At 35.3% G+C, this 1,153,433-nt stretch overlaps 2 protein-coding genes and 1 long non-coding RNA gene across 7 annotated transcripts; 1 reads left to right on the top strand and 2 right to left on the bottom strand.

Moving 5' to 3' along the window:
- Nucleotides 1-234,539: 234,539 nt before the first annotated feature.
- Nucleotides 234,540-915,849, bottom strand: CCSER1 (coiled-coil serine rich protein 1). 5 transcript variants are annotated; one of them, XM_087434593.1, is made up of 10 exons: nt 915,449-915,846; nt 773,313-774,674; nt 761,683-761,867; nt 666,789-666,882; nt 618,189-618,309; nt 477,706-477,913; nt 400,386-400,463; nt 330,957-331,040; nt 255,069-255,146; nt 234,540-234,679 (listed from the first exon to the last, which is right to left on the bottom strand). In XM_087434593.1, the coding sequence occupies exons 2-10, from the start codon at nt 774,631-774,633 to the stop codon at nt 234,620-234,622; spliced, it is 2,229 nt and encodes a 742-aa protein (XP_087290719.1). In that variant the 5' UTR covers nt 774,634-774,674; nt 915,449-915,846; the 3' UTR covers nt 234,540-234,619. The 5 variants fall into 5 exon arrangements, with proteins under 5 accessions (XP_087290719.1, XP_087290720.1, XP_087290721.1 ...); XM_087434594.1 differs by lacking the exon at nt 915,449-915,846 and adding an exon at nt 778,206-778,364; XM_087434595.1 differs by lacking the exon at nt 234,540-234,679 and adding an exon at nt 239,460-239,627 and having other exon boundaries at nt 915,449-915,847.
- Nucleotides 763,074-776,167, top strand: LOC147916506 (uncharacterized). Its single transcript, XR_015552951.1, has 3 exons — nt 763,074-763,229; nt 775,037-775,177; nt 775,739-776,167. It is a non-coding gene; the product is annotated as an uncharacterized LOC147916506 (long non-coding RNA).
- A 159,722-nt stretch (nt 915,850-1,075,571) lies between the features above and the next one.
- On the bottom strand, nt 1,075,572-1,134,521 carry MMRN1 (multimerin 1). Its single transcript, XM_014787892.2, has 8 exons — nt 1,133,692-1,134,521; nt 1,115,186-1,115,305; nt 1,112,529-1,112,635; nt 1,103,570-1,103,677; nt 1,102,080-1,102,253; nt 1,095,233-1,097,221; nt 1,077,550-1,077,702; nt 1,075,572-1,076,322 (listed from the first exon to the last, which is right to left on the bottom strand). The coding sequence occupies exons 1-8, from the start codon at nt 1,134,279-1,134,281 to the stop codon at nt 1,075,901-1,075,903; spliced, it is 3,663 nt and encodes a 1,220-aa protein (XP_014643378.1). The 5' UTR covers nt 1,134,282-1,134,521; the 3' UTR covers nt 1,075,572-1,075,900.
- Between the last annotated feature and the right edge of the window lie 18,912 nt (nt 1,134,522-1,153,433).

Genomic DNA, 1,153,433 nt, shown 5'->3' with positions numbered 1-1,153,433 from the left:
ATTTTAGTCATCGTGGTGAGCATTTTAAATACTTTTAAGATTTGAATTTAATATAAGCTACATTAAAATAAAAATTTATAATAAAGGCTAATAAGTTTATGTGAGAGAAAGGAATATTTCTCTTTTACTTACCATTAACACTAGTGTTTAGGGAATTGCCTGACATAGTAAATGCACCATTAACATTTGTTGAGTAAAGCAATTATGGAAACATTATCTGAAATGTTTTTTCAAGTCTTTTGTTTGCACTCAATTTTCTGACATAAATTGAGTAATACAGTCTTTTTATTTCTAGCCTCTAAATATTTATCAGATTCAATTTTTTATCACCAAATATCATTACATTAGTTTAAATTCATATCATTCATTTCCCAGAATATTATCAATTTTTGCTTATCAATCTCCCTCCCAGATTTGTCCCCTTCAATCATGCTTGAAACTCTCAATAGCTCTCTCTCCCCTAATTAATAGAATCAATACAGGCTCAACTCCTTCTCCAACTACGTTTCTATTTATATTCCTAATACTCATTATGTCTCCATGCTTTCACACATGTTGTTTCCTTTATGTAACATGTCCTTTCCCTGGTCCATCTTGCGTCTGTCACTCTTAGTATCCATGCACATATCTAATTTTCCTTTCTGGATAGAGAGAGGTGAAGGAAGGAAATATCACACCTGCAAGTCTGGTTGTTTGGAACTTAAAGGTGAGTACCACAATGTCTAAGAGAATGTGCAAACCCCACCCGAATAGAAGATTCCAGAGACTCATGTACAAAAGGCACATCAAATCAAGAATGATTCAACAATCTCCCAAGGTATATGCAGAGTAAAACAGAAGTCCTTCTGACGTCCACTACACACAGGACAGAGTCTAGGTATCTGCTACAGCCATTGCTACCAATGTTTCTTGCCTCATCGGGTGTTGCAGTTGACGGCTGGTCCTCTACCGTCTGACCAGATACACACATCTGAATAGATAGCCTATTTCTTAAACAGGAGCTAAGCTCCTTTAGAGTGCCTCTCACTTAACTTGCCAGTCACCCCTCTTAGTCTCCAGTCCTTCAGGCCTCTAATACTGTTTTTCCATTAGAATTTGAGTTCCAAGGGAGCAAGGCCTTGTCTGTATTGTTGTAGTTGTATTCAAGAAATATTTGTTGAAAATAAACAAATATCCCTATACAGGTTGAGGTCCTAGGACTGAGTTTTGACCTAAAAATGAAGTTTTCTTTTACTCCACAAGAATTCCATTTTTGAAGCACACTTTCTTCTTCTTTTCAGCACCTTTTTGGCACAGGAGTCTAATTGCATCTTTCCAACACAAAGACCAATGTACTCCTTAGAGGTAAGGATGCTTTGTTTTTAATTGAAGTATAATTGACATACAATATCCTATTAGTTTCAGGTGTACAGCATAGTGATTGGATATTTATATACAGTATTAGAATTATTACTGACCCCATTGGGCGGATGTGGTTATAAACTGATGATTCGTTTCTTCTCTTGATAAAGCAAGCACAAAAATATAAAATTGAACCTTCAAGGAACATTCTGTTACAAAGCCACAGCAAAATTCTTCAGTGTTTTCAATGAACAATGCTCTCTCTTTCTTCCATGCATCCATACACATTGTTCCTTTCCCCAGAACATCCTAATTCATCGATCTATTCCTTCACATTTCAGTTGAAACATAACTCCCACAAGGCACTTTATTTGGATGCTTACATTATATTGGGTATCTTTGCTCTATTTTCCCTTAGCTTTTTGTACTTCTCGTATCATAAGATGTTACTTTACTTTTATTCTTTATTTAAAGACTGTCTTGCTTGCTAGGGCTTATGTTGATCTTGTTCTTTGCTCCATTCCCAGTACTTCTCACAGTGCCTACTACAGAGCTGTGCTCAATAAATGTTTGTTGAATGAATGACTGAAACGTCAAATAATCCTTCAAAAAATATTTATTGTTATACTGTTATATCTCCAGAGACTAGCAATGACAAAACAGAGAAATAAAGAGAAATCCAAGAGGAGCTGTGTGAAAGAGAGAGAGAGAGAGGGAAGAAGGGAGGGAGAAAGACAGAGAGAGGAAAGAAAGGAAGAGAAAGAGAAAGAAAGAGAGAGAGAAAGAGAGAAAAAGAGAAAGAAAGAAAAGAAAAAAATCAAGGTATAGATTTTGGTATAAGGAAAGTGTCAGTGAAAATTTAGGAGTAAAAGTAGATTGTCCTCTATTCCCCACCATCAGTTCACACGGAAATGACAAGGATTCTTGCCACTAGTTGTTTTCAACATCACTAATATAAAATGTACTTAATTTTTACTGACCTCAGGTTAAAGAGGCATGGAGTGTCTGTAATTAAAGATAATGTTTTTAAGTGTTCCTAGCGATGCTTGAAATATATCAAATAAAGAAAGTGGTATTAGTAATAATTGAGGTCATGTATTTTCTCCTGAAACAATGTGTGTGTACATTCTATAGACAGTAAGCGGCCTAACTGCTTTTTAATGAGCAAAACTGTCAGCTAAAGATTTCAATTTTAATTTAATATTGAAGGGAAAATTTAATTACCAAATTTTCTCAAGTATATTCATAATATCTCAATAACCCAAGAGTGCCTTCAAATTTCATTATTAATAAATATTTGACTGCACATTCAATTTCAAAATAAACAGTCTTATAAATCACAGGTAATTTTAAATATTTTTATATACAATAATGAGTATTGTTTTTGAATTATCTGTGTGGAAAATTTAATGGATTAAGAATGCTAGATCAAGGGGGCCAGCCCGGTGGCATAGTGGTTAAGTTTGCGTGCTCCACTTCGGCAGCCCGGGGTTTGCGGATTCGGATCCCAGGCACGAACCTAAGCACTGCTTGTCAAGCCATGCTGTGGCAGCCTCCCACATAAGATAGAAGAAGATGGGCACAGATGTTAGCTCAGGGCTAATCTTCCTCAGACACACAAAAAAGAAGAATACTATATTAAGGAATGTAAGGAAATATCATGTCCTTATATAAGAGTTTTTAAGTGCTGCCTTTCCTTTTTACTTAAAGATCATAAAAATGTTTAATTTTATTTGCAAAATAAGTTATTTTCAGAAAAATATTAATAACATTGTGATTTCAATATTTTTCTTTAGTTATGATTTATGTCAAAAATAACACCCCATACTTTTTTTATTAAATAAAATATTTCTGGCAACTAAAAATGATGTACATTTTGGGAGAACACATATTGTTCATGACGTTCATGTGTTGAAAGAAAAGTACATTCTACAGCAAGCAGAATGTCTTAAAGTAAAAGATTCATATCTTGCAAGAAGTTTTAAGGAATTGATTGAGAAGAAATTAGCCAGAGTAGACTCTGTATATACCAACTGAAATTTTTATATTCTGTTTCAAATATGAAGATAGTTAAAAGGATAGTAACAAATATATATATATAATAGTATAAATATAAATACATAATACACATATATATTTATACATATACAATATACAAATTTAAATATGTAAATACGTAATAGCACATCTAAATATGAGAACCTCAGGGCTTTTACAGCAAAGCAGGCTGAAGTGAAGGCTTTATAGTCTTCTATGGCTTAAATCAATCTCATTCACCGCTTACGCAAGCTTGCTGATGAGTTCAGCTGTGAGTTCAAAGGTCTCTGATTGCTTCTCCCACTTAGAACTACATTCACTGTGTCTACACTGTGCCCTGTGCGGGCTTTTACTACTGCTGTGGCAATCTTTTAAGGCACTTTTTTGTAAGTCACCCCCTTGAGGACAGAGACGATTCTTAGGCTTTATATTTACAAAGGACAAAAGGACAAATGACTAAACTGTCTCATATTATAAATTATGGTAACAATAAACTTGCCTTGACAACCACATTACTTCCAGTTCAAATCATTACGTATTTAATCACAGCTATAAAAAATTATATTCCAGTCAATAATTTGACATCTAGAGGTACTAATCATATATTAAATTATTATAAAATGCTTATAAGGCTTTCTACTTAGAGTTACCAAATTCTATTACTCAAGAAAATTATTTTCTACAATTAGACAATAATCTTTTACCACTAATCACTATTAAACTCTGAGATCTAATGCATTTATTCAACAGACAGTAATTACTATGATCATAAAGTTATAGACTTTATAGAAATAATCAAGTACCAATCCTTCAAAATCTGATCAAATCTGCTACTTGATTCAGAGTGTTAATATTTTCATTTGGTCTCTTCTCAGATATCACTTTGTCACAGAGGTCTTTATTCTCCTATGCAAGCACTTGGTTTTCCACTTATCCTATTTTTTTAACATAGCACTGAACATATGCACACATATTTTAACATAGCATACATGTGTGTATATATATATATGCATGCATATACAGATATATTTTTATCGATGTATATGTTTTATATACACATAGATGTGTGTATGTGTATGGGTGTGTGTGGGTGTGTGCTTATTGTCTATCTAACTCCATGAGGACATTTAATTCACTGCTATAGCTCCAACACCTGGAACAGAATTGCACTAGGCAATCAATGTGTATTTGTTGAATGAATAAATATCAGTTATAATAAAATTTTACATTTTTTTCAAATGAGACTTTGTCTCAGAAATACTTATAAAAAACTCTTCCTATTTGATAAAATTATCATCTTATTGGATAAAAGTTGGTAGTCTGTAGTTATAGCAAAGTGTGGTAAATAGAAAGATAAGCATAAACATTTATACCACTTAAGTTATAAGTCTGCTAGTTATTGCCAGAATCAAAAGCTGAAACTAATTTATTTCAAAACTAATCAATGTACTTGGTAGGTATTCACTAGTACTGAAATGGTTAATCCTAAATAACTCTATTTTAAACCTCAACTCTCAGATAATCACAGGCCTTTTTTGACTAACTCATCACATCCAACAGGATACTATTCTTAAAATCTGACTTTCTAACAAATACATATTGAAATCCTTGTATGGACATAATAACCAGACGGATTACAGTTTGGATTACATAGATTGCAGGTTTTTTCATGCTAAGAGCAAGTTCACATTATTGCATGATTTAGACAAGGATTTCACAAAAATGGCACTATTGACATTTTGAAGTGGATAATTCTTTCTTGTTGGGGGCTGTTGTGGGCATTGTAGTGTGTTAAGCATCATCCTTGGGTTCTCTACCCATTAGATCCTGTAGCATCCCTCCCTCAGTTGTGGCAACCAAAAATGTCTCCAGATATTGCCTAAAGTCCATGGGGGAGCAAAATTTCCCAGGTTGAGAATCACTGATTACTGAAAACAATTTCTAATGCAATGTCTGAATCAAGGATCTTTAAGCCTTCACTAATCCAAGATTATACAGAAAAGTCTGTGAATTTATCCCATATTCTTATGTCTTTTATAAAGTTATAATTTAAGATATTGCCTGCTATTACTCTAAGTGTCCCAATACTAGGGATCAAACCATTATTCTTGATCAACATTCTTTCCATGAAAATGCTTATCTTCATAGATAAATGAAAACTATGGAGTACAACATATATATGTATATATATATAAAACTAGTATTATCTCCCAGTTTTCTCTAAATCTCATTTCAGTGTTTATCGTTTATGTCCTGTGGACACCTGATGCTCTTATGTACCTTACAGCTTAAACAGGGGAGAAGGGAGAAATAAGGAAATATATTTTAAACATAGTCTCAATTTCTTTTAATTCCTGGATCCACGGTCAGTGATTATATTTTTTGAAGTTCAACATCAAAGTTGAACATCCATCGCCCTTTGTAGAAATTATGCCTTTGAAAAGTTCTTTAACAAAAAGAAAAAAATAGTCCTTAAATGCTTTCCTGCCTCTGTAAACAACAAAGAAACACCCTTGAAATTGTGGCAAAGGCTACTAGTTGTCTCCCATCGTCCATACTCTCTCTCTTTTTGAGTGATGGAACCTACAATTTTTAGCAGAGGCTCATAACCACACCGAGTAAAGACTACATTTCCTAGCTTCCATTGCAGTCAGGTGTGACCACAATTCCAAGACATGGATAAAAAGAGGCAAGTGGAAGTGATGTGTTCAACTCCCATTTTGTGTGAGTATGATATGGGGTCATCTTGAACCATGCAAAGAAGCGCAATTCCTAAACCTGACAGAGCAACAAGATAAAAGAAACATGGAGCCTGATGACTTCATAGGGTAGACTCTCCCTACCATTTTGGTCTGTGTGTGTGAGTGTGTGTGTGTGTGTGTGTGTGTGTGTGTGAGGAAGATTATCCCTGAGCTAACATCTGTTGCCAATCCTCATCTTTTTGCTGAGGAAGATTGGCCCTGGGCTAACACCTGTGCCCCTCTTCCTCTACTTTATATGGGACAACGCCACAGCGTGGCTTGACAAGCAGTGCATTGGTCTGTGCCAGGATCTGAACCTGTGAACTCCAGGCCGTCAAAGTGGAGCGCATGAACTTAACCGCTACGCCATTGGACCGGCCCCTTTTTTGGTCTTTTTTTTTTTTAATAGTTATTTTGGATCTCTGTCACAGCAGCCAAACTCATATCCTAACTAACACAAGCAGGGGACCAATAGAGATCAATATCTACATTAGGTACATTTCTACTGATTGCATTTATGAGACAAAAAAGTGCCGAAAATAAGATGAGATTAGCACATACTTGGAATTCTGCCCTGATGAACCAAAAGAAGTACAGCGGAAAATTTGAAACCAGCGTTATGAAGAGCAACTTCAGCAACTTTAGCAGGATGTTATGCCTCATTAAGAATTGTGAATTCATTATTTGATAAATTGTAACATCCTGTTGTTAATAATCACATCATACTTGATGTCTTATTTTTATATTTGAGTTGTTACAATATGATAACGATAGAGCAATCTCATTATCCTAAAGAAAGTACTTCATCTACTGAGGTGATTTTGGAAGGAAATATTAAAATCTTTGCATCATAGCACTATGACCATCTTAAAGAATACTCTCCCCCCTACGTACACATGCCTCCAACTAATACTGTAAGTATATCAGAAATTCACAGGTAATCAAATCTATAATCCCATGATATCACCCGCCTGCACTTTATAACAATCGTCCAACTAATAGGAAAAACTGATATATTTTATGCAGTGTAAAAAAAATTCCATGTATGCATGATACTGCAAGATTTGTCTCCTTAGTGCAATCTGAATGGAATTTAAATCTGAGTTTATGACCTGTATAAACCTTCACATTGATAACGACAGCTTGTATTTCCATGTGCAACAGGCATTTCATTTAATTCATCTCTCTCATCTATATCTGAAATAGTTGTAATTTTTGCGACTGAGCCCTTGATCCTATATACTTCAGCATGGTAACAAGAATCATTCATTCATTTATTCACAGAAGCTGAGCTTATTATGGGTTATTTCCACATATAAAGTAGAAGATCCATTCTCAGTCTGCTTTGATCAAGTTGCAGGCTTGAGCCAAACGGCTCCAGTACTATAAAATACTGATTTCGTTAGCTCCCTGGAAATACAGATAAGTGTAATTCTTACAAAGTGTGGCATGTCTATATAAAAATAGTTATTTGGGAAGCACCATTATATATAAGGACTCTGGAAAGTAGCTATATAATTGGGCTGTTACAAACATTTGCTAAGACTGGTACATACAGAGTGTGGAACACAGTGTCAGGCGCATAGTAAACTTTCACTAAATGTTGCTTGTAAAGTGTTCTTGTTAATACTTTTTTTTTTTTTTTGGAGGAAAATTGGCCCCGAGCTAACATCTGTTGCCAATCTTGCTCCTTTTTTTCCCTTTTTCTCCCCAAAGCCCCAGGAGATAGTTGTATGTCATAGTTACACATTCTTCTAGTTGCTCTATGTGGGACGCTGCCTCAGCATGGCTTGATGAGCAGTGTGTAGGTCTGCACCCAGGATCCTAACCGGTGAACCCTGGGCCACCAAAGCGGAGCCCGCGAACTTAACTGCTATGCCACCAGGCCAGTCTCTGTTCTTCTGAGTACTTTTCTGCTCCATTTAGCAGATCGGATACTTTTTAAAAACCTGAGGGCTTTTTTTAAACTAGATTTTACAAAAATCACAATAGAAGTTGGTTAATAACTGACATAACTTCATGAAATATACTATATACTGTTTATTAAACAATTAAACATAATCAAATATACTTCAATATGAGTAAAATTAATGTACATATGTAACTATTATATGCATCTGTTATTAAAGAGGATTTAATATATCCTACATAGACTTTTTCTTTGCCATTTGATTTTATGAAATGCTTATTTCTTACCTATGTCTCAAACTGATATAAATTATCCACTCTACTTGTTTCATATCATGCTGGTAAAATTGCTTATCACGGACTATAAACTGATTGCAAAGTTTTTAAAAAATCTTAACTTTTCTATAACTGGTCACTTTTCAGGCATTAAAGTACAAAGTTTTCAGCAACATTTTTTAAATATAACTGTAGCTTTTAATGTTTTTATCTGTTGAGTTACAAATTCACGCAAATACTGAAGAGTCCTAAAGTATGGTCCTCCTTCAAGTCTGTTCTCATTTATTCCTGCCACCTAGATTTAGGAGAACTTGAAAGATGGACACGACTTTGGATGGAAAGGGAAATGCTTCTGGATTGTGCTCTACTTGAAAACATACCCAAATCACACATTTTTTTTCCTTGTCCCATCCCTGCTACTGCACAGTACATTTACTGAAAAGCATTATGCTATTTGCTTATTTTCTTAATCATTTATAAATGACTCACCCTAAACTGCAATATCTGTGGTTTTGCTGCTTAATTGATCCATTTTTACTCCATACGGACATTTCTGAAGTATGCTTTATTAGCTTCACAAAAATGCATTGTCCAAATGATCTTCCAAAAAAAAATTCTTCTAGAAATACTTACTTAATTTAAAGAGTAATACATAACTATCTTAGTTAAATACAAAATAATTTGAAAATACATTTTCTTTTGCAAATTTAAGATTAACAAAAAATACATGGAATATAAAGAATGACAGTAGAAATGGAATAAAACAGCAAGGAGATTAACCATACATATTGTCAAAACATTCTGAAAACATACCACTGAGGATGAAAAATGTGTATGGACCCAATTAAGTAACTCCGCCTTTAGGAGAATTGATATGCTGTTTACTGAAACATAAAATCCTCATTTACTATTCTTGATTCAATTTAGAATGAAAATGCAAAATAAATTTCATCAATTAATATTAAAAAGTAGAAGACAATTCATTGATTCAGAAATATTTTTTCATTACATCAGCAAATATACACCCTTTGCTTAAACTCCAGTTAGATTTGTTTTAAACTAAAAGTCTTAACTGACACATCATTTTAAGTAGATTCATTTTAAATTTGGTCCTTGTTTCTGATGAGAACTTCCTACACTTATCTTTCTTTTTGCCCCATTTCAAAAAAATTTTCTTTAAAAAATTGATGCTCATCTTAGTACTGTACTTGTCCCATGACTTCTGACACTCCCATCTTCTTGTTCCATCCCTGTGGCTTGTGCATTTTTATGTTTATATATACATGTGATGACATAGATTCCACTCCCTCTATTTCTACTCTCCTAAGGTTCTAAGAAATAGCCTCTTCTCCCATTTTCATTAAAGCATGAGAATTTTGAAATATTATTTTCCAAAGGGCTTCCTCATTAAAAAAAAAGAACATTCCTATTAGAGTTAATCATTTTTCTCTTTATGTTTTGCAACACTAGAAATAATTGTTTTAATCTCTCATTTGTACTAAAATTAACACTATAAATTTCTCTCATATTAAAACAGCAAAATACTATTTTAAACTCCCTGAGACACTCTGTAGGTGGCATTGGGTTATGTCACATTGTTGCATCTATACAGAAATCTATTTTTAAAATTACAATCCTAATGTGGCATCTCCAATGAAAAATCCCAGGAAGGTCTTTTCTTTTCTCTGTTTCTTCTTAAAAAAGGAAACTAATAGAAAATAATATAATGTATAATGGAAAAGTATCTTTAATTATCAGTCATTTAGAATTTAAGCTACTATGAAAATTAATGGTTAATCTCAACTAATTTAAAAGTAATTGCTTGTATTGATTAAAAAATAATAAAACCTTAGCATAACGTTTACTAAGCTTCATAGGTTCCCAGCTCTTTTTCTTCACATCCATTCTTAGAGTTATTCACTCTTTCATGTGGTATAATTTTATTGCCTATTTTTTCTAGGCATTGTGCTAGGGAAAATAATGATGACAAAAAAGATACAGCATTTCCATTCACTAATTTTACAAGCTAGGGGACAGACATATGCAGTAGTTATTATAAAAAACTGAGTGAATGTCAAGACCAGGGAAATATGGGGTACTCTAGGGACACATAGTGAGGCCTATCGCAGTCTAGGGTTTAGAGCAGCACTGTCCAATGGAAATATAGTGCAAGGCACATGTGTAATTTTACATTTTCTAGTGGCCATATTAAAATAACTAAAATGTAGGGGCCGGCCCGGTGGCGCAGCAATTAAGTTCACGTGTTCCACTTCAGTGGCCCAAAGTTCTCCAGTTCAGATCCTGGGCGTGGACCTACTTACTGCTCATTAAGCCACGCTGAGGCTGCGTCCCACGTAGAAGAACTAGAAGGACCAACAACTAGGATACACAACTATGTACTGAGGCTTTGGGGAGAAAAAAGAAAAAACAAAAGAGGAAGATAGGCAACAGATATTAGCTCAGGGCCAATCTTCCTCAAAAAAAAAAAAATAACAATAATAAAGAAATTAAAAAAAAAAAGCAGAATCAGCTCTAAAATGCCTGCCTAAACACTGGAGACTGTGCTTTCCTCTGGGAGAAAATGCCTTCCTGCCATTCTCTCTCCTTCCTGGTTCAAAAAGATTGCCATTTCATTTAGAATTCCTCCCTTAAAAAAAAAAAAAAACTAAAATGTAAATGCACGCTAAGATTAAGCAGCCATATGTTATAAAATGTAACACCTAAAGTAGAACATAGTCTTCCCAAAACAATAAAATCATGTTTAACAAAAAAATATTTTACACTCCTTCAATTGTGAAATTTAAATTTAAGTAAACTAAGATTAAATAAAGTAAGAAATTCAGTTCCTTGGGCACATTAGCCACATTTCAAGTGCTGAACAGCCTCATGTGGCGAGGGGCCACTATAGAGGACAAGTTTAGGGGATTCTTTGAACTGACTCTCTCAACCCCCTTTCAGAATGCCTTCTTATACAGCAGAGGCTGGAAAGCTTAAAATTCGTAATTCCAAGTCTCCCTTGAAGCTGGGATGGATGGGTCCTGCTCATCAAATGTGTTCACATAAAGCTTGGATTCAGAAATGAATCATGTGGGGAGAAAGCAAGGGCAGATGGCAGATGTTTCGCTGACGTGGATCATGGTACGGGTTGTGCGATTCTGGGGCCAGGAGCTCTGGTGGCAGCTTCCTGATAACAAAGCTTCTTGATCCTGGCAGAAGACGCAGCTCCTCCGGCAGTGCAGCTCTCTGGTGTGGTTTCGGGAGGTGTTCTTAAAAGATCGGCCTAGAGTCTGCTACTTTAGCCAATCCCACATTTTCAAGAGTCGTCACTACTCTAATAAATCCATTTATGTGTAAAATCCTTAGAGTAGATCTCTTTCCTGAAATAGGATCCTTGATCGATATAGGGGCTAGAGAAGACTTCCGAGACAACTGACTTTTAAGTCTGTACCTGAAGAGTAACAGAGTTTAATCTGCAGAATAGTGAGAGGAAGTGGATTTTGGACAATAGAAAATATTTAGAATTACTGCTAAATAAGAGGAAATGCTAATACACGAGCCCCAAAGGAGGTTATTACGATTAGAATAATAAGTGGAGGGGTGAGATGGACTTAAAATAGATGGCTGTAGCTCAATACATTGAAAGCCACTTCTCAAAAGTGGCTAATTCACTGAAAGCAACAATTTACCAAATGATTGATTCATCAAATTTATATATTTACCAATATCTTGTTTCTTATAGTAACTTACAAAGCTTACAGCAATACCTAGTAGCTGGATTAGTAGAGTATGGACAGGTGAGTCGTCATAACCTTCAGACTTTTCTCTTTCGCCTCTGTCTTCTCTCTCTGTGTCACCCCAACCTCCCACTTTCAGCCACTCAGTCTCTCTTTACGCTGGCATCAGGAGCCAAGGTTGTGCTGTTTCTTTAAAATGGCAGAAGGTGCCCTGTCTCTTCCTAATTTCCTCTAACTACAACAGCAGAGATCTAAATGATTCTTTAAATGCTAAGATTTGAGATCTATTCATCAGTAAAATATGTTTATGGCTATATTAAGAAGACTTTTAAAACAAAATATATTCATAAAAAGAATATTTTTTTAAGAAATAAATCTAATCTCTCACCCTTAGCTTTTTACAGTTCAACTTTTTTCCATTTTTCTATGTTGAATATATCATTGACTATAATCAAGAAGAATATTCTAAGTTTTGAGTAAATTGGCAAATTTGGTGAATTTAGAAAATTGTTAGATTCATCCTGCAGTCGCCTTGGCCTTGTTGGGCTGGAAACAAGGAAGAAGGGAAATGTCGTCTTTGGAGGTCCATTTAAAGGACGGAGGCTCTGTCTTAAGGGCAAGGAGAAGTCATGGCAGAGTTGTAAGAAGAGGAGCGGTGTGAATCACTGCAGAGTGGAAGACGGCTGCAGTGGGAAGAAAGCAATGGAATCTGAAGACTCTGGGTGGCTGTAGCTCCCAGGAACCCACATAGACAGATCTGAGACACAGATACGAGAGAGAAACCATCTTTGAATATTTTTTCTTATAACAGGTATGAAGATTAAAAGTTTTGTTGTATTTATACTAATGAGAATAACTAAAATTGAAGCTTTACAAAAATCTTGAGTAGCGGAGCACATCGCTAAGTCACAGTAGGTATAAGAATCTTAAGCATCTTCTGATTTCAGAACACAGCTTCTCATGAAATCAATTTCTCCCATCTGTTACTTGTGGGTTATATTACTATTCTCAAGTAGACCATGAGGAAGATTCTGTAATGTCACTTATATTACTGTCCTCAAAAATTTCCCATGAAGTTGGTGAAGGTTGCTTACTTCCCTAATCCTAGTACGTCTCTAAAGTAGCACTGTGCCTTCTAAAATACCAGCACTTTATATATTTGACTTCTGTGTAAGGTAGAATTTGAACTATAAACAAGGGAAGACCTCAAACATTTAAAAAATATTTTAATATTGGGCATATTGGCTTTGACAGAGCACATCCAATGATAGTCACGTCCCCACACACATTAACAAAAAATTTTTTTTATCTCTATTTTCACTAATTGGCATTGCAGTGTTCTGAATTGCTAAAACATTTGCATCATGGTCCAGAATTAATAGCTCTCTTAGCATAGATAACCTATATCTATTAGTGAAAATAATTATATCTACTGACCAGTCAGGCTCAAAAACACTGACTTGAACACCCAACAATTTATTTAAAAATATTTCAATTTTTCCAATTAGGAAAATGAAGAAATAAATATTGAAGTTTTAGTATCACTTTCTTCCTTTATTTAATAATATTCAAGTGTAAGTTCTCAGACAATCCAGTTATTTTTTGTAGACAGGGCATATGAGCTATTTTTTTAAAGCAACAAAAAAACTTAGAGATTTTCCTATGGTAAAAACTCGAATTCCATGAATACGAGTAAGCTATGATCTTTACACAGGGTGTGAATTGCACAGTAGACCTTATTCTGACAAATATGATGAAATCTCATAATAACATGCATCATAAATTACTCCAGTGAAACTCCAGTCCCATTTGCAGACAACAACTATTATCCCTGTGTATGTGTGTGTGAGTGTGAGTGGGTGTGTGTGTGTTTTCCACCACATAGATTTGTTATAATGATACAAAGGAAACTTGGGATGTTGATGAAAATTATTCCTTTTTCACATTTATGTGACATGATTCACTGTGCTAGGAATGCTTATGACAATCAATAAATATTTCTCAATTTTCAAGACTCATCCCAAATGTCACCTCTTTCTTAGAAAGACTTTTATACCTGTTACTATTGCCTGAGATTTTATTTCCTTCTATTCTGAATCCTTATAGCATTTTATTTTTACTTCTTATAGGCATTTACTAAATTCTTTTTTGTTCTGCAATTATATTTTGGCTTGACCTATCCCTCATTCTTATGAGGAGCTGTCATCTACAATACTCTACTAGGACATTTCACATTGTTCATTTTAATATATATTGGCTAAATTGATTTAGAATCAACATCTTTTAAAATCAGAAGAGGAATCTTACAGGTTGGGTTCTTATTGAGTCAGTCAAGAATTGCCTCAAACTAAAACACAATTGTAAAACCCCTATTACCAAAAACATAGCAACTGTAAGGGGCATGAGGCCAGGAGCCTCTGAAAAACATCAATAAAACAAGCAGGAAGATAATTCTAAAGTGGGAGTGAAAATATAAGAGCAGTGGGGCATTGTTTCCTATATAGGGGCCAGGATATCTTAGAAGTGACATTGAGCTCAAAATAGGGACTTAGGAGCACACCAACAAGCTTGGATTGGTGGTAGTGGCAACACTGAAAAATAATAACACAATAAGTACAGTATTTTGTATTAATATAATATTTTATATATTTTAATGGTGTTATTACTTACACTATCTTTTTGGACATTTATGGTAATTCTGACACATTTGCCCCATTATTATCATGAATAAATTTAAGCCTGGGGAGATTAAATGATTTATCTGAGGTTACAACTGAGTGTAAAGCTAGAACTAGTCCAGGGTTCTTTCCACACTGGAGAGAGGAGCTCTTTTTTGATGGTTTTCCTTTATCAGTCTTTATGATATTCAGAACATTAAGAACAGAAACAAAGTTGATTTTAATTTCCTATGAATAAATGATGGGTCCTATTTTCATTACTTTAAGAAAAACTCACTTATCATGGAACTGGATTATTGTAATAGATGTTTGCCACAGATAAAATTTTTTGCAAAGACAGGGCACACGGGAAAAAGAAGTATATGCTTCTCTGGACAGAAATGTACTTAAATTAAAAAAACCAAATGACACTGAGGTAAAAGGCCGTGTCTAGTTATTATAGGAAAGATAAGGATAAGACACAACATAGTTAAGAAAAAGATATAAATATTGATAATAAATTCTATGAGGATATAATGAAATATGAATTCTACATGTAAAATTTGGGGAAGTCTTCTAGAAAAAGTAGTAAGTCAGCTAAGCTTTTAGAGATGTATAAGGCTCTGAAAGGCTGATATGAGGGAAATGACATTTCAGTCAGAAAAAAAACAGTTTGATCAAAAAATGTGGGTAGAAAATCCATTTTTAGCAGTATAAATTTTACCAATATACCAGGGACACTGTCCATAGTAGACACTATTAGAAAGATTAAGGTTAGAAATGTAAGAATAAATAATTTAGATGTTATTTTGTAAAAACTAGATTTTTTGACTAGAAAGGAAACATCATCACGCTGTATTTTAGGAAGATAATGCTGCCAAAAATGTGGGAATGGATTCAATGAAGACAGAATCAAAGAAAACAGAAAGCAACTAAAATATAATGAGAGCCAAACCAAGGTTCTGCCAAGAGATGGGCAAAAAAGAAGAGATATAAGAGATTTCAGGGATAGAAACAAGTTTTGCTGCTAATGAAAAGTAGTGGCAAAAAGGAAAAAGAAAGGGAGCATTTGACAACTCTTATTACCTGAGAACACACCATTAACTAAAATAGAGAATGTCCTAGGTGGAGCAGGCTTGGTGGGAAGCTGAAACTTGGGACATATTGCTCCTGAGGTGCATATAGGGTAGACAGTTATCCAGCAAACATTTTGAAATCTGGGCATGACATTGGGCATGACATCCAATAAAATTTAAAAAACAAAACAAAAGAAAAAAATCATGGCTTGTGATTTGAAGTTGGAAATCTCAAAGAGAAATTGAAGTTGTGGAAGCAGAAAAATTCTCCTAGAGAAATTTGTAGAAATGTGGTGAGAAAACAGCCAAGCCAGGGAACACAACCACAGTTAAAATGCAAGCCCATGGAAAGAAGGCAGGCTATAATACTGGAGGCGGGTGTCAGGGTGGAGTCAGGAGAGGAAGATAATGTTTCAAGGGAAAGCATGATCAGTGTTGTCTTGTGGTGCAGTGAGTCTCCGCAGGATCAGGGGTGAGACTTTTTCTTTGGCAAGAGTTAGGTCACTTCGCCCCAAAAAAGTCCAACTTCAATGCAGATGAAACCTGGCTGGCAGTGAGTTAAAGGCAGAACAGAGCAGAGATGAGGCAGCAAAAATAGGCTACTCTTTTATCTCACTCAGGGTTCTTGGTTGCAAGCAATAGAAACCAACTCTGGCTGAGTGAAGCAGAAAAGGAATTTATTAAAAGGATATGGAGTAGTTATCAGAACTGAAAGAAGGGCTGGGTAATCCAATTCAGGGCCATGCACATCATGGTCAAGATCCAATGAGGCCACACTGCCATCACATCGTAGTACCAGGTAGTCAAGTTTGCACTTTCAAGCCAGCTGGCTCTGGACAAAGGATGGCACCATTAATATCACTGTCTCTACTGCCCTAGGCCCTCAATCTCCCTGAAACTGTGGAAACTGCCTTGAAAGTGATGAGCTATGACTGTGTCTTTGGAATATGAACATCAGATTAATGGAGCCGGGTCATGTGTCCCCCCCAGTAGTGAAGAAAGCTAGGGAAGTGAGTATCTGGCACTTTCAGCTTCTCTAGTGAGAGTAGCTCTCTCTCTCACCAGGATTCATAAAGTAAGGAAATTCTATGAAACTGGTAACTAGGTTCAAAGGCGGGGCAATCACAAGAATACACAAGCCCAATATGTATCCAAGAAGTCTGGCACTAGAAAGAAGAAAGCTTGAAGCAGAAATTAGCAACTTCTTTAGAACAGAGGGGATTTAAATATAAGAAGAAAGAGTCAGTGGAAAGAAACTGAATATACAACAGAAATAGATATTTAACGACAACAAGCCTATTTAGGACACAGGAAATCAAGTCACTCAGAGCAGAGGTAAGGGTGTTGGCTTTGAAAAAAGCAAAGCTGGAGAAAGATAATTAACTTCTGTAGAGAACTTTCTAAAAGCTTAATACGGTGCTTGAGATTTACCTATATTTTCACCGTTAGTCATCAAACAACGATTAAATACTATTCTGATAGTAATGTTAATAGCATATGTTGTAAAGCATCTATTATGTTTCAGACATTATTCTAATTAACTCATTTAATTCTGATAACAACCAGGTATACATCGTTATTGACATTTTACAGATGAGGAAATTGAGGTCTAAGCATCCGTGAAGTTAGGATTCAAACTAAGTTTTATCTTATTCCAAGACTTCTTTTAAGGATAAAATAATAAGTAAAGTAATACACATTGAGAGGGGATAATATTTTGAGACCATGAAACAAATGTGCTTTTTACTCTCTGTAAATCATATTGGCCTACAGCTCCCCAGCCTTTAACTCGATGACATTCATTTCTGTTGGGAGTGTATGTGAATAGTCTCAACAAGAGAGGTCATTGCTTAGCTCTGAGTTACTATTTAGTTTCTTTTTTCAAGTCCTTAAAAGACATAGTCTTGAAAGTCAGGCTTTGTGTGGGAAAAAAAAGAAATTCTTAAGTTCAAAAAGTTTCCTTTACATATTAAGAGAAAGGCTTAGATGTCTGCATTAACAGTTTTGCTGTAAGACAAATATAGAAAGGATAGAGGATATGATGTAAAAGAAGGAAGTTCTTGCTACATGGGAAGAGGAAAACCCACATTGGTGTTCAAAAGAGCTTGCCAAGATTTAGAAGGGATCAAAGGAGGGATAAGATGATGCTAGAGTCGCTGAGGTTACTAAAACTCTCAAAAGAAAGCTGAAAATTGAAGGTAAAACCCAATAATGTATCTAGTACTGTTTACAACTAGAGAAGTTCACTCTAGTGATCTAAGAGATCTTGGTGAAGGAAACAGATGCCCTACGTGAACCAATGGGCATGAAGAGGACTTGGCTTGGGTTAAAGAAACCATGGAGTGCAGGCACCTTAGTAAACAAAGGCCATGGCAGGGCCATAGATTTCAACAGTAGATGCCAAGATGTCCACAAAACTAGACAGGTACTGCAGCTCCCAGTAGATCTCCGCATGGGCCACTCAGTGACCTGCTCACAGGACACAAGAGGACAACACCTACACCAGACTCTTCTGCTGCTGTAAAGAATGCTCCCAGACAATATCCTAGGATAAAGAAAAGGGACTAAAGGAAAGGAGATTCAATGAGTTCAGTGAGTGGGTGAGTAATAATAGAGAGAAAAAGTGAGTTGATAGAAGCAAAAATTGAGATAATTTATGTTGCATACCGTTAATTTTCATTTGGTAAAGTTAATAGTTGACATTAAAGATGACCGTGATTGACATGAGAGGCTCAGGAGAACAGAGATTTAAAGATTTAAATTTAAGATTTAAATTCTACTAGGTGAGTTAGTTGGTCATTTAATCTTGATTGAGGAAAAAGAAATTGCTTCTAAAAGGTACTTGAAGCCTAGAAAAAGGTCCATCACTTAAATTTTAAATAAATTCAATCCCTTTTACTTAATTTGAACACATAACAGATATTAAATAGTTAATATTTCCTAAACGATATCTTACTGTTCTCAGAAAGAAACCATGTGGAACACAAAATTTTTGCATTTATCACTTTAAACTGAATTTTTTATTTTATATCTAGAATATAACTGCATGTAAAGGCTAGATTATTCAGTTATCCCAGATCTGACATTTCTAAATATGTAAAAATACTTTTAATAACTCAAATAATTTAAACAAAAAATAAATAAAACCACTCATTTCAATTCAAAGGTTAATAAATTGTTAATGAAAACTTAAAAATTCAAATAACAAATGCTCAATTTATGTTTTACATCATTTTTTAAAAACTCCATATATCTATAAATCATAAGCTTGTATATATATATATAATCCTTTGGGAAGGAACAAATTAAAAATTAAAATGAAAGAAAAACATAATTAACCAAATTGTATTTCTCTGTGGTCCTCAGCTATTTCATTTGGATTCAGAGAAATATTGGGCCAAGGACAGCAGGATATTCAGGAAATTTCCTGATGAGTTTAAAGAGACTTGCTATACCAATGACTATAATTCAAATGAGGTCATATAGAGCAACTTTCTCAACTGTTCTCAAATTCAGGTTAGACAATGACTCCAGGCCACTTGAGACCAGATGCTACAGGAGGAGAATTATTAACTTTATCACTAAATAAATTTTCAGCATCTCCTGCCCTAATTAAGAATGAATACAGTGGCATCAAAATAAGTACATCTATGTGCTCTAAACCTGATTTTAAATCCAGGGCATGATACCCCTTGGAACACTTGGATTCTTCCTATATCAGATGAAGAATAGAAAACAGTTATAATCATAAATCATTTTTGTTGATAAAGATAAGATTGTAATGACCTGACTATTATTAAGCTAAGGTTATGGCAAGTTTTAGGAGTTCCCTTTTATCTGCTAAATGCTACAATGTCTATTTTTTTTAAATCAATTGATATTTAAGTTATTCTAGAGACCTCACATATAGATTTGAAACCATCATGTACACAATTTGGGGGGTTTGCAGATACCTTCTAGAAAAGTAAAATTCTAACAGATTATATTCCTAGATATTCTATTTATAACTCTTCTACTCTATTACTCTAGTAATTCCTAAAGTTTTTTTTCTCACAGTAAGAGTGACAGATCTCTCTTTCTGGAACACATATAGACAGGCACGCTAGACCTAACTGTCACAATGCTAACAACTACAGGTACATTATGACTGTTCTGGCAGGCACACAACTCACTTAACATTTTTTGGGTCTACATTTTCTCAGTATGAGTATAATGCCTGAATCACAAACACATTAAACATATGAATAGTCAGATCACTCATTCATTCAAGTGATATTTATTGAATATTTACAGAATACCTACTCAATGTCAGGTAACATCCTAGGATACACCAGTAACAAGACTAAGGACCTGCTGCCATTCTCCTCTCAGTCCAGAATACACTAAAAAGCATTTAAAAAGATTTATCAGCAATCATAAAAAGCAGCATAATAGCAATTTTCTAAATATTAGCTATTTCTGTAAATATGTAACACTTGGAACAGGTCAATCCTATATTTTCCCTCAAGACCTCTAAACAAGATCTTCCTTCAGCTTTCAAAATATTTGGCAAAATAAAATAATCAAAGTAGTGGAAGGCTTTGGATAACTTAGTTTAAAATACAATCAGGATACACTGTTCAAGAAAACCAAAGCACCATAACATCAACACTGAGAAATGACTGCTACTAATAAACCTGACAAAGCATTGTTATGGACAACGTTTACTGAAAACTGAGAAGAAAATAAACATTGGTAAGTACCATAATTGTAATATTAAAATAAGAATTTTCTCAAGATTTACAAAGCACTTCTATAGGAGCCAAGTGGTGACATTTTTGTGTTTTGGGGGTTTTTTTCAGTCACACAGGTGTTGAGGGGGATATACTAATATCTTTTCTAAAATGACTGTTTCCATTGACTTTTATGGTGTGGGTTTACATTTTATGGGCTATGTTTTGATCTGAGGTTGATCTGATCCACATAATAAGTAAATATTTTAAAGTGAGACGGTTGTGCTGGATGTCCCCTAAGCCCTTGTGCCGGAGTAGAAAGAGCACTACATTTCCAGCCGGGAAATATGTTTGTTAAGTGAATAACCCGTCCACATGTCCAATTTACATTTTTCTTTCTGCAGTCTAAGCCCATTTCCTCCTGTTTTAATATCAAAAGAGATAAAATAGCTCATTGGTTAACAGTTTTATATTAGTCCTGTGTAATGTTCGTATAGTATTATATTTATTTTTGGTTTTAGTTTTCGACAGTTCTTTTCCTCAAATTTTATAAGTAGGGTATAATCATATGTCCTAACCTTCTACACTGTACTTGTAAATGTTAATGTAAAGAAATGTTAGAACCATAAAATTTTCCAGACTCCCTTCCTCCTTCCAAAAAAGAAAAAAAATTTAGGAAAGAAAAAATAAACCCAGAACACTTTATTTATTCATACCCCTCCTTGTCTAAAACAAAGTTAAGGCAGCTTCCAAAGCAAAATATAGCATGATAGAAATAAATTAAAATTGAAAAAATGAAGCAACATGCAAATAATGATAGGAAAATGAGAGGGGACCAGGAATTAAATTAGCATACAATATGTACCCTTGAAGTTCCTATGCCTGGCTTAGGGTCACAGAGCTTTCTAGAAGAGGAAAAAGGAATCAATTGCAGTGTTCATGAGGTAAAACAAACCAGTTGCCTAAGTCTCACTATTCTTGATGTTGATCCCAGGGCGAAGTTCTTCCTGCGGGTCCTAACAGAAAATTGCTATTTAATGTAATAAACAATCCTTTAAAATCATCCTTACAGTAAACAGTGTGATGGGTTTTATAGGGCTGTTTCTTAATGCACCTCAATAAAAGTTGGTGGCTTCTTACCAGAACATAATGCAATAAAAGGAATTTCACAGAGCACTAGTAAGTCGCAGTCCAGCTCCAGGTGTATGGTGGTCTGCCCTAATCAAAGAGGATCTTAGAGTGTCTAGGGTAGAAGCTTAGGCATCAGAAAAATCTGTGAACCTCCTGACAACTGGTGTGTGTTTGGAGGGGGACTGTGCGCACTGTACGTGTGTTTTTCTCTAGGGAGCCTATAGCACCAATAGCCTTCATTGGATTCTTAGAGGAGGTGAAGAAATGGAAGAACTGAGCGTGTTCCCTCAGGAAAGTGCTGTAAAAGTTTTTGAGCAACAGTGAGTTCAGGGTTATGATTACTGAGAGGAAGAGCTTCTGTTAGCCAATTCACTGCAAAGCAAGCGTAGATGGATTTCCTTTTTCTAAAACTATACTTTATAAGGACTTTCACTAAGAGGTCCATTTGGCAGGGCAAAATCCTCTTCAGAAAGAAATTAGGCGTTCATTCTAATACAGAGACAAAATGGGCAATAATATAAATTACATATAATTTTCCTAAAATCACCTAAAAAGATATCATAAAGAAATGCTACATTTAAAAATGATAGAGCAAAATTTAAAGATATAAACATTTAATAACTTTGTTCCTAATCCTTGTTATTTGCAACTTAAACTAACCTTGATTTTATTTCCAGACCTGTGTAGATGCTTAGTTTTTTTATGTACAATTTTGTTTTTTATTTATTTTTAATTTTTATTCAATTTATTTAAACTAAAATAAAAAAGTTCACACAAGTGATAAGTTTTATGTAGAACCAACACCAGTTGATAGCTACAGATGAAGAATCATGATGGATGTTCTTTATATTTATGCATTTTTTATAAGTATAATTTATAGTTGTTCCTCTCCTAAGCTTGGCTCAAAGTTTTTTGTTTTTTTTTTAATCTTTTACTCTCTGGAACTATTGTAACTATATTAAGATAATTCTATTGGGAAATTATGAGAATAACCATTACAGCAACCTTAAACAAATTAGGGAAAAACCTGTTGTCATGATTAAAAATCATCTCTATTTTGGAAATGCAAATCAAAACAACACTAAGATACCACCTCACGCCCGTTAGAATGGCTATAATCACCAAGACAAAAAACAACAAATGTTGGAGAGGATGTGGAGAAACAGGAACCCTCATACACAGCTGGTGGGAATGCAAATTGGTGCAGCCTCTATGGAAAACGGTATGGAGATTCCTCAAAGAATTAAAAATAGAGATGCCCTATGATCCAACCATCCCACTACTGGGAATCTATCCAACGAACCTGAAATCAACAATCCAAAGAGGCTTATGCACCCCTATGTTCATTGCAGCATTATTCACCATAGCCAAGAAGTGGAAGCAACCTAAGTGTCCCTCGACTGATGATTGGATTAAGAAAATGTGGTATATATATACAATGGAATACTACTCAGCCATAAAAAAGACAAAATCGTCCCATTTGCAACAACATGGATGGGCCTGGAGGGTATTATGTTAAGTGAAATAAGCCAGAAAGAGAAAGACAAACACTGTATTATCTCACTCATATGTGGAAGATAAACCAACACATGGACAGAGAAAACTGGACTGTGGTTACCAGGGGCAGTGGGGGTGGGGGGAGGAGAGTGGGCACAAGGGGTGAAGAGAGTCATATATATGGTGATGGACAAACAAAAATGTACAACCCAAAATTTCACAATGTTAGAAACCATTAAAACATCAATAAAAAAAAAATCATCTCTATTTTGTAAAATTTCCCTTGCCTTGCCTACTCTAGAGAATTTTAGTGTGATTTTATAGAAATCACCAAGTTTCTTAATATGTATGTTCATAATTTATGTTATTTCAGAGAGTTTGTTTATCAACCCTTTGGGGAAACTACTTAAGTTCTCTGGGACTTTGTTGTTATTTTGTTACTTTTTTATATTCAAAATGAGAAATCTGATTTAGACTATAATTTTGAAAATTCCCTCCAGGTTTAAAAGTCTATGATTAATTTACACAAGTGAAAACAATCTGACATACATGTACTAGATGAGGCCTGTCTCAGAGGAGGTGCTCAATATATGTTTGAAATGAATGACTTTTTTTTTGGTAAGCAAGATTGCCCCTGAGTTAACATCTGTGCCAATCTTCCTCTATTTAGTATGTGGGATGCCACCACAGCATGGCTTGATGAACCATGCATAGGTCCCCACCTGGGATCCAAAGCAGTGAACCCGGGCCGCAGAAGCGGAGCACGCGAACTTAACCACTACACCACTGGGCCAGCCCCTGAAATCAGTGAATATTTAAAGAACCATAAATTATTTGGATGCTCTGATTTTATCAATGACATGACAAAATTTAAACATTAGTAGTGAAATAATAATTTTAAAACACTCACATTTAGTAGTTCAAATTATGAAAATAATAAAGTGTAGTAGCTTGGTAAAATTTTTGTTTTATCAAAATCTCTTGTTTCATGAAAATGGGTTATAATCATTTTCTTCCATTAAAAGAAATGTAGATCATAAATCAATAATATCATACTGAGGTATTAAAAATGTATATTAAATGAAGATAATGATGATAACATAAAATAAATGTCCTAAAATATAAAGAGCAAAATTTTTAAACAATGTTTAAAAAACAAAAAGTAGAGGAAAGAGTATCACTCAAATTAGAATATGTTATTTAAGGAGTTAGTTGATTTAACTCTTTAAACAGTTTTTCAAAGTGATGTGACTTCAATGCTCAGAATTCTCATTAGTGTTTACCTCTGTCAAATTCTTAAACATCAAAAGCCTTTCAGTTAATTGAGGACATATTTGGCATTAGAGGTGGTTTCTTCTTAGTTATTCGTACTTTCTAATTTATTTTCAATAAATATGTGTAATTATGAAAATAAATTCTGCTCAAATATATGAATAAAAACTCTTCAGTCTTAAGACTACTGAAAAATTAACAAAATCAGATATACATTTAGCTTTACTTTTTTCTGTAACTTACTCCAATTCATTTAAGGTTTGTTGGAGAAATGGCAATACAACATAAGTTTATTGAGTAGGTATACATTAAATTATTTTCTTCCACTCATCCTTTCTTTCTTACCCTTTTTGAGTGAAGAAGCAAATAGAGAAAGTGAAAGTAGAAGGAATGACCTCCCCTGAACTCAGAAATAGAGCCATAAAGTAGCTCAGTGCCAGGCTTCCTGGAGAGAGCAGTGACATGCACACTGGAGTCTTTCCTGGAGTGTAGCAAGGACTCTGAATGCCTCTGAAAGTCTGTTATCACTTTTATATATTTACTTATGAGATTTTCCTTGACTAATTTCTATTTCCTATGAGACTAGAGAGATCTGAGTAAATATTCACTCAAGTGCTTTAAAGTCACAAAGAATAAATTTATCAAAATCTTCATTTTAGCCTCACATCTACTTGCTTAGCATAGCTCTTTAAATGTCATCACTAGACAATAAAGATATGTTGATTCCATGAACATTTCATTTTGGAGATCAACAAGGCCAAACGGTAAATGAAGATCAGATACCCTTTTTTATTCTATAATTTTTTTTAATAACCCAAATTTATTACCAGAAAAGGCAAAAAAATTGATCTTAATTATAATAGCATCAAAAACAATAAAGTACTTAGGAATAAATTTAACTAAGGAGGTGAAAGGTCTTATGCTGAAATTGTCTACCAGACATTGATGAAAGAAATCAAAGACACAAATAAATGAAAAAGTATCCCACGTTCACAGATTGGAAGAATTAATATTGTTAAAATATCAATACTACCGAAAGCCATCTATAGATTCAATGCAATCCCTAACAAGATTCCAATGGCATTTTTTACACAAGTAGAAAAAACATTCCTAAACTATATGGAATCACAAAAGATCTCAAATAGCCAAAGAATTCCTGAGAATGAAGAACAAAGCAGGAAGTAACACATTTCCTGATTTCAAGCTATACTATAAAGCTATAGTCATCAAAACAGTATGGTACTGGGCCGGCCCCGTGGCTTAGCGGTTAGGTGGGCGTGCTCCGCTACTGGCAGCCCAGGTTCAGATCCCGGGCGTGCACCAATGCACCGCTTCTCCGGCCATGCTGAGGCCGCGTCCCACATACAGCAACTAGCAGGATGTGCAACTATGACGTACAACTATCTACTGGGGCTTTGGGGGAAAAAAAAGGAGAAGGATTGGCAATAGATGTTAGCTCAGAGCCGGTCTTCCTCAGCAAAAAGAGGAGGATTAGCATGGACGTTAGCTCAGGGTTGATCTTCCTCACAAAAAAAAAACAAAACACAGTATGGTACTGGCATAAAAATAGATAAATAGACCAATAGAACAGAATTGAGAGCCTAGAAATAAACCCAAGTATATATGGTCAACTAGTATTTGGCAAGGTAGCCAAGAATACTCAATGGAGAAAAGACAGTCTCTTCAATAAATGGTGCTGGGATAATTGGGTATTCCCATGTAAAATAAGGAAACTGGACCCATATCTTATACCACTCACAAAAATTAATTCAAAATGGATTGAAGACTTAAATGTAAGTCTTAAGATCTGAAATCATGAAACTCCTAGAAAAAAATTGGAACAAAGTTCCTTTACATGAGTCTTGGTAATGATTTTTTACATATGACACCTAAAGCACAAGCAACAAAATCAAAAATAAACAAGTGGGACGACATCAAACTAAAAATCTTCTGCACGGCAAGAGAAACTATAAACAAAGTGAAAAGACAACATATGGAATGGGAAAAAATATTTGCGAACCGTATATCTGATAAGGGGTTAATATCCAAAACATAAAAAGAACTCACACAGCTCAACAGCAAAAAAAGAAATAGTCCAATTAAAAAATGGCCAAATGACCTGAATAGACATTTCTCCAAAGAAGATACACTACACAAAAGGCCAACTGGTACATGAAAAGATGTTCAACATCACTAGTCGTTAGGGGATTGCAAATTAAAACCACAATGAAATATCACCTCATACTTGTTAGAATGGCCATCATCAAAAAGACAAGAGATAAAAAACACTAGCATGGATGTGGGGAAAAACAAACCCTTGGATTGTAAATTGGTGCAGTCCATGGAAAAACAGTATGGAGGATCCTCAAAAAATTAAAAATAGAACTACCATATGATCCAGCAATTCCACTTCTGGGAATATATCCAAAAGTCTCAAAAACACTAACTTGAAAAGATATCTGCAGCCACATGTTCATAGCAGCATTATTTACAATAGCCAAGACATAGAAACAACCTAAGTGTCTATCAATGGATGAATGGATAAAAAAGTTGTATATATATGCAATAAAATGTTATTCAGCCACAAAAAATGAGGAAATCTCACTATTTGCAACAACATGGATGGACCTTGAAGGCACTAAGCTAAGTGAAATAAGTTAGATAGAGAAAGGCAAATACTATATGATCTCACTTATATGTAGAATCCAAAAAAAATACAAACTCATAGAAAAAGAGATCAGACTTGTGGTTGTCAGAGGCGGGGGGCGGGGAGAGGGGCAATTGGAAGAAGGTTGTCAAAGAGTATAAATTTCTAGTTATAAGATAAATAAGTAGTAGGGATGTAAGGTACAACATGATGTCTATAGCCAACACTGCTGTATAACATATATGAAAGTTGAGAGTAAATCCTAAGAGTTCTCATCAAAAGAAAAAATTTTTTTTTCCTTTATTCTTTTCTTCTTCCTTTTCCTTTAATTGTACCTATATCATAAGATGGATGTTAGCTGAACCTATTATGGTGATCATTTCACAACAGATGTAAATCAAACCATCATGCTGCATGCCTTAAACTTATAAATAATGTATGTCAATTATTTCTCAATAGAACTGGAAAAAAAACTGAAGAAAACAGAACAGGCAAAAATATTAAGTAAAATATGCTACTAAAAATATACAAAATGCGTTCTGGAGCCAGAATTAAATAAATATCTTTATTTTTTTTACTTTTGTATTATTGATATCTATTTTTGGATATCAATATGTTTAATATGTTTTTATCCATTTGCATTGATTAGCAAAATTTGATTTTAACAATATATATAGCCCTAATACTCCAGATTATTTTGAGTCTTTAAGTCAATAAACAGCGAAATCAAATAATACAATCTAGAGTTCCTATTTCTAAACTCGAATCTATTAATAATATGTGATATGACATTGTAAGGGTCATGGATTTTCTTATATTGTTACTATGTTTCACATGACATTTAAAAAATATCAATTTATATCATTGGGCCATTATAAAAGGTAAAAAGTGTAAGGTGCTTTGCCTTGTAAAATATATCAGAACCTAGGAATTTGTACTTTATTGAATATAAAGAAGATGAGAATATCTTTAGGGGAAAAAACACGTATCAAATAGCAAAGGTTAACCCTGAATTTTTCAAGAAGGAGAACATCATAAAAACTTAAATGGATTGAAATACTATAAAAATGAATTAAACCTGTGCTACTCAAAATTATTATTTTTCATGGTGACAGCTTTATGATTCATAGGTTAACAAAATAATTATGTATATTAGATTTTTTTATTGCATCCAATTGTCAGGTGAATATCACTTTCAAATTTTGCCTAGATATTCCACTCTTTTATATAAGATGTATAATTTAGATAAAAAATAGTACATAGAACTGTCATATCCCTTGGAATGAAAAATTGAGCTCAGTAGAATCAAATTATTTGAGGCCTGGGGTACTATAATAGTTTAGACAAAACTCTGAAAACAGAAATTCCAGATACTCTGTATGATTGTAAGTTGAGTAGGTTAAGCTGACAATTTGTTAAAAGTCCATTTCAGAAATATTTCTGTGACTTTTAATATTTCTGTGGCTTCTGACTAAAATCAATGTTTATTTTGCTTACCTTGTGACTCAGCCATGTTTCAGCATTAATTCATGAAGCTAGACTACTCAAGAGAAACCTCTCCAAAATTAAGCAAACAGATGTCTGCTGATATCATCTGCTAAGTAATTATTTACATCATACAATTAGTTGAACTTGTGTAAACAATAACTTAGACTTTTAGATCTCTAGGCATAATTTTGTAGCTTAAATATGCAGCTATATTTTCCTATCGGATGAAAGGGCAAATATTTAGGGGTGAAATGTATTTAATACAACATACGTCCATATTCAGAATTTCTTTCTAGCTGTAATTTTCAGAGTCCTGTTTCAGACGTGATAATAAGTTATTTTACTGATTACTTTGCAAAGATGTTTCTATTCTGTCTATTTTGGGAAAAACTTGGTGCTAGATTTAGAGAAACTTGAAACACACTGTTGCAGACTACACAGAACATGTGCATATTTTGTATGGCAGCACTCAAAAATCATTTATGAATCAGGAGGGGCCGTGTTGTCAGCAGCGCTTCATCCCTTGCTCAGGCGCGGCATCCAAGCATGCTGAGGCTGGGTTGCGCCTAGGAAGATGGTTGAAGATCATGTAACTTTATCATGCCTGATAAACTGTATGGCACTGGCAGCTGCCTTAGCAAAAGGTCGCTCATTTCCCTGACCAGACTATGGTGGATTGCTTGCAGGTTGGTAGGTTCCAGGCTTGTGTTGTAAAGCCAAGGACAGGTCAGTGTTATGAATTTCCCCCAACTCACCAATAAAGATCAGTTATGGGAAATAGTGTGGGTGTGTAAACTTGACAGTGATTGTCTACTAAAAATTCATTAAGAAAAAACGGTTTTGATTTTCTTCTATTTGTAAGGAGAAAACATGAATAATAAACTCCAAAATAACAATTTAGATAAACCATTAAAAGTGGTTTAAACCCAGAGCTTCCTTGAATCAGGTTCTATTACACTCAAGAAAATTTCACACCCAAAGTATAAGATATTTGAGTTATCTCCCTCTTTCTACTTGGGGGTTATCCACCATTCTTCTCATTTTAATAACAAGTATCACAGTCATGTGTTTCCAGGCAGAGGTACAAGTTCTTTCACATGTTTTCCTCTGTACCTTTTGATCAATTGGTATATACTTTTCTCACTCCTTTTTATTGGATTTGTATAAAATGCACAATCCACCATGCACCTGTAAATATGCACAATATTTAAGGATTGAGTTTGTCTTGATATAACAAAATATCCAAATAACAGAGTATTACACATAATAGGAGCACGTTTTTCTCTAACATAACCTTGAGTTGGGAAGTAGACATTCATATCTAATGCAATGGCTTCAGATGTCAGGGTGTTACTGGATACATACCCAGGTTCTTTACCTGCCACACAAGAGGGGCCAAATAAAACTGGAACGCCAGGCTTATGGCAAGGAAACAGTTTTTATTTCGGGTGACATCAGCCAGGAGACGGGACAATGTCCAGTAACAAGGATACGGGTTTTTTAGATCCTCTTAGCTTTTCCAAGTTTCAAGATGGGTCCTGCAGCTTCAACCTTTATGTCTACATTTCATGCAGAAAGTAGATGGACATGTGAAAGTCAAAAAGGGCACAGGCCAGTTGAATCTGCCTAATTTTTAAAGAGGTTTCAACTTGTATTTAGCCCACATTGATCATAACAACAGTGAGACATGTTCAACACTCCTTGTAAGAGAGACTGAGATATGACATTTTTAATTGAACATATTGACTTTCTCAATAAAATTGTGAATTTGGGCAAATCATGTGTATTTCCTAAGCCTCAGTTTCCTCAGTTATACCTATAAACATTAAATGAACAATTGAATAATTGAAAATGCAATTAAACTGTCCACAAAATGCACATGTAATCACAATTTAATTTAAATATTTACACAAAGTGAGTTTTATGTTACAGATTGCTTTGGGTATAATAAACACAAATGTAACATGACAATTGCCATATTTTCCAAATCAATTAAAACAAATGGATGAAATACTGCAGTTATCAATTTTAAGCATTCTATTTAATTCCTGTCATATATTTAATTTTTATATTTATTCAAACCTGAGAAATAATAATCAGAGTATCAGTAAATAACATGTAAGGCAAAATACATTCATATATGGAACAATTTATATTTTATAGACATTCATATTTGTACTTTAGGGGGTAAAAATTAGCTTAGCATACATACTAGTATTTTTAACGCTGTTGATTTTATTGTCTGTCATTTTTTATATTATCCACTTAATATATATTATTATTTCCTTTGCTTTAAAATTTTATCTTGTCTTTGTAAATTCTTACAGAAAATTAGTGGAAACTAGTAAGTTGAAAAATCATGTGTATTTGGCATTTGTTATAAAGAAATATTTCTCAAGGCTTTAAAAATTATTTCTTCTTGGGGCCAGCCTGGTGGTGTAGTGGTTAGCTTCAGCGCGCTCTGCTTCAGCAGCCCAGGTTTGCAGGTTTGGGTCCCAGGTGCGGACTTATACCACTCCTCAAGCTATGCTGTGGCAGCAACCCACATACAAAGTAGAGGAAGACTGGCAACAGATGTTAGCTCAGGGCCAATCTTTCTCACCAAAAAAAAAAAGAAAATTATTTCTTCTGGCCCAGTAGAGGGAAAAAGTGAGACCAAAGAAAAGGAAGAATTAGATCAAAGAAATGAAAGCATTAATATTTCCATGTTAAATTTCCAGTAAATCAAAGTTCTCTTTACATGAGGCTGGTTTTGTGTAAAAATTTTTTTTAAATAAACCATATTTTCACTGAAAATATTTTCTTATCCAACTTTAAAATACCACTAGTGACATGCCACAAAATGAAGAGAGAAAAAAATGCTAAAAATAACTTAAGATGTCTCTCTGGTGTATAAAAACGGACATAAATCAGAATAATTATTAAGTATATGTGTTACACTGTTTTATATACTTCATCTTAAAACATCATTTAAAAAAATTAGGCGCTCATGAGATGTCATGATTAATTATTTACTCATGGCCAATTGAAAGCTCATTAGACTTTCTGTCTGGGCAATATGCCTTATTAGAGTAACTAACATCAGTTTGAAATGAACATTTGGGTAGTGTCAAAAAGCGTGTCTATTTTCATCACTTTTTTATCACCAGTATGTAGCACAGTTTGCATCTGGCACATACACAATGCTCAACAAATGTTTGCTGAATTAATGAATTAATTAACAAATGACATAATTTATAGGATAAGATTTGGATTTTTAAATTTTTATCTTAATCTTTATGTAAACCAATATGTCCCTTGTCAAAACCATTTATCACTTAGATGCAACTAAATTTCATTATGATGTTTAATTACCGAAGATTGCCTCACTTCTCGATCTCAGTAATAAAAACGTAGCTGTAAAAAAAAATCTTAAAATTATAAAATTAATGATTGTCTCAAAAGCATGATTATATAGTAAACATTTACAGTATTTAAAATCTTTTAGAATTTGATTAGTCTAAAAAATTAATCTTTTAGAATTAGATCCTCAAAATGTTTCTCAATTGCACTTAAAATTATATTTTTATCTAGACAAAATAGAAAACTTGTACATATATATTGTTTCTAATTTTTTAAAATAATTCTCTGCTGCACAGCCTCTCTGATAAATTACTAAAGAACGGGAGGAATTAGAAAATATTAATGGAGGGAATCTTCCCACTTTGGAGGATAAATAATGCTTCTTGGACGTGATCTAATAATTAGTAACTAACATTTCAAGTTTCCAAATTTATTTTAAAAGAATATGTGTACTACTAATAGGCATAATATCATTTTGCTTTTGACAGTGGCATTTATCTAATTTTGGAAAGTAACTCCTATCACAGTATATAATGACAAGAATACAGGCGAGCAACACAGGTGTCAGAGTGGAATCCAGAATGAGTTAACATGTTTCCCATCTCACTGGGGTCACAAGCTTTCGGCATGGCACTGATTTAATACAGGCATTAAAGAATAGCTGATATTTTGACAGGCAGAGTTATGAGAGGGCACATTCTAATCAGAGGAAATAGTATCACCAAAAGTGGGAAAGTGCACGTTGCTGAAGCCCAGGGAACGTATGAGAGGAGCGTCAAATTTAAAGCCAGTCAGAGGCATACTAGTAACATCCTGAGTACTAAAATTCAGACCAGTCCTTAATTTAACAGGCAGTGGGAAGTCACATCACTGAGAGTCTTAAGAAGGGGAGAAATATGATTCGAGCTGTACTGAGGAAGCTTCAACTGCATGAAGGCGTAGAGGGAGAGAAGGAGGCAATGACAAAAGTTCAAAGCTATAGTCCTGGCAAGAAGTTAAAAGGGAGAGAGATTTTGAGATAGTAAACTGATGTGTTTTTATTCCCAGTAATTCCTAGGTCCTAATTGTCTTGTGACTCTCTCCTTAACTGTTTCCATGGTATTCATTACTTTGTGGGAAATCACAACACGGAGCAAGCAATGAGGGAGTCACTGTTCAACTCTGAGGTGCAAACTGGACTTACTGAGACCCTAGCAAAACTAAAGTCTTGAAAAGCCATGTGTGTGCACGCACGCGTGTGCGCACGTGTGCGACAGAGAGAGATTGATTTTCTAAATTCACAAATTTTCCAATCATATATCACAGGAAAATTTTGGTAAACTGTGCACAAAATTTTACTATGTGTCATACGGTAGAGAGGATGTAGTATATAATATTATGATATCAGAGCAGAATTTCCTCTATGATAAAAGGAGAAGAAAAGTTTATGAAGTAGGGAGAAAGTGAATAATTTAGAAGACAATAGTTCTAAAGCAAAGATGATTGTTGATTTTTCTGAGAGGGGACCCACCAATACCATGCCTCTCCCCTGAGCTGTGAAAGGATCCTGTTCTGTGCCAACGAAGGTAACCCTCATGGAGCAAAAATATGTTTAGGCAAGGGAGGGCATACAACAGTTCTCAGTGTATTTTAACATTCAAATAGCATATTTCATATTAACTGATGGATATTCAAATGATTTGAAAGTACAAAATACTGTTCCTTTGCTGCTTTGAGTAAGGAGCATTCAAAACTGGTGCCCCTGAACCTAACACTGAAATATCATATGATCTAATACAAATCCTTCTTCTTTTATTTCACAAAGACAGTAGGCTCAGTAGATGTAAATGTAAGACTCAACATTACATCTTACCAAATCCAGCTTTTTGAGAAGTGGAATCTATCACTTTCAACCCTGTTCTGCAACTTAGTACAAATTCAAGTAAAGGTGAAGAATAAGATCCTTCTATTGCCTGAAAAAAATACTTCAATCTAATAACTTTGGAGATCTCCTTTGCCTTATTCTCTACTAAATATAAGATTTTGAAAAAGGAACATGGACAATCAAAAAGATGTTTGACTGCTTATTATGTTTCCTGTAAAGAAGACTACGTATATGCCAGGGAGCTAGGGTTCCCAGATTGGGTGCTGTATTTAGGCCATCAGGTTTGACATATCATTTGCAATAAAAGTTACAAATGCGGGAAAGCCAAGATCTAGCCAAGTGGGAGTAGGTTCTCTAAGTGCTGTTCCTCACATTACCATATAGATGGAGATATAAATATAAATGAAGCATGCTAACACCTGTTGAATCAAATTGTATTTGATGTTCAGACAGTTTAAGATTTCTGCATATTGAATATCAAAGTACAAAAAGCAAGTATCTGTTATCATTATAGGCCAGGTAACACATTTAAATCCCAGAGAAAACCAAAGAAAATCACCATGAAAGATGATAACTCTAATAAATACAACACAATAATACATAATTAAACAAAGAGAAATGCATTATAATATAAAGCTGCTGGACTCGTGAAAAAAAGAGAGAAACCAAAAATATTTTATTATTTATTAATTTCAGCTTATAATATTAAGCATTTTCTCTCTGAATATTTTCTTAAAATGACTATTAGTACTTAAGTTCTGGAAAATAAATCTGGTTTTGAACAACAACAATAAAAGTTTGGGCTGCCCAAGGATATTAACAAGGATAGATAAATATGAGACCATTCTGTCTAAGGTAGTTTATTTTTCCATACGGCAGTTATACAAGAATTAGAGTGAGGTTGGAAATGAGCAAGGTCTGAGCTGGTGGTAGTTTAACTGGGTAACGCTCTCAAGCAGAGACTGAACTCTTCATGTAAGGAAGGAGTGAGCACATTAGAAGAGAAAGGTTCTAGGTTGGGGGTTGACAAACTTTATTGGTAAAGAATCAGAAAAGAAATATTTTAGCCTTTGTGGGCCATGGTGCTTGCCACGACTACTCAACTCTGTCATTGTAGTGTGAAAGTAGTCACAGACAATTCTTTTTTTTTTTTTTTTTTGCGAGGAAGATCAGCCCTGAGCTAACACCCATGCCAATCCTCCTCTTTTTGCTGAGGAAGACTGGCCCTGAGCTAACACCCGTGCCAATCTTCCTCCACTTTATGTGGAACGCCGCCACAGCGTGGCCTGACATGTGGTGCGTGGGTGTGTGCCCAGGATCCGAACCCGGGTCACCAGCAGCAGAGCGCGAGCACTTAACTGCTGCACCACGGGGCTGGCCCCGACAATTGTGAAAAATTGGGCTGGTCTGCGTTCCAATAAATTTTATTTACAGATGCTGAAATTTGAATTGTATATAACTGTGTGTGTTATAAAATATTTTTCTTTTATTGTTTTTTTTTTAAACCATTTAAAAATAGAAAAAATATGCTAACTTGCAGACCATACAGAAACAGGCAGCAAGCTGCATTTGGCCCACTGGCTGTAGTTTGCTGACCCCTGTTCCAGGTCAAAGATGATTCCTGATGAAGGACCTACCACTATCATCCTGTATAGAGGCTCTAGGAGGACCAGCATATCCCAATCCAGGGATAGGAATAAAGGAATTTAATAGGAAATTTTTTAGTACATAGGCTCACAGGAGGTAAAAGGAAACAATATGAGAATGAGAAAGCTAAGTATACACCTGAAATTTTTACAATGTTATAAACCAATGTTACTGCAATAAACAAAAAATTAAAAAAAAAAAAAAACAAGAAAAAATGGAAAAAGTCAACAAAAACAAAAACAAAAACAAAAACAAAAACAAAACAAAACAAAAAATTTAGTGGGCCGGCCCCGTGGCTTAGTGGTTAAGTGAGCGCGCTCCACTGCTGGCGACCCGGGTTCGGATCCCGGGCTCGCACCGACACGCTGCTTCTCCAGCCATGCTGAGGCCGCGTCCCACATACAGCAACTAGAAGGATGTGCAACTATGACACACAACTATCTACTGGGGCTTTGGGGGGAAAAATAAATAAATAAAATCTTTAAAAAAAAAAAATAAATAAATAAATAAATAAAAAATAAAATAAAAACAATCTATTTAAAAAAATACTTAGTCAAGAGACAAAGGCTGCTGAGTGAAGATAGACAGTTGCTAATGTATTGTATTAAAATTAGGGGAACAAAGCACTGGAGACCTCAACAAAGTGAATGGAAATATAAAAAAAAGTTAAAGAAATTTAATTACCAGGAGTTATGAAATAATAAAGATGATGAAAATAATAACAGTCATCATCATCATCATCATCCCACTGTGAGAGGCAGTTTATACAGTAGTTAAGAGCAGATTTTAGAGTCAGACTACTGGGTTCACTTTCGTCCTACCACTTTATTTTGGGCAAGTTACTTAAACCACGTCTCAGTTCCCTAATCTATAAAATAGGGATTATACCTACCTCAAAGGATTGTGTGAGGAATAAATGAATTAATATATGTAATGCACATGGAAGAGTACCTAGCAAAGCAAGCACTATATAGGTATTTGTCAGTAGTGACATAATTTTTATCTATATAACTTAGTATCTATGTAATGATGACTTGGAGAAAATTGTATCTATATAATGTTTTTAAGATTAGAAAATTAGACATATGGTGTGTTTTTTATCCTTATATACATCTATAAATCCAGTAAAAGTAATTTAAAATTTTTTAATTGAAATTTGTAAAATTAACCTAAAAATTTAGTGACAAAAACTACACAGATATTATTCTTTTAGGTAAATATATATAGGGGGGCATCATTTTAACACTAACAATTTTAAGATTGGTTCACATTTCTTCTTGAAAACTCAACACTCTCTAGGATAAAGAGATAATAGTTTTAAACTGAAAAGTTCTTTTCAAAGTATGATGTTTTTTAAATTTCTTCTAGGGGGAACTATACAATGCAAATACCGAATAAATGAGAAAAAAACCTACTTTTGATAATTAAAAACTTATTTGGTGGCTGTAAACAGTGAATGGCAATTATATACAAGAATAGGCCCCCTGGGAAGGGAATTAAAGCAAAATTTAAAAAAAGGCTAACGTTACAAATTAACTTGCTGCTAGTTTGAATTTTACTCTAAATAAAACGGGAAGATAGTAAAGCATTTCAAGCAAGTGAGTGAAACATTTAATTTGTGTTTTAAAAGATCTCTGCAGGGGCCATCCCAGTGGCATATTGGTTAAGTTCACGTACTCCGCTTTGCCAGCCCAGGGTTTGCAGGTTCGGATCCGGGGCGCAGACCTAGGCACCGCTTATCAAGCCATGCTGTGGCAGGCATCCCACATATAAAGTAGAGGAAAATGGGCATGGATCTTAGCTCAGGGCCAATATTCCTCAGCAAAAAGAGGCGGATTGGCAACAGATGTTAGCTCAGGGCTAATCCTCCTCACAAAAAACAAACAAAAAAAGCTCTCCGCCTGTTCTTCCAAGCATGGTAGTCAGTAAGAGGCTGTTACAGTAACCAAAGTTAAAGATGATGGTGGTTTGAATTAAGGGAACGGTAGTAAAAATGCTAAGTAGTTGGATATTAGCTACATGTAAGATACATGCTTGTATATAGGACCAGGACTTGGTGATGGAGTGGATATGAAGATGACGATGTGATTTACTGAGTTGGGCAAGACTATAAAAGGACCAGGCTTGAGGGCAAAGGCCAAGATTTCAGTGTCAATCAAGTTAGTTTTGAGATAAACAACAGCAACCAAATAGGTGTTCCAGAAAACAGATTTAGACTGGAGATAAACATTTGTAAGTAGTTGGCATACAGATTTGCCTAGAAGAGACAAGAGGCATACAGGTTGCCTAGAAGACACAAGAGGCATGGCAGGATGAGAAATATAGGTCCTAGCACCCTTCTTTGAAAGAGTCCACTATAATAAAAGATCGAAATCAAAGACAGATCAAAGTGATTAAAGAGTAAATTGAAGATAAATACGTGGAAGAAAATATAGAGATGAGAGAGGACTTTTTTTTTTAAATAATAGTGATACATGTTCTGATGAGAAGAAATCAATAGAAGGAATAAGGTGAAGATGCAGAAGGATGGAGTGATAAACCAAAAGACATCCCAGAGAAGGATGGGCATAAAATTTAAGGGCATAAGTGAAGAAACTGTCTTGGCAAGAGGAGGAATGTGTTTTGCATTTAACAGGAGGGAAGAAAGAAAATGTGTGTAAATGCAGGTAGATTTATGGTTTTGGCTTCAGAAAGAAGAAGAAGTTTCTATTTTATAGCTTTTATTTATGGTTAGTCTTCTCAATTGGACCCTCACCATTGCTCAATATTTCAGAAGATTTTAAAGCTTTTCTTAAATGAAAATGTATTCTTTTGATATCTCTAAAAATATACTGAAAAAAAGGAAATAAATATGTGAAATTATAGGGAGACAGCATGTATAACCAAAAAAGATAAACTTCCAAAAATCAGAACAGTTGTAAGATACAAAAAGTAAGGAATTTTTCATTATTAGATAAAGTAAAGGATAGAGTAAATGATGATGTAACAGAGATTTTGTAGAGCAGAATTAAGCTTCTAAGGGGTGAGACTAGATAACATGTAAGTATGATGTCATTTATTAATTTTTAAATGTTTTATTCGTATTATTATCTGCTTTTAATTCTTATAATGGAAAATTCCAAGTATATGCAATAGTAGAATACTATAATGAACTCCTATTTGGCCATCATCCAGCTTGAACAATTGCCAATTCATAAATAATATTATTTATCTATATCTCCAACTACCTACCCCCTATATTATTTTGAGGTAGTCCCAGATATTATATTCAGTCATCCATAAATATTTCACCATTGTTTCTAAAAGATAAGGATCTTAAAAATAAAGTTTTTTGTGAATACCTTTAAATATTTGTAATTTAATAACATTAAAAATATTAAAATATTCCTTAATATTAGTGTTCAATTTTCAAGGATTCTTTTAAGCACAAGTTTCTGTGATTCAAACGAAATATGGTCTTATTCATGAATTTCCTTTATTGGAAAATTGTCACCATTCCCAACTCTGTACATTGATTTTTTTTTTAATTTTAATAGTTTCTCTTTCCTCTTCAATGTCCTATACCACTTTCTCTCTTACCAATTTTTTTCATTGTTTCAGCAACAGACTAATGGAATAAAGGCAGATATAATTAACTGTTTTCAAATGTATGAATTTAGCAAGTAGAAGAGAGAGAGAATTTGTTCTCTATCAATCCATCAGACAAAACTAGGATGGTTAGATGAAAGTCACGGGAAAGCTGACCTTCTCTCCATGTTCATGACTCCCAAGTTGTATCCTCATCTCTGACATCTCAACAGAACTACAGGCTCATAGTTTCAAAGTTCTTAACATCTTCAAATGGATACCTGGTAGGCCTCTCAAACTTACCATGACCAACTCTCAGAATTACGGGATATTGTTTTAAGCCTCTAGATTTTAGGATTTATTTCCTTTTTTTTTTTTTTTTAATGCTACGAAGGCTAATGGAAGCATACATTGCTTAGATAATAAACATGAGCTCTGGAACAAAACTGCTTGAGATTGCATCTTGGCTTTGCTACTTAATAGCTGTGTGATTTTAGGCAAGTTATATACCTCTCTGTGCCCCAATTTCATCTGTAAATTGGAGATTTTGTTAGCATACTACCCAGCACAGTTAAAAAGATTAAATGAGCACTTAGAATTGTACCTGACATAGAGCAATACTGAGTAAAAATAATGCATCAATATGATTATATCGCCCAATTTCAATTCTCTAAAAAGCCTTTGTCATTATCTGATATTTGTCTTACATATGTACTTGTTTGTTTGTTTGTTTATTTCTATCTTTTAGAAATTTATTTTTGATAATGCCTGACACTTAAGAGGCTTCAGAGAAATACGAGTTAAAAGAAAGTGATTTTTAAAAAATATCTACTCCCAGCAGAGTTAACCTCCTCAAGGGCAGGAGCCCAGTCTGTGGGGCTCACTGATAGAATTCTAGCTCCCAGAACTGTGTCTGGAATATTTCAAAAGCTCGATAAACCTCTGCTCGATGAATAAATGAGTCGCAATTGAAAAGAGGACTTTAGAGCAATTAAAGGTATATAAAAATATAAGATTAGACCAGCTCAAAAGATAGAGTGTCCCACCATTGATGTGAGAATTATCTCTAAGGGTTGCTATGGTAAAGATTTTTGAACTGTGTATAATGTACTATCATAAATTTACTTAAATTATGAAAGACATTATAGGAGCCGTTTCAATTCTATATTCTATGATATTACTTGTGTTACCCTAAGAATAAAGCATGCAATTAAAACAACCCTGAATTATAGGCAGATATACTTTTGTTTATTTCTTCAAATAAACTCTACCTCTACTAAAGAAAATATATGGAGAGTATCAGAAAACTTTATGTTTAAGGAATAAAGTAGTTGTATGTGAAAGTATCCTACCTAGGAATTTACTGTAGCTGTTAAACCTCAAAATATCCCTTCAATTAACATTTTTAGTATTTTACATGTAGCATTTTGTCTCTCTTGGCAGATGTCACATTTTGCCATGAATGTATTTAACTATTTTATGATACATTTTCTGATTTCCATTTGTATTTTTTTGTGAAGGATTAAAATTAGACTTAATTAGATGGCTTCCTCAACAACAGGCTACATTAGAACATCATGTGGGAATGGCGTATAATCATCAACGGCAATCAATGTAAAAACCTGGTCTGCTGTCCCTAACTTTTATTGCTACAAATGGTATCACTCCAATTGAAAAATTAATTTTCACTTGGAGGAAGGTAAAGATTGTACGGAACGTTCAAAATTCTCTCCTTAATCAAATGTGATAGATTAATACTTATTTAAATTCCAAAAGGTAAAGATTTTATTTTTTTAGATTGACTCAGACAAGGGGAATGTAAATATATTCTAACACCAAAAATAAAGGGTAATTGGCAAAGCATAGCTTCTAAAAGTTATCATCTTAAATCTGAAAAACTAAATAAAAGCTTAGAAAATAATTTATTATTAGAGTTTTAAAAGATCATTATTTAATAAATCACTAAGTTAATATTTTAAGTCAAATATATTTGATATTTTGAATATTGTTTATAAAGCTATAACAAACACTCCAAAATGAACTAGTGTTTTCATTTCCTGCATCCCTATTATTTTTCCTTATCTTTATCCTATATTTTCAAATATCAAATGGTGTGGTATAAGGAGTGTGATATTGTGATTTATAAGAAATATATGTATATAGTCATTCAGATGACCAAAATATATTTCTCACATACATTTGGTCTTTGTTCACAGTTATTGGCTCATAGCTCCCAAAACCCTTGGAATTTCCTGAGGATAAGAGCAACGGTAGTATCTTTTGTTATAATATTTGGTCTCTTGTCCTCAGTTCTTGAAAACTCTTCAGAGCCATAAAGGTGAAATGAGTGCCCTGTTATTCATAACAAGCCGTTTCCACCATAGCTGGGTTTATGTGAATGAGGTGACTTGTGTAAAGCACCTAAGGATAGGGACTTGTTGCCAGGGGAACCAACTATGAATAGAAAGTCAGAATTTTCAGTCTCATCCCCTGATTTCTGGGGAGGGGACAGGGGCCAGAATTTGAATCAACCACCAAGGACCAATGAGTTAATCAATCATGTGTACGTAATGAAGCCTCCATAAGAACTCAAAAGGAAGGAGTTCAAGGAGCTTCCATGCTGTGGAACCAGAATGCTTCTACTTGCCACTGTGCTGGATCCCAAGCTCCACGAGGGCAGAAGTTCCTTTGTTTGGAACCTCATCCTATGTGTCTCTTCATCTGGCTGTTGACTCATATCCTTTAATAACCTTTGTAATAAACTGGTAATCTGGAGAGTAAATGGGTTTTCTTGAGTTCTGTGAGCTGTTCTAGCAAATTAATGGAACCCAAGGAGGGGGTCATGGGAACCTCTGATTTATAGGCAGTGGGTCAGAAATACAGTTAACAACCTGGACTTTCAATTGGCATCCTGAGTTGGAGGGGGGTTGTTGGAACCTCCAAATTGTAGCCGGTTGGTCAGAAGCACAGACAACAATTTGGGCTTGCGACTGGCATCTGAAGTGGAGAGCAGTCTTGTGGGACCGAGCACTTTACCTGTGGAGTCTGATTCTATCTTCAGGTAGATAGTATCAGAATTGAGCTGAACTCTCAGACATCTTGCTCGTATCTAAGAATCGCTTGGTGTTGTGCGGGAACCCCTCTCCTCGCATTGAAATTAGTTCTCAGAACACCAAAAGAAAGAGAAAAATAGTTTGTCTAATATGCAAAAAGAGCCTTATGTCTAAATAAAAAATAATTTCACATATACTATCCAAGTAGTTATAAGGAATAAAGCACAATTTTTCATCATTTCCGTGCATCTATGGAGAAACTATTCAATAAGTCATTTCATTTTACAAATTTCAATAAGAAATATTTTACTTATTCTTGGAGCACATGTAATTTATCCTCAGCTATCTTTTCTTGTGAACAAGAACTTTTTCCTTTTTCAAAACAAGAAGCTGTAAAGCAAACTAGTCTCAATGGGCCAGCTGAAAAACAGTAGCTGGCAAATTTATACAAAAGGGTTTCAGGGAATCAATTGTATTGCCCTTAGTTTTAATCACTGCTCTTCCTGCCTACCACAAATCTATATTAGACATTAGGTAAGTGTCTAGTTTAACATGATCTCCTTAATTTAATTTTCTAGATTACTCCTATCAACTCTGCTCTTAAATGTTATCTCAAATATTTGTGATATTTTCTACGTATTTTGCTGGAGGTGTTGAAAGATAGGTTTTATTAATCAGAACACTTCAGGACGCCAACACTGCACCCCTACTAAGACCCCTGTGACAGTGGATACATTTATATCATTCTCTGGGTTCTGCTATCTCTTGTCTTTTTACTCTTTCTATTCAATATGTGCTAAAGAAAAAAAAATGTAAATCTCAGAAAGAGAACTTAGAAACATGACCTAACGTCTCTCATTCTAATTTGCTTCTTCCACAAATTGAGGAGAATAAATCCTTCTCAAATGGCTGTTCTGAGGAAAGTATGTAGCACAATGCTTAGCACAAAATAGACAGTTAATAAATAGTGCTTGGATCATTTTCCCTATGTGCTTGTATTTAATTCCAAAGTCTAGCAATTTTCTCTGCATTTCTGGCCTTTTTCCCTAAGGTCTTCTCCACATAACCAGTAGATTTGCAAGAGGCTCACAAAGACATTTCTTTAATAATATTTTTTACCAATCACTACCTCTCTCAAGCACTTTCTTATCCCAAACTGTTGCTTTACAGAATAGTGCTTTAAAATTTAAAAAAAATGTAAAAAAAAAAAAAAAGAGTAGGATCACTTGGGGTGTAAGATACTGATTTCAGCATAAATAAAATTTTATATTTGTTTCCTAGAAAGTGCTTCAAACAATGTTACAATTAATCAGAATAAATTTATAATAAAATATATTTGAATAGATTCAGAGTACAAGGTAAAAATATCTATCACCACACTATGACAATTTTTATTTGAATTTAACTTATTTAATAAGATAGTGAAACATTTTTTATAACAGATCTTTATAATTGGATAAGAAAAAGGAGAAGATACATAATCAGATATCTGCTACTGAATCTTGGAGGTGGTGAGTTTGCCTATGTATCACCTCTACTAATTGGCAATTTAACATAAAAAAGAACTTAATGAACAGATAGAATTCTAATGAGCTTGCCTCTGAAGTTTTGGAGGCCTCTTTGAAATTTGGCCTCATGACTACTACAGGGATAATCAAATATTTGGGACTTGTGACTTGCAATATTATGCTTTCCCAATCTTATTCATTTATAGTGAACTGATGACTGCTCTGCACAAGCAAATAGACTATATTTTATAATAAGTTTATAGACATCAATATATAAATAAGACCATTTTGTGAAAAGAAGAATCAGATTTTATTAGTTATATTATGAAACTTCAGAAACTGAGATATAGAGAAAATAAATAACTTGTAGGAAATCATTCAGAAGAACTAAAACTCAATCTTATTGTTCTTTTTTGTGTGTGTGTGTGTGTGAGGGAGATCAGCCCTGAGCTAACATCCGTGCTAATTCTCCTCTTTTTGCTGAGGAAGACCAGCTCTGAGCTAACATCCATTGCCAATCCTCCTCGTTTTTTTTTTTTTCTTCCCCAAAGCCCCCCAGTAGATAGTTGCATGTCATAGTTGCACATCCTTCTAGTTGCTGTATGTGGGACGCGGCCTCAGCCTGGGCGGAGAAGCAGTGCCTCAGTGCGCGACTGGGATCCAAACCTGGGCCGCCAGTAGCAGAGTGCATGCACTTAAATGCTAAGCCACCGGGCCGGCCCAATCTCATTATTCTTGAATCCCATAATAGTGATGATATAAGAATACACACAAATATATACACATGTACCCACACATGTTTAAGGAAGGAATTAGAAATTAGCAGTGAAAAAAGTTTTTTATTTTATTTTTTCAAATGTATCTCTATTCTGTTCCTGTCAAAAAGGGTATAACATGGCAAGAAAGAGGTAAAATAGCAATGGTAATATTTTAGGAACAAATAAAAGAACATGAGAGGAAGAATAAAAGGAAGTAAGAAGGAAAGGAAAAGAAAAGGAGAAAAAGAGGAGGAAGGAAGGGAGAAGGGAGAGAGAGAAGTAAAGGGGAAATAAAGCTTAGTTAAATTCCGTTAATAATTTTAAAAAGCAAAGGAATCTCCTTGCCTATAATTAAATATTTGGAACACATTAGAACACCATGAAGGTGGTAAGAAAGGTTTTAAAGGGGATATAGGAAAGCAAACATAGGGGATATTAATCTATATTTGGCTAGTAACAACAGGAAATCAATATATTGGTGGGAGTTATAGAAGAAAATATTATGTTTTTTTTTTTTTCTTTGCTGAGGAAGATTCACCCTGAGCTAACATCTGTTGCCAATCTTCCTATTTTTTGGCTTGAGGAAGATTAGCCCTGAGCTAACATCTGTGCCAATCTTCCTCTATTTTGTATGTGGGTCACCACCACAGCATGGCTGACATGTGGTGTAGGTCCGCACCCGGTATCTGAACCTGTGGACCCAGGCTGCCGAAGTGAAACACACTGGGCCTAACCACCAGGGCATGGGGCCAGCCCCCAAAATATTATGTTTTAATGGACTTTAAACCCAAAGGAGTGTGGGTTGGAGAGTAGAAAAATAATCATCCACAAATCAACAGCAGATTAGATGATAACAGAAGAACGGATCAGGGATCTGGAAAACAAAATAGTGGAAATCACCCCACCAGAACAGTAAAAAGAATTTAAAAAAATGAGGATAGTTTAAGGGACCTCTGGGACAACATCAAGCAAACTAACATTCACAGTATATGGGTCCCAGAAGGAGAAGAGAGAGAGAAAGGGGCAGAAAAGTTATTTGAAGAAATAATGGCTGAAAACTTCCCTAACCTGGTGAAGGAAACAGATATCCAGGTCTAGGAAGCACAGAGTGTCGCAAACAAGATGAACCTAAAGAGATCCACACCACAACATATTATACTTAAAATGGCAAAAGTTAAAGATAAAGAGCGATCTTAAAGGTAGGAAGAGAAAAACAACTGGTCACACACAAGGGAAATCCCATAAGACTATCAGCAGGTTTTTCAACAGAAACTTTGCAGGCTAGAGGGGAGTAGCAGTATATATTTAAAGTGCTGAAAGGAAAAAAATGTACAACCAAGAATACTTTACTTGGCAAGGTTATCATTCATAATTTAAAGAGAGATAAAGAGTTTCCCAGACAAGCAAAAACTAAAGGAGTTCATCACCACTAAACAGGGCTTACAAGAAATGTTAAAAGGTCTTCTTTAAGTGAAACAGAAAAGGCCATAACTAGAAATAAGAAAATATATGAAAGAAAAAGTCTCACTGGTAAAGGTAAATAGGTAGTAAAGGCAGTGGATCAGACATTTAAACAGCAAGTATGAAGGTTAAAAGACGAAAGAAGTAAAATAAACTATAACTACAATAAGTAGTTAAGGGATACACAAAATAAAAAGATGTAAAATATGACATCAAAAACATAAAATATGGGAGGAAGGGTAAAAACATAGTGCTTTTAGAACGCGTTCAGACCAAAGTGACTATCCGCTTAAAATAGACTGCTATGTATACAGGCCAATATATATATGAAACTCATGGTAACCACAACCCAAAAACGTACAATAGATACACAAAAAATAGAGAAAAAGGAACCCAAACATAACACTGAAGAAAAATATTAAACCACAAGGGAAAAGATCAAGAGAAGAAGAAAGAAACAGAGAAGAACTACAAAAACAACTAGAAAACAATTAACAAAACGGCAATATGTACATACCTATCAATAATTACTTTAAATGTAAACAGATTAAATGCTCCAATCAAAAGACATAGGGTGGCTAAATGGATAAAAACAAAAAAACAAGACCCATATATATGCTGCCTACAAGAGACTCACTTCAGACCTAAAGACACTCACAGATTGAAAATGAGGGAATGGAAAAAGATATTCCATGCAAATGAAAGCGAAAGAAAGCTGGGGTAGCAATACTCATATCAGACAAAATAGACTTTAAAACAGACTGTAACAAAAGACAAAGAAAGGCATTACATAATTACAAAGGTGTCAATTCAAGAAGAGGATATAACATTTGTAAATATTTGTGCACCCAACATAGGATCACCTAAATATATAAAGTAAACATTAACAGACATAAAGGGAGAAATTGACAGTAATATAATAATAGTAAGGGACCTTAATACACCACTTACATCAATAGATAAATCATCTAGACAGAAAATCAATAAGGAAACTTTGGGCTTACCTGACACATCAGACCAGATGGACTTAATAGATATATACAGAACATTTAATCCACTAACTGCAGAATACACATTCTTTTCAAGTGTACATGAATCATTCTCCAAGATAGATCACATGTCAGGACACACAACAAGTCTCAGTAAATTCAATAAGATTGAAATCACAGCAAACATTTTTTCTGACCACAACAATATGAAACTAGAAATCAATTACAAGAAGAAATCTGGAAAAAACACAAACATGTAAAGACTAAACAACATGCTACTAAACAACCAATGGGTCATTGAAGAAATCAAAGAGAAAATCAAAAAATACCTTGAGACAAATGAAAATGGAAACTAACTTTCCAAAATCTATGGAATGCAGCAAAAGCAGTTTAAAGAGGGGCATTCATAGTGATAAATGCCTCCCTCAAGAAACAAGAAAAATCTCAAATAAATAATCTAACTTTATACCTAAAGGAACTAGAAAAAAAAGAAGAAACAAAGTTCAAAGTTAGTAGAAGGAAAGAAATAATAAAGATTGGAGAAGAAATAAATGAATTAGAGACTAAAAGAAAAAATAGAAATGATCAATAAAACTAAAACCTGGTTCTTTGGAAAGATAAACAAAATCAATAAACCTTTAGCCAGACTCACCAAGAAAAAAAGAGAGAGGACTCAAATAAATAATATCGGAAATGAAAGAATTACAACTGATACCACAGAAACACAGAGCATCATAAGAGACTACTACAAACAATTATAGGCCAACAAAATGGAAAGCCTAGAAGAAATGAATAAATTCCTAGAAACACAAAATCTTCTAAGACCAAATCATGAAGAAATAAAAAATCTGAATAGACAAATGAGAAGTAATGAAATTGAATCAGTAATTTAAAAACTCTCAAAAAACAAAAGTCCAGGACCAGATGGCTTCACAAGTAAATTCCACCAAACATTTAAACCTATACTTCTCAAACTAGTCCAAAAAACTGAAGAGGAAGGAACGCTTCCAAACTCATTTTACAAAGCCAGTGTTACCCTGATACCAAAACTAGACAAAGATACCACACACACAAAAAAATTACAGGCCAATATCCCTGATGAACATAGATGCAAAAATCCTCAACAAAATATTAGCAAGTCAAATTCAACAACACATTAAATGAATCATACACCATGATTCATTAGATCCATGGAATAAATTTCCCTTGATGTAAGGATGGTTCAAAATCCACAAATCAACTCGATACACCACATTAACAAAATGAAGGAGAAAAATCACATCATCATCTCAATAGATGCAGAAAAAGCATTAGACAAATTCAGTATCCATTTATGACTAAAAAAAAACTCAACAGTGAGTACAGAAGAAACTTACCTCAAAATAATAAAGGCGGGCCGGCCCTGTGGCTTGGTGGTTAAGTGTGCGCGCTGCGATGCTGGCGGCCCGGGTTCGGATCCCGGGTGCGCATCGAGGCACCACTTCTCCGTTCATCCTGAGGCCGAGTCCCACATGCAGCAACTAGAAGGATGTGCAGCTACGACACACAACTACCCACTGGGGCTTTGGGGGGAAAAAATAAAATAAATAAAATCTTTAAAAAAAAAAATAATAAAAAATAATAAAGGCCATATATGATAAACCCACAACTAACATCATACTCAACAGTAAAAAGCTGAAAGCATTTCCTCTAAGATCAGGAATAAGACAAGGATGTCCATTCTCACCACTTCTATTCAATATACTTTTGGAAGTCCTAGCCACAGCAATTAGGCAAGAAATAGTATAACAGGCATCCAATTTGGAAAGGAAGTAAAACTGCCACTATTTGCGGATGACATGATACTATACAGTCATGCATCACCTAATGATGGGGATACGTTCTGAGAAATGTGTCAACAGGTGATTTTCTCATTGTGTGAACATCATAGAGGGTACAAACACAAACCTAGATGGTATAGCTTACTACACATCTAGGCTATGTGGTACTAATCTTATGGGACAACTGTCATATTTGTGGTCCGTTGTTGACTAAAACGTTGTTATGTGGTACATGACTGGATATAGAAAACCCTAAAGACTCCACCAAAAACTATTAGAACTAATAAATGAATTCAGTAAAGTTGCAAGATACAAAATTAATATACAGGAATCTGCTGTGTTTCTATACACTAATAAGCTATTAGAAAGAGAAGTTAAAAAAAGCAATCCCACATGCAACTACATTAAAAGAATAAAATATCTAGAAATAAATTTAACCAAGAAGGTGAAAGACCTATACACTGAAACCTATAAGACACTACTGAAAGAAATCGAAGACATAAAGAAATGGAAAGATATTCTGTTCTTATGGATTGGAAGAATTAACAAAGTTAAAATGTCCATATTACCCTAAGCAATCTACAGATTCAATGCAATCCCAATCAAAACACATTTAGAGCATCTAATGGCATTTTTCACAGAACTAGAAAAAAAAATTCTAAAATTTGTATGGAACCACAAAAGACTCCTAATAGCCAAAGTAATCTTGAGAAAGAAGAACAAAGCTAGAGGTATCATGCTCCCTGATTTCAAACTATACTACAAAATGATAGTAATCAAAATAGTATGGTACTGGCATGAAAACAGACACATAGATCAATGGAATAAAATAGAGCCCAGAAATAAACTCATGTACATATAGTCAATCTATGACAAAGGAGGCAATAATATACAATGGGGAAAAGACAGTCTTTTCAGTAAATAGTGTTAGGAAAATTGGACAGCTACATGCAAAAGAACAAAACTGGACCACTATGTTACACCATATACAAAAATAAATTCAAAATGGATTAAATACTTGAATGTAAGACCTGAAACCATAAAACTCCCAGAAGAAAACATAGGCAGTCAGCTCTTTGACATCAGTCTTAGCAATATCTTTTTAGTCTCCTCAGGCAAGGGCAACAAAAGCAAAAATAAACAAATGAGATTACATCAAACTAAAAAGCTTTTGCACAGTAAAGGAAACCATCAACAAAATGAAAAAATGACCTATTGAATGAGAGAAGATATTTGCAAATCATACAGCTGATAAGGGATTAATATCCAAAATATATAAAGAACATACAGAACTCAATATCAAAAAACAAACAACCCAATTTAAAAATGGGCAGGGCACTTGAATAGGCATTTTTCCAAAGAAGACATACAGATGGCCAACAGGTACATGAAAAGATGTTCAACATCACTAATCATTAGGGAAAAGTAAATCAAAACCACAAAGAGATATCACCTCATACCTGTCAGAATGGCTATTATCAAAAAGACAAGAAGTTTTGGTGAGGATGTGGAGAAAAGGGAACCCTTGTACACTGTTGGTGGGAATGTAAATTGATGCAGCCACTATGGAAAACAGTATGAAGGTTCCTCAAAAAGTTAAAAATGGAATTACCATATGATCCAGCAATTCCACTTCTGGATATTTATCTGAAGAAAATGACTAATTCGAAAAGATATACACATCCCTATGTTCACTGCAGCGTTATTAACAATAGCTAAGATATGGAAGCAACCTAAGTGTCCATCAATAGATGAACGGATAAAGAAGATGTAGTATGAAATCTTGCCATTTGTGACAACGTAGATGAACCTAGAGGGTATTATGCTAAGTGATATTAGTCAGACAAAGACAAATACCGTATGATTTCACTTACAAGTGGAATCTAAAAAACAAAACAAATGAAAAAACAAAATAGAACAGAAACAGACTCATAGATACAAGAAACAAACTGGTGGTTACCAGAGGTGGGAGTGGTCGGGGGATGGGTGAAATAGGTGAAGGACACTAAGAGGTACAAACTTCCAGTTATAAAATTAATAAGTTATGGAGGTGTAATATGCAGCATAGGGAATATAGTCAATAATATTGTAATAACATTGTATAGTGACAGATGGTAACAACTTATCGTGGTGATCATTTCGTAATGTATATAAACATTAAAACACTATGGTGTACACCTGAAACTAATAGGATACTGTATGTCAATTATACGTCAATAAAAAATAATAATCACACATAACACAGAATAAGATAAAATAAAAAACAATTTCCCAAATTGATAATGTTGTGTATAACTGTTACAAATCTCCTGCAGAATGCTCAGCAATCTTGCTTAGCAATGAAACACTCCTAATTCTCTAAGAACACGGGTATAAGTTGAAACTCTTTCTAAATGCATTCCAATAACAATTATGTTACATAAAATATCTAAAACAAAAGTTAATTATCACTTCTTTACAAGAAGGAAAATAAAATGACAAGCACAAACGAAGAATTTTTATCAGCACTTGCATCATCATCATTTAAAGAGAAATCTTGGATGATCTGTAAAGTCCAGGTTTTTAGTTTTTGGGAAAACTACCAAACTCCAATTATTTAATTATAAAATCAAAGTCTTTCAAAAGAATATGGATCATAGCCTGTAAAACTGGAAAAAGGAAACCTCAGTTTTTACCACACTGTAATTTGACATATACAGTGACAAAAAATAAGAACGAAAATTCACAAGTAACTTTGTAAAAACAAAACACAATGCTCAAAGTGAAAAAATAGTTTTTGAATAAATAAGACCTATCTTTATTAACTATCTTTGGTATCTCATATGGGAGCATGTTTGAATAAATACATACTTTTCATTTTTTTCTAGATACAACCTTGTAATACTATCTCATAGTTTAAATATAAAATATTCATTATGTTCAGAAAACACAGAAGAAAATTCTCCTAATGGCAAGGAGCTTACTATTTATATATACTTATAAATCAAGTGTTGTACAAAAAGAAACATTTTTAGAGCATCTATCCTAGGTTAGAGTGGGAGATGGAAGAGATAAAGGTTGAATACAGAAATTGAGATAAAAGACTTGAAAGAAGCTCACAGGCTGGTGACACCACAGCCAAGGAAACTCATTTAAAAAAATAGAGGACAGTAAGTGCTCTGAGAGAGGTAAGCACAGAGTATTAACAGTAAGTGGACCCACAGGGGAAGGAAACAACTCAAACAAGAGGTGGAGTAAAGAAATACCTCCTGGGGGAAGTGATGCTTGAACTAAGCCTTGAAAGCAAAGTAGGAATTAGTCAGGCAAAGAAGGTAGGATGAAGATGAGTGGGGAGAGGACAAGGAAGTTGTAGATAAAAGAAAAAGCATTGACAAGTGTGTGAGGTGTGAGGGGTAATGTCTTACTCAGTGAAATGCAAGATGTTCAGTGTAGTTGCAGCAAGAAGTTTATGTGGGATAGAGGTAGATAATGGGACTGGAAAGTTTAAGAACATCAGGTTTTGAGGAATCTTAGATGGTAAAAGTTTGGATTTTATCTCAAGAAAACAAGGATTGAGGAACTAAAAAATTTCAGTATGATCAATATAACCACATATTTTTGGACACCAATAAATATAGGCAATAAAGATGGAATTTTAATGTCCTGCTACATAATATATGTATATCATTACCTCAGCATTTAAGTTATTTCAATTATTTAGACATTTAATTCAAGTTTACACCAATATACTCATGATGTCCAAGAACCATAAAATATAGATTTAGTTTAGAGTTATTTTTTTTTAAATAAACTTACAGAAAATTTGCAAAAATAATATAAATAACTCCCTTCATCCAGCACCCTTGTGCTGGATGGGCCCAGCAGGGCCCCCACTTGTGAATATCTTACTACTTTTCCTTCCCCCTTTCCTCCCTCCCTCTCTTTCTCCTTCCCTCCTCCTCTTTCTCTTTCTCTCTGTCTCTCTCTCTTTCCTGAGGGTATATGTGTGCGTAATATTTTTTACTGAATCATTTGAACATAAGTTGCAGATAGGATACTCCATTACTGCTAAAAATTTTAGTGTGAATTTCCTAAGTTAAACGGACAATCTTTATATAACCCCAGTTTAACCATCTAAATCAGCAAATTAACATTGAAAACAATACCACTATCTAGACTGTCATTTAATACACAGATCCCATTCAAATTTTGACAACTGTCCCAATAATTCCTTCTTCAGATATTTTTTTCGTCTGGTCTGGAATCCAATCCAAGAACACATGTTGCATTTTTTGGTCATATCTCTTTAATCTCCTTCAATCTGGAACTGTTCCTATATATTACTTTTACTTTTATGGCCTGAACATGTTTTAAGAGTATGGCCAGTCAGTTGATAGAGTGCTCCTCAATTTTAGTTTATTTGACACTGCTTTACGATTAGTTTCAGATTCTATACTTTTATTAGGTATATTACAAAAATGATGTCAATTTGTCCCATTACTAGTGATCATTTGGTTAAGATGATGGCTTCAATCATCACTGCAAAGTTACTATTTTTCCCTTTGTAATTAACAAGTATTTTGTGGAGGTTATTTTGAGACTCTGCAAATATTTTATTGTCAACAAACTTTCACTGTCTTGTTAGCATCCACTGACAATTCTTGTCTAAATCGATTATGATTAAGACAGCTGCCAAATGGTGATTGTCTAATTCACCATTTCTTCCACATTTATTAGTTGGCATTCTACTGTAAGGAAGAACTTTACTTTCTCCTCGCTTGTTTAATTAATATTTATTTCTTGATGTCAGTATGGACTCAAGGGTTTCTATTTTATTCCATAGGTAATAATCTGTTATATTTACTTTGATGCTTAAATTGTCCTAGATTTTCTCTGTGAAGAACCTTAGCAAGCTACTACTTTTTCTTTGACAACAACCCATCATCTTTTGAGCACTTTTATCCCTGTAAAACAGGATACTGCAGGCTCATCTTGGACTTTCACTGCCCCAATCCTGTAACCAGTCATCACTCCAAGAGCTCTGATGTCTTTGAGTAGAGAATGGTATTTAAGATTGTACTTGGTGAAATCATAGCTTTTGCATGTCATTGCTTCTCGGCCCTCTCAAAAGACAAAGCTAGGAAATACATGTGTGCAAAAGTACACACACATATAGATATCTGTCTATATCCATATTTCTTTCTTTCTATCTAATAAAAATCAAGTTCCCACCATTGCCTCCAAGTCCAACCCAACACCACAGATGTCAATCTGCCTTCACTATTTCCATATTTGTAAACCTCTTCTCTAACAGTGAGAAATTGACGCCTATTATCATTAATATATTTACTTGCTTGTTCATTTCCTGTGTAATCAATCTCTGACTCCATTAGCTGCTTCCTCACCCCAATGACTCCTCAGGCCCACTGATGATCATGGCATCTCTTGAACCCTGAATCCTCTTTGTTCCTGGCTCATCAGACCTTACTTCAAAAGAATGGAAAGGAAGGGAAAAGAAGGGAAGGAAAAGGAAAGGAGAGAAGAAAGGGGCCAGAAGGGAAGGGAAGAAGAAAAGAGAAAGGAACAAATTAATATTTTTTAAAGAAAAGAAAAGAGAAGAGAAGAATAGAAGACAAGAAAAAGGAGGAACCAGAACAAAACCTTTTACTTGGATAACAACATTCAGGACTCTTCAATCTTTTAAATAATTGAAAATTTGTAGCTTAGTTTCAATATGCTAGTGAAATTGTTTCAAACATACATAAAGCCCCAACCAAATCAGGCAGTAAGGATTCTATCCCCAAAAAATACAAACCTAAAGTTAATTAGAAAAATTATTTCATTATATGTTTTCTTATTACTTATTGGCCTAGAACTCATAAAAACTAAGAGCAAAAGAGTCTTAAGTCTCTAACAGGTCATATATTTTAAGTTCAAGAATAGATCTATTTTTTTCCCTTTTACATTTTAAATCATCTGTTCTAAACTAAAAGTTGTATCTCAACTTAAATGTTACTAGTTTCACAAAACCGTCCTACTACTCCAAGAAATGTTTAGATGTCGCTTCAAAATGAGCACCCAAATCCAGTAGTTACCTCACGGGAAGATATAATTGTAATTGCCTACATATGTCTGCTCCACTTGACTGTGAACTCCTTGAAGGGAAGGATGTTCATTTCATTTGTTTTCATATTGGAACACTAACAGATGGCTTAGAAGAAGAAGAGGTGCTCAATAAATATATACCCACAGAATGAATGAATCAATTCTTCAGGTCTCATTCCAGTTTCAGGGCAATTATGTATCAATCTGAAGTTAGAGGGAGCTTGCTAGTGCTATAATATTGGCATTTACATATCCTAGCGTCACTTTCCTATTTTAGATTCTGCACTGTATTATTCACATGTTTACATTAAAGCCCTCTATGACCTTCTGTACCCCAAAAGAATCCTTATTCATCTTATATTTGTGTGGGGGTTTTTATTGATTTCCTAAACTAATTAACTCTGTACTAGTCATCTTTGAACTTCATTTTATTTATAGTCATCAAGTCATTTGAACTATGCAAAATTCATTTCTCTAATAGAACAACAAACCAATTTAAACTTCTGCCATTTTCCAAAATGATGAATGTATTCGTTATTCATTTTCCAGGTCTGTCTGTAAGATAGCAGAGTGCACTGAGCTTCCAGTTTGAGAGAATCTGAGGTTGTTTTGGTATTCTCTATCTAGCTATACTGTGTGAAAAGCTCTGGTATCTGTTATCTTTCTAATCTTTAAAACAACATATACACTCAGTATTTTCATCTTTATTTTAAAGTTGAGATACATGAGATCAGATATTTTCAATAATTTATCCAAAATAACACAGCCAGCAAGTGGCTGAATGGCTACTCTACCTCGGCGTGGCAACTCCATACTGTGTGCCTTTCACTATTCCACCCCACTGTTTCCCCCACTTTTTATTTTGAAGTGTTTCAAACCTACTGAACACTTGACAGACTAGGTCAATGATCATTGGTATACTCTTCACCCAGATTTACCAATTGTTACCACGTGCTTTATCTCTTGCTTGTATCTGATTCTTTTTCTCATGCCCTCTCTAGATACGTAGATATAGGTATAGCTATATCTGTAGACATACATAGATACACACATGCATGTAGATGTTTTTTCTTTTCCTGAACCATCTGAAAGTAGTTGCATACACCATGATAATTCATACCTAAAAAAGTCAGCATGTATTCCTAAGAACAAGGACATTATATGCTGCTTGTATACACATCATCTATGTAGTATTCTTGACACAGATATTTAACCTGAATCAAACAATGAGGAAACTATCAGACAAAGCCAGGTTGAGAAGGTTCTATACAATCATAGAGTTGGAATCTTCAAAAATATTAACATCAGAAGATACACAAAGAAAGGAGGGGAGGAATATTCTAGATGAAGGGAGACTAAAAGTACTATGAACACTGAATACAATACATGAGTCTTAATTGGATCCTATATTGAAAAAATGAAATAAAATAAAAATAGCTATGAAGGACATTTTGAAGACAGTCGGGAAAACATGATTATGGGTGGAATATTAGCTAATGTTATTCCATTATTCACATCATTGTTCTCCTGAGCCAAAGTGATAAGTCTCTCTTGAAAACTATTTTCTCTAAAATGTGTGTGTACATATTCAGATTCTCAAGAACTGTATGTTTGTATGTTTTCTCTAATATACATGCATACATATACAGATCCACAAGAATTATATGTTTTTATTCTTTTTTAAAATACAGTATGTGAATGTCTATAGCTCTTTTCATGATATATCAAAGTTCTAGAAAGATCTGTGGAAAGAAAATTAGGTATATAAAGTGTTTTAACCTAAATAATATGCCTAATAAAAAATAACTGAGAGCAATTTAATTTCCCAAACTTTGTCTTATGTTCAGGTCTTTAACTAGTTATTATTAACATTAGCAATATATGTAAGACAATTGGTTATTTCCTTCCCAACAGTGGGACAATAGGTAATTGCTTCTCTTACAACATACAAAGCTTTTTTTGTCAGCTTTTCAGTCGTATACCAAGCAAGCCTTTCTAAGGATCAGAGAGAGGTATGGGTTAACTGAGACTATTAAATACATCAAATCTATTTTGTTGACATCAGTTCAGATACATATATTTCAATTATATAAAATATTTTACAATGTAAAGATGAAAGGCTATATGAGAGAGAAATTACTATGAGGACCAAGAAGGGGAGAAACTACAAAGAACAGGAGTGAGAAAAGCAGACACCATAATAAACATTTAGAATTGACAAGGACCTGTTCAGATATAAAACCATTTCCTATATTATCTGGTCATAGTGGGTAAGATAATTTAATTTATGTATAAGTTGAAGAGTTTATAAATTTAAGTTGTAGGATACTGCGAATGTTGCTTAATTATACTCATAAAGGCTTGATTGAAACAGTGTTTCTTTGTTGCTGAATATTAGTTTATGTATTTAAAATAGTAAATAGAAATAAGCCAAAAAAAAATAAATAAGCCATTTGGAGTTTGTTCTTTATAAAAAAATTTTCTCCAAATATGCTGACATAGGGTCTGATAATTTTTTTAATCAGTTGAAATTGAATTTAAATATCACAGACATGGCTACATTACCTTTTTTGTACTGCTAGCATACTAGCCTGATTTTTCTTAAATAATAAATATTCAAAAGCATATGTTAAAACTATATAACTGAGAAGAGTCAGAGCTCTGTTTATAAGGTCAGTAACCTTTATTAAAATAATTTTTCATAAAATATTTCTTCAACTGAATTTGAAGAGGTATTGAAAAACAAAAACAACATATAAATAAAGAATAAATTCACTTCTATAGAAAAACTTCATGTCCAGAACTTAAAAATTCCTAATCAGTACAGTCTCTGGTTAATTTTCTCCATATAGATCAACTAGAATGGAGTCATTTACCTTTATATTCTCAAAATAAAGACCTGGTAACCATTTATCCTTATTCTACTCTTGTCTTTATCAGCTCAGTGAAAGATATTGATAAATTTCCATTTTCAGCCCTGTGGTTATCTCTGTCTTTTCCCTCACTCTTCATGTCCAAGAGACCACTGGTGATGTCTATACTTCATTTGAAATTCTTATCTAATCCATCTCTCTGCCCACCATGCCTTAGTTTAAATTTCCATTATCTCTTATATCATTGCACTAAACTCTTGGGATTTCTTTGTTTCTTGTCTTTACACCTTTTAACTTATTTCAAACTCTACCTCCACAGTTAGGTGTCTAAAATGCAGATGTCATCATGTTAATTTTTTGTCAGACTTAGTTGGCTCTCTATCCTTTTCCCAATTTCTTCCTTGCTAACACAACCCTGATTTTGTTCAGATAGCAACTGGCCTCATATTTGGGGGAATCTGGCAACTATGCTTCATCTAGGAATTGGAAATTCCATTCCCATATCACTGATCATTTTCTGAATAGGTTTATGGAAGGATTTTGGCCATTGACACAGGAGGAGGGGTCTACAGGGTAAAATTTCTAGGTAAAGTTCTTATATAAAGAACATGAAAAAAAAAATGCTTGGGCCTGACTGAGAATGTGATGCTTGAAACTAATTCAGCCATATAGAACCAATGAGGGGAAAGAATTGCAGAGAAGTGGAGTTGAAGCCATGTTTTCACTGAATGGTTGAATTCACTATATCCCTGGATCCACCTTATTTCTACCCCTTCTTGTTATGTGAGATAATAAATATCCTAATTTTTCTTTCAGTCAGACCTTCCTCTATTACTTGAAGCATAAATACATTATTCTATTTAGAATTCCTGATGATGTCCCTAATTATCCACCTGAAAAAATTTGTGATGTTTGGTATAGAATCCAAAGCATCTTAAATCATCAGTCTAGCTCTAGTCTGTTTTCACACGACCAACTCTTCCTTAGCCTGCCATCCAGAGAACATTTAGAAATTTGGAATTACAAGCCCTTTCACTTCTCTGTGTCTTTTGTACTGTAACCTGAGTGAACAATGCTTGCTACTCCACTTTCCCCACTCCAAATTAACTTGAAATCTGACTCATTCTTCCATCCTCAATATAAATGCTATCTCCAATACCAAGCCTTATTTGACACTTAGGATTAGAACCAAACGTTTCCTGTTTATTTACTTTTTAATCTCCAAAACAAGTTACTTATGTTTTACCTTGGTAATCACATCATGCTTGACTCTAGTAACTGCCCCAGTTAGACCACTAGAGTATAAATTCCTTTTGTGTAGTGGCAGGCTTCAATTGAGCCTGAAGAAAATTCAGGAAGTGACTGATGAAGTATTGAAGTTTACATCTATTTATCTTTGTAAAATGTGCATTTTTAAAAAAATTTTATTTATTTTTTTCCCCCAAAGCCCCAGTAGATAGTTGTATGTCATAGCTGCACATCCTTCTAGTTGCTGTATGTGGGACACCGCCTCAGCATGGCCGGAGAAGTGGTGCGTCGGTGCGCGCCTAGGATCCGAACCCAGGCCACCAGCAGCGGAGCGCACGCACTTAACTGCTAAGCCACAGGGCCGGCCCTAATTTTTTTTAAAATTGAAGGAGATAATAGAATTGAAATGAAGGAACTGATAAGATTATGAAAGGATGTCATGGATTTGGTTGGTTTGTTTTTGTTTTTGTTGACCCTGCAGAAAGAGGAGTTGGAGAGGCAGAAACTGAAGGAAATGATTCAGGCGGCAACCTGTGGGACGAGTCAAAGCAGACTTACGAGGAAGATGACATCGAGTGGCATTCTGGCAGCAGAGCCCAGATGACAGACATCCAGAGGCCCACATGTTTTTTGTGGGAGAGTGGCAACAGGACTAACAGGATTGTACTCACGTTGGAACACTTTAGACTCTCTTGGGAGCTGCCAGAAATATTTTATCGAGGCACTTTTCAAAAGGGCTAAGGGTCTGGGAGTGTTGTAAGTGCAATAGGTATTTGAGCATTTATGTTAATGTGACCTTATATGTGCCCAAAAGCAATATGATTTTTGACATCTGAGGCCCATCTACATTCCATTGCATCCACAACAATACTTTGTACCTAGTAGGCATGCAGTAACCATTTGCTTGATTGAACCAAATAAATTCGTCTAATTCTTTGGTTAACTATGACCAGTCGGTACATCCTTGGTCATCATCCAGGAAGCGAACTATCCTGCGTTGGGAAATATTTTATTAACTTCAAAATAATTTTACAAAATAAATACAACTGTATAATGCTTAATAAAATAACAGATGAGAGTTTTCTTTTTTTTTCAGGAGCAAAAAGCATAAAAGCTAGTAAAAGAAACAGCAGGGGCATTCAAAATCTGCAATTTGTAGACAAAAAATTACCACACTGCAAATGCAAATTTGGGCCTGCAACATTTTGCTGTCAAAAGAAATTGATCTCTGTGTGAATGATAATACTTATGCTCGTGGCCTTTCTGGGGAAATGCACCTGTAGCAGAATGACAAACGAGGGGAGGTCAATTCTTGGGCACATGGTCAGTACGGTGACAGGAACCTGTTTTGAAATAGAAGGAGCACAGGCTCCTGAATAGTAAGCTGATTAAATTCATATTCTCCAGGATCTCCCAATTCTGTCTCACTCATTGCCTGGACTTATTTTATCCACATGATGCCCTTGATAATTCCAGAGGAATCACGGGGATTTGTAGATTATTTGCAGATTGGAATTTGAAAGCATTGTAGCTCTTTGGCCCACCATATTCCTCTGATTGTACCTCATATGAGGTGACACATGGTTCGGCTTGTTGCTCTCCAGGGGATGATGGCAGAAGCAGGACTGAGTCAATTACAAAGAGCTCTTTCCAAACTGAGGATAAATGGTCTCTGCTGTAAGGCATCCTTCTAGTCATTCGTGTTTTTGTGATCCTATTTTCCTCCCGAGTGACAACAAAAATATATCCTGAAAAATCTATCTTGTTCACTTCAAGTTTTTGCATACAGGCACTATATCCTCAATCTCAGATTTATTTTTTGCTTTATTACCATTCACATTTGTGTTGAGTACTTTGCTGTGAGGCACGTAGTGCTACATAGTAAAGGGTGGCATATCTGCTAATCCCAAACTTGTGACAGAATAGTTGGTCTTATCTCAATGGTTTCAGCCATTATTCAATAAAATTCATATGAGAATATCCATTCTCATCTAGTCTATTCTATAACTGAATACGTGAAACAACTTTAAAAGTACTGTATCATTCTAAATTATGCCTCTCCTAATAAATAAAATGGCATATATTTCATTTTATTTTAGGGCCACATAATTTCATGCTTACAACCTTCCCCTGTTTTTCTTTTATGATTATTTACTTTACTGTAATAAGGTACTAAAATATTTCTGCTAATTTAATGTGGGAACTGACAAATGTTTGGAAATTCTTGTCCTTGTAAAGTACAAAAATACAAATATTATGAACCTATACTATATACACACATAGGCAAACAGAGAAGTAGAAAAATATGTAGAAGGAAAACATGTAAGATGGACAAGGGTTAAATCAGCCTTTTGTGTTGGGGTAATTCTTCTAAATATTTTTGATTAAGGAAAATAGAAAGTAGCCTCCTACTTGTTGGAGGGTTAACAGATATATCTTTGGATGCTGAATTTTACAGATATATTTATTTTATTCATTTTGTTTATACATATTTTCTAAACTTATGACAATGAACTTGCATTACCTTTATTATTAGAAAAAAGTTTTAAAACATTATATATGGAAAATTTATTTTTAGATAGAAAAATATGCATAGATCTTACTCTAATTTATATATAGCTTTTTTCTCCTATGTATATTGGAATATACTTTCAGTCTATTCATTTTCTAAAATTTCCATGAAAGCAAATTTTTTTAAAAAGGAGAAGATATATTTAATATATTCTAGGCTTAAACTCAGACTTTTATTAGTCCTCTTGTGATTTATTGGAGTTCTGAAATTGAAATAAGTTTTAAAAAGAGCTAATTCTCATGCCTGGATTAAGTAGACTTTTTTTTCATGTATGTAGCTAGTTTTTTTCAATTTTACAATTATATACAGAAGTTCTCATTTCTCTAGGCTAAAATTGAAAACATATACCCTTTTTTAAATTCATATTTATTGATAAACTATAAAATATATTTATTCTGCATGAATCCTCTAGCGTATGTTTAACCATATATCTGTGTGATATAACAGATGAATTTCTGAAATTTTTGTGTAAGGCATTTTTCTTAATGTAAGTGTTTTGTAAGGGCACTATGGAAGCTAGATGGGTAAGAAATCGATTCTAAAGCAAAAATCTTCTTGCAAAGAAAATATTTCTTAATTAATCTGCTTTACAAACATAAATGTTCCTACACAACGTATTTTCAACACAAGGTGTGTATGGATCTCTAATGCTGCATAAATTATACTATTTACTAAAGGAATTCTTGGTATGTAAAGTTTATAAAGCTAATATCAACAAAATTGCTGTGATATGTTTTTTAGTAGGAATAATGTTAGATTTTACTACAAAACAAGCTTCTATGTATAAAATTAGTTTTAATGAGAATTTATTCCCTAGATATACATTATTACACATGATGTTTCATGCAAATAATATACAAATTAAAATACGGTACATAAGTATATAGTAAGTATACAATATTACTATAAGTAGTAATTATTTCATAATTCCTGATGCAATGTATTTTTAAAGAATTATACTAATTTAAATAATTTAAATGTGTAATAAAAACTATACATTAAAGGGATATGTAGCAATCCGATACATTGATTGAAACAGAAACAAGGTTTAATCACATGTAATAGTTTTAAAGTACAGAAGAAATAAAATCATAAGTTTATTTTAGAGAGTATTTAGCTCAAATTCAATATTTCTATTTGCACTTGCAATCCACAGAGGACCTACTTTCCATGAAGTTTTAAAAATATATTAACCTTGCTTTCCCTTAAAAACTAGTAGCATGTAGAGAAAGAAAGCTAGTTCAAAGGAGGATAAGAGAATTAGGTTAAAGCACAAAAGAAGGCTGTTCTCTTGTTCAGAATAAGTCAGTGAGAAAGTTTAAAGGGGATTAAGCTTTGATATCATAAAATTTAAATCCATTTAGGAAAAAGACTGACTCTCAGCCCATGATGTTTAACTTCATGCAACACTTTTCAACTCTGGTTACTGAGACTTAGTAAACCAACCATGAAAATCTGTTGATTCATTTGTTCACCCTTTCACACACATTAAATAAGAGTCTACTTCTATGGTAGAGATTGTTCTAGGTGCTGGGATATAAAAATGAGTAAGACAGAGTTCCTGTATTCAAAGAGTTTATCAAATTGTGAAAAGATAATGAACTAAATCAGGTATTTGTATACATTGTGGTATGTCCCATAACTGAGACAAGAATATATTAGAGTGGGAGCACCGAGTAGCAGCTAAGTCAATCTGGTGATGGTTGAGTCCAGTCCTAAAGTATTCCTCAGAGTTAGCCAGACAGAAAATGTCGATGGGGTGAAGAGGATAAATGAACTGCATTCGGGGCAGAGATAATAGCTGCATGTGTAAAGGCATGCAGGTATGAGAAATTATGTATTTCAGTCAGTAGCATGAGTCGCATAGAAAAAATATGCATCATTAATTTTTTAAGTCAGACATAGTTTTTAAAATTAACAATGCAGGATTTCCTATGCTGTTATATTTACATTGTATTTTCAGTTGCGTAATTATATCTCCCTTCTGAAGAGGATTAATGACAATATCTGAAATTTTTTATAATTTTTTTTTTGTTGTTTTTTTTTTTTGTTTTTTTCCCCCAAAGCCCCAGTAGATAGTTGTATGTCATAGCTGCACATCCTTCTAGTTGCTGCATGTGGGACGCGGCCTCAGCATGGCCGGAGAAGCGGTGTGTCAGTGCACGCCCCGGATCCGAACCCGGGCCGCCAGCAGCGGAGCGCACGCACTTAACCGCTAAGCCACGGGGCCGGCCCTGAAATTTTTTAAAGACTGCGATATTCTACTACAGTTAAATAACATTTAGAAAGGAAAAATGCACTAACAATTAGTATACAATGTGGACATCAGGAAAAGATGTGTTAATTTTACTTTAGAGTAATACAAATATTATATTTTAGTAAAATAGTCCAGCAATGAAATCCATAGTAGTCATAGAAAAGACAGATTTCATCATACAAGGCAATTCTATCATTCCAGTTAATCTCGGTCAGTGTGTTCTGCTCCCAGTAAATATGAACTCTTTATAATGGCATACAATTAGATAAACAAAAAAATGGACAGCAGAAAATATTGAGGCAATGCCAGCACACTAGTTCTAGGTTTAATTAAATTAGGTTGACACTATATCAATGTTAGCTCCAAAACACTGATTTTAATTTCATAAATACATAAATCTGTCTCAGTTACATACAGCAAATCCTAAGGTATTCTCCTCTTGTAAATTGTTATAGTGATGAAATTAAACATCTGAATTTTAACTTCCTTCAACTGATAGCAAAGCAACTGCAAAGGAATATAATAAGGGATATTATACAGTTATTCTGAAAGAAAGAGTCTCTATCACACAAATGCATTTGGTGATAAGAAAACTGAGTCACTGAGAGATTAAGCAACTTGCCCAGAGTCAAAGTCAGAATCTACAAAAATAAGAAATATTTACAGGGTGCCTAGTTTGTGCCAGACTTCATGGCAGATTCCAGCCTTCCTGACTCCTTGCTAAAACCAGGGGCATTTAATTAAATATCTTAATCATTTAATTAAATACAAAGGTGACTATATCATTTTACATTAAATAACTTCCTATATTTATTAGTAAAACGACTACACTCATGTCAAAGTTCTGATTCCTACAAAAGCATTTAGATTACAACGAAGTATTAAAGTATTCTGGTAAATATTTTACTGATTCTTTTGTATTTTTTATCATGAGCAATTCCTTGAATGAAAAATGTCTTTAAGTTGCAGTGCTATAATGAATCTAACTAATCAAACGGCAATGTGCGTAATGAGACAAAATGTGAAATATTTAATGAAAACTGTGCTATTTGAAAGAAAATCAATTTGTTCATAAAATTCATGGGTATGTTCATTGGCATAGATATAGTAATATAGTTGAAATGAAATATACTTTCTTTTAATAAAATAATACCATTGAATAAGCATGATTGTAGCATAATAAAGGCCCAACTATAATTTTATCCCACTGTTCCTCTAATATTTATTCAACAGAGTGGAAGCCTTTCTGCTCTATATGAGAATTTGGCCAGGTCTCATGAATTTTCTGCTCACATTTAGATAAAATCATTTAAAGTAATAATATAGCCTTGATTTAGAAATCAAAATTGTCCATTCTAAGATGTTAATCACCACCACAGTCTTCCTTCGAGGTAAGATTTGTTTTTTCACATATCCAGATCAGGCCGGCATTTGACGGCTGTTGCCTTCAGGAGAGGAGGATATTGTGGTAAGATCCTCATCTTTTTATATATGTTCTCTTTCCTAACATACTATGTCAGGGGCAGGCACACAGGAAAATATCATTTGTCTTTGTCCTTCTTGGTAATGAGTTAAATGTACTGTTATATCTTTGAAATAAGAAAGCAAAGAACTTTCCCAAAGGAATATGATCCATATTTACAGTGATGGGTTGTGGTTATCACTTGCCTTAGATTATATTCGGTAGGTTTTCTCCTCCTTCTAGTTTTGGTTGTTTGTGTCATTTTAAAAATAGGAATCTTTTGAGAATCATGGTTAGCTAAGAGAAACACATTTGATACTTGCACATTGTTTTTCAAGTTTACATTACTGAGGCACTAAAATGTGTAGAAGAGTCGGAAAAAAATTGTCAAGTTGTTGAAATATATTACACATTAGTAATGAATTACATACTTTCAAAGAAATGTTGACCATTAAGCTCAAGAAATGAGTATCAGTAGTAAATTATCTTAAGTTTGGTCAATAATTACTTCTGTATCTACAAGTCTACAAAGTTAATAGAGATCAAGTTAAGCCTTAGTGATAGTATCAAGGGACCCATTAATATTTACTATTGACTTTTTTATCCAATTCTTAACCAATCAGGGCTCATTTGTTATAATAAATTTTAAAGACATGCTTATATTCCTGAATCAGGATTAGTCTCTCAGAATACAAATTCCATTCCAAGTACCAAAGTGGGTTATGTTTTTATTTTTTATTTTATTTATTTTTTTGGTGAGGAAGATTAGCCCTGAGCTAACATCTGCTGTTAATCCTTCTCTTTTTGCTGAGGAAGACTGGCCCTGAACTAACATCCGTGCCCATATTCCTCTACTTTATATATGGGACGCCTGCCACAGCATGGCTTAATGTGTGTGTGTAGGTCAGTGCCTGGGATCGGAACCTGCGAGCCCCGGGCCGCCGAAGCAGAGTGTGTGAACTTAACCACTACGCCACTGGGCAGGCCCCAGGGTTATGTTTTTGAAATGCTACAAAATAACTCCAAACTTTTAAGTAATTTTAGGGCAGAAAAAACCACACAAGTGATTTTTTTCTCCATTCTCTCTGAAATAAGTGAGAATCTTCTGCCCCAAATCTTCTTTCAAGTGTAAAATGGACTGGAGTGATAAGTAGTATGTAAAGCGAATCATGATGGAATTACAAATTATTTGTGGACATCAAAATAAATCAAATAGAAATTATTTTATGTGGAGTAGTCTTAATTATTTTCCAAATAAGGCTCTCCAATAGTTTTGAGTAGAAAGAATAATCCATATTTAAATGAGTGACCAAAAAGGAAAATAAGAATACATCAGATTATAAAAAGGTAGGAATAAACAGTATTTTCTTTTTATTATAGCTTTAAATAAATATTAAGCAGAAATAGTTATACATATTTTTAGTTTTAACTAAAAGTAAGTTTGGGAACAATTCAAATATACCTGCTTCTAGCAGGTAAACTATAAGTACAAGGTATGTAATAAGTCTACCTTCTATCCTAAAAGAGTCTAAGGAAAAATAAAACACTTGTGGGTTGTATTACCCTCTAAAATGCAAAATGGAAAAAAAAATAGTTCGGCTATTCATTCAGTAACTTTTTAAACTCCTCTAGATGCTAGGTTTGTGATCTAGAAATGAACTGCACAGAGTTTCTTTTTCGAAAGAACTTACTTGTGCCCAGAAAGTTGAAATAAATTTTTTAAAATGTTTAACTCGATTGTTTTGGAAAGAAGGTAGTCAATCTATTTGTGAAAAAGTAAATAGATATTACAATCAAAATTTTATCAATAATTGAAAGTAATTTTATTGCTAGCATAAATTAACTACTTTTTTAAAAAAGTACTTTCCAGGGCCGACCCCGTGGGCTAGTGGTTGGGTTCGCGCACTCCACTTCGGTGGCCTGGGTTTGTGGGTTTGGATTCTGGGCATAGACCTACACTACTTGTCGACCACGCTGTGGTGGTGACCCACAAACAAAATGGAGGAAGACTGGCACAGTTGTTAACTCAGGGTGAATCTTCCTCAAGCAAAAAGAGGAGGATTGGCAACAGATGTTAGCTCAGGGCAAATCTTCCTCAGCAAAAAAAAAAAAAAAAAAAAAAAAGAACTTTCCTTTTTAAAGTAAAGGATTGTACTTTCTAAAAATATTTTTTGGTGTAAATTCATCTAAAAGTAAAAAAAAATAAGTATATTTTTGCTCAAAATTCATATTTATGATTAGATACTAAAGTTAACAATGCATTTTCTGAAAACCTGGGAAAGAGATTTTCATTCAATTAAGGGAGACATAGCACATAATCCAAGCGAAACACTTTCATTTTACATAATGTTGTGTCATCTGTCTTTAAAATGATAAAACCAATTAATAGCCATACTCTCCTACTATACAAGGGAGAAAATATGAAACACTTTCCTCTTGGCTGACAACTTCTTCAGCTGACACAGCAGATAGATTCTTAATGGTGGACTCTGTTGGAAGTGTCAGAACTTTGACAAATCTTTTGATCTATATTGGTAGTATTATTAATATTCAGGAATGGGGACTAGGAATAAAAACAAGTCATTTTTCATTATTATTTTGCCATCATGAAACCAGGCATCAGATTGATAAGAGTAGGAAAAAAGTTACAAGAAATAATGTGCATCACTGAGCTTGATGACAATATAAATCTCTAACGGGGAGTGGGAGTGGGGACGGATATTTCAAGTCTCCACAGGAAGATAAACAATGTTGGCAAACACTTTATATCATATAAATATAGAATTTAGTTCAGAAAGCTCAAATATTCAAATTAAAACATCAAAATGTTTTTGTTAAACACCCATTTCTGTATGGCCCTTTTCCAAGTCAGAATAGGAAGGGGAGAGGTTTATCTATTTAGAATACAAAAAAGAGAACGCATGTTTTTGAGGTACTCATTCTTTACTCTTGAAACCCTTCCCATGATTGCTACACTATCCTGGTTTTATTTTGTCTGTTTCTGGTTGTTATTATTCTATCTTCATCTTGGGTTCCTCTTCCTGATTGTCTTTGATGTGTAAATACAGTCAAGGCTCCATCCATAGTGATCTGGGTTTTTTTCTCTGCACCTTAAAGATTTCAATTTCCCTCCTGGATTCAACTATCCCCTGTCTGAAGATGACTTCCCAGGATTGTCCCTAAAACTATTCTGTCTCCTGGCAGATTTCTCTCATGAACTAAGCAGTGAGAATTTTCACAAGTATTCACTTTATCTTAAAAAAAAAAAAAAAAAAAGTTTAAAACTAAACCATCATCCCACATTTTGGCTTTCCTCTGAGCCTCCTTACATTTGTCACATAGTTAGCTCTATCAAACTTAAAACCTTGCAATTGTCTTTGTTTCTTCCTTTCAAGTAACATTGAATTAATCTCTAAAATAAGTCAAATCATCCTTCATATTAACTCCACCCTGGCTGACTTTCAGTTTTCATCATCATCATGTTGATATAAGAATAAGTAGACAATTACATAGTGAAATTCCCTGTCTCTCTCTGAAGTCTATGTCTCATGCAATTACCTCCACAAACCACAGCCAAATTTTGCTCCAACTATACTTTGTTGTGGTCAAGTATCATGTTGAAAAATTTACTTAACTCTAATAGAGTTCTTTGATCATAGCAAGAATTTAATAAATATTGAATTAATGAATGAAAACTGGTATAGCTATTGATCCTTGAATGTTAAATGAAAATTATTATGCAAATTGTTATTAAATAATAAAAATACCTTCCCTTCTATTTTGATATATCTTATAATTAATATCCCTTATATTAAAACCAAGCTTAAACTACTTTAGTCATCATGTAAATTCAGTTGTACAAGTCAGTTTTTTATTATCTTTGAAATTAATCTATAAAACATCACAAAGTTTGGAAAGTCTCCACTTTTCTAAACTTTCCCAATCCTTATTATATCCTCCTAACTAATTTTTTTCATCATATACTAATTAGGAATTCTTTTTTAAAAACATGCTATGCATGGGGGCTTGCCCGGTGGCGTAGTGGTTAAGCTCGCACACTTCACTTCGGCAACCTGGGGTTCACGGGTTCGGATCCCTGGTGTGGACCTATGCACTGCTTATCAAGCCATGCTGTGGCAGGCGTTCCCCATATAAAGGTAGAGGAACATGGGCAAGGATGTTAGCCCAGGGCCAATCTTCCTCAGCAAAAAAGAGGAGGATTGGCTACAGATGTTAGCTCAGAGCTAATCTTCCTCACAAAAAAACAAAACAAGATATACACACATATGTATACATCTAAATTACACAATATACCCTGTGTATAGATACATCTATTCATCTATCTATCTACTATATACCAATTAACTATTAATCTATATATTTCTATAAACTTTGAAGGCAGTCCCATTAATCTACTGTGTAATAGTAAATATTCATAAATTTATTGATTTTTTATTTATACATAGATAATTAGTATAAATGATTTATTAGCTAGCATCTACAGTTACCTCCAGTTTGAAAAACTGACTTAACCAACCATTTATTTTGATTATAGAAAGTGTATTTTGAATCTGTTAATTAACTATTATTTTATCCTCTTTTTAGTATCTCAGAAAATATATTTAAAGGCTATGCAAATTCTATAAATATGAGTGAAGATGAATATTAAAAAGGTGGTCTAGGAATATTTTCAGGGATTTGATGCTGGCCATATATATTATATATATATATATATAATTTTCATTGTCTGAAAATACATTAAAAACAATAGTTCTTTTTAGGCTTAATACTATGAATCAAAGAAAGTTTGTAAGAGGCGAGAGGCTAAGAAAAGGTTGAAAGAACAACACTACATTCTAGATGCCTAATCTTCTCTCCTTTGTTTACCAATGGAGTTTAATCAATGTTTTCCTGAAACCTTCTGCCAAGGCTTGGCAGTAAGCATATTCATCTCTGAATACAGGGCAAATGTCTTATGGGAATGATTTAGCAGAAAAGAACATCTGCCCTCTTTTATATGTGAATATCAAAACAGAAGATTGCAACTTCAATAACTCACTTCTTCCCATCTCTTTTAAAGAAGGAAATTTAAGTTATCTTTTAAACACTGACTGGCACATTCACTGAGAATCCCAAAGCACATTTTCCTTACCTAGACTGCCTGTGGAAGAAATGAGGCTATATTATCAAGGTTTCTAAATTTGAACAATTTACCTAAATTTCACTACAGAAAACATTTTCTACAAAAAAACTACTGGAAAGAGTTGATCATAATACTCATCTTCAAAATGACATAGTCTTAACACTTATATCAATGAGAAAGCTGCAAGTTAGATATTATGCAAAACAGACAGAAAGAGCACTGGAGTATAATTATGAAGGAAGCCTTTGTTCATATAAACAGAAGGCATTCTTTGGGTAAGTATAAAAAGGTGTTTACCCATAAAAGTTTATTTTCCATTCAGTGCTTTAGTTTCCTACGAAGTATCCAGTCTGAAAGAAACTTTAAGATGAGGCTCTCTAACTACAATTGTTACTTCTTCCATAAAAATTACTACAAAGGAGAGGAAAAACAGATATATTGTTAATTAGCATTTTCTAAAATTTGTACTTTTATGTTTAGAGTACCCATGCATACAATGACATGCATCTTTCCTTAGCATAGCATCAATGATTAGGAGAAAATATTGAATCTTGGGTATAGCAAAAAAAAAAAAAATCAAATACATATTGGACATACATAATGCTATCTAATATGTAATAAAATTTAGAACTCTATAAATATAAAATGATTTAAAATACATTTGGGGCCTGTATTTTGAAATATCAAAGATGGCGAGGCTTAGTCACATAGGTAAAAGAGAAGGAGCCATTGAATTTTGCTAGAAAGTAAATAAGGATGATATAAATTACAAACAATTTTTTTTTGTTCTTACTATTGGACTAAAATTAGAAAACAGGTTTTAAGGAAAATAAGTAACTTTCGGCCATATAAGTGATGAGGAGCAAAGCCAGGACTTTTTAAAGTGTTGCTAACATCACAGAACTGCTGTTCTTAATCATTTTTCTTTTCTGTTTTATAGTGTTGGTTGGTTGGGACTACATAAAATTCCTCCTTACAATACAAGGTTACATAGGGCAGGTACCTTTCAGAACTTTGACTTTGTAACCCTCTATGAAACACCTGCTGAACCATTAATGTATCTTTAAAAAAGGTTTTGGTCTCATCTTATGAATTCCACTGAAATGAATATGCAATAAAGTACTTCCATCTTTTTACTTAATAAGCCCTTATACACTCATTCTGCATCAGGTACTGTTCTAAAACTCTTATAAATATAAGCTACTTAATCCACAATAACCCTGAGGTAGGTTCTAGACAAGAATTCTGAGCCATGAAGAAGTTAACTATCTTGCTTAAGGTCAATTCAACAGCTAATAAGAGGTGAAGCCAGGATTTGAACCCAGGCTGACTGGTTTCAGGCATAACACTGTGATGCCTCTGGGAGCTCTCACATTCAGTGATCATATTCACAGTCTCCAACTAGTTTCTAGTCCTGCTAAGCCTCAAGGCTCATTTGTATGGAACCAAAATTTATATAAATAAATGGATATTGCAGTAATGAATGCTACCTTATTGTTTCAGTTTGCTGGCTTAGCACTAAAAGCTGATTGTTTCTGTTTAGCTTTTTACCTGCAATTAGAACATTCTGCCATCAGGTGGTGCCTTTTTATGGCTCATGACCTGAATGCAGATGGTTTCTTGAGGTCCGATTCATTGACAGACTCACAGACAGATTTTGTACTCATCTTTTCTTTAAAAGCAAACAAATATAAAAACTTGATTATATTAAAATAGCTAAATAAGTATAATTTACAATTAAAATCACTAATCTCTCATTTATGTTTAAGTAAAATCATTTTTAAATCATTTTTTCCTCCTAGAATTATTAAAAAAAAAAACTCCCAAAACTTCCCACAAGTGAATCTAATTCTTCATGCAGATTGAAATAAAAAAGGATTCCTGTATTTTGCTTAACACTTGAGGAGAAAACCAGGAAATCTATTGGGCAGTTCGTTTGTAACCTCTCTGAGCTGCAGTTTTAACATCAACAACAGCAGCAATAAATAGCAACAACAAACACCTTACAGCATTTATGGTATATAGTGTTCTAATGGTTTTGCATATTCAAGCTCACTTAACCTTCACAATAACCCTATGAAGTAGATATTGTTATTATCCCCAATTTTAAGGATGAGAAAACTGAGGCACAGTTTCTAATGCTTTGCCATTGTTAATTACTAGTAATACCATTACTGGAAGGTAATTACTAGTAAGTGACCTAGCTGGGATTTGCTCCTGGCCATTCTGGCTCCATTTTCTCATCACTAAGCTGTCCTCTCTCTCTTAAACTAAATCAGAGTGTACAACCTATGCATTATGGATTCCTGGAGCTTCCATGGTGTTTTCTCAGTGCAAAATGGCAGAGATGGGTAGGGGAACAGGAGAAGGAAGCCACTGAGTAATCACCAAATCTCTCCCTAACTTTCTTGATTTATCCAACTATTCATTTATTTATGCATTCATCATCCCAATAAATAATTTTTTTGAGTATGTACCCTGTGCCAGGCAGAAGTAGAAAGTAAAAGATGGAAGGCATATATACACAGAGCATTTCTCTAGACATTATCAGTTTCAAAAAACATAAATTGATGCTGTTTTCTGATAAGAAAGGAGAACAAACTGGGCACATTTTATTTGAGAAACGTGTTGCTAATGACCTCACATAATTTAAAACTCTCTTAATTCAATGCAAATATTGACAAAGATTGATGAGTATTCTTGCTTATTTTCTAGAGAGATATCCCTTTGTAGAAATAGCATCAACACCATTTATTATTCATTCGGCCCTTCAACTTTGACATGCCATTCTTCATGCATTTTTAATATAGAGGGTTAATATTATTTCTAATTTTTGGAATACATTGAAAATGTATTATCCTTCTATATTGCTAACTTTCAAATCACATAATTTGATTTCACATAAAATTCAAACTCACCACATATAAAATATTAAAAGGTTCTGATGGCAGACACTTGTAGATTTTAGTCCCACCTCTACATCATACTGGCTCTATGACCTATTAATCATTCTAAGCATCTGTTTCCAAGGTAGATTTGTGGTAATAATACCTACTTCGCAGAATTATTAAAAAGGGCCTGGCACATAGAAGGTGCTCAGTAAAGGTTAGTTCTTGCCTCAGAAATTGCTATTGGAAATGTGCTAGTGACATCTGGTGGTAATTCCTGCAAACCTCAGGAAGGCCACCTTGGAAACACAGAGTCTCCCAACACGTCATGCATTCATTCCATCAGCAAATATTCATTAAGTATCTCCTATGTTCTAGGCTCCTAAATCAAGTTCTGAGGATTGCAAAGATGTAAAAGACACAATACCTGCCCTAGGGAAGCTCTGGCTTTAGCAGACCAGACACTTTAGCCAATTACTGTAAAAAATGTAATTACCTCTATAACAGCAGTAAGAAAAAGTGCAGATATGCTACAAAACGGGTAACTCACTCTGCCAAAGGAGATGGCATTTGTACTGGTCTTAAGGAATACATAAAATTCCCTCATTATAGTTTAACTAAAGAAGAAATGGGGAAATCTGGAGATTTATAAAATGGTAAGTTAAGGCCTATTTGCTGAATTCTTGGTTGTTATGCTAAAGAGTTTAACACTTTGTGTGACAAGAAGATAGTAACATTCTTTAGTGAGGAAGTCTCCTAGATTGGAGATGGGAGAGAACAGAAGCTGGAGAACCAGTCAAAAGATTATTATATTTCCCTTGAGAGGTGATGAAGATCCAAATTTACTCAGCAGAAATGGGATAGACAGGAGGAAATATAACTGAGAGATATATCTGAAGTAAGTAGAGTGGAGACTGCATAATGACCTTGAGGATGTGAAACACACAGGAGGAAGAAGAAATGAGGCTGATTCCATGTTTTCTGGAATGAGTAACTGTTAAGAAGTAATGTCAGTAAATAAAATAGAAAACAGAGCCGAAGGAACTGGTTTATGGAGGAGGGAAGAACAAAGATAACAAAGATTATGAATTCATTGTCTTTGTACACATCTTTAAAATTTAAAGAATATTTAAGTAGAAATGTCTAATAAGTGACTAGACACATAAGTCTGGAGAGAGACCTGGACTGGAGGTAGAGACTTCAGAACCATCAGCGTACAGTCAACGTTACAGCCACCAGAGAGGATACCACTACCTAGAGAAAAATGTTTCAGAGGAAGGGCTAAGAGACAGGTCAGGATCTTAGGAAACACCATAATTTAATAAGTAGGCCCCAAATAAGCAGTGGACTCACCCTTGATTTGCTCAGAACAATCCCTTAGTCAGTTATAACACATGCTTAAAAAACAAAATGGCTTTGGAAATAGGTGGTGATAGGAATATCTCGCTACACCAGAACATAGCTTTTGAAAATATGTTTAAGCTGATCTTTAGGTTTAAAAGCAAAGCTATAAAGTTCTTTCCCCACAGTTTTAGGAAATAAGTTGTATTTGAATTTTCCTCTCATAACAAAAATTCTGGTTTATGCTTTGTGTGTAGTCTTTCTAGGTCAGATGGGAAATTTTATTTGATCGCATATAAAATGCACAGCTTTTCTACTTATCCCCTAAATTTGGTCATCTAGTTTTCTTTCCATTTTTTTGTTTTATTGTCTTCTTTTTTCTCTCTCCTCTCTCCTGATACATGTATTTCTTGCTTCAGTGGTTTTCTGGGAAAAGAGCCCAGTTGGTTTAATGTTTTTTATTACAGACTACCTCACGAATTTAGGATATTAATTCTATACTTGCAGCGCTGTTAGGTTGAAAGAGAAGAGTTACTCAAGCTATTTTGTCAGTTAAGTACCTACAAATTTATGGCTCCCTAAAAAATATAACTCTTTTATTTTTAAAACTCAAATTCTGCCCTTATTTTTTCATCTTTTATCATGTTAGTAGAAATTATAAAAAATACCTGTTCTGTCAATTAATTTTGTCACCCCATGACTAATATTTTCTATATGCTAATGCTCAGTCTCTTGGTCCTCGTATTCATGTGTCACTTCACGTTTCATTTTAAAGAGTGTCCTTCCTTAATTATCACAAATTAGTTTAACTATCATTTAACTATGTCATTTCAAAACCTAAGTACTGAATTTACATGCAATCAGTTTGGGCAATCAGTTAATCTTCTCTGCACGTGAATCAATCTTATTTGTTCAAAAGGGAATCACAGTTCAGAGTGGTCATATTAGACGAACATGACGAATGCCTGAAGACGTTGCATAATTTAATCCTGACAAAGGATAACGGGTAATTTAACCAGCCAAATTAGCCCCATCGTACAAGAGTAAAAACACACTTTAAAATTCACTTGGATCACCAGCTTTGAAATTATAAAACTTGACAAAGTAAAAAAAAAAAAAAATTCAACTATATTAAATTTTTTCCCCACAATTGGGGCTTTATAAATATTTATTTTTCTCACTATTTCAAATTTTTATACCTCAAATTCACCTAAAATGTGATAAACCATTATCCGCATCTATCTCTTTAATTAGGATATAATGGGAATAAATGAAATTAATTGGATGCTTACTATATATCAGGAACTATATAAGGTTTTATGGGTGTAAGCTGAATAAGACTCTGTTCTCTAGGAACTCAGCCTACATGACAAACTGGTGAAGAGACAAACAAAAAGAGCCACAATACAATATAATAAACATAATGATATAACAGAACTCTGCATCCAGTACTATTTTTGCAAGTAGAAATCCTGGGAAATTTTTCTTTGAATAGGCAACATTCAATCTGAGATGTGGTGCTGAGAAAGTGGCTTTATACTCAAGGAATATCTACTGTCTTTTAGTAATTCAAGGTAACAGTAACAATAACAGCACTAAAAACTTTCTTATTGGGTATTTTTATTGGCATTGAGATCATTATTTTTCATATGCAATCTCATCTTCTCTATTCATAACAATTCTATGAGATAAGGTACAACACAAATTTTAATTTTAAAACGAAGAAACTGAGGTACAGATAGGTTATGCAACTTGCTCAACATCACATTGCTGAGCAAAGGGTAGAACTAGGATTGAAAGCTCCAAAATACGTGCTCTCTAAAAAGCCTACTATCTTACACTGCCTCTAATTTATAGTCATTTCTCCTTTGGGAAAAATTTAATGAATTTTTGTGCCACAGATGTCTTTGTCCGTGAAACATATGTAAAATTCTTACAAATTATTTTATGATCCTATTGAAGCCATTGGTTCCATTAATGCCTAAATCATTTGCAGCTTTCTTTGACCTCAAATTGTCTGAATTTTACTTAAAAACATCTATGAATTACTCCATTCTTAAAAATGAATACTGAAGTTACTATGTTCTCCAGGCAGCACTTCATTGTTCTTTTAAATTCCTTTCACTTGGTGGGTTCTTAAATATGCTTTTTACATTCATTTTTTTGTTGCCAACTCTTGAACTATTTTCAACATGACTATCACCTCTTTTATTCCATCAAAAGTCATTTACTAAGATTAGTAATATTTGTGTGTGTGTGTGTGTGAGAGAAAGACTAGCCCTGAGCTAACATCCGATGCCAATCCTCCTCTTTTTGCTTAGGCAGACTGGCCCTGGGCTAACATGCATGCCCATCTTCCTCCACTTTATATGGGACGCCGCCACAGCATGGCTTGACAAGCGGTGCGTCGGTACGCGGCTGGGATCTGAACCTGCAAACCTCGGGCCGCCGAAGCAGAGAGTGTACACTTCACCACTGCGCTGGCCCCAGTAATATTTTTTTCAAGGCAAAATTGTTAGATCATTTGCTTTTCCTGATGCTTTTGATCTCTTGTCAAAAAATGTCATACACTTACAACATTTTTTTACTAGGTACTACTTATTCTCAATATTCTTTGTGACCTTTACTTCCAGAAAGTAAGCTCGAGTTAATGTGTTATTAAATGTAACTTGTCAGAGGAGAAAGCAACAACATCTTCGATAGGCTACAACTGGAAGCAAGAAAGGGACCAAGAACTATTTCTCCATTTTTGGTAAAAGGTGGCCAACAGGTTATCAACAGTATGCACAGAATGTTAAAATTGATTCCATGTGTTTCAACAAATAAATTTAATTTCTAAAATTTAGACTTCTAGAACATTAAATAGATCTATATTTCAATTAATTTTTACATAACCAAGCATAGGACAACACTCATGATTTGGTTTGGCATGGCATCACTTGTAAATGGGCAGATGAGTTAAAATTGCTAAATATTATTAATTTACTCATTTTTAATGTAACATTTTTGAGTACTTACAAATTCAAATAAGCCTTATATTTTCTCTCAACTATTTTAGAGAATATTCCTCTAGGTCCTATTTGTGACTGTCTACCCCCAATGCCACGCAGAAATGGACAAGCAAGTGTATTGTGAATTTTCCCAGGCAGAATATTGTCTGATCTCCTTCCCTTTAGCGAACAAAAGAGAGGTACAGGTCATGATAATGGTCAGAATTCACATAACAGCAATGCTTTGATTTAAGAAATACAGTGGCTCAGATATACATTGGATCAGTAATATCTGGATAGAGAATTGTTTTAATTTACTATATTGCCAACATTTGCCTCCCTTCATAGGGTATGCTATTTTTAATCAGTAAAACATAAGACACCCCCACCCCACTCCAGATATAACAGACTTAGAGGAGAGGGACAATTGAGAAGCTAACTTTGCAATGACCGTCAGGATCTGATTAAGAGGACTAAGTCTCAATGAAGAGGAAAATCGCACAAACTGCTTGTTTCAGATAAATTTTTTATCTTCCTAACTCAACCTCTATTGATTTAAAACTAACAAAAGAAAGTGAAAAAGGTGGCCCAACCTTCTTTCTGGAAGAGTCACTAACAGTATATCTTCCCTAACCACAACTGTCTTAAGGAGAGCATCCAGATCATGAGAATCTTCTACCACAGTACCAGTAGTAAACTAAAAAGATGAATTAAATGGTGCTTTTATCATGTGAACATCATAAAGAGAAAAAAAAGAAAGAGGAAAAAAACGGAAAGAGAAAAAAAATGGAAAGAGACAGAGAAAAAATCCTTTTCCTTATCCTAGTTCCTGTTGCTAAAGTATATTTATTTGATTGAACCACGTGGATGAGCTAGGGAAAGTTATAATACCACACCATCTATAATTAAAAATGATTGTCCAACTGTGGAGTAGATAACTGAGACCATCATTTAGAGGTAGTCATGGGGGACAAAGTATAAGTAAAATAAAGTAAAGAAGCTACCTAGTTTATACAGAAAGAAGAATGACATAGAATTAGAGAACAGAGAAATAGAAAAAAAGAACTAATTATTGTCCATTTTCCAAAAGATCCAGAAATATTCCCTGCAAATGGATGGGCTTGACACTATGTGGTTTAACATAAGTTTTAAGTAGGTTTCTATTCTTTGTAATCAAATGATCCCTAACCAAAACAAAATTGTAGCTGTGGTCATGGTCCTGGATGAGAAAATGCCTATATGCAACAAATAGGTAGGCAAGAAGATGGATGGGGAGAGGGGAAGAGAGAGAGATAATATGAATGTTTAGCAAGTGAAAAGTAGATAATTCTCCTGAGGAACACCAGGAGTCAAAACATCCAGTAGCAGTAAATCTATTCATTTTTCTCCTTATAAGTCATAGTGTCATGTTGAAGTTTTACTCTGGAGTCAAATTTCCTAGCTTTGAATCTTGGCATCACCACTTACTAATTATAAGACTTAGGGCTAGTTATTTAAACTTTTTTGTGATTTTGCTTCTTCTTCTTTGAAATGAGAATGATAGTAGCAGCTATTTCAAAAGTTTGCTGGCAGGATTAAATGAGTAAATATGTGTAAAATGATTACAACAATGATAAGCACTTACCAAGTGTTAATTTAAAACTTTTTATGGTGAAGAAATGAGACCCTATTTTTCTAGTGGTTAAGAGTGCAATGTATCCCATAACAGATCTACAATTGCTTATCCACAATTCTTAAGAACAAATGTATCTGGTAATTCAGAATTACCCTGATTTTATAATGGTATTACAGAGCATATACCATATCATTTGAATACCCCCAGTAGGGTTTGGAGCAGCAGCCTACATAAACTCACTGATACTTCTGTAGCAAAACATATAAATGTTCATGCTAAGTGGGAAAAAGAAAGACTATAAATAGGTTCATATTAGTTCAGGTCAGGTTTGGGCCACCAAATGAGCTTGAGCCTCTCTTTGGGGAGAAAAAAAATCAGTTTTCAAAGCATCTGGAATATTAGAATTGTAGATAAGGAATTGTTTACATGTGTTAGTTTATTCTTTTATTTACCATTGATGGTTGGAAGTTGAATGTAACCAAATTTCAAGGTTATTGAAGAGGATAGAGGCTCCTGAGTAAATAGGTGAAGGGCGAAGAGGAAGCTTCTCTTTTGAGGAAAACGGATGGAGCAACTGTATTACTTTTAGAGTATATTATGGGCTACATTGTGTTCCCCCTTCCCCAAATTCATATGTTGAAGTCCTAACCCCCAGTACCTCAGAATGTGACTGCATTTGAAGATGGGGCCTTTAAACAGGCAATTAAGGTAAAATGAGGCCATTAGAGTGGACCCAAACCAATCTGACTTGCCCTTATAAGAGGAAATTTGTACACACAAAGAAACACTGGGGATATGAGCACCCATAGGAGAGACCACGTGAGACACAGCAAAAAGGCAGACATCTACAAGCCAAGGAGAGAAGCCTCAGAAGAAACCAAACCTGCCAACACCTTGATCTTGGGCTTCTAGCTCCAGAACTGTGAGAAAATAAATTTTTATTGTTAAAGGGACCCAGTCTATGGGACTTTGTTATGGCAGCCTTAGCAAACTAATATAGTGTGTAACAGCAATTGTACTTAAAGCTATTATTTTGAACATAACTGTTATGTGTAAGTCTGAAATGCTCTAATCTTTACATTTTTAATCTAATTAAAACAATTGTTTATGACATATTTGACAGTATAATGTTTCTTAGGAGCTGAAGAATCATAAATACACTATTTTTACTGCTATTAGATAATCTTATTTAAAGATTTTCAGTTACATACTAAAGATTTTCAGTTACATACTAACAATGTAGAGTGGCAATGTGGTGATCACTGTTAAGGGACTGATGGGTTCTGTGAGATAACTAAAGGAAAGCAATGGAACCAATCAGGAGTGCTCCTATTCCCTTGGGCTGACTGAGCATTGATTTCCAGAGAACTGTCTCAAAGTGAGTTTGAGGACAGGATATGAACAGAGAGTAGACGTAATGTCAAATAATTGTCCTCAACTGGAGGGATGACAGAAGGATGGAAAGACATTTGGTGTTCCATTTCCAAGCAGAGAAAAGGAAGGCAGTGAAGTTCTGCAGAGAAGAGAAGCAATGTGTTTCCATTGTAGGTTTGCAGGATTTTAATACATTAGTCAGCAAAGCCAATAATTGATCACGTACATGGGGATTATTTGTTCTACATGAAAATATAAATCCAAACAGAAAATAAAGTCTTTTACTAAGTTATGGATAAGTATAAAAATAATAAAAATGTTTATTTTCCTCTGTATATTTTTAAGGTGGCAATTGGCTTCTACTTGTGATTAAGAAAGGAATCATAAGAGATCTCCTCATTTATATATGAATAATTCTCGGATGAAAGCAGCCTAAATCAGTTCAACCATCTGGAGTAGTATTTTCCTTTTATATTAATTGACATAGGTAAAGGGCAAGAAATAAATGCATATTCAGTTACATACACAAATTAAAAGGACAATGCAAAAAAAATTCCTATGAGTTTAAGACTATGCATTCAAATAAAAATATAAGGCAGTGAAATAAAAATCATGATTTGTTCTTGTCTTTTCAGCTGAAAACATCTCCAGGGTTTAACTGATTCTAAAAATAATATATGTTCCTTATAAAAACAGATATCTAAATTTATATTGATTGGAAAATCAAAATCCTTCTACCATAATCCTTCTTAAACCTCATCTCTTTGTAAAATCCACTTTAAAATTACAAACTCTTAATTATATCCAAATATTTTTGAAAACAAAAGACTCATAAATGAGGAAAATATGTTGCATTTCAAAACCCTAAAGTCAGAATCTCAATTCATTTTATCTGTTGTGCACATCAATGCATAGCTATATTATCATAAACTCGGCCTAATCTCTACCTATTACCTACCTTACAAGACTTGCTTTCAAATCATCCTGCCTGGACCTTAACACCCTCTAAATATCCTCCCCTATTTTCCCCATTTAGAGACCTTTGTGAGTGTAGTGTTCTTTTTTATTGCAGTAAGTCTAACAAACTTAGTCTTGTTTGATCAAAAGGTTTTTTGTTTGTAAGGCCAATAGTCAAAAAATTGTAGAGTACAATAGAGGTTCCATTGAGCCCTGTGCAACCTGACTTAAACTTCTCTACCTAAAACATGTTCCTCTGAGGCCATTTAAGTCTCTCATTCAGGGGTCTCTTTAACAGCAATAGTGAGGTAAGCTCTGCATTGGGCCTAAACTGGAGCCTCTTTTTGTCAACCTCCCAAATGCAGAGTTTCTGCCTCCTAGGAATAAGAATGCTTTTTAGTAATCCTTTGATTATCTCATCAAATTTGAAAACTTATCCTAGATGAAAACACCTGCTCTTTTCCTTACAACACTGGTCTATTGGTCTGTTTTCGTGACTCTCCATTGTGAGTCAGTAACGAGAGGTCTTAACTCCAAGCACTCATGAGTTCAGAAGGTTTTGTCAGACTGATTTCCTTTCGACAAATTTTATCTTGAGTATCCTTTCAAAACATTACAAGGACTTTCTTCAATCTTGTCTTTGTTGGTTTCTCTTAGTTTCATTTTGCTTGGAGTTAGAGGGTTGGTCAGGAACCCCACCTGGTCTTAGCCCAGGTTCTTACGACAGAAGGCTGCCCAAGCAAAACTTTCATGTGGTCTTCTCAACCTATTTGGCCTTCTGGGTCAAATTCCTGCTTACTTTACATTTTAATTCATGTGTATATGTCTCTAACTGGCATAATTCTACCCAATACAATCTGAAATTGCAGAGTCTATTCTGGAGAACTTTATCATGAAAATGATTGCTGGAGTTTTGCTTGATGGAATTCACTAGGGTTCAAGTTATTGTTTAAATCTGTTGTAAATATTCTTCTGTGTGGCTCTGTGCATGTGTGTAATGGTTTCCTATATTTGAGGCTTCTTTTATCCTTCCATTGTGATGATTTCATGTCTCTCTGAAGCTGGCTCCCTCCCACTTCTCTCCTTTCCTCTCTTTTTTTCTGCTTCTCTTGGGAAATATTGTTCTGTCACTATGTACATACTCCAGGAATATCTAACCTAGATAGTTAGTCAAACATTTCCGAAGGAAAGAGAAAAAATTAAATGGTATGCTCTTCTTTTGGATTTTTTTCCTCATTTGAGATACTGCTAAGAATGTGTTCTTTCTTACTGAAGTAAATCTGAGAAGCTTAGTTTTGCTCTGTTAGCAGGTTTCTTTTGGATAGTCTCTTGGAATGTCAGTGGTCTACAAGTGTAGAAGAGATCTTCAAAATCCAATTTGAAGATCCCCCAGAAAGTATGGAGGATGTAAAAAATAGATTATAAAACCTATAGGCCTTAGGCACTGGTCTTGGTAAACAATACTATAAGTGGAAAAGGTAAATAAATTTTTCTCTCATTTGTAATATGAAATATGGAATTAAGAATTTTTGAGATTCAATGACGGATTCCAAATATATTTTGTTGTCCTATTTTGGAATGTGTTATCTCAAAACCAATTTAGAATGTAAAATCCTTTAAAAGTCAGACTAGGACTTGGATATCATTGACTCCCATGGTGTAGGCTAGTCTATGCAGATAGTAAAATCTTCCAACAATATGACACTCAAACTGTTTCTGACAGAAGAAAAGATGAAGGGAAGAGCAGATGATATGAAAAATAATAATAATAACTGTTGCCATTTATGGGGCGCTTCCTACGTGGCAGGCACTGCTCAAAGAGCTTCACACATATTAACTCATTCTATCCTCTCAATAACCTTTTGAAACAGGAATAATTATTATGGTCTTATAAAGAGTTACTCTTTCAATTAAGTATTGATTTAGAAGCACAAAGATGTTTTTCTTCCTTTATTGCCTGTGAATTCCAAGAAGGGGGAAAAAATAGAGATATTTTATTTTTTACTGAGTCCTTAAAAGGTCTCTTGATCTCAAAATCAAACTGTAAATCAAATACATCCTAGTTGCAAACTATAGGCACTGAACCGTTGAATAATTCTAGTCATGAAAAGAAGAGTTATCTTTGTCTCGGCCTTTATGTCTTCTTTGTCTCAAAGAAGAATATATATTAGCCAGTATATATTTCCCCCAAAATTGTGTCATCACTGAGGTTATAAAATAATCTCTTATTCTACAAAACTCTACAGCAACCAAGAATGAGATAGCTAAATTTGAACAAAAGTAGAAACATTCAATCTATTCTGAATATTGAATAAAGAAAACATGTAAATGGAAGTAAGTTTTGTAGAAAAATTATTAAAGATAACTGGCAATTCTGATTTGTTTCCTGAAGATTTTTTATTTGATGCACAAAGCTATAAAAGAAGTATAGTTATCTTCCATAATTTCAAAATTACATAAAATATTAGATTTTAAGAGAACAATGGCACTTCAACACTTTTTGTTAACTCATTTCCAAGAAAAATATACTTTCTTCAATTTTAGTTTTATTCTTAGAACTCACATATTTTCTTCTTTTATTCATTTAAAAAACAGTTCTCTCCAGTGGTCTGTTGGACCTGAGAGAATTAATAGTGAGTTTTCTTAAGCAATAACCTAGACCTAAAATAATGTGCTTAATAATTCTATTTAAATTATAAATGGAAAGAGAAATCAATGGCGATTTTTATTTTGTTCCACTTGAAATAATGTTTGTGTTAATACTCCAGCTAGACAAATTATTTTGAAATATAGAATATCACTTAACTCATTCTTTGAATTTTCTCCCTTTGGGGGCTAACATTTAAAAATGACTTTCAAGTTCAAGTAGAAATAGGTAATTCATCAATGGATAAACAACTCTATCCAACTATATTAGCAAAGGCATAAAATCCACTATTTATAAGAATAAAATAATTACTTTCTTTAGGAATATTATATGCTCCAGTGATACTTTACATACATAGAAAATCTTGAATTATTATTTTAAATGATTAATGCATTTAAGCATAAAATAGGGTTGGAAAAATAGCATTTAACCAAACATTTGATTTTCAATCTACCTTTTTCAAATGTCTCTGAATAATTATGTTTCTTTAAGTATTAGAAGTTTATATCATCTATAATTTCCTATTATGGTTTTTGGCAAAGAAAACAGAGGATTGGGAACACTGTAGTCGAACAGAGGAAGTTAGTGACACATTCTAGACTACAAAACAGATAGGTTGCAAAACATGCTCATGATTTTCTTAAGAATGACACAGTCATAAATCAGCTATGTTAATAATATGAAACGTCCACTTTTTCCTAACTATGTGTCTATCAGAATCTATCTGTTTATACTTGCAATCTCCCAAGTAAAAGTAGAATTTTTTATATCATTGGCATGGCCAAATATAATCAACTGAAAAATATCCAAACCACAACAGGGAATTTTTCTAGTAAAGTGATGAATATGTCTATAATGATTTTTGTTTATATTTCTGAGGACTGCCTCTAGAAATTATCCTGTGTTAGTTTTCTTTCAGATGTTTAAGAAGCGTATTCACAATTTGTCTTATAAGAGTATGAAACTATTTATTTGAAATGTTTAATTGTACCAATATGAAACTTATCTTCAGAATTCCAGGTGAAGAATGTCAACATTATCTCTACTTATTTCATCATCACTTTGAGAGATCTGAACTCTGCAAGTTATATAAAAGTAATTCTTGATCATTACACACTGGCACTTTATTTCCATTGCCTCTATGGTTCTGGAATCTCCATAACTTCCAACAACACAGCCACAATCCAAAGGCTCCATTAAACACCGTCTGCCACAATAGCTTACCACATTGAGTAGAATTTCTGAAATTAAATGTTTAACACTGATTTAGATATCCAACCATAATAATTAGTTTTCTTCATCCATGATACAAAGTCTCTTACCATGTGTATTTAGACTTGTGACATAAGATATCCAGAATATGGATGATTGAGTATTTTTGCAGTAGGGTGAAAGTAGAGATTAATTTGACATTCAAAATTAGTGTGTACACACACATACAGATGAATCTTTAATGAATCTTTAACTAAGTTAGTTAACAAAAAATGTACTTTGGAAAATAGAATACCATTTAAAATAACAAAGGCATATAGTCTTTTAAGAAAACTGACAATACCTTGGTTTTATTCACATTTAACAATAAAAGCACTGTATGGGAGAACAGAAATTCCTTGAGAAAAGAAATGTAACGATTTCTCTATGCATCATACCCAGTTAATTTTCACTGAGGTTTTTCTATGAGTCACAAGAACCCAATGGAGGCAGGAAGTTGACTTACAATCAGATAGAAATATTGGTTAAATAATCACATTTTGTACAGCATTCCACTAACTCCCTTTTTAAACAACCTTGTTATTTTCTATTATGATTAGCCCCCTAAATTTATACACAGTATGGATGTATAAATAGGCAAAAATATTAATGTAACTTTTTTTATACAACTAATATCTATTTTCAAATATTTCACAATAATACAAGTGACTCAGATGCTACCCATTTCTATTTCCTTCAAAAAGTAATTTATATTTTAATCATTTCTTAATTTATATTTTTATACAGCATGTAGTGTTCAAATCTGGCCTTCTTGTCTAGCAATTAGCCTTTTAATAGTATTTACCACTTAGCTAAATAGCATATTACTGCCGGCTTCAATTTTCTATGCATACTCTAACTGTTGTCATTACCTCCAGTAAGTAAATAGAACATTTTAAATGACACTTCTTAAAACTTCTTATAAATATTTGGTAATAGGCCAAATAGGTATTATATCCATCAACACCTATTGGGAATATCTGTCATTTGAACTAAGACAAATTAATTCATCTTAAGAAGTAATCATTGTCATTAAATCTTCATCAATCACAACAACATTAGGATGATAAATTCGAAGAGAATGTTTTGAGTAAGAGTTTTCTAAATCCACACATTTCAGTTTAACAAATCAAAAGTATGTTATACATCTCTGTAACACACACATACAATAGAACAAACAGCAAATAGGAATCAGAATGGTACATGTCACACTTCAGACGCAAGAGAGATCAGGAGGCTCTCAACAGTAATTTCTCTCTCTATTTACAGATCACCTACTACTGAGACTTGACAGAAGAATTTTCACAACATATTTCATCTGATTGTCTGATACTTCTCAGACTTTTCTGACCACAGAATGAATATATTAGGCTTTACAATCATGGGGAAAGCTAAGGCAAGTGTTAGAGTGAATAGAAGTATGCCCAAGTAATCCAGTGTTGTCCAGAGAGGAAGGGAAGTGGTTGCTTTGAATTTTAATAGTTGACATTTATTTTTATTCCCTGAGTAGGGGTGTCAAATGGAGAAGATGTTACTGGGCTATCATTCATGTGATGATCTTACCTTCTTCAGAATCATTCCACTAACATCATGGAGAACGCCCAAATCAAGATTGTCTCCTCTATGCAGATATAAATATTAAATTGTAGGCCATTAAAAATTTGACCTTCACACAAACCATAAAATAGTTTCAAGAAAAAATATTTTTTTAATTTAAAACACATTATTGACATGTTCTTTACCTGTAAGTGCATTTCTAATAAAAATAAAATCAGAGGAAATTAAATAAAAAATAAGCAATAAAATTTAACAGCAACTCTTTTCAATAAAAACCAGTCATTAGGGTTTTAAAAATAACATGAAAAACTGTAAAATCTTAATAAAACAAATGAAGAATTTTGCTACCATTTAGCAATGCCATTACATGGGTATATGGATTTAAGTTTTCCTTCTTTGGACACATAGTTGCTATTGGACTAGGATACAGCAGAGAGAAGCTGGCTAACTCCAAATTTTATGTCCTTAAAGGCACTGAATCAGCAGAGATAAACTGGCAATACTGCTTGGATGTGAATTTTCATTTAGAAGATGATGAGTTAAGTTCTTTCTCTAAGTAGATCCATTTTGGTCACGTCTGAGTGAAAGTAGTTACCCTTAGAAAACTGTAAATGGCCCTGAGGTCTTCCTTACGCAGTACACATCATTTTTTCCCCACTCTGTCTTTACTGATGTCTATGTCCTTATTACCCTGCTCTCCTACAACATGAAAAATGTCTAAAGATTTATCTATATCTCATCTTCTCCAGCTCTTCTGCCAACGTGAGCCAACTATTATGTGTCCCTCAAAAGGAACAGATTCTTCTGGATGGAAAATAGCAAATAAACGGGAAAGAGGCCCTAAATGACAAGTTTACTAGGAACTAAAATGTCAAATACTGAAACACACAACTGGAAATTAAAACAGCAAGGAAAGAAGGGGCAAACACCACATATTTAATACAGAAGAAATCTGTTTTTACAGAAAGAGAAGCCACAGATGGAGAGGGGAGTAAGATTTATTTTCTCATTTTGTAAGACAAAATATCTTCCCTTTTGCCCAAAAAGTATCATATAAACATCACCAAAAAATAAAATTATCTTTTGAGGAAGAAGAAAATATTGATTTACTGAAATAAACATTCCACCCTCTCCCCACCCCCAACAACCTAAATCACAGAGCAAAGTACAGCATTTACACATTTTGCATGGAAAGAATTTTAATCAAGGTTAAGTCTGCACGTTCAGGTAGAATTAGAAAATAATGATATACATGATATGGTTTTATGTTTGGTACCATTAAGTTTCCCCTCTTTATAAAGCATCTGGAATAAGTTTTAAAATTGTTTTTCTTACCAGAGCAACTTCACACTATCTAATAACGCATACCAGCCTAGGAGCGTACGCCGACGGCCTTGGATAGGAGAGTGAAGAATTCCAGATGTCAGAAAATGTTTGCTTTGTTAGAATTTTGCTAATTTTTCAGTAAATCATTTTAAATATTGCATTGTAATGTTTGTTTAAAAAGACTTTTCTGCCCTGTCTAGAGGGCCCTGCTGCTATAAAAATCCATGTTAACAGAAACACTGCTTGCCTGGCCAGAGAAATAGTATTTTCTTCAGCTTCAGAGGAATAAGCGCAAATAATAAATTTACATAAACATGTATAAAATGTACTTTGGCCAGAGTGAATGGGACATATAGACACAAAATTCCTCTCAACACATCCCCATCGCCATTACCATCATCGTCCTCGTCAGTCCCCATCACTAATCACATCACTGCAACATGGTCACCATTTTCTCTTTCACCCTATCCCTCTCCCTTTCTTACCTCTCTCCCTCCTTGTACTGCCTCCAGTCTTTTCAAGTTCAAACCCTGAAAGAAAAAAACAAAATATATTATTGTTGGCAAAGAAGAAGTAACTAACAATCAGTACTAGTGCAAGAATTTTGAAGTAAAAGAAAAGAATTCACTTAACAAAGATCTGAATATAGATAAATATCTCACACATATGCCCATATCTATATGTGAGTAAGTCTTCAAAGGTGATATCAATGTATTTGTTGCTAAGTCCTAGGACCACAAGTAAAAATAAAATGTAAAGTATTTGTTTTAGCAATGATTGCCTGTCCCTTGGTGAAACCACAATCTGAAATGTGCTGTTTAAAACTGCAATAGTACATACAGGATATGCTGTGATAAGAGGCTCCTACCCTTCTGCATTGCACCTGGCACATCTCAGGACCCAAACATAAGTAAGGTTGATAAAAGCAGCAGCATCCTTTGCAGCACTGGTGATCATCTAGGAAATAGTCAGGATTTGATCTTCTGACAAAGGACTTTCTCCATCTTCTACTATCATAACTGCTTTCAACACTAAAACAGGAAGGGATCAACTTAAAGTCTCCAACCAACACTATGCTTAATGGAAGAAGAGTTCATCTTTTTCTTAGCAAGCCTATTACAAAATGTGCCTGTGACATAGAAAGGGAACCAAAGAGTCTATCTGTCTACCCATCTATCGATCTACCTTCACTGGAAATGTTGCTATTAGAATGCAAAATAATGGAAGAGTTTTTTCCCCTCTAAACACAATGAAAGCCTCAATTTCTGTTATTTTCCTACAGGAGTAACTTTGCATGTTGAGGGGCAGTATGAAAATTGCAGTAAAACATGATCTCACAGTACCTAATTCTTCCTTTTTACATTCCTTCCTTTTTCTTACCTTCTATTCTCTTTCTCTCCCTCTCTTGATCACTTCCTTTAATTATTTTACAATACATATTTATTATATACTTACTATGGGCCAGGCATCATGCTAGATATTGAGGATATCAAAATAAATAATAAATAGTCCTCAACGTTTAGGAGATCATTGACTAGACACACAAAACTGAAAATAAACTTTGGGAGAATGATGTCAGGTATATAAAATTTTCTCTGAGCATAAGATGAGAGAGCTTCAGACAGCCGGGGAATGGGCATTCACACAGAAGACCACAGAGGAGGACTGCATCAAACAGTCTTAGAGGCTGAGGAGGGAATGCAGAAAGAACAGAATGCAGGACTCTAAAAACCTGGCTACTCTAAGTGTGGTGCCTGATATATCTTATCATATCATATCACCTGAACTCATTAGAAATGCAGTCTCCATGGGGATGCAACGTACAGCATGGTAACTATATTTAATGATACTGTATTGAACATTTGAAAGTTGCCAAGAGAGTAAATCTTAAAAGGAAAAAAATATTTTTTGTAACTATGTATGGTGTTGAATGTTAACCAGACTTATTGTGGTGATAATTTCACAATACATATAAATACCAAATCATTATGTTGTACACCTAAAACTAATATAATAAGTCAACTACACCTCAATAAAAAAAAATTGTTATTATTATTAAAAAAAAAATTCAGACTCTCAGACTCCACCCAGGACCTGCTGAGGAAGAATATACATTTGAACACAACTTCTAGGTGACTCAGATGCATGCTACAGTTTGAGAAGCACTGCTCTGAGAGGTCTAGAAAAGGTGGGTGGTTTAGCTGGCGTATATATTGTGTGTTGGACAAGAAGGAGTGGTGGGAAAATAAGGCGAAAAAACTGACCAAATTGTGAAGTCTTTCAAAAGGACTTCAGACTTGTTCTTTAAGCAAATGCTTACTTTGATAGCGGTTTCTGAAAACTGGCAGTAAAATTTAAAATACCAAAGACAGACACAAATGAGGACTCACATATTATCATAATTTAGTCTATATCTACATTTCATTTTTTCCTTTTTTTTTTTAGAAACGCTAGCAGGGGAAAATTGGAAAAAAATGCAAACAAATACTGGGATTTATCTTTATCATAAACATTTTTTCACATGCCTCTAAATTATGAGACACAGCTTTAGAAAACAAACTTAATTTCTCACATTCTCATTAAGAATTTTGATTTAAGTCAAAGTATTTCTCTATTTCTGATAAAAATCTGAATAGCCCATAACCTCAACTATATATTCTGCAGTATCACCAATACATCTGGTAAGAAAATTGACCTGTGAGAAAGATATCCTAGATTTAAATATCGTATTTCTAGCTTTATATTTTCGAATTTAAGAAAGATTGTTACTGTTTTGTTGCTGTGTTAAGCAGAACATTGGAAGTGCAATAACTTATATATTAAGTATTCACAGTTATAAGAAAAATAACTTATAGGATCAGATTTTTCCATTTGGTGACAGCATTTATGTTTAAAAGGTTTCCAAGGGGTTTTTAAAATTTTATCTCTTCCTATATAAAACTCATTTCTTGAATTGTTTAGACAAACACACATGAACAAATCTTAACTAAGTCCATTTCATTTTAAAAAATAGACTATTACTCTGTTGACTCTAGAAACTAAGGCTGTAGAATCAACCTGGCAAACCAGTTATTCTTGTAAATAAATGGTAGCCTGATTTCTAAGTGTAGAAAATTATCTACATTTACAGAATACATTTTGAAGAGCCTAAATTTCATTTAAAAAAGAGATATAAAACAAAATATTTCTTAAACCTGGCAGTGTAGGCTAAAAATAAACTCTAGAGAGGTATTCACGCTCATAACTTTAGAATATGGGAAAGAGTATAACGACGTGCTTTTGAATTTAGACTGATAGGAATTTAAATTTCTGGTTGGCCAGCTTCCTCTGTGTGCTCTCTACCAAATCACACAATATCTCTCAACCTCATTTTTTGTACTTGAAAAATAATAATAAATACAGTAACTATCTCATATGGTTGCTATAAAGAATCAATAATATGTGTACAGCACTTAGCAAAGGGCCAGGTACAGCATATCCCAAAATAGTAATTATTATCTTCTTTTTCTTCTCTTTCTTCTTCCTCCTCTTCTTATTCTAATTTTTATCATCATTATTACACATATATAATATGTGTAAATATAAGATCAATTTGAACAAAATATCCTTATTTTGTGCTTTTTATTTGAAGAATGCAAAATATCTAGAAAATATTTATAAACAATAAACAGTGAGAATATTCATATGAACTAAGCACAAGAAAAAAGGTTTTTTACACACATTTTCTCACTTTGTACTCAAGACAACCTTTTGAGGTAGCTATTACTTTCCTAAAATTTGGAGGGGAAATTGGCCATTATTTCTTCAAACAATTTTTCTGTTTTCTGCTTCTCCTGCCATCTAATTCTGGGACTCAAATTAAATGTTAAATGGCTTGTTATTGTCCCATATGCCACTGACACGGTATTTACTTTTTTAAAGTCTTTCTCTTCTCTTAGTGCCTCATTTTGTATATTTTCTATTGCTACATATTCAAATTCATTGATTTTTTTCTTCTGCAGTGTCTAATCTGCTAATGATTCCATTCAATGAATTTTTTATTTCAGACATCTTAGTTTTCATCTCTAGAATTTCAATTTGAATTTTTTTTCTCTCACTATATTCATACTATTCTTTAAGTCCTTGACATATTTACAATAGTGTTTTGAACTTCTTGTCTGTTAATTCTATCATCTGTCATTTTCAGTTCTGTCTCTATTGACTGAATTTTCTCCTGGTTATGAGGTACATTTTCCTATTTCTTCTCATGTCCAGTAATTTTTTTTATTAGTTGCCAGATACGGTGGTTTTTATTTTGTTTAATGCTAGATTTTGTTTATTCTTAGGAGTTATTCTCCTAAGAATAGGAGAATGTTTGTTTATTCTTAGGAGAATTCTTATATTAGGAGTTAGCACTGGTTCTGGCAGAGGGCTAATGGGTCAGACTGATCCTTCTGAAGCCTGTTTTTAAAACATTTTTAAGATGGGTCTCAAGTAGTCTTTAGAGTTATTTATCCCTATTACTAAAGCTTTACCCTTTTGTGCTCTCTCCTGAATACCTCGTGTATTAAATGAGGCTCACCTGAATGATGGGAATTTAAAAAGTACCCAGACCTGTGAGAGCTCTGAGAATTCTTCTACTTAAAGTTCTCTGGTAATTATTATTTTTTTTCCAGTAGTTGTTCTTTGCCTGGCCTTGTGCAATTTCACTCTACAAATGTAAAGACTGCTATTCAACCAAAATTCTCAAGGGAACACCTATGCAGATTTCTAGAGCTCATTCTCTGTGTAGTTCCCTCCTTTATGGTAATCTGACCCACAAATTCTAGCTGCCTTTTTCTCTCCAAACTCAAATCTTTGTCTCCTCAACTACAAAATTTAAAGAACTTAAAGTTCTGTTTGGGCTGTTCCTCCATGCACCATGGTCCAAAAATCGCCTCCAGGCAGAAATCCAGGTGTTGTAAGCCTCTCTTTATTTGTTTCCCTTCACTCAGGCATTTAGGTGCTTCCCTGTTTTTTAATGTTTGAGAATTACTTTACAGTCATGTGTAGCTTAACAGCGGGATACCTTCTGAGAAATGCATCGTTAGGTGATTCTGTCATTTTGCAATCATCACAGAGTGTACTTACACAAACCTAGATGGTATAGCCATTGCTCCTAGGCTACATACCTGTACAGCATGTTACTGTAATGAATACTGTCAGCAATCGTAACACAACAGTAGGTATTTGTGTATCTAAACATATGTAAACATAGAAAAGGTACAGTCAAAATATAGTATAAAAGATAGAAAATGGTACACCTGTAGAGGGCAGTTACCATGAATGGAGCTTACAGGACTGGTAGTTGCTCTGAGTGAGTCAGTGAGTGAATGTGAAGGCCTATGACATTACTGGACACTACTATAGAGTTTTTAAACACTGTATAATTAGACTACACTAAATTTATAAAAAAAAAAAATTTTTCTTTCTTCAATAATAAATTAATCTTAGCTTACTGTAACGTTTTTACTTCATAAGATTTTAATTTTTTTAACTTTTGACCTTTTTGTAACAACATTTAGCTTAAAACACAAATACATTGTACTGCCGTACAAAAGTATTTTCTTTATATCCCTATTCTATAAGCTTTTTTTTTTCACTTTTTAAACTTTTTTGTTAAAAACTAAGACACAAACACACTCATTAGCTTAGGCCTACACAGGGTGAGGATCATCAATACCAATGTCTTCCATTTCCACATCTTGTCCCACTGGAAGGTCTTCAGGGGTAATAACACAAATGGAGCAGTCATCTCCTAAGAAAATAATGCCTTTTTCTGGAATACATCCTGAAGGACCCACCTAAGGCTCTTATTGAGGAGGTGCCACTCAGAAATTTGTCCACGGTTGTTTGCTTGGGTTTTTTTTTGTTGTTGTTGTTCATCATACATTTGTTTGTATGTAGATAATGCACCACGAACATTCCCCTTTGTTAACGAAGACCTTTAGGTGTTGGGGTCCATGTTTTCAAACTTTTTAAGGAGCTTGTTGAGTTCTGCAAAAGCTTCTGCTAAAACACTTCATGTGAATTTTCTTGGGAGTTCTACGTTTTTTTCTTCTCCTGCAGTTTCCTTTTCTCTTGCCTCTCCTTCAGCTATGCCTTCCTCTTCCAGATCCAACAACTCCTCATTAGTCAATTCCTCAGGAACCACCGCTAAGAGCTCCTCAATGTTATTGTCATCCACACCCAGGTGAAAGTTGTCTATCATCTCAACCACAGCCTTATTGATTTTTGCAACCTCTTCATCCTCGGCAAATCCTTTGAAGTCATGGGTGAACCTCTTGAGTGTCTTCTTCCAGATGCCCTCATATACTCCTTAATGACATCACCCCAAGCCCGAGTAAGGTTCTTGATGTAGTCATAGATGTTGTAATCCTCCCAGAACTGCATCAGTGTCTTCCTCAGTTGCAGCAATAGCCTGGGCAAATTTCCTCCTCAGGTTGTAGACCTTAAAAGCTGCTCTAACTCCTTGACCCATCAGTTGGATCAAAGAGGTAGTGTTTGGAGGGAGAAACATTGTTTTGATATTGAGATGAAGATCACCAATAAAAGGAGGATATCTGGGGTATTATCAATAATAAGCAAAATCTTGAAAGGTATGTTATTTTCCAAACAGTATTCCTCCATTTAGCTGGCAGAGCAATTCAGGAGGGCGTCTTGGAAGAGGAGCTGGGTCATCCATGACTTCTTATTGCTCCTGTAGTTCACTGGCAGTGCATTCTTACTGACATACTTGAAGGTCCTGGGGTGCTCACTGTGCCAGATCACAAAGGGTTTCAATTTGTAGCCTGCAATATTGCCCCCAAGCAAGATTGTCAGCCTGTCCTTAAAAGCCTTGAAACCTGGCATTGACTTGGCCTCATTTTGGATGAAAGTCCTTTCAGGCATCTGTTTCCAGAGTAGGGAAGTGTCATCTACATTGAATATTTGGTCTGGAAGTAATTTTCCTCCACAATCAGCTTATCTAGAGTTTCCAAAATTCTTCAGCTGCCTTCACATCAGCACTCATAGACTCACCAGTCACTCCCACATTATGTAATGAATAACAATTCTTGAGTTGTTTAGACCACCCAGAGCTAACAGAAAATTCAACATCGTAGTTGAGCCCAACCTTTCTTCCAACATCACAAAGTTTTTGCTTTCGCCATGATCACCATGGTGCTGAGAGGGATATGCATCTGTGTCTGGTCTTCAATCCAGGTCATTAGAAGTTTCTGCACGTCTGATAGAGGCCCTTCTCAACTTTTTGCTAGTCTTATTTCCTTCAGTGAAGCAGATCCTTTAACAGCTTCTGTCACTTTGTTCTTCTTCTTCAAGATCGTGGCTGTGGTGGAATGGGACATGCCTGACTGGTGAGCAATAACCATCACTGATTTTCCACCTGTATAGCCCTTAATCACTTTTAATTTTGTTTCTGGGTCAATCGCTCAACATGGCCTTTTACTGGCAACATTAGCAGTGGATTTTGTGCACTTAGGGGCCATGATGAACAAAACAACACAAGATTAAATCAAGCACAAGAGAAAATGATGCAATCAAGAGATACTGTAAACACAAGATGTATGAGGCTGCTGCTGGCATAATATGGTATACTGTTTCACAGTAAACTTTCTTTTGTAACTAGGAAGAGTACACTCTAAAATAATGATAAAATGCATAGTACAATAAATACATAAACTAGTAACATGGTGTTTATTATCATTACCAAGTATTATGTATGGCACATAAGTGTATGTGCTATATTTTTATATGACTGGCAGTGCAGTAGTTTTGTTTATACCAGCATCACTACAAACACATGGGTAATACATCGTCTTATGACATTACAACGGTTATGACATCACTAGGTGGTAGGGTTTTTCAGCTCTATTATAATCTTATGGGACCACTGTTGTATATGTGGTCCATTGTTGATCGAAATGTCCTTATGGACATTTCACAATGTCTGCTTTCATAAGCAGTGCATGACTGTATATGTTTTGTCCATGTTTTATTGCAGGAGGAGCACAAGTTTTATAGCTATTACTCCTTCATGAATGGAAGCAAAAGTCAAGGTAAGTATTTTATTTTTTCAAAGGAGCAAATTGAAGCTTACAAAATTTAAATTATCTGATGTGAGTACCAGAGCTAGTAAGTACAAAAGCAAAACTTAAACCAATATTTTAAGAGCCTACATACCAAGTTCATCTATTCATCCTTAGTCAAGTTCGTTTAAATTCATGCTAGTCAAAATGTTTAATGTGTTATATACTTATAAACACAAATTTATTATAACATGGAACATATATATGATTCATGATGATTTTTCAAGGCAACACAGTGATTAAGAGGAGCTGGGTGTTAGGACTTAAAGCACACCTGCTCTGCTGGAATAGGGGCTAGAGAGTAAGCTTGCCAGGGTAGATATAATATACTGTGTCAACTTGTAAAAAGCTTGGTCATAATTTAGGCACTAAATTATTAAAAGACCAATCTCGAGGTTGAAGAACTGAGTCAGAAAATCTGATGGCAAGAATTTGGGAGCCATATAGTAAGAATAATGATCTAAGAAGATTCTCCATACACTAACAGGGCCTTAGGCAAGAATGTGTCTCAATGGAGAAGTCAAATGACCTAGAGTATAGTAAGATTCACTAGAACTCTTGAGGTATTACCTGGGAGATGCGAAGCCCTAACTGAGGGCAGAAATTAGTCTGAGTACTAGAGCAAGACTGAGCCTTCAAGTTGGAAGGTCAAGTGGTTTGAGTGGGGAAAGCTGCTAGGAGAAGTACCAACTGTGACTTCCAGTTTCTACTAGGAAAACTACAGCAGTCTTGATTTTTGCTGACTTATACTGACAGTAACTTGGTCAATTTGCTTTGAAAGATTAGACCATAACATCACTCAAATTAACCAAGCAATAACTTTTAAGAAAAGGAATATTTCCAAAAGAAGTATTAATCTCAAGGAACCCAAACCCCTTCTTTGTTTTCACTTAACATATATACCACACAATTTTTACATTTTTAAATTAAAAAATACTTGACACTTTTATATTTTGTGTAATTATTCTATTCTATTTTTATTCTATTCTATTTTTATATTTTGTGTATTCTATTAATTCTACTGAAACAATCTGACTCTCAGAAAAACTTGAAGTTCACAAGTACAGTAAAAGTTCTGTATATAAATATATATGCATACTGATTGACTCAAAATTAATGCAAGATTGACAAAATTTTAAGTGACATAAAAATTCACTTCATTATTCTCAAACACTACAGATATAATATTTATCCAGTATGTCTTGAGAAAATCATATTTAAAAATACCCTGGGAGATATGGTTGAGGAAAATGTATTTTGCTCACTATATGTATTTTCTCACAAGAGAGTATAAACTCTTTGTGTTGATCAAAATTAAACACATGAGACCAAACCAAAATGTTATAAGTTGTAGGTAGAAGAAAATTACCCCAAAGCAAATGTTCTGCAATGTGCCAAATTAAGATAGTTTAGTAAGGCATTAAGGGGAAAAAGCCATTAAGTGAAAAAGATAAAATTTTCTACCAAAATTTCTCTTGCAGAACAGCATTCAGACATCTGCGTGAACACCTCCAGTAACTATTCTAGGGTGTGAGGTTATCTAAAGTTTACATGGAGGTAGACCTTCTTCATAATGATTACAAACCTTTACAAAATGGCTGTCATATCGTAAAGATTTCCCGTTTCCCTATAAACAAGTCAGAAACCTAGTACCCAATATCCTTAGATTTGGATGATTTATTGTCCCAATATGGAAAACTATAGAATGAACACACAGAATAAATATTTTGTTTCCATCACTGTGGAGATTTCATTGTCATAATTTTTCTTAAGTGTAGAAAGTAGTTATGATTTAACTGGATAAAACAAAAATTAATTTTTAAAAGACCTTCAATAACTGTGTCACTTTTTACATTTAGCTTTGGCTATGGAGGCGGAAAAAAGAGCTAGAAGGAAATGTATTTGTAGTTCAATCTCTTCATTTGACAAATATGGGGGCTTGCAGCAGGAGACTTTTAAGTGGCAAATTTGGGGCTCAAACTCTAGCCAGTTGCTCCCAAATCTAGAACTATCTTTCTTTTACCAAATTGCTCAAGTAGTTCTGTTACAAATCATTGTCTTAAAAGCTGTACAACTTCTGGTGCATTCCTTAACTACTTTATGTCCAAGGTCCCACAGCTGTAAAATTGAGGTAATTCATAGGAATAAGGGAGAAAATCCACATAAAACACAGCTCAGTGCCAGTACATAATTAACCCCAATATGTACTGATTTTTATTAAGATGTTAATGCTCTTGTCGGCGTTATCCAAATGAAAGACTACTTATTATTACAGTTATAAAAATGACTGATATTTTCAGGTGTTGTTTAAGTGTCAAGCACTGCTGCAAGTATTTTACCTGGATTAATTCAATTCTTAGAATAATCTTATTACATATTACAACCAAATAGTTCTTCCCACATTGAGCTGAAATGAAAATGATCTTTTAGTTATTGTGTTCTGTCTGTCTTCAAACTGCTTTCTTTAGGCAAAATAAGATGTGCCACCTTAGTTCTTGCTATTGTTAGTTCCATTTTACAGCTATGGTATACGGCCCAAAAGAACCACAAGAGTGTTTGGAAAATACTTTTGGTCTCCCCGCTTCTTACCACTGCATTTCTTCTTCTTAAACTGGGGCCTTTTGGGGAGAAAAGCACACTCTTGGAGGATAAGGACAATGATCAACTCTGGGTTTTGTTTCACCTATCAAGAAAATGATGCGGAGGTGGGAGGATATCGAGAGTTGTACTGGATGACCTCTGTAAAGCTTTAAAATCTAATATCTGTGCTATGTTGCAATTTTAAGAAAGGCAGATTGGTTCTCTTACAGGTTCTTGTTATGCATCTTTCTATCTTACATGGCTTCTCAGTGAAACTGATGAAACTACTCAAGAAGTTAAGAAATCCTAACAAGTTTGAACATAGCTTGACAAACCTATTATCCATTTGATTTGGTTCCTAAATTCTGGTTATCTTAATTTGGATATCTACTTTTTCATCTACCAGATTGCTGTGCAGACTGGAAATTCAGCATCAAGTTTCAATTACATTGTTGATAAAACATCTTTAGTTGTATATTTGGATTTCTAACCTTAGACTTATTTAGGATTCATTTTGTAAGTGACAGTATTGAGATGTGTGACCAGTCATAGGTTTACAGAGTAGACTTAGAAATTCAGAAACTTTTCCAAGTCTGCTAAGTCTACTTAAAAACTGTAAGAATTCACTCTTACATATAATTTCTAGTCTTCCTTTAAAGTTAATGAACATAGTTTAAATATTCTTTGTGATTCTCTTTTCTCTCTTTTAGCCGTAATATTAGAAAAACGTTTTTTTCTTTCACTATGTTGAAATTATGTCACAAAGAGATTTGTAGTGTACCTGCTTGAAAATTTTACAGAGTTCATCAGGATTTGGGCTAAAATCCATCCCAAGACAAAAAACAGCCAAATGTAAAAATTTATCAAACTCACCTTTCCTTTTTTTTTCAAAGTTAGTCATTCTAGTCATCTTTGAAACTCTATACCATGATATCTGTAATGCATTCACTGGAAGTTTTGAATTACTCATTTGCCTTTTCAAAAACCAAGATAAGTCATTATTTTTAGGGACTTTGCCATTCTTCATTGCTAAACCTCTGACACTTTAGAAATGGAAAATCATCCCATATTTCCTAAGTAATATTGCAACTACACCACAGGATATTTTTAAATGTACACATATGCATATAACAAAAATAGTACACATTTGTTGAATTCTTACTAGATGACAGGCACTATGCTAAGCACTTTACATGGCTTATTTTTTATTCCTTACAATTACACTATGTTGCAGGTGCCTTTATTAATTTCCATTTTTGTCATAAGGTAATTGAGGCAAAGAGAGGTTAATTAACCCGCCTAAGGGGAGACAGCTGGAAGGAGGAAGAGTTGAGTACTGGACCCAGAGTAACTGATTACAGAGCTTCTTTTGCAACCACTATGCATACTACCTCCAAAGGCAACTAGCACTTGATGTTTCATGTGTATTGAGACAAATATCTAACATGAATTAGATAAATATGTGTTTAATAAATGAATAATTGAGTGACCCATTAGATGAGTAAGCCTAATTCCAGAATCATATTAAAGTTCACCTAAGCCACGTCATATTTACATATTGAAGAAGTAAATGCAAGATAATAAATTCTTGGTTTTGAATTCATTTAAGATTTGAAAATAACTGTGAAAAAAAAAGTTAAAGTAAATGAGATTGGATTCCAGAGCTCCTTGATTTCTTGGAAAGAAATGTGAAATTCAATTGAAATATTTCCTGGGGCAGACAAAGATTAAAAGAAAATTAATGTAACTGTGGGCACAAATAACATTTCATAAAGTTTGTCTGTGATTATCATTGCTCTAGGCTAACTAAAATATTCAACAAGTATAGCACTTTCATGCCTCCAGTTTTCTAGCCGTTCTCATCTTGGTACACTGCATAAGTTAAATTCCTTCTGCTCCGGGGACTCGGGTCCTCATATTTTTATGAGCTTAGATACAATGAAGTTCACACTAAAACTGGAGTATTTCCAGTGTTTCTGATGTTCATAGCTGGATGGTCATTTGTGATGAAGGTGTCTTTCCATTTCAGATATGAAGCTAATCAACAACATGGAACTTCTACTATGACTTTAAGTAATATTGTTTCTGACAACCTCTATTCATTAATCTAAAACTTACACAGGAGGTTAAGTATACAGTTTCAGAAACGAGTAACCTTAAATATTGTCAGTGAAAGGTGTATTGCTTTAGAGTTCTCTCATGCTGGTAAACATCTGTCCAACTGTGAATTTAAACAGATATAGATAGAGTTAGCATCTAATGTGTGGAATGTGGCATCATGAAATATTTGAAAAATTACTCCTTTGTTATGCTAAGATAATTGAATTATTAATCTGTCTAGTAAGCTGTCTTTTAAATTCCTACCATGGAAGATTAAAAAAGAGAATCTACTTAAGTAGTTCAAGAGAGAAGATTAATAGCTAGAATATGGTTATCTATTAGTCTATACGTCTATCTATAACTTTTGACCCCATCTCTTTCTAAACTCCATTCCCATCATTCCATGACAGAATCTGGCTCTCTCAAGTCCTTGGACACATCAGGCATTCTTCTACCACAGGCTTTTGGACTAGGAGCTCATCCCATGGGCTGGAACTTTCTTCACCTAGATATCTGCGTGAGCAACTCCCCCAGCTTCTCAAATCTTTGCTTATACCTTACCTTCTCAGTGAGGTCTACTTTTATCACCCTATTTGATATTATAATCTACTGCTTCCCTCACCTCCAGGGGCACTTAAAATCTTTAAACATACCTTATAAATTTATTATTATTGTGTATTATCTATCTTTCCATATTAGTATTTAAGTGCCACAAAGACAGAGATCTTTGTTGTAATGTTTTCTAAATTATCCCAATTGTCCAAACAGTGCCTGGAATATGGTAAGTGCTAAATAAGTATTTAAATGTTTATTGACTAAATGGAATAATTACTTTTCTATTCATCCATGTATCTAAAGAGTTCTACCCAATCTGTACTATCTCAATTTATATTTCTAAATTGTACAAGTGGTGCTGGTTTTAGTCATCTATCAGATAAAATAAATTCATTTATTCCTATCAATGTTAAATCAACAAAAATCTAAAATTTCATTTATAATTTTAGGAGTGTCAGCATTTTCTTATCACACTATATCTTTTGACAACACCAAAGAAAGTGTGCCATCATGTTTTTCTCTTAAATGCCTAAGCAACAACCAGTGACAAAGACCTTATGAGAAAAAATTGTTGATTTCAGAATATCCCTTAGAGCACCATTCTCAACTGGACAAGGTCCCCTTTCTACCAAGATGACAACAATTATTTCAGGATGAAAATTAAATCAATATATGCAAGTTTAGAAATACAAACTGAATTCAATTAAATAGCATGGATTACAGAAATCTACCAAAATACCTAGAGTAAATATTTAGTTTTATCATAATTTAAAAATTTAAAAAGGTTTAGTTCAGAATGAATCTATATTATGAATTTATAACAGCTGTTTGTAAAATGATAAAGTTATATATGATATACACAATGAATTCTAAATGACATTCATTGAGTTTCTGATACTGAACTGACACTGCCAATTCCTTCTTGTTAAGTAGGATCTCTTAATGAAAATCCAAGAGATACTAGAAAATGCTTATATTTAACTTTTTCTTCTATCTGGCTGACTGGTCCATGTTCTGTTCATCCTCTTTCCTGTGTTGCAAACACATCTCTTCTCGTGGTAGTCTGTGTTAAGATATATTCTCATTTATCAAGGTCACTATTATTTGTAGAAATCTCAACATCTACAATTCCTTGCTAAAGGGAAAATTCCTACTGCTATTTACTTATTGCCCAGAATGGGTGTCTCACTCTACTTTGTTGGGGCCCAGGGCAGGCCACCCCAAAATATCCCACAATCGCTTATTAGTTATTGAGAATTAAAGTTACTTAAGAAAAAAGGGCATTCTGACCCTCCTGTCTCTGTTCCCTTGAAAGCAGGAAATTAATCTCCCATGTGAAAGGTGCTCTCCCTGCATCCTTATCACCAGAGCTAGGAGATTCAAGGCTGACAAATCTGAATAAACAAACCTTGCTAATTTATTACCTCAAGCCCAAACTCTGCTTAAATTCCTCACTAATTATGTACCCCAACCTAAGTTTCTTTGTCCTGTCAATTCTTCAGAAATTTGTTTCTTTGTGTAAAAGATATATATACTGCCTGTTTTGTTCACTCAATGAGCATCCTTTCTTTATGGCCTCCAACACGTACGTATTAAATCAGGTTTTTCTTCTGTTAATCTGGTCTTATGTCAATTTTACTATTAGTTCAGCCACAAGAAGACAAGAAGGGAAGAAAAGGGATTTTTCCCCGCCCTGACAACTTGTTAAGGGCACGTCTCCATGATGCCCTCTTTTTGCCGTATCTGCGGGTTCTCTGGCCAAGTCTCTGTATACAACCCTGTGTTCCCAGCTTCATTGAAGTGGTAGGAGGAATTTATATGCTCCTCGCTTCTGGAAAAAGAAGTTTACTCTTTGGAAAGAGAAAAAAGTCAAAAAGAAAGCATCATTGTACATAAACACAGATTCTATTATATTTGATGCTTACTACTATTAGACACTGAGGATTGCAACAGTTTAAGGGCTTTAACTATTTATGCATTTCACAACGACCACGTGGGTTACATGTGCAGGGGCATCAACCATATGCCAGACTCTCTTCCAGGCTCTGGGGAAACAGCCATGAATAAAACAGACAATAATTCTTATCCTCCTGGAGCTTATAATCTAGTGATTATGACTTTATTATTTTGTGTTAATATATCTATATGTGAGTGTGTGCCCATATAATCTGACTTTCCATTATTGCACTAAAAAATAGTGCATTGGATTCTCGCTTCCATTTATATGACCAGATAATGTATTTAAAGATTTTTTTCCTCTCATATCAGATTTTGAGTGCAGGGAGCAATGACAGGTGCAACTGATTTCTACCAGAGCAAGATCTGTGTGGAGATATTTTTAACTGCTTCCTTTGATCTTTGTGTTACCGGAATTTTTACATGGGCATACTTTTAGGTACTTAAAAAACAAGTCAAGCAAGCAATTAGGAGTTAATTAGTAATAGGATATCTACATGCATTTTATATTCGGCTTTCAAAAGCAACAAAATGTGTCGAGTGTTTCTCTTGTTGATTACTTGCCTTTCAAATTTTTGTATTAATTTGAGTACTGTGGTTTGCATACATTTTGTGAAATAGGTTGTGTTTCTAGTTATTTGTTTTTTCAGCTAAGCAAAAAAATGCTCTAGAAAGCACACTCTAAGACTCCTAATTCCCGAGGTTTATAGGTACACGAACATTTGTGTGCATGTTTTGATCATATGGGGAAAACAATTATTTTAGCTATTAAAATAATTTCAAGCTGAAAAATCCATCATCCTTCTATTCTCCAGTAGTCATATAAGGCTATTTCTTCACCACTGATATAAGTCATAAAAAGCAGCTTTCTCCAACTCAGTCTTTTAGAAGAGCTTGAGATTTGGGGGACAATGATGTCTATATGCTATATATTCTGAAGTTGCCATCTTTTTAATGAATGTTTTTTCTCATCCTTCTCTGCCTTTCACTCTCTTTAGCTATGTCATTTCCTGTAAGCTTGTCATTTCTTGTAAGGAACCTTCTAGAAGAACTAGCACATCTCCCCTCCCCCTAAATCTGGTAAATACTAACACAGTTGTTCACCTATATTTGTGTACAAAGTGATTTGGGTAACTTCAGGCATTTAAACTGGTGAAGTTCAAGAGACTCTTGAATATACTGGATCTGGGGGATTGAAAAGACCATCATTCTTATGATGAGAACCATTAGTTCATATAATTAAAAGAATCTGTCCAAAGATACGTAATTAAATAGTTTGAATACAAGTTTTCCATTTTAAGTACCACTTTTCCACAAGAAGTGCCTCAAGCACGTAACTGATACATTTTCAAAGACATCTCATTACCTTTCCCAAAGCTTCCTTTGAATCTATATTGCTAATAATGCCTTTCAGATGACGTTTAGAGTTGCCATTTATAACAACTAACAAAAATACTCAAATGCTTTCGGGAGCTTCTCACTATTAATCTAAACTTTTCATCCAAAAATTCTTCAAACTCATGGAGACCTTCAGTCACTGCAGCCTATTGCTTTCTCCCTCAGTTTCCCTCTCCGTTCCCTCTCTTTCAGCTGAGTCCAAGGCCCATGATTATCATTAGGCTGATGTAAAATCCTTTCAACCTTTTGGATCCTTCTTCCTCTGTTGTTCTTCCCTAGCAAAGCCTAAGCTTTGGATATCGCTGACATAAGGTATAACTGCACCTAATAACTATGTGTGAAAACAGAAAAACAGAGTCTTGCGTTTAAATTTCTGGTCATAAATTTGAAATTTGCACTCAACATTTTCTCGAAATCTGAATCTTTCCTACTTTAGAGATTTTGTACCGGCTGCTGCCTTCTTGTAATGATCTCCCTCCATAATCTTCTTAGGGTTATAGGGTGACCTTCTTGCCATTCGAATCCTAGTTTAAATTTACTGTGTCAGAGGCTGTCCATGAACACTGAATCTAAAATAGATATCACATTATTTACTGTAACATCATCCAACTTTAATTTCGTGCTTGAGACTTACCACTAAAAAATATTTTTCTTTCTTATTCATTCATCTATTTATTATTTTGTGTATCAGCTATTTCCTCTCACCAGAATGTAAAGTCCATGACAGCAAGCAACATGTCTATAAAACTTTATATCCCCAGTGCTTAGAACAGAGCCTGGCACTTAGTAGGTGGTAAACAAATATTTATTGAGTAAACTGAATGAATAAGCCTGTACAATTCTTATAAAACAGATATTTATTTCCTCTTTTGTATAAACATAGTATTAACATAACGACTCTAATATTTGCAATTCAATTTCATTCAGAAGAAAAATGAACTGAATAAGATGGTTCCTTTCTCTCACTGACCCTTGGCAAATCATCCAAACCTCTGAGATCACATTTCTTTTTCAGGACAATTAGAAAATTGGACTAGATAGTCTTGAATGTCTCTTTTAGCTCTAAAATACTGAGATTTTCTTTTATTTTAGAAAATTAATTTTTTAAACCTCTCAATTTTAATATTTGAGCTTTGCTATCTAATCAATTTCAACTCAAGAACTGAATATATGAATAGTAGTGGCCTTTGCCTACATTAATCTAACGGCTCAGTGCTTTTCTTTAAAAATCTCCCTCAACTATTTTAACACCTTTCCAAAATATTAAACAAGTAACCAGTGCCAGTATGAGTGCATTATTTAAACTTTGCTGTAGATACTTTATATTTTTAATAATTATTACCTTGTAAATTGGCATGGCTTTCAGCATATCCATTTAAAGTTTCCACTTTTAAACATAGTATTCATAATGTACAATTCTATATTGCCTGAGTAACTCTATTGAAGGCTCAATATTAAACAAATAAATCAGTTGTGTCAAAATCCACTGCTGCAGATCTTACTTTATTAAAATATGTTTATTTCTGTCATTATTAATTTCTAGGAACAACAAAATGGAACAGAAAAAAAAATGTGTAGCCTCAGACTGCAAGTCAGAAAATGCACCATGGCTTAAATTTTCATCTGACAGATCAGTGTTCCATAACGTAATTTAATGTCCTCTCAAACCCAAAGACCTACCTGAAAATAAAATGACAATTTCCATTTCCCTATAGTTTCTACTCTAATACAACCGCATTTGAATTATGAATTTCTGGAAATTGGATCCCTCCTGAAAATCTATGAACATTAAGAAGCAAATGTTGCAACTATTTGGGGTATATTTTTATCCTCCCAATCTGGTAATGACATATCTTTCAAAAGTCAGGTAATGCTTTAAATACATGATTTGCAATCATCAGATTTTGATTCAAATTAGTAGTGATTTGTAATAGTAAGGAGGAGCTAATTAAGTAAATTCTATGGCTAAATTTGGCAAGGGTTAGCCATGATGTACCAGTTGAGAAGATATATTTTGAAATTAAATACTGTGTTAACTCCAACGATATTGTTCTCTGATTCATTCAACTTGAAAGTGTAGCCATGGAAACATTAGGCACTGCTCCTCATGAAATAGCAATCTGACCGCAGCTTGAGGGTCTAGGGTTACTTGTATGGCAGAGAACTGGTCAGAAATAGTATTCTTTAATCTTAAGGACTTCAACCACTTTGCAGATTTTCCAACCAAGGGCCTGCAAACCTGTGAGAAACTGAAAATTCCCTAGGGACTCCCTTCTTACCCACCATCACCAAGGGTGAAATTTACCTTAAAGAAGAAGGGAGGGACAGAGTCTTAATGCAGTGATGTTTATGTTAGTATATGCCATCTTTCCACTGATAGTCATGTAACCGACACACCAACCCCTCACTTTTATTTTCCGGCTTATTCTTTCAATCAACAAATATTATTTTGAGTGCCTACCATGTGCTAGGCCATATTCTATGGACTGGGCCAAGACAGACAAGGTATGTTTCTTATGGTGCTTTCATTAAAATATTTTACTAATATGTAATTTTCCATAAAGATTTATAGAATGGTAGCATTAAAAAACAGCTTAAGAAATCCTTTAGCACATCTTTCTTATTTTATTTGTGAGGAAACTGAGGCCTACAGGCAAGGAATATGACTTCTCAAGATTACACAGGTAGTTAGTGAGGGTCCACAGTATACATGATGCCAGTATTTGTTCTACTTCTCCACACATCCATAAGGCTAATTACCTACTCATCTCTGCTTTTCAAAGTGCTCCTTTCCTCTTTTTGTTCTTTCACTATGTTCTGGTTATTCTTTTACTGTGATGTGAATGACCTGGTTGAGAGAGTTACACTTTTCAGTTGGCCCTTTTCTGAGTCACCTTCAATTTGAGGTTCTTTAATTGTTGTCTGACACCATAGGAAAAATCTTGGCTGCAAAGGAGGCCAGGTGAATCCCCAAGGTTTACCGCTCTGTGCTTCATTTCTCTTCTGTCGCTAACTGTGAGGCCATTTGGCAACAGTTGACTGAGAGCCTTAAGATAATTAGTTCTTCCTCAGAATGGCATGGTTTTTAAGGAGGAAAGTATGCAACATTTGTTTCAAGACCCAAATCTATCACTTATAGAACGTGACCCATTTTGGTGGCTCTTTGATATTTTTGAAAATAGTTTACATGAATAATGTCCTCAATAAAGTGGTCTCCTTACATCTTACTTCTGAATTATTTCTATCTTTCCAAGCACATCTTGTCCCAATCGAAGAGAAACAAAAAAAACTTGATGGAAAAACATAAAATACTACAAATTAGTTATAAAATGAAAAGATAATTTTATTTAAAGTGTATGAATAATGTTTAATACAGTAATTACACACTTTATATAATTTCATTTTTATAGATATAAGTACACTTAGCATCTAGCATTTAGAGTAAATTACTACATATTGAATCTTAGTATTTTCCTAACACTTTTAACTCAGTATTAATATAGACATATTCAATTATGAGATTCACAAAAGTGAATATAAAATTTTCGGTATGATTGGGTAAAAAATCATTTATAATTTCTAGACATATATGTGTATCAGATAATAATCTAAGTCCAATGAAGTTGAAATCTTCAATAAATGTAATAAAATTCCTCAAGGAATTTGTTTAAATATACCAGTACAATTAGATCAGGTCTTGCTAAATTGTCTTTATTGTTCTTTATTGTATAGGTAATGAGACAAAAATCAAATCCATATGAAACATTAAAAAATAAGTTGTGACAATGTGATTTATAATAAGAAATAGATTTTGGTCTCCATCCACAGTTCCTGGCACACAGTTTCTAAAATCGTTATAATTTCCTAAGTGATATACATGACCACAGGTGCGATCACATTATTTTCCAATATTACGAGAAATAATTTGCGGCATAATAGCCAATGGGATGGTTCTTTATTTTTGGCTGAGGAAGCTTAGCCCTGAGCTAACATCTGTGCCAATCTTCCTCTACTTTATATGTGGGTCACCACTACAGCGTGGCTGACAAGTGGTGTAGGTCTGCGCCTAAGATCCAAACTCGCAAACCCAGGCCACCAAAGCGGAACGCACCAAACTTAACCACTACACCATGGGGCCAGCCCCTGGTTCTCCTTTTTTGATAGGAAATGAATAAACCAATCCCTTTGGTATGGAATTTAAAACCCTTGCAACCCTGGCTCAATTCACACTTCCAACCTCATGTTTAATTAATATTATAATTAATATTAACAGTGTAATATGAATATAATTATCACTATTATATCAATTATTTAATAATGTATATTATTGTGTAACATTGTATTAAATCAAAGTACTCAATGTTTCCCAATATCTTGTATATTCACAGCTCTTTGTGTTTGTGCCCTATAACAAGAATGTCACTATATTATCTTTGCCATAGAAATCTTTAAGGATGATAAAGCTCAAGTGTTACTACCTCCTAGAGCTTTTTTAAATCTTCTTAAAGGATGTTCCTATTCCCTTTCCTTACACTTCCTTAATCCTTTGAACACTTATTAAAGCATTTACCATGGTCTACTCTGTATGTTAAATATCCATGTGCATCTTGGCCTTAGCTTTACCAAAAGCACTACACTTTTTTTTTTTGAGTGTTCTCTATAGAACAGGGAAACAGATCTTAATAAATGTATGACACTGAGTTATATTTAACCATTGTACTGTCTCTACAATGAAGGTCAAATTCTGAAGAAAACTTTGAAAACTCAGGCTTACACTAATAAGATTCTTCTACCGATAACAGAAGAATACTGCCATTATTCTGATTCAAAATACTGCTGTGTTCCACTGTCCCTGACATATTGGCACTGGAAAGTGTAGAAGAGAGAGTTAACATAGCAGGTCTCATACTGCTCTTTAGAAAAACCTACTCGCAGGGCTGGCCCTTGGTTGGTGCCTGGGAACCTGGCCTGTGAAGTTCTCTACACTGAGAAGGCTCTTTTGTTTGCCTGGGGTGCTGAATTCACTGTATCAGCCTGATTTATGGTGAACATCTGCTTTCCTTCCGGGAATCTGGAATTTCTATGACTGTTGCTGATCACACAGGCAGAGAGTGCCTGTATGACCAGTTCCCAACAAAGACTGTGTACTGAGTCTATAGCAGGCTTTCCTGAGCAGAAACACAGCATATGTGTTCCTGTATTTAGCAGCTGGAGGAAGGAGCACGTTCTGTGTGGCACTCCCCTGAGAGGCAAGACTTTCCAAATCCTGTGCATGGATTCCTCCAGACTCTGCCCAATGTGTCTTTTCCCTTGCTGATCCTGTTGTGTACCCTTTCACCATAATAAACCATAGCCATGAGTACAACTGCCTCTGAGTTCTATGAGTCATTTCCAGAAAATTACCCAACATTCTTGAGACTCTGGAAACAAGAAGCAATTACTTAGATATTGTCTTGTTACTTCTCTTGACAAACATCTTTCACTCATTGGGAGATTCTCATTACGAAAGTGATGTTACACTTTCTGAGTGTTACACAGAAAAATTAATTGTGCCCTATATCTCCTAACACTTTATTCCTCTATTAGCAATTCCTTTTGCTCACAACAGCATAGTTTAAGCATGCCTAGCTAAAAGACGCGAGAGTGAAAGACAAGATAAGTAAAATGTATTTTTTAAAAGATTAAGCTGTGTTTTGAAAGATAATAGGGAGATAATGCAGTAGAAAGAAAACATCACTGGGTTTTATGATCAAGTTACTATCCTGCCATTTCCCAGACATGAGACCTTAGGGAAATTATTTAATCTCATTGGGAACCAATTCTGAATATGTAAAATGGGATAATAACACTTCCTTGCCACTGTCGTGGAGATGCTGAGATGAAAGTTAAGTTGTGTGAAATACCGCTAAACTTTGTTATATGTAATTAGGATTTCTTTCCCTTCTAATTCTAGGTTTTAGGCTTAAACTTGGAAAAAGAATCAGGAAGATGTAGTTCCATTCAATTCTGATCTCTACATACAAGGTTAGAAATATAAAGGCCTGTACCTTCACTATGAGAGAAACAAGAAAGAATCAGAAATATGAAAAGTAGAAAAGATAAATAGCTACTCAAGAATAAAAAATAAGTTCCAAATAAGTTTTTTTTAATGCACCAGCAAGACTCCAGAAAGCATCTAATTCAAGTAAAAAAAATTTGATAATTACTATGCAAGCACCTCTTTATTTTCATCTCCAAGTGTGAAAGTTAATTAGAGAAGAATAATTATAATAGTAATAACCCTTATTAAGTATTTATTGTGAGCTAGGCACTAAGCTGCTAAGTACATGGTATGCCTTATCTCATTTAATCCTAAGTGTCACCTTAAGGATTAGGACTTATTATTATACCAAATTTGCAGATGAAGCAATTGAGACTTTGAGATGTTGCGATGCGTCCACATGACTAGTGAGAACCCAGCAGAGTATGTATAGAGGTGTGTTGTAACATGATTCCTCTTGAATAACACTATAGCATTTTCCTATTCCTTTGTTTTAGTTTGGAACACAAAACTTCACGACTTTCTATTTGATTTGAATGTAACTACTCATGCCATAGCTAGACACCAGTTTTTCATTTCAAAAATAACATATTTTTTAATAATATAAATGTGAATGTTATCTGATATCTTAGTATAGTCTAATAGAGTACTAAAGTAGGCCTAATGAAATCATTGGTTATTCCTGGGATTTTGATTTCAGGATTCCCTTGCCATGTTTACATAAATCAGTGTGTATACAAAACAAAAACAAGTTCCAACCTAAGAGGTACTTAATACTGGGGAAATCCTACTAGAGATTATACTTGTGGATTTTCTTTTTCTCTTCTTTAGTGAAAGAGATGACAAGAGAATTATCTTAAAGTTATTGAAGTTAGAATGTCTCTAAACGATGATCCAGTTTGCTCTTGTATGAACAAACTTGGGAGAAAACAGATATTCATGGATTCTTTATGTTTTTAGGAATAAAATGATAACACTATTCTGCTTGACTTTTAGATACGGGTCAGCTCAAGAGAAGGAGCAAAGTGCTTTGATGTAATAGACCTATGAGCCAGTCCAAATCAGAACTCCAGGAACCACCTGGTGCCAGAGAGATGGCTATGTAGGCATTGAAGTAGGTTAGCACCAAGAGTTGCAATATTAGAAGATAAACTCCAAGAAATCTTTGTCCTAGATGAGCCCAGAAGTTGGGTATCATTATCCTGGAGGGACAGAGTGAGCCTGTACAATGAGCATCAACAAGGTAACATCACAGATCTGTTGTACTGTACATACCTGGGCATCAACAATTGACACTGCATGACAGCAGGAATCAATGGCAGGGATTCAAGGAGGAATTCTAGTGTTCCCTCCACCTGGGTGAGAAAATCAAATGTGATCCCTTTTTGGGGTATAAACTCTGGAGTAGTCTGAATAATTAATGGGAAAGCAAAGTTTAACCCACAGTTAATGAACTTCTGCTAATTGCAGTTGATTTGAGAAAGAGATGAGACCATTTTTGCACCTCGTCTTGTTAATGAGTAAATATGGTGTCTTTATATCTGTCATATTGACAGTAAAAGACTAGAGAGAGAAAGTATAGAAATGTACTAAGATCCTGCATGACAAGGATAAAAGCTTAAATATTTCCTGTAGTAAATTCTGCCCCCAGGAAGAGTTGATGGCCTCCAGTCCCTATTCTACCTAAATAAAATACAGTCATACACCGCACAATGATATTTTAGTCAATGATGAACCACATATATGATGATGGCCCCATAGGATTATAATGGGGCTGAAAAATTCTATCATCTAGTGACATTGCAGCTGTCATAACATCATTTTGTAATGCATTACTCACATATTTGTGGTGATGCTGGTGTAAACAAACCTTGAGGTCTTTTAGGAGGTATTCTGGAAGCAGGCATTGTTATCGCAGGAGATGACAGCTCCATGTGTGTTATTGCCCCTGAAGACCTTCCAGTGGGATAAGATGTGGAGGTGGAAGACAGTGATATTCATGGTCTTGACCCCTTTGTAGGCCTAGGCTAATGTGTGTGTTTCTGTCTTAGTTTTTAACAAAAAAGTTTAAAAAGTAAAAAAAAAAAAAAAAATTAAATTTAAAAACAGAAAAAAGCTTATAGAATAAGGATACAAAAAAAGAAGATATTTTTGTTCAGCTGTAGAGTGTGTTTGTGTTTTAAGCTGTTATTACAAGAGTCAAAAAGTTTTTTAAAATTAAAGTTTATAAAGTAAAAAAATTACAGTGAGCTATGGTTAATTTATTATTGCAGAAAGAAAAATACTTTTCTATAAATTTAGTGTACCCTGAGTGTCTAGTGTTGATAAAGTCTACCGTAACGTACAATAATGTGCTAGGCCTTCACGTTCACTCACCACTCACTCACTGACTCACCCAGAGCAACTTCCAGTCTTGAAGCTCCATTCATGGTAAGTGCCCTCTACATGTGTACAATTTTTTACCTTTAAACCATATTTTTACTATACCTTTCCTATGTTTAGATATGTTTAGATACACAAATACTTGCCATTGTGTTACAGGTGCCTACAGTATTCAGTACAGTAACATGCTGTACAGGTTTGTGGCCCAGGAGCAATACGCTATACCATATAGCCTAGGTGTGTAGTAGTTATACCATCTAGGTTTGTGTAAGTATACTCTATGATATTCGTACAACGACCAAATCACCTAATGATGCATTTCTCAGAACATACCCCCATCGTTAAGTGTTGCATAACTGTACCAACTACCATAAAAAGTAACTACAAGAAATTCCTTTAATTAACTTAACAACCAAATATTTATTAAATATCTACTGTGTTCAAGGGACTTAGCTATGCTGTGCTACAGTGAGAAACAAAAGACACAAATCCTACCCTGAGGAGTTTACGTTCTACCACAGGTGAGAGAAATTAAACTGTTAATTGCACACACAAATACAGATCTTCCTTGACTTACGATGGAGTTATGTCCCAGTAAACCGATCGTACGGTGAAAATAAGTCAAAAATGCATTTCATACACCTAACCTACTGAACATCATAGCTTAGCCTAGCTCAGAACACTTAGCCTACAGCGGGGCAAAATCTTCTAACACAAAGCCTATTGTATAATAAAGTGTTGAATAGCTCATGTAGTTTATTGAATACTGTACTGCAAGTGAAAACCAGCATGGTTGTACAGGTACAGAAGGGTTGTAAGTGTACTGGTCATTCACCCTCATGATCACATGGCTGACTAGGAGCAGTGACTCATCACTACTGCCCAACGTGACAAGAGAGTATCATACTGCATATCACTAGCCTGAGATTAGATCAAAATTCAAAAATTTGAAGTACGGTTTCTACTAAATGTGTATTACTTTCACACCATTGTAAAGTTGAAAAATTGTTAAGTTGGACCATGGTTAAGTCGGAGACCATCTATATTTGTTTATTTACTGTTCTAATCATAATCATTGTTATCAAGGAGAAATAATAGAAGAAATTATCAATGAATGACACACTTCTGTCAACATAAATTAGCTCAGAAATGAGCATAAGATCAAATTTGGGCAATAGGATGAAATGAAGCTTATTATAGCTTCTGGGAAACTTGAATTTAATCTTAGGTTAGCCACAGAAATGTCTCTCTCCTTGCTGGACATCTCCTCAGAGAAATTTGAGACAGGTATCTCCTCTAGCTATTTCATTCCCAGCATAATGATGACAAAACAAACCTGGTGGACAGGGCAAAAATAAATCCCAGGGAAATGGATACAGAGCTGGAGCCACTGGATTAAGTAGGACTTGAAACTTGTCTTTTCTCTTACGTGAATAATAAATTTATTATTTGAGCTTGAGTCGCGTTTTTGTTATTTGCGGTTGAAAGTATCTGTACTGAAACAGCCTTGCACAAGTCATTTAACCTCATAATATTTTTTTCATTTACAATATGAACCCTAAGGATATTAGAGGCTTATTATGAATATCTAATAAGATGATATTTGTCATTGTGTGCTGCGATCTGGAAACCAAAGTACGTTTTGAAGTCATTACTTAGGAGTGTGAGCAAAAAAAAAACCAGTAATCAGATTTCAGTTCATTCTCACTAAGAATCACGCCAATGCAAACTGAAATGGTAAAAATATGCCTAAGTATTGTTTTTCACATAGAAGAATTCAGCAAAGAACCATTTTTTATGGCAACTACCAACAATATAACAGGACATTTTATGAGTATTTAGTATTTCAAAACATTTTGACATTTACTTCACATGGGGAAGACAAAGTCCCTGAGGAAGAATATGTGAAAAAATTATTATGAAAAATTATGGTCTGCAAATAAAGGTGAATATTTTCCTGTTAAATGTACCAGCTGTTAGCATATGTAATATTTACACCATCGCCAACCCCATTTAAATTGTTGAACGAGGAAACACGTTACATATTTGGATGAGGACACAGGGTCTAGCACTGAGGTTGGGTACAGAAAACCAGACTTCAGAGAAGGGAGCAACTAAGCAGCCTGAAGAACTGCAAGCTTGGATGTGATATGAGAGCCAAGAGTAAATGAAGTAGAACCACTCAGCAGTGGGAACAGCTGGAGAGGTTAAGAACTGGTTCAATGACATTTTAAAAGAACTTGCTTCGGAGAATTTCCCAGTGGATACATAAATTCTAATGTCAAGTTGTCATTTTACCTTCATAGCTTTGAAAATGCATTCTTCTACTTTTAAGGAGCATTCTTATTTATATTTCTCATTAAATTATCCCAATTTGGCCAGAGGTAAAGAATAGAATTATGTTTTTTGTGTGTGTGTTTGGAGATTAGCCCTGTGCTAACATGTGCCAATCCTCCTCTTTTTTTTTTTTTTTTTTTTTGCTGAGGAAGACTGGCCCTGGGCTAACATCCGTGCCCATCTTCCTCCACTTTATATGGGACACCGCCACACCATGGCTTGCCAAGCAGTGCGTTGGTGCGTGCCCAGGATCCAAACCGGCGAACCCCAGGCCGCCACAGTGGAACGCGTGCACTTAACCACTTGCGCCACCAGGTTGGCCCCTAGAATTATGTTTTGTAAAAGGACTAGCCAATTTTTTTTATTTATTAAGGTTAAAACTTTGCAATATTTCCTAATAAATATTTATGATTTATCTTTCACTTATCTACACTTGATAATGCCCAATGCTCCTCAACTAAATTGCAGGAAAGAATATTGGTTTTAACAGCAAATTAATAGATGGCTGAATATTTTCTGTTACTATTACAACAGTTCATGAGGAATTTTAAAGATATTGGATAAAAGGAGAAAAGATTCAGAGCTCCCAAAATATTAGTAAATCCTCCTGAATTGAATAGTGACCCCAGTCAGGGAAAAAAGGAGTTCCTTAAAGGACCACAACTAAAAGATTGACTGAATGATTGTTCAGTAGCCTGAACTATGGCAAGAAAATTGATCCCAGAGAAGCAAGTAATTACTATTTTGTTGGCATTTCAGCAGCGATAGAGAGGTCTGTGTGAACCCATCACTACTCAGACTAATGAGGAGGTTTTTCGAGATCTGTAATACAGGCTTTTTTGAAAATCATGATTGTCCTAAAGCACACAGACGTGTTTTAATGTACTACTGGTCCTATCTTCTATAAATGTCTCAAAGAAAAACTTACCACATATAAACTCATGCTAGGTGGAATTAGTTTTTCTAAAAACTGAAAAGTAGTCACATAAAATGAAACGATGACTGATGGACCTGTAATGAAATTATGAATTCTTATTTGGTTGGCTTTTTTTTTTTAGTTATTTATTTCTGAGTTTATTCTTCTATCTGGCTAATAGAATTTCTGTTATGCTGCTTTCATTTTAAAAAGAAAGAACATACTTCTTATCAATATTTTGCACTCAAACCTTTTTATTCAAACTACTCAGAGTTATTATTAAATCATTAACATAACAGAAAGAGATTTAGTATTCAAATTTAGGGTTGGTACTTTGGAGATATATACATATTTCCTTAATAAATGAACACAAATCAAATCTTTTATTAAACACACATACACATTCCACCTTAAGTGACTTGGTTCCAAAAACAATCTTTTTTCATTATGTACAAACAAATTCAAGAACTAGTGAGGTTTACGGGATTGCTATGAGTAATATAAGCAGAATATAAACCATATTAGGATGTGGCACAAAATGAAAGCATTCCCAAGGGTGGTTTTTTGGCAATCATAAAATACTACCAAAGTAATATAATATTCTTTCAAATTCCATGACATTTTTCTTTTAAAAACCACATACTGCTTTCTACCACTAGTAAACATTTTTTAGTTTTGCATGGGGAATAGATTTGGTATCCTGCATTTGGAGGGAAAATGACCGAAGGAACTATTATAGAGCAAGATACAGATTATGATAAATCAACCTTCTAAATTCCTCATTGTGGAGAAGGCAATATAGCATACTGGTTACATACAGAACTAGCTCAATTCCCAGATCCTCCACTTAAGCGCTATGTATCCCTGAGCAAGTTACTTAAACTTCATAAGCCTCAATTTTCTCATCTACGAGATGGGAAAAATCATACTTACTTAATAGTGTTCCATAAACTACTATGTTAAGCTTAGGGCTTCTAAGGCCTAGAGCAAAGGAGACTTTCTAAAAGGAAGAAAATGTGCTTTCTACAGCTAGCAGGCCAGAAAAGAAAATAATACTAAGAGGATAAGACTTCTGGGAAAAACAGTGATGAAGTAATATTTGAGCAAATAAGAATGAGAATACAAGATTGGAAGGCTGGCCTAAAACAAGTATGATTATGATTAAAAAAATTTAAAACTCATCTAGAAATGAGAGATACCTGTCTGAACAGCAGACCATGATAACCGTACAGCAGAAAATAGTACAAGATGACATAGCCCAGGTTTGTGAGGAAAGAGAATTTTAAGAATCTGGCATTTGATCTGAAGCAGAAAGGGGATGGAGATGTTACAATCGGACAGACCTGGCAGGAATGCGAACTTGGCCGTTTATTTAATGGGTAAAGATGCTGAACTTACATAGGCTGTATGACACTCAGTTTACCTGCTAAATTATCCACATGGGGCTGTTTTGAAAAACTGAACAAAAAGTGAAAATATATAAATTCACACACAAAAGTGGTGATGATGTTGGAAAAAGATTTTCCAAAAGATTATGGTTTCCTCAAGGGCATTTTTTTTCTAAGTTTATTATCAAACTACTTTTAAAACTATTTTGTTAAATAGTCATTTCTATTCCACTTGAGCTTGGGTTATTTTCCATTATTTTAATGATTTATACATGCTAAATCAACCTTGCCAGAGGAGAACACCTACAGAGTTCAACCACCAATTTAATATACTTTAAATGTTTTAAGCTTTAGATGTAAACAAGCTATTCCCATCTTATTAAGTTTCATAGATTTTAAAAATTGTGGCCTATTATAGTAAAGATGTAATCTCAGGCATTTAAAGGAGCTTTGAAGGCTTGACAATCAAAATTATATTTTATAATACTGTCTTGAATAAAGTAAATACAGTAAATCAAGATTTTTTTAATCATTATTTATATGGACAGGAGAAAATATTAATAGCTGTTCTTGCAATATCATATTAGTTATCACTCTACCTCTATATCTAGACCGATAGATGAAGAGATAGATAGATATATATAGATCTACATTTATGTGAAATAAACACAAAATTTCCTTTCCTTTAAACGTTATCCCTAGAAGTCTTCTGCATCCTTTGCTACCCAAGTATCTAGGAAAAGGATTTGAGGTCCTCAAGTGTTCAATAGCAGGAAACAATGCATGCAGTGGAAGTTATCTTGTTTCAACTTCTAGGCCATACATAGAGGATGAAATAAAGCTTTACAGAAGTTACCATTAAAGAGTAAGTACAGATTACCTAGTACTGATCATGAGCCTAAGAAGTTTTCCAAGTTTATCCAGTGAAAAAACGACGTCTGTACCTAAAATGTTTTCTTTCTTTTTTTTTTTAGAAATAGCTAAATAATTTACATATGTTAGCTATGTAGATGATGGCATTTAAAAATTTTAGATTTTAAATTAAAAATTAAATTAAATCTAAAGATTTTTTTAAAGATGGCATCTTATTATTCAGAGCGGACGGAGCCTTGAATTACTCTGGCAGAGAAATGGGTTGTGTGACCCCCCCACCGTGGTTAGAATACATATCTCCCTTCCTAACACCTGCTGTGTGGTACCATAAAATACATAAAATACAAGTGCGCAAGGCTGTAACTAGAGATCTTAACTTTGATTCTATTGCTTTCCAGCTCATTTTAAAAGTCTGGCTGAGAGAAACTATATAAATGAAAATAACCCAAAGAACATGCTTTCCTTCTACTCCTTTAGCTATTATAATTTCTCTACTTGAACTGAGACCATTTAAGTATTATATATCTAGACATCAGTAGCTCATATCCTTGTAGAAATGTTTTTTATCAAGTTTAAATTTAGTGTAGACCTTTTTTTTAAATTGAGGGTTGATATAAGTAATTCCTACGAAAAATAAAGTTCTGAAAGTTCTATTAGCAGTGTGGGAAGATTGTTAACTATTTTCAGAAACTGGCGCGTTGTCAGGGGCATAATGAACGTGTGACTGCATTTATTCATTGCTTTCATCCTTATCACCCATATAATCAGATGATTTAGAATTAAATCACTTGAAAACCTTTCTTTCTTTTGAATAACTAGTAAGTTTATTCTGGACACTGAGGGCTAGTGTGTTTATTGCACTTGCTACTCTTTCTAGATTTCTATCTTACAAGCTTTGACATACAGATCTTTCTCAACTTACGATGGGGTTACGTTCCAATAAACCCATTGTTAGGTTGAAAATATCCTAAATTGAATGTGCATTTAATCCACCTAACCTACTGAACATCATAGCTTAGCTTAGCCTACCTTAAACATGCTTAGAACACTTACATTAGCCTACAGTGGGGCAAAATCATCTAACACAAAGCCTATTTTATAATACAGTGTTGAATATCTCATGTAATTTTTTGAATACTGTACTGAAAGTGAAAAACAGCATGCTTGTCTGGGTAGAGAATGGTTGTAAGTGTATCCGTTGTTTACCCCGATGATCATGGCTGACTGGGAGCTGCGGCTCACTGTCGCTGCCCAGCATCACAAGAGAGGATTTTATTGTATATCGCCAGCCCAGGAAAAGATCAAAATTCAAAATTCGTAGTACAGTTTCTACCGAACGCCTATCACCTTCACACCACCGTAAAGTCGAAAAATCATAAGCCAAAACATTATAAGTAGGGGACCATCTGTATATGATTACAAAATATATTATTGTAAGGTATTTTAAATGCTTTTTGGAAGTAGAAAAGCACATATTATAAATAAAATTCTAATATTTAATTCAATGAGAATGCTTAATCAAAATTTTCAAGTACATATACATAGCATTTTAAAATTGGCTTTGGGAGCATGAAAAAGCATGCTCCATAATAACTCCAAACAAGTTTATAATTATATGAGGGTCAGAATTGTATGTGAAATCTTAACAACAGCATTAAATATATATGGTAGCTTTGAGTATAAAAATAAATTTTTAAAACATTTTCTTTTTGGATTTTAGTTTATACCTCCTTTGTTTTAGCATTCTTTAAGTATTTTTACATTGTACAACATACCTCTATATCGCCAGAATGAAGGTTTTCACTGGCAAATATGAGTAACTTAAGCTCTCCTTTTATCATATAGTAATTTCCCTTCAGTATACAATTTCTCTCTTGGATCCCTGTACTCAGCATTTAAAGATAATCCAATAACTTGCGTGGCAAATGGAAAAAATATATTTATTATTTTAATCAATTCTGTCATGTTAATCTTTCTAGATATTTATTTCATAACGATAGCATATAAATTGTTAATATTAAGGATGATATTCCTGTTCTATTCAACACATGTATCTCAGAATCGCAATCATATAAAGAGCATCTTATTTTTTCACAAAACCCTCCAAAACTAGTCTTCTATAACAATTACATCAAAAAGTTATTTCAAGTAATTATCTTGTATTTTCTCATAGAAAATAGCTTTTTAAAATTGGTTTTAAAGTTTCAGATGAAGCATGAAGAAAATAGAATTTCTTTTCCTATGAACTGATGTCCTTACTGAGGTAGATTTTTAAATGTGATTATCCAACTGTAATATTAATTTAGAAGATAGCATCTCTAGTAAAATACTACTGCCATGAACAACTGTTTTACTGCATCTTAAATTTGTAAAAATGGATATTTTAATATTTGTACAGAACGAAGCAACATGTATGACATAATGCACAAATAAAAATATTCACTCAAAAGTCATGGCATGGAATAAATCAGGCAATATTACCTTGGAAAGGTACACAAATCTTTTATTGAAAAATATCCATTCTTCAAAAAACTAACTGCCTGTCTGCCTTCCTTCCTTCCCAGGATGCATTATATCCCATGGTATAAATGCATGACAATTTACCTAGCTCTTCTAATATTGATGGACCATCAATTCATTTTTAGTATTTTACTACTATCAACAATGCTTCAAATAAATAATTGTACATATATCTTTAAGCACTAGTGATTTTATGTCTGTGTGATGAATTTCGAGGAGCAGGTTGCTGGGTCAAAGAATACATGTATTTTAATTTCAACAGATGTTGCCAGAATGTTTTTAAAATGATTGTTCTCACTAAAATGTTAAATGTTCTCACACACACACAAAAGGATAAATATGTGAGGTGATGGATATGTTAAATAGGTGGGGGGAATCCTTTTACAACCTATATGTTTATCGAATCACCACAATGCACACTTTAAATATCTTAACGATTTTATGTCAATTATACCTCAATAAAGCTGAAAAAAGTGCCTGTGAAAATTCACATTTCCACCAGCAATATAGGCATTTTCCCAGCCAGCAACTGCTGTTACAGGTTTTTAAAATTGTTTTGCAAGTTTACGGGATATAAAGTGATAACTCATTGTAAATGTAAGTTGCATTTTGACAACTAGTAATTTTGAATCTTTTCATATTTATTTTCCATTTGAATGTATTTCCTTTTACTTGTTTTTTGATACAATTTGCACTGGTTGCTTTGTCTCCTTCTTGGCATTTGTTAAGATCTCTTTGCATGTTATGGATATTAACCTACTGTCTGTCTTCTGTGTTTCACATATTTTTTTCCAAGTACTTCTATCCTCAAAACAGATAGAAATGTGTAAAATAACACCTCTAAATCTTGATGTTATTTTGTTTATTTATAAATCTAGCATTCAACATGTACCCTAAAAAGAAATTCCCCTATCTGGTGTAAAATTTCAAAAAGAGGAAAGCTAGAATATCATCAATCAAGACAAAGCTTATACTTTTTCCTCCTGTTGGAAATATTATTATAATAAAAGAATAAAACGGTAACAGTGCAGGGGGTATATCAAATTTCTTGTTTGTTTTCAAGGAGATAGCTGCTCCAAAAAGGAGATACAGAACCTTGAAAAAAGAGGCGAACAGTAAACTGTGCTATGAAACCAAGTGGAATTCAGAGACACACACAGAGACTCAGAAGATAAATTATTAAGCTACGTGGATATCTGGTCCAGCCTCTGCTTCTCTATCTTTCATTCTAACTTTCCACAGTAGTTCTTCAGGCCTCTTTCCAAAGAATGTACTACTCTACCAGCCTAAACAAAGCAAGCTAAATAGATTTGCAAAGAGACTTTGTTAAGCATGTCTTTGACTTTTGTCATCTTAATTTGCATAAATACAATATTTATACTACTAGTCAGTGGGTTGTGGCAGTGCAAGACATTACACTTCAGTGCAAGAACTGTTTTAAATGGGGTTAATTTACACAAAGAAACAGTAGCAGGTTATTAAATAGTTTAGGATACGTATTTTTTAAATTTTATATATATATATATACCTATTATGTATATGTATACGTATATGTATACACATTACGCATACATGTGTGTGTATAAAATTTCCCACTTGATTGTGAAAACACGTCCATGAGGTAGGTAAGGCAGAAATTAAAAGCCAAATTTTACCATGGAGGACAGATATTTAAGTTCAGAGAGGCGACTATTATGAATAGTCAAACAGTGGATGAGTAGCTGTCTAGGCCAACACCTCAGACTTCTGATAACTGATTCTGTGTTCTATCCATTAAAGATCATCAGATTACAGTATAAATATGGAATCTGAAAATATTTCTTAAATTACAAATGAAGTAGTGCTTCTTTCCCTGTAGCTTTAAAATAAACATTTCATAAAACTTCATTAAATTAATACTTATTATTCATCTACCCAGAATAGACATTTTTCATAGCAATGATTCAGGGCTGGTACTTTAGTTCTACAGGTCGTTAGTGTAGCGATTTGGTTAAATTTGCTTTGCCCACAAAGAATAACAATTTGGTTACTTTTCTTGCACCAATTTATACTTCTGCCTCAATCCTGAGATTACCTTTATTTATTTTGTTTAATCTGGCCCTTTTCTCATTAAAAAATAACATAGATAAGAAAGAAGAAATATCACAAAGAAAGTTATCATAATGTCTTTAAAAATGGAAAAATCTTTTTCTTTTTGTGTTTGTTATCCTCTTTCTTCACCAGCTTCAATTAAGTTCAGGCTCTAGAATCGATAGCCAGGACTAAATTCCGATATGATCCTTTGTCTGTTATTTGACATTGGGTAAATTATTTAACTCTTCTAATTTTTATTTCATCATTGGTAAAAATTCACCATATGCCATATACAGAAATCAAATCTGTGCAATGAATGTACCCAATTAATTGTATTATTTATTTATTTTTTTTACAACAAGGTTTTTTTTTTGTGAGGAAGATCAGCCCTGAGCTAACATCAGTGCTAATCCTCCTCTTTTTGCTGAGGAAGACTGGCTCTGAGCTAACATCCATTGCCTAATCCTCCTCCTTTTTTTCCCCCAAAGGCCCCCAGTAGATAGTTGTACCTCATAGTTGCACATCCTTCTAGTTGCTGTATGTGGGACAGGGCCTCAGCACGGCCAGAGAAGTGGTGTGTCAGTGCGCACCAGGGATCTGAACCCGGGCCGCCAGTAGCAGAGCGCGCGCACTTAACCGCCAAGCCAAGGGGCCGGCCCCAGTTGTATTATTCTCAGATCCACTTATTATGACTTCCTCTAAATATCATTATCCTTGGTAGAATTCACAGTGCCTTCTTCTTGGTTAAACTCTGGAAACTGGTTAATGTCTTACGATGAACAAATATATCTTCGTTCCTTATTGTGTTGACCTTCTCTCTCATTTAAAGTATGTTTATTAAATAGATCCACATTAATGACAGTCATTCCTAGTTAATATTAAGAAAAACTATTAAGATGTCCATGTCTTTCCTCTTGTGTGCCTCTAAGGTCAACTGCTGGTCTTTAAAAATTATCCTTTAAGTATGCTAAAAGCCTTAAATATCCCAGACTTTAGCTCATTATTATTAGAGTTTTATCATTAATAGTTTATATTTAAGCCCTTATTATGCCAGTAATGGATCATTAAGAATGGGATGAACTCACAGAGAGATATAGGGAATCCCATTATTTGATCCTCCTATGACCATAATGCAGTGTGTACTTGAAACTCATTTTAGTGATTTTTGGAATGCATAATTACTATGAAGAATCACTGCTCCACCAACATAAGCTCATTTCACAAATGATTCTATTTTGGACTGCCAATAAATTTTAGAAATGCAGAAGGATTTCATCATGAGTAGGAATTCTGGAAGTCCTATGTCCATCACAAAAGTGAAGGATAGTATATAATCATGCTTTTCAGAGGGGTATTAGATTATTAAGTAATTATGTACAATTGTACACATGAAATTCATTATAATCCCTCTCCTATAACCAATCCATGAGAAAAGAGAAGTTATCATCAAGTAATAGAAATTATATTTTAATTATAATTATTATATTTGTCTCCTTTTTTGAAACATCTTTATAAACAAAAATACATTATTTGATAGTTGAATACTACATATTTTCCCTAAATTAGAAGTTGATTTTTTTTTAAAGTTATAGCAAATTGAGGAAAAAAAAGGAAAGAATATAAATATATTTTTAAATGTCTGAGGAAAACAAATGGAGGAGAAGAAATTAGTTGTTGAGGTTATATATTTAAAAATCTTATATGATGCTTATTTGATATGTATAATATGATTTAATCACTGCCATCTACCTTTCTAAGTCATTCTGGCAGTTACTTCAATTAATTAAAAGGAAATTAATATTCACAGAAATATAATAAAACCTCTTTAATAGCTACACAGTAAATATTTGTCATTATACCATTAGTAAAGTCTCATATGAGTGGTTTTTCCGTCAGGGGTCAATGAAAAATAAAATTTCTTTATAACGAGTTTTTTGAGATAGGAGCTTGTAAAATAATAAATTTACCCCCAAAGAGCAAAAATGAGGGCTTACTGTTTATTTATTAGAGGAAATTAATATATACATGTTGCTGGCTAAAAGTTTGATTTAGATAAATAGAACATTTGATATGTATTACCATAATATACTTTAAGATTCTAAGGATTTGAGATTATTTTCTGAACAATATTCATGTATGACTTAAATAAACTTTGGCTACCTACGCCATAGATGCCTCAACACTTTGTTCATTGTAGCAGTTCACCAGCATACATTTAAAAACGGCCTCCGAGTGACTAGAATTAGACAGCAATTTTCCCTCCAAAGCTGAATTCTCCCCCATAACCCCAATAGTGAACTAAATTCAAGTTCACAGGAGGAATCTGAAGTCTAAATGTCAATACTAATTATGGAGGAGCAGAACTGTAGTCATATATGGAAAATGGAGCCAAAATTAGGAGCAATCAGAGATGGGCTCCAATTGGTAGGAAGTCAGAAATGAGTGGGAGAGGGAAAAGGCCATGTGACACAAATTGTGCTTGTAACTGGTTTTTGTGGGCAAGCTGAGTCAAGAAATACGTCTTGCTTATTCTGGTTTAGAGAGCTAGAACATTATTTTTCAGGGTATCACATTTAAATTCTTTTTTATTTTTACATACATATTAAAATAAACAGGTACAGAAAAGGGGCACGAAATCTAGGTAGAAATAATTTTGAAGTTGCATAATTTTTGTTTAACATCAAACTGGGACTTAAAAATAGAACTAAAAGCTAAAAATCAGCTCATTGCAACTCTCATTGTACTGCTCAATGGCTTCTGCTTTGCCACACTTCCCAGCATCCTTTGCAGTTTGTTGAGGCCACGTGACTGAGTTCTAGCCAATAGGATTAGGATGGAAGTGATACGAACAATTTTACTCATAAAAACATAACATCTCTCCCTCTTTTGGTGCTTCCCAACTTTCAAAGCTATATGTCCCAGTTTCATAGGTATAAAATGGAAGAGATCTGGCTTAAACATAATGGACATAGTGTGAATGAGAAATAAGCTTTTCATGTATGAGCTCAGGAACATGATTTTTAGATTTGAATCTTACTATCTGAGTAAAGAAACAATGAAAAAGACAGAAAATAAATAGTGCTGCAAAAAATATCCAAGAAAAGCAGTTCTGATTAAATGATTAAAGCTTAACATTTTTTTTTGGTGAGGAAGATTAGCCCTGAACTAACATCTGTTGCCAACCCTCCTCTTTTTGCTGAGGAAGACTGGCCCTGAGCTAACATCTGTGCCCATCTTCCTCTATTTCATGTGGGATGCCTACCACAGCATGGCTTGGTAAGCGGTGCATAGCTCCATGCCTGGGATCAAAACCTGCGAACCCCAGACCACCAAAGCAAGAGTGCGCAAACTTAGCCACTATGCCACCTTAAAGCTTAACATTTTTAAGTTTAATTTCTAATAATTACTAAAAATAAAAGTTGTTAGTATCATTAAGTAGTAGAATGTGCAAGAATTCTGTAAAAATAGAAAAACATACATAGGCAGAACATTTAATTTGTTATATTTAAGAGACTTTAAGTTATAGCCTATACACTGCAATAAAAAAATTAATTTTAAAAAATTTAAAAAATTAAAAAAAAAATTATAGCCTATAATATTTGAATACCCAAGAGTGACAAAATTAACTTTGGACTGTAATTGAAAATAATCAAAAGAGTAGTTAAAAAAACCAAAAAATATATGTAGATAGACTAGTCATCTGTCCACAGGTGTCTGTTTTTATTATACCCTAAAGTTTCACATTATTCTCATCTAACTGTATAATGGAAATGAATTTTTTAAAGGAAAGATATCAAAGAATCCCAGTATCATTTTGGATACTATATAGGATTCTAGAATAGAGATGCAACAAATACTGCCATTGTAATGGAGTTTTGATTTGGCCCTCTGTACGAATAAAAATGAAACAGATACAATGCTTTCAAGGGATTTTGAAAACTTTTGTAAGGAATATCTCTTTTTTAAAAGGAGGAACCCAATCGTTAAAATGTATGAATGCTATAAAAGGGTATCAAATCTTTTCTAAACACTTGAGATAATATCAAACACAAAGTAATTTTTATTTATTTTATAAATTATGTAACATTTAATTAAGAGCATAATTTCACATATTAATAAGCACTCTTTTTGCAATTAAATTTTATTTAAAAAATTTTTTAATTCAGGGATTTTACTGGACTGATTTAGATATTCAAAAAGGTTGGCTCAGTGACTTTGCAGAATTTATAAGTGGTAGAATAATTCCAAGATGAGCGTCAGTGCCCCTCCTTGTAGGAATATTATCAATGATAGTGGGTTATCTTCTAACTATATGGCACAATTCTAGGTTTATATATATGAGAGACAGCCCTCTGTCTCCCCTGCTCACAATCTAGGTAAGCCCAACAAAGAATAAAATAAGGTAGCACACACTACAAATCAAAAGGAGAGAGAATAAGTTCTTTTCTGAGCAAGAGACTGAAGATTGCAAAACAGGTATGTCACCTAAGCAAGTATATAAATGATAGCTTTTTTAACGAAGAAACAGAAAACAGCATTCCAGCAGGGAGAATTTTTTTGCAAGAAAAAAAGCACTTATTCATATGATGAACAAAGACTTTCTAATCTCTTATTATATGTCAGGTGCTTTGAAGGAGAGGAGCAGGTGGACACAAGCTGGTGAAGGGAGTTAGGGCAGGTTTATCTGAGAAATCAGAAAGAGATTAGGAGTTGGCTGAGAGAGCAGGAACGGTAATCCCAGGCAGATGGGAAAGCTTGTGTAAAGGCCCTGAGGTGGAAGAGACCTTAGTGCGTATGAGAAATTGATAGATCAACTTCAGTTGAAGTGTATTGGGATTATGGAGAGGGTTGTATAAAATAAGGCTGGGATGAAGGGACAGATAGAGACTACAGGATCATCTAGGCCAAGATAAATCATAGTTAAACCATTATTGATTTGTCTATAAATTAATTATAAAAGTTGGAAAAAATATGATTGTGAAAATTTTGTTCACTGTAAAGCCAAAAATCTACTAGGATTATATTTACTGCTCTATACTCTGTCTTGACTATGATGCCAATCGAAGAATAGTGTTCCTAAAGTAGAGTTCAAATGATTTCTCCTCTTTTCTTTATATATTTTCAACTTTTAACCATTCTGTCTGTTCTTTTTATTTCCTGGAGCCCTCCTTTCCAGAGGACTCTGTTTGGCTCCGTTATGGATTAGATGTTCTCTAGGCCAACCGTTGAAATTTCACTTGGGAGAGAATTCCACCACCAAACACTTGGTTTCACTATTTTCTAGACCACATAGCCTCCTATTTCTTGGTTCTATCCTTCCTTTTACTAGTGATGTCCTTAGTAAAGGTACATTGGAGGTAAATGCCCTGGGCCATTGCATGTGTAAAAAGATCTTTATTTTACTCTCATGTTGATAGTTTACCTGGGTATAGAATTCTAGGTTAATTATAATATTCCCTCAGAGTTTTAAATAACTTGTCCATTGTCTTCTAGAATCTAGCTTTCTGATGAGAAGTCAGATGTTAGAATTTTCCATGTTTGTTTTCAGGTGATTAAGTTTTCCTCTTATGGAAGCTCTTTATGTTTTGTTTCTTGCAATTTTACAATCATAGATTTATAGGTGGACTGTGTACTTGGTTCTATCTATCAATCTGAACATTGTATCCTATGCATAAGATATTGAACCTGCTTGATTACGCTATTTATCTTGTATTCTCTCTCATTAATTCTTCCCCTTTCTAGGAAGGACAAGTTTTCTACTTTTGAGTCTCTAAAGAATAATTTGGGGCATTTTATTTTTGGTCTTTCAGATATTTTCCTTTTTTTATGATTGTTTCATTTTCATAACAACATGTTTCTTTTTTTAATGAATGTCTTATCTTCTAGGGTTGTCGCTGGAAACTAAATAAAAGTTGTTTTTAAGTTATCGCTTTTTTTTTTTTTTTTTTTTTAGTTATTTCTTTCAGGCCTTTTTTTTCATGTTGCTTTCTGACTGCACATGTTGTATGATACTTGGTTGTCTATACACATTTAATGATGAGACAACAAAAGCTGCTTGGGAGCTCTGTGTAAGATGGTGGGAATAGTTGACTAGAAGGGAGAAGGTTTTGCTTTTTGGTGATTGGGCAAGAAACCAGATGTTTTTGTTTTTGTTTTTTTGCTTTGTGTTTGAGGAACCCACAAATGTCAGAATATAGAGATCTTTGTTTTTAAAACACTTTCCCAGCTGCCCTAGATCTTCTCAGATCATGTTTATTTTCCTTAGAAAAGTAACCCCTCCCCCCTCATCTTTGACACACACACCCCCCCCCCTTTTTTTTCCTCTAGTGTGTTATATTCCTGGCTGCTGGAAATTTAGCCCTCATAGTCGGGGATCAACTATTCCAAGAATAGCCTTTCAAATTAACATCCTTGTTTCTAGTCTTATATCTTACCACTGATCTTCAAATCCAGACTTTCTAAGTCACAAGTTTCTCTGAGGTCTACAGGACAGGTTCTTTCTTTCTCAAGCTGCATGCACCTCTGCCCATATAACAAGCTGCCAATGTCCCTCACTTATTCAACAGCTACCAGTCTTCCATCTCCTTTCCATCTTCTAGAAACATATTAAAATCTCACATCTGCAGAGGACACTCAATCACATTACTGTGGTCTTGGGATTACATCCTTTAAAATATCCTTTCATTGCCATTTCAATGGGGCCTTATGAGGGTGAGCAAATTTTAAAAACTTGTATGATCAACTGAAAGTTTCCAGAATTCCAAGTTTCTTGCAGGAACAATTGATTGAATAATGGTAACATTTACTAATGTGGGAAAAGAGGAAGAGGAGCAGATTTTAGATGGAAGATTATGTACTGAATATTGGGGAAAGACCGAAGTTATCTTTCTATCCTCATTAATGCATGCATGAGACATGCTTTGATAAAACAAACAAGGAGACATCTAATTAATTTTATTTTTACAAATAAACACTTTTGCAAAAGCAAACAAAAAATACCATGAAAATTAAGGCAATGTCTTTTTCTTTCTTCCTATTTAGATTTTACAACTGAATGAAAAAGGTCAATTAACACATGAAAAGGAAGATCACTGATAGAGTCAGAATCATATTTTCTAATAAACAAAGAACTAAGAAGTGGACCTTAGATGTGACCATTTCAATCAGTCAAACAATGTCTGTTCATCCTCAGGAGCTTGGCAAGTATCGAACTCCCTCTCAAGTACCTGAGGCATATCTGAGTGATTTTTGAGAACGAAAGGTTTAGGAACATTATAATTCATGTGTACTGAAACAGGTTGTTTGGTTCTTAAAACAGCTGGAATTTACTTTGTTGAAATGTATCCCAGGCATTTTATGTTGGCAGAATCTGTTCTGCTTCATTTGTGAAGGTGCTTACATATTTTTTTCTCTTACTTTAAAAACAAGGAAGCCTGTAACACCTGGTAGCTGTCATATCCAACTCAAGTGCTGCCAGTGATGGCACTGTCCATATCTGGGGATCTGTTCACAAAGTCATGGGGATTCTTTGCTTCTAACTATCTCCAAGTGATGCATGTCTGTTCCAGAGTTAGCACTAAATATCAGAAATGAAGAAAATTTTTTTCAGACTTTCTTTCTCCAATGTAACCCACAAGCAATGCTAGTCAAAAAAAAAAAAAAAAGTAATAGAGAGGAATATAGAACAAGAATTTCTCACATAAATTTACCATTTATAAGGCTGCTAAGTTGTTACTGACCAAAATGAATAATGTGTGAGAGAACAATATACACAAAGGATCAAGCAACCCTTTAAATGAAATTCAAATGATAAGCATGAAAACCTTCTAAGGTAGAGATGAGAGCCTCAGACTTATAGCATGGATTAATTATACGATGGAAAAATAAAATTCCACAGCAAATTCCATTGCTTTTCTGATTCCTCTCCCTCAATCCATTTGACACTCTGATACCAGAAGAAATTGCTCCAAATAATTTTTTTTTAATGTCTCTTACCTGTAGGAGCTCCCCACTAGAAAGCACAAAAGTAGCAATGAAAGCTCTTGGGAATACGGCTCCATCCTAGATTGCTATGAATTCTCTGTTTCTCCTGAAATGGCAGATCAATTTGTCCTGAATATATATTTTGTCTCTTGTTCAAAACACTGTTTTTTTTTCATTCTACTTGATTAGCCTATCAGTTCTCTGCCTTTAAACATCCTACCAACCCAGCCTGTATCATACTTCTTTTGTTCCTAACACTATTTATTACCCTCCCTGTCCCTTAGGATGTCTTTTTCTTCTTTGGATCCTAGACTCTGCTAGTATTTTGGATATGATTTAGGATTATATCCTTCCCCACAATACACACTCAATATAGAATGTGTGGTGCATGACTTTAATTCTTTCTGGTGAGTTAAATCATCAGTTCTATTTGACTCTTTATTGAACATTATTTTTTGACAGTGTATCATAAGACAAAGTTTTTTTGATTAAAGGATTAAAATAAATGAACAACCAAAATATCTAGAACATGGGAAGTATTAATGCTCATTTTTTATTATGTTTTTGTGCTCAAGATATTCTCACACACAGCCTTCATGTTTGCCATTGTCTTAGATATCTGCAGACCTGAGACCGTGAACAAGTAGTAGTCAACTATTTAAGTGATTTTCTCACTATAATTTTGTATTCCTCTCTCATTCCTTTCTCCACAATAAATTCAACCTGCATCAAAGAATCAAACATGAGTTGAAGCCATAAAATATTAGAACAAAACAGAAGTTTTTTGTTTTGTTATGTTTCATGTAATCTCAGACTGAAGCAGGCCTTTCTATGCATGACAACAGACCCAGAAGACAAGTACGTTGACTATGCAAATAGTTTCCAAAATTTAAAGTGTGCATACCCCTCAGCACAGTAATTCCACTTTTAACAATTGTCCTGATAGATGCGCTTGCTCAAATGTATGTGTGTGTATGTGGACATACATTATATATATATATACACATATATATGCATATTACATATATACACACATATACACATTTATAATTCTACATTTAAGAATTTTCTTTGCAGATATAATCACTTAAGTGTATATATACATATTACAAATATATATGCATTTATATATACACAGTATGTATATATGTGTGTGTTTGTGCATATGTATGCGTACACAAACACACATTTTTGTGTGTGTCTTTGCACCATCTAAAAAAATAGTAACCAAATGGAAACAGCTTAAATTCCCCAAAATAAAAGAACAGCGAAATATAATTTTCCCATTTCCACACAATAGGGTATTATACAGCAATTAGAAAGAATGAGGTAGACTTAATATGCTGATATTGGAGAGATGTCCAGAACACACAACAAGTAAAAATAAATGTCATATACTAGTATAACTTTTGCATAGACCAAGATCCCATTTTGTGCTTAAAGGATATGGAAAGGATTCTGAGATGGAACTAAGAAATTATAATTTTTAAAGCTACAAGTATTCCTAAAATTAGCCTATTTAGGGTTCACTGGTCAACCTACCATTTTAAGTTGCCTTTTGGCTATCGCTGGTTTTGGTCTCACTATGTCCTCTTCTTGAGCATAGAAAGATATATAAACCTCATCTTTCCCTTCATCCCTTAATGAAACATTACTCCTACATCATCTACCTTTTCATTTCATACTATTATTTTAACAAAGAGATGTAAGATAGAATCTATGCAATAAACGGAAAAAGTGGGAAAATATGCAAGGATGAATTTGTCTTATTTAATGTTTGCTAATTCAACAGTGTTTTAACCAAATCAAATGCTAATCCACAATTAAAAGAAATAGGTTGGAAAATCAAGTCAAGGATACATTATCATCTTTATTCCATTATAATTAATTGTTGTTTATAATATTTTGTTCTTTAATCATCCCATTTCATGAGGCTAATAAATTATTTCAACTATATTTGTAATCAAAGTATAGTTTTAAGAATTTTACTCTATTCACATTAATTTTTTTTTTCTTTTGCCTTTTACTTTTTTTAACCTTATGTTAATTGCATATTTGTAGTCTTGGCTAAGGAACATTAGCTACTGTTCTGAACCTCTCACTTAAAACATAGTCTCCTTTTATTATATATTCTTTACAAGTACCTTAGGAAACAGTATGTCATCTTTCATTTACAGAAGATTCAAATGAGCAATGTTTCATTTCTTCGCTATATATTTCTTTACTGTAAATGAAATGTAATGAAAATGTATTACACCAGCAATAAACTTCAGATATTTAACAAGGACAATCTGTACTGCTCGTGCGCAGAGAGGCAATGAATTCTCCTTGTGTCAATACTTGCAACTGGCCCTCTTGGTCTGGCTGGAGAACTTTGTGGACAGAGTACCCTTCAATTGACATTATCTCTATGATATAGTTGTCAGGTTCCCAAATAAAGAACTGAAGCATTGAAATATATTTCTTTTCCTCATCACAAAAATAACATATGTTCATTGTTCAAGTATAATATATGTACAGATACTTTAAGAAAAAAATAAAATTTTTTCATATTTTAACTCTCCAGAGATATGGTTGTGGTATATGTGTACATATTTTACAAAACTGGATTCATTGTAAAATAACATTCTAGCCTTGGGTTCAAGATGGCAATGTAGGAAAATCCTGAACTCACCCTCTTCCCCCTCACACACCCAGTGTACAGCTACGTATGGAATTATTTTCTCTGAAAAAAACCTAAAGGCTGGCTGAGCAACAACTACACATCAGGCAAATGAGAAGAAAACCACACGGAAGTGGGTAGGAGAGGCTGGGACACAGTCTTCCCATACAGCCCACCCCTGCCCAGCGACCCACAGTCAGGAGAGAACTTAAAACTGGGAGCTTCTCCCTCAGGAGCAAAGAGTTTGAACCCCACATTGGCCACCCCAACTTTTTAAGACCTGTACCTGAGAGACAAGCCTCCAAAACATCTAGCTTTGAAAACCAATGGGCTCACATCCACGAGACCCACTGGACTGTAGCAATCTGAGAAACGGCTCATAAAGGGCTTTCACACTCGCACTCACTGGCCCCAGGGCGCAGCTCAGAGGCAGTGATGCTCAGACTAAGTGAAAAAGGCTCATTTGTGTATATAGTAAACATTGGCCTGAGAAGCAAGCACCTAATTTAACACACACATCTCAGAGCTGCTGGGACACTGTCTGGAACAAGGACTGGTGGGCACCATCTTTGCACTCTCCCTCTGCCTTGCTCTAACCACTGGGTGCTGTCTTTTTCTTTTTCCTGCTGGCACCATCTTGACACTTCCCCTCCGCCTTGCTATAGCCAACAGGCATCATCTTTGTGCTCTCCCTCTGCTGCACTCCAGAACACCAGTATCTCCCAGAGGGGAGTCTTTACACTTGTCTGGTGTGCTGATTTTTGCAGCGACTGCCCAGGGGATGCCCCTGATCGCCTGGCTCTGGAGGCCAGAGGAGCTTGCATTCCTGGGTCCTGAGAAACTCTAACAATCAAAGAGACAGTTCTTGACAAGCTAGCATTCCCCAGGGATTGCACAGACAACAGACTGAAACACCCCCAGTCTTACTGTGAAAGAGGCCTATTTGCTGGTCCAGGAGCTTTGGCCTGAGGGGCAGGCTTCTGGTTTGACACGCATCTAGTGGCCTCAGGAAGTGCTTGGCAGGAAACAGAGGCCAGTGGATGCCATCTTTGCACTCTCCCTCTGCCTTGCTCCGGCATGCTGATATCTCCCAGAAAAGAGCTTACACCCTTGCCTGGCACCCTGACTTTTGCAGCTGCCTCCAGTGGACACCTCTACATGGCCAGACTCTGGTGGCCAGCAGGGCTTACACTGATGGGTCTCAGAGGACTGTAACCAATGGAAAAAGAGTTCTTAATCAGCTAGCATCCCCAGGGCACAGCAAGAGGCAATGGACTTGGGAGCTCAGTCTCTCTGTGAAAGAGGCCTATCAGCTAATCATTATAGATGCAGCCTAAGGGGCAAGATTCTAATTAAACACACATCTAAGGGCTGACTGTAATCCTTTCCACAGATCTCAGGGGGTGGGCACTATCTTCACAGTCTCCTTCTGCTGTGCTCCAGAGTGCCAGTATCTCCCGGTAGGGAGCCCTTACACATGTCTTGTGTCCTGATTTTTATGTCTAGGGCTCAGGATGCCCAGAGGATGCCCCTTGACCACCTTGCTCTAGAGGCCAGGGGGGCTTGCATTCCTGGGTCCCATGAGACTGTAACAATTGGAGAGACAGTTCTTGGCAGGCTACCACCCCCAGAGCACTGCACAGACAACAGACAAACACACTCCCAGTCTTTCTGCGAAAGAGGCCTTTTTCCTTGTCCTATAATTTCGGCCTGAGTAGTAGGCTTTAGGTTTGGCACACATCTAGGGGCCTATGGAGCTACTCTCAGGAAACATAGGCCTGTGGACACCATCTTTGCACTCTCCCTCTGCCTTACTACAGCTTGCTGGCATCTCCCAGAAAGAAGCTTATACACTTATCAGGAGCCCCAATTTTTGTAATTGGGAAAGCAGACCACAGGAAGAGAGGGACAAGTGGAAATATAAAACAAGGTTATTGATTAAGAAAAGACTGGTGTTAAAACAGTGGTGAAATTGGAACACAGTTGTAAATAAATAAAATAAAAACTATCAGCAGACAGATAGCTTTTCCTTCTAGTCCCAAAAGTTTAGTTTGCTCCAGCTACATCTGAAGTTTCTTAGAAGGGCAGGGAGAGGAAAGGCTTCTCTGAAGACTCCTGCTCACCTGAGACAACCCTAAATCCGTAGATCATGGTCAGTAGCCTGCCTCTGAGCAAAGGAGTGTGTGTGTGTGTGTGTGTGTGTGTGAGTGTGTGTGTGTGTAAGAGTGTGTGTGTAGGAGGAGAGGAGGGGAACAGGTTGCAAGGAGAATGCAGAGACACCACCACTTGGGTGGCTATTCTAGTAGTTCAGCCAACTATTTATATTCCAACTTTAGTTCACTCTGTCTTTAAATTTGGGGTTCCATTTTTCTGACACATTATTCTTCACTTCTATTCTAAGTTTTTTCTTCTCCTCTAAAGGAAAAAAATCTCTATTTTAATATTTCTAGTCTTATATTTTATATTATACCCTCACTTAAGGTTTTTGACCTTTCATGATTATAGAAATAAAGAATCAAAATATATTTTGCAGGTGGAATGGGCTAAAGAGGATATGGGATGTAACCAAAAATTAGGCTAATAGTTTCTGTCTTGAACAAATAAATGGCTGACAGTTCTATTTATGAAAATGAAAAATATTCTGATTTGGGAAAGTAGAAATTTTGGTGGAGAATGAAAATCAGTAGTTCTATGTCAGACACATTAACTTTGAGACATTTTTAAGACAACCAAGTGGAATATCAAGAAAGGAAGTGTACATTGGAATCTATCGCTTTAGACTAAAATATAAATTTCAGAATAATCACCATTCTACAGTATGTCATAAGAATGCTACAAAAATATTGTTTGATGTCAAATAAGTTTGTTAAAAACAGTATTTCTCAATGAGGAAACTTTTGATATTTTAAGCACTTGGATATCTTTATTTTGTGAAAGTGTCTGATATATTGTAGCATTTTTAGTATCCCTGGTCCCAGCTCACTAAATATCAACCATCTCCATCCAATCTTGTGACAACCAAACATCCTCTTCATACATATTTTCAGGTGCCCTGCCAACTTCCAACTCTTGTGGGTTAAACAAAGTCCAAAATTATTCTTTAATACAAGACTTCAAAGGTTTAATATAGTCATGTATATTATGAATTACCAAGAGGATGATATATAGATTGCATTTCCAAAATGTATTTATCATTGAATACAGTAGCCCCCCTTCTCCACAGTTTTACTTGCTGAGGTTTCAGTTACCCGTGGTCAACCACAGTTTGAAAACTTCCTAGGTCATTCACTTCACTTCATCTCAACACACAGGCATTGTATCATCTCACATCACCACAAGAAGGGTGAGTACAGTACAATAAGATTTTGAGAGAGACCACATTCATATAACTTTTATTATAGTATATTGTTATAATTCTATTTTATTATTAGTTATTGTTAATCTCTTACTGTGCCTAATTTATGAATTAAACTTTATCATAGGTATGTATATATAGGAAAAAACATAGTATATATAGGGTTTGGTACTATCCACGGTTTCAGGCATCCACTGGGGGTCTTGGAACATATCTCCCGTGGATAAGGGGGGACTACTGTGCCTATTTTGTGGCATTCTACTAGTGAGTTGTAATCAACAGTTTGGGAACCACTATTTCTGGCTGAGAACATGAAACCCTTAATCAGACATTCAATTGGTTGTGCAGACAACCCAGAATTACTTACTAGTTTATTTTTAGTTTTGATTTGTTGTGGGGTTCCCGAATCTTCTTATTTAATATTAAAGCAATGTATTATACTGTAAAAAAACTTAAAAAGTATGAAATATGTAATAAAAAAGAAAATACATTACAGCTCCCTCCATCCGAATAATCTCACACCATAGAGATGATACTGTTAACAGTTTGAAGTTAGTTTTTCCAGATATTTACATAATTCCTTCTTTACCAGTATTGAGATCAGCCTTCCCACTTGAATTTAAGAGATATAATGATCTTTAATCCAGGCATCTGTCAGAACCTATCAATTATAGTCCCTGCTTGACTGACTGTTAAGTCAAATGGTCTTAGATCAGAAAAAGGTACTTGCCATCACCTTAACCATTTGACGGTAGTAATCAAAAGCTCAATTTAGAGCAACAAAATTTATGGTAGATTATCTGAAAAATATACAGTCCCTTTTTCTTGGGCATATTAAAGTGTCTCTGTTGAGTGTCACCTGAGAAAATCACAGACCTCAATGATAATGACCCCCGTGGGGTAGGCTTACAGAGCTCTACTTTGGCATGGTGTCCTCCACTTGTGCGAAGGGAAATATCCAAATGCAATACACATTTACTCTAAGAATGTCACTGTTCACCACATTAGGACACACCATCTTCTTAAAGAGGCTAAAGGATGAATTTTTTCTTTGGACTCAGTTGCGGAAATAGTTGTCTTTCTCTTAATTAATTCATCTTTATATTTTTCCTTATGTTTGACTCTCATAATATTTTGGGGGATCTACACCTAAAATAAAACTTTGTTTCAGGTTCTAGAACATTTAGAACTAATCTCTTGGCCTAATTCCAGCAAGTGATGAGGCTCTTAGGGCATATTTGCAGTATACTAATCGGAATCCTGATTTTATCTCACTTTCCATCCCTGATTTTACTTTTGACCTCAGTGTCTCATCTCCTTTGTTTTATGATTCTGTTGGTACACCTTGACATTTCTTATACATCTTTACAAAACATTCTAAAATCTTTTTAAAACAAGCCTCACATACATATGTACCTGCACATACATGCATATGTGTTTTGCCTTGGCTTTGAAATTAAAAAGAAAATGTGGAGATATTTTTCCCTTCTCTCTTCCTCTTTATGCACTCAGGATAATTAAGGATTTTTAATTCCAGTATATTTCTCTATGAACTTCCAATTTAATTCAATTTAATACAAACTTTCTGGTTTCCTACCATGTAAAAGACACAAAAAATAATAAAGTAATTGAACTAATATTTATAGTCTTCTCTTCCATTTACTAATTTTCATCACCATTTATTCATTTGAACTTCATCTTAATACATTGAGGTAAATTAGACAGTCATCATTTTGCAAATGAGACTGGACACTAAATTAAGTAGCTTATAGAGACTCATACAGCTATTCAGATATTCCATTTTCAAGGCCCATACAAATATTTCTCTATAAATCACTGCAGTAGATGGTAAAACACGCTTCAAATTGAAGGTATAAAACGTTTAGCCTTTTTTTTTTTCTTTTGTGAGGAAGATTAGCCCTGAGCTAACATCCATTGCCAATCCTCCTCTTTTTGCTGAAGAAGATTAGCCCTGGGCTAACATCCATGCCCATCTTCCTCTACTTTATATGGGACGCTGCCACAGCATGGCTTGACGAGCGGTGCACAGGTCCACACCTGGAATCCGAAGCTGCCACCCCCAGACCGCGAAAGCAGAGCACGAGAACTTAACTGCTACGCCACCGGCCCATCCCCAAAATGTTTAGTCATTTTTAACTATAATATAAGGTAGGATAAAAGTGGCTTAAAAGTAACACATTGTGCTTTGGGTATTCAAGCTCTGTGTTGGAAGAATCAAGGAAGGATTCATGGGAAGACAAGTATTTGAGACGAAACTTTATGTATTTTAACAAGCAGACACAAAAACGAAAAAGTGGTTCCAGCAAAATAAATTGCATAAGCAAAAATGCGGAGTGAGTTAAACAAGTGGCATTTTGGGTGAAAAACTTTGTGTTATACTAAGATACGTAAAGAAAAGTGATTGGACTTACGGCTAAGAAGACAATTGGGATCCTTCTATCATCTTGAATGTCGAGACTTGTCTTATTGCTATTATCGAGCAATGAATTCTGCCTCTGCTCTGGCTTCAGAAATTCTGGAGAGACTACAAGAAAGGATCCTAAAATACTTGAGACAATAAAAGCAATCTCTTGTTTGTGACTGAGAATTAGAAAATAGTGCTGGTATTTAACATATTGAACTACTTTCCGGTATTTAAACCAATTCTAAAAGGTGCTTCCTCTTTGATGATGGGACAACTATGCTCTTACTGCCTTCTTGGTATTTATACAACAGCCTCAGGGCCTTAGAAGTCAACTCAAAAAAGAGCAATTGTCCCTGCATGGCTTGAATTGGACAATCATTTATCTCCTTATATTCAGAGCAAACAGCAGGCTTTTAACAGCATTTTTGAGTTATGAGTGCTTATGCTTCAGGTTCTGCTGCAGTAGGTGTATTTGAACTTTTGCCCAATTGATAAAGAGTCTCCAAAAACACTTCTGAGTCCCTAGTAAGTAAGCAATTACACTGCTCATCTCATCTCCATGCTGCTCGACGCTCAGCCTGTTGCTCCCCAAATACAAAGGCATAAAATAGAACCGGGACCAGGGCTTAAAATTAACACGAGGGAAGGTAGAACCAGGTCCCTCACTTGTAATCTTCAGCCTTCTGGGAACATATCTGTGCCTTGGACATAGATCACACTGGCTGCTGCCCCCACATGTACCCTCACACACTGGCTTCAGTTTGGTTTTAGCCAAAAGGAGGCTTCAACGGGAGACTGGAGTACGAAGAGAGAGAGATGCTGGGGTATTTCTTTCTACCTCCTCTGCTTCAATACTTCGCTGGCAAAAGCTGCATCCCGCTAGGAAAACTCCAACTCCTTTCCTGGAGCTGGCCTCTGCTTCACGGCACCAGCTCTCCAGGGACTCTGGTAACACTATTCCCACTTTCTCCTCGGCACCTAGGAGTGGCATCGCTTCCAGCTGCCTCAACTATGTCCATATTTCTATATCTCTTCATTAAACACTTTATTTAAACCTTCTGTGTGAATTCTGTTTCCTACCAGGACTCTAACTGACACAGGTAAAATAGTGTTATAGTTTCCAGCATTTCTTACTCTAGTTACTATCATTTACTTTTACAGGTTGCATTTTGTGTATTTTTACGTATTTTCTTCTAGGGTTTGTCTCTCCTAGTGTTTCACAATACATTACAAGTTAGCAGCTAATAAAATAAAAGTTCAACATTATTTGACTCCTTTACTGGGAGGCAGGAGGGAACTACTAAGGGGAAAGTTTTACTCTAGATCAATGGTTCACTGAGAGTGGTCCCAAGCCACCTGCATCAGCATCATCTGGGAACTAGTTAGAAAAGCAAATTCCTGGGCCCATTCATGACTTACTGAATCAGAACCACTGGCTCGAGGCCAAGTTAATCTGTGTTTTGAATGCCTTCAGGTAATCCTGCTGTATGCTAATGTCTGAGAACTAGGCTCTGAATAACAATTAAGAAACATGATCCTTGTTCCTGTAAATTAAAAATCTTCACTATCTCCCTATTTCCTGCAATAAAATCCAGTCATTATTTCAAACATCTAGAAGTTAACTCTAACCTACCCTCTTAATCTATGTCCATTTCCCATCTATGGAAATCCTATTTGTTACTCCAAGTCTGACATGAATGGCACTTTCCCTCAAAACCCTTCCTGCTTTTCAAAAGCAAGATGAATCTCTGCTTTTTTCTGGTATTTTTGTGTGTTGCTTGTGCTGCCTTATAACACTGCGATGTGTTGACTTTTCTTTTTCTCCTTTTTTAGTCTTCACTTGGTTTTCTTAGTCTCTCCTACACTGTTGAGAGTAGAAATGATGCCTCAATTTTCTTTGAACTCTTTATTCTAGATTTATGGAATACAGATGAGTCACACATTATTCCAGCTTTGTCTGACCTATCAAAAATATCAATAGTTGAAGATGTGCATTAAAATATTCACTCCCAAGGCAAAGTTCGTTGAAGAAATTTGTAACATGTAAACAATATAAATATAGGCTAGAGAATTAATGGAACTATAGTATCAAAACAAGATAAGGAGTTATGCAAAGGTAGCACACATTTTCTTTTTTTTCCATTGTTAGACAATTACTTTATAACAAGTACTGTTCCAAAATATAATGTATAAATGTAGGAGTATGAAGCCAGAACTGATTGAGGTGACAAAATAACTTAGCATCTAAAATATTTATGGTTCAGAAATAATCACTGTTACTTAAGATACAACATTTATCAAGGTTAAATAATATTAGGAAAAAAAGAGCTATGTGACACAAGAATGAATTTGTGGTAAGAGATAAATTTTTACAGAATAGATTTTTATGTTTTAATGATTCATTTCATTTACTTGATGCCATACATAACCAAAATGTATCTATGTTGTAATCATTTAAAAATAATGTCATTTTTAAGTATTAAAAACAAGAGCAAAAATAAACAAGTGAGACTACATCAAAATAAAAAGCTTCTGCAGAGCAAAGGAAACCATCAACAAAATGAAAAGGCAGCCTACTGAATGTGAGAAAATATTTGCAAATCATGTATCTGATAAGGGGTTAATATCCAAAATATGTAAAGAACTCATACAACTCAATAGCAAAAAGAAAATCCAATTAAAAAATGGGCAGAAGATCTGAATAGACATTTTTCCAAAAAAGACATACAGATGGACCACAGATACATGAAAAGATGCTCTACATCACTAACCATCAGGGAAATGCAAATCAACACCACAACGAGATATCATCTCATACCTGTTAGAATAGCTATCATCAAAAAGAAAAGAAATAACAAACATTGGCGAGAATGTGGAGAAAAGACAACCCTTTTGCACTGTTGGTAGGAACGTAAATTGGTGCAGCCTTTTATGGAAAACAGTATGCAGGTTCCTCAAAAAATTAAAAATAGAACCATATGATCCAGCAATTCTATTTCTTGGTATTTATCCAAAGAAAACACTAATTTGAAAAGATATATGCACTCTCATGTTCATTGTAGCATTATTTTCAATAGCCAAGATATGGAAACAAACTAAGTCTCCATCGATGGATAAATGGATAAGGAAATTGTGGTGTGTGTGTATATATATATAATAGAATATTATCCAGCCATAAAAAAGAATGAAATCTTGCTATTTGTGACAACATGGATGGACCTTGAAGGCATTGTGCTAAGTGAAATAAGTCAGACAGAGAAAGATAAATACCATATGATCTCTCTTATATGTGGAATATATATATTATATATAATAAATATTTAATTTTTTTTTTTTTTTAAGAAACAAGCTCATGGATACAGAGAATAGATTGGTGGTTGCCAGAGGCAGAGAGTGGAGGAGGGGAGAAATAGGTGAACTGTTTATGGTTTTTTAGTTTAAACAAATTGAAAAAAAATTTTTTTAAATATTATTATAAATAATCTGTGGTATTTTAAATCCTTACAGAATTTATGTAACTCCAAAGGAAGATTTAATTCTCAGAAAACCAAGTAATCCTAAAGAAAAAAAATAGGGCTGAAATTATACAAAACAGAGAAGTGGTCAAAAAGACTTTGACAGCTTTAGATTTTTAAAAGCCTCACAGAAAAATATAGTCAAACCAAACAACATGCAACTTAGAAATTTTTATCTGGGAGGCTTGACATTTATCATGCATTTTGCAGGTATTATTTCTAAATTCCAGGGAGCTCTTATTGAATAAGTATTTGTAAATCTTTGTTATAAATCAGTAACCAGAAGGAATAAACACCTTGAAAATAAAATCCATTTATTAACTAAATATTTGCTGTCAAACATATGTCTTCCAGTACACCCAGTACATAAACTACTGTTTAGGGGTAAAGTTCTCATCCATGTAGGACAAATAGAGTATTGTAGGGCACTGTGTCAGAGGAAGAATTTATTCCAAGATAACCTAATACACCTGTACAACGTAGGGCATATAATAAACAGTTATTTGAAAAATTAATTACACATTTTATGACCAAGTCAAGCTCATCCAGGCAGTGACATCTGTAATGGTCCAACTTATTTTGTATACTGTCTATATGTGAAGATTACAAAAATGAACCACTGTGAAAGAGATCTGCTCCTTTACTTTACTCAGCAGAAACACATACTTACACTTCTGATTTTCCCCATAAGCAAAGACAAATATTTATGAGATGGCTGCCTAGTCAACAGTCTGAAACTAACTGAACTTTCTGAGGACAGAAGGTATGACCTTGGACATATTAGACAATTGCTATAAACAACTGTGCTCAACAGATACAATAAAAACAGAAATATGTCTAACAGAATAGTGTGGAATGGTGTCTCTTCATGCAGTTTTTGCATTTTACAAATGAAGAAAATATGCCTCAGCGAGCCTAGTTAATTTGCTTCATATATTCCTATTTTTTTTTCAGAGAAGCTGGAAGTTGAGGTTTTTACGTAAGTTTTCTACTTTTTAACACATTCAATATGGACCAGGGACCATTAGTTTGAGACCTCTGTAAATTCTTTCTACTCTGGTTTTCATTTACCCCATCTGCTAACCCCTTTTCCTTCTTACGTTGAGAAGGCCACTTCCTTCCCACAGAAATGAACAACCAAGGACTCTCTCACGAGTCCTGCGTCCACAGCTCCCTCAGCCTCCAGGGTGGTATCGGCTCTCCCTTGTGGCCTGTCTAGAGCTGTGCTGCCCAACAGCCACATGTAGTTATTTAAATTTAAATTAGTTAAAACGTAGTAAGATACAAAATGCAGTCCCTCAGCCACAATATCCACATTTCAAGTGCTCAATAGCTATATATGGCTTGTGACTCCTGTATTGGATAGAGTAGGTACAGAACATTCCCATTATCACCAAATGTTCACTTGGACAGTGTTGGTGTCTCAACTCTTCAACGAATTTTCAGACATTTCTTTGGATTCTCTTAATATATTAATAATGTGGCTTTCTGGCTTTTTTTAAATTCATAGACTTCAATTACCCATTCTATCATTTTCTGTGTGTTCTCCAACACATTGCTTAGCACACTTACTGGCTTATCTTTAGTGCTCAAAAAAACAGGTAGCAATAATAATAATTATACCACTTATGACTTGAATATTATTTTCTAATTGATGAAGTTAATAGCCAAGAAATACTAATGAATTTTGCAGCAGGCAATGAATAAATCTATATAAAACAATAACATTTTAGTGGTACAAATGTTTGCACATTGTCAGCAGGGTGAATTCAGCGTCTAGTTTTTCTATAGTGCAGTGAAATAAACACGGAGGTAGAGACTTATCCATTTACATAGATTTTACTATGGGCTATGACTGTTCTCAGTGCAGATCCCACTCCCCTTGCTTCTCAAGGGTTCTAGGTGGCTTATCTCTAATATCTGGTATTTACTTATTTTAAAATAATTTTTATGAGTCTCTTGGAGCACAGTTTTGCCTTTGGCATATGATTTCCTTAAGAACTATCTTCAGCACTTCTATATACTTTTATGTAAAAAAAACCTATACGAAAAAATATTCTACTAAAATTAGTAAGAAGGATCTAATAAAATTCTAAGCTAATAATTACTTTTTGAGATCACAAATATGAATCTATTTAATAAGAAGAAATAGGAAAACTATGACTAGTGGATTCATGGTTATTTCATTTGCTTTACACTGTGAAGAGTATCACTCTGTATTCCTTTTCCTGACCTTGTTTTTAATGTATTTCTAGTGCATTTAAGTAAGATTTTATTCTAGTTTGTATACTAAAATTAATTCTAGAGTTACCAATGACTGTCACTGTTGTTAGTGGAGCGTCAAGTACTGAGTAACTCCATTCTTCTCTTGGATCTTTATTTTTTGTTTGCTGGAGCTTATAATTGTGTTGAACATAGTATTAATATGTATTAAAGTTTCTAAATGATGTTTCTGCTATACTGTGATGCGAATGCAAAAGCATTCCCTCTGGTTGTAGCTGCATCTGTCTCAAACCAACAATCTAATTTTTTTCAGATCCACGGGGAGCCAAGCTCATTATATTCACCAGGTTTAGGGCTTCAAGAATTCATTTTTTTCTGGACACATGAATAACCAGGAAACTCTTAACAAGCACCAAAGAAACAAGCAGATTACTTTTGTGTATTAGTGGAGGATTATGTGTTTTTCTAATCTTCATGCTCTCTTTTGTTTAGATGTTATTTACTGACATGCTTGGTAAGTATTACATATAATTGTGTGCAAATAATAAAACTATTCTATTTTTTGTTAGCAAATAATGCCTGGTGTGACGGCATTAGGAGGTATCCTTTGAGTTATTTTTGCACCAGTAGTAAGTGTGCCACCCTAGCAAAATTTTCCCCCTTAAACTCAATCATTTCAAAGGCAACACTTATGTATATTCTTATAGTTCCACCTTGTCCACTCATACTGTAACCAACTTAGGACTCCTAATATTTTATTTCTGATTAACGGAGAAGAAAAGCACCCCATGCTGATAAACATATCAAATATTTCTTTAATTTCAAAAATATAAGATTATTATTAAATTGTAGATATACAAATATAAAAATTGAATGTTTTTAGTTATTACAAGTATGCTCAATTACAATTATCGAATTTACTCTAATAAATCAATAGCGTTCCTCATCTGAATTTTTACACATAATGATTTCCTTTACTCACCCATTTTTCCTTCTTTATGTTCTAACTAAAATGAGTAGAATTACAATGATCAGAATATATTCAGCAGAATTAGGTAGAGGATATTCAAGCTATACCTGACAAGGCATTTGTTCCTGCTCTCCACAATTTTGGCTTATATGTGGTTTTGACATATATGTTAACTCCTCCTGCCAGAACTCAACATAATCTAAGCTCTGCTCCCCCTCAAAAATTTGCTCTGGCTCACATTAACACAATCTGAAATTCATAGGGCAATATGCCCCCACTGAAATTAGATGTGGACTCTGATCCACCAGCAGTGGCTAAAAGACTGGTGTGTTTCAGGGGAGAAGAGGAAGAGTTATAAATGCTATAACATTACCACATAAGCTTATCCCACCTTCAAGGTAAAGAAGGGGGCTGTGAGCAGGACAGGCACCTCAAACTATATATATTACATCCATAAAAGACATTTCATTTCATCAGGTTGGCTACAAATAAATCTTTCAAATAGATACACTGTTTTCACCGATCTAGTAATAACTAGAGCAAGAAGACATTAAACGTGCATTTTTTTCTGCATATGCACCTATTATGCTATCTTGGAGATAATTTCTATTTTCTTATTGAAGAAAGTTAAGAATTAACTAAGCTAGCTAACTATGTTCATTAGTCATCACTTTCATGATTGTTTTCCTTGGTTCCTGGTTTAGGGCTATAGATTTAGCAATTAAAAATAGAGGAAACCCAGCTAAATTTGAATTTCAGATAAATAGTGAATTTCTGAGTATAAATGTGTCTCATCCATATTTGGGACATACGTATTCTAAACAGTTATTTGTTATTTATCTGAAATTCAAATTTAACATGGGCATCCTCTACTTTATCTGGCAGTCCCCCACAATCTTAGCACAGTTTTATATGGGTGATTACTACTAGCATTTATTTAAACAGGACTCATCTAGAAATAACACTAAGAGAAAATAATATTCTGTCAATCATAGTTTTGCTTTAGAAATTAACAGAGTGAGGTCGGCAGCAAGGAAGCCCCACCTCTTGTGCCCCGTCGGGGAGTCGGGACCCCGGACTCCAGCAAGGGAAATTAAAACGTTTTTGTGGACCCTGGGCATTGTACCTAATGGATTAGTCGGCCCTACACGCTGTCTGGCCTACCTGGCTGCTCCATAAATGTCCGAGAAGGAAGGACATACAAGAGCCCTGGTGGGAAGGCCCTCTGGGCAGAACTGTCCTCTGGCTCTCTCTTCAAAACTCCCCGGGCTGATATAAGGAACTCATATAACTCATAACAAAAAACCAAATAACCCAGCTGAAAAATGGGCAAAGAAATAGAATAGACATTTCTCCAAAGAAGACATACAAATGGCCAACAGATATTTGAAAAGCTGCTCAACATCACTTATCATCAGGGAAATGCAAATCTAAACCACAATAAGATGTCACCTCACAAATGTTAGAATGGTTATTATGAAAAGACAGAAGATAAGTGTTGGTGAGGATGTGGAGAAAAGGGAAACTTTGTGCACTGTTGGTGGGAATGTAAATTGATTCAGCCACTATGGAAAACAGTATGGAGGTTCCTCAAGAAATTAAAAACAGAACTACCATATGATCCAGCAATCCCATTTCTGTGTATCTATCTGAAGGAACTGAAATCAGGATCTCAAAGGGATATCTGCCGTCCCATGTTCAGTGCAGCACTATTCACAATGGCCAAGACATGAAAGCAACCTAAACGTCCATGAATGGATGAATGGAAAAAGAAAATGCAGTACGTATATACATACAATAGAATACTATTCAGCCTTAAAAAAGAAGGAAACTGCCATTTGCAACAACATGGATGAAGCTGGAAGTGAAAGAAGCCAGATACAGAAAGACGAATATGGCATGATCTCATTTACAGGAGGAAGCAAACTCATAGAAGCAGAGAGTAGAATGGTTTAAAAAACAAACTCCCAAGGCTGGTCACAGCCACATGGCTGGCATGCCCCTCTCCTCCTTCCCCTTTCTGTGTCATCTCCCCCTCAATTGGCTCCAAATCTTCACTGCCTTATATGGCAGCCACTAGCCACATGTGGCTATTTAAATTTTAATTAATTAAACCTAAATAAAATTTAAAATTCAAAAAAAAAAATAAATTAACAGAGTGATACATAATTTTAAATTTAATTTAAAACTATAATTTTCCCACGGGCTTCATGCCAACCTTGGACTTTTCTTGGTAAAGTGAATACCCCTAGTTTTCATTCTTATTGTGTAATAAGCCAAAACTTTTATTAATACCTTTCAGCTAATGGTGTGCAGAAACATGGTTTCTTCCATTAAACAAGACTGTTTAAATCTGTTTAATAACTTTTGTGAAATTGAATAAAATAACTTTCATTTAAAACGGAGTCAGGAGACTAAAAGGGGGAGCTCTCACATCCTACCACTCATCTCAATTGCATTTTCCAACAGGAAAAAACCTACTTTACTACTCCAGCAGGAGGAAGGAAGATTTCTCCTTACCCAGCAACAACTCAGCCAATGAAAGACTGTCACAACTCAGTCAATGAGAAGCCACTACACTTTGAACTCCCACTTTCCTCCAATGGATTCTGTTTATAGCTCCTACCAACTCACCCTTTTCCTCTGTTAAAGCAAGCCCCTCTCCTTTGTTCTCTGGACTTGCCTGTATTTCACCATAGCTTGCTTATCCTGAATTGCAATTCTCTGTCATTCCCAAATAAACTCATTTTGCTGGTAAAGCAACTGGCTATTTCATTTTTAAGGATGACGCTTTTTAAACTTTACACTAAGCTATTAACTCAGAAAATACTTACAGAATAGGTGCTACAATGGTACATAGTGAACTTTAATTGAAGAATAATCAAATCAGTCCAATCTACTATTCTCTGTATGTACAACCAAAGATTTTATTTTCTTATCACAAAGAAAAAAAGTCCTCATGGATCTGGAACATCTGATGGTTTAAAATGCATTTCTAATCACATATTTCAAAGTTAGTTTAGTACAATAATGGACCACAAGACTATGAATATTATCAGGACCATAAGAACATAGTTTCATGAAATGTTGAAATTTAACTGGCACTTAGAAAAACAGTTAAGGTAATTTGAAAAATGACTCAAAACGGGGCCGGCCCTGTGGTGTAGAGGTTAAGTACCTGTGCTCCGCTTCGGCAGCCCGGGGTTCACGGGTTCAGATCCCAGGTGTGGACCTATGCACCGCTTGTCAAGCCATGCTGTGGAGGCGTCCCATATAAAGTAGAGGAAGATGGGCACAGATGTTAGCCCAGGGCCAGTCTTCCTCAGCAAAAAGAGGAGGATTGGCATGGGATGCTAGCTCAGGGCTAATCTTCCTCAAACACACACACAAAAAATGACTTAAAAGATGATTTTCAGTTTCATTTCCTTTAAAGCTTTAATTCATTAAGGCCAAATACTTCGGCTTACTTTTTCATTCTTCAGTAAGGAGAAACCATAGAAGGAGACCTGAACAATAGACATGGGTTGAGGGGGATAAAGAAGACTACAAGGAAATAGAAGAAAAAAGGAGCAATGGCAAAATGTACGATGATCTATAATTTTATGTCTGTATGTATTGTGAAGTATAAGGCAAGTTTAAGGTGTTGTGTACATCTCCTTTAGCAAATGATGCTCTAAGAAATGCTTGCTTATGTGACAATTCTACCTTCTGTCTAATCTGTAAGCACCCTAAGATGCAGAATGCATTTGGTCTTCCAGGGCCAGTTTACATGACGGTAACAAGTAGACCATCGGAAGTCAAAGCACGAGCTCTCGGTGCATTGAAACTGCCCCAGCAAAGGATCCCGTCATGTCTGTTACTCAGCTTGCTCACCTCTCTCCCCCTAGCCCTATCCTCAATGAGTGCATGCTGTGTTCCCAGAAAGACAAAAGCTGTTAATTAAAAATAAACAGGCAAACAATCAAAATGAAAACCAAACATACATACACATATAGAGTAAACTTAAAAACGGAAGGAGCTGATTTAAACAAACAATAAGCTATCAAAAGCAGAAAGTCTAGAGTTTGGGGTCCATTGCAGCAACAGTGTGACAGGAATGTCAGCGAAAAGAATTTGCCCTTTTTAGCTCAGAGTCCTGGGTGTTTCTGGGACTAGGTGTAATCATGACCGCAAAACACCCTGCTGTCTTTGGCACCGCATGCTAGCTCCTGCAGACGACAGAAGTTTCAGAGAGGCTCAGCTCTTCCACAGAATGACTTCAGCCAGTACTGTCGGGACATCCTACTGGTGTCAGTCACAGTGGAACAGGTATGCTCCTTCACAGGAATTCCTGACTTTCCAGGCTTTCCGAAGCCTCAGTATCTAACAACATCTCAAAGTGCCAGAGCAGAAATCAGAGAATGAATGAATGAAGTGAAAATGGAAGATGCTACATACACTTCTAAGCATATGTGAGATTCTCCCCGAAGACTCTCAGAAATAAGAAAGTGACTTTAAAGAGCTGAAGGTTCCATAGAGTTGTTGGAGAATACTGTTTCTTCAACTATTATTCTTTCTATTTTTTAAAGTCCCAGGACACCACAGAAAATACAAATTATACAAGATAAACATGTTCTAAAAAATATGTGTGTTTATTAGATCAGGGCTATAAGATCTTCAGAATGTTATTTGTTCCTGTAAAGACATCTTATAAAGCTGTAATAGTTAGCAACATTTCATCTTAAAAATTTTTGTTCACCCTTAAATATATGTTAAATGTGACAAATTCCTTAGTAAAATATTACACTGACAAAAATATAATTGTGCTCATTTAACATGGGTTGGTTTTTTTTTTTTTTTTTTTGTGAGATCAGCCCTGTGCTAACATCTGCCAATCCTCCACTTTTTGTTGCTGAGGAAGACTGGCCCTGGGCTAATATCCGTGCCCATCTTCCTCCACTTTATATGGGACACAGCCACAGCATGGCTTGCCAAGCCGTGCTTTGGTGTGCACCCAGGATCCAAACTGGTAAACCCCCGGCCACTGCAGCAGAGCACGCACACTTAACTGCCTGCGCCACCGGGCTGGCCCAATATGAGCTTTCTTATATGATTGTATGGTAATTCACATGAAAGAGAATTACTAATAAATACTATTTTAAAGTGTCTACAAGTTTGCATTATATCTATAAATAGAAATAGAAATGAGAGGTGCAACTCACATAATTTGGATATATTAGCCTTATTTTGGATAACAGAATTGAAATAAATCAGGTACCCCATTTATTCTCTTTCTATGGTTGATTAAAGTTGATTATCTCAATCCACTGAACAATATTTAAGAATAAAGAAAACCTCTTTGTGCAAATTTTGACGGGGATTAACAAAGGATTTTAGTATTCACAGATTTTATAAAGTTCGATTTATAAAAGGCAAAACTTCCTTTAATTTCTCATTAGCATTCTTATTTACAACTTAAATTAAGTGCTTCTCAAATAATCTATGGTGAAGAATATTTTTAAAAAACTTTTCAATCTGTCACAGACCAATGTTTTAGAAAACACAATACAAATCAATTCCAGAAATAAAAGTAAAAACAAAAATATGTAAAACGGAAGCATCTCTTCTTTTACTATTAGATTCAACAGATATAAAATTACTCTATCAAATTTCTAGAGAAGTTTGTAAACACCTTACTTTCAATCTCCACACTTATTTTGTACCAGCAATAAACATTTTGCAAATCACATTTCGAGAAGCATTGGATTAAATGGCCCAAAATATATTGATTTTGAAGGTACTCACAATTACAAGATACAGAAAATTTTAACCATTGGAAATATACCTTCCCCCTATTATGTTGTATTTCTGTCCGTATCTATGCGTATGTTCACACATATTAACTGAAACCAAATGAATCATTCACATTAGATCTTTAAAAACCCCGTCAACTTGGAAGTTTTCCCTACAGAATATTGTCCTTGCTCCCACCACTTGGGGTGTCTCATGATGCTGACTTTGTGGGCACTGGTTCAGGGGAGACATTGTACATCATTTGTTCCATGTCTTTTACAGTTTCTGGGACATAGGAGATGGTAAAACACATATGTGTTGAGTAACTGAATCACTCAGCCTAAACTTCATTAAGCTAAGAGGAAATGATAAAATATTTCTACTGAAAAATAAAACACAAAAATGCATTTCTGAACAAAAAGGGAAGAATAATAATGCTTTGACTCATCCTGTTTTTCACAAAAATATGTGCACTGACTGAGCAATTAGATTGCAAATGTACACTTTGTCATTGCAAATTAGTAATTATTTTTTATTAGAGTTATTGTCTAAAGATCCATTTGAAATGTTTATGATTTATATAATCAGCCTAAGACTTTTCTCAAAGTCTATCATTTCTAATATTGTCTGTATAAAAATAACCTGTAGGAATAGTTTTTTCTTCTCATCAAATGTACTATCTCCTGGAGAAGAGCTTTTCAGGCTCTTGGCACAGTGTGTGCTATAATTTCTCTTTTCTTCTAACAGTGACTTAGAAGTCATTGAGGAAGGAAGGAAAAGAGAAAAAGAAGAGGCAAAGCTAGAGATCTGTGTAAAAATGTGATGAGAAATTTAAAAATTGCCCTATAAGTTTAAAAGCAAATCTTGCCAATTCTTCCTGTTGGTCATATAGGGATTTAATTTCAAAAATCAGTTGCTTCCTATTGGCATAATCTCTTAATGGAAAGCTGTTCCCTAGAAGAATATTTCTTTAAGACATTAACTTCAAAGTATCTCATTTTTTTCAAAGATCTAAAGGAACATAGCAAGAACTTTAGGTTACTTATAATCAGAAGTGGTTTAAGTTTTCCATATGGTACAGTATATAAAAGAGCACATTTATATAAGGCTCAAGGTCCTTGAGTCTTAGTCTCCAAGTAGAAAATAAATGTAAAACAGAAACAAAGAAAACATAAGCACCTTAGATACTTTTTGTCTAATGACAAATTGGGAAATAGACAGGATCTAAAACCAAATATATTTGTATATATATACAAACTCCAGATTTTCTAGTACAGTTGTCCCCCCTTCTCATGGGAGACATGTTCCAAGACCCCTAGTGGATGCCTAAAACTGCAGAGAGTACTGAACCCTATACATACTATGTTTTTTCCTACACATACATATCTATGATAAAGTTTAATCTGTAAATTAGGCACAGTAAGAGATTAACATTAACTAATAATAAAATAGAATTATAACAATATACTGTAATAGAAGTTACAGGAATGTGGTCTTTCTCTGTCTAAGTATCTTAGTTTACTGTACGCATCCTCCTTCTTGTGATGATGTGAGATGATAAAATACACATGTGATGAGATGAGGGGGGTGAATGACCTAGGCATTGTGATATAGTGTTAGGCTATTGTTGACCTTCTGATGATATGTTAGGAGGATCATCTGCCTCCAGGCCATGGTTGACTGCGGATAACTGAAACTGCAGATAAGGGGGACACTACCGTATTTTCTTGCTCTTGTAAAGTTGTCAAGGTGTATACTTTTAAAGAATGACACAATGTTTATTAAGTTACTTATCAATAATTAAAGAACAGTTATCAAAAGGCTACATATTATTCAAGAAATAAGTACATACAACTTTGCAAGGGATGTGGGTCTATAGCAGCATCCATGACATGACGTTATATTACTTCTGGTTATATACGAAAATTTAAATTTGAACTCCAAATACAGATAAAACTATTTCTTAAGTAAGCATGTATTTTCAAAGTGAATTTTTTCTAAGTTTTAACCCTTTCTTATTCCTTTTTTTTTTTTACCCCCAAAGAGATTGTAGGTACATTATATTTTTCACTCAATAAATAATAGCTCTGATGAAGTTTTCTTCAATTAAAATTGGTGGTAATTTCTCTTTTTGAAAGCTAGCATCAGTTTGAAATTATATATAATCTTTCTCCTTTAATGGCTATTAGGTGAATATATCATATTTGTTCATAGTTGCCTGTAACTGGAGAGTAAGCTTAAAGATAGCAGTGTGTGATGACAAAGATTTACTTATTTACTTATGGGCAAAATCATTATGCTGTCTAAAGCTAGTCTGGCATGTACTATGCTCTAAGGATCCCATTCATCAATGACTCCTGTGGCATTTCAGGGGGGACTTTCATGTAATTCGCTTCTAAAGTCCATGTAATACGCCTCTTCTGAGTGAGTTACATAACATTATTATTCATCATTATTGATTATCTCTCTGGTGGTAAGCAACAGATGCAAAACTGCTTATGAAAGAGAAGAAAGGCTGGTTGTGTGCATGAATAAACATAACTGGAGACACAGGTTTGCCTTATTTGTCCTTTAAATCATCACATGGACCTTCAAAAACCAACACAACGCTAAGAGTATTGCCTTTCTATGCTCTTGATATTAATCAAATTTTACAGTTACCAAGGCAAACCCTAATGAGGAACTCTTTCATAAAGTAAGCTAAAATCATTTGTGTTGTTAGACTCAATAAGGCATGACTATGTCTTTTGAATGTAAAACTAAACAGTAACAAGAATAAATTCTAAATAGTTTTACACAAAACTCATATATACTAAGATTGAAATTTGGAAGTAGCCAATGTGGAGCATTTTGAGTGAGACTCAGTTCAAAATACATATTCCATAAATCAATCTATAAATAAATTTATTTATAGAAACATAAGCAAAGACTTTGTCCTAAACATGGGAATAAATATTGAAAGGAAGTATCTTAAAATAGCACATCGAGAGATAAACTGAAATTTTGAATAGTGAAAATAAAAACATCCATTATCATATCATATTTGAATTCACAGCATTCTAGTCACTCATTTAACAACCATTTATTGAGAGCCTATGTCGGACATTGCACTAACCGATGGTGATGAAGGAAGTAGACTTGATCTGTGCTGTCACACAGAGCAGTGGAGGGAAAAGTCAATTAAAGAGCCAAATAATAAGTGATTATCACAATAATATGGGATGAGCATAATCATAGGGGAAGTATAGGATGCTATAAGAACACAGAGTGTGGCATCCAACAATGTCTGAAGGAAATATTTAAATTTACAACTGTAGGGCAAGTAAGGATTGGCCCAGGCAAAGATAGGGATTAGGAAGTAATGTACCAGGCAGAGGTGGAGGCAGCATGAGAAAAGATTCAGAGGCCTAAGACACTGTGCTATTGAATTTAAAAGAAACAAAAAAACAGTAGAGCAAGAGTTTAGCATACTATAGAGGTGTGAAAAGAAATGAAGCCAAAGAGGTGGGCAGATGCCAGATTATGGAATACTTGATAACCATGTTAAAGCAAAAGATTCTTATCCTAAGGGTAATAGAAAATCATTCAAGATTTTAAATTAAGGAATAATCTGACCAAATATATGTTTTAATAAGATGACTATCTGTCGAAGAAGCTGGAGAAAGACACCAAGATTGAAGATAAGGAGATAATTTAGGAGACCAGTAGTCCAAATGAGACACAAAAATGACCTGCGTATTTGGAGATAACTTCAACAGGACTTGATAATTGAATTGAAGCAGGTAGTGAAGGAGGAGGACAATGGCTTCCTGGCTTCACTGGTACCATTTATTAAAAGGAAATACTACAGAAAGTACAGTTTTGTTTTGGAGAAGATGAGTGTGGCTTGCGATATGCTGAACATAAGAAATGCAATTCTGAAGCAAATGATGGAGGGCTGAGCTGAAGAAATAGATGCAAGAATAGTGAGAACTGCTCATTTTAACTAGAACCATGGTTGTCAATGAAATTGCCCGGGGAAAAAACACAGAGGTATTTGATAGCTCTACGTGTTTTATGCACTGGGGACTTTCTAAATGACGTTAGTTCTTTCATCTCCTTCCCATCTAAATCTAGAATAAAATCAACATAATAATTGTTCTTTCAAATGTTCCTATAAAATTCCTCAATTCCTAGTGACCTAGAATTTTAAGAAATCATAGAACAAAACTTCGTCTTCATGGCTACATGGCCATACCTATGATCAGAATATATTTTTAAAAAAATAAAGAAATAAGGTTAATAAGTTGGGGCTGGTGTTGGGACACAGCAAATGTCAGATTCTAGAATATGTGGCAGACTTCACTTACATAAATCCCTGGTTGATGTATAGTCATGCATCGCTTAACGATGGGAATATGTACTGAGAAATGCATTGTTAGGTGATTTCATCCTTTGTGAACATCATACAGCGTACTTACGCAAACCCAGATGGTATGGCCCACTACACATGTAGGGTATATGCTACTAATCTTATGGGACCACCATCATATATGCGGTCCATCACTGATGGAAATGTTATCTGGCTCATGACTGTAGCTTCATTGAAGCTCCCAGAATATACTTCACTGACTTTCCTGGGCCTCCCTTATTTAATATCTTTTCCTCTTCTTATACAACTTGTTAATAAGAAACATCACGAAGCCCCTGTAGGTGCAATCTGAACTCTAGAACTCTGACATGTGCAAATGGCAGGTAAAGATACTCTTCCTGCTTAAATTCAATCTACCATTAAAAGCACCTGAAAGCAATACTAGTGTAAGATTGAGGTCTAATGTAAAACGTCTTGAGCAATGTTTACCAATCCTTCCATATCTCCCCATTTTATTCTCTTTCCCATCATTCTCCATTGCTGTTGTTACAAAACTTGTTTATTTTCCTTAGGCCTCTACTTCTCCCTCATTAGGAGATGGAGGGAACGAGTTCAGAAGTCTCGAAAGCTGACATTAGCTGTGCTTTCACTAAGAAAACCAAGGCCGTTAGGTGTAATCTCCCTCAATTTTCGGCCCTCCCTCCTGCTGAACAAGCTCTGCCCCAACAATCTCGTTGGTTTTTCATTTATTCTTATTACCCCCACCTGAAGCCTCTTCTGGAGGCAGGCACTTCCAGACTTAGACCAGTTCCTCTGCTTTGAGCTGTATTCCTTCCTATCTCCTACAGCCTCTTTCCTTACCACTTATTCCTCTCCTGTATGCAATCTCCCCCTCCTTACGCCCACTCTCTCCTATATACAAAAATGCTTGAACCACTCGTACTTTAAAACAAACAAACTGACATAAAACAAACAGCAACAAAAACACATCTTTCTAAAACCATATCCTCCCACTATATACTAGGCAGGGAGTTACTTAAGTTAGAGACACAACATTTCAATCTGCATGTACAGCATCTAGCACACTACATTTTAGGTACCAACCAAAAATTTACTTTTTATTTTAAATAGCATATATAGCATATACTATATATTATTTATATACAGTGTATATATATATATATAATTTCTTTTTTCAGAATATCAATATAAGAGCTATTATCAATAATAGGTAATTGGAATAGGAAGAGATTAATTTTACTTGTTACATGGCTTAGAATGTGCAATAACTATCATGGTCATAATCGTGATGGAGATGATAGTAAAATGATAATGATGATGCTGGTATTGATGATGATAATGTTGATGATTATTTTAACTGTATGTCTAAAGTTTGCCGTATATTTAAAATATGCAAGGAATAATTTTTCTGTTGCTTATTCAAGTCAGAAGAAATAATCATATATAATTGCATTTTTTCTGCTGATATATTAAGGATGAATTTCAGAAGCCTTTAAAGACATAAAACAGTACAAAACTATTTACAAATCATTTCACTGAGATCAAGCTTATTTTGTTAGACTTCTACAGAAAAATTAAAAGTACAAGTTTAAAAGTAAGATATACTCAACATCATCCAGTCAACTTCTAATGAAAATGGAGAGACATTAAAACTATACTTATTGTTGTTATTTTTTTATAAACATTTCCTACCACTTAAAGTCAATAACTTGTGTAAATTGCATGAATGTAGACAGAGTACTCTTGATCCAAATGAGAAATTTGTTCAGTAATAAGTATTCTTAGAGAAATAAACATAAGCTGTTTTAAATTAAATCTTAATAAATCAAGCACCAAGTGTACGTATATATTTTTTCATGTTTACAAAAATGCTATTAAATTTAATCCTTAACATTTTATATTTGAATAGCTCTAAGGTCTCTATAAATGTGGAATTCAAAACATTTTAACAGTATAAAAGCCAACAAATATATGAACTCAATAAGGACCTTTTCAGACAGTGAAATTAAAGTTTATTCTCTAGTTATTATTGAATGGCCTTTAATACATTTGGTCTAAAATGAAAAGATTATTATATTTTTGCATGTGCAAAAGCAATCTTTTACATAGCAAAGTAACTACTAATATCTGTATAGACTTTATAATAGGCACATGTAAATAGAGATTTAAATATTGTATTCTCTCAAACATAAAAATTGATTATGGTAATAATAAATCAACTATGCTAAAACAACACCAGAGAAAAATTAACCCCTACAACTTAAAAGCATCATTTATATTAAAGATTGATAAAACTTTTAAAATTTATGCCCCAAAGCATCTGGTTTATGGATTATTCAGGCCCTTTGTTAAAATTAATTATTTTCCTCCCTCCCTCCCTTCTTTCCTTCCTTCCATTTAAATAATTAGGATTCTTACATTAATTCCATGTGATGAAGAGAGATAGCAGCTAATCACAGTATCAGATTAGTTAAAACAAGTTGTTGAAAATAAATATTTGAAAAGTAGTAGATCCAATTAAAAATTTGAATATGCATAATTTTTCTGATATAACCTACTTTTATTAATCTAACAGCACAGACAGTTTTGCTGGTATATAGTTCAATTCATTTGAAGGTAACAATATACGTTTTTTGAAAATTATAAACTTATGAGATAAACATAAAATAAGTTTAATAAAAATATAACTTTCCTGTAATATTATTATATTCAAATTATGTAATGGTAAGATGAGTTATTAGATAATAAAATAGATGTATATATTAGCATCATTATTTATTTAAAATATAGGATGGAGACAAGTACAGATAAAGTATTTTCCTCAGAAAATGCTTTATTTTGGGTCAGTGAGCTATTCAATATGTTTGCATTTATATTGTACTTTTTCCTTAAAAACAATACAAAGCTTCAAAAAGAAATTTATCCTCACAATTTCCACTGAGATAAGCTGTGGGTTTAATTCTTTCCGAACTTGAACTTTTCTGTCAAATATTGTCTTCCAGTCCCACATAGACTGACTTTAATTATCTTTGGTATGGCAATCCAAATTTTGCAGTACAGGAAAAAAAATAACCCACCATATATCTTTATAGTATTTATTATTTTTAGCATAAATCAAGTTAAATAGTTGATTTTTAACCTCTCATTTAGGATTATGTATGGAGTAGATACCTATTAATATTTTTAAATCTATGTTTACATTTGTTTTGAATTTGTCAATAAATAAGAATTTGGCTTTGTTAAACAAACAGCAAGAATTCTGTATTACACAGCGAGTGTAACTGCTTCAGAGAAGGGTATTATAAGAAGCTTAGTTGCTTAGTACTCAGAAGAATTCATTAGGTAATAAAGTGCTTAAGGTTTAGAGAATATAACTTTTATAGAATATAACATTTAAAGAATATAGCAGCTTTTATAGCACAAGTGGTGGTAGTGAGAGAGCTGGTATGAAGAAGTAGAAGCAGTGAAAGTGACCAGAGGTAGTCTTAGGGTAGAAGAAACAGCAAGTCAGTTAAAGAGAAAAAGCTGATATCACTTATGCTTTTATCAAATGTATCAGATTTGATCCTATAAGTTTTTTTTTTTATTATTTTTATGTAGCAATATTTGGAAGCTTTAATCTACATTATACATAGCTATAGATTTCTGAGGGTTCAAATAGATGAGCAATACTAAATAATGGGTAGCAAAATCTATCCCCATGTCCAGCAGGTATAAGAGGTGAAGAAAAGTCCACAGAAAATTAAAAGTCTGCCAAAGAATTTGTCTTAAAATTCATTCTCCTAAGTAATAAGTGACATCCTGGTTTATACATTCATGAAAGCTATAACATTTGGACTGTTATGTGCTTGGTTTTTTAAACTGGCAGCATAGATTTCAGCTTGGGGTCATAACCTGTCTTACTCACAGAACTATCATAAGGGAGCTGGAAAAAAAAAGAAGGAAAATAAGGAATGCCACAGGATGGATAAGAAGACTTGGTGAAAGAAAAGACTTGGAAATAACAAAGATCACAGCAGAAATAAATGAAATAGAGACTAAAAAGCAATATAAAAGATCAATGAAGCTAAGCGCTGGTTCTTTGAAAAGATGAACAAAACTGAAAAACTTTTAGCTAGGCTTACCAAGAAAAAGAGAAAGGACTCAAATAAATAAAATCAGAAAGAAAAGATGAGATGTTACAATTGATATCACAGAAATACAAAGGATCATAAGAGACTACTATGAATAATTATTTATCAACAAATGTGACAACCTACAAGAAATGGATCAATTCCTAGAAACATAACACCTACTAAGACTGAATCATGAAGAAATAGAAAATCTGAACAGACTGATTATTACTAAGGAGATTGATTCAGTAATCAAAAATCTCCCAACAAACAGAAGTCCAGGACCAAATGGCTTCACTGGTGAATTCCACCAAACATTCAAAGAAGAATGAATACCAATCCTTCTCCAACTCTTCCAAAAAAATAGAAGAAGAGGGAATGCTTCCACATGCACTTTATGAAACCAGCATTACCTTGATACGAAACCAGACAAAAACACTGCAAGAAAAGAAAATTACAGGCCAATATCCCTGACGAACATAGATGCAAAAATCCTCAACAAAACATTAGCAAACCAAATTCAACAATACATTAAAAGGATCATACATCACAATCAAGTGGGATTTATTCCAGGGCTGCAAGAATGGTTCCATTGCAAATCAATGTGATACACCACATTAACAAAATGAAGGGTAAAAATCATATGATCATCTCAATAGATGCAGAAAAAGCATTTGACGAAATTCAACATCCATTTATGATAAAAATTCTCAACAAAGTGGGTATAGAGAGAATGCATCTCAACATAATAAAAGGCATATATGACAAACCCACAGGTAACATCACACTTAACAGCGAAAAGCTGAAAGCTTTTCCTCTAAGATAAGGAGCAAGACAAGGATGTCCACTCTCACCACTTTATTCAACATTGTATTGGAAGTCCTAGCCAGAGCAATTAGGCAAGAAAAAGAAATTAAAGGCATTCAAATCAGAAACGAAGAAGTAAAACTGTCACTATTTGCAGATGACATGATATATATATAAAACCCTAAAGACTCCACCCAAAAACTGTTAGAACTAATAACGAATTCAGTCAAGTTGCAGGATACAAAACCAATATACAAAAATCTGTTAAGTTTCTTTTTTTTTTTTTAATTTTTTGTTTATTGCAGTAACATTGGTTTCTTTTTTTTTTATTTTTTATTTTTTTATTTTTTTAATTTTTTGTTTATTGCAGTAACATTGGTTTCTAACATTGCAAAAATTTCAGGTGTACATCATTGTACTTCTATTTCTGCATGGACTACATCATGTTCACCACCAAAATACTAATTACAACCCATCACCACACACATGTACCAAATTATCCCTTTCACCCTCCTCCCTCCCCCCTTCCCCTCTGGTAACCACCAATCCAATCTCTGTCCCTATGTGTTTGTTTATTGTTGTTATTATCTACTACTTAATGAAGGAAATCATACGGTATTTGGCCTTCTCCCTCTGACTTATTTCGCTTTGCATTATACCCTCAATGTCCATCCATGTTGTCACAAATGGCTGGATTTCGTCGTTTCTTATGGCTGAGTAGTATTCCATTGTGTATATATACCACAGCTTCTTTATCCATTCGTCCCTTGATGGGCACTTAGGTTGCTTCCAAGTCTTGGCTATCGTGAATAAGGCTGCAATGAACACAGGGGTGCATGTACCTTTGCAAATTGGTGTTTTCAAGTTCTTTGGATAAATACCCAACAGTGGAATAGCTGGATCATATGGTAGTTCTATCGTTGATTTTTTGAGGAATCTCCATACTGTTTTCCATAGTGGCTGCACCAGTTTGCACTCCCGCCAGCAGTGTATGAGAGTTCCCTTCTCTCCACATCCTCTCCAACACATGTTGTTTCCTGTCTTGTTAATTATAGCCATTCTGACGGGCGTGAGGTGATATCTCATTGTAGTTTTGATTTGCATTTCCCTGATAGTTAGTGATTTTGAACATCTTTTCATGTGTCTGTTGGCCATCTGTATATCTTCTTTGGAGAAATGTCTGTTCATGTCTTTTGCCCATTTTTTAATTGGGTTGGTAGTTTTTTTGTTGTTGAGATGCATGAGTTCTTTATATATTTTGGAGATTAAGCCCTTATCAGATGTATGGTTTGCAAATATCTTCTCCCAATTGTTAGGTTGTCTTTTCATTTTGTTGATGGTTTCCTTTGCTGTGCAGAAGCTTTTTAGTTTGATGTAGTCCCATTTGTTTATTTTTTCTATTGTTTCTCTTGCCCGGTCAGATGTGGTGTTTGAAAAGATGTTGCTAAGACCGATGTCGAAGAGCATACTGCCTATGTTTTCTTCTAGAACTTTCACAGTTTCAGGTCTTACATTCAAGTCTTTAATCCATTTGGAGTTAATTTTTGTGTATGGTGTAAGGTAAGGATCTACTTTCATTTTTTTGCATATGGCTATCCAGTTTTCCCAACACCATTTGTTGAAGAGACTTTCTTTTCTCCATTGTATGTTCTTGGCTCCTTTGTCAAAGATTAGCTGTCCATAGATGTGTGGGTTTATTTCTGGGCTTTTGATTCTATTCCATTGATCTGTGTGTCTGTTTTTGTGCCAGTACCATGCTGTTTTGGTTACTATAGCTTTGTAGTATATTTTGAAATCAGGGAGTGTGATACCGCCAGCTTTGTTCTTTTTTCTCAGGATTCCTTTAGCTATTCGGGGTCTTTTGTTGTTCCATATGAATTTTAGGATTCTTTGTTCTATTTCTGTGAAAAATGTTGTTGGAACTTTGATAGGGATTGCATTGAATCTATAGATGGCTTTAGGAAGTATGGACATCTTAACTATGTTAATTCTTCCAATCCAAGAGCACGGAATATCTTTCCATTTCTTTGTGTCTTCTTCAATTTCTTTCAGAAATGTTTTATAGTTTTCGGTGTACAGATCTTTCACCTCTTTGGTTAAGTTTATTCCTAGGTATTTAATTCTTTTTGTTGCAATTGTAAATGGGATGGTATTCTTAATTTCTCTTTCTGCTACTTCGTTGTTAGTGTACAGAAATGCAACTGATTTTTGTATGTTGATTTTGTATCCTGCAACTTTACCATATTCGTTTATTACTTCTAAAAGTTTTCTGGTGGATTCTTTAGGGTTTTCTATATATAAAATCATGTCATCTGCAAATAGTGACAGTTTCACTTCTTCCTTTCCAATTTGGATCCATAGTAGTCACTATGGAAAACAGTATGGAGGCTCTCCCCAAAATTAAAAATAGAACTACCATATGATCTAGCAATTCCACTTCTGGGTATTTATCCAAAGAAAATGAAAACATAACTTGAAAAGATATATGCACCCCCATGTTCATTTAAGTATTATTTACAATGGCCAGGATATGGAAACAACGTTAAGTGTCCACAGAGAATGGATAAAGAAGATGCGCGATGTAATATATACCAATAATATTCCATTGTGTATATATATATAGTATACATATATATGTATATATAAATAGTATATATAGTGTATACACAATATATGCATACATACACACAATATATATATCGTGTATATGGAATGAATGAATATTATGGGATGAATATTTATTCAGCCATAAAAAAGAAGGAAGTGCTGCCATTTGCAACAACATGGATGGACCTTGAGGGCATTATGCTAAGTGAAATAAGTCACATTGAGCAAGACAAATAACATATGATCTCACTTAGATGCGGAATCTAAGAAAAACAAAAACAAAACAAAATAACTAAGCTCACATATACAGAGAACAGATTGGTGGTTGACAGTGGCAGGAGGTAGGGGGTGGGAGAAATGGGTAAAGGGGGTCAAAAGGTACAAACTTCCAGGTATAAAATAATAAGTCATGGGGATGTGCTGTACAGCATGGTGACTATAGTTAATAATACTGTATTGCATATATGAAAATTGCTAAGAGAGTAAATCTTAAAAGTTCCCATCATGAGAAAAAAAAATTTTATAAATATGTGAGGTGACAAATGTTAACTAGACTTACCATGGTGATCATTTCACAATGTATACAAATATTGAATCATTATGTTGCATAACTGAAACTAATATAATGTTGTATGTCAATTACACCTCAATTAAAAAAAAGAAAAGAAAAAAAAACTTGATCTAGAAAATCCTGTTGGAGACTTTAAGTGGTTCTGGATTGGGGTGAAAGTTTGTAAATGTCAGACAAATGTTTTATATCTCTTGTTTTAAATTCTATTAATACGACTCCATTTTCTCCCCAGGTTGACGTGGCTTGTATGACCTTGCACAATTTAAACTCTTCGAGACAGACTCCACTCACCTCTCTATAAGGAGGCATTCAGTAACTATAATCACTTTTCTTTTTTTGAGGAAGATTGGCCCTGAGGTAGCATCTGTTGCCAATCTTCCTCTTTTTCTTTTTTCTCCCCAAAGCCCCAGTGCATAGTTGTATATCCTAGTTGTAGGTCCTTCTAGTTCTTCTATGTAGGACGCTGCCTCAGCATGGCTTGATGAGCGGTGAGTAGGTCCACGCCCAGGATCCAAACCAGCAACCCTAGGCCACCGAAGCAGAATGCGGGTACTTAACTGCTATGCCACTGGGCCGGCTCCCTATAATCAGTTCTTTATCTTGCAGTATTATCTTCCTTTAAAAAGACTCTGGGCTGCAGGCAGTTCTGAGGAGTGCCTTGGGTGTTTAACAATCTGAAGGTTCATTCCCATCTCATAGAATTATAAAAATCAATTTTGATAATATGTATGTGTGTGTGTGTGTGTGTGTGTGTGTATAAATGCTTTGTAATATGTAAAACACAATAAAATGGGAAGTGGTCTTAATGTGCTAAGTGGTAGAACCATAGTTTTCACTGAAGACTAAATAGCCACAATAACTTCACACTGTAACACTATCGACATTTTATTCTTTTGTCTAACAAAGGACCTGTCCTTAGCAGTGTCAGGGCAATCACTAGGTGGAAGGAAATCTTGTGTTAACTCTATTGCCACAGGTCAAGGCAGAGTGACTTTCAGACTTATTTCAGGCTTATTTGAAAGGTGGATAAAGGCAGACAAGAAAATTATCCCCTAGGGCCATTCCAGAGTATAAACGTACCAAAACGTCAGATGTACAACACTCAGAGGGGATATAGAAAGAGGAGTACAGATGGGCCGGCCTCGTGGCTTAGCGGTTAAGTGCGCACACTCGCTACTGGCGGCCCGGGTTTGGATCCTGGGTGTGCACCGATGCACCGCTTGTCCGGCCATGCTGAGGCCGCGTCGTACATACAGCAACTAGAAGGATGTGCAACTATGACATACAACTATCTACTGGGGCTTTGGGGGAACAAAAAGGAGGAGGATTGGCAATAGATGTTAGCTCAGAGCCGGTCTTCCTCAGCAAAAAGAGGAGGATTAGCATGGATGTTAGCTCAGGGCTGATCTTCCTCACAAAAAATAAATAAATAAATAAATAATAAAAAAACAAAACAAAAAAAAAAAAAAGAAAGAGGAGTACAGGACAACGCTCTCCCTATTCAATAACTGCTTCTCTCTCCAAGTCCCTCTCCTACATGGAGGACAGGATAAATGTGCTCCCTCTCATTCCCACCTGTGTTAACAGAACAAGAGGCGGAGGTCTTAGAGGCCAAGATGTGAAAGAGTGTCTCTCTGACCTTGCTTCATCAACCAGAATACAGCTGTGAAGAAGTTAGAAATAACACCTACTACTGGATAAATAAATTGCTCAGAAACACATGAAATGTTTATGCCAAAGACAAAACCTTTTCATTCACGAGCAAATCAGGCATTAATCATTAAATATGGGAATATTAGAGAAGCTTTCATAAGTAGAGGTTTTGAGTGTTTGAAGCTCCTATTGAGATTCTTTTCATTGACATTATATTTACCTAACATCTGTAAGCCTGTCAGCTCAATGTTAAACAGGAAATAACATACTCAGATGCTCTTTCTGGAAGATTCCTAAGTGTAATACAACATTATTTCTAACTTACCAGGCACATAGAACTCAAGAAAGCAATTATACTGATCAAAAGAATTTTGTGCATACACACTTGATTTCATTATGGAAAAGTTGAAATGATTTCATTACTATTTATTAATTTTTACCTTTTTACTAAAAAGACTGTTTTTACACAGTAGTTTAAAGTCAGAGCTGCAACGTTATCATGTTAAAGCTGCAAAATGACAGAACTGTGTCCATTAAAATATTATGTAAGCTTCATAACAACTATAGATCAATGAACATAAGTATTTCAGTAAGCATTAACTTACATAATTAGATTGATTTTTTAAAATATCATATTCAAAAATTAGTATTTCTCATACTACCAGAAAAGATTCCCGGTATTTATGATTAACTTGAGAATCACATGTGCAAATACTCTCCAAACATGTTGGCCTTCTATCTTCATGGAAAGAAAGGGGAAAGGACTGTTAAATAGATAGAGTTCATCATTATTTTCACTGAGAAGTTTAGGAAACTGAAAAGATGTAACTGTCATTATGTTGAGATGTAAATTAAATAGACCCCCCCAAAAAAAGAAGGATAACAGCTATATATTAGATGTTTGCATCTTTATTGCTACAGGAAGGAAATAATCAATTATTATACCCCTGAATTTGTAGTAATAAAATATTACCACTATATATTTTAAATGGGCTTTCAAAATGCACCATCATCTACGTGCTTCTGATCTATTATTCTAAGACAAAGGGCTCTAAAAATGTTTCACCTAATAGCGACAACAGATCTATTCTACGCTAAATCCCTTCTATACAAAACCATTGTCATTATCATAACATGCTAGTTTTGAGATAATTTTATGGGGTTCAGAGTACTGTCCTATAAAAATTATAACTAACTGATCAAAAAATTATTGAACTCAGGATCTTGATCTTAGTACCACCAGTTTTCAGAAATTTGCAATGATTCAAGCTACATTTATTACTCAATGCAATTTTCAGCAAGGCCCATGATCTGTTTCCTATATCATCATGGCAATAACTAGCACTGGTTATCAGCCAATTCAGTAATGTCAAATGCAAACATTCCACAAGAATAATTTGTTTTAAATAAAATGAATAGGAAAGGAAAAAGAAGGTAGATTAAGAATTTTGATTACTGAGGCTAATTTTAGGCCAAAAGCAAAAGGGCCAGTGCTTACTATTCTGGTTACATTATTTTTTAGGATTGTTCCATCATGCCAGGAACCACTGGCTATCATTAAGCTGATTGCACACTGCACGTCTCTGAGGCAAATCCCCCTGGAGCTGTGCAGTACACCAACACCACCAGACGCAATGACTGCTGGTAACTCTAAAGATATTATAACAAATTTCTCTACTTTGTGAGTGCTTTCATAATTGTATCTGGAGTAGTGTGGATGGTATTTGATTTGGAAAGGCATAAGTAGCTGAAGTCCATGGAAAGAGATTAAAAGTTGACAAAACAGTATTGCAGGAAAACATTATTCACTTACCCTTCTTTAGTCATGGCTTGTATTGCCATAAGAAAACCAGAAAGAACAGTAACTGTTGCTGTATAAACATCTTCAAAATCAATAATGATAATGAAAGCGCTCCTCAAAGAATTGAAAAAATCTGCCCCACATTGCTACATGGCAACAATGAACCACTGAATATTTAGCTCTCTATTTATTTATATTTAGACTGGAAAAAAAATAAAGGAAGTCAAATATTTCAGGTGGTTGTTCAATTCCACATCACCTCCTCTGTGAGGTCTTGCTTCCTTAACAAGCTTATGTGTCTGTTATGGATTTATGACTCTGTATTACAGTTATTTGGACAGGTGTCTGTCTCCATGAATAGAATGCAAATTAAGTCACAGACTGGTTTTTATTCATCTTGATAGGCCCACTAGCTACCAAGATGTTTTAAGAAAATCTAGGAATAAAATAAATACCTGGAGAATGAATAAGAAAAGGAATGAATTATAGATGTGCTTTTGAAGGACTCTTCTTAAAAAGTTTCTTTTATTTTTCTATTATTTATCAATGATATTAGTTATAATCATTCTTACCAGTGATAATTTTATTCATGTATGTATTCAACAAATATTTATTGTGTATACATTATGAGCCAGTCTCTGGGTCCAAGCCCTGAGATAGAGAGTAGAAGAAGATATATTGGAAGTCTGCCACCACAGGGCTTAAATCATAAATGCAAAAAAGATATTAAACATCTAAGCAAAATAAAATATTTTAAGTTCTATGATATTGGTAGTACAGGGTGCTATCATTAGAGCATATAGCAGGAAAAACTATTCTACAGTGGGAAGGTCTCCCTGAAGAATTTATTTTAAGGCTGAGATGCAAAAAAAAAAACAGTAAGAATTTGTTTAAAAGAAAAAAAAAAGGGGAGATGAGAAGGGAAAGAATATATTATGCAATACTAAATTATACCTGCGGATGCAAATTTATGACAAGCTGACTTAAGCTTTCAAAATATAATGTTCATATAATAACATTGTTTATAAAAACTGTGTTTATTTTCAGAGCACTTAGCAATAGACTTTTATGGATTATATACTAATTACTTGTATCTTTGTAGATTATATTAACTGGTATAAAATAAAGCATGAATTCATTTAGAAAGGTATATAACATAAAAAAGTAAATATAATTTCATTTTTTTGCAACGATTTAAAGTAAATATGGGAAATAATTTGGTATAAAATGTTTTGTTGAGAAAACTCCATGGAAAATACAATAACTGTTCATTTAAAAATTACCTTATGTTCTCGTCATTCAATGTGCAAGATTATTGTTCTGAAACAGATGAGTAATTTGGGTAAACAAAATTCTTGGCATCAAAAGAATATATTTCTTTTTAGTGCATCAGAAATGGTAAAAGTTAATGTGGGATCCAAATGCACAAATCTGGATTAAATTGAATTTGTCCTCTATCATCAAAAATAACAAAAAATATACTAGATTTCTCTTGTAATGAAACTTGAGTTTTTCTTAGATTTGATCCTTTTAACAACTAACCACTCATAAGATTTATATTTGTAGAATTTTTTAGAGTGATAATAGAGATCATATTCATACTTCAAGAAGACTTTTAGATTTCACAGGATTGACAGAGTTAGAACAGAGTCGATTTGGTTAAACTGCAAACTAAATTATCAGAATTTCCCTTATAGAACTGCAAGAATTGGACAGGAACCTACTAAACTTCCGATCTGCATCAAAGAAAACATTCTAAAACACAAATTTTTAGTGTCAGGCTTCAATACGTAACTTCAAGACAAGAATGAACTCATCTAAATTACAATCTACCATATAAACTCTTTACTTCAGTAGAATTATTAAAAATTACAACTAGTTTATCTCATCCTTGATGTCATTCTTTTTAAGGGATGTGATTTATTTTAAATATTACTTCTAGAAGTAGTTTTATGAAATAATTTGGACCTTCAAAAAACACTTAAAAGTAATTAGGTATGTGTAGTCCAATACAACTTATCAAGAAAAAGAGCAATTCCAAAAAAAGAAAAAAAGAAAAGTGAGTGTTTAAATAGATGATTAAAGCAAGTTTTTATTCTTAATAAAAAAATATTTAATAGGGGAAATTATAGCAAGCATATTCTATTCTTTTCAGCTGAATACTAAGATCATATTAGTAGAAATACCTTTTCAGAGCTGTACTTTAATAATATGCCCTCAGCTTTCATCAGGCATCATTGTAAGAAATAGCCAAGTGAAAAATCATTTGTGTTCATTATAAAATTATAGCTTATTTTCTTTCAGTGTATCCTTCATAAAATTTCCAAGGGAGAAATTTCCTCAGCAGTTTAGCAAGAGGGAAATCTTTGCTTCTCTTCAGGAACAGGAATACTTCCCTCATTTGGATAAGAATTATGCACCTTATATATACATTCCCACATACTTTTGTTGGTGTGTGAGTGTGCACATGTATGTGAGAGATGAATTCTAGGAAGCTAAAAGTCACAAAAGATACATAATCATATTAACTAACCTCACAGTCCTTCCAAAGTCTTTTTCTTTTTCTGTTTTATTCACTTTATTGCATATGTTCTTCTTTATCGAAAACCATTGGGATGTACTTAAGAAGTGAATACACAGGTATATCATTACAAAAAAAGAAATAAAAGTCCTATGATGTTTTAACACATGCTGGTATTTTTTAGAGGCTCTCACAACACAATTCATTTTCTAAAACTAGCTATAACTAATTATTTGACAAAGAAAATAAAGAAAAACATACACATAGCCCCTAATTTTCCATAAACGGATCGATTTTAGCAACCAATTAGTAAAATTCCCTCATATATCATAAAGAAATTTACCAAAGTGTCATGTTTTTGGTTTAATAAAGAGAAATTATATGTTTAATATATGTGGCAAAAGAGTTACAGAAAAATCTAGCAGTCATAGTGCACGTAACAAAGCCCAAGAGTAAACTGGCTAATATGTGGGATCCTATTTACTTGAATGCAGCAATTTATGAATATGATTTGTCAATTATCCTGTAATTCCCTTACTAGTTTTCCTGAAAAATTCAATAGCTCTAAAAGTTAGCAAGAATAATTTACTAAATCAGAAGACTTTTGGCTCATCCAAATAACTTTTGGTCTGTGAGAGACCACGTGAAGAGGTAAAAAGACAGGCTGCAGACAGGAAGAAAAGATTTGCAAACCACATAGCTGATTAAGGACTACGATATACAATATATAAAGAATATTCAAAACTCAACAGTAAAAAACCCAAATAATCCATTTAGACATGGGCAAAAGAAACAAACACATTTCACTAAAGAAGATATGCCAATGGCAAACAAACACATAATAAGATGTTCAACATTAGCCATCAGGGAACTGTAAATTAAAACCACAAGGAGACAGTCACTGCATATAGGCATACCTCGGAGATATTGTGGGTTAGGTTCCAGACCACTGCAATAAAGCAAATATCACAATAAAGTGACTTAACGCAAATTTTTTGGTTTCCCAGTGCACATAAAAGTTTTGTTACACCATACTGCACTCTATTAAATGTGCAATAGCATTGTGTCTGAAAAAGTAATATACGTACTTTAATTAAAAAATACTTTAGGGGCCGGCCCCGTGGCGTAGCAGTTAAGTGTGCGCACTCCGCTGCTGGTGGCCCAGGTTCGGATCCCGGGTGCGCACTGATGCACCGCTTGTCAGGCCATGCTGTGGCGGTGTCCCATATAAAGTGGAGGAAGATGGGCACAGATGTTAGCCCAGGGCGGGTCTTCCCGAGCAAAAGGAGGAAGATTGGCATGGATGTTAGCTCAGGGCTGATCTTCCTCGCAAAAAAATAAATAAATAAAAATCATAAAAAATAGTTTATTGCTAAAAGATGTTAACCATCAGCATTCTTTCAGCATTTTTTTAGCTGAATGCCAGCCTTTAGTGAGTCATAATCTCTTTGCTGGTGGAGGGTCTTGCCTTGATGTTGATGGCTGCTGACTGATCAGGGTGGTGGTTGCTGAAGATAGGGTGCCTGTGGCAATTGCTTAAAATTAAACAACAGTGAAGTTTGCTGCATCGATTGACTCTTCCCTTCAGTTTCTATGTAGCATGCAATGTGGCTGAAGGCATTTTACCCACAGTAGAACTTCTTTCAAAATTGGAGTGAATCCTCTCAAACTCTGCTGCTGCTTTATTAACGTTTGTACATAATATTCCAAATCCTTTGTTGTTATTTCAATAACCTTCACAGCATTTTTACCAGGAGTAGATTCCATCTCAAAAAACCACTTTCTTTGCTCATCCACCAGAAGCAACTCCTCATCTGTTAAAGTCTTACCATGAGATTGCAGCAGTTCAGTCACGTCTTCAGGCTTCACTTCTAATTCTTGTTCTCTTGCTATTTCCCCCCACACCTGCAGTTACTTCCTCCACTAAAGTCTTAAACCCTCAAAGTCATCCATGTGGGTTGGAATCCACTTCTTCCAAACTTGTGTTAATGTTGATATTTTTACCTCTTCCTATGAATCACGAATGTTCTTAATGATGTCTAGAATGGTGAATCCTTTCCAGAAGGTTTTCAATTTACTTTGCCCAGATCCATTAAAGGAATCACTATCTATGGCAGCTATAGCCTTAGGAAATGTATTTCTTAAATAATAAGACTTGAAAGTCAAAATTACTCCTTGATCCATGGACTGCAGAATGGATGTTGTATTACCAGGTATGAAAACAACATTCATCTTGTTGTACAACTCCATCAGAGCTCTTGGGTGAGGGGCATTGTCAATGAGCAGTCATATTTTGAAAGGAATCTCTTTTTCTGAGCAGTAGGTCTCAACAGCAGGCTTAAAATATTCAGTAAACCATGTTGTAAACAGATGTGTTGTCATCCAGGCTTTGTTCTTCCATTATAGAGTACAGTCAGAGCAGCTTAGCATGATTCTTAATGGCCCTAGGATTTCTGGAATGATAAATGAGCATTGGCTTCAACTTAAAGTCACTAGCTGCATTAGGCCCTAACAAGAGAGTCAGCCTACACTTTGAAGCTTTGAAGCCAGGCACTGACTTCTCCTCTCTAGCTATGAAAGTCCTAGATGACATCTTCTTCCAATTTAAGGCTATTTTATCAACATTGAAAATCTGTTGTTTAGTGTAGCTACCTTCATTAATTATCTTAGCTAGATCTTCTGAATAATTTGCTGCAGCTTCTACATCAGCACTTGCTGCTTCACCTTGCACTTTTATGTTATGGAAAAGGCTTCTTTTCTTAAATCTCATGAACCAACATCTGTTAGCCTCAAACTCTTCTGCTGCAGTTTCCTCACCTCTCTCAGCTTCACAGAACTGAAGAGAGTTAGGGCCTTGCTCTGCATTAGGCTTTGGCTTAAAGGAATATTGTGGCTGATTTGATCTTCTATCCAGACCACTAAAACTTTCTCTGTGTCAGCAATAAGGCTGTTTCACTTTCTGATCATTCGTGTGTTCACTGGAGTAGCACTTTTAATTTCCTTCAAGAACTTTTCCTTTATATTCACAACTTGGCTAACTGTTTGGTGCAAGAGGCCTGGCTTTTGGCCTATCTCAGCTTTCAATATGCCTTCCTCACTAAGCTTAATCATTACTAGCTTTTGATTTAAAGTGAGACGTGCGACTCTTCCTTTCACTTGAACACTTAGAGGCCATTGTAGGGTTATTAACTGGCCTAATTTCAATATTGTTGTGTCTCAGGGAATAGGGAGGCCTGAGAAGAGGGAGAGAGACAGGGGAATGGCCGGACAGTGCAGCAGTCAGAACACATGCAACATTTATTAAGTCTGCCATGTTACATGGGTGCGGTTCATGAGGCCCTAAAACAATTACACTAGTAACAAAGATCACTGATCACAGACCACCATAACAAATATAATAATGAAAAAGTTTGAAATATTGTGAGAATCACCAAAATGTGACATAGACACATGAAGTGAGCAAATGCTGTTGGAAAAAAATGGCACCCATAGACTTACTCGATGCAAGACTGCCACAAACCTTCAATTTGTAAAAAATATAATATCTGCAAAGTGCAATAAAGCAAAGCACAATAAAATTGGGTATGCCTGTACATATCAAAATGGATAAAATAAAAAAAGCGGCAACACCCAACGCTGGTGAAGATGAACAGAAACTGGATCATTCATATATATTGGACACAGTAAGGTAAAATGATAATGTCACTCTGCAAAAGTTTGGCAGTTACTCATAAAACCCAATATGCACTTATTCTGCCATATATTATAGGCAGAATGATGCCAACCTGCCCTCCTTCCCATCAAAATAAATCTACATCCTAATCTCCAGAACCTGAGAATGTTACTTTATGTAACTTTACTTGGCAAAAGCGACATTGCAGAAGTGATTAAAGATCTTGAGATGGAAAGATTAGCTAGATTATCCATGTGGGCCCAGTGTGTTCACAAAGGTTCTTAAAAGGAAAAGAGGAAAGCAGGACAGTCAGAATCAGAGAAGAAGATGTAACAACAGAAGCAGAGGTGGGTGGTGAAGGAGAGAAAGAGAGAGATTTGAAGATGCTATGCTGCTGGTCTTTGAAGATAGAGTAAGGGTCTATGATCAAGGGAAGTGGACAGCCTCTAGAATTTGGAAAAGCTGGGAAGTAGATTCTTTCCTAGATCCTCCAAAAGGAACATAGCCCTGCAGTCACCTTGATGTTAGGCCTGTGAGATTTATAACCTCCACAACTATAAGATAACAAGTCTCATATTGTTTAAGCCACCAAGGCTATGTAATTTGTTATAGGAGTAAAAGGAAACTTACACTCAGTAAAGTCCAGCTATTGTACTCTTGGGTTGGGCACTTATTCCAGAGAAATGAAACCAGTTCAAACAAAAACTTGTACATGAATTTCACAGCAGCTTTATTCATAATATTTAAAAACTAGAGACAGCCCAAATGTCTTTCAGTTGGTCAATAGGTAAACAAACTGTGGTACATAACTATCATAGAATACTACTCCAGAATAAAAAGGAACAAACTATTGATACATACAGTTTGGATTATTCTTTGTGACATTACACTAAGTAAAATGAAGCCAATTTCAAAAGATTATATAATGTATGATTTCATTTATATAACATTTTTGAAATGACAAAATTTTAGAAAGGAGAACATATTAGCATTTGCCAATGGTGTGGAATGGTAGGGGAGGAGCAGAAGGTTGATGTGAAATTTGGTGGTGAGAACACTGGCAAATCAGTAAGATGATTTCTACTAGTAGAATGATTGAAATTGTAGACTAACAAATGAAAGTCATCCAATTCTCCCTTAGCTATTCAATTAGAATCTAAAAAAGTCACACCGCCAGGTGTACTGATTCAATCTGTTTTTATTTTCTTCTTCAAGACAAGGTCCTCTGGTACATGCAAATAAGTGGAAAGCCATCAGAAACAAATAAATTGAAGTATCATCTAGTCATCTAACTATTACTGGAGCAGCTGTCTCAGGAAGTTAACATTTAAATTGCATAACCTAGCAAATTTGTTAAGATATCCTGAAATGGCTGCAACTAATTCTTCATAGGAGTTCGTGGAATAGAAAGCTCAGGAGTCCCTGACTAAAAATATTATTCAGGAGTGATGTCAGCATCTTGGCAGAGTGAGCTTTTCCCATAAACTCTTCCCCTGATAAGATACAACAAAAGAAACAGTCACAGACCAACAACAGACTCCTAGACAGCGGAAAGCAAGATCGGAGAGATCCACACTGCTGAACATGTGAGAGTGGAACATGCTGGGCCCCCAAGGGAAGTGAGGAGAGGTAAGGAGAACTCCTCTCCCTCCTCATCACATCAGCGATCCCAGTCTGCGTGGCTCCCAGAGAGGGGGGAAGGGCGGCCCTCTGCGGGGAAACCACAACTCTTTGGGCTCTCTCAGCCAGTGGGAAACTCCCACACAGAGGACTCAGAACTGCGGGCTACCGTCAACATCTGAGCACCCCAGGAGAGTGGATAACGAGGGGTGAGCGTGAAGCCCCCCACACCAGGGACCAGTGGGCAAAAGAGAGAGCCCTCCCCCTCCCCACAAGCCAGACACTGCAGCTCAGCCAACCAGACCAGACCAAGCAGCCAGCCGATCACAGCCAGCAGCCGGGACAGAGTGCAGGGGGCTCAGATTACACAGCCCTTAACCCCCACACAGTGGCGGTGGGTGGAAATTGCAACCAGAGATTTCCAGGATGAGGAAAAACAAAGCCAATACAGGAACCCCAATGCAAAGGTACATGAAATCACCAGACCAAAAGGAAAATGACAAGCACCCAGAAACCAACCCTGAAGACACAGGAATCCATAACCTAAACGACAGAGATTTCAAAGTAGCTATCATAAAATAACTCAACGAAATATAAGACAACACAGACAAACAATTCAATGAGATTAGGAGTTTCTTCACAAAACGGATTGAAATCATAAAGAAAAACCAATCAGTACTGATGGAGATGAAGAACACAATGGAGGAGATAAGGGAGAATCTGAAACCTTTAAAGAACAGAGCTGACAATATGGAGGAAAGAATTAGCATTATAGAGGATAGGAATACAGATATGCTCCAGACAGAAGAGGAGAGAGAACTAAGACTAAAAATAAATGAAGAAAGTCTCTGAGAAATATCTGACTCTATTAGGAAATGTAACATAAGAATTATAGGTATTCCTCAGGAACAAGAGAGGGAAAGAGGAACAGAGACCCTATTCAAGGAAATAATAGCTGAGAACTTCCCAAATCTGGGGAAGGAGCAGGAAATACCAGTAAGTGAAGCCAATAGGTCACCTAAATATGTCAACAGAAAAAGGCCCACTTCACGACATGCAGTGGTAAGGCTGGCCGAAGTCAATGACAAAGAAACAATATTAAGGGCAGCTAGACAAAAACAAAAAATAACGTACAAAGGAACTCCCATCAGGCTCTCAGCGGATTTCTCAACAGAAACTTTGCAGGCTAGGAGAGACTGGAATGATATATTCAAAATACTGAAAGACAAAAACTTTCAGCCAGATTATTCTATCCAGCAAAAATATCCTTCAAATATGATGGAGAAATAGTAACTTTCCCAGATAAACAAAAGCTCAGGGAGTTCATGGCCACGAGACCCCCACTACAAGAAATACCCAAGAAGGCCCTCAGACCTGAAAAAAAGAAAAGAAAGGGAATACAAAGATCGGAGCAAGGAGAAAAATAGGTAGACAAAATCAGAAAAATAGTAGATCTTCACCAGAATAGGTTAGCAACCATTTAAATACCAAAATCAAAGATCAAAGGAAGGAATTCACCAAAAATAAATACAACTTCATCACTGTAAACACACTCCCACAACACAAGATAGAATAAGGTATAATAAGAGTGACTTAGAAGGGGAAGAGGAAAGTGATTGAATTGACTTAGTATAAGGAAATAAGAGGCCATCAGATAATGGACTGTATCATACACAAGATTTTTTATACAAACCTCAAGGTAACCACTAAACAAATAATAAAAACAAAATCACATATGATAAACAAAGAGAAAACTAGAAGAGTCGTAAGACAGAACAACCAAACTGAATTGGCAGTCAGAAACAAATGGGACAAGAAACAAAGGAAATGCAAAGGAACAGGAAAATAAGTGACAAAACAGCAACATTAAGCCCTCATATATCAATAATAACCCTAAATGTAAATGGATTGAGGGCCGGCCCGGTGGCTTAGCGGTTGGGTGCACGCGCTCCGCTGCTGGCGGCCCGGGTTCGGATCCTGGGCACGCACCAACGTGCCACTTCTCCGGCCATGCTGAGGCCGAGTCCCACATGCAGCAACTAGAAGGATGTGCAACTATGACATACAACTATCTACTGGGGCTTTGGGGGAAAAAATAAATAAATAAATAAAATTATTAGTAAATGGATTGAACTCTCCAGTCAAAAGATACAGAGTGGCAGGATGGATTAAAAAGCAAGACCCAACAATGTGCTGCTTCCAGGAAACACATCTCAGCTCTAAAGACAAGCATAGCCTCAGAGTGAAAGGATGGAAGACAATATTCCAAGCTAATGGCAAACAAAAGAAAGCAGGTGTTGCCATACTCATATCAGACAAAGTAGACTTCAAGATAAAACAGGTTAAGAGAGACAAAGAAGGGAAATATATAATGATAAAAGGGACACTCCACCAAGAAGACATATCACTTATAAATATATATGCACCCAACATAGGAGAACCAATGTACATAAAGCAACCATTAACAAACCTAAAAGGAGATATTAACAACAACACAATAATAGTAGGGGATCTTACTACCCCACTTACACCAATGGCTAGATAAAGAAATAGTGGACTTAAATGAAAATCCGGACGAGATGGACCTAGTAGACATATACAGAGCACTCCATCCAAAAACAGCTGACTACACATTCTTCTCAAGCACACATGGAACATTCTCAAGGATAGAAAATATGTTGGGAAACAAAGCAAGCCTCAATAAATTTAAGAAGATTGAAATCATAACAAGCATCTTTTCAGACCACAATGCTATGAAACTGGAAATCAACCACGAAAAAAAACTGGGAAAGTGACAAAAATGTGGAGATTAAACAACATGCTACTGAACAACCAATGGATCATTGATGAAACTAAAGGAGAAATCAAAAACTATCTGGAAACAAACGAAAATGAAAATATGCCATACCAAACCATATGGGATGCAGCAAAAGTGGTCCTGAGAGGGAAACTCATAGCAATACAAGCCCACCTTAACAAACAAGAAAAAGCCCAAATAAGCAACCTTAAATTACACCTAACAGAACTAGAAAAACAAGAACAAACAAAGCCCAAAGTCAGCAGAAGGAGAGAAATAATAAAAATTAGAGCAGAAATAAATGGAGACCAAAAACACAGTAGAAAGGATTAATGAAACAAACAGTTGGTTCTTTGAGAAGATAAACAAAATTGACAAACCCTTAGCCAGACTTACTAAGAAAAAAAGAGAAAAGCCTCAAGTAGAAAAAATTAGAAATGAAAGAGGAGAAATTACAATGGATATCACAGAAATACAAAGGATTATAAGAGAATACTATGAGAAATTATATGCCAACAAATTGGACAATCTAGAAGAAATGGATAAATTCTTAGACTCATACAACCTCTCAAAACTGAACCAAGAAGAAATGGAGAATCTGAATAGACCAATCACAAGTAAAGAGATTGAAATAGTAATCAAAAACCTCCCAAAAAATAAAAGTCCAGGACCAGATGGCTTCTCCGGTGAATTTTACCAAACATTTAAAGAAGATTTAATACCCATCCTTCTCAAGCTATTCCAAAAAATAGAGGAAGATGGAACACTTCCTAACTTATTCTACGAGGCCAACATCACCCTGATACCAAAGCCAGACAAAGACAATACAAAGAAGGAAAATTACAGGCCAATATTGCTGATAAACGTAGTTGCAAAAATTCTCAACAAAATATTGGCAAACCGAATACAGCAATACATTAAAAAGATCATACACCATGCTCAAGTGGGATTTATACTAGGGATGCAGGGATGGTTCAACATCCACAAATCAATCAACGTGATACACCACATCAACAAAACAAAGAATAAAAACCACATGGTCATCTCAATAGATGCAGAGAAGGTATTTGACAAGATACAACATCCATTTATGATAAAAACTCTTAACGAAATGAGTATAGAAGGAAAGTACCTGAACATAATTAAGGTTATTTATGACAAACCCACAGCCAACATCATACTCAACGGGGAAAGACTGAAAGCCATTCCTCTGAGAACAGGAATGAGGCAGGGCTGCCCACTCTCACCACTCCTATTCAACATAGTACTGGAGGTTTTGGCCAGAGCAATTAGACAGGAAAAAGGAATAAAAGGAATCCAAATAGGCAACAAAGAAGTGAAACTCTCACTATTTGCAGACGACATGATTTTATATATAGAAAACCCTAATGAATCCGTTGGAAAACTATTAGAAACAATCAACAACTACAGCAAAGTCACAGGGTACAAAATCAATCTAGAAAAATCAGGTGCATTTCTGTATGCTAATAATGAACTAACAGAAAGAGAGCTCAAAAAGATAATACCATTTACAATTGCATCAAAAAGAATAAAATATCTAGGGATAAATCTTACCAAGGAGGTGAAAGACCTATACAATGAAAACTACAAGACATTATTGAAAGAAATCGATGATGACATAAAGAATGGAAAGACATCCCATGCACATGGATTGGAAGAATAAACATAGTTAAAATGTCTATATTACCTAAAGCAATCTACAGATTCAATGCAATCCCAATCAGAATCCCAATGACATTATTCATGGAAATAGAAAAAAGAATACTAAAATTCATATGGGGCAACAAAAGACCCCGAATAGCTAAAGCAATCCTAAGAAAAAAGAACAAAGCTGGAGGCATTACAATCCCTGACTTCAAAACATACTACAAAGCAATAGTAATCAAAACAGCATGGTACTGGTACAAAAACAGACACACAGATTAATGGACCAGAATTTAAAGCCCAGAAATAAAACCACACATATATGGACAGCTAATTTTCGACAAAGGAGCTAAGAATATATAATGGAGAAAGGAAAGTCTCTTCAATAAATGGTGTTGGGAAAACTGGACAGCCACATGCAAAATAATGAAAGTGGACCATCTGCTATCGCCATTCACAAAAATTAACTCAAAATGGATCAAAGACCTGAAGGTGAGACTTGAAACTATAAAACTCATAGAAGAAAATATAGGCAACACACTATTTGACATTGGTCACAAAGGAATCTTTTCGGATAACATGCCTACCCAGACTAGGGAAACTAAAGAAAAAATAAGCAAGTGGGACTTTATCAGATTAAAGAGCTTCTACAAGACAAACGAAACCAGAATCAAGATGAACAGACAACCCACCAGCTAGGAGAAAATATATGCAAAACATATATCTGACAAGTGGTTAATCTCCATAATATATAAAAAACTCACACAACTGAACAACAAAAAAACAAACAACCCGGTCACAAAAATGGGCAGAGGAAATGAACAGACACTTCTCCAAAGAAGATATACAGATGGTCAATAGGCACATGAAAAGATGTTCAACATCACTAATCAACAGAGAAATGCAAATCAAAACAACACTAAAATATCACCTCACGCCTGTTAGAATGGCTATATCACCAAGATAAAAAACAACAAATGCAGGAGAGGATGTGGAGAAACAGGAACCCTCATACACAGCTGGTGGGAATGCAAACTGCTGCAGCCTCTATGGAAAACGGTATGGAGATTCCTCAAAGAATTAATAATGGAAATACCCTATGATCCAGCTATCCCACTACTGGGAATCTATCAACGAACCTGAAATCAACAATCCAAAGAGGCTCATGCACCCCTATGTTCATTGCAGCATTATTCACTATAGCCAAGAAGTGGAAGCAACCTAAGTGTCCCTCTACTGATGATTGGATCAAGAAGATGTGGTATATATATACAATGGAATACTACTCAGACATAAAAAAAGACAAAATTGTCCCATTTGCAACAACATGGATGGGCCTGGAGGGTATTATGTTAAGTGAAATAAGCCAGAAAGAGAAAGACAAACACTGTAGATCTCACTCATATGTGGAATATAAACCAACACATGGACAGAGAAAACTGTATTGTGGTTACCAGGGGCAATGGGGGTAGGGGGTGGGCACAAGGGGTGAAGGGAGACATACATATGGTGATGGACAAACAAAAATGTACAACCCAAAATTTCACAATGTTATAAACTATTAAAACATCAATAAAAAAATATTATTCATTACAACGATTTATATCTAATGCCTATCTTTCTAAGACACACATCTGCAAAACAGATTTGTCATATTGCTAGGAAATTTTACGTTAGTGCATATGCCCATCAATGATTTAAGCGATGTGTGCAGATGAAAGTAAAATCCTATTTAACATTAAAGAAATTTCCTTTTGTACATTAATTTCTTTTTCTTATTTATAGCATTGTTGTGCCTTTCAATCACAATGATTTTGACCACGCATCTAAATTTAAATGTAGATTCAACAAAATCTCAAAATCTGAACAATTTAAAAATTATATGTAGAGGTGATACATTATATATGTATGTTGTTGTTAAATCAGTTTTACATTTAAAAAAAATTTAAGAATAAGAAATGAATCAGAAAAATGCATCATCTTACTTAAGAGCCAGATATGAGGTTACAAATCAACTAAGAATCTTTTATGAGTCTAAAAATCTGCCACTTGTGAAATAGAGGACATATAGTTTTAATTTGTTATTTAAATAGCAACACGCTGAAATAATATAGTCTTTCTTAATTATGTTATTATGTTATGCATTTTGGTTTGGGTTCATATTCATAAATAGTAATACAACGTTAAACAATTTTGTAATAATAACTCTGATTATGTTCTAAATGTTGGCTGTGAGTAGAAAGTAATCTCAGCGTAATTAGCTGCTTACTTCTATATGCTAAATTAGAGCTACATTACAGAATAAAAACCTTTAAATTATATAGTGAAAAAAATCTTCAAACATAATTACCAGAATCTCTACTGGAAGATATAATTACTATGGGCTAAATTCTTTCTTCAGCTTCATTTTTGCATCTCCCACAGAAGCCAACAGATGCAAAGTGCATCCATATCTAAGGGCTGAATATCAATTTATTGTGAATTCTTCTGGGCAATGTCCAAAAACCAATGGAGGATATATCGTGAAAGCTTGAAATAAGTATTTTAAGCTATGTATAATGAAACCAACTTAAGACATTACCCTTTCCTTTTAGAAGCAGGAATCTGGAATATTCAATGCTAACCTTGAATTTTCAAATCAACTTACTATCTGCCCTTGAAGAACTTATTTAATTAGTCTATGTATAACTTTACGCATCTGTAAAGTGGAAATAATAAATATTCATTTACCTCATGGGATATTTGGGGAATTCATGATTGTAAAATATAAAGGGATTGGTGGATGAAAGTTATGGATCAAAGTGTAGAACGGGAAGCATGTCAGTACGATTCTGCTCTGTGTCTGGAATATTGTTTGTAAACAGTATACATTGCTTGATAATAACTGCATTTAGAATAACCATTAGAGTCAAAAAGCAGAATATGTAAGGTTGTTGAGCAAAAGGAAGAGACAACCATATTCTGGTGGACAGAGGATGTGACTTCTAATCCTATTACAGTGGATTAATGAATCACCAAAGAAGGAGGCTATTCCAAAAAGAAGCAACATAGTCAAAGGCATAACAATTTGAGCAACAAATGCATATAGCTGGACAGCATACATATAGCACATTGGTCAAAGCTATGAGCTTTAGAGTTATGGAGACCTGGTCTCAATTTCAGCTCTACTTTACATGTGACCTTGCGTAAATTACTTTGCCACACTTACCTAATAGATAAAAGAAGAATAGTATTGAAAATAGACTCCTAAGGTTTTTGTGAGGATTCATGAAATAATGTCTGTAAAGCACTTATCATAATGCTCACCCATAATTAGTGGTATTTATAATTTAATCATTCAATAAGTAAGTTATTGACTACCTACAATATGCCAAACATTGTTATATATATTGGTAATATACCAATGAATAAGCTTTTAAGCAGCTTACATTCTAAGGGAGAGACAGAAAAAGAATAAGGCAATAAAGGAGCTTAGTAATTTCAGATGGTAATACATGTTATGAAGCAGACAAAGCAGAGTAATGCTATAGATCATCGGTTATCAATTAGAGCTGCCAATTAGAATCACTTGGAGAGCTTCTTTAAAATATTGATGTTTGGGTTCCACTCCAGGATAATTAAATCACAGTCTCAGGTTTGTGATCCACATGCACTCCATGTAGTGTGTGTCATCATCTAAGATGGCAAAAAGAGGGAGGAGCCATTTAGAGAGAAAGGAATAGTGTTGATATTGGGTTTCTACATAGAAATGTCTACATTCACATAAAAATATCTAAAGGGAATAGACTATATGGACTGAGATCTTAGGAGAGATATTTAGACTGGGGTATAGATTTTGAAACCAACAGTATATAGCTAGCAGTTGAAGTGGTATATGAAGGTGAGATTACCTAAGCAGAATATTCAGAGTTGGAAAACCGAATGTGGGGGTACAGAAGACATACAAGATGGCTCCCAAGATGCTCACCTCCTGGTATTCATGCCTGTGTATGAGCCCCACTCCTTGAGTATGAGAAAGATCTGTGACTTGCTTCTAAACAATAGATGGAATGGACGCGATTATCTATACATGATTATGTGATTACATAAGATTGTAGCACTCATCTTGCTGGAGTCTCTCTTACCGCCTTTGAGGAAGCAAGTGTCATATTGGGGAACCTCATGTAGCGAGGAATTACAAGTGACCTCTAATTGCTGAGGGTGGCCTCCAGCTAACAGCCAGCAAGGAACTGAGGACCTCAGCCATAAAACTGCAAGGAATTCTACCAACAATCTTACTGAGTTTGTAAGTAGATCATTCCCTAGTTGAGCCTCAGATGAGACCACAGTTTTGATGATCACTTTGATCACAGCCTTGTGAGTCTCTAAGCAGAAGACACAGCTAAGCCATACCGGGACTCCTGATCCACAAAAACTGTGGGATAATAAATGTATATTGTTTTATGCCACTAAGATAGTTGTAATATCATTACTCAGCAATAGATATTTAATTGAGTAATTATCATCAGTTAATTTACAATAGAGTAAAAGGATTACTGAAGAAAAAGGAACAGTATTCCTAGATATGGAAAGAAAATAAGGTGCGAGTTACACTATAATGGTATTTAAATACTATTGCATAGGCAGTGTGAAATGATGCATGAGCTTATGCAAAGTAATAGAATTCTGCCTTTTGTTGTATCTACTTTGTGTAAACATTACATGCAAAGTGATGGTTGGAGCACTGAAAGGACAAAGAACACTAAGTTCCCCCAATTAATGGCATAGTTTTTAGGAACTGATTTTGTGCCAGTGTTTCTAAAGTTCAATTAAAATTATCTGCATGTGCATAATTTTATCTAAGATTTGCTTTCATTATAACTTCTTTCATGGCTATATTGATCTACCAAAGTGAAACTAAAGGTTGTATGTAACCAGGTTGATTTAGGTTCATTCAAATAGGAGCTTCAAGAAGAGAATGCTCATTATCCTGGAGTGCAGTAAAGATACCAAGTAAGACAAGAACTAACAAGTGCTCTTTAGACTAATCAATTAAGAGTTCAATAATTTCTCTAGAAAGCACAGTTTCAGTGGGCTAGTGGGGTCCAAAGCCAGTTTGCAGTAGTTGACAAAGAACTGATAAGAATGAGTGTAGACTATTTGTTTCAGAATCTTAGCTGAGGAAGAAAGGAGAGAGATGGGAAAGTAGCTAGACTGTAACATACAGCTTTGTTATGGGTTGAAGTGTGCCCCCCAAAAGATATGTTGAAGTCCTAACCCCTGGTAGCTGTGAAAGTGACTTTATTTGGCAATAGGATCTCTGCAGATGCAATCAGGTTAGGATGAAATCCTAATCTGGGCCCTAGTTCAAACTGACTCGTGTCCTTAGAAGAAAATGGAAACACAGAGAGGAGAACACCATGTGAAGACACGGAGCCATACACACAGAAGGAGGATGGCCATGCGAAGACTGAGGCAGAGATTAGAATTACGCTGCTGCAAACCAAGGGATGCCTGGGCGACCAGAAGCTGCAGGAGGCAAGGAAGGATCCTTCTCTAGAGGGCTTCAGAAGGAGCACAGTCTGCTGATGCCTGGATTTCAGACTTCTACGCTACGGAACTGAGAGACAAATTGCTGTTGTTTTAAGCCATCCAATTTGTGGGTAATTTGTTAAGGCAGCTCTAGAAAACTAATACAGGTTTAAAAGGAAATAAACTTATGATGCAAGTGTCTTAAATTTGCTCATACTGAGGAGAAGAATCCAAGGCAACAGAGAAGTTGAAGATTCAATGAGAAAGGGAAAACTTGAAAGGAGTTTATCCTGGAAGAGACAAGAGGACAAGATCAAGAGGAATGTTCAAAATATAGATCACTTCCTCACGAAACCACTTGAGTGAGTGCTTGTTAAAAAGGTAGATTCCCGAGCCCCCCAAACAATGTTTACTAATTTAGTCCCTGAGTATGGAGCCTGGGATTCCTCAATTATTGTGATCTGATCTACTCACCTACATGTGGAATCTAAAAAAACCAAAACACCAAGCTCACAGATACAGAGGACAGATTGGTGGTTGCCAGAAGTGGAGAGTGGGGAGTGGGCAAAATGGGTGAAGGAGGTCAAACGGTACAAACTTAAGTTATAAAATAAGTAAGTCATGGGGATGTAATGTACCACATGGTGACTATAGTTATTAAAACTATATTACATAATTGAAAGTTGCTAAGAGAGTAGATCTTAAAAGTTCTCATCATAAGGAAAAAAAATCTGCAACTATGTATGGTGATAGATGTTAACTAGACTGATTTTACTGATCATTTCACAACATATATAAATATTGAATCACGATATTATACCCCTGAAACTAATATGATGTTGTATGTCAATTATACCTCAATAAAAAATTAAATTTAATTAAAAAAAAAAGAAACATTGATCTAGAGTGTAGGTAAAGCATGAAAATTTAGAATTTAAAATTTTAAAATAACAGCTCTGGCATATGGGAATGGGGACGAATCCTAAATTTACATTAGCATTGCAAAGCGTTAGGAACTAGATGAGATCATGTTCCATGAATTATTGGAAATAATTATGTCTTTGATTGTGTCTTTTTCTATAGCAACACAAAACAGTTACAGTGCAGTAACTATCTTGAAATATTTCCCTGCTCTGAAATGTGGCTTTCTGACTATCACTTCTTATTTTCTTTTCTATATGGCATGACACCTGCTTTATATTTGTTTTCCAAAGTGGATTATTCTTCTGGCTCCAAGTAAAGCTTCTCAATTTATTTATTTTGTTTTTTCCTGCCCCAAACCTTCTACTACCTAGTCTCAGACTCAACTATAAGTCTGTCTTTGATTAATCTTCTTGTTGTTTCCATTAATGCCAAATTCACCTCAAATCGCTGTATTTATAAGTGGTAATAGCCCCTTCAACTCTCCCAGTGGAATGTAAGACCTATTCTCAAACAGAGTGTTTTAGAAAGACCTAGAGAGTAGATTGTACTTGTATATTCTTGGGCCTTACTCGCAGAGATTCTGATTTGGCATATCTGGGGCCAAGAATCTGGATCTACAGATTCACTTCATCTGACTCTGAAGTAGGGAAGACATGCTTTCCAGAAACACTCCCCAAGGAGTGAGGAGTAGTCACTGCAAGCTCAGAATGATTGCCAAGTCTGAGAAAGCAGCCAGAAATGCTAATGAAATCTTTGGCGCATTAAAAGCTATATAATATCCAAATCAAGAAAGGTAAGTTTATATTCCCTGCAATGGCCAAACCGAGCTTGAAATACTGTCTTCGGTTATGCACATCATACTTTAAGAAGAACATGTGTTACTCCGTGGTACATTTTGACCCAGTGAATGCTATTCACATCACTGATGCCAATGGGGTACACAGTTCAGGTCCTTGTCAGGTGGTCTTCCTATTTCTTGTAGTTGCAGCTGTTTCCAGAAACTTGCGAAATACCGCACTCTACTCTCCACCTGCAAGCACTCTTTGAACTACATTGTAGAGAATTAATTTTTAAAAAGGGATAATTAATGCATTCAATCTACAATAGGGCTAATATGATATCTAAGGATCCATCTCATAATGTCTCACAATTGTTTTTGTCAGCTTTTTGAGGTATAATTGACAAACAAAATTGTAAGATATTTAAAGTGTACACGTGATGATTTGATATACATATACATTGTGAAAGGATTCCCCCCATTGAGTTAATTAACATATCCATCACCTCACATATTTACCTTTTTTTTTTTTTTTTTGGTGAGAACATTTAAGTTCTATTCTCTTTGCAAATTTCAATTATACAATACAGTGTGATCAACTATAGTCACCATGTTATACATTAGATCCTCAAACATTATTCACCTTATAACTGAAAGTTTATACTCTTTTACCAACTTCTCCCTATTTTCCCTCACCCTCAGCCCCTGGCAACCATTTTTCTACCTTCTGTTTCTATGAGTTGTTTTTTTTTTTGACTCCACATGCAAGTGATCCCATGCAGTATTTGGCTTTCTGTCTGGCCTATTTCACTTAGCATAATGCCCTCCAGGTTTATCCATGTTGTCACAAATGTCAGGATTTCCTTGTTTTTAATGCTGAATAATATTCTATTGAATACCACATTTTCTTGATCCATTCATCCATTGATGGACACTTAGATCGTTTCTATACCTTGAGTATTGTGAATAATGCTGCCATGAGGATAGGTGCACAGATATTTCTTTGAGATAATGGTTTCATATATCCCGTAATCTCTTAAAGCCCATTTATGTTTCAAGATCTCATCTTGAGATAGGCAGGAAGCTAGATATGAGCTGGGAGCAAGGTCATTCCGCCAGCTGCAGCGTCCTCATTACTGGGCAGCAGCTCTTCGGACCTGCAGCACTCCCCCTGACACTGATCCAGAGTAGCCCCAAGCCTCATTGTACCCTCATTTGCATTGCGGTTTAGACCTCCTTGTGGGGGATCACTGCCATGACAGTTCCGGAGATGCCTATGTAAGGAAAAGATCTCCCCCTCCCGACGCAGGGGTGGAGACAATGCCCCGGCTGGCCCACTTTCCCAGACCCTCACCCACCCCCTGGACAGACATTCCAAAGCCACCGACCACCACAACTTTGTGGCAGTTGCTCACCTCAAGCTTGCCCACCCCTCCCCTTGGGTGTACTTTCACTTTACTAATAAATCCTCCTCTGTTAGAACCTCTGCTGTGTGTCTGCTCTCAAATTCTTTTGTGTCTGTGGACCAAGAACCTGGGACCTCACCACACCGATCTGACTGGAGCTGGTGACAATCTGAGTCTAAAAATCTCAGGGACAAGACATCTTCTGAGTACCCTAGGCTACTAAAGTCCTGAAGAATCAATAACCAAGTGCTAGAACCATAAGATTTCTAATATTAATGCTTTATATATTTCCAGATCATCACCCTCCCACCAATCTTTCTCTCTCCTTTTCTTTTCTTTCTGTATCTCCTATCTCATCTCTATCACTCTCTCCTGGCAAATCTAAGACCTATTTTTCCAGTTTAGTGGTTTTCAACATAGCTAGAGATTAGAATCTCTTGAGAAGCTTTTAACACTTGAAACATCTGAGGCTCCAACCCAGACACTGAAAACAATTGTCATAGATTTAAGATAGGGTAACATCTCCATTTTTAGTCTTAGGCATCTGAAATTCCTACTCATTCTTCCTGCTTCACCTCAAAAGGAACCTCACTCATCTTACTCTGAGACATTATTTCTCCATTCAAGTCAGTCTTTCTTTTACCTTTAGATTAGAAATACCCTCAATAATTTACCCATTCAAAATGAAACTACAATTCTCACAAACTTTTCCAGATGTCCTAGTTTCCTCATCTTTTCAGATGCTCTGGCAGAGATAGATGGAGTGTATTTTGAGTGGCGTAAACAGATCTTTTTTATTCTCCTTCAAAACATTATACCCCAGATATGTTTCATCATTTAGATGAAGGACACATAAATGATAAAGATTCACAAATATCCATATTGATTATATTTCCAAGCAATTTAAGTTGTTCCATAATGAGAAGATTTAGGTTTACTTTTGTTGGAACATTCAAGAGGAGACTGGAAGACAATTGTTAAGAGAGAGTGTATGTGTGTGCATGTGCACATACACACATATAAACAGATTCCATGATTCTTCCGTTTTGAGGTATAAAAATCTTTCTGAAAGCAACAGGAAAATGTCTTTGGTTATACAGACGGTTTCATATCCTCAGAATTTCAGGATGTGCCTCAAAACGGTCAACCTAAAGTTTTTAAAAACCTTAGCAAATTGTATGGAACTTCTGAGTTCTGGCATCATGGACTGCTAAATGGAAGCCTAGGTAAATTTATAAAACATATATTGCATAGCTTATCACAGTGTTCAATATATCATTTTCTAACTTAGAGATGCTGTGTCTGGCCACAGCTGGTGATTAGTTTGCTTTCAAAAACAAAACAAAACAAAACAAAAAAACAGGCCATTGACTTCTGCCAAATCTAGCAGGATAATCTCATTAAGTTATTTACTTATTGTAATGGCTTCTAATTTCCCATGTTTTGTCAGAGCTTAAAATTTGTAAAGTACCAGCATCAAATAGAAATATGTGAGAGTTGCAACAATGGAAATGAAACAAATTAGCCAACAAATTTATCATATGATATTATAAATATTTATAGTTTACTTTTCTTAAAAACAAATATTAAGTATAAATGTCACTGGTACCTCTCCTATAACACAGTAACATAATTTTAGAAATATCATTTTGTCATTTTCTTTTATCAGATAAAAATATGGTGAGTAACACCAGTAACAGTTGGTTTATTTTAACATAATCAAAATTTCCTGCTGGCATTGCAGAAAGATATGACTCCTGAGCAAGTTAAACTGGCAGGATAAGGAAAAAAATGTCAATGTCATGTCATATTAACTAATGAAAATGTCAAGACATGAACTTTTAAATTTGTTTTCTTTATTCCAACCTACTAAAATGTGGATTTTAGTTTATGCCAGATACCCTCTTTATAATAATTTCTATTAAAATATTGGCTAGACCTGTTATAAACTATCACTATTTCACACAATGGAAGATATTAAACCTTATAAAATTTATATAAGTAAATTAGACTCTATTTAATAATGATTTTGCTATGGCAGTACTTATCAAACTTTTCTTCTGGAGTACAATTAACAGCAAAAGCAAATGAATTTGCACCCTCAGATATCTATGGGGCAAAACATGCTACTGTGATCTAAGCAAAGATATTTTTAAGTCTAGTGCTAAAGATGAAAAAAATCATGATAATTTTATACAATAAATACATGTTAAATGAAAACATGATAAAATTAAATACTTTTTCTCCCAAATTATCTAGCAACTTTAATAGTCTTTAAGACTAGCACCTTGGTATAAGAATCATATATTTAAGAAATTGACCAATATTTGAAAATCTCAAAGCATTGAGGGAAGTTACATTCCAGAAGGATTTACCCAGAAATTATACTATTGTATATTTTTAACCAGATAAAAAGAGTGCTTAGAGTTAAGACCCACAGGAGAAGGCAAGTCCAGAACAAGACAAAATAGTCACTAGGAAAATGTGATAAAGAATATAATGGTTTATAAACATTTTTCCAAAAACAACATACAAATAGCCAACAGGCACATGAAAAGGAGTTCAACATCACCAGTTATCAGGGAAATGCAAATCAAAACCACAATGAGATATCGCCTCATACCTGTTAGAATGGCTATTATCAAAATGACAAGAGATAACAAGTGCTGGTGAGGATGTGGAGAAAAGGGAACCTTTTTGCACTGTGGGTGGGGATGTAAAATGGTATAGCCACTATGAAAATCAATATGGAGATTCTTCAAAAAATTAAAAATAGAACTACCTTATGATGTAGCAATCCCACTTCTGGGTATATATCCAAAGGAAATGAAAATAGGATCTTGAAGAGATACCGGTACTCCCACATTCATTGCAGCATTATTCAAAATAGCCAAGATATGGAAACAATCTAAGTGTCAGTTGATGGATGAATGGATAAAGCAGCTGTGGTATATATATATATACAATGGAATATTTTTCAGTCATGAGAAAGAAGAAAATCCTGCCATTTGCAACAATATGAATGGACTTTAAGGGCATCTTGCTAAGTGAAACAAGTCAGACAGAGAAAGAAATACTGTACGATATCATTTATATGTGGAATCTAAAAGAGCCAAACTCATAGAAACAGAGTAGAATAGTGGTTACCAGGGGCTGGGGTGTGGGGAAAATGGGGAGATGTTGGTCAAAGGGTACAAACTTCCAGTTATAAGAGAATAAGTTCTGAGGATCTAATGTACAGCATGGTGACTATAGTTAATAACACAGTATTATTAACTTGAAAGATGCTAAGAGACTAGATCTTATATGTTCCCACCACAAAAAAGAAATGGTAATTATGTGACATGATGGAGGTGTTAGCTAATGCTATGGTGGTAATCATTTTGCAATACATTGGTGTATCAAATCAACACATTGTATACCTTAAACTTACACAATGCTATATGTCAGTTATATCTCAATAAAACTAGGAAAAAAAAAGAATATAATGGTTTGGCTTGACTTTTAGATAAACTGTAAAATATTTAAAGCAAGAAAATGAAAGATCTAGTCTAAATGCTATGAAAGGGCTGTGGGTGAAGAATAAATTGAGACGGGAAGGCACTATTCTGAGTATTAGATAAGAAATGAAAGACAAACCACAAAATTCGACTACGATTTGCAACATAGATAAACTGTACAAACCATGTCTTGCCAGACCAACTACCTAAGTTTAAATTGTTTTAGCACCAGCTGCTTCACATATATATTTTCCTGATACAACCACAAATTGATTTAACAATTAACTCCGTAGACAGCATGGGTTCATGTCTTCCAAATAGAAGACTATGGACAGTTTCACCAAGTCACGCAGTTTATAAATTCTGACCAATCCTTGCCCAGACCTCATTTGCTAGCATCTGTCCTGAAACCCCCTAGCCCCACAAATTCTATACGACTCTTCCTTAACTCTTCCTCTGTAAAGATGGGTGCTATCCCTTACTTTGGAAGTTTAATCAATCCAGCCTTATATGATCGACAGATTTCCCTGGTGGTCTTGGTCTGAGGGCTTTGACAGATATTACGTTTGTAATGATAGCAAAATTGTAAATAAAATTATACCAATGACTTCTGATTTTTCCCTTGCAATTTAAATTTAGCCACCCTTCCTGTATTAATTGGCTCAGGCTTCTATAAAAAAATACCACAGATTGAGTGGCTTAAATAGCAGAAATTTATTTTCCCACAGATCTGGAGGCTGCAAGTCCAAGATCAGGGCACCAGCATGGTGGGGTTCTGGTGAGAGCTCTCTTCCTGGCTTGCAGTGTTCTGGTGTTCGGGATGGAGGGTTGTCGGGGGAGGGCAAGCGAGCAAGTTCTCTGGTATCTCTTCCTATAAGGACGCTAATTTGATGGAATCAGGACCCCACCTTTATGACTTCATTTAACCTTAATTACTTTTTTACTCCAAATACAGCCATTCTCAGGGTTAGGGCTTTAATATATGAATTTGGGTGACACATAATCAGTCCATGATGTTCTACCCCTGGCCTCCCAAAATCCATGTCCTTCTCATATGTGAAATGCATTTATTCCATCTCAATGGCCCCAAAAGTCAACTCATTCCAGCAACAAGTCTAAAGTCCAAAGTCTCATCTAAATCACGTATGGGTGAGACATGATATATAGTTCATCCTGAGGCAAAATTCCTCTCAGCTGTGAACCTGTGAGACCAGACAGGTTAAGTGCTTCCAAAATACACTGGTAGGACAGGCATAGGATAGACATTCCGATTCCAAAGTTTAAACTTAACAGGGTACACTGCATTAAATCTTAGAGTTTGAGAATACTCATCTTTGCTCTGCTCTCCAGGCCCCCTGGGATGGCAGCATCACCCCTACTGTTCTGTGGGGAGGCCCTATCCCTTCAGCTCAGTGGGGCAGCCATGCACTGGGCTTTGGCCTTGCCTCTGAGGCACTGCATGGTGGACTACTGGCACCCCAAAAGGGAAGAATCCCCACTCTTTGAAACCAGTAGGAATCAGCCCTGCCCCTTGGGCCTGCAGTGAGAGTGGCAGCTCTGTATATCTCTGAATTGCCTTGGCGTCATTCTTCCTTTCTTCTTGAAGGATGAGGCACATTCACAGCCAAATAGTTCTATTTTCTGGTCCTGTAGAATCTAAGAAGTCTGACAGCCTTCTTTGATTTTGTCCACGTTTTACTCCTTCAATTCACACTAGTAGTGTTTCTGCTTATATAATCCCATAATCTCTTTATCAAGCTATAGTCCAGCCACATCTTTTGTCACTGACTAAGTGCCTGCAGTAACTCAAAGAAGGTTTTGGAAGTACTTAACTGATTTTCCAAATTGTTTTCTTAGTTATGTTAAGAGATGCAATCACCAACCGCCCTGAACCAGTCCAAATCCCACTGCAAGGGCAACACCTGCACAGATGGGCTGACAAGTGCCCAAGGATTACCTTTGCTTCATTTTAATGTTAGGATCTCTGCCCCAGGAGGACCTTAGGCCTTATCATTATAACCTGTGATGTATGTGGAAGCATATTTTCCAACCACCCTGGCGTGAGCTTATACCAACCTCTACATGTGATGATGAAACTTTCTTTTTGAATATTCATTCCCCATCAGAAATAAAAGGCCCCTGCTTTCCTTGCTCTGGGAGACACGGCTTTGGAAATAATTCGCCATGGGCTTCTGCTTGCTGCAAATAAATCTTACTTTGTGTGACAACTACTTCTGGTGAAGGCTTTGACTTCAACTTACCAAGAAGAGGACCTGCTTTGGTTTGGTAACACTTCAGTGTTCTGAAAACATGCTTTCTCACTTTTGCAATATGGAGAAGCTGAGAATTTTCCAAATCTTTAAGTTCTAGTTCCTTTTTTATTTAACAATTCCTTCTTTAATGCATCTCTCTCCTCTCACATTTTACTATAAGCAGTCAAGAGAACCCAGGCAACAACTTCAACATTTTGCTTAGAAATCTTTTCAGCTAAATATCCAATTTTATCATTTTATCTTCCACAAAACACAAGAACACAATTCAGTCAAGTTCTTTGACACTTTATGACATGGATCACCTTTTCTCCATTTTCTAACAGTATGTTCCTCATTTCTGAGGCCTCACCGGAATGCCCTTTAAAATCCATATTTCTACCAACATTTTGTTCATGATTATTTATGTATTCTCTAAGAAGACAAAGGCTTTCTCTCCAGCTCTCCTATTCACTTTCTGAGCCTTCACCAGAATCACATTTAACATCCATATTTCTACCAACAGTCCCTCCATGACAATCTAGGCTTTTTCTAGCATGCACCTGAAAACTCCTCCAGCCTCTCTACTCATTACCCAGTTCCTAAGCTCCTTCCACAATTTTAGGTATTTGTTAACAGCAGCCTGTTGGAGCTAATATAACAGTCATTCCATAACACTTCCCATGTCAAAGACTGCCAGGCCCTCTATGGCCAGGTTTTTACCCAAGACCGGCCCAAACCTGAGGGTTGACTCAGTTCCTCAGATTTTAGGATGTGTGTTAGTCCCTGTGGTCTGGTGACTCATTGGGCTCCACTCTTGGTCTGATGACCCCTGCCTCCTCCTCTATGCTTTCCTTGGGTCTGCAAGCTCTTTGATTTAGCGTTCTCCCTCCAACTGATCCAGGCACATGAAATGTTTAAATACAAGTTCATATATACACTCTATTTTTTCTTTAACATTTTTGTTTTAGAAACAATCAATGTTTTAAATTCTATTACAAAATTGATGACATTCACATTTTTAGACTAACTTGTTTGAACTTTCTCTTCTTCTGAAATAGAAATATTCATAAATATTAGCTAAAAACATATTCAAAACATCAAGGTTAAAACTAGTTAGACTAATTTTGGATATGAAAATCAGTGAAGCAATCTTCCTCCAGTAAAAAGTGAGAGAAAAAGAGAAAATAGGACTCTAAAAAGTTACCAAAACTTGATTCAAAAGTTTTCTTTGGAATTAGTGGAAAGTACTGGGCAAAGGAAACACTTTCAGATTTAATAAATCTAATTCACGTTAGGGAAAATGGCCCAAATACACACTCTTCAAATTACAAATATTAAGATATATTAAATATGTATGAAATTAAACTGATAAAGTTTTATGAGATTTTTTTATATGAGTAATCAATTCATTTCATGTACTCTAAACTCTAGTGAATAGTTTTTCAGTTGTGGAATATCAGAATGCAAAAATAATATTTACCAGAACAAGCTGACTAATTTCCTTAATCGTAAACTACTACTGGACTCATTGCAAAAATTATTGAATAAAAAGTAAATCCTACACTGAATGCATTGGTTAATGCTCTAATATTTTTGCTGTCATAAATATGGCTCCTACTAATTTTCTGTCACTGTTGATTGGACAAGTACTTCTTTTTTTCTTTTCTCTTTTTTCTTCAACTGGCACATTTCTAAAATATAAATGAGTGGGCATTAGCTTCTGGAAGAGAAAGTAGGTAGTGAATGAAAATTTTACCAGTTAAATAGAAATGAATAGCAGGATAGAGACACATCATTCAAATAAAGTTGTGTTATAAAAAGAAAATATATTTATGGCTAGTACTGATAGTCCACAGGATACGCGTTCATTGGCAGGAGACTTTACAAGCACTTTTGAGATGGCAGATTGCCGAGCTAAGGACAGTGAATAAACATTTAAGGGAGGTCATGTAACATATTGGTGTTGGAGACAGACTATTTTGAATTGCAGTTCTGCCAGTATTAGCTGTGTAATTTTGGGAAAGTGACATAACCCTTTGCATCTTTGTTTCCTTACCTTTAAAAGAGAGGTAATGGATGTCGCAGTTTTCTTTTATCAGTTTTGCATTCCTGTGACCATCTCTACATTCTTAAATAAACATACCTTGATATTCCTGTCAATTTATTTCCCCCTCTGAGTCTATATGATTCCAAGTGATTTGACATCACTCATTCCAGGAGATCCTGATTAGGTTAAATCAGCAGCATACTCCACCCTAGTGGTTACAGTGATTGGTTCAGGATGGGTACATAGCTTATCTGGAGAGACATTTGCTGACACTTAGAATGACTCCTTCCTGCATTTCCAATATTTAGACAGTATGAGCTTGTTTTCTCTATAACTTCAACCAAAAGGGAGAGAATCTAAAGCTACTGACAGCCACTACCAGGAGCCTACCTAGATGATGTAGAGCCAGGAGACATATCCTTGCCCATGTGGGCCCAGAATGAAGTTACACCTTAACCCCCTTGTTGTTTAAGTCAACTTCAGTTGAATTTTCTATCAGTTGCAAATAAAGGATTTATGACTAATTGTTTCTTTGGGGTTCTTGTGAGGATTAAGTGAGATGATGTAAGTAAAGCATTTAAAAGTACTTGGCACCTAGCACTTCCTCAATAATATACATCTAAGGATGAATGGCATGTGAATAGCTTAGATAATAAAAATACTTTCGGTGCTTCCTACAAACAGTACTTCTCCTCCAGCGTACATTTAATTTTAATTCAGCTCAGCAAGTCCTCACTCATTTATTCATTAACTCAACCAATATTAGGGAATTTATTATTAACAAGGCATTGTGCCCAGGACTATTGGTTACAGAGAAGTATAATAATGGTTACTTCAGTACTGTAGCTGATAAAAAAGAGAGAAACCAGTACTTTAGTGAACTGAATTACTCATAATCTCCCAAGGAGACAAGAATTTAGAGAACTGAATAAACAGTGTGTGATTACACACCAAACTGTGGGATACCTAGGCAAATGAGTACCGTAGATGATCCACTAAAGAAAAAGAATAGTATATAATAAGATGAAGTATGCTCTAGAGAAAAATGTTTGGGTGTTAAATTTTATTAGCTAACATATTAAAGACTAAGTATGTGAGAAAAGAATGTCTAATAGCCCAAATACATAATTTCTATTCCTTTCCCTTTAGGGCATTTTTTGTTTTGTTTTGTGGTATTTGTAAATTATTTCCTTCCTTAAATTCTTTGGGGTTGTTAGTCTTGCTTGAATACACCAAAGCCTTGCTATACTAGGGTCCTCCGGGCCCTGTATTATCGGTAAACAGTATTAAGACAGGAGTCTTCAGGTATTTCTTTTTCTGGGAAAGATTTGCCCTGAGCTAACATCTGTTGCCAATCTTCCTCTCTCTTTTCTCTTTCCTCCCCAAAGCCCCAGTACATAGCTGTAAGTCCTTCTAGTTCTTCTATGTGAGCTGCCACCACAGCATGGCTACTGACAGACAAGTAGTGTGGTTCCCTGCCTGGGAACTGAACTTGGGCCGCAGAAACAGAAAGCGCTGAACTTTAACCACTAGGCCATCAGGGCTGGCTCTCTTCAGGTATTTCTAATAATGAACACTTCTGGAGGGAGTTAAAGGAAGATATAAGCAGAGGATCAGAGAATTTCAGTGACAGAAGAGACTTTGGAGGCCATATACCCAGTTCTCTACTCAAATAATTTACAGTGAATTTCACAAAATAACAGGTAGAGTTATTGATAACAACTTCTTTAGTATGTGAAGGGGGAATAAGGTTAGACTTTGGGAATTAGAGTTAGAGAAACACATTTTTTAGACAAAGAGAATGATGTGTAAATAATCTTTAAAAAAAATGACATGAGATATCCTCTGTAAAAATCTGATACCTTAATAACTGATTATTTTTATCCAAGGGCAAAAATGGAATTCAAAAAATCTCAACTTCTTTGCTTTTATTTTAAAATACTCCCCACTGTTAAAAGGTTATGATAGTGATTCATGAAAGAAAGTGCTTGGGTTCCTGTGCTGGAGGCGGGGGTAGGATGAATAGGCATAACCTAAATCATGCTGATGACTGGCAAAGGAGAGGGACTGAGGAGAGGGCCATCGACTGGGGTCACGGAAAACCTGAGGAGATGCACTTAGATACACTTCCACGAGTGTGAATTGTGTTCTCAGCCTGAGGGTGCGAGTGACTGTGGATCCAGCAGCCTGCTTCTAAGGACTCTGCCCATTGTTTGTTTTTTGTTTTGCTTTGTTTTGGCTCTAGGGTCTCTAGCCTCAGGAATCTATTATAGAAGTCTTATTAGAGAAGATCTTTTCTTGCTCTTTTTAGCCTCTTAGGTTCAAAGGAGTAACCCTCTTTTCTCCTTTGTGGGAATACCTGTTAGTTGAATTTTACCTTCTTTCCTGATAGCAGTTTGTTTATTTCAGGTACTTTCATTTAAATAGTTGTAATTTTTCACACTTTGCAGAACTTTTTTTTATGTTACCATTTACTTGTTAAAATATGAAGGAGGACGTGTCAGGCTTCCCCCTCCCAGCAGCCCATTGGATCTAGTACAGCATTCTATAACATATTTCCCATTCTGGTCCCAGATTAAGCCTTGCTTAAACCCCCAATTACACTTAAGAGGTAATATTGAAACTGTCCTGTAAATTTATGTTAATTGCTATAGACTGGAATGTGTCCTCCCACAAATTCATATGTGGAAATCCTAATCTCTACTGTAATGGTATTTGGAGGTGGGGCCTTTGGGAGGTAATTATGCTTAGATAAGGTCTTGACAGTGGAGTCCCCATGGTGGAATTAGTGCCCTATCTTATAAGAGGAGAAAGAGACTAGGGATCTTTCTCTCTCCATCATGTGACAATACAGTAAGAAGGCCGCTGCCTGCAAACCAGGAAAAGGGCTCTTCTCAGCTTCCAAAACTGAGAAATTAACGTTTCTTGTTTAAGCCATCCAGTTTATGATATTTTATTATAGCAGCCCAAGCTAAGGCAGTTGTTAAAAAAAAAAAAAAAAAAGTCTCTGTTTTAAAGAATATGGACTTATATCCAGTCTCTCTAAAGCATAACTGCCTAACCTTGGCCAGTTCTCAAGATTATGCTAAGGTGAATGGAGACAGACAAGTGCGAGCTCAAATCTAGTCTCTTTTATTTATCAGTTTGGGGACTGTGAATAAATTGTTTTACTCTCTGAACCTTAGTTAATGCTTCTCTAAAACATGTTTATAACATCCACAAAGTTGAGGGGACCTTATACATGTTGTCCCACTGATTGCTGTGATTCCTCAGTTGATCTCTCTGGCTTGCTTGAAAGCTCCTTTCTCCTTCATAGCTCAGATAGATACCCCCTTGAGTCTGGGTTCCCCATCAAAAACAACACCCTGCCCAGACGGAGGTGAATTATTTTTAGTTTAAGTGTTCTTTACAACATCAGTGAGTGCCTGTATGTGACAAGGATTCTTCTAGGTCTTTGGGATTCATCAGTAAATAAAACAGAAAAAAAAAGAACCCTTGCCCTTGTCATGTTTCAATGTTACATTTAAAGTTACTTCCTCTTCTAGCAGCTCCCAACTACAAACCTTATATGGTTGCTTTGAGGATTAAATATAATCTTTGCAATATTGTACCTATGAACCATCAGTAAATGTTGACTCACTCTCACTATGTAAAAATCATAAGTTTTATTTTAGAAAATATTCAACTTAAATAAATTTTTATCTATGTATGAGCTATCTTTATTTGGGTTTCCCTGGAAGCAGATCCTGAGAACAAGATTTGAGTACAATATTTTATCTGGGGAGCTGGTACCAGGAAATATCATCAGGGAGTAGAGAGGTGAGACAGAGAGGGAAAAAAAGAGACATTTACACTGTGCATTATCAAACATTTTACCAATCTGGACACTTGGAGCTTAATCCCAGCAGGAAACTCTAGGTGCCAGTGTAGAACAAACCTCCGAGTTATTCTGTCCAAGGGTTAGGGAGCTGGTTATTTACCCCCAATCTCTGTAAGTAATTATTTGAGGGCTTCCTCTAGAAGGAATAAATTCCCTGGCACTTTGCATCCACCGATAGAGCCTCCAGGCAAAGTTGCTCAACTGGACTGGGAGTTGGACCTACAAGCACAGAAATGGTAACTTGTCAAGGGCATACGGGCAGGGTACCAACAGTGTGCACTCCGTGAATCTCAGATAATGTTCCTGGTAAGGAAAGAACAACTGTGATAGAGTATTAGCCCCTCAATATAGATCAAGGTCAACTCTGCTCCAGAGTTCAGAATGAGATCTGATTTCTCATTCTCTTTATTGCAGGCATTCATCCTGACATTCTTTCCTGCTGGTATATGTTTCTAGGCCTTCTCTCTTATCTATCCTTCCATCCCTTGCTCTATCCTTCTTTCCTGCTATCCCTGCCACATTCCCTTCATCTCATAACAACAACGTCAGAGCAAACCCTGTTGGTTTGATCTCCAAATCTTATTTTGACACTTTGCATTGCCTCTGTCACAACTACCCAGTACTGCAAAAGTGTCCTAAGTAGTCAGTACTGCAAGAGAGTCTTAACTAGTCTTTCTGCTTCCACTTATGCCCCTCTAGTTTATTCTTCGCCAAGAAGTCAAAGTGATCTTTTAAAATCATGAGTCAAATCATATCATTCCTGTGTTCAAAACTTTCTTCTCTCACTTATTATCAACACCTATGATGTCTTACTTGATCTGTGAACTCGCACAACCTTTAAATGCATACCTCCTGCAAGTCTCCCCTTTGCACAGTCCACTGCAGGCACATTGGGCTCGAAGCTGACCACATGGAGCACTCTCTTGCATCAGAGCCTCCACATTTCCTCACTGTTTCTCCAGATATTTGCAAAAGCCAATGACTGCTGGGTTCAGCCCCACATCCACACAGTTTGATCTTAGAACCTGCGTGCTAGGCCTTTTGCAACACGGTCGCTGGTGCATTCCCTGAGACCTCTTGTCCTCTTTTAAGTCAGCTCTCTGGTCAAGTATCATCTCTGCAGAAATGACTTTCCTGGCCATTCCATCTAAAATAGCATCCACTGCCATTCTTTATCTCCTCACTAAACTTTATTTTTATAGCACTTTTCACTATCTGTCTTCATATTATATATCTACCATTATTATTTTTAATTTTTAGTTTGATTGCTTGAACATCAGCTCCATAGACACAGGTATTTTATCTGCTTTGCTCACTATTCCATCCTCAGCACCTAGAATGGTGCTATATCAGTCAGCATATGTTAAGTTATGCCTCCCTAACAAAAACCACTCCAACATTTCATGGCTTACCCCAATGAAAGTACCTTTCACCTCAATCTACAGGACAATGTGCATCTGCAGGGTAGCTCTATTCATCATTGTCACTCAATCACACAGCCCCCATTTGCCACATCTTTCAGGATCACTTCGACTTTTAAATCTGCTCGGAAGTAACAGAAGTCACAAGTCCCACTCACATTTTACTGGCCAACGCAAGTCATATGGCAGAGGGCAGAAAAAGGTAATCTCAAGTGTCCTTGGGGATAGCCTCAATAACTACCACAAGTACTAGCTCATATTAGATAATCAATAAGTATTTGCATAATGAACAAATAAATAAGCAAGTTGAATAAGCCACACACCATGTGAACAAATCTGGAGATATTTTTCTTAACATCTGTCTAGGAATATAGATAAATACATTACATTTAAAATATAAAATATTTTAGTAGATAGATAAGCTCCATGAGAATAGGACCTTATCTGTTCTACTCATCCATAGCACCTAGAATGCTCAATTCATGAGAAGCCCTCAATAAATTGTTGATAATTAAATAAATTAATAAATTAAAAATAGGGTAATTTGGTGAATGTACAGGTATCCAATTGGCCATGCTTTCAAAGATACAAATTTAAAATATTTAAGTATACACACACATATATAAACACAAATTGTTTAAATACACACACATATATGAATAAGAAAGCAATTTATAACTAGTAATTTCATATTGCAAAGTATAACTTAGGAATACGGAAAGAATGCTGTTTATTTTAGGATGCTTAAAAGTAGTTGGTTGGTTGTTGTTTCTCTTCCAGAATACACTTATGATTCTTTTTACATTTAATGTAATTATGGAGACAATTAACCTTGTTTTGTTTTTTTTTTTTTTTTTTTTAATTTATTTTATTTTTTCCCCCCAAAGCCCCAGTAGATAGTTGTATGTCATAGCTGCACATCCTTCTAGTTGCTGTATGTGGGACTCGGCCTCAGGATGGACGGAGAAGTGGTGCCTCGATGCGCACCCGGGATCCGAACCCGGGCCACCAGCATTGCAGCGCGCGCACTTAACCACCAAGCCACAGGGCCAGCCCTTAACCTTGTTTTTGATAGTCATAATGTTTAAATACATATTTTGTGACAGTAAAAGATTCCTTACAAAATTACTGGATTCAGAGCACTGTTTTTGAAGTGAAATCTCTTAAGAGCTGAAATTTATCACACAAGCTTTCTAAAGATGATCACATAAACAACTCCTATCAATGGCTTCTTTACAAATCATGCATACAAAATATGTAATCTTCACATTTCCCCAGGGAACATCTTCTAACCTAACAGAGACAAAGAGAAAGATTGAATTACAGTCTATAGATCCTTACCACGAAATTAATTTGGAGATCACAGTTTCAATCTTACTCTGACTCATTTTTGTTCAGTCTAAAGAATTATTTATTATTTTCATATTGAGAACCTATGTTAGGCAATTCAGCATCATACCCTGAATCTAAATTAGATTTTTGTAACATAAATATATTAATTAACTGAAAATTTAATGAAGCAATGAAAAAGAAAAGAAAATAATAGACATTCTGGAAAGACAACCTCCTGAGAGGTATTTTTAAAGTGGCAGATTAGGATCTCATTACGTACATAATGCCGCAAACCATTATTTATAGATACTATTTATTGAGAATTTCCTAAATGCCCAACGTTGCTCTAAGTGCTTAAATTCTCACCAAAAAAATATAAGGAAAATGATGTTATTATCCCCTTATTACCAAAGAGGAATCAAAGATATAAATGATTAAGTGACTTCCTTGAACTCACAGAGCTAGTAACTGGTGGGGCTCAGGCTCATACCCACACAGTTCGGTTTCATAATGTGTGGGCCAGGGCATTTGCAACACTGTTGCTGATGCGTACCCTGAAAAGACATCCTGCGGAAATATTTTAAAATAGCCTCTCACACTTTGAATCTAGATTCTAGAACACTGAACATCAGGTCTAATGCATCAGATTGTAGAGGCAAATTGCAGATATCAGAAACCCTACTATACATGTGTTACATATGTTATCAGTTAATCAATGACATCACAGAAGGCCTGTTTTGTACATAATAGCACATGGGGCACCGGAAAGGAACTGAGAATGCTAATTAAAGAGAATAATCAAAATGAAATGATATCTAAGTAAATAATTAGAATTTTTACCTATCTACTTATCTATTGTCTAATATTAAAATGTGCATCAATGATGAGTGATAAAATATCTCTGCCCATCAACTGATAATTAAAGGGAGTGGGAAGGCACATGTAATAAACAAATTATTAAAATATAAGCCCATACACGTTATAATAGAGGCACAATTCAAGTTATAAGAAGGCAGAATGAGGATGCTTCCCAGAGGAAGTACCTTTGAGCTAAATCTTGAACAAGTAAGAGTACACTAGCCAGAGATAGAATTAAACACACACACATACACATATGCATTCATATGTGTATACATACATATAAGTGAATGTATGCTGGACAGAGAAAGAACTACATACATATATATACACATATGTATACACATGCAAAGTCACGTGTTGCTTAACAACAGGGATACGTTCTGAGAAATGCGTTTGTTAGGTGATTTCGTTGTGTGAACATCATAGAGTGTACTTACACAAACCTAGATGGTATAGCCTACTACACACCTAGGCTATATGGTATAGCCATTGCTCCTAGGCTACAAACCTGTACAGCATGTTACTGTACTGAATACTGTCAGCAAATGTAATACAATGGCAAGTATTTGTGTATCTAAACATATCTAAACACAGAAAAGTTACAGTAAAAATATGATATAAAAGATAAAAAATGGTACACCCATATAGAGCAGTTACTATGTACGGAGCTTGCAGAACCGGAGGGTGCTCTGGGTCAGTGAAGGCCTAGGACATACTGTACACTCCTGTAGACTTTACGAACACTGTACACTTAAGCTACACTAAATTTATAAAAAAATTTTTTCTTTCTTCAATAATAAATTAACCTTAGCTTATGGTAACTTTTTTACTTTATATACCTTTCAATTTTTTTAACTTACTCTTTTGTAATAACACTTAGCTTAAAACACAAACATATTGAATAGAAGTGCAAAAATATTTTCTTTCATTATCCTTATTCTATAAGCTTTTTTCTATTTAAAAAATTATTCACTTGTTTTTACTTTTTAAACTTTTTTGTTAAAAACTAAGACACAAACACACTCATCAGCCTAGGCCTACACAGGGTCAGGATCATCAATATTGCTGTCCTCCACCGCCACATCTTGTCCCACTCGAAGGTCTTCAGGGGCAGTAACATGCATGGAGCTGTCATCTCCTATGATAACAATGTCTTCTTCTGGAATACCCCCTGCAGGACCTGCCTGAGGCTCTTCTTGAGGAGGAGTCACCCTTTTCAAAAATATATTCATGGTGGTTTGCTTCATTTGTTTCTTTTTTCATCATAGATTTGCTTGCAAGCAGATAACGTACCATGAACATTTCTGTCTGTTAATGAAAACCTTTCGGTGTTGGGGTCCGTGTTTTCAAAATTTTTAAGAAACTTTTTGAGGTCTGCAGAAGATTCTGATAAACTCTTCTCTGTGAATTTTCATGGAGGTTCTTCTTTTTCTTCTCCTGTAGTTTTCTTTTCTCTTGCCTCTTCTTCAATTATGCACTCCTGTTCCAGTTCTAACAACTCTTCATTAATCAATTCCTTAGGAATCATCTCTAGGAGCTCCTCAATGTCATCCTCATCCACATCCAGGTGTAAGGTTATGACATCACTAGGCAATAGGAATTTTTCAGCCCCATTATAATCTTAATGGGACCACTGTTGTTCATGCGGTCTGTCACTGACAGAAACGTTGTTATGCGGTGCATGACTGTACATATGTACATGTACATATTTCTCTGTCAAGCATACATTCATTCATATATATATCTATCTATATATACAGTTCTTTCTCTGTCCAGTGTACTCCTATTCATTCATATATATGTATATAAATACATATATAATTGCAAATATATATATATGTTCAATTTATACAGATAATTTGCAATTAATTAGAAACTTACAATCCCAATCAGTTTAAAAATATACAATTAATACATGCATTTACATACGTAATACATATATAAATGTGTGAGGGATTGCTTTTAGCTGCAAGTATCAGAAAATGTAATTAAGCAACAGCTTAAACAAATTAGGGATTTAATTTTTGTCCCTTAAGAAGTCTGGAGGTAGGTAGCTCACAGCTGGAACAGTCTCCAAAATGATATCAGAAATCCAGATGCTTTCTGTTTTTCTGCTAACCCTTCCTTCCGATGGGTTTTTAGCTTCACATTTGTGGTCTTGGGGTTGCAAGTTGTTTGTTTCACCTCCAGCATTGTATTTTTATTCCAGGCATGAAAAGGGGAAAGACAGAGAACAAAAGGTGACTGCCATAAAAGACTAACCCATTTTAGAGAAATTTCTTGGAAGCCTCACTCAATCCCTTCTGTGTATATTCCATTAAGCACAACTATCTCATGGCACCATTATCTTCAAGGGATGCTAAATTAATATTTTTAGCTGGGCATAATGCCTGTTTAAAAAACTCAGAGTTTTGTTAGTAAGGAAGAAATAGAAAAAAGCTTTGGGCAGAAAATTAATTGTGTATGTCACAATAAGGAATAGTCATAGAAAACCCTGAAAATGTTCAAAAGCTTCTGGAGAAAATAATCACTCACATTTTTATCACCTACAACTGATTACATAATACTATGGATTCTCCAGCAATATTTTACTTGGTGCATTGCTTTATTTTTATTTATTTACAAAATGACCATAACATACTTTACTTAAATATTCACTTGCATTATTGTATTATTTCTAATTTTTTACTATGATAAATAATGCTACAATCATTATTTTAACCTTAAACTGTTTATACTATTTTGATTTATATTTTAAGACAGATTTCCAGAAATAGAATTATGGTGTTGAAGGCTGTGAATATTTTTTTAATCCAGATTCTTACTGCCCAATTACTTGACAACAAATTATTGCTAATTAATCTTACAACAGCAGTAAACATGTCATACGATCTACAACTAAATTAGTATAATGTTAAATCCTTTAGAGTTTTGAGTATGAAAAATGAAACCTTGCTTTATTTGTATTTTGGTGACAGAACATTTTTTCATTTTTTCTATATCTTCGTCAGTTGTATTTAAATTTTTCTTAAATTATGCATTCCCTTTCCAATTTATTAATTTGAATCTCAATGCCTTTCTTAATACGTATGTTCCTTTTGAATATAAACTAAGATATTAACTCTACTTGCCAAAATTGATGGCAAATATTTTCTGCAGATTAATTGCCTTTTATGTACTTATCACATTTGCAATGTTAAAAATAGAAAATTTTAGGGCAAACTGAACCAATTCCAGAAATAAACCTCAGACTTTATAAAATGAAGGTACCAAAACAGAGGAGTTAAATGAGAGGTTTAAGGTCACACAGTTAATAAATGGCAGAATTAAATCTTTATCAAAATAGCAGGAGACAGAGAAAAATAAAATATTTGACAGTAACTCCTAACTTTTTGAAGCCCTATTGCATAGATATTTTTATTTGAATCTTTCAATAGATGGTAATACACTGTATTAGTTTGCTAGGCATATCACAACTAAATACCACAGATGGGGTGGCTGAAATGACACAAATTTATTTTCTCACTGTTTTGGAGGCTAGAAGTCCGAAATCAAGGTGTCAGCTGTTTTGGTTTCCCCAGGGCCTCTTTCCTTGGCTTGCAGATGGCCGTCTTCTTGCTGTGTCCTCACATGGCCTTTTTTCTGTGCATGCGCATCCCCGGTGTCTCTCCCTCTTCCTATAAGGACACTAGTCATATTGAATTAGGGCTCACCCTCTTTCAAATGATTTCATCTAGCCTTAATTACCTCTTTAAAGGCCCAAGCTCCAGATACTGCCACATTCTAGGGAACTGGGAGTTAGGACTCTAACATATGAGTTTGGAGGGGACACAATTCAGTCCATAACAGATACTAAAAAAAAAAAAATCTATGTCTAGGTCTATCTATCATCTATGTATCAATTTCCATAATTCACAGACTGAAAATCTTGGTACATAGGGAACCTAGTTCCAGAGTTCTGTTAGATCACATCCTCAGAGATACAGGATGCTATTCAACAGATCTTCAGGTCAAATTTGTTTTATAATTTTAAAGTCAAGGTTAGTTTCCACAAATACCTTCAAAGATTATATGTAAATATATTGGTAAGAGCTTTTCAGTGCAACAATAATTATACAATAACAATTACTTATTAAGAATATTTTAAATTAAAAATATCTGAACAATTAGCAATATATTTAAAATCCAATATGATTTATCATCTTACTAAAAAATAATAGCATTCAGATTTAAAAGACGACTTTTCTTTCTCTAAAATAGAGTAATATATAATTACCTAAATTCATGTTTTAATTTGTTCCTTCCCTGCTACTCTGGCTATATTATCATTAATGCTAATAAACTGCCTTCAGTGACTAGTGGAATTTTTCACTATCCAAAAGTGAACAAATGAATTTTAAAATAGCCCTATATTAAAAACATGGCTACAGTGAGTGTAGAAAAATAATCCTGTTACATCTGTAATACCACCTAGAAATTGAAAGGTAAGACCCCAAGATATCTTGTCTTTTGCCATTACTTAATATTCTGTCATCTGTCATGTACATTACTCTACTACACATTGCTTGCTTAAACATATTACATATTTCAAATGCCTATTACCAAGCCCTACATTTATCCCAGATGTAATGTGGTTATATTTAGTTAAAAATATTAGCTTTGTGGCCCACTGAGATACATTCTGAGTAGCAAGCTTAAGGGCATATAAATATTCAGAATTTCAACTACTCCTTTATTTTACTGTCAAATTGAATTTAGATTAAATATATTCCTATTTAAAAATTAAGCCAATGCAGTCAAAATAATGTTCTGTCATTCCTTTGTTTAAGCAGTACATTAAATACAGAAATAATAATAAGTTCTTATTCATGGCCTTGCCTATGATATGGCAAAAGCCATCATTTCAGCTTTATAACAAAAGAGAAATCAATAATTTTGCCCTCTTCCATTTTTCATGCTCACTTATGTCTCACTATTTTTATCTTTTATCATGAGAAACAGTTTTTTTACATTGGGATCATAATTGGGAGGTTGAGGGAATATAAATGGTACAGAATTCTCAGTGATTTAGCAAAACTTGGGGCTAATTCCTGGCTCCACTAATTACTACTAGCTGTGTTACCATGGACAGATTACTGAACCACTCTAAATCCCAGCTTCTTCTCAGATGGGGACTAAACCTTTCTCATAGGGTTGTGAGAACTGAATGAGAATTCTCATTAGCATAAGAAAAAGTGCTCAATGAACAAGGACTTTAACAATGGTTTTTCCTGAAATGAGATTGTCTAATCACTGTGAGTGTTGAAACTTTTCTGTTCTTATTTATTTATTTTTCCTGTTAGTGCCATCAGGCTTACAGAGAAAAGGATCAATCCAAATCAATTAATTTCAGGAATCAATTGTCAACATTCAGACCAGTCAAATGAAATAAGATAATTCTATATTATATAGATACTAAAGCCTATTACGCATATTCTAGTCTTTTGTAATTACAATATTTTTCCACTATGCTGAGCAGTAGTTCAACGAATATAACTTACAATTTAAATGGGCAATTTAATAAATGCCATTTTGAAGTCAAATTTGTATAATCTGTCAATGATCTCTAATCCATTCTTAAGTTGTCAGTACCTAAGATATAAAACCTTACATTAATATTCAAATATTCATTTGAAACAGATTTTTTTTGCTTTGGACACATTGTTCCACTTTCCATAAGTTTCACACATACACACTTACTAACACATCTAATACAGGTATAGACGTGTACCTATATTCCCCATTCATAAGGTAAAAAGCTGAAAGATGGATCAGATGACATAGTGGTTCATCTTTTTTGGTCACTGAATTGGGCCAGAGTTGTTACCTCATGATATGCATATTTAAGGATGTATATATGAGAATGAGAAAGGGGCAAGCTAGAAGGTCTATACTGGAATTAGGCAGAATCATTTGACAGGTACTGGATAGGCAGAAGAGGATCAGGATGTGGCTATTGGAAAAGTGAACTCCAAATAGGGAGAAAATCTTGGTGGGTAAGCAATTTGAACCTGGGAGGCCCAGGAATATAACAAAAAGAATGCAATAAAGTAGAATGTAGAGGCAGGTACTACTGGGAAATCTCAGAGTTTGTTGATGCACCATGACCAATAGAGCTGATGGCATGGAGGGCCGAAAGTCAACACTGGCTCCATTTCCTACAAGGGCACAGGTGCTAGGGACAATGTTAAAGCTATAGGGGCTGACAATGAAGGCACAGCTGTAAGAGGATGATATAATTTGAGAAGCAGATTGCATGGAGGTTAAGTACATGGACTCTGAGCCAGACTGCCTGGGTTACCTCATCTCTCTATCACTTAGTTACTTCACCTATAAAATGGGGACAACAATGCTACCTCCCTTACAATATTTATAAAGCACTTATTGCAGTGCATAATTATATTAAGTTGCTAAATAAGTATTTCACAACCTCATAGACACCTCTTGACCCAGTCTAGTCTAATAGCTAAGAACAGGAACACAGCTCTGGCTGCTGTAGCAAGAAGTCACGAGTTGGGACTCCAAGTACAGTAGTTCCATTACCCGAAGAAGAGCTCTGGGATGAAGGCGAGTGGAGCCTAGACACTGGATCAAAATGAAAGCCTGCTGGTTAGCAGTGAGGCATTAGTTCACAGAAAGAGGGCAAATGAGGATGACAATACCAAATTCATCTAGACTGAGGGTAGGCTGAGTGGGGCACAGGTCAGATAAATCTGCTTCCCACTTCAGTTCAAATTGTCTTAGGAATTGACATGCAACTGAGGTTTCAGGTAGGGGTATCACTGAGCCTAATGATGTAGACTGGGTACAAGAGAAAGAGGGGCAACAAACAAAGACTGAAAAGATACCAGAATGTAGGTGAGGGACATTTCTATCTCTACCATGGGGAAAGAGAGATGCAAAGGTTAGAAACAAGGTATTTTATTTTACTACGTAGTGTCTCTAGTGAGTATAATTTTCTTAATGGGTGAATCCATTTCAGAGTAATGTCTAATCTTCATCTCCGTATTCTTGAACTGTGCTTCTCAGTGTCTTGCATATAAAAGCATTAAATGAAATCTTTTTTAAAAAGAATGAATAATGAAAACGATGTGAACAGACATGCTCTGTAAAATATAATTTCAGGTATCTTTCCATTCTAACTCATAGCATTAAATGTCCAATTATGACAAAAGAAAGCTATTTCCTTATCTTCAAGGGATGGATTTAGGTCATTTTTGCTGAGCTGTCATGCTGGAGCACAATTCAGAGACAAGCATAGGCAAACTTAATGCAGAAGCAAAAAGTATGATCAACAGTCTGAACTGGGTTATAAGTCTGAAGCAGTTACAGTAAAGTAGAAGCGAGGTCCAGAATACAAAAGCTCTCTATCGAATGGCAAAGTTAGGGTGAAGAGCTCAGAGGTCACAGGCAAGAATAAGAGACTTGCTGTGATTCAAGATCAAAGTATGGACTTATTGAGGTAGGCAAACAAGATAGATTGCTACCAAAGAAAAAAAAACCCCCAGAAGCAGAACTTAATCAAGAATTTGAGGTCTGTTCCTTCACCTGATCGTGGACTATATATTGAAGTCCCAGGTAATGGTGTCTAATTTATCCTTAGCACATTATTTAATCCTATGAAGCCTAGTTTTCTCATAAAAAAGTGGGGGTACTTACTATTGTTATTTTTAGAATTAAATGGTGTAAAATTTATGAATCATTTAGTACAGTGCCTGGCATGAGTAAGTTATAAACAAAAGAAAAAGAAAAGTCAGGCCTGCCACTTACTAATGGTATGAACTTTTGACAACTTACTTTCCCTGAGTTTCAGTTTGTTTATCTATAAGAATTTACTTGGTGGTGCCAGCCCGGTGGCATAGCGGTTAAGTGCAGGTGCTCCGCTCTGGCGGCCTGGTGTTCGGATCCCCGGCGCGCACTGCTCGTCAAGCCACGCTGTGGCAGCATCCCATATAAAGTGGAGGAAGATGGGCACCGATGTTAGCTCAGGGCCAGTCTTCCTCAGCAAAAAGAGGAGGATGGGTGACAGATGTTAGCTCAGGGCTAATCTTCCTCACCAAAAAAAAAAAAAAAAGAAGAAGAAGAATTGACTTGTTGAGTTATTTTTAGCATCAGAGAAAATGGATCCTAACATCTGACCAAGTGCCTGGCATGGAGTAAATGCTCAAGAACTAGAACAATCATTACTATGAACCTCTGTATGTCCATCTAGAATCTTAAAACATTCCTTTTGTGCAATGTTCACCCCAGGGGGTGCTTATCTTAGCTAAGATACACTACCTAGGAATCGGTGTTTTAGGAATATGTCTCATAAAATACATGTCTGTGATAGTTTAGATTTTTGTTAATCAAATACTCAATTTCCTCCTCCCACTGTGAGTGGAGTATACTTCCTGCTCCACAGATACTGGAGTTTGCTCTGCAACTTGCTTTGGTTAAGGGGATACTATCAAATGTCATGCAATAATTATGCAGTTTGCCATAGTTCTGCCCTTTGGGGATCTAGTACAAAAAGAATACGGGGAAAATGAGGAAGCATGTGGAGCCTCAGCCTGGAAGTAAACCTGGTAAATTCCAACAGAATCCAGCACAGCCATAGCCAAACCACAGTCCCATGAGCAAAGAAATGAATGCTTGTTGCCAGTGGGTTTGGGGGAATTTTTTTATGCAACATTATTATGGCAAAATGATGAATAAAATGCCTAATAAGAAGACTAATAAAGTGTTCAAGAAAGGGCAGATGTGGCATAGTGTATTTCTCAGAATCTGAGAGCCCACTGTGTATCTGGTTGAGGCCATCAACCATTTGTGTCTGAGGTATGTATTTGTTATTGTCAGGATTAGCACCCAGGATAGTTAGGAGTAAAGAAGAACTGAGGGAATACTATCAGGAAATAAGCACTCATAACAATAAGAGACAAAGAGGTTTTCAAACATTAAAGCTTAACTCGAAACCGGTGACTAAATATCTAATAGGTCATATTCTTCAAAAACAATTTTAGGGAGCTGTTTGAGGACATGGCTGTGTAAATACAATATAGATATTGGAAACAGGTAAAGAGATTACTGTATTCTTTCAGTGTCATGCTGTGCTACAGCATGATGCACTGACCTCCTATTGATGGGGCTATTTTATAATTCTGTAGGAACAGATGTTACCATACAGAATTCACAATAGAGATGCAAATAATTTCTATCTGATGAACAGACAAGTCCAATCTTATTCTAACATTCTTCATTGCCCATAAATATCTTCATTGCATTACTCAAACGCAATTTGAAACAATTTTAACATCTCACTGATAACCCAATTAATTACTGTGTTGAATAAAATCTTTGATAAACATTCACTTTATATTTGTGTGAGTCATGCTTTTAACTTTTTGAAAATTATATTTCAATAATTTAAACATAAATTGGGACAGAAGAGGATGGAGGTTTGCCTCTAAGGTTGGCAAGTAGGCCACAACACCTGGTTGAACCGCAGTGTAGCATCCCTCCCCCACAACACACAGCCTGCCCCAGAGCACCAGTGCAGAAAAACAGGTTTACCACAAACTCAAGCAGAGACATACCAGCTAACGTTCCCGGACAGGAGACTTTTCTCAAGGGGTAGGTAGGGAGACTACATGGGATACAGCCAACAGCCACAGCATTTAGAAGGATGAGAGCTGAGACCTAGAACCCTGCTGTTTTTTTAGCCCCTTGCAGAATTGAGAAAGGAGACAAGGAAACCAGCAGAGCACTGATTACTTATAAATCTTATCACAACAAGCTGGTCTGGCAGAGATTGACAGCTACTTTAATGCGTAGTTACTTTGCCCATGACCACTTGGATTGTAAGTGATCATAGCTTTCTGAAAAAAGGATTATTTATAATTCAGAGAAAATTCAGGGGCCTTAAACATTAAATAAAACTTGATGCATACCATAAACACATTTTCAAAATATCCCTGAGAGGATGCCACAAAAACATCCAACAGGTGCTCTTAATTAAGGTGTTTGTTGGTCCCTTAGCTAATTTGAAGCTCTCTCAAGGAACCCCAAGTGCCTCTTCAAACTCTAAGACATTCTTCTCTATTTTTCCCAATTGAGTGAATATGGCTTTTCAAGCTCCCTGCAGGTGCAAGTTTAAATTACTATTTTCAGGAACCAAGCCAGAGGGCCCACACCTTGACCACTTTGTATGTCAACATGCAATGACCTGTTAGGCTGGGTGTTATCTAAATATCTGAAGTGAGACAAACAAGGGTTCTCCACCAGGGGACTCGGCCAGTCTAAAATCTACACCTTACCTTTTTGGCCATATTTACCAGTAATTCCTCTACTTGTTGCAAATATTTTTGTCATTCTCCCTGTTCTCTCCTCTCTGTGTCTTTGCTATTTCATGTGCCTGAAATCACTTCCCCACTTTCATCCATCAGGCAAACGGCTATTCTCTTTTCAGATTCATCCTCAGTTAGAAACATCAGATGGAGTTTTGTCTGAATCCATGCTTCCCAGGAAATGCTTGCAGAAACCAATAGCACAGCACTTCTTAAAGTGCATGTTAATTGCTTATTTACAGGCTTCTCTCCATAAGAAATGTAATCAAGATTGGTACAAATGAGTTTCTCGATGGCTCACATGCAGCATATTCACAGGAAACATAGAAGCTTCTCAACGTTTTATTGAATGAATCAATGAATGGATAAATGAATAAAGAAAAGAATGAATTATTTTAGACACTTGGTCTGAAAATTCTCTCTCCATCACTGGGGACTTGGTTCAAGAGGTTTCCTTACCTACTCATGCCACTCATATACTATTTCATACACAGTATCTAATTTTACCCTTAGAAAAAGCCTACGAATTTAATATTATCCTCCTTTTTTTACATGAGGGCATGGAGGCTCTGGCAAATTAAGTAAGTTATCCCAGATCATAGCTACTGGGTCTTTCTTAAGCCAAAATCTGGGCTCAAACCACTTACATAATAATGCTTCTGTGGGTTTTTATTTCATTGGAATTATATAAGGAAATCATTTTTTAGCTGTAGACTAACTTCTAAAATACTTGGCAATATCATTAAACACTCTTTGTTTATTAGAAATTAATTGTATGTATAAATTTTATGAATTTTTAAAATTAATTTTAATTTTATTTATAAATTTTAAACAAATATTTACTGAACACCCGTGATGGTCCAGGCCCTGTTCCAGGTGCTACACATCTTGCAGTGAACAAGAGAGAGGTTTCCTGCTCAGGCCCGCAGAGTCAGAGATTAAACAAATGCAGAGATATATACACAAGAAAAATACTAGATGTCAATGAATCTTATTCAGAACACTGAATGTGGTGATGTGAGAGAGATTAACTATTTGGCTTCTTTAGATTGGATGATACAAAATGGTCTTTCTGAGCAGGTTATATTCAAGCTGTGATCTGAATTACAAGACTCAGAATGGCAACAAGGAGGAGCCTTTCAGAGGAAGAAAACATCTAGTACAGACGCCCTAAGATGGGACTTAATTTATTCCAGTAATAGAAGTGAAGCCATTGCATGAGGGCGAGAAGAATAAGGTCTTCTTTTGAAGTTGGAAAAGCAATCAGGAGGCAGATCACACAAGGCTGAAAACCAGATTAAAGATTTTAGACTTTATTACAAGTGTGATGAGATACCTGTTAGAGTGGAATGTCTTGGGGCAGTATCTTCTGGCCACTAACAGCTTTGTCTATTTGCTCCAATATCCTATTCAAATATTATCATTTTCTATGGGTGCCACACTATGAAAAGGTTGGGAAGCGCTGTGAGGGAGTGTTGACTGTTGGGACTTTGATTCAATGTGACTTGGAGTTGCAGGATGTCTATCCTTGTTGGTTTAACTTCCTTCAGTCAATTTGCCTTATTCTGTCAGCTAATGCTTGCCTGCTGCAATCTCACAGGAGTGATTTGCCAGATCTTGTACCAGGAATTAAAACCAACACAAGTGTGGCACTCCTGAAAAGTGACATCAGCCTTGTGCTTTGCAAGCCCCTGGTGTTCCTCATTCATAGGACACTTACTGAGGGTCTGCTTGTGACCAGCTACTCTTCTAAGTGCAGGAGTATAGCAATGAAAAAAAAGGATTAAAATCCCTGCCTGGCGTGGGCCCCGTGGCTTAGCGGTTAAGTGCGCGCGCTCTGCTGCTGGCGGCCTGGGTTCGGATCCCGGTGCGCACCGATGCACCACTTCTCCAGCCGTGCTGAGGCCGCGTCCCATGTACAGCAACTAGAAGGATGTGCATCTGTGACATACAACTATCTACTGGGGCTTTGGGGGAAAAATATAAATAAATAAAATTATTAAAAAAAAAAATCCCTGCCTTCCTTGAGTTTACATTCAAATGGGGAGAGGGAATAAATACATAAAATACTAACATGTTAGATGGTGACAAGTGCTAAGGAGAAAAATTAAGCAAGAAAAGGAAATAGGAAATGTGAGCTGGATATTAACAATATTATTTAGCCCAGGAAAGACTCTAAGAGGTGAGGCACTGAGCATGAAGGCATCTGGCAGAAGATAATTCCAGGCACAAGGATCAGAGGAGCAAATCCCTGAGGCTGGAGATACACGCACAAAGGAGAAACAAAGCCAGTGTGGTAATGGCAAAGCAGGTGTGCAGGGAGAATAGAGCCCAAGAGGTTAGAGACGCGAAGGGGTGGGGTGTTGGTGGGTCAAACTGTGTAAGGACTTCAAATTTCACCCATCGTGAAACTGGAAGTCATGGGACGGTCCTGAGGGACAGCCCTCCAGCTGACGTGTGGAGAATAGATCACAGGTGAGTTAGAGGTCGGCAGGAAGGAGCACCAGCTACATCACGATGTCCAGGACACAACATATTTCACTTTGTATGTTATCAAACTTGTTCTCCTTCACATATTATTTAAAAAATAAATTTCAGTCCATTATCATAAAACATGTGTGTTCATTATGGAAAAAATTTAGTAGCCATAAATAAAAAGGACAGAGAAATCACATAGTCCCAATGCAAAAAGATAAACACAGTAAAATATTGGTGTATATCTTTCCAGCCTTTTCTGTGTGTGTGTGCGTGTGTGTGTGTGTTTTGATTTCTTACTTTAGGTGCTCATACTAAATATGCCTTCAGAGAAGTGTTTATTCTGCACGACATTGCTATTTCAGTCACTGGTCACCTCTGCAAAACAGTTTTGACGAAAATCAACCATTTTATTACTTAGTAATCGTTCTTTATTTTTAAATAAATGGACTGCTTGCTATCCATACACAAGAACTAATTTCAAAACTATCGTAATAGATTAAAAATGTTTTCACGTTTCACTAGGTAAAACTCATTTCACGAGGATTTATAAAGAAATATTCACATAAAGACTGAGACTACCTATGTATTTTTGGTTTTTCATTCAGTACATGTTTTCATTTGGTCTCACACTAACTGGAAATTGAAAGCACTATTTGTTTGAACTAACTTGGAATAATATTAAACTAACATTACCAATTTTTTGAGATACTGGGGATGAGAACTGTCTTAAGAATTCCTTCAACTTCTTGTGATATACTAAGACAATCATCTTTCATAAGATAAACACCCAGTTAAATATTGAGTAAAGTATAAATTAAAAATTGAATAAATTAAAAGATTGGCTAATTTATTGTTGAAATTCAATAAAAATAAAAGTGTTTACTAAAATGTCCTTATTATAATAAAACATTGTTCTGAGAGAAAGAACAAATACAGAAGTAATATCAGTTCCATAGAATCCTTTCATTTTGAAGCACACAAAATATATTTTATGCTGCAAATACAGGATAAAAATTTGTCTCATGTAGTCACATATTTAATACATAAATAATAAGTAAAATATTATAGAAAGTATATGCTTTCCAATGGTCTATAAAAATGTGTCTCAAAAGAGAAATGTTACAAAAATCATGACTTAGTGGAAGTATTTATGGATAAAAATCAACAAACTTTTACCAAATTGGCTAACATTATAGAGGGTATACATTAATTTTCTGAGAAGCAACATGGAATGCAATTGAATAAAAATTTAAGAACCTCTTCTGTTATGACAGTTCTACAGAGCTTTATCATTTTCTCGTACTGCTAAAGAGATTACTAGAAAGGTGATATGGACTTACAAGATGATAAGAGATTTTGTTTTTAAGTCTGTTGCTTTTTATTTGAAGGTTTACAGGCACAAATAACTCGCTGAACTTACACTATGGATTCTATTATTCAGTGAAGGACCAAAAAAAGTGAGTCAACATAAGATTATCTACATAATATGTGCATTTACCAATAAAAATAGACATACTTAAGGACAAATATACACATATCCATAAAAGAATATTTATTTGAAACAGTATTAAACATATATATGTATGAATGTTTGTATATGCATATAAAAAGGCAGGCTGGTGAAATAAAATCTATTCCTCTCCTTACTTTCATATTTATTTAACTTTCAATTATTATTTAAATACTAGTATATTCTGAAATATTTCTAGGTGGAGAACTTATGCAATGCCACGTCAATAGTAAATGATCAATGAATATTTATTGAATGATTACTGCTAGTAAAAAAAATTTCATTGTATAATAGAATTTTTTTTTCTTTGTGAGGAAGATTCGCCCTGAGCTAACATCTGTGCCAATCTTCCCCTATTTTGTATGTGGGATGCCTCCACAGCATGGCTGACGAGCGGAGTAGGGCCGTGCCCGGGATCTGAACCTGCGAACCCAGGCCACCAAAGTGGAGCACCTGCAACTTTAACCACTCAGCCACGGGGCCGGCCCGAATAGAATACTTTTATTTCTACAAATCTCTATTTTTTTTTAAATAAAAAATCAATAAAAACAGTATTTTAAGTGAGAATTGTTTTCCTAAAATTAAATTGGAAAAAATATTTTCCTTGATTTTCTAAGATGATCAACTTGATTTCCAGTCTTTAATTTTCTAGTTTATATCAAAAGTTTATCACTAATATACTAGAGTCATTTTTTTTTGTTTTGTAACTGTAACAACAAAACTTAACTAGATGATAAAAATAATATATGAACACAACACATGTGGATGTCAATATGCAATTTCACTGAAGTTACATATGAAAATCTTTTGTATAGAAAAATAATATACAAAAGAATCTATTAGGAGATATATATAAGAAGGTAAATATTAAATCAGAAATGATTTAAATAATTGCTTCCTATGGTCCCTAGAGTTTTGAAAAAATATTTAAAACTCAGGATCATTACTAGATTTCTGTGTGTATGGGTCTCAAGGGTGTTTCTAGGATATAAAGTGTATATGATCTTCTGGAGTTTAATGGGTGTAGTAAAGGCACATGTAAAAATAGTCTATAATTAAAATTTATTTCCCTGGATACCTTGACTCAAACATTGTCATGGGAAAGCCATGGGCTGAAAATAGAACTGTTCAGAGGTAACCTTGGAGAATATGCTAGGCTACCTTGAGGTAAAAGAGACTCAGTTCTGAGTCAGTTGTAAGAAGGGGACTAGAGAAATGAAGTGTCTAGGAATATGACATTACGGTGCTTCCCCAGGCGGAAAATAATGACATGAGTTAGTAAACAAGTCTTTTTGTTATTTTCCTGAAAAGCGCTATAAAACATCTTAGTTACCAATAAAGATTTCAGCATTAACAACCACGATCTAGACTAAGGTTTCTCAGACTTGGCTCTATTGACATGTTGGGCTGGACTTTTCTTTGCTGTTGGGAGCTGTCACGTGCATTGTGGGATATTAATAAGCAGCATCCCTGGACTCTACCCACTAGATGCTAGTAGCATCCCCCAATTGTGACAACCAGAAATGTCTCCAGACATTGCACAGTGTTCCTTGGTGGTGGAGGTGGGGGGGAAATTGCTTCTGATTGAGTACATCACTGCTCTAAAGACGGTAATAAAAAAGACTTAACATGGGTTACCCAGAGATTTTTTTTTCTGGCTCTCCTCTCTTATAGTTTGACTCAATATTTTCTTTTCATACATTTGCTTTGCTACCTTTTAATAAATACTTTCATACTGAATCAACAAAAAGGAAATGCCTTTAATCATCTCTGATTGATCTATGCTTCCTGAAAGGGTCCTTTATCAGTGAATTTTCCTGCAATGTGGTTTAAGTTTTACTTTTTTTAAATATTCCATGAAAAATGGACAATTAGTGTTTTATCCCTATTCATGACAAAGTGAGAAAAGAAAAGAAAGGTGTATGTGTAAAATTAACATTCAGAGAATCCCTAGATAGTTATCGTACTACGACTGGAAAAGTTAGCCTAAACATTAGAGGTCATGTGTAATAAATACCTCACTATCTCCTCCCTAAAAAATCTACCTTCTACTTGCAGTAATAAAAAACCAGAGTAAAGAATTTAGAAGCAGTCAGAATAAAAATGACAATTACTCTTGCTTACTGAAAGTCTTCAAATCTGTCTATAGGAAGCCAGACATCAAATTCTATTTCTCTCTGCAGGATATGCCAAGAGTTATTAAAATGTAGCTTTTTATGACATCTCTTCATTAATATTTACAAAATGTATTTCTTACTTTTTTTTTATCTTATTGGACTTCTTACAAACCTTGTGAATCTTCTACAAAATATGTTGCCAGTAGATTTTATGAAAACTTTCATAGAACTTACACAGAAAATTTACCCACACTTTCAGCACTCTTCTTTCTCTAGAGACATTTTATAAAAGGAAAAAAGATAACTGAAAAAAATATCCCAGACTTTTAAAAAAATTCTCTGTTAAAAAAGGAGGTGTGCCCTTCACAGCATTTTCTTCCCTTTTGGCCCAAAGATTTCTTTTCTCAATGGAATTCCATGACAAACTATTCAGTCACTGAGTACTTTTTGTCAAAACTAAGTTTTTGTCAAAACTAAGATGTCACTGTTCCTGAGAAATCAGTCAGGGACTTACTAGTAAGACGAAATTTATAATTTATCCTGTTAATCTCAACCAATCCTGAGTGAAATTTCTAGTCTTATACTCCTTCTAACTCTGCTTACAAAAGTACCTATCCCGGGTGCATAGGAGATACCCAATAAACGATTATTGAATGAAAGTCAATGACAATGAGAGATCTCACACTTGTTTGTGATTAACAATGCTAAACATATTTGTGAAACTTGGAAACGTAACATATGGTTCCCTAAGCATATAGGACAGAAGAGAGCACCAGAGTAGCATGTCAGCTTTGTTTCAATTACATGTAGGATAAACAAATAGAGACTCCACAGTGCAATCTTACTGCTCTCAAGAGTACCCTGGAGTCAGCTAAAAGTGGTTATCTCCATCCCCAAGATAATCAGGCTATGCAGGCGGAAACTTTGCTGTTTTTAATTACCATGCATGCTTGTTAAAGGGCTATAAATATGCCTCCTGGCTCTACAGTTCTACAAAAGCCTATACAGAAAACAGAGATGACTTCCACCCTACCTTTCTGAATCAGATGGCTAGATCTATGCTAATTCAACATTTTTTTCTTTTCTTAAGAGTTTCTATATTTGATTAGGAGGTGACGATATTAGAATGCGGCACCATAATTCAGTTTTGCTCTTTCTTTATTTGGGTCTTCACCTGCAGATGTAGTTGGTAATAAAAAATACATTTCAGTTTCCATCAAGTTTAGTTAGTCTCAGAGAAAAAAAAAATTAAATTTATAAGACCTCAATGTGATAGCTCAGAAATGTAGAGGCAGTGTGATAAAATGAAATTCAAACTCATTCATTCTCTAAGGCATTACTCCACCATATAATACAACAATCAAAATGTTTTCAAGATTGTCTATTGCCTTTTGTCTTTTTCATTTACTTTCTCTTTTTATTAAAATATAGTTTTAATTGGGATCCTAGCAGGTAGTCTAGGTCATAGAGTTGTTAACTCACTGTGGTTCTTTCAGCCCATTTCCATCCCCATCTGCCTCACAATGAAACAAAAGCATCCCTGCCTTTTTGCACCTTTCAGAGAGATGACCACTCCTCTTCCAACACTATACCTGGTAGAGAGGTGTGTGTGATGATAACGGGCTGGGTCTCTGTTGTCAGACTAACACATGAGACAGTACTTATTGTGACATCAGGCCAGTTATTTATCCTCTCTAAACCTCCATGCTTTCACCTGCAGAGAAGGGATAATGACAGGTCCTGCTACTCTCAGTTGTTATGGGTACTGAAAATGCCATGGAGGGGAAGTGTAGTTGTTTTGTTTACTGTGTACACCCAGCACCTACACAAGTGCCTCATATAACAGATAGTCAATACATATTCTGTCATATGGATGATATAGTATTTACTTTACTGTATTGTAATGAATTGTTTTCCTGAATATATCCCATGAGAACAAAACATTTAACTGCAGATGGTCATTTAACTATCAATTGGGTACTTATAGTGCTGCTCCTGACCCGCTGTAGTGACAATAATTGTGACCACACCTACCTTTGACTACTTACTACATTGTGCTCTGAGTCTTTAGTAGTTACTATATTTTACCAATCTGAGAATATGATATTCTTTCAAGTTAAATATTCACTTATTTATGCATTTTTGTGTCATCCAGTCATATTTTATGATTGCTTTATTCTTATTAAAATTGAAGTCATTCTTAAATATTTGATGGAACTGAAAAGATTAAACTGGGTTCCTATGCAGCATAGTGTTCATATAAACAGACATCAAACGTACCCTTTTCATACAGAAATTAATAAAAGAAATAGAAAAGTAGATAGAACATATTGAAAAGCACTAACTGTGCCTAGTCTGATATTCAGAGTATTTAATACGTTAGCATCTCTTCTCTTCCTCTATAAAAATCCATAAGATAATCCTAAAAATCAATAAGCTGATAGGAGATCTCAAATTATACTAAAATACATTATGTTTCTGAAATTATCACACTTCATATCAGACATTTTTGTTATGGTAATTATAATAACATTAAAAGGCATTGTGATTATACCAATATATTCTGGTAGTCTCTACTCATCTGTGGTTGGTTGGTGTTACATGGTTTTATGCCCCAGGGCCCAACACATTCTATTTAGTAAACATTTCCCAAATAAATACACAAAAATAATGTGAATCAATGCAAACAATGATTTCCTAAAAAAAGTTTGGTTGACAAATCAAACTTATACTCAACCTAATATTCTGAATATTTCACCTACTTCTATTTTTTCTGTTAAAATTAAATACAAAATGGAGACTGGTCTTGAGAATTCCCTGAGCAGACAAAACCATCTAAGCCACATAAGCAAATCTAAATCTATCTTATTTCATGAACATAAGCAAAACTACCTCAGGTTATTTCTTGTAAATGCCTCTGACAATCATAAAAAAACAAGTCATCTTCTTAAAAATGGTATGAGATAATCACTTTCAACCAATCCTCGGCCATCTGGAAACCCCCATTGTAATAATAAATTGTCATAAAGGGTAGACAACTTCCTCATTTTCACATTTAAGCCATCCTGTAACATCAGCCCCTGAGCTTCACCAATCTTTGAATTTGAAGGCTCCCAGTTTGCAAACTGTTCTTACATGCACAATTAATTCTTACTAAATAGTACTGATTGATTGATTCAGCCACTTTAATTTTGCCATTTCCAGTTTTTTTGACATTTCTAATGCATAAAAATTGCTTACAAATGTCAGAATCTATATTTTAAAACTTAGAAATTAATTCTGACAAACAGAGGGAATTAATATCTTTTTTATGTTTTGTGTTTTTAAAAATTGTATTGATAAGATTTGAAATTGTGACAGTAAAACATAGCTGATAATATAGTATTCACAAATTTTCTTTTCATCCTATATGATATAAATACAGAAAAGTATAAATGTGAATAAAATATTGAGAACACAAAATATGTATTTCTAACATTATGATTAATGCTCTCTTCCAACTTACATAATTATTTTCTATATTCTGAAAATGAATTTAGAAAAGATCAGTCTAAAAAATGAGAATATATATTATATATATTTATATTTAGACTAAAGTTAAAGATAGCTTTGGTAATGTTAACTACCATACTGACCTAATGAATGTTGACCTATTTATTTTACTTACAATGAAAATAGTTTGGGCCGGCCCCGTGGCTTAGCGGTTAGGTGTGTGCGCTCCGCTGCTGGCGGCCCGGGTTCGGATCCCGGGTGCGCACCGACGCACCGCTTCTCCGGCCATGCTGAGGCCGCGTCCCACATACAGCAACTAGAAGGATGTGTAGCTATGACATACAACTATCTACTGGGGCTTTGGGGGAAAAAATAAATAAATAAAATTATAAAAAAAAAAAAAAAAGAAAATAGTTTGAATCAATTAGTATAGTAGGAATCAGCAAATTAAGAACAGATTGGAAGTAAATAATACTAAGGATTTCACTTTACATTCAACAGAGAAAAAAAGGCATGCAGAAAGATGTAGCTTGATTTGCTTACAAATTAAAATCTCAATAGACAATTTTCTCATTAAATAAAAACGTAAACTGTGTATTGTAGGAATTGAAGGTGATCATATTTTTATATCAGAAAGGTTGAAAATACAACACACAATTTAGAAGATAATATGAGAAGGCTTTAACAATAAATTAGAGGGGAGAAAAACTTACATGAAACCTCTTTGCTTCAGTTGATGCAAATTATCTATTTCTGGATCAAGCATAGCATATTGTTTGAGAACAAGAAAGTCATTTTTGTTCACACATTTAAAATATTATACTTGTCACTTAAAATCTCTAGTGATACAGAGGAAAAATGTAATTAATGATAAGGTTGTAAGGAGGTAAATGACTAAAAAATGTTGTCGGAATAACATTGTCATCATGAATTATTCTGACAAGTACAATAATGATACTTAGACAATTTACTGTCAAGTACCCCTGAAAAAAACTCTATTATAGGTATGGGTATGATCATTTATTTCAAAATAGTTAAAACAAGCTGGAATAGGACTGTGGTAACATCAACAAATTCTAGGCAACTCAGTAGATAGTCCGTTGATTATAAGCAGAAATATTTTTATAAAAACAGTAATATTTGAAAATCTAGCGTAGTGATGGAAACATATCCAGAGAATAGGGGTAAGTAATATGTTTATGTCATATATTAAAAATTGAGATGTACACATGGCATTTTAAGGAGGGGGTACTCACTTACAGGTTTAAAAAATTTGGAACTAGGTTTTCCTGAAAAACTGTGATAGCATGAAAGGATTTTTACGTCAGCATTTTTACCAAATGATAATTTTCACGTTTTAATTAAAACCAGATTAATTCAGAGGAAAAAAAAAAGATACAACAGTAGGCTTGGTGCTGTTTGCCAGTTTTCCTTGGTTTTCCCCCTTCTGGGCATGTGGTTGGTTGGGTCCTCCCTGCCCCCTTGGAGTTTGTTGGATGTGATTGTAAGACTTACTTTGTTTTGACCAACGAAATGTGAGCAGAAGTGTTATTTGCCACTTCTGAGTGGAAATTTAAGACCCACTGTGCAATTTGTGACTCTCTTTCCTTCAAAGGCTGCAACATAACAGATGAAGATTGTTCCATCAACCTGAATCTTCCAGTGCGTGTGGAGAGTTGCCTGATGGCAGCAATAGATGTATAGCATAATCAACAAATAAATAATAGATGTTAAAGTCACTAAAATTTGGAAATTGTTGTTTCTGCAGCATAACCATGGATTCAGTTTATTCTGTTCTATTTGGGAGACCACACGGTGTAGTGATTAAGGGTGTGAATTCTGGAATCAAGGCTGTTTGGATTCATATTCCAGCTCTGTCACCACTCACTTGATATTACCTTGGGAATTTTATGTTACCTTGCTATGCCTTGATTTCCCCCTCTGTAAAATGAGAAAATTTGTCTTGTTCTTGTTTAAGATTGTGTGAGTCAACACACATACAGCATTGAGAATGCTGCTTGGCACATAGTAGCACCTAATAAATATGAGCCGTTATTCTCTCCACCTAGAAGAACTGCTACAGAACCTTGCATTTGCTCATGTTTGTAATACTAGGATGACTACTCATAATTATAATTGTAAAAATCAAAAGCAAAAAGTTACCTTGCTAGAATTTATTTTTTTTGAAAATCAGCATACCCCTGAATGATCTATATGTGATATCTATTAAGCAGAATAGATTTATAATAATACTATATATTTAAATGATGATAAATAAGAGTAAGTGCAATGTGAGAGTAGTGACACCAATACTATTAACTATCATCATTTGGAAAGTATTTCTTTTACCCTGTTATTAGTGTACCCACATTTTCCCAGTAGGAGAAGCACAAAGATGAGTAGACTCAGATAAGTAATGGAAAGTACAATGGACTGCGATTCCAAGACCAGTGCTCCTGAGTTGGAGAAGACAGCTTTTTCCCAGTCAGCTTTTCAATCCTTGAGACGGTCTTCCACCACTTTTGCTCCACTGAGAATCACTATGTTAAAGCCTGCTGACATACAGCTTTCGGGATCTAGACACTTGTTCAACCTTAGAGAACATGAGTCAGGATTCTCTCTAGTACCCTCTCTTAGGCCCACAAGGGTTTACATTTAAATTCTGAATGTAGGCTGGCCTGTCTTTGCTCCATAAATCAGAAACAAAGACCGGTATTCTAGTCTAAGCTCTGATGAACTTTCTGTTGTGAGTTTGGACAAATAAGTAAACTTCTTTGAATCCTTTTACAGACAAATCACTTAACTAAAACTGTAAAGTAAGCAGGTTGAATTAAATTACCTCTAGGAAACCCCCTCCCGAATCTTTAAAGATGATTGACCAATCCTATACAATATGTTCCTCACTTTAAAGAGCTCATACCTTGGTTGGGATGATAAGAGTAGCACATACGAAATAACACAGATAAATTCACGTATTCTGTGATTCACCTGAGAGGTCATAGCGAGCTGTGTTTGAAGTCCAGCTCTGGATCCAGAAGGCCCTGCTTAAACACTGCCCAGTAACTTTCTAAAAGTGTAATTTGGGGCAAGTTACTTAACTTCTCTATACTTCAGCTTTCTTGCTTGCAAAAAATATAACAGTAGCTACCTCATAGGCTTTTGTGAGGATTAAAATAGTTAAAACATGTAAAGCCTTTAGAACAGAACTTGACCCATAGTAAGAGTCAAAAATGTTAGCCATCACTGAACTGCAGAATGATTTAGAGAAGATGGAGTTCAATTATGCCTGGAGAAGCCAGGGAATATGTTAGAGGTGGCGTGGGGAATCCAGAACCTGGTTTCCTCTTCATGTGAACAATCTAAGAGAGAAGAAATACCTCTATAGCTTAGGGGACTGATGTGAGTAAAGGCACTGAGACTTGAGGGTAGAAGTAACACAGTCTGTTTCAGGAACAGCAGGAGAACAGATAAATCAGGCTGCAAATATTGGATTCAGTTTTTCTTATATGTCTTTTCTCTTATGGGAATTTTTCTATTGTACTTTTGATACATACCAAGTGGAAGAAAATGAAATGTAAAAGAATAGAGATTTTACCTAAGCCTACATCTGAAATATCTTAAAACCAGGCATTTTATATTCAAGAAAATATATAATGAGGTATATAGTACAACTGAAAGAAGAAAATATAAAAAATATACTCTACTCCAATTAGCCAAATAGATTATTGCTCCAGTAGTAGTTTTGTATACATAGCAAATGGAAACAAAGAATAAAACAAATATTTATAATTTTAAATGATATATAAATTTAAATAACTAGCTCTTCTCTTACACAGTATATTATAGCACACTTTATTTTCAGAAATTTTACTTTTTTCCCCCAACTGAATCACAAAATTCTTGACTTTCAAAAATTGCGATTCCTGGGGCCAGCCCGGTGGCATAGCAGTTCAGTTCACGTGCTCTGCTTTGGCACCCCAGGGTTTGCAGGTTTGGATCCTGGGTGTGGACCTACACCCCATTTATCAAGCCATGCTGTGGTGGCATCCCATATAAAGTAGAGGAAGAAGGGCATAGATGTTAGCCCAGGGCCAGTCTTCCTCAGCAAAAAAGAGGAAGATTGGTAACAGATGTTAGCTCAGGGCTAATCTTCCTCAAAAAAAAAAAAAAATTGCAATTCCCGAAAGCTTGCCTTAAGCGAAAAATAAAAACAAACAGAAAGATAATCTCCAAGAAAACCAGTATCCTATCTCTTGCCTCAAACTGCGCTTTGAAACATTGAAAACACAGAAGAGAAACCAAAGATAACTGCAATCTTGGTCAGATAAACTTTTTCTTACAAAGAATTTTCTCTACAATTAAAGAGAAATGAAAAATCCAGAACACTGGGTTTACCATCCATTCCAATAGAGTATCATTCTCAGAGTGAACGGTGGAAATGGAGCGGCTGGGGAGGAGGCCTTAAGGTAAATGACTTTTCTCCAAGGGAAAGAAAAGAAGGGAGGTAACCTCCTCTAATCTCCTTGTCAACATGAAAACTAGATCTCCAGGAAAATAAACTATTAGTGTTTGCTAGAAGGAGGTTTCTTATCTTCGGAAATTTTAATAGTATGTCCCTGGTTAGGGACTGAGTTGAGTAAATAAACTTAGAATCTATTGATTTCTGAGCATGGCTCCCTGGAACATGTCACTGGGATATGAAATGGATATGTTTCATGGATGAAATATTCCTCCTGCTGTGTGAGGTAGCCCAACACAAGTGAGAACTCCAACTCACTTGGAGATCTGATGTATTACTCTGGATCAGAGAGTGGATGGACGTTCAGTGCGGGATGAAAGAGCTTGGAGATGTTGCCCTCAGCATCCCAGACCTATTCCTCCTTCCTCTGAGCTTGGTTGCCAGAACCTTTGAAATGATTAAAAAAGCTTGATATTGGGTAAGACCTACAATTTGTGTGAGTCTGATTTAACAACCTGATCCTTTGTATTAGCTCACCAGATACTATTTTTTTTCTCATTAAAAACTAACAATAAATTTCCAATGTATACATGACATTCTACTACAAGATACTTTTTACTTTTAAATCAAATTAATAAAAAACCAAGAGTTTTGTCTTCTAAAGTTTACATTCTGATAACAAAGCATTATAAAAAATATACTATAGTATGTATTTACGCATATATAAATTTTTACTCATGTTGTATTTGCAATACTGAAATGGAAAAGGTAATTTTCAAAAGACTAGTCCTTAATTTTCAGGATCCTATTCTTAAAATTCACGTGGCTACAACCAAATGGCAGTCAGATGATAGAGATCGCCAAAAACAAAGTTAATACAACGTTTGTAAAGTTTATACAACAAAGTAAATCATAAAGTAAAATTGTATAAAAATTGTGCTAGTAAAACAAATTAAACTCCAAATCTACATTAACATGGTAGCTTCTTAAAACATATACAAACCATGATGTAAAGAAAATTAAAATCTGTGTAGCATCATTATTGCCTAGTGAAGTTACTTTGTCTTTCAAGTATACTCTGCTATTCTTAGTGAAAAAAGGTACACATAAATCTCTTTCCAGGTGAGAAATCTTGCCAGCTTTATGAAGAAGAGAATTCTATGAAGAGGCTGAGTAGGAAGGCATGATATTTACTCACTCTTCTGGATCATTATATTCAAAATTTATTAGTACCTAAGCCTTCCAGATTGTTCATCAAAGTTTAAGCTGCTGTCTATTCTTCCTTACCAGGCAAGGGAACACTTTCTTCATCTCTTGAGTCTTACATTAAAAAAAAAAAATGAAAATTAAAAAAAAAAACTAAACTAAATCTTTGAGGAAAGTATGGCAACAATCATTTTACCCTTGCTGCAATAAGTGTCTTTCTCCCTCAGAATCCACTTAGCACTCATTTGTCATTGCCCTTCCGAGGAGTCAGGAAGCTCGTCCCCTTTCTTCCCTAGGAATGCTCATGCTACCTACAAATTTCCTCCACCCGATCAAGTTCCTTTTTTAAAAAGATGACTTTAAAATGAGGCTTTCCTCATTTCATACACGTGTGTGTGTGTATAATCTGACCATGATGTTTATAAATTAAGGATGCAATGAATAGCTTTCAGATATTAGTAACAGTCACCAGAAAATATTTTATTATCATTTGAGCCTCCTGTTTATCAACCTCCTATGTGTACATCAATATACAGCATTCAAAGAGGAAAATAGAAAAGTGGAGAAAACCTTTTACAAAATAGAGGCAAGAGAATATCCAATAGATATACTCAGGATGTTTGGTTTGGGGTAAAACATAAGAAAAATGCTTACATCTCTTTCTTTTCTCCCCGTTTTATAGCCTAGCCTACTCTTCTTCATTATAATTAATGGTATAAACATATTATGCAAATTCAGATATCTAACAGACATTACTTGGAAGGCATAGGACATTCTAACAGTTCTTAATGATTATTAATATCCAGAATAACAGTTCTTTTCAACGGAGAATATATACATCAATCTATCATTGACATGTGGACTTGTTTCAACCACATATATCAAATGAAGCTGACATATGTTGGAAAATATATGAGTTAGTATTACAATTTTGTTCAAGGTGCCAGCGCATATCATAATAGTGATTAATGTCACCAAAAAAAGCACCAAGACAGAGATTTTTCTTAGAAAGAGTGATTATACATAAAAAGTTAAGATAGGATAGAACTACAGGTAGAGAATCTTGTAAGGACAAATAGACACCAAATACAACAACATGAAAAGCATCCCTTTGTTAAATTTGGACATTCCTGCCTCTAGCAGCAAGTTAAATATAGAAGTACATTTTTTTTTTCAAAATAAACAAATATTTAAAATATAAAATTTAGATAATTACGAAAAATGACACAATTTTTAAAAATTTAGCAAGGAAGTTTTTATGCGTTATAACAAAATTATATGTGTATAACAACACATACTTACTTTAGAATCTTCATTTAAAAAATCATTTAAAATACAGCTATATAGGGGAAGGGGGGAGGGAGGAGGGTGAAAGGGATAATTCGGTACATGTGTGTGGTGATGGGTTGTAATTAGTATTTTGGTGGTGAACATGATGTAGTCCATGCAGAAATAGAAGTACAATGATGTACACCTGAAATTTTTGCAATGTTATAAACCAATGTTACTGCAATAAACAAAAAATTAAAAAAAAAAAATACAGCTATATGTCATAAATCTGAGAATGATAAGTTGCCTATATTTAAAAATATGCTAAATAAGAACATTTAACATGCATATATCTTGGGGCACAACAAATTAAATTTTCAGAATGATTTAAAATATAGATAAAATATGTGTTAATAATTGTTGAAATATCTAGCACAAGTTTCCACGGTTTTCCTTCCTAGTACTTCTCTATATATGGATAAATAATTCTCAGTATTATAAAATTATTTCCTTAGCTCATATATTATACATCTTAGAAAGGTGGGCATTCACATAGCAATCTTTTTTTTTTCTGAGGAAGATTGGCCCTGTGCTAACATCTGTTGCCAATCTTCCTTTTCCTTTTTTCTCCCCAAAGCCCCAGTACATAGTTGTATATCATAGTTGTAGAGTTGTAGCTCTTCTATGTGGGACACCGCCTCAGCATAGCTCGATGAGTGGTGAGTAGGTCCGCGTCCAGGATCCAAACCAGCAAGCCCCGGGCCGCCGAAGCAGAATGTGTAAACATAACTGCTACGCCACCGGGCCAACCCCCACATAGTAATCTTTATTATCACAATTATCCCTAGTCCATGAAGCAGATTTCAGAGAAATTCAATCTTTAATTATATATATATATAATATACAATTATCTATATATTTGCATATGTAATCCACATATAATTTTTATTGACTTTTACAATCATGCAATGCATCAGCATTCTGAAATCAGAAAAACAAAACAAAATCCCAATCTGGAACACTTGAGCACAATCTATGGCTTTGACACTTAGAAGTTACATAAACTTGAGAAAGTCACTCAACCTCTTCAAATTCCACTTTCCTTATTAGCAAAATGAATATAATTAAGTTTGTCCCTCTCTTATTTTGAGTTAGTGACTGTCAGAGTATTTTGGATAAACATGCAGGCATAATAGTAAAGCATAATGCTTCCTGTCATCAACAAACACTGATGTTGCACTATTTGCAACTGTCGGATATACTGTGATGTCTCCTGTCTCTCCTTTAGGAACAATTATCAACCTTAGTTTTGTTACATCTCAAATATGGTACAGTAATTACAAGGGTTCTTACACATTTTTCTAAACAATAACAACACCGCCTTTAATCCCCCCCCCCTTTATTTTTTGTGAGGAAGATTAGCCTTGAGCTAACATCCGTTGCCAATCCTCCTCTTTTTGCTGAGGAAGATTGGCCTTGAGCTAACATGTGTGCCCATCTTCCTCTACTTTATATGGGACGCCAGCACAGCATGGCTTGACAAGTGGTGCGTTGGTCTGCGCCTGGGATCCGAACCTGCAAACCCCGGGCCGCCGAAGCAGAGCACACGAACTTAACTGCTACCCCACTGGGCCAGCCCCTAATCCCTATTTTTAATTCACTTTAATGTAATCAAATAAATACAAAATATATCAATAGTTAAATGTCAAATAATAAACGTTGTGAGAAAGTCTTAAAATATATCCCCCTGAAAGTAAAATTAACTTATAAACATGTTCACTGATATCTATTCAGTCCAAGGTTCTCAATCAAATAAATAAATAAAATTTTCGAGGAAGCAGCACTAAAAGGTCTTACTGGTGTTAAAAAAAAAATCAAGAAATTATAACTTTTGAGGTAGGTGGATTTTCTTGTCTATATTGACAGTTTCTGCTACATTGCTTTTGATGAAAAAAGTACCTTTCTTCATTGACTTAATCTAGTTGCTAGTACAAGTTTTCGTGTGTGTTTTTTTCCTTTGTATCCTAGTCAAATATCTTTAATTGAATTCTTTCCTTTTCTTTAAAATGATATCAACCATTCAAGTTGATAAAAATCTTTACCAGGGGAGTGCTTTATTGTAGGTGTTGGGGTTTCTTACATTATCTACATTTAAAGGTTTTAAATATAAAATAAAACAATAAAAAGATAGATATAGAAGAGGATAAAAGAATAAACTCTATAAAACTGTTAGAGAAACAAAAGTTTTTGTATCTTGGATCATAAAAGAGTGTTTTAACTGGAAATGTCAACAAGGACACATACAATGTTTTCATGTAAATAAATATATTTATAGTTTTATTTTAACACTATGGTTTAAAGTCAGCATTTGATCATTGACATGATATGTTACATAGTGATTCAAATAATTTAAGAAATTTTACAACATACTTCTGAATGTTACCACGGTTAACCATGATTGTTTCATTGCCTATCTGCAAACTACAGAGAACTCAGTAAAATCTGCTTTCTTCTCCTTAGCTCTATGTCTCTTCTAGTGCCCTGCACCCTTCGCCACAACACTGAGCCACTCTCTGAGCTCTGTCACTTTTCCTTTCAGTAAACTACAACATTCAAGAGTGTCTTCTTGCTCCCTGGACATTTGATAATTAAAGTGAGCTATTACAGACGGGCAATAAACAGGGACACACAGACATCAGTGATGCCAAGTCCAGGAGACAGGCTTTCTTTTATGACACATTCAAGAAACTTCCCTCAATATGAGGTCAATATCCAATAAACTTTCTTCACTTGTTTAGAGATATAAATAGGTTTTTGCTTCTCTGTAGTTAGAATAAGACTCTTCATTATTTATTTCATTTGAACACATACTGCTTTTATCTTTTGATCTCAATTCAACGGAAAAATAGTTCAAGATAATTTAGTTCTTCAGTAGGAACTAAATAGAATCCCACTAGAATAGGAGAAACTAGACTTAACTAACATGCATAGAATATGTGGTTAAATTAAATGAAGACTATAGCCAGACAGACAAATGATATGGATGAGAAGGTTGAACAAAAAATATGCACTGCCAAGTGGAATATTACATTTTAGAATAGCTGCATATAGAGATCATTTTTAAATAAAAGTCTACTGTTGTTTTAAAACTATAATAGGAATAAGGTAGGAATATGTTAGCTGAATCTTCATCTATCAATATTCTATGCAACTGTGTACAAATTCAAAAACTATAAAATATTTGGAGTGGAAACATTTCTGTATTACATATTCAGAAACAGCTAAAATATGGAATGATGGAAAATTCATTTTATTCAATATTTAACATTTCACAGATTCGTGATACATATCTTATGGTCAAATAATGATCTAACCTAGGTTGAAATATGTACTGGTTTAAATAAACCTTCAGTGCATGTAGGATTCCACAGGGCCTTGAAAAGAAGAAAACAAAAAATAAATAAATGAATGACATCAAATTAATAAAATGAAATGAAATTTTATTTAATACGAAGATTAAAACGTTAAACAATAAAAAAACACAGACCAACACAGAACTGTTCTATTTATGATTTTCTAAGTCAAAATTGCTATTAAAACTTATTAAAAACATTTATATTAGTAACACAGGCTCCCAGCTTCTAATTAAATACATTTTACAACCAAACACAAGATGAAAGAAGGAATATCAATTGGCAAAATTTTATTATTTTCTTCATTTTATAAGTAAAGTAAAAAGTAAGTTTTACTCAACTCTTTCCTTTATGTATTCCTCAAGCAAAATATCTCAAGAAAATTAAACAAGTAACACATAAGTCTCACATGGCCTTCCTGATATTTTTGTAGAACATAGTCATCATCCAAGGGCCTATACACGAAGCTCCAACAGAATTTTGTTAATCTGCAACAATTATTATTATTTGTAAAACTTTATTGCAGTTTTAAGTGATAGGAAATTAAAACATTTCAAAATCTTTCACCTGTTAAAAAAAAAAGGAACTCCATTGTGCAGATAATACGTATAAAAAGAAATACAGGATTCAAGAAGTATAGAATATGGCACCTGCCCCCAACGAATGTAGAATTCAGTTGGAAAGATATAAACGAATATAGAAAAGATGAGCCATACTACGAGACAATAGGTTATAGGTCAATATATAGGAGATCAATATAGAGAACTGATAACAATGTATAGTACTGACAACTACAAGATAGTAGGTTATACAGAACTGATAACTGCTGAAGTAGTTCTATGGAAAGAGAGATCACTCCTAGTTTGGGTGGTCAAATCAAGGATATGAGACTGGAAAGAGATATAGGGGAGGGGTATTCCAGATAAAAGGGTTAATTTAAAAGAAAACAAAACTAACTAACTAAAACACTAAAAACTCGAGACAAGAAACAGCAATTTATTTTGGAGCAGGTAAGTGGAATAAAAGGTTTATGTTTGGGAACAGTAGTAACTAAAATGGCATAAATAGGGAAGGGTAAAATGTTTTTTTTTTTTTCTTGGTGTCATAATAGTTTATAATATTGTGAAATTTCAGTTGTACATTACTATTTGCCAGTGACCATAGTGCCCCTTTACCCCTTATGCCCACTCCCCAACCCCCTTCCCCTCTGGCAACCACTAATCTGTTCTCTTTTTGTCCATGTATTTGTTTATGGAAAGGGTAAAATTTTAGCAGTTATAAATGCTGATTTGAGAAAAGTGGATTTTATCCTTTAAGGGTTAGTGAGCCATTAAGAGAGAGAGAGAGTTTTAATGTAGAAATACAATGTAAGCTGTGTGTTTGTGTTTATTTTTTTTTTCCAGATTTATCTGGGGTGCTATATAGATTGGAATGTGTAGAGTCTGTAAGTAGGAAGACAAGACCAAAACCAACGCCAGGAGGTCCTGAAGCAGCAGTACTGGAAGGTGACTGTTCTTTGTAGTATGATTTCCCATCAAGATGCTGAGTTCTGTGAACAGCTGACCCATCACTCAGGTTATAGGTCAAAGGTAACATCCTCAGAAAGGTCTTCCCTGACAAGTCTTTTCTAGCACAAGCCCTCCTCTTCACCTGATTCATCTCTTAATCTCATCTCTGCTTATTTATATAATGGCCCTTATCACTGTGAACTTCTCCTGTTTATTTCTACCATTTCTAATTGATTGTCTCTCTTCATCCACTAGAATATGAGGATTATGAAGAAAGGAAACTTATCTGTCTCTTGTTCACTGCTCCAATCTCAGTGCCCGGAACACCTCTCTTTATTTTTATTTTTTAAATGACTACATAAATAAAAAAGGGTGAAATATATTGTGATGAAAATAACCACAGGGCCATAACTGTATGTTGTACACAGAGGCAGATAAGAATTTGCCAAACAAACATGTTCTCCAAAAAAAAAAAGTCTGCAGAATCATTAACACTAGCAAACATTTAACAGATGCCTAGCGTCCAGTACCTGCTCTCCAAATGCTAGTTAGACGAATGTGAAAAGACAGAGGGAATATATTATTACATTTTATTTTATGTAATTTAGAAATCTGGAATTCCGTTTTACAGTGTGATAAAGGAAACTCACATATCAAGATCCACAAAACAAAGGCTGCCTCAGTGGCCGGGCCCACGTCACAAAACCAAACCCAAGTCAGCCCGCACTTAACGGGAAATGCCTCACTGTCTAGGAAACCTAACATAAACCACTCACAATCCTCCAATTCAGCTTTACTAGCTCACTTTACCCTGGAAAACAGACTTCTCAGGAAATCCCCAACCTCCTAGCCAATCACGCCCTATTTTGAGTTGCTGCTTCTAATGTTCTATAAAACTCACTCTTGCCCAAAAGCCCTCAGGAAGAGCACTCCACTGCTTGTGAGGCACTGCACTCCCCCAATCCATGGATTGTTTTCCCCTGAATGAAGGACATCAAACTTGTTACTAAATTGTATTATTTTTGTCATCTGATGGCAATGAGGATGGGATCTGAAGACAGCTGCTGAAGATTGCAGGGACGGCTCCTAGATGCAGGTGAAGGGACCCACAGCCCTTTTGGTTTGCTGCCTCTTCAGCCACTCTCTGGGATCTGCAGTAAGCTTTTCTTGGATTGAGCTCCGCTTATTTTGTTTCTGAGCTCTTCGAGTTTGTTTGTCCTAATCCCTTTGGGTGGAAAATTGGGGTGTAAAAGATTCCAGATTTTTCATACAGTACAAATTGGGGTGTGAAAGACTCCAGATTTTCAGTGAGACTCACAGGTCTCAGGAGCTGTGCACAGGCATTCAGAAACAGTAAGCCTGGTTGAGTTAGGAAAGATTATTTCAACAAGGGAAATTAATGGGTACCTCTCAATCCAAAGAAAGCAGGGACCCACCTCCTGGGACTCCTGCCTTTTTTATGATAAATAAATAGCGTGCAAACAGCTGTTAATTCCTAAAACACTGGCAAGAAATAACCAAAGATAATTTAGAATTATAGGGGCCATTTTGGGGCTGTTATAACCTAGACAAGATTATATATTTATGAAAAACCCCTGAGCATAGAGGCTCAAAAACTAAACAAAAAGAATGGGATACTTTCTTTAATTATACCACAAAAATCATGTCTCTTCAAGATTCATTACAAAAACAACAGAAATCTAAGGAATCAGAAAAGATGCTCTAACCCTGATTTCACCCCCCCCCCCTTTTCTATCCCACTCTTCCTAACTACCTTGAGACTCTCAACTCACTGCTGGAGCTCCCTTTCCATTCTGAGGATCTTATCATTCAATTCCCTTTTAAAACTAGGCCAGTAGAAAATCCTAATAAAGATAAGGATGCTCCTAAATTTATTCCCCGAACCACTTTTAAACCATGGTCCAAGGCTGACCTATGAGCCATAGTAAGACTTCCCTAAATCAAAAGAGGATCCTCAAAAATTTACCGAGGAATTTAGAATCCTGATTAATGCTTATGACCCGGGACTCTCTGACCTATACCAATTAATACACATGCTGATGGGTCCAGGAGAAGCCCGAAAATGGTTTAGAGAGGCAGACTGGATGAAACCTGAGAAGGAACTTAGATCAGAAGCCCAAGCTACTGCCAGAGATGCTAGATGAGCTTGTAAAACAGCTCAAGATTTCTTAAGATTTCTCCAAGTATTTTCACCAAAAACGAGTGGACTATTGTTCATTCAGTCTTGTAAACAAACAAAAAAAAGGATGAATCTGCAGCAGGTTTTAGACCTAGATTAGAAGCTTTATTTCTGAGACACTCAGGTTTTACCAAAATAACTCCCTCAAATCAACCTGCTCTCATGGCCCTCTATATGAGCAGCCTCTTCCCTGATCTTCCCAGTATGATCCAGAATAATAGATGGGAATGGGAAGTCATGCATATTGAAGAAGTTCGTATTCTGGCTGAACATTTTGACCGTACTTTAGAACTAGGAAAGAAAAGCAAAGCCACCAAACCATGACCCTCCAGCCCCAACAATTACAAGGGCCTCAGCCAACAAACAAGCCATCTTATCATTTTAAACCTCAAGGGGCCCGACCTAAACAATCCTGGCACCCAGGCCCACATAATATCTGTAAACAGATGGGACACTGGAAAAGAAATTGTCCCCAAAGAAAACAAACAAATGCTGAAACTCATCCTCCATATTTCTAAAAACTCCTCAGTGACAGGGCTTTGAGAGAAATATACAAAAGCTACTTCCTGAATCCCTCTAAATGAACGTGGTGAAATTCATCAAATCAAAATAAATGGAGAAACATGTACAGCTTTAGTAGACACAGGAACAACCTTATCTATGTTAAATCCCACCTTTTAAAGCAACCTATCCCTTGGGGCAAAAAACAATATAAAACAGTGGGGGTTTCAAATAAGACACAACAAGAATATCTATCAAAACTGGTTCAGATGACCCTAGGACCAATCTCTGACAATCATACCTTTCTACTTTGTGATTCAACCCCTGCGAATTTAATCAGCTGAGATCTTTTATCTAAATTACATGGGTACATAAAGATGGAGAAATTGCCCTTGAATTTTCTGACCAACCTGAATTGGAATTCTTACGTGCCCTACAATTTGCTACAGATAATACTGAAGATTAGTCACCCTATGAGACTCCAAAGTTATCTGAAGTTCTCCAGACTCTCTGGGCAACTTCATCAACAGACACTGGAAAAATCAAGAGTGCTGAACCCATAAAAATCGAGATAGGTTTTACCAAACCTTTGCCTAAATTGCCTCAATAACCGTTAAAACTAGAGGCCATACAAAGACTCACCTCCATTGTTGAATCTTTAATTTCACGAGGGTTATTTTTCCCTTGCATCAGCCCTTGTAACACTCCCATCCTCCTAACTAAAAAGCCAAATGGATGTGGATGACAACTTGTCGAAGATCTAAGGGTGATAAATAAAATTGTGACTTGTTTTCCAGTGGTATCCAATCCAAACACCTTATTATCACAGGTCCCATCAACTGCTAAATGGTTCACAGTGGTAGACTTACATTTAGCCTTCTTTAGCATCCTTGTGGATCCAAATAGCCAATATTTATTTGCCTTTACATGAAACAATTGGCAATATACTTGGACTGTAATGCCTCAGGGATTTACTGAAGCTTTCACCTTTTTCGCAAGCCCTTCATCATGATCTAAGCACCCTACAGTTCCCTCAGGGGTCTTCAATTTGACAATATGTGGACAATCCGTTTCTATGTTCTTCCATGCAGGAAGCCTCTGAATTAGACTCAATATGTTTACTCTAACAGTTGGCAAACAAAGATCACAAAGCCTCAAAGGAAAAACTTCAATTTTGCAAACAGGTTGTTCACTATTTAGAACATGACTTAAGCACTCAGAGGATTTTCCTTTCTCCAAAGCATACACAATTAACACAAAACTTTCCAAAGCCTACCACACACACACACACACACACACACACACACAAACAACTTCGAGGGTTATTAGGCCCTGGCAGGACATTGCCAGCTTAGGGTTCCTAGTTTTTGTTTGGCAGCTTGCCCTCTCTATGAACTCACCAAAAGCTCTACACTGGAAATCCAGCTGTGGAAAGACTAATATGAACAAGCATTTATTGACCCTGAGACAGCGCTCTAAAATCCCCCAGCATTGGGCCTACCCAACTATGACAGGGCTTTTACCTTATTCATCCATGAAAGGAATAATCAGGATTTAGAAGTTTTAACTCAAGACCACGGTAGAGGACGAGACCTATCGCGTAACTGTAGCATGCAGTTGGACTCAGTAGCTAGAGCTTATCCAAATTGTCTTAAGGTGGTCACAGCTGCAGCTAAATTAGTAGAAGCCTCAGCAGATCTGACCTTAGGACATGATGTTTATCTCCAAATACCTCATGCTGTTCAGCTCTAACTCAGCATCTTTCCTCAATAGACTCACTACTTATGAACTCCTACTTTTACCTCCACCTAACATACATCTTAAATGCTGCAACATTCTTAATCCTGCTCCCTTACTTCCTTTATCGAGTGATGGAGAAGAAAGTGACTGTGAGACAGTCACTTTTCAATTAGTTACTCCATGTCTAGATTTAAAGGCTATACTCCTACATAAACCAGATTTAATTCTGTATGTGGATGGGTCCTATACCAAAAGTAAACAGGGAAAATATCAAGCTGGTTATGCAGTCACTACTCAATATGAGTTAATTGAACACAGACTTCTCCCCAAATGTAATTCAGCATAACAGACAGAATTATTTGCCTTGATCAGAGCATGCATAATCACTCAAGAAAAACCAGTTAACACTTACACTGACAGTCGCTATGCCTTTGTTGTGGGACATGATTTTGGAATATTATGGAAGCAAAGAGGTTTTCTAACTTCAAGCAGCACTCCTATTAAAAATGGAGTACAAGTAGAAGAACTCTCTGCCTTTCTACTCTCCTCTAAATCACTATAATTAAGATCGAGGCTCACCCTAAAAGAATTGAGCCCGAATACCAGAGAAATGCATAGGCAGATTTTCATGCCAAAGCTGCTGCATCCACAGAGACTAATGACACCCACTGCATGGGTCAGAGGTCCATTAATTTTCTAACTCAACCTCTAACATCACAGGTCATGATTTCACAACAAACTACTTCCTCTCCTGGGAACAGCAATACTGGAAATCAAAGGATTGTAAATTCAATAAGACCTCAAGCTCTGGGAGAGTCAGGATGGCCACCTGGTTCTTCCAGAGTCCCTCAAGGTGCCCCCTACTCTGTACCTTACATTCCATGACACCCCATGGAACTGGTAAAAGATCCAAATTATGGGACAGTATTGGTGGGGAAATTGCCATAAGGCTTCAACTACAGTTTCTAATTGGTGCATGACCTGTCACAACTCATAATCCTGGTAAAAGCATCCAAGTTTCAGGAGGAATAATTGCCCCTGATGAGATCATTTGAACATTTGCAACTGGGTTTCACTCAACTTCCCCGGGAGCAAGGTTATCAATATGTACTAGTTTTTATTTGCTTATTTTCTGGATGGGTTGAGGCTTTCTCTTGTAGAAAGACTGATGCCCTTACTGTTGCAAAAAAAACCCTTTAGAACATGTTATCCCAATTTGGGGCATACCTAGAGAAATTTCCAGTGACCATGGGACCCATTTCACTGGACAAATTGTACAGGCCCTCAATAAGATTCTCCATACCACATAGCATTACCATTGTCCCTACCATCCTTTATCATCAGGAAAATTTGAAAGAACCAAAGATAATCCTCAAGCTTGAACTATCCAAGTTTTTGGAATCCACAGGACTCCCATGGCCCAAAGTTCTACCTTTAGCCCGACTTGCTATACAAAGCACACCATGTGGAACTCACAAATTGACTCGTTATGAAATTATCACAGGGAGACCCATGTCCTTTACGTCACACCTCATGTTGACACTTCTCTCATTTATCCTGAAATAGTACAATATTACAAATCTCTTAAGCATTATGCCAAGGCATATTTCCAACAGGCTAAAGAAGCCTTTCCTGATACAGATTCCATAAACTTTCCTCCCCACAACCTGGAACCTGGAATTTGGGTCTTCTGGAAGAGACATCAGAAAATATCCACCCTCAAGCCTCAGTGCAAGGGACCCTATCAAGTGCTCCTCACCACCAACACAGCAGTCAAGCTTCAGGACATCGGACCCTGGATCCACTTCTCTCAACTGAAGAGGGTGCCAACGATTCCTGGACTGGCACTCCCACCACTGGCCTGTGTCTCAAGCTTACTAGAATGAGAAATCATTGACATCACAAAGTAGACTGCTTCCGCCCAAGACACCAGATCAAGACCCCATACTTTAACCTCAAACGTGATACCCTTCGTTTTCTCTTTCCTTCCTTTACTCTGGTGTTGGCCTGAAAAGATAAAGCTATCATCCGTATCTCCCAGGCCATTGCTAAGGGGGGTAACTTTTCAGACTGCTGGATTTGTCATTAAAAACTCTGATCTGTCCATGATGTTAAAGACATCCTGATCTTCCCTGTGACCAATTTTTCTTCCATTCCCAATGTCACTATAAACTACAATCAACCCCCCTTATAAGTCACTTACAGAGTCCAAATTTTACTGCCAGAGCATCTAACGCCTTGCTTTAACCTTTGCCCTGTCATAACTGTACAAGCTCAGACAGAGAGGAATTCCTTTAAAACATAAGTACATTCTCACCACCATGTTCTTATGATTATCTAAATACACACTGCCCCTGGGCTGGAACTGCAGATTTTTCCACAAGCACCCACCTCCACAAAGAGTTTAGAACCTCCTTTTATTTTAGAATAGAAATTACCTTCCCACATGCAATGAAAACCTAACTGATCCATGGTTTAATTGGTCAAATGAAAAAATCCCAGCAAATGAATCCATTAATACTACTACTTTAATGGGAGTAGTGTGTGCCCAAGCAGGGTTTATTTTTGTCTGGGCAGTTTTAAGGGAAAACATCCTTCTTGTGCCTATGAATGCCTAGATGGCTGGTGCTTAACCAGATAGTGCTTTTGGGTTATCTAACTGTACCCCTAACTGTCCACAGCCAAACAGACTTCTCTCTGGTCAACCTTCCTCAATTTGCATTATTGAACCAAACAGGAATTACCAGGAGGCATTCATAATACAAAATTTGCTTCCTTTGGCAGATCCCTACTCTCCTGGGTAAATAAGGCTACGATCCGGAACCTCTCCTTGACTCTTGAAGATACCACAGAATTTGCTGCTAGAGTAATAGTTGCCCACCAAAAATCCCTAGACTCTCTGGTCAAAGTTGTTCTTCATGATAGGACAGCCCTTGATTATCTTTTAGCTGAGCAAGAAGGTGTCTGTGCTGTGGCCAACACCACTTGCCACAATTGGATTAACACTTCTAGGGAAGTTGAGACTCAGCTACATAAGATCACTGAACAAGGCACTTGGCTTTAGAAAGTAACTTCTTCAACAGGGTCTTTATTTGATCTCTTTGATCTGAGGTAGTTTGGATGATGGGGACTGTGGTTTCAGAGTGCCCTCTAAATGTTAGGTGTTATCCTGTGTGGAGTCATTCTAATAGCCTCCCTGGTGCACTGTGTCCTCTCAAAGACTTTAAATGCAGGCATGCAGCCACTGGTGACGCGACAAATGATCTCCCTTTGTCTAGAATATCAAAAACAGGATGAAGAAAATGGCCAACTGAGGGACTGAGACCTCAATATTCTAACCTATGAATTCCAGTCAGAGACCCAACCTGACTCCACATCAACAAAAAGCAGTAGCTGAGTGGCGCTAATAACTTAAATTTTGATCAATACTCTCAGTACAACTGTACAACTCAGTACAACTGAGAGTACTCATAAAAGGGGGGAATTGATAAAGGACATTTGTATATAAGGACCCACAAAATGAAGGCTGCCCCAGTGGCCCAACCACATCACAAATCTAAATCTGTCAGCCTGCACTTACGGGAAATGCCTCACTGTCTAGGAAACCTAACATAAACCAATCACAATCCTCCAACTCAGCTTTACTAGCTCATTTTACCCTGGAAAATGACCTTACCAGGAAATCCCCAACCTCCTAGCCAATCATGTTCTGTTTCGCATTGCTGCTTCTAATGTTCTATAAAACTTGCTCTTGCCTAAAATCCCTTAGGAAGAGCGCTCCAACTGCTTATGAGGCACTGCACTCCCCAATCCATGGATTGTTTCCCCGTGAATAAAGGACATCAAACTTGTTACTAAATTGTATTATTTTTGTCATTTGACAAGTGTATTTCAAGCCTCCTAACATTCATATATTTAATAAAACTCTAACCCAGTTCTACCTTTTAACATTCTAACGTTAGTAAAATGAAGGGAAAAAGATCATAATAGGTTGAATACATTCAGAGACACAAATGTCACTAAAATATATGACACTAACATTTCTCCTACCACAAAAGTTTATAATATTTTAGTACTTTTCATGTAGTGAGGACAAAAAGCTCCAATACTTCTCTGTCATTTTTAGCTAGTAGCACAGAGAGCACCGCAAAGAATATAAAGCTCAACTAATGAGAACGAATGGTTCCCCATGACTACGCTGTAGGGACAACAATAATTTGAAAGATACGATTCTTTCTTACCATTAAGCACTCTGGGGATATTGTAAATTAAGAAAATTGGTTACAAAATAGATTAATCATCTTGGGCTTTAAAATATAATGCATTCAATATAATGTCAAATTAGAAAAAAAATCCTCCAATACTTAATATTTATTTTTAATTATATTTTAGAAGAAAAGTGTCTTAAATGTTTCATTTCCTCAAAAATTTCCAGGTTATTTTATTTTGTAGGGAAGTAGTACTTGAAATTAAATACATTGTACAAACATAATTTTATATTCATTACAGCAGTGCTGGAGAGTTTGCCTTCTTAAATAATATACTTCTAGGGCCGGCTCCGTGGCTTAGCAGTTGGGTGCGCGCGCTCTGATGCTGGCGGCCCGGGTTCGGATCCGGATCCCGGGAGCGCCCCGAGGCACCGCTTCTCCGTGCAACGCGGGGCCGAGTCCCACGTACAGCAACTAGAAGGATGTGAACCTATGACATGCAACTATCTACTGGGGCTTTGGGGGGAAAAAACTGAATAAATAAAATCTTTAAAAAAAAAAAAATAGTAGATTAAACTTTATAAAAAAAAAAAAAAAAAAAATAATATACTTCTACACTGAAATTACAAATTTATTATTATAAAGGCACACATGTTCATTGCAAAACGTGAGAAAAAGAGATAAGCAGAAATAAGGAAATTAAGTGCCATATTCCTACCAAACCAGAGATGATCACATCAACTTTATGTATTCATTTTCACATATTTTTTTTTTTTTACCAAAATGAGACCATGGAGTACATTCTGTTTCTTAAGTTACTGTACTTGCTGCCTTATTTTTTCCCTAGTAAATGACTTCCAACTTTCCGAATCAATAAGTTTGCATCTTATCCAATAGGTATCCTTATTCAAATTTCTTCAAATGTCTTTCAAATACATGTTACCGCTGGACTGCCCAACCCAAGATTTAGTCCTGGACCATGCATCACGTCTGAATGTAATGGCATTTAAATCCTCTTGCTAATTTTTTTTTAATTAGATAGCCTTTCCCTTTACTGGGAAAACTTCTAAGCCTACAGAAAAATAGAAAAACTGATACCATTAGCACCTGCATAACTATCCCTTAGATTCAGTAATTAAGAGTAGCCATAGCTGCTTGTGTTTCTCCTCTCCCTCCCCCTCTCTTTAGACACACACACACACACACACACGTATTTCTGTATGTATAATATACACATACATATATTATACATACACATTAGAATTGTCATTGTTTCTCTTTAGTCTCTTTAATCATGATAATCCCCTAATTTTTAATGGCACTTTCTTTTTTACGAGTACCATGTCAGTTGTCTCAGAACACTGCACATCTGGAATTTGATTGTTGACTTGTGGTATTGTTTTACATGTCCATCTGCCTCCTGTATTTCCTGTATACTGAAAGTTAGGCCTATAAGCTTGAATTGTTTCAGGTTAGAAGTTCTCTAACTATTGCTTTAGACTCTTTCAGTGGGCAGACCTAGGAAATAGTCTTTAACTAGTAAATTGTGAGATCATGTTGATAGTTTCTATTTGAATATTACATTACAGAATTTTTCCCTTCAACTTCTTAAATATCTTTCCTTCTTTTTTTTTTTTTGCAGGAGAAGTTTCGCCCTATGCTAACATCTGTTGCCAATCTTCTTCCTTCTTTCTTCTTTTTCCCTCCCAAAGGGAGGGAAACAGTACACAGTTGTGTATACTTGTAAGTTCTTCTGGTTCTTCTGTGTGAGCCATCTCCACAGCATGGCTACTGACAGATGAGTGGTGTAGTTCCACGCCCAGAACCAAACCAGGGCTGCCCAACTGAAGCATGCCAAACTTTAACCACTAGGCCATCTGGGCTAGCTCAACCTTTTTATTTTCATAGTTATATTTCTTTTCTCTCATCCTGAAATACCTGGGTACTAGTAATGTTTGATTTAATTATTAGTTGAATCTTACACTGTATATAAATAACTTCAAAATTATTACACTAGTAGTAATATAATTTTACTACTGAGTCAAGTTTTAGACTTTTTGCAGTATTTTTTGTCCTTAGACTATAGTCAACTAAAAAAGTACAACCAGAGAAATGGGTTCCAAAACACTTTTAAAAAATATTTTTTTCTCTGTAGTTATGATACCAATTTGACGTACTGATAAGTTTATCTATTTTGTGCATTTTAATCTTGTATTTTTCTTTTTTCCCAAGAAAACTATATTAAAATATATACTTAAAACAATTCTCACCTTATTGTCATCTCTTCCACACTATTCTACACTTCTCTCTTGCATTTCTTTATAGGTAAACATTTTTACTATTCTGTTTTTTTCTGTTATCTATACATACACAAAATATTACAAAAATGAAATACTACATAACTGCTTCATGTCTTGATTGTTTCACTTACTAACAGAGTCTAGAGATTACTCCATATCAGAACACTGATGTTTTCTCTTTTTTTTGGCTTTCCAATCCTCTCTTTCGAGAATTAGCCATTATCAAATAGCCCCCTATTGAGGGACATTGGTGGTGTTTTTCATCTTTAGCTATTACAAATAATGCCCACAAAGAAAACCTCATGGACATGATATTTGGTATATATGAATGTGTATGTTCAGGGTAGACTTCTAGAGCTAGTACTGCTGGATGGATGATAAAACCATATACAGTTTTGTTAGAGTTTTCAAAATTCCCCTCTATAGGGGATTGTGCCATATGACAATGCTGTTCTTTAAAAGGAAAACATTTTAAAAAGAAATGTAAAAAATGTTTAAGCTCTTCACATGATTGAATATTTATTCATTTAAATTATGAAGTAAAAACATTTATTAATTTACAGTAAAATAATATCCATTATGTTTGAAATGCCGAAAATATATGTAAATACATATGTTTCTGTACATGTATTATATTTACAGATAATTATTCAGTGTTTACATGCTTTAACATACTAAAAAAATCAAGATGGAGGAAAAAACTTTTAAAAGAGTAGAAAATACACTCACTAAGTAATTTTGATATATTTTTATGATTTACATTCAGTTCCTTTTAGTTTCATATTTCTTAAGGCCCAATAGTGAGTCACTACTCATGCTCTCTCAAAGAAGAAAAGTTAATCCTTTCAGACTCAATTAGGGTTTGCAGCAACTTTACCATAAGTTAAAAAAGACTTCTAAAGTAGCATTTTTGGAACAATATTAGTTATTTTGTACAATCTGAAAAGTTGAAAAACACTATATTTCCAATTCTACATTAGTCTTTTCTTAGGCTTACAAAATAAACAATTCACCAATTTTTAGGTTATACTATTCCAATGTAAGAATGCTGAACCTGTTTAGAGTATCTTTCTTCCTGAAAATTACTCTGTATTAGACTATACTTTAAACAAATTCTCCTTTAATTTGATGGATTAAATCCAAATCTATAAATCCATTTACTAGCAGAAAACTCATAAAATAATGAAAAATCTGAAGTAATTCTGACATGTAAAGAACTTTGACTCTTTCAGTACTCTGAACTGCAAATAACACTCTTTTTGGTATAACCTTTCTCTATAGTAATTCAGCTTTATAAATTTAAATTCTAATTGCCATCTTAACAATGTGCCGTCACATAAGAGTATAATTTCCTGGTATTCTTTCTTTACAAAGCACAAGGTTAACACTACACGTAGCTCTCTTTTAGGAAACTGTCTGTAATGTAATATTCTGAACATTCCTATTCCTTTGCTTGTTTGGTATGAAGCCCAACATTTATGTAACTCTTTGTGTCTTTAGTTCTCTACAGTTATTTATAAGTTATAAAAACACTTTACATCTTCATTTTGAAACACTAATAATTAATAATCTAATACTTTAATGTCTTTTTCTCCCTAGAATTATTACCAGTTCTTTATTAGAAGATATAAGCTAGTGAAGGGGAGCAGAATTTGACACCTCAAAATATGCCTCTCTGGCATGATTGTCTTGTGCTAGTTTTTTTTTCTTCCTTTTTTTTTTTAAATTTTCTTTTTGAGGAAGATTAGCCCTGAGCTAACATCTGTTGCCAATCTTCTTCCTTTTCTCCTTTTTTCTCCCCAAAGCTCCAGTAGATCGTTGCATTTCATAGTTGTACATTCTTCTAGTTGCTTGAGCTAGTTATTTTTAAGAAACTGCAGACACGGGAGAACCTTTGAAAACCGAACAAAAGTTACCCTTTTGTAAGAGACATTTACATTTATAACAGAAATCTCCATTTGTAAGGATGTCTCCCTTTCTGTACCAGGAAGAGGAGGATGACTCTAAATCTCTGGAAACTCTTACCAATGGAGAAGGCATCAATTTAAACCTGGATAAAAACTTTACTCTTGCTTACTGTGCTTTTCCTGGTAACCTCCGCTATCTGGCCTCTCCCTGCCCCCACCGTCATCTTTTGTCTTTAGCAGGAGATGGTATTTAAGGTGGTAGCTTGGGCCACTTTGGGGAGTTAACTCAGTTTTCCTGGGTATGTCCCAGGTATACAGAAAGTGTACATGTTACTAAATTTCCGTTTGCTTTTCTCTTGTTAATCTGTCTCTTATTTTAGGGAAGTCTCAACCAAGAACCCAGAAGGATAGAGAGAATGTTATTTTTCCTCCCCCACATAATTTAAGCTATATAAAATATTTGTGTGTGGGAGAGCTCTTTTATTGTTTTATTTTAATGAATATTTTTGCAATTACAAGAGCTTTCATAGTTAACACCCAGCCTTGCTATTGTCCCCATAAGGATTTCAACCACAAATTCTCTTAACAAAAGGATTATCAGTTAACTAGTGCTAATCCTATGTAGTCAGAGCTCAATTAAAGACCTGGAGGCATTCCAGGAATGATTTGGCTCCTAGATAAAGATTCAGGATTTTAGAAAGTAGCATTCAATGCAATACTGTAAAGGCAACTGCATGGTGGACTTATGTTTAAAAATCATTGGTTGTCTATGTCGATTTGCATTTAATGCTTAGTTCTAAAAGGCACAAAGTAGTCACTTCAAAACATTTGTTAGATATAACAAAGTAATACCACATAATAATGTAGGATAGCAATATGTATTTCTGTATGATTTTTGTAAATAAAGTAAAACAATGCATACTGATTTGTTAAAGATTTTTAGGACTATAAAAACATTAGAGTCTTTCAATTAATCTGTTCATTTATTTTTTCACCAAGTAATTATTGAGTGTTTTCTACATTTGTTTACTTTTACTGTCACACCTCTGATAAATGGGATGCACTGACATACAATGAAGTCTAATTATACATTAAAAGTATATAAATTCAACACTGCCTGAACTGGAAGAAGAGTGGTACACAGAGAGAGAAGTGAGTGGAGAGAGTACATGCCAAAAAAGAAAGATGAGGGGGCCGGCCCGGTGGCGCAAGCGGTTAAGTGCGTGTGCTCCACTGTGGCGGCCCGGGGTTCGCCGGTTCAGATCTTGGGCGTGCACCAACACACTGCTTGGCAAGCCATGCTGTGGTGGCACCCCATATAAAGTAGAGGAAGATGGGCATGGATGTCAGCCCAGGGCCAGTCTTCCTCAGCAAAAAGAGGAGGATTGGCAGATGTTAGCTCAGGGCCGATCTTCCTCACAAAAAAACAAACAAAAACTGGGAATATATCATCCAGTTTTTAAACCTGATTTTTTTTTAATTTGTAAAAATAAACAGAAATAACCTAGATAAGGAAATATAAATAAGTGAAGCATGTGGGGAGAGGCTCTCATCTACTAAATGCTGGGGCACATTGATGCATGATCAGAAGTACTGAATTTAAGAAAGATGATAGCAATGAAGGGATCCAAAATAGAAAGCTCTAACAAACTACAGTTTATTAGCTGCTGGATAAGAATGCCTAATTGATAGTTACTCAATTCTTAGAATTGGGCTTAATCCATAGGATGATTTAATATTAATATCTAATATTAGCATAACACAAAATACTCTCCTGCTCTAATAGCTAATAAAGCAATTACAGTAAAAACTGATCATTCTTATTCCTTACATGATAAACTGCTTTCATATTTGTCAGACCTCCCTGCACACTACTTACTGTATCAGGAGGACCTCCAAAAATTAAATCTAAGAAAAGTAGCACAGATTGAGAATATACAGATAATTGCATTAAGATTTTCAAAATGTGTATTCATAATGCAACTAGTATTATTATTTCCCTAGCATATAAGTAGAAAACTGCATTTATAAGGTAAATCTCACCATTTGAAAAATGTGTTAAAATATCTGAAAAACACACTGTGGTATGAGTGTACATTTCCAAACTGATTTATGCTTCACTCACATGACTGAGACAAAATATATGTGATGCTACAATTCAGTCAATTTTAAATCGTCTAAATATCATTAGTGGTTTTCATTTGGCTAACGATGATGAATAATAACTCAATATTTGATGAAATACTTGATAAATTCAAAACTCTTAAAGAAAATATGACCAAAGCAAGTTCAAGACTAATAGATATTTCTTATTAAATATAAGTATAAAACATACACTAATGGAAGTAAGAAACCTCTTAAAATTTTAGTGCTTTTGCTTCTAAGAACAACTTAGAGACCCTGTGACTGTTTTGAGTCAAGTTCAGGCACTAACTGAAAGGAAAATTTATACTTAAAGTCAATCACATTTAAAAAGACAATCTTCCATAGAACACCAAAAGGAAGTTAAGAACAAAAAAAGCTATCCATGATGATGTCAAATTAATAAGGGTGCCTGAATTTTCTCAGTGTCAGAATATAATATCTTCACTATAGCATTTGGCTATTCATTCTCAATTATTTTAACCAAAATGTTATTTGCAGTAGTTCAAACTATAAAATATTTACAGACAGCATATGTGCTATGTTGAAGCATCTATTTATATAGTTCACGTCATCAGAAGAATTTTCCCTACTTCTAAATGTAATCTTGTAATGGGCAACATTGCTACTTGACTACATCTATTCATCTTCTATCCTGTTTTAATAACACAAGTGACACCTAAGAAATTATTCTTTGATCTTTCAATAAACTAAGCCTGTGCAGACAAAGGAAGGTGAAACAGGTTAAATTGGCATTGATTATGTAAGACACATTCATCATTTATTTAACAATCTCCCTCATCACAAGAACTATTGTGTTTATAGGCTCTTGCTGAGGTACTGAATTTATTTTTTAAATAATCCTTGCCATGTGCATTAGAAATCAGAGCACATTGTAAACTAACATAGTTTCAAGTCTCCTGATAAATCTGTTGTAGGATAGAAGTAGTTTATTGTGCAAACCTTTGAACTTAATCACTGCAGGGGATTTTTGGACATTTCTTTTAATAATTTTCATTATAATTAATGTCTTCTGGGGATTCTATTTCTTATCTTAAGCAAAATGTGTAGCAACAGCTATCTTCCCAAGGAAATTATATTAATGGATACTTGTAGTCTCTCATATTCTGACACTCATATCATTGATACATGATCGTAATGATCCATAAATAACAATTTGTGGCTAATATTGACAGCTTTAGGAAGAAAGCAAAAGAGTATAAGAATCATCCATAAGGTAGAAGATTTCTACAAGATTTTTCATTATTTTTTCCTGACAAATACTATTGCAAATTATAAATAGATATAGTGTATATATGTGGGTATATATATCATATTTGTGACCAATTAAAATAATGTCAGACTATATTTCCTGAGAAAAATGTGAGCAAAATATTATAAATCAAAGGATAAGTTATTCTCATTACATATGAAAATGTGGAAAATTATTTATAAATAGATATTGAAAAGTATAGAAAATGTATCCCAGTCATAGAAAAAATTACACTGTTGATGGAATCATATATTCCAAATAGTCACACAATTCATCATATTTAAAATGTTTTACTTATCTCTAATTTGTTTATTTAAAATATTTCCCTCCTTAGTTTTTTTCCATACAAAATGCCCTAAAATTTATTACTACAATTACATCTAATTACTGGCATAAGGTTCTATATGCATATTTTTGTAATTAGTTTGCTGATTCTGATGATTATGGCCTAGAATATATCACTAGTGTGAAACAAGAAATTTTCAGAGCAGATTATTATTGTATGTTAACGACCACCCAAATCATAACAGACACTTGTACAAGGGTATCCTTTAAGGACTCACTACCAAGAAATTATTATTCTTTAACCTTTATTCAATCCAGTAAAATATGTTAGGCTCTTACTGTCAGATATGAAAAGAAGCTAGGAACAAAGAAGACTTAATAAGGATTAACTATGTGCATGGCTTTATTTTTAATTTTTATTTACATATTTAGAGAACTAAATAACTTTGATATAAGAAATTTTGTAGAAACAAGAAAATTACAGGGCATAGAGACCCCATACATAGAGGCTGCTCGTAGCTACAGCTTCATTGTCTCCCCACAGGCACCATTCATTTCTTAGCAACCATTTCTCACAAGCAGTCACTAATAGTGTTATAGATTTCTTACATTCTATATTTATAGTCAGTCATTTAGAAACTTAGAATTCAGTCTCCCGACCATCATTTTCTTAAATTGGGTAAAATGGAATATTTGAATCCAAATGCATAAGTGTTTTCCCTTTTCCTTGTTTTAAGAATACATTACATTTAATAAAAGACTAGACTTCCACACAGATCACATGGTAGTGAACAAGTGACTTCACTCCTCTGGAACTCAATTTATTTGAAAAGTGAGGGCTGTGAAGTAGGTGGACTCTAAGCTAAGTTATAGCTCCTGTGTTATATGATTTTGTTGTGTTTGAATAAGATTTAACAGAAACTATAAATTTATTACTTATTGGACAGCTCTCTGGCTTGCCGATTTAAAAATACATAGGTTATTATTTGTAAAATACAAACTGGGTTTATACCCTAGGGACTGATATACAAATAATATGTACTGTAAAATTTTTAAACAGAAAAAAGGATTCCTACAAAAGAGATAAATATTGAAATACTTGTGGTAAATCCTCTTTGAACTTAGTAAAAATCATTTCTTTTTCAAAATATGAAGTATTAATATCATTTAAATAATATATAACACTGGTATTCAACAAGTATTATATTATAGTCACAATATTGATATTAGAATATTTAGGTATCTAGAATAAACATTATTCATCATTATTCATTATTCATTATTAAAATAAATGTAACAGAAAAATTCAAAAGAAAAGCATAGCTTTTAATGCTTTTTAAATTAAAAAAATAATGTATATAAACATCTGAAAACAATTAGTGATGGAATTCAAAACTTTAGTTTATTTCCTAATAGAGACAAGTAGCTTTATATTAAATATATTAATACACTTTGCAAGGTAACACAAAAGTAACATACATTTTTACATAACGAGAACCTGCAGATAAACACACATTTTATCATTATACACCTTCATAAAACAACTTAAAATTATCTCTATTCTATTCATACTTGTCAATAAAGTGATAAAATATTAATAAATGTTTTTATATATATAAGAGGGAGTTCTCACAAATGTTAGATACAAGATAAAGAAGCTAATTCCTTTATTTTTTCATCAAAAGAAAATTTAAAGTCATGAACTTAGGCAAAATGAAAATTTCATAGCTGCATTTAAGATAGGTATTTGAATCAAAGTTATCCAAAATCATCCAGTGTTACTAGAAGCATTCTTGTATTAAAACATGTTTTACAGTCCTATATGGACAATTCAACAAGTATTTCACACTCAGAAAAAATGATAACTTCCAATTAAATTACTTTCTGCAGCCTGCACCGAAGCCCAGAGTTAAAATATTATTGTAAATTTCTCTACAAAGTTGTATTTTCTTTTATGTGCAACAGTGTAAAAATGATGCACTTGGCTGGTGATTGCAAGCTTAATAACTTTATTAAACTGTTAATAAATAAATTAGTACTTTCTTAAAAATAAATTGTCCTACATATGTATCTTCCACATGTCTGCAAATTTACTAATTCAAAAGATTGTATTAGAGATGTTGGTTTAAAAAAAAATTAATAAGACATCGGTATGCTAGTCGGTACCTGTAATTATCTTTTTCAGTTCCAGATGGTATTTGGGGATTATTTAAGAGCAAAAGATGAATGGCGCACCACTAAATCCTATTAAATCAATGCATGGACACAGCAGCAGCAGAGGTAAATAAGCTGTGGAGGTCTGAATACCAATAAAGAAGATAAAAATGGTTTTATATAGCTACTTACATCATAGCCTAGAAGTTCCGTCTGTGTGGATTTATCTACTCTTGAAGCAAAAGCCTTCTGTAAATGCTGGACTTTCTCCTGTAGGAAAAAAAAACACAACACTGTTGGTGACTCATGTGCTTCTATGCTAATAGTCCCCATTTATAAAGATTTGATTAGTGTACAATTCATGATTCTCTGTGTGTATGCTTTGCTCTTTTACTGTTTTGCATATCAGCTTAAGTATTCAGAGCTTTAATCTTCAGGTCATAACTACTCTACCTTTGGCATCTGTTCTTTTAGTACAGGAACTGCTGAGTCAGAACCACAGTTGAATGCTAGAGAGACATGATTTGCTTGAATCCAAGACCAAATGCTTATGCTGTTTCTTGGTAACTATTTTTTGTAAATTAAATTGACAGGATTTTATTTATCTAGTTTCAGAGCATTTACATTTAAAATCCAAAACATTTTCAATAAATAATACCATCTAGTGGATTCTATTTAGGTTTTTTTTTTTTTTTGGCTTCTTAATCCTCTGCTCCTGGAATCTACACATTTAGGAATCTCTACTTTAAGGGATTTGACACCAGCTTAATGCTGTTATAACTAGGTAAGGGAAGCAATGCATGAGGGAAGTTTGGGATTTCATATCTCCAATGCAAATGTACTAATTCTGGTCTACTAATTTGACTGGGTTTCTGGCTGAGGCTTTCTTTTCTCATTCCTAAATATGTCACTTAAAATAAAAGGGGATCTTGAGCTCAATTATTCTGTAATGTGTCTACTGTGTGCCTGGAACAGCTGGGGGTGCTATACTCACAGGATCACATTTCATCTTGGGATTTTTACTACTATTGTCACCCATTTTCAATGAGAATAATACAGTTTAGAAATTTTAAATACCTTGAGAAACTTTCCAAAGAAGTTCATGTGATTCCACTAGACTGTTTTTGCCTTAACTTGCTTTAAAGGAGAATTTCTTTTGAATGCTTAATTAAATAGTTGTATAATATCTTAATGATAAAAACTGTGATTTAATTCACCTTTTTCCAGGAAGGAATAGTGGTCATCATGAACCTTACTACCAAGAACTCCAATTACACAAAACTTTCCCTTCCTCTTTCCCCTCTGCATTCCTCCTCCTTCCCCTTCCTGCTACTTTCCTCCACTCTCCATGCCCTCTTCTCTTTCCCTCAGTTCTGCATGAGATTTGCAATTTAGCTGAGTTGTTTCACAAACAGCATACATAGTTTAGGAAAACAATTTATCTGACTTACTGAAATAGAGAAAAGTAATACTTTATTGACTATTAACGTGTCATAGGTTCTAACTTCCCTATTACAAAACTTCTAGTGCTGCTATTCAGACAAAAATGAAATGCAGATTAGATAATTCAGGAAGATGTAATGCAAGTGAGGTAAGATTTCAATTGTTTGAAAAAGATAAGTGAAACGTGGCCGCATTTTTCAAACTAAATTTAAAATGAGAAGTAACAAGTTGTGTTTAAGCTGAAAAGAAAATATTCAATAATCTCAAGATACAACTCTATTTTATCTTGAATTATTATTTTAATTATCTACAGAGAAGTTGGTGAAATTCATCTACAAGATGAAAAGGAGATAAACATAAAAAATAGAACATGAGGGCCTACTTGTAGTAGTTAGCTTTAGAAACTATAATAAAAGGAAATGTACTCATTAATAAAATTAACAAAGACCGATATAGGAAATATATGTAATAGTGCCTACAGCATTACTATATGATTACGTTCCTTCAGGCTGAAGGTGAAGAGAAAAAAAAACAAAAGCATCTGTATTGTTAAAAAATAAAGTTTTGGAGGCTGGCCCCATGGCACAGTGGTTGAGTTTGGCATGCTCCGCTTCGGCGGCCCGGGTTTGCAGGTTCGGATTTTCCTCAAGCTAAAAAAGAGGAAGACTGGCAACAGATGTTAGGTCTGGTCTGGGCCAACTTCTTCACAAAAAAAAAAAAAAAAAAAAAAAAGTTTTGTAAAGAGTAGCTTTGAATTGGGAAAAGGAATATCTTAAAAATGTAAAAGAATACAAAGTCTGCTTAAAATAGTATAATCCTAACTTTAGATCCTAAGTCATGGGTCTAAAGGTTAAAGTTTATGGAAAGAGAAATAGTATTGAAAGATTCATGCTCTAAAAGAGGAGAAAAGCTAACTTTTAAAATTGAAAAGTAATGTAATTCAACCAAGAAAATTCACAAAGTGTTCGGAGTCAAGTTGAAACTAGAAATTCGGTGGGTCAAAAAGAATTTGAACATAGGCTTGTAATGGACTTCAATGTCAATAATAAAAGATATTTAAACAAAACAAAAGCAAAAAACTAAAGGGAAAATCATTGGGAGTGCTTAATGATACCAAGCCCACGGACAAGCTCAGGCATGAAAAGACAATACTATAGAGCTCACATGGATTATTTCCCCCCACCTTTAATGAGGGCTTATCACTGAAGACATCAGTAGAATTATAAACAAGCATCAACAGTGACCAAGAAAATCAAACTTCCTCACAGAGAACATAAAATTTCTTGGAACTATGAAGAAAACATTAAAATCTAAATATTATTTTCTTCTTCTTATGAAAAATTGCTAACATAAAACAAAAAGTAGGGAGAAGAACACAAAGAATCCCTACGCACTCATCACTCAATTTCAGCAAGAGAGTTTGGAATGTGAGTACTAGTATCAGCTACATACTTAAACAGCTCCACTGGTCAGTACTGCCCTTCAACTTAGCTAAGAGCTGTCTGTATTAGAGGACCCTGACCGGGAGGAAATGTCTGTAAATCAACACAACAAACATCTGGATAACATATTTATTTTCATCTGAACTTATGACACCTGAACTAGGAAACTGCCTGATATCCTCCACCATCCACCGCTTTGAGACTGCACTGGAGGTGATTTTTTCTGCAATTAAGAGGACATATCATTACACAGCATATTTTAAATTTATGGAATTCATTACCCATAAGAGATGGTACAAACTGAAAATATACCTAAATGTAAGAAAAGTTTATATCACTTCATTTAAGAGATAGATGTACCAAAAATGTAAATTATGAATTTTTATATCTTTGGAGACTGAAATCATTAGAGATACTGGTACCCAGAGAACTGCATGCAAAATTCGAGATGTAAAGTATGCCAACTATTTTTCCCCCCAAAAGAACTGAATGATATTTTCTACTTCAATTCTAACATTAGTGTTCTAGTTCCTGACTTTTTTTTCAAAGAGCATGTTGTACCATATATTAACACCACTAAACAAATATATATTTGATTTCTTTAGTGATTATGACAGGCTAATCAATTTCTTCTAGCTGAATACTCTTCTCAGTAAGATGGAGCTAATTAAGAAAGGTCTCATAAAGAGGGACATGAAGGAGATGTCTTTAAGTTAGATCATTTAGAAGCCAGAGACATGAATTTCCTGGGTTAAAAACAGTAGGCATTTAGTGACTGATCAGGAAAGGCATGGGAGAAGCTGTGATTGAGAAATATTACCCACATTGTTTGGGCCTGGCCCCTCCATGATTCAAGACATCTCTTAATTGCATCTCTAAAATTTATTTCACAATCACTTGTTCCTTTTATGTCTACAGTCACTACCCTGATCTACTACCTAGGGGCGAGCAGGGGAATGCAGCATAGATGTATGCCAGGTGTGCACAAGCCATCACCATCTTTTACTCCAATAGCCTCTGAACTGGGTTGAATAGCATCCGCCAAAATTCATGTCTATTCATGTCATGGAACTCGTGAATGTGACCTTATTAGGAAATAGGATCTTTGCAGATGTAATCAAGTTAAGATGAGGTTATACTGGATTAGGATGAATCATAAATCCAATATAATTGGTGCTCTTATAAGAAGAGGGACATTTGGACACAGCAACACAGATATACAGAAGAGAAGGTCCTATGAAGACAGAGGCAGAGATTAGAGTGAGGCATCTATAAGCCAAGCAATGACAAGGACTGCCAGCAACTACCAGAAGCCAGAAGAGGCAGTAAAGGACCCTTCCCTAAAGCCTTCAGAGAGAATATGGTTTTGTGGACACCTTGATTTCAGACTTCTAGTCTCCAGAACCGTGAGAGAATAAATTTCTATTGTTTTAAGTCAGCCAATTTGTGGTACTTGGTTACAGCAGCCAAAGGAAACTAATACAGCCTCCTAACTGGTATCCCTGTCTTCACCCATACTTTCTATACTAAAACTTATCTGTAAATAACAGCAAAGTAACCTGAAAATGTGACTTGGATCACATTATTCTCTTGCTTAAAACCTGTTAATATCCATCCCAATAGGGTAGCCACTAGCCACATGTGTCAAATGAGCACCTGAAATGTGGCTAGTCCAAATTGAGATGTGTGCTAAGTGTAAAATACACACTGGATTTTGAAGACTTAGGTACAAAAAAACTTCATTAATAAAATCTTATGACTAATTTTATATTTATTACATCTGAAATGATACTATTTTGGATATATTAAGTTAAATAAAATGTATTTGAAATATTAAAGTACACGACTATCATTTGTTGCTCGTTTTATATTTCTATCAAACAGTTCTGGTCTATATAATAAAAAGTAAACCTTTACCATGATGTACAGTCCCTGCCTTTCCTGGCCCTTATTTATTATGCTAATGTCATCTCAAACCAATCTTCCCCTTGCAAAAGTGACTCATACTTATTTTCTTTCAGTTGCTTGAGTGGATCGAGATTTTTTGCACATGGACTTTTAACATGCTATTTCCTCCATTTGGAATGTTCTTCATATTAAGTGTTACTGCCTTAGAGATAGCCTCTTGAAAGTAGATTCCCATCTCCAGGTGATTCTCTCTTTTAACCTTCTTTTTACTAAATGTCTCTCATTTCAACTGACAATTATTTCTTTTATTTGGCTGTTTGCCTAAATTTGGTCTGTCTTCTGCACTAGCACATAAGCTCCTTACAGCAAGGATCATGGGTATTTAGAGCCATACTGACTCCACATTGCCTAACATAGATTTTGGCACATTCCAGGTGCTCGATACTTTTTTGAATAAATGAAGTAGTGAATGAGAGATGATGCATGAGGTTTGAGAGTATTCATCAGAGACCAGCTGGTGAACTTGGCATAATGCAGAAGCATTTGCTATAGGGAATTTAATATTGGTGACACGACAAATCCAGTAAAATTTCTGACATTTGTATGGTATATAAATTTAAGTAGGGACAGATTGGAAAAGATATATGAACTAGAGGTTTTTCTAGTAATCCTAAGCTGTACAAATGCTTTGAGAGAAAACAAAAGAAAGGGAGAAGAAAGAAAGTAGAGACACAAAAGTGAGGACATTAATGAATAGGTACAAATCAAATATATGTCTGGATTTGATACTGTAACATCAAGTGAGAGACATTTTCATGAATAGATTAGGATTTTTTTTTTCAAGAAAAGTTTATGTACTCCATCCTCACTCTTGCCTGAATTTTACATTGTGAGAAATTAATGAGGTGATTCATCTAATGAAGGTAATTAGAGAAAAAGAAATAATGAATGTAGAAGTGTCTTCTATAGAAAATAGGACCCAGGAGAATTTTTTGAAACATCAAGTTCCAAACATTCCCTCATTAACAGTATCCTGGTCTATAACACATGCTTTCTATTTGTCAGGGGACATTCCATTCCCCTGGCCCATATTTGCATGACGGGCCTTCTGCTGGAAGTATACTTCTAGTTTCTTTCCCTACCTCTCACTTACTCCTCTTCGTCTATAAACTGGTAGGTGACCTTGGGATAAATAAGCATGCTCTGCTTCTTACTGGCATGGCCTGTCCACAGGATGAAATCTCAGCTTGTCCAGACATAAGCTTACAGACTCTTGCCCTGTGGGAGAGGTCTGCAATTTTCCCTTTGTGTCAGCAACTCCAGTGGGTCACTTCAGTTCAGATAAGAATGTATTGGAAGCTTATATGGCTGCATTCCAATCCAGGTTTGGATTGTATTATATTATAATTCAATCTCTCTGAATCTTCTATTTTGCAATTAGTTTTAAATTTAGGAGGGCAAAGAAGGATGTTGCTTATTGCACCTTTTAAACCTCAAACACACACACTGAATCAACTTGGAAAAATGGAGTTTTAATATAGTTATTGGGAAGTTCCCGGAGATTTATAATAGTGTTGACCAATACAACAACCATAAGACCTTAATTCAACCTTGAAAATTGTTCCCATATATATAAAAAATCTGTATCATTAAAAACGGAAACCTGCCTGCAATATTGAGATTGACATCTTGAAAGTATGACAAGGATTCCTCTAGCTTTTCTTTGCCTGATATTTTTATTCAGGGAGGTCAGGATATATAGCACTCTGCTCACTTTATCATTATGGTTTAAAAATGAGATTCCCATTTTGAAGAAAAGATTCACTTTAGAGGATTGTGAGAATTTTATTTTCTGGTATTGATTTAATTTTAATATATACAAAAATTCTTATAATAAACTGTGAAGTGACACAAAAGTCTTCAAGGTAGTCATTCATTAATAGCAATATGCTGATGACAGCATTTGGAAACACAAGCATAAGGGAGACAAGAATAAGATGACTGAAGACTTGCAGAGTCAGCACAGCATTACAGGTTGACAATCAGCTGGGAAACAACGGATGTCATGCATCAAACTTCACCAAATTGAACACACAGATCAAACTTTGCTGGCAAACTCAAGAAATTCTGAATGCCATCAAATGCATTATCCTTCAAATTTCCTTCAGCATACTCATAAGCAAAAGTAAAAAATAAAATAAAATATAGCCCCACATATGTATATCTGAAGAGCAAAATCTAATAAGACAGAGACTCTGAAGGGATTATATGTGGCTAGAAGAATTACTTAGTTGCTTTGGACATCTGCTTACTCATCTTTTAAACAGAAATGGTAGGCAAAGAGATTTAAAGCTGGACTTAACTGACTCCAACAAATATTTAATGAGTATCTATAATTTATTAATTTATCCATCAGGAATTATAGTACATTTAAGTATGCAAATTAAACTATGAGTTCACTCTTTCTGTGTAAATAGAAATATTTTATTCTATTTAATATATGTTGCATTATTTTATATATTTTATATTTACAAATAAAACTATTTCTATAAGATTTTTGGCTAATTGTTCACTGTGAGCCATTTTAGAGCACAACTCTGCTGGCTGTGCAGCTGGCAGAAGAGACGCAGGCTCCCTCAGGAGAGTGGTATGTATACAGTGCTAAACACAATGCTCTCGTTACATAGAGACTGGTAAATAAAACATTATTATCTTTGCTGTTTCACTGCTTGCAGTTCACAGGGGAGTAGGTTTCCCACAAGGAAACATACCAATAGGTATAAAATCACAAATTTTGGTAAGTGATATAAAGGCAAGCAATGAGTTGCTAGGAGAGAGACTAACATAAGGGATCTCCATTATTTATACGTGATGATAGAATGGGCCTTACCTATAGAAGGACATAGACAGGCAGTAAGAAGGGGACTGTTTAAGAAAGAGATACTGGAAAAAGCTCAGGGAAAAAGCTCATTTGAGAAACTGAAAAAAGTACAGTGTGTCTAGAACTCAGTGAGCAAGAGGCATACCAGCATAGGATGATTGTAGGCTCTGCTAAACATTGGCTTTTATGTTAAGTTCAATGGGAAACACAGAAATGTTGTAAGGATGATTCAATTGTGTTTAGCCAACATCATTCTGGTGGCTATATGGAGAAAATAGAAGCAGGGAAGATATGGGAAGAAGGGAATTTGGGAGATAGTGCAGTAGTCTAGAAGAAATTCTTTGGGCAAGAGAGATAGAATCCTATACATTTTCCAGACTCAAAATAAGAGCTAGATTTAAAAGCTAGTAATTTATTACATAGGTGGTTTAAGGAAAAGGGAAAAGTCAAGAATGACTCCCAAGTTTCTGTTCTGAGCAAACTGGGAGGCTGGATGAGGGTGGCATTTCTGATATGGAGAACACTGCAGGAGAAGAAGGCTGAATTGGAAACAGGAGTGAATAGGGGATCAAGAAGCAGCATGAATTGAGAACGAGGGTGGAAAGGGACATATTGAGCAAATTAGAAATGAGATAACTGTGAGATATCCAAGCATGAACCTGGTGACATGAGTCGTAAGAGAGGGTTAGGTTGCTGAAAGCTATAAATAGTGCTAGTAACCGGGCTACAATCACATAGAATCTTTACCTTAATGCATTCATCTTTCATGTGGTAGCAGATGCTCATCTTTTCTAACCAGCACTCCCCATGGCTCCCCTCACACATACACACTTTCCTGGGAACTTCACCTTCCTCCCCTTTAGCACATGGCGACTGCCAGAGCTGCCAGATAGTGCAATATGATCACTCTGTCACAGTTCATTGATTTGCAGGGAGCGGACGTTTTTCCCAAGCTGGGCTAGAGAACTTTTCTGGCGATTTTGGTACAAGAAGTAAGAAAAATAAGTTAAACTTTCTTGTGATGCTTAGATCAAAAGTAGTAAAGTTTGAGAGCTAGCAGTGGTCACGTTTATGGCGGTACAGACAAAAGAAACAGCAGAAGTTGGTCTCTAAAAAAAAAGGAGAAAACAAAAGAAAAAAAGGAGCAGCAGAGATGAGTGTAGAGCATGCAAGTCACTATCATCTGAATTGTTAATTACAGTTGCTCCTGGGGCCCAGCCTCAGCCTTGTCTTTGGTTTCATGAGTCAGTCACCTCAGTCTTTTAATAAATTCCCATTTTAGTTTAAAGAAGACCAAATCGTCTCCCTGACATTTATAATCAAAAGAGACCTAGTCAAGGAAAAGAGAAAGCCAAAATCAAAAGTCAAGGAAAGAGAAACTAATCCCCAAGAAATTAAATATTTCCAAAAACTCAATAAATAGTGGTAGGATGGTAAGTCACAGTGTTCAAGTCCAGTTTTATTTACCTTTTTTAAAAAAAAAAGTTTACTTAAAATTTGTATTTAAATTATTACAAATTAAGAAATGAAAAATGAAATTTTAATAAAATCATTATATGTGTATATAATCACATTCTGTGTATATCTGTATGTATTACTTGCATGTTGGCTACTATGCATACCTATTTTATCTATTTTCAATCATAGTGCCTACATATTATTTTGTACTCAGCTCTTTGTCCTATTATATAATGGACATTTCAGTATCAAATAATATTAATAGCGACTATTTTTAAAGCTAGAAAATATTATAGATGTAATGTTTTTAAATGTCCCCACACAAAGCATATAAAAGTACGTAAAAATAAAAGCGAAAATATTCTCCTCTCACCTGGGTCCCACCTACAGATTTAAACACACTTAACTATTTCTGTTTTTATTTATTCTTGAGGTTACAACAATAATTTAAAATATAATTTCCTCTATTTCTTGATTAATCACATTTAGACACCATTATTATCTCAATAAAAATTGAAGCAATAAACATACTTTCTTTATCCTCCACTTTCTCTTTAACCCTCCAAGTTTCATTGGCTATATAATTATTAATGGCATTGTTTTTAATTCTTCTAATAATCACTGATATTTTAAGTGATATGTTTAAACCTCTATCTCTCGACATGTCCGATTCAGATAGCATCTGGCAGTACTCTGTCATGGAAGGCTGTGGCATTAGCACGCTTCTCCTTCCTTTGCCTCTCCTCATTTTGTTTTCAATTTTTATTATTAATATATACGTTGTTAGGTACAAGTACATTGTTCCACAATTATAATAAGTCTTCTTTTCTACAAGTTTGTTATAATACTAGAAAAAATAAATGTTTATGATTTTGATACGTAAATATTATTTAGAGTTTAAAACAAGTACTGTAATTAGTCCCACGAAAAAGGAAATGAAATCCACTTAATTAATAATTTTATGAGTAAAAAAAAATTTAAAATTCAATGTCTAATGAAACTTCTTTTAATTTCATCCTCCATTCCCTACACTGAGAATTTGTAATGGGCATATACTATTGCATTTTGCTGATATTACATTATTTGTCAAATCTTAGAATATTTCGACTAATTTTAGAACCATATTGAACATTTTTTGTACATATCACTTTTTTTATTTTAAATTATTCCCAAAGATAACCTGTGGGAATAGAATTAACCAAATAGTATGGATATCTTTAGGGATCATGTTAGATATTGCTAAATTGTGTTCCCAAAGACTGTAACAAGTAAAAATGACATTAAAAATGAATATGTGGTACCAGTTTTTCAGCAATGCTCCCAGTATTGAATTTATATTTAAAAAAATATTGGCTAGATTAGTGAACATAATCTTATTTCAAGTTCATATTTGCTTATTAACAAGGGAGAATGAATAATACTAGATGTATGTACACTAACTTTCCTTTTTATGCTTTGTCTGTTATATTTATTTCCCTTCATACTTGTTAATAAAAAGATATTCAATTTTGAGAATATCAAATAAATCCCAGTGACGCCAGAGGCTTAAGAACTGAAGTTGACTTGAATTAAAACTATTAATAATAAAAGCCACAACAAAGCAAATCAAGACTATGAAAGATAATATCACATCTACCCTTTTCATTCATTTTATTAGTAAAATCAATGCAACTTCTTTGAACAATGTCTATCTCACATGTCAAACTGCCTACTAGGCATGCCCACTTGGATAGCCCTCATGCATCACAATCTCAGCATATTCTAAACAAAACTTGTCATCTAACATTTTCCTTTCTTTTTGGATTCCTCGTTCCAGTAAAAGGTATCATTACCAAAGAATCTCCCAATAAAGACCCTAGGGGTCATCCTGGATGCTTAGCTTCTCATGTTTATTCATCACAAGACCAAGAAATTCTCTTCCTAAATAGCCTTCAAATGTGTCCCTTCCTCTCTATTTTAACCAACAGTGTTTACTCCAGGCCCTCATAATTTTTCTCCAGAGTCACAGTAATAAGCTTTTAACAGTACTCTCTTCTCCAGTTTTGTTTCACTTAATATATGCTCGATATTGCAGCCAAACTGATCTTTCTAAAATAAAATCAGATCATGCTTTGTTTGTTTCTTACAAATTTCTTACAAAAACTCTAGCATTGTTCATCTGGCTCTTCATGATCTGGTCTCTGGCTATTTGTCTGGTCTACCATTCCCCAGGACACTATTTACTTCAGAAAAAAAATATATTACCTTTTGTTCAAGAAATCTGATAAGCTCTCTAAGGTGCCTTTGTTTTTTATTATACTTCACCCAAAGCCTCAAGTATGTTTAACTTCACCTTCTTCTTGGCTTGGCTCAGGATTCTTGTGATTTAAAATATAAATGATTTTACACATTTCACTTCTTTTTGGATAAAGTGAAACTATTTGATTCCTGCAATTACAATGCAAATAGTTTTACATAGTTTTATTCTTTCTGAAAGAGCTAAGCAAAGAAAACCTTGCAACTACTATTTATTCTTAGAGAGCCCAAACTAGTTTGAGTTCAACCTAATGTTACCAATCTCTTGTAAAACAATTTAACACAGAATTTAGTAATCCAAAAGGATAATTTTCAGGCACCCGTAAATGTCATTGTTGTATATGATAACATCTACTGAGTTTATTACAAGGTACCATATATTTTTTGGTTAGTGTTCTAATGCAAAGAAAAGAATACAGGCAGAGTATTTAAAAGTAACAATTCATTAAAAAAAATTTATGGGCAATTTAATTGTAGTGTTATTTCATTTTCAACTCTCATAAACACTTATACCTGCAGTATTATGTATTTGCTCCCTTTTTAGTAAAACATCTAAATCAACAGGAACAAAGTACACAGAGAGACTATATACTTTATTCAAAGTGTATACAAACAACTCCAGAGTTTTTAAATCTACCTTTATTAATCTAAATTCATTAGTCTATTAATTTTAATCTAATTTCAAAGTTGTCAGAGCATAATTTTAATGGAATCACATACCAATTTCTATTGAATCTGTCTTAGTCTGTTTGGGCTGCTGTAGCTAAATACTATAGACTGAGTGGCTTATAAACAACAGAAATTTATTTCTCACAGTTCTGGAGGCTGGAAGTCTAAGATCAAGGCACCAGCAGATTTGGTGTCTGATGAGGGCCTGCTTCCTCATAGATGGTGCCTTCTCACTGTGTCCTCACAGGGTGGAAGGGGTTAGAGATATCTCTCTGGGGTCTTTTTATAAAGGCATTAATCCCATTCATGAGGGCTCTGCCCTCTACTTAATTACTTCCCAAAGGCCCCATCTCCTAATACTATCACCTTGGGGTTTAGGATTCAATACAGGAATTTTGGGAGGACAAAAACATTCAGACCATAGCAGAAACTCAGGCACTACAAACTCTAATTATTCATATGGTAAAAAGCTGAGCACACTGTCCGGCACATGGAAAGCATTTAACGAATAACAGACATAACCATCATAGGTACTGGCAAGTATGAGAAATGGTACCACTACTACTTGATAATGAAGGAAGAAGAGAAAGGAAAAAAGGGGAAAATGTGAGGAAGGGAGAGTAAATAAATGGTGAAGAAATGGCAAAGGAAGAGAAGAACACTGAGAAAGACAAAGAGGACAAAGGGGAGGTGGGGTGGAGAAGGGGGAGAGGGAGAGATGGAGTTGATGACAGTACAGCTAGCGTTGCTTGGAACAAAGCCAGTTACTTTCTTGGAGGGAGGTGGTGCGGTGAATCAATAAAATGAACTAGAATTTAAAGAGGTAGTAGTTGTCTGATAGTATTTGCTGCCTTAGCGCTTCCAGTGTAAGGCCATGTACTCATAATGACGCTTTCAGGTAAGCAAGAATGTGCAAAGAAACAAATACATATCAATTTTTTCCTTTGATTGGTGTACTGCTTTCATTTGCAAATGATGATAAGGTGGTTTAATCCATTAAAATAATGTACAGAGATTAAGTTATAAAAGAGGTAATATTTAGTTCAATTGTATTCACAAAAGAACAAAATTTTGGATGAGATTTCAGAAGTCTCTTCACACGTTATCTATTCTGTTTTTATATTTGTGAATTATCAATGCATTTAAAAATTGCATATAAACAAATTTTCACAAAAACATATAGTTGCTTCTTGGCATTTTCACACTTCATTTATTTGTCCTTTCAAAGGAATATCTATACGGTCAGATTTCAGAATATCTATTTTCTTTGTAAATGGAGAATTTCCCATTGTGAAATAAACATTGATTTTCAACTCTACAACTACGTTGTCTAGCTATGAAATCTATACATGTAAAATTATAAAATAACAGAAAATAAATATGTGAACAATTTAAAAGAGGAAAGTGAGTTACAGGAAAAATTATAAACCACTGAATAGAAAGTCTTTCCATAAATAATGCATATTGAATACGGATACAAATTCTCCACCCCCACACAAATTCATGTGTTCAACAAGATGTCCAACCTGTATGGGTTGCTGGTTACCTCTTCTAAAAATGATGCTGAGGACACAACAGGGAAAGACAGAATCCAAGACCTAACAACAACCACAGTAGCAGTATTTTAAACTGTCCTGTGTGAGGAGTGGGTGGCCACAGCTCAGGGCAGAGAGAAGCTAGAGGCAGCAATGGAAGGATAATTTAAATTCTGTCTCTCCTCACCCCACCCTCCCATTTCCTTCCCTTTGGACAATCATTGCCCATCCCCCTTCCTCAAACCACTGCTGTAAGTATCTACGTGGGCAAGAATCTCACTGGATGAGGTAAAAGTAGGTGGAGGCTGACATGATTTGGGCATTTAGTCGTTTACTTCTCCCAATCCAACCCCCAGGGTTTGTGGACTATAACTTTGTAAAACTGCCTTCTCCCTATATTATACTCCCTAAGGATTTAGGGTGAAATCCTGACAGGGTTGTTTCTTGCTGGGTTGTTGCAAAACAAAGTGATGACTCTGGTTGGTGGTGCCTAACCGCCCTATGCCCTGCTCCCGACGTACACACATCCTGAACTAGCCTAGACTGACCAAGACTATGGTCTGGCCTGTGCTCCTTCTCCAAGACCAAAGAGTCAATATTCCAAAGGTAATATGAGCTCACAGGCCAAATGAACAAGACTCCTGAGGAGTGCCTGCACCCCAAAGATAAGTAATCAACTGGACAAAATAAATGCTTTCTGGAGCACAGTATTAATAAAGATAACTGAATAATTTTAATGAAATATACTATAATACATGAATGAAGAAAGGAAGGAAGAGGGGGAGGGGAGGGAGACAGAGAGGGGGAGAGGGAAGATGGGAAGGGAGGAAGGGAGGGAGGAAGGAAGGGGGGAAGGAAGGAAGGGAGGAAGGGAGGAAGGAAAGAAGGGAGGAAGAAAAAGAGAGGGAGAGAAGATAAGAGAAAGAGAAAGTTTATCTATGTTACCAGAAATAATATTCCAGGCATTAGTAATATAATGGGAGGTGGACAGAACAAAAGACATGAGGTGTACAAATGTGTTTCGCTTGTAAGATGAAAGATACAGTCATTGATACAGACATTGATTAAGAAATAGAAGTTATCCCATGTGTTTCTTAAGAAAAATAATAATAAAATTAATGTATATAACTTTTAAACACCACAAGAAAATTTTATAAAATTGCATTAAAAGAGTACATTAAGTACAGGATATGAAAGACATTAAACAACATGGCAGAATCAAATCCTAGTTAGAAACTAAAACAAATGAAGATGAATTGAACTAACAAAAAAAAGAACAAAGGCCCACGAATTGAAGAAACGAAAATAAGATCCAACAATATATTGTATGTAAAAACAAAAAAAGACACAGAAAGATTGAAATAAAAGGATTGAAAATATACAGCTGAAAAATGTAAATTAAGAGAAAACTGGAGTAGCAATCTTAATTGCTGATGAACAAGCAAACAAAAAAAATGAATCCTCCTTTGGATGGTTTCCAGCTTTATGTGACTTTACAGTTGCCTAGTACACATGGTCCTGTTCCAGTCAAAGTAAAAAATAAATAAATAAAATAATAATAATAATAATACAAGGAGATGGCTAGTAAATTAATAAATAAGTACAATAAGATGAGAAATTTATAACTAAAATTCCACTGCCAGTGAAAATATAATAGTAGGACAATTGTGTTTTCTTAGCCTAATTCCAAAGGAAAGTATACCCTGTGCATCAATTCTCATCTTCAGATTATATAAGGTCAATAATAAAATATCTTTTTAGATAATTTTATTTAAAATCTAAGACAATAAGATAAAAAAAACAAGTAAACGTTTCATCTCAGTTTGCTAGGTGATGTGCATTAATAAAATAGGTTACATGGAATCAATTGAAGAAGGTAGAGAAGACAGCTGCCATTACCACAAGAATGAAGTCTGTGTGGCAGTGCAGTACAGATCTTAGTGATATTACATCTCTAGGTAGCATTTAAGTTCTTCAAGGATCTGTCAAAATGATATACGCCAAACTGTGAAACTTTAGAGCAATAGTTGAAATTATGGATCAGCAAAATAAGAGTGAACATGCTGTTAACGTTAAACTATTTTTTTTTTCAGACAAATACAAGCCTCACTCTCAGGTTGAATTCAAGGGAAATGATTGTGAAATAGAGAAAATAAATGTCAAGTTTAGCCATTGTGCTTATTTTTCTTATTTCACTTGCCAGTTGGGAGGAAAAAAAATGTATTCTGATATATTGGCACATATCAAAGAGGTCTTTCCCTCAGAAATATTTTAGTCTTCAAAAGAATTTACATCATTCAACTTAGCTGATTAAAACCACAATTAGTCTTTATCAAAAGTAATTTCTTTTGTCGGTAAATAACTCATGTACTTCCACATGCCAGTATTTTCAAAGCTTTGTGAATAACTGGCAAAGATTATATATTACGTATTACCAGTACTATCAAACAGTATTTTTTAATGTATTATTTTGATTTTTAAAGTAAACGACAACACAAAATAGAATCAATCTGAGTTTACTTGATATTGAAATCATATACATATGTTTTATTAGTCCTTTATTAATATCTTTTTATCTAAAATAAGCCTTAATATGCTATGCTAATTCTGTATTTTTAAATGCATGTCTAATTCACTTGCCCAATTCACTTGGTTTTTACTTATTTTAGTTTGATCCTTTATTTATATTGTTTTCTTTTTGCTTTTTCCTTCTCACCCTCAAAATAGATTACATTTTTCAGTAAGCTTTTAAATTTACTTGGGAAATGTCTGATTTATATGAATCTATGTTAGTGGTTCACAGATAGCAAGGATACCTCCAAATATCCATAATATCATTGATAATATAAATAGTATTATCATGAGTTTATTACATAAAGTAACTATATTATCTTAGAGATCTTATTTATAATAACATTTATAATGACTTTTTTAGGCACAGATTGTGGTACAGCAGTTCTTGCAATACTTTTCTGAGATGATGTGCATTATCTAATGCCAGACATTAGATAGAGTTCACATAAACCAATGTCAAACCAAAAGAAAAAGAATCAGAATATTATTGCTTATAATGTTTATATGTCAGTTATATCTCAGTTTAAAAAATTATTATTGCTTGGGATATGTAGAAATGGACTCCAAGATGAGAATTCCTGTGAAACTGATTTATTAGGAAATGCTTCCAGGAAAAATAATGGTAAGAGAGTGAGGAAGTTGGAAAGGCAAGGGAAGAAGTGCATCCAACAGTGATTTAGGATCTCAGAGGGTGGCTTTGGCTCCATTCCTCAGGAAAAGCTCTGGAAAGAGGGGAAGTCTCATCTAAAAATTGTCTCTGTCTAAACGTAAGGGAGTGAGTGATATGGTGCCCGGGTATGGATCCCTCCACGCAGGTGGGTCACTGGTTAAGGGAGGCTGGCTCTGCAAGCGAACTGGGCCTTAGGTTCCCATAGCTAAGGACAGCTCTCTGACAGAAATAGTCAGCTGCTAGCTGCTGAGACTGAACGTGTGCACACACGCGCACACACACACAAATGGTGAAGGACTCTAAGGGGAAATGGGCAGCACACTGGCAGCACTTAACAGTTTATCTGGAAATGACTTTCGAGTCTACTTCCTGAAGTAAGACGTGAGGCATCTGAAGCTCAGAGAGGTAAAATACATTTCCCAGAGTCACAAGCCTAGTAAGCAGCAAATCAAAGAGCAGATGCCAGGTCTGCACTCCCTCATGTCAGGCCACTTTCAATGACACTGCTACGTTAATAACCTAACTTTATTTTTTTTATAAGCACTGTTTTTGTGGATTTATTATTTAACAGCATTTCTCCATAGAATACATGGGGGCAGTCCTGACTTTAATTCTAAAAAGATTAGAAGTTTGCCATTGAGCAAAAAAGAAAATATTATAATGGGTTTCTTCATATTGCTATATTTACTCTCTTGAGCATCATTAGTAAATTTAATTTGTTTACATGTTCTTTTTTTGAGCTAATGTACTTTCATATTTATGCTATCTACACTCTGAGTTACTCATTTCAAAATAAAAAAAGCTAATTTTGAGGGACTGGGTTTTCAAAGAAAATTTTTAAAAATTATACTTGCACAAACATATACTTGCATATCTTATTAACATGTATGACATTGCTATGTAATAATCATAATTTGATTTTTAGAAATATTTCTAATATTTCATGTATTAAAAAAATCAAGTGAAATATTTATAAATTTAGATAACTATTTGCTGACCCCGAAAAGGAAGAATAAAGAATTGCTCAATATGAAGTTATAAATATTTACCAACGCTCTAGTAATATCAAGAGAGACTGTATTGGATAGAAAATTGAGAACATCTGTCTGTCTCTCTCTTTAAGAGACCACATTTTTTTCACTTGAGATTCTCAAGCTTATTTTTGAAGAACTTAACTAGACTTTGAATGAAAACATATGCAGAAACGTTAAAGCATCCTTCCAAGTTACAAGCGATTTTTTTCCAATTTAGTTAAAAGATAAACATTAAAAGTTTTATTTTACTCATTTTAAAATAGTACCACATGCTGATTCTTGTAGTAAACAACAGAGAGCAAATGGTAAAATACAAAACAAAACTCTAAGCCAAGGCTAAGTCTCCATTATATTTTCAGAAAATAGAAAAATAGGATCATTGCTCTGATCTTCTTTTTATTGCCGTCTTATTCATTACTCTTTCTCCTCTTGCCCTTTCAAAGTATATCTAAATCAAGAAAGGGCACTTCTTGGGGCCAGCCTGGTGGCGCAGGCGGTTGGGTGCGCACGTTCCGCTGCGGCGGCCCGGGGTTCGCCGGTTTGGATCCCGGGTGCGCACCGACGCACCGCTTGTTAAGCCATGCTGTGGCGGCGTCCCATATAAAATAGAGGAAGATGGGCATGGATGTTAGCCCAGGGCCAATCTTCCTCAGCAAAAAAGAGGAGGATTGGCATTGGATGTTAGCTCAGGGCTGGTCCTCCTCACAAAAAAAAAAAAAAAAAAGGGCACTTCTTGATTATAAAAGTATATATACTTTTAATATATTTTATATTTTTAATATACAATATAAAAGTATAAATGGTAGAATAAATCAGTAATAAAATAATGTGGTGAATTAGGATGTAAAATTGTTTTCCTCTTTAATCTAATTTTTTAATATTCCACGTGTAAAGAATTCATAGTTGTTTTTCATTGCCATTACAACTGAACTTCTTGAATTCAGTTGTAATACAAGTATTACTTATTACGCAGTTGGATTAAATTCTTTTCAAGACATAAATAAAGAAAATTTTAAATAAAGTTGGTTGTGTATTTACTATCACCAATATAATTATGTATTCTCCAGGGCCTGTAATTATATGACCTCAATTTACTCTTAACTTAATTTGCCTTCTCATTTGGTTTTTACATTGGTTCTTTCCAATTTGCTCTCCATTGTCCACACTGTATTTCTGTTTTCTTCATCACTATAAAATCCAAATGTCCCTTTAAGGGCTGTGTTAGTCTCTGTCATTGTTGATTCCTAATTGGTATGTCTTATTTATTTATTTTTTCAAATTAGACTTGATACCTCTTCTGGATAGTCTGAGAATCTGGAATGTTCTTAGAGGTTCCTCAATGTGTGAATTTATAATTTCTTTCAGAAGAGAGAGAAATGGTGCAAGAATGGACTTTAGGATGGCCTGATCTCGGCAACAAAATGCTCAAGAAGTTAACCTTCAATTTACCCAATTACAAGAATGCACTGGAGTCATTTTGCACAACTTCTTGCACATGGGCAAGGAACCAGGGTCTCCAGCACAGTCAGGCAGGGGTGATTCAGAAGAATATAACCCCTCTCAATCCCCACTCCCCCTCCCTGCTCCCCTTCCTCCTTTCCAAGACCAAGGTAAGTTTCTGTTCCTTGTAGAATCATTATTCCCTGCTGGCAGTATTCTCAACCCCTATAATTGGTGGCCTGGCTCTGGGAAGCCCTAAGTCTATCGGGTAGCATCTTCATTGTATCCTGCACTGTGTAACCATTTCTGTAAGTTTTACATCCTTCATCATTAAGGGATATTTATACCTGTGTTTTTTTTTAATCACCTTATTTAAATGTTTTGATTTGGTAAGTCTATAGGTCTCATTTCTTCTAAGTAGTTTCAATCCGGGTGATACTTGTTGGATATCGAAAAGCAGAAACAACAATTCAGCTGGAGAATGCTCAGAAGTTTCTGAGCATTGAGAATGCAATGAGTTCAGTATCGCCCTAATTTTCCCTTTTCCACTCAGCAGACAGGGTAGTTTTAAGGACTTGGTTAATAATATCAGCATCATTATAAGAGCAAGAGCTCTGCAGCACTAACTCTTCTTTGTCAGCTGACTTGGGGCAAGTTTATAAACCTGCTTCTGCATCTCAACTTTTTGATCATTAAAATGAGGATAATCATATATTGCATCACAGAGTTGTTCTGAGGATTAAATGAGAAGAAAATCTGGTAAATGATACATTTTCAGTGTTATTATTACCATTCTTACCAATAATTAGCAATTATTACCAGTTTTGAAGATTATAACGTAGAGATAAAAATCTTCTTACAAATTAACATAAATAGGCAACTATCTATATCATTTCAGAGATATCTAAACGTTTGCCAAACAAGAATTTCTCCCCCACCGATGTTTAAAATTCTTCATTGAAACTGACAGGCATTTCTGGGGGGAGGTAGCTCACTTAGACTGGTCATTATTGTGTTTGAAAATATGAGATGAATTCCTTCCATGACACGTTAGACTGAGGCTGAAGCAGAAAACTGATGCCTGAAAGATGAAATTAAAGGAGAATGAAGGCAAGATGAGATAAGAAGATTAAAAGGAGCCCACATCTGCAAGTTGGGAGGTACCATGAGTTGTTTTTGCCTATGTGATAATTATCCCAAGAATTAGATTTAGATTTAGATTTAGAATTTGAGCTTTAAATTCTCAAAAGCTGAAGGGAACATCTACTCCTCGAATTTGAATTCCAGTGCTGTTGTAACAGCAGCCAACACTTTGAAGACTGATCATCTGACTAGGAAGACTGTCCAGCTCATATATGACACCTTGGTTAATGTGGAGGGGCAGAGGTCACTGGAGAACAGCAATGGAGAGCAGCTGCTGGGGGTCAGGAGGTGAGAGGGATTTCAAGGTAGCTTGCCCAAGATGGTGAACTGACACCAAGATGCAGAGGCATCAGTGACTGGATTGAGAGGAAAAAAAATTGGGAAAAGGATCAGAGAGAGAACCATATCAAATGAAATGAATAAGGAACAAAGGATTTGTGGTAATAGGATTAGCAGTAACAGCAGCTGAAGTCTCACTCATTTGGCACATTTGCCCTAACATTTGATGTGATTTAGGAATTCAATAAATTTGGCATTTCATTAAGAGAATTTCTGTCACTCAGGAGATGGCTGTAATGCCATCTTTTACCATTGATAATAATTTCTCTCAAATATTATCTCCTATCATTGTCATCATTTCCCTAACTCCATTATTGTTTTAACACACTAAACAGTGCCCTTGTAGCTGAAAATGCTTCTCAGGAAAACATTCTGTATTCTTTAAGGGCCAAATGGAAAAACATCGCCAAAAGCAGGATGAATTCAGCAAAAATAAAAGGTACTTCCAACTAAATTGCCCAAGATCCTAAAAGAATTTCTGACGCACAGAATCACAACAGGTGTTGTTACACAGGACAGGTCAGAGGCCTGCATATTTTACCTGGAACAGTAATTCTTGATGTCTTTAAGAAATTCTATATTATAAATAATAGAGTCTCCATTACCATCCTGTGACATTTCCATAACTTCAATTATATTTAATCTTTACAACGCCCCTCAATATTCAGAAATATAAAATTATATGTTGGCTAACACATTTTCCTTCTCTTTTCTTTTAGCAGGTGCTCTCTTTCCAGTTTGTTTTGGTGTATTAGTGAGAATACTGTAACCACATGATGATGCTTTAAAATATAAATGCACTGCAATTTGTGAAAGAGTCTCATGGTCACTAATTTCCTCTGAGGAAAAAAGATTATGCAATTGCCTTACTATAATGTCTTGAATGATGTCATATAAGAAGTATAACATTATCCCCTTAGTTCTTTATTATAATGCAGAACTAGATAAAATGAGTTTATGCTTTTAGTATGCTAAGGCATATATTAAAAATATAGAAGTTCCAGCTCCATTGTAATGGAATTTGAAAGACAAACATCATACAGGATGATATGAGTTTTCTCATTTTTGATTTCACACCATATTGTTGAGACATCCTCTATATTTCAAAAACTATATTTCAAAAAACTGTCCTTCTCTATGTGCTCTTTCCTTCAATCTATAAAATGCTGAAATCTCTATCTTAAAAAAAAAATCTCTCCTTGTCTTGAGTCTACTCTAACTCCCTCTCATCCTTGAACCTTCAAGTTCAGGTTTTACAAAGTATAGTTCACACTTAACTGATTCTGTTCCACATTTTCCAGTTACTCTTTAATAAAAGTTATCAGGAAATATTTCAAGCATACATAAATGTATTAAAAATAGCGTATACATATGGACTAAGCGTTTGTCAAATTTTAGCATGTTTTCCTGTTTCTTTAGTTTTTTTTTTAATAGAAATAGAGATACTGAAGTCCTCTGTATAGCTGTCCAATTTACCTCCCTCTCTACCTAGAGTTATCACTAATGTAATTTGATGCTTACTTTCCCTGGATTCCTTTACAATTTTAGTACATACATATATGACCACAGACAAGATTGATATAAATTATATCATATTATATGTATCTCCCCCACCCTGTGGGTGCTTCCTCTTGCCCCTAAATGGTGCTATTCTTCTAAATTCTTCTCTTGACTCAGTGTACCTTGCTTTAATTAATTTTTCAATAAATAACTTTGGAGAAGTCCTAAATGCCAAACACTATGCCGTGTAAAACCCTCCTTAATGCTCTTTGCATGGTTTCAGGACCACCTGTGGGTCTACAAGGCCCACGTCCATTGTACCGAGCTCCAGTCACCTGAGTCTATCTGGATCTGATATTGCTACCTGAGGTCTCTTAGACACTTAAAAATGAACATGATGAACACATCAGCCTCCTCCACTCCCTTACTGGCTCTGCCTCCTCACTTCTGAATATCAGAAATGGCTTCACATGTCACCCAGTCCTATATAGAGGTCACCTTACATTCTTCTCTAATTGGTCACCCATCTCTGATGATTTTAACTCCTAACAGTTCCTAAATGCATCTCTTTCTCTTCAATTGTCCTTTTAAGGCCCGTGTCAACTTTCTGTATTATTTCAATCTCTTTGTTTAATTTCACTCTATAGCCCTCAGATATAACCCGCCTGAAAGAGGAAATGGCTTCCAATAGTTTCCACAGCATGAAGCCAAAGCACTTCACCACGACAGGACGACAGAAGGCTCTCTGCTAACTGGGGCCCGCCCCTTTCCCAGCTTCATCTCTGTCCCTCTCCACCTCACACTTCTCTCGATGAACACTCAATTATCTTTAGTTCCCCATGTATATCCGGCAGTTTTAGAATGACATACATTTGCTGTTCATTCTGCCCGAAAAACTCCTCAGACTTTCTTCACTTGTCTATCTTTACTCATCCTTCAGGGATCCTTTGTTCTTAGAGTAGGCCGAATTCCCTGTTTCCCTCATCTTATCACTCTTTATGCATCCTGAGTACACTATTCCTGGTATATTGTAGGTGCCCTGATCAATATTAGTGGGACCTGAACTGAATTTAAATGTACAACATCTTTAGTGAACATGCGTATTTTGAAAATAAAGTTTTGTGGGGTTTTTATACAAAGTCTATTGTTTGTCATTGATGATAAGATAATCTCTATTCACATATGGAAACAATTTACAGTTGTTTCCACTGTTGTCATGAATTATATTGATAGATTTACTGAAGATTTAACCATTCTTGAATTTTACATGGTCAGAAAAAGAGGATAGGATGTTGCTAAGACCATAAGCTCAGGACTCAGAGTACAGGGTTTCAAATTCTACCTGCACTACTTACTACATTTGTGTGACGGGACAGGTACTTTACCTCCCAGGGCCTCAATTTTCTCATCAGTCAAATTGGGATAATAATAGAAACTATGTCATAGAGTTGTTATTAACAAGAAGTAAGATCATGTAAGCACTCGATAAACGTTGCCTACTGTTTGTATAATTCTTTTCAATTCATGGCTAGACTTCATTTGCAAATACTTCACTAAGAAATTATGTATCCTATTCCTAAGTGAAATTGTTTTATACATTCTGGGTGCAGCTGACTGTTATTTTCAGTATCAAAGTTAGACTAGAATTTTAGAATGAACTAGAAAAAGCCATTCAGTGCTTTCTATGGTGTAGAATAAATGAGTAAAATAAGAATCATTTATTCCTTAATGATTAGATGGAGCTCAGTTATAAAAGCATTGGCTCTTTTAACTGTAATTCTTTAAAAACTCTTTCCCATTTCTTCTCAATTCCTAATTTTTAAAGGATTTTCACGTATGTTAGCTCATTTGATTCTCACAGCAGCCTTGTGACATAGGAATTTCACGTATTACATCACCATTATAAATGAAATTTTTTTAAGTTCAGAAAAAATGTCCAATATAAAATATTTAGTAAACAGTTTAAATGTATCTAGAATCTTCACGTTTTGCTAAATATCAGTCTTTATATTCAAAATTTTATGCTTTGTCCACGGTTTCTGAATGGCTCTGTGTATGTGTTCATATGTGAGCAGGTTTACACAGGCAGATCTATCTGTCCACATCCTTCTGAAAACTTGTGTCAGTGACTTGAGCTCTTTATCATGACTACGGCTTACACATGACATACTGTCACTCACATTTTGCTTGGTGGTTACAGAAAAAATAAAGGACTGTGAAAGACATGATATATAATGATAGACGATCATTATATTATGTTGTCTAATCAACATGAGTTGCATTTTGAGGGTGGTGTAGATAGGAGAAGGGTAGGGAGACAGAGTGGGCTTCACCTATAAGTGTTTTTTTTTTTCCTCTTTAAATTGAGGATAATGAAATGGACAAAAGGTTTTGGTGTCATCTCAAAGTACACTGTTTGGGAGTTTCTTTCTTTTTTTCTCCAAATGAAAAATGAGTTATTTTTTTTTAGTCCTTTCTTTTTAGTCCAGTTTTAATTTCGTTCTCATTCGTTCTTTTTCTCTCTCTCTCCAAGCCCCCTCCTCTACTGTATATATGTGTGTGTGTGTGTTTATACTTTGAAAGTACTTTAAGATGATAAACACTGCATTAGAGAAATAAGATTGAGGCTGATATTTAAATGAGTAAAATTTTATATTAAAACTATAAATCTTGGGGCCGGCCCGGTGGCGCAAGCGGTTAAGTGCGCGCGCTCCACTGCGGCAGCCCGGGGTTCGCTGGTTCGGATCCCGGGCGCGCACCGACGAACTGCTTGGCAAGCCATGCTGTGGCGGCGTCCCATATAAAGTGGAGGAAGATGGGCACAGATGTTAGCCCAGGGCCGCCTTCCTCAGCAAAAAAAGAGGAGGATTGGCGGATGTTAGCACAGGGCTGATCTCCTCACAAAAAAAAAAAAAAAACAAAACTATAAATCTTAAGTTTTTAAATTTAAATTGTAACATACACAATGTTTTATAATTGCCAAGAACTTTAAAGGGCTTTTCCTATGTAAGAAAATAAGAGATTAAGAAATCATACTTAAGCATACTACAATTACACTTCAATTGCATGTATACTTCATACTAATTTCAAACTAGATACGTGGTGAAACAATAAATCTTAGAAGTAATGGAAGTAAAGAATCTAGCTACTTGAGGAAATAAAAAGACCATTAAAAAGGGCTTCTAGAGAAAAAATTTTAGAGAAAACACTGATAAAAATCATATATGTAATAGGAAGTATAATTAGGTAAATTCACAGTTTCTCAATATTTTGTAATTAATGATTTAACTGTGTGAATTTCTCACAGAAGTTTTGCTTTTTCAATTGCAAAAATAATGTTAAAACCATTTATTCATTCTTGGAAGTAGAAATTGCTACTAAATGATAAAGATCATCAGCTTAGTTTGAGCCAACAGTTTTAATTTAAAAGTGAAATGGTGAAATTTAGTAAATTAAACAGTAGCTCCCTCACATTTATAGCATTGCAGAAACAACATACAAAAGAGTCATAATAAAGTATAAAATTATAAAATGTCTAATTTTAGAAGAAAACCATTAAAATATCTTCTGCGTCCTGTGGAAATATGCCAATGCTCCTTTTAAAATATGTTTATACTATTTATTCCCCAAGTCCCTTTTGAATCCACACAAAATGGAATAAACTTGTTACCATCTTGCTGTGAGGAGTTCTGAGAAGCATATCATGGCTGTTAATATCAAAGTCCTTAAAGGAGTCCCCTTGGCTAGTAGTTCACAGAGGCTTCAGCCTGTGTTATCAGTGTCTTTTGCTGTATATTTAAAACCAGATCTGACCTCAACGATGGGCAATATATTGTGATACGAAAGTCCCCAGCCTACTGCTAAATCTCCCTCAACCATAACCTTTCCCAGACCTGAAGTTTCCACACTAGTCATTTAGATAATGAAGAGTCCATTAAAATGAAAATATGAGAGAATATTTTAAATCTTTCAAACTGGGATGCTCACGCACCTAGGAATTTGCAATGCTATGCCAGTGAAGGATTTTAGGCAGTGAAGTTATCTGATGGAAAACATGCTCAAACACACTGAGTGCTCAGGAAAAAAGTGTTAGAGAGAAACTAAAAACTCTGGAGGTAATGCCATTGAGGATATTTGGAAGAAGAATACTTTTTTGAAGGCATCATTTTTGTTATGTCTGGAAGGAAATGAAATGGCCGTTTCAGTTCTAAGAAAATGTCGATACTAGCGGAAACCTATATGGTATACTAAATGCTTCACAATTACTAATTCACTTAATTCTTACAACAACTATTATGTATTATTCTAATTCCCACATTAGAAATCTGAGGTACAGATGAGTTTACTATCTTATTTAAGGTCACAGAACTGGTAAGTGGCATGGGTGAGATTCAAACCCAGAACATCCATCTCCAGAGCAGATATGCCTCTCCACTGAGGATAGACTAGTAGCTTGAGAGAGCCCTTAAGTTGTGCAAGGACATGGGGCTAAGAGTGACCTCAAAATAACAATAATGCAAATGCAAAGTTAGGAAACACAACCACACTGGAGTTCCTCTACTATAAATGCCATATTCTTTGCAATTGATTACACTTTCCTCCAGGTAGCAGGCAAGGCGAGGTGAAGCAGATTACTACTGCCGCTGAAATCAACTCCAGAAATACTGGTTCACAGGCGAGGTGGGAACAAGAGATAAGGAGCTCAGGGCATGTTTCCTGCTCCTAAAGACAATGAAGGCTGCATGGAGCAACTTGAAACTTGTAGTTCCAAACTCTGATTATATCAGTAACTTTGAGCAGAGCAAGCTTTTCACCTTTGTCATGAGGCAGCTCTGTATGATGAGCCAGAAATGGGTTTTTGATTCTGGAAACAATACTAATTTATTTGTTTAGAAAACACAATCTCTCTGAAACTCAGCTTTCTCCATTTAAAAAAGTGTTGGATTAGATTGATGATGCAATTCACCTCAGTGTACATTAATTAGGTACATAGAGGAATGGAGAGCTGAAGAAGAAATTAATGATACACGAAGCAAAGGAGTTTATACTCTGGCTGGTAAAATAACTCTAATACGAAGGAGTTTATACTCTGGATGGTAAAATAACTCTAATATGAAGGAGTTTATACTCTGGATGGTAAAATAACTCTAATATGAAACAAAGGAATTCCATAACTGAAATTCCATAATAATCAAGTTTTGTGGCTACACCAATAAGGAATTCATTTTGATTGAAAAAATTCAGGATAATTCTAGGAGGAGACAGTAATTGAACTATGTCGAGAGGAAGAAGAGATTTAAAATACCGGCTAAGGAAAAAAAAAAACACACACACAACGGCTGGATCAGAGTATGTAATTGAGTACAATTTAGGGATACATGGATGGGATTGGATTGGGCTCCAAATGGCACACTAAGGGAGTTACACAGTAGGGACAACTCATGATTCTGAACTGAGAGATGATGATTAGACAGATGTTGTTGAGAACAAATTCTCTTAGAGATCTTTTAGCTCTCATTCAGCTTTAAAATTCTACAGTGTTATGACTAATAAGGAAGTAACTCAGTTACAATTTTTTTTATATCTTGAAATATCATAGCATTAACCTATTGCACTAATTTCTTGCATGTCTGTTGTGTTGCTGACACATAATTTAGGAGACTTTCTTTCTGATGGTAAGTGATGGATTTTAACTTATGAAGTGCTTTAACAATAATATTTAGGGCTAATTGCTATGGGCTAGAAGAACACCCTTGGAGTTACAATAGTTTTAAAATTGGGTTTATGTTGTAATGAATGATAATCAATGGTATTATTATCAATCCTCTTAGCTAAAGACTTTTGGAGTGGAAATAGAATGAGTGAAAAGACAGCTTTTCTGGTCTTTTAATTGAGGGGGAAAATAAAGCTTCCTGGGTAAAGGGTGAGCAGGAGGGCAATTATTTTGGTCTTTCTTTTCTGCTAACTGCCTTCCTTTGCGGATTTAATGATGTTTAAAGCTGGAAAGAGGCAGGCAGGGTTATCACAATGGAAGAAGTAAACAACACTCTCAAAAGCACTGTATTCATGATTTTTTAAAAGTGCTATTATAAACACTGTCATGAGATTAAGAATTTATAGTATTGCTTTCCATAAGTGAAACACAATTGCAATAGTCTACTCTGTTTTTCTTTTATTTTGTTTGGTTACATTCCATTATTCTGCAGAATGCTTTTTAATATGCCCAAAGTAAATTTGCAAATGACTAGGCTTCATGTGCATTGACCTTCGCTCTTCTTTTGAATCTGCAGTATGGCTCATTTTAGTCAAGCTGTTGAAACATTTGTGGTATAATGTATCAAATTAAAGCAACCAGCTGTGATGTTTAATTTAAGCAAAAAGTTTATGATCTACAACTACATAATACCTTAGGGAATAATTGATATCGTATGTAACTGCATTATAGTGACATGCAAGACGTGTTACAAAATGCCTACAAAATGTCACATTTCATTGTATTAAGCCATTTGGACTTCAGATTTAAACAAAAAGAGCACCATCATTTATCCAAAAACGTATATCAGAGGATAAATATATAGACTTCAACATCATTCTCTAAATATAGATGAGATGCGAAGTAATTTATTCTCATGTATCAGAGAAGAGGTTCTTTGTTTTATCCTCCATTGTTTATAATGAAGTTCCTCCATTATTTACAGACATTCCAGAATCTAGATATGTCATTAACCATGAGGCTCAACTCTGTTTATCAAATTTCTCATTGTATGAAAGTGAAGGCATTTAATAACCATCCAAACAAAAGGATATTCATTTACCATGTCCCTTTTTCTTTGTTCGACATGACGCACAACACAATTGTTCAAGTGGCCCAGCTGATACAGGCTCCTCCATGCCATAGATCATTAGAGAATTCAAGATCTTGAAAAAAAACACAATATATATACATACATACACCCATACATATAAGTTGGGCCTTGGGTTTTCTAAGTGCCTAAACAAGATGAGCAAAGAAAACAAAGAGATGATAAGGTATTTCCTTTAAAGAATATCAACTTATGAATATTAAAGTCAGCTATAAGCATTTGTTGAATTTATTTTTATGGCATTTTTAGATAAAGATAGAAACAGGTACCTAAGAAAGTTAAGTGACTTTCTCAAGGTCGGGGGTGGGCAGGGGGAAACAGTAGCAGCTGGTGAGATCTAGATCATTTGATGACCTGGCCAAATGCCCCATCCACAAGACTAGTATTAAAATAGAAACCCCATGGCGAGATTTCTTTATAGAAAGAAAAACTTCTTCTAGAGTTGAAAGACAAAATATTTTTACAAGAATAAGGCAAAAAAGGAACAGTTTAAATAAGTTTAGAGGTTTACTACATAGCCACTAGCTTTATATGCTTATTTTAAAAACTTCAAATACAAACCCTTGAATGATTTGTGCTTGTAGATAAAGGATTTATGTAATCATATCATAAGAAAATATTTTTGTAACTTTTAAAATATTACCTAAAGCTGTGCCTAGAGATAACTGGAAGTGTAAGAGGGAAAAAAAAAAATGCTTCAACAGCAATTTTAGGTAGAAGGAAACATTATTCAATACCTCTGACTGGGAACATAGTTAACTTTTAAGTAGAAGATAGAAGAAAAGCCAAATGTGAAGGAATCATTCACTTTTCACTACACCAGCATTCTTTCACCTTGAAAACACATTAAAGAAGGAAAGGTTGAAAACTAAATTATTAACACATACTTAGTAGCATAGTGCTATATGTAATTATTTGCTTACATTTTTGAAAACAGAATTTATATCAAGTCAATTATTAATAATGCATCTTGGTAAATCTGAAATATGGGAACAGCCCATCGAGACTCTGAATGCCATCCGTCACTATTAGGGGCAGAGAGAATAACAGGACCAGTAATAAGAAGGTCAAGGAACTCCAATTTTTAGCTTAATATTTGCTGTCCCCATATATTTGCTATAACAATTCCATTGCCATTTTTCTCTTCTGAGAAAAATGTATTTGTACATATACATTTCGGCATGTATGTATACCATTTCACTTAGATATTCCTAGCACTTAACATTATTTGTGCATATTCAATACGATCACTGGTCAAAAGGCATAATAAATCATGCAGGGTCTCATAATTTTTAAAAATAATGATCTGAGCATCAGAATATTAATTGTTTACAATTAGAGATCTGCATGGCATATTAAAGGTAAACATCATTTTAAACGTTTTGGTTTGATATTGACAAGAACTGAACACCAAAAGTGAAAATCAGAGACATAAATTGGACAAAAGTTTTTAAGGAAATTTGAGTCTCGGAGAATTCGGAAATCACAGCAAGTATTTAACAATGGATACCTTATTTTAATATTTGTCAAAATTTTAGACATTACTAATTATATTGCATTGAAGAGCTACAGCAGGGTCTATAAGAGAAGTTTATAGTCAAAAGCTATTGTTTACAGTTTGAATTAATTAAGAAGAAATTATTAAACACCTATTATGTGCAGAGGATTTATATAAGCCCATGGGAAAGACAAAAGCATAAATATATAGTCTCTGTACTTCAGACGTGCACAATCTAAAGAGTTAAAAATAACAGGTGAAACCATAATTAGGGTAACTATACAACCATAAGATTAGTGGCTAAATTACAGGAGAAAAAGATCAATGAAGGCTGCAATAATCACTTAAGGTTTTATAAAGATAGGACCATACTGATCAAACTTTTCATCCATTAATACAATATAAAACCAAAGAAACTGATATCTAAAATAGTCATTTGATTCTTAATAAAAATAATTCTCAGTATTCCATCTGAAAGTATACATATACACTACACACATTGTTAATAAAGATTTCAGCCATCTCTAAATGAAGTGACATGCTCAGTTAAGCATCTTCACCCACCATCTCTCTAATATTGACATGCAAATCTAAATGTAAAAAGTTGCTAAGTCTAACTTTCTATTCTTTGCTATTAATTCATCATATGAAGTTTCATGTTTTTATTTGCTCATTAAAATTCAAAATGCACATTTTACTTTTCAATAGAGACAAACAATTATTTTATTGCTATTAGGTAGGCTGGTGTTAATCCAGCAAAATGCCTCTTTGAGTTTAGGAAAGGCTGTAGAATACAATAACTTAAGATGTGCCTCACAGCCTTTCATCGAGAAGACATTAAGAACCTATTTGTAGATAAATCGAGATCAATGAATATTTTTATAAATTTAAGGCTGTTTTTAAGGAAAATTATAGGGTTACTGTGTTTAAATCACTTCTAAAGCAGATTAGTCTTAGTTTCCTCCTCTATAAAATGGTGACAGTGATAGTTTAAACTTTATAGGAAGGTTATAAGAATTACATTTTTACATAAATCAGAGAATTTTAGAATTATGGTTGGTACATGATACGAGCTCAATAAATATTAGCTACTATAAATGTTATTACTATGATTGCCATTGTCCAAAGTGACTGTTGGTGTCCTTAACAGGAAATAACAAAGTAAATAGGGATATTCTTCTTCTTGTGAAGGAGATTGTAAAATGCAGGATATTATTTTACTCAGGCACCCGGGAAAGCTTTTTTTAAATATACCTGCAAAATAATTCACAAGATGTATATATGCACATATACATATATATGCATATGTGTATTTCACACGTACACACACACACACAAAACTTGTCCATATATAAATAGCCTCATTATAATCTATATTCTAAAAGTAAGACCAACTATAATTGTGTTATTATAAACTTTATATTTTAACATTACAGACCTCAGTTCACATTATACTTTCCACCTACTTCCCTTTTTTAACCACACATGCATCAAAGGTACATATCAATTTTTTCAAAATATCTACCTAAATTACTGATGACAAAATTTTTAATTCTATTTTGAAGCGTCATATATGTTCATAAAAAACAGAAAACAAGTTCAGTTAGTTTTGATTTTTTCAATATTATTTCAATAGTATTGTATTGACTTTGGTATTGCTACATCGACTATTTCTAATTTTGATGTTCCTTCCCAGCCTAGGCAAATAAAATATTTATATATATATATACATATATTTTATAAACTTACACAATAATAACCATCATTGATAATAACTGACATACACTGAGGATTAACTACATGCATCAACTCAACCTTTGCGACACATTATGTGGTAGATATTATTACCACCATTTTTCACATGTGATTCAGGGAATTTAAGTAATTTGCCAGAGTCACCCTGCTAGTAATGCCAAAGCCATTCTTCAAACTCAGATGTATCTGGACAGATCTATTTGGAAGAAGTGCTCCTCACCACTCTGATAATCTCTGTTTTGCATCCCACCCAAAGTTTCCTAGAAAAGAGCAACTGAAAAATAGCATCTTTCTAAATAAGTTGAATCTTAACAGACTTAAGAAAAATATCCAAAAAATAGGTATATTTAAAATTAAATATAAAAATAAAAATTGGGGGAAATTTAAGGAATTATGATATATGAATAAAATATGAAATAGAATAAAAACCTAGAAATCTCTTCAGTTTTCAAAAATTAAGAAAATTTTGATTGGTCATTTGGAATACAAATTTTTTGCATTCCTATGGGTTGTAGTAAGACAATCCATAGTTAGTAAGTTTCTTTATTAATTTAAAAGTTAAATATTTATAAGTGTTTCAAAGATGATCAGCTGTACACTCAATTCAGCTTCTTTGTTCCCTACTATGGAGTTGTTCTAAGGGTACAGTGTGCATGGGGTGTGTGGCAGGAGATAACACTAGTAAGGTATTGTGAGGTTTGGTTATGAATTGTCTGTTAAGTCTCACCCAATAGTAAGCCATGAAAAGTCTTCTGGTTGGGGCATAGCACCCTGAATAGGATAGAGTGGGAGGGGAATGGTGTGTGGATGGAAGGAAACCAGCTAATTAAATGGTCTAGGTGAAAAGAAATGGGGAAGTGAGGGTAGTGTTTAACCTATGTAAACTCTGGTTAGATACGCGGCATCTTAAGAAATTGAGCGTCCATAGCTGTTCTACCCTTTGGTAAATTTCTTATGCTGTAGATTCAACTTGTACCCGAAAATTTAGGTCTAAATTTGATGGGTTATCTTAAACAAGAAAAATAAAAAAGATTTGAAAAGGTGGGAGTGTATCAATAATTAGACACCAAATTGTGGGTGAATATTTTGGGTAATGCCTATACAAACAATCTCACTGCTCTTCTACGTTAATTTTCTCTCATATGCAGACATCCTGTTCTGGGAAGGGACTATAAAGACCCTTTGCAAAAGAAGATTAATGCTTCTTTGCCTTTGTAACTTGCTTCATTACTTCAACTACTAACTCATTTATAACATGCTCAAATATTTTCTCAAAGCAAATTAGTCACATCAGTAAATGACTTTTAATTATCTGTAGTTTTATAAGGTAGCAGCACTAGCCATTGGAAAGGAGAAAAGGGAACGAAGGGCTAAGAGAGAAGAATGGGAAAGTAGAACAGAAGTGTGCATATGGAGGGGAGATAAGGAAATAAAGGAAAACAAGACAATAAAGTTGTGGTGTTGTTTTTTAATTGTCCCCTAGAAGTTTAATTAAATATATGACTTACAGTATCTTTCATACTGAAATGATTATGAGAGCTGTGTAGAGAGGCAAAAAAAGAGGTGGGTATGACGCTAGAGAGAGAGAAAATATGAATCACTCTATTATTGATGGACCATATGTCCACTAGCTGCCTAGATTACTGTATGAGACACTAAATCTTAACAACAGTGTGTTCATAACCAACAGCAAATGGTTGGCAAAGGTATCAGACATATCAGAGTCTGAAGGTACACTTTTTAAAATCCCCTCAGTTATGCCAAGCTTGCTCAGCTCTTGCAGTCACATGACTTCCTAACTTCTAATTAGTATGAATTAATGTTCAATTGAAGGTGAAATTGTCTTTTCATTGTTCAAAAGGTCAGCTCTGACTAAATAAAACTATGTCGAATTGAAATGAAATAACCTTAAGGAAAATTCTAAAGAGACTTTTTGAATTATCTTCCTTATTCTCTATCCTTAATCATAACTATAATGAGGGCTTTGGTTTGTGAGTGAGAATCAGAAGTCAAATTCTAGCTTGTTCCTGTCAGTATATAGTTCTATGTCCTTGAGAACCGACTTGTCTGTATTACAATTACTATGTTTATAAAATAACATCTATTTTCCATGATTTCACAAAGAAAAGAACATATTGGATTCATCAAAATAAGAAATTGTTGCTTAGATTAAAACAAAAAAGTAACAGAAACCTAAGAGTCTTATAACTTCAAAATGTTTTGAGGCATATGGAAAAATGTATCTCTTAATATTTAATATTAATAGCCAAAATCTATTGAGAATACCCAGCCTAGGTCATAGAAATGTCATTAATTACAAGTCTCTTGTAACATAGTCTATGTGAAGATATAAATGATATTTGCAGCCTTCAAGAATGTTGGACATGGCATAAACAGGCATCTCATCTGACCTGCTCTAGACCAGGCCCAAACATTTATTGGGCCAGATATTGTGCCTTGGTTCTGGAAACAGCAATAATTAGGAAAGAAATACCACAGCTCTTACAGATTTCAGGGAATGTTACTGCATCTGTAGATCTGCTCTTCACTTGGAACACAAATCAAACTTTTTCTTTTTCTGACAAAAGTTGCAGAACAGAAGAATCTGTTTATCACAGAGGCATACAGAAAGCAAGTACAGAGCACTCAGGTTAGGAAGCAGAAGGGCAGCATTAAGCCAGCACACTGAAATCAAGGCTAAGGAGTAAATATGGCAAGCAAACAATAGTTTATGGAAATATGGGAGGAAACAAGCCTGTGAAAACATTAGTGCGGTGAACTAGAAGCAAGTTCACAAGGAGAAAATGGAGACGAAGACCCCTGCTACAAGAAAGTAATATCCCAGCACAGATCATCGTGGTGGAGAAAATTCAATAAAAGGTGGTAAGCAGAGGTGGACAAAGCCGGAAGAAGTCTGGTCCAGAAGAGACTCTCTTGGTCACCTAAGTGCTAAAGGGTGTCCATTGGTACTTTAATGACAAAGTATTGCTACACGGAACTACAATTCCGCTCCTCAGAGTATGCGGGTATCAACTGTTAGCAACTGAGGATTTAACAAAGCGTTTTTCCTCCCCTTCCTCCCTTTCTTCCTTTCTTCTTTTTCATTCATTCCTTTTTTTCTAATTGAGTATGTTACAATCTTCAAATGTATAGCATTATTTGGGCTAGTCACAAAATGAGGGATAAGAAAAATGAGAGATAAGGGAAGGAAAAAGGGCATATAATGTATGATCACATTTATTCTTACATTAGCAGTTAATGAGATATGATGTGTAAAAGTATCTATAATCTGATTGAAAAAGAATATAGTTATTGAACTGGTGAGGCAGAAGAAAATAATGATTCCTGTGAATAATATATTCACTATTTGTACCTCATAAGAATAAAATGTTAATAAGATACTTTCTAAGGAAAATAAAATAAGGCAAAGTGTTATATCTAGGAATTCCCTAAAAGGCAAAAATATTGCACTCCAATAATAACAAAGGTTGGGAAGTACTATGTCAAGTGCTATCTTCTAAATCTACAGTTTAATAATACAAGGGAGAGAAGACATATCGATGTGGCAAATAGTGGTCTCAATTCCAAATCAGGCCAGTCTGTTGAGAACATTAATATGTTGAAAAGTAATTGTTTTTTCTTGGAGCCCAGCTACAGAATGAAGGCCCATCTCTATCCTGCAACTTTTGTCCTGAAACAATAGCTTTTGTGTCCTCATGTTACATTATCTGATTTCCATCCTGAAGGTAGGATGAGATCAGGGAAAGCCTCTACAGTTGGAGTAAAGTAAAAGTGCCATCATATCATCTTGAGATGGTAAGGGATGTCTCATGGTTGGTAAAACTAGCAAAGAGCATTGTATTGTGACATTCTACTGTCTTAAAAGGTAGAAGTAGATTTATAGTCACATAAGGCATGAGAGGAGAAACAAAACCCGGGGCCACCATTAGATCAATTGTCATTCCTAAAAAGCAACAGCCAAAATGCTTTACTGAAACATTTTATTAGAGAGTAATTGACTTTCATTTGGGAAGAGGGACCATTTGGTATGTTGTTTCTAACTTACACAATTATTTACTAGTCTTGGGGACATAACAGCAGCCCAGACACTTTTTAAGTACATGTGGTAAACATGATCTAATTGATAACATATATTTTTATGCTGAGAAGCTCTTGAGTCTCTTTTAATAAATAGCTAAATCCTACTTCACAAAAATCTTATAAGGTAATGTGCTCAGAAATGTGTCTAATAATTGTCCAATAAATTATATTTTTAATTTTTTACTTAGATTCTGAACTACCTGCTCCTAGTATATTCTTTATCAAATTATTATTCTGGACTATTAGTCTCCCATCATCCCATCCTTCTCTCACCCCACCAACACCAGTGCTCCATTAACAGTAGTCTAACAGAAAAAGACAATAGATGGAGCGCCATATTAGGAGATCTGTGGGTTCCATTCTGGCTTTATAATAAATCATCAAACTATGCAATATTACATTTAATCTCACTTTCCCTGTTTCCTCATTGGTAAAAATTGAGGAACGATAGCTCTACGCCCTATCTCACAGATTTTCTGAGGGTCAAATGAGACATGGTATTTACAAGGTATACTAGAAAGTTCAAAAAAAAACTATTCAAATTTAAAATTATTATTAGAAATTCCAAGTAAATCAAATTATGATACCTCTAAAAGGTTTTTTTAAATGTCTTCTCACTGATACTTGCTTAAACTTTAAAAGGTTAATTTTTTTGTACCTTCTCTGACTTTAAACAAAACCTATTAATTCATTAAAAGTTAAAGTACTAAACAGCCTATTCTACTACAATGGTGTGTTATTAAAATATGAAAACTCCAAAGCTTCTTAAATGTTTACTTATAAGATTATTTTTTATCCTAAAATGTAACCTCTCAGGTACTTAAATGAGTGATTATAATTCTATAGCTGCATGTGTATAACACTGCAACTTTAATCATTATACATGATAATATTCTGTTATTGCTTTTGAAATCTATTCATTAGAATCATAAGCTACAAACCCTTCAGGTACTAATTTATACACACATTACATTCCTCAGTGCTTAGCATTTGGATTTATGATTTAGTTCAAATTTTAACTTCTTATATCTTTAGTAGACAACTCTGCATTCAATAATAAATCTGAAAGCTTTTTCTGCTTCTGATAAAATCTAACCTAATTTCTTTTTAAATTTTATCCCCCTGAATTATTTTCTTTCTTTGTATCCTATTTGTTTCCTGAAAGGCACATATTCCAATTCAAAAATACTTATTTATTATTATTATTTTATAAATTTTTATTAAGTTATAATTAATATACCATAAAATTCACCTTTTCAAAGTGTACATTTCAGTAGTTTTTAGTATAATCACAGAGTTGTACAACCATCACCACTATGTAATTCCAGAAGATTCTCTTCACTCTGAAGAAATACTCTACATCCATTAGCTGTCATTCTCCATTCCCTACTCCTGCATCCTCTGGCAACCACTAACCTACTTTCTGTCTGTATAGATTTGCCTATTATGGATATTTCATATAAGTGGAATAAGATAGTGTATGGCTTTTTGTGTCTGCCTTCTTTCACTTGGCTGTTTTCAAGTTTCACCCATGTTGTAGCATGTATCAATACTTCATTACTTTTTATGGCTAACATTCCACTACATGGATATACAACATTTGTTTATCCACTCATCAGTTGATGGACACTTGGGTTTTTTCCACCTTTGGCTATTATTAATAATGTTTCTATGAATATCACGTACAGGTTTTTAGTGGACATATGTTTTCAACTCTCTTGAGTGTATACCTGGGAATAGATTACTGGCTCACATGTTAACTCTATACTTAGCTTTTTGAGGAACTGTCCAACTGTTTCCAAACCGTTGCACCCTCTTATTTCCCTACCAGGAATGTATGAGGATTCTAATTTCTCCACATCTTCCTCAATATTTCTTATTGTCTGTCTTCCTTATTACAGCTGTTCTAGTGGGTGTCGAGTGTTATCTCTTGTATTTTTGGTTTGCATTTCCCTAATGACTAATGATGTTAAGCATTGTTTTCATGTGCTTATTGGCTGCTTGTATATCTTCTATTGAGAAATGTGTATTCAACTCCTTTGCCCCTTTTAAAAGTGGGTTATTTGTCCTTTATTATTGAATTGTAAGAGTTCTTTATATATTCTGGATACAAGTCCCTTATTAGATGTATAATTTGCAAATATTTTCTCCCATTCTGTAGGTTGTCTTTTCACTTTCTTGATAGTACTCTTTGAAGTACCAGACTTTTAAACTTTGATGCAAAGTTGCACATTTTCTTGCCTCAAATCTACTGAAGCATTTATTATTCAAACTAAATCCTGTTTGATTACAAAGATATCACATTTTTAAATACAACTACCTTAGTGAAGTCTTATTTATTTGAGAACTAAACTATATATATGAAATAAAATCTATGTTAAAAATAAATACACATTCACTGATTTCAATAAGGACAAAGATCCAAAGTTACTTTAGTTTACTTTCGAATCTGATGATAAATCTTAAGTCTGCACAGATTCTAAAAGGCAACATATTAAACTAGAAGTTTAGGATTTGTACCCTAACTCAATCTATTGCAGCATTTTAGATTAAATAATATTTATACCACATAATATGGTAAAGGACAACAATGATTTGAGAATTGCTACAAAGACTAAATAGTTATATGAACCATAATATAAAATTGGAGAAATATAAATGGAGAAATATAAAATTGAAGTGCCAATTTTATGAAAAATAATTTTTAATAGCATAAAAACAATCATATAAACAAGTGTCTCAAGGAAAACAATTAAATACAAATTCTGATTATCTACATTATCAGGAGTCAGAGTTGGCCACTTCAAAATATGTTTCTTTACCTTGATTATTTCCAAGAACAAAAGACCCGGAAAGAAACTTTGACTTCCCCCTCACTAACTGCCTAAAAGAATTTAAGATAGAAGGCCTGTCCCCAGGACAGGCCAGCACCATAGATAACTCTGGGTATGGATAGACTGGGAGGGTCCTTGCTAAGCCCATTCTTATCAAAGCTCTGAAAACCAAGTAAAAGTAGAAGTTACCCTTTGTAAGAAACATTTACATTCACAAGGGAAATCTCCATTTGTAAAGGTATCTCTCTCTCTGTACTGGGAAGAAAGGGGGATGACCTAATCTCTAGAAACTCTTATCAGTGCAGAAGGCGAGGACTTAAACCTACATACTCTTGTTTACTGTGCTTTTCTGGTAATCTCCCATAGCTGATTCCCTCCATCCCCAACATCCTCCTTTGTCTTTACCTGAATATGCTATTTAAAGATGAGAACCTCCGCCATTTTGTTGAGTTACCCAGTTTTTCTGGGTCTCTCCTATGTATACGTGGTATAAAGCTTTGTTTGATTTTCTCCTGATATTCGGTCTCATGTCAATTTAATTTGTAGCCCACCAAGAAAGGACCCAGAGTGGGTAGAGAATAGTCTTCTGCCCCTTCAACATGAATCAGAAGTCCATGAAGCTTTGTGAATGATGAAGGTTCATTAGAGGAAAGAGCCTTTCCTCTCAGAAAGAAAGGGATAAAGAAATGCAGTCAACATACTTTTCAAAATTTGCACTTATATTAAGTGTGCTATAACATTTTCTTCAAAAACAATGTGAAATGTATAAAATTAGTTTAAAAATGACTAAAATTATGTTTTCATACATTTTTCCAAGAAACTGAAATTACACATGAGAAGATTAAGGAAAAGAGAAATTAAGTGAATTCTGTAGATTTACAAAAATAGTTTGTCAGGTATGGGACTAGATCTGGTCCAATATTCTTTGTGCAATGTTACATGAAATTTTTCTGGTTATTGCTCACTTCTGCCACTTCAAACATTAGACCTGTGAAATTAGACATTCACTTTTCATTCTTACCTTTCTCTTTTAATTTAAACCATAAATGTCAAGTGGGTGCCACAACTTTGTGAAAACCATGAACACATTGAAATTTCTTTGGATCTTTCAGTTATTTCTCAAAAGCTGTATGTAGTCACCTTATAAGCACAATCTGATAAAGCCACTATTTCTCTTAGCTCTTCCTACTTCCCTCCTTCCTTCCCTTACCCCTTTCTCCCTTCCTTTCTTCCACAACAGGAAGACGATAAGCAAATGTGTAGGGCAAAATCATTTCTTAAGAAAAATGTATCAGTTATATCAATTCTGTAGAGTACCTGCATAGATTAAATGCCACAAGAAAATATTTCTAAATTATATAGTGATATCAGATCACGCTTTCTTACTACTATGACTATAGATGCACTCAAAGTAAGAAATGCAATTTTTTATGCATTGTTTTCCTTTAAAGATAACACTTTGAAGTGGAAAAGTCACTTCAACGTATGAATAACAATATTTATCCCATGTATTAACAACTGAAATGCTACAGACAATAATTTTCAAATATGAAGTATTTAGCTTCCTTAAAATAAATAATTTCACTTTGTGGAAAACAGAAATTGAAAATGCTTAACTTTACATATTACTACACAAACTGAAGGGTCTCTACATAAAGATTGTCTTATTTGATCTAAATAGCCATTAGACTCTGTGTATCCAGGAAATTGAGAAAGCCTAGTACGCTCTGCCATTGGAGGCATCGTTTTTACTTCAGCCATTTGTGAAGGCACTTTACTGAGGTGAATATTTCTTTCCCCTTTGCTCAAATCATAATGTGGACAGCTACATTCAAGTGGACAACAACACTATGAAGCATGCAGAGATACCATTATTTGCATTTTACAGATGGAAATTGAGGAAAAAGAGATAAAGTGAATTACCTCAAGTCACAGCTAATAAACTAATATGAGTTAAAAATATGGTTAGAATTTAACACTGGATTCCTAGTCCAGAATTCTATACCACATTGCATTTAGATCTGGGAAAATGGTTATTTCTATAATTATACTATGTTATAAAACATGGCATGCTGCTCCAGAGGAATAAACTTATCAAACACACATTATTCCCCACAAATCTCATCCTAATTGCTACACTCATTTCTGAAATTTCAAAATCATTTTATACGTTGTTTAAGTGAACCTATCAACAGATATAAGCTAAAGATTTTTAAATTTAAACATAATTTTAAAATGAATATTTATTTATTTTCCAGATATTAAATTATCTTGTAAAATAATCTTGCAAACTAGTAACTGCAGCAATAACATTTCTAAGTAAACCAAATGCATTAGAAATTAGAAATTAGAATTAGAAATTAGAAATGAGCATTAGCTCATCCAAACAAAACATAACGAGGAAGATAACAAATGCGTTGAGGCCAATCAACAAGGAGCTGAATTTTAGAAGTGGCACTGCAGAGAGATAAGGGAGAGAGAGGAAATAACCAAATTTAGTTGAATGTGTACTGAATTAATATTTTTGTATCAGTTATGTAATTTAATCTGAGAAGTAGCAATGAGTGTCTTAAATGCAGTGACCACGTTTTACCTTTACTCTGCATTGGCTGTTGCTTAACACAGTTCCTACATAAATCAGGTGCTAAAAAGTACTGAATGAATGCATGAATGAACATGTCATTATTCATGTGTCATAGATGAAGACATTGAGGCAGAAAGTAAGTACTTAAAATACAACTAATAAATGTAGAAGTTTGCCTGACTCCAAAAACAATGCCTTTCTTTATATGAAATGCTCCCAAACAACTGTTTCTTATCATTTCAAGTCCAGAGTTAGCAAATGGATATCTAACTGATAGTGAAGCCACAACGTAAAGTCACCAGTTAATAAATACCACATATCTCCAACAACAAAAAAAATTCTATCATATTTTAGGGATAGAAAGCTGGCAGAAAAATAATTTTAAGTAAAAATGATTGAAGAACTCTATGAATAATAATTGCACTACATAGAAGTGCAAAAAAATGTTGATAGTGGAAACCAGTTATAAGATTTAATATCCAAACGTGTTTTTCAGACTTTCCTTTCGCCTCAACTGTTGCAGGAGTAAATGATACAGGGAGCAAAATATTTATGTGTAGTGGCTTTACCTTCACCCCAGAAGCTCGACTTATTCCAAAAAATAAAAATAAAAACATAAATTGATTGAACAAATAGGAGTGGGATTCCCAAACTACGCTTTGTCTTTTGTCTTCACCAAGCATAGAGGGAGCAGTGGTGGTAAAAGGCAAAGTGGTGCTGCCAGATCTGGAGAGAACGAAAACAAAAGGAGCAATCCTAAAGACAGTAAGAAAGACAGCATCAAGAATGCCGATAATTTTTAAATTAAAAAAAGGTTCCGAATGCTCCTTTTTGGCCATCAAGAAAAGGGGGAGAGAGGCTGCATTCACCTGCACAACTGAGTGTGGGAGCGGAAGCGGCCTGAGGATTTAGAGGACAGGAGAGCAAGCGGAGGCCATGGGCCGTATGTCAGCCGAGAGACCTCGGGGAAGTGTCCTCGACTGGAGCACTGTGTAACGGACTTCCAAAATATTACTGTAGCTCCCTGGCAGTAGTCAGCACACGCTTTCCTAAAGTGAAATAGCAATGTAAACAATGACCTTATACAGAGAGCGGATAATTGCTTATAAGACATGATCTGAGTGATAACAAAGTGTGGGAGATCAAGATTTGGCCACCCTGAAATATATCTCTTTACCTTGATTGTTTTCTCTGAGGGACATTTGACCTCCCCCACTAACTGCCTAAGAAATTTGACATGGTGGCTCCTTCCTGGAACAGATCTTCTATCATGATGGCTGTAATGATAATGTAAAATAGGTGTTACAATGGGAGGGGCACCAAGCCCCTTTTATCAAAAAACTCTCTCTCTCCCTGACCACATTATCTATAGATGACCCTAAAAAGAATTGTCTTCCTGGCCTCTGAAGCCCCAGACCACTACCCACCCCCAACACCTTCCTCACCTTTAGCTACAATACTTAAGCAAGCAGCTTAGACAGAGAGAAGAGTTGCTCATTTCTGAGTTTCTCCCATGTATACATGTTATTAAACTTGGTATTATTTTCTCCTGCTAACCTGTCTTGTTGATTATTTGGCCAGCCGTAAGAACCTTAAGGGAAAGGGCAGAGGCGGATTCTCCCTCTCTCCCCACAAAAGCAACAAACACTTGAAATATTCCCTTTTAGAATTTGAGTGAAGCAACTACTTTGAATAAATCCAGTCTCCTAACTCCAGTGCGGAAGATGCTCCTTTCTAGCGTACTACCTTTATCCAGGCTTTGCATTCCAGCCAAACTCATTTACTTCAGATTCCCTAAACATGCCTTTTGAACTTTTATGCCAGTTTGCACTATTAACCCAATATGAATCTTCTTCTAATCATGTAACTAAAGACTATCCTTTCCTCAGGATCCAAATTATTTCCCAATATATCCATTGTGAAGGATTTCACAACCATCACGTCTGGAAATCAACTACTATTTCTCAGGAAATGTGGATCATATCTTATTCATTGTTGTATCTCCAGCTCCTTGAAGAGCGATTGGAACATATCAGCAGCTCACTATGCCTTTGCTAAACTGAAGTAAACAGTATTTCATATTCAGTGAGGCCAGGAGCCACACTCTGTGCATTTCTGGGCTCTCCTTTTGACATGCAGATAGTAAGTGCTAACAAACACCTCAGGGATAAATGAGGTGACTGATTTGTATCAGTGGAAAAAGTGGGCTGCATTCCTTCTTTCCTGTGGTTTATTGTTATACCTTCCCCTGGGTTTCATGAGTGAATGCAGTTTCCTCAAGCCAATGTGAATTAGTTTTATCTCCTCAGCAACCATAAAAGTCTTACTAATGTCGAGGTTGCCATTTGTGAAATGAGAAGTAAAATACAAGAAATTAGAAACACTGTATTATTCCTCAAACTATCCAAAGTATATATAGGCTTGCTCTTTCAAAGTCAGTTTAAACCAATATGCTCATTTCCTAGTTGTTTTCATTATAACACATAAAATCTTTAATGAAATATGATCTTTATAGGTATTGGCTTATATAGCTAAAATGTGTTTTTCAGATGTAAAGGTAAAAACAAAGGCATAGAGAAAACTCAAGGTGGCCCCACGAAATGGATCAATAACTTATTGATCAGAACTAATAATTCATTCTTAGCTTAAATGTTAAATTGGATTTTTAATTATAATTTTGTTTACACTTACGTCTTGTCTGATTTTCTTGGACTTATTAATTAGTAAAACAAATTATAGCAGCACTGCTTTGGTTCACTGAGTTCCTTTTTTCCCTAAGATTTTTGTTATTTTTAAATTCTTGAAAACGAAGGCTATATTAGAAAAAAGTAACAATCTCTGAAAGGTACTGTGTGATAGAAATATGTCCCATTCTATGCATAAACTTTCATTCTTTCCTCCATCCATCAAAAAAAGTCAACCTTACAAAGAAGAAGGCAGTAAAGTGGTAGGATATGAACAGAGGCAGGAGAGGGATCTCAGGTTCTTGTCTTTTTCTGTTGTTGTTGCTATTGTTTTGATTCTGTACATGATGAAACCTTGGACTTTTTTAATTTCATACTTTCTATTTGCATTATCTTGTGCTCCTGCCCAAAGCCATCCTGAATCACTGTACAAATGCAGGTGTTTGATCTTGAAAGCAGCTTAAGGTCTCTCTCAAATCACTAGCCTTGGGGCAAATAACTACATTTGCCAGAACCTAGAGAGAGCTTTAAACTATCAGATCTATGAATTGCTCTACAATAAGATTATTAGTTTCTTTTTTGTACATAAAGTCTTGTAGATTATTCTGCAAATCACATACAGTCAAATTAAAGCAAAGACACAGCTAATTATTTGTTCATGACAAAGATTTTGTGCCAGTTGTCAACTGTCTTTCAGCTCCAAATTTACCCTTTATTGCCTGTTGTGCAAAAATGGAGTTGGGGTGTTAAAGAGTCTTCCTTTGCCAGCAAGTAAGAAGTTAAGCTTTATCAGTAGAATGTGCTAGAGAGACATTGCAGGAGAAAGGTGTTTTCCTTCCTGGTTCCAATGTGCTCTTTCAAAAGGCTTCTGTAATGTGAGCAGCTTCTCCAGAGCCAGGCTCCTAGAGTTTAGGCAGCTTCTGAAGCATCTGGCTACTGCAGTACCTGGGCTTCCCCACTGCCCAGTTCCTGCAGTGCATGACAGCCAGGAGCACTCAATGGCCAGAAGCTTCCCCCAGCAACCTTCTTAGGTAATCTTGTAGAAGCGTGCTTCCACCAACATACTCCCCATCAACAGCATTCCCCAGCACTCTAAAGGGTCCATGCAGCAAGTAACAGAGAGCAGACTCACAGTAAATTCTGCCAGTGCAGCACCATAATGACTTCTCTGCCATTTGGTGAGCCATAGGTTTGCTCTCTCCAACAAGGTCTAGATCTCAGCCTGGGGTGGGTGGACGCTTCTGTGGTTGCTTTATCTCAGTCTTAGGAATAGTGGCTGCTCTTTATATCTGCTATTTCTATATCCTTTAGAGTTCTCTACTATATAGTAGCTAATGCTGCATTACCTGAATCTACTAATATAGTTAGTAATTCTTTATATTAACTTCTGTCCAAATTACTGTGTAGTTTCTATCTCTTGACAGGACCATAACTGATACAGTCTTCCACAAAGGGTTTGAGAAAGTTTATATGTATGTTAAGGGATAAAAGAAATTTCTGAATGTCTTAGAGAAAGGAAGTGACAGGCAAATCAAAAGGGGAAGAGTAATATTAGCACACAGAAAGGTATGCCACATACTTACGTACAATTACCAGATGAGCTGCACACTGACGCTACTGATCATAATTTAAAAAGAAACATGTTCAACATTAATAGTCACAGTGCCCTAAAGTTAAAGAGCAATCTAGCTCAGTGGGTAAATGGCAGGATGGTAAATGTCAAATGAGAAGAAAAAAGTTCCATAAGTAGCCAAAATAATGTAGTAGAAGTGCATAGACTTTATGTTCTGAATCGGATCAAGGGTGAAATTCTGACCATTTAGAGGATTGGACAGACTTCCATGTACTTCAGGCAAGGCTCCACAAGTATAACTAATAGCGACTAGCAAAAAAAGGTCAAGATGTCCATCCATGGTAAGAACCTAGAACTCTGATTCTGTGTTTCCATTTAGGGATAAATCTTGAGGGTTAAAGTACGTGCCTATAGAGTTCCTTTGCGTTCACCTCTGCTACTTACTCCAGAGTCTGCTCCTCTGAGACATTTTCCAAAAGTGTTTACCATATTGAGGAAAGGCCATGCATATGACCATAAAATAAAATGATCTATTAATTGACCATTATTAGGTCTTCTGGAGGGTATTAATTCTGAGTAGCAAGAATGAGTTGTAAGTAAATCAAAATCACTTTAAGCTTGTGCATTTAAATGATGATGACTAGAAAAGGAGACTAGATTATTTTAGAAAATTTGAGACATTGTCAAGCTTGGAGAAAAGGGCTCTCATTCACTGTGTCTTTATCCTGGGGGAAGAAGGAAATTTACTTACATTTATACTACCCTTTTATACGTTTTTTTAATATTTCCCCTCCTGCTATCTATATCTTAGGTCCATTTTCTGCCCTTAGCTTTCAGCTATAATTTCTGTAAAACTGACTTAATATTTGAGTGCCATTTTTACATGGAATTGATGTATATTTGCCCCATTGCTGCTATGCACTCACCTTTTGAACCATCAGTTTCTACCACCTCACATAGTATTTACACTTACAAACATACAGTTATGAGTTATTAATTCCTGTGACTGCATAAGACAAATTACAAATGCAGCAAGCATAAAGAACAAGCCATGACAATGTGCCTTAAAAACAAATCTCGTATAATCAGAATGGCAAATATTTGTCTTATCTAATTATGATATGCCTACTATATACTAAGTTTGAAAAACAAATATACTGTTGGGATATGTATACTTACATATATTATATATCAATGGAGATCTTTGAATAATAAAGAAAGAGAAAAGAAAAAAATCATCAGAATAAAAACTGCATATCTATGGCAGAAACTAAAAGCACCAAACAAATCAAAACATAAAATCTGAAAAAAAATTTATGAAAAGACTCATGAAAACACTGCATACCCACAGTGTCTATTTGATTTGAATTATAATGTTATTTTTATATTATTTTGTGGAAGTCTTGCTACTTTTCCCCTTTTTTCTTTGTTTTTTAAAGTATACATACATAAGTTTACATTTAAAATATGTCAAACTGAGAAAGCTAAAGGAAATACTGATAAAGATTGAGTCTAGTGAAGCAAATGTTCATTACTTGATCAACAATGCGGCTATAGAAAATTTCTAATATAAAAGAGAGGAAACAATAAGAAAAAATTGAGAAATAAGAAATGGAAATAATAAAATTATAAAAATTTTGGATTTAATATAGGAAATCTCACTAGAATGAAAAAGCAATACAAGAAAATATTTTGAGATGATGAAGGAAAGAACCTATAATGAGGAGCAAGGGCAAGATCCAGAGGGAGACTTGTGAGCTGCTAAGTGACAAAGGTCAAGGTCTCCCTATCAGAACCAAGGGGACACTGTCCCAGGCCATATTAGGGGCTCCCCTGATGACATGCCCATACAGCCTGTGCATACATCTGCCACAGCATTTCTCACACTGAATTGAAATAATTTATTTACTAATATATATTTATATTTCCCATAAGACTATAATGGTTTAAGTATAAGAATAATATTTTGGGGCCGGCCCAGTGGTGTAGCGGTTAAGTGCGCATGCTCCGCTTCGGCAGCCTGGTGTTCTCAGGTTTGGATCCCGGGCGCGAACCCGACACACCTCTTGACAAGCCATGCTGTGGCGGAGTCCCATATAAAGTAGAGGAAGATCGGCACAGATGTTAGCCCAGGGCCAGTCTTCCTCAGCAAAAAAGAGGAGGATTGGCATTGGATGTTAGCTCAGGGCTGATCTTCCTCACAAAAAAAAAAAAAAAAGAATCACATTTTACCCTTCTTTTGATTCCCAGGTCCTGACATAAAGTAAACATTCAATGTGTTGGTGAATGATTTAACGAATAAATACAACCTCTGATATAGCAGTTAAGAAAATATGGGTAACCAATTAAGCTGTGTGTTATAAACGTGGGAATAAGTTTCAAAAGGAATAACGACTAGTATAGAAAATTAAACCAAAATAAAATTAATAATCATATTATGTCAGAATATCTGTTTATTGTTTAAATGTAAAATATGATACAAAATTGTACCAAAAGAATCTTTGTCAAAACAACAAATTATCTAATTTAATACAATATTATTCATGGATAAAGGACTCCCCTTCCACATCTGCCTGAGAACACAGAGTTAATAAAATCTCTTTTGCTGATGTAATAGAAAATAATTAATTCCTTCATCTTAAGTTTGATTAAAATAAATTATTTCTGAAAATTTTACTCTGTATTTTATACATTATTGTTTCTTTTTTTTTTAATTGTTTGTTTATTGCAGTAACATTGGTTTATAACATTGTAAAAATTTCAGGTGTACATCATTGTACTTCTATTTCTGCATAGATTACATCATGTTCACCACCAAAATACTAATTACAACCCATCACCACACACATGTACCGAATTATCCCTTTCACCCTCCTCCCTCCCCCCTTCCCCTCTGGTAACCACCAATCCAATCTCTGTCCCTATGTGTTTGTTTATTGTTGTTATTATCTACTACTTAATGAAGGAAATCATGCGGTATTTGACCTTCTCCCTCTGACTTATTTTACTTTGCATTATACCCTCAATGTCCATCCATGATGTCACAAATGGCTGGATTTCATCGTTTCTTATGGCTGAGTAGTATTCCATTGTGTATATATACCACAGCTTCTTTATCCATTCGTCCCTTGATGGGCACTTAGGTTGCTTCCAAGTCTTGGCTATTGTGAATAACGCTGCAATGAACACAGGGGTACATGTACCTTTGCAAATTGGTGTTTTCAAGTTCTTTGGATAAATACCCAACAGTGGAATAGCTGGATCATATGGTAGTTCTATCCTTGATTTTTTGAGAAATCTCCATATTATTTCTTAAACTTAAAACCTAATAGCTTTTAGCAGTTCTAAAATGTATACACTTGGGTCAATTATTCTGGATGTTTTCATGAAGGTAACCAATGGACCATGTGTCAGTCTGCATCTTGATATAACCTAAATGCCAAAATTAATATCTCTATTAGGCAAGTCCAAATAACAATGTTAAAACAAATTTCCATACAGAAAATAATTCTATTCCAAAGACAGCAAACAGGTTTTCTGAGGATGCATACTATACCTAAACTTTCCACACCTCCCATGGCTATACACGGATACATTTCTTTAAGACAGAAAAATTTCACTTCCATTCTGAAAGGTTTCTACACACAAGCACACATACCCCTATTTAGAATGAGCACACGATCACTTTAAAGTTCTTGGGCAAGACAGTCTTCTGAAGATTATCGGAAACAAAATGATTCAATGAATTTCAAAAGACATTTATATATGAGATGATGAACTAATTCTCCATTTTTGAGTGGCTGAGTCACCTTTCAGTGTGTTGTCGAATAAACTCATAGTGTTCTACTGTGATTAGACAAAGCTCCTTTCCTTCATTTTCTTACTCTGAGCACTTACGATCAATAACACTCATAAATCACACCTTTAAAAAGATTTATAGCACTACGACACTAACTAGTCTGCATCTGTGTTGCTGCTTAGAAATGTGCTCCAGACCGAGGAAGTAACAGTGGCAAGTCTGCTGCCACCATCTGAGGTTTATCTCTAACTCCAGAAATAGGAAAATCTCCTATTCTCACAGTTGAAATAAGAAAGAACAATACACACTATAGAAATCATGACCTCTTAAAATGTTGAAGAAATGCTTTTGTTGTTGGGGAATTAAATTAAAAAAAAATAAAAACTAACCAATATGCTTAATCCTATTCTCAAACTCAGGGATTTGCTGGCCCTCCAGCCCAGGACAGTCTTTTACTGCTTGTTATGATTCTAATAACTCTCTTGTACTCCAGTCAAGTCTGCCATATATAAGAATACATGTTAGTTTTGATGGAATGAGGAACTCCTTTGTTTAAGATGAGCAGTAAGGCCAGAGTAAACATTTTAAATGAGAAGAAATGACTATCAATTTTAGGGTGAAAGAAGAGGTAAACGTGTTAGGTAATTTATGCTCACTTTTTAGCGACGTTTAGTTTCAATACACTTGTGTCATTCATTCAATAAATATTTATGAAGAGCTGACTATGTGCCAGACATTATCAGCAATCTATAACCAAATCCAGCGTACAGTCTGTTTCGGTAAATAGCATTTCATTGGGACACAGCCACATCCCTCATTTACATACTGTCTATAGCTGCTTTCAGGCCACGATGGCACAGTTTATCTGAGACAGACCACTCTATGGCCCACAAAGTCTACAACATTTGTCATCTGGCCCTTTACAGAAAAAGTCTGCTGACCCTTTGCCTAGAAACTAAGGACACATGGGTGAAATGAAACAAATCTCTCTGCTTCCTGGCACTTACATTTGGGCTGGGGTGGGTAGATATTAACTACAAGCATATAAATAAGTAAATAATATTGTGTATTAGAAGGTAACAAATACTGTGGGAGAAAGAAAACAGTAATGGGAATAGAGCATATAATGTAGGGGCATATAATGCAATTTTAAACAGGGTAGAGTAGGGGAATTTGAGAAAGCAACATTTGAGCAAATTTTTGAAGGACAAGAGGTAGTGACCACCTGAATTGGGGGAAGAATGTTCTTGTCTGAGAAGCAGCTAAGGGAAATAATCCGAAGGGAGGAGCATGCTTTGTGTGTTCATGGAAGAATAAGGAGGCTGACGTGGAGGAATAAGTGAGGGGAAAGTAGTTCTAGTAATGAGGCTCATCTTCAATGATACCAACATTTGTTACTGCCAATAATTACTGTGAAATATGAGTCAATGCCCTGGGCTTAGAAACTGTATTTTTATCATGTATGCTTAAGCAAATATAATTTAAGAACTCTGAAGTATAGTGTTAGTTTAGTAATATCTAGTTGTAATATATATCTCAATTTATATACATATATATATAAATATATATATTACTGGAAAGGAGGTTGGAATGGTGACATGATTTATAACAATGTCTTGGAGAACATCTAACATGTAATAATATATGATGTCATAGAGTGCTTGAAAAATTCACAAAATCTTGAAAGGTTTGGCTAGGGCTCAAGAGTACTGAATACATAAAAGAATACATTTTATATTATTACCGTTAAGCTTCAAGAGACTAAGCAATGTTATTAGACTCATCAGGTAGTTAAGTTTTCCTGATGGATTGCAGTAATAATCATAGAATGAAAAAAATTGGTAAAACAGATTCTATGCCTAGAGAGAGGAATATAATGTGCATTCTTCTTTAAATAGACTCACACTGTCAAGAAAATTTAAAAGATTTGTTTTAAAAAAGATTTTGTATCAAGTGGCTTGGCTAGATACACAACAAGGGGCATATGGAAAAACCAGCAAAAGATGAAGGGAAGGATAAATAAGTATCAAAAAAAGTGATTTTATGTTGGGTGTAACAAAATATGAGAAAAGTTTGACATTACATCATTAAAGATATAATCCTCCAGCAAATATTTTGATGTTGAGACAGAAAAAGGATTATTCTTAAGAATGGATCAAATGAAAAGAATTTTAAATCATATTCTAAAGTATTAAAAGCAAAATGATATCAAAAACTCAAAATATGAATGCAGGTTAATAATACTTCACATTTGCAGAGTGCTTTAGACAGTCTTAGGCAACATTGGTAAAATACCTGACTTTTAGTTTATTACCAATTTCTCCTGTGAATAAACTTTAATCCAGCAGATCAAACAACATCTGGAAATCTGTAGGTAGCAGATTTCCACTTTGGGGACCACTTTGGCAGCAAATAGCCATAGTATTAAAAGCACACTGTTTTTCATTGACTCATTTAATCCATACCACAGAAGTATGAAGTAGATACTATTATTACCTCTATGCCACAGATGAGAAAACTGAGGAAATGAGATGTTAAGTGATTTGCCCAAGGTCATAACAAATAATAAATGGTGGAAAATTGGGCCTTAAACTGTTCAGTGCAGCTCCCAAGGACCCACGCTTATTAACCCACATTGACTTGTTAAGAGATGCCAGTCCCTTGAACTTATAAAGTCTAGAAATAATCTTCAGATGTTCACTCAACCTAAAATCTTACTTTTATTTCAGGATATCATAATTTTTTGGCGGGAAGACACAAGCAATTTCATAGCCTATTAGGCAGAAGTCTCCTCATACACATCTCTTGGGTATTATACAAAGTGAGCATATAATTTATTATGAAAACTGTTACATTTTTGAGCATGGGAAAGAGGACTATTACTAAAGATGGAATAATGACTTGGTGATCAGGCATTGTCTTTGGTAAACCAGAATGCAGTCACACTAGACATGAGTGTCTTGGAATGACCCATTCCCTTCTGGAACTAATTCTGTAAGAACCCCCACCCTTACCCTACAGTGGGCAGTGTCCTTCATGTCTCTCTCTTTCCTGTAGGGACTATTTTCCCTCAGGTTGAGCCCATTTCTTGCTATTTCCTACTTCATTTTCTGATGGTTCTCTTTGATGATCAGGCATCTCAGCCCAGTTCCCACAGTGTCTTCTCTGTACGTCCAAAGCCATGTAAGTGAGCATAAGTGATGCCATCTTGTTACACCAGATGGCCCCACCCCTCCTCCCTGTGACTGTTCGCTGCTCTGCACGTACTCCAAAAAATTCACATGCTCTCCTGACTTATGGCCTCCGCTCATGTTTGTACTCCCCTTGATAAATCAAAAACTTTGTTCTAGGAGTTTTTCTCCAGAAACAGGCTGACCAAAGGTGGGAAACACACCTACAAGGTATCCATCACAGCTGACAGAAGAATAGAATAATATCATGCCTGGAGCTCATCATGCCTGGAGACCAACATCCCTGGATCCCCACCTTACTGCCCATTTTCCCTATATAACTGCCTCAAGATTCTGTAATCTTTGAAGATGCATTTTTGAGACATTAGACATCTGTCTTCCGATTTGCTGGCTAATCTAATTAAACTTTGTTTCTTGATCTCTAACTTGTTGTGATTAATTGGCTCAGATCTCAGTGAGCAGAGGGAGCCCATTGCTTGGTATCAGCCACACCCCATTTGGCACCCCAAAATTCCTCCTCCTCTTTCAGACTCTAATGCTTATCTAAAATAGACTGGTTTCCTGTACAACCCAGATGTTGGTTTCATCCCTGGGGTCATCATTTCTGTACCTACGTTGCCTCCATGTTCCTGCTAGTTTCCTATTTATTCCTCCTCTCCCTGAGAAGAACAACTGAATCCCAACAAGCAAAGAGATGACTCCATTCAGCCATAGAGCTAACCCAATCAAGGATTTAGAGTTTAAGCATACAAAAAAACCAAAACCCAGAAACCTCACATTTCCTGTCTAACTTGCTCCTTGGAGAAAAAATACCAAGAGTGTTAACAACATAATTAATTTTTTTTTTTTTTGTGAGGAAGATCAGCCCTGAGCTAACATCCGTGCTAATCCTCCTCTTTTTACTGAGGAAGACCGGCCCTGAGCTAACATCTATTGCCAATCCTCCTCTTTTTTTTCCCTTCTTCTCCCCAAAGCCCCAGTAGATAGTTGTATGTCATAGCTGCACATCCTTCTAGTTGCTGTACGTGGGATGCGGCCTCAGCCTGGCCGGACAAGTGATGTGTCGGTTTGCGCCAGGGATCCGAAGCTGGGCCGCCAGCAGCGGAGTGTGAGCACCAAACCGCTAAGCCACGGGGCGGGCCCAACATTATTAATTTAATTACTAATAATTTTTTTTAAAGACAGGAGAAAAATGCTTGCAAAATACAGCTTTTTAAAAGATGTTTTAAATAAGAAACTGGTGATGTTATATTGACTAACAAACTAGTATGATGAAGACTAGTGGGGTGGAGTAATTAATGTTTACTGAGCACTCACTAATGCCAAACATCATTTTTTAATGGGAAAAAAAGAGAAACCATTAAATAGGCTAACATTCAGGAGAAAGGAAATGCAAAAAGGACAGAAGTTATGTAGATTAAATACAAGAAGTTCCTATTTGTGACACCTGCCCAAATTCTCATTCACTGGGCAAGTCACAGGAACTGGCAAGAGCAACCACATTCTTTCTACTTAAGAGTTTTCTTGCGTTATCTTGAGGATGAACAGAGTACCTGGACAACCCTCAAATAGAGATAATACAGTTTCTACTTGATTTATAATGTAATAAAATTCAATGTAGCTTTTAAAATTCTCCAGAGTAGCCAGACACCTGGGCAAAGGAAAAAACTGACACCATAAGTAGTTCTAATACAAAACGCATCCTGACCCAGACTACGTCAGGGAATACACGCAGGGATATTTTATTTTTCATTAAGCATTGATTTTTATGTTTGTTCCTGCCCTCGCCCCCAAATATTCCTGATTTCTTGTCTTAGGAATGAGTTATCTAAGTCACAAACTAAAATTTTGATAATAAATGTTATTCTTGAGAAGGCATGCATCATTCTTGTTTCTATACTAGCTACAGAGGTTTTTAGACACTAACCGTATCTTCCAAGGGGGAAGAAAAGCATCATTTAGTGATAACTGACTCTAACTGCTGACTCAGCATCTCTAGGATACAGGTGAAACTCTCAATCCGGAAGTGCCAGAGGCATTTTAGAGCTGTGAGTAATCGGGTAGTCTGCCTAATTTATGTAACGATTACACAGTAGCATGGTACCCATTGTCATTTTTAAAAGTTTAAGAGGTTGAAAACAAAAAATTCTGCTTTCCCATTAACCCAGATGCCACTTCACCAACTGAAAAATGAATTTACTCTCTCATGAGAAATGCCACAACTGCCATGGAAATTCACGGTGACTTGCAGACAGGGTTATAACTATTAAAAAAAGAAATGTAAGAGGCTTTACAGCTTTCACCGATGAGGATGTTTCTTTCTGCAACATAATGTCCCTTTGTTGATCAGCTTTAAGTCTCACACATGGGCACTTTAGCCAATGAAGACATAAAATATAGGAACTATAAAACATTTTGAACATTGACATTTTAAATTATTTTTTTTTAGTACTCATAAAAACTTACTCCTGGGGCCGGCCCTGTGGCGTAGAGGTTAAGTGTGTGAGCTCCACTGCCAGCAGCCCAGGTTTGGATCCTGGGCACACACTTATGCACCGCTTGTCAGGCCATGCTGTGGCGGCGTCCCATATAAAGTGGAGGAAGATGGGCACAGATGTTAGCCCAGGGCCAGTCTTCCTCAGCAAAAAGAGGAAGATTGGCATGGATGTTAGTTTAGGGCTGATCTTCCTTACAAAAAAAAAAAAAAAAACACTTACCCCTGAGTTGGCTGAAATTCAGAGCTGTCTTCTTCAGTTCATCAGATACTTAGTGGGAGGATGTAATCACAAAGCTAGAAAAATGTGAAACACTCCACGCTACACATCTTAGGCTAATCATAATGTAGAAAAGTTCTTCAAGGATTTGAGCACACAGCACTTCATAAATAGTACCGCTACCAATTAATTTCTCTAAAATGAAGATTACAGATTTCCCATGGAGAAACTAATGTCATAGAGTCAACCTCTTTTGTAATAGAAAATGGTTATTTTGTCTCCTTTCTAATTCTGAATTAAGATACAACCTTTCTTCTCATTCTTCTCCACCCACACACATTTAATATTCGATGTTGGTAGAACTGATTTAAATTTTTTCTCTCTAGTAAAATGAAGGATTCTCTCCTCTACTAAATTAAATAAATGATGCTCATTTTAACAGCAGATTTAATAAAATAATAAACCTCAAGTTACCAAAGCAGCAGAGATCAAAAGGATGCTTTATAGAACATATGTCACATTATATATTTTTATATGTATTGTATAATATATATTGTATCATTATACTATTATATTTTTATAACTTATTATATTGTGTTATATCACTATATTATTATAATTCCAGTCATGTGTCACTTAAGGATGCGGATACATTCTGAGAAATGTGTCATTAGGCAATTTTGTTGTTGTGTGAACATCACAGAGTATACTTACATAAACCTAGATGGTATAGCCTACTAAATACCTAGGGTATATGGTACTAATCTTATGGGACCACCATCATATATGCAGTCCATCATCGACCAGAACATCATTATGCAACGCATGACTGTAATTTCAATCCAAGTTCCTAACTCAAAACCAGAGTATTGGCTAGTGACTATAAGATAGAATAAAGAGACAGTTATGTATCAGTCTTATATACACTTCCCTTTGGGGAAACCATTTTCTTTCTCTTATAGTGTTCCTATTAAGCTTAGTTTTTAAAGTATGAACTTCTACTCTTTTGGAAGAATGGGAGAAGGATTTCCAGTCTTTATTCTATCCTCCTAACCTACGCTTCAACAACAGAAAAGAAATGTCTTATCTAGTTGGTGAGATTGGGCAAAAGCATGAAATATGGGAAGCTCAGCCTTTCCAACAGTCTCTCTTTCGAGATAATCTGATCTATTGATGTGGGCTTTCTCCTCCTTCCACGTAAACATCCTTGGACCAGGGCTTAGGGCCTGCCTCTAGAAGCAAGTCTTCCTTCTTTGTGGTGCCACTCTTGGGCCTTGGGTGTGATGCAGCAATGAGTTTGCAGCAAGTTTAGTCAGCATATGTTCTACAGATCTGTTATAGACTAAATGCTTGTGTCTCCCCATAATTCATATACTGAAATCTAATCCCCAAAGTGATGCTTTACGGAGGTGGGGCCTTTGGGAGGTAATTAAATCATGAGAGCAGAACTCTCAGGAATGGGATTAAAGTCATTAATCCCACCTAGGCCAGAGAGCTAGCTTCCTCTCTTTCTGCCATGTAAAAATACAACTAGAAGTCATCAGTCTACAACCTGGAAGACAGCCCTTACTAGAACCCAACCATCCTGGAGCCCTGATCTCCAGAACTGTGAGAGATAAATGCTTGTTGTTTATAAGCCACCCAGTCTGTGGTATTTTGTTATAAGATCTAAGGCATATGGAGGGCACAGGTCCACGCCCTATCCCATGTTTAGATTTCAATTTTTTCAGACCTTGTAGTCGGAGCTGTATGAAAAGTTTACTCACATTTATTTAAACATGTTCTACTTACTTAAATCTATGCTCATACACATGTTTGATGAACAGATATTTTTAGGTGTGTTATAAGCTTAACCAAGAAATTTATTATGTGATATTAGCTGCTTATATGTGTTATTTTAGATTCCTCATCTAGATTATAGACTCCTTCTTGAACAAAGATGATAATATTTCTCAAAGCACTTAGCAATATGGAAGACACACAAAATGCTTGGCAGTTCACAGGCTGAAAGCCATTGAGCAGTTCATACAAATTAAACTCAAATATGTATTTAACGTACAAAATAGTTAATTTAATTTAAAATATTCCAATAATTTAATTATTGGACAACTGAATTAAATTGCACAACTAAAATATTTTTATATAATTACATAAGTTTATAGTGTCAGTTCTATCCTAATGATGAAAATATTCCATGAGAACTCATTTACCAGAAAAATTATTCATTTTCTTGAAGTTCAAAAATATACTAACTGATATGATTTATTTTCCTATATAGATATGTATACCCTATACAACATTACCATGTTAGTATTTAGAAATCTTTATTTAAATTTTGATAGACTAAAAGGATTAGATCGTCTGCCAGTATCTCCAGGAGTATGTCAGAGAGGGCCGAGAAGGAAAGAGGAGCTACACGGCAGGGCTTGTGAGCCAAGGAAGCTCAGTAGAATGTGTGTCTGCTCATTCATTTTAAGTTATAAACAAAAACTTTTCTCTAGTTTCTGACATTTGACTACTAATCCTTCATCAGGATGACAGACTCGAAGGTTAGCTTGATTTAAATTTCTGTTCTGTGTGCTTACTGATTACGTTCCTATTCATCAATATCAGAAAGGTAACAGAATGAGGGGCATGGATGAAAATGGATGAAATTCTGTCAATTTTATATTTACCTAAAAATGTTCTACCCAATAGTACCATACAATTTACACATATAGAATATCAAAAATTTCATGCCAGGTCAGAACAGAAGTCTACTATCTCAGAATGTTGGGAAGGTGACCAAAATGGGACTGTTTCCCCTGAATTCCTGAAATACCCTTAAGTCATATATGAGAGCACTAATTTTAAAAGGCAGAGTCCCTTTCACTGCATTCTAGGCTTAATTCCGTAAAGTGGAGTCGTTAGAAAATTAGGAAACACGCACTGTTATGTCCCAGACCTTGTGGTGCCTGTAATAAGGCAAACATTTCACAATGGCATATGATTCTCTAGACTGCAGCAAAATTCTCCCAGATGTCTTGCAGACAATTAAAACAATCTGGCATAATCTATTTCAACTTGGCAAAATTAAAACTATATTCTAGTTGGATATGTCTCTCTGGGAAAATTCGGTTTTCCTAAGCTGTCATCTTTGATGAGAGTTCCAGGCGCTGCTGACAAAGCATTAGATGTTATCAATGATGTACGGAGAAAGAAAAGAAAATGTCTTGCAACCAGATTTAAATAAAATACGCTCAGGGGGCAAATCCCATGTATCAACACACAGTGATTCTACGCATATCACTGAACTGGGATTACAGTCTTGCAGGGTGGTCTCATGGCTCCATGGTAATAAATACTTCACACCATAAAAGAGGCCTTAAATGTTAGGCAGCCAACATGTCTAATATCATTGTATTTTAGAAGTTCAAATATAAAGATGTAATCAGTTGCATTAGTTTGGAAAAAGGTAAAATTAAAATCCTAAGAAAAAATGTTGATAGATGCCAAATGGAAAAGGTACTTTAAAATATCAGAAGCAGTTGAAAAAATGACATATCATGTTTAATACAGAAACAATTCTTGATTTGCACTAGTGATAAACACTTGAAAATTATCCACTAATACTCCTAGAATGGAATTAACTTTTTTCCCTGCACTGTAATTAGCCAAGGAATCTTAACAGGAAAAGGAAGAGTGAACTGAAACTATTAATTCAAGTAGCATCTAACATCAATGTGGTGTTTAGTATCAATAATTCTTTCAGCGTACTGAGGTACTAATATTCAACTTACCCTTTGAGAATCATGCATGAAATCCTAGTGACTTAAAAAAGTTGACCCTTAGCAAGAAATAAATTATTCACTTTAGAGTTCACCCTGATCATTAATAATCACCTTGTGAACACTGGGAAGGGAATTAGGCATGTGACTTCCATAAGGGCAAACTGACAGTGATCTTACAGAGAACTTCCTTTAAACTGTGGAAACACACAAAAATTCATTGAGAGCTGCAAATATAACGCATTGAAGGGTTTACTTGTTTATTTCAATTGAGAAATTAGGAATTTATTTTGCCTACTTTGAATAACATATTCATTTATTCATTAAATACACATTTGAGTGCTTATGGGTCACGCACTGTTTCATGGACTGGTTCTTAATACTGAGAACTGAGTGGCAATGAACAAATGAAATGTCTTTATAGGGATACACTTAGTCATTTCTTATTGCCAAGAAAAAAAGTCCCAAGGAATAATGAGGGTTATTAGTAGTCTCCATAACTTCAGAGACCACTTTACACTGTCCTTGTGTTAAAGAGAGGAGAACTAGCTCCTTAGTTATTGGAAAAGCACTGAATAATGAAAGATATGTTGTCTTGAAAGCTACAATAAGTGCACAACATCTTCCCGTTTCCCCAAAGATGGAGTATGAATAGGAGAAAATGTACTTAGTTTATCAGTAGGTTTGGATCTTCCCATTTATACACAGAAAGTGTATTCTTTACAAAAAGATTAATATTTTACCTGTGGAAGAACACTATAAATAAGTTGCAATTTCATTGTTCCATAATATTTTGTTCGAGTACATACCATTTAGTTCTGGAAGGACAGATCTGTAAAGTGTTGGGGAAATCTGGCCTTGTCAGTGCCCTTTGGTGTGAATTTTTAGTAGTTAAATGCTTCTGAGTAAAATAAGAATATGAAAATTTTTTGCAGATTTTGGAACTGACGAAAGGAATAATGTTCCCTTGCCTAATGACAGGTATGATATGTTTCCAGAAAGCAGTACTTCTTTTCTTTATGGATCTCTAAGCTAGGGCACTTTGGTAACCATACGTCAGGATACATAATGAGAGAAAAATCATTGGACAAGGAAAAAAGTCTACTCAAAGCAATTAACATGCTTGTTTAAGCTCTGTAGTTTTAAAGAACCAGAAAACTTTTTACACATAGTAAACACTGAAGCTTCATTCGTTTATATAGTTTGCCCATTTGCTATGACTCAGAAAAATATTGCCCTAGTTTTGGTTATATTATAAAATGTATATCTACATCTATAGCTTTAGCTGAATATATGCAACTAAAATCAAGAATTTTCTATTTATTTGCAGATATTTCCAGTAGGGAGAGAAAACTTAGAGTCACTAAAATTTCATTTTGTTTCAAGAAAAGCATCCATTTACTATATGCTTATTTTAATATACAATTGACAAAAAAAAAATTACTAGTAACCATGTACTTATACCACTGAATTAGAAAAAAGTTAAGTAGTTAAATGGTAACAACTAATGCTTGTAAAAAAGGATGTCTTACCCTTTACTCCAGTAATGTTGCTTTTGAGAATTTATTTTAAGAAAAATAATTAGACATATAAAATATATTTAATATATAATTACGAAAAAATCAGAGTACAAAATATGTAGTTATTATCATTTCAACTATATAAAAAAGGGGGAAAACTCCTGATTTTTTCCCAAAAGAATTATGTTGGGGTAGTGGAATAATGGGTAACATATGTTTTTTTCTCTTCTGCCATGAGATAACTTTCATTAAAAACAGACTTCAAAAATATAGTCTAAAATAAATTTTACCTAAAATTTAGTCAAGGTTATCATTTTATGTAAAAAAAAATACCCTCCATTACAATACACAAATAGTGAGACTTCAAGAAGCAGCATTGTTGTTGATATAATATTAGACAGCTGTGTTCATAAAGTTTCAAGGATGAAATGAAGCGTTATTCACCCAACCTTAAGTTCAATTACATCGATGGATGACACTAAACTTGCCAAGTGTCTGCCTCTTGCAACATATTGGAGATAAACAAATCATATAGCCAATCTTGAGCAGTGTAACAGGCATGGCATCATCTTTCTAGTAGCCTATTTTTGCTAAAACAAATATGCCTATTGTGACAAAGTTCAGAGGAGGAAAAAAAATGTATAGACTTTCATCCATGGAAAATTATATAATGATATAGTTTTCTTAAATGACGGATTATAACAAGACAGGCTATACACTCCAAAATCTCAGTGTAAAAAATGATAGAGAACTATGAATAGTGCCTATTATTTTTAATTGAAAAGGTCAGATTAGCTAGGAAGTGAAAATCAATAAGTAAATACCTTTTCAATTGATTCTATCCTACCTCCCCTCCTCCAAAATTTGGCATCTCTTTGCACATCCAGCGTGAAGGAGTCAGTCTTAAGCAAAGGCAGGGCAGCACCACCTCAAGCATCCTTCAGTCTCACATCTGCTGCTCAGTAGCCGATGGAAAAGTTCATTAATTGTGTGAACCTTAGTTTCTCTGTTTGCAATGCAGTGAGAATGACAACAAAACCGACATAATTCACAGAGTAGTTGGGAACAGTAAATGGAATACAGGATGAGTAAGAATAAAAACTAAAATAAACAAAGAACAAGGGAGGAGGAGCTTACATGGACTGGACATCTATTATGTTGACATTACATGTTTTACTTCTCCACGTTTCTTATTAGAATTCACATCACTTTTTTTAATAGTAATTTATTTAGTATTGCTACCAAACTAGTTTGCTCACAGGTGTAGGACAACTGACAAAAGTCATGCATTTGAAGGGAAAGAAAGGGTGGGTACAGCAGCCTCAAACCCTGGAAGCCTTTAAATACTGAATCAAATTAATCTTGGGTGGCTGGCAAATAAACCAAGAGCTGTGAAATGTACTAGGAATTGAGAATTTAATATAAGGAATATTGGCCATTGTGTCTGGGAAATTATATAAGAATTTTAAGGAGCTCTCATTCCAAAGCAACCAAGTTCCACAAACTTCAATAGCTCTGACATCCCTATAACCACTGACTTGCTATGGGCTCTGTTTTCTTTGTTCCTCTCAGCCTGGCACTCCACCAGTCTGTGCACGGGACAAATAGTGAGAAATATTTGATTTAAGGACCATTGCAGTGAAGCACTTTTTGCCTCTCCATAACAAACATAGTCAAATTTAATTTATACATGCATCGATTCTTTAAATGACATCCTGTAGTTCTGTAACTCTGAGCCATTTAACATCTTTAAGCCTTAACTTGCTCGATTATTAAGAAAAAAATATGACTAAGGGTCATGTGAGATACATAAGCAAATTGCCTAGCGTTGTATTGACACACGGTATAGGCACATATTTGCCTCATGTACGTCTCAGTCTTTCGTACTTTCACAAACATAGGTTACAAATATGTTTGTCATTTTAAGTTAATTTTTACTCTTCCATTTACACTTAGGTTTTACAGCAGCCATTCTTTCTCTGGTAGCATTAACTTCCTAGCCATAGCTACTTTCTATTACTAATTGTTCACATAATAGACCATTACTTCTAAAAAATTAGCTTAAGAGAGCCATCTAATTGTTTTATTGCATCAAATGCTTTTTCTTGTAAAAACGAGGAGAAGCAGACTACATTAGCACTACCTAAATTTCTGCAAAAATTTTTCATTGTTCTGTTGAATGCTGTTTCCTTGGTTTTTCTTTGAGTGTGACAGAGGAGCACACAGGAGGGCACTTATGCCCAAGCTTCCTGGTGGGAAAGACGCCTGGTTAAATTTTGAATCCTCTTTTTTATTCCTTATAGAAGGAATCCTCGTTTTTATTCCTTATAGAACTTAAAATAATCCTAGAAACAGCTCAAATAGTTGGGAAGTGAGATGGTACTACATTATGAAAAACCATCTCCAGCTCATTCATTCATGTGTTGTTCATCAACTGAATGAAATAATTCTGTCAGCAGATGACATCAGATACTCACTGATGTTTGTTTGGATTAGTGGGTTTGCTCACTTTCGGCAATCCCTTCAGTCGGTGGTGTTTGACTGACTATGGTAGATTCATTGATACGAACTACATATGTGTGAGTATATAGATATTGTATTGACACACATATATAGACATAGAGATACACTGAAGATCATGAAAAAACATTTGTTTTCTTAGCTTTTAGATAAGATAGATTTTTCTCTCTTCCTGTCTTCATCACTCATGACGACACCAAGCCATGATTTTACAAGAACTTTTTAAAAATGGGCTTCATTTAGTGTCCTTACTCAGATGCAGGGAATGTCCATGAAAAAGGACATGGAAACAGAAATGCCTTTAAATGTGTCTGTGACGCCCCACGCCCTTTCTGAGGGAAGCCGCCATGCTCTCCACCAGGCAGTGAGAAGTTGCTGTAGGTGATTGCTCTGATATCAGTCTTCCTGTTTTGTATCACACAACTCGGTACCCCAACCACCCAAGTCTGACTGCTACTACCAGGCTAAGCAATCAATAAACAGGAGCTGTTGTTTTTGTTATGGTATCGATACGAAGCCAAGGAGAATTGTGGTGTCCTATTGTACAGCACTAACCTCATCACTTTGTAATTTATGATGTAGTAGGGGGAAAAACATGTTCATGGAGTCAGACAGACTTTGCTTCAAATCCTAATTCTATCACTTATTATGCAGACCTGAACGGATCACTTAATCCCTCTGAATATCAGTTTTATTATAGATAAACTGGAAGCAATAGTGTGCACTTCTAAATTTTATTATAAAAATTAAAGGCAATAATAAACCTAAAGCATTCATACACACACATCTACACACATATAACAAATACATGCGTGTGTGCACACACACAACATGTATATATTATCCTTTTGCATATTATTTACTACCCCAGTAATTCAGAACATGATTTGTATATATATATTTTTTTCCTAATTCTAAGCCTGTGGCTATCTTTATGTCCAGTTGACTTCTTAAATAGTTTTATTTGGTAAATTACTCTAAGCACTGGAATCTTGATTGGTATAATAAAACAAATAATAAAAGAATGAAGGGAAAACTACTAAATTATATGACATACCTTATAGACTAAATGAAAAATATCTCACAACTTTACGTATAATTCCAGCTATATATTATATATATTTGGCCATCACATGGCTACATGTTCCTTTTAAAACCTATGTATGTCTTAAAGGTGAACATCTTCGTACCGGCATTTAAATCACCACAATTATTTCCCTATATCCATGCCATAGTGTGACAACACTTCGTGATAAAGACTTAAACAAATATGTAGGATTGCCAAGGCAAGTGAGGTAGAATATTAAAGATTATATCTTTTTGGCAGCTCTTCATCAGGGTACTGGAGTGTGTAAGGAACTGGAGGCTAATCCCCATTATGTATCATAGGATATTGTCACATCTACACTGTACATCTGTCCCACGGACCTCACAGGGAGAGTAATTACTGCTGAGATAAGCCTTTTCTGGAATTCATGCAATTAATTTGCCTGAACAAAGGAAAGTAGCCTGACACTTGAATAATGTTTAAGTATACCTAATCTATTTCTTTTCTGTTCTTAATGTTACCTAATATGAGAAAGAAAGAGGATTTGAAAGTACTTACAGCTGTCTGTTCTTGGGTAAATCATCCATGGGCCTGTAATATTCCATCTTAAAATGACTGGCATGAAATACTACCATAAATTATAATGGAATGTAGAGCAAGCGGGGAATTACTTTTAAGATGAATTCAGGATACAATTTTCATGCAAAAAGAATGTTTCTCTTGTCAAGTGAGAATTATTCTGTTATTAAAGCTTCAAGGGCATACAATTTTATTCAATTTGAATCCTGAATATATTTTTAAACCACATCAAAATTACTCTTCTCTCCAGATTCTTGATAAAGTGCTATTTAGCCATATGTATTTCCTAGTCAGAGTCTTTTATTTTTAGCTCCCCCTTTTTTATTATTCATAGTAACCTGATTACACATAATGCTACACTTTCAGTTCTTCAATTGCCTTCAATTTTTCAAAATTCATCAATTCTACACATGCCTTTACGCAGCCCCATGCTTTGCTATTCAAATACTAAAAGATGAGCTGAGAGCTTAGCTTACATTTAAATAAAGTAAATGGCATTTTAAAAGGCTGGGCAAAAATGATTGTTTACATGTTTACTTACACTCAAGCAAGAATATAATTTTCAATATTTGCTTTGAATGAGAACAAAGAAGGTTGAACAACACTAAAAGGGATATATATTTTTTTAAACTTCTTTTTGTGATCTGGCTTTCTCGAGTTAGTTTGTACATTGCAGGAGGAAGAGGTGTTCAACGCAGTGATGTACCTATCAATTGGATACCTGGCGTGGATCATTTTTAAAACTTTCCTCTTCTATAAGAAAAACTTACTTTAAATAATAATCATGACATAAGATGAATATTAGTAATGGCCAGAGAAGAAATGCAGCTAGTAAAACTTTGTTGTATTGAATTTTGTAATATGATTATGTAAAAAAATAATGTTTTAATAAACACAATATTCGTTTAATAACAGTTTGCAAAAGATACAAATTTAGGCAACTACGCAATTGTGCCCTGATGTAACGTTCTTTATTAATGCATTAGTTTTAAAACATATAATTAAAATGAAACATAAATTTAAAATGAAAAATAAAGTTTAGAATTGAAGACATTAAAATTCAGTAAAATATTCAATACACGAACTAAAATTTGCAAGTATTTCCCCCAAAAATATATACCTCACAGTTCTCCCTCTATTTGTTTAAATCTTAAATAAATACTCCAAATGGTCACATCAAATGACAGAATTAAGTCACTCTTTCTTTCATCTTTACAATAACTATGCTCTCATTGCTTATTTTGAATTTTTGTTGAATATATTAATAGGTAGCACAGGAGTTAGAAACAGACACCGAGCTTAAAGCTCGCTGGAGGATTCTGAACTGCTAAGTCTCTGTGTATGTTTCAACTCTATAAGTGGAAGTTCTCCCAATTAACTTTCATTTAAAAATACAATGTTTATTAGGAGATGAGTAACAAAAATGTGATAATTGAAATTTTTAAAAGTGCATTTGTGTAAAATGTAACACCCAATCATAACTGGAGTTACTGAATAAGAATTCAGACCCACAAAAAAATCTTTTCAGAAAGGAGTCTTATCACTGACATTTTTTGAAATGGTGGCTTATGGTAATAGTAGATACGGTAACTCTTAGTCAGTTTTATTATTGTTTTAAATGCTCCACAGTCAATGCACTCCGTTACTGATTAAACTAGAATCATATGGTGGTTAAGGTAACTGACAGCTTCCACGACCTTCTGATTAGTGTAAATGTTATGCTGGTAAACAGAGGAAGATTAAGAAGGGAACACGGTAACTATTTTTATTTTGCCTTGTTTTATTTTTCTTTATTGTTTTAATGAGAGCTGTATTAAAGTGTATATTTATTCCTAGACAGGGCTAATGAACTTTTCTGCCCAGAAAACTTACTTTGTTTTTGGGTGATCCATTTAAACTAGTCTTTTAAATAGAAATATATGTGTTTTTAAAGAAATATACTGTAAAAAGCTGCATCTGATGCTTTTTACTCAGATCTGCTAAAAAACGAATAAAAGTATCCAAATGGAAGAGTGTGAAATGGTAAAAATCATAAAAGTTTATAATCATAAATTACTGACAATTCACTTTTCTAATGTGGTTACCCATACAAATTCATTTAATATTTTTCACAGAGTATAAGTAACAGGCATCCAAATTACTGGTAAAACAAAACAGTCAATTCACAGTATGGTAGACTGATCCTAACTAGGGCCATTTCATTCTTCACAGTCATAGGTCCAACTAAAGTTATTCTTCTTTTCATTTGTAAGTTACTTTCACTTATTTAGAAATGTTTTCAATCCATCTATAAATAAATACCAAATACACTTTCTTCAATTTCTGATATCACAAGGGGCACACTTTTTACCCATAGTGTGAAACCATTTATAAGATTCCTGAAACCATTTACAAGATTAATAATCATTTACAAGAAAATATCTGTCCCCCCAAAACACAAGGTTACACTTCACCATCAATGTTTATGATAAATCTCTCAGATTTATTTTAGGCACAAGAAGGTAATATTTACAATGTTCCTCAGTTTCATACTAGCAATAAAACTACACTGCATTCTTCAACTCGACCTTCGCTAAATAGCTGAGAAAAGATCTAAAGCTTTCTCGTAAGTGAGAAAAATATTTCTCTGCTTTATATCATTAAATTTAATAAAGTTAAACCTAAGGTTAAAAATAATATGCAATTATTTTAAATACCTTTTATCATTATAATTTTTTTGATAAAGTATTCTTACTTTAGCTGTTATGTTTAGACTTCTGGTCTAAATCTACACCTATGCACTAAATATCTTGTAAAGTATGTTCATGAAATCCCTAAATCTCTCTGCTGGGTGGGAGAGTTAGATTTTTAATATTCACAGAATTCAATATAGTCTACAAAATAAAAAAAGATATTTTAGAATATATATCCAAATATTATTTATCAAAAACTTATCATTCCTGACTTGAATGTGAGTTCTTTTCTCATACCTTCAATTAATTAACATCTTGCTCAATCAACATGATGTTGAATAATCCTCAGCAAAGTATATGTCACAGCTTTTCATCTCATTTTCTACTGTGATCTAATAATTCACAGTAGTCCTTAGCAATCATCTTGTCCAGGTTTTTGTTTGTTTGTGTGTTTGATTTTATTCTCAGATGTGACTTTTTGTCAACTAGAATCCTGCAGAGAATTGTGATATGCAAAAACAGTAAAATCATAATTGCTATCATTAAGGGGTTATAGTGAGGGGGTAGAATTTCCCAAGACCTCTCTGATACTCTTTTTTTTTTCTGTTATGAACTAAATGTTTACGTCCCCCAAAATTCATATGTTGAAGTCCTAACCCCCAATGTGATGGTATTTGGAGGAAGGCCCTTTGGGAGGTAATTAGGGTTAGATTAGGTCATGAAGGTAGGGCCCTCATGATGACATTCATGATTTATAAGAAGGGTCACAAGAGCTCTCTCTCTCCTCCTCCCTGGGTCCATGCACCAAAGAAAGGCCATGTGAGGACATAAGGAGATAAGAGCCATCTACAAGCCAGAAAGAAGGCTCTCACCAGACAGGGAACCTGCCGGCACCTTGATCTTGGACTTCTAGCCTCCAGATATGTAATAAATGTCTGTTGTTTAAGCCACCCCGTTTACGGTATTTTGTTACAGAAGCCCGAGCAGACTAAGATGCCTCCAACACACGAACACAGGATGAAAACCAGTAATTGCATCTAAATTCTTCATTTATTTTCCAAAGAGATATGTCTGATTTTTTTTCTGATTGTAAAAGAAATATATACTTGTTACTAAAAGTGAAACACTACCAAATTATATAATAGCAATTAAACACTCATGTTACCTAAAGATAAATATTGTTAATTATACAAGACTTTCTATGTACACATGTTGTTTATATCATGTTATCATATTATATGCAGTTCTAAAATCTACTTCTCCCTACTTAATAATTTTATAAATATACAGCTCTGCAAACATATATTATATGTAATATAATATATACTATACCTATATAAATATATTGTAATTTATTTATCAAATTCACTATTGATATTTAATATTTTTCTATATTTCTAATGTTATGGTAATATTTGAAAATTGAAGAAACTGAGCCCCCCAAAAAAGAAAAATACCTAAATCTAGTCACACAGGCAATTAGGCTAGCCACTCATATTCTGATTTTTTATATCACTATATTGACTCACTCTCCTCTTTAAATAAAGAAGGTCAGTCCATAGGAAGATGAAGGGAAGAAATGCCTCCTTTGTTCTATTTCTCATTTAATCTTCCAACCCAATGTAAAGTTAACCAAACCTGGTGTACGCCTTGGAGTTCATGTAATGTGGTTGCCAGTGAATTCTTGCCAAGATGTAGATTGTGGAGGGGGAGATTGCACAATGCAATTACCATTTTGGGTTTGCTCAACAGAGGGAACATGAAGAAAGAGTCTCAAAAGAAGATAGTATCCTGAATACAAAACCCTGACACCATCCTCTCCCAAGTTAACACTAACTTCTAAGCTGAAGCAGAGGCTGGGGCAGGAAGGCAAGGCTCAGAGGCATACGTGGGAGAGTTCAGGTTCTGATGGGAGTTGGGAGAAGAGAGCAGGCTCAAGACTTTGTTTTCCTCTGGGCTTAACTGAAACTATTGGACTAGCAGCCAAAATGTCTGGGTTAAGGATGAGAAATCAAAGCTTCTGGAGACAGCAGTGCTGATGGAATATATCCACCCTTGCAAGGAAGGGCGGTACTTTCCCAATTTCTTATCCCAGGAGGATCAGCAGAGTATTCCTGGCTGGGTAAACTGCAGTGCAGCCACCCAGATTGGCCAGCAGTGTTCTAACATCTGTAACTGAGGAGAACTCAGAGTGTAACAAAAGAAAAATGAAGACAAGCTTTAAATTTGTTCGTTGTCATCAGCCAACAAAAGCAGATTTTATTGGGCCTTTGACCATTTGTGAGTTAAATTTTCCAAGTTTTTTACCTGAGTACTGAGGATAAGTAGAGTAATGAACAAGCAAAAGAAAGTAATAGTGTATCTTAGGAGGACCCAAGACCTAGGAAGAGAGGACAAGAGAAATATCAAGGACAGGCCACTTCAAGTGCAAGAGGAATGCTGTAGGGCACAAATGACAAATTAAGAAAACAGTACTAGGAATATTTACTGGTATATAATTAAAGCATCAACATTATTTTCTAGATTTAAAAAATAATTTCTGAATTTGAATATTTACTAGACTATAAAAGTGTAGTCATCATTGAGATCAAATTAGTGGCTTAGAATATTAGTGGAAGAAATATTAGCTAAAGACAAAACAGTTTAATAGTAATAGAAAAATATAAGGGACTTGAAGGATCGATCTATGAGATCAAATATGAAAATATGGGTTTCAGGAGGAAAAAAATTCTCTAATTTAAAGGAAGACTTGAATCAATTGAATAGGATTACTGAATACCAGTCAGAATTAAGGAAGAAAAATAATGTCACACACCTATGTAAACCATGAAAAAATGTCATGTGCAGCACCTGAATCTAAAAAACCATGGAGTATTATGTACTAAGGAAAAAAAGACCAAGACTTAAAAATATTATGCTTAGACATGGCATCTGTCTCAGCTCAGGCTGCCGTTACACAAAATACCATAGACTGAGTGGCTTATAAAGCAGAAATTAATTTTTTCACAGTTCTGGAGACTGGAAGTTCAAGATCAGGGTGCCCACAAGGTTGGGTTCTAGTGAGGGCTCTGTTCCTGGCTTCAGAAAGCTGCCTTCTTACTGTGCATTCATACGGCCTTTCCTTGGTGCCTGTGCACAGAGAAAGAGAGATTTCTCTTTTTCTCTTCTTACAAGGCTATGCATGAATTCTATCAAATTAGGACTCCACCTTTATGACTTCATTTAACCCAGTTACCTCCTAAAAGCCCTATCTCCAAATACAGTCACATTGGGGGCTAAGACTTCAACATACAAATTTTGGGGGGACACAATTCAACACATAGCAGTATCCTTCATCTTTCAAGGTAAAGAGATATTCAAAGATTTAGAGACTACATCATCAATATCCCATCTGAAGGAAACACTAAGTGAATCAGAAGAGAACATAGAACATAAAATGAAGAAAGATGAAGAGGAGGAGAAACAGTGATGTGTAAGAAATCTTATACTACACACAGTTTAAATCTAAATAGATAATAATACTGTGACTAGCGATTTGCAAATATTTAAGTCACAAATAAGTATTCTTGAGAGAGAAGAAATATGTTTCAAAGGAAAACCAACTAAAAGAACTGAAATCACTAAAAGTCCTCAACAAGCTCAGCAAAATTGAAATAAGTTTCTAGGGGAGGGAAGAGAGAGGAAAGTAAAAACATTTCAAAAATTCTCATTTGATGGGAGAGTGGTCTTAAACTTGAGAATTTCAAATTTTGTTTGGCTTCTTCCAACTTTTTGTGAACACACTTTACAAGACCAATACAAGCTATAATTTACTGTCAACATAAAAAATGTTATTTACATAGCCCACGTCACATAGGGATGGCTAGCCAGTGCCCTTCATGTTACCTCACAGCAATGCAGAGGAGATTTGTTCTACTATAAAGCAGTTGGGAGCAGATGTCCCATGTGGGACCAGTTTCTTTCTGTTTACCATACCCAAAACTCCTATCTGAAGAGTCTATTTCTTGTTGTCTCCAGTTAGCTGCCCTACCACATATACAATCCTAGGACACTCTGATATTGTAATATTTAATATCCCCTTGGACATCATAAAATATGTGCTAATGATTATTTTTATCTATTAACAAAATCAGTAAATCTCACCAATGTAAGTAATGCACACAAATTACAGGGATAATAATTTCAGACATCTTGAAATTGTTCCCAAGAGTACAAAACACTTGTTTTCTTCTTTTTAAAGAGAACAGGAAGGGATAAATTGAGAGTTGACTACAGAATACAGCCGTATTAGAGATGCAGTTAATAATGTGGATAATTTGCCCAAACAATATCAATACATAATCTAAAACCAAATTATTTTGAGTTTCTTAGTATATTTATGCTTTGTAAAATCTACCAATCTAGCAAGAAAGAAAAGGTGAACCAAGGTAATAATTCTGAAATCACACAGTACAGAAGAACGATAATGTTTGAAAAGTGCATTTGGTGCTTGAAAAAGAAATATAATAGAACTCTTTGTCCACAATTTTACTTGCTAATATTAAGTAGGCATGAGTATAAACAGTATGTGCTATGGACTGAACTTGGTCTTTCCCAAATTCAAATGTTGAAGCCCTAACCCGCAGTGTGATGGTATTTGGAGATGGGGTCTTTGGGAGATGCTTGCATTTAGATGAGGTCAGGAGGGAAGGGCCCTCCTGATGGATTAGTGCCTTTATGAGAAGCGACATCAAAGAATTTACACCCTCTTTCTCCCTCTCCCCCTTTCCATGCACATGCACTGAGCAAAGGCCATGTGAGCACATAGCTAGAAGCAGCCATCTATGTTCAAGCCAGGAGGAGAGCTCTCACCAGAACCCAACCATGCTGGCACCCTGATCTTGGACTGCCAGCCTTCAGGACCGTAAAAAAAAAAAAATTTCTGTTGTTTAAGCCACCCAGTCTATAGTATTTTGTTATAGCAGCCCTAGCAGCCTAAAACAGCATAAAAATGGCTATTTATGTAAATAGTCAAAAGAGGGGTCCATCCCTTCTGCAGAACTTTTGTTTTTTACTGGGTATCAACAAGTAAATGTTTATCTTATAACATACACTTTCATTGGGGACTAGAATTTAATCTACTATCCCTAAAGTAGTGGTTCTCAATTGGGGGCAGTTTGCCCCCAAGGACATTCGGCAATGCCTGGAGGGTGCTATTGGCATCTAGAGGGGAGAGGCCAGGGATGCTGCTAAACATCCTACAATGCACAGGACAGCCACTTAAAACAAAGAATAATCTGGCCCAAAATGGCAATAGTGCTGTTGTTGAGAAACTACGATCTAAGATAAAGAAATAACCAAAAACTTGCATTTAAAAACATCTATTTTGCCCCAAACCCACAGTGCCCTTGACTAACTTTTTTAAAACTCATAAAACTATCAAAATAAGGCTAAATAAGTAAACAAATAATTGTAAAAAATAAAGCTTTCCTAATTATTGAGTATAAATCTTTTCTTGGTATAATTACATCTAAATTTGTTTTATAATACATGCATGTAGGTAAATTTGCTTATGATAATAGCAGTGGTCAAGAAATGAGAAACCTATGATAAACAATAAAAACTAAACTAGTTCTGGAGTTGGCCCGGTGGCACAATGGTTAAGTTCGTACATTCTGCTTCAGTGGCCTGGGGTTCACAGGTTCAGATCCTGGGTGTGAACTGGTACCCCACTCATCAAGCCATGCTGTGGCAGCATCCCACATACAAAATAGAGAAGGACTGGCATGGATGTTAGCTCAGGGACAATATTCCTCAAGCAAAAAGTTCTAAATTATTACTGATTATGAATCTGTATTATAATAGGGTTCAGCTAAACTGGTTTCTAAAATATTGTGAAATTTTCAAATTTAGGTAGGTAAAGTATAATGTTTAACCTCCACCTTGTCAAAATGTCATCATGATCAGGATCAGAAGTACTAGTACTTAATTTTCAATGGATTCAAGTGGTTTGTATCACTTTTATGTGGTTCCCACCCTTCCTCCATGTTCCAAATCCAGTTTTAATAATGCCTTTTTCTTTTTAACAATATTTCTTCTTCCTTAAATTCTTAAATCATCACTTACACACTTTCCTCTTTAACTACAGTCCTCTTTAATAAAACAGACTATATTTTCAAATGTTAACATTTTCCTTTGTTGAAATATTCAAGATGATTATGCAAACTACATAGCACAAAAATTAAAATAGTACTTCGATTGTTACCTGGGAAATTTTAGAGGCTAAGTAGTCAATTTGGGTAATTCAAGTTTAAAAGAAAAAAAAAACTCGTGCTTCATTTTACTGAATCAGCCAACAGAGGACTTTTTCTTGGAGGGAGACATGCTAAATTACTTTAATTATAGCTATGTAATATTGGCTCTGAAAGTAATCATTTTCCTTCTCATTTCATTCAACAAATGAAGGTCTGATTTCTTGTATATGCTATGTTTTACATCTGATCACAACCAATGTTGAGGGGAAAAAAATGAATACTCTGAGTTAATTATCCAAAATAAGCATTCTCTGACAAAATGAATGATAGAGTCTCTGCTATGTTAAAACCGATGAATCTATGCAGCCATTATGTAGCCATTATGCAGCCATATATGTAGATAAGAAATATCTACATATGATTTGTATTGAACTCAAAGATATTTTTGTATGCTAAACAAAGCTTGATTACACTATATACAGGGTTACATTAAATATACAAATGTTTTCCTTATGTAATATGTAAAATTTATATTGTAAATCACTTATATTTACAAAAGGTTACTCCCAGTTATGTAAGACATGTTCTTTTTGTCTAATACTATTACTATTTTAAGTACAGGTTTATGGGTTTTCTCTTTTTTTTTTTTTGTAGACTACATTGTGTTCACCACCCAAAGTGTAACTGCCATCCATTTGATGGGTTTTCTAAAGCCACAATAACATGCTTATGGGACCAACAATCATCAACAACCCAACAGTCTAAATAGAAGTCAAATTTCATTAAAAACACTATCAGCTGTCACGAATCAAAATATGCTCCAAATTTGTCTGCTGTCTCACTAACATGTTAAGAGTTCTCAGAAGCTTGATGGTCTATAAAATCTGTTTTATCCATATAATTGTATTTAATAATTACTTAATATATCATTTGTTAATGTAGGATTTATTTTTTGATCTTGATAGTGAGTCAGGGCCTCTTGTATAGTATTTCTTCATTTTACGGGTATTGTTAAGAACACTTGATGAATTAAAATTCCTTTCTCTTTCTTTTCTTTTTCATTCTTGTTTTAGAAAACTATCATTTTTTTATTTATATCCAGAGCGAATGTGTTTTATTGCAAAGTACTGCTCATATACATACATAAATTGAAAACACATACTTAGAAAAAGTAGGGCCCACTGCTATTCCTGTTAACTGCCAAACATGTTTGTTATGAAAGTAGGATTTATTACATTTTTAATGTCACATTAAAAAACACCCCAGAAACATGAACTATACCCATTTCACATTTTTGGGTTTTTTTTTTTTTTTTTAACATATTTGGGATTTATATAATATTTCTACATTAACAAAAAATCTCATTAGGTTAACACATTTTCTGTAACTTGATGAAAATAAAAAGTAAAATCTGTTTTTGTTTGTAAGATTATTCACTACTTTGCTTCATATGACATGATTTAACTCCATACTGCTACAGAGATACAATCATGCACTTTACAAAATAAAATGTGGCCTTAGCCTTCATGATTTTTGATAGATACAACTAAAATGTGTAACCCTGTTTCAGAGATCTGTTTCTGGAATTATATAAAGTTCAATATAAATTATAAAACATTCTCTATTTTTCAGCTTGTCAAAGATCTACAGTTCATTATCATAGGATTATAAAATTGATAATTAATCAGATTGAATCACCAACAATTTATAGATAATTAATAATATTAGTGTTAATAAATAAGCTGTTGTAGGGTTTATAGCAAATAACCTTGCAAGGAAAGTACACTTGTGGGCCAAATATTGCCATCACTTACCAGCTCTTCCTGAAGTTGGGAAATGAGTTCATCCCTCTCTTTCAGTTGCAGCTTCAGCATTGAGCATTCGTCTTTCATTATATCCTATAAAAACATCAAAGAGACGGAATAAGCTCAGCCCTTTCACTTTGCTCTTGATAAGGAAAGTCAGCTTCACACAGTGGGAGATAATTGCATCTGACTAATGAAACTGAAATTTCTTCCAGTGTGTGATATTTTAAATTAAAATAAATTTCCTCTAGTATGATATTTTTCATAATATATTCTAAGTTGAAAAACAAACAAGCTAATGTAGCCAAAGATGTTATTGTGCTATAAATGATGAGATAGATATATACATATAGATAGATAGATATACACGCAGGTTTTTCCCTTGTGTGAGTCTTTTTTTCTTTTGATATGCATTTGTCCATTTTGTTGCCTAAAATAGAAACCCGGGAGTCCTCCTAAATTCTTTCCTTCCATTCCTATGCATACATAATCAGTGGAATAAAAATAACTGTTCTCTAAAAGAGATACTTTACCTACCATTTGTTCCCCTAGTATAATTAAATATTCATTCTGAAACCAACGGCTGTGGTACAGTCTTTACCTTTAATGGCGTCCCTATAACATTTGTTCCTTTCACTAAAGCTATCTTTGGACAGTGAATCTTCTCTCTCTACACATACACTCAGCTACAGCCTCTATGTACAAAAACATCCAATCTATGCTCTCTATTACTCTGTGCTGGTAACTCTCAGATACAACTGCTTAATCTAGACCTATCTATTTTCCAAGCTTCAACCCATAACTGAAACTACTTTCTGAACATATACTCAGCCTTGTTCCATAGACATTCCAACTAAACCTTCATCTCAACGTCCTTTACCCCCACCCCCAAACTTCACTTCTACTATTTCTCCCATTATCTTCCTATTTCCTAAAATAATAACCAGGAAGCCATCCCATATTCTCAGCTCTTACTCTGAACCAAATCTTGTACTAAATTCTTTAATCTCTATTTCCTTGATATTTCTTGGATTCTCTATTCCTCATTGACTTAGTCTAGGAACTCACTGCTTCTTACCTGACTTGACTGCAATAGTCTCTAAACTGGTTTTCTCTATCACTTTCCCTGCCAGATATTTTCCTAAATGGGAATTAATATCATCACTTTTTAATTTAACAGCTAATCACACCTTCTTTTAGGAAAAAAAATAAAGTCAAAACTCTTTAGCATAGCATATAGTGCCTTTCGTTGTCTGCTACTTGCGTATTTCCAGAGCTTCAAAGTTTTTCATTTCCAACTTTCTTACAGCCTTTGCTCACTCCTACAGATCCTACATAACTGAAATGCAAAATGTTGTTTCACGTCTCCTTGCTTTATACATGCACATCTCTGGATTATATTGCATTCTACCCACTGCATCCCTCTATCCCCTACCATTTCTCATGCTCTAAGATGCATTTCAAGCATTACTCATTCCACTAGGGAGCTTTCCCTTGTTGGCTAAGTTAAGACATATTCCTTGAGGGTGAGGGCATGCTCCATAGCATCTAAATCATGCATTGTTTCATACAGTCCTAATACTCAAAGTGTTGTTTGTTTATTCTCCAGCCTCACTGGACTAGTGCCCTCCCCCCACCTGCCCCCTCCTCCCCCCCCCGACTTGAGTGGATAGACTACTTCATTAGCATATTATTAGAACTAAACATTGTAATTGACACATAAAATGCTCAAATCCATGTTTCCTTCCCATAAAATGACCAAACAGTAGAAATATTAGAATTTCCACTTTTTCTGAATCTGTTACCGTTATCTGAGCTGACAAGGAAGAAAATAGCTAATGGATTAGAGAAAACAGAATACTTGTTTATTCTGGTTCTCATGGTGTTAATAATTTCTAATTCCTCTATACTAAGCAATACAGAACACACAGTTTAATTTACTAATATCTCCTTTCATTTGCTGGCGACCAGCTTGACTGGGAGATACTAATTATCTCTGTCTATTCTCTTTTGTAGTCGTCTTATTTATTTCCTAAATCACGGGTTTACATGGATAGAGTTTATATGCATCGTTTTTAATATCAATGCAAAAGAAAAATTAGCAGACTTAAGAGGTAGGTAAGAGAGTAAAGATGTTTCTTAGAATCAGAGAGATCTAGGATCAAATCCTTGGTACTTCAGTTAACTAGCCCTGTGGTTCTGTGCTAGTTACTTAACTTCTTTGAGCCCCATGGACATTTCTGTGTAGGTTGATAACACCAGACTATAAACTACCTGATAACAAAAACTCTATTGTATTAGTACTTATATTCCCAAAGTCTTGCATAATATTTCACTTAAGAAAAAACATAATATTTATTATATTAATATTATTAATAACATAATATTTCCCTTCATTAAAAAAATGCTGACACAGGTTGGAGTCTCCAGGAAACAAATAATGAGGTGGAGTTAAGGGTGCCAAAGACTTATTGGAGAATAAATCCATGCGAAAAGAAAAGGGGAAGAATTAGAGTTGGGCAGTGGGACAGCTGGACCAAGAGTCATACCTGACAAATCCTCTGCCAGCCAAATGAGGAGCTCCAAAGCCAAGATCGCCTGTTAGAGGAATCCCTTGTTGCCGGAAGTGGGTAGGCTCTTATACCACTCCCTTTTCAGTCATTGGTTGGGGGCTGCCGCAAGAACTAGATCTCAGCTGCGGTTACTTTACTCATTGTCTCAGACCACCTAGAGATGAGACTGACTTCAGCTGGAGGCAGTGAGCTAACCACAGGACTTGCAGCTGGGCAGTCCTCTATTGAAAGGGGATCTGAGCCTCAGCCTGAATCTACTACAATTGTTTGTTGATTAATTATAAACGATACTGTAACCATGGGCCCATTTAGAGCCAGTTTGAACAGACCCCATCTCTTAACAACAAAGTGATTAAGGATTGTGTTTCAGAAAAACTGCAAAGTCACGTAGCCAGGGCATACACAAAAGAAGAAATCGTGACCTGAAATGATCTCAGAACCAAAGATCCTCCTTCTACAGAACCCAAGGATCAGGATGCGACCCGAACTTGAAAGCCAGACTCTTATCAGAAGTGAGGGGTCCCTCTTTCAGGAAGCTCCGGTGTTAAAATTTCTTCCGCACCTCATGCAAAACATTTAGAACCTCATCAAAAATGTTTAAAACCTTATCGTAAATACCTGAAGCCCACCAATCAAAACCTGTCCCACCAGTGTTTCCACGTGCCAGCCTGATCTCCCTAACCTCTTAAATTTTGTCCCAAATCCTGAATCAGGGAGACAGATCTGAGGGCACACGCCCCATCTCCCTGGAGATCGATCTTGCAGAATAAAAGCTGATTTCTCCCCTCAAAGGCTGGTGCCATAATTAATTGGCTTGTTTATGCGAATCAGGCAAAGAACCCCAGTTTTGTGCGGTAACAATACTTTTCTATATTAGCTAATTAATATTTTGTTGATTAGTTTAAAATGGAAGATTTGCCTATATTGTGGCTAATAGCAATTGTAAAGAAACTTGGTTTTCCAAAACCATGCTCACTTTACACAATTCTCTGATTTTACTCCTGGGGAACTTGTCCAAGAAGTACATAATCTCACAGCTTAAAATCAGGTAGGTGCTAATGTATCATTTACTTTTATTTATGGAATAACACATATTAAATATTTATCGTACGTCATCAGAAGCCAACTTATAAAAGCTTTCTCTATGAATGACTTTGAAATGAATCCTAGAGTTTTGTTTTTAGTTGTTATTTGTTCATGTGGTATTCACAGAAGTATCTGTCTAATACACAAAATGAAAGCCCTTGAACAATGCTTACTCTCAGATGAAGGCTGAGAGCAATATTCTCTCAACATTCTCATTATATTTGCAAAATTCTAGGATGTATTTGGAGGAATAATCTATTGAATTAGAAATCATATTGATGTGTAGAATTAACTGGATTTTAATATTCTTGGCTTTCAAAATAAGATTATTCCATTAACTTGTAGCCTAATGTAACCAATTTAACCTTATGCTTATTTAAATGCATTTTATTCATAGAAAGGAAAATATATAATTAATAATTATGACATCCTCTGTTTCTTATTCAAGTATAATTAATTTTTAGGACTAAAATTCAATTCTATTATTTCCTAATTCAATAATTATTCATAAATATGGAACTCATAGTATGGTAGATTAAAGATGGCTACAAATCCTTTGCTACTATTCCTATTGAAAGATGGAGTCTAAAGCTCTCTCCTTGGATCTGAGTTGGTCTTATAGACTTGCTTGACCAACAGAATACAATGGAAGCAACTCTGCATGACTTTCAGGGCTAGATCAGAAAAGGCCTCTCAGCTTCAGCAATTGACCTCTTAGAATGCTCCCTCTCAGGATACTTCCTTGCAGAAAGAACCCAGCAGCCACGCGGAGAAGAACAAGCCACACTGAGCTTCTTTTGACAGCCCCATATGAGCTGCCAGAGGGCACCCAGTATCAATTGCCAGCCACGAGAGTGAGGCCTCTTGCACATCTAGCCCAATGGAGCCTTCAGGTGACCAAAGCCCCAGCCAATATCTCACTATAACTGCCTGAGTTGAATTATTCCCAAATTCCTGACTTACAAAATTGTAAACAAAATAAAGTATAGTTTTAAGCCACTAGATTTTGGGATGATTTGTTATAGAGATCACCAGAACATATGGACAAACTCCAAATTATTATAATTCTATAATAATTATATAGTGTAAATTGTGTGATTTATGTAGTGTAATTTATGTAAATTAATGTAAATTACGTAAATTAGTGTAAATTATGATTCATTGTAGTTGTATAAAATTATATACAGCTAACTTCTAAAATAAAATATTTTGTGATTTAATTTATGATTTTTGTGATTTAAATTATATTATATTTACATAACTTCCAAATAACTCATTTCATGCATAAAAGGAATATTTACATTCTCATTGTATAACCTACTAGAGAATCAGAAATACAGATATAAAAATTCCTTACAAATTATCTTATTCTTGTACTTTTACTTTATAAATTTGAAAAGTTAGAGCCAGACACCCAGATTTGGTTAATTTGTCTCAAATTCAGTTAGCTGACTCCAAACACACATATTCTACAATTTATTTTTTCCTGGAATTAGAATCACCTCATTGTTTAAGACTATTGTATAAACAGAAATCAAGGGCCAAAATATTAAACGCAAATAGAACCTGTAAATCGCCTTGAAAATGATCTTATGCTGAAATTAGAAATGCAGATTAAAAAATCAAATAATATTTTCTAATTCACAAACCTCCACATAATTCCTCAGGTAATATTATGAACATAATTCTTGGCTACTAGTTACAAAAACACGTCAAAATTGGTATTGAGTCATCATGACTCTCTTTCTATTTATAGACTTCTGGTCTTCTCTCTAGAGGGCTTTTCTTTATGACTTACAAGCTGATTCCTCATTCTTGTAAATGAAAAGGTCAAAAGATTAAAACATAAAGGAAACAGACAACTCCATCAGAGTAAATAAGGACAGAATGTTATGAACAAGAGAAGAAAGAAATAGGAATATGTAGGAGAGGACAGCAGGGCAGAGATTAGAAAACACAAAAATGTATAACAATTGACAGTGCATTTTGTAGCTCTACCTAAATAACCAACCTCATATAACTCTTCTGCAACACCTGGGTAGCTAGTGAAATAAAGCAGTGCAGGCATATATCGTCTAAACACGACTGTAAGAGGAAGTGCTTTTCGAATATTGAAAATAAGGTCAATAAAAGCTCTAGTCTAATTCTTTATTATTTAATTTAAAATAATTGAAAAAAAGTATAAATCATTTCAGTATCAATAATTGCTATATGATGCTATAAAAATAATTTTCTTTTTACAAACATTCAATGAAAAAAGATTCCAGATTTGACTTTATACACTCACTTGAGATGAACTAACATTCGATTGACTTACAATAACAGTGTGCTTTTTCCTAAACATTTTTTCATAAAAATACAAAAATAAAAAAGGCATTCAAAAGGTGTTCAAAGTGAGTATCTTAGAAATGTATTTTTTAGCATATAAATCAAATCAGGAAACAGCATTATGCCTTGACATAGTGACACATTGACGATGATTTTCAAGCAATTAAAGAAGAGACTGTTTGGATATCAGCATAATCTTTTCATTTGCAGGTGTTACTCTTAGGAAATCTTAAGACTTCTTACTGATCTCCATCACTCAAAAGATAATGAAAACAATATCTTATTATTTGTCTAGGGCCTTTATAAGTTATAAAATACTTTTATGTACTGAATTTCTTTTTACTATCAGAATCTTTCTTGATCAGTTATTGAACAAAATGGTACACTTCCAGGATAAGTAGGGCTTTAGGCATAAAAATGATGCAAAGACAATTGTGGCAAAGATCAAATAAAAGGAAACCATTAATAATAATACCCTTAAGTCGTGTTCATTAACCTCTCAACAAAGTTCATTGTATTCCTACGTTTTTTGGAGTAATTAAAAAACATTAGCCTATACTGAGAAATTTGCTAACACGTTAAAACAGTTCCTTGAGACTATGGGCTTGTCATTTCCAAGTTGTTAAAGTTGTCTTACATTCACTTTCTTGCATTAAGAAAAGATTGGGTTGTGCAATTCTTTTGATACAATGTAGTCCATCTTAATTTTTTTCTATCCAGTAAGTGAACAGAATATTTTAACTTAAGTCATAATGCTTATAAAAATATTTACTCGAAGTTTTCACTATTCTGTTCTTTGATTCATCCAGTTTTTTGTGAAAACTAAAATTTTAGAAAGCAAACATTGGTATTTCATTTTCTAAAGCCTTAAAAGGATAGTATTTTCCAGGTAAAGGATAAAAAACAAATTTCTCAGTGTCATAGAATGAGATAGTAGGCATGACAAATTAGTTTCCTGATCTCCTACACCCATGGGTTTCATCAAAATCAATTATGAACACTATACTTAAGACATAAATATCTTTATAAACTCATCAACAATGGGCTTCTCAACAGAGAAAGTCAGCAAGTGATAAAGTAACATTAATTTATATTGTTCCATTGGACTGCTTGATACGAAATTCTCGGGGAAAGAAATGTCCTTAAGAGGTCTGGAGATTCTCCAATACCAGCATTTTTTTCCTTCACAAAAGACAGGCACAATTGTCATTACCCCTCTATTTCTTAAACAAGGTGAGCAATTGCTTAAATGACCCTTCCCACAATGTAGACTATACCAAAAAATAAAAAAAAAATTAAATGGTTAAAAACATCCTGTTAAAAGTTCCTTTCTGGGGGCCAGCCCCATGGTATAGTGGTTAACTCCACTTTGGTGGCCTGGGTTTGAGGGTTCAGATCCCAGGCGCAGACCTACACCACTCATCAGCCACACTGTGGTGGCAACGCACATATAACGTAGAGGAAGGCTGGCACAGATGGTAGCTCAGGGCTAATCTTCCTCAAGTAAAAAAAGAGGAAGATTGGCAGCAGATGTTAGCTCAGGGAGAATCTTCCTCAGCAAAAAAAAAAAAAAAAGTTCGTTTCTGTTATGAAAGCATGCTTACTTGCTTCTCATGTTTTAGTAAGGAATAAAGGACATCTTATCCCGCAACATCCTGAATGAAGTAAGAGAATTATGTTTGAACATAACTACAAACTCAGTTTCTGGGAAGGAAAAGTAATCAAAGACATCAAACACAGCCCATTCCCTACCTAGAAGTGTGTCATACAGCTGTTTTGTTCTGTCTAAAATGCTATCTTGACCCAGTTTTGAGGCCCTGCCTAGGGGCCCTTCTTGAATAGCTGATTAAGTCCACACTCCCAAGACTTCTGTTATTGGGCCCTCGAACTCCAGGGCCGTTACTACCAGCCTCAAGGTATCAGACATCTAGGGACGGCCTCTCTACCCCAGAGCTCCTGAAATGATTCCAATTAGCCAATCCTCAGGGAGCCCTGGAAACCTAGCTAATTCCATCCTGCTTGCCATACATAAACTGTCCCCTACAGCTCCAGTTTGCTATTACTCTGTCCCCAGGGGCAACCTCAGCACGGCCTTGCCTGGCAGCCGTCTCTCCTTTGGAGGTGTAAGTAACAAAGAGTTCTGCCTTTCATCTGAGCGTCAGTGTGTTATGTCCCGCCACCAAGTGAATCTTTAAATCTCAAGAAACATAGTGCTGGCAGGGGCTGGCTGCAGGTAGTGGGTGCCGTTCTGCCATCCTCCTGGGACAAGGCAGCTGAACCAGCTCTTAGGCCCTGGACATCTATGCCACCTTCAGACAGAGGGGAAGAACAGTGTGAATAACGATGGGCACTGCTTGGCAATACTTAACACATTGTTTTTGCATAATAAAGGGAAACTAAAGCCCTTTTAGTTTTATATGTTAATAAAGAAGAGTAAAAATCAAAGAGGAGAGACATTCCTAATACCAGCAGATCCTAAAAAATACATAGTATCCTATTTTAAGGGGTGCTGAATTGCGACAATGATGAAAAATACAGACACGAGTAATGCTTTATGGATGTTTTTCAAAGATTCTGGCATAATTGCACAACTCTGGGGAGGAGAAAAAGCAGAGAGCTCAACATTGTGCTGTACAGGAATCACAGATAATGTGACTCAATTTAAGCAGTGGTTTCAGGCAGTCTGGGAGGTCAGAAAACTAAGCTGTGAAAAAAGCAATGAACATTAGCTGAGGCTACACATCACAGCTAGAAAACATAAACCAGTATTAGATAGTAAGGAAAGGAGTAAAGGTCATGCTCTGTTCTTTCTTAAAGCACTAATGGATAGCAACAGCATACACAGTAGTATCTTCAAATACTCATTATATGTACATTGTAAAGCATGAGTATTTTAAGATGGCATATACATGAATTTGGGGAAAGTTGATTTTTCAACTTATGAAGTAGATACACTTTTGAATGGTTGATTATGTAGGGGAGAAAGAATATTCCTTCACCCTCTAGGTCCTTCTGGCTGGTCTAAGAATTAAATTGACATGAGACAGAATAACAGGAGAAAATCAAACAAATTTAATAACATGTATACATGGGAGAAACCCAGGAAAACTGAGTAAGTCACCAAAATGGTTAAAGCCACCACCTTAAATAGCATCTTCAGCTAAAGACAAAGGAGGATGTTGGGGGTAGTGGTTTGAGACTTCAAAAGGGAGGAAGGCAATTCACATGGAGAGGGAAAAGCAAATGTTTAGTAAACAAATGTTTGCCATGCCTTGCATAAACAATGGTACAAGGGGAGGACTTTGATTAAATGGGCCTTGCTAGGTTCCTCCCTGTCTACCACACCTAGTTTATATTATACTATAGTTATCTTATGGTGTTAGCTCCTTCCTGGAACAGGCCTTCTATCTTAAATTCTTTTAGGCAGTTAAGGAGAAGATCAAAGTTTCTTTCTGAGTCTTTTGTTCTTAAAAATAATCAAACCAAAGAGACACATTTTGGGGTGGCAAATTCTGATCCTCCACACTTATGCAGTGAATGCCTGCATACTGTGCCCAACAGTATAATTAACTTCATTACGAAACAAAATTTTTGGCTTAAAGATCCTATAAATTAAATTTAAGAGTTTTGAGAAGTTTTAGATTATTATTAAACAACATTAAATTATCGTAAAAACTATCATCTACTATAGAAGAAAATCTACAAATCTAGCAACGTTTTTCATGTTACCTCATGCTGTCTCTCAATCCAGACAGAGCAGACTTGCATTTCAGTCTTTGTTGTGTTACAATTTAGCTGTGTGACCTTGAATAAATCAATTACTGATAACAAAACTACTGTATATTGAAAGTCTAAAATAATTCCAAATGCGCTGCATATATCATCAATGGATACTCACATCATTTTTACCAGGGAAGTGTTATTAACCACATTTTTGTGTTTTAACAACTTTCCTATACTATAAAACTAAAAAACAATTATTACTAAAGTAAACTCAAGTCTGCATTATCACAAAACTAGCATACCTCAGTAGTGGTCTGTACTACTTCTCAGAGCTCAGTTTTCCTCATAAAAGAAGATCATGGTATATTATTTTTCCACAGTGAGAATCATTCAAGCACATATAAGGGAAACAACCACAATTAGGCTGTGGTAGGTAGAATGTCTAAAACAGCACCCCAAAGTTGTCCTGCCCTTACCTCCAAAATCAGTGAATATCAGCACCTTCAAGGGGAGCACAGTTCTGCTCCTCCTTGATCTCAGAATTCTAGCCTCCAGAACAGTGAGACAATAAATTTCTGTTGCTTAAGCTACTCAGTCTGTAGTACTTTGTTACAGCAGCCCTAGGAAACTAACACATAGATATAACCATAATTTTCAACTGCTATACATTCTTATAAATTATACAGTTGTCCCTCTGTACGGGGGGGTGGGGATTGGTGCCAGGACCCTCTCAGATACCAAAATCCCCAGATGCTCAAATCCCTTAGTCAGTCCTCGGCATTCACGGGTTTGGAATCTGGGGATTCAACCAACCTCGGATCCCCAGATGTGGAACTCGAGGATGCGGAGGGCCAACTGTATATGTATAAGTAATTAAATTGATATATGATTTTTCAATAATTAATAAATGAGCAAATAGAAAGAAGAAAGGATGGAAAAAAGAGTACATAAACCATGACCTTCTTCTATGTCTCTAACCTCCAAAGCTCTCCAAGTATTTCTTATGATAATCCGTATTAGAAACGAATGGGCTTATTAGTATAACTAATATAACAGTAGTTCTTTATTCCTTTAAGTTATAAACATAATACACCCTTATCTTTGCATATTTAGTCACTGCTTAATTCTGGAGCAAGTGACAGCCCTTGCTTAGGAGTCATGTCTCTCTACCCGCCCAGCTTCCCTTCTGATTCTGCATCATAAAACTCATGATAACGTATCTGATAAAGAACTCCCCCATCAGAGGGTAGGGAGGACTAGAACTTAAGTAGTCAAGACCAGAATTTTTTATTTTAGTAAATAGGGAAAAGGAAATGTTAGGAAACAATTTTACATAAATACTCCCCAGCCCCACAAAATTGAAACTGCGTGATTTACTAGACACCAAATACTCGGAGTGGAAAGGCTAAATTACAAGCACCTGCAGGGAAAGAATGGCGTCTTTGAGTCCTTTTGATACTAAGTACTCTTTACACACGGGAAAGCAATAAGCATTTTGTTAATTCAGTTTAAGAAAGCATACAACTGTTAGTTCAAAAAGACGTTATTGTAAATCTACTAAAATGTTAAGATTGTAGAGAAAACAAATGGCAACTTATGAAAGTGTACAACTTTAACATACAGTTTTAAATGACATTAGACTGAGATTTATTTAGAAAGTAATATATTGTAAAAATGAATGGTACCTTATTTCTGTCAATAATTGTCAAGTTATTTTGCTCGAACACAGAAATTGTAATTGTAATGTATGAGGTCTTTATTATAAACTTGTCACATTGAGAGATTTGCACTTTAATGGTATACTATCTTGAGAGTAATAGACCTTTCTGTTCACTTTGACTATGAATTTAAATATAATTTCTATTCTTCTGTTGCTACTGTAATTTTGTCCAGCTGTGCAAGGTCTAACATCATAAGAAGAGAGCCAGTCAAGTCACAGGATTATAACATCATAAAAAAAAAAGAGAGAAGAAAACTATATATTGAAGGAAGCCAGTACATTGGTAGCAAATCGGATAGGTAGGTTTCAACAGGGAGTGAATGCAGACTTTAAATCACCTGGAAAGCATTTCAAAGATTTATAGTCTCCTCCTCTCCATGTCACCCCTCCAGGTTTATGAGATCCAATTGGAAGTGTGAGTTGGAACCCGTCTTTTTTAATCTTTTTAACCTCACTCTTTGGAACACACCATTATTGAAAATCAGTTGAATAAAGGAACAGTTACTAGAATATATAAAATGAGCATATGCATTTATGATAACTGGTATAACGTTGCTATTGTAATCACAACATGCCATAAATTGTCCTCATATGGCAAACTCTTTGCATTATCCAGGATGATGGGGGAAAAGACAGGTTTTCCATGAACTATTCAAAGAGTTAGTTGTATACAAAATCATGAACAGTATGGGAAAGATTAAGCACTTGTTCACTATTTTCAAAATACTGGTGTAAGAGGAGAGCCCTCTAAATTGTAGTGACTTTTAGCTCAGTTCTTCTCTTCTAGTTCTCTCAGGCTTTAAACTGGATAAAGTTTCTACCTTTCCTAAAACAAACATTTTGTGTTTTCTGACTTCTACTCCTGACTCTCCCCCACTTTTATTAATGAAATTCATCAAAGAGAAACTACTTATAGAATCCACACCCTCATTTAGCCACGATGAATAAATAACTAATAATTGTTCAACCTTCCTGCCTTTGAAATCTGATTTCCACTCTAGTCATTTAATTAAAACTGCTCTCATCAGTGCTAAGTAGAAACAATTTTCAGTCCTCAGCTTGATCTATGCTTTAAACTTGTCAATACAAAATCCCTTCTTTAAAATATTCCTTCCTCCTGGACTTGCACTAGAATTTTCTCCTGTGATACAGTTTGGATACTTTTCAAACTCTTTAACTACTATTTTTTTCCTTTTACTTTGTTCTTTAAAAGTTAATATTTCCCAGGTTTCTGTCTGAAGCTCTCTCCCATCTCCCCTTAAATGCTTCACCTTAACAACTTATTGTATTAGCAACTACCTATAAACTAATACTTCAATACTATTTATCAATCCCCCCTACCAGCTACTGAAACTTTGTGCCCAATTTCTAACTGCCTCCTGGAGACTTGCACTTGTTATATTCCAAGTGTGCCAGACTCAAATTTTCAAATCTAAAGTCGTCACCCCAGCAGGCAACCCATTATTTCTCCTATACTTCTGGTCTCAGTTAATTGCATTATCTCCCCTATAACTTTATCAGGAAACCTGATTCATCCTTGACTTATTTTAGTACTGTATTTCACTTCATTATCTTGCTGGCATAGTTTATGACAAGAAGTATGTTGTAATTCTTACTCTTTTTCATCTATAGGTAAGTTATTTTCTTTCTCTGGATTTTTTCAAGATTTTCTCTTTCTTTTAGGTTTTCTGCAATTTCAATATGACATGCATAGGTGTAGATTTTTTTGTTATATCTTGCTTGGAATTCTCTGAGTTTCTTGGCACTGTGGTTTGGTGTCTGTCAATTTTGAAAAAGTCTTGGCCATTATTACTTTAAATATTTCTTCTGCTCCACTCTCTCTTCCTCTGGTATTCCAATTATGCACAAGTTATATTCTCTAAAATTATCCCAGAGTTCTTGGATATTCTGGTGTTTTATTGATTTTTTCATTCTGTTTTCTCTTTCTGTTTCAGTTGACATATCTTCAAGCTCACTGATTCTTTCCTCACCAGTGTCTAACCTGCTAATGGGGCCATCAAAGGCATTCTTCATTTACGTTGCAGGGCTTTTGGTTCTTAGCATTTCCTTTTGATTTTTTTCTTAGAGGTTCCAACTCTCTGCTTACAGTCCCCATTTGTTCTTGCATGTTGTTTATTTTTTCCATTAGAAGGCTTAATGTATTAATTATAATTATTTTAAATTCCCTGTCTGATAATTCCAAAATCTGTCTCATATATAAGTCTGGTTTTGCTGCTTGCTTTGTTTCTTCAGACTGTGTTTTTTCTTGTCTGTTAGCATGCCTTGTAATTTTTTTTGAAAGCTGGAGGTGATATAGGGTAATAATAACTGAGGTAAATAGAGTGAGTTTTTATGTTAATATTGGTAGAAGTTGGGCTGTGTTTAGTATTTGCTGTAGGTATAGGTGCAAAAGCCTTCAAATTCCTCTATTGTCGCCTCTGCTGTCTCTGGGTTACTCTAAGAACACCTTCTAAATAGAGTCTGTGCCCTGCAGCTCTTTCAGCTGTAATCCACTGTTATTATACTGGAACCCTGTTGATGTCATGGTAAGGAGTTGGGGAGGGAAGTATTCTATAATCTTATAATTAAATATCAGTCTTTTAGTGGGCCTGTGTCTCTGAGTTGGTTGTTACCTTCATATGTCTTTCTTAGCTTTATTTCCACCCCACCTCAAGTCAGACAGGAAAGGTAAAGAGGGCTGGAATTGGTTAAGTGCCCCTCCTCCTGGAGGAAAGAAGGCTCTGTACGGTAAAGTCTTTTCTCCAAGAGAGTAAGCCTTTGTAATGAAGAATGCTCTGGGCTTTATTTTAAATGATTACTTTTCCATCTCTCTCCCAAGGACACAGGATATTTTTTTTCTAGTGCTACACCATGAGAACTGGTTGGATTCCTAGAGGTAAGACTCATGAAAGGGTGGGTCCTCCCCAAGAATATGGTTTCCAGGAGTTTCCTACTGTCAAGCTAGTCCATACATAGCTTCCAGCAATTCATCAAAATTACCATTTAAGTGTTCCTACCATTTTATGGCTTCTGTGACTTCTGCTCCAGGTAAATGGATTTCAGCTGTGATTCCCCATATTTACCTGGGGTGGTGGTTGTTTCCATGGCCTTATTTCTCTGATAGGCCCAAGAAAAGTTACTGATTTTCAGTTTGTTCAGATTTTTTCCTGTTGTAAAAACAGAGGTGATGACTTCCAAGCTCTTTACCTGTTGGAATGGAAACCAGAAGTCCTCATCCTTGACTTCTCATCTTCTCCCACATTCCATAACCAACCAACAAACAAACAACTTTCTGACTCCAAAATTCTTTTAATTCATTCTCTTTCTTCAATTCCCATTGCCACTGCCTTAATTCAGGCCTTTACATCCAGTTAGAATTCTTCATTTGTCTCAGAATTGCTCTTCTTGCCTTTGTTTGAATAGCGAAAAAAGAGAACTTTAATAGAGTTATTTATGTATATTTCTTAATTTCTCTATTAAATGTAAGCTCTTTGAGGATAGGAACCATATTTTATCTTTATACATCACAAATCATCTAGTCCAGTAACTGTCACAGAGGAGCAGTTCAGTAAATATCAATTGAATGAATGAATGGGTGAGTCATCTACTATCCTATGTGCCCTTAAAGCTTTAGTAGAAAAATTAGGCCACAATTTGAAGTTAAAGTTAATTTTGATTTCCTTAGATTAGTCCAGAAATTCCTTAAGGGAAGATATTTTGCCCACAAATATATATTCCATTAATGATGCCAGTAGCTGCTTCCTGGTGGCATTCTAATTAACAATTCAATGAGGGCAGGCCAGGGAATGTGCTGTATAATGAAGACTCTGGAGATATATATTTTATATATATACATATCTTTTAATCCTGGACAATTCATCCCTGAATACTCAAGAAAGCATTTATCAGGAAATAATTTTACTGCCTTTCACAGTAACAAAAATCATTTAGAAGAATACTTTATAATAGAAATGTTCTTTGTTTTATTTTTGTTGACATATCTGGCATTAAACACTGCTTTGGTTTTCACCATTCTTTTCAAGATGACTTTATCTTTTTGTAAAGTATATCACAATCATTATTCCTGTCTTTCGTAAGTAAATTGAAATAGAAAAGATAAATAGAAAAGATAAGTGACTTGCTCAAGGCAAACACAAAAGTTATCAAAAGAGCTAAAATAAAAGACTGTCAATATTTCAATAACAAAAACCATGATTTCATACTTATAGACAATAGCTATAGAAAATTGAGAAAAAAATGCACAAATTTTTATTTTCTCTAATATCTAAAGCCAAGATTGCACATTACATATAAAGATATTTCTAAAAGAACACAGAAAAAAAAGTGTATAAAATACTATTTTTTTGCCTCACAAAGAAAGAAAACAGTTTAACTAATTTTTCTATTCTATATTTTATCAGAAAAAAATCTTCCAAATTTAACTTCTAGAGAAATAAGGGACGATTACTCACCCAGTTCAATGGGCTTTAAATCCATCATTTCATTAGGTTTGATTTTATAGAAAAGCTTTGAGTTAGGTGGTATTACTGAAATTTTACTGGAAAGCAGTTGCTCAGGGAAGCCCCACTAGCTAAGATTCCATAATTATACTTACGTTACAAAGGAAGTTTACATATTGCATGTTTGATGAGTGACTAATTTCTGAGTTGAGCTCAGTGTCTGGTTCTATAGGGAAAAGTGTTATCAGAAATACTCTTTCTATTCTAGATTCCAAGAGTTCATGGTCTCTTGAAGATCACACATATACAGAAATGTTGATACTTCAGTGAATTTAGGTTACCTTTACGAAGTATGTTAATAAAGTAAAAAGACAGTATTCCTAGGCAAGGAGCCTTCCTGACCACCCGTCTTGCTTACAGGGCCTCCATAGTTCATCATTATTTCAAGAGAATCATTTGAATGAATGTCAGTGAGATGTGAAAGCCTACTGTCCTTTGCCTGCCCCTTTTCCTTTCAGCTATAGTTAACTGGATGGAAGAAGGCCTTCCTCCATTGCCTCCCATCTTCAACTTTTGAATACATAAAGTCATGGTGGATAACCAGGCCTCCTTAACCCCTGGTGTTCATTTGACATTAGTCAGGGAAAATTTTCAGACTTCCCTAGGGCATGCAGCCTGCAAGTACAATAAAAATAAATGACTGTATTTGTACTTCTTCTACTATCTCAGAATTTTGCTTGAATTATTTTGAGGATCATTAACGAACCTGAAATATTCTTAGAGATCAATTAGAAGTAAGCATAAAAAGACACCGATGTTTGGGCTTACTTTTTTGGGATTCCAGCCCATCTCCCATTTGGAAAAGGAGAACACAGAGATTAGAGAATAAAGTCACCCTCACTGAGAAGCAGACAACCTAGCCTTCCTTACTCCAACTACAAAACACAGACTCAGGGAAGATCAAGTCCTGAGCGCCTCTGTATCAATTAGAGTGCTTCTGACAATAAGTAAAAAGACACCCATCTGAAGTGGCTTAAACAGAAAAGATATTTGTTATCTCATATAACAAGATGACCAGAAGTAGGTGGTTCCAGACTCAATTAATTCAGCAGCATAACATCCTCAAAGACCCAGATACTTTCTATTTCATTCTCACTCATCCTCAAAGGCTTAGCATTAGTTCTCAGGTGTGATCCTTCAAAGTTGTAGGAAAGCAAACACAGATCCAAAAAGCATGTTTTCAATCAACTGGATTTAACAGTGGGAAGGACAGTGTCTCCTCACAAATATTTTTCATCCAATGCAGATTTTTTCCTCTGACCCAGTAGCCAGGATTGTGTCACACAACCAAGCTCTAGCTTCAAGGGAGTATCAGGCCTTTTTCAGCTGGCAGGCTCTATATCAAGGAAGAATGTCTGCGTGGGGAGGGGATCAGTGAGATGGAATCTGACATCGTAAGGATGTATGCATAAGCTTTAGGGAAAGTCTCATATGAGCTTGCATCTCATAACTCTTATTACTTTAAACATCTTTCATTCAGTAGAGTATTTAGAAATAAGTGAATGTTAAATGCTTAGCCATTGGAAAAGGGTCTGAGAATACAACAGCAAATAAGACAGAACAAGGATGCTTATACTTTCCAGCACAAGGGATGGATTTTTAAAGTATGATGTTGTTACGGAAGAGATTTACTAGGTCTAGAGAAACCCCGTCTAGTCTTTTTTGATGAAGTAATGTTCAAGCCAAAATGTGAAAGATGAGTATGATTTTGCTATGGGAAAAGAAAAACAAAACACACTTGAACTAAGGTAAAAGGGAATACAGCAAGTTCAAGGAAATAAAAGATATCTAATATACATGAAGTATAAAACAAAGGGACAGAATGACACAAAATAACACTTGACAACGCTGTAAAATAAGCCATTTCATTTGTGCCTGTTAGATTTTATCTTAAGGATAACAGTTTTTAGTATGGATATGATATATTTGCATAAAGCTGGAAGAATGATTGGGAAATATGGAGAGGGGGTAAAGTTTAAGCAGCATAGTGTTCAAGATAATAATATTATCAAGATAATTAGGAGGCTATTACTATATTAGAGAAAGGAAATAATAGTATTTTTAACTAAGGTGATAGTAGTGGCCCTGAATTACTGATTTTGTCCCAAGTCCTCTAACAAAATGCTCAATTACTGTCTAAAATAATTTTTACCAAGGTATTAATGCACCTGATTTTAAAATACATAATTGCAAATTAATTCAATGTAGTTTAGTACAGAATTTTCAAAAGTCAACCAAGAACCTCTAACCCTATCTCTAAGGGATGAAGAATCTTGAGGAATGCAGGGTTCCCTCTAGCGTAAATGTGGTATCCCACAAGAAGTTCATTAGCTTCATTGCAGAAGACTGTTCCCTCTCCAAACATGAAACAAAATATAGGAAAAATACATAATCTCTGGGATGTTGGTTTGGGGAATGATAGATTTGGTTTTTCATTTTGTTTGTGTGTTGGCTTGGTTTAGTTTTCTACACGAATGCATTTCCACTAACACAATGGCATTTAATACAGAACTCAATTACAATAACTTTTGCTTCTTAGATACTTTACAGCAAGGCTTACTTGCAATCACTCAACATGAGATACATCTATCCAAGTACTCATGCACATCCTACTTTCAAATTAATCTTCTTCAATGTATTTTTCAAACGCTTGAATTGTGTTTCGTTCTATTCAGGGACTTATGAATACAGAGACACAGTATAAATCGTCTCCCTATCATAGTCTTCCAATTGCCAGAGGTCTGTAAAATACAGACTCAACAAATTAACTTTTGTTAGACCTGAATTTTCTACTTCCGACAGTAGTAACTTTAAGCAGCATAGTGTTCAAGATAATATAATTTGAGTTATACTGTTATCAGGCAAAAATAGTGTTTATATTTTAAAGAGAAAATAGTCTAATAAATGTATTCAGTCATGAGTTAGTGAACTGTATTCTTTTTCCTCCCAAGATATTAAACCAAAAGAAGAGAAAATTTAAAGGACAGGAGAACTATTACTGAAAGAAGCATCTAACTTTTTTTTGTTTTAATTGTATATCAGGCATTCTGGATAAATTATCTTATTTAACCCTTACAATAACCTTGTGTTAGGAACTTGTGTTTTGTGATTAAGTGTTGAGAAACTAATGCTTGTGTAAATAATATACTCTATCTCCCAGACTAACTATAGGTCTGTTTGGCTCCAATGTCTAGATATTTCAATATGATGCTATAGTGCCTCTTTCATAAAACCTCTACAATATGCCAAACATTCTTAGGTGTTTTAAACACATTTAATTTAGTTAGTAAAATAATCCTGCTGGGTAGATATGGTAGATTTGTATATTTATATAGTATAGATAAGAAAACCGAAACTCAGAGAGCTTTAAATACATCTTCTAACGTCACACAGTTAAGTAGTGGAAGGAGATAAGTAATGGAGTTTTCATTTGAAGCTATTATACATGCTGACATCAAAGCACACTGTTCTGGTTCCAAATTATCCAAGATTAATAACAGAACTGGTGACAAATTATCAGGAGAAAACTAAATGAGGGCTGGGGAACAGGAAGTGCTGGGTGTGGGGTCTTAGAGCCTAACAGGTTATGTGTAGAGGCATTTTTTTAAGTTGTCTTTTATGGCATTTATTGATTAATCTATTCATACATTTACTCAACAAATACTTTTCGAGTGCCTACCATGTGCCAGATACTGGGAATATAATGTTGAAAGAAACAAGCTTCCAGTTGAGAACCGAGAGGACTAAGTTAACTAAGGCTTACTGGGGGTGGTGGGATGGAGAACAGTAAGAAACAGAAATGTATGGGGTATCTGGATACTCACACAATTAAAAAATCTTTATATTTTACTAGCTGTCTGACTTTTCTCAAATTCCTTAACATCCTAGTACTTCATTTTCCTCATATGAAAAATAAAGAAATAAACACCAGGAAAATATTAGTGTTTAATTTATATGGTTGTTGTAAACATTAAAATGAGTGATGAAGACTAATACATGTTAATACATGTAAATCATTTAGAAGGAGTGCCAGACTTCCAAGCTCTCAGTAAATACTAGTTATTAAGCACTACATAAATGTTGGATGTTATGATGACGAGTCATGTTTGCTATTAACATTAAAGTACATTACCAAAGTTTATTCGATGTATAGCTAGCTCTTAATAGGTACCATTAATTAGATCTACTAATTAGAGTAAGTCTTTGTCAAAGATTTCTGTTCAAAACAAGATCAATTGGAGCTCTGAAAATCTTCCTAAAGCTCTTTTTCAATTTTCTGTTATCTTTGAGGTAGCTTCCAAGAAATTTACTTCTCTTAATAAGACTTAGACGCAACATTTTTCTGTTCAGTAGCATGTTTTTCTTGTCTCTTAGAAACTACAAAAAGATTCACCAGCTTTGTCAAAAAAATGAGTGTTAGAGAAATATTAAGGACTTGTAGCACAAAACATATCTTCTTGATTTCACAAAAATTGAACTGGAATTTTGAAAGGAAATTGTTTAACTTCATACAATACATTATTTTTTTATTGTTGTTTTAAAAAATTACTTAAAACACCAAATTTACTCTCAGTGGCACTGTCAACACTTTGGGATGCACTGCTCTGGCCTCAACCCCACATTTTACACATTTAGATACTGAAATAGATGCTGAGCAAATTACTTTCTCAAACCATACAGCTAGATAATGGAGGAACCTGTACCAAAAGCCCTTTCCCTAATTGTTGTTCACAGCATGGAACCAACTCATCGTCACATACAACAGCAACCGGCCACCACAGTTACCGCTGATCCCAGACTCAGAGACACTTTGCTCAGTGACAGGTTTACCAAGACTCTACCTACTGAAGCTGTCAGACTTTTAAACATCTGTTTTACAAAAGGAAATACTCCACACAGAATATCCAACCTATTCGCCTTTAAAGAACTATGAAATATTAGCTAAAAATTCATGAAGGTAAATAAAAATTTTGAATGTTAATTCCATAAGTTAAAATGTGCCTGTCTATTTTCAGTTAACCCATTATAATCATTTTGTATTAGTTTTGAAATCTATATATTTATAATCAACTTCTTCAGGGAGAAATCTATATGTGTATCATATTAGTAATGAGCTTCAGAATGGAAACTGCTATATTTTTAAAACATCAAATTATAATGAAGCCAGAATAAACACCCATTTTCCCCCAAAATATATTTTCTTACTAATAACATGTGTAGTTCAGAAATTGTCTCTCCATGTGCTACATTTAGCAACCTTATCTCTTTCACTATAAAATTATCTCCAGAACAATAGGTCTACATTGCCAGACTATTTGTAACTGAATGGAATAATAATTCTTACTTTGTTTCATCAGGCACTAGACAAATTTAGAGAAGAGTTAACAAAAAATAATTATTATTATGTTTTGACATTTTGAGCAGATATTCTAGCTCTCTCTGGAGAGGAAGCAGGCTATGTTTTTATCACTTGATCTCAAGTACTCAATTCATCATTCTCATATGATCTCCAGGAGGAAATGTGGAGCGGGTTCATTCAATTTTAGCCTTCAAGGTGCTGAAGAGTTATTATTATACAATGAATCATTTTTCCTTTGTTAAATCAATTATAAGAGAACTCGAAGAGAAAAGGATCTTGTCAATATGCAATCTGGGCAGAGTTTAGAAGCCACACATTTCATTTAAAGCATTGATCAGCAATCTATGATTTTTTAACTTAAATCCACAAAATATTCTTTGATTCTGTAATAGTTGTCCATTTTTAAGGCTGAGAATTTTACTCTTAAATACAGGCCCTATGGATGGACTTTTTTGGAAAAAGAGTAAGTGAGATTAATGAGCTTATTATAATTCATTAGAAAGTGGTATGTGGATGACTGCCTACTTTAATTAGTTTTATTACTGTAGGAAATTGTTTCATATGCCAGACTCATCACCAAGCACGCCTGGAAAACATTAGAGCAGTAATCAGACTTGATATGAGGTACCTTTCATTAGGCAGTATGGCTAATGGCACTTACAATGAACAAAGAGGGCATTAAAAAGATGGACATGACAGCATCTAGCAAAAAGGAATTTATCAGATCAACTATTTTTGTGAAGCAGAGTGCAAAGTATAGTACTTCAAAATACTGTTGTGGCATACAGGGTGCTAGACTCATAATTATGGCAAAAGGTTTAAGTATCTTGGATTTATCCATTAAATCTCAATGCAAATTTTCTATGACTTACATATTATCATGAAAATGTTAGTAACCAGATTTTCTAACAAAGTAATCCTTCAAATAGTATTTCTTAACCATCACCACCCCCAAGGAACAACACATCCATAACCTTGATCAAATAGAAAAATCAAGTCACAATCCAAATATACAACATATTTCAGATCAGAAGTAAATGAAAAATTATAAACCTATTCCACAGGAATTGACTCAGCTCTTTTAATAAGTTCTGACTAACACAAAATATTCTTTTTTAAATGTTCTTAATGCCTTTTTTTTTTCACCGAGGTCAACATTAACCTTACAATCATTTCACGATTAAGATTTTGGCCTCATATAAATATCAGAAGTTAAACCTCATAGACTAACTAGAAAATAAAGGAAAACCTATGTACTCCTATACCACCTCACTCCCAAGGCACTCATACCATTCATAACTTACCAAATTTTATTTTACCATATCGTATTAAGTAGTGTTTAGGAAGCACAATCCTCATTTCACTTCTCAAGAAATGAATATTACATTTTTACATATATTGACAGCATGTTGAAGTTTCTGACTCCTCAATCTAGCCTTTACTTTTATGAATACATTCTTTCAGAATTTCGAATTTTAGAATTGTTTATTTATTTAGAATTTAGAAATTTAGAATTATTCCTCCAAATTTGTGAGCTATGCACCTAAGACATTCTAACTTTCCTCTGCTATTATAGAAATAATGCGATTGTAATTTCAGGTGGAGAACTGGAATTTCTGGCCTCTCATCTAATGTGTTTTGTTTTTACTGGAAATATTCTAATTATAAAGCATTACAGTTCAATAAGGTACCATTAAGCAACAAATGCGTAAAATACCAGCAAATGTTCTTCCATTCAATATAGATGCCACCTAGGTTGGACACAGTCTAACTTTAAAAATATTGAGAATAAGTGGAAAGGCATTTAACTATGTCCTTCTATTTCTGAGTAGTCTTATTAAAACAACAACAACAACAAACAAACCTAACCATCATCATTAACAGTAACAGCCACAACAAAGCACCCCAGGTCCAAACCCCAACAAGCATTTTTTTTTTTTTTTTTTTTGTGAGGAGGACTAGCCCTGAGCTAACATCCGATGCCAATCCTCCCCCTTTTCTTGAGGAAGACTTGCCCTGGGCTAACATCCGTGCCCATCTTCCTCTACTTTATATCGGACGCTGCCACAGCATGGCTTAACAAGCGGTGCGTTGGTGTGCGCCCGGGATTCGAACCTGAGAACCCCGGGCCACCGAAGCAGAGCATGCGCACTTAACCGCTGCACCACCGGGTGGCCCCCCTCCAACAAGCATTTTTAATGTTCTAAAGAAAGTTGCTTGCCTACGGTTTACCAGTAGCTTTTAAAATTACATTGTAAACATTCTGATTTCCTGTCCTATGACATAGTGATTCAGCATTCAAGTCTGCCATCAATTGCTTTTATTAAAGGCAGAAAGCACCACAAAATTAAACAATGCATATGCTGCAAATTAAGATAAGAGCAATCAGTAGTATTAGAAATGTTCGCCCGTTTTGTATTCATTTAAAAAAATTACTCTTTTTGGATTACACTTTGTTTTGTTTGCAATACAGATTATTGATTAGTGGGTATAAGAGGATATAAAAACTTGGGAGGAAGAAAATATTTTTCCTTTGAGGTCATAAAAGGAAAGGATCATCACAAGAAAAGACACTTAATAGATAAAATCATTTTTTAACACAATAAAAAAGCCTACTTTTCTTTAAGAGGAAATCCATTTTAACGGACAAGTCACAGTAATTCTGCCAGGATGTTCTTGAGATTACAGAATGATTTGAGGCTTCGTTTTATCTACTACACCACAACTCAAGTGTTTGAAAACTACAATAACTTAAGCCTAAGCATGGAAACATTTTCAAGTATGAAAGTAGTCTGGTGATTGATTGATTTATCTGCCATAAACAAGTTCTAATTCCTTGACACTTTTTCGAATGACACTGAAATATTTGCATTTTGTTCCAGCAGTGAATCTGATACACCTGACATTTTCTGTGAGAAATGTTGCCTATTGCCATAGATGAAACGGTTATCAAAAAATAATAAGCATATATTTGGTAAGTGTTACCGCCTGTCAAAAACTAGTCTTAATTTTGATAGTGAATAGTAATTGATATGAAGTTTGCTATATGTTTTCTGTCACATTTTTATTTAACCACTGGAAATGTTATTAAATAATACATTGATTCAAAAACAAAACTCTAATGATAATCCTCACTGTCCCTCTAAAACATATCTTTGAACGACAACGGTAGGAAAATTTCTAAAAAATAATGGAATGTGTTTATAATTTGATATTTTATGTTTTATATTTTCTGAAGAATCATTTCCTTTTCTTTTTTATTACAAAAGCGTTACTAGCTTTTTTGCTTTGAGACCAAATGTCCTCAGAGTGAAAAGTCACCGTAGAACTAAAGCTTATGAGTAGGATTGTATGATTTCTTGTCTCAGTCTGACAGCACCTGGGATTTAGATAAAGACCAAAACTTGGGGGTCCATATATGCAAAATTTATACTGATTATATGTTTTACTTTCTGCCAACTGCCAGTGGTAATAACACCTAAGAATCACTCCACGACACCAATTTAAGTCACCACAATGTAGAAATAGTAATAGGAAACCAGAGGATACATCAAGAAAAGCTGTGTGTAAAAAGAAAAACAAGTATTATTTGCTGGGGTTCCAAGTGAAATCCAACTTCCCATGCCAATATCAGGATCAACGAAATCAGCAGAAAATTGAAAACCTCCAAATTAACTAAACCATCTCATGCATTATGGCCCAAAACAACATATTTGGACGTTGTTTACATTCAAAATAGTACTTCTGTTTTTATGGAAATGTCAATTTTGTTCCACTTCTTTGTTTCTTAGTGCCTGACGTTTTCTAAATACAATCACTTTATTTGGTAAAAGAGTTTTAGCGCTATATCTTTCTAGTTGGAAGGAAAGAAAAAGCAGGATGTACAAATAATAGACTTTGATTTCTACCAATTCAAGTATAAAATTTTAAGATGGTATAAATAGGTCAATGAAAATATAATTTTATTAAGAACATCCATTTCTGCATAAAAAATGTGGTCACAATAATATTTAAAGAAAGATGATTATCAAATCACTAGTATGAAAAATAACATTTATATATAACAAATAATGAACAATATATTTTACTTAAACATTTGGGTGATAAATTTAATAAATCAAATAGGCTTAGAATAACATATTTTATAATTAAACAAAAATATCATTAGAAATGAAAAATATTTCATATTTTATTTCTAATGAAGAGATTTTATCTTAAATATAAAAATGTTATGTAATGAATGGTTGTGTTCTCCTCAAATCCATATGTGGAAGCCCTAACGACCAATGTGAAGGTATTTGGAGGTGGGTCTTTGGGAGGTAATTAAGAGTTAGATGAGGTCACCAGAATAGGGCCCTCATAAAGGGATTAGTGTGCTTCTAAGAAGAGGCAGAGAGACCAGAACATTCTCTTTCCCTCTCTGCCATGTGAGGACACAAGAAAGTGGCTGTCTGCAAGCCAGGAAGGGGCCTTCACAAGGAATCAAATTTGACACCTTGATCTTGGACTTCCCAGCCTCCAGAACTATGAGAATCTGTTGCTTAAGCCATCCACTCTATGGTATTTAGTTACAGCGGCCTGAGCTAAGACAAAAACCAACAGGGGTGGATTAGGATAACTTATGTAAATATTAGGAGCATGTAAGCACCTTAAAATTATAGTTACGTAAAAGGTTGAATAACCAATAATGCATTAAAAATTCCATAGCTACATTTATGATAGCAAAAGCAGTCCCAGAAAAAACGATATTCCATACTTGCAGGATAATCATAAGGTTCTAAATGGATTTTAAAACAAACAAACAACAAACTCTTGCCTCTAGTATTTTTTTTTTCTTTTGAAACAAATTAAAAACATCAAAACTGCTATTTCTCTAATTTAAGTGATAAATTTTATTTGCATTGTTGCTCAAATGACTTGTTCAATTCAGATTTTTGGTAAACTATTGAGCAACAAATTTTATTTGATTCCTAGAGTTTTGACTATGTCAACAGCTCAATTTGTCATTTGCACGTGGTTGTGCTTTTGTGAGTGTGTATATGTCTGAAAGAGAAAAAGACAGCTTGTGAGAGAGAAAGAAAGAGTGAAGCAATTGAGTGAGAGAGAGAGAGTGCCAGTGAAAGAGATTTGGAGGAGAGGGGCAGTAGAGGAGGACAGAATGAGAGAGAGAAAAAGGAAGAACAGTGGTGGGTATAGTGCATGGTAACCACTGAATACACTGAAGGATAACAAATAAACAATAGTTAATATAAGGAAAGTAACTTGCTTTGGGCTTCTTCCCTAACATTTGAAGATAATATTAAAATACTGAAAATATTATTTAATAACTCATTCTTTGATATATATATATATATGTTACTGTTGACATATTGATCTAAATGACCCATGACCCAGTCTATAAATGGTAATCCTTATATGCTTTAATTTTTCTTTTTTTAATTTCAGGTTTTTAACCTTTCACTCACAAATTTAGTAGTAAACACTTAGTGAGTGTTGTTATAATTATCTGTAGCTGAGTAATGAATTAAATGGAACAAATATTCATCATCTCAGACAGTTTCTGAGAGTCAGGAATCTGGGTGTGGCTTAGTTGAGTGTTGGCTTAAGATCTCTTGAGGTTGTCCTCCAGATGCCAGCCAGGGCTGTAGTCTTCTCAACTGTAGTTCCACTGGAGTTGACGGATCCCTTCCCAAGCGCACTCATTAGGTGTCTTCATAAGGCTGCCTCGCGACACGGAAGGCTTCCCCAAGGCAAGTGATGCAAGGGAGAGTGAAAGAGAGAGTCCAAGAAAGGTAGCCTACATATGAATGATCTAATACATCATATAACTTTGTAAGAATTATATTTTTCTCAGTAATCTAGCTAATGACAGCCACAAAGACATACACAAGAAGTAGCCTTTTGAGTTCACGAAGTTAGGACAATCAGTTGGTTTAGTTTAGCATCAGCAAACTGGAATTCAACTGATCTCTAGGAAGGAAAGGGTCACAGATAATTTTCAAAGCAGAAGAACTAACTGTTTAAACCTACAACACTACTTAGATCATCAAAAAAATGGCAAATCCAAAGTTCAAATACAATCATGTTATGATTCTTTCCACTAAAAAAAAAATTTTGTTCTACATTTGCATTTTGTCTCCTGTAGAATTATGAATAGTTGTACTACTGCTAAATTCATTTCAGATTAGTTTCTTATACTTTAAAAAAAACACCTGTAGGAATACAGAAAAGCAGAACAATGAATCTTTTGCATCATGCATTTCTTTAAATGTCCTCCTATGGACTCAGTCCAGAAGGCTATGCTGGGCAAATTTCGTAACATTAAGATAATGACTATCATACGTATTTTTCCAAATTTGAATGATGCACAGAGCATCTGTGAGGTAGCTGGGCACCATTCTCTAGTCAGATAAACAGTATTCAACTTGCTCAGTAGAACAATCACATTCGACAGGTAATTAATCTTAAGTTGAACCGACTGCTAAGGTAGTGATAAATTGCTTTGGCTCTCTAAACTACAAAGAATAGATCACATCTCATATGAGTTCTAGTGCACGAAACTTAAGCTTTCTTAGATCTCATAAATGTTTTATATCTTCACACTGTCCCTACTTCTGTATCAATGGAGAGGAAATAAATATGAGTTACTGTCAGAATTTGTGAACACAGAGAAGGAATTCAGAAAAAATTTTTAAAACTCCATATACATGTGTATGTATGTTTATAAAATTAAATTTTAATACTAGGTGGCATTTATTACATAATGACAAGGTCATTTTGATTATGGTTCCATTCATATTCTTCATATACAATTTATTACATATAGATAATATATTCAAATAAAATAGATTAATTTATATTTGAGCAGTCAGATATTTTACTTCTCTCTACTTAGCTGTACCTGGTGTTACTTAACACACATGATCCTGAAAATCTGAGTTGTAAATAAAAATTTTGCATAAATAGCATTTTATGTGAACTGGGAAAATTATGTGAACAAAACTTTCAGCAAGTTATTTTCATAAATAGAGTATCTATCTGCATTAGAAGCTCTCATCTGCTAAGTTCAAATATGGATAGGCTGTTTAATTGAGATTGATGGGTTTCTTGTTTAGACTTTTGGAATACTACAAGTCCCCAAATTTCTAACACTTTATGTTGTAAAGTTTTCCGTCAAAGTTAATTAAAATTTAATATATGTATTCCCTTTTCTTCCTCCAATGCTTTCAATGATCCTTTGGCTTCAACCACACCCCTACCCCCCACCCCCATAAGAACCCACACAGCTAACAATCATGAACTACTTATATGGCCTCAGACAAGCCACACTCACCTCCATATTTCCAGCGTCTTTCTTTCTGCTCAGAATGGCCTTTCCCTAATCTAGCACAATCTGACTCATTCTTAAAAATTCAGCTCAAATATTGCCCTCTCTGGGAAATCTGGAATCTCTTGATCTAAATTAGATGCCCCATTTTTGTATTTACTTAAAAATTTATTTTAACCCTTCACAGTCTTGCCTATAATTGTAGTTTGTTTTCCTACCCCATTCCTCATTAGACTGCAATTTCCTGGGGAAAGAAACCATGGCTTAACTGACTCTGCAACCCTGGCTATAGTGGAGTGACTAGCAAAGAGTAAATATTTTTAAAAAAGAAGAAAAAAGGTTGTATTAGTGGTAAAAATGGGAAGAGGGAGTGACTCTGCTTCAAATCTCTGCATCTCAGATCCTAATAAAGAGAACAGAGCAATACTAAACAGGTGTTCAGGTGTATTTCTTAATTGCCAAAGTTCGGGAGTGGTCCTTGAGTAAAATATCTGTATATCAGGTGTTCATAGGTCAAGAAATGTTTAAAGAAAAGCAATATTAAGATGCCCCTCAGGGAGGCAGAAAGAAATTTCTCTCTCATTGTTTAAAATCTGCATATGTATGCATTGCTAATAAGTGTATTAGGATTTTATGCAGGGATTCTGAATCCTTTAAGGAGACCAAAGGCTATTTAATAAACCATTTTTGTTAAAAACAGGCTTCCCAAAGGCCTTGCACAGGTTGTTAAATACTAAGTCAATTCAGGTTTGATACAGAGCCGCCTCTAAGAACACAAGAGAGAGTTAATTAAGTGCGTTAGTGACCTGTTTGCTAAGAATTATGTTCCTGATTGGGAGGAAACTTGGACAGAGGCACTTTAGAGAGACTGTTGCAGACACACCGGGTTGCCATGCTTTTTTTCTCCACTTTTCCTTTGGGAAAAGAAAGGCACATAGACCACCAAAAAAGAATGAGGACAGTGAGATACTTCATAGAGTAAAGAAAAATTATTTTGTATTTACAAAACGATTGGTCTGTTTATTAGGTAGTGAGGAATATATATTGGTTAACAGTATAATTCATTAAAGTATTTGGAAGTCACACAGGACAGCAGAAAAAGAGAGCATGGATTGCTACTAATATCCAAGTTATAACTGACTTTTCAGGAAATCACAGGTTAGGGATTTTCAACTAATTCTCTAGGTGAGAGAAATAACTTGGCATAAATTAAATGAGATATTCTTCACCATTCTTTTAAATGGTTTAATAACAGGTTAAGTTGTGAAAGTTAATATTAGAATTAATATTTTTTAAATTTCACAATTTTAATAAATACTTCAATTCTTACAGAGAAAATATTATGGCCTTGATACTCTGCTTTGCGTTCTGTTTAAATAAGGCTTGCCATCATGCTCCATGCTGCCCACACCTCAGGGACCACCATCACTAACTAGGTTACAACTGATGTTTCTGTAAGCATGAGACACCTAAGAAAAATTAATCAGTATTTTCAGCGTGTTCCATAAATGCAGCTTTATTAGTAACGATGATGTTTATACTTAAAGACCAAGTACTGGTTCTTCTCCATAGCAGATGAACTTCCTGGATTACAGTTCTACTTATATTCCATTGGTCAAAGTTAATCCTGTTAAAAACAAATAAAAAAAGACATACACCTTGTTTGGAGACATTATCTCCTGAAATGCTTTTCATTTGTCTATTAAATAAATATATATTAAATGCAAGCCTGTCCTCGTTGATTATTACAATCTACCTGGAAGGTCAGATTTCATAGAAGTCCTAGAAGTATGGTGAGTGCTCTGAAAAAGAAGAATCAGGTGGAAGTCCCCTTGTCCTGTAGAGTTTGGTCAAAATAAAACTGCCGGAGGAGCAGGTGACCACTTGAACAAGAACGGAAACAAAATTTAAGGAAGCTGAAGCTCAACTACAGTCTTTCTAGAACTAAATAAACATATTGTAACCAAAAAACTTATGTAAGGCAATGGAAAAAGAAGACATTCCCTTCTGAGACCTCATTTAGTGACTGAAATATCAAGTAAAGGAAATAAATTAAAGCACAGAGAGAAAAAAACAAAAAATAAAGAGATAAAAATTACCAGAAAACAAGATAGATTTGGAAAATGAATCCAGGAGACATAATTTGCAAATAATGGAATTTCCAGACTGACGAAAAGGAAGAGATGGAATAGAGACAGTAACTATGCAATAACTTTAAAAAACAAAAATAAAAAACCCCTAAACTGAAGAATGACTCATTTCTGCAGATTGAAACAGCTTGCTGAGCTCTAAGCAAGGCTGATACAAGGGGATGCATATCTAAGGATTCACACATCTAAGGGATTTATGCATAAAGAGATGCTTAAAACATTAATCACTAAATTGGTCAATAAATATGGTTAGCTTAGAATGGAAATATTTTAAACTATTTGAATACTTATACTATTCATTATTCTTTTGTTTTTATTTGTTTTACAAAAAAATATATATTTATTTCCTATGGCTACTGTAACAAATTATCACAAACTTGAAGAATTAAAACAGAAATTTATTCTTTCCCAGTTCTGGAGGCCAGAAGCCCAAAATCAGCATCACTGGCCTGAAATCAAGGTGATGGCAGAACTACATTTTCTCTGGAGGCCTCTTTCCGGTTCTGGTGGTGGCTGACACTCCTTTGCTTATAGCTGCGTCACTCCAATCCCTTCCTCTGTTGTCACATTGCCTCCTCTTCTTTTTGTGTCAAATCTCTCTGCCTCTCTCATAATGACACCTGTGATTGCATTTAGGATCCACCCAGATAAACTGGCATAATCTCCTCATCTCAAGATCATTAATTTAATCACATTTGCAAAGAATCCTTTTTTCCAGCAAGGTAATATTTACAGGTTGGAATTAGGACATGATAACTTTGGGGAGCCATCTTTCAGCCTACTACAACATGCATTTCTTTATCTTTATTTCATAAAAAATGAGAAGATTATTTTCAGTATGAAATAAGAAAAAGGATTTGGGGCTTTTACATAAGCACTATTATTAGAAGCCATTAAAATTTTTACAGAAGTAAGAGACATGATCAAATTTTTATTTTGAAATAACTATGGCTACATTGTAGAGAATGGCTTTGGTTGGGAATAGGCATACAAGAGACGATACTGGGCGGTCAGGTCAGAGGCTGCTGCAGTCCTGGATGAGCAAAGAGAGTGGTTCAGACTGTCACTGACTAGGTGCCTGGAGAAACTCAAAGGTGGGTTTGGAAGCAATTAACTGTTTTTCCAGGTTGTTTCTCTTCCTTTTGTGTGTTAAGGAGATGTAACCACCAGCCATCCTGAAACTGAGCAAGCCTCACCACAAGAGCTATGCCCATGACCTTTGCCTTATCTTTAATGCAAAGATCTCTCCAGGAGGAGCTTAGGCCTCATAATGCGGGCACATGTTCTCCAACTGAGCCTGTGCAAGTGAATGCCCACCTCTCCCTTTTGAATATTCATTCCCCAACCAAATAAAAGTTCCTGCTTTCCTTTGTTCAGGGACACCATGACTTTGGAAATGATTCCTCATGGCCTCCTATTTGTTGCAGATACACTTTACTTTGTGAGACAACTTCCACTGGTGTAGAGTCCTTATTTAACTCACCAGGAGGCGAGCCCACTTGGTTCAGTATCAAGACTAGGGAGAAGTCACGAGTGAACTTTTCATGTAACTAAAGTTTACCCCTTAAAATGTTAAACATATGTAGGTCGTTTTTGAAATTACACTCTTTCTATGTTTTTATATTCCCTAGCCTTCTAGAACAATTATTTTACTATTACTTGACCATTCCTCAATTATTCTTAGTCATGTCGGCCAGCCTCCTGATGAAATGACTGACACTTTGGTGTCTTCTCTTGATGTGCACCATTTCTTCTCACTTTGGCCAATTACAACAGTTTAGAAATTCACTTCATCTCTAATCTGCTATTCTTACAAAGAAGTGGAAGGAAAAATCAGTGAATCAGTGAGCCTACGTTTTTAATTCAGTTATTTAATGATGCCCAAAGGCAAGGCACTGCTTTTTTTTTTTTTTTTTTTGCCAGGAAGATCAGCCCTGAGCTAACATCCATGCCAATCCTCCTCTTTTTGCTGAAGAAGACGGGCCCTGAGCTAACATCTATTGCCAAGTCTCCTCCTTTTTTTCCCCTTTTTCTCCCCAAAGCCCCAGTAGATAGTTGTATGTGATAGCTGCACATCCTTCTAGTTGCTGTATGTGGGATGCGGCCTCAGCATGGCTGGAGAAGGGGTGTGTCAGTACGCGCTGGATCCGAACCCGGGCCGCCAGTAGCGGAGTGCACGAACTTAACAGCTAAGCCACGGGGCCAGCCCCAAGGCACTGCTTTTAAGGAAGCTCTGCATCAGATTCTTTTCCAGTTCCATCTCAATTTGGGATAATGTTTATAGATACTGAGTTGTAAAATACCCTTCTTCGGATCCAACAGACTAAATCAACACGTTGTTGTTATTGTTTTTAATTATCTTTTTTGAAGACATTGGCTCCTGGATAGTTGAATAATTAGTTGGAAATTATACATATTTATCTGATAACTAAGAGGCCAGAGGACTGGAAGTAGTGGGTCATAAATGCATCTATTCACTGAATGATACTGTATCTAGTCATAGAACTTGACTTCCCCATTGATGGCGAAAAGCTGTCTTTTCCCCACTGATTTATGTACTTAAAGAGTTAAAACACAATTGGATAATTGTGATCACAGGTGAAACCATAAGGTATGATACAAGCGTGTTGGTCGAGTCAGGACAACAGCAGCACCCGGCACTTATTTAGCACCTACCACGTGACAGGGAACTGTGTTAGGGGCTGTACAGGCGTCATTTTAACTTAATTTACAGAGACTTATAAATTATGTGTTGTTATTTGCCATTTCATATATTCGGATTCATCCAGCTAATTTTAATTTTCCTTCAAATGTCAGCTTAAACGCCACTTTTTTCAGGCCTTTCTGATTCTGAAAACAGATTAATCACCCCCGCTCTTTACTCCTGAAGTTCTCAGTACTTCTCTGCTATCACCCCGTAAGTATTTGCTTACTGCCTGTATTCACCAAAAAAACAGAAAGTTTCATGACAACAGAGATCCTGTCTGTCTTATTTTTATAACCGCAGACACAGAACTCATTCATAAGGTAGTGAGTACATAAACTTATCTACAGGCCCATAAGGAGAAACAGAGCAAGGATTCAACTTAGATCTATTTCTAAAACTTGTATTTTTAATCACTAGAATATTCCATTCCTTAATGGGATAGAACATTACTATTTGTTTAAACTAAATATTTTTCATAAATTGAAAGTCTGCTAGTTTTTTACTAGATGGCTATTATCAATAACTTGTTAACAACAAATCAGACAAAATACTTCAGTCTTAAATGAGTTAGAAATAGTACTATGAAATTTACTTTTTATCATTTTTCAAGTATTAATAGACAACAATATTTTAATTTTATAACTATGATAGTAAATGCCATAAAAGAGCTAAAATGACAAGATAAAAATTCAAATTACTGAAGACTGCACATTTTATATGATAGGAAAATAGAAATGAGCTCATATCTGCCCCTACTAGATGTTAATGGTAAGATCTTATTAATAGTAGCATTAACTCAAACATTAAAAAAGAATAAAATTATGTCCAGTTGGTATTCACATTGTAAGTGAACATAATATCTTAAGTTGAGTGTATTCTAAAAATAATTTACTGGTTGAAATTACAGTTACTTTTTAACCCAAAATTACATTTATTATTTCATTTACTCATTTACTTATTATACATCCTGCATGTCTTATTCTAAACAGCCAATAATTATTGCTTAAAAGACTATTTTAATTTGGTACATTTTCCTCATAGTAAAACTAAAGAAATCTATATTTATAAAGTTTGTTAGTGGAATATTTATACCTATCTATAATCTTTTACAATATTAAAACATAATTTTAAAGAAAATTCATATAATGATATTTAAGTAATTTTATATAACTATTTTAACCATATGAATGTGCCTTTCTTTAAGTCAAACTTCTTATATTTTGTAAATTTTGTGAAATTAATAAATGTGCTCTTGATTTATTCATCATTGCTTTTTTATTAATACACACTTGTGTATGTGTGGTGGTGCTGGGGAGATTGTTGAAAATATTTAAATCTGTCTTGTATATACAGACATAGACTTTCTATTTCTGAATAGATATATACATACATATACACACATTTAATTCGTTTATATGTATATATATACATTTAATACATTTATGTATACACATTTATATAAGATATATACACATTTAAAAATGCTTAGTATTTAATAGGTTTAAAAATACTTATGTATATCTCATAGTGGCACTTTTCCAAGACGTTTCAGACACCTATGAATTCAGGTTTTCTACCTGAGTTAAATTTAAAGGTAGTAGCTGGACATTTTATGTTAAAGCAATCGCAACTTATGATCAAGAGATCAAGTTTACAGAAAAATTCTAATTATTCTGTGCAATCAGATTATATCAACAGTATTTTGTGCATATGAAAACACTAGCATCATAGAGAGTTATAAATTGTGGCATATGCTCTTCTCTGTCCTTGAGAAATATACAGTGTATTCATAGCTCTCTCTCACAGAAAGGCTGTATGTACAAAGTAAAACATCAGAGAACTTCCATTCCTACAGCTGTTTCTGAGAAGTTTCTTACTTATAGGTCTTGTTTTATCATATGAGGTGATTCTGTGATGCCAGCCACAGCTGAGCGATGGGTAAGTGGGAGCAGCTTCGCCCCAAAGCTGACCTTGGCAGAAGCAGAAGGAGAGACCATTAGTGAGGGCACTAACTTTGGCATTTTATACTAGATAGTAACTTGCCAAATCAATAAAAATTTCCCTCAACAAGTCTAAATATCAACTGTCCCAAATATATGTGAACGAGTTTACAGTAGCTATTAGATACTGCATACAAACATTGGTGAACAGAGGACTTGACGTGATAGGAACAATGTGACAACAGAAGCCAATCCTAAGCAGAGGTTACCAGCTAGAAAAAGGAAATTGAGGGAAGTTAGGCAATAGCAGAGGAAAAAAGGCAGATAAAGAAAAGCAGCTCAGAAGAGGAGTCAGGAGCGTGGCAGGCTAATGTTGTGGCTGCTGAGTGTTAGACCATGGGAGCCGCGGTGATAGACTAAAGAGAAGGAAGAGTTGTCCAGTTCACCACGAGTTCTCTCCTGGAGTTGCCTTGCACCAGCTTGCAAGAGCTGACTGTGCTCGTCTTTTCCTAACTCCAAGTTCAGTGACTTGGCTTGCTAGCTTGAAACTGGCCACGGCGGAGCAAGAACACCACAGAAATTGGCAAATGCTATACATCAGTTTTTTTTCCTTTTAAAGAGCTGATTATTAAACATTTAACCAGCACACCACTGCTTCCAGCTATTTTGCTTCTGAGACTACTTCTTTTCCTCCTTAATTCCCTGTTTTATTTATAAAATAAATTCACTTTTACTGAGGTAGCTTGAGTTTTTTCCTATTCCCAACATCCTGAAAAAACTGGATGCAATTTTCTAGGTACTCTTCCCATTCAGTGAGATTCATTGCAAGTCGATTATTGATCAGGTACTTTAGACAATGCATTATGCACAACTGATTCTGAGATAAATAATATATCATGCTTACTTTCACATCAATTACAGTCTAATGGAGAGGCAGACAGAAATGATTCCAATGCACTGTCATGGGTACTATAATTGAGCTTGTTTTGAGGTGTAGAGAGGATAAAAACAAAAGCAAGATATCATTCACTACTTAAGAGGAGGTGTTGGTGTCTGGAAATATTGCTTAGAGAATATGATAATGGATCTTTGACTTTAAGGATGACTAAGTTTTGATCACACAGATGACTTAAGAGGAGGCACAAGTTCTTCCAATAAAGACAAAAAAGGATTTAAGAGAAAAGGGATTAGAGGGAGGATGTGGAATACTAAAAGGTCATGACAAAACGGAGAAAAGTCAGAAACAATAGTCTGAAATATCATTAAGTTTTCTCTCCCTCCAAACAGTTTATCCTCCTTAATCATCACCATGAGACATGTGAACTTCTCTCAATTTACCATCTTAGTCATGCTATTGTAGTATTTTTGTTAGTTTCTTATTCAACACAGTGTTTTTAATCTCTTGGAGAACAAGATCTACATCTTCCTCATTTTAGCATCCTTGACAGGATCGGGCACAACAACCTATAGTTAGAAGGGCCAAGTGTATAGCTGTTGACTTGAACATAATGATGTGAAATCATTGAGCACATGATGGAAAACAATTACAAATCACATTTAGTTTGGCATTGATAGGGTTCAGGACACGTTACCACAAAATACGGCACCTTGGCAATATCTCAAGTTGAAGGAAGTTGAGAAATGGCAGGTGCAGAAAGGACTCATAATCTTCTCCTGAAGCAGGTCATAAAACCCTCAGGTGAAAGGTGCTCTCCCCATACCCAGAGTAAAGGAGCATCCTTATCTCCGAAGATGAAGGGACACAGAGAGGATTCTGAAGGAAGAGTTTCTACCAAGTTTCCCTCAGGTTTACCACACTTAGTTCATACTCTTTGTCCTATCATATCTTTCCATGACTTTCCACTCTTCATCAAACCTAGCATAAAAACACTCAGGTTTAACCATTTCTTTGGGTCTTCATTTCCTTATGAAGGCTCCTGTGTCACGTAAAATTTATGTTAGATAAATCTGTATGCTTTTCTCTCATTGATCTGTGACAGGGATTCCAGTAGAAAACTCAGAAGGGTAGAGGAAAACGTTATTTGCCGCCCTCTATAGCATCATAATAAAGCTAAAATTGTTTATTTTAGAAATAGTAAAATTAAGGATGAGGTGCATAGACTTCATAGCTGCTATCTAAATTGTATTTAAGGAATTCAATCTATTTGAATTTTTTTAGAAATTATCACTTATCACTTATAAATGTCTTTGACTATTTGTTCTTTGGATGGTAAACATTTTATTTCCCCTAACATAAAAGTCTTATTTTTTATTCTGTAATTAGAATGTTTTAAATTACTAAACAATTTCTCCATTAGCACACCAAAGATAAAAACCACTAATTTTTTTCACCTCACATCTTTATTATTTTGACTACAAAAATATAAATTTTGACTACAAAAATATAATTCAGTTCTTTTTCTCTTGATGGGAGCAAAAGAAACAGGGGCTATCATCCATGTCAATAATCCTCTTTCCCATTTTGAGCTTTGCCTACTATATGTTTTAAACCACATTTAAATGTAGAGAGAAGTATCAAGCTGTCGAAGGAATAACTCCGCAGCCCCTGTAATGCTCTCCCTGGCTCAGCTCACCGCTGTTAAAACTGAATGAGGAGTGCAGCAGCTCGTCTCTGCCTCTGTACCTGGAGTCCCCTGAGACTAGCTCCCTAATTAGCAACTTGATGTGGATTCTTTGCTCACTTGCAATCTGGCATTTTTCTGCCTCCTTGGTTCTATGGATCTGTGACCAAGATTCTGGCACGCTACCTAGAACCAGAGCTTTATTACCTCTTACCCAATCCCACTTTAAAAGTAGGACAAAGTAATAACAACTCACGATAAATCTTTTTATAAAAGGAAATGATTTTTTTATGATAAGAGAGGAAAAAAGGTTACCCTCAAATTACTTAAAGTTTTAACCTGGGTTAAAATCTGAGTTTTCATAAATTTATTTTTGGTTTAAACAGTATATTCATATCAGTGGAAAAAACACATATAAGCATCCTCTGTGTTCCTTGTTTCATCATTTTAACATTATGTTCTCCTATACTTTCAAGAAGTACTTAATGAAATTTAAGTACTTTTATTCAATAAGTACTTAATGAAAATGTAAAATATTCCAGGCACTTTGCTAGGTAGGTATTTCAGAGTATACAAAAAAAATGTATGTATGTGGTTCTTGTCCTCTCAGTTCAAAATTTGACTTGAGAACTCAGAATATAATTTTCACATCTTTCAATTATTTTAAGAAAATTGTAAGAAAATTAATGTGTGCGCATATCATAAGTACTTCAAAATTTAAAGTAGACGCTATTTGGCACATGACATAAAACTGTCAGTAATAATTGGACACAATGTCATCAAACAAGTCTACAGATTGCTCAGAAACTTAGACACTGAAAACAGACCATACTAGCTAAATTTCATTTAAAAACTTAAATTGATTATTTTGATGCATGTTACTCTTCAAGAAGTATCCTGAAAAATGTTGAAAAGTTGCTTGTATTTCTATGTATAGGAATTAAATATAGACACAAATGTTATGTTAATGAAATCATTACAAAGTTATTCAAACCATAGAGATGGTATTTGGCATTTGGAACGTAACAATTTGATATTAAATATTTTCTTCTGTATTTTAAAAGCTCGGTTTTTAGGTAAAATGAAAATATATTCTGAGTATAATGGGAAATATATTTTAGAAATGTAAGTTCTATGCTGTATACAATTTAGCCAAAGGAGCAAGTATTGTTGGATTTTTTTCCCCTGCGTTTAACTTCATTAAGGTAACTGATAGCTCTTTTATTCACAAATTACTTTAGGAGGTTCAAGTTTTTGTTTATTTTGTTTAGTACATATCACAGTTAACAGTGTTTGCATTGCAAATAGTTGTCTTTCCAAGTCTGTTGATACCTCAGTTGGGTTTTCTTTCAAATTTAAGTAGGCAATTTGGCCATTTATGTGAGAATACAGTACTAAACAGAACATGTTCATTTTTCTTGTTTTTAAAATATGTGTAGAAGCACTGACAACACAAGAGACAAGCCTTCTCCAGCTTTTTAGCATCTGCCAGAATAGGTTGCTAATGAAATCAAGCTAATAGGTTTGAGTCATTTGAATCCAAATTTAACAAGTATTTACTAACTATTGTGTAAAATACACTGCTAGATGAGACGGCAAATATAGAGAGAGCACAATAATGCCATATAGGAGGGTGGAGTGTATAAGGAAGATATGGAAGATAAACAGGCCAATAATTATAATAACAGAGAAAACGTTCTATAAGAAGCTAAGAGATGTATTTGAAATAGACCATTATTTGTCCACCAATATCTACTCCCTTTTTTTCCTAGTAACACAAATCTGATGTTATTTGGAGTCGCAATGTATCTAATTACCAGATTACATTTTTCCAGCCTTCTTTGCAGTGAGGTTTGGCCAATGACACCCAGCAGAAGTGTTCTGTGGGGTTTCCAGAGCGGCTCCTAATATGAAGCTGACTCAGCTGGCAAGTATGTCTCTTTCCTCCTTCCCCATTTCCTCCCTATTACTACCTGGAACACTGCTGTGAAGACAAGAACTTCACTAGACTATGATAAGGTGACCTTTAATACAGAAGCTGGAGATGAGGAAAGCAGAATAGAATGATAATAGGAGTCAGGGTCCCAGAAATTTGCAGGAACAGCCCTACTTACCTACTATGGGCTGCTACCTCCAGACCAATTTTATGTGTAAAAATAAGTACAATCGTGATGAATAAATAAAAAGCAATAGGATATATTGTAGTATATGAGGAAGCCATTTGGTTTAAAACTAATTCGGCCTGACCTTGTTTTTCCAGAAAGGCTGGATGTGGCCCGTCGAGCATGCATTGTACATCTGCTTTAAACATTTACAATGTCCCAAAGCCAAGAATGATGCTCTTAAAGATAGGGATGTTGCCTCCCCCATATTAGCATTTCTTTAAGGATAAGCATTTCTTCCCAGAAACTAAGGATTACTGACTTGCTATGCTCACCTTGTGACCACTGATCTGCTGTGCTAGCAAAGCATCTTGTGGCAGTAGTAAAAGAGATAGTCCTGTCATATGTGATGGCTGCTTTTTTGTTCCAAGATGGTATATAACGACTCTGTATACTCCACTTCTCTGGAGAGCTTCCTTCCTTGGTGGAAAAGTTCTCCTGGCTATAGTCCTCAAAATGGCTCATAATAAATTCACCCCACTTTTGATTTATGGGTTGATTATGCATTACTTGCATTGACATTTCTTGGTGTAGTCATGGCAGGATTTCAGAGAAACCCACTGGAGACCACCTGGAATCTACACTGAACCAGCATTTGGTACCAACAGGGACCCATTGAGTGCCCCCGGATCACTGCATTTCTTCAGGTGACCCTGGTGAGTTCTTCTGAAATCCAGACCTCCTTATTTTAAGTCGATGATCCAGAGTTTATCTGAGCTGTTTCAAGCCGTAAGACTAGGTGTCTTAAGGGGGTACCAATACATAACCCAGGTAAGAGGAACCTAGGAGGAATATTCTAGGCCAGGGGAGCATAGGGGGAGCTTTGGAGTGAATGGGACAGGCTGACCTTTTAATTTAGGTTTAAATTGGAAAGAATTGTGCCTATAAAATCTGAACAAATCATTAGACAGAGAAATGAGAGTCTGAACTTGTTCAGCTCCAAAGAGAAGGGATACCAGCTCCGTCCAGTGGAAAGGCCTTCTTAGGTGACTGAGAACCTTGTGGAAGTGTCGGAGGATCAATCCTCAATCCTCGTGATGTGTAGTGGTCCCACAGGGAACTCCATTGTTATTCATGATAATTAATTAAAGGCTCCTCCAGGGACATGCATATGAGGAGTGGTCTTCCTGCACTCCAAGCCCCCACAGCAGAATTAGACTGCCGGCAGGAGAAACCAAGGCACATAAGAGAGTGTTTACAAGCTTTCTTTAGGGCTTAACACTCACAAGCAGCATATTTTTGATCCACTACACTGTCCCTAGAAATTGTTCAGGCTTTATAGTAAAACGAATCTAAAAGAAAAACAGGAAATTGCACTTCTAAAAGCCGACCAGTTCCCAAATGAGTAGCACCCCCCTGACCCCGCCTCCAGCCCCCTTGGAACTCCAGCTGGCTTCCTGCTGAGACTTGCAAGTGCTTAACAAAATGGGGATAACTGTAAAGGCTGGCAAGATAACCTGGGATAGTTTAAAATAACAGAGAAAACTTTCAAGAGTCAAGTGCGCCACCTTCCAGCATAACTGCTCAAAAACTAAAGGATCCGGAAGCTGTAAAAATTTACAAAGAATAGCAAAATCTTACTAAGCTTGTTTCAAATCCTGAGAGCTTGGCTTGATAATCCTCAGATTGGAGACCCCAAAATACGGTTCAGACAAAAATGCAGTTGCACCTGATTCTGTGGTCAGAGATGGTCGGACAGAAATGCAGGTCACACTCCATTCGTGGCTAAGGGTCCTACCAAACTGCCGTCAGCCTCAGGGGAATCACATTGGTCATTAGAAGGAAAGTTCTGATTAGATAAGATCATTTAAGTACACTTAAAAGCAAAAACTTTAAAATTCCAAAATAACCTTATTGAAAGCTTTGTTGCAAAAAAGTAATAAAAAATTAAGTTATAAAAGGTACCTAAAAGAAAAATACATTAGGTCATAGCTTTACAGGCACCCCCGTAATCTACCTTCAAAGGAGGGCCCAATATGAGCCCCTCTCAGAGTTAATGAGACTGAGAAATTTTCTGGGAAACTGCTATGATAAAGATTAATGAAGTTGTTCACTTCTGCCAGCTGAAACCTGACAAGATTATTTGAAAGGATTCAGCAACTTATAACCAGAAATTCAGCCAAACTGGAAGCTGATATTCAGAGCCTGGTAAGAATTTTTTTCCCTGGCCTTTTTCTCTATGTCAAAATAAAACTAAGCATCCAGAGGGAAACAAACAAATTATGGATGATGTAGTTGGACAGGTAGATCAGCCTATAATGTTGTTTAAGTTACAACCCAAATTTCTGAGGAATTAAGAACTGTCCCCAACTTACAAATTTTTGCAAAAGCTCTAGAGCTAGTTCAGATTCCACTTATTTCCTTTATCTCAAAAGGCTTATAGCCTCTCTGGGAACTGTTATCTAGCCCATCACCAATTCCTAAGACTGAAGGGGAAAAAAAGGAAAAAGGAAAAAGGAAAGAAAAATGGCCTTAAGTACACCCTTGCCCAAAATCTAGCATCTTGAGTGTCTTCTCCACAAAAATTAGTAGAAAAAGCTTAAAAAAAAATTTGGATTCATAACTAGTGAGCTTTGTGTTACAATACTTGGTTCACGGCAGTAATTTTAAAGCAATAGCTGTGGAGTTTCTGTGTATGTGTGTCTATATATATGTTATATACGTGTGTGATTTTTTTTTAATCTCTGGATGGTATAATTTCCAAAAGAGCTCTATTCAATTGGCTTAAAGTAAGCACTTATATAAATGTAATGGAAACTAACCCAAATGTCTTTCAAGTTAACATGATATAAAATAATCTTTGGTAAGTAACAGCTTATTTAAGTTTGTTGGTTTGATTGAAATAGGAATGTGAGTTGTCAACATTGGATAAGATGCAAACGTGCAGCCTTTATTCTACCCAGGTTTATGGTCAAATAAGCTCATACTATCTCTGTTACAAAACTTGTTAGCAAAATAATAACTTGGAATGATAGCTAATTTTGCCTAATATCTCATGAAATCTTGGAGGCAATCTAAATAATTATTGGGAACAAGTAAACTAAATAAATGTGAAAAAGATAAAGTTTTGTGAACTTTTAAACAATAATTAAGTGTTATGGTACATGTATTTAAAATAACTTCAGGGGGCTGGCCTAAAGTATGACCTAAAATAACTTCAAGGTGGCTGAGTGGTTAAAGTTCTGTGTGCTCCACTTTGGCGGCCCAGGTTCACAGGTTCAGATCCCGGGCATGGACCTACTCCACTCATCTGCCATGTTGTGGAGGCATCCCTCATACAAAATAGAGGAAGACTGGCACAGATGCTAGCTCAGGGCTAATCTTCCTCAAGCAAAAAAAAGAGGAAGATTGCCAATGGATGTTAGCCCAGTGTGAATCTTCCTCACCAAAAAAAATAAAAATAAAAAAGCAACTTCAAAACCTTTTGGTAACAACAAATTATTGCATTATTTAAACATTAGATTTTATTGGCATTCCATCATAACAACTGACATCTAGTAAAAATGAAGTTCCAGAAAAAAAAAAAAAAACCTTTTGGTAACTTGAAACCTTAGAGTTTTGCTAAATTAGGTTAAATGATAAATTTTATTGAGTATCTAGGTCATTTCCACATAAGATAAAATATTAGAACTTAATTACTAAACATACACTTATCTACCTTTAGTTTCTTATTAAAGAGAAATTAGAAAAATACTTCAGTTTATTGATAAACATATTTTGCGCCATGCTGAGAAAATTTTCTATGAGAAAGCACATGTTTCTAGACAGTATTTGTGGCTATGTCAGTCCACAGGATACCAATATAAAAAATTGAAGAAAGTAAGATGTATGTTTTTAGTAAAGAAGATTTAAGGAATAGAGATATTTTTGTTCGTTTTGTTAAGAAAGACAAATTTGTCCTAAAGTATTAGCAGGGAAGAAAGAAGGCAAATTCTGAATGTAAAAAGAAAGTTATAAAGGGTTTGTGGAAGATGAACCCTGAAGAAAGAATTTTGTGCACGGTCAAGTTGGCTAAAATTAAAATGAATTTAATTAAGTGAATAAGTTTTAATATTAAAAGTAAGCTGGTTCAAACATTAGAATTTTTTTTGTCTTAAAAGGATAATTTTCCTGAACTTTTAGTTTGCTCTTGATAAAAACATTATGAAAGGTTATTTTTTTTACTTTTGAGTAGTCTACCAGAAGGGTAGAGATTTTACGTTTTATCAAAGCAAATGTCTTGTATTGTTTTATCAGCTCTTTAATCACAGGAGCTGGGGTTTTTTCTTATAGCTATTTTAATTTTCTGTATTTGCCTGAAAATCTTTAATTGTCAACCATGATTGAATGGATAACTAAGCATTGTTTCACAGTCACCACTGTTTCACAGGGACGCAAGATTAGCAAACACTTGATCTTGTTTGACCAAGTGCTTTAAAACCTTTCAATATTTTTGACAAGCTGCCCCCAAATTCAAATCTTCTCTCTTTCTATAAAGAGGAGGATACTAAACTAATTACACTTGTTTGGTGTAAGGAAACCATTTCATGGGTCACAAGGCCCCTTTCCCCTTCATAAGGGACCTTTTGAGGTATGGCAATTAGACTTTGTTCAAATGCCACCATCTAAAGGATAAATATATCTTGGTAATGATCTGTATGCTCTCACATTGGGTTGAGGCCTTTCCTTGCAGAAGAGCAATGGATTCTTTAGCAGCAGATAAATTATTATTGGAAAAGATAATTCCTGTTTGAGGAATTCCTACCTAGTTACACAGTGAGTGGGGAACTCATTTCACCAGGCAAATAATTAAATCTATTTGTGACATTTGGCCAATAATGCAACATTTTAACTAACGGCACCATCAAAACTCAACTGGCAAAGCTATAAGAAGCATTTAATCACTCAAGGCCAAAAACTCTTCCTGTAGTGCTCCTCAATCTTAGATCTACACCCTTTGGTAAACATCAGCTGTCTCCTTTTGGAATAATCACTGGACGGCCTATGCAATTAGACAAAGGAATGTATGAACCAACTATGCTTAAAGGAGATATCCTACATTGTTGTCAAAATCTCATTAAGATACTTAAAAAAAATGAGAAGTTGGTAGCTGACTCTTTTCACAGTGAGCTCTCAGAAGATGAAGACCTTAAGGGTCATGGACTACAACCTGAAGATTTTGTTTACTAGAAAAGACATCAGATAAAAGACTATTTGCAGCCCCACTGGAAAGGACCATACCATGTACGCTTAACCAATTCATGTGTTGCAGAATCAGGTGTGCCAGAAGGTGGTTTCAGTTCCTATTTCTGATACCCAACACTAACTAACTAAGACAAATAACACCAAACCAGGATGAGAAGAAGAGGGCATCTGTTGTAGACAGCTGTCCCAAGATTCCAGACCAGGCCTGTATTCCCAGCCTTTTATCTCCTCATTTAAACCCTTGTAATGCTTAAACCATATACCCATATACAATTTTATAATTATTCCACTTGAGGTTTTCAGAATACTATCATACTTAAAAAATAATAATAATAATTAGTTTGGAACAGACTTGTCTTGAAGGCCAGGAACTTATTGGGTAGCTCCTAATGGAACTCAATGGCTGTGTGGAATAAACCTCTGGCTTTGGCTACCACCCAGATGGCTAGGATGCTGCACTCTGGGCTTCCCTTGGATGCAGAGATGGAGTCTCCCTGAGCTAACATCAGTTGCCCATCTTTATCTCCTTAAGGCCAGATGGACTTGTTCATTGTCCCACTGGTATGACCACGTAGTGGCTATGTTTGCTCCTTCTTTGGGGCTAGAAGATGTCATATCACATACAGAAGCTCTGACTAAATTTGCTTAACACACTCTTAAAATTTTTTTTTTTTTTTTTTTTTTTTTTTAATAATTTTATTTATTTATTTATTTTCCCCCAAAGCCCCAGTAGATAGTTGTATGTCATAGTTGCACATTTTCTAGTTGCTGTATGTGGGACGCGGCCTCAGCATGGCCGGAGAAGCAGCGTGTCTGTGCGCGCCCGGGATCCGAACCCGGGCCGCCCGCACCGGAGCGCACGCACTTAACCGCTAAGCCACGGGGCCGCCCCTTAACACACTCTTAATGATAAACAAGAACAGCCCTATTAAATACTGAAATGTCTTTAATGAGAAAGGCTGTCCTTCAAAATAGAATGGCCTTAGATATTCTAACTGCATCTCAAGGTGGTATATGTGCAACCACTCAAACTTAATGCTGTGTTTTTACACCTGATGAATCTTCCAATGTGTCATCTCTGCTAAAGCACATGAAAAAGTAGGTGAACACTTTAAGTGATCCTACACCCAGTCTTGATTTGTTTGGTTGGCTCCCTTCAGGTACTGGCTCCCTTTTGCAATCTGGATTGCAATTCCTATTTATCTTACTCCTTGGAATTCTTGTATTAGTCATAATATTCAAACTAATTACTACTCTCTTTACTCAGTGTTGTAAGACTGGGATGCAGGCTGGAGTAATGATTGCTCAGTGGCTTGAGATGGCCGATTAATCTTACAACCCCGGATGAATTTCTTTTTCTGATAAAGACTATGCCTAAGAACTTATTTTAAAACTAATCTTTCCAAATATTGAATTATCATCATTGTTACCATACCTGTTCTATAATTGTAAACAATGTAAGCATAAGGATTCACGCAAAAGCACATGTACAATGTTTGTGTGACAATCTAAAATTAACTGAAAAATGATATAACCTATGAAACTCTTCCCCTGTTAATATATTCCTCTATGCTTGTCCACTATATCTGACCATTTTCCCCCAATATGAATAACTGGGCAAATAAATGAGAAAAAAGCCTAGCACTCAGGGACATGATGGACCCAGGGCAGGCAGCAACCACCCTGGCACCAAGGGACAATACTTTGATCATCAATGCTTTCTATTGAAAGATTACTGATCAAAAAGGGAAAAGTGATGAATAAATGAAAAGCAATAGGATATACTGGAGTATATGAGGAAGCCATTTGGTTTAAAACTAATTCGGCCTGAACTTGTTTTTCCACAAAGGCCTGATGTGGCCTGTTGAGCATGCATTGTACATCTGCTTTAAACATTTACAATGTCCCCAAAACATGAATGATGCCCTTAAAGACAATGTTGCCTCCTCCACATCAGCATTTCTTTAAGGATAAGCATTTCTTCCCGGAAACTAAGGATTAATTACTGACTTACTGTGCTCACCTTGTGACCACTGATCTGCTGTGCTAGCAAAGTATCTTGTGACAGTAGTAAAAGAGATCGTCCTGTCATATGTGATGGCTGCTCTTTGTTCCAAGATGGTATATCACCACTCTGTACACTCCACTTCTTTGGAGAGCTTCTTTCCTTGGTGGAAAAGTTCTCCTGGGTTATAGTCCTCAAAATGGCTCATAATAAACTCACCCCACTTTTGATTTATAGATTGATTATGGATTATTTCCATCAACAATAGGGTTTAAGTCACTGTTACTTTGTTTTCTGTTTTTTTTTTTTTCCTTTTGTTTTTGTAGCTAAACACAATTTCTAACTAAAACAAGGTACCAAAAATGTTATCCAGGTGTTCAAGTCAGAAAAAGATTAGATGCTGTTAAAGGAAAGAAAGGGTATACAAGGGAGAGTGATAAACAACCTCACCATAACAGGTTACATCAAATTAAAACCCTCACTTCTTTATTCTGGACTACAGGTTGTACCGTGAATTGTACATATAAAATTATCTGGCTAATTCTATGTCACCTGTATTAATTAGATGACGACAAGGACTAGATTAGATTTATGACCACTCAAAAAATATTTTGACTAGATAATTCAGTATCATAGAAGAACATATTATCATGATTTCTATTAACATAAACAATGATAATAAATCCCTGCCCCTCTGCATATCATAATATACACGTATATAAACTTAGGTATATAAGTGTGTTAAATATACATAAACATATGTGTTAAAATAAAACACAACATGAAATAACAATATATTTTTCATTTAACTAATATTTATTAAATAGGTATTCTGTGCTAGTCATTGTTGTATGAGATGGGGAAACAATGAAAATGGCTGAATAAGTTCCTGCCTGTGCTGAGCTTCTATTTTACTGTGCAATACTGATTTTAAATACACATCTACAGTATCATGTCAGGTGACAAGGGTTTTGTGCTATGAAAAATAATAAATGCATGAAGAAAAATAAACTAGGAAAAGGAGCTGGAATATGACAGCCATTTTAGGCAGGGTAGTTGGGGAAGGCTCTTCTGATGAGCTAACATAGATACAGATTGTTAAATGCAGCGAGAAAATGAGCCATATGGGAATTTGGAGAATGAAAGACGGGAACAAAAGAAAAAGTCAGTACAACTGTCCCAAGGAAGAAGAAAACTTGGTGTGTTTGAGGAACAACATGAAGGTCAGCATGGCTAGGGCTAGAAAAGACATGCAAGAGAAATCAGAGATGAGGTTGGAAGAGCTACCATGGGCTACAAGAAACAAGGCGTGCAGCTCGTGGCAAGTAGTTTCACTTGAACCTTGCATTTGATAGGAAGACACTGGAGTGTTTCAGGCAGGGGAACAACACAATCCAACTTACCTTTTATAAAGAAAACACGGGCTCCTTTGTGGAAAATGGATTGTAAGGGAGACAAGAATAGAAACAGGGAGATGAGCAAGAAACCAATGCAATATTCTAGGTGACAGATGATGATGATGGTAGTGTTAAGTGGAAGAAATGGACGGATTTGGAATATACTTATATATTTTTAAGGCAAAGTTGACTTGTTTATGGATGGAATGTGTGTAGGAAGGAATGAGAAGAATCAAGGATAAAATTCTATTCTTTTTTTGTTCTTTCCTTTTTTTTTGGCCTGAGCAATGAAGAAGTCAATGAAACTAGTTATTGAAATTGTGAAGGAGATGTGGAGACTCAGAGATGGGTAGATTTAGGAAAGTGAGGTGGGTATAATGGGATCAAAATCAAAAGTTTGGAATGGTTTTGTCAATTTGGGGATTCCTGGTAGATATCCAAGTGGAAACACTGAGTAAGCATTTGTGTATATGAGACTGAAACTCAGAGAAGTCTGGGATGGAGACAAAATAACGGGGAGCCATCACATCATAGATGGTATGAAATCAACGAGGGAGTGAGTGTATCTAGAGAGGAGAAAAGACTGCAGGGAGGCAGACTGAGACCAAGGACAATGCACTATTGACATATTTACATATTGCTTAATATCAATATCACTTGAGATCAACCTCCAGAACTTTAACCTCCCAGAATGAAAACTGCCCCTAATATTTGAAAAATGACTCATGAGAAACTAGAGTACACCTGAAATTTAAAAAAAAGAAAGAAATTAGAGTACCATACTTTTAAAAAAATTGTATATCTTACCTATGCTGATCCAAATGTAGATTAACACATTACTTTAGGCCCACATTTTATCTAACCCCTAGAAGCAGTCTAGATAAGGTTAGAGAGGAGAGTATTCTCTCCTGTGCATTCAGAAGGCAATATGTTTCTTAAATCGCAAAGAAAAATGTGTGATGAATTATTCCACAGAAACAGAGGACTTACCTGCAATTGAAAAAGAACTATATGCTATTAGATTTATTTAAAAGTATTTATCATTGTTTATGTTAATAGGAATCAAGATAATATACTCTTCTATGATACTGAATAATCTAGTGAAAACATCCTTCCAATGGTCATAAAAGATACTCTGATCTAGTCCTTGTCTTCATTCAATCAATACAGGTGACATAGAATTAGCCAGACAATTGTGGATAGTTCAAGGCACAACCTGTAGTAGAGCATAGTAGTCTAAAGCATGGGTTTTGAAATCATTCTGGCTCTGCCATTTATTAGAGATATACTGGAAATATTAAAGACTCTGGTCTCAGTTTCTTCTTATGGAAAATGGGGTTCAAAATGCCTAGCCTAACTTACAGAGTTTTTCCTGAGAAAAATATATGTAAAACACCTTAAAATCTGTCTAGCCCATTGGAAGTGCTCAAGATATCAAAGCTTGTACTATAGCTACCTTTTAGTTAAACTGGGTTTAAAAAGGTTTTGTGGTTTAGCAGGAGAAACATTCTAAACAGATAACTTCTGAGCAAACATTTGGTACAAAGCCCATTTTAAAATCACAATTAAGTATCCTAGAATTTTGAATAAGTTTATAACTTTTAACGTTGTCTTAAAACAAATTTTGTCTTATACTTCTTAATTAAAAAAATATTGGATTATCTGCCTCTTGTATGTTGAAGTCTAAAATATAAAAATAGACGTAAAATAATGCTTTGTTATTCAGAAAGAGTAACACGTAGCTTAAAATGAATTCTATGAAATACTAAAAATCTATAAACTTCAATTTAGAAAATAGATTACTCAAAATGAATATATTACATAAAGATGCCAAGACCCAGCAAACAATTGAAAACACAATCTCATAACTCAATAATACAATAAATCCAACACATTCAAATACTTTAACAACTATTTAATATCCTATTAACTACTACTAATCTTTGCACATATTTTTCATTGGTTCCTTAAATTACTATTTATATTGATATTTCTGTATATTTTTTTTCCCTCAAGGAGCTCTTGAGAAGAATGTAAACACCATATGTTACATAATGTTAGGACAAAATTATAATGACTTACTCAAGTCAACAGGTAATTTAAATCTGAAAAAATGTAAAGCTATTTTAGAGGCAGCTGCTGACAGTTAAACTGTTTTTACCACATAAAAATGTATTAAATTATGTATCTAATAACCTAATTATACAATATGAATACATGAAAAACAGAATTTTGTGTACATTAATAAATCTCATTCTGTATTTTTAACTAAAGCTTTAAAACTAACTTATAATATTGTAAAGTAATGATATTAAACCATGTGGCTTACGGAAACTTGTCTCACTTTTTTATATGTGTGCTTTATACTCATCTCTTAGAGACAATTTTGAACATGTGAATCTTTCTATAAACATATCTGAGTTTATGCACCAATTTTTGCAGAACTTTACTGAAGCTTTCACCAAATCTTTGCATGCACTAAATTAAGTAGAATTAAAACAAGTTAGTTCCAGCATATTTACCATAATATAGAAATGATTATTCATGAAGTCCTGATGCTTTCCTAATAGATAATGCTTTATTAAGACATATTTCAGAGAAGAGTCAATTCCAAGTTCCTTAACCAGCTCTCTTCTTAAACACTTAATGCATATAGTCTGTGTGACAAGGAAAGAGAAAAGTTAAAACAAAATTCGTAATGCTAACTGCCATTTAGTCCTGTCAAACTGTCACCAGACATGGACCCTAACCCATTTCTCTTGCCCTGCTTAAAAAAATCTAACTTTTATGTTAGACCTAATTCTCTTGTCTTCTTGCAAGGTGCAGGGGTTCCTTTACCTAACACGTTGGGGACTTGAGCATATGCGGTTTTCAGCTGTGTTCCAGGAAGAGGCTCTAAGTGACAACTGCTATGGACCCAGCTGCACTGAACTGGACCAGATCGTCCCAGACCACAACCACAAGACAGGCACCTGCACAGACAGGCTGAAAATTGTACTAAAGTAACCTGCCCTCATTTACATCATAAATTCCCCTCTTCTGGGAGAGGCAAAACACCCATTTTTAGGTCATGCGATGTACATAGAAGCATGATTTTAAACCACTCATGTGCAAGCTTATGACCACCTCTACATGCGATGATGAAACTTTCCCTTTGAATATTCACCCCCTACCCCAAATAATATTACCCACCTCCCCATGCTCTAGGGGCCATAACTTTGTGAAATTATTCCCCATGGTCTCCACCTTTTTCTTTGCTGCATGCTGCAAATAAAAATTAGATTTCTGAAACAACTACTTCTGCTGCAGTTTGATTGAACACCTAAGAAGGGACCCACATTTGGTCTGGTAATAAAACTAAGTAGACATCAGCTCTTATCCTTTACCAATATTCATATAAAGCCGAATGTTTACTGTTTGTTACATTTTATAACCATGTATAGAGTATTTAGCTTGGTTTTGACATAGAATTATTCTTCAAAGTTCTTTAAAACATGAATGTAAAAACTCTCTCTATACATTATATAAGTACATATGTAAATATATATATTTATATAACTATATAAATAAGTATATTTATTTTTTTAAACAGAATGTAGAAAAAAGGTACATTTTAAAATAAGAAGTCCATTGTAAAATCTAAGCACTTTGAGAGTAGACAGCAGTTGGAAAAGGAAATTGGAAAGCAGACAGACACAAGAAATCTGAAACCCGAACCAGTAGTGCACTTCCTCATCCCCAAATAACTTTTACTGTGGGACCACAGAAAAGCTGTGTACTTACAAAAGTGGGAATAAAGACAGAGCTGACAACCAAAGGATTGGTTGAAAGTATGCCATGCAGCCAGGCAACTTCATTCCTAGCAGAAGCTAGAAGTTTATTCTCTCCAGAAAGAAAATTAGATGAATTAAAGAAATATCAGGCAAAAGTGGGGGAGCATCTTATTGAAAATAGGTAGATTAAATTAAAATGAATACATATTTTTCCAAATAAGACACATAGATGGCCAACAGATACACGAAAAGATGCTCAATATCATTAAACATCAGGGAAATGCAAACCAAAACCACAATGAGATATCACCTCACGCCTGTTAGAATGGCTATTATCAACAGGAGAAGAAATAACAAGTGATGGTGAGGACGTGGAGAAAAGGGAACCCTTGTGTACTGTTGGTGGGAATGTAAATTCATGCAGCCACTATGGGAAACATGGAGGTTCCTCAAAAAATTAAAAATAGAACTACCATATGATCCGGCTATTCTACTTCTGGCTATGTATTCAAAGAAAAGGAAAATACTAACTCGAAAAGATATATGCACCTCCATGTTCACTGCAGCATTATTTACAATAGCAAGCTATGGAAACAACCTAAGTGTCCACTGGTGAACAAATGGATGAAGAAATTGTGGTACATATGTATACAATGGAATATTATTAAGCCATAAAAAAGAATGAAATTCTGCCATTTGTGACAACAAGGATGGACCTTGAGGGCATTATGCTAAGTGAAGTAAGTCAGACAGAGAAAGACACATACTGTATGATCTATCTTATATGTGGAATCTAAAAAAAAACAACAAAACAACAACTTCATAGATACAGAAAACAGATTGGTGGTTTCCATAGGCAGAGTGAGGGGTGAGAGAAATGGGTGAAGGGAGTCAAAAGGTAAAAAAATTAAACTAAAAAAATGTACTCATGTCAGAATTTGAAAAATAAAGAAAAAAGTTTGAGATGACTAGATAACTGTCTTCATCATCTTGTCTCACCCTTCTTGGACAATCTTATTCTTCCTAACCATTAATACCCCCAAACCAACCACCCATCACCAATTCTCAAATTCTCATTCTCTCCCTCTCGCCCCCCAAAACTATATATTAAATCCTGAAAACCCCATATCTCCATCTCTTTTCCCTCTCTTGCTGTCAATCTGGCAGCATAGCCTATCCCTTCCAAGCAGAAATCTCTCTTGGCATTTTGTCCATATATATCAAAGCATGGTTTACTGACTTTCCAAGAAATTCCATAAATTATCAAATACTCTATAACAAAATCCCTTCTGTGTAAATGAGCTAAAGCAAATTATATTCTCTGCACCTATAAAAACACCAATATTCTAGGTGGCTCTCATTCCAGGATTGCAAAGAGGGCTCAAAATTATTAGGTCTGTTAATAAAAGAAAAACATAACCTTAGTAGGATTATGATCTCAACAGAAGCCAAAGCTAAAGAATAGAGGCATGCTTTCTTATATCTTTCCTCTGTCTTTACTCCTCTTTTCTTCTCTTTTTTTCCTCTCCTTTTCTATCTCTACCTTTATTTCTATTTTTATCCCCCTTCAGTTATATAAAACCAATGAACAGTCAGAATTATGCTTAAAATAAAAACACTGTAGACTTTCTGTAGTACAGCAGTTAAAGCTGCAGTCTTTAGAATTTGAAAAACCTGCGTTAGAATTCCTGCTGAGCCATTTACCAGCACTGTGACCTCTAGTCAGGTTCTAAACTGCTCTAAGCTTCAATTTCCTTATCTGTACAATGAGACAATAATCGTGTGCATTGAGGATTAATACTCTAAAGAAGTAGACAGCTTTCAGTATTTCCAATCTGGAGAAATGAGTCTGTATCTAAAACTTCTAGCATTTGGCTATGAAAAATCTCAGGAAAGGTACTATTTATAAGTCCAAATCGGTAGTTGGCAGGAATGCAGCTGTCTCTTAGACACTGGTTATCAGATAAATACCAGTTAAAGCAGAAGCCAACTTTTTAGAACACAAGATGAGATCCTGACAAACAACAAGGGCAACTGAATACTGAATTCCTGAGTACTGAGTTAGTCTCATAATGGATAATTTACACTTAGGAGTGGTCCAGCTTTGCTTAGAATTGTAGGGAAAAACGAGAATAAGCTACAGAAAATGTGGTAGGCTGATACTATTTGTATAACTTGATAGGCTTTGTTATATTATTTCAAGATCAATGGCTAATTTAATAAAATGACTATTTTGATTTTAATAGGATAAAACACTTGAGAAGAAGTTAGGTCTTAAGTGAAAGTTTTTTCCACCATTCATTCATTCAATAATTCACTCAATCATTTATTATTAGCGTTATATACTAGTTCTATACTAGGCACTGAAATAGGGAATATAAAGAATATAAAATGTGATATCTGCATTTATGAACAACTACATCTAATGGAAAGATTGTAAATAAACATACTTATAATTTTATAGCTCTATATTAGAAGTTGGATTAAAGTATTGCAGGGAGGAATTGTAGGGAAAATTGGAAGGACTCTTCACAGAAGGAGTGGCATTTAATTGGGCATTAAGCAGGGATTAGAAGTTTGCCAAACAGGGAAGATGGGGCAGTGTAGTAATGGTAAAGGAAATAGCTTTCGTAATTCAGCACAATGGAAATTCTTTTCTCTGTGTTAATATAATAACCAATTAACAATTAAGGAAAGGAAAGAGTAATGTACATACTAATTACTTAAAGTATCAGCTCAACATTATGAACAGAAAGATTTCTCTGCCAGGAATAAGACTCAGATCTTATATATGTGATGTCACTAACTGTGACAGGGAGGAGAGTGCCCTCCCTCCTCCGATGATGTCTGTGGCAAAGGGGAATGAAGGCTGCAGATGAAATTAAGGTAACAAATCACTTGACTTTAAAATAGAAAGATTTTCCTGGATTGTCTGGTGGACCCAGTGAAATCTTAAGGATCCTTAAATGTCAAAGAGGGAGGCAGAAGAGTCAGAATCAGAGCCATGTAGCATAAGAAAGACTTGACAGCCATTGCTAGTGCTGAAGATGGAAGGAAACAATGAGCCAAGGAATGCAGGCAACCTTTAGAAGCTCAAAAAAGCAAGTAAATGGATTATTCCCTAGAGCCTCCAGAAAGAACTCAGCTCTGCCAAACACTTTGATTTCAGTCTAGGGGACCCAATTCTGACTTCTGACTTCCAGAACTATAAGATGCTAAATGTGAACTGTTTTAAGCCATCAAGTTTGTGGTAATTTGTTATAGCAGCAATATGAGACTAATACACAAAGTACAACTTCTTAAGATAGAACAATTAGATAAATATAGATGTGTGGATCTTTTAGTATATGTTTATGATAGCCTAGATTACCTGTACACTCTATTATTCTAATATGAATATATGCAATTTTCATCCTATGTGGGGCATGTATAGATGCAGGCAATCAATAATAGTGGATAACATGAAAATTCTTCATATTTCTTATAATTTGTATTTGGTTAGTACCATTTGATATTCTAGGAATTGACAAATTTCAAATAAAGTTCAGAACCCTTTCTGTGGAAATCAAGCTCAAAAAGAATTATAAAATTTTCTTCATTGTACATCTTACTATTTGCTCCACTTGTTATGGTCTGAATATTTGTGTCCCCCCACATTTCATATGTTGAAATCCTAACATGCCAAGGTGATAGTATTAGGAGGTACGGCCTTTGGGAGGTGATTATGTCGTGAGACCAGAGCCCTCATGAATGGGATTAGTGCTCTTAAAAAAGAGGTCCCAGAAATAGATGTTAGCTCAGGGTTAATCTTCCTCAAAAAAAAAAAAAAAAAGAGGCCCCAGAGAGCTCCTCTGCCCCTTCTACCAAGTGAGGTTACAGAGAAAAGACAAAAAGACAGCTGTCTGGGAGGTGAGCCCTCAGAAGACACTGAATCTGCTGGTGCTTTGATCTTGGACTTCCCAGCCTCCAGAACTGTGAAAAATAAATTTCCATTGTTTATAAGCTTCCTAGTTTGTGGTATTTTGTTTTAGCCTGAACAGACTAAGACACAAGTCTTGCTTGCTTCCTGTACCTCACTGCCTGTAGAAGGTAGCATAAGTTCTTTATAAAGCGTATAATGTCCTTTCACACCAAACAACTTCTTCCTTACCACATGGGCAACACATGACTGAATATTTACAACTTCTAGACCCTCATGGCCTAAAGCTTGAGACCTTGGATCTTACTTCTCCCTTGGCTCAGATCTCACAACTCTTCTCTTTCCTCAACCCCCTCTTTGCACTTTTGAAATACTTTGAATTACTTTGCACTTTCCCCGGCCATGTTCAAATACAACCAGCACTATAATTTTCTGTAGCTTTCTACAGTCAGAATAAAATATTTCTGCCCCAGTACCTTTATATAAGGTCTGACACATGGTAGGACCACAATAACTGCTTGTTAATTGTTCTGAACGTCTTACCACATTCAAAAAAGCAAAAGAAATAGTGAGAAATGACAATAGTAGAACTAATATCATGAAATGACTAAGGCCCATAGGAAAGAGGAAGAAAAGGAGAGAAACAGCTAATGCTAACGAGAGGATAGACCACTGTCGGCTTTATTCCTGTGGGTATTATTACCAGAAATTCTGACTAATCTCTCTTTAACATGGTGTAGCAACTGGCATGGCTCCACCTTTCTACTTGGCTCTGTTGCCAAAGGTTCTATTGCTTGGCAAAGACACTTGAGGGAGAAAAGTGAGCTTAATTCCTCTACCCTTAATTATGTTTTGACAATTCTTTTCAGCTTTTTAAAAACTTCCAGGCTTAAATACTGCTGCCAAAGCCTTTCTTGTTAAGCAAGGCCTAACTACTATAAATGAACCTTTGTTCTTAATACGAAATATATGCAACAAAATTCTAATATAACAGGTTTAGCCAGCATCATCAGCATTTGTCACATCTCCTGACATCAGATTTACTAGAGTAAAAGAGACTAACTGAGAAAAAAGACATGTCCAGGTATAGACACAAGCTGACTGCTGATAATATAATGCAAGAACTTAAAAGAAAACAGAATTTCCTTAGCTAAGAATCCGACATCAACAGTTACTGAGAACATTCAAATTATATCTATCTTCACAATTATTGCTATTAGGCTGTTAATTACAGTCTAATACATCCATCTGGCAATTGTTTACCTTCTAATGTTCTGTGCTATGGATCAGCCACTATCCAAGGGGATAAAAGTTAGTTTCTGCGAAAGCACATTGTATCTTTCCTTATCTCTTTTGGAATGCATTTTAAAGAGATGTTCATAAATTTCCCTATGCTATTAATAATATCTTTACTATGGGCAAGAGTAAATAGAATTTTCTGATTTTTCATAATTATTAGCCAACTTTTAATTTGTGTCATCAATATGCCAATTTTGCCAAGCAGAATTACTATAAATAGTAGAATCTCTGCCAAATTATTTGTGTGGCATGAAAATGCAAGTGAAGAAATGTTAAATTTATGATGCAAAAACTTCAGAACAGAATATTTGCTTATTTTACTCATTTTATTGCATCTGACAGCATGGCCATTTAAAACCTCCATATAGTACAATTAAAACAATGGACGTTCAATGTCTTAATAAGACACTTCAGGTCTAATATTCTTTAACCTTATGTAGTTACCAAGGAAAATACAACCATTTCTAAATTATTTGATGTATGGTAGAATTAACTGTACTTAATTCCACATACATTTTTTTTTATAGTTGCAAGTGCATATTGATATGACTCAACTTCTAAAATTAATTTGTTATTTAAGTAGACAATTTTAAGATAGAACAGATAGAATTCATTGCAAGATAAACTAAATTCATGCTGAGTCCACTTTTGATAGTTTCTCATATTCATGGTCCATCCAAACGAGTATGTTAATAATAAATCATAGTCTTTGAATTTTACTTTGTTAATTTCTTAAAGAAAAATATGTTACTGTATACTTTACAATTTATAGGTAAACTCGGAAGTAATGCCAGAGATTATATTAAACAACAACAAAGAATGAGTGTATATGATGCAGAGTATGTATGAAATGGTGATACTGAGATAAGAAGTAAACACTAGACATGCTATACACGAAATTAGTTGCTTAAATTATCATTGATAATAATGTTATCATCTCAAATACACTGTTAATCCCAAGCCAATTCCAATATCTGATGTCTGCATTAGATGTTAAAAAAGAGATCTTATTAATATTGGTGTGTACAGCAATGAATGCCACTTCTGCTATTATCTCACATGAAGATTTTCTAGACACTTGAGACTAACAGATGTTGAGGAACAGAGCACCAGCCAACTGTACACATGTTGACTTCAACTGTTTCCAAACAAAATTGTCCTGGCATCTTGCTGGCAGACAGAAAAAATGTTTCAGTGATGCCAATTCACTCTGAAGGGGGGTCCCCAAACCAAGGCTGAGGTCATAATGACTCAGCTTTTTAAAATTCATTTTCTTTCAAGGAACACACAAAGTTGTTTTTATTTCACACATTTTCAAGGCTTTTATGGGCTTTAGGATTTTGCTAGCAGTAGTTCAAAATCCTGTCTATGTGCAAATGAATCCAGAAATATCTTCCTATGTTCCGTACCTGAATTCTATCCACCCATGTTCTGTACCTGTATTCTTTTTTTTTTTTTTTTTTAGAGCAGACATATATTTAATAACTATGGCAAATACTCTTAATATTTGTATCAAATACATTGCCTTTGAAAACACCAATTTGCAAAGGTACATGCACCCCTGTGTTCATTGCAGCCTTATTCACGATAGCCAAGACTTGGAAGCAACCTAAGTGCCCATCAAGGGACGAATGGATAAAGAAGCTGTGGTATATATACACAATGGAATACTACTCAGCCATAAGAAACGATGTACCTGTATTCTAAATTCAAGCTCTTCCTACAAAATCCTTACTTTTGCCAACTATGAAATACAATCCAAATCCACGTTATCACGTAGTTTTCTGGTGCTCTGTTTAACTCAGTGATATAAAAAAATGGATCCTTGAACTCAATTTTCCAAGATTATCTTTAACAGATGCTCAGTAAATCTTATCTACTACATAGGTCAAAGGAGCTCTTTGCTTAGAGTAAGCAGAGTATGGCCTGATGCTCTGAAAGCACGCTAAAATAAGTCTTTTTACACAGAAAGTTTTATATCAATAACATTTAGAGAATTCAAAAAATTTAGGAGAAATATAAGGCACCAACATATGCAAAGATGAAGAAACTCATTGAGATTTAAATTTAAGGAAGAAAATGAATGTGCAGGCTGGGGATGGGGAAGGAGGGGGTACACCATAATTTTTAGCATGTATTAATGTTGACAAGTTCTATATCTTGTACATGCCTTCCTGAAATCATTTGGACAGTGCATTAGAAGGATTTGGACAGCAATATGAAGCTAGTAGGCAACATTAAAGTATTTGCTTATTTTTTCCATTAAAATCTTTTTCCCTGAGGTCCACTATGTCTGAGAGATATTGCATATCTTTTAACACAAATTAAACAAAATCAGTTTTGGCTTTAATTTATGTAAAAATAGCTTTGTTTTATCAGGATATAAAATTATCATTTTTCTTACTATATGAGCATTCATCATACATCAGTAATGCTGTCTGTAAAAGTCAAATAATAGGTATTATGTTCATTCAATACTTATCTTGACAGATCCAGAAGGAAAAAAGTTAACATAAAATAATACTACACAAATACAATATAGAAATATTGTTTGGTAGTTGTTATTTTAATTTAAATTTTATTCTCAGTGTTTATAATGAAGAATTTAGTAGAATATTTTTTAAAGCCATAATTCTTTGATACTTTCAACCATAAGGTTTTAAGGACTGCAAATTAATTCAAATATGGTGACATTTAAGGGAAGCTTCCAAATTTAATGGAAATTAAAATAGCATAGGAAAATATCATCAGATGAGTACACTGATGCATATACAGAAACATTTAAGGAAATTTCATGTTTTCCTCTACCCTCCCTCAAACCCAAACTCCTCACACTTGACTGAGAATTTAATAGCACTGAAAACTGGATTAATAAAAGAATATCACCTATCAATATGGTAGATTAAAGACTGCTGGGGGCTGGCCTGGTGACACAGTGGTTAAGTTCACGTGTTCCACTTCGGTGGCCTGGGCACGGACCTACTCACCGATCATTAAGCCATGCTAAGGCGGCATCCTACAAAGAAAAACTAGAAGGACCTACAACTAGGATATACAACTATGTACTGTGGGCTTTGGGAAGAAAAAAGAAAAAAGGAGGAAGATTGGCAACAGATGTTAGCTCAGGGCCAATTTTTCTCAAAAAAACAAAAAAAAAGATTGCCGCGAATCTTTGTCATTCCCCATCAAGAGATGAAGTTTATTTTCCTTTCCCTTGAGTCATGGTTGGCCCTGTGTCCAGAAAAGAGGTAACATAGCAATCTTGTGTCTATCTATCTGTTGTGGGCTGAATTGTATCCCCCAAAATTCATATGTTGAAGTTTCAATTCCCAGTACCTCAGAATGTAACTATATTTGGAGATAAGGTCTTTAAAGAGGTGATTAAGTTAAGATGAGGCCATTTGGGTGGGCCCTAATAAAATATAACTGGTGTCCTTACAAAAAGAGGAAGAGATACCACGGATGTGCATGAACAGTATTTTGTCATGGCAGCCCTAGCAAACTAATACGCTATCCTTAGAAAGGTCTGCTTGCAAGGTTGGCCATTGGCTGGCTTCTGAGAACTTGACTGGTAAACAGTATCCTACACTATATCAAACTTTCCATAAATGATAAGAGTGGTTCACTGTTCCTAAACCATTTGTACAAACAATATTGTTTATGCTGAACACCTGATTTCTTTCTAGAAGTTTGGAATTTCTGTATGCGCTAGGCACAGGGTTCCTATGAGACCAGCCCCCAATAAAATCTTTGGGTGCTAAATTCTTAATGGGCTTCACTGGGTAGAACACCACATACATTGCTGGGAGAAGAGAGTATGTATGTTCTGTATGACTACATGCTGAGTTCTGTAAGTCCTTCTAACAAATATCTGAATGTAGCTGTCGTCTCAGGGACCGTCGAACCACCTTGTAACTGCTTAACCAACAGAAGGAGGTGGAGGTGAAGCTGTATATTTTTGTGTCTAGTTAGTAATTGGCCTGGCAGCTTCTACTTCCTCTTCTCTTGGAACATTCACTCTGGGAGAAGCCAGCTGCCAGGCAACAAGTTTAAGTACTCTAAAACCACCCTGCTGTGAGAAAACTCGAGCTAGTCTGTAAGGAGTCACCCTGGACATCTATCCCACTTGAGTCTTCAGATAACTCCATTCTCAGCCTACATCTTACCGCACCTACTTGTAAAACCTCAAATAAGAACTGTCCAGATAAGCTCAGTCAATCTACAGAATCACAAAAAACAATATGAAATTATTGTTTCATGCTGTCAAGTTTTGAAATGGTTTATTACACAGAGATAACTAAAACAATCATTTTATTTTTGTCATCAAAAATAATTGCTTAAAATATGCATATTATAGATAATAGATCCCTCTTAAAATTTATTCCCATTAGGGAAACACATTGATGCCATTTTGTATTTAAAATTATTATCATATCATAAATTGATTCCTTAAATATATAATTATAGTGTGATTTTATATTCAAAATTCATCAGCTAACCCCTTGAGAATTTTTTTTCCTGCTTATTTCTTCCTCTAAGCACTAATGAGACATGTTTCCATTCCATAATTATTGATCTATAAGAATCCACATCAAATTGTAAGTTAAACTTAGCTTTATCTGTGTGGTTTCAGTTATCTGAGAGAGAAAATAGATTGCCAGAAACTACTATTCCTTGTAGAATTGAATATTAGCCCTAGTAAAACTGACATTATCTGCTATCTCACGTTTAGTCCCTCTGCCTCACTACTACTGACAAAATTAAACCAAATCAACAAACAAATAAGACTTCATTAATCTCTACCTCATGATATCTACTTATTTGCAACATCAGAAAGATAGCAAAAGAGGTAAAAACAGGAAAATATAGAGAATGTTAGAATCAGGAATAATCTTGGACATTGCTCTGTTTTGATATCCCACACACAATCCATTAACAAATCCTGCTGACTCACATTTAAAGTGTGTCCAAAATCCCACCAATGCTTACACTCTCAACTTTGACCACCCCAGTTAAGCTACCACTATCTCTCACCTGCAGGAGCTTGACTTCCTTCTCCTATCAAGCCCACTTGCTGCCTACATCTACACTGAAGTCAGAGTAATAGTTTCAGAATAAAGTCTAATCATGCCTTTCTTTTTCCCAAAACACTCCAGTGGTTTCCCATCTCATGGAAAGTAAGATCCCAAGTCTTTACTATGGCTACAAGGCTCTTCCTGGTCTGGTTTCTCTCTGACCTCATCTCTTATTTCTTGCCCCCTCATTCACTCAGCTCCAGCCACAATGGCTCTCTAGCAGATCCTAACAAGGCCATGGTGTTCTGCCTCATAGCTTTTGCATTTGTTGTTCTCAAGCTTCTTCCCACAGATAGATGAGTGGCTTCTTCTCTTTCTTCATTGTGTTCTCCACCAAAATGTCCCCTAATCAGAATGACCTTCCTTGACCATCCTTTTTGAAACAATAACACACTACAGAGTCACTTTCTGTTCTCCAAATCCTGCTTTATTTTTCATCATAACATTTATCATCCCTACCTGACATGTTATATATTTATTTTATTGTCTATTTCTCTTCATTAGAACCCGAATACCATGAAAGCAGGAATTTAGTCTGCGTTGTTTACACTGAAGCACCAGTGCCTAGAATATTATCAAGGACATGGTAGGTACTCAATAAACTGATTCATCAACAAATGAATGAATGAATGAATAGATGGCCTAGTCAAAAAATGACCAGAAATGCAAAATATACCATTTGGGGCTCTTTCTGGGACATTGAAAAAGTGATTTCCAGTACTAAGAGAGATCATTAAATTCACTGAATGAAAAACAACAACAAAAACACTCACACACAAAAATTCTAAATTTATGCAGGACATACAACAGACGATGCTGTGGAGGTCATGCCACTGTCTCACTCCTCTCTCCTGGAGTCTGCAAATGTGCTCTTTTCCATTATGTTGTTGTCAGACAAAATAAATAGACACTACTTAGCGTACTGATGCTATAACATATAAAGAGTAAAACATTAACAATGCTTTGTTCACAATGCGGTTTTTCCCACGATCTAATGTGATTGAACAATGTTCCTTAATGTAGCTTGCATTTAGGAGGTTACCTGGGAAATTAAAGAAAAATATACTATGGTGCATTCCTGATAAAAAGATACCATACATCCTTATGGTTACAGAAACTATTGTGTATTTCTTTTTTTCAAGTAATGTTTTATTTAAAAAATGTACCAGTTTTCCCTTAAGACAAATTCATTACATTTACTCCTTCTCCCTCACAATTAATGAACATTTCCATTATTTTTCATAAGAGGAATCTGATGTATGAGCTCATCTGAATACTCAAGGGTATAAAACAAATACGATGGCTCCTAGGAATAAATATTAAACACTATACTTAAAGTAAATCAGAATAAAGGATTTATGTTTAAAATATATCTCTACTCCCACATTTGGAAATAAAGTACAAGGCACTGAGTGGAAATAACTCTGCTTCATGTTATTTATAACATATAGGACTGTCTTGCCTTAAACTTAGAGATATCTCTTCTATAAAAAATAAGAGTTAACACTTACATACTGTTTACTATGTGCTATTCTAAGCACTTTCTATTTATTAACTTGTTAATAAACCTTATAAGAACCCAGTGAAGGAGGGGTTGCTGTTGTTTTCACTTTATAGATGGAGAAATTGGGACACCAAGTAACTGGCTCCAGGTCACACAAACAGAAAGTGGTGAAACTGCGATTTGATCCCAGCCAGTCTCCTCACTAGGCTACACCGCCTCTAATGTTCCCAACTCTATTTTTCGCTTTCTTAAAAATGAATATTGTTCTTAAAATAGAAATAAGTGGTCATTATATGAACTATAGAAAAAAACTTGTAAAAAGTATGATCCAGCCAAATAGTTGATGGTTGATAGTTGCATATTTTCTGGAATCTTTTTTCTACACACTATATATTTTATATCACTGAGAGCAAACCACATGTGTTACTACATGTTACTAAGTCCTGACTGTAGGCTCTATGGTCAAGTGGAGTTAAGCATCATTTCTCTCCCTAACATCCCAGCGTTGCATGGCAGGATAATTTGTTTCTCTATTTCCTTCTCTCCGGCCCTTGCTTAAACAAGGTGGCTCTTTGCTTCTTAAAGTGAGGTTTGTGTCAGAGCAGAAGAATCTTCAGACACTTCAGACAATTCCTTTCCTCAATTCTGTTTCTAAAATGTACACTGAGGAGATTTTTCCAGTGGCCTGGCTGGTTAAAGCAGAAAAGGATAATCTCTGAGAAAAACCTGAAGAGATAGAGCTTCTCTAGTCTAGACCAAACCATGATTTCTGAGGTTGAGGAAAAGGAGTCAGAGAACCAGGGATTTCACCAGAAGAGGAGACCCAGGAAAAAGCCCAGCACCACCCAGTGTCGGCTCCTGGGGAAGGTGGCTGGACCTCAGAGAGGGTGGCTCCATCGCGTATTCTAGGCACTGGAACTCAAACTCAGACACTCCAGGAGCCCAAATACCACAGAGAAGGAGCAGTCAATGAGCCAAGAAAGGCAATGAGTTATTTTTGTTCATTGTTAGACTTTAAAGATTGCTGAATGCAGGGTGTTCTTCAGTGTTTGTCTACTTTTGCAGCAAAGTCTAAATTAAAATAGAATTGAATTTGTTTCTTTCTTGTTGACTTTATCACAAGGTAAGAATAAAAGGGTAAGTAGGATAATACCTTTTTATAATACATCTAATCAAAGAAAAGATGCTTTTTGGAGGAAAAGGGACTAAAATCAAGCCATCATGGTTCATTTAGGCACAAATAAGTTAAAAAATATGTGATAAATCTGGTTGGAAAAAAGCACATGGCCCAAGATCAAGTGTACTACTATGGAGGAGTCAGGAACAATCAGCCAGCTTTAGCTTCAGGAGTGTTAGTTCAGTAACGGATTGAGGCTGTTAATAACTACGCATAAACAAATATATTAAAAGGGTCATCCTACTAAAGAATAGTAATATTTGGTGGCCCAAGGCATCTTTAGTGTGGAACATCTGACTGAACCTAACAAAGGGAGAGAGGAATCAGGTTAGATTGGAAGTGATTATATGGTTGAGAGAGAGGGAGAATGGGAGAATAGGGTAGAAAGGGTACATCAAAATTAATAAGGTCAACTTGGTTCAGTGTTATTCTACAGAAAAACATGAAAATTTTAATCAACTTTTAAGCAGTTTACTCCCTTTTTTTCTCAGACCAAAGTCTCACTTAGATGAATGATCTTGAATGATTTTTTATGATTCTATTACAGTTAGTTGATAAAATACTGTTCCCCCCCACATGAAATTAGTTATCCATTTGTGCTTCCACAATGAGGTAAAGGCATGTGTCAGACCACATGTGTATATACTTTATGTAATGTGGAATATTATTTAAAAAATAGAGGTTATATATTTACCTTTTTTCCCCCCCAAATATATGTCCATAACAATGGTCTGCACAATTATAAGAACCTGGAATCCTAGAAACTTCTCAGCACTGAGTCTGACCAGGAAATCTGTGGGTTTATTACTTGCAGTATATGTGGAAGGTTGTGAATTACACATCTTTTTCTACAAAGGGATACACTCAAATGCTTTCATGGCCAGGCATGAACACAATAGGGAATGGTGACGACTGTGGTGAAGTGGCGCTCATGTGCCCTGTCCAGATAACTCTACTTATCTCTAGTCAATCAGTTCTATCTGAAAGAAAGGTATAGAGTTCCCAGATCTTGCAATTGTTTAAGGGAAGACTGGATGGATTTTTGCGGGAAATGTCTTCATTTTTGAAAGACTAGCTAAGCGAAACAAAACACTACAGCAGTGGGTTTTAACTGCCAAGGGCAAGAAGTTTAGCAGGAGGTGAGCTGTTCTGTGGGGGGGAATAGAGAAGTGAGTAATATATGGGGCTTGGACTATATTTCAATGCAGATCTGTTTTTGTTTAAAAATTAAATTGAAGAATGGGGTCCAAGGCTAATAGTATTGAAAAACACTGCCTTACTGTGGAGAAGAAGCATCTGGTCCCAAACAAGATTTTATTGACATCTTTAATTCACATATCTCTAAAGTTTAACCTACTACTCTTGACTCTGGGAAGTTCTCCAGGAGGCTACCCAGTTTTCTTCCACATTTAATTTAATAGATCCTACTGTGGCACATTCCTATTGATGCCAATTTCTCATCTAACATTCAAGTCAAGAATTAAGGTAGATGTATTAGTGGGAAAGTAATTATTAGCGTTTTTAGAAAATACATAACATACCTTTTGTCATTATTTGAAATAGTATGGTTAAAATCCATTTAATCTGAATGTCATTCTAAAGATAATTTTTAAAGGAAAGCATTTATCTTGACAAACACTTGAGCCAAACAGGATATCTTCCTCCAGCTGCTGTATGAGTGCTTCCAAAACAGACCAAGAAAAAGGATGAAATACTTTTCTTTTAGTAACCTAATTAATTCCCAGGAGAAACAGTAAAGTCAAGTCCTTCAATCAGCCACCAAAGCTTATCTTTCAGAGGCCTTGCTCTTCTAAGATTAAGGCAAATGGTTATGGAGTTGGGTGCTGTAATCAGCGTCTTAGAAAAGAAAGCTAGGAGGTTAAAGAGAATTAATCTTATTTTAAGATGAAAGACCATGCCCCATTCATGGGGAATGAGAAAAAAAAGATAATCATTTTTTTTCTAGTTACCATGTTGGTCAAATATCATAATTTTAAACAAAATTTTAGATACAAATGAATTACAATATCAGGATTTTTCAGGATATAGTTATCAGAAAACTTAAATGTCTTCTTTGTGTTAAACACGTTTTTGCAATTATAATGTACTATACTGCTAACATGTATCTCAAAATAGTTTCTATATATTTGATGTTTATATAAGGATAAATAAGTATTATATTACTCATGTACATGATAAAAATTTATAAACTGAAAATAAAAGAAGCAAATGCAGGAGTTTTATTTCAAACATTAATTTTATATACTTTTAAATACTAGTGGGATATTTTCATATCTGATAAAAATTTTTTGAAAAAATATAAATAATATTTCTTTCACAAAAGAAGTAAACTAAGAGGTGCTATAACTATATTGGCTACCAAAAGTCAATATTATATATTATAAGCACTTGGAAGTTTTAATTGCCTATAAAACCACTTACACACACTAACACAGAAACAATATTGATCTCTTAGAACCAGTCAGAGAAACTAACTAAAATAATTATATTTATATTGGCTTTATGTCAGCAGATTTGGAATCTCTCTGACCTTTTCTTTTATCTCTGTTAAAAAATACATTAATTTTTAAGGACTGTAGTCATTATCAATATATTAAAAAGAGAAAATAGTTTCTAGTGACTCTGATAATTCAACTAAAATCTTGCTAAAGATATGATTCTTCTGTAAATTTTGTCCCATACACCGTAAGAAGGAAATATCAAGTAATTATAAACTTTTAAATATCGGTATTATTTTCTCCTTTTATTGTAGAATAATAACGAAATATTTCTCAGTAAATAATGTAATCAGAATACTATTCAGTATTTAACAATTCTCTGAAATAAAATGAGTTTTTAACAATTATTACTGTCTATCATTAAGCAACAAAGCATCCATAATTAGAAAACTAAAGACTGACAATGGAATTCATAGCCTTCTATTCTTTTCATTTTAACAATACAGCAAATATGGAGTATATGGAAATCCACGCCAGCCACTGTACCAAGTGTAAGCAATATGAAACTGAATAAGATATAGTCTTCATATGAAAAAGAAAAAAACCCACAACAATAACCATTTTATGATAAAATACAAAAATCATGACAGTCATAACGAACCCCAAAATGTGCAATTACATGTCTTCACACCAAACTAAACTGAAACCATTGCACACAAGTAAGTGCATCATCTCGACTTTCCAACTTTTTCCCCATGATCTTAAGGATTGCTATTCTTTATGATAATCTTAATGTAATCCACACATCCCCAGTACAGATATAAAATAGCTGATCTACAAACTTTCACTTAAGGAGAAACATCTAATCTTAAATAGCAAAACAAGAAAACAACTTCATATTTGTAATGTATATAGCCTCCCAAACTGAAGAATTCTACAAATCATACTTCTTAAATACCTATTTGCATATTTACTTAAATATTTTTAAAATATAATGTGTTTTGAGGCATGATTCCCTATTTCAATTCTTGATTTTGACTATTATTTTGTAAAGATTACATAATTAACTAATTATGACCTAGAGTCATCAATGAAAATTTAACCACTTGATAAGGGCTGAACATTTCATTCTAAACTTATTGCTAAATTAACATAGACAAAAGATGTTAAACCTCTAATTCATGTGACATCAAACTACTAACAATGAAATCACTGTCTCTTACGTGCAAGGCAAACAATGTATGCCGTAAAGTATTAATTTCTATTCCAAACATCTACCTTTATTTACCAACTGGAATGACAACAGAACAACAACAACAACAAAAAAGATTTGGCATCTGAAATAAGATCCTTACAGATTAAAGCAGATTACCTCATCATCTATGCATGAACCATCTATCTTACTATAGTAAAATAAATATTTATTAACTATCCTAAAAATAAACAATTATTTTTTGTTTATTTTTTACCTTGAAAGGCAATGGCTCTTCAGTAAGAGGACTAACAGGAAGAGAGGTGGTGCTACTTGCTGGGCTCATATCTGCACTCTGCAAGGAAAACAAAATGGAATTAAAGAGATACTGTTTTGTAGTCATTTTTATTACTCCTAATTTAGACTCTAATCCTTCATGTTAAAATAAAAAAATAAATAAGTGAAATATAGGTGTAGAAAAGTTCAAATTATTATTATACAATGAATGAATCATTTCTTATTTATAAATAGTTATTTTGGAAATTAGTCAAATTATTTCTCAACGTACTTTCCAAGTGCATTTTATTAAATATAATAATCATCTTTTGGGTTAAGATGGTATTTAGTATTATATTTGTTTAATTTCTATTTTTATCTTTTCTTTGAAAATTAAACTATATCTGTAATAATTCACTATGTCGTTAATTTTATGTCTTTCAGATTGATTTTCAAACACATATTATTCATTTTTTTATTTTATAGAGATTTAAATAATGATACCCAGTTTTTATTCATGATGAAAAGCATATCTGCAATTAATACACAATTGCAAAATGAAGAAATATTAAATTTTTAAAATTTCCATATTCGTAGCCCCTAACATTTTACAACCTTTCTTATTATATTATGCTAAACAAAAATTTTAAGGACAAAAGATTTACACAAATATAAGAAAATTATTGGAATGTTGCTAATGCTGTTCTTCTAGTCTTTTAAAAACATAATCAACTAGAATTTCTTAAAGAAGAGATTAGCCTACATAAAGAGATATGAGTTAGATGCTTGTCATTTTTTCTAAAAGCAAGAAAAAGACATTGATAATAGGGAGCAACAGAAGTTATTTTACTACATTCTTAACTCATTGTCTCAGAGGAATTCTTCCAGTTGAGTAGATAAACAAATAAAACATTGAAAAGAATGCACACTATTTTTCAGTCTAAGCTCCAAGTGTACATGCACACAAATACAGAAAATTTTGCAGTAAAGATTAAAGCAAAAGCATGAATCAACCTTGATTGAGTTAAGGGAACAAGTGGACAAGTTTGGCTGACTTAAGTTTCAACAAAAGAACACATTCGAAGAATAGATGTTGCAACTGCTACAAATTCTTAGATTCTCTTTCTATTTAAAGGTTATTTTCAGTTCATTTGATTCAATAAACCAGACACATTTTAAATACTCACTAAAGTGCAATTACTTCTGACTGTCTAGTCCAGAAACAATGGATAAAAACTATAAACACAGGAACCAAGATACTCAATATAATTTTTATATAACATGCACCTACTTTAGAAATTGATGTAAGACTGCACATTGAGTTAAAATGTCTAAAGGAGGAAATTAGGTAAAAATTGAACAATAATTTACTAAAGGAAGCAGGGAAATACATGCAGATAATTGAGGTGAGTTAGTTACTGACTAATTTCTAAATTTACGCAGAGCTTCTTAGCCATTTATTTGATAAAAATCAGGAAATATTCTGAAATGCTGACTTTTGCTATCTGATTATATGATGTAATGGAGAAACAGAAGTTTTCTTAGGAATGATTTACCGCAGGTTTCTAACATAAGAAACAAGTGAAACTTTTTTGTAGAAATAGAAAAACAAGACTCTTGACCTATTTCTCTCATCATTAGATTTCTCATGACAAATGAAGCAAATGATAGAACACAGTTCATATGTAGTTGAATTATCTGATATTTTCCTGAAGTATTGATATTCTGCATAGCATATAAAAGTATCCAGCCCTTAAAAATCATATATTCACGAACATTGATGACATTCACTCATAAAAATTTAAAAGCCTGGATCATATTCTTGCAGATGAAGGTTTTTGAACTTCCATAAGAAGATGAGCTCAAAATCAAGCTTCATGGTAAACTTCTTTTAGGGTTGAGGTCTCCTACAACTTCCCAGAAATAAAGGTATCATTCCAAGCACTTTAGAAAGCAGGCTCTAAAATTTGCATCATGTTTATCTTCCACATATGAGTGAAGTCATGTGGTGCTTCTCTTTCTGTCTGGCTTATTTCGCTTAACATAATACTCTCAAGATCCATCCACGTTGTTGCAAATGGGACGATCTGAACAGATTAGTGGTTACCAGAGGGGAAGGGGGTTAGGGAGTGGGCAACAGGGGTAAGAGGGCACATATGTATGGAGAAGGATAAAAATTAGATTATTGGTGTTGAGCATGATGCAGTCTATACAGAAACTGATATTTATTTATTCATTTTTTTTCTGTGAGGAAGAACGGCCCTGAGCTAACATCTGCCAATCCTCCTCTTTTAGCTGAGGTAGACTGGCCCTGGGCTAACATCCATGCCCATCTTCCTCCACTTTATATGGGATGCCTGCCACAGCATGGCCTGAGAAGTGGTGCATCGGTGTGCGCCAGGGATCCGAACCAGTGAACCCCAGGCCGCCGAAGTGGAGCTCGCGCACTTAACCGCTTGCGCCACCCGGCCGGCCCCCAGAAACTGATATTTAATAATGTACTCCTGAAATTACACAGTTATAAACCATCATTATGATCTCAATAAAATAATTTAAAAAAATAAAATAAAAATTTGCATCATGTAACCTTGATTCACTGAATATCATTCTTGGAGAAAACTTTGTTCTAGCTTTCACTTTCAAATCCATCTTATAGTGTGACACTTTAATTCTATTGCTGTTAGGGAATCTTGAGAAAAATGTTTTTAAAAAAACAAATCAATCTTAGATGACAACATCTGATAAAGTGCACTTTATCAAGTTGAGAAATACATACCAAAAAAATAGAATAAAAATATCTTAATTTTTAGCTTATTATTTTTCCATTTGTGTTTCAGTGATCTGTAATTTGGGTGTCATTCCAATTTGTCTACGCTTTTAGATAAAATACTACAGTAAACCTTTCAGATATAAGTCTTATCAATACTTCCTATTTTAATTCATTTACCCTTTCATTCAGTGATAGCAATACCAACTCAATTGTACATCTAAATACAAATTAATGAAGTACTTCATAAGTTACATTTGACGTTTTTAAAAGATAACAGTATGTGTCTTCCAAATTTTCTTCATAAAATATTTTGTTAGAATTATGGCTTCATCTGCTTTTAATATATTTCAGCGACTTTGAAAATGGTTGGTTCACATAATGTGAAAGTCAATCCCGTGGGAATATAGAAGAGTTATTCTGTACAAGAAGCAAATCATCCCAACAGAAGGAATCTCCTTAATTCTGATGTAACTCACTTGGGTTTTTGACCATTGGAGACTATACTAGATGTTCTTGACAGGTTATAAGGAGCCTATCCTAATTCTAACAGGTGTCCTAAAACTTGGTTTTCTGGTTCTAAGTCCGATAGACACCTGCTTCTTTCCAACATTAGAGTGATTAAATGATACGAACCTAACATTTTTCCTACACTTAAAATGTTACTTTCTCCCTTTCTATTTCTATCTCATGTATGTTCTCTTTTATTTTTCTCCAAATTGAGCAAAACATTAAGTATTATCTTTAAGTTTAATAATAAAATCTAGACAAGTATTTGCCTTTGAGAAAATCAGAGATATTCTAGGGAATATCACCCTCTTCTCATGCATATTGTTCCTCAGAACTCTCTCTACTCATCTAGTTTTGAAGAAATTACTCACTTTGTTGTTGCTGATTTTAGGACATAAGTTCTCTAAATTTGCACACTATCTCATCCCTCAGCTCCAACCCATCTTCTTTTTAAAATCAACTCTATTGAACTATAACATACCTATACTAAAATGCAACTTTTTAAAGTGTATAGTTAGATGAGTTTTGACAAATGTACCCACATGTGTAACCACCACCAAAATCAAGACACAGAACATTTCCATCACCTCAAAATGTTCCCTCATGTTCCTTTGCATTCAAGCACCTCCCATCCCTGGTCACAGGCAACACAATATCCTATATCACTATAGGTTAATTTTGCCTTCCCTGGAGTTTAGTATACATGGAAATGTACAATATGAATTATTTTCGGTCCAGCTTGTTCACTCAGAAAAATTATTTTGAAATTTATCATATCATGTCATTGCATGTTTCAGTAGTCTATCCTTTTAAATGTGGACTACCAAGTAGATGGGACATCACTAGGAACAAATCCAACACAGAGCCAATCCAAGAAATGGAGAGAAAGAAACTGAGTCCTAAGGACATATATGACATTCTGATAATCTCTATGATAATCTGATAATCTCTGATAAAGCTCTATGTAAGTAATAATGTTCATAAGGCACTGTACCTAAGATTTAAGCATCCTTTTTAATACAGGAATAATCACTATGGTTGGAAAGCTACAAGTTATAGAACTTAAAATTTGGAATTGGCTGACACAAGTAGAGCAGAGATCCCAGATGCTATTCTGTTTCAGGCTGAGAAGTTACGACTATTTATGTGACAGCAAAATAATTTATTAAATTATTTTCTAAATTTTGGGGGACACAGATTATATATTTTTGAATCTGGAGTTTCATGAGATTTGGTCAAAAAACGCCTGTTAACAACAACACAATAATAGTAGGGGAACTTAATACCCCACTAACATCAATGGATAGATCATCCAGACCAAAAACCAATAAACAAACAGTGGACTTAAATGAAAATCTGGACGAGATGGACCTAGTAGACAGATACAGAGCACTTCATCCAAAAACAGCTGACTACACATTCTTCTCAAGCACACATGGAACATTCTCAAGGATAGACCATATGTTGGGAAACAAGGCAAGCCTCAATAAATTCAAGAAGATTGAAATCATAACAAGCATTTTTTCAGACCATAATGCTATGAAACTGGAAATCAACCATAAGAAAAAAACTGGGAAAGTGACAAAGATGTGGAGGTTGAATAACATGCTACTGAACAACCAATGGATCACTGACAAAATTAAAGGAGAAATCAAAAAATATCTGGAAACAAACGAAAATGAAAATATGCCATACCAACTCACATGGGATGCAGCAAAAGCAGTCCTGAGAGGGAATTTCATAGCAATACAGGCCCACCTCAACAAACAAGAAAAAGCCCAGATAAGCAATCTTAAATTACACCTAACAGAACTAGAAAAACAAGAACAAACAAAGCCCAAAGTCAGCAGAAGGAGAGAAATAATAAAAATCAGAGCAGAAATAAATGAAATTGAGACCAAAAAAAAAACAGTAGAAAGGATTAATGAAACAAAGAGTTGATTCTTTGAAAAAATAAAGAAAATTGAGAAACACTTAGCCAGACTTACTAAGAAAAAAAGAGAAAAGGCTCAAATAAATAAAATTAGAAATGAAAGAGGAGAAATTACAACAGATACCACGGAAATACAAAGGATTATAAGAGAATACTATGAGAAACTATATGCCAACAAATTGGACAATCTAGAAGAAATGGATAAATTCTTAGACTAATACAACCTCCCAAAACTGAACCAAGAAGAAATAGAGAATCTGAATAGACCAATCACAAGTAAAGAGATTGAAATAGTAATCAAACACCTCTCAAAAAACAAAAGTCCAGGACCAGACAGCTTCTCCGGTGAATTTTACCAAACATTCAAAGAAGATCTAACACCCATCCTTCTCAAACTATTCCAAAAAATAGAGGAAGATGGAACACTTCCTAAATCATTCTATGAGGCCAACATCACCCTGATACCAAAGTCAGACAAAGACAATACAAAAAAGGAAAATTACAGGCCCATATCGCTGATGAACATAGATGCAAAAATCCTCAACAAAATACTGGCAAACCGGGGGCCAGCCCGGTGGCGCAAGCGGTTAAGTGCGCGTGCTCTGCTGCAGTGGCCCGGGGTTCGCCGGTTCGGATCCCGGGCGTGCACCATTGCACTGCTTGGCAAGCCATGCTGTGGTGGCGTCCCATATAAAGTGGAGAAAGATGGGCACGGATGTTAGCCCAGGGCCAGTCTTCCTCAGCAAAAAAAGAGGAGGATTGGCAGATGTTAGCAGAGGGCTGATCTCCTCACAAAAAAAAAAAAAAAAGAATACTGGCAAACCGAATACAGCAATACATTAAAAAGATCATACACCATGATCAAGTGGGATCTATACCAGTGACACAGGGATGGTTCAACATCCGCAAATCAATCAACGTGATACACCACATCAACAAAACGAGGAATAAAAACCACATGGTCATCTCAATAGATGCAGCGAAGGCATTTGACAAGATCCAACATCCATTTATGATAAAAACTCTCATCAAAAAATGCCTGGATATAAGAATGCATTTACTTATCTTTTTCTATTTAGTAATTATATTTTTATTTACTTTTGACTAGATAACACATTCAAATAGTCCAAAATTCAAAGGCACACATCTTTTACCAGGAAATAGTTTCTCTTCTACTCCTATGCCCCAGCCATCCTTTATACATATAGGATAACATGTTATACATACTGTTCTTCCCCTTGCCTTTTTCAAATTACCATGTATTTGTATATAATAAGGCCCCTCATTCTTTCATATGGCTATATAGTATTTCATTTTATGGCTATATCATAATATAATTAACCAGAGCTACATTCCCACCCTTTAGCTATTACAAACAGAGCTGAAATGAATAATCTTATATTACATGCATATTTATCTATAAGATAAATTTTTGGATTTAGAATTACTCAGCTAAAAGATATATTCAATTTGTAATTCTGAATGACGTTGCCAAATTGTCCTGCATGGAGAGTCTATCAGTGTACACACTCATATGAGGCTTAAGAGTGACTATTTTCCCAATGTCTCACCATGTATTCTCTACTTCAAAGGGCCTTTAGTACAGATCCACAAAGTAAACAAAAGCTCTGGGTGAAGTTCTTCTTCTTAAAATCACAGAGATTTATTTTTTTAGGTAACACTGGTTTAGAACATTATATAAATACATCAAGTGTACATCATTATACTTGGATTTCTGTGTAGACTATATAATGTTCACCATCCAAAGTCTAACGGCCATCCATCACCATACACACATGCCCTTTTACCCCTTTTGCCCTCCTCCTTCCCTCCTTCCCTTCTGGTAACCACCAATCTATTCTCTATGTGTTTGTTTGTTCTTGTTGTTGTTTTTATCTTCCACGTACGGGTGAAATCATATGGTATTTGGCTTTATCCCTCTGACTTATTTCACTTAGCATAATGCCCTGAAGATCCATCCATGTATAACTTTATTCATCTACCCAAGCTTCTAATTTTAGGCATTTTTGTATTGCCATTTTTTCTTTATAATTAATGCTGTGATGACATTCTTAAAACAGATCTGTGATTAATTCTTTTTTTGTGTGTGAGGAAGATCAGCCCTAAGCTAACATCCATGCCAATCCTCCTCTTTGCTGAGGAAGACTGGCCCTGGGCTAACATCTGTTCCTGTCTTCCTCCACTTCATATGGGACGCCACCACAGCATGGCTTGACAAGTGGTGCCTCGGTGCGTGCCCGGGATCCGAAGCGCGGGGCCGCCAGCAGCGCAGCGTGCGCACCTAACCACTCGGCCACGGGGCCGGCCCCTGTGATTAATTCTTTTAATACATTTATGGAATTATAAAGTTTCAGTTAAAGAATATGCATAGAATTGGCTAATTTCACATATAGTCTCAAATTTTCCTCCAAGGCTAATGTACTGATTTTTACTCCTACTTGAGAAGTTTCAGAGTTCTAAATTTATTGTACCTTCAATAGGTAAAGAGAAACATATCAGGCTATTTAACAGGCTGTGATTTACCAATTGGTTAATTATTAGGGGAAAAATATATTCTTAAATTTCATTAAAATAAACTCTAAATTGATGAAACTGCTAAATATAAAAACCCAAAATAAGCACTTGAAGAAAATATAGGTAAACATTATTTATCAATTATCATAGAATGGGGACGGCTTTTCTAACCATAAATAAATCATAAAGTCAAAGATTGATATATATATGACTATGTTGAATTTTCTGCATATTAAAGAAAACATAAAATTATAATACAAATAAAATATTCAGAAAATTTTGAAGTTTGATGGGAACACATTCCTTATTCCTGGTGTTTCCTTTCACATAGAAGGAGCTCTACTAGAGTTACACTCTCAGCTTCTCTGCCAAGCAAAGAAAGCATCACTTTTCTTGCTGATACAGTAGGGATGGATGAACTCGGTGTGCTTGGTGCAGCTCATTCCTCTTTCTTTCGCTAGCAGGATCACACTCAGAGAACATGTGTTCTGTTGAACAGCGATGCAGCAGGCTTTTTACTGCTAAGGTCTAAGTAAGAGTTTTAAGCTTCAGATCATGAGTTTAGCCTAGAGGGTTGTCTGCAGCTTATGGAGACTTTTCTGACAGCACGCAGCTATTTTTACATCCTTGTGAGTCTTAAGTGATGGTTTGTGAGGTGAATGGGCCTCAGCAAAGCATCTGGGACCCAACAACCTCAGAAAGACAAAGGCCATGTGTAGTTTCAGCCAAAACACAGACGCCAGGGCCTCAGGAGTTGCAAGCTGCTGCAGGCTGACCTTGAACTATACAGAACAGCTTTTTATTAGCAGATTTGGCTGGTGTAGTAATGAGCTCGAAGGAAAGTGTCTTTCCATTCCTGGACTTTTTAAGTGCTGGTAGATAGGATAATGTTGCAGCTTTTAAACTGGAAGACAGTTGAATTCTGTGTCGGTTACAGAGGGCTGGTAAGCTTCTAGCTTTAAATTCTGAGTGCCAGGCCTAGTACTTAGAATTGGATATGCTACCTGAGGTAGGCAGCTTCTAGAATGGCCTCCAATGACCCCTGCCTTCTTGTATTTGCCCTCTTGTGTAATCCCCTCCCCCTTGAGTGTGGGGTGGATTTGATAACTTATTTATAATGAAAAAAATGTGGCAAGTGCTAGGTTAAAAAAAGACTGCAGAAGGGCAAGTTGTGGAAGCTGAAAGACCAATTAGAAGGTGATTATAATACATTGAGAGGTGGTTTGGACAAGGTTTTTATCCCTTCAGGCGGTGAAATATATTTTGAAGGTAGACATAACAGAATTTCTTGATGGTTTGGGTATGGGCTATGAGAGAAATACAGAAGTCAGGGGTGATTTCCAAGGTTTTGCCTGAGTAAACAGAAGGATTAAGTAGGAATTTACCGAGATAGGAAAGACTGCAGAAGGAACATATCTGAAGTGATAAAAAAAAATCTGTAATTCAGTTTGTTAAAGTTAAGTTTGAAATTCTATTTGGATATCACAGTAGAGATGTCAGGTAAGTACTTGCATACATTGGCTGAGATAGGATAGAAGACAAGATCATGGAAAACACAGGAGTTCAAGGACCTGAGATGCCAAGGTGAGGCAATGATTTTTAAAATTATAACTATTTCAGGAGCAATATTGGAAATAATGAAAATGAGTAAGGATCTATAATCTTCAAAGAACAGCGAGAGAAGTGTGATAGGGATCTAATAAAGACTGCACTAAAGAGAGGTAACAAGTCGTACAGTCTAATGGCATGAGCTTCAGGCCAAGAGTTATTAGGGGACAGAAGGGACAGAGGTCAGGAAATTGCGAGGAGGAGCAAGAAGGACACTGGCTTCTTCTCTAGGCCCCGCAACATGAGGGATGTGGTCGTGAAAATAGCCACCACCTGGCTTATGCTACCTGGAAACTAAGGTGACTTCGCCTAAATTATTCTTTCACAAACCCTCTCAAAGAGGACAAGAACTTTAGCATCTTCCTGTAGCAAATATACCAATGACCAACTTAACCAATTTACAACAAATGAAAACCAAACAAGGAAATGAGTAGAATAAATAGGAAGCATGCACTTCAACTTTACACCCATTGTCTAAATTTTGTTTTGCTGTATTATATACTCTAATCTTTATGAGGGTAACATACAGTTTACTTTCCACACTCCATCCTTGTCCAAACTCCCTAAAGTTATAAAGAAACCATGTAGTCCACCAAAATCTGTCCAGTCCCAATAGCTAAGTCCTGATTACCAAAGATATCTCCTCTACTATGCACAAATCGCAGCTGTTAACGGCAACTTCAGGTTTTGATTTTTTTGTTTGTTTCTTTGTTTGTTTTTAAAGGATTTAATTCACCACAAGAAAAAGGCAATTTTGAGGTGGGGTACATACAATGATGTGTAGGAGCCACCTGGCCAGGGCTCCCTACAGTTGATTGTGTTCATCTCTTCCAGAAGGAATTAACAGCGCACCAAAGCGTTGTAAAAATTATTTTAAACTGAAAACTTCTGAATAATCGGTAGCCAAAGGAAGAAAAATTATCTAAAGTTAAGCAGATCCTTCCAAAAATACAGCCGCCACTGATCTCTTAGTACCAGAAGTGCAAATCCAGCTGTCCGTTAGCATCAAAACGCCCAATAGAACCTTCCATACTTTCCCACTTAAGCCTTAAACTGGGCCCCACCTTTTGATTTAGAAACCTTTACCCCTGTCTATTCAGTGAGTTACTCACCACTGAGTAGCTCCACATGCATAATAAACTTTTCTCCTGTTAATGTCTATTGTCAGTTAATTTGAGGGGCCCAGGACAATCAGTCCTAAGTTGGTAGAGAAGTTTTCCTCCCCAAACTACCCAAATTCACGTTCAGTTATATCACATTAGTAGTTGGAAATTAGTCATGGAAGAATAATTTACACCACAGAAACTGGCAAATGCTACAAATCGGGGCTTTTTTATTTGGAGAGCTGATTGTTAATGATTTATCTGCAAACCACTGGACACATTCAAGAGACAGACATAAACTACATACAATTAATTATACAAGACCTTGAAAGGGAGCAGATGAAGCTTTAATTGTATTTATTTGTTTATTTTTTTATTTCTTCACTTTCTATAAAGAAATAATCACAAAATACATGGGGAAGGTCAATTCCTAAATAGGATTTGTTTTGTGAACTCTTATCATTTTCTCAGTTTCCATCTCTTTCTCTCTCTCTCTCTTTTTTTTTTTTGGTGAGGAAGACTGGCCCAGAGCTAACATCTGTTGCCAATCCTCCTCTTTTTGCTGAGGAAGATTGGCCCTGGGCTAACATCCATGCCCATTTTCCTCTACTCTACATGCGGGATGCCTGCCACAGCATGGCTTGATAAGCGGTGCATAGATCTGTGCCCAGGATCCAAACCTGTGAACCCTGGGATGCCGAAGCGGAGTGAGTGAACTTAACCACTACGCCACTTGGCTGGCCCCTCAGTTTCCATCTCTTTATTGGACTAAAGACCTGATTCAAAATATCATAATCCTTGTCTGTACTATTGTATCTTAAGACATCCCCCTAACTCAGTCTCTCCCGTCTCTAATTCTTCCCACACCCTACGAGCAGACTGATCTTTCTGAAACATGGCTCTTCATGCCTCCCCTTTGTTGAAAGATTTCAATATTTCTCTTAGGGCCATAAATGAATTCCACACTCTTTAGGCTGGCATTCAGGCCCCTCCAACTTAAACCAACCTTCTCTCTTAATTCTATCATCTTTGCTTACCTAAGTGAGGACAACTATCAAGATAGATTATCAGCTGGTTTCCAACAATCCTTTTAATGATAATTCCCTTCACCCAACTTAACTTGCTTTCAGTCACTTCTCCACTGGAACATCTGGAAATGCTCTTCCTCAGTAACTGTAATATCAAAATCTCATCCATCATCCACAACCAAACTCAAACGCCCACTCCTCTAGGAAAACTTCCCCAACGCCTTCAACAGCAGGCAAGATTGCAATTCTCTGAACTCCTGCAGCACATTATCTGTACCTTTTTGGGGCTCTTACAATGATTTAACTTATTACGTTGTTTTGTACATATCTTATTTCCTCTCTAGATTTCAAGCTCTCTGTGGGTAGTGTACTTATCTTACACATGTATTCCTCAGAGTATAGGGTAAAAAGGCTTTCACACTGCACACACTAGAAAAAAATGCCCGTAAATCAATTGCTCTCCTTTTATACTCCTTTATAAAAAGTTCCCCAGATCATCCTTATGTGCCACCAGGACTGAGAATCATTAGGTTAAATAAATGAATGAATTTGGTCATATGTTTTGTAATTTTTTTATTTATTTATTTTTTTCCCCCAAAGCCCCAGTAGATAGTTGTATGTCATAGTTGCACATCCCTCCAGTTCCTGTATGTGGAACACAGCCCCAGCATGGCCGGAGACACGGCACGTCGGTGCACGCCCGGGGATCCAAACCCCGGGCCGCCAGTAGCAGAGCGCGCGGACCCAACCGCCAAGCCACGGGGCCGGCCCATGGTCATGTGTTTTGAAAGATTTCTTGAAGAAGTAAAGATTTGTGCAAGTAAGAAATAAATGGACTAGAATGATTTAGGGGGCCGGGGCAGAAGTGTAATATCTCGATAAAATAATAGGTAAGAATTCGTACTTTCTTATGGATTGCTTTAGAGGATAAATGAAGTAAGAATATGAAACAAAGAATTTTGCTTCACTTTTGTCTGTTGAACTTCTTATTTTACTCCTGTGTTTTTAATCTATGTTAATATTTAGTATGTGTTTTGAAATACTGTTTATTATTTAGTAAAATAATTTAATCAGGAAGAGGACAATTTAAAAGGCCTCTTATGATTGGGTCCTTATCTACCTTGCTGGCCTTCTCACCTGACACTTCTCATCTTGAACTGTATAGTCTTGTACAGGATCCTGAAAATTATGATGCAGGGCAGTTAATCACCTGACATGCTCTACTAAAATGCTCCTTTGGTCCCACTGCGGAGATTCTGACTCAGTAGGTCTATGACACGATTTAGGAATCTGTATATTGAACATGTATCCAAGGGCTTGTTGCTTCAGATGGTCTGCAGAAACATAGTCTTGAGAAACATGGCTGTGGTAATAAGAAACTGCTACAGTTCCTGCCTACATCCACTGGTCTCATAGTTCGTTGCCCTCACCAAATATCTTCTCTTAGCCCAGAAAACTCTAACTGTTCCCTTCCTCCCCCCAACAATTTTCTTTTCCATCACTGTGCAGCCCTTAATTAGCACATTTTTATACTCATTTCTCAAGCTGTAATTCTGCTACAACTGTATCCCATGTATACCTCTTTTCTTTGAGTGAGATTCAGGCTGCTTGGTTCCAATCTCAGCTTAGCAAATTACTAATTATATGACCATAGGTAAGTTACATATACTCTCTGGGTAGTGTTTGCTCCTCTGTAAAATGGAGATGGTAATAGAACCCACTCTTAAGGGCTGGTGGGAGGAGTAAATGAGGTAAAACTAATAAAAATAGAGCAGGCACTCATACAGTGATTAAGTGCTAGGTTTTAGCTATTATCATGATACACTGAAATTATTTGTTTATGTGTCTGTCTGATAAAAATGTGAGCCACTTTCAGGACAGGTTCATGTGTTTTTCATCTTTATATCACAGAAACTACCATCACTATTCAATTAGGGTTTATTACATAGTTTGTTACACAGTTTATCATTATGAATTTAGATAATTGGTTAAAAACAAAACCAAGCATTTAAAACACTTTGGAAAGCTCTTGTTTTGGTAAGTTCTGCTTAATAGGACTTAAGTAGCTTTCTGTTCATAGCTTTCAAAAAATTAGCAGTTTCTCCATTAATTTAAACTATAGTAAAATACCCAGCATGTTAGAATATCTATTGTGTCATCCAAACTGATAAATATATAACAAATACAATGAGGCATTTTTATGAATAATTGTTGAATGTGGAACTACTTGCCAGGAGCTAATCAGTTAATGGGAATGTAAATAAATTCAGCCACAAAACACAGGTGCACAAATCTCTGAACATCATTCACCCCGACTGGTAGCACACTTCATTATCAATTAAAATGAAATAAAAAAAATAAAATCAGCTTATAGTTAATCCAACTCTTTAATGTTCACTGCCTATAAATTAAAATTGATAGTTGGATAATAAGCTTTATATTTGGGGAAAGTACCCAATGAGTTTTTAATAAGAATAATTATTTTAAGAAAGTGCAGCATTTAAATTATTAATTTAAAAATTCATAGTTGAATAAATTTAAGTGGTATTGAGGAATTCATTTACTGTCTTAGATTACCTACATCTTTTGTCCAATAACTATTTCTAAATAATCAATCTTAACATGACTACACTCATATAATACCAACAGCACATGCACTCAATAAAGTATCATGAAAATTTTATACAATAATGTAAAGAAAGTTTCTTGAAAAAATAGAAATACCACTACCAGGGTATCAAAATATAAGTATTTGGTATAATAATATCAGTAAATGAAGTGAAAGAAAATTCACTAAAGTAAAGAGAACATTTGTTTTTCCTTCTCAAATTCATAAGTTGTTGAGACTCATTTAAATGAGCTATTGAGTGTCACGTGACCCCGGACAAACCTCACATGAACCTGGACAATCTCCACTGCTTTGTCTTTACACTTTCCTCTGATGTAAATAAGAGGTTTAGTTCATTCTTTACTCCTTTCTAGATCCAAGATTCTATGATACTTCAAGTATCTACCCAAGAATAAACAAATAAAGAGAATTTTTAAGATCCATTTTAGCTTCAAGTTCTAGGACTCTCATATAGCATCCTATAAATTGAAAATGTGCAATAAAAGTGAGATGTTATTATCTAGTTTCTATAGATCAATGTTTTGGTTTATAAATTAATTCCCCTATAATATTTCATTGTATTAGATGCATTTTAAAACTTCTTCACTCTCACAAGTCACAAAATTCCTCATTTATGCTGGATCTTTTATTTATAACTGATGAACTTATCAAGTCCTCATTATCTGAGGTTTTTATTCAAAGCACTGTCCTTGAATTTAACATTTTAATTTCTTTTTCAATTATAAAATCTTTTAGTTTCCTAATGGTTGCCAAAGCGTATACAGATCAGAAATTCAAGATTATAGAGCAAAAAACCATTTTTTCCAATTCTGGCCTTCTCCCTACATGCTTTCTGAAAGCAAGAGAAGGCAACATTAATAAAGAATGTGTGTGATTGGTAAATTGCAGCTCATTGGCATTCAGATTTGGTAATATAGTAAATGATTTCCAAGCATCTTTCTTCTCTATAAAATTCTCTATTAAAGCCAGCTTTTTAAGAATGCAGTGTTTAAACTGGTTTCATAAATTAAAACACACAAACACGCACACACACACACGTATTATGCAGGGAGAAAATGCCCAATACACTGGCTTAATGGAGCTTTTTATACTAAAGGGAGCATTTGGCAGAGGCTGCCACATTTAATAAGCACTCTGACTCTTTGTAAGATTGAAAAAAGATTTTGTGAGTTACTCACAGCTCTGGAAATTTTTTTGAGGAAACAAAAACCAAACAAAGCTGCAGCCATTTTCCATGTCCCCAAAGAATAGAACATCTTGAACCATTACGTTTGTCTATGGCACAGAACATTCCACTGGCACTGAAAGCTGGTAGGATGAACACAAAAGAACTCTACTGAAACTTTCTTTCCTACTTTCTATTGACCTTTTCTCTCAATTAAGCAGGGAAAGTTACCATCATACTTCAGATCGAGTAAATTAGCTGCCTAGCCAACATTAAATGACTACTCACTCAACTTCTATAGCTTCCTGAACACAAGGATTCAGGAAAAAGCCCATAACATAAATAGAATTTTTCTACTGGGAAAAGAAATAAGTTGTGGTTTTAATCACTAAAATTTGAAGGCTCCATTTTGATACATGAGAATTGAGGATTATTAACATACGTAAAGTAGTTAGCAAAGTACCTAATTCATGATAGATGCTCATAATTATTGCTATTTTCACTCAACAAGGACGACATTGCAAAATCGGGATTTGTTTGAGATTTTCTGACTCCTAGTCCAGTGTTCTTTATGTACCACAATAGCCATTACTCTCCTTCAGTTTATTTGTCGTGGTTAAGACTATTAGAGCAAATATAAATTGCCATGGAACTTTCGTTGTCACAAAAGAATTTTTCAGAGTTTTTAACTTGTATGTGCCTTTGTTCTCACAACTAAATTACAAACTGAAGGACAGAAATTTTTCCCTCCTCCACCCTCCCTCCTTCTCCTTCCTTCCTTCCTTCCTACTGAAGAAAGTACTAACTCCCCATAGTAGCTAGTATTGTGCAAGATATACCTTAGACACTTAGGGAATTGACTGGCTTTGGTGTAGCTTTGGTAGCATAACTTCAGAGTATCACAAAAATTACAAAATTTAGAAATAATTTAGACCCAAATCTTATTTTATAAGAAACTGAAGCCTGGAGAATTTCCAGAGGTTACACAATAATTAGTTGCAAAATTGGCGAGAACAGTGAACTATCAATAGGGCACCTTTCCAAAGTCATCAAACATATCCCACTTTTTATCATTTGTTCACAATATTCTCCTGCTTATCACCTCAATGCAATTTTCTCTTGACTGATCCCATCAGGATAACAAATTTCCTTTCCTGAATGATATAAAAATTGAGTTTTATAATTACTTCCCTTTCTTCATAACCTAGGAAATCCAACTCAACTTGTAGCTGGGAAAGAATAAATGGGAACATATGAATATGGGGTAAGAATTATTTTAAACCATTTCCATAAACCATTTTCACCTCTCTAAAATGGAAATAATAATTTTAACATTTGTTCTTACAGTTTTTATCTCATGAGATTTTTGTAAATATTAAATATGTTTATACATATAAAGCTCTTGTCTTCGATCAGTAACTCCACTTAGTAAGCACTCATTAAATGTTAGTTGTTTTTCAAGAGAGAATTTGAAGACTCTGGCCACTGTGAAGTAGAATAATATTTAACGAGCTCAACCTCATCCCTAGAAGTTCCACTCTCCTGAGCTTTAACCCTGACTCTGACATTATGAAACTGTGCCCATCTTTCCGGGATAGTATTAATTTCTTTCCAGAAATAAAGAGACAAACATCTTTAGAAAGAATAAAGAACATGCATATAATCAAGAAAGAAGTAGGAATAATTTTGAGAGTCAACAAGTCATCTATTACATTTGAATGAGAAATGAGCAAAATAAAATACATCTTTTAATGTTAAGCTTTATTTGATACAGTTGTATTTGATACTATTGTACGTTGTTTAGTGCTGAAGGACTAAAATAAAATAAAATAATATGGTAATTTATGATTGACAGTGTTACATTCTGTTGAAGAACCTATTTTAGCTAATTTAATGTGTTCAAGGCATTGTACTATTCTAATTATGTTAGGTAATTGAAATGGTTAATAAATAATGGTCATTCATATAGTAGAATTCATACTTCAAAATTAACAAGTTATTTAACCAACATGATTATGGAATGAGGCATTTTACATTTTTCAAGATAACTAAAGTTCCCATTTCAATGTCAAAATTTCTTTTAAAAATTCTATGTTAGATAGACATTATTATAAAATCCATTACATATACCCCTGCCTTATTAATTTGAGTATACTGAACCATAGTTCATTCTAATTTATGATTTAGGAATATCATTATAAACATCAATTACTGTCCTGTTCTTTGTTATACTGGGACTGCAGCCTGAATTACTGCCACTCTGTCAAGTGTTCCTTCATGTCACTGCCATCATTATGTCTCTAGCAAAACCCTTTCCTAATTTATTCCTTCTAATCCAGGGTTTTCCAAACTTATTTGACTATGTAGTATTTTTTGTATTATAACACATTAATGGAACACAATCAGGCAGTCATGAAATAAAATGTGCTCTAGGATTAAAGTAGATGACAAACATTTATTTGAAGTTAGAAATGATCAGCATTTGATTATCATACTTAATAAAGCATTTAGTAACATAACAAAGACATATAAAATTATAAGCTAAGCTGCATAATATAGACCAGTTATTGGACAGGTAGTTAGCAAAACTGTCTATGAATCAAAGAAAAAGTTAAACATAATTGCTTAATGTTTCATGTAATTTAGCTTTCAACTTGAATGGGATTTGCAAATGAAAAATATCTTCTTAAATCAGATTTATCGTGATCACAAGAGCTCCATAAATATGTATTTTTCATATACATCTTGAAAGTAAATTGTAAAAGGATAATTAATTGCTAAATTAAAAAAAACTTTTATTCAGTTATTTTGTGGTGTATTCTCCCAGAACACCAATTAACGTCTTACTTAATATAAAAGATCTTTGGAATGTGGCTTGAGAAATACTAGTTTAATCTGCAATGGACTTAAGAATAAGACAACCAAGGCTATTTAAATTGTAGGAGACAGATATATCTATAACAGACTGAGAGGCATATCTTTTAGTAAAACTTAGGAGTTTTATGTATGTTTATATAAACCATAGGATAAAGATTTAATAGTAAATTTATTAAGAGAAGTGTTTCTACTTCACTAATTGCCCTGAAGCAAGGCTTCTATATTATTGTTTGTATGGTTATTACTAATAGTTGCTATCATCTACTAAGGCTCTACCAGGAACTGCACTGAGCATATATTTAGTAATCACAGCAACCTATGAGATATGGATGACTATTATCTCTATTTTCTAGATGGGGAAATTGAGACTTAGAGAGGTTAAGTATATTGATAAAAGTTACACACCAAGTAAGTGGCAGAACTGGGATTATATGTCTGACTTCCGAGTTTGAGTCAGACTCCTTGGAACAGAAAACAGAAAGCTCCAGATGAAAGTACATAACTTTGTATTCTAGGATCACAGTCTACATGGTATCATCTTATCAGGAAATTGGAATCTCAATCCTAAATGATGATTCCAGAGAATTAAACTGCCTATTTTAGCCTAAAGACCGTCAGAAAAAACTAAGGAGGCAATAAGGTATTTTCTGGCTGAGGGAGGAGGATAGACTGGTGAAGGGAGTACAGCTCATGCACAGGGAAAGAATACGGTCTCAGGGACAGGGTGGCAAAAATACAATTCAGAAAAAAGAAGAGGAAATAAGGCAAGGAGAAGCAGAAGACCAAACTGAACTTAAACAACTCTAGGAACATCCGACACACAGGACAACGGGTTTCTCCAAGAGGAAATTTTTAATAGGTTTTAAAGGACAATAATTATTTCATTCAGTGGGACAATTTGGGATTTGAGAAGAAAACACAAGAAACTGACTAAAAGAAACTTTCCTCTAAGGGGTAGGTGAAATATTAATTTTCCAATAAATAAGCATTGATCATCAAACCAGACCCACACTTGTTTATAGTGGCAAACAGATTAGCATTTAGTTTTCTCTTCATCTTTCTACTCAAGCATCCCTTGATCCCCATCCCTACCACCTAGAGAGTTATCCAGCTCCATTCCTGAGTTATTACTGTGCTTCGAACACCAATATATTATTGCATTTATCACACTCATATTTTTAAAGCTTAGCACCTTTTCCAGAACATGAACGTCTGATAGTAATCACTGCTGGTGCCCCGCACATATTGCTTCCCATCCCTTTGGCCAGCTCTGTGCACGCCTGCCAAGTTCATGTGTGCCTTGCTTCTAAAGGCTGACTTCTACATCCTTCAGAGAACTGCCCTGGGCCCTGGAGTCTCCTTACTTACTGCAGTTACTGGATGTACCTGAGAGTTTTCAGCATCACCACACTTCCACACCCCCACTGCCTCCTGTCCTGGCCTCTGGAGTATAAAAGCCCTACTCCTTTGCCCAAAAGCAGGGCAAACTCTGAGGTCTAATTTAACCTCCCGAGCTTCCCATAGGATCAGGGTGCATCTGGAACTTCAACTGAAATTTCTCCATTGCCTGGCTTCTTTGTCTTCCAGTTCCTGTTTTCTCCCCTCCCTAACTGCTTTCTCCTGGGAGCACTTTCTTTTTCTTTCTTTTTTTTTGGTGAGGAAGATCAGCCCTGAGCTAACATCTATTGCCAATCCTCCTCCTTTTGCTGGGGAAGACTGGCCCTGAGCTAACATCTATTGCCAATCCTCCTCCTTTTAGTTTTTTTTTCCCCCCAAAGCCCCAGTAGATAGTTGTATGTCATAGTTGCACATCCTTCTAGTTGCTGTATGTGGGACACAGCCTCAGCATGGCTGGACAAGCGGTGCATTGGTGCGCGCCCAGGATCCGAACCTGGGCCGCCAGTAGCGGAGTGCGTGCACCTAACTGCTAAGCCACAGGGCCGGCCGCTGGGAGCACTTTCTTAATATTAATCACTTATACCTAAACCTTAAGCTCAGGATGTACTTATCGGAGCATCCAATCTATGGCAGTCCTTGAATCTGGGTAGCTTGGGATTATTTCTGAAGTCCCAGCACCAAAGCCTGTCCCAGGCATAGAGCCAAGTATGAATAAGTGATAAGTGGATAGTATTTAAATTAAATGTTAAAAATCTTAATTCAATTTTACCTATATTAAAGAATTATTTAAAACTACATCTTCTCCTTTTAACCACCAAATAATGCAGCATAACCAGACATGCTGGATAGTATAAAAGATTGCTTTTTACTCATAGAGAGCTTTCAGGCGTTTGATCTATCATTGTTTACTTTGAAGACTTAAACTTTGACCTACTGAACACTCATGAGCATCCAGAATTCCGAGTAATTTGCTCAGTCATTTTCACTGGGCCTGGATCTTGCTTTCCCTTCTCCAGATCTAATTCAGTGTTTCCTACACTAATTTGGATGCTAAAAGACTGAGAGAGAAAATGTCTTCAAGTTTGAACTCATATATCTTCAGCATTTCCAAAAATTAAAATACCACAAGACCTTGAAAATGGAATTAAGTACACATCGAGAAGAGTTGCCATGTGTAAATGGTTAGGTAAATGCGTGGTCTTACCAGAGTACATGTGGCATGCGTACGACTGTTTTACCTCAAACATTACTACTCAGGTTGTCTTTATCCATCTTAGACCAGATACATGTACACTAGCTATCTTCTAAAGCAATTTTAGTAGCTCTCTAGTATGACAATATGAAAATATTTTCAGATAACTATTTGAATAAAAAAATAATATCATATATTTATACTGAGTGTTGAGGTGCCTCAGAATCTGAAAGCACAAGTGATTTATCAAATGGTAATTTTATAAATACTTGCCTGCTCAAAGTAGATATTTCATTTAAAGTGTTTAAAAGTTCCATAGATGCATCAGTTAAATGGGTTTTTCATACATTTTCTTTGTCTCAGTATATGAGTACAACATTTGAATGTTGTAAGAACAGTCTCACAGGAGACATACACATGCCACTATCAAACATTATCATGCATGGAGATTAACAAGGTTATTTACCTGAAAATTTTAGTAGGTCTTATTTACCCTTTGGAGAGGCTAAAATTTATTTCAATTTTTAAAATTCAGTATATGTTTATTAGGGTACTCATTTTTTTCGGGGGGTGAGGAAGATTGGCCATGAGCTAACATCTGTTGCCAATCCTCCTCTTTTTGCTTGAGGTAGATTGGCCCTGAGCTAACAACTGTACCAATCTTCCTCTACTTTGTATGTGGGTCACTGCCACAGCATGGCTTGATGAGTGGTGTAGGTCCGTGCCCAGGATCTGAACCCATGAACCCCGGGCTGCTGAAGGTAAGTGTGCTGAACTTAACCACTATGCCACTGGGCAGGCCCAGGGTACTCATTTTTGATGGGATGGCAAGTGTATAATACTGCAACCATCATCTAAGGAGTAGCCTAGGTAGAAAACCTTTTAAAAGGATACTTGTAACGTTAGATGGTGTATTTTATTAAATTATTTCACAGAAGTTTTGTGTACAGTTTTTTTTGTGGTTTGTGGATTTGCAGAAAGAGACAATACACACACACATGTGCACACACACACATACACACACTTTAAGAATGAGAAATTATTTAGCAAAGGATATAGAACAATAGAGGGCTATGAAAAGGCTATTGGGAATGGGAGCAGCATGTCTTGGGTGATTGTCTCTGGCCCCTGGTTCCCTAATGAGGTGCACAAATGTCCTTAACACATGGCCTGTAGGTAACCTCCAGACAGAGTTGAGAGCATAGACTAATGTTTGCTATACCTTTGCCCTTTTATATTTGGGTTTCTATTAACATCTCAGAAAAACATACACGAACAACCTATACTCTTCCACAAAGAAATGTTTATGACTATCAAGCTTTCTGAACAAAACTCAGCATCCACAAGGCCACCTTAACAAAGGTGAGTGAGCTTGGGGATGGTCTCGGGGGTTGGATCAGAGTCAGAACTCAGGTGTCCCTGAAAAATATTTCTGTCTTCTGCTTTCCAGAATCCCAGAAAGGTATTTCCTTGCAGTATGAAGCAATCTCTTCTCGCTGATGGTGACCTGTTGATAATGAACTATATGTTCTAAAAAACTTTACATTAGACATTAAGAGAAGAATTTTGAAGTATTTCTATGAAAAATTTACTCACATCTAAGAGACCTGAGAAGAAATTATTCCTTTCTCTTCTAGTCATTGTCACTATCTTGTCTGAAAGAGCTGAAGCTCTTTGGCTGTCAGTCCCGGAGAAAGGCATTGGCCAAGAAAATTACAGAAGAGCCAAACCCTGATATATGGCACACAGGGACCTCATTATATCCAGTTGTGTGGCATAATTTCCTTTATCTAATTGATGTTTTCAGTTGCTTGCTGACAGAAGCATCCAGATACCAATTATATCACCACAAATGAGTTGTCACAAGTAACAGACTAAAATGTTGCATTGGTGAAAAAAAGGAGATAAAGCAAGGGAAAGGATGATCCACTGCACTCTTCAAAGTTTCGTGGTCAATGACCCTTGTGTGGTGTTGAAGCATTTGGCTAAATGTTTGCTCATTTGGAGAACTGACAGGAAATTTTCAGAATGCTCGTATTTTGGCTACTTGCAACTCTCAGTTAGTCCTTCAAGAAAGAGTTATGCTTGGGCTAAAGTTGATGTATTGAAAAGCAGAGAAGGAATAAAATACAATTCTGCTTAAAGAGGTTCTTCATGTCTGTAGGCTATAATGTAAATTGATTTATAGTCCAATAATGTGGAACTTTTTGGGGTTTAAAAAGCCAAACTTTCTACTCAAAGCTATAGGTAATGCAAACAGAGAGAGTGAGAACGGAGACTGAGCAGAATATTTGATCAGAGCAAAAGGAAATCCTATAACCCCAGACTTCTAGCAAACACCTCTGGTTAAACATTATTCACCTAGTAAAGGGGACAATCTTATCTTTAAAATGTAAATGAAAAGGACTAATTATATATGTGCCTTCCACACCAGGCTATTCATTTGATTTTCCTCATGGCAGAAGTCATTAAATGATGATTATTGGGGAGTTGAGGGAGGGGATGGATGAGATTCTGAGGCCTGTGGCTAGGATTGGACTTCCCAGGAAAAATGACTTGCTGAGCCAGCTCTCTGGCGAGGTTATAGAAGTGAATGCAAAAGAGTTAGAAGCCAACTAAATTTTTAAGGTAACTGCATTACCAAAGTGACTCTAAGCCTCACGAGGAGGGTATTCCCGTAATTAGACCAATCTTCAGCTCACCAAACCCACTCAACAGGAAGGGAACCGCTGAAGTTCTCTAGTCCCAAGGTAAGGCATTCCTCTGCATGCCCACCCCCAAAATGCCCACAGTGGATATAGACAAGGAGGTTGCCACCCCACTCCCCACGCCCGAACATGAAGCTGTCAGATTTGCAGAAAAAGGAGTTTAGTCAACTACCAGAGCTGGGAGTATTCACTATTATTTTCCTTCAGAACATGACATGCTATGAATCAGTACCACTGTGTTTTGTTTTCCCCTTTTTTGGAAGGAGAATGTTTATGGTAGTAGTCTCTCCTATTCTTCACTATCAGAATTATCTACCTTGGACAGAGTCAAAAATTTCTGTTTCACTGGACTATAAACAGTTACATTCTAATCGATGGAAAAGACTACAGTTAACATGATCTTGAACTTGAGCTTGCTTTAGTAACCGTATGAGTCTTTGTGTTGTCTCATTTTGGGGGAGGTACAAATATATTTCATACAGGCATGGCCATAATTGGGGATGCCTATGAATGAGAAGAACGTGTGTTTGTATGCTGGGTAGCTAAAACTGTGGCCTGTAGTGGTGTCATTGATTGACATCCTAATATCCATTAAATTCCTAAATGAGTGATGATATTATTCTGCTTTCCAGTATTTTTTGTAGGAATAAGATAATTATGATAAATCTACTGGGATCTCTGGGGGAAAGTTTCCTTGATCTCAAGAATGAAACACAAAAAATGATTGATTCTCTTCTTTGGATGTGGCTGTGTCTGGAGGTATAGCCTGGAAATGCCCCTGCCACCTCGTTACTAGCCTGAGGATGCTATCACCAGTGACAACAAGGTAAAATGTTGCAAAGCGCCTGGGCACTGAGTAAGATGACCAACCACTGATTGTTCTATGCCTGGAACTCATCCTGCCTCAGGACCCACCAGTTGTGGATGTGGTCTAAGCAGGTTCGAGCTGAAGTTTTCTGTGACTTGCAGATCAAAACATTCTACACTATATGGTAGATTATCAGTGGGTGGAACTGTGTCCAAATTTCAAATACAACCACAACTACTACTTATTACTTTCTATAAAAGGAATAATATTAATTAATAACTCTAGCCTAGCCCATGTTATTGTTTTCTCTATTTCCTTGACTCTAAAATTCTAAACCAGGAAACACACTTACCAAAAATAATAGATAAAGAAAGATAATTTAAAATATAACATGTAAAGAAACCACAGGACTTCAAAGATTCCTTCTAGCTCTAAGAATTTATAAACTTGAACAAACACAAGGCTTAAACAGTAAGGACAAAAATAACAGATAGGATGTTAGTGGGTATAGCATGGCAGGCACTATGCTAGTTATACCATTTGATCCTCAAAAGAGAGAGAAATTTATAATCTCATTTTGGAAACAAGGAAATTCAAGCTCAGTGCAGTTAAAGGAAACATATTTCAACCCTTCTTTCCCAGATACAACACATTTTCTTGAAGAAAATGATTACATTCCAAAATAAAGAAAAGTGAAGCAACCTAGATATAGTCCTTTGTTCAACAAACTGTAACTCTGATCACCACTTTTCTAATTTTGACAATGTTATAAGACTTTATTTTATATTTTAGATGATGTGAAGCTGTTAATTCAAAACATAATCACTACATCCGTCAAACTCAGAGCATTCTCTAGAGTACAAACAAAACAAAATATGACAGGTTGGAGGCTTTGGGAAAGCATCTTTTGCATAATTGCTATTAACTGCTGAAGGCTCAGAAATACGTTAGAGGAAAAGACTGAAAGAAGACAGCAATTATTTTGTTACATTTGCTCTTTCAGTCAAAGAAACATGCTGTATAAGACAGTGTCAGACTACTATCAAACAAAGAATCCCTCACTAATTTTTTTTTTTTTTAAAGATTTTATTTATTCATTTTTTTCCCCCCAAAGCCGCAGTAGATAGTTGTACGTCATAGGTTCACATCCTTCTAGTTGCTGTACGTGGGACTCGGCCTCGCGTTGTACGGAGAAGTGGTGCCTCGGGGCACGCCCGGGATCCGAACCCGGGCCGCCAGCATCAGAGCGCGCGCACTTAACCGCTAAGCCACAGAGCCGGCCCAATCCCTCACTAATTTATTACTTGAGACATTATATTTTTTATTAATTTTAGCAAACCCCCAAATTCTCCATTTTAGGGATAGGCTTATTTTCTCTTAATTCAAATGGGTCTATTTTTTTCTTTTTACTAGTTTAAAAGTAAAATCATAATTAATCATTACAGCAGAAAATATTTTTAAATACATATACTTGGTGAATAAAGAAATGTTGGTTCCAAAACAATTTTATTAAAACTTGTCTATTTTGAAACCATTTCCATTGCACAAATTGTTACTTTCCCCTGCAAGTTTTTTCATAGTGAGATTATTTAGCAACTGGTCAGGTTTTTTAAATTACAACTTAAAATGACTCAGAGATTAGTGAAAGCCAATCCACGTTTTTGCTATGTATTAACTAAACTGTGATACATAAAGAAGTGTGGAAAATATGGATTAAGTAAGAGTAATATGATTGCCATTAGGCAACATAGTCATTTACTGTAATTGGATGTTCAAGAACAACCTGAGGAAGATTATAATTTACTTATAAATTATATAAATATAAATTTTTAAATTTATAAACTTATAAATATATATTTATAAATTTATGTGTTATATAAATATAAATTTAATTTATAAACTTATAAATATAAATTTTTTATGTCAAAGCATAAAAAAAACTTCCAAAATTTAATAATTAAAATTGATTCCAGATTTAGAGCTATTTAGCAATTAATAAAACAGGATGTGTACAGTAACACCTACGTATTCATCAAGTTCTTAGAATTTACATAAACTGTTACATACATTCAAGGCAAAATGAGCTCCTGGATATCAGTAGACATTACTAGCGTTCACCAACAATCACTTCTGTTTCCGCCCATTCCTCTTGGTTAGGTGGGGCTTGGAGACTAGTTCACGCTAGAGGGCTATGAACTGAAATAAAGTTGGACTCTTCTGGGATAAAGCCCAGAATAACAGGCATGAGCCCACCATGTGTTCCCTTTTGCTACGGTGGTGACCAAAAAGGTGCAGCTACAGGATATATGGTGCCTTCAACAGTCTGGGACCCTAAATGACTTTATGGAAAAGAGCCCCAGCTGCATAACTGACATGTAGCAAAAGCAAGGAGTAAACTTATGTTAAACCACTGAGATTTTGTAATAATTTGTTATTAACATATAACCTAGCCTATCCTGACTAATACAGACCTCTTGGAGAAACAATTCTCTATAACGTTAAGATACAGGAAAAGAAGAAGGCATCACCAGTCCATGATGTACTGTATCTGGTGAAAAGCACCTGTTGTCATTCTACAGACAAAAACATATTTTTTTTAAGACCTGAAAGGATCTAATTAAGCTGATGATAAATTCTAAGTCTTATGACTGTTTTTTTTAGCATAGGCACAATTTATGATGAAATCAATATAAATAGAATTATTAGAACTTAAAGTAGATTTGTTTCTAAATCTATTCTGAGAAGGATTACAAATTATAATATATATAATAATAATTATACATACGCACATACACACACATATATGTAATTTTCTGCAGGCTTCTTACACCCGTGTTGGGACATGAAAGAAGCAGGGAAAAGCTTGCTTCACACTTCTCAGCAGCTTTTAGCACCAGCAGTTCAGTAAAATATAAAAATGTAAGAAATAAATCATTTATTTTTATTCAGTCTAGTGCCAGCAGTAGTGGTCAAGTAGAGGATTACCTTTGCTTTCTTAAGGCAATACTTGAAAATTGTAAACATTTTGACATTTCTTCCCTTTCCCTTACAACCCCATACTGCGACACCAAAAGAAAATTTTTTAATATTTACTATTTTCTTGAGTTCTGTGAGGTTTGTACAATTCTCACTTCTTAATTCAATCCACAAATAAACACATGCTACCATGTGGGACAGAATATAAACATACATATAATGAATCAGATTACGTGTATTAACACAAAAGTCTTTAAATATATCATTAATATCAAAATATATGTCAGTAAAGGCAAAAAAAAAATGGCCTAACTATAAGATTACACTAATATACAAAACCATAAAATTGAGTTCAACATAAGTAAACTAAAAAAAATATACTAGGGGCCAGCCCGGTGGCGTAGCAGTTAAGTTTGCGAGTTCCACTTCGGCGGGCCCAGGGTTTGCCGGTTCAGATCCTGGGTGTGGACCTACTCACCACTCATCAAGCCATGCTGAGGCAGTGTCCCACACAGAAGAGCTACAACTCTACAATTATGATATACAACTCTGTACTGGGACTTTGGGGAGAAAAAACAAAAAAGGGGAAGGTTGGCAACAGATGTTAGCGCAGGGTCAACCATCCTCAAAAAACAAAATATACCAATATGATTTCAAACTAATATTTTGTGAATCTACAAAATAAACTCTGCTATAATTAGCTATACAATAAACATTTACTGAATATATGATAATATGCAACATATTTTTTCTTGAATCCTTAGAGAGTACACTCTCAACATGTGATAAAAAGCATGCATTTTGGTTAGAAATTCTCCTAAAAAATATTACCCGTCTCTTTTTTCCTTCCTTAAATAAAGCATAAATTGTCTCCAGGTTGAAGTAAGACTTGTTACTACTACAGTCCTGTGTTGCTTAACGGGGAGTCATTCTGAGAAATGTGTCTTTAGGAGATTTTGTCATTGTGTGAACAACGTAGAGTGCACTTACACAAACCTTGAGGGTATAGCCTACTACACACCTAGGCTGTATGGTACTCATCTTATAGGACCACTGTCATATATGTGGTCTGTCACTGGCCAAAACAATATTCTGTGGTGCATGATTGTATAAGTAATAGTTTATAAATAATAGTTTATATTTGTTGATTTGTTTTGACAACTTCTCTCTCTGTCTCTCTCTTTCTGAAAACTCATTTAATTCTCATCACAATCCTATGAGGTAAACACTATTAATAATCACCATTTTAAAATAAGGAAAGTGTGATATGAGAGGTTGAAATAACTTACTCAAGGTCGCATAGACAATACATGGCCCAGTTGGGATCTGAACCCAGGGAGTCTGGTTTCAGAGACTGTGCGTCTGTATTTGCTGAGCATATGCTACACTTACTAAACCATCCACTGAAAAACAGCCATAACAATGTAGGACAAAAACAGTTTGTTTACAACTGCAATAAAGCAATTGCTCTTTGACTGCATCCTGGGTCAGGGTCCCCTGATGTTTCCTGGGGGTGACTTATCCACATACAAAATAATTTGTACCAACCCCTAATAAAACCAACAACCACTGGCTTACAGAACATGTGCACATTTTCTTACAGGCTGTGAGGAAAGGAGAGAAACCTGAAGGAGACATGATAAAGGGCATCATTTAAGATATTGGGAATGTGACCTCAAAGCAACCTTGAGACTGTGGATTTAAAGTATTAAACTATTTAGTGATCATAAAGTTATACTCTTACAGGTCAATTATAATTTTTGTGTGGTAGTAAAACGATGCCCTCAGGGGTTCCCAAGGTGGCAGGACTGTTTCTCCCCACTAGAGAAGGCTCCTGACTGCTTCCCTCTTCCTACTCTGTCCTCTCCTCCCTTCTTCCTGCTCATACTTCTCCAGCTGCTTTTTACAGGTATCTCTCTTTCCTCACTGTCAGACTTGACAGTCGTCCCTCATCACGCTGCAGTCAGCATGTCTGCCTCTAACAAGAAGCCTGCATCCCAGAAAATGTACAATCTGCTGTGGGATTTGAAACTACGTAACCACATCAGGAGTGAGAGTAAATGATTCCCCTGGGGCCTAAGGAGCTCCAACATGAGTAGTGTAAGGAAAAATAAAAATTAAAAATAAGAGGCTTAATTCTCACTCTTGAAAACAATAGCAGAGCTTTTCCTCCTCTCCATTTTCTTAGAGCATTTACTTTAGAAAACTTGTAAGTAGTTTTTCTTCTCTTTGAAATGTATACACATCCTTTTGAAAGCTAGATAGGCCTTTTGTCAGCTTTTAGACCCAGGACTTCCTTCTCAAGGACCTGGGAGCATCTCTTTGAAATGCAAACACTAAGAGAGATCGAGAGTGCCCCCATCTCCCAGTTTCTGTGGGAGAGTAGTTGCCCAACTTTCTGGGCACCTTGCTCCAAGCTGCAAAACCACTTCCTGTCATAAAGATAGAAGTTTGTTTCTCCCCTGGATAAAGCCAATTAGTTAACACAGATGGTCACCCCAATTACCAGGTAAATTTAGGATGAACTATGTGTGACAAAAGGTGCTATCTAGTTCTCCTTACTTGAGGACTAGTTATTGTTTATTTTGAAAACATATATGTAATGGGTTGTATCTGCTTGGCTATATAAAAGGGTGAGATTTCTGTCTTTACAGTCTCTTAGTGGATTGCCTGTGCTGCGCATCATATTCTGGTTTAATGCTTATTCAATAATAAAAGTGTTTTCTTTCTCTTCTACCTTTGTGGAGAGGATTTCTGGATTGGGAAAAATTTTGTTTTTTAATTATACTTTCCCAACAGTAGGATGCATGTGCCTCAGCCAGCACAACATTTTGTCCCCTTTATTGTGACTGTCAGGAGTTCGTTTATTGTTTCCAAATAGTAATGATCACACATCACGTTTTAATTATTTTACGTTTGGAGATAAGTGGCAAGTGGATAAATGAGATGTTACTACACATGTCATGTCACAGGCACAGGTATGTCAGTGGACACACATAGTTCATACAGCATTGCATAGAAGTAAGACACTCCATGGGCTGGGCTGGTAGTGTAGCGGTTAAGTTCACGCACTCCAATTCAGTGGCCTGGGGTTCACAGGTTCAGATTCCGGCCACGGACATATGCACCACTCATGAAGCTATGCTGTGGCGGCGTCCCATATGAAAAATAGAGGAATATTGGCATAGATGTTAGCTCAGGGACAATCTTCCTCACCAAAAGAAAAAAAAAGACACTCCATACGGTTGAACTTTTCAGAGAAGTGAAGCTTAAAATTTTAAGTTTAAAAAATCATATACTTTTTTTGTTTGCTGAGTGCACTTAAAAATATATATAAATAGCAGGTAGTGTGGGGGATCAGAATTTGCCACTTCAAGATGTGTCTCTTTGGCATGAGGATTATTTTTGGCTGGTTATTTTTTAAAAAACTGCACACTTCTGGTAATCTCCCATAACTGACTCCCCCGACCCCCAACATCCTTCTTTGTCTTTAGCTGAAGATAATATTTAAAGTGGCAGCTTCAGCCATTTTGGCTGAGTTGCTCAGTTTTCCTGGGTGTCTCCCATATATACATGTTATAAAGCTTTGTCTGATTTCCTCCTGTTATTCTGTCTCATGTCAGTTTAATTCACAGCCCAGCCAGAAGGACCTAGAGGGTAGAGGAATGTTCTTCATCCCCTACAGTAGCAAAAGTTGAGCTCTTCTCTGCCTTTCTATAATAGTTGTATATGGAATATTACTTTAGCACATAACTCATTATACATAAATATAATATACTTGACTGTTGCTCCCATCTTACTGGATAAAGAAGGAGGTTATGTATTTTTTTTTAACCTATAATAGTTCACTGTTCATTTTCAGTAGTTAATAGGTACTCGATGATTCTGTGTGTGTGTGTGTGTGTGTGTGTGTGTGTAATTAAATGTGGCTATGGTCTTGACTGCTCAACAATTTATACTGAACACTTCTGATGCCCTGTCCATACCCACTTTATTAGGACCAGCTGCTATGAATGTTGGCTGCTAAAGGTCCATAGTTAAAGGACCATAGTTGCTTCCTTCCTTGGAGAATCTCCCTTTGCCCACAGGAAGCTGCCTCACCTAGGAGACTCCCAGCCCCCTTCCGCAAAGTCAGTAACTGATACGTGCAGGTACAACAGGCCAGCCCCTCTGCCTCAAGGTGGGACCAACGGTCTGGTAAAAGTCCTGCAACAGAGCCTCCTCCTGTCCCCATGGGATCAGGCTGAATCTAGACTCCAACAGACATCACATTCTGGCTTAGTGACTTCCCCTGCCCTCTCTCACTTCCTTCACGTCCTTATCTTGTGAATACACCATCTAACAAAATAGTAGAGGGAAATGTCTAAAAGTATAATGGGCATACTTCATATTTTCTATTCGTATATGTGTATTTATAAAAATATGCTTTATTAGAGGTTACTATATTGTGATTATATTACACGTTCTGTACCCTATTTTTACACTTAATATTTCCATTGTCTAACTGAAATTTAAAAAGAGAATTTGATTGTCAAATTTCTGGTAATCTCTCCCTGCTTACCCTCTATTCTGTTTTGCATTACCCTATGGTCCTTATTATACTGTACCTTGCACAATAGTTACGTGTGTACATGATCATCCTTTAGTTGTATTAGTACCCTGAGGCAGGAACTAAATTGAATAATTTTTATATCCCATAAAATGATTAACAAAGTACCTTGTACATATCAATTTTTTAAAAAAATAACCAGCAACCAATCAAAATATGCTGAACCGATAGTATTCATTTTATAGTTAAGAATAGAAAAAGTTAATCTAAAAAAACAATTACCAAAATCACAATTACCAATTACTTAATATTTGAACTCAATATACTTTGAAAACTTTTAATCCATTGAAATAAACTATTTTAATCAAGATCTATTTGAAAACACATTTCATCTCACATCCCCTGTAAATGATTTTTTTACAGCCTTGTAAAATCATTCTTTTTTAAATCAGATGCAGCATCAAACACTCTGATGCATTTAGAATATTTTCTTTGTAAAATAAATCAGAATGAATTCTACGACATATTCAACTCACATAGCATAAAAATGAGCATTTAAGAGGTTTCAAATTGTCAACTGTATAGTTTGAACTATAGGCAATAGGCTAGCATTTTAGGAAATGACTCCTTATCTTAAAAATTTTTCACTCTGCTGCAAATTGAGTTGTACAAGGGCAATTCCCCATGGAAGGGTGCCTGGAGGAGAGAGCTAGAAAACAGATGGGCAGTTTTCCAATAAGAGAAGTCAAGTATATTTTTTTTTGCCTGTCTATAGGTGACAGTAGATATTTATTGTGACTACTATACCTAGACAATCATTGGATCCCTTTGTCTTCAGTGACAAATACATTTCTCAAGAGTTTTATTTCTAGAAGATCATGGCTCTTTTTATTAAAGAAAAAACAATCCATCAGGCAAGTTTACTTTACTCAGATTAGCATCTTTAGACCTGCTAAAATCACTTAAACTGTAACCTATTTTCCCAACAACTATGGTGAAACAGCTCCACCAGAACACACAAGCAACAATACGTACCTTCCTGAGGTTAATATTGTGTTTGTTAGGCAGCACAATTGAACCAAAATGACATACACAAAATTATTAAGCTTAGCATTGATCTCCAGTCTGAAAAACTGTTTGTCTTGCAGGTTCTGTAATATTTAAATCTTATATGAGTAGGTAAAAAATTGCAGAAGTGACTATTAAATAATATCAGCTAACAGTTATGAAGGCTTATAATGGGCCATGTACTCATTTAATCTTCACAACTACCCAATGAGACCATCACCACTGTCATCATTTCCACTTGGCAGCTGAAGAATCAGAGGCATAAGAGGTTAAGTAACTTGTTCACGGTTACAAGGCCAAGACTGGAACTCATGCACCCGGTGCCACAGTTTGTGTTCCTAGCCATTATGGGGTACTCACTCTCCTAAGACATACCAAATAAGGAAGGGCAACAAATGGTTGAGTTGGGTCATGCATCCTCTAGACCTCATAGTCCCTCAAGTGAGCTCAGTATCAATTCTACCACCCACCATTGAAGACCATGCAGTTCTCAGCTACTAGACTTCCTCTGCAGATCACTTGATAACTACTGAAAGAAATGTATCCACTTCCAAGGGACTGTTAGATTTCTTATTTTCTTGGCAAATCTGTAGCCAACTCAGTTCACTTTGCCTTTACCCCAACTTTCTGTCCTATCTCTCTGATGCTCCCAGCCCCATGATGCAATTTGTGTTCTCTCTCTTGATCCATTCCCCTGATTGCTCTTCTCTCTCCCAAATTTTCTATTTTATCCATAGAAAGCCTGTTCCACTTTAAATAAACTCCTCAACATCATGAACTGTTTGTGAGACCATTCAGTCCAACATCTGACCTATCCGAAACCGGGGCCTCTTCCAAGCACTTGGATTCCCCTGAGTTCTCTCAGTCGGAGGCACCTCTTTCTTCCGCACTTGATAGAGCACTCCCGTGCAGCTTCCCAATCATCATCCTTTCACAGGCTGCAATGTTCCTCTAATCTGTGAGGCTCAGGCCACACTCTACCCATCCTGGTGTCTAGTACCTGCCAACATCCAGGTCACTGTCCTTCACTTACTGGAGACTTTGCATTTGACTTTAGTTTTCCTCTCTCCCACAACCATGTCATCATTCGGCTGACTCCAATGTCCAAACACATGATCCAAACAACTTGGCCACTAAGTTCCTTGACCTTAGGCGGAATTTTGGCCCCATGATCTATGCCCATGGTGTAAGCCTGTGAATATGTTACAGCACATAGCAAAAGGGACTGTGCCAATGTAATCAAAATTACTAATCAGTTGACTTTAAGACAGATAGATTATCCTGAATTACCTGGGTAGGCCCAATATAGTCACATGGGCTCTAAAGAGCAGAACTTTTTCCCAGATGAAGGCAGAAAAAGATTCAGAGGGGATGTGGCAGAAGGAGAAGTCAGAGAGGTACAATGGATGAGAAATACTCCATGCACTGTTGGAGGGAGCAAGGTGACAATTATGCAGGGGGCCCTAAGTTGCTCAGAGGGGCTCCTGGCTGACAGCCAGCAAGGAAATGGGAACCTCAGCCCCTACAACCACAGGAAATGAATTCTGCCACCAACCTGAATTAGCTTGGAAAAGGATTCCCTCCTCCCATCCTTCTCACCCTCAGAATCTCCAGATAAGAGCCCAGCCTGCTGACACCTTGATTTTTGCCTTGTGAGACTCGGATCAGAGAAACCAGATGAACTACCATCTCAAACTTCTGACCTACAAAACTAATGAGATAATAAATTTGTGTTATTTTAAGCTGCTGAGTTTGTGGCAATTTGTTACAGCCGCAATAGAAAACTAATACACCACTGCTTTCTACACACCTTGCCTCAATGCCTTCAGAATGGTATTTCCCTCAGCCAGAAACACTCTTCTCATTCCTCAAGTCTCAGCATGTTTCAGTCCTCAGAACCCCTCCCTTTGCCTGGATTATTTCTATATGTCCCAAAGCCCCGAAAATACACGGGATACCTGACACTTATAAGTATTTGTTTAATGTTTTTCTTCTCTGCTATACTGTTAGAGCAGGGACCTTGATTATAGCCATACTATATCCCACCACCTACCAGGGTGCTAGAACTTAATAGGCACTCAATAAAATTGTATTGGATAATAATTTAATAAAAAGACAAAAGAAATGGAAAAATAAGTTTGCTGAATATAGACATAAATTTAAGATTCATTTTTAATGTAATAATCTTCACAAAGACCTACTTTGCTACAAGATATATAATAATCTTGACAAAACACTAAAATTCAGTAAAACCATACTACTTTATGCCAAAAAAATGTAATAAATGTTTTAGTTTCTTAAGAAATTTTATAAATAGACACACATCAATCACCCAAGTGTATAAATTCATGGAATTATTTTACTGTTATTATAATTATTAATGTAAACCACATAGTAGTACATATAGGTACTAAAAATATGGTGCTAATAAATTCTATTGACTTAACAAAATTGCTTTAATGCTTTGGTAAAAAAAAACCTTTTCCATTTGTATATAGTATGAATTTATGCTGCGTTTATGCTGTGTGAACACATTCCCAAATTAAAATATAATTTACAATTGAAAGTTTCAAGGAGACACATTAATCACAAAATTATACCATTATATTAAGTCCCATTTTGAATTGCTTGCCATCTAGCTGGAAACTTGCAATGAAATGAGAAATCATGTTATTTCACTAGTAAATAATGAAGTACATAGACAACATTGTATGTATTTCACAGTATTTCTACTATATTTACAACGTCTCTATTTTTAAGTTAATCTTTTGACTCTTAAATGTTCATCTCAGAAATGAATGTCCCAAAGTAGTTATGTGCATAGAATCCCTTGTAAACTAAGCAGAGTTTTTTGTGTTTTTTTTTTTAAAGATTTTATTTATTTATTTATTTTTCCCCCAAAGCCTCAGTAGATAGTTGTATGTCATAGTTGCACATCCTTCTAGTTGCTGTATGTGGGACGCGGCCTCAGCACGGCCGGAGAAGCGGTGCGTCGGTGCACGCCCGGGATCCCAACCCAGGCCGCCAGCAGCGGAGCGCGCGCACTTAACCGCTAAGCCACGGGGCCCGCCCAGCAGAGTTTTTTTTTTAAGTTTTCCCTGAACTGAAAACCAATTCCTATCTTTAAACCAGTAGTAGTACACAGGCAACTTACATTCTTAGGCATTAATTTTGCTTTCAAAACAATTAGAAAATAACATTAAAAATTTTATGTATGGAATTAGGAATACTCATGCTTGACACTTAGACATATAAGTAATAATAATAATACATTATTATTTTGTCTTGGTAATACAGATATAACTAATAGCTACATATCTGTCCATTAACAATATATTGCTATGGGGAACAACATAACTGGCAACCTTAGGTTTTAGATTTGGTTAACATATTTTAAAAATATTTTTAAATGAATATTTCAAAAAATTTTGAAGAATAGTATAATTTAATAGAATCACTGTTTCAGAACATTAAAATCATTATTTTAAAGGTTCCTCAAATGACTCATGTGTGTATAGCAGAAGAATGTGTATGATAAGGTACTGCCAATTAGGGATCTAAATTTCTGAAATAAATATTCTACCCTTTAAGGTTATAGAATATAACTTTGGTGATTGAGTATTTCTAAGCAATAATTATAATAATAATAATAATAAAACTGCCAAAGAAAGAAAATATGATTTAAGAGGCATCCTTATATCCTGAGATAGTAGATCCTGAGTCCTGAGTCAGATACAGTGATATCACTTTAATGCATGACTTGCAGCTTCGAGAGTTTCCATGGCAGCAAACAAAAGAGAGTAATAGATTTAGTAAGACCACTGGCTTTCATTAAAACTCTCTTTCCTAAAAATAGGTTTTATTTTTTATAATTTATTTTCTTTCCTAAATTACATATGCTAGCTACGTGGAAATGCAAATCAAATTTAGTTCAAATATTGTGCACTTTGCAAGATTTTTCCAACGGAATAAATGACCTCATTAGAATGCATGTTAAACACCGCGAGAGGTGCATTTAATGTGCCTTGATAAAGTAGACTAAAATATGCATTTTTCTTTTTTTTCATTTAATAGAATGTTGCAATTAGAAAATCTTAGAGATCAACTAGTATAATGAGTAAAAGGAGATGCAGAAAATAAAAATGACTTATCCCAGATAACACAGTCAGTCAGTAAGTAGCAGAGCCCATATTGGAACACTAATGCCCTGACACCCAGTGGAGCTACTCTTCCCCATAAAAGGGTAATTTAGGAGAAACAAGGGAGTTATTATAGCTTATCAACTGTCACTTAAAAAGAACCTAAAAGAAATCTTTTTTGTTTTTAAAGTGGGATTGAAGCAGTTTACTCAACAAGGCAATACATTTTCTGATACTTCCCACATTATGTTCAGTTTACATTTTTTAAATTCCATATTACTAAACTCTGATTTTAAAAAGAAAAAAACCATGAGCCTAAAATCTTTGCATTTTCATGATTTTCAGTAATACCAAGCACAGACAATCCCTGTGCTTGCCCAAGTAGGACATTTTAGGAAATTTTGGAGTTACCCCACAACCTCTCTCTAACCTGTGCCACAGTCCAGTAACCATCAATCAGCACTAGGAGGTTCCCCTTTATAGCTAACATACATCATCTCAGGCTGTAGTTAAATCCATTTCATTGCATATTGTGCATCAACCTTGTGTTCTTCAGGCTGAATAATCTCTATTAGGTTAATGCTTCCTCACAGGAAGCATTTCCATTGTGTCTTCTATTCTTTCCTTCTACTGCTTTTCTAGTAACATACAAATACATTTGCCAGCTCTCCCCTGGGAATTGCAGAAAAGCTTGAGATTCTTGTGATTAAGAGAATAAAGGTATAACTGACTACCTTAATGATTGCCAGCTATTCTAAAGCAGCTTTAAAAATTACACAATAATTTAAAGGAACAAAGATGAATAAACAAAACTCATTATAAGAAATTCTGTAGGTAAGTTATAATTTGTTTGGAGCTGGGGGAAGGCAGTAATACAGGAATGAAAAATGTAAAAACATAAGTAAAAGTTGAAAGAATTATATGGTGAAAACATATATTCACCTCTAATTCTAAAATTAAAATTCTGATAAATTTGCTGCATCATATATAAATATGTATGTATATCTATATACCTATATATACATCTATATATAAATATATATCTATTTATCTACCTCTATATCCGTACATCAATTCATCTATTTTTCCTGATGCATTTCAAAGTAAATTCCAGATATCAGTATATGCTATTCTTAAACACTTTAGAATGCATATCATTAACTAGAGTTTAATATTTGTTCACAGGATTTTTTAAGGTAAAATTTACATACAGTGAAAAGTGTGTATCATAAGTGTACCATCCAAATACTTTTTAACTTTTCATTAAAAATCAGAACAGCTAGAGTAAACATTTAAACTTCTACCTTCAGCTTATAAATACATTTATTAAGGCAATTTTTTAAAAGTTCAAATATTATGTAAAGTGACTATGGAAATATAATTACCACAGAAAGATTAGTGGAGTAATAAAATTCATTATACAATATTGGTTTAAAAATCTAGCTAGTTCTATGAATCATACTCATAGTTAAAATTAAAAAGTTATAATAATAATAATAACTTTTTGAACCCACAATAAAAAGTTTGGAAGTACTATGGTGCTGCTGTTGTTGGTGGTGATGGTGATGGTGATGGAAAAAAACACTGTTAACTTATTTTGAGTAACTAATATGTTCTTTACACGAGATAAACCCCCTAGTACTTCTAGTGGGTTTATCTCATTTAATCCTCTTAATTTTATGAAGTAGGTAACAATTCTTATCCCCAAAGAGAAAGAAAAGTTACTTGCTTTGGGTACCCCCTTTTTAAGTGGTAGAACTGAGATTCATATTTAGAAAGGGACATCCAGAATTGGGAACTCTTAACTCAGCACTGGGGTGTATAAAATTACCTTTGTTTTTTGTCTATTTATTTGCTGGATCCTTCAGTGGGTTGTGCCTACAAGGTAGCAGCATCAAGAGAATGATCTTCCAGAAATTCTTTATATTGAGATCAATTTAGAGAACTACTGTGACAACAAGTCCCATAGTCATTAATTCAGGAGTAGGTCTTCATTGTCACCTGCAGTTTTGAAAAAAGCCTATCATGTTTGATTATTTTGAGAGTCAAATTCACAATAGAAGGATTGTAAGTATCACCTTTTGCTTCGTTCCTGAAACCACATACAAAGGCAAGAACATAAGACAGCAAATATCATACATGTGTGTATATAACACATACATAGAAAACTCAATATGGTTATTTGGTCTCAAATTACTTAAGACTGTGTAACTACAGATGGAACCACATATTCTAAGATTTCTAATTTGTGAAGTGCTGTGAAGGATCAAACTCAGTGGTCCCATACTAAATTATATGGCTCATAAAGAAAATATCCACTCTCAGTATATTTAAACGTTTACTAACTCTTTAAATGCACAGCTTTAATCTGACAATCATATCTTTTTTCAGTTATTCCTAGAGACGAGCTACTAAGAATTATTTGCATAAATATGGTTGACATAGGAATAACCTACTGTTAATTCAACAATATTACTCTGAATTTCACAAAGAGAAACTCTAATGGCTTGACAGTAATCTATGCACCAGGTAACTGAGGGTTCATCCAAATTCAGGTAATGGCAAACTAGCTACATAAATGTTTACACTCTAGTGACTTAAATAGTTGAAAGTTCAGTAAATAAATTTTTTGTTTTGTTCAGATTATATAAATAAGTAGTATAATTACAAGACAAATTTGTCTCTTGGCATTTTTTTCATTGCTGCAGAATTTTTCCTAGAGTCTTCTAGTTTAAAATAATTTGCCCAAATAATGCAAAAATAAGTTTTGGTTGCAATAAACAACAATATAGTGAAATTCAGACAGTGAAAACAGAAACTACCTCTAAACTTTTTGTTACAGATGAAAAATAGTTATGTTTTAAATGTATTTTTTAAAAATTTTAATCCAAGACAAGGCTATTCTCCCAAAAGGGTCAAAAGAAATGGATAGATTATAAATAATTTTAGTTCTTTTTTGTCTGGTTGTAGTGGATTAGAGCAAAAGTTGGCAAATTTTTCTCTGGAAAGGGCCAGATAGTAAACATGTTAGGCTTTGCGGGCCATACAGTCTCTGTCACAACTATCTAACTTTGATCCAAGTCTGCCTTTGTAGCCAGAAAGCAGCTATAGACAATATCTAACCAAAAAGTTATGGCTATGTTTCAATAAAACTTTATTTATAAAAGCAGGTAGCAAGATATATTTGATACACAAGCCACAGTTCTCTAACTCCTGGGTTAGACCAATGCTTCTACCAAGAAAAACTGGAAAAGTGTAACCAAAAACAACATCTATTTGGAGAACTCACAAGACCACCAATGTAGCCTTGAAAAGTCAAAGACCTGAAACCTCAAGATTCCAGAAAAAAACAGAAGCCCAAATAGGTAAATGTGACATTTGGTGCTACTTTTATCCTTGGAGTCTGTGACATAATTTAATATATATTTGGTCTCTGCCCCGGTTTCCTAAAACCCTTGGAATCTCCCAAGTGATAAATGTCTTTTTGTAAGCTAATGAGATGACTGGTGGCTGGGGGCTCCTGAGGATGGGGACTAGTTGCCAGGGGAACTAACCATGTGATTACAGCATTGAAACTTTCAGCCCTATCACCCAACCTCCAGGGAGGGGAGAGGGGCTGGAGATGGACTTAATCACCAATGGCCAATGACTTAATCAATCATTCCTATGTAATGAAGCCTCTATAAAAATCCTAGCCACAGGGATTCAGAGAGTTTCTGGGTTGGTGAAAACACGGAGGTGCCGGGAGGGTGGCATGCCTGGAGAGGACATGGAAGTTCCACACCCCTTCCCATACCTTGCCCTATGCCTCTTTTGTCTGGCTGTTCCTGATCTGTATCCTCTTATAATAAACCAGTAATATAGTAAGTAAACTGTTTTCCTGAATTCTGTGAGCTGTTCTAGAAAATTATCAAACCCAAAGAGGAGGTATAGAGACCTCCAATTTATAGCCAGTCGGTCAGAAGCACAGGTAACAACCTGGATTTGAGATTGGAGTCTGAAATGGGAGTAGTCTTATGGGAATGAGCCCTTAATTTGTGAGATATGATGCTAACTCCAGGTAGATTGCGTCAGAATGAATTCAATTGTAAGACATCCAGTTGGTATCTGCAGAGAACCGGAGAAGCGGTTGGTCTGGGGAAAATCCACACACATCTGGTGTCAGAAGTGTTGAGTGTAGTGGTAATAGAGAAGAGAGAAAGAAATAGTGTTTGTCCTTCCAGAGTCATTTGCCAATTTGAAAGCAAAACCTGAGAAACTGAGCAGAAAGCAGTGGCTGAAAAGGAGAGATCTTAAGCAGAGTTATCAACAGTGAGACTGAATTAAGAGGACAACACTGGGATCCACATCTCCCGGGAGAAGAGGTCCTGGGGAAACTTCTGGCTTTCCTTCCTTTGCTAACCCAACCAGGTTACCAATGACTGACATTCATCTTGGAATCACTCCAATCCCTGATTGACTTGAGATGAAATGCCTAGATCTTAACTACTTGCAAAAACAAATCCTTTCTGCAGGAAGTTAATAAAATCTAGAGCCTCAAATTACCTGTCATTTAATTAAACGTTAACAGGTCTACCAGGAGAGAGAAACAAATAAATAAATAACAAGGAAAAAGCCAGATACTATAAACAGGCCCAAAGAGATCCAGATATAGGATTGTAACACACGGATTTTTAACATAATTATAACTAATGTGATCAAGAAATTACAGGGCAAAATGGAAAATATCAGCAGAGAATTAAAAATTATGATATAAAATCAAATGGAGCGGAAGATACAGTAATTGAAATTTAATATTACATGGGGTTAACAGTGGACTCAACACAGCTGAAGAGTGGATTAGTGAAGTGAAATGTAGGTCACATGAAAATATTCAGAATGAAACATGGAGAGGATAAACAATTGAAATACAGATAAAAAAGATGAGATATATAGTATATGGTGAAACATCAACATATATGAATTGGAATCCTAGAAGTAAAAAAGAGAGGAGACAGGCAGAAGCAATATTTAAAGATATCCTGGATCAGATCGTTTCAAATCTAGCCACAGATTTGAACCACAAGAAGAAGAAATAGAAAAAAAAAATTCACAGAACGTACATCAGACTACTAAAAGCCAAAGGCAAAAAAAGGTTAAAAGTAGCCAGAGGAAAGACATATTAGCTTCTAAAAAGCAATAATAAAAATCTCATCAGAATGGAAGCCAGAAAATAAAAGTGCTAAAAATAAAAATAACTGTAAGCACAGAATTCTATATCTACTAAAAATATGCTTAAATATAAAATTGAAATAGGTATTTGAGAGGAAAAAAGAATGAAGGAGAGACAGAGACAGAAGGAGTTCATCACCAGCATACCCATACTAAAACAAATATTAAGAAAGTTTTTCAAGCATTAGGACAATGATCTCAGATAGAAACACAGAAATGTAGGAATGTATAAGGTTCAAAGAAAATAGTAAATATTTGAGTAAATCTTAATGAATATTGAAGGTGTGATAATGTATTTTGGGTATATATCTGAAGAATTAAAATACGTGACTAAAGACATGACTGAGAGACAAATGGAATTAAAGTATAAGTGTTTTAAGATCCTAATATTACACAGAATATCATATAAGTATTCATTTAAATTAGGTTTTCGAGGTCAAAGTTATATGTTGTAATCTCTAGCATAACTACTAAAAGAATAGTTTTAAAATATCATATAACTAACAAACTAATAAAAGAGGAAATGGAACAATTTAAAAATAATTAATCCAAAGAGATACAAAAGAAAGCACAGAACAAGTGGGACAAATAGAAAACAAATATTAAGATCATACATTTCAATTCAAATATTTCAGTAGTTACGTTAAAGGCAAACAGGCTTCAATTAAAAGATAAGAATTTTTAAATTTGGAGTTTGGGGGAAAAAAGCGAACTGTGTTCTGTTTACTACAGACACATGTAAAATATAAATATACAGAAATATTAAACATAAAGGAATGGAAAATACATACCAGGCAAATGGTAACCAATAGAAACTATTAAAGCAATATTAATAATAGACTAAATCTACTTAACACAAAAAGGTTTAATAGAGATGAAAATAAACATATCATAATTACAAAAGGGTCAATCTATTCAATAATATGGTTTCAAAACACATAAAACAAAATTGACAGAACAAAAAGAAGAAATAGAAAAATTCATAATCATAGTTGAAGGTTTTAACACACCTCCCTCAGAAACTTACAGAATATATAGAGAAAAATAAATTGTCGGGGGCATAGATAATTTTTATCGGGCACATTTAGACATTTCAAGGAGTTTTTAAAAATCCATTTTGTTAAACAAGAACAGTTTAAAAAAAAAAACCTTAAAGATTTTGAATGTCAAACTACTGAATATCTTTTTATCTCTCTAGGGAGATAGATGAAATAAAGAGGTGGCCAAAGCAATTTGAAGGTGATGGAGAATAAAAGAAATTAAAGTAAGTTATTCCAGACTTGGAGAGGCAGGATGTTAGTAAAAGGAAAAGGCTAAGAACATTATAACTACATTATACTATAATCTCTTAGAATATCTTGTCACTTGTATTCTGAGGATATTTACTCTTCTATTTCTTTGATTATCAGACTTAAGGTATATTATTTAAAAAATGTTTATGGTTGTAAGGCAGTATAAAATTAATAATGCTTCTATTTGGACTCAAGTGTTTAATCCTATCTTTTTACTTGTTATTTAAATTCTGAATAAATGCTCACATACATGTTTATTCAAGCTATATTTTGGCAGCTCTCACAGTTTTAAAGATATTCTTAATATTGCCCAAACCAGGACTCAGGAAAATTCTAAATTGAAAACTACAGAGAAACACATTATATCAACTGGACTAATCTGAGAACACAGTGGATTTTGCCAGAATGATCTAGGTCAGACCAGATCAGATCTGAATTTTCTAGATCTGATCATACTCATCTTCAGAGTTTCACAAATGTACTCCAAATATTAGAGAAGAAAAATGTTTTCTCTTTATGGGATGGACAAGGAAAGCAAAGGTTAAAAATAGAATGTTTCTGTTTTAATGTGAAAGAAAAGACAATAAAAACTTTCTAAAGTTCTCTTTACCATCCAACAAGTAGCTATCAAAAACCATGAAAACACTAGACTGTTATTATCATGCCATAAAGCACATCACAAAATGTGCTACAGAAATTTGTTCATAAAATGCATCTTTCACTTCATCAAACCAGGACTCTTTAAAGAGCAGCAGATATGAGGATCCTATTATAAGACTTTATTATGATTATCCATAACTCAGATAAACAGAGAATCATTGTATTCCTTATTGAACCTGCTAGATCTGATATGAGAAACACAAAACTAAAATTCATGTAACTACTCTATCAAAAATCACCAGGCAAGAGATCCAACACACTTTCTTCCATAGTGATATTAATGCGATCTATAGGCACAGAACAGAATGTAAGAAATCTCTTCTTCTAAAATATAAAGAATTGTGAGAATAATCCAAATCTAACTATCCAAAATTATCTCTCAATAGTATTTCATTATAAATGACTGCACTTCTTCATCTACTGAAATTAATTGAAATTTCGGAAGACAAGAATCAAGCTCAATTTTATTTACCTTCTTCCTCTCCACGCCACCCATCCAGTGAAAATCTATGATCTGGCCAGCTCAGCAACCCTTCTAAATCTCTTTTCTGGCAAGAGCACCATACTCACTCTTATACTTACTAGTTTTGTGTGGCAATAGATTCCCAAAGAAGTTTAAGTTGGATGTGACTCCTTCACTCACAACAGAGATGTGACTTATATATCTCAAAGAACTGAGACAGGGTCAGGCATGTAACAAGGGCTAAAGAAATGCCTTTTGAATGAATGAATAAACAAAGGGGAAAATTTGCCTAGGAAGCTAGGCTATTATTAAGCTATTAAAGAAAAGATACGTAATTAGATTTTTAAAAACTCACAATGCTATGTAAATACATAGTAACGCATTTTTAAAATTGGAGCAATGCATACTTAGAAACAAACAATGCATATTTAGAAAGGAAAATACAAGTACGTTAAGTAAAATATGTCTAATATGTAAATATTCAAGCTATGTTTAATATATAAAAACCTAAAATAACCACAGCTATAAGAATTAGAATATAGCATATAAAATGAGACATAAAATATAAAAATAAACATATAAGAATTCAAAAATTTCAAGTAAATTCAAGTAATAAGGATTCCTTTTTTATAGCATAGCTTATGGAAAATTATAAAACCTATGTTATTCCATTACATAAACTATTCTGAATATTAGCCCTTGAAAACTAATTAAATATTGTTAAATAAAGCATCCCAATGAATTAACATAATCTGATTTCAATTTTATACCATAACACAAACAGAATCTAAGAGATGCCACATTTTCCATGATTCAAATTGATGAATGCCTTTTTGAAGAAATACATATTTTCAAACAAATATAAAACTATACCACTATATACATTTTAAAGTAAGAAAAAAATTATTTGTGGAAAGTAGAGCATCAAGATGCCTCAGATTATATAAAATACAAAATAGGTACTGTGGTGGCTGAATTTACTGGGAATTCATAAAAACTATGTAAAAATATAAGGTATTTCAAAATTTTATTCAGGCTTGTGAATTGATATACGTTGTGCTGAAATATTAATGTAAATAATTGACTGACATGGGTGTCTATCATAATTTTAATTTAATTTAATTCATTTTTTTATTTCTTCAATATGTACGTTTGTTTCATTAAAAATACTTTATTGCTTTGCCTTTCTAGGTTAAAAACAATAAATTCACATTGCCAGAGAAAAATAACATAAGCATAGAGTTGTGCAAGGAGGGAGATGTGATCATCTCCCTCCACTCTCCTATTCCTTCTTAGGCAACATATAATACCAGTTTGATGTGCAGCCTTCCTCACATGCCGATGCTTTTACAAACATACAAAATATATAAAAATATATACAAACATATAAAGATATACAAACATATAAAGATACACTTTTTATTAAAAAATTTATTCTATATTCATCACCACGCAACTTGCTTTTAAGAGTAAATAATGTATTATCATTAAAAATAAAAACAAGTACACAAAAAACCCGCACGGTTCTGATAACTGCAAATTCAACGTAAGATTAATTTTTTTAGAAATGTGAACTTGTATACCCAAAGAAATCTATTTTATGAAGGCAAGTAGGTTGTCTGGTAAGAATATACGGCAGTTGAAAGACTTGTAATACAGGTAAACAGATCACTATCTATCTACATCAAAAGTAAGAGCCCATGTTTTCAGCAGAAAAGTATTGATGAACTGCGAGATGTACTCTTTCAATACTACTTCTATAATCATATGAAAACATTCTTATAAAGGATACCACAAAACTAGGGAGTCTTGATTCTAGTGTTAACATGGGGCTGCATTATTTTACTGCATGCTTAGTCATCCTGAAATATGAAAACCATATTTTTAAATATTTTGAATTTAATTTATTCATTTTATTTATTTAAGAAGTAAATTTACTTACAAATTTATATATTCATAAATTTATAACTATTTCTAAATTTATAAATTATTTCTAAAGAAAATTTTGCACATGAACCTTGAAAAGAACTGTGAAAGATTTGAGATTTTACTCAATAAATACAAATAAATTAGCACACCACAATTTCACTGATACTAGTAGAAGACTTGAGACTCCTGGGTCAGAGACACAGAGACTTATTACTCAGGATACAGCAGGCAGCATGAGCTTAATGTTTTCATCACTTCTCCTTGTCCATCTTGCCCCCAAGTCCCACTGGGGGCTATACGGAGCAACCCAGGTGGATGTGGCATACACACTGTGTCACAACTTAAGAACCCCAAACATAGGAAACTACCATCTTTTAAAGGTGCTGCTAGCAAACTGCCCAAACTTTGTCCTAGAAGGAAATATTGTCTCTAGTACTCTGGTCAAAAAGTGAATTTGCCCTCTGCCCTAGTGGGGAACACTATCTCTATCTTCCAAGTTGAATCAATGTGGATTTGTCACTGAGTAGAACACATTTAGGTCAACTAGCATAATGGTTTCTATGAGTGTTGGTTTTGCTGCTGGTTTAATGATGTTTAAAATAATTATACAGGGGCCGGCCGGTGGCGTAGCGGTTAAGTGCGCGTGCTCCGTTGCTGGCAGCGCGGGTTCGGATCCTGGGCACGCACCGACACACCGCTTGTCAGGCCATGCTGTGGCGGCATCCCATATAAGGTGGAGGAAGATGGGCACGGATGTTAGCTCAGGGCCAGCCCTCCTCAGCAAAAAGAGGAGGATTGGCATGGATGTTAGCTCAGGGCTGATCTTCCTCACACACACACACACACACACACACACACACACACACACACTAAATAAATGAATAAAATAAATACTTAAAATAATTATACAAAATTAAATACTATAATATTAGTCTCTGTACACTTATGTGCCAATTTACTTTTTTCATTATGCCTATTAAGGTTTTAGGCTTTCATTTTTCTTTCTTTTTTTATTAAGAGACTGCTAAAACAAATCTTAAAGAAATACAATTCAGGGGCCGGCCCTGTGGCTTAGTGGTTAAGTGCGCACACTCCACTACTGGTGGCCCGGGTTCGGATCCAGGCACTCACCGACTCACTGCTTGTCCAGCCATGCTGAGGTGGTGTCCCACATACAGCAACTAGCAGGATGTGCAACTACAACATACAACTATCTACTGGGGCTTTGGGGAGAAAAAGGGAAAAAAAAAGGAGGAGGACTGGCAATAGATGTTAGCTCAGGGCCAGTCTTCCCCAGCAAAAGGAGGAAGATTGGCATGGATGTTAGCTCAGGGCTGATCTTCCTCAAAAAAAAAAAAAAGAAACAAAATTCAGAAATGAATGAATCTGGTGTCCTACATCTTGTAAAATCCAGAAATCAGGAATCAATTTTATAAGAATCAACAAGTATTCAATAACCACCTGTGCCATCACCTCAGTTCAAATTTAAAAAATAAATTTAAAACATTTATTTAGACAATAAAATTGTCTTCCTTCTCTCTGCAATATCCATATACTCTCTTCATACATTGAAGAATATTTAGTGCCCCCCTCTACCCATGGTTGTGCTAGGTGCTCTAGGAAATACAAAGGAAACAAAGATGTGGCCTCTAGCTGGGAACACCTTCACTGATCTTAATAACAGCTAAATTATAGAGCCGGGATGTGAATGATTAAATGCAGGTAAGAGGCACTAAGAACATCAAGGAAGGCTTATTAAAGAGGTGAAATCTAAAGTTAAGAATTTGCACAGGCAAAGTAGGGGGAGAAGGGCATGCCAAGCCTCAGGGAATAAAATGTGCGAGAGTTTGCAGAAAGAAACCAGCAAGGCACGTCAGAGGATAATGAAAAGGCCAAATCGACCAGAGTACAGCAGAGACGTTAACTGAGAGATAAGGCTGGATAACCAGATTAGAAGAGCTCTGAATAAAGGATGAGAAGTTACCCTTTATCTTCTATGAAATAGGGAGTTGTTCGAATTTTTCGAAAAAAATAACATGATAAAACAGATAAGACTGGATTAGAGAAGAGAAAGGAGAAAAATAATAGCTATCCTCTCTTTCTCTCTCTCTTGTTTTTACTACGCAGTAATTATTACCCTTATGACATATTATTATTTAATTCTTCATTCTACAGATGAGGAAACAAATTTGGAGACATTAAATAACTTCTCTTAAGGCAACTAGTATGCAAATGTCAGACATGGGATTCTATCCAAAGTCTGTGACTTAATAGCTTCTGCTCTTAAACACTGCAATACTACCTCTTGGTTATGAGACTACTGTAATATTTCATATACTCAAGGCAATGAAAATTTGGACTAAAGCATTGATTACAGAAATGGACAGTAAATGATGAGGTAAAAAAAGGATTTTAGAGAAAGAATAGGATTTACTGATACATTGGCTAAGAGGAAAGCTGTGTCAAAGTGGGGACCCAGTTTTAAGTCTTGGTGTTTAGGAAAATGGTGGTGGAAATAACATGTAGATATTTCGGGAAAGGGAATATTAACACGAAGAAGCACCATTCATGACCATGCTGAGTGTGAAGGGGGTGACATATTTAAGAAGAGATACCAGCAGGTGAAGAGACTGGACCAGAGATATGGTGCTTTCTTCCGCTCACTAAGTACCTCCCTTCTTTCATTTCAAAATCAGGTTTGAAGTTTGTTTCTTTTTGGTGTTTTTAAGAATGACTTGTCTCTATTCATAACCTTCCTTTTCCCATCATAATTTTCATCCAAAATCTAGAATCCAAAATCTAGAATCCAGCCTATCCTGTTATTATCTTAACCCGTCCTTTTTTTAAATCAAGGACTTCATTGTTAATCTAATCCAATAAACTCTTTCTTTATTCTCCTTACTTCTGCAGAAAATTTAAATATGACAACGCTTTCCATTTTTGTTTAAGAATATTCTCCCCTTTTCTCCACTCTTTTGGCCCTTTATTTTCACCAAATCTATACGTTTTTTAAAGGGGCAGCATAACATAGGGGTTGGGGTGTGAGCTCCGAGTGCCCTGGCTATTTAAAATCCTTGCTTCAGAATCCCCAACCACTCTGCATCCCAACTTCTCTACCTATGAAACAGGTCTGATGATAAGAACACTATTATCAGAGGGCTGTGAGGAAGATTAAGTGGGATAATATTTGTAAACGACTTACAACAATGCCTTGCACACTGTCAGCACTATATAAATGCTAGTTAATTGTTTTATAACTCTGCTTCTTTGTACACTTTACCTTTGTTTTCTTCAGACCCATTTGTTTCTACTCTTCTCTTTTAACTTTCCCTAAGCTTGTCCACTTCACAAATCACAGATTGATAACGAATCACATCAACACTTAAGCATACCTAAGCAAATAAATTCACAAATGTGTAACTTTAGACAAGCCTTTTATACTAGCCTCTTCTGTCTTGATGACTTATTCCTAAGTCATATGAATGAGCTATTTGGATAAGCCACCACTATCTCAAATCTACCATAAATCAAATCAAGCTCATGATTTGCCTCCAGAACTAGAATTTTGAACTTCCTCTTTAATGTTGGGCAGTGTCATTCTTTTCACATCCCAGGTTTATAATATGAGAACAATCTTTGATGTGTTTTCTTCTCAATCCCTATAAAAAATGAATCATTAATCTCTTCATTTCAATTTTGATTTAACTTTCAGTTCCCTCTCTTTTCCTAGATACCTATTGACACTGCTCCATTCTCTTATTACCTCAAACTTGAATCAGTCTAAGCTGATCTTCGTTCCCCCCAACAATTTTTACTCCAGTAAACCCTGCATATTGACACCAGATTAATTTCTGGACAGGCAGGACTGCTATTTTCACAGCATGCTTCTGTACAAAAAATTAGCATAAAATTAACTTAATCTCTTGGCCATTTTAACAACGAAACCCTTCAGGTAACACTGCCTCATTCTTGCTACCAGTACAAAGCTGCCAAGCTTCCTTGTCATATGCACAGATGAATGTGTAAGAAGCAGCAGCTAGCTTGTGCTTTTTTATAAATATCATAAGACAATGTCACTCTCTTGGTGGTCCTCTATATAATAACAGACAAAGCCCTCAGGTTCCCTGTATAAAATCTGCTTTTGGTTTGGTTCCTTCTATTTGGGATGTTGGCTGGTATATTAGTTTTCTAGAGCTGCTGTAACAAAATACCATAGGCTGGGTGATTTAAATAACAGAAATTTATTTTCTCACAATTCTGGAGGCAAGAAGTTCAAAACAAAGGTGTGGGGAAGTTTGGTTTCTCCTGAAGCCTCTCTCCTTGGCTTGCATGTGACCATCTTCTCTCTTTGTCTTTATATGGGTCTTCTCTCCATGCCTGTTAGTGTCCAAATTTCCTCTGTACAGGTGCATCCCTGGTGTCTCTCTCTCTTAGTATAAAACATCAGTCATATTGGATTTGGGCCCCATCCTTATGACCTCATTTAACCTTAATTACTCCTTTAAAGACCCTCTTTCCAAATACAGCCACATTAGAGGTTAGGGTTTCAATATATAAATTTTTGGGGACCTATCTCTTATACTATGCCCTACACCCACAGAAACTTCAGGATTTAAGCTTGACTTTATTTTCTGAATACAAGAAACTTAAGACTTTAGGCCCCATAAGAATAACAGCAGATTTTTCAGAACAAACTTTGCAAACCAGAGGGAGTGGCACAATATATTCAAAGTGCTGAAAGAAAAAAAATTTCCAACCAAGAATACTCTATCCAGCAAAGTTATCATTCAGAATTGAAGGACAGATAAAGAGTTTTCCAGATAAGCAAAAGCTAAAGAAGGTCATCAACACTAAACTGACCTTATAAGAAATGTTAAAAGGACCTCTTTAAGTGGAAAAGAAAGAGTGCTAATTAGTAACAAGAACACATATGAAAGAATAACCGTCACTGGAAAAGTAAATATATAGTAAACATAGAGGATTAATTACTTATAAAGCTAGTATAAAGGCTAAAAGACAAAAGTAGTAAAAATAACTATGACTACAATAATTAGTTAAGAGATACACAAGATAAAAAGATGCAAAATGTGACATCAAAAACATAAAACATAGCGGGAGAGTAAAAATGTTAAGCTTCAGAATAGGATTAAACTTAAGTTGTTATCAATTTAAAATAGACTATTATAGATATAAGTTATATATAAGCTTCATGGTAACCACAAAGCAATAATCTATAGTAAATAGACAAAATATAAAAAGAAAGGAATATAAGCATACCACTAAAAAAAGTCACCCCATCACAACATAAGAGAGCAAGAGAAGAAGAAAGGAACAGAGAGGAACTACAAAAACAGCTAAAAACAACTAACGAAACAGCAATAAGCACATACCTATCAATAATTGCTTTAAATATAAATGGATTAAATTTTCCAAACAAAAGACAAACAGTGGCTGAATGCATAAAAAAGACAAGATCCATTTATAAGCTGTCTACAGGAGATATACTTCAGATGTAGGGACACACAAAGACTGAGAGTGATGGGATGGAAAAAGATATTCCACGCAAGTGGAAACCAAAAGAAAGCTGGAGTAGCTATACTTATATCACACAAAATAGACTTTAAAAGAAATTCTGTAATAAGAAACAAAGAAGAGTGTTACATAATGATAAAGGGGTTATCCAATCTTGTTGGGTTATATCCAACAAGAGGATATAACATTGTAAATATTTATGCACCCAACATAGGAGCACCTAAATATATAAAGCAAATATTAACAGACCTAAAGGGAGAAATAGACAGGAATACAATAATACTAGGGGACTTTAATATCCCATTTACATCAATGGATAGATCATTCAGACAGCAAATCAATAAGGAAACATTGGCTTTAAATGACATGTTAGACCAGATGGACTTGACAGATGTTTACAGCACATTCCATCCAAATGCAACAGGATATACATTCTTCTCAAGTGCACATGGAACAGTTTCTAAGATAAATCATATGTTAGACCACAAACCAAGTCTTAATATATTTAAGAGGACTGAAATCATATGAAGCATCTTTTCTGGCCATAACTACATGAAATTAGAAATTAATTACATGAAGAAAACTAGAAAATTCACAAATATGTGTAGATTAAACAACATGCTACTGAATAACCAATGGGTTAAAGAGGAAATCAAAAACTACCTTGAGACAAAGAAAAATAGAAATGTAACATACCAAAATTTATGGGATGCAGCAAAAGCAGTTCTAAAAGAGAAGTCCATAGTGATAAATGCCTAACTCAAGAAACAACAAAAGTCTCAAATAAACAAAATTTATACTGCAAGGCACTACAAAAAGAAGAACAAATGAAGCCCAAAGTTAGTAGAAGGAAGAAAATAATAAACATTAGAGCATATACAAATGAAATAGAGACTAATAACACAGTAGAAAAGATCAGTGAAACTCAGAGCTGGTTTTGTGAAAAGATAAACAGAATTGACACACTTTTAGCTAGACTCATCATGAAAAACAGGGAGAGGACCAAAATAAATAAAATCAGAAATGAGAAGAGAAATTACAATGGACACCACAGGGCACCACAGGATACAAAGGATAAGAGACTACTATGAACAATTATACATCAACAAATTGGACAACCTAGAAGAAATGAATAAATTTCTAGAAACAGACAACCTACAAAGAATGAATCATGATAAAATAGAAAATCCGAATAGATTAATTACTAGCATGGAGATTGAATCAGTAATCAAAAACCTCCCACCAAACAAAAGTCCAGGACCATTCAGCTTCCCTGGTGAATTCTACTAAACGTTGAAAGAAAAATTAACACCAATTCTTTTCAAACCCTTCCAAAAAATAGAAGAGAGGGGAACTCCTCCAAACACATTTTATAAGGCCAGCATTACTCTGATATACTTACTCAAAACCAGACAAGAATGCCGTAAAAAAAGAAAATTATAGGCCAATATGCCAGGTGAACATATACGCAAAATTCCTCCCAAAATATTAGCAAACCAAATTCAACAATACATTAGAAGGATCATACAGCATGGTCAAGTGGGATTTATTCCAGGGATGCAAAGACAGTCAACACCTGTAAATCAGTCAACATGATACATCATATTAAAAAAATAAGGGTTAAAAATTATATGATCATCTCAATAGATGCAGAAAAAGCATTTGACAAAATTCAACATCCATTCATAATAAAAACTCTCAACAAAGTGGGTATAGAGAGAATGTACCTCAACATAATAAAAGCCACATATGACAAATCCACAGCTAACATCATGCTCAACTGTAAAAAGCTGAAAGTTTTTTCTCTAAGATCAAGAACAAGAGAAGGATGCCCATTCTCACCACTTTTTCAACATAGTATTGGAAGTCCTAGCCAGAGTAATTAGGCAAGAAAAACAAATAAAAGGCATCTAAATTGGAAAGGAAGAAGTAAAGCTGTCACTATTTGCAGATGACATGATATTATATATAGAAAATCCTAAAGACTCCATCAAAAAAATGTTAGAACTAATAAACAAATTCAGTAAAGTTGCAGGATACAAAATCAATACACAAAAATTTGTTGTACTTCTTTACACTAATAATAAACTATCAAAAAGAGAAATTAACAGAACAATCTCATTTACAATTGCATCAAAAAGAATAAAATACCTAGAAATAAACTTAACCAAGAAGGTGAAAGTCCTGTATTTTGAAAACTATAAGACATTAGTGAAAGAAATTGAAGAAGACACAAATAAATGAAAAGATATACCATGCTTATGGATTGGAAGAATTAATATTGTCAAAATGTCCATATTACCCAAAGCAATCTTCAGATTCAATGCAATCCCTACAAAAATTCCAATGATATTTTTCACATAAATAGAACAAACACTCCCAAAATTTGGAGGAAATCACAAAAGACCCGAAATAGACAAAGCCATCTTGAGAAAGAAGAACAAAACTAGAGGCATCACACTCCCTAATTTCAAACTATATTACAAAGATATAGTAATTAAAACAGTATAGTATTGGCATAAAAACAGACACATAGGTCAATGGAAAGAACAGAGAGCCCAGAAATAAAACCACACATATATGGTCAATTAATTTACAACAAAGGAGCCAAGAATATACAATGGGGAAAGGACAGTCTTCTCAACAAACAGTGCTGGGAAAATTGGACAGCTACATTCAAAAGAATGAAAGTGGACTACTATCATATACCACACACAAAAATGAACTCAAAATGGATTAATTAAAGACTTGAATATACAAGACCTGAAAACCATAAAACGCCTAGAAGAAAATATAGGCGGTATGCTCTTTGTCATTGGTCTTGACGATGATTTTTTGAATCTGACAGCAAAGCAAAAGCAACAAAATTAAAAATAAACAAGTGGAACTACATCAAACTAAAAAGTTTCTTCACAGCAAAGGAAACCATCAACAAAATGAAAAGGCAACCTACTGAATGGGAGAATATAATTGCAAATCATATATCTCATAAGGGGCTAATATCCAAAATATAAAAAGAACTCAATAGCAAAAAAACAAACAATCCAATTAAAAAATGGGCAGAAGATCTGCATAGACATTTTTCCAAAGAAGACATATACCTGGCCAACACGTACACAAAAAGATACTCAACATCATTAATAATCAGGGAAATGCAAATCAAAACCACAATGAGATATCACCTCACACCTATTATCAAAAAGACAAGAATTAAGTATTGGCAAGGATGTGGAGGAAAGGGAACCCTTGTGCACTGTTGATGGGAATGTAAATTGGTGGAACCACTATGGAAAACAGTATGGAGGTTCCTCAAAAAAATTAAAATTAGAACTACCATACGATTCAGCAATTCCACTTCTAGGTAGGTATCTGAAGAAAATGAAAACACTAACTTGAAAAGACACATACACCCCATGATCATCGCAGCATTATTTATAATAGCCAAGATATGGAAACAATCCATTGATGGATAAATGGATAAAAAACTTGTGAATGGAATATTATTCAATCATAAAAAGAATGAAATCCTACCATTTGCAAAAACCTGGATGGACCTTGAGGACATTATGCTAAGTGAAATAAGTCAGACAGAGAAAGACAAATACCATATGATCTCTGTTATACGTGGAATCTAAAAAAAGAAACCAAGCTCATAGATACAGAGAACGAATTGGTAATTGCAAGAGGCGGGGGTAGGGGGTGGGTGAAATTAGTGAGCTTTTTTTTTTAAAGTTTAAATAAATTGAATAAAAATTAAAAAAAAAAAAAAAAAAAGAAACTTGTCTACCTTTCTTGAGGGCAAGATCCAAACCCACAATATCTTTGAGGTATGCCTGTACACTCAACAACCCCCAACACACATAGGCGTTTGTCCACATACACACACATGCACAGACACACACATAAATATACATCTGGCATCGTGGTATCTCTTCTGTTCTCAAACATTACAATATTCTCAAATCCACACTTGAATTACTACACTGTGTGACAATTTTTCAACAAGAAATTCCTACATTTGCTGTATGCACAGAGATGTACATATTATCTGCAGGATTTTTGCTCCCCAAATCAATGCCAGCAGTTTCTTGGTCTGTGGTCCACACAGTTATATGCATCCATAGCAACGTTAAGTGCTTTTTGCTCACTGTTCTTTACCAAAAAAATTGTTCCCTTTTCTGAGGGAAAAAATATAGTTTTGATAGGTACTAAACAATTTGCCAGTAAGATGGATAGTCTTGGATGTCAACTAACTAAAGAGAAATGTTCAGAAGAAAAAATTCAAGAATATTTACAGGTTGCAATTATCTCTCCAGTGGCAGTTAAATTTGACATAGCCCCAGCCAAGGAAATTTCTGAAGTCCTTAAATAAAAACATTTTTTCCAAGAATATGTAGTAAAGGAGGAAGCCTTATAATATTAGAAAATTGGCCTTAAGTTTCAAAACAGCCTTAGGTTTCAAAAGCAATAGAGGCACTCTGGGGCACAGAACTTTCAGTAAATACTGAATTAGACCACATCTTATCAATAACCATGTGTCCAAACCATGGTAGATATTCCAAAAGTTAAATGGAACAAAGCAACAAGCTGACTGCGAGCTTTTCACAAAGCCCCAAATAAGAACTAAATACCATAATATAATTAAGATAACAGTGAATTATAATTAAATTTAATCTTGGATTACATTCTTAAAATAATGTTTTAAATCATGGTAAATCCAGACTAAGTGCCACCTTGATGGAAAGGAGAACTGTTTGAGACAAGATGGAGATGAATTAAAATTGTTTGTATGTTGCCTGAAAATGGAAATCTGCTATGGAAATGGCTGCTAAGAAAATCGTTTCTATAACATAGAATTCCTTGCAAGAAAATCATTTTAAAACAGGCTATTATTTTAGAAAACATTTATGAATATTTCTTAACAAAATTTTGGAAAGACTTTAAAATCTACAGAAGGGTACTATTTTTGGACATACTATTTATTCACTGATACCTACCCAAAATTTACTACAAAACCATGCAATTTGATCAGAGATTTAGAAAGGTCGACATGCAGAATTTAGGAATTCTGTGAACCAGCAAAACAATCTTTGCACCAGCCTGGGGCTCAAGAGTTGGACTTGAGCTCTGGAGAATACAAGACATAGGAATACTAAATCAAGGGCCAGCTCTAGAGGAAATAAGAATCACAGATGTGCTATCAAGCTGGGAATCAAATCTCAATCTGGGTAGTAAATTTAGAATTAGTGTTAGAATAAGTTTTTTAAAAGGGAGGAGGAGAAGAGAGAGAAGGGAACTAACATTTATTTCGACCTGTCCATTGCCAGACACAATTTTTTTTTATATTTTTTTTATTTATTTATTTAATTATTTTTTTTTAAATTTTTTGTTTATTGCAGTAACATTGGTTTATAACATTGTAAAAATTTCAGGTTTACATCATTGTACTTCTATTTCTGCATGGACTACATCATGTTCACCACCAAAATACTAATTACAACCCATCACCACACACATGTACCGAATTATCCCTTTCACCCTCCTCCCTCCCCGCTTCCCCTCTGGTAACCACCAATCCAATCTCTGTCCCTATGTGTTTGTTTATTGTTGTTATTATCTACTACTTAATGAAGGAAATCATATGGTATTTGACCTTCTCCCTCTGACTTATTTCACTTTGCATTATACCCTCAATGTGCCAGACACAATTTAAATCTAATCTTCACAATAAAATTTATAAGAATTTTTATCCTCTTGTTGTATGTGAGGAAACCTAATGCACATCAAGGAACTGAATTAAATAATATTGCTAAATTGTTGTACATCTAAGATTTGAATTCAGGTTTACCTAATGGTGAATCTATGATCTTTATTTCATTAGTGGTCCTCAGACTTTGGTGATAATAATAAAATAATGACTAATACACACTGAGCATTTGCTATGAGTCCAACACTGCTCCATGCATTTTAAACAGATTAACACATTTAACGTTCTCAACAAAACTAAGTGATATGTTCATATTATTATCTACAGAGTTTGACTTACCTAGCGTCATTAAGCTAGTGAAGTAAAAAGATGGGATTTAGACAGTATATTCTGGCCCCTAAAACTAATGCTCTTAACTACACAATGCCTCCTCATGATACTCTAATCACCTCTTTCTGAAGCAGGAGGGGATGACAGGCCCAGGACATAACCAAACCTGGACTGCTGCCTGTTTTTGTAAACAAAGTTTTATGGGACTCAGCTATGCTCATTCGTTCATCTTGTATAGCTGCTTCCTTAATACAACTCAGTTCAGTTGTTACAATATAGACTATCTGGCCAGGACTTTACAGAAAAAGTTTGCTGACCTCTAATGAAGACCACGGACAATAAAACAATATTTGTATATTTTTGAGATAAGTGATTCAAATCTTTTATGATAATTCATTACTCTTTTGTAAACTCTTCTCCCCTTACTCTGCCCAGAAGCCTATCTAATCAAAGAGAACAAGAGAAATCTATTTGTTCTCACACGTATTTGTTGTAAATATAATTTTTTTTTCAATTTATTTATTTTTCCCCCAAAGCCCCAGTAGAGAGTTGTATGTCATAGTTGCACATCCTTCTAGTTGCTGTATATGGGACGCGGCCTCAGCATGGCCAGAGAAGCGGTGCGTCGGTGCGCACCCAGGATCCGAACCTGGGACGCCAGCAGCGGAGCGCGCACTTAACTGCTAAGCCATGGGACTGGCCCTGTAAATATAATTTGAGTCATTTTGATTTTAATAGCTAGTCCTCATATAAAAAGCACTAACAGGAAATAATCTATTTAAAATTATATTTGAAGTAGTAAACATCTATATTTCTATTAGGAAATTACACTAAAGTCAATAGCTAATTTTCTCAAGTTTTCATTTTCATTAAGGTTAAAATGACATAGTTAAGGAATAACCACCCACCATCAAAATTAGTCACTAGATGCTAGAACAGTTTTGCTCATTTGTAAACATGTGAATACTTTAAGGTATATATTACTCCTGGGCACTTGCATTATGTTATATACATTTTTAACACCATCTTTTACATAGCCAGTGATTAAAAATAGGCATTTTCACTGTTAAATATGCCTTTGATTCTGATTTTCAAACAAAAACAAAACACAATTCCAGTAAAAATGTGTCTCAAAGGAACACAATTGCAGGCTTTCCACAGTACCATTTGCTTAAGTCGCTCCCTGCCCTCCCCCTCCCTCCCCCACCAGCAGTGCTGACTGCTCTGAGTATGCCCGGGAGATCCTGGAGGATATATCTGCTGTATATCCGCTGCTGCATCCTGAAATTCTGATGTCAGATTTAGCCGATTGAATTACACAATAATATGTGAGTTGTATTACAGTAGAGACATGAACACCAGATTCATGAAGAAAACTGAAAGTTACACGTGCATAGCAAAAACATATTAGTGGTTATTTGATTAATTATTGAATATGATTATAACACAAATAACCAACAGCATTCAGGTACAGTGAGGGTGGCATTTATCATTAATACTGTGGCTTGCAGGTTTTTTTTAAGCAATAAAATAACATACACGACTAGCTCATAATATAAGTACACATACAAGGAAAGAAGTCTCTGGCTGATAGGCATACACTTTCTCACTGTGATCCCACTCCATTTTTATTTCAATATCAACTAAACATCAGAAAATACATTGATGGCAAAGAAGTAGCCAAAATATTTCTGCAACTTTCACAGGCAGAGAGACACAGAGGAAAACAGGGCTGAGGGGGACGGAGTTAGTGGACAGGGACCCACTCCAAGTATGAACAATTTGGAAAGACGGAATTTTCTAATGCATTTCACACATATAAGAAAATATTATGTAAACATAAAGATTTTGAAAGAAACATATAAGAAAATATACTGCGAATATAAAATAAATAATACCTGCAAAGTCCTCTGTTGGACCCTCCTTAATCGCACATGTACACACCCTCTTTGCCCACTAATTCTACACAGGTAATCTTATTCCAAATATTATGTTTAACATCCTTTTACTTTTTTCCATGGCTTTACTATATATATAGTAAATTACATATATACTTATAAATATAAATACATATTAAATTATACAATATATATTATATAGACACATATATAAACATGTATATATAGTAAATATAAAGTATATATACAGTAAATATATAGTCTTTAATAATATATTATTAAGCTTTGCATAAGTATATTAAATAAACTTATATTCTATATATAGTAAATATATACTAAAAATATATATTCTTTAATATTATATTACATAGCTTTGCATATTTTTTGTTTTTTGTTTATTGCAGCAACATTGGTTTATAACATTGTATAAATTTCAGGTGTACCTCATTATACTTCTATTTCTGCATGGATTACATTATGTTCTCATGTTCACCACCTAAATACGAATTACAATCCATCACTGCACACATGTGCCTAATTATCCCTTTAACCCTCCTCCCTCCCCGCTTCCCCTCTGGTAACCACCAATCCAATCCTGTCTCTAACTGTTTGTTTGTTGTTGTTTTTATCTTCTACTTATGAGTGAGATAATACAATATTTGACCTTCTCACTCTGACTTATTTAACTTTGCGTAATACCCTCAATGTCCATCCATGTGGTCACAAATGGCTGGACTTCATCGTTTCTTATGGCTGAGTAGTATTCCATTGTGTATAAATACCACATCTTTATACATTCTTCCCTTGATGGGCACTTAGATTTCTTCCAAAACTTGGCTATTGTGAATAATGCTGCAATGAACAGAGGGATGCACGTATCTTTATGCATTTGTGAGGAAGATCAGCCCTGAACTAACATCCATGCTAATCCTCCTCTTTTTGCTGAGGAAGACCGGCCCAGAGCTAACATCTATTGCCAATCCTCCTCCTTTTTTTTTTTTCCCCAAAGCCCCAGTAGAGAGTTGTATGTCACAGCTGCACACCCTTCTAGTTGCTGTATGTGGGACGCGGCCTCAGCATGGCTGGAGAAGCAGTGCATCGGTGCGCGCCTGGGATCTGAACCTGGGCCGCCAATAGTGGAGCGTGTGCGCTTAACCGCTAAGCCACGGGGCCGGCCCAAGACCGATGTTGAAGAGCATACTGCCTATGCTTTCTTCTAGAAGTTTCATGGTTTCAGGTCTTACATTCAAGTCTTTAATCCATTTGGAGTTAATTTTTGTGTATGGTGTAAGGTAAGGGTCTATTTTCATTTTTTTGCATGTGGCTGTCCAGTTTTCCCAACACCATTTGTTGAAGAGACTTTCCTTTCTCCATTGTATGTTCTTGGCTCCTTTATCGAAGATTAGCTATCCATAGATGTGTGGGTTTATTTCTGAGCTTTCGATTCTATTTCATTGATCTGTGTGTCTGTTTTTGTGCCAGTACCATGCTGTTTTGGTTACTATAACTTTGTAGTATATTTTGAAAGCAGGGAGTGTGATACCTCCAGCTTTGTTCTTTTTTCTCAGGATTCCTTTAGCTATTCGGGGTCTTTTGTTGTTCCATATAAATTTTAGGATTCTTTGTTCCATTTCTGTGAAAAATGTTGTTGGAACTTTGATAGGGATTGCACTGAATCTATAGATTGCTTTAGGAAGTATGGACATTTTATTTATGTTAATTCTTCCAATCCAAGAGCATGGAATATCTTTCCATTTCTTTGTGTCTTCTTCAGTTTCTTTCAGCAATGTTTTATAGTTTTCAGTGTACAGATCTTTCACCTCTTTGGTTAAGTTTATTCCTAGGTATTTTATTCTTTTGGTTGCCATTGTAAATGGGATTGTATTCTTAATTTCTCTTTCTGCTACTTTGTTGTTAGTGTATAGAAATGCAATGTATAGAAATGCAACTGATTTTTGTATGTTGATCTTTTTTTTTTAATTTTATTTATTTATTTATTTTTCCCCGAAAGCCCCAGTAGATAGTTGTATGTCATAGCTGCACGTCCTTCTAGTTGCTGTATGTAGGATGCGGCCTCAGCGTGGCCGGAGAAGCAGTGCATCAGTGCGTGCCCAGGATCTGAACCCGGGCCACCAGCAGCGGAGTGCGCGCACTTAACCGCTAAGCCACGGGGCCGGCCCCGTATGTTCATTTTGTATCCTGCAACTTTACTGTATTTGTTTATGACTTCTAAAAGTCTTTCAGTGGATTCTTTAGGGTTTTCCATATATAAAATCATGTCATCTGCAAATAGTGACAGTTTCACTTCTTCCTTTCCAATTTGGATCCCTTTTATTTCTTTTTCTTGTTGATTGCTCTGGCTAGGACTTCCAGTACTATGTTAAATAGGAGTGGTGAGAGTGGGCATCCGTGTCTGCTTCCTGTTCTTAGAGGGATAGCTTTTAGTTTTTCACCATTGAGGATGATATTAGCTGTGGGTTTCTCATATATGGCCTTTATTACATTGAGGTACTTTCCTTCTATACCCATTTCATTTAGAGGTTTTATCATAAATGGATGCTGTATCTTGTCAAATGCTTTCTCTGCACCTATTGAGATGATCATGTGATTTTTATTCTTCATTTTATTAATGTGGTGTATCATGTCGATTGATTTGTGAATGTTGAACCATTGCTGCATCCCTGGAATAAATCCCACCTGATGTATAATCTTTTTAAAACATCGTTGCATGCGATTTGCTAGTATTTTGTTGAGGATTTTTGCATCGATGTTCATCAGTGATATTGGCTTACAATTTTATTTTTTTGTGTTGTCCTTGTCTGGTTTTGGTATCAGGGTAACGTCAGCTTCGTAGAATGAGTTAGGAGGTTCCCCCCCCGTCAATTTTTTGGAAGAGTTTGAGAAGGATAGGTATTAAGTCTTCTTTGAAAGTTTGGTAGAATTGTCCAGGGAAGCCATCGGGTCCTGGACTTTTATTTTTGGAGAGGTTTTTTATTACTGTTTCGATCTCCTTACTCGTGATTGGTCTATTCAAATTCTCTATTTCTTCTTGATCCAGTTTTGGAAGGTTGTATGATTCTAAGAATTTATCCATTTCTTCCAGATTGTCGAATTGGTTGGCATATAGCTTTTCATAGTATTCTCTTACAATCTTTTGTATTTCTGAGGTGTCCATTGTAATTTCTCCTCTTTCATATCTGATTTTACTTATTTGAGCCTCCTCTCTTTTTTTCTTGGTGAGTCTAGCTAAAGGTTTGTCAATTTTATTTATCTTTTCAAAGAAGCAGTTCTTGGTTTTATTAATTTTTTCTATTATTTTTTTGTCTCTATTTCATTTATTTCTGCTCTGATTTTTACTATTTCCCTTCTTCTACTGATTTTGGGCTTTGTTTGTTCTTCTTTTTTTCATCTGTTATTTCTTCAAATAGATTCTCTGCCCCTTCGTCTCCCTCTTCTCCTTCTGGGACACCTATAACACGGATGTTAGTGTGCTTGATGTTGTCCCAGAGGTCCCTTAGACTGTCCTCACTCTTTTTAATTCTTTTTTCTTTTATCTGTTCAGCTTGGGTTATTTCTTCTAGTCTTTCGTCCAGCTCACAGATCTGTTCTTCTGTATCTTCTACTCTGCTTTTCAGTCCCTCTAGTGAATTTTTCATTTCCGGTATTGTATTCTTCATTTCTGATTGGTTCTTTTTTATATCTTCCATTTTTTTGTTGACATTCTCACTGAGTTCATCCCTTCTTCTCCCAAGATCAGTGAGCATCCTTAACACTCTTTGTTTGAACTCTCTGTCGGGTAGGTTGCTCATTTGTGTTTCACTTAGTTCCTTTTCTGGGGTTTTGTCCTGTTCCCTCCCTTGGAACGTATTCCTTTGCCTCCTCATTTTGCCTCTTTCCCTGTGCTTGTGTCTGTGTATTAGGTAGGTCAGCTACGTCTCCTGCTCTCGGAGAGGTGACCTTATATAAGTGATGCCTTAGGAGGCCTGGCAGTGTGCTTTCCTTTCCTCTCCAGCTGCAAATGTTCCAGGAGTGACCTCTGTGTGGGCTACGTGTGTCTTCTGTTGTGGTGGGGTTGTTCTTCCCGTAGGTGCCCAGGGAGGCTGAGCTACGCTCCTGGCCAGCTGTTGTAATGCTCTGCTGCTTGTAGTTGTTGTGGGTCCTTCAGTCTCTTTATCGGGTGTGGGGAGCCCCAGCACAGTTGGCTGCAAGGTCTAATAGCACATTCCTGTTGCCGTATTTCCATTGAGTGAGTAGGCAGGTTGTTAGGCTCAGGGGCTTACAATTACTATAAGCCTCTAGCCTTTAGGTCCCTTGTCAACTCTCTGAGGATTGCAGCCGGATGGGGCTGGCCTCAGGCCTGGGAGCACCCAATTGTTTCAGGCTTTGGAAGGTGGGGCAAACCCCCTATGTGGGTCTTTGAGAAGCACACGTCTTCGTCTTCTGCAGCTGACAAGCCCCACCGCCCACAGATCCACACACGCAGTCAACACAGTCCAGCCCCATGCACACGCCTCGACCTCCTGAAGTGGACCCAGTCTCTCCACGGTGGGAGCCCCACACACTCCACCAACGCCCCACGCTCTCCACCCGCTCCTTGCACACACCCGCCCTACAGAGGTGGAGGAAGTCGCCAGGCTGTGGAGAATCCAGGCAGCTCCCTTAGCAGGCCCACAAGTTGCCCAAGGGTTGTTGTTGGGTGGGGCCAGTCTCTAGGGTGGGCTGTGTGCCCTCGCTGAGCTGGATTAAATTGGTGTTCTAGTGGGTGGGGCAGACCCTGGGCTAGCAGGCCCCAGGGAGAACTCCAATGATGTCTGCCAGCGTCTGTGTCAGCATGCCCACACCAGGCCACTACAATGGCTGCCACTAATGTCTCAGTCCCTGGAGAGGTCTTACCTCTCACCGAGATGCACTCAGAGCCTATCAGGTGTGTCTCTTTTCCCCAAAGAGCTGTGCACCTTTCTTTCTGGTGATTTTAGGTTGCTTTCTGAAACAGGCGAGTTTGTGCATAGGCCCTTTAAGAGCCGGTTTTAATTTCTTTCTGAACCAGCTTTTCTTGGGGTGCTCCCCAATGTTTTAGTAGCAGGCGAAGTCAGATATTATGCCACTCGCCTCAATTGTGCTGGGTCCAAAAAATGCCCAAAGCGGGGGCGCTCCCCGGCTCAGGGCCCCGCTCCTCCAGTGAGGGCTGTGCACCTTTGGGCTGCTCCTGGGCGGCCGTGAAGCTGGCGGCTTGTGAAGGTGGCATTTTTCCTCTCTAGAAGGGAGTTTCTGCCTCTTCCACCTCAATTAGGATTGTCCTTTGTTGCAGGAGTTGTTCTTATCCAGTTTTCAATTCTGTCTCAGGGGTAATTTTTCCAAGAATAGTTGTAAATAGGCTGTGTCCGAGGGAGGAGGTGAGTTCAGAGTCTGCCTATGCCACCATCTTGACGTCTCTCCTCAGCTTTGCATATTTTTGAATTCTATATTCTGTATGAATTTATCTGTGACTTAATTTTTGTGCTCAAAATATTCTTCATGGGACATGATACATGAACATAAAGTATTCTATTCCATGAATATGCTATACCCTGCTGGGAGAGTAATTTGGTAAAAGTACTTTAGAAAAACCTTGATATCATCTAGTAGTTTTGAACATGCACTTACCCAGTAATTCCATTCTGGAAGAGACCAGATTTTTATGGAGAGATTAAGCACCTTGCCCAAAGTCACATGTGCCTAGTAAGAACTGAAATTTAAATCTGAGCAGCCTGTTAGTACAATAATAACGACTGAGAACCAGCTGGAAATGGTTACTATTTCTATTCTAGGCTTTGGCTTTATAAATTAACTCTTTGACTAGGTTGTTTTACATATTGAAATTCCTAAAGCCTAGGTAATACGATTTTGGAATTAATCAATGGGTTGCCAAATTCATTGATTGCTTATCTTTTCTTTTCATACCATACTTACTTCTCACCACCATTCCTCAAGTTGGCCTTCTTGAAGCAATGTTTTCTCTTGGCTTCTCTTTTTTTTTTTTTTTTAATTTTTTGTTTATTGCAGTAACATTGGTTTATAACATTGTAAAAATTTCAGGTGTACATCATTGTACTTCTATTTCTGCATAGATTACATCATGTTCACCACCAAAATACTAATTACAACCCATCACCACACACATGTACCGAATTATCCCTTTCACCCTCCTCCCTCCCCCCTTCCCCTCTGGTAACCACCAATCCAATCTCTGTCCCTATGTGTTTGTTTATTGTTGTTATTATCTACTACTTAATGAAGGAAATCATATGGTATTTGACCTTCTCCCTCTGACTTATATCACTCTGCATTATACCCTCAATGTCCATCCATGTTGTCACAAATGGCTGGATTTCATCGTTTCTTATGGCTGAGTAGTATTCCATTGTGTATATATACCACAGCTTCTTTATCCATTCGTCCCTTGATGGGCACTTAGGTTGCTTCCAAGTCTTGGCTATTGTGAATAACGCTGCAATGAACACATGGGTGCATGTACCTGTACAAATTGGTGTTTTCAAGTTCTTTGGATAAATACACAGCAGTGGGATGGCTGGATCATATGGTAGTTCTATCCTTGATTTTTTGAGGAATCTCCATACTGTTTTCCATAGTGGCTGCACCAGTTTGCACTCCCACCAGCAGTGTATGAGAGTTCCCTTCTCTCCACATCCTCTCCAACACATGTTGTTTCCTGTCTTGTTAATTATAGCCATTCTGACGGGCATCAGGTGATATCTCATTGTAGTTTTGATTTGCATTTCCCTGATAGTTAATGATTTTGAACATCTTTTCATGTGTCTGTTGGCCATCTGTATATCTTCTTTGGAGAAATGTCTGTTCAGGTCCTTTGCCCATTTTTTAATTGGGTTGGTAGTTTTTTTGTTGGTAAGATGCATGAGTGCTTTATATATTTTGGAGATTAAGCCCTTATCAGAAGTATGGTTTGCAAATATCTTCTCCCAATTGTTAGGTTGTCTTTTCGTTTTGTTGATGGTTTCCTTTGCTGTGCAGAAGCTTTTTAGTTTGATGTAGTCCCGTTTGTTTATTTTTTCTATTGTTTCTCTTGCCCGGTCAGACGTGGTGTTTGAGAAGATGTTGCTAAGACTGATGTTGAAGAGCGTACTGCCTATGTTTTCTTCTAGAACTTTCACAGTTTCAGGTCTTACATTCAAGTCTTTAATCCATTTGGAGTTAATTTTTGTGTATGGTGTAAGGTAAGGGTCTACTTTCATTTTTTTGCATATGGCTATCCAGTTTTCCCAACACCATTTGTTGAAGAGACTTTCTTTTCCCCATTGTATGTTCTTGGCTCCTTTGTCAAAGATTAGCTGTCCATAGATGTGTGGGTTTATTTCTGGGCTTTCGATTCTATTCCATTGATCTGTGTGTCTGTTTTTGTGCCAGTACCATGCTGTTTTGGTTACCACAGCTTTGTAGTATATTTTGAAATCAGGGAGTGTGATACCTCCAGCTTTGTTCTTTTTTCTCAGGATTCCTTTAGCTATTCGGGGTCTTTTGTTGTTCCATATAAATTTTAGCATTCTTTGTTCTATTTCTGTGAAAAATGTTGTTGGAACTTTGATGGGGATTGCATTGAATCTATAGATGGCTTTAGGAAGTATGGACATCTTAACTATGTTAATTCTTCCAATCCAAGAGCACGGAATATCTTTCCATTTCTTTGTGTCTTCTTCAATTTCTTTCAGAAATGTTTTATAGTTTTCGGTGTACAGATCTTTCACCTCTTTGGTTAAGTTTATTCCTAGGTATTTTATTCTTTTTGTTGCAATTGTAAATGGGATGGTATTCTTAATTTCTCTTTCTGCTACATCGTTGTTAGTGTACAGAAATGCAACTGATTTTTGTATGTTGATTTTATATCCTGCAACTTTACCATATTCGTTTATTACTTCTAAAAGTTTTCTGGTGGATTCTTTGGGGTTTTCTATATATAAAATCATGTCATCTGCAAATAGTGAGAGTTTCACTTCTTCCTTTCCAATTTGGATCCCTTTTATTTCTTTCTCTTGCCTGATTGCTCTGGCTAGGACTTCCAGTACTATGTTAAATAGGAGTGGTGACAGTGGGCATCCTTGTCTGGTTCCTGTTCTTAGAGGGATGGCTTTCAGTTTTTCACCATTGAGGATGATGTTAGCTGTGGGTTTCTCATATATGGTCTTTATTATGTTGAGGTACTTTCCTTCTATACCCATTTTATTCAGAGTTTTTATCATAAATGGATGCTGTATCTTGTCAAATGCTTTCTCTGCATCTATTGAGATGATCATGTGATTTTTATTCTTCATTTTATTAATGTGGTGTATTACGTTGATTGATTTGCGAATGTTAAACCATCCCTGCATCCCTGGAATAAATCCCACTTGATCATGGTGTATAATCTTTTTAACGTATTGTTGTACGCTATTTGCTAGTATTTTATTGAGGATTTTCGCATCGATGTTCATCAGTGATATTGGCCTGTAATTTTCTTTTTTTGTGTTGTCCTTGTCTGGTTTTGGTATCAGGGTAATGTCAGCTTCGTAGAATGAGTTAGGGAGCTTCCCCCCCTCCTCAATTTTTTGGAAGACTTTGAGAAGGATAGGTATTAAGTATTCTTTGAATGTTTGGTAGAATTCACCAGGGAAGCCGTCTGGTCCTGGACTTTTATTTTTGGGGAGGTTTGTGATTACTGTTTCGATCTCCTTACTCGTGATTGGTCTATTCAAATTCTCTACTTCTTCTTGATCCAGTTTTGGAAGGTTGTATGATTCTAAGAATTTATCCATTTCTTCCAGATTGTCGAATTGGTTGGCATATAGCTTTTCATAGTATTCTCTCATAATCTTTTGTGTTTCTGAGGTGTCTGTTGTAACCTCTCCTCTTTCATTTCTGATTTTACTTATTTGTGCCTTCTCTCTTTTTTTCTTGGTGAGTCTAGCTAAAGGTTTGCCAATTTTGTTCATCTTTTCAAAGAACCAGCTCTTGGTTTATTAATTTTTTCTATTGTTTTTTTGGTCTCTATTTCATTTATTTCTGCTCTGATTTTTATTATTTCCCTTCTTCTACTGATTTTGGCCTTTGTTTGTTCTTCTTTTTCCAGTTCCTTTAGGTGCATTGTTAGATTGTTTATTTGAGATTTTTCTTGTTTGTTGAGATAGGCCTGTATCGCTATAAACTTCCCTCTTAGAACTGCTTTTGCTGTATCCCATAAATTCTGGCATGTCGTATTTTCATTTTCATTTGTCTCCTGGCATTTTTTGATTTCTTCTTTGATTTCTTCGTTAACCCAGTCGTTGTTCAGTAGCATTTTGTTTAATCTCCATGTATTTGTGGCTTTTCTGATTTTCTTCCTATAGTTGATTTCTAGTTTCATACCGTTGTGGTCAGAAAAGATGCTTGGTATTATTTCAATCTTCTTAAATTTATGGAGACTTGTTTTGTGGCCTAATATGTGATCAATCCTGGAGAATGTTCCATGTGCCTTTGAAAAGAACATGTATTCTTTGGTTTTTGGATGGAATGCTCTGTATATATCTACTAGGTCCATCTGTTCTAGTGTGTCGTTTAAGGCCAATGTATCCTTATTGATCTTCTGTTTGGATGATCTATCCGTTGGTGTAAATGGAGTGTTAAAGTCCCCTACGATTATTGTGTTACTGTCTATTTCTGTTTTTATGTCTGTTGATAATTGCTTTATATATTTAGGTGCACGTACATTGGGTGCGTAGATATTTACAAGTGTTATATCCTCTTGTTGGATTGTTCCCTTGATCATTATGTAATGCCCTTCTTTGTCTCTTTTTACAGTTTTTGTTTTAAAGTCTATTTTGTCTGATATGAGTACTGCTACCCCAGCTTTCTTTTCATTGCCATTTGCGTGGAGTATCTTTTTCCATCCCTTCACTTTCAGTTTGTGAGTGTCTTTAGGTCTGAAGTGTGTCTCTTGTATGCAGCATATATATGGGTCTTGTTTTTTTATGCAGTCAGCCACCTTATGCCTTTTAATTGGAGCATTTAGTCCATTGACGTTTAAAGTAGCTATTGATAAGTATGTACTTACTGCCACTTTTAAAATTTTTTTTTTTTCTCAGTGTTTTAGTAGTCCTTCTCTGTTCCTTTCTTCTTCTATACAGAATTGATGGTCACTTTAGTTTGACCTCTGTCTGAAAGCTGTACTCTTTAATTCCCCTCCTCCCTCATGTTTTTGATATCATATCTAACCTCTTTGTTGTGCATTTGTATCCATTACGTTCTAATCATGGAAATAGATAATTTTTCCTATTTGTGGTCTTTTCTTTTCCCCTTAAATCAGTCCCTTTAACATTTCTTGTAGCACTGGTTTCTTGTTGACAAACTCCTTTAATTTTTGCTTATCTGGGAAAATTTTGATCTCTCCTTCCATTTTGAATGATAACCTTGCTGGGTAGAGTATTCTTGGCTGTAAGTTTTTTCCTTTTAGCACTTTAAATATATCGTGTTCTCTTGGCTTCTTGACACTACACTCTTAGTCTTCTTCCCATCTTATTGGATACTCTTTTTCTTGATCATCTGGAAGCTCATCACTGGAGCTTCCCACCCTGGTTTTAAATGCAAGTTCTCTCTTTTATAGCTTTAAACAGAATCTGTATAATCATGAATACTCAGTCAATATTTCTAGGCCTGATCTTTCTGGGCTTGCAGACACATTAATGCAAATTTCTACTTGATACATACACTTACATGTCTAAATAAGCATCTCAACTTTAACCTGGCCAAAACAGAATACTGGTTTCCTTTCTGCCTCACATGGGTTACTCCTCTCCTAGTCTTCCCGGTCTCAGAAAATGGCAGTAATAGCCAACTGTTATTCAAACTACAATTCTCAGTTACCCTTGCTTTTTTGTCTTTCTGTCACCAACCAATTCCAATTCACCAGCAAGTACTGTTCACATTACTTCTAAAACACATCACACATCTTTTTCTCTTTTCTCTCTCTCAACTGCTACCACCATGGTCTGTCACTATGATTTCTCACTTGGAAAAATCTTTCTTATATATTGACTGTAAACAGAAAATTCAGTTGACATGTAGTAGCTCTTTTGCCAAGAAATGTCAGGTCAAATGTGCTACCACAATTGAAAGCCCAGAAAAGCATAAATGGCAACAAGACCTCTACTTTTAGTTTCAGCTAGTAGGGCCTTTATTAACAATTATTATTTTTGAATTATTATTCAATAAATACAATACTTTGTTCTATTAAACAACATTTAGTGGTATATTTCCAAGTGTTTAAGAAACCTCAAATATTTTCCACCTGGCTTAATACAGTCAGTAATAATCACACAAACAAGATCATTACAGTAGCTCATGTCCATGGGTGCTTATGCCACACTCCCACTGTGATTACCTGTTATATACATTTTACTGTTTAATTGTCTAAATAACTCTATAAGATAGCTAGTAATATTGCATGTGATGAAACAGAGACTTAAATACCTTAAAAAACTTGTGGCAGCTATGAAGTGGCGGAAGTGAGATTGACACCTAGCTCTCCATGATTCCAAACACCTGTGATTTTTACCCCTCTAATATATTTCCTCCAGTGGGACTCTGTGAGTGTAATGGGGCTGGGGTTTAGGGAAGAATTTTTCTCTAATTTTTCTAATCTCTCCCAGAGGATTACTGAAAGTTAAGGTTGCTTACATAACAAAAGAGTTATGGAATTACACTTCCCTCCTCTTCTTATCTAATTTCCAGATCAAGTTTTATAGCTTCATGAAGAGCCAGGCCTTATGTAGGCAGAATATTCTTATCCAGCAACTGATCCATTCTCAGTGAATCTAAAATATGCCATTATTTAAACCATAGGTTTCTTCAGGGAGTATACAATGTGATCCACTGCTGGGTATGAAGACAGTGTTACACTGTTGATTTCTTTTTTTTTACTTATGTTATTTTAAAAATGAGAAGAAAATTAAGCTGCAATAACAATTTGTAAGAACTAACAATAGTACCCTTAGTCTGTACAACAAATAGTCATAGCTCTTCTACAGGTCTTCCAAGGGGAGAACAGCAATCCCACAAAATGGAAGGACTGATATTATCAGTTAAATAAGTTATGTGATGACAGTCCATGTATTGTCTAATTAAATGTATAATTTGATGAGCTTTGATAAAATGTAAATCTATGCAACAACTACACCAATCCAGATATAAACATTTTTTGTGACCTTAGGAATTTATTTAGTATATGTAGAGCTATTCTGCAAGGTGAAAAGTAGAGCAGCAGAGTATCTAGTTCAGTCAGATAAAAGGTGCCGTTAGTTGCAGGTTTTAGGGTATGTCCCACAAATCCTCTCAACCAGAAGCTTAAAGGGGTTGTCTGTTAGCTATTTCAAGCTAAAGAATGGCTTATCTTGAAGACATTTGTGGGTGTGGCTTTTGTCTAATGGAATAAAGCCCTAAGGAGTGAGGTTCACGAGAGATTCAAGAAGAATTTAAGAGAGTTATACTCACAAAAACACTTTGTAGTTTAGACTTAAAGGAACAGAGACAGTACAGAAGAAAAAAAAGGCCTTTGGATACCAATGTCTACAAGCACATTAAGAATGAGAAAACTATTAAGCTGCAAACATGTGCTAATTTTATAAGAAAAGAAAGGATGACTCGGAGAACAGAACTAAGAGTTCAGGGGAAGGAACTAAAAGTCATGGAGAATTATTTCCAGGCTTTAACTCCTAATCAAGAAACTGCTAACCTATGCATTAGTTCACAGGTCTTCAAATGGAGAACTATACCTGAGTTGCTATACTTAAGCGTCATCTTTACACACATGCTTTACATGAGGAGATTCTGTACTCTGAGCTGATGCTGTAATGGAATGATCCTTTGGGTGGCCTTGGGAGGGATAAGTGTACTTTGCATTGGGAGGGATGTATCACTAGGGGCCAGAGGGTGGAATGTGGTAGCCAGCCTCCAAGAAGGGTCACAATCTTCCCCATCTCCTGGTATCCAGGACTTTGTGTAGTGCCCTCCTGTGCTGAATCAAGGTTGTTCTTTGTGACCAATAAATTTACAAAAGTGATGGCATGTTACTTCTGAGACTAAGTTATAAAAGACATCTGCATTTTGTCTTGTTCTCTCTCTCGGATTGCACAATCTGGGGGAAGCCAGAGAAGCATATTCTGTTCCTCTGTTTCCCAATTTTTTTAAAAGTAATATTGGTTTCAAGTTTTTCTTAAATATTTGATAGAATTCACCAGTGAAACCTCCTGGGCTTTTAGATTTTTCTTTAAGGAAAGCTTTTTCTTTTTTTAATAATAAAATCTATTCCTTTAATAGCAATTGGACTACTCATATGATTAATTTCATCTTGTGTCACTTTGGAAAGTTGTATTTGTCAAGGAATTTGTGCTTTTCATCTATACTGTTATATTTATTGCCATACTGTTGTTCATAATATTTCCTTATTATCCTTTTACTATCTTTAGGATTTGTAGTAATTATTCCCCTCTTGATTCATTGCTGATATTAGTAATTCATGTTTCTTATTTTTTCTTTAATTTTTTTCTTCAACAGCCATTTTTTAAAAAATTTCCCAAGAAACCAATTTGGGCTTTGTAATTTTTCTATTATTGGTCTGTTTTCAATTTCATTAATTTTGTTCTTTATATTTCTTTCTATTACCTCCTTGAGGTCCATTTGCCCTTCTTTTTCTAGCTTCTTAAGGAAGAAACTTAGATAATCAATTATAATACTTTCTTCCTTTAAATATAAACTTTTCTTCTTTTTTATAATTTTATTTTATTTTTTTTCCCCAAAGCCCCAGTAAATAGTCGTACGTCATAGCTGCACATCCTTCCAATCGCTATATGTGGGACGTGGCCTCAGCATGACTGGAGAAGCGGCGCATCGGTGCGTGCCCGGGATCCGAACCCAGGCCGCCAGCAGCGAGCGCGCGCACTTAACCGCTAAGCCACGGGGCCGGCCCAAATATAAACTTTTAAAGCTATAAATTTTCCTCCAAACATGGTTTCAACTCTATCCCACAAATTTTGATTTATTGTATTATATAAATTAAAAAGGCTGGGGCTTTGGGGGAGGGGGATTACAAACAACCTTGAACAAACATTCTTATTACCTGTTATCTTACTAGAAACTACACTATTCGTCATACCTGAAATGTCTTCCCAGTAGTTTTCTTGGTCAGTTACCATACGGTACAAACAAATTTTATCATAAGAGAGTGACAAAAAGAGAACAGAACAAAGTGAAAGGAAACATTAGAACAGAAACTATCTCTGTAGATATTAAGCATTCTCTCTTTTACAGATAACAGAATTATATGAAAAAAATTAACAAAAGATGAAGAAAAAAATTTACATAGCTCTCTTCCCTTGCTACAGTCACTTCTTTTATTACTAGTACTAAAGAATAAAGTTGTAATAGAATTTCTAAGGGCCCAAAGTCAGTTTTTTTTTTTTTAATAAAGGAGTTGATGTTTGGGGTTGCTGGGAATATGCACATGTATTTTAATAATAGCAACTGATCTTCAAAGAAGGCAAACAAAATTAGGAGCGCACGACTCCATTCAGATTATTCACACTCGACCCACTTCAAAATTAATATCTAAGATGTACCATTAGGAAAAATCTCAATTAAGAACATTTTCTAGTGTGATATATTAAACTCATTAGTTACTTTTTATCTTAAAAATCAAATAATTGGGATCTTCTGCAGTTAAAAAATAATCTATGTACAAAAGTTGGACTACTATGCACCATAAAAGATAAGTTCATAAAATAGGAATAAACACTATTTTTCTATATTAAAACGATGTTGTTAATCTAAGATGAATGGTTGGTATTAAACTCAAATTTAGTAATGAAATGTGAATTGCTATTTGAATATTCCTTGCTTAGAGAAGATTTCAAATAAACCATTTTCTTTAAAGGCATCTATTATAAATATCTTATTACTTGAACAGCTGTCTATGATAATCATATAATAATATTTCTTTTCTTATTGACTATAAAGAATAAGACCCCCTGCTCTCTCAGGCCAACCCCGGTGGCCTAGTGGTTAAGTTCAGTGCACTCTGTTTTGGCGGCCTGGGTTCAGTTCCTGGGCACGGACCTACACCACTCTGTTACTGGCCTGGGCCCACATACTAAAAAAGTAGAAGAAGATTGGCATGGATGTTAGCTCAGGGCAAATCTTCCTCAGTGGGGGAAAAAAAAAAAAAAAAAAAGACCCCCTGCTCTCTGAATGGGCTTAATAAACATGTAATTATTGCTCATTGCACATCAGCTTTAATAATCAATTCTCTTCAGTTTCTTCAAATACTCTTTAATGAAGAAAAATAGATGAAAGCATAAAAACAATCTCAATATATTCTGAACATTGATTCTATAGTGAATATCACTATTTTTTATTATATATTTTTATTATTTTATTTATTTATATTATTTTTATTTTATTATTTATTTTTTATTATATATATTTTTTTAAATTATAAAATTAAATACCCTAAGAAAGCCTCTTGACACTTCCTGTCAGTTCTTCTACTTCCCTTTACTTACATTAATTTTTTATTAAAATCCAGATCAAAGAGAAAAGTAGAAAGCTGAACAGTTGAGTGTTATAGACTTTGAGATTAATATCTTTTAATATAACAGCTGTTATTAAGTTTGCCTTGTTCAAAGAGGTTCATACTGCATGTTAAGCCAAAGGTCAGGGAGATTCCACAAGTGCAGGAGAACGCTTCTATCAGTATAGACACCATACAGTCATACAGACAGTGGTGTGCTGGTAAATATTTGACAACAAGCTCACCAAAGATTAAAAGCCCTAATTTATAATGTTTGACAATTTCTGTGGCATAATACTCCCACCTGGCTGATTTCAAGCTACCAAAATGACATACAAGAATCTAAAATTGGGAAATATGCACAGTAGCTATTATATAGTATTTCCACGTATAGATCCAATAGATGTAAATAAGCTCAAGAGTGCAGTTAATAGTAAAATGTAGTAAAGTAAATAGGAAATGATGAGTTTTGAGTACTGATTATGCTTTAAAAAATATAATTTGTTTCATTACAAGCATATACAGTTTACTTTTTTATGCCTGTGCTTAACTGCAAGCTCGTAAAATTCCTGAAATTCTAATGGTCATCAAGCATAAGCACACCACTCCTGCACACCACTGCACAGATTCTAGACGCAAAGACCATACCAGTGATATAAACTGGTATGGGATACAGAGATCTCTTCCAGTTTTTACTTTAACAGTTGATAAGAACACGTGACTGGATGCCCCCCAAGAGTCTATGCCAATCGTTTCTTTCAAGTTCCCTTCTCTCTTCCTGATTCCATTCTGGCCTCTAGTGGTAGCTGCCAGCACTGTTATTATCATCAAAGTGTTAGAAAAGCAAATATCAGTGATCATCATTGTAAGGGAGCCATAATACTATTCCTTCTAAATAGTTACACCTTTTTGTTCTCACACTATTTATTCATATGTCCCATCAACTGAATGATAATGGGATACAATAAAAAGTCACAGAATTTAGAGTCAGAAATCTCAGGCTGTTGTCTTGAATTCACACCTACTAGAGGAAAGTCATTTAAAATTTCTGACCCCTCCTCACTTTACACTTTGAAATAATATTAATGTGTACCTTTTTCACAAAAATCCCCCAAAGAACATAACTTATAATTATAACAATAAAGCCATAAACACCCTTGAATCCTAACGAATGGCTGATTCCTGGACATAAAGGGGAGAGACTCCATCATGCAGTTTCCCTACTAGCTCATCCTTTAACTGAGCATAAGTTGTAGGAGGGCAGCTGTGTTCAATGGGCAAAATCAGTCAAAGTTTCAGATTAAATTTTACTACACTGATTTTTACTGGGACAAAAATGACTAAATAAACTACTTTTATGGTATCATATAAACTAAGCCTCACGTATCATCAAAGTAAAGTCCATTTAATAGATCTCCCAATAGCTTTATAATGACATATAAACATAACTTAATAGCTGATGTCCATTTCTCTTTACCTGACTTTCCCCAGGCTTGTTGTCAATTTATTCTTTTTCAATTCCTTCACAAATCTTAGACTTAACACTGAAGAATGCCTTATAAACCAGAACTCTAAATCCTTTATTTGACATACGTGAAAAGCTGAGCTCCTAGAGGATAGCCCACCCCTGCCCAGGGTCATGCAGTTAATTATCGATAGAGGCAGGGACTAGCCAGGTCTACCAGCACTGAAAGACATTAATCTTAGAGTAAACCATTACCTCTTGAAGAACTCTCTTCATCTTTAATAACAACGTCTTGACGGCTGTGCAATCCTGTAACATCAGTCTGAATGGCAGAGAATCTATGCCTCCATTTTCTTCCACACCTTGCAGGGGCCAATCAGCAGATGGACTGCTGGGCATTCGGCTGATGTGGGAACACCTGGCTTCCTGATCAACGTCTTTTGTTAACTTCAGGGAAAGGTTCCTAAGAAGAAAAAAAGTGAACAAAAATTACAATGTAGCATATTCAGAGCAGCATTTTCCAAGTTGTTGATCAATGTCAGTAGTGAGCTAGAAAAAATTTCCTTGTCACCCTGGTCATTTCCTCATATTAATCTTTGAAAATTCCTAAATCTTTTGTCAAAACTATGAAATGGGTCAATTGTATATTTAGTAGTAAGATTCAATGACAACCAAATTTCATTTATATATGATAACTGTGTTTACACTTATTTAACTCTTTTAAAAATGTTGAAAGTCAACAGAAATCACTGAAAGAGAAATTTCATATAAAGATTTTCTGAAAATATGCTTAAAAATTAACTGGAAAGGAAAGATTAAGAAATCAAAATTAGGATAACATAATTTTGGCAATTATTATATTAAATTACTAAAGTAACCAATGACCATTTTAGGAATTAAGGAAGACTAGTATGCACAGAATTTTATGTGAAATTAGTGAAATAAACGGAAAATGCACAACTCGATATGTAATTAGCATGCTTATCAAAATAGTCATTAAATTTTTAGCATAGTTATGTGTGGGGGAAAAAACACATATTTATTTTGTTCTACTTGACAATCAACTTGACAATCTACTTGACAATCAATTACTTGAAAATAATGCATTTTGAAAATCATTTAACATGGCTAGCACTGGAAGTATAGGTAAAAGAAAAGATACTAAGATTGACAATTTTCCAAAGGTGCAGATCAGGCAGATCTAAAAATAGTACGAAAAGAGGAGCCTATGAAATAGTCTTTTTTAATGAGTTTGTCTAAGTTTGTTTCCATTCATTAAAACCAAGGGGCCTATACAATAATGACAATTAATATTATAACATAGCTCACGATATTTATGAAAAAATACTTTAGGACTTGTGCTCAACTTCAATAGCTTTTATGAATATTATTTCCCAAATTATATGACAAGGTCACTCAGCAACCTAAACTGAGAAAAAATAGAGCTGCCTTGGAACTTGCCACCAAGGTTAGGCAAAGATGCAAATAAGAAAATATATCCTCAGTTAATTTTATTCAAATCTGATTATTCACAAATAGTATAATTTAATTTATAAAGTATTGGAAAATTAGCAAAGAAAACACATTTTTGGATCACATCAATTGTTTATTTGTCTTCACAGGTATACACAGGTATATTCATTGATCACAAATGTCTGTTCAATGATAAAATAGTAATTACTATATCTATAATGAAATACTAAATAAATAGTCATGGCTAACATTCTTTGAGGGCTGACTATGGGCCAAGTACTGCTAACCATTTCACGTGTGTTAATTCATTCAAATCTTGAACAAATCCAAGAGGTAGATATAATGAGCATTTCCATTTTACATATGAGGAAACTGAGGCCCAGATAAGTAACTTTTCTCAGAGTTAAACAGCTAGTAAGAAGTAGACCTGCGATGAACCAATCTAAGCACTCTTACAAGATAAGATTTTTTTTCCTACTAACTACATAACGTGCACATATTGTAATACTTAATGTATATCAGGTAGTCTTGTAAGGACTTTACATATGTTAAACCACTTACTACTCACAACACCTCTTTGAGGTAGGTACTGTTATAATACCCATTTCACAGTTGAGAGATATGAGTCTCAGAGAGTTTAAGTAACATGCTGATGGTCACACAGCAAACGAGAGACAGCTGAGATTATTGCACTTGAGCTCTAAATCACTACACAATTCTACATCTCACCTTGTGTGAAAAACAAGCAAGCAAATGAACAAAAACAAAAATATACCTATAATTATACCAAGACTCATTTATATTTTCATTTTTAAAATATATTTTACCTGGGGGCCAGCCCCCTGGCTTAGTGGTTAAGTTCAGCGTATTCTGCTTCGGCAGCCCGGGTTCACAGGTTTGGATCCCAGGCATGGACATATACCATTTGTCAGCCGTGCTGTGGCGGTAACCCACATACAAAATATAGGAAGACTGGCACAGATGTTAGCTCAGGGCTAATCTTCCCCAAGCAAAAAAAAAAAAAAAAGAGGAAGACTGGCACATATGTTAGCTCAGGGCTACTCTTCCTCAGCAAAAAAAAATAAAAGAAAAAAAGTATATTTTATCTGATATGACATTCATTTTAATTATAAACAACTTATAGTGAACTATACAATCATTCATATACAATGAATACAATAAAATATTTTTAGAAATAAAAATCTTCTTCTAGGTATTCTAGGCTATTTTCTCTAAGACCAAGAAGAATAAAATGGAATATAAAAACTAGAAATCACATTATATATAACAGTATTTTAGTTATAATAGAATTTTCAAAGATTTATCAAGTTTAAGTTGTGAGCTTGCCTGGTGTCTGGAACATATTAGGCAACTCAGTAAATAATTATACAATTGAAGTTGAATAAAAGACTACAATAATGAGAGAATGAATAAAACATAATTCTGTGTAATAATCTATGCATACACTCTCATTGGTACACAGACATTTTTCTAGAAGTGAATCATTAGGTATTGCAGGGCTGCCACCCACGGTTTGAAAGTTCCTAGCACTCTCCTAATAAAATAATTAAACTAACGTTTTTATAATTTCTTTGGCTAGATTGCTGTTTCTTTGAACCTATTTGTTCAATCGTGAATCTAAACATCAGTGAAGATTGACAAAGCTTTCAGAAACCATACTAGTGTGAAGCTCTACAACCAATTTCAGGAATTTACTGAGATTCTGTGGATTATAGTTTAACATCTACAAATCTCAGGATCTCTGCCTTTTCCAGATAGTTAAAAAGGGCTATATACAGAAATGCATTTAGAAGACAAAAATAGCCATTTGTTTTATACTTCAAACTTTGGATCTATTCTTAATTCCCAAAAGAGAGAATGATGGAATTTCTTCACAATTATGGAAAACACCCATGTTGTATCCAGCAGAATAACAGTGGCTGAAGTTGCAGAGATTAATAGGACTCAGTCACTGACCTCAAGAGGCTCACTACGATTATTAACTTTTTAGCAGCTGATACCAAAAAACAACAGCTAATATCTCACATATGAAAAACAAATCTTTTTATCTTGAAACATTTTACTTGTACATGAAAAATAGTCACCTACAAGACCACAGTAATCAAAACCATTCTTAATTAGGTTGAGGCAGTTAATGAAATGGGCTGAAATAGGCCTGCTACTCAGCTGCTAGGCCAGCACAGGCATCCTGTTCTATGTTTACGGCCATTGTATTTCTGATTCATTGGTGCCTGGGGTTTATAACTGTTTAATATTTTAAATATCAATGTTTTTACCAATAGACTTTTATCGGGCCAAAAATACCCAAGTGTCTCTGGGTAAATTCACCTAAAAAAAAAAATGTATCCCAGGGCCGGCCCAGTGGTACAAGCGGTTAAGTGCACGCGCTCCGCTGCGGTGGCCTGGGGTTCGCTTGTTCCGATCCTGGGCGCACACCGACACACCGCTTGTCAAGCCATGCTGTGGTGGCGTCCCATATAAAGTAGAGGAAGATGGGCACGGATGTTAGCCCAAGGCCAGTATTCCTCAGCCAAAAAGGGGAGGATTGGCATCAGATGTTAGCTAAGGGCTGGTCTTCCTCGCAAAAAAAAAAAAAAAAAAAAAAATCTATCCCTGTAGTTGACAAGAAAAGAAAAATCTCTAATACGGAGCCAGAATTTCCACTAGCACAGACAACCCATAATAAGGCCAGTGGGGTAGAGCCAGGTTCAGATGCTCTCCTGTCCCTGCATTAGCAGGGCCCACCAGAGAATACAATCCATGCACTTTGGAATATACAGCTCTCTGTCTGCCAACTCTGAAGTATTACAGTTTTGAGAAACTGAACAAACACGGTTTATATCAAAAAAAGATAGTTCCTTAACTTGGCCAAAAAAAAAAAGAGTAAGATACTGAGGGCTGATACAGTGGTTCATTAATCACCATAAATACTGCGAACAAAAAACAGAGACAATGTAATCTCCACTAAGCACATTTATATACAATCACCCTCTCTGTGTCAACTCCATGAATCTTGGGTAGAATTGCTCAGTAATATTTACACTTGCCTTGTTAGTTATGAATACTAACCAAGTCTGTATAATTTAGAATTTACTAGCATTTAGATAAAGTTGAATGGAGATTAACAGGCCTTTCTCAGTCCATAAGTACCAAAATAACTAAGGTTTTAAGTAGGATCAACAGCAAAACTCATAAATGTTACATTAACCGAATTCTTGAAAGTTTCAATTTGAGAAACTTAAGAGTTTCAACCCGTACTTAAAACAATTAACGTGAACTACCATGGTGAATCGGCTCTGTACTTTGTCACTGGGATACTTTGTGTGAAAGGAATTTTCTACCAAGCTAGTTCAAAAGTTCTCCTGCAATTCTATTTTAAGTATGACAGACAAGTTTAATAGAAAAAATATACATCTTGACATAAAATAGAGTGATTAAAGGATTTCTCCTTAACAGGGGGAGAAAATAAGAGTATTTTCAAGACTTTTTCTCATTTAGTTATAACCAGCACTATCATTTTGATAGTGAGAAATTTTCTTTCCACCTACATGCACTCTTCAAATGATTTGAAAACTTCCCAATATAATGGTCAAAATGACTAACAAAATACAAGACCACATCAGTTTCAAAGGATTGATGCTCTCACCCATCATAGGAGCCGGTCCTTATTTATTCAGTGCACTAACACTTTTCATTATAGTGAATGTCTATGGTCATAAGGGATCTCAGTGATTTACTCATTATAATGTGACTATGATTTCTGAACCAGATTTCCACAGAATGGAAAAGTAAATATGTCTTGACATGAGTACAGCCATGTTTGGCTGCTCCATTGACCTACAGCCACCAGCACAAAAAGAAATATATAAGCTGCTTTCTGCATGGTGGGAACTGGCCCTTCTCCCACGGAGAGAGTTGCAAGTTGTAACACTTCAAGGCTCTTGGAGCGTCGTAGCACGGGACGGACTGGCCATCTGTGCCGGGCTAAGACGATAACCAAAGAAAACAATGTACGTACACAACTGCTGGAGACTGAGACCCGGTGAGAGTTCCACCTGTGGAAGGGACACCTTGCCCAGGACGTGCGATTCTTGCCCAGCCGCGTCGATTGACAGGGCTCTCCTGGCAGTGGGGCGTGGATGTTGTGAGTAATTGATTTGATGTTAAGTAATTGATTTGATGTGTTCTCTTTTCGGTCAACCTTGTGTTTCTCTTTCCGGTTGATTTGTGTCATTTCTCTTCAGCCGATGTGGATGTTTTCCCTTTCCAGTCGGGCTGATGTTTTTTCCCTCTTAATATTTGACCTATTCGGATCTGTTTGCGGACTATCGCCTTTACTATTCTCTATATAATAAAATATACCTTCAGTCCATTTGTTTGGAGTGGAAAGTGTCTTTTACATCTCCGATCGAATCCCCGAACCTCTCATAACAAAATACAATCTCTATTTGCCCAGCATAATAAATAAGCATACATATACAACTGGCTTCCAAAGCTTCATTAAGTAGATTTGCAGAATATAATAGTTTTTAAAAACCCTACTTTGGGAAACTCATTGTTATCTAAACCTCATTTTAAAAAGATCCAGGTTATTCATGGTAAATGAAATCCTAGCTTGAATAACTCAAAGATAGGCACAGGGTATAAATTTGTATTAATGAACTGGCATCCCAGAACCTAACAAAAACTGTCTAAGGAACTAACTACAAAAAGAACTAGAACTAGAACTAACTACTATTGTTGATAAACAAACTATCTATTTTTCTCATATTTTCTTTCAAAATATATTGTTTCTCTGAAAGTGTCATTTTAGGAAAGAATTTCTTCTCAAATTGTTTTATAATTGGTTATTATCCGTATTTCTGGAAGAGATGGAACCAGCATCCTTCCCTCCACAGTAGTACAGTGGTTATAAGAACTTGTTAACACTTCACAGTTAGATATGAATTTACATATGAGAAGGAGTTCACTACTACCTGTGATATGTGGAAAGGCAAGATAAAATCCAAATATCTTAACATAGTCATAAAGGTCCTCCATAATCTAGCAACTGTCTGCCTCACCAAACCTCGTCTTATAACAGCTGCTTCCTTGATTTTTGAATTCCAGTCACACCAGCCTTCATTCAGGCCCTGAAATGTGCCGAGCTCCATCCTGCCTGAAGCCCTTTGCATATGTTGTTCTATCTGCATGAAAAGTATTGCTTACTCACCTTCAGATCTCTCCTTAAAATACATCACTTCCTCAGGGAAACCTCCTTTACATCTGGTACCCCACCCTTCAAACACACATAGGTTCCTATTTTCTATGCTAAGCCCTCCTTTGTAGCACCTATCAGAGACGTGGTTAAAAAATTAATTTGAGGAGATTCTGGGAACACACTGGACTCCACTTCACCTCCTGTTCCAAATACACAGAAATACTAGATAAATTATAACCACATTTATTTTTAAACATATTACAGTGCAGGAGGCAAAGACAGGAAAATTTCCAGGTGCGAAAAGAGCAAAAATAAAACTGCAATAATTACATGAGTTGCCACTGTAGTGGTTTCAGGGTACTGAACTTGGATGCGGTCTGCAGTTTTTGTGCCTATGTAGATATAGGAGAGTATCTGCCAGTGACAAAGTCTCACAGTGCTAGGAGACACGAGAGTTCCGAACTTTACAAAACCCTCAAAAAATCAATCTGATCTCCTTGTAAATTAATTGCCTGCTAGAACAACATTCTTTTTTTCTCTAAAGAAAGACAATCCAATACAGACTCTCAAAAATATGTCATCCACAATGTCTGGCAAATGCTCAAATGAACAGACATGGAAAGAAGCAGAAAAACAACTCATAGCCACGAGATGACACATATATTGGAATTAGCAAACAAGGATTTTAAGCAGCTATTATAAATATATTCAAAGTTTTATAAGAAAAAATGGACATAATGAATATATATGGTCAGTCTCATCAGAGAAACAAAAACTATATATGTTAAAAAAAGGAAACTCCAGAACCAATTGATAGAATTTCTGAAAGGAAAACATTACTATGGCAAACATTGTTGGCTGCCTGCCCATTATTCTTTCACACCTTCCTCCTGCCTCTTTAAAACGAAAACAAAAGCAAAAAACTCCCTAATTGGTTCAAATGCTGGCTCTCCTATGGCTCTAAGAAATGACAGGAAGTCTGGTGCGGGTCTTCAAGGAAATGTTTCCTCTCTGGTAAGAAGAGACTCAGGAAAGAGACAGCCGTCTTTGGATATTGTTTCGACTTGATGTACTGCTTGGAAGGGTTGGTGTACTCAGCAAATAGGAAGAGACACAGGGAAAACTGAGGAGCAACAAAATTGAGTAGACCTACCTTCTTGATGATGTCATAGTTTCTCTGAATTAACCAACACTGGAGACTTGCAACCTCCAGATTTCTTGTTAGACAAGATAACATATTTTTTGACTGTTCAATGAACTATAGTTAGGTTCTTCTCTTACTTGGAGCTGAAAGCATTCTAACTAGTATAACTACTAAAGAATATATTCCAGTAAGGACACTAAACCTAGAATAACAGTGAGACCATAATAAATCATGTATTCCTTTAATGGTTATGTTTGAGGCTGGCATGTTCCAAGGAATTAAGGACAGTACTTGCCTTTCTTGTTGATTAATGTAAACCACCAAACCTTACAGCACAATTGTATGCAATACTCATATTAATAGAACAATCAAATTTAGTGCTAGAAAAAGCATTATAGTCCATCTAGTTTAACATTCCCATTTAATAGATAAAGAAGCTCAAGCCTAAACTAATTTTCTAAGTGTCCACAACGAAGACGGTGCAGAATTCTGGTCTCCTGACTTCTAGTCCAGTGCTCGTTTGTCCATACTGCATCATCTTTTAATAGGGTTAAAATTTAAAATATACTTGTATTTATCTATTTTATTTCCACTGAAGCTAGAAAACAGTAAAATATTAAGGTACAGTCTTAGGAAGGACTCTTACTCCCTACAAAAGTTATAATTTCATTCTCTGAAATTTTAGAGAAAGTAGATATTCTATGAACACAAACCTGCTCATACAAACCTTAAAAGTACTTATTTAGCCTTAAAAAAAAAAAAAAAAAAAGGCTGACTTTATTGTCTGTGTTCAGTAGCTTTTCTCCACGCTATTAACGTCAGGCACATTTCTCCCTCCCATTCTCTCCTTTTGTTTTCATGTGTGATTTAAAATCAGTTTAAAGATCATTTCACTAAGAAAAAGAATTAGAATTAATGAATGTAGAGATGAAAGTATATTAAAGTTCAGCAAAGAATGACTCAAATTACTGTTTAAAAAATCCCATGTGCATGCATACATACAACGCTATACACCAAATCTGTTTTTGCACATGTATGTATTTTTCACTTTGCAATTACTCATTTAATTGTACGTAGTATATGTTTTAATTATGCTATGACTGAATTAATAGTATGATTGGTTTTCTTTCCCAGAGCACTAAAACTGACAGAAAGCCAGGGGCACAAAATCATCAAAAACATTTTATACAGATGGAAATCAATCAAATTCTTATTTATTGCCCCCTGATATTATAGAAGTGATTCTTAATTTAGAAAATCTCACAGACTGGCTGGTCTTCCATTGTCTAATAGATATCAATCAAATGTTTTTAAAAAAGCTAAAATTCTTTCTCTCTAGTCTTCCAGGCAATTCATCATATAAACGACATCAATTCTCTGATGTGTTTGCAGACTTTTACATTCAACATTTTCCTTATTTCACATCTCTCTTTTGTGCGAATCTGGAAAATTTTCCCACCCTCTCATCCATCACCCTATGGAAGTGATTTTATGTGGGAAATTTTAAACTATACAAGAAAAGCAAATTAAAGTTGAACAAAATCTAATCTCTGAGGAACGATACTGAAGAGCTTTTTAAAATTGCTAAAAGTTCAATTCCACTGCAGCAAATTGTTGGTAAATTTACTTTCAAATGCATTTATAAAGATGAAAACTCTCTAAAAATGGGAAGGAGTTTTACTATATTACTTTTTTCTAGTTAATGTCTTTGTTGGTGACAGTATTCTATAAATCTATTTTAGACACTGGGCACTTTTTATAGTTACCTAGGATGCACATTTTATAGTTACCTAATAGATATATTTGTTATTTTAATTTTATATATTATAATTAATGTGAAGTATTTTTAGTGAAAGAAATACATAGAATTTGTTATTTATTTTTGCTTTTTAAAAACAATATATTTTTTAAAAAGTCTCAAGCTCCAACATGACTTGCCTATTATAAATTTTTTCTTTTTCTTTTTCTTAAAATGAATTTCTTTTCAACAATGAGTTTTGTATTTGTAGTGTAATAGAATCAATAAGATAGTCATCCTTTTTTTTTTGGTGAGGAAGATCAGCCCTGAGCTAACATCCGTTGCCAATCCTCCTCTTTTTGCTGAGGAAGATCGGCCCTGGGCTAACATCCGTGCCCATCTTCCACTACTTTATACGGGATGCCGCTACAGCATGGCCTGACAAGCGGTGCGTCATCCATGCCCGGGATCCGAACTTGCAAGCCCTGGGCCGCAGAAGCAGAGCACGTGCACTTAACCGCTGCACCACCCAGCTGGCCCCAATAATCATCATTTTCAAAGATGAAAATTATATTTTTGAAAATGATTTTATTTCCAATGCTACTTGTTGCCTGCCCTCTTCCCTCCAATATCAAGATCATGAGTCACAAAAACACCACTGTCTTGCTTCAGATCTACATCATGCAGGGAATTCGATTAATCTTTCAGAACCAAATTACCACCACAAAACCCATCTTATTTCATTATCACATAAAATATTTAGAACTTAATGTGATTATTTTAAGAACTTGTATGTAAAATTCTTCTTTTATGACCATTTAAGGAGAGCACACAATGGTTTTTAGATATAATTTACAAGGAAGTTTATAAAAAATATGTTACTTGTATATTTGCTTCTGATAATTTGTGTTATTACCAGAACTTCTTAAAAAACAAAACGGAACTACAGAATCTCTTCAATTTGCCTCTAGGTATCTAAGTAACTTTTATAAAATGCAATATTTTACAAATATAAGCAGCTAGGGTCAATTATAATAAAAATTCTGAAATAATATATACCACTGATGATATGCTAAAAGTTATACAACCTACAAGCAACTAGGTAGTTTTAAAAAATTATTCTATCCCCTTCACCTTTTAAAAATATTCAGGATCTGGCAATCTAAGTGTGATAAATGTTAGCCATGAAAGTATAATATAGGAAGTACTGTTTCCAAATAGAAAATCAATTCTTGCTCTGTAACTTGGCACAAAGGCAATACCTAAAATTATTGGCATAATACACAGTGGCAAGCAAACTGTAAAACTTACAATACTTTTCAAAGCTATAAGAGTTGGAGACTATGACTTTGAGTAAATCTTTAGAGCCACAGAACGTTATCAATTTGAGAAAGAAAAATTAATAAAACCTACATCAATCTTATCAATCAAATTTTCCAGATTCCATTCCTGCGGTGAGTAACAAAAGGCATTGTGATGGTCTACATTCAATTTCAACTAGAAAACTAAGATTTTCCACGTTACATAAAATGAAGGATTTACAAATATCTTGACAGACTCACTCATACATACACAAAATCATCTGGGTTACTTTTAAATGCGTGAATCCCAGGGCTCTATTTCCAGCCCACTGTGTCATAGTCTCCTCTTGCTGGTTCAATGCATTTAGCCTTAACGAGACAAACAAAACATGTTGTATAGTAGCAGAATAGGTTAGACATATCTTCTCATGCTCACTGGACATAATTTTTCCCAGGATATATGTGAGTTCTGATATAATGTGGCTAATTTATATTTATCCTTTTAATCTGGATTAATACACTCCCTCTCCCAGGAAGTCCTCTCCAATCCTTCCTTCTACCTCAGGTTGTACTAGTTGCCTCTTCTTTTTGGTCCAGTAATGCCAAAGAAGGTAGAGGCTCTCTTTTGGTAATCTTTGTGTTTCCCAATGCCTAGCACCCAGCAGTCTCTCAATAAGTATTTGTTGAATTTATAAGTATTTGTTGAATGAATTAATTAATATATGGCAATTTCACATACACTAAACACATGTACTAAGAAGTCTATCTTATTAATCTTAAGTAATGGGTTTACATATTACAGTTTCCCATGGAGCACTCTTGATTTATCTTGGGAGCCTTACCAAGGACAAAACTATTCAAGGTAGTAAAAATCTCCTGGGTCAACACATTAGGGGTAGATAGAGAAAGAAGAGATTAACATCAAGTAGAATGAAAACAATAACAATAACAGAAATAATAATGATAATGAAAACTAGGATGGAGTATGAGTATGCATATGAAGTAGCTGCACAAAAAGAAATTGCAGGTGGGAATTTTCATAGTAACTGGGTTTAAATCCAGCTCATCCTGAGCTCTTCTCAGGAAGAACTATTTTACGTAAAATAAAGTTGTAGTGGAGGCACAATTGTTTGTGTGAGGATAATCTCATTTTTAATAATATAGAAAACAATGTGTAGTTTCCCACTTATTTTGAAGATCTTTCCTACTAAATGAAAAGTACATCATTAGGCTCTAGCCAATAAGCTGTCCCAGAGCCTTAATTCTAGAAATTAAGTGGCTTTTGGAATGAGTACTGAATGAGTTACTAAAGTAATGAGCACTGAACTTTGTGCTTAAAGTAAGATTAAGAAAAATTAGAAACCACCTGAAAATAAATGAACTTGTCATCAATAAATATTGTTTTCTTTAATTACCAGTCCTAACTATATCGTAAATTGTATCACCTTTTAAGATATTTTAATAGTCAATTATGATATTAGCAATATACTGTGAACTATAATTCAGTCCCTTAAACCTAAAGATATCTTTCAGTTTGGGTTACAAGGCCACAGTCCAGGCGTTGACGGCTGTTTCGAATTGCAGCTGCCATGCATAGTAAATAGAACATAGCTCCCTCCAACCCTGTAACAGACTGCTCTCGTGTGATATAAAAAACAGATGTGGATTCGGGGCTAAAAAATATAATTCCTTTTTATTTTTAAATAAAATATCGATGATCAAATATGTTTAAAATATGTTTAAATCTTTAGGAGCGCATGGTGTAGTATTAGCATAATAATAATTGAAAAGTTTTGGTAAAGAACTCTTCTAACTATGTTTAACCCTGTATTTCCTAAACTCATTTGAACTTTCATTCATTCTTTCAATAAATATTTATAATATTTAATACCTATTATATATATAATATATAATACCTATTAATGTCCTAAGAAACTACATTTTTGAAATATTATAGGAAATAATTTCCTAGGGAGATGTTCAGATGCCTGACTACAAAACTGCCTCAAAAAACGTGTTAAATTTATTTCAAATCTCAATGCTAAATATTATAATAAACATCAAGATAGTGAAAGCACACTGTCGACATGTAGAACCATCAAATGGTGTTGATTCTAAAAATGAAGTTGTTTTGTAAACAATAATAAACTTAACCATAAATGGACAAGAAAGACAGAGACTGCCTATCTTTTTTCTCTCTGAAATAGAATGTTTACCCTCTCTTTGAAACAGAGAAACCACTGGGCTTTGTATAAGTAACAGGCCAGACTATTTGTGTAAATGAAAAGCATATAACTTGGTTTATACATAATTATACATCAAAGAACTGTCAACGTATAAATATCTGCTGCAAGGAACAAACAAAAAATCCTTGAGGCTAGTAAGAGAATCTGAGGCTAGACCTTGAAAGGAGTGACATAAAGACAGAGTGTCATAGATGAACTGATTTAAATGATTCAATATAAAGTAGCTGAACTACCTTTCCATTATTCATCAGCATAGCACCAACATAGACAAATACTACAATCATGCACATAAACATGATATGTGGCTATAAATCACAAGGTTAGATAAGTCAGAAACTGCAAAACGTTTTAGGTTTCTGTTGACAAATCTTTTCCTAACCCCTGTCTTGAAGACACGGACACTTAGATTGTTGGACTCTATCTTTGGCTCCAATATATTCCTCCCTGAATGTTATCTCAGTTTCTTTCTTTCTATGCTGAAGTGCACTTGACATTTAAAACCAGATAGCAGTGGTTGTTGGTGGAGCTGGATGGTTTCTCTTTTACACAAGCAGCAGAAACACAGATTGGCATCAATGTTCAATTGTCTTTGAAACAGAGATGAGGATGAGAAAGAAAATACCCAGCCCCTTTCTTTACACCAAAGAAGAACTGATAAAAGAAAACCTCTGTTTTGCTCTTTCCTCTCCAGAGACAACTACCCATTTAGGAAGGGTAACAGGAAAAAAAAAAAAAAAAAATTCCTCAGAAACAAATCAAGATCCATTCCTAAAACATGTCTTCCCCAAAATGATACTATTAGATTGTTTACATCTACTTTTTAATGCCTGAAAAGAAAAAAAATTGTTTTCTTTAATTATACGTCTTAATTACATTTTACATTATCTCACCTTTTAATATAGTTAGTAGTCAATTATGATACTAATAATTGACAGAGGAGGACTCTAAGGCACAGAGACTGAACAGGATGCAAACAGCAAAACTGGCCTTTAAATTCAAAGATTCTGGCTCCAGCGTCCTTGTCCTAACCTCTCTGCTCCCCCTAGAGACAGCTGCTTGGCAAAAATTCAAGGTGCTCACTAAGCCAGACTCTAAATGTCATAATACGTACTGATTGAAAAATCTAAGCTAATCTTACTTACCTCAGTAATTTCTATGATCTTTTTATTTCTTTTTCCATCTAAAATATTTTTATATCTTATTCTTCAATAGTTTTATAGAAGAGTAGGAAATTATAATAATTTATATTGGGAAATTTAACTGAAAACAATTTTGTTAAAAAAAAAGTCTCCTAGTATCATTGAAGTTAACCATTTGGGGATATTTAAAACTGAGTGTCTATGACCCACAGGAGGTGTTACTAGGAGCACTGTTATAAATAAACTATTCATGTTCTCAGAGGCAACTTCTTAGAAGCTGGTCATAGTAGTGTTAGAATAGATTCATATTTTTTCTTCTTATGTGACCATCTGTTGTTTTTTTCCTGCACATGAAGAAATTCTCTCCCTTTCTTTGCTAATAATGCCTTTATTTTCCTTTGAGAAAGTCCCTCCTCTCCTCCATGATTACATGCAGTCTTGATGGGACTGCTAAATAAGGCTCCCCCATCTCTTGCTCCTGGTGGTCACATGACTTGGGCTTGTCCTACAAACTCTGGTTCCCAGAAATGTGAATCTTGACCAACACAGCCCATGGACAGAAAACCATAGCAGCTGACTTATTCTAATGGTGGAGACTTGAAGAATTTATCCATTCATTCCTGCAACCTGGGGCCAAATTTCATGGGCTTGCATCCTGTGCAGTCACACAGGCCTGGCTCTTAGAAGGGCCCTACATTTGGTTTAATGTTCTGCTATCACCATCTTGAAATTCTCAATAATTCTTGAACAAGGAGCCTTGCATTTTTATCTTTCACTGGGCCCACAAATTATGTGGCTGGCCCTGCTATCTCAGGTCCCTGAGATTACCATGTTTCTGTTCTTCTTGAGGTCTGTTTGGCTTTTTCTTTATCTCTGTGAGCTACTGTACATCCTTACAAAAATTATCTTTCTTCTTTTTTTTTTAATGAAGTGAGGTTTCTGGGGCTTGCAGCAAAGAACCCTATGTTTTACATTTGGCAGACCCAAGATTCAAGTGTAAAATGTAACACAGTTTTTTCCAATGCCCTCATACCCTTTGGTGTATTCCTGTCATGTCCTTCTCTGTGATCTTCTCCAGGTTTGCTTTAGAGAATTACTGCTCTCTGGATATTCAGAATTCATTATTGGGAGGCTGTATTTCATTTTGCACTTTCTAAGTCAGAGGCCATTCACTTTTTGTAACTACTCTGTCAAGTAGTACAGAGATGCTGTGCCCTGGCCCTCACCACCCTGACCCCTCTTAGGTAATTAATCCAGCTAATGTGCTGGTAGCTGATAAGAGAGTGGTACAACATTTTATTTTAACAGATTACTTCTTATCCAGAAGGAATGACTTCATACACAAAAATTTAGGGCATGTTGTCTGCTCAAAACAGACATTTTGTGGCTTTAGGTTTCTCAAATCATACTACACAGGTAGCCATATATTCTGTCAATCAATTTCTCCTCCATTTAGAAGGAAAAATACATAAGTGGTTCTAAACTAGTGTTCTCTGACCTCTTTTCACCAGGGAAAATAAAGTGGCTGAAGGTCAGCATTAGAAAATTATATGAGCTTTGTTTTAATGTGGAAATATCCTGCTTTAAAATGGAGTTGCATGCATTATAAATCTTATAAGTTTTTTGTTATACCGCCTAAGTTTCTTTTCATTGGTAACTCCAAAAAATTGACTTTAACCACTCTTCTCTTTTTGTTCATTAGAAAGGTAAAAATTGATAGTTGCTTTCTGTGATTACCTTGTCTTTTAAATGATAGACTATCTCCTATTCTCCAAGTATATTGCCTACTAGATTATCAACAGGAACCTTAGGATATGCTTTCCACCATTTTTTAAAATGATCTAATTGGTATTCCACTTTTTTTTTTCCTATATTTTCTCTAAGAAATTCTCTATAAACTCAAATTTTATCTTGAGATAAAAATTTCATGTAGGTCAAAATATTTTATTTTCTGCTTTAATGTTGTTTTAAGATTTAAAGCACTTTATTTGTAAATGATCTTAGTAACTTTAAATTGTACTTTTATTGAGCTATCAATAGAAATATTTGCTACTGGCTTATCCGTAAGTGTCATTTAAAACAAAAGAAAAGAAGAAAAGAAAGTAAAGGAATATATACATACATACATGTACATATATATAAAGAAATAACAGTTTTCTTCACATGAAATGGTATTATAAAAATATCCCTCTGAGGCTTCCTTTAGTAATGAACACACACACAAATGAAATATGCCAATCACATAAGAACTGAACTTACATTTTAGAAAAGGCCTCTTTTGGGTTTTTGAACACCAGGCAGACTAAGCATGGGTGAATGAATATCTTCTACTCCTGAGACCATTTTGTTCTCTCTCTGCAACCAACTGAGATTTGAATAAATTCTACTGATCTTATATGGATGTTAAGGCATCAAAGGGATAAAGCACTCTGCCTTTGACCTCTCATTCATGTACTAAAACAAAATCTCCTGAATTTACATCTTAGCTCTCTCATATACAAAGAAAGAGACCAGGAAATGATAGTCACCAAAACAGTCCAATCATTAAAGAAAGGTAACATATCTTCATTCTTTTCTATAATTTTGTCATTATTGACTGCCTTTTCTTTGTTTATTAAAAATATTTACCGATGACACTGTTTTGAGATTTGATTTTTCCTTATTTTATAATTGCACTGTAGCATGATTCAGTCTGCCATCTGTACTATACATCGCAGGTTTATTTGTTCAATTCATATTAATAAATTTGATATTATTTGTCTGTATATTATAAATGGGCACCTTTTTTTATTGACAACTATCGTGTTCACAATAAAACTGACAGATGAAGTTTACTGTTGTATTGTTTAGAGTAATTATTGGTTTGAATTCCAGGTATTTTCACATTTTTAGAAGCAAATTATTCAAGTGGTACAATAAGTAGCATAAAACTTCTCTGTTCTTGCAACCGAAGTAGTTCAATAACCTCACTGTCAACATGTCACTCCAAAAAAAACCATTTAAAATATTTATATGATATTAAATTTAATAATTTATCTACACATGTATGATATGTGTAAGTAATGGCTATAAGTAGTTCTTTATAATTGTTCACAACTGTTTTTCTCAAATGTTTAAGGTGAGAGGAGTGGGCATGACATCAGAAGGGCAGCAGAATTTTTACTTAGACAGAAGGGCAGGTTCCTTGGGATCTTTTGTGATTACTGTTTCTTGAAATCACATATTTAAATTGATATTCCATATGAGTAAATATAACTTTTTCTTCCGTAAATTATACATCTTCCAACCGAAATCACACTAATCAATATGAACCTTAAATGAGTCAAGTAAGGAATAAAATAATTTAAAACATGAGTTGAATATTTTAAGACCAATGACTCTAATATGCCAGTGATTACCAAAGCACACATCCTATTGGGTTGCATTTATCTAGTCTCATATACTTTTATTTATAAATGTTTTCTGAGTGTTCACCTATACAAAGTATCTCTAAGATAGCTAGCTAACTAGCTAGTTAGGTAAATACAGATGGAGATATCTGATACCTAATAAGTATCCTATTTGGACAATATATGAATGTTGTAAGGCATCAGATATCACATATTGATATAATGGTCTGTAGTTTTCCTTGCAAAATAGTTGTGCCAAGTGTTCCCATTGTAACTTGAAGTTTGGAATAATGTCTTTAAATAGAATATTTTATTTCTTCTTCCAGAACTTGTTCTCTTCTTTCTATCATTAAGGAAAACTATTTAGACTGCTTTTTTTTTTCTTTTCTTTTTCGTTGTTTTTTTACATAGCAGTGCTGGTATGGACATCATTTGACAGACTAGAAAATTTCACATTAGTATTTAAATATAATTGGCATTGATTCTTTTTAACAACATGTCTTAATCATCTTAATTCCCTTATAAAACAAATATATAAACCATTCAATATCAACTATAGTAAAGAGAAAAGTAAAACAATTTAACCCTTACTAACGCCTAGAGAAAGATACATGATCCCATTATGGCCTGATTTCTATTCTTAACGTTCTCATTATCTAGCAAGGGATGCAGTCAGAACACATATCTATGCATGACTACATGGCAGAATAAAGAAAACTGATCACACCTCTACTACGGCCAAACGCAGTGCACATCCAAGATGGAGTTATTACAGACAACCACAGGAATCCAGGGTTCCATCTTGGAGGCAGCACCATTTGAGGCAGGTATTGGATGTTAACAGAATGCTATCAGAACAAATGTGGTGAGGTGGGGAAAGAATCCCATACAGAGAGAACAAAGTGATTAAAACCACTGGGTAGGGGTATATGCATAGAGAGATAAGGCTACAAAGTTAAGATTGGAGGGAAATCATGGCAGGCCATATATGCCTAGACAAAACTTGTTTGGTTTTAGAGCTAACGACACACTTTTGAAGTTTTTGAAGAGAAGACTCAGATGGATTCATCTTCCTTTTAGGAAGATAACTCTGGAGGTAATACGAAGGAAGGCCTAGAGTGATGATGATTATTTGTGAAAGATACTTTTTCAAACATAACTGATACAAAAGCACTTTGAAATATATGAAGTGCTTTCCAAATGTAAAGTATTAAGAATCAATAGGGAAATACATAACCTGATTTATGTCGAGGATAGCACCATTTCAAATATTAAGGACATTCCCATTATTGCAGCCACCCCTGATAAACCTATACATGAGTGCTTCTAAACCTACTTAATGTCAAGAATCACCTGAAGCATTAGTTAAAAATACGAGAATCAAAACTCACTGAACCAGAATCTACTGAGTAGAGGCCTGGTAAACCGAATTCTTAACAATCTCTTCTAATGATTTTTAACCGAGGGGAATAAGAGAAACACTGCTGTCTAGATCGTGCTTCTCAACCTTGTTTAATGGAGATTCCGATGCATTAGGTTGTGTAGTGGACATTCTGGATTTCCAACAAACTCTCAGGTGATGTCAATGCTGCTGATCCACAGACCACACTCTGGGTAGCAAGGGACTAAACTGTTATTTCTTTCTGAAAGAGGAGCTTAAATGGATAAGTATCACACATATATTTTCTAGGTCTGTCCAATGACAGAACCTAGAAGCAATGACAAACAAAAAGCATAACACATCTAGCACCCAGCTCTTGGTTTCTAAAACCATTTTTATATTAAAGGAATTGGCTCCTTGGAGAAGTGATTGATTCCAGACTGGAGCAGGAAAAATACAAGATGAGCCTGCGGCACCTTGTGATGCCAAAAACTAAAGAAATGCTCACAAAAGGATGGTGGTATGTCAAAAGGGCACAGAAGCCAACCTAAAAGAACTCCCAATGGCCAAAGCTGAAACAATTTGAGAAATAAAATAAATAACAACAGTATTCTATTATACCTATAAAATAAAATAAACATCTATGAGGCCATACTAATATAAATAATTGAGTAAACATATTTCTAAAAGAGGGGAAAGGAACAGGGCTCCCTTAAAAAATGATTCCAATTTCTCCAATTCTCAATGAGAGAAATAGAAAATTACCAACAGAACACCACAATAATAATTGTTGGAGGCAAGATCCACCCACGGATGCTAAAATTACTGGGTGAAAGTTTGAGGAAAAATAGGATATTTGCATGGTCTTAAAAATATCTCCCCTTGGACATATAATATTTAAAAGAGAAAAACAGCAACTTTATAGTGGAGAAACCTGATAGGCAACATCTTAGCCAGGTGATCAAGGTTAACATCCCAGTAACAGACAGATCAATATCATGGTTGATATTAGACTATTTTCCTTTTGTGGTATTCTTGCCAAAAATTAGCCTCAATCTAATGAGGAAAAACATATCAGACAACTCCCAATTAAGGGCTGATCTACAAAATACCTGTCTAGTCCTCCTCAAAAGCATGAAGACAAGGAAAGACTAAGGAGTTGGCACAGGATGGAGAAGACTAAGGAGAATAGCACAGCTACATGTGATGTGGGATCCTGGCTTGGATCCTATAACAGAAAAAGGAAATTAGTGAAAAAGCAGAGGAAATCCAAATAAAGGAGTCTACAGTATAATTAATATATCATATCAATATTGTATTGATTTTGGTCATTTTACTATGGTATAAAAGATGTTAACGTTAAGGGAATCTTGGTGAAGGGTATGTGGGAACACAAGTACCCTTTATGAAATTTTTCCGTAAGTCTAAATTTTTTCAAAATAAAAGTTATAAAAAAAGTTAAAATAATCATTCATGTTATTAAAAAGTATTCCTCGAATGTCTTAACTTTTATAAAATTCCTAAGAAATTGACTGGCAAACAGTATGCTCAGTTTCTTTTACTCCCTCCACCCTTACAAGTGGTTGTTATCAAAACTGTAAAAGTCTAAAATGCTTAGACATACTGTCTCTGAGTAACTGAACCTCATACTGTTGAAATTTCTCTGTTAAATTCTGTCTTTAATTAATTAATAAAGTAGTAGATTATTAGTGACAGAAAAATAATAGATTTTCTTATTTGCTTGATAGGCATTGAGAATTATTTTATAGGCTATAATTACTTTTCTTTTTGGGGGAAATTTGTAATGTAAACATGACTTTTAAACGTCATGAAAAAGTAAGCTACTTTATTATAAAATAGATTGAAGTTTCTAAACAATAGACTGTATAGAAGGTCCATGTTAAAAACCCTTCTGTAGAAGCAGAAAAATCAGGGATCAAGTGAAACAAAATGAAGAGAAAAGGAAATTAGAAAGGCTATATGGTGAAAACATATTATTTTCTAGACCATAATAGAAAGTTTAATGGAAATACAACATTTGTGTAGTTTAAAATTATATATGTATCTCATTTTTGTTGATATTGTCTATTAATGATGTATATTTTATTGATAATGCATTTATTTGTCATCATAGTAGGTAGAACTCTAAGATGGCAGCTAAGATTCCAGCCCCTGGTGTTCATGCTCTGTATATTCTCCTCCCTTTCTGTAGGTGGAACCCGTGAATATCATGGGACATCACGTGATTAGTTTGATAATCAGGTGTCTTTCAGTTAATAATAAAAAAGCTTATCCTTATGGGCCTGACTCAATCAGAGGAGCCTTTAAAAGAAGATAAAGCATCAGAAGTGTGTTCCGCTGGGCTTGAAGTCAAAGCCACCATGAATTCTACAGACCCAAGGAAATCAATTCTGCCAACGAACACCTGAGCTTGGGAGAGGAGCCTCAGATGAGACTCGAGCTAGCCAACATCATGATTGTAGCCCCACGAGTCCCTGAACAGAGGGACTAATCCCTGTGCAAACTCCTTACCCACAGAAACTGAGATCTGTGATCTAAATACCATGGATAAAAAAATACTATATTTTAAACATATTTACGTTATTGCCATTCTAGTGATTTGAATTTTCTTGATAGTACCTTCTGTTTTAGAAATGATTCTTCTTTTCAAAATTATTAATGGGCCTATTCTAATTATTTAATCTCTATTACAGTATTTTGTTTCCTCATTTGCATACATCTATAGCAAAAATAAAATGTTAAATTGATATTTATGTGAGGGAATACATCTAGAGTTATAAAACAACAAATTATAAATGTACATATTTTTGTAGATAGAAGAGTTTTTTGTAGACAATTATAAATCTTACTATTTTCATAGACAGATACTTTCTATACACAGATACTTGACAGCCAGTTATATCTGTGTATATTTATACATTCTGGCTTAATCCATACAAACAGACTATATTTTAAAAACATAATTTTAAATGATTAAATAAGATTTCCATAATTTTTGAGATGCCAAGAAACTTTTAAGAATGATGAAGCTATGTAAAGAACTGTGAAGGGTCTGAGATTTTACTCTACTTGTATGTAACAGGTGAACCAGTCGTTTTCAGGAATGCTGGCAGAAGACACAAGATTTCTGGGTCAGACATAAAGGACTTCATTACTCACAGGGATAGCAGTAGCTAGAGAATCAGTATTTTCTTGAGGCAGTTCCCTAAGCCCCAATTCCCACAGGGTGATTCAAAGACGTGTTTGACATCTGCAAACACAGTAGATCATGTTGCAGGAGAGGCTTGATCTTAGGGAAACTGAGTCTTGTATAAGAAGCAGTAGGCATGCCTGTCCTTTGTTGCAGAGAAAGGAACTATCTCAAATTTTCAAGGCTGTAAGTCACACACACACAAAAAAAACACTGCATCTTCCAAGACTGACTGCTATAAAAACAAGCATCCTTGAAAAGATATTTAAAAAGAAAGGCAGTCAGTATGTCTGCTTGCAAAACCTGCAGAAATGTGTTAGGGAAATTGTCTTGCATCAAACTTGTAGGAGATGCAGTACTTGTCACATCATCAGATATTCAATGTGTAAGGAAAGAAAAGAGGATGAATCCATTTTTCCATTGTTTATGAAATTGGCATTCCCAGTGTTAAGTTGTTAGTCTTATAAACTTGTTTCTGATATTGATTGTATCCTCTAAGTTTTGTGTGTTATTTTTTAAACACACTGGCCAGGGCTTCATTACAGCTTCGCTGCTCCAGTTCATTTTGTGATGTCTCTTTCAACACTTGTTGGCCAGAGCTTTATAGCAATTAATCCCAGCAAAGAAAGCTGTGGACACTCTGCAGTGGCTCAGGAGCTTTGCAGTTGGTAGATTTTTCAAATTCTAAAAAATTGCAGGGCTCTCTTGTGTCATGTTTGGAAATGAAATTTATGCCATACAAATATGATTCTTCAGATTAGTAATAGTAAATAATGAAGTTTTTGTATTGTCCATATAAAATGAAAGGAAAATTTTTTTCCAGAGTATTAAATATGTGTCTTTTGGCCAATAAATTCAAAAAGCCATCTCACACCTGTGAGAAAAGGGCCATAATGAGTTTAATGAGAGGTTATCAGTATTTGTGTAACATGCCATAATGCTATAATAGCACCTGTCTGGATTGAAAATTGAGGTTTCATTACATGTTCTCTATTGTCTTAGGAAAAAACGTTAACACTGCCAACAAAACATTTTCGATGTTTTCTCTACCTATGTCTATTCATTCATTTACCAATTACTGTATTTCCTGAGTGCCTGTGTCTGGTGTGTAGTAAATGTCCCAGACCTTATTCTTAAATGTGTGAAAATCATCACACCAAATATGGCTCTCAGAATAAATATCCAGTCTATACAGTGAGAAAATTATATATTAAAAATACATTATTTTGTTTCATGAAAATTGACATATAATATAAAAAATTACAATTTGGCTCTAGTTATGGCCATTATAATGTTTTGGGATATACCTGATTCCAAATTCACTTCAACAATCATGATATGACTATTGCTTTTTTTTCTAGTACTGTAAACATTCTTAAAAATGAGTTTTTGTAAATAACTACATGACATAGATAATACAGTGACAGTGCATATTAATCCAATGATTACAACACTGGTGGGAGTATATAGAAAAAAAGATACTTAGATCTTTGCTGTCCAATAACATAGCCTCTAAGCGCACGTAGCTAAATTTAAATTCATGAAAAGTAAATAAAATTAAAAATTTAGTTCCTCAGCCACACTTGCCATATTTCAATTGTTCAATAACCACATGTGGCTATTTGGACATCACAGAGAACATTTCCAATAGAACAGAAAGTTCTATTAAACAGCACTACTCCAGATACTAAATGTAAACTGTTCTCCAAGAGTTTCTAAAACGGTATTACATCAGGATGCAAGTTAAGTGAATACCTGATTATTCTGAGAATACATTTTCCAGTGTATTCATGTATTTAATTTCATAAATTACATTGAGGTCATTACTGCAGTTTAATTGCATATGAGGGAGCTACAAACACATTTCATTTCTAATGTTTTAACTTTTTCAGGCTATGGCTCATTTGGTAGACTACTGAAAGGAGCCCAAAGGACATATTGACTCCTTTCCCAACAAAATCTTTGGTCTATAACAAACTATATTGTCTTTAGATGAATTTCATGTTTTTCTCTAAATTTTCTAATTGAAAATGATCTAAGTGAAATAGAAAACTACCAATAGACAGCTGAAGTTAAAGAATGAATGAGAAAATAAAAGGTCTGAAATCAGGAGTAGTGTCCATTTATAAGAAAAATGTTCTAAAAACCTTTTAAAATCAATTCCAATTACATATATATAATCTATATGTACATGTATATATTTGTATATAAATTACATATGCAAATATATAATCTATTTTTGAGGTATCATATACTTTTAGAAAATAACTTATGTTGATATTACCTATTAAAATGTCAAAAACTTTCCTAAGGTAAAAAAAAAAAAAATCAAACTTTCAATGTCTGCAAAACATTTTATAAATAAAATAATATAGGAACAACTAACAGTTCTTTAATTCCTACTGTGTGCCAGACCCTGTACTATGTGCTTTGTAATAAATATCTCATTTAATGATCTATTTGTACTTCTACATACCTATGGAAGATCTTAACACCCCTGGAAACCTTATATTTACAAAAAATAGCTATTTTGCAGAAAAAAATGAGTAATAAAAACTAAAAGCTTTTACCTGGAACAGTTCACTAAGTAATAACGTCCTCAATATTCAAAATACATAAGACCCAGGAGAGCAATTTAGAGCATAACTACATACACAAATCTCAGTTTTGTTTGACTAAATTATGTCTTACTCAGATTTATTTGCTCTTTTAAAATGAAGAAAAGTAAAACTGTAAGATACTTTTTACAAAATATTTTACCCATTTCCTTAATGGCACAATTACAGAATCTACAGTAAAAGCATAATTTCAACCTCCATATTTCTAGTTTATGAAATGAATACAAAACACCGAAACACTTGCTTTTTCTTTGACAAGAAATGTATCTGAGACTTCAAAAGTACAAAAGAGAAAAAGAGAGGCAGACTAGACTGTCTTCTCTCTCTTTTTTTTTTTTTGCTGAGGAAGATTCCCCCTGAGCTAACATCCATGCCAATCTTCCTCTATTTTTCAGTAGGTGTGCCACCAGCACAGCATGGCCACTAACTGAGTGGTGTAGATCTGCACGTGGGAACCGAACCTGGGCCGCCAAAGCAGAACATGCTGAACTTAACCACTAGGCCACCAGGGCCAGCCCCCTGTTTTCTCTTCCTGAAGGGGAATACCAGGAGAAACTCTTTGTATTTTTTCATGTCATATGTATTAGTTAATCAGATTATGTATCAAAAGGAAAAGTCATGACAAGCAAAGCAACATTTTAAGTTTCAGTTGTAAGCAATATGATGCTATTACAAATGATTAAAAATAGAAGAAATAGGTAATGAAAAATTATGGAGTTATGCTGAAAAATTCAAAATTAGAGTGCTTTAACGACAAAAAAAAGCAAATCTTTAGATTTGGTCAAGAGTTTTATGACTAAATTTAGGGACCAAGTGAATAATATATTTACAATTAAAAGATAGATATGTATGTGGTATCTTAATAATTCTATGTTTGGATATGCAATCAAGTTGAATCCAATCATATTCATCATTCTGAACTTGAATATCAATAAAGAAAAGGAGAATTTAGAACACGTTCCACTTCATACTTGAGCCCTTTGAAGGGAAAGGAGAAAAGAAAAAGTAGCATTTACTAAGCAATTAAAAATAAAATATTTCAGGCTTATTTCATTCACATTGATGACCTTCAAATTTGTAGGGGGGATATATGGGTCATTAAAAAGAGTCAGGAGAAAGTGTCATTGACAATTTTGTCAGAGAATGTCATAGAATGAGATTAAACACAAATATCAGAAGATTATCATAGCTTTTCAATGAACTTATCAATTAAGTTTTCAAATCTAGATTAAATATTAAATAAATGGCTACTCAGACTGGCAAGAAATTCTACTGGTTATTAAGGATGTGTTTTATTTATAACAAACATTTTTGTATCAGACAAAAATATTTGGTCTGGTTGGTATGTGTGTACATGTGTGCACATGTATATATGTGTGTGAAAGTCATGTATTGTTTGAATGTCCATCACATCATGTTTTTAACTCTGAATTTAGTACTTGTCACAGTTGATGTCTAGGGGTGGTGCTCATGCTATGCCAGTGGGGTCCCTCACATTATTCCTCAACCAGAGAAGTGGTAGAAGTGGTAAGGCATAAGCAGGGTTATGTCTAGCAATTGTCATCATTATCACCATTGTCATCTTTATCATTTCTAACACTAATGAAGTGCTTTCTATGTGATAGGCACTTTGCTAGGAGTTTTACATATATCATCGTATTTAATCCTTACAACAAACCTATGAGCTAGCTTCAATTATTACTTCCATTTTATACAAGGTAAAATGGAGATCACTTATTTATTATGTTCAGCGTTTATGGCCTTTCTACTTCCCCTAAATGTAAGCTCCAAGATGGGAGGGTCATTTGTCTGTTCTATTCATTGACCTACCACAACTGCCTAGAACAATACCTGCCATAGAGTACGCATTTTAAAAAAGTCAACAAATGAAGAACGTCCATTTGTTTATGCCCTATCATGTTCAATGAAGCAAACCAAACAACCCAACTGTGGTTAATTTTCTGTTTATTTCTCAAATAGTTATCATTGATTGGTGCACATGAACCTCTCCTGCCCCTACTTGGGCCTTTCTTTGCATTTATCTAATCTTGTCCTTATTTCTTTTTTTTCCCAAAATCTGTGAATAACATGTCAATTTTCAGACAGCAACGTTGAAAATAAACATCTTTAACAGCTTTAAAAGTGCTTAAGAAAAGTGGAGAGTCAATTTTATTAAAAACAGCTTTGAGATGAGCACTGTATACTGACTCCACCTTGACTTCAGCGTGCTTAAGTGTTATTTTCTGCCTTGAAATTTGCAGGCCCTAAGTGCAGTCTTTCCTTCAAATTCTATCATGTTTTGAACTGAAATTTAGTTGAGAGGGAGGGAAAGGGAAAGTTGAATTTCGAGATCCATGTTTAAGAAGGGAATTACATGTATTTAATACTCTCTGTTATGAGTTGAATTATGTCTCCCCAAAATTTATATGTTGAAATACGAATCTCCAGTACCTCAGAAAGTGATCATATTTGGGAATTGGGCTCTTGCAGATGTTAAGATGAAGTCATCATGGAGTAGGCGGGCCCTACTCCAATATAATTAGTGTTATAAAAATGAGAAATACGGGCACAAACAGCACACAGAGAGAATGCCACGTGAAGAGGAAAGCAGAGATCACAGTGATGCTTCTACAAACCAAGGAAGGCCTAAGATTGCCAGCAAATCACCAGAAGCTGGAGAGAGGCATGAAACAGAATCTTCCTCACAGCCCCCAGAAGGAACCAGCCCTGTTAACACCCGGAGCTCAGACTTCTAGCCTCAAGAACTCGGAGAGAAAAAATTTCTGTTATTTAAGCCACCTACTTTGCTTTGAACTTTGTTCCAGCAGCCCTAACAAACTAATATCCCCCCCCCCCCCTTAGAATTTGTTCTATTTGTCAGGTTTAAGAGCAACCACATCTTATCACTCAGATAAGATTTATTCTCTTAAATATTGAGGTACACATCAAAATATACATGAATGTCTAAAACAGCCAACTGTTTTCATTGCTTTTTAGATAGAGTCAATAAGTAATGTTAGATACTCTAACCTTTTGGTTAAAATGTAGTACATTCCAGAACATCAGAGGCACCCATAACTAAATGCATAACTAAAACCATCTGTAAAATCTTTCCTCCCTACAAGATGGGAATTAATCTTACCCCGTTCCCCTCCATTAGCAACGATTATTGTGATTCACTGGAATCCTTCTTTTTACTAACAACATATAAACAGGAAAGTCATGAAAACATCTTCAGGCCTACATTTATCTACAACAGTATTTTTTTGAAAGATAACTATTCGGTGTGTAAATGCAAAAGCTCAGCGTGAGTCTGAATGCCAGCTCTAATATTTATACATTATGATCAGGTTTACCTGTCTGAGTGGCACATTAACCCTCAGAGCTTGAGACGCCCCGGTGTTATTTCAGAACAGAACAGTACATACACCAGTGAACATTATTGCCTCCGAGAGACACAATAATTTCAGGAAATGAACCATTAAATTAGGATTTTTTTATCCACTTTTTGCTGCATATCCATGCCAGTGATTTTCTATGAAATGATGCATAGAACTTTAAGAATAAAAGTAATAAAAAATTATCTATGGACAAATTAGAAAAATAGTTTGTTCATAATCACACAATGAAAAAGTGAGATACAAACTCTATTCAATGCAATGATAATAACAACTGGTTGAACATTACCTCTGGCAAAGAAGAGATAAAGGCATAACATTGATAGTAGATTCCAAGTGTATACATTTTTCTCTTTTACATTTAAAATTTTAAAAAAGCATTCTTTATTCACCCCAAAATTATACTTACTTTCTTTCAAAGACAAATTTCTGAGCAAAAGGAAATCACCAACAAATAGGTGTCTATATAAGACAAAAAATATAGTACCCCTTTATAAGACTCCTCAGAATCAAGAAAACTATCAAAAGAAAAAGGTATCAATTTTAATTTAACCATTAAATTTAGCATAATATGTTAATTATAGTTGCATTCAAATGAGTTTGTGCCATGAAACTAGAAATATATATTTCTAAGATATACTGTGGTAACCAAACTAAATATTTTTACTGTCTCAGTATTTTGAAAAAAATACACAAAACTTACACGAAAATTTTTGGCCAGTTTAAACACACTGGCACTAGTAAGTCTAGAAAATTTTAAAAGTGCATTTACATTTTTAGCAAGCAGTCGAAGGATGTACATTTTATTCTAATATGAATACCACTAGCACATCACCAAGATTTTCAAGCTGTTCCTGATTTCCTAGCTCACCTGCATTAGGGCAAGACAGAAAAACACACAGTGAGGGAGTACTACCAGCCACTTTTCCTTATGAAGAAAAAATGAAAGTAAATTAATTATATTTTAGACTGGACTTGTAGTCTTGTAGGCACATTACATTATAGTCTATATTTTTGATTTTCAAATATGTTTCCCTTTTTCTCTCAGCTTGCTTTGATTTGTGAAGAGATAGACATGTCAGACAATGCATGATTTTGAAGAGTTAGAAATATCAACTTTAGTAGTCCATATTTATACAGTCATACACATGATTTACAGCAGCTGCACACTTTTGAATCCAGTTTCACTGTCTTCATGATGTGCTGGTCCTGAGTTCTATATTCTTAACCTTCTTGCCCCATGGTCACAGGTGCACACACTAATGCTGTAACAATGTAGCACAGTGTATATATTATCTCTAATTCTCACAACAACCTTGCCAGGTGTGTATTATTATATCTGTTTTATAAATGTTGAAACTAAAGTTCAGGGAGCTTAACTGAACTGCTCAAAAATCATAAGGATAGTAAATGGTGGAGATGGGACTCAAATTTCAATTTAAATTAAAATATTTGCACCTCCAAAGTCTGACTTCTTTCTAATATACATGGGCAGCCTTGAAGAGAGTAAGACAGTCGTAAAAGAATAATAGGAGGCTCAAGGATGTTTATCAGGAAGGAAGATGTCTGTGGCAAACAGAAAAGGAAGACAGGTTTTGTAATCTTCCACAGCCGTTTTGAATCTTATCCCTACCATTTATTAAATGCATGATCTTCAACAAGGTACCTCACAGCCACGCCTCAAGAGCTCATCAGGGAGCATGGTGAGAATAATATACCTGTTCATAGAATTATAATGACAATTAGATTGTTAAATTCATGTGAAAGCTGTTGGCATAGCACCTATCAGACAAGACTTCAATCCTTTACTTCTTTCCTTCTCAGTAGTTAAGGGAGTGATGTTAGATATTAGGTCTTATAATAAAGGATGAAAGGGCCACCACTCTTTCTTCTTCCCTCTCATTGCCTCACAGAGTCACCACCCAAAGGCACTGAGTCAGTGTCCAGGAAGGAGAGACCTGGGTACTAAGCTCTGCTCCTAAATTATCTGCAAACAGGCTTTTCCTTCCTCCAGTCTCCTGTGGTTACTCCTTGGAAAGCAACTGCTTTTGGAGAGTGATTTGGTACCATCTATCAAAATGTGAGCTAGGCACACACTGTGAGCCATTCCATTTCTAGGAATCAATCCAACAGAAATCCTTTCATATGTACCGAAAGGGAGATGTACGAAGTTATTTACTAAAGTATTGCGCGTAAGAGAAAAACTATTAGAATTTACATTAATAAAGACTTTGATGGATTGTTTACTGTCAACTCAGCATCACTCGCCTTCATCTACACTCTCTTCTATAATACAGAGGAAGAGTCTGGAGCTATCCTTCCCAAATTCCCAGAGTGCCAGCAGATTGTGCCAATGAAAATCACCTGAATGAGATTTGGAATGTGAAAGAGTAAGATAAGCCATTATTGTCTGGCGCCGCTGAGGACAGGCACAAGGGCATTGGCGTGCTAAAGCAGGCTGAAGACTTGGAGTTTTGCCAATAGCTTTCAGGCATCCTCCTGAGAATTAAACACTTTTATAGCACAGGCAGCAGAGATCTGCAGCATCAGGTCACCTGCCCTTCCTGCACTTCCAGATACCCTGATAGCAAGCACAGGGCCTCCCCAACAGGGCTGCCCTGTCCTTCCAACCACTGCTTAAGCCTCTAATTCCCTGTATTAAATCCTTTCGTACTCAAAATAGTTAGAGTGGCTTCTATTTTTCTGACAGAACTGTGACTGGTACCTACATATATTGGGAGGTAATTCCCCATGAGTCTGTCATTGCTGCACACCCTCTGAACAAAGGGCATTGACAGCTTCCTGTAAGAATGTTTGCGAGGCTGCTCCAGGGCAGGGAACAGACTTGCTAACACCCCAGGGTAATAAAGCTAGAGTCTCTTCTCCTCCCCAGAGGCATTCCAGAATGACAAACAGAGTGTCTCCCTCCAGGAGAAAGGGCAGATTTGATTCCTGATCAGGATAATAAAGACAATATTTCCCTGAGTGGCAAAGGTTGGGCAGATTTGTTAGCAGTTCCCTTGTAAGATTAGAAGTGTTCCTCCTCTGTCACAAGAGCCCTACATGCACAGTATTCACCTGGACTCTTTCTACATTGCCTCCATGGGACTTGGGGCATCCAGAGGAAGTGGTGTGGACAAGAACATCATGCTGTTTGCTGGGCTATGAGTAATAAACTGTCTAAATCCACTGGGGCTCATTGTTTTCTTATCAACCAAATCCATAATATACAGCAAGCTGGCCTACCAGTTGCTTGCTGCTTTGAAAGTGCTTGGCCACTGGGCAATAAAATGGAATACCGTGCATGCATTAAAATGAATAAGATTGATAAGCTACGATGGAAACTGGGAGGCTGAGATAGCCTAATTAAAAGGCAGATATTTCAACTAGATCAAGCTGAAGATCTAACTATATAGTGCCTATAAAAAACCAACTTCAAATATAAAGGTATAAATCGATTAAAAGAAAATGATGGAAGAATATATACCATGTAAACAGTAATCAAAAGAAAGCAGGAGAGGCTATATTAACACTAGCCAAAGCAGATTTCAGGGCAAAATTATTTCCGTGTATAAGAAGGTCACTTCATATTGATTAAGGGGTCTTAGTTCAAGAGGAAATATTTTTGTACCTAATAGAAATATTTTTGTACCTAATCACAGAACTTCAAAATACATGAAGCAAAAACTGACAGAATGAAAATCCATAATTATAGTCAGAGATTTCAATACCCTTCTCTTAATACTGATAGAAAGAATAGACATAAATTCAATAAGAATGTAGAAGACCAGAATAACACAATCAACCAACCTGATCCACGTGAAATTTATAGACCACTGCATCCATTAACAGCACAACACACATTCTTCTCAAGTTCACATGGAACATTTACCATGAGGACTATAATATAAATCTTAAAAATTTAAAGGAATTCAAGTCATACAAAGCATGTTCTCTGTCCAAAATGGAAACCATATACCAAAAAACAAAGAATTAATACTATACCTCACACTCTATACAAAAATTAGTCTAAAAAAGAATCAGAGATATAACTGTAAAGGCTTTAACTATAAAACCTCAAAAAGAAAACAGGATAAAACTTCTGTGGCATTGGGCTACAGAAATATTTCTTAGATACTGCAACAAACTCTCAATGAATCTCAATCCACAGAAAAAAACTGATTAATGACTTTATAATAATTATAAACTTTATAAAAATTATAAATTATAAAAAACTGACTTTTCAAAATACATTGTTCGGAGAATGGAAAAATAAGCCACAATCTGGAAGGAAATTTTTGCAAAGCATATATCTGATAAATGACATGTATCCAGAATACATAAAGAACTCTAACAATCTCAATAAAAATATACTTTAAAAACAGGCAACATCTTGGGGCCAGCCTGGTGGCATAGTGGTTAAGCTCACACGCTCTGCTTCGGTGGCCTGGGGTTCGTGAGTTCAGATCTTAGGCATGGACCTAGGCACCACTAATCAAGCCATGTTGTTGCAGCGTCCCACATACAAAATAGAGGAAGATTAGCACAGATGTTAGCTCAGCAACAATCTTCCTCAAGCAAAAAGAGGAAGATTGGCAACCGATGTTAGCTCAGGGCCAATCTTCCTCACCAAAAAAAAAACAAGCAAAATAGTTAAACAGATACTCCACCACAGAAGATATACAGGTGGCAAATAAGCTCAGAAAAAGATGTTCAATAGCAGGAAAATGCAGTTTATTGTATGCCAGTTACAGCTTAAGAAATTTGCATAAATAAAAAGTAACATGTAGCCTCCAGTAAGACAAAATACATGGTAAATGTAATTGCAGAACAACCCAAGTTCAGTTAGGGAGTCATAATACCATATACTTAAGTTTAGAACGATCAAAGAGGCATGAATCAAGCAGAACAGATAAACATTTGATTCTTTCAGTTCATCTTTGATTTTCCTATTGCAGGTGACATTATATTTACAGCTTATTCAGAGTGCTATGAATCTTGATTTCAACTTTATAAAGTCCATGGGTTTATTTGTTAAGCAAACCAATTGGAATACAGAATTTACATTTCTATAGAAATAGACATTACATTTTATAGAACTCCTGTGTTTGAAATTGCTAACTTAAGAGATTGAACTTTTAGGTCAATACTAACCAGTCATGTGAATGAGAATGATTGAAAATAAGTCATAAAAACACTGAAAACATTTTAATCTGTTAGTTTTTAAATGCCTTATAAATTATTTATTCTTTCCATTATCTTTCTTTGACAATATCTAAGGTCCATTATTCAATCTATCAGCCTGTCATTTACCATAAATTCTCTCACCTCAATATCCTTGATATTTCTTAAAATCGTGGTCTTTTCTAAAATCTTTATCTTTTTTGCAACAATCTTATGACATTTTAATCATTTAATATGGCATGTAAATTATTATTTATGCTTCAAGTCTGTCTTTTTTCTGTAAGGAAAAATATCTGGTTTAGCAACTATTTTTATGGGGATATGTTCTTGTACTTATCCGTAACAGGAGCATTGAATCCGTTCTCTTATTTCTTCATATTGATTGTACCTGATTGTCACTAGGAGCTTGTAAAGCAGTAAACTCTGTACCTAAGCTAAGTTTATTGGCCTAACACTTTAAATTGTCCTAGGAAAAAATCAAGTAGACTCATGATCAGAATGTGTTGTATAGCTATATATCATCAATATAGAAATAAGCTTAAACACTAAATTTTTAAAAATTATATCACTGTTGGTGCATGTCCTATACTTTAAATCATTATATATAATATCTATATCCTTTATATTTAGTTCACCATCATAAAATCAGATATGAATAAACTTTTCAAAAACATTTAATAACTTTCTCAATTGAATAAAGAAAAATATTCCTTATTATACCTAATTAATATAAATAATTATACATATATTTTTATTTGCTTTTAATTTTTAACTTTTAATTTCTAAATTTGCTTTTATTTTTAATGTGTATATTTTAATTTTCTTTCTTTTAATTTTTGTAATTTGATTTTGAAAATGGGAAATAGTTTTTGTTTTCCAATTGGAGTCTACATCCACGCTATTTAAAGGGTGCTCCACAAACCATTAGCATCAGCATCACCTGAGAGTATATCAGAAATGCAAACGCTCAAACCTCACATACTCAATCAGAACCCCTGGTAGTGGGGTCCAAGAATCAGTTAGTGCTTCACCAAACCCTCCAAGCGATTTGCATGGACACAAAAGTTTGTGAAGCACTGGCCTATATATATGACTGCTTAGAAGGTTTTCCTCTTTCCATATAAAGTCTGCAACATAGCCCCCATGGAAAATATGCTCTGCTGAATATAGTCTAATTAATAATATTCGATTCCTTATTACTCCTTAATTTTTGTGAAAAAAATGTTTAAATTCAAACAGAAAGCACCTAGGTCTGGTAAGGGAGCACAAAGAAAATGTACGATATTAATACTGAAAACTGAAGTATAGGGGGCCTGCCTGGTGGCCTAGCAGTTAAGTTCACGTGCTCCGCTTTGGTGGCCTGGGATTCACAGGTTCGAATCCCGGGCACGGACTGATGCACCGCTCATCAAGCCATGTGTGGCAGCGTCCCATATACAAACTAGAGGAAGATGGACACAGATGTTAGCTCAAAGCCAATCTTTTTCAGCAAAAAGAAGAGGATTGGCAACAGATGTTAGCTCAGAGCCAATCTTTCTCAAAAAATAAACAAATAAATAAAAACTGAAGTATGTTGGTCTCTCACTTTACAATATTTTAAACTACTAATTAAGATCAGAATCAAGAAAGGACTTGGGGCCGGCCCGGTGGCGCAAGCGGTTAAGTGCGCGCGCTCCACTGTGGCGGCCCGGGGTTCGCTGGTTCGGATCCCGGGCGCACACCGACGCACTGCTTGGCAAGCCATGCTGTGGCGGCGTCCCATATAAAGTGGAGGAAGATGGGCACAGATGTTAGCCCAGGGCCGTCTTCCTCAGCAAAAAAAAAAGAGGAGGATTGGCGGATGTTAGCACAGGGCTGATCTCCTCACCAAAAAAAAAAAAAAAAAAAGAAAGGACTTGATTTCACAATTATGTGCACATTCTTAAAGCCATCATATGCTTATATTTATTTTATTCCTTGGTAAAATTAATTATTTCAATTATGTCTGAGAAGCTCAAACTAGGAATACAAACTTTCTAAGATCAATTAATTTCAAAGATTTAAAATATATCATAAAGTTAATCTAGAATTCCTTCCAGTATTTAGAATAAGAATTTTATAAATATATTCAATCTTACCTTAGTTGATTTAACTATTAATGTATAAATATTTCAAGTTTCTACCACCATTTTCAAATACAAAGTGTTCCTTACTTCTAGTTTACGTTCAACATAAAAAACTCAGCTGTTAAAATAACTGCTTGAAGCGACAATATTTTCTCTGCCTCTCTTTAAAAATCACTATAGGTTTTAATTTCACCAGACACCTGATAAATTCCAACCAAGATATTATATATTCCTGAACCTTCATTATGAACTAAATTCTCTCTATCATAATAAAAATTACATGATCAGAAGTAGTGGATGGGGTCAGATTTATTTCAAGAATTTACAACAGTAGAATAACATTATGGATAACATGTTTAATACATGTATCTTGTGATGAATGCTCTGATAAATAACTAAAAATATTTGGGCACAGACAGATGAAATTAAATAATTAATCATCATAATTTGGGTGCATCACTTAAGGTATAAAAATACATTACTTATGATATTAAATATAAACAACATATAATAGGCACATTACCAATAGAATTGAGGTCATCTAAATTCTAAATGCTGCCCTAAGAAAAGAATTTCTCTTGTTTTCAAGGCAGCTAACAACAGAGCTGTTGTGGCTGATATCTAGTACATACCTAAAACAAAGTTTTGACTCTGGGATGGTCATTTGTCTCCTATATTTTCAACCTTTGGGACAAAAAAGGCACCTGATCCTGTGGAACATCACATTTTAGTTATTAAGCATCATTATTTCAACTCAACTTATTATATGTTTCTACCAAATATTGTAACAAACAAAACCAGACTACTATTTGTTAGAATTTTTACTTGTATAATCAAAACAAGATTTCAAAAGAGAGATAAAATGTAAAATGGCAATGCTGAGCTTTTTCCAGAGTCTCTTAACATTTTCCTTGATATTTTCATTATTTTTAGGCAGATTTCTGAAATGAAAAAGTTCATAATTCCATGTTCTGCTGGTAAAACCCTACATATCGTTTGACAAGGTAGGATAGTTTAGAAGAAAACTTCAGTGGAAGCATTTCTATTTCTTTGCTATGTAAAGGCAAAGCTAAAGAAACACAATATAGTGAGGAAGTGCTTTTTACCTGTCTTGCATGCCTTCCTCTTGAAAATAACTCCTTCCCCAATCTATTCAGTCCTGTGAGACTGTCTACTGTAGAGGTGGAAGGTGATCAGGGTGTCTCATAACATGACCTTATCCATCCCTTCGGTGCAGTGATTGATTAGTCACAGGACAGGCACTAGACTCAAACAGCTAGTTAAATCCTTCCCTAAGTATTTATACATGTAACACCAAACTTCTACGCGGACTAAGAGGGGCAAGAAGCAAAGTTTAGCCCCAAGAAAAGCCACAGTTTTCTCTAAGTGGAAAGAGCCCAGCCAAGAGCCCGAGACCACACAGGGAGCAGAAGCAGCCAGAGCCATGATCGCACCACTCAAGCCATGTCATACCCTTTCCTTGTCAGTTAAAAGAGGCAAGAAAACACCTTTTTTCTTAAGCTAGTTTGATGTGTGTTTTTTCCTTTTCTTAAAAAAAAGGGAGGGAATCGTAGCAAATTTGCCTACTGAATGTCAATAGACATATCCCCAAAGGAAAGGTTCAAAAGATTTTATTTAAATTTGGATTGTAAAGATTTTTCTTTCTCTAAAATAAAGCCATTTAAAAACAAGCCCACATTTATATTTAATTAGGCTATAAATCTGCATTTATATATTTGATAAATATTTACTGAGTCCTTATTATGTGTTAAACATAATAACCTATAATCTTGTATAGGAACTATGTCAAGTACAGAATAACATGAATAAACTATAATATACAATATAATAGGAAATACCTATGTTGTTATGGGACCACAGAAGAGAAGCATCTAAGCAGAGTTTAGGAGTAAAGAAAGCTAATGTGAATATTACACACAGGGAGAAAATACAATAATATACAAAATACAAAAGAGTTAGTGATTTTGGTGGAATCAAAAGAGCCTCTATGATTTAACTGATAGCATTAGAATCACAGGATTTTGTTTGTTTTTATATTTGTTTTTTAAGTTAAGTTGGAACAACTAAATGAGTTGGAACCTATTTCGTTTTCCAGTGGTCTGATATAATACAATAAATCCAGAATAAGTTTCATTGAGATAGCAACATTTTGTAAGTATTAATAATCTCTCTATATATATTTTAAGTTATTATACTCTTCATCTAATATTAAAATTTATCTAATAATGAATTCTACAATATACATTAAAGCTGCCTGGAACTTATGTTGTACAAATATCCTCATTTGATCTTGAAAGACTACTACTGACCTGAACCCCTGAGCCTAAAATTTTAGAAGAAGTGACTGGAGCTCAATGAGACTGAGATTTTTCCCAAAAGCAACAAGTTAACACATAGAACCAGAATTTGAATCCAAACCCTCTGAACTTCAAACCACATGCTTTGCCGGCTGTATTATACAGCCTAGTGTGTGCAGAGAGTTGTATTAGGAGCTTCAGAGGATACAAAGCACTATAAGACATTGTCTGCAAGCTTTAAGTTTTCACACTCTAATTCAATGGATGAAAAAAAAGCGGAACATTAAATAAAAATACAAAGTAATAGGAGCCTATGGAAGAAAGCACTAGATGATTAATCGTCATCAGGTATCAGTTACAGAGAAGGAAGTGCTATGTGTACAAGAGCTGAACAGCTAATTATTGCCAGAGCTCTAAATATCAAGGTTAAAGTAGCAAATAAGTTTATATATCCTCAGGATACACACTTCATTCATAACAAAGGAGGTAAGGTCACAAAATTAAACATAATTGCTGTGGGGTATTTCATATAGTCACTACTACCACACACATGCACCTGTAACTGTTTCTCTGTGTATCCCTATAAACATTTTTAATCTGTTAAATGAACACAGAAACACACAAAAATTAATAAATAAATACTAATGACCCAAAGTCTAACACTCCCTTTAAGGTCTATAATATAGTCAAACTTGCAAGCCTGCAAATAAAGAGGGACAATGTGTGAGTTCAAATTCAATGTTTTCCTTCTAGAGTAAGGGATTACACTTATTATAAGAAGTTTCAATAGGTAACACAACACAATATGGCTAATTCATAATGGAGCCATCCTAGTAATCTGAGATATTTCAAAATAAGGAAAACATAAACAAATCTAAAACACAGCAAGAAATCTTCTCTGTCAACCATACTTCACATATTTTGATAGGAATTTTCTAGTTTAAATAGCATGTGATAGAATTTTTTAGAATGTGCTGAAATAGGCTACACAACATTTTGTAAAAATAAAGAACTTTGAGTAATTATACTTCCTAACAGCTTGTCATTATTGATATTTGATGAAAAATGGGAGGAACATGCCAGGGCTTTATATGATGAACTCATGGAACAGCAACATTTTAATTAATGTTAGAATAAATCAATATTTTAATCATCATAATGTGATATGTTTGAACATTTTTGGAATTTAAAAAATATGTCCAATTTCTGCTATATTGGTTTTGCTTTTTTCTTTAGATTTTTGTAAACTATTAAAATCCAAACCTTCAAATAAAATATCTGTCATAGTTTAAATAACGCCTCACTATGACTACCATGTCCTTAGTATATGAAACTCTTTTTCAATCTAACAACTTTATAGATTCAAAAAAGAAAAAAAATACAAAAACACATACAACTTTTGATGACAGCAATGCATACATTGTCTTTATATTTTCAACATGTAATGGCAAACAAGCTCTTACTCAAATGCAGGAATCCTAAAGACACGTAAAGTTAGGACTTTAAATCCTTGAATTAATGCCTACTCAGTACCTATAATATGTAAGGTGCTATTTTAGTAATGTGAATATACACAAATATTGTAATCTTTGTCCTTATATATTACAACAAAAGGAGATAAGCTAAAAATGCTGGCGGCAGTTTGGGCTAAGTAATTACATTGATTCAAAGCAATTACTTGAAGGAGTTTAGAAGAAGGCAGTCATATTTGTTTTTGTCTTTGGCTAGCAAAGGAGAATTAAATAAGAACATTGCACTTTATTCTAACCTTTGAGACTGATTTTTGACACCCGGAGAAAAATAGATTACAAAAAATTTCTGGCAAAATTAAATATTAATACTCCATTCATTAGGAAGCTACTGGAATCTTGTGCTTAAGGAAGCAATACGCATGAAGATGTGTTCTAAGATGAGTAATTTGGATGCATAAAAGGGAAAAGATATTTAAGGCAAGGATACCAATTAGGAAGCCACTGCACTGGTCCAGATATGAGCCAAAGAGGGCCTGACATTAGGCAGTGGTACTATGAATGGATGTGAACGGATGAATGTGAGAGCCCCTGTCAGAGCTGAATCAAAATCACTTGGATTGGAAAAATTCAGTCATTAGACAAAAACTGGTAAAATGATTCCAAGGTGTTGAGTCTGGATCAAAGATAAAAGAAGCTAGTAAAACCTAAAAAGAAAAAGGTAGAGAAGGTAATTGGGAAGGAATTTAACGGAGAAGGTAGAAATAGACAGGCCGGGAATAGGACAGGTTATTCACAAGAAGAGACAAAGTTGATCTCAGGCCTGGAAGCCAAAAAAAAAAAAAAAAAAAAGTGAAAAAGAAGCATGCAGAGAAGCTGATTTGAAGTGGTGAGGAGAAAAATTTGACCTAATTTCTGTTGAGCGGCCTTCAAATTTGCATTAAAGCAGAAAATTACGTCACTTTCCGGCAGTGTAGTACTATACTAGGATTATTCTCCCTAACCCCATCATCCATTCATCCTTACTCAACAAATCTTTCAGACTTAACTCCCACTTTGACGCCCATTCTAATTTTAATAAATGCTTTCCTGGTATACCCAACTGAATAATTTCTCCCTTTGACTCTCATATTTCCATACATTCATTATCCTTCAGCACACTTTCCTTGTATTTCAGTTGTTAGTATATTTGCCTTATTGCAGCAACCCGTACTAGATTATAATCCACTTCCTGGGTAGGGACTGTGATCTGGTCCAGCTGTACTAGAATACCATGATACAGATGCTGCTTCTTGGCAGACCAGTCCTTTCTTACTCACTGAGAGTCAGACAGTATGTCCAGTTGACTGCAGCATCTCATTCTCAGTCTGACTACCAGTACAACTCAGAAAAGCACCATCACATTTCTTTATGAATATTTATATGGAAAAATTAGGAATACATTTTGTGTTATTACACATGTTTATCCTTTGTTGATCTTTATTTATTATAACAAGTAGACTATATGCAAAAATGAAAGTCTAAATATCCAGTTGATTTAGTCTATTCAAAACTATCACTAAAAATGTACTCTATTATAAACAGCAGAATTAGAGTTCCATTTTAATGTACTATATTATTCATCCATTTTGCAAACATTTATTTAATATCTCCTATGTATCAGCCAGTGAACTAGGAATAAAGGATGCATCTTACTTTAAAAGAATTTTCTTTTAAAGAACTTCCCATAGATTCTGTGGGAAGAAAAAGAAAAAATCAATGTAATTTGGTGGTACAAATCAGCTCTTAACAATTAATCCAGCTCAATCTGGCAAAGTCATGACTTTAAATTAAGCTTCATGAATTTTTTGCCTTCAGTTTTCCGCAATTTGTTCACAAGTCTTAAGTAGTAATGAATTTTAAAATCCCAATATTTGTAATTTCTCTTTTTTATAAAAATGTCTAATGATGTTCTGCCAATCATATTATTTTATCACTATTTAGATAATTATTATTGCAAATATACTCTAAAACAATTTAAATCTTAAAGTCTCATACAGTGAAAAGAAGGGACAGGTTATTATTTTTTTAACTACTCACTAGTTTAAAAATCTGATATTTTAGAATATCTACTACATTTGCGTATAAAATTCTACAGCACAGTTTTATTGTAAGGCGACAATGAAAACACGTATAACTTTTTCATTTTTCCTTAAAATCTTTGCCATGTTGTCCTACATTGAATGGTATCAAGTTGAAAATCAAAAATTCTTTTCAAAGTAGAAAATTATTGAGAGACTATGTCTTTAGCACCTAAGGCACTTAAGTTCTCAGCTTTGGAATTCTATTTCAAAGTCTGAAAAAAAATAAAAATAGAGTTTTCTGCTGGAATAATTAAAATATGTTTTTGGAAATATAGAAAATAGATGCATCATGGGATACTAATGTTGTCAATCTTAGCATCATTAGGTTTTTCTTTGCAGTACTAAAAAGAAAATGTATAATTACAAGAGCTTCCAAATATTAATCAATTTTTTCATTTTACAAAAAATAAACAATTAACAATAATACTGACTACAAACCATTTGCTTATTAAAATGAATGCTTGAGGGGCCAGCCCGGTGGCGAAGTGGTTAAATATGTTCATGCGCTCTGCTTTGGCGGCTCAGGGTTCACAGGTTCGGATCCCAGGAGCAGACCTATGCACCACTTATCGAGCCATGCTGTGGCAGGTGTCCCACATATAAAGTAGAGGAAGATGGGCATGGACATTAGCCCAGGGCCAATCTTCCTCAGCAAAAAGAGGAGGATTGGCAACAGATGTTAGCTCAGGACTAATCTTTCTCACCAGAAAAAAAAAAAAAAAGAATGCTTGAGAATCTATGTTTCCTACATATTTTTACATGTTATTGTTTTGGGCATAATTCCAATTAACTGGATCATTTTAAATTTTTATTTTAAAAGTCTGTTATTAAATACTGTTACATGGCGTATTTCTTTGGATAAATTTACAGTAACCGCATTAGCTTTCTATTGCTGCAAAACAAGTCACCATAAATTTAGCACCTTAAAACAACACGCATTTTCTTTAGCTAACAATTCCATTGGTCAGAAATCTGTCATATAGTGGGTGGGTTCTGTTCAAAGCTGAAATCAAAGTGTCAGCTGCCTGGGTTCTTTTCTGGAGTTTCTGGGGAAAAAGTTCACTCCCAAGCATTGACAAGCTCATTCTGCTGGGAGAGTTAAGTTCCTTATGGTTGAAATAACTGAAGTCCTCACTTCCTCCCTGGCTCTCAACTAGAAATAGGCAACTAGATGTTACCCTCATTCTCTGCCATGAGTAGCCTCTTCTTTAAGCCAACCAAGGCAAATCCCTCTCATGCTTGGAATCTCTGAGTTCATCCTTGTCTAACCTCCAGACCCAAACTCACAAGTCTTCCATGATTAGATCAAGCAAACCTGGATAACTGCCATATTTAATGGTCAATGATTTGGAATATTAATTACATATGCAGAATCCCTTTTGCTTTATGACTTAACCTAGTCACAGGAGTGAAAGCCATCACACTGATAGTCCTAGGTGAGTATAGGGTATATACACAAGGAGGTGGGAATCCTGGAGACGATCTTAGAATTCCTCATACCACAGTGATATCTGGCTGAGTTGGCATAATTATAATCTTGATAAAAAATTTTTCTCTTAAATTATGTTTTATATTATCGGCACTAACGATGAAAAAATATATTCCAATTAAAAGTAAATTGCTACATATTCCAAAGAGAACATAAATTACATGTCATTCCTAAAATATTTTATTTAACATTTACAGTACTCTCCTTTGATATCTGGAAAGAGAAATCTGATTCTTTCCTTGAATCTTTTCATCCATGGTTAATTTTTAACCTCTTGTATTTAGCTGAAACTAAAAACAGATGTGCTAGAAAACCATAAAAAAAGGTGTTCTCATTAGAGAATTGTGACCTTTGAGATAAGACATGCTTGACTGAAAATCAATACTCAGGATATTTCTCCGCAAAAAAATTATTTAAAGGCTCAGTCATCAATAAAATATGGGTTAACATTTTAGCATATTTGACAGAAAATATATTTTTCCTTTTCTTAATATCTATAAAAAAGAATTTTTGAGCATATACAAAATTCACAGAAGCACACATCAGTCCAAAAAACATCTGCAAATCTAAAAAATGTGAAAAAATGTAATATAATGAACCGAGGTACAATAAAGAAAAATAAGATCTACTACCTACTCCTACTAACTACTAAGATTTATCTGAAAAATAAATTCAGTACAGATAAAACAAACAATGTATTTGAGAACTGAAAAATGCTATTAATCCTGATTCTTCGGAAGATTACTGATTAGTATATCAATCTAAAAAATGTCTCTTAGAGAAATAGAGTTAAAAGTAGGTGAGTTTGTAATATTAGTCAATTTTTCATAGGCTATGCAAAAAGTTATAATTTTTCTCAAGCATAAATTAACCAGATAATTGGATCAATTTTCCACTTCACCCTTGATGTCTTACAGTGTGAACATTATCATCAACATAATAATACCTGAAAGAGCTTCTTTAAATATGCATGTCCCCTACAGACTATTACCAAATTTGAATTACAGTTATTTTATCAGGTGGTGCCTAGCTAAGAGGACAAAAAAATGAGAGAAAAGTCTGTCACTGAATGAGTTCACCTGACACATCTATAGAAAGGTTCTTCTTTAGAACCTGTGTTCAGTTGTACATTGGTGTTAACCAATTGATAAATAATGGTTATTTTAACATTCCCTAGCATTCGATGGTTTATAAAGTGTTTTTACAGTCATTATCTAATTTGATTTTTATACTAATCATGTGGAGTAGTAGTTTTATTCCTATGTAACATATTTTACCAATTCTTGTGCCACCAACTAATACAGAAATCCAGCAAATTCCTCCTCCTCCAAATTTTTAAGAGACTCTCTGGGATTCCCATATATGAAAAAACAAAACAAACCTACTCAGCTCACGAAATCATCAAGCATTCCCCATATGACAGTGCATACCCTGTCAGATACTGCCCAATACCACCGTGCAAATGAAGAGTTGCTGCCACCACCACTAAAACTTTACAAAGATTCACTAATTTTCCCCCAAACACTAAGGCTTTGCAGTAATGTAAAGCAGTGAGTCCCCATGCAAATGTACTTTCCACAGGCCTGCTCTGCCCATTTGTCAGGCAAGGCAAACGTGCCCTAGGCATTTCTAAATTCCAGGATTGAACACAGTTTAGATCCAAGCCAGGGCATGCCTTCCTCTGCTTAAACTAAACTTCCTTACCTAAACTCAACCCAAATTACAGATGAGGAAACTGAGGTGTAAAATACTTTGGTCAAAAAGGAGGTAAATACTTTGATCAAGGTCACACAGAGAGCAGGAGGCAGAAATGGGACTCCTATTTTCTGTTATCAAAACCTAAGTTATTTCCACTAAAGGAACTTCCCCCAAAACAATTCTTGACAATTCTTTAGGTGCTAATTACATACAACCACACAAAATATGTATTTCACGCACACACACACACACATTACATATCTTTTACCTTCTTAACAATATCTTTCCTTGATGACACTAGCATCAAGCAGAACCTAACCAAACAGTTCTGAACAAGGTCTCCTTCTCTTTCCGTCTCACAGTGATTCCCTCATCATTCCATTTTCCTACTGAATGTCCCTAACAAAAATGAATTGTTGAATTGGCGTTCTAAATGTCTTTTTTTCCTCAAATCAAAGATTACAACGTATCTTTTACATGTATTCATAACTAAATTGTTTCAAGAGTTTTCTTTAACCACTCTTTGTGTAGATTAGCACTGATTCATCCATATATTCTAACGATAATTAATGGGAGTAATTTTGAGGTACTACAAATCTGTAATATAGTACCACAGATTAAATTATTTATGCTACTATATATTTATTAACCATTTTTGTTTCATATTTTGCAGCTGTTTCAATTAATGTCTTTGGATGGAAAATATGCAATTTATTGGATAAAATGTTAAAGCAGATTTTTGTAGATTAGAAAACAATTTTAAAACATTTCAGAATTATTTTCAGTTAAAAAGTTTAACCTTTCAGTTAAAAAGGTTTTTCTAGTTAACCCTGTGTAAATAAAGTACATAATTAATCAGAACTCACTTTTCCCCAAGGATTCTGTTAAGCAAGGTATCTTGTTTTAAATCTTAGTTTCCTTTTTAAAATCAAATGTATTTTCCAGTGAAAGAAGTACACTTGGATGGTTTCCACCAATAAAGGCTAAAATGTGTTATATGTAGTAACAGGAATTTAAATAGTTTTTAGCAAATATCTATGCCTTTGCTCTTGAGTATTTTTGATATAATTTATAACATAAAGAATTGAGAAGTGTTTATTCAGGAGCCTTGTAAAGGAAAGTATTAACTCAGCAGGTCTGTGTTGTTCAAACCCGGCACATTCCCAAAGAAGGCATGTTTTCAGGACCGCCCCAGGCCAGGGCCTGGGAGATGAGTTCTGAGCCCTTAGAATATTCTGCCTAATAAGAGTGGTTTTGTATGCCTGAGGCCTTGGGCTGCATAGTATCAGTCTGATCAGATATTTAAGCTAGTGGTGTGATTCACAGTGAATGCTTGTTTTTTGCTTTTGGGCATTGGAGTCCAAGTAGCTGAGGTCAGTCACACAGGAGTTGCATACCTAAGTATCCGACCTGCAATAAAAACTCTGGACACCAAGGCTTAGGTGAGTTTCTCTGGTTGACAACGCTTCACATTTGACACATGAGGAAACTAAGGAACAGAAAGGTTAAATAATTTCCCTGAGGTCACATAGCAAGCAGGAGAACCTGGAACTGACATGCGGTAGTTCAGCTTCAGAAATAATCCATTAACTACACAGGTGATATCATTTACAATATTCAGTGGCACAATTATTTGTGTGTATGTATATTTATATATATTTATATATTTTGAAAAATAGTATAACTCAGCCTCCCCTGCATTTCAATAAACAAGAAATCTAAATGAGGCACAAACAAACCTGATTTTATATGCTAACATAAAACGATTATTTTTTAAAAACTGCTGTGACCTTTTTCTTCACTTTTATTATTTCTTGATGGTAAGTATGCATTTTTGCTATAGACTGACAAAAGGGAAGAAGAGAAATGTGTAATAATTCAATTTACAGAACTATATAAGACTATACTCATCTTTTTTTGAAAATCCTCCTTCCCTATGAATGAAATTATCCCCCAGTCCCCACAAAAAGACTTGATTTGCCAGACTGCACAAAAAGTCCAAGTACGGGAGGAAATGAATCGGAAAACGAATTACCCTAATACTGTCCCTCAATATCTGAGTTTTAGAGATTTACAAAAATATTTGTCTGTAATTTTTCATTCCCAAAAGTCAATAATTTCCCCCCGGTGCTGTATATTAGTATTTTATACCATCTAGTAATTACATATTGCTTTTGAAAATAGCCATGGGACATCAGTGTAAGCGGTATGGATAGTCTTTCTGAAAAATTATATATGAACAGATGGATACCACATGAAGTAGATTAATATGTTAATTGTCTAAATGGAAAAGCTTGTCATGCAATTTCAGGCTATTAATGAGATCAAGAATCCCAACTCTGAAATAAAGAAGTGATTTTATGTGATTGGTAACTAGATTTTTGCCCTTACCACTTTGTCACTTTGTACAATAATTGCTCCCATAGGAAAAAAAAATTGTTAGATCAGAAAACACTTAGTAGAGTTGTTACCTCTGCATTGCTCAAAATGACTCTGTTCATTGCAAGAATATCAGCAGACCTGCTAGGCCTACATTAAACACAAGCAAACAAAGCCCTTGAAAATATTATTTCAGCATCTCAGTTTCATTATTAAAATGAGATAATTCGAACAATGGTAAACTTGTAATTCTGCATGTATAAAATTTAATCTTCTCTGTGACCAAACATTGAAAATAAGCATTACCATTTTTTCTTTAGCTTTATATTTTAAAAATATAAATCATTTTAAATAGTGAAGATGTTATTTTCTTGATTAAAAAAAAACTTCAATCAGCTTTCCATTTATTAAATGAACAGTCATAGACAACATCATATTTATAACTTTTATAAGCACTCAAAGTATACAGAGAAGATTATGATTTGCATTCCTATGTCACAAGTACCAATGTTTTAAACAAGATGAAATATCTGTAAAGCTAGAGTAAATACCTGCCTTCCCTACCTCCAGGGTTCCTGTGAATTAAACAATTAATGGAAATCTAGATAATATATGTGAAATTAAAATTTAAGGAATAATAATAAATTCCATTTATTGATAGTCTATGTCAGAAATTTTCCTAGACACTTGTGGCAGGCAGAACAATGGCTCCCCAAAGATGTTCATATCCTAATACATACATACCTGGAACTTGCAAATATATTATGTTACATGGCAAAAGGGTATTAAGGTTGCAGATGCAATTAAAGTTGGTAATCAACTGACCTTGGGATAGGAGATTATCCAGGATTATCCAGGTGGATTCAATATAATCACACGGGTTCTTAAATATGGAAGAGGCAAAAGATAGGGCCAGAGTGATGTAACATGACAAGGACTCAACCTGCCTTTGCAGCTTTGAAGAAGGAGGAAGCGGACCAGGAGTGAAAGAATGTAGGGGGCCTCTAGAAGCTAGAAAAGGCAAGGAATGGATTCTTCCCTAGAGCCCCCAGGAAAGAAAGCAGTCCTGCTGACAGCCTGATTTAGCCAAGTGAGACCCACGCTGGAATTCTGACCTATAATAAATTTAGATTATTTTAAACCACTAAGTTTGTGTTAATTTATTATATGGAAGCAATAGCAAACAAAACACAATAATCTATATATATTAACTGTTAATTCTTACAAGTCTTCAAAGTTATTTTTTTCTTTTACTCACAAGTTGTAAGAGAGGGTATTTAGTCTCAGATATTACGTTATTCGTAAAAAGTAACATGTCTAACCCATGTTGGAAAAACTCTAAGTCAGTTCTCTTTCTACTGTATCACAGTACTTCCTAGTTGGGTAAATATTTTAAAAAATGTGTTTTGAGGGGCCAGCTCCCTGGCCTAGTGGTTAAGTTTGGTGTGCTCTGCTTCAATGGCCCAGGTTTGGTTCTCAGGCACGAACCTACACCACTCATTGGGGGCCACGCTGTGGCGGCAACCCACGTACAAAATAGAGGAAGATTGGCACGGATGTTAGCTCAGGGACAATCTGCCTCAGGAAAAAAAAAAAAGTGTTTTGAAAATATACAGCTTTACCCAAAGGTGATGAATATTAACACTGTTATTGTTATTGAGTAGGAACATTATTAAATCTCCATAATGATAGCTTATTATATACCATGAAAGTGTAAGTCATGAAATCTCAGATGTACATCATGAAATGAAAAATTATTTGTTTAAATAGTCATATTTCTTATAGTAATATCAAAAAAATCTCCATCTAATTGTCTTCAAATAGGATATTTTTGCAAAGACACTCTTGAATTTTTGAATCAAGTAGTCCTGGCAGATAAGACATTTCTCTTTATTCATTTTGTGAGAATGGATAAGTAACAACCTCTCAGAGTTTCAGTTTTGTTATCTTCTAAATGAAAATAGTGTTACCTCAAGTTACATTGGAAGAATTAAATGAAATAAGGTATAAAGAATTCTATCAAAGTAAAAGGTTTAGATTAGGATTCAATAAATATAGGATATTATCATTGTCTCAACAATTTACTCAAATTCATCCTATTTTGGGTAGCATAAAAAGGAATTATTATAAAAAAGTATAATTTTTAAAAACTAGACTCAAGCACAAAAATAATAAAAAATAAACAAGTAGGACTACGTCAAACTACAAAGCTTCTGCACAGCAAAGGAAACCATCAACAAAATGAAAAGGCAACCTACAGAATGGGAGAAAATATTTGCAAATCATATATCTGATAAGGGGCTAATATCTAAAATATATAAAGAACTCATACAAATCAATAGCAAAAAACCAAGCAATCTGATTAAAAAATGGGCAGAAAATCTGCATAGATATTTTTTCAAAGAAGACATACAGATGGCCAATAGGTACATGAAAAAAGGCTCAATATCACTAATCATCAAAGAAATGCAAATCAAAACCACAATGAGATACCAGCTCACATCTGTTAGAATGACTATTACCAAAAAGGCTAGAAATAAGTGTTGGCAAGGATATAGAGAAAAGGGAACCCTTGTGAACTGTTGGCGGGGATGTAAATTAGTGTAGTCTCTATAGAAAACAGTATGGAGGTTCCTCAAAAAAGCAAAAATAGAACTACCATATGATCCAGCAATTCCACTTCTGGGTATTTATCCAAAGAACATGAAAACTCTAAGATATATACACCTTCATGGTCACTGCAGCATTATTTACAACAGCCAATTTATGGAAAGAACCTAAGTATCCATTGATGGATGAATGGATAAAGAAATTGTGCTATATATACAAAATGAAATATTATTCAGCGATAAAAAAGAATGAAATCTTGCCATTTGCGACAACATGGGTGGACCTTGAGGGCATAAGTCAGACAGAGAAAGACAAATACTGTACAATCTCTTATATGTGGAATCTAAAAAATATATATATTAAAAAAAAAAAATAAGCTCATAGATAACAGAAAACAGATTGGTGGTTGCCAGAGGCAGGGGGTGGGAGGTTGGAGAAATGGGTGAATTGTTTTTGTTTTGTTTAAATAAATTGAATAAAAAGAAAATAAGAACGGAAAAACTGAAGAAAATGGGAAGGTCCAGCTTCGATAGAATCAGTTTGAGCAGAAAGAGAAGGGATGAAAAAAAAAGAAAAGTAGGCTCTTTCTATTAAACATAGTGGATTGACTAAATGCATTTATCTCCTGTCTCTCCCAAAAGGCTACTAGAATGATTGTAAAGAATAATTGAAAAGGTGTTAGCCTACAAAGATAAAAAGAAAGAAGGGAAACTACAAAAGACGAAGAATGGAAAATAAAAACAGATACAGGAGTGGGAACTGACAGCATGGTGAAGGAAGTTATAAACCTAACATCCAGCAGAACAAGGTTACCACCAAGAAGAGAGCCAAGTCATCCTGCCCACTTCCGTGGAGGAGACTGGACTATTCTTCTCTCCAGAAACATAATAATTACATATCCCGCTAAACTGTTCATTAAATAAAGCAGAATGAAAACATTTCTAAACACACAAGGATTAAGAATGAGAAGAGAGAGAGAGCAAAGACTTTGAGGAGAAAGAAGATTTATATTGTTGTCTAAAGTAAAAGAGAGGAAAATCAGATAAAAAAGTCTTGTGTGGCATTGAGGGTACATTTGAAGCTCAGATCAGATATTTATTACAATGATGTAATTCTACATGTTAACAGAATGGCTGGGATATCACTGACAACTCGTGGCTAAATTGAATCACAGATGGAATTTAATAAGGGATCAAGTCATAAATGAAAGGAATAAGCAGAAATTGATGAACCACAGAGCAGTGGTGAGAGAAAAAGTTAAAGGGAGAAGACAACAGTTTGGGAGAAAATGGTGCAATCAAGGTTCTGAAATCCTAGATATAAAAATATCTCAAAATATTATTTTGAATACTTTCAGCTCCTCTCTGTATATTCCTGCATGAGAAGGGAGGAAAACACTCAAACATTACGAGTTTATAATATTAGGAAAGGAAAATCACTATATCATATTTTTATTTATATAGCTGTAGTTTGGGCAAAATAATTTGGTTAACATATTCTTGAAAACACTAAAAATGTTACTATGGTATTCTATTTTATTAAAAGATGCTTTACCATCACATCATTTATTAATTATATTTAAGTGTTTATAATTCAAAGATATTTATTGAGGATCTTCTATGCATCAGGGATTGTGCTGAATTCTAGTGCACAGCAGGAAACAAAACAGATATTATTCCTGTCCTCATAACGCTTATGATCCCTTACAAATTTAGTAAAATAATCAATGTTATTTCTCTGGTTTATGTGGCATTATATTAAACAATATTTATGGTTCACGATTTAAAAGTAGATTCAATCCATTTTCTGGCTATAATTTTCCATATTTATTATAATATTATTTAAATTCATAGAGATACTATTTCATAAATTTTAAGTATCCAACACTAAATGTATAAAGAAGCCATCATAATCAAGCTAAATCACTGCAGTGTTCGTTTTAGACAAATGAGAAATATTAATTTATCAAAATAACCACCCAAGTTGCATTAGAATATATCAGTACTGGTGTAAGGAGAGAAACCATCAGGTTCTATGAAACTTTGCTCAGGTAACATTTCATTTTTGTTTTGCTAAAACAAAAAAAACATTCTTCACTCACTCCATAGTCTTAAATGGTGTCAGCAAAAAGAAGATGCTTTTAAAAATCTTTGTGATGAGGTAATTTCCAAGAGACACATGAAGACAAGCCAAGATGGAACAGAATTTGGTATCTTTATGAACCATGAATTGATAAAGTCTAAAATGTATTTTCGTGCCCAAAGACATAAAAGCAGGTGTTATATTTGTCACTTGTTTATTATGGGTAAATTAACAATTTTTAACCCATATAAGTAATAGCAAAATAAGTGTTAATAGAACAGAATATATCTGTTCTATTCAAAGATAATAGCATATCTTTGAACATTGCAAAACGCCAAAACAGATCAACAATTTTTATAAATGGCAAATTTTCAGGGAAAGTTAAAAGGGTATGAAATTCAACACAATTGTTTTTATAGTGTTAAATCAAATACAATTGTAGTTTAAATATTATAAGAACTTCTCTTAGTCTTGCATTTGGAGTAAATTTATCAATATCCCTTCCAACTTTAAAAATTATCTTTATGTCTTGTTTTATTTAAAAAATAAATATTTGTGTCTTATTTTAACTTTCCTCATTTTCTTTTGCAAGAAGGGGAGGCATATAGTGAATTTTTTTAATGGAACTTACAATATTAAAATATGCTTTACTGTGTGTTTTCCCTTTGATTTTTAATTCTGCTTAATATATAGAATATTCAAAATGACTTTTGGAGGGCGTGGATATTAAACCAATCTGATGAGTGGCAACCAAATACGGAATGTGTCAGAGTCATTAGTAATGCCAAACGGTAGCTTCAACAGAAACCAGTGGAGAGTACACTACATGTGAAACATAGCGTGATTTCAAATTCACCTTCAAAGTCAATTCCCTCTCCACGTATGGTGATTATTATCATTAATATTATTTTCCAATCCTCAAATAATAAAGTAAAAACAAAGTCCTATAACGAGTTGGATAAATAGGAAAAGATTATTTGTAAAGACAGATATGTGCTTACAACTGCCCTCCCTCCTGCTATTTGTGGTCACAGAAGGTTACTTGATGAACTTACTTTAATGGCTACACTGTTGCAAATGGCAGGGTAACGCAGAGGAAGTCTAGATAGATAATGCAATCTTTGTAAGACAGGAAGTGGGACGCAAATAAGCCCTAGGGGAGAAACTTCAATTGCTCTTTCACATTGTATACACCGGAAATATAGATTCAAAAATAAATTACGGGCTATAAATTATGATTGATATCTATTGGAATAACATGCTTTAATCTCAACTTTCTATGTTGAGCCAAGAGGGAGCTATTTGACTCTATGAGATTTTACACATCTTTCAGTTAAATTAAAGATACAAACATTAAAGTTAACACTTGGTATATCATGAAGATTTGTGGTACTCTCTAGGGTGCCATGGATCCATAAACCAATGAAAGGATCCATAAATGAGCTATTTCTTTCTCAGGCTGAGTCTTGGTGAGTATCTTTTAAATTGATAATTTCAGAGAGCCACTAAGAGTTGTGTAGAATAGAAATTACTTGGCAGAGGTGAGGTAGGAGATAGAATGGATCAGAAAATAATGAGAGGTGTCTTCTGTTTCTGGACAGATCTATGAAGGGTGAGTCATAACATATTCATTGTATATTATCTTGGGAAAGTTCACTGACATGGGTTTCTGAAATAGACTTTCTGTTATTTTTATATGAATATGATAAAATTGTAAATGAGAACAAATATCCAGTGAGAATAGATTAACATTAACTTAATTAACATATTATGATTAAATGAGCAACAGACCAATCCCTCGTTACATGTAAGGTCACCTGCCAGATGAATTGAGATAAGCTTCATTTCATTTTTTTAAGGCTTTTTAAACAACAAGAAATAATTTTAAACAGGCAGAGACAAATCAGATTTACAACATATTCAGTCATTAAATAAGTGACAGTAATAAAGAATCACCCTCTAAAAAGAATATCAATATTTTGATAAAGTAGGTAGAAATTTAGAATGGTATTAATATTATTGTTCAAGATAAAGGTGTTAACTTAAAATTACATAAGAAAGGCATTTTGGATACGAAGGGGAATGAATAATAGGTGAATAATTTCCAATAAATCATACATTTAATTAAGAGTTTAAAATCCCTACAAAGTGCCATTCGGGGCCCATGAAGATGACATTGATGCAGATCAAGCACATCATCTTTATAATGAGCACTGTAACGTGGATAGCAATCCCTGTAAAACAAAATAAAAATGTCAATAAATTATGGAGTTCACCCATCAAGTTTCATCCCTGTCTGAACTGGGCAATTTGGAGCCTTTTGGCAAAGTTGTACAGTCCACACTGAGTATTGATAAGGCAAATTCTGCGTCATGTGTCTGGATGGCACTTCCAACACAGTGCCTACAATTCTAGAAATCTCCGATTGTTCATTATCCACTTCCTCAATCTGATCTAGAGAATTCTAGAGAATTCATTTGGAGCTAGGATTCAGGGTCACATCTTTGGTTTCCTGGCTACCTGAGAAAGGGTGGCCTATTCCTTCCCCCTTGGGCTTTCCCTTCCCCTTTCCCACAGAAGATACAAAATATAGCCAGTATGTTTGAGAACGGAGGTTGAGCAAATCATCAATTATATTATATCCAAAATCTTGTTACGCTAGGGTGTGTTATTACAGGCTTTTACTATAACAGTGAAAGAGAGTGCGGTCGGGAGAAAACCTTCAGCTGTCAGCCCTTTTTAGAAGCAGCTCAAGAGAGATCCCCAGGGCAGCCAGATCCAATCACCTGTCAGTGCGAGTTTACAAAGGCCTGAACCCCTCACTCCAGCTTGAGCCACCCTAGCTTCCCACGGGTTGGCTGAGGCCTTTGTTGAAACTGCATTGCAGCTCAATTTCTCTCTCTGCCTAATCCTGGCTTTTCCCTTCCCATTCAGTAGATGGTGATCCTCAAATCACTCCCTAATAAATATCCTATGTGCTATCACTCTCTTGGGTATATAACCTGTGGAAATATTGTTAAGGTAAAGAATGATTAATAAAAGAGAGGCAGCTAACTTCGGACAGCATCCAGTTTAATTTCATAACCTTATCTAGAAATGTTCAGTGGCCTAAAAGTAGGAATATAGAAATTAGACAGTGGTGTTTACACAGGCTTGGAGCTCAGAAGACAGTGTAGATTAGAGGAAAGGAGAGCAGTGGACCCAGGTAGACCTGGGCTGAAATCTTGCTTTGCCATTTAGCAGCAAGTTGGTACCAAGAAGCCTATAAAATCTCTTAGAGCAGACCTTGCAAACTGGCAGCCCTTGGGCTAAATTTGGTTTTGTTTTACCTACAATGCAGTTAAAAAGGTGACTCAACTGCCAACATTAAATCTAGGAATATTTCACATAAAACTCCACATATCTAGATTCTCTTTAAAAACTTAAAACTGGGTAATGCTTAGCTCCCATGACTACACAATAACAACCACTGTAGCTAAGTGGCAGCTGTCCCCTTTTCACTAAAGAAGGGTGTCCTCCCATACTGATGCCATTTCTCGTTGTTTCATAGCTATTTCTTTTTTTTTCTTGTTTTGTGAGGAAGATCAGCCCTGAGTTAACATCCATGCCAATCCTCCTCCTTTTGCTGAAGAAGACCAGCTCTGAGCTAACATCCGTGCCCATCTTCCTCCACTTTATATGGGACGCCGCCTCAGCATGGCCTGACAAGCGGTGCGTCGGTGTGCGCCCGGGATCTGAACCCAGGCCGCCAGCAGTGGAGCGCGCGCACTTACCCACTACGCCACAGGGCCGGCCCCTCATAGCTATTTCTATCATTTATTTTACGTGACCAATTCTTTTGGAAGTTTGAGTTATATGAGGGTAATGTTACTGACCTTTTAGACAAATACTGGAAACAAAGCTCCCAGCACAGTTCTAGGTATGTAGTAGATACTTGCTATGAACTGAATTGAGTGCCCCCAAAATTTGTATGTTGAAGCCCTAACCACCAATGTAATGGTATTTGGAGATGGAGCCTTTGGGAGATAATTAGGTTTAGATGAGGTCATGAGGGTGATACCCTTATAAGAAGAGACACCAGAGAGCTTACGCTTGGTTATATAGGTTACCTAGGTCAGCCAGGAAACAGGTGAGTTTAAAAGTGAGGTGATGTCCTGGAATTTATGAGAAATTAAAGAATGAAGCTCATATTTCAAAAAGGAAACATTTTTTTCAATGATTCCTATAAATTATATGTTAATTTTATTTAATTTATATTAAAGGTGTCCACTACAGATTCAAGCTTAAATAACAATAATTAAGGTTTTTATAGAGAACATTTTAGAATGTCTGATTCTTTTGATTACAAACCAACCATGCTAGAGAAAGGAACACATTGCTTCCATTCGTTAGCAACTACTCTGAATTGCTGGCAAATTTTTTCCTGATCATCATTAGTCTCTAGAAGACATTCTTTGTCAATTCAAGCTTATCTCAGTGGCAGGAAAAAACAAAGGTTACAAACTTCTTAGATGCATCCTTTATTTATTACCTAATAGAAAAAGAATTCTATATACCATTTTTTAAAATAACACAATTGGAATCATGCTTGAAAAGAAACATTTACAAAAATAAAAACATCTCAAAATCAAATTTTTAAAAACTAAGTATTTCTAAATTAACATCCAACTTTTTCACACTTCATAACACAATAATCACATATTAAGAATATGGAATTAAATACTTTTAAAGTGTCCACACTTGAGAATATGAGAAACACTGCCAAGTGTTACCATGTTAACACCTTGCCACCTTTGTGGAAGCCCTTGCTGAGAAACATCTTCAGAGTTTGCTAGATTATCCTTCCAAGACAGGAAATAATGACAAAGCAAAATGCTGATGTCCTACACAACATTAGTTTCCCACTCATTCTGCTCTTCTTTATTGCCATACAATCCCTAATTTTGTCTGAATTTGTACTTAGTGTCCAGAGGCTGCATGATGAAGGATGATCACCCTAATCCAGGTATAACGATCCTGTGCTCCTATTTTCTAGCCTTGGTTATAAGATCCTATTCTTGCCAATAAAACCTAAGTAAACATCTGCTTTTTGCATCTTGACAAAAAGCCATTGCCATCCTGATAAAGAGGAGAAATGCAGCAGGTACAGTCCTTTTGCTTTTCCTCATCTTCTTGCTTTGAGTTTGGACATGATATTTGTTGCCGAGGCAGTCTACTGCCTAATAAAACCAAATTACTCCACTTTTATTTTAAGATAATAGCTAACTGTTATAAACAGCTTAGTGTATGTCAGACAGCATGCTGTATGATTTATTTGCATTTTATCTCATGCAGTCTCAACAGCCCAAACAGTAGATGTAAACACTATCTATGTTTGTATATGCAGACACTGAAACTCAGCAAGGAAAACTGACTTGCCTATGACCACAGAGCTTGTCAGTAGAAAAGCTGGGACTGGAGCCCAAGATTGACACCAAGAACACGATTTTATGTACCATACTGTAACGTTTCACTGTATTTACACAGAAAATGCCCACTGCTCAGGAAGTGGATAAAGTCACCAAACCATCAATAAAGTGGTAGACTGTACTCCTGCTGACACCTTTCTTTTATTGTAATTTTTCATTGACTAGCATCTCTCCATTAAGAGTTATGAGTAAATCTGAACAGTTTTATTCTAGTCTGAGAAATCTCTGATGCTCATCATTTGCAGCCAATTCCCAGAATATTTCCCAGAATCCAGGCCTTATAAGCAGCCTTTTCTTGGGTACCAGGATGGACTCTATTTTAGTGTGGTTTTGGAAGAACTGCAAGACTCCACATGACCTTAGATATCCCCCTCCGGGGCTGCCCCATTGAAATGCTTTGGTAATATGACCTGAAATTCCTTCCTCAGTTAAGGCAACAAAAACAGGGAATGGTGAGGCCTGAAAAAACACAGAATGTTGAAGAAGCATAGAAGTGGCCATAGCTACTGTACCAGCTATTTTCCATTTGTCCCTCCAGATTCATCTCCACATTCCACAGCCTATTCTCTGCCCTAGTAGACTCACCTGATAGGCTACACCAGCAAGCTCCTTAGCCCACTAGCTTCCTGTTAGGTTCAGCCAATGGGGATGTCCAATGGAGATCAGAAGGAAGGAGGGCAAGGTTTTTATTCCCCTGGCTCCTTCCCATGTATTGCCTCGACTGGATGCATCTAGCTCACAAAGATCAAAATTTGTCTCAGGTTCACTTTCTGTACAAGACTTCCTTCCTCCTAATGAAAGTAATTTCTTCCTCCACTTGTCTTTTCAGACCTAATTAAGGTAACAGCCTGTTGTATATTGGTTTGATATGACTTCAAATCCACTTGTTTATGACTTAAGCAAAGTTGTTCTGATCTGCGAGTGAAGCTATTTACATTGACAAAGCTGCGTCAGGATGCTGTCATCGACAAGCACGCAGTGGCTTCGCTGATGACAGGCACTGCTGGGAGCTTATGGATAAGAACACGTGGAGAAGCAGCTATGGCTAGGGGACATTTAGCCTTTAAATACCAAGAGTTTGCGAAACTTACCCTCGAGTGTTCGGTCTGGGCAAGACGACTCTTTGCTGACTTAAACAGCTCTCCAAAGAGCTTGGGGCATCAGCTCCTGCCGCGGGAAGGCGACTCTACTGGCAGTGGTGAAAACCATGCAGCGGCCCTATGAAGAAGACCATCTTGTCCACAACACCAGCGCGGTTGTTCCCTAGCAAGGCGCTCTGGCAACTAGGGACTCTCACTTTGCACTGGCAGCTGGACGTCAGCTCCTGGTTGGCTAAGTCATCTCTGCCGAGAACCGACTCGTAGAAAGGTACACCTCAACTAAATTTAGATTTTATTTCTTTCATCTCCTCTTAGCCTGGAACAATAGTGTAATTAATCTATCATTGGTTTGGAGTATTTTTATTTCTTTTTTCTTTTTTTTTTTTTGAGGAAGATCAGCCCTGAGCTAACATCCATGCCAATCCTCCTTTTTTTTTTTTTTTTGTTTTTTGCTGAGGAAGACTGGCCCTGAGCTAACATCCATGCCCATCTTCCTCCACTTTATGTGGGATGCTGCCACAGCACGGCCTGACAAGCAGTGCATTGGTGGGCACCCGGGATCCGAACCCAGGCCGCCAGCAGTGGAGTGTGTGCACTTAACCGCTATGCCACGGGGCTGGCCCCTGGAATATTTTATTTCTTTATAGGCTTATTAAGAGACATTATCCTATAGGCTATTGGCTTGTGATATATTATTATTATAAATTACAATTCTTGCAGCGAACTTGTGTTAAATAAATGGTTGACAGACAATCTCAATCTCTGAGCATAATTTGCCCCCCAAACAAAACATGGCCCTAATATGGCCACAAGCCTTGTGATTTACCTATATTTCACCCACATCTTCGTAAACAGTCTCTATTAAAGCCTTCTTGACTTATCAAATTTGTGTGCCTTTTTTTCCCCCTGCAGAGATTCTGACTGATAAGGCTATGGATACTACATTTATAGTTGAAAAAACAGGAAAAATCATCAAAGGATGTTGAAGAAAAATGAGTAGCAAGAATACACGTCAATGTGTAAATGTGTCACTTGTCTTTTTTTTAATCTAATTCCATCTAGCAGAAAAAGGTTGGACTGGTTTACACATTTTGAATTACCTTGGTATTGGGAAAATATTGGAAGAGAATGTGAATAAAGACACTACAAAGAAATACTGTAGGATTTCTCTCTTGCACTTGATTTTGTATGAATTATTTAAAGACAAATTTCAATATAAATATTTTTTATTAAATGAAATTCTATTGCTGAAATTGAGGTACAATGTCTTGAGAAAATGTCTATAAAATCACTAGTGCTATTTACTACAAAGCAGGTGTCTCTGACCCTACCTTCAACTACAATATTTACTAAAACAGATACTTATTTAAAATAAAATGCTTAAAAACTTTTTTTTTTTTTTTTTTTGGTTAATGAGTACTACTTGAGGACAAAGTGCATTCATTAGGCTAATGTTCCTAAACAACTAATAAAAGTAAAGGTAAACGGGACCCATTGGTTCTACCAGTGATTATGACTGGTAGTAGGACCACAATCATCTGTTAATATGATATATTTAGAATCTCAACATTTCTTAACTCTCTGTTCTCTGACGCCTCCTGATAACTACAAAAATCTTTGTTGTATCTCAATTATTCTGGTTGCAAGAAAATGATTAATAAGCGATTATGGGCAATGAATGACATACCAAATCCAAGATAGGTATTATTCACCGACTACTTTTAGCTTACTTTCAAAAATCATAGACGCTGACTCTAGAATAATCTCATAAGCCTTTTGCTATACCTCTTTGAAATTGTGAATTTGTAAATCTAGATTATTGTGGTGGAGGAGATGTCATAAGCATAGCAGGAGAGGAAAGAAAAATAAAAACAGAGCATATATAGTGCATACTTTTAAATTAGTTGATATGTATCATATGTTTAAAAAATAAGTTATTGAACATTGGTATACATTTTTATTTACATTTGATAACAAATAGGGGGGTGAATGTGATTAGTCATATAATAAAAATTTAAGTAAAAGTATTTAAGCTTGATATTTCTTAAAAAATCTTTCAATCTAAATTTCTTGCTATTATAATTCAAACTCCAGTAATAATATCATAATAAACAATAATTCAGTAAAATGGAATATATTTAATTAGCAGACTGAAAATGTTAAATATAATTGATATTCTAATTGATGCCTCCAGTAGACTCTTCCTAGAGTTCCTAGGTATAAAATAAGAATTTCACAGTTAAGGAGATAAGAAAGTGTATTCATGCATTCCCATGTTTAAAAACATGCAGTTTTGGGGACCTACCCGGTGGCGTAGTGGTTAAGTTCGCGCACTCCGCTGTGGCAGCCCAGGGTTTGCAGGTTCAGATCTCAGGCGTGGACCCATGCACCACGCATCAAGCCACGCTGCAGCAGGCATCCCAATATAAAAAAAGTAGAGGAAGATGGGCATGGATGTTAGCCCAGGGCCAACCTTCCTCAGCAAAAAGAGGAGGATGGGCAACAGATGTTAGCTCAGGGCTAGTCTTCCTCACAAAGAAAAAAAAAATGCAGCATTTACACACTTAATTTTCTAATTAAAATTGTATTCTAGATTCATTCTGGAATAAAACTTGGTTCTAATCATTGCTACACTGTGTGCTATGATAGTTTATTCATATATTTTTCCCTACCACAGTTCCTTATTTTCTATTTATGTTTATACCTCTAGCACATAACCTAATACTTAACACGCAGTAGGTGTTATACAAATCTCTCTCTCTCATGATTACAGGTTTGTTTTCCTCACCCTGAATGCAGTCTTCTGTTTTCTCTTATGACTAGATCATTGAAATTTTTAAATGTATACACATTTATATATGCATATATATATATACATATAGATATATAATTTTTCCACTTGATAAACCTGTTGTTTAACAGATATCTTCTGTGTATAAGATCTGATTTCTACAATGCATATTCACATTGTTCTTGTTCTTCTATGTATGTATTTAGTAAATATTTTACTGTTCATATAAAAGCCAAGAAAGTTGCGTGGAAGTATAAACTCTCGTCTGCTTTCTATTTTTCTTAAAGAGTTAAAGCTCTCTATCACTTAGTTGAGTCAGCTTATTTGTGGAAGTTTTCACAGCATGTGTTTTTGTCTACCTTCATATTGAGTAGCTAAAAATGTAACAAAATAACCTTTTTTTCCCTCCTTAAGTATACTGTAACAACCTGGCGTATTAGATGCTGATTTGTTATATTTCTCCTGTTTATATTTAATTGCAAGGTACTATTAAAAAGAACTGGAGCCCTGGCTACTGTGCACATTATGAATGCCGACTGCTTAAACATTAGGAAATAAATTTGGATGTTTAATTTTTATTATAATATAAAATAATCTGCTGTCTCAAGTAAAATGCTATGTAAGCAATGTTCTCTATTGTGAAATCTAAGATGTGTGATATTCATGACCTTGAAAATAAATCATAAACCTTTTCATTCATCTGTATTATTTGTAAAATAATATCTTGCTTAAGCCAGTGATTGTTATTATCAATTGAAGTGTAAATAGGTCACTAATTAGTGAATTTGATGACTACTAGTTTCTTTAGGCAACAGTTAGTATTTAGTATATAGCAATAACAAAGACATATCATTTACACATATTTTTTCTAAGTATGTCCCTTATTTTTTTCCTTATATTCAAATCATATTGACATTTACAAAGGAGAAATTAAAATCGAAGAGTTATTTGAAATTGGGAAGAGTATAATCTCATATCAATCACATTCTCATGGAAGTTAATCACAAAGAGCAAAAATTGCTGGTGAAAATAATGAGCTTTAAATACTCACTTGCAGACAATGATGAAAGTGGATCCCTGTTTATTATATTTAAATATTCTAGAAATATTAAATACAAATAAAAGTAACTGAATACTTTTACTAGAACATAAACAGAAGTCATTGGCTGCAAAAACATATCTGAATAATTTTATATGAACATATAACACGCCTACATATTTTTGATGCTTCTATTATTGTGTTATCTAAGATGAAAACCGTCAGGATAAGTCTTCTCTTGGCAAGTCTCCGAGTTCTATATCTGTACTATATCAAAAAGCTTTCTTATATAAATGCTACTATGTGAAGTTTTAAAAAACGCTTTATACATTAGTTCACTTTTGTGAAAATGAAGAACTCAAAAGGGAAAAAAGCGGAATTTTTTTTGGTTAGCACATTTTTGAGCAAAAAATACACTTCAGCACACTTCCTCCTGGGAAAACAGTAATTACTTAAGTTGGCAGCACACATCTGGCATAATAAAAAAGGGAATATAAAAGTCCTTGATGTAACCGAAGTGTTTATCAGTTTTTAGAACACTCCTGTTATTGCAGATTCAAGGAAAAATCTAATTAGGAATTGGCTCTCTTCTCCTCTTTACCAACTCGAACATGTCGTCTTCTTTACCCTCCTGGGTGCTAAAGAGATTAGTAGCATCAACAGCATCATATTCTACTTCCCTAATATCTCCATTAGTAACTAGATATGATAAGTCAAATCCTCTAGCTTCGGGCTAAGAAAAGTAAAACCTGCATTCAATTACAGAAATATAAGTTCTCCCTAACACTGGCATTCTTTCAAGAACTTCTGTTTGGAAATTCTCCATTATACTTTGGCTCCTGTCCTTTTGGGAGCACTTTTAGCTGGCTGGTACACGGCAATAGATAGCAATATAATCTCGTATGTGAGCCGTCCCCCATGCTCAATGGAACAATGTAGTTCTCCAGCCATGCCCATATGTAATTGACATTCCCCAAAATATGATACTATTTTTAAATTCATTGGATATTTTTATTATTTAAAGGTGAACTGAATCTTTATGGCAAAGGTAATCCATTTTTATTATTAAAAAAATTCAAATAGTGCATACATGGAAAAAACTGAAACTCCTCCTAGAATACTCCACCCCTACTCTCGAGGAAGGGATAACAGTTAACAGTTTGACATCTACGCTTCCAAGCTTACAAGTTTACTTTTAATTTCACAATATGTCATGGACATCCTTCTATGGTAGTAAATATAAATCCTCCTTATTTGTTTTAATAGAAGCACATTATCACACATTTTGGGTGTATCATAATTTATTTGAACATTTATTGATTATTAATATTTGTTCTCTTCAATTTTCTGCTTTTACCTATAATGCTGTATTGAACATTACGATATGTAGAGGAGAAGAAACACAAAATTTTGTAATAATACGTAGTTCACATACAGCACTTTGGTTTTAAAATGTTTTAAATTACATTATTTTGATGAGTTGGTGTGTGGACATCTCTTTGAGGCAGTAGTTTTCTTATTTTACAGATGAGAAAATGTACGTCAAAGAGTTTAAATGAATTAAGTAGTACTTAAATTTCTGTCTCGGAATCCAACTCTTTGCACTATACAGTAACTTTCTCTTGATCATAGATGTGCAAAGAGTAAAGATAAGCAACAAGTAAAGATATTGAAATAACACAGTGAAAAGGGTTATTTTTTAATCTGTTCAAATAGGTGATTTAACCATTTCCCAAATTTATAATTAACTTGGTCTTCCTTCCTTAATAAATGTGATTGAGCACTTGTGGGCACTGGATGATTGGCAGGACATGGGCTCTGTCACCTCGTGGTACTTTGTTAATAGTTCCAATGCAGTCCAGCCATAATACATATTTACTTATTAAAAATGAGACCCAGAAAACATATATAATTGGAAATGATAATAAGTAATTCAATCAACTTTGCCTGCATGTACCCTTTTCTTCTTAAAGTTAATATTTATTAGTTTCTTTTCATTTTATAAGAATGTTTGAAATTTAAAATTATTTTATGATTAGGAACACAATTCAATTAACATTTTATAAAGAGAACTTCAGCACACAAACAATACAATATTTGAATAAAGCTATATTTGGAAAAAAAATGTTAATTTAAGGACCACTCATGCATCCTTAAGAGTTAACACTCTGGTTCAGAGATTACACTTTAAGTTAAATGTAAAGAGAGCTCAGGTCAATTATTTCAATGTTAAGAATGAAGGAATAATCTCACAGTCTACTTTGATATAATCAATAACTAACAGGTGTTAAATAATTTCTCCATGGCAGGCAAGCAAAGAGCTATAAAAGGCTAATCACATAGCAGAGTATAAAGCACACTCCTTCCTGAAGATTTGTTTAAAAATTGTTACTCAAATTAACATCCTATTTTTACATTTAATATTTCTATATTTTCAATCTTTATGAAATGTTTGTGTTGAAGTACAGGCCTACTATTTGTCATATGAGTTAATTTTAATAAGGTAATAGATCGATTAATTCATTTAACATTCAACAACTAACATGTACTTGCCCTGTGCTTAGAGGCTGAGGCTACAAGAGTGAATAAGATGGACATAGTCTCTATCTTTACAATGCTTAGAGTCCAATGATGACAAGATATAAGGAAATAGGCAATTTATATATTAGAAAGAAAGTGGGCAATGAAAAAGAAGTACAAGATACTTTGAGTATAGAGGCGAAGGGTACCTAATATATTGTGGGGATATTCATAAGGCTCTCCAGAGGAAGTAAAACCTAAAGGACGCATGAGACTTGCTGAAACATAAAACATGCTTGGGTACCAAGTAAAAGGTGGGAAGAGAGAGGCTGGATAGAGAAGAAAGTATTGTGGCTAAAAGAAAAGTGAGTTCTCAGGCCTGGAAGCAAGGGCAAAGTCATTTTCAGGGAACAAACAGAAGTCCAGTAAAGCTGGAGTAGAAGGTGAAAAACGACGCTGGAACGGAAAGTAAGGACCACATTTTCCTGGCTCTTGCAAGACGTGTTAAGTGATTTGGACTTCACAATAAGAGTAATGGGGAGACGCTGATAAATATCATGCATTCTATCATCACACGTCTTTGTCAGAAACTTCATTTCCAGAATTAGAAAAGTATAGCAGGCAGTTAACATTCCAGGCTATTAAATATACATACATATTTATATATTAGATATAGATTATATTTTAATTATAGTATATAATTTCACTTAATTAGTAATTAAAGCAATGCAAAATATGCTGAAATACCACATACCCTTCCTAGAAGAACAATTTTAGGTAGAATATAGGGAAAAGAGATGGTCTGACTCATGATGATGATCAGGGAAACAATGTGTATTGATAAAATAGACTCAAGAGTCAAAATATCCAGAGTAATGATAACAATAAGAATTTCATATCTAAAGAACCTCACCTAAATATTAGCCAATAATTTGAACAGCATTATTAAAATATCCAAATGTGAAACTAGCAATCCTTCTATCCAAAGAGATTTTTAATTACACATATTCTCTCTTCTAAGTCCAAGCTTTTCATTATCTCATTTTTGCTGAGTGTGATGGTTATTTTATATATCAACTTGGCTTGGCTATGGTGCCCAGTTGTTTGGTCAAACAGTAGTCTAGATGTTACTGTGAAGGTATTTTATAGATGTGATTAATATTTACAATCAGTTGACTTTAAGTAAAGGAGATTACTCTCAATAATGGGATTGGGACTTATCCTTAAGAGCAAAAAAACTGTTTCCTGGGGAAGAAGGAATTCTGCCCCAAGACTGTAACATAGAAATTCTGCTTGAGTTTTTATCCTGCCAACATGCCCTATGGATTTTGGACCTGCCAGCCCCCAATATTGTGTGATCCAAATTCTTAAAATAAATCTTAAAAATATATATATATAATATATTACGTATATAATTATATATATTATATATGTATTTCCTGTTGGTCCTCTTTCTCTGAAGAACCCTGAATGATACAGCTATACTGTTATGAGTTAATTTGTATTCCCCCCCAAAAAGGTATGTTGATGTCCTAACCCCTAGAATCTCAGAATGTGACCTTATTGAGAAATAATGGTTGTTGCTGATGTACGTAGTCAAGATGAGGTCATATTGCAGTAGAATGGGTCCCTAATGCATTATGACTGGTGTCTTTATAAGAAGATGGCCATGTGAAGGCAGAGTCACAAGGAAAATGCCATGTGAAGATACAAGCAGAGACTGGAGTGATGCATCTAGAAGCCAAGAAATGCCAAGGATTGCCAGCCTTCACCAGAAGCTAAGAGACGCATAGAACAGAGTCTCCCTTGGAGCCCTCAGAAGGAGGGCTGACAACTCCGCTGGCACCTTGCTTTTGGACTTCTAGTCTCCAGAACTGTGCAAGAATAAACTTCTGTTGCTTTAAGTCACCCACCTTGTGGTACTTTGGCACAGCAGTGTATGAGGAAACTAACATGCTGAGGAATCATGTCACATACATATTCCCAACTGTCTTTAAAAAAAAAGAAAACCTCTGCAATACTGAAATGTCAGCCTACCCTTGGCTACCTTTTTCTAAATTCTCTTGAGTAAAATGTATTCCAAGGACGCTTATCATAGTACCACAGTCAACTAACCCTTTCCCTAAATTAAAGTTCAGGCACAAAGCATAGTAAAGAATATAAGTTTTAACAAACCAAGTCATCCTATCTGTTTTATATAACAATATTCAAATCATATTTCTAACCGGAAAGATGTTAACGATCACTTATGAAGTGACTTAACTACTACAACAGCCAACACCACCCCCTCCCCCAAACCCTTAATTTGAGATACTAAATGAACCTACTTCTTTTCAAGCGCTTGAATGTTAGTTCTCTCTCTCTCTCCCTTCTTTTTCAACTTTGATGGTTACATTGAAGAACAACTGCTCTTTTATGCCCATTGACATTCTTCATCCTTTTCAATTTCAATTTGTTTCACAAAACTTTTTTTGTCTGAATAACATAGTTTTCTAGATTAATTTGTGGTAGCTTAAAGGAATTGGAAGATGTAATTTTGAAAAAAATAAAAGTAAATGAATGAAAAGTTCATTTACCAAAAAGTTACTTGGTAATATTTGGATAAATGAGACAATATTATAGAACCTCAAATAAAGCAGGAAATAATGGGATTAGTAAATTAATTAGTAAATTAAAAAATTAAATTTTATGAAGGATCAAGCACCTTTCTAAGTTATTATTCCCCTCTTAGGGAATTTCATCTTCAGTAAGTATAAAATATCAGTAAATAACATACCTTAAAGGGTAAAGATTACTTAACTTCGAATATGCCGCATAGTTTTCCCTAAATATACATATATATATTCAGCAAGCGTTACTCTACCAGAAGACAAATCAAGTATCTCTTCCTTATAAATGCCCCTCCCTCTCAACTCTCCACTGGATACTCCTCCCCTGGTATCCAACCTACATTTTCCAAGTTCCCAAATGGGAGGATGATTAAGCACTGAAAAAAAGCTCAATCTAAATACTTACAAAGGAATCTAATAGACGGTTTTGATAATGATGCAGTAACTTTTATTTTTGTTAGTGTCACCACTACTCTTAGTCACCTAGCTTGGAAATTCTGGGAGTGGCTTTTAGTCTTCCTCTCCCCCATGTCCAGTAGGTACCAAGACTTATTGAAGTTACCTTGTAAATCCCCTTAATATTATTTTTCCTTTATTCTTTATTTAAATACAGGTACTTTTTATCTCTCACCTAGTCTCAATCATCTCTTAAACACCAATCTCCTTTTCAATCCATTGCACATTTACCTGGAACATCATCCTGAAATATTGCCCCCACTCTATCCTTATCTATACAATGAGGATTATACTCCTTACTTAGCATTCAAAAGGGTTTTTTAGCTGGAGTCTCTTACCTGGTCTCTTATTTATCTTTTCAATCACATTGCTATTCACTTGTCCTATGCAGCATCCAAAGTTGTTCTTTATATACATCCAATAAAGGGTTCTATGCGCATACCTTACACGTTCCCATCACTTGCCAACGCTTTCTCCCCAGCCCAGGTGTATCAAATTCTAACTGTGTTTCATGGCCTAACTCAAATCTCAACAGTGCTACGAATGCTTGTCTGAAACACCCCATTTTCACATCTAAATTAAGATTAGTGAAAGTATATCTGATAACATTTATCAGACATGTATCTTAGAGAAAGAACTGAGATATTTTTCTTGGAATGTCCTTATTTTCTAAATGTTTTCTCTAATTCAGAATTCCAAGTTCGAAAGTTTTTGAAAGAATAAGACACAAAATATGTTTTCATTTTCTCTGTTTTTCATAAATGATACGTATTTGAGTTTAATTAGTCCATAAGACATTTCAGGTAGAAGAAATTGGACTATGAGAATAAAAATAAAATGTCAATATAAAAATAAAAGTGAAAGGTATGAACATGTTCACACAACATATTTCTCTTTGACGATGGCAAATAACAATGCTGTTTTTCTGGATATAAATTGTGAAGAAATAGGCATTTTATTTTAAAATATATAATTAAACATTCCTAATAGGAGCACTTTCAAAAGAGTACAACAATTATAAACTTTATTAAATACACAATATCCTTCATCTTTTGCTAATAAAATAGTGTCACACTATAGATCTCTATTGGCATTGCTTAACAACAGGCATAGACAAAATGTCTCCCAAACAAGCCATAAATACCATGAAATTAATCTCTCTAAACTTATCTCACATGAATTTATCTGGAAACATGTTTTATCTTTCTGACCTTTCAAGTATGAAATGTAGATCAAATGTTTTAATAATTCTTCCTGCAAATCCATTAAAGCTCATGCTCAATCAAATTTTGACAGCCTTAAGTACGCGATATACATATATGAAGCCCTGGATTTATAAATTAGGCTTTGGAAAGCCTTTTGAAAGTTAAACCCAGTGTGTTCTAGTCGATAAAAAGTAAAGAGCTTCAAAAGTGAATAAAAAACAAAGGAAACCTGAAGAATGACTGTAAGTTGACCAAATGTAGTATATTTATAAATAGGACACTCTCTAAGTCTTCTCAGGAATTTCAAGTTCCTCAAGTAGACGATTTTCATAGTTGAGGGATGCCAGGCTCTCAAAGAAAGGACAAAATATTGTAAAGTATTGTTTCCACTTAAAAAATCTATATCCTTTATAGGAAATACATATATATTTTAAAAGTAATTCCTTTTATAACTAAAAGTATATAACAAATTTTGTAGAAAATAAGGAATTGAAATGATTTTCCAATAAATTCTCTTGCTTCGACATTAGTCATTTTATACATAAAACATTAGTATACTAAGGCAGATCTAAGCACACTAAGGCATAGCTAGAAAAGAAACAATTGATCCAGCCATTATTCAGGGCAGAAAAATTTCCTGATCCCAGAGTTATACAGAATCTATACCTAGGAAATATCAGTGAAATGAGAACACTGATGTCTCCACCACCTCATGCCTGCTCTAATTACTGCATCTTCTGTAAGAATTATGGAGGCAGTGTATTACACTGAATTTGGCATCCTGTTGAGTGAGAGAGCAAAGCCACAGCCGGAAGATGGCCTTACTCTTCCCTAATAGGCCCAGTCATACCAGTATATATCCATAGAGAAGAAAAAGAACTTAGAAGGAAAGTGTTAGGTAAGCAGGAGAGGAAATAACCTCTTTCTGTGAGCTTCACTTTCTTAAGTCTAGATCTTAAGGAGGCAACCTAGTTCAGCCAGTGCTCCTAGGCAATAAGGCTAAGATAGAGCTCTTTCACATGAAAGGCAGCCCTCGACACTCAGATCTGATGCCACAGGGCGCAAACCATATCTTATGAGAAAACATGTTAGTTGCCTGCTGTACTCCGTATTTATTTACCTGTTGTTATTCTCCTGTCTAGATTTTGCTGTAGGATTCTGTTACAGCCTTTTATGCATAATGTGTATTTTGAATTTCCCTAGAGGAAAATACTGTTTACAGCACTTTCCAAATGTGTTTGACAGTGAAATTCTTTTTTTTATGGACGTCATGTTTTAGTGAAAATAGGTAGGAGAAGCTGCCACAGCTTTTAGAAAAATCTTTTTAAAGGTTTCAACTGTTACTATGGGATATCAAGGAAAGGTATTATGCTTGAACCAAATACATAAAAAGGAGCATCAGATGCTTCTCCCTTTTGGATCAGTGGGAACACCTACAGGGAAAATGAATTTGGTGGAGCAAGAGTCACAGCTGAACATACAAGTGTATTAACAGTTACGGGGGGTTAGTGGAGGCAGAGAGGAGCACCCATCCTCTCCTTTCTAACCACTGGGTGGTAGGGGCAGAGCTTCCAACCACTGGGTGATGGGGGCAAAGAGGAGACTGTCACTCTCAAAAGAGGATAGCATTTTAAAGAACACATGAAATTAGCTCTTTAAATTCTAAATCATGGATAGGTTTTTTTAAATTCTATATCTATTGAGGAACCACATTGTTTTTTGGAGAAAAAAATAGAAACAAATTTCAATAATGCCATCTCATGAAGAGACCTACTGCTATCACCTCCAGGTAACCTGTGGTTTCTCTTCCCATTGAAAGTCTCCCCAAGTTTGCTCAAGCTATATATCTACACCTAAGGGATGTAAGAGGCCCTCCCAATGTGGAAAAACTTTCTCTATTACCAACCATAGAGGTTAAAGAAGTAGATTGATCATTTTCTGCAGATCTAATGAATATAACATGGAGAGAAGGGCTCTAGTCCACCTGAAGGGCAAGAAATTGGGGAATGGGGATCTGAAAAGATAAGTTTTATCAAATGCAAAGCACTACCGGGCCGGCCCAGTGGCTTAGCGGTTAAGTGCGTGCGCTCCGCTGCTGGCGGCCCGGTTTCGGATCCCGGGTACGCACCGACGCACCGCATCTCGGGCCATGCTGAGGCCACATCCCACATACAGCAACTAGAAGGATGTGCAGCTATGACATACAACTATCTACTGGGGCTTTGGGGGGGGAAAAATAAATAAATAAAATCTTAAAAAAAAAAAATGCAAAGTACTACCTAGTCATTGGCAGACTATTCTCCATGAATCTACACACCTAGGCATTAATAGACAATTTGCTTCAGGACTAGTTTGTCAGAAATTTGTATAAGCAGAGAGCTCTGAAAAGACAAAGATAAAAATAACTTGCTCCCCTCCTGAGTGAGATTTGCTTACTTTTCACGGTATGTGGTAAGGAATTTAACCTTACCTAAATTTAACTTTCTTCTTGGCTTCTACAAAGTAATCTCTAAACCTTGGAATGTCATTCCTGATAGAAGTGTTTCTGTTTGTCTGGAGGCATCAGGTCACACTGGGTAGTCTAACAATAGGAATTTGGGAGGGAGCTGGCCACAGTAGATTAATTTGGGTCTGGAGGCATTGGGTCACAGAGTATCAGCTTGCCCTCTGGATGGGCTGGAGACAAAGACTGGCCATGTGGGCAGTCAATTATGCTTAAGTAACAGAGCCTCAATAAAAACTCTGGACACCAAGGCTTAGGTGTACCTCCCTGGTTTGGCAATGCTTTGTCCATACCGTCACCCAGTTGTTGGAAAAATAGCGCTGTCCATGACTCCGCTGGGAGACGACAATTGAAAGCTCTGCGCTTGGAAGTTTCCTGGACTCTGCCGCATACATCTTTTCCCTTGGATGATATTAACCTATATTCTTTCCTCATAATACACCATAACCTCAAGTATAACAGCTTTCAGTGAGTTCTGTGAGTCTGTACAGCAAATTATCAAAACTGAAGGTGGTTTTGGTGACGCCAGAACTCGTAATTGATGTCAGAAGTGAGAACGGTCTTGTGGATTATTCCCTAACTTTGCACAGAGTAATAAAGATAATGTTTTCTCCAGAGAGAGAATGGGCAGGTTTGCCAAAAGCTTCTATAAACGACAGAATCTTCTAATCTCAGGCTTCTTCTTCTGAAATATACCCTCATCACATGTACAGGCTTCACTTGGCCCTCATCACGTAACAAGCTTACTCTGGGTGCTGCTTTTGTTGTAAATTATAAATTCTTTTTTCTCTGACCCAGATGCCTCATATCTTTCTGCCAATATCTATGAAATTGTAACTTATTAGCCTGAGTTCAGGGTGAAATCTCCGACTCTTTCACAATTTCTGACTTGAAGGTTTAACACTAGTCCTAACCATGTCTAACCAATTATTCATCACCTACCTTTAGAAAGATTTATTAACTAAAAAACTCATTCTAAGAGTGAGCTAGTGGCCAGTTTGGAAATGGTTTCAGTTACATGCGATATTATCTTAAAATGCAGTGAAGAGTCCTTCAGGTGGAGTTAAAGAAGCGTATACCAGACATTCTTGAGAGACACACAAACATTTCACTCCATGGCTGATAAGCAAACTCATTTTGCGGTGTGAAGGTCTATAGCACCGCTGCCACGCACTCTTGTCATGGGGTGACTGGAAATTTAAGGTGACAGCACCTATGTGTCATCCTGTGCACTCTCTTCAGACTTAATTAAAAAACAATAAACAATCACCCACAAGATTTTGAAATGCTTATTTCCATTGGTGGCTAAATTTTTCAAATCTAATTCCCATCTAGAAACATTTATGACTACAATGTAGCACAATATGACTGCTTACAAATTCAGGCTTTAATGCCTGTCTACATATTCACAATCTCTTCCTTTACAGCAAAGACCCATTGTCAAATTGCACCTAGCAGCAAAGAGTGAAAACTTAAGATACACATGGCTAAGACTTTTACAGTAACTCAGTGTATTTCAGGTTGGTATCTATTCTTTCAGGTCCATGGAAGGCTGCTCTATACATAAGTGTTATAATTTCTATTCAACAATCACTGAGGGAAATGTGAACAAATGACGCAATAATATGAAACATGGGCAACTGCATTTGAACTCCTACTATGAAATCTATTCAGTCTCTAATTCTTTAGGTTGACTGACATGTATTACCAGCAAATGTTAATCAGGTAAACATAAAGGTCCCAAATGCCAATGTTTCCATGAATCAAGTTTTTAAAAATAAGAGTTTTGAAATAAATGTGAATATGTGTAAAGTGTAAGCATAATTTTTTTTTAAATAGCAAACAATTTTAGTAAATTCCTTTTTCTCCTCTTCAGACCAACCCCAATGCCAATACAAAGGAAAAAAAAAAACAGCTATTTTCAGGGATTTGTTTACACATGCTAGAAAAATATATTATCCCAAATATGATAACATAGGCTCACCTGCCTCATAATACTTTTTTAACAAAAACTCTATTAAGACTTCTGTGATATTGAAAACTGACTTTTTAAAAATATTGGTAACAACATTCATATTTTTCTACAGTAAATATTTTAAGTCTTTATAGTTATGCAAATAACTATTAAGCCTACTGAAAGATAAAAGCTTTTCCCCTCTTTTATCTAGCACATACACTTGCAATTCAGTTCTGATTTGATTTATAGAGTTTGTTAGCACAGTTTGTCACAACTGAGAACCCTAAGTGATTGAGACTTATTTGCATCAAAACAACTTCATTATGGTGCATGCAGCTCAGCTTGATGGCTTTCTTATTATCGATGCAATTGTTAGCCGATAGCAACAACAGAAAAAGAATAACATCTCTGAGCCTGACTAGAATAAGTGTATTTCTCACTTTCCTCCCGCTGAGTGAAAACTCAGTTTTCATCTAAACTACGGAATATATCGGTAAACCTAACGGGATCTGACAGTCCATCTTAAATAATGTCATTATGTAACAAAGAGAAATCTGAGGCTATATAACCCTTAGTCATTTTGATGACTATTTCTATTTCTTTCAGTTTGAACAGATAACTGGAACTCCCCAACAAAATGCTTTCTGAAATTTTGTGCTTTTTAATCTGGGTTTCTCTTTGGATAGTTCTTTCAACATAAATCAATGTTTTAAGCAAATGGTTGCAAACTATGGTTAGTGAGATATGGAGTTATAGGAGAATATCACTAATGAAGCACTGTTTCCATATTATCATTTTAAATTTGCAACTTCACAAAATCATACAAAACCAAAAGTAAATTGAGAAACACCTGGTTCCCAAATTTCCTTTGAATAAATGTTATCAGATAAAAAACTTAAATAACAAGTTTCAGAATATGCATATAGATAAACAGCATTGTCATTGACTATTTAACAGACTATTTCCAGGGAAAGGATGTGTGGTACTAGGGTAACAGAAAAACATTTATTTGTACCTAAGAAAGCAAAGGGCAGTGCCAGTTTTGAAAATAATTTATATTTGTATAACATCATAGCATTCATAAACCAAATATATATAATCCCTTTGAGTTAGGTACTACTAACAGTCACCATTTTACAGATTGATAAATTTATGTTTGTAGTTGTCAAGTAATTTGCTCCAGATTAGACAATTTATAGAATTTGAGATAGGATCTCAAACCAGGCAATCTGAATCTTGAGCTCACTCTCTCTCCAGTCTTTCAGTATCCTGTGAGAAAGGCAGAGAAGAGCTGACTTTAAGGACAAGAAAATTAACTTAACCAAAATTATAAATTTAATAAGCAATAGAGAGAGGGCTCTCTTCACTTTTACTCTCACTTTCATTCTCAAACTGTCTTCCCTTGTTTTGTTTTATTCACATTGTTCTCTGGCGTCCCGCTTTGACACTCAACAATTTTAAGGTCCTTTTCTTCAAATTAATTTCTCTTCACCCTCTCCATTTCCCTCTTCACTTCGCTAACCACAGTTTCATCCAGGATGAAAGAATTGAATGGCCAATATCTATAACTCCCATGGTTACAGTGGCAAAGAGATTTTTCTAATCCAATGAATCAAGAAATGGTGGAATTTCAAGTAGAGGGCTTGGTGAAAAGTTGAAGTGCGGGATTTTAGAAAACAGGGGGAAGATTATTTCAAGTTTCAATCTCTATCATGCATGATCATAATACCTTAATCGTGAAACAACAAATGTTTATTGATTGATAACTAAAATGTCAGCCACTGTGTTATGCATTCATTATGTCAAGTAATTCTTACAGCAATCCCATTATTGTTGTTTCTGTTTTATGTTATGGAAACTATAGCTCCTAACAGTTGTGCAACTTATCTGAAGTTCAACGGTTGGGAAGCAGCAGAGTAGGTGTTGGGACCAAGTTCTGTGTGAAAACCCATAAGCTCTAAAAGCTCCTAAACTCTCTGCTATACTGTAGTGTAATCTCATCTACACACAGCTAGATCTAGTAATTCATACAAATACATCAATTAAAAAAAACTTTTTTTTCAGGGGACAAATAAAGAAGATTATAACCAAATAGTAATATTTGGAATGAGAAAATACTGATGCTAATATTGCACTTATTTATTCATCATTTTTCAACAGATTTTAAAGAATATTTGAATGCTCTTGATTTCCTTAGTTTTGAGGATCTGCAACATGGTAAGTGCATTTTAATAAGGAGAGTGAATGAAAAATGATACCATAATTAAAGCCTGTGGAAATGGCTTTCTTTGGTCTTTTCACCATGGGAATCTTCTGCCATGTCATCAGGATTTTAACTACATAAAAATGAAATAATTTCAAGCATGGGCTCTGCTGTTGTGTATTATGGCTTTTGAAATAATGCTATTGAACAGGCATGGTGACCTTTCTTTGGAGACAAGTCAAGCATTAATCTCATTATCTACTTGATATGATAATGCAGATCTTTCCTCTTAGAGGTAAAAAAAAAAAATAAGACATCTGTTTTTCTTATCTATCTTCCCTATATCCTTACAAAATTTATTTAAGGTATTTTTGGTAAATATAAAATACGGTTGTTAAATTTAAGAAATCTTATGAATCTGTAAAACATGTTCTATATTTATCTGGGAAACGCATTTCACAATATTATTTTTCTACGTTAAGTTGCATCTTCCCACTGCTTAGCTTGAATATTTCACTTTTCAAAAATTGTCAATGGAGATGCACTGCCTACCAAATCAACTAAATCCAAGACCTTATCTTAGCATTTAGGTTTATTCTGAACCTAGCCAAAATCTACCTGCAGAGACGAATTCACTCCATCCTTACACAGAGTCTGTGGTCAGTGTCTGAACTTGCCCTCCTCTTCCCATTTGCAAGCTTTTGCTGTTCTTCTTCCCCTTTCTCAGAATACAAGAGTCTTTAACTATAAATGCCTTGGAAATCCTACCTCTTTTTCGAAAAGTCAGGTAAATTACCACTACTTACAAAAACTACATATTGACCTCTATACAACTACCTTCAATTCCCATAACATTGTATTTGTACCTTCTTGTGGGTTTTATTTGTTTATTTGGCTGGTGGGTTGAAGGATTGCTTGTTAGGGTTATTGCCCTGTGCTATAATTATTTTACAGTTCTCATAGTCTCTACAAAACTTTAGGACAGGAAGTAGCTCCTCAACATAATATATAGTTCATTCAACAAACATTTATTTTGCCAGGCTCTGTGCGAGGTGCAGGAAATGCATGTAATGGAGATATGGTGCCTATATACTCAGAGTATGTATTCTAGTGAGGATGACAATTGAATTACAGTAAAAAGAAACGTAAACTAGAAATTGCAACAAGAGCTAAAGATGAGCAGAACTGGTCCTATGAGAGCTTATGACAGGGTATTTTACCACGTCTAGAAGTCAAAGAAGATGAATTATACAGAAGGCTCAGTCGAACGGCCATTCCTTCATTTAGCACATATGCACTGAGAACCCACTACATTCTGGAGAATGTTTTAGGCACTTAGGCTAAATCAGTGAACCTCTGTCTTCCTTAGGGTTATTATTCTAGGGAAGGTGTCCAAAAATATTTTTGTACTCTGTACCCCTTTGTTAGTTTTGCAAAGCACATGGACCCCTTTTTAGAATTACGTTTTTAAATGCATAAAATAAAATACCTAGGATTATAAAGGAAAGCCATTATATTGCAAAACGGCATCTAAAATATTAAAAACAAATTTATGATATAGTAATATATGTTTCTTTATTTACAAACTAAATAACAAGATCTAGTAGCAGAACTAATAGCTACTGTAATTTAATATAATGATGAACTTAAATGACATTTTGAAATCTCTTCCACAAGTCTAACGTGATATAAAAATATATGTTATATGTATTTGTGACAAAGTCAGAGGAACTGCAGATACTGTTATAGCTTGTTGCCTAAATTCATACTTGAAGGAAATGATGAGTTTCAGTTAGGTTAATGAAAATGTGGATGAATTTTTTTCCCCAACAGAGTTCACAGAGTTCACAGAGGGTCTGATTTGATCCATGAGTCCACAAGTACAGAACTCCTGGCATCCTGAGGAGGCAGACAGTAGACAATAAACATGTGAGAGATTTGAGTGAAGAAGAGTTAAGAGCCTCCATTCCCCCACATACAAAGTGGGGGGAATGGGGTGGGCAGGACTTGTAGACAACAAAAACATGGTGTGGAAGGGCCTTGTGGGCAGAAGGAGCATGATATATTTGAGGAAATGAAAGAAAACTGATGTGACTGCTGCACATATTATGAGAGTGAGAATACTACAGAATCTGGCTAGAGTGAAGGTAGAGGGAAGACCACGTGGGGCCTTGTAAGCCAGGTTAAAGGTTTTGATCTCTACACGGTGAGCAATTAGAGGATACTGACATGTCTTAAATGACAGGGGGTGAGCTGGGGATGAGAAAGCAATGGTATGACCACACCGCATACTGCACATTACGATCACTCAGGCTGTAGTGTGGAGAACAGATCGACACTGGCAAGAGTGGATGCTGCTATCCAAGGAGGGAGGCTCTTCAAGAGGAGAGGTGATGGGACTAGGATGGTGAAAGTGAAAATGGGAAGATGTGGATTCTAGGATGGGAGAATGTATTTGACATTTTAAATCAACTGATGTAGTCAACACGTTGTGTGTTTTATTGAGATTGTATATTCCAAGGATGATTCACACTAAACTAAAATTAAATAATGGCGACTGGAAGTAAACCAATTAAAACATCATTCCAGAATCTAAATATAATCTAACATTTCTGAGTCTTTGATTCAAATAAAATCTCAAATGCCAGTGAATAATCGGTATTAATTCTTTTAGCTATTCATCTTTTCATGAAAAAAAAAATCACATTTTTTTCTTCCAATTAGTTAATCTCACATTCTTATGAACATTACGTAAGATCATCCTTTAACTCATTCTTCAACTTTCTCTTTTATAATATTTCACTTGTGTATCCTCAAAGTATTTACAAAATATATGAGAATTCAAATTTCATCTAGTTAAACTGTCCATGCAGTTAGCAATACATGCATTACTTAGCAAGTGTGGCTACTAATTATTTACATTATTTAATTTTAAAGAATTTCTAAAAACTTTCCAAGTATCAATATCCCAATAGAATAACCAAAGTTTATGCTTTCCCAAAATTTTTTAAATATATGAAATTTACTGGAAAAAAGCTATTATAGAAATTATGCTGCATTTTGTGTTAATGGATTTTGTCATTGGTAGAAATATCCACACAAATAAAATATTTAGCAACTTTGTGCAAGGAAAATTTTGTTCTGTTTATTAACATTTACAAAAATATCAGAAGTCAAATAATTGACATAATGCAAAAACGAAAAGTCAAAAAATTAAAAATATTTTATACTTGAATGATTCATTCCACAAGGTCCTCGCCATTATATTTCACATTATAATTATTATATCATTTCATTATTTCTGAAGAGGAATTAACTACTCTACAGAGATACTCTAGAGACTTTGTAAGATAAATATATCAAATATTTCAATTAAAGAACAAGTGAATAATCCATCAATGGATTAATTTTGTTTCATAAGCAGGCTACAACATGATTTAAAATGAGCCATGGTTAGGCTGTTACAAAATACAGTACATCATGCTGCAAAACAATGCACAATGCTCTCAAGCTAGTTTATGAAGGAAAATCTGAGCAAAGGTAAATCAAAGCTGTCAAGGAGTAAAACAATATAACTCTAGTTTTTCAAGTAAAAACTTTTTAAAAGACTTACAGGGTAGCTGAGGATGATCGTGACAATATAGCTACTTATCTCCCACAATATCCCCCCCAAATAAGGAAAACCTTAAATTCTACATAAAAACAAGACAAGGAAAATTAAATTCTACATAAAAACACCCAGTGGGAAAACTAAATTCCATGTAAATTCTTCAAGCATAACTTGAAGATAGAGAAAGGCAAGCTGCAAAATCCTCTCTCATGCTGTAGCCCATCCCTACCCATAAACTTGCACACATAGGCTGAGAAAAACTGAGAGGAAGATAAAAGAAGGAGTAATTTGCAACAATCACTTAGAAGATAAAATCCACCCTATACTTGAAAATAATGGAAAAATGTCTGCAGCTCAGAGTGGGGACTACAGGGAAGGGATATCTAAGGAACCACAATTTAAAAGGTCAGATGCCTTTTAAAGGGACAGGCGTAATGTAAAAGACACATGATTTAAAGAGAGCCGCAATTTAAAGGAGAACTTTTTGAAAAGCATAACTTACGGGAAAGAAAAAAGACAAAACTACCCTTTGGCAATTCGATGATGAAGGAAAAACAAAAGAAAATTTAGGATCCTGCACGACAAAATGTGAACCAAAAAATTGGAGGATTCACAGCCCCTTCCCCATCAGGAAAACAACACAATACAATAAAGTACCTGGATTTGCCACACTGAGAGAAGAGGAAAGTATTAAACTATGAATGTTGTATAAAATCCCTATAACATAAAGGCGAAGAAGAGGAAAGGGAAGTCCTTACAGAGCTACTACAGAAAATTGAGAAACAAAATTCCACACATATCAACTGAAGAAAATTCCCTTACACAAAGCAACTACTGTTTTGTTAAGCTAAGAAACTACTGTTTACACAAAGCAGAAAACTGTTAACACACATGCAGAATTAAATACACAAAGCAGAAAACTGTTACCACACATGCAGAATTAAATACACTCAAACAACAATCTGATAACATTTAAAAACACCTTTAATCAGAAATTCAAAATCTAAAAACGAAGTGGAAAAAAATGGATAAATGGAAAAAAAGTTGACTGATCTCAGGAAAGAAACAGAAGAAAAAGACAAAATTATCTCTGAAACGGAGAATACATTACAAGATGTATTACAAAGCATTACAAAGCAGAAAAAACTCAATATAAATTTACTAAGAATCATTGAAGTAAGGCAAGAAAATAACCAAAAGCATGAAAATGACTTAAAAAAAGTAAAAAGGTAAGAAAAAAGGTAGTGAAAATGAAAGACAGGCAAAACAGTAATTAATATTTGAATTACTATGTATTAATTTGATAGAAGAAAAACAAAACAATAGAGCAGAGCTAATAATTAAAATTTTAAATCAAGAAACTTTCCAGAGAAAGAAAAAGATCTGAATCTACACATTAAAAGGGTCAGTTGGGAAAACTGACCCAGAATAATTTCAAAGATAAAGACAAAATCCTCAAGGTCTCCAAGGCAAAAGTGGCAAATAATTTACAAAGGCAAAATAATTAGATTACTATCAGACATTTTGAAAGTACTATACAAAGCAAGGCCACAAACAAACAAGAAAACTCAATGAATACCAAGGACAGAGAAAAACAGTTTTCAACATACAGGAATTTGGGGAATTCTGCTCTCACCAGTCCTCCTTAAAGGATATACTACACAAATCTGACACAAATTTAAAGATGGTGATAACCATATAAGGTAGCTAGAGTTTTCCTCATTCTATAAAAAGGGCAACAATGGTGAGAGAGATTAAATGAGAAGACTAAATTCAAAGCAACATCAATAATAGAACTGGGAATTAACCCAATTCTTCAATTATCAGGGTAATTAAGCCAGATCTTCAATTATCAGCCAGCGTACTTTCAGTTAAGTCACAGCTTTCTCCTCATTCTAGATTAATCAAGGTCAAGCTAGAGACTCTAGACACACATGGAAGTCAATGACTGCCACAATACCTGGCATTCAAATACCTGGTACCTCCAGAGTATAGTAAGCAGAGGAAAGATAATGATAATGAAGGCCAAGCCATGTAAATAGCATGAAGCATGAGTATGTTTTTCTCGGTGACAAGATACATACTTAATCCTGTCAGCTATGTTGCAAATAAGCACAGATATTCCTAACTATCAAAGCCTCAATACTATAAGGGGGGAAATCTAAAGCATTTCCAAATAATGGAATATTAGTGTCAACATATGGTAGTTCACATGTCATATATTATTATATATTATTATATTATATTATATTATGGCAGATGATAGTCAAGGCATTTAAATGGAGCTTCATCTCCTCATCTGTGAAAATGTGATTAATTCCACTTAATAGGATTCTTATGAAGAATAAATTAAATTCTAATGTGAAAGCAAAGTATCTGAATATTAAATACAAGGTACTCAAAGTATTTTTCCCATTGGTTTATTTCTGAAATGTGTGCTGTCTTCCTGTATCATCCTATAATGTTATCTGTGACACTTCAGCAACATAATTGCTTTCAGCCTTTGATACAGAAAATGGAAATTGGGTTGTTCTGAAGGATAAATGGGATATTCTTTGTTACAGCACCTGACATGATATCTGGAACATTCTATATTTCCTGAATCACAAACATTTAGTCAATGTTTATATAGTAGACACTCAATAAATGAACACCATTTTTTAATCAATAAAAGAACCAATCAATGGATAAAATGATAAACAAAAATACCCTCAAATACTAGAATCTAGAATTCTGGGACATTTACCTTTACCAATTTAAAGAATAAATACATCAAATGACTTCTATGAAAGGATTATCGGAAAACAAAGAAATGGAACAGATCTTGAATCTTCCCCAAACCTCCCATAAAAAGAGTATAGCAAAACTAAAAATCCCTGGCCATGTACTACAAATTCCAGTTATAAACTATACTATGAACTCCAAAATACCAATTAGTAAAATCACCAATAACTACAAAATGCTCACAGTATCAGTACTTGTGCAAGAGGAAGCAGGAGCAAGGCACCCAGTCTTCTGACGGCCCTGAAAGCCCAACTCATTAATGGAGAACTTTGGTAAGCACAGTGAGCCAATCAGAGAACAGAAGCTCAAACAAGGAGGAAACACTGAAGACTCAAAATTTGTGGGTGAATGCAAGGGGACCACGGTAAAGTCAGAAAGGTAGTGGAGTAATCTAGATCATGTGACATCTAAAAACTGAAAAACCTAAGTTCCTTTCCAGGACAAAGTTTCACACCGGAAAGAAACTCCTGGGAGTATAATTTAAATTATAAAGACAAAAAACAGAAACTATAGGGACAAAGATAGGAAAAGGTAAAGATAGACACTTGGGGGGAGTATAGAGGAGGCAGATGATTAAAAGTACAGATCAATCATTTTGATCATTTTGTGAAAATAAAAGAATCGGAAGGTCTACAGTTATGAAGCTAGAAAAGCCACCCCTGACAAATCTACCCTCTATAAAACTAACTCCCTTAGCTCTGAGAAGCAGGAAACAATTTTGCTGGAATCTCATTCAAAATTATTTTAACAAAAAGAAAATAAGCAGAACAACATAAGAGAATAAAACGCAAGAGTGAGGCTCTAGAAACACAGCCTCACTCACGCATGTGTTGTGTTTGGTGGCTTTCATGCTACAGTAGCAAAGCTGAACAGCTGTCACAGAGACCACATGTCCCACAAAGCCTAAGATAATTACTATTTGGCCCTTTACAGAAAAATTTTGCCCCCCCTGGTCTAGAAGACAACCATAAGGAGCTCTAACCTTAAAAGACTGAGTAGAAGAGGCTAGCAGAGTAGAAACTGAGTACAAAAGGACACTGAGAAAAAACGGTCAGAGAGAGCAGAAGAAAGAGGAAAATATGGGATCATGGAAGCCAAAGAAAAGGTGTTTAAAATGGTAGATGTGACTAATTGTTTCAAAATATACCAAGTCTCTGTAAAAGGAAGACTGAAATGTGCCTGCTGGATTTAGAGATATGAAAATCAAATAATTGGAAAATAAATGGTGTGAGAAAATGGAAAGGGTGAACTCTCTCAAGAAGCTTAGTTTTGAAAGATTTGAGAGAGATGGGGCAATAGCTACAAGGGGCTAAACGGTCCCATAAGATAAATAAGCAGACTTTTGATTTATAAAGTTATTACATGTTCTCTCATCTGCACTATTACTTACTCGGAATTGTAAGGTTTGCCAAAAGAGGTCTCATAGGAATATATTTTATTTGTTCTTACGAGAAAAACATATATGTACTCCTTTAAAATCAGATTCTAAGAAGTTACTTTTATATTGCCTTATTGTAAAGACCCTTTCGATCTAATAGTAACTTCAGTGTAATGCTTTCTGATTCATATGATCAAACTGTTGAAAGCATGTATTCATACCTGACATGCTGACAGAGTGCTTTTTGAGTTTTACCTGAGTAAAATTTAATAGAAAACTGGGTAGCTGACTTGTGAAAGACTCAACTGGAAAAACATATTTATGTGTGTGTGTGGCCAGAGTACAGACTGTTTTTTCTCAGAATTTTCAGTGATGGGATATAACAATATTATACATTTAGCTACAAAGTAGCTCTCTATTTTTAAGTAACTTATTCTCAGTTCCAAATCAGCAAGTGTATCCAGACTATTCTGACTCTAATTATGATTCAAACATTTAATTATCCTTTAAATAATTGACATTCCCAGGTGCAATGAAAGCATTTCCCCTCTTCTTAATGATTTAAAAGCTTAATAGTTTGTTGAATGGACTTGTAAAATAAATATTCACGCTCAAAACCACACAAACACTAAAGAAAGACACCTGGTGAGTAACAGCTTGTAACTTCAAAAGCAGAAAATTAAAAAAAAAACAAAAAAAACAAACAGCGGTTAAGTTCGTACATTTCCCTTTAGTGACCCAGGGTTCGCAGGTTCGGATCCAGGGCGCAGACAGATGGACGGCTTGTCAAGCCATGCTGTGGCAGTGTCCCATATAAAATAGAGGAAGATGGGCATGGATGTTAGCCCAGGGCCAATCTGCCTTAGCAAAAAGAGGAGGATTGGCAATAGATGTTAGCTCACGGCTAATCTTCCTCACTAAAAAAAAAAAAAAAAAAGGAAAGAAGGTAAACTGCAGCATATGAAACCCAGTGAGGATTTTATTAAATTCAATGAAGAAATTTCCAGGGAAGTAAATACCTACTTTTGAGATTTTTAAGGTATTTATAAGGCAAAGCAATTTAACAAACTAACAATGAATGTATTTATGCAGGGAGAAAAAAGTATCTAGAAAATGTCATTTCTTTTACAGATCTGTGTTTCATTTTCTACTATAGTTTCTTGAAATAAAGGAAAACAACACAAAACAAACAAACAAAAAGAAAGACTACATTTTTTTCTGAAAAGATTTCAACTCACATAAAACTAATTCACAAATGTTACACGGTTAATAAACAAACATGAACTAAACTGTGACTAATTTTCAGCCAATTACTAACCAAGGTGAATTATACACATCTGCTTTTAAGGAAAATCATTTCTCTGATATAAGTAAAATCTTTGCTTTTGACAGTATTTTAATTTTTCTTCTGAATAGGAACACATGTTTGGGCACAGTTTCATCAACGGTAACAGTCTATGAAAACTAACAAGTTGGCTAATCTTTTTAGTAGAATTACAGAAAAGACTATGATTAGATGACAATTAAATTCTGTTCTGTATTTCCCCACTGTTGTTATATAATTACATATAGGAGATTCTAGCTTTAGAACTGTATAGAACAGTTTTAAACTATATATATGGCTGCTGAGAGCTCCCTGTGAATATAAACTCTTGAATGGCGTGAGGGAAAATACCTTTCCCCTTTTCTTGACAGAGCAATATTCTCTAAAAGAATAGTGATCATCATATGGTAGTTTGTAATATTTTGCCTACATCTAGAGAACTATCTGTTTTATTTATTTCTACTGAGTTTTAGCAAAGTTCGATAAAACAAAGTATACCTAGCATGAATATTATTGGACCAGAACTCTTAATAGAAGAGCTGAAAAGTAATTTAGATTTATGCTATTATTTTCAGAAAATTGGACATATTTTAACAACATCCATATTTTGCTAAATATTGATAACTGGATAATAGCAATAATGAGTAGTGTATTCATTTTCTTGTCTGTAAAAACGGTTTCTGTATAGTGTTCTTATATCATTAAATTGTTAGATAAATAAGAAGGGAGTATTAGTCATTTTTAGAAAACATGAAAAAGGTGTCACTAATACATTAAAACATCGTGATTACAAAGTCAAACTGCCCCAGAAACACAAAGTGTAGATACATGTACTACGACCTAAGATCAGTTATTAGACTGTAAAATATTTAAAAGAAAGAGGATTGTATGTATTGTTTTCTCATCATGCCTGAGTGACTTATACAAGATGCTTACTAAATATTAATTTAATCAAAAAGAATAATTTATCACAAGTTTTAGAATCAAACAGCAGATATCTGTCTACAATGTTTAGCTGTCCAATATACAAATCACTATGTTGAGAACAAAAGAAAAACACAAAAAGATGTCAAAAATCCTTTCTCAACCATCAGCCAATATGAGATTAGGCATGAGACAAATACCAATTTCTATTATTGATTGTAATGTAAGTAAAACCTCACCTAAATATTGAAAAATATAAGCAACGTAAGTCTGACATTTTAAAATATTGCAAAAGTATACAGAAAACGAGAGGTAGTTCTGTTACGGGCCAACGTGGGGCCTTCTGCTCGCCGCAAGACATGCCAATAGTCAAGAGGCAAGGTGGTAGGAGAAAAAGGACTTTTTTATTACAGCTTGCTAGTAAGAGGGAAGATGGCCGACTCATGTCCAAAAGAACCATCTTAAGGAGGCACGAAATCTTACAGCAGTTATGTAGGCCATTGGGTTATTGGGGAGTGGGTTAGGAATGTTGACCTTCTGGTGTTACAGACTGGGGGTGCGACACCAAATCTTTCAGTTTTCACTGAGATGGCTATCAGCATAGATTCTCTGTTCGAGGGTCATCACACTCCTAAGGAACTCAAAAAAGCAGTTATCTTATCGCAGCTGGGAGGTACGTGCACAAGCAGGGGTTGTAAAATCTACAGAGCAGTTAGATCTGGAGGGTGCATATCCAGCTGGGTTAGTTTGTCAGAGGTCGTTCAAAGTTACAATAGAGTTTTTCCTTTCTACAATATGGCTTCCCTTATGTCAACTTGTCTTGAGCCGGTATCAGTTCAACTGCATTCAAAAATTTGGATGCTGGGCAAATGTAAAATGGAAAGTTTATAGGTAGTAAACTCTGAGAATAACTAGATGTAATTGTTTAAATTTCAGAAAAGGGAAATTTAATTAACTCTCAAAAAGAGCTTTAAACTCACTATGTCTCTAATTTCCTGAAGGACTTCCTCAAGGGATATGTGAAAGTCTCATTTCACCAGTCATTTAACAAAGCAATAGAAAATATAACATAAAAAACAATTGCGTATTAGCAAAAACAGATAAGGTGATCTAATATGCCTTTAAAATTTCCCTATACTCCATTTAGAATGAATGAGTTCCATTTCACAACATCTAGATGCATGGATGAAGTTTCAAGCAAATTTACTTGCTCAGATGACTGAAAAAAAAATCACTGAGCAACAGAACACACCTGTGCTTGACAGACAAATTTACTTTTACAGTGACAGCATAGAGTGGAACTAAACAGAATCTCTTCAGGTAAACTTACTGAACATAAATGAAGTGATATTACGAGCTCTTTTAAGTTTGGTCGGAGTAAATTAATTCTAACCCAGAAATATCCACGAGCAACTGGATAAAGTCAAATTTCTAAAACTGCACTACTAAAGACAAAGTTTTAAATCAAACTGACTCCACCAAGGCATGGCAACAAAAAGTTAAGAAGTGTCTTTATTAGTTGGGTATCTGGATCATATTAGTTTGAGTTTTATTTAGATTTTTGGTAGTGTAGACATTTTTTGGGGGGAGGGGGACATAGAGCAGCAAAGAGAAACTGGTCAGTGTTAAAAAAATGATAATTTAATAAGTCAATACCGAAAATCATGGACTACATTTCAAGTAAGTGAGGGCAGAGGGGAAAAAACTGCAAAACATGCCACATAACTATTTCCTCATCTGCATTTCTTTAGTCACTGCACATCCAAAATGTACATTCTCAAAGCCAGCTTAAAAGGGGACCCACCTACTGCCTAGAATAAATATATATAAATGAAATACTGAGCAACTGCCACTTTCAAGTTAAATTTTGTTACAAATAACTGTTTATACGTTACCATTATTTTTCCGTCTCTGTCAAATACTGATAAAAATTCACTCTTTAAATCATGATAATTTCCCCTATGCTGTCAGCAAAAGGATTTAATATGGTGATAAAAATATAAATAGAGAATAGTATGTGTTCCTTCTAAGACCTGTGTATTTTACATAAAGCTTTAAGAACTATTATATATTTTCTTTATCTGTACTTAAACAATATTATCGATTTATTGAACTACCAATAGCCAAACAAAATTTAAAATTCAGTAATTTATGCAAACTATGTAGAATTCAGGATACATCAGATACAAAAAATATATAAATAAGAGCCAATTTTATTAAATGTCTTTTATGTTAGTAATTTAAATTGTATACTTTTTGGAAATTGTTGTTGTATTCATCAGTCTAGCTAAAATTAATTTTAGCTAATGTAAATTCCATTAACAAAGTCTAACGAGTCCTATTTCTGTGGAGGAAAAAACTGCACTGGTAAGAGATTGTTCTAATTTGCGAAAAAATTGGCAAATATTAGTGTAATTAATAACATCATCTAACATTTAATAAGAATTATTATAAACAAGGTGCACTGGTATAATATTTCTGTATTAATTGTCCAATTTAATTCTCACAAAGAGCCTATGATGTTACCTACATGTTACAGTGGAGAAAGCCGAGCCTCACGGCCATTAAAAAATGGCTTTAGGCATTTTTAAGTGAGAGAGCTGTGATTCAAACCCAGGTGACTTCAAAATCTGTCTGGGGTTTTGTTTGTTTTAATAATATACCGGGATGGGTTAAGGTAGCGATTTTGCTTGGCAAACCAAATCCAGTGCAATAGGATCAGAGTGTAGTTAGAAGGAAAGAGAGAATCTGGGAAGAGGTCAAAGCAGCATTCTCCCCTCCTAGTGTAAATGGAAAATTATATTACATATATCTTCTCAATGTGTAAAAGAAGATTATGTTCTATTAAAGGCAGCTATCAGATAACTTTAAAGTGAGAAAACTATAGCCGTCATCTGAAAAACTGTCGAAAGCATGTTTTAAAAAATACTAAGCAGGCATGTTAACTAAAACACTGAAAGATTTTAAACTGCAGCTAATTATATCTTGCTATGTAATAGTACAGGTGCCATGAACATGAAAAGTAAATATTGTTTGATCATGATTTAATCATTAAGAGACAGAGGAAACAGTCTTGAAATGGTAGGCATGTAAAATTTGAAATGAAGATAAAATGTAGGTTATTACAAGAAAAAAGAACAAATACACTCACACTTTAGTTAAGGACAGAAACAGTAAAATTACACTTTGAAAGCATTTTTTTCCTTTTGGTTTAAGTTATGATGAACCTAGGGCAATACTAACGATGGTACATACAATGCCTAAAATCAACTGTCTTCTAAGAGCTTTGGAGCCTTTAAAAAATCTAAATTTACAAAGATTAATTTTTTTTAAAAGACAAGTTTTGTATACGAAAATATTCTCCTAGACATTTAACTATCTTTTGTATTCAATACAAACATTTTCAGAAACTGATCACTATTTCATTAGGAAAGATAATGGGAAATCAATATTTTGAACCATTAGAAAACAGCAAACACCATATAAATCACAGATTTTATATAAATTATGGATTTTAAACACTGTTTTTATTTGACTATGAAACTAGTTTGCAGAGTGTTTTTGCCTGTGATGCAATTTGCTTAATTTTTGATAAAAATGACTTCTTCTTTTCTTGTATGAGCTTTATATAAGAAAAGTTCACATATATTTGTTAAATGAAATTGAATATTTCTTTTACCTTTGGTTTTTGAAGTAAAACAAAACACATATAGAGACACACAATTATTTGGCTTTTCTTCCACTTGAAGAAAATTTAAATTAATAGACCTAGTGAGCTCAAAGGTAAGCTTTATTTCTGGAAGAAGATTAACTTTGATCTTGATAATTTATGTTAATATTTTGATCTTATCTGGGTATGAAATAGCTGAGGATTAAAAAATATATAGTGTCCATGAACCAGAAAGTATCTAAATCTTAAAAACGGTATTTTAATATTAACTGCCTAGCACTTCAAATAGGAAGGTTCTTGTAGAACCTTCAGTATCCGCACGATAGCACATAGTGAGACTAAGTTTCATATGTCACTTCTTGCTTTCAACTCTCCTTTCTGTCACTACAACTAGATATTCTAATATTAGCTGTTACAATTTAGTTGATTGAAAAAAAGAAAAAGGGCAACAAAATTAGAAAATTAAAAGATTTACAGGAACAACAAGAGCATGTGAGGATAAAAAAGAAAGCTGAATTTCATTTGTCTGATTTTTGTAGTAGTGACAAATTTAATCTTCATCCTGAAGAAAGCAAGAATTAGTCACAAGGGGCTTGGGTTTTGGAAGCTACATCTTGCCGGTTTTCCGCTAGCTCTGCTCCGGCTGTATTCCCCTGGGCTAACCACTGGACACAAATGTGGCAGCTTGCTGCGGTGTTACTTAAGCCCTTTCTCCCTGGAAAACAGGCCTCAAGTTTTTTCTTATCAGTATAAAGATATGTTGTTTCCCTCTATGAAGCTTAATTCTAATCAAGCTTCTAAGGTATCTTTACTTTACAAAGAAATAGCCCCATCTTTAAGGAATTCAGGCAAAAGGATAAACGCTGGTTTACTCATTTCTAGAATTCCTTCCTAGTTTGGGCTCAGCCTGAAATGCTCTTCTCTTACTCTCATAATAAATGCTTCTTTTTTCACCTGCTCCTGTTGAGCTCTTATCTCTTAGAACATTAGATATATTTCAAACTGTGAGGTGTATCTTTAAAATTTATCTCTTCTCGCCACCTAGGCTTTCAACTTCATAAACACAGGCCATGCTTTTAGATACTGGCATCTTGAGCTTAATGCTGATACAGCATGAATTTCATGATTATATGCCTATAATGATTACTGCTGGCATTTTATAGCTATTTTTCAGGTATTCCTTTCTTTCTGATTCTTCTACAAACTTGCAGAAGGTCTTCCGACTTTCCAGATCCATTATAATTTAGGATTTGGAGAATCACAAAAATCATCTTTCCAGACGAGGAGACTGACTTGCCTAAGGTTAAACTGCAAGTAGCAATAGAGCCAAACCTGGAACTTAAAGTTCCTGAATCACAGAACTTGGATAGTCTTTCTAGTCTACCTCTAAACACTACCAAGAATGATAAAAGCAATAAATACATTCTCAAATCCTATGCTATTTATATTAAATTAACCTAGTTATGTAATGAATCACTATACATATATGGTTATATTTATTGCATGTAAGAGATGTGGGAATATCACCCTTTATTTGCCAACTAATCAATTCTAAGAAGATGATCAAAAATAGAATAAAAGTTGGTTGCTAGGAAAGAAAGCAAGAGCCCAGTTAAGTCAATCATGTATAGAGTTACAATAGGACCAGAAACAATTTTAAATTGATGCTGCTGTTGGTGGGAATGTAAATTGGTGCAGCCACTAATGAAAATAGTTTGGAGGTTCCTCAAAAAATTAAAAATAGAACTACCATATGATCCAGCAATTCCACTTCTGGGAATATATCCATAGGAAATGGAAACACTAACTTGAAAAGATCATGCAGGGGCCGGCCCCGTGGCGTAGCGGTTAAGTGCACGCACTCCACCGCTGGTAGCCTTGGTTCGGATCCTGGGCGCGTGCCAACACACCGCTTGTCAGGCCATGCTGTGGTGGCATCCCACATAAAGTGGAGGAAGATGGGCATGGATGTTAGCTCACGGCCAGTCTTCCTCAGCAAAAAGAGGAGGATTGGCATGGTTGTTAGCTCAGGGCTGATCTTCCTTAAAAAAAATAAATAAATAAAATGGAAAAAAAAAAGAAAAGATCATGCACCCCCAGGTTTATAGCAGCATTATTTACAATAGCCAAGACATGGAAACAACCTAAGAGTACACTGATAGATGAATGGATAAAGAAGTTGTGGTATATGTAGAGAGAGAATGGAATATTATTCAGCCATAAAAAAAAAAAAACGATAAAATTCTACCATTTGCAATAACATGGACGGACCTTGAAGGCATTATGCTATGTGAAATAAATCAGACAGAGAAAGACAAATACTGTATGTCCTCACTTATATGTGAAATCTAAAAAACAAAACCAAACAAAAAAAATCCCACCAACTCATAGAAAAAGAGATCAGATTTGTGGTTACCAAAGGCAGGGGATTGGGGGAGGGGGAATTAAAGGAAGATGGTCAAAAGGTACAAACTTCCTGTTATAAGATAAATAAGCACCAAAGACATAATGTATAACATGAAGACTATAGTTAACACTGCTGTATGATATATAGGAAAGCTGTTAAGAGACTAGATCTTAAGAGTTGTTATCACAAGAAGAAATTTTTTTCTTTTCTTTTTATTGTATCTATATAACATGATGAATGTAAACTAAATCTATTGTGGTGATCATTTCACAATATATGTAAGTCAAACTATCATGCTGTACACCTTAAACAGTGATGTATGTCAATTATTTCTCAATAAAACTGGAAAAAAAATAAATTGGTGCAAATTGTCTACAATATTGGCACCTTTGTTAAGAAACTGATATGAGTCTGATTCCCAGCTCTGTCAGTTACTAGAATATAAATTTGAACAATTTCTTCAGTTTCTCATTTTCTTAATTAGTAAAATGAGCATATTGGTTATTTCATAGTGCTCCTGTAAGAATTATTTGGGTGTTTAAAATATTTAATGAAGTATGCGGCTTATAATGGCAATACATAATAATTAGATTCAGCCATTCTCAATCCCAAACCAATTTACTGTTGACCTAGAGATTCTTATAATGTTCCTAATCTAATGAAAGGTTGGCTGTAGAGCTTGGAGCAGGAATAAAGCTAAAGGTGAGGGCTAAATAATTATAAGATTTAAAATTAGAATATGTTAAAACAGGCAGCCAATAATATCACAGAGATTGTAAACCACTCCAACTAAGAGACTTAATTTAGGGCAGTAATAGAACATAATCACTCAATTCATATTTAAATGATGCCTACTTTGAAACAGGCATTATACTATGTATAGGAAACATAAAACATAATTCCTATCATCAGAAAAAACTATTTTCTTGTAAGGGAACATTTATAAACACAAATCATGTGTGTTATGTTCTGTAACAGAGCATAAAAGACCAAAGTGGTGTGAGGAAAGTCTTCACAGAAGAGGTGATATTTATGCCAGGTCTTGGAGAATGTGTAGGAGTTCAACAAGTATTTCAGAAGGAAACCCATTTCATACAGATGGGAAATCATGGGCAAAGACTCTGAGAAGGCAGGCCCAGAAGATGGGGATAAATTCCTATACAGGAGCATAGGATATGGCCTCCCTGGTGGGAAATGGTCACCAATGAGGTCAGAGAGAAAGTTCAAGTCTAGACTTAGAAGTGTAATGGGGTTTGGACTCAAGACTATGGTTAGTAGAGGTATGTGGAGATGGTTTAGCAGAAGAATAACAGATCCAAACTGGATTTCAGTAGATAACTCATGTCAGACTCATCATCTGTACTGGTTGAGGAAAGTGGCAGAGAGCTCAGTTAGGAGATGGTTCAATAATATGGGAGGAAAATGATGAATGTATGACCTCAAGCTGCGGCACATAAAAGCTCTGATTAGAAAAGAAATGCTACACTAGAACCTATAGGTGGTGGCTTATAGGCTGAGGTGTGGGAGTAAGAAAGAAACCTGTATTACACTGAGATTGTTTAGCTGGGGGGATTGGTTAGATGATGATATTATTATCCACAACTGGGAATAAAGGAGCAAGAGGAACTGTATGGAACTGAGCAGGTATCAGTTCAGGTTTGCGTATGTAGACAACTGGAAATACAGTTCTGAAGCTCAATGATAGAAAATGGAAACAGATTTTGGAGTTTTCACTAGAGAGTATTTAAACCAAAATCATTGATTAGGTAACCCAAGAGGAGTCTTTAGAGAGCAGACAAAGAAGAGGTTCATTATCGACCATTAACATTTAAGGAATGAAATGGGAAAAGGGGTCAATGAAGACTGAAAAGGAGAGACCAGTCAGCTCGGTCTGACAGTCTGAACAGAAGAAAATTTTGAGAAATGGGAGTGATTTCCATTTCAAATGCTATCTTGGCCAACATTCTCTTAGGCTTAAATTAATGACAGCTATTTCAGAAAGGCTCAAAACTCATATGTGAGAAGAAAAATAATACTTGCAAAACAGAACATAAGAAAATAAGTCAATAGCTTTTTTCACTATATTCAAAGAAAGAAAAGATTGCTTGGTCTAAAAAATGAATCCTGGAGTGCTTCTGTCTTTAACCTGCAGAGAGGAATGAGTTTTCATCCACTTGCTTTTCAGGACTACAATTTAGTTTTATAGTTACCATTTCATTATCCTTGCTGCAATTAGCCATTCACACATTGTGCTCTCCAGTAGACAGTTGTGTTTCGGAGGGCTTACCCTGTTCTTGAGGGTAAAAGCTTTCGGGTGGTGAACCACGGTGAAAATGCAGGCAAATGCATACTCCTCCATCACACGAATTGTGCGAATTCCCCTTTCTCACTATGCTGGTTTTGTAAACTCTTAATGCTCAATCCTTTACCCTGCTCTTACTAGCAAACACAAGCATTGTCATAACCATATTCTTCACAATCGGTCCTTTCATCAGTCTTTCCCTTTTCATTAGTAGTTGCTTAGGTCATGTAATTTTTTTGATTAGGGATGTTTAAGTCTGTTATTTTGTAGGTACAGATTTGATATATGTTAGATATTGAGAGCAATAGATCGGAAACTTTAGGGCAACAGAACAGAAAAGCACAGAGACAGAGAGGAAATTGAACTTTTCTTTTTCACCTGAGTTAAGTCTATTAAATGAAAAGAATCCATTTCTAGAGCACTTTTCAGATTTTTAAAATGATGTCAATGATTATAAGTAATTATGCCCAAACTAGCTTTAATGTTTCATATTCCTCCCCCACCGCAAGGTAAAAACTTAATCATACAGTTCTACTCACTTATCTATTTTAATAAACATTGCCTTTAGATCATTTGTTTCTTCTTTCCTTTGTGCCCAAGCGTTCTTTTACCGTATAGTATACCAATACCTTTCAAAAAGATGACACATTTGATCCACCATTAAAGAGAAAAGCTTTTTTTTGTGCTTTTAAAATAAATTTGATGAATTTTTTATTAATTCATTCATACGTAAGAGGAAATACACTAAACGTTTGGAATTCCACCATAAACAAGACATGGTCCTGAAGGACCTTGGAGTTGGAAGGAAGCCAGCAAGAAGCTAGAATATAATGCTTAATCACAATGTCAGTAAAACCAGCTGAGAACCAACTGACTAACATTCTGATGACATTAATATTCACAAGCCCTTTTAGGTGACAGAAAATTCCATGCTATCTATATAATGTAATCTACAAACTAATTTATTTATGTAAATTCCGTATGAAAACAGATACCTATATTTTTAGCATTTTTCAAATAATAATTATGATTATAATATAACCAGATTATACTATAATCAATGGATTTAATATTATAATTATTATATTATATGTAACATGTAATAATTAAATTTTGGTATATTAGCATTATAATAACTATGATATTAATGATAAATACAAAAAATAACAGTTAGCATTTATTAAAGGCTTATTTTGTGCCCAGCAGTATTATCTCAACTAACATAGGTTATCTCATATAATATTACCTTAACCTATGACATAAGCAGTATTAATATCTCATCTTATGTAAGAGGAAAATGGAGCTTTGAGATACTTAAACCACTAATAAGTGCTGGTATACAAATTCTTATCCAAGGAGGTATGATTTCAAAATTCATGCCATAACCACTGCACCATACATTTTTAAACAAGTCAATGTACAGTTTTCACTTCAAAGAAAATCTAGTTTTTAAATAACATAAGAGTTAAGACGATTTTAATTTTTCCTGGATCCATCTGTCACTGGCAGAACAGAGATGTTCTGAGATAATTAAACATTAATGAAATGTAAATTATCTTTTGGTCCCAAAGCATTAGTCCAAGAATTATAACTCCTCCACATCTGCTATCAGATGTTTTGGTTTGATAACAGTGGTTTGATAACAGTGCTATCAACAGTATCTCAGTATTGAAATCAATATTTTAAGTCTGATTCTGGTAATGCCAAAAACTAGTAACATTAAGCCTCATAATTACCATTTAGTGGAATTAGATTATTTTTCTCAATATTATTTGGTAAAATCAACCTTACATAGAAATAAAGAATTTGTAATAGACTTCATACTATAATGTATTAACATCACTTTGAAAGTAGCTCATTAATTATAATCTTAACAATACTTTGGAAACATCTCATTGTTTTTATCCTTTTTTCTGTAATACTTGTTTTTGGGATTTATACATTATAAACGTCAAGTTTCAAATTGTGACAACACGATCAAATTCTAAGAAGTTGTAAAATTATTAGACTGTTTAACATAACTTATTGTTAATAAACTATACATCTTAGATTTTTTCCTGAATAACAGTTTTACAACAACTGCATTAGAACAATAACAGCAATATTAAAATGTACTTATTTTCCATCCTTAGTTTGCTGTAAGCTTCATGAAAGTGAAGACCTTGTCAGATTTTTTAAAAGCTATATTATCAAGAGCTAGAAGAGTGCTGGCACATAGAAGGTAGAATGAATGAATAGATTGTACAAGTTATCTCCAAACTGTAACTTCAATTCCCCCCCCAAAAAAAATTTACTATAAACTTAAAAATGCTTTCACCACAAATTTAAAGTACAAATTGTATCCACACCTCTAAGCAAATATTTCAAAAAATAATTCTACTGATAATCCTCCCTTAGTACCAAGACGTAGTATTCAATGGAAAAAAATTTCCTCTTTTGTAGCTCAGATATTTTCTGCTATGTAAATATGTTTGATGTAAAGATCATAAAATGTGCAAACAAATAGAAATGCAATCTACTTATATGTCCTAATATAAATTGTTAGCCTTTATAAGTTTACAATGTAAATATGATATAAAAATTGTATAGGGCCGGCCTGGTGGCATAGTGGTTAAGTTCATGCGCTCCACTTCGGTGGCCTGGGGTTCACAGGTTCAGATCCCAAGCACGGACCTATGCACCATTTATCAAGCCATGCTGTGGAGGTGTCCCATATAAAGTAGAGGAAGATGGGCACAGATGTTAGCCCAGGGCCAATCTTCCTCAGTAAAAACAGGAGGATCAGCAATGGATGTTAGCTTAGGGCTAATCTTCCTCACTGAGAAATAAAATGTATAAATGATTTTCACATGGCAAAAATGTAATATCTAGAAATGCTACAAACTAGAAAAGTTTAAGATTAAAAGAAATTTTCTATCTGAACACCTAAAATCATGACAAAGCCACATGTTCCTTAATATTTTCTACTTAGGACTTATTACAGTCACTGTGTTATTACAAATTGAAAGATACTTCCCTCTCTCAAGTATATATGGACGCTTCAGTGGAAGTACTTACTGATCATTATGGACACTTATTTGAGTTCATGACAGTTATCTTGTGGTTAATGGACTGATTATGAAACTTCGATCATTACCAAAGATGTTTAAAGCTCTATTGTCAATATCCTAATAGAAAATAATGGATTTCATATTTTATGTGATGAGGTTTAGATGTAAAGACTTGTTTTCAACTGCACATTTCAAACACCTACTCTGTAGTCTCTACTAATAAATTACATGCTCAGTTATTAGGAATATATTGCTGGAAATAAGTACCAAAATTCTTCATAAATCTACCTTGGGGATTAAATTAATTTTCACCAATTAGGTAGTAAAACCAAATTTTTGGCAACGCTACAGCAAAATCTATTTTTAAATGTTTTAGTTGCATGAGTTAACCCCATTTAAAAAACAGAAAACCATATCACCAGAGAAAACAAGAAGGTTAGTTAATTATAATTTAATTTACATATCGCAGATGTGATATATGAATTAAGAGGTACTTAAAACTACTTCCCTCATTCATATTTTTTCCTTTTTTTTTTGTCTATCACTGTTCTAGGAAGATGTTTACTTCACTTTAACAAGCATTTATCATTTATGATAGACAGCCATGGAAAACGCATTAGTTTTTGAGTGAGGCAAAAATCAAAGCTAACTTATAACCACCTTGATTAATCTGATTCTCAGATCCTCACTCATAATATTATAATACCTACTTCATAAAATTATTATAATCTAAGTGGGATAACTTACATAAAAGTGCTAGCTTTGTGCTGGCATATGGATTCGTTTGCTGGCTCCCTGTCTAACATGCCTCCTCTAAATGTCCCAGGTTTATTGGGCTTAGTTCTGCCTCCCTTCTGGCCCCTCAATACAGTCTTCCTTTAAATGATATCATCATTACATAACATTAAGTCTACTTGCAGAGGACTCTCAAATGTATGCCTCTTGACTAGACTGGTTTAAACTTGTATATTCAACTTGTTGACACTTCTACTTGAACATTTTATGTCTAAAACTCCAATTCTTGGTCAATATCCTTACCCTATTCTCTTGATAAAATAATTTTTCCCATGGCAGTTTGTGGCACCAGCATCCACCCAGTTATGCAAGTCAGATACACGATATACGAGTCACTGTGACACTTTATGTCAACCTATTCATCCAAACTATTATCAAATCCTGTTAATTATACCTTCAAAAAAGATCAACAACCACACTAATTGGAGCCACTTTATGGATTACCAAATAACTTTGTTTCTCCCACCCCCATTTCTGTTCTTGTCCCTTCAAATGCCCCATAAACCCCCTACACATTTTCATCCATAGTTCACCAATAAAGCACTTCAGCAGCCAGAATAATTTGTTTTTTCAAATACAAATCTGATCACAACTGTGATATTGTGATTTACAATAAGAAATATGTATTTGGTCTCCATCCCTATTTCTGGCAAAGAGCTCCTAAAACCCTTGGAATTTCCTAAGTGACAGAGAGACAAAGGTGTCTTTCGTTATGTTAATGAGGCGACTTTTGGATCTCACTTAAGGATGGGGGCTGGTTGCCAGAGGAACCAACTTTGTGATTAGAGGGCTGAAACTTTCAGTCCCATACCTAACCTCCTGGGAGGGGAGAGGGGCTAGAGACTGAGTTCAATCACCGATGACCAATGATTTCATCAAGCATGCCTATGTAATGAAGCCTCCATAAAAACTCAAACGCACTGGGTTTAGAGAGCTTCCGGGATGGTGAACACCGAGATTTGGGGAGAGTGGTGCGTTCAGACAAGGCATGGAAGCTCCAAGCCCTTTCCCCATACCTAGCCCTAAGCATCTCTTCCATCTGGCTGTTGCTGAGCTACATCCTTTTATAATAAACTGGTGATCTAGTAAGTAAAATGTTTCTCTGAGTTCTGTGAGCTGCTCTAGGAATTTAACTGAACCCAAGAAGAGGGTCGTTGGAACGTCCCATGTATAGCTGGTTGGTCAGAAGCACAGGTGACAGCCTGGACTTGCATCTGAAGTGGTGAGGGGGCAGTCTTGCAGGACTGAGCCCTTAACCTGTGGGATCTGCTGTTAGCTCTAGGTAGATAGTGTCAGAATTGAGTTGAACTGCAGGACACCCAGCTGGTGTCAGAGACTTGCTAGTTAGTATGGGGAAATCCCATCCTCTACCCCCCCCCACCCCGTCCTGCATTGGAAATTGGTCTCAGAACCTTTAACAACAATCTGCTCCCCATTTCAAAGGCTCCCCATTTTGCCTGAAATAAAAGACAAATTCTATAACATGACCTAAATACATAGCATGATTGTCTAGCTGCCAAAAAATCTAATTGACATCCAAACTGCCTCTCCACCTTTTCACTATACTCTCTGCCCTGGAAGGCTGAATTGAACGGACTCTTATGCCCTTTCCTTTGATAGTGTGCAGGCAATGAAGAGCCAGTCCCATTAGAATCTTGGAGGGCAGGATGTAAAATGTGATCGCAGATTTATTTATTTATTTTTCTGGCTCTAGCTAGCTATCTCCCTTGACTGAAGGTCACTGCTCTCATAAGGAGGTCGGCCCTAGATGACCCTCTCCTTCTCAGTTCCAGTAACCTCTGTTTCCCTCTTTTGGTCTTGGAGTAGTAATAGTTCCACCACTGTTCACCCCAAGTTCTTGCATCATTCCTTAAATGACACCTATATCCAGCCTACACCTTTGCAATTAGTCTCTTTGTAAATAAACCCCCATTGAAGTATCCTAAGTTTTAGTGTGCCATCTGTTTCCTGTTTAGACCCAAGTGATACACAAAATAAGGGTTCTTACTCTCTTTCTCAGTTCCAGGAATCCTTGCCTTCTCATATACAATTTCCTTTGCCTGAAATTCTTCCGTCACTAAACACCTGGCAGACTCCTCGTCATAATTCAAGTCTTGCCTTAAATATCATTTCTTCAGAAAGGGCCTGTCCACGCAGTCCAAAAGAGGTCCTATATTTCATAGTATCCTATAATACTTGTTTGTTTAGTTCTCAGTACTCACAATTTTGCAAGTGTATATGCAAGCTATGTTTGTATATTTATCACTCAACTCTAGGCTTCATGAAGGGAGGAGCCATTTCAGTTTTATTAACTGGAAAACAATGTTGGCACTGTAGGCACTTGTTAAATAGCTAACTGAGAGAAAAGATCAATTCAGTAAGTGCTCTTTCTGTTACACTGTTGAGTGCAAACTATTTGTCAGCTATGGACCTTACAGAGGTCGGAGTGTAGCGGCTAAAAGCATGGTTTCTGGAGGCTGACCTCTGGGTTTGAATTCTAACCGTGCGATATACTATTTTTTATCTTAACCAAGCTACTCACTCACTCTCTCTCTGCCTCAGTTTTTGCCCCCATTTGTTTGAAGAGGATAATAATAGGAACCTATCACATAGACTTGTGAGATTTGAATAAGTTAACATCTTAGATTTATGGGCCTGGAATTAATAAGTGCTATATAAGTATTACTGTAATTAGCAATATTTTATTGTGTAAACAGTACAGAAAACAAAGGAGACACAGTGAAAACTGTAAAGTCTAGGAAGAGTTGAATGAGATAAGAAAGGAATATATAAAAATAATTTCAACATCACTAGACCACCACTAAACTACTGGTGGTGTGATAATACAGAAAAACAAAGGAATACAGCCCTCAAAAGTGTTCAAATTTAGTAAGAAAATCTTAGTGATTCATTATATGGGGCATGTGAAAATTGTGGGCATCACAAGCCAGGCAAGATAGTCTCTATGTGGTAGAAAAATCTAACTATGGTATCACCAAATACTATAATCGACAAGGACTTTAAATATCATTGCATAAACCTGATTTTTTAAAAAAAATTTATACTTTGTATTTGCTTCTTTTCTTGTATGGATTTATTTATATCTGTAGAAATTAACCATGAATTATATATTCATATAATATAAAGTCATATATTTATACATGCATATAGGATTACAAAGGTTTGAAATGTTTTTTGAACTATATTCCCATATCATTCTACAGCTATAATCCATTAAAAATGTTATCTGAACTATACCTTAATTCATTCTATATCTGTAGTCCATAGTTACTAAAATAAACACACTACTGAAAATAACGTTTGATTAATCACATCTAAAATAAAAAAAGATCATTTGATAAGTGACTTTATCAAATTGATTTTTAATCACTGAAAATAGAATATAAAATTTTGCTAGAAAATTTGTCATCTTAATTCATCATTCATGCAGCAGATTAATCTCATCAAATTCAAGACATCTATTACTAGAAAGAATCCATTATTTAAGAAGCCTCAAGTTGCTACCCAACTCCTAAAACCCTTTCACCCTCTCCTCTGAAATTCGCATCAGTTATCTGCAAATCTCAACTTTTCTTTTGTAAATTTTCTTCTCTATTAGCTCTTACTGAGATCTAGCTCTTGAAGTCACAGCTTCCCCACAGCTTTCTCATATGAGAGCTGCTTCTCTCCCATTCCCCTATTTTCCCTGAGCATGTAGGCAGCATTAGTATCCTTGATACTTTTGGAACATTCTCCCTCCTGCCTCCCTAATCGATTCCCAGCCTTAAATCTCATGTCATCAAATACACCAACAACGGCTCCTCGGCTTTGCAGTCATCTACCACATCTCTCACACCTTCTCATGTTTTGAAGATTTTGTTTCCTGATTTACTCTAATTGTCTCCCATGCCTCTCTAGTTCTTGAACCCAGTCTCCTCCAAGGATCTTTTCATGCACCCAGCCTCAGTCATTCTTTCCTACGGTCATACACTTTTCATTCATCTATTCAACAAGGATTTATTGTTCGGCTTCTCTGAATCCATCAGGTAACGTTTTAGGCACTAGGGATGCAGCAAGTGGGAGAGAGGAAATAAAAATTTTCTGCCCTAATGGATCTTGAGTTTTAGTGGGGAGAAAAAGACAAAATAATATAAAAGCAGTTAAACCTGGACCTTGTCTTTGATAATAATTGCAATTCATTCAATATCGCAATTTCAGACATTCCAACCTTCAAACACTCTTTATCTGCGAGTACCCAGATTGCAACAATTTTTCCACCCTGCAGAGACCATTGATTGACAATTTTATTTTGTTGTTTCAGTGTTCTTCACCCACCTCTTTACCCTGCGTAAATTCCGTGGTTCATCATCATATCACTTTACAGCACATATCCTCAATTCCTTTGGCCAAACAACCCTGGTAAAATACAGCGCTATTTCTACTCCATGTTGGCATCTATGCAACTGAACATGATGGGAGAAAAACACCAAACTATACTGAGTGAGCTTCCTTTACACTCATCCTCTCTAATCTCAGATGAGTTTTTCTGTTTTGCCTGGCAACTTTATTTCTCTAATGCACACATTCCACCACTCTCCACCAGTAATGAACAAGCTGTTTTGCTTGTGAACCTTTTAGGACAGTGTTGAAAAATTCTATACCCCACCATTTTCTAAATAAAATTTAAAATCTTTATCACAAATTAAAACAGTTGAAAATTACATAATTTTTGGTAAACAATAAACGTGTTATTTGTTTGAAAAGAAATATAGTTTATGTATATAAATTATTTTGGGGACTACTAAGCTTTAAGTATTCATTTTTTCTGTTGCATTAACTTATTACAATTATTAGTAGTTTACAATTAATCAAAATATATAAATATATTTGAAATCTTGATTAGTAATTATAAATGTATTATTTTATTGGACTACATCACGGTATAATATATAAAGGCATTTTTATGTTTTGTTTTTTCTGATTTTGTCTTGATTAGCATATGTATCGATGGATTGATATTATTGCTAAAATTAGCCTGAATTTAATATCATTTCTATTCCCCATTATCCTTTTTATAGAATAAATAAGTAAAGGGAATGGAAAGAGATTCATTATAGGAATGTCTGTTAATTTATTGAAGGCCTAAGAATGCCAAAAATCACATAATGATATATCACCAAATGCAATTACTGATTATCTAACAGTTGTTAAATTGATTAGGTCCTTGCTTTTGATAAAAGTAAAGAATTTGGAAACCATTTGATTTGCAAAAAGCCTTGTTACCTAGATGTTGAGTCATTCACTTTCTTAACTCAAATGATAATATTTTAAATTTGTCTTTCTGTTTTGAGTCTGAGGTTTCTTCACCCAGGGGCAATGCACCAGAGGGGATCCAGACTGGTTGGGAGGTATGTGGTAGAGAAAATGAAAGGAGAGGTGAGGAAGAAGAGCCTATATAGCAGCTCCACTCTCAGGCAGATCAATTTCAGGATAGAACACCATAAACAAAGAGGACTTTGAAAATGAATTTTTAAAACTGATCTGTGACCACCACCCATTCCAAAGTTTACATACTCCTCAGTGTTCAGACCCTGTCCTAGATCACTACATTCGTTTCCTCTCAAACCTCCAATACTTCCTTGCTCATCCTCATGCTCAGCTGATTATCTTGCTTCCTATTTCACTGAGAACACAGAATATGCAAATAGCAACAAAAGAACTCCACAAACCCCACAACCACAAACTTACACCTATGAGCACATGTTTCCATGTATTTGCTTTCCTCTTTGTCCCAAAGATAAATTGTTGGCTCTTCCAGGTTAGACTAGCCCTCCAATGGTGAACCAGAGTCCCTCAAGGAATTCTTCTCACAGCAATTATTTTCTTTCTCTCTCCCATATCATCACTTTTTCTCCTTTCATTTTATTACTTGCAGCAGCATCCAAAGATGCTTAAAAAATTCCTTTTACCCCAATTCTCCCTCAAGCTACTGCCTGATTTTTCTATTCTGCTTCATAAAAAACCTGGTTGAAAGAGTTTCCTATACTCACAAACTCCAATTATTCTGTATCCATTCTCTCTGACCTCATTCTAACAGCACTTTGACCTTCACCACATCACTGTTACTGCTGCTGTTAAAGTTACTAATGACTTCCATCTTCATCTTACTCTGCCTCTCAGCAACATTTGACACAGTTGATTTCTGTCTCATGCTAGAAACACTTTCCTGCTTCACTTCCAGGACGTGAAAACCACTTCCAGGATGTCACTCTCCTGGTATTTCTTCTCCCTCATTGGCTACTCCTTCTCAGTCTCTTTGTTGGTTTGTCCTCATCTCTTTGACCTCTTCATACTGGAACAATTTAGGATTTGGTCCTTGGACCTCAATGGTTCCCAGCCTCCTCTCCCTGCATCAAATTTCCCTTGTCCGTCTGGTCACTGCTGCCCTGAGCCAGCACCTTGCTGCTGAGATGGCCATGGCTCATTGTCTACTTTCCCTCAGCACCATCAGGGTCAGTGGCTTTCCTTGCTGACTGCGCCTCAGCTCTGCTCTTGCTGGCTCTGTGAATTCTCCAGAAATATTGCTACAGCTTCCATTATTACCCCAGCTATGGGATATTGTCAGAGAGCAGGTCTTTAAGGCAGCTCATGACAGCAGTACAGCTCAGGATTTTCATCTCCTACACTTCCCCAAATCATCTTTTCCTCATTGTTGGAATAAGAATCTTCCATGAGGTGAAAGAGGGCATAAGAAACACTTGATGACAGCAGGATGAGTAACATGGGAAAGCTGGAAAAGACAACATTGAAGTCTACAACTAGCCTTGTTAATACTTCTCATTATTCTGTCTCATGTGTGATTAAGCCAGTTGAAATGTATGTTCAAAAGGTTAAAAAAAAAGGCAAGATAAATAAAAATTAATAGTTGGTACTCTTATTATCATTAGTTTAAGTGAGGGTAACTTGGAAGAGAGAATTATCAGTTACTAAATATCAAAAAGTTTATTAAAAAAAAAATTTCATCCTAAAATACAAAACTACTTTAATCTATTTTGGCTATTTAGAGACTGTTTAATACTTCTGTTGATTTCAATTTCATTTCAGGGAAGGCTAAATAGCAATAAATACCTAAAAGAATACAGAAAGCATAAAGTTCTAAAATGTATGACATTATTGGTAATGTAATATTTTGCTGCATATCCTAGGATATATTTATTCCATTTCATTTATTTTTGCCTGCATTTGTCCTTTAAGAACTCCTTCAACATCACATATTATATTCCAATGTGAATGAGCACATCTAAAGGAGAAACGTTTAAATTCTAGCATACTGTGAGATTAATAAACCATGAAAATTTGACATTACTACAGATGCAGGGCATTAATTGCCTTTAGATACAAATTTAATCTCTATGTCTCACAAAAATTTAGTTATGATTTTTGAGATACCAAGACAATTGCTAAGACAAAATTGTCTCTATACTCAAGGTACATATTAATAGTCATAACATTAATACTCAGTTCTACAAAGCATATATTTCAAATATTCAAGTATGTTAATCAATGTTAGGCTAGCCCACCCAGCTATCAGTAATGAAGGTATCATAACTACCCCCATTACATCTCCAGGCAGCATCCTGCTGTAATTTAGGATAGAAATGGAACTAATAAGTGAGAAAAACAATCAGGAAATAATCATGGTAATAAAGCTCAAGTACAATCATCAAGAAATCAGTGGCCAGGAAGAAGGTATAATAAAAAGGTTATTCTCTAAAATTGTTCTTAATCAAAGATTCACTATTTCAGGTTAAAGATGGTGGTTGGCTTGAGGCAAATCAAGTTACACAGCATTATGATAATAAAAAAAAGCCTGCAGTTGTAGTTAGGGGAAAAGATAATTCAATCCTCATTTTACTCAGTAGAGCTTTTATGTCTGACTTACAGTTGAAGAATGACTTGGCATATTTCAGACAGGTGTTTTTAAAGGACATATTAATAATGCATTATTCTTGGTATTATTTGGTGTTTATTCTTCCACCTAGGTGCTATAGAGACTTAAATTCTCCTGGAATATTATTAATTAGCAGAAGAATCTCTGGCCCTCATATATCTAAATCTTCCAGAAAGGCCATGTAGAGTAAAGGTTGGCCTTTTGTTTAGATGTCAAAAGAAATAATTAGCGGCTTTATGCTGTGACCAAAGTATATCACCATTACACCTTTTTTCACAGACACATACACACCCATACACTCACGTACATACATATATACAAACGTGAACTGGCAAAAACATAACTCTCAAATGCTTCTACAACTGGGACTCCTAACAGAGGTTTAATTCTTTACATTTATTAAATACATATATACACACATATATAGGTGTATACACATGCATGTATAAACACATATACTTAGCAAAATGTTTTAAAATGCAAACTTTCTTTAAAAAGCAATACATTAAATATACGCTAATATTTTAATAAGATTGTTGAGTAAACATCAAAAAATCGTATACTTCAAAATTAGTTATGGTATTTAACAGAGGACAATCAACTGCTAAGATAAAGTTATTTCTACAGTCAATGAGCGTAAGTGTTTAATTATGTTAAAATAAGCTCTATGTTTTAAAAATATGAGAATATTAATTGTAATTAGGCTAGATCGCCCTGCTACCAGTAATGAAAGTGCAAAATTGTCTCCATTACATCTGATACTGCCGTAGAACTAATTCATGAGGGAAGCAATCAAGAAATAATTGACAACAACGTACAATCACCATCCCCTAGATGTCTCACCAATATACTGAAGCTCAGAAGAGATAATTTTCAATTGAAGATGTAAGGAAACATTTAGCATATGCTTCTTTCTTGAGGGAGGGCAGGCCCAAAGGATATATGGCAAAGAAAGTTTAGAGATCTCCTATGTTGAGAAAAGATCTAAATGATTCCAAATGTAAGAGGAAGGGAGCTACAATGAGCAAGACAGCACAGTGAGTTTCATCTAGAATAAAAATTTGAAAAAAAAAAATGTGTGAGGTCTAACTAAAGAAAAAAAAACAGAAAAAGAACAACTTCAATTTTAACAAACAAGATTGCTGAATAACATTTATAAGGTATAGATGTATAAGTATAGATAAGACAAGATAGAGAGATGATGGGGGGGAGAGAGAGAGAGAGACAGATAGATGGATGGATGGATAGATAGATAGATAGATAGATAGATAGATAGATAGATAGATAGATGGATAGACCAAATCTTGCTCCTTCTTGCTTAGATATTATCAATTAACCACTGGATAACTTTATTCTTCTACTCATGGCGTGTTCCATTTCCCAGTACAACTGCTTCTCTGAGAGGCCATTTCAGTGTTCTCCACAATAACAAATTTTCCTTAAATCCTAAAAGTTCTTTTGCATCCATTCCTTTCTTAGTCACCCAATTCAAAGATAATCAATTAACTATATTAAGCACCAACAATACAAAATGAAATCAAATTCACACATAAGTTAACATATAGGCCCTAATTTGTTTCTATATAGGCATTATATTATCTATACATTTACTCCATTATTTATTTTCAGGGTTCTTTTTATGTTTATGCTTACAAAAGTTACCTTATATCTATGTAAAATAAAGTTGGCTATCTTTTTTTCTCAATGAGTTGTCAATATTTGTTTTAGAAAAGGGAAATCATATTTTAAAAGCCAGTTCTCTGTGGAAGCAAAGCTGGCACAACTAAAGATAATCCTAACTAATCACTGAAAATTACCCTTGACATCAGCTCCTGGCTTTCACAGTCAGAGGCCCTGCAGAGAAGTGGCCAGATGGGGGAACAGTCACACCTTGATTAGAAAAAGTTGGTAATGGATATACACAAAAATATGTCTTATATCTCTTTCTCTTTTCTATTTTTGGGAAAGAGAAATATGAAGCAATTCTCCATGCAAGATAAATAAACTAAAAATCTCAGAGATTGACAATCACAGTTTGAAATTAGATAGAGAAATGTTTTTCTTCAAATAATGTTTGGACAGTATAAAGTCCTCTATCATTGTTGATTATTTGCCCCTTTCTTTCATTTACGTCTTTTATTCTTTCTTTTTTTCCATTTTTAAGCGACAAAGGAAGGAGATAAGGAATAATGGTACAAGTTACAATATGTCTATTTTTTTGCAGCTCTGTTCTGAGCCATTGTGCTTTTATTGCTTTAGGATACAGGGTAGAAATAATCGCTACTATTTTAGCAAACAGAAATCAGTGCAAAGAACAAAACCAGAGTGTTCTGTCATGCTTGGATTTTATTTCTATGTACAAATCCACATTCCTTCATGCTTCATTTAATTCTTCAATTTTCCTTGTTAAATGTCAAAATTGTGCATAAAATATAAGCATTAAAATCATGAAATAACTACTTAAAGATTTTATTTAAGAGACAAGAGAACTGAAAAGAGAGTGTATCAACCAAACCTATCCATCTACCTGTTAATAGCAGAACCAGATTATTGGTATACAAGCTACAAAAGAATATCTAACGTCCAAAACAAGAGGCAAGTTGAGTGAAATATAGAATTCAGAATATAAATGGAATTTAACAATGCTTGTTACTTTCCAAAGTTCAGATTTAAATACTAAGAAATATTTAATTTACATAAAAATAAAAAAAAAGTTGAAATGTAAGCCAAGTACAATGGTGCTTAATAAAGCCCTTAAGACACAAATAAGAAAAATATAAGTAGTTTTCATTTTACTTATGTTCTTTTACTGGAATTTTGTCTATGACATGAAAAAAACATTTTCTAAACTCTCTTTCTTCTAACCATAAAACAACTAACTAGAAGAATACTCTGATAAATGATCAGAGTTTTCTAATGATCACTGGCTTGCTTTAGATTGATGCTATCTTTTTAGGAATAATCACTTACAGATAACTTACAGACTCATAAAGGAGACGAGAAAATTTAGGATTTTGCTTTATGTACTTAAACACTAATTCAACAAAACATTTACTAAGCAACTACATGTGCCAAGGTCTGAGCAAGGCACAGAGAGTAGAAGTTGAATAAAACAGCCCTTTGTTCCCAAAGATATAGGAAAGTGGAATTACAAGACAAAGTTTTAAGTGCTATTATAGAGATAAGATCAAAGTGCTGTGGAAACAGAAAAGGAAAGCAATCCTACCCCAAGGGTTAAGAAAGGCTAAGGAACACTAATTGGAGATTCTCAACAAATAATTTTTGAGGGTCTAGAACTTGCACGAAACTCTTCGTCACGATTTTAGAGAACTGAGGCTCAGAGAAGTTAAATAATTTGTGAGGATTTCAGTTCACCTCATCACGTCATGGTATGAAAACGACATCTACCCTTGCAGTATTACTGTCAAGATTTAAAAACATGCCTATCATTGTGCCTGATGCAAAACAAAAACATTCAGCAAACATTAGTTACCATCATTGTATCTTAATTTATCATTATATTCAATATTGGAAGACTGGTGTATAGTTTAAATTGACCATACCGGACTATAAAAACAATGGACTGCATCTTACATCTGTATCCTTTTTCTACCCCTGTATTTAAGACTTATACATCTATCTCTATCTCTATATCTATCATTTATACGTACACACACACATACATATATACAATCTCTATCCATAAAGATACATACATATAAAATCACCCCAAATCACCACTGGGCTCGTTCATTAACAATTACACTGAGAATTTTCTAAGTAAAGGCTTGAAGCAAGTGAGATAGATCATGATAATAGTGGTCAAGTGACACTTTGATATAAACGACATAATTTTGCAATAGATGAAGAATAGAAATTTTAAGTTACTGAGGGCAAGAAGGGGCAGGGACAAATTAAGCAAGATTTGTTCGAAACTAGAAAGGTCTTTGCTCAATCCTATAATATATAGCAGAATGCCCACAGCTAAGATTGTAAAACTTAATCCACAGAAAATCAGAGACACTAAATTTTGGCATTAGTACCAATTCTGAAACTTTCAAAAAGAATCTTCACATTTTCTCTAGTCACCCACACAGAGGTCCATGGCTATTATAAGAATGTACCAGACTATGTGCAGCTTCCTTCAAAACGAACTGCAATACATTTGTATTAACAGGAACAAATATTATTTGAATACAATTATAAGAGCAAAAAAATCCTTTCATACTAAAATAGAGAAATTATATTATTGTTTAATATATATTGAATTGACGATACAATTTAGAAAACAGATTTGTAGAAATCTTGAAAGACATAAATACAATTTTAAGAACAATAAGAGGATTTTTTTCCCTTATATCTAAAACTCCAGGATAAAGCAGCCAGGAAAAAAAGAAAAAGAACATTGATGCTTTCACAACACTAATCTCATTTTGAATAGGCATTTAAAGACATGCTCTGCAATGTTTGAGCACAAAATAATATTTCATGTGACTAACTCTTCTAAATGCGTTAGGCCTCATACCAAAATTTTAGTGTATTTACACAACAATGGAAGGTAATTGTATAAAGTAATAAAATCTTAAACTTGGAAAACTATGTATAGATTTTATTTCCGATATGCAATTACATTCTAATTTAAAAATTATAATCCAGAAGGAAATTTTGTGGATGAGAGTTGCTTCTATTTTTTTTTTTTAATTCTCTAGATCATACTGTACAGGGTTTAAGTTTAAACTGATGAGAAACATTATTGCATACATCTTCTGAGAACCAAATAATTCAAATAATTTTAGCAGAACATTTATTCGGCTCCTCCTTTGTGCAAAGTGTTGTACTACTTAGAGAACATACTTTTAAAAACTCTAAAATTACTCATCTTTGGCTTTTAAAATATTATATTATGTTTTATAGTTTTACATATTGTGAAATATTCTGCTTAAGATATGGTAGATTCTTGCGCCTGAGATTGTTCAAACTTAAGGAATTTTCTAAGATAAGTATGAAGTTCTTTCATTAGTCACTATTAGTAATTATATTAAACAACTGAAAGAAGATAAATTTGGTAAATTGAAGTTTATTCCTATAAAGCTATTTGAGATTTTCTTCTACAAAAAATTAAGTTTGGGTAAATTAGTGAAGTATTATTTTGTAAAACCATTTAGATAAAAACATAACTGGATTTTTATTATTTCCTTCCTTCTACTAACTTTGGGTGGTTCTTTTAGATGTAAAGTTAGATTGCTTGAGATTTTTCTTGTTTCTTGAGTTAGGCCTGTATTGCTATCAACTTCCCTATTAGAACTGCTTTTGCTGCATACCATAGATTTTGGAAAACTGTGTTTTCATTTTCATTCATCTAATGGTATTTTTTTATTTCTTCCTTGACCCACTGGCTGTTTAGTAGGGTGTTGTTTAGCCTCCACGTGTTTGTGTTTTCCAGTTTTCTTCTCTGTAATTGATTTCTAGTTTCATACCATTGTGGTTGGAAAAGATGCTTGATATTTCAATCTTCTTAAATGTATTAAGGCTTGTTTTGTGGCCTAAGGTGATCTATTCTTGACAATCTTCCATGTGCATTTGAAAAAGAATATGTATTCTGCTGTTTGGGGATGGAATGTTCTATATATATCTATTAAGTCCATCTGGTCTAATGTATTGTTTAAGGCCAATGTTTCTTTATCAATATTCTGTCTGGATGACATATCCATTGATGTAAGTAGGGTGCTGAAGTCTCCTACTATTACTGTGTTACTGTCAATTTCTCCTTTTATGTCTGTTATTATTCGCTTTATGTATTTAGGTTCTATGGTGGGCACACAGATATTTACAAGTGTTACATCTTTTGTTGGATTGTTCCCTTCATCATCCTGTAAGGCCCTTCTTTGTCTCTTGTTATACTTTTTGTTTTAAAGTCTAATTTGTCTAAGTATTGCTACCCCAGCTTTCTTTTCTTAAATTAAGACCTGAAACTATAGAACTTTTAGAAGAAAACATAGGCAGTAAACTCTTTACATCAGTCTTAGCAATATTTTTTTGGATATGTCTCCTCAGGCAAGGGCAACAAAAGTGAAAACAAACGAATGGGCCTACATTAAACTAAAAAACTTTTGAACAACAAAGGAAACCATCAACAAAACAAAAAAGCAACCTACTGAATGGGAGAATATATTTGGAAATGATATATCCGATAACACGTTAATATCCAAAATATATAAAGAACTCATGCAACTCAAGATCAAAGAAAACAAATAATCTAATTAAAAAATGCACAGAGGACTTGAATAGACATTTTTCCAAAAAGACATACAGACGGCCAACAGGTACATGTAAAGGTGCTCAACATCACTAATTATGAGGGAAATACAAATAAAAACCACAATGAGATATCACCTTACATCTGTTAGAATGGCTATTAACAAAAAGACAAGAAATGAGTGTTGGCAAAGATGTGGAGAAAAGGGAACACTTGTGCACAGTTGGTGGGAATGTAAATTGGTGCAACCACTATGGAAAACAGTATAGAGGTTCCTCAAAAAATTAAAAATAGAACTACCATATGGACTCCTTGGTATTTATCTGAGGAAAATAAAAACACTAATTCGAAAAGATATGTGCACCCCTATGTTCACTGCAGCATTATTTACAACAGTGAAGACAGAGAAACAACCTAAGTGTCCATCAGTAGATGAATGGATAAAGAAGATGTTGTGTGTATATATACATATACCATAGTATATACATATATATATACTATGGAATATTACTCAGCCATAAAAAAGAATGAAATCCTCTCATTTGAGACAACATGAATGGATCTGAAGGGTATTATGCTAAGTGACATAAGCCAGACAGAGAAAGAAGAATTCCATATGATTTCACTTATATGAGGAATCTTAAAAAAAAAAATCAAAACAGAAACAGACTCATAAATATAGAGAACAAATTGGTGGTTTCCAGAGGGGAGACGGGTAGAGGAAAGGGTGAAATAGGTACAAACTTTCAAGGGATAAGAGGCACAAACTTCCAGTTATAAAAAAAATAAGTCATGGGGATGTAATGTACAGCATGGGAAATACAGTCAACAATATTATAATAACTTTTATAATGACAGATGGTTATTAGGCTTGTTAAGGTGATCATTTTGTAATGTAAATAAATGTCAAATTACCAGGTTGTACACCTGAAACTAATATAATATTCTGTCAACTTTACTTCAATTAAAAAAAAAACAATAAAAAATATATAACTGGAGACTACCCATATCTCATTGGAAAGGTCCAAAAATACATTTAGAAAAGAGTTTTCTTAATTGTGTTTCTTCCATTTGCTAGGCTATTTTTAAAAACAGATTTGCAATTTTTTTCCCAGACAACACACTACAGCTTAGAAACATATGCCAAGGTACATATCTTATATTTCTGAAATATTTGCATCTTCCAAAGTCACAGAGCAACATTTCCCATTGGCATTTTCCCATTTTGAGCATAGAGAATAGTAGCTCAACTGTCATAGAAAGTCTTAAAGTGGATCAAAAGGGCAACCTGGTTGTCATCAACAGTCCAAAGCAAAAAGAAAAGAGTGGAGGCAAAGGAGAAGCAATTATTCTTAAGTCAAAGGACACAATTTACTTGCTAAAACATAATCCTCTAAAACCGACAGTGTTTATGAGCCCTGGATTAACACAGTCATTTTATATCAACAGATATTAATATCGTTAATTACCAGGATCTAGGACTGTTACGTCATGTTAAAGACCAGAAATTTAAGTATGCAATAACCAGTTACTCAGCCAACATTCTATTATTATGAAATCTTTTATCTTTTCCAAGTGAAATTCCTAGGAATATTAAATGCATTTATCATCATCACTAAGAATAAAATGTTTTAAAAGTGAACTTTTACTGAAGGTCAGGAAAAGTACAAAGGAATAAATTCCTCCTCAATATTTAACCTTTTTTCTTTTTGTATTAGTGTCTATGAAGAAAAAACTATTTTATCTATTGAAACGGAAAAAAAATGAAAACACTTCATAAAGTTACACACAATAATTGCTCCATATATTCTTTTTTTTTGTAAATTGAGATATAATTGACATATAATACTGTATTAGTTCCAGGTGTACAACATAATGATTCAATATTTGTATATATTGTGAAATGATCACCACAGTAAGTCTAGTTAACATCCATCACCACACATAGTTCACATATATTCTTTTATATTTACCATACTCTACTACTGGCATGATTTTATTTTTTGTTTGTTTGCTTTTAGGAAAAATTTGATATCGTTTTCCTTTGTTTCCTAATTATTGTCACTATACATATTTTACCTATAAATTCATAAAATTCTGAAACAATGCAAGGCTACTATTAATTTCCTATGATTAGTCTGATTTTAGAAGTCATACAAGACATTCTCCCCTAAATATGTCTTCACATCTTAGGATAAAAAACATTTATTTGTTGATTTATTTGTTGGCTTGCTTGTTTGTTTTGTTTGTCAGTTGCTTTTACTTCAAATCTACATTTATCTATGTTCTGACACTATTTCTAGGTAAACTGACATCAATATTAACTAAAACAAAAGATGGAGCAAGTACACAGACCTCTTAGTCTGCTTTCTCCTTGTTATACAAATCAGACTTACATGCCCATTTCAGAACATGGTGAGATAACTCAAACTCAGACCAATTATCTGGGGCTTCATAATAATATTAAAGAGCAGCAATTCAGAATTAGTCTACTGTGTGATGTTTTCTAGCATGAAAAAAAGAGAGAGGATTAATGTGGCCTTTAAACACCAGGATGACAAACTCAAAAAGGGCCAAAATGGTTACCAGAACAGAAGAAACCACTTATAGGAAAGAAATGTTATATGCAGTACTTTTAAATTTCTCTTGTTTTTTTTTCTGTACTTCGTGACATCGCAATTTTAAACCAATTTTTTGTACAGATGACTGACTAATTTGGCCCCTCCTCATTTCCGGTTTTCCATGAAATAAACCTGTCCTTGGCTGCTTTCTGAATTAACCCCAAAGGAACACAAGTGAAGGCTTGGTCGTAGCTAAAGAGCCCAAACATGTCCCTTTCAGAGAGTGCCCTAAAACCTCAAGGTGTGATGGAACATGAAAAGTCACAGTTTCATCAATCTTTTTTCTTGCTTATAGCTGTCATTAAGATCTGACAAAAATTCTGCTGCTGCTGCGCTTATGATATCATTTCGATTAGTTTGTTAGAAAAAGGATTGGAACACCCTTAGCATGGTCAGCACTGGTTATCAAGACATACAAGCTCAGGTAAATAAACGGAGTGAAAAAAATAAAGGCAAGACCATTGCATAATTTGCATATATCAACATGAATCCAGAACCATGTTCAAAAACCAAGAGACAAGCCTGCAAAGGGAAATGGAGAGTTTGATTCAAGCACTAACTGGATGTCCCAAATTTCATCACACAGGCACAGTTTTTGCTAAGAATGTAATCAGAGAAATTTAAATAGGCAGTACATAGCATAAGTTTGAGCAGTAGGGAAGGCAACATTTCATGTCTGGAGACATGAAATAAATTTCTTGGCAGTTTTTGAGTAAGAAGCAAGTGCTTTTGCACTAGGGAATTCGGTAGACATACATTTAGTACGTGTACCTTGCACATAGTAGGTACCTTGCACATAGTTGAAGTAAAACACAGTATCAAGTTAACATTGTGGAATCAGGGCATGGATTCAGTCATACGGTAATAAGACCTTAAAATCTGATACTAACATGTATATTTCAAAACTAATTTTATTTTTAGAAACATAGGATTTATGTATTGATAAAGGATTTCCTAATAATTAATTAGGGTTTTAATGTTATATACTTGACTCAGCACTTGCAGACTCTTGGATACTTATCACTAGAGTTAAATAAATGTAAAAATTTAAAATGTAAAAAAAATTGTTTTAATAAAATTTTAGGAGAGAATGATGCCTAATTTTAATCTTTGTCTTGATTTCTGTCTCTATTTAAAGATCTTAAGTGATACTACTATTTGTTATATGTCACCCGTAAAACAAAAAAAGACTTGTAAATATTTAGGACACATAAATAATTTTTATCTATTTGAATTCTTTTTGTGATGTGAATATGAAGACTTTAAGAATATGAGGATGATATCATCTTTTTATGGAAAACATTAATCCTTTGTTACAGAATACACAAGACTTAGAATTTTTATCATCTAAAATTTATTGCACCTGTCTACACTGAAATAATATTAAACCAGACAATTGTTGATGAAATAATCACACCAAGTTATTGATTTGAACTGAAAGCAGTAATGCTTCATAACTTTTACTTCAGATCTGTGTTATATATCAGGTTTTATGAATATGTTCTCAACATAAACCTTATCAAAAATGTTAATATTCTGAATATAATAAGACCTTTGTAAATGATGGTGTTTCAGCTTTTTTTTAACTGTCTATTAATGTAATCAAAATACACATTAATGCTCAGCTAGAGCAAGTATATTAAAACTCATGAATGGTATATGTGCTAGATGGTATCTGTGAACAACTACCCCTTTTCCTTCCCTCCCTTCCCTCGCTATAGCTTCCCTACGAATAGACTCGATTTTCTGACTCCATGGAGTTTGGACTTATCCACGAGACATGCTATAAAAACTGGAATGTGGGCAGAAGTGCCAGAATGCTAGTTTTTAATGCATCCTTTAAAAGACATTTCATGATTCCAACTCACCCTCATCCTCCTGCACTCCACCAGGTGAAGAGCATGCCCCGAGTAGGTGCCGATGCCAGAATGAGGAGACAAGCATACCAGGCCTGAATCCAACACTTAGCCAAAGCCAAGTTAAGCCACTTTAGCCTGATTTCAGAAAGCAAAGCAGAAGCACACTGATCCTAAGACCGATGAGCTCAGAGATGGGCAGCTGTTTGTTCTGAACTGTTAGTGCAGCAAACGTGGCCAATACAATGATTTGTATTTTTCTCTGGCTTTATATCGAGTTTCTCCATTCTATTTCTAACTTATTATAACATTACACATTTTGTGATGTGCTACTTCTAATCTGTTGAGGAATGCAGCAAGGTTAAAAAAAAAAAAACCTACATTTTAAATTAAGCTTTTTTTTGGTGAAGAAGATTGGCCCTGAGCTAACATCTGTTGCCAATCTTCCTCTTTTTGCTGAGGAAGATTGGCTCTGAGCTAACATCTATACCTATCTTTCTCTATTTTGCATGTGGGACGCAACCACAGCATGGCTTGATGAGTGGTGCATCGGTGCGTGCCCGGGATTCAAATCTGTGAACCCCGGGCCGCTGAAGCAGAGCACGTGAACTTAACCACTATGCCACCAGGCCAGCCCCATAAGCATTAAGTATCTTTCCTGATTAAACAATCAATTGCCACAAAAATGGTGGAAAAGTTCCCCCAAATAGTTTGTAAAAGCAAGTTAACATTAGAAAAAACTCTATCTAGAGTAGATGGATAATGTGTTTTCATTCCTAGTTATGAGGAGGATGTAATAAGAAATAATCAACTCTTCATATACCCAACATATATTAATATTAATTGATGGTTCTTGCTTGCTTTGTCATCATAGTATAATATAGGAATTATCTCACAGTTAAATACAAACAGTTCTCTCTTTGCATGGTACCATATTAACTGAAACTGATGCATAGCAAAACCACAGCCTCATTTTTGCAAGGTTCTGTGGTAACTGAAATTTAATCAAAGCAAGGACACGGTTCTAATATGCATGGGTTTCAGTTAACATGGTACCATGCAAAATGAAGACTATTGGTATTGTTAAACATTTTTCAGTTAGTAAAACATAACTTTGCAATATTACTTTTATTTTTATCACTTCAATATTGTTGCCTTAGAAATCACAATAAATAAATAATGATTCATGTTGGTCTTTCTTCCATTTTATGTATTTGATGACTTTTACTTTCTTTGGGGTTTGTGTGGTTAGTTTCCATCTATTTCAAGGAAAATACTGGTTGAATTAATCATGGTTGATTAAACTTAATGATGTTTGACTAAAATGACCAATACATTCACTCAAAGGTTAACCAGAGGACCTCATAAAAATCTGGAAAAATGGAAATGAGTCATACCTCAGTTCAAGAGTACAAATCAATTCTAAGAAATAGAATCTACTCACCTATTATTTTATTTTATTTTTGCCAGGGAAGATTTGCCCTGAGCTAACATCTGTTGCCAATTCTCCTCTTTTTTTTGCTTGAGGAAGATTAGCCCTGAGCTAACAACTGTGCCAATCTTTCCCTTTTGTATGTGGGTCACCGCCACAGCATGGCTGATGAGTGGTGTAGGTCCCCACTCAGGATCCAAACCCGAGATCCCAGGCCACCGAAGTGGAAAGCACCAAACTTAACTACTATGCCACAGGGCCAGCCCCTACTCACCTTTTATAAATAGTAAAACGTATAAAATCTATTGATAAATTTATTGCTTTCAATTCCATTTGAATCTGTGGGTCAACATTCTATACTGAATGCATTTGCCTTAAATTCCAACTCCTCAATACAAATATTATTGAGTAAAATAATTTAAAGTATAAATTTTTCTATTTTCTACTTTTTAATAAATCTATCACAGATCATTTTCTGAAAAGAACACAATGATTCTTTGGTGCCTTTCAAACTGTCCCTCAATAGCTCCGTAACTATCACCATAGGAACTGAGGCCGTTCTATCAAGCTTCTTTAATTGTTATGCCTTCAAGTGGAATCTATTATGCTTTTATTAAGTCACTCTGGACCTATGTTATCTAAATTATGTTCCAGCAGTATTATTAAGGTTACCTCAGGAAACAGGTCCCATTTATTCTTTGAGAGGTTTTTGTTTATTTTTAAACTCTGAGCAGATAACGACACTAAAATGTTTTTGTGAAAGATATTATTTGAATGAATCCCTTTCCTGAGGAAAACAAAAATGTGAATTGATCTTAATTAATTTTAATGTCATACTGTCTTTCAGCAGTAAAAGCAAAAGGGTTTTGAGTCTCCTATTCTATTCCACTGCTGCAGGGGCCTGATAATGATAGAAATATCTGTTTACAATCTAGAACCCCAAAGTGAATAACCGTGGGCCTTTTATTTAATGTCTTGGATCCTCAACCTCCACATTTGTAAACTGATGATCTCTGCCTTATATTTAGAACTGTCATTAAAAATAAATGATAATATGGCATAGGATATAAATCATTGTTCATTTGTTTTGTTATTATGATTACATGTTACTTCTCTTTTTACTTTTTTAAGTACCCATATAAAAATTAGTGGGCATTCTTTAGCTCACATAGAATTAATTCTACAATAGGGTATTATTTATTTGGAGAAATGATTTATATATTTGCTGGCATGAAATACATTGCTTTTCAGGCACTCAGTTGCCCATAAAGATGAAGTAAAGTAGGTATCAACGCAGCTAAGCTGTAACCACCTAGTAGATGGATAAATGTCCATTTCTAAAGTAAGTAGGCACAAGTGGCATGTCTTAACAAGCTAACTAACTGGGGAGATCAGCACCAAGCTGGCCATTAACAGTGGTCATGTTAGTCAAGTCAAATTCATAACAATAGTAAACCTTTAAATTGCTCCTAATAATTTTTAAAGCATCATCATCTAAGTATAACAACCATTCGTTGTTAGGTTATTGGACATTAATCATTTCCACAAGAAGTGACAAGGGCTCAAAAATTTAAGTGACTTTCCCAAGATAAAATCCAACTCCCTAAAATTGGAGGAGGGAGTGGTACACCACATTAGTGTTCAGACAAATAGTTACTTCAGGGAACAACTGGACCAAGATTGTGAGAACATAGAAGAATCAATTTTAATACTTAGTAAATTTGCAGACAGGATTATGTTGAAACCAGATTAAGATTAGGAACTAGAAATTATGAGAGCATCTTAAAAGAATGCCCAATGAGAACGAAGAGAAACTATAGAAATCAGGCACAGGCAAGGAGAACCAGGGTCAGAAATTAAGGCAAGAGCTACAGGCAGCCACAAGCCGTACTAGGAACCGGAAAAGAATATTACTTTGAACGAATGGCTATCTAACCCAGGAGACCCATTTCTTGTCTACGGAAAGAACTGCTCTATTCTTGAAGAAAGTATCCTGGAGTTGGGACCACGAGTTTTAAGGTGTAGGGAGCTGATTAAATGGCAGAATTTTATTTTAATTGTTATTTGAGAAAAGCAGGTAGTCTTCGACAAAAATTCTAGGTACTAGAATTGAGTACCTAGAGTACCTATTTATTGAGTACCAACTATAAACTTGATACTTTGCAGACTTTTTAAAAATCCCTCTAATGAGTCTATAAATTGAGTATAAATTTCCAAATGTGTAAATCCCTAAGATCCAGAGAAATTATGTAACTTGTTCAAGGTCACCAAACTTTCAAGAGACAGAACAAGAATTTAGAAGTCTAAGTTGATAATTCCCCACTTTGCCCAAGATTAGCAAAATCTCAGCTGATATTATGAGAATGTTGACTCTCAAAACTGAGCTCTTTACCACTGCCCTGTGTATTTCCTAAATCTGTCTTAAAAGAGAATACTAGTTATCACTTGCAGCCCAAAATAAGAGGATTTTCACATATAAGATTTAGATATAAGATACTGGAATTCATTTTTAACACTTGAGATCATATTCTATTTCTCTATGTGGAAATATTTTCTCTTCATCTTCCCCTCGTACACTGGTGTTAATGACCCTGTATAATACACTGAAATATGAATCAAGAAAGTATGCTCCTTGAAAGAAATAAACGTTGAAGAATGGCTTTAGTTATCAGAGAAAACTTAATCATGGATTTGGAAAATTATCTACCCACATCATTAATTATTAATTCCAGAACTCAGTAAAGTCCAAGGCATTCTCATTATCTTAGTATTTATTACCCAAGTCCCTATATTTATGATTCTATATAGACACGTAAAATTTACCATACAATGAAATATGTACAAGTGAACTGACTACTTATAAAATTAATCCTCTCTCAAACACTCTCTTCCCATTCCAATCCCCACCCTCAATACAAGAAGCTTGAAAGATGATTTTTACATTAATTGCTGATTTTAAAAGGCTTTTGGAAAAGTCAATGAAATCCTGGTATATTCTTGTGAAAATGATCCTCTTAACATAATTATATACAACTGAAGTGAAGGATGTCATATTTTCAGAGCTATCATTCTATTTTGTTCAAAATATTATACCTTCCCCAAAGTTGTAATTATAACCTAAATGTTGTAAAATATAAGGTAAACAAATTATCTTTGTGATGTGTCAGTTTTCAGCCACTTAAATCTTTTCTCACTATTTCATATAAAATTTTGGAATATTTACTGAATTCACATTTAGAAGCCTTTTTCTTATACATATTATTTTCAGATATATGTGGCTTTCTTTACTTATAAATGTTGGACTACAGAGCACTTAAATGATCATGTCATCTAACCACTCATGATAAATTTCCTCACAAATGGTAGTTCAGGGACAAGGAACATGCTATCTCTGAAGCCCTGACTTTTTCCATTTTTTCTATGTGGTAAACTCTAACAAACATTCCAGTCTGTTAAAATATCATTCCTTATGAGGAGCCTTTCTACTAACCTGTGTTGACATCTCTACTACAACCCATATAACATTAGATTAATATTCATCGTTTCAATCATTTATTCCATACATGCTTATAGCGCCTACTATGAGTTTGGTGCTATGCTAAGACCTTCAAATGTAATGGTGAATAAAAAAAGGTTCCCTGCATTCATCAAATTAAAAAATTATTGTGATAAAAACTTATCAAGCAAATATGTAATGGAAGGGAATATTATTTACAAAAAGAGAAAATGACTGCTGTTCATTGAAATTCTGAGAGAAGGGCATCTATGATCTACTTAAAGTGGCTTTTTTTAAAATGAGAAGTCCTCCTGGGCATGATCTAAGTGGGAAAGTTGAAGACAAAAATGTTAGTTGCTCTGTTTAAGAAAATAGCAGGAGTTCTGGGTGTGTCAAGTAGTATGAAACAGAATTCCCTAGAAAGATGTCTCAAAGGATAAGAACATTTATTATTTATCTAACATAAATTACGGTAGCTAGGGGTTCACTTGGCATTCTTCTCAGCTTATTGGTTTACCGGCTCAAATATTTAAATATAGTCTTACAGTCTCAAGATGGGTGCTGTAGGTCCAAGCATACCGTCTTCATAAACAAAATCCATAGCAAGAAGGGAAACAAGATGACAAAAAAGAGCTTTTTGTCTATGTATCAAGAGGAAAACATTTCTCAGAAGCCTTTAGTTGAATTATGTCTCATTGTCTATACTGACTCACATACCCACCTGAAGACAAAAGCCTAGTAAGTAGGAATGAGAGAGTAAAGAGAGTAAAGCCTCAGACCAGACATGACTCATCATTTGTGGCAGGTATATTGCTGACCTCAAAACAGAAGGGATCTATCGTAAGAAAGAAGATGAAAACTGTTGTTGTAGACAACCAGTATTATTTTCCATAATGTGTTTTCAAGGGGCAACTCTGGAGTGAGTGTGAGGCAGACACAGGATGAGAGTAGAAAGCGGAGAAGGATCTTGATAGAAAGAATACTGAGGGAAAAAACAGCAAGAGAGAAGCAGTCCATGTCAGGACTTAAGGGGAACTTTAGGACACTGATGGCAGGACACTGTACATAGGAGGCTAAAACACAGCTGATATAGGGGCTGCCCAGTGGTATAGCAGTTAAGTGCACCCGCTCCGCTTTGGCGGCCTGGGGTTCACAGGTTCGGATCCCGGGTGTGCACCGATGCACTGCTTGTTAAGCCATGCTGTGGCAGCATCCCATATAAAGTGGAGGAAGATGGGCACGTATGTTAGCCCAGGGCCAATCTTCCTCAGCAAAAAGAGGAGGATTGGCATTGGATGTTAGCTCAGGGTTAATCTTCCTCACATACACACACACAAAATAGCTGATATAGATCAAGGATTTAGGCAAAAGAGAATATTGGAGGAAGATATGACCAGAAGGAAAGGAATTACTGATAATTTTCTGAGATGTGGGGGTGGGGGTGAGGACCATTGTATTTAACACAGTCCTTAGAAGTAAAATCCTTGACGTTTTATTTGGATATGGAGGAAAAGTGTGACTTAAAGTACTGATGATCACAATTATTGATTAGGTTACATTTTTTCACATATTTATTTATTTCCATGGTAAATAAAGTAAAGGAAAACTACAGAATGTAGAGCACATAACAGAGACCCCTTACTTGAAGAGGTGACCTTTAAAACAAGAGATGAATAGAAGCCAGTCAGTATACAAGATAAGAGGAGAATTCCAGGCAAAGCAAACAATATATATTCAAGCCCTGAGTAAAAGGAGAAGGTATGTACTTGAGAACTGAAAGGCCAGTGTGGGGGGAAAGAAAGAGGGAACTGGCTTGAGATAGGTCAAAGGGAGAGGTGGAAGGGAGATAGATAACTCAAGGCCCTGAAGGAAATGTTGAAAAAAAATTTAACTTGACTCGAAGAGCAATGGTTTTGAGATTTCATTTTTGAAAGATCTCTGAGTTGTGAAGACTGGATTGAAGAAGGAACAGGAATAAATGTGGAATTCCACTTTGGAGGCTACTGAGACCAGCTGAGAAGTTTGTAAGGTGACATCTAGACAGAACCTGATGAGAGACTTGGTATCAAGAACCGTCCTTGGCTTCAAGAAGGAACAATCAGTGGATGGTAAAACTGTTTACTGAGATAGCTAACATATGAGGAGAACTAGGTCTTGGAAAAATGCCTTTGTCTGTTTATTTAAGCTGCTAGGATGGTTTTTGGACAGGAAATTCACAATTAGTCATGCTGAGTTTGTGATGCTTATGAGGCATCCAAGGAGAGACGAAGAGTAGAATGTTGAACATACAGGACTGGAAAGGCTGGTTTGGAAATATAAATCTCCTAGGATAGGCTCTTGGAGCTTGGATGTTTAACCATTGCTTTAGTGAACACCATCAGTTTGGCACTAATCTTTGATATAAACTATCTTTCTCAGAGTCCTCCACACTTTTGTGTGTGTGTGTAAAATACGCATAACACAAAATGTACAATTTTAATCATTTCAAAATATGTGGTTGAGTGGCATTATGTATAGTCACATTGTTGTGCCACCATCCATCTCCAGAACATTTTCATCTTACCAAACTGAAATCCATACCCATTAAATAATAATCCCCCATTCCACCCTCTGCCAGCCCCTGAAAACCACCATTCTGTCTCTGTCTCTATGAATTTGACTACTCTAAGTATCTCATATAAGTGGAATCATACAGTATTTGTCCTTTGGTTACCGGCTTATTTCATTTAGCATAATGTCTTCAAAGTCCGTCCATGTTGTAGCATGTGTCAGTATTTCCTTCCTTTTTAAGGCTGAATAATATTCCATTGTATCTATATACCACATTTTGTGTATCTGTTCATCTGTCAGTGGACACTTGGGTTGTTTCCATCTATTGGCTTGCCATTATGAATGATGCTGCTATAAACACGTTGGAGTCCCTTTTTTCAATTCTTTTGGGTGTATACCCAGAAGTGGAATTGCCAGATCATACAAGTAATCTGTTTAATTTTTTGAGGAACTGTCATACTGTTTTCCACAGCACTGCATCATTTTTCCACACTTTTGAAAAGGTTTCGTATATCATTGAACACGGAATAAAAATGTTGACTGATTCTGGCCTGAAGCTGAAGTTTTGCGGCTTACCAAGAAACATCCTTTCAAAGTAAGCACGTAAGCAGTGCAGAAAACAGTACATATGTGGTCTACTTTTACTTATGATTTCCATGAGCTTTTATTTTAAAGGCAGTGAAACCATATTAAACTTATTCCACGAATTGTTGACCTATTAAACATAAACATGGTTATTTAGTTTCACATAATAGTTTACATTTGTTATCATTCTGTCCATTTAATGACTTAGAAGTAATATTTTACACTTGATTAATTCCTGCTTTCAGATTAACTTATATATCTCATTGGGTGATTTTGATATATTTTTGAAAAACTGTGTTAAAAATTGTGTTACCTTGTGTATAAGGTAACAGTGCTGCACATGAGAAGTGGAAATACTAATTTGTAACAATGCACAATAACATTTATAAATTTTTATAAAAATTTATATATTTATATAAATTTATATATATTTATAATTTTTAATAATTTATATATTTATTTTTATCATCATTATTGACATATAATTATAATGTCATTTTAATAGGAAATTTTTATTGAGATTTTCAGTGATATTTTTATTTTGGGACAGGAAGAACAATCAATGCTTAATATCTATAATTTAACAAGCCCAATAATATCTCTGAACCTTGAAATTGAAACAATGAGTTACTTTTGCGTCAAATGAATATTGAATTTACAAAGTACACACAACAGCTATTTTGACAATAGTATTCTTCCCACTGGCACAAAATAATCAGATATATAAAATATCTACAGCAGAAAAATATAAGTTCCTTGAAGAAATTCATATTGTAAATTTCTATGAGTCTGCATTTTTTTGTTTTTGTTCCTAAGATCTTTTTGAGTTGAGTATCTGTCACTTATACTCGAAAACAGTATTGATTAATAGGAAATACACATGAGAGTCTCTGCCTCTCTGCCCGGCAATTTCTTCCGGCATTAGAGATCATCACTGGGTTACCAGTGGAATGGAGGACGAGTAAAACGAGAACCAAACTTTGCCTTTACTGGCACAACACAGACCAACCTCCCTGAATCACAGCCTTAACTCAACCAAATTTCTGAAGACAAGTGGTTAGAGAGCAGTGTCTCCAATACCACCTGGCAATGCATTTAGCTGGCTTTTGAACTTTCATTTTGCTCTCAGTTCACTCCATACGGTGCGCTGAAGTAGTTACAGATTACTCTCTGGGACCTCTGGGTCATCAAAGAACATTTAAAGCTTTGTCAGTTTTGTTAAGAAAACAGAAAGTATAAAGGATGTTGTAATATTCTGTTAGAATATTCCAAATCCTGTCATAGTGATGGGTGAAATAAATCATTTCCAATTTCTTTCAGGGAGCTCTAATAGCTTCTAATAACTTCTTTTCCCCTCCAGGTCAACTACAAGTATGGGAGAAAACATGATCAATAACTGAGATAATAGTACAGTAGATTTAACAAGTCATTCCTGGTAGTTGTTATTTTTTTCTTTCTAATATAAGGAGAAAAATACTTCTTTGTGGCACATTAATCTTATAACCATAAAACTTAATCAAGTATTCACTTCTAAATTTAAATGGTAGCCATTTACCATGCAAAAAATTTTAAATTGCCAGGTAATTAATGATGTGAAATATGTGGAAACTACATTAAATTTAAATCATAAAATTGCTGTCAGCCAGCTGCTTCCTGTTATATTTTTGACATTATCAATTTTCTGAAAGTGAAGTTTCATTCATTTTTAAAATGCTCTCTAATTTGTTTCTTATTCCAATTAAATGATAAAATGTGTGCACAGTTAATATAATACAATGATTTTCAGTTTTTTTTTAACTAAAGAGCATACTTCTCTTGAAAATAGGTGAATTTCAAATGGCAAAATAAAGAAAAGGAGATTTCTTCTCTATTACCCCATTCCAAGTGGATGAACAAGTTTGAAATTATTTTCATAGTGATTTACAGTACAATAGAAATAATACACTTAGGAGAAAAAAGAGAATAAACATATATTTCTGTGAATCTCATTAGTCTGATATTGACTTTTGGCATTTACACACTTAATTTAGTCCTTGACATTATTCAGTCAGCGTATGATGAGGTGGAACAAGAAAATTAGAACATACTGAATGAAATATAATGTGTTAGGCCGGCCCTGTGGCTTGGTGGTTAAGTGCGCGCGCTGCGATGCTGGCGGCCCGGGTTTGGATCCCGGGTGCGCATCGAGGCACCACTTCTCCGTTCATCCTGAGGCCGAGTCCCACATGCAGCAACTAGAAGGATGTGCAGCTACGACACACAACTATCCACTGGGGCTTTGGGGGGAAAAAATAAAATAAATAAAATCTTTAAAAAAAAAAAAAAAAAAAAAAAAAGAAATATAATGTGTTACTAAGAAAGGAAAAATGTTTAAATTTCCATCTGGAATGTGACAGGTTTTAGTTCAGAAGACACTAGAGTCTATAGCTTGATGTAAACGTAACAGAATAGCTTGTAAATGACAAAAATGTTCAAAATAGAAAATTATTATAAATTCACCAATATTTAATTCATATTGCTTATTTTATAAAATTTTTGAAATTACATAGGACAAAGAATGTTAAAATAGCAACTCAGAATGTCAGAGTAAGAGATTATGGGACCTTACAAATATTTACTTTAAATGTTTCATTTTAAAGAGGAGATAACACAGAAATCAAATTATTTACTTAAGGTCAGACATTCAGATTATGAAAGACCTGGGGCCATGGTAACAGTTTGTATATTTCAGTTTACATTCTTTCTACTATGTAGTACGGCTGTTTCTTTATTTAAACAATAAGATGTCAAATGGTTGACATTTTACAACTTTGCTAATTTCTTGACATCCTTCATAAAAAGGGATTACAACTGAATTCAATTTAATAAAGTGTAATGAACTATTACATAAAAAATACCACATAGCATTTTACAGGGCATATAAATAAAAATTTGGCATCATTCTAATATTCCAGAAATCTCAGAAGTGCAACATGAATTTTTTTTACATTCAACCATCTCAATGCAGTTTAAAACCAAAAACAAATGAAAGACAAAAACTCTTTATAGTCAGAGTAAGAAAAAAAAAACCCAATAGCCCTGTGGTGAAATTATAACTGGTATGGAACAACTAAACACATAGAAAATACAAATAAAAATAATTGATATAAAAACACAGCACCCTTTAAAAATCTTTTCTTATACTTTAGTTTTGTTAAAAAAATAAAAATCACTTTGTTGTAATTGACCAAGTTATGCTATATCTTGTCTTAAACTAAATATAACATTTTTAAATCAAAAAAATATACTTTGACTTAATAATAATAATAATAATAATGCAGTTGATCTCTGGAACAGATTCTCTAGATTGGAAGGGATTTTAAGGATCACTGGGTCCTGTTACCCCTATGATGCCTAAATCCACCTGCATCATCTATACAAGACAGTCATATAAAATTTCAGTGACAAGCAGCCTGCTACATCTATTGACTGTTATCAAAATCCATCCTTATACCATAATCCATCTTTGTACATATCTTCCCTGTAGATCTTCATTATGCCTTTTAGATCTACACAGAACCAAAAACATGACATTATTTCCGGTCCCAAACTACAGAGAAAATGCTAAGCTGAATTCTGCAAAAAAGTAAAAGTCATTCAATAACTAAATTCTTAAAAGAGTATCTAAATATCTAAATTCCTTTAACAATACTTTATTTTGATGCACTGTATTATGATATTTCTTGAAGCATGTGACATTTTAAACGGATACATTCATTGGAGAGAACATCTTGGTTTTTTTTCCGTCTTATACCATCTCTCTAAATTCATATGTGCCTCTTTACTCCTTGACAAAATACATAATTTTAACTTTATCTATATGAACTTAATAAAAGTTATTTTCCAAAGAAACATAAAAAAAGAGAAACTTACCAAAAAAGGTGTTAACAAGTAGCTAGTAAAATGAATGACACTATGTAGGACAGAAGCATTAAAAAAACAGTTTTCTTTTCTTTCTGGCTCATTTGAGGAGAAATATATGCATAAATGAAGAGGTACTGATTGATTGTGATAATCAACAGTGAAGAATTTTGTTACTTAAGTTCTTCTATTTATTCTGTTGATTTGCAAATGCTAATCATCTTTCTGCATTATTGGTTTATAATGGCATCCATATTTTTAAGGTTGCAAAAGCCTATAAAAAGAACTGAACATGAAGAAAAAAAAAAGAATGACTGCTTAGTATGTCAGGTTCAACATTTAGTAATTAAAGTAACTGAAAAGAAAGTATAATTTATTCTTCTTTTTTAAAGGGTCAACTTGAACAAGTTACTTAATCTCTGTGTGCCTTGGTTTCCTCAGGGGTAACCTGGGGATACTAATAGCACACAATATTGTCGGGAAAATTAAATGAGTTAATATTTACAAAGCTTAGAGTAGTGCATGACACAATATGAGCTATACAAGTGCTACTGAATAAACAAATACATTATTTTAAACAATATATTTATAAATTCAACAAACAATAATCCAGTGCCTACAGTGTATAAAATTTTGTGCTAAACACAGGAGATTAAAAAACAAAAAACAAAACCAAAAAAGACTGATAGAAAATATCTGTCCTCAGGGCCAGCCAGGTGGCATAGTGGTTAAGTTCACGCGTTCCGCTTTGGCGTCCCAGGGTTCGTGGTTTGGATCCAGGGCATGGACCTACTCACCGCTCATCAAGCCATGCTGAGGCAGTGTCCCATGAAGAAGACCTACACCTCTACAACTATGATACACAACTATGTACTGGGGCTTTGGGGAGAAAAAAGAAAAAGAGGAAGATTGGCCACAGATGTTAGCGCAGGGCCAATCTTCCTCAAAAAAAAAAAAAGGGAAAGAAAGAAAAGATCTATCCTCAAAAAATACCTGTTTTCAACGTCTGGTAAGAGACAGCACAGAATACAGGCAACTATATTTTCTCTAATAGGTACCATAATAAAGGTGTTCAAATATCACAGAGTGCATGGGAGTCAATTAGTCGACAAGCACCTTGATTTTTCTATCAATCATAGGAATGCTTTAATTCAAAGAAATTTGAGAATATTCCTAAATGTTTATTATAGATTCCTCTATAAAGCAAAGAAAAAAATTAGGCCCCTTCACATTTTACAACATGCTTTCCTAGACTTTTACTCCATAGAACTTCTCCCTGAAGTTTGTGTTGCCAATGTTTGTTTTACAGAGAACTATGGTTTGGAAACACAAACAGTCTTGCCCTGTCCCAGACGTCGGAGTCAGGTTTCCAGACTCCTAGTTCAGAGATTTTTCTTTTCAATCTGTATAATAAAATTACTGTTTGAATTCCATGTGACATGTTCAAATATTAATTATTCAAATATTTAGTATGTTAATATTGAAATATTAACAGTGGCTATGCATTAATTAAACCTAACTTTATTTTCAGTTTGATATTGTCAGACAAGTATAACGGTTGGTTCTACTTTCCAAAGACAATGCATTTTACCTCAAAAATAAATAAAAATTAATCAATTCTCCAGTATTTTTTTGAGTATCTACTAGTTATTATCATCCTAAGTATCACAGAAGATAAAAAGGCAATATTTGTTGTAAAAGAGATTCAAATCCAGCAGATAAAAAAAAGATAACACTTCCTTACAAAATAAGGAGATAATCATGTTATGAGTAAGTAAACTTGAGGAAATATCTAAAATCACAAAATCCATAGAACAGCATGTATTTTTATAGCCCTCCTCCTCTATCCTCACCCCCCACTTCCTCATACAAGAGATATTAAATCAGTCACTTTTTATTGTTTTTCTTCTTTGTTCCCAGAATTATTCTACCTGTTTTACATTTAAATTTTGAATACTTAAAATATCTCACAAAGCAGACGCTATTGTCCATATTTTATCAATGAGGATACTTAATTTCAATAAAATGAATAACTTGCTCCATATCATCTGGCTGCTAAGTATAGATATATTAGATTTCAAAGCTTTCGGTTTTTCTACTAGTCTATCCCTTCTAGGGAAAAATAGGAAATTAATATTGGGTAATATGGCGTTTCTTTGTAGTGTTATTAAATCGTTTATGCTATTATCTACATTATATAATAAATTCAAATGAAATGTGTCATTTATCTGAAAACAGAATTTTTCCCTGGGATGATGTTAGCAGGGGCAGTTGAACGCTGGCCCCATGCCTTTCATCTGTGCATAGGAGCTATGTTCACAACAATGGTGGTGCACCTGCAGTCTTTCTCAGCGATCTGATAAATTGTATTTATATTGCACTATAAAGAGAACAATGTTACTGTATTGCACTGGTGAACTGAAACACTCCAGTCATCTTATCAGGCTGTCCCAACTCAGCTGAAAAATAGCATTTGTGTGTTCAATATACAAAGAAGGACTGTCAAACCAGATGCATATGTTACAACAGGATATCTTAACTTGACAGGTTGTCTGCACAGGGGACCAGATATTATGACTCACTATGGAGCAGTAAACGACAGAAAGATAAAAATAACAACACTCAATCAAGGAGAGCGGTTTCTCTGGGGATTTTTATTTATTTATTTGGTACTAAAATCCATTGGTTCTTGAGTAACACATGAAGTCTGAAAACAATCAACTTTCTTGAGTTTTTTTTTTTAATTTAATAAACCAGTGACTTATGAGACCACATCTTCCAATAAGGTGAATAGATACTATGAAATGCAGAAGGATCCTCTCACAAGTGACATCCATTTATATAGCTTAATTGATCGAACACCTAGCCTACTCTTCTTTCCTGCCCACCCTGGGCTTCTTCCTGCACACTCAGGGCCTCAGAGGCCAGAGGGTGAATGTCCCAGCCACCCCTCTAAGCTCTGTCCACAGCCAGTGATCAGCTGTTCTTTGTAGCATCATGGGCCGTGGGTAGCACACCCTAGAGGGGAGGACTCAGGGCCACTGAACAGGAAATTCGTGGCATGGTGGGTGGTGGAGGCATAGGCTCCTGGTGAGTGGGACCCTTGGCTCTTTGGAATTCTTGCCTTGTGGAAAGAGGCACAGCCAGAGAAGGGACATAACTGAGTCCTCTCAAGTGCAGAACTAAGGCAAGAATCCTCACTGCCTGGATCTAAGGGCAGTGGTACTAATGGACAGATCCAGGTTTTTGGAAGCCTGAAGTTTATAAAATCTAGAGGGGTCTTTTTAAAAAGTAACACATAAGTAAGAAGAAGAAAAAAAAAAAAATAGCAGGATCCCTTCTAGGACCTTGTGGAGGACCCCAGTGCCAGTGAGGGCCCTGAAACTTAAACTTCCTCAGCCTCACAGTAAATGTTCTCCTGCCACCAGGGTGAAAGGTGGAGGGGAGGGGTCCTCCGCTGGTCAGAGGAGTTTTAAGGATACTTTACTTGGCTCTAGGGCCTAGCAATGGGCACACAAGTGGTCTCTTCAGAGGTCTCCTTCTGGCCCACTCCCCTGCAGTTCCCTTACTGAGGAGGCTGAGCACCCTTCACCTCTATTTCCCAGGTTTCCTCATCCTCCAGATGGTTCACTAAAAAAATTGTGGCCTCCCTGACCAGCTTTGAGAGTTCAAGATGGTGCTGCTTTCGCAGTTGGCCACCCATCTTCTCTCTCTAGATTTTCTGGACAGGTGTCAGATTCCAGTCCACGGTCTGCTTCAGTTTTCTCAGGTATAAATCAGCATCTGTCTTTTGTGTTTCCCACTGCAGAGAACACACGTGAAACTCTCCAAATGATTCTCTTCAAGACTCTTCGCGAGGCTTAGGATCAGAAAGTGACTCCTCCCAACTCCAACTCCTCTTCCAGCAGCTGCGGAGGAGACTCACATTTAGGCAACAGCCCCCTCCATGGAAATCTCTTCACTTAACTCTCCTGAGAGCTGTTTCTAGCCTTGAATTGGCCAACATCACAAAACAGGTGCTGTTTTCTTTTGAAAACCTGCCTGGGAGGAGGGTGGTCTCATATTCACAGTAGTATCCTGATAGTTATCCTATGCTTGCATCATTTCTTTTTTTTCAAATAAAAATTATGTTTATCAAAAGTCACAACTTATTAAAAGTCATCCCACAAACAGGAAGCAAGATTTGCAAAGCACATAGCAATTCAGGTTTGGATATCAGAATATGCAAAGAACTCGTCCAAATAAATATAAGGGAAAGACATACACACCAATAGAGAAATGGACAAAAGATATAAAGAGGAAATTTATGAAACAGGAAACACAAATGCCCAATAAACACTTGCAAAGATGCTCAACATCACTAGAAATAAGTCAGCGTAAATCAAAACCACAATGAGATGCCAGTTCACACCCAGAAGGCTGGCAAAAGTATAAAAGTTCTACAAGGCTAAGTGTGGGCAAGAGCATGGACACTGAGGACTCCTGGAGAAGGAATTAGCACCATCTGTTGAAGAGAAAGATGTATGTGCCTTACAACTCCGCCCTCCTACTTCCAGAGAAACCTCACACGGGCTCCAGGGGCCCATGAGTGTTCACAGCAGAACTGTTCATAAAGCAAACATCGAAGCTGTGTACATATCCATTAACAGATTTGATAAATACACTTTGATACATTTATATAATGAAATATTATACACCAACAAAAATAAATAAATGAGAGCTTTAGTTAAACATTTACCAGTACCCTACTGGGTGATGGTTGTGCCTCCTGGAGCCCCAAGGCCTCTGGTGTGGAGGAGGGGGCTGACTATCCCTGACCGGCCCCAGGATGAGAACTAGGACCTCTGTGGAGATGATCCGGGGAGGTGGATTTGGGCTGAAAATGAAGAAGGGTTTTCTAACAGGCCGGGCTGGCCAAGGACAGAAGATGCCTCTAAGGGAATGAGTTGTCTGTCATTGGAAGTGTGCAAGCAGGGGTGAGGCACTGTTTCACAGGCAGTGAATCAAGCATTGGATGTCACTAATGCAAGGATGGAGTTGGATAAAGATGGACTTTATGACCCCTTTATGCACACCCAGAGGCCCTGTGGCTCCGTGATTCAGTAAGTTTGCAGTGTGGCCAAAAGAGGATGGGACTGAATGAAAAGCCAAACTGTGACACATCCACGTGATACAACACTGCTCACTAACAGGAGGGCATGGATCAGGGCACACACAATAACATGGACAAATCTCAAAAACATGCTGAGTGAAAGAAGGCTTGCACAAGAGGCCACCACCTGTGTGATTCCATTTGTGTCATGCCTCAGTTTCTGATTTTTTTAAATGGGAGTTTTTTAAGGCACCAAGTAATGGAGGGTAAATTAAGGCTAGAAACCAAATATAGGAAGAAAACTATTAGTAAAGAATCATAAGAATTTACATAAGGACCAAAGTGGAATTTACTTATATTTATGTGCATTTTCAGTGAGAATGAATGACAATGATTTGGAGAGGAATTTTGTGCAAAGTGCACTTTTAAGTTCCCACTTATACAGTTCCATTGACAATACTCAATATTAATTAAAAGAATATGAAAACTCTCCCTTGACTGAACAATTACTAATCCAAAATAACAGGTTAGGATTGTCAGAGTATTACATTTAGTAATACAGGTAATATTTCATCTTCATCTGTATTGCAGGTGCTTGATAATATATTGCAAGTTTTCATTTAATAAGTACATTTAATTTGCCTAGGTTCTAAAATATATATTGATTTAGTTCTCTTTTCACATTTCACCACCTCCAGTGCCAGCACCCTAGTCCAGCTACTGCCAGTAATCACCTAGATGGTCTCACTACAGCCACTCAACTTGTCCTCCATTTAGTGATGTGCTGGTAAGCAGTTAACAACCAGCTCTCTGGGGGAGGGAAAAGCCCTCTTTTGTAGGATTTGCCAATTTCTATGGTATAAATACACTCATCATGGCTGATTTCAAGCTTCCAATGTGAGATGACTGAACCCGGAGTTGAGAAGAAATGGTAACAGATTGGCTCTCCCAAGCTGGCTCCATCACTCCACTGTCCCCACCACACCCAATTTATTCTCTAAGAGAACCAGGTTTCAAAGGGCAAATCTGATCATGACACCTGGGCCCTGCTTAAAAACATGTTTTTGGCTTCCTTTCACTTCCACCAGCCTTCTTTCAATTTCTCCCTGCTCCCAGCCATCACAGAGTATTTGAACTAGATGTTCTCTCTGCTGGTAAGTTCTTCCCTTGCTTTTTCACTTAGGTAATATCCTTCAGATGTTAGCCCATGAGTCACTTCCTCAGAAGTTTTCCCTGACCTCCGTGGCTATCCTAAAGCCCCATACTATAAGCTCTTATAACATGATAAACCTCTACATTATAGCCATTGTCACATCTACAATCTTGGATTTCTTTTTTTTTTTTTTTTAATTTTATTTATTTATTTTTTTCTCCCCCAAAGCCCCAGTAGATAGTTGTATGTCGTAGCTGCACATCCTTCTAGTCACTGTATGTGGGACGCGGCCTCAGCATGGCCAGAGAGGTGGTGCGTTGGTGCACGCCCAGGATCCGAACCCGGGCCACCAACAGTGGAGCGCACGCACTTAACCTCTAAGCCACGGGGCCGGCCCTTGGATTTCTTGATTCACGTAATTAATTAATGTGTGTCTCCCTGATTACACTGTAAATTTCAGGAGTGTCTGCTTTTCATCTGCTTTTCAACTCAAAATCCCCAGCCCTGAGACAGTGCCAAGAACAAAGCAAATACTCAAGAATTACCTATTTTTGATGGATTAAATTAGTGAATAAATGTCTACTTGAAAGCATAAATAAATATGTTCCCCTGAAATTTGTAAAGGAAACTTGGAGATTAGCTGATAATAGGACTCTTTGATGTGTCTCCAGTACAACTACAGAGTTTGTGTAACAACTTTATAGATGACATTAGAGAGTACTTAAACTCTTCCAATTTTAACATATATTATTCATTCAGACAAAACCAAATAAAAAGAGCTGATAGAACTTTAAATGTGTATACTTAAGTATCCTCTAAGAATAAAATAGGTTAGTTTTAGCCATTCTTAAAAAATAAGTCTTGCTGTACTAAATGATAGCATCTATGCCCTTTCAGAAGCAGTTCAATGAACCTTTTTCATGTTAACAAAATGAAGCCCTACAGGAGGCCTTGAAACTTGGAGGGAATGACAGCATGTTAGGTTCATTTCCACAAATAGAAACAATAAATCAAATCTCTTAGGAACTTTAGATCTCTCCATATAAAACAAACAAACAGGGGCCAGCCCCGTGGCTTAGCGGTTAAGTGCGTGTGCTCCGCTACTGGCGGCCCGGGTTCAGATCCCGGGCGCGCACCAACCCACCACTTGTCCGGCCATGCTGAGGCCGCGTCCCACATACAGCAACTAGAAGGATGTGCGACTATGACATACAACTATCTACTGGGGCCTTGAGGAGAAAACGAGAAAAAAAAAAAGGAGGAGAATTGGCAATGGATGTTAGCTCAGGGCTGATCTTCCTCACAAAAACAAACAAACAAACAAAACATGGAAATGGACAAAGAAGGAATAGAATAATTTCTCCCTCTTTCTTTCACCTCTAGAGTTCTAAATCTACAATGGCCATAAAATCCCTTCATTTAAGATACTGAGCCATGGTATGTTCAAACCAAGTATATGTATTTCAACAAACATACTTCTAGTAAAAGCACAAGATAAAATCCATAACCAATCATGGAAGCAGTACTCTTTCACTCTCTTCAGAGTTTGAAATTTATGTACATTTAGGTGCTCATTTCCACATAACTGTGATTTGAGAAATGTATTGGTTTGAGTGACATAGTGAGTGTGGCTGGATATGTGGACATATTTTTAATATTAGGATTTTATAAATTTATAAAGCTTCACACTTAAACCTTTGATCCCAACATTCTACACTTATGATCAAATATTTGAAAATTGTATACTCTTTTGGGATCAAACAGATTTTTAAATTTTTTCTAGCAAATTTATCCTTTTCATGGCATTCTAAGCTACCAATCAGATGAGACTGAAAAGTGAAGTAAGATTCACACCTTTGTTTTCTGAAGGAAGATAAACTTTAGATATATCACCAAGAGAAAGGTCTGACTCTCTCCCACTATAGTGCTCAGGATGTAGCTTTCTTTCCTAAAAGATTTAGCTATTTTCTCTCTATCACTTGCTATGCTGAAAAAGTTATACTTTATTCCCAATACGAATTAATAATTCCTATTTTTTTCTTGTTGAATATGTCTAAAAGCTGAGAAATACATAAGAATATTTAAAAACAAATCATCAAAATCAGAATACTTATCTACCACCAGAAAATGACTAAAAGTTGATAAGATAATACAAATATTTCAGTCATGAAGTGTTTCTTACATTCTAAAATGAAATATCAATACAATGGTATAATTAAAACCAATATTCTGGGTTTATTTTCATAAATTTATACTGATATATCAATAAATCTGACCTAACTTTAAACAATTATATGCCTAACTAAAATCTATACCTTACATTGAATAAACAGCATCTGGTGCCTTTATACCATGATTTATCTTTTTAGGTGCATGCTTTACCTCTTCACTTAGATTATAATATCCTCATATTCTTTCTTATTTGCAATCTGACATATTCCAAAGCCCATACACTAAGAAGATTATTGCAGTTCTTCTGAGCTAGAGATTTGCTGAGTTCTGAATTACATGACTCTATGAGTCCTATGTTTCAAAGACTCAATGGTTTATCATGTGAAGCCTGTAAAATTAGAGGGGAAAATTTACTTAAGGAAATAATTCCATCCTAAATTTAAAGGAAATATTAAGTATCCAAAGACAAGGTCTCAACTTAAAGCATTCTAATATATCAGTATTTTATTGGTGAGTTGTTATTTTTCCTAATGGGAAATCCAAAATACACAAAACTAATACCCCACAGGGTTCTGGTAACTCCATCTATAAAAATGTGATATGGTTATTTACCTAATATATTTATTGTAAGGTAGAGAAAGTAACTTCCACATTAAAAAGAAACATATTATGGTTAAGAAAGTTTCAAAAAACTAGCCCAAGGCCTGAATTCCTAACCACCAAGTTATATCGTCTCTCAATAGCACAGCTAGAGCACTATAGTGGGAGAGAGTCAGACCTTTCTCTTGGTCAAACAATATGAATAAAATTAAATAGGTGAAAAATCATTTAAAACAAGAAATAAAGATATACATAATTGTGTTTTAATGTTAATATTTCAATGTCTATAGTTTAAATATAACAAAGAGTATGACTTTTAAAACTAATGGTGATAATATTACTATCTATATTGAACATCCATTGTTTTGACTTCCTAGCATCCATCCCTGCCTTCTTTTATCACCATCACGCATATTTTAAGTGTGGAATCACCTTTCCCCTCTCATCTTCACTCTTGGCTCCAGAATTTGTTACGTAATCTGGTTCTAGCAAATCATATCATCAAATACTCCTGGACACAGCAATTGCCTCAGCATAGTCATGTCAAACAAGCTAAGCTAGTCAAAGCCAATGACACTCAAATCTGGGGCTTTTATGTTTTGATTAAAGGAAAAGACAAACCATCTCTTTCCACTGGATTTGTTGAAAAGATAAAAATTCGCCCCAATAGCTGCTGAAGGCAGTAATGTCATCATTAGAGGAATCTCCCTGAAAATGGAAACTACAAACAGGAAAGCAGAGTAAAGAGATGCAGATGGAGAGAACAACCCTTTATGACATCATTTGAGTACCAGACTCAACCATACTTGAGGAAATTTCTAACTCTATACTTGTCAATTACATGAGCCAATAACATCCACCATCCTTGATTTTTCTGAAACCAATTTGCATTGGAGCTTCTCTCATTGGCAAATAAGAGTTTTGAATTAATCACTATGCCTTGCATTTATATTGTGTTCTTGCCATATATTCACACCTATCATTTAATTCTCAAAGTAGCAGTGTGAGGCACAGAGGGCATATGTAATCTCCATTTGATAGATGACCACTATTTGAATGGCTTCATTAAGATCACAATTGAATATATATGTTAGAAAAATTTTAAAAATATGAGATGTATATGCCTTCCTGGTCAGCTCAAATGGTAAGAAGACTATAAAAGAGACATTAATCAAGTAATCAATAACTAATTCAATGTGAGATGTGAGGGAGAAAACATATTGAGATTTTAAGAAAAGAAAAATACAGAAATATAGAAATCAGAAAGAATCAAAAGTTTAAGCAGGCTAGAGGAGTCATTAATTTGGTTTTATACATACTTAGTATAAGATGCTGGCAGGACCCCTAGTTAGTCAGGTCAACAACTAAATATTAGATTTGAATAAAGAAGAGGATTTAAGAGAAAAATATGTATCTGTTAATTTATTGGTACTGTCGATAGCTGAAGCTATGGAAGGAGTAATATAACTAATATTTTCATGATTTTTTAGATTTCAGGTCCTTTACCAATATCACTTCACATAATACTCACAACGACCCTGTAAGGATGGTGATATCACCCCAATTAACAGAAGAGGAAATGAAAGCACAAAGAGTTTTAATAAAATCTCCCCAATTTCCATCTAATACGTAGCAGAGTTAAGATTTTAACCAAGGTCCCTCTGGCTCACGAAAACAAAAACAATAACAAAATTCAAATGAATGAATGAATGATATTGTTGAGGGAGAATGTTTAAATAAGAAAGTAGATTCAGAGAATGCAGAGGAGTATCAGAGTGGATGTAGGGTAAAAGGAAGAAAAAGAATAGCCAGTTAACAAACGCTGTCTGCTATAATATATACCTCAGAATAAAGAAGAATGAATATTTATGAAGTAGCTAAAGACGGGAAAAAAGACATTTTATATAAGCAAATAACACTATTCACAAGTTTTGAACAAAGTCATTGAAATATAATGAAAAGAATTTAAGATCTAATTTACAAATATATAGATAACTTATGTAAACTCATATATACATTGCAGGAAATCATGTTTGAGTTTTCTAATATAATTCAATTGGCATATATGAGAGGTAATTTTCCTCCTATTAGACAAAAATGGCTTTTGGAACCTAAAAATTAGACTATATTACGAGTAGTTAAATTGTTTTCACTTCTAGGTTGTATTAAAACTGAATTACAATCATTACTTTCTGAATTGGTATTTCTTTTCTCTATAATGAGAATGTTAATACTGAATATCTTCATGCAATCAAATATATACATTGCTCCATTTGAATTCAACATTATGGAATATAACATTAAGAAATTTTCTAATTGATTTCACAAAGAGTATCAGACATTATCAGTTCCAGGAAACTCTGTCTTCAGGAGCTTATCCAGTAGAAAGACATCAAGAAACAAACAAGTATGATACAGCGTAACCCAATGGGGAAAAATATTAGGTGCTTCAAGGTAACTTGCACCTCATTCATGTGGTGGTCCAGCCATCAATCCACGGCAACACCATACATTGAGTAGTCTCCAACCCAAGACCTTAAAGCAGGCATGGCACTACTTTCACTAGAAAATCATCAGTAGGTTTTCCCTTTTGATTTACTTAATGCATAACTAGAAATAATGCTAGTTTACTCGCTATTTCAAGTCATGTCTCTTACATGTGTTACCGTGAATTTAATTCTCTTTAGAGTCATTATAAGAAAAGAAATCTATCATTTATTCAATATAAGATCAAATTTAAATTTAAATGAAGCTTGATCTGTTTAAATGGCAAAAAATATGGAAGCACTAAATAATGCAAAGTTTTAATTTGGGATAATAAAAAGAGTTAAAAAGAATAGCTTTCATTTCTTATAAAAATGCAAACCAACTTAAAGCAAAAAAGTTTACATTAAAAACTGATCACATTTTAGACCATTAAAACATATAACTATAAAATAAGCAATCCAAGAGCAGTACATCCACAATCTCAGGGCTAAGGAAATGAAGTGTTTCAGTCCACTTACCCATGTCCCTAAGACAAGGTAACAAAATGAAACTTGAATGGCGTATGGTTCAAACACACAAAGTTAGAAGACATGGAAGTTCACTGAGGCAATATAGGATAAATTGATTTTTTTAAATGTTGTACAAAATTTATTTCTATTCTCTCAACATACTAGTATTAACACACTCATTATAAATCACAATTTCTGAGAGATCTAATTCTGATCAGTTATCTAATTAGTTTGACAAAGCTCTGAAAAATCCAATGAACAACTTACTGTTTGGAAGGTTCAGGAAATTTCAGTTCTTCTCTTTTTTTCATTTCTATTGTTGGTTCCACAGGCGTGAGAACTACAGCAGCACATGACACCACAGAGCGGTATGAATCCTCCCGGCAAACTGTATTATTAAAAAAATTAATTGTAAATGTCAAAATTATTTATCGACTATTCTCACTTTTCTTTTTTCTCTTTTATTTTCAGCTGAATGAGAGATAATTCAACTAAAACATTATCATTAAATTATCCTTAATTATCATTTTCCATTCTAAGTCTTTCCACTCACAAGCTGAATGACCTTAGGCAATTTTTCTTTTTTTAAGCCACACAGTGGAAAAGGTGTTGCCAACACTTTATAGTCCTTCATTTAAATAAAGCATCTCATTGAAAAATGAGAAGTGCACAAATCACACACAGTTAAATTAATCTTTGCAACATGAACACACCTGTTTAGTCAGCATCAAGATCATTAAACAGGGCACTACCAGTACCCTAAATCTCCCTGTGGTACCCCTTCCCAATCACTACTGTAGCCTCCCAACTTAGCCATTGTTATCAGTTATATAACCACGGATTAGTTTTGCCTATCGCTGACCTTTACATAAATGAGATCATACTCTTCTGTGTGTGGACTCTTTTATGTGTGGCTTATTTCATTCAACATACATTCGTAGGACTCATTCATGGGTAGCAGTAATTGATTCATTCTTACAGCTTGTCACTCTCCATTGAATGAACACACCACAATACATTTATACATTTTATCGGTGAGGGATGCTTAGATTCTTTCTGGTCTGGGCTATTTCAAAATTTCTATAAAATAAACCTGTTTGTACTTTTTTTTTTTTTTGGTGTACAAATGATTTATATTGTAAAAATATGTAGAAGCTGTAATTGCTCCTAGGGTATGTTCATATGCTTTATGTTCAGCCTTAGTAGATACTGCCTATCAGTTTTCTGAACTGATCGTACTAATTTGCAATCCCCAAAACAGAATAAGTTTCAGTTGTTCCACATTTGTACCAACATTTGGTTTTACCAGTTTTTATTCTTTTTAAAATTTTAATATTGTATTAATTTTCTATGGCTGCATAACAATCTAACACAAATTTAGCAGCTTAAAACAACACATGTTTATTATCCCACAGTTCTGTAGGTTAGAAATCCAGGTGGGTTCAGCTGAGTTCTCCGATTAGGGTCTCACAAGGCCAATGTCAAGTTGTCAGCTAGGCTATGCTCTTATCTAGAGATTCTGGGGGAAGAATCTACTTCCAAACTCATTTAGGTTGTTAGCAGAATTTAGTTCCTTGAGGTAATAGGACTCAGGTCTCCTTTACCTTGCTGCCTGTTGGCTAGTGACCACTCTGACCTCCTAGAAGCAACTCACAGATCAGTGGCCAATGGCCTGTCCATCTCAGAAATGGATAACATCCCTCACATTGAAGTTTCTCATGCTTCAAATCTCTCTGATTTCTTCTGCTGCTAACAGATGGGAAAAAATTCTCTGATTATTTAAAGGGCTCATGTCATTAGGTTAGGCCCATACAAATGATCTCCTTTTTTATTAATTCAAAGTCAACTGATTAGTAACCTAAATTACATCTGCAAATTCCCTTTTGCCATGTAACATAATTACATTAGTGATGTCCTATAATCTTCCGAGTGGAAGGAATTATACAAGGGCTAGAGTCATGGGTCATCTTAGAATTCTGCCTAATACAGCTATTTCTATAAGTGTATAGTGGTATCACATTGTAGCTTTAATTTATATTTTCCTGATAAAAATGGATAATAAATAAATATATATATATATATATTCAGTCCTCATTTTATGTGGTTCTGATATGCACAAATTTCAGTTACATGGTTTAGTTAAATAACACCATTTTACACAAATGGATAATTTCAGGAATGAATTTGCTAATGGAAATGAAAATGCAGCAAAGAAATGAAAACTGATAGTGCTGGAGTGATATTTGAGTTGATTATAAATGAAAGGCCAATAATCCCTGATCTAAGCAATCATTTCAAGGACTAAGAGGGGGACAACAAATTAACCCTCTCTTCAACATAGAAAGAGGCAAATACCAAAGATGACGGCACACATTAATGAAAGAGAAGGAAAAATACAATAGGGGCAGGCAAGTCAGCCCAGAAGTGCGGGGCCATGATCTCAAAGAGAAAGAGGTGTAAAAAATGATCCCAATGTTCTTCAATTTTCCCCTCAAAATATCTGCAGAATTACTAATCTGCTTAGGGACAGAGTCTGAGATATAAAATAGATGACCACTAAAAGCAGAGCTGAATTTAAAACAATCTTATGGTGCTCAAGAGACAAAGATTAGTGTCTCGTATGTGTCAAGGAGGAGAAGCCCTGGTTTCCTCATAATTTCTCCAATACCATCAAACAGACTTTTGTTTCTTGTTTTTTTAATTTAATTTTCTCTACTTGTTCTTGGCATGAGCTTTGAGTCTATGACAAACAATTCTATCATAGTTGGGAGAAGAAAACTCTAGTATATTTTAAATGTCCACTGTTACCTTAAACACTGCTAGTGAAGAAACAGACTAAGAAGAACATTACTGATTCATTCCTCTGGGATAACATTCACTTATTCAATAAATATTTAGTGAACTAACTGGTATGTTCCAAGAAATACGCTTAATAGTAGGATTCTACTGTGGACAAGAAAGAAATGTCCCCGCTCCCCCCAAGTTCTTAATGAAGCTTTGATTTAATCTTCTAGAGACTTTTCTCAAGTATTAGGGCAAGAAGCTTCTGACCAGATTAGGCGAAAGCATCTACCTAGATCTCTATGAGGGAAAATAGAGCTAAGTTATTTTTAAAAAGGAAAAGAGAGAAGGGAGCAGGGAAAATGCTGTAAGTGAACAAGAAACATTTCAGCATTTGTTTACTCAAGGTAAAATGAGTATCAATACTTAATTTTTATGATCTAGAGGATGGAACAACTGACATTGCACTCAAAAGTATTGAAACTAAAACATAATGAATAACTAAGTCAATAAGAAAATAAGCCTCATCAATTGTTCTATGATGAAAGTGACAATTAATGGACCTGTCTGAAGATGGATGATTGGGAGTTCCATGTAAATGATGGAGCTTTTATAGTTGGCTGAAATTAAATTACACTCAAGTTTTAATATCTTTAAATTTCATTTATCGTAAGATACAAGAACTAGTGTAACAAACGGAAGTTAGGCAAATAAGTAACCGAGAAGTTATAACTTTAAAAAAAGTGAATGGAATAATAAAAGAGAAGTACAGATTTTTCAAAACAAAGAATACGCCTAGGCTATCTTTCATTCTGAGGCAGAAAGAAAAAAAGAAATAAATCTTAGCAATATGTCACTGAGAAGACAAAGAATTTCTGAGGGTCAAGAGTAGCAGATATTTACATGATCATTACATTCTGACAAAGCAAAAGATATTCTTCAAAACTATGGTCCACATTTAAAGAGTAAATTAAAATAAAATGAAATCAGAACCTTATCTCACAATGGCTCTGATGTGAACTACGCTGTGTAGTAATTTGGTTAGCATACAAATTGTTGGATATTATTTTCATATTTTACCATGCCACAAAGGCATAAATTACTCTTGAAGCATAATATGAATATTACTAACTAAAGGAGAAAACATTATATTTTCCATTAAAATAAACATTGATGATACAGATTGAAAGGAAATTTCAAGTTTAAAAAAGACCTCTAAAGTTAGTGGGGTTTAAACATTTGCTTTTCAAGGAAAGATCATAGTCATTTTGTTGCCCTAAAGCATTTTACAAAAGAATATGGATGTCAGAGGGAATCAGGGAAATCCATATTTTAAATGATTTTTATTTAATATCCGTGATAAAACACCTTACAAATTTCTATTTAAGATAGAAAAATTCAAATATTTCTGACACAAATGCTGATTTATTGCCAGACTCTGAAAGGAAATTATACTATAAGATCAATGGAAATAAAGTGAGAATCATAACTGTTTGCCAACACAAGTCTCTATCTTACTACTTCATTAATAAGACAATGAGAACATTTTTAAACATGTTAGAGATATAAGAAGAAAACAGTATACAGTTTTTATGGAACAGTGTAGTTCATATTTGTTCACATTTGTAAGATTAAGTAGACAAATTTTTTTAAAAAAGAGAACTGAAGTAACCCAATTTAATATGGTTTGCTAATTATATTGAACTCTGTGAAACAAGAATACAAATTTTTCTGATAATTGAGAAAGATTGCTTATATACTACACCATACTAAAGGTAAATGTATAAAAATTACTACAGAAGTTAAAGTTTGGGTTATCTGATAATGAGTGATTTCATTTTCTTCTTTATTTTTCTGTATTTTCCAAATTTCCTATAGTGATCTTTTCTCACTTTTATAAACGGGAAAAATAAAACATATGTTGAAATATAATCATGAAAACAGAGCAGATGAACAGAGGTGTGGAATACAGATATTGGCTTAAAAACAACGGAACTTCTTGAAATTCCTTCAGGAAAACTATTTTTCTTATTTAATCAGATTAAATTTAATTTCATTTCTGAATGCTTCCCCTTCCCCAAAAAGAGAAACAAAAATCACTTTTTCAGAAGGCACTGTAAATGACTGATCTAGTTCGTTGTTAAAATTATAATCCTCATTTGTGGATTCCCCTCAAATTAATGCATTTTCTTACTACCAGGTCTTTTAATTGTTAATCTAAGTGACTGAATCATAGTGGCATGTCTAACTACTGTCAAAATTGTAGGAACCCTGGTTTGAGGCAGGGATGATTTCTGTACTTTCCAAATCACATCAAAATGCAAATGGTTCACTATTCAGATCAAACTCACATGATGGAAAGAACTGTGGCTTTAGGAGAAAGCAGAGAGTGGAACAAACAGAAACTCCCCCAATTTTTAATTACTCACATTACTTAATTGTATTTATAAAGCTAGCTTTAATAATGTATGGAAAATTATATTCACTTCTAAATTTTAAAAAGGTAAACTTATGGAACAGCAGATAATTATTTCATAAGGCAACTTAAATATGAGACAGTGTCAAGGCATTGCATATTCAAGTAACTTTCCAACATCCATGAGCTGAAAAATCAATACGTTTTTCACTATTACTTCCAACCAAGGTGCAAATAATAATTTGAGGCACCAACCTACAAATTTATATGCTAAATTTGCTCTTTTGTGAAAAGAATATTTGTTTAAATGTATTGCATGAAGTGCAGAAAATTCCATCACAGGCTTCTGTTACTAGAGAATGTCAGAGTAAGGCTGACTGAAAAATTAAAGTCCCCAATTCTGTCTAGACAGACGGAGCCTTTCTGTCAAGATTGGGGTCACTAATCAGGGCATTCTGTGAAGGTCGAATGTAGAAATGCTGGAATTGCATCTAAAGGAAGTCAGTTGTCACAATCATCAGTTAATATGAGAAGAATGATTCAGACATGAGAAACTGACATTTGATTACGAGATTATACACATACGGGTTTAAAAATGAGGAAAAATGTTTGAGAGTCACAAGAATTACTTATCCTAAGATTTTGTTCTAAGCACTACTCTCATTTCTTTCTAGGTAGTTATAAGTATATGAACACCAAGGATGATTAAACCCACTGGGACCCCTAAGTCAGAAATCCGCAAATATTGGGGCACAGTAGAAATCATTTCTAGGTTTAACATTGAGTAGTCTGACTTTGTCATGTAACCTTTTATTACACCACAAACAATACCATTACATGAAATGATTCTCCATTATTGCTGTATTCTACAAAATGTTTCTTTCACACTCATAATAAACAGAGATGTAAAACCTAAACATTGAAATTGTGTTACTCTTTTTCTCCAGTTTGATATATCAAAACTATTTCATTTAATTACTGAACTTCTATCTTTGTTTGGTCTTTTGATTTATAAAATCAATTTTAAAGCACCAAGAAACAATATATTTTAATAAATGTTCACAAAAATGCCAAAGATTTATTAGCAGAGGCATTTTTTTCTTTCATGCAAAATTAAAACATTCAAATTACCGAAGGTGCCTAGAATACAGTTAACTTCTAAGTATCACGTATAACTACATTTGAAGTCACCATCCCAATTCACCAGAATAGTTTACTATCAATGAGCAAACTGTAGGCTTAAAAGAAAAGAATTTGCTTTTGACTTGGAAGAGTGTTCACTTTCCTATTTTCCTCTCCAAATATCCAAGATCCACATATTTACCACGGAACAACCCACTGGTAAAGCTTAACTCAGCAAAAAGGTAACATTTATTTAACAAACGCTCAAATAACATTACGTGGTAGGCATAGTTCTATGTACTAACTATGCATTTATAGTTATAGTATCGTCTTTACCCCTCAGGAAAATTCTATGGGGTAAGTTCTATTATCCCCATTTTACGCGTTCAAGGTCACAGAGCTTGGGACTAGCAAAACCAGAATCCAACCAATTTGCCTCCAGTCCCCACGCTATTGATCTTACTTTGTGTTGATTCTCATTTAAATATAATGTATCAAGGGTTCTGAAGAGCAAATTTAATAGTTGATCTTTTTCAATTACATTTCTATTCAATAATATTCTTACAACTGAATTCTTTACCCTAAGAAAACTGTATAATCATTAAGTACTTTGCCTCAGAACATAGAGTTTTGACTCATACAAATGCTTCAAGTTTCAAGCTCTGTCCTTCAAAATGATTTAGAACAACTCTTTTCCTATTGCTCCACTGGAGAATGAGTGGCAAGTGTCACGATGAAACTCATTATTAGGTAAATTTACCCATGGCAAAGAAAGATATATAATTTAGAAAAATACATATTTTCAAATTTATTTGTAATCAATTGCTGTTGATTTTTATTGTCCAGTATTGTTATAGGTGCTTGAGATATACTTGTAAATATAAATGACAAAAATACATGTTTTTGTGAAATGTATATCTTCTAGAGGAATAAATTCTCAAATCAAATTTACCTGTCTTTGCAGTTTTTTCTCATTAGTAAAATATGAATAATAACAATATCTTCCTCTTGCATTGTGAGGATTAAATGAGTTAATGCATGTGAATTGCTTAAGAAAATGCTGGAGAAAAGGTAAGAAGTTTACCAGGTAAGAATGTTACCAAAAGGTAAGACCAAAAGGTAAGAATGTTACCAAATATTATTATTTATAACTAGTTTTGATTTTTTTTTTTTTTAAAGATTTTATTTATTTTATTTTTCCCCCCAAAGCCCCAGTGGATAGTTGCGTGTCGTAGCTGCACATCCTTCTAGTTGCTGTATGTGGGACTCGGCCTCAGGATGAACGGAGAAGTGGTGCCTCGATGCGCACCCGGGATCCGAACCCGGGCCACCAGCATCGCAGCGCGCGCACTTAACCACCAAGCCACAGGGCCGGCCCTGATTTTTTTTTGATACATCAGATCCCCATTATTCAATCAAACACTAATCTAGATGTGCTGTGAAGATATTTTGTAGATATGATTACAGCCCATTACAGTTAAGGGGGTTTATTGTAGATCATCTGGGTGGGCCTGATCCAATCAGTTGAAAAGACTTAAGAGCAGCTGAGGCTTCTTGATGAAGATACAAATTCTGCCCGTGCAAAAGTTCCAGCCTGCCCTTCCTGATGGTGAGCTCCACAGATCTTGGGCTTGCCTAGCCAGTCCCCACAATTACATAAGCCAAGCAACTGGTTCTGTTTCCCTGGTTGATAAATACACCATCAACAATGACATTTTGCTATTACATACTAGTTTTGGTAAACCTCTAAATATTTGAATTAACATCCTTAATTCAGTGCTTATAAAAGTTTCTTCTGATGAAACAATAAGAGTCCAGAATTGAAAGGGGAATTGAAAAATAAGCAGATAAAATGTCATTACATCATGACTATAAATAAACACACATTGAGCAAAAGCAGGTACATACATTCATTCCATTAGCAGCATTCACTGAGCTATACTACATCCAGGCACTGTAATAGGTACAAGACTGATGGTGACAAAAGACAAAGTATTTGCCATGATGTAACTTAGTGTAGTGGGGAAATCACAACATATAGGAAGTGCTATCATAGAAGCCTGCCAGGTAAAGTAATCAGCAGGATTGGAATAGCAGGAACACTGCTATCTTGTTCACTCCTGTTACTAAGCACAGTGCCAGGCATAAAGCAGGGACTCAATAAATATTTGTCTAATGAATGAGAGGTTGAAGAAAAATGAACTGAGGCATTATGGAAAAGAAAAGATGCTAGCCAAGCATAGAAAAGAGTGTGCTAAAAGGCAATGAGATATGAGAAAATGTCCCATATCTTGAGAAATTCAAATAATTCAATGCAGCTGGGGCCTAGACAAGACACAAGACATTGAAGAATGGAGATAAAAGTTATTGCCAATACCTAAGGATCTTCCAAGCAACTCTAAAACATTAGTATTTGATTCTGAAGTTAATGAGAATCGGCTATCAATTGTTTAACAAAGAAGCAGCATGATCAACTATATATTTTCTACAAAGAGCCTGGACAACATCAAAGTACAGGAACAAGATTAGGCAAGACCACCGACAATACTACTGAAATAAATGACGTGAGACATGGTGAGGGCTTCCTATCATTGGAAGTGGCAGTGTAGTGGAAAGGAGGGGAAAAAATAAGAGTGGGGAGTGTTCAGTCATTTCAACACTTTTATTTCAAACCCATATTACTAGTCTAAATTTACTTGCTCCTTTATTAAAATAAAACACAATTCTCAGTATATTACAAAAACAGAAGATATAGTGAAAGTATAGACAGATGAGAAAGAAGAATTGACAAAAGCAGGAAGCAAAGACCTTCAAATTACTTGAGGTAATTTAAATAACAATTTAAATTTCAAAACTATGTTGTACAACCAAACTGTGTAAGGATAATATCATCTTGGGATTTTTTTTTTTCACAGATGTGAATGAATTGCATAGAAATTGTTAGTATCCTAAAGCAAAAACTGATTAGAGGAAAAACATACAGAAATAGACCTGAAAATTAATATATCCTGAAAACTTTGGACAAAACTATAAAATGTAAAAAGCAACATTAAATTTAGTCAGGTTTATCTCACTTGATCCAAATTTTGGTACTTTTGTTGTTGTGTATCAATAGTAACCTTTCATCTAGTGACACATTTTTGGACAGCTATTAGGTTTATTATAAAATTTTGTTCCTTGAAATTGCATGTTTAATCTCATTTTATTTCTTGTCTCAGCTTTTGAATAGTTCTTTTCACAAATCTTTACGTTGTGCAAATATTTTCTAGCATAAAACTGGAACCTCATCAGTGATAGAGAAATACATAACAATGCAAAAATATGAATTCAGTTTGTAAGGTTACTTATTTTGTTATTCTAACTCAAACACTGCTATGTTTGGGGCAGGCAAAAATGTGCTCTGGGGGCCGGCCCCGTGGCGCAAGCGGTTAAGTGTGCGCACTCTGCTGCAGCAGCCCGGGGTTTGCCAGTTCGGATCCCGGGCGCGCACTGACGCACCGCTTGTCAAGCCATGCTGTGGCGGCCTCCCATATAAAGTGGAGGAAGATGGTCATGGATGTTAGCCCAGGGCCAGTCTTCCTCAGCAAAAAGAGGAGGATTGGCAGATGTTAGCTCAGGGCTGATTTTCCTCACTAAAAAAAAGAAATGTGCTCTGGACACATCAAACGTAAGCTGAAATAGCCAATGGCTTTCCTGAATGTTGAACGTGAAACAAACATTTAGAAATCCCTCCTGACTGCAGAGTAGGAAATTTATGGATAAAGTGTTATTTTATTTTAATAGAGAGATAAATAAATAAAAATTTATTATTTATTTTAATAAATATTATCTGATGGCTGTTTTAGGCTGAAGTTTGTCTCACCACAAAATTCATATGCTGAGAGCCTAACCCCTAGTACCTGAGAATGTGACTGTATGTGGAGAAATGGTCTTTAAAGATGTTCTTAAGTAAAAATGAGGTCATCAGGCTGGGCCCTAATCCAATATGACTGGTGTCCTTATAAGAAGAAAAGATTAAAATACAGACACACATAGAGGGAAGACCATGAGTTGAAACAGAGAGAAGACAGCATCTACAAGCCAAGGAGAGAGGCCTCAGAAGAAATCAAACCTGTGGACACCTTGAACTCAAACTTCTAGCCTCCAGAACGGTGAGAAAATTAATTTCTGTTGTTTAAGCCACCCAGTCTGTGGTACTTTGTTATGGCAGCCCTACCAAAGTAATACAATAGCCATTTTAGGAAACGGACTAAAGAATTACTTTTACTAATATTAATAATTAAGTAAAACATAAATAATTAAAAAGAGTTTCAGTCCAACCTCCCACCTAATGATTAAATCTCTATTGCTCCTACTACTACCCTCTTCCATCTCAAAATCTCTGACAGATGTCCCTTCAGGCTATTCAGCTCATGCTTCACTAATTCTAAAGCTGGAGAGTTTATTACCTTGTCATTCTGGTTGTCTTCTTCCAAATGTGATCTAGAGTGTTAGTGTACTTAAAAATAAATTGTGGGGCCGGCCCTGTGGCTTGGCAGTTGAGTGCGCGTGCTCCGCTACTGGCGGCCGGGGTTCGGATCCCAGGCGCGCACCTACACACTGCTTGTCTGGCCATGCTGAGGCGGCGTCCCACATACAGCAACTAGAACCATGTGCAACTGTGACATACAACTATCTACTGGGGCTTTGGGGAGAAAAAGGGAACAAAAAGGAGGAACATTGGCAATAGATGTTAGCTCGCGGCCAGTGTTCCTCAGCAAAAAGAGGAGGATTGGCACGGATGTTGGCTCAGGGCTGATCTTCCTCACAAAAAAAAATAAATAAATAACAAATAAATAGATAAATAAGTAAATAGTGTAGTTGTATGTGTGTGTATATATGTACATATACATACTACATATATACATATATATAATACTGATAATACATGCATACATACATTTCATACATATACACATATAATATACAGAGAGCATCAGAAAGAGTAGAGTCATATCCACAACTATTATTGCTTTCTGATAACCTGGGTATTAAAAACTTTATCAGCATTTCTTTATCCGCACAGCTACCCTTTAGAGTATAAGACCCTAGGTTAGGTGTTTTCCTGGCTTCCACAGAAGACTATATATGGAAACAATAGTAGCACTAGAGGTTTGTGAGTCCATCAGCATTGGCACAGATTCCACACATAATATTAGAATGACATCATCATCTGTGGTCTACTGCTTCTGAGTAATTCAAGTAGAAGGTACATATTTTGTTCATTAAACTTTCCATGTTAAACTTTGCAGGACTGTTAACACACACTGTGGTAGACTGTACTTTCCAAATTCGCCACATCACTGTATATCCCATCCTGCTTGTTTTTGATGCTCTACTTGAGCGGTAAGATATCAGTTCCCTCCCTCTGAACCTGTATGACCTTTGTGACTGCTCTGACTAAAAGAATGTGATGGAAGTGATGCCATGTGACTTTCGAGGCTAGGTCACAGAAGGCACCGTGTCTTCTTCTGCCTCTGTCTTGGGACACTTGCTACTGGGAACCAGCCACCATGTTGTGAGGAAACCAAGTCCACATGGATGTTCTGGCTGACAGCTGCATCAAGGCCCTCAGTTGACAGCTACCAACAACCACTGAACATGAGTGAAAGGGCTTTATATGCTAGCTGAGGCCTTAAACATCGCAGAGCAGAGGAAAAGTCTCCCTGCTGCACCCTGTCTGAATTCCTGACCCATAAAAATCACAAAAGATGAAAGATGTCTGCTGTTTTAAGCCATTAAGTTTGAGGAAAATTTGTTATGCAGCAACAGATAAACAATACAATCACAAAGAGCACTTATAATTAATGACAAAAATAGATTTTGATGCCCCTGGACAGGTTTTCATTAGAATTGTTATCTAAATGATACGGGAAAAAAATTCTTGACATAAGTGCCACAAAGACTTGCCCACATGTCATGTGTGTGGAATCTATGAATGAAAATTACAAGGGACTGATAGTTAAAATTCTCATTCAGCACTTCTCTACAGCTCAATACTATGGAAATAAAAAATAATAATATAAACAGCAAAATACATATATTCAATTCATCTAGAGAAAAAAAAAACCTGTCTGGTAAATGTGCTGACTTTCCCAGTTATGTTTCTCATTTCAAACATTGGAAGAGCCCTAGAGCTATCCTTGGAGCAATTTTGCAAAAGCAAATATAGACAAATAAGTATCTGCTCCACCACCGAAAACAATACTTTATGAATTTTCCAGGCATAAGATGAAATCATAGCTGTTACCCATTCTGGAACACATGCACGACAAGGGCTAAGTCATTTAAATAATGCTTAACCTAAAATTTCTGCAATCTGATATCCTAGACTTTAGAACACACACACAAATTTAAAAACGTAAGAGAAAGACAGTGTTTGATATAGTAGAATATAAAGAATTTGCAAAGCATTCCACACAGGCAATAGAAAATGTCCTCAGGGGAAGGGGAGTAAAACCAAAACGCTTTTTACTGTCACTCTTTCTAGATAAGTGTGTCAACATTACGCATGTTAAGAAACATACTCTACCTGGATTACATTATAATCTTTTAAAAGAAATCTTTTAAAACTTATGGTAAAGGAAATTCTGTTTCCTAAAATTCTGTTTATTATATGTAAATAAAACTATGTTGAATATATTTTTCCTACAGGTGTTGCCATTTATTAGACAAAAATATATCTAATTTTCACCTGTGTCAGCTTTCATGATCACCTTGCATTTCTTTTCCTACCAGCACAATGGAAGTTGCTTCGCCTTGGGTAATTTGTGAGTTAGATTTTTGCTTGTTTTCAATACTGATGATTATTACACGAAACACAATATGTATTAAGGTATCAACGCAAGTCTTAGTTTTTAGTCTGCATGGAATTTATAATATAATACAAATTAAAATAGTTATTGAATGACTAGTCACTTTACATACATATCCTATGTAATTTAATTGAATACAAAAGACAATTTATTAAAAAAATACTTATTAAGTCCATACTTGGGCCAGCCATATTCTAGGCTCTGAAGATACAATAGTGAACAAAACAGAAAAAAAGTCCCTGCCCATTCAGGGAATTATTACTATTTGATTTCAACACTGTCAGAAGCTAGTGGTTGGACTACACAGGTTCTAGTAAGAGGTATTCTAGATAATTTATTTTTCTTTTCTTTTTTCCCGAAACATCTCAGTAAATTTTCTCTCACATCTTTCGGTCTCTAATTTTTTTAACTAGATTGAATATTATCAACTAATGAGTAGTTACTGAATAAACAAGACTTTTCTAACAGCTAAATCTTTCTATTTTTCCTCATATATCTCCTTTTACTTCTAACATAATATAGTCAATGTTATCATATGACAAATAAATCTCCTCCTCCTCCACCCCCCCTCCCCTCTCCCTCTCCCTTTTCTCTGCTCCTTTTTTGCAATACCTTTTTGGCTGACCAGAATAAAAAAACAAGTATCAAATGAATTATTAATCTTTGTTGAAGAAATTACATTAGGTATATGAAGAATTTCTCCCAGGTTATGAGACATAATTGATTAGTCTTTAGTTCTGCAGTACTGACGGTTATTTAATGGGTTTCACTTTGCAGAAGTATGAGGAGTAATATAACCTACATAATGTTCATCCTCACTTTTAAGAAGTTAAATAAATTATTCAATTATCTCCTAAAAAGAAGACCCACTCTTCAGAATTTTACATATGAATTACAAATCACAAAGAAATGTGTAAGGTGTATTTATGATTTAAATAACACAAAGAACTGAAATATATTGCAGCTAATGGTTTTAGGCTGCTCACTCTTTGCTATCATTAAACAGATTCTGAATTGCCAAAAAAAAAAAGAAAAATCATCTTCCGTTTGCCACCTTCCATTCCACTTCATGTGAAGTAACTGCCTAATATTTAGGAGTCTGTTCTTTCTATATTTAAATTTACACTTAGAAGAGAAAGTGACTATCAACTAATTTGAGTACAATCTGATTAGATGAAAAAGAGGTAGATAGTCAAACGTTAAGTAAAGATATAGAAGCCAGAATAAGGATGGCCTTTGAGGAAATTAGCACAGCTACAATCTATGGCTGAGCTGGTGAAAATCAGGAAGTATAATGGCATAGGTAAAAATTGCATAGGGGACCAAGTTATGCAGAGCCATAAATATCAAGTCAAATTCATTGGTATTTCATCCTGTAGCACCAAAGTTCTCAATTCATAAACAAATGCTAAATTTCCACAAGAGCTAATCTTGAGAAATATACACTGCTAGTCCAATGAGTAAAATAAAAGGCTCTAGGAACACATAATCAAATAAGTCAAAATATATAGCAATGTTCTGTGCATTCAACCAAATATGACAAGTAACTGTAACAGCCCAAGATTTCCATAGGAGTACCATGCAGTTTACTAGGGAGGAAGAAGGAACAACAGCAATATCAAACCTCTCTTAATTTCCTCTAGGTCTCTCCTTAAAGACTTAGTTACCTAAAAGGATCTAACTTTTCATAGTTTACAATAAATCTCTTAATTCTGAAGAATCATTTTCTTTGTTACAACATTCCCTTTCCTCAAGCCCCATTAGCCTTCCTAGACAGATGCAAGTCACATCTACATTTTACAGCACTGCGATATCCAGAAATTATGTACATCTAAATAAGACACCAGCATAATTTAATTCATATTCCAGGGTGAAATGAAGATTCTCAGTCCACAAGGTCTTGAGATAATTACTGCAATCAACAAACTTTCCTTTAGACATTCACTGGAACATCATTTCTGAAAGGCTGCTGATCTCTGCCCAGAGAAAGTATCAGATCACTCTTTGAAAAGCTCTCTAGCATGACTGGCTAATAGTCAAATTTTTTCACATGAGAAATAATTTGTACAGACCCATGAAATTTTTCACCTTTTTGATAAGGGTATTTTTCAAATACTATGTGTATATAAAATAGGAGCTTTTAATATTCAGATTCAAATTCTGATATATAATATTTCTTTCTTAGATTATCAATGTTATATTTGTGACAACATAAAATAAAACATGGATACAGCAGGATGAGAAAATGTCATTAATATTACTGGTCCAATCCGCCATCATAGAATATGACATCACAGTAATGTCAGCTCTGGCGTTTACTATGGGAAATACGAATATAGCAAACAGAAGCCAAGATTAGTGTTCTTATTAAATAATGGATGATAAAGACGTTAAAGGAATTTGAAAGATGTGACTTTTTGATAAGCTGGCAAGAACCTAAACTAGCTATGAGAAAGATGCCAGCTTCGTAAAATCCTTATAGAGGTAGCCCAGGGTCAGTGTTTCAAATGGCTACACTTGCGCTTCACCCTCACTTATCTTCTTTCTTTGTCATGTTGAAAAAGAACAAATGGCAGTTAGATATTAGTAAAGCATGAAGAATGCTCTCTCTGGCTGTAGTACTAAATTGTGTGCGAGATTGATCCTGGCTTTAAGGGATCTTTTGATTATCTGATCAGATTTAAAAATTCATACTTGGTAGCAATATGTCTTGTTACTGAAAATATTGCTGATCTTCTTGACTGTTCTCATCTTTCTCTTTAGTGAGTATATATAGGTTAATACACAAGGCAGAGGACAGACATAAGTTCAACAAGACTGACACCTGGGGCCGGCCCTGTGGTTTGGTGGTTAAGTGCGCGCGCTGCGATGCTGGTGGCCCGGGTTCGGATCCCGGGTGCGCATCGAGGCACCACTTCTCCGTTCATCCTGAGGCCGAGTCCCGCATACAGCAACTAGAAGGATGTGCAGCTACGACATACAACTATCCACTGGGGCTTTGGGGGGAAAATATAAAAAAATAAATAAAATCTTTAAAAAAAAAAAAAAAAAAGACTGACACCTGAGCCAGCCCAGAGAACTAACAAATAAAATATCTTGTTTAATCAACAGCTAAATAGGACAGACTTTGCCTTGTGGCACCTATCAGAAACTTACGATAACTTTCCTCAGCTTGTCCTGTTATGTCCATGACAGTTATTTCCAGATATGTCTCATCTCCAAATATTCAACTATCAGGGAATAAAGATTTCTTGTGTGTGCTCTTAGACACAGCCAACTATTATGTTCCAGTGTATAGACACAAGGTGCAGAAGCACCTGGACCAACTATTGCTAGACTCCCACAGGTTTATCTCTTAAATGCTTTCTTACAATAAGTCTAATTCAAGTGCTATCTTTCTAAATGGAATAATTTCAACACAGACAATGGCTATGGACTGAACTGTGTCCTCCCAAAATTCCTCTGCTGAAGCCCTAACCTCCAATGGGATGGTATTTGGAGACGGAGCCTTTGGGAGATAATTAAGTTTAGATGAGGTCATGAGGGTGGGGCCCTCATGATGGGATTAGTGTCCTTATAAGAAGAGACACCAGAGAGCTTTCACTCTCTCTCTTCACACCATATAAGGACACTGTGAGAAGGCAGTCATCTACAAGCCAGGAAGAGAGCTCTCAACAGAAACTGACCATGCTGGCACCTTGATTTTAGAATTCTTGCCTTGAGAATTATGAGAAAATAAATTTTGGTTATTTAAACCACCCAGTCTGTGGTAGTTTATTATGGCAGCCCAAGCTAAGACAATAATATAGGCAAATTTGGGAAAATTTTAATATGAATAAAATTGTTTATATGAAAAAAGCCTTAAAAAGGGAAAAAAATCCCAAATATTCAATTGTCTGGATTTTCCTTGGTTTGAGGAAGTCTCCAAAAGAAACTCAGATTCCAAAATTATCTTCTTAAGGAATTCTTTGACTAAGCTAAAATCCTTTAAACTATCTCTTTTAGATCCTTCAAACCATAACTTAAACCTAACTAACTGCCTTTATCCTACTATTCTTCCCTCTTCCCACTCTTCCCATGTCCCTTCATTATCTTTTCTGACCTACTACCCTTCTTCTCTAGTCAGAAGAAAACTCTCAAAGCTAAATTGCCTCTTAAAGTTAAAGCTCCCTGAGAAGAGGGCAAGTTCCATATGTAAGGGACTGCAATTTTAAGCCCTGGTCTCAGTATGAGCTAAAAGTAAACGTTTATTTAAGACTTTTCAAAGCCTAGACAGAAGAGAAAGATATTCTCAGAGAAATTTAAAATAGTTCTAAGAACATAATCCAGTACATAGGTCCATATCAATTTGTGCATAGGTTAGTAATTACCTCAGGAAACAAAGAATGAGAATAACAAATAGAAAAGGTTTTAAGGGTGATAGAAAACATCCCAAACTGCACAGAAAAAAAAAAATTTAGAAAATCTATACTGCGGAACAAGATCCTTTGGAGACTGTCCTCAAAATGTTTCCTCTGAACATAGTTTGCACTCTAATCTACCCAGCAAGCAAAGAAAGGAGCCCATTGGAGACTGTAGGGATGGACTCTTTGTCCTTAGACAGTATTCAGAAGTAGATCCCAAAGTTGAAGTTACCCTAGCAATCCCTGCACTTTTTTTCACTGAACGGCCTTAAGCCAGAATTAGGAGCTACAGATGGAAAGTCTCTAAGGGGACATTTTGGAACAGAGCAGAATAAGTCTAAAAATTAACTGATATCTGATTCCACTCCAGTTATAAGTATCAGGGGATGGATATATTAGAAATATAGCCTTTTGCAAATGAATTAAAAGAATATGAAATATTTATCAATTATTAAAAAATAGTCTTTTTAAGTATATTCTTTTTAAAGCTCTGTTAAAATGACAATAACCAAAATGATATAGGAATGAAATTAGAACTGCATAATATTTTACCACTCAGGTCTTTTTTATTTTCTTTAAAGGATAATAGGATGTCACCTAAAAAACCACAAATAATGCAATTTTTTTCATGTTTCAAATATGCTCATTAGATCAATTCACAATTTTATTATCTATATTATGCCAAATAAGAATATTATTTTCATAATGATTTAGGACCAGAGTGCAATAACCTTTTCTTTGACAGTAAGGTAGATAGATAAGTGACAGATAGATAGATAGATAGATAGATAGATAGATAGATAGATAGATAGATAGATAGATGTAGTAGGAATCCATAACTTTCTTCTTTAAGGACAACATCAATCTTGATTAAAGATGTCAAGGATGTTGATCTACTATGAAATATCTTGTTTTCTTTCAATAAATCTTTGTGCAATATTTATTGTTGTCATTTTTTTTTTTAGATTAGACTTTATGACTTCACCAATAAAATAAATTAGTCTTACAAGTATGTTATCCAGGTGCATGAATTAGGTCTTCCTTTTCTTTTCCTACAATTATCTCTTTCATTATTGCTCTATTACAGTACTAATCAGTTTTTTTGGTAAATTACTTTAACAATGCCATTTATAAGTTTGTAGTCTTTAAAGAATTATAGAAATTATCAATGTTTGGCAGTATAAGAACAAAATGAAGCTATAAAATAATGGATGAATTAGACTTTGAAAGGATCCCAACTAATCAAAATGTGATAACCCTTAAAATAAATTATTCCATTTATTGTCTCCCCATGTTAATACCAACGAAATACTGGTTATATATCTTTCTCCAAAAGTATTGCTATCTATCCTGTTACTCATAACTTTTATACTTCTAAAAGTGTGTAAAGATTGTTTGGTTTCTTAAGAGAGATGAAAAGTGCCACAGCTTTAGTAATAACAATGATAATGACTATAATAATAGAGTAGTTAACATTTATTGAGTTTTCTGTATTGAGCACTGTGATAAGCTTTTTAAATGTATTATTTCATTTAATCCTCACAATAACTTTTTCAGGTAAGTATTATTAATATTATTACTATTTTTTTATAGAAATATAGAGTTGCAAGTAAAATGCTCACACAGTTATAAAGTGGCTACTCCAGGGCTTTAAAACAAGTCTCTCTGATTGCAAAGTCCATGTTTTTATCTATTGGTGATAAAAATTCAGATCACAATTAGCCAAGAAGAATAAAGACTTATGGACATTAAATCACAACTAGCTATTCAATTCCCAAGGATCATTTCATGTATACTAACATAATTCCACTTCTGGTAATTACCCAAGTAATCAATAGTATCATATTTTTCAGATTTAAATCATGTTAGTATGTTAGAAATACTATATTGAGACATAAAGAGCCCACTGGCTTCAATGTGCTCACAGTACAAATAGAACAACATGAAATGACTCTGCTGACCACATCAGATGCCTTATCTTTAACCTTCCCTACAACAAGCAAATATGGTTTCATTATTCCCATTTTACAGAAAAGAAAGCAAAATAGTTTCAGGGATATTAACCAGTTTTCCAAAGACAGCCAGCTATTAAGTAAAAGAGGAAATTTAAGTTTAAGTTTTCTGCTTCCAAGCTCTGTCTTCCTATCTCATCCTGCCATTTCTGTCCATAATGATGAATGACGACTCTCACTCAAGAGTGAAAAATATATATATAGTATAAGTATTTATATGATTATATTACTATATATACTTACACATGAATACACATATAAACATACACATCTTCACATATATATGTGTATGTGTTGAATATAAATTACATCTCCAAATCTAACAAAGAATAAAAATGAGAAACTTCTCTCCCTGTTTCTAATTTTGAGGCTTTTCATCCTAAAAGTAACATTTTCCTTGATTATAAAGGCTGATATAATATTATACATGCTAGTATGTACATTGCTAATACACATATGGAATATGTCTACATGCATAATTATATATACTATGTATTTACTATTACAAAATTTTACAGATATGTATGGCATTGTCAGATGAATCGATTTTTTGTGGTATAAACATACTAGACTTAGAGTCAGGATTTGACTCTCATAAATAGATTTTATTTTAACTGTTTGTATGACTTTAGGTCTCAATTTCTTCATCTAATGTACTGAAGCCTAAAAATTAGATGATTTCTAACTCCCTTCTAGCTGTAAGCTCTTACTCAGGCTCAGTTTTTCATTTTGAAATAGATGTGGTATTCAAAAATGTGCCTTGTGTTCACAATACTCACATCATTGCTAAGCTCAGAATATTGTATTTTCTAGCTTGGTTTTCCACTGTAGATTCATACCAATAAATTTATAGGTGTCTGTATTTTATTTGGAATTTTGTCTATTGAATTTTCTTAAAAGGCAACCCAAATTAACTACCAGATAAGGACATTTTCATTTATTCATGATCAATAATTCCATTAATCAAGGCATGGCATCTCCCTTAATATAACTGACTGTGCTAGTATACATAAGTAAAAACACAATCCTTTGTAAGGATCGCTGTATTTTTTGATGTTGTTGTTATGAGCCTTCTCTCAGTCTTGATCTCTGTCAAGTATATGGTATATGTAGGAGAAAACATAACTTCCTACTAATCTATGAGATCACAGATACTGAAATTTTTGTATTTTGATTTAAGTTGCAAATGTTATAATCCACTTAAATTGAACAAAGCACTTAAACAAATTAGCAAAAATAAAACAGCCCTTGTATTTCATTCTAAACAACTTAATATCTAATAAATGTGATTGAAAATAAAAATCCATGCTCTTTTAAAGCAAACATCAACAGGAATATTTTAAATATACAATGAATCTCTATCATTTATTGCCCAGGAGTAAAATTGAATGTTGACTGAACTTTAAAGCATCATTATCTGAGGCAGCCAGATATTATACAGCTTAGGTGAAAACAGTTAACTTAAAATATTGTCATCTTGATGTACATAAATAAATCAGCACAAATAAAACACTATTAATTTGCCATCACTTAATGTTCCTCACCCTCTTACAAAGATTCAGATTTAATTACAAGCCAAAGGAATAATTTTTACTGGTCTAGTGGTAAGTTAGAAGAATACTGAAATCCTATTATTTCATTATGCTTTTATGTGAGAGATAAATATTCCACACAATTGATCAACAGAAGGAGCACTATATTGGTGTTGATTTGTTTAGTTTGTTCCTCAATAAATAACAATCACTGGACCTAAATTCTAAGAGATGAGATCCCTCCAGAAATAAAAGTTTCTTTCAGAGAAACATGACTTCTGGTTCCAATATCTTATATTTACATTTTTCTAAGAAGCAAACTAATTTAGAATTGAATGGCTAAGTATCAACATAAAATATTAAATTAAATGTAATATTAAAATATGAATATTTTAAAAATACTCATTTGTTATTATTAAATGAACAAAAGCTTACAAAAGTCAGCATAAAATTGTCTGAAAAATATTAGTAAATTTGGATTTCTCCCTGTTGCTCACACTTATAAACTTGCTCTTCTTTTTGCCTCTTTACAATAATGAAACCTCAGTTAGTGAAGTTGAGTAAGCTATAGTACTATTTGCTTGTTTAAACATTTTAACACTATTTTCACATTAGATTCAAAGGTGAAAAATAACTTTTGCTTACATTAAAAGAACATAATGAAAATGAGGAAGAGGAAAGAATGAGAAAGCTCATGATCCTGACATGAGACTACTATTTACAATCACACAGAGGCCAATGTTAACCTCACAGATGTCCAAAAACAAAAGAAGAAGAAGAAAGGAGAGAGGCAGGAGTTGGGAGAAGGATTCAGTAAAGAAGATAAGCTAGTGGGCTGCTAACATTATATGAACTCCTTCAAATCACAACTTTGATTTTCCTCTGTGTAGAAAAATCTTTACCAAATCCCCAACTACTCACAAAATAAAGCCTAAACTCCCTAGTCTGGAATACAAGCTTCCTGAAATCAGGTGCCAGCAGCCTCACAGGCTCATCCCCCAGTCTCCTTTCACATCACACCAGACCACTTGCTGCACCCCGAATGCTCTCTGCCCTTCCAGGTTTCTGCTCCTTCACCCAGACTATTCGGCCTTTGAGGCGGTGCTTCCTTTCCTTTTTGGCCTGATAAACTCCTCCTTATTCTTTAAAACTAAAGTCAAATGTTATTTTTTTTTGAACAACTTCTATTCTGTTGGGTTTTAGTAGTTGCTGTAGTTTCTAAAGACTTGGGAATTTTACATCATAGTGAGGTTATGAGCCTGGGAAATATTATGGCCCCATTTCCCAGTGTCTAAGAATACCTAGAGATAGGAAAGGGTTACAAATTCAGTTTGCCAATTAAAAATAGGGAAGGGTAGAATTATTTAGCTACTAGAAGCTAGTAGTAAATTGTTCTTCCATTGTCTTGTTTAAGCATTTGAAATACTGTTTTCATATAAAAATCAAATGTCAAAATTACTTTTACTTAATTTCTAAAGACAAAAGAAAAATGAAGACAAGAAAGGAATGGGAGAGCTCATGCATGGTCTGACATTGCTAGAGATAAACTAAGATTGTGACAACAACAATCTGATGCACCTATAAAAAAATAAACAAAATTCAAAAGAGAAAACAAAAAGACAACTAGAAACTGAAAAATGGATTCAACCACAGTTGTGAATGACATGTTGTAAATTCAAATAATGTAAACCTTTTTAACTATCAAAATATCAAAAACTTGAAAATGGTAACAATCCTAAAGAGGATATGGTAAAATAGTTTCTCATATGCAACTGTTGGCCTATAATTTTATCTAATCCTCTTGATATACCGTTTGCCAGTATATATCTAGAGAATCAAAATTGTAAATACTCTTTCATTCTAAAACTCCATTATCTGCCCTCTCCTATGAAATGAGAGTGCAATTTTTATTCAAAAGAGTACACTAAAGACATTATAAGAAGACAGAAAACCATCAAAAGTCCAACATTAAGCAAATTTTCCAAAAAATCACTGTACTTTATTTTTGAGACTGTAGCATTATGGTAAAGAGCCTGGTTCTGGATATCAGGCCACCTAACTTGCTGTGTAATCCACTAATTTCTTTCAATAGCTTTAACATATTCAATAATATTTTAATAAATTATTCAATAACATTTATTATGTATACTGTGTGTGAGACACTATGCTAAGATTTGGTACTACTGTTCTTATTATCAGTCTATAGATAAGAAAACATTAAAATTTTTAATGTCTTGGTATTATTACAAAAATAGTTTTGACATCATGGGTCCCCAGGAAGGGGCTTGTGGGACTTTCAAGAGTCCACTGACCATACTTGAAGAACTATTGGTCTAAGAAGGTAATAATGGTAATTCCATCTCCTTGGTACATGAGTCAATGATGAGCAATTTCATTCCTATTGCCAGAGCCCACAGAATTTATCAAAGGCTTACAGGTAAGATGTAAAGAATTACACGTAAAAAAAAAGAAAAAGATGAGACAGAGGCACCCCCACGTTATAATCTTTAGCAACTGAAAGAGGGGACTTAGTTGTTGAAATGAGCGAGAAGGAGAAGTGCAAATTTTCGGGGACCAAGGAGTAAAAAGCAGAGTTTGGTTTGGCACATATTTCAGGGGCCTAATAGACATCGAAGTGAAGATCTCAAGTAGATAGTTAATATATGTTTCTGGAGTACAGGAAAGATTTATGGGCTGGAGAGAGAAACTTGAGAGTTGTATGCATTAACCAACACAAAGCCAGGAGATTAGATGAAACAGTCAAAGGTACAGGTATAAGCAGAAGTTTTTAAAAGTCTGCAAATGGAGCCTAAGAACAAGCCAAATATTTAAATAATATGGAGATGAGAAATACCTAGCAAAGGAGACTTTGAGGTAGATAGAAAAACAGATAAAAGTGGTTTCCTGGAAATCAAAAGAAGAATTCAAGGAAGAAGGAATAATAACTCAAATTTACTGAATGCTTAATATTTTAATATCCATATTCTTTGCTTAATATAATCCTTAGATATATCTTATGATTTAGACATGTATTATGTTCACTTTACTGTAAAGAAAAAATTATAATGTGGTTAAGTAACTATTAAGTTTACAGAGTTAGTGTCAGAACTGGGAGTCAAAAAGAAGTATGGCTGATTTCAGAATCTGGGTGATTAACTTAGACAGAAAACCCTATAGGTGATTGTCCAGGACAAAAGCTAAGCCCCTCCCTCATTTTTTACACCCCCAAAATAAATTTTCTTTATAGTTGTCTCTGATTAAGACTTTATTTTATTTAATAAAAAGATTCCTACTGTAAGTATTATGTCATTAATTTTAAAAGTTTAATGCCACAAATCTTAAATAATTACTCTATCAAGTAATAATTCAAATTGTATTCATTCATTTTTTTAAAACACCATTATTAAGGACCTATTATGTGCCAGAACATGTTTATTCTCTAGTAATAACCATGACTGCCAGACCCATGAGGAGATCTGGGGGTTTCAAAATGAGAAAGGTGGGCTGGATACAGAAAGATGCAGAAAGGTACAGAAGGGTGGTCTGGATGAGAAAGGATGCAACAGAATCCTCAGCAACCAGTGACCCAAGGATGCTGGGGGTCCCAGCATTAGCATCCATAGGCATGTCTCTATGCTGAAGAAGGTCAAATGGGATGACACCTATATTCAGCTGTCCGAAGCTAGTGGACTTAGGACAAATTCAGATTTTAGAGGAGAGAGGAAGGGTCATTTGTTAGCCATATACATTTACCACTGATTTATGAACGTTACTCTGAGGTACAAGCAAATGCTCTTTATTCCAATTAGATCACAAGTGCTGAGACGGGGCAACCACTAACCCAACAATATTACAGGAAACTAACTGGGAAGATCAGTGAAGACTGAGGGAACATTAGTGCTACACTAATAAATGGCAACCAAGCACTACCATTTTATTTCTTATACACTCTCCTGAGTACAGAAAGAAGGAAAGATGTAAATTTACATCTCTAAGTACCACTAAATTGATGGGATTTAAAAATCTTAAACATTGTAAGCAACAGTGAGTAGGAAACTGACATAGGATTTCAGGACTTTACTATTTCTGGAGCTACCAGTAATGGCAGACTTTCCCCACATTATCACGCCCCAGTGTACCATTCCTATCAAAGTCAGGCGATTGTGGAGTTTTCCTAGAAATTCATAGAATGCCCTCTAAAGACGAGTCATGTGGCTTTGTTTTATGCATTTTTCTAACCATACTAATTCCTTTACAGAGTTAGTCAGTACAATAACTTTAACCTCACTAACAGCTGAGATTTCAAGTAAAAGCCTACTTGTCTTCCCAAATTGAGCTGCTAGAAGTAGACATCTGTTTCTACGTTGCAGTGACAGTGCTTTTTGTAACTACCCTTAGTTTAAGGTCATCAGATTTGTCTATGTGAATGCACAGCCAAGTTAACTTGAAAGATTCCTAAAAGGAAGGGTTTTGGTTTGTTGTTCTTTATTTGTTTGTTTGTTTTTATAAAGTATATCAAATGACTCACTAAGATCAATTTATGGGACGCTTATTTGAGAGTTGCAGGTTAGAGACCTGGTCTCGTGCTCCTTTTAGGCATAGAAGGCTTTGCTCATGACTCTTATGCTCTCCACCTAGTTACATCTATTCATTTAGATATTTCTCAGATTCTTATGATTGCATTCCATTTCTTCCTCTATTTGTACATTTATTTCACTGAAGAGTAGAGTTAGATATTTGAGTGAATTTAGATAATAAAGCATGTACATTCTAGGGAATCATTCCTTACTGGAGCTAGGTAAAGATCTAAAAGGAAACATATATGATTCATCTCTGTAAACCAAGCCTCCTGTACAATTAAAAGTAAGCCATTAAGTTAAATCTTTTAAAAAACTTGGTGTTTAACCTGAGAAAAATCAGTTCCAAGGGTTCTTCCCCTCAGTTTCACAATTTTTATACCAATTCTCCACCCATCATTCCCTCCTAGGAAATTTAAACTATTAAAATGTGAGCATTTAGGAAATCCTCCTTTCTTTAAGCCAGCATTACAGAGATAAAAAGTCCATAAACATAATTCCTTAAAATTAAAAACAAATTACATGAGTTCTATTTTATTATTTCTACACTCAAATGTTTCTGCTCCCTTTTTTTCTACAAAAGAAATCATCTTCTCCTTAAACAATTTTACATAGCATAAATTTAGATTTATGCGTGTAATACAGCACAAAAAATATTATTTCTATTTCTAACGTTTTATAATGATCACTTGGATTTCTGCTATTGGTGAAATGTTTTCATTATCACAGAAGTATTGAAAATATCTTCAAATCCTTTACTAGCTCAGGCAATACTGCAAATGTTTTCCTAATGAAGTTCTCTAAAACCAATGTGTCAGGTACAAAAAAATCACCTCATTATGCATCAGTCAGTAATTAACACACACACACACACACACACACATACACACACATTTATTATAGGATTAATTAAATCCCCTGAGGGAAAAAGGTAGAGCGTGAATACATAAACATAGGAACCACATACTTGAGCATAAAAAAAAAAATCTTGAAAAAATGTTTGCTGTATGGCTTTCACAGCTGGTGAATTTTGCTATACTTCTGAAGCAGCGATATTCCTGAAACACTAACCAGTGTGGCTGCTAAAATATTTAAACATTCAAATCCCTGAGAGGCGGTAAGAACTGTCAATAAAATTGGAATTAGATATGTGATGTATTTTAATTTACATATGCTTTTAAGAGTACTAAGATAATATGGATTGATTTCCCTTTTGATGAATTTCACTCAGAGTTTGTACTGGAGATTTAAATGCATACAGACTCTGCACTCACAAAGGCAGAAATCTCCTTGAAAATAAATTTTGACATTGTCACAAGTGATTTTTACCTCCTTTTTACATTTTCCATCTTTTTGTATGGTTGGGATCATTTTTTTCCCTAGTTAGAATACATCTGAAATAGAAATTCAAATGTTAGATATACCTTGATATGTAAATACTCATTTTCACAGTTTATCAGATATTCATTTAACGTATAAAATGAGTCCAAATTGTAACTGCAATCTCATTAATTTATACAAAGAAGAAAATGACAATTGAAATCCTCTTTAGAAGTGTACCAGGTAGAAAGTATAACTAAATGATAACTACTACCACTATTTAAATTTTTCCTAAAATTTGTTGAGGACCTAGACTGTTTGGAAGGCATCTGCTGTACCCACTGCACACACCTGCTTTTCTCAAGGATGTCCATTTGGTTTTCAAGACTTGGTCCATAAAGACTGGAGATTTGTCTGATACTTCCCATCCCTGGACATCAGAATTGATTATTCTTTCTTTATGCTTTCACAGAACATTGTTTGGCTTTCATTTAATGATTGATTCATTTGCCTCTTTTACCTATTGGGTCATTTTAAGAATTATACATGAGACAGTATAGATCTTTGCTAAACACATAATGTGTGTTGAAATGATGTGAAACATAAAACGATAATTCTAAAATGCTGAAATTTATTTACTCTGATCCCTACTATCTTCATCCTAACTAAAGAGTCAAAAATTGAAAACTAACAGACACGCCATTCAAATCACACATTTGACAAACATGAGGATCATCTTGTTGCTTAAATTTTGGCAAGCCACATAATCTCTGGCAACATGGTATGTTGTCGTTGGAATAATTTTCACTCTACAGTTTTTTGACCTATAAGTCTTTATCTGCTTATGTCATTTAAAATATAGTCTGAAATAATTCCTTTCTTTAACGTCAAGTCACCAAGAGCAGTTTGACACAATTTACACATAGTTTTCTGACAATATTTTCCAAATCACAGGTGTTATTTCAAAGCTTCTTCACAAATACTGTTTTATAACTCTTGGGAATAAAAGAAATAATCTATAATAGTATCATATTTTCCTGAAATGTAAAGACATGTACCCTTAAATCTCATATTATATATGACTATAAAGATTACATAGAAAAACTTTTCAAATTTTATGCATGCAGATAGTTTACTAATTCAAATGCCTATCTTCTGATGGATTGTCAACAATGGATCGTGCCATCAAAACAGCTCTTCATATAAACCAATGATCCTGTGTTCTTCCAGTATTGTAAGGACTTCCACAATGGTGATGTGGTTATATCTTTTTTCATCAGTATTTCACTTTTGACCCTAATTCTTCTGAAAGCGAACACTAAACAAATAATTTTTTAAAGCAGTATTCTTTTCTTTTTATTAATAGACTTTATTTTTTAAAATAGTTTTAAATTTACAGAAAAATAAGCAAATAGTACAGAGTGCCCATATACCCCCCTAAGCACACAATTTACCCTATTAACATCTTATAATAGCACAGTACATTTGTTACAATTAATGAAACAATATTAATATATTATTATACACTAAAAGATATATTTTATCCAGATTTCCTTAGTTTTTACTTAATGTCTCTTTTTTGTTCCAGGATACTGCATTACATTTAGTTGTCATGTCTCTTGTGATACTGTGATTCATAGAAAGAAATATATGTATTTGGTCTTTGTCTCCATTTCTGGCACAGAACTCCTAAAATTCTTGGAATTTCTTGAGTAATGAGAGTGATAAAGGAATCTTTTACTATGTTAATGAGGCGACTTTTGGACTGCCCCTAGATCACCTAAGGATGGGGGCTGGGCACCAGAGGAAACAGCCATTTGATTAGAGGGCTGGAACTTTCAGTCCCATCCCCCCACCTCCTGAGAGGGGAGAAGGGCTGGAGCGGACAACAGCCAATAGCTGATGATTTAACAATTATGCCCATGTAATGAAGCCTCCATAAAAACCCAATAGTTTTCCAAGAGCTTCCAGGCTAAAGAACCAGAACACTTCCTCCATGCGCCATCAGCCAGATCCCAAGCTCCAAGAGGTCAGAAGCTCCTTTGTTCAGGACCTTACTTTATGTATTTCTTCATCTGGCTATTGATTCGTCTTTTAATATCCTTTGTAATAAATCAATAATCTAGGGAGAAACTGTTTTCTTGAGTTCTGTGAGCTGTTCTAGCAAATTAATCAAACCCGAGGGGGTTGTGGGAACCTCTGATTTATAGCCAGTCAGTGAGAAGTATAGGTAACAACCTGGACTTGTGATTGGCATCTTGAGTTGGAGGGCGTCATTGAAACTTGTGACTTGTAGCTAGTTGGTCAGAAACACAGGTAACCTGGGCTTGCAATTGGCATCCGAAGTGGAGGATGGTCTTGTGGCACTGAGCCCTCTACCTTTGGAATTTGATTCTATCTCTGGGTAGATAGCGTCAGAATTGAGTTGAACTGAGTTGAATTCTCTGACACACTGCTGGTGTCTGAGAATTGCTTGTTGGTATGGGGAAGCCCAGACACACACACACACACACACACACACACATACACACTGGAATTGGGTTCAAGAACCTAATTTATCTCCTTAGCCTTCTCTTGGTTGTGACAGTTTCTCAGACTTTCCTTGTTTTTGATGACCCTACCAATTTTGAGGAGTACCGGTCAGGTATATTGTAGAATGCTCCTCCATTGGAATTTGTCTTATATTTCTCTCATGATTAGACTGGGGTTATGGGCTTTAGGAAGAAGATTATGGAGGTAAAGTACCATTGACATCATATCAACTGTACAGTGTGTGTCAAATTTCTCCACTGTAAGAGTATTGTTTTTTTTTCCCATTTACCACACTGTACTCTTTGGAAGGAAGTCATTATGTGCAGCCCACACTTAAGGAGTGAGAAGTTTTGCTCCCTTTCTTTAGAGTAAAGTATCTATATAATTTATTTGTAGCAAATGGTAATTTTTAATAAAGATATTTACTTCCAATAAAAGAAAATATGCGTTTGCTATCAACTTAGTCCTGCGGGTTGATTTATTCTATACTACTTAACATATTTTCAATGTGACTTTTATTTCTCTAAAGCAATTGAGTAAATGAAAATTAGTGCACTATTTTTCTTCATCCAAAAGCACTTTGACAAAATAGTTAATACTCTAGAAAATCTCTGATAAATGGAATTTGCTTTGTGTCAAACCTGGTATGGTTAAAGAGAAGCATATGTAGTTATAGATAATTTGTTTTCTTCAAAAAATATATCTGAAATGCCTCATGATCTATAACTATTCTCAGGGATTTCCAATCAAACATTCTTATGGATCACTGAATTGTTATCTTAATCTTTTTATAAGGATAAATCTTTTTTATTATTAAATTTTTATAATGAATTTACACATTCATTTATTCATTGCTTAATCCTCCCTAATCTCTCTCTCCTCTTTCCCCTTCCTTACCCACCTTCTCTCTCTCTCACCCCTGCCCCCAAGATACACACACACACACACACACACACACACACGCACTCAATTATTTCTGTTCTAAACAAAAAAAAAAAGCACCGAGCATGTCTATGGGAACAGTGTATATGCCTTTCCTTACTACAGTCTATGAGCATGTCTTAAAAACTATTCATTGAACTCCATAAAGCACAAAATAAAACACTGACTTACAAGCAAAACAGAGTTCAATTTGATTTGTTTTAGTTACACACAAATTCACTTCTGTGTAAATGTTTCTAAAAGTTATTTACCCACAGAGGGTTTTTTTAATTCTTCCATGACCACAGAATTTTAAATGTATAATTTTTGTGATTAATTCTCAAATTTTCACTAGATAGGCAGTTTCCTGACAGCTTTGATATTAGGAGAAAGATTTAAATCATATTTAGCATCCTTCTAATTTTGCAAATAATAATAATAATAGCATCTACCATAGGATGAGCAGAATTCCTATGCAGGCATCCAAGGCTATACTTATTACTAACAAAGGACCAAATGTGTGAGAATAAATTCAAAGGCCTAAGGTAAGACCATTTAAATTTTTACAGATAAACAAGAAGCATCTCCTGTAGTAACTATGTGTGAGACATGTCTCATAAAGTATTTCTCCTGAGAGAATACATTCTTTGGCTACAAGCTTGGTTCACCATTATCAATGAGCTTCATTTAAAATATCATTTTGACGTTCTGATTTTCATATTATTTACTTACTCTTTTACTTTATCAAAAATAAATATATACTTTTCCATATAATTCTGTTACTCACTAAATATACCAAAGCACTTCCTCTTTTGTTATTCTCAGAGAGAGAGAGAGATATAGGTCAGAGAAAGATGGTAATGTAGAAGGAGAAGAATAAAAAGGACAGATTCAGCTGTAAAATTCTGCCTAATAATTTACATTTTGCACAATAGGCTAAAGCTTTTGTATTCTTCGCAAATATATTCATCTCCTGAGGAGTACTGAAAATAAAAAGATAGAAAAGGAAAAATTAAAGTTAGATTAGCAAATCCATCTGTGGCACTTGTTTGATTTAGAACCTATGGGCATTATATCTGCAAACTGTGTCAGGCAGGAACAGCCAGTAGTACTAAAATATCTGCTAATATAACACAACCACAGGTATGCCTCTTACAGAAATGAGATTCTATTCCTGGTGGCTATAATAAAAGCTAGGTTGCAAAATGGGGCTGATTAACATTACATTCTAATCATTAAGAGTACAGTTTGCTTTATTCTAGAATAACAAAAATCTCATCATGCCTCTAAGCGCAAAATTAGCACATATAAATATATATTACTGAATATAATTAAAATTAAATTTAAAATACACTTGGAATTTCAGCTCTACGTTCAATCATGTGTATATACACTCAAGATCATAGAGTTGTTAAAGAAATACCCCTGCTTAAGTTTTTGTTTAAATTGTAGTTTTCTTTCCACTGAGTGTTTGATGTTTCCTAAAAATAATCACTGTAGCTGGACTATAGCTCTTGAATAACGTCAACAACAAATTTTTTAAAGGTGTGATAAAACAGCCTTGTAGTACATTATCTAGACTCAAAGTCACTTAACAGAGCTTTAAATTACATTTTAATTTATAATATTCATTAATTTTATTAAAATATATATACAAAAGATTAATTCAAATCCTTCCATTCTATATTCTATGTTTTTGCAAGTTAGATGATGCTAAGTCATCTTACTCATTGATTTGAATTTCCTCATATATAAAGACTGTCAGATTAGAACATATCTAAGTTCCCTTTCTTTTTCAAAATATGATCTTTTTTAATAACTTTAATAATTTTTGTCCTAATTTTTTAGTGTTAGAGAAAAAATCCTCAAAGAACTAAGGGACCCACTAGGAAAAGTATCTATATTAGTTCCCACTAGGGTAAAAAATATGAATACAGATTTGGCTACCAGACACATAAAAATGGCCCTTAACATTTATAAACTGACTCCTGTTTGGTTAGAAAGAAAGCTGCCTTTGATAATTACTTACTTTTAAAGATTTGCACTTGAAGTTTATTTTTGTTTTCTGCAGATATATTACTTTCGTATCTCATAAAAACCATTTAAAAAATTTTTTAAAGAATTATCTAGAATTTTTTTTAGACATTTTCACTGAGAAGATTGTTTGGAACAACTTGAAAGCAATTCTGCTAGAAACAGAGGTACAGCATTATTTAGAAAAGTCCCAATTTACAGAGCTATCATTGCTGGTTAACACTTTATGATGATTTTTATTGATATATATCTGCAGAGTCACATATTTGAAAAGAACAAGTTTTCCCTTTATTCAAATATTTATACATTTAGTATTTTACTTTATAACAAAAGTCAGAAACAAAGCCCTATTTTGATTTTGACTATTCAAAAACACATGAGAAAAAAGAAAATAACAGGATTAACAATTGTATGTATAGTTCCTAAGGAATCTTTCCTTTTCTGGTCTAACCCTCTATTATTTTTCATATATACTTAAATATTCATCTCTTTAATCTTTTCTTTATATTGATTCCTGCTTGTGGAATGCCTCCCCATACCAACCTTTATTGCACTTTATTTAAATACAGTTCAAGTCTATCCCACCTACTGCAGCCCACAGAAATATCTCTTTCCCCTGAATATAACAGCTGATATTTATTTAGCCCTTATCATCATTGCCTTGCACTACACTTTCTTTCCGTGAGCACATATTGACTCTTGAAATACATCAGTGGTTTTCAGACTTTGTTTTAGCAGTTGAACACTGATAGTTAATACGAAAGAAAGGAACATTACAGGATGAGAAAATAGCACGTGAAACATCACATAGGTGAGAGAGAATGTGGTGCATTCAAGTCATTCATCTGGCGCTATTTATTCCCTACTCTACCAAAGCATGTTGGGCTTCCTTGAAGGTCTCCAATGTGTCACACTTTCCTCTACGAATTCCAATTTGCTAAACAATTTCCCCCACCTCCTCATCCAATGCTCACTTATCCTTCATGGAAAAGCCTAAATGTCACCTCCTCAGGAAATCTTTCCTCGCCACCCAAATTGCTGTATCCTTCCACTGCACACTGCTCTTTTCTTCCTTAACAATTGTTTAAAAATAGAATTTTCCATTAGACCATATGCTACATGGCCCATGTTTGCTACCATATTCCCAGGCCCGATAGTATACCTTCAATAAATAATTTGCTGGAAGTCAATCTTAGTATGTAGAAAAAGTGGTGAGTGTTAAAGCTTGGGAGTTCTGTAAGCCATGCTAATGAAAGTGGAATTTATAATAAAAGCAATGGGGATCACTGAAAGATTTTTAAATATGTCAGTGACCAAGATGAGGTTGGTGTGTTAGCCCATCTTGTGGGCAATATGGAGAATGGATTAGAGGAGGTCAAACTTAGAGATAAAACAAGAGGTAAGCATATGTAAGGAGATAGAGACTAGATTAATCTTCTAGGAACAGTTATGAGAACCCAGCTGGGAGAGCCTTGCTTTTGTTGGAAAAATGCTCTGCTAATCCATTTTTGAGGGTGAAGTTTGTGCCTTCAGGCCCGTGAGCCAGGTGACACCTAGCCCTGAGAGTAGCCTGTAGATCTGCTTTAGGTGAGTTAAAGAAAGAAAGAGGACAAATGGGCCAGAATTTGGAGAAGAATGTGGCTGTAGGAAAGAAACGGAGAAAGTCCAAAAGAGATAGCAAAATGAAACTCCTGAATACTCTACATTCTCTCTCACCTCTGTGCATTTTCAACCACTGTGCTCTCATCTGCACTAGGTGATTACTCCCCATGACTCCCAAAGCGGAAATGAAGTCAACAGTAATCATGAAAGTTTTTATTTGATGGAAAATTTTTGTGGGGTGGGGTAAGAGATGGAAAACTGAAAGAGACCCTGAGTTCCACATCACAGTTGGCACTGGGAGAAAACACAAAAACAAAGATGGCACTAACGGACACTAGGGCCAGAGAAAGGGCCTCAAAAACCACAGAGTCACACAGACTTAGAGGAAAAATGATGCTGGTCTGAACAAAGGCTGAAATAGGAATTGTGGAGAGAAGGGTACAGACACAAGAATAGCTAAAAAGTAGAATCAGTTAAAGCTAGTGACACCTGGTTTCAAATTTTGTAGTCTGCGTGATGGTGTCATTATCAAGACAGGAAATAAATAGGGCAAGAACAAATTAAGAGGCAGGAAGAATAAGGTTAACCTTGAATCTATTAAATCTAAAGCATATAACTGACTGGATGAAATCACTAGCACACTGTTAAATACATACATCTGTACATCATGAGAGAGGGTTGAACTGGAGGTAGAGATTTGGAGTCAATATTTCTAAGTGATGGTTGAAGTTGACCTCTCTTAGTTTCACAGAGTGATAAAAACGTAGACTATGAGATAAAAAATGTACTTCTTAGTAACAGAAATCTCTTCTCTCAAGGGTAGTATATTTTATATGTAAGAATAATAAAGATCATAGTAGGTAGAGCTAGGAAAAAATATAAACATATAAATACATAGATAAGCACAAAACAATAAAATATGCTGTATAATCCATGAACACAAGTAGAGAAACATGAGTACTATAGTATTTCAGTACTATACTGAAGATGATAAATGTTTTACCTTTGAAAATAATAAAACAATGTAAAAGCAAACATGAGTCTAATAAGTGTGTCCAATCAGAATTGGGGGCTATTCTAGATTCTTTGAATGGAGCAGATCTGAAGTCACAGATGCACAGGTTAATATTTCACCCCTACTGGTCTCTCATATTCTTATTTTTCTTATCTAATACATTTTTTTGGATCTAAGACACTATTGATTGTAAGACAGACATTTTATGTCTGTCTTTAAAAGAAAAACAAAATTGCTATCAATCTAGGAGACAATGCTAAAATATCTTCATTATAAACATATATATCAATATCTGAGATATTACAATGTGAAATAACATGAAACTTTAAATCATTGAAATATGTTTTTAAAAAGAACCACTTGGTAAAACTGGTGATAACCTCTATTTCCATTTTCCTTAGAATATTTTTATCACTATTTCTCCCAAATAATATGTATTTTAATAGTTTTCTTATCTGTGAATGCTCTAATTGAGAGAGCAGATCCAAGTTACTATTGGTGCCAAGATATCGAAAAAAGCCCAGATGCTCAGTGCATAGGAGTGATGTATAACTAGCAGACGAAATCTCACAAGGATACAATAAAAGAGACTTTTCAGGTCTCAATCATCTTCAAACATGGGCAGTTTTACAATGACAAGCTGGTTTAACCCATCACTCAGACTATGTTCCCATATATCCTGTCAATTTTAGGATGTTGTGAGCAGGCTTTACTTGAGACAAAGTTCTAAAATATCTTAGTCTGAGAGAGATGTCCGCTTTCTGTCTAGCACTGGTGACTGTTAGCTGAGAATGGACAAAAATCCCGATCAGAATCCTTCTTCTACTGTTCGTTTAGGAGTTCAGATGTGTCATCTACAGAGTCTTAAGTATGTTACACAGCTGCTGCTCCATCAAATGATCCAGCAAAGAAAAGGTCATCCAGCAGAGAGAAGAGGAAAATCTGACTTTTATGGATGGTGAGACGACGACTAGATATGTGATTGTGACACCTCAAACAATAGCGAAAATCTGGTTGATCATGCCTCCAGTTGAAAGCAGCCTATGCTTCTGTCTCCCTCAGTGGGGAGACTGAGACCTAAAACCACCAACCTCCAAAAAGGTGACTGTCTAAACGAACATCATTTTACTATTTCATTGTTTATATTGGAATAACTTAACTATTCCATATAACTTCATTGTTCATTACAAGGATTTCCCAAAAGATCAATTCCATAACACAAAGCATCAACACACAGCTTATGCCCTAAGAATCACTAAACCTTTCACCTTAAAATCCCTCCCTTGCTGTTTCCACCAATCCTACATCCCTAAACTATTATATCATGATCTTTACCCAATCCCAATCAAGCCCCCAAATTGAAAGATCTGCCTTAAATCAAATTCAAAATCTCAATAAATCCTAATTTACCCCTTCAAAATACAACAAGAGTTCAGTAGAGGTGGCGTTTTCCCCTCACCTCAGTAAGCAATCAACTGAACAACTTCTTATCAAAATGTTGGAGAGCCAGCATTTGACACTAATATCATGGTACCACTCAAATCTACTAATTATTCAGATAAATCTTGGTCTTATTTAAGTTATTCTAGCATATTAAGATGTATGGTTATAGAAAACATGGTCCTATAAGAATAAGAGACCCCCAATTCCACTGTAAACTTTTGGAAATTTTGATTAATAAGATGGAGAATCAAAATATAAACAAAAAGGGCAAGATGCTGTAGTAACACCTGACAAAATGATGCTATTAAAATTTTATAATCCAAGGAATAGAAACTCTGTAACTGTTTTTACTGCGTACAATTACAACTTAATTTGTTGTAATAGTGTGAATGTTCATTACCATTTCTCTCTTTTCTGCCTCAGGCAGTGTAGAAAATTATGTTTCATGTCAGTGGTTATTTTTCTTGTTGGTGAACAATTTTAAATACATAAATATTCTACTTCTTCAGAAGAAAGACCAGCATTTGCTTTCTTAATTACTTATTCGTTTTGATAGTGACAGCTGATGTTGCTGCATTATTCAAGCAATTGTATGGAGATGTCACCACATAATTGTAAGAGGCCATGAAATTTTATATTGAGACACATATTTTCTTTCTAATTGCTCCAGAAAAACCATGCCGAACGAAAGAAATCTTTTCCTTTGACTGTATCCTCTAATGAACTTGAGCCATTGACTGCCCTTTTGCACAGCAGAAGACAGTTTATAATGGTAGAAAATGCTACAATAGCAGGTTACAAGTAAATTCTGTGACTTCATTAAAATTGTTGTCATTTAATATTAAATTAGGTCAGAATGTGTCAACATTTTTCAGCTATATTGGATGAGATTTTGAAAACTCTTCCATCTACAAGAGCTCTTTTGTAGCTACAGCAATCCTCTTGAAGTATTACAACACCTGACAGGCAAAATAGCCAGAGGCACTTTTAAATACACAAATTTACGGGGCTGGCCCTGTGGCTTAGCGGTTAAGTGCGAGCGCTCCACAACTGGCAGCCGGGTTCAGATCCCGGGGGTGCGTACCGCTTCTCCACCCATGCTGAGGCAGCGTCCCACATACAGCAACTAGAAGGATGTGCAGCTATGACATACAGCTATCTACTGGGGCTTTGGGGAAAAAAAGGAGGAGGATTGGCAATAGATGTTAGCTCAGAGCCGGTCTTCCTCAGCAAAAAGAGGAGGATTAGCATGGATGTTAGCTCAGGGCTGATCTTCCTCACAAAAAAAAAAAAAAAAAAGAATTTAAATCCACAAATACAAGTGATCACTCTGTTGGCAACTAAAATAAAAAATAAAATAATTAATTGCAATTGTGCTTACTAAATGGTACTAGTCAATTTCTTATTCACAGGGCTGTTTCTACTGTCAACTAACCGTGTGACCTTCAACACGACCTTTAAGGCTCTGAATATTCATGGGGAGCAGAAGCAGGAGAGGCTCTACTTCACAGTACCGGAAATTCTCTTCCAGTTAGGGCCATTCTTCTGTCACTTAAGTACACCATTTAACAGAGTGAACTGAATACTGAAAATAAGGTGCCCAGGTGAACATCATATTGAAAAACAGTAACTTTGAAATTTAAAAGATGGGAATTGAAAATGAATTATTAAATTAATGAATTAATCAATTGGTCAATTAATGAACTGCTCAACCAAAAGCTACAAATAAACAAAAACCATTAAAATTTAGAACTATTGACCCTGAAAATAGGTATTACTGATAATTGCATAGTCTTGCATTTAAGCAATATCATGACCTCTATATCCTATCAATACACCATAAATAAATTATTGTTTTTTCAAGGATGACAATTAGCAAACTTTTTCACACAACTCTCCTTATGTCTAGTCAGTCATTTTTAACAACTTGGGGGAAGGAATATGCAGAAAAATATAAAAATTATATAAAAAGTATTTTTAAATATATTCAAATTTTTACAATATGGAATTCTTATGACATGATACTTTCTGGATAAAGTTTATGAAGAACTAAGGAATTTTTTCCTCTTCACATATTAAAGAGTTAAAAAAAACAGTTCAGATAGATATATTTCCAAAGTTAATTATACAGCGTACCACCTTACCAGAGTATGCAGAATATAACTTGTTTTTCTTGAGGATTCAGGGCTATAATAATTTTTAAAATGCAATGGAGTAATGTATTACAATACAGTAGTGCCTCATGACCTGCTGATATGGATGGAGATGGCTGTTTCTACATTAAATGACCCCACACTGTTCTGCTTTATGATTTTGTGTACTTTTCAAAGCTTTTTGCCTTTTCTCTTGCTTTTTGGCTCACAGACCTTATTTTTCACCACATTCAGCATGCCTGCTTGAAGCAACTCTTTTCGCCTAACATGTTACTATAATTTTCAGTGGCTTTGGAAAATATATAACCAAATATATCTGAATTTTATGTAAAATTAGAAGCAGCAAGGTCTAGAAAGATAGTGAAAAGAACCTGTCATCTAACGGTAAGATCTGGGTTAATATTGGCTGTGTGAACTTAGATAAGTTTTCCAACCATAGAGTATTTGCTTCCTCCACTGTACTTGGGATATATTAACATGTATTTCAGAGTGTTATTGTGATAATTTGATGAGATAACATGTTTGAAATCTCTTGTAAACTATAAAGCTGAATACAAATGTTTGATGGTTACTATCATCATTATCAGAACAAGATTGCCATCTAACGGCAACCAAGCAGAAAACAGGTACTCTAACCTTTTTAAAACAGAAATGAAAAGAGCAATAGCATCAGCTGATGAAACCCATGAAGGGACAACTAACGTGACAACTGCATCCTCACTACAGTGTTACGCAAAATAGCGTATTACAAGAGAGCACTCTGCACCTTCATTATAACTGCTCCTTCTAGTAACTAAACATCATTGACAGCTCTGTATAGTGAAAACAGGAGGTAGCATCAAGTCACAACGGTATAATTTAAATCCTAGTTCTGTCACTTACAAGCTCTGTAATCCTGGACCAATAACAATGCTCTTCTGGGTCTCGATTCCTTCATCTATAAAGCAAGAATAGTAATACTTTCTAGAGAGTTGCTTTTAGGATTAAATGAGATAATCCAAGTTCTTATAAAGTATAGCTCAAAAACAAAAACAACAAAGTGCCTACACCAGTGCTTGGCACCACACAGATGCTTCAGTAAACAAATCTAAGTTAATTTCAGCTTCTTGCATAAAGTCAAAGGCAAACATATACAAGTGATGCCTGTAACTGAAAAGGTAATAGTGAGAAGAGCCAGTTTGAAACAAAAGCTTCAGTGTACTTGTGATTTTAAGATTTTATATGAATTAATTTGGTTAGTCAAAAGAATCATAACAATTAAACACAGAGCCTTCAGAGTTAGAAAAACTTGTTGGCGTCTAGCTGGGACATCTACTGCCTGTAATATTTTATCACTCAAAGCATTAATTTTCTCAAATGTAAAGGGATTATTTACATCATTGAATTGCACATAGACTCAATAAATGTTATATTATTCTTCTATTTTCTTTAATGTTATAATTGTATAACTTTGGAAATACATAATAGTCACAAAATTAATTGCATGTGTTGTGGCATTCTATACCTAAAATTTGAGAAATACTATACTTGAAAATGTGGTGGTGATCTTCCACTAACAGAGACTGGAAAAATCATCAAAATTGGCAAGACTGGATTCTTATTAATCCTCAGGTATATCATATTTTATCATGCACATTGTAAAAAATAGAATTAGCTATAGTTCTTAAAAAACTGTTACATGCCAGACATGAGACAGAGCATTCTACTATGCGTTAACTTATTATTCCTCACGACAAACTTATGAGGTAGATACTTCTATTGCTCCCATTTTCAAATAAGGAAATGGAAGCTGAGAGAGATTAAACAATTTGTTCAAATTTACATAGCCTGGTAGGTGGCTGAGATTTGTCTAACTCCCGAGTTCAGATTTTTAGCCACTATATTATACTCCAAAAATTAAGTGTCATATGTTTTCTTTGCTTTATACTATCAGATTGGAGATATCTTACACACTTTTTCTGACCCAGACATAACAAACCTTGTCAAAACTTATAGTTGATATTTATAATTTTCCCTGTGTGAATGTTGTTGCAATTTATACATTACCGTTCATATTAGCCAAGCCACAAGGGTTTTATCTCAACTCTGCTATGCTATTATCCATTAAAAATTAATAACAAAAGTTACTTCCTTAATTAATAGGCGCAGGAGGAGTTCCTAATTTACTGCAGAATTTTATATTGCTTGCTCCTGAAACTCAAAATAATTTAGCAACTACCTAATTAATTCCTAATTGATATCATTGGGCCATTACTTTCCCACTTGCATCTGGACATATACCAAGAGATATTGCCCTAGGTGTTTTTAGATATAAAGTCCAAAATAAATAACGAAAACAACATAAAATTTCTTCATTCGATCATCCAAATGACCTTTACATTCTTTTTATCAAAGAATGATAAATAAGTAAAATATATTTTCAATTGAGTAACTCATCTGCAAATTGTAAAGATCAAATTTAATACAAAGAAACTTGGCTCTCTCTCTGAACATTCATGATTTGGGTTAAGTTTTAAAGTATTTAACATAGGAATTTATTCTTTCTTTGACAAATTACTATATTAAAAATGTTGTAGAATTTAGGACACATGACAAATATCTGGAAAAAAAGTTTTCATGCATTTAAATGTATCGGTTTTAACACAAAGTACCACCTGTTATAAGCAAAGTGCCTTAATTATTTTTTTAATAATTAATACTAATAAAACATCACTTAAAATGTTACATAGAATTTAGATAAAAATTCAAACCAGAAAGCATATTTTAAAATAATATGTAATAATGATGAAGCATTAAGAAATTATGGACTATGAAAAAGAACCAATGATAGGACAAACTGTTTGACAAGGAATTTAAGATTTCAGGAGAAGTAACCAACTTGCACTGGGCTCCTATTTTATTCTAGGCAACTGTGAAAGACACTTTACATATAAACATGTCACCGATTTAAGTGGGATGATATTTTGAGGTAGATATTTTTATTGTCATTTTACAAATGAGAAAAAGGGACTCAGAAAGATTGGATCACGTGCCCAAGACCCCTGCAGTAGAGCTGGAATTCTAACCTGGATGTGTTTGTCTTCAAAGTGCCTGCTCTCTTTCCATATTAATTTGTAGTTTCTTTAATTTGAATGGGTCTTTAAGATGCAATTTCCTCTCAAAGTGTTACTGTGACAATTAACTTGAGATAGCTTAGGAAAAGAGCATGGTTCATTATAGGCATTCAGTTTTCCTTCCCATCAATTTAGGTCTCCAGCTACTAATTGCTAAAGCTTATACACAACCCACTCCTAGTATTAACACAAGAGCCAAGGAAAGAAGTGGAGCAATAGTATTTTAATACGTATCTTCCCAACAGGTAACACTAAAATGTGTTTTAGCCTTCTTTCCTTTTAACTTTAACTCATTTAATTAATTATGATGCTTCTGTCAAAGTAGCCAGGTGCATGTTTCCCATCAGCTTCTGCCACTATGAAGATGATACTAAGAGCAGCCTCAACAGAAGTGTGACCTTCTTCTAGTTTACTGTGGAAAAGAATAGCTAAAGATTAAGTATTCCAAAACGAAAACTCAAATTTGCATTCTTCTTTCTTTATTGAACAGTGTGCACTCTTCAATATTTAACAGGCATTTTGATAACATCTATTTGTAGTAAGGTTAACTTATTCAGTTACATAAGGGTTACATTTTGCAAACAGTTCATTTTGGAGGACTCATCAAGAAGTAACATTGCTTAACATTTAGATATTCTACTAGACTTTATAATAATTACCTAATGTCTGAGAAACATGCTTGACCACACTTACTTTAACTATTGTCAATATTAAAATTATCCAAGGAATATGAACTATGTGCAAGGAACAGGATTTTATTTTCGGATTATGCAAGACCCTCATAAAGCTCCTAACTTTTGCTACATGATGTGTCAACATTTAGAACTGCTTCTACTGAACTGGTAGCATGATGCCACAGCTTGTACTGAGAGGAGTTGCTGAGGATATTGTTCTTGCTATCAATCGTGTCTACCTTATGAAGACATGCGAGCAAAATACCTTTCAGTTCCTGGTAACAAGAATTCTTTTATTTAAAACAAAATGCTTTGATTGGTTGATTGAATGATTTATAGCATATATTTTTAATTACACAACTGGTTGTGTTTCTTTCCATATGTGCTGGCTGAACACTCCAAGTAACATTTTATTCTGTCATAGTGGTAATACTAGTATACATTTTGTGTGTTAACCTTATGTATGGCTTCATCTTATTTTTCATGTCTTTCTTTTATCATTATCCTATTTTCCTCAAATTACTATTATTTTGCAAGATACTTAAATGAATGGAAAAAAATCCTAAACACAAAAATGTAAAAGTATATAAAAAATTAAGCAAAAATATATTGCTGGTATTTTTTCTTTGACAGATTGTATACTTCATATGATATATTTCACTGTAAAGAAATTTTAAGGTCAGTTATTTGAGTCTTAGAAATATTAAATACTATAAATTTTGTTAGTACTTTTTTTTTCCCCAAACCAATGTTGAGGTATATCTAACCAACATCATTGCTAATATCATGCATGACTCAGTTCATGGCAAAAACAACAGGAAACCAACATGAATAAGAGAGTGAAGAGAGATATAAAAAGTGGGAAGAGTCACTAAAATATTTTTTAATTTATCAAAGTATAAATGATAGCATCTCATGCTTTTAAATTAAAAATAACTGTGTTTGGTCATTATGCATTATAAATAATTTATTAAATAGAGAAACAATGAACATAATATTTTAGTACAGGGGAAATGAAATGTCTGGTATTAAACAAATTGATAATCCTGTATTTGAAACATGATGCTTATTAATTAGTCATAAAAAATATTATCTAAAAAAGTAATTTAAGCATTAATTCGAGAAAACATAATAAAAGACACCTGGAAGGCTTATCTATAGGCTTTTTAATCTAAAAGTTTAGCTTTTATATTAGAATTTTTGAAAATAAAATTAGATAATGCCACACTCAGAATAAATTATTCAGAATAGTGGCTTTTATTTTTTTCCCCTCAAAGCAAGTCTCCTTTTGGGAATCCACTTTGAATTCATATACCTTTCTTTCATTGAAATTGCCCTTTCTTGCTTTCATAAAAAAAAAAAGATAACATCCACTGACTGCACTATAAAACAGATATTTTATTTGCACTATTATTTGTACTACCTCTCCCTTTAGGAAGGAAGTGTGTCAGTTTAGGACTCCATAGATATATTTATATATTCAAATGATTCATGGAACTTTATTCAAATTGTTCACTAGTCAAAACCAAACTTTTAAAAACCTCACCTCAAACTTACAATCCACTTGTAGATGAAAATAGAGATAGCAAAGAATGAAATAAAAAGCATATTAAAAGATGTCCAGAATTATTATGACCACAATAATTAACAGCCATTTTTACCAAGGTAGGTACAGTCATAAGCACAAATTCAACAACATGATGTACTATACAGATACATATTCAAATGTGAAAGTATATGAGCGTTTCTATGACACAGACCTTGAACCACAAAACTCAAATTGGCGTTTTCTCTTTTGTTTGTGCTATTCTGATATTTTACTTGGCTAGTTGATATACTTTAGTTCATATTGCTTATACTGCAGGTACAGTCGGCCCTCCGTATCCGCATCCGCGGATTCAACCAACCGTGGATCAAATCGCCTGCAATGGCTGCATCTGCACTAAACATGTACAGACTTCTTTTCTTATCATTATTCCCTAAACAATACAGTCTAAGAACTATTTAAATAGCATTTACAATGTATTAGGTATTATAAGTAATCTAGAGATGATTTAAAGTACAAGGGATGATAGGTGTAAGTTATATACTACATCATTTCATTATATACAGGACTTGAGCATCCAGTGGTCCTGGAACCAATCACCCCGTGAATACCAAGGGACAACTGTGGTATATCAACCAACAATCATTACTATTATGTGAGTGTTAACATATGTACATTTACCATACATTCTATTGTCCTTTAGAATGTCTCTTTGCATGTTAAATCACTCACTATGAGCAGTGACCAATTACATTTTGAAAAAATGCAAGGAAATTTTTTAAATACAAATTTTCAAACTCTGTCCAATAAAACAGATCACTTAATTAAAGGTGCTTGATTTTCTGCAAAGATTTACTAACTTTTGTTCTTATTTTCTTTTTAAATCCATTTGTATTCACTATATACATGTCCAAAGATGTTTGGCTATGTTTTAAATAAAATCACATTAATAGACACCAATTGAGCATCTACTATGTGCAAATTACTGTAGTAAAAAGGACAACAGAATGTCTACACTTTCTATACATGATGATTTCTCTAGTCTTTGCAAATCTAACCATTATGAATTGTATGTTAAAATGAATAAAATTTATAAATCCCACATATAACACAATTACTACAAATATTTGACTTAATATTTTCTTTTTTTTTTTGAGGAAGGTCAGCCCTGAGCTAACATCCGTGTTAATCCTTCTCTTTTTGCTGAGGAAGACCGGCTCTGAGCTAATATCTATTGCCAATCCTCCTCCTTTTTTTTCCCCAAAGCCCCAGTAGATAGTTGTATGTCATAGCTGCACATCCTTCTAGTTGCTGTATGTGGGATGCCGCCTCAGCGTGGCCGGAGAAGCGGTGCGACAGTGCGCGCCCGGGACCCAAACCCCGGGCCGCCAGCAGCGGAGCACGGGCACTTAACCACTAAGCCACGGGGCCGGCCTGACTTAATATTTTCAAAATAAAAATACTTTTCTGGTCTCTTACAAAATTCATCTTGGCCATTATAATAAGCTTTACTATAAATCCCTATAAATCTTTGCTTTAATAAGACTCTATAGCCAAAAATTAATATGTCTTGTCCTTAAAAAGTTTTTAACTCTTTAATGATTTTCAGTAATGTAGGTAGTAGAATTTATTGATATCATTATTTTAGTTTTCAGACTTTTGAAAATCACTTTTATTTAAACCATCATTTTGGAATCTTTAGCACTAATGAGCTTTTTATCAATACTAATTATCAATAATGAGCTTCTTATATTCTGAGAAGACCTTTATGTTGCTTAATAAAGAAAATAAATTGTGTAAAGCCACTTCAACCAGACATTCTTCTTTCTGAGCTAATGTGCATAAACAGATATTTGTGGCTTTTTTAAAGCCCCACAACATGGCATCCAAAGCAAAATATGTTTTCAAAAGACATTTTATTAAGTAACATTAAATAAACTAGTCACTCTAAGGAATATCTCATTTATCAGAACTTTACTTCAGATATGCAAAGTAACATCATTTATCTTGTGAAAAATTTGGTTAATTCAGTTGATTCTTAAGGTATCCTAGTTTTAGCTTCAACCAAGCTATCCACACCTTGAAGTAGACAGAGGAGATTCATAGAATTTATTACATCATTTTTTCTTTACAATAAACTAATGAAGTACATAGCACTCATTACTTTATACAAGAGAGAATAAAGTTTAAAGATGTTTATTTTGTTCCCAAGCAAATAAATTGAGCTAAGTCTTCATATTTTTAAGTCATTCTTTGCTCTTTATTGTGGTTGCCTACCAAACATAAACTGAGATTGCTACATTACCCATAATTCTTTTTAATTATTACTTGGTTTTATCTTTATTGTGAAAATCTTTAAAAATACATAAAATAGAGAGAATATTATAATTAATGCATGAAGTTTTCACCCCAAAACCTATGGCCCAGCTTTGATAATTTGCAACAATTTGCCGACTTCTTCTACGCCCTCCTCCATACTGGTTGGTAAAGCAAATCTCAGACACCATATTGTTTCAACCACATGCATCTCTATAAAAAGTTTTCCTTAAAAAACAAAACAAAAATATTCAACACCCAACAAAATAAATAATAATTCCGTAATAATTTATTTTTCAGATTTCTCTGATTAACTCGGAAATATCTTTTTACTGTGTTTTTATATTTCAATAAGTATGCCAACAAAGATGTCACATTGCATTTTCTTCTTTTAATCTAATCTTTAAAAAGCTCTCCTCTTTTTATTGTGCTATTTATTTGTTGAAGAAACCAGATCATTTATCCTGTAGAATTCCCCATTTGCTATATTTGGGTGCTGTCAATCTCATCATGCCATTTAACATTCCAACTCCCCTCATCCCAGTATTTCCTATGAAATCACAGCTTAGTCAAGGGACTTAAGTAGATGTAAGTACTTGTGGGCAGGAGTGGTAGAGCTGTGTACTTTTCTAGGCATTGCATTATAGGGACAAAATGTCTAGTTGTTACACTTTTAGTGACATTAAGATTGATCAGTGGGTTTAGGTCTTGCAAGTCTAATCCATCATTGCAAAGTTCTCCACCAATAATATATCCTTACAATCATGCCATAGCACATACAGATCCTTCATTATTCCTTTTAATGGCTGCTTAGTATATCACTGTATAGTCAACAAGTGTCCTGTTGAAGGAAATTTGAGGTGTTCCCAATATTTTATTGCAAATATTGTGCAATCAATAGTTATTTGCATACATTACTTTGTATATTTCGGGCGTCTCAGGATTAAATTTCTAGAAGTTGGATAGTTGGATCTACAGGTAAATGCACATATAGTTTTGCTAGATATTGACAGATTTCCCTCCAAAAGGGTGTACATTCTTCTCACCATGTGTAACTCTTTTTTTCTTTTTTCTTTTTTTTGCTGAGGAAGATTTGCCCTGAGCTAATATGTGTGCCAATCCTCCTCTTTTTTGCTTGAGGAAGATTCACCCTGAGCTAACATCCGTGCCAGTCTTCCTCTATTTTGTATGTGGATCTCCACCACTGCGTGACCGCCAATAAGTGGTGTAGGTCTGTGCCCGGGAACTGAACTCGGGCTGCCAAAGTGGAGCGTGCCGAACTTAACCACTAGGCTACAGGGCCAGCCCCACCATGTGTAACTCTTTTAAGATAAATACACATGAATGACAAAATTGTATAAGGTATCTGTATAAAAGTGAGAAAAATCTACATTTTTAAAAGAATATCTGGCAAATCAAGTGCAGGAAGAATATTTCAAGAAATTGTTATCCTAAATTTATATTCAACTAAAAAAAATTTTTTAAGTAGCTTCTTTTTGATATTAACCTAATATAGAGTGTAATAAAATATAAATATTGTCATTGCCTTCTTTTGACAATTGTTTATATGATATTATCTATAATATAAAAATACTGCACGAACAAAAATCATTCATAAAAATATTACAGTTGGAAATAACCTTAGAGATTATGTCTAATTCCTAAAAGTTAAAAACATGGACACTAAAATCCAAGAGGTTGATTTTCTCAAATGTATGCAGTAGGACCCAAGATTTTTAAGCTCCAGTTTAATGCTATTTCTAACTTAACTTGAAAATAACTATGTTAAAGGTATTATTAACAATAAAAAAACTAAGTAAAAGCTTGCCTTTATAATCAAATATCTAAATCTGAATGAACAATTAATTCCTATAACCTACTTCAAAGGGAGTAATTTTGATATTTGGAGACATGACATTTTATGCTTTAATATAAATTTAAACTATTACAAATACAATGGGCTCCCTTCTTAATTCATTCAACAAGAATTTATTTATCTCATACTATAACTCTATGTGTGTGCATGTGTTAATGAGTATGTGCTTGTGGTTGCTATCGGTAATTATTAATGTTGAGGTCAACCTTACTGCATCAATATTAACCTATGCAGTTATTATTCAAGGGGCTAATATTTGGAAGAGTAAATCGATTTGAGTCCAAAACTTCCATTTCCTTCCAAAGGAAAAATGAGATTGTAATTGTTTTCTTCCAAAAAAAGAGAAAACATTAACTTTTTCATTAAATGTTTAATTAGAATTTCCTTCTTTGAAGTGACTTTTTATAGTTTTTTCTTATTTTATAATTATCTTCCAATCGAATATATATTTCCATAATAGGTTTTAAGATCACCAGAATCATGTGTCCCTGGTACCTAGCATACAGAATACACAAAGTGGGGATTGAAAAGACTGAATGCAGTCTAAATAATACTTAGCTTATCAATGAAAGTTAAATGACTAGGATCAGAGTTGTATGATATTGTGCATTTATTCAAAACTTACCCGAAGGATGAAGATTCTGTTCCTCTAAAAATTCTAGATCAAGCATTAGGTCATCTTCATCTAGTTCACAAGATCCCAAATTATTCAAAACATCCTGAGAAAAAAGTAAAATCAATAGTTAGAGACCAAAACACTGAGAAACTGAGGAAATATTCATATGCAGAGGCCATGAGACAAAAAAGAACTCAAAATTAGAAATGAAAAGTTTTAACTGAATCTCAGAAATTATTTGACTATCTTATAGGCTTTCAAATTATCAGTCCAATAAAAAATTCCAAGAATTATTATAAAAATCTTAACTTTTCCAATTATTTGCACATAAGCTTTTTTAAAGGATGAGTTACTTGTAATTAAACAGAAGTACATATGAGCAGGTATCAAAGATATTAGAAGAATACAGGAAAGTTTATTTTAGTCAAAATTTCTTTAATGAACATGAAAAAAGATAAGCTTTTGTTCATTAAAAATGCACAAAGACATACAAAGGTTTACCTATATATTCGATATATATAAAGAATATATAGGTCTGTGAACTGAAACTTTAGATTCTTTATCTAATATTTATCTTTCAGATCTGTGTAACATTCTTCTGACACATTTAATGAACTGTTGCTCAAACAAATTTTGTATATAGTGCCAACTGTGAGACATTAATTTAGACCATACTTGGAAGTGGGAATCCAGTTACCATTTCCCAATCATTTGCTTTAGATTAGGAGAAATGAACAGAGGCAGTAATATCAAATTAAAAATTAATTATTGACTTCCATAATTCCATAAACATCAGAGCTAGATTATGTTTCTTTTTTTTTTTCAAGAGGGCAAATAGCAAAGTAAACTAGAAGGATATACTGAGAAATTTTGAGGGGAAACACTGATGTGTAGAGGTCAGAATTCTTGAGGGAGGAATAAAGTCTTGATTTGCATATGTGTGTATATAGATAGGTAGTGAATATATTAAGCAAAACAACAACTTACATTTAGAGACTAAGATTGAAATAACAAAAATACAGAAAATAGGACATCAAGAACAACAGCCTAAATACTGAATGATGCCACATCTCAGATCACTTTTTCCATTGATTTGAATGTTAACATAATTTATTTTCAAAGAAGAAAATACTCATAAGGAAAGCCTAATGATATTGTCAAATGGTCACTGAATGCCCCCGGTTCTTGGAATTAAAAGAATGCTGCAACTTTTAAATAAACTACTATCACAGTAAAAAATTGAATTAAACATTATTAAACTTTATAAACATGTATTATCCATAAATAGAGCACGATAGTTTCAGTGATAAATATCCCCAAATCTAAGTGCTTCTTTCTACACATGAAAGTTACAAGCAACTATTACTGTATTGTACTGTATTGCATTGCGTTGTATCTGTATTAGTTACAAGGTAACTAGTAATTTAAACCATAAATAAAATCAACTGTTTATTGTAAGCTCTGTGATGTACTGTGGCAGGGATAGCCCAGTGAGGATAAGCTGCTTATTTATATGGCATCAAAAAGATGTTACAAAGCATAGGCAACAAAAGATAAGCTGCCATCTTCAAAAATGCAAAATAGACACAACAAAAGAAACATAATTGAAGTTAAATGGGAAAAACGAAGAGTTTAGAAAGGGGAGATTTTGTAAAGATACGATTATGAGTGTTTATTAAGCACTCTCCAAATGAGAGAATCTTAATCTGGTAGTCAAGAATACATTGGTATAAAAAAAAATTGTTTTGTAGTGAAAATGTAGTAAATTATCCAGCTTAAAATTATCCTAAATAATTTTATACTTGGATTTTGAATTTCATTGGCCAATATTATGGTCTTGTTTCCATCCAAAATTCATATTTTGAAGTTCAAACCCCCAATACCTTAGAATGTGACTGTGTTTGACGATAGGACTCTTAAAGAAGAAATTACAGTTAAATCAGGTCATATGGGTGGACCCTAATCCAATATGACTGGTGTTCTTATGAGAAGATATTAGGACACAGGTAACACACACAAATGGACGACCATGTGAAGACACAGCCAAAAGGTAGCCATATGCAAGCCAAGGAGAGAGTCTACAGGAGAAACCAAACCTCCCTACACCTTGAACTTGGACTTCCAGCCTACAGAACTATAAAAAAATAAATTTCTGTTGTTTAAGCCACCGAATCTATGACAGTTTGTTAAGGCAGCCCAGGCAAACTAATACAATTAACAACATTTAGAAAGCAATGGAAGTCAGAACAAAGGAAGAAAGGAAATAAATGAGTGCCTGGCATATGATTGTCACCCTTTTGTGTTATGTCAAGTAACGACTTCTTGCTCGTTATAGCTTCTATGACAAGGTTTGCACAGCATTCCTCACTTTTCTTTGGAACCACCTCATTCAATCCATCTAGCTATTAAAAAAACTACCAGGTTCTTACATAAGTCAAACTCCTTGTCCTTGGTGGTTGGTCCAAGATGGGCATCTTAACCAAACTTGCTGATCAGAGCCCTTTCACAGAAATGAGAAAAGTTTCTGTCTGGCGATAGATATTGCAAGATGCAAAATGCTGTCATCACAGTGGCCATGGATTTCATTGTATGGTTAAAACCAGTCTAAGTCTACTTGAAAAATGAAAAGTAGTAGGTCTTCTGTTTCCTGTTAGTAGTAGTAGGTCTTCTGGTTCCTGGTTCTAGAAGTTCCTGAGGTCCAGAGGCATACATGATCTTTTCAAGGTTGGATTGTTCAAACCTTTCGAATTTTACAAAAATTCAAAGTTAACATATCCATCCACAGTTAGAAAAAATAAAATTTTAAAAAAGATTTTATTTTTTAACAGGGAAATACTTAAAAATCCCTACCACTGCTATTCTAACATTTAATTTAAGCAAATAAACCAAGAAAGTGAACAAATGAAATTTGGAAAACTCACTACATTGTTCTGATTTCATTCTCTTTTTGCAGGTGACTCTTGACATTTGGACTAGCAGGTCCATTTACCAACGGGCTGGATGAATTGTTCTTAAATCTACCCATTCTAAATTGCTTTGCTTTGATATCTTGCTTACAAATCAAGTTTCTTGATAATGTAGTGGAGAGTCTTGGAAGCAGGTGAAACTTCACAATAAAAGGAGAGTAGATGCAGCAACATAATATGTTACAGAAAACAGCTATGTGAACTCATAAACCTCAAAGGAATATCTTTTCCAGATCTGTCCTTAAAAAAGACCAATAGTAGCAACAGTACTTTTGCCCTCAGCCAGCACTTATGGGCAATCCAGATACTCATTGCCAAATATCGCCAACAAAAAAGAACCAGGGCTCCTTAGTTACTAGGAAAAGGAAAAGAAAAGAAAGAAAAAAACACAGACTATTTCTGGAACATACCTTTGTTGCCATAAAACAAGGTTCATCTAAAAAAAAAGAGTCAGAGGCAGTTTTGAAAGGCTAAGGAAAGCAATCTAAATGGCTTCTCCCTGGGTAATCTCTAACATTATGAACATCAAAAAAACAATAATCATTATGGCTAAATGAAACAATTTGAGTTGTTGAAGGCTAAGAGTTCATAATACTCAAACAGAAAAGTTAATATGAAGGATATGAAGAGGCAGTAATGATAGACATACAAAAAAGCACAAACAGGGCAGATATCTTTAATTTCTATTGGGGTTTTTTTTTGGTGAGGGAGATTGGCCCTGAGCTAACATCCATTGCCAATCCTCTTCTTTTTTGCTGAGGAAGATTGGCCCTGAGCTAACATCTGTGACCATCTTCCTCTACTTTATATGGGACGCCGCCACAGCGTGGCTTGAGAAGAGGTGCGCAGGTCCACAGCTGGGACTCGAACCTGTGGACCCCAGGCTGCCGAAGTGGAGCATGCGAACTTAACAGCTACACCACCAGGCCGGCCCTCTATTGTTTTAAATAAATAGTTAATATATGGGTATTTTGTTTTTCTAATTATACATACATTTATAATATGAAGACATATTTCTTTCCATCTGTGTAAGGGTAGACTTGTATGCAAAGTAGGAGCATCAAAAGTAGTTCTGCAGCAGGAATAGAAAAGACTGACCAGCACTTATGGTCACACATAACAACCAAGTAGAAGAGGAGTCCAGCCTTTAATAGTACTAATGATCGTACCCAGTATCTAAGAGGACACAGTTAATAAATTACCAGACTATCTAGAAGTGGTAACTAAGCAGAAATAGTCTCTCATCTCCTGGTAGATGAAAACCCAGATAGCTATACATAATAAAGATATAATCATGAAAAGTCCATGAGTTTTTAATAACGCTAATATATCAGCATATATATAACATAATAACAGGGAAACTGTTATGTAACACAAGCAATTGGGACTTAAAAGCAAATCATTTTGGAGGAGACACCAATATTGCAGAAAATTAAAAGTTAGGCTTGAACTTAAAAAAATAAATAAGTAAATAAATAAAGGCATCAGGGCATGTAACAAGTAAAAAGTTTAATTGTAAAAGGAAAGTTCAACCTCAGCCAGTATGTTGAGTTTGAATCATCTCTGAATGTACAGCAAATTCCAATGACTAGATAAGAATTACTAGTCAACAACCCAACATGTGCAAATTTAAGAAACAATCTTCCTTGTCTTTTAAGTCTAGCATGGTAACAAAATCCTAGGAAAGTACAAAAATAGACTCAGATATTTCTGAAATTCCAGGGAAAATATGAAAATTTCTATATCAGCAAATTGTAAGAAGGAAAAAGACAAAAAGAAATGTAAATCTCTAGTCTGAGCACATTTGTGACAAGTTTTAGGATAAATATATTGATTTGCTTTGGAATCATTGTAATATGTATAATTTTCTTCTTTAAAAGTGGCTAAAGCATTTAAGATAAATTGACATGTTAGATTTGGTATTTTAATATAACACTGGGAAGAATTCAATTATATAAAATTTAAACCCATGTTTAAAGTCCATGGAAAATTTAATTTAATACATATTCCAATTTAATGGTATGTAAGACTTATGTAAATATTTTGAGAAGAGTTGATTGTTTAATTGTAAAGAAATACTAATTATTTACTAAATTTGTAAGATTAATAAATTGGATGTTAAATCAAGTACAGTTATTACTAAGTATTCTCTAAGCAGACATTTAAAAGTCTGTCAACAATACTGATTACTCATGTAATCTTCCAAATGACTTCAAGTCATTAAGAGTAAACTAAATAATTATTAATGAAGGAATTCAAAACAGTTTTCTAAATTCTAGGGATATAACAATGAACATAATAGGTATGTTTTCTTTCCACACAGACCTTACAGATAACTATATTCTAGCAAAGGAATACCAATCTCATAAAAAAATGAAATAGGTGTCATCATTTATAAATCAGTCTCTTGTGTTTGGTTGGTGTGAATCAATTCTCCAGAGCCTGGTTGCTATTGGCTGAAACAACAAAATTGAATTTCTAAAGCTACAAAGTTGAAAAACAAGCTCTGATCATTCCATTAATGTGTAACCACTCCATAAGGCCTGTTCTAAAATAACCCTTTAGCCTTATTTGTCTCTTTACTGCAATAAAGATAATAATTATGATCCTGATAAAAATAAAGGAAGCTGAGACATGTCACAACACAAGGAAGTATTGCTCAAAGAAAGAATTTTATAAAAGGAGATTATTAAAATATTCTTTAATTGTGGTATTATAAAGATGTTATTAATTGAATTTTTATATACTGTTATATTTTCATTGACGAACTTTCCAAACAGGCTTAAAATATCTAAAAGGCAAGATCTGGCATCCTGGTCTGGACTTCAATAGTTGTCTACGTAATATTTAATGACATAGTAGAACTGCTCTGATCATTATTTAGTCCAAAAGTGAAGAGAGAATTATTCATATTAATCAGTGATAGTCAACCTAGTCTATATTCTTCTAGTCATTGTACATTATGACCAGGTGATGCTAGGATATATATTTCATCCTCCATTAGTCTAATCATGGGAGTTTCCACAGATGACCAAAAAAAAAAATTATTTTATTATTGAAAATGTATGATATAGAGACTGTAGAGGACCCTCAGTCAAACCTCCCTGTGTGGGTCTAAAAACACATTCTGAGAGTTGCCTTACAATTATACATTTGCTTTTTACTTGGGAAAAAAGATAAAATCAACTAATTTGCTAAGTGTCTTTAAATAATTCATACTACTCCAGAAAGATAAATTACAGGAATTGTAAAAAGTAAGAGATATAAAAGTGACAAGGTACACACACATCATCCAAAACAGGCATCGAAATAAGGCTGGGTACATACAATTTGATAAGAGTTGAGCTGTGCAGACCTATATATGCAGTGGAGAAGAGAAGGTAATACACCAATACATGCATATATTTTTCATGATATGATTACACTGCTATTTTTTTGGAAAGAGCAATTAACATGACAGTATTTTATACTTACTGCTCTGGGGATATTTATTTGGTTTTGATTTCCTGATTGGGTAAAGAAAGCATACTCAATCATGATAGAGTTACCGTCACCCCTCAACACAGCAGCCATAAAGTATTTCCAAACACAGCTTGCTCTTTGCTAGGATTGATTTACCTCATAAATTTGTCAGCTCAAAAAAAAAATATATATATATATAATTTTTGTATATGTAAAATATATATATATAATTTTTGTATATATAAAAATATATACATATAAAATATGTATAAAATAATATATATATAAATATATTTTTTTTTTGCTAAGAAAGATTTGCCCTGAGCTAACATCCGTCGCCATTCTTCCTCCTTTTTGCTTGAGGAAGATTAGCCCTGAGCTAACATCTGTGCCCATCATCCTCTATCCCGTATGTGAGTCTCTGCCACAGCATGGCTGACGAGTGGTGTAGGTCCACACCCAGAATCCAAACCCGCAAACCCAGACACCCAAGCGGAGGAGCGCACCAAACTTAACCACTAGGCCACGGGGCTGGTGCCTCAAAAAATATTCTTAATGAATATTTTCAAAAATTTGTCTTAATTCTATCAGCTTTTACTCATAAGGCTTCCAACTACAAGTCCAAAAATGTACATTTTGCAAATATGAATGGCAATCTTATGTTATTCATTAAAATAATATATTACCATTATAAATATGTGCAAAGGACAATATTTTATTTTGATTATTGTATATTTTTTCATATTTAAATATGAAATATTTAGCAAAATGAGATTTTTAAAGCTATGCCCAGAGTTGCTAATTCTTCCCTTTATACTAATAAAAGGTAAATGATTCTATAAGTTATTCCAAGTAGCATAGTACTAAAATACTAAAACTTAAATATCATGCTATAATATTTCACTTTTTAGGAAAAGTTGACAATTATGTGGATTCATATAACTACAGATTTTATATGGATTTTAAACCAATATCTGAATTCATATAATATTTAAAATTGAACTCTGAAAATTTTCATTTTAATCTATGTAAGGGAATAAATTAAAGTTAATTTTAATAATTAAGTAATAAAAAGAGAAAACTAGAAAATGTAAATATATTACATAATTAGTAAACTTCATAATTTAAAATTAAAATTTAATGACTGCTGTTAATTTAAAAATGCATGTTTTTTCTTGTTATTTAAAATATAGAGACAAAAAAAATGATGTCTTTAGGGCTTCTATATTCATGACAAAGTAGAAACAATATCACAGATGCCATCTCGATTCTAAATCTGACTACATCAGCTTGTGTTATTATCAATAAAACAATACAAATAAATAACCTGTATCAAATAGTCTTAACTCCAATAGAAGCAACATCTGGTCAATAAAATACCACAATTACATCATGTGTAATTGGCTAGAGATGAACATGGTAATGTGGAAAAGAGTACTACAACAATTAAAATATTTAGAATTCTAGTATTAAAAAAAATATATCAGAGAGAGATCATTATTTCTAGCCTTCATTCTTCTTTGTGATCTAGGGGAATTGAACAGTCCACAGTTATGAATAGTACTTCATTATCTCCTAATTGGCATCCCTGTCAACTTTTTGCTAAGAACCATTTCAATTCTTCAACTTTCACTTATAATTCTTTTTCCACACTACTCTGGGATTATTCTCATTAAAGGATTCATTTGTATATATTCTCTCATTGCCTAACACATGAAAAGATGTTAATGGTATGTGTCTACAGAATAAATACTAACTCCCTTGTCATTCAAAACCCCACAATATGATTTCTATCTACCTCTCCAAAATTGCTTCCTGCAAACTTATTATTACAACCAAACATATTTATGGGTTGTTTTATGAAAATATCATTTGCATTTCTTTCATTGCACTGAATCTATGCCCTTGCCCCAAATGCCCAAGGTAACATATTTGTACTTTATTATTTATCACAGGCATTTTTTATAACACTAACAGGTGCTAAAAAACGCTTCTTGATAATGATAGGAAAGTTCAAAAGCCTTTCTCTAAAAAACTCCCTCTTTGTGCAATCAGAGATGGTTCTCCTGGAACATAAGACCACCAACTGTACGCACACTAAGCAGAGTGTATTTGCCTAGGGAATAATATGGACTACTCATTGAACTCCCTACTAGAGAAGTCCAGAAAAACATATATAACTGTCTCACTCTTTGTGCTGCGTCTGAGCAGAGAGTTCTTGTGCCTTCAGAATCTTTAATGTTGTATCATTATGGTGTATGGAAAATAATATCTCATTTACCTAATAATATCTTTTTGGGTAAGACCCAGTTCTTTAACACACATATACTATGCTTCCATAGACAGTGCACAGCTCCTGATCTAATTTAGTCTTAGATTATTTGTCTAAATACAAAAAAAAATATGTCATATGACTTTTTCCCTACTTTGTCAGATTCCAGAGCTATATCTGCAGGTGGGAAGTATCATTGTGAGGTTTTTTAATTTTATTTTTTAAATCAATGTTTACTTTTTAATATTACATAAACAAGTAATTCACTAAAATAATATATACCAAAATTTTGTATATATTGTCTGAATTAAAGACTTACTGATTATTTTCTATGTATTTTCCTCAAATTTTCCATATTTGATTCATAACTTTGGTAACAAAAATTAATTTATTCCCTTATTCAACAATATTTATTGAAAACTTATCAACTTCCAGAAACAGTACTATATTCTGAATAATGAACAAAAAAGTTTCCTAATCTAGACAATAAACATACAAATAAGATAATTTCAGCTACTGATAAATGCTATTTTTTAAAAAAGATTAATATAATATTTACTGGTTACAGGAGGCAGCTACTTTACATGAGGTGTGAGGGAAGGCCTTTCTAAAGGTGTCATTTGGGCTGAGTCATGAAGATAAGGAGGCATACGAAAATCGGAAGGAAAAATATTCCCAACAGAAGAAACAGTATATGCAAATCATCTGGAGTGGGTGTGAGCTTGGGATGTGAGGGCAGAGAGAAAGCTAGAATGGTTGGAGCAGAGAGATGAGGTGAGAGTGGTACAAAAGGAGACTAGAAAGGCACACAGTATCTAGGTCATTTGATAATACCTTTCAGGCAGGTAAGGAATTTAGAAATCACTGGAGAGTGACACGCTGAAATATACATTTTAGGAAAATCATCCCACCTACTCTGCCCAGAATGCACTGTAAGAAAACATTTTCTAATGGATCTTAACAGCCACAAAAGCATGCACTGTTTTACAGATGAAAAACTTGAAGGTTAGAAAAATTAAATAACTAGCCTAAGACCATGACACAAAAAGTGGCAGAACCAAGATTTAAACAAATATTCACCTAAAGAATAAAAGTTTCTCCACTAAGCTTCCCTTCACGTGACGCGTGTGTGTGTGTGTGTGTGTGTGTGTGTGTGTGGTTTCTGGAGATATTGAAGGTAATCGTCTCAAATACTAAGAACTATTTTTTTTTTGAAAAGGCTACTAGCATTTTACTAGATGTTTGGACATAAGTGAGCATGCATAGTGTTGTAAAAAAGATCTTAACTGTTTTCCTTAAAACTTCCCAAATGGGTATGCTCCCATTTGAGATTCTATGGAATTTCAAACAAGTTAACTAACCTCTTTGAGCTGTGATTCCCTTTTCAGCGAAAAGAGGGCAAATGACCCCTGAAAATCTACTTTCCCTATCTGTAATTCCTTTCACATACAAATGATCCTTCACTATGCTTTTTGATAATGTTTAAAAAAAGTCTAACCTTTGATATTTTGCTTGACATTTTCTTTCTTTTTCACAGTTGCAAATTAAACCAAATTTCTATCTTTTATTTACACTTCCATCAAGGTCCAACTAATGTTCCATTCCCTTTGTGAATACTCCCTCATCTTCACGTGGTTAACATTAATTTCCCTTAACTGCATGAATTACTAACATTAATTTCTTCCCATGTGGCTTGTGATATTCTTATTTACATCATTTTGAAAGCAAATGTGGTGTATTAGTCTCCCTTTGCAGCTGCTCCGAGGCTTAGCACAGTCTTGAATATATTAAAAATTTAATTTAATCAATATTATTGAGAACCTTCTATATGTGCAACCTTCAGGTATTGTGCAAGTAACATACTGTCTTGAAGCTTGAACTTGTTAAATAGAACAGCATAATACATAAATTAGAGCATTTTCTGACTTCATGAGAAATTCAGTTATTTAAATAATTTTTATATTTCATTTGTTAAAAGTATCATATTGGAGTTATGCTGGGAAGCATTATAATTCCACTTACCGAATCATTTTCATATTAATGTACTTTGTATTAAGTTATGAAGAAATAAAACCTCACTGGCAGAAGTAGCACACCAGAAGCAATTGCAGAGTATCTCTTTTTTTCCTTACAAAATTAGAACTTTCTATCTATTTGAAAGATTGAATTTACACTCTTTTATGTAGTGGAAAGAATTGTATTTTAATGACTAAAATAAAAACAGGGTTACATGATCCAAGAGAAGGAAGAACAAACATTTCAGCAATATTAATATATGAACATAACTAGTTTAGAAGTGCTTTATTATCAAGAGGAATATCTTTAGTGCTTCAATATCTATAGCAATCTATAAAGGCATATAGTCCTACTTCCTATTCGTTGAAGGATTAGTTTAAAACACACAACATTGACAAATACTCTATAATAAAAACACACATATAGTCACAAAATAAATATAGTCATAAATATCAAATACATATCAATATTAATTTCATCTAAAATGTAGATAACAAGAAAATATTCTTAGGGTACAAATCAGAAAAATAATTGTAGTAGAAGAGAGTCAAGCCAGAATAGAATTGGTTCATTTCTTTAGTTTGACATGTTTGTTAACTTATTTTTTTAATAGCTTTATTAAGATACAACTTACACATTATACGATTTATCCATTTAAATTGTACAGTTCAGTGGCTTTTAGTATATTCAAAAAGTTGTGCATCCATCACCACAATCAATTTTAGAACATTTTGATTACCCAGAAAAGAAATCCTGTACTCCTTAGCCATCCCCACTTCCCCAACCTCCCCCATTACCGCCTCCAAGCTTTAGGCAACCACTAACTGACTTCCTGTCACTATAGAGTTCCCTATTCTGAACATTTCATATAAATGGAATTATACAATATGTAGTCCTTTGTGATTGGTTTCTTTCACTTAGCATATTTTCAAGGTCCATTTATGCTGTGGCCTGTACCAGCACTTCATTCTCTTTTATTGCCAAACAATATACCTTTCTAAAAATATACCACATCTTATATACCCATTAGTCAGCTGATGAACATTTGGGTTGTTTCCACTTTTTGGCTAGTTGTAACCCATCACCACACTCACGTGCCCCTTTAGCTCTTTCACTCTCCCTCCACCCCTCCCCCTCTGGGAAACACCAATCTGCTCTCCATATCTATGTGTTTGTTTGGCTATGTTATTTATTTGATACAAAAATTTTCAAATAAATTTATCCTTCTGGTTAGATCAATATAAAATTTAGACAAATATTTTTCTTTCACCTACATCACTTGCAAAATTAAAGACAAAATTGGAATATTTTATCCTGTCCAACCATTCACACCAGCTTTTACTGCTATAACTGGACTATCAAGATTTCTAAGTAAATGAAGTGCTTTATAATTAACAAAAATCTACTTCAGAGTTCAAAACCCATCAATACAAACCAATCAATTCAATTTCATTAATGTATAAATTAATAGAATTTATAATATAATGATGGAAGGTATATAAATAATGATTAGAATTAAAGAAAAATAATAAGTTAAGAGAAACATCAATAAAATTAAATTTTTAAATGAAATTATAGTTGCTTTACAATGCAATATTACTATAAACTTTTTTTCCTCTGGCAACTCATTTTCTTTTCATTCTTATGATTACAGATTAAGATTTATTTTTATGACCATTACCCTAAAATGCATTCATTATGTGCATTTTCCTTTTCCTTTTATTTTCCTTCATGGCAACAAGATCATTACATATGTGAAATAAAGTGACCGTTATTAATTCCATGTACACCGTGATATTCTTTGAGGTGCAAGTATTAAAAAAAATTCTTAATACAGTTACATGTTCATTTGTTCACATTTTATAAATACACAGACCTATATATAATGCAAAGTATATATGAAATATGCCTTTGCATTTTTATGAAGCTATCATTTTCATCATTTTCCCATAAAATGTACCTTTGTTTCTAAAAAGCTCAGACTTTTCAAATTTGCTTCATAAATTTAAGGAAAGTCTTGGAGAACAATGAAAAAAAAAAGTCTTTTATATCTCAAAATGAATAACATAAAGGAATTCAAGATGTTAAAATGAAGTCCTACCTGGTCATTCCCTTCTGCCGTAATTATGCTGCATATTAACTACCACATGGTGCGTAGTGGTGGCCGGATAAGAATGGTTTCCCAGACTTGCTTTCAAGCCACAACTGCTCTGTCCTCATACAATAATCCTTGCTCATAGCAGGCACAAGTCTTATCATTGTTAGTTCCTCTGCTCCTGTGGCATTCTTTGAAGACTTTGACCCTGGGTTGGCCAACAGTCTGGGATGCCATCAGGGTCCAACTCTCTGGTCTGGTCTGGGTGCCTTCCTGTGTGCTCTCACACCATTTATGCTTACTTCTGTGTTAGCACTTTGCACTGCACTGCAATCAGTTCTTAAACATTGGACTATAAACTCTTTGGGAGCATGCAGGGAGGCACAAAATCTCACACTTCTTAAATGAATTGGCTATTTATTAGATGTCTGGTCCTAAGAGGGTCACTTCATCATAAATGAGACTCTAATTCTTACCTAGAAAATGAAGGAGATTGGGAATGGCTGTCAATTAAAAGTTTTAAAGGCATGAACAATGACAACTTTTCCTCACATGGCTAGATCCAGGTAACGGAAACTTGAAATTAGTTGAAACATTTTCAGAAAACATAAGAAAAGCACATTTCAAAAGAGATTCCAAAATAAAATAGTGAAATAATTAATTTGAATAGTTATGAAAGTCAAAGAATTTAAATGTACACTGGGTGGTAAAAGCAATTTCAATTAAGGTTAAATGTTGTATCTTTCCACATATAATAAATAGGCAAATGTTCAAAAATTAATATAAATCTATATGAAGACACAAATAGTAATAATATATAAAGTGCCTTGAACATAAAGATAATTAATGACTTAATGATTAATTATTACCTTTTAAAATTTATGAAAATTAGTACCTGAGGATTTATTTAATTTATACTTCTTATCAGAGGAGAGGAATTCATTTTTATCATTTTCTCACTTCAACTTCATCACATGTTTGTGCTATGAAACATCACTTCTTTTTTGTTAACTACTTTCTGAGACATCCAGAACACTTATTACAACTACCAGTGCTTTTATTACAATTCTGAGAATAGCTCTCGTTCTTATACCATGCCATATACATCCCAATTTCTGTACAAAGTCAAATTGCCATTTTTTATTTCAAAGTTTTCCATCACACAGTCTTAACTATTATCACCACTATTATAGCTCCTCTGTGATATACCACTTTTTCCCCTTCCTCTGTATTCCAAATGTTGTATCTTCTACATTACCATTAGTCATGTGAGAAAGCATTGCAATCACTGATATCCTAGAGGCTTAAGTTCCTCAGAGTGTGCTTCACCTGGTTATCTGACATGGAGGAAAGATTCTTTTTGTTTCATTACTCCAGATGTTCAGCTTTTTCTTATAAATTGACATTAACGTACATACCACAGACTCCCTTGGAATTAACGTTAGAGCCATGTGACCAGGTTTTGACCTTAAAACATTTCATCCTGTATAAACCTCCAACACTATCTCCCTCCACTCAGATAATCCCATACATTAACATGACAGGAGCACAAAACGCAGAAAGTGTCTGAGTCACAATATGAAGGAGAGCTGCCTGGAGAGCTGCCAGATCCACAGTGAATTTTGTGTGAGCCAGAAATAAACTTGTGCTGTGTTTAAGCCATTAATATTTTTCATGGTTTATTTCTTAGCATCATACAGTCCAGTCTATCCCAACTAATAAATTCTCATTCTGTTTTTACTTTTATTTCATATGCTTCCTATTCTTCTAATTTCATCTTTAAGTTCTGTAATGTCCCAATAATTGTTCCTCTACAATAGACTTTAAATAGTCTTGCGTTCCTGTCCTTTATCAGGTCTCTATTACTTTCTTTTCATCATTGACATTATTGACTGTCATATTGGCAAGATACTTTGTGTACAACTTCCCTAAGGGGATTTTATAATGTGTTTCAAATCTTATGGACTGAGCTTTTTTTTTTTAACTTTAAATGACGTCCATAAACACTGAGACATGTGGCAAGAACTGAGTTGCTATATATTTAAATTACAGGATATATTACTCTTCCTTGCAGAGAGACTTTAAGAATATAAATTCATTTGTACAAGAATTCATGTCTCTATTGCATTACAATCAAATGTGTTCTGCAAATTTATGATGCATTATTTTGGTAATAACAGTAACTTAGACAACTATGTCTGAAAGCAGGTCCAAATTTACCACACTAAAATATCTCTTGATTTACTTTCCAATTCTAAGCTGCAAAATCAAGACACATTATCTTAGGTATATTTGGGACATCACAGAGTTGAGAATTAAATGAGCTTATGTCCTCAGTGCTGTTTCAGTCAGATCCAGTCTTAAATTGTATTTTCAAAAGCCACTAAGGATATAAAGATTAACTCCATACTGCAGTTAGAAATCTTTTAACCCACTCTATCTACAAACATTCCAAATGTTGTATCTTCTACACTACCATTAGTCATGTATGTAGTCAATGTAGTCAATGTATGTAGTCAATGTATGTAGGGTATAGTGAGAGGGCACATAATTTTTTGCAAAAATCTAATATTGACTGTATAACCTAACTTTGGATCACTTCCTCTTAAAGACTTGTGTTCTCTTTCTGTAAAATGGAAATAATCAGTCCTGCTTACCTAGCTCACATTTGTTGTTAGGATAAAATTCTGAAAGAAAATTGTTTTGCAAATATTTCTTATTATTAATTCTAGTTATCAAGTCAGTTAATACATTTTAGTTTTGTCAGAGCTAAAAATAGCTGGCCCATCCACAAGTAGTACTGTTTATTGTAGGTAGAGATCAACTTAGTGCCAGCAGACCTAGGATTTTCTAGAAATCTGAAATTACTAAATTCTAGACAATGCCATAAATACCTGAACAGTGTTGCTCAATGAATAACAGAGTTTAATACATACTTGCCAAATGAATGAATAAATGAATGAATGAATGAGTGCATAATATAATTTATTGATAGGGAAGAAATAAGAGCTAAAAGACAAGGAGAAATTAGAGATGAAACAAAAACTAGTGAGAGGAAAAAAAATACTATTTCTATTATTTACCCTATCTTCATTAAAAAAAAGTTTAGAGCTTTTTTTTTTTTTTTGAGGAAGACTGGCCCTGAGCTAACATCTGTTGCCAATCTTCCTCTTTTTCTTTTTTCTCCCCAAAGCCTCGGTACATACTTGCATATCCTAGTTGTAGGCCCTTCTAGTTCTTCTAGGTGGGACACCGCCTCAGCATGGCTTGATGAGCAGTGAGTAGGTCCGCACCTAGGATCCGAACCAGTGAACCTCGGGCTGCTGAATTGGAATGCGCAAACTTAATCGCTACGTCACCGGGCCAGCCCCCCAAAAAGTTTAGAGCTTTTAAAAACTAAATTACAAATATTTTCTATGGAAATGTTTCATCCACAGTTAATTTCTCTAATGATTGTCTATTTTCAATTATACTTTGTTAATCTCTGTAAAAACACTCATCTTGGTTACCTATTATCAAAATTTTAGCAATATTTACCTCTTATGTGTTTTCTGGTTATTTAATAATTCCACGTCTCAGATGTTATTTTTTCAACAAATTAACAGCTTTTGATGTGCTACTAATATTTTCCTTGGAGACCACGGCTCTTTTGTATTTATACGTTGCTGATGTAATCCACTTTCCATTAGAATGATTTAGGATTCTGCTACCTAGATTACACACAATTTATCTAGCACTTTTACCTAATTATACCAGTGCTGTACAGGGTCGACGGACAGTTTGGCACATGTTCAGATTTTGGATAGCAAAGTATTTTATGGAGCTAAATTTCAGTAAAAATGAGATTTTATTACCTAACAATAAATGTTGGTGGGATATATTCCCCCCCGTGGAAATTAGCTTCAACAACACATTAATGTTATTTTATAACTTCAAACATAATACATCTACGAAGAAGTGTCTGCGAAATGTCTAAGATTTTACCCTATCTACAAGCTAACTTTTACCTACTACAGTTTTATGTTTGCTAGAAGAAAACATAAGACTTTTGGGTCAGACCAAAGAATTTTATTACTCACACCAATAGCAATAGCCAGAGTGTCAGCATTTTTTTGAGATGATTTCCTAAAGGAAGAGATGATTTCCTTTTTCCTAAGGAAAAAGTCAACACTAAGAGCCAGGTGATATGGGTATGTGTACCAGGTTGTATTACAGGAGACGAACCCTGTTTGGAAGGTGCAGGTAGAATGCAAATCTTTGATAGTGGGAGGAAGCATACTTGCCATTTGCTTCTGAATAAGACACTATCTCTATCTTCCAAGTCTTTCTACTACTAAACATCCTTGAAAAAAAATTCTAGCACAAAGGCAGTGAGTGCCTCTGCTTGCAAGAGGTACAGACGTATGAGAGATCCATGGAGAACACCATATCTTAACAATATCCAACTCTTTTCTACATCGTCTTAACTTTGCAGAATTTTTCCATCATACAACACCCTGCTGGCCGCTCTGATTAATTTGACTGACAGAGGCTGGGACCAAATCTATCCAATTTGTCTCATAGAGCATTTAATTAAGGCTACTAGCAACAAGACTCTGAGCAACAATATGAGGCTGACTTGCAGAATTGAACTCATCCATGTCCCCCAGGGTCCCAGACTCAGACATTTGAACAAATATTACAACCGATCAGGGACTGCCTTAAAAGCCATGTGGCTTTCTGATTCACCTTTCCACTTGACCCAAGACATTAACCCAAGTACAGCAGGAAGTATTAAAGATTGCACTGACTCAGCCTTGGCAGGTAAGGAGAAAGCCTAGGGCAAATCTATCATCCATAACTACCCTGGTCAGTGAGTTGAGGCTGACCTGAATGCCTATAACAGCCAAAGTCATGTCATTGATCATTGCAGCTGAAAGCAGGGAGAAATTTTGTACCACTTTTCCAACTGGTGATTCCCATTGTAGGGATAACTGCACATTAATAACAAGTCACTTATCCCCCCTGGAAAACTCCCTAGTAACCATAGGCAACCTAATTTTGGAGAGCTCTCTGTAGTCATCTGAGGGCTACATGATCTACTGGTGGTATTGCCTTAAATACTTGAAGGTCAATATGACCACCCCTATAATACACGTGTTTTCAGAAGGGAGGCAAGTTAATTCCTAGCTTCTACACAAAAAGTACAGTACGAGGGCCACATATGGTCTCCCTGGAACAAAAGTGTTTTTAACAATCATCACTCCTCCCCAAATAGGGGGTACAGATTGACAGTGCCTCCAACATGGCCTCCCAGCTGGCTGGCAAGCCTTGGGTACCCAGCTAAGTTCAAATAATTGAATCTAGCCTCTGCTTTTGATGGGACTGCCTGAAGGAAATCAGTCCAACCTGTATTGACATCCATGGCACCAGTCAGGTGGCATTTGTCTGCCCTACAAAATGACTCAGTGATAACTATGGAAATCAGGGTGTGGAAGACACTGGGATGTTTGGCAGGTGTTTTGCATGGAAGGTGCAAAAATTGGAGGCACCCCTGCTGTAACCAATAGACTTCTCAGTCAAGTTGAGAGCAATGGTAATCAAATGGTGGTTAGAGCCATCAGGTGGGGCACAGTGAACCCAGCACTCAATTAAATTTAAGGAGATTGTAGTAGTTCAAATGAGCCACACCAGGTTGTTTTCCTTCATGAGGAAGGGAACAGGTGTGGTTCTGAAAGAACAGGATTATTAAAATATCCCTCCCTCCCCCACTCACCTCTGAGTCTAAGTTGTTCTCTCTCCAGGTTCTGGAGTTGTTGCTCTCCCTCTACTACCATAAAACTCTCAGGTCCCATTCCAGTAGTTACACTTTACCTTTTCCCAGTCATCCTCAACTCCCACCTAGCCCTCTCATCTGAAAAGAATAGGTAAAAGAGGACGAAGGCATTTCTTAAGTCCTATAGAGACTCACTGTATCATGCAAGTGGTTCCTGTGGACCACTCCAAAGATACTTACCAGTGTACTCAATCCATCTAGGAGCATATAAGTCAAGAAAAGAATCCAGGTGGATAAACTAAAATTAAGTTTGAATCCTCGGGGCCCTATTTTGGCTGGGATGCTACCCAGAGGGCCAAATTGAGGTTGCTACTGGGGGAAAGAAAGATACATCATGCCAAATAATAGGTGAAATCCCAAATCTTCAAAATAGGTCTATATAACCTCCACCCCTTTTATCAGATAGTGGCTGAGAGAATATGATCCCTTCTGGGGACAGCTGCACTCAATGACTACTTTCTTAGTAAGATTTTTTGACCGGGAAGAGATGAGGGGGTAGAGCAAGACCTCTTTTTGAGTTAATTATTGAGCAAACCATTCCAACACTCAACAACAGATAACTGTAGATGATACGGGGTGTGGAAGGTTCATTAAATATCTTAACTATCAGCCCATTATCTAGCGGCTTTTGTAATAAAAGGAGCACTAATGTCATACTACAAAAGTTTGGAAAGCAAAACATATGACAAAGATTAGTTTCAAGGCCTGTAAAGGTGTGGCCAAAGTGGGCTGATTGAACTGGAATAGCACTGTAATCTGAAAAAGTGTAAACAGCAGTGAGGTACCACCGAGAAGGGGTCAAAGGTCCAATACAGTTAATGTGCCAGGCATGGGTGGGGGCAATGCTCTGTGTAACGGGACTAGCCTCATCATGCAAGAAAAGCACATCAACTTTGGCAGGAGTTACAAGTCTTGCATGCAGTGGTAGCCTCTGCATAAGAAACCTAGGGTCCTTTATTTTGTGTCTAGTCTGTGATGGTGGATGTACTGCCACTTCCAGTACAATGATGGATCTAGAAATGGTGCAATCTGGGCAGTGCAGGCTGGATCAGCAGCTTGACTCCAGTTGGTCTTGCCAGAGAAGAGGACATTACTGTGAATACCTACATGAGTGACCCAGATAGTTCAATCAGAAGCTGCAAGTTATTTCCACTCTTCATGGTCCCAAGGAGGGTATTAAAGATACCAGTCTTTAGTTTTCCAAATCACAGATTAAACAGATCACTTGCAACTGCCAAGGGTCGGTAAAATCTAATAATGTTCCTCAAAGGGGTATTGGCCAGAGCTATGACAACAGACTTGAGTTCTGCCGACTGAACAGGACGACCATATGCATTTTGGTTCTGCATAGCTGGTGCAGAGTTTCTACAGCTTCAGCAGCCCAGCAGATATTACTGGGTTTCAATTAAGCCTAATCATCAGTGATTCAGGCCCAGGCATTTATGGGAAACCTTGAATCCAAGTCCCTATTAAGTCAGTAGATTTGCAACAGGCAATAGAGTGGGGCAGAAAATTTTCCCCAAAAGGTTAACTCCTACTTTTTTATTTAAAACTGAGATGCCCCTGGAGCCAGGCCAGTTGCATTTTTGAATATACCATTTCCATCTGACAAGCAAGGCTTGTTGGGCCCTTCCCATTTAACTAGTCATTGAGGTGATCTACCCCAAAATGGGAATATCAGGCCAAAGAAAACCAAGGCATTGGGTTTTGACAAGAGCTCAGTAGCAATCAAATAGCTGCTTTTCAAAAGGAGTGCCTGGTAGTCCTAATAAGCCTAAAACCCCAAGGAGCACCTATCGGGTGGAGGCTGCTTCCCTTTGCCAGATCCTATAACTGGCAAAACCATCAGTAACAGAGATTGTAGCTTAACGGAGTCATTAGGTTGTGGGGCCCCAAGGGGATGAGCACTTCTGTACATGTGCAATTCCTATGAGGAGACTTTTCACTGGCACTTGTGGGACAGGGAAGTACAAGCATATAATAGATCAATTTTCTAATACATATTCAGAAGTGACAGCAATAAAAACAGAACACTGAATTTTCCCAAAGGGCCTCACTCACAAGGTGACTATAGCTCCCTTGCTCCTCTGAGAACCTTGCCCATATCCCATCAGTTGAATTTTGACGCCCCCTCCCCATATGGCCCTGAGGAGGAAAGTGACTTGGATGTCTGTATCCAACAGAACCATAAAAGTTGGAATCCCTTTCCTCCTTGAAGTTCCTCAGCATAGGCAGATGGATCAGTAGGGTCCCTGTTCCCAAGGGAGAACAGGGAAACTTTAGTTTCATCCATAACTATCTTTCTTCTTAAAGCTACTTAGATTGGGTCTAGGCTCCATGTTATTAAACAAGACTTCTCACTTACTTTCAACTTCGAGTGGTGTGGCAGTGGCTTGTAGATCAACTAAATAAACTTCTAAAACCCAATACTGACTGGCAGGATCATCATTAGTGAAACCATCTATTTCAGACTTAATGACCCTTTAACAGTCATAGTCACATCGCTTTCCTGCAAAAGCCATAAGTCTGCTTCTTTTGGCTGACTTAGGCTTGACTTTCACAGCAGTAAATTTCTAAAGGAGTACATATTAATCCATAGTACTTGCTGCCCCACTGGCATAGCATCTCTTAAGTTCTCACCTGTTTTCATCAGAAAGGCTAGGGGAATTATCTTGAGTAGCAAGACTGAGTGCAAGAATTTATCTAGAATTTTTTGGGTCAGCGTCTCATTCTCCAGTGGGTCACCTTCACTAGCATGGTAACTCCAATCCACGGCAGTATCAGCCTGAATACTTTATCTATGGTTTACCATGAGAGTCTACCTTGGAAATTTCTCTGAGGAAGCCAAGGCACCTTTACAGTCTCCAGAACCCACTAAAAAAAATACTCTGAGCGGCCAGCCCAGTGGCGTAGTGGTTAAGTTCGCGCACTCCACTTTGGTAGCCCGGGGTTCACAGGTTCGGATCCCGGGCGCAGACCTACGCATTGCTTATCAAGCCATGCTGTGGTGGCGTCCCATATAAAGTAAAGGAAGATGGGCACGGACGTTAGCCCAGGGCCAATCTTCCTCAGCAAAAAGAGGAGGATTGGCAACAGATGTTAGCTCAGGGCTAATCTTCCTCAGAAAAAAATAATAAAATAAAAAATATATATATACAAATATCCTCAAAAAGTCTGTGACAACAACAGTGACTTTGTTCACAAGACATGGAAAAATGCTAGAGAACAATGGAGAATTCTTTCCCATCAAAGTGCTAAGATGAATGTTCTCAATAAAATATGCATCGTTTGTACTATTATTTAGCACTTTTTAAACTACAAACCTGATTACATTTCTTAAAGCCATTAATCACAAAATAAATGACCTAATTAAAAAGTAAAATAATGGAGTTATATTTCTGATAGAACAGTGTGCAAAGCAATGTATTGGTTAATTATACTTTTAAGGAATACACCTGTTTCCAATATCATGACTTACTGTTTCACTGAATAGGCACTTAATTCCAACCATATTACACCATATTTATTTCTGCAAATGTGCAATACTCTCCAGTACTATATTTTTTACATACTAATCCTGTTGCTTCCAATATTTCTGTCAACCAGGGTGATTTTTTTATCAAGCATAATTTCTACAAAATCCTTCCTAATGACGGTGAGTTATGGGTCTTTATGTCCAAACATAACTCTATCATATCCCTTAGAGCAATATATGATAATCTTCACGTTATATGTCTGTCCTCCCTTCACTACACACCACCCATACACACACACACACACACACACACACACACACACTATACCAGTCAGTCCTGTTTGATCTCACATACCACCTAAAGATCAGTAGATTCTCAACAGATTCTGGATTAAATGGACAGATGGATGGTTGGATGCATGAGTAGTAGCATGGCTTAATAAAGTTTGGGTCCTTATGATCTCATGCCTTGGCTTGGCTAATGTGATAGTTTGCATCTCCTTTATTCTTTCATTTCTTTTTTTGTTTGTTTAAATTTAATTTATTTTTTTAACTTTTTTTTTTTTCCTGAGGAAGATCAGCCCTGAGCTAACATCTGCCAATCCTCCTCTTTTTTTGCTGTGGAAGACTGGCCCTGGGCTAACATCCGTGCCCATCTTCCTCCACTTTATATGGGACGCCACCACAGCATGGCTTGCCAAGCAGTGCGTCGGTGCGCGCCCGGGATCCGAACCGGCGAACCCCAGGCCGCTGCAGTGGAGCATGTGCACCCAACCACTTGCGCCACCGGGCTGGCCCCTTTTTTAACTTTTAATTGTAGTAAAATATACATAAGATAAAAGTTGCCATCTTTTCCACTTTTAAGTGTACAGTTCACTGGTGTTAACTACATCCACATTACTGTGCAGCCATCACCACCATCCATCTCCAGAACTCTTCATCTTGCCAAACTGAAACTCGATACTCATTAAAAAGCAACTCCCCATTTCCCCCTCTCCCAAGCACATGTTCATAGTAGCATTATTTACAACAGCCAAAAGGTGGAAGCAACCCAATGTCCATCGACAGATGAATGGACAAACTAAATGTTGTATATACATACAATGGAACATAATTCAGCCTTAAAAAAGAAGAAAATTCTGACACATGGATGAAACTTGAAGACATGCTTAGTGAAATAAGCCAGTCACAAAAAAACAAATACTATATGATTGCACTCATATGAGGTACTTAAAGTAATCAAATTCATAGAGACAGGAAGTATTCTTTCATTTCTTTAGTGAGCTCCATACATATTACTACCATCAGATTAATGTATTTTAAGCATCAGATTCATCATAACACTTCTCTCCTGAAAAAAAGTTGCAATACCTTTTAATAAAATGAAGAATTGATTCTAAGACTATTGATACAATATTCAGACACCTATACAATATAATCTCAAAATAGCTTCTAAAAATGACCTATTAAACATACCACACCATGTTGCAATATCACTTAGATATTTCTCCTCTGGATGCTCACGCATATCATCCTCCTCACAATACTGCTTTCTTCCCCCATTACCCGCTATTTCATTGCTACTCAAATTTTAAACATTTTCTTATTGTTCCATTCGAAGCAAGTAACACCATTTTCAAACTTTTATTGAACAAATTACCTAGACTAGACCACAGAATTATGTGGTCATATAATCAAGCATTCTTTTTCCCAGGAAGACTTTGAGCTCCCTCATGGCAGAAACCAGGTCCTCTAGTCCTTTGTAGCCCAAGAAAGCACATGGCAATTGAAGAGTACAAGCATATTCAAAGAATTCAAAAATGATTATTGACTAGTAGTTGAATAAGATGTCATCTTTCAGAGACTATAGGTATAGGTTTACGTTCTTTGATTTTTTAATTTATTTTTTTTCTCTGTTAGATATACACTTTAGGGTGAACAGTTTATCCATTAGTATTCTCAATTAATTCCATTCACATTCATTTTTTTCTAGGTCATCCACATTAATTTACAGCAAATTGATACATGCAATCATCTAAGGATGGTTTTTTACATGGTTCTCATCAAATAATTACCAGCAAGGAAATTCTTGGTTTCATTTGACCTGCAATGTGACTCTGACCCTAACACTGGTTTCAGTTTACAGTGCTACTAATTTAACCAGGTCTGTTCATCCATAATAAAAACAGGTTGAACTTGGTGATCCCTAAGACCTCTTGTAACTCCAAATTATTCCCTATCATAATAATGATAATAAAAACAACAGTATTTTTTGTTGCTATGGTGCTTTTACATCAACCTCTTTCATAACTGTTTTCTTCTTGGGCTAATTACTAGTCTTATTATTTGTTTTCAATATGTATAAACTCTCATTCATATTTCGAATAATGAAGTTATCACTTTAAAATGAGTAAAATATGTAAAATATCATATGTTGTGTTAAGGTATAGCAATTATTTATAAACAAATTTTATTTACATATTCAGTTATAGATATTAGTATAATTAAGGAATATAGAACCAAAAGAGTTAATTCCTGAAGGGCATATTATGTCTATACTTCACAATTTCATGATTAAAAAAGACAATACAGAGATTATTTTCTGGAAGGATAATGGATTTCTTGGAGCAGGGATATTTTAAGGAGATTAATTGGATTCATTTGCTTCCACCCATCTCCTCAAAAACGTAGACAAGATGATCACACGTACTATAATACTTCATGAAGCTGTACCTTTCATGATGCTAGAAAATCAGATTAAAATTAGACAGTTATTTATAGGCAAGGTCTGGGTTTATTTCTCATAATAGCTTGTAGCTGCTAATTCATCAAGCTGTGTACCAGCTAAGAAATGGAGCTTTATGAGCTGCATTAGAAAATCCAAGAATCACCAAAGTAAAATGTTAAGCCATTTAAACTAATGTTAATTTTGAGAAACAAAGCTGAATAATTCATGGTCAAAATTAAATATTTCACCTCCTGCAATTTCACATGCTTCAAGAGGAAATATATATATATATAACAAAAATAGCAATAAAAAAAGCAGGAGCTTTAAACCTGCAGAATCCTTTGCAACCACAATTAAAATACTATGCACATAAGGTAAAAGTTTTGAATGTCTTTCATACAAGAAAAAAATCTGAAAAGCTTTTATCCTTTGAAAAAGATCATTTACAATGGGCTTTCTTGGGCCAGCCCTGTGTCTTAGCGGTTAAGTGCACACGCTCTGCTACCGGTGGCCCGGGTTCGGATCCCGGGCACACATTGACGCACTGCTTCTGTGGCCATGCTGAGGCCGTGTCCCACATACAGCAACTAGAAGGATGTGCAACTATGACATACAACTATGGACTGGGGCTTCGGGGGAAAAAAAAAGGAGGAGGATTGGCAATAGATGTTAGCTCAGAGCTGGTCTTCCTCAGCAAAAAGAGGAGGATTAGCATGGATGTTAGCTCAGGGCTGATCTTCCTCACAAAAAAAACAAAAGGGATTTCTTAAAAGAATGTATGTAATAATCTAGGAAAGAAAATGCAAACTCTGTGATTTTTATAAGCAAATTTCCCACAGAAGACATACAAAACATACTAAATTTTGAATAATGTTCAATTTTACTTTTAAAACTGAGAAATGTAGATGAACAAAAGCATATGAAATACGTAAAATCATTTATTTTTAATTCAAGACCACTATACTCTCTTGAGGCTTTAGTTGTGCAATGTGAAAACAACCTACCATCTATAGTTAACATACTTTTTACGGGCTTTGAGCTCTGGTTTTAGAAATTCTATAAAGCCACCCTTCTCTTCCTATAACTTTAATTTAAAAACATTCTCCTCTATATGGGAAGACTGACATCTTCATAGAAACCGCAGATATGGAAAGACCAATTTGGAATTTTAAAGAAAGATGCAGGCACCTGCCAAGCCAGGCAGAGCAGCCAAGATAACCCGGAGGTCAATGTGGTGGCAGATGTCTATGCCAGATATTTTGGGTTTCTTTGATTAAGGTTTTATAAATAATTCTGCTAGGTAAAACTCCTAAGATTATGTTAAAAATATTAATAAAAAAAATTTATGGGGCTGGCCTGGTGGCATAGCGGTTAAGTTTGCGCGCTCTGCGTCAGCGGCCTGGGGTTCCCAGGTTTGGATCCCAGGCACGGACTGACACACTGCTCATCAAGCCATGCTGTGGCGGCGTCCCATATAAAGCAGAGGAAGATGGACATGGATGCTAGCCCAGCGCCAATCTTCCTCAGCAAAAAGAGGAGGATTGGCAAAGGATGTTAGCTCAGGGCTAATCTTCCTCACAAAAGAAAAAGAAAAAAAAAATTTATGCTGTTAAATTTTTTAACTTGGCATCAAATAAACTGGAAAAGTTTTCATTATACTAGATCATCCACAAGTGTTTAAAACTTAAGTAAAGTCATATTAAGTTTAAAAGCGCTGCTAAGAAAACAAACACATATTAACCTCTTCCCAATATCTCAAAGCAACAGCAACCAAATATTTCTTAATAGTAACGAGTTTACACAAACACATACACACATAGAAGTCAGAGAAGAATTCTAAAACATATTATTTGCTATTACTTTTCCGTAACCTTATGTAACATTTTATGGCTCTGCTCTCCCATGTTTCCAACTGAGTACCTTCAAAGACAGTTGTCTAGCCTTCCCTGAAATCCCCATATTCCAAAACAACTCTTTCCCTTAACGCGAATAATAATGACTGCACCAATTATTCAAATTTATCACCGAGGTGTTAGGAGGAATATTTATGGCTATGTAGTAAAATAATTCATCCTAATAAACATTATGGATTAAATTCATCTATCATATATTTATAGTTTGAAAGTGGTGGCTTTGAAATAACATCTGAAGGCAAATTGGGTGATAGGCAATAAGATATATAAGTACATTGCATTGTTCTTTCCCCCAAAAAATAACTCTTCCATAAACACAAAGAGACTGAAATCACAGAATTGGAGACTCAGAGTTTCCTGTTACAGGCAAGGCGAAAGCTAAGACTCTCAATGTTATCAGTTATCAGAAAAGCAAGGCTAAAAGATTGGAGATAGACTTTGCCAACTTTAGAGTTTTGCTTAAAACTGGTACTTTGTTTGCCTACCACTGTAAAAATAGTACTATCCCTTATATGTAGAAAAATACTTCAGTAGCTTCTTGTTTATTGGAATATATCTCAAGTCTTTTAACATTTTATTATTTTCCAGCTTTATTGTGGTATAATTGAAAATAAAAATTGTACATATTTAAGGGGCACAACATGATGTTTTGATATACATCTACATTGTGAAATGATTACCACTATCACACTAATTAACATACCCATCACCTTCTTTAGTTTTTTTGTGTGTGTGTGAGGAAGACCAGCCCTGAGCTAACATCCATTCCAATCTTCCTCTTTAAGCTGAGGAAGACTGGCCCTGAGCTGACATCCGTGCCCATCTTCCTCCACTTTATGTGGGACACCGCCACAGCATGGCCTGACAAGTGATGCATAGGTGCGCGCCCAGGATCCGAACCCGGGCCACCAGAAGTAGAGTGCGAGCACTTAACCGCTACGCCCCGGGGCCAGCCCCCTACAGTTACCTTTTTTGTGTGTGCTGAGAACACTTAAGAGCTATTCCTTTAGCAAATTTCAAGTATAAAATACAGTATTATTAACTATAGTCACCATCAAGTCTTTTAAATCTTTGTGACAGAAGAGAAAATTAAGGAGAGTATTTTTTTAACTGAATACTTCATTTAGGTGAGGGAATTATAGAACACAGTTAAAAGATTCCAAATCAATACTACTCAGCCATAAAGAAAGATAAAATCGTCCCATTTGCAACAACATGGATGGGCCTGGAGGGTATTATGTTAAGTGAAGTAAGCCAGAAAGAGAAAGACAAACACTGTATGATCTCACTCATATGTGGAATATAAATCAACACATGGACAGAGAAAACTATATCTGTATTGTGGTTACCAGGGGCAATGGGGGTGGGGGGTGGGCACAAGGGGTGAAGGGAGACATATATATGGTGATGGACAAACAAAAATGTACAACCCAAAATTTCACAATGTTAAAAACTATTAAAACATCAATTAAAAAAAAAAAAAGGCTCCAAATCAAACAACAATAAAGTTAGCTCACTGGATCCTCAGTCTTCTCCCTTAAAACGTCATGTGTTAAGGAATGTACCTCCACATAATAAAGGCCATATATAATAAGCCTACACCTAACATCACACTCAACCATGAAAAGCTAAAAGCTTTTCCTCAAAGATCAGAAAAAAAACAAGGGCATCCACTCTCACCACTTCCATTCGACATAGTACTGAGAGTCTTAGAGCAATTAGACAAGAAAAAGAAATAAGAGGCATCTAATTTGGAAAAGAAGTAAAATTGTCTGTTTGCAGATGACATGATCTTATATATAGAAAACCCTAAAGACTGTACCAAAAAACTGTTAAAACATACATAAATTCAGTAAAGTTGCAGGATATAAAATCAACATACAAAAATCAGTTCCATTTCTATACACTAACAACAAACTATCTGAAAAAAGAAATAAAGAAGACAATCCCATTTACAATAGCATCAAAAACAATAAAATACTTAGGAATAAATTGAACCAAGGAGGTGAAAATATTAAGGTATTGATGAATGAATGAAGGTATTGATGAATGAAATTAAAGAAGACACAAATAAATGGAAAGATAACCTGTGTTTATGGATTGGAAGAATTAATATTGTTGAAATGTCCATACTACCCAAAGTGATCTACAGACTCAATGCAATCCCTATCAAAATTCCAATGGTATTTTTCACATAAATAGAAAAAACAATCCTAAAATTGGAAAAGTACCACAAAAGACTCTGAATAGCTATAGCAAACTTGAGAAAGAACAACAAAACTGGAAGCATCGCACTTCCTGATTTCAAACTATACTACAAAGCTACAGTAATCAAAACAGTATGGTCCTGGCATAATAAAAGACACATATATCAATTTTTTTTTTTTTTTTTTTTTTTGGTGAGGAAGATCAGCCCTGAGCTAACATCTGCCAATCCTTCCTCTTTTTGCTGAGGAAGACTGGCCCTGGGCTAACATCTGTGCCCGTTTTCCTCCACTTTATATGGGACGCCGCCACAGCATGGCTTGACAAGTGGTGCGTTGGTGTGCACCCGGGATCCAAACTGGCGAACCCCAGGCCACCGCAGCAGAGTGCGCGCACTTACTTAACTGCTTGCGCCACCAGGCCGGCCCCTATATCAAACTTTTATAATGTATAATTTTTTAGTTTTTCTGGCCTTTACTTTAGAAACTTACATAATTCATACTGTTATTTTCGAAATTTTATCAAATTTAAGTAGTATGTAATGACTTCTAACTATGAAAGAAGAAAAAAAGAAATAGTGCATTTATATTCCTTTTGGCTTCTTCCCTCTACCTCATAACTTTGCATTTGTATTTGTGATTATTATTATTGTTGTTGTTATTTTTACATTGTCCAGGCTTCAATATTTATCTTCTGACCGATAAAGTTCTGTCAACCAAGATATGAAGGGATAAACTTTTGCTTAAAAAAAAAAGGAAAGGATTAGCTTTAAACACACACATATGCATGCATGCACACACACACACGTCCACATTTATATTTTTAATCTAATCCAATTCCCTCTTTTTAAAGCAAAATCTTATTCATTTATAATATGGTTGACAGAATTTCATTTGAGTTTTTCTCATAAGTGATCATGGTTGTCATCTTGCCTGAGTTTCTACCTGGACACTTTGCCCTAATTTGAGTGACAACTTAGACATGTATAAACTCTCAGATTATACTTTTTGTTTCTCAGAACTTCATATCTATTAATTCATTATCCTATGGAATTGAATGTTCTTCTGTAAAAGTCTGAGGACCATCAGAAATGTTTCCCCTTTGAAAACGATTTGACCTTAATGCCCGAAAACTTGTAGAATTCTTTCTTTACTCTCAAATTTCAGAAACTTTACAGGCAATTCCTATTAATTACTTTGTATCAAATTTCCTGAAATATTGTATAACCCTTTTAATCCACACCATTATTTTTTCCTTTATTTCAGTAATTTTTTATATTAGTAAATATTTGAGGATTTTTTCTGTTCAAATGTGTTAACTTCTTTACTTCCTGGACCCCATCGTGCTCATTTCAAATGTTTTTCTCCACTGAGTTTGTCCTTTCTAAGTGTTTTAATCACTGATATTTCCCTCTAATATTTAATTAGACTATTTTCTGAAATTGCGTCTCTGTCACCAACTCAGTTTTCAGCCATAACTTCCACATTCATTATGTTTAAAAAATTAATCCTGCAAAGATCTTGCTGTTTTATTTTCTTTTCTCATTTTATAGTCTTAGCTCCAAAAATTCTGCTTTTTTCTGTTGATATATTCTATCTTTGATGCTTTATTTTTAAATTAATTTCTCCTTTGCATTTCTCTTTCAGTTCTCTCTTCCTTAACCTCTTCTAAATACAAAATACGATTAGCTAAAACTTAATAAGTACATGACTATCTGCCAGCCACTATTCTTCAGGTAATAGCATGTTTAATTTTTCTACAAAAATCCTGGAGGAAAATGCTTATTATCCTCATTTAGATATGAGGAAACTAAAAAACAGAAACGTTAAGTTACTTGCCCAAGATCTCACTGAATCCGGCATTCACCCCCATCAGTCTGCCTTATGGAGCCGTTGTGCTTATTCACTACCCTAAAATGCATGTTACTTCTTCTGTGGAATTTTCTTCTGTTTATTGTTTTTGTTTTCCAGAATGAAATGTTTATCATTATTCCAGAATGCATTTTTGGGTGTTTGTTTATTCCATTCTTTGTCCCTTTCCTTCATCTTTTTGCTTTAGATGCTTTTTGTATCTTTTACTTTTTTATCTCACTTTTTTTAATATTGACAATTCTATCAACATTATATAATTGTTCCAATATAGTGTAGTACATAAATTTTTATTGGCTTTCCATAATGATTGCTTGCCCTTCCCTAAGAACATCCTTTTAAAGACATGGTATTGTATTCTCATAGGTTAAGAAAATGTTTTGTTTGTTTTGATTTTGCTGACTTTATATACCTTTTATTAAATTTTGTAGCAAGGGAATTCTGTGATCTCTCTTCATTCAATCATCTTACCACAGAAGACTCCTAGTTGTCTATACACGGTGTAGAGGAGGAAGAACTATTCCTCCACCTGCTAGGTCCTTCTGGCTGGTCTAAGAATTAAAGTGACATGAGACAGAATAACAGGAGAAAATTAAACAAAGTTTAATAACATGTATACACAGGAGAAACCCAGTAAAACTAAGTAACTGGTCCAAATGGTGGAAGCCATTATCTTAAATACCATCTTCAGCTAAGGACAAAGAAGGATGTTGTGGGTAGAGGTTTGGGACTTCAAAGGCAACTGCCTTGCAAAGGTGGAAAGCAATTTACATGGATATGGTACATGGATATGGAAAAGCAAATGTTTGATAAACAAATGTTGACCATGCCTTGCAAAGACAATGAGAGATGGAGAGGAGTTTCATTAAAAGGCCCTTGTTAGGTTCCTCTCTGTCTACCACACCTAGTTTATATTATACCATAGTTGTCTTATGGTATTAGCTCTTTCCTGGAACAGGCCTTCTATCTTAAATTCTTTTAGGCAGTTAGGATGAAGGTCAAAATTTCTTGCAGAGTCTTTTGTTTTTAAAAATAATCAACCCAAGGAGACACATTTTGGGGTGGCAAATTCTGATCCCCCACAGTGATTTCTAAGAATATCTACTTTTTGTTCAGTTAGTTAAACCATTATATATAAAATTTATGAAACAGACCATGTCATTTAAATTTACTTTGCATTGGGTATAATAAAAATCTAAGTAATTAAACCCTTACCTCAAATGTATTATTTAAAATACACAATGATATTGATTACAAAGTGATTAAAATATGGGCATCTTTATGTTCAGTTGTTATAAAGGAACTTGAATAGAAAGTAGTCTTTTTATTTAGAAATAGAATTCTAATTTTATAAAAGAAATGGCTAATGACATATAAAAATAACACTGTGAATATAATGTCATGATAGATATGCTATTGCCATTATTTTAAATCTTAACTGTTACCATGGCTATTGAATACTGAACAGCTTTACTGATAACCAACGTTTAAACCATTCTTTGATTATGTCTTTTATAGAAACATTGAGCTTTATGATTTTCAGCTTTGAAATTTAATTTTCGGCCAAAACTACTGAGAAAAAAATTAGATAAAAATGCTGTAGTATGCAAGAAACTATTATTTTACATACTATTAATTTCATAATATGTTAAAAGGAGAACGAACGTAAAGATAATCTCACTAGTATAATCAACGATACCAAGGCCCCTGCACATTGCAGAAAAATGTTTGCTCACTTATCAATTATGATTATCTAACAGGAACATTTAAATATGTATTTAAACAATTTTAAAAAATCACAAATTCTTTAGACTATGATCTTTGAGGTGTGTACATTTTTTGACTAATTCAAGCAGAAATTAAGAGATAAATGGAAGAAAAATATGAGAAATGTATATATACATACACACACACACACACAGTCCTTTGCTCAGAGCCAGGCTACTGACTATGATCTGCAGATTTAGGGTTGTCTCTGATGAGCAGGAGTCTTCAGAGAAGCCTTTCCTCTGCCCTGCCCTTCTAAGAAACTTCAGATGTAACTAGAGCAAACTAAACATTTGGGAATACAGGGAAAAGCCATCTATCTACTGATAGTTTTTATTCTAATTATTTTTAATTGTGTTCCAATTTCACAGCCATTTTAACATCAATCATTTCTTAATCAATTACCTTGTTTTATGTTCCCAGTTTTCCGTCTTCTTCCTCTAGCCTGCTTTCCAATTCCCCATTTCTTTAACCTGTTTTAACACTGCTGTGATTCTTTGTTGTTATTTCCCATGAAAATGAAAAAAAAGAGAACTCGTGGAGCAAGACTTGTGTGCATATTTTAAAATGCATGTATTTGTAAATACCTTAATCATTTTCCTGTTATTTTTTTTTTAGCTTTTTGTTTGATACTTTCAAAATTTCATTTTGAACTTTAAGATAGATTCTCTTTTATTTTTTCTTCTCAGTGTGAACTCCAAGTTGCAGATCTTCTCATTTTTAGCCATTAACTGTACTATATTTTGTTTAATATTTACATCCTCATATCGACTGTTTTCTATACAGCAACCAATCTGGTAAGCACAAAATATTAATACTTCCCACATCATGAGTTAGGGCTGAGTAGACAGTAATAAAAAATGCAATTTAAAGTAGAATTAGCTAGATATTTTTAAATATAAAGTATTATTTTAAACATAAAACCACTTTAATGCTCTTTACTATATAAGTTCTGTATACTGTTTGAGCTTATTTTTGGTAAGAACTTGGCTTTAAATTTTACTCCATAGCTTATATTTTCACTAACAAATAAGTCAAATATCAAGTTTTTTAAACTGCAATTTTCTTCTAATACCAGAATACCATCTTTTCAGTGGTTCTCAGCCTTTCATTTCATCTGGCAATTCATACAATCTTCAAACTTCTCTCACTAAAGACAGTAAACTTCATCTTTGGCAATAAAGAGGCTTGGAGTTTGTGCGAAAAACGTGAGTAGAGGGAGATACAGGATTACCTGAATTTGGAGGAAAGAGACAGATAATTCAAAAAGGCTCACTTTTTCTGCTCTACGCCCACCATCCCCAGGCATCAATTTCATTGTCTATTAAAAGGTAAAAATATAGGTGTCACACAGAGATTATTTTTAGTTTGGGTATAAAGCTCCTTCCTCCCACCTTGCTACATGAGAAAAAGAAAGACTTTATAATCCAATTTACTATAAAGCAAGATCATTTCCTACTCTTGTTCTTTCACTTGCTTTCCAGCATGGAAACAAAGTTTACAAGGAACAAGCTTTCAAATAACAAATGCTAATTTTGAAAAGGTAACAAACCAAAGTGTATCCCTAAACAGTTTTTCAAGGGATACCACAACAGTATAAATATAATGTGACTATGGAAATTATTTCACATTATAAGATATTATTCCATCTCTTTGCAGAATAAACGTGTTTTTAAAAGAGACTTCTTCCACACTCTAGCTGGCAGCATTAGACCACTACAGAAAACTTCTACTAACAATAGTGGCTGGGAAAACCAACTAGAGACAATTACATAAAACATAAAATTATAAAATATTGTAAGTTTAAAATTGTAGGTTATATACTAATAATAAAATAACTTCACTATTTTTTCTTTGACGATTTTCTTTATTTTCTTTGGAAGGCACATGCCTTTTTAAATAATTTTCCCTTTTTTTCCTTCATTTGAAAGTCTGTGTTGGCCAAATGACAGTAGGCCAGCCAAGTTGCCTTTGGGTAAGCAGTTTCTTTTGGAATAAAATTCTCAAACACATGAGTGCACTCAAAGTCAGGAAATGTAAAACAAAGAGAAATCCACTAAAGATGTGGTATACTTTAGGGACCACACTGATATTCATTCAATAAGCATTTACGGAGCACCTATTATGTGCCAAAAAGTCTCTTAGTGTTCCTTCAGGATTTGGGATACAAAAATGAAAAAGAAAGAATACACAATTTAACACACAAAAGACATTCCTGCTCTTGGAGTGCTTACTGTTTATTTAGAGAGAGAACAAAATCAAATGACTACAAAGTACTATGACAAATGTTTGATTAGAAATTGGCAAGGAGAGAAGTAATCTAAAATTCGTCAGTCTAAACTGGAAAACAAGGTCTGGGGCCATTTCAGCTATCTGTTCCTTCACTCATACTGAGTCCCAGCTTTGCCATATATTAGCTGCGCAACCTGACGCAAGTTACTTAGCCTGTTAGTGCCTCTATTGTCTTATATGTAAAATAGGGATAATAGAATTATTATGTGGATTAATGAATTAATACTTGTAAACTCAGTGCAATATTAAGTGTTTAATAAATAAATAAATATTTGAGATCCACATTCACTTTAAATGATAATGTATATTACTCAATTTGCAATTTTCCTACAAATCCACAAATTGACAAAATTAATCTACTCACACAACTTAGAAGGCATTCCCCATAGGAAACTATTGATATCACATTGTGTTTATTGTGAAGGAAGAAAGCCTGGTTCACTGCAATCAGACTGCAGCCCATAGAATGACGCCTCTCTACTTTATGAAAAGCGCTGGCAAGTCAAAGACAAGCAAACTGATGCCTGTGGCTGTGGTGACCTCCTTACAGAGTCAGGGCAGGAATAGTGGAGAAAACAGTGGGAAAGGAAGGAAATTGTTAGAGAGCATGTAGCTGGGACTCTTTTCTAACTAACTTGGTCCCATTCTAACATTCTGAAGAAGGAGATTTTACTTAAGAACTAGAGAGCAATATGTGATCATTTTCAATAACTCCTAGCCTTTCATCTCTCAAAATCAAGCAATTTATGTACTGATTGAAGCTTCTAAACCATTTTACTAGCATCGTTTTTACATTTTTGGTGATATCTGAAAAACTTTAAATGTTTCCTAAAACTGTGGATATAATTTTAACTGGATGAGTTTAGGTTAAATACTGCTTGTGTACCAATTTGACATTTTGAGTTGTTTTCCACCAAAACTCCCTTCATTTCCCCCCCAAACTCCCTCCATTCCCTTAATCCCTGTCAAAAACTGAGGTCTGAGACTTTATTATATGTGCTGGCATTATCTGGCCATGATTTAGTTTCATGAATGTTGACAAGATCACTGTGTTAGAGACAAATGCCTTTATTACTCATGGCAATAGTTGTAACTAGAGTCAGCATTTGCATGGGTTCTCTGAGCCTTAATTCTCAAGGGGCGACACAAAGAAGGCCAGATGATACCTGCACATGCAGTGGGGTGTACCACAAGAGAGGAACACCGAGCTTAGAGAACCTGAATCTTTTAAAGTGGGAAGTAAGCCTGCCTAAACTTTGCCCCAGAGGGAGACTTATTATAGAAGAGAGTAAACAAACATGCTTTGTGTTCAGGAGACAGACACTAAATATACCTTCCAAGATAGACTATACAAACATTCTTGAAAAGGTAGTCTGAAATCAAAGGCAGTCAGTGCTCACAAGAAGCATGAGAGAACCATGGAGAAGTGTCTCCCAGCATCCTCCGGACCTATCATACTACCGGTTAAGAGTTTATTCTAAATTTATCTTGAGGCATAGGCTGTCTTTACCCATTTGGAAGTAATCCAAAGTTCCCAGAGAAAGAGCCAAAGAGAACAAATAGAAGAGAATGTTGTAAATTTATTTAAGCTAGATATTGTAGAACAGATGGAAAAAGAGAGAGAGATGGAGCGGAAGCAAATAATGGAGAGTAGTAGAACCCATAGCACTCACAATGGTGCTAACAAGTATAGAGTATTACACACACCTACTGTATGCTGAGACCTGAAGTAATATTAAAACTATTAACAATTATCTTATTTAATCCTCACAAGTATACACACACATTTTTCACACACACGTTATTTCTGCTTTGCATATGAATAAACTGAGACTTTATTGTGTGATATGTCATACAATGGCAAAACCAGAATTTAAAACTAAAATTTTAATAATTTACTTTTTAATTACTATTATAAAATATTCCCCTACTACTAAAGAAAGCACTGTATATGAAGAATGCCCGTCTTTGGAAATGAAAAGCATAGATTTTCCTGTTTCAGCAGAACTATATTTGATTCATTTTGAGAAACTTAGATTCTAAGTAGGTTGAGATAAAGGCACCTGTAGGTTCTTTAAAGACTTCCCCTGCACAAAATGAACTATGGATATACCCATGTGTAGAATTATGTGAATTAATTAGTAAAAATCATTCTATTTTGTTTCTCTTGATTATGTCTCAGAGTCAATGAAAATATTATGAAAGTAGAGCACTGTAAACAATCAATAAACTTTTAATGTTGAGTACTGCATTGAAAATGCACATAATTTATATCTACAAGAATATAATCTTTCATATATGGTAGTGTGGGGGATCAGAATTTGCCACCCCAAAATGTGTCTCTTTGGCTTGATTATTTTTAAGAACAAAAGACTCTGAAAGAAACTTTGACCTTCCCCATAACTGCCTAAAAGAATAAGTATATGATTTAAGATAAGAATTTAAGGCGTGATACACAGAGAAGTACCCAACAAAGGCTTTTTAATCAAAGTCCTCTCCATTTCTCATTATCTTTATAAGGCATAGTCAACGTTTGTTTATGAACATTTGCTTATCAAACATTTGCTTTTCCATCTCCATGTGAATTGCCTTCCTCCCCTTTGAAGTCTCAAACCACTACCCCCAACATCCTCCTTTGTCCTTAGCTGAAGATGGTATTTAAGGTGGTGGCTTCCACCATTTGGTGAGTTATTCAGATTTCCTGGGTTTCTCCCATGTATACATGTTATTAAACTTTGTTTGATTTTCTCCTGTTATTCTGTTTCATACCAATTTAATTCTTAGATCAGCCAGAAGGACCTAGAGGGTAGAGTAACAGTTCTTCCTCCTTTACGGTAACTCACATGCATATGTTACCATTATCAGGTAGGGATGGGTGGATACTGAGAGAAACACAGCTATGAAGAGCTCCTTTCCGCCAAATGGACTCCTGGACCTCACCAGACAAAAGATCAAAACAGAGTGATGAACCCTCTACACTTCCAAGATCCCTGCTTTACAGAACAAACATATCCTATAGACGTTTTATGATTATTTATCTAAGTGCAGATTATTGATTGCACAACTTATCTACCACAAACCTATAGTTGGAGGCTGATCTTACCCTAATAAACCAGCATATTCTCAAGCTCTCTAGAGATTATGTGCTCAATAAATATAAACTACTAGTTCCAGCAAAAATAAATAAGATATCTTCTACAGAATTTAATGATACTCTTCGAAAGTAGAGTTATAACTAATTTTTATAGTGTATACAATTTTCAAAGTGTTTTGGCACACTATATTTTTATTCAGAATTGCTTTATTAGCATTACTTCCTCTTTTGAGTAATGTGAAGTAATGATTGCTTACTCCATTTCCTCTCCCCAATAGTCTTTTCTTTCTGTTATTCCTAGTCAAATCTTACTCACTATTCAAAGCTCAATTAAAATATAAGCTCTTCCATCAATCCTATTCTGCAGTGTTCAGGCATATTGTATCTCCTCTCTGACTGATTTCATAATACATCTTGCTTTATGATGCTCATTTGGCAATTGAACACATGATGCCATGTGACACCAAATTACTGTCATCACATTTTATTTAACTCTCCTTTCATGAATTTTAGAGAACATTATCTCCAATTTTTTTGTGAGTATCTTATGGATGATGTGATCATTTATAATTCTTGGCATGCACTACAATGAACTAAGTGCCTTATGAAGTAATCAATAAATATTTGTTGATTATCGTTTCTGATTAAGCACACATAACCTACATCCCAACCAATAGAGTCAAGAATGATAATGCCTTTATCACCTGTTTTCAATTTATTAACTGAAATTATAGACATTTTACTAAAAATTTATTTTTGCTGTTATAAAACCTTCAAATTTGTTTCTCTTCCAAATTAATTTTCTGCATAAAACATCAAATATCCTGCATTTTAATAATATAATTCATATATTGTAAATATGATGAATTAGACAATAAAGATCAACACAGAATATCAATTTAATCTTTTTTTCTACTAAAATTTAAGACATATATTTTTTTAATAATTTTTTTTATTTATTTATTTTTTCCCCCAAAGCCCCAGCAGATAGTTGAATGTCATAGTTGCACATCCTTCTAGTTGCTGCATGTGGGACACGGCCTCAGCATGGCCGGAGAAGCGGTGCGTCGGTGTGCGCCCGGGATCCGAACCCGGGCCGCCAGCAGCGGAGCGTGCGCACTTAACCACTAAGCCACAGGGCCGGCCCTAAGATATATTTTTAAATGCACTAGTTCACGAATAAGTCTCAAGCATTGGATACATTTTGTCCAAATTATTACTAGAAAAGATAAAATAACTAATACTTATTGAAAACGATTTGGTATCACATACTGTTAAGAACTTTCCATGTATTAAATAACATCAATAATTTCAAATTTCAGATGAGGAAAATGTGGTTAAATAATCTGGCCAAAGTTATTCGGCTAGTTAGTGGTGGTGGAGGGTCACCTGATTAGACAGAAGCACTTTGACTACATGGGATACTTATCTTTGCTTTTTTATCTAAAGTATTAAAACCCAAGTTGAGGTAATGTAAAATGCAAACAAAATGTCCAGGAAAACAAAAAAATCACCATATTGACAAGGTGACTATTTGACACACTGTATTATTTACACTTACTTTCAAAATATCTTTTGTCAAAATGTTATAGTTTTACAAGAAGTTCTTTTTTTTTCTTCCTTGCAGTTAAGCTTCAGCTAAGAACTAAGACATCTTACCAGGGTTTTATTGATTAGGTTTTAAAATCAGATGATTCCCAAGGACTCCACATATTTTTTTGAAGTGCTTTATAAAAGTTTGATTTAATTGTTAGAATAATGTTTTCTAATGGTAAGGACAAGGTCATTTTTTCTGTTTCTGATTAAACTATTTTGAGCATCATTATTTGGGACTTACTTTCAAGAAAGCTTTAAAGGTTGAGAAGCAGGAAATGCCCTTTTACTCTTTATTCCTAGTGACGGAGCTGACCTGATAGTTTTGAGTGACCTGCTAAATCATATCAGTGAGACAAAAGCAGAAACATCCTGCTATTAGGGATCAATTCTTTTTGTGACACACACCATGTTTCCTTGAGTTGTAAGCTTGTTACTTGACCTCTTAAACAATGAATGTGCATTCTTTTCTTAATGCAGTCCCTGGTTACCTTTTTCTGTAAGTGAAAATGCTATTAAGAATAATGAAAGCTAAAAATCTTTCAGAACCATTAATTTTAAATCCTGGAAAACCTCTATTTCCTCTTTTCTCAGGAGTACCTCTTCTCTGACATGTAACAATTTTACCATGTTGCCATTTGGTTCCTCCACAAAACATTTCTAAATTATAACCACTTAGGTATTAGCAGAAAATAAGTCCCTCATAATTTATGTTTTAATTGAAGGGCTTACTTTATACTCTTCCACAAGAAACCAAGTATAAAAATCACCCAAGACTATGACTTTACCAAGTACAATACTGCCATCAACTGGACCATAGTAAGATTAACTGTACAGAATACTGAAGCCAAGTTCTTTCAATAGAGGTGGCCTATACCTGATATGGAGAATTATAATAACACATAAAATAAATTTTAAAAACCATCTCAGAGGTGATTTTTAAGTAATCTTGTACAAGTCTGTTTTCAATATAGCACTGAAATTCTGCAATTGAATAAAGTTTGGATGATAAAAAGGCAGAAAAAAATTGAATCCTCCAATCATTCATTATTGATTTAATAGGGTAGACCTCACCGTTTTTACTAGACTCTTAAAAAGTAATTTTATAACCTACTTGAGTCTTTCAAATAAAACTTATTGATCAGAATGTTTTCTGCAGGTCTATTTCTGAATGAACTTTAGATGAGCTCCCTTTAGTTCTGCCTTAAATTCCCTGAATTTTCAAAGCCTTGTAAGATAAAAAATCTCTGCGAGTTATAGTGCAAATAACATAGACTCATTTATCTTGTCTGGCAGATTAGATATTATTTAACTTTACTTCTAAAATATTACCAGAAATTATTAAAGAAATTTTAAAAATACATATTTAATGCATGGGTTATATGGTACCTGTATTATATGGTACCTGTATAGAGGGGTTAATAATATTCAAATCTAACAATAACAAAGATAGTAGATAAAATTTATTGTCTCTCTATGGGTTTTAAATTGATTATCTCATTGTCTTCACTTAAAAATCTATGAGGTCGGTATTATTGTTCTCATTTTGTAGATAAATAAAATGAGGCTTAGATATTATAACTTGATGTTCCAAAGTCACATAGCTAATAAATGTTTAAGGCAAGGAAGTCTGATTCCCAAACACTAGCTGTTAATCACTACACTGTAAACTACGGAGCTTAATTTTTTACATAAAATTCATATAGTTGTCCATTTCAGAAAATTTCATAAATACAATTATTTCAATATTTCTCAATTTAAAATAACTGCAAACATTGCAATTACATTAAGACCACTAGTTCTTAATATTAATAATTAGTGAATGAATAAGTAGTTCTTAAAAGGAAAATTCAACCCTACATATAAGTTGTGGGATGGAAAAAATATTGTAAATCATAAAATACTAGAGGTTATAAAATAATATAGCTACACAAATATTAAAAAGTCTAAATACAGAATGGATGTATATGTTGTCTTCCATATACTTTAAGTTGTGCAAACTGTTCATTTTATTGAGAGAAACAGGGAGATTTCTCAGCATGATTACAGAAGTGTTCTTATGAATTACATACTTTTGATAAAGACATATGATGTCAAATGAATCAAATAACATAGTTGAAATTTCAAAATATAATGATTGGTGGTTGGTCAATTAAAACAATGGACTTGTCACCAATGCCTACCAAATGGGTCCATACACATTTGACTATTTCTAACATGAAAGTAATCTCTAAATCATAGCAAGGAGATAATTTATATTCACAATAATTCACAGTAGCCCTTTGGCAGCCATAAGGTCCTTGGAAAACTTTTCTTTCCAACTGGTTCAGCAAATGAAGAAGTTAGTAAATTCCACTACAAGTGCCATTAAGTCAGCATCTGAACAGATGCCAAGAACCAAGGTGATTTTTCTCTCAATAATGTTGCAAAACATATAGTTATAGGGTAATAAGGATATTATATCTATGCATATTCTTTACTATGCCATGGAGTAGTGGAAAGAAGACAAGCTTTAGAGTCTTAATACACCCCTCCCTATCTCAGCTTCCCCACTCAGTGGAGTGTGTGAGAAATCCAAGTTATTTATCCTCTCTGAAACCTGGCTTTCTTCATCTGAAAATAGGGAAAATAACTCACGTTTCGTTATATATAATGCTTACATGTAGATTTTAATAGCCCTTACTCATAGGATTATGAGGATGAAATAAAATAATTATTACAAATTGCATGTAAAGTGGGAGACGTGACACAAAGAAAGTTAAAAATCCATGCCAGCTATAAAATAACAATACTGATTAAATAAAATCATTTAAATTAGCCCATTACCTGGATGATCTCTTTTTTTCTTTTTCTATAATTTGTTAGCCTCTTCCTTCTGAGAGATGCTTCTATTTAATAAATGGGAATGATGTGTTCCATTGCCCCAAAGAAACGATTTATAGGCATATGCATTTTTTAAAGAGTATTCCTTTTTTATAGACACAGTTTAAGATAGTAGATAGAGAACTGGTTCTTGTCCAGAAGTCTTAAGTCTATATGTTCCTTAACTGGGTGTGTGATCTTGGAAAAATGAACTATTTGAGGCTCAGTATTCGCCTTCTTTTAGCAGAGTTAATGAGATCAACTAGAAAGAATGATATGGTGAAACCGAAGAGAGTAATGTAGACTGCTGGAGGAAAAAAAAAAAAAGAAGCTTTGTATTTAGAGAGAAATCTATTTCTGATTAAGCAACAACAACAACAACAAAATGAGCTGGGAAGAAGAATGCAGAAACTGAGAAAAGCCAATATTTGCAATATGGAAATATTTCTAATAGACATAGAATCTTCCCGCTAGAAAGAAAATCATAAGTTATCTAAATTTTATTTGAAAAATAATGGGGGCAGATACTACTCAGCTGTTATAGTATTTATAAGGATGGGAAATTCTGTGAAAATGCCCAGCATAAGAACTCTCAAATATAAGGCATTAATACTTTGAATTGGATACGAATTTGAAGACACATATAAGTCGACATATCTAACGTCATTCACAAATACCAAGTAGGCAAGAAAATCACTAAAGATGTTGGGCTCCATGAAAATTCATTTAATAAAATTCATTTTTGTAATCATTATAATCAATAAAATGTACCAGGTTATATTTTAAATATTCTCTTTCAGTGAATAATTGAAGAGGAACTCTACCTAACTACACATTTAACTATGTACTAATTTTTAATTTCCTTGATACATCCAAAACATGTACTATATTATTATCTTCTGTTATTAATTTCAACAATGGTATAAAGGTGAAAATTTCTCTAAGTTAACAACTATAATTTGAGACTCACTGGCCTGATTTCCTCACAAAATAATTATTACTGTTAACTTCCTATCCTCATCTATTCTTTTTATCTTAAGTTACATGTGTATAATTTCCACATTTGTTGAATTACATTTTTTATACAATAAAAATAATGTAAAAGCTTCAAATATGCAAATGAATTAAGAGTTGAGACTTCTAACATTAACTCTTTAATAATCTATTGGCATTTTTATTGCCATTGCATTAAAGTTTTTTGGACTATTTGTTAGAGCAGTTTTAGGTTCACAGCTAAATTGAGAGGAAGGTACAGAGATTTCCCATTTACCCCCAACCCCTGCACATGCATAGCCTCTCTAATTATCAACAGCCTCCATGAAAGCAGCACACTTATTCCAACTAATGAACCTACATAAACACATCATTATCACCTGAAGTCCATAGTTTACATTAGGGTTCACTGTTGGTGTTGTACATTCTATAGGTTTGGACAAATGTATAACAACATGTATCCACCATTATATCATACAGAGCAATTTTTCCTCTAAAGATCCTCTGTGACTGTCTGTTCACCCCTCTCTCCCTTCAACCCTTGGCAACCACTGATCCTTTTACTGTCTTCATAGTTTTGCCTTTTCCTGAATGTAATATAGCTGGAATCATATAGTACGTAGCCTTCAGACTGGCTTCTTTCACTTAGTAAGATGCATTTAAGTTCCCTCCATGTCTTTTCATGACTTGATAGCCTACTTCCTTTTAGCACTGAACAATATTCTATTGTCTGGATGCACCACAGTTCATTTCATCTATCCATTCACCTACTGAAGGACATCTTGGTTGCTTCCAAGTTTTGGCAATTACGAATAAAGCATGCTGTGGTGGCAACCCACATACAAAATAGAGGAAGCTTAGCATAGATGTTAGCTCAGGGAGAATTTTCCTCAAGCAAAAAGAGGATGATTGGCAATGGATGTTAGCTCAGGGCGAATCTACCTCAGCAAGCAAACAAACAAAAAAACACTAATCTCATGTACATTAAACAGTTTCCCTCAATGGTAACATTTTTCAAACTCTATTATAATATAACAACCAGAATGTTGATATTGAGATTTGTTCAGGCTTGTTTTATGATCCAGGATTTGGTTATTTGGTGAATGTTCCATGGGCACTTGAGGGAAAAAAAAGCATATTCTGGTGGTGTTGGGTGGATTGTTTTATAAATATTAGATAGAATCTGTTGGTTGACTATTTTTCAGATCTTCTACATCCTTGCTGATTTTCTATGCTGTAGTTCTATCTGTTGCTGATAGACTGGTGTTGAAGTTCCAAAATATAATTATGGATTTACCTATTTCTCCATTCAGCTCTTTCAGTTTTGTTTCATATATATCAAGGTGCTACTATTTAGGATTAGGTCTTCCTGGCAGGTTATTTCTTTTATTAATATGTGAGTTGTTCTTTTTCTCTACTAATTTTATTTGTTCTGGAGTCTAGTTAATGAGATATTAATATAGCCACTCCTGATTTTTTTATATTAATGTTTGCATTGCACATCTTTATGCCTGCTTTTACTTTCAACATACCTACATCATTATGTTTGAAATGAGCTTCTTGTAGACAGCATGTATTTGGGTCATCTTCTGTTATCCACTCTGTCAATTACTGTCATTTAATTGGTGTGTATTCAGATCATTTATATTTACAGTAATCATTGATATGTTGGGATATAAGCCCGCGATTTTATTATTTGTTTTCTGTTTGTTTCCTTTGTTTTTCGTTCCTCTGTTTCTCATTTCTTGTTTCCCTGTGGGTCACTTAAACATTTGTTATGATTACATCTTATATACTTATAGTGTTTTTAAGTGTATCTCTTGGTATAATTCCTGTAGTGGTTGCTCTGGGTATTACAACATACAAATGTGACTTAAGACCATCTATTGTATTAACGTTTTACTGCTTCAAGTGAAATGTGGAAACCTCAATTCTATGTAGGTCCCTTTACCTTGCCCACTTGTTTTTTTTTCTTAGTGAGGAAGATTGGCACTGAGCTAACACTGGTTACCAATCTTCCTCTTTTCGCTTGAGGAAGATTGTCTCTGAGCTAACATCTGTGCCAATCTTCCTCTATTTTGTATGTGGGACGCCGCCACAGCATGGCTTGATGAGCGGTGTGTAGGTCCACGCCCAGGACCCGAACCCGTGAACCCTGGGTTGCTCAAGCAGAGCACATGAACTTGACCATTATGCTACCGGGCCAGCCCCACCTTCCCCACTTTTAAATATAATTGTCTTAAGTATCAGATGGTGTAAAAATTTCTGTTTCAATTATTAAATGTGATTTGTAAAACTCATGAGGAAAAAGATAGTCTATTGTATATACCCATATCTCTGCTCTTTCTGTTGTTTTTTCTTCTTTCCTGATGCTCCAAGATTCTTTCTTTAACCCTTTCCTTTCTATTCAAAGAAGTTCATTTAGCAAATCTTTAAGTGTAGGTCTGTCAGTAACAAATTCCTTTAGTTTTCCTTCATCTGAGAATATTTTTATTTCCCCTTCATTCCTGGAGTTTAGTTTCACCAGATATAGAATTTGCAGCTGATCGTTCTTTTCTATTGGCACTTGAGAAATGCCACGATACTTCCATTTGGCCTCAGTGGTTTCCAATGACAAGTTGCTGTCATTCTAATAGTTGTTCCCCTATAGACAATGCAAATGTTTCTCTGGCTATTTTCAAGAGTTTAATTATGAAGTGTTTTTCCTTGGATGTCTTTCAGTTTATCCCACTTGGGGTTCATTTAGCTTCTTGGATGTGTAGATTTGTGTCTTTCCAAAATTTGAAAAGTTTTTTGCCATTATTTCTTTGAACACTCTTTCAGCTCTACTTTTTCTCCTTTCCTTCTGGAACTCCAGTGATAGGAATGCTGGATCTTCTGTTACTGTCCTATAGGTCTCTATGGCTGTTAATTTTCTTGCTTTTTTTAAAGTCTATTTTTTCTCTGTTTTTCAGATTAAGTAGATTCTATTGGTCTGTTCTCTAGTTGACTAATTCTATCCTCTGCTATCCACTCTACCACTGAACCTATCCAATAAGTTTTTTTTTTTTAATTTCTGGTATTATATTTTCCATTTCTACAATATCCATTTCTTTTTCTTCTTCTTCTTTTTTTTTTTTTGTGAGGAAGATTACCCTTGAGCTAATGTCCAATGCCAATCCTCCTCTTTTTGCTGAGGCAGATTGGCTCTGGGTTAATATCTGTGCCCATCTTCCTCTACTTTACATGGGACACTGCCACAGCCTCACTTGACAAGCAGTGCATCGGTCCGACACCCGGGACCCAAACCTGCGAATCCCCCCAGTGGTGCTGAAGCAGAGCTTGCAAACTTAACCACTATGCCACCAGGCCGGCTCCTCCATTTCTTCTTTTATAACTTCCATTTCTTTACTGAAATTTTCTTTTTCCTTTTATTCAAGAAAATTTGCAATACACTATTCTAGCATTTTTATGATAGCTGTTTCAAAATCATCATCAGATAATTACAACATCTGATTTATGTTGGCATCTGTTGATGGTATTTTGTCCTTTAAGTTGTGATTTTCCTGGTTCTTGATATGATGGATGATTTGTGATTGTTTCCTGAGCATTCTGCTTACTATGCTAACGGACTCTGTGAGCTATATAAATCTTTACTTTAGCAAGAAGTCACCCTCTCTAGGTTTAGTACATAGGTCCTTGCCTATGTTTTTGGGCTGTGGTTCCAAAGGGAGTTTAATTTTCAGAGCACTTGCAGTGTTATTTTGGTCTTCTGGTTTATTTGGTGTCGCTAGTCTTTGCTGGTGGTACTGACAAGGTAAAAGATGTTTCCCAGGCACTGGGTGTCTCCTGGTGGTGGAGGGTCTCAGGCCTGAAGGCATGGAGAAGATTTCTGGGCCAAACACATGTTGTGGCAGAATCTCTCTGCCTGTTTGGGACAGAAATCACTATGTGTGCTGGCTGTGGCAGATCCCTGCTACAGCTTCCTCCAAGCATCCATGATGTGTCTGGGGGGCGCGGCAGGAGGTCTCAGGCTCACAGGAACCATTGTTTGGATGGGCTTTCTCTTGCCAGTGATACCTGCTGCTCTGATATTTCCTCGTGGGGGAAGGGAGTCTCACTTCTGCACAGACAAAGAGGCTTCCAGAGCTGGGCCACTTATTGTGGTGGGATTCCACTGGCAGGTGCTGCTTGGCCACCCTGTATCTGTCCATTGGAGAGGGAAGTCTCAGATGTAGCAGAGAAGGAAAGCGCTTCCCCTGCAGTGGTATACAGCTTGCCATATTGATCCAAAGGAGGCACACATCTACCTGGGTTGCTTTCTGTTGCCAGGCTGAGGTCAAGAAAAATTTGGGTCTGGATCACATCTTTCTATTGGGTAAGAGGATGTAGTATGCCATTCCTCTGTGCTGTTCCTCCAGATCTAGGATCTCAAAGCAATTTTCCTTTTCTTACCACCTTTCAGGATTTCCCTCTGGCTGCTTCTTGCATTATTTCCAGAGTTTACAACTGTACTTAGCAAAGGGGAGCAGAAAGAAATAGGTCCATGCCATCTTGTCCAAACTGATAGTCTCTCTGGGTAACTTTTTAATGTTCAAATCTGACAATGTAGTCATTTTTTAAAAGTCTTTCAGAATTTAAACTCAAGCTCTTTAGCACGAGACACAGTGTTTGTGGTTCCATAATTTTTAATCCTCAATTCTCACCACATTTCTGTGTGCCTGCTTCACTCCCGCTATATGTTGTGCTCTTTGAATCTCAGATTTGCACAAGTCCCTTATTTTCTTTAAGTTATATTCCAGTTTTAAGACACAGCTTCAGTTGTCCACTCCTCAGTGAAGTATCTCCTGACTCCCCACGGCTAAATTAGGAATTCTCCTCTGTGTTCCTCATTTTTACTTTCACAACACCTCCACTCGTATCACTTACCAGGATGTCTGATGACAGTTAATATTTCCTCAGTTCCTAGAATAGGTCTGCATATTGTAGGCTATCAGGAACTGTTAAGCAATCACAGATGGTGTTAGTTAAGTATCCAAAATGGCTCTGCGGGAGTGGTAAGCTACAGAAATTAAATATGATTAAGGAAACACACAGATGTTCAAAATTGTGTACTTTACTAAATGCCTTACCAACACTGTTTCTCTTAATCCTCAAGGTATATAATATTGCCCCATTTTATAGATGAAAAAAGTGATTTAACGTTTCTTTTACTAAATCATGTTCTGTTATGATCTCCATATTTTTTAATGAAAAACTAAATTTAGAATTATGAATCACCGTGCATAAGACAAGGGCATTTGGAAATTATTATTAAAAAATGAAGTAAATAGGGTCTTTCTATTGAAAAAGACAAAAAAGCAGAAAACATAAATGAGAACCAGACGGTTTCATTTTCATCCACAGATCGGTCACAAGACACACACTCACATTTTTATGTACTATAACTAAGTAGTTTGTATGCATCATTTCTTATGCAAAGATAAAATATAGACACAGCACCCAACTCAGAATGTGCAAAGGATATCTATACAGAGAGAAAAGTATACTTCATTCCTACTCTTGCTCTTCAGCAATCCATTTTTCCTCTAGAGTCAACCACTGCGACCTCTTTCTTTTGTCTTCATCAAATATATAGACATTCTTTTCTTTTTTTCCACAAATGGTAGTTGAACATACACAGGGACAAACTTGTTTTCTTTTCTGTTTTTTTAGTATTTTCTGAAAGCTTTTTTTGCTGTTATTACTACAAGTGGAGTTCTGTTCTATTTGTATGTATTCATATTTATTATATTTTATTTCTTCAAGTATGTGATATAATTAGAAAGATCTTTTCCATCTTGAGATTTTTTTTGTAGAAATCAGGTTTTCTTACAAGTCTTTTATGGCTTCATATTTTGCCTTCTCTGTGGAATTCATTTTGGTATAAAACATGATAAAGGAGAGGAGCAATTCTAACTTTTTTTCAGATGACTACCAAGATATCCCAAACTATTTACTAGATAATTTATCTTTGCTCATTGATTACAAATGCCACCTTTATTGTATATTGAATTTCTCTACATATTTGGATCTGTTCCTTGTTGTTTTTTTTTTTTTGTGAAGAAGATCAGCCCTGAGCTAACATCCACGCCAATCCTCCTCTCTTTGCTGAGGAAGACTGGCTCTGAGCTAACATCTATTGCCAATCCTCCGCCTTTTTTTTTCCCCCAAAGCCCCAGTAGATAGTTGTATGTCATAGTTGCACATCCTTCTAGTTGCTGTATGTGGGATGTGGCCTCAGCATGGCTGGAAAAGCAGTGCGTCAGTGGGCACCGGGGATCCGAATGCGGGCCACCAGTAGCCGAGCGGGCGCACTTAACCACTAAGCCATGGGGCCGGCCCTGTTACTTGTTTTTCTTTGTTCCATTCATCTGACTGTACATGCACCAGTACCAAACTTTAATTTCTGTAGCTTTACAATATACTTTATTTATTTATTTATTTACTTATTTTTTTTTTATTGTGGTAACATTGGTTTATAACATTGTATAAATTTCAGGTGTACAAATTTAATTATACAATTTTAAATTTGTAATTTAAATTTGATTTGTAATTTAAATTACAAATTTGTAAAACTTGTAAATTATACAAATTTAAATTTGTATACATTTCAGATGTACATCATTATACTTCTATTTCTGCATAGATTACATCATGTTCACCACCCAAATACTAATTATAATCCATCACCACACACATGTGCCTAATCATCCCTTTCGCCCTCCTCCCTCCCTCCTTCCCCTCTGGTAACCACCAATCCAATCTTTGTCTTTATGTGTTTGTTTGTTGTTGTTTTTATCTTGTACTTATGAGTGAGATCATACAGTATTTGACCTTCTCCCTCTGACTTATTTCGCTCAGCATAATACCCTCAACATCCATCCATGTTGTCAAAAATGGCTGGATTTCATCAAAAATATCTGTTAGAATAGAATCTCTTTTATTTTATTTTTATTTATTTTTTTTAATTTTTGTTTATTGCAGTAACATTGGTTTATAACATTGTATAAATTTCAGGTGTACATCAGTATACTTCTATTTCTGCATAGATTACATCATGTTCACCACTCAAACACCAATTACAACCCATCACCACACATATGAGCCGAATTATCCCTTTCGCCCTCCTCCCTCCCCCTGTCCCCTCTGGTAACCACCAATCCAATCTCTGTCTCTATGTGTTTGTCTATTGTCGTTATTATCTACTACTTAATGAAGGAAATCATACGGTATTTGACCTTCTCCCTCTGACTTATTTCACTTTGCATAATGCCCTCAATGTCCATCCATGTTGACACAAATGGCTGGATTTCATCGTTTCTTATGGCTGAGTAGTATTCCATTGTGTATATATACCACATCTTCTTTATCCATTTGTCCCGTGATGGGCAATTAGGTTGCTTCCAAGTCTTGGCTATTGTGAATAATGCTGCAATGAACACAGGGGTGCATGTATCTTTATGCATTGGTGTTTTCAAGTTCTTTGGATAAATACCCAGCAGTGGAATAGCTGGATCATATGGTAGTTCTATCCTTGATTTTTTGAGGAATCTCCATACTGTTTTCCATAGTGGCTGCACCAGTTTGCACTCCCACCAGCAGTGTATGAGGGTTCCCTTCTCTCCACATCCTCTCCAACACATGCTGTTTCCTGTCTTGTTAATTATAGCCATTCTGAGGGGCGTGAGGTGATATCTCATTGTAGTTTTGATTTGTATTTCCCTGATAGTTAATGATTTTGAACATCTTTTCATGTGTCTGTTGGCCATCTGTATATCTTCTTTGGAGAAACGTCTGTTCAGGTCTTTTGCCCATCTTTTAATTGGGTTGTTAGTTTTTTTGTTGTTGAGAAAATAGCATCTCTTTTAATTCCCGTAGCTTTATATGTTTTAAAATCTGATCTTACTAGTACCTTCTTATTATTCTTCCCTTTCAAAAGTTTCCTGGCTTACCTTATTTGTTCATTTCCTTCTAAGTGTTATAAATCATCTATTATAATCCTTTTAAAAATCTGTTGATATATATTGAAATATAATTAATTTATAGATAAACCTGGGGAAACAACATATTTATGAAACTGATTCTTCTTATCCAAGACTATGGTCTACTATTCCATTTCTTCATAATTTGTCCCGTGTATCACAAAATTTTCTTTGAAATTATCTTGTATTTTTCATGTACAGTTTAAGTATTTTATTATTCTTAGTGCTATTTTAAATTCAGTATTTACTTTCGCTAGATCTTCCAAATAGTTTTTACTGTAACATAAGAAAGCAATTAAATTATCTCTGTATATTAATATTTTATATTGCCATATTAATTGAATTCTCTTCTGTTTTTGTGTTTTTCAAATAACTCTCTTCAGTTTTTTCTATGTAAACAATCATATCATTGGCAAATGATGATAATTTTACCTCTTCCTTTCAAATTCTTATTTCTTCATCTAATTGAATTACATTGGCACATATCTTCAGAACAATGTTAAATAATAGTCATGATCAAAATTATCCTTGCCTGGTTCCTTATTGCAATGGGAAAACTTCTCCATTTTTCCCTGAGCATTGCCAGGTTTCCAAGAATTTGCTCATGATTCTTTTATTACCCTCCCAGATAATCTGCTGCATTTATCTCCCTCTCTTTTTTCATGCACATATTTCAGTGCTCAGTTTACCCTCATCTTCTCTGAGACTTTCTTCAGTCCTCCCACCCTGCAGGTTCATCCTGTAGTGATTCCTCCAGCACGTATTCTTTGATATATTTACTTACTTACTTAGTCATTAATTCAGTATTGATTATCATCTACTATATGGCAGGCCCTGAATGAGGTAATTTTGTTTTAAAACTTGAAATGGCATAGTTCCTGTCTTTGAGGGGCTAAGAGTACAATGGGAGAGCACAACTGTTTGTTTGTTGTTTGTGTATCTTTGGAGACAATATGGAATAGTGTTTGTGATTATGGACTTTGGATTGAGATAGTTTAGAGGTTTTAATCCTTACCATCTATGGGATCTTCAACAAATTACTTAACCTCGCTAAGGCTCATTTACCTCATGTGAATGAAGGATGTGCCTCATAAAGGTTTTTATGGTTAACATGACGATGCTTGAACAGCTCCTAGCACAGGACCAGAACATAGTGAGAGCTCAATGAATATTAGCTATTGTTATAACTATAACTGTTGTTACAATTAATAGAGTTAAATACTATTAGAGGTTCACACAATGTGTCATAGGAGACAAGAAGAAGGAGTCTTTCAGAAAGCATAGAGAAATGATGCTTATCTGACAGATAAGGGTAAAAAATTTTAAAGGAGAAAGTATTATAGAAGAAGAAAAAGAATATACAAGGTGACTGGGGTATATAAATAAGAGGATGGCATGCTGAGAAACAAAAGGTCTTTCAGTAAAATTAGAGACCAGCACCACGAGACAAGCTGGGAAGGTGGACTCTAGAATCATAGGCTACAGTTTCCATTCTATTTCTTAAGCAATTACTCACATATGCTTTTGTATAATTACACAACTATTTCATTATTTCTAACATTTGTTGACTGCTAAGACTATATGACTTGAAATCTAAAAAGATTTTTTATATTTTACATTGACTTTGCCAAATATCTACCTTAGTGCTTTGCATATATTATCTGTTGAATAAATAAATGAAATTACAGTAATGATTTAAAAGAATAATTTTATGCCTACTAGATAATTGATAATCTAAAACTAGAAAGTAAATATACTTGCATAATTTAAATTTCACCTTCTACTGCTCTCCAATTCATGTAGACTGGCTTTCTGGCTCTTAGGCACATAAGAGGGAATTCCTCACAACTTGTTCTCAGTTTATGTTAGAGGGAAGCCATTATGATTTTACGCAAACTGGAACTTATTCTTTAAAAGCCATTTCCTCACATTTACTAAACTTCAGATATAGTATTGTCCATATACTTAAATTATAAATGGTTTCTAATTTCTATAAACTCAGATATTAATAGAAAAAAAGAGAGAGATAAAGAAATATGTATACAGTCATATTCCAGATAGTAAAAATGTAGTTGAGATCTATGATGAGTACAGTGCTTTAGGAAGACTAGTCTGGCAGTCATATGCACAATAGTTTGTGGGGGAAAAAGACTGAACAAAGGGACCAGCTAGGAAACTAATGCAATAATCCTAATGTCTCCATTAGGGACACTAAAAAGCTCACTATATTCTACTCATCAAAATAAAAAGAAAAAAAAGATGTTAAAACTTATCACTGAATATTTTAAAAATTGTATAGTATTCAGTCTCCCAAAATGAAATTAGTTTCTCATAAGTTTGAAGCCTGATAAATAAGAAAAATGTTCGAGACAAATCTGTACTATTGTTAATGCTTTTGCTTATTCCAATCATCCTTTTCAGTGCTTCCATAATGTATTTAATCACGGGTAGGAAAACTCAGCAAACACAAAATTACGTTATAAACATACAAACAAAAATAAATTTTCTTTTACTTTAAAACAGAGATCTTTCAAAAAGATCAGAGCTATAGTATTCTGGGAAGAAAAATACATTCTTTCAAATAACTAGGGATCAAAACAGCTTAATACTCACTTGTGTAAGGCATACAAACATTTCCATAAAATCTGACCTACATTACTTGGCAGAATTTTTACTGTTCCTTCTTTTTAAAGTAATTATATTGTCTACTACAGCCTGAATTAAAGGCTACTGGGGAAGAATTTATGTGATTTTTTTTCAGAGTTGCTGATCATTTACATTGTTACTTTTTATTAATAAGATGCAATGTTATAAAGAGTAAATATGAAAATTGCAACAGTTCTTTGTATTTCCATTACCAGGTCAAACTAGATAGGAGAACAATATGTTTTCTAAATGAAGTCGTACTTATATGCTTGCAAGTATCATAATACATTATTTCTGAGGTATGCCACAAACCTAGACATACACACACACATTTTGAGTACCACTAAATCATGACCACATTGACACTTTCGAATAAAATTTCATCAAGCACTTCAAAGCTCGTCAAATTTAGATAAATTAAAAATGATTTTACTTGATAATGGCAAGCATTCAAAGTTAAAGAGCTTTCAGGCTTAGTATTCAAATTAAATCTTGATCTTAAGTGGAATTATGTTGAGTGTAATCTAAATTCTCACTGACACAATCTATTATTGATATATCACATAATTATAGAAAATGCCTCAAAACAAAATGAATATTAATTTTCCTAACTTTATCATTGTGGATAAAGAGGAGACAGCTACACGGTGATAAGAAGTATATAACTGACTAAACTGTATAAAATACGGATTAAATTTTAGGCATATGTATACAGTTTTAAGTATACTTTATGATCATATTGTGTTTATCTATATTTATGTGTAAAATTCCTTTGTTAAGCCATAGCATTTCTACACCTTTTACAAAGGATTATTTATATAACATTCCATCACCATTGATCTAAGTGACATTTGTTATTTGGATTGTTTTTTAACCTCATTTAAGAGCATTTCATACAGAAAGAGCAGCATGTGCAAAGGTCCTATGGCAGAAGAAAGCAGGATACTCAAAGAACTTAGAAGGAAAGTGTGTGACAATAGAAAGAAAGGGGAAGAGTGGTATGGAATGAGACTGCAGAGACAGGTAGGGCTCAGACCATCACAGCCTACAGAGAAAAAAATAAAATTTTTTTTTGCTCTTTATTCTAAGAACAATGTTTAATTTCTGAAACAGTTTAAACAGAGAGATGATATGATAAGATTTGTATTTCATAATGATTACTCTGTCTGAAATACAGTTTGGAAAATGGTCAGAGAAATACAGAGAGATCCCATGGGAACCTATTTTAAATTAATCCAAGAGAGAAATGATGACACAGTAATGGCCATGTGTCTTGTTCATGGCTGGACTCTCAGTGCCTTTCGCATAAGTTCAGGAAATATTTTTGTTTATTTATTTATTCCTTTGTTTATTACATGATTGAAAGTTACTCTGCCAAACAGAAGAAACTGTATCTTCTGTACCAGAAATTATTTAAGAGTTTCATACTGCATATTTTCAAACAGATAGAAAAAATTCTCATCGCCTCTTCCTAAGAATAACTAAAAGAAAACCTAAAATTTGTGTTATAAAATATTACATTGGGAAAGATAAGCATGCCAGCATCTAAGTTTTCTTAAAAAGATATTCTTTGCTTAGCATTCACCACCACAAATTAATAGATTTTTCTTAAAAGTTTTCAACTCCAAAATATTAAAACTGCAAAAAATACCTATAGCACTCATACAGTTTAGGAGACAGCTTGATCTCTATTTGTTTCTTCCATTCAAATACTTTGTCAGTAACATGGCAATCAATGACTTCAACCTCTGTGGTTCTACCATTACATTCCCACACATATATTTCTGTTAACTGTTCTTCTTATAGGTCAGCTTACATACAAACAATCTTTTAAATGTAACTATCATTGATAAAATCATATTTGGTTCTGACAATAAACCATTTGATAGGGCAAAAGACTTTACCTGGAGAAAACATCATTTTATTCTTTCTTCTTTTTTTTTTCCTCTCTGCATCTTTGGCAGATGAACAGAGCGTTAAAGGCGGGAATCATGGATTATCGGACTGGAGTTTGTCAGATGAATATTATGAGGAAATTGAATTTATAAATATTCAATATTTTATATACACAATGAGAAAGTGATCTCATCAAATATAAATTCTCCAAAAATAAATCAGCATATCTAATAAACTCAAGTTCTCTTTCGAAGTTATCCCATTTTGTTCTTATTTGGTTATATCTCTTAGAATGTTCGTACATACATTCATTCAAATGTTTAGTGAGTATTTATAAAGCACAAGTTACTATATTTGGCATGAGGGCCTATAGACAAATAAAATATTGTGTCTACATGTATGCTGTACTAAGAAGCCAGTAAAAAAAGATGAACATTATACGAATAAATGCAAATAAGCACAAGAACTATAAAAGGAACATACACAGGACACAGTACCTTGGGGGAGGGCCCGTGAGTCAAATCTTGAAATACAATATGAAATGTACAAATTGTTTGTATGTCAAGAATATTTTAAGCAGAAAGATAAACAAATGCAAGGCAAAATGAAGTTAATTTTGTTTCAAATAATTTGGCTAAGTATGATTTTCATACATGTTGCAAACGGGAAAATATTAGAGGTAATGATGGAGATGAAGGCAATCATAAGGCCCTAAAGGGTCTAATAAACTATTTGGATTTATTTTGACTGTTTTAAATCACAGAAAAGTAATATGACACACTTTGTGTTAAAGAAAAATTCTTATTACAACGATGTGAGAATGTGTTAGAGCAGATCAACACTAAAGAATAGAGTCTAGTTTGAAAGCTATTGCAGTTACCTAGGTGGTAAAGAACAAGTAATAATTACTTATTGCACTACCTGAATTCAAGTAATGATAATGAGAATGGAGAGAAGACAGTGTGAGGTGCGAATTAAGAAGCTGTATTAATGGAACTTGATATTTAAGAGGGTATGGAGGTTGACCTGAAGATAGAGATTTTGTCATCAACTAAGAGTTAGGTGGGTTAAATCATTCAGGGGAAAATGCATTGAAAAAGAAGATAAATGCCTGGAACAAATATCTGGGAAACATCCACACTTAAGGAAAAGGCATTAGCAAAAGAAATTAAGAAGACAGGAGCAAGAGAATAAGAAAAGAAGAAAGAATACAATAATCTGGAGGCCAAAAGTGTGTTTTAAGAAGAAGGGAATAATTAACAATACAAATGATCGAGAAGAGAAGGATGATGAAGTCCCCTGATGATAACGAGGAAACTACGGGCATCCTTAGCAAGAGCAGTTTCCACAAAATGCTGGAGTCTGTTGAAAACTTACTAGGTGGTAAGAAAGTGAAAGATTTCACAGTAATTTGCTATGAAGGGAAATGAGAAGTAGGGTGGCAGAGGGATATTCAGTGCTGTGCTTCTTTCAGTTGTAAACAAGGTTCTTGACTAATGAACTTTCCTTCAAGACTGGAATGAAAGAAATGACACTGAATGCAACTAGATATAAACCTATATGTGAGAAGTAGTGTGGGAAACTGAGTGAGTTCAACTCCCATAGTCTCCATTTTCTCTCTGGAAAGAAAGGTAGGCAAGGTTATCTTCTGAAAATGGAGGATGGGTAGGGTGGCAGCATCAGTGTTTGACGGACTTACAGTGAGATACAGAGAGCAAGATGATGAGAGACGTGAAATCACTGGCCAGATGATGATAAGAATAGAACAAGTGTGGAGACCTCATATATGCCATGGTATCAATTCACTCTAGTGCCACAAAAATATTAGATTCGTGGATCAATTAAATTGCTCTCATCCATCCCCTGCTCAAAGTTATCTTTATTGGTGTAAAGAAACTGGAAAAGAAACACATTCTCTTGGTACACCCTCCCCCTTTCAGCTCTTATCTTAAATTCAGATCTTACACAATGCTTGCATTTAAAAGAAAATAATTTGCTGTCTTATTTTGCTAGTAGGTCTCCAACACTTCCTTTTGAAACTAAAGATGAACCAGATTTTTTAGTACTTCAAGGGGAGGTGATCATGAGAAGAGAGCAGTGCCAGCTAATTACTATTCTACTAAATCCTTAGGATTTAAAATTATATCTCTAATTGATATTGAAGTGTTTCATTGCTTTATCTATGGATGTAAGTTAAGCATTCCATAATAAAATATGCTGAAAGATACTCTAAGTTTCTTTCATATCTATTATTTCTCAGTCTCATTTAATCTCCATGATTAAAGCAGATTCAGGTCAAATTCCAAATGAAAGAGTATTTATTAATAATAAATCAAGTTCAGCCTAGGAAAAAAGAAACTGAATTCACTGTCCAAACAGCCTAATAGTCACACCAACAAGTTAAAGCTTCTTTATCCATTGATCATAAAATACAATGCAGTATAAATATAAATGAATTGGTAAATAAATATTACATAAGATTGCTATTTTATTTGACTCATCTGAACTGGTAAAAACAAATATAAGAACAAGTATAATATTTGGAGTCCTTGGGGATGATGTAAAAAATTAATGTTTTCTTCTCAACAATTTTATCCAAAGAATATTATACTAGAAAATGCTCTTTGTTGATTTATAAGACTCCAGAGAGTCAGAAATTCACCTGCTGTGTTACCTATTATGAATCATAATTTAATTTATATATTTCCTAACCTTGTCAAGTTAATGTTAAAGAAACAAGAGATATTTTTCACCCAGGAAGAAGTTAAGGAAACTCTTATAAGATCACAGAGCTAAGTACTTTATCAAATAAACTTTCACTGATTTCACATCAAAATGCAGGGGTAAAGATGCTGTTGTGTAGAAATTTATATGTGAGGAACTAGATATTTCAACTGATCTTTTCAATGTGATGATTTTCAAAAAAAGCATGAAATTATCAATCCTATAATGACAGCAAGAGTTCTCAAAATCATACTCTATTTGGAAATATGTACAATTTCTCCCATATTATGTCATAACTCGCTTTACAATGAAAACTCATTACTAATATGCAAGTCTTGAGCATTTTTCAATTCATATGCTAAAATATGTACTAAACATATATTGAAGGGGAAGAAAAGATGGCAGCATAAGCAGACTCTGAACTCACCTCCTCCCGTCGACACAGCCAATTTACAACTACTCGTGGAAAAATTACCCCTGAGACAGAACTGAAAACTGGATAAGAGGAACTCCTGCAACAACGACAATCCTAACTGAGGTAGAAGAGGCAGAGACTCCCTTCTGGAGAGGAAAAACGCCGCCTTCACAAGCCGCCAGCTTCACGGCCGGCAGGAGCAGCTCACAGGTACGCAGCCTCCCTGGAGGCGCGGGGCCCTGAGTGGGGGAGCGCCCCCGCTGTGGGCATTTTGTGGACCCAGCACAATCGAGACCAGCGGCATAATATCTGACTTTCCTGCTACTAAAGCATGGGGGAGCACCCCCAGAAAACCCGGTTCACAAAGAAACTAAAACTGGCTCTTAAAGGGCCCGCACGCAAACTCACCCGTTTTAGAAAGCATCCTAAAATCACCAGAAAGAAAGGTGCACAGTGCTGTGGTGAAAAGAGACTCACCTAATAGGGCCTGAGTGCATCTCGGTGAGGGGTGAGACCTCTCCAGGGACTGGGACATTGGCGGCGGCCATTGTTGTGGCCTGGTGTGGGCCTGCTGACACAGACGCCATTGGAGTTCTCCTGGAGGCCTGCTAGCCCAGGGTCTGCTCCACTCACTAGAGCACCGATTTAATCCAGCTCAGCCAGGGCGGGCAGCCCACCCTAGAGACTGGCCCCACCCAACAACAAGCCCTCAGGCAACTTGTGGGCCTGCATAGATTGGTGACTGGATTCTCTGCAGCCTGGCAACTGAGCTGACTTGAGCTGGGCAGGGTGTGCACAAGGAGTGGGTGGAGAGTGTGGGGCGGTGTTGGAGAGTGTGGGGCTCCTGCCATGGAGAGACTGGGTCCGCTTGGGGAGGTCAGGGCACGCACACGGGGCAGGACTTTGTTGACTGTGTGTGTGGACCTGCTGGCGGCAGGGCTTGTCAGCTGCAGAAGACTTGTGCTTCTCAAAGACCCACATAGGGGGTTTGCCCCACCTTCCAAAGCCTGAAACAATTGGGTGCTCATGTGCCTGAGGCCAGCCCCACCCAGCTGCAATCCTCAGAGAGCTGACAAGAGACCTAATAGGCCAGAGGCTTACAGCAATAGTAAGGCCCTGAGCCTAACAACCTACCACGCTGGGGGCCTACTCACTTAAAAGAAATGCTGCAACACAAATGTGGTATTAGAACTTGCAGCCAACTGTGCTGGGGCTCCCCACACCTGATAAAGAGACTGAAGGGCCCACAACAACTACAAGCAGCTGAGCATTACGACAGCTGGCCAGGAGCATAACTCAGCCTCCCTGGGTGCCTACAGGGAGAGCAAACAAGCCCCAACAGGAGGACACACGTAGCCCACATAGGGGTCACCCCTGGAACACTGAGAACTGAGGGAAGCACACTGGAAGCCTCCTAAGGCATCACTCACATAAGGTCACCTATCCAAGAGCAGGAGACATAGCTGACCTACCTAATACATAGACACAAGCACAGGGAAAGAGGCAAAATGAGGAGGCAAAGGAATACATTCCAAGTAAGGGAACAGGACAAAACCCCAGAAAAGGAACTGGGTGAAAAAGAAATGAGCAACCTACCCGACAGAGAGTTCAAACTAAGAGTGTTAAGGATGCTCACTGATCTGAGGAGAAGAATAGATGAACTCAGTGAGAAGAGGCAAAATGAGGAGGCAAAGGAATATACTCCAAGTAAGGGAACAGGACAAAACCCCAGAAAAGGAACGGGGTGAAACAGAAATGAGCAACCTACCTGACAGAGAGTTCAAACTAAGAGTGTTAAGGATGCTCACTGATCAGGGGAGAAGAATAGATGAACTCAGTGAGAATGTCAACAAAGAAATGGAAGATATAAAAAAGAACCAATCAGAAATGAAGAATACAATACTGGAAATGAAAAATTCACTAGAGGGACTCAAAAGCAGAGTACAGGATACAGAAGAACGGATCTGTGAGCTGGAAGAAAGACTAGAAGAAATTACCCAAGCTGAACAGGTAAAAGAGAAAAGAATTAAAAAGACTGAGGACAGTCTAAGGGACCTCTGGGACAACATCAAGTACACTAACATCCGTGTTATAGGTGTCCCGGAAGGAGTAAAGCGAGACAAGGGGGCAGAGAATCTTTTTCAAGAAATAATAGATGAAAACTTCCCTAACCTAAGGAAGGAAACAGACATCCAGGTACAGGAAGCACAGAGAGCCCCAAACAAGATAAACCCAAAGAGGCCCACACCAAGACACATCATAATCAAAATGTCCAGAATTAAAGATAAAGAGAGAATCCTAAAAGTCGCAAGAGAATGTCAAGTTACATACAAAGGAAACCCCATAAGGCTATCAGCTGACTTCTCAGCAGAAACCTTACAGGCTAGAAGAGAATGGCATGATATATTTAAAGTGCTAAAAGGAAAAAACTTACAGCCAAGAATACTCTACCCAACAAGGTTATCATTCAAAATGGAAGGAGAGATCAAAAATTGCCCAGACAAGCAAAAATTAAAGGAGTTTGTCACCAAGAAACCAGTGCTACAAGAAATGTTAAAGGGACTGATTTAAGGGGAAAAGAGAAGACCACAAATAGGAAAAATTATCTATTTCCATGATTAGAACATAATGGATACAAATGCACAAAAAAGAGGTTAGATATGATATCAAAAACATAAAAGGAGGGAGGAGGGGAGTTAAAGAGTACAGCTTTCAGACAGAGGTCAAACTAAAGTGACCATCAATTCTGTATAGAAGAAGAAAGGAACAGAGACGGACTACTAAAACAGTGAGAAAAAAAAAAAAAAAGTTAAAAAATGGCAGTAAGTACATACTTATCAATAGCTACTTTAAACATCAATGGACTAAATGCTCCAATTAAAAGGCATAGGGTGGGGGCCGGCCCGGTGGCGCAAGCAGTTAAGTGCGCGTGCTCCGCTGCGGCGGCCCGGGGTTCGCTGGTTCGGATCCCGGGCGCGCACCGACGCACTGCTTGGTAAGCCATGCTGTGGCGGCGTCCCATATAAAGTGGAGGAAGATAGGCACAGATGTTAGCCCAGGGCCGTCTTCCTCAGCAAAAAAAGAAAAAGAGGAGGATTGGCGTATGTTAGCTCAGGGCTGATCTCCTCACAAAAAAAAAAAATAAATTAAAAAAAAAAAGGCATAGGGTGGCTGACTGGATAAAAAAACAAGACCCATATATATGCTGCATACAAGAGACACACTTCAGACCTAAAGACACTCACAAACTGAAAGTGAAGGGATGGAAAAAGATACTCCACGCAAATGGCAATGAAAAGAAAGCTGGGGTAGCAGTACTCATATCAGACAAAATAGACTTTAAAACAAAAACTGTAAAAAGAGACAAAGAAGGGCATTACATAATGATCAAGGGAACAATCCAACAAGAGGATATAACACTTGTAAATATCTACGCACCCAATGTACGTGCACCTAAATATATAAAGCAATTATTAACAGACATAAAAACAGAAATAGACAGTAACACAATAATAGTAGGGGACTTTAACACTCCACTTACACCAACGGATAGATCATCCAAACAGAAGATCAATAAGGAAACTTTGGCCTTAAACGACACACTAGAACAGATGGACCTAGTAAATATATACAGAGCATTCCATCCAAAAACCGAAGAATACACGTTCTTTTCAAATGCACATGGAACATTCTCCAGGATTGATCAAATATTAGGCCAGAAAACAAGACTCCATAAATTTAAGAATATTGAAATAATACCAAGCATCTTTTCTGACCACAACTGTATGAAACTAGAAAGCAACTATAGAAAGAAAATCAGAAAAGCCACAAATACGTGGAGATTAAACAAAATGCTACTGAACAACGACTGGCTCAACGAAGAAATCAAAGAAGAAATCAAAAAATACCTGGAGACAAATGAAAATGAAAATACGACATGCCAGAATTTATGCGATACAGCAAAAGTGGTTCTAAGAGGGAAGTTTATAGCAATACAGGCCTATCTCAACACACAAGAAAAATCTCAAATAAACAATCTAACAATGCACCTAAAGGAACTGGAAAAAGAAGAACAAACAAAGCCCAAAATCAGTAGAAGAAGGGAAATAATAAAAATCAGAGCAGAAATAAATGAAATAGAGACCAAAAAAACAATAGAAAAAATTAATAAAACCAAGAGCTGGTTCTTTGAAAAGATCAACCAAATTGACAAACCTTTAGCTAGACTCACCAAGAAAAAACGAGAGAAGGCACAAATAAGTAAAATCAGAAATGAAACAGGAGAGGTTACAACAGACACCTCAGAAATACAAAAGATTATAAGAGAATGCTATGAAAAGCTATATGCCAACCAATTCAACAATCTGGAAGAAATGGATAAATTCTTAGAATCATACAACCTTCCAAAACTGGATCAAGAAGAAGTAGAGAATTTGAATAGACCAATCACCAGTAAGGAGATCGAAACAGTAATCACAAACCTCCCCAAAAATAAAAGTCCAGGACCAGACGGCTTCCCTGGTGAATTCTACCAAACATTCAAAGAAGACTTAATACCTATCCTTCTCAAACTCTTTCAAAAAATTGAGGAGGCGGGGAAGCTCCCCAACTCATTCTACGAAGCTGACATTACCCTGATACCAAAACCAGACAAGGACAACACAAAAAAAGAAAATTACAGGCCAATATCACTGATGAACCTCGATGCAAAAATCCTCAACAAAATACTAGCAAATCGCATACAACAATACGTTAAAAAGATTATACACCATGATCAAGTGGGATTTATTCCAGGTATGCAGGGATGGTTTAACATTCGCAAATTAATCAACGTAATACACCACATTAATAAAATGAAGAATAAAAATCACATGATCATCTCAATAGACGCAGAGAAAGCATTTGACAAGATACAGCATCCATTTATGATAAAAACTCTGAATAAAATGGGTATAGAAGGAAAGTACCTCAACATAATAAAGACCATATATGACAAACCCACAGCTAATATCCTCAATGGTGAAAAACTGAAAGCTATACCTCTAAGAACAGGAACCAGACAAGGATGCCCACTCTCACCACTCCTATTTAACATAGTACTGGAAGTCCTAGCCAGAGCAATCAGGCAAGAGAAAGAAATAAAAGGGATCCAAATTGGAAAGGAAGAAGTGAAACTGTCACTATTTGCAGACGACATGATTTTATATATAGAAAACCCCAAAGAATCCACCAGAAAACTTTTAGAAGTAATAAACAAATATGGTAAAGTTGCAGGATACAAAATCAGCATACAAAAATCAGTTGCATTTCTGTACACTAACAACGAAGTAGCAGAAAGAGAAATTAAGAATACCATCCCATTTACAATTGCAACAAAAAGAATAAAATACCTAGGAATAAACTAAACCAAAGAGGTGAAAGATCTGTACACCGAAAACTATAAAACATTTCTGAAAGAAATTGAAGAAGACACAAAGAAATGGAAAGATATTCCGTGCTCTTGGATTGGAAGAATTAACATAGTTGAGATGTCCATACTTCCTAAAGCCATCTATAGATTCAATGCAATCCCTATCAAAGTTCCAACAACATTTTTCACAGAAATAGAACAAAGAATGCTAAAATTTATATGGAACAACAAAAGACCCCGAATAGCTAAAGGAATCCTGAGAAAAAAGAACAAAGCTGGAGGTATCACACTCCCTGATTTCAAAATATACTACAAAGCTATAGTAACCAAAACAGCATGGTACTGGCACAAAAACAGACACACAGATTAACGGAATAGAATCGAAAGCCCAGAAATAAACCCACACATCTATGGACAGCTAATCTTTGACAAAGGAGCCAAGAACATACAATGGGGAAAAGAAAGTCTCTTCAACAAATGGTGTTGAGAAAACTGGATAGCCACATGCAAAAAAATGAAAGTAGACCCTTACCTTACACCATACACAAAAATTAACTCCAAATGGATTAAAGACTTGAATGTAAGACCTGAAACTGTGAAACTTCTAGAAGAAAACATAGGCAGTACGCTCTTCAACATTGGTCTTAGCAACATCTTTTCAAACCCCACATCTGACCCGGCAAGAGAAACAATAGAAAAAATAAACAAATGGGACTACATCAAACTAAAAAGCTTCTGCATAGCAAAGGAAACCATCAACAAAACAAAAAGACAACCTAACAACTGGGAGAAGATATTTGCAAACCATACATCTGATAAGGGCTTAATCTCCAAAATATATAAAGAACTCATGCATCTCAATAACAAAAAAACTACTAACCCAATTAAAAAATGGGCAAAAGACCTGAACAGACATTTCTCCAAAGAAGATATACAGATGGCCAACAGACACATGAAAAGATGTTCAACATCATTAACTATCAGGGAAATGCAAATCAAAACTATAATGAGATATCACCTCACGCCCGTCAGAATGGCTATAATTAACAAGACAGGAAACAACATGTGTTGGAGAGGATGTGGAGAGAAGGGAACTCTCATACACTGCGGGTGGGAGTGCAAACTGGTGCAGCCACTATGGAAAACAGTATGGAGATTCCTCAAAAAATCAAGGATAGAACTACCATATGATCCAGCTATTCCACTGCTGGGTATTTATCCAAAGAACTTGAAAACACCAATTTGTAAAGGTACATGCACCCCTGTGTTCATTGCAGCCTTATTCACGATAGCCAAGACTTGGAAGCAACCTAAGTGCCCATCAAGGGACGGATGGATAAAGAAGATGTGGTATATATACACAATGGAATACTACTCAGCCATAAGAAACGATGAAATCCAGCCATTCGTGACAACATGGATGGACATTGAGGGTATAATGCAAAGTGAAATAAGTCAGAGGGAGAAGGTCAAATACCGTATGATTTCCTTCATTAAGTAGTAGATAATAACAACAATAAACAAACACATAGGGACAGAGATTGGATTGGTGGTTACCAGAGGGGAAGGGGGGAGGGAGGAGGGTGAAAGGGATAATTCGGTACATGTGTGTGGTGATGGGTTATAATTAGTATTTTGGTGGTGAACATAATGTAATCTATGCAGAAATAGAAGTATAATGATGTACACCTGAAATTTTTACAATGTTATAAACCAATGTTACTGCAATAAACAAACAAAAAAACATATTGAAAATTTATTCAAAACTTTACTGTTATTAAACATATCCAATCATTTGGTTAAATATTCAGTGTTCCAGCTTGGTATTTAATTCCAAGACGAATCAAATGTTCATTTTGAGAAATGTTATTGGGCTGTATTGTCAACAACTCTCTGAAATGGATGAATAACTACAATTAATAATAAAATTTCAAATTAATGGAAAGTGTACTCTGAATGATATTAGTATTTCCAACACTTCCGTGAATCTTATGGGAATGGTTAGAAATAAAATAGGGGAAATCTATTAAATTGCTTGAAATTGCCAAGTTGTAAAGCACAGAAAAGTTGGCATGTTAAATCAATTGAATTACAGAGAGTTCAAAATTACAAATTATGCAATATGCATCATGGCTGATTCAACAGCTTTTAATTTTTTTCATTGCTTTATAACTGCTGTAATTATAATTTCCTCTGAATCCATAAACTACATATGCCAAAATGTCTGATTTCTAAATGTTTTAAACTACCACAAATTCACAAATGAAATTCAATTTGACAGAAACAATTTAAGTAATAGTGCAGACTTCTCTGAGGACTTTTTTTTTAGACAAAATTCTCTTTCCTTACACAGGAAATTTACAAGGAAAGAACAGAGGAGTCAAACTCCTCCTGCTTTGCATGCATAAGGATGAATGTAAATCAATGTTTTAGAATAAACAAATACAGTCAGAGCCTTACATTCATGATTATGATTTATATCTTAACATAAGAAAAGTCCTTGCACCACTTGCAGTAATTCTTCTTTTGTGTGGGCAAGGGAGAAATTAATATGTAATTCAGTGATTTAGAAAAAGTCTGCTTTAGCAAGCTCGTATTCCAGAGGCATAAAACCATTTGAAGTATTGGAGGAAAAAGTAGTAGTAGATAGATTTTTAATTGTCATTGAGGATAAAGTATAAAATAACAAAAGCTTATTATGAATTAATAAATCTTCATCTTAATTATTCATTTCTTCTTTCTTTCATACATTTAATATGTATTTCGTGCCTGCTTTGTGTAAAACTCTGTTCTAGGCCTTGGTGATATTTCATTAAAAAAATACAAGTCCATGCCCTCAAGGATCTTTTATTCCAATACGAGGTGAGGCCAACAACAAACAGGTAAACAAATACATAATATGTAAACTGGTGATAAGTGATATGAAGAAAACAATAAAGAAGGGTAAAGAGGACATAGGATGATAAGGAAAGTGTTCTATATAGAATGGTCAGGGATAGCGCAATGATAAAGTGATATCTGATCAGAAATCCAAAGGAAATTAGGGAGGACGACATGCAAACCTCTGGAGGAAAGCTGTTCCAGGCAGCAGGACCTGTAAGTGCAAAAAGACCGAGACGAGAAATTGCTCAACAAGCTGGAGAAAAATCAGAGAGGACAGAGTGGCTAGTGAAGCAAGCCAAAAGTAAAGTCATAGAAGATAAGTGTAGTGTGAAAGCAAGGAACAGGACCATTAAGGGAAATTTCTTCTAATGTAAGTCCTTTTCTTTTTCTTTGGGGGAATGGGAAACCAGTGGAAAATGTTAAGAATAGACATAACACAATTTAATTTAGATATTAAAGGACCACTCTAGCAGCTGTGAAGACAACGGACTATAAGTGAGCAAGAACAGAACAGAAGTAGGGAGAACGGTGGGAGGCTATTGCAATAATCCAGCCAAGAAGGTAAGCTGGGAACATGGTAATGTTTCCAAACACGTAGGTGGTGAAAATTGGTCAGATTCTGAGTCTTAGGACAAACGAATTTGTGAATGAAAGTTCTCAGAAGAGGAACACAGGCAAGGATGAGTTTGTTTTTTGGCATGAGTAACAGGGGAAAGTAGGCAATGGGATTTGCTAGTCTAAAGCTCTATAGAGAGAAAAGAATTCTTCTTCCCCAAGGATCATATTATCAACTATGTAAATATATGGATAATTTATTATAAAAAATTACAACAAATATTTAAATCTAGTGAAGCACATGTGTGCACATCATGTTATTTATTCAACAGACACTGCTTTTACTCAGGACTCCTTGCAGAAACTAAGCTGCCTACCAGAAAAACATAATCTACAAATTGGAAATCACTGTACTAATTTATTGTTTTATGTGATTAGGCCTGGATTGTGTTATGATGTGAATACAATACTAAGAGATATTCCTCATGTGGAATATCTGGTCAGCAAAGAACATACATCTAAGAGGAGATAGCTTTTCTCACGGCACTGCTCACTACAAAAAGAATAGTAATTAACTGAAGCAGATAGATAGTGTGCCTGATTTAAGTAACACATTCTCAGTACTTCTTGTGTAAATTAAAGTACAGAGCCAGAAAGTAGTCAATTAAGTTAAACTCAACAAACATTCCTGACTGATATGAATACTATGCTGGGGCACGATGCTGGGGATAAAACAATGGAGCCTCAAGCCCTCATAGGAGAATCACGATGGAATATTTTTATTTCCTTACAAAAAAGACATCATACTTTTATGTTTTGCTTGGTTTTCCTGTCTAAGGTGCAAGGGAATGAAAATAGCTAGAAAGTTGTTGTTTAAAATAAGGAACTAATATAATTGCAGATAACAAAAAAGTATAAAGAAGTAGATAGAAAGTAATCGGGAAAAAAAAAACAATCAGAAAATCACTTAAAAAACATAGTTATAATCTTAAATTGATTAGTTTACATTCCTGATAATTGGGTTCCTTCTGAAGAATGTGGGCATAATCAGGCCTCCAAGAGTTCAATATTTGACTTTTGCTGTATTCATTATTACAAGAACCTGCATAAACTTGTAACAATGAAGAAAATGCCTCATAAACAAGAGTTAATGCTGAAAACTTTTCTAAAAATACAGCATAGCAGCATCTCTATTTAAAAGTTAACAGTATTAAAAAAGGAAGAAATATCCTTATTTTGAGATAATCTAATCTCCTGATTTTATAAAGAAAAACAGAGTTCCATTAAGGCTAACTTATTCAATCAAGAAATATTTAATGAGTATCCAATAATTTCCAGGCACCAAGTCATTGCGGAGATTACAATGGTGATCATGAAATGATATCATTACAATTTTCTTCAAGTCTAGTGTGAGAGAATGATATTAATCAAATAATAACACTAATAAACGTATAACCACAAACTGGGATAAGTGTACTGAGGAAAAGGAATGAAGTTCTATAAAAGTCTACAAGATAGTAATTACAAAGTAAAATGACACAGCTAGTTGCTAAAACCTAACGGACAATTTCCTTATAGTGGATTACCGTGAGAATAGTATCCTATTCGGAGAAAACCTTAGAGTTTTAATATTTGAAACACTTGAAGAATTCTAAGTAATGGTTAATCAGCTAATCTAGATGCGTAGTATCAACGAATAATCAGTGCTTTCTAAAGCTCATAATGTCAGGTAGAAAAGACTTCAACTACCAAAAACCCAAGCTCTCATCAAGAGGAAGCAACCTAAGTGCCCATCAAGGGACGAATGGATAAAGAAGATGTGGTATATATACACAATGGAATACTACTCAGCCATAAGAAACGATGAAATCCAGCCATTTGTGACAACATGGATGGACATTGAGGGCATTATGCAAAGTGAAATAAGTCAGAGGGAGGTCAAATACTGTATGATTTCCTTCATTAAGTAGTAGATAATAACAACAATAAACAAACACATAGAGACAGAGATTGGACTGGTGGTTACCAGAGGGGAAGGGGGGAGGGAGGAGGGCGAAAGGGATAATTCGGCACATGTGTGTGGTGATGGGTTGTTATTAGTATTTGGGTGGTGAACATGATGTAATCTATGCAGAAATAGAACTATAATGATGTACACCTTAAATTTATACAATGTTATAAACCAATGTTACTGCAATAAACAAAAAATTTTTTAAAAAAAGAGCATTCATTGTCTCTTCCTTTAAAGTAGGGATTAAGAGCATAGATTCTAGAGTCAGATTTTCTGGACCTATCCCTACACTTACTAGTTTTATGACTTTGGGCAAGTTACTTAACGTTACTGACTGTTCCTGTGCTTCAGTTTCCTTATCTGTAAAAATGTGAGCAATATTATTACCAAATCTCATAGGATATGAATAAATGAATGAATGATACAGTATAAACTACCAGCGTTACAGAAGATCAAAACAGAGGTTTATATCAGTAAAGACTAGAATACTCAAAGAGGGCTTCTCAAGAGAAGACGGACTTGAATTAGACATTTAGCAATAAGTAGGAAGGTGTAAATGAAAAGGAAGGCATGAGATGCTGGGGAGGATAACAAAATGAGCCAAGTCCCAGAATTGGAAGTAAATGTGACATGTTTTAACAATAATCAGACAGGGGTTTCACAAGAGTATAGTATGAATATCAGCAGCATCACTTATTTCAGAGTATGAAAAGTTCACTGACATGGTTTCAGATCCCACTAAAGTCCAACTAAACTTTAAAGAACTAGCCTTTTCCAACTACATATCTGTGTGTGAGGCCTAATGCTCTTACGAAACAACTTACTCCAACAGATTGAACGCAGAAATTGTTATGAGAGCCTAGCTGTCCTCTATTGAGCCAGATAATAAAGAGATCTGCAAAAATGTAACACCACCGTCAAATGGTTTGTGATAGTGACAAAATGTCATTGTCCTCGCTAATTCTTTTATTTGGGGAAAATAGTTATTTTTCATAAAATTATTTTATTTAACATAGGTTCATTACTATTATTTGAAAATGACAATATTTTTCAAATGTCTGTTTCAATTACTAATATGGTAAATAGTAATTGATATAACCCCCCAAAACAAAAGCTCTTTCAAGTCCTCACTAATTTTGAAGAATGTCAAGGGGTCTTGGAAAAAAATTAAAAATATTAGCACATTTATCGGATGTTAATTATTATCTATGTACCTCATTTTCCTTATTTGTAAAATGTGGATAACAATAATGTGTAATGTATGGGTTTCTTGTGAAGATGAAATTAGATACTCTGATGGCTAAAGTGGTATACCTCCCTGACCCCCACATCCAGGGCTGAAACACGCGTCCCCCAGCTGCTGTGTTTTGGCAACTGATAGGTCTTAAATGAGTCCCCCTCCAGGACTTGGCCTCAGCTCTCAGCCCTTGCTACTTTGCCCAATGTGGGTCACAACCCCTTCTCATGGCAGCCTATATGCAGTGGCAATGTGAAGTATAGAGAATGCTTCCCTTTGTCTCAATTTGAGACAAATATGAAGGACCATCTCAGCTCGAGAGGTCACTGTAGGATCAGCTGAGGCCCTGTTCCACTGCACCACAGTGCAACTTATTCTTCTGCCCAATCCTGCTTCTTTCATCCTGCACCCCTCACAGGCATAATCTGTGAGGGACTTTGGAACACTAGAATAGTCAGAAAACAGATGTTCAGGCCTCAATGATTCTGTTATGAGCAAAGTTAGTCATAGAGACGGGTGTCTTGTGAAGGCCAAGATATCTTAACATCAGATGGAACTGAAGGACCACTGCATTTTCCAGGTAGAGGGTCCTCTGGTAAAAGAGGTCTCAAGGCTCTCCTTGTTTTTAGTATTTGAACTTCATATCTTTTGGTTTAAAAGTCTGAACAACCAAGGCAGTGATTTCACTACTACACTGTAAAAACATGGCTCACAACCCTGGCTACTGGCTTGCCTTCTGGGATGCTCATCGCTGCTCAAGGCTGCTGGCGGTCATGGCTGAATCTCTCTTCTAATGATGGTGATTTGAAGTGGTGTTTTGAGATCTTGAAAGTAGCCTTCACTGTAAAGGTCTCTCACATAGATACACAACAGAAACTTAACTTGGCTGCTACCAGTTTGCATGAAAAATACCCCAATTTTAATTTAAATTCCATTTAATTTTCCACAACTACCATATGAAATAGGCATTAAAAGCATGGGTTTTCAGCTCAGAGATGTGAAAATACAAGAGAGTAAGTATCTTACTAAATCTAGATTCCAAGTTCTATTTTCTTTCCACTGCATCTCGTTTTCTGAGCCAAGACTTACGTCTTGCATTTTATAACAATATATCAATAAACCATCTATTATGTGTTCACTTTTGATTCTGGACTTGAAGCTACCCTATAGATGGCCCTTAATAAATATCAGTTATTGCTGCTGCTGATGAACGCAAAGAAGGATTTGTTATCGAGGATGTTTACAATAAATCTTATACAAAAAAATAATAACCTCCAAATTCCCTTATTTTATAAATGTGTATTTTTACAATTGGATTTACATTAGCAAAGCGAACACACATCATCATCATCAGAAATGACTCCTTTCCTGACAATATGAGCAAAAGTAAGCTCTCCTACTCAATACCTCTACTCTGGGACCTCAATCCAGGACACATGTCCTCAAGGATAAGGACCAGGATGATGTAATTCTTCTTGCATAATAAGGGCACTCAGAAATTTACAAAACGTTTTTCTGAAGTCTTTAACAGGCTGTTCCCATTCTTACTTAAAACTAATCCTTTCAAATTAACTCTAAGAAGAACAGAGGTAAAAACTGGTTGAGATTTAAACAATATTCTACAAATGAAAGCACAGAATTTTTAGTTCAGTTTGGTCACAATGCTTTTATTCATTTTACATTTTCTAATACAACGTGTAGAATCCTAGAGTTGGAATCTGAAATATCATTCCACATATCAGTTATCCAAAGGAGAAATCCTTAACCAAATCTATACAACTAAAAGAAATAATTCTACTATCGTCTCTTTGGTCCTTTAAGTCAATAATACATAACTGTCAGTTAAATTAACCAAGCCAGTAGACAAAATAATCATTCTGTGGAAATTTTTTGGTTGGGGCTAAAATCTCTTAGAAGAATATAAAATAAGTAATTTTTCAACTTAAAGAAATTCCAGGGTCTGGGTACAGCCAAAAAAAAAAAGAAAAAGAAATTAATTATCACTCTTCACTCAGCATGCAGAGTATATGTGATTTATGCTATTTATTGGTGGATATTACATGTTTTTAAAGATTTTTTTTTCCAAAAAAAGACTATAAATGGAATAACAAAATGGTGAGGGTTCTGACTATTGAAAGAATATACAGGTTTTAACCCTCCTTATTTTTCAAAGATGCCATAAATATTTTTTTAACAAAGCTTTAAATATATGAAGGACTAGAATTGTGTGTAGCATCAGAGAACTAGATACAAGTTAGAAGAGGGGAGGATTCAGTTCAACAGGAAAAGAGAATTTTAATGATTACAACCATTTAATAAAAGTGCAAAGAGCTCTTTAGTGAGAATTTTTCTTCTTAGAAAGAGTTATAAACATGAAATAATATTTCCCACATGAAGAGTGACTAGGTAACCCATCATACAGAATAAACTCCCAATAAATACTAACTTCCCAATTTCCCTATCCCTGAATACAAACTAATTTATGGGATAAATGCTTGCTCTGATAAGGGTTAAAAAAAAGGAGAGAGAAATGTTATAAAATGTTTAATTGTAAAAATTATAGGTGAAATAGCCATAAAAAGCATACTTTTTAGGCATCAGGAAAAAAAGAAAGATCTGAATGTCTCCTAATAACAAATACTTGAAAATAATAATGACTTGAAAGCTTATATATAATCACTACTTCTTCCATCTTTTCAGACACAGTTGTTTGTATTTCTCATTTCTAATACACCCATCATTAATTAATTAGTCTGGTGTCTTTAAGTTCACTCCCTGAACTGGCTTAGAAAATGGTTTACAAAGAGAGTGTGGCACTTCTTTTTCTATCAGTTAAGAAGCCTATGTGACAGTTAATTTTTCTTTCTTAATCACGACACATCATTTTGATTAGAAGAGAATCTTGCAATCAGCTCAGATAGATTGCATCTCTGGCCCCCTGTTCCTTCATGTCCACCACATTTAGTAAAAAGATGCATTTTGAAGAAAGCAGCTGAGCTAGAATGAGTACACAGAAAAACAAAAACAAAAACGTGGCTAATTACAATGCAATCAGAGTATCAACCTCTACACTCACAACCCCACTGCCTACAAATAAGATTTTCTCTTTCTACGAACTCCTCCTATTATGTTGTGTCACCTTTCACATTGCACTTTGTGCAAAGTTATATGGGCATTTTACAGGGTGACAGCTCAGTTAGTGAGTATGAAGAAAACGGCTTGGCCAGATACATGGGTTGTTCATAAATTAGGCTGTGTGACTTCAGTAGCTAATAAATTATGGTACTTTATAACTGAGTATAATTATATACTTTATAATGTAAGAATGGTAAACAAATTGCAGAGTAAAGAAAAACAGCCAAAAGGGAAACAAAAGAAAAACATAAACAAATGGGACTACATCAAACTAAAAAGCTTCTGCACAGCAAAGGAAATCAATAAAACAAAAAGACAACCTATTCATTGGGAGAAGATATCTGCAAATCATATTTCCAGTATCTGGTTAATATCCAAAATATATATAGAACTTATACAACTCAACAATAAAAAATCAAACATTCTGATTAAAAAACGGGAAGAGGATCTGAATAGACATTTTCCCAAAGAAGATATATAGATGGCCAACAGGCGCATGCTCAACATCACTAATAGGAAATACAAATCAAAACCACAATGAGATATCATCTCACACTTCTCAGAATGACTACTATTAAAAAGACAAGAAATGACAAGTGTTGGAGAGGACGTGGAGAGAAGGGAACTCTCATAAGCTGCTGGTGGGAGTGCAAACTGGTGCTGCCACTATGGAAAACAGTATGGAAGTCCCTCAAAAAAGTAAGAATAGAACTACCATATGATCCAGCTATTCCACTTCTGGGTATTTATCCAAAGAACATGAAAACACTAATTTGAGAAGATATGTGCATACCCTATGTTCATTGCAGCATTATTCACAATAGCCAAGACTTGGAAACAATCTAACTGCCCAAGGGATGAATGGATAAAGAAGATGTGGTCTTTACACATATATATGTATAATGGAATACTACTCAGCCATAAAAAAAGATGAAATCTTGCCATTTGCAACAACATAGGTGGACCTTGAGGGTATCATGCTAAGTGAAATAAGTCAGATGGAGAAAGACAAATACCTTATGATTTCATTCGTATCTGGAAGATAAACAAACAAACACATAGATACAGAGAACAGATTGGTGGTTACCAGAGGAGAAGGGGGGATGCGGGGAGGGCGAAAAGGGTGAAGGGAAACAACTGTATGGTGACAGATGGCAACTAGACTTTTGGTGGTGAACATGATGCAACTATACAGAAACTGAAATATAATGATGTACATCTGAAATTTCTACAATGCTATAAACCAATGTTATCTCAAAAAAAGAACAAAAACAGCCAAAATAGGCATAACTCAGTACTTTCTTTCTCTTAGGAATATCTTTATTGCTATTCTCCATGAGAGTTTTAATTGATATGTTAGTAATTATTCACAATTATTTACTAAAGGGAAAGCTTTTAACCATACAAGTTCACAATTTTTAGAAACAAGCAAAAGTACAACAGCACATAATTGAATAAACAAAATGAAACTTTGAGGAAGTGCTGAGAGAACAGTTTTAATTTAGCAGCAAAGTGTCTCAACCAAACTGGAATATAGAAAGTTTACCTCAAATGTCAACTAAAAAGCAATATGCTATTTTGCACTCACACAATAATAAAAGACAATGCCATTGTTTTATGAAAGGTATTTATCACTATAACCTATGCCACCTACTGAACTCATTCAATCCATTTAAAATTAGGTGAATAATAATTCTAAAAGGCATGTATTGTCATACCACTATCCTGCTGAAAACCATCAACAGCTCCTGACTTCCTTCAAATCCTTAATATATAACGTATGACTCTCTCTGACCTAGCTCTTCCCTCTCTCTCTCCCCCCATCTGTTGTAAGATCCCACCTCTATTCCAACACCCCCTCTCACAGAAATGCTTCATGCATTAATGCAACTACTCTTGAATTGCTCTAGGTCTAAATCGCTGTCCTCTTGAGCTCACCATGGGGTAACTGTTGTGCTAAGAACCAGTATCCAAGACTTAGAAACAAGGCTAAAAAGATGACTGCATACTGAAATACTGTTTAGAAGGCTCTCCCAAGAATTACTGAATTCAGTAGGAGATGATACCATTGTTTGATTTTGCTATTTACGTACTATTAACTAAGGGCTCCGACTCAGTGGAGTTACACGGTAACTTGTGGATTTGTGTCCAATAGAGATACAAACATTTTTGTCTGGTAATAGGACAGGTAATATCCTATAGGATATTAACCAGTTTTGTATTCAATTTTGCAATATTATTCTAAAATTATTTTATTAAATTTCTATAAATACCCAGTTTCTAATGCTCTTTAAACCAATTTACCATTGTGTAGTTTCTCTCATTAACGGGTTGAGTAAATCTTTGATTCTTGTCCAATCTATACTTATATAAAGCCATGTTTTAAACTTTTGAAAATTATACCTCGACAATTTTGGAGGACCCACTGAGATGTCCCAGTGGACTCACACACCAGAAGCAATTAAACCGCAATGCCAGAGAAGTCACTTCACAGTCTGTTTAAGGCCAAACATGCTTCTTCTTGGATCACAAAGTGACTTCCAAGTGGCAACAGCATTTTACTTTGGCTGACTTTCTGTTTTCCTACATTTTTTTCTTTCTTCTGATTTTGCATGAATTTATTTGTTTGTTTTGGTTTTGTTAGTTTGTTTTGTTAGGTTGTTTTTGCCTCTGACAAATTCTGTCATTTTGTCTGTTTCTCATCTAACTCCCGGTTAGGGCTGTGCTCGTTTTCACAATCAAGCCTCAAGAATGCTGTGTCTGCTCTCAAATCACTAAGCCAGTTACAACTGTATAGTTGAGAAAGCACCCTCTGTAAGTCATGGCTTCAGCTGTGTTCCTTTTTCTTTTTTTTTTTCTTTTTAGCAATTTCTTTCTTTTCTTTTTTTTTTTGAGGAAGATTGGCCCTGAGCTAACATCTGTTGCCAATCTTCCTCCTTTTTTCCTTTTTTTCCTCCCAAAAGCCCCCAGTAGATAGTTGTATGTCATAGCTGTACATCCTTCTAGTTGCTCTCTGCGGGATGCCGCCTCAGCATGGCTTGATTAGCAGTGCGTAGGTCGACACCCAGGATCCGAACCAGTGAACCCCAGGCCACTGAAGTGGAGTGTTCGAACTTAACCACTATGCCACCAGGCCGGCCCCTGCTCTTTCCTTTCCACAGCAAAGTGAGGGACTAGTGAGAAATGGACCTAAGCCAGCTTCAACCACATGGTCAAGAAAGAATCTGTGTATATGTGAGCATGGTTTTATATGACTGATAATTTCCTATTTGTGAGGTATCTAATTTAATAGTCTGATCATTTGATGATCTCTATTGGGTTGAGGATGGAGATCTAGTCTCTATCAGGTGAGAGACAACCGAGAATCTGATTTTTTAGGGTTTTTGTGTTGTTGTTCTCTATCTGGCTGGGAGCTCAAACTAATTAAAATTTTGTGTTCACCAAAAAGGAGAGCAACTCTTTGAGATCTGGATATATGTAAGCCAGAAATTGACTTCTCAAAAATTGTAGTCTCAGAGTCTCACAGAAAGAACTGTACTCTTAAATATAGTCACTTCCTGGAAAGACAGGGAACTTGGCAAATTTTGATGACCTCAAAAGAAAGGAATTCACCAAATTTATAGGTACTACAAGTGAAATCTAATGGAGAAGCAGGCTTAGTTTCCCAGCATTAGGACTGAATTGCAAGTAATAGAGCTTTTAAAGGATCTATTCCTATATTTCTTAATGACATTTCCAGATAGTAGTTACTCAATACTCTATGCTCGAGAAGGCACAATTAATTAACATCTCGTATGGCACAAATGTAAATAATTAATCCTAATTAAAAAACATAGCCTTTTTTCCTGAGATCAATAATAATCTTAATATATCATAATAATTACATAATATAGTAATATAGCATATATTTTTAATATAATATACAATACTAATGTTATAATTTTTGGAAAATATTTGGGACCAACAAGAACAATGTTAAGAAAAAATATCCGTTTATTAGAAATAAGGCCAAGAGGATGATTGCACGTCTTGTCAACGTCATATTGAGGGATTATCTAGTTCTTGAGGAGACTGTCCCACTTTTGATTTTGCTATTTGCTATTAATTAAGGGCTCAGACTCTATGAAGTTATATGTTAACTTGTAGATTTGTGCCCAATAGAGATAGAAATGTTTTTGTAGGAAAGATAACCCCAAATATTACAGTATATTACCCTGCAAGACATTAATCAGTTTTATAATCAAACTAACAATCTTATTCTAATATTTCTTTATTAAATTTTCTATAAATAAACTGTTCCTCAAACACTCCTCGAAATAGCTTTAATTTTCATTGGTCCCCTCATTAATAAATTTGAATAAATCTTTGAGGTGTATAAAAGTCATATTTTCAACTTTTAAAAATTATACTTTTACAGGGCCGGCCCTGTGGCTTGGTGGTTAAGTGCGCGCGCTGCGATGCTGGCGGCCCGGGTTCGGATCCCGGGTGCGCATCGAGGCACCACTTCTCCGTTCATCCTGAGGCCGAGTCCCACATACAGCAACTAGAAGGATGTGCAGCTACGACACACAACTATCCACTGGGGCTTTGGGGGGAAAAAATAAAATAAATAAAATCTTTAAAAATTATACTTTTACAGCAACTACTCTTATTTTAAGATACTACCTACTCTATGAAGCCTTTTGTGAACACTCAAGAATTCACCTCTCTCTCATTTCTGCCACTATTCTACCCTGCTAATAGTGACTTAAAAGTACATATAACACCATTATACATAAATTTGTTTACTTCTGCATCTCCCCCTTGCTATACCTAAGACCCCTAGTAGCCTAGACTCTGTTGATATTTTTACTGAATCTCCAGGGCTTAACCAAATCCAATACTTAAACATCAATTAATAAATGTTAACTGAATAAATGAATAGAAGAGTACATAAATTAACTTAAAATTAATTCTTTTTATTTATTTATTGCAAAAGAGTAACTCAACCCAAAATAATATGTAAGATATATTACATTTTCTTATATATAATATAGGGTTTAACAGTAAACCATTCATGGCCAATTATTTCTCTTTGAAATTATTGGGGGATGAGTAGATAACATGAAATTCGTAACACCACTGTAGAGTTTAAAAGTGTTAAAATATTTCCAGTACCAAGAGCTGGAAGCTCGGCCAGACATACACTCCTTGTACTTGCTAAAAGGTAGCTTCACTCAGCCTTCCAGTATCAACTACAGCATTAGACTAGATATTCATTAGTTGAATCTTTAAACAGATTCAGGAGCCAACTTGAGGAGGATCCCACAGATAAAATCTGGAATAATTTAAGCATCAAAATAAATAGTGATGATAATGAATTATAACCCATTGAATAAAATAGGAACCCATGATTCTGTTCTGAAAAATCATACATGCATATGTACACATATACACATACACATACATGCAGACTTACGTGAACAGAGGAAAAGGGAAAAGACTTTCCTATAGTAGAATGCCAACTAATAAATATAGAAGTGATGATGGAGTTATAAAATCACTATTGTGCAAGTATCATAGGAAAAAATAATTTGGGAGGGAATCATCAATGGATACTAAAACTTCTGGGTAAAAGTTGACGAGAAACAGGAACTGACGTCACTTCAGAGCATCTCTCCAGAGATTACTTATTAATTAACAAGGGGAAAAATTATAACTTTACAATGGTGAAACCTAGTAAACACCACCTTTACCAAGTGATCAAAGGTAAAATCACCATTAACAAGACAAACTGACATCATGTGCCTGCTGATGTGATCCACTAAGAGCACAATACCACACATAAAGTTTTCCTTCCAAAAATTGCATAAGCTGAATCTAATAGTGAAATACCAGACAAACATGAATTGAAGAACATTCTACAAAATAACCATCACAAGTGTTAACGCCACGTGAGATTAAGAGAAACTAAAGAGACATGATAACTGAACATAACACACGATTCTGGATTGGAGCCTGGATTGAAAAAAAATTGAAACAATTAGGAAAAACTGAATATGGCTTTATGTTAAATAAAATATTGTGTCAAGGTTAAATTTCCTGATTTTGATACTTACACTGTGATGTAAGAGAATATCCTTATTCTTAGAAAATATAAGCCGAAGTATTTAGGAGTAAAGGGCCATGATGTGTACAACTAACTCTCACATGCTCCAGGAAGATAATATAAATAACATATGTATGTAGGTATCACAGAGAGAGAGAAAGAAAATGTGGTGAAGATTAACAATTGATGAATCTATGTAAAGGAAATATGGTAGTTTTTTGTATAATTCTTCTAACTTTCCTGTAAATATGAAATTACTATGACACAAAAATAAAATATATTTAGTAAAATTAAAGTAACATGTTGTAACCAAAGTGACGCTGGTCCTGTATAGTCCTGAAGTAAATCTGGTTACTTTTTTTTTTTTTTTAAGTAAAAGATTCACATGAGGGAATAGTAGAAGCAGCAATACCTAGTTTACCTGCTCTCTTGAATCTGATCTATTGATATCCAACTGAATTTTGTTATTTTGAGTCATGTTTTATTACTATTTTTGAGAAGGGAGTTGAAGCTAAGAAGAAGTAGAAAAAAAAGGGACAGAGAAAAAAAGAAAAAACAGAGAGGAAGACAGCTCATTCTACTTATCTGAGTTATACTTCCTACAAGTTCTGCTTTGTGGATATGGCAGTTTGTGGAAAGAGATTATCTGAACAAAGACATGATATAACCTTATAAAAGAAAAAAAAAGAACTGTTTTACATTTCTTTGAACACATAATGCCTAGCCCAGTTTCTGGCTCAAGGTAGACAGTCCACAATGTTCTTTTCTAAACAAATAATTTGGATGCATCTTACTTAAACCTCTGTGCTACCTTAGCAATAATTAAAAGCTAACTATATCCCCTCACTTCTATTGTTTAGACTTGTTAGTGGGCTGCTCACTGTTTGATACATTACTTAGATCTGGAATAATCAGATTCCAGAACCAGTAATTCCTTACCTGTTCTAGTTAGGTGTAGCTGGGAGTAAGGAATCTCGTTTTAGAATGTAAGAATTCCATGACCCTCACAGGAAATCAAGATTTTTTTAAAGAAGACTTTTTCTTTTTTCTTAATATCATATAACTCAGCTGCCACAAGTAAAGAGACCTCCTCTTCCTGTCCACCATGCCATCCCCATCTCCTTCGAATAGTGCCTAAAACTTGTCCTGGGCACAAAGCTAGTGCTGAGTTCCACTGAGAATTCACTTTGCTTGGCCATTAAGTCCATTTAATAGAATTATCCTTTGAATTTTTCTTCAATTTGGGCTGCTGCTTTACCCTGAGCAATTTTACTGTGATTTTATTAAGCAATCCTGTTTTGGCAAAAAAGAAGTATTTTTTAATGTAGCTTTTATCTATTGCTTTAGTAAAATAGGCTTGCTTATTGAACCAGAATAATTTGTTATTTTATGGCAAAAGGATTCTTATTATTAAATGAATATATGAATTTTTAGCAGTCACAGTGTCAAAATTGGGAAATCACTTTATTTCATATTGTTGTTTTACAAGAGCAAAAAACAATTTCTGTAAAAATCACTTGTATGGGTCAATTGTTCTGATCTCCTTAAAAATTACTTAATGGTCTACTTATAACAGGGAAAGAATCATGAAAAGCTGAAGATTTTAGCATCTTTTATGTTCAACCCCACTGCACTGAATCAAAAAATACAAAACAAAACTATATACCGAACAACAGTGGCTATCTTTGAATTTCTTTAGTTAACAGACCTTACAGGCTTCCAGCTACGTAACAGTAAGTTTCCTTCAAGAAATCATAGTATCACTTCATAAAACTTAATGGTGTCTCAACTCTCTTTTGTTATGCAGGACTTCCTAGAGAGATGAATGCTACTGGAGAAGAGCACGCATTAATGGTTCCTTTCTCTTATTCTAAATGTGAGCCCAGCATCTCTGCTTCAGTTCTTTTTTCTCAGCAATAGCAACTTCAGTGGACTGCTGGGTCATGTAAAATCTTTAGGATCTGTGTACTCTGGCACCCACTTGGCTCAGTGATAGTTTCTATATACTTTTATTATTATTAAAAAATAAAAGAGAGACAATCACTGTGATTCATGAACCATAGCTAGGTGGCTGATCTTCTTTTCATTTAAAATCACTATCTGTATTAATGTATCCGCATTTCTTTGGAACACAAATCTACTGCAAGCAACAGCATGCTGAGATATACTGTCTCATCCCAACCAGCACCTAATACAAGATATGAATTATCTGACAGCTGTTATCCCCATTCAAATCCACACACTTTAAATATTCAAGCTGAATACCCTACTGGTGGATGTATTCTTCCAATAGAATGAAGAAAAAGAAAGACAAGAACAAAATTTGAGTGTGTTATGAAAGTTTCTCTCACAAAGGTTTAGAGATCTTAAATTAGTACAGGACAAACCAGTACTACTACTAAACACACTACAGTTCAAAATTTATTTTTAAAGTAAAACAAATACTCTATAATTCACTATTTTCTTTAACATTATTTTTTGTCTTTGAAGTCACTGCCTGTTACTATTTTGGATAACATTATCTTAAGATTTAACAGAAGATACTTTTAAATTAGTAATTATCAAGTTATTATATAATGAGTTATGTAAGTGTCCAGATAAATGGCCACAATAGTTAAACTTACTTTTTATTTAAAAAAACAAAAAATGCAAATTAAATTTCTTTGTAAATAGCCAAGGGCAGATGCCCTGTCTTAAGAACAGATGGCTTTCTCCTAATTTCATAATCAGGAAATAACTAGGTCAAGTAAACTTTCTAATTAGAGTATAACATAAATGTACCAAAATATGCACATCTTAAGTACCCTTCTCAATTAATTTTTTTCTAAGTGATATAAATTGATTTTGAAAAATGTATGAGTTTCCAAAAAGTAACCAAATGAGAAATCAGGTAAATAGTAGATTACCCTTATAAAGCATTAATATACAAATAATTTAACATTTTTAAGGGCTGTTTTTATTGTGGCTTAAAGGACCCAACTCAACTTCTCGTCGTGGTGAGATATACTTTATATGTGAGTTCGGCTTATAAAATGTTTTCTTTCTAAATGATTAAACGGCAATACTACTTTTATTTCAGTTTCTGGCTTTCATCCATGTTATTAATAAAATAAGTGTCATTTTCATCAAGATAGCACTTTAAAATTTATATAGCCTTTTCACATAAAATATATGATTTGATCCTTACAGCAACTCTATGAGGTGGGCAGTACTATTAAGTGAAAGAGATGAGACTGGAATTTAGTGTCCTTTTCCAAATAGCTTGAAGAATTCCTATTTTATAAATTTGCCTATTTTGATCATGTTTATGTGTTAGGAGAAATAGTTTGCCTTTGATTTCTAAGTCACGTGCTTTTATTCCAGGCAAGTTTCACAAAGAGAAAATAAAAATGCATATTCTTATAAGATATCAAAGATTAAAAGGCGCTAAAGGCATATGGGAAAAAAAGAACTTTGAAAAATAAAAATATGATAAAGCTATTTAGACTTTATTAATTTACTACAGTTTTATTAAATTACCTTTTTCTAACATTTTTAGAAACTAAAGGTATTTTATAGATTTTCTTCCCTTTTAAGTCATGCTTAACACCTCCCCCTCCCCCTTGCACACACACACTCTGTACACCACCAGTTCTTCTTGGACCAGAGCCAGCGTGAGGCACAATCCGCAGGAAGCTCTGAAGGAGACAAAGCAGAAAGAGCAGTGCAGAGGCCACAGAGCTGGACAGAAGTGGGCAACTGCCAGCTTTCCTGGAAGGTCAAATATAGGTTGCTTGTACAATGCCCAGAACTTTTGCCACTATCTGTCCTTTGCTCAACTTAAGCTGCTTTCAATTTGAAAAACAAACAAACAAGCATAATGGTGGGTGATAGCAGTGAGGGTAGACAATTATTGCAACATAGGGAGGTCCTATTTTAAGTGATATAATTGCTGCTTCTCCACTGATTTTAGCAATAGAGCAGGGTGGAGTTCAGAATTATTGGAGTATCTTAAAGGAGGCTGAAATATATGTGTCTAAAAACAGAAATAGGATAGTAATATAGATGGGGGAAAAAAAAAGGGAGAGAAGCCATTAACTATCAGGGTAAAATTCAATTCACTGCATATTTTTCCAAATCCACTCCAAAGTTTCAGTCCTCTGAGTTTCAGCTTCTCTCCTTATGCAAATAGGTCTTTCACAAACCCTCATTCTATTTCATAAATCCAAGATATTATGTTTTTCAAAGACTATTGATTTTGTCAGATGAGACTCCCAGTCTTTTTGTTTAGAATCCACATATAAGATTTCACCTATATCCTAAGTTTTCAGAGAGAACAGGCGGAAAAAAAAAAAAAAGGCAAAAAGGTGAAGGACCAAATGCCAAGAAATAGCTGTATTTAAAGTAGGGGTATGAAGAAGATGCCTGCAGAGAAGTCTGGAAGGAAAAAAGAAGAAGAACCAAAGGAGAGATAGCCCTGCACAAAGGAACAGTGTTAAGTGTACCAAGTCCTCAACAGCATCAGATGCTGGGAAGTCAAGAAAGACAAAGGTTGAAAAAAATGATATGAAAATTGGCCAAGTCACTGATGACTTTAGAATAGCTCTCAACTGGGGTGACTTTGCCGACCAGGGCATATTCCACAATGTCTGGAGATATTTTTAGCTGCCACAACTTGAGGATTCCACTGGCCTTTAATGGGTACGGGTCAGGGATGCTATTAAACATCCTATAATGCACAAGACAGCCCTCCCCCCCAACAAAGAACTATTCAGAACAAAATGTCAATAGTGCTGATGTTGAGAAACTGTATATTACAGGAGCTAAAATACATGGAATTGAGGAGTTTGTGGGCAGTGAGGAAACAAATTCGGCAAGAGAAAGCTATTCTTTCAGAACCGTTTGTCTTGTAGAGAAAAACAGGGACAGGGTGGAGAAGTTTAGGAGCAGGCAAGATAGAGAAAAGGTTATTTTTTGTTTATTTTCCTCAAGGATGGAAAACATGGCGGTGTTGTAAACTGACAGCAATGAAGAGACGGAGAAGAAACAAAAGAAACACACTGATGAAGTACTGTTCTAAAGGAGGCGAGGGGTTGAAATCAAGACGACTAGTAGAAAAGATTGCTTTGAAAGAATCCAGGGACACATATATCTCTAAGATCAGAGGAAATGAAGGCCTGATGGGTAAAATTCGAACATTTTGGGAGTGGGTGGCAAGAACAATTAGAGCAATTAAAGTTTATAGTCAGTGCCTGAGTTAAGCAGCTGGTCTGTGATCCCTTTTCCTTGTTTTAAGGGGAAATGGAGTGTGCTTCCTAGAAAGTAAGGCGGCAAGTGACCTGGTATAATTCCTTGCAAACATACTCAAGACAGACTTCCTGGCAAACAAACTGCAAAGTAAATGGTTTTCACTAGTAGGGAAGTTTATCTATGAATTGGTTTTAGCAGAATATGCCTAATTATCTAGGATTACTTATAAAAATAAAGCTGGAATGTAGATATTTATGGGATATGGCTCCCTGGAAAATGTCCATGTATGCTATATAACTGTCTGAGTATAAAATGCAGATGTTTCATGTAGTTAAAAGGTAATAACTTCCAGTTCTAAGATAAATAAATTCTGGGGATGTAATGTACAGCATGGTGATTAGAGTTGAAGAGGAAAAATATGGAGATGTTTTGTATTGAGATGGCTCCTTCTGTGTAAATGAGATGACTACATACGTCCAACAATCCAAACTTCATCCAACGATCTGAGCCAGGGCCCATCAGATGCAGAGAGAAAGGATCCGGGGAGCTGGGAAGGTATTCTAGATCTCTCCCCACTTCACCTGTGCCTCTGAACACCTAATAAAAGCTCTGATTCATGTGAGTCTCTCTTGACAAAAAAATTCTTTGTGTTTCTCACTGGCCCATGCATTAATCATTGGGTAGTGTTGAAGACAACTAGCTGAGTACTAAACCATCATTTTGTAAGGTAATTACAACTGCATACAATAAAGAGCCTAAGAGAGAGAACTAAAAAAATCAGCACTGAGGTTGTTTCAGGTTGGAGGTAACAAGCTAGGAACAATGAAAGATATAAACAATGGAGGCATTTCAGAGCAAACTTATAGCACTAGAGTGAAATGATCACTGAATTAAATTATAAAGTGATAAAATGACAGCTACTGTAATTTAGGAATGACCAATTCAAACAAAAACATCATTATGCAGGAAAAGTATGAAATGTACAGGCGTGATTCATTTGTAAATCTTATCTTGACATTGCAATATGATAGTGTATGAGATAACCATAAATATCTATCTCAACTTTTAAATTACTTGAAAAACAGTATTAATGTATTTTATCTTGACATCTTTTTATCTTGACATTGCAAATATGATGGTTTGTGAGATCATTATAAATATGTGTCTCATTTTAAAATTATTTGAAAAACAATATAAATGTATTAAAATATTTATATATTTTCTATAAACTGACTGTAATGCGAGCCGGCCCCGTGGCTTAGCAGTTAAGTGCGTGCACTCCGCTACTGGCGGCCCGAGTTTGGATCCCGGGCGCGCACCAACGCACCACTTCTTCGGCCATGCTGAGGCCGTGTCCCACATACAGCAACTAGAAGGATGTGCAGCTATGACATACAACTATCTACTGGGGCTCTGGGGAGAAAAAAAAAAAGGAGGAGAATTGGCAATAGATGTTAGCTCAGAGCCGCTCTTCCTCAGCAAAAAGAGGAGGATTAGCATGGATGTTAGCTCAGGGCTGATCTTCTTCACAAAAAATAAATAAATAAATAAACTGACTGTAATGCTTAATATTAAATGTAATTCTACTATAATAATATATTTCTTGACCTTGGAAGTCAAAATTTGTTTTGCTTATTTGATTTACTAAGATTAATTTAATATTTTGTATTTAAATTTCAAAATAATAGAATAACTCTGAGAAGAATAAATTTTTCTCCATTGTATAACTAGGATAATGTGAAAACTTCAAATTTCAATGACTATTTTCTCAGAAAAGGTAGTTCTTTTACTCAAGGTCAATTCTGTTACAGATTGTACAGCTGTTCAGTCAGTCAGAGAATTGCCATGGATCCTGAATCAATAAATATTCTCTCTCATGCTATGAAAGCTGTGCCAGCCCTCAGGGTTACCTAAATACGGCATAAAATAGCTTTCACCTCACAGAAAATTGAGATAACTTGATCCAAGTAAAAACAAAATTGTCATTTTTGCATTCTAATCCCAAGAGTAAAAGGTAAACAACCTTAATTTTCCAATTTCTTAATTTTAGAGGGATACAAACTGTCTAATGAGTATCCTAGATGTAGCATGGTTAGGGAAAAATCTTTTTCTTCTACTACTGTCTTTAATTATTTCCTTGACAAATAATAGTAAAGAAAAATATGTACCGTTCTTAATGAAGCTTTTAATATATATTAATATTGCTATTGTTACAATATGATTGCTTATTGCTATGGTCTGAATGTTTGTGTCCCCCCGCCCCCGAAATTCACATGTTAAAACTCTCATCCCCAAAGATGATGGTATCAGAATGTGGGGACTTTGGGAGGTACTTGGGTCATGAGGATGGACCTCTCATGTATGGGGATTAGTGTACTACATAAAAGAAGCTCCAGAGACATCCCTAGCCCCTTCCACAACATGAGACACAGCAAGAATGTACTGGTTATGAACCAGGAACCATACTGGCACCTAGATCTTGGACTTCCCAGCTTCCAGAACTGTGAGAAATAAATTTCTATCCTGTATAAGCTACCCAGTCTGTGATATTTTGTTATAGCAGCCTGAATGGACTAACAATTTATGTTAATTTTTTTTTGGTGAGGAAGATTGGCCCTAACATCTGTTGCCAATCCTCCTCTTTTTGCTTGAGGAAGATTGTCACTGAGCTAACATCTGTGCCAATCTTCTTCTACTTTATACACAGGACGCCACCACAGCACGGCTTGATGAGTGGCGTGTAGGTCTGCGCCCAGGATCCTGACCCCACGAACCCTGGGCCGCTGAAGTGCAGCACACGAACTTTAACCACTACCTCACCCAGGCTGGCCCCTAGATTAAATTTTAACAATGTAATCATAGAGGAAAAACTTAGGTCCTATGTACATTTTCATGTGAACTGTATGAAGAGAAATGATGATAATTAGGATACTGCAATTTTACCTATTTACTCAAACGGATCTTCAAGTCATTTAAGACGAAGTGAGTTAACTCTGAATAAGCTACAGTCATGCGTTGCTTAACAACAGGGATATGTCCTGAGAAATGCGTTGTTAGGAGATTTCTTCATTGTGCGAACATCATAGTGTGTACTTACACAGACCTAGATGATATAGCCTACTACACACCTAGGCTGTATGATACTAATCTTATGGGACCACCTTGGTATATGCCATCCGTCGTTGACCAAAACCTTATGCGGTCCACGTCTATATTCATAACATTGTGCACCAAACATACAAATTGTGACAGCTTCTAAATGAAAATGACTCATCCTAAAAGCTAGAAAGAAAAAAATAAATGAAATATTTTACCCAATTCTGCTTTTTTAAAGGCAATTCTAAATCTGCACATTTATAACAAATGAAGTGAATTGGACTAGATAAAATATGCAGAGTTTTAAAATACCATCTTAGACATATTTGATCAAGAACTTATATTTTTTAATGAGTTCTCCAATAAATATCACAAATAATTGACTATTTCTTGTCCTCTTTGTATGGCCAGTCCATAACTATTGTATTGATATGATGCTGAAAATCGTTCCATAAGGCTGATTATCCTAAAATGAATTGTTTCCACTGGAACAATGTAATAATTGGTATGGCCTTCTTGATGAAGGACTTAGCAACAAACCAGAGCTTTATCAAACAAAGCATCATAAAACAACTGTACATTTGTATAATAAATTAAAATGTCAAAAAATGTGCATAAGCACACCACACACTGTGATTGTACTAAAGGCCTTAACTCATATCTATATGAGCATATATTACATCTAATCAGCAATTTTACCTTTAATTCACCCATGTTACTGTGCACCAGGCACTATACTAAGCATTATAAGAAGTGTTAATATGTACAAAATTTCTCCCATTTTAGACTGAAGTCTAATAGGTAAAATGAGACACATTCAAATAACTAAGTGGTGGGTGCCATATATGTGATGCAACGTAAAAGTATATTGATAGGAAAAGTATCATTAGTAACTAGAAAAATCAATAAGAGAATTATGGATTAAGGCTGCTAATCTAAAATTAATATACTAGTTATCAACAAATGTAATTTCATGTTTACCGAGTGACACGAGATTTTCCTTATTAAAATTTATAAGGATTGAGGAGAATGATTACTATTGCCTTAAAAATAGTAATGGTTACCTTGTCTCATTAAATGTCCTTGCAGCATGCAATGATATTTGCTTTAATCCCACTGACAATGAGCTACACCAAAAGCTGAGATCATTATTTTAACCCTCAAAAATCCATTAACATTTGTACATATTTGAAAGTCTCACTTAAGATTGCAGGATTAAGAGAAGAAATTTCTTGAGTCAGATCTTCTAATTATCATCTTTCCTTTGCTCTTAATTTTGGGGTCAAACAACTTTCATGCCACAAAACGGAAGCGTGAAAGCGCATATACCAAACGAGGCCAGGAGAGCTCTTTCACCTAGTGGATGGTGGAGGCTGACGTTGTGAAACTGACTCTTTGAACGTTAATTTTGTACCTTCTTCCTTACTGTCCCATTGCCTCTCAGGGTCCTTGCTCAGCACTCACAGCTGGGCCTCAGTGGGAGATATTAGCCAAAGACACAAGGAGGTGACATACATATTTAATAGTGTCAATTGAGCACATGAGATGAAGTACATAGAAATCAGGGACACGAGAGTTCACGGGCCCTTTTTCAGTCCTTTTGTCTTTTGATATCAATGGTCAAACGGTTAAATCTGCTGGATTGACCAGATCATGTTAATGTCTCCCATTCTGGAACTCTAAAATCCTCAAGGGTTGTCTCTTTTATCTTTGCATTTCAGTAAACAAATATTTACTGAAAGAAAATGTGAATGATTTGATGAATGAATGAATAAATCAGTAAAAGATAAGCTAATAAAGGAGAAACAGTATGCCTCAGAAGAAAAGTGAATGCATAGTAAAGTGCTTGGCTATTCAGCATAGGGCATAATTAGTCTTAGATTATTCATCTACTGTTAATAATACCTAAATTCTGAATTTGGACATATCAAAGAATTAAAATATGACATAAGATACTAATCATCTGCAACTAACTATGTCTTCTCAAATATAAATCTGGTCTGTTCTGCTACCAAAGAAGTCCTACACCTTATTTTTTACTACACTATGGTTTCTACTATGCCATTCACAGTTTCTACACAAAGGCAGCAGGATGCCAAACTGCAAATGAGAGAAATTATGCTGTGTCAGAGTAAAACTGGCCACAAATAAATGCTGTCAGAATCACTTAGCACAAATAGTTGAGGGCAACTCTGTGGATGCATTTACTGAGTGATCTAAAGATAACACAACTTTCCAAACCAGCTTTTTAATGTAATAAAAATAAATACTTCCAAATATAGTAGGATCACCAGACACTGAATCAAGTAAAGTTAATTTAGATACACATTGCAGGAAGACAGCACATCCCAAAGGACAAAACTAATAGGTTATGAATGAATCCTTCAATTTCAAGATGCCTTCATCTTTCTTAACCACAATGACCAGTGCAGTGTGAGCCATAAAGTCAGGGCCCATTAAATGACTGTGGACGGAAGCGAGAGAGCAGGTAAGCAGGAAATCTCAGTGGGTTAAAAGAACTGAGACACAATAAATTATTTGGGAATATGATAGTCATTAGTGCCCATCAAACATACCTGAGTCTACATCTTCTAGACACAAGGAAGAGACTACGTCCTGGCCCCTTTTGTGGCTAGTTTGGGCCACGTGATTAAATCTGCTCAATGAGCTGTGAGAGGAAGTGAAGTGAGCCTCTCACGGGTCAGAGCATTTACTACTGGATGAGGACCTCCAAAGATCTCTTTTTGCCAAGGTGAAAGGCAGTGCTTGCAATGGATAGAGAAGGAGCAGACGTTGAATGGAACTCCAGCACCTTCCACAATGAACATGTAATCTGAGTGAGAAATAAATCTATATGATAAAGTCATTAAGATTTAGAGGTCATTTGCTATTACACAGCTTAGCTTATCCTTACTCGTATACTCAGGCATTTTCCTTCCTGTAATGATGCCAGGTCCTCTGAATTGTTCATTATATATGAATCTATCCTCACATTAGTATTATTTTTTAGAGCAGGGTGATCTTGTAAATATTTGGAGTTAGACTTCACTGTGTGAAGCTGTTGGAGAAACCATGACAAATCCTTAAATTTATTTATTTACATACCATAGTCTGGAGGGAATGTTCTTAGAAAGAATGAGCCTATTTTTAGAAAACCTTTAAAAATGTTTGGACCATCTTAAGGAAAGTATCAAGAAAGTTACCCATTGGAGAAAAATTAAGGAAAGCTTTATTTAAAGCAGTTTGAAAATATACAATAAATGTGAATATTTATCAAATTGTTACAGATATGTTTGGTTTCTTGTAATAAATTTAAGTAAAGTCCAATTTCTTCTGAGCCATGATGTTCAAAGAGTTAATACATTCTGTCCTTTCTCTTTCAGATTGAAATATCCCCAAAGTACACAAAACACTGGAATTGTGGTCTATCTAATTTATTAGGGCATATCTTGGGTCATTCAGGAACCCTCAGCATCTTAAGAAATAAAGCCATAACCTATAGGTAGAAGTAAATCTCCACGAACTTCCTTCTAAGTACGATTATCTTTTTTTGTGACAAAGTTCCTTTTTAGATGAAATATCTCTCAGCAAAGACAATGATACTATTCATCAGCATATCAAGAAATATTATATTTTAAGTCTAGATAAAGTGCTAAATCTTGTTTCTTTTTTGTATCCCTTACAGAGGGTTGTAGTCTAGACTTAGAACAAACATAGGTTGCCTTAAATATGTTAACTTTGTTATAAAAACATAATGCGAGAAAAATGAAAAATTGATTTTAAATTTATTACACTTCCCCCAAGCATATAGGGTTTAAAGACAGCTAGAATCCAAATCTAAATCCTATCCCCACCACTTCCTATCTGTGTTTCTGGATAACTTGCTTATCTTCTCAGTGCCTTATCTTCCTCTTTTGCAAAATGTGCTCAATAACAATATCACTTTGTTCATAGTATTGTGAGGACTGGATGTGATAATAAATGTGAAGCATTTAAGAGCAGTCCCTTGGTTCAAATAAACATGAAAAATACATGTTACTATTATTATTGCTTTAAAAGAAAAGAATAACTGAACCATGGATGTATTCTTAAATACATATATTCGCTTGAATTATTTTAGAAGAGGAACAGAAAATGTGTCACTTTTCACACATAAAGCTATAATTTCCTAAATATATAAGTATAATTTCCTAAATATGTCATTTATTTCACAGGTATCTAAAATTACCAAAAGAATCCTAACATTTCTTCCTTATATTGCTATGAGTTAAAGAATATATTTTATGCATTTTAAATTAACTATTAAACTATAAATTAATTGGGGATGAGATATTAGTTACAAAATCCAAAAGAAAACAGTAAAGTCTTAAAGTAATTTTTGGTAGCTTTTGTGTGGAAATTCAAGCATGTCAGTATTTATTTCAACAAGTTTTACCCGTAAATCTAGTGAATACAGTATTTCAACCAAGCTTCTGTTCTAACCTTGATAGCATCTCCCCTACCACAGCAACGGTGTGATCCTGCCATCTAGTGGAAGACCTACATCACTACAGGGACACTTTTTGAAAATTTATAAAAAGCCTCAAATAAAAGAACAAAAGCACATTTTTGCATTTTGACATTTTAAATTTTAAATCTTGAAAGTTGATCTGAGAAGGAGAGTGATTTTGCAATGTCACAAGGAGAATTATTTAAATGTAGCATGAAAAACAAGATATAAAGAATACATAAAAGGTCCAACTTTGGGCAAATGTAATCAATAGAGCACAATTATTAATTTAAATACCTCTTTATAAAGGAATAATGGAAATTTGGTGAAGAGAAATGTTTCATAACAATTCACTAGCCACAAATTTTAATGCTGCATGAACTGGAAATCTTTTTTAACATATTCTTGTACTTAGACAAAAAATATCAATTGCCACAATAATAATATAACATTTTCAAAGCACAAAAGAACAAAAAGAAAGATGAAATATAATATGATATCTTTCTATACAGACAAATATAAATACACATACACATGATCAATTTTTAGTATAATAGAAAAAAGAAAGCCATCATCATTTGCTGTTTTGTGGTTATTGATTTACCTGGCGGAGTCTGACCTAAGAGCCAGAACTTCTAACTTCAAGTACAATGGTTTTGCTGTCACTAAATGGTGCCTCAGTAACTTAAGGCTTCTTCACAATACAATTGTCAGAACCAGAAGAGCTAACATTTTCATTTGAAACATAATTATCTAAAATACATAGAAATATCCTAAGTGACTTAGTTTTGAGCATTTTTCACATATATCCATGAAAAGATAGGTAGGTAGGTAGGTAGATCATTTTAAAGAAACACTGTTGAATACTAGAAATTAAAGACGCTGCTGAAAAAAGACACATTTGTGAGAAAGTGAGTAAAATGAACTCCAAAAGGCTAGCCTACCCCAATATTTGAGAGACCTGAGGCCTCTGGGACCCCCTGGGCTGCAGTCTTCCCATCCGTGGCTCTATCTCACACTATGAGGGAGCGTCACACACGTGCCTCTAAGACACTCCAGCCCACAAGTGTAAGCTCAGACCCTACCCCTTACACACCTCGTCTCTACTCTCTTCCTAAAAGCAGGCTCCCATGATTTGGACCAGGAATCTGGAATCTCAATTACCTGGAATGTGTTAAAGCTTTGGACAGGCATTTTGCCTTGACCCCCCAAGGCTTGTCACCCTGTGTGGAGGGGCACCTGTGAAACGACAGGCAGAGCAGCGTCCACTAAAGGGTCTAAGGTGGTACCGGCATAAGTGTGGTTTACAACAGGCCATCTTTTAGAGTGGCTAGAGGGTGGAGAGATGGTGTGGAATGATGATGTCAGAGGGTATCCTCATGATCAGCATTGTTCTCAGCTTGCGTATCCCAGGGTCTAGTTCTAGCATGGAGAATATCAGACTTTCCATGGAAGCAAGAAAGACAGGAATTAAGTGTACTTATCACGGTGTGCTCCTAAGTCAAGTGAAAATTTAGCCTCTCTGATTTGTGATGTCAACTATGGAGACCAATTTTCCCTTCAAATATAAGGTGTCTATTCTTCAGTCTGTTTTCATTTTGCAAGAGGCATGAGCATGTCAGATATACATGGAATGATTTTATTACATGCAGGCATATGTATATACTTACCATGCTGTTCATTTTTGAAGATGATGAACTTGCTCTTTGCTTTCTTAGACTATTAACTTCCTCAACATTTCCATCTTTTGGTTTCAAAATCATTCTGCTACTCCCCGCAGTTCCTTCTGATGAGGATCGCAGTCGCCTCTCTATAAATCTTCCTTCACGATACGGACTGAGGCTACTGGCAAGAACTATCAAAAAATAAACAAATAAAAATTAATATAAATGCTTAAATGTAGTTTTTATAAATGTTCCATTGAAAGCAAATAGGAAACTCTTAGTGTCATTCAAAAATTCTCTACCACAGCAAACTTTTTGAATAGTGGTAGTTTAGTTTGCTTAATCATGTAATCACTTTGAAGCCCAAAAACTTGGAGTCATCCTTGGCTTCTCCGTACCTCACATAAATCTCATAAGCACATCCTGTCCTTACTGCCTTCACATTGCATACAGAATCTGATCACTTCTCACTACCTCCCCCACTAATATTCCAGCACAAGCTCCATCAGTGCTTGCCTCGTTTACTGCAATACTTTCCAATAGTCTCCTGCCTGTGCCTACTCCCATCTGCCTCTCCCCCACCACCACACAATCTATTTTCCACATGGTAACCAGAATGACACACTTAAAACATAAGTGAGATTGATCACAATTACTCCTCTAGTCATAAAGCTGATGTTTTTCCAATGGCTCATATATCAGGTCATAGCAGCTCCCTCATGACATGACCCTACTCTCCAACCCCACACTGGAGGCCTCCCCATCACTCCCCCGTTCACCTCTCTAACCTCATATTCTACTGCTCCTGTCTTCAGCCTGCTCATGGCACACTGGACCTCTTCCTGTTCCTGGAACATCACAGGCATGCTCCAGTCCCAGGATCTTTACCCCACAGCCTTTGCACTAACATACTTCTCTCAAATATCTGTATATCTTACTCTCTAATCACCTGCAAATCTTTGCTAATATGTTACCTTATAGCACTGTTCACTATATTTAAAAACGCAAACTACAAACAACAAACTATCAAGAAGAGAAATTAAAAAAAACAATCCTATTTACAATTGCATCAAAAAGAATAAAATACTTAAGAATAAATTTAACTAAGGAGGTGAAAGATCTCTACACTGAAAACTCTAAAACATATTGACGAAAGAAAATGAAGAAAACACAAATAAATGGAAAGATACTCCATGTAAATAAATTGAAGAAATTAATACTGTTAAAATCTCTACATAACCCAAAGTGATCTACAGATTCAATGCTATCCCTATCAAAATACAATGACATCCCTATCAAAATACAATGACAGGGGCGGAGTCAAGATGGCGGCGTAGGCAGACTCGGAACTCACCTCCTCCCGTGGACACAGCCAATTTACAACTACTCGTGGAAAAATTACCCCTGAGACAGAACTGAAAACTGGATAAGAGGAACTCCTGCAACAACGGACAATCCTAACTGGGGTAGAAGAGGCAGAGACTCCCTTCTGGAGAGGAAAAACGCCACCTTCACAAGCCGCCAGCTTCACGGCCGCCAGGAGCAGCTCACAGGTACGCACCCTCCCTGGAGGCATAGGGTCCTGAGCTGGGGAGCGCCCCCGCTGTGGGCATTTTGTGGACCCAGCACAATCCACACCAGCGGCATAATATCTGACTTTGCCTGCTACTAAAGCATTGGGGAGTACCCCCAGAAAACCCGGTTCACAAAGAAACTAAAACTGGCTCTTAAAGGGCCCGCACGCAAACTCACCCGTTTCAGAAAGCATCCTAAAATCACCAGAAAGAAAGGTGCACAGTGCTGTGGTGAAAAGAGACTCACCTAATAGGCCCTGAGTGCATCTCGGTGAGGGGTGAGACCTCTCCAGGGACTGGGACATTGGCGGCGGCCATTGTTGTGGCCTGGTGTGGGCCTGCTGACACAGACGCCATTGGAGTTCTCCCTGAGGCCTGCTAGCCCAGGGTCTGCCCCACCCGCTAGAGCACCGATTTAATCCAGCTCAGCCAGGGCGGGCAGCCCACCCTAGAGACTGGCCCCACCCAACAACAAGCCCTCAGGCAACTTGTGGGCCTGCATAGATTGGTGACTGGATTCTCTGCAGCCTGGCAACTGAGCCGACTTGAGCGGGGCAGGGTGTGCACAAGGAGTGGGTGGAGAGGGTGGGGCAGTGGTGGAGTGTGTGGGGCTCCTGCCATGGAGAGACTGGGTCCTGGGTCCGCTTGGGGAGGTCGGGGTGCTCACCGGGGCAGGACTTTGTTGACTGTGTGTGTGGACCTGTGGGCGGCAGGGCGTGTCAGCTGCAGAAGACTTGTGCTTCTCAAAGACCCACATAGGAGGTTTGCCCCACCTTCCAAAGCCTGAAACGATTGGGTGCTCCTGTGCCTGAGGCCAGCCCCACCCAGCTGCAATCCTCAGAGAGCTGACAAGAGACCTAATAGGCTAGAGGCTTACAGCAATTGTAAGGCCCTGAGCCTAACAACCTGCCACGCTGGGGGCCTACTCACTTAAACGAGATACTGCAACACAAATGTGGTATTAGAACTTGCAGCCAACTGTGCTGGGGCTCCCCACACCTGATAAAGAGACTGAAGGGCCCAGAACAACTACAAGCAGCTGACCATTACGACAGCTGGCCAGGAGCATAACTCAACCTCCCTGGGCGCCTACAGGGAGAGCAAACAGGCCACAACAGAAGGACACACGTAGCCCACAGAGGGGTCACCCCTGGAACATTGAGAACTGAGGGAAGCACACTGGAAGCTTCCTAAGCCATCACTCACATAAGGTCACCTATCCAAGAGCAGGAGACGTAGCTGACCTACCTAATATGTAGACACAAGCACAGGGAAAGAGGCAAAATGAGGAGGCAAAAGAATACATTCCAAGTAAGGGAACAGGACAAAACCCCAGAAAAGGAACTAAGTGAAACAGAAATGAGCAACCTACCTGACAGAGAGTTCAAACTAAGAGTGTTAAGGATGATCACTGATCTGGGGAGAAGAATAGATGAGCTCAGTGAGAATGTCAACAAAGAAATGGAAGATATAAAAAAGAACCAATCAGAAATGAAGAATACAATACTGGAAATGAAAAATTCATTACAGGGACTCAAAAGCAGAGTAGAGGATACAGAAGAACGGATCTGTAAGCTGGATGAAAGACTAGAAGAAATTACCCAAGCTGAACAGGTATAAGAGAAAAGAATTAAAAAGAGTGAAGACAGTCTAAGGGACGTCTGGGACAACATCAAGCGCAGTAACATCCATGTTATAGGTGTCCCGGAAGGAGTAAAGCGAGACAACGGGGCAGAGAATCTATTTCAAGAAATAATAGATGAAAACTTCCCTAATCTAAGGAAGGAAACAGACATCCAGGTACAGAGAGCCCCAAACAAGATAAACCCAAAGAGGCCCACACCAAGACACATCATAATCAAAATGTCCAGAATTAAAGATAAAGAGAGAATCCTAAAAGCTGCAAGAGAATGTCAAGTTACATACAAAGGAAACCCCATAAGGCTATCAGCTGACTTCTCAGCAGAAACCTTACAGGCTAGAAGAGAATGGCATGATATATTTAAAGTGCTAAAAGGAAAAAACTTACAGCCAAGAATACTCTACCCAGCAAGGTTATCATTCAAAATGGAAGGAGAGATCAAAAATTGCCCAGACAAGCAAAAATTAAAGGAGTTTGTCACCAAGAAACCAGTGCTACAAGAAATGTTAAAGGGACTGATTTAAGGGGAAAAGAGAAGACCACAAATAGGAAAAATTATCTATTTCCATGATTAGAACGTAATGGATACAAATACACAAAAAAGAGGTTAGATATGATATCAAAAACAAAAGGAGGGAGGAGGGGAGTTAAAGAGTACAGCTTTCAGACAGAGGTCAAACTAAAGTGACCATCAAATCTGTATAGAAGAAGAAAGGAACAGAGAAGGACTACTAAAACACTCAGAAAAAAAAAAAAAAGTTAAAAAATGGCAGTAAGTACATACTTATCAATAGCTACTTTAAACGTCAATGGACTAAATCCTCCAATTAAAAGTCACAGGGTGGCTGACTGGATAAAAAAACAAGACCCATATATATGCTGCATACAAGAGACACACTTCAGACCTAAAGACACTCACAAACTGAAAGTGAAGGGATGGAAAAAGATACTCCACGCAAATGGCAATGAAAAGAAAGCTGGGGTAGCAGTACTCATATCAGACAAAATAGACTTTAAAACAAAAACTGTAAAAAGAGACAAAGAAGGGCATTACATAACGATCAGGGGAACACTCCAACAAGAGGATATAACACTTGTAAATATCTACGCACCCAATGTACGTGCACCTAAATATATAAAGCAATTATTAACAGACATAAAAACAGAAATAGACAGTAACACAATAATAGTAGGGGGCTTTAACACTCCACTTACACCAACAGATAGATCATCCAAACAGAAGATCAATAAGGAAACATTGGCCTTAAAGGACAGACTACAACAGATGGACCTAGTAGATATATACAGAGCATTCCATCCAAAAACCGAAGAATACACGTTCTTTTCAAATGCACATGGAACATTCTCCAGGATTGATCACATATTAGGCCACAAAACAAGTCTCCATAAATTTAAGAAGATTGAAATAATAACAAGCATTGTTTCTGACCACAACAGTATGAAACTAGAAATCAACTATAGGAAGAAAATCAGAAAAGCCACAAATACGTGGAGATTAAACAAAATGCTACTGAACAACGACTGGGTTAACGAAGAAATCAAAGAAGAAATCAAAAAATACCTGGAGACAAATGAAAATGAAAATACGACATGCCAGAATTTATGGGATACAGCAAAAGCGGTTCTAAGAGGGAAGTTTATAGCGATACAGGCCTATCTCAACAAACAAGAAAAATCTCAAATAAACAATCTAACAATGCACCTGAAGCAACTGGAAAAAGAAGAACAAACAAAGCCCAAAATCAGTAGAAGAAGGGAAATAATAAAAATCAGAGCAGAAATAAATGAAATAGAGACCAAAAAACAATAGAAAAATTAATAAAACCAAGAGCTGGTTCTTTGAAAAGATCAACCAAATTGACAAACCTTTAGCTAGACTCACCAAGAANAAAGAGAGAAGGCACAAATAAGTAAAATCAGAAATGAAAGAGGAGAGGTTACAACAGACACCTCAGAAATACAAAAGATTATAAGAGAATACTATGAAAAGCTATATGCCAACCAATTCGACAATCTGGAAGAAATGGATCAATTCTTAGAATCATACAACCTTCCAAAACTGGATCAAGAAGAAGTAGAGAATTTGAATAGACCAATCACCAGTAAGGAGATCGAAACAGTAATCACAAACCTCCCCAAAAATAAAAGTCCAGGACCAGACGGCTTCCCTGGTGAATTCTACCAAACATTCAAAGAAGACTTAATACCTATCCTTCTCAAACTCTTTCAAAAAATTGAGGAGGGGGGAAAGCTCCCTAACTCATTCTACGAAGCTGACATTACCCTGATACCAAAACCAGACAAGGACAACACAAAAAAAGAAAATTACAGGCCAATATCACTGATGAACATCGATGCAAAAATCCTCAATAAAATACTAGCAAATCGGATACAACAATACGTTAAAAAGATTATACACCATGATCAAGTGGGATTTATTCCAGGGATGCAGGGATGGTTTAACATTCGCAAATCAATCAACGTAATACACCACATTAATAAAATGAAGAATAAAAATCACATGATCATCTCAATAGATGCTGAGAAAGCATTTGACAAGATACAGCATCCATTTATGATAAAAACTCTGAATAAAATGGGTATAGAAGGAAAGTACCTCAACATAATAAAGACCATATATGAGAAACCCACAGCTAATATCATCCTCAATGGTGAAAAACTGAAAGCCATCCCTCTAAGAACAGGAACCAGACAAGGATGCCCACTCTCACCACTCCTATTTAACATAGTACTGGAAGTCCTAGCCAGAGCAATCAGGCAAGAGAAAGAAATAAAAGGGATCCAAATTGGAAAGGAAGAAGTGAAACTGTCACTATTTGCAGATGACATGATTTTATATATAAAAAACCCCAAAGAATCCACCAGAAAACTTTTAGAAGTAATAAACGTATATGGTAAAGTTGCAGGATACAAAATCAACGTACAAAAATCAGTTGCATTTCTGTACACTAACAACGAAGTAGCAGAAAGAGAAATTAAGAATACCATCCCATTTACAATTGCAACAAAAAGAATAAAATACCTAGGAATAAACTTAACCAAAGAGGTGAAAGATCTGTACACCGAAAACTATAAAACATTTCTGAAAGAAATTGAAGAAGACACAAAGAAATGGAAAGATATTCCGTGCTCTTGGATTGGAAGAATTAACATAGTTAAGATGTCCATACTTCCTAAAGCCATCTATAGATTCAATGCAATCCCTATCAAAGTTCCAACAACATTTTTCACAGAAATAGAACAAAGAATCCTAAAATTTATATGGAACAAAAAAGACCCCGAATAGCTAAAGGAATCCTGAGAAAAAAGAACAAAGCTGGAGGTATCACACTCCCTGATTTCAAAATATACTACAAAGCTGTAGTAACCAAAACAGCATGGTACTGGCACAAAAACAGAGACACAGATCAATGGAATAGAATCAAAAGCCCAGAAATAAACCCACACATCTATGGACAGCTAATCTTTGACAAAGGAGCCAAGAACATACAATGGGGAAAAGAAAGTCTCTTCAACAAATGGTGTTGGGAAAACTGGATAGCCATATGCAAAAAAATGAAAGTAGACCCTTACCTTACACCATACACAAAAATTAACTCCAAATGGATTAAAGACTTGAATGTAAGACCTGAAACTGTGAAACTTCTAGAAGAAAACATAGGCAGTACGCTTTTCGACATCGGTCTTAGCAACATCTTCTCAAACACCACGTCTGACCGGGCAAGAGAAACAATAGAAAAAATAAACAAATGGGACTACATCAAACTAAAAAGCTTCTGCACAGCAAAGGAAACCATCAACAAAACGAAAAGACAACCTAACAATTGGGAGAAGATATTTGCAAACCATACTTCTGATAAGGGCTTAATCTCCAAAATATATAAAGAACTCATGCATCTTACCAACAAAAAAACTACCATCCGAATTAAAAAATGGGCAAAAGACCTGAACAGACATTTCTCCAAAGAAGATATACAGATGGCCAACAGACACATGAAAAGATGTTCAAAATCATTAAATATCAGGGAAATGCAAATCAAAACTACAATGAGATATCACCTGACGCCCGTCAGAATGGCTATAATTAACAAGACAGGAAACAACATGTGTTGGAGAGGATGTGGAGAGAAGGGAAGTCTCATACACTGCTGGTGGGAGTGCAAACTGGTGCAGCCACTATGGAAAACAGTATGGAGATTCCTCAAAAAATCAAGGATAGAACTACCATATGATCCAGCCATCCCACTGCTGGGTATTTATCCAAAGAACTTGAAAACACCAATTTGTAAAGGTACATGCACCCATGTGTTCATTGCAGCGTTATTCACAATAGCCAAGACTTGGAAGCAACCTAAGTGCCCATCAAGGGACGAATGGATAAAGAAGCTGTGGTATATATACACAATGGAATACTACTCAGCCATAAGAAACGATGAAATCCAGCCATTTGTGACATCATGGATGGACATTGAGGGTATAATGCAAAGTGAAATAAGTCAGAGGGAGAAGGTCAAATACCATATGATTTCCTTCATTAAGTAGTAGATAATAACAACAATAAACAAACACATAGGGACAGAGATTGGATTGGTGGTTACCAGAGGGGAAGGGGGGAGGGAGGAGGGTGAAAGGGATAATTCAGTACATGTGTGTGGTGATGGGTTGTAATTAGTATTTTGGTGGTGAACATGATGTAATCTATGCAGAAATAGAAGTACAATGATGTACACCTGAAATTTTTACAATGTTATAAACCAATGTTACTGCAATAAACAAAAAATTAAAAAAAAAAAAAAAAAAAAACAGTATGGAAATTCTTCAAGAAATTAAAAATAGATTTATATGATCCTGCAATCCCACTTCCAGGTATATATCCCAAGGAAATGAAATCATTATCTCAAAGAGATATCTGTACTCACATGTTCACAGCAGCATTATGCACAACAGCCAAGGTATGGAAACAACCTAAGTGTGTGTTGATGGATGAATGGATAAAGAAAATATGGAATATTATTCAACCTTAAAAAAGAAGGACATCCTGTCATTTGTGACAACACAGAGGAACCTGGAGGGCATTATGCTAAGTGAAATAAGCCAGACAGAGAAAGACAAATACTGCATGGTGTCACTTATACATGGAAACTAAAACAAAAATAAAAAAGTCAAACTCATAAAAACAAAGAATAGAAAAGTGGTTGCCAGGGGCTGGGGATGGGGGAAATAGGGAGAGGTTGGTAAAAGGGTACAAACTTTCAGTTATAAGATGAATAAAGTCCGAGGATCTATTTAACAGGGTGAGATAGCTGATAACACTGTATTGTATAACTGAAATTTGCTGAGAGCAGAACTTAAATGTTCTTTGAAACGAAAGGGTAAACATATGAGGTGATGAATGTGTTAATTAACTCGGATGGGGGGAATCCTTTCACAATGTATAAGTATATCAAATCATCACGTTGTAGACTTTAAATATCTTACAATTTTATTTGTCAATTATACCTCAATAAAGCCGAAAAAAATGCCAACTACAATCCCACCCCCCAGAGGATCCTTTATTCTGCTTTAAACTTATCCTCAGTAGTTATCACCATCTGACATTTATTTATTTGTATGTTAACTGAGTATTCCTAGTAGAAAGTAAGCTTCATGAAGTTTTAACTTCAGTAAGTTTTGTTCATTGCCATAACCTTAGCGCCTGAAACAGTGCCAAAACAAATATTTGTTGAATGAATGAATGAATGAACTGTTCTATTTAGGACCATCTACTGGTTTAAAGACTTTTGGCTATTACCTATTAGGCCAACATACAGTAGTTCTTTTTAAGTAACTTTTTAAGCCAATGAATAAAAGTTAAATTGCCAGCGAGCTCAACATTCCATTATTAATTTTGATATAAATGTACACCTAATACATTCAGATCTGCATTAAATACTAGCTTAAACATGTTTCATAGTAAATACAGAATAAATTTAATATTATGCAATTTAGCAACTCTTTCTTGCATAAAATAAATTTACCTAACTGGTTTTAAAATTTTAAACTTCCAAATTATATCCTTATGAACAGATGAACATCTCCACAAAATGAAGGATAGCATACTATCATCTTTCCCTTGTTGACATGCCCAGTTTATTTGCCTATTTCTCTATATTTTACAAGTTGTAGATAATACGAATACTCAGCTAATGTCCAAGAATAGGCATCACATTGTCAAATTCAGTGAAATTAGTTTAACGTGTCAAACTGCTTGCAATTTAGGATCTCAGCCAACAGATTAATAATAGCAAGCAAGATAATTGTTGGTCATTCTCTAGTTTCCATAGAGATAAGCAACATACAGTATTCAATTCAACATTGAGGCAAGTCGTCATTTCTAAATGAGAATTAGATATAATCAAGATAATTATATTTCTCCCCTTTTTTTGTGTTCTTTTAAAAACTGCTTAAATTCCAATCTGAGGTCCACCATTTGCTAACAATGTGATTTCTTAAAGTTATTAACTTAATCTTAAATCTTAGTTTTTAATAATTGCCACATGAAATTTTGGTTCGGATTAAATGAAACAAAACCATGTAAATTGCTTAGCACATTTTTGGCACATATTAAGCATACAAAAAGGATGACCATCATCATTCTTATCATTATATTATAGTTAAAGAACTAAGCAAGTATAACTAAAGCCAAAAGTACAAACAAGGCTACCAAGATCAAAATGAAAAAAGTAGGCAGATGGACAAAAGTGATCTTGTATCAAATGTGAAAAATATTAACACAGTTGGAAAATTAATTCATGCATTTAAAGCTTTAAAATTGCTATATTTATGGAGGAACTAGTTATATAAATCATATAATCTTATGATTCTTGATATTATAATATATAATTTGACATGAATTTTATTTAATATTTTAGTATTATTCTTAACGTTCTGGAAAAAGCCCGGGTCATGACGTGTAGTACACAGCCTAGTCATTAAGAGTCTGAGCTGTGGCTTGAGATAATTACTCAATGTTATTGAGTAATGTAATGCTCTGTTACTTACCAGCCGTATAATCCCTTGGTCTCAGTTTTCTTATTTGTAAAATGGGGAACATACTAGTGCCTATCTCATACAGTTTGCCAAACAATTACTTACTAACTTTGTGACTTCAGACACACGGCTTAACCTCTCTGTGCTCCCACCGTCTTGCCTGTAACGTATGTTACAATAAGAGTAGTGATTTCAGTCATTTCAGGATTCAGTGAATTAATGCATCCAAAGGGCACAGAACAGTAAACGGGACATAATCATTGAGGGTTGGAAGAACTATTACTACTAGTAGTAGTAGCAACAGCAGTAGCACTGGTAGTAGTAATCATAGTAGAGAAAAAAAGAATAAAAAATAATGTCAAATACAGCCCAGTAGGTGGTATATATTCAACAATTCTCTTGAACTGAATTTTATATTAAGTAACAAAGTTTTCTGTTAAATAACAGATTGGAGTAATTCAGACTCTCTTCCCCCATTTTTTAAACCAAAGAGAAGGTACCCAAGGTTACACAGGTAGTCAGTTACAGAAGCAAGGTTAGAACCAGAGTCTCCAGGCTCCAAAGACAGTCTTTTTAAAGGTTGCAATTCTATTGTATCTAGAGATAGAGATTATTTGTACCAAAACACGAATCCTATATAATAATGAAAGCTTTGTTAAAATAGGAAATAGAATTTAAATTATACAATTTCTCTTATGATGATTTTGGCTGGAATATATCCATTTCATTAACTATGAAATACCAATACTCGATCATAAATTCTAAAAAATATAGTCCTTATTTTAGATAAAGCCACATTGCAAATAAAATTAGTTTCCTTCCATTTTCTTCTGAGGGTCAGAATCCGGATAACAGAACTAAGAAAAATGAGGAATACTGCTGAATTACATTCTCAGTATAATACAACTGAAGTAAGTTTAAAATTAAGTAGAGAAACTATTTAAAACAAACTATAGGGGCCGGCCCGGTGGCACAAGCGGTTAAGTGCCCGCACTCCGCTGCGGCGGCCCGGGGTTCGCTGGTTTGGATCCCAGGCGCACACTGACACACCACTTGTCAAGCCATGCTGCGGTGGCATCCCATATAAAGTGGAGGAAGATGGGCACAGATGTTAGCCCAGGGCCAGTCTTCCTCAGCAAAAAAGAGGAGGACTGGCAGATGTTAGCTCAGGGCTGATCTTCCTCACCAAAAATAAATAAATAAATAAATAAAACTATAAATAAGAAAGAATATTAGAGTGAAAAATAAAGAAAATGTGGTTTTCATTCATGAGATGGAATAAGAAAATTGCTTAATTATAATGAAAATCCTAATTCATATCCTTTATTATACAAAGAAAATAAGCATACCTCTAGCAGGATTTGCGTCACATCCATACGATGTTTTGCTAAAAACATGATGATCACCGGAAGAGGGTATTATCCTTGAATCTGAAATAGGATGGATCCCTTTAACACGTTCAGCTATTGCTTTGTGTTGCTCGTAAAATCCAAGTTTTTTGGGGGAGCTTGTCGCCAGCATTGTTTCACCATTCTGTAACACCATATGTTGTTCTCTTTGCGTATTTGCTGACAGGTGAGGCTCTGAGTCACTTCCATTCATAATAGGTAGTTCAGTGATTTGCAATAACACTTCCTTCTGATTAGCAGCAGAGGTTTCTGGTAAGGAATTAGATTCAGTGCTATATCGACCTTCTAACCTGTATTTCCCAGGAGACATAATTGCACAGGAAACAGTTCCCATAAGGTCTATTGTCTTTGTAACAGCAGCAGGATTGGGAGAAATCTGAGAGGTAGAATCATTGTGGCCAAAGTTATCACAGTGGGATGCCATGCTTCCACTTTTAGGAAACGCATCCACTTCAGACACAGAATCTTCAGTCAAGGCTAAGAACTCTGAAGGTGTCTGAGCTGTGGTAAGATCAGCAGAAAGCAATGGAGATTGCAAAGAGCTTCCTGCCCGTTCTGTTACATCCACAGAACAAGATGGAGAAGCTCTTACTAACACAGGTTCCCTCTCTTGGTACTGTGTAATTTCCAACGAGAATCCAGATTGTTGTACCAATGAAACGGATTGGCTCTGTGGAACAGGCTTAGAAAATTTATGGTGAGACGAAAAAGATTTAGTAAGCAGCTTCTTTGTTGACTGCTTAACGGAACGGCGAGTTTGTTCTTCTGTGAATCCAGAATCATCCCCCTCACTTTTGCCAGAACTTAGGCAATTTATAAAGACATTCTTATTAGTTGAGTGCTCTTTTTCCCTTTCAAAATCCTCTGTCAAAGATCTTGTTATTTTCTTATTTCGTGAACTACTAAAACCAACAGAATGTCTTCCCCTGGTTTTAATATGTTCTTCCACACTCAGTTTTTGCATACTGCTGTGACCAGTTTCAGCACCATTTGAAATACTAACACTCTGGTTTGTAGGTTCTTGCTTAGGTTCACTTCCCTTCTTATGGTGGAAACTAATGGAAGGAGTACGGAAGATGCTCCTGCGTTTACCTGTACTACCTGAGCTTGAGTTAGTGCTGGAAGGAGAGGAACTGTGGACCCCAACTGTATTACTGGAGGATGGTGAGGAAGGAAGAGAATCATGTCTTCTGCTAATACTTCTTCTGAATATTGGCAACCGGGAGACCAGGGTAGATCGTCTTGATCCAGAGTCCCCCATTGGGACTCCAAGGCTTGCACTGTAATAGCCAACTTAGCAGCCTAAGAAAAGTTAAAACAAATATAACAAGTCAATAGAATTCAATTATAAATAAGACATTTGAAAACAAAACATTGGTTTTCAAGACATGGAATAGAATTTAGTTTAAACTAAAACAAATAATAAAATTCTGATACTTAAGGATTTTTTTGAAATTATAAGTAGCAAAATTATCCAATAATTTGCACAGAAATTTTATAATGATGCAAAAATTTCAAGATTACCAAGAATATTTAAAGTCTATTCAAAAGAGCGTTGGATTGGGAGACATAAGATCATTATTCAAGACCCAGCCTTACTACTCACACTGGTTCTATAATTTGGTATATTGTTTAATCTTAACTTTTTATGCTTATTTATTTAGATGTAGTAGGCATATGACAGCCATGATCACTCCCCTCTCAGTAAAATGGCCCACCGCTGTCTCAGTTGGCCAGCACCAGATGTACCATGGAACTCAACAAGTTATTTACCTGAGCTTCACAGAGTCACAGACCAGACTAAGGTATGACATGACACTAGAATCTTCACTCAAAGTAAAACCAATTGGGACAGATTCTTCCCCTTGGAGTTTGATTTAGAAAATTTAGAGATAATCAGGCCACTGGCAGAGGAAACCAGACCACAGAGGACATAGAGTAGAGTTATAAACAAGATAAAGTTATGAGGAAACCACAGCTACGAGTTGAAGAAAAGATGAATGAAAGCTAATTCAGTGGGTAATGTGGAGACCAGTGAGAAAACATACTGAGAGAAGCAGAAGTATAGAAAATTTATGAACTATATTAATGTCAGTGTCCTAATGATAAAGGAAAAAAGGGAGAGGAGGAGAAGGTGGCAGCTACAGTTCATTAAATATGATGTACGAAGTACTTTTACAAAGATTATATCTTTTAACGCTTATAACTGTAGAAGTAAATAATATTACTATGGACACTTTACAGTAGAAAGGTAACTTGTCTATGCCACTCAGCTAGTAAGCAGTAAAGCAGGAATAAGACAAACTAAGCCTTATCTAACTATAAGGTCAGCTCATAATCAGCATGCTATATTCTGCTTTCACTAGAGTGAAGAGCCAAGAACTTGTGCTGCTGAAGGCCCAGATACGCTTCCACTTCAGGGATTCGTAGTTGTATGGTCATCTTGCTATTCTGGTAACTGCTGTTTTCCACTGGTTTTCATAATGTGCCATGATTTGGTTCCAATTTTGTTTTGTTTTGCTTTGTTTCTAAATTTCACTTAATTCCTTAAGCATAATGTTCACACCCTCTTTGTCAACTTGAATCAGACTATTTCATTTTTTTGTTTCTTTGCACCCAAAACTATCTACTAAACAATAACAAATAACTACATAAAATGACAAGCCCTCCATTTTATCATCCTTACAGATACATTATGAGATTGATCAAGTAAAATACTTTTATGTCCTTGAAGAAATACGTGACAAAAATGGAAAATATTTTCTTTTTCAGATATGCATTCATAAATATTTGATATTTTGTTCCAAACGGTATAAAATCTAACAGATTTACATTATATGATCTTTATTGGATGATTTTTAATTGCACTCACAGAATCAGAATTTAAATCAAACTACGTATGAGCCACTTCCAAAATATTTAAGTATTCTTGTAAGGCTTTGGCTGAAGAAAGCTTAAAATATAAACAAAGACATTTTAGCTCTTGAAGTTTTTCACAAATTAAAACTATCTCATTTTCCTCCCAACTTAGATTTTTCCAAAGTGGATACAAAAAATAATACAATTTTTTTCATGATTTCACTCTTAATTAACATCATTCTCAGTTGTGATATTTCATTTACATACAAGATTTCTTTCCATTCAATGCCCAGTGCAGAATTTTGCTCTCATTAGACCATTACCAACCATAATGATTTGCAGCTGGTGGTGAACCTATGGGCTTCAATGCATTAATGTCAAGATAGTTACCATTATTATTGAAATATCTTCAGAATTTATGTATACTGAAATATTTCTTGACCTTTTAGCATTTCTCGTGTTTGTATCAGTATTTAAAAATAAAAGAGTGACTCAGTTCTATATTTCTTTAACAAGTATTCAAAGGATTTAACTAATGAAAACATTTCAGGAAAAAATATTACAATAATTTCTCCTCTTCCTAAATACTTAATGAAAACAACCAGGCTTTTCCACTGGGTATAAATAATATATTTAGGCTGCTAATATATCTCTACTAATTTCTTTAAGTAAAAACATCATAGAGATATTTACAAATTGAATGGGAAACATTCAAAAAACTAAGAGATATTTACAAATTGAATGGGATGACATGGAGTAGATATAAAATCTATTAGAGAGAAAAATCTTTTAGATTTCACTTTGCCTACTGATAGTCTTTTAAGTGAAGTTCTTTATTTCCTACTGAGAGCTTTCCAGGTAAACACAAGAAAAATAAAATATCTATAGCTTGGAATTATCCATATCCTTTAGAAAGACTCTTCAAGGTCTGGATGCTATCTACATCTCCAGATTCATCATTCCCCTCCTCACATTTCACTCTCTAATTGCACTGATTACTACTTGCCATTTTCTGTTCACTTCCACCTTCTGGGCATTTGCAGATGTGGGTCCCCCTGCTTGGGATGCCCTTCCAGTAACTTTGATGTGGCAATATTCCTACTTCTATAACATCGTCCCTTCCAGGATGCCATCCCAGACACCCCTTCCCAGCCTCTTCCTCTGTGGATGTAATACTCCTCTGTTATGTATCTTCACGTATTACCTTACATAGTAAACATCTGTTTATTTATCTGACTTTACTATTTTACCTTAAGTTTCTTAGTTTTGCTCTCTGCTTTGCTTTGAGACACCAGTGCCTAATATAATATACAATTAGTACCTATAGAGTAAATGGATTTCAGAAAATGAAGTTCTAACTAGAACACATCAGCATTTCAAATATAAATAAACACATTTTCTGTCTCACTACCATAAATAAAAGCCATAATTTTGAGGTTATGTTGAATTACAATTTTTAGAGATTCATAAGTTAAGCTAGTCTTTCAAACTGTAAAATCATTCAATAATCTAAAATTAGCTAACATTTGAAAACAGTAATATTGAACAAGTTGCATAAAACAATGTATCATCACATCCACTTCAAAAATTCATGAAAGACAAATATAACATTATACCTCATCAAATTTATTTTTTATTATAATTTTAACAATTACCTTTAATTCCTTAGCAAACCTTGTATATATTTTCATATATTTTTATAAATTTCCAAATCAGATAAAATAAACATATTTCCTCAATTCTCACCTAATGTTTCTTGGTTCAGAAGTCATAGTCCCTCAGGTTCTAAAAATATACAGGTGGAACTAGATCTGCCCATTGTCCACGGGCCTTTACTACCATAAATATTATTTTCTTTGGAAAAACAAATTCATTGTATAAGAAGAGTCTTCTAATTATACCTTTAAAGCTGTATAAGTAAACAAAAAATTAGATTGACTTGTAAACACTACCACTACACAGATGCATACTGACCCTATTAGAAGTGGTGTGAAATTCAGTCTTTGATCCCAACTGAAGAAACAGTATCCACTGCTCTTTAGCACCAGTATTTAACAAAAAGTTCCCAGGAAGTACTTCATTCAGTGATCTCTGCAACCTTAGCAAACACCGTCATTACCCTTAATAGAACACAACATCACATGGTGGATCCATTGCCAAAATTAGAGGCATATTTCTTATCTCACATGGTTGAGGAAGACACGAATTCTAGTTAAAGGGGTTGTATGAAGTGTTAATATGTTATCTATTTAAAATTAAGTAAAAGTAAAATATATTAAAGAAAAAATACTGGGAAAAAAATTACACTTCCCTCCATGATTCCAAAGACATTATCTGAAGACATAAAACAACCATGCAGAGTTTAGAGTCGTGGTATTGGAAACTGATTACCATACACACAAACAGGTATGTCTGTCTGTGCAGGTAAAAGAAACAAAACAAAACTACCTTCACCTGTTTCTTTCCCAATATTTTTCAAATATTTTCCTGGAATTTGGACACCCCTCATATTTTTTCCCTATGAGCCAAAGATGATGAAGAGTCACCTGATGTTCCACATCCGAGATAGTCCTAAGTATCCTTTGTCTCTCTCCCAAAACTGGGGGTGTTTTACAACAAAACTAAAACTAAACAAACAAAAAGTACCTCTTACACACTCAAGCCATTAGTATAAAAAATTCTTGGTTTCAAATCCAAACTCTGCCACTTACTAGTAGCATGAACTAGAACATACATAATAATTATTTTATAGTGACTTTTTTAAGGATGAGAAGGTATAACATCAAGAAGAAACAACATTCTGCCTGGTACAGAGTAGATTTTTAGTTCCTTCCTTTCTGATGAAATGCATTCAAGCAAGCGGTGCAGCACACAGAGTGATGATGAAAACGAGCTACTTATTAAAGCGTGCTCCAATGTAAGTCACCTAAAAATATTGGGGGGGAGGTATATAAACTGAGGTCAGTATTCTAACCCCTTATGATGAACTTCTCGAAAGTACATTTTTATTGGAATTTAGAAACAATGATCAATATTTGAAACGTTTGTGGGGAATGTTGCATAAGTTAAATCCAGTCTCAGCTCTATTCTTTCTCAGAAAAGATTTCAGAAAATAATCCAGTAGAGCCTAAATGACCACAGTGAAAAGAAAGTCTATTGATACACGGTGAAAACGGAAGAAAGAAAACTCACAGAAACCAAACGCTCTCTAGGTAACAATTCTCAACATTAAGAAAGTGATGGCAGGGGCCGGCCCTGTGGCTTGGTGGTTAAGTGCGCGCGCTGCGATGCTGGTGGCCCGGGTTCGGATCCCGGGTGCGCATCGAGGCACCACTTCTCTGTCCATCCTGAGGCCGAGTCCCACATACAGCAACTAGAAGGGTGTGCAGCTGTGACATACAACTATCTACTGGGGCTTTGGGGGCAAAAAATAAATAAAATCTTTAAAAAAAAAAAAAAGAAAGTGATGGCAGAAAATAAATCGTATGTAAACATATCAAAGGGCATTGATCAATTTTTACCAAAATTAAATAGATACTAGTTTGAAGAAGTTTCCAAATCAATCTTATCTAATTGTGTCATTTAGATGCAGGTTTAAGGAGTCTCACACCTATTAGGTGGTTATGGCTCAGCTGGAAAGCCCTCCAATTCAGACTCTTTCTATCACAAAGGCCCTGCAATTTACATCTCAACATTCTTTTACTTTAACTCTCGTGTAATTTATCTTTAAATGTATTTCCAAAATGTTTTATTACTTTCTCTTTAACTAATGGGGAACTAATGGAGGCTTTTTAAACAGATAAATCACTCGAAAGACATAGACAAGAGCCAATTCAGCCAGTAGGGTCAGTGAGGACAATATGAGATACATTAAAAGGATGACTGATCAGGACCAGGCAGGAGATCAGTCTCAGGGAAGAGAATGAGATTGTCAGCCAAAGGTAGAAAGCGTCAGAAATCACATAATTGATGGTTTAATTAACAATTTATTAAATTTGCATATAATTTAGCCACATTGAGTACATGAAGTTATTTTCAACAAATAAACAAGAAAATAGTCCAAACAAACAATTGCTTATACAGAAATGTCTACCTTTGGGTGACTACTAAAAATGATTTGACCCTAAGCATGTAAGCAGAGACAGATTGCCCCTGATTAGATCTGAATAAATCAATCTCCTAGGTGAAAAGAGAGAGTGAGCGGTGCTCAATTAGCATGATAATGGGAACTGCTACAATAGGGAAGGAGAATACATTTCAAAGAGATTATTCTAGAAGAATTTGGGAAGCAGATGAGTTCCTTGTCTGAACTAATGGAAGGACAAGGGCCAAGATACATACTTAGAAAGGCATGTAACCTTGAAACCCAGCCTGAGAGTTCTTTAGTGATCAGAAGAGACAACAGAGGGAAAAGAGAAATAAAGAGAAAAAGAATGAATTTTGGCCGGAGATCAGACAGAAGTTAGTAGTAAAAAAAGAAAGAAGTCTAAAAGCCATACCTATGTGTGACCAGGCTTAGGTAAATAATGAGACTACATTGACATTTAAAGAACGTTATAGTTTATGTTCTGGGATTTATACACAATGAATGCATAACTGTTAAGAAAGCAGAGTTTCATGGGTCTGAATTCAGCACTACACATAAGAGTTGTGTGACTTCAGAGTGGCTTAAAAAGTTACCTATACTCCCTGAGCCATAGTTTCCTGAGGAGGATAGTAGCTGCACCTGACTTAAAGAAATTTTATGAGGATCAAATAAGTAAAGGCAAAAAAGCACTTAGAACAGGGTCTAGCACAGGATAAATGTTTAATAACTACAATTATTTATCAAGAACAAGTAACCATGCTTGTGCTGTTTCACAGCAAATATATTTTAATTTAGCTTATAACTTCCCCAACCTCTCTCAGCTGGAAGTTCTAAGTCTGTCTACTAGTACACTAACACTGTCATTTCCAGAGGCAATCCTAAACAGGAGAGAAAGCTTGTTAGAGGCTGCAGTACCTATATGTCAATGGGCTTGGAATTAGTATTGAGATACACACACACACATATACATATGTACATATATAAATGAATAAATAGAAATGTAGCCAACATTACAAACATATTTTAACTTGTCTCTTACAAATAATTTCATTCAACCATGGCTTGGTTTTGACCCAAAGTATTATTGACCATGTTGATCTCCTTCATGACCATAAGAGTTCATTTTCAATTTTTTATTAAGTAAACATTGAGTTCAATTATTTAGTCTTATTTTTTTCACTTTCAACAAAATAATTCAGACTTCAAGGAGCAAATAACTGACAATATTAGGAATATTCAAAGACTATGTCTCAGACCCTGAACACGATTCCCAAGAGATGAATTTGATAAATTTGTTGAGCAATGCCAATGTCAATATAACAAATAACAAAATATACAACTTTAAAGAAGATAACACAAATGTGAAAGTATATATGTTTGTTAATAAGGAACAATTATTATTTTTTTTATAATCACATCTTACATTGAAGAATTTGGTTTGGTTTTAAAATAATATTTTGGAAAAAAAATTCCTCATAACATCCTAGGTTAGGTTTCCTAGAAGCAGAGGCTGAGCAAGGGATTCTTGTTTAACAGTTTATTAGAAAATTACTCTCAGGAAAAGGTGAGGAAAGAAGGCATGACAGTGTAACCACAGGCCCTCCAGGATCAGTTCAACTGACTCCATCTCTTATCAACAGAGTGATTAAGAATCGTCTTTCAGAAAAACTGCAAAGTCACGTAGCCAGAGCACATGTAAAAGAAGAAACTGTGACCTGAAACGACCTTGGAAGTAAAGGTCCTCCTCCCCATAGGACCAGGACATGACCGGAATTTGCAAGTCAGACTCTTGAAGATCCAGTGTTAAAATTCCTTCCTCACCTCATCATAAATGTTCCCTGTCATAAATATTTAAAACCCTACCCTAAATGCTTGAAGCCCACCAATCAAAACCTGTCCCAGGAGCATTTCCACATGCCAACCTGTTCTCCTGACCTCTTAAATTTTGCCCCAAATCCTGAACAGGGGAGACAGATCTGAGAGCATGCTCCCTGTCTCCCCGCAGATCAATCTTGTAGAATAAAAGTTGATTTTTCCCTCCAAAGGCTGATGTCATAATTAATTGGTGTGTTTATGCACATCGGGAAGAGAACCCTGGTTTTGTGCGGTAACAACAGGACAGGAGGAAAAGCTAATCAAGGATGTGGTCCTAAATGGAGATTAGCTTCAGACTGATCCCATGGGATCGGCAGCAGTAACTGATACCTTGAGACAGTGGCTGGTCTTTTGTATCTCTGTGCCCGTCAACGATTTGTAGATTTCTCTAAGGAATGGGAAAAAAAATACTTGAAACATATAAAACAGGCCAAGTATTGATATCTGGAATATAGAGAGAATTCTTATAAATCAATTAAAGACAATCCAAAAGGATAAATAAATGAGTAAAGAATATGAATAAGCAATTCCCAGAAGAAATACAAATCACCAATGAATATATGAGAAGTGATTCAAACCCATTAGTAATCAGGGAACACAGAAAGAATTCCTATAAGGCACTAAGAAACAGAAAACACAAAGGAAAAATGTAGCAAAGAGCATGGACAGGAATTTCATAGGAGAGGAAACACGAATCACTAATCAACATATGAACATTCCATTATTAATCAGGAAAAACCACGAGATAATATTTTTCACTCATAACATTTTAAAACTAAATAATATCAAGTTTGGGTGAATGAAGTGACACTTATAGACACTTGTGAAGGAGTGCAAATTGTTAGGGTCATTTTAGAAAATTATGTATCAAAATATCAAATCAAACAATTTCACTTCTCAGCATTTACCCTAGAAGAATACTCATACATCTGCAGAAAGAACCATGTATAGAAACATTCAAGGCTGGTTTACAACAGTTAAAATTAAAAACAATATAAATGTCCATTAGTAGGAGAATTTAAAAAATGAAATACGGCATATCCATTCCACGGCATAATATACAAGAGCAAAACATACAAAGTAAAAGATATGAACTAATATAGAAAAAAATTTCCAAAGTATTTAGTTAGTAAAATCAAGTAGCTAAAGATGTGCTACATACACTTTATATAAATTACAAATATATTATGAAATTCTAAAAATGATCAATATTCTACAGATTCATGTGTGTGTAAATGCACAGGAAAAAATCTGGAAGGATGTACTTCAAAGTGTGAACAGGGGTTAACCTTGAAGAGGGACTTTGTATTGGGAGTTGTCACGAATGGGGACATTAATGGTATACATAATATGAAGCTTTAACAATAAGCATTAATTCATTAATTACTTTTATAATTAAAAAATTCAAATTAAGGCAGTATGAAAATATATGGCCTATCAAAAAACTATATAATGCTGAAGGATATTGGCATGTAAACGTATTAAAAGTAACTTGGAGGGTACACAAAAATTAATAATAGTAATCGCCTCTGGAAGAAGGAGAATGAGCCCGTGGGAAAAGGTTTTTTCTAAAAATAATTTGACCAAATATGATAACATACAAATATCAATTCTGAATGTTTCAATAATCTCAATTCTTAAATATTTTAACACAAAATATTTAAAAACATAAAACCTATGGAAGTGCTAAGAATTCTTACATTAATATAAATACTGTATTTTTCATGAACCTACATTTTTAACACTAGAATTTATATTTTATGTGACTGTCAGTCTAGACTGTATCTGTTTATAAACTGAGATTTACTTTTCTAACGGCTCAAATTCTATTTAGTTTCGCTATTGAAAGCTATTTCCTTCCTCTTAAAAAAAACTCATTATTTCTTTACCATATGATAATTCATCTAAATGTTGTCAGTGATAGGTCAGACTCAAATGATTCATTTCAGGTTTTTTACAATCTTTTTAATGTTTTAGTATTTTCATAATACAAACATTAAACAACCACGGATTACTTTATATAGATGGCTAATAAATTTGAGTTACATGATGACTCGGAAGTATGTGGCATTACGGCTTTTTCTCATTAATAATAAATTGATGCCATTATTCTATTCTTTTCAAGGCTAGTAAACTAACCAAACAGGTTGGTTTGTATTTGCTCAATCCAAAATGCATGCTTCTTTTAGATATTTATAATGGTTTGTGTATTTGTTTACTAAATATTAAAATGACTGGATTTGCCTTACATTTTATCTTCTTTTTTTTAACTTAAAAGTAAAGGACCAAGTTTATAATAAATAACCTGCAGTTGCATGTACGTATCAGCAGAGGGTGCAGGAAACCTTCCTTTTTAACAACCGAGTCAATTTTTCTTTCTCGTAACTTTCCAAACCAATTTAAGATTTATTGGGCAGTTAATCAAAAATATCACAATATCCTTTATGTAAATGAAAAATTAAAGTCTCCAAATGCATTTGCAAATTAAATCTTTGATGTTTTTTAAACAATTAGTATCTTATAAAAATAAATTGTCTTTTGAATTGAAGGAAGACTCCAACTCAACTTGAAAGTTTGAAACAATTAGAATAGTAAAAATAAGAGTTTTTTAGTTTTTTCACTTATAAATATGTATAGGACATATTTTAAAGAGAATTCAGATTTATGTATATCAATTAAAATTTATTATTTATTTTCCAATAGTTTCTTCTCATTGTTTTTGTAACAACAGTAAAGCATATGAACTGCTTTGTAGAAAATACATTAGTGCAAAGCTATACAAAGATAGTAGCATATCATGTTCCTGTTACATGTTGTAAATATCCATCATTTAATTTTTTAATTTTATTTGTGATATTGCATAGAATAGCTCATAGAATTAGACAAATATATAATTAAGAAAACGAAAATACTATCATATACGTATCAGTATATACAAAAACCAGAGGAAAAGAATTTTTAAAATACAAATTAGAACATATATGAGGAGATTAAACTTAAAGGTGGCTACACTCAACATTTATAATTATGTGTCTGTGTGTGTGTGTATATTATCAGTAATACAGACTACCTGACAATACAAATCAACACAGGTAGTAATATGGAACCTAACATTTCAATGTATGCGCCAGTACAAATATAAATATATTTATATTTATATATAAATCAATATAATTGAAGTCAGCATTGGTCTGGTGAGAGTGAAAAACAGATATGAGTAAATCCACACATCGTTCTGCCTAGCTTTTGTGATACTGTTGCAGTTGTATCCTTTATTATGCTAACAGCAGCAAAGTAAAGAATATACTAATTTCCATTCAGTCATGTGTTGGCATGGAGTACAAATTCTGACAGAATCATTTTAAAAACAGAATCTTGGACTTATCTTTTCTTTTAAGTGTTGTCTTCAAACTCAACATATAATGATCACATTTGTCAATGACATTGCTTCATAATACATCTGTGGATATAATTTCTCTTGGATCTTGTTTCCCCATTCATAAAATTAGAGAACTGAATACATGAATTCTGTGAATCTCTCTAATTCACTAAAATACATGCATACAATCTGCAAAATTTAGGATACACACACACATATCTGATAATAAAATGTCTTTCTGAATATCATTTTCTCTAGTTCAAAGTTAATAATGAACTAGATTCAGTACGGTTCCATAGATAAGAAGGTAAAAACAATGTTCTACAGATTATTGCCACAAAGATAGATGTCGTGTATTTTACAAAAATGAGAGCACAAGTATATCTGGGAATGCAGTCTATTTGTCACATGAAAAAATTAGAGATATGATGACAAGTTTCTTTCTTTCCCTTATATTGTATTTGCTTATGTAATCAATGAACTTGACCAAGTTCATTGGTCATATGAATGAATCATATACATGATATGATATGTCATATGAACGAATCATATACATGATATGTCACATGAATGAATCATATACATGATATATACATGATTCATATGAATGAATCATATACATATGAATGGATCATATACATATTTTGTTACTTTTCTCTTATTTAAAATTATGGTTTATAATTCATGAACTAGAACAGGGGTATAGCTTTAGAATCCAGAAAGGGACATATGGCTGATATTTCACATTATTTTAATAATAAAATACTCTGATATAATATACTATCAGATTGAAATTAGTTCAGATTATGTTGAGATAAATGTTAAATTAGTAGAAATGCCCAATAGTAAACCAACAATTAATAGGTTTCCTCTAGATCCATAAAACATCATTAAAAGATTTTACTAAATATATTAAAGTGTATTTTATTACCTATATTGTTCTTTGACTTAAAATTTTATTTTTAAGAGGAATTACATAACATATATTCCAATAAAGGGGACATAATAAAGTCAGCCCATTTCTTTCCTTTATAAAAAAAAAAAACCTTAAACTTTGTTAATAAATTTACTAAGCTGTCTTCTTATGAGACTAAGGTCTTGCATAAAAGACCACTATAAGGAATGACTGACTGATATTGAATTTATACTGAGTCATATACTGTTAATTTGACAGAATAATTAATAAGAAAGAACTCAAGAGAGAAGGACCTATGCTGATGCCAAATGGGCTGTCTCAGCTGCACCTGGTGCCTGCCTTGAGTTGCCACTAGGTGGAGATTTTGCATCTTGGAACATTTAAGGAGGTCTGCGCCTCAGTGCACAATTATTGCACGGAATTTTACATTTGGAAGGTGGACTTCTTTTTGAGGATGAAAAAATCGAAATCCAGATTGGTTAACTACTTCATTAAAAGACACACAAATAGGTAGCTACACTAACATTGACAGAGCTCAGTGTTCCTGATAATGGAATTAACTAATCCAATGAAATAAAAGCAGAGTGAGTCACTGCCAGAGAAACGTTTGTATTTCAAATAAACAACAAGAAACGTGCCCTGTAAGCATCTGATATATCTATATAATTGAGTATTGTTCCCATTTTTGTATAACTTTAAAATAAAATTTATTTTTCAAGGAGGTATATTAACATGATCAGTTTTTCCTTGTTTCCCTTTTGTGGCTTTTTTTTTTAACTTAGTCACAAATTCATTGGAAGAGGTGACCTCATATTTAATGAGTACATACATTACCTCATTTTAATCTTCCTTATAACTTTGTTAGATAACTACAATTATTCTTATCAGATAAACAAATTTGGGGTCAGAGAGGTAAAGCTGAGATTTGAATCAGGTATTTCTGATGCTAAAGACAAATTTTGAAATTATATTACTCTGCCTGAATGCACAAAATAGATAGTGACAATATTATATGATATTAAATAATAATATTCTTAATGTTATTACTGCCCTCAGAATGCATAATTGGGAGTGGCTTAGTATTCCAAATTAGTATTCCAACGACAGATTCATTGCCAGGTAATCAAAAGGAGTTTTAAATGACTCTCCAAACAACAGGTCACAGGGAATATTAATTCTGCAGGAAAAAAAAAATACAACCACTAGCAAAAATGTGCAGAGTGTTGAGTTCAACAGCAAAAGAGAAAGAGAGAGAGGGAAGGAGGGAGGGGGGGAGAGAGACGGTGTGTCATTGTAAAGATTTAACTAGGCTAACAGTTGCACGTCCAAGATTGAATATGAAACAAAGACATAAGTAAGATTTAAGAACATTTTGTGATTCATAATAAAATCTTCAAAGAAAGAAGTAGGCATCCAAGCTTAAAAAAAAATAGAGAAAGAATATCACACAACAAACAGAAGGTTACCAGAAACGGGAAGAAGAATCCACAGGGGGTCCTGCTTGCTTTGTTTGTGGAGAAACCACATAATGGTATTGGAACACCATGTATATATTTTATAGTATATAGTATATACTATCTATAAATACTTTAATAACATAAGGAGATAATTACAAAATGAGGGTCACTGTTGTCTCAAAATATTTTTTTAGCTTTCTTCTTTCTAAACATCTCATTCTGGCTTTGTCCTGTATAATCTATGGGTTCAATTTCTGGATCCACATTCTCTGGGTTTGGAATTCCGGCTTCTGCATCTATTAACTCTGGATAAACTACTTAATCTCCCTTTTAGCCTCAGTTTTACTACGTGTGAAATAGCATCTACCATAATAGAGTTAACTATTATGAGAATTAAATGAGCTAATGTGTGTTAAGTTCTTAGACCTGTGCCCAACACCGAGGAAGCACACAATGATGTGAGCTACTTTTATTATCACAAAATTATGTGAGGTACATCCAACTTTTCTATTACAAAAATTTGAAATAGAAATCTATTCGTCTCAAGAACTTGATGCCTGGAGGGGTAAAGTCTATTGAGGCAGCACCCTTTCCAGAATTTTCTCTTAATAGGCTTCTTTGCTTCTAGGTGAGCTACCAGTTCAGATGGTTTGTATCTGGACAGAATGAGATAATATGCCTCCACAAACCCTTAGGGAAAAGAAGTGACCTGCTGGCCTGGAAATGAGGAAAGATGGAAGTAATAACCTGAACGTTCTATGTGAAAGACAAACTCTCTTTTTAGTTTTCTTCTATTCAAGTGTATTTTATGCTGCGATATCTTGGAAATCTTATGTTGTTCACATTATCCAAGACAATTAATTTCAAACTTGTTTTACTAAACTGAAAATCTATAGAATCCTTCACACACTTTAAAAGTTAACCATGAAAAATTTTTCTATTAGTTTAAATTATGGCAAAAGATGTATTTTTCTGGCATGTTAAATACCCTCTATGTGTTTTAAATATATTTTCATTAATACTGTCAAGCAGCATATTTAGCTCATTTGATTTAAGGAAAAGATATGTAAATATATGTCATTATAATCTAATTGGAAAAATCAATCCTCATTGTCAAACCAACCAGCCAATGAAGATTCTTCTTCAGAAGAAAAGGTTTAAATCATCAAATAAACCTGTTAACATTCCAAGTCAACATTCTCACCTGGTCATTTCTGAATCTAACTGAAAAAGCAGAAGGGAAGGTGGAGGAAGGAAGGAGGAGAATGACTTGGAATACTGCTTCTATGAAATAAGGCACCATCCCCTCCAAAATTTCCTTAGGAAGTACTCAAGAGACTCCCTGAGGAATTAAACCTTTGATTGATACCCTGGAAATTTTTAGACACTGGACAATTCATCCTAGAACAATTCAGAAGAGGTAAGCTTTGCCTGTTTTTTTTTTTTTGTAAAGTGGGAAATTGTGAAAGGTGAAGTGGAAAGATGAACTGACAAACCTCAGAAGCTTCTCTAGCAAGGAAACTGCATGCAAAATCACAACTGGAAATTGAAGATGGAGAAATTAATTCTCCTAAAGGTATGCATGCCAATGTAGACCAGGAGGAGTCCTTGAGACCTGGGTTATTATACTACAGTCTGAATACCACTGCTCTAGCATACACAAAGTGCTCAGTGGACTCACATTCAAATAACTCAAAACTGGGAGCCATACTCTCTTCTAGGCACAGAGGATGCAAAAGAGAGTAAGAGACTAGGTCCTTTTCCTGGTGGAGTATCTATTCCAATGAAGGAGACAGAATATAAACAAGAAATCAAATGAACATGACATTTAATCTCTGACAGCAATACATGTCATGTAAAAAATAATTACAGTAATAAAGTGAAGGGGGCAAGTGTGGAGGTGGGGATATTTGAGGTGAATGATGATGATTGGGAAGAGCATTTCCGGCAGAGGCAACATCAAGTACAAACTCCCTGGGGCAGGCCTGCGTTTGATCCATTCAAGGAACAGTGTGAGTAAAGGGAATGAGTGCATGAGATGAGGCGGGTCAGGAAGGTAGAGGGCTGGATCCTGTGGGGCCTCATAGGCCATGGAAATACGCTTGGATTTTATTCCAACTGCTAGAGACAGCCATCAGTGAGCTAAGTTAAAAGAGATATTTTCTTTGTAGAGGATGGATTGTAGGAGTAGCTAGCCAGTTAGGAAATCACTGCAGTACTCCAAAGGAGAATGTGGTGGTCTAGCTTGGATAGCCATAGTACAGATAAACAAGATAGTAGACTTGGTTATCACAGGGGAGCACCAAAAAGAATCGCTGATGGATGGCATGTGAGGGGTGAAAAACAGGAATCAAAGAAAATGCCTTGGGTGTTTTTTTTTTTAATATTGTTGTTGGTTGGTTTGTTATTAACTGGGGGTATATTGTTGTTGGTTTGTTTGTTTTAACTGGGGGAAGAAGTGCTACTCAAAATGACCATCATAATGGTAAGTCAGTATAGAATAGACAAATGAAAAACAGACACCCAAAGTCTTGAATTATGATTAAATATTGACTGATAAGTAATGTCTTTTTCATATTGAAAGCAAAGTGTTCCTGCAACGTAGACTTTAAATATTTAAAGTTCCTTTCTCATCTCAAAATTAGAAAACTTGGGAAATACGGAGAATACAGGAAAATATAAAAAATGAAAAGCATCCAATGGCATCAATGATACTCTGCTGGTTTATTTTTAAAAATTTTTTTTTTAATTTTTATTTTATTTCCCCCCAAAGCCCCAATACATAGTTGTATGTCATAGCTGCACATCCTTCTAGTTGCTGCACGTGGGACGCGGCCTCAGCATGGCCGGAGAAGCGGTGCGTCCGTGCGCGCCCAGGATCCGAACCCGGGCCGCCAGCAGTGGAACGCGCACACTTAACCGCTAAGCCACGGGGCCGGCCCTCTGCTGGTTTATTTTTAAATGTAGGGAGTCTTCACTTTGCATGGCACTATGTTAACTGAAACGTGTGCATCTGGGAACTGCAGCCTTGCTGTGCACGATTCTGTGGTACTTAACCCTCAGGAGCCTCAGTTAACACAGTAAATAATGCAAGGCAGTGAGGAGTGCCTATTGTTTTCAGTAATTTTCACATCACTGAGATAAAGTGCATATATAATGTTGCAACTTTCCAAGCAATATCTCACATATTATCTACTCTTCATAAAAGTTTTAACAGTTGGATGATATTTTTAAAGGGAGTTACCATAAATTACTTAAGGTAAAACACGTAGATAGTTTCAATCGTTTCTGTATAATAGCAATCTTACACTATACTATTATAAAAGTAATCCATTTTATTCCTAAATAATAACTTGATAGCATTAAATGCCTCTGGTTTTGGCTGGCCCAGTTTTTGGAATTTTGATTAATTGAAGAACCGTAAGTGATATTTTGGATTTTAGCCCGATGGCTGTATTGCTTCATTTTCAGTGTAGCTGGACCCAAATCCTATGTGTAAAGCTCTTCTTGGTAATAAATGAAGCTGTTCTGAAGCCTACAAATTCTTCCAGGCCACTAGGGTACCATTTAGTAAATTACCACAGCAACACACTATGGCTGCAGCCACCAGAGGCAAAAGTGTCTAATCGCACTACATTTATTTGTCCTCAAGATGTCTCTCTCCCATTCTGCAATGACTGATTCACGTGAGGCCATGCAGACAGAGTAAGAGCACCTCTCCAGAGCAGTCTGAGAAATCAAGTCAAGAAAGCAGGCAACTGGGTGAAGAATACTGACAGAGAGATAGGACATTACCAAAGAATGTAAATCTGTGTACAAGGAAATGATTCAGCATACTTCATTAAATTCTCCTACTAAGTAAGGGATCTGTACTAGGCAGATAGAAAAATGCAAAATACAGACTTGCTCCCTGCCCTTAAGAAGTTCATAATCTAATTAATTAAACTAATATAAAAGGAAAGAGAGACCAAACGTGAATGATACTGTGGTACTGCCTATAAATGTAATTATTCTTCTGAGAAGAAAAGAAAATGATGCAGACTGGAGAAGGAAATTATTAATAAAGGAGCAAACTGGCATGAAGATTTGAGACAAAACAGTTTTCATAACGTTTTTGAGATTTTAAGGTGAGGAGTTCATTTACTCAATAAACATCTCTTGAAAAATCTGTTCTGTTTCAAGCAGCACTGAGGGTACACTTCTCTTTTTTCTCTCTCCTTATTTATTTGTCATTAGGCTGTGGAATGCAAGAGCTAAAAAGCACTGAACCTAACTGATGATCACTGAAGCCAGTGGTTCTCAAAGTATTGTTCCCAGACCAGCAGCATCAGCAAGACCTGGGAAATCATTAGAAAGGCAAATTGCTGGGCCACACCCACAGAAATGCTCAATCAGAATCTGTGGGTGTCTCACCCAGCCATCTATGTATTACCAAGACTCCAAGATGATTTTGATGCACTGATGCATGCTAAAGATTGAACACCACTGATCCAAGCTAACCAAGGAAGAACTTGAAGGCTAATGTGAGGTAATTATTTGCTAGTTAGCAGCAGAACAAAAACTAGAAACATGATTTCTAATTCGCAAGAGAGTATTCTTTTCACTCCACTATAACATGAATGCAAATTTCCTCTTGGTTCCAGTAAGTTCTTTATTCTTTTCCCCTTTCCAAGCATGAGCCTTGGAAAATTTAGGTGCTGTTTATAATAGTGTGCACTTTATAAAAAAGGTATTCCCTTTTCACTTGGTGATGAACTAAGCAAACTGAGAATCTAAATGTAAAATCTCTTTTATATTTTTTATTAATTAAAATTTTGTGATTTTAAAAGTAAAATAGAATTAAATTTTTTAAAAAACACAGTAAAGAATCATACAAAGAAGGAAACTGTCTTTCAATGTTTTCTTTTTTTCTTCAGGAGCTTTTATTCCTTATTGATTTGTTAGTTCTCTTTATATATTAAGTATATAGCTCTTTATCATATTTCTTTTAAATATTTTCCTATTTCATTTTTGACATTTTAACATTTTGAAGGTTTTGTTTTTTATGTAATGAGAAACATTCACATCTTTTATTATTTTTGAGTCTTTTATGCTTTGAAAGTTTTGTCTTTTCTAAGGTGAAAATTCACCTATTATTTCTTCAAATACTTGTGAGTTCATTTTTATGTTTAACTCTTTAATTCACCTATATTTTTAAATGTTAGTCTCAAATTTTAGTGTTCATGAGAATCACCTGGAGGGCTTGTTAATACACAGATTATTGGTTCTTATTCCCACAGTTTCTGAAATACTTGGTCTGATATAGTAGGTTTAGTATTTCTAACAAGTTCCCAGATGTTGCTGATGCTGTTAGTCCTAGACAACATTTTGATGCCCACCGGATAAAGAAACCAATCAACAAACAAAATATGCTTTATGTGCACATGGAATTTTAGTATTGTGTACTGTACTAGTTTAGTGGCTAAACATAAAGTGCAAAGAGGTGAGATCAAAATGAGATAAAAGAACAGATTTGGGACTAGAGTGCAGATATCTTTGAATGTTATGAGTACGAATTTTTCTCTGAGGCAAAACAGCCCTGTCCAAGATTGAAGAAATATATCTATAATAAATGCTCACTGAATTTAAATTAATTAAAGCTTCAAAATTTCATGCTGCTTGAGATATATTATGCTTTTTAATTGTAAGCTAGTTACTTCTCTTTATTTATGTTATATTAACCTTAATCACTGGGAAAAAAAAATTTTTTATAGAGAAAGCTTCTATCAAGGGATTTGTGTATGTGACACAAACTATCAAAGATTTCTATAAATTATTTTTAGTGAACGAAACTAATCATTCTTTTGCTTTATTAAAATCTGTCAATTTAACTGAAATCATAAAGCCTGCTTCATTTCCCTTTCCAAACAATGAAATTGCAAAATATAATAAAAGTATAAATCAAAAATAAAGCAAATTTAACCTGAATATTATAAATTCTATTTAACAGAGAGTACTTAGTAGTATGTAATGTAACATAATCATCAAAACAGTGCTATGGAATCTGACTTTAAAGTCACACAAAGATGAGATACTTTTAAATCACAAAATATCATTAAGTGTTAGGGTTTCTAAGGGAAAGATGATTCACTAAGCAGTTTACTTAAAAGATAATATCAGTAAAATAACATGTTATTACTAGATAATGGTCTCCCACTGTTACATACAGTAGTTTACACGGAAGAAATATATGGGAAATGAACATCCAGGTAAAGCAGAGCCATTTATTTTCAAAGCAGAAGAAAGCAACCCTACAGTGATGCTGTATGACAATCATTTTACTTCCTTATGCCAAATGCTTTGATGTAACTTTGATCACTTAGCGCTCACCTATCCCTTTTTTCTGGATAGAAAACTCTATCAGCATCAATAGAATCTTAGATTGACGAGAGTAATGGACCTTCATCCGACTCTTATGAAATACAGTGACCCATAAGGTCTCCATGAATTATGCAACTCCTTTAAATAGTCATCTCCAAGAGCTCAAAAAGAGTGCAGCCTCTACAGAAACCTAATGAGGACACGGTATATAGGTTTGTTGAATGCTAATATTTAGGGATTTGTAACAGATCTCTACTGGTATAGTAATCTGGGTAAGTTAAGATGAGCATCTAAAACATCAATTATTTCAATGTGTATAAATCTCAAGTTTCAGTTCTATATTTGTACTTATATTTAATTAACCACTTAAAAGGCTTTAAAAACAATAACGCCAACAAGTTAAAAGTTCATCCCTATTATAAATTGCATTATAGAAATTAACTATAAGCAACAATAAAAATATATATACAATGTATGCATATGTGTATTTTATTTATATATACATATATATAATTAACCTAGTTCATACAGGAATTAGCTACTTTTTATATCATATTGACATTAATAACCACTAAGAAAAATAGACACACAAAACAGTGCTCTTATTAGGCATAAATAGAAATAATATGACATATGTTGTATATTAATAGAAAATGATAACGCATTTATAAACCAAGTACAGTTAGAAATGCTTTTAGTGAAACTTGAGTAAAAAGCTTTATAGCAAAATATCAACAACTAAAAAGCACTCAAACATATTTATTCAAGTCTAATTGGTATGCAGATGCAATTAAGCTGATTCAGGAAGTATAAAACCAAGATACCATATGTTTCTTAGTTCTCCAAAACTGCAGACATAAATGTGGATTTCATATACTGGTATCTGAGCAGAGCACTACCGATAACAGAATGCTTTGCTCAGTCATCCTTAGTGCCTTTTGAAATTCAGTTTAGAAAATATAGTGTTTTTATCCCATCAAAATGTGTGAGAATGAAATGCAGCCAAATAAGCAAGTCAATCATGGGCATTCCCATGGTGACTCAAGTTGGATTTTTTTCAGTGAATAAACTAATGCTGTCTCAGTTACACAATTCTGCTTATGCTCAAGTTTAAAAGTCCAAGATGATGAAGTAACTGTAAATGGTGTGCATTTGTCTATCTATATGAATATTTTGAATGGGCTAGTTACTATTCATAGTTTTCAGACTTTCCAACACTGTAATGAAAAAAGCTAACAGATAAAAATACACTCGAAAATGTCAGTGATCCATTGCTATGAATTGCTTTACTAGGCATGAGTATGATTTCTTCTTTACTTTCTTATTAAGAGACGAATAAAACCATCACCTGGGCAGGGGAGGCAGAGGGAAGGAAGGTATATAATCCAAATCAATAATAGTCAAAAAAATATATAAAATATGCAGGAAATTCTTAACATCTATACTACCACAGAGCTGGATTTGTTTAGTAAACAAAATGAGACTATTGTGTTTAAAATACTTTTCAAGTTGGAAAACAGTACAGATATATGTAAATATCAGTATGATTTCAAATGTTTTTGCCTACTGAACTTCAAATAACTTTATATATGAACAAACACCGGGCTGTGTAATATGACCATGTGATTTGTAAAGCAACAGGAATAGAACTGCTAAGATAATCTATGCTGAAACATGACTCTAGAGCTTTATCTCTACTTTATTGGAAGTCTTCCAACGGTTCTTCAACCAATGTGATAAAATATTTAGATTAATGGGTTAAAGACATTCTCATGTGTCAGGACAGCCTGGCTTTCTTATTCTAATTTTCTAACTTGGCAAGGAGACATTCTGGTAACTCTCACTGAAGCAGAGAGGAAGATAGCTGGGAGATTTATCTGCACATGTAAATAAGGGCCTAGGTTAGGTCTGATTTTTAGTATCTAGATTTCTACTTTCTTTGTTATCCTCAACTCTTAAAACAGAGGCCCATTTATTGGGGGTCCAGCAGTCACATAAGAAGAAACAGCACAATCTTCCTCCCATTCCTTTTCCTCTCTTCTATCCAGAGCTGTGGCATTGCTTAGTGCTGGGTTCAATTTGTACTTGGGATAAAAAAAAAAAGAAAATGAGGTTGGGGAGGGAGGGAGAGAGGAAGGAAGGAAAGAAGGGAGGAAGGCAGAGGGGGAGGGAGGCAGGGAGTGACGGGGGGGGGGGTGATAAAATACTTTCCAGAGGCAAAAAGATTCATCATCACAGTTTGTCCACCAGATTTGGAATAGTGGCTGTACTCCTTAAGTCCTCAGATTCTTGAAATCAAATATACAAAACATTTTAATAAGACGGGTGAGTTTGTAATCCTCCTCTTACCAACTCCTGGGAATTCTTCATGCTTTTCAGCAAATCCCATTTTACTTCCCGTTTTAACACAGGCTCCTGAAGAGTATTTGTCCTCCTCTCTGATACAAGTTTACTTGGAACAAAATCCCTTGACTCTTACCATTTTCACATAGCATGAGAATGTTAGATTTGTGGCTTGGATTGTCTTGGCAGAGAAAATGTCAAAGATTAATTTCAGAATAAGCTCTTAATATTTGACTAGCATGCATAAGCCACACACCCACATTTTAAAACATTACACAATTTTCATTCACAGCACACATTAACATACGCCACAGCTACTTCAAAGAGCAAGTCACATCAAGAGGTTGGGTTCCTAAAACATTCTATCCTATTGCAGCCTAAGGATTACACTAATCATTAGAAGCAGTAGGTAGGTAGGTATGATTGTCTGCATATTCCATAGTTGAAGGAGGAACCATTTCTCCTATCTGGTGTGTCCTACTTCATTCCACATAATGAAAAAAATATTAGGAAACAGTATTGCAAGAAGCAGAAAAAGAGTATAACACAAGATTTGCCTTCATCATGGAAATGCCAGAGGCTAGATCTTTCATTTAATTTCTATTCTATTTCTTTACCACATCCTGGGCATTCCAATATCTTCCTAGGAATCTTGCTGTTCTTCACTCTGCATCAGTGGTATATGGCTGCTTCTTCCAGTTATCTGATGAATATTATAAACTCTTAGCTTTAGCTTCCATACTTTAGCTTCCATAATAGATTGCATATGATCCACACTCTTTCCATTATATCCTTTTCCAATTCCAACACCACTCTGATAAAAACTATTTGCATATAGTCTACCTAGTTTTACTCCAGAGATTTTCAGAATACAAGCATCCAGCAGAACATAAACACCTATATATCTTTATATTCACCTAAGTTTTATACATTCAATAATGACTAGATTACACTATGCCCAAAATGGGAAATAGGTTTTATCTCAAGCATAACTTAAATTAATGAGTGGGTCTACTTGGAATGAAGTATTTGAGAAGAGTTATGAGGTCTATCTAAGCTCAGCAGGAAAAAGTGTCATAATATAATATAATGTGTGACATGGGCAATGGAGGGAAAATTGGCAGCCCATGTGCTGTGTACTTTCCACCAAAACCTGGACTCTCCCAGGTATAAACCTACTCTTATGGAAAAACCCTGGGATCATTAAAGCGATTAAATACATGATGTGCCAACCACCAATCAAAGCCATCAAATTTTCACTTCCTTGACCTATATCCTATTACCCCCCCTTTTTCAATAAATGGCTCTGTTACTCTTTCCTCCTTCTTTCCTCAGTTCTGCATTGATGAAAGAGAATTTCTCAGTGCAATTTGAGTTACAAAACACTTTTCAAAACATTTTCTTTTAGAGCATCAAAGATTGAGGAGACACAGGCAAAAAACGGTTTGGCACTGAGATTCATTAATAACAATCAATAAAAATGTTGGGATATCCTAAGTTGTGGGCTAGAATGATATAGAATTATTAAAGATATAGTCTTAGATTTAAGATGTAAAGACTACTCACGGCAGATCACATTTTTCCCCCAACTCTTAATGCTCTCTGTAAATTCTATGAGTTGGACACATGTATAACGGCACATATCCATCATAGTATCATACAATGTATTTCCATGGCCCTAAAAATTCTCTGTGCTCTGCCTATTCGTCCCTCCCTGACCCCCCACTACTTTACTTTTCCATGTCAACAGCAAAACAGATGTGATAACATCTGATCAAGCAAAAACAATGACAAAGTAATACGATATACAGTATGTAAAAGATTGTTCTATATATCTTCAATGAACGATGTTTTTTATGTCTAGTACTCTACAAATCCCTGGTAGTTTTCTATTTTTTTTGCCACCATGACTTCCACACCTGATGACATGAATCCATCAAAGTGAAGAGAAGCCTCATGTGTCCTCCCCAGTGTTCTTTCTTGAAGTTGGATAAAAGTCTATCTACTCCAAGACAACTCTTTCTCAAAGTCAGATGGGGTGGGAGGGAGGGGAAGGAGAGAGTTTGGACACAAAATGACGTTGAATTCATTGGATTCCATGTCGGAAAAACATACATAGGTAGTATCTACCTACAAATGTTTTTAATTTGCATTACTCTTAAATATGAAAGGGGGGCTATCTTACTGATGGACCATCTTCCCTGCTTCCATCACAACACAGTTAATAAGACCCAACAACCTGAAAGAATGTCAGAATGCACAGATGCCTCCTTCCCTTCTTCCCTCCCATGTATTTCTTGTCCCTGGGAGTATTACTCCTGTTCTCCGACTTCGTGCAGAAGAGGAAATCACTACTCCTCCTAGGCTGGATTGTGGGATAGGGAGAATTTTCCTCATGTTTGGAGCCTGACTTCAGAACGTGTTTTTCAAAAGAGAGGCAAAGTTACGTATATTTGGGAGATAATGCAACATGATAATTGATGTTGCTGTGTTATATTAACTACATAAGTTAGTTTTTGTGAGTTAGCATCAAAAATTCTTTACTACAAAAACTCGAAAGGAAAATGTTTGATCAGATTAAGACCACCAATTAAAAAATCTGCTTTTGGAATATATAGGTGAAAATACTACACATACTTCAGATCAACAATAATTTACAAACAATGTAAAGGAAATAATTTCAAGAGTTTTCTAAGCCACACGACAGTCAATTTTAGTTCTCTAATGACAATTATTAACATTAAGCTCTCTAATGACAATTATGAAGGAAGGAAGGGAGGGAGGGCGGGAGGCTGGGAGGATTGATTTCAGAATTTTAAAGAAAATCTGTCTCAATACTTGTAAACTAAATCATATAACCTGAAATATTGGATTTTTAAGATAAATGATGGTGATTCTTTTCAGTTTCACTATGATAATAATTATTATATTTATTAAAGCTGAGTTTTATCAGGTGATTGCAGTTTTAAATATTTAGCTAAAGTCCTAAGTGGAATAATTTAAAGCTGAATGTGAAAATCTCAGGGTCCTCACATCTAGGGCTGCAGAACAGCCAGTGAAGTTAAGCACTTTGCTGCAAAATCTCTGAAGGCTACAGCAGAACTAGATGTGTATTTGAAAGGCTAAAAATACTGTAAGATTATAAAAGAAGTTTTAATCAGAGCCTCCGGATGTGATTGTCAGAAAATGACAGTGCATTTTATTCTATGTATCTATCCAATCAAGAAAATGAAATAAAATGATGGCCAAATTATTTCTCTTATAGAAGTACTGTAAAAGAGATTCTTATCCTTAAGACCATGTAATTAATATTTCATGGAGTAAAACAGCTGTATTCAGCATTTAAGTATGAATATCCTCTCCTCACTACACTCAAAAAGATACATTTGATTTTGAACTAACCATGCACAAAACCTCATAGAATACAGAATATTTGATTTTAATTTCTGATAGCTTCTTTCATTGGCATTCTTTAAAATATAGCACTATGGATAGAAATGTCTTTAAAATGATTTGATGTAATCACATCATAATTAACACATTTTAGTTTCTGTATCATTATAGTAAAGAAAAAAGTAATTATGAACCAACCCTAATTTTACACCAGTGTAATGGGAACATTTACCACAAACTCACCAGATTACTTTTTAATGCCTGATTAGTCATGATTGTCATCTAACTTTAACATGTGTGTATATACAAACATATATACACATATATACATATTATTTTAAAATGTTAAAATAGCCTTTCTTCAAACCAGATTTTTCTGTAAAGATCCCTCTTGAAATCCACGCAAAAGATAAAGTTTGAAAGATAAAATTAATTATATTATATTGCCTTGGCAATATAGGCAGGTATAATTATTTCAGTATAATTATTATATACTAATTATACTAATTTTGGTATAATTATTTTAAAAACTAAAAAATGTTCAAGTAAGAGATTACAACTAGTTCATGTCCTTTTCTCCTCAATGTAAACCCTAGAAAGGTCTATGTATTTACAAAGTTAAAAATTATAATACACAAGCTATCTGAAATGCAAAAATATTCTTTACTAGATGTTATTTTTAAAGTATTCTTATAGTTTCTGGAGATGGAAGAAAAATTATATCCTTTATTTAAATAAGGTGGATAAACAAGGGATATCAGAAAAGGAAAATGGATTATGTTTAGTGAGAAAATGTAATTTGGAATTTATTAAGAGGACATTTTTTTGTGAAGGAATAAATTCAGAATTAATATACCAACTTAGAGGATAAAAACCTAAAAACCTTCAGTTAATAAGGATCAAGATAACAATATTCTGGAGAGGAATATTAAATGCTCAGATAGATAGATAGATATAAATGTTCAATTGTTTAGAAATGTTCCAGCAAACCCAACCATCGAGAATACCACCCAAACTCAGAAGCAAAAAGAAAAAAAAAAAAGTGTGCTAAAAGCTATGTATATACATTGAACAGGGCAGTAGATTTGTTAACTGACACCAGTTGGAAAAAAAGAAAGTTTAGAAACACATCAAAAAATCCTACAAAAAGCATTGTAGTAAGTAGGAAACTATCACACTATTAAGGATGTTCTTGTTAATTCTAATCTTGTTGGTTGATGTTGTACATGATGACAAAAATTATTCTAATAAGAAAATATTCTGTAATAAACTAACCTTTTATAAAATTAATAGTCAATTAAATTTCTCACCTCAGTTAATGCTAGAATGACTCCCCAGAAATCACCTCAATGTCTTCGGGAGTTAGGCTTTTACTGTAAACAACCAAAAATGCAATGCAAACACAATGCAATAAGTTCCAAAATGAAATTGCAGACCTTGCACAAATTGCAGGATTTCTCTCAATTCATGCAAGTGAGGTAGAAAACTGCTCAAAACACACAAAGTCATTGACAAATTAAGATACAGACTTCCGGAAGAAGAGAAAATTGACAAAAATAATTGACAAGAAGAAGAAAAAATTGACAAGAATAGCTACTGAATTTGTGCAATAAAAAAAGCATTTTCTTGGACTAGCACAGATTACATCTTTGAAAAAACTGATGAAGTCCTCAAATATTTTTTTACAAGAGGTCCTCTTTCTGTTGGAGCTCTAAAAGTCAAGTGCAAATTGAAAGCTGCGCATCTTTCTAATATATCTTAAGTCTGCAAAATTGCTTGTCCTACCTCTTGGATCTTATAGCAGGTAATCCTCCTTGCTTGTTCTGTTTCAGCCACATTAGTCTGCTTTTCTCTTTATTGACTATACCAAGATATTAGCACCTTAGGGCCTTTTTATGTACCCTTGCCTCCCCAGGAAACCCCTGCTCCTGCATTTGTGCATGGCCAGCTCCTTGCTACTGAGGTCTTATTTCAAATTTCACCTCCTCATAGAGACGCCCAGATCACTCTCTCTATCAAATTGTTTTGTTCTCCTACCCCATCACTGTTTAAGCACATCTCCTCGCAGCCCCCACATGCTCACTTCATTGTACTCATCCACCTCTCAAACTGCCTTGCTAATCTATTTGCTTCCTTGCCTATCATTGCCTCACTGGACAGGAGTGAGCTCCACATGGGCAGTGACTCCATCTGTCTTGCTCTCTACTGTACCCTAGCACCCATAACAATGCCTGGAATATAGTCAGCATTAAAAAATATTTATTTAAAAGATGAATGAATGAAATGGAAAATCATTTAAAATTATCCCTAACGTTTTTATTAGAGGTACATTTCCAAAGTTCAAACAATTATGAGCTACATGCATTTTTTTTTGGTGAGGAAGATTAGCCCTGAGCTAACATCTGTTGCCAATCCTCCTCTTTGTTTTTTCTTTTTTGCTGAGGAAGATTGGCCCTGGGCTAACATCCGTGCCCACCTTCCTCTACTTTATATGGGATGCCACCACAGCATGGCTTGATAAGTGGTGCACAGGTCCATGCCCGGGATCCAAACCTGCGAACCCGGGGCTGCCGAAGTGGAGTGTGTGACCTTAACCACTACACCACTGGGCCAGCCCCTACATGGATTTTCTTATCCACAGATTAGTAATTCATTTTGTTGATTTCAGTGACATGTAAGTGACTACCATCAAGTTGAATTCCTAGGAACATCAATTCCTTTCTTTATATGCTTGCATAATTTCAGAGTTATCATTAACACAAGTTTTCTGTGCTCTCTCAAGAGTAGAGTGATTTCAAAAATTTCCACAGACAACTGCATGCACTATCCTAAAAACAACCATGAAATTAGTTCAAAACAGGGTTAAAGGAGGACTCTGCAGAGACAAAACTGGGCCCTTAACATCTGAGTTCAGCTTAACGTCACCCCAGATCTCTGACAGCAGTCTGAAACAACGTCAGATAAACATTAAAACCAATGAGAAAAGGATCCCAGGCTTAGCATTATAATTACTTTTATTCCATCATCCAATTTTGTGAGGAAACAAACATATTTTTCAGATGTTCTATGGCCCATCTCCTTTAAAAATGTAAAAATACAAAAAAAGAGGGAAAAAATAGCTATTTACCTATTTAGAAAAAAAAGATTTTGGCCTTGTCTATTATAAAATAAGGTAATTTGTAGTTATCAATCAAAATACGAATCTGTTTTCTAAATATATTTATATAATTCATTCTATTGTTTTCCATCTATCAACATCAACTTTATTTCCCCCAAAACATTTCTTTAAAATCATCTGAATAACTGAAATAGCTAGCTTTAATTAATTTATACATGATATCAATATAAACATGGTATAATGTATTACAAAAAATGTTATAATTCTACACATTTCAATTACCTCTTATCATTTAATACATTTAGTAACAAGGCTATTTTTCATTTAGTAACAAGGCTATTTTTAGATTTGAAGATTATTTACCATAATTTACTTTTTTAACTTCAAAAGTATTTTATCACAAAATAAACACAATTCTATCCAAATACAAAGTTTTGATTTTAGGGTATGGTCCACATGATAAAATATTTTTAATATAATAAATGGTTCAATTAAGCTTTTTCCAGAGGCAAAATATTCATACAGAAACAGAAATCATGAATCTGTAGTTTGGAAATTCCTAAGAGCTCATCTTATTCCATATCTGTAACTAAAGAGGCTCAAATTACAGTAAAATTACAAAAGTTTCTTTAAGCAAAGGCTTCTTATATGCAAATCTTTTCAGAAGCCCTCAATAATCACCAGAAGTTTCCTATTGCTCCAATAATACTAAAGTATGATTCTATTCTTTCATATAAGTGTATCAAGAGATAGAATTATTCAGACAATACCTTAAACATGTTAAAGATATGCAAAGGATAAAATGAAAATCTCCACGTAGCTAGAAAATCCAGTAATTTCTATCCTATTAAATTAAACCAATATAAAAATCACATGGTAAGAATATGACAGTAGATTCTTCTTTAAACAACTACTGATACCTGTTTCCGGGAATAAGATTATGTCCAAGCATTACAGACTAGCCTAGGCATGTCATGTTTTCACTGTATCTCATAAATTTGAGAGGCACATTGGATGTATAATATGTCTGAGAACGTTTAATGACAAAGTATGTAGCTATTCTACCGCAATTTTAAAAGTACTTCACAAATCAAGTATTAAATATTATAATACCCTATCAGTTTACATAGTTGATAGAAAATATTTCTCAATTAAATAATTCAGATATTGGGTTGGCTGGATAAATTGAGCTGGAGACACAAGAATAATTACTATTCAGCATCTAGAAAGATTATAGAAGTATTTCATGACAAATTTTCAAGTGCCAGAAACATACTGTATAAGCATATACCATGATCCCATTGAGTAAAACATGTATGTGTACATTATGCAGCCATATAGGTGCTCCACTCAGATCTTCCTTCAAGAGAACCAGCTGTGGAGAGCATAACTGATTGACAGCCTCCAGCTACTGCACATTCGGATCCATCATAGAGTTCATGAGGCTATACTGCATCATACTTCATCATGGTGTTCATGAGGCCATACCCAGTCTGTTGCCAGCCAGTGAATGAGCACTCGGGGGCTCCTAGAATCAGGTCATTCCTACCAGACACAGGATTCTTATTATGGGAAAATTTTGCTTGAGGACTACCCATAGGACTGGCTGAGACTTTCTCAAATGGTTCTGCTGTCTGAGGTTCTTCCTACCCAATTCTCCTCCCCTCTCTCCTTACACAGACGCCAGATCTTCATTGTAGTCTGAAGGCCCTCCAAGACTTCTTCTGCTCCCTCCCCTTTATCCTTCACAGGTGTCTCCTCCATTAAACCTCTTGCACATCTAGTTCTATTTTGGTGTCTGCTTCTTGGGGGACCCAAACTAGCACAGTATATATAATTAATTTTATTCGTATAGAAAAAAGGCTAGAAAGAAATATATCAAACCATTATGACTAGTTACCTCTGAGGAATGCAACTATAAAAGACGAAGTTTTTATTTTTCAAAATCATCATACGCTTTTCAAAAATTCTTTGAATTCTTTATAAGTATTTCACTTAGATAATTTTTTAATGAATAAATCATTTATTAATAATTATTTCTTGCGATGTCAGTATCCATCAAATACAGACTGAAGCGTTGGAGTCATTCTTCTATAAATACTATATTTGCTGGTTACAAACCCTGTATCATCTTACCATCAATCTGGAACCTTAACTTCAAGATCACCTCCTTTCAAATGATTGGAGTTAACAGTTAGAAAATTGAGCAGTGTGATGGTTAATTTTATGCGTCAACTTGACTGAGGCACGGGCTGCCCAGATATTTGGCGGGCCTCATCAAATCCGTTAAAGGTCTGAATGGAACAAAAGGCTGAGTAAGGGAGAATTTGCTCTCTCTCTGCCTGACTGTCTTCGAGCTGGGACATCAGGTCTTCTCCTGCCTTTGGACTTGGACATAGACTGGAACTTACATCATCGGCTCTCCTGAGTCTACAGCTTGCCAATTGCCCATCTTGGGATTTCTCAGCCTCCATAATGGTGTGAGCCAATTCCTTAAATAAATCTCTTTATATATCGTTTTTATATATCTACTTGAAGGAATTCTTTTGGGATTTCTTATTTTAAAATTAATAAAATCTTCATAAATGTATCTATCCTAAATTCAATTTTTATATATTTGATTTGCTTAAAGTGTAGTACAGATGCAGGCCTCCACACTTCATCTATAATATACTCTCTTTAGATCTGTCTGTCTATCTATCTGTCTATCTATCTATCCTATTGGTTCTGTGTCTCTGGAGAATCTAGACTAATACAAGCGGTATGCTATCTATCCAGAATGAATCTCTTTTCCACCACCGTAACGAACATAAAACCCTGCTTTGCTCATTTGAGTTTTAAATATACCAAAATATATTTTGTTTGCTCTCTTAATAAACATTTAGTGAGTGCCCATTATGTGCCATGTTTTCAAAATTAAAAAAAAAAAAAAAAAAAACTATACAGGGTCGTTGTCCTAGAACCATAAGCACTCATTTTGATAACTGATACTTGATAATGAATAACAATGCTGTGTTATTGATACATTTTATGACACAGAACATTGATATTTTATGCTATCTCTTTTCCTTCATTTGCTAAAATCATGTTATTTCTCAAGTAAATTTTAAATCTATTAATACCATCACTATTTCCTATAACATTGAATAAATAAAACTATTATTGATCCACTTTTTGTTTGATTGTACCATTTATTAATCTGCCACAGCAATCTCAAAGTGAACTATGTAAACTTATTTCCTATGACTAATCATTTTGATTCTCAGTTTCTCATCCTTAATACAGGATTAATAATAACTACCTCCAGAAAAGCCTTCTGATGACAGCTTACTCATAGAGCCTGCAACACCAAGCACTCAGTAAACATTTTATGATATGACAGGGACTATTGGAAAAAGCAACATCTCTGTAACAAATGTGCACAATTCAGATCCAATACTTATAAACTATGTAGCCAAAAGCACATTAGTTAGCCTTTCTGACGTCAAGTTTCTTTATCTGTAAAACTGGAGGCAATGAAGCCCACCGCACAGAATTTTACCATGGATTAAACAAGATAACGTGCATAAGGCACTAGAATAATGCCTGGCACACTATGCTTTGGCTCTTGCTCTCACATCCTTCTTCAACTTAAGTATCTCGTACATTATGTATTTTTGCAACAGACAGAGTGGGCCAGGTCATAATGCCTGCTGGAAATTTCTATGACTATAGGAATGGCTTCTCCCAGCACTCTAAAAAAGAACAGAGAGAACTCCAGTTGGATCTGGAACAGTGTCAATAAACATGCTTTTCAAATCTGTGGAACCTAAGGAAATAAACTCTAAAAGATAAAGAAAAATCTTTGCATACTTTTGGATGCAATGTGGCAGAGTAAGAGTGAGAAATCTGGAGTTCGGCTGCCAGGGTAAATGCCACAGTCCCATCGTTAACTAGCTGTACAAACTGAGATAAGTTACATAAACATCCAGAATTTCGGTTTCCTCTTCTATAAAATGGATAACAAGTTCCTACCTATTGTGACAACTGGATGACATTACACATGTAAAGTGAACAGTATCTGAAACAGAAAGCAAATGTTAGACATTATCATACTTGTACACTGGCTATTGGGGATCTATTTTCTCAAGCCTTCTCTTGCTTAAACTGTGCTCTTTTACTCTTCTTTGGGTGATTGGCAACAGTTATAATTTCAGTATAACATATTGCATTTAAAGGTCGAACATCTACTTTGCAATCAGTAGATTCTGTAAAGTTTATTCTAGGATTGAAATTTTTAGGGAGTCCAAACGCACAGTTTGGAAAGTATTTTTGTAAATGTCAAAATTTTGCATTTACCATTGTTGATTTGTACACTAAATTTCTAGAATTACTATCCTTATGTTTGAGATGCCCTAAATTTTTTATAGCTTGTATTCCTATAAATTGATTCAAATTTATTGACAGTAGAGCAGAGAGGGTGAAGACGCAAAAAGATAGGCAAAACAAAATGGCTCAATACTATTAATCATTCCAATTATCAAAGATAACTGTTCAGATTCCATGGTCACCAAACAACCTTCTGATTGTGATTTTGCTTCCCATATAAATCTCACTAATGAGAAAAATATAAGATGACCATGCTGATTCAAATAGTTCTGTCTATGTAATTGTTATAATTTTCTCTGTAAATTAATAAATTGGAATTCTGGTGGTATTTTAAAAAGAACTGGGAGACAGTGTTTATTAAAGTATTGTTACTTGCTGATGAAAAGTACTAGAGTAAATTTTCCTTGACATATGATTTGAAAAACTCTATCTATTCACCAAAAAAGAGGACACTTACTGGCAGAGGCAAAATAAATACAGGTAGGAAAAATATGTTCATAAAAAGGAATATGTGTGTCAACATATACTTTTTTATAAACATACACAAATTTTTGTAAATGAAAATAAGTGTTAAGAACACTACAGGAGGAATCTACTTGAAGAAACTCTCTTGGGATTCCTTATTTTAAAAATTAACAAAATTTTTATAAATGTATCAGTTGTAAATTCCATTTTTATACATTTGTTTTGCTTAAAGCGTAGTATGGCTGCAGACCTCCACATTTCATCTATAAGCTACATTTCAGAACTTCTTGAGGATACCAGTAATATTTAGTTAAATATTTTCATGTCAGACTTCTGTGGATATTGAACCTTTAAAAAAAAAAAAAGCATTATTCAGATTGAAGTGTCCAAATTTGTTTCTCAAAGAACAAGGTTAGGCTAGGTTAATCAGAAGTTTCCATAATTTAGATCAGATTTTCCCTTTCCACACATCTTTGGTAAGCATTACCAAGCAACAAGAAACACTTGAGCTCCCTAGAATAAAGGTGTTTCAAAAATCCAAATAATCAATAATGCATATTGCATCTCTGTGAAAGTCCTTGGTTTTTCACACCCATCCCAAGTTCCATTAACTTACAGAATATTTCAACTTCACAATGATCACATGGAGAGAGAATACTATGCAGAAAAGGGTAGAAATCACTTTGAGAGTGCACTTCCAGAATGGGCGTGTAAAGAGCTCTGTGGACCCTCTTCCCAGTGAACCAACCATAACAGGTGAAAATTATGTAAAGCAACCACTTAAAATATCAGGAAATTGTCCTAAGAATATGCAACATGAGAAAGATTTATTCAAAAAAAATCTAATAAATCTCAATAAAAACAATGAGAGTCTATGGCATTTGAGCCATGACTCCCTCCCCCTACCCAGCTCAGCCTGATGGAAGCTCTACTACAGGCATGTGCAACCAAGAACACAGAGTTCTCTCTCCCCCGAGATCCTGGTCTAGGGCTATGGTGTCTCCTCAGGAGGATCAAGTCACCAGCATTCCTCATCCTGCCCAGCTCTGTGTTGCCAAAGCTGTATTCCAAGCAAGAACAACTAAATGGTCTGGGCTCCCTTCACCCAGCCTCCACTTACAGGGTGAAAGACTACCCTAGGTGTGGCTGGATGATGATACTTGGCCCTGATCACCCTTGTGTAAGCAAGCTCCTAGCGTGCAGGTTCAAGATGAAGAGAAGAACAAGGGCTACCACCCCCATAGAGTACCCCACTCATTATAGCAAGGTGTCAGTCCTAGAGAAGTGAACTACTGCCCCATTGCCAGTTCTGAAGCACTGGTTCAGGAGTTCTTCCCAGAAAGAGGGGCAAGCCATAAGAACCGAATGCTCCATAGGTCTCCTTAAGAGGACTAACTTTATTTAGGGCAGAGCATGGGAAGTGCAAGTATAGGAACAAAGTTGAAAAGAATGAGGATTTTATAATGAGAAATTAAGAGGAGACTAGTAGCTACATGAGAGCAAGAAGGCAAGCGAGAAGTTTTAACAGAGAGACCCAGGGAACAATGCAGCTAAGGAGAGCACTCCTAGGGTAGGAGTAAGTCTTGAAATCTGGTCTCCAAGAGTTCCTCTGCAAAGGGGCCCAAATTTAAGTGGATCAGACTGTAGACCAATCTATGTCCCTGGGTGTTGTTGAAAACAAGAGAGCAATCAGCAAGCAATTAGTACAGGCTAACAGCTGGGGATGATACTAAAAGAGACAGACCAGCTAGAAATCCATCAGGGAAATCAGAGTAAGAGATAGTCACAACAAGAATGACTAAAGCCACTGTCATCTCTTGCGAGGTTGAGGGAAAACAGAGGTCACGGTGACTATGTGCATGCCCAAGGCTGTGTCTCTGAAGAACAATATCAGAGGCTACACACTGTGGGGGAAATGGAATTTACTAAAATAGTTGAGCAAAATCACTAAACAAATAAACAAGCAAACAACAACAATAATGAGCACAAGAAAATCTTGAAAGCAGCAAGAGGAAAACAATTTGTCACATACAGGAAACCCCAATAAGAATAACAACTGGTTTTTCATCAAAAACAATGGAGAACAGAAGGCAATGGGATAATACAGTCAAAGTGCTGAAAGGAAAGAAAATGTCAGTCAGGAATCTCATATTCAGCAAAATAATCTTCCAAAAATGAAGGCAGACATTCTCAGATCAACAAAAACCTAGAAAATTCACTGCTAACATACCTACCTTTCAAGAAATACTAAACAGAGTTCTTAAGGCTAAAAGCAAGTGATACCCAACAGCAATTTGAACCTACACCGAAAAACAAAGTGTGTCAGTAAAAATAAGTAATTATTAGAAAATTAAAAGCACAATATAATTGCAGCTTCCACTTTCTTCTCTTGTTTTAAAGCAATGCTATAAAAAAAGTATATAATTATATTGTTGGGCATATAACTTGTAGAAATGTAATATATTTATAACAGCACAAAGAAAGTGAGAGGGAGCAAAGCTGTGCTGGCATAAGAAAATGACACCAGATGGTATAGTGAATCCACAGAAATGAAGACAACCAGGAGTAGTAAATGAAAGGCTAAATAACAAAACTCTGTAAATATATACTTGCTCTCCTTTACTCTCTCAGCTTCCTTCAAAGACATGCAACTATCTAAAACTAATAATTATAATAATGCATTATCTAGTTTGTAACATACACTCCCTCTCTGTGTCTATGTCTCTCTCTCTCTGTTTCTGTCTCTCTCCCTATATATGTAGATATATATAAATGCACACACATATATACACACACACAAAAATAATATCACAAAAAGAGACACAAATATAGAGCTATATAGGAGTAACATTTCTATAACTCATTGGAATTAAATTAGCATAAATCTGAGGTAGAGTCTAATAAATTATGATGTAAACTATAGGCCCTAGAACAACCACCAAGAAAATAACTAATACATATTAATGTGTGTGTGTATAAAACATAAAGTTAAATGGCAGACACAAATCCAACCATACCAACAATAAGATTATATATGAATGTACTGAACAATCCAATCAAAAAGAGATTGTCAGGCTAGAGAAAAACAACAACAATAACATCCAAAATATGCTCTCTATGGGAGACACACTTTAGATTCAAAGATACAAAAAGGATGAAAGTAAAAATATACCATACAAAACAGCAGTATAGGAAAGCAAAAACGGTTCTATTAATATCAGACAAAATATACTGTTTAACAAAAAACATATTACTAGAGAGTCATTGAACAATTGAACAACTGAAATCATACAAAGTAGGTTCTCAAACCACAAAGAAATGAAGTTAAAAATTAATAACAAAAGGAAATTTGGAAAATTCACAAATATGTAGAAACTGAATAATACATTCCTAAATAACCAGTGGGTCAAAAAAAAAAAAGAAATCAAAAGGGAAATTACAAAACGCTTTGAGATGAATGAAAACAAAATTTATAAGATGCAGCTTAAGCAATGCATTCAGGGATATTTACAGCAATAAACACATATTAAAAGAGAAGAAATACCTCAAATCAATAGCATCACCTTTCACCTGAAGACAGAGGCAAAGGAAAGGCAAATGAAATTTAAAGTAAGCAGAATGAAGGAGATAATAAAGACTAGTGTACAAATTACTGAAATAAAGAATAGGAAAATAATGCAGAAAATCAAAGAAATCAAAAAAATCTGACAAACTTTCAGTATGATTGACCAAGAAAAAAGGGAAAAGACTCAAATTATTAAAATAAAAAATAAAAGAGAGAGCAGCACTACCAAGCTTACAAAAATTAAAAGAATCATAAGGAATACTATGAATAACTGTATGCTAACAAATTAGATAACTTATGTGAAATGGACAGATTACTTAAACATGCAAACTATCAAAACTGACTCATGAATAAATAGAAAATCTGAATAGACCTACAATAAACAAAGATAATTAGTCATTTAAAAACTTCCCATAAAGAAAAGACTATGTCCAGATGGTTTGACTGGTAAATTCTACCAAACATTTATAGAAGAATTAATATTAATTCTTCACAAACATCCAAAAAACAGGAGAAAAGGCTTCTCAATTCATTCTTGAGGCCAGTATTATCCTGATACCAAAACCAGACAATGGTATGGAAAAGGAAACCAAAGACCAGTTTCTCTTATGAATTTATGTGCAAAACTCGCAACAAAATCCTAGAAAATGTAATAAAATGGTCATACACCATGACAAAATGGAATGTTTCCAAGGATGCAAGGTTGATTTAACATCTTGAAATCAATCAACGTAATACACTATATCAACAGAACTAAGAACAAAAACCATATGGTTATCTAATAGATGCAACAAAAGTATGTGACAAATACCAGCATTCTTTCATGATATAACTCTCAACAAACTAAATATAGAAAGAAACTTCCTCATTCTGATAAAGGACACGTACGAAAAATCCATGGTTATCATCATTATTTACTAGTGAAAGCCTGAATGTTTTCCCTCTAAAATTAGGAACAAGGGGGCTGGCCCCGTGGCACAAGTGGTTAAGTGCGCGTGCTACGCTGTGGCAGCCCGGGGTTCGCAGGTTCGGATCCCGGGCGCGCACCGAGGCACCGCTTGTCAAGCCATGCTTTGGTGGCATCCCATATAAAGTGGAGGAGGATGGGCATGGATGTTAGCCCAGGGCCAGTCTTCCTTAGCAAAAAGAGGAGGATTGGCAGATGTTAGCTCAGGGCCGATCTTCCTCACAAAAAAAAAAAAAATTAGGAACAAATAGAAAGTCCACTTTTCACCATGTCTATTCAACATTATACTGCAGGTTCTAGACAAGTACGCAAAAAAAAAAAAAAAAAAGGCACCAGCTTGGAAAGGAAGAAGAAAATCTACCTCTATTTGCAGATGACATGATCTTGTACATAGAAAATCGTAAGGCATACACACAACTATTAGCGGTGTGCTTTCCTTATTGAGCATGACAAATAAGTGTTTCAATTGTTACAAAGATCAACTTTCCCACTAGGCTTTTCTCTCTCTCTCCAATTTCTCTGATGGTTATATGACTAGGGCTGTGAAATACAAGACTATATTTTCATGAGGAATAAAAAAGAAGTGTACTATGTCTTTGCCAAAGAATGATGCTTTTATTTTCCTATAATTATAACAGACATTTGCTACGCAGTCATGAAAAGTAACTAGGAATTTAAAAATTCTACAGGTAAGTCAGACAATGGTAAGGAAAGAATTAATTTGAATCTACCCTCAGCGAGACCCGGGTAGAATACAAGATTCAGCACAGGAGTGGGACCTGAGAGTGACCAAGTATTTAAAGGCAACACATACCCAAGAGTTAAGTAAGGACCTGAGCAGAAGATTAGTGTTAAGTGCTGAAGGTTTTTAAGCTCTCTGCTTACCGATCAGTAAATGACCAACTATGTCATGATTCTGAGGTAGAAGCTATGGTGCAGCACCAGCAAAGCAAAACTCAATTAGGAAGCAGGAAGCAAGTGGTAGTCAAGTGACATGAATACTCCACTATGTGAAGTTACCATCAAGAATTGTTTATGCCTAGATTTTCATCTTTAACTCTTCTAACTTAATACATTAATTCATTCAATACATACTTATTAAGGATCTATTATGACAGGCCCTAGGAAAATAACGGTATGCAAGATACAAAGTCCTTCTGCCAGTGTTATATGTACCTGTTTCTAAAGTCCATTCACCAATTTACCATATTTTTCATTTTCAACTCTACATATAGAACTCTGAAACCTATAAATCTAATCATCAATGAAACAACTAAATATATTTGCCCAATTTATTCAAACTAAGTTATAAAACATAATATACAACTCCTGCCAGTATTTTATTTGGCAAATGTAGACAACCAAAATGATTTTTAAATTTTTTTCTATTATATTTTTTTGACCCAAAAAGATATGTTGGTAGTAATGGAAATTTTATAGTAAATGATATCCTCTAATACATAATAAGGAACTGCTTCATTCTAAAAATCAGATCAAATATGCTTCCCTTTATAGCAAGCAAAACATAAATAGGAACAAGATGGTTCCAAAATGAAAGAAGAGGAAAAGAAGATTTCACATATATATGAATATTATATATTTCATATATATATGAAAATAACGATATATGAAAATAACTGTACAATCCATTTAGTGTCTCAGATATCTCCCTATAAATATGTAGTATATTTATTGTATGTTCCTAATTTTACTTCTTTATCTAGTCTAGATTTACATTATGCTAAGATGGTGACTTCCATTCTCGCTTGCTATAAAAACAGATGTTTTCAAAATTCACCATAAATCTGGAGAAGTAGTAATGCCAATTTTAAATTACCTACATTTTTTTAGTTACTTTTCGGGTTGAAATCCGAATGAAGACTTAGTTTAATTCTGTGTAAAATTATACTTTAAAATAAAATCTGATAGTGTAAAAAGTGCTGGTCACTTTAGTATTCAGAGCACTCCATTTCGCACAGCAAGTTTTTTCTTCAATACTTTTTCAAAGTTATATTCTCTATCTATATTTTTCTAAGATTATTGTGAATTATTATTCAGGTACTAACCAGTATGTATCAACAACTACAACTAGTTCCCCTTTACCTTTCCTCAACTCTGTATTAGATCAGAATTTGATAGCACTTTCTTGCCCAATGTTTGCAAAGGCACATATTAATTTTGACAACTAATGCTGGTACTATGTAGTTAAAACATATGTAAACCCAAACTATCAGCACATAAAAATGTTTTCTACTTTATCCATATTCAGTATATTCTTTTAGTTTCTAATCTTGACTAATGCATAGATACTTTTAAAAATTCCCTGAAATACACTATCTGTTTCGTAGGGAAATAGCGGAAGTTTTTTTGAATCCTAACCCAGGTTTCTGATGGTTTGTGCATGTGTGTGTATGTACATGCATGCTGACAACAAGTTGGAAAGCTATACTTGACAAAAAAAGAGCAACAGAAAGGCATTTTGGCTATGAAAGTTCTATGTATCACCTTCACCATCTGTTTAGTCCTCAGACTCCATTGTACCACATATGGGCCTTATTAAAAAAACCTCAGACTAACCCAAGGCTCACTTAACCAATAGCATGCAAAATTTGTAAGCAGATAGATTTTACGTTTCAGATTCAGATTTCAACAAAAATACACAGAAGGAGAGAGGGTCAGATAATAGCAAAGAGGCAAAGAAAAGGAGTTCATTAGTAACATTTCACATCTTGCCAACCCATACAATTCATCTTGCCTCCACTTTGGATTATCCCAGACGCTGTTCTTTGCTGTATGTACATACTCCTTTTCTTTACCTCATCTGGTCCCATGGTGATAACTCTCAAATCTATGTATTCACCCCAGATTGCTTCCTAGTACTTCAGACTTACATGCGCAATGGCCTATTTAAAATCTCCACAAGGATATCTAATAGGTATTATGTTGAACTATCTGAAATTACCATTTTTGATGGTCAAAAATTGATTATAAGCAATTTCACATGGTTCAAACTAATATTTAAACTTAACGTGGCCCTAACAAAACCCGGAATTTCTCACTCCCACCATCAAATCTGTTACCCCTTCTCAATAAACTGCACCAGCACCCACCAACATACTTAACAAAGGTAAAGAGGCTAACCAGGATTCTTCTCTTCATTCATCACCCACATCTAACCCGCTGCAGTCGAAGCCACATGGCTTTACCTTCAGGTTGGCAACAGCACACATCTCCTCTCTGGGATCTATGCTTCCACTCTTGCCTCTAGAATACACTCTAGAGACCTACAAGAGTTATCTTCATGTCCATCCTCTGATTAACCCCATATAGTGGCTTCTAGCTGCACATAAATTCTATATCCTTTATGTGATCTGACCCAGGCCTGCCTTCTAACCTCATCATCCACCACTCTCCTATTACTACCAGAAACACTTAGGTCCTTTGCCCTGGGTAACAACCCTCTCCCCAACTTTCAGTTGTCATGTGACTGACTCTTTTTGACCAATAAAACCTCAGTTTTAAATATCACCTCCATAGGGAGACCTTCCCTGACTATCCATTCCAAAGAGGCTGCTTAGTCACTTTCAACCACATCATCTCATTTTAATTTTCTGCACAGCACCTATCACTACCTGGTATTTTTTTTTTTTTTTTTTTGCTGAAATGAGCACTTCATTTATTTATTTTTTTCTTTTTCTTTTTTTTTAATTTTTTGTTTATTGCAGTAACATTGGTTTATAACATTGTAAAAATTTCAGGTGTACATCATTGTACTTCTATTTCTGCATGGACTACATCATGTTCACCACCAAAATACTAATTACAACCCATCACCACACACATGTGCCGAATTATCCGTTTCACCCTCCTCCCTCCCCCCTTCCCCTCTGGTAACCACCAATCCACTCTCTGTCCCTATGTGTTTGTTTATTGTTGTTATTATCTACTACTTAATGAAGGAAATCATACACTACCTGGTATTTTTATTGCTTGTTTTTCCAACTAGTTATTGGCATCTTTCCCAACTAGACAATAGGCTTCATGAAAGCAGGGATTGTGTCCATCTTGTTCACTGCTGTATCTCCAGTGACTAGAATACTAAGCACCAGCAGAGCCACAATAAATATTCCAGGAATGAATGAATTTTTATTGAGAATAAAACACAAACATATTCATGTGTATTTCAGTCAGAAAGGCAGTTAACATTATAATGAAGTACAGAAACAAAGGCACATGGCAGCAGAGATTAGGATTTGAAATCAGACTAAACTGAGTTGAAATTCCATTTGCCAATTTTAAACTGTATGACCTTGAAAAAAAAGTTTGACTTGTCTGAGCCTTTATAGCCTCAGGTGCACAAATGGTTATGTTTGAAATGCAACTGTAAAATTGCTGATGCTTAATAGAGGTTTTTTTCATTACCTTACCAACCCATAATCAACCAGAGAATGTCAGCTGGTCAATTGGTTTGTAATCCCAGTAAATAATAATCCTCCCTCCTGTGAGAGGGATAACTATTTCAGGATGATTGAATATTTAGAGAACAATATTAATTATCTTCTCTATAATTTCTGTTCATAGTTATTCCCTAAGGAGAGAAAAAGGAAAGACACTTATTCTGTCCAATTTTCCCCAGCTACTAGAGTCCTTGTGGTTACAAATATTTTATAATGTGTTCCGGAACATCCTAATTAGATAGATAAGCCTAGCATTTCAAAGCTGAACATCATCATTGCAATGGACCATTTTACAAACACTAGAAGGTGAAGCAGAGAGTGTGTGAAGTTGGCCTGAACGAACTCAGTAACAAGGTCAAAATCAGTACCACTAAACAACCACTTCAACTAAAAATTCTTCACATATAGATGGATATGCTCACTTGGAAATGTAGCACAAATGGTACCTTGATGTACAATTGCTCTGATTTTTATAATACATATGAATAAAAAATCTACAGTTAATTCTCCACTAACAATGGGCTGTTAAAAGAGCATATAATAAGTGCAACCCACCAAGAATGTCTTTTTCTTGAGGTGTGTGACTTATAAGAAAGAAGCTAAAAGGAAGCAGATTAAAGATCGTAACATACCCATTAGCATAGAGAAAAAGTCGGCCACCAGCAGCTCAAGTCCTTCAGATGAGGAGACTAATTACGCCATGAAAGAGTCAAAAACATTGAGCTAAATTTTCTCAAGAACTAAAAGTCATTGCACATGTTTACCCTAAAACAGAATTTATAAGGTTTAAAAAAATGCTACTCACAGTCTTAAATAGTCAAACTAGGGAACAAGTAGGCCTTTTGTAATATTTAAAATCCCTTTGATTTTCTCCCCACAATATTCAGAATATTAATAATCTTCAGTACATCAAATAATCTGCATCGAATAGACTTTGATATTTAAAATTAAGAGTAGCTACATTTGTTGAGCATCTTCTTTATGGCAGATACTTTTTCATTCATTATTGTAGTTAATCCTCACAGAAGCCTTACACGAGAAATGCTATTATTTTTATTTTGTAAGTGAAGAAACATGGCTGAGTGAGATTACTCAACATGGCTAAATTCATAGAGCTAATGATAGAGTTGGAATTCAAACCCAGGTCACGTGACTCTAAAGCTCATTCTCTATTCACTCGGTCAGGATGCCTCTAAGCACATTTTTAAGCAAGTTTTAGCACTGAGACTTATTTCTGGATCTTTCTGGCAAAGCATTTTACCTCCGCCTGATGATATCACACCACCTCATTGTAAAAAATTTGATGAATTTTTCTAATGCCGGACTGTTTTCAGGGCTTTTACTAATGAGAATGCAATATTTCTTATTCTAAACTTGTAAAATATGCACATTATCATAACGGACTAACGTTGCTAAGAAGTTCGGAAACTCCACGCGTCTATCAAGCATCTTGTTACAATTAGCAAAACACTATTTCATAATTCTCTTTCCACTCAGAATAAGCAGATGTTTAATCTACAATATTTATTATATAAATAACCTCTGTGTGCAGCCTCCCTCATTAAGAAAAAATGGTGATACAACCTTTAAGTAGCTTACTTTCTAATGGAAAAGGTAAGAAATAAACCTGAAAATACTCAACACGTATATTAGCATAATGGGATGACAGAAAACAAAAGAGAAATTTGATAATTCACTATTGTGGTAATTATTATTTTAACTACTGTAATATTTAAGAAGTAATGTTAGAGAAATAAGAATCTATAACTAAGCCACAAAGATGAAATCGACACACTTAGTTTCTATAATGTAAGCTAAGAAGGAAACATGAAAATACCAGTGAAAGCCTCAATAGCAAAAAGAAGTTTCCTAGGTGTAGGAAAGAAATGATTTTTCAAAATTAAAACATATTTGCCTTGCTCACTCATATCACATTTTAGTTTTCATCTATGTGTATACTTTCGGGGAAACAGAAGTAAAAGTTGAGTGACTACAGAGCTAATAGGAATTACCAGCTGAATTTTAAGTCTTTAAATTCAACATGGAAGTCAACAAAATCATCAAGTCCTTAATATCTAAAGAACCAAATGCTTTAATTATTTTTAACTTTTAGAAGCTGCACTGTATAGTGGAAAACGCCTGGGCTGGGGGATGTGCAATCTGGCATTTGTATCTCTGTTCACTACTTTTGGCTGTGACGACACGCAGTCTCCTGTTGTGTCTAAACTTCCATTTAAAACTCAGAGGTCCTGAATAAAATGTATCTTAGAGGACTAGCATAAGGATCTGTAAAGATAACTAATTCTGAACATATCAGTCGTCTTCATAGAATACACTCAATAAATGCTATCTGTAATTACTTGTTACCCTTTCTAATCAAAGGAAAAAAACTTATTGTTTTCAAGATTAATTTTCAGAGAGCCATGAAAATGATGCATTTTGTGAATGTTTGTTAACTGATAACCTACCATATCATTTATTAGCCCCATGTTCACATCCATCCTTTTATCTCTTTTTTACACTTTTTTGTTCTAAATGAGTTACATATTTTTGACTCAATTATTTTGTACATTTCTTGGTACCGTAACAAAAACAAACAAAACATCTACAGTTTAAAAGCCACAGATTTTAAGTTTATTAAAGTTGGGAGTAGTGTCTTATATTACTCCTACAACATGTAATGCTTTGTTATATTCATGGTAGATGGACATGAATTCATTTATACACCTTATTATCATGCATTAAATTCAGGGTTAGTAGATTTTACCTTAATGTTAGAAGATTTTAGAAAATGATTTCATACCAAAGCATATTTCTTGTCCTATAATCATTCCATTACTCATTTTATAGATGTTGATCATAATGGTTTTTTGAGCACCCCCTATTTTTCACACTACAAATAAACCATTTGTACTTAAATATTAGTTTCTCAATGCTCATGTTCCTGCAACAGTCTTTTAAAAATGTAATTGCAAACAATTTATCTGCTGGATTTATTCATGTTGGAATTTTTTTTAACATGTATAACAAAATATCCCCTTCCCCCTCCTTCTTTTACCTAAAGGGGGGGAAAAACCACCCTGAGGAAATATTATAAATCCAAAGCAAATTGCCAAAGCAATTATAGTATTTCCACCAAAGGCTTTTTTTCCTTTAACCTAAGAAAGAATAAACCATTTATAACAAAACTGTTCTATGTCCCAGGTGCTAGAAAAAATTTGCTTGCCAGTGGTAACTCCTACCTTAAACCAACAATAAACATAAATATTGTGTGACTTAGCACATGGCTGTTATTGTGGTTCATAATAAACCAGCTTTATCCAGGAATTATTAATTAGTGTATATCTTTTTAAACACTATATTCGACCCCTGTGTACCTGTCTCTTACATATACATAATTGTTGACCACTCACTGATATATGATTACAACAGTATATGAATATGAATGTAAATGATATAGAACACCAGAAAGCAGTCACTAAAAATAACTTTTTCTCACCTAAACCACAATAATGGTTGTACCAATAGCAGAGAAAAAAAAATGACCGACTAGCAACAAATTGATCTATGCACTTGCATGTTCCTCAGAGTCTCAGAATCAATATTGCTCTTTAGCTTTGCCAAATGAACTGTGTGCTATTTCTAGTGTAGACTCTGGGGGTAAATAGTTTCCTCACTTGCTTATAAAAGAGATCCGAATGGCTCTAATTAGAACAGAGTTTATTGATACTCCATGAGTTCCTTCCACTGAAGTTGCTCAAACACTTAATCTGAAGATTTAGGCATACATACAGTGGCTTATACAGACAGGCCTCCTATCCCCCTGCAGAGAGCAATGGGTGGTGTGGATGAAAGATACAATGAACAATAAGCACAGTCCTAAGATCAGCTACTGAAAGCAAGGATAATGTGACTAATCAGGACAGACAAGTGCAAGCGGCTAAAATCAGGGCACCTGTAAACAACAGGACATTCTTATGGCAATTGGAATTGTCGGTTTTGCTGTAACATTAGCTACAACTAGCATCTATATGTGAGGCAACATGTGCCAGTTATGAATTAATTGCCTCCCAGCCTCCAAATGTGCCCTTCAATAAGTACATTCTTTGTGATCATAGATGGAATTCCTTTAAGCATTTCTCCTTTACAATGAGCACAATGTTGAGCTTTCCCGATAGGGAATGCTGGAGGGACACTGCAGGACGCAGGAGTCCTCCCACAGCCTCTGTCGTGAGAAGGTCAATGGCTTGGGTGTGATTGTGAAGACTTTCAGTGGAGCTCTGCCCTAGCCACACGTGGGGCTCAGAACGAGTGACTCCTCGCCAATCTTGCGGCCCCAGCCTGGCGACAATCTTTCCAAGGCCCTCTCCAGACGGAAACCTGTGCCAGCCTGGAATGGAATCGCCTCTCTAGGCCTGGGTGCCTCCTGCCTGAATCCCCAGGGTCTCACCACAGGTCCTTGGCTCCCTCTGCAAGCCCCTCACTCCGCCCACCAAGTGGCCCAGAGGGGGCTCACGCACTCTGATGCGCAATCCCAGTTTGATCAACAGTGCCCGCCTACTCTGCCTACAGCCTGTCCAGCAACTGCAGAACATCTCCAGATGCATGGCCAAACCCGTGAACTTCTCTGCCATCCAATGGGTTGAATTATACCTTTACTCAAAAGAGCTGAACTCCTTCCAAGTTTGCCCTTCCTTGGTACACTCCCTCAGCCTTAGGGTGTAGTGTAGCTTTCCCTATATCTCACAGTTACTCTGTTGTCATAGCTTAATAATTTTTATATTAAACTCACTTTAAACATTTGGTTTAACATTTGGTTAAACATAGTTTAACCAACTATGGTTTGCATCTCCTAATTGGACTGATTGATACACAATTCTGCCAAAATCTGGTATCAAATCAATCTGATTGTGATTCACATTTTGAAACAATTATAAGCTACACCTAAGAATAAATAAAACTATAAAATTGATCAATTTAAAAGGTAAAGTTAGAAATTAAGTACACATAACAATAACAAGTAAATGAGTTATTTTGAATATTAGCAAATAGTATGGCTTAAGTTTCAAATATGTAGCAGCAATCAATTTTTTTACATGAATGTGCCCATCTTTCTACTTCAAACATCAATGCATAAAGTGCAGTACATGTCTCAGTATCACTGAAGTGATAATACCCCTGGCTGTAGCCTTCAAAAAGATTATTATTTACAAAGATTAACTCCTATGGAATGTAGGCGTATTGTTTCCTGATTCATGTCCAAAGAGTGCTTTTTATGTGAAACAGTTCCCAAAAATGTGTTTCTATTATTGAATGTCCTGATTCTAGAGGAAAATCCACCAACATAACAATTAAAATGAAGTGTTTGCAGAAGACTTCATTCCTCATAGGGCTCCATTAGAGACAAAACAAATAAAATACAAAATAAATGTTCTTTTTAATACGATAGGGACCATATTTTTCAAACAATGTATCCTTGATTATTTCAGAGAGAGAGAGAGTGTGTGTGTATGTGTGTAAGTGGTAGGTACTACTCTCGGCAGAAAAGGTCACATCCAACAGTGTAGCACTGCTTCCAGGGCAGTGTCGCCTAGCAAGATAAATAATTTGAGTTTAAAAAGAAAAGCAGTCAAAACCTGCATCTTAGGCACAGTACTTCATGAAAATGTTAGCTCTTGCACTATTTTACTTTTGGCAAAGCTTGTTTTCCACATACGACCTTTCAATACTATTTGCAGCATGCCAGAATGAGTTCTCTAATGCCCCCAAGCTTTACTTCATTAAGAACTTTCCCTAATCTAAAGGAAACATGTTGTGAAGAACCTTAACCAGCCATCCAACAGAAGCAATGATTAACAGACCCCCCAGACCATTTGACCACCGGCACGCCGTTCCTGGAGTTTACAGTAGGATATCAACATGCCGCCCCATTATCCTAGATAAACAACTGAAGTTATATCAAGTACAAAGGCTTCAAAAAAGGTTTGACTTTTTGAGCTGTAGTAATTATTTTTTTTTACAAACAACGTATTTTGACAGCATTTTTCGTTTCTTATCAGCATCCTGGGATAATACAGGTTCTCATTACCAGTACCTCGTCCAGGAATACTCTGTTTCTGCTGTTGAAGGCTCTGATAAACACACAATCACTTTAACAAACACTCTAGGGAGCAGGACACACAATTTTGATTAAGGAAACTGTTGAATATTAACTAGCAGTGCTCACTGAGACAATAGCTGAGCAATTCGTCCTTGAAAAACACTACACTAAACCTATTCTCAGGGAAAAATGTTATGTTTGACAGCTGCCACAGCTCTGGAAACCTAGAGTGCATCTTATTACAGCAGTAGTAGGCTTTCAATAAAATCACCATAATTAGGGTGCTGTCATTATTTTCAATTTAAAAGTTCTCCTTTCACAGGTTAATAAATTCAGACGTAAAAATAAAATACACTGTATAGTAGCGTTCAGTAGCATTTCCATTTCCAGAAGACTCCCTAAATAGTTTACGGCTTTACTTGATTATTTTCCAAATCATTGTTTTGCTTTGTTTTAATTTTCTAAGGATTTATGAACTGCAGTTTTCCATGGTTGTGCATAGTAAATATAAAAAAAATGATTTTAATCAATTTAATAAAGTAGTTAATACTTCCTTGAAAAAGCTGTTGATAAATATTCCCACCAGTCTGCTCAAATATGAACTCTGAATTCAACTACTTTCAAACCTCATCTGCCTAAATAGGTTTGTAGCATACGAAAAAGAAAAAAAAACTATCTAGAAAAGGATCTCTAAGTATAGCATAAACATTTCTTACATACTATTAAAATGAAAAGAAAATATTAAGTGCAGATGATAGAGAGGATATTAAATACACATAAACACTAATATTTATAAATGTCATTTGTCATCCTACAAACTTTTAAAAGCTCTTCCTCTACAATTTTAACTATATTAGGAAAATATTAGCATCTTCATGCAAAAGGCATAAATTCCTGCTAAAAACTAAAAAATAAGGAGAATCACAAATGCAAGGCAACTGTATTTTATTTCCCTCTGTACTGCTTTCTGATCTTTATTTTATCCACAGACAGAGTGCTTTTCAATATACTCGGGCAAGTAACTCAGAAAATAACAAAACACATAACTAGGTATGATGTTTAAACACAACAACATTATTGGGTTGTTTTTCAAGCATCATATACTAACAGATTTTTCTTTCACTCCAACTTTAAAATTAAGAAAAAATCAATAAAAAAGAAAAAAATGCACATTAAATACACATATACAAAAACTACATCCTAACATGTATGTGTCAGGATAACTTTAAATATATAAATACATTCCAAAATTCATATATTTACATTTGTTAAATAAAATTACACTTCTCATGCAACTTACTGGAAAAAAAATTGAGTCCCAGATGCAAATTCATTTTATAAATCCATACATTTGACACATCAAGAAGCTCACCCTGTCTGAAATGCATGTGTTTTAAGTATTATTTACCAGTCTCTATTTTCTTAATGAAAAATAAAACAAACTCTCAATTATTATTGCAGGTGGGATGGAAATAAAAACTTGCATTGTACTCAAACAAGAAAATTGATTGCTTTATGCTAAAAGGAAAAAAAATTAGTCCTAGATGAAGAAGATCTTGACCAGGATCTTGATACAATTATTTTTTTTCTTGCTAGACTATTTGTAAGCAACAAAAGAAAAGAAAAAGAAAATCTTCTACATAGAACTAAGAACTCTTTTTTCCCCCATATGCTTTTCTCAATTAAAAAATTCAAACAGGCTTTTGCTAAGTTAAGATGATAAGGAATTCAGCAGCAATGGAACATTCTTTCCCTCCAGTTAAAAATCCCTTATTTTGCATATCCTTGATGAGTAGAGGTTTGTAGATTTTCATGCTACTTCCTTATTTTCCAGCTTTGAGACAACATTGCCCTCCTTGTGAGTGAGGGTTGGAAGCAAAAGTAAAAAAAGAAATCACCCCCACCAACAAAATCACCTTGTCCCTGTAAGCCTTTTGATATGAGTTGTATGAATTATTGATAGGGCTTCAAAGAAAGATTTGACTTTTTGAGCTCTAGTAATTATTATTATTTTTCATTACAAATAATGTAAATCACACAGAAACCATCCTTGCTAGACAGCAAAGTTATTTATACTTACACAGTAATTCTTCAATAATTAGCATGTTCAATTCTTGCACAGATAAGTATATATTCACGATTATAAAACCTAAGTGCTTTTTATTATTTTTTTCAAACTAAAATATCTGTGGTAGTGGGGCTTCCATGTTAAGACTAACTCACGTTCATTTTAAGGTTCAAGTGTTTATGCTCATGTTTCCAGGGCTAGCGAGGCATTGCATGAGGGAAGAGCCTCTGAGGAAAAGAAATCTCTAAGGAAGAAAAGAAAATTGAGGTGCACATGTTTGGTTCAAGGCCAGTTGTCCCAGATGATAGGAAAGATAAAACACCTCTGATAGTCTTCTATCCCAGGCTCCATGGACTTAAGCCTGAGTCCTAAGGCAAAGGATCTACAGGTAATGAGCAAGTGAAATCTAAAAGCAGCTGCTTGTGTAGAGAATCACCCTGGGACACTTAGAGCCCAGGGCATCAGCAGCATTGGCACTGGCAACAGCAGGGCTGGCAGTGTTGGCAGCAGCACTAATGACAGCAGCAGTGCAGTTAGTGATAACAGCCCGTTTGGCAGCAACAAGAGTTCCTTTAGCCCCCTGCACATCAGCTCCTTGCACCTTGAGCATCCACAGCCTGGGTCTCAAGGGCAGCAGAGGTGGTAGACAACAGCAGAGCAGCAGCAGCAGCAGGGTCTTCCATGCTGACCAGTGGCACCTCTGGCTCTCAGTGACTGACAGCACAGCAAAGCAAGTAGGAGAATAGAAAAGTCTAGGTAACACAGTGGTTACGACAGCACAGACCTTGCAATCAGCCAGAGCTGGGTTAAAACCCAGGCACCGCCATTTATGAGCTACAGTGACATTGGTCAAATTATTTAACATCTTGAAGCTTCAGATTTCTTGTATGTAAAATGGAAATAATAGTAGTCCCTATCTACTATGATTGTTGTGATAATTAATGGGGTAATTTACATAAAGAACTTAGCTTACTATCTTGGCAGATGACAGAGACTCAATAAAGGTGGCTTTATTAAAAACAGAAGGCTAATCAAAGACTCCATGTGCCATGAGGGCTATGTCTTATTACCAAGTCTCACACGATATACTGAGGGATTCCAAAATTTGTCTCAAAAAAGCATGCGAGAGGTTGGAGTATGCATCCCCTGAGGAATGTTATATTTTTGCTGCTCCTTTTGCCCTAGTTTTACCACATATGTAAACACAGGAGGTCTGGGAATCACAGGCTGGCCAAATAACAATATTTTTTGAATTTTCTAACTTCAAACCTTCAAAGTAAGCATTTGTTTTCCATCCATATGACATAAGCACACCATTTTAAAAAAAACCTCATAGAACTTCATTCCAACTCAAGATTAATAGGTTAATTTCAGTTCATTTTAATTTCTTCTACAATTCCACATATATTCTAAGAGATGCATAATTTAATAGTGTACATATTTCAAAACTATTATTATTTGTTATGTACTAATTATGCAAGATCTAGGTGCATTGTTCACATTAATAAGATACATATTAATATGACCAACGAGGAAGATTATTTTCCAAATTATAATAAATTGCCCAGGATTGATAGTTTTTCTACTCTTTCTTTAATCATCTTCAACGTTAGTGCTATCTGCCCAGAAAACATGTGTGTTGCAAGGAGCTTAATTTAAAGACATCTTTTACTAGACACTGATGTATTTCCATCTTCTTGTGCTGAGTTTAGCAGATTTAAATGACTCCAGATAGTTACAAATATTAGCAAATGAATTAAATTTTAAGGACCACAATACAAATGCACCTTTGCAATTTTAAAGAAAATATAGATTTTCCAAAGTATAAAGTTTGTGATTTAGACAGGTGTCTTCTCTACCTCAAAAGGTATCTCATGCCTTACTTCTTAGAATTTCTGCAAAATGATTATCCAATTCTGTCTAGGAGCAATTAGACTGTAGAGCATAACACTATAGGACAGCAGAGTTAGAAGAGACCTTAGAATTTTTCTAAACTGACTCATCTGTCAGTTTAGTTCTGTCACTGCATCTTGTTCAGGTCCTGACAGAAGCAGATGCTAAGCCAGAATTAGGAGTACAAGATGTTTATTGGGGAGTAACACCTATGAAAGGTCAAAAGGAAGGAAACAGGATTACACAGGAGAAGCCTTCAGACCAGAAAGCAGATCTCACACTTGTGAAAGGAAAGAGGGTAGGAAGAAGAATCGGACAAGGAGAACAATATAGGGAATGCAATGCAGATCTCACAAGGTCCTGAGCAATCTAACGAGCAGCTCCAGGGCAGGGACAGCTGTCAGAAGAGTCCTGCGTTGGCAGAAACGGCCAGGACCCTACTACCTATCATGCTCAGTCATTGGCTGGGAGATGACTTGGAAGAGCACCACCTTAGCTTGAATGCTACAAAGGAGTCTCAAGTTTCTGCACCTAAACCTGTCAATTAACTATACTCCTCGCAGCTGAAAAACAACTTCTTTCTTGAAAGGAAGCCAAGCAGCATAACTCTATCATTGCCACACATCTCAACCAGGTGGTAAGCGGAAGCACCATGACTCTCCAGCGACGGAGAATGTACTAACTTCATTGAGCCCCATGCCATTTTGGATAGTCCACTGCATATGACAGTTCCATATTTAATTTCAATGTGAGGAAAGCTTCATCACACTGACGTTAAATATATTTATTCATATGTGGCTTATGATCATTTTTTATCTTTCCACTCCTTGAATTCTCAAAGTCAACTATATTCCTCTTACCAAAGCAGCCTTCAGATAGCTGAAAATAATTTTTTTATCCCACTTGAATTTTCATTTGTCCAGTTTTAACACTCCAAATCTCTTAAATTTCTCTGAACTCCCTTTCCTAGAGGAACTAGAACCTCACCTTAGCTGAGGTCTCAGTATCTTGGGATAAGCATAGAGATGATAGAAAAATAATACTCAGCTTGTGATTCTACAATCTGAGCTAGGCTCAGCGGGCTGGGTTTTTTGATTGGTCTCACTTAGGTCACTCATGCAGGAACGGTCTTCTGGAGCTTCATGTGGGGCTGAAATCCAAGATGGCTTCACTGACATGACTGGTGCTTCAGCTGGGATGGCCGGAACAGCTGCTAGCTAACCATGCGTCTCTCTCTCTCTCTCTACACAGGCTCTCTGGCAGGGTAGTGAACCACATTCCATGGTGGCTCAGGGGTCCAAGAGAGTGAAAGTGGTAGCTGCCAGGCTTCTTAATGCTTATGCCCATAATTAGCATACTTTTACTTGAACCACACTGTATTGGTCAAAACAGGTCACCCCCACTATCTCCTGAATTAAAGAGGCAGAGAAATAAATTTCACCTCTTGATGACAGAAGCAGCCAAGCATTTATAGCCAACTTAATCCATCACTGAGGCAAGGCTGTTATCAAGCCAGTAGTACCTTTGAAGCATCAATCCTCAGGGGCTGAAAAAAGACAGAAATGAAGAAAAGAGAAAAAGAGCAAAAAGTAGGGACAGACCAGACAGAGCAAGTAGGTTCTATACCAAAGATAACAGCAAAGGAAAAAGAAATTACTTCTATGTGGCAACCTAATCCAGCAACAACCCAGCAGTACAGCTTTAGAGTTTTACTGAAATAAGACCCAAGACCAGTTCTGGCATTACTAGATGTACAACACTGGCCTAGTTTCACAGCCTCTATGAGCCTCATTTTCTCAAATGTCAAATAGAGAATATCATACCTATCTGTTTGGGTTGATATGAGAAGCAAATGAGGTGATGAATCTGCAGAAATTTGTGCTACTCAAGAGTGGAGTTTTGTAGTTTGGGGCCCTTTTTTTCCTTTATGTTTTTCTTCTTAACTTCAAGAGAGGTACCTGAAGGCTACTTTGGACTGAGGAAAGGTGAGTTATTAGAAGGGTAGAAGCAAGATGAGTTGACCCAAATTTGGCAAAGTATCATGGGCTTGTCCTATGATCGGGAAGTGAGGTGTGTGGGAGTTTTGAGGGCCTGCATACTGAATCACTGAGGGCTTCCTGGGTATACATGTCAGAGACTAGAATCCCCTCGTGTTCTTGGAAAACTCAGAGTCATCCAGAAGTACACTAATAAAGGCTGGGCTAATTATAAGCCCATGACCTGCCTTTCTACTTCTGGAGCCTCTTGAACACTGGAACTGGCAACAGCCCTCTGCATCATTTTTAAACATACAAATTACAAACACTACCACTCATTTATTTTTTAAAAAACCTATATTGAGTGGTTATTATAGGCCAAACATTACACACAGATGTGAAAAAAACAAAAACCCCCTCCTCCACAGAATGTATCTTAAATCAAGTGTGAAATAAAACATATTATGTGTTTTATTCATTAATCATCATATGTGCTGTATATTGTAATCTTTTTTTTTTTTTTTGAGGAAGATTGGCCCGGCGCTAACATCTGTTGCCAATCTCCTTTTTTCTCCCCAAAGCCCCAGTAGATACATGTATGTCATAATTATACATCCTTCTAGTTGCTCTATGTGGGACACCACCTTAGGATGGCTTGATGAGTGGTGAGTAGGTCTGCACCCAGGATCCAAAACAGCAAACCCCAGGCCACCGACAGGGAATGTGCGAACCCAACCGCTATGCCACCAGGCCGGCCCCGTAATCATTTTTTTTACAAAATAAAATACTTAGGGAATTGAAAGGAAAAACATGTTACAGTAGACTAGAAGAGCAAATGATAAATCACCAGATGATGACAGAACTATAGAAAAGACTTTCTGCCACAAAGACCACTCTCACTGGAGCCAGGGGTTTTCAACTTAAACCTATTTTCATTGAACAATGCAGCACCCCGAGAAATCCGTTAAATCTACTATCTTTAAAATCACTTAAAATATTTTTTAGGTGATACACAGCAATGCAAATAGAAAAAGGGCAATGAAAAAAGTGAAAAAAACACAATCCTGGAGATCCCCTGTAACATGTCAACCTCAGAGGTCTGACTTTTCTTGGTCCTGTGATGAATGCTGGAGCTCTAACTAGTAAATGGAATTAATTACTTGGGTTCTGTACACAGCTACATATAAAATTTCATATCAGTAAGATCTAAATGATGCTGGTACTCAGATATTCCAACCTATCTCTTACTAATAAATAAATAGAAGATTCATTTTAAAAAGTACTAGGATAATAAACACTTACATAGAACAACTTTCCACTCTAATAAACTACAGTTATTCAACAGATATTTACTGAATATGTTTTACTTAACTAAGCATTGAGGATATAAAGACAGACAGGATGTCCACCTTCACGAAGTCATAAAGATCTAATCGTCAAGAATATTAATTTTAGGTTTTTTTGTATTTTGGGTTTTTTTTTTCCTTTTTTCCAGCTTTATTGACACATAATTGACATATAACATTGTGTAAGTTTAAGGTATATAATGTGATGATTCGATACACATACATATAGTGAAATAATTATCATAATAAGGTTAGTTAACACCTCCATCACCTCACATAATTAACATTTTTTTTCTTGCTGAGAACGTTTGAGATCTACTTCTTAGCAACTTGCAAGTATATAATACAGTATTGTTAACTATAATCACCATGCTGTACATTAGATCCCCAGAACTTATTTATCTTATAACTGGAAGTTTGTACCCTTTGACCAACATCTCCCCATTTTTCCCAGCTCCCAGACCCTGGCAACAAACATTCTACTTTTTGTTTCTATGAGTTCGGCTCTTTTAGATTTCACATATAAGTGATATCATACAGTATTTCTCTTTCTCTGTCTGATTTATTTCACTTAGCACAATGCCCTCAAGGTTCATCCATGTTATCACAAATGGCAGAATTTCTTTCTTTTTTATAGCCGAATAATATTCCATTATATCTCACACCTTCTTTATCCATTTATTCGTTGATAGACACTTAGGTTGTGCCCATATCTTGGTTATTGTGAATAATGCTGCAATGAACATTGAACTTGGGGGTGCAGATATCTCTTCGAGACAGTTACTTCAGATGTATACTCAGAAGTGAGATTGCTGGATCATATCACAATTCTATTTTTAGTTTTTTTAAGGAACCTCCATACAGTTTTCCATAGTGGCTGTACCAATTTATACTTCCTCCAACAATGCACAAGAGTTACCTTTCTCCACATCCTCACCAACACTTGCTATCTCATCTTTTCGATAATAGTCAAGGAATATTAATTTTGTTTATTTCCTTTCTCATAGGGCAAATAAGCTAAGAAACCACATAAAAGACATTCTATAATTTGGGGCCTACAACTGACCAAGCTTCTTTTACCTATATCATATTCAGTGCAATACAGAGTTTTTAGTTACATAGTTTCTTCTAGATTTGAAATCATGTCCCTAAAATCACTGGATTAACAATGATCACATTTAACACACTTCCTCAATATTAGTCCTTCAAGGTCATAAAACAAGCTCAAGATAATGTAAATTACTAGCTGTTCTGACAATAATTCCACCTTTTTCTCTCTAGTTGTGACACCCCTGAAAATACCTAGCCCATATTACACTCTGATCATCAATGTCCACATGAATCTCCCATGTTAAAAATCAATGCAATCAGTATTTTTGTGACCCACAGTCACACACTTCTTGTTTGTACTCTGTAGTATTCTTAACCACTTAGTTAGTTCTCAGCTCCCTTCATCAACACAAATAATAAAGAGTTAGTTATTTCCATATATGCTAAAATATAGAGAAATAGAACTTTATCCTGAATCTCTAATAGTAAAATAAACATTCTTTTATCACACTTTCTTACAGTCTTATGACCAAAAATATATAGTGAAAAAAATATGTATTAATTGTTTAAAACACATAGGGAGGAGCCAGCCCTGTGGCTTAGTGGTTAAGTTTGGCATGCTCCACTTGGGCATCCCAGGTTTGGTCCCTGGATACGGACCTACAGCACTTGTCGGCAGCCATGCTGTGGTGGTGACCCACATACAAAATAGAGGAAGATTGGCATGGATGTTAGCTCAGGGCGAATCTTCCTCAGCAAAAAAAAACCACATAGGGAAAGTCAATCTTAAAAGGTTACATACTGTATTATGCCATTAATATAACATCTTTGAAAGGACAAAATTTTAGAAATGGAGAACATATTAGTGGTTGCCTGCGGTTAGAGATTGGGTGGGTGGAGCAGAAGGAGGTGGGTAAAGTTATATAAGGCCAACAGAAGGAACCTTTGTGGTTACAGAACTATTTGGTCTTGACCGACCTACACATGTGAGAAACCTGTATAAAACTAAACACAACTCACACACACACAAATGAGTACACGCAAAAATGGTGAAATCTGAATAAGACTGGTGGATTGTATCAATGAAAATATCCTGGATGTAATATTGTATTATAATTTTGCAAGAGGTTAGCATTGGGGGAAACTGGGCAAAGGGTTCATGGAATGTCTGCATGTGATAACTTCATATGAATCTACAATTAGGTCAATAAAAATTTCCATTAAAAAACAGCATGTTTTCTTAAGAATCCCAATATGAAATGATAAGTATGATAGATATTCATATAAATAGGAAAGATATAAACTGAAAACAAGGAAAACAAATTAAATATTTAAAAAGTGCTGTAGTGACACAGGGACAATAAAAGCACTTTGAAATTTAAATACCAATAAAAATAGCATTATCAGTTGTATGATCTGTTCCTTTGTTCTGAGTCCCTCATTTTCATTTGGAAACAATATGCTAAACCAAATTTTCAAAGCAACTCCTAAATCTAGCCAAGCCCAAACTTGTCTTTAAGAACAGAAGCAATGCTATTAAAACGATTCATCCTCTGAACTATGCACATAACTCCTACTACCAACAATGAGGAATGTATAAATGTGGTGGCATAAATTATGAGGTGAGAGATAAGTAAGGAAAATTAATTACAAGAGCACAAAAGATTGGAATGGATGAAAGAATATTTTAAATTCCAAAATTTTTATGCAGGTCTCTCTTTTAATATGCTAATCAGAACCAAGACACTCTCCTAGGAAAAGCAGGTCTTAGGAAGATCCCACTTAAACATGTCCCTGTCCAAATATGGGACATGTCTGCCTGACCCTGTGCCTTTAAACCAGGGTTGCCTATTCATTCACCTGACTACCGACTCTCAATAAAATGAAGCCTTAGTCATTTAACTCTACCATTAGGGAAACCATATGTCCCAGTTTGCTTGAGATGCTCCTAGTTCACACATGTTGTTCCAGCACTATTATTAACAATGCCCCCTTTCACTCTCAAAGTGTTCCTGTTTGCACAATATTTTGTACAGTCACCTTATCTATCATGGATATGGTTTATATGCTCCCTGTGGCCCCACCCTTTCAGCCTGACCTCTATTAACCAAGCTTGACATTGGCCCATTTGGTGGGAAAGTGCCCAATAAAGAGAAATCACAGCTAGGGTGACAACATGGTGGACCAATTCACTTATTAAATAAACTAAAATAATTTTAAATAAAATTTTATGTACGTTTTAGCACCAGCAACTACCCCAGTCCCAAGACCACACACCTAAATAATAAAAGGATGAATGTTTAAGCTTTCTGGAACTGAAAGAGAATCTTTGGAGAGATTGTTCACACAACTAGAGAGGGAGGATTCATAGACAATGCTTAGAATGTGCTTTGTAAATATTTTTTAAGTGCCAGAAACCTATTGAACCCACTCAACACCCTTTCCTAAGTAGGTAAATCAGATATGTTACCTTTCTTTCCACAAACATATAACCAAGTTCCACCAAGGCACCAAGGGATATGGCAGAAAATGTGAAAGCACACAAAAATAGTGGCAAGACTTGGACTTCTCTGATTTAGAGTGCTTTGTGAAGCCATTCACAACTTTCTCTAACTAAGGATTATTTCTCACAGACATCCCCACCCTAGAAATCATTCCCACGCACCCACCTGTTTTGTTACACTAGCCTGAGAAATTCACTCTGATGTTTTGGTGTGCTTGCATTACTGTTATAAAGTGAAAACATATGAGTCACTCTTAGAATATTACATAGAAAAACCAAAGAATAACTTGGGTTTTTTAGTATGGAATTGATTTATCTAATATATAAGCTATGCTTTATTCAATTAATCATAGTAACAACAATGGATCAATCCTACTAGACATGTAATGTAGGCAAAATAAATAAACAAACAACTCTGTATCATTTAACTCTTAAATTTTCTCCTCTACCAGTTCAGTTCAAATACTCAAAGCCTCTAGAATCATTCCTACTTCCTCTGTCAAAGCATATTATAGTAGAGGTTATAGTCATTCACACCACAGGGCAGCTATTTAAGAAGACTTAAAGAATCACTCCTCCTAGGAATTTAATTTAAAATACATAGATGATATAGATATAGAGTGTGTATGTGTGTGTATATATATATGTATATACACATACTATATATTTTTTTTAATAGCGATAAAGTTTTAAGTTTTGAAGTTTGATCAGTAGAATTTCAGGAATCAAAAAGTGAAAACAGAAGGCATTTGGAGGACATTGGACCCCTCTGCATGTTATAATATGCTGTCTGATGCACTGATTACATGTGAAAATGCCTGGTACAGGTCTTGGCATATGATAGGTGCTCTATAAATAAGCTGAAATTTTAAAATTATATAAAAGTACCAAAAAATCATGGACAAGATATCTAGACCATCTAAATATAATGTTAGCTCTGAATGCATTTTGGAAAAATATAACTTCCATATACTCTAAGCATTAAAGAAAACATGACTTCTGCATATTATATGTAATTAACTTCTCTCTCCACAGTGTTCCCAAGATTACCCTTTCTTATACCACCATTAGGCATATCTTCACTAATGTTATACAATACTTTGAGAGTTCATGTATTCTATTTTCTGTTCCTCACCTAAAGCCTAAACTATTTAAGTGAAAAATTGATACCGTACCTTGCTATTGTCAAAATAATGATTTCTTACATTAAAGCATATAAAACAGTATAAAAAAATACTTTCCTAAAAATAAATTCCTGATTACACAAATTTAATTAAAAATTATTCTCAAAACTTAAAAAAGCCAAATTACATCGCAATTAATTTTCCCAAATAACTGAATTAGCATATATTTATACAGGTATTAGTTTTTCCATAAAAATTGGAGAAAGGAATGAGAGAAAAATATAATAAATAAATAAAATAAAAATATCAAGAGGATACTAAATATGTATTTCTATATATTTGTGGTACAAAGATATATCTAAATTGCTTCTGATCAGTTACATTTTTTGAAACAATACACATATCTGTAACGATCAGGACCAGCTCTAGCTGGTTCTTACAGATAGTCTCGGCAAACTGTCGGTTGCCTGGTAAATTAAAGTGATTCATCAACGTCGTTGCTGCCGCAAATACACAAGATTGGCTAGCAGAGATGGATACAAAGTACAGAAAAGGTGTCAGCTGTGTTGGATGCTTGAATTTTTTCTCAGACAGGATATGCACTTCATATATGCTGAAGTCTATCAAACCTGATTTCTGTTTTGTTATGTTGTCAGAAATATTTTTTATTAAAATCTTTCTAAGAACAACAGCTAAAGTCACTGAAAAAGGCAGAGCATGTTAAATGTCCTTAACAGTTACCTGTATTTTCTTCCAAAATCAAAAGTAAATCAAGAAAAATGTAAACAGATTTACATGTGCAGGGGAAAAATGACACAGATGACAAAGTCAAATAAAAGGAGAAGAAAATCATGAGAAAACAAGCATCAGAGAAGTTCAGTTTTACATTTTTTTTTTACCTAAGTGCTAATGTGATAAAATCAAATGTTTTGAATTACCTGGTTTTAGTAATCTCCAGACAAAGAAATAACAGCATCATAGAAATATTAATAACATTTTCCTTATTTGTTTATTATCATAATATTATTATTACATGTACTGTAATATTATGTTGATTTCCCATACATCAATTTCCTCATTGCTAATTTACCGAAGCAATTTGCAGACTCAGATTTCCAGTGTTTAATTCACTAACTATTTGAGGATGCGGTATTTACAAGGTGTCGTTTTAGGACACACAAGTGACACTAAAACAAATTTCATCACAATCCTTGCCCCCAAAATAACTATGTTTCTCAATATCTAAAATTTAATAATATTCTATATGACCTATACAAGCAGTGGGACCTGGAAAATCCCCACTTTTATTTCCAATGAAAAGCAAGGCATAGTTTTTATTGAAAATGAATTTAAACTCACAAATATATTTGGGACTGGAGTTCAAGTGAGTGCTCTAAACTGAGGATGTGAATTTGAAGGCGTCGACATACATATAATAATAGGAATGATAAGAATGAATAATAAAGTATGTATTATCTCAAGATAGTTAAATATTTATGGTATACCTGTTTACTAGACATCTAAATTTGAATGTTTACTCTAAAAAAAACTTGATAAAAACAGAATCAATCAATTTCTTCCAATCCTACTCCTCCTCCTTATATTTCCTATCATGTATTTAAGCCCAAAACACAGAAATTAGCCATGACATTTTCCTCCTTCTCACCAACTCCCAACAGTCAGTGTATCCTATAGATTTTTTCTCCTAAATAGTTCATTTCTTCCCATCTTTATCTATAACCTTAATTCATGTTATCATCATTCTCACTTGCATTATTCACATAAGTTCTAGCTTGTCTCTCTGTCTGTGGTCTTGTTGATTCCCATTCTTTGCACTAAAGCCAGTAGTAGTCTTCTAAAATGCCAACTTCACTCCTTTTCCTAAACCATTCAATAACTTTTCCTGGCCTCAGACTAAATTCCAAACCCTTTCAGAGGGCATACAAAGCCTCGATCACAAACCTCATATCTCATCGATATAGTCCCCTTCCCCATCACTAATACCACACAAATGCATTTACAGGCACCCTACACTTCAGACGAACTACTCAATTTTCATTTATTCAAAAGTGTCAGGTTTTCTGATCACTTTTACTTTTATTTGCATATTCTAAGCTTCTGTCTGGAATTCCAAACCCTGTCTGGAATTCCAAACCCACTTCCAACCCATGCATAGTAAAGTAGTCCTGAGGAAATCAAGACCCTGTGAGGTTATCACTTGCCCTTATTATGTAGCTAGCTGCACATAACTAGATAATTAAAGGCAGATCTCCTGGCAATAAGTTCCATATTTTACCTCTTCTTTTATCTTTAAAACTTTTTTTCTTAATTTAGCAGAATTCTCTTTTATAAATGATATCTTAGTTGGAACTCTAATGTGTAAATCTTAAAAATAAGATGCTCTGGTTGTTGCAGTTTTGTGGTTGAAAGATCTCAAAACACTTCCTTCCCCTGGAATCTCTTGTGCTATTTCAAAAACAAGAAATACTTGATAATAGAAGAGTATGAACTCCAGCAGTAAGTAGAAATCCTTCTACTCTTTCCCTATATTATGCCTTACTCCACAGAAGAAGGAATTTATAGCAACACATCTGGTCTCTAGAGGAGTGCTTCTCAAATATAATATACAAACAAATCACCTGGTGGTGGAGAGGGACCTTCTGATTCAGTAGATCAGGGATGGAGCCTGAGATTCTGCATTTCTAATGAGTTTCCAAGAGATGCAGCTGCTACTGATCCAAGGACCACTTCACATTTGAGTAGCAAGGGTCTGTGTTACGGAAAAACTTCTGCTCCTTTCTACCAACTTGTTCATATCTCTTGAGGCATAAAGGGCAACAAATTTTACCCATCGGAATTTTTCATAAGCGGGTAGGTATAATTCATTAAATATTATTTATACACACATGGAACACACACACATTCACACGTGTCGCAGAACCTTTGTCTTCCGTACCTGCTGTACCCTGATCCTAGAAGGCTCCCATCTCCGCCCCTGCCCGCTCACCTGCTTCATGTTCCCATGTAGTACAAGCACTAGGACAGCATTCCTATAGGCGGGTCTCAAAGACTAGAGCTGGGGCAGGAGCTACAGACTTTCATCTTAGCCTACAGCTTGTGAATGGCACAAGTCGAGCGTGACTGTACATCTTTTTGATTTGTTTCATTTTTAAAAAGCCATGTTTTCCATTGCACCTTTGCCAGAGAGTTCTATATTTGGGAAGTTACCGGGAAGTTCGTGGTCCCTTATTAAAGTAGATACTTTGATCCCCACCTGACCACCAGTGTCCTGTGTCTATTTTCTCTGCCAAATAGAGCACAGGCGGGTGGAGAGTTTTAGGTCTCCCTAACCACCTACACTAACCTAGAACACATCTTTAAATTTAGCAGTTAGGAGAATCTGATGTGTTTTATTATATAAACATACTTCTAAAACGAGTATTTGCTATCCAAGTAGACAGAACATTGATTTTAAAAAGTGTGCATGCACAAGCATTGCTGCATATTTTTATACTGGGATCAACTGTGTTCTTCCTGAACCTCAGGCAAGTCAGCTTATGTTGAAATCTGTAGCGATGGCTTACTCAACCATCACTGAACTTGCCACCATGCTAAAAGTAGAATGCGGCTGCTTATATTTCTTGTAAACAAGTAGGTGAAGAACATCCTTCTCCCAGTGAAAATGGGAATTTTATACATTGCTGAATTATATACATTGTTGAAAGGACTTCTATTTACTATATGCTCACTCAAGTGAAAGACATTTTGAAAATGCTTTGAAAAACATTTTTTTATAGCTATTTTTGTAAAGAAGAGCTACAAATTAATCTTGTATTGTTAATGATAATGCTTCACTAGCTGAGTATTACATTCAACCTAGTTCTAGGGAACAGTGCACATGCTTCAGAGAATTTTGATATAACTCCTATCTAATCATTTTTAAATAACCTATTTCTTTTGATAGACTTCTATTCATCCAGAAGAAATAATGTAAAAAGAAAAATAAAGCACTCCAAACATTAATTCATGACACATTTCTTTTTTTTTTTTTTTTTTTAATTTTTTTTTAATTTATTTATTTTTCCCCTAAAGCCCCAAGCGATAGTTGTAAGTCATAGTTGCACATTCTTCTAGTTGTTGTATGTGGGACGCGGCCTCAGCATGGCCGGAGAAGCAGTGCGTCTGTGTGCGCCCGGGATCCGAACCCGGGCAGCCTGCATCGCAGCGCACGCACTTAACCGCTAAGCCACGGGGCCGGCCCAATGACACATTTCTTTAATGAGCTTTTTAAACTGGAATTCTTACTCATCTTTCTCCCCTTAATAATAAATCTGTCAAAAAGAATTTACATAACTGTGCAATCAAACACAAATTGAAAAACCAAACAGGAATGCTCTATTAGAAGGAATAAGATTAGAATAAAAGGTAACATTCCTGGGACAGCATACTTACTACAATATTCAAAATTCTCTGTAAAAGCTAATGTAAGATCTACAATAGAAGATAGGGGATTCCTTTAACCTCTCTGTACCTCAGTTTCTTCATTTCTAAAATTAGGAAAATGTTCTAAAGATGATCTCTAAAGTCGATTATCTCAAAAATCTATCTAACAGTTCAAATATCAGAGTTTACTTCACCCAAGACTGAATAAGTAAGAACTCTGATGGTGCCTTTGCTACTTATCAAATCCACTGACTTGCCTGGATCTTCCAGTGTTATGTTCTTCTTTAGGAAATACATCTGCTTTCCATTGCCTTGTAATGACCTAGCAACTACAATGCTAGATGCTGTTAAAAGAACTGAGAAATCCACAATTCATTCATTTTGTGAACCAATATTTATTGCTCACTGTGCTGACTGATTGCATTTTAGACTCACAGGCTTTAACCTCCAGTGTGTCCCTGGGTGCTCTCCAGCAGTCCTATTAGTCTATCTGTTTCCAACCCTCCTAGTTGATCTGTTCAGACCTTTTCCTTTCCCCTGGAACATCCAGTACCTCTCCTACATCCTCACTCTCAGATTTGTCTATCACTATAAACATAAGCATTTTGAAAAGAACTTCTCCAGCCTTCCAGTACCACATCTCCAACCCACTTGCCCCTGTGCCCCTGCAGCCTGCCTTCCTTCCTGTTACTAATGATAAACACTTCATGTGTCTACCCAACGCCACTTATTGCACATTTGCACTGCATTCCATCCCCTCTCAGCTACTCAACAACGGCCTCGCTCCAGAAATAACTGTGTTCTTTCTCAACTGCATGGTACATTTTATCTTCTCTTCCAGATTATTCCATCAGATTATTCCCTGCAAGCATAATGTATTCAGTCTTTAAAACAATCAATCAAAACAAACAAACAAAAACCCCTTTATCCCTCCCTCCCTCTAGCTATTGCCCTATTTTTCTTCTCTCTTTTATAGCAATACCACTCAAAAGAGTTGCTCACACTTGCTGTCTCCAATTCTGCTTCTCACATTTTCTCTTATACATACTCCAATCAGGTTTTTTCATCACCACTATTTCAGTGAAGGAGCTTTTGTCAAAGTAATGAATGATCTCTATGTTGCAAAGACCACTGTTAATTCCATTCTCATCTTATTCAAGACCTATCAGCAGCATTTGTCAGAGCTGACTAATCCCTTCCTGACTAATCTCTTTCTTTACTTGCCTTCTGGTTCAACATACTCTTGGTTTTCCATCTCCCTCCTTGGCATCTCCTTCCTGGTGTCCTTGCTAGTTATTCCTCGTCACTTCCACAATCTCCACATGTGCCTACTCTTCAGCATTCAGTGCTTAGACCTCTCCTCTTTCTTAAGTATACTCCTTCCCTAGGTGATCTCACCTAGTTCCACACTTTAAATCCAGTTATATACTGTGTACCCCCAAATCTATATTTCTAGCCTGGACCCAGCCTCTGAAATCCAGATTCATATATTCTACAGCCTACTCAGTATTTCCACTTGGATGTCTAAGAGATATCTCAATCTCAACACGTCCCAAAGTAAACACCTAATTTTCCCCAAATACCCGCTCATCTCACAAAACTCTCCAACTCAGTAAATGGTAATTCCATCTTTGCAGTCCAGCCTACAAACCACTCATCCCTGAGGTCCTGTTCTCTGACACCTCACATCAATGCTTTAGCAATCCTTTAGCAACTCTATCACCACGGCTACCACCCTCATTAAAGTCACCATCTACATTCTCCCAGTTACCCTGCAACATTGAAACCAGAGTGCATCTGTTAAATACAAAGTCAGATCTCCTCATTCCTCTTTAAAAACACTCATTATCTTTTCTATATCACACAGACTAAAAGCCAAAGTCCTTACAAAGGCCTTCATAATTTAATTTCCCCATACACATTTTGGGCCTCATCTCATGTTGCCAATCTGCTACAACACACTCTCCCTTTTTCTCATCTCCAACAGGCCAAGTCCTCTCCTGCCAAGAGGATTTTGTACTTGATATTCTGTTTGCCTGAAATAGTCTACCCACAAATTTGCTGCCCAAATATGTCTGCTCAAATGTTGCCTTTCAGAAGAACCTTCCCTGAACATCTTACACAAAAATGCAGCCACTATTGCACTCCCAATTCCTCTCATCCTGCCTTAATTTTCACCTTGACACCTGTAACTGTCAGACATACTACATATGCACACTCTTTTGGAGTTAAGAATTCAAAACTCTCCAGTATCATTTAATTTGAAGTTAAGTCAGACACGGAATTTTTTTGGTAAACAACTTTCTAATATGATTAAATATTTAATACAGTTTATTCAGGGTTGAAACTATTTTCCACTTTGTGTTCCTATAAAACTTTAAAAACCTCAATCCTCCAATCGCATTTAACTATATGAGAAGGTCTCTACCCTTTTTGAGTGATACAACATAAAAAAAGCAAACTTGATGTAAATAAGACAGAAAATGTAAAGTGCCTTAAGACGGAATTATCAACTTTTTAATATTCAGTAGTAATAAAGATATTTCCAAATGAAAATGCTGTATTAGACACTCAAATGCATGTTTCCATCACATATTTAAATAAACACCATGAATTTGAACGTTGACATATCTGACAACCCAAACAAATACAGCTGCTTTTTGAGTAATCTTCAAAACTTGGGCTCTTTGCTGTGAATATTTAGGAATTCCAAATGACAAAAACTCATGGTAATTTAAAAATCTCTGGACTATATATAAGATGCTTTGATTACAGTTTTAAAGATTTTATTTTTTATTTTTTCCCCCCAAAGCCCCAGTAGATAGTGGTATGTCATAGCTGCACATCCTTCTAGTTGCTGTATGTGGGACGCGGCCTCAGCATGGCCAGAGAAGCGGTGCGTCGGTGCACGCCCGGGATCAGAACCCGGGCCGCCAGCAGCGGAACACACACACTTAACCGCTAAGCCACGGGGCCGGCCCTGATTACAGTTTTATAGACAAATCGAAGAGTCTCTAGAAGAAGGTGCCCAATTTGATGATACATCTTCAAATTTTTCTACTTAATGAAAGCAGGTATTTGATGAGAGTTGTATTCAAATAGCCAAAGGGCAGACATCGGTTGATGCCTCCACTTAACCTTGGCGTTCCACCAAGATAAACTAGGCAAATCACTGGAAGGAGTCTGCTCATTAAAGAAGTACTCTGTGTTTCCTTCCACCTCTAAGATTCTTTGATATTTTCTTCTTTCTACTTCTTTCCATTCTGCCTATAGATATGCTCAAAAGACTCTTGAACTCTTTGAGGAAAAAAAAGCAAAGAACAAAACACAACGAACTTTCTCGGTTATCTTATTTCTCTCAATATTTATCAATATATTTTGTAAAACATATTTCTGATTATATTATTATCCCTATCTAATATTATTCAATAACTCTCAATCATCTATAGAATGAAATTCAAGATTCTTGGAGTAACCGACTGTGGCAGATCGTATTCTCCAAAGGTGGCTGTAAGAATACTCCCATCCCACCATCTCTTCTTCAGTGTGGTTTTACTCCTCTTCCCCCGTGGAGGCAGAGTCAGCCTGTCCTCTTCTTGACTATGGGCTGGTAACTTTAATGACTTTCTTGGATCCAACAGAATACAATAGAGATGCCATAGTCATAACAGTAACTCTTTTTCCTAAATACCTGTGAGCAACACTCAAGAATCTCCATTCCTACTCACTTTAAATGTAAGTGTACCAGCTATGTAGTTATTCTCCTTCCCTCAAATTGCAGTGAAACCAATGACTCTGGAATGCTATAGCACTAACCATGGCTTTGCTGAACCAAGTGGCATCAACAGTAGAGATATGACTCTTACAAACAGTAAAAAATAGAGGAGGGATTTTAGAAACCCACAAATTTCTAGGCTTGCAAGACTGAAAGTTCAGAATTGAAGATCTGATGATCCTGTAGCACATCGAGATTTCAAATGCTCTTATTCTTTCTAGGAGCAGATAAAAGAATTCTTCAAGAAGTTTATTTTTATTCCAATGATGTAAAGAAAAGCTACTAAATTCTTAGCCATTGTTATGCAAAAGAAAATATCTATGAAACTGGACTTTTTTTTAACACTTAGTAGACCATTTAAGGTAAATGTAAAATGTTGACTATGTGAGAATACACAAGACAATTTAAATTAAAAAAAATACATCTCTCCCATAACACAATATAGTTATCATAATGCTAATTAAGTCATATAACAAAAGCATGATTGTGAAAAACATAATTATTTTAACAGCTATCAATTACAGAATTAAAAATTAAAGTAAAATATTTCAGTTTCAGAACATATTATTTAAATAATTATTTAGCCAGTGAATTTAATAAAGAAAATTTGGAAAACTATGCCATTGTTAATACATGCATGTGCATATTTATCATTATTTATAAAGATCATGAAAGATTTTGAAAGGCTTATTTAAATACTGTTTATATGAAACCAAATGATTTATTTTCACAGCGTCAATTTTAATATCACTTCTCTGCTAAAGTTAACTCATAGTAGGCATCTGAGCTTCACAAAGATAACTTTATTAATTTTACATCCTTTATTTTTTGACCATTAACTAAGCTTAATACAAATAATGGAATGTTTTAAATAACGACTTTAAATATTCTACACTTATCAAAACTACTGCCTAACAAAATCAAACAATTCTTGAGACTTTTGCCAAATATGTGTTATTTAGTATTTTTTAGAAATCATAGAAGAATACTTGAAACTACAAACAGAAATAAGCTATAAGCAATGCAGATGAAGCCAACTGTCTAAACCTTATAATTCAATTTTAAGAAACAACATGCTATATGCACAGTCAATTTTAAAGCATTAATTTTTCACTATTTTTGTGTAGAATTTTCAAAGGTAAGTTCTCTGAAGCAATAATTGATTCTTTTAAAACAATGTAAATAGAAAAGAGTGAGGCACAGACCACTTGCTTGCAAGTGCAGGTCAAAGAAGGAAAAGGGAAATGGCTGCTCAATTTCCTTCTTTTTAACAAAAGACCTTTCACCTACACAGCTGTTTCTTGGGCTACTCAAAACAGTGCAAACAGAGCACAGAAGGGCAAAGAAGGGACGCCCCTGGTTAGTAAGGAGTAAGCAGGAAGTCTAATTTTTTACAATGTTAAGATTAGGGCATAGAAAAACAGCAAGATACTGACAGAGAAAGGCTGCAGCACTTTTAACACCACACAAAACTGACTAGGATGAACTAGAACTGAGTAAAGTCCTGTACAAACCAAAACCAAAACAAAAACACAGAATGAGACGATTTGACTCAATCTTAGAGGGAAAAAAATAAAATAAAATAGGGTGGCCCTTTAATGATGATTGATAAAGATTAATTCTTAATGTGATTAAAACAGGACTATACCAAAAACCAAAAAAAACAAAAATAGACAAACACAATGAGCTTAATCCTTCAGAGAGTTTTAGTTTGTACAGTGTGGGAGATGAAAATTGGCTACCCTGAAATATGTTTCTTTACCTCGATTATTTTCTCTGACGGACATTTGACCTCCTCCAAACTGCCTAAAGAATTTAACACAGAAAACCTGTTTCAGGAAGGAGCCAATATCATATGATGGCTGTAATATAATATAAAATAGATATTACAATAAGAAAGGCACCAACAAGCCCATCTTATCAAAAATTCTGTCTCTCCCCCGCCACATTCTCCAGGTGGCCCTGCAAAGAGTTGCCAGACAAACATTTACATTTATAAGGGAAATCTCCATTGGTAAAGGTATCTCCCTCTCTGTATTGGGAAGAGTGGGGGATGGCCTTATCTGTGGAAACTCTTATCAGTACAGAAGGAGAGAACTTAAATCTGCATACCCTGATTACTGTAATTTCTGTCTCCCTTCTGTCTCCCTCCCCACCCCCAACATCTTCCTTTGTCTTTAGCTGAAGATGACATTTAAGATGAGAATTGCCACTACTGTGCTAAGAAACTCAGTTTCCCTGGTTTCTCCCATGTATACATGTTATTAAACTTGGTATTATTTTCTCCTGCTAACCTGTCTTTTAATTATTTGGCCAGCCATAAGAATCTTAAAGGAAAGGGCGGAGGGGGATTCTCCCTCTTCCCCAACAAGAGGAAGTACTAAGAATTCAATCTGGCACAAAATAAAGAGAAACAGCAAGTGTAATACCACACACACTGAAAATATGTTACTGTACCTTCCACTATTCTTATATAAAATTAAAATTGTCTTAGAGTTCCGCTCATTAGATCCAAGGGAAATCCATTATTATGTACTTCGAGCAAGGCTCTTAAGTAAAGGTTGGGGGTTTTTAGCATCATAGTCCCCTCAAGTAATTAGGACATAACAGAGTTCAAAGAGGAAAGCGGCCAGTCTTCCATTCCACACAATAGAGACTGGTGTGGTCAGGCTGCTGCCTCTCCTCCTTAACCTTAGAGCTGGATACTGTTGGATTCTGCCCTTCCATCATCTGCCCTGCTCTGCTGCTCACTGCTGAACCTTGGTTTCATTTGCCCAGATCCCTATCTATGGCAGTACTCCTTTGTGCTAGGTTAGGCTCTGGGTGCCCCTCACCTGAGTTCCTGCAACCAGAACACTTAGTGTCCATTCCTTTCTGTACCCACAGAGTGATCTGTTTCAGTGGATCATCCTTTACAGGTTCTTTATACAGCGAAGGGAGGCAATACCAAATAGAAGACTCTGTCCAAATGGTCACAGTAATGGCCCCATTTCCTATGCACAGGTAGGCCTCTGGGCATTTTCTGAAGGACAAAAATACAATGACCTGAAACTGATCTCAGGCAAATATTTTCATTTATTGTTAAAACAGAGCCTAACAAAAACAACACATAAGAAAGAAAAACCAACTACTTTGTCATAAATGATTAAATATTTAAAAGTAGACTCATGTGGCAAGTCATTTCATCCTCTGGGTCTACACAAGAATATCTATAGAAATCAAAGTCGTTTCTGGAGACAAATTGCAGGCAAGTACCTTGACAGTATTAAGTAATTATACATTTAAACAAAAAATCTAATGATGAAAAATTTAGAGTCCCCCCTAATTTTTTTGAAAATCAGTTAAAAATCAGTGGATAATCAAACACAGATTGCAAATATTCCTAGGCCTTTTAACTGCAGAATATTTAATGATGTACAAATAAAGTACTGTGCCTATCATTTATCAATTTACATGAGTCATTAGAAATCACATAAGCAGCTGTGGTTCACGAAAAATGCATTTCCATAAATGAGAAGATAGGTAGTAATTTCAGTGAACAAATGAATAAATGTCATCATCTAACCAAACGTGACAGATTGACTATGTAATCAGAAAGACACAATTAAAGTACTCCTAAATTCTGGAAGTAGTGATAAAACACTCTTCATATACATCTTATATAGACTTATGAAATAGAAAACACATTAGAGCAGCGCTCCCAAGCATACGGTCCACGGGACACCAGATCCATGGATGTTAATAGTTGCGCTGTGAAAATAAGACTCCTTAGTCCAGCAAGTTTGGGAAGACCGGATTAATAAACAAAATTTAAAAGATTTACTTACAAGACATTCAAGAAAATTTAGTATGCCAGGGTTCATGGTGAATCACCAAGCACGGTTTAGTTTTTGACACTTGTTTAAATCAAAAAATTATATTTCCACATCATATCTTGAAAGATTACTATTCAATTGAATATCCTTTTGGAAATATTTTGTCCAATGTCCTTAGAAAATATAGTAAGAATAACAAATTGACTATTACACACTCCTTAAATTGTATACCGTTTAAATTGAGATGTGCTATAAGTACACATTAATTTCAAAGGTTTCGTTAAAAAATGTGAATGTCTCAATAATTTCATATTGATTCTATGTTGAAAGATAATATTTTAGATATATTAGGTTAAATAAATTTATTATTAAAGTCAATTCCACCTTTTTATTTTACTTTTTAAAGTATAGCTACTAGAAAACTTAAAATCACACGTGGTTTGCATTATACTTTCATGGAGCAACTCTGGTCTATACCACCCATTTTATTGAATTATGTAATATTCTGTGTTAATTACATAATAACTTCTGCTAATTTACTTCTCTTTGTCTCTACAGCATGCTTCTTTGGAGCAGGTGCCTACAATCTATATAGAAACCAGAAAAGTTTAACATGAATACAAATAAATATGCTTGGATCTATTACATCAAGTAGATATTGAATTATTTATTTTAGTTAGTAAACTGGTTCTGAAATTAGAGTTTAACTTGGATATTTACCTTAAGAATGGTGAGGGGTTGCCATAGCCAAATTTGTTCCTTCAACTCTATTAGTACATGTATCGTACTCTAAGAATTTGACATACTGAGACAAATTGAGGGATTTTTGTCAAATCTCCTTCTCACGTTCCCAGACAGGGTATGGAGGGAGTTATGGACACTTACTTTGAAACCTTTTGGGAGTACTCCTTTGGGAAGTAAATATATTTCATCATAAATGTTAAATAAAAATTGCTGCTGATTTTCCCCTCAGACTGAGAAATTCTTAAGGACAGAAAGTATTCCTGTTCATCTCCACATTTACAGGAAGTGCCATCATAACATAGCACATAGGAGGAGCTACATAAATAGTTAAATAATAATCCTCAGACAATAAACATTGACTATATCTAAGGATATTAAAGTAGATTAGCGGGCCGGCCCCGTGGCTTGGCGGTTAAGGGCGTGCGCTCGGCTACTGGCGGCCTGGGTTCGTATCCTGGGCGCGCACCGACGCACCGCTTCTCCGGCCATGCTGAGGCGGCATCCCACATACAGCAACCAGAAGGATGTGCAACTAAGACGTACAACTATCTACTGGGGCTTTGGGGGAAAAAAAGGAGGAAGATTAGGCAATGGATGTTAGCTCAGAGCTGGTCTTCCTCAGCAAAAAGAGGAGGATTAGCACGATGTTAGCTCAGGGCTGATCTTCCTCACAAAAAAATAAAAAAATAAATAAAGTAGATTAGCAGTTCACTTTATGAGGTGTCTGGGTAATATAATACCATGTTAATAAACAAAACTTTCCCAAGTCAAGTTACTTTTTATTAATACACTTATCAATATTTAAGCTAATGATAAGCTGTAATTATATCTATTTCCTAAGGAATTAAGTTTGTAGCAATAAGTGTTGAAGGCTCCTGAATGGCCCTCAGTCATAAGAAAAATGGTCTTCTCTGCTTTTCATATAATTTTCTAGTTGCGAAATAATCCTGAAATTTGAAAAGATCTCATATAGGTTCAAGATATTTGTACACCCAGTTGTTATTCTGGGTTAAAGTATTAACCACATCACTTTGAAAATAGTCATATGATATCTAGGAAAAATAATACAATAAGCCATCATCGATTATATAACCCTCAAGAGAATTTAGGTAGCAGTATCAGAAGGAATTAAATCCGGGGTAGGGAAGATCTGTTTACTTGGAGAGCATATTTTAGGTGTGGGATGGTCCTGGGACATGGACTGTGGGAAGGAGATACCACAACATGCCATCACGCTTCAACTTTGAGGGGACTGGGTGCTAGGAATCAGGCTACCAGCAGTCAGAAAGGAAGTGTGTGTGTGTGTGTGTCAAGGTCAGGGTGGAAGGGCCGAGTTAATAATGCAATGGGAAAAATACTGCACTGGAGAGTCAGACCCCATAAATTTGAACTCTAATCTTCCACTTACATTCTATGCAATATTGGGCAAATTATTTAGGTGAATCTAGGATTGCTTTTCTGTGAGAAGCAAATACCAAGGTTTGCAAGCATTAGAAATAATAAATGTAAGGAGATTGTCACATCAAGGTTTTCAACATATGGTTATTATTATTACTACAAACAACGTGAAAAAACTCAAAAATCAATTGCAACCTAAGTTCACAAATTTTACAAGTGCTAGTACCTGATGACCCCATGGTTCTGAAGAAATTTTGCCTTGCTATTGCTCTTAATTTCTTCAAAATAAAACTCAAAAGGATTATTATATCCCAGTAAATGATAAAGAGGAAACTTGAGCAACATTATATGAGTGGCCTATTCTGTGACTAAACACACACAAATTCACAAAGCGCAGTGCTCCAAAACTACCATTGTTTTTAAAAACAACAAATGAACAATTAATTCTGACAATTTGTAAAAGCAAAGCAACACGGGTATGGAAAAATACGAAGGGGCTTTTCAATTATAGAGGAGCCAGAGGATATTCCAAACTAGACAGAAGGTTGTGTGTTAAACCAACTCAATCTTTATGCCTGACAAAGAATAAATACTAGTGCTTAAGATTCTTGGAAACCACAGGTCTGCCTATTACATTATCAATTAGCATATCTGAAATTATTTCAGTGTTTAAAAGAAAAGTATTATACTGGATGAATTAAGCACTGATTACCCAAAGTCTCCCTCCATACATTTTTCCTCTTCAATAAGTTTTACTTTCCTTGACAAAAGAGGAAAAGGAGAGAACTGGGAAAGTTAGTTATGTGTAGTTGGGTTTGCATAAATTTTTAATTATAAAATAATTTGTTTTAAAACAGAAAAATGATTTCAACAAAATTATTACCATGGTAGCAATTATACAGTGACTTTTATTAGACCAAGATTAGATAATACTTTTTGAGAAAACCAAATGGGTAATCAAATGATTAAACAGGATTTTCAGCAAATATTACCACAGCCTTTAGGTGTTCTTTAGTTGGAGAAAAGGGAAATGAGTAGAAGTCTCACACAGCCTGTAGATCAATTCTTCTGCTCTAATATTAATAAAATGTTAACATATTTACGGATTTGGCTCATGATATTGTGATTAAATTTTCTCTGTTACAATGTCCTTTTTAAAATATTTTAAGTTTAGAAATCTCAGAAAAAGAAAAAACAAAAGATTTAAATAACAAACCTATTTCAAAATCAATATTTATAAGCCTGAAGATTGCTAATTTCAGCAGATACAACAATGGGTTCCTTACAAAAGATTAGGATGATCTCTGAATCTCTGGGTATCAGACACCCTTGAAAAACTTAAAGCTAGATAAAGAGATTAGTAAAAACATCGACAATTCGTTCTTTCATAAGTGAAAGATACATCTGTTGAAAAAATGGGTTTAAAGTTGTAACCAAACTAAAGATAACCTAAAGATAGTCAAAATAAATGGAAAGATTAGACTAATCTAAAAAGTTTAAAAACATTTATGCCAGCAAAACTATCCTGTTCATGCAAAGCCTTGTGGACAGGTATTTCTGAGAAGAATCTTTACTGATTTCTTTATCACTTTTTTCAAAGGAGCTCTTTTTGGACTGATGGGTTTATACATTACCATCAAAGGGTCTCTGTCATGATTGATTTGAAACAGTTCTTTTGAAATTTAAAGGTCAATAGCATCTCTTTTAGTGCTGACTGTAGACGGTGAATTGAAGTTTTCTACAAAAGCTGAATCCTTCTAAAGCTGAAATTCACCAAGATGAAGTTCACTGAAATTTCATGTTAGACCCAAAATAGGGTCTCGATTTGCAACAGTAAGAGTCAAAAAACATTTCACCATGGCATAAAAAGCTTTTTAAAAATTTTGTTTCTATTTCTATTATGACATAGCACCAAATCTATATGTTATAGTAACTCATATTTCACTGTTACCTCTGAAAACAGTTACTTCAAATACTCAAATGCTTTATACACCATTGCTTGAACAATTGTGTAAGACAGTGGGCTAAGATTACTTAACTTTTTAAAGCTTCCCTTTTTATTAAAGTGTGACAGACATGCCTATAATTTAATTTTAAAAATATATACCTAAAGCTGGCTAAAAGCTACTTGATTTGGGATAGTTCATTGATTATTTTAAGGCGGCTATATAGAATAATGCAAGCAAAGTTCTTCATTTCAACCTTTCCTATATTTTATGTAAGAACATTTCCTATGTTCCTGAAACTCACAGAAGAATTTAGTATGCTTCCAAAAAACTATTTCTAGATTTTCTTCAGAAGAGTAACAAAGTTACTGCGATTATACTAAGACTATAAGAATTACTTTCTCTTATGCTCTTTAAGTATTTTTCTGACCTGTTCTTGGTTTAGCTAGTAAAGTCAGAGCTTCCATGTCTTTTTTTAAAGTTTTTGAAAAACAAAGTACGCTTTTATTTAAACAATCTATTAAACTTTGGCCTTCCAGCTATCCACAGGGATCGGCAGGTCATAAAGTAACAGCATCAATTAAGACCACAAAAATGAGATCAAATATTCTACAGTTCAATAAATTCAATATTTGCATGGCCAACTTTATTCACACACAATAAAAAGTTATTCAGGAGAATTCAGACTTTAAAGAATCATAGGTTTTAAAGCTGGGGAAAATTCAAAACACCACGAAGTCCAAACCTCTCATTATTTAAAGTATGATAAATAAGATGTAGCATACATAACTGATGTATTTACATAGATAACTACCAACAATGAAGTTCAGACTACCAATAATAAAGTTCAATAATAAAGTTCAAATAACAAGAGCTGCCAGTTACTGAGCTTGGCTTATGTGCTAGACACCATACCAACTGCCCTTCAATCATAATTTTATTTAGTTTTCATAATAGCAGTATGGCACGGACAACAGCATGCCCACTTCATAGATGAAAAAACTGAGGCTTAGATTAAATAAGTTGTACAAAATTGTTACTGATAAAGTAAGTGAGCTGGAATTCTGATCTAGGCTATTTGTTCCAAACTATAATCTTCTAACCATAATATCACTGTCCTAGAATAAAAGCCTCTTGTCTTCCTAAGGCATCCTATTTTGACTACTGAACCACTGTACCTACAAAGACAACCCACATTAATACATCAACATATTCCAAAAGAACTTAATAAATTTTAGCTGAATGAATGACTGAATGTTTGCTAAATCTACAGTTGATATACTATAAATATTTAAACATACAAATATTTAAAATGTCCACCATGACCACCTAATATGTTATACAGAGAATATAAATAAACTCCCTGATTTCAAAATTTCTAGTGCATATTTATTATTTTAGCTTCTCTGTTCTAGGCACTAGACTTTTACAGAATGTATTGAACACATCAATGTACACTTCCCTCATCTATTTTTTCTATTTTTTTATCCTTTTTATCAAGTGAGGTACATGTTAAAAATACACAAGTGTCTTCCTGCAGGTAATAGTGTTCTAAGCTTTTTAATGACTTATATAAAACTAACTGGAATATTAGCATTATTGAGCAAAAATTAAAAAATAATGTTAAGTGGCTTTCTCAAATTGCATTCAAGGGAATACAGGTAAAGATGAGATTAAAGAACTCTGTAGTAGGTAAAACTATGTAATTAGGTGATCAAATGAAGTAATAACTTTCAAGAATATGTATCGCAACTTTACAGTTCCCCAAATGATTTTGTCTCTATTACCATATTTAATCTACAAAACAACTTCATGAGTAGAAAACTGTCTCCAAGATTCACTAACTCTCTTGTTTTCATGCTTAGCTCTTCAATTCCAAACTCAACGTCCTCACCACTGTACTAGGAAATGGACCTCTAGGCAGTACAATACATAAAATATGACCACAGATTTCTCACTCACTTAGCAACTCTATAGATTTACTGAACACCCACTATGGGCCAGAAACATGTTATACACTTGAGGTTGGTGAATAAGACAGATGGTCCTGCTTTCAGGGTGGCTATAGGAGACAAGGTTTCTTACACGACTCTTAGAATCAGTCTTATTGTTCAGAATTATACATTCATGATTCCTACACATCCAGAGTTAAGAATACGAGATTTTACTTTTTCACAAATAAACTAATCATGGACATGAGAAAATAATGATATGTCACTGTCCTCAATACATAGGAATTTCTCCTGAGATTCTCAATGGAGCATCATTTGTATGCTGTGGTGACAATAGGCATTTCAATAAAATTTATTTTAAGATTTAGTTATTTGTGGTGCACAAGTTCTCTGGGGAAAGAAATCGTTTCTATTCTTGTTTTTATTTTATAGATATACTATGTCTACATACTTTCACGACACAAGGGAATATATTGGTGGTATATTTTATTAAATTGTTCCTACTGTTTTCTATTCAAATGTAATCCTCTAGAAATACAACACTTTAAAAATTTTTTTTAACTAACTTCCTTCTCTAGCAAACCACCTCCCATCGAAAAGAGGGATTTCATTTTTACCTATTGTGTTTCATCCAATACTGACAATACAAATCATCTTCATTATTAACTAGGATGTTACGTTTTCCTTCACAACAATCTTAACTGCTAAGTACTATTATTACGCCCATTTGTCATATAAGAAAATAGTCCTAGTGATCTTAGTTACCTCTTCCAAGGTCATGCAACTACTGTGGCAAATGTGGAATTCAAACCCAGGACTTCATGGCTCCAGAGCTGAAATTCTCAACCTCAGTATCATAATACTGCCTCTCAAAATAAAAACCGAATAAATGTTTACTGAATAAATTAAAGAGATGTGCTTTTAATTTTTATTTCACATTCTCTGCATTGTGTTATTTTTATACCTTTATAACTAGTGTGGAGTCTTTTTTTCTGTTGGTTTTAGTAAATACAGGGTAGAGGAATAATGCCTTATATATAACCTAACAATGCAATGTATTTAATGTAGAGTAGAAAACACATTCTAAAAGTCACAAGTTTGCTCCCTATTCAACAGTGGGAAATATTATTTATTACTGCTCTATTTTTATTGGTTTGGACTCACCAAAGAAACTGTAAATTTCTTAAAGGTGGAAGGATTATTGTAATGAATCTTTCCTCGTGTTTCTACTTTATAAGAATGATGCAATTTCCACTCCTCACTAGAGGATACTGTTGGAGGAAATACTATCAGCCCCTCTCCCTAACTCCTTACCAGTTCCTTCCCCAGATAGGAGATATCTGATTATCGAGGTGTTGCTGGGACACTCTTTGTAAGTGGGTATAGTCACGGTGGGTTAAAGGCCAGTTTCCGCTTACGGTGAGCCCTCTCATCCTCTCTACCACATCCTCGACGCACATCGCTAGTGTAGTAAAAGGACTGCCACTCTCTCTAGTCTCTCCACTTCTTCTTGGAACTTGGACTTGACTATTTTCTTGTTTATGGATTAAACGACTGAGGCCAACAAAGATCCAGGCAGCCCAGGCCAGCATGGCATTAGGCACTGGGTGCAAATAACCTCTTTATGACCACCTATCTCATTCTGGTGGATAGGTTTCGCACCAGATTTTATATCCCATCCACACTCAGGTTGTAATGATGCAGTTACGAACTAGGCAGAGACATAGGGAGAAGGAGGCCTCATCTAATCTTCTACTCTAAGCAGCACCTGGCAATAGTTTTCTAGGGAGCCCTGCATTGAGGGGGCTTGACCAGCCATGTCCTCCCTAGAACAATTTAATATGTTATGAGCATAAATAATTGCTCAATCAAGCTCATCCAAAGAGAAACCAGAAATCAGAGGCAAAGTTCCTTAAATAATTTTAGACAGGACACTCGATTCTCATTAGATTGTTTTAATTTATTTTTAAGAACAGAGCATAAACTTTAGTGCTCTTTTTCAATTTGTATTAGCTATATAAACATAAAGTTTTATTTCCAGTAATATTTTTATGTCATACAAGCAGAGTTTCAAATTTTCTATTTTCAAGTTGCTGCTGATAATAATTTTGTTCCAAGTACCAGAAAGAAATCTTTGGTTCCTATTAACAGCTGCACCTAGCATCTTGCCCAAAGTGTTCTTTGCTAACCACACAAGAGAGCTGACGAGAGATGACAGAGTAACCAGATGGTAGTTTGGCAAAAGCAGCAAATGCAAGCCAAAACAGGGTTTGAGATAAGTGAAATACTATCACTATTGTCTGGGAGCAAGTGGCCAAGAATTGCTTGTCCTTTAGAATTTGTGAATTTATGTTTGCTATCAAGCTCACATATACACACACACACACACACACACACACACACACACAAATACATGAGTAGCTCCTGTAGTGTTAAAATGTGAGAAGGAATATTCGAGAGCAGAAAAATGAAATGCTTTTTCCTTTAGTCTAAGTAAAAGTAGCAAAAATTTATAAGCAAGTCTCTGCCTTCTGATGAAATCTGTCTTCTGGCCATGACCAGATCCTTGTAGATAATCTCATAATCAAGAAACAACTACTAAGGTAGTTCTTAACAAAACAACGTAAAAGGCTTTAAACTTGCCCCACCATGACTGTCACAGGAGTTAATGATCGAGCAGATTGCTTTTGGTCATGAATGCAAATACTGTTGAGAATGCTCATATTTACTTTGCGGGAGGAGTCCTTTCTGTAGGTTGTGTCTGACCCAGAGCTGGGTGGTTTTATTCATCGTTCTAGATGTGGTTGCTAAGTCACATGGCATTTTCGTACTTCAGCTTCTTGACCAACTGTAGTTATTATGCGTTAAAGCCAAATCACAACGCATAGATGTTTACTCCTCTGCAGTCTCATGCCTCTATCAGAAATACCATTCCAGAAAACACTTTATTGTTCCACAAACAGTAACAAAATAAAAGTAGATGTTGATTCTACCCTACACCCTCCTTCTCTAGCAGTAACCGTAAATATCACGTGTCACCAAACTAAACTATATGCTCTACTTTTCTTTCTCCTAGTAAACAACAAAATTCATACTATATTGAAAATATGCCTTTCACCCCCTGAAAACAATATTTAAAGTTAAACAGACATAGAAAGCTCTCTGTTAGAAAAATATCAGAGATAAAACTATTCAATAAGGAAACTAAACCTTCAAGAACCACATATGTTGGCCATCCAGCTGCAAAAGTACATATGCATATATTTTTGTATATAAAGCAAATATATGGAGAGAGGGAAGGAGAGAGAGAGAATCAATTCTGCACAGGGTAACAGTAGGAAAAAAGGAGTAAAAAAATATTAGACACAGATAACGTTACTATGGTATGTACATTTATACATACATATTTATACACACACACACATATACATATACACACATATATACAAATACACACATATCTATGTATACACACTAAAATACCTGCACACATTTATATGCTCAATGCACTTCATAAACCAACTATCCCAGACTAGGAATTACAGAGCTGGAAAGGGCACTGAGAGGTCATCTGAGGAGATCCGTTCCTTTAGGCACTTTAATGCTTAAACCATCCAAAGACCTGGCAATCTATTCTATTTTTAGGGCTCTCTAGGGATGGAGACTCATTATAGACCACATTGTATTGTAGTTCTAATACACTCACAGGTGCCTTTCTTGACAAAACCATGTTTCACAGATCCTTGGTCCAACAGGATTTTGTGGGTACCTTCTAAATACACACCTCTTTCCTTATTGTGACAGCATGGCAGCTAAGGATTTAGCTTCACATGAAAATGCAGAGATCAAAAGGTACAGATGCCTATGTAAAAATGATGTTAATTGTTGCAACACTGCTGTCAGCTAAAGGCCAGCCATTCATTTCCAAAGCCCCTGGGCTAACCCTAGGCAAAAATATAAAGGAGGCAAAATTTGTTTTCTGAATTCACACCCTCTCATATCCTCTTTACTTGCCTGTAGCAACCTTCTCTTGCCATTAGTTATCAAGACTGCATCAGGTTCATCAGGTTTTTCCTACTCTCCTAGTAACAGTCTCTTGTCCTATGTCTTACTCATTCAGATCACTTCTCTTTGACGTTAATCTGAAAAACAGTAATCCAGGCTGAGATATGAGGAAGCAGCTAATGGATTAATAGTAACATTTCACAGTAACTAGAGTTTATAATTTTACTAAGTGCCATACCTACTAAGAATTCCTTGAAAATAATAGGTCTTGATATTTTCAAATTTCACCATTTATTCTGCACCCTACTATGTATATGCATAACAGTGGCCCTGAAAAACCCAACTCTGCTTTCGAACTTTTGGAAAACTTCTAAATATAAGACTTTGATGATAGAAGTTAAATTAAACCCCTGTTCATTCACAAAGAATACTGAAAAAAATATACACTCATTGTCAATAGTGAAAATATGACTGTTACTGTATTTTTTAAAAAGTCCTTAACTCCACCATCCCAATTTTGAACTTACAAGGAAGTAAAATTAAAAGAGATCCTAGAGGCACATACATTAGTGTCCATATCTCATCACCCAAGGGGTGTGTGAAGGTGGTGGTGCAGGACCGGCCACGGAGGAAGTGGGAGGTGGGAAGGATAAATAAACAGAATTTGCAAAGAATTATTCAAATAAATGTCCTTCTCGCCAAGAAATGCTACTACTTAACTGCTTCAGAAGAGTAAACCAATCTAAAAGGAGGCAGTGGATTTGCATGGTAGAAAATTGGAGAGCTTTCTTTCAGCTACAGCTTTCAGTCTCAAGAACACAAAGAGCTGAATTTTAGCCAATTTTCTGACTGATTTTTTTGTTGTTGATGAGCTTGCTTTTTATTCGGCAATTGTTTCTAATGTCTTCCAAAAAGAAAGAACGACAGTAACTCTTTTATTTGAAATTGTGTATCACATGATCAGTAATTACAGATACAAAGCCTTTTCATCTTTAAAAGGATAGCCAGTCCTTCAAGACACTACATTCATCTGTGGTATTTACTCATATTTATCACTTCTCTCTCAAAGCAAAGTGAGACAGAATAAAACGAATCAAAGTATTATAAGTGACATTTTTTTAAAAAATAGCAGATAGATGTTATAAATAAAATATCATTTCCAGTGCAGATTTCTTAAAAATGTTCTTAAACCAAATTTGGAAGCTTCTTTAATAGCCCCCCTCCCAAAAAAAAAAACCCAAATTTTAATCGAAGCTTCCACAGCAGCCAATTAGTGGATGCCAATGGTCCAATGGCACTGGGATATGTGTGCATTTACGTGTGTTTAGTTTGTGTAGGAGTAGTGTGTGTGTGTGTAAAGTGTGATAAGGGAGGTAGGTGCCACCTACCACAAGTCATGGTTTGAAGAGTGGGCAAAATACAGCTACTGTATTTCATCAATTCTAAGACATCATTGATTTTAAGACACATTTTTATTTTATCCATCACTAAGAATGAAAAAAGAATGCTTCCAATTAAACTATGACACAATGTTTTATTATCCCACTGATTTTAACAATGTATCCTTGTTCTCAGAGATGTTAAAATGTGAAAAAAATCTAATATGGTATTTCTCCCTAGTGATTTGTCAACAGGTTTTAGATTCTCACACTGAGTCATCTCTTTAAATAAGGTTGTGATTCTAGAAAGCCCTTTTAAAATACAAATAGTTTACCCAGGAGATGTAGCAGATTAAGCCATTAACAGTCATTAAGATGCATTAATCTATCAGCAGTCATTAAAACCACAAGGAATATTAATTTATCAGCTTATCAGAGCAAAGAAGAGAACAAAAAAGGATGCAAAAAGAGATACGAAGAAAGAGTAGATGCTGAGCTTGTAGACTTTGTCTAGGCTGCTACACAAAAGAAGCTGCTCGTGCACTAGGAAGGGAGAAACGGGGGAATCCCATGCTGAAAAGTTGCAGTTTGAAGATACAAAGAACAGAGGATAAGAAGAGCAAAAAGAGAAAAGGAAGGGTGCCAGCCTGGTGGCATAGCGGTTAAGTTCGTGCACTCCGCTTAGGCGGCCCGGGGGTTCGCAGGTTTGGATCTCAGTCACAGACATTTACGCACCACTCATCGAGCCATGCTGTGGTGGCATCACACACACAAAATAAAGAAAGATGGGCACAGATGTTAGCTCAGGGCTGATCTCCCTCAGCAAAAAGAGGAAGATTGGCAATGAATGTTAGCTCAGGGCCAATCTTACTCACCAAAAAAAAAAAAAAAGAAAGAAAAGGAAAACAGCAAACTTCACAGTTTTGCCTATATCCTAATGTGAAGACAAATTAGAGATTCTTAGGATAGAGAAGAGACCCCTAAAGAAACCACGTTTCTATTAAGGCTTCCAAGAAGGTTCAGAACATGGATTTCCTAGTTATAATTACATGTATATGTGTGATTTTTATACTGTTAAATGATAAATACTTTGTTCTCAAGACCAGGAAGCAGTTTACTCACTCATGGTTTCTATTTCATATTTTATGATCTGTGACACCTTTTCTCTCTAAGTCTTCACAAAGATACTGATCTATACTAAAATGAGTCACAATGTTTGCTTTTGATACTGAGGGCAGAGTACAAAGTAAGCCAGGGTCAAATATCCTAGGTTTTACGTACAGCTATGCCACTGACTTCCCACAAGACGTGTAGAAGTGATTTAACCTTAACCACAGGGATACAACCACTTGACACATATCCCTTGAGGAAGACAGAAAGCATTTTTAGTTTATGATAGAAACGGTATATAAAAATATGAAACGTGCTGAAGGACCTTCAGCAAGTCTCTCAAACTTTTAGCTGCCTCATCTCTAAAATAGTGATAATAACATCTGTCTAAAGACAGTGTCCTAAACAGATTATTCCTTGGTGATCAAGATCAAAGATTTGTTGGTCTGTTCTACTTTTAGATATGTAAAACAGCTGAGAGCTGTTCAATGCATATAAACCTTGAAAATGGTCTGCAACCCAATAGGAGAATGCCTAATTGTAAGGAATCAAATACGGCACAACATGAGCTGCATTCAATTCAGCAAACACACTTAGCACCTGCCATCGAAAAAGCACCATGTCATCTGTATTAGGCCTCTCTCCAAAAGCAAGAATGCAGTAATCCTTTGTGAAAACAGAATTTCTTCCATCAATAATAATGTCTCACTTCCTCAAAATTGTATAAAGCACAGATATTTTAAATTTAATTACACATTCAATTGTCAAAAATCATTTATTTTAGGCATTTTCCAAAGGGAGATTTCTATATTATATGCATGACTAGTCCATTGAACAAAACTAAAACTTTGCTTGATGACCGAGGGGCATTATTTAACATCTTCCCTCTTGAGCTTTACTGAGTACCTCAGAATGGAAGGGAGTACAAACTACAGCAGTCTGTTTAATGTCAGTACAACTTGCTTAGTACTTTATAATCAGCACCCCCCTTCCTTTAGCTCTCAGATGTTCTGTCCTCTGAGATGTCTTCCCTAATCACAAGGCAAATTTACTCCTCTGTTCATCATGTACACACATTGTACATTTGACAAGGTGTGTATCAAAACCAACATTTAAAAATGATTTGTGTAATTGTGCTTTCATGTCTGCCTTTCTAGCACTCATCTAGGAGAGATGAGACCACATTCACTATTTTATCTTCAGTAGCTATCACAGATTTTATCTATATGATAGCAAGTTGCCAGAAAAAAAATCTGTCATTAATACATAGGAGAGGGCCACCCCGCGGCTTAGTGGTTAAGTGCGTGCACTCCACTACTGGCGGCCAGGGTTGGGATCCTGGGCACGCACCGACACACCACTTCTCCAGCCATGCTGAGGCCGCGTCCCACATACAGCAACTAGAAGGATGTGTGACTATGACATACAACTATCTACTGGGGCTTTGGGGGGAAAAAAAAAAGGAGGAGGATTGGCAATAGATGTTAGGTCAGAGCCAGTCTTCCTCAGCAAAAAGAGGAGGATTAGCATGGATGTTAGCTCAGGGCTGATCTTCCTCACAAATAAATAAATAAATAAATAAATAAATAGGAGAATCACTCACCATGATCAAGTGGGATATATCCCAGGAATGCAAAGATGGTTCAACATACACAAATCAATAAATATGACACCACATTAATAGAATGAAAGATAAAAGTCATATGGTTATCTCAATAGATGCAGAAAAAGCCTCTGATAAAATACCACCTCATGATAAAAATGTTCAACAAATTGGATATAAAAGAAATGTTCTTCAGCATAATAAAGGCTATATACAACAAGCCCATAGCTAACATCAAACTCAATAGTGAAAAGTTAAGATCCTTTCCTCTAACATCAGGAACAAGACAGGGACGACCACTGTCACCATTTCTATTCATCACAGTACTAAAAGTCCTACCCAGGGCAATTATGCAAGAAAAAGAAATAAAAGGCATCCATATCAGAAAGGAAGAAGTAAAATTATCTCTGTTTGCAGATGACATAACCTTATATATAGAAAACCCTAAAGACTCCACTAAAAAACTGTTAGAACTAATAAATGAATTCAGTAAAGTTGTAGGATACAAAATCAACATAAAGAAATCAGTTGCATTTCTATACACCAAACTATCTGAAAGAGAAATTAAGAAAGCAATCCCATTTACAATAGCGTCTAAATCAATAAAATACCTGATCTAACCTAGGAGTTGAAACATCTGTACAATAAAAACTATAAGACATTGATGAAAGAGATTAAAGAAAACACAAATAAATGGACAGATATCCTGTGTTCTTGATTTGGAAGAATTAATATTGCGAAAATGTCCAAACTACCCAAAGAGATCTACAATTCAGTAGATTCAGTGCAATTCCAATCAAAATCCCAATGGCATTACTCACAGAAATAGAAAAGCTGATCCTAAAATTTGTTTGGAACCACAAAAGACCCCAAATAGCCAAAGAAGTCCTGAGAAAAAAGAACAAAACTGAAGGCATCACACTACCTGATTTCAAGCTATATTACAAAGCTATAGTGATCAAAACAGTATGGTACTGACATAAAAACAGGCACATAGATCAAGGGAACAGAACCGAGAGCCCAGATATATAGTTGACCATGCATGTATGGTCAACTAATTTTTGACAAGGATGCCAAGAATACACAATGGGGAAAGGACAGTCTCTTCAAAAAATGGTGTTGGGAAAACTGGGTATCATGCAAAAGAATGAAACTGGACCCCTATCTTACACCACTCACAAAAATTAACTCAAAATGGATCAAAGATTTAAATGTAAGACCAGAAACCATAAAACTCCTGGAAGAAAATATAGGGAAAAAAATACCTGACATTGGCCTTGGCAATGATTTCCTGGATAAGATACCAAAAGCACAGGCAACAAAAACTAAAATAAACAACTGGGACTACATTAAACTAAAGAGCTTCTGCACAGCAAAGGAAACAATCAACAAATCGAAAAGGTGACCTACAAAACAGGGGAAAATATTCACAAACCATATATCTGATAAGGGTAATATCCAAAATACATAAGGAAGATGGGGTATATATATACAATGGAATATTATTAGCCATGAAAAATAAGGAAATCCTGCCATTTGCAACAAGATAAATGGACCGTGAGGGCATTATGCTAAGTGAGACAAGTCAGACAGAGAAAGACAAATACTTTATTCTATCACTTATATGTGGAATCTAAAAAAGCTGAACTCATAAAAACCAAGAGTAGAATGGGGGTTACCAGGCGCTAAGAGGTGGGAGAATTGGGGAGATGTTGTTTAAGGGTACAAACTTGCAACTAGTAGATAAATAAGTTCTGAAGAGTTAATGACCAGCATAGTGAATACAGTCAACAACACTGTATTATAAACTCCAAAGTTTCTAAGAGACTAAATCTTAATTGTTCTCACCACAAAGAAGAAATACTGTGACGTGATAGTGGTGTTAGCTAAGACTACGGTGGTAATCATACTGCAATATATAAATGTATCAAACCAACACATTGTACACCTTAAACTTACACAATGTTATATGTCAATTATATCTCAATAAAAAAATACATCGGAGGTCCTCAGAAAACATTTGCTGAATGTATGTTGAAATCAACACTTCAGTGAAATAAAAAGCAGTTTCTTCTCACAAAAGGTTGGAGACTCTGAATCTGAACAACTCGTGAAGGTATGAAGGTGTCCTTTTACACTCCCTTCCGGTCAATCCTTCACTCATTACTGCTGACAGTCAAACTCGTACCAGACACCTTGAACAACGGTTCTGGAGATCTAACAGTGACTGACATTCATGTGAGTACCGTCCTCAGGTCAGTTAAAGACTGAGGCTGATTATCCTCACTCCCACTCCCTAGGTCAAGTAACCTCAAGTTTTTGTCAAACCCTACAGAATAAGGACTTTGTGGCACAGAGACAGGAATTGCTGCTTTCTTTTGTTCCAAACTATGTGGAAAACCCAGAACTGCAGCAGTAACTAAAGTATCATCTCAGTCTGGCTGCTCATCCTTGCCTCCTCCCCTCCCGCTCTGCCCTCACCTTGCCCCCACCCATCTGCACTCAGAAGACAGGTCACCATATTGTGATTCCTTTTCACTGTTTACACTGCTCATCCCAGGAGCCCAGAAACTACATCAGTTGCATCAAATCCTTGGCAGACTGAGCAAGAATTTTACCTTCTGAGGTTCAGAACAATTTTACAGCTTTGACTTTTCCAGCAGTTAAATAGAGCCGTGTTAAATGCACAGAAAACTTCCACTTTTACTTAATTAATAAAAAACTTCAATAAAATACTCTTTGTCTTCAGTCTACTGCACTGTCTCTTCAGAATATAATTTGTCAGAAGGTTCTACTGCCAGTTCCTTGACTTCTCATGCTTCAATATTATCTTTAAAAAAAAATATATAGACATCTGGGTACAAAGAGTACTTACTCTAAAAAATTTTAAGAAGTTAAAGTCAGATCTTGAGCCATTCCCACAGATCATTTTGGTATCACTTGGAAATTTGTTTCTTGGTGCTAAATCTTGTTGTCAGCTCCCAAAAGGGGTTCCTGACGTAGATCAATATGCCGTAGGATTGGCCAGTACTTTTTTGCTTCGAATGAAAGCCTCATGTCCCATGTCTTATTCCTCCACTGTTCTGTTGTCTACTTTCTAACCTGACAATCAACTAATGTAACAATCAAATATGTACAAAAGTGTTTACTTTATAGCCATGGCTAAATGTCTGACTTGTTTCAAGAAATATATTCACAATCTAACAGGATCTCCTCTGCTCTATGCTATTTCTAGACCAGTGCTGCATATTTCAGGCACACAGCAGCCACTGGGGAGATATTTCCATTCAGATGTGCTTTATGATGCTCCCCAAAATACTATTTTCTTTTTCTAGGGGGAGGCATAAACAACACCTACCTACAATTTTACAGTATTATTTATTGATTTGCCCACCTTTATTGGGCAACTTGGTATCATAAAGATAAAATCTAAATGAAGTTTCTTAAATTAATAAACAATTACCCTGAAAAGTAAGTTTCATTGAAATGTTTGTGAAAATATCCTTCAAATATTATTTGTAGTAAAATGAAATTGTCCTTGACACTGCCCCACTGTGACAATAGAAGAGAATTTAATTTATAATAATTTCTAGTGTTGTCCTTATGAAAACATTTAGAACTTGGCAAAGACTGCCTCTGAGGGTTAAAAATCGAGTCAGTAAAAAAGCTCAAGTCAGAACAGTTGTATAGCTGGGTGAGTACCTTTTCAGAGGTATTACATTAGAAGTTCATTATTCAGTACTCACTGCACTATTACATGCCTGGGGGGGTGGTGTGTATGTGTGTGTCTGGAGATCACAGGAACACAGGAATTATGCAAGTGGGGAGGAAATCTAACTAGAGAAATTAAGACAAAACATCTACTGTGCAATTTTGCTTATAGAGAATACTGAATATTTGATTCAGAATCATCTTAGATGTCACAATTTAAACATTTCCTCAAGATCCACCAATAACCTTTCAGAAGTTTCCTATTTCAGAATAATACATAGAAAAATCGTATTTTATGTTTTCCTCATAGTATTATACCAATTGAGGAAATTGAGGATATAAAAGTTGGATAAAGGAGATAGGAGTACTGAAAAAATAAAGTATTTTTCTGTTTAATTACAAATGGATTTCCTTCATTTCAGCAATAGTTTATGTAAAACCAAATATAATTTAATGAAATATAATTTTTATTAAAGCAAACAACAGTAAAAAGAAAGTTAATACCTTCTCTTATTAAACCATTTCTTAGAACATGTTCTTCCATTTATATGTCAGTGATGAATGTAATTTTCTTTCAGGATAAGGGTATTAGATATATATTTCATCAAATGTGTTAGATGTATATTTACTTTTTCAAAAGTCAATCTTTGTATTACTAAGTGAAAGAAGCCAATCTGAGAAGGCTACATACTGTACGATTCCAACTATATGACATTCTGGAAAAGACAAAACTATGGAGACAACAGATCAGTGGTTGCCAGGGGCATGGGTGGAAGGAGATGAATAGGCAGAGCACAGAGGATTTTTAGGGTGGTCAAAATACTCTGTATGATATTATATTGATGGATACATGTCATTATACATTTGTCTAAACTCGTTGAATATACAACACCAAGAGTGAACTCTCAGGTAAACTAAGGACTTTGGGTGATTATGATGTGTCAATGTAGGTTCACACTTGGTAAAAAATGTACCATTCTGGTGAGTTATGTTGATAATGGGGGAGGCTATGCATTTGTGAGGGCAGAGAGTATACAAGAAATCTCTGCACCTTCCTCTCAATTTTACTGTAAACCTAAATCTGCTCTAAAAAAAAGAGTCTTAAGAAATTTTTTTCATCAGTCTTTCCTCCAAGCTTATATTGTTTCCTCAAATCTTCCTTTCTAAAATAGAGGTAAACAAGTTTTACTAAAAATTATATAATGATACTCAATTATTGGCAATTGCCTAAATAAAAGAAACTTAGTCAATTCTTTTCCTGAAAAATTAGCCTCAGACATCGTGATTTTTACCAAACTCACATCATTATCCACATGTAATTCTCCGATAGTATAACCATTTATCCTGAAACAACTCCTTCACCTCTGGGTAAGGCAAATTGACTATAATATCTGAGCGACGTCAGTAAAGAATAGCAGACAGACTGGTTCAACTTCTTCTGGGCTAACAACAATGAAAAAAAATAATTGCTCTGATTGAACCAATTTTGCTTCCTAGAAAATTACATCCATCATAATCATAGAAAATCTGATTTCTATTTCTTTTAGGTCAAGTGAAGTGAATTAAATCAAAGGCAAATATATTCTTAGTGTTTTAAAACCATAACCCTTATTTTTGAAAGTATAAGAAGTCAAATTTTATAATAATTAGACAAAGGCAATTCAATTCCACCCCAAATCTAAAGAAAAAATATGAAACAAAACAATTTATTTGTAGTACATAATTAAAGATATCTTTAAGATTTTTTCTAACATTAATATAAAAAGGCCTTTTATCTCCAAAATATCTGAGCACCAACAGTCTTCTTTTCCTCTAGGCAAATTAACAGACTTGTTTAAGATATACTGTGCCCACAGACTCTATATACAAAAAAACAGTTATTGTCACATGACCCCTTATTTTATCCCAAATCCTGTGACTCAAACCCCCATTCTTTCTCAATACAACCCTTAGATGTTCACCAAATGATTTCTTTCATGGAATGCTCCTTTCTTTCACTCTCAGAGGACTGAGAGAAGTAGAGAAAGACAGATAAGGGCTGTCAGCTGACTCACCAGCTCTGTCCGCTGTACCAGAATCTTTCTTTTGTCAATAAACTTGGAAGCTATCACAGAGTCTGCCAATTCATATATTGGTAAGGATTGAAATTATGGGGAAATTTAATTTTTTAATCAAAAAAGTTGTCCTTTGAAGTTTCCATCAAGGAAAATAAGACTGAAGAGCTCACTGGAGCCATGGAAAAAGCTAATTAACACCCCCTCCCCTGCACCTCTTCCTCTGTCGCACAATTTTGCTTTTTCTCTTGCTTCTTTCTCTTGCCTCTTTCTTAAGTATTCTCCTTACGCTTTTCCTTCCATGGTTCTCTCTTGAAATGGGTTGCAGATGGGAGTAGAAAGCAAAGATGGAAGAAGACAGGTAAAGAGATATCGATGCCTTTTGTGTCTGGCTTATTTCCATTAGAATAATGCCTTTAAGTTTCATTCATGTTGTAGCATGTATCAAAACGTCATTCATTTTTGTATATCACATTGTCCCTATCTTTTCCCTTGATGAAAAAATAAATTACATTTTGTATGCATTACTATTACCACCACCACTAGCTAATTATTGTTTACTTTGTGCCAAGCAATTTTCTAAGCATTTTGTTTATATTAACTCATTTGATTCTCACAACACATGAGGTAGAGATTGTTGTTATACTCATCACATAGATAAGTAAACTGAGGCACAGAGAGGCTAAATAAATTGCACAAAGGTAGTCAGCTTGTGCAGTGGTAGAGCAACTATTCAAACCCATATAATCCAGCTCTTAACCTACAGTCTTAGCTACATTTTATTTATATGATGATGTTCATTTGTAAGTATTATTTATTATCAAACCCGTGAAATACTTAGTGAGTACCTATATATTCCCTTTCTCAGTCTCTCAACCCTTAAAGGGAGTGATGCTGGTGTATGAGATGATGAGACGGTAGGTGACTGGAAGACACATGATGCTAACTCAGTGATTCAAAACAGGGTTTTTAAGAAGGTGGCCAATGCATAATAATGAGCACACAGAAGGAAGAGTTTTAGAAAGGAGATAATTATCTTTTTACTCTTAATTTCGACAATTTTGAGAGTTGTCTTATGTACTTAAAAAAGTTTGTTCCAACTCTAAAATAAAGATATACACAATTAAAAGGCTTGTAAAATGCCTAAAAACTCTTTACTTTTCTCCACTAAATGTAACAAAAGCAAAAACAGAATATAATAATACTGATACATCTCCAACAACTTTCCTGTTTTAGAAAATCAAATATGTTCACAGAAAAAAAGGCTTAGTAGCCATAAGAAAATTTAGCTAATTAAAAAATTTTCTTTCTCTTTTGATTTCCATCATACATTAGAAGTGCTTCAACTTTTCTAACTTGATAGGATTATTGTATATTTATTTTAGATATGCCTTATAAAAAACACCAATGGTACAAAACAATGAAGGTTTCAGATCTGTGGAGAAACAAAACCGTGAAAGGCTCGTTAGTATGTTTGTAATTACACCAGCTAGAAATACTGGAGTTTAATTGGATTAAGGAAAATTGGGTTAAACATCAGGAAATAATTTCTAATAAAACCAGCAATTAGACTATGTAAGAACAATTCACAGGAAGTTACTGGGTGTCCATGATTAAAACCGCTCAGAGGAAATGGTTAAAATACTTATAGTCATACCTCAGAAAATATCTTGTACGTGTTGGGGACATACAGTTAGATAACTTTCCATTCCTGCCAAATCACCTATTTACTCCAGATGTTACTGTTTGCTTATCTCTGTGCTTTATCTATTTTCTTTTATTTTAACGTTATATTTTCCTCTTTCAACATACCATGTCAAAGGCTTTCACTCAAATAGTTTCTTCAAGGAAAGAAAACTGATTATTTGCTCTGATTGTTCCTGCAGTGTCTCAGAGTACTATTTCCTTTATAAAACAGAGCAACAGCTGTGTAAAGCTAACAGGAATAACTGCTTACACCAGCATCACTAGAAGTCTGATAATCTATAGAAATTAAAAAACAATTTACCTGAGGGGGTGTGTGTTTGTGCGTGTGCGTGTGCACACACGTGTGCTTGTATGTGCAAGTTTCTCTGTCAGGATAAATGGTGAGAAAAAACAACCCTGAGCGTTCAATGCTTATTTAGCCAATTCCAAAGATTACTATTTATCCATATAAGAAAAAAAAAAATTTCACATTTGGGGAACATATCATAAAGAATTTCATTGAAAAATAAAAGTATTCTTAAAAATTATATAAATAATTTAATCACTCCAAATTTCTCTCCTTAGGACCAAAATGATCATTCCATAAGTCTTGGAAGAATTACAACTGTCTTTCAAGGATGTATCATTGTGCCCACACTATTGTCATTTCATAAGTCCAGCCTGTTCATGTGGTATAGTTTATCATACCCGCCCCTGGTTTTTCTCATTTATTGAGTGGGAATGAATTATTCTTCACAGCACACTCATTAACACTTATTTATATTCGATTTTCTTCAGTGAGGACACACAATAGTATAATAAATGTCACATTTTGAACTCAGAGTTTTCTAGCAAAGCCTTCAATAGTTCAAACAAAACGTAACATCAAATATTTGATCTTACAAAAAAGCCAACATAATGTGCCTCATTAGAACACAGGCCTAAAAACAGGAAGGGGCAGCAGAAATAGAAAAAAAAAAATTCCATCAAAGACAAATTGTTTTCATTTATTAAAGCGCTCTAATTTTCCTGCTAGTTACTGTATTTCTACTATAAACTCAACAAGCATTATTTTAAAGATTTTATTTATTTATTTTTCCCCCAAAGCCCCAGTACATAGTTGTCTGTCATAGCTGCACATCCTTCTAGTTGCTGTATGTGGGACGCGGCCTCAGCATGGCTGGAGGAGTGGTGCCTCGGTGCGCACCCGGGATCCGAACCCGGGCCGCCGGCAGCGGAGCGCACGCACTTAAACCGCTAAGCCACGGGGCCGGCCCTCAACAAGCATTATTTTAAAGCCAAAAAAAAAAAAAAACCCTGAAACACCAATTTTGCAAAACTCCTAGGAATACTTTCCTGTTTATGTTCTAACTTCATTTGGTTATACTAAATTGCTGCATTTTAGATTCAAACACACTACAATAAATTTTACTTTGAAAATAAAATGATGCACTCCAAAAATTTTAATAGCTCTACATTTCTATTTAGGCAATCAGGGCTCCTTTCCATGGCTGCTCTGACCATGCAAACAAAGGATGGCCAGAACAACTAGAATTGTACATCCTCCTTGAAATATAACATATTTTATGACCTGCTATGAGAAACCTTATGGTTTCAACACAGTTTATAATGAAAAACGTAAGAAAAGAGCTAATGTAAAGAAAAGCAGTAACAGCTCCATTTATCCTAGGCTTACAAATGCAATGATGGATTTAGCCTCCAACATCAGAGTGATTTTTTTCAGAGGGCAAAGGGGGATAATGTTTCGAGGAGGTTTGTGGGAAGAGATATGAGAGGAATAAAAGAGTGGATGAGGCTCAGTGACCACTTTGGTAAGACCTACAAAGTATTCATAGAGGAGCAGTCTCTAAGTCTACCCCATCAGCACTCTTCTCCACATGTGAAATGATGATTACTGACTCGTCACATAGGATTAGGGATCTAGAGAGGAAACCGAAAGCCTCATCCATTCATCTTATGGTAAAAGCACTTTAAATGTCCAAAGAACCTTTCAAACAAAAAGAGAAATTGGTAAGTTTGTTGCTGCTGCTGCTACAGTTGGTGTTTTCACTTAGATTGAAAAGATCTGTGGTCAGAGATGAACATCTTCATTCCTTGTATATCTTCTCTTCTCTTGCCCTGCAACTACAGAAAAATACGGCTTACTTTAAAATGAATTGCTCTTTGATAGCTGAGCATATATCTATCATGCCTTTCATATTCAGAGATGACGTTCAGTGTTGTCATTATCCATGTGTCCTGGATGCAGTTTCTCTGAAAACATCATGGTAAATTTTACCAGAGGGCACTTTTTATATACTGCTGGTCAGTCTGTCACTTCAGCTCTGTATGGTTGCTTCATATACCACCAATACAACTTTGCACCCCTCTCCTCACGCTTTGCTCATAATGTAATGCTAACTCATTTATCAACAGCAGGTTGTTCTATTATGAAGTAAGGGAATGTGACTTACAGCAACCTAACTAATTGGTACCCAGGGAATAACACAGAGGCCTAAACTACATTTGATTTATTATACTCTTCGGAATTGCCTGGTTTCCACTGAAACCCAAAAGAGAAAATGTGGCCCTCCCTAAGAGGTCCCTCCTAATTTTAAGATCTCAAAGATATTCCTCATTCTGAAGTTTAAAGATGTGAAAATAATTTTTGATCTATCACAGTGTTAACAGTAATTGGAATGGTTCCAGGGGTCCTCAGAGTTTTCAGATACCCACAGTTGGTCCAAAAGTAAGCCAATTTTTTTTTTCTTTTTTGCTGAGGAAGATTGTCCCTGAGCTAACATCTGTTGCCAATCTTCCTCTTTTTGCTTGAGGAAGACTCACCCTGAGTTAACATCTGTGCCAGTCTTCCTCTATTTTGTATGTGGGTCACTGCCACAGTGTGGCCACCAATGAGTGGTTGAGGTCCACGCCCAGGAACTGAACCTAGGCTGCCAAAGCAGAGCACACCAAACTTAACCACTAGGCCACGGGACCAGGCCCTAAAAGTAAGCCAATTTTTTACAGAACAAAAATATCAGGCAAAATTTGCCCTCCAGAAATTCCCCTCATAGGAAATCACCAACCTCAACAGGAGATTCCTTTCTGTGTGTACTCTGATTGAAGAACTATCGATAACAGGGTTGGTTCAACAAAGTTCCTCGGGGAGACCCCATTCATTGTGTTTATTGAAGAAAGTAACATCTTCTCATTGATAAAGCATGGTCCTTTCATTCTTCCTCTTCTCTAAGACTTCTCTTTCCAAGTTTCAAAAGCTTGGAAAATCCTTGTTTTGGAAGCTCTTTTACCAATTGGCCTCTTTGATACTATAATAACTGCATGTTCCTCTACATCCACTCCTTTTTTTTTATCTTTATAACACTTTTTCCTTCTGAAGACTTCTGAAGACTCATTTTGGTGCCCTCTACTCATCCAGAAACAAGCTCCTTCCCTCAGAGAGCTCATTCATTCTGATAATTCCAAGCACACCAAAACACCTTAGCCTGTCCTTCACAAGTTCCAACCTATCTCACAACTCTTGTCCATCCCTCTCCAATACCAGATGGGATCACTCCAGTTAAGATCACAGTCTCTTTAACCCATAAAAGTTCCATGATTATTTCCACTTTGATGATTCTATTTATATTGAACCCATCCCCATTCATCTTCCATGTACCTATCAAAATGTTTACTTTTTAGTTCTAACACATATCCCACCTCCTTTGTATAGCTTTCCTTAGTTGAAAGTGATTTATATTCTCTATTTCTCTTTCACACTCTTCTGAATAACTACAGGCATGTCTTAGAGATATTGCAGGTTTGATTCCAGACCACCTCAATAAAGCGAATACTGAAATAAAGCAAGTCACACAAATTTTTTGGTTTCTCAATGCATGTTAAAGTTATGTTTACATTATACTGTAGTCTACCAAGTGTGCAATAGCATTATGTCTAAAAAACAATGTACATAACGTTAATTAAAAAATACTTTATTGGGGCTGGCCCTATGGTGTAGCAGTTAAGTGTGCACGCTCTGCTGCTGGCAGCCCAGGTTCGGATCCCAGGCGCGCATCGATGCACTGCTTGTCAGGCCATGCTGTGGCAGTGTCCTATATAAAATGGAGGAAGATGGGCATGGATGTTAGCCCAGGGCCAGTCTTCCTCAGCACACACACACACACAAAAAAAGAGGAGGATTGGCATGGATGTTAGCTCAGGGCTGAACTTCCTCACAAAAAAAAAAAAAACAAAAAAACTTTATTGCCAAAAAGTGCTGAACATTATCTGAGCCTTCAGCAAGTCATAATCTTTTTGCTGGTGGAGGGTTTTGCTTCAATGTTGATGGCTGCTGACTGAGCAGGGTGGTGGTTGCTGAAGGCTGAGGTGGCTGTGGCAATTTCTTAAAATAACACAACAATGAGGTTTGCTGCATCATTTGACTCCTCCCTTTACGAATGATTTCTCTGTAGCGTGTGATGCTATTTGATAGCATTTTCCCCACGGTAGAACTTCTCTCAAAATTGGAGTCAATATTCTCAAATCCTGACACTGCTTTATTAACTAAGTTTACATAATATTCTAAACCCTTTGATGTGATTTCAACAACCTTCACCAGGAGTATCTTCTTACTGAAGAAGTCAACAGTATCTTCACCAGGAGTAGATTCCATCTCAAGAAACCACTTTCTCTGCTCATCCACAAGAAGCAACTCCTCATCCATTAAGGTTTTATCATGTCACATCTTCGGACTCCACTTCTAATTCTAGTTCTCTTGCCAGTTTTACCACATCTGCAGTCACTTCCTCCACTGAAGTCTTGAACCCCTCAAAGTCATCCATGAGGGTTGGAATCAACTTCTTACAAACTCCTGTTAATGTTGATATTTTGACCTCTTTCTGTGAATCACAAATGTTCTTAATGATAACCAGAATGGTGAATTCTTTCCAGAAGATTTTCAATTTACTTTGCCCAGATCCATCAGAGGAATCACTATCTATGGCAGCTATAGCATTATGAAATGCATTTCTTAAATAATAAGACTTGAAACTCAAAATTACTCCTTGATCCATGGGCTGCAGAACAGATGCTGTGTCAGCACGCATGAAAACAACACTCATCTCATTGGACACCTCCATCAGAGCTTTTGGGTCACCAAGGGCATTGCCAATGAGCAGTAATATTGTGAAAAGAATCTTTTTTTTCTGAGTACTAGGTCTTATGAGTGAGCTCAAAATATTCAGTAAACCCTGTTGTATACAGATGTGCTGTCACCCTGGCTTTGTTGTTTCATTCATCGAGTACAGGCAGAGTAAATTAGAGTGATTATTAAAGGCTCTGGAATTTTCATAACGTTAAATGAGCACTGGCTTCAACTTAAAGTCCCAGCTGCACTGGCCCCTCACAAGAGAGTCAGCCTGTCCTTGGAAGCTTTGAAGCCAGGCACTGACTTCTCCTCTCCAGCTATGAAAGTCCCAGATGGCATCTTCTTCCAATATAAGGCTGTTTCCTCTTCACTGAAAATCTGTTGTTTAGTGTAGCACCTTCATTAATTATCCTAGCTAGATCTTCTGGATAACTTGCTGCAGTTTCTACATCGGCACTTGCTGCTTCACCTTGCACTTTTATGTTATGGAGACGGCTTCTTTCCTTAAACCTCATGAGCCAACCTCTGCTAGCTTCAGACTTTTCTTCTGCAGCTTCCTCACCTCTCTCAGCCTTCATAGATTTGAAGAGAGTTAGGGCCTTGCTCCGGATTAGGCTTTGGCTTAAGGAAATGTTGTGGCTGGTTTGATCTTCTATCCAGACCACTAAAACTTTCTCCATATCAGCAATAGGCTGTTTCACTTTCTTATCATTCCTGTGTTCACTGGAGTAGCACTTTTAATTTCCTTCAAGAACTTTTCCTTTGCAATCACAACTTGGCTAATTGTTTGTTGCAAGAGGCCTAGCTTTCCGCCTATCTTGGCTTTCCACATGACTTCCTCACTAAGCTTAATCATTTCTAGCTTTTGATTTAAAGTGAGAGATGTGGGATTCTTCCTTTCACTTGAACACTTAGAGGCCACTGTAGGGTTACTAACTGGCCTAATTTCAATATTGTTGTGTCTCAGGAAATAGGGAGGCCTGAAAAGGGGGAGAGAGACAGGGAACGGCCAGTCATGGAGCAGTCAGAACACACAAAGCATTTATCAACTAAGCTCGCCATCTTACATGGGAGTGGTGTGTGGTGCCCAAAAACAATTACAATAGTAACATCAAAGATCACTGATCACAGACCACCATAACAAATATAATAATAAAGTTTGAAATATTGCAAGAATTACCAAAATGTGACACACAGACATAAAGTGAGCAAATGTTGGAAAAATGCCACTGACAGACTTGCTTGATGCAAAGCTGTCACAAACCTTCAATTTGTAAAAAGCACAATAACTGTGAAACATAATAAAGTGAAGCACAATAAAATGAGGTATGCCTATATTGCACCTACTGTGTCTACCTTTCATTTGGCTAATACCATTTGCTTATATTCCTTTTTTTTTTTAGCTTTTTGAGACATAACTGACAATAAACTGTACATATTTAAGTTGTAGTAACTGATAAGTTGTGGCATATGAAACCATCACCACAATCAAGAAAATGAACATATCTGTCACCTCTAAAAGTTTCCTTATTCTTTATGTAATCCCTCCTGGCCAGTGTACACCCCCACCCTTTCCCCAGAGAACAACTGAACTGCTTTTTATCATATTAGTTTCATTTTTTAGACTTTTATACAAATTAAATCATACACTATGCACTTTTTGTCTGGCTTCTTCCACTCAGCATAATTACTTTGACATTCACCCATGTTGTAGCACGTACTGATGGTTCATTTCCTTATATTGCTTAGTAATATTCCACTGTAGGGATATACCACAATTTTTTTATCCATTTCCCTGTTGATAAATTTTCAGTTTTTTCCTAGTTTCTTGCTCTTAAAATTAAAACTGTTATGAACATGCATGTACGAGTCTTTGTATGGATATATGCTTTGATTTCTCTTGGGTAAAAACTTATGTTTGGAATAGCAAAGGTCATAGGTAGAAATATGTTTGACTTTTTAAGAATCTGACAAACTGTGGTCCAAAATGGTTGCACCATTTTACATTCCCAGCAGCAGTAAATGCAGGTTCCAGCTGCTCCACATTCTCGTCAACACGTGATATGATCAGTCTTTGTAACTGTAGTCATTCTAGTAGGTGTGTGGCTAGTGAGAACAGGTAGTATCTCCTGCCCTGTGTGAGTATCAGGCACCGTTACTGCTTCTCTTTTGGATATTTCTTTTACCAGCCTCAGGTAGTCTCCTTACACACATGTGCTACTTAGCACTCAGCTGAATACCTAAGGGAGATCCGCTGCAGACCTCTGGTGTTCTCACTTTGTGTGCAGCTTTCTCTTTTCCGGTGCTGTGTCCTGCAATCTCCAGAATGTCTCATGACTTTCTAGGCCTCTCAGACCACTTTTTATTAGAAGGCATTCTCTATATCCACCTTCTCTTGCCCCTTTACTCAGCATTACACAGAAACCTTAGATTTTTAACAAACCTATCAGCTGCTTTGACTAAGGAAAATAGTTTAATCACATAGGTGTGTTGTTTCCGACTTGGATTTAAGGGAGGAGGAATCTGGTGCCTCGGCCTGGCCTTCCTGTGTCCACACTGGCTGGAGCAGTCCGTCTACCCGGGGCCTACGCTTTTCCACAGGCCACAGCGCCACGGGGCCCCTGAAGTGGGCATCTGTGTTTGAGACCTTCAGCAACGGCCTCTGGACAGAGGCTGACCCAGAAACAGGGTGTTATCTCAGACCTCTGAGGGCCCCAAAACTTCCAAGTTCTTCAGAGATAAAATCTTGTCTCCCCACCATTCCACCTGGGGAGACAGGAGCCTAGGACAGAGAATGTCAATCCACCTTTACTGGAGGAAAGCCTGCACTGCCGCTGCTTTAAATAATGCATGCCCTGCCCTACTCCAGTGCCTGGGAGGCTCAGACGATCCTCCTCAGAAAATCCTACATAATAATAATAGCCTGAGAATTCTCAGGCAGCATAGCAATGGTGCAGTAACAATTTAAGAAAAACAAAGCAAGCCATCTTCATGTTGACATTGGCTTAATCAGGTCTGATGCCTGCCAGATCATAACTGCCCAGGTATAATCATTGCTCCTGAAGAATCCATCACTGACCATCGCAACCTACAAGTGACCTATAAAAACGACTTTGGAAATTTTATCAAGCCAAGAGAAAATGATTGTTTTCCCTCCTGTTCTTCACTTTTAACCTTTAACTTCCTTGCCTAGCTTTTTTGGATTAATGATATAGTGAGTTGGTTTGTCTGGATCGACTCTGGTTCCATTACAGGATTCTCCCTCTTGGATTATTCGCTTTAACCACATATTACAGAAAAGCAATGCTCTGCCCCAGTACTTGTCTGAGAACCCTAGGACACTGTACTCTAGGACAAGATTGGTGACCCAGGCTCCTTATCAGGAGCGGACACTGGAAGGGACAAAAGTGAAGAAAGTGAATTCAATTGAGCTTGATACTAAAATGTGGGAAATTGCCTCACTTTGTCTGAGGGACCTTGATATTGACTGGTCATTACAGTGAAGGGATGTAACCATCCAGAGATGTGTTTTTCAAACTATTTGTCACAAAGAACCCTAATTTTTTAACCCTAATTGCAGATCAATACCCTCGTAAAATAAAATACATATGAATTACTCTTAATTCTGACTGGTAACAATTTGTTGACCAGTAATGGTCCACGGAATCCACTTTGAGTAGCACTTCTTCAGCAACTATTTACACTCAGATATCTGTTAAATGTATTGGACAGCACAACTCCTAAGTTAATATTTTAATTTCTGTGTTCCTCACTGGATTGTCTGTCCTATATTCTAAAATATGCCTTCTGGGTATCAATCTCTTGATGTTTCACAGCTGGCTCAACTCAGAATAGGAAAACTGAACTAACCACTTCCCTTCTAAACGAGGTCTCACAACCAACCTGCCTATCTGTAATCGACACCAGCAACTGTTCCAATCATTAGAGTCCAAAACTGCACAAAAACCTGAATATTTACCTCATCTTAAATATTTATACCCAATCACAAATTATTTCAGATTTTACAATCTTACTTTCTGATCCTATTGCACAACGCCCACTACCTAACTCCAGCCCTACCAGGCACACACATTATTCCAATCCTAGGTCACTATTCCATTTTCCTGTTCCAAGTACAGCTGGTATGCATGACTTTCAAGGTTGAATGCAATATTTTATTATTTCCCCAGAGCAGTGGATAGTATAATGGCTAACAGTATAGGATTTAGAACTAGAACGCCTGGTTTTGAATTCAGTTCTCCATTTACTAGCTGTACAAACTTGGGAAAATCTATTTAATCTCTCTGCACAACCATTTGCTCATTCATAAAATGGAGTTCATCATAGTGCCCCTCTGATATGGTTGTTCTGCAGATTAAATGAGTTAATATATTTAAAGCACTTAACTGTACTCATGACTAGCTCATGATCAATCAACATAGCCACTACAAGTGTGCCCTATCCAATCTTATTTCCAAGATATTACTAAAAGAGTCTTTCTACTATCAACTGACAAAATCTATTTGTTAGCTTCCACACATGAACTACACAAATAACCTATTTCTACTTACATGCCTTTGCACCAATTTCTTCTCTTATATTTCAACTTCCCCTGTGTGCATCTTTATCCTACTCCATTTGAAAACACAACTCAATTCTCATCCCCTCCATGAAGTTTTCTAGGTTACTTTTACTCTCCCTGAGTTCTTCTAGAGCAATTATAGACTATACTCAACAATTGAAGTCATCATCACACAAAGACTTAATGTTATTTCACGTACAATTATCTTTTTTATCCAGTTGATTTAACGTGAGGAAAGAGCATGATTTTTTCACCCAGACAGACAAACTGGAATTCCAAATCTGTCATTTTCCACCTGTGTAATCTTTGCCAACTACTTGACTTCTCTGATTCTCAGTTTCTCTGCCTATATTATTAAAATAATGCTGTTGGTAAGATAATTCTATAAAAAGCTTATACCAACATGAACACATCCCTTCCTCAAAATGATTATAGAATTCTTGAGAGTGAAGATCACATCTTATATTTTTTCTGTACTCTATATCGCTTACAGTAAATACTATATATGGAGTAGTACGTAATAAAAATTAGTTGGTTTGATGTTGTGTTTTAAAGAGGGTGTTGAAACATAACATGTTTATCCAGAACTCTTCTAATTGTACAACCGAAACGTTTAATGCTCTGCATTCTCATGGTGCACTCGCTCTCATTGTGCTGCTAAGTAAAGAAGTCTAGTAATCTCCTTAAAATATACTAATCCCCACAGACTGTAATAATTATAATGACTTCAAGGGACTTACACAGTGGAATTTGCTTCTAAGTGAAGAAAAACTTTTGAAGTGTTTTTAATTTAAAACATCTTATTATTTGGAAGTTACACTGGCAGATCACCAAAAGCAACAAAAATTAACAAGAGTATGATTAAAAAGGCTTTTAAGAAAAGAATATACAGTAGGCAAGAGAAAGTTAAGAGAGTGTTTAATAGTAGTAAATGGCTACTTTGCATTATGAATATTATATTTTCATGAGGGCAGATTGGCACAATGAACATTTAGGTTAGGTTTTATTAGGAACTTTTTAATAACAATATTTTTGAGACTTTAGTTTGAGTAAACACTCAAAGGAAACTGGGGAATTTCTTAGTCTAAATGTTTTGAAAATATTTTTAAATTGTTGAGTTGAGTGTCAGGCAGATGGTAAAAGAATGTTAGCTATTATTAAGTCAGGTATTTATGGAGCTGAAGAATAGAGAGATATTTCAAGGTTCTTTTCACATAGCCACGGCTATATATCAGTAAGTTAGTTTGTAGGGGAAAAACAACAACAACAATATAAATCTTACCCATAATATAACCGAAGTTATTGAATCTGTTTGGATGCCCAAGCAGAATTTCTATAGAAATCCAATTTCTGAGACAGAAACACTAACATAAGGCAAATTATTTTTAGATACACTACCTGTCTCCCAGAGGAGAAGGTCTGGCCACATTTGATTGGAAATAGACACATTTCAGTAGAGTGAAATGGGCAGGAGATTAGATGGGAGCCAAGATGCTGGGACTGTGAGGAAATCTGGACACTTTTAGAGGAACCTGGAAATGAATGAAAGCCAAATGGAATCTTGGATGATCTGAACCAGAATGGAGGGTAGTCATCCCTCTAGGGGAGATAAAAACATAAGGACAGAGAGAAAGAGAGAGGGTAGGGGAGAAGAGGAAAAGGGAGGGAGTCCAGGATAAGTGGATTGACATAGAAGACCCAGCCTGGAAAATTAAATAAAAGAGTTTAATGCTCAGAACTAAGAATAAAACATGAGAGGAACACTGGATAAGGACATACAGTAACCCAGTGATTCACATCCACAGAAACCAAGTAAAGAAACACGACAAAGGTTAAGCAATGAGGAAGGAAGAAATGACGAGTACGTACTGAGAATGGAAGAAACTGTTCTCACGTTCCACATTAAAACTTTTGCTGCGGTGCAGAGACCTTTAAAATGCATTTCAGCAACATGATGGTTTCTAGCAACTCCACAATTTTTCAAATGATATCCTTTTTCTTTCTGAGAGTAACTTAGTTTTCTCATATCTTAATTAAACTTGTCCCAAACTGTCTTTCTCATAATCTTTTTGCATAAATGACTACTCTATTGTGTGGATAGCCACTGATAAAATGACAATTTAGGGGCCGGCCTGGTGGTGCAGCAGTTAAGTGCATGAGCTCTGCTTCGGTAGCCCGGGGTTCCCACGTTTGGATCCCGGGGGCACACCAACGCACCGCTTGTCAAGCCATGCTGTGGCAGCGTCCCATATAAAGTAGAAGATGGGCATGGATGTTAGCCCAGGGCCAGTCTTCCTCAGCAAAAAGAGGAGGATTGGCATCAGATGTTAGCTCATGGCCAGTCTTCCTCACAAAAAAAAATATATATATATGACAATTTATAATCTTATTGACAATATTCTTCTAAATTTCTTAAATTTATTGTGTATTCTTACCTCTGTAATGATATCTTGAAAATTAACACATTTCTAAAGGTTATGATTGAAAAATATATTTAGAAAGTAACTATATACTTAAAATAAAACATAGATATTTTTAAACGATTAAATCGTTGATGCTTTAATATTTAGCAGCTTTGGAATTCTTTGAGTTTGTAAGTATTTTTAACATAGAAATATGGAAACTCCAAAATTATATTGATGAATTTTATTTTATCTGGTTTCATGCAGTCATTTATGTGACTATCCATTACAAAAAATATATATACATAAGAAGATAATATAAAGTTATGTTTGATTAAAGTCTAAGAATTTCACTAAGTTGACGTTTCCAACAAGCAATTGTCTCAGGAATTAAAAATACAACCAAAAGGGGCCGGGCCGGTGGCACAAGCGGTTAAGTGCGCGTGCTCTGCTGCGGCAGCCTGGGGTTCGCCAGTTCGGATCCCGGGCGCGCACTGATGCACTGCTTGGCAAGCCATGCTGTGGTGGCATCCCATATAAAGCTGAGGAAGATGGGCACAGATGTCAGTCCAGGGCCAGTCTTCCTCAGCAACAAAAGAGGAGGATTGGCAGATGTTAGCGCAGGGCTGATCTCCTCACAAAGAAAAAAAAAAATAATACAACCAAAAAAAAAAAACCTCCTAAAAAATTATATGGGCTCAGTCCCAGAATATCATCATCCTAAATTGCTTAAACACTGATAAATTAATTAAACTATCTATATAGGTTAATTATATACTATTTAAATCAAGTTGGTGCACAATGATCCTTTAAATAAGTTTTAAAAGCTGATATTTAGAATTCTTTTAACATTTGCAAGAAAAATATTTGTAACTTGATCAAACCAATGCAATTAGGTACTTTTACCTTTCCTGTTTTTAGTGCAATTGATTATTATTGTAAAGTTATTTTAGAAATCACAAAAGGAATGCTTAATTGAATTATATTCCTTAAACATATACACATTTCCCTTGTACTGATATTAGCTAGGGAGTTAAAATCTGAAAATTATTCTCACTTTAATAAAAAAAAATGCTATAAACTTTTAATCATCTAAAGAAAATGCATCCTTGAGGGCCCTATTTCCAAAAACTGCTGTGTCAAGGCTCTAAATAGGCGGTCTACTGTTCTATAATCTAGGATCACATACTTATTTTTTCCTATATGGAGCTATTTTAGTTTTCCTATTATTTGTAATATGAGCTGTACTCATGAATTCATTTCTTCAATCTCCATTCTTAAATTTTGAACATTAACATCTCCAGCTTTAACCTAGCTTTCCCCAGAGATTCTTATATTGAACTAATGATCCTCTGGTTTACCCATTCCTAGTTTACCACCTCAGTTATACTTCTGCTTCTTGAACTCACCTTGCCTCATCCTTTCCTACAAAATTTTCAACCCAGTTAACACTTCCCATTCAGATTCCCTCCCCATGGCAACCAGCCCTTTAAGGTTAAAACAGCTCTCAGATATTGTCTTGTGCTTCCCTCTATTTTAGCATTTATCACATTCGTATACCAGCATAATAGAAACATGCAATTATAATCTGTTTACATATCTGCCTTCTCCAGTAGATAATATGATCCAGGAAGTCAAAGAGAGTTCTTATTTATTGTTGTATCTCTGATAACAGAGTTATCAGGAGTTTCTTCTCCTTTCCAAGATAGTTTAATACTAAGCCATCCTCAAAGGAGTGGGTCAATAATAGGATAACACTAGTGTAGTTTCAGGAATTCCAATTCACACTGCATTCTCCAAACTAAACATTTTGGGCATAATCATAACCAAATTAACAATTAGATTAAAATCCTTTTTAAGAACAGGAGTCTTTTTTTTTTTCTATTCTTACAGTGTTCAGAATAGTTTTAGGCACATGTTAAACAAATAGTCCTTTACTGACTTCCAAGTGTAGGTATAGCACTGACTATTGTGTTTAGTGAAACTTAATATTGGGCACAGTTGCTATCAGAGAAGATTCTCTCAATCACAAGACATAGGCATTATGCTAGTCAGCATTCTAGATCCTCATAAACAGTGCCAAAGTGAATAATGGATTCAGTTTTGGAGCTGAGGATTAGAATCCAGGGAAAAAAAAAAAAAAGATGTAATTTGTGATTTTCAACATGTTCAACTTGTGAAACACCTATATGTCTTCGTGGTTTTGGCAAAAACCATATCAAATACTATTTTGTTCCCCATTGTTCTGCCTTATGATCTATCTCTGCATGCTATCATATTCATAAAACACAAATCCAAGTCTAAAAGATTCAAAAAAGAAAACTCCAAAACATGGAAGTTTTACCAATTGTGAAGAGGCAGCAAAGGGTAATTGGAGGGAATAAGATAAGGGGATGGGGGGGGTAAGAGAATTTGGATTTCTATCCAACAAAGAATAAAATATCCAGAAAAACTTTAGACAAAGTTACATTCAACACAGTAGCTGCTTCAAAATTTCTCTCTTCTCTCTCCATTTCTGTAAGAACTCTAATTTTCCTCTTCTCTTTATTTCTGGACCTATTATTTTAGATTATTTTACTGAGTCCAATTCTAAATATATCCAGTTAACTGCGTATGTTTTCTTATGTATCAATCTACCATCTCCGCTACTTCAGCAACCCTATTCATTATCCTGATCATCAAAAAGACCTCAAGAGCCCAACAACACAAGTATGCATTCTTCGTTAGCCAACAGCCACTGAAGAAAGAATTACAACTATTCCTTGAACTTTTTTGTGATTATCATCATAACTCAAATAGTTGAATATAAACTGTTGTGCCAAAATATAAATATAACCACACGAACAGATTCTGCCATAGACAAGCAATAGTAAGAGCCAAAATTTGAAGACAAAAAAATTTTTTTTTTTTTTGTCAGGAAGACTGGCCCTGAGCTAACATCCATGCCCATCTTCCTCCACTTTATATGGGATGCTGCCCATATATGGCTTGACAAGCGGTACATCGGTGCGTGCCCGGATCCAAACAGGCGAACCCCAGGCCGCCAAAGTGGAGCGCGGGCACTTAACCCCTTGCGCCACCAGGCCGGCCCAAGAAAAAACTTTTAAACCTTAAGAATTTAAGAAACTGTAGGGCCGGCCCCGTGGCTTGGCGATTGAGTGCTCGCGCTCCGCTGCTGGCGGCCCGGGTTCGGATCCCGGGCGGGCACGGACACACCGCTTGTCCGGCCATGCTGAGGCCGAGTCCCACATACAGCAACTAGAAGGATGTGCAGCTATGACATGCAACTATGTACTGGGGCTTTGCGGGAAAAATAAATAAATAAATAAAATCTTTAAAAAAAAAAAAGAATTTAAGAAATTGCAGCTATTATCTTCCTTCATGATTTGAAAAAATAAAAGTCTTTATTTAAGTTGTGCTACGGAATATCTTCACGTAGCATCTGAAATGCTATTAAGCCATTGAGGTTTGAGAGCCATTAGGTTAATAGAAGACAATAACTCAGGAAGTAGTCACAAGCGCCAGATAGCCTGCTGTTGACCGAGACGTGTGACACCTTAAAGGTGCTGGTCAGCCCCCGACAAATATGAGCCATGACAGCAGCAGACATCCCGCTCTGAAAATGAAATAAAGCGCATCCCAATTCACCCCTTGCCAAAGGAGATGTTTAGCAGAAACGGCCAGAAAATTTCAAAAGAAATGCTCTCCTTTTCAGTATGTCAAGGGAAATAAAGGAAGCGTTACTAGTGAATATACTTTTCCCCCTATTTTCATTCCCACTTTACTGACAAATGCAGAAAGTCAAGTGGTATGATGAGGTCCTCAAATGTCCATTAACTTGATAGTCCTAACCTTTGAGGGGCAAATCCGGTACAAGTAGTCAAGTTAGAGAATTTATAGTAATCTTGGCCTCCCTCCCTTGCTGCCTAGGTGAGCTCGGTAAAAGTACTTAACCTTCCTCTATCTCAGATCTCTCATTTTTAAATAAGAATAATAATAGAAAATACTTCTCGTCATTGTTGCAAATTAAATTACATAATACATGTAAAGTACCTAGAAAAGTTGTAGGCAGAAAGCAAATATTTAATCAATATGACTTAATTTGTAGAACAAGTGTGGTTTAAAAACTAAAAATTGAAGTCCTCTTTATTTCCCTACGCACTGATAAAATGAACCATCAAATTCCTTGATCAAAAGTAAAAATATAATTTCCCCCATATTTTTATTAGTATAGAAAGAGTAATTATAGCAGATAGATGTACAAAGTAAACCAAAGCCAAGGACTAGGGAGCTAAAATACATAAATTCTAAGTCAATTAAGAATGCTGTTCTCAGGGCCAGTGGTTAAGTTAGAGCATTCCACTTTGGCGGCCTGGGGTTCCCCAGTTGGGACCCTGGGCACAGACCTACTCAGAGCTTATCAAGTCATGCTGAGGCGGCATCCCACATAGAAGAGCTACAAGTCTACAACTATGATACACCACTATGTACTGGGGCTTTGGGGAGAAAAAAGAGGAAGATTGGCAACAGATGTTAGCACAGGGTAAATCTTCCTCAAAAAAAAAAAAGAAAAGAAACAAAGACAGGCTTTCTCTGTCTGAGTGGAGCTACCTCATTAAAAAAAAAACAATGTTGTTATCTTTCTACATGTGCTATTCACTCCACTGCCAAATATAATTATTAATAAATAATTTATTATTATCTCTATTTACTATGTTAAAAACTACTTTATCACATTTACCTGCCTCTAACAATACAACAATTAAATTTTGCATCATAAACAAAAATGCCAGAAAATTTTTCAATATTGATGTATGAGAAAGCACAAATAAATTTAAAGATGATTTTATTTGAATGTGAGTAAACAGCCGTCTCCAAACTAAATGGCAAAAAATTTGGAAAGTAATTATCATATGCTTCTCTTCTTTGGAAACATATAAAAAATATAATGAACCCAAACAAACACAGGAATAAAAATAATCTTGAATTGTAACATATCTGAATAATTTTCTGTTTCTTACTCCCTGTGTGAAGACATAAACAGTTTTAGATTATTCAATTAAGTGGTTCTCTAGCAACCTGAAATATTAACACACTTATCTAAGCCACTGTTCCTGACACACTCTAATCCACCATTTTTTAAGAACATGGTTCTTCTTACTTTTATATTCAAATACTGAATATTGTAAATTCAGTGGATAAAAATCTCATGAGGCTATCCTTATATAGCACGGAAGAACAAAAGGAATTGTTTTTTGTCACAGATCAAAAGGTAGCAACCACATCTTTGTAGCACCCTGCTGCTTCTGAATTAATTTAGCTTATTTATGACTCATTGAACTATCTTTTTGTCACTGCTCAAGTCAGTTTTCTACCATTGTTAGGGTTTTGATGTCTTAACTTTTTTTTTCAGACTACTAGAATACTGTTTAGGGTCTTGGCACTCTTATTTATATTAAGGATAAATTTTAGAAGTTCTTTTCCAACTGAAACACACAATCCATTGATGTCAACTTTTACATACAGAAGGATAAATATAAGCATTAAGAACTAATTTTAACTAAATACTTATTTGTCCAAAATGTCATTATCAGATGCAGTAATAACAGAGGAGGAATACACATATATATTAATAATACATGCTATTACAATCATTAAATATTAATGGAACATGAGAACTTATTATGCCAGAGCATATAAAATATGTAAATACATAAAATACCAATCTTTCAATCTGGGAACAGAAAAAGGGAAAGCAAGTTAATGAAAGGAAGACCTTCTGCTTTGCACGCAGGGAAGAAACAGGTAAGGCAGTTTGTCAACAGATATTCCACTGAGAGGGCAACAGTCAAAATGGGCTAGCCAAGTCTAAAAGAGGGTCAGCCTGAGAGTACATGGCTTACACCTTCTACACTACAACTTTCACCAACTTACCCTTTCCCACTTCACCACACTCCACCTTATAAGACTCTTCAGTTTTTTATTTGTTTTTTACCTTGTGAACCAGGAGAGTAGACCTGATATTGATATCCCTTCTATCCAATGCAACATTTCTCTACTTGCTTAAAAAACTCTATTTTACAAAAAGGAGCTCTTTAATTTCACACAGTTAAAAGTTTTAAAGTGATTATTATAGTAATTTTTAAAAAATTAATTATAACAAAATGCAAACAGCTAATCCATCAACAACTATGTAAATTCTATATCTCAGTTTTTTCATTTGCAACATTTGGATAAAAATAATATCTAACTCAGAGTTGGTGGGAGTAATAAATGACACATTATGTCCAAGCCATTAGAACAGTGCCTTGGACATAGTAAGTGCTAAACAAATGTTCACTATTGTTATAAACTGACTATGCAATCTGCTCTTATTCTGCATGGAGGAAGGGTGAAAAGGGAAGGTAGACACTGTATACTTGTAATAACTCAACCAACGTCATCAGCGAGAAGGAAAAGAACACAGGGTGAGCAAACATGAAAGGAAATTTGAAGACTTCACAAGTTTACATAGGGTAGATTCACTGTTGTCTCTGCATACACAACATTACAATTTGTACGTTTTTATCAAGCATCTGCATAGGCAGGCAGTTTTATTTTGCATGATTTATATTTTTGGTAGCTTATCTTTTTGGCATTTTGGAATTTTTGGAATTTTGGAATCTTTTTGGAATTTTAAAAGTCTTTTGTTTCTAGGGAATTCATTAATTGTGGTATATGTAGTATTTAGCAAAACCATTACACCAAAGCACACTGACTGTTAAGTCACATACTTGGTTGAGAGCACTGAAATCTTCAATGAGAGTGTTCTCAATTTCACTTTCCTCTACTTCAGAATGTTTTTTTTCCTAAATCTTCAATCTCTTTTCTCTCCAGTCTTCCTTTGAAGAGCTATTTTTTCCACTAGTACTTTCCATTCTATTTCTTCCCATTGCCTTCAATATCAAGCTTCATTACCTACTTTATCTCCCTTGTGTTTCTTTAAGATTCCCCTCTCCAATGGAATCTCTCTGCAACTACAAATAGCCATTGCACCTATGCATTAACCCTATTTCCACTGCCACCTGATAAAAACTGGTGTCCCAAGAGGCTTCCAATGACCTCCTAGTCATCAACCCTAATAGGCTTCTTTTGTACCACTGGAGAATTTGGCCATCTTTGTTTTGAAAATCTCACCTCCATTGTATTCTTTGTCACTGAACTCTCCTGACAGTCCTCCTAATTTTTCAGTTGCTCAGTCTTACTCTCTGGCCCCAGACGCTGACTCTTGCCCTCTTCTCTTCTTTCTCTAATCTTTCCCTTGTAAATCCAACTCAAACTCATAGCTTCAATTCTCATATTAATGTACATTACTGTGACATCTATATCATCAGCCCTGTTATGTCTGACCTCTAGATGAATTTTTAGTCTCACATTTCTAAGTTCTAAGTGCAACTGTCTCCAGTCTACCCTCTCTCCCCCACCAAGCTACAACACCATTTTAAGGATTTACTTTGAAGGCAGCAATGTGCTCTGGTTTGAGTGCAACAATTTTATGCATTCAAATCTTGCTCTGCCTCATTAGGTTGTGTGATCGTAGGCATGTTACATAACCTCTTCAAGTGTAAATTTTCCAATCTGTAAAATGAGAAACAACAATACCTACCATAGGACGGTTATTAAAAGCATAGTATATAATACACGTAAATTGCTTGACATAGTGAAAGGTCATGTTGCAAGCATTCAGTAACATTAGGTACCACGATTTTAATTATCACACTTCTTAACTAAATATTATTTATTAGAGTAAAAACAGCTTGGCATAATGCCTGAAATAAAGCTATCCTCATTAAGCATTATCTATTATTCTGGTAAAACACATCAATCTGTAAATCAAACACAGAGGTAGCTATGTTAAAATGGAGAAAGAACTGAGCTTAGAGTCAAAAGAACTGAATGTGAAAACTAGCTCCAAAATATAAAGCAATGTGAACTAAGTCACTACTTAATATTGTGAATATTAAACTATTCACCTGTAAAATAAAAGGCTTTGAAATATTGAATGCTACGGGCCCTAACATTCAATGGATCCATGAGTGGCTAACTCGGTGGATCCAAATAATGACTCCTCGTCAATTTCCCCCCCAAATTTGTCCCTACTGTGTTTTCTCTTTATAGTAAAGAAACAGCCATCTTCCTGGACACCTAAGCTAGACATTCACAAAAGTGCCTCACCTCTTCTTCCTCATGTCAGGATATGACATCACCATTCAACCAGGTACTAAAGCCAAAAACCATGATTCACTTTCAATACCTTTTTTTTTTAACCTGGCACTGACAAATTCAAATCCCAACAGCAACTCTGAGCTTGTTGATATGCTGCTCAAAACATTGAGTACTTCCCATCACCTACAGAACAAATCTCAAATTTCACCACCCAGCTTTCAAGGTATTCCACCATCTGGCCCCAATTTACCCTTTTGCTGTTATTTTCTACAACTTCCCTTCAGGCACACCCTATCCAGCCAAACTGAAATCGTCAGTGTTCTCTACACATACGTGATATTTTCCTCCCTTCATATGTCACACAATCCACTCTGCCTGAATGTCCTTCCTGATATCTGAATGTCCAAATCACACTCCAGTGGACATTGGAGGCTGACTACTCAGGATCCATTCTCCCTTTCTCATCTCCAACAGTACATACATTCTCACTGCAGTATCCCAAAACTCTATTCCATGCAGTTGAATACTGAGGGAAATTCATAAGCCCCATTTCAAACTCCAGAGATGAGCCTTGGTTCACTCAGGCCAATATGCACATTCCTTCATCTTGGCCATAGGTTAAGACTGAACATGTATGTATCTTACGCACTCCAATCAAGGTAGATCTCAGAACACTTCCTTGAAATACGGGGACAGTGTTTCTTCTTCTAGAGATTGTTATGTGAGTCTCCAAATTCACTCCTGCCACCCACCTACCAGTTAAGGAAAAGAGCAGAGCTGATACATCAGAAAGAAAGAGAGCAGCTCTGAATGAACTGTATCTGTTCACTGCTCTCCGTGTGAACTCTTCTAGTTATATGAGTCAATAAATTCCCTGTGTTGTTTAAGATACTTTGATTACTCACTTGTAGGCAAAAACCTTTTAAATTGATACGCATACACACACTTCAGGACCAAATTCAAATACAACATATAGCTAGAGATAATCTCTCCTTTAAAACCACACAGCTCTTTATATGCATTTTTATGGCATTTAAATTCTACCCATTTAATGTATTAGAGTATATATATATAGTGTATTTGTCATAACTACTTCCTTACAACACAACCCCATCAATGCCAATCCATGTCTAATTCATCTTGGTATCTTTCACAATGCCTTATACCTTGTAAAAATAGGACAAATAACTGTTTAATATTGAATAACTAAACAAACGGGAAAAATCAATTTATGCAATTATCTCCTAGAATCAATTATGTTTTAATAAAAATATAAAATGATTATCTGAGTTTTTTTTCCAGTTATAGTCTTTGCACCATGAGCCTCCTTAATCACACAAAATATCCTGAAACTCTATCAATGTATTCTAGGTTTTTAAGATTTAAAAGCATTAAGAGAAAAGTGTATATTAAATATTAAATGTCTATTAATCTCTTTTGCAGCTTCAATATCTGTATTCCGTTTTAAATGATTGGTTTAAAATTTAATTGTAAAGAAAAAAATCCCAAATGGTAGATTTTAGAAATCCTATAAAATCACTTTAAAATTAAACATTTTTAAACAATTAGATATTGAACATATGGTATCTAAACAATTCCTAAATTGAACATTATAAATATACTTTTTTGCAGAAACCTCGTATCATCATTTTTCTGATAAATCTGAAATATAGTAGTCAGAATATATTAAAATGCTACCTGTACAATTTTACTTCTGTTGGCTTTTATTATTCCGTTTCTTTTATAGACTATCATTTTATTCTGCATAAGTACAATTTTCTTAGGTACATTTGAAAGTGTTCTAGGCACGGATTTTCATTATTCAGCGATAGGAGGACTTTAGTTGTAATTGCTTTGACAGCTTTGCTTTAAATCTTTCATATTCTCATTCATGCTAATCAACCGAGCAAGTCTTTGTCAAGCCAGAGTGTGGTTGTGGAAGCTTTTATTGAATCAAATGCTTTACTTTTGTGAGGGGGAAAAAAAACAAGTAATAATCCATTCTGTAAGATTTTAAAGATGATATTTTAAATAAACTCCAACCGCAAAACAATAAAATAATACCAAAATGATGGGAAATATAGGATATATTTCTTCACTGAGCTATTAACTATTTAGATCCTTAAATAGACAAGTTAGTAAAGCCATCCATATATAAATATTAAACCTATGCACAACATGAAATCTGTTTCTATAAAGAAATTTAGATTGAGTAAAGCTCACTTAGTAAGATATTGGTTTTTCTCTTTAATAATTACAGTGCCCTATACGTGAAAGGCCCATGGTGGTCAGCACTGGTTATGACAACGTACTGCTTATTACATTCAGTACATGGACAGGGGTGATGAAGATGAATGGGGTAAAAGCACAAATAAATGTTTTTATGTTCAGAACGCTTCACCAGCTAGTAATGATCTTTAAAAAAATGTGAGCTCCTACACAAACACAACTGGTTACAAATCAGGCATCTCTTTCATTTAAAGTGGCAAGAGGCAAGATTGATGACATGTATCCCCACTAACGACTAGGAAAGAACTTATCAGAAATGTGTGAAACCCTACATTTTTCCCACATCTGCAACTGACATTACTATGGGGTCCCCATTCAAAAAGAACAGAAAAATAAATTTAAAACACAGACCAATTTATACTGATTTTTATTCCTTTGGAAAATTGAATACAGCTCAGGAAGTCAGCATAAACATTGGTGATTTCAGACTTCCTTATAGTATTGTCCTATCTATTTTACACTGAAAAACATAAGGTGATTAATTTTAAGTATAATACAGACCACTTGAATATGAAAAATACATCGGTCTAGTTTTTCCCCTTTACTGAATGTTTCTATTTCTCCTGCATCACTAAATATTTTAAGCAAAGTTCTAAATAATTTCAGGATCAATAGGTTTGTAATAAAATTTTCAGCTAAAAACAAGCCTACTTCTGATTTTAAAGAATTATCTAAACAAGTTTCATGGTTTAGTTCATTATAAATAGTGTTTCTAAAATTGTCATAGAGAGGACAAAGTTATTCATGAGTCTGTTTCTAATTTCAATTAATTACTTTCCTCTCCCAAAGATGAACACACTTTTTAAGAATCACTAAATGTTGGGCTTAACTAAAAGCAACATCAGACGTCTCTTGGTCCAACTGCTCTATTCCCCAGTTGATGCTGGGTTAATAGCACTTCCTCCAACCTGACAGTCAAGAGTATTCTTTAATTACCAATGAAACAGAAGTGGACAATTTCACCAATATTAGTCTCCCACTATTTCTGAAACGGCCACCAAATGGCTTGGTCTGACAACAACAATAAAATACACAAACTAGTTAGGTTCCCTGTCTATATAGAGAAATGGTTAGGAGCACGGATTCTGGGCCCCACCTCACGGACCGCTCTACTACTTTCTGTGTAAACTTGGACTATTTACTTAACATTTCTAATCCTCAACATCCTCATCTGTAAAATAAGGAAAATATCACCTACTCCATCAAGTTATTGTGAGGACTAAATGAGTTAATATGTGTAAAATTCTTAGAACAGTGGCTGGTAATATCAGAACTGGCTACTACCTACAATTATAAATATCACTGGATTTATGAAATAGATGCTATAAGAAGCATAAAGTTCTTACAAAATTAACATCCATCGCACATTCTAAAATACATTTCATTACTCACATTTTTACTAAGGATTTGGTCTACTTGTAAAAAGAAGCATCTAGAAAAGTGACTAAAGAAATCAAGACAGATTTCTCATTGCTATGCCCCATGGGAGGAAAGCAGAGGTACACACGAGTTCACGTTAGAGGTTCAGCTTGATGGCATGTGAGAAGATGACAGAGGAAAGAGCAGTTTAGCTAAAGCCAGAAGTGCTAATTGACAGTGAGATCATAGGAAATACATTTAATTTCCAATTCTCAGGTGTGTCCGTTGTAAAACCAAAATCAAAATAATTGTCCAGTGAGGCTCAAATGAGATAGAGTTCGGGAAAGCAGTTTATGGACTAAAACTTCTGAGGAATGCTGTGGCTGTGGCTGTGGCTGTTACCGCAGGTGGATAGATCCCTACCTCTCGGATCCTTTTCTCTGATTAAAAAGCCCTTTACTCCACGCCCAGGAGCACATCTGCATCAAACTTGCGGTATAAAATCTACATTTTCTAGAGCATATGCATTCCTTTGTGAACGATTTTTTTTTACTATGTTGTCAACGAAGGTATACTAACAACGCAAAAGATTTTTACATAATTCTTTTCTTTTTTCTGATTGAATATTTTCAGGACACTAGTACTGAGTTTTTCAAAATAAATCCATGGACACTCTAGGAGATCTACAAACTAGTGGAACTTATAAACGGTATTTTTTTGTTTATGCACACATGCTTATTTGGGGGAAAAAAGAAGGACCATTAATTTCTTCAACTCCCAAAAGGGGCCTGTAACTTAAAAAGTTAAATTACTAAAATCCACCCTTGAAACAACCTTTTAATAAATGATCTTGCTCAAAATTAATCACATTCTTACCTATATTTGTTCACAATCTTATGATGTACTATTTTTCTTTCAATAAAGTCACATTAGTATAGCCAATGAACAGCATTTCTGTCTTTCAATATAAACGTGAAAAGTATTTTAAATGTTTGTGTTTATTGATGTACTCATCTCATTTTCAAACCTGAAATAACTTTGGCATGAAGATTTTCTAGGACTTTAAGCCTCTTGCTTCCAGTACATTGATTTCCTCAAATACTAGTGGTGTTGAGGCATGTATTTAATAAAATTATTATTTCAGAATAATTTATAGTAGCCTCTTAGGTGCTTGAACATTGCCAATATTACTTTTATATCTATAGGTACTAGATGCATATTTTAATAAACCAGAAATAAGTTCTGGTTTGTAAAGTCTCTTTTACAATGGAAAACTTTACCTGATATAATCAACCAGTTATACAAGATAAAACAAAATAACAACTTACTCCACCACATACAAGCTATGCAGTCACTGACATATTGATTAATTTTTCTGTGCCTCCATTTTTACAAACAAAAATGGAAATTAAAAACAACCTATCTCATAAGGTTATTCTGAGAATAAAATGAGACCATGAAAGTTGAGCAGTCAGCACTGTGCCTTGCACACAGAAGGTACTTAATAACTGTTAAGTTTGAAACAACATTTTGAAAATAAATAAAATAGCAAATGAATAAATCACTGAATAAATAAATAAAACAACTACATAAATAAATAAATAAAAGGATCCAAATACAAGTGGTAGCCTGAAGACAATAAAAAAAAACACTATGGTTTAACTTCATAAATTATTGAGATCAGGAAAATTAATATTTTATCTTATATATTAAATACTTTTATAAGGATATCACAGTGTCTTAAAAAGCAGGTAATTTGTGTGTGCTTTCAGAGATTAACAGCAGTATTGATGCTGATTTGACAAAAGTCAAATGCATAAAAGCATGGCCAAAGCAGTGTCATATCTTCAAGTTAAGGAAACTTGATCATCTTCTAGTGAAATATCTTCAAAAGCAGGCTGTTCTAATAGATGATTATCCTTTGGATAAATAATCATCACCTATTAGATATTTTATGAACATCACCTGGTCACATCAAAATTGGCTAATATATTGGTTACACGGGTTTATCTTAGCCAATTTCAATAACAGTTAAAAGTTTAAAAAATTAGCAATACTAAACTAAATCTTCCAACCCCACCTCCCTCTTTTATTGCTTAACTCACATCTTTCTTGAGATCTACTCTTTGAACCAGTACAAGCTGCTGGACTAAACTTGCCAGGAATGAGAATGATGGTAACTATTTTTCCAGGCCAAATCAGAGGTAATAGGTACTGTAGGACAGATGATTTTAAGAAGGAAAAAAAATGAAGTAAAGACATACCCTTCACATTTGTTAAATTTAAACATGAGAGAAAGCATAATATGAGGAAAGTATTATTTTATACTCTAAAAAATTTAAAGACACTTTACATATTAAAATATTCCTCTGATCTATTCTTGCACTGTAGATTAAAATTCTACATCTGTGCTATATAAATTTGGTCCTACTTTTCAAAAGACTAGAAATATAAGAACGTAAAAAATTAGGAGCTTACAGAATCACACATCAAAAGATGAACAGTACTTACCTCACTTATTGTTGTTTGCTATTTTAGTTGAATATTTTACTTCAAAATATTTGGCATTATGTAAAGTTTATTTGCTGTTTAAGTCTTAGGAAGGCAAGAATATTACTTCCTAGATACCTAATAGCAATTAGCTTTCAGCAAATGCCAACTAGAAAGCTACATAATAGCGGTTCACAGATTATTTCAGGAAATCTATCACCTCTAGCATCATTTGTCAACATCATAGGGAAAAAATGAATCCTAAGAAAATGCCTATGAGTGCCTGGATCATCATAATATGAAAACTCTGGTCTTATTTTTAATTTTTATAATCCACAGAATTTTATTTTTGTTTTTGCACACATTAACCAAGGATGCTAAGTTTTAGCTCCTGAGTTAAAGATTTCCAAAGGATGAAGACACCGTAAAGGAAGAAAAATAATTTTGATTATAAGACATTCAGAGATAGAAAATGTATTAACACAGTCAGAACAATAATGAAACATCTGTAATGTGATCTTTAAAACAATGATTGCGTAAAGATCATAGTCCTCTAACAGTTCAGACATTTGTAGTCAGTTCCTACATCCACAGATTGTGAATTTAAAAGACAAAATCACTTTGAGTTCAAGAGATACTGAAATGCTAAACAGAGACAGTCAGCTGAAGCCTCTGGACAGTGTGAATCCAAGAATGAGTGCAAAGCCTGAAACTGAAGAGAACATTGGCATAGCAATGAAATTTTATTTTAAAGGCTATAATAACATATAACACAACAGGCAGGCAGAACTAGTTATTGTTTATTTACCCTTCCTAGTTTTATTTTATAATGTAACTCTTTAATTATTTAAGTGTTATTTTGATTATGTGGCATTCTACATTCACTTAGTTGGGGTTATCCTATGCATAAGAAATGATATATTTTGTTTGTTAAATTGGAAAGGTGTTCTACTCTCAGATTTTGATTTGAAATCTAACTGGGGCCTACGAGATGAGAATATTTTAAAGGTAGAAAGTAACAAAAGAATATAATTAGCAAGTCAAATGTCATCTAAAAGCAAATAGAATTAATTTTTTTAGATTATTATCATATTACTTGGTATCTGGAAGTTTATTGGCTATCAGACTTTTCTTATCAAAATTACAACTGGCCAGAAAATAGATTTTATTTATTAAAATAAACATAATAATGGTCCTAAAACTTTGTAGACATGTTACTCAAGCAGTAATTAATTTAGATGAGCTGATCCCTTTGGTTGATTTTTAGAATGTTAGATAATAATAGTTTAACTATTGGATGATACAAAAAAGTATATAACAGATCAAAATGAATACATGGGACATTTGAATTCACAAAGGGGAAACTAAGCCTTAGAATAAAATATTTTAAATGAAATTTTTCCACAGGCATATTACTTAGTGATTACAATCATCTGAATATCTGAAACTGGTTCCATGTAATTGTGGTGTACAGAACGCAAAAATCCTACGTGATCATACTGTATTCTAAGCACTCTAAATCGTCAAGTTCACCAAAGAGTCCAGTTGGCGTTTCATGCCTAAAACGATGACTAGACACGCTGCGATTATATTCCACTACCTCATCACTTCTTTTTCCTCACTACTTACACAAGCTTTCACTCAGCTGCTTCACTGTGTGCAGTCACTAAATCACAGTCCACATTCACAAAAATTCAACCAATTTATATCCAACGCCGTGGCAGTGAAGCAATTACTAATAGCTGGTGGTGGGATTAATGTTACAAGAGATATATGGTGATCCATATGTACTTGATTTAATGATGTTTCACTTAAAATAATCTAGTCACCTTCCTGTCATGTGAAATGGGAAACAGCAAAGACATCATCCACCAGGTGTGAAATTACAATTAATCCAATGAATGGTAAAGGTTGCCTTCTCCAATAAAGTTGCCTTGACAAGAATGTGAACATCATCTAGCTATAATTTGAACAAAGTATAGTAGCAAATTCAGGAAAGGTGTGAGTTACACTAAACTGAAATTCCAAGAAAAAACTGTTGAGTATTGGAAGAAAAGGCAACAGATGGAACAACCTGACAAGTAGTTTCTATCTTTCACTTTTCAAAAAGATACCTTAGGGCCGGCCCTGTGGCTTGGTGGTTAAGTGCGCGCGCTGCAATGCTGGTGGCCCGGGTTCGGATCCCGGGTGCGCATCGAGGCACCACTTCTCCGTCCATCCTGAGGCCGAGTCCCACATACAGCAACTAGAAGGATGTGCAGCTATGACATACAACTATCTACTGGGGGCTTTGGGGGGAAAAAATAAAATAAATAAAAAAAAAATCTTTAAAAAAAGATACCTTATAGCTTGAGTGCTGAAGTGGCCTTATAAACAATGGGTACACAAATAACAGTGTTTGGCGGGATACAATATTAAAAAAATTTACAGTTCTCTCACTTGTATTAAGGATGACAGCAAACTGACAGCAAACATGGGACCTGAGGCACAGCTCAGGCTGATTGTGGGCAATTCACAACCTCTCTGAGCATCTGTTTATTCTCCTATAAAATGAACAAATAGTCGTTTATGCTGCATTAAGTTTAGCAGCTAATACATCTCCTTTCCAATCTTTTTTTCCTTTCTCCCTCCCCAGAAGACATCACTACCCAAAATTTGGTACACGACATGCATTTTTATACATATTATGTATCCATGTACAGTATGTAACTTTGATTTGTATGTTTAAGACTAACATGAATGGTTTTAAAGTCTTGTAAATATATTTCTGTGAATAGTCATTAAGATTGTTGCCAGTTATTCACTACCTAAAAAAAATGCTGCACTGAACTTTTTTAAAAAGTCCATTCTGGGGCGGGTCCGGTGGTGCAAGTGGTTAAGTGCGCGCGCTCCGCTGCAGCGGCCCGGGGTTCGCCAGTTCAGATCCCGGGCGTGCACTGACGCACTGCTTGGCGGGCCATGCTGTGGCGGCATCCCATGTAAAGTGGAGGAAGATGGGCACAGCTGTTAGCCCAGGGCCGGTCTTCCTCAGCAAAAAAAGAGGAGGATTGGCAGCTGTTAGCATAGGGCTGATCTCACCAAAAAAAAAAAAGAAAATGCATTCTAATCCACAATAATTTCTTTAATGCAAAACCTAAGAGTGGAAATGCTTGATCACTGACTTATCGTATCTTCAACTCTAAGAGATATTACCCAAGGGGTCTTGAAGGTGTTCATAATGATTTACATTCTCAGAAGAAATGTGTACTAACAATAGGCCGCATTTCCACGAAAACTTAGTAGTGCTAAACCTTAATTTTCATCATTATGAGTGCTATGAAATGACATTCCACTGTTTTAATGTGCATTTCCCTAATTATTAGTAAGATTAAGCATATTTCATGTTTACTTTCCAGGGAGTTTCCTCTCTTACAAGTGGCTAGTTCATATATTTTAGTACATTTTTTTCTATTGGGTAGTTGGTCAGACTATTGTTGGGTTATTGGCTTTCCTTACATGTTTTAGGTACTTAACCAGTTATATTTATTGCAAATGTTTTCTTCTTGTCTGTGATTTGTCTGTTCATTTAATTTATGCTGCCTTTTGTCATTCAGATATTCTGAATTTTAATAAAAAATATATCAATAGTTTTCTTCAAAACTGTCAATTACTTCTTTTAGGTTTTTGCTTTTAGGGCCTTGTTTAAGTTATCCTTCTCTATTCAAAGGTAATAAAAATACTGTTCTATACTTTCTTCTCTAAGCTTTTAGGTTTTGTGCATTTTTTTTAATTTTATAATTTATGGAAGATATAAATACAAGAAATTCTGGGGCCTAAAACATTTTGCTTTCTATAATGTATTTTTTTTTGTGAGGAAGATCAGCCCTGAGCTAACATCCATGCCAATCCTCCTGTTTTTGTTTTTTTTTTTTTTGCTTAGGAAGACTGGCCCTGGGCTAACATCCATGCCCAATCTTCCTCCACTCTATATGGGACGCCGCCACAGCATGGCCTGACAAGCAGTGTGTCGGTGCACGCCCGGGATCCGAACCCAGGCTGTCAGCAGCGGAGTGCGAGCACTTAACCGCTGCGCCACAGGGCTGCCCTCTATAATGTATTTAATAAAAATTTACAAAACAAAAATATAAGCCACAGTTGTAATTAGTATTTGGGTGGTGAACATGATGTAATCTATGCAGAAATAGAAGTATAATGATGTACACCTGAAATTTATACAATGTTATAAACCAATGTTACTGCAATAAACAAAAAATTTAAAAAAAAAAAGGAAAAAAAATATAAGCCACAAACTTCACAAATTCATATACTACCAGGAAATGTAATGATAACAAAAGTAATATAGATGGAAAAAAAATGACTTATTCTGAGAAGAATACAGTGTATTCAAAATGAGTTGTTAAAGTTTAGCTCTACTGAGCTAAGTAAGCCATCATACAGGATTTCTGCTTAGTCTCCTCTGTACTCGAAAGTAAGCCTCGCTCATTTTCATATACGCAACATTAGCACTAGTGTCTGGCACACAGCAGATGTTCAATAAATATTGGGTGATTTGAAGTAAATTTGTTCAATTCCTGCTAGTGCAATATACATGATCTTTCTTTTTTTTTTTTTTTTTTGTGAGGAAGATCAGCCCTGAGCTAACATCCGTGCTAATCCTCCTCTTTTTGCTGAGGAAGACCGGCTCTGAGCTAATATCTATTGCCAATCCTTCTCCTTTTTTTCCCCCAAAGCCCCAGTAGACAGTTGTATGTCATAGCTGCACATCCTTCTAATTGCTGTATGTGGGACGTGGCCTCAGCATGGCCAGAGAAGCGGTGTGTCGGTGTGCACCTGGGATCCGAACCTGGGCTGCCAGTAGCGGAGCGCTCGCACTTAACCGCTAAGCCATGGGGCCGGCCCGTGATCTTTCATTCTTAAAATTGGACAATAAATATAACAGAGATTGTACCCCCAAAAAAATACGGCTTGGTAGAAATCTATGCAACTTATAACACAAAGTTCTAAACAAAACCATAACGATTTTTATAAAAATCCGATATGCCTAAAAGAACATGTAGAGTTCCTAATTAAAAAAGAATACAGGAAATACACAAACTTTTTCATTTTGTAAAAAAAGCTGAAAGTAGATTAGTGAAAAGGGTATGCCTCTATTGTATTTTGCATTTGCCAGTATTAGTATACACTTTGTGTTCAGCCATAATTACTTGGTAAAACTAAATATTAATATGCTGGGGAAAAATCACACGTGAACCAACTTCCATAGTGACATAATTCCCCTATTTACCCATCATGTAGAAGCTAATTCACATTACAGAAAATGCATTGTAGCAGAACAGACTGTACTTAATTGTCTGGTGCCATCTAGGTATTGCTCACAACTCAGAATGCAGTAAAGGAAACTCCCCAGGCGGGTTAAAGTCGTCATGGAAGGTTTCATGGAGTTAGGCCTGTAATGACAGCTGAGATTTTCATCAACAGATAGGATTAAATGCATATGCTGCATGTGTGAAGGTACTCTAAATTACATGACCTTAACAGAGTGGAAGATCTATGTTTGGATCAGCAAGGTGTGGTGAGCTTAGAAAGGGCCTCAAAAGCCAGGCAGACAAGTTCATATTTACTGAATAACAGAATAGAAACAAAATACAGTTTTGGAATGAGAAAGTGCCAGGATAAACCACCCTTTTAGAGGCAGTAAAGAAAATGTTTGTTGCTCTACACTATATAAAGAGCAAGATTATCAATAAAACATGACAGTTGTTTTTAGACCTGTTGTCAGACAGGTTTGAGTACATATTGAATCACCTTTGCATAGGTTGAATACAATAGAAATCCTTTAATGTGCTAAAATCAATGTACACATGGCCAACATTGGCTAAATGAAGTTGGCCTGCAGTGGGCAAGCATACTTTCCAATTTTACATATGAGTCATCCTTAAACTAATAAGCATAATAACTTGGGATATTAACCCTTGACATTAATTTTTTTTTGGTTGCTCATGGGGAAAATGATACTTAATTGACATGGTTGAAAAATGCACATTTCCACTCTTCAGAATTTACTTAAACAGGCGTCTAATATACTTGTGGCTCTTCCACTAGAATTAACACACTTAGAAGATACAGCCTCTGTCATTCACTTTCTTTAAATTATTCCATTGCCTAGCATTGTCTCTTGTACATAGTGCATGCTTAATAAATGATTACAAAATAAATAAGGAACAAATGGATGATGACCTATGTCTACAAACACCAACAAATGGCCAATGCTGAAGTATCCTGGCCAATGGAAAGACATCTATACACCAACTTATAATGTAAACTAGAAAGGGTTTGTTACCATATTATCCCTCACCTTCTACGACGGTTAAATTTTATGTGACATTTTGACTTAGCTATGGTGTCCAGTTGTTTGGAGAAACACTAGTCTAAACGTTGTTGTGAAAGCATTTTGTAGAAGTGATTAACATCTACAATCACTTGACTTTTAGGTAAAGCAGATCACACTCAATAATGTGGGTGGTTCTCATCTAATCAGGTGAAGGCCTTAAGAGCAAAAACTGAAATTTCTTGGAGAAGAAGGACTTCTGCTTCAAATTACAACATATAAATCCTGCCTGACTTTCCAGCCCACTGGTCTGCCCTACAGATTTCAGATTTGCCAGTTTCCACAATCACGTGAGCTAGTGCCTTAAAATAAATCTTCTTACAGATAGATGATACAGATATATACACTATCAGTTCTGTTTTTCTGGAGAGCACTGACTGATTCACCCCTCCCCCTCAAAAAAAACAACTGCATTTTTAGAAGAAATCCATGTAAGAGATTCCATTATAAGAAATCACATTACTATACACGTGCGTGTATGTTTGCATACACACATACATAACAAAATTGATCCAAGTTTCGACAATGTCAAACAATACTCTAGTCAAAAATTTTTAATTTGGTAATATTTCTACAGGCACTTAAATTGGTTTTGATGGGGTGTAAACTGTATTACCTTCTTCTGTTGAAAAAGAAAAGAACATAATCACAGCAGGACCCATCTTTTCATGACCACACTCTAAATCAGAGACAATCATCACTTTTGGTCCCTAAGGAGTCCTAAGTTTGACTGAGTGCTGAGGATTCCTAGGGCTACGCTGACACAACACAAATGATTCACATGATTGCTAAAATTCATCCCTTTCTCCTTACAGTTTCATTATAAAATAACACCAAATCTGTGAATACACATCATACTCACTCTTGAAACAGTTTTAAGGCAAGTTTTCTTTTAGATAGATTAAAAATAGTTTTTATAAGACTGTTTCATCTCTAGTATTATTAGGAAATGGCTCTAGCGGTTTCTAATCCATAAGATTAATGATGATCATATTATTTGGCATAATTCTAAACGTTTAGCAAAGAAATTTTTAGTTTTCCAAACAATGAGTTTATTTAGGATGCTTACAGAAAACTTTTGCTTTATTCATTTTTTAACACTTTTAAAAGCCTTTCTTTTACATCTATGTAAGTTTGAATCCACACTATTTCTCTGAGTTATATAACTAGGTTCCCAAGAGGGAAAAATCAATAAAAATATAGCTTTTCTTTTTATACTTCATAATTGAAACATTCCTGCTTCCAATAGGAGAAAGAAAAAAAAAAAAAAACAGGAAAGAGAAACACATGATGTACAGGATATAGTATATATACTTCAAAAACGTGACAGGTGGAATTATGAAGTGAAAATATCCCCCATGAAAAGGCCACTCAACCATTTCCTATGGTTCATCCACTTGAAATACAGGGAATTTTTGACCAAAAGAAAAACTGTGCTATCTCAACTATTCTTGAAATATTCCTATAAGGGAAGACATAGACAGGCACACAATTTACCAATATCACGTAAAAGAGATCAGTAAGTCAATACCACACCAGTGACAGGATGTCTTACATGTAAATAAGAGTTTTTCTATGATGATGTCATCACTTATTGCCACACTGGACATTCAGAGCAATGATAAGTATGCGGGTGGAGTACTGGAAACAAGCACACTTAATTTTTTTTTTTCTTTTATTGCGGTAACATTGGTTTATAACATTGTATGAATTTCAGGTGTACATCATTATACTTCTATTTCTGCACAGATTACATCATGTTCACCACCCAAAGACTAATTACAATCCATCACCACACATATGTGCCTAATCAGCCCTTTCGCCCTCCTCCCTCCCCCCTTCTCCTCTGGTAACCACCAATCCAATCTCTGTCTCTATGTGTGTGTTTGTTGTTGTCTTTATCTTCTACTTATGAATGAGATCATACGGTATTTGACCTTCTCCCTCTGACTTACTTCGCTTAGCATAATACCCTCAATGTCCATCCGTGTTGTCACAAATGGCTGGATTTCATCATTTCTTATGGCTGAGTAGTATTCCATTGTGTATATACACCACATCTTCTTTATCCATTAGTCCCTTGATGGGCATTTAGGTTGCTTCCAAGTCTTGGCTATTGTAAATAATGCTGCAAAGAACACAGGGGTGCATGTATCTTTACGCATTCATGTTTTCATTTTCTTTGGATAAATACCCAGCAGTGGAAAAGCTGGATTATATGGTAGTTCTATCTTTAATTTTTTGAGGAATCTCCATACCGTCTTCCACAGTGGCTGCACCAGTTTGCACTCCCACCAACAGAGTATGAGAGTTCCCTTCTCGCCACATCCTCTCCAACACTTGTTTCCTGTCTTGTTAATTATAGCCATTCTGAAGGGCGTGAGGTGATTCTCACTGTAGCTTTAATTCGCATTTCCCTGATAGTTAATGATGTTCAACATCTATTCATGTGCCTGTTGGCCATCTGTATACCTTCTTTGGAGAAATGTCTGTTCAGGTCTTTTGCCCCTTTTTTAATTGGGTTGTTAGTTTTTTTGTTGTTGAGATGCATCAGTTCTTTATATATTTTGGAGATTAACCCCTTATCAGATATACGGTTTGCAAATATCTTCTCCCAATTGTTAGGTTGTCTTTTCGTTTTGTTGATGGTTTCCTTTGCTGTGCAGAAGCTTTTTAGTTTGATGTAGTCCCATTTGTTTCTTTTTTCTGTTGTTTCTCTTGCCCGGTCAGACATGCTGCTTGAAAATATGTTGCTAAGATTGATGCCAAAGAGTATACTTCCTATGTTTTCTTCTAGAAGTTTCAGAGTTCCAGGTCTTACATTCAAGTCTTTAATCCATTTTGAGTTAATTTTTGTGTATGGTGTAAGAATGGTCTACTTTCATTTTTTTGCATGTGGCTGTCCAGTTTTCCCGACATCATTTGTTGAAGAGATTTTCCTTTCTCCATTGTATATTGTTGGCTCCTTTGTCAAAAATTAGCTGTCCATAGATGTGTGGGTTTATTTCTGGGCTCTCGATTCCATTCCATTGATCTGTGTATCTGTTTTTGTGCCAATACCATGCTGTTTTGGTTACTATAGCTTTGTAGTATATTTTGAAATGAGAGAGTGTGATACCTCCAGCTTTGTTCTTTTTTCTCAGGACTCCTTTGGCTATTCGGGGTCTTGTGATTATGGCAGTCCAGAAGGCCACTAAAGTGGCTACAAAAGAGACAGAGAAAAGAAGCCTACGAGCTTCCATTCTCACCAAGGACACTGGACAATATGGGTTCTGCAACTGAGAACTAAATCATAAGCTTCAGGAGGAAAGGAACCATACATGTTTCATTAACCAATAACAGACACAGGGCCTAGTAATATTAGTTTACGGAATTCTGCCAGCCCACATGGCCTCAGATTTGCACATATTTTAAAATGTGGACCTGGGCTACAAGAACTGAGAGGAGATCCTGTAGTCCAGAGGCCTTAGAAAGCGAATGTGGAGTGGAAGTTGTGGATTCTGGTTTGAGGAAGTGACAACGCAGACTTTCCTTTGACCCCACTCTCCATATCAGCCTGTGCTGCTTCTTGCTTCCTTAAACCCTGCTGACCCCCTAATGCTCCTGGCACGGATGCCACAGGTCCTAGAGGTCCACCAGTCCTTTCGTCTGTTTCAAGACTTTTAGCCATTCTAAAGGTTTTCAATTCCAAGTTAAGAACAAACTTTCAGTCCATGAAAAAACCATGGAGGGCAATATTCAAAGTGAGCCTAGATGTGACCAGGACAGTGGCTAGCAGTCAAATAAGACGAACAAAATTTAAGTCACTCTTAAGCAGTACTCATCCATTTATCAATTACTGAGGATCTTCACATCACTGATTTCAACAAGCTGACTGAAAGAGAGAATAAAATATAAAATTCCTGCCCTCATAAAGCTCACAATCTAGTGGGCATGAAGCACCAGCAAGAAGTGAATTATGATAATTTAAATGGAGATCTGATAGTGACATACACAGGCTGTTACTGGAACTCAAAATAGGCTTCTTGTGTGGGATTGGAGTAGGCTTCCTTGAATTTGAATTGAGCCTCGAAGGACCCACTGGAATAAACCAAATGATGGAAGGTTAGTTACTCCAAATGAATGATGCAGCATCTGCAATGACAAGCTCTAGGATTAGCAAAAACAAAAACAACAAAATATTTTGCACAATTTTGCAAGAGAGGATTTCAGCAGGAGTCTAGTACCCTGGATAGCTCCCTTGCATCAAGGTGACTGGAGAGACTAAGGTCTAGCAGATTGGAAGGGGGATTGGAGGATCACCAGAATTTCAAATTTACCAATCTGTCCCATATTCAAATTAAAAATATTTTGCTTTTAAAATACTTCGTCTGGGGGACGGCCCAGTGGCGCAAGTGGTTGAGTGCGCGCACTCCGCTGCAGTGGCCCGAGGTTCACCGGTTCGGATCCCGGGCACGCACCGACGCACCACTTGGCAAGCCATGCTGTGGCAGCATCCCATATAAAGTGGAGGAGGATGGGCACGGATGTTAGCCCAGGGCCAGTCTTCCTCAGCAAAAAAAGAGGAGGATTGGCAGATGTTAGCACAGGGCTGATCTTCCTCACAAAAAAAAATACCTGTTTGTTTCCTGCATTAGACCTCTGGGGCTGTGTGTTTTCTGTATCATCATCCAATGAACCTGACGCTCCTCGGAAACATCCTGAGAGGCGACTCCTTCCTTCTCTTCACTGTTGGGTCTTTATCCCTTCAGTGTTCCCAGCAGTGCTTGGATCTGGGACCCTCTCAATTCCGCTAGAGATGCTTCATATTACACTCTCCCTCTAATCAACTTAGACCCTTCCACTGCAGAGCCCTCCTTTCAGAAGCTGGACTGGTGTTGATGAGGAAGATAGCTCCCCAAACCGCCATATTTACACTCTGAGGTACACTGTAGGAAATACCCCTCAAAGTTAATTTTAGGCATAATGTTGCTTTAAGTTTATATGCTTGTTATTTACAAATTTATAATGATTTTTTTGATGGTGCAATTTAGTAATCTATATTTGGCTTTAAAATTACTCCTACAGGAGGTGCATTCTAACTTGTAAGTAATTCATTTATTAATGAATACTTTTAGTGTTCTTGGGTCTGTTTGTACATGAATATAATATTAAGAATTTAAAACAAAATCAAATACCTATCCTATATGCCCAAAAGGTAACACTAGATATGTATGTACATGAATATAATACTAAAAATTGAAAACAAAATCAAATACGTAGCCTATCTGCCCAACAGATAACATTCCTTTGAAAATTCAGGAATCCTGAAGTACAGACCCATTGGTTTTATTACCAATACAATATTTTGAAACTTTACCTGAAGTATGTTACTCTTAGTCTGCATTTCTAATACTGAATTTGAGTTTGGTTTAGAGGTATTTTTTTCCTTTTCCTAACCTTCTCATCTGATGTTTATGAGATATTTGTATGCTTTTTTCCCCCTTCAAGCTGTTCCTGAATGTCCTGAAGAAGACTGCATATGAGAAAGGAGAGCTCACTAAGCACATTTCATATATCCACACTTAATGCTCTGGTAATTTGTGTATCTATAAATAAACAAAAACAAAACAAACAAACATAAAAATAGTTTCTAAAGAAAGAATTGCATAGATGTTAAAGCCTACATTTGTGTTTATTTCTGCCACGCCTTTATTCATGTATATTTGTTTGGTTTTATTTGTTAACCTGATATACGTTTGTGATATACTCTTTGCTGCTATTGCCAAAAACAAACAAGAAACAAAAAAGCCACACACACAACAATAACAACTCATTAACAGAATCACAGTATTTAACTATTTCCAGGAAAGAGCTAATTATAGTGAATAGATATATAAGAAATATGCTAGTCTGAATTTCACTGATAAGGAAGGTATATCACTAAGACTCCCCAAAGAGTTGAATTAGGATAGTACACCTGCTCAACAAACACTTCTTGAACACAGGAATACCTCTAGGTCTCATTAACGAGTGGGGAAAATGAGAGAAGGCATCACACTGTCTGGAGTATGTTTCTCCAGCTGTTCCACATTCCAAATATATCATACTCAGATAAGGTTATAAAGGAGAATGGAGAAGAGACAGATCATCCTGAAAGTAACAATGACTTAGAAAAAGAGAAACAGGCAAACCCTAAAGAATTAATATGCACATTCTGCACATATTTATACACATATATCATATTTGGGCACCAAACCAGACATGGAAGACTGTGTATTTCATTTATTGTGGATTAAGCTGTTCAGGAACCATAGGAAGTGCATTCTTTTTGAAGCAGACTGACATACGTAATAAGCATTTACAAAATGTTTGTTGTCAATGATGATGAATGAGGTAGCTCTACAGTGGGAGACAGCCAGGTAAGGGAAGATTACACGTAGCAAAATGAGGCAGTCTGGTGATACTTAGAACCTCATACTAGACTTGCACTGTAGTCTGGGAAACACTACAGAGATCCAATTGAAAATAATTCCAAGAAGTCCAACCAGCCTGCATATCAGGGGGCATGACAATATGCCATAGGAAGTTGGCATCACGAAGGTCCAAGAGTGAGGAGGGAAATGAAGCATACATCTAAGAGCTGGCAATGTTTGGAGGACCAGGAAAGTGGTTATTTTACAGGGAGTCTGCTGGCAGATAAAACGGCTCAGGAAATGAGGTGGTTTCAGAGGCAGGGTCTTAGTCCTTAAAGAAATAAAGAAGTCTGTGTCAAAAGAAGGCCTTGCTCAAACGCTGGAGAAATGATGACACTAGGTAATTTATCAAGATGCAGGAGAAAATATTAGGTGAGAAATCAGTTTCAGTTATAAGAAAGAAGCATTACTATAAATGTTATAATATTAGAGCTGGACATCAAGAGTGGCTTGATGTTAAGTCCCAAAGTGTTGGACTAGAAACCAGTCAATCTTTCCACTAGACAGAAGGATTGGTTCTGAATCAGGGCCATGGCTGAGGCTCCAGTTAATGATTAAATGATTCCAGTGACAGATTCTGACAAAAGCTACAAAATAGGCCATAAGTGAAATATTCAGTTGAACAACCAATTATTTTTTCTTCCTGATATAATGCATCTGCTTTTAGTCATGTTATTGACTGATTTAAATACATTACAAAATATATAAATTTGTACAGTTAGTCTAGTAGAGGGCTTCAGAATAACCAAATTTAACTCTCTGATTGTCCACGAACTTCTAAAAAATCAGCCTTTAAATACTTCCTTTGCTGCAAACATTTGAACATTGATTAAACCCAGATTTAAATAAATGAACTGAAGATTAAAAGCCAAAAGAAACTAAACTGATACTACCATGTAATCATATTTCCTTCTCATGGGAGACAAGTTGGATTAATAGATGCACATAAGGTCAACTTTGCTTGAGCAAAGTACTCAAAGCTCTGTGTGAACCTTTCCAAAAGATAAGCTGCATGTCTCCAAACGCAGAGATTATCTAATGTTTGAACATTCTCGGCATAAAGGCACTTATTCTTAAAATTATATTTGGTTACATCTTAAATTTCTACTAATGAGTTAGGAGATCCTCATCAGATGGGGTAAGATAATGGTGACTGCATGGCACTGAGGGGAAAAATATCAGTATTGAAAAGAGCAATAACACGGGAGCATCTGCCTTGCATGTCTTCCATCACTTGTTCCAAACACCCAAAAAGCAGCAACAGCATCACAGAAGATGGTGATAACTGGGCAAGTAACACACAAATATTGCTGGACTCCGAGTTAAGTCAGGAATAAAGAGAAGATACACCCCCCTTCACACTTTCTCTGTCTACTGGTTTCATAATTTTTGCATCATTGTAATAAAAAAATCAAAGTTCGGCTGAGCTAGCTTGGCAGACCATAGAACAGAGCCTCAGTTTCCTCATCTCTAAAATACGCAGAAAAACAATTTTATAATGCTAGAATTACACTGTATGACACACATAAAGTGCTTATCATGTATGAAGTGTTCAGCACATTATAGCCATTGATGCTGTTGTTAATTAAAAAAATTTCATCATTTGCAAAATAAAAAGAAAAGTACAACCTATGTTTACATGTGTTCTAGGGCTCCCTTTATTTTAAAATCTTTTTCGAAGTGTCTTTCTTTGGAAAAACATAAAACATCCTTAGAATGAGGGCACAGAGTTATTCAACCAATATTTATTGGGCATCTACTATGTGCTGGGCACTGTTAATCCTTAATGATACAACAATGAACCAACAGCACGAATACACATAAAATTAAAATTGCAATTAGTACTACAAGGTAGAGGAACATGGAACTAAAACAATATATAATAGGACAACTCATGTAGCAAAGGAGGCCAAGAAAGGTTTTCTTAGGAAAGGGATGATTGAGCTCATATCTGAAATAGAGGGGGGAGGGAGAAAGAGGGAGAGAAGGAGTAGGAGAGGGATACTAAAAGAGATACAGGATACAAACACATTATCTTTAATCTTGAAAGACGTAGAGATATAGTCTAAAATTTATTTCAGCAGTAAGACTTTGAGAACATTTCACACGTGATGCTATTGCTGCGCAGCCAAAATAACTGTAATCTTATATAGAGAAAGATGATTACTACATGCCAAGACCAAAAATATTACATAAGAGTCAAAACTAAACAAAAAATGGCCAACTTTTGTACATCGTGCATATTTTTTGCTTTATAAATGACTACCAATAAGGTCCAGCCTGGGGTCATGACTGTCCAGTTAAATTCTTCACTTATGTGCTTCCCCAATTCACAGCAAATATGTGCACAGGAATTAGAAACTCTAAGTATTTTAAAAAAAAATACAGTTAAGATGAAAATCTTCTAATGGAGAGTGTAATATTTTCCAGGTCTAAATAGTTGAACCTTAGTTATCTCTGTAAGTTGAGGAAGTACTTAGATACAAAACGGGCGGAAGACACAGCCTTCAAGTTTCACTATAAAATACTCTAGGTCACAAACTTTAGAGTGCACAAGAATCACACAGAGGACCCCAGCCCAGGGCTTCTGATTCAGTCAGTCTGTGGTGGGACTGGCATTTTAACACGTTCACTGGGGCTGCTGCTCAGGGAATCACATTTTGAGAACTACTGCTCTAGGTTAAGAATTTGCCATTAGATAGTAAGATGCTTTCTCATAAATGACCTCTAGATTTTATCAGTATCAGAATATAGTTACAGTATTCAAAAATTTTGATAACTTTAATTAAAATTTTAAAATTATTAATGCAGTGTAAATAATGCAAAATTAAAAGCTATATTTTAAGTTAATCTAGATACAGGGCCAGGAATTTGGCCAAACAACTAACTTCATCTGTCAATGATCTAAGCAGAAATCTTAAAAAAAAATTATAATATCATACCACAGACCCCAGTAAACATTTTCAATCACCACTTTTTTTGTTTTTTGTCATTTTATTTAACTCACATGAAAACAGCTTAAAATGTAATACGCTCAGTTTAAAATAAGAATTGATAACAATATCTTGGTTCTGTATTAACTGCAGTTTAGACTGCTCAGCTTTACATTTTTATATTATATTTAGTTTAAGCTAAATATTGAAGTATGTTTCTTTTATTATAGTGTTCTTCGTCAATCTCCTCATCTTTTCTAACTGCTTCTCCCACCCCAGATTTCATGTTTTATTGTTAACTGACACTCTTGCATAGCGAAGATAATATTGCTGATAGAAGCGTGCATCCTCAAAATAAAGCAGATTTTGTCATTATCCAATAGGGAAATCATGCAGAAGCTGTCAGTCATACAGTAGAAGAGATTACATTATCAAAGTGATACACCTGTGACAGATAGTCCAAAACCAAACACAAAAGAGACCAATTAACAGATAGGCTGGTTTATACTCTGACTACATTGGAAATCATCCCATTCTTGCATGAATATGAAATTGATGATTTAATAGGCTTTTTACTTTTATAAAAACTTATCTATGCATTGTCAACAAAATATAAATATGAAAATCTTTTAATTCAACTAATCTGAAAGTAATACTATTCTGTTATTTATTGAAAGTCATATCTAATATTTGTACTATTTCTTTACTGTCGCCACTATATACTTCTGGGGTATCATATTGCATAGACAGGCTCAAAGTCAATCAAATATTTCCCCTTGTATTCTTAAAATGGAGAAATGCATTTTAAACAGTTCTGTGTTTGTATAAAAAACAAATATATAGGGGCCGGCCCGGTGGCACAGCAGCTAATTGTACGCGCTCTGCTTCGGCGGCCCGGGATTCACAGGTTTGGATCCCAGGCATGCACCGACGCACTGCTTGTCAAGCCATGCTGTGGTGGCATCCCTTATAATGTAGAGGAAGATGGGCACGAATGCTAGCCCAGGGCCAATGTTCCTCGGCAAAAACAGTAGGACTGGCATCGGATGTTAGCTCAGGGCTGATCTTCCTCTCACACACACACACACAAACATATATATATATACACAAAAAGAAAAAACGATTAAGTTTAGAATGCTTAGAAAAAGGACTGCTCCTATTAGTAACATAATCTATTTACCAGAAAATAGTTAAAATATCTTTGAAATTGTTGCTACATTTCTAAAATTATTCCCCACAAGCCCTGCATCACAGCTCTATATTCATGGAAAATAACTTAAGGACAGATTAACTATTATGTGTATGCATTCTAATAATTTTAATATAAAAATATTATAGAAAAAATGTTATTTTATGGGTTATACATTTTATATGAAGAATAAAATAAGCATTCAATGACTGATCACTAGTAATACAGGTGTTCTTTTACATACCTTATATTTTTTCCTTTAGAGCAAATCTAAGGAAGGTTGGTTAAGGAGGTACCTCAAACACCTTGCTATAAAGAGGTTGTATGTGCCACGTTGTTATTAACACCATATTCAACACGTTAGGGTGATGTGGTATATTTAGAGATTTAGAGTACGTATTCTCTACAAATATATGTCAAGCATTTCGTTCACTAAAAGACAATATAAAGTCAAAGACTGTCTTCTTAGGTACAGAAATATTGACAATTCATTCCAAGAATAGAGTGTACAGAATGTTGCACATCTAAAACAGACTCACTCTGAACTTTGCACAACAAATTCAACCACTTAGCAATATCTAAATCTATTTCAAAACAAACTTATCTTCCCTTATATCTTTTGATCATTTCTATAACTCCAGGAGACTTGCATCTTATTATACCTTATATTCTCATCAACAAGCCACTAATCCCATTTATCCTTTAAGATCAAGACCAAGCAAGTCTTACCTACACCTGAAGCCTTTTCAGACAAAACCCAGCACGAACTGTTATCATGCTCTGAACTCCTGCAGTCCTCTTTAGACATGCAATCTCTTATTGCCACGGGTTGTTAACTCTGTTGAAGCATGAGCATCAGATTCTTCCCAACTGGAGAGTAAGCTCCTCAAGGGCAGGGAGCAAGGGAGTTATATGTTCCTCCACAATACCTAGATAGCACCTTGCACATGACAGGCTCTTTGAGTACTATGTTGAGTAATAAAAGGCAATAAAGAGTTGAATAATGATAAAATATAATGAATTTTTCATTTTCTACATGAGTTTGATATAAATTAACATTCTATAGTATAAATAATCATTAAAATAAACAGTTGCTGATTCTTTGACAGTGTCAAAGAATAAAATATTCATAAATGACTTTTTAATGATTGCAATAATACATTTCATCAAGCACATTTTAAACCTCCCCATTATTTCTACATTCCAATGACTCAGGAAAGTTAACCCTGAGAGTGGTGCTCTCAATCTAAGTTCTAATGTAATATATAAAACGGCACATGCTTCAATGTTGAAAATGTATTTTAAACCAATATGAATCTAACTGAATCAAAATAACAAATCCTTAACTCTGCTTTGTCTTCAAAATCAACAGGACTGTTAAGAAAAGCTACTTTCACACTGGAAAAACACCGACAGTTGGCATGTTTTGATCAAAATAAGGAGCTCCTTAATTAATATCAAATGAAGACAAATCACTCTGACAATAGGTTGACCAGTTTACTTCTCTTTCTTCCCCATGAAATTATTGAAGGGGTGGTAGCAACACGGAATGTCAATGTTTTGAAAACATTGTGCTTGGCAGGCGCTTAGAGACATCCCAATTTAAAATAATAAGAACACTGTCCTAGTACCTCAGTCACAACCCAGTCATTGGTTCTATAAAAGCACAGGTTGCTGCTTTTAAGAACAAACTTGCTAAAGCATAGCTGGTGGACTCTGTCCCAAGTCTCCTCGAAGCTTCAAGTTATGTCTGGAATGTGTACCTGTTACAAAGCAAATAGAGAAACCAAAACAAATTGTGTTGCAGCCTAGGTTAATAATATTTCAGGTCTTTTCTTAATAGCTAGTTTTTAACCAGTAGTAATCGATATAAACTCACCTAGACGTCTGCTTCTCTCTCCTCCCCAAGGCTTTTAATAAAACCAGCTTTACAGTAAAATGTGTACATTATTTTTAATAGCCTTTCTTAGGGATACGGATGGAGGATATATTACATTTCAGTGGGAAGGTATTCAACTGTAAAGATACTAGAAATGAAAGCTGTTGAAACCAAGTAGGTACCTTCTGTCCTGTGGGTCCTATCGAGGGCCTGAAAAGGTTAAAAGGAGTGGAGAATAAGTACATAAAAACATTAAAGGGCAAGAGATCAGTGACTTCTGAGAAGCACGTTTTTACTGCCTTAAAAAGACAAGTGATTTTCTGACTTCCCTCATTTCATATTCCAGGTCCCACGAGGTGTGGAGGGGGAAGCAGAATTGCTTCGAATTCTGAGAAAAGAGAGGAGAGAATGGAGAGAGAAAGAAGGAGGGAGACAGAGAGCAGTTCAGGATACACTGAAGGAAACCCCGAGAAATTTCACAACTCTTTGCCATAAATAGCCTTTCTTCTCACTCTGGATGCCTCCTCCTTTACATCAGCAAGGCTCAGCCTCCAGGCGCAGAGAAGCACCATTCACAAATCCCTCCGTCACCCCTTCGCGCACCCCTACCCCTTGATAGCAGCGCGTGTACGAGTCCCTGGGACACAAGCCGAAAGACCAGAGGGCCCAAGGGGCCACCTGCGGTTTCACCTCAGGACTGATTTTCTTTTCAGGTGAACCAGCGCATTGATTAGTCAGGAGCGCGAACACACACGAACACACACACACACACCCCTCCCTGGAGCCCTCGACGCGCCACCACAAAGCAATTTGTTCACACTAAGTCGCTGCTGTTCGCTGGGGAGGGTCTCGTCTCCAACCCAGGAAGCCAGCGCCCGAGGACAAGCGGGCGGAGGCAAGAGGCGGTCCCGGCTGGGGCACTGCGGCTCCCCCGGGAGCCCCGGCTCGCCGCCCCCTCCTTCCCCTCCCCTCCCCTCCCCTCCGCTCCCCTCCCCTCCCCTCCCGCTCCCCGCCGGCCCCCGCCCCGGCGCCTGCAGCCCGGGTGCCAGCTCGAGCCGGCCGCCCCTACCTGCGGGACGCGAGCGGCCAGGGAGGGGAGCGGCCCGGAGCCTGCGCCAACTCTTGCGTCCTCGGCCGGCCGCGCTCCGCATCCCGCTGCAGCCGCGGCCGGGGGGCGCAGGGCGTTCAGCGGCGCGGAGGAAAAGGCCACGCAGCGCGCCGGGAGTCGGGGGCCGGCGGCGAGCGCGCCCGGCCGCCTCCCTCCCGCCCCGCCCGCCGGGCCAGGTCCCCGCGCCGCGCACGCCGGGCCCGCAGCGGCGCCCTGGGCCTGGGCTGGGCTGCTCCGGGGCGGCCCGGGCACGGCGCGGTCACCTGCCGGGCGGGCATCCCCGCGTCCGCCGGGGCCCGGCCACGGCGCGGCGGCGACGCGACGCGCGACCCTCAGGGCGCGGGGACACCGGGGGCGTTACTACCTTGAGGGTTCCGCGCCGCTTGTTAAGGCTCCTCCCGGGCACTCAGGGATTTATGTCTTCGGGGCACGGGGGTGTCTCCTCTGCTCCCCCTCCTCTGCCCTCCCTCCCCTTCTCGGCTGTTGGGCTCCTTCTCTCCAGTCCCAGTGGCACAGAGTCGAGCCGCGTTATTTAATAATCCTCCTGCTCCGCCTGCCTGCGCCAGCAGAGCCGCTCTGCCTGAGCCACCGCTTCCCAGTCAGTCATGTTGTTGAGAGAGAGAGGGAGGCGGATTGGCAGTCGGTCGGCGACTATTTGTGGTGAGAGAGAGAAGAGCAGAGCAAGAGGAGGGCAGGGGAGGGACGTGGGGAGGCGCTTCCAAGTGTGTGACTGCGCGGAGTGTGACTGTGCGGGGACCCCGGAGCCACCTCCCCGGCAGGCCCCGCGCCCCGACTGTGAGGAGGGCGGCGGCAGCCAAGGCCTTTATAGGGATCGGGGTGGGGGGGTTGGGCTGGGGTGGGGGTGGCTTGGAGGGCGGCGCCCGGCCAACTGCGTCTGCCAGTTTACCACGCACGCATACTGACACATTAACGCGCGCACACCCGCTGGTGGACCGCTGCTGAGTTTTCATTTTAGGGGAAACCGTATCCGGCCGTGCTGACTTGGCTTCCCCTTCAGTCCTGCCTTGTGCGTAAGTCGAGTCCAAGTGCATTGGCAGGTCAAGAGAAGGGAAGGGGGGAGTCTGGAGCGCTGCAGAGGGACCGCGGGGATGCTGAAAATGCACTGCATCTTTTCTCGCCAAACCACAGATGTAATCTTTCTCTTCCACCTCTCAGGGAGGAAATTGTGAGGTTCTTTCTCCTCTTTTCTTTCTCACCCTACCTATTCATATCCTTACACGTCTCCTCTCTCCAAGGCAGCAAGGGAAGAAACCTGGCTTCTTTCGTCTAAGCAGATCACACCTCCCAGGAACCATTTAGGGCTTCAATTCTTCTGTAGGATAGTGGGAGCATTGGGACTGTGACCTGGAGTGGAACTTGTGTTCCCACACATAAGCTCCTTGACAACACGGATTTACAAACAGAACCAGCTACCATTTTGACATCATTTGACTGATGGCCCCCTGGAGAAAATTTGCTAGTTTAGAGTCTCCAAGACTTCTGATGCATGGTGGTGTTACTTACCTAATTTATTTTCCCTTGATCCCCTCTCCCATGGCCCTGCCTCATTTCCTTTCAGGTTTGCACGGGTCCTGAACTCTGTCCCATCCATCCCCCTTTTTTTATCGCCACTCCTATACATTTATATCTTTAGCAGGCAACACAGCAGATGGAATGCATTTAACTGTGTGTGTGGTGTGTGTGTGTGTGTCTGCTTGTGTGTGTTCTAAATAATCTGGCCATGATCTTACTTCTGAAATGTTAATATATTGGGTGTAAAAGCAAGGTGTACTTTTTGAATGAGTATTAGTGGTTGATGTGTATTTTAGCAAGAGGACAACCCTGCTTTGGGGGACAACTTTTTTTCATAAATGTGACAAAAGGAAGTTAACATTTAGGAGGCTAGGGAGGTGGTGGCAAGGTTGACAACTCAGTTGTTATATCTTCTCTCCTGAGTACTAGCTCATGACCATTGCTATGTCTTCAGATTTTTATCATATGGAGGCCCATTATATATTCTCCGTATATTTCCCCTTTTTGACATTGATTTTCTTTTTCCCTAATTCTTTCCTGTCTCATACAAAAAGTTTAGAGTCCATTAAAGTCCACTAACAGCGGCTTAAGCATATAATCAAGAAAGGGCAGCGAAGTTGGGACCAGTGGATATATATCATGTTAGCTCCTTTGATTAAGCATTGGAAAATGGATGTGTAACAAAGTGTATTGGGATTTAATGTGTGCATGCCCTGTGAAAAAGCTATTATCGTTTCTTCAGTTTTACAGATCAAGAAAGGTTTGGGGACAGTAGGTAGTTAACCTGAGGTCACATACAGACTAAGTGATGCAGCTGGAACTCAACCTCAGTCTGCCTTATTCTTACTGTCCGCACTGCCTCCCATTCACAGCTCCTGGCTTAGTCGAAAGTCTCAATGGTTTCTTTAGAGCTTTTGATAATTATGGAATAAGCTGATCTACAATCCTTTGGCATTTTCCTTCTACCTCCCTCCTTCTTTCCTTCCTTTTACAATTCAAAAGGGGTTTACAAAATGTTCACTTTTTAGGGTTAGGCAAGGATTTAAAAAGTCCTAACTACTTGGACTTGTAAATGAAAAAAGTTGGGAAGCTTTTCTCCAAAGTCCTCACTAAAGGAATCTTGCATTGCTGCAAAAGGAAGTTTTGTAGAAGAGATATTCCTGATCTGAACGTTTGCACTTAGCGAATAAATATGTGGTTTATTTAAGAGCTGTAAATAGACATTTTTAAAAAATTGTCCCCGGGCCGGCTCCGTGGCTTAGCGGTTAAGTGCGCGCGCTCTGATGCTGGCGGCCCGGGTTCGGATCCCGGGAGCGCCCCGAGGCACCACTTCTCCGTCCAACGCGAGGCCGAGTACCACGTACAGCAACTAGAAGGATGTGAACCTATGACATACAACTCTCTACTGGGGCTTTGGGGGGAAAAAACTGAATAAATAAAATCTTTAAAAAAAAAAAAAAAATTGTCCCCCTTTAAGGACAATGCTCAATCATATTGGGCAAGTTTTTGGTGCTTTTATTGTCCCAGTTTTCTATTTATTTAATTGTTACCAGTAATGATAATTTATTATTGTGATGATATGTGTACATGTGTACATTACATGTGCCTGATGGATGGTAATTAGTCTTTGGGTGGTGAACGTGATGTAGTCTACACAGAAATCAAAATATAGCGATGTACACCTGAAATTTATATAGTGTTATAAACCAATGTAACCTCAATAAAAAATAATTTAAAAGTTAAATAATAATGATAATTTAATAATGACTCTATATTGCATACTTCAAAATTATATATTAGACCGGATATTTCAAGGGCATTTTTGGTAACCACAACTGATTGTAATTTTCACACTTTCAATTGCATTCATAATTAGTGAGACCATGACAATCTGTCAGTTGCCTTTATTCATTAAGGTATTAAATAAAGCCAACATTTCTTGCTTAATTTTCTAACAATTTTGCTTGCCAAATAAAGTCTAAAATTCCTATACACTAGACCAGAAAGATATGAAAATATATAACATAAAACACACTTCTGAAAAGATGATTCATTTTAACTATTTTGTATTTCTTGTTGAAAAAAATCTGTACTAGAAATCCCATTTATAAATTATAATGAACATTTTAGAAGTTAAGAGAATGCATTATTCTCTTTTAAGATTGTTTAATGTTTCAAGTAGAATTTCCCACTTTGCTACACTTTCAATGATACAATTTTTGTTGTGATAGGAAAACAGAAAGTTAATGATTCTTTCCAATTTGTTCATTTTCATCTCTTATGCTTGCTGCTGTTTGGTTCCCAAGTGCCTTTAACTGGCAAGTTCAATGAAGATTTGGCATTGCACCATTTGACGAAAGCAGAAAAATTAGGTTGCCAATTACATATGTGCCCCTTATGTGCACTGAATTCCCACCGAAGTGATGAGCCAAATTAGAAATTCTTCAGTAGTGGTACCTAAGAAGTAAAATTAGTGCCTAGGGAAGGTAAAGGAGGTAATTTTTCTTTCCAACCCTATTACTGTAATGAAATTCATAAGATGTTTTAGAAAGTGAATTAACTTTAAAACATGTGCAAACAATGCTTGTAGATGAAGTGTCAGAAAATAAATTTAAAAGTTACATTTCTTTTTTTCTGTCCTAGCTATTTTATCATTCTTTGATTTACTTCATACCCTATCATGATTATGCAATCATTTATGAAGAAAGTTCGATGAAGGCCACTTCTCCGCTTTGCTTTAGCCTAGTAGTATAAAAGAAATGCAAAAAAGAAAAAAGATTAAAATTTGGTATTAACATTCTGGATTTTTTCTGTATTACTAAAAGCCAAATTATTCTTTTGTGACAACTGTTGTGACATGCAAGTGGCATTATGGGTACCTTAGAACAACAGGAGCCTTCAATGGAGATCAAGGCTGAAATCTGCACTCGGTTCGAGAACAAGGGCTGATGACAAAGTGTGGGGTAGGAGACAGGAGGATTGACTCAGCAGCAGTTCAGGGTCCAGAGTGCACAGGAAAAACTCTGTCTTAATATGGCATTAACTGGGGCAACCTGCCAGGTAGACAAGGCACAGTAGACAAGAATTTAGATAGAATTATGTTTCAGAAATCCGGTCGTGGTGACTATACTTGGTAAATTGCCTTTTTGCAGCAGAAATTCTGCCTCGTGGCAGAACAGCAGGATCTATTCATGCTCTTGCTCTGTGGAGGAAACTAAAAGGCCTAGCAGGTCAACCGACCAGGATTTCGGAGAGGAATCCTTGGCAGAAGCTAACCCCAGGTGACTGGGTCAAAATACTCACTGCGTAAGCTGTCTTTGATCTGAGAACTACACAGACACCAAGGATGCGTCCCATGGCGCAGACGTGGTAGCAAGACTATTAAGGTGAATGTGTGCCACTGTCCTTGTCACTGGGCTTCCAGGTCCCAAGTTTACAAAGTGATCTAATTTTAAGCCCATTTAATGGGCTGAGAGGATGGAAAGCAGAGGCTATGGAGAGGTATCGCTTACACAGCGACTGAGGATAATCCTTGAATTTCCAGGGGAGGCTATCCAACTGAGAAAAGTTGAGGTGGCGAAAGGAGGTGAGAACTGACAACAACATTGATGTTCTCTGAATTTACACCTATTTTTTAAGGGGAGTAAACTGTATTAAAAATAATATTTATCAACATAAAACCAAAGGAGTCTTTATAAGCAGATTTACCAGTAGAAACCTTTCCTTTTGTATAGTTTCCTTATCTTTGTTTCTGTTTCCAAATGTGATTAATGAGGTCTTTCGGAAAATTAACGACCTCAAGATTTCTTACCTTCTCATGAGGTAATTTTCATGTTTGAATATTTGTCTCTTCTGATGCAATATTAAAAAAATATTTAACTCAATTAATTCGTTCATTTGTTGATGTCTGTGTGTTGCATCTATCAAAGTGATTTTTTGTTGGGCTTTTGAGTTGTTCTATTATGATTGTCCCCAGGCATCTATGTGTTTGTAGGCATTTCATTAAAATAAATAGAACTTGACACATTTTTTAGAGAAATCATCAGTTAAATCATCTCTAAAAATAGTATACTGATAAAATCTGAAACTATAACAATAACTCTATGTATAAATCATATAAATAGATCTAATTATAACAATAGAAGAACTATAACAAAACTGTAATAATACTCTTGTACTATGTAGGTATATAGTAAAACTAGACGATGCTAATAAAATAATCTAAACCATATTAAACCAATACTTAAGCAGGTTGGAAACTGGTCTTACCATCTGTCAGTTTCTATACTGGCAGTTTCACAAATGAGATCTTTTTAACAAAACATCACAGCAGGAGATACAGACATGTGAATTGTAATTAAAACGTGAAAAATGCATTTCCTGGTTTTTGTCACTTGTGTGAAGCTTCTCTTATATGGTGAAATTCTAGACTTACAAAGTTATGTGAAATGGAAGTCATTTTTATTTTGCCAAATCTATACATTGTTTGACCAAAATTTTTACTTCCGTAATGAATGCATATGCTATCATAAATTGAAGTGTGTTTCCTTATGTCTAGTTCACTCAGTAATGAGATTCAATCATTTTTAATCATCCAAATGTAGAAGATCAAGAGGAATAACTTGTATATTTTTATGCAGTCTAGATCTGCTGAGGACTAATGTTATTGCTTTATATTTACTTACCATTAGATTCTGTAAATAAAAACAGTATTGAATTTTATTCACTTTCTGGAAAAAATAAACCTAAATGAGATACTTAACTCTGTAAAATAGTTGCCTACATTTTATATCTGGCCAAATAATAGTTTCTCTTGTTTCTTAGCATTTACATACCATACAAACCAAAATACACAACGCATGAAATGTAACTATTGCTAATGCTATATATTAATTGCTATATATTGAATAAGTGTTCAAGAAATCAATAATGACATAATTTGAGTTAATGGCATATTAACTAAGGTTAAAATAACACATTTACATTAAAATAGATCTTAATTTATATTTTTACTCCCCATTCAACATCTTGGATGTTTTTTAGAAATTTTAGTTAATGTTAGAGTTAACAAGTGTTCTTAACATCTGTCATTATGAGACTTACTATGTGCATGTGTATTATATATCCAACCCCGTTCACATCCCTAATCTACTATTGGGGTGTAATGATGCTTTCCTTTTCACTGTGATCACTTCCAACTTTTCCTTCAAATGTTAACATTTTAACAAACAAAATGGGTATTGAGACAGGAATGAGTCATTAAATCACCATGTAACTGTATGTTTCAAATATGCCTGTCACAAAATATCCCATCCCATGTACACTTCTTACAATGAGATTTTGAAATCACTCTGATTGAGTGTTAAGGATTATGTCCCTTCCACTGGAACCTGAGCAGACCTTTGTGACTGCCTCCCCAACAGAATATGGTGAAAATGATGTTATGTAATTTCCCAGTTCATAAAATTGCCATTCACTTTCTCCTTGTTCTCTTGGGACAGCTGCTCTTGGAACCTAGCTACCTCCTGTAGGGAACTGATATAGAAGAACTGGTGCCCCCAGGCCTCAGCACCATCTGACAGACTGCACATGCAACCAACACCAATTTGCCAGCCATGTAAATGATCTTGGAAGTAGATCCTCCAGTTCCAAATCTATGCACTCTAGCCAGCCGTGTGGAGCAGAGACAAACTGTGTTAGATTTTACTGCTGCATAACAAATTACCACAAACATAGTGGCTTAAAATAAACGCTAATTTATTAGATCACAGTTCAGTAGGTGAGAATTCTCGCAAGGTATGGCTAGTTCTCTGCTCGATATCACAAGCCTGAAATCAAGGTATTAGACAGGCTGAGTTCTCATCTGGAGACTCTGGACACAAATCAGCTTCCAAGCTCTTTCTGGTTGTTGGCAGAATTCAGTTCTTGCAGTTATAGGACAGAGGTCTCTGTTTACTTGACACACAAACTGTTAACTGTTGCTTCTTCAAGTCAGCAACAGCAGCTTTGAATCCTTCTCATGCTTCAACTCTTTAACTTCGTCTTCTTCCCCCAACCAGAGAAAACTCTCCCACTAGACTATAAGCCAATGGTGGGCCCATGACTGATTTACTCCTCATTGTATCCCCAGTGCCTCATTGAAGCAAAATAATGGGTGCTCAACGGAGACAAGGGTTGGTACATCTGACTGAATATTTACTCTCATTATCATTTCTTGAAAATTGTATATAGTGGAGAAGCCTTATTGTTCATTATTCCTTCCAGACCCCTTATTTTCCTCCAAACTATTGGCAGTCTTTTGTCTTTGAACATCTTTCATAAGATATCTTTCTTCTGAACTGACTTTAAAATGAAGGTTGCAGGTATTACCAAGTAATATTCAGTCATAGGAAGCAGTGTGGTGAGCTTTGATGCAATGGCATAGAAGGTTGTCTTAGTCTGTTTGGGCGGCTATAACAAAATACCATAGACTGGGTGGCTTATAAATGACAGAAACTTATTTCTCACAGTTCTGGAAGCTGGGAAGCCTGAGATCAGGGTGCCAGCATGGTTGTATTCTTGTGAGAGCCCTCTTCCTGGTTCATGGCTGGTGCCTTCTCGCTGTGTCCTTACATGGTCACATGTGTCCTTACACATGTCCTTACAGGGTGTCTACATGGTAGAAGGGCCGAGGGATCTCTGTGGGTTCTCTTTTTATATCCTGTTCATGAGGGTTCTGCCCTCATGACCCAAGCACCTCCCAAAAGCCCCACCTCCTAATACCATCACATTGGTCTTTAGGATTTCAACATATGAATATTGGGGGGGGGGGGTCAGACACAATCATTTAGACTGAAGCATAGGTCAAGACTGAGGAAGATATAAAAGACCTCAGAATAAACTCAACTGTTCGCAAGAGCTTTAACTGCTGCTGGGAATGAGATATAGTACTTTGTATTACTTTTTTTTTTTTTTTTTTTTTTTTTTTTGTGAGGAGATCAGCCCTGTGCTAACATCCGCCAATCCTCCTCTTTTTTGTTTTTTGCTGAGGAAGACGGCCCTGGGCTAACATCTGTGCCCATCTTCCTCCACTTTATATGGGACGCCGCCACAGCATGGCCCGCCAAGCAGTGCGTCGGTGCGCGCCCGGGATCCGAACCAGCGAACCCCGGGCCGCCGCAGCGGAGCGCACGCACCCAACCGCCTGCGCCACCGGGCCGGCCCCAGTACTTTGTATTATTGTGTTTACCTTTTTGACTCATTAATAAATAGTTATCAATTAATTATTTTTCTTCTTCTTTTCCATATATTGTGGCCATGTTTATGGGTGAGAGTTTCAGCCAATAGAATGCTACATCTCTGAAAAATAACATGAGATTTTAGCTCATCCGATGTTTCTGGTACAAGATTAAATCATAGGAAGTAAATACTGAACAAAAATCTGAAATAATGAAAACAAAAGTGGTGAGAAAAACAACAAAATTCATCATGAAATAACTTCACAAGTAGTCCTGGATGGAGAGAATTCCTAGATAAATAAAGCATAATCATTTATGTAGACAAGCTACATAGTCAACAAAAGTAAAACACAAATGATATATTAATTATTCTTTTCCTGGAAAACTAAGATAAAAGTGACAGACTAAGAGTCAGTCTAAGCATACTGCAGGAGCATATTCACTAACATGATACATAAAAATTATTTCAAGATCTATATTAACTGTATTAATTCTCACTAATCTTGTGTTGTTAGTATCTACAAAATATCTTTACCTAGAAACATAAAAAAATAGAATTTGAAGGTATCTTAGTCATTCAACAAATTTGTATTGAAGATGTTAAACAAGCCAAATATTGATACCAAGATGGGGAAAAAATTCTTGGCATTGAGACAGTCATAGAAACAAATAATTAGAATACAATATAAAGTGCAATAAAAAAGATATATAAGCAGTTACTCTTTGCCTTCAAGGAAATCACAATCCAATAATAGACATAGTAAAACAAAAGATTACAGTAGTTAAGTCTCAGTCATCATTTTACTTTAGTGCATTCTGGATTGGAGTGACTTTGCACTGTATTGATCTAGCTAAACTGGAACTGTATCTCCCAGAATTCCCTTGCCTGTATGGTTCTGCATTAGGATTGTCAGAAAAGAAGTCTTCATGAGATCTGGGAGGAAGAAATGAAGCAGCAGCTTTATTATACGCTGAAGGTTAGTGTAAGGAACCAGGTGATTTGTCAGTTCATGCTCCTTGTTGTTGACCCAATAGCTCACCTTGTTGGTTTGAGGCAGCTGCTGCGCCTGCATCTCTCTCAGCTCCTGCCAGAATTCCTCCTTTATCCTCTCAAGGTGTGCCTGTACAAGTGTTAGGAAGCTCCATTGTGTAGGGTCCTTCTTCATATCACTTGTAACGGTGAGATTGGAGGTGGCGAGAGACAGATATAGGTAGAGATTGTCTTTTAGGGGTCTAGTTTAATCAGTCTATTCCAGCTGATGGAGGTGGAGATTGTCTTTTGGAAGTCCATTTTATCCTGAGGATTCCAGTTTGTCCCAGCTTACCCTCAGTCCACACAGATTTTCTTCCCAACTACTAGTTCTGTTGATCTCAGTGACTTTAAACACACGATTAGATGCACTGGCAATGGACTTGCATAGACTTCTTCCTAGCTCCCACAATTGCATAAAGTCTAATCATTATAATAAAGCCCTTAGTCCATATCACTCGTATTAGTCCTGCTTCTCTGATGAAGCACACACTTACATGGATATATTTTGTAGAACGAACCAAAGGAGTACTGAGAATGAGATGTACATGGTAAGGAAAGAAAAGAGTCAAAAATGACTAAATCATAAATTAACATAATTTTAGTCATTTCCTTCTATTTGAAACATTTCTTCCCTTTGGCTCTGAGACACCACAGTCCTCTGTTTTTATTCCTAACTTGCTCTCTGTACATTCTCAGTCTCCTTTGCTGGATTCAACTCTCTTCCATGACCGGTACATTAGAGTGTTACAAGACTCAAGACTTAAACTTCTGTTTTCTATTCATATCTACTTTTTTGGTGAGCTCATTTAGGCTCAGAGTTTTGGTACCATGTGACTGCTGATGACATCCAAGTTTATATCTCTAGCCCTGAATTCCTAACTCATATCTACCTACCCACTTGACATCTCTGCTTGTATCTAGAAGCATCTCAAGCTTAGCATATACAAAGCCTTCTGAATTCCTCTCAAAACCTGTTCTGTATGTGGTCATCCCCATCTCAGTCAATGTCAACAATATTCTTCCAGTTGTTTGTGTTGAAGAACTTTGGGTCATTCTTAGTTTCTCTTTTTCTTTTATAATGCACTTCTAATGTGTCAGCAAATCCTGTTGGCTTTATCTTCACATTATATACAGTATTCAATCACTTCTCAAAACTTACACTGCTATGACCTAGTTTAAGCCACCATCATCTTTCACCTAGGTTATTGTAATAGCCTTCTACCTGATCTCTACATCTACCTTTTTCCCCTCACAGTATATTATCAACAAAATAGACAGGGTTATCATGTTAAAATCTAGGTCAGATTGTGTCACTGTTCTGCTCAAACTCCTACAATGACATCCATCTCACTGAGAGTAGAAGTTGTTAGAACAGTCTATAGGCCCTGCATTTCCTAACTCCTCTCTGCATCACCATAACTGTTTGTTAGTGCATTTCCCTCTGTGGATCCTCTTCCGGGATACATGCAGGGGTCCTTCTTTACTTTCTTTCAGACTTTGCTCAAATGTCAGTTCAGTGAAGCCTCTTCTGGCTGTTGTATCTACAATAGTAATTCCACCCCACACACATACTCACGTCCGCTTCCAAGCCCCCTTACCTGTTTTTTCCTTAACATTCATCTCTATCTAAAACAATGTATATTGTATGCACTTATTCTTGTTTATTGTCTGTTTTCCCCACTAATGTAAAATATAATGAAGACAGCGATATTTCTGTCCCCCCCACCCCCCATGCCTAGAGGAGTGCCGTGTGCATTTTAACCTTCATTAAATATTTGTTAAATGAATAATAAATCACTGAATAAAAGCACAAAACCATATATTCAATGATAGAAGCATGTACAGGAAGTACAACAAGGAGACAGAGGATTTCAACACTATCTTCACTGACTTTTTTAAAAAACAAAAGCAAATTCTTGCCATTTTGTACAAACATTTGAAAGATTTTGTATGGGTTTTTTCCTAACTAATCTCAGTATTTATGAGGCATGTGGTAACTGAGAAATGTGTCTTCACAGTGATTCTAAAAGCAGATGGCATTCATCCATTTATTCACTCCATTCACAAATATTTATTGAGTGTCTACTATGTGCCAGGAGCTAGATACAAAGGTGAATAATGAAATATTCACAAACTTTAATTAAACATTGGCAACATGCTAGGCAAAGTGCTAAACCGTGGAGATAGAGAAAGAAAGATATAGTCCAAAGAGCTGAGAGTCTAATAGGAAAGATGAATACGTCGATAGACAATTACTACAAACTGTGTGATAAGGACTACAACAGATGCAAAATGGGATATTTTGTATTACATAATATAGGTATAAATAATCCAAACTTAATGAGTTGGTTGTCAAGGGAAGGATTCCTGTCAGATGTTATGTCTGGCCTGAGTTCTAAAAAATACATCTTGCTTGACTATATACACTTTGTTAGATAGTGACAGTAAAATAATTATTTCATTCTTTGAGTTTAATAAATATTTGTTAACTTTTTAGTACTCAATCTTGTGTTTGGGAGTATTATTTTAATAAACATTAAATTTATGAAATTATCTTTAGTCTACACATTTTACTTTTTATTTTTATAACTAATTTAAAATAAGATGAAATTGCTAACTCAGAAGTCTTAAATGGCTTTCCAGATTTATATGGACATAATAGAAAATATTTATGCCACCCATATATTTGAGAATCCCTGTTCATGGAAAGCAACACATTGGACATATACTCCTGAGAACCATAAAAATGAAAAATTACAGTTGTGTAATTTCTCTTTTGTCTTAAGACTCAATAGAGGAAAAAAAGTCACATAATTTTCTAGTCAACTTCTAATTTATTTAATTTTGTATTTAGTTATTGATATCAGAACATTAACTCTTTGGTTTTGAAATCCTATGTCCAAGTAAAATGCCTAAATAAAGAAGATAATGTACTGTTTTGCAGAAGCTCTGTATGTTGGAAAAGTTAACTTAATGTTTGGTGCAAACCCTGCAGCTACTACTTAGGGGAGACACCAATTAGAACTAGACTGAAAGAACAACCAGCAAGTTTAAATTGAATCACGATTCTTTCTGAACTCAAATGGTTATGCTAATGTGAATATTTCACTCAATATTTTTATGTCATAAATTTTTTGAAGAAATTCTATTTTTATCCATATCCTGCAAAAAATGACAGCCTCAAAATATAGGTCAGGGTGTTACTGACTGCTTAGAGCAAGTACACACTCTGGAAACTTCTTTTCCTAAAGATTCATCAAAGATATATAATATAAATTTTTATATAAATTATATAATCTCTAAAGCTTTCTATCTTTTGTATATAAACACATGTGAGCATTGACTGTAAACAATGAGGATCTGCTTAAAAGTGATTTGTATCTAAATTTTTAAGGATTATGCATTAACTTAAATCTTTTAGAAACATCACACCTTGATAAAATCAGATCATACAGCTATAGCATTAGATTACCTATAAAAAGTCACTTTTTCGTTGTAATCATAATGTTGGGATTAATGCTGTATTATTTCCAATAACATGACTCACCTGCTCTTCAAATTTAGGGCATAAGACTGTGATTCTTTTTTTTTTTTTTTTGAGGACGATTGGCCCTAAGCTAACATCTGTTGCCAATGTTTCTCCTTTTTTCCTTTTTTCTCTTCAAAGCCCCAGTAGATAGTTGCATGTCATAGTTGTACATCCTTCCAGTTGCTCTATGTGGGACACTGCCTCAGCATGGCTTGATGAGTGGTGAATAGGTCCGCATCCAGCATCGGAACCGGCGAACCCCAGGCCACCCAAGCCCCAGGGCCACCTAAGCAGAGTGTGCAAACTTAACAGCTATGCCACCTGGCCTGCCCCAAGACTGTGATTCTTATGTTATCTGTTCAGTTTGGTATTTTTCTTTCAATGAAGGCACATCTGTGTTCTCTATGTTAATGTTCAATGTTCTCCTGGGAAATGTATGCCTGAGCCTAGACAACTAACTACTTCTTGAAAAAAAAAATTTTAAAGGGGAGTATAAAGGCTGAAGCATATAGAATGTGCTACCCTATTAAATATGTGTTCATTAACAAAAATAAATTTAAAATGACAGTGGTTTTTCATCTCCAGGGCAATAGCAAGTTATGCCTCAACAATTTGCATGAATTTATGTCCCTGAATGTTCTTCCAGTCAGTATTCTATAAAAGCCATAGAGTCCTATTAGTACATTTACATTTCTGGGAGATAGCTTTCACTAAAAGTTTTTTTAAAGGTGTTTATAGGTATTTAATTCAGGTAACTGCAGGTAATTAATTTTTTCACAGAATATATAGCAGTGTACAAATACCTCTATATAATACTTTTCAGAGAAAAGAATTCCATGATTTTTTAAAAAAATATTTAGCAAATGTTTTTAAAGGTAACTAAAATATTTCTCTCTTGTTTTCAATGCCTCTAAGCTTCCTCTCTTCTTCTCTGCCTCTTGCTACTTCTCTTTCTTTCCTTCTCCTTGTTACCATCCCTCCCACTCGTATTTCTTTCTCTTCTTTATCGTAATCGTAATGACTACCTTGGACTTAGGTCTTACTCACATGGTGGATACTTATTTCTTCAAATGTCTTAATCAAAATGAACACATTTTGAAATAAAACCAAACATGAGATGGACTCCATTCTTATTAATTCGTTGATTGAGTTTAGCATGTAACTCCATTTTCAAGAATTGAGCTACCAGTTGATGAGTACATTATTTCCAGCATCCTAATTGCCTCCAAATTCTTTGACCAATTTCCCATAGGACAATATAATACACCTGACAGAGTTTTTCAGGGAATGTGTGCTGGTTAGGCAGTGTGCTAATGCCATCACAGAAGTAGGTCACCATTTGAATTCTTTCCCTTCACATTCTTCTATCTTCACAGACTACTCGAGCCTTGGTTAAAAGAGAAAAAGTGTGATTAGATAGTGCACATCTCTACTTCAACAAAATAAAACAATAACAAAAACTAAAAACTGGGGGAAAATATACAACTGACTGTTGCTTAAACAGGGGGCATATTTTATGAAAAAGAAAAATATGGCCCTACTGTGTAAGTGAGGAAAACATACACAGACATAACAGCTGATCCAATAAGAGACCATAAAATGTAGTGGTTAAGATCAATCATCGTGTGTGGTGATGGGTTGTAATTAGCATTTTGGTGGTGAACATGATGTAATCTATGCAGAAATAGAAGTATAATGATGTACACCTGAAATTTTTACAATGTTATAAACCAATGTTACTGCAATAAACAAAAAATTAAATAAAAAAAAAAAAGACCAATCACCGGCTTTGCAGGTTCCACAGAACTGGCATTATACACGTCACCAGTCCGTAGTGTCCTTGAAAGTCCTTATACACCTCACGCCGAACATTACATGTAGTCATCACTTCCCTTCACTGAAAGAACACTTTGCTGAACGCATTATGCAAGTAGCTTGTTAGAAATATTTTGTAAGAATATTTATCACTTCAATTCACTGAAATCCTTGCTCCATATTTTATCAGCAGAGCAACTTTGGGTAGGTTATTTAACCTTGATGGTCCTCAGTGTCCACATATAAACTGACAGTAGTAATGGTATTTACTATTATTGGTGTTTGAGGGGATTAAATGAGAGGGCATGGGAATGTTCAGCATGGTAGCTGGACAAGTATTCAGTATATGCTATTTATTGTTATTGAAATGCATTGAAACAAAATTGCTAAACCAGTGAATATATAAATTCCTCCAACCTACTGTGCACCTGAATACCTAGAAAAATAACTCCAAATTACTCTGTCTCATACAAATAAGTGATGAAAACCATGAATTACATTTTTTGTAGTTTGCCAGAATATAGCTAGCTTTATTTTCTAAACGTAGCGTCTACTAAGAAGTATTAGGTTTCCAAATATTCAACAGATATTTATTGAACACTTAGGATTTGTCGACCACTGTTCTAAGACCAGACTGGAGATAAAACAGCAGACAAGGAAGGTAGGGTTCTTGCTTTCCTGGATTTTACATTCTAGTTGGTAGAAGAATGGAGTAGAGCAGGAAAGCAGAAAGATAACAAATGAGTAAACAAATACATAAGATAATTTCATGAAATGAAAAATCCTATGAGGACAGGAAATCAAAATGATACGCAGTGTGTAATTGGGTGACTTCTTTGGTCTGAGCGTGTCAACAGAAGACTCTCTTTGAATGTATATTTAAATTGAGGTCTGAATGACAAGGAGGAGCTACAGCTAGTTCAAAGACCCACAGGTGGAAACGAGTCTACTATATTCTTATGTAGGAGGAACAGAAACTAGGCCAATCTATCTGGAGCTTAGTGGTCTAGGGGAAGAACAATGCTCAAACAATTTATTTTGTGCTTCTGTTTGTTTTCCCTGTTCTGGACCATTGACTACTTTCTATTTAATTGACGTATTTATTCTTGATGTTACAGCAAAAACATTTCCTTTTAATCTAAGATATTTACAACATCCCAGAACATGCCCAATGTGTACTCTGACATCATTAGCAAAATTAAAAATTCAACACAATTTATATGTCAGAAGGAGGGAGGGGATTATTCCCGGGTTTTTATAAAGGCTAGAAAATATTGTTCTATAGAAGCTTAAAGAGTTTATGTGAAAACTAATAATTCTCTGTCTCAGTTGTAATATTCAGTGAGTTTATTTCCATCTGCAGTAATGGAAGTAGGAAGTGGGGGAAATAGAGAACTGTAGTGTCTTCGCCCCACCAGCATGCAAATCATTTAACATTGCACCACTGTACTAAAGCTTTTACTGCTGGGGGTCCCTGAGCAAATCATTTCCATTACGAGTCTGTTCTAATAACCCCTTTGCTGATTCAGCTACCTGAATGTAAATATCATAGAAATGTTTGGGAAATAAAAGCCAATTTGAAACAGTAAAAAGGGATCTAAAAGAAAATACTTCCTACGTATGCCTTCAATTTCATAACTCTATGTTTAAAAATCTGCTTATCATAAAGTCTTTTGACGCTATTTAAAGCCAATAGAAGAAAAATAATTCCTTTTTCACATATCACTCTATATTGCTCAAGCTCGCTATCTTAAATGACAGCTGTTTCACCCCACACTAATACAATACACATAGAAAAGCTCCTAATTCTTTATTTATGTATATATATTTACTCCAACTGAAATTGCCCCAAATGTTAAAATAGCCACAGTGAATTCCATAGCATTACAGTTAAAGTCCTTCATTGTCTATTCTGTAGAGGTCTTCGTGGGTTGCCTTGAGGTATAAATGAGATCATGCACTGTTTATTTGTTATACGCAGGAGGTGTTTTTACCTCTGCCTGAGCTTCTGTTCAGTTCCATATTCTCTCTACGTACCCAGCCCCCTCCCCCTACAACTCCCAACAGCCTTTTAATACTACTAGCTGTTGAATTTAAAGACTGGCCTCCAGGGAAAAAAATCCTTTGTGTGATCTGTATGATGACGATATTAAAGTAAAAAAGTGAATGAATAATGTAGTTTTTTGAAATTCATTCCAAATAATATTAGTGATGTAGTTTGAATGTTACTACAGCTATATCTAATATACAAGATTATCTTAGAAATATGATTATTACAAATGACTTTTAAGCTGCATAATTATATATTTCAAAGCTGATCTGAGTAGGTTTAAAAGGCTATAAATTGCAGAGAAGTAAGTAGCTGGCTTCAGAAAGAATTTGTAATTAATAAATCATCATAATATTGAGTTGAAATTCCATCACAATTAAAGCTAAAATATTAAAATATATTTTAAAATATAAAGACTTAGGGAAGAGACGTTCATGATGAAAACAGATTGAAATTGTGGCTATTACAACAAATGAGGAGAGCTGAATCATGCCAGAATAAATTGTAGCACTGACAATACAAGTGGAATTTTAAGTGGTTTCTATTATTATTTTTTTTGCAATACCTATATGATGTCTGTTCATCCTTTTCCAGTCTGGTCCAAATATGTGCACATTTTTAAAAAGCAGAAAGTTTCCTTTTATCAAGATTCCAAAACTCTTTTTGCGTTAATGCTAATGGTTCAGTTTGGACTTAAATAAGACCTGTTTAACAATCAACAACATCTGGTCTGGTTCCTAGAAGGCATGTGGAAAAGCCGAGGGGGAGGTCACCCTGTGCAGGCAGCTCAGGATGTGTGTGCATGCATGTGGGGGTGTGTGTGGAGACGAAGCCGATCATTTGCATTTGACTCACTTTTTGCCTTCAGCAGAAGATAATTACAGCTATTTATAACCATGGTAATATTAGTAGTTTCCATAAATATCTATTTCTGCATTTCTTTCTTTCTAAATAGTATATTTAAGTGTTTTTCTCCATTTTATGTCACTTAAAATTTGCCTTACAGAATTTATAATCTAGCATAAGCACTCTAAAGGAAAACAATGATTTTTTTTCTAGTTTTCTTGCCTCCTTTTCCCAGAGAGAGGCTTCATGGAAGTTACTAGAGCTAAAAGTTGAGAAATAATAGTTGGAGTATATGGTTTAATTAGAACAGGTACCTGATTCAGAAAAAACGCTAGCACATGTTATTCCATTAAATTTTCACAACAGCCAGGTGTAAGAGAGATTTTTGCCTCTGTTTCATAAATGAAAAACTGAGGTTCAAAGAGGTTAAGAAATCTTCAGAAGCAAGATTCAGATTCAGAAGGTGTAGCCTCCTTCTAAACATGGATGGGGCTCAAGTAAGGTTCAAGTTAGGTGAGTTAAGGGAAGGAAAAATGAAAACATCTGAGATAAAACTGAGCTGGACTCTCAGCATTGTCAGCTGATAACATTTATCATTAAACTCGTGCTGTAGTGAAGTTGTACGACAATGCAAAGGCCAGAAATTTCATGAGGCTAATTACATAAGTAATATGACTGTTAGTAACCAAGTGTTTATTATGAAGAATTTATTAACCCTAGACCAAAAATACTGTTTCCAAATGTTTTATTCTAGTTTAATAAGTGTTAATGGTAAACATATCATGAAGCTCTTTTGATTCTTTAGTGCTTTAATTTATGAAAGATATATGCATAGTATAAATATTAAGTAGGAAAGTAATCTAAATATACATTTAGGAAAACACAAAGGAAACCTGCTTTTCCATTCAATGGCACAATCTTCCTTTAAATTAGAAAAGGATAAACTTAAAGATAAGCTCTTTTTCACTGGTCTGAACATCAGGAAATGAGGACTTGGTTAGAATAAATGGTAATTGTAGAGCCTCAGTCAATCCTGGAAACTGCTCTACTTCTATTATCAGCATTCTAGCTCATTTCAGCAGTCGAAATAGAGCCTGGAAGAGGTGACCTTGAACACTGTATCCAGCCATCCTTATTTGGAATATTTGCCAAATTTGACAAATTTTGAAAAACTATAAGGCTGTGCACATTGAATGGAAAAATTAGAGAATTCAAAGCAGATAAAAGTGCTTTTCAGATTTCAATCAGTTCCCTCATCTCTCTTCTAGCCCAATCTCTCACTGCCAGGCCCATTCACTGTCACACTGTCTTTCTTTGTTTTCTTGGTCTCATTGCCTCTCTCTCTCTTATTCATTATCAAGACATCTAGTTTTGTATGGTCCTGTAAACTGTCACAGTTTCCCCCACTTTGTTACTTTTAACTTCCTTTTAATTCCTTCTTGCTTTTTCCTAAATTGTGTATGAACATAAATACTGAAAAAGAACTAAATTGAAGCTACCTTAAAAAACCCAACACTAACTATATATCATTCACCTGAGCTGAGCACACTATAAATTAGGGATCCTGGTCAAAAGAGAAGCAGAATTTGCAGCTCGTTATTTTCCACAGGTCTTACAACCCAACAGTCCTTAGAACATATAATATCTCCTCCACTATTGCGTACGGATGTGTTTCATGGTGGGAAAGTCTCAGACCAGCCTTGATGTTAATGCCACTCTTTCTGGTCCTCTATTGATCCCACATTATGCCCTAGCCTAACCTTTCTTCTAACGAGTACTCCAAGTTATCACATCTGGATAAAAATGTAACCAAGAATTGTGAAGAATATTATCTATTCTCTAGAGCTACTGATGAACTCTGTTTAGATAAATACTGGAAATCAGAGCGTCTACAGCAATACCTTTCATAAATCCTACTAAGAAGTCAAAGTCCCTTGGGAAAATGCTAGGAGTTTTAAGCAAATATAATTCCCTTGCTGGCACTATAGGAATTGTAAAACCTTTGGGAAATCCTAGAGGAAAGAGTTTGTCTGCTACCCTAGATATTGAACGGACTGGTGCTTCCAGTGGGGTTAAGGCATTCAAACCCACGAGGAAGATCTGTTACATGGACCTAGTGTGAGCTAGATGCATTTGGTGAGTGAATGAATAAAAATGAATGAATGAATGAAAAAGAATTTGCATAGTTAGAGACGTTGAGTAAATGATACTTCATAAAATGTTCAGGTTTTTCCTCAGTGAGAAGTAGTGTTTCATCTCTTTTCCAGTCTGGTTTCTTTGTGGTCTGACATGCTTATAGCCTTTGTCGTGAATGGACCAAAAGCCACCTGGCCATCTATATTTCATCCCTGGAGGCAAACCATGCCACCTCGCTAATCCTCTCCACTCAATTGCTCTGAGCTTTCCAGTTCTCATGATCCTCCACATTTGGCTCCTGTTCTCTATCAAACTTCAGCACTTAACAGTCTCTTGCCACAACTTAGGTATCATTGTGCAGATTCAGGGTATAATTCCCAATATTTGCCTTCCAGTCACCAGAATTACACCACCAGAAAGAGGAATGTCACCTTCTCCACTTCAGATTCCGTAATGGGATCAAACAATTGGGCCTGCTCCTCTCCCTGGGATTCCAGTCCGAGGAGGATCCAGTCAGGCCTTACTCCTAAACTCAAACATTCCCAGGTCTCTCCCTTTGTAAACATTTTGGGACACATTATATCAAGATTAGCAATCAAAATTGGGAATTTTCAAGGATAACACCCATGAAAGAATTTGAAAGACAAGATCTATTTGTATATTTTTATGGTTTTTTATCAACAACTATTACAATGATATTTATTCTTTTCCTCCTTTAAATTTCAGTCTATGAATATAGCTTTTAGAATTACTGAATAACTAGATGAATCAAGGTACTTAGTAAACATATATGAAATCATGTTTGTGAAAACCTATATTTGAGGATATTAAAATACAGAATATACGACATTAAATATTATGAATTTTTATATTATGCATATGTTTTTTATTTCAGTTTAATTAGGTTTTGTTTGGGAAGAAAATAACATTGCTTATATCAGACATTTCCATTTTTCTGCATAACATATTGATTTATGGTTCATTTGAAGTTCATAATGGGAAGGCCATTACGTTAATTATATCTTCCTCACATCTCTTCCAAGTGAAATAAATTTTACCTTCCACTACAGATTATATTAAATCAATATTATTATCGTTTTATTTGTATATTAAATTTCTAAATTTAGCATAAATTATTTGTATAGTACATATAACTCTGAAGCACTTGCTTTTACTTAAAATAATTTTATCCTAATCATTTTCATTCATTCAATACTTTAGGCAAAGATTACATTCAGGAAAACTGAGAAAAATGTATCTCATTTCAAACTTTAAACACAGTCAGGTCTAAGTTAAGAGGTCATTGCACAACCAGGAGTGTGAATAATTCCTGAGCCTTCACTCTGAAGCTAACTCACTCTCTGTCTTCCAAACCCATAAAGCCTTTGTTTCACCATCAAAAATTTCCTGATTTAGAAACCGAGGTTAATAAAAAGCAAAGTAAATACATTCATAACACATATTTTTCATGTATCCATTGCTCAGTTTTTATTTCTGCTCCATATATAGACTTATGTAACTAATTCTTGTATAATAAAAAAAATAGCTAATACTTACAGACTGCTTACTGTTTGACAAGCACTATGGCTAGTAATTTATATGCATTGTTTTATTTAATCAGAACACAAACTTATAAAGCATGTATGGTGTTATTTCCATTTTATAGCCGAAAAACAATTTAAATAACTTGCTCAAAAGGCCCACAGCTAGTAAATGGAACTGAATACAGATTGGTCTGGTTCCAAAGTTTATTCTCTGCATCGCTGCACTGTATTTCCTATTTGTGGAAACCACTAAGTTTCATGTTTTTTTTAATTCAGGGATTTATTTTCTAGGGGAGAAGAATTTGCCACCCCAAAATGTATCTCTTTGGCTTGATTATTTTGAGCTGATTATTTTTGAGAATAAAAGACTCAGGAAGAAACTTTGAACTCCCCCCCGACTGCCTAAAAGAATTTAAGATAGAAAGCCTGTTCCAGGAAGGAGCTATAATATGTATAATATGAACTAGGTGTGGTAGACAGGGAGGAGCCCAGCAAGGCCCATTTGGTCCAAGTCCTCTCCATGTCCCATTGTCTCCGCAAGACATGGCAAACATTTGTTTACCAAGAATTTGCTTTTCCATCTCCATGAGAATTGCCCTCCTCTCCTTTGAAGTCCCAAACTGTTACCCCCCACATCCTCCTTTGTCTTTAGCTGAAGATGGTATTTAAGGTGGTGGCTTCAGCCATTTTGGCAAGTTACTCAGTTTTCCTGGGTTTCTCCCATGTATACATGTTATTAAACTTTGTTTGATTTTCTCCTGTTATTCTGTCTCATGTCCATTTAATTTCTAGACCAGCCAGAACTTAGAAAGGTAGAGGAAAATTTCTTTCTCCCCTATAATTTTTTAGAATCAATTCGATTTATGATAAGGATATGCATGTAAAGGAAAAGATATTGGTAATAAAATGAACATCTATTGTTTTTACTTATAACTAATGTAGATATTTGAAATTTGAGATACATTTGAAAAGAACTGAATAATCTGAGCATCATTTTTCTAAATCACATATACAAGCATTACGTGCAGCTCATAATTCAATCAAGAAAATTTGTCCAGCAGTAAAGATAACTTTTAGGAAACCAACTTATTTCAGTGAGAATAGTTTTACCACATGATAAAGATTTAGATTTCCAAGCGTTTGAGATGCAATGCATTTTCTTCCCTATATCACGATAATGGAGTCCAGCACTGAGTTGTCAGGAATCAAGTAAGATGAGCAGGTTGACAAGAGGTGGAGCAACTCAGCAGGGAGTAAGAGTGGGCCTTGAAAGAGTCACTGTTGCCAGGCAAGTGGGGCTTTGTGACTTCGGACATCTACCTTTCTCTGCTATTATTCCAGGAATGGTTGGCATAGAGTCAGAAGCAGGGGCCAAAGGAAGCATGTTTGACAATGCTCTTGTATGCTTAATTCTCCGTCTCGCTTCCCCTATCACTTCTGTATTGTTGAAGCATTAATGTTTTTTGAATAATCCATTCATTCTCCAGAGTTAATAATTTTCTTAAATTAATTCTCAGCACCTTTAAGGAGAGTATTATTATCAGTTATAAAAAAAATCTAAATCAAAGAAGAATCTACATAGAAATTGTAAGTAATGCAAAGGGATAATTTTCTATAAAAGTTACTTAAATAATACACGAAGTTGGAAGCTAAAGTACAAGAGAAAAAATTTATCAGGGTGTGTGTATTTGTGTTGACTTTGGGATCTCTTTAAACTATAGTTCTAAATGATATTCTTTACATTTTTAAATATGGCTTTCATAATTTTTGGTACAAATATCTTCTTCATATTAAAAGAAAATGATGCACTGAGAAAAATGCATAAGACCTTAATGTATCATATATAATATCCAGGTTTGCATTTCCATCTTCGATTTTTTTAATTAAAAAAATTAAATTGTTATGTGGTGTTAAATTTTAAGTGTATGCTAAAAATAATTTTTTGTTATATATTTAACCTTTAAAGAAGCATTACAAAAACTATTTACCATTGGTTTGATGAATTTTAAATTATTATCTTATCTTTGCCATAGGAAGATACTCTAATTAATTACTTAGGAAGATACTCTAATTTTTCAAAGAAATGCAAGTGATTTTTTTAAACCTCTTAAAAATGATGTTTAGTTTATTTTTGGTCTATAAAGTGCTGACATAATTTAATTGGTTTGTGGTATTTTTGTTCTTCGTAAAAAGTCTCCAAGGATCTTGATTTAAAATTTTCCACTTTCTTGGATCCTGCAAACCAATATTATCAAAAAGAATATCTTCAAAATATTTCAGAGAAAATATTGCAGAATCTCATCCCAAGTCAGTGAGTTCTTATTTTATCCCTCTTGATAAATTACTTCTTAGTATATAAATTGAATCAATCACTACCGCAACTCGGAAAACAAGACTGGACTACAATGTCTAGAGGATTCCCAAGGCTTACTCAGTATAACTAGTAGGACATTGTTCATAGTTTAGTAATTTCTTGGCTTGATAAGTCATTTTCGGTCATTTTCACCCTACTCTCTTTTTCTCCCCTCCCTCCAAATGCAAGTTATCCTAAACATTTTGGAGTCAATAACTGATTTTTTCAAAAATTTTGAAAAGTTTTGCGAGGAGATGCTCCATCCAGGTAATAGAAAGTATATTAATTCTTTTGAAAAGAATATTGCAGGGATTAAGATCGATCACTTTATTCCAAAATTTCTAACATCTGGGCTAGTAAATGACAGTGGAGCATTAAGATTGTTAGAAGTTAAAGGGCAGATTAAGAAAAGTCTTACAGAAATGCCCATGCATTTAAATATCCAATATTTTAATTTGAGGAATATTAAATGTTTTTTAAATCTATGGTTCCTGGAATGTGAAAATGAATGTAGACCTTATTAAATGATTCAGTGGAAGACAAGTTTCTTGTATCGTACCTGATATATTGGCTAAAGGAAAGCCTAAATGTACCTAGATCTAAAAGGCCTTGTGAATTCAGATGCAGTATTTTAATAGAGTCAACCACGCAAGTTTTCACTGAAGCAATGTCTTAACATTGGCTTCCTTGTGATGATCCAGGTGGGACAGGGGATCAGAGGGTGTGAAAGAGAATCTAATTTGCATACCTCAAGAAGAAACCTGATTCACCAGCTCAAGAGACCAGAGTGACATTTGCATGAAGATCTAGTAGCCCTGTTGAGAAACCACGACTCTAACCCTCAGTTAACTCCAGGACAGTGGTTCTCAACTGGAACAGTATTGTTCCCCAGGGGACATTTGGCAATATCTGGAGACAATTTTGGTTGTCACTGTCAAGGCATGCTACTAGCATCCCTAGTAGAGATCAGAGATGCTGCTCAACATCATACGTTGCACAACACAGCCCACTACCGCAACAAAGAATTATCCAGCTCAAAATGTGAATAATATTGTTACTGAGAAACCCTGCTTTAGGATAATGGAAATAAAATTGAACAAAATAGGTTAAAATTTGCTCCCATTCTCTGTGGGGAGTGCCTGAGCAAGCAGGGAACACGTTCTAAGACAGAAAGTGTAAAGTTACCTAACTTTGACCAGATAGTTGCGATCTTGGCAGGAGAAATGACGCTGACCCACAGGAGGAGATGGACTACTCTCTGAAAGTAACATGTGTGACACTGAGGTGATCCATTTGGGTGCCTTGCCCAATTGTAGCTGTGGATAGACAAGTGAAACAATCCCAGCCTGACAACCAGAGAGAGGCCCTAAGAGGGGGAAAATGTCTCTGCTAATCTCAGAAAGTATCTCATAGTTTGAGGAAGAGAGAGATGGTGACTGCTCACTTTGTCATTGTCCCCCTTGGGAGCAGAATCAAATTATGCCACTAGTGCGCATTTCTTAAGAAGCTGGCACACTCTCTTCCTGGGTCAGCTCCTCCAGCTGCCCACCTTCTTCTTAATGTCAACCCCACACGGCCCTATTCTTCCTATCCCTAGTCCATCCTCTCTTCTCCCCTTTTTTTTGGTGCCCTCTGGCTTTTCCATAGCAAGCAAATTCTTCTGTATGCTAAGTCTCTTTATAGCATATTTTACTCCGATCTTGACTAAAACCTGATTCGTCCCTGAGGGCACTCTTTCCACTGATGATCATTCTTGCATGCTCTACATACTTCAATGTTGGGAGTGGAAGTCATCTTATCCTCTTCTTCATTCACAGTATGGATTCCAGATGATGTGCCTTCTCCCTTATGTCCAAATCTCTGTGCCACTGATACTTCTGCTCTCCATCTTTTCAATCCTGTATCTCTTATCAACCGTTGTCTCCTAGCCTCTAGTCACTTGCTTTCTTTCACTGATATCATCAGAACCTTGACACCAGCCTCTTCCGTCTAGCTAAGTTCTGCCATCTTTCTCCATGAGTTCAAATAACACTTAACCATTTCAAGGACCAAGACATCTGTGACCATTTGGAAACAAGAGTATTGAATTAACACAGCTGTCTCACTTAATAGAGGTGATAGTAAGGTACATTACTACATAGAGGATATTGATAAGAGGAATTCAAAGTAAGAGTGACCAACAAATATACCATATAGTTACAGGAGCTGAAAGACATGAGTAACACTTGAAATGGACATTCCAGAACCTGTATTCCTGAAAGGTACGTCCAGATGCAGACAAAAGGAGAAAATGTGGTATCATTGCTAATATGTCTCTATTTGTATTGCCAGATTGGTGATGTTGAGGGGCATTTTAGTTACATTTACTTGATTACTTGATCTCAGCACCACTTGATGTCATTTATAGAATAATGCCATAGGTCAGGCATTATTCTATGTGATATATAAATATTAACTCATTTGTAGCCAATTATGACTTCATACTAGCAATTCTTTGAAATCCTTGCTTTCTGTTTTGCCATAATCTAGTTTATATCTACCTCTCTGGCTACTCTGACTCAGTCTCAAAATAGGCTCCTATTCTGCTTCATCCTTAAATGTTGTTCAAGGTGTTACCATCAGCCTTTTTCTCATATCACTTTCCCTGCTCACCCTGGGTGATTTTATCCATTTCCATAGATTGAATTCCACGCCACACCATTTCTTCTTCTTAGACCCAGATATGTAACTTACTAGAGGACGTCTCTACTTGTTTTTCAGGCAGTTCACACTGAATATATCTGAAACTAAATTTGCCGTTCCTCTCTTCGTTCTTCAAATACACTCCTCCTGATTTGAAAGCTTGATGTAGTCTACTCATTTGTCCCAGTCAAAAGCCCTGAGATCATTCTAATGAATCCTTCTTCCTGATATCTTACATCCAACTGATTACCAAGAGCTTATTATTTTCTTTTTAATATATTTTCTCAGAATATTGTAATTTCTATTTAATATTTCTTTAATATATTCGTTGCTGTACCTCTACCAATTACCTTAATTCAGGCCACTATCATTGCTAGCATAAATTTCTTCCACACCCTCCTAACTAGTCTCTCTCACACTGGTCTGCCCCAACTCCAATGGATCTTTCACTCTGTAGCTAATTTAGTTTTCTAAAATGCAAATATAATCATATCATTCTCTGATTAAACCCTTTAAAGGCGTCCCACCAAAATAAATTCTAAAGTCTAAACTTCTCAGGATGGCACAGAAGACCTTTGTAGTTGGCCTCTGATTGTTACTGTAGCTTCATTGTTTATCACTCTCCCGGTAGTCTCTACTCTCCACCCTTATTCTACCAAATGATAATTCCACCAACTGCTTATAGTCCGTCTCCTACTTCCAAGCCTCTGCACATGCTGCTCACTCAGCCTTAGAACTTTTTCACCATCTCTTCCAATCTTCTCATCCAACTCTACTACACTATACCACACACCACTAAACACACACACACCACCACCACCACATTCTAACTAGCTCCTAATTTTGTTTTACATTGCCACATATCATATCCAGCTGCATCCCTCTGACTCTTCTAAGCTTGGTTAGATGTCCCTTCTAATTACTTCCAATGCATCCAATGTACTAACCTTTAAATATACTCGACATTTCCTGGTTACCTTTTTTTATCCTCCCCATTAGACAATAAGCGCCTTGAGAGCAGCAACAGTGCTTTCTCTCCTTTGAATTCTAGACTTTGGCTTGTTCTCAGAACATAGTGAGTATTCAATAAATATGTGTTAAATGGATATCTGATGTTGATGTCTGCATGTTCCTGAGACAGAAGTTCAGCACGGAGTGGCTAGAACTTTCTTCTGACTAACTTCATTCGCATTCCTGCTATTGTCTTTCAGGTACAACTTAATTAGCATACCTAGTTCCCATTGCTGTTACAACTGCGTTTCTTCTTGTGTCTTTCTTGAATAATTTCTATGAGAAATCAGGAGGAGTAAATGAGGAACAGCTAGCTGTTTCAGCCTAGAAATCTTATTATCTTGTTTCTCCATTGATTTTTAAATGTAGGTTTATAACTTATTTCTACAGAATTTGTCTCATCATTTCAATACACTACTGGTGGGAATGCAAACTGGTGCAGCCACTATGGAAAACAGTATGAGGATTTCTCAAAAAATTAGAAATAGAAATACCATATGATCCAGATATTCCACTTCCAGGTATTTATCCAAAGAACATGAAAACATAATTCAAAAAGATATATGCACCCCATGTTCATTGCAGCATTATTCACGATAGCCAAGACTTGGAAGCAACCTAAGTGCCCAACAACAGATGAATGGATAAAGAAGATATGGTATATATGTAATATGTAACATATATATTACATATATACATGATGAAATACTACTCAGCCATAAAAAAAAAAGGACAAAATCATGCCATTTGTGACAACATGGATGGACCTTGAGGGTATTAGCTAAGTGAAATAAGTCAGAGAGAGAAACACAAATACCATATGATTTCACTCATACGTGGAAGATAAACAAACACACACATAGATACAGAGAACAGATTGGTAGTTATCAGAGGGGAAGGGAGTTGGGGGGAGGGTGAAAGGGGTAAAGGGACACGTGTATGGCGACAGATAGAAACTAGACTTTTGGTGGTGAATATGATGCAGTCTATACAGAAGCCAAAATATAATGATGTACACCTGAAATTTACACAATGTTCTAAAGCAATGTGACAGCAATAAAATTAAAAAATTTAAAAAAAGAATCACCTCATTAGAACAATAACAACAAAAAGACAAATCTGGATGATTTCTAGAGATGAATTGATGGATGAACATTCACAGACTTTGGTGTACTTTCCATTTTTACAGGTGATACTCATGACATGAGGGCAAGAGGAAAAAATGAAATTGAATATACCATAAGTAGGCATTTTGAAATTGTTCATACGTTTAAAACATTCAAAAGTGAATCTTGAGTATCTAAGAGAAAACTCAATTCTCTCAAGTCTCTGAAAACTATTTCCTAGGTGTATAGCTTCCCTATGTCTAAGGGTGTGAAGACTAGAATTTGAGGAGAGTGAAATCTACTCAGGACAACACTCAGAAACTTGGTCTGATTTCTAGGCTAAAACATATATCCTTCCTCTACGTATACTTACTCTATGCTTCAATAACGCTCTGGACATATCTCTGGCATTGTGCTTCTAAATTGTATTACATATATCTTTTTATATTTCTGTTTTGCTCATAAGACTGTGAGAATTTTGAAGAAAAGGCTATTTGTTATTCATCTTTATATCTCTAGTGACTATCTTTATGCCTGGCACATATTCGGTGCTCAATAATTTTATTGAAAGAATAAATGAATGAACGTTTTTCATGAAGTTGGAGGCAATTTTTTCTTGTTTGTTATACAGTGAAGTACGATATAACTTTCAGGCTTACGGAAAGAAAAAAAGTGTGAAACGACTTTGGTAGTGCTGGGCAATCTGCTAAAAGATAATTAAAAGGATGATCACATAGTAGCACGATTATATCCTTCTTTGCATTATTTTCTGTTAATGTTGTGTGTGTAAGTATTATCTTCTTAAAAAAGTATTATTAATTATTGCAATAATCTCCTGACTTGTTTCTCTGCTCTGTCTTTGGCAGTTTATTCACAACAAAGAATACAGAGCAGTCGTGTTAAAATGTAGGTCAAGTAATATCACACCTCTGCTCAAAACCCTGCAATGGCTCCCTAATGATGAACAAGGTCTGCCAAATCTGGCCCCTTCCCTGACCTCATCCACCCTGACTCTCCTCCCATCCTCCTAGCTCACTCTGCTCCATCATGCTGAGGCCAGGTGCAGTCCTGCCTCAGGGCATTTGCCCTTGGAGTGGCTCTCTGTCTGGAAGGCTCATCCTCTGGAAATCACAAGCCTTGTGCTGTCACCTCCTCCAGGTCACTCAAATGTCACCTTTTCAGTAAGGACTTCCTGTCCTTCCTGTTTGAATCACCACCGGCCCTGATATTCTCCCTCACACACATGCGCTTTACTTCCCCTCTTACCTCTTTTTCTTACCTTTTGTCATAATCTGTACTATGTATTTTACTTATATTTCCTATTGTTGTCTCATCATGAGGAAAAGGACTTCAGGGTTTCTTTTTCTTTTATTTTTCCACTATTATAAACTCTAACACCTAGAACAGTGATTGGAATTTGGGAGACATTTAAAAATTTTGTTTAATTAATGAAAAAGTGAATATTTGATAGCAGATATAATTTATTATTATTTTATTATAGATATACTACTTCATAGAGTATAATATGCACCAAAGAACTTTACAAAAAGAGCACTGGCATTGTCAATTTTTGTTTTTAACTGACAACGTATCATGCTAAACACTAAAATGTAAGTCAGCGTCAAGGCAATGATAAATGCCTTTGTAAATTTAATCTGTTTCCCAAGACACTAAATGATTTTCCAGCTTATTATAGGTTTCACGTGTGACATGAGAATCAGCTGTGACCACCACATCATTAGATAAAGGGCCACGAACTGGCGGCTGACAAACAAATTTGGACGACTTCCAAAGACTCTGGAAAGAAAGACTTAACTCACACTCTGGCCCAACCACTCCTCTGGCCAGAGGGTAAAGACAAAAAGACTAATTAAGTAAAGCATGATTAAACTTCCTAAAATAGTCCAAAGATTTTGGTTTTTTTGAAAATGAAGGGGTAAGGAAAAACATGTAGGTAATAAGTGTTGGAGTCAAGCTAGCTGTCTGTTTTCAGGTCTTCATGCTTTTTTAAAGCTTGTTTTTTGTACCTTCTCGATAATGAAAACAAGATGTGCACTTCTCTCAAATACCTATCTTACCCTGTGACCTCAACCTGGTCAACAACCAAACCCTCTACCCTCAACCAAATAAATGCAAACCCTTTTAGAACAAATATGTCTTTGAGTCAGGAAGACCTTTAACACTACTGTGCAGAGTTATTTGATGCCTGCACAGCTGAATATTAGTCATCAGTGCAGTAGATTAACCCTTGTCTGCTCCTTCAGATAATGGCAATGTTGAAGTAATTTGTTCCAGCACTTTGATAAACCCCTTGGTTTAGCTCAACCCCGCCAGATAGTCAGAGTATTACTTGAATCACATGTAAAGTTGACATTGGTGCTATTTTTCAGGCCCAGGGATAACACAGATCAGAAAATGGTGTTGTACTTAAGTGTACTGAACTCTTTTTATTGTTGTCTATGACAGTGATTTTTATATTTTTGTAACATATATAAGGCTATTTCATGGGGAATTTTCATTTCTCTCCTTAAATACTAGTTTTATTTAAGCTACCATTTTATTTCCTTTATATCTGTTTCCTTTTTTTTGAGAATCTAAAACTAGTACTCTGGAATCTACTGGATTTTAGAAGTACCATAGAAACTGAAATTTGATGAACCACCAGAAAATCATATTTACATAGAGGAAACAACTTCAAAATATAAAATCACTTCCCGTTAGGAAAAGTGTCATTTTTTGAGTACCGGAAAAAGTATTCTTTATTTTTCTTCTTAACACAGCAGTTATGAATAATCACCATCCTCATATATCATCTATCTCCTGCTCTGCCCTGCTGTAATTCAGATTACGACTGGGACTAGATGTCATTTTGAATAAAATAAAACCCACAAACATGCCAGGGGGCCTGGAAAAATATTCTCTCAATTGAAAACCCTGTGGGAGAAGTACGCCTGGTAGTTGATGCTTTCAGGAAAAACCTACTTATACCTTAGTGAATTCTTGGATATATCTGAAGAAGGCAGACTAGGCTGGGGTGGGTTGACTTTCTGGGATCCTATTAATTGATGGAGAATGAAGGAAATATTTTTGGAGAAATAAAACGTTGAAGGAAATCATTTGCTCTTCATCTAAGGAGCAACTCTCAATAAGGTTGCAGAAAGAAATAAAGATTCCTGTATATTTGGTTTTAATCTAATTTTTCTTACTGAGATCACATACATTCACAGATCAGAGAGAACACCACAAAACCTTTTCTTTTGTGCTATCAAACTATTTATGTGAACTGAAACGGATGCTTTATATATATATATATACATAAAAGGTGGGCACCTGCTTCCCTTGTCAGCCAAATCCCACCTTTCAATATCATTGCCTGTGTCTATTGTTGCATCAGATATTTACCTTTATTACAATGACTGACAGCAACAGCCAAAATTTTCTTTCATGTTGAAACATTAATCCTTGTCATGTGCTCCAATTTTGCTGGTAAGAACGTATGAATCTATATTCTTTCCCCACATCTTCTATTTGAAGTGATTTGCTTTTTTGTTGGTGGCTTCTAGCCCTCTTAATACAAATTCTGGCAGAGAAGGACAGTGTAACACTATCCAGATGGCTTTCTAAGCAGGTACCTTTGGGTATGTAAATATGGAGGTCATTCCTGTATAACAGATGGGTGACTTTTGCATTCTGTTTATGAGGGCGAGTCTGGCTTATTTCAGGTTCTTGCTTCAGGAATTTAGAGCACTTTTAGAGCACAAAAAAGCTTTAGTACCCTTGGAAGACAGCTTTGGTAGACCATCTTGCTCATAGCAGTGATATTGAATAATCTCCATGATTCATCTCTATGATTCATTTAAGAACAAGACATATTGGTTTTATGTCAATATTTGCTTCTGTGAAATGATTATTTTGTAGCCTAGTTCCTTCAGAATTTCATCGTTAGTATTCATAAAAGCTACTACATAGTGATGTCCATTTCCTGACACTCCATGAAATCTATAAATCATTTCTGACACCTCTTTGCCCTCAAATTAATGCCTTTTTTCTTCATGTGGATTTAGATCAATAGCAACACAGAGAAAGCAACTCTCCAATCTGAATACTTTGTGTGTGTGATACACAATTAACCTGTAAATTACACTGAGATTTGAGAAGAAAGGCAAGCTATTTGCCAATTTTCTCCATCAGTAATAGAAGCAGTCCCTTTCATGTGTCACTACAAACAAATCAGGCATTATAGCCTTTCATCAATGTGATGAAAATATTTTTTTCAAGTTTGGAATGGGCAGAAAGAGTTTATCTTTTTTATTTGGGATAGCACAGTGATAATATTAGGCATATTCTTTTCAGTGCTTTAAAGAGTTTTGATAACAATTCTGTATGCAATAAGAAAAATATATTTAGTTGTCTCAGTAATTTTCTTCCATTTCATTTTTTCTTGTTTTACTTAATAAAGTGAAAGATAAAAATAATAAATAATATTGCAAAAGCTAACTGGGCATTGTTCCAATTTTTATTTATTGTTTTCTTGCTTTAAAAAGTAGGCTGACAATCATTTCTTGGATATGACACCAAAGTCGCAGGCAACAAAACAAAAAATACATCATTTGGACTTCATCAAAACTAAAACATCTGTGCATCAAAGGACACTATCAAGAAAGTGAGAAGGCAACACACAGAATGAGAGAAAATATTTACGAATAATATATCTGATAAAGGATTAATATTCAGAGTATGTAAATAACTCCTACAACTCAACAACAAAAAAAACAACCCAATTCAAAAATAGGCAAAGGGTATGAATAGACATTTCTCCAAAGAAGATATACAAATGGCTAATAAGCACATGAAAGGTACTCAACATCATTAGTCATTAGAGAACTGAAAATCAAAACCACTTCACATCCATTAGGATGGCTATAATTAAACAAACAAACAAACCCAGAAAATAACAAGTGTTGCCGAAGATGTGGAGAAATTGAAACTTTCATGCATTCCTGGTGGGAAGGTAAAATGGTGCATCTGTTCTGGAAAACAGCATGGTGGTTCCCCCAAAAATTAAACCTAGAGTTGCCATATTATCCAGCAATTCCACTTCTGAGTATATATCCATAAGAATAGAAATCAGGGACTCAACAGATGTTCTAATGTTTATAGAAACATTAATCACAATATGAACCAATGTTCATAGCAGTATTATTCACAAAAGCCAAAAGATGGAACCAACCCAAATGTCTATCAACAGACGAACGTGGTAAAAACAAAAAAACCAGTGGTATATACATGCAATGGAATGTTATTCAGCCTTAAAAAGGAATGAAATTCTGATACATGCTACAACATGTAAATAAACCAGACACAATAAACCAAACACAAAAGGAGAAATAGTCTATGATTCCAGGGTACATGTTATCTAGAATAGGCAAATCTGCAGAGACAGGAAGTGGAATAAAAGTAACTAGGAACCAGGAGAAGAATGGGGAGTTATTGTTTAATGAGTACAGAGTTTCTGTTTGGGACAATGGAAAAGTTCTGAAAATGGATAGTAGTGATGGTTGTACAACATCATGAATGTGCTTAATGTCACTGAGTTGTACACTTTAAAATGGTTAAAATGGTAAATTTTACATTGTATATATTTTATCACAATTTTTAAAAATGAGAGAATTTTGAAGAAAGTAGGCTGAACAGTACTTTCAGCTGCCTGCATAAGACAGCTCTCCTTATAAGAAGTGGAATGTATTGGACTATCTCAGTTTAAGGAGTTAATTCTGTGTAAGTCTATAGTTCGTATATGTTTTCCTGATCTTTAGTCTCTATTTGTTTTTGATCCTGGACTACTGCACGGATTTTGCCTTTTGCGTTTTCCAAGTTCTTATTGTCCTGGGAACAACCTCTTGCTTTCAGCTTTCGTCTCAGATGTCAATCCTATTCTATGAGCTTGCTGGTCTTGTGACATGCTCCCTAGTTTCTCACAATATACAGCCTGATGTTGGGAAATCCACTGTCACTACCACATGACATGATCTCTATACTGCCATGTCTGGTTTCATAGAATTTATGTTCATATAAATGTTGGTTAGAGGAGCCAAGTGAGTATGAAAAAAAAGCCATGGGCATAAAACTTTGCTGTTTATTCCATGGATTCATGTGATTTATATTAAAATTTGTAAGTAACTTAAGTATTCCCATGAGCTTTTAATGAATGAAACTTCAGTGTGCCCATAAGCACTCAGGCCATTTCGCATTACTGCCCTTTTCCTGGAGTGATCTCTTTATATTTTTATTTCTTACGTGAGACTCAAGGTCAGAGACAACGTCTTATTCATCTTTATATTTCCAATGCTTAGCACAGGGCTCAATAACTCTTGATTAACTATTTACTAATATAGTAATATTTTATATTTCCACAGTTTCATACATTTCCACCTGCATTATTTATTTTAACCCTTAAAATAACTTTAAAAGTTAGGCATTATTGTTATTAATTTACAAATGAGAAAACTGGAGCTTGGATAGTTGTGACATCTTGAAGGTAAAACAGCATCTGAATGGTGGAACCAAACTCTCACCAAGGTCTCTTGGTTCAAGAGTTAATGTATGTTCAGTGACATCACGGTTACCTCCCTGAATATCATTCAAATAACATTGTTAGGGGAGAACACTTCGTCCATACTCCTCATGTGTCTTTCCACATTGCGGAAACCGAATTCACTCTGCCCCAAAGGAAAGAGTGTGATTCACCTGATTGGTCAATCAGAGAAAATTAAATTAATCATGCTCTGCTTAAATCAGCTCACCTCTTTTTTCCTTTGGGAGCCAGATGCCTGCAGATAGCACAAATTCTCCTCTGTACTTCCAATCCATAAGTCTTACTCAGAACTAGGTCTTAGGTTTGTTTAAATTTGGGGTGTAGTTAGGGAGCTCATTTAGCTCTTATGCTAAGTACATTCTCCAACTTAGTAGTAAAGTAATAAATATAGTCATAAAGTTGATACTTTGTTCTCCATCTGCCTTCCTCTTTCTTATCAATTTGTTCAGATTCCATGCAAGTTGTTATTAGACCTCCACAAAGGCCCCAACAACCTTCTTGAATAACTCAGGCCATTTAGAGTTTAGTGGAGGGAGTGTACGTCGTGTGAGTGTTGGTCAAGGAAATCTTTAGCTCACTGAACCTCAGTGATAGCACCTGGAATTAATTACTAACTGTATGAAAGACATCTGATATCCACACAAAAATGAATTTTGATTTTCATTCTATCATAAATTGCGCAATAGAACTCAAGCATATCTAGCACTCCATCATTGGCACAGACAGTGAATAGATTCTCAAAATACTGTTAGGTAACCAGGTGACCTTTCTTTCTTCTGACAGAACTGAGATATACAGGGCACCTTACCAATGAAGTTTAGTATTTGGGCATTAAGGGAAAAGAGACAGTAGTGTATTTTCTTGTTATTCAATCAATGGCACCTAAAAAATTTGTATCAGACCTTAGAAAATTATCATATCTAATTCAAACATTTCGTATTTTTTAAATGAAAGTGAGATTCTTCTGACATATATTTTTTTATATGAAAAGTATATGGAAAAAATCTAAATAAGTTTGGTGCATCTTCTCTTTTCTGTAGGAAGTTACAACACATTGCCTGAACAACTTTATGACCAAATCTTTCCTTCATATGACCATGGCATTATTTCATATAATCTCTTCTTTTCTTATAAAGCCTCTTCCACAATACACCAGTATAGTATACAAATAAATAAAAATCGTTTTAAAAATAAATACAAGACACTAAATCAGTTATCTACTTTTATAAAATATTACTGGTTTAAATTTTACCTATTTTTCTGCTAAGAACATAAAAAAGTGGACACTTCAATTTATATACTATATAAAATTTCTTAAATTTTCTATCCAGTACAAAAATTCCGTTGTTTCTGAATTACACAATATATTTAGGCCCGAACTCAATGAACTGTAACTAATTTTTCATCACCAGGTCCTTCATTTGTTTAATATGCTTGACATATAACAATCAAAGGAGTTAATTTAGAAACACTGCCAACTGGATGAAATCTTGCCAGGGACTTAATATTCCTCAAACTAAGTTTAGTGCAGGTAACAATATATTCATGCAAATATTTATATATACCAATATGAAATCCACAGACTTTTTTTTGCTATCTGTTTTACTGTCAATCGCCAGGCTGGACTCCACAGAGATTAAACGCTTTCAATATATATAATATAATTTCTAACACAGGGTTTCAGAAATTATGAGTGAATACATTAATCAAATTTATCTACTGCAGGAGGGCTCAGAGGAATCTGTATACTGATGCATGTTATCACTTTCTAGGAGGAGATAGTTGTGAGGAACTCCCCAAAACCTTTTGACCAAAGATCTGAAGAGACAACACTTGAAAAAATTTATTTGAGAAAATACCTGTTCCAAATCATCAACCTGGAGTGAGAAGTATTGACATGTAAACCAATTTTGCTTATCAATCTCAAGTGAAGCTGTGATTAGAAGCTAAGTGTTTCAATTTGGATTGTATACACTTAATAATCAATTAATTGATTAAATTATCAGGATACATTTTACTTATAGTTTGAAGAGTCTGATGAATTCTTAGAGAATCTCAGCTATATCTTAACTTCTTTTTCTGTTTGTTTTTTTAAAAAAGTCTATGTTTGTTTATTTTCCTTTATTTATTTAAATTTTTTGTTTATTGCAGTAACACTGGTTTATAACATTGTATAAATTTCAGGTTTACATCATTATACTGCTATTTCTGCATAGATTACATCATGTTCGCCACCCAAATACTAATTACAACCCATCATCACACACATGTACCGAATTATCCCTTTTACCCTCCTCCCTGCCCCCTTCTCTTCTGGTAACCACCAATCCAATCTCTGTTTCTATGTGTTTGTTTGTTGTTGTTATTATTATCTACTACTTAATGAGTGAGATCATAAGGTATTTAACCTTTTCCCTCTGACTTATTTCACTTTGCATAATACCCTCAATGTCCATCCATGTTGTCACAAATGGCTGGATTTCATCATTTCTTATGGCTGAGTAGTATTCCATTGTGTATATATATCACATCTTCCTTATCCATTCATCCTTTGATGGTCACTTAGGTTGCTTCCAAGTCTTGGCTATTGTGAATAACGCTGCAATGAACACAGGGGTGCATGTATCTTTACACATTGGTGTTTTCAAGTTCTTTGGATAAATACCCAGCAGTGGAAAAGCTGGATAATATGGTAGTTCTATCCTTAATTTTTTGAGGAATCTCCATACTGTTTTCCATAGTGGCTGCACCAGTTTGCACTCCCACCAGCAGTGTATGAGAGTTCCCTTCTCTCCACATCCTCTCCAACATATGTTGTTTCCTGTCTTGTTAATTATATCCATTCTGACGGGTGTAAGGTGATATCTCATTGTAGTTTTGATTTGCATTTCCCTGATAGTTGATGATGTTGAATATCTTTTCATGTGTCTGTTGGCCATCTGTATATCTTCTCTGGAGAAATGTCTGTTCAGGTCTTTTGCCCATATTTTAATTGGGTTGTTAGTTTTTTGTTGTTGAGATGCATGAGTTCTTTATATATTTTGGAGATTAAGCCCTTATCAGATGTATGGCTTGCAAATATCTTCTCCCAATTGTTAGGTTGTCTTTTTGTTTTGTTGATGGTTTCCTTTGCTGTGCAGAAGCTTTTTAGTTTGATGTAGTCCCCTTTGTTTATTTTTTCTATTGTTTCTCTTGCCCGGTCAGACATGGTGCTTGAAAATATGTTGCTAAGACCGATGTCGAAGAGCGTACTGCCTATGTTTTCTTCTAGAAGTTTCATAGTTTCAGGTCTTACCTTCAAGTCTTTAATCCACTTTGAGTTAATTTTTGTGTATGGTGTAAGCTGAGGGTCTACTTTCATTTTTTTGCATGTGGCTGTCCAGTTTTCCCAATACCATTTGTTGAAGAGACTTTCTTTTCTCCTTTGTATGTCTTGGCTCCTTTGTCGAAGATTAGCTGTCCATAGATGTGTGGGTTTATTTCTGGGCTTTCGATTCTGTTCCATTGATCTGTGTGTCTGTTTTTGTGCCAGTACCACGCTGTTTTGGTTACTATAGCTTTGTAGTATATTTTGAAATCAGGGAGTGTGATACCTCCAGCTTCGTTCTTTTTTCTCAGGATTCCTTTAGCTATTCGGGCTCTTTTGTTGTTTCATATAAATTTTAGGATTCTTCTATTTCTGTGAAAAATGTGGTTGGAACTTTGATAGGGATTTCACTGAATCTATAGCTTGCTTTGGGAAGTATGGACATCTTAACTATGTTAATTCTTCCACTCCAAGAGCACAGAATATCTTTCCATTTCTTTGTGTCGTCTTCAATTTCTTTCAGCAATGTTTTATAGTTTTCAGTGTACAGATCTTTCACCTGTTTGGTTAAGTTTATTCCTAGGTATTTTATTCTTTTTCTTGCAATTTTAAATGGGATTGTATTCTTAATTTCTCTTTCTGCTACTTGGTTGTTAGTGTATAGAAATGCAACTGATTTTTGTATGTTGATTTTGTATCCTGCAACTTTACCATATTCGTTTATTACTTCTAAAAGATTTTTGGTGGATTCTTTAGGGTTTTCTATATATAAAATCATGTCATCTGCAAATAGTGAGAGTTTCACTTCTCCCTTTCCAGTTTGGATCCTTTTTATTTCTTTTTCTTGCCTGATTGCTCTGGCTAGGACTTCCAGTACTATGTTAAATAGGAGTGGTGAGAGTGGGCATCCTTGTCTGGTTCTTGTTCTTAGAGGGATAGGTTTTTCACCATTGAGGATGATATTAGCTGTGGCTTTGTCATATATGGCCTTTACTGTGTTGAGGTAATTTCCTTCTATACACATTTTATTCAGAGTTTTTATCATAAATGGCTGCTGTATCTTGTCAAATGCTTTCTCTGTATCTATTGAGATGATCATGTGATTTTTATTCTTCATTTTACTAATGTGGTGTGTTACGTTGATTGATTTGCGAATGTTGAACCATCCCTGCATAACTGGAGTAAATCCCACTTGATCATGGTGTATAATCTTTTTAATGTATTGTTGTATTCGATTTGCTAGTATTTTGTTGAGGATTTTTGCATTGATGTTCATCAGTGATATTGGCCTGTAATTTTCTTTTTTTGTGTTGTCCTTGTCTGGTTTTGGTATCAGGGTAATGTCGGCTTTGTAGAATGAGTTAAGGAGCTTCCCCCTGGCCTCAATTTTTTTGGAGAGTTTGAGGAGGATAGGTATTAAGTCTTCTTTGAATGTTTGGTAGAATTCACCAGGGAAGCCGTCTGGTGCTGGACTTTTATTTTTGGGGATGTTTTTGATTACAATTTCAATCTCCTTACTGGTGATTGGTCTATCCAAATTCTCTATTTCTTCTTGATCCAGTTTTGGAAGGTTGTCTGATCCTAAGAAGTTATCCATTTCTTCCAGATTGTCCAATTTGTTGGCATATAGCTTTTCATAGTATTCTCTTATAACCTTTTGTATTTCTGAGGTATCTGTTGTAATTTCTCCTCTTTCATTTCTGATTTTACTTATTTGAGCCTTTTCTCTTTTTTTCTTGGTGAGTCTAGCTAAAGGTTTGTCAATTTTGTTGATCTTTTCAAGGAACCAGCTCTTGGTTTTATTAATTTTTTCTATTGTTTTTTTAGTCTCTGTTTCATTTATTTCTGCTCCAATTTTTATTATTTCCCTTCTTCTACTGACTTGGGGCTTTGTTTGTTCTTCTTTTTCCAGGTCCCTTAGGTGCATTGTTAGATTGTTTATTTGAGATTTTTCTTGTTTGTTGAGATAGGCCTGTATTGCTATAAACTTCCCTCTTAGAACCGCTTTTGCTGTATCCCATAAATTCTGGCATGTCATATTTTAATTTTCATATGTCTCCAGGTATTTTTTGATTTCTCCTTTGATATCTTCATTGACCCAATCGTTGTTCCATAGCATTTTGTTTAATCTCCACATATTTGTGGCTTTTCTGATTTTCTTCCTATAGTTGATTTCTAGTTTTACACCATTGTGGTCAGAAAAGATACTTGGTATTATTTCAGTCTTCTTAAATTTATGGAGACTTGTTTTGTGGCCTAATATGTGATCAATCCTGGAGAATGTTCCATGGTCATTTGATAAGAACATGTATCCTTTGGTTTTTGGATGGAATGCTCCATATATATCTACTAGGTCCATCTGTTCTAGTGTGTCGTTTAAGGCCAATGTTTCCTTATTGATCTTCTGTTTGGATGATCTATCCATTGGTGTAAGTGGAGTGTTAAAGTCCCCTACAATTATTGTGTTACTGTCTATTTCTCTTTTTATGTCTGTTAATAATTGCTTTATATGTTTAGGTGCTCCTACATTGGGTGCGTAGATATTTACAAGTGTTATATCCTCTTGATGGATTGTTCCCTTGATCATTATGTAGTGTCCTTCTTTTTCTCTTTTTACAGTTTTTGTGTTAAAGTCTATTTTGTCTGATATGAGTATTGCTACCCCAGCTTTCTTTTCATTACTATTTGTGTGAAGTATCTCTTTCCATCCCTTCACTTTCATTATGTGAGTGTCTTTAGGTCTGAAGTGTGTCTCTTGTATGCAGCATATATATGGGTCTTGTTTGTTTTATCCAGTCAGCCACCCTATGCCTTTTAATTGGAGCATTTACTCCATTGACGTTTAAAGTAGCTATTGATAAGTATGTACTTACTGCCACTTTTTAACATTTTTTTTCCTCAGTGTTTTAGTAGTCCTCTATACAGAATTGATGGTCTCTTTAGTTTGACCTCTGTCTGAAAGCTCTACTCTTTAACTCCCTTCCTCCCTCATTTTATGTTTTTGATACCATATCTAACCTCCTTTTTGTGCAATTGTATCCATTACTGCCTTATCATGGAAATAGATAATTTTTCCTATTTATGGTCTTCTCTTTTCCCCTTAAATCAGTCCCTTTAACATTTCTTGTAGCACTGGTTTCTTGGTGACAATCTCCTTTAATTTTTGCTTGTCTGGAAAACTTTTGATCTCTCCTTCCATTATGAATGGTAACCTTGCTGGGTAGAGTATTCTTGGCTGTAAGTTTTTCCTTTTAGCACTTTAAATATATCATGCCACTCTCTTCTAGCCTGTAAGGTTTCTGCTGAGAAGTCAACTGATAGCCTTATGGGGTTTCCTTTGTATGTAACTTGTCTTTCTCTTGTGGCTTTTAGGATTCTCTCTTTATCTTTAATTCTGGACATTTTGATTATGATGTGTCTTGGTGTGGGCCTCTTTGGGTTTATCTTGTTTGGGGCTCTCTGTGCTTCCTCTACCTGGATGTCTGTTTCCTTCCTTAGGTTAGGGAAGTTTTCATCTATTATTTCTTGAAATAGATTCTCTGCCCCTTTGTCTCACTCTTCTCCCTGTGGGACATCTATAACATGGATGTTAGTGCGCTTGATGTTGTCCCAGAGGTCCCTTAGACTGTCATCACTCTTTTTAATTCTTTTTTCTTTTACCTGTTCAGCTTGGGTAATTTCTACAAGTCTTTCGTCCAGCTCACAGGTCCTTTCTTCTGTATCCTCTACTCTGCTTTTGAGTCCTTCTAGTGAATTTTTCATTTCCAGTATTGTATTCTTCATTTCTGATTTTTTTTTTTATATCTTCCATTTCTTTGTTCACATTCTCACTGAGTTCATCTATTCTCCTCCCCATATCAGTGAGCATCCTTAGCACTCTTTGTTTGAACTCTTTGTTGGGTAGGTTGCTCATTTCTGTTTCACTTAGTTCCTTTTCTGGGGTTTTATCCTGTTAACTTACTTGGAATGTATTGCTTTGCCTTCTCATTTTGCCTCTTTCCCTGTGTTTGTGTCTGTGTATTAGGTAGGTCAGCTAATTCTACTGCTCTTGGATAGGTGACCTTATATAAGTGATGCCTTAGGAGGCCTGCAGTGTGCTCCCTCAGTTCTCAATGTTCCAGGGGTGACCCCTATGTGGGCTATGTGTGTTCTTCTGTTGTGGCCTGTTTGCTCTCCCTGTAGGCACCCAGGGAGGCTGAGTTATGCTCCTGGCCAGCTGTTGTAATGCTCAGCTGCTTATAGTTGTTGTGGGCCCTTCAGTCTCTTTATCAGGTGTGGGAAGCCCCAGCACGGTTGGCTGCAAGTTCTAATACCACATTTGTGTTTCATTATTTCTTTTAAGTGAGTAGGCCCCCAGCGTGGCAGGTTGTTAGGCTCAAGGGCTTACAATCGCTATAAGCCTCCAGCCTTTATGTCTCTTGTCAGCTCTCTGAGGATTGCAGCTGGGTGGGGCTGGCCTCAGGCATGGGAGCACTCAATTGTTTCAGGCTTTGGTATGTGGGGCAAACTCCCTATGTGGGTCTTTGAGAAGCACAAGTCTTCTGCAGCTGACAAGCCCTGCCGCCCATGGGTCCACACACAGAGTCAACACAGTCCTGCCCCATGTGCGTGCCCTGACTTCCTGAAGTGAACCCAGTCTCTCCATGACGGGAGCCCCACAGACTCCACCACCACCCCACACTCTCCATCTGCTCCTTGTGCACACCCTGCCCCACTGAAGTGGGCTCTGTCACCAGGCTGCAGAGAATCCAGTCACCAATCTATGCAGGCCCACAAGTTGCCTGATGGCTTGTTCTTGGGTGGGACCAGTCCCTAGGGTGGGCTGCCTGCCCTGGCTAAGCTGGATTAAATAGGTGCTCTAGTGGGTGGGGCAGACCCTGGGCTAGCAGGCCCCAGGGAGAACTCCAATGGTGCCTGTGGCAGCACGCGCACACCAGGCCACAACAATGGCCGCCGCCAATGTCCCAGTCCCTGGAGAGGGCTCACCTCTCACTGCGATGCACTCAGAGCCTATCAGGTGAGTCTCTTTTCACCAAAGCACTGTGCACCTTTCTTTCTGGTGATTTTAGGTTGCTTTCAGGTTGCTTTCTGAAATGGGTGAGTTTGCACATGGGCCCTTTAAGAGCCGGTTTTAATTTCTTTGTGAACCAGCTTTTCTGGGGTTACTCCCCAATGTTTTAGTAGCAGGCAAAGTCAGATATTATGCCACTCGTCTCGATTGTGCTGGGTCCACAAAATGCCCACAGTGGGGGTGGTCCGCGGCTCAGGGCCCCGCTCCTCCAGGGAGGGCTGCGTACCTTTGTGCTGCTCCCAGGCGGCTGTGAAGCTGGCGGCTTGTGAAGGCGGCGTTTTTCTCTCCAGAAGAGAGTTTCTGCCTCTTCCACCTCAATTTGTTGCAGGCGTTGTCCTTTGTTGCAGGCGTTCCTCTTATCCAGTTTTCAGTTCTCTCTCAGGGGCAATTTTTCCATGAGTAGTTGTAAATTGGCTGTGTCGGCGGGAGGAGCTGAGTTCAGAGTCTGCTTACACCGCCATCTTGACTTCCAGATCTCTTAACCTCTTTATTCCAGTTTGCATACAGTCAAACCACAGTCTGGTAGAGATATAATGGCTTAAAAAAAATGAATAAATAATGTAACAAGAAAATTTCATTAAGGAGCAAACTGCTAGGAAAAAGTAGCATCCTGACCAAAGACTGCATCTCAAAGTCAGCATATATGAAAGCAATTTGACCTACAAACTTTTTGCCTTGATTTAACTTGATTTTTTCAGATGGCTATCTGTACAACTTTATAGAATATCTCCTACAAAAATGTGAAAGCAATAGAATAGAAATGTAACTACCATTTAAATATTTTGCACAGTTTTCTTAATGTAGTTTTTAACCTTTGTAGTGTAGAGAAACATTTTTTTTTAAAGATTGTCTTGTTAAACTGGCTTTTTGTGCGTGGTACTTGCCCGTAAATCTATTAGCAGACTAGGCAAAAAAATTATTCATTTTATTAACTATGAAAGATATTTTCTCTCCTAAAATAATTATAAGCAAATGAGTTTTAAATAATTGTGCTAGAAGCCAAGTTAAATTATTTTTCTATTTACTTTGATTTAAAATAAAATTTCCAATGTGTAAACAGTTAACTATCTAATAAAAACGCTTTCTGTTTCTGAAAAGAAGATAATAAAGTGTTTTCAAGTAACTTTCTACTTGTTCTAAATAAAATGATATTTTTCGAAATGGCCTAAAAACTCTAAAATGTTATAATGTCTATTAAGTGAAAAAATATGCAGTAGAAAATTGACTTGCTTCCACTTCCCACATACATGAAAATGAAAAATCACACATATCTTAAGTTAGTTCTACCTTCCATGTTCTTTCATGGAATTAGAGGACAAATAGGAAAAAGCTGCTATTATGACTGTCAAAATGCTTATACTAAAATAATTTACTTGACTGATATTTTTATCAGATATACGAATATGCTGTAACAAAAACAAAAACACAAAATTTCCCTTAGGGAATTTCACATTTTAAAGTAATTAAATACATTTTTAAAGGTAAATATGAGGTCTCTAAATATAAGGCCAAAGATCTAATAGTTCTCTAAATATAAGAAAAAGTAATAATTCAAAGCACAGTCTTCAAGGCAAACAGTTCTAGGTGCCAAGCCTGGCTCTGCTCCTGTGGAGCTGTGTGACCTTGGGCAAGTTATTAACCTGTCTGAGCCCAATTTTTCCACTTAATAAATTTAGCAAAAAAATATATTTTTTTTGCTAATTAAAAACAGGGACTCAATCAGATATTTGTAAACTGATGTTCATAGCAGTATTATTCACAATAGTCAAAAGGTGGAAACAACACAAATGTCTGTCAACAGATGAATGGACGAATGTATAAATAAAATGTGATATACGTAAAATTCAGCCTTAAAAAGGAGTGAAATTCTGACAAATGCTACAATGTGGATAAACCTTGAAAACATTGTGCTAAGTGAAATAAGCCAGACACAAAAAAACAAATATTGTATCATTCCTCTTAGGTACTTGGAATAGTCAAATTCACAGAGACAGAATGTGGAATGGAGGTTACTAGCGGTTGAGAGGGAGAGGGAAATGGGGAGTCCTTATTTAATGCATATGGAGTTTCTGTTTGGGATGATAAAAAGTTCTGGAAATGGATAGGGGTGATGGTCACACAATATTGTGAATGTACTTAATGCTACTGATTTGTACACTTAACAATGGTTTAAAGGGTAAGTTTTATATTATATATATTTTACCACAATTTTAGAAAGTGAGAAACAAAACAAAACATAGTTGTTAGAAGAAGAAAAGCCCAAGGGTAGCAAACTGTTTAGGGACAATGTTTTGCAAGTGGCTTTATATTTATTCTCTATTAGTGATTTGAATGCCTGGTATATTTCTAGCACCAACATTTCCCCGCAGGTGGGTAATGGAAGATTCAGAGTATATTGTAATGTGCCACACAGATCCATCTCTAGAGACGAAAATTTTCCTCAGTTGCTGGGAGACTTGTGGGCTGACAATTCTCGGTTCTCAGCCCTCTCAAGAAATTATCTTCAGATGGAAAGCTGCCTTGTCCAAGTTCACATTCCCTTCCCCAGGAGAGCCTCCATCAAATGAGTAGTTGAAGGGGGCATATAAAGACTTGTCTCCTCACCATAATGTGGGACAACTTGAAAGGGCTACCTTGAGAACTCCACATAGGGTCAACACTGCACCCCAACTTCTCCCTCTGCTCAGTCTTGCTTCACTATCTGCCCTTCCACAGATGGTCTGTCTAGCACTCTCTACTAAACTTCTTACATGCCAATTTCTATCTCAGAGTAACTATTCGTTGAGGAAAAGAGAATATTTAAACATTTCTAGGTCATTGGACACAAAATCCTTGTTGACATTGAACCCTGGGGAACTAAAGTGTCTTGATGAGCCCCCTGTTGGAGAAGGGGCATGTAGGGCCAGGTACTAAATGGAGTCTTGCCTACAAGATCTAGCCTACAATGGTCCACTCAGTTCACGAACCCACCCAGTAATGTCCCCGTTCCCCAAGTGTACACTTGAAATGGACATATTTGGTAATCAGCACACCTGTATATTGTTTCCCTTGCCTGAGTCCTGCTGTAGTGTGGAAAGTCAATTGGGGCCTCTGAAACTGCTCTCCCAGCCAAGACTGTAAATCAAAACCAATATCATATCGAGTGAGGAATGGCAGAGAATAGTGCCCCTAAAGGAGGCAGAGCTGGTGGTCCCAGCCTATCTCCATTTAAATCACAAGTCTGGTCCTTACAAAAGCAAGATGCTTCCTGGATGAGGACCAGTCAACTACTACAAACTCAATCAAGGAGTAGCCCTCATTGTAGTTGCTGTGCTAGACATGCTATCTTTGCTAGCACAGATAAATACAGCCTCAGGTACAAGGTAGGAAGCCTTTGATCTGGAAAATGTGTTCTTTTTGACCATATTCAGAAAAGAACAGAAACAATTAGCATTCACGTGGAAGTGACAATAGTATACATTTACAGTCTTGCCCCAGGGCTGTCTTAATGCTTTCTCCTGTCAAAGAAATCTGGATACGCTGCATATCCTGAAGAACATCCTGCTGGCAGACCATACTGATAACATCATGCTAATAGAACCAAATAAACCAGAAATGACAAGTATGTTGGAGGCTTTAGCAAGACAGATGTGCTCTAGAGGGTGACAGATAAACCCAACAAAGTTTCAAGGGCTTGCTGCATCCCTCAAATTTTTAAGGGTCCTGTCATCTCAGGAATGCTGGGCCAACCTCTTCAAAGAAAAGAACAAATTATTGTACCTCGCATCTTCCACTACAAAGAAGGGAGCACAGCAGCTGGTGAGGCTCTTTAGGTTTGGGAGGCAGCATATGCCACACCTGGGAGTATTGCTCTCTGACCCCTATACTGGATGATCTGAAAAGCTGCTGACTGTGATTAGAACACAGAACAGGACAAGAGTTCAGCAACAGATCCATGCTGGAGTGCAGGGACCTTTGCTGCTTAGGTCACATGACCCAGTACACCTTGTGATATTGTAGGTATCTGCTATGAGTCAGGTTTATGGCAAGCCCAACAAGATAATCAGTGTAGCCTCCTACGATTCTGGAACCATCTTCAGAAGAGAATGGCCGATCTTTTGAAAAGCAGTTCCTGAGTGTTTCTGGGTTCTGGGAAAGATGCAGTGCCTGACTACAGGTCTTTAAGCGACCAAGGAGCCAGAACTGACCAATATGCACTGGTTCTCTCTTACCCGTCAATTCCACAAAGGGTAATTGACTTTGATCATGAGAAGATTAGGGCTGTGGTTACAATGGAGTTACAGGGAGGAATATGTTCAGCATCCAGGGGATCCCTTTGGATAACTAGTAAGACAGTTCTTCAGTTCTAGTGCTTCAAGAGCCAGCATGGCCTGTCTCTAGGATGTTAGATGATAAGGTACGTTTTTTGACAAGTGATCTGCTTAATTCATAGGAGACACTCTTTTGATTCATTAGAATTTACATACAATAAGCACTTCACTTAGAAAATCAATACTAGCACCCTCTTGCATTCTGATAGTTGGTGACAAAGCACAGACTCAAAATAATCTGATTTTTCTGTTTTAAATGTCAAAGCTAGATTATTATTTCTATTATTATTATTATTAGCTACCACTTAAATTCCATGCACTATTCTAGGCATTATATGTACAATAACCCTATCCTCAAAATAATCTTGTAAGTAGATATCATTAACTCTAGTTAACATTTGTGAATTGAGCATCAGAGTGGTTAAGCACTTGCCTGTAACTACCCAACTTGTAAGTAGCAGAACAAGTTGGAACTTGAATCTACAAATTACAAAATTCCCTGAAATTTTCATTTCCTCTTAATATAAAATTTTGTCCTAGCTAAGAATAACTGTAAAATAGTGTCATAAAAGTATAAAATTTACTTAGATTGACCAGACCAGCAATTATGGTGTAGTAAAAGTAGTGAAAGCAGAACCCAGATGGTAGAAATCTAGAAGAAATAAAAGGTAGTGAAGTAGCGACAGCGTGAGTAGAGAACTCCTCCAAGAAGCTTCGCTTTTTAGAGATCATATGGTAGCCAGAGATGCATCTTGGATCCACGAAAGCTATTTGTAGTTGTGTGTGTATTTTATTTTGCTTTTGTTTGGCAGAGCAGACCATGCCTGTATGCTGATTCAAAGGATTCCCTAAAGAGGAAGAGATTGAAGAATGAAAGAACAGAAGGAATAACTGATGAAGCAAGATCTCTAAGAAGCTGGAAAAGGATAGGATGCAGTGTATCTGTGATACAAAGTTAAACTTCCTCATTGCAAGTGGTTCTTAAAGTGAGGTCTCTAGACCAACAGCACGAGCACCACTGGGGAATGTTAGCTATGAAAATGCTCAGGCCCCATCCAAGAAACTCCGTGGTGGGATTCAGCAATTTAGAATTTAACAAGCCCTCCAGGTTATTCTAATATACGGGCATTGTAACAGAGGAGAAAAAAGCAAGGTGCAGATGAGGGGGGACTTGCAGATTTGGTGGTGAAAAATTGGCAGAGTTTCCATCATTCACACCTCTCAGTTCTCAGGCAGCTTCTACCTTCAGAGTCTCCTCTTTCTACACCCCTACCCACCAAAAAGGTAAAGATTTTAGCTGGCTCCTATTTGGGAATAAAGACTGAAAAGGGGATGAGAGCCAGTCATCATGATCATTGGCTAAAGTGCTCAACAACAGGTTATAGAGCCATCGGGTAAACAGGGACAGGGCAGAGCAGATCCCAGAAACCACTGCTGGATGGAGCACCACCTTTTCTTTAACTAAGTTCTCCCTTAAAGAGGAGAGAGGAGGTTGGTGGAGTGACTACAAGTCTGAGAATTTTTATCCAAAGAGAGTAAGCATTACATAAAGAGATTTTTCAACTTTTGCTCAAATTAAATTTAAAAGCAATTGGACAATTTTCCCCCTACTACCCAGAAAATCAGAGCTTTTAAGTTCAGACTGGTAGTAGACAAAATAAAGGGATTACATTTTTGCCTTACATTTAAATTGTAGTGTGAGTAATCTATGACACCGCTTCATATATTTAAGCAAGTAATTTCTTAATAAATTACAGGGGAAAAAGGAGATGCAATATTCAAGTTAAAGCCCATTTTCACCATGATATTCTCAGCAAAATTATTGACCTGAATTAAAGTTTATTGTTTATTATTTAACGAACACAAAAATCTTGTAGAGGCTGAAAACAAATTTATGCCTTTATTCTGTGACAGAAGAATAGGCATTAAAATGCAGAAAAGAGTAGAAACTGCCTGAATCAATGGAGGACATTTAACTTAAAGGGTTAAATGCTCAAATACTTTTTTGGGAAGAGAAATAGCTAAAGACGATGACATACTTAACAAATTTGCTTATAAGTAAAAAGTTTTATTTGTGTGATATTATGTGTGTACATATAAACAAACGCTGAGTGTGTAGGAGCAGCTGGTACAGTAACACATTCATACATCTATCATATACGCATATGTTATGCACACCTATTTAAATGGTCATGCATCTTTGAATGTGTGGAATGCATGTTAGCATGTATGCAAGTTCTACACAGAGCTAAGCAAGAGTGGTAAAAGCAAGTTAATTCTAGGAAAATGCTGCAGAAACTGTTATAGGAACAGATGAATGAATGCCAGTTTACAAAAATTAAGGGATTGCCAACTGCCTGAGAAAAATCAAGCATGTTAAACCCAGAACCTAAAGAAAAAAAAAGATGCTTCTGTATCAGAACAGAATATTCGTCTTTAAGAGTAAGCATGTATTCTTCGGAACCATGAGAATAGAAGAGTAGGTAACATTCTATATACAACTTGACCACCATTTACTCTCTAACCCCCTCCTTCACTTCAAATCAATTTGCTACATTTGATTTTTTATCAGCTTGGATGAATTCATAACGCATTTATAATTGCATTTGTGATGTAATGGGTTGGAGGAATTCTGATAACGGAAAAATTATGCTATCTAAAGGAGACAATAAAATTATATGTTGGTAATGAGGACGGGATTTTGCTTGTACCATTTTGTACCCCGCTGCAATCTTGCATCAAGCCCCTTTGAGCTACACATGCAACTCCTATTACCACTAATTGCAGTTTCACTACACAGGCACATCAAAGGAAAAGACACAGACCTCCTTTGTGCTGTGGGTTTTGTAATCCTTTTTATATTATATAATGAGACCCAATTCTACTTTCACATTTTAGGTACTGGTTGTTCTTATTCCAATATTCACCCATTTCCAATTTTCCTTCTTCATTCTTTGAAATTCTTGGGAATGTTCAGATAGATGTATTAAAATGAAAATAGCTAATTATATTTTTGGGGATATTATTCTTGATTTTAAAATGCAAATAAAAAACCCTCATGAGGGTGTATATCATTTTATCTTCAGGATTAGTTTATTTAAAAACATAATCTGGAACTTGAAGTCTATATTTAAATTTATTTAATAAAAATTTTCAGAAATTACTTCAAGATATATAGTAATATGAGTGTAAACTTTTCTAGTTCAAAATAATAATTATTTAAAATAAGCAATATGATGGTTCATGTGCAGAGAGGATGGAAATGAAGGTACCTGGGTTCTGTTGTGGGCTCTGTCCTAATCGGCTCTAAAAACCCTGAGGGTTTTAAACATAAATAATATCTATGCTGTACCAAATCTTTCAAGACAGAGGAGATACCCCATATGAATGGGAGGCGGAGATCTATGCCACCCCCTCCCTGCTCCTCTGCCACGCTCCCTATCAGAGATGGCCCCACCATCCATTCTACTGGACAGGCCAGTTGCCTGGTGTCGTCCCTGCCATCCCATCCCCGTCTCCTCTGCCCTTTATTTCCCATCTGTCACAGACTCTGGAGAGTTGCCTCTTCTAACAAGCTCATGATTTCAACAACTTTTCTTCTTATTACCGTCATCAAAGGTTATCCAACTCTTTTGGCCTCATTTCTAGACTCTCGCAGAGACTCCAAACTGGGATCTCTGCATTTACTCTGTCCGTTTTCTCTCTTCTCTCCACATCAAGAAAGAGATCTTGACGAAAATGCAAACATCATGATACTTCCTTCCTGGTTAAAATATTTCTATATTTTTTATCTGCTCTTCAGATAAAGTCAAAGTTGCTACAAGGCTCTGGCCTAACCTACTTCTCCTGCCACTGTTGCATTTAAATTGCGCTTGGCCTTTTTTCCTTTCTATGTATTTGACATGCTCTCTCTTACCACAGGCCTCTGCACAACCCCCTCTACCTGAAACTCCCTGCTGCCCCCTCCCCCAACACACAGACACACAGACACACACACACACACACACACACACACACACACACACACTCTACTCCTTTAGAATGTCATTCATCCTTCAGATTTGCAATTCAAGTATGACTTCCTCAAATATCTCTGATTTCTCCCATCAGGTAAAGTACATTCTCATAGCACTCTGTATTCCCCCTCAGGAGCTCTTCTTTCCTCCTTCCTTCTTTCAACAAACATTTAATGAATAATTAAATTATAGGACAGGCAGTCATAATTCCAGGCACTGGGGAACAGCAGTCAATTAGTCAGATAAGATCCCTGCTCTCAGAAGCTTCTAGTCTAGTGGGATACATGCAATAAATAAACAAAAATGCAAGTCAACAAACAAATAAGTGCTACAAGGAAATTCTAACGGGGTGATGTGCTAGAGACTATTGAGAGGAGGGGGCCACACCATTAGTGGGGATGGGGAGGAGTTCTCCAGGGAGATATTTTGCTGAGACTTGAATGATAAGTCAGTTACATTTCCTTGTTTACTACATTAATTTCTGTTTCTCCTACTCAACTGTAAACTCCATGATAGCAGCAACTACGGCACTTTTGCTCAGAAATTCTATAACTTAGAGGATCCTCTAGAAATATTTCGAAGAAATAAGTAAATGGAAATACCACAAGTTTTAGCTCAGGCCTATCTGGATTCGAATTTTGGTTCTCATCTTCAACTTGAACAAATTACTGAACACCTAACCTTCAGTTTTCCTCATCTACTGATGAGGATAATAACACCTACCTATCAATTAAATTCCTATACATATCTCAACCATCAGCTTGTGGTTTTAACTGTCGTAAATCCGAAGGTGCCTATCCTTCATGTGGTGTTTCTCCTCTCGTCTGAAATACGTCACTAGGCAATTTCATCATTGTGTGAAGACCATAGAGTGCACTTACGCAAACCTAGATGGTATAGCCTACCATACACCTAGGCTATATGGCATTAATCTTGTGGGATCACTATCCTATAGGCAGTCTGTCGTTGACTGAAACGTCATTATGCAGTGCGACTGTATGTATACAGGTCTGTGTACTTCCTGAAACAATATTATACATAACTAACATTTATATAGATTATTGTTTACAAAACAGTTCTATGAATCTTCTCTCATTAGATTCTCAGTAACAAACCAGTGAGGCAGGTATTACAAGTTATAAGGAAGCCTCATGTTGAAAGAGCTAACAGGCAGTGGCCAGGCTCTTAGGTTACATGCCTTATCCTGTTACCAACAGCCAGCAGTGCCCTGATTTGTCAGCAGGTATTGGTACAGAGGGCTCCAACTCTCAGCTGCTGGAGAGGCAGAGAAAAGGAACGGTAACCTCATTGCTGCTTCCAGAGTATGGCACAGGCAACATGATCAGTTGGTGATGGAAGATAGATTATTTTACCCTCACATTCTCTTGATCTTTTACAGTTCACTGCCTAAGCCTGCTTGGAATTCTACATTTATTTAATCCTTCCAGCAGAGAACAATCACTGTGAGTTTCCCCACTGACATACTTTTATTTGCTGAAAGTTCATTCTTTGCAGGTAAGCATATAAAAATTTAAAGAGACAATATTAAAACTAAGATAAATCACCTCCCCTACCCCATAGAAAAATAAAGTACTCCACCTTAAGAATGGTTTAAAAGTATTTCCAGGAAATATTTTCTACTGAATATATAAACACTTCAAAAAAATAAAAATAAAATGAAGAAAAGAGCTAACCTTGCATTTTCACAAATCAAAATGTTCATTCAAGCAGTATTTGTAGAAAAATAGCCGCGTGTCTATGTCTACGACCTGAATGATGCTATATTCATCATGTTTTCTTCCGATCTGAAAAAAGGGGCTGTGATAAGAGTAAAATTGTTTGGTTGACCTCATTTTGTTTGAGTTTCTGTGATGATGTCAATAAAGCTCAATTAATCTCTAGTTTCAGGCATTTGTAAATGTTTCAATTTAATACTGAATGCTTATATTTCTGAAAAAATCATTTAGACAATGGAGACCAAATTGTATTTATAGATGGAAGGAATTGGACTAATGTGTTTTTCTACTTATTCTCTAATAGTTCAATGACACTATGATTCCTGGTCATGTGATTAAAATTTGTAAATGTTTTATGTTTATAATATCTCAATTTAGATAAAAGATTAGAAAACATAATAATATAGTAATATTTTCCACAAGTTGACATCAGAGAGGAACTTTGGACAATTGACTTTTCCTTGGTCTAGACTGAATTCTCAAATGCCATGATGAGAATATGGCAAAGATGATAGGACTTTGCAGATGTAATTAAGGTCCCAAATTAGTTGATTTTGAGTTGATCAAAAGGGAGATTATCCTAGGTGGGTGTCATTTAATCAGACAAAGATACTGAAGACTACATTTCTAAGTGTAAGTGAAACTATTAAAAAACAATGAGCATTTCCTCTCTGATTCAGACAGAGTACGAACATAGTAGTGGGACACAGAAAGAAATATATATTTAGTCTTTGGCCCCGATTCCTGAGACAGAGCTCCTACATCTCTTGGAATTTCCTGAGTAATAGGAGCGTCTTTTGTTCTAATGAGGTGACTCTGGGTGGGCTCCTGGATGGCTTCAGAATGGGGACTAGTCACCAGAAAGACCAAGCCATGATTAGAAGTTTGGAACTTTCAGCTCCCCTACTCCCCCATCCTTTGGGGAGGGAAGAGGGGCTGGAGATTAAGTATAATAATTCATCACATCCACATGATGAAATCTCCATAAAAATTCCTAAATGATGGGGTTCAGAGAGCTTCCAGGTTGGTGAAAACATCCATATGTCAGGAGGGTTCCTCATTCAAACTCCATCAGGACAGAAGATCCTGCACTTGGCACCCCCTGGACCTCACCCTATATATGCACCTCTTCATCTGGTTGTTCATCTATATCCTTTATAACAAACCAGTAAACATAAGTAAATGTTTCCCTGAGTTTTTGAGTCATTTTGTGAGCAAATTATTGAACCTGAAGAAGAGGTCTTGGGAACACTCAATTTGTAGCCAAGTCAGATGGAAGTGTGGGTAACCTGGGGACCTACTACTCGTAACTGTTGTCCAAAGTGGGAGGCACTTGTGGGACTGAGCACTTAACATGTGGAGTCTGCACTAACTCTGGGCAGTTAGTGTCAGAATGAATGAAGTTGTTGGACACCTAGTTAGTATCCACATAGCATTGTTTGATGTGGAAAACCTACATATTTGGTGTTAGAAGTGCTGTGAGTAAAGAAATAATTTCCCTTTAATTTACCTCTCCCTAATCTCTTCTCTTCTACCCCAACCTCACCCCCAACACATCTGAGTTCTCTGCCCTGGCATAATGAATGCCATCTTCTGGGGCTCTCTTACCTTGACTCAGTTACATAAAGGAGAGATTATTTTTATTAAGGGACAGAGCTTGTGTGCTGGATCATAACACAAACTTCTTATTATCTCTTTATATTATTTTACCAAATTTTAAAGTTCTATCTGTTACAAATTGCTCACATAGACCTAGGAAACTTATTATTATTTTTCTTTTTGAGGAAGATTAGCCCTGAGATAACATCTGTTGCCAATCCTCCTCCTTTTTGCTGAGGAAGATTGGCCCTGGGCTAACATCTGTGCCCATCTTCCTCTACTTTTAATGGGACATCGCAACAGCATGGCTTGATAAACAGTGTGTAGGTCCATGACCGGGATCTCAACCCGCAAATCCCGGGACGCTGAAGCAGAGCATGTGAACTTAACCACTACACCACCGGCCCCTAGAAAACTTATTTTTATCCTAATGTAACTTAATTTCCTGACTTAAAGACTTGCTTCTTGCACTAATGGCCTGGGACTTCCCTGGGAGGTCCAATCTGTCTCCTTAAACAGAAAGTCTCATGGGTTGAATTCCTCTGAAGCCAAATTGCCAGTCCTGGGGCTTCCTGTTAAACGTGGCCTATTGTCTCTTATGCTGCCTCATGGCTGAAGGCTGTTAATATGATTCATTCATTCCTCAGTCCTTCTTCCCTTGTCATTAGAAATTGCTCTCAACATCTCTAACGAGATGGGAACCAGATTATCTTAGTAACATCAGACAATTCTGGTTCTGTACCTAATTTTGAAATAAGTGTAGGATATTTGACTCCAGTCATTTTTGTGATAAGATGGGATTTTTGAAATATTAACCTAAGTTTTGTTTTTATTTTCTCCCTATATTTCCCCTTTCTTCCTTTTGCCCTCACCCACCCCGGACATGGAAATCCCTATACTTCTTTGGCTTAGAGGGCATTTGAAGCAGGCTAGGGGAAAAAAAAGACATTTAGTTCCACTTTTAGGTTTTTTTTTTCACCCGACAGCTTAAGCCCATGTTGGAATTCCTGAGCATAGTAATATGAAGTGAAAAGTTTGTCTAAACTAGGAAGAGATTTTCCAGGGCTGCAGTAAGGAGAGCTGAGAAGGCAAAGACTGCAAGTCTTGGGAGCAAAGGGGGTGGGTCTTGCTGCCCTGCTGTGCCACTAGAAAATTGGCAAGTTCTCAGTGAGGAATGTGAGCAAAGGCGTTTGACAGGGGAGTTCAAATAGAGCCCCACAAACGGGTTGTGCTCTGAGATCAGCATAGAGGCATGACGTACAAATTCCCCTTCATAGAGCCTTTGACCAAGCCCTTTCACCTGCCTTGAATGCCCTCCCTTCTATTAGACTTTCTGTATCCCACTCCTCTTCAAACCCCTCCTAATCCACTAAGCCTTTCTCTTAACCTCATGCCCTTGGGTATCATCACTCCATTGAACACCCCCCAATTTTATTTGTGTCACTCATTCAGCACTTAATCCCACTGCTTTCTAGCCTGCCATCCGATGCCTTTTATTATTTAACTTTTCCTCCATTCATTTATTGATTTGCATTAAATTGCAAATTCTTTGAGTTAGGGAAAAGGTGTCAAATTCTTGCTTTGTTACAATAGTACCCACAAAAAATTTATAGAAATGATGTATAATAAAAAAAATCAAAGAGGTTCTAAGAGGAAAAATCACACTATTCTAGCTCCTAAATCTGTCTTGAAATACCTATAAAATAGAATTTTATGGTCAAAATACAATCACATTAGAGCTACATAAATAAAAATACAGTACCACAGAATCTTATCTAAAGGCACAGGGTGGAGCACAGGGGATTTTTAGGGCAGTGAAAGTATTCTGTATGATACTGTAATGGCAGATACATGACATTGTGCATTTGTCAAAATCCATAGAATTGTACAATACAGAGTGAGCACTAACGCAAACTATGGACTTCAGTTAATAACAGTATATCGGTGTTGGTTCATCAGTTCTAACAAATGTCCTACAGGAATGCATGATGTTAACAATGAGAAACTGTGTGCGCACACAGGTGCGTGTGTGTGTGTGTGTGTGTGTGTGTGTAGGGGGTGGGGTATATGGGAATCCTCTGTACTTTCTGCTCAATTTTTCTATAAACTTAAAACTGCTTAAAAATAAAATCTATTATAAAAAACAAAAAATACTATATTACACAATCACTCTCTCTAGAGGCATGCCATTCCAAGAACATATGAAATCCCACCAAATACTATTTTTAAAGCAGCAAAATTAGAAAATTTTATGCTCTGATTTTTTCCATTTTTTGATAACCTTTTGCTCTCTATATTGAAATGGATCTTTTATTACAATAACAAGATAGCAGCAGTTGTTCACTCATGGCTAGCCAGATGTGTCTACAGCAAGATCATCATATCTTATTTCTACTTAAAAGTCATGCCTATTACCTGCTAATTGCCATGTATTGATTTACTTAAGCATCCATGGTTGCTGTATGAGAAAGATAACACTTGGCTCTAGGGGGGCTGGAAATTCTTTACACTGTCAGCGACCTTGACTGAAAAGGGTAATTAATCTGAACCTCCAGATGGAATTAAGAGACTTAGATCTTTCATTCTTTGTGAAAAGCTTCATCTTTAGTGATGTGAGCACACAGTTCTATTTACTGAGAAAACATCTTATATTAACTTATCTTCTTCTCTTTTATGATCAGCTACCAGAATTGCAGGTTTTCTGTATCCAAGGAAGCAGAAGGGGAGACAAAAAGGACTTAATATATAGCACGGAATTTAATTTTTCTATGGAGCTATGTCTATTCATCCACCGAGCGGCCCTGTGGCCATGGCCAAGCCACTTTATTTTCCTGTCTAGTTTTTTCATTTGCACAGTGAAATAATAAAAGTTTGCACTTTTATGAGATTAAAATGAAATAATAAATCTAAATATTTTTAAAGTGTGTTATAAATCCAGGGTGGGTTTTTTTGTTTGTTTGTTTTGTTTTTGCTGGTACAGAGTCACCTGAGAGTTAAAATATATCTAGATTACACATATAATTCCTCACTTTATTCTTCATTTGTCTCTTGGCTTCTTGCAAGAGACAATATGAAAGAGATGTCAGACACTGTGACATAAATGTGAAAAAAAATCCCAAGGTGATGACAAATCAAATAATATATCTAAATTTTAGAAAAGGTAGAAATGTTTTGAGATGCAAATATTCTTTAATATGTTCTAGTGATTGTAGGTTGATGCCAAATAGGAAAATGCAAAAACTATTTTTCTTTTGATAAACCTTTTGTGTATGTCTATGCTTTGACTAATACGCGTAAATCGCTAAATGACATTTGTTTTTAAATATAGAATTACTGATTACAATTGATTTAAGCCAGACAAAGAAAGTATAGGGGACACTCTGATGTGTTACCTAGCAGGATACTTCTTGACTTCCAGATTCTCTCAAGCAATCTGTTTTAGTCAACCTCAAGTGCATTTCTAGTCATTTTCTTTACTGATTAGCAAGCCACCAAGCTAATCGAGGATTCCGTTACTTTAAGGATTCTGAATAAGGCATCTTCCTCTCTACTGACTATTTTACTTTGTAGAGCTGACACTTCTGTTTCTTTATCAAGTGGCACTTTAAAACTACTCATTTATCTCTTCCTTTTTTATTTTATTTCCCTCAGAGTTTCCACAAGAGTGCATTTTTGCATGTGTATGTGTGTGTGTATTATTTTTCTCTTCAGTAAAAGTAAATATCTACCAATGGATAGTGGGGCTAGTTTATTGTGGAATAGCATAACATATTCTGCACCTGTAGGAACACATTGATATTTATGTTGAATTGCCTAACCGAACAGTGAGCAACAAATAGAGAACAGGTTATGGGGAATGAGAGACAAAGCAGTAGGCTACCACCAGTCACGGTCATTTTTAAACTAAGCACGTTGTTAGCTGGGTAGAACTAAGAGTTCCTTTGAATGTGGCAGACATGAGCTAGTAACTACAGAGCATCAGTGATCCAAGCCTTTTTCCGTCTGTGGTTCATGAGTGAGGGGAGTGATGGAGAAAGGGAGGGGTGGAGGCCAGCAGGAGGAGGCAACCACATAACGAAAGAGTAAAGATACAATACATTAGGGGCACTGAAAGGAGGCCTCTGCTCTCCGTCTCAGTCCCTTAGGTTTGTTTGCACAGCCGTTGATTAGCCTCCTCTACAGAGATGGCTGGTGTAGAAAAGATGAGGAAATGCCAGAGTGGGGAGAAGCACAAGTAGTATAAGCGAGTCCTGCTTCCCCCCAAGGCCTCGAGTTTTTATTCCAAGATAGTGATTACCAAACTTATTTTCTTTACCAAACCATGTTAAAGGATGTAATCATTAATATCAACAGAATTCTAAAATGAGTTTGAAAATCACAAATTCATTGAATCCTTTTTTAGTTCTGCATTGCCCTGTACATGCATGCTAGTTAGAAATATGTATACATAAACAAAATTTGCAGAATGCTTTCTTTCCTGCTTGATACACACCTCAGGTGGGTGGGATTAGAGAGTGGTGAGAGAAAATCTCTTAGAACAAATGAATAGATGACCTGGGCCAAAGTGAGGTGCCCAAAATATGTTAGCAGACAACCTCTACTAAATGCTTTCTTTGTACCCAGAATATAGTTATCAAGATAGGTACAAATTGTAGAAATCTTAAAAAAATGTGAAAAATAAGATGAAAGGACAGTGACGTGGAGATAGGTACCTGACTGTTCAGGAAGTTCCAGGGAATTGGCCTCTACCTTGATTGATTCACCATATTCAGGGTTTGATCTGCATAACAGGAGAGAACTTCTCTGTTTCTCTCATTTGTAGAAATTGACCCATATTAACCAGCATACAGAGGTTGATGAGTAAACCAGAATATCAGTGCACTACTTTACAACCATTAAGCTGACTGGAATACTTAAATTGGCCAACCGCAGTAGTGAGCTTGGCACCAGAACAAGAGAAAGCAATTTGTCTGAAGTCACTTTCAGCTAAGGTAGCCTGAGTTGTTTCACGTACTAGAGGGATATACTTGCCAAGGAAACCTTCACACTTGAGTCTGCTTAGCAAAGATTCTTTCTACCCAGAACAGTGAGTGTATGCTCTGCCAGTGTTTGCTTCTGAGACTTTTCTTTTCTCCTGCTTCCATGGCTCAGCACCCATATTCCGTTCCCTGTCTTCCTATAGGCACTAGTCTTTCTCCAAACAGGTTCAGCCAATACCGATCTCCATGTGGTAGATTATATGCACAAACAGTATTGTCTCTGAAGTAAGTCTCAGAACTCCTATGTTCTTAACAATAACTCACAATTTATGGTATCTTGATTTTCTAGTGCAGATGGCTAATCATAGCAGTTTTATTTGGATTTGATGAATTGAACTCTCCTGAGGGCAATCTTGTTTATAAATGTTGGGAGCGTTTCACCATAATCCCTATTATCCTAATAGCAATATGAGTTGGCAGAAAGTTATTTTTTTTGAATTAACAACATAAATATAGGAATAAATAAATATGTATTATGGTGTTAAAAATTACACTCAACCCCTAGAAGGTAGGTTGGTACCGTGAAAAGAGCAGGGCTTCAGCATCTAATAGAAATTTTTATCCTAACTCCAGCACTTATTAACTCTGTGACCTTTGACCTTTAGCAGGCTCTCCATTTCTTTATTTCTAAAGTTGGGGGTAGTGTTAATAATAGTTGCCACATAGAGTTGTTATTAGGATTAAATGCAGCTAATGTTTCCCAACAAAAGTAAGTGATAGATAGGTAGTAATTCTCACTAATTATAAATAAACTGGTTATAATGCAAACTGATCAATGTCTCTAATCATCAAGAAAAAATGTACTTTTTCAAAAGAAAAAGTATTTTTATGGCTCTATTCATAAATTCTGGTGCTTTATTTCCATTACTTGTTCCCGAAATTATTTTGATCTCAAGATGTTTTTTAAAGATGTGATAATATAATAAAGAGGCTAGGATCCAAAATGATTTCATTCCTTTCTCATAAGAAAAAGAGTTTTATCCAGAAGTAACAAGTGTTCTAGAAGATTACAATTGTCTGGCATTCTCCAAACTTTTAGATCCAAATTATAGTTTTATTTCCTTGATTATCTGAACTGGTTGGGGTTACCGCAAGGGGAAGATAGCAGAGAAGGTGCACAGTACCAACGTTACTCCCAACACTTTGCATAGAATAGTTCTTATCCTCCCACCAACAAACAAGAAGGCTGCCTACTTAGTACTTCCTTCTCAGGCAATGTGGACTCTGAGCTCATATCTATTAGATTACAAGAAGTCTGTGAGTGAAATCTAAAATGAAACCAACCAGTAAAGGTGGACAAAGAGACCTTTGTGTTCCTCTTCTTCTGATTTCAGATTCTGAATTACTTCCCAGGAGGAAGAGTTACATCTACAGTAAGTTGAACTTAAGTGGTATCATATAATATGCTTCACTTCCCCTCACCACCCCCCAGCCATCAAACCTCTAGAAGACACTAAGTTGCTAGGTACCTGGGCATCAGAGACCTAAAGTTTCCATATTTGTTTTAAGAAGATGATGCTGAAACTGTATTAATAAGGCTAGGTTCAAATTCTACATCAAGAAAGAAATGAAGGATGGGCAATTTTTTAGATGCATTCCTTTATCTACCTGGAATACAACACACATCTAATTTTATTTTCTTAAGGTTACCTCTCAGTATCCCTCCAGTCTACTTTGTCTCCCTTCATGAGGGCCCCTGACTCCCTGTCATTTCTCTGCTATGGCATACATTGTAAAATTCCTAATGATTTGCTTAGCATCTTACTTCTATGCACACTGTCTTTTAAAATTCAAGTTCTTCAGTTGAAGGTAAAAAAGGAAATTATTGATGAGATATCAGTATTTTCCCAAGAATAAAGAGAAGAGCTGATCAAGTAATCCTCAGTACAGACTGGATCCAGGATAGTTATGGATATCACACCAGCCAGAGCTGGCCTGTCTTCCTATAGGCACAGTATGAAGTGATTTAGCTTCAAATACCTTCTAAAAATCCTTAAAAAGGAAATCATTGATCCATTGTCTCCCCTGTCCCTCATTAGCCCAATGGTAATGGCTGACCAGAATGGAAACTACTATGACTGGCTTGTCCTCCGGTAAACTTATCGAGGTGAATGATGGAGAAAAGGTACTGGCAGACCAAGGCAATTGCTGCTTTCACTATGAGGTCCATGAGAATAGGAATTGTGTGCGTGTGTGTGTGTGTGTGTGTGTGTGTGTGTGTATGACGGATGTTTCCAGCAAAGCAGATACCTGTTGCATAAAACATGTTCAATAAAAGTTTGTGGAATGAATTAAAGAAACAATTATGGAGGAACCAGGGATGTCATTATTCGTAAGCAGATTAGGAACCACTATATATTCTTCCTCCACAGAACAGCTACTCCTTGGATGACTGAGAGTCCACTATTAGTGAGATATTCATTATGTCATGCATTGCCTTCTCCATTTGCTTCTTAAAATTCACATTTACCTTTAGATGTATTTTAACCAATCCCCTGACATCTTAGTTGTGAATGTATTCATCAGAACTTTTTCTCTGGCACTGGATATTTGAAGTGCAAGAGTCTCAGAAAAAAATGAGAGAATGCTAAAAAGTTGGGGGCTGGAAAAAAGTAGAAAAAACACAGAAACAAAAAAAAAAGCTTAGGATTCTTGCCAAGAACTAGCTGATATAAATATTGTATATTTCTTGGTTTGTACACTCACAAAGGATAAATTCTTAAATAATCAGTAATTTCCTTTTAGATCTGAAACATAATCATTCTTGTCTAATGATATTCTAATTACTTTTCCCTGGTATAATTATTCTTAACAAACATAATTAATACTGATATATAGGGAACATATGTTTTCAAAACTTATAGGGCAAATTTGGATGTTGGTGAATCTCAGCAGCTATGCCTTCCACCATGATTTGTCAAGGCCATGGCTCTCTTCTCTTTGGCAGTAATGTTTGGAATGGGATCTCTGCCCAGATAAGACATCTCATACCTGGTCTAAAAATCCTTGCTATGAAGGACACTAGCATTTAATACAACATAAGTTCTGTGAGTGCAGAGAATTTCTTCTCGCTTACAGTTTATGTAAAATAGTGCCTCACAAATAATTACTACTCAATAAATATTTGTTGAATGTTTGGTTAAATCAATGAATGAGTAAATTTACTCTAAGAGCATTTCTTAGCACCAGCTCCCATATGTTTAAATATTGATCTAGACTTACGGCATACAGTGCGTGAGTTATGGGAATGTTAATGGATGGTCTGGAAGATTCCAATTGATACAGTTATTTTCTCCTCAGTCCAAGTGATATTCTGCCGAATGAAGCAAGTAAAAGCTTTAGAACCTTAATGACCTTAACTCTGCCAGGTAAGGGCACATTAGGTAGCTCTAGAATAGCCTCATAGCACTCATAGTTCATAGAACCAAAAAAGACCTTAGTTCTAACATTATGGACAAGGAGCCTTGATCCTTCATTTCCCCAAGGTTCCAGGTATGGTATATGTGGCAGAATGAACCAAAACTCAGATCTTTGTATTCCTTATCCAGAGCTCTTTGCTTTCCTTATGACTGAGATGTGATCTCATCTAGATGGATAGATTATACACAAATTTCATTTTCTTGGTGAGTGTTCTTTTTCACTGACATGGAAAATTGAACAATAGATTTTTATTAAGAGAAAGTTATGGTAGTTTTGCCAATGATGACCATGGTGAAGTTTTTGAAGCTGATGGTATTTTATTGCTTCTAATAACTCTGTCAACAAAGGAAAGCAAAACTCACTTCTATTGTGAGAAGAAGAAAAGCTAAGAATTCATTTATTTCGTTACTGTACTTAAGGTATTATCACCTCCTGGGAAGAAAGATAAATTAGAAGTTTGAGAAACTGGTTGCCATTTCAAATTAAATCTCTGAGTATCTGTGAAACCTAACAATTTCTGGAATATTTGTTCAGATTTTTAAATTATCTTCAACATCCGCCAACCTATTGGTAAATAATGAAAATAAATGTCTTAGAACTGTTAAATTAAAATGAATGAGAGTATCTGCAATACTTGAATCAAGCAGATTTTTCTTAACTTGTAAAGACACTTTCTCTTTACTCAGTGTTATTCACATTCCCTATGGGTCCCAGGTCACCGCCTCCTCTCCATCTCCTCCTCAGTTGTTGATACTATGTGAAGTCAACTAGAATTCCTTTTGGAACATTGATGTACTTAAGCTCAATTCTTTAAACAGACCTGTATGGCCTGTAGGCTAATACTATGGTTCACTCTATTCTCACTAGTGTCCACCAATTGTTTTCACAGGATAGACTAAGAAGTCTATGCAGGCTGGCTGAAGCTTTCTCCAAGCGAAGCTTTCTCCAAGCAAAGCTTTCAGATATTTTGTCTTTTACAGCCATATTCTATGAGCCTCTGGCCTTTGTTGATACTTGTACTGTGGAACTCATTCCCGTTAATGGAACATTTAAATAAACAGTAAGCGTTATTAAAAAATGCAACTGTGCCAGATTATGGAGTTGTTCCCTCTCCCTCCTGCCCACACCTTAGAGAATGGCTAACATCCTGAGGATTTCGGGTCCATCAGCCTCAAGGGATGTATGACATCACAGGTGTAAATTACCTGACTTTTAAAAAACCTAATTAATCAGCTGTCCTGAAGGAGACCTTAATAGCTGAGAAATGGAACATATGGCTACTATCGAGTGACGTATTCTTACAGCTTATTTCTGCTGAGGTTGGGAAAATCCTATTCTTTACCCCCTGAAACCTGAAAGTATCAGCTATTCCTTTTCTGATCTCTAAGAAACAGGTGCAATCACAGGGCTTTGGCTCCGTTCCTAGAGTATAGATCTCTAGTATTAATGAAATTTCTTCATCCCTTCAGATGGAAAAGCTTCTTGCTCTGTATACATATAGGCATATGGCATGAAACAATTAAATTGAAGACGTTGGAGTAACTTTTTTGCGCAAGGCCACACTCTAAATTCAACGAGGAAACACAGATATTTAAATGGTCTATGTGCCTAATTCATATTTACTACAAAAATATGGTGAAGAAGATACCAGTTTATCTTGAATCTTAAACTGATAGTCAAATTGAGATATTCCATAGAAGTGCCATTTTTAAATATAACCTTGGCTGGTAACAAAAATTAAGATTGTTCTTGAAGAAGAGAATGTTAAAATGGTTCGTTTAAGAGAGTTTACATCTAGTAATCTCATTTATTCCTTATTTCCATCGTGAGGACAGTCACACATGCAGGCTCTGTGATTCACACCTGGCTAGATGTGAAGATAGGGGGAGGTTTGCCTGCAGAAGTGCCACCGTATTTCTACAAACATTTAACAGATTCCTTCCTAAGACAAAAGATAGGAATTTTTTCTTCAAATCCTGGAAGCAGTTCCTATGAACACCAAGTCTTAAGCATCCATTTAGGCAAATTTATACAATATTGATAGCATGATAAACACTAAGAAATGCTCAGGATTCATTAAATTTATGGTTTTGCGTCTTTTTTCCTTCTTGATAATAAATACATTGTGCTTTTCTTATTCCTCTTACTGGTCCCTTCCTCCCACCCCCTCCTTATCGGTAATTATTTACTAGTTTTCAAGAATTTTCTTAGGATTCACATAAATGCAGAGTTTCTGTGAATATTAGTTGTTCTAATGACCCCCAATAAAAATTATTAAAACTAGTTTCCTCAATTTTACTGCAATAGACTGATTTCCATTGTCCTAATTTCAAGAAAATATATAGCGTTACTTTGTGGAAACTATTTAACCAATATTTTTAATGGTTTTTCCATAATTTTTTAATAAAGAAGTTATTCATAATATGCATAATTTGTTACTGGTTCCCTCTTGCACGAAATCAATGACTATGTATCTTTACCACATGTAGGGGTCTTGGCTCTGTAATTAAGGTCCTCAGTGGTCATGGATTCCATTCTAATTGAGGACCTTTCTCTTTTAGTTAATATAACTTCGCATTATGGGATCTATTAACTTTCTGACTGCACATGACAGACCTTTTGGGTATTCACAATGCTTATGATGATTTTGTAAAAGGAGAGTGGTGGAGGGAGAGGAAGAGCAAATTATAATATGTCCAAGTATTTAAGTCTTGGCTCTACAACTGGATAGCAAACTATTTAACCATTCTTAACCTCAATTATTTAATTCATGAGTAGTGGTAATAATAATACTTTCTCATGTTTTCTAAGAGGACTGCTTTATAAAATAAGTGAGATAATATATGTAAAACTATTTATAAAATTGTTAAAGAATATACAAATATAAATTTGTATATATTCTAAATATCCATATGAAATAAAGTACATATAGTTTGACTAAACAATCATGTCTCATAGAAAAGTCAGGCCTTAAACAAAATTGTGAAATTATTGAAGTGGTTAGATATATTACTCAGGTTGGACTATGTTATGTTGCATAATAAACTCAAAATTACAGTGGCTGAAAACAATAGGCTTATTTTTCTTTCAAGGTACATGTCCTCTGAGAATTGTCTGGTGGACGCAGAGCATAGTCAAAGCAGCCACCTTCTGGAACATTATATTACCAAGTCAAAAGGAAAGTGTACAACAGAGGGCTTTTTATGCTCCGACACAAAAATGGCACACATTATTCATTCACATTATTTGGCCAGAACTATTCATTAGTTTGCCTGACTATTAGGGCCACAAGAAATGTAACCTTTCAAGCAGCCAAGAAGGTGGAGAGTGGGAAATGTTTACCTCTAATGAATATCTTAGATTCCCAACTTATGGAACAGAATTCCACTTCCTTCTTCCAGGTACTCTCCTCTTTGGATATTTAACCTGTATATTGTTCTGGGAGGAATTTAAAGATTTGTTAATATGATTCAGCATTATAATAATGTACTCACACACAGGATGATAGAAGATTAAGATATTTTATTTCCTAAAAGATATCTCTGTTTTAACAAATGGCTCTTAGACAACAACAACAAGAAAACAATAACAAATCTTCAGAAATCCACCAATGAATCCTACTCTCTACTTTTTGGCATCTTGGAATTTCATTTGCCTGCTCCTGAAAGAGATATTTTTAAGCAAGCAAGTCTCCCCTTCACAGTTCAAGTCACAATAAATCATTTATCCTCTTTCATGAAACAGGAAGCTGGAATAGATGTGTTCAATCCTCACCATCAGTTAGAAGGTCGACCAGAGTACCACTCCATGGATTTGTGAAGTGGTCTGAGGGTGCCATCTCTCAGCCTGGGAGCTCAGAGGTCAGCATTTCAGGGAGTCAGCTCAAACGCTGACATAGAGTAGTCAAGTAGAAGGTAAAAGAGAACAGTTATCGCTTTCATTTCCTTGCCATCGTTCCAGCTATTGTTTAACCAGACGGTTCATATAAAGCGTTGGTTCCTCTTTTTCTGGTTTAAAATAAACTTTTGGTTTTCTTTCATTGTTTTCCTTAAAAATATTGTTCATTTGATAGTCTTTTTCAAAAAGACAAGCATGCAATAGCAATTTTTTTCCATAATAAGAACCCTCTTTCATACTTTTTAAACTTTTGTGATTTTTCAAAGGCCAACATAAGACAAATCAAGCTAAGCAAAAATAATATTTGTGGAAAATTGTTTGAGAGGAAGATTGACTATTTTTTTCTCCCAAGCAGCATATAATATGGCAAGAGTCTCCCTCCCTCCATGACAACAATGGAGGGTTGATCAGTATCTTGGACAGCAGTCTCACAGTCCTCTAACAGCCCACCGGATAATAATTTAAGAGTCCACATAGTTATACAGGACCTTAGTCCAAGTGAAGGCAAAAGTTAACAAGTTAAATTACAATATATAATACGTAGACAATTAAATTTTGTATGTATGTGAGATAAATATTATGGCTGAATGAACATACATGAGAGATACAACAGAAAATTCTAAAAACTAAGTTTCCCTGCTTCTAAACAGCAAAATAAAAAGTATCACAAGTATCTACTTCTAGCTTCTTTTTCCAAGTCTAGCTTCACCTATGGTCAATAGTTTGGCTAGTTTGATACATATATATGCATTTAACAAAACATATGTGAAGATAGTAAGTGTTTTAAAATTAGTCAAATTGACATTTTAATCAAGATACATCTGTGTTTAATTATTTATATCCAAATTTCAAATGTCTTCCTAAATGTAACATAATACCAGAAAGTTTATAAAAAGAAAACCCTTTATTTTACAATAAATTATTTATTTTATTAGTCATTACTTACTATGGAGTATTGCATCACTCAGACTCAGGTTTATAGATCCCTAGGAGCTATACACCAACCTCAAGTGGTTTTTTTATACTTTTGTTTGCTTTTGGATGGATACCTAAAAATTAATATATGCACACTCTTCATCATATGGGAAGACACCTAATGACAAATTTCATGTTTAGGTTCTTGAGAAGTTAAATTTAAATTTTTGACTAACACAGAAAGGATTAACTTTTCATGACTAATTAGATAGGCAGAAGTAAAGTCAATGGATGCTTCAATGGGAAAGAAAAAGGGTTGCAGAAGAGGGTGATCAATGTGCCCAGTTTCTCATTCCAAACTTGTATCAAATTAATTCACTGCTTCTCCCAGGGGAGGAGTTAATGTGAGGGTAGAGAAAGGCCAGCAGGGTTCTGCAGTGTAGTTCCCTCCTTATGAAAGAAAGAAAGAAAAAAAAGAAAAATTATAGATATAGGGAAAAGTCATTAACCACCACCACACTCAGCCTTAATGGTAAACACACACACACACACAAAAGGCAAAAAACATCAATTTGAACAACATTATGTGTATGAAATACCTTCACAAGAGCTATGATTCCAGGTGAGGGATTACAGCACCTGGGTGAAGCACAGAAATAAGAAAAGACACACTGATAAGAGTATGCAAGATAGATTCACATTACCCTCATTACCCCTCCTCCAGGCCCAGGCAGAGAAGTGGAAACACTCTCATGAAGTGGAAACTCAACTTCACTGCAGACCCCAGTGCTGGCCCACTCCAGCACCAGGCTGACCGCTGTGGAAAACAGCATGAAGTTTCCTCAAAGAGGTTAAAAATAGGATTATGATATGATCCAGCAATCCCACTTCTGGGTATATATTCAAAGGAAATGAAATCACTATCTCAAAGAGATATCTGCACCCCCCTGTTCATTGCAGCATTATTCACAATGGCCAACATATGGAAATCACCTAAGTGTCCATCGACAGATGAATGGATAAAGAAGATGTGGTATATATACAATGGAATATTATTCAGCCATAAAAATGAAGGAAATTCTGCCTTTTATGACAACACAGATGGACCTTAAGAGCATTACTAAGTAAAATAAGTCAGATGAGAATGACAAGTACCGTATGATATCACTTATATGTGAAATCTAAAAACTCCAAACTCATAGAAATAGAGAGTAGAATGATGGTTGCCAGGGTCTAGGGAATGGGGGAAATGCAGAGATGTTGGTCAAAGGGTATACAATTCTAGTTATAAGATAAATAAATTCTGGGTATCCAATGTAAAACATGGTGACTACAGTTAACAACACTGTATTATGCACTTGAAAGTTGCTAAGAGAGTAGATCTTAAATGTCATCACTACAAAAAAAAAATGGTAATTATGTGATGTGATGGAGGTGTTAACTAACCTTATTATGATAGTCATTCTGCAGTATATACATGTATCAAATCATCACATTGTGTACCTCAAACTTACGTATATGTCAATTACACCTAAATAAAGCTGGAGGGAAAAAAACAATTTCCTCCCCTCACAGATTATATTCTAGTGTGGAATATATTTTTTCAGTGACTAAAATGTTTGTGTGCACTGTCCAGAGCATTTTCTTCCCAGTGTTAAGGTACTAGGAATTCTAAGTTGGTAATCAAAATATTATTTTGTGAATATAACCAGAAAAAAGAGAGATAGATGGTATTAAGGTTCATTTAATTTAAGCTACAGGTAAAGCCTAAGAAATGATTTGTGCTCTAGAACAAGTATACTCTCTGATGACTAGCTTAATGATGTCCTCTAAATTTAAGATTTCTCTATCCTGAACATGGCTGGATGGTAAAACATGGCCAAATCCTGGCAGATTCCTCTTTCTGGGTTCCAAGTAAACCATTTCAGTTCTAACATATTCTTTCAGACAAATTGTAATACAATTTATTTTAATTATGTTTGCTTCAGTCATTTTTTACTACATGTGGTTAAGTAACTTCAACTAATGAAGAATAATAATAAAAGAATGAAAGCCAGGTTCACATATCACAGTCCATCATGATCAAAATCATAAAAACCAAAATAATAAAATGTGAGACATAAAACAAGCAAATATGTCTTTCCATTATTAAATCCAACAGTATAAATATAACAAAATAATGTTACCTAGCATATTAAATTTATGTTCTTACATTTAATTTTATAGGAGTTATAGTTTTATCTATATTTAATTTGTTAATTATCTTCACTTTTAAAATGTATAAGATCTATATGCAAAAGGAATTTTAACCCATATTTTTATTTACATAATTTAATTAACATTAAAATAAAATAGTTTAAATATATGGTCAGCATCCATGAAAACACACTTTGTTGAAAAGAAATTACATGGGCCGATGCCGTGGCTTAGTGGTTAAGTTCCCGAGCTCCGCTACTGGTGGCCCGGGTTCGGATCCAGGGCGCACACCAACACACTGCTTCTCCAGCCATGCTGAGGCCTCGTCCCACATACAGCAACTAGAAGGATGTGCAACTATGACATACAACTATCTACTGGGGCTTTGGGGAAAAAACAAAGGAGGAGGATTGGCAATAGATGTTAGCTCAGAGCTGGTCTTCCTCAGCAAAAAGAGGAGGATTAGCATGGATGTTAGCTCAGGGCTGATCTTCCTCACAAAAAAAATAAATAAACGAAAAATAAAATAGAAAAAGAATTACATTTCCTAAATTTGAAAACCATTTCCTGGAGTCATAGAAATTGAGAGATTCCTTTCCTTTATAAAAAAGCTAATTGATGCTAGAAAAGTTATACAAATATTTTAAGGGCGTACAGAAATTTGTTGGCAGTATAGTACTAAATTCTAATTTTTGATCTTTATTAATTCTCCTATATATAGTTTTAATAAGATATTGTAGTAGGAATATTAGAATGTCAAAATTAAGCACCACATTGTTCCTTTAATTACAGATAATTATCCATATGGATAGACACACTAACTAGAGAGATAGCCAGAATGAGAGACAGATATGTAGATAAATAGATAAATAGAAATTTGTACTGAATAAGTTATATGCCACCAGGACAAAATATTTGTCAATGTGTTCAGAACTTAAAATTAATTTGGGGCCTAAAGAAAATCAGGACATAGTAGCAATTTATTTGGAAGACCAAATAAACTCTTCCATTGATCATAAATTATCTTCTGTCTTTGGCCAATGTCTCCCTAGATGACTGGTAAACCAAAGGGAAAACAGGGTGAAGTGCATGTCTGCATACAGGACCTGTTGTTCTCACCACGGTTCTCCTAACCACTACACTTGGGCTGCTTTTATTTTATGGTGTATAAACACATCTTCAGGTAAACAAAACAAAAGAAAAGAGACTACAAGTACGTGAGAGGCAGTCATGTGCCCAGGAGTTAGGATTTTATTCTAAATTTAGCAGAAAGCCCTTGAGGGCTTTTAGTCAAGGAAACGAAGTGACCTGGCTGTTGTGTGAAGATCTGATGGTGGAAGAATGAGAAGTGGAAAAAGGAAGCCCAGTTAGGAGGCCGTCGCAGTAGTCCAGGCAAGAGAGAGGTTTCAGGTTAGAATTAGAACCAGGGTAAAGTTTAGGAACGGTGAAGAAATGTGGACAGAGAAAAAAGAGGTGGGGGTTACTGGTATGAAGGATGACTGTAGGGTTGGGTGAAGGGACGAGATCATTGCAAAGTATTCCTGGAACCCACCCCACCTACTCCACCAGTCGTCTCCCTACCATTTTCTCATCTTACTTTTTCCTTCACAGCATTATAACAATTGCATTTATCTATTTGTATGGTAAATTGTTTGGTATCCAGCTCTTGCATTTAACTCTATGTATCATGAGGATGAAGACTGTGTCTGTTTTGAATTGTATACTCAGAACCTAGCTCAGTGCCTGGCGCAAAATCTTTGTCAAAATAATAAACGAATGTGCGCATCCCTCACCCGGGTCTTAAGGAGAAAACATGTAGTTGGCAGTGTTAGGTCTTATATAGGCTTCCTTGTATCAATTTCAAAAATCTAAGGAAAGATAAAAAAAACATGTACCTCGTAAGTGTTAAGGTAGATGTCATTTATATATTCTAGGCAATATTTAGATTAGCCACAATAACTTTCCTGGAACTTGACTAGAAATTGTACACATTATCTGAATTATAGCTTTTACCTGTAGCAAGCATATGCCTTGTTAAGCTCCTGATTTCAGTTACCAGAAATTTTCCTTTATTCCTAGGGAAGCAGGAACAATATGTTCTCATTTATGCTGGCAGAAGGAGCTGGTTTTGAGAGTGGAATTTGAAGAATCTATTTTTCTTCCCTTGCAACTTATTTCAAACCCCTGGCAATACAGCTAGCTTTAAAAAAAATTAAGCCTTGATAATAGTGTTTGCAAGTAGCACATCTAAACTGTTTGAGAGAATAAAATCTAAAGATAATATTAATAATTAACAAGCACTGATAAATGAGAAACTGTATAAATCAGTCTCTTTTATCTATTAAGTCAGTGTTTCTCAGGACATTTATTTGATATCACATTGTTAACCTACTTTTGATATCTATGTGAACATAATAAAACCATAATTCTGCAAAGTATTTCTTGTGATTCAGAATTCCATGAATTTACACTCTTCCTCTCTCACTAGTATGAATTAGTGAGATTTTATTATAATTTTACTATTAAGCCCAAAACAACAATGATTATTTGATTTCTGTATTTATTAGATCATGGCACTATTAAAGACAATAATAACTATTAACAAACAAAATTATTTTATTTCCCATGATCAGATTATCAAGAAATTGTTATATTCAGACAAAGGCTTGAGAAAAGGTTTTCTATGAAAGCACTTTTATTGAAACATAAAATTCAAAAAGCCTAATATATTTAGCTTTTAGAAATAAGTTATTTATATTGAATTATAATTAATAAACTGGTATTTATTTTTCATAGCACTTGCTAATAGCCAACATTCCATTTTAACATATATGTATATAAAATATGCATATATATGATATACAGACTTAATATTAATTAAAATATAATTGGGTTATATGTCACATTGAAAATTCCCTAGTAATACTTTCACTCCTTTCTATGTTAGATAATTAAAAAAGACATTTTCAATTTTTCATGACTATATGAAATAAATGAGGTTCACACTAATTTGTTCTGTGTAGTCAATTAGCCTAGTTAAATTTCTTGTGGATAATAACATGAGGTTTATTACAATGTTCTAAAAGATGCAGATAGAATTGCACATATATGAGAACATTTTTGTTTTTTGCCCCACTACACAAACATGCCAGTGTCAGATATTACAGCTTAGGAGCCAGGGCTTTGTGGCAAAAAACAACAAGACTATATATTATAATCTAGTTGAAATAGCAAAATTGCTATTTTCCTCTCATTACAAAATTGTAAGCTTGTCTCAGCTATGGGGAGGTAAATGCTGCTCAACGCAAGAACAGTAATTCGTGGAAGTATAATAAATTCTCTAGATGCAAATAAATTATCCTTATTAGGCAACTTGTTTTTTTCATTGTTTCCAATTATTGTTTCACTTAGTAATGAATACTATAGTCAATTTGCAAAGTAATGAACAGTTTTATGATACTAATGAAAAGAATACAGGCAGTTTTTAAAAAATGTAGTTTCACATGGTATCTTTTATTGTCTAGAAATGAGAAGCAAATTTCCAGTTCTAGCATTTCTTATCACCAACCTCTTTAGAAATTTTGCTCTGTCCCACCTTTCAACATACATATGCAAGAGTCTGCATCTTGTTGAGTGTTATAGTATTAAAACATTTGCAATATTTGCAAGGCGCCATTGTTTCATGGTAGAATTAATGCTAAGTAAATACACAGAAGAATGAAAGCACTGAGTCATTGATTTATGGCTGTAAATGTGCCCTTAGCAGGGGAGGTATGGTCATGAAAGCTACTTGGATTGAATATGTTCTTGTCACATCTATTTGGAATCAATATACACCATGAAAAAATGAATGAATACTATGACCATGTTAGCTTGGGCTGTGTCTTAGTCCTTTCAGGCTGCTGTAATAAAATACCATAGATTTGGTGGCTTAGAAACAACAAAAATTTATTTCTCACAGTTCTGGAGACTGGAACTCTGAGATCAGGGTGCCAGCATGGTCGGGTTCTGGTGAGAACTCTCTTCCTGACTTGTAGACTGCTGCCTTCTCCCTGTGTCCTCACATGGCAAAGAGAGACTACACGTGAGCTCACAAGCTCCCTGGGGTCTCCTCTCTAAGGGGCACTAATCCCACCACGGGGCCCCACCTTCATGACCTCATCTAACCCTAATTACCTCCCAAAGGCTCCATCTCCAAATACCATCACACTGAGTTAGGGCTTCAACGTATAAATTTTGGGAGCACAAACATTCAGCCCACAACAATGATATATTCTAAGGAAATTGGTTAAGCAACAGACACCTGTCATTTAAGAGAAAAGACGAGAAAAAAAGAAAGATTGAGAGATGGATGTTTGTCTTTTATAATGAAGAATGATTCTATTTGCAAACAATTGGTACCTCTCATCTTTTCCAGTGCAGGTGATGTTAGATATATATGTGTGACATGTCTGATAGAAGAGGTAGTGAGATTTAGTAAATAGGAGATTCACAAACTTGTATCAGCTGCACCATGTAACAGACACTCATTAATATTTTGAAATAACTAAATTTGCTTTTCAATGTTTTTTTTTTTTTTTGTGAGGAAGATCAACCCTGAGCTAACATCCATGCCAATCCTCCTCTTTTTGCTGAGGAAGACTGGCTCTGAGCTAACATCTATTGCCAATCCGCCTCCTTTTTCTCCCCAAAGGCCCAGTAGATAGGTGTATGTCATAGCTGCACTTCCTTCTAGTTGCTGTATGTGGGACGCGGCCTCAGCATGGCCGGACAAGCGGTGTGTTGGTGGGCGCCTGGGATCTGAACCCAGGCCGCCAGTAGCAGAGCGTACGCACCCAACCGCCAAGCCACGGGGCTGGCCCTGATTTTCAATTTTTTTAAACATTATTTCTAAATGGATTATCTATTTACTTTATGGATTAATGGCAGCAACAGTCTTTAACAAGGTTTTAAGGCCTTTCTATTCTAGCCTTGAAATTGAATGGAAATTTATTTATAGAATTTTGAAACTAGAATGTCTTTATTATCTAATAGGAAGCTAAGACCTTTATATCCATTTGAAGATGTTAATTGTTCTTTCCAGGAGACTTTTCTTGTTAAAGCATAGAAAAATAGGACAGTGAAAGAATAGCCCATCGAAGAAAAGAAATCAAGTGAGAATAAAAAGAAGGAAACAGACAAATGCCAAGAGAAAGAACTTTTCCATAAATTAAATACTTTTGTTTGCTTGAAAGCTAAATAAAATCAGCTTGTCTTTCTGGATTCCTTGCTTTAATTCCTCAAAAAATAATTCCTCAAAGCTTCACTTTGCCAACATTACTATATTTTGTTTTGTAAAATGGTGGACTTTATGTGACTGGAGAGCAACTAAATGAATTAAATAAATTTAAAAGAAAGGTAGAATTCTCATAATTTGTATGTCATAGAAGGAATAATAATCATTAGTAATAACAAAACTGTAATATAACTTAGGTTTTCATTTGAAAGTGTAGAAGAATTAGGAAATGTTGGGCAGTTTTCCTGGAGAATTAGTATGGTCATATTTCCAGATCTAGGCACTATATTTTAGCATAAAATATTTAGAATTAGACAAAGAAGAGCAGCATTCCAGCTGTAATTTTATGTCTCGTGCAGCTGTGGCCCACCTGCCCCAAGCTTAAGCGGTTTGGACACTGGGCGCTCTCGGCTCAGTAATATACTCGTTGGAAAATGTTAAGACAATTAGCAGAGGCAATCTCAGATGAGAAGACCCAAGAGAATCAGCTCAGTGAGGCTGCTGAATAAAGCATAGCTTAAAATCTTTGCTTATTTCTTCTGTATAATATTAGCACAATTAAAAGAACATGTTGGATTTTGCCTGGAGTGAGGTATTTTTAGTCCCTCAATTAAACTCTGTTGCAGTAGTTATTATCATTAGTTAGCATTTCCATAGCAATACACACTTTTTAACACACGTGTCTTGTAACAATTTTTAGAAGTTCCTTTTCTCTGTGGTTGTATGAGGTAAAAGTTAATCTACACAAGATTCACAGGAAAATACAGCAAATTATATGGATCCTACGTGGCATGTGGAAACCACCTGCAGTTAGCTTTGTCACAAGCCAACATAAATTGCAATTCTTGCTGCATCAAAAGAAAGGTAACTAATTTATGCAAGGTCACATCTAGAGTACTCAAAAATCTAGGGGTAAACCTCTGTCCCCATTATCCATGGTCTTGTGCCCCCCCAATAATATCACAAAGATTCAGAATCCAATTGGCAATAAAACTATAATGTGAACATACACAATTAAAACAGCGTCAGAACAGCCCGATGTTACTAGCCTTGCATATTGCATGGCAACTATGAAAACACTTGGAAGTGAGACCCAATCCCCAAAGGCCACAGAAATCTGAGCACCAGCTCCAGAATTGGATAATGCCCTGCTGAGGGTTGACTTTTGGTCACCTGAGTCAGGCTGGCTTGTTACAAGCTCCACACTGCTTCTCTGGTGGGATTTCTAACATAAAACTGAAATAGAAGCAATAATCAACATACGCACATGCCAATGGCTCTTTAAAAGTCAAGCTCTTTCATTAGAAAAAAAAGTCTCAAAACTCTAATAAAGGTGACTTTTAAAAATCTGGAAGGCAATTCTTTCCCACACTCAGAACATTCTGGTCTCCCTTATCAACTCATCTCTTTTATTTTTACTTCTCAGAAGCTTCCAGGGTGTTAAATGTTTCCTGAATCAGAGGTTCTCCCAAAGGCCTGCTTTGCTCTCTCCTTCCTCTCACTTTACATCAGTAGTAAAATTTTGCCCATATAAATATGATAAATCTTTTATCTCTTTCCTCTGTGTTTGTACTTTAATGAGAGAGGAGGATTGGGAGACTAGGAATTAAACGGTGGCATTCTAGCTGTTATTTCCTCACTGAAAAAATAATCTTTCATAAATTACTTAATTTCTCTTTGTTTTCATGCAAAATGCCTCATATTTGGGGAAGAAATGTATGTCCTCTATTTATGAAGCAAATTGTGTGAAGCAGGGCAAAAAGTAAGGTATCTGGGCTTGGCATATACTCATATGTTCTCTTCCCCCCAAATTAAAAACATTTAAATATCCCAAATCTCCTCATAATTTTCTCTCTAATGGATTATTGTAAAAAATCTTACACAATCCGTATTAAAATGCTCTATGAGGGAAGGAGAGAAGGGAGGAAGGAAGGAAGGAAAATAAATTAATATAATATATTCAAGCCTACAAGCATCTAAAAAGCTGAATTCAACAAATTGCTATGGTCCCACGTGACATGAATCTGTTTCCAATAATATCTTCTATGTTCCAAACCTTAAATTCTCATCCTCCATTACCACCTGGCATATTGCTTATACATCTTTACACCTTTTATCTGAAATATGGAGAAAAGCTTGTAGTTTGACAGAGAATCACTAAACCCACATAGAGAGTAGTCAAGGACTCTCAAGTTCTGAGGGTTCGTGGCCTCCTGACGCAGTCTGCAGGGCCAGTTCCTGATCTATAACCCTGCAGCAAGTGTTTGCATACCAGCTTATGTTGCTTCTAAACACACAGGGTTTCTGGTGGCCCAGTGATGACCATTGTTCTCCTGAATTGTTTCCCTAAGTCTCCTCGGTACCAGTCAGACCCAACACCAAGGGAAATCCTTGTGTATGAGCGTGGTTCCCCCAAATCCTGGTGTACTCTTCCTTTTCACTTCCATATGATTGAGTTCTACCACCATGTTTCCACCATGATGCCTCATGGAACTCTATTTTGGTTTAATGTTTGGGACTCACTGTCACCTACTCCTCGCCAGTTTTGGAGACTTAGCTGCCACCAAGTACTCTACCTGGGACCCTGATAATTGGATAGATTTTCTAAATGAAAAATACCTGCCACTGAAGTTCTGCTGCCTGAGAGTCTTGTTATTATTTAATACCACTATTAACATAAATTTTCAGAATACTTAGGAATTACTATTGTAGGTGAATAGTCTCATCGGTAAGATATGATACCCCTCTCTGTTTCCTTCATCTGCTTCCACGTAGTCTAGACTGTGAAATCTTTGAAATAGGCAACTATGGCTTTCAATTTTTTACAATCCAGAGCCTGGCACAGTTAATGCTGTGACTGAAGGTATGAATGAATGAATTCCCCCAAGTGATAGGCTGAATCATGGCTCTCCAAAGATGTCCGTGCCCTAATCCCTGGAACCTGTGAATACATTACGTTGCATGGCAAAAGGGACTTTGCAAGTGTAATTAGGGTTAGGGACCTTAAAATAAGGTAATTAACCTAGATTATCCAGCTGGGCCCAATCTAATCACACGATCCCTTAAAAGCAAAGAATTTTCTCTGACAGGAGTGAGATAGATACAGTGGAAGAGGAAGGCAAAATAGGAACAACAATAGGGGATGTCAGAGATTCCAAGTTTGAGAAATATTTGATGTAGGTGGCTGTGTGCATGGACTAGAGAGAGGCCTCCAGAAGCCAGGGGGTGGCCTACTGCTGTCAGTTGGGAAGAAAATGGAGATCTCAGTCCTAAAACCTTAAACAAAACTGAATTTGGCCAACAACATGAATAAGCTTGAAAGCAGATTCCTCCCCAGAGCCCCCAGTAACGAATGCTGCCCTGCTGACACCTTGATTTTAGCCTGGTGAGACCTATGTCAGACTTCTGATCTACAGACACTGTGAGATGATTAAGCTGTGCCCTTAAGCTTGTGGTTATTTTTTACAGCAGACATAGAAAATTAATACAGTACATTTTGGGTTTTCTCTGGTATAATTCCATAATGTGGGTCACGTTTTAAATTTATTCTCCATATCTTCTTGGACATCATGCCTAGGAGAAATTGTTATTAGAGAGACCAAAGATTTTCCCAAAGCCGGGCAATTTCACATAAAATGTTTCTTTCCTTTGAACACACTCATCGTAGTTGAAAACTCAAATTCCTAAATACACCAAACTTTTACAGCATTCACGCCTTGACGCTTTTATTTCAGCAGTTGCCAAAATTTCAAGTATATCAAAACCACCTGGAGGGCTTGTTAATCTACACATTGCTGGGCTCCAACCCCAGAGTTTCTGACTCAGTAGGTCTGGGGCCAGAGATTTTAGTTTCTAACAAGTTCCCAGGTGATGCTAATGCTGCTGATTAGGTTAACACACTTTGAGGACCACTATTTAGTAAACGCAGATGATTATTTTGTTCATAAAATATTAATCTCTTTTATTCACGCTCTTTTTCTTTAATCTATGTCTGTACTAACATTCATCTGAGTATGTGTTCTTCCATAAGTGAGTAGAAAAAATCAAAATAGATGATGTTTAAATCAGCAAATTTTTCTGATGGTAATGTAGGTTATTGAAATTATTTGGAGATTACCTGTGCCAATATTTCTGTAGAGGGAGGCTATTGGCATTTAAGTCATCATGATAAATAACAATGTTCCCATACATTTCCAAATGTCCCTGTAGAGGATGTACAACACTAATTGAGAACTCTAAATCTGTTATTCAAGTTTACATGCTATTCTTTCCTAATATTAATAAGAATTTTCAAATTTTATTCTCGTATTTTATTCATAAGTACTGGTTATTCTGAATATTTTAATTAATAGAATATATTACCGTACTAATTCCCTGAGGCCACAATCAAGAAGAACATCTGGCTGGTACCATGAATTGGCTCACTAGAAATGCATTCCATCCACTTTTAAGTGTGCAGAAGCTGGAAAGTAAAGGCCACACTTACCAGACTCCCTGAGGTTTTCCTATATGATTTATTTTCCACAAATAGATGTATCCTCATGACCTAGAATTGGAAGAAGGATATCTGTGAAGAGGAACAGAACAGGAAGCATCCATTTTAGTCATACACGTTATAGTAATAGTGATACGTTTTGGAGCCAGACACCGTAGCAACAGCTTCCTAATTTACTAGTCACTTTCCTGATTCCACAGGTTCCCATCATTTCAAAGTCAGTAGACTCCTGAGTGGCCTAGTTCTGCTGCACAGCTTTAGGACTCTTTTCTGGAGGCTGCATGACTTTAGGACTCATTAAGTTCAGCCTTGGGTCAGTTTCTTATCATTCTCCCAAATTCTGTAAGCCATTTAAGAGCCAGGAATAAATCCATTATATTCAAACTACCTAGCAAGGAGTCTGCTCTCTACAACAAAACTCTACTCAATACAGAATACAATTAGAACTCAATAATAGCCAAGAGAAAACCCATAAATTTTGGTTTCCTTGTTTTTAAAATCAAGGTAACGAAGGTATTTATTCCCAGATCCATGCATAGAACAAAAACGTTATAATATGTGTTTAATATTTTTTGATATAAATCTAGTGACAAGTCATGCAGGCAAGAATAAAAAAATTACTTGGCTATCAATGGGGTTGGAATTATACGTAAACAAAATAGTTTTCATCTTGATAAGTTCCCTTCTCTTTATTCTCCCTCTACCTCAAGCTGTCAAAGCAGAAGACATCCTGTCATTGAACAAGGAACTATTTGACTTTTTCAGGTCTTTCAGTCAAAATGCATTTCTAATTACAGTGTAAACTCTCCCCAGTATTTAAAAATATGGAAGAAAAGAGCTAGATTCCATGTCTGGATCAATAGCAACACTGAACTAAATCACTGAAAGTGAAGACCGCTGCCAAAGGTAGTCATGAGTACTTATCCAGCCCCACCAGCCACAACCCCTGACCCTTGGGAATGCAGAGAAATTCTGGTGAAGTTATAGAGCATTCTAAACTGACTTATCAGCCAATCTTACCTGGTGTTTAATGGGAAGGGCTACACTATAATGGTATCTGGTCTTCCCATATGAATCAAAACCAAAAATCTAATGCTGGTTTTTCCACAGGGGCCAGCACCAGAAAAGCATTAAAATATAATGTTTAACTTCGTTACTTTTTCAATTTTTCTTTTGGTGTTCTTATTTTTTACTAATATTCTAAATTCATCATTTAAAATACACACATCAGTTTCTAACTATCTCTTTCTCTTACTTTATACACACACGCACACACACATACAGGGATGCATGCACAGGTGCGTGCACGAGAAGCCTTTGCGTGTATAACAAACCACTAAATGTTTGGGGCTTAGAAATGTACATTGCTGTAATGTAATCTAAATTGAATATGAAATATCATTTCTTAAAATCTCTTTAGATATTTCTAAAAGTCACGCTTTAGCCTCTCACCATTCTGTTTGGCTTTCTTGTCCGCTCTTTTGCTGTTCTGGTTCTCCTCCATTTTTCTCTCTTCCTGACTCATTCTTCTATTTGTTTCCCTTCTCTCTTCTTCAGTGTTCCTTCCCTTTCTTCTCTGCCTCACTCAGATCCCCGTCCCAAAAAAACCAAACCAAACCAAACACTAATAATAAATCCTCCATTTTCTTACGTACTCAATTCCCTTTGGTTTCTATCCCCAAATTCAGCAGACTTTTTTGCATATTCTGAGAACTTATCTAAAGAATTCCAAGATCTCCATCTTACATTCTTTAATAATTGGGTTGGGGGGTTGGAGAGTTGGGGATGGTGTAGAAGGATTCAAGGAGGATATCATATTTTCCAATTATTTAAAGATTTATCTCTCAGTTATTGGTATTGGAATAATAAAAATAAATTTTAATTGTATGGTGAGATAGCAAATATTTCACATTAGAGCATTAGGGAGACGATATATAACTATAGGCTTTATATTATAGAAAACATCAAATTAATTTTAGCTGATGTTGGTTGACAAAGAGTGATTTCTTCCATCATATATCTTTCCATAAGCAGCTCAAATCAAATCTCCATATCTATCTATGCAGATGTTTTCAAGACATGCTTTCATATCAAGCGAGCTCTAAAGGGGTATTAACACCTTAATTTATTATTCTAATGCTCGAATGCTTTTTATTTGCTTTATAAAGTTTAGTTGCTTTTCTAGCTTCTTACTTCAGTGTATCTATTGCTGTCCTGTGATCTCTTATGACTTGTTGTTGCCAAAATCATTTTCTGTTTTCTAATCACACGGCTTGACAGTACGTCATTCTTCTTCACTTCAGTACTCCCTTCCAACTGCATTTGGAATCCTCACAGATAATGAATATGAACCTAATAAACATGCTTCTCAAGTCTGGTAATGAGAAAGAAAAATTAAACTATCTCATTCATGAGTTGAAATTATTAACTGTGAATTTCCTCATTTGTCTTGTTTAATGAGGTAATTCATGTGCCAGAACATTCAAAACTATACAATGTTATGTAAATGTTGGTTATTATTTACAATAATAATAATAGCAGGGCCGGCCCCGTGGCTTAGTGGTTAAGTGCGCGCTCCGCTACTGGCGGCCTGGGTTCGGACGCACCGCTTCTCCGGCCGTGCTGAGGCCGCATCCCACATACAGCAACTAGAAGGATGTAGCAACTACGACATACAACTATTTACTGGGGCTTTGGGGGAAAAAAAAAAGAAAAGGAGGAGGATTGGCAATAGATGTTAGCTCAGAGCCGGTCTTCCTCAGCAAAAAGAGGAGGATTAGCACGGATGTTAGCTCAGGGCTGATCTTCCTCACACACACACACAAAAAGTCATTAATAATAATAGCAACAACGCTTTCTCTTCCCTATTACCATACCCTTTGGAAGCTCATTCAGATCATAAACGTCATGAACTGCGATTTCATCCACTAAAGGTTGGTCAGAAAAGAGCCTAATGAAAGCCTAGTATTTATGGAAAAATGTAGTAGAAAAGGCTACTATGGATGCTGGCCTTTTAGAAGGATTTTCTAGATCTAGGAAGATACTTCCTATATGAAGATGTAAACATAAACAAATCGGAAGATGGCTGTTCAAACAAGGAGAAGATTGACTTCAGACTCACAGTAAAGAAGCAGCTGCATAATTCATCTAAACCAACTCGCTTCACAGAATTTACAGGGGCAGACGCATTTGACTTTCATTACATTTTCAGAAAAAAAACTGTTGTCTGTAAAATAAAGCTGGGGAAAAATAAGTGGGTGTGGAAAACGAGCAAGTATTTATCTTGAAACCTTCAAATTTGTCCCCAAACCTAGAGATAACTCTCTGGTAGAGTCATTGGCAAGGGATTGCTGGGAAGGGCAGAAGAATTGGGAGTGGAATTTTGCCAAGAAACTCACAGAAGTGTCAGGAAGAGGTGTCAATGCTTGCCACAGTCCTCCATCTACTGGGAATCTCCGCAAGTCAAGGGAGGTGGCTAAGTATGGTGAAACAGTCATATTAAGTTATTTGGTCGTTGGTCGTTAAGGATCAGTCTCAACAATCTTTTATTTTCCTAAAACAAACAGATGAATAATCAATCAAAAGTCTTCATAAAACATTTTGTTGTTTTTTTGCAAAATAGAGCACTTAATGTCTGTAAGATAACCTAATGTGTTTTGTAAAGACTGTAACTATAATCTATCTGATCATTCCTTTGATTCTTTAGGGGGGGCTTTCTCTTCATTTTAGGTACATGTATAAAAATAGTGCCAAATCCTATAGACAAGGTAAAAAGGACAACAATAAAACTTGGTTGAAAGGAAAATATCTGGCCGCTGTTCTAGCTGTAAGGTCTTCATGACGCTCAATAGGCAGTTTATTGATTGTTGTTTTTTTCCGTCTCTTGATGATTTTCCTCTCTGCTGTTTTGTCAACACGTTATTTCAGTTTCAATCTGAATTTTAGGTGCATGTCATGTCCTAAAATCTTCCTTTTTACTTCCCTTAGTCCTTAAATCCCCTCTGGAATTTTATGGATGCTATTTAATATGATTATTCCTGATCTAAACACCTGCAGCATATAAGATTTTTATGTTCTATCCAGGTACAGATACACCCAGGTCTTTCGAAATAAATTGATTTCAGTTGCATAAAAAATTATAAGATACTTGTCAAGCCATGCTGTGACAGCCTCCCATATAAAATGGAGGAAGATGGGCACAGATGTTAGCCCAGGGCCAGACTTCCTCAGCAAAAAGAGGAGGATTGGCAGATGTGAGCTCAGGGCTGATCTTCCTCACAAAAAAAAAAAAAAAAAGAAACTTATAAGATAAAAAGATGAAGGCAATGAGAAATAAACATAACTAGATCAGGGGAGAAAATCAGGAAAAGGCAGTTTCACAGATAAATGCATAAAGTAATCAAATTAACAAGGATTTTTATAATGGCATAATTAATGAACTGCAATTTTACATTAGTCTCCAGCAAAAAGAAATATGGGAAGGAGTAAGGGCAATTATGCATGAATGAAGACTGTGATAATAGAGTAGCAATATTAGAGAGCAGTAATGGAATTAAATTTTATAAAGGAAAATTCCAGAAAGACAGCTCATAAAACAATATAACAATACGAACTAGTTAATTGTTCTAAGGAATTGTACCTGCTAAATTCACTGCAGTACTAAAATTTCAATTTTACTTATAAAAATACAAAGGTAAAAAAGAACATCATGATATAAATGAATTAGTCATTTTTATTTCTATAGATGTTATAATTTTCAAGGCTTTTCATTTTTACGTTTTTCTTAAGAGTTTATTTATTTATTTATTTTGAGGAAGATTGGCCTGGGCTAGCATCTGTTGCCAATCTTCCTCTTTTTTCCTTTTTTCTTCCCAAAGCCCACTGTAGATAGTTGTATGTCATAGTTGTACATCCTTCTGGTTGCTCTATGTGGGACGCCACCTCAGCATGGCTTGATGAGTGGCGTGTAGGTCCACGCCCAGGATCCAAACCTGCGAACCCCGGGCTGCCAAAGCGGAGCACACGAACTTAACCACTACTCGGCCAGGCTGGCCCCTACTTTTTTTTATATAAGTATTTATCCCCAAACAACTCTGATAGAGGTTTACAGATGTGGAAACTAGAGGCTCATAGGGGCCAAATAATTTTCCAAATGTGCACACATCTATTAAATAGAGCCAGAGCCATAGATCCCAACTCGAGTCCTTCCTCTCCCATGCTAACTTTACCTCCTATGTCACCACCTAACTTCAACCCTGGTGTGCTAATCTGGAACAATTTATTTTCATTTACATTTTCTTTCTAATTGTATTTAAGATGAATTTATTCCAGCATTGTCAGGCTTTCTAATGCTATGCCATGTTGAAAAAAATCACTTTTGAATCTAATTTATTTGTTATTAGAAATGAAGTCAATAAAAACGATTTACTCTAGCACTGACTTTTGGCATTTCTCTTTTTCTATTTCTAGAAGATGGTAAGTCATTTTGTGAAAGAGGTAAATTTTAACTAGAAGGAAATCAGTGATATGTAACTGGTTCTTTCAAGAATGTAGTAGTCATTCTTCACATATGTTATAACAATAAAATTATTCATGCTTTTGTGGATATAGTTTCTCTCTTTGCAGATAAGAATTGTAATATGAAATTTGTTGGCTTTTTAGGGATCTTGAGGAAAACATACTTTGGTAAAATAAAAATATAGAAAAAAGAATAAAGTATAGAAAAATGAGATATAGGTAGTTAAGCAGATGAAGCCACTTGCTGTTTTAATTATCAATAGCTTCCAAAATAAAATTGCATTTTAAAATGAGCTAATGATACAACTTCTATGTACAATTGTTTCTTTGATTAAAATTTCATATTAAGTAATAAAGTGAGAAAATTCAAGAATATGGTGTATTTTTGTTGAAACATATAGGAATTAGAATTTGAAGTGAGTCTTTAATAAGTGATTGTCTTTCATCATAAGATGCCTTGAGGTGAACGGTTTATGTTCTAAACTAGAAAGGTAATGGAAAAGAAAAGCCATTGTTTTCCTCACATGATGCATTTCACATCAAAGAGAAAGGAAATTTGACAATATAGACTTACTCTCAGCTGCTTACAATAAACGACCTTGACTGTCAAAAATGTCGTTGTCATTGAAAAGGAGAAAATAATAATATTTGAGCAAGTTATTCCCTTGCATCTGTAACTACTTCTGTAAGCATTTTAATTTCGTTGTGAGATTTGGAATTAGCTTTTCGCCAAAGAATTTGACAACACGTATAAAAGTAAATAAATCTTAACCATTATAAAATTTAGAATATTGAAACCAAAAATGGAAAAGAGGAAGAAGGAAAGTAATAAAAACCATCCAGTAAGGGACAGAGTATTCAAGAATCCTACTAACTTGGTAAATATCAGTCAAAAAAGCAATACTGTCTATTTCCTGAGTGAATATGTTTTATGTAAATACTGTTCTCGGGTTCTTCTCAGGCAAAAGAATGAGTGAGAGAACCGAATTGGACACTGTGTGAGAATTGATTGTTTAACGCCTTTTTAAGTCTCTTTGAAAATGAATTGGTCAATAAAATTCCCTTACGTTTATGAGGAGGAAAGGAGGCTGTCAGACCTTTGGGCAGAAACAATAACATGTGGTAAGAAGTAAACAATCCCCCCACACCACGCACACCTTTTTTCCCCCTTAAGGAAGACTTAATTGGAAAGGTAAGGAAAATATGCGTTCTCTTGATTTCAATAGTTTCTCTACCAGGAGAAGCTGGTGTTATAGACGCTGCCTTACAAATGTTATAGGTGATTGCATTCACATGCAATCACACAGATGCTGGCTGCCTCGAGGTGGAAGTCATCCTCAGAAGTAACGTGTCACAGATTTTTCCCTAAATCCCCAAGACGAACATCAGCTATGGCTAAGCTTTTACATTTTTGTTCCTGGATATGAAGATCTCCTGGCTCGTGCCCACAATTATCACTTTGTTACTTAAATCAATTTAAAGTAAAACCAGAAAAAATGAACATCATCAGAAATTGCATTACTGTGGATAAGGCTTGTCCTACCGGATACAAAGAGATAACCAGTGCCCTATCAGGCCTATTTCCACTGGCTTAATCTCCTTAGAATTTGGGGCCTCCAAGTCCACTCAAACAGTTCTGCCCAAGAGCAATCTAAGGGAAGCCCTATATCTGCCTTAATCCAGACAATTTTTATGCTAAGTATTTTCCAGCAAAAACACAATGTGAAAGAGACTATTAATGCCCATCTCTCGCTGATCCCAGAAGAGAAAGCTGACTGCTTTCTGACTGCCCTGCATCTTCCTCTGGATTTTTCTCACATCTTTTATCTCTTGGGCCTCTGCTCCAAGAAAATATTTATTTCAAAATATGTAAAATCTCCATCAGTGCACCTTGAATTCTATGTTGAAATATTTAGGTAGGCTTTGTTTACTGATATTTACCAAGCTAGTAAGATTCTTGAAAACTGTGTTCTGTACTGGATGCTTTTTTCCCTGACACTTTTTGGGCTCATTATATGTGCATTCTTATTAATTCTAATAGAAATCAGGTTGGGTATCTATTATTAGCTATATTTTGTGAGATGAGGATTATTTTACTTACTTGAGGTCACAGAACTAGAAAATGGGGAAGCCAAGTTTGAGACCACATTGTCTGACTACAAGACCATGCTGTTTCCCGTAACTAGGTTGCCACACGGAAATTTGGGTTAAAGTTTCCACAAGCACTGGATTATAAAGAACCTAATAACTGGATAAATTAGGAAAGCGGATTTATTGAAGAAATATGGTAAGATTGTGTTCATGAATTTAAATTCAAATCAGTTTTCAGGATTGCATGTATCCAAGGAAACCATTTCACAAACAAAATTGTATGCACTTGTGATCTCATAGCATCTACTGGAAAAAAGGGCACTTAGTAGCTGCTTAATAGCTGTCTTATAACAGGCATGACCTTACTATTTTAAATGTATAACTATTATGCAAGGTGCCACTCATTTCTGTTGCATTTCCCCATCTACCGACGTGTTGTCTGCCTATATTCACCACTTAGAACCCAATTCAAGAATTCTTTGTTCCTTCATATCTTCATCACATATAGGTCCACCCGTTGCCAACTGATCCTCATCTAGCTTTCTGAAGTAGCTGCAAAACTTATCTCTATGCCAATCCAAAACTTGCTAGAAACAAATCAAAAGGCATTGGCTTGACAGCTCCAGTTCCTGGTTCAGAGTGGATACTCAACACACGTCTGTGGGATGGTTTTTTGGGCTAGAGGTGCCCCATCCCAACCAGACTGCTGAGTTAATTTAACACTTAAAGGTATTTTTTTTTCCTATTCAATCAGATAATTATGTTAAAGAAAAATTATTTGGGTACACTTTCTTATTTCACCACTGTTAACAAAGCAAAGAAAAAATATATGGGCAAAAGGAGAGGTATAATAAAACCACCACATAAAAATTGAGATGTTATAGCTTGTGAAAATTGACCAAAATGGTATACAGTGGTCCGTAATAGAGGCAGTTCAGAATCATTTTCTCATAATAACAAAACAATATTTGCAATTTTAAGGCAAATATTTTTGCATATTCTTATAATGGCTATGTAATTGCTATTTACTTTTTCTATAACATAGATTTACAGTTAATAATGTTTGAGGTAATATTTATAAATTATAAAATGATTAGTTTAGTCTAAGATTAGGTTTTCAAGCTATTCCCCAGAGCCCTAGTGTCCAGAAGAAGGGATCACCTACGAGAGGGCAGTTTGGGGAAGGGGCATCAAGCTCTATAGCCATTTTTCAAATGTTTCCTACATAGAAATCTATCCAAAAAAGGTTTATAAAAAATGATTTTGCTGCTAGTATTTTAATCCAGTTATAGAGATTATTTTTCCATAAAAATGTTATTCAAACATCTTAAACATTCAGTAAATTGTAATTCTCTGACAGGTGTAAAGATCTTTTGATTATTCAGTTTGTGAATATTTAATAAAATATTTAATAACATTTTAATAATATTTAATGAACATCAAACTGAGCCTGATGTGTCTGAAAATATTACATAGTTGGTAAATTATAAATGTTTCTCAGTTTGCATATTCAACATTTGCTAAATCTTAGAATTTAACAGACTACATTAAGATGCTGCATCAACCTATATGTTGTATATGGCAAAGGCAATTGAACATGACGGTTAAGAGCCCAGACTCTATAGATGGAGGACCTAGGTTCAAATCTTAGCTCTGCCAGTTACTTGAGGGACTTTGGTTGTGATGATTCATTTTATGTGTCAACTTGATGGGCCACGGGGTACCCAGTTTAAACCTTATTTCTGGTGTGTATGCAAGGGTGTTTCTGAATGAGATTAGCATTCGATTCAGTGGACTCAGTCAAGTAGATTGTCCTCCCCAATGTGGGTGGACATCATCCAATCTGTTGAGAGTCTGAATAGAACAAAACGAGGAGGAAGGAGGAATTTGCCCCTTGTTTTTCTGTCTCACTGCATGAGCTGGAGCATCTCATCTCATCTTTTCCTGCCCTCAGGCTGGGATTTACACAGTTGGCGCCCCTGATTCTCAGGCCTTTGGAGGTGGGCTGATTTATATCACCAATTTTCCTGAGTCTCCAGCTTGCAGACAGCAGATCGTGGGATTCTCACCTTCCATAATTGTGTGAACCAGTTCCTCATAATAAATCTCCATATATTTATCTCTCCTAGTATCTCTCCTATCTCTCTCTGGACATGCCTGACTAATACATTGGTCAAGTTACTTGATCTATGTCTTAGTTTACTCATATATAAAGAGGTAATAATAAAACACTTCCCATATAGGGTTATTGGAAGACTCGATAAAAGAATATGTGTAAATCTTTTTTGGAATTTAACAGATTATTTAGAATAGTGCCTTGTAAGTTTAATAGCCATCACTTTGAGAGTGCTTGCTTTGTGCCAGGCAGGTAAGTGTTAGCTGTTTTATCATTGTTTATTTATTCAAAAGAAAATGATGACGAGGGCCAGCCCGGTGGCCTAGTGGTTAAGATTGACATACTCCGCCTTGGTGGCCCGGGTTCAGTTCCTGGGCACAGACCTGTGCCACTCGTCGGCAGCCATGCTTTGATAGCGACCCACATGCAAAATAGAGGAAGATTGGCACAGATGTTAGCTCAGGGCGAATCTTCCTCAGCAAAAAAAAAAGAAAAGAAAAAGAAAATGATGACATTGTGGTCATTTACTTGTCAATAACAACTGACAGTAGTGTTTTAAACAGTGTTAGAGCAATCAGGCACACAGGAAATTATCAGTAATAATCTAATAATGTCTTTCTGCAATAAGGAATGCTTAGTTGAAGGTTTGAGGTTATTAGTTACTAAATAGCTTTGCATATGCTTTGCTTCTAATTTATGTTATCTTTTAAGGTAATGAAATAAATTATACAGGGAATTTGTCTTAAAAAATAACAATTTCACCATTGAACGAGATTGGGGGAAATTTTTAGATGCTTGGTCAGTGGTCTTGCATTTGGTTGAGCAAAGGCAATTTTGCTTCCTTTATAGGACTAGCATTTTGCTCCTCATTATAGTAAATATTGTGGCATCTTTCTGACATCTATCTCAACCTTAGAATCAGGATTATTGTCTCATTAATTTTCACCGTCTCTGCAAGAAAGTCAACATTATCAACTTTCATAGTGGAGAAACCATATGGCAAAAAGTCTTAGTAATTTGTCCATTGTTTCAAATCAAAGAGAGAAGCAGAGACTTTAATTCCAGTAAGGTGGTCATACTATTAATATTGTTTATAGGTATTACAAACTAATAATTACTTTTCTTCTTGGAAATCTAGTGCAGATGTATGTGTAGGTGATCAATAAGAAATGTTAGGTTTTTTAGACTCCCGTCCTAAATTGTTCTCCTTTTTTCATTGCAGGACATTTGGCTGTGACTGACCATGCTACGTGTCTGCCTATCTATCTACCTATCTATATAGCTGTTTATCTACCTCATCTATCTTCTTATCCTTCTATTAGCAATATATTCATTTTTCTTACTCAAAATTATAAATCTGAATATGTTGAAAACTTGATTTTTTAATTTACATTTGTTTACAAAAATTTATGTTTCTTCTTTGTCTTTTCCAAAAACAAAACACTATTTTTGGTCTATTTATCTTTGTTTACTTCCAATATTCAACTCATCCTGAAACCATTCTATGCAGTAATTTTCTAAATCATTCCAAATATGTCAAAATTTCTGCCTTAATATATCTTGCATAAAACTTCCTTCTGTCAAGAAATAAAGGGTTTTCAGCTTTCCCGCTACAAACTGTTTCTCCTTTCATACACAGACATATTTTCTTAGGTAAATTTTTTGTTTGCATACTTAGCCGCAGAGGCTTCAGTCGGATGGATAAGACGGGGATTATTTTTGAAGAGTCCCTAATTAAGATTACCAAGAAAACTCAGAGCTTCTGTGGATTCTTTTGATGCCAAGGACAAAGATATAAATGCATTTCATGAGCATTCTGAAAGACCAATGAGATGTGGACAAATAGACCAATGTATTTTTATCCCCTTTGCCATCCTACCCTTCCCGCCATCCTTCAGAAAATGATTGAGTAAAGGATAAAGCGAAGCACGATGTTCTACTTAATTTAAACAGGATTTTCCTAGAGAATGGAATTATAGCTTTCTCATTATTTCACATGAACCATTAAGAGCTGTCAGACATACTTGAATTTGTATTAAGAATTCCAGATCACCTATCAAGGATTTTTCTAAAGCACAACCTCTGTTATTTACTGCTATGTTACTAGAGAACAGGAACTCTGCTTTGCTCATATTTTATAGACTCATCACTGCCATTCAAAGAGGTTTTTCATGAGGGTGATGACACATATTCTCTTCTTGATGTATTTTGTGCTTGTACTATCAGTCATGTGCATTCCTTCCCTTCAAAGAGTGTGGTGTTGAAAACTATTACTGAAAATACCTAAAGCTACTTGACTCAACCCTCTTAACACAGAAGAGTGTCTTTCAATGAAAACCAAGTATTTAGTAACAAATGAAGATAGAAAATAGAAAACCCTGCTGCTTTATTGGCCATATGTGTTCATGTGCGTAACTACATATGAGTGAGGGCGGGAAGCTGTCTTGTTTTCCTTTTGATAAAACAAGAGAACACGTTCTTACCTTTTCTGCCTCCTGCAAGCACTGTTTTTCTGGTTCACTAAATGGGCGTTGAGGGAAAGGAAAATACAGGGTAAAACACCCTCTCTGCGTGTGGGTCACCTCGATTTTTAAAATTTTGTTTTATGTAAATCATAAGGTTTTTTTTTTTAAGTTGAATATATTCTATCATGTAAATTATTGTTTATTGTAGTGTATAATTCAGAGGCATGTCTTGATAAACACTTATTAATTTTGTGCTTCTAGAGTTTTAAAAAAATTTTAATATATACATAAACTGTTCCTTGCTGTGTAGCACGTTTAACTAGAATATGATCATGAAGTAAAAATGTTAAATGGTTAGAAAGAGAAACCTGAGAAATTATAGTCATGTAATCTTTTCATAAAAAATATTGAAAATTATTTTAACCAATATGCTCTAGATTCAATTAGAATTGTATATTTGATTAATTGTTTGGTTAAAGAAAAGCAGTAAATAAATCATTAGGGGGATAACACTTTAGATTTTCACGTTGGCATATAGTATATTCATTGACTGATATAATAAACCTGATACAAAGCAAATTAGAAAATTCAGATGACATTTGATTGAAGATGAAATCTCAAGACTTTGGGATTGGGGTGGCATTCAGCCATTTGGTTTTAAAAATTTGTTTTCAGACACCTTTTATTTTAAGTTTTTGTCATAATAAACCTGTTTTGTGGGTTAAAACTACTTTTAGACTTCTGGTTTCCATTTTGACATGTAAGGAGCTTGGAAGTTGTCACTCTGTCCTAACAACAAGAAAAAGCAGAACTAACTGAAAAATCAACATCTCTTCTTAGATCTGTCAGGGAAGTGAGGTCACAGAGCAAACAGCCGCCTCGGAAAATGGAAAGACAGTCTGAATACAGAGAATCACAACTCTCTGGAGCCAAAATCCCTACGTGAAAACCTTTGCAGGAACCAACACTGAGGTAGGAAAACCTAAACTGTGATTGATGAATTGTTGTGGACAAGTGGGTGAGTTAAAAACTCCACAGGGACCCAGTCATGGAAGGGTCCTCACACTTGTGAGTTTTAGTTCCAGCAGCTCTACCAGGTTCTCACAGTGAAGCTCAGAGAAAAATCTCCTCATGCTTCTGGCAGGGGGAAGAGAAAAGAAATGATTTTGGAATATACCAGAGCACTGTGTTCTTCTTAGCAAGGCCTGCCCTCAAGAAATTATTTTATCAGAGCCTAACCTATTGGGATTTTATCAGAAAACCAGATGGCCTGGAGTAAGGCAAATACCCAACTCTAGCCCTCTCTAACCTTCCACGTGGGAGAAGAAAAATACTCCAGTTACTTCTAGCCTTCCTGCCTAAGGGGATGAAAAAACTGAGAAATACTTGTGAAGTTTACAGATGAAGGGCGCAAGCTCCTAGGACTATAGAATGCTTCCCCTCCCCCACAGCTCATCACCACATCACTAAAGGCCTATTTACTACAGTTCCTTTTACCCACTATAGCCTGTCTGTCTGTCAAGAAAAAATTATAAGGCATACAACAAGAAAAAAAAAATAATTTGAAGACACTGAGCAAGCATCAGAACCAAAGTCAGATACGGCAGAAATGTTGGGATTGTGAGACCAGTAATTTAAAAAATCTGTGATAAATATGCTAAGGGTTCTCATAGACAAAGTAGACAATATGGAAGAATAGATAGGTAATGTAAGCAGAGAAATGGAAATTCTAACAGTCAAAAAGAAATGCTCAAGATAAAAACATGGTAATAGAAATTAAGAACGTCTTTGATGGGCTTATTAGTGTATTGGACATGTCTGCAGAAAGAATCTCTGAGCTTGAGGATATGTCAACAGAAACTTCAAAAACTGAAAAGCAAAGACTGGAAAAAGTGGGGCAGAATATCCAAGAACTGGGGATAACTACAAAAGCCATAAAATATGTATAATGGGAATACCAGAATGGGAAAATGAGAGAAACAGAAGAAATTCTTGAAGCAATAATAACTGAGAGCTTCCCCAAATTAAGATCAGACACCAGACCACAGATGTGGGAAGGCCAGAAAATGTCAAGAAGAATAAATTTCAAATAAACTACACCCAGTATATCACATTCAAACTGTAGAAAATGAAAGACAAAGAAAAAATCTTGAAGGAAAGCACACACACACACACACAAACCTTACCTATAAAGGAGCAATGATAAAGAAAAGTCTGACTTCTCCCCAGAAACTATGCAAGCAAGAAGAGAATGGAATGAAATATTCAAAGTGTTAAAAATTCTATATCCTGCAAAATTATACTTCAAAAGTGAAATAAAGACTTTCTCAGACCAACAAAAATTGATAGAATTTGTTGCCAGTAGAACTACGGTGCAAGAAATATTAAAAGAAGTTCATCAGAAAGAAGGAAAATAATACAGATTGGAAACTCAGATCTACATAAAGAAAGGAAGAGCACTAGAGAACAAATAAATTAAGGTAAAATTAAAACTTCTATTTTTCCTATTCGTAATTGACCTAACAGATAACAGTTTGTTCAAAATAATAATAACAACAATGTATTTGATTATTTATGTGTGCATAGATATCTTATGTATACTCATGAATAAGTGCAATGAATAGCAACCATGATATAAAGGACAGGAATGAGGAATTAGGATTATTTGTTATTATAAGGCACATGTACTTCCTGTGAAGCAGTACGGTGTTATTTGAAAGTGAACTTGGATTAGTTGTAAATCTATATTGCAAACTCGAGGGCAACCCCTGAAAAAGTAAGGAAATAGTCTAATTGATATACTAGGAAAGGAGACAAAATGGAATAATATAAAATCCTCAGTTAAAACCATAATAGGTAGAGAAAGAGTAGAAGATAAAAAACGAAACAAAGAACAGGGGCAATGACTAGAAAACAGCAACAAATGTGGTAGATATCAATCAAACCATATCAATAATTACTTTAAATGTTAATGGTCTAAATATACCAAGTAAAACATTGTCAGAGTCGATTAAAAAAAACAAGCCCTAACTATATGTTGTTTATAAGAAACCTACTTTAAATATAAGGACACATATAGATTAAAAGTAAAGAAATGGAGAAAGACACACCTTGACAACACTAATCAACAGAAAGCTGGAGTAGCTATATTAATTTCAGACAGAGCAGACTTCAGATCAAGACAAATTATCAGGAATAAACAGGGGCATCACATAAGGATACAGGGGTTAATTCTCCAAGAAGACATAACAATCCTCAGTGGGTATGCATCTAACAACAGAGCATTAGAATATGTGAGGCAAAAACACAGAATTGCAAGGAGAAATAGATGAATTCACTATTATAATTGGAGACTTCAACACCTCTTTATAAGAAATGGACTGATCCAGCAGGCAGAAAATCAATAAGGATACAGTCAAACTCAACAACACCATCATTCAACTGGATGTAATTGTGTCTGTAGACTACTTCATTTAAAAAGAACAGAATACACATTCTTCTCAAGCTCACATGGAACGTTCACCAAGACAGACTACATTCTGGGACATAAAACACACCTTAACAAATTAAAAAGAATAGAAATCATACAATGTGTGCTTTCAGACCATAACAGAATTAAAATTGAAATCAACTGCATAAAGATGTTTAGGAGACTGAACATCTAAATAACTTCTAAATAACACATGGGTCAAAGAATAACTTTCAAGACAAGTTAAAAATTATTTTGAACTAAATGAAAATGAAAACAAAAATTGTCAAAATTTGTGGGATGCAGCAAAAGCAGTACTTACAAGGAAATGTATATCATTGAATGCATATGATAAAAAAAAAGAAAGATCTAAAATCAATAATCTAAGTTTACACCTTAGGAAACTAGAAAAGGGAGAGCAAATTAAATCCAAAATAAACAAGAGGAAATAAATAACAAAAATTAGAGCAGAAATCAAGGAAATTGAAAACAGGAAATCAATAGAGAAAATCAACCAAACCAAAACTTGTTTTTTTGAAAAGATTAGTAAAATCAATAAGCTTCTAGCAGTGCTTCTAGCAAAAATAAAGAGGATACACATTACTAATATCAGAAACGAAAGAGAGAACATTACTACAGATCTCATGGACATTAAGAGGATAATAAAGGAATACTATGAACAACACTATGCCCACAAATTTGATAACTCAGATGAAATGGACTAATTTCTTGAAAGACACAATCAGTCAAAACTCAGATAAGAAGAAAAATAGACAATTAGAATAGGCCAATATTTATTAAAGAAATTGAATCAATAATTAAAAACCTACCAAGACAGAAAGCACTAGGCCCAGATGGATTCACTGGTGCATTCTACCAAATATTTAAGGAAGAAATTATACCAATTCTCTATAATCTCTTTCAGAAGATAGAAACAGGGAATATTTTCTAACTCAAAACCAGACAAAGACATTGCAAGAAGTGGAAAACACAGACCAATATCTTTCATGACCATAGATGCAAAAATCCCCCCAAAATATTAGCCAATTGAATCCTACAATGTATGAAAAGAATTATAGACCAAAACCATGTGGAATTTATCACAGCGGTGCAAGGCTGGTTTAACATTCGAGAATCAATAAAAGTAACCGTCACATTAACAGACTAAAGAAGAATAATCACATGATCACATCAATAGATACAGAAAGTACTTGACAAAATCCAACACCCACTCATGATAAAAGCTCTCAGTAAACTAGAAATAGAGGAGAACTTCTTCAACTTGGTAAAGAATATCTACAAAAATCCTGCAGCTCGCTTCATACTTAATAGTGAGAAACTCAAAGCTTTCCCACTAAGACCAGGAAAAAGGCAAGGATATCCCCTCTCACCACATTGTACTGGAAGTCCTAACTAGTGCAATAAGACAAGAAAAGGAAATAAAAGATATACAGATTGGGAAAGAAGAAATAAAACTATCTTTCTTGACAGATGACAATCATCTACATAGAAAATTCAAAAGAATTGACAAAAAACTCCTGGAACTAATATGTGATTTTAGCAAGGTTGCAGTATACACGATTAAAAGTCAATCACTTTCCTATACACCAGCAATGAGCACATGGAATTTGAGATTAAAACACATAGTGTCGTTTACATTAGCACCAAAAAAGATGAAATACTTTGGTACAAATCTAACAAAATATGTATAAGATCCATATGAGAAGAACTACAAAACTCTAATGAAAGAAATCAAAGAAGAACTAAATGACTGGATAGATCTTCCGTATTCATGGCTAGGAAGACACAATATTGCTAAGATATGAGTTCTTCTCAACTTGATCTATAGATTCATTAAAATCTCAATCAAAATCTATAATCCCAATCAAAATCCCAGCAAGTTATTTTGTGGATATTGATAAACTGATTCTAAAATTTATATAGAAGGCAAAAGACCCAAAATACCCACACAATATTAAACAAGAAGAACAAATTTGAAGGACTGACACTACCAGACTTCAAGACTTACTGTAAAACTACAGTATTCAAGACTCACTATAAATCTAATGTGGTATTGGTGAAAAAATAGACAAACAGATCAATGGAACAGAATGGAGAACTGAGAAACAGACTTACGGAAATTTAGTTAGTTGATCTTTGACAAAGGAGCAAAGGCAATACAATGGAGAAAAGATAGTCTTTTTTACAAAGACTGTCTGGAACAACTGGACATACACATACAAAAAATGAATCTAGACACTCTTTGGAATATACTCAGCTCTCAGTGTAGTATTTGCAGCTGCTTAATAGTTTTTCTCTGTTGTCATGTGTCATATATACTGCATTTGAGAAGATTTTCATTGACAGAAAAAGAAGCTAACATAACCAACATTTTATCTTATTTTCAATATGCTTAATGGATAGACCATAGATCAGCCAACTATGTATTTGTAAATAAAGTTTTATTGGAACACAGCTATGTCCATTCATTTGTGTATTATAGTTTTTGAACTAAAATGGCAGAGTTAGATAGTTGTGACAGGGACCATATGATTAGCAAAGCCTAAAATTTTTGCTATTTGGCCCTGTTCAGAAATAGTTTATAATATATTTTTATTTGAAAACCTTGTCATCTTCCACCTGAAAAGTGAGCAAATCATAGATGGTTCAAGTGACAAAGTATTTTCCTTCCTCAATTTTTCTGATAATTTATGACCTTGGAAATTCCACCATTTATCTTGAAAATATATTTGTGATAAACTTGAAGAATAATCTCAATAGGCAGAATTTGAGCTAAATTTTGCAAAATGGGTAACTTAGAGCAAGGAACAGAGAGGTATCAAAAAACATATTCTTGTTATATTTGATTGGCACAATAAAATGTTATCCTATTGTTAAAGATAAGCACACTGAGATCTAGAGAGGACCTGTAACATAAAATGCAAAATACCATGCACCTGATCAACGGCAAAGCCAGACTCCAGACCGAGGTTCCTCTAATTCCCAAGCTTGCATCCTTGCCCCCATGTCATGCAAGCACCTACATCCAACCCTTGTGTGGAGGCGGCACAGTCCCTCTTGTTGGTGCCAAGGAGCTGTGGGTTTAGGTCCATGAAGACTATCCTAACTCCAATGAAAAATTTATTATTCAAACCTTAGTACAGTGGAGAGTGACAGGGAAGGGGATGCTCTTGTGGGTTTTTGCAGCATTCCTGTGAACTAACAAAATGGGAACTCTGCCTTCTTGGCATAATTAGAATGTAACCTCCACTCTTCTCTCAACCCTTCTTCCTTACTTTTCCAGGGAAAATGAGTGCCTGCTCAGTCCTTTCTAGTTTCTCTTTTTCAGATCATCTCCTCTTCAGGAAGCACAAGATCTTTTCTTGCTTCTTTCCCTGAAGGTGCTTTCTTGGGGAAAGCAGCATTTGTTCAACTGCTATGAGTGTGATTGGGGGTGTTGGTTTAATTGGGGGAGGCAAGTATGTACAGCGGGTCAAGGCACATTTACTACTTTGATTCTGTCAGCAATAAATACAATATTTTTATCTCCATCTTCTCTCCCTAATTTGGAGGAAATTGGAATATAGTCTATCTGCCCACACAAACTCTAGAATCAGACATTACCACATGCTCAACATCTTTTTGTCACAGGAGTGCTATTCTCAGTTCTCATCTCAGACAGGTAACATTCTACTCTGGTAGAGACACAGAATCGTACAACTGCAGTGAGGATCTTAGAAGTCATTTAGTTTAGTCTTCCTTGCAATGCCTAATTCCACAAATACAATTTTATCTGTTTTAAATGGGGAGTTGTTTTTGTTACCCAAAAAATTGCCATATAATAGAAAAGTTGGCACAAATTTGCTCTGCTTATAAAGTCACAGTTCTTGAAGTTTTGCAAAATTCTGACAATCCTAAATGGGCAACATTCCAGGAGTGGTATTAGAAAACAAATTTTAATCCCATTGAGGCAAGGAAGGGTTAGCACAAGAAATAAGATTTAGTGTCTATAGTCATCTCACTGCCCTTTGAAATCCATATTTTCAGGTAAATTGTTTTTTATTTTTTTTTATTTTTATTTTTTTGCTGAGGAAGACTTGCCTTGAGCTAACATCTGTGGCAATCTTCCTCTATTATGTATCTGGGTCACCACCATAGCATGGCCGCTGTTGAGTGGTGTAGGTCCATGCCTGGGAACTGAACCCGGGCTGCTGAAGAGGAGTGCGCTGAACTTAAGCACTAGGTCATGGGGCCAGCCCCTCAGATAAATTTTTGAAGCAAAGAACTAAAAATAAAAACATAAAAGAAACAAAGAAAATGAAGGTTACTTGGAGTGGCAAAACCTTAAAAGTCTATCCTCACGGCCTCTTGTGTCTCCCAGGAATCTTCTTTGGCTCATGGGTCACTCGGCCATTGGAAGAAAATGCAAATGTAAGTAATGCAATAAAAGGTCTTCAGAGATCAATGCTGGCTTCTTGCCAGGGCAGGCTTCCTGGGCATGTGACCTGTGCAGTCTCATTTGGTTTAATAGTCAGCTGTCTCCATCTCAAAATTCTTAAAAATTTTGAAGAAGGGATTCTGTTTTCATTTTGCACTGGGCACCACAAATTAATGTAGCTGGTCCCAGTTCTTGCAAATGTGGACTTTTGCTCTATATTACATTTCCCAAATAACATGGAATGTGTGTATATTGCAGGTTTTTTGGTTTTTTTCCTTTTTGCTGGGAAAGATTCGCCCTGAGCTGGCTGACATCTGTTGCCAATCTTCCTCTCTCTCTCTCTCTCTTTATTTTTCCTCCCCAAAGCCCCGGAACACAGTTGTATATTCTAGTTGTAAATCCTTCTAGTTCTTCTATGTGAGCCGCTGCCACAGCATGGCTACTGACAGACGAGTGGTGTGGTTCCGTGTCCAGGAACCGAACCTACGCTGAAGTGGAGCATGCCGAAATTTAACACTAGGCCATCTGGGCTGGCCCCTCTGTATTGTGGGGTTTTTTTTGTTTGTTTACAGAACAAGTAAATGACTTTTTAAACCACTTACCAAAGAAAGCATAACAATTAAATTATATCAGCAGGGAATGCGTTTCAGGTTTTGTGTTTGTTTTGTTTTGGTTTATTACAATTCTAAATCTTTTTTAAAAAGCAGAAATATGAAAAATCTTTTCCACTGAATCTAGGTAGGTAAGGAAAGAGAGTAAATTCATTTTTTAAAACTAAAAAGAATAAAGCCTCTGGAACTATACTACTTGTATCCAAATATGGGGCAAATCTTTTACAAACTGTGTGACTTTGGGTAAATAGGTTAACCTCTCTGTGTCTCAATTTTCCCATTGATAAATAGAAATAATAGTAATACCTTGTGGAGTTACTTGAGGAAAAATGAGATATATGTAAAGCACAATGTTTGGCAAAGTGGAAGAGCTTAATAGTGATATATTAATAATCCCAAACGACCTAGTACAGTGCCTTTTACATATGAGGAGCTAAAATAAATATTAATTGAATTGTCAAATTAAAAAAATTAAAAATATATCAAGATGTATCTAAGAAAACGTTTCGGGCCGGCCCTGTGGCTTGGTGGTTAAGTGCGCGCGCTGCGATGCTGGTGGCCCGGGTTCGGATCCCGGGTGCGCATCGAGGCACCACTTCTCCGTTCATCCTGAGGCCGAGTCCCGCATACAGCAACTAGAAGGATGTGCAGCTATGACATACAACTATCCACTGGGGCTTTGGGGGGAAAAAATAAAATAAATAAAATCTTTAAAAAAAAAAAAAAAAAAAAAGAAAACGTTTCACTGACAAGACTCTATAATACATTTTGCTCTATGCTTTATTTGCACAATATTCTTTCAATAGTGATTCAGTAAATAGAGACCTTAGAATATTGACTTTTTTTTTTCTGTGAGGAAGATCAGCCCTGAGCTAACATCCATGCTGAGCTAGCCCTGAGCTAACATCCTCCTCTTTTTTTTTGCTGAGGAAGTCTGGCTCTGAGGTAACATCTATTGCCAATCCACCTCCTTTTTTTCCCCAGAGCCCCAGTAGATAGTTGTATGTCATAGTTGCACATCCTTCTAGTTGCTGTATGTGGGACGCGACCTCAGCATGGCGGGAGAAGCAGTGTGTCAGTGCGCACCTGGGATCTGAACCCGGGCCACCAGCAGCGGAGCGCGCGCACTTAACCGCTAAGCCACAGGGCTGGCCCAGAATATTGACTTTTTAAAATTGACTATAAAGCTTTTAAAGATTTTCTTAAAAGAAAGTACACATACGTTCTTAGATGCCATACAATATTATTTACTTTTAAAATAATCACCATCAGTTTTTAAAGTTAAAAAAAAATCAGGAGTATATAAAAAATAACCAACAATCTTGACCAAAGTGTTATTTTTAGGAGGCCAACGCCTTATCGTTAGGCAACTGGGGCTTCTCCAAAGTGTTATTTTTAGATATCAAATTTATAAGGTTGTCTCAGATATATAATTAAAAATTGAAATATGTTTGTGTGTTGCTTGCATCTACTCTGTATAGAACACAAACAGTTTAAGACCATGCACTGATAAGAAACATCAAAAAGAAAAGTTTCTTCAGGATCCACTTGAACAAGGGTGCTGGAGAACTGGTGCTCAGTGGACTTTTCTGTGTGGGTATGAGATTTGCTATACAGGCTTTGAAAGAAGAGCCTCCAAGGCAAATGAGAATAATAATCATAATCCCAATCATAAGCCTAATAACACAGGGGTGATTAAATGTCACTCTCTGGGGAAGAAACATATTGATTCTGTTTCATAAAGGGGGAAAAAACCCACATCTTCCTCAAATATGGCATTAAATATATGGTTAAAGTTGGGTTTCAAGTGGAGGCTGGCAAATTGAGGAGAGAAAATTAACTTTTTTTCTGAGGTATAAGCACTTACCACATGCAGAGGTGGTTATGTTGACTAAGCATCTCATTTGGTATTAGCACATTTTGGCTGCTGAATAGATATGATCTTCCTCTTGTTTCAGACTTGTTAGCAACCACCTAATTAGATTCTATCCTCACACTTCCCATCACCACCACTAACACAATGCCCTTCTGTCAATCTCAAGATACACTCTCCATCTTTTAAATAGAAGACCTCCACAAACCTGTGGCCTTCTGGTGGCCGTCAGAAAGCTCTCCTATAGCTAGGGACCTCCAATATGCCTTTCTCTGCCTTCCTCCAGCTCCATTTCTTTAACTGTAATAAATTAGTTTAAAACAAATCTTTCCAATGGATGCAGCACTTCCTCACCCATGTCTATGCAATGTACTCTGGAAGTCGCTAAATTGACGACTGTAAGGGCTGAAATTCAGTACTTGTTCACATATTTATCACAAACCCATTCTTACCCACATTTTTCTCATTTGACGATTGTTGAGAAAGGAAAGTAATAAACCAATCTCATTTATTCATTTCATCTCTTGTAAAGATTTTTATCACATTATAATTATAACATGTATGTTTTACTGTTTAATCATTAGCACAAAATCATTCCCATAGAGGCTGCTGAATAAGCAGATCAGTATAACAGGTTTAGTTTGCACCAAGGCAGATTCTAGATAGGACAGAAAAAACATACTTCCATATTATCCACTTCCTTCAAAGATGAGCAATACCTCAAAACAATACTAATAATAGAAAAGCTACCAGATAACTGAAGAAAGTATTCTTTTTTCAGCTCTTTCTGGTGAAAGTATTAATTGACTTGATTTATCAAGTTCAGGTTGTTGGTTCACACAACCTGAGAGGTCAAAAAGAAGGCATGAACAATACTACTTAAAAAGATAAATTTTATGGTTAAAATGATAAATGCATTCATTTAATTGGTACAGTAATGAATGTTTATGTTCTAGTTCTCTTTCTTTATTTCAAGATGAATCAGATAGTGGAAAACCCCAGTAAGTTTATACCTTTAAGAACCACAAGTTTCTTTTTACTTCCTTATTATTAAAGGAGAAGTCAGTTGCTGCACATTTGAAAGTATCTGGATAAGCCAAAGTAGTATAAATTTAAAAAAATAATAATGTTATACAACCAATTTAAATGGGCCATAGAGATATGAACCAGGTTTTGTTGTTGTTGTTTTGTTTTGTTTTAGGAGATGAAGTAAACTGAGACTTAAAGAAGGATGGTTGGTTTGTCCAGCTCCATAATATAACTTTTAAAGAATTAGGAGCACTGAGTCTTGATCCTAGATCTTCTCCTTTAGACCTTGTTGCTCAGTGCATGCCGTAGGATTACCACATTAGTTTTCAACGATACTCATCAGGTTTTTAAGTAAAATGAAATATACCTGAGGTATTAGTTGTGAACTCAGCAAACTATGATGCTATAATCCAGTTTAACAAATGGAGAAAGAAGAAAGAAAGAAAAAAAAGAAAGAGGGGAGGACAGAGAGAAAAAGCAAGCTATGGTACCAGAGAAGCATTGTTTTGAGCCTGATGTTTGTCAGCTCAGTAGAAAACAATGCATGACATATGTACTCATGGCGTGTACAATCTGTTTCTTTGTGAGGTACTCAAGCTTCCCGATTATTCTGTGTTCTTATAGTCTCTCTCTCTTTTTTCTAAACAGCATTTTCAGTTCCTGGATGTCAGACAGATTCCATGTTTTAAGACTGTGTAGAGTCTCTATTTCGTCAAAGAGAGAGAGAGAGACAAAAGCATTATAATATTGTAGGCTGCAGAGCACGAGTTCTTTTTAAAAATCAGTAAATAATGATTACTTATAATTATGTACATGGATGTTAACTAAAGCTATAGATAAATATGTAAATTTAAAAACTGTCAAAAATTTTAATTACTTAAGATTTTTAGACCTGACAAGATGTTTGGTATCATTAGTAGTAATTCTAGTGGTCTTACAATTGGGGTGACAATTGGAATTGGGATTTATTGGAAAAGACTTTATTTGGAAAAAAAAATAACTCCTTATGGAAGAAGTTGTTGGGGTTTATTGGGGTTCCCAATTGGAAAAGACTTTATCTGGAAAAAACACTCCTTGTGAATGGAACTAGTCTCATATTCTCAGCGTGCTTTTGCTTCTTTTGTCTGGAAACTTGTCTCTCCTTCTACTATAATGACTTTTAATTATCTTTTGCTAGAATATTTTAACAATAGCAGAGTCTAAGCCTTGAACTGAACTCTTTACTTACACTATTATTATTTTTTGTATTTAAGTTTCAAATAACTAATTTTTTTAAGCCCAACGTGTCCTGATTTGTACATCTCAATGATAAAATATCATGATGGCTCTTGTTCCACATATGCTAAAATTTCAAATAATCTGTAAAGATTATTAATCATCTTGACCCAAATCATTAGACGATGCAGCATTTGAACTTCCATTTGTGAGTTCTTTAGACTGGTTTTGGTGCAGGTCAGGCTGTACGGTGGCTTATACAAAATACTTAAAATTTATGATACTGGAGATAGATATCAGCATATGAGCCTATGACTTCTGCTTTGCAACATTACTTTTCCATTTTAAAAGTATAACCTTTTGATGTTCGCAGGCACAACATATCTGCAATTATATAATTACATGATGCATATGCATAACGTTGAAATTACAGATGCTCCTCTGTGCTCATTTAGCTGACAGTGTAAAAAAAATGCTACCATTCTATTAGTTCACCGGAAGCAGCCAGAAGATGAAAATGTTCACATCTGCTCATAAACCATTAACCAAAATGGTCAACAGACTAATTTTTATTGCTCTACTCCAGTTTATTTTCTTTAAAAATGTTCTCTCAGAAACAGTTAAATAACTGTCCAATTAAATTCAATATTCTGCATATGTGTTTATATTAACTTTAGGCTCAAACACAAGATTGTTACTTGTTCAACTGTTGCTAATTCTACAAATAAATAAACATGTAAATAAATATTATTTTTATTTGCTTTTTTGCTACTTCTTTGCTAATTCTAGATCCAGAATTAAATATCAAAAACCGAAAGGCCAGACCAAAATATGATCAGAACAAAACAGGTGGTAAAATTTCCAACCAAATTTTGCAGAGCAAAAACAGATATACTAAACTGACACTCTGGTTCAGTGACATAGTATCTGTGAGTCTTTTGCTTTTCATTCAGGCGTTAGACTTTTAAGAGAAAATCTTAAAATTGTGTTGTCGTTATTTTCTTTTTTCAATTAGACTCAGTTCAAACAAGGTTATATATTATAAAACATCAAATGTGGCTTTCCTTTTAATTTCCTTTTGGTAGATTAGAAGACACAAAGAAGAATGTGTGTATGTGCCCTCTGCTGGCAAAGTTAAGATCATAGTCTCTTTCTAGAGACAATAGAAACAAAATCTTGGAAGCAGAACAGCATGTTATATTCAAAGACATTTTACAGAAGGAGCAAAATAGATGCGAATTAATTAAGTAAATGTCTTGAAAGGACTGCAGGAGAGTTTGGTATTGTGGTTTACAGCAAGGCTAAAGAAAGTTATTGGAAAATAATTATATTTTACCCTTCAAAATTTTATATTAATTTGTTGAAAAATAATGATAAACATCTAGTTTGGTTACTTCCATTAAGGTTCTAGGAGACAAAATAAAGCTAAATTACTTTATGAGATTAATTTGGGCTTTGTAAACCTCTGACAATAATTATAGTCCATTTGTCTATCAATCTTAAATACTAGATAAATCTGGTATTCCTAGAATTAATAGAATATTGATCTTTTTAACTGAAATGAACTGATCTAAGGTTTTCATCTTTTTAAAGTCTTGGAAAATAATATAAAAGGTGAATTTGTACACCCTCATCAATTTGAAGAAGCAAGATTTAAAAAAATAAAGATACAGGAAATAAAATTAATCTACCCAAGAAATTTTGTAAAACATCAACAAATGATCCCCAAACTGAAAACACTCACAGAGAAAATAATTGGGTAATAGGGGTGTGATCAATGCATTAGTGTCAGCTCAGGAGAATGTGACAAATGGTGTCCTAGATGAGTTGATTTGGGGCGTGGTGTTGGTCCATCTTCTCATCAAGTGTCTGGATGATAAAATACAGAATAGATTCTTTAAGTCTGAAAGTGGCATTAAGGAGCTGAAGATTGATTTAGTCCCAACTTGGAAAATGGTGTTTGGGATGTAAAAAGTGTGTCCACCCAGGAGTTAATCCACCCAAAGTCCCTTATTTTGCAAATGAGGAAATTTAGGCCCAGAAAGATTAAGTAAGGTCAAAAATATTGGAAGAAATCACAGTTGAATAAAGAAATAATCAGATAGAGAATGCAGTTCAATAAAGACGATTGTGGAGCTGTACCTCGGGGAGAGAAAACACATAAAAATACCCCATAAATCTGGCAGAAAAATGGTTTAGGGTAATAGTTCATAACAAGTTGACCATGAATCATTAATCTGAGAGTAGAGTATAAAAATTTACTTAAAAAAACCCCAAACCTAACAATATTAACAGATTGAAGGGAATCTGTTTTTTTTTAGAAAGGAGGGAAAATGTATAGCAAAAAAGGTAATAAATGTATACAGAGTCAGGGAATCTATCCCTTATGCTTCTATCAATTAGTTAAAAACTTTGATCAGTTACTTAGTCACTTTGACCTTCACTTTCTAAATATATAAAATAAATTGGTCGATTAGGTAAGCATCTCCTATTATTAACTTTTCCTGAACTGTGCAGTCACAGCTGGCACGTCCGGTACTTTCGCAGCAAACATCTTTGCCACAGGCATTTTCAATGCAAACATTTTGCAATGTAACTAATTGGCCATAAGGCAATTTTGTGGTAAGAGACAAAAAAAAAATAACTGGTTGACAATTTCTTTTTCTTCCATAAAAGATAAAAAAAAAACTGGCTGACAGTTTGTTGATGTTGTTTTGTCAGTTCGGTTTCATTTCTCCACTGAGGAAGTACTCGCATAGTTCCATTTGTATATGATGTAAATCTTAGCTAGCCCTCATAATGGTCTATACGGTATGAGTAGACGTGGTAGCGGTGGTGATCTTAAAATGGTTACCATTTCTTCCAGTTAGCGTTGTTTTATTGATGGCTTTATGCAGCTGACAGATGACAATGATTTACCCTGAGAGTTGATTTTTTATTTTCAAACACAGTACATTGGAAAAGAAAAAGAAGGCCAAGGCCCTCTTCTTTAAGGATGCGAGTTGAACCCACATTTCCCATAGAAGGAAGACAAGTGCCTAGGTACAGTCCACAAAAAAAGTAAGTTCTTTGTGCAGTATTGCCGTGAATCTACATACATACATTTTAAATGTATTCAAATATTTTGTATTTCGCAAAAGTCTTTTTAATTTTGTTATTCGTTTTTTCATGTTTCATTACGCCTTTTTTAATTAATGTCCCTCTTTTATTTTTTTGTGGTTTTATCTTTTACAGCAAAATTGCCTTACATCCAATTAGTTATGTGGCAAATATATTTGCGGTGAAAATGCTTGTGGCAAAGTCGTCTGTGGCAAAGGTGCCTGCAGCGAGAGTACCTAGAACGGAGAGCTGGCACACCTACTGAAAGTGGGTTTCCCCTGCATCTGAGGGGCACACACAATGATACATTATTTTTAACATAAAATTATATAACTTTATAAATTTGAAGAATAGTCACAAAACTAATGAGTTGGAAAGAAACTGGGGACTTTTAGAGAATTAGGGGTAAGGGAGAAGAAATAGAAAAGGAGAAATGTGGTGAAGTCATGTCATCACAGAGTTTTATAACTAGACTATCAAATACTCTAATTTTTTCATTTTAAATATGAAGAAATAGAGAATGGGAAATTTAAATGATGCGATTCAAGTTAAAGTTATCAAATGGCAGAGAGGAGGAACCCAGGTCTAAGTTATTCACATTGTCCTTCATAAAGGAACGGGCTCTTCTCCACTACTGTGGCTAGAATGATAGGATTGAAGAGCAGGGAACTTCATTTGAAAGCATTGTCTCTACCCTCTTTTAAGGGAGAAAAAAAACCCCACAACAACTTACTATCTAGCATTTATCAGTCTGGATAATCAAAGAAAATTGTTTGACAATCCATTTCTTACATTTCAATTAAATTTTCATTTTCACTTCACTTGCATATTTTCTTAATGGTGTTGGATATTTATCCTTGTTAGTTATAGTTGTAGCTAATTTTTGACCATTAGATGAAATTTTCTAAGAGAGTAATGGAGTCTACTTTACATAAATATATTGAGTTTACTGTATAGCCGCATTAATAGTCAACGAGTCAGAATGTAGCAGACAGGAACACTGAAATTCATCAGTGTGTTTATTTCTTACTGGCCCAGCACGTTTAACAGACAGCCAACCTGTTAAAGTTTCATGTTTCTGTTTCCTAAAAAAAATATTATCTGTCAAAAAGTAATGTTGAATGATTTTAACACGTGGAAAATACATATATAATAAACAAAATCTCCAGAATAGAGGACCATGCCTTTCTTGATAAGTGAAAAATGATAAAGGACCACTTGCCTGGTGGAAGGGTAGTGCTGCAAGATGTGCAAGTGTCTTGAGATGAGGAAAGACAGCAAAGGACATGACACAGTTGGATCAGAAAAAGACCATGCAGATGGATTCTAAGTTCTGACGAATAGAACAAAATGCTGTCGAGCTGTGTAACGTATAAAGGGAACAGAAACTCAGGGGGTGACAGCTTCGTATTAGATGGCAAAAGCGTAAAAAACAAAATGACAGATACAACTATTGGTATTCACTTTCTTTGTGAAGATGTTGGAAAGGCTGAGGGCCAAATCTGAAACAATGTGTCAAGTCTATGAAGAGCCAGGGTGCATATAACCCAGGCAGAATCAGATTACACTTGCAGGCTATCCACACCATTTGCAATTAACCTTAAACCTTTATACCTCTAACCTTTATTTAGTGGTAAAATCTAAATAACACTGAGGTAAAAGGAAGTAATGGCTACTATGTGGGACTGAGAAACAAAAACCAAAGTTGTAAGTCTTCCACTTAATATATACATGGCTGAAGTTTCTAGAATAGTGTAGGGCTTCCTCTTGGGACAATCATTTCTTAAGGAGGGATTTGTATGGGAGGACATACTCTGTAGCACTATACTTTCAGACAGCAGAAGCAGACGAATTTTACTGCCAGTGAAAATTTTGCTAATGGCTAGCATGACAGGGCCTTTTCTAGTCTGCAATGTGAAGACAGTGTGACTGCTTTTAATCTCATTTCAAATATCCAAGAAGTGCTCTGGGGAACCACAGGTGACCAGTCACATCCAGAATATTATTGGCAGTTCCATGCTTTATTAAGATTAAGAATTATGTGTTTTGTTCCATTTTTTTCCATTGTCTAGGTTATTTTGGTTTCCTATGATATTCAGTGGTACAGAGTAGTTAGTTATCATAATACTCATTGTTAGTGATTTTCATATTTCTAAAAAAATAAATTATAATGTTCAAGCAAGGTAAGCTTCTATAGTCAGAGGTAATTTTTAATTTTTTAAAATTAAATTAGTTTTACCAAGCAGCCATATGATATGGAAAAAATCATCCCCTTGTCTATTCTGGCAGATCTATTTTTATAATATCCTTCTTAGCAGATAAAGACCCAAGGTATTGGGGAACTTTAGAACAGAGGTTCTGTAGATTTTGATCAACAGCACCAACTGTTTCTGAAAACATCCTATTTGCTCCTGCATTGTTCCCTAGAGTATCTCAGTGACAGTTTTCAAAAAGCAACTTGATCATACGCTCCCTCTAGTCCAGCTCTATCCCTGTCCATACATCCACCCTTGTGTCCCCTAACAGCTGAGCAATTCTCTACTCACATGTATAGAGCTGTGGGTGAGAGGATGGGCTCAGGACCATATAGCTAACACTGGTGGCACAGTGACAGAGGTGCTCCCAAACTTTCAGCTCTTATTTGAGGCTCTATTTCCTGGAAATTCAAGAAAATCTTCACTCCTTTGAGAAGAAACCAAATAAAATTCATATTGTAGTACACTCTCATCTATAATACTCTAACCAGGTATGTAATGAATTATAAAATTATAATTAACCCACTTGTCTTAGTCTGTTCAGGCTACTAAAACAAAAATAACATAGACTGGATCACCTAAACAACAAACATCTATTTCTCATAGTTCCGGAAGCTGGGAAATCCAAAATCAGGCTGCTGGTAGATTCAGTGTCTGGGGAGGGCCTGCTTCCTAGTTCATCTTCTCCCTGTGTCCTCACATGGTGGAAGGGAGACAAGATCTCTCTGAGGTCTCTTTTATAAGGACACTAATCCCATTCATGAAGACTCCATCTTCATGACCTAATCACCTCTCTAAGGTCCCCCTTCCTAATATTATCACATTGTGGATTAGATTTCAATATATGAATTTTGGGGGAACACAAACATTCAGTCTATGGTGCCACTACTACTGTTTACTTCTGCTCGCAGCATCTAGATTACTTCTTCCTGTCTGTTCTTGAGTCTTTCCTCTCCATATTTAATGGTTGGAGATATTCAACAAATAGAGTCTGATTCACCTATTTGGGTGACGTACTCATGTTTTGGCTTGATTTAAAATCTTACCAAGATCATAAAACTCATAAAACAGTACAGTTGTGCCAATCCCTGAAATGAATTTTGGCTGCTTTTACCAGATGAAGAGAGAAAAGATGTTAGGAAGGCCTAAAAAACATAAATGTCTTCACCTTCAGCTTCTGGCTGTTAAACTTGAGTCAATCTACTCATTTTCTTCTTTATCTCTTGGATGGCTGAAAACCCTCCCTTCCCTAGCACACACTTCATTCTTTTCTGGTTGGCAAACCACAAATTTGTCATTTCCTCTCTGAATCAGAGGGACTTGGCCACAATCAAAGTTTTCTCTAAACGGAAAAGAATAAATATATTCCCAAGATAAACCTGGATAAAATATTCTCTCAAGATCAATATGCAACCTAGGAACTCATGATAGTTAAGTCAAATGAATACAAATTGTTGCTCTAAAGAGATATTAATCTGTAACAAGTACAGCAGTAACACGTTTCTATTGGCTAATGAAATTAATCTTCCATATAAGTGGTGTGTATTTTAAAGAAATGTGACTATTAAACATAAAGATGAGACAGATTAGAAATCTTTTGAGTTTCAATGATATCCTTAGAAAGACAGCAATAAGAATAAAATATATTTAAGTATATTTTAAACAGTGAGAACTGCATTTTCAGTAAGATAAGAGCAGAGTGCAAAAATTAATTTTTATTTTAAGGGACTCTGAAGAGGGAACTGGATGTCAGTTTACACACTGATCAGGGGCTATTCTAAAGGCTAGTGAAACAATACATTTACGAAACATATTATCAGATATAGGTTAATACTACTCTGTGCAGTTGCCAGACAGTTCATCCCAAAGACATTTGAAATCCTCTCAGAGAGCTGAGAAAAAGTGATTATTTCCTTTTAAATGGAAGCTATTATTAATGTGCTAACAATTAGTGATATGGTTAGAAGCTATAATTCTAATCATAAATGGAGCAATATAGGTTGTATTTAGATAGTTAAGAGTAGTATATTAAAATAGAAGGAATGATTTTTTTAAACTTTTGTTTCCAAAACAAATAATTATTTCTACTCACATTTAATGTCAGTAAAAATCTTAGTTTGTTCGTAATAATTTGTGTATGAAATGTAGCTCCAAAAGGAATCACATTTCATTTTAAGGCTGAAAATAATTCATAAACAATCTATTATTTTCAGATAAAAATATTAAACAAGAAAAATACTGTAATTGTGAAAGAATAATCTGCAATCCATTTTGAACAAATTTGAATGCTGGTTATGAAAATATTTCCAACTGTAAGAGAAATTTAAAATACCAAATTTAAATTATTTCAAACAAAAACTATTGCTACAAAATGCAACGTGCAGGATTATTGCAGGATTCATAAAGAGAATGGAATCCCACCTTTGAGTTACCTCATACTGAGGATATTAAAAATATAAAATGATTACAGGTGCATTTGAACTCCTTTTCATTCCTCATAAATTGATGTAAAGAATGTGTTTATAAAGCGTTAGGAGCTGTGGACTCACTCCGCCAAAGAATGTCCACCAGGGTCATGAGCTTGGACTGTTCACCAGGCCAGTAGTAATGCATACAGAAATCTGGCTGACTGGAGAATCTTAGGAAAACCACTCGACTTTGCTGGTCTTATATCTCTCACTGGTAGAACACCGGGTTCTCTAAAAGTCTCTTTTAGCTGAGATCTATGAGAGGGAGATGATTGGAGCGTGTAATGGCTAGTGAAAATCGGGGTCACTGTAAATCACAAGTGGAGGATGAACAAACTTTGACAAAATTTTCTTTTCAAGTGTGTATTAGTTTGCTAGGGCTGCTGTAAAAAATACCATAGAATAGGTGGCTTAAACAAGGAACTTAACCCTGGTGACCCTCAAATTACATTCTATATGAAAGGAGAAATGCTTGCTACCTGACAGTTTTTCTGTAAATATTGAATTAGAAAATGTATGTCAAGCACCTGGGAGTCAACAAATAGAAGCTATTCTTAGCAGCATGTTTCTCTGAAGAATAACTTTCAAAAAAAAAAGCTGTTTTACAAGGTTTGATTTGCCTTTTGGCTTTTTTTCAAAATGCCACTCATGTATGTTGCAATATTAAATGTCTTTTTGCTACTACTCTAAGTGAGAGAGTCTACTGTAATTGTCACCTTCAAGGAGCACACCATTTATGGTAGACTCTTGCAGCAATGCCCCCCGATTTGTCCCTGCCTTCCTACATGCACACCCTCGTGTAGACCCCTCTCATGCAGATTCCGGGCTTGACCATATGACGTGCTCTGGTCAATAAAATAGCAGATATGACTTAGGCCGAGGCTTGAAAAGCAGTTGCACTGTGAGACGTGCCCTCCTTGCTGCTCCTGGGATCACTGTGACTGCCCCGGGTAAAGAAGTCCAGGCTAGCCTCCTGGAGGACGAAGGACCACATAGAGCTGAGATGAGCTACTTTGGCTGCAGCCCCCAAGGCCAAGCCCGCTGCCAGGGCCAGCTGTGTTCCTGAGGTTGTCCTGGACCAAACAGCCCCAGCCGAGCACCACCTGACCACAGAGATCACCCAAGCTGATTCAGACCAGACCTGCCCAGTGGATCCACAGAATCATGAGAAAAAATAAAGGCTTGTTCCTTTAGGCCACTAAGTTTTTGAGTAGTTTATTATGCAGCAAAATCTAATTGACATTTCGTTGTACCTCCAGTCCCTAGCAAGATACCTGGAACATAGCAGATGGTTAATAAATACTTCAAGAAGTCTGGAATCTTTATTTAATGGCCGTATAATACTACGTGGTTGGGTTAATTCCTAAAAATAAACGTTTTTAATAAGAAACAACTTTTCTTCAGTAGTTACTATAACATGACTTATCTGATATAATTATTTTCTGCCTTGGTAACACTGTGACAAATATTATTTTCTTAAACTTGTCTGTGATTTATAAGCCGTAAAGACAAAATGTTACTTTGGTTCAGTGTTAATTTTGAAATTTTAGTTTGCATGAGCTAATTACTAATTATGAATACCAGGAAAAATATTTTTGTATACATATTCACTTTAAAAAATATATGTATATATGTATATGTGTGTATATACATATATGTGTGTGTATGTATATATATATGTATATATGCAAGAGGTTAAATTTTACATTGTGAGGATTAAATAAAATTATGTTATATGGTTTGGAGAGTAGTCGCAGTTAAGACAAAAAGTTGGTTGAAAGCAGACTGTGGAGAGATTTGAGTATACCTTGAAGGCTGACATCTCACTCAGAATAAATACTGCAGTACTTCCTCTGACTTAACAAGGCCCTACATATCCAGTTACGTGTTACTCTGACTTCATTTGTAACTACTCTCCTTCTTATTCTCTCCTCTACACCTCTGAATGGTCTTCTTTTTGTTTTTCAAACTTGCCAAACATTCTCACCACAGGGCCTATGCACTTGCTAATTTCAACGCCTGAATAGTATTCCCACCGTCATATACTATTGTCATAAGGCTAGCTCACTCACTCCCTTCAGAGCAAACAGCTCAAAAACCCCTTTCTCAACGAGGACTTCCCTGGTTGACCTATTTAATTTCTCAATTGCCCTGCAGCATTTCACATACCACTTCTCTGATTTCTCTTTTCTCCTTAGCACCCGTCACTATCTCACATACTATATATTTTACTTATCTTCTTTATTGTCTACCTCCCCACACTAGAATAAACCAAATAAGGGTAGGAATTTTTTATCTGTTTTGTTTACTACTTTATCCTCAGCACTTAGAACAGTAAAAGCTCACTAATATTTGTTGAGTAAATGAAAGACAGGGGTTCTTATTCCTAGATATTTCAGAATATCTGTGAATTAGCTGGACATTTTATAGAACTTTGGTGTAAATGTAAAAGTAATTGCAGTTTTATTAGGAGAGGGTCCATACCTTTCAGCAAATTAACAGATTCTCTTGGTGCGGGAACCCAAAATGCTACAAATAATTGATCTAAAGAATTTGAAATATTTTTTTTTTTGAAATGGAGAGTTGAGAGTTATTGAAGCTTTTGAGAAGGGTAGTGGCAGGAGTAGAATGGTACTAAAGGGAGATTAATCAGGCGGAATGATGGATTCAAGTCAGGAGAGATTAAAGGCAAAGAGACCAGTCAGGAGGTTACTGTAGTAAGTAAGACAAGAATTAATGAGGTCCTGAACTGGAAGCACGGTTATAGGAATGAAAACAAGCGTTGCATCTCATTATGTGCAAATACTGTCAGTACTGCTACTATGTTACAGCATGACAGCATTGCTGCAACGGAAATCAAGAAACATATTAATAAAAGTAGATTCTTATTTTAAACTAAACAAAACGTCAAATAGTGGGATGTCGTGGCTGAGGTAACCTCACTGCATTAAAGAGAGAAAGCTTTCACCACAATGCTCCAACCATTTCCACCTTAATCCGAAGGTCATCTTTTCTCTCTGCCTCCCAACGCCACCATGAGTACATTTGGTTATGAGAAAGATGATGGGGCATTATTTGTTGAGTACCATTAGAGATACTGGAATAAGACAAAATAGCACATTATTTACCAGTTTCACACTTCTGATTTGATTAGCCATGAATATATTTGAATATTTTCATTTTCAGCTAGAAACCTAGGCTAACATTATTTGAAAAATATGTTAATGGAAATTATTTGAAATGCTTCACCGAAGTGTTTCCTGCAGCAGAGAGGAATAAACATGTAACCTTGAGAATTGACCTCTCACATTAAGTTAATTCCAAGTCTTATGTTATACGTACATTTTATGTTCTCATCGATAACTTATCTGTGTAACTTGGATAGAAAATAATAACATTATTAATCTGTTAAATTCTCATGGAAAAATTCCTTAAGAATATTGATGCTGTCTTTATAAAACCCCAGCACCATGCTGCGTACCCAATTTTTGGGGAAAAAAATGGCCTTGATAAGAATTATTTTCATTTTCTCAAATTGTTGTAAACAATTCACAACAAGGTGAATCAGGAGCTAATAGAGTTAATAACTAGAAATTAAATAATAGAAATGCTAGCTGCTATTATCTGAGAAATTCTTAGTATAGCAATGCAATTGAGCAATTGGGAAGTAGATGCTCTTCATACTTGGGTTCTCTGGACGTTGCTATGATTTTGACGCCCTCTTATGGCTCTGTTCCTGCAGGATCATGTCAGGTGCCCTTTCTCATTCTTCAGCAAGTCCTAGATTCCTTTGAACTTACCTGTCCAGGTGCTATATTTCTTCAATGTCTGCTATTTGATAGGTAACTGATCCAATGCATATAGCCCTCGTACTACGTTCAGGGATGTTCTTCAAAAGGAAATCCTTATCCCTAAATACCTCTAATTCGTGGCTCTTCACCACTCTCATTGGCATTTCTCTATCACAACCAGCTCTTTGTTTCAATGTTCTAACTGCCTTCTCAGCCCTCAGTATTCAAATTTATTTTCCATGTTGCTGGAAATCTGATCACACTATTCACTTACTTAAAATCTATAAGCAGTTTCTCAAAACTATAAGATATAATTTAAATTATTTATGTAATCACACATACCCCTCCATGTTCTGCCTTCTACTCTTGTCTCATCTCCCATTACTTTCACAGGTTGTGCTTTTTCATTCTTTTTTTCTGAAACACGATGCTTCTCTCTCTACCTGCTAAATGCACTCATTCTTCAAGTCTTAGTTTCACTGACTCACTTCTCTGATCTAGGCAGATTCATTCTTTTCCATTTCTCAGTACTTTGTATATTTCTACTAAAGCATGATCTCATCATGTAGTAAGGGTTGGATGATTCCTTAGTCATCTTTCATCTCCAGTGCCCAGCATAGTGACTGGTGCATAATTTGTTTTTGCAGAGATAATACTTTTAATCAAATAATGATTCTAATGGAGGAAATTCCTGGTTACATAAGTGAGAAGAGAAAAAAGTGTTTTTCAAACTGTGCCACTTAGTTTAAGGAAAGTTTAATCACTGCTCTTCAATGGCTACATTTGGGAAACCTCAATCTGCCTTTGACTGACTCATTTTCTGATTCTGGCTCCCATCATGAGGCCATGTGGACATCTAGGAATGAAAGAGGATAGAAGAAAAAGTTTTCAGGAATGAATCAAGGCAACTGCTGCTTGGCTTCTACGACCTCATGCATAATGGCTTCTGGAACTACAGACAGCTGGGCAGGAAAAGCACTGGCTCTCAAAGGAGAAAAACAAACGCCAACCAACTTAATCCTTGCTGTGACTATGCAGGTGAAAAAATAAAACAGCTACGACAATGACCACAAAAACCCAGCCTCTCAACAAAGAAGAGCAATCGCTTCCTCTTTACCCAGGAAATTTCAGCAGCCATGACAGCTGCCTTTATCCAGCTATCACTTTTCCTGAACAAAAATATTGGACATCCCAGGAACACTTGGCTGCCTGACAAGAGAGGCATCTAATCTCACTGTCTACTCAAGCTAACCATCTGGAAACAGAACCTGCTTGTGAAGATGAGCCACCTTGTGTGTATGACATCCAGACAGACTGGCACAGTGGCCCTGGCCCCAAACCAGGGTCCCTGTGTCCTAAACCTGGAAGCATATAGTAGGTCCAACTGCTAAAGTTGCAGAAAGTGCTCTAAGTGTCTCGAATGGACCCCTAAGACCCATGAACTAATATCAGACTGAACTTCATTTGTTACAGGGTCAAGTTTCATTAAAGAATGAAACAGTGATTGTTATTTTAAAATATGACATTCAAATATTAATGAGTATATAAATTATAGATGCTCCTACATGTTTAAACACATTTCCTATATTTTTACATAAAACCAAACTTAAAATGTATTATCCACAATGCATGTACTTTAAAAAAAGTTCCACATAATCAGTTCTCTTTTTTATTACTATTTTTATCTATAGTAAAGAGAAACACCCATAATATGACCACTATTTCCATATCTTACAGTAGAGAAGCAATAAAGCCATTTCAATAACAGTTCTACTGAAAACTCTATTATGTTGTCTTTCCCTCCTCAAAATCTCGTGAAAATTTGAGGGGAAATGTGAAAAAACAAAGTATGTACTAGATTCAGTGATTCCCACTCTTGTTTCCCTTCTGATAGTCCAACTGGCAACATCTAAATCATGCTTCATGCAATTTGAAAAAAATAAAAGAGACACTAATGTAATTCGTATACATAAACATAACAGTATATTATTTGATCTTTAAATTTCGCTTAGCATGTATTTTATTATGCTATCATCTACGTATAAGTTTAAAAAATGGGTCTGTGTAGTTCTAAGAAATAGATTCTAGAATAGAATCAGCAGCTAAGGAATCTGTTTATCTAAAAATGATCCAGCTCTACTCTACTAGGAAGGGAAAGATCCATTTTTGACTCTTGTCCTCAACAGTTTATATCATCTTGCTTTTTTCTGAGAGTACTCTGTATTTTTAAAAGCTTGGTACCATATTACAAAATTACATGGTAACCATATTTCCATTCCATAAGCTATTCCATGGTTTAGCATCTATACATAAGAAAAGCAACACTTTTCTTTTTTTTTATCTTCAATTTTTTTTAATTGAAGAAATTCAAAATACAATAGTAATAATTGAATATAAGTTTTTTTAGTATAGGCCTACTAATAACAATGGAATTCTATTTGGGGGGGTGAGGGTGGGGTGTGGAGGATAACATTTCCCTTAATTGTGGCTCGAAGTTAGTGTTCCCTATCATTAAAATTGATTGCAAGGTTCATCTGTTGATGCAAATCTACAGTGAGATTTTTACCCACTTCATTTTTCTTTTTTTTTGTGAGGAAGATCAGCCCTGAGCTAACATCTGTTGCCAATCCTCCTCTTTTTTTCCCCCTTTTCTCCCCAAAGCCCCAGTAGATAGTTGTACGTCATAGTTGCAAATCCCTCTAGTTGCTGTATGTGGAACGCCACCTCAGCATGGCTAGACAAGCGGTGTGTCAGTGCGCGCCCGGGATCCGAACCTGGGCCGCCAGTAGCGGAGCGCGCGCACTCAACCGCTAAGCCACGGGGCCAGCCCCCCACTTCATTTTTGAAGTGTTTTTTTCACACAGATGAATACTGCCAAATCTGATATCAACCCATGAGCATATGATTTCAATTGATCATATTCATCACCAGAAGGCATTTATAGAATTCTATTCAATTCTTCTCTTGATATTTGCCTTTTAGCCGGTCATTTACATTGCAGATTAATCATTTCCGATTGACCATTAGATGGAAGCTCCTGAATTGCACAGTCAAATGGATTTTGAAATAATGGAAATTTTCTTTGCATTTGCATCAAGGTCTGAACAAACATGCTGGAACTGTAGTTTGAGCTTGAAAAATATATCTGCTGCACGTTTGTGTGGGAAAGGAGATCTTGATTCTTATTTAACTTTAAGCAACACTTTTCTTGATAAAAAAAGAAGAGAGGGAGGGAGGGAGGAGGGAGAAGGAAAGAAGGAAGGAGGGTAAGATAGAAGAAAGGAAGGAAAGATGGAAAGAAATCTAACTCAAACTGAAGAAGATTTTTGCCATTGTGTTCCAATGCCAAAACCACGCTATCTTCAGCACGCCACAGCAGAAGTATATTGTTGGGACATATAGTGCTGGCATTTGTGGTTTCTGTTGGCACTAGCGGCGTCAGCAGCAGCAGGAAGCAGTGGTGATGGAGGTGATAGCAGAGGTGGTGGAGGTGGGGGTGGGGGGTTGCTGGTGGAACTGACGAGGAAGCTTCATGTGGATTACTTGGCAGTGGTGGTCTCAGAATAGAGGACTTACACAAGAGCATACATGAGAGACTTCTTCGGGACTCTCCCTAGTACGCGGAAAAGTCTTTGAAGATCAAGATACTATGTTAAGTTTTCCAAGAAATAGTTTTGCTTACTCTGAACGTGGCACCATTTTTATACCTGGACCAGAGTAAGAAGGTCCAGAAGTAGAAGAAATGGAAGTCACATATATGAAACATTTTTTTTTCTCTAAAGAAAATTAGGCTGATAAAAATGAGACATAATTCTAAAAGTGATTCCTTGGAAAAATATTTACATTCAGGGAGGCCAAAATGTCTAAAGCTGAAAGAACTGATGTCTAATTTTGAGATCTCATTCATTAGCAATCAATATAAGATATGTGAGCAGTACAAAGACTCTTCGAGTACTCCTAAAATCACAGTCTAAGTTTTTCTCTGCCCTAGCTCTTATGAAATATAATAGTCACACGAAATCTCCTAGAATGGCATTGCCTTTCCAATTGATGGTTTATTGTAGGTATTTTTCTTACAGAACATGCATTCATTCTTCTCCTTCTTTAAAAGTTTATATAATAATTATAAGTTTATCCAAGGAAAATAAAATCCTTTCTTGAGAGATATTATGGCCACTGCTTAGAACTAAACTTCACTCTTAAAAGGGAGAAAGGATTGATAAGAGCAGTTGGAAACATTTTACCTTCCGCTTACTCATTTCAACTCAGGTGAGTTTTATAGTAACTAAAAGCAATTTCATTTGAACTTCTCAGTGACCTTTACGAGATTAGGTATTGGCAGCTTAAGGTTACCTCCTAGAGGACCTGGCCGTATTTCAAAAACACCAACATAATTGGCACTCCTTCCAATAACCTTTTCAGATTCACAAGGTTAAGTGGAAACAGAGACCAAACCAAACCTTCACAATGGTCTTTCTTGGACAAGATTCAAGCATTTTTTTTTTTTATGTTTTTTTTATTTTGTAGTTGTTCTTCATAACAAGGAGTTTTGGCCATAATTCTGTCACTCTAGAACCTGTTATAAATATGGAGATAGAAGCACAGTCAATCGAGCATTACATTTATTTCCTGTACAATTTACATTCACTGCAAGAGACACACACACAGAAAAATAGTAATCAAAATCTGAACACAAAAATGCCCATTTATTAAGATTCTTCATGGTCAAAATATTACGAATGATATAGCTAAGTGCTGAATGTGAGAAACAATCAGGGGAGCTTTTTTCTTTTTTCTTTTTCTGTGCTGGTAAATTGTACAAATGGTATGAAAGTCATAAGGCTGACAGTGTATCATTCTGTTCCTCCATGATTTGGTAATTAGTGGAATATACCACAGTAAATTAATTAGAGTTATTTTTTTTAATCCTAGGCTTAGGGAGAGTTGAATTGCTCCTGCTTCTGGCCCAATGTGTTTGCCATCTGGACTGCCACTGACTGCTGGAAGTGCCCCCTTCCTCCCAAAGAAAAAATAAAAGATGAAAGACTTGAACACTACCTTATGCCTGTTTAAACAGCAGTTTCTGACTATACATAGTAGCTCCCTCCACCCCTCCCCCTCATTCCCTTCATTTCCCTCCCTCCAACTATCCTGACAAGCAGAGAGAAAGAAGGAAATCGTACATGTACCACATTCCCATTATGATCCCCCAGTGTGGTGCCGTTAAATAGGACCCTTTCTGAGTGGGTCTAATTGGCCAATATATGGTGCTTTCTATTGATGCTTTTTAGTTACTACAGAGCTTGATATACTTACATGTATATAATTCATCACATGAAGGTCACTTTCTTCACCCTTATTGTTCTGAGGTTTAAATTGTTATTCTATATGAATTTCCATGTAATTAACTGGTTTGGTCGCAATTTCAAGCACTTCAGCAAGACAAAGGGAAAACTGATAAAAGCCACATTTGTGAATTGGTTTATATTCAGCAGCCTTACTTGTCGTTTCCCTAGACCACCAGATGTCAGCCTAAATTGAAGAATGGAAAAGAAACCGTGTATCATAATGTTAGTGTCTCGTGTGCCAGATGGAGTTTTATACAACCCTGCAGGAAGAGGTAGCCAGCAGTAGTTAAAATTCAGTGTTAGAAATAGCACAAGTGACACGGCATGCACTGTAGCATTTTTTGATTATGGAACTTAATTGTATCATAGATCACTGATAGCTTAATTTATGAGGATTGATTTTGTTAATTCAAGCAGTTCAAAAGTCACTGTTAAAGCTTCGGTCCATTTAATTGTATCTGACTGAAGCTTTACTCATGCTATCAGAAGCCAAATGGCTGTAGAGAGGTAATGCATTTTTATTTTTTCTGCTGTTTGTCCATTTATTTCTACATGTGTCATTTACTGTGATTTACATTTCAATAAGCAGTACTAGATAGAGAAGGCAAATTTTCCTTTTTGCTCTCAGTTGAGCTAAAGAAAATGCAAACAGCAAACTACGTTAAAAATGTGTCACTTTTGATTTCACTGTGATAGGAGAACCAACTACCATGGAAGGTTATTTTCCTCTCAATATGACCATCCATTTCAAATGGGAAGATTACAGATGTTACTTCTTAGGACCAAATAGCTGTGTTTGGGGCTCATCTAACAGAAGTGGTCTGCTATATTTTTCATTAATATATGCAACATTAAACATGTAGGGAAATTCCATTAATACATGTATTAAGAAATGCAGTCAGGAATACATTTAGAGTGATTTTACTTATCTATTGACTTTAACATTGGAGGATGAGTAATATATTAAATTGAATAAGAGAGAAGTGAATTTAAAAGATTTAGCCTGTGTGTGTGAGAGAGAGAGACAGATAGACAGAGACAGAGAGAAAGAAAAACAGAGAGAGACAGAGAGAGAGAGAATATGTAGGTTTTGCCCGGATAGTTTATTTAGGATTCCTTCTTGCTCGAGCTGGCTCTCATCACCGATGTATCAATGAAACAAGGTTTTTCTCCCTCTGTTTCTTCACTTTCTCCTTGAATTTTTAACCCTGATGTTTATTTGAACACCAGCAGCCAGGTTCTTATCTTTTTTCACTCCACGGAGCTATGAAAGCCAAATTTCCCTTTGAAGCCAATGATAACGATAATAAAACCTCACATTTGCTTATCATTCTGAAAATAAAAGAGCTTAAAATACTCTACAGACATGATCTTATTAACCTCGTAATAAAGTCCTTTTTGACATAGCGAATGCGAATTTCAAAAAGGTTAAAGGCCTGCTCCATGGCTGCACAGTGTATTGATGGCAGAATCAAATCAAACTCCTTATTTTATCTCAACAGTGGTTTTGACATCTGAACTTCATTTTAAAATCAGATCAGCAGGAAAGAAGAACAAAATAAGATACCTTTATTCAATTTTACTTAATCCTTAATAAGAAGGTCTTTTATAGTGACTTTGTAGAAAATGAAATCTGAAGATTTAGGTTTGATTATATCCTACGTATTATGTTTGTATATTTTGAATTCCAAACATCTGATCTATGTGTGTTCCATTTTTAGCAAATATTATAATAACCCAGAGGCTTATTAATCTCTGGCACATTACAAACAGCCTAAGGTACACATTTTGTATTATTTCCAAAATAAATAATCTCCACATGGTAGAGATGCTGATATCCTAAAGAGGATACAGTATTCGTACTTCTTTCCCCATGTAACCATGAGATATGTTAAGGAAGAGTAAAGGATAAATTTAATTTGGTAATTGTAGTTCCAGAAATAAATTACAAAGAAAATCAAAGCCAGAATGCCTAACACAAGCCCATCCAAATTATTGACACCAATAGGTGTGGATGTGACATATGTGCCCTGTTGCCATGGGTGTGATTGGAGACTGAGTCTGAACATATGCTTTCAGGCACGTAAATCTAAGGGTATACCACACATAGCGGTTTTGCTTTTGGTTTTCTTTCCAAAGTGGTAAAAGAAGTTTGTTGGGTTTTCCCTTGCCTGTTTGTGCTCCCAAAAGTCTCAAGTCAAAAAAAAAAAGAAAGCTTCTTACTCTGTAAAAACCACAAAATAATAGCAGTAGTTGCATCATTTCGAGCTCCACTACATACTGTTTAGATCACAAATAGCTTTCAGAATTTCCCCGAGGGCCTGTTCACTCAACGTACTCCATATGGCCTTGATGCAAAAGTAAACGAAGATTGTGAAGCCCTTTCTGTCCTTTCCCACTTAATCCAGCAACAGTCCAAGTCCCCTGCAGGTAGAAATGTGCAATAATTTCCCTCCCTGTCAATCCTGAGTAACAATCAGTGCGCTTTTTCTTCCAAACCTCTTTCTGTCTATTCTCTCAGTTAAGCAAAGTACTTCTCAGAATGACTTTCATCCCCTCTGCTCTCTGCTCACCTACCTTTGCCATTATGCATATTTGAATATATAACCTGCAACTTTTTTTCCTCTTGCCATACTCAAAGCTTTTCAACAAACATTTGCTGTTAAGCATTGCAGGGGGATTAGAGGTGAGTTCCTATTCGTGGAATACACGGTCCAGCAAGGACAGCAGACACAACCTGGTTAGTGCTTTATCAGAGGAATAAAATGGTGCTAGAGGGGGCTAGCGAAGGCAACAACTCATTTTCTGGACACAAAGGTGGTGTTGGGAAAAACCCAGCAAAGCAGCCTTGAAGCATGGTAGGATGTTTCCATGTCAATCGTTTGGGGGACATTATTCTAGATAGCAAAGGCATATATATGTAAAAATGCAGAGGGTGTTTGAAGAACAGTGTGTTTAGAGTGTCCTGGGGGAAGGATAGCCCTCAACACTGACTTTATCTAATTGTTCTACTTTAGCTCATTAATCTTTTAGAATGCATTCATTTATTACAACCTCTATTTAATACCTACTAAGCATTAGACTCTGGGGAGATATGCGCATCTCAAATACCTGAACTTTATAATTCGATTTTCATCCATTCTTTGTAAACCTCACAATGTTCTATTTTTATTCATCGTCTTTTACTACTTAGGGAAAGTTAGCAGCTCCAATCTTTACTGCCCATTAGAGTCACCTAAAGAGCTTTTTAAAAATAATCATACCCAGAGACCTCCTTGGACCAATTAAAGCAGATATTCAGGTGATTCTCATATGAGAACCTCTGGTACAGGCTGTCCAAGGAGGTCTGGTCTTCTGTGTTGTGCATAGCCAGGGCCAATGGAAAGAATTAGCAGTACAGACCCTTACTCTGCCCCAGGGCCATAAGTACGGAACAGAATAACCTCCGTCAACCTCTTAGAGCCCTAGTTGCTTCCATCTTTCCTGGGTAAGATTCTCGGGATATCTTTCACTGGGTCCACATGGACTTCACGATAAAGTTAAAATTCTTAATGTAGCATACAAAACTCTTTGTTAAATTCTTACTAGATGCATGTTCAGCCTCATCTGCTACCATGCACACACACACACACATACATCTTTCTGTCCAATGGTGTAGACATACTTGCCATTCTCAGAATGTGTTAGGATCTCTTACAAGTTCCAGCTTTGAACTTGTGCTTCCTTCTTATCTTGGTCTTCGACCATCATTTCACTTCACACTTGTGCATGACTAACTGCTTCTCCTAGGCTCTATAAGCAAGTGTTCCTTGATTGTGCCCCATTCCTCAGGATGAATTAGGTCTTTCCTACTCTCTACTCTCTGTGCATAGGTCTATCACAGTACTTTTCTCACTATATTGTAATTGCTAACTTTTCATTGGTCTCCTGACTAGAAGGTGAACTCCTGCTGAGTAGGCAGGAGGTTCAGTTTACTTCTGAAATCCATTGTACGCAAGGCTTGGCATGTAACGGTGGCTCAAATGTGTATTGAAAAAAAGAATTATATGGCTTCATTGAGTCATGTTACTATTCCAAAAATTAATAATATTTCCAAATCCCTGCATGGTCACTGAATAATTTTTAAACTCTTGGCACATTTAAGGGCCAGATTTGTGTATAAAACTCCTCAGTTTTGGAATACATCGTTTGAAAATTAACATATTTTAAAAAACTGAAAATGGACTCAGGAAATGCTAAATAGTATAGTGATTTCTTCTTTATGTTAATAGCAATTAACCTAACAACTTTTCTTTATTTGGAAGGAAATTGCATGCTGAGAAGTAAAAATCTTTTCTTTGCACTTAATTCACTTTTCTATTTCAGGCTTAAGGTAAAGGGAAATGAGAAAAACATTTATTTAAAATTGGATAAGCAATCTGCAGATCAGTGAGAAAGAACCTAACAAATCCTTTGAAAATCCATTTCCTCAGGTTTTCCCCCACTGAAAGGGTAAAAGAGCATTGAAATTGCATAAATAATACCAATTAATATTTAATGAGCTATTGACCAAATGCCAGATGTGAACCTACCGTGACCAAAACCAAGGAAATATCTTTCAACGGTTTTCACAGCCAATGTCTTTTGGGAATTATTTTTCAAATGGGTTGTTAAAATAGTCCTAGTTTTCATAATCAGGCATTTATCCTCTGCTTCTATATTTAGGCGAGAAGTAAGAATCTTTGGATCTGTAATCAATGAACCAAAAATCGTGTCTCATGAGAGGACAACACTGTGTACTTCAAAACGACTGGAAGCACAACGATAATTCAAATCCCACTATGCCATTTTGACTGCTGTAGAGAAATGTTCCGGTAGTGTATTGAAACTTTTCTTTTTGGATCATTTCCTTTCTTGCTATTTTATCTCCATCAATTGCTACTTGCTCTCCTATTACCAGACTGTTACTTCCAAGATGTTACAACTAAAATTTTCATTCTTAAGTGTTGAAACTCTTGGTTATTCCCCATTACACTTTTCCTATCCTAAATTCTTTTTTTTTAGGTCTCTCCACACTCGTATTTTCTCCGTGACTCTCAAACATCTTTATCTTACTTATTACATATTCTTACTAACAAGAGACTGTTGCAGGTTGGGTTGGCTGGGAAGTAAACTCTGAGATAAAAATTCCACTCAGGAAGTTTATTAGACAGTGGTCTCTGAAACAACAACTATGGAAAGGAAAGGTGGAAAGCAGGAATGAGCAGAGGAAGAGAGTGAGCTACAACATAGCCACAATGAAGACTTCAGCTCCGTCAGCTGGTCCCATAGGGAGCACTGAGGCTGAGATGCCCTGTCAAATTTCCTAAGTTTAAGTGAGTGGTCAAGGCCTTTATATCTCCACATAGACCAGTCATTAGCTCTGGGCTGCCCCTAGAATGGGAGCATGACCCTGCTCAGGGAGACTCTATTCACCTGAGCCAGTTCCGGGTCTCACAGAGACATTACCATCAGCTAGGGAAGAAATCCTTTTGTTTTGAAGGGGGATCTTGGTGGTATACCATAGTGCCCACTACCAGACCAAACTCGTTCACCTGTGCCTTTTAGCAAAGAAGAGTAAATCAATACTTCCTAAGGGAATTTAATGACTTTTGCTGACTAAGGGCTTTAGATAATACTGTGATGTACGACATGAAAGGTCTCCTTTAGAAAGCAAACAATTTGAGGGACTGAATTAGAAAAAAATTGCAGAGAAAATGGGGTGAAAATGAGAAGGACTGAGTCAGATAGTTTAGGTATGGGCATTCCATGGAATAAAGTGCCAATGAGAAACAAGGCATGGTGGCCAAAAGAATTTTAAAGAACATGGTTGTCAATGTCTGATTGGAAGTTGTTGGTGTTGCTTCAATGTAAACTTCCTCAACTCCACCACTCCCACCAAAGTCTTTAAAGAAATTTAGTTCATGCATGTGCCCTGCATGAGTGATATAATTTTGGTGGAGATTAAGGCATAAGCTTGAGATTCATGAATGGGTTGACATAGCATGTGGGCAAATAGAAACCCAGAACCAGAATTGACCATTTGAATATAAACCCTTGAGAATTTTCTTAAATCCTGGCAAATATTCTTATGTAAATCTTTCATAAATCTTAGCAAGTTATACACAGGGTATAGAATGTGATTCAAGTTTATCTTAATAGATTTCAAGGGGCGATAAAACTCCAGGGGATACGTGGGTTATATTTGTGTAAACATATATAGTAGTTTTAAAATAGTTAATCAATGAAATATTGATAATTCAGAATTTAGCAAAGGGACAGCTTTTTGAACTCATCTGCCTCTGAGATTGCAAAGACACACTAAATATGTTAGTACAGGATATTTTTATTAATAGTATGCTCAAGCCACAGTCAGCCTAGAAGCTTTTCTTTTCCCACATGAGTTAGGAGTACCGGTGAAACCCTTATGCAGCTGCAGTAGAAGGCATTTTGTAGGAGAAATGTATACACAGGACTTGTCCATTGAGTGTACACACCTGACAGACCCTTACTGCCAGAATTCCGTTTCTTGCATGGGTTTTTGTGTCAACAATTTGTTAAAGGACTAGGGCAATGAAAATTGGATTAGTAAAATCTGTTTGAGAAAGAAAATCATTGCAGTTTTGAAATTGAACCTAGAACAATTGGAGGGAGAAGAAAAGCAAACAAAAAATCTGCCATTTATCAAGTACCTACTCTGCATCAGGCCCTGAGTAAGGTATCTCAAATCCTCACAGGACTCTGAATGGTAGATCGTCCCATTTCACACTGAGGAACCCAAGGCTTAGAGGGGTTATGTCACTTGTCCAAGGCCACAGAACCAAGATTCAAACCCAGGCTGGTCAGGCTAAAGGTCTATGTCTTCTCAATTGCTGAGAAGTTTTGAAACTTTCCCATCAATTTTAATAAAAGGAAATGATCAGTCTCACATATTTCAGCAAAATCCTAGGTAGAATATAAATTATCATAAAATGAAGAAACAGAAAATAAAAGAACAAAAGGATCTTTATAGAACTGCTGGTCATTTAGGCTAAGTCTCTTCAGTGGCTAAGTAAGAAGGTGTTGGTGATTAGCAAGAACTTCACTGTAATTATACCTGCATATTATTTGAATTTGTTATAAAACACTTAGTCTCTTTAATAAACTATAACCTGTTCATTCCATAGTGTTTCATCAATGATTTTCAACATTATTTTGGTGACCTTAAGAGAGATATCTAAACTCATGGGCCAAACTCATATTTCTAATCACAAAACTGTTATAGTGTGGGCTGACCAGGCAAGCAGTATCCTTCCCCTAATGATATCTGAATCAGATCTGCCTATGCTTAGTTCTCCTATATCTTAAATTTATAGATGTCAGAAATACCTTATTTTGAAGATATCTATTAATCAAACTTACTTCGTGTGAATAGCTAATTACACTACATCTCTATAACTGCTAGATAAATTTGTTGTGACACCATTCTGGACAGCTTTTATTTAAACTGATTCATAAAGAATGAATCCATATAGTATGTAAATACAAGGTTACATTTAAATTCTAAAGAGCTAATGGTGAAATTTCTAGAATTAGAAGATATACTCTTTTAAATTTTTATAACATTCTTTTTCCAACAAGGCGTTTTTAATAGTTATTTTGTGCTCCTCACATAAACTTTTAATTCTTATGCATTAGTCACCACCCCCACTTTGGTATACCTCTCCAATATTTTTCCATCCTCTCTTCAAAGAACTACTCAGTCATTTTTTTCTGTGTCCATGGACTTTGTGACTTTATCTTGCTCTGTTCTGCAACTCATAAAATTTAGATGAACAAGTATAATACTAGAATAGTTTTCTACCACAAAGTCAGCTCTAGTGTCTTCACCGAAAGAAGATATTACCACACAGTTTAGAGAGGGCAGATATTTACCAATCAAATCAGGGCTGTGCCCTGTAGGTTCTAGCTTCACAAAAGCTTGAATCTCCAATTACCCAGAGTCTGGTATCAAATATGCTTTTCTTCTGGGCAGGTTTTCAGTAACAGATCCCGTGCTCACAAGACTCTCCCTTGGGCCGAAGCAAGCACAAAGCTGTCTTTGTCTTCCTCTTGAACGAGATTCAAGGCAACAGCCCTGGTTTCTTTGCTTATGGGTACTCCAGGCTGTTCAGCGTGACAGGAGGAAGCAGAGTGTGTCTGCGGTCCTCCCACCTGCTACACCACCCAGAGTCAAGTGGAAGCAAACCTTTGGGTGTCCACATCACGCTTCTGAAGTCCAGCCTACAACTCTTAACAGGAGTCTTTAAGGAAACAATCTTTCCTCTGGTTATATTTGCATGATTTACCTGGTGTTGTTTCCTGGTAAGTACATCTTATAGTAAAGGCACATTATTCTGTCTCAGAGAAAAGACACATTTAGGATCTATCAATAAATGCTAATTAACATGTTTCCACAGGTTAGAAGAAAAAAAAATAAATGCTTTTTTTATGTTTTATATATGTAAATGTCTTATGTAGCATGCCTTTCTTTCTTACAGAACCAACAAATATCGATTGAGTTCCTACAAGTGCACATAAATGGATGATGACGGGAGTGAAACCCCCAGCTTCATACAGGGAAGGCATGTGTTCTATCAAAGAATGAGAGCCTTTAGCAATTATTGCTTTGTTTGTGTGCAACTTGCATTTCCTTGCTTATTTCTGCCACATTGGGCTTTATATCCTCTATCCTTCCAACTTATTTGGCAAAAATTCCAAATGCTATGTGTTTTCCCCTTTGTCATTTTCTGGATTTCTGTTTGTCGTGTATTTAATTCACATTGCTCATGATGCTGTGCTGTCTTTTTACTTTCTAAGACCAAATTTTTAATTCTGAGACCAAACTCTTTATAATCTGTTTCTCTCCCATGTTCATGTTTTTATAATCTTTCAGCACTTACTTCTAATTTTTAAAGGTTTTATCCTGTGCTTAGTCACTTTCATCTTTTATTTCCCTCATTTTTCATTCTTGCTTTTGGGTTTACATTCCTAGACTGTGATCCCGCTGGGCAACCGCCTGTTACAAAACAGCAGAGGAATCTCCCGGGAACAGCCTGTCAAAATTGTCTACTTGGCGATTGGTTACAATGCTTGGCAGGTGGCGTGTGACTGATCACTGCTTGAGCAGAAATGTATTAAACTGATATGTGGCCGCATTAGAGTCACCCAAACAACTGATTCTAGATGATAAAGCCATGAAGCAGAAAAATGAAATTATATGCACAAAAAGCAAAATTACAAGTGAAATCACATAAAATAATGGTAAAATGTCAAAAGATGGGCCAAAATATCCATGTTTCTATTGTTCGCAGGCTTACATTTTCTTGTGCCATGAAACAATTTTGTGTACATAGGGGAAACAGCATATTTTATGGATATACCTGTTTAAACTGTGATTTTTCAACATATTTTCTAATTCACATCTTTATGTTTCTGTTCCTTGTTCTCTCCCAATGTTCACTATAACTGACCTAGATACTCTACACCAAAAGCATTTAGTAGAAAAGAAAACATATGGCATTATGGGAGTGGAGTGAGAAGTAATAAAAATTACTAGGAATGTTACCTGGGCTCCTAATGAATCCTGGCGTTCCATTTAAAGAAAGCAGGTCCCCACAGTATAATGATATGGTGTTCTACATTTGGGCCTTAATAATGCCAGAAGCTATACTATATACATTGTATGAAGAGGAGTAAGAAATTCAGTTTGGGTAAAATAGAAAAGCAACTGTATGAAAAAAGAAATCCTTTTTTGAATAATTTATTTCCCCATAAAACCAATAATTATATTTAATCACAGAAAAGTTTGATTAAAAGACAGCCAAATGCAAAATAACAGGTATTGGTGAGGATGTGGAGAAACTGGAACCCTCGTACTTTGTAAAATGTAAATGTAAAATGGTGCAGCCACTGTGACAAACAGTTTGGCAGTTACTCAAAAAATTAAAAATAGAATTACCATATGAACCAGCAATTCCATTTTAGTTATATATCATGGAAAATTGAAAATGGGTACTCAAGAAAATACTTTTACATGAATATTCAGAGCAGTACTATTTACAATAGCCAAAGGTGGAAATAGTTCAAATGGCCATCAACAGATGAACGGATAAACACAATGTTGTATACACATAAAATGGAATATTTTTAGTAATAAAAGGAATGAAGTACTTATACATGCTACAACATGGATGAACCTCAAAAACATTAATGCTAAGTGAAATAAGTCACTTGCAAAAAGTCAGATGTTGCATGATTCCATTTATATGAAAGATCCGGAATAGATAAATCCATGGAGTCAGAAAGCAAATCAGTGGTTGCCAGGTGCTGAGGAGAGAGGAAAATGGGGAGTGACTGCTTAATGGGTACGGGGTTTTCCGTTTGGATGATGAAAATGTTTTGAAATTGCATACAGGTAAGAGTTACAAAATATTGTGAATGTACTATACCCTACTGAATTGTTCACTTTAAAACGGTTAATTTTATGTTATGTGAATTTCACCTTAATAAAAAAAAGAGAGAACCAAGTAGGTCTTTTTCCTGAGAACTAAGAGAAAGGAAAAATTTTCCTGACAATGAATGGGAATATATATTTTCACAAAATTTTAATAATCATCTTATATTTGAATAGATAGGTGAAATTGTAGTTTTACATTTTTTCCTGAAATTTATTCATTATTTGTTAATTAACAAATATTCAGAGTGCTTAGTATGTTCTAGTCAATTTTAATATCAGACCACTTCCTCTGGGGAAATTTTTAAAGAAATGTTTTATTAGTTTTATGAATAAAAAGAAATAGTCACATGTCTATTTAAAATCTATTTTCATGTAGACATAGATTTTAAGGGGAATTGTCAAAGAATAATTCCCCTTAAAGACAAATAAAGTTGAAACTGGAGTGCAGCCCAACATATCTGTCTTCTTTTCTCCCTTTCTTTTTTTTTTTATTTCCTTTTCATTTTAAAATGACTAAATTAGATATATGAGAATATTTTTTAAATGATAGCTACAGAAACTTAAAATATTATATTATTGATATGTTGTATAGTATATTTGAACATAGCTGTGTGGTCTATTTTAAAGATGTTCCACTTTTTCTATGCTTAGAAGACCAATGGTTTTCTAATTTATTTTAGAGCAGAATCCTGTTTTTAAATTTAATCTCATCTAGAAGCACAATATATAAAATAGATAAAGGTGGAGCTGGTCTATTTGAAGCTGCCTCTGCTTTGCCCTCCTGCAAGTGGCCTCTGACCTTGGAACACAGTTTGAAAACTGCTACTTCAACCAGTTCAATATATTTAATGACATTTCTTGTTCCCCAATTTCTATATAATTTGTTGGGCCTGTTACTACAAGAAAGGAACAAATTGCTCATTTTCAGTGATACATGGACTCAGGGATTCCTCCAGAATGCATTTAGTAAATTACTTATAGTGAAGTAAATTGTACTTTAGTGGCCTGAAAGAGATCATGAAACGCAGAAGAAAAACAATCTATGTCTCATTCAATTCCTTCAGTTAGGTTCTGAGCATTCTGTACAGTTTGGGTCTTTTAAATTTTTCTTTTTTAATTTTTCTCCCATCAGGATGGGTCTGGGACCACATTCTTGGTCCCTCTCTCTATTAAGCCTCACAAATCATCTGCTAGCTATATCTTCATCTAAGCACATATGACTTCAAAACTCATTCTTGGGAAGTGACCAAATAAAACATAGTTAATTACAGAGGAAAAGGCAGGGAAGACATTCACTGATCTAATTATAGCCACCAAGAGGAATTCATCCTAGCAAGATGCATCTCCATAGGGGCTGGAGAAAGATAAAAATTGAGTTTATTGTAACTGCTGGCATGATAATGTATTAAGGTGTCCTACCAAGACAACTATGTACTTATTAGGAATTCAGAAGCTGTCCAATGTTTATTCCTATGGAGTCCCAAGACATCTATCTTCTGTAAGCATCAGAGATTGCTACTCTTTCCAAAACTTAGCAGAGGCCAGGATATTACAAATGATATTACTTGCAGCCCCCCTGTGCTATGGTTTAGCTATAAATCTAATTATTCAGTATAGACTATGTAATTTTGGAGAGGTCTAAGTCCTTCTGTCTTCCCACTCTCTTCCCCTCACTACCACCAGCAGCACACTGCTTCAACTAACAATTTTGGAAAGCTTATATCCACATCATCCTTCATGTTGCACATCCTTCTCTTCTGCTGCCCAGTTGCTTTCTTGCCAATATTCTTTTTTTCTTAGGGGGGGGAGGAATATCAGCACTGAGCTAACATCTGCTAATCCTCCTCTTTTTTTTTGCTGAGGAAGACTGGCCCTGACCTAACATCCGTGCTCATCTTCCTCCACTTTCTATGGGATGCTGCCACAGCATGGCTTGACAAGTGGTGCATCAGTGCGCACCTGGGATCTGAACTCTGGGCTGCTGTAGCGGAGCGTGTGCACTTAACTGCTATGCCACCTGGCCGGCTCCTTCTTCCCAATAATCTTAATAGCCTTATCTTATTTTTTTGTTGCATCCATTTGGCAAAATGACAACCCTAGATAACTCCACCTTTTTTTCCTATACAGGAGATACTGAATTCTCACAGGTGCATATATTGGTACTATAGCAAATTCATTGTGTCCAATCTTGACAGAACAGACTCCCATTGCTGACTGTCAGGCATTCTATGAATCATTCTCTAAATATTTATTAAGTCTCTATTATGTGCCAGGAGCTATTCTATGCTCTGGTGATGCAGCTGTAAAGAAAACAGAGAGATGTTCCTTCCTTCTGAGACTTAACATTCCAATTGAGGAGACAGAATATAAAGAAGTGAACCAATAAAAGGGTTATTTCCGTTACTGCTGAGTGCAGTAAATGAAGTCACCAGGATGATAAGACAGAGATATATGGAGAGTGCCACTTTTGGTCATGATCGGCGAAGGCCTTCCTCTTAGAAGAGGTGACATTTGAGTTGAGCTAGCAAAGCAAAGAACACAAGGAAGTCTTCTCTAGAGCAAATAACTAGATTTTCGATGGAACAGGAACTTTCAAGATAGGGAAATGAGGCCAATTAGCTCAGAGTAGAGTGTACAGCAGTAAGAGTAGAGTGAGCAGGACTGATCATATAGGGCTTGGAACCCATGAAAAAAATATTATTCTGAGCACAACGGAAAGCCCTTTAAAGGTTTTTAAGTAGATTTTTCACTGTCAGAGAAAGAGGTCACAAGTGAGCAAAAGGGGGATGCTGGAAGGAACCCTGCGGTGCTGGATTAGATTGGTACCATAGGAACTAATTTAAAAATATATCTCCAAACAGATATATATAGAAATATACATAAGTGTGTGTGTGTGAGTAAGGGTTTAGTGTACATACATATATTTTCTAGCTCCAAACACTGAGATGGTCTAGAAGCTGTGACTAGCATATTATCAACAAGCACATCTTGGTTTCTCAATGCCTTCTTTGGTAAAAGGAACCAGAACTCCTTGGAGAAGCTGTGATTTCAGGGCTGTGGCAGGAAAAATACAAGAGAAACCTACAACGTCTTGTGATGTCAGAATGTACAGACATGCTAAAAGAAGACAAAAACAAAAAATGAGGGTCAGGTTGATAGGACTAAAGACGCAGGCTGAAAGAGCTCCCAACGGCCATATCCGGAACTGTTTGAGCAGCAACATCAACACTATAGTACTGGATTATAATCCGCAAGGATCAGGAGTCTATTTACCAGTACTGCTGCAATCTGGTTTTGAAACTTTTTAAGCTTGCCATGTGTTCAAAGCTGCTTTTCTCCCTTGGAATGCTTCTGTGGGTACTTGCATGACGCATGTTTTATTTACACAGGTGATATATATCTGGCTGAGCTGTTATGGCATCTCCTCCCACCTCTAGCCTTTTACTTCTATGGTCTTTTGCCCTGGTTGGCCATCCTCTTGGGAAGATGCCTTCAAGATGACTCTGCCTCAGGGAAAACATTTATTCTAAGCTCCCCCCAAATCCCACATGCCTGCAGATGGAGTTTTTTTTTTTTTTTTTTTCCACTAGAGCCATTTCTGCTTACTCTGAGGTCAGAGAAGATAGCCATCCATAATATCTCACTTATAAGCTCTTCCAGGTGTGAATGGCACTGTCTTAGTACCTCCCCCAAACTCTGGGCCATATAAGTCAAGGTCTCTGAGCAGTCCTCCTGACTCCCCACTCATAGGCTCCTGGTAAAAGGCCAATAACCCGATCCTCTCTTCCCCTGGGAGAGAAGGGGTCGGGAGAAGAAAATGCTACAGTACTTCATCATCTTTTCTCAGAGAAACTCTTTCTTTCCTGTTCATTCACCTTCAAACCTTTAGAACTCAAAAGGGGGATGGCGTGGGGAAGGTATTGGACTACGTGTGCAAAACTGATTTTTAATCACCTGCTTACCAGTGCTGCAGAGAAGTCTAGCACATTGCTACGAAATGCGAAAATACTTGCAACCTATTTGTTAGTTCTCAAACTAGCAATAAGTTCTCGAACATTTGGGCCCTCAGCTAAATCTGAGACCCAAAGAGGCCCATTTTGTTACTTAGGAATAAGAATAAACTTGCCTATGAAGCACTCTTTCCCACTCTCCACAATAGACCTGCACAACTTTTCAAAAATTCTTGTGGCCCTCAGTAGAAGACCTCACCTTATTACAAAAATAAATTCCACTAGAAATTACCCAACTTTGTCATCTCAGGTACAAATATACCTGCTCCTACTTTCATTCCTCCCTTATTTTCATTGAGTGCTCAAATTAATAGATACAAATAAATTCTCATCTAGACACACAGTGAAAATTCAAAACACTGTGGACAAGAGTAAACTTAAGCTTCCAGAGAGGAAAACAAAAATAAAGGAGGGGCCTAACAAAAGATGAAAGAGCTAAATGATTTTGAGTTTCTCCGCAGTCATATTGGAAGCCCACAAGGTTTTGGATAATAGGCTAACATTACTGAAGGATAATTATTTTAAATTGAGAATTGGTAATCAATCTACACTCAATCAAGGATGAGGATAGGATAAAGATATTTTGGTCATGTAGGTAGCAAAGAATTATGTCCCTTGTACTTTTTCTAAGAAAGCTAGAGAAGGTGACCCATTAAAACAAAGGACTAAAACCAGAAAGAGGAAAACATGAAATAGATTCAGCTTGGAAAGACAAGAAGGGAATTCCCGTTATGAGAGTAGAAAGAATCCCTGGACGACAGCTGTGCATCAGGCTGAGAGGGAATGAAACTAGATTGGAGTCAAAAGTGAAATTGATAGAATGACTCAGGGATCTGATTATTCAGGAGAAAATTTAGACAATTGGGAAAGGGTTTGGGATTGAATTAGTGATGAGCATAGAGAAAACTAAGCAAGCAAACAAACAAAAAGAATATGATCATTAACTCCAGAGAAAACTCATCTGTGACTAGTATTTGTATAATCATCATCAAGTAAACGTAGAATACTAATCTAGTCAAACAAGTGCTGTAGCTGTATTGTGAGATTTGGTGGTGGGATGGTTGTGTGTCTGTGGGCTTAGGAGAAGACAGTTAGAAACTCATCTTCCACAGTACCAAGTGAGCAAATGATTCCTAAAGCTGAAATATCAAGAAGTAGGAATACAAACATGTTCTTGACAACCATGGACCACAGTAATCACTTAAAAGTGATGAACATCATTGCCTACTGAAAAGGAGAAATGTGGGAGAAGGGCTAGGGGGTTGCTTTTTCATTGTTACCAAGCGTATGCATTTATTTTTCTTTTTAAAATGTCTGTACGTGTAAAACTTTAATAAAAATAAAAAGCAAAACATAATTAAAACAAAGCATTTACAAAGACTAATGAGTTCTCATCCCTCATAGGACTTACAGTCTAGTAAGGGAAACAGGTAATAATAAGCACATAAGTAAAATAATGGAACAAATTCTGAAAAGTGCTGTGAAGAAAACAAACAAGGGTGCCCTGATAGAGAATAACTGGGGAGACTTCTTTTTTTTTTGCATTGTGTAGTTAGGGACGATTTCTCTAAAAAGATGAAAGGTAAGTTGAAACCAGAATAAAAATCCATACATGGGAATAGCTGGGGGTAGCATTGGAGGAATGTTCCACGCAGAAAGAAATGTCAATTAAAGACCTTGAAGCAGGAAAAAACTAGACATTTTAGAGAAATTGAGGAAAGTCCTGTGTGCTTATAGTGGGTATGATGGAGAGTTTAAGATGAGTTTGAAGAACAGGAAGGGGCTACATTAGGCAGGGGTTTTATTTATTAAAATTTATTTATTTATTAAGAAATTAGAATGTTTAAGCAGGCATGTCAACTGATCTAAAGATGACCATGGCTGCCACGTGGAGAACGGGTTTGACACAGGCAAGATTAGAAGTAGAAGGTAGTTCAGGCTAGAGACAATGGTAGCCATGGAAATGGAGACAAATGAGTTAATAGAAAATATATTTGTCACAATGTACAAAACTGGATGATGGATCTAACATGGTGGCAGAAGGAAACAGAAGTATTAAAGATAACTCTCAGATTTATGGTTGTAGTAACTTGGTAGATGGTGGCAACATTTACTAAGATGGAGAATGCTGGAGAAAGAACAGATGGGAAAGGGACTGTGCAAGTAGAAAAGTAGAGTCCTTTCTGCACAATTCAAACTTCAGACGTCATTAGGTACTCAAGAGGAGCTATGAATCTTGCAATTGGATTTATGAATGTGAAGTTCAGCTATAGAAGTCAGGGAACCATCAGAAGTCAGAAGGCATTTAAAGCCATGGGAATGGATGACATCATCTACGCTGAGTGTGTAAAGATAGAAAAGAAGAGGAGTCAAGTTTGGGCTCTGAATAATTCTAAAAATTAGAGGTCAGATGTAAAAAAGGATCAGAGGCAGAGACTGGGAAACTGTAGACAGTGAAATAGGAAGACTGTCAGGAGAACATGGTGATGTGGAAGTCAAAAGAGGAAATTGTTTCATGATGAAAATTCTGTTTCATCAGAAAGGGAACCAATTATGCCCAGTGCTGCTGGGGGGGATGTTAAGAAAAGAACAGAAATATGTCCCTTGTATTTGGCCGTATGGAGGATATTAGTGACCTTGAGAAAAATAGTTTTACCAGAATGGCGGAGGCAACAGCCAGAGCTGAGCAGATTGATGAGTGAGAGGGAGGTGAAGAATTAAAGTCAACAATGGAAAACAGAGAGAGAGTGAGTTCCTAAGAAATATTCATTGAATGAATTGAATATTCAAACAACCAACTGGTCCCTCAGTAAATGGGAAATGTTGAGCAGGGCACCGGCTGAGCTGTGGGGTAGGAAAGGACAAAGGTCAGGAAGGGCCCATATCCTAGGGAACTGTAGTGTAAGTGTCCTCAGTTAGACATTAGGTCAGTTGCAGACTAGTAACAAATGATTGGTTTTATTTTTCAAGTAAAAAGCATTCACATAAAGTAAAATAACCAGAGCCAATCTCTCCACCAATCAAAGTCACGGAAGTCAATAAGCTCAGAGCTCTTAATATCTAGTTGTACTTTAGAATTTTAGTTAGTAAAAGCAAATTATTCCGAATGTCTGTGGACTTTCACATCATCAATTTGTTTTTGTTACCCATAGAATTTTAAAGCTGGAAGGATCCTGTATTAACTTCTTATGGCTGCTGTAACACATTATCAAAAATTTAGTGGCTTTAAACAGCAGAAATTTATTCTCTCACAGTTCTGGAGGTCAGAAGTCTGAAATCAGTATCACTGGGCCAAAATCAAGAGGTCAGCAGTGCCATGCTCCCTCCAGAGGCTCTAGAGAAGGATCTATTCCTTGGCTCTTCTAGCATCTTGTGAGCCTGGCATTCCTTGGCTTGTGGCTGCATCACTCCATGGTCATATTGCCTTTTCCTTGTCTGTATCAAATATCCCTCTGTTTCCTTCTTATAATGACATCGTGGCTGCACTTAGGGCCCACCAGATAATCCAGGATAATCTCCCCATCTCAGGATCCCTTACCTTAATCACATCTGCCATATTACATACAAAAGGTAACCTTCATAGGTCCCAGGGGTTATGTTGGGAGAGGAAGATATTATTTGGCCTACCACAAGTCCTCAAAGATCACTTAATGTAACTCTTACTTTTGATGAGGGAAAAAGATGCAGAGTTGAAGTGACCTACTCAGGCACATACCTAGTAACAGACAGGGCTGCAGCCAGATGCCAGCCTCCTTGCTGCAGAAACCTCACATTAAATTAGAAGCAAGCCCACGCTTTCACTGTTTTCTGAAACTAGTTTTGTATAGGCAAACTAGAGATGCATAACCACAGAGACTGAGAATCAAAAATTCAAAAAGAAATCATAAATTGTGTGGTTTTGTTACCAAACCAAAGTGGGTTTGCTTCTTGGTGAGTTGAAATCAAAGCCTTCACTGGAAGTAGTTGTCACACAAAGTAAAATTAATTTGCAGCAAATAGACCACAGGGAATCACTGCCAAAGCCGTGGCTCCCGAGCAAGGGAAAATAGGTGCCTTGTATTTCGGATGGGGAATGAATATTCAAAAGGAAAGTTTCGTCATCACATGTAGAGATGGGCATAAGCTCAGGCAGGTGCAGTTTGAAAACATGCTTTCACATACATCGCATGGTGTGCTAAGAAGGCTTAAGCTCCTCCTGGGCTAGAAATCTTAACATTAAAATGAAGCAAAGGTAACTCTTGGACACTTCTCGGACGTCTTTGCTGGTCACTCTTGCAGTGGAGTTTGGACTGGTTCAGGGTGGTTGGTGATTGCATCTCTTAACGTAACTAAAAAACAACTTTTTTTTTTTTTTTTTTTTTTTATTGGTGTTTTAATGGTTTCTAACATTGTGAAATTTTGGGTTGTACATTTTTGTTTGTCCATCACCCCATATATGACTCCCTTCACCCCTTGTGCCCACCCCCCACCCCCACTGCCCGGGTAACCACAGTCCAGTTTTCTCTGTCCATGTGTTGGTTTATATTCCACATATGAGTGAGATCATACAGTGTTTGTCTTTCTCTTTCTGGCTTATTTCACTTAACATAATACGCTCCAGGCCCATCCATGTTGTTGCAAATGGGACGATTTTGTCTTTTAAAAAACAACTTTTGAGAAACAGTTAAGTGCTTCCTAAACCTCCTTTGAGTTACTCAGGGCAGTTAGTCAGTGATGGTTTTATTTCAATGATAACCCTAAAAATTATTTTTAACAGTTAGATGAAATTTCTAATTTATAGTGCTAATTCATAATTTAATATGTTTTATTAGAGTAAAAGTTTAGTGTCTTCGATTAGTGTTTCTCAATTGGGATTTGTGGACAATTTTCCTGACGGTTTGGGAAAATTTTCTTTTTTTAAAGAAACAATGTTTGGAAACGGTGGTGTAGATCAGCGTTTCAGTGCCTTAGTCATTCAGATGATTACACATTATTTCCTCTCAATCACCTGGAGAGACAGAATTAAGCATTGTGTGGCCAAGATCTTCCTTGTGGAGGGAGCAGGGAAGGCTAGCAGGGTTTTCATGCTCCCTAAGCCATTTTTAAACCAGATCAGCATGCTCTTTTCCATTTTATTTGTTTATACTCCACACATAAGTTTTCCTAGCCAAAGAGAGAAAAAAAGTTAAAAACACTGCCTTAAACGATTAAATCATACCACAGAGAGTGTTGGTATGGAAATATTGCTCTTGTCAGTCATCATTGCAAACTTTTCCAAGTGTCACATCAATCCTATTAGGTGAAAAACCATAAAATATACGAAAAAAACATTCAAATTCAAGTTTATTATTCCACAGTCACTCAAAGCTGTCACAGGAAGGGATGAAGAGATAACATTGGAGTATCTTGAAAATAATTGGGTCAGCCCTAATGCTGTTTGGAACTCTCATATGTGAATATCTATTGAGGAAACTTTTCCCTGTATTAACGTGTTCAGCCCCATCAAACCTCGTCTGAAAGATGAACTTTGACAAATACCGTGTTCTGATTCTGGTTTCATGATTTTATTCTCAGGAAAATTCTTAATTTCATTCCTCTACATCCTTACCGGTATGTTCTTGTTATTTTCAATCATTTTATTTTTAGCAGTTCGGTGGTTTGTACACTTATTCCATTGTGCTTTTATTTTGGATTTCCTGGTATTGCGCAGCTTTTAAAATGTTCATTGTCCATTTGAATATCCTCTTTTGTCAAACTCCTGTAGAAGACTTATGCCCATTCGTCTTTTAACCTATATTTTCCGTATTGATTTGCAAGAGTTCTCTGTATGTTCCAAATATAAATCCTTTGTTGGTTATATGTATTGAGACTATCTCTTCCATTTTGTAGGTTGCCTTTTCACTTTCTTAGTATTATTTTTGTACATTAATTTTAATATCAAATAAAATATCTAATTTTTTCTGTTCTGGTAGGGCTTATGCAACCATTTTTAATGCTTGATGTTAATCACATGATCAACCAGCTGTATGAATTTAAATACTGTTTTGAAACACATGGTTTATTAAATAAAATCAACCTTAAAATAATGAATCTTCAGGTGCAGAACCCAACTAGAATTCATTCACAATTATTTCACTGGGAGTTATGTGTTAGTGAGCATTGTAGGTAAGAGAGCGGATTCTGGCATCAGACACGGTTCATATCCGCCCACTGACATCTAGTTCAGAGTGGTGGATAATCCAAACTTTATGAGTCTCTCAGTAACTTGTTGTATAAAATAGGGATAAAAATGTCTACCTGGTAGACTCATTTTGAATTTTAAATTGTTATTATATATAAGACACCTTAATATGGTGTTATTCTAAGATGTCACTTCTGTAAGCATTTAAAAGAAGTAAAGTGCCAAAATATTTTCAACCCGAACTACAGTAGGATCCAGTGAAGTTTCCTGCTGTCACTAAATATATGAATCAAAATGTCCCTATAGCTGTGGAATAAATACAATTCATATGATAGTGAGAATTATAAAGCACCATTCAGGTGTTGGATGGATGCTCACAATTTTACTTTACAAATGACAGTCAGGTACTTAATCAATTTTTAAATTGCTTTTTGAGAGATGAAAAATAAACTCATATACCATCAGCATAACAATGTCAACTGAAACTGTACTTCAGAATGATGGTCTTGGAAGGAAAATACAACTTAGATTCAATAATTCTGGAGCCACTTTTATTCAAGAATTAAATTCCATGGGTCTTAATGATATGTTTAAAATGAATGGGAAAGTGCTCAGCAATATTAACAATAGGTACTATATATATACTGCATGAGCAAAGAATAAGCCTTATTTAAGGCAATAACATATGCTATATAAGAATGTGAGGACCTATGATCAAGTATGTCAAATACAATAGACAGGTCCAACAATGTGAAAGTTGACAGCATGCTCTCATCAGCATACATGAGCAAATGACTGGTACAATACTCTGAAAGAGGCAGCCATCACGCTGTGGGAAGATCAAAACACAGATAGAAATTTCTCATTAAGGTTGTTAGGTGGGAGGCAATTGTGTAAATGTGTTGTCAGCACTTTTTAAAACGCTCTTGGCTAGAGAAGGCAAACTGCTTGGTAGGAAAGTAGAATTATACATCCCCCACAAGCTCTCAATGTAGAATGATCTCTGCATTCTATTATTTTTTTTTAATTCACAGTTAGTGTTTTCTAATATATACAAATACTTATAAAAATTTGCTTGCTGACATAAATAAGTTACATTGACCTTAATATCATCTCTTCCCAGGGAATTCACCCTGTTGGAGCATTTATAGATATAGATAAGATATAGATGATATAGAAATAGCTATAATGTTATCAATTTACATTAATATATAAAATAAAATATATTATATATTTATTTATGTCATTGCATATAATTAATAGTCACATAAATGATTATATATAATAGTAATATAAGATAATACAATATACATATATTAGTTTGCTAGGGTTGTCGTAAAATCCCACAGATAGAGTGGCTTACACACCAGAAATTTATCCGGAGGCAAGAAGTCTAAGCTCAAGATGTTGGCAGGGTTGGTTTCTGCTGCAGCCTCTCTCTTTGGCTTACAGGTGGCTGCCTTTTTGCTCTGTCCTCACATGGTCTTTCCTCTAGGATCTTGCCCCTCTTATTATAAGGACACCAGTCAGTGGGTTAAGGCCCACCCTAAAGACTTCATTTCAACTTATTCACTTCTTAAATACCTTATCTCCAAATACAGTTGCATTCTGAGGTACTAGGGGTCAGGATTTCAACATAGGAATTTGCGGGAGGGGACACAATTCAGCCTATACCAATACATTTTGTATTAATTATGTATATAAGCACATAATAGAGTTAGATTAAAGTTGTTAAGTTTTACCATTGATGAAGTTCAGTGTTGCATTTTCATTTATAACGTGTCTTAAATAATATGAAATGGCTCTAGACTCATTTTAGATCTCAGTTGCTACAATAGTGGAGAAAGATGCCTATGGTCCTATGTCAGATGATCCCTGAGTGATGCATTCATGGAAACTGGAAGTGCTGAGGGCTGGACGTTGACAATCTCATTGTCAAGAGCCTGACACCCCTGACAACTCCTGAAGGCATAGCTTCTGAACATCCCCCTACACGACTTTTGAACTGGTCTTTGGAGCACGGCCTTCACTTCTGGGCACGGCACTCTAAAAGAGACATTGATAAGCAGCAGCAAGACCACAGAAATTATTTTCTATATGACTTTACAGGACAGAACTAAATTCACTTGCGAAAATAACAGGGAAATGTACTTTAACTCAATATTGGAAACAACATATATGCCTTAAAATAGAATGGGCTTCTCATTATGTAACAACTGCCCTCAGCTCCCCTGCCTTCCAATAAAGTATCCAGAGGCAGGATAATCACCAGCCCACCCTCCATGAAATACTCTTCTCTTTCCATTTCTGCTGTTAGTGTAACCGGATCATTTACACATTATCAAAGTTCAGCATGTAATACCTGATTTGTTTCCTCCCAGAGAAAAGAAACCTGTGGATAAATGAAAAGCTGAGTGCCCTTTTAATATCCAGTGGTATCCACAGTTTCTGGAAGGTCAAAGAATACGAAATACAATAGAATAAGATTATTCTCCTTCAGCTTTTCAATATTTTAAGGATTTTTAATTAAAAAATAATTTAATAATTTAAAAAATCAACATGAGAACCTCTTGTATTTTTTTTTGTATGAAGCACTTATATTTTCCTCGATACAAAAGCAATTAAGCACAGATGTGCCCCCCCCCTTTTTTTTCAGAGAATTAACTGTGCTGTCCATTGTGAGGATTAAAAGCTATGATAGTGTACCATAATATGCAAATGAATTTTTGGAATAATTTCAGAAATGATAACTTCTTCTGATTGTATATCTACTCTCCTAATTTACGACAAATCAAATGACTTGACCAAACTAAGTGAAGACATTTTTATTGCCAATGGTTTAGAAAGGCCTCTGCTCAAGAGAGTGGCTCTCCAAGAGAGCAGCAGGCACAGAAGAGAAGAAGACTGGGGATGAGGATGAGAGGACTGAAGCACATTTCCCAGTGTTGTGTACCGTGCATAGAATCGTGAATTCAGGAGCTAGGTTTCACTTCCGGGGCAACCAGTACTAGGAAAGAGGGAAATGAATTTGACACCTGCACTTGTGGCCTGAGATTCATAGTGCTACATCTAACAAGGCATTTGGTCCTTCTTTCATATTAGATGTTAAGTTGAAATTTTTTCCCAATATTTTGTTACATCAAGTGAACAAATATCATAAGAAAACAATAAAATATCACCATTGTAATTTTTCTCAGAGATTTTTATATCATAAAAATAGTTTTAATCTATAAACATTCATGTTATAGTTCATGTCAATGTTATCATTTTCAACTTTAAATGGAACAAAATATTTACTTGCTTTATACAATAGCATAAAGATAAGTAGAATTTTGCATTTCAGAAAATAATTTCCTATTACGTCTTCCTTTGTCTATGATCTCATTTTAAATATCCAGCTTTTTCCTCAAACACAGACTGATTGTTTTACTAGAGGTTAATGACGCATTTGCATTTCAGAAAGTAGATGGCAATCCAGAGTGCAAAACCATTTTCTCCCAGTGTTTTGTTTTCCTGTAGTTCAATTTATCAGATGTATATGTATATATGTATTTATATATGTATATTACCAAAGACATGGTATCTTTTGTTAATATGCTGTCAATTCTCACCTTGTTGCTTTGCTCTTTCTCAAATCACAAATCTGACAATACAACCGAGTCAGTCTCAACCTAGTTCTATTCTCATCTTACTCTACCCAATTGCATTCATTGTCAATGGGTGCTCGATTGTTTTAATATGCTTATTCTTTCATCAATATTTCTTTCTCAGAATATCTCTGCATAGTGGTCTACTACTATGATCTGTTTTCTACCTATACAGAACACTTCTGACACCAAATGTGTGTGTTTTCCACATCAAGAAATCCTCTACTTCTCTATGGACACCAACTGGGGTTCCTACAATTTAATTCAATTTTGACACTAACTACCCAGAGTTAGTGCAGGCCCATAGGTTAAGGGCTCAGTCCCATAAGACTCACCCCGCCCCACTTCAGACGCCAATCACAAGTAGTGAGTCCCCCAGTTACCCACACTCCTGTCTGACTTGGCTACAAACCAGGGGTTTCCACAATCCCTTCCTCAGTTTTGATAAGTTGCTATAATGGCTCACACAATTCAGGAAAAAAACTCTACTTACTATTGCCAATTTATTATAGCATATTGTAAAGGACACAAACGAACAGCCAGATGAAGAGGTACATAGGGTGAGATCTGGAAGCATCCCAAGCGCAGGACCTTCTGTTTCCATGAAGTTTGGGGTGGACCACCCTCCTGGCATGCAGATGCATTCATCAACCCAGAAGCTCTCTGAACCCCTCCATTTAATGTTTTATGGAGGTTTCATCCTCTAGGCATGATTGATTAAATTATTGGCCCTTGGTCATTAACTCAATCCCCAGCCCTTCTCCCTTCCCTGGAGGTCCGGTGGGTGGAACTGAAAGTTTCAACCCTCTAATCACATGGTTGGGCTCCTCGGCAACTAACCCCATCCTAAAGCTATGTAGGGGTTCCGCTGGCCACCAGTCACTAATTAACATATACTCAGGTATAGTTGAAAAGGACTTATTATGTATAAAAAAAAGACTCCTCTCTTCCTTATCACTCAAGAAATTCCAAGGGTTTTAGAAGCTCTACACCAGGAACTGAGGATAAACATATATTTCTTATTATATCACAACACCACAAATGGTTTAACCATGCTGCAAAATAGCTAATCAGATCATTTCTAACCTTGTATTTGAATGACACATAACTAAATCAAGCATACAGGAATCCATGTGGATTAAGTTTGAAATCTGTGATTTACCTGTACCATAGACTAGGTACTTGATCATGTATGAAAAAGCTTCAGGAGGGTGACAGAGGTAGATGGGAATCATGAGTGGGAAATTCATTTTAGTATCTGAATGTTTCTGTTCTGCATTAGTTTATTCAAGAGATTCTTAATAAAATATTTCCTGTAATTTTGTCTTTATATTTGTTGCAAGTGAGACTTTTTGAGAATTTCAAAATCTTTGTTTCAAGTGAAATCTCTTTGAGATTAGGAACAAATATTTTGTTAGCTAATAAACTGAAGTGTACAGCTCTAAGTAAAACTGTCCTGATACCCAAAAAGATTGTATCATATTTTTTTTTTTAATTTTTTGTTTATTGCAGTAACATTGGTTTATAACGTTGTAAAAATTTCAGGTGTACATCATTGTACTTCTATTTCTGCGTGGACTACATCATGTTCACCACCAAAATACTAATTACAACCCATCACCACACACATGTACCGAATTATCCCTTTCACCCTCCTCCCTCCCCCCTTCCCCTCTGGTAACCACCAATCCAATCTCTGTCCCTATGTGTTTGTTTATTGTTGTTATTATCTACTACTTAATGAAGGGAATCATACGGTATTTGACCTTCTCCCTCTGACTTATTTCACTTTGCATTATACCCTCAATGTCCATCCATGATGTCACAAATGGCTGGATTTCATCATTTCTTATGGCTGAGTAGTATTCCATTGTGTATATATACCACAGCTTCTTTATCCATTCGTCCCTTGATGGGCACTTAGGTTGCTTCCAAGTCTTGGCTATTGTGAATAACGCTGCAATGAACACAGGGGTGCATGTACCTTTGCAAATTGGTGTTTTCAAGTTCTTTGGATAAATACCCAACAGTGGAATAGCTGGATCATATGTATCATATTTTTTTTTAACTTTGAGATTGTTTCAAATATATTTTGCCATCAACTTTAAGTGAAGAATTCCAGAAATACCAATAGTGAATACTCCAAGAGTACTGATTATGTGCCAACTAGTATTCTAAATGCCGTTATGTCTAATTAATTTAATTCCTGCACCAACCCTATGAGGTAGATATAATTATTATTGCTCATTTTACAGGAGATGAAACTGAGGATCAGGGAGATTAAGTAACTAACCTAAGGTCACACAGCAAGTAAGTGGCAGAGCCAGGTTTTGTTTTGTTTTTTGCTGAGAAAGATTCACCCTGAGCTAACATCCATGCCAATCTTCCTCTACCTTGTATGTGGGTCACCACCACAGCATGGCCACCAAGGAGTGGTATAGGTCTGTGCCTGGGAACCGAATCTGGGCCGCAGAAGCAGAGTGCACCACACTCAACCACTAGGCCACAAGGCCGGCCCCAGAGCCAGGTTTTGAGCTAAACAATCTTGCTTGAAACTACTACTCATTCCGCCTCTTAAATAAGCCTTTTAATTAATTGTTCCTGCTCTGCTTTTTCTTTAGTGTCTTTTCCAGTGTGCTAGAGCAAGGGAAGAATATTTTTAACCCAACATTTGAAAATTCTTAATCAATCAAGAAATTTTAGTGAAGCATTTTACCACTACTGAACCAAACAATTTTTAGCAATATAAAATGATTTATTTAATTTGCATACAATTTTGATGTATTAGAACAGCTTGTGATGTTCAATAGCTTTAACTTCTATGTATTCTATGCGATCTGTTATTTTGACATTTATGGTTAATATAATACTTAAAGAATTTATGAATACTATATGGTAAAACTGATTTTAAAAAGCCAACAATCAGGCTAAAAATGGATTTAAAAATTTATTTATACACCTGAAACTGATATAATGTTATATGTCAATAATATCTCAATTAAAAACATTTATTTATGTGAGAAATCCTTTTTCATCTTGGCAATGATTTTTTTTTATATCCTTTTGTCATTAGACTTTTTTTACACCCCTGCAAGGTTTGTGTCACTATGATATAAAAAAAGGTGAAGAATTAATATGGCATTTGAAGTTCAACAAATAAATTTCTGTCGCATTTTCTTCTTCCTATACCCTCATTTGCTATATCTTTCCCCCAAACACTGATGTTTTACCTCAGGCTAAGGATATATCTCATTTCAGACGTATGCAATCCAGTGTGCAAGCCTTTTTACCTATTAATCTTCTTTCAGTTTTTCAGTCTGTCAGATGATGACTGTGCAAGTTTATTCTAGAGACATGGTATCTTTTGTCCTACCTGTTTTCATAAGCTTACTTACTCTGATAATTCTGTTCATTTTGTTGCTTCTTTTTTTTTTTTTTTTTTTGTGAGGAAGATCTGCCCTGAGCTAACATCTGCCAATCCTCCTCTTTTTTTGCTAAGGAAGACTGGCCCTGGGCTAACATCCATGCCCATCTTCCTCCACTTTATATGGGACGCCGCCACAGCACAGCTTGACAAGCGGTGCATTGGTGCACGCCCGGGATCCGAACCAGCGAAACCCGGGCTGCTGAAGTGGAGCTCGCGCACTTAACCCTTTGCGCCACCTGGAGGCCCCTGTTGCTTCTTTTTATTTCTTTGTTAAAACTTGAATCCAACAATGAGCAGTTATCGAGAGTTGCTCATGGTCTCTTCTCCTTCTCTGTGCACCCCCCTCTACCCTTCACAATCTTCTTGCCAGCATAATAGTGCTAGTGATCATGCATTGAGTATTTGCTGAGTGCCAATCACTGTGTTGAATGTGTTACATGCATTGTCGTATTTAATCCATATAAGAATCCTAATAATCAGTAGGAACTATTTTTACGCCTATTTACAGATAAAGAAAATGAGGCACAGAGTAGTCCAACGGCTCATGAGTGGAGTTTGAACTCAGTAAACTGTGCCCATGAGATCCCCCACCCTACCAGCCTGCCTCTCACATAGAATAGGTGTGACCTCTGTGTTCCACCAACTGAGGACTGATTTCAGGCCTTGTTAACAAATGAACATCTGAAGATCTTGGTGCCTAAATCTGTGATTAATTCTGGTCAGAAAATTTGACTTAAGGTAAATAAATAATGGCATCAGAACTTTTAGCAACATGTAAATAGTCAAACTGTGGTTTACAAATGATTTCTTATAGCCTTATATTTGGCATCAATCCAGTTCCATAGATTTAATTTAATTGTTACACTGAAAAGACAGACGATTACAGGGAACTCCAGTTATATGAGAGGGATTGCTTTTATAAACATTAAATATTTCTCTTACAATTTCACACACCTGAGTGTATAAAGGACGCATCTTTCTATTTGAAGTAATTTAGTTACTTTCTTAGGCAACATGACTGCGCACACCTAAAACATATGTGCTTAAGAACACTTCACTCACACATTTATTTTTTGAGTAAAGCAGTCATTAACAAATGCTAAATAAGTGTCTACTACATACTGGCCATGGGGCTAGACCTTGTGGATATTGTGGACAACAGGAAAAACCAACATCAATTCTCTGCCAAATAGCTCTAATAAATATAACAAATGAGTGGGTTATTGAAGGTTTCTGATTCTGGAATTCTGGAACTCTTTTTTATTTTTTTTGTCTGTAGTAGCTATGCCTGAATGTAGATACTAGATGCTAAATACCAGTGTTTCTTTGTAATGAAAAGCAATATATATAGAGTTTCAGAAATCTTTTCTTTTTTAAAATTTCAGTCATTTACAAAATAGGTTTGATTATTCAGAGAGGTCTATAAATTATCCTTTATTCAAAATGTCTATAATTTTAATCATGTTATTTTAATTGCAATAGGTTGTAAATTTGCAATAAGATAACAAGAAGGGAGGCCATACCAGATGTTCTGTTAGTGCATGTGATTCATCTGAGACAATCAAGCATTCATCATGCTTAATCTTCATCACTTGAAATGTACTGATTTTCAATCATGTGAGCTCTGTACTTAGAGAGAAATTTTTTTGACTGGAATATTTTTGTATAGTCGCTAATTTACCGCAAGGATTTCTTCATCCCCTATTATAAATAATTTTATTTAGTTGTGTATTATTTTCACATTACTTGATTATAAAGGTGGCTATCTTTTTTCATAGACGAAATCTTTTATTTTCTTTTGGTCATTCTATGTTTCTTTGCACAAATATGACAAATATTTCCCCTAAATAAGTAAAATGTCATCTATGCTTAAACTGGATGCAACTTGTAAATAATGGTGGTAAATTACGTCTTTGAAGTATACTACTCAGATGGCAGTTTAATTTATTTAGATAGCTCTAGAATCCTACTGAACAGCACATTAGCAGTAATACTTTTATAAAGAAAATACAATTTAAGGCTGCTTCAGTACTAAATACAATGGAAATAAGTTTCATTGAAAATATAGTGCTTCCTAGGGAGTGTTCTGTATTATTATTGGACTTTAGAAACTATGGAGAAAAAATAAACGAGGAAAAAGGGACAGCAGGATTTTATAATCTGTACATTCTTTAAGTGGTTTATGGAAATGTGTGTAAGAAATGGAGAGTGGAAGGAGAAAGAAGGATAAAGGAGGGAGCAAAAGAGAGACAAAGTAAAGCAAAAAAAGAGGAATTCAGAGAGAAGTAGAGAAAACACAGGCAGTTAGAGAAGAAAAAGAAGAGGAGAGAAGAGGAGGAGGAGGAGGAAGACGGGGAGGAGGGGAAGGGGAGAGAGAAGACGGGAGACGCAAGAGAAGTAGGGCCACGACAGTTGAAAGACGAAAGCCTTTCCTTTCACTTGCGAGGCCAGAGCCTCTCTTGCTGACGCTCAGAGGCTCCTGGAGAGAACCAAGCTGTTGGGTAACGAGAGGAGGGCGTCCTGCCCTGAGGCTTGCTTTCACAGAAAGGGAGTGGATGTGCGGGGAGAGATGAATAAAAGTTCCTGCCAATGGGACCCGGGGAGAGGCAATTAGGTCTCGTTTAAGGTACTGCAATGCCTCTGTCTGCACCTGGAACATCTCTCTGTTGGGGGGTAAATGACGGCAGTCTGAGGGGCTCCCAGGAAGCGTGGGGAGTCCCCGAGAAAACAGGGAGGGTTTATCTAGAGGTAAAAGTAGGATTTAAAGTGGGCAGAAAAGGAACAGAATTGCCCTTATTTCTTTGCCTTTTCCAAACAAACGCTGGAAAACACAATAGTGTACCTTCCAGAATATCTTTTCATTGATTTTGAAAAATTGTCACTTTAATCTTGGATGATGTTATATTTCAGAAAGGGAAAACCCGAAGAATGGGCCTCTGATATCTGCTCTGAGGTGTTATGAAGAACCCCCTCTCCCAAACTCCACCTCCACAGTTACTTGTTATATCATGTTTGTGAATCAGTATTCTCGCCTTTTCCTAAAGAGAAGCAGGCTGAAATAATGGAAATTTTACTTTAGGTGGAAATTTATTTTTTCTTATCTTTTAAAAGCTGTTTGAGAGAGAGAAAAGTACATATTATTACAAAGTATTTTCTGATCAATATTTATACAGAACATACTTTACATTAAGGGCAATCGGAATTCAATGCAGATTCAGTTTAAAGCCACTACTCTAAGAAATTTTAAAAAGTTTTGTAGCATTTTTTTTACTTTCAGAGCTCAGAAAATATATAAAAAGTTTAAACACATTTAAAAACTTCGTACATTTATTCTGCAGCAATGCCAGTGTAGAAACTTGGCAATTCCATTACTGGAGCTTAAGATCCATTTATTAAAAGTGTGCCCGCTTTACCCATCCATGCCTTTTCTTTTAATGTGCAGAGCTGCCTCATAGAACTTCAAGGAGTATGTGGAACAAACACGCTGACAATCATGTTACACCAGGAAATAATCTTGGGATTCCACTAAAAGACAATTTATGAGATGGTAACTTCTTCTCTTGTTAGACAAATTGCCAAGTTTCAAGAAATAGGAGGGGAAAAAAAATGAGAACATCTAACAACAAAGAATTTTTGGAATTAGGGAGTAATGCTTATTCCTTTCGTTCCTCGTTTGTGAAGCTAGTGTTACATAACTCAGAGGATAGCATTCCACAAAGTCCAAAGGACAACGTATGTCTTAAAATTGTCTCAAGACAAATTCACAGGTTTTCAAAATGTCAGCTGGAGTGAGTAGAGACAGTAGCGGTTTCCCTATCAGCGATTTCCTCTGCTAGTTTTTTATGTCATCTAGGCTGGAGGGAAGTTGATGAAATGGTACCAGTATCTTATGTCTTGGATGGTTTTCACTCTTCATCCTGTGTCTGGCCACGCTCTCTCTCTCAAACTCTCCGATTTGGCTCTGGTTGTTTTTTCTCCTGCAGCTGCTTGCTGCCCTCCTCTCATTGGCATCCTCCTCTTCCCACTCTTCTTCGTCTTCCTCCTCCTTTTTTACATTTTGCACTTTCTTCTCGTTCTTCTTCCTCTTGTCTCTGCTGTACATTTTCTGCCACAGGAAATTTTCTAAATTTCTAAAATTTACTTAATGAATTTAAGACTCCGATTCTTTCCACGTTCACAGCATGTTCTATGCATTTGCTGATCTCAATGATCTTCCACTAGCTGCAGTGCCAAGAACTTTACAGATGCGCAATTGGTACCTGGCCTCATGGAGCTCTAAGATGCTCTGTAGGGATCTTAGTCTGCCCATTTTTTTTTTTTTTTGTGAGGAAGATCAGCCCTGAGCTAACATCTGCCAATCCTCCTCTTTTTGCTGAGGAAGACTGGCCCTGGGCTAACATCTGTGCCCATCTTCCTCTACTTTATATGGGATGCCACCACAGCATGGCCTGACAAGCGGTGCGTTGGTGCGCGCCCAGGATCTGAACCTGTGAACCCTGGGCCGACTCAGCGGAGCGCTCGCACTTAACTGCTCCGCCGTGGGGCCGGCCCCTGCCCATTTTTAAAATAGACTACAGAATCAGTTTTCAGATACCAGCCTTGCTCAGATGATATCTACAATGTATTTCTTACATTTAAAAGGATAGGCTCTTTTGTGATACCTGAGAATGCCTTTAGGGTATATAGGTGTGTGTTGCTGATAATGATGTTGTCGTTGTTTTCTCCAACACATCTTACTTTGAGTATACTACATGGGAGGAGGGAAGCCAAAATGATACAGAAATGCAGTTATGGTCTATGTTCATTGCTTCCATTCATTGCAGAGGGTAGAGTTCCTAGTTTGCTGTTAAGAGAGAGCTTTGTAATAGGCTAAAACCCACTGAGGACCTGTCAGTGTGCCAACTGTTGAAAGGAAATAGAATTAGAGTTAGAAACAGAATCATAATTCAAAAGATTTAATGACAAGATTTAGAAAGGGCAATGAAAGTCACATTAAAAAAACATGCACTCTCTGGAGGGTCTTTTAAGTTTTATCCTAGAGAATAATTTCCACACGATTTAGCTGCCTCCTCAGCAGGATAAAAGAGATCTAAACATGTTGGTTAAATAGCAATTCTACAATGGTACAATAGGGGATAAGGTACAGCAAGGAATTGAAAGAGGGTTTAAGACTATGGGAGGCATCTCTGTAGTATATTTCTTATTAACAGCATATTTACTCTGTGACAAATCATGAAAATTATTGCATGTGAATATATCTAAGAAATTAAGATAAAAAAGTACATGTTCTTGACACACATTTGATGTATAAGTAGCAACTAACTGTCTTTGTCAAAGTTTAACATTTTTCTTATCATGTATTATATTACCCGCCTAGCCATCTCAAGTCATTTTTGGAAATGGCTAGGTAGCAGAAATAAATAAATTTTTCCTACATATGTTTTCTGGCAAGTTACTGTCATCTTTAATCCACAGATTTCATATCGATGAAGAAATAGATATGTGGTCCTCTTTATACATACTATGCACAATAAAATGCTTTGGTGGTGATGATGGTGACAGCATAGATAAATGAGGGGAAGTAAATTACAAAAAAAAAAAAAAAAAATTTAGGGACCCACCCAGTGGCACAAGCGGTTAAGTGCGCGTGCTCCGCTGTGGCGGCCCCGGGGTTCGCTGGTTCGGATCCCAGGCACGCACCCGATGCACCACTTGTCAAGCCATGCTGTGGCAGCGTCCCATATAAAGTGGAGGAAGATGGGCATGGATGTTAGCTCTGGGCCAGTCTTCCTCAGCAAAAAGAGGAGGATTGGCAGATGTTAGCTCAGGGCTGATCTTTCTCACACACAAAAAAAAAACTAAAAAAAAAATTTAGAAACTATCTGTAATTGTCTATTTCCTGGTGTTAAGAATCTAATGAGTCAATTTCTTCATTAGTGTCTAAAGTAAGCAAAGTAGAGTGGTATTTATAAGAATACTCCCCCTTGGGTTGGGTCATGTAGTATTTTCACTCTTAACTTGAGTGGACTTGATAGAGTTTTTACTTGAATCTAAAAAATAAGAAATTCCAATAAGTATTTGAATCCAAATTTTTGGATTTGGATTCAAATACACTGAAAAAAACACTGACTCCTAGGTTGTGTCGTGTAGCATTTTCACTGTAATCTTCAGGGGGCTTGATATAAGTATTTATTTGAATCTAACTAATAGGAAAACACATTACAACCAGGATCTGCTATAGACTGATATTTTTAAAACTATGGAAATAATATTTTAAAATACCTAAATATTAACTACATTCAACACTTGGTATCTGAAGAATGTTTTGACTTAAACCTGGGCTTTGACAATTCATGAAGCAATCCATGAAAACAAGTAATAAAAATTCCAAAATTTGGACTTTTTCCAGAGTTTGGGATTGTTTAATTAGGATGTCAGCCCGGAGAAACGAACACTACTTTGTTGTTGTTTTCTTTAAACACAAACACAATGTAGCTCATTGAAGATTCTCACTGAGCTGTGGTAAAAGCTCTCAAGGGAAGGTGCTTTATAACAGTCCTCGGCTTGTGGATGAAACCAGGGTTTGAAACCAGTGGGGCAGCAAACATCTCTGCCTTTGACAGGATAGATCAACCCAGCTTAGTGTACAATCCAGGAAGGCCAGGCCTAGCATTTCTGCTCTAACGTGTACCACACCTGCCTTGCAAGGACAGAGGATAGGCAAACAGTTTTGAATAATAAGGAAAATTTTGCTACCTTGAAAATTGCCCTTGATGAAGACAAAGAATATTACTCAACTAGTTCCTAATGTGAAAACATTCACACTAATAAACCACAGCAATTTTTTAATAAAAGTACCAAGTTGTCTACCCATTTTCTTCAGACTTGCATGAAAAATGCATGATAAAAATCTTGTTTTATGTCTACAAAAAATATGTAATTTATATATATTAAATAGATATATATATTTATATTAGATATATTAGATAAAAACTTTAAGTTATATATATAATATGTATATAACTAACTGAATGGATGTATAAATGTATCATTTATATATCATTATACTTACATTAAAACACAATGATATAATATAAATATATAATATATAAATGATATATTTATATATCATTTAACTGAACTTCTATGAATTAGAAACTCATTTGATTGAGTAAATATATATTTTGGGACATATGAACAACAACAAAAAAATCCACTCTAAGAGGATTAAATATGCTAGTCAACCGAAAATCAGTATGGCTTATTTTATGGACATTTCTTAATGTCCAAGTGATATTAGCTCATTCTTCCAAAATGAGAATTTTGACTGGTGAAAGACAGTAAGAAAGAGCCATTTAGGCACACTTGGATTTGAAATATGAACTTTCTCAGTTCCTGGAATGATTTCAAAGGAGGTAATGGAAGTTTGGTCAGAGGTGCAGAAATAAGACGGGGTGGTTATTAAGGACGCATTTCCCGTTCTCACAGAGCGGCCCATGCCTCTTGCCGTAGTGAATGCCAGCACGACTCTGGATCAAGTATTACAAATGTAACATCTGTCTGTACTGGTTTACTTGACAGCTATTTTTATATATGATTTATCCTGCTAGTCACAAAGTAGGTATTTATTAAATAATTGATGAATGAATGGATAGGATATTCTCAGCAGTAATTAGGGCCTCAGTGTGCTTCAGGGGCTTGCTGGGCAGGAAGGTCTAGTGAGAGAGAAGGCCTCTAGAATTCAATCTACAAAATAACATCCATCAATGTTTGCTGTCTCCATAGGAGAAATCAAGAAAATCTCAGTGCTGTATTTTTACACATGGGTAAGTTTGGTCATGACAATTAGAAATACATTACTAAATTAATTGTCTTACATTATATTGGGTGGATTTTAAAAAAATAGCCAAACAAGATCACAGCAATGTCTCTTTGCTATTAGTGGCAATTTGCCATTTGAGTATTTCTACAAATCCATATAAGAATAAAAAACAATACTAATAATTAAAATTCCAAACACCAAAACATCATTAAATGCTAAATGTTCTCAATTATCTAATTACAAAATCAATTAACTAAATTGTGCATGGAGGTGACAAATATTGTCAAATGATTTGCTTCCTTCTGTTCTGCCAGCATTAGAGAAAAAGCAGTACATTGAAATCACTGGAATCTATGTTGAAAAGTAAATTTGTAAAACAAAAATTCTATTTACTCTATGAGTACTTGAAGAAATAAAATGAAAAACATTTTACATTGTGATGCAATTTTAGGCAAGGACTAAAGAAAATATCAAAACTTCCCAAATATTTTTGAAAATGCACATTTACACATAACAGACCAGAAATTGTCCGTCATCCAGTCTCCACTTCTCAGCATCTAGCTCACACTCTTCCCGGGCAGCCTGAGTCTAGTACTGAGTGAGGCTGGGCTACAAATGCCCAGCTATTTTGGTTCAACTTGAGACATTCCGACGGGCAGTACTAAAGTTAAAAATACTGTATTATATTTTTGAAAGTTGCTAAGAGAGTAGATCTTAAAAGTTCTCATCACATGGAAAAAAATTGTAACTACGTGAGGTGATGGATATTAACTAAATTTACTGTGTAATCATTGCACAATATGTACATATATCAAATCATCACATAGCACACCTCAAACTAAGACAATGTTATATGTTAATTATATCTCAATAAAAAAAAATACTTCACCCTTCCCTGCAGGGTTGGACAAGGTTCGTCAGGCTGCAGTTTGAAATCTTCTCCTACACGATTATTATGAGTTCCATACACGTCATAGTGTGTTCATTCCTTTTATTGCTTGGCAGTCCCCTACTGTACGGAAATACCCGGGGGTTTGCTTAACCATTCATCTGTTGTTGGACCTGTGGGTGGTACTTAGGTTTTGGCTATTACAAACAAATCTCCTATGAACATTCCTGTGCAAGTCTTTGTAAGGACATATGCTTTCAAGTTTTGGCAAATTTGAAAATTTTTCATGTTTCTGCTATTTTCACCTTCAAGATTGGCAATATTTAAAAAATTGTGAGTTTTGTGAGAGTGTGTGGGGGATGAAGAGCAGTCTTTTACATGAGCTAAACAGGATTATCAATTGGTACAAATATTTTCAAGGGCAATTTGATAGTACTTATCAAAATAAAAAAATGCTTATTTTTTGTTCCAGAAATTCTCCATAATTTGCTGTACTATTGGGAAAATTAGTTACCTTCTCTGTTTCCCATCAGTGAAAAGAGGATGATAATATGTAATATGTATCTCATAGGTTTAACACATAATTCATAGGATTATAGTGAGCATTAAATTAATTCATGAAAAATGCTTGCCATACCATAAAAATTTTCATTATTATTTTTACTATTACTTATAAGAATCTATTCTTCAGAAATACTTTGTCGAATATGTAAGGAATGTATGTTTAAGGGTGTTCACTACAATAGTATTGTTATAACAAAACATTGGAGACAATCTAGATGACCTTCCGGAAGAGGTTATTAAATAGATTATGGTACGTCTGTGGGAGGCAATATAGAGAAAGGAGGGAGGTGGGTGCTGGAGAAGACATGGACTGATTCTGAATCCTTCCTCAGTCCTTACTAATTGTGGAGCTTGGTCCATTCCCTAATCTCTCTGTGTCTCAGTTCCTTCAACTATAAAAATGATGATAATAATACTCACTTGACAAGAGTTTTTGTGAGGAATCAATGAGACAGTACATGTAAGTTTCTTAGACAAGGACCAGGGCATCGTGAGCATCCCATAAGCTGTACTATTACTACAGGATATTATGTGCCCTTTATAAGAATACAGCAGGTCTGCGTGTGCTGCTGGAGAAGAGGTTGCTAGAGAAAGGTATGGTTTTTTTCCCCTGGAGATATTGTTTGCTGGAGGCAGGTAAAAGATCCACTTACATATCCTTCAACTTGGGGGTAAATGTTCAAATATTTGTCGATTATTACTTTATCCTCTAATTACAGGAAGAGAACAATAGTCAAGCATATTTCAAATTTCAAATTCAACTTTCTTAATTTTGGTTAGAAATGAAAATTTTAATATATAAAATTGATCAAGTCAACAGTAAAGAGTAAAAATCAAAGTTTAAAAAACACTTAATCTTTGAGTAATTTATTTGAATTTGTGAATTTAGGAAATATATGCTATATATTTATATTCACAGGGAATAACAAAAGTTAAGTGTTTTATTGGAAAGACTACTGTGACTGACAATACTGAGTGATTGCCATTTTATAATGTTGCTTTACATTGAAAAGACTTAACATGAGAAAACAAAAATAGTTATGCTAACAAATGCACTTTGTTTTCTGTTCCACTAAATGTTTTTAGGAACAAGAATCCATCTTATACAGGTTATGCAAGAGATACACAAATAATTTTATGAAATAAACAAACTTAAGCCTTACTCAGGTTAGAAAAGAAGTTGATTTTCATTTTGTGTGGAAAAGCCAAAAACAGAGCAGATGTGCATGCAAAGAGAAATAAAAACACTGGCTTCTTCTCAGTAAAGGTGACAGTCTGCCTTCATACTAATTTATGTTCGGTATAACAAGTAACCACTAAATGTGGTAGCAGGCGGATATTTGGCTGGAATTGTTCCTTTTACAAGTCGCAACCACACTTCCTGCCCGTAATTTAATTCTAGTAAGGCATCTCCAGTCAAAACCCTATCACAGTGTATTTCACTGTTAGTATTTTCGGATTCAAATGCAAGCTTGTCTTTTCCATCAACCACTAAAAATCCAGAGGTATGAGCACTCAACGACTCGATGGTGTACTTAAAAACATACACCCCAAGATAAGGAACTCTGAATTTTCCAGTTCTTGGAGTATATGAAGCTCCATAATTGACATCCAAATTATTAAATAAGATAGGACCAGGTGTAGTCATTCCATATGTATGAGATGCAAAAAATGCCACCATCGGTGCATATCTGTAAGATCCTTTGGAGAAATCTGTTAGAGGAAAAAAATGGAAAGAGTTAATTTTTCATGTTTTTATCTTGTTTTGTTTTTCTTCATATTTTTATCATTTTATCTCAGTTACAAAAAGGGTTAGCAGAAGGAAAAAGGTCATTCATCAGATTTAACAAGCGCACAGTGTCTGGATGCCTGCCTCGTCTCTTGGCTGAATTACCTGAAATCACTTAGCCTCTCTGAGCCTCAGTTTCTCCATTTAGATCAGGATGGAATGATAATTACACTCCATACCTCCCTCACAGAAATGCCTCAAAGATTAATTTACATGTTGCTTTGATCTCTCCAGAGATAAAGGAATTCAAAGCACTCTATGATTATTATGGTATGCTAGAATGTTTTAAAGCCCCTTGCAGGAATTGAAGCTGACGCGGTGTAGAAACAATTTTTCCAGCACCTTGTCAAACAGTTTCCAGAGGGTAAAACGGAAACCAAATGAAGTCATATGCACTACAGAGAAGTAGACAAAAGCAATTTTCTGTGTAATTAATGCCAAATGTACTTACAAAGGCCGAGATTTAAAAAAAGACTAAAAAATGTGTTCTTCACTGTGCAGCATATTATTAAGAAAAGCTTGATTTGAAATATATTTTTTGCTGTCATCAAAGAGAATATATTTTAAACACTGCACATATTTTCTTGTACAAAAATCAGAAATGTTACACTCTTGAAGTAAATTTGTAGCAACCAATACTCATGAAGGTACATAGACAAAAAGGCAGCTTGTTCTACTCAATACATCCGAGCATGTTCTAACAGTCCTCACACAGTCAAAATGGCTTTATTAGCTTAACCTTCATGGAAGACATGTCGCTAAGCACTTATTAAAGCTTCATTTAAATGACCATATCTGATGTGAATCAAAGGTGTATTTCTTTAACAACTTGTTTGAGGAGAAAGAGTTTATACCAGTTGGATATATATATCCATATTCTCTTTTAGGAGGCACAAGAGAAAAAAACTGCTTCTATTGTACCAATAGTGAAAATTTCAACAAGTGTATGTCACTATGAATTTACTTGACAAAAAGACATTTCCAATGTAAACAGAACATGTACATTATTCAACAAGTTTCAGAAGTAAAATGAATTAATCCTCAAGTGAGTCCAGATTAAGCAGGGGTTTAAATATTCATTTGTAAATATTTTTGAAAACTGTTTTTGTTTATGACATTGAGCAAATCCAATGTTGCATGCACTTTCTTACCTGGAGCTACCGCATTTTCTCCCATCAGCTTGACAGTACAGTTGTCACCAGTAAAAGGATGTCGGCAAGCACAGACAAAGCTAGTTCTTCCATTTATACACGTGCCCCCATTCTGGCATGGGGACCTACTACAGTCTGAATACTCCTCTGTTACTGAAAAAGAATCAAGAGAAAAGAGGGTAAAAATGACCTATTTTCCTGTTCATCTCAAATCATAGTTTGCAGCAGAATGGGAAAAACACTGAATTAGAAATAAGAAAAATGGGTTCCCAGGCCAGGTTGGCCACCAGTGTAGTCATGGGACATCATGCAAATCCCTTAACTCTGAGCTCCCTTTCCTGCTTCTTCGAAGAGGGGGTAATTCTATGATCTATTGCATTTATTTGTGTGGAAATGTTAAGATTTTGGTCAACTATATAAAGAATAGAATATCTGGCCAGGGAATCATGTATAATTGGAACTGGTACGTGATAAAGGTAATATTTCAAATCACTGGAGAAGAAAAATGTCTATTCAATACATGGTGCTAAGATAATTGGATATCCATAAAAACATAAATTCCTCATGTACAAAATACGAAATGTAAACAAAACCCCATATGATCACACTACAATAAAAAAAAAAGGAATATCTTTGTAGAGCTTTAAAGTTTCAGAAAACTCTTTCAAAGTAAAACAAAAACCAGAAGCCATAAGAAAAAAATCCTGGTGTTTGACCACCTAAGAATTAAAACTCATTTGCAGTGAAACCACCATTATCAAAGTTCAAAGATAAGTGACAGATTAAGAGAAAAGATTTTTTAACAGACACCACTATCTAATAACTAATATCCATAATATATGAAAAGTTTTGACTAATCCAAAAGAAAGAGAATGTAACCCCTTTTATTTATTTATTTACTTTTTTGTGAGGAAGATCAGCCCTGAGCTAACATCCATGCTAATCCTCCTCTTTTTGCTGAGGAAGACCGGCTCTGAGCTAACATCTGTAACCCCCTTTAAAAAAGTGAAAAACAGGCAAATGATATGAACTGGCAAATCACTGAACAAAAAACACAAAAGCTCCCTAATACTTTTAAAACCTATTTAATCATACTTCTACTTAAAAATAATAAATTACCATCACCAAGATTTTTATATCAGATGGCAACATTTAAAAAGATAGAAATTATTCAGTAATGGTGATATGAGGGAAAATGGGCCTTCTCATACAATGTTTGTTAGAGCTTAAATTGTTAGAACTTTGAATAGGACAATTTGACCACATTTATCAGAACTAAAAAGGTTCACTTGCTTTGAGTCAGAAATTTCTCCTGGCAGAATATATACTCCAGACACACTTGCCTACGTATACAAAGATGATTGCTCCAGAATGTTCTTTATGACGTTATTTGCATTAGTGAAAAATTGTAAGACACCCAAATGACCATGGATGAGGAACTTGTGAAAGGAATTATAATATCTTTTCAGTAAGGAATACTAGACAGCAGTTAAAGAATGAAGTAGATCCCCAACACATTTGATTTACTGAAGACAGCAAGTTCCAGTTCACACATTAGCTACAGAATAGTTTCATTTATTTAGAAAGCCTCAAATTATGAATATGGTTATAAACATAATACATAATTATGCAAATACAGAGAAGGGGTTGGAAGAATAATTACATTACTGGCCACAGTTACTATGGCACCACCTTGTGGCAATAGTGTAAACAGTTTACAATTCACTCATTTCAAATCGTGATTGATGATTTTTAAATTTAGTGTTATTTGCTTTGCTTAACATTTTTCTCAAGAAGGGAGATCTATAAACATTTTATATACGTTCTATTTTATATTTAAATAACTCAAGTTCACATAAAATGTGACTACTAATTTGGAGGAGGGAAATTTCAGTGAGTCACCCTACGTGATGCAATTTGTGTTAATAAAAGAACCCTATAATGCAATTTGTGTTAAAATGTCAATATGCCTAGAGTAAAGTTGACAGAAGGATGGGGTAAATTTTGTTATGTGAAGTCATGGAAGGCTTTTTGTGGTGGGATTTGAACTGGGCTCTGACACTTGGGGTAGATTTAATTAGAAACAGGGAACAGGACTCTAGGAACAGCCTGGGCTGAGTGGCTGAGGCACAGGAGAGAGTGTGGCTTGGCTTGGATTAATGGAGAGATATGGGGGATAAATGTTAATAGGTTGGCTGGATTCAGATTGTGGAAACCCTCAGATGTTTGGATGGGGAGTTGGTACTTATTTCATAAATAATCAGGGAACCATGGAAGATTAATTTAGAGCATGAAATTTTTTGCAAAGAAAACATGTATTACTTATGCAATTAGAAATTGATTTAGGGGCCAGTCCAGTGGCATAGTGCTTAAGTTTGTGTGCTCGACTTCGACGGTCTGGGGTTCGCCAGTTCGGATCCTGGACACGGACGTACACACTGCTCATCAAGCCACACTGAGGTGGCGTCCAGCATAGAGCAACTAGAAGGATGTCCAACTATGACATGCAACTATCTACTGGGGCTTTGGGGAGAAAAAAGGAAAAAAGGAGGAAGATTGGCAACAAATGTTAGCTCAAGGCCAATCTTCCTCAAAAAAAAAAAAAAGAAATTGATTTAAATTATCTTGATATATTCTCTGCAGTATTCCATAAGCTATTTTCCTCATTAAGATACATATGAAAAATATTACATATATGTAATATCTCTTAAGAAATGCTTCAAACTGGCTCACGTTTCTTTAACATAATTTCTCAACCATGCAAATAGGTTATTAAACCCTTCCATTTGCGGTTAACTATCATTCTAAAACCTAGCCTATTACTTGCTAGCTTAAAAAACTTCAGTGATTCTCCATCACCTATACAAATGGAATTCTTTATGTCAAAGCACTGGCTTCATCTGTTTCCACATTCTCTGAATCTAGCTCAGTGACTGACTCACAGGATGGTATTCAATTAGTGTGTTTCACTAGGAATGAATCAATTGTGCAGTGGAGTTGGGAAAACATTGAATTATTTATGTAATCTGATCAGCTCTATAATTCTTATTTCCCCAGATGGGAAAATGCCACTCTCACCTGTAATCTCTGTCCTGTGCATGAATCAGGGATCAAACCTGTTCTAGGCAAGAGAATTTCAGAAACTCTAGAAACGTGTTTCTCTGCATTGCTATTGGCTATACTCTGATTCTACAGGGCCAGGGCCTTTGCCTTCTCTTTAACATCCAGGATGCACATTCCATTTTTCTCCTCCTTCTGTTCCATGACTTACAGGAACAGGGTCTTACCTTGCTCTCCTTCTTTGAGTCATTTCACAGGGTGTCATTTCGCCCTCTATTCTAATTCGTTTGTAGGATCATTCATCTGGAGAAGGGGTCCACGTGAGTCCCGCTGGGGGCCTGCACCTTCTCCTATTGCTGTAGTAGCTCATACTCGCTGAGACTACGCACGGTTTTCCTTCTAGGACATCTCTCCTGCTGCCTAGTGATTATCTGTCAAGGCTGCCTCTCCCCCTGGTCTGTACCTGCTTCTGCAGTGTGCGTTTTAAGTTCCTTTCTTTGCCTTCTTTGATATTTTAGATATCTCTGGTCTCTGAGTCCCTGCCAAAATAATCCACATTACAGGACATGGACTTATGCCCATGGCTCCCAGAACTGGATACGTTGTGAATTGAGTCTAATCCGAGCGGGCTACGGTAACAATCGCCAGTTACCCCTGCTGAAATGATCTTACACTTCTATTAATGCTACATAAGCATTAAGTGTCCATTGTCTCTTTCAGCATCTGTATTATCACTTTATGACATAACATGTCTTCTATGCTCTGATGTCACTGAAGGTCTCTAAAGTTCCATATCCATTTAATTCATTTTAACATGAATTCACAATTATTACTGATACATTTATCTTATTAAACTTGACTCATCTCTGTCCACAGAAACTGTTCTTTGTTTTAATTCTGTATGCAATGTTTCAACCACCTCTCCTGCCTTTGTTATCACTTCTAAATTTATATTTTATGTATTCATCCAAGTCATTGATAAAAATACTTAACCGATCAGCGTCAAGTACAGAACCTGATAACAGACAACTCATGATTGGCTGGCACTGATTTGTCAATTGAAACTATTTGTATTTTGTTATACAATCAGCTACAAGTCTACTTTTTTTACTTCATCTGACTCGTATTTTTCTACTTTATTTCTAAAATACTTAAAAAACAGGTACCTTTGTAAGTTCCTGTACATATTTGTGCTCAATAGGCAATTTGTTCTTGAATTAACAACAAAAATCAGACTCCAACTATGCATCATTTTCTTTTTTGATGTCTTCCCTCCTTCTTGTCCACAAAATTAATTATGTTAATTCCCTTAATTATTGTCTGGAGTTCTCTTGTTGAACTTATACTCTACCTTAATTGCTCGCGTGTCCTTCTTACTTCCAACCAGAGCGTGAGCTTTTGTAAGGTCAAGCTCAATTCTCTATTTCTTGAAGTTTGTGTCACTACTGACGAGTACAGTGTCTGACATATAGAAATGCTAAAATGTCTCCTAAAGATGAATAAACAAATTAAGGAAAGATGACCACATTCTTACCCTAATACTCTCTCTCTTCTTCACACTTTCGCAAAGATCAGGCAGAGTTTGATGTTATGATGTCATCCGCATGTTTTTCTAGAGACATGGAATCATTTCAAGCAAACTTTCCACGACTTCTCACCTACCTTGGGCTTCAGTAGCCTCTTAAACTCTTTCCAGTCCATTTCTTTTCTTTGATGGAGATCAGTACAATTAGTTGAACAGTTCTGCCAACTCAACATTCTACTAACTTGTGTAAACAGTGTAACTAATCTTTCAATACCCATTTCCATGCTCTGAACATGACTAAAATTCATTTGCCACTGTCTTGCAATGTTTCATAAGTCTCAATTTGTTCTGGTCTTTGCTCTCTGGACCCTAATATGTGCTCAAGTTACACTTTCCTATTAATCCTACTTCCATATTTCATAAATGTTTATGTTAAATTTGAGCTGATTGGAGAGCTCCTTACATTTTCAAAGCACTTTGCCTTTGCTAATATTTGCCATTCTTTATTATAATTACCTGCTTAACATATGAGTTCCACGAGAAGAGGGACTGTTGAATTTGTGGCTCTGTCCACTCAATCTTTCTCAGCACTCGGTCACCACTTAATAAGTATTTGATGACTAAAATGAAGGGGCACATTGTATTGACATCTTCTACTTCATTCTTGTTTTCATTTATAGTATACATAATATATTATATGTAATAGGTTTTATATAATGTTTTTACGTTTAATTATTATTTATTTAAATTTATTTTGAATTCTATTTTTTATTGCTTAGTTCTACTTTAGTATTAAGATCTTATTTTTTTATTTCTTCATTTAAACAATAACGTTGCAGAAGGCAGATAACCCTGCTCTCTGGTTGGAGGAGAATGGAGCTTCCAACAGATGAGTGAGGGAACCTCTCATTGCCTCTGGAACAGTTTTGTCATACACAGAGGTAAGCATTATTTAAATGCACTACATAACTCCGCTCTAGGTAATATGCCCACGCAACATTAGAACTATTCTTTACCTTTCATCCTGATTCCAGTGCTCTCTACAATGTTTCCCATCTCATACTTACGGATACATTAGCTTTCAGTGCTAGTCCCTCTCCCCATTTATCAAAATTGTTTCTATCAAATAAGGCTTATCCTTCCATTGCTCTAAGGATATTCATATGCTCTTTTCCAACAACTTCTAGAAAAGTGAATATTTGCTTGCTTATACTATTTTCAAATTCATTATTCTAATTAATTATATTTTGTCAATTGGTGTATAGATGGATGGAAATATTGTTTCCAATCATCTTAACTACTTTTACTTCAAATTTTCAGTTCTTATTTTTGCTTTTTAAATCACATTTGTTGTTCTTGATATTGTTTCTGGCATCTTTCTTCTCAACACTTCAAACATAATTTTAAAACTCATTTAATCATATCAGCAATCTTTACCAAATGTATTAGCTCTGTCCCAGAAGATTTACTCTAACCCTTATCACTAAATTATTATTCTTTTATTTTAAGCCATGACCTGGAAAATTAAATGTTTTTATCTGATATTGTCAACTGTTTTCATCTTTTTCTTCGAAGTCATAACCTTCAATCAAAAGAAGTATAACAAAAATAGCAAATACATTAAAATATGTTCAACATCATTAGTCATTAGGAAAATGCAAAATAAAGCCACAATTAGATACAACTATACACCTGTTAATATGATAAAATAAACAATATCGACATTGCCATGTGCTGACAAGGTTGTGGAGCAATTAGCATTCTCACACATTACTAGTGGAAATGGCAAGTGGTTGGCCATTCCTTATAAAGATAAAACTATACTTATCTTACAACCAAGCTATGCTACTGCTATATATTTAGACAAGAGAAATGAAAGCTTATTGCACACAAAACCTGTATGTGAATGTTTATAGCAGCTTTATTCATAATCACCCCAAGTGTAAACAACCAAAATATCCTTCAACTGGTAAATGTAGTCCATCCATATGGTGGACTCAGTAACAAAAAGGAACATGTGCAACAACATGGATGACTCTCAAACATATTGTATTAAGAGAATGAAGCCAGACTCAAAACCCACACGCACTGTATGATTTCATTTGTAAGATATTCTGGAAAAGATAAAACTGTAAGGGAAGAAAACAGATCACTGGTTGCCAGTGACTGCAAGTGGAGGTAGGGTTTGACTACAAAAATACGTAAGGAAACTCTGGGGGTGATGAAACTGTTCTCTATCTTGATTGTCATGGTGATTCCATGACTACGCATTTGTCCAAACTCACAGACTGCATAATCAATACAGTAAATTTAACTGTACGTAAATTATACCATAAACAAACGAACCAACAAACTTGTCTGCTTCAAGTCCCGTAATTTCCTACCTAGAATTTCAAAATCACTGAAGATATTCCAGGCTGGCTCCTTTTTTTGTTGTTGTTGTTGGTTGTAGTACTTATTGTTGCCCCCACTCGTTGTTTCCAGTTTATCCTCATTAACTTTCCTAGTTGACATTCTTCTTATGTCATTTAGATGATTACAGTAGTTTTAAAATCACTTTGGCTGCCTCTAAACAACCTCTGTCCATACAGCTGTGAAATACCCTTCCCTGACACTCTACAACATAAACACCATTGCCTGTTAAGCTCTTATATTATTAAATTTTTAGATTTTTCAGGCAAACTTTTCACGCAAAGTTAAAGTGTGCATGTGTGTATGTGTACATACACATATTTAACACTCAGACACTTTCATAAATTGTTCTAAGGAGTATAAATTGATAGTCTCTGAAGAGAAATTTGGCAATATTTATCAAATTCTTTAAAAACGTACATGGGCTTTGAACGAGCAATTTTACTTCTTGGGTGTTATCTTAAGGAAATAAAATTAGAGATGTGTGCAAAGATTTCTCTACTAGTGCAGCTTACCTAAAATACAGAGAAATTTGAAAATGCCTTAAAAGTCAAAAGTCAAATACAGGTTAAATAAATGTCAGTACATTCTTTTTTTTTTTTTTTTTTTTTAAAGATTTTATTTATTTATTTCTCCCCCAAAGCCCCAGTAGATAGCTGTGTGTCATAGCTGCACATCCTTCTAGTTGCTGTATGTGGGACGCGGTCTCAGCATGGCCGGAGAAGCAGCGCGTCGGTGCGCGCCCGGGATCCGAACCCGGGTCGCCAGCAGCGGAGCGCGCTCACTTAACCACCAAGCCACGGGGCCGGCCCTCAGTACATTCTTTCATGTAACAGAGAGACAGTGTATCATTTAGAGCATGAGAGGAGATTGATTGCTTGGGTTTGAATCTCAGCTCTGAAATTAATTAGCTCTGCAATTTTATGCAAGTTACTTAACCTGTCTGGACACAATATCTTCATCTGTAAAATGGAAATAATAATAGCACTGCCTATAAAGATTGTTTTGAAACTCAAATATATTAACATATGTAAAGTACTATACATGGTATTATGCCTAGTATGTAGTATGAAAAGAAAATAATTATATGAAAAAATGAGCATTCTGCATAAGAACACTAATCACATAGTAAATGCTTATGATAAATTGTAATTATTATCATTATTGTATAATATGCATAATAAAATATAAAACTAATATTATTTGAGGGCTTACTATATGCCAGCCTATTTTCTTCTTTGTAATTTAGAGAGGTTCCATATTTTCCATAATGAATATACATTACTCATAGAGCCGGAAAAATAAATTAAAAAAAAAAGTCGATATCTTTGTCACAGCTGAAGCATGAGTACACCTTTGCAGAGGGGCATTCAAACAGCCATACCGACTTTCTAATCATGTTTGTCCATAGTCTGTGAGATGGACCTTATGTTCCATTCCAGTCTAGTTATTATTTCCCGGATGTCTCCTCAACATTTTTACTTCTGTTATTTTCTTTGCACAAGTCCCTTGTCTACATCTCTATGTCTTTTTGTCTTTTTCTGTTTTTGGAAAGACTTGGAGTTCCATGACACAGGCCCTTTCCTGATCACTCCTCTTTTTCCCATCAATGATCTCTCTCCCTTTCTCTTTCTCCTGCTCTCTTCAAATATATGAAATCTTCATGTTTCTATCTTCCATTCTCATCTTTTTCTCTAGCTATCTAATTTACTTCTGTGTCCTCAAATAACACCTTTGTGCAAATAATTTCAACTTTTATCTACAAACCCTCTTCTGGTTCCAGACCTACGTCACGAATTGACTTTTGGACTTTTCCGTACAGATGAAAGATCTTTAAACTAACGTATCACAGACTAAACTTCTCTTCCTGTGTACATCTATACTTCCTCCTTAACGTTCCTATTTCCATTAATGGAATGATCAACTTCCCATCACTGATGCTTTATTCAAACTTTGGTGTTTTCTTCACTCTAGGAGTTTATATTTTCAATTAGCTATTTTCTACTAAATATATATTCACATTTAACTACCATTCCCAGCTTCCATTTTATTTCTGTCTCTGTCATCTAGTTGAGGTCTTCATCTATTCATGCCAGGGCTGTTGTAATGATTTTCTGACTGATCTGTCTGAAGAACTCAGAATAAATCTTAATAGTGCACATGCATGTTTATGTCATACTCCTGCTCAAAAATCTTTGTTACCAACAGAATGAATTTAAGCATATTACACTCAACACAAGGTGTAAATGGTTGATTGAACGCCCAGCCCAAATCTACCTCTTCCATGACATTTGCCCAAACACCTGGTTCTGAATAAGACACTAAACGCTTATAATAATGAACTCTTATAACATTCGTTTAGTGCTTAGTATACGTTGCAGTATGTTTCTTTTCTTCCACATTCAAAATAGTTCTATAACAATATAGTCCTCACAAGTATATGGAAAAAATTTTAAAAAACATGAAACATAACAACAACTAAACATCACATTGCTCTCTAGGTACATCTTCTACCATCAGCTTTTGTTAAAATTATAAAGTTTCTGAACCAGGGCCTTGCTTTCTATTTGTTTGTATTCCCAGTTTCTTACAGAGTTCACTATTTTTCCAACAACTGAAGCCTATCCTATCATCTCATTTAAAGATGCTGCGATCTGCTCCCAACACACCCCAGCATGTCCCACAGTGTTCTGATTCCCTTACCTCTCTGCCGTTTCTTTTACGCATAGCATTTACCACCTTTTAATGTACTATGTAATTTATATTTTTATTTATTATGTTTCTTTTTTCCTTTCTCTCTATCCCTGCTAGAGTGTAAACTCCAGGAAGATAGGCATTCTCTTTTAAATGTTGCAATGTATCAAAAGCATCTAGAACAGTACCTGATTCGATTTGGCACTTAATTAATATTTGTTGAATTGAGTTGAAGTTATGATTTATTACTATATCCACATAATAGTAATAATTCTAAAGATAAGTCATTTGATCCTAAGAGAAAAACTGCTTAAATGAGTTTGAGCACAACATTTAGAGCTCACATGACGCTGAATAATAAAAATGATCTTCTACTTTTATTGTACCTTTAATCTAGGGAGGTATTTTTAAAAGATCTTCTTGAAGTAGATCTGCAGTTTGACATTTTCAAGCAAATTTCTTAGTTTACAATATAGTCACTGAGTTTAGGCCCTGTTTGAAAGGCAGTGTTGATGTGTCCTCATTATTACTCAGATAATTACTTGGGTTATTTGAGTATCTTTCATAACTGCTAGCTTAACCTGGAGGTACTGGAAAATAACAGTCAGATGCTAGTGTGTACACACGGTGTGCTCGCTCTGCTGCTTCTTCATTTCTTCTCGAGATTCTCTCCTGAACTCTCTTGAACCACCCCTGAAGAGGCTGCCGTTCCCCTGACTCTGCCCCTATCTCTGGCCTCTCCACAGCATGCATGTGTTCCCTTGGCTTATCTCACCCAAACCCAGAGTTTCGAGATACCATCTTTACGCTGATGTTGCTCAAATCTAAATATCCATGCATATTTTAAAATTTAACACTTGATCAATAGAACGAAGCCTAGAAAAGAATTCTTAAAGGAGTACTGATTAACCATAAAACATGGTTTCCTTTTTTGTAAAGGTAGATGTGTATTTTGGTTCCTATATCGCTCTGGCACAATGAAATTGATAACTTCTTTCACTGATTTCTTTAGTTCTCCAAACACTGTGCAATAATTTATTGGTGATTTGTTTATAGAGGTGAAGAGTCTTGTTTACATCATTCAATAATGACATCAACAGAGTGCCATGTAATATTTTCCTCTACAACAATGATAATCAACATAAATAGATTTCATTAGTTCAAATTAAATCTAGAATAAAATACTTATTATTTCTTTTCCGAGTCACTTTTAAGCTGTGTATAGTAAAATTGGCAATTAAAAACTTTTAAAATGTTTTTCAAACCTCATGTGGAGTTAATATATGGCACAGCTATTCTTTTTATGTTGCAATTTTTTTGTCAAGATGCAAGTATCATATCCATTCATACCACTATGCAAGTTCATAATCTGTGATTTAATAACCCCTGCACTGTCCTTTTCATGTTTGATAATCAATATGACGTGAAATAATACTGCCATATGCAATTTTGAATTTATAGGTTTGCTAATGACCAGTAGAAAGACATCTATTCATTGTGTTTAATTGCAGACCAGTTAATAATCAAATTTGTTTCAAAACTTTTTTGTCAAAGAAAGAGTCTATTGTCGAGACTATCTCCCATGATTCTTATTAGGGAAAGAACCCAAGTAGACACAGTGACTGTGTGTTCTGTCCCATGACCTTTTCATTGTCAGCCCATGTGTTCCAAACTTTGGTTCTGATGTAAGCATTAAACACATGAGTTCTGACTCTTCACCTTAGATTTCATGGCCACTTTATTGCAAGACAAGGTGCAGGGAAGTGCTATCATTTTTGCCAGCATTCTCTCTTCAGCTGTCATCCTTCCATATCAAGGGGAATCCTACGGAAAGCTGGAGGAGTCCTGTCTTCTCCCAGAGAACCATGAACAAAAAGTAGTTCATTTAATATTCTCTCCAACACTGATATATTTTATTGACACAAACTGGGGAGGCTATCCCCAGCAGACAGGCTTCCTAAGCAATTCTGACACAAAGAATATCTTTAAGATCATGAGCAGAAGAGAGATAATATAGCAAGTCTGAGACTGCTGTCTTTAGACAGGTCTGCTTGCAAGGGGTTTGGCCCACTTCTGGGAACTTGGCTTCTCGTCATTCCCTAACTGATAAGTGTCATTCACTGTGCCCAGACTTTGTACAAACAATATGGTTTATGTTGAACATCTGCTTTCCTTCTGGGAGTCTGGAGTTTTGATATGCGCTAGGCAGAGGTTACTTATATGACAAGCCCTGTTATGGACTAAATGTTTTTGTCGCTCCAAAATTCTTATGTTGAAATCCTAACCCCCAATGTAATGGTATTAGGAGGTGGCACCTTTGGGAGGTGACTAGGTCATGACGGTAGAGCCCTCATGAATGGGATTAGTGCTCTTATTAAAGAGAACTCAGAGGGCTTTCTTGTCCTTCCCTTTCTGCCATGTGAGAACACAAGCTGACAGTCTGCAACCAAGAAGACAGTTCTCGCCGGAACCCAACCATGCTGGCCTGATCTCAGACCTCCAGCTTCCAGAACCGTGGGAAACAAATTTCTGTTGTTTTATAAGCTACCCCATCTACGACACTTTGTTATAGCAGCCAGAACTGACTGAGACAAGCCCCAATAAAACCCTTGGATGCTGAATATCTGATGGACTGCTCTGGGCAGAAATATTGCACACACGTTACTGCATTTTCGGGAGGCTAGAAAAGAGACCACCCACAAGTGTCCTCCCTCATGGGAGAGAGAGAGCATAAGAAAGCCTGTGCGTGGATTTCTCCAGACTCTGCCTGTGTCCTTTCCTCTTGCTGATCCTACCTTGTATCATTTAACTGCAACAAACCTTAGCTGTATATATAACTACATGCTGAATCCCATGAGCGCATCTACCACAGCACCAAACTTGTGTGTGGTTTCAGAGACCTTATAAAGCACATCATAAACCCTAAATTCAAGCAGACATCCTTCAAAATTTAATTAGCTTATATTCAACCATTTTGGCCAGAAGTCAACTTAGTTACCTTGAGGTATATTTGAAAATGTTAATTTTTTATAGCATGGAAAAGCATACAAAGAGTAGAAAATACCTTGGGAAAAAACATTATTAAAACTTGCAGATATTTTTTAGTGCTTGTCAATGCACATGAATTTTAATACGGCTAAACCTTTGTATTTTGTATCCTATTCTTTCTGATTTATCATTATATGATAAGCATAAGCTCAGTTATAAAGAAATGTTGAGTTTAAAATAGTGTGACTTATAAAAGCAAAGATGGAACCGTGGAATATCATGAGTCTTTACATTGATGCATGGAAATAATCACATATCAAATATTAAGTAAATATGTTAGAGAAAATAAAATACAAACACTGAATACAGCTAAGAAAATTGCATCATATAGTCATGATGAAATTAATAATATACCTTATGCAGGTTATTTCCTTGACCCTCAAAATAAACTAGTAAGATGGGTATGTTATTCTGATTTTATAAATTAGGAAAGCAAGGTTTATAAAAATAAATTAAATGACTTATTACAAATAAATACGTTGGCCAGGCAGGACTTGACCCCTGGTTTCCTGATTTCAAATTTGGTGCTCCTTAGTCATCACAGCTGCCTCTATGCAGAGTCACAGAACTTAGAAATGGTTTTAAAGGGATACAAAGCAGTTAAATAGTCACTAGGCTCTTATTTTTCTCTTTTAAATTGCTTATATTCACAGCAGTGATAATTTTAAAAAGTTGTATTTTGTACACTATCAAATCTTTTATAGAATGTAATCTTTCTTAACAGGAGTAGTTAAAGGGGTAATTATGAATAAAAGAGGTTTTTAGGGAGAGCTGAATACATTTGATAAACATTGGTGAAATGGTTAAAATAAAACGTTGGTCTCACAAGCGGGAGGGCGCTTCCTCAGCAATGTGGTCGCTGACGTTACATTACGGGAGGACTCAGCTCCTCTTGGAAGGCAAGCAGCCAAACTCTCTCTGCAGGGACAAGTCTGCCAATTGCTGTACAAATAAATCTTCAAAGATGAAATGAACCCCTCTCGGTGTCTATTGTTTAGAAACAAATCAAATATTTAGCAATTCAGCTGGAACAGCTTATCAGCATTGGCCTAGGAGGAATCACAATTAGCCTAACTGAATGGCTCAAAAGGAAATGACAGGGCTGAGTACTCTGAATTTTGCCCTTCTACTGCATCAGTCAAAAGAAGATCTTGTGAATAATTGATGGTGACTTTCAACGACAACTGCCCACTGACCACATCACTGAAAGCCAAGCTGAAAAGAAGCACCTTACTTCATTCTGGTTGATGTAGAAACACGTGGCAGTATTTGGATTCTCAAGAAAAGAGACTCCCTGGGACTATCAAATCTGGCTGTATGGAGTAGTCCAGTATGGCCCGATTCTGGCATAGATATGATGCTTCTAACAGAAACAGAAGGAAGACGAAGGTGGGTGAATGTACTCTACAATCTCTGTGAGTCCACAGACCAAGGGTCAGGCTCTATCACTTACCAGGTGCATGACCTGAGCAGCATGCTTTAGTTCATCTCTCTGGGGGTTAGTTTACTCATCTTCAAAATAAGAATAAGGATAGCGACCTCATAGGTATTGTTAAATGAAGTAACATACAGTATAATTTGTGCAGTGCCTGGGATATATAGTAAGTGTTAATAAACAGTATTCAATATGATATTGTTTTAGTATTACTAATATTAGGCTTCAAAGGAAGTGATCATTTATTAAAATTAAGATTAAATTTTAAAAACTATGCTTATATATTTTTTCTTTCTACAAACTGCACTTATTATTCTGCAAATGATAGCAGCTATAATCTGAATAATATTATTGTGAGATTCATAAGATGATGAGAAGGTATCTTCTGGTGTTAGTTATACAGGGGAGCAATGTGGCTACATGATATTTATAATATAGTAGCAAAGGTTAAGCAAATAGCCAAATGTAGCCAGTGTGTCTGTGTGTCCCACCCCTGGTGTAAAACAGGGTATCAAAGGAAGTAGTTTATTTTGCAGTTGGTTTATTCTCACGGAGAACTTAGCCTGAGTCCTCTGGTTTCATCACCTTGCATAGACTTTCCTTGCTCAGCTGTCCAATGAATGCCATCAGTTTTATGCTCCACAGAAGCAGGGCTGGCTTAAAGAGCATGTGTGTCTATGCACGTGTTTAAAAGGGCCGCACACGTTATGTTGCTGGTCCTGCATAAAGTAAATATCTATCCCACACATGAAATTAGGCCAACGTATCTTTATTGCCCTGATATTGTTATTGGTTATCTTTACTGAGATAAAATAAAGAACTTTTAATTATTAATTTTGGTAGATATGCCTATAAAAAATTCTACTTACAGTAAATAAAGGAATAGAAAGAAATTTTATCAAGGCATCATTGGAAAAGGAAAATCAGAACTGAATTAATTATTAGCCCATTAGGCCCAATTTTGAGTCCACTGCTATATAAATATCTAAATAGAATTTTTATAAGCTCCTAACATGCATTCTTTATACTTTAAAAGTGTATTAGTTCTATGATCTATTAAACCCTTTACTTCAATTATTTTGAAGACATTTAAATTTTCTACTTACTATATAGATGACCCAGGTATTTTTTGGTTTAAGAAAAAAAATGACGTATTTTGCCTGGTCTATGAACACACATCCTGTAGAGCTTACATGAAACTCATTTGCAGTGTCCACAGGAAGACCAAGGATTGAAATCATGTGGAAAAAAAACTCATTATTTTTCCTAAAATTATTATTATAAGAACATCTTGTACTGAAATACTACCTTTCTCTTGGAAAAATGAAAGTCTAAATAGTTTGTTCTGTGATCTCACAGTGCAAGGTTAGTCCTCCTGGGTCAGATTAATTTGGAGGGAGTCATAAATAAATACAATAATGTAAATAGTCAAGAGACAATTCAACTGTGTATTATTCTGTTATTTTTAATATTACCAAAATCTTCATAAATTAAGTATAGGCAGTTATATTATGTTAGAATAATGATCACCCTTTTGTAATTAAAAAGCAACAAAATACAAAATTTATCCCAATGGGCATACAATTTAACAGCAGACTCATATGAGAGGAACACTGCCTTTTCTTTCCTTTTTTTTTTTTTTTTGGTGAGGAAGATTAGCCCTGTGCTAACATCTGTTGCCAATCCTCCTCTTTTTGCTGAGGAAGATTGGCCCTGGGCTAACATCTGTGCCCATCTTCCTCTACTTTATACATAGGATGCCTGCCGCAGAATGGCTTGATGAGCGGTGCATAGGTCTGCGCCCGGGATCTGAACCTGCGAACCCCGGGCCACTGACGCTGAGGACACGAACTTAACCACTACACCACTGGACTGGCCCCTGCCATTTCTTTTAGTAAGGATCAGTAGCTGTTCTTTTCATTGTGAAAAGATTATTTAATATTGCTCATATGCCAAACATACTCATAAAACACTTCATTCATACAGAAAGACTATTAAGTAGTTTATATGCACCACACTGAATTTCTCCTTCCTTCTAAATTTATGCTCCTCCTCTGGTGTTTACAACATCTGTTAATGGTACTGTGACCCTCTCATTTCCCAAATTCAAAACCTCAAAACCTACAATATTCTAGGTCTCTCTCTTCCCCAAGGGCCATGCATTCAGGCTGTGAACAGCTCACGTTTTTTACAGCGATGCAGTCTGCAACATAGTTCTGCTAATGAGCTCAGCAAAATACCTATGGCAATCCCGTCACTTAAAAGGAAGACACTGAGATGGAGGGAGGTGAACTTACCTCAGGCTACACAAACATTTGCTGAAACGACTAGGACCACAATCAAAATTTGTTGTTCCTCGGATCATTACTTTACGTGCTCTCTTGTTTCTATTGACTTTACTTTTACAACATTTCTCGCATCTGTCTCCTCTGTTTCAATGACAGATCTGCTCTTAGATCTGCTCTTCTTTTTCTTGTCAATATTCATTCAATAATGTCCTAATTGATATCCCTAATTTCATTCTCTGCTGTCATGCTGCACACTACTGCTAGCTTCATGCTTCTGAGACACAGTTCTTACTACATCCAACCCTCTGCTCCAAATTTTCAAAAGCCACTCTTAACAAAACTGTGTCTAAATGCCTTAGTGCTATGGTCTGAATGTGTCCCCCCAAAATTCATATGTTGAAATCCTAACCCCCAAAGTTGATGATATTAGGAGATGGGGCCTTTGGGAAGCACTTAGGTCATGAGAGTAGAGCCCTCATAAATGGGATTAGTGTTCCTGTACAAGAGAACCCAGAAAGATCACTCTCCCCTTCCACCCTGTGAGAAGGCTATGGCTATGAACCAGGAGGAGGGCTCCCACCAAAACCTGACCATGCTGGAGCCTAGATCTGGGACTTCCCAGCCTTCTTATGAGAAATAAATTTCTGTTGTTCATAAGCCACCCAGTCCGTGGTATTTTGTTATAGCAGCCTGAACAGACTAAAACACTGAGGTTGGCATTCATGGCCTTCTGCCACCTACGCAAATCTAATTTCTGCTCACTTACACATTCATTCAGTCAGACAGCCTTTCAACAGATACTTATTGAGTTTCTTATTGCATAGACTGAACATTTCCAGGTGATGCCAAAACCAGTAAGACTCAGTCTGGTCTTATTCATCAAGGAGCTCTTTGTCTAATAGCTTTTGTTAATTATGTATGCAAGGAAAAATGTTCCACAGGGGCAGATTTGATGGTTTTATAGGGGTTTTGTCACAAAAAAGTTAAAAAACATGTAGACAAATATTTACACTCTAAGTACTTGTTTCACATTGATGCCTAATTTACATAGGATAGACTCAGATCCAAATAATACATCAGGGATCTTCAAATTACTTGACTATCTACCCAAGTTCAAGTAGGCACCTTTTATACCTTATGGACTTACTAAGCCATACAGATCTACTAAATATCATTTAAATTAAAGGAGCGATTGAAAGTTATTTTTTGGCAGTAGCTTACCAGGAAATACAACGTTGTCTGTGTTTCTTTGGGCCCGGCCTATGAGGACAGTGGTAAGATTCACTGCTGGTTTCTTAAGTGTATTGGCTTTCTTCTGCAATGGTTTTACTTGCTTCTGAGGCTTGACAACATTTGCAAGACCACCAGACAGTGATCGATTTATATACCGAGTTAAATTAGATAGGGCAATTTGAGTTTTTATTTCAATTATTGATTCCACAAATTCTGTCAGATCTTTCCGAAGAAGCTGACTATCTGGTAGGGACCCTTTTATCCACTTAGGTATGGAAGCATTCAGTTCTGATATACTTGTAGAAGTATTATGACACCTTGTTAAATCTTCGTAGAGAGTTTTGTTAAGCAAAGAGAAGTTAATTGAAAGATGGATAGATTTTGCTTCCAGTGCCTTAAATCTGGAATTTAATACCTGCAGTTGAAGAGCCTGGTCTCTCTCATTTATAGCTACACTGCCTTTTTTAAGTGAAATATAATACGGCATGAGCATCTTGCTTACTTTAGACTCAATGTCTTGCAAGCGAGTTTCAAAATTTTTGGACATCTTTGTGGCTGAGAGTATTTTTTCTTCCAAATGACTCATATTTTGCTGGTATTTTATCACTTGGGGTGTGCTTTCATTGAACATTTGATAAAGCTTTTGAAAGTCGGACTGATTTAATTTTTCATCTTTAGGAAAATCTGCAAGGGCCTTGGCAACTTGCAAAACAAAGTTATATCTCTGATCGTCACTGACCAAAATCTGAATAGAATCATTTAAACGTTGGAATTGAGGAATAAACGTCAAAATAGTTTCCATATTTTGGGTACATTTATCATGGACCTCAGGATTACACTTTATTGTACTTAAAGTCTCTTTTAACATGTAGTTATCTTGAATGAAATCAATGGCATTATTTATAATAGTCATGGTCTTATTTAGGCCATCTTCCATTTCTATGGCATATTCATTGATACGTCTGTCTAAAGCATCACCACGACTCTGTACTTCATTTCTAAGTAAGTTGTGTCTTTTTGAAAGTTCTCTGATAAGAAGATTTAGACCGTTGACAGCACTAATCAGATTTTCTACCTTTTTCTTTGTAGCTACTGCTTCCTTTGGTTGTTCATATGTCGCTGTCTCTCTAACTGATGCTCCCCGCTCAAGCAAAGGTTGAAGTATCTCCATATCATAAGTCAAATCATTTAGTTGCTCATTCATTTTATCCACCTTATTGTCCATTGGAAAGAGAACTTCAGTCAATGTTTGGTTTAACACTTGTAAATTCTCTTCTGTGTCCTTAATTTGAAATTTAAAATCATTTCTGCACTTAGATAACATGTCTTCACATTCAACCCTGACAGATTTTTTCTCTATCTCCAAAGCAATGGTGAGATTGGTAATCTTGCTGTCTTGGATGTGCAAATCATCAAACATTTGCAGCATCATCACGCCTTGCTTCTTTATTTTCTCATGTAGAGTAGACATGTACTCAGTGACATTACTGTTTACTGAGTCAGCAGCTGGAATACTCTTCTGATCTGATATTTGTTCAGGTGATAAAAGCTGCTCCTGTACTTCCTTCATTTTAGACAGTGTCTTGTTGAAGGATTCATAATACAGAAAACTCCGTAAGTGTTCTTGTTCTAGAGCACCTTCTAAATGAGTCTGCTTTGCTTCTAGTTCTTTGATAGGCTTCTCACATGTAAAGGTCATTTCTTGCCTTATATTCACAATGCGATTTTTTAGATCTAGTATATCAGTCAAAGTCGGCCTATTTTCTTGCATTAAAACAGACTTTTGCTGGACCACTATTGAAACCACAGATTCGTTAACTTGTTGAATTATTTGTCTAGTGTTTTCAAGTTCCTTTGACAGACTCGATACAGTCTTGAAGAGCTGCGCTACGTTCTCTTGCATGTCATTCTGAAAAACTTTAAATTGTTCTCTTACTATATCCTTTACCAGGTCATTAATGCTTTTGGATTTTAGACCTAAAGAAAGAAATAATAAATAACAATAAATGATACATGATTTTAATTATATAAACTTTAGATGTCTCTAAAAAGATAAAAAAGTTTGAGGTTAAACAATAACATGTAATAATAAAAAACATTTTGACTACATTTACTTATAAAATTTTTTAAATTACCATAGTTTCCAGAAGGTGATCACCTTCTTAACTGACAAGCCTGAGGGGAGAAGTCAGTTGTGGTGTAGAACATACTAGAACCATAAAGCTAAGGCTCTCTGGACAAAAGACATGAAGGAACTACTATGGACTTTAGTTAACTGGCCTTGAATACAATGAGTCTAGGTCTACTCTTTGTCTGGTATGAAAATAAATGGCTTTGGACTTTCTGCCTTAGTAAATACTACCTGGTGTTAGCTCATGTCTGTGTTATTAGGTTTCTAGTAAACAGGTTTCAGAGCTTGTGTTTTGAGCTTACAAGAAGTAATAAATTGACTGCAGAGAAGAAATTTAATGAGATTCCCAAATGAAGAACAATATGAATAGTCACAAGATTCAGCAATACTTTATAATAATAATAAATAATAATAACGAGATATTTGGGAATCACAAAACTAAGTCAAATGAAAACAGGAATTTAAGATATACATTAATTATCATAATATGACATTAATTCTTAACAAAAAGAGAAAAAGAAACTTGCCACTATTGAAGCGCATACTAATATCTCCAGTATTAGAAGCATGGACGGGTCATAAGCTAGAATTATTGTCAGTTCTAAAAGTAGCGTTAAAAAAAAAAAGGAAAGGAAAAGGAAAAGGGTGGTGAACTATTCAGAACTATTTAGAATAGGAAATAAATATTTTAGAATGTAAAAAAAAAACAACACAAGCAAACAAAAAGACCTGTTACGTACAAAAACAGAAAATACGAAAAAATAAAACATATGCTTGAGGCATATTTACAGTACACAGCTATGAAGTGCATATAAATGAAAGACATGTCCATTCAAATCCAAAATGTAGTCAATGACTACAATATAAAAATACAGACAACATAATATAAAGCATTTCAAACAGGAAGGTTGGCACAATGGGGTATTGTGAAATGAGTTATGGCTACAATGAAGCCTATTCGAGAAAGATGTTTATAGGATAGGGTCCAGCCCAGTGGCCTAGTGGTTAAATTCACAGACTGCCCTTCAACAGCCTGGGGTTTGTGGGTTTGGATCCCGGGTGCAGACCTACACACTGCTCATCAAGCCATGCTGTGGCAGCGTCCCACGTATAAAATAGAGGAAGATTGGCACAGATGTTAGCTCAGGGACCATCTTCCTCAAGGAAAAAGAGGAAGATTGGCAACAGATGTTAGCTCAGGGCCAATCTTCCTCACCAAAAGAAACAAAAAAAAAAGAAAGATGATTGTAGGATAGAAATATCTGTAATAGAAATATATAGCCTCTACACGTCTCTATTTTGTAAGCGAGTTTTTAAAAGTATTTAAGATGCATGAGAGACTTACATAAAAAGTATTGTGACAGAACTATTACACCAAATAGAATGATGCATTGCTTAAGCATCTTGATATTCATTAATCTGGTATAAAGACAAAGCTGTAAATGTTGTTTACATGGATAAATATCTCCCTGGAAACGCTAGATCCTATGTTGTTAAATGAAGAAAGAGGAAAAAATTTTATTTTCTATTTCTAAACCTAGTGGAAACAAATAAATTTAAAAGTCCAAAAAACATAAGTAAGTGAAAATCAATTTGTACTTCATAGAAAAAGAAAAAAAAAACAAGTGAAGTATGGACTAGTAATCAGTGACACACAGCACCAAAGCACTGAGGAAAGGCTAAATTAATTAGAAAAGATTAAATAGCCACAGTTAAGATAAATTATACTGAAACATTCCTAGCTTTTGTATTTAATAACATGAAGAATCACATGAGAAAGGTTTTAAAGTATTTTTATTTTCTAAATTTTACTTAGCATTTAACTAGTCACCCATTTATACACATCTTCACTGAGTACATTCTATATGCTAGACTGAAAATGAAATTTGGAAAATTAGATTTCTGATTTAAAAATAGCATATGTTAGCTTCACTGAGTAAGGTGCTACTCAACAGCAAAGTTATTTTTATTGAACTTTCTAGAGGATCATTCAGTCATCTCCTGTTAGTTAAAACTGTCTTTAATTCTCATGACAGCAACAACTTGACGAAATACAATAAAATATTTAAGGTTAAGAATCAGACTTTCTTGGAATTTACAACCTTATCATTTTGGCTTTAAAAGGTTTTCAAGATTGAAATGGGAAAATAAAACCTAAGTGTAATTAAATTAATTAATTAATTGTAGACAATAACAATAGATGTTTAGCTTCAGGTAGTGAAAAACTACGTGATCTGAAAGTCAAAACAAGAATGGTAGTAGGTAAAAACACTGTAAATAGGTAAGTACAGTACAGAATCTTGGCCAAAGGAATTAGGAAAAAAAGCAAACAACGGAAATGAAAATCAGGAGGTGTTTTAGCTGTTATGCTTTAGAGCTTTAATGGAAAAATACACTGAGTAAAGGGTAAAATCACAGCAGTGTCTGAAAAGAAATCAGATTTCTAGGTTAAATACTTGTTTCAGGATACGGAGCTTTTCAGATAACATTTCTATCATTTGTTACTAAAACATCTGCGCAGAAATATGTCAAAGTGCTTTGTGCCAATATCTGAGTGGGCACTTCATTTTAACTCTGATTCTGTTTCACGTGACTCACGTGCTTCTACTTCCTAAAAAAGATGATATTGTACGTATTTGGTGACTTAGATGTATTTGCTATCAGACACCCTGGCATGTCCCTCTGAGACTGTGAATGTGGGGCCGACTCATAACATTCAGATAACTCTTAGGGAGTTGGGGCATTTGATTTGGAACAGTTTCTATGGCTAATGGCAGAGAAAGCAGTGTTTCTCACCGTGGATGTAAAGAAAGCCAGAGAAGAGGCTGTGGTTTTGCTAAGCGAGCGCAGTACCTTGGGGCCTTGGGGGTGAGTTTAGTTCTTGTTGTGTGACGAACATTAACTACAAGCCCTCTGGTTCTCCTAACTGCTAGTGCTCAGTACACAATTAATGCCTCCATTTGGGGAGGGAATTTTGTTGTTGCTGTTGTTATGAGTGTGTGTTTTTTCCTACATCAGTGCCAGGATTTTTGTTAGGAGTTTCACAAAATGCAGCTGACAGGCCTAATCCTCTCAAGTCATGATAACCAAATTTTGCTAAACAGATTTCATTACAGTGGTTATAGTCAATTATACACTGTTTCTATTTGACTTCCTTCTCATGCTGTCACTTCAGGGAAAATACATTCCTCTCTCACGCTTGCCATCAGTAAGTTTTGGCCACTGGGGACATGCCGGATTTGTCGGACAAGGTCTTTCTTTCAGTGGCTTAATAGCACCGGTTATATACATGATTTAAAAAAATCATGGTTGCTACTGTAGTGTAGATGATATAGAAACCTCGACCTTTTTCTCTTTTACCTGTGAACCGCAATAGAGAAAAAATAACTTGTGATGATAGAAATGGGATTGTAGGGTGAGTATTTTTTAAATGTATAAAACAAAGTGAAAAGGACAAGTAATCTTGAAACTTGGAAACATACAGTAAACCCAATGAATTGAGACACTCCTATTAACCAAACTACTTCCCTAGAAATATCTATGCCCTACCTAAAACCCCTTTGCCTGATTAACTCCTCCTGGTCCATCACTTATCAGTTGAGATGGTTTCTCTTCAAAGAAGCCTTCCTTGGTCCCTCTAGACTGGATTTGTTGAAATTATCAAGCAGTCCAATTGTACCCTGTGCATAACACTACCATAGTAATTTCTCATTATATATAAATCTCTGAGGCAGGCAGAATATTGCTGCCTCTCCCAAGATGTCCACACTCTAATTCCCTGAACCTAAGAATATGTTACCTTACGTGGCAAAAGGGCCTTGGCAGATGTGATTAAGGTTAGGACCCTTGAGATGAGGAGATTATCCCGGATTATCCAGCTGGGTCCACTGTAATCACAAGAGTCCTTAAAAGAGGAAGAAGAAGGCAGAAGAGTCTGGGAGACACCATGAGGACTCCACAGCTGTTATTGGCTTTTCAAGATGGAGAAGAAGGCCATAGCCAAGAAATGCTGTAGCCTCTAGAAGCTGGGAACAAGCTTCAGTTTATAGCCATCAGGAAAACGGGGCCTCAGTCCTACAACTGCAAGAAAATGCGTTCTGATAGCAACATGAAACGGATTATCCTGTCGAGCCTCCAGAAAAGAACACAGCCTGCTGTTTTAAGAGAACAAAATTCAGGCAAAACTGGTTCACACTGATCAAGAAATTATTTCTCTGAGCTGAGATATTTTAGGATATATTTTATTGATTATACTCCATGATATACATAACTTCTGGGATAGTAATGCATTTAGATTTATCCTCAGTCTCTCCATCAATATTATTGAGACAACCATGCAGCTGCCTTAATAATCATCCCTTAGCCTCATCTTTTTCTTGAACTTAAAACCACAATGGAAGTAAATTCAATATTGCTCATTTCAACTATAAAGAAATACAAGTTAGGCTGTAAGTAGTACATAATGTCAATAAATCAGATGAAATATTCAGTCAAAGATTTGACTATACAGTAAAAAATATTTAGATGTTTCAAATTATTTCAGAAATTGAGTGATTTAAAAATATCTGATTCAAAAAATATCTGTCTTAGCTTTCCATACCACCCAATCTAAAGCAAAGATCCCAAAGTGACATGAGAAAAGATAAATGAGTCATTTGCCTTTTGTCTTAACTGAAGGAATAATTTATTTTATTTTACTTTTACCTTTTAGAAAAGATTGAAATTCCCTGCCTTTATCTTCCTTGATTTTCCCTTCTAGGGAAGAGTACATGTTCCTTACATCACTCACAGCCAAAGAAACATTGTCAATCTTCTTCTGCAGAAGGGTCAATTTCATTGCCTGGTGGTTCAGCTGGTCAGCCATTTTTTGTGTCACTGCTGCATGCAGAAGAAGAGACAATTGGAAACATTTAAAAATATGTATATATTTAAAACCACTCAAATTTTACGATTGGTTTAAAGGGAATTCAAATGAACCATGTTTGCATTATTTATTTGAAAGTATAGACTACACACACTTAGCAAATGGCAGCCTGAATTTTACACTCCTTAGGGGTAGAAATTAGTAAAAAGTACTGTAATACCTTAGATTTCTAAAATGTTTTAACTCTTCCCAGACTTTTCAGTCTTTTTTTTTTCCAACCTCAAGGCCTTATTGTTACATTCTCAGTAGATAAAGAAGCTGCGAGTCAGAAAACCAAAACGATTTGCTCCAGGTTGCAGAGCTAATGCCGCGTCTTCTGTTTTCAAATCCAGCATGAAATATGCGTGTCTGTATATATGTATGCAGTTGATCTACATTCTGAGAACCTTATTCTTTACCGACATACTCTTTAATGAGACATGAAGAGATTCGGAATTTAGTTTGAATGACTTTGTATAGCAATGATCCTTTCCATGCCTTTACATATGCACTTCAATCATTCAAGGAGGATTTTATGGTATCTTATGGATACACTGAATTCCAGTCCCTTAAAAAAATTAGAGTACAGTTTCTAAGATATATTCACCTGCACTCTTAAGAAGATCCCCTTAAGTCATATTTCTCAATTTGAGTGCCTTACTCTGTGTGACTAGAACTATGCCAAACACAGTGAAGAGATGTTTTTAGTAGTAACCAACCTTATGTTTCTGAGAGAGAAAGCTAAGCCCAAAAGAAATGGGGAAATATTAATGATTAGAAAGACGAGAAAATACGTGACACGCCAACTTTGGATCAACATGAGGTTCTTGTTGATCACAATTTTTTAGTCACAATTTTTTTCCCTGGTCAGTGATCAACATCCCTTAGTGATCTCTTATCAACCAACGGAAGGGAGATTCTTAGCTCCCTTAAAATGATCGTCGTTCTTTCCATGTCAAGATTTCTTCCATGATTGCATACTTTGGTGGAAAAGAGTTTGATTTTATTTTGGAAACCTGTGATTTCCTTACAACCTAACATGACAGCATTTTAATTCTCCCTCTGTGTTTGCACACAGAGCTTCAATAATTATGCGTGACCCCTTCAGGCTGGGAACCTGCAGCTCATCCACAGTGTCTCCCAACATGCAGCATCAACAGAAAAGGATTGAGAGGTATGTTAATGCGTCACCACCAGATATTTGACAGCCAAGTGATTTCTTGTTTGGAAGTTGTCATCAATAGTGTTGACAATAATTGGGTTAGGGAACATAGTAATTCCAATCTGTAACCTGGGTCACCACAGTCTTGCTGCTGCTGTTGCTGCTCGGCTGTCCCTCTGCCAACAGCTGTGTGACTCTCAGCCTGGTTGCTGTGTATCAAGTGCTGCTGTTCCTGGGCTAGAGAGGAGCAAAAAAGAGAAGAGAGAGAGTTAAGCTTCGGGACTGCCTCATTTTTTCCTGTCCTGAGTAATAATGTGGCTGACATTCATTTTCCTGTGTGCTGAAGCATGATGGTCTGCGACGATTGCAGAGTAAGCTGCTCTCCTCCACCCACAGAGCCATGTGCTACCATGTTGGTGTTAGAAGTGCAGGACTCTAATTCTGTTTGAAAAAAATAAAATTATTCCGATCTCCTTTTAGGCGAAAATGGATGATAGTTTGTGGAAGCTGTGTAAACTGGCCGACATAACCTGCCTGCATAATTTAGGGGACTTTAAAAATCAGCTGTGTTAAAGCTATAGCAGCTTTATAAGTGGATGGCCACAATGTCTGCTTGTTTAACAATGTAATTTCCAACTGGTGTCTACTTGGAAATAAGGGAGAGCTACAGGTTCCTTACTGAAAGAATATCTGTGTAAGTAATAGTGCCACTTAAATGGGTTGTGCCCAGATTTTTAAGAAATACATAGGCTCAAAACATAAGGATTCCAAGTAGAAGTAAACGATTACAGGGCACATTGCAAGGGAATCAACCTGTAAAATCAGTGAAATTTCAGAAAAACTGGAAATTCTTATATGGTAAATCTATTCTGTTAAAGAACTGCTTCCCATTTCACATGAATCAAGTTAATATTTTAAATGGCAATACGATTTTTCATTGGGGAAAACAATTTAGAGGAAAGATTTATTAAAAATATTGAACACATCAAGTAACATATGTCTGTAATTTGCTGACTTCTAATGAACACATTTATTTATTGCAGTCTGCCTATCAGACATGAGAAAACAAGTGTTTGGTGTCTGACTGTGCTTCTTCCCATGTGAAATTACGTACCAATGAAACTGCACCTCTGGCACATGTTAATTATGCTCCCGAAGGCACATGTGGCTGTGACAATAATACTAAAACATCTCTACTCCATAGAAAGCGTAATATATTTGGCACTAATTTGAGTTAGTCTGTATTGTTAGATTGAATTTTGCATTGCTTTTCTTCTGGGCATTGAGCTAAAATAATGAATTTCCATTCATTTCCAAGGTTTTTGTTTTGATTATGTTTCTTTTTTTTCCTCAACTATATTATATAAATCCGATGTAATTGTTGATTTATTTGGTGGAAGAAAGCAATCTGCAGCTTGGGGAAAAATGTACTCATTTGGGGGTTGCAGTAGGTGGTGAAAAGTGTTAATTTTCTGTTAAGTCCTAGCAATAAAATTCTTATAGTCTAAATTCAAATTAATTCACACAAATACATCTATTAAATAATTGCACAAATTTTTTTTATCAAGGTTCCTCGTTAGGTGATATAACAAAGCATTTTTCTGGCAGCTAAAATCGAAGTCTACCCCAGAGGGCAGCTAGAGAATGAAGCAAAGGTTCTCAAACCAGGCTACCTAGATCAGCAGTATCAGCATCACCCAGGAACTTTTAAAAATGCAGCTTCTAGATCCCACCCTAGATGTGCTAATTTAAGAAATACTGGAGTGGGGCAGTAATCTGTGTTTTATAACAAGCTCTCCAGGTGATTCCAATGGACACTGAAGTTTGAGAACCACTGGAGTAAAGCATCAAGATTAACCTTCCTCCACAACTTCCCACCACATTACCATCCCCGTTTTTCTTAGCAGTGAAAGAGTCTGCGTAATACAGATCTGTAACTATTTACAGCAAAAGGAATAGATGGGATTAACAGGATAACACATGGTCTTTTCATTTTCTTACTGCTTACCTTTTTGAGCTAGATATAGGAAAACAAAAAGAGGCAGACCATAGTTAGTAGGCAGAGGATGCTTTGTTAGGAAGCAATGCATAATTATAGTAAAAAACAAAGAGTATATTGTTTTGCGGCATACAAACAAGGTTATTATTCACATTTCCTTTTCTATTATTAACCTTTAACACATATTATGGTTTTTAAATATTTCTTTAGAGGGGCTGGCCTGGTGGCACAAGCGATTAAGTGCACGCGCTCTGCTGTGGCGGCCCGGGGTTCGCCGGTTCGGATCCCAGACGCACACCGACACACCACTTGGCAAGCCGTGTTGTGGTGGTGTCCCATATAAAGTGGAGGAAGATGGGCACGGATGTTAGCCCAGGGCCAGTTTTCCTTGGCAAAAAAAGAGGAGGATTGGCAGATGTTAGCACAGGGCTGATCTTCCTCACACACACACACACAAAATTAAATATTTCTTTAGAATAGTAGTTTCTCATCATGGATGGAAATCAGAAGCATCTATAAATTTTGAAACACTAAAAGTGTCCAGGTTCTTTCCATTCCTCACCTGAAGATTCTGATTCAGCACATCTGTTCTGGGGAATTGAGCATGTGTGTATCTATATTTTAAAACTCTACAGGTGATTTTGATGTGTGACCCTGGTTAAGAAGCACTAATTTGGAACAAATTGCAAAATTTTCTAATTCTAATAAATAAATTCATTGTTACAAGGCAGAAAATGCCATACATTTTCATATTAAAATTGCAATCCAGAAATCATGCTTCATAATTTTTTTTTGCTGACGAAGATTCCCCCGGAGCTAACATCTATTGCCAATCTTCCCCTTTTTGTATTCACAAAAAGTGGCATGCTGTTACAGTATGGCCACTGACAGATGAGTGGTGTAGGTCTGCACCCAGGAACCTAACCTGGGTCACCGAAGTGGAGCACAACAAACTTAACCACTAGGCCACTGGGACTGGCCCCATAAATTTTTAAACAACCACACAAGAGGAGGCAGGGGGTATTTTAAGTCTTCTAGGATCATGTCTGAGTGACATACTTCGTCTAGTCATAGTTCTTTCTGTGCCACCAGTCCAGGCAAGTTTCTGAATGTGCAAGAAGTGAAAACAACCTGGCTAGGAGGTAAAGGGTCGGGAATAGAAAGGAGATAAATGAAGAGCACACAAGTCTAATTTTCTATTGACCTTAGGGTCAAAAGAATTTCAGATTAATATCATTCATGTGATCTGGAAAAATGCTACTGCATTTTTGTAAATAAGGAAATACAAAGTGACATACTACAGAAAATCAGCAGATTAGAAATAAAAACTAAAAAGATAAGAAAAAAATCTTAAAATCAGTGACAAGTGAGAGGAGAGAAAGTAAATAAAGAAAGCCTTCAGAAAGAAAAAAAGAGAAATTGAAAGGGATAAAGAATAATACATAGAAGTATCGAGTGAAAATCTTTAGTTTTCTTATGTACTTATCTTTGGTGAATCACTCATTATGTGGAAACATAATATGTATGAAATAAGTAAAATTAGATTTTCTCCATATTTTTGTGAAGTTTTAAATAGACTAATTTGAAAGAAAAAGGAATTGGAAAAATACTTTTAATTTCAAAATACTTTGAATGACAAAAACTAATGTGATTGCATGTGTGTACATGCGCAGGTGCATAAAACTTCCCATTTGCTCTCAGCTATAGTTATTTAAAAATGAATTGTTTAAGGAGAAAATAGGTGGGGAAATTATAGCAAAGTAAAAGAAGTAAAAGAAACAACTATTAAGCATCACACGAGATCTTTGAGATCCAATTGTCATATGAACCTCTTTTCTCAGCAATTCATTGGATGAGGTCCCTGCCAAGGCTGTTAAAAACTTGAAATGCCTGTTTAACAAATTCAATAGTTTGTGTTATCTTTTCCTAGCTCTGTTTGTTGACCGGTGTTCAATACTTGCATTCATCCCAATTTATCACACGGGAGTTAGCCAGAGAAGTGCTGATAGGGTCTCTGATAAGAGAGGAGTCAGTTACTCTCCTGTGATAAAGTTCCTGGTTGGTCGATGCTCTTTTATTTTTTCATTTAGTGATCTTTCTGTCTTCCCAAATGTATTCCCTACCACCAGGACTGCCAGGAATTCTCGGTTTTCCAGGCAATCCATCTTATCTTGCACTTAAGCACAGACCTTCGCTTTATTCCATAGGGTGCAGATTTCTAAGTCTCTTTTTCTTGATGCTTTCTAAGAGGTGCAAGGACAGAGGGCATTTATTTAAATCAATTATCTTTTAAAGATCTTTATGCACTTCAGATTTTAAAAAAATGCAATATATTTTAAAAATTGGATTCCTTTTTTTCTTTTCTCCCAATACAATTACTCTTTTTTTCCTCCACTGGGAACTCTGACCTTGGTGGATCAAGGACTTGGAGAAGCAAGGTCGGCAAGTGTCAAGAGCAACAGCTTCCTTTTTAGGGGCTTTTTTAATTAGACAGGTGTTTTTTGTGAGTGTTTTTTTTTTTCTCCAGGCCTTGGAGGCACATGGAGGAAGTCATTAACGGCAACTCAGTAACAAGGAAGCTTGCTCTTTCCCCCTTAGAACCAGAAACCTTCCTGTGTGGCTTGACAAGACTGGTTTCCAGCTGATCCTGGAATGTGAAACGTGAATACTTGCATGGTGACATTCAGTACATAGACAAGGATTTACTGAGATTTAGTAGTTAAATAGAAGAAGGCAATTTTGTACAACAAGAACTCACGGTACATGGTATCTTTTGACTAACTGTATCATAATTTTATTGAGCAAGATGCTTACAGAAGGTAATGTTCTTTCTCAAAGAGGAAAGCATTAATCACCACTGGGAAGAATTAGATATGCAAAAATAAAAGAAATATAGTTTTTTCCTATTTTAAATATTATAACTTTTATTTCATATTAATTGAAGTAATATTTTTAAATAATCTTCTTGGAGAAGCCCCATATTTAAAATGTTAGTTACAATAGCTCTTAAATAACTTGTTGAATTATTTCACAGCATTTATGAAATAAAATATTTTCATCTATTCATAACATATGGTAGGGGTCAGTTTATTCCAATAACTGCATAATTTCAGTTTTTCAGCATTCATAATATCTGAGATAGATTTTATAAAACATAATTTTATAAAATACTGTTTTCCTATATAGAGGATGTCACTAAAGCTGACTGGGTGTTTTTTTTTTTAACAGATTTACAAAGAAGTTTTTCTTTCTTCTTCTCTAAGTTAACATTATTTGAACTTAAATTCCTGTCCTTTGTGTCATTAGAGCAAGCCACAATTTCCTTGCTCTCCTTGGGAACATTTTAGAGACATCTGCTGGAGAAGTGCATTATTGCAAATTTTATAAAATTGGTTTAAAAAGCATGTTGTTACTGACATTTCAAAAATATGTCTTGGATACCAGATCACAAAATTAGATCCCTGTCTGAAGACAAACTGTGACCCTCAAAAAGGTAGAACAAAGGTAAAATATATCAGAACTATTACTTTGCTGTTGAATTCAATGCTCCTTTCTTTTAAAAGATTCTAGTCAAAGTTCTATTCACTTAGACTTTTTAAAAATTGGTTCCCTCTTGATAGTATGACTAATATTTTTAATAAGCTAATCTAGAATTATTTTCAGAATTTTGATGATCTGAGTTGCAGCAAAAGAGCCTGTGTGGAGGTTCAGTAATGTTATAAACAGCAGATCGTAGAATAAGACAATGGGAAGAATTGCCCCATGGATTAGAACCACAACATCCCATCCTAACAGGTTGGGGATGGATCTATAGAGAGAGAGAGGGAGAAAGAAAAAGAGAGGGAGGTAGAAAAGTGGAGTAAAAGAGAGGACAGTTGCCTGCAGTTCCATTTTATTCCTGATCTATTGATCTTTCTTGTATATTTAAAAAGCTCTCCCTTTTTAAGGTAAAGCTGCAATCTATATTAAAAGGAAATCATAGGGGCTGGCCTGGTGGTGCAAGCTGTTAAGTGCGCGCGCTCCGCTGTGGCGGCCCGGGGTTTGCCAGTTCGGATCCCCGGCCCGCAGCGAAACACTGCTTGTCAAGCCATGCTGTGGCGGTGTCCCATATAAAGTAGAGGAAGATGGGCATTGGATGTTAGCCCAGGGTCAGTCTTCCTCAGCAAAAAAGAGGAGGATGGGCATTGGATGTTAGCTCAGGGCTGGTCCTTCTCACACACACACACACACAAAAAGGAAATGATTACTTTTGTGTGATGAAATTTATTTTGTTTGTGGGGAGGAAACTTGTTGGAGAAGCAGGGATTTGTGAAATTTATGTAGTATTTTACAAATATTCTATGAATGAAATAATCTTGTGATATTGTGAAGGACTAGCACTGAAGTAATTATCATGGTAGCTACATAACCAAGTTATTCCACACCCTTGAGGGCTCCGAAGAGGTTTAAAGAATGGATCAGCCACGCTGATTATTCTTGCCGTATTTGGGGCTGCTTGTCATATGAGAGAGCGTGGAGAGTGTTGTCAAAGGAAACGTGACAATCTTCTCTTTCATATAAGAATAAAAGACTGTTGGCGCATATACACAGTGTGATAAAAAGGGGTGGGGGAACTTGGCATGTAATTGGGTAGGAATCACAAGGGAAAAATGTGCGACTCCCCCCGCCCTTCCCGGGATAGATAAGATAATGAAGAATGGTTCAAGGGACAAAGTGACACAGTAGTTCTTGACACTACCAGTACATCAATTGCACTAACAAAAAATTCAACAGCTTTTATGTACTGCAATAAAAGTGAAGGGTAGGATGGTCAGAATATTGTAGGGAGCAACAGTAGGTTCTTTTGGAATCACAGTTATAGCAGAATTGATTGTATGACAACATGGCACAGTGGGTATATCTGCCATCAGAAAATTATTCCTACCATAGGTTTCAACAGAAAGAAGCCCTTACCACAGCAGTTTAATCAGCAGATCTCTGCATTATGAGTAATTCTAATTATAGTATTGTGACAGAAGGTCATAGTCAGAACCATTCTGGGACATTTTTGCTAATGGGGATTCAAAATAACGATTTGTAAATCTAGTATTCAAGATATCCACAGGTTGCCTCCAATTAGAATATAAGGTTTCATTAAACAATCAAAGCTAAACTATTTGAATTCAATTTAAATATTTCATATAATACTTTGAAAAAAATAGGGAATGACAGTACATAGCAGATATTCAAAACTGTCGACTAGTCTCTGTTTTTTTTGTGTGTAGTTATAACGACGGAATTCTGTGTTTTTCCATCCCAAGTGCATATAGTCCACCATGGTGGTTAATAATCGATTAGTAGGTATACAAGGATGAAACGTGAAGCAATAGCAGTCCTCATCAGCTGGAGTCAGCGACGTCCTTTACCATTTACGTTTTACTTCCTGCCGCATATCTACATTCAGCCCTTATGTGCAATAGGGGATGTAACGAGATTCTAAATTTCTAGAAAGTTATGCTGTGAACAAACACTTGAATCTTTAAGAAATAAAAATGGAATTAATATTCCTAGGATATCCTTCTTCATATGAAAAGAGATATATAAAAACTAATCTTAGACTTTAGAAATATAATTCTAAATACTGTCCAGAACGTTTAACCATCTGCCATATAGACTAGAAACAAACACGTTTTACCACTGTGAGTATTTCTGTGCCCCTCATGAAAATCACAAGTCCTTTGAAAGCAGGATAATATTTGGATTTTTTAGAATATGCTTAGTTAACTTGTTTCCAAATATTTTTGGTGTAGATGATATTTTGTTTCAAAGTACATTTCACCTGATTATAAACACACTACATATTCCTGCTACACTCTGAAAATGAATTGAATTTTTATAACTTCTCTGAAATTCAAGCCAGATCCAAAACAAATAGCATTACAGTGAAATTTGCCTACAGATTCTCATTGAATGGTCTAGAAGGGCCATATATAATACCCCCAACTAAGCTGCAAGGTTCCTGGAGCCTTTGTATTACAACTTTTTTTCTTAATGTGAATCATAATGGTTTCTCCACACTTACATTAATTTTTAATTACAATCTCTTGACACTGCTGATTGAATTCCCCACCACTGCTAATGGCCTTTCCGGTAATATTCATTCATGTAAAATATGTATGCTGATGTCATGTCTTATTTTTCAAAGGAAACCTGTTTAAAGCCAAAAGCAAAATAATAGTCACATGAATGTTAGGCCACAGCAGGTTACCATGTGTTTGATCAGCTTTGCCACCAGAAAATCCTTAAAATCTCAGCTGAAAAAAAATGGCTCCAGGGCCAACCCCGTGGCTCAGCGGTTAAGTGCGCGCACTCCACTGCTGGTGGCCGGGGTTCGGATCCCAGGCGCGCACCAACCTACCGCTTCTCCAGCCATGCTGAGGCCGTGTCCCACGTACAGCAACTAGAGGGACGTGCAACTATGACATACAACTATCTACTGGGGCTTTGGGGGAAAAAAAAAAAAGAGGAGGATTGGCAATGGATGTTAGCTCAGGGCTGATCTTCCTCACACACACACACACACACACACACACAAAAATGGCTCCATTAGGATAAAAAAAAAGCAGAGTTATTCATGCCATATTTGTACATTCTTTAAAATTGAATTTAATTCATAAACACAATATTATTCCAAATAATTGAACTGGAACAAAAGTAGAGGGTAGTCTTATTTTTACATAGGGTCACTTCTAAGGATAATTTATTTAAAATATAAAATTAGGATTTCTGATATTTTAATAAGGCATGTCTCTATAGCACATAGTTAAGAACAAGTAAGATATTTAGGCGGCTCTCCATTTACTCATCATGTAAAACCAGCATAAAAATGGGGGGAGAAATTAAAGGACAGCTTGTGAGATTTTAGGCTGCTACAATAGTTACCAAGTTAGGAAGTTCTGAAAAGGCAACAGTCTTAATGGTTTGGCTACATGTTAATTAACCTTGGTTCAAAATGGAAAATGTAATTCTTTTCTTCATTGGAATCAGTTGCTTATTCTTCAGAAGTTTTATGCTTCTAATTGTTATTATGAAATTAATATTAGAATGTACCTTTTAGCTGACATTTAGCTCCACTGAAGCCAGGACAGCACTTCCATTCCAACGAGGTAACAATTTTATGTTGCATCCTGTAGACAGCATTTGATATCTTCTGAGACCTAGAGAGGAGAGCAATTGGGGAAAATAGATTATTTATCTCATTAAATTATCAGTTGGAATAATAAATATAAAGTGTTTATATTTAAAGTACTTATATTTAAAGTGTTTGGGACAATGCCTGAAATATAATAAGCATTCAGTGAGTGTTATCTATTATTACTATTATAATCTTCATCATCAATATTATTGTCAAACTTAGATTTCCTTAAATACATTTAAAAAGCACTAGGGGTTATACTATTTGGTATTTTAAATTTATACCCATCATTACATTTTCTAAAGATACTATAGCTTTTCCTTTGTTAATAGTCTTCACTAAATCAATGTTAAAATTTATTTTAATTCCAGTTTTTAATTAGTTTACAGGGATAAGTTATTTCAATTCTTATTATTTAATATATTGTTATAGTTAAAAGGACATGTTTTCCTTCTGATCAATATCAAACAACTTAGAACAAATTGGATATTAGTGATCTAATTGAAATTATTATTTTTAAACCTGCATTTCCTCATCTCCAAAGTTTTTAAATCACACTATTATTTCTTTCGTATAGTATTTCTCTCTGAGAGAGAGAAAAAAAGAGAGAAAGAGAGAGAGAAAGGGATCTAAAATGAAAAAATATTATTTCTGAGAGGAAACCATGGAAGGGAAATGAAGAAACCATAACATTTCAACTAAACAATCAATATAAATAGTAGATGATACTAAATTGCTCTGTGTATGTAAATCATAAATAAAATTTGGCCATGTTATTCTCATCCCTATGACTTCCATATTTAGCTAATATTTATCAAATGGGCCTATGAAATGGGTTTATATCATCTTGTTGAATCCACAAATTAGTTGCACAAGGAAAGCATTATTATTATTCTGATTTGGTGATAAGGAACCTGAGGAACAGAGAGATTAAATAAATTGCTTGAAGTCCCATATCTAAGAATGATTGAGCTGGGATTGTAACCCATGCTGTGTGGGTTAACCTCCCCTGTTATTATCTAGAGTTTGTCTCATACAACTATGTGGAGACAACAGTAGTAACTTTTATGGGTAAATCCTAATTATGCGGAGGAAACACATAATAACAGCCTGGGCTTTGGGAGACCTGGGTTTTAGTTTCTGCCATAACTTGACAGATAATTCAATATGCGTGAGGTTATTCCTCAATTTTAAAATGAGCTATAAGATTGTTTCCATCTCTAAAAGTAGGCTAATCATTTATCTGTGTTTATTTCAGTCAATTATATTCAGTAAATAACCCTGACCAATGAAATATCATCTCCAGTCTAGTAGCTAAAGCCAAATAGGAAGTGAGGCAGTTTGGAAAAGGACTCTTTAGAGGTTATTAGGGTGAACTTAAGCAATTAGTTGCATTTTGTTGGGGTCAATGTTCTTGCTTTGGCAAACTGGATCTCTGGTATACATGGCTCAGATATAACAAACGAAAAAGTGACAAACGTTGCATAAATAACTGAAATAGTGAATGAATGGAGAGACTCATTCAAAGGTAGAGAAAGATAAGAGATGAGACTAAAGATATATATTCTGGTTTGTTTAAAGGGAAAAAAATAACGCTCACCTTGAACTCAGAAGGGCAGTATGATAGGGGTTACTGTGGTAATATTGTCATTACTAAAGAATTAGCAATGCATTCTTTGTATCTCCTGTTGACAAGGAAATTGTCACAAAGGGAGTAAATGTTGAAAGCAGAACTGGAGCTCAGCTCTCCCAAATCCCTAAGATGTGCTTAGCTCTCTGGACCATGAACCTTAGCTATTCCTCAAAGGACTAAGAAACACCTTGATTTTATGTATCCTTACTGTGCACTGTTCCAGATTGCCGATGTGTCAGATTCATTGCCTGAATTATTTCCATGACAATTTGCATAACATTAGCCATCATGGCCTGAATAACAATTTTAGTTTTTATTGTAGCCTCTTCAGAAATACCCCCAGCTGAGCTACTGTGACTGTATGAATTCAGAGAATTTGTCAATTACACAGCCCCACATTTTAGGACAATTATATAGATTTTTTAAAAATGAAAACCAACTAACGTGAGTCATTAAAATAGACACAGGAAGCTGCCTTACAATGCATAATGGCAATTAGTGGCTTGCCAAATTATAGACTTCTCTCTGACCTAGTATGAAAGGGAAATTATCAATAAACCTTTAAAACTATGTATGAATTTCATAAGGAATTAAAGGACCGGATTGTTGATCAGGTCATAGAATAAAAGTAATAGTAATAGTAAAAATGGAAACAAGCATGAGAGTTAACATTTACTGAAGATTCACAAAGTACCAGGCACTAGTCTAAGTATATTACTGCATTATCTCACATATTCTAAAAACAACCATATGAGCCAAGTATTATTAGTATCTGCATTTTAACTTACTCAAGACCATACATCTAGTTTTATGTGATAACTCTTCCCTGACCCTGATGTACATATATACCTGGGATGATTAACTTTCTCTATATATTCCAGGCCATACATGTCATGATTATGGTGCAACCAGCAGCTATTTTTAAGAATGATTACACACCTCTGAGGACAAGATCCACTGGTCCAGCCACAGGGCTCTCTCCCATTTGGAACATAAGTGACTTGGTTGTCCAGTATCACTGTGGGTGATAATCTGGTATGTACATAAGCACACCAATTCCTAAGGAAGAGATAATTTTTGTTAGAAAAAAGTCATTGTCAAGAAGAATTCTTTTCATCAAAGTTATTTTCATAGACCTGTATCTACTACTGCCAGTATTGTAGATCAGATACCTTGAAAAATTGATATCCAGCTTTAAAATATCTAGAGATGAGAGAAAATATACTTGTTACTGCATTGTTGTACTCACGGAAAGTAAAGAAACACTACAAGATCAAAGTAAATTAAGAACACATCAGAGCTAAGACCAGAACTATATTCCTTAGCTGTAAGCTAAGTCAAAATCCAAGATTGTCTTTACGGCAAATATCAATATTAGCACTGAGATAGGAGACTCAGACGTAGGCTCATTACTTCTATTGAACAATGTGCAGTAAGACAAAAGTAAAAAAATAAATGATATAAGGATCAGAAAAGAGGAAAGAAATAACTGTTATTAGCAGCAGATGATAGGATTGTGAATAAAGAAGACATGCAAATGATTATAGTTAATTAGTTCAGCAATGTAGTAAAGATCAATATAAAATTTTTTTATAATTAATAAAAACGTTTAGCCACATGGTTAAGATCAGTTACAATTTGATGTACCAACAACAAATCTAAAAAAGGTACTATTTACCGTAGCAAAAATAACAACAGTATTCTTGTTAAATCCAACAAAAGAAGAGTAAGATTTAATATACAAAATTTTTAAGTGTCAATGAAAGGCTTAAAAGAAAATCCAATAAATCACATTAATTGATGGGAAGAGCCAATGTGATTCTTGAGAAAAAGGAAATACATGATGTGAGATCACATTCAATCTAGTTTTCTGCCTGGAAACGATTTTCAAACTACATCACAGAGGGGTGGACCCCAAAGAAAGAGAACACTGGGTGAAGGAAACAGAGATCTGTGTTTGGGGCTGCTGAGGTGGTTAGAATACGTGGGAAAGGGGGCTGGCCCAGTGGCGTAGCAGTTGAGTTTGCAAGTTCTGCTTCAGCAGCCCAGGGTTGGCGGGTTCAGATCCTGGGCGCAGACCTATGCACCGCTCATCAAGCCATGCTGAGGTGGGCGTCCCACATAGAGCAACTAGAAGGATGTCCAACTATGACATACAACTATCTACTGGGACTTTGGGGAGAAAAAAGGAAAAAAGAAGGAAGATTGGCAACAGCTCAGGGCCAATCTTCCTCAAAAAAAAAAAAAAGAATATGTGGGAAAGGTTAATGAAGTGAGGGGGCTGGACAGAGATATCATTTCAAAAGTCAACGTAGGAGTCCCCTTGAATCTTGGGCAGAACAATATACTATGCTTGCAAAGAGTGAGTCTTTGCAAGATTGGCAGAGAACAAGGATTGGGAGCTGCATGACCTGAATGGAGATCCCAGATGTCACTCAGTAGTGGAGGGTTCTGACCAGCAAGAGAGGAGAGTTCTTATTAAACATTCAGCATTCAGGTGAAACCTAAGAATGGTTGCATCCAATAGGGTAAAGCTAACGTAGACACATTTTAACAAAACCTTAAAAAAAAATCCTTAACATAAATAACTTCATGCCAGAACAGAAATCAATGCTCTTTAATGAAAGACAACAAAATGCAGACTCTCTAATAACATAGCATCCACAATGCTCAGCATAAACAACAAACAAAAAAACTAGATATGTGAAGAAGCAGGAAAATAGGACCAATACATAGGTAAATCCAGTAAATAGAAAGAAAACAAACAAAACAGAGATGACATAGACATTGAATTAGCAACCAATGACTTTAAAATAGTTATTGTAAATCTGTCCAAGATTGTAAAGGAAAAATTGAGCATACTGAATAAACTGATGCCAAATCTCAGAAAAAAAAATGAAATCATTAAATAGAACAAAAACATACAATGTATGATTTAAAACTTGGATAGGCCTAACAGAAGTTTGAACACTGTGGAAATGAAGGTCAGTGAACTTGAAGACTGGGCAAAAGAAACCGTCCAAACTGAAGTACAGGGGAAAAAATATCGAAACATAAATGATTAGAAACTCAAGTGGTCTAAAATATACGTAGTTAGAGTTCTAGAAGAGTAGGACAGAGAGATCAAAATAGAATAAATGTTTGAAGAATCAGGGCTGAAATTTTTAAAAATTTGATAAAAGCATATCAAACCTCAGATCTTAGAAGCTCAACAAATTCCAAGAGAATAAACACACAGTAAAACATCATTTAAGCACATCATAGACAAATACCAGAAAACAAAATATAAAAAGAAAAAAAGAAAAGCAGACAGAAATTAAGCAAATTAGGAACTGAAAGGAACTATGCTGACTTGATAAGGGACATCTACGCGAAATCCACAGCTAACATGGTACTAAATGGTCAAAGAATGAAAGCTTTCCCCTGAGATCAAGAGCAAAACAAAAATGTCTGCTCTTATAACTTCTATTTAACATTCTACTGGAGATTCTAGTTAGGGCAATTGAGGAAGAGGAAGAAATAAAAGGCATCCATATTGGAAAGGAAGAAGTAAAACTGTATTCATATATATGTATTTATAGATACATATTTCTTGTATGTGGAAAATTCTTAGGAATCCACAAAAACACCACTAACGCGAATAAGCAAGTACAGCAAGTTTGCAATATACAAAAAGGAATTATATTTCCGCATACTAACAATGAACTATTCAAAAATGAGATTAAGAAAACAATTCATTTTACAATAGCATCAAAAATAATAATATACTCAGAAACAAATTTAACAATAAAAGTGCAAAAATTACAAAATGTCATTGAAAGAAATTAAAAGTGACCTAAATAAGTGGAAAGTGTTCACAGATTGGAAGATTTAATATTATCAAGATGGCAATACTTCCCCAATTGATCTATAGCTTCAAGAGAATCCTGATCAAAATCCCAGTCGCCTTTTTTGCAGAAATTTAAAGCTATTCTTGAAATTCATGCAGAAATGCATGAAACTCAGAATTGCCAAAGCAATATTGGGGAAAAAAAGAGGAGGACTCAGGACTTAAACTGTCCAATTTTAAAGCTTACTACAAAGCCACTTAACTGGCGTAATGATAGAGATATAGATTAATGAAATAGAATTTAGAGTCCAGAAATAAACCTTTATATTTATGACCAATCGATTTTTGACAAGGATGCTAAGCAATTCAATGGGGAAAGAATATTCTTTTCAACAAATGATGGTAAGACAACTGGACAGTCACATGAAAATGAATGGAGTTGGACTCCTATCTCATACCAGATATAAAAACTAACTCAAAAATGGATCAAAGACTTAAAAATAAGAGCTAAAATTGTAAAATTCTTAGAAGAAAGTATAGGCATATATCGGCATGACCTTGGATTGTCATTCCAGTGTATTAAGGCAAGAACGAGAAATAGTCATACAGACTGGAAATTAATAAGTAAAATTATATTTATTTGCAGAAAGCATGAGCTTTATGTGTAAGATAATAATGAAACTACAAAAAAAAAACTATTAGAGGAAGTAAGTGAATTTAGCAAGGTTGCAAGACATAAGGCCAATCAATGTATTAACTAAAATACATGAATATATAAAGTTTAAGTACTTTTGTTCATGTAAAGACATCAGAATTAATTTGAAAAGAAAAGCTACAAATTAGGAGAAAATATGTGGCACACACGAAAAGGATTAGTATCCATAAAACAACAAATTCCTACCTATAAGTAAGATAAAGACAAGAAAAAAAAAGAATAAAAAAATGGGCAAACTACTTGAACAAGCATTTTATACAAGAGAAAATACCAGTGGTCATTAAACATATAAAACGAAGGTCAAGTTTGTTAGTATCAAGAAAATACAAATGAAGATCACAATGGAATAATATTTTTTACCCCAAATAAATAAACACTGAGAATTTGATAATCTCAAAAATTCAGGGCTGGCCCGGTGGCTTAGTGGTTTAAGTGCGCGTGCTCAGTTACTGGCGGCCTGGGCTCGGATCCTGGGCTCGCACCGACGCACTGCTTCTCTGGCCATGCTGAGGCCGCATTCCACATACAGCAACTAGAAGGATGTGCAACTATGACATACAACTATCTACTGGGGCTTTGGGGGAAAAAAAAGGAGGAGGATTGGCAATAGATGTTAGCTCAGAGCTGGTCTTCCTCAGCAAAAAGAGGAGGATTAGCACAGATGTTAGCTCAGGGCTGTTCTTCATCACCAAAAAAAGAAAAAAAAAAAAAGTTCAGAGGGTAGGGAGAATTGGAATCTTTTATATACTGTTGGGGAAACTATAAATTTGTACAACCACTTTGTAAAACAATTTGTTAACAGCATGTAAAATTGAACATGCATATACTCTCTGGCCCAGTGGTTACACTTCTAGGTATATATTTTAGAGAAATTATTGTACATGTGTACCAGGAATCATGTACCTGAATATAGCAGCAAGCATTATTCATAATTACCAAAATCTGAAAGTAACTCAAATGTCCATTTATCATACAATGGAGAAATACATTCTGAAATATTTACAGAATAGACATTATTCACCAATAAAAGAGAATGAACTCGAATATCATCCAATAACCCAAATTTAACTTATAACAAACTTATGTGATGAAAGCAAGTTACAGAAGAAATACAATATGATGCTTTTTTGTTGTATAAAGCTAAAAAATAAAAGTGAATGATATGTTGTTTAGGGATACATACATAACAGGGTAAAAATATATTTAATAACATATCTTTTTGTATGTATCAAATATAACAAAATTTAAAACATTATGATTAAGAAAAAATAAGTAAATCCTGTCTTCTAGAAAGATTCAGCTGACTTGCTGTTCTGATCTCCATGTCTTATCAATTAGAACATATTGTATCCATAACTTTTCTCAAGTCAGTTTTTAAAAAACTTCATTTAAATCTATCCATGTATGCTTATTTTCTTCAACATAAGATAGGATAGGAATATGAATCTACCATGCTCTAATGAAGCTGAGAAACTTTAACAGCATCAGAGTCATTTGCCACAAAAGTATCATGATCAGACAAAAATAGCCTTTATTAAAGTGTCTGTTATTAGATGATATTCTGGTGGAAGCCATTCAAAATGATAAAGATATTTAAAGATATTCTTTACCTCAAGGAATTTTAAGTTGAAAATATACATTAATGTTATAAATGGAGTTGTAGGGAATAAAGAGATTTAAATATTAACTATTAAATAAGTGCCAACACAAAAAAAGTAATTATTTGCAATTGCATAAAAAATAAATAATTAAACTAAAATTGCATGACAAAGTAAATTGTCTAACACAAATGGGTAAAACCTAGTTGCTATAGGTAGAAGTCTGGCAAATGTTTTTATTGTGCTTGTAAGATGTGACATAAATTACTTCTCTAATTTTTAAAGGTAGACAGTAGAATACATAGACACTGTTTAGGAAAAGAAGGATCAGCCTCATTTCTGATTGCAATACCACTTATTCTATAATAAAAGATCCTACACCAAAGAATAGAAAGTCCTTAATAACTATAGGTTAATTGAATGATTAGATTATATATATTTTTGTTTTCCTTACTTTTATATTTCTATTTTTTTTTTTCCTACTGAGAATATGTTTCTTGTTAAGTTTAATTTATACTCTTCCCTCTTATTTGTGACTGAGGTTTTTTTTGGGGGGAGTGAAGGGCGGGGATGATTTGCAAAATATAGTATTGAAGGAAATATTATATGACTGTGAAATCAAATCACTACAAGTTCAAATCAGTATGAGATGTATGCTTCTATACCAGTAGAATGTAAGAAATCTATTAGGTTTAACATTTTTAAAAAATAATTTAAATAATGTAAAAATCAACCTAAATGTTAAAGGGACCAAAGAGGGAACACATTTTTTCCCAGAGTAGAGCCATTGAAGTTAGTAAACATCTGCTTTGGAATATTTAGGCTTTTTAGGACCAAATGTTCTACAAATAAAGTTGACTCAGCCATTCATCTGTCTAAGGCAGATAAATTGAGCCCCATACAGCTTATTGTACAAAGTTCTTCTGAAGAGACGTTTAAAAGTTCAGTTCCATAAAGACATAAAAAGACACTCTGGCACATTTTGCTAAGAATGGTGATATTTGAGGCAAAATAAAGTGAAATAAAGAACTGGCAAAAGCAAGAAATAAGAAAGATTTAAAACTAAGAGGACCACAATAAAGGGATATCTTTAAAGAATTAATTAGATTCCTCATGCAAATCCACTGATTATCCTGATTACAGATAGTGACTAACTTCAACAGCAGCACAGTTAAATTTTCACAGGAACACTGGCTGAATGACTATGGAGGGTGAAGTATGAGGTAGGAAAAAGAAAACTGCCACCGTCCCTAGATACTATGGGTTTTGAAAAAAGAGATTGATTGACTGATGGATTGATAGGTAGATATTGTTTGTGAGACTAAATCACAGTGTCACCTGAAGAAATTTTTAAAAATCCTAAACAGTAAAAAGAATCTCATGACTAAAATAGTTGAGGAGGCAAAAAGCAGATGGGCAGATTGCTCAGGGCCCAGCAATCTTTGATCCAGCGTAAATTGGAAGATCTATCCACAGCCAAAGAGCCCCCGGTGTGACTCGTAATTAGGTTTATACTACTGATGAAATAAGCTCATTAAAGGATTTTAAAAATGTAAATATAATTTTAAAACGAACTTATCTGAATATATAAGTTTAAAAATAGAAAATGAAGCATGGTAAAATGGTGACAGACAGCATAAAGGCAAATGTAATGACCTCAGACAAGCATTTTTCTTAAATCTAGAAATCCTTTGTATCTTTCCAGACTGATTATGGTGGATGGAGAGCAGCTACATTGATATGTTTAGCTTTCTTTGGGGTCGTAGCCCTCCAAACAGCAGACTGCATTTTCGATTCTCTTTAAGGGTAAGAACTCTGTTGCTTTTGTGCAGCAACATGCACTGAAAAAAGCTTGTATTGATTCTTTGGATTTTCCAAGTTAATAAGTAAAAGGTTTGTTATAGGGAAAAGCAGACATCTTTGGTTACTTATGAACAAGAGCCTAGCTTTTGGAACACGCGAAATAAAAGATTTGACTTATACAACTTGAAGTCTTGTGGCTAATAACTAAGAGAAGCATTGTAAATAAACAATCTACTGTAATTTGATTGAAAGGTTTTAGAAACCCAGTCTTCCAGAGAGCCAGTGAAAAGATTAAAGTAAAAAAAAATTCCATTAATTGGTCATTTGCCATTTGAAGTGTATCCTGACCAAACCGTGACTCAATCATATCCATTCTTATCCTGAACTGAGAGTGGACTGAAGCAACAAAGGACGCATTTAAATAATGCCCACAATGAATATTTTCCTTAAGAAATAAAAGACAACAATCTAAGAAGTAACATTGTTTGGTTTTACTAGTCCTTAGAACTCAGATTGGTAAATTGCTTGTCATTCCTTCATAAAAGGCTGAATGTTTAAACTTTCATATTGATAAGCTGTGCCTTGAATTGACACAATAGCATTAAAATTCTAGGTCTTGAGAATATTCCCTAGAAATCAGGGTAAACCAGCAAAATCCCTGCTATAAACTAGCCAATGGTATGTAATTTTCTCTTGGAAGTTGGAGAAAATTTTGTGTTTAGGGGAGACTTTATGGATTGAGGGTCTTTATGAATTTGTTTCCTGTCATTCCCTTACTGAGATGAACTTAGGGATTCAAAAAGGAACAAAAGGAAACTGAAACAAAACAAGGCAGACAAGACTACTTCTAAAAATTAACTCATTCTTGAAGAAAGAGGATTATCTGGTGACTCTCCTATCAGCCTCCCACACCTCACCCAGCCTCCACCCACACCTCCCTCATTTGGGAAAGTGTGAGATCTCAAATGACCATTTCTTTACATTGTACCTAAAGATGACTACAAATTACAAATGACAACAATATGTACATGTGCTAATGAATTCATAAATGCCTCAGGAAAAGGACTGTCTCCCATGGGATTTAATTTAGAGAGAAAAATATTAATTAATCCTCATAAGAAAAGAATTCATTCATATTGTCACTAATTTATCTCATGAGGAACACCATTGTCTTTATAAGACCACTATTGCATGAAAATGCATCCCAACAAAAACTTACCTGAGCTAAGTCTGACCATTACTGACAGCACAATTATGAAATTACAGCATTGCACATCATTGTACACTAAAACCCTCAAGTGTATAGGAATAAAATCGCCACCAAATTCAATGATGACAAGTGAGATAAACATTTCCTAAACATATCCAAGGTAGTCATGTGTTTTTAATGACAAGTGTCTACTATGTTTTGTAAATCCAACCTGCTCATTTCTTTCTAAACTCCACAAGAAGTCTGACATATGCAGTCAAGTCCTTCTCTTTTGTGTGTGTGTAAATTAGTAAAAAGTAATTTGTTTTAAGAGGATGATAAATTTTTAAAGGGAAGATTATAGCCTAACAAACTTAATTTTGTTGACATAAATAATTAGGGAAAAAAACATTCAAATAAAGCCCCATTTGGTTCAATAGTTCAATTACTGAGTCCATGAGGATGAATGTGTGTTCCAAGTTTCTAAAGAGAATGGATTTCAGATAACACCACCAGTCAGGGTGAATGTTCTCTCTGGAATACTATCCTAATGTAAGAGCATCATTAAACTATCATAGATAACAATAGCCAAAAGGTGGAAGCAACCCGTGTCCATTGACAGATGAATGGATAAACAAAATGTGATATCTATCTTTGTGTCTATGTATCTTTGTATCTACATATCTATGTATCTATCTATCCATCATCTATCTATCTATCTATTTATCTATCTATCTATCTACAATGGAATATTATTCAGCTTTAAAAAGGAAGGAAATTCTGTTACATGCTACAATATGGATGGGGGAACTTTGAAGACATTATGCTAAGTGAAATAAGTCAGTCATAAAAGGACCAATATTACATGATTCCACTTATATGAGGTACCTAGATTAGTTGAATTCATAGAGACAGAGAGTAGAGTGGTGGGGGAGGGGAGAGGAGGGAGGAATGGGAGTTACTATCTAATGGGTACGGAGTTTCAGTTTGGGAAGATGAAAAAGTTCTGAAGACGAATGGTTGTGATGGCTGCAGAACAGTGTAAATGTACTTAATGCCACAGAACTGCACAGTTAAAAATGGTTAAAATGGTAAATTTTATGTTATGAAAATTTTACCACAAGAAAAGTAAATAAATACAAACATACTGAAAACATTGTCATGGAAAGCTGTGAGTAATTTTGCATGCCTCTTGCCAAAATGAGAGGGAGTTGAAGAAGAAAAAGAGGAAGAAATAAATACAGGAAAGAAAGAAAAGATAGAAGGGACAAAAGAGAGTAGAAAAGAGAAAAAGAAGGAAAGGGAAGAGAAGGGAAATGAAGGTTTCTCTCAACTTCATAGCTGTCATGAACACACGCTCTTTCCACCTCTTAAGTCAGAGCTAGAAGGTCGGTTCTGATGCTGCAGCCCTGCCTGCAGAACAAGATTTTTGTTCTCTTTTTTTTTCTCCACGCAGGGGGGCAAATGAAGAAGAGAGTCCATTTCTGTGCCTGGAGGTATTTTCTTTTTTCTATGGTTGAATTAAAAGGGAGGGGAGGAGCAGGTGCAGGGATACCTGCATAAGTGAAACAAAATCACAAAGAATATTTTCCCTGAGTAGAGAGGCATGTACTGTAGCAGTTCCCTTGTGGAGGCTGGAGCCAGACTGCCTGCTTTTAGATCTTGACTCTGCAGCTCATTAGCCGTTAGTTGTCCACTAAATGTGGCTTCCTCCTCCACACAATAAGTATAATATTATTACCTACCTCACAGGATTGCTGTGAGACTAAATGACTTAATATAATATGTGTATACACTTGCCGTGCTGATAATGAGTAAATGAGTCAGAGAGTTCAGTGGGTTTTCAAGCAGGGAATCGATATCTACTATATCTATATATTTATATATCTCCCAATTCTTTTTGCCTCATATGCAAGTGGAGCCATGGCTCCTTTTTTGCTTCTTTACTGACCTGATAAATTCCTCTTACCCATAATTGCTTATATATATATCAGGTCAATAATTATTTCCAGAAAACCATTACAGAAATCTATCATCATTTATGTTCAATTCGTATGATAAAGCTTAGCCTTCAGAAGAAATATATTCAAAATGCCTCTATAGTCTTCAGAAGTTATGAACATAAATACTTCCCAAGTGTTATGAAATCTATGTTTTTTCAATCAAACTAAAAAGGGAAGACCTTTATCAAATTTTTGGTTTGAGAGACTAGAATTTACACGTAGTTCGCCAGTCATAAACGAGAAAGTAGTCCAAAGGGAATATACACATTATGAAAGAAGAAATAATAAAAATCAGAAGTAAGAATTTAAATTTAGTAAGAAGATTCTTGATATGTAAATCACACATAAATAAAGCATTAGACTTTTTATATTTAGTTTTGGCTAATAGTCCAAAAGACAAATTCATGTTGATACTAATCTCTTTAAGAAAATGACTATTTAAAAAAAAAATTTATGTCTGTAGTTCATTTTACTTTAGTGTAAGTACTTTTATATAGTCCATCCTTTTTCAAAATTCTACATAATATTTAAACTGGGATAGAAGTATTAGTTTTATAAAAAAATCATGGTAATAAATCTTTGAAACAAATTTTGAAAGGCAATCATGCAAAACTCAGATCATGGGGAATTTCTGATACTTTAATTTTCTAGTTAATTTAGGTTTTAAGAAGAAATCTCTTTTTATATATCAACTTTTACAATTAAAGTCTTGTCAGGCATCATTAATTTGCCTTCCGTAGTGGGCACAGTATGGTGAATATAATTGAGTTTTTGATGATAGATGACTGTACAGTGCCTCAGAGTCACAAATTACTGAGTATATACAATATTCTCAGTGTAAAATTTCAGGAGACTGAGCTGAATGTGTCCCCATGCCAGGATAAGTTTGCTTTTTGGATCCAACCTGTTTTCTAAGTTTTAAAGCCATTTTAAAGTACATTTTTAAGAGATACATTAAATTATATATATAAAATGTATTTTTTATAAGTAACAATTCTGAAGCTTACTTTAATATAACTTTTTCATAAATTTGTTTTATTTAACCTAATTTTATTTTTTTGTTTCTTTTCCCCCACACTGTGACTTCAGCACGTTCAGGGACATTGTAAATTTTTTCTGTTCCAGTAGGTGTCAGGCTTTCCCAGGGTGCAGACCACAAATCCTCGGGAAAGGCAGGCAGACAGATGTCGTGATGCTTAATTCTACACTTAATCCAGTTGTTCCTGTAAACTGATTCTTTTAGTATTTCCCCCTAAATAATAAATTTTTAAAATAATATTTTCATATTTAAAAAACAGAGGGTGAGGAGATACAAAAATTTCTCATTTAATCACCTGGATTATATAAACAATCGTTAAATTCTAGCCTGTATAATAAAATATATGTTGGTGTATTCAGCGGTAATTTAGTGAGTAGAAATATCAAAGGAATGAAATAAAAGGAAACAATTCATGAGAAAAAATTGAGATATATAATATATTTTATTTAGTATTACTTTTCACTGGCAGTAATGTAGTAGATGCATTTATTTCCCAAGAAAATAAAAATACTCTTTAATATAATGGTATGTTTTTCGTTAGAATTTTACAGCATGTGAGAATAATCTCCTTTGTATGCTATTAGGCCTAATAATAACTTTGCAAACTACATATGGTATAGATTGAATGTTTGTGTTCCCCCCAAAATTTATATGTTGAAATCCAAATGCCCAATATGGTAGTATTGAGAGGAGGGGCCTTTGGGAGACGATTAGGTCATGAGGGCAGTGCCCTTTTGATGGGATTAGTGCCCTTACAAAAGAGGCCTTACAGAGATCCCTCACTCCTTCTGCCATGTGAGGATACAATGAGAAGCCTGTAAGCAGGAAAAGGGCCTTCGCCTGACCATGTTGGCAACCCGGTCTTGGACTTCCAGCCTCCAGAACTGTGAGAAATACATTCCTGTTGTTTATAAGCCACCTAGTCTGTGGTACCTTGTTATAGCAGCCCAAATAGACTAAGACAACACATGAATTTAATTGATTGGATTTTTCACTTGTAATTCACAGATATAAGCAGAAAAATGCATATTATGATAGACAGTAGAATTAATTTAATGGTTAGTTTTTGTAATTTTAAAACACTAACTTTTTTTTTTTTTTTTGCTGAGGAAGGTTGGTCCTGGGCTAACATCCATGCCCATTTCCTCCACTTTACATGGGACACCGCCGCAGCATGGCCTGACAAGCGGTGCGTTGGTGCACACCCAGGATCCGAACCTGTGAACCCCAGGCTGCCGAAGTGGAGCATGTGCACTTAACCGATTGCACCACTGGGTGGCCCCTTAAAACATTAATTTTAAAAATGTGGTATTTAAATTTTCTATCTACAAGTGGTTTAATAAAAGACTTGCAGAACTTATCACTTTAGACATTATATTAGAAGTCGTAATTCATTTAACTTAAGCCACCTGTTTGTATATAAAGCTTATGTAGCTTATAGAAGTAGAATAAACAAATGAAATTCTAAAAGAAATCAGGGGCCGGCCCAGTGAACCTGGCTGGGAGCCCGGGTTCAGATCCCGGGCATGCACCAACACACCACTTATCAAGCCATGCTGTGGCAGCCTCCCATACAAAGTGGAGGAAGATGGGCACAGATATTAGCCCAGGGCCAGTCTTCCTCAGCAAAAAAGAGGAAGATTGGCATGGATGTTAGTTCAGGGCTGAGATTCCTCACAAAACAATAAGTAAATAAAAGAAATCAAATAAAATATTTGTCTTTTTTCATATTCAACTTTTATTTCCCTTCTGACCCTTTTCATTAATATTTTACCATATTTATGACCATTCTCTATACAAAATAAAATAACTTGGAAAACTCTCTGGACTAGCCCTGTTTCTGCCCTATCCCTCTCCTCTCTTTCATAAAAAACAATCCTCCTCAGTCAAGTGTCCATATATCTAATATTTTCCATATTTCCCCAATTTATATCTTTAGTCTTGATCTCGGCTCTGAACTCCAAACCCATCCAATAACCAGTCATTGTTCCACAGAGTTTTATTGAGGTCTTTCTATGTGCCTGGCACTGTTGCAGGCAGTGAATAGAGGAGTAAATAAGAAAAGCAAGTTTCCTCTTTTCATGGGATGTAGGTTCTATTGTGGAAAGACATAAAATACACAACTACCTACATAAATTGATCCAATAATTTCAAATAAATGCTATGATGAAAAAAATCAGCGTGATAAGGATGGCAACTTTACACTGAGTAGTCAGAGAAGGTCTCTGTGAGGAGGGACATGCACGAGGAGAAAGAGTCTCTCATGCTACACACTGAAGGAAGAGTATTCGAGCAAGAGCAAACGGGAAGTTACCTTCAGATGCATGTCAACTTGACACGTTCAATAACCAGAAAGAAGGCCAGTGTGGCTGGAGGAAATAAGTGGAGTGAGCTTGGAGCACGATGGAAGATGAGATCATAAAGATAGGCAGGGGTTATACCAAGGAAGACCTTGTGGGCCCTGGTGAGGATTTAGGATTTTATTCTAAATTTAGTGGAAAGCTACTGAGTGATTTTGAGCATGTGAGCAAAATACCAAATTCCACAGATTTTAAGACACATCTCTGAAATCAAGAATATATTTTTTAAATCAATGGTATCTTTCAGTCACTATTGGTCAGACAATAGTTATTGCCATTGTCTTGGAAATACCTTAACCAGTTTCATTTTTAATATTCAAAAGAGTGATATATAATTTAAAAAATTTCCAACAAAGTCTGAGAGAGAAATAAATCAAAAAATTCTGAGAAATAATGATGTCATATTTTCTTATTAATATGTAAAATAATGTATCATTTACAATAGATGAGGTCTTATCCAATGAAATGCATTAACCTGATTTAAATGTTTAAACACCTAAAATTTACACAATGTTATATGTCAAATTTAATCAACAAAAAAACGGGTTAAAAGATGTCTCATTTGTGTGGAGCAAGGATTCTAGCAGGCAAGAGTGGAAACATGTGGACAAGCTGGGAGACTAGTGGTAGATAACGGTGGCTAGGACCAGGATGGTGTAGCGAAGGTGGAGAGAAGTTGAGGGATTTGGGAGTTACTGGAGGGGCCACCAAGAAGACTTCCTGATAGATTAGATGAAGCTAGGAGGGAAAAAAAAATGTGAAGGATATATCCAAGATATCTGGTTATGGAACTAGCCACTCACTGGGATGGTGAAGACTCCAGGACACGTGTGCAGGGGTTGGATTGGGGAAGAAGTTAAGCAGGCAGTTGACGTCTATTAACACCTCATTTCACCTATTATCCCCTCAGAGAAGGCTTGCTAACCTCCAGGGTAGGCCATTCACCCTGTTATATACTCTCAGAAGCTTCATTCAGAATGCTTTTCACCATTTTTATTTAACATCAGCATTTGTGATTCACTATTTTTCCTCCTAATGTCCTTCCCACTGCACTATAGACTCCATGAGGGCAGGACAGGGGGTAGTTTTTGTTCACTGTTTTACCCTCAGCACAAGCACAGTGTTGGGGACAGATTAGGTGCTCAGTAAATACTTGTTCAATGCATAAATAGGTTCATCCTAATTCCTTCTTTTTATCCTGCCTATTTCAAAGTGCTTCGTCACTGACCAACACCCACTCTGACAGACAGGAAACCACAGGTATGGCATAGCCAGGAGTTCCTGCGGTACTAAGATGAGAGAAAGTACAAGATGAAACAAAAATATACTAGAAAAATCCTATAGGTATAAGTATTCCTTTTACTTAGAATCACTATAAAATTCCAAGACCAGTAGGAAATAAAAAACCTTAAAATAAAGTAAAATCTCAACCAGGTTTTATCATAGACAAATAAGAATATTTCTTTGAGAACGATTCGTCTTTATGTTTACATATAGATCCATAAATTTTAATTCAGTTTGTTAAATATTTTATTTGTGTACCTACTATAACCCAGAGACTTTGCTAGAACTGAAAATATGTCCCTATACACTAGGAGATCACAAGTTCACTATAATTAAATACACTATTATAAGTGCAGTGATAGATGAACTAAAGAGAGCTGTATGAACACTTAGAAGGGCCCTCCAGGAGGAGGTGTTGGGTGTACAGGAAGTAGGTGATGGGAAAAGAAGACCATGCCAGCCAGAGGACAAACAGGGAACAGACAGGTTTAACAGCATATTGTGGACTAGAGAACTACAAATTTTAATGTTCAGGAAGTCACAGAAATGAGGCTGGGGAGGTAAGCAGGAGCCAGATCAAGGCTGGCCTTGTATGACCAACTGGGTAAGGAATCTGGACTTTATTCTGGGGGCGAAGAACAGCCTCTGAAGGCTCATAAGCGAGGAAGTAAACTGGTCACTCTTATTTTCCCACCTGGGATAACAGACTCTACCTGCTGAAGGAGTATATTGTAGGGGTTGGGAGCTATGTCTCTACAGCCAGCCAGCCTAGGTTTGAATATTTGCCCTGAGATCAACAGGCTAAGCGATCTTAATTAAGTTACTTAACCTCTCTGTAAAGAAACAAGGACAGAATCTTCTTCATGGAGTTATGGTAATAATTAAACGATTGAAAAAATATATATATAATACATATTCACACAGAGCAGTACAGTACTAGGAAAAAATGTCACAAAGTGTTTGCTATTATTATTATTATTTGCTAATCAATTGAAAATATGAAAGACCTGTTTTGACCTTATCAAGTCTTCTTTGCATCAGCAGTGTGGCCATAAGAGACAGACCTAAGTTTTCTCTAATACCATTACCAATTGCATGGCCTAATGAGTAAGGAGTCTTGGACTTTACAGAAAGGATTACCCAAAGAAAACCTCAGGATCTCGAGGACCTTAGGCTGTAGAATTGCTAAGTACAGTTGGTACTTTTCTCTAGAAATAATTTAAGGGTATTTTCATTGGAAAATTTATGAGATGAAGTTCTGTTCAGCAGGTTACACCTTTAATATCTTGTTTCCTCCTAACACATATTGAATTTTAGAAAATCTGATAGATATGTTGGTGATTACTTTTTTTTTTTTTTTGGTTGTTCAGATTGTTCCAGCTTTTTTTTTTTTTTTTTTTTGTGAGGAAGATCAGCCTTGAGCTAACATCTGCCAATCCTCCTCTTTTTGCTGAGGAAGACTGGCTATGAGCTAACATCTATTGCCAATCCTCCTCCTTTTTTTTTCCCCCAAAGCCCCAGTAGATAGTTGTATGTCATAGTTGCACATCCTTCTAGTTGCTGTATGTGGGACATGGCCCCAGCATGGCCGAAGAAGCGGTGCGTTGGTGCGTGCCCGGGATCCGAACCCGGGCCACCAGTAGCGGAGCGCGCACTTAACCGCTAAGCCACGGGGCCAGCCCTGGTAATTACTTTTTATAAGACATTCCCTGGAGGCAGGAATTATTCTTATTTAAAAAATTCTGTGTATCTCCAGAGACAAGCACTGTCTTAGGCGCTTAATAAGCAAAGTATAAACAATCCTCAAATAAGTAAAGGTTCGCAAGATTTGCAAATGAGGTCCTTGGATAAAACAGCTAGCATTTATTTAAAAACTAGTATTCATCAAATTAACAATTACTAGTTCTAATTTTGAAACAATTATATGCCACTTTCTATATGCCATATAAAATTTAATTGATATTTTAATTAGAATTATCCCCTTCTTCTTTTGATTATATTTCCTATTCTATTGAAAAATCTCTCGATGACAGCATCTCTAAAAAGTTCACAATCATTTCTTATGAGTGCCTAAGAGTTATACATAATTGATTTAAAAATTAAATTAGGGTCTAACAAAATATGATTAATATAAATGATCATGCAAGCGACTTAGAAAAGGCTCTCAATAAATAGCATTTGTTATTATTATTTAATAGACCACATTTTGTTGTCCCTAAACATGAGAAAGATTAATATATATCTGTTAAAATGTCTGTTATAGACAAAATCTACCCATCTCAAGTTGAATATTTTGTAATCTGTAGCATGTGTTTTATAGGAAATTGAGATTGTTCCAAATTCTACCAAGTTAATAAGTTTTTAATTAAAATCGGATTTACTTATATATTTTTAAAAATTCTATAACCTTTGAAACAGTGAAGAAATGGATTTGACTAATAAAGAATACATAAATACAAATCTATCGGCTTGTATTCTCCTTGGCTTGTGTCTCCTCATCTTTGTATCAACAACAGCTTTAACTCGATGCCTTTCACATAGCAGGTGTAACCTACTGTCATTAACTTGAATTGTGTTATGTTGTTAGTAAGGTGTTTAACTCAACTAAGCTCCCAAGGCATTATTTGGTGTCTTGAAATTATTTTATTATAGATAAAAGGTATTTGAAAAGGTTTAGTTTCATAACACTAAACTTGCAGTATTTCAAACTACAACATACAGATAACTCTGAACATTAAATGAATAAAACAGTGACCTGCATTTTTCACAGGAGTTTTGTTTGTTGGTTGGTTTGGTTTGGGATTTTATTTTGGTCCTTTTGAAAGTCTTCTTTAACAATACTCTTTCAAGCTTTGTTTTATTATTTTACTTCAACACTTCAAATTGAATTTGCTCTAACTTTAAATCAAAATCAACTTGAAAAATTGTCTCTTCTTTTCATCATATTCATGATGATGGCATAACGCAATATAACAATACCGGTCAAAATTTGTTGAGCACCTACTGTGTGAGAAGCGTGCATTATTAATCTGAATATCACATGATAACCTTGCAAAGTTGGATTTTTATCTGTACTCCCTGTACCATATCTGTATTTTAAATATGAAGCAACTGAGGTTCAGAGAGATCAATGGACTTGCTCAAAGTCACAGGTCCAGACGGTACTGGAGCCAGGATTCCAAGCCACCTCTGCTTGGTTTGGTCTTGATAACTGGATACTTTCCACAGCACCAGGCTGTTTCCATTTTTAAATCTGTTCACATCCCAACTGCACTGACATTTTTTCTTTCACGTTGTGGGTGTAGTTCTGAGTACAACCAACATCCCCTTGAGTTGTTAACTCAACTAAACTCTCAGTCACTGTGGTGTTACATTGTTAGTGACTATCCCCAGTACAAGTATTCCTATAGGTGACTTTGACCACTGCAATTAAAACAAACTTGCCTCATTTTGTTTGTCCACCTTTTCCCCATTGGATAAGGTAACAATTATCTTAGCTAACTAAAATACGATTCAATTCCATCCTGAACATGAAATCATTTTCTGGGAATGAGATAGATTTAACTGTTAGCTTGCAATCTTATAGACCTTATAGTTAGAAAAAAGAGAAAAGAACGTTTCTTACTTTCCTCTAGTTGTTTCAAAACTTGATTTTTGAGAGTTGTTTCTTTGGCTTCCACTGCTGTCCCCTCTGCTGAGGTATGTTTCCCGTGGGGATCGATTTCCCAGGCCTCCAAGTGACTTGAGAGGAATCGCTTGTTGATTCGACTTTCTGGTAAAGCTCTGAAGAAATTCCAGCGTAGAGTCTGAAAGGACCACTGACTCTGCTCCAGGACTCGACTTGATGCTAGATTTGGTCCGGAGGGCAGGAGTGTGTAACTTCAGCACCCCTTCTCCTGTCGTCTCTGTGGATGTGCGAGTTTGGTTTCTCACACCCTCAGGAGATGCACTTGTCTCCGAGGGAAGCAGTGTTGATTTTAGAAGACTCTCTTCAGAGGTTCTTGTCCCAGGAGTCGTGGCTAGCTCGGCTGACACGATCTGAGTGGTGGGCCGCATTTGCAGACTTCGTATTTTACTTAGGGAAACCAAAGCAGCAGTCATATTACTCTGGGGGTTTTCATCCTCAGGTGTAGTCCAAGCACGCTTAGTGTTGCTAAGCCCAAAACCCCCACTCCATAAACTAGAGAGTAGAACAAATAGCCTTGCTCCCTTCATCTCAGTAGTTTGAAGCAAGAAAGCTCATGTGAAATTGGGGGATAAAGTCCTTGTAGCCTTTTCGACAGCTGCTTCCACACTGATTCTGCTAAGACAGAGCTTTGCCAATTTGAGATATGTAGAGGAAACAGGTTTCTGTGTTTTGTAGTGGACTCAGGAAGTTTGATTTCCTGTTTCTGAAGGTTTTGTGTGATCTGTGACCTTTGGTAGGATGGATCTATGGAAGCGGTGAAGGGTCTCTGACGAAGCTACGGGTAAATGGGAAAGCACAGACAATTATTACCAGGAAAACCCATGAGAAAAACATGAAGTAACTTTCCTTTCCTAGTACATTCATGTTTCACGTGTTGCTGATTTTGAAGAGAAACTTTACGTGTCCAGTGGGGAGTATGAAATTTTGTTTGGATGAGCTGAATCAAGGAGCTTAACATTTTGTTCTACTGCACAAGGAAGTTGAGAAAAAGTTTTATGACGCTTCCTTGCCACAGTGCCCCATCCAAAGAGCCACATTCTGTTCAAGTACTCATACGCATGCACACACATAAACAAAAACTCATTTACAATGACTCTGTCCTTTCACACATCACAGGCTGAATTATGAAAAAATACATATATATATATATGTAACCCTATTTTTATAAATACACTTCAGCAGTAGCATTACTTGAAGTTACTCTCAATGATCACATGCAATAAAAAAAAGAAAAGCATAAATAATCAAATTATACAGGTATACAAGGAACTCACTTTAAATTTTGCTCTCCGAGCTTTTATCAGAACTAATTAATGGAATGAATAATCAGAATTTTACTTCCTCTGTTTTCTAATCCTGATCTTCTAGTAGTTGGGGGTAATCAGTATTTTACCACTAACGAATGTATGAAGAAAAAGTAGAATCACATGAATATAAATTAAAATGGGATTATATATAATGCTTTTGTACTTTTACTGTAGTACAAAAGTATACTAGTTGCACATATTAGAGAACCAAGTAGATCCCTTTTCTATGGTCATTTTCCTAGTAGAGAAACTTCATGGGATTTAGGATTTCACTATTCTGGCAAATCTCTGACTCTTAGACTTCAATTAAACCCTCTCATCTGTAAAAAATTCTATAGCAGACTCTTTGGACATATAAATAACAAGTCATAACAGTTCATTCATTCATTCCTTCATTCATTCAGTAATTACCCAAACCCTCAGTTGGCTTCAGCAAGGTACTCTCTTAGGTTCTGAGATGATAAAGGAAAGCAAGAATATTCTTGGTTCTTAATTCGTTTATGGACTCTAATATGTTATTTGAAGGCTAGATCCACGTGTAATTAATCTTTCTGTCAACTTCTGTGCCAGGCATTAGGCTCTCGCTAAATATTCAGTCATGCAATGTTTTCTCTCAGAATTGGAAAATTGGAAACTTCATGCCTGTTTGGTTATATATATTGTAGATATATACTCTTGTCCCTAATCCTGGATACAGGAAACCAGGATTTTAAAAAAGGCCTAATTTTTCTCTGAACTACTAACTACTTGGTCTTAACAGTTTTTCTCCCCTTAATCTTTGCCATTCATTTCCATGAGCATATTGTTGACATATTAGAAAGTATATAATATGAGGTTATTTAAACTAGGGCACACATTACTCAGCAGCAACCCCAATTGACTTTGATATGGAGAACAAAGCATTTGTCTCTCGGGTACACCTCAGAACAATCCCGTAAACCTTGCATTAGGAAAAGAGCAGAAAGGTCAGCACACACAATTCGGGCAGCAACTAGTTACTAACAAAAGCAATGAAACTGCATAATTTTCACAACACAAACATGGCTTTCAGCACTAAGAAAAAGACATCACAACTTCTTTATCTGGGAAAGACATGAGCAACTGGCTTTGGCTTAGAGCAGAACAGTAATTCAGAAAAATCCAAGTAAAATTTTTCTATTTAGTGTACAATTTTAAATCCATTTCCTTAGATTTAGTAAAAGTAGATGAATAGACTGTCTTGAAATTTTAAGAAACAACCAGAATAATGGCACTCATGGATTTTTTTGCTTCTACGGTTTGAAAGAAACATCTTGATCCTATTGAGAAAAAGTGAACTTTAGTGGTAAAGTGTCACTCATTGGATCTATAACTGATAACAAATAGCTCTCAAATGGTAATGAAAACTGAACTGAGCTAAGCAATTCATTTCACCTCTTGTAAGGGATTCGCCAATAATGACTTTTGGTTACGCCCCTCCTAGCTTACAAGTGACCTTGTGATCAAAAGGCTAAAGGTTCTATATCTCATTATCAACCCACTAAGCCATCTTGGGCTGTAACTCCCCAGAGACTCCCAGCTCATTTGATGGTTTTAGGTGTATGGATCATCCCTTAATTGGAGACATAAAATATCTGTACTGCAGAAACTGTCAGAGGCCTAACCTCAAATTCTGCTTTCTGAGACTCATTAATTCTCATCAAATAACAATTAAGAAAAATAATATTCCTGGGATTACTGCCTGAAGAATACTTAATCCATTCTTCTAACTGCTCTAAATACTATCCCTGGATTAAACTATACCATCAGAGTTTTGTATACTGGACCACATCGTTCTGCCATATCCCCAATGCCCATTGTTTATATTAAGTTATGTTTTACCCTATTGCCATTCATTCACCTTGAGTAATTTTATAATAAAGAAACTATGAAATTTGTTATATTAGGGGCTATCAAGAGATTTTTATGTTGTTTTTTATCGTATCATAAACTTGGGATTGAATATCTATTGCAAATTGGGTTCTCTCTAGCTGATGAGACAATGGGTTTATTTTATTTTTCTTTTTTCCCTTATAATACATATGAATTAATTTTCTAACCACAAGAAAAAGCAAAAATGTTTAAGTTGAAACAAAATACAAATGTGTGTTAAAAGAGAATCTTAGATTGAAGAGTTCATTGTAGATTGTGCTAATGTATTATTTAAAGCCATTTTTATGGCTGCAAGAGTTATTATTCTTTGTATAATGTTAGGAGTATGGAATAACTTCCACTAGATTAATAGAATTTTTTAGCAGCTTCTTTCTTTCCTTTTCACATGAGAAATTCTTATTTTCTTAAAATAGTTTAAACATGTAAAATAGATTTCATTATAGTCCTCTTCTATAAATTGGCACTGTCAAAAGATAATTGCAGAAAACAAAGTTCTGAGCCTTTTTCAATGTTATGTTGGTTGAAAAGCAACAAAAACCTGTTAAATTTATGTGTGGATAAAGGGAGTCATGAGCATACAGTAAAAGGGCCGGGGGAAGAAGAGAAACAATTTACATGTGATTGTGATGAGCCAAACAATGTGCTAGGTAAGTTAAATTTGGCATATTATTTAATTCTCCCAGTCATGCTAGGTAAGTATTCTACTCTTATTTTACTGATAGAAAATTAAGCTTAAAGAAGTTAAATAACGTCCTAGAGTAACACACAGGCAATTGATAGAACAGATGTTTATGTCCAATTCAGATTCTTTCTACCACCTAATAATACCCCCCCAAAGAAATAGTAAACACCTAAGTTCACAGATATTCAGAGAAAATAATCTTCAAACTGTCTTAAATTCATTTTCTGAATTGTTTTTAACTTCTTTATTTTTTGCTTTTATCTCACAGCTAAAATATATATTAAGATACTGCTAATAATCTAATGATTTCTATTAGTTTGAATTTATGGAATTAGAGGGGAAAATTTGTTTTTATAAGTTTGCTTTTAGTCTACTCTTTACTGTTTTTTTTCTCTTTGGTTGGGTGCCTTTTTCAATTCCTGTGCAACATGGTAAGAGATAACCGCCTTATCCTTGACAGCACGGATAACGTATTCCTTTCATTTGCTAAAATGGAACCTCTAGCAGACCAGAAGACTGCTACACCCCCAGCATCTAGAACAGTGTTTGGTAGGCATTCAATAAACATTTGTTGAATAAATTAATGAATAGCTGAAACTATGAATGTACATCTATATACAGTACTAGCACCTGTCAGAGGGTTAGGAAGGGGGATCTGTTTCCCCAACTCATAGCCACACAAAAGAAAAAAAAAGCAATCTAAGTAAATCCAATGTACTCACTCTATGAATACAGCTTCAAAAGTCTCCTAGAATACCCTTTCAATCAGATTGCCTCTTGTAAGTCCTTTCTAAATAAAATTTAAAGAGCCTATTGTACTACCTCATCTGTTTTCAAAATTAATTTGAGATAGTTTATTTTGAAACCATCACAGGCACGTGAGAATCATAAAGCAAAGAATAACAGCTGTGTAATAAGGCATAATTAAGCAGTAGTAATGCCAGAAAAATTTAAGATATGCAAATGAATTGAAATTAAGAACAAAATTTAGGTCTGAGTGGGCTGGTAGGAAAGAGAATATGGAAGTATAATGAGTTACATAATTCCTAATATTAAATGAGAGAAGCATATTAGTTTGCCAGAAAAAAAAAACCCCATATTTTGTCCTAACATTAAATTTTTAACTTTATGATTAAGAACATAATGAACACATTGATAAAAGATGATCAAATATCCTTCATAAGGAAATGTAAATATTGATAGGTTGCAGAACTTTGCCCTTGTTTATTTTATATTTCCCATTTAAGTAGAACAGTACACTTGAAAAGAAAGAGTTAATTAAAAAAAGTCTTTAAGACTAACTTCTTTTGAACATTTTAGAAATAACAGTTTTTAATTTCCTTAATGGAAATCTATGTCTGGCCATTGAGTGACTATCACTAGTGACTTACACTCCTGGAAATACGGAATAGATGTATTTTTCCTTATGCCTCTTGCTAGGTACATCTAAAAATCCTGGACTCTGTATTTAAAACAAACATAAGAAGACTGTGAAAGGTGGAGGAAAGAAGACAGACTGCCTAGGGGACCCGAGGAACAACACAGCATTGAGTTCTCTGGATTTTATTTTTGCCTCGTATCTCCCTCTTTGGGTGCTGGAGAATTTGGCAAAATAAAAACATCAATGGTACAAACAATAAAAGCCCCAAGAAAAGCCAAAGGACCAGAAAATGGTAAGTGTAGAAAGACAGAAAACTTTTTAGACAATAACTGCTCTACTCCCACCAAACACCACACAAAAAATCTGTGGTCCTACCCCTACCCCTGCCAGCAAAGGCTAAGTGGAGAGCTTAGACTTCCTCCCTCACAAGGTTGTAACAAGGTGTCTCAGCTCCCATCACTCCTTGAGGTAGTGTCAGAGAAGGCCAACAGGGGAGCTAGAAATTTCATCTTCAAGAAGGCTTCACTGAGTCACTGCCACAGCTCTTCAAAGGCTGGATAAAGGGCAAAAGACCCCCCCAAAAAAAATAGCTTTGAGGCATGCCAGGCTTTCCCTGAGTATACTTCAACGTTCCTCCAAAGGTTGAAGATAAGGCAAATGGTTGGAGAGTTATTTTACACAGTTTAGAAGTCCAAGGGTGGGTCTGGGAAAAAAGAGAACTCACCAGAGATTTTTAAACAATGATTTTTTTACTGTAAAGTAGATGTCCCACAATGTTTCAATCACCTCCTCTTCACCCCACTGGTGAGGGAGGAATTCCTACCCCAGGGTTATGGGGATGGCTGAACACATGACGCCTGACACTGAATGGATGAGATTGCCAGTAGTTTATACATATACCCACAGCCCTGAAGAGGAGGACTCACACAGCACACAGGGCCACACAGGGGTTGTACTCAGGAACAGAGTGAACAACCAGGGGCTGTAGGAGGCAGGTTTTGTAATATCAAGAGTGTGGGCTGCCCTGTGGCTCCCCCGGGAGAACGCAATTGGCTTGTTTGAATAATTCTACAGGCTGGCAGGGAACTGAAACCCACTACTCATGGATAAGCAGGAACTGTGCCTGGTCCCCTTGATAAGGAAGATTGTTTGGCTAGGGGACCTTATCCACTGGAGCAGAGTGAGGAAGAGAACTTGTGGTTAGGCCATCTGAGGCCCTGCAGTTTTCACATGTCAAGGCAGCACATAACATTGCATCTTAATTTTAGGCCTTATACCCACAAAGATCAGAGAACTTTTTTCTGTATTGTAAAGAATAATGAACTCTCCAGAGCTTTGCCAGTGGACAGATTCCCAAGCTTAGTTGAAAGGAAAATCCTGATCATGATATCGAAGTATTTAGACTCACTGTGGTGAGGTGAAACTAGTTAAAGCTGCAACAACTTTAGTTTAGATTAGACCTAGTTCAATTACAAATTGGTGTGACTCAGCCCCCACACTAGAGGCCTGACAGGAGAAGGAGTATGCCTTTCTCTGAGGTAAATATTATTTACTACAATTCTTTTACACATAATGACTCTCATATAAGCAAAAGTTATGAGACAAATGAAGAAATTAAAAAATGAAACCTATAGTCAAGAAGGAAAACATCGATAGAAAAAGATCCAGAAAAGGCTCAGATATTAGAAGTAGCAGACAGACAATTTAAAATAACTATGATAGAATGTGGTAGAGAATGTGGGCAACATGTCTGAACATGAAGGGAATTTCAACAGAGATGAAAATTATTAAAAAAAAAATTAAATGGAAATGATGGAAATAAAAATATATCAGAAATAAGGAATTTATTTGATAAGCTTAATAGCACACTAGAAATATCAAAGAAAGCTATCAATCAATTTGAAGACAGGTCAAAAAGAAATTATCCAAACTAAAACACAAAAAACATAAATGTGTAGACAAAAGGAGCAATGATGAGGTCTGTGAGGCACTTTTGTATGGTTTAATGTACACATAATTGGAGTAAATAAAGGAGAAAGAGAAAGGAGAAAAGAAAGAGAATAGGACAAAAGATAAACTTTAAAAGATAATAGATAAGAATTTACCAAAGTTGACAAAACACAACAACCCGAACACTGAACTTCAGAAAACCCCAAGAAGGAAATTATGCCTGGGCATGTTGTAGGTAAAATCCTTAAACACAAAGATAAAAAGAAAATACTGAAAGCACTCAATTAAAAAAAAAAATCTTTTCAAAGCCATATTACTTAAAGGGTACAACAATTATGGCTGATTTTTCATTAACTACAATGAATGAGAGAAGACAATGGAATGACATCTTTGGTGTACTCAAAGGAAAACATATTCTGTTAAGTTAGAATTCTATCCCTAGTAAAAATATCCTTCAAAGTAAAGGGGAAATAAAGACATCTTCAATAGGCAAAACCTGAAAAAAATTGTCTCCAGAAGACCCACATGCTGATATATTTGACAATTTAAGTGAAAGAGATATATTCTTTTATTAAAAAACTTACTAAAATTGATAGAAAGAGACATAAAAAATCTAAAAAGCCCCATTCACAATAAAAACTTTCCAACAAAGAAAACTCCAGGCCAAGATGGCTTAGCTAGTAAATTCTATCAAACATTTAAGACAGAAATATCACCAGTCTTCATGAACTCTTTTCAAACATAAAAGAGATAATACATCCCAACTCAATTTATGAGGGCAGAAAAACACTAATACCACATATTACAAAACTAAATACTTCAAGAAAAACAAAACCACAGACTAATATCCTTCACAGACATGAAAACAAAAATACTATAACTAAACAATAGCACTATATAAAAGGCTAATATATCATGAGCACATGGGAATTATTCCAGGAATTCAAGGTTGGTTTACATTCAGAAATCAAGTAATGTAATTCCCCATATTAGCTAAAGAAAAAAAATTTATGTGTATATGTCTAAATAGACACAGTAAAAGCATTTGACAGTTAAACATGAGTTCATATTAAAATCTGTCTGCATACTAGGAATAGAAAGCCATCAAAAAATATATACAGATAACAACTTTATTAATGACAAGACATTGAATGCTTTTCCCCTAATATAAAGAACAAGCAAAAATGTTTGCTCTTACACCTTCTGCTCACTGTTGTATTGGAAGTCCCAGCCAGTGCAACAAGGCAAACAGAGGAAATGAGAAGCAGAGTGACAGGAAAGGAAAAAGTAAAATGTTGTTATGTAGAGACGACATACCCACGTACATAGAATCTCTAAGTAATCCTCAAAAACTAAAAAAATAACACCCTACTAATTAGTGAATTTAGGCAAGTTCACAATTCAATCCATCTAAAACAGTCAAGCAATCTTCATAAAAAACTAAAAAGAATGGCTCACACTACTTCAAGACTTCATCTATAGTAATCAGAACTGTGTAATATTGATGTTCCTAATAATGTAAGGCTAAGAGAGTTTTCCCTAAAAATAGAACACTGGAAGACAATAGTGACTCCAGATATCAATCTACATTGATTTTGGACAAAAGCGACAAGTCAGTTCAATGATAAAAAAATCTTATTAACAAAAGATATTAGAGCAAATAAATATGTAAATTTTAAAAAAGATCGGTCACCTCTAATGTACTTCAAACCCAAAATTAATTTAAGATGGATCATACACTAAATATAAAAACTAAACCATAACCTTGAATAAGCAAATATAAGAGAATATCTTCATGATCTTGGCATAGAGACAGATTTCTTTGATAAGACAGAGAAAGCATGTACCATAAAAAAAATGATACATTGAACCTCGTCAAAGTTAGAAACTTCAGCTCATCAAAGGACACAATTAAGAAAATGAATAGCAAGCCCCACATTGGAGAATAATGATAAGAATTTAGATATTTGAATAAATTACCCATCCAGAATATAAAATGAATTCCTATAAATCAATAATAAAAAGATAATCCAATTAGTAAATTGGCAAAAGCCTTGAACAGACATATAACAAAAGAAGATATAAATGACCAACATACACATGAAAAGGTACCCAGCATTTTTAGTTATCAGAGCAAAGCAAAGTGATTAAAACTATAATTAGATACCATTTCACAGCCATTCGAAGAACTAAAATTAAAAAGACTCACAACATCAAATGTTAGAAGGGAGGAAAGCAATCAGAAACCTCGTATTTCCAATGGAAGTGTCATGGTACCACCACTTTGGAGAACTGTGTGGTGATTACAAAGTGGAATGTATATCTCACCCTTGATAAAGGAATTTTACACTGAGGTGTTTACCCAGGAGAAATAAAAACATGTCCACAAAAAGACTTGTACAATAATATTCATAACAACTTTATTCATAATAGTAGCTCCAAACTGAAAATAATCCAAATGTCCATCAAGAGAAGAAAATATAAATGAAGAGTGGAACGTTCATACAATGGAATACTACTCTGCAATAAAAAGGAACAAAATACTGACATATGCAGTAACATGGATGAATCTCAAAATCAATATGTTGAGTGAGATATTTGAGACAGAAAAGAATACCTATGTTACAGCCTATTTATATGAAGTCCAATAACAGGAAATACTAATTTATTGTGGTAGAAATCAGAAAGTAGTTTCCTCTGGGGTGGGAGGGTTTACTGGAAGAGGATATGAGAGGTCTTTTGGGGATGATGAAAATAGTCACATTTTGCTTTGGCTTGTGGGTACTGAGTACACACAATTGTCAAAATCATTGAATGAAAACCTTAAGAGCTGTGCATTTTAGTGTATGCAATTTACACATTGATCTTTTAAAGTGAAAGAAAAAGTATTTAATAAGCTTAAAATCAAGAATATCTGCCCCTCACTAGAAGTGTACTGATCTTTCCTAAATCAAGTGCATAATCTTTCCTTTACCAAATACAACAAATCTTGTATTTATATTCGTCTGTAGAGCAGAGATGACCTACAGGGAAGGACATCAACTTGAATTGAATTGAAATTTACCAAAAATTTAATATGTCTAGAACATGAAATGGAGGGAAAGGATACAGTGGGACACTAAGAAGACTTCACTGTTAGAATCAGGACTAAAATCCAGGTTTTCTAAAACCGAGTCAGTAGTATTTCTATACTTAACTCTGTCTTCATACACAGTCGCTTAAAATCATCTAAACTTAGTTAAATTTAGACCTTAGAAGATTTATTCTAATTTTATTAAAGAGGGAAAAATGTTAAGTTCTGTTTCTAACAACATATGTATTTGTATATTTACTGTGAAGCCAAAATAATATTGATAAAAGTGGTTCAATATCAGGAATATGGATTTACAAAAAGACAACAACAAAAACCTAATAATAAATTGTTGAATAGCATTCCAACAATTGTTTTTTTCACCCACTTAAGTGACTTAAGTGACAAAACCCACTTAAGATAGAAAAATGAAGAGCCAATAAGATCCTCCCCCATCTTATAGGAATTAAATTAAAGAAGTATGGTCATTCTGTTGACACCTGATTGTCACACATAGATGTCACCAAAATACAAAAGTAATCTTTCTGAGAGGGTTACTTTTCTTAAGCAGCAGGAAAGTGGCTAATATAATACCCTAATTTAAATAAACAGCTTAAATTTAGAGATATCCTGGCTGCCTGCAAACTGTCATTAGTGATAAATTTAGGAAATGACCAGATGTTGTAAACAAGTGTTATAATCAGAACAAAAATAGCTCACAAAGTGCTTTACATTCATCTGCAGTATTCTCAGTAATTGTGATGCATAACTTATTATACTCAACTCCTTCATTAGGTGTATCGTTACTGTTCAGTTCTCAAAAGCTAAATTATACATTGAAAGGCACACCAGCAGAAGTGGATTCAGTATACAACTTGCCACAATACATCAATGGCTTGAAGAAGGTGTGTGGTACTTAACTGGGTAAAAATGCAAATCAGTGCTAGGTAAGCCATTACTAGAGTTGTAGGAACAGTGCTGATTAGCATAAGGCATTTTACATTCACCATGGGCACTTTGACAAACACAAAACATCTTTAATTAACATTCCTGTCTCAGTCCTTCATTAAAAAAAAAGAAAGCGAGGGGCCAGCCCCATGGCATAGCGGTTAAGTGCGCGCGCTCCGCTGCTCCGCCCTGGGTTCAGATCCCAGGCGTGCACCAACACACTGCTTGTCAAGCCGTGCTGTGGCGGTGTCCCATATAAAGTGGAGGAAGATGGGCACGGATGTTAGCCCAGGGCCAGTCATCCTCGGCAAAAAGAGGAGGATTGGCAGATGTTAGCTCAGGGCTGATCTTCCTCACAAAAAAAAAAAAATAAAGAAAAGGCATATAATTCACTCATATACACATTAGCATTCACATAAAATGAGAACACTTGCTTTCACAGTTAGAGGAAGTAATTTTAATGAAACAAGTACATCCAATGCTAATTCTCAAATTTTGGAGATTTCATATGTCATGACTAGAAAACAGCATCATTCCCATTGAGTTCTTTAATACCTTAGAACAAGCAGTTCCTAGATTGAAGAGATGTGTTGTTACAAATGTGTCTGCTTCAAACTTAGAAATGAAATTTTAGTTTTGAAGTATGTATTTGGCAGATTGGAATTTAAACTTAACAAGATGCTAACATGCACTCCAACCAAGTTAAGAAATTGGCGGTTACAGTTTGTTGCTTATCCTACTGTACGCAAATCTATGTAGAACTGGCTAAATTAAAAAAACAGTAAAGGAAATCATCCACTCAACACATTCCTATGAATATAGGCAAAGGAATTCTACAGATTTGCATTGAAGCAGCCAACAGATGTCTTTCCCTTACCTTTATCAGTGCTTCTGCTCCTAAATCCAGGCAGATAATACTCTTTCTCTTGAATACGGTACATCTACTGGACCCTAATAAAACACAGCCTTTTTCTCATATTTTCATAATCGTGAATTATTTCTTTTAAAACCATATTCAGCACAGTGTAGAAAGAAGGCAGCGAGGCAAATAGTATCAAGTTGGAACCTGAGATCTTTTTTCCCATTCCTGCTCTGTCACATACTGCTGCATGATCTTAGACATGTCCGTTGACTTCACCAACATTCAGTTGTCCCCTCTGTATTCTTCCCATGATTACACGGCTCATCGCATATGAGACTGTTTTATACAATGTAAAGTAATATATTGGCAAAAGTTGGGATATTATTACATCAAGAAAACAGAGCTAGGGGCCGGCACTCTCGCGTATTGGTTAAGTTCTTGCACTCCGCTTCCGTGGCGGCCCAGGGTTCACAGGCCCAGATCCTCGGCAAGGACCTAGGCACCACTTGTCAAGCCATGCTGTGGCGGCATCCCACGTATAGAGTAAGATGGGCACAGATGTTAGCCCAGGGCCAATCTCCCTCAGCAAAAAAGAGGAGGATTGGCAACAGATGTTAGCTCAGGGCTTATCTTCTTCACCAAAAAAGAAAGAAAGAAAGAAAGAAACCAGAGCTATACTTGATTAATTCTATGCTTAATTTCCATTATATTTTCTCTCCTCTTGCCATGGCAAGAGCCTGGACCCAGCTATCCTTGAATTTCTTTGATCTTTAAGGCAGAGTTATTCTTACTCTAAGCCTTCTGTATGGTTCCTGTGTTCTATAAATTCTCATTGGACAGATTATAAATTGTCTGAGTTTTTCCTTCTTGTGCCAGTAGAAGGACAGATTAAAACTGATTTACCAGGGTACCTTGGTGGAGCAAGCAGTTAAGTGCGTGCGCTCCACTGTGGCGGCCCAGGGTTCGCTGGTTCAGATCCTGGGGGCACACTGACGCGCTGCTTGGCAAGCCATGCTGTGGCGGCGTCCCATATAAAGTAGAGGAAGATGGGTATGGATGTTAGCCCAGGGCCAGTCTTCCTCAGCAACAAAAGAGGAGGATTGGCAGATGTTAGCTCAGGGCCAGATCTTCCTCACAAAAAAAACAAACAAAAAACCGATTTACCTTCTCCTGATAATAATAATAATTGTTAGTTCATTCCACACTGATTCTGTGCTAAGCATTATATTAAGTGGCACATAAAATGTATTATTTTACTTAATTTCTCTAACAACATGTGACATTGCGATTCATAATCCCCATTTTACCAAGAAGTCAAGTAACTGCCGAAGGTACAGCAGCTGAAAAGTGACAGAACTGGGCCGGCCCCGTGGCTTGGCGGTTGAGTGCTCGCGCTCTGCTGCTGGCGGCCCGGGTTCGGATCCCGGGCGTGCACTGACACACTGCTTCTCCGGCCATGCTGGGGCCGCGTCCCACATGCAGCGACTAGAAGGATGTGCAGCTATGACATGCAACTATCTACTGGGGCTTTGGGGGAAAAATAAATAAATAAAAATTAAAAAAAAAAAAAAAAAAGTGACAGAACTGCCATTTGAACCCAGGTCCTTTAACTCTGGGGCTTAAACTAACCCCCCACCCCCAGGTTAATCTGACCTCATGTATTAATTTAGATTCTTGGTTTTTGTTGACACATAGAAGATAATTTCTGTTACATTAGAAAACTGACAGAAACAGCAAACACAGAGCTTGGTTTCAAATGAAAAGAAAGCAGTTGTATTTGCAAATACACCAATTGTCCTCCCCCATGGTTTCTGTACCCAGAGCAATCAGAATTTCTGTAAAATTAAAGCAGCAATATACTCTGTCCAAAAGATTAACAGTCTCACAGTACAAAATCTGTTGATTTAGTAGCTGATTATCAACTAAAGGAATAGCTAAATAATTGACTGTGCCATCAGCGATAGTAACAAGTTTTCAAAATAAATGCTTTTCTTCAGGCTATTTTCATAGATATTGTTAAATTCTGCCAGATTTTCCCTACACACATTCCTACTGGATTATGATGCGTCACACATGTTTAAGGAAAAAGGAAAATTAATGTTTTTTAAAAAATATTCTTTGTATGTTCCACAAACTGCTAACACTATTAATACTCAAAATAGACCTGTAATCTCACTAGAAGCAACAATAACAAGCTTCTATTTTTTTAATTCTGTCAAGCAGAATGTTAATTTAAAAAATATCTTTAGTAGCTCTTACCTTAACATTCTCTGTCCATGGATAGAAACTAGATGCTAAAGTGTGGAAAGCCCTGCTGGCCTCTCTTTAGGCTCTCTCCAAATAGTCACGGATTTTCAGAACCAGAGAAACAGGAGCTCAAGAGGGGCAGGGGGAAAAAACGACCCTTAAAGTGGCCCTGCCATTATTCTCTGTGTGACTGCTTAGCAACAGAAGCCCAGAGGCCAAGAAACTAAGATGCCTGAGGGCGCTGACCCCCAGCCCGCCTCGCGCTCTTGCGCCCTTTCAGTGTCACATGTGATCCTAGAGCTCTGACTAGGAAGTGTCACCCAACCTGAAGGTGTAGTAGCCATTGTGATTAAAACGGTCTGAATAATGTGAGGCTAAGAGAGTTTTCTCAGAAATCTTGATGACATTGTATTTTCTTAATAATATTTAAGCCAGTACTGAAAGCAAGCATAATATATAAATCTTATATAGTAAGATTTAGACTTAATTCTACTCCATTCAGAAAAAAGAAAAAAAAAATGATGGAAGCCAGGGTAATCTGCTGTAGCTTTTTGATTAACACAGTTCCGGCAGCCCTGGGTTGCATTCCTGAGAGCATTGCATAGTCAGCCACACCTCACTGGAAAAATCTACCCCAATTCCTTGCTAAAGCATTTCATAGTCCTCACACAGGTCCTGTAAGTGGATGGGAAATGAGTTCTTGGGAGTCTGCGTCTCAGACAGAATTGTTCTACAGCATAGAGAAATTTCAGGCAGCTGAATCCTTTTACACGTCGCTTCTGCCTCTGTTTAGCATTTGTCACACTTCTTCTGGGGAGTAAACAAATCTTCCTGCGCAAGTTGGCAGAAAGGCCCTGTGCTTTGTGGTCTTCTTAACACCTCAGGCCCAATCTTGCACATGATCGGTGCTCAATAAATATGTGGTATTTGTTTCTGTAGCTCAAAGGAGTGGAAGCTTTCACAGAAGTTTGAGTTCTTCCCTCTTCCCCACGCATGTTTTCTCCCTCAGACATTTTTCCCTCTGATCAGCTGAGACTCCTCAACTAAGGCGCACTGTTCATTGTTGAAAAAGTCTTCAGATTTTAGCACATTCAGATCTCTGTCGGAAACACTTTCGAAAGTTTAGAAGCTTTTGTGTGGAAGTGTCATTGTACCTAAATTCCAATGAGTTTTTAGTGTTCTGCTTTTGAAAGACAAAAATCAACAACTAGAACACTAGTTGTTTTTTTTTTAATGAGGCAGGCCTTCCATAGCTACCCTGCTTTTGTGAAACGGGTAGAAGCATCACATGCTATCATAAATCTCTCACATGAAATAATTCAAATTCTGTGAAAATACAATGTACAGACATCACGAAGAGCACTGCATTCAGCTCTCCTCTGTGATCCCCTAGCCCATCCTATTTAAAGTCAGGGTAGAAAACTTCTGAATTGCTTACAAATATATTATTCCATCACAAACAGAATGAATTAAATAATGAGTCATAAGTAAATAAAAATATTTTTTCTCTGACACTATTTGACTTGAACATTACATTTTAAAATAAGAAATTATGCTTGGATAAATATGATTTCACATAAAGTAGAAAAAGAGGCAAAGATATTTAAAACAGCAATTGTTCACTGAAATAAAAATATAAAATTATCTTCATAGAAATATATAAACAGAAATATGTGAAGTCAGCAGAGAACTTTGTGTGGGCATGGTGCACACTATTAGACATGACAAAATTAAGATTATACTGTACATGCTATTCTAGTAAAGTTAGTATCTTTACTCAAATATTTTAAAAAACATGAAAACTCTTAATATTAATGCATAATTTAGTATACAGCATATTATATATACCTATGTAGTATTACATATGTACTGTATATAGTTATATGCATAATGTATACAAACATAATATATACACATATATACATAATATACATGTATACAATGTAGAATATATACATAATTTAGTATATATATATGTATATATGTGTGTAAATATATATATCCCAAATAACTCCAATACAAGGTAAAGAAATGAGCACCTTAAAGAACCAAAAGAAAATAAACACAGAGCTACAGGAGTTATCAGAGGTTACTTTTCTTCCATTCATTTTCATAAATTTGTGTGTGTGTGTTTCTGGAGCAAGAGAGAGAATCTCCTTGTGGAAAATAAGTTTCATGAGGCAAAAAACTTCGTTTTTTTATCTCATCACCGTATCTCCAGAATGTGGCACATTTATGTTTATTAAATAATTGTTGAAAGAAATTCTCAAAACTTATGTCAAGTTTTCTGAAGCCTTTTCTTTCTTTCTTTTTTTTTTTTTGTGTGAGGAAGATCAGCCCTGAGCTAACATCCATGCTAATCCTCCTCTTTTTGCTGAGGAAGACGGGCTCTGAGCCAACATCTATTGCCAATCCTCCTCCTTTTTTTTTTTCCCCAAAGCCCCAGTAGATAGTTGTATGTCATAGTTGCACATCCTTCTAGTTGCTGTATGTGGGACGCAGCCTCAGCGTGGCCGGAGAAGTAGTGCGTCGGTGCGCGCACGGGATCGAACCCGGGCCACCAGTAGCGGAGCGCGCGCACTTAACCGCTAAAGCCACGGGGCAGGTCCTCTGAAGACTTTTCAATCCCCAAATATCCCTTTCTCTACTGCAGCCAGAGGTAATTTATGTAAAATGTCAGTCAGATTACGTACGCTTCCATGTGTGTTAAATTCTTATTTTTCCCATTATGCCTAAAACGCAACCCAGGTTCTTAGGCACTGAAGGATCTTCTTACCACTCCAATCTCGTCTCACACCACTCTCTTCTTTACTCCCTATGTTCCAGTCACGCTGGCATTCTTTCAGTGCTCAAACTTGTCATTTCGTCATTGAGCATTTTGGACCCCCTGCCTAGAAATCTGTCTTCCCTTTCTTCCCAAGGCTGCTTCCTTCTCAGCATCAGTTCTTAGCTTATATAGTTATGTACTCCCTATGAGTATCTCCTTCACATGTGTATTTCACAATTAGTCATTCACTTACTGTTTATTTCCTTCCTACCATGTGTCAGAATTAGCTATTTCACTTATTTACTTGTTTTTAATCATTCTCCCAGATGACTCACTAAATTCCATGATGGCAAAGGAGCATGTTCATCATATTCATTTGTTTTATCATACTGCCTAGCCTAGTACCTAACACTCAATAGGTGCTTAATAAGAATTATAAATGAGTGGATGAAAAGTAACTTCTAAATGCCTATAGCTCTTTGTTTGTATTTCTCTTTAAACACTTAGTCCTTTCTCCCTTGTGTTAGAGCTATTTGGAATGTAACTGGAATAGAAGGTCCTCATGTGTCCAGGGAAAGATGTGCTTTGAACTTCCTCTTTTATCCTCCATAGCCCAGTACTGCTAGCAGTCTGCTGTGGTAGATGCTGTGATGTGCTACTTCAGGGATGAAGAATTTATTCCCCTAGCTGCTGGCAGACAACCCTCAACTGTCAGCCTCCTTTGGGAATTGCCTCAGCTGAAGAGAACGGTCTTGCCCAGTGCCGTGCCTCCCTCCAGCAGCAGCCTGCAACAAGTGACCGAAGTTGAAATACGAAGACTCAGCCTCCTCACTCAGACCAGGAGCAATTCTGATGGGATTGGCTTAGGTCCTTATTGGGACTGCAGAGCAGCTGAACTTCTCCCTCTACTCACAACTACTCTCTTCCTCAACCTTCCATGAGTGTTGATCTCAAGAATACTCCCTAATAAATTTCCTTGGATGTAATCACCATCTCAGAATCTCCTCCCCAGGGAACTTGAACTGCAACATCTACAAATCTTTATTTCCCCCTTTTCCATAGTAATAGAATCCCTTATTGTTAGCGGCATCACCCATAATGAAGGCCACATTTCCTGGTTTTCTCTGCAGTCAGCTGTGGCCATGCCACTACCTTCAGTGGGTTGTAAGCAGAAATTGTGTGTCCAACTGCCTTAAAGGAAAAAAATACATTCACATCTTTCTTTGCCCCTTCCTTTTTTTTACTGGATGGAGTATCTGGAGTTCTGGCAGTCACCTTGAATCATGAGAATAACTTGGAATCAAAATCCATGCAGGGCAAAGCACTAGGATGGAAAAGCCTGAGTCCTGGACATTGTGACCTATCACTCCAATGCTGGACCGACCATGTCCAGATTTCCTGAGTATCAGAGAGCAGTAAACTTCTATCCAGTTTAAGCCACAGTTATGGGGATTTCCAGTGATTGGCATCTAACCCAAATGCTAACTAACTGACACAGAGCTTCAAACATTGTAGATTGTCTTTGAAAAAAATTTTGAAAGTTGAATCAAAAAATGAATAAATAATTATAGTAAACTTACCATTTTGAGGGAAATTTTCACTATAAGTATGATTAAGAGATAATGGGAGAACAGAAGATGACAAAGATAACAATGGGACTATTTCTTGAATGGCACTTTGACAATTTATATTTGAAGGAAGAAAAAAAAAGCAATATAGATCATTATGTTTTGTTTTAAATGACCTTGGATAGGACTCTAAAAAGTATCCTCTTCTCAGTGCCCCAATTCCTCTTTGCTTGAATCTCTACCACAAATATAATTTTATACTTTCTTAGATATATTTGGTAAGGTCTAAGAAAAATAGTGTGTTCTACACAATTCTCTAAGAGCAAATACTATTAAAATGACTCAACTTCAAAGAGAATAAATCAAAACTAAAAAAGGTTGACATTTTTCTCTGCACTTGGTGAAAATCAATTGGTTCCGAAGACACTAGTGTGCTAGTAAAATATAACTGAATTTAACTTTTCATCTGACAATGCAAGAAAAATAAAACTTGGTACTACGTATAAAAGTGATTTTATTTATATTAGAAATTTCATTGTGTTAAAATATGTCATTCAAGGAAAGAAAGAATAGTCCTGGGTGTTGACTCTGGAGACAGGCAAATCTGAGTTCAAATCCTGACTCGATCATTTATTTGCTATATGATCTTAGGCAAGCTTCTTCAGGTACCTAGATCTTGGTTTTTCCTTATCTCTTAAATGGGGATGTACACAAAAATGCTTTCTTTACATATTAATAAGCCTGTAATAAGTTGACTTGGATCTTTCAATCTTTCGTAATTCTTGACATCATACTACTTATTTTAAAAATAATACGATTGGCATGACTCATCTTATCACCTTTATTTTTGTCCTCAGGAGCCTAAACTCTCCTCTCCAGTCAGCCTAGAATACCCAGTATCTCCCCATCTTTTGCATCTACTTGTATTCCTACGTGACTCCAAAACACAAAGGCATGGAGAATGTCTTCATCTTTTTTTCTTGTTG

Source organism: Ceratotherium simum, chromosome 8 (assembly GCF_057802395.1).
Source record: "Ceratotherium simum simum isolate JZ-2026a chromosome 8, ASM5780239v1, whole genome shotgun sequence".
Taxonomy (NCBI): Eukaryota; Metazoa; Chordata; class Mammalia; order Perissodactyla; family Rhinocerotidae; genus Ceratotherium; species Ceratotherium simum.
The sequence above is the reverse complement of the archived record's forward strand: the minus strand, read 5'-3'. Positions and strand labels throughout refer to the sequence as shown.

What these genes read in the sequence shown, in the direction of transcription:
- CCSER1 (XM_087434593.1), bottom strand. Translation starts at nt 774,633, where the DNA reads ATGGGGGACTCTGGATCAAGACGATCTACCCTGGTCTCCCGGTTGCCA. An exon ending in TGACGCAAATCCTGCTAGAG is followed by an intron (nt 761,868 to 773,312) that starts GTATGCTTATTT and finishes ATTTTTTGATAG; the next exon opens with TTCTTGCCAGTAGCCTCAGT. An exon ending in CTTCAAAAATGAACAGCATG is followed by an intron (nt 666,883 to 761,682) that starts GTAAGTATATAC and finishes CTTTTTTCTCAG; the next exon opens with GATGTTTTGAATAATTTGGG.
- MMRN1 (XM_014787892.2), bottom strand. Translation starts at nt 1,134,281, where the DNA reads ATGAAGGGAGCAAGGCTATTTGTTCTACTCTCTAGTTTATGGAGTGGG. An exon ending in AGCTAAATGTCAGCTAAAAG is followed by an intron (nt 1,103,678 to 1,112,528) that starts GTACATTCTAAT and finishes GCTCCTCTCTAG; the next exon opens with CCCAGGAACAGCAGCACTTG. An exon ending in GCAAGACTGTGGTGACCCAG is followed by an intron (nt 1,102,254 to 1,103,569) that starts GTTACAGATTGG and finishes TTCTGCATGCAG; the next exon opens with CAGTGACACAAAAAATGGCT.